At 47.9% G+C, this 1,153,433-nt stretch overlaps 2 protein-coding genes, 2 long non-coding RNA genes and 1 pseudogene across 11 annotated transcripts; 1 reads left to right on the top strand and 4 right to left on the bottom strand.

The window, feature by feature from the left end:
* Nucleotides 1–146,776: 146,776 nt before the first annotated feature.
* Nucleotides 146,777–165,487, bottom strand: LOC140385946 (protein phosphatase EYA4 pseudogene; annotated as a pseudogene).
* Nucleotides 165,488–206,107: 40,620 nt separating this feature from the next.
* On the bottom strand, nucleotides 206,108–963,481 carry LOC140385541 (peroxidasin homolog). 4 transcript variants are annotated; one of them, XM_072467791.1, is made up of 24 exons: nucleotides 963,270–963,481; nucleotides 741,717–741,788; nucleotides 607,558–607,629; nucleotides 592,048–592,119; nucleotides 549,020–549,091; nucleotides 524,856–524,927; nucleotides 520,313–520,482; nucleotides 494,000–494,117; nucleotides 472,859–473,028; nucleotides 464,594–464,866; nucleotides 394,186–394,302; nucleotides 377,637–377,795; nucleotides 370,067–370,179; nucleotides 365,745–365,901; nucleotides 364,838–364,946; nucleotides 350,255–350,412; nucleotides 340,084–341,587; nucleotides 299,636–299,770; nucleotides 253,054–253,262; nucleotides 244,767–244,865; nucleotides 242,539–242,668; nucleotides 239,039–239,162; nucleotides 210,320–210,433; nucleotides 206,108–208,356 (listed from the first exon to the last, which is right to left on the bottom strand). In XM_072467791.1, exons 1-24 carry the CDS (start codon nucleotides 963,425–963,427, stop codon nucleotides 208,243–208,245), a joined length of 4,491 nt encoding a protein of 1,496 aa, XP_072323892.1. In that variant the 5' UTR covers nucleotides 963,428–963,481; the 3' UTR covers nucleotides 206,108–208,242. The 4 variants fall into 4 exon arrangements, with proteins under 4 accessions (XP_072323892.1, XP_072323894.1, XP_072323893.1 ...); XM_072467793.1 differs by lacking the exon at nucleotides 244,767–244,865; XM_072467792.1 differs by lacking the exon at nucleotides 549,020–549,091.
* LOC140385542 (uncharacterized) lies at nucleotides 573,960–621,998 on the top strand. Its single transcript, XR_011933399.1, has 3 exons — nucleotides 573,960–573,994; nucleotides 588,690–588,750; nucleotides 621,502–621,998. It is a non-coding gene; the product is annotated as an uncharacterized lncRNA (long non-coding RNA).
* Nucleotides 963,482–1,018,235: 54,754 nt separating the features above from the next.
* pcmtd1 (protein-L-isoaspartate (D-aspartate) O-methyltransferase domain containing 1) lies at nucleotides 1,018,236–1,106,036 on the bottom strand. Of its 5 annotated transcripts, none has more exons than XM_072467788.1 (8): nucleotides 1,105,871–1,106,036; nucleotides 1,097,781–1,097,970; nucleotides 1,093,353–1,093,462; nucleotides 1,065,562–1,066,028; nucleotides 1,037,771–1,037,873; nucleotides 1,033,592–1,033,763; nucleotides 1,030,984–1,031,107; nucleotides 1,018,236–1,020,130 (listed from the first exon to the last, which is right to left on the bottom strand). In XM_072467788.1, the coding sequence occupies exons 4-8, from the start codon at nucleotides 1,065,866–1,065,868 to the stop codon at nucleotides 1,019,766–1,019,768; spliced, it is 1,071 nt and encodes a 356-aa protein (XP_072323889.1). In that variant the 5' UTR covers nucleotides 1,065,869–1,066,028; nucleotides 1,093,353–1,093,462; nucleotides 1,097,781–1,097,970; nucleotides 1,105,871–1,106,036; the 3' UTR covers nucleotides 1,018,236–1,019,765. The 5 variants fall into 5 exon arrangements, 4 of the variants coding, with proteins under 4 accessions (XP_072323889.1, XP_072323890.1, XP_072323888.1 ...); XM_072467789.1 differs by lacking the exon at nucleotides 1,093,353–1,093,462 and adding an exon at nucleotides 1,086,005–1,086,075; XR_011933397.1 differs by lacking the exon at nucleotides 1,093,353–1,093,462 and adding an exon at nucleotides 1,024,565–1,024,718 and having other exon boundaries at nucleotides 1,019,902–1,020,130.
* On the bottom strand, nucleotides 1,060,911–1,065,546 carry LOC140385540 (uncharacterized). The gene is made up of 2 exons (XR_011933398.1): nucleotides 1,063,658–1,065,546; nucleotides 1,060,911–1,062,222 (listed from the first exon to the last, which is right to left on the bottom strand). It is a non-coding gene; the product is annotated as an uncharacterized lncRNA (long non-coding RNA).
* Nucleotides 1,106,037–1,153,433: the final 47,397 nt, after the last annotated feature.

The following is a 1,153,433-nucleotide window of genomic DNA, read 5'->3' as shown; positions in this document are numbered from 1 at the left end:
CAGTACTTCCCCGGAGCGAAGAAACTACGACATCTTCTTCACAGCCTTCAACACGTCATTGATGAAGATGAACATCTTGCCAAGGTCATCCCCACACCCCCACTACTTGCCTTCAAACAATCGCGCAACCTCAAACAAACCATTGTTTGCAGCAAACTACCCAGTCTTCAGAACAGTGGCCACGACACCACACATCCCTGCCATGGCAATCTCTGCAAGATGTGCCAGATCATCAACATGGATACCACCATTACACGTGAGAACACCACCCACCAGGTACGTGGTACATACTCGTGCGACTCGGCCAACGTTGTCTACCTCATACGCTGCAGGAAAGGATGTCCTGAAGCGTGGTACATTGGCGAGACCATGCAGACGCTGCGACAACGAATGAACGGACATCGCGCGACAATCACCAGGCAGGAATGTTCCCTGCCAATCGGGGAACACTTCAGCAGTCAAGGGCATTCAGCCTCTGATCTCCGGGTAAGCGTTCTCCAAGGCGGCCTTCAGGATGCGCGACAACGCAGAATCGCCGAGCAGAAACCTATAGCCAAGTTCCGCACACATGAGTGCGGCCTCAACCGGGACCTGGGATTCATTTTGCATTACATTCATCCCCCACCATCTGGCCTGCAAAATCCTACCAACTGTCCTGGCTTGACACAGTTCACACCTCTTTAACCTGGGGTTGCCCCACCTCTGGATCTGTAAAGATTTAATCACCTGCTAATGCTCGCATTCCAAGCATTGTCTGGCATCTTTGAATTTGTCTATATATATGTTTCTGGAACATACCTCTTCATTCACCTGAGGAAGGAGCAGCGCTCCGAAAGCTAGTGACATCGAAACAAACCTGTTGGACTTTAACCTGGTTTTGTAAGACTTCGTACTGTGCTCACCCCAGTCCAACGCCGGCATCTCCACATCATATATTAAATTGATGATTGGTATAGCTATTAGCTTACTTAACAACTGCTGCCCAATCACAGAATCACATCTAATGGGAGCAAGTCATTGATTCATTTCCTGCACTGGACCCAGGTTTGTCAGGTGACCCCACAATTGCTCACTCCATCTGTCACTTCCATCCCGGTCTCCTTGATCTTGTGGGAGAGCCTTCTTGTGCTATGTTTCGGAAAGGCCATTTCCCACCTTTCCCTTGCACCTTCAGTCAAATATTTAGAGAGGCATTGCAAACCATGGACTGGTCTTCTTTGGCAGTCACTCATCTGTCCAAAATATGGCTCTTTTAAGGAATGGAACATCCTGGCAGTGATGTGTCGCCTCCCTGTTCGAATGGGGTGCTGTTAAATAGGCTGCATGCAGATGCAGTATTATTAGCTGACAGTGGGCTTCACCAATGAAATGCCACCTCTCCCCCACTGCGAAATTTCACATGTTTGCATGCAGACCACTGGCACTTAAGAATTTTAATTACCGTGTAGCACGGTGGCACAGTGGTTAGCACTGCTGCCTCATGGTGCCGAGGTTCCAGGTACAATCCCGGCCCTGGGTCACTGTCCGTGTGGAGTTTGCACATTCTCCCCGTGTCTTTATGGGTCTCACCCCCATAACCTAAAGATGTGTAGGGTAGGTGGGTAGGCCACCCTAAATTGCCCCTTAAATGGAATTTCTTTAAAAAAAATTAATTATAGCTGCATGGGAAAAACATAAAAGAGAGAAACTGGAAGTGGTGTTCAGTTCCAGTTGCAAATCCAGGAATGACATGCGATTGACATAATCCTGACCTACATTTCTAAGTTCATTCCTTTCCTGCAAAGTACCTTTGGATATCCTGAGGTTGTGGAATTCACCATATAAATGCAAGTTCTTGTTTCTTTCTTTAATGACATTAAATGGAATCAGGCTTTTATATAACACAGATTGGGAAAACCAGCTGACAAAAATGTACTTGCCATGAAGGGAATTACTTAAGTGGTAGTGTCTTGATTGAATTTTTCTCTCCTGTGGGGTATTGGCAGTATTATATTTGTGTATGAAGAATGAATCAATAAGCCAAAATACTTTCATTTATTTTACACCCTGCTTCCCAGTGTACAAAATTAGGTCAGAATGAATTATGTTCCAAAGATTTTTCATTTCATAAGCTTATGTTTTTCTCTCTTTGCAACTTCAATAAAAAAGTACATGTGCACATATTGTTTTACATTCAATCAATTTTTCTTGCTAAATACAAAACATAGAACTTTGAGCAGAATCTTTATATTTTCAATGTTTCTGTTCCGCTGAGAAAACAGTGGAGGTGACATGCTGTTGGTGCCGGCTGAAAAACTCACCGAATATTCAGCACCTTTAACTATTTTTATTCCTACGTGGTTGACGTTGTGCTCATGGTGGCTTGCCCATGGTACGCTTGCCCCAGGAAAACTTAATCTCTGTCATCTTAGATACCTCCCTAGCACTTCTCTGTTCCAAGTTCAGTGGGGGATGGCTGCCAGGATGGCAGCATGTTTCACGGAGGGATTCCTCAACAAACCCTTGGGTGGTGTTGAGCTGAGGCATGACAGCCTCTACCCACAGTCGTGCAGATGTCCACCAAGCAACGTCATCACTCTCACCTGGATGGCTGTGGCTGTGACAGCAAGTGCCAGCTCACTCCATAAGAGGCAATTGTGCTGAAAGAAGCTGAATGACCTTCTTTGTGCAGCCAAGGTAAGTCTGCCTCCCAATGTCTTCCACTTCAACCCTTCACACACCCATCAAACTTACATGTGATCTCTTACCCAGCCATTTCACAGATTCCAACACGTCATGGCGACCTCCACCACTGCTTCACGTCCCACCCTTACTGTACATGGTCCCCCCAATGAATAATCTGCTCCTCACATCCCTGCTCCCACTCACGTCCCTCACATGCCAGCCTTCATCACCATCTGACCCGACAGGACTCCCGCCTACACTCTCCCCATCTGTCTCATTGCAGGGCAAACTCGAGCACAACTGATGTGAGCGGGCACAGCCGGCCAGAGTTACCCCTGAGCTGAGAAGCTTAATGGCTGATGAGGAAAGAGCACTTCAGCTGGCAGGCGAGGAGCAGGACCGCACCTGTGCAGAGAACAAAATGGGGACAAGAGACAAAAGTGAGAACCCTCGAGACATACAGCATGGTGAGTTAACTCTCTCCCATCATTCATCCCTAGTGATGCACTAATGTTAGCTCACTTCCCTTGAAGGTCAATTAGTCGACCAGTTGGACTATCCTCTCGCTCTCTGCAGACCCAAGCAGCTCTGAGGAAGACATTTCAGAGGCAGACATTGAAGAGGCACCACAGCTGCCACACGCATCCTCCACCAGCACAGATAGTTACACCTCGGTGGGACTAACTAGTAGACAGACATCTGGGTCACTCACTGGTGAGCAACTCATAGCGGGAGGTCCAGAGAAGGCAGAAGAATGACCGTACCAAAGATCCCGCACGCGGAGGGGTGCCGAAGCCCAGGACTCTGCTGAGCCCCTGACCGATAACATCATCCCTCCTTAGACTGCAAAGCCAATTGGAGGAGCCCAATCGCCGCCTGTCGAAGGAGATGGTGCAGTCACTTTGTCATAATGAGGCCAATACTGCGAAGGTGGCGACTGCACTGGGGAACATCGCACAGGACGTGCACTCAACGGCAGGGGTTGCCCGCTCCATGGTTCAGCTCATCACCTCCATGGCTGAGAGCATAGATTCTATGGTGCAGGACTTCAAATGCTTGGTCCATGGACTAGTGGGAATCCATGAAATTCCATGGAGGAGCCTAGGGGCACACGGCACACAACAGGAAGAGGATCAGCAGGTGCACAGCCCGGGACCTTCCACCCAGAAGTGCCAGGGGGTAGTCAGCCGATCTGACAGCCTCCTCTCTGGAAGCAATATTACTCCAATGCTGGATGCCCAGGACTGCAGCACTGCAACACCCGTGCAACCCCAAAAAAGGCCCGGATTCTCAAGGTGCAGGCACTCAGGGGACACCTACCAAGGTCATCTCAGGAAACATGGGATAGAAGTCAGCTAGTTAGCTGTGGATCCTGAGGATACACTTAGGTATCGCGGGAAGGTGATGAAGAGTAAGAAGCTGTCAGCACCAATTGGGTATAGGTGAACCTAGGCACCAGGGTCTTAGAGGTTTACAGCATGGAAACAGGCCCTTCAACCCAACTTGTCCAAGCCACCCAGGTTTTACCACTAAGCTCATCCAATTGCCCGCATTTATATCCCTCTATACCCATCTAACCCATATAACTGTCTAAATGCATTTTCAAGACAAAATTGTACTCGCCTCTACTACTGCCTCAGGCAGCTCGCTCCGGACACTCACCACCCTCTGTGTGAAAACATTGCTCCTCGGGACCCTTTTGTATCTCTCTCCCCTCACCTTAAACCTATGCCCTCTAGTCTTAGACTCCCGGACCTTTGGGAAAAGATGTTGACTTATCTATGGCCCTCATTATTTAATAGACTTCTATAATATCACCCTTAGCCTGTTATGCTCCATGGAAAAAAGTCCCAGTCTATCCAACGCCTCCTTATAACCCAAACCATCAAGTCCCAGTAGCATCCTAGTAAATCTTTTCTACACTCTTTCTAGTTTAATAATATCTTTTCTGTAATATGGTGACCAGAACTGTACACAGTATTCCAAGTGTGGTCGTACTAATGTCTTGTACAACTTCAGCAAGGCATCCTGCATTCAATGTTCTGACCAATGAAACCAAGCATGCCGAATGCCTTCTTCACCACCCTGTCCACCTGTGACTCCACTTTCAAGGAGCTATGAACCTGTACTCCTAAATCTCTTTGTTCTATAACACTCCCCAACACCCTGCCATTAACTGAGTAGGTCCTGTCCCAATTCGATCTACCAAAATGTGTCACCTCACATTTATCTAAATTAAACTCCATCTGCCATTCATCGGCCCACTGGCCCAATTGATCAAGATCCCGTTGCAATCCTAGGTAACCTTCGTTCCTGCCCACTATGGCACCAATCTTGGTTTCATCTGCAAAATTGCTAACCATGCCTCCTAAATTCTCATCCAAATCATAAATACCAAATAATAGTGGACCCAGCACTGATACCTGAGGCACGCCGCTGGTCACAGGCCTCCAGTTTGAAAATTAACACTCTACAACCACCCTTTGTCTTCTGTCGTCAAGCCAATTTTGTATCTAATTGGCAACCTCACCCTAGATCCCATGAGATTTAACCTCATGTAACAACCTCCCATGCAGTACCTTGTCAAAGGCATTGCTAAAATCCATGTAGATAACGTCGACTACACTGCCCTTATCTACCTTCTTGGTTACCCCTTCAAAAAACTCAATCAAATTCGTGAGACATGACTTTCCACTCACAAAACCATTCTGACTGTCCCTAATTAGTCCTTGCCTCTCTAAATGCCTGTACATCCTGTCTCTCAGAATACTTTCTAACAACTTACCCACCACAGACGTTAGGCTCACCAGTCTGTAGTTCCCAGGCTTTTCTCTGCGACCCTTCTTAAATAAAGTCACAACATTTGCTCCTCTCCAATCTTCAAGCACATCACCTGTGCCTGTCGATGATTCAAAAATCTCTGCCAGGGGACCCGCAATTTCCTCCCTAGCCTCACACAACGTCCTGGAATACATTTCATCAGGTACCGGAGATTTATCTACCTTGATGTGCTTTAAGACTTCCAGCACCTCCTTCTCTGTAATATGACCACAAGACATCACTATTTATTTCCCCAAGTTCTCTAATATCCATGCCTTTCTCAACAGTAAATACCGATCTCACCTATCGTCACTAACCCCCGCCTCAACCCTCCATCCATAGAAGGACAAACCCCTCCCCCACCTGAGCACCAACTGCCCAGACATGCCTCTCACCCCCTGGGGGCTATGTACCGTTGCATCCCTGGGGGAGGAGATCCCCATGACTGATTCTCATTTTTCTGAGCTTGTTGTAAGCCTTCCCAACATAATGTTGGCAAAGTTTGAATATTCAGTAAGGGGGGCTCCTGTGGTGGGGCCTCCGTAAGGGGATTAAAATATTTGTAAATCTATTAAAATTAGGTTCTCACCATTTGTGGGTGTGAACCTCATTATATCACATGTGAGGGGCGTGGAAAATTGGGAAAAATCATCTCGCTGGCAGGAATCCCGTTTCCCAATTCGCGCAAGATTTTGTGCCCATGTCACCATTCTTGCTGGACACGAGTGGAAAGTATCCCCCAAAGTCTTTGCTTCACACCACAAACTCTGCCCCCTAGCTACTGATTCTATCACTGTCCCTGGCCACTATCTCCGGGTGTCCCCAACTTCAGCCTCCTTTTACGCACTCTGCTTAACTTCCAACCACACATCCTTTCCATCACAATGACTGTCTACTTCCACTTCAATAATATTTCCCTCCTCTGCTCCTGCCTCAGCCATTTGCTGCTCAAACCCTTTTCCAAGGTTTGGTTACACTCGGACTGTACTATTCCAATACTTGTCTGGCAGTCCTCCCCTCTTCCACACGTTATAAACTTAACCTGAACAAAACACTCCTGCTTATACTGTCTCACATGCCAAATCCAATTCACCCATGAACCTTGGGTTCCTGAGGTCGCTGACCTCCATTAGCTTTCAGTCAAGTCACTGTTATTTAAAACTTTCAAAATTCTCTCTCTCCCGTTCAAGTCCCTCAATCGCTTCTCATGATCATTGACCTCCAGCTGTGACAATTCTACACATCTTTAACATGGGCTTCTTGTGCATCTCCTATCTCCTTCTTTCCACCAGTGGTGGCAGTATTTTCAATCATCTAGCCACTGAATTTTGCAGTAATAACTTGGTTGACCACATGCATGCCACCTATAATGTGCTGCACTTCAGGAAAAATGCTCCATCCTCTTGTGCTGCTGACATTTTTCCGCGGAGAAGAAAAGATCGTCATCATCACATCGCATTATGTTGCAGAAGAATGCTGTTTGGCCCATTCTGCCTGTGTTAACTCTTTGAAAGAGCTATCCAAGTAGCTACAATGCCCTGTTCTTTCCCCATAACTCCGATTCTTCGGGTAATCAACTTTTCTGGCAGCCACTTGATGCATTGGCACAGAGCAGGTTGAGGTTTTGCAAATATGATAGTAATACCTAGGTCAGGTAGAGATTCAAAATTGTAATCACTTCTCGATCCAACAGCAGAACTGTCGCTAAAATCAATGGCTGGGATTCTCCAAAATCCTGGTCAAGTGTTGATGCCGGCGTGAACACCGGAGTGGTGTACGCCGGCGGCAATGGGCCTTCTGGCCCAGCAATTAAATAGTTTTTAGGGGGCTAGCACGGTGCCAGAGTGCTGCGCGCTGTTCCGGCGACGAAAGGCCCTGCACAGCTGGCACAGGTCCACGCATGCGCGCAACGGCCATCTCCACGCCGGCGCATGCACGTGGTTGCCATCTACGCGCCGGCGCGGAGCAACATGTCGGGGGCCTAACAGCAGACCCGCACGGAAGGAGGTAGGCCCACTCCAGATCGCGGCTGCACGCCGATCAGAAGCCCCCGATCGCGGGCCTGGACCCCGTGCAGGCCCCCCCCACCGGAGTCAGATCCCCTCGCCCCCACACCAGGACGTCCACAGCGGCCGCGTGTCCGAGCTCCCACTGGGTAGTACCAGGTTTGAACCATGCCGGCGGGACTCGGCGGAACTCGGCGGGAGTTCGGCCCGTCGCCCACGGAGAATTGCCACGGGGCCTCTTTCAGCGGCCCCCGACCTGCGCTGCGGCGACCGCACAGGCGCGATTGGCGCCCATTCTCCAGTCGGCAGAGAATCGGTGGCCCGGCGCCGCACTGGCGTGGCGGGAATTTTCCGCCCCCCCGGTGATTCTCCGACCCGCCACGGGCTCGGTGAATCCCGGCCAATATGTTCTGAAGGCCACATTAACAGAACAGTATAGCGCAAACTTTTGTTCCCATCTGAACCATAAGTGGTAAGGACACATCTTATTTTTGTCATGTCCATAAGACATGAATGAGATTCATAAACTGTGTATATCAAACCTTACTTTCAGCTTATTGGAAAATGGACTTTGCTGGGCCAAAGATATGGCTGCGACAGGTCACATGATTTGTAAGTTGGCTGCAGTTCTAGAAATTCCCAACAGTAATTACAGGGCATAGCTCAATCCTTAGCATTGTGGAGTCTCACACCTAGCATGTGGACCCATGACAATGATCGAAACAAGGGAGTAGCAGTTAGTCTCTCTCTCCAGCCTGTGAGAATCATCAAAACTCATTCTACCCGTAGAGGTGCTAATAGCCACCATCTAGTTGCTATTGTATTTTGACCAGAGGCATAGTTAATTTGACCGATACTCATCAATGGGCATTGTCACAGACCTAAGCTCCGTTGACCATTGAAACATTTTAATGTTACATTCTTCAATTCCCAGGGCAGTCTGCTGTTAACATCCAGCCTGTCAACACCGAACAGAACTCCTGGCTGACAACAAAGCCTGCCTCAAGTTTAAACCTCCTCAAAGTCTGGTTCTCTGGAAGACCCCTGCGATCACCTTTAAAGCGGACCAGGTCTCTGTATACCCACCTTATCTTGCTGTGTCATCATAAACTGAAGGAATTCGGAAACTCCTGCTTTCAGCGAGCTGAACCTGCCTGAAATTAAACACCTATGTGAAATAACCCAAACTGGATATTGACATTCTGAAGGATTTAGGATTTGGGTTTGTTTATTGTCACGTGTACTGAGGTACAGTGAAAAATACTTTACTGCGTGCAGGTCAAACAGATCATTTAGTGCATGAAAATAAAATAAAATACATAATTGGGCAACACAAGGTGCACAATGTAAATACATAGACACTAGCTTCAGGTGAAGCATACAGGAATGTAGTATTAATCAGGTCAGTCTATAATTCACATGAATTAATATCCCAAGCTTTTTTTTTTGTTTTTAGTTAGTCCTAGTGTCCTTATGTGTTTTTGTGTGTGTATGTATTTGTGACAACCATTCCACCAAGTTTGAATGTATAAAGTTTGAGGGCAGCATGGTAGCACAAGTGACTTCACAGCGCCAGGGTCCCAGGTTCGATTCCCCGCTGGGTTACTGTCTGTGCGGGGTCTGCACATTTTCCCCGTGTGTGCGTGGGTTTCCTCCGGATGCTCCAGTTTCCTCCCACAGTCCAAAGACGTGTAGGTTAGGTGGATTGGCCATGCTAAATTGCCCGAGTGTCCAAAAAAAAGATTAGGAGGGGTTATTGGGTTATGGGGATAGGGCGGAGGTGAGGGTTTAAGTGGGGCGGTGCAGACTCAATGGGTCGAATGCCCTCCTTCTGCACTGTATGTTCAATGTCTATGTCTAAACAATACTTCTGATTTAACCATAAAGTGAGTTTTCTGCGAGTTCCTTTAAAGTTGACTTCATAAACAGAGGGTTTGGGGAAACACACCGCACCTATTTCAAAAAATTAAAACAGCCCTGCTTATGTACCCTATCCATAACATCTTGCATAACCAGGTGGATCGCTTTTGGTCTATACAGACATCTTCCAGGCAGAAGCATCTGGGGCGTCATTCTCCGCCAGCGGGAGTCTCCGTTTTGCCGGCGCCCGGGGGTTTCCCGACGGCGTGGGGCTGCCCCACAATGGGAAACCCCATTGACCGGCCGGTGTTACGGAGACACCCGCCGGCCGGTCGGCGCAGAAATGTGGCGGGGCGGGTAGGAGAATTTCGCCCCAGACTCTTGATGCTTTCATGGAAAGTTCTCTCCCTGCACTAAATAGCAAATGCAAGGGGGAATATCTTAGCTATTGGCTTGATGTCAATAAAACAGTGGCAGCAGTACTGTGGTTAGAAAAACGCAAGGGAATAAAAAGAGAAATATAATCAAGAAGCAACTAAACAAAAACATACAGAAAATGGAATTTAAAAAGATGGCAATGCACAACTTCGAAATCCGACAGAAAACTCTGCAGCACGCATAGAATCATAGAATTTACAGTACAGAAGGAGGCCAATCGGCGCATCGAGTCTGCACCGGCTCTTGGAAAGAGCACCCCACTTAAGCCTACGCCTCCACCCTATCCCAGTAACTCAGTAACCCCACCTCACCCTTTTTGGATACTAAGGGCAATTTAGCATGGCCAATGCACCTAACCTGCACATCTTTGGACTGTGGGAGGAAACCAGAGCACCCGGAGGAAGCCCACGCAGACATGGGGAGAAGGTGCAGACTCCACACAGACAGTGACCCAAGAGGAAATTGAACCCTGGAGCTGTGAAGCACCAGTGCTAACCACGGTGCTACGTGCCACCCAATAAAGTTACTGTGAAAATCTCCCAGTTGCCACACTCCGGCGGCTGTTTGTGTACACTGAGGGAGAATTCAGAATGTCCAAATTACCGAACAGCACGTCTTTCGGGACTTGTGGGAGGGAACTGGAGCACCCAAAGGGAATCCACGTAGACACGGGGAGAACGTGCAGACTCCGCATAGACAGTGACCCAAGCCGGATTCGAACCTGGGACCCTGGTGCTGTGAAGCAATAGTGCTAACCACTGTGGTACCGTGCCACCCTAAAGGACAGTGGTGAACCTGATGTGTTTTTATGACAATCAATACTGGTTTCATGGTCTTCTTTAAGACTTTTAATTCCAGATATATTTTTTACAGAATCTAACTTTCATAAACCCAGAAGAGTTTACATATCAGCATTTATTTTACATGGGTGTGTATAGATCTCAGAATCTCCTGAGTAAAAAAAACCGGAGAAATCACACTTAAAGCAGCAACAATAACTCATGATAAAGCTTTAATGAGAGTCTTGCAGATTTCATATCTGGGCACTCTATGGTTACTTATTTCTGCAAACAAAATATTGTGCATCAATTCTCCAAGCTTAGCTCATTAATAAGTATCTGTGCTGCCAATGCATTAATCTAAATATCAGGCAGGGCTTTTTCAAACATAACAACAGATTCATCAATTCCATTTGCCTGGATAAGAGTGTCATTCAAGCTGCCTACTCCAATTCACAAATAATTTTATCTCTCCAGAATTTCCTGATTATTTCCTACTCCTTCAAACCTATGCCTGTAACAAGCTGCCCGTCCTAGTACCCAGTCTGGGTCTTCATTTTTCTCCACTCACATTTCTTTCTGCGATCTGGACTTATTGGGGGACAATTTTCAATGGCCCCTTCATGTACTAAATAGCCTTGAAGTTGGTCAAGCTGGAATCATCAACTAAAATATTGGTTCAGCCATCATTGAGTCAAAGATCCCGAAACGGCACGATGTCCGCCTACTGCCGCCCAAAACGGCGCCAATCAGACGGGCATCGCGCCGCCCCAAAGGTCCGGAATGCTCCGCATCTTTGGGGGCCGAGCCCCAACATTGAGGGGCTAGGCCGATGCCGGAGGAATTTCCGCCCCGCCAGCTGGCGGAAAGAGCCTTTGTTGCCCCGCCAGCTGGCGCGGAAATGACATCTCCGGGGGGCGCATGCGCGGGAGCGTCAGCAGCCGCTGACAGTTTCCCACGCATGCGCAGTGGAGGGAGTCTCTTCCGCCTCCGCCATGGCGGAAGGGAAAGAGTGCCCCCACGGCACAGGCCCGCCAGCGGATCAGTGGGCCCCGATCGCGGGCCAGGCCACCGTGGCGGCACCCCCCCGGGGCCAGATCGCCCCGCGCCCCCCCCCAGGGCCCCGGAGCCCACCCACGCCGCCTTGTCCCGCCATTCAAAAGGTGGTTTAATCCACGCCGGCGGGACAGGCAATTTATCGGCGGGATCGGCCCATCCAGGCCGGAGAATCCAGCGGGGGGGCCCGCCAACCGGCGCGGCCCGATTCCCGCCCCAGCCGAATATCCGGTGCCGGAGACTTCGGCAACCGGCGGGGGCGGGATTCACGCCAGCCCCCGGCGATTCTCCGACCCGGCGGGGGGTCGGAGAATGACGCCCCAGACCTTTGTTAAGGTGGTAAATTCTAGAAATGGCATGTCGGAGGGAGGATCATTCAAGAGTTGTTTGCCACTGGTGCTCATTCAACAAATTGAAAAGCATTTTCATGACTAACGGCAGGGCAAATTTCATTCCTTACAACAACAAGCTGATTGGGAATAAATTGACCTTTTCCTGTTCACTTACTGCTGGAGGTGTGAAAAGGGCTTTTGGAACTCATCAGGAGACTTCCTGGGACAGTTTGTCAAAACTTCACCAACACTCCTGGAACAGTTATTCTGCAAATTCGCTTGAGAATTTCACCAAAACATTCAGTGCTATTCTATCCTATTGGACATCTTAGGCGGGATTCTCCGTTTCTAAGTCTGCGTTGATGCCAATGCAGAATTTGTGGAAATCCACAACAGCAAGACCTAACGCCACACCTGGACTGATTCAGCTGCTGTTGAGGGGCTGGCACCAGCGCCATGTGGAACACAATGGATTCCAATGAGGAAGTGTCGGATTCGTCGGTTTCGCGATTGACACTCAGGAGGCTGACACGCTGCAGTCCCACACACACACTTCACTCCCCACACACATCATCCCAGCCAGCAAGATGGCAGTAAGACACATGATCCCACACAGAGCTTGAGATCATCCTGGATGCCGTGGAGGAGAGGTGGATGACCCCGTACCCCAGCCTGGGAAGGAGGCTGCCAGCCATCACCATTCGCTGTGCCTGGGCGCAGGTGGCAGAGGCAACACTGTCCGGACCGGCCAGCAGTGCCGAAAAAACTGCACAACCTCCTCAGGGCTGCCAGGGTGAGTAGGCAACACTGTGCCCCTGGCACCAACCCCTATCCCATACACCTGTGAACCTACCCCCCAACCCGGAGGGAGTCCAAACCCCCACCCAGCACCACATGTCGCCTTCCATATCGGCCACCATGGCCGTGTGCCCTGGTCACTGAGGCCACCAGCTACCCACCCCCTGGGCTGCATACATCTAACAATGTTGTTTTTTGTTTGCCCCCCCCCTCCCCCCCCCCCCCACTGTGCTACCGTGCCGTGGGAGAGGTGTTCGGCCGCGAGCGAGGAAGTGAGATCCCGTTTAGTTGTGCTTCCCCATGACACATGTGTCAACACCCCCCACACACCACCCCTGTGATGAACGGTTACTGCCTTATCATCATGTAAGGTGATGTCCCCTTTAAGACCAGGCTTGGAACCCTGGGGACTCCGCCTCTGGCTCCGACCATCTGGGAGCCATACATAAAGGCCTGCCTCATGGTCTGTATAGCAGTCAGCTCTCGTCCAAATCTGTAGCATAGTTATTAGCCTAATAAAGCCTTCTTTACAGTTTAATCTCTAAGCATCATTATTGAGGGTACCTCAATTTATTAGGCTAAACTAGATTCAGGATGGACGCAGGCCTAAAACCAGAGAAGCTCAATCTGGAAGCACGAACGCCGGAGGCAAAGGAAATGTTTAAATACTGGCTGCGGTGCTTCGAGGCCGACCTGGACTCCGCAGAGACTCCCATCCTGGGGCCACGCAAGCTACGTCTACTCCACGCCCGGGTGAGTCACAGAAACTCCGCCACGCTCGAAAAGGCGACGATTTATGAGGAAGCGATTGAGTTGCTCCGCAAGCGGTTTGTCAAACCCGTCAATGAGGTGCACGCCCGGCATCTGCTCTCTACCTGCCGGCAGCGCTCGGGGGAATCGCTCGACGAGTTTGTTGAGAAACTCACCGCGCTGGCCAGGGACTGTGACCATCAGGATGTGACAGGGGAAGTCCATATGAACCTGCACATCAGAGATTCTTTCGTGTCCGGCATCCGCTCGACCTACATCCGGCAACGACTGCTCGTAAACGGGGCAAAAGACCTCCAGAAGACGCTAACGCTCGCCTCCTCGCTGGAGGTGGCCCGACATAACTTGGGTACGTACCCCGCGGACTCTGCCAGCCCCCCCCGGACTTCCTCAGACTCGCCCGTATTACAGGCCTGCGCCACGCGGCGACCCGCTCACCATGGGGGCACACCTTGCTACTTCTGCGGGCAGGGCCAGCACCCACGCCCACGCTGCCCAGCCCGCTCCCCGATCTGCAGAGACTGCGGGAAGAAAGGGCACTTTGCGAGGGTCTGCCTGGCCAGACCCAGGGGCCAGAAAAACAAAGAACAGCCGGCCCGAAAATCAGGCTCTCAGGCCCGCAGGCCTCGCAATGCTGCTGCGCACCAACCCGACACGTCCTCTTCTGACGCGTCATCAGCCTCGTGCGAATCATGGGAGCGGCCATCTGGTCGGCGGCCATCTTCTCGACCCGACACGTGCGACCAACGGCAGCGGCCATTTTACGACTCCGACTACCCGCGACTGGGTGCGATCACCCTCGATCAAACTCGGCCAAAACACCTGCAGAACTCCATGATGCAGGTCCAGGTCAACGGGCACGACACTGCATGCCTCTTCGACTCCGGGAGCACGGAGAGCTTTATCCACCCTGAAACGGTAAGGCGCTGCTCCCTACGCACCCATCCCACATCCCAAACCATAGCCCTCGCATCTGGGTCCCACTCGGTACAAATCACGGGGTACTGTATTGCGGATCTCTCGATCCAGGGTGCCAAATACACCCGTTTCAAATTTTATATCCTCCCTCACCTCTGTGCCCCCCTGCTGCTCGGACTGGATTTCCAGTGCAGCCACCGAAGCCTGACACTGATGTTTGGCGGACCCTTGCCCCCCCCCCTCACGGTGTGCTGCCTTGCGACACTGAAAGTCGCACCCCCCTCGCTATTCGCTAACCTCACTCCTGACTGTAAGCCCGTCGCCACCAGGAGCCGGCGCTACAGTGCCCAAGATATGGCTTTTATCAAGTCAGAGGTCCAGCGTTTACTGGGAGAGGGGGTCATCGAGGCTAGCAACAGCCCTTGGAGAGCGCAAGTGGTGGTAGTCCGGTCCGGGGAGAAGAAACGGATGGTCGTGGATTATAGCCAGACCATAAACCGATTCACGCAGCTTGATGCGTACCCCCTTCCTCGCATCGCGGAAATGGTAAATCGGATCGCCCAATACCGAGTCTTTTCCACGGTCGACCTCAAATCTGCCTACCACCAGCTCCCCATCCGACCAAAAGACCGCCTCTATACTGCCTTCGAAGCAGCCGGCCGGCTCTTCCACTTCCTCAGGGTCCCCTTTGGTGTCACAAATGGGGTCTCCGTCTTTCAAAGGGCGATGGACCAAATGGTGGACCAGTACGGTTTGCGGGCTACATACCCGTACTTGGACAATGTCACTATCTGCGGCCATGATCAGCAGGACCATGACGCTAACCTCAAAAAGTTCCTCCAGACCGCCCGAGCCCTTAACCTGACCTATAACGAGGGCAAATGCGTTTTCCACACCACCCGGCTGGCCATCCTCGGCTATGTCGTGGAAGACGGGGTCCTAGGTCCCGACCCCGACCGCATGCGCCCCCTTAAGGAACTCCCTCTCCCCCGCAGCCTCAAGGCCCTCAAACGGTGCTTGGGGCTTTTCTCCTATTACGCCCAGTGGGTCCCCAAGTATGCGGACAAAGCCCGCCCACTCCTAAAGACCACCACTTTTCCCCTCTCGGCTGAGGCTCAATTGGCCTTCAACCGCATCAAGGCCGACATCATCAAGGCCGCCATGCACGCGGTGGACGAAACCATCCCTTTCCAGGTAGAGAGCGATGCATCAGACATCGCCCTGGCTGCTACCCTCAATCAAGGAGGCAGACCAGTAGCGTTCTTCTCCCGAACCCTCACCGCCTGCGAGATTCGACACTCTGCAGTCGAAAAGGAGGCACAAGCCATTGTGGAGGCTGTGCGGTGCTGGAGACACTACCTCGCCGGTAGGAGGTTTACCCTCGTCACTGACCAACGGTCGGTCGCCTATATGTTCGATAACACGCAACGGGGCAAAATAAAAAACGATAAAATTTTGAGGTGGAGGATCGAACTCTCCACCTACTCGTACGATATCAAGTATCGTCGAGGGGAGCTCAACGAGCCCCCAGATGCCCTGTCCCGCGGCACATGCGCCAACGCGCAGGAGGACCGCCTGCAAGCCATCCACAATGACCTCTGCCACCCGGGGGTTACCCGGCTCGTCCATTTCATCAAGTCCCGCAACCTACCTTACTAAACCAAGGAGATCAAGGCCATGGTCAGGACCTGCCAGGTCTGTGCGGAGTGCAAACCGCACTTCTATCGGCCAGACAAGGTTCGGCTCGTGAAGGCCTCGGGCCCCTTTGAGCGACTGAGCGTGGACTTCAAGGGGCCTCTCCCGTCCACCAACCGTTATGCCTATTTCCTCACCGTGATCGATGAGTTCTCCCGTTTCCCATTCGCCATTCCCTGCACCGACATGACCTCAGCCACGGTGATTAAGGCACTGCACAGCATCTTCACCCTGTTCGGTTTCCCTGCTTATATCCACAGCGACCGGGGTACATCGTTCATGAGCGATGAACTGCGTCAGTATCTGTTCAGCAAAGGCATCGCCTCGAGCAGAACGACCAGCTATAACCCACGGGGAAACGGGCAGGTGGAGAGGGAGAACGCGACCGTGTGGAAGGCTGTCCTTCTGGCCCTGCGGTCGAGAAATCTCCCAACCACCCGCTGGCAGGAGGTCCTACCCGATGCCCTACACTCCATTAGGTCACTCCTCTGCACGGCCACAAATGAGACCCCTCATGAGCGATTGTTTCTCTTCCCCAGGAGGTCTACCTCCGGGGTCTCGCTTCCACCTTGGCTGACGGCTCCGGGACCTGTTCTTCTCCGGAGGCACGCGAGGAGCCATTCCCGCGCCGCTGCCCTGCAGGACCCGTCGCCCCCTACAACACACCCCCTTCCGGCCCTACCACCCGTTGGTGAGCTCCTACCGTGCGCCCCCCTTGCGCCTCCCCTTTACACACCCCACCGGCGCCGGCTCCGCTACCCCCGGCCCTGCCTAGTTCCTCTGCCCCGACCCGGACCGAAGCTCCGACCGCTGTGCTCCCGGATGTGCCCTCAACCGGGACGTCCGTGCCCGCCGCACCACCGCCCGAACTGAGGAGATCTAGGAGGACGATCCGGCCGCCGAGACGGATGGACCTATGATGGCACTTCACCCCCGCCGGGCTCCTTTTTAAACAGGGGGTGAATGTGATGAACGGTTACTGCCTTATCATCATGTAAGGTAAAGGTCCCCTTTAAGACCAGGCTTGGAACCCTGGGGACTCCGCCTCTGGCTCCGCCCATCTGGGAGCCATACATAAGGCCTGCCTCATGGTCTGTATAGCAGTCAGCTCTCGTCCAAATCTGTAGCATAGTTATTAGCCTAATAAAGCCTTCTTTACAGTTTAATCTCTAAGCATCATTATTGAGGGTACCTCAACCCCCAAACCATCCTCACCCTATGCCACCCCTACCCCTTCATCCTACACCAACTCCACCCATGCGCTCACTCCTGCTTTTCCTCAGCCTGCGGTCTAATCTTGTCTTGTGTCATGCAGGAGCAGCTGGAGATGGAGTCGGCCCATCCAGTGTCACTCGCCCGCAGCCAGTGCCACAGCCAGAGCCCCCCCGTGAGCTGAGCAATGACGAGAGCAGCTCGGATGGTAGTCCTCCTCCCGAGACTCAGGAGACCCGGAGCTCGAATCAGAGGATGACACTGACTTTGGCCCCAGCTGTCTCCAACACCCTCCACCATCCCAGAGACACTCAACTCGTGGAGCTCTTTAGTGAAGAGGCTCCTGGGACACTCTCTGGTGCTCACCACACAGCTGTTTCAGTACAGCAGGTGGAGGTAGGAACACCCGAGGGGGCATAGAACATAGAACATAGAACAATGCAGCGCAGTACAGGCCCTTCGGCCCACGTTGTTGCACCGAAACAAAAGCCATCTAACCTACACTATGCCATTATCATCCATATGTTTATCCAATAAACTTTTAAATGCCCTCAATGTTGGCGAGTTCACTACTGTAGCAGGTAGGGCATTCCACGGCCTCACTACTCTTTGCGTAAAGAACCTACCTCTGACCTCTGTCCTATATCTATTACCCCTCAGTTTAAAGTTATGTCCCCTCGTGCCAGCCATATCCATCCGCGGGAGAAGGCTCTCACTGTCCACCCTATCCAACCCCCTGATCATTTTGTATGCCTCTATTAAGTCTCCTCTTAACCTTCTTCTCTCCAACGAAAACAACCTCAAGTCCATCAGCCTTTCCTCATAAGATTTTCCCTCCATACCAGGCAACATCCTGGTAAATCTCCTCTGCACCCGCTCCAAAGCCTCCACGTCCTTCCTATAATGCGGTGACCAGAACTGTACGCAATACTCCAAATGCGGCCGTACCAGAGTTCTGTACAGCTACAACATGACCTCCCGACTCCGGAACTTAATCCCTCTACCAATAAAGGCCAACACTCCATAGGCCTTCTTCACAACCCTATCAACCTGGGTGGCAACTTTCAGGGATCTATGTACATGGACACCTAGATCCCTCTGCTCATCCACACTTTCAAGAACTTTACCATTAGCCAAATATTCCGCATTCCTGTTATTCCTTCCAAAGTGAATCACCTCACACTTCTCTACATTAAACTCCATTTGCCACCTCTCAGCCCAGCTCTGCAGCTTATCTATATCCCTCTGTAACCTGCTACATCCTTCCACACTATCGACAACACCACCGACTTTAGTATCGTCTGCAAATTTACTCACCCACCCTTCTGCGCCTTCCTCTAGGTCATTGATAAAAATGACAAACAGCAACGGCCCCAGAACAGATCCTTGTGGTACTCCACTTGTGACTGTACTCCATTCTGAACATATCCCATCAACCACCACCCTCTGTCTTCTTTCAGCTAGCCAATTTCTGATCCACATCTCTAAATCACCCTCAATCCCCAGCCTCCGTATTTTCTGCAATAGCCTACCGTGGGGAACCTTATCAAACGCTTTGCTGAAATCCATATACACCACATCAACTGCTCTACCCTCGTCTACCTGTTCAGTCACCTTCTCAAAGAACTCAATAAGGTTTGTGAGGCATGACCTACCCTTCAAAAAGCCATGCTGACTATCCCTGATCATATTATTCCTATCTAGATGATTATAAATCTTGTCTCTTATAATCCCCTCCAAGACTTTACCCACTACAGACGTGAGGCTCACCAGTCTATAGTTGCCGGGGTTGTCTCTGCTCCCCTTTTTGAACAAAGGGACCACATTTGCTGTCCTCCAGTCCTCTGGCACTATTCCTGTAGCCAATGGTGACATAAAAATCAAAGCCAAAGGTCCAGCAATCTCTTCCCTGGCCTCCCAGAGAATCCTAGGATAAATCCCATCAGGTCCCGGGGACTTATCTATTTTCAGCCTGTCCAGAATTGCCTCTTCCCTACGTACCTCAATGCCATCTATCCTATTAGCCTGGGGCTCAGCATTCTCCTCCACAACATTATCTTTTTCCTGAGTGAATACTGACGAAAAATATTCATTTGGTATCTCGCCTATCTCTTCAGACTCCACACACAATTTCCCATCCCTGTCCTTGACTGGTCCTACTCTTTCCCTAGTCATTCGCTTATTCCTGACATACCTATAGAAAGCTTTTGGGTTTTCCTTGATCCTTCCTGCCAAATACTTCTCATGTCCCCTCCTTGCTCGTCTTAGCTCTCTCTTTAGATCCTTCCTCGCTACCTTGTAACTATCCATCGCCCCAACTGAAACTTCACACTTCATCTTCACATAGGCCTCCTTCTTCCTCTTAACAAGAGATTCCACTTCCTTGGTAAACCACGGTTCCCTCGCTCGACGCCTTCCTCCCTGTCTGACCGGTACATACTTATCAAGAACACGCAGTAGCTGATCCTTGAACAAGCCCCACTTATCCAGTGTGCCCAACACTTGCAGCCTACTTCTCCACCTTATCCCCCCCAAGTCACGTCTAATGGCATCATAATTGCCCTTCCCCCAGCTATAACTCTTGCCCTGCGGTGTATACTTATCCCTTTCCATCATTAACGTAAACGTCACCGAATTGTGGTCACTGTCCCCAAAGTGCTCTCCTACCTCCAAATCCAACACCTGGCCTGGTTCATTACCCAAAACCAAATCCAACGTGGCCTCGCCTCTTGTTGGCCTGTCAACATATTGTTTCAGGAAACCCTCCTGCACTCACTGTACAAAAAACGACCCATCTATTGTACTCGAACTATATCTTTTCCAGTCAATATTTGGAAAGTTAAAGTCTCCCATAATAACTACCCTGTTACTTTCACTCATATCCAGAATCATCTTCGCCATCCTTTCCTCTACATCCCTAGGACTATTAGGAGGCCTATAAAAAACTCCCAACAGGGTGACCTCTCCTTTCCTGTTTCTAACTTCAGCCCATACTACCTCGGAAGAAGAGTCCCCATCTAGCATCCTCTCCGCCACCGTAATACTGCTCTTGACTAGCAGCGCCACACCTCCCCCTCTTTTGCCTCCTTCTCTGAGCTTACTAAAACACCTAAACCCCGGAACCTGCAACATCCATTCCTGTCCCTGCTCTATCCATGTCTCCGAAATGGCCACAACATCGAAGTCCCAGGTACCAACCCATGTTGCCAGTTCCCCTACCTTGTTTCGTATACTCCTGGCATTGAAGTAGACACACTTCAAACCACCTACCTGAACACTGGCCCCCTCCTGCGACGTCAAATCTGTGCTCCTGACCTCTATACTCTCATTCTCCCTTACCCTAAAACTACAATCCAGGTTCCCATGCCCCTGCTGCATTAGTTTAAACCCCCCCAAAGAGCACTAACAAATCTCCCCCCCAGGATATTTGTGCCCCTCAGGTTCAGATGTAGACCATCCTGTCTGTAGAGGTCCCACCTTCCCCAGAAAGAGCCCCAGTTATCCAAAAATCTGAATCCCTCCCGCCTGCACCATCCCTGTAGCCACGTGTTTAAATGCTCTCTCTCCCTATTCCTCATCTCACTATCACGTGGCACGGGCAACAACCCAGAGATAACAACTCTGTTTGTTCTAGTTCTGAGCTTCCATCCTAGCTCCCTGAAAGCCTGCCTGACATCCTTGTCCCCTTTCCTACCTATGTCGTTAGTGCCAATGTGGACCACGACTTGGGGCTGCTCCCCCTCCCCCCTAAGGACCCGGAAAACACGATCCGAGACATCACGTACCCTTGCACCTGGGAGGCAACATACCAAATGCGAGTCTCTCACGCTCCCACAAAATCTCCTATCTGTGCCCCTGACTATAGAGTCCCCAATTACTAATGCTCTGCTCCTCTCCCCCCTTCCCTTCTGAGCAACAGGGACAGACTCCGTGCCAGAGGCCCGTACCCCATGGCTTACCCCTGGTAAGTCGTCCCCCCCACAAGTATCCAAAGCGGTATACTTGTTTCTCAGGGGAACGACCGCAGGGGATCCCTGCACTGACTGCTTTTTCCCAGTCCCTCTTACAGTTACCCACCTATCTCCAATCCTTGGTGTAACTAATTCCCTGAAGCTGCTATCTATGACCCCTTCTGCCTCCCGAATGATCCAAAGTTCTTCCAACTCCAGCTCCAGTTCCCTAACTCGGTCTTGGAGGAGCTGGAGATGGCAGCACTTCCTGCAGGTAAAATCAGCAGGGACACTAACTGCATCCCTCACCTCAAACATCCTGCAGGAGGAACATTGCACTCCCTTCCCTGCCATTCCTCTAACTTTCTACCAAGATCTGGCTAACAACTAAATTAAATTTTTATAAAAAATAATAATAATATAATAAAATATGGTACTTACCTCAGACCAATGGGTTTTATTATTAGGTTAGAGGAGGAGGGTGGGTGGGAGACACTACACATGTAGTGTCTCGGGTTTCCTCTCCACCAGAATTTATTGGTGAGGGTCTTCCCAGACATCCGCGGGTCGACTTCCTGTTCCCGCCTAAAAAACTAATTTAAAAAAAAAAAGAAGAAAAATTCTCAGCTCCTGCTGAAATTGACTAACCAGCCAGCTCCACTCCCGCCGAAATCGACTGGCCTGCCCCTGCAAAGACAAGTGCTTTTAAAGGTTGACTTACCTCCCAGCAACCTCCTTCCGCACTGCTCCCGCTGAAACTGACTCACCAGCTGTTCTCACGCCAAAATCGACTGGCCTGCCCCTGCAAAGAGAAGTGCTTTTAAAGGTTGACTTACCTCCCAGCAACCTCCTTCCGCACTGCTCCCGCTGAAACTGACTCACCAGCTGTTCTCACGCCGAAATCGACTGGCCTGCCCCTGCAAAGACAAGTGCTTTTAAAGGTTGACTTACCTCCCAGCAACCTCCTTCCGCAATGCTCCCGCTGAAACTGACTCACCAGCTGTTCTCACGCCGAAATCGACTGGCCTGCCCCTGCAAAGACAAGTGCTTTTAAAGGTTGACTTACCTCCCAGCAACCTCCTTCCGCAATGCTCCCGCTGAAACTGACTCACCAGCTGTTCTCACGCCGAAATCGACTGGCCTGCCCCTGCAAAGACAAGTGCTTTTAAAGGTTGACTTACCTCCCAGCAACCTCCTTCCGCAATGCTCCCGCTGAAACTGACTCACCAGCTGTTCTCACGCCGAAATCGACTGGAATTCTGGGCAGACTGATCCCAGGAGCTAGCTGGCATCCAGACGGGTTTCTGGAATGGACAGCCCTGTCGATTGTGGAGAAACAGTCGCAGAGCCAGGGACTACATGAGGGGCTTTCGATGGGCATGCAGTATCTCAGTTGCAGTTGGAGCTGTCCAACCGTGAGCAGGAGCAGGAGGTGGTGTCGACAATGCATGCCACACAGACCAATGCCACACGGATGGCCTCCATGGTAGAGGCATTGGGGGCAGCGGCTTTGGCTATGGATCAGCATGTCCATGGCCTGGGGCATTCTGTGCAGGTGCTGGCCGAGGCCCAGGGCAGGGTTGTTGCCTCACAGGTGCCAGAACCACCTGGAAATTGCAGCAATGCTCCTGATCATGGCCCAATCACAGCAGGCCATGGCTGGGAACGTCGGCGGCATTGCCCAGGTGTTGGCTGACATGGCGCAGACACAGAAGGAGGTGGCCCAGTCCCAGAGGGAGATGATGCAGTCACTGGCTGATGTGACAGAAGCCCAGAAACTGGTGGCACAGTCAATGGGTGATGTGACACAGTCCCTGACGGAGGTGGTCCACTCCCTATGTTCCATGGCCATGAGCATGCAGAGACTCGTCGAAACCAGAGTGGGCCTCCAGTACTGGCAGTGCCAGATGGCGGGGAAGGCTCATGGGTTAGCTCCGCTCGTACTCCCGTCCCATGGAGTACCCCGGCGGCAATTGGGCACCCCGAGTGAGGAGGAGGTGATGGGGCCCATGCCGGTGACTCCCACAGGGGAGGTGCCGGAACACTGCAGCACTTTGAACTCCCCTTCTCCTGTCCCTGGTGATCTGGCAGGCAATGGGTGGAACAGGGTGACACCACACCACCTGGGACACCTGAGCAGCAGCCAGGCCCATGCAGGCCCGGTGGCGCTAGAAGACGCCCGCCAATGGGGACCCAGGTCACAGGTGGGAAACACAGCCACCCGCCTCCACTCCTGCTCTACCATCTGTGGAACAACCTAGGCATAGTGTTAGGACCCCTAAGACCAGAAAGTTAGACATCAGTTGCGTTGCCATGGGTGCAGGGCACAGTTTTGTTATAGGGGCAAGGCACGTATCTGTATATATTTGTTCACATTGAACACCTGTTAACACTGTTCCATCCTGCCTCGGTGGTCTGTCAAATGGGTGTGAGGGGTGGGCTGATCTGGGCTGGCCAGAGAGGGGGTGCAGGGAGGGAATGGGTGGATGTTGGGGTGGCCCGTGCTCCCCCCTCCTCTCCCCCTACCATCCCCACCACGTCACCCAAGAGATTCGGTGGCACTGTGTGATGGAATGGCCAGCTCGCATGCAGGGATCAACCAGGTGGATGGTGGAAAGTGCTACCATGGGCAAGAGTCAGATGATGTCAAATGATGTGGAGAACCAGAGTTCATCGCTGAGCAGGTTGTCATCATCCTCCATCCCATGGACCAGACCATCTGTTAATGCCAACCCAGGTCCCGCACCCCGTAATGCGGCAGGTATGTATCACAGAAGGGGTTGCAGGCGGGGAGGTAGCCATGGGAGGGGGGGGGTTAGTGAGGGGTGTGGAGAAGGGGTAGGATGCGGTGTCCATGCCGCTGGCCAGTCCCCCCGCCTAGTTGGTGAACCTGGAGGCGATCAGAGCATCCCGTGCACGTCGGCCCTGGCGCACATGTCGTGTGGCCACCCCATGTCCTGCCTATCCTCCCCCACCCCTGCATCATCCTCCTCAGACGAGGCCTGCCCTTCCTCCTCATCCTCCTGTGTCCCCCTCTGCTGTGCGATGTTGTGGACAACACAGCAGGCCGCCGTGATGCGGGCGACCCCACTTCCGGTGGTGTTCATGGTGTGAGTGGTCGCGCACAGGGCAGCTCCTGCTTGAAGGCACAGCAAAGAGCTCTTTTTCCCTGATATTGGGTGGAATTTTGTTGAAAAGGCGAAGGTGAATGTTGGAGGAGTAGTTTCCTCTGGGAGTGGTATGTCTGCTGGTTATCAAACCCGGCAGAAAACAGTGAGAGACTAGGCTAAAGAATTGGAGGAAACCTGTGCGGCAACACCCACTGTAAGCATGCAGGCGGGGGAAGGGCTGGTGAAAGCTGGAAGGCCCCAGCTGGACTTGATGTTTTATTAAGGTGGAATTCTGCCAAAAGAAGAAGGAAGTGCGTGAGGATCACGCAAAGGCCATTGAAGGAGCTGTGGCACCCCTGAAGAGTTCTTTGGAACAGATTGAGAGGTGTTTGGAGGTGCAGGGGTCGCAGTTTTGGGAGATTGAAGGATTGATCTCGGAACACAGCGATCGTGTGGTGGCTCGGGATGCGGAGCTGCGGCTCCTAGGGGACCTGTGTAAAATGTTGAGGGCAAAGGTGGAGGAGCAGGAGAATACTTCGAGAAGGCAGAACCTGCGAATAGAGGGCCTGTCTGAAGGAGTGGAAGGTGTGAGTGCCACGAGGTATGTCTTGAAGATGCTGGCGAGGCTGGTGGCAGAAGGGGTGCTAAATAAGGCACCTGAAGTGGACTGAGCCCTAGGTCCCCGAGGCAGAAGCCGAGAGCTGGGGAGCTGGGGCCTGTGATCATGAGACTCCACAAATTTGTGGAGAAAGAAAATTTTGCAATGTGCCAGGGAGAAGCGTACCTGCAACTGGGAGGGGAATGAGATCCAAATTTATCAGGACATCAAAGCCGAGTTGGCGAATCAGCGGGCCAATGGGGTGCTATACCGGCGGCAGATCAGGTTTGGGGTGCTCTACCCGGCAAAATTATGGGTGACGTTCGGAGGCCAGTAGTATTATTTTGAGACCCCGGAAGCGGCCAAAAACATCATTAAGGAGCATAAACTGGGGCGAACTGAGCGGACAATGCTTGGGAACTGGGGTGCTGGCACTTTGCAATGGCTGGAAGCATATTTGAAGTGGGGATAGGGATTGGGGGATTTTCATCTTTTGTTGGGGGGTTGCTGTTTGCTGTTGTGATTGTAGGGGGTTGTAGAGGACGTTTATGTGGGGATGGATGTTCCCTTCCCCCCCTCCTGTTTTATGGGACTGTTTGTGTTCAACATTTGTTTGTTTGCTTTTGGAGAAGGCTACCTAGAGTTCAGGAGAAGTCTTTGTTTGCATGGGGGAGGGTAAGGTCAACAGGGAGCCTTTTTCCTTGAGCTGAGGAGTGGGGGAGGGGGAGGGGAGGTCATTGGGAGGTGTCTTTGGGCAGGGGCTGCTGCGGTAGCAGGTGATGCTGATGAAAGGGAGTGAGGATGATGGGGGAGAAGGCTGAGAGGGGTGGCCGGGTGGGGGCGCGGGGGGGGGCAGGTTTTTGCAACGTGGCAGGGGGTGAGAGATGACATGGTCAGGGGAGGAGAAAGGGGCCATCTGGGATGGGCTAGGTATAGGATGGAATAAAGGGGGCGGGAGTTCAGCGGGGATGATAACGGACAGTAGAGGGGATTGGAGGCATAAGCCTCTGGTGAGGCTGGTAACGTGGAATGCCCGGGGACTGAATGGGCTGGTTAAAAGGTCGCAGGTGTTTGCGCACCTCAGGAGCTTGAAAGTGGGGGTGGTCTTTTTGCAGGAGACGCACCTCCGTGTGAAGGACCAGGTTAGGTTAAGGAAGGGATGGGTCGGGCATGTTTTTCACTCAGGGTTTGATTCGAAATCGAGAGGTGTGGCGATTTTAATGAGCAAAAAAATTGGGATTCGTGAGTGCGAAGGAGGTGAGGGATCCGAGTGGGAGATATGCAATTGTGAGTGGGGTATTGGAAGGGGCACCGGTAGTGTTGGTAAATGTGTATGCCCCAAATTGGGATGATGTGGGTTTTATGAGGGGTTGCTGGCCACGCAACAGTTGATGATGGGAGGAGATTTTAACTGTGTCCTGAAGCCGAGGGTGGATAGGTTGTGCCCCAGTTTGATGGGTAGGGTACGAATGGCGAGGGAGCGGGGGGGGGGGGGGGGGTTTATGGAGAGGATGAGTATGGTGGTCCAAGGCGCTTTCAGAACCCAGGGGGAAAGGAGTATTCCTTCTTTTCACACGTCTAAGGTGTCTTCGAAGATTGAACTCTTCGTAGTGAGTCGGGAGATTTTGGTTGGGGTGGAGGGGGCAGAGTATGCGGGGATAGTTATCTCGGACCATGCACCCAAATGGCTGGAGATTTGGTTTAGATCGGGATGAGAGCAGAGGCCGGGGTGGAGGTTTGCCTCAGGTTGTTGGCGGATGGAAGTTTTTGTGATAAGGTGCGGGCGGCGATTAAGGAGTACGTGGAGTTGAATCAGAATAGGCAGGTGTCGGCGGTCACTTTTTGGAAAGCACTGAAGGCAGTGGTCCGAGGAGAAATTATTTTGTTTAAGGCTCGTGCGGAGATAGGGAAAGGAGGGAGGAACATGACCGTCTTATGAGCGAGATAGTGGAGGTGGACAGGGAATATTCGAGGGAGCCCACCGTGGAAGGATTGGTGAGGAGGAAAAGGTTACAGGGGCAATTTGACAGGCTGACAAAGGGGAGGGCGGTAGGGCAACTGCGTAGGGCATGGGGGGTGAAATATGAGAATGGGGAGAAGGCGAGCCGCAAGCTGGCGACCCAGCTGCGGAGGCAGGCTGCATCCAGGAATATATTGAAGATACGAACTGGGGCTGGGGATGTGGTGTCAGAGCCAGGGAAGATAAATGAGGCATTTAGAGAGTATTACCAGGGACTTTATAAGTCGGACCCGGGGGGGGAGAGGAGGGTGTCCTGTGGTGGTTTCTGGATGAGCTGGAATTTCCCCAAGTGGAGGAAGCAAAGAGGCAGACATTGGAGGAGCCCCTGGGGCTGAGGGAAGTGCTGGATAGTATCAGGTGTATGAAGCCGGGGAAGGCCCCTGGGCCGGATAGGTACATGGCGGAATTTTATAAGGAATTTGTGACGGACCTGGCACCACATCTGTTGGGGGCATTTAATGAAGCACTGGAGAAGGGGGAGTTGCCAGAGACGAGGACGCAGGCAGTAATCACACTAATTCCGAAAAAGGGGAATGACCCGGTGGAATGTGGGTCCTATAGGCCCATCTCACTATTGAACATGGATGTGAAAGTATTGGCTCAGTTGTTGGCAGGTGATGTGTTGGGTATGCCGGGTCTGCGAGGACTGCGTTTGCTGCAGCAGTGAGAGAGACAGGCTTCCAACACTTGAAGAAATGCAACTCAATTTTATTGAAGTCTTAACTGTCATTCTTACTTTAACTGTGGGTTGCCACTATGCTGACTTGACTGGAGACCTGAGGCTAACCTGACCAGACTATCTTCCTACCGCATGGTGTATGTTCTAGTTGCTGCTCACAGGCTCTGACTGTCTCAGAGGCTGAATCCCAAGAGAGCGGGAAAACTAGTGCCCTCTGGCTTTATAGTGGTCGTGTCCTGTCTGGTGATTGGCTGCTGTGTTCTGTGTGTTCACTGGTCATCCTGTGTGTCAATCACTGCCTGTCTGTGCACCATCATATACCTGCATGTATATTATGACAGCAGGGAAGATGAAGGATTGTCCTGGGGGTGGTTGCAGGCTTCGTGAAGGGCAGGCACCTTGCGAGTAATGTAAGACGGCTGTTGAATGTGGTGATGAATCCGTCAGGGAATTTGGTACCGGAGGTGGTGGTGTCCATGGACGCGGAGAAGGCATTTGATCAAGTGGAGTGGATGTACTTGTTCGAGGTTTGGGAAGGTTTGGATTTGGCCGAGATTTGTGACATGTGTGCGGTTGCTGTATGTGGCACCAAGGGCGAGGGCGAGGATGAATGATATGAGCTCTTGAAGCTTTGATTTACACAGGGGTACGAGGCAGGGATGCCCGATGTCGCCATTGCTGTTTGCACTGGCCATTTACGATGGCTCTGAGGGGATCGGCGGAGTGGCGGGGGATATGAGGGGACAGAGGAATCATCGGGTGTCACTTTATGCCGATGACTCTTGCTGTATGTTTCGGATCTACTGGAGAGTATGGGAAGGATTATGGGCCTGCTGGGGAGGTTTGGAGGATTCTCAAGGTACAAACTGAATATAGGGAAAAGCAAGGTTTTCCCGATGAAAGATCTGGGAAGTGGGCTAATTTAGGAGGGATGCCATTTACGGTAGCAAGGGATAGGTTTAGGTATTTGGGGATTCAGGTAGTGAGGAAATTGACGGGGCTCCATAAGTGGAACTTAACTAAGATGGTGGAGGAAGCAAGGGAGAATCTTAAGAGGTGGGATACACTGCACTTAACGCTGACAGGCAGGGTTCAAGTGGTGAAAATTAACATTCTGCCGAGGTTCTTGTTTATCTTTCAGGCTCTCCCGATCTTTAAGCCAAATGCCTTTTTTCGGAAAGTGTACACGATCATTTCAGACTTTGTATGGGCGGGGAAGGTGCCGAGGGTGGGGAGGACCCTGCTACAGAGGCAGAGGCAGCAGGGGGGGTGTTGGCGTTGCCGAACGTGCTTCATTATTATTGGGCGGCAAATGTGGACAAGGTGCGGCAGTGGTGGGAAGGAGAAGAGGTACAGTGGGTTAGGATGGAGGAGGAAACATGGAAGGGTTCTAGTTTGAGTGCTATGGTGATGGCAGCGTTTCCAATGGCTCCGAATAGGTATACGGGGAGCCCGGTGCTGCAGTCCACAGTGAAGATATGGAATCAGTTCAGATGGCATTTTAGGGTGGAAGGGATGTCGGTGTTAACGCCGCTGTGCGAGAATCATGTGTTTGAGCCGGGTGGGATGGATAATGCGGGAGGTGGAGGGAAGTGGAGCTGGTCAAGGTGAAGGACCTGTATTTGGAGGAAGGGTTCGCCAGTCTGGAGGAGATAAGGGAGAGGGTAGAGCTGCCGAGGGGGAGTGAGTTCAGGTATCTGCAGGTTAGGGACTTTGCGCGAAAGGTCTGAAGGGGGTTCGCTAGATTGCCGGGATACATCCTGCTGGAGCAACTGCTGCTACAGGATGTGGAAGAGTATATGTGGATGTGTATATATCAATTGGGGATATATACAAGTGGCTGGGGGAGCAGGGAGGCAAGCGGGGTGGTGAAGATCAAGGAGAAATGAGAAGTGGAGTTGGGAGGGGAAATGAATTGGGGAGTATGGAGTGAGGCGCTGCGTAGGATAAACAGGACCTCCTCTTGTGCAAGGATGAGTCTGATACGGTTGGAGGTGGTGCACAGGGTGCATATGACCTGGACAAGAATGAGTGGGTTCTTCCCGGCGGTAGCAGATGAGTGTGAGAGGTGTGGGCGGGTCCCAGCGAATCACACGCACATGTCTTGGGGTTGCGAAAAATTGGGAAGATTCTGGGTGAGAGTATTCGCAGTCTTAGCCAGGATAGTGGGGGAGGAGGTGGACCCAGACCCTATGGTGGCGCAATTAGGGGTTTCAGAAAAGCCAGAGCTCATGGAGAGGAGGAAGGCTTGGTTGGGTGACCTGTACAACTTCCTGCGGTTAGAGAAGATAAAGTATGAGTTAAGGCGCTCTGCAGGGGGTTTGAGAAAAGGTGACTGTGTTTGAGGAGCTATTCGGCGCAGGGATGGGGGGGGGGGCGGTTTTGAGGGGGGGGGGGTTGCTGAAGAAGAGAAAACATTTGTACAGACTGTACAGTTGATTGCTGAGAAGTATGTTTCCCGGGGTGTTTATTTGCTGTAACCTGTTTTGATTCATGTTTTTAATAAAATACATCTTTTGTAAAAATGATGCAGGTGACCCTCTCTGCGTATTACTGGAGGGCCCCTCCAGAGCGATCCAGACACCTGAACCGCATCTTCAGGAGACCGAAGCATCGCTCGATCATGGACCTGGTCCAGATCATTTATATATTGATGCACTAACATTACGACGAGACGAGAGTAGAGAGTAATCGAGGCTTTATTACGCAGAGATGTGGAGCCTCCCGCAGCTGCTACCGAAATGGCTGCAGCCTGGAGAGCCCACATATTTATACTTCGCCTACTGGGCGGAGCCAGCAGGCAGGGATCTACACCCGTACCTGTTGTACAGGGGCCTTACCGTAATACCCTCGTATGCAATAAATACAATACAACAGTGATGACTATCACATTCACCCCCTGTTAAAAAAGAGTCCAGCGGTGGTGGTGGAAAACTATTTACACACAGGTTGTTTAAAATTTTAGAAAGGGTTTACAAATTTAAATGATCGGGAGCCTCGATCCGTTGATCCGTCGTTGCGAGCGCCGCAGTTCTGGTGGTGATTCAGGCGTTGGTTCGGTCGTCGGTGACTCCGGGAGAGTGTCGACCTCATCTTCATCCACGGATGGGACCAAGGGGAGGACGGATCACCCTGGAGCAGGGGCTGTGGTGGGGTGCGTTGTGGGGAGGGAGGGTGGCGCCGGGGCAGCAGGGGGGGCGCCAGGTCCCTGAGGGAGACTGTGTCTTGACAGCCATCGGGGTACGCTACGTAGGCGTACTGCGGGTCCGCGTGGAATAGCTGTACCCTCTCAACCAACGGGTCCGCCTTGTGGAGCCGCACGTGCTTGCGGAGGAGAACGGGTCCTGGAGCTGCCAGCATGTTGGGAGCGAAACCCCGGAGGTGGACTTCCTGGGGAAGGCAAAGAGACATTCATGGGGAGTTTCATCAGTCGCAGTGCACAGGAGCGACCGAATGGAGTGGAGGGCATCGGGGAGGACCTCCTGCCAGCGGGAGGCCGGGAGATGTCTGGACCGTAGGGCCAGCTGGACAGCCTTCCAGACCATCCCATTCTCCCGCTCCACCTGCCCGTTTCCCCGGGGGTTGTAGTTGGTCGTCCTGCTCGAGGCCAAGCCCCTGGAGAGCCCAAGTGGTAGTGGTAAAAACTGGGGAGAAAAACAGGATGATCGTGGACTACAGTCAGACCATCAATCGGTACACGCAGCTCGACGTGTACCCCCTCCCACGCATATCAGATATGGTCAATCAGATTGCACAGCACCGGGTCTTCTCAACAGTGGACCTGAAATCTGCCTACCACCAGCTCCCCATTCGCAAGGCGGACCACCAGTACACCTTGTTTGAAGCGGACGGCCGTCTTTACCACTTCCTTAGGGTTCCCTTCGGCGTCACTAAAGGGGTCTCGGTCTTCCAACGGGAGATGGGCCGAATGGTCGACCGGTACGGACTGCGGGCCACTTTCCCGTACCTGGATAACGTCACCATCTGCGGCCACGACCACCAGGACCACGGCGCTAACCTTTCCAAATTCCTCCACACCGCCAAACACCTGAACCTAACCTACAACAAGGAGAAGTGCGTGTTCAGCGCGAACAAATTAGCCATCCTCGGCTATGTGGTTCAGAACGGAGTTCTAGGGCTCGACCCCGATCGCTGCACCCCCTCATGGCCACCCCCCTTTTCCGCACTGCCCCAAGGCCCTCAAACGATGCCTGGGGTTCTTCTCGTACTACACCCAGTGGGTCCCTAACTATGCGGACAAGCCCCGCCCACTCATCCACTCCACCGTTTTCCCCCTGTAGGGCGAGGCTCACCAGGTCTTCAACCGTATCAAGACCGACATCGCCAAGGCCGTGATGCACGCGGTCGACGAGACGCTCCCCTTCCAAGTCGAGAGCGATGCATCAGACGTCGCTCTGGCCACCACCCTCAACCAGGCAGGCAGGCCCGTGGCATTCTTTTCCCGCACCCTCCATGCCTCCGAAATTCGGCACTCTGTCGAAAAGGAGGCCCAGGCCATTGTGGAAGCTGTGCGGCATTGGAGGCATTATCTGGCCGGCAGGAGATTCACTCTCCTCACTGACCAACAGTCGGTTGCCTTCATGTTTAACAACACACAGCGGGGTAAGGTCAAAAATGATAAGATCTTGAGTTGGAGGATTGAGCTCTCCACGTACAATTACGAGATTTTGTATCGTCCCGGTAAGCTCAACGAGCCCCCCGATGCCCTGTCCCGAGGTACATGCGCCAGCACACAAGTGGACCGACTCCGGACCCTGCACGACGTTCTCTGTCACCCAGGGGTCACCCGCTTTTATCATTTCATAAAGGCCCGCGATCTGCCCTACTCCATCGAGGAAGTCAGGGCAATCACCAGAGACTGAAAGGTCTGTGCGGAGTGTAAACCGCACTTCTACCAGCCAGTGCTTACCGTCTGCTCCTGGTGGTGACGGGTTTGCAATCCGAGGTGAGGTTCGCAAACAGGGAAGGTGGGTTGACCTTAAGGGTCGTGAGACCGCAGACAGTAAGGGGTGGTAGGGGCCTGCCAAATTTCAGGGTTAGGCTCTGGAGGTTGCACTGGAAGTCCAGGCCAAGTAGCAAGGCAGTGCAGTGGTTGGGGATGACGTAGAGCCGGAAGCCGCTGAACTCTACGCCCTGGATGGTGAGGGTGGCGGTGCAGTACCCCCGGATCGCCACGGAGTGGGATTCGGAGGCCACGGAGATTCTCTGGTTGATGCGTGTACCGTGAGGGAGCAGCGCCTTACCATAACGGGGTGGATGAAGCTCTCAGTGCTCCCGGAGTCCAGAAGGCAGGATATCTTGTGCCCGTCAACCTTCACTGTCGTCGACGTGGTCACGAAGTTGTGCGGTCGGGACTGGTCGATCGTTATGGAAGCCAGACGTGGCTGGTCGGCGGCGGTTTCAGGCGATGAGCGGCCCGATGAGGTGCCCGACGAGGAGGGGTCCTGAGGCGGGGAAGGTGGCGGCGCCCAGGGGCCGCATGTGTCCTGAGGCAGGCAAGATGGCGGCGCCCACGGGCCGCACATGCTGTGAGGGGAGCAAGATGGCAGCACCCACGGGCCACTCGTGGTCTGATGCGAGGAAGATGGCGGCGCCCACGGGTCGCACGTGGGGGGTGCAGGGACAATAGCGGCGATCGAGCGGGCCTGGCACACAGCAGCGAAATATCCTTTCTTCCCGCAGGCTTTGCAGAGCGCGCTCCATGCCGGGCAGCGCTGCCGGGGGTGTTTGACTGTCTGCAGAAGTAGCACTTGGGTCCCCCGGGGTTGGTTGGCCGCCGCGTGGCGCAGGCCTCGGGCTGGCTGGGGGAGGTCGCTGATGGGGTCCATGGTGGGGTGTTCGCTGGCGGGGTCCACGATGCCCAGGAGGGGTGGGCCGTACGGTCGGGGGCATACGCCTGTATATTGCATGAGTCGACTGTGAGCGAGAGCGCTAGTTTCTTGGTCGCCGCAAGATCGAGGGTAGCCCCTTCTAAGAGGCACTGGCGGATGTAGGCCGACCGTATGCCCGTAACAAACGCGTCTCTAAGTAGCAAATCAGAATGTTCAGCGGCCAAAACAGCCTGGCAATCGCAGTCTCTCACCAGGACATGCAGGGCATACCAGAAATCTTCCACAGACTCACCGGGGAGTTGATGCCGCGTGGACAGGAGGTGTCTGGCGTAGATTTTGTTAGTCTGCTGAGTGTAGATCTTCTTCAGTAGCGCCATGGCCTCAGCATAGGTCGGCACCTCCCGGATGAGGGGAAAAATATCGGAGCTCAGCCGCGTGTAAAGGATCTGGAGCTTCTGTGCCTCTGGGGGTGGTTCAGTCGCAGATCCAATGTATGCTTCAAAGCAAGCTAGCCAATGTGCGAAGGCTGACTTGGCATTGGCTGCTTGAGGGTGCAGCTGCAGGCGATCAGGCTTGATGCGGAGATCCATCATTGTAAAAGCTCTGCGTAATAAATTGATGCACTATCAATTACGATGAGATGAGAGTAGAGAGTAATCGAGGCTTTATTACGCAGAGATGTGGAGCCTCCCGCAGCTGCTGCCGAAATGGCTGCAGCTCAGAGAGCCCACATATTTATACTCCGCCTACTGGGCGGAGCCAGCAGGCAGGGATCTACCCCCGTACCTGTAGTACAGGGGCCTTACCGTAATACCCTCGTATGCAGTATATACAATACAACAGTGGTGACTACCACATATATATTACAAATAACAGTGGTTCCAGCACTGATCCCTGTGAAAAATCACTAGTTACAGATCTCCATTCCGATAAACTACCTTCCACTGTTAATCTCTGACTCCTGTTGCCAAGCCGGTTCTTTATCCATCTAGCTAGCACACCCTGAATCCCAAACAACTTTACCTTTTGTACCAGTCTGCCATGAGGGAACTTGTCAAACGCTTTATGTGTCCAAGTGCCTGTGCACTTTCGCTGTGTATTTGCCCAGTCTACACCTTCAGCAAAAATAAGTGCATGGAGCTCATATATACAAATATGAAAATGTTGTCTAATTAGCGCTCATGTACCATTATTGGTGGCTTGACACAGCCATGAGTTAATGTGTGCTTCTGTCCCGGATACAATTCATTTCTGACTTTCTTCATCCTGTGATGCAGTGCCTATCTTCTGATCAGTATTTAATGATGGTAGGACAAATGAGGTTAGGAACTGACTCATACAGGAGACTGAGACAGTACTTTTACTCCTCTGGTGATCTGTGCTGATGACACTTCACTACACTGTGCCACAGCACCCATAACATAGAATCCCAGAGTTGTTACAGTGCAGAAGGAGGCCATTTGGCCCATCACGCCTGCAACGGCTCTCCAAACGAGCAATTCACTTAATTCCATTCTCCTGCCTTCTTCCCTTAACCCCCAAAATTCTTCCTTTTCTGAAAACAATCTAGTTCCATTATGAATGCTTCGATTGAACCTGCCTCGCCAAATGCTCAGACCATGTATTCCAGATCTTAACCACTCGCTTCATGAAAAAGCCTTTCTCACAACACTTTTGCTTCTTTTGGCAATTATTTTAAATCTTTGCCTCTTGTTTGCGATCTTTTCATGAGTAAGAACAGTTTTTCCCTTACTACTCTATCCATAAAGCTAATTATTAAGAACAAAAACATGTTGCAATATATGCAACATGAAAAATGAATTAGAAGAATATTTACAATGGGAGGTAGTGGCTTGTTGACTTGGGATTGTTTGTGGCGTGCATTGCTGTCCAAATCATTTCAGAACTCTATGTAAAGTGCAATCTTAGACAATCATGTGAAATTACTGTTTTATTCAGCTGCATATCTTCAAGGTAAATTTGAAGCAGAAAAGAAATGCTATCACAATGGCTCAGTGTAATTGAAAGCTTCACAATTCCTACCTGCAGGCCCTTTTTTTGCAGTTCATTTCTTAGTAAGTGTGCCAGATGTATATCAACAGGATCATAAATCAAGTATACAGTGTCTGAATGAAAGCGAGCTGTCTGTGCTCGTATATGCCAGTTCTCCTAGGGGCAGATAATTGATTTTAAATAAAATGTATTTTAAAGCGTTGTCACATAGTCACAAAGAGAATAATGTTCACAGTTGAAATGACAAAGAACTTAACCTAAAATAAAGATAAAAAGGAGAAGAATGCAAAATGCCAAAATACAAGAACAGAACTATAAAAATATATAACATGTCTTCCCGCATCAGAAAAGTGGGTAGCATTTTGGGTAAAGGTGCTATCAGAGTTTAACTCTAAAAGATAAAGGAGTATTGCATTCATGTCTAACAATCATTTCACCCCACCAAATTCAAATACCACTATTCAATGCATTTTCATCCATTAATTATTTGGGTGATATGGTAGCACAGTGGTTAGCACTGTTGCTTCACAGTGCTAGGATCACTGTCTGTGCGGAGCCTGCATGTTCTCCACGTGTCTGCATGGGTCTGCTGGGGGTGCTCCGGTTTCCTCCCACAAGTCCCAAAAGACGTGCTTGTTAGGTGAATTGGACATTCTGAATTCTCTGTCAGCGTGCCCGAACAGGAGCCAGTGTGTGGCGACTAATGGATTTTCACAGTAACATCACTGCAGTGTTATTGTACCCCTACTTGTGACAATACTAAAGATTATTATTATTTTATAAATAGGGAAAACAGGAAAGGGAAAAAGGAGGACAAGTGAGAGCATTGAGTAAGTAAACTACTATAGCACAGGAGAAAGGTGAAATATGTGAGCGGTCATACAAAAGAGCTATTTTGCTACTGGGTGTATACCAAATAGAAGGAAGGAGATAGAGAGCAAATTACAAGAAAATGCAAGAATTATAGTGTAGTGATAAAAGGCAACTTCAATTATATTAATATAGACTGGGATAGTAAAGTCTAAAGTGTGAAGAGAAGGGAAATTCCTGTATGAGAGAACTTAGTTCTAGGGAATAAAATTAGGCATAATTTTGTCAGCGATCATAATATCATCATGTTTAAAATAGTTATGGAAAACTATTAGGAACAATCAGACATAAAAATACGTAACAGGAGGAGGACTAAATCCAGTTTATTGGAAAGTGATCTGGTCCAGGTAGATTGGAATCTAAAAGTGGGAAGCAAAAAATTTACTTATAAAATGGGAACAGACAGACACCTACCCAGGGGGGTAAAAGACGGACATTCATGACTAGAGCTTCGTGGATGACATAAGATATAGCTATCAAAAAAAAACCTAGAGGTGTAAATGGACAAAGCAGTGAAGGTGGTAGAGTAAGGTGTAAGGCTGTTCAAAGTATCTGGGGTCCTTGGCTTTATTAATAAAAGTTTGGGAGAGGGGATTAATGGCTATGGGTGTTTTTGGTGTTTCCATTTTCCCAGGGCTCTGGAATGGCCTGTCCTCCACTGCAACTTTTTCAGACCTGTCTCAATGCGGGAATGTGCGCACAGCAAAAGTTTTGTTTTGTGAGCAAGTCCAAGGAGTTCAGGTGAAGCCACAGCAAAGGAATCCAACCAGTTACTGTACTTCTCCAGAAATAGGCCTGCCTAATGCAGGACTCTGAAAGCAGAATGTTACTCACATGAGACACATGACCTCTTTAAAGATGATCAAAGGGTTAGATAACGTGGATCTACATTGTTTTTGGTCCACTTTTAAGGATGGATAGTGAAGGTAGGAAACACATCTGTAAATTAAGTTCCCCCTTTTGTCTGGGTTTGTTTCTTTGCCTCCTGGTTCACAGCAGAGTGCAAGTAATTGGATAAATATTTGAAAGGAAAGTTTTGCAAGTCCATGAGGAAAGAGTAGGTGAGAGAGGGGCTAATCTGATAGCTCTCTCTCTCACAGTGCTGGAACAGGCTCGATGAGCTGAATAGCCTTCTTTGGTGCCGTAATATTTTGTCTATGAGTCGAGTACAAATGTAAGAAAGTTATGCTGAAGTTATTGTTGTAACATGCACAGATCCTATTGGGTCGACACAATTGGTTACCCCAAGATGCATGGAGAAACCAATTGTCCCTACCCAATCGATCTGTGCAGATTACAACGGTCATGTAACTCTGGTTCAGCCTCAGCTGGAGTACTATTTTCAGTTCTATTCCATTCAACTTTCAGAAGTATGCCAGGGCCTTAGAGATGCTGCAGACAGATGTACCAGAATGATCCCCAGGATGCAAGTAATGTAGTGAGATTAGAGAAGTTCGGGAAGTTCTTTTTACGGCACGGAAGGTTAAGACCGAGTTTGTTAAAATAAATTTAGAGTACCCAATTAATTTTTTCCAATTAAGGGGAAATTTAGCTGGGCCAATCCATCTACCCTGCACATCTTTGGGTTGTGGGGGCGAAACCCGCGCAAACACGGGGAGAATGTGCAAGCTCCACACGGACAGTGACCCAGAGCGAGGATCGAACCTGGGACCTCAGCGCAGTGAGGCAGCAGTGCTAACCACTGTGCCGCCATGCTGCAGATAAGCCCGAGTTTTGACAGATATGTTTGAAATCATGAAGTTTTAATTGAATAAATAAGGAGAAATTACTTCCTGCATTTCGAGGGTGAATAACCAGAAGACATTGATTTAAAATGATTGGCAAATAAAAACATATGACAAGGAAATATTTTTTATGCTGTAATTTGTTACAATCTGCAATACATTGCCTGAAAAGGTCGTGGAAGCAGATTCAATAGCAACTTTCAAAAGGCAATTGGATAAATACTTGAAGGAAGGAAAAGCATTTTAATTTCTCTGGTGAAAGAGCAGTAAGGTAGGACTAAACTGATAACTCGAGCAAAGAGCTGGCACAAGCATAATGGAAATGGAGTCCTTCAGTGCCTTTCATTCTAACAGATGAGACAACATCAAAAATCACAGTATAATTCTTATTTAATTTGATATACTTCAACCATTCTGTTCGGAAGAGCTGGAAAGATTATTCTGACAAGTCATTAAATTAAAAGTTAATAAGGAAGTGTTGTTTAACTATATATTCAATCAATTGATTTCCCATTGTGCTGCTCACAGGCAAATGTTCCATCTGTCATCCTTTACACAGAGGCTGGATTCTCCAGTCCCCCAGCCGCGTGTTTGTCGGTGGCATGCCGTTCGCTCGTGGTGGGATTTCCTATTGAAGCCACCCTACGCCGCCGGGAAACCCATAGGCGAGGTGCGCTGTCGGTGTGAAGACAGAATCGCAATGGCCAGAGAGTTCTGGCCAGTACTTTGTTGTATCTTCTTGATTTGCTTTTTGTTTCTCACGCTGTAGGATTATACACATTTCTGTTTCCATCTCATTTGTTTGTGACTTTTCCCTTAACTTTCTTGAATATTCTCCATTCTGCTGATTCTACATTTTGACTCCCAATGCCTGAATTTCTCTCACTATCTTCTCTCTCTCACTCTACTTCCCTATCTCTTGTGTGCTGGGACGATCATTCCCTCATTTACATATTTTTCTTCTGCAGACTGTAATCAGAATAGGCAGTCTCTCACCAGTACCACAATATGCAACTTTGATATATTGAAATTAAGGTGGTAAAATTTAAGCATAGAAAGGAAATCATTCAACTTTATTTTTCATGTTGATGTACCGACAGAGCTGAATGAAGGCAGCACTTAGGGGCATTTTTCCATGATTGGGTCAATAACCTGCTATGGGCCAGGACCAAAGTGTATCTGGAGTTCACCTGACCCACAACTTTTAATAGATTGTGGTTATGGGGAGCACAAGGGCCTACTTTACAGGTGTGATGCAACAGAGATCTAAAGTACTTTTAAAGCAAAACCATGTTTATTTATGAATCCAGTTAATACTTTATAAACCCACAGTAAACATCTTAATAACTATCAACACCAATAGTCCCCACAGATACAATATTCTATAAGTAACCCTTCATAACTTTCCTAATAACATCCATAAGACCAAAAGACCATTTTCACAGAAAGACAGCAGGCTTAAATTCTCTACAGAAACAGGTATTACTTTGAAATCCTCAAATGAGATGAAGACAGCTGTAGCTTGTAGAGAGAGATCCTTATACAGCTGCTTGCTTTGCCTGCAGCTATCCAGCTCTGAAAGCAAAACTAAAACACACTGTAGCTGCCTGCTCAAAAACAAAAGTGAAAGACAGCCAGTCCAGCTCCACCCACACTCTGACACCACTACAGCTATTTGATAAACACCCATTTCTTAAAGGTACATCTGTTACAGCTATTTGATAAACATCCATTTCTTAAAGGTACTCTCACATCACAATCCCAATGAAACATCAAATCCCAGGCCAGACATAGTACAGGTCCTATAAAAGGCAAACATTGGCTTAATAACGGGCCTCAGTCACAGCTGTAGAAGGCACTTGCAGTGCTCAGCACAGTAATCTCATTTCTCAGACTTCTTATCCATATGTTTCTTCTCAGGAAATTAGTGACTTCTTTGAAGAATAGTAAGGCGGTTTGTTTTTGCTGTAGTTCAAAATCCACTGGAAACTGTATTAATGAAAACACTTATTTTCTAAGAATAATAACTTACATGGTAGTTTCAATTCAATTTATGTGAAGTACCAAGGTCATGTGTAATTAATTTATCTTCTCATTTTTACAACTGAAATTCAAGTAACCCTATAGTGCCTATGACCCATGGACAAAAGCCAATACAATACAAGGCTTCATAGTCATATGTTGCTCACATTTGGATATGGCTATAAAAGAAATGCACAAAGGAACAAAACCGCAAAGGGAAAATGCACATAGTAGAACAGCTAACACTGCTGCCATTGACTGCTAATTTATCATCTCAGAATTTGTTGCAGAGGCAAAATCATGTCAAACTATGCTGGGTAAGTAATTAGAATATGCAGTAGCAAGCAGAGTGCTAGATTCAGAGAAGCATGGCAAATGGTCAAAGTAAAAATCCATTGCTGCTATTCAGACCCAAGGGGCGGGATTCTCTAATAATGGGGCTATTTCCCCACGCCAGTGAGAAAACGGGCGCGAATCACTCAGGAATTTTTTTAGAAAGTCCGGGATGATTCTCTGTTTTTAAGGGGGCCAGCAGGGCGCCGGAGTGCACCACGCAGCTCTGGCTGCCGATACTGGGCCCTGCATTTGCGGCTGCGCGACATGGCGGACCCACAGAGCAGGCCGGCGGCGAAGACGTAGGACCCCCCAGATCGTGCGTGTCTGCCGATCGTTAGCCCCGATTATGGGCCTGGCCATCGTGGAGGCCCCCCCCCGGTGACAGGTCCCCCACCCCCCACCAGGACGGCCACCGCAGCTGCGACTCCGAGCTGCCGCCGGTGTGGAACCATATGTGAACCACGCCGGTGGGAACTCGGCCGGTCGTCCGCGGAAAATCGGCGTGGGGGCCTCTTTCAATGTTCCCCGACCGACGCCGCGTCGACCGTGCGCGCGCGACTTGTGGGTCTGACGACCCATTCTCCACCTCCGCGCCGGGCGCAATTGTGGCGTGGAGGCTCGGAGAATCCTGGCCAAGGTGTTTAAAATTTGCGACGGTAAAATGGGCTGAAGGTTTACTAAACTAATATCACTAATGGAATGGTTGTGTTATGAGGAAAGGTTGGGGAGGTGATGATTGTATCCACTGGAGTTTGGAAAAAAAAGAGGCGACTTGATCAAAACCATTACAATCCTGAGGGGTATTGACAGAGTGGATGTAATAATAATAATTCTCTGCCGGCTGGATTCTCCTTTTTGCCGGCTACGCACTCAGGCCCGTGGATTTTCCGAGGGCACGAAGGTGTCCACAATGAGAAACCACATTGGCTTGCTGCCGGGACGGAGAATCAGGAAACAGGTGCGGCGGATGGAGAATGCCGCCAAGATCTTTGTTCTTTTCTACACTTTCCATCATGCTCTTGCCTCCTTAACTTTGCTCCTACATCAAGATAGTACATTCTCTCTGTTCTTTGACTCCCACAGATCCATTTTCAGTAACTGGCCACTTTGATCATATAATAGCCCCCTTTTCAATCTTCAGTCTGACCCAGAATTTAATCTTATCCGATAAGTCTTCTGATACTTCTCCTTTCCAATTATGCATTAGCTTTTATCAGGAAACTTATTGCATTGAAGGCACAAAATATATGTGTTGTGGTAACTTTTCATTTAAAATTCCTGATTAATTATCTTCATTGTTGTTCTCAGAACCTTAATGGCAAAAATATCCTTTCTATGACTCAGGGAATAAGCCTGTTTATCAAATATATTCCGAACAATGACCTTTGCAGCAAATAACTTTCTGTTCTAACACTCAGCTCTATGAACTGAATTTTGACAAAAGAAAATCCACATTCAAAATATTGGGTGGGATTTTCCACCCCTCACTCCCCAACCCCCCACTCCCCTGCCGAGTTTTGTGGTGACGGAGGTGACCTGCTGCCATTGACTGCTGATTGGATCTTCCGGTCCCACTGCTGTCAACAGAATTTCCAGTTGTTTTGATCATCCGCTGCCAGGTAACTTACAGCAAGGGCTTGCCATTGGCAGGACTGGACGATTCCACTATCGGGAACAGCCGGAAAATCCTGCCCATTCACTTGGAATTTGCATTGAGAATAATGGTGAGGTTAACAGCACTCGCAGCAAGTTCTGGTGCCTGCGCATGCGCATTTAAACATGGGAATCCGAAAGTTGCTGTTGGATACACCAGAGCTTGCTGTAGCAGTCTTCATCAACAGCTTTTAAGACTGATAGCAACACAATTTTAATGCAAAAAGGGCTTAATTGAGAAGCAAGTGTGGAAGCAGCCTGGAAGCAAAGGGCGAGTCTAAAAGGCAAACGACAGTCATGATTGAGCTTGCCATTGCCTGAAAGTATGGAGCAGCAGGGAACAAAGAGCGCCAGTGCTGGCTGGCCTGGCATCTCCCTGCGACCCCATGCATTTCAGCTGCCTCCCGTGGAGCTTTGACGGACACTGACTCAGAGAGAAGAGGTATTCCCTTCCTTCCATCTGGAAGAAGAAATCCGCTGAGCCAGTCCAAGACACCTGGATGGTGGTGTCCATAGAGGTTAGCAGCTGGAAGCCATTAGGAGGATATGAGTGCACTGCATTAGGTGCTTTAAGATCTGCTAATGTCTGAAACGTGACAACTGGGTGTTAGGTTTCTAACTTTGTATGTAGCAGCATGCACATGTGTTGAGCAACTGTAACATGACCTGCCAACTCTTGTACATAATAGCCCTTCCGATGAAGGAAAGCATGCCGTATGCCTTCTTGACCACTCTATCAACCTGCGCAGCCACCTTCAGAGTACAATGGACCTGAACACCCAGACCTCTCTGTATATCAATTTTCCCCAGGGCTTTTTCATTTAGCGTATAGTTCGCTCTTGAATTGGATCTTCCAAAATGCATCACCTCGCATTTGCCTGGATTGAACTCCATCTGCCATTTCTCCGCCCAACACTCCAATCTATCTATATTCTGCTGTATTCTCTGACAGTCCCCTTCACTATCTGCTACTCCACTAATCTTAGTGTCATCTTCAAACTTGCTAATCAGACCTCACTGGTTCAATGAAGCTTGCAATTCATATGACAAGCACATCCATAGAGGAAACCCTCATCTCCCAGGTCATAAGGGATGTAAAATTGACAAGCCTTCCATCAGCCACAGCCATCCATCTCAATGCCAATTCCTGACAGTCAACTTCCCTCTCAAGTGGATTTGAACTTCTATGCAGCTGAATGCCTTTGTCCTCACAATGCTGCCTGATTGTAGGGTTCAACTCACACTGAAGTCATCCTCCCCACACTGAGAGGGTCTGCATGCCTCATGAGGCAGGTATGCAAACCCATTCCTGAGCCCCCCACTCTGCCCTCACAGCCTGACCTCTAGTGGCACTCCAGCCAAGACCCTCACAGTCACTTCCAGTGCTGACCCTCTGTATTTGTCTCCTGTCTCCTCCAACCCAGTTTCCAGCTCCCACTAGCGAAGGATATTTCATCAGCGGCAATTTGGGCACAATCCCAGCAAGCTGCCCATGGGAAGGGATGCCTTCATGCCAGGTCCAATTAAAGCAAGGGATGCACAATATGAAGGGAATATAAGGCCTGGGAGCCCCCCAAGTTGAGAAACTGAACCCCACCCCCGCCCCAAGTTACATTTATCAGCATTGCACCCCTCCCCCCGACCACCCTCGCCCCGTGACATTTCCAGTGGACCCTGAGCATTTAACACCTTGGACAGTGATGGCTGACAGAGCTCAACTCCGAACCCCCCCCCCACCAACCCCCTCGGAGATGAGGCCACCAACTTCAAATTTATATAAACTGTCATTAATGAGACCGGCGTGATGTCACGCCAGCACTTTCTGACTATTCAGTGAAGGGGCGGGGGGTGGGAGGAGGTCCCAGAGAGATTGCTAATGACATGCTAATGTATTAAAATGAGGGCCGGGATTCTCCGAGCCCGTCGACGCGGCGCTGGTCGGGGGCTGATGAAAGAGGCCCTCGCGGCGGTTCGCAGCGGTCGACCAGCCGAGTTCCCGCCCTATGTGGTTCTAACATGGTTCCATCCGGCAGGAGCTCGGACCCGCGGCCGCGGTGGCCGTCCTGGTGGGGGGCGGGGGGATCAGACACCTGGGGGGGCCTCCACGACGACCAGGCCTGCGATCGGGGGCCACGGATCGGTGGGCGCGCGCGATCCAGAGGAGGCTTACCTTCTTCCACGCCGGCCCGCTGTGTGGCCAATGTTCGGCAGCTGGAGCAGGCCATGGGTGGTCTACCTGGCTGTCAGAGGCCCTCCCTGGTGGTTGGGCTCTGGGAAGGATGGTATCTTGGCATTCCTGCTGCTATCCAAGCACCTTGGCACTGCCAGCCTTGTACCTTGGCATTGCCACTTGAGAACACTGGCAATGCCACCCTAGCACTGCCAGGGTGCCCAGGTGGCACTTCCAAGCTGGCAGTGGCACTGCAAGGTTTCAGACTGGCAGTGACAAGGTACCTGGTGCCAGGTTGCCTGTGCCAGGGGGTGTACTGCCCTTGTGAGATGGGGTGAGGGGGGTGCTTGAGGACCCCCCCCAACAGATATGTTGGGGCGTTGGGAGGGGGTAGGGAGGCCGCTGTGGGGAGTTCGACAGGGCCGAGAGATTGGGGCAGCATTTAAAAATGGCGCTCAATCTCTTCTGTACTGATGGGCTAAGTGCGGCCTCTGCACTGCACTGGAGAAACACCCTGCTAAATGCACACAAAACGGAACTCTGTTTCTTTCCTGTCAAATCAAGTCCTATGGTTCTGTATGCCATGTCCAATTGAGCTTTTGGTAAATGATAGTCCTAAGATATTGCTGGTGGTGGAATTGACAATAGTGATGCCACAGAAGATCAGGAGAGATGATGAGGATTTGTTTTGCAGAGATGGTCGATGACTAGCACTAGCATGAATGACAACCAAGCCTGCCCATTGTTCAAGTCCTTTGTACAGGCATGAATAAGCTGCTTTATTATCGAGGGAGCTGTGAATGGAGCTTCACATTAATGCATACAAAAAGTGCTATTTCTGATATGGTTACACGTAGTAATCGGAGCAATTCTTCCTTTTATAACTGTGATTCCAGAAGCTTTACAATAAAAAGGACAAGCAAATCTTTTGTACTTTAATATGTCATTAGCTTGTAATTTTTAAACAGTCTGTAAATGGTTCTAAACTGAAACAGTTTAAATATAATCTTATTCGAGCAAAGCTTCTAGTGTTTGCCTACTGTGGATATCAATCCATTAAGGACAACCTCTTGTTTTTGTTATTAAAAAATGCATAGAGTAATGGAACACTGGGGCTGGGGCTGGTTTAGCACACTGGGTTAAATCGCTGGCTTTTAAAGCAGACCAAGGCAGGCCAGCAGCACGGTTCAATTCCTGCACCAGCCTCCCCGAACAGGCGGCGGAATGTGGCGACTAGGGGCATTTCACAGTAACTTCATTGAAGCCTACTTGTGACAATAAGCAATTTTTATTTTCATTCATTTCATTCAACAAAAAAGTGATTGGTCCCATTGTGAGATCATTTCTGGCAATTAAAGTATCACAAAAAGGAAATGCCCACTTAAACGGAATCTTCACCAGAATTCTAAAATATGTACACAAATCCCTGATTTTCATGCATGTCAGACTTTCACTATTGACACATCTGTGTTGGAATTCCCAGGGTTGCTAGGATCTGGGGGGAAAATGGAAGTTCATTTAAAGGACACAGTAAAATAGAAGTATTTTTAGGTAGTATCAGGGTTTTTCTCCCATCGGCATTCCTGAACCATTGAACTGTTTTATTTCCCGATGGGCACCAATTGCCATTTCCTGACTGGAATTTAATGGCTCCATTTTCTGGAGGGAAAAGAGACAAACCAAGAAACTTTTAGGCCTAGTTCAAGTTTCTATGCTCCCATCCTATAGGCCATGCACTATCCATTTAACAGAGAGAGGTGAGCATACATACATGCATATCCTTTACCATCATTTTGACTTGCTACTCCTGAGCCCTCTCACTCCTACACTCTTGGTGAACACTGCCAATTAACTGTGATACCTTTCCAAAGCTCTAAGAATTTTAGTCTCCTGTGCTGCTGCTTCACTTAAATTTTCAGCTTCCCTTTAAAATCACACAATCATCCTTTTTCCATGATGAGTGTGCTGTTTGAACATGTCCAAAACTGCATCTGGTGTTGTGAATAATTATGCAAATAAGATGATCAACAAAAATTAAATGCTATTAGCAAAATGCAAATCTGCCAAGTTCTGCGCTACTCAGAATGGAACCATATCAGGACATGAGATTGTTTATTTTTAAGGCAGCTGTGTTATGTAGATTCTATTTGCAGCACTGTGAACACTTATCACTATTGCTACATTTACAGACAAGTACTCAATGTAGATTATATTTCATTAGATCAGAAATCTTTTGGAAGAGATTTATGGCTGAATAAGATTTTTTTTTGTAATGCATTTTTAAAAATTGTTTTAATTAAGGGGCAATTTTGCGTGGCCAATCCACCTAGTCTGCACATCTCTGGGTTGTGTGGGTGAGACCCACACAGACATGGGGTGAATGTGCAAACTCCACACGGACAGTGACCCGGGACTGTGATGGCTGAATAAGTGGCTGCATAAGGCAGCTGACTGTATAAGCACAACGTTCCACTAAATATGATATTGTACTGCAGCTATTTTTATTAGGTCAGTACATTAATTTAAATGCATATCTATTTTAAAATTTTGATTCTATCTTTCTTTCAAAGTCAAAATGTCACTTAAATGTCAGTGGCCCCATGTCCCAGTAGTATTACAAAACCTCCACTTATATTAAAATACCTTTCCATGCGAGCAGAACTCTGAGTTCTGAGTGGTCTTAACCAATACCCATTATCCAAAATTGATTTTGTCAGGAGGTTTTGTAAAATACAAAAACAGTGAATTAAAATGCAAATAAGTAGAGTTTGATTTTGTTCTACTTACAGGCAGATGTCTCTCATTTTCCACAACAGCTAAGACTTTACGTAAAATCTTCCACCTCACTGCACGATTGTCAATACCTACAGGACACAGCAAATTATTATTTTAAATAAGCTACACTGAAGAATAGATGATGACATTTCACTCCATGCATGACATTCACTTGATGTGAGCACTGACCAGAGATATGGGTGCTTGAGACCCACTTGCTTGATCTGTGGCCTTCCTAAGTCTCTAGCCATTAAAGAGAGAGAAAAAATGTGACAACCACAAATTGGATATGTTAACGAAATTTTCCAGCCCTTACCACTGGCAGGATCACCTGGCCCTGCTGATGTGAACAGAGATTTGAATGGCTCTTCAGCATCATTATGGGTTGGATTTGAAAATTCCAGTAGTAATCTTTAGCTCCAAAACTGTGAAGAACATTTCAGGATAATATTTTTTCATAGCAATGACTAACTTCTGGTGCTGTTCTTTGGGGGTCTATTTGGACCTGATAGACAAGTTGATAAATTCAACATAAGTTAGGATTATTCTTTCTAGTTTCTGGAACCTAGGGCAGGGTTTTCTTGTGGAGTTCAGAACCCTGAAATTGGGACCAAACATTGTCCTACGTGTTGTGTTCTGCCTTTCAGGGATAGCAGCATGCCATCACTAGGAAGGAAATGTATCATGAGATCCAGTCTCGCTTTCACTTTGGCCTGAAGCAGAACATAGCATGCACAGTTCTGTTGCTGATGTCTTCAATCTTTCTGTCCATGTATATATGTTCTCATGTGCCGAGGTTAAATAAATGAACCCACAATGTGTTTGTACATCCCGAATGAGTGATTCATTTCTTTATATCATTATAAAAACATGACATGGAGCCTGTATTATCTTGCAGCGTGACAGGCATTTTAGCATTTCTGGAGGTGATTGAAAGCTTTCTGCTGGGCAAGGTGGCCATTATAAGGGTGCCTCAATAAGGAACTGACCTGCTGGTCTGCTCAGGATGTAATGAAAAAAGTGATCTGGACCTGTAAGTCAAGTGGTGTGGAGGGGAAACCCAATTTTCTGGATTGATATCTACTGTGGCCTTTTATAAATGCAGTCTTTGAAGCATGGAGAGTCCAGCTCGAATGGCCTCCCAGCCTGCTGTAGGAAAGCTTTTCACCATTGAGCTGATAGACTCCCAGTGCAGTGGGTAGCTGATGTCACTAGCAAAATGTAAGCAAACCTGATAAATCAACCCGAATGGGGCCTTATGTATGAATTCGCTGTCTGCCTTCAGGAATGCATCAGGAAGCTATTCCAACACAGCTAACCAACCTATTCCGGCAACGTCCCACCGTTCTAGCTTAATGGGCCTGGGAAAATTCTGCTCCCAGTGTTTCCTTCCCCACAGCTGATTGCTATGTCACAATTTGTAATTACTTATTTAGCTGAAGAAGCAAACATTTGTTGATGCAGATTAATTTGTGAATTTAAGCATCTAATAACTACATTAATATGAACAGTGCAGGCTTCCTGTAATCTGATAGACAATTGGCCTGTGAATTTTTGATTCATTTACAAATATCTAGTTACACCTTAGCAGCATGAGATAGTTGTTCAAAACGTCGCAAAGTTAGCAAGGCTTCAAGCAATTTGTGGGAATCCTGCCGGCCTTCATTCTTGACTAAATTTCAAATTTGCATATGTAGCATGATCATCTATATTTACGATAACATCAGTTATTTTGCTTTTAAAGATAGCTCAGTGGATGGACTCTATTGTTAGAAAATATTGAATGGCCCAGTTAGGTGTACTTCAGGGTAGTGTAGCATGATGGCTATGTTAATGATTCAGTCATTCAGAAGTCTGGACTCATGGTCAAGAGAACATGGAGCAGAATTTTCCGAAACAAATGGAGGTAGATTTCTTTGTATTCAGGGAATTAAGCCCCCTGAAATTGATGTCAGGTCAGGATCCCAACTTATTCCTGCCACCTTCCAGTTTTGCATGAGCTGAGTTTCATGTTGAGCAAGGAACCATTTTGGATCTGGTAGGAAAACAATTGAACAGACTATAAAAGATAATCAGCAGCCATTTTAACCATAAATTACTTATTTTCCAATGGTGCACAAGTTGCATGCTGTATCTATACCTTGGCAATAGTATCGAGTTGAGTGCACAGTGGGAAGAGCATCTTCAGTGAAACTCAAAGGACTTTGATCAGTTACACTGAAGAGCTCCAGCCATAGCCACTAAGAGACCTCTGTACGCAACATATCTCCTCACAGAGAGTACTTTCACTGCTTGTCAGATGATTGCCAGCCTTCCTGGAAGGAACTTCACCTGTTTACCACATCAGTCACCTTCAGCTGCACTTCCCTGCTTCCAGCCCTCAAGATGGCATGGGAGCAGCTGATGCAGCTCCACCATGGGTGCAAGAGGGCAATAACCTGAGGGTGGTTGGGTGTGCCAGCTGTTCAGATGGGAATGTGAGGTTTACACAGAGCGGAGCGAGTGGAGCTGCAAGGTGTGTATTTGTCTTATTTTACATGGAATCTGCGTGTCACTGGTGAGGCCAGCTTTATTGCACAACCCTAAATGTTTGTGAGCTACCTTATTGAACTGCTGTAGTCCATATGGTGTAGGTACACCCACATTGCTTTTTAGGAGGGAGTTCCAGGATTTTGATGCAGTTATAATGAAGGAACAATGCTTTATTTCCAAGTCAGGATGGTGTGTGGCTTGGAGGGAAACTTGCACATGTGAAATTGTTTTCTGCTCTTGTTCTTATGGGTGGTGTAGGTCACCAGTTTTAAAGGTGCTGTCTGAGGAAAGTTGGCGAGTTGCTGAAGTGCACCGAGTAGATGGTACAGTGGACGTGGTGAATATCTAGACTGGTGGATGGGGTGTCAATCAAGCGTGCTGATTTTTCCTGAATGGTGTCAAGCTTCTTGAGTGTTGTCAGAGCTGCACTCTTCCATGAAAATGGATAGTATTCCATTGCACTCCTGCTTATGCCTTGTAGATTGATGGACTGACTTTGGGCAGTCAGGAGATGAGTTACTTACTGCAGAATTCCTAGCCTACAACCTGCTATTGTAGCCAAAAGTATCTATATGGCCAATTCAGTTTCTGATCAATGATAGTTCCCCAAAATGTTGATAATTCAACGATTGTAACGCCATTGAATATCAAAAGGAGTAGCTTAGATTTCTCTTGTTGGAAATGGTCTTTGCCTGGCACTTGTGTGGTGCAAATATCATTTGCCACCTGAAATCCTAAGTCTAAATGTTACCCAGGTCTTCCTGCATATAAACACAGATTGCTTCTGTGTATGAGAATTTATGAATAGTTTTCAGGCAATGTACTGTAGGTCATGTAGGTGTCATGTTTCTGGGCAAAATGATTGAAGATGAGCTTGTCTCTGGTAGCCCTGGCATGTCTCTCCATAGCCCTGGCATCTTGGAGAGGTGCTAAGATATCTCTATCCTTCTTCATATTCCTCCCTGGCATTGACATTGAGGAGGAAAGCTGCTCCTTTCTGTCATCACATGGCAATCCTCTCCATGTTGCAATGCTACGCTGAGCAATACGCAGTCGACCACAATCCTGGACAACCTCTGTGGCATGTATGTACAATGCTCCACTGGAGTAGTCAAGGCAACAGAAGTTCATTTTCAACAATCTTATAGTCTGCTCTGTGATTGCCCTGGTTCACCTGTGTGCTGCATTGTACCACTCCTCTGTGGGCTGCTGGTGATGCCCTGGTGTCCTGTGCCACAGCCTCAGTGTCACCCAATCTCCAAACCTGGATTTGGGCAGGAATCTCAAAATGCTGGGAGTTCTACAAAATGAGCAACGTGTACAGACTTGCAGAATTCTTTTCCGATGGTCACAGGTGACTTAGAGGGATTGAAGCCTCTCCTGATTGACAAATGCCAACTAGCTGTTTCAGGAAGCTCTAATGGCCACGTGAGTGTCATCAGTTACACCCTGGACCTGTGGGAACCCAGTGTTGCCCCTGAAGCTAACTGGCTCTTGTGGTCTGGCTATTATCATAAGTTGTGAATTGAATGAATTTGTTGGCTCCCCTGAAAGAACACTGAGCACTTCCATTATGCATCTTTGTATTGCAGCCTGGGTGACGCCACACATACCCCCATTGGAGCCCTGGAATGAGTCACAATCACCTTGAGGGTGAATGGCATTGGGTTCACCCCAAATCTGCAGACCATTTTTAAGGAACATACACAGGTCAGTCATCATCTCCCATCAAAGTCTTAGCTATCTCTAATAGCTAATAGATGTACCTCTACATCTGGAGGTACCAGCTGATGGCATTGTGGCCTATGTTGCAGTGTAATCAAGGCCTTCATCTGGTAAATCTTCTCCTCGACTGCCCAAGGTTACAAATAAATTGGGTCTATGAGACCCATTGCAAATTCACAAAGTGAACCATGTCAAGCAGCCAAAGATATGAGTTTCTCTGTTCATATGACCTTCAGTCCTTCCTCCAATCATCCTGCAGCTGCACAATCATCAATCCTCAGAGACAGTGACCCTTGAGCTCCTGTGACTCATCCTCAATTCTGCCTACTCCCCGTATATTCTAACCATCTTCCCTGAGGTTCCGTCCATCATTCCTCACCTGCCCTCACTTTCCCTCAACCCTCCTTCAGTGATTATTGATCTGCTCTGCTCCAAACTTGATATCCCTTCCCTGATTGTTGACCTGCCATGTGCGCTACAGCTTCCTTCCTTCGACACACTGGATGAAGCCGCAGCAATGACTGACTCCACCCTATGGAACAGAGCCTGGCTCTCCTCAGATATCCCCCCACCCTCTTACTCAAACATGCCAATGTCTTGCAGCATTGCCTTTTGTGTACTCACTCCATTAGGGTTAACCCTCACTCTCTTGCCAGCCTTCCCTCTTCCTTGCCAATACTGGATCATCCTGCGTCCCCTGCAACCTGTGCCACTGAGATTGATAAAGACAAAAATTAACCTCAAATCGAAATAATAAAGAACTTGCTGGTGCATGCCATCTTAAGCTGTCGGGAAAGAGGAAGCACAGGTTTCCCATGCACTGCAGAACGGATCTTGAAGGTGGGACCGACTGAAGTTGAGAGAAGAGAGTCGCTCCCTAAAGACCCACTTTGACCTCCTGCCGAAACCCCATCTTCCCTCCTCCTCCTCCCTCTTCCAGTAGCTTGTCCTACTCTGTGTTACCTCTCTTCACTCTCCAGTATTGTTGAATTTACAGAGGAAGCTATATCATGCTGCCCATATCGTGAAATAATTGGTTTCAACACCAGCTTTTAAGTCAACAAAAATATACTTCAGTAGCAGACAGATAACTCCCCCTAGTGTATTCAAACATTACCCAAGTATAGGAACATTGCAAAAATATGTCGCATTGCATCAGCAGCGAGAAGAAATGACCTATCAACCTTTAAATAATGGTTATGGTGAGAAGAGGGTGGGTGGGGGTGGCTGCGGGGGCGGAGGGGAGGGGGGGGAGCGGGGGGTGGTCCTTCATTTCAATGAAAAGATGTTCTGCTTTGCGGGGTTAAGCCATAGCCTAGAACCTGAGTTGGAGAATGACAGTATTGGCATCAAATCTTGCACACTGCTTAAGTCATAATCCTTCTGCTTCACTTGGTACCAATGACTGTTGGGTGTGTGTATGTAATCCTTTCAACAATGCAGAGTGGTGCATGTCCTAGTGGCAGTCTACACACACATATTGAACCCCTTTTAGAGCATTAGGAAGATACAAAGCACCTGAGGAATGGTGCTTGTTACACAGCCCAATTTCTCCCAAACATCGCGAATTCTAATTATTCTGGATATTCACTCATATGAACTCTGTCAGCCAACAAATCACACTTATGTGAAAAATATTTTTTGACTTTGCAGTAATATTGGTGAAAAATATTTTTTGACTTTGCAGTAATATTGGTGAAAAATGTTTTGTTTACATAATGTCTGTAAAACTATGTTTTGACTTGCTATATCCTAGGAGTTTCTCCAGTGACATTATAGCAGCAGTGGAAACCTCTTTCGCAGACATAGACATGGTTTCCTCCACAATTATACCAAAGTGGAAGCATTTCCAAGGAATATCTGGCCTTTATTTTTGCACAGTACTATCAGGAAAGACCAGGGGCGCAATTCTCCGACCCCCCGCCGGGTCGGAGAATCGCCGGGGGCTGGCGTGAATCCCGCCCCCGCCGGTTGCCGAAGTCTCCGGCACCGGATATTCGGCGGGGGCGGGAATCGCGCCGCGCCCGTTGGCGGGCCCCCCCCCCCCCCGCTCGATTCTCCGGCCCTGATGTGCCGAAGTCCCTCCGCTAAAACGCCTGCCCCGCCGACGTAAATTAAACCACCTACCTTACCGGCGGGACAAGGCGGCGCGTGCGGGCTCCGGGGTCCTGGGGGGGGGGGGGGGCGCGGGGCGATCTGGCCCGCTATCGGGGCCCACCGATCCGCGGGCGGGCCTGTGCCATGGGGGCACTCTTTCCCTTCCGCCTCCGCCACGGTCTCCACCATGGCAGAGGCGGAAGAGACTCCCTCCACTGCGCATGCGTGGGAAGCTGTCAGCGGCCGCTGACGCTCCCGCGCATGCGTCGCCTGGAGATGTCATTTCCGCGCCAGCTGGCGGGGCACCAAAAGTCTTTTCCGCCAGCTGGCGGGGCGGAAATTCCTCCGGCGCCGACCTAGCCCCTCAAGGTTGGGGCTCGGCCCCCAAAGATGCGGAGCATTCCGCACCTTTGGGGCGGCGCGATGCCCGTCTGATTGGCGCCGTTTTGGGCGCCAGTCGGCGGACATCGCGCCGTTTCTGGAGAATTTCGCCCATGGTTCTGATTGAAACCGGCAAGTTTCTCCCCAGGTTTACTGTCCCGATCATTCCACACTTTGCCATTTTTCAGAAGGGCGCGTGTTTTGCATCATCATTGTGAGGGGCGGGGCCTAAAGACGCCAGCAAGCCGACTCCTCAGAGGTCAGGGCACGATTTTCAAGGGTGCCTGATCTCAAAATGAAGTTCAAAACTCCCCTCACACCCCCATGGACATCAGGACTCTTAAACTCCATCAATGACCAAATCAAGTCCCCTCCGGTTGCTGATCACTGGCATCAACCACTGACCCCCACCTCCCACCATCCCATCAAGGATCGCTGGCAATAGGGCATCGGGGCCTTCTCAATGGGTCTCCCTATAGGCCCCTCCACTGGCCAAGCCCCTTTTGGCCCAGCCCCTTGCAATGATGTGAGGGGGCAGTACCGTACCATGTCCCTGGCCACCTGGGGGCTACACTGGCCTCTGAACCCCCGACGTAATCATCATGTCTGGTCTCTGTTTTTTGGAGGCCAGTAGTGATTCCCGCCAATGGTACATCATGCTGGTGGGTGGGAACATAAGGGGCAGGATTCTCTGTTAGCCGACACTGAAATCGGGAAAGGCGATTGGGCAGAGAATCGGTTCTGTCGAAGGAATTTTAGTTGGCGGATTAGTTGCCTTAATACTCTGTATTAATTTTAACCGGCTGCTTGACTATATTTCATGGAAATAGGCACTTGGCAAAGCATGATGGATCTTTAGCCTTATTTTTAGTCAAGAACTTCTGTATGAAACAGTCAGAAGGTCATACAATGTAAACAAGCATACAGCTGCACGCTGTTTTGCTGACAGCAGACAATTATTATTTTTCTTAGGCGAGGAACTCAAGGCCTGTTATTAAACTCTAACTCCGGCCTGCTCGCTTTTCTGTCTTTTTGCTAATCTAAAGAATGCATTTTGTCCTAGATATTGCTTACTGTATCATATAAATTGCTTGCCTTACTTCTGTAAAGCGGGGACATTTGGAATGACTGTGGTCCTTTGGCGAAAACTCGAGGTGCTGACTATTAGTTTCTTCAACAGGCTCCCACACCAAAATCGCAGCAGACGCTGATTTGACGGCAAATTGCAATGCTCCAGCACCTTGACAGCGGCATCAATGAGTTCCGGAACGCACGTACAGTACACACCGTTTGGATATCATTAGTGGGCCCGGCCCGGTACTCTCCGGGGTCTCCGCGATTCTCCATCTCCGATGGGCCGAGTTCCCGATGGCGCGGTTCACTTGTGCTTTTACAAATCAGGAAACCGGTGTCGCAGCTGCTGAGGGAGAGAAAGGTGGTACGGAAAGTGTCCAACATCGCCATAGTTTGCTGACAGTTGTGCTGCTGGCCAGGGAGTCTTCTGCCAGGGCCGGGGGTTGTAGAGGGGGGTGGCCATGAGGTGGGGTGGATGGGCATGGAACACCATTGCCGCAGCCTGCAAGGCAGCCATGCAGCTGCGCACACTGCTAACATCCCACTTTGAACTTAGTGGCATTGGTTGTATAGGTGTCCCCCAGGTAAATCTCCTGGGTGCCCTCTGCCCTCAGGCGACCCATCAGATGGATGTGTGAGCTCCAGCAAAACCTGTGCCAACATTTTGGCTGGCATAAGTACATATGGGGAGTGTAATGTATATATGTGGCTGCAGCTTGTCAGCCTCCCGAGTGTCAATCATGGACCCTGTGAATCCCGCACCGTTTTTCATTGGAATCGATTGTGTTCCACCCATGCCGTGGAAGCAAAAGTGCTCGTCCCTTAATAGTGGCGGAATCAGTCCATGCGTGGTGGCAGTTTTTCTTTCAGTTTGAAAGTCCACAAATTGACTTCCGGGTGTGGCTATGCAGAGCTAGGTCGCATATTCAGCAGCTCCCGCTTGGAACGGACTTTTGGGCTCTTTTACAGGGCCCCCACGGCATTTGTTTGACATTTCCCGGTGTGGGAAGAAGACTGCAGCATTCCCCTGACAGTGTCCCCCAGGAATGTTGTGTCTTTTGGCTGCCAGACCCGGCAGAAACAGTGAAGGATTTGGCTTGATCTGCAGCAATAGACAGAGGCCTCTTCCAGCATGCAGGCGGGGGAAGGGCAAGCTTAAAGCTGCAATCTGACTTGACTCTATCAAAGGTGAATTCTAACAGCAGAGGGAACAACTGTGAAAGGATCTACCAAGGCCATTGAGGAGGCGGGGACGAGGCTTCTGGTGGCGGCCATGGAGGAGTAGGTCGCGCATTCGGCAGCTCCCGTCTGGAACCGACTCTCAGACCTTTTTCAGGAGTTTCCATAGACATTTTGGGGCAGACTGGTGAAGCAAACACTGCCAACTTCTATGAAACGGACCAGAAGTGTAACGGCCAAAGGAGCGGCACTGGAGCAACGGGAGAAGCGAGGGAAAGAAAACAAAATGGCGGCAGCCAGGGACAAAGGGGAGCTGCAGGAGTTCATCAAGCGCTGCTTTGAGGAGCAGCGCGAGGAGATGCGCAAAGAGATGTTGGCGCCTATGCTTTCGGCAATTGAAGGACTTGGGATCACGCAGAAGGCCCACGAAGCTAAGATCCAGGAGGTACAGAAAAGAGTCAGTCAGAACGAGGACGAGCTCGTGGGCCTGGCGGTGAGAGTGGAGCAGAATGAGGCGCTACACAAGAGGTGGGCAGGAAGACTCGAAGACCTAGAGAACAGGTCGAGGAGAAAGAATCTGCGAATCCTGGGTCTCCCTGAGGGAGTGGAGGGGGCTGATGCCGGGGCATACGCGAGCACGATGCTCGAGACGATGATGGGCACGAAGGCCCCTTCAAGGCCGCTGGAGTTGGACGGGGCACATAGGGTGCTGGCGAAGAAGTCCCAGGCAAATGAGCCGCCAAGGGCGATGGTGGTGAGTTTCCACCGATTCACGGACAGAGAGTGGGTCCTGAGATGGGCCAAGAAGGAGCGGAGCAGAAAGTGGGACAATGCAGAGATCCGAATATACCCGGACTGGAGCACAGAGGTTGCAAAGCGGAGAGCGGGTTTCAACCGGGCCAAAGCGGCGTTGTACCGGAAAGAAGTGAAATTCGGAATGCTGCAGCCAGCGCGACTGTGGGCCACATACAAGGGCCAACACTATTACTTTGAAACGCCTGAGGAGGCGTGGACCCTTGTACAAGCCGAAAGGTTGGACTCTAACTGAGGGTTTGTGAGGGTGGGGGGGGGGTGTTTTGGGGTTTGATGTGTGATGGTTGTTGTATATAGGGGGTCAATTATGCGCAGGAAATGTTACATGGGCTGGGGGAGAGAGACAAGGCCGCGACAGGAGCTGCGCCAGAGGGGGCGGAGTGGGCTTTGGAAAGCACAGGGTTTTTTCCCGCGCGCGGGAAGAAAGGCGGGAAGGGGAACGAAAGAATGCATATGGATTGGGAGACTCCCACACGGGGAGGTCAATGGGACGGCGGGGAAAGCCGGGGTCAGCAGGCGTCAGCTGACTTACGGGAGTGACATGGGGGGAGCAAAAAAGCTAGACAGGGGTCTAGCGGGGGGGAGGGGAGGGGGTGAAGGGGGGGGGAAAGGTTGCTGCTGCACTGGCCTAAAGGGAATGGGACGGGGGGTCCCCCCTCTGGGGGACTGGAGGGTGAGGGAGGCGTGGACACGGGACTGGCCCAGAAAAGGAGATGGCTAGTCGGCGGGGCGTGGGGGGGGGGGGGGGGGGGGGGGGGGGGGGGGGGGCAGTGAGAGCCCCTCCAATCCAGCTGATAACGTGGAATGTGAGGGGCCTGAATGGGCCGGTGAAGAGGGCTCGAGTGTTCGCGCACTTAAAGGGACTGAAGGCGGACGTGGCCATGCTCCAAGAGACACACCTGAAGGTGGCGGACCAGGTCAGGTTAAGAAAGGGATGGGTAGGACAGGTATTCCACTCGGGACTGGACGCGAAGAATAGAGGGGTGGCAATATTGGTGTGAAAGCGGGTGTCATTTGAGGCCAAGACTATTGTAGCGGACAATGGAGGGCGATATGTAATGGTGAGCGGTAGGCTGCAAGGGACGTGGGTGGTGTTGGTAAACGTATACGCCCCGAACTGGGATGATGCAGGATTCATGAAGCACATGTTGGGGTGCATTCCGGACCTGGAGATAGGAGGCCTGATAATGGGAGGGGACTTCAATACAGTGTTGGATCCAGCACTGGACCGCTCCAAATCAAGGACTGGAAAGAGGCCGGCGGCGGCCAAGGTACTTAGGGGGTTTATGGATCAGATGGGGGGAGTGGACCCATGGCGGTTTGCAAGGCCGCAGGCCAGGGAATTTTCTTTCTTCTCCCATGTACACAAAGCCTACTCCCGGATAGATTTTTTTGTTCAGGGTAGGGCGCTCATCACGAGGGTGGAGGGGATGGAGTATTCGGCTATAGCCGTTTCGGACCATGCCCCGCACTGGGTGGAACTGGAGCTGGGAGAGGAGAGGGACCAACGCCCGTTGTGGCGGCTGAATGTGGGACTGGCGGACGAGGTGGTGTGTGGGAAGGTGAGGGGGTGTATCGAAAGGTACTTGGAGGCCAACGACAATGGGGAGGTGCGGGTGGGGGTAGTATGGGAGGCGTTGAAGGCGGTGATCAGGGGAGAGCTAATTTCCATTAGGGCTCATAGGGAGAAGACAGAGGGTATGGAAAGGGAGAGGTTGGGGGAGATTTTGAGAGTGGACAGGAGATACGCAGAGGCCCCGGAGGAAAGATTACTTGGGGAAAGACGACGGCTCCAGACGGAGTTTGACCTGTTGACCACAGGGAAGGCAGAGGCACAGTAGAGGAAAGCGCAGGGGGCGACCTACGAGTATGGGGAAAAGGCTAGTCGGATGCTGGCACACCAGCTCCGTAAGAGGATGGCAGCGAGGGAAATAGAGGGAGTCAAAGATGGAAGGGGAGCCACGGTTCGGAGTGTGACGAAAATAAACGAGGTATTCAAGGCCTTTTATGAAGAGCTGTACAGATCCCAGACCCCAGCGGGGGAAGAGGGGATGAGACGATTCCTAGATCAGCTGAGATTCCCGAGGGTGGAGGAGCAAGAGGTGGCTGGTTTGGGGGCACCAATTGGGTTGGAGGAGCTGAGCAAGGGTTTGGGGAGCATGCAGGCGGGGAAGGCCCCGGGACCGGACGGATTCCCGGTGGAGTTCTACAGGAAGTACGCAGACCTGTTGGCCCCGCTACTGGTGAGGACCTTTAATGAGGCAAGAGAGGAGGGGACCCTGCCCCCGACAATGTCGGAAGCGACAATTTCTTTGATCCTAAAGCGGGACAAGGACCCACTGCAATGTGGATCTTACAGGCCGATCTCGCTCCTCAATGTGGATGCAAAGTTGCTGGCAAAAGTGCTGGCCACGAGGATCGAGGACTGTGTCCCGGGGGTAATCCACGAGGACCAGACGGGATTTGTAAAGGGCAGGCAACTAAACACCAATGTGCGGCGGCTCTTAAACGTGATAATGATGCCCTCGGAGGAGGGAGAGGCGGAGATAGTGGCAGCTATGGACGCGGAGAAGGCCTTTGACCGAGTAGAGTGGGAGTACCTCTGGGAGGTGCTGCGTAGGTTTGGGTTCGGGGTAGGGTTTATCAATTGGGTTAAGCTCCTTCACAGAGCCCCGATGGCGAGTGTAGTGATGAATCGGCGGAGGTCGGAGTACTTTTGACTGTACCGAGGGACGAGGCAGGGGTGCCCCCTGTCCCCCCTGTTGTTCGCATTGGCGATCGAACCATTGGCCATGTCATTGAGGGAGTCTAATAAATGGAGGGGGTGGTCCGAGGGGGAGAAGAGCATCGGGTGTCGCTGTATGCGGATGACCTGTTGCTGTACGTGGCGGATCCAATGGAGGGGATGGTGGAGGTCATGCAGACTCTAAGGGAGTTTGGGGAGTTTTCGGGCTATAAGCTCAATGTAGGGAAGAGTGAGCTCTTTGTATTACAGGCGGGGGACCAAGAAAGAGGGATAGGGGACCTACCGTTGAGGAGGGCGGAGGGGAGCTTTCGGTACCTGGGGATCCAGATAGCCAGGAGTTGGGGGACCCTACATAAACTGAATCTGACGAGGTTGGTGGAGCAAATGGAGGAGGATTTCAAAAGATGGGACATGTTACCGCTCTCGCTGGCGGGTAGATGCAGTCGGTCAAAATGGTGGTCCTTCCGAGGTTTCTGTTTGTGTTTCAGTGCCTTCCCATCGTGATCACTAAGGCCTTTTTTAAGAGAGTAAGCAGGATTATTATGGGGTTTGTGTGGGAGAATAAGACCCCGAGAGTAAGGAGAGGGTTCCTGGAACGCAGTAGGGACCGAGGAGGGTTGGCGCTGCCAAACCTGGGGAGCTACTACTGGGCAGCAAATGTGGCGATGATCCGCAAGTGGGTTATGGAGGGAGAGGGGGTGGCATGGAAGAGGATGGAGATGGCGTCCTGTAAAGGAACGAGCCTGGGGGCGTTGGTGACGGCACCGCTGCCGCTCTCGCCGACAAAGTATACCACGAGCCCGGTGGTGGCGGCAACGCTAAGGTCTGGGGCCAGTGGAGACGGCACCGGGGTGCAATGGGAGCATCGGTGTGGTCCCCGATCAGGGGTAACCACCGGTTTGTCCCGGGGAAGATGGACGGGGGGTTCCAGAGCTGGCATCGGGCGGGGATTGGAAGAATGGGGGGCCTGTTCATCGACGGGACATTTGCGAGCCTAGGGGCACTGGAGGAGAAGTTCGAGTTACCCCTGGGAAATACCTTTAGATATATGCTGGGGATGGCTTTTGTGAGGCGACAGGTGAGGGAATTCCCGTTGCTCCCGGCACAAGAAGTTCAAGATAGGGTGATCTCGGGTGTATGGGTCGGGGAGGGCAAGGTGTCGGAAATACACCAGGAGTTGAAAGAAGAGGGGGAAGCGCTGGTAGAAGAGTTGAAGGGTAAATGGGAGGAGGAGCTGGGGGAGGAGATTGAGGAAGGTCTGTGGGCTGATGCCCTAGGTAGGGTTAATTCCTCCTCCTCGTGTGCCAGGCTCAGCCTGATACAATTTAAGGTGGTCCACAGAGTGCACTTGACGGGGGCGAGGTTGAGTAGGTTCTTTGGGGTAGAGGACAGGTGTGGAAGGTGCTCAGGGAGCCCTGCGAACCATGTCCATATGTTTTGGTCATGTCCGGCACTGGAGGGGTTCTGGAGAGGAGTGGTGGGAGCAATATCTCAGGTGGTGAAAGTCCGGGTCAAGCCAAGCTGGGGGCTAGCAATATTTGGAGTAGTGGATGAACCGGGAGTGCAGGAGGCGAAAGAGGCCGGCATTCTGGCCTTTGCGTCCCTAGTAGCCCGGCAAAGGATCTTGCTAACTTGGAAGGAGGCGAAGCCCCCCCAGCCTGGAGGCCTGGATAAATGATATGGCTGGGTTCATAAAGTTGGAGAGGATTAAGTTCGCCTTGAGAGGGTCTGCGCAGGGGTTCTACAGGCGGTGGCAACCGTTCCTAGACTATCTCGCGGAGCGTTAGAGGAAGTTTGGTCAGCAGCAGCAGCAACCTTGGAGGGGGGAGGGGACGTCCTGGGAGGGGGGGGGGAGGGGGGGGAAAGGGGGGACTGCCTGGGAGGGTGGATGAGCATGAGATAACATGAAGGGTTGGGGAAACTGGCACGTACGGGTGAGGGCCAGTGTACAAATCTGTGTAAATATATCATTTTGCCATGTATATATCTTGCTCTGCGCAATTTCTCGGGTTTTTTTTTGTTACAAGGGTGGGGGGGGGGGTTATTGTTTGTAAGGGAGAAAAATTGTGTTAAAAAACTTTAATAAATATATTTTTTTTAAAAAGAAAGTCCACAAATTCTGCGTTGAGTCTCAGTGAAGGAGAATTCTGCCCCTGATGTTCCCAAAAGATTCAGCGTTAAGCCAATTTTAAATATTTAAATACATTGAAATGTATGGTGATCAGGTTCCCGCCGTCTCTGGCCGCGAACCTGATTATGTTGTCAGGGGGTGGAGGGGGGCGGGGGGGGGGGGTGGGGGGTGGGGGGGTGATCATCCAATTCTGAGATCTCCTTGTTGCAAATCCTGTTGTGGCATTTTTGTGGGAGTTTCCAGCCACAACAGGATTTGCGCCAGAGCTCAACGGGGCCGCAAAATTGCCACCATTGTTACTAAATGGAGAAATATCGATGAAAGCATCTCAGAACACAACCTGAGTAATATTTTTCATTGTTTTTCCCTTTTACACTGCAATTTTCTCTTTCCCTCCCTCTTAAGATAAGGTTCTTTAATTTGCAGGCACCATCTGCGCCCACACCCAGGAGAGTTATTTCTATGTGCGCTTTGACAATGAAGGTCATTAAGCTATTTGTTCCTAAGGGGAATTACAGCAAGCTCAAAACTGTTCTCACTGACAACCACGCATGCACACTTCCAGCAGATGTCACTGCAAGGCCCAGCTGATCTTTTTTCTTCCCTGACAGAAAAAAGGCTAGTCCGACCATGCCAACTAACGTCAGCTACTCCAGGTCAGATCAGAAATATAGGGCAAAACATTGCCAAAATTGACAGTGTTGGTTCCGGTGTGAAAACTGGTGTAAATCCCGTCGGCTCCGGTGGCGGGAAATTTCACGGAATATTGAGCCTCTTTGAAAAATGCTTTGAACCACGTGAATCATGCCGTGCTGATGGCGGCCTCCACTGATTCACTTGCCCCGGAGCAACTTAATCTCAGCAATCAGTGGGGAGCTCTGTATAAACTCATCCCCAGCATTCCCCAGCACATGTACATGATCCTGGTTTAGCACAGTGGGCTAAACAGCTGGCTTGAAATGCAGAACAATGCCAGCAGCGCGGGTTCAATTCCCATACCGGCCTCCCCAAATCGGCGCCGGAATGTGGCGACTAGGGGCTTTTCACAGTAACTTCATTGAAGACAACTTGTGACAATAAGCGGGAATGGCTGCCAGGAAGCCAGCACCATGATTCACAGAGGGAGACCTGACAAAACACTTGGATGGAGTGCAGCAGAAGTGGGATGTCCTCTACCCACGGTCATGCTTCCAGCATGGTCACCACCCCTGCCTGGGAGGTAGTGGCAGCTTTAGTGTCAGTGCCAGTTCATTGCAGAAGAGGACAAGAAGATGAATGCCCTTCTTCACATGGCCAGTGTAAGTCTGCCACCTCCAGTCTCTTGTTGCACCCCCTCACACACCCCTCGCACCTCCAAGATGATCTCACACCAAGCCACCTTGCAGATTGCCAACACATGTCATGAGGCCCCCTTGCCCCCCTCCCCAAGCCAATCCCCATAGTCTCCTCCAGTATATACTCTGTTCCTCACATTCCCATTCCCACTCAAGTCCCATGTATGTCACAACTCATCACCATCTGAACTGACAGGACTCCCACCTACACCCTCCCTATCTGTCTCTCTGCAAGACAAACTCGAGCATAACACATATGAGTGAGCATAGCCTGCCAAAGTCATGTGGAGCCCAGAAGCCTCAACCCCTTTGAATAAAGAGCCCTTGAGCTGGGCAGGGAGGACTAAGACTGCACCTGTGGAGACGGTGAAGTGGGGGGCTTCAGACAAAAGGAGAACCCTCAGGACACACGATTATTCTTCAAGCCTCATGTGAGCAAACATAATTACAAGATTTATTCCCCCTGGTGCACTAATGCCATCTCCCTTCCCTTACAGGACAATCAGTCGACCAGCAAGTATCATCCTCGTGCCACCTGGACACCACAGACGTGAGCAGCTCTGAAGGAAATGTCTTGGACACCATCATTGAGGAGGCATCACATCTGTCACCTGCACCCACCACCAGTGTTGATACTTACACCTCAATGGGATTTAATAGCAGGCAGGCTTCTGGGTCACTCACTGGTGAACACCTCACAATTGAAGATCCACGGCTGACGGAGGCAGGGACCTCCCAGTGAACTGGCACATAGAAGGATGCCAGAGCTCAGGACTCTGCTGAGCCCCTGGCCGATGACGTGCCCCTGGGTCCAGTTGTCCAGTTGCTAAGGCTGAGTCACGAGCACAGGAAGGGATGACAACACCTCTCCTTGAACTGCAAGGCTGAATGGAGAAGTCCCATCACCTTCTGTCCAAGGAGATAGTGCCGCCACTCCAACGTGACAAATTCAACACTGCTAGGGTGGCTTCTGTATGGAGACCTTGGTGCAGGAGGTGCACTCCATTGCGGGGGATGTCCACTCCATTGCTCAGCTCATGGCCTCCATGGTCGAGGGCATGAGCTCCATGGTGCAGGGCTTCAAGTGTACAATCTGGTGGGAATCCAAAGATTCTGCACCAGAGGATGGTGGGGCTTCTGGATCTCAGTCCAATTACTCCTTTACCCCATGGAGGAGCCCAGGGCATCCTGGAGGGAAGAGAATTGGCAAGAGCGCAGCCTAGAGTACTCCACTCAAGGGACTCTGAGGTCCCATCTGACACTCCCCTCCCTGTGAGCGACACACCTCCATGGTTCTTAAGCTGGTGCTGATGTTATTCCAAAAGGCAACCTCCTGTAGCAGAATAGGCGTTTGTGAATGATGATGGTGACCAGATTTTGAGTTGGGCAGCCAAATTCATTTGCAGGTAGACCTGTGATAGGTCAATCTTGATGAACCTCTGTCCTCTTGCTAGGCCTGCGAGCAAATCACTAATCAATGGTAACAGGTATTGATCCGCACATAGAACCAGCTCGATTGTTATATTAAAATCTCCACTGATACGGACCGTGCCATCTGTTTCATGAAGGTACAATTGGGATTGCTCACTCACTAATAGTAGGTTCTGGGACTCCTGTCTCCACAAGTCTCTGTAGTTCCGCTTCGACTTCTGGACATATAACATAGGGTATGGCTCTGGCCTTGAAAGACTTTGGTTGGTTATTTTCCTTAATCTTCAGGGACACTTGTACACCTTTAATGGACCCCAATGTGTCTTCAAAAACACTACTGTATTTTTCCATTATGGTCTGTAAATCTGACTTTGAACCAAATAAGAAGTTGACAAATCTGTACATATATGTTCACCATTTCACAATAACCACCTGTTCATAATGTTTCAACCTGCCTCGGAAGGGTATGAAGGATGGGCTGGGCTTGGCTGGCTGAAGGGGAGACATGGGCAGATGTCATGGATGGTCCAGTGACCCAATTCAGCCAGCGCTAACCGCTCCTGGCCAACGGCCATCCCTCCCACACCATCCCAACCTGCCTTTCCACCCCTCACCCCCCCCCCCCCCCCCACCCACCCCCACTACGCCATTCCTACCACCGCCACCCGAAGGATTCAGTGGGACAGTGTGATGGAATGGCCAGCTCGCATGCAGGGATCACCCAGGTGTTCATCGGTGGGTGGGTGAGGGTGCGATGGGATGTCCATGCTGCTGGCCAGACCCCCTAGTCAGTGAACCTGGAGGCGATTAGTGCATCCCATGCGCGCGGGCCCAAGTGTACAAATTGTGTAGCCTCCTGTGCATGCCCTGGCCCCATGTCCTGCCCATCCCTGCCCTCCCCCCGTCTTACTCGTCGGACAAGACCTGGCGTTCATCCTCCTCTTCCAACACGTCGCCACTCTGCTGTGTGATGTTGCGGAGGACGCAGCAGGCTACCACGATGTGGGAGACTCTCCTAGCGCTGTGGGAGACTCTCCTAGCGCTGTAATAGAGGGCCCCTCCAGAGCGGTCCAGGCACTTGAACCTCATCTTCAGGATGCCGAAGCATCACTCGATCATGCCCCTGGTGGCAACATTGCAGCAGGTTTCCACGTTAGTCTGTGGCCTCTGGATAGACATCATGAGCCACGACCGCAGCGGCCAACCCATGTCGCCCAGGAGCCAACCCCTTATTCAGGGGTGCACCCTGGAGAGGTCAGGAACCGTTAAGTGAGCCAGATTAAAGGCATTGTGTACACTGCCCAGGTATCAGGTTCAGAACTGCATGATGTGCATCTCATGGTCACACACCCAGTTGCACTGTCATCGAGTGGAGCCCCTTACGGTTTGTGAAGACTGGCCTATCATGGGCCGGTGCTCGTAGGACGACATGCATCCAATCGATTACCTCCTAGACCCGGGATATGTTGGCAATGATGGCGAACCCTGGTGTCTGGGCATCCTCGTGGGCTTGGTCCCCATTGAATTTGATGTATTGCGCCGACCGGAGATTTGGAGCCTCCGTGATGGCATGGACACACCTGAACACCTGTGAGAACCTGGACAGGTTCCCACTCGATGCCTGGAACGACCCTGTGGTGTAAACGTTCAGAGTGGACGTCACCTTGACGGCAACTGGGAGCGTCTACCCTCCTCCATCGCCCTGTGGTGCCAGGTGCACCATGATCTGACAGATATGTCGAACTGTCCCCCTGATCAGCTGGAGTCTTCGATGCCACGCCCTGGAATGACAGGTGCTGCAGGTACACAGGAGGCCTGATGGGTGCCTCCTTCCCATCTCCCGCTTGGCCTCACCGTCTGCCTTCTGTTCATCTGGGGCAGGCTCCACTGCTGCAGCTACCTCCTGCTACTCGAGGAGCCCCAGCTCGTACAGCCTCAATGCATCCCACAGGGCTACAGTGGCCAGGGTTAAAACTCAATGTTGCACACATAATCTTTTTAAGCAACTTCATTGATATAATTTATTATCTGTTCTGAATGAAATCTGTGACATTTACTTTAGAACATAAGAAATTGGAGCAGGTACAGGTACAAAGCAGATGGCCCCTTGAGCCTGCTCCGCCATTCAGTAATATCATTGCTGATCTGATCATGTCCTCGGGTTCACTTCCTGCCTGCTGCCTTCACCCTTGATTCCCCTGTAGATCAACAATCTGTCTAACTCAGCCGTTGATCTGTTCCATGCCCCTGCCTCCATGGTTCTCTGCAATTGAGAATTCCAATGGTTAATGCCCCTCTGAGAGAGATTCCTCCTCATCTCCATCTTAAATGGGAGACCCCTTGTTCTGAAAACTTCTAGTTTTAGATTTCCCAATGAGGAGAAACATCTGGGCGGCACGGTGGCACGGTGGTTGGCGCTGTTGCTTCATGGCGCCGGGGTCTGATTCCCGGCTTGGATCGTTGTCTGTGCAGAGTTTGCACCTTCTCCCCGTGTCTGCGGGGGTTAACTCCGGGTGTTCCGGTTTCCTCCCGCAAGTTCTGAAAGACGTGCTATTAGATGAATTGGACATTCTGAATTCTCCCTCTGTGTACCCAACAGGCGCTGAAATGTGGCGACTCGGTGATTTTCACAGTAACTTCATTGCAGTGTTAATGTAAGCCTATTTGTGACAATAAAGATTATTATTATTACCATTCCTGGTTAGATTCTGATAGCCATTGTCTGCAGGGGGTGAAAGGCAGACATGTTAGCATGGTGTGTACCTCCATGCCGAACCAGGTTCAAATGGCTACACGGTGGCCCCGGTCTGCACTGCAGTCCCTGCCTCCACTTGTCCCTCCCCCCCCCTCTCCCATCCCCACATCTATCTTGGTCTTTTCCCCGAAACCCTGCCCTCTGCACCCTGTCCCCTGGTTGGTGCCCGGGACCATGGGGACCTCTGGTTCTAGCACCCATCCCTTCTGCCAGGGGTTCCATAGGCTGGCGCTACACATGCCAGCGGTATGCTCTGCGGCCCCTGTCCGGCGTCCCACTGCAGGGGCTACTGTTGGGCAGTGCCCTTGGGTGGGCCGCATGCAGGTGGCAGGCAGTTGGCAGAGAGGGGCAGTAGGTGCTGTGAGGGGTGGAGTGCGGGGGTAGTGGAGTGGAGTGTGGGGGCTGGGGTGTGGGATGGTGCGGTAGGGGCATGGTGTGGTAGGGTAGGGCCACGGTGGACAGTCAGTGGGGTGCGCAGCAAGATGGCTGCCTTGCAGGCCGTGGAAATGTTGGTCTGTGCCTGCATGCCCCAGTCCCGCAGGGAGTCACCCTGACCCCATAGCCCATGCCCTGGTCACCATCCATCACCTTCCACTGCCCCCCCCCCCCAGGCCTAACAGCAGCAACCCCCCCCCCCCCCCCCCCCCCAACACAAGCCCTACCAATGACAGGTCTGGCAGCCACATTCGCACCTCTGCATGTCCTAACTCCTCTCTCCCCCTCATCAGCCACAGCGCCTGTTTCCCGATTTTTAAAACCACAAGTGAAACTCGCCATCGGTAATTCCTCCTGGTGGAGACGGAGCATCGCGGTGGCCCGGAAAATAGCACGTCAGGTCGATAATGATGTGCAGACTGCATTTACTGTACACGCTGAGTAGAGCGTATCGATGCCGCTGACCCGGCACTGGAGCATTGCATTCTGTCGCTCGCCTAGTGCCAGCCACAATGTTAGCCTCACGACCGATTCTCCACCCAATCACCTTTCCCGATTCCGGCGTCGGTCAACGGAGAATCCCACCCGGAATTTTTAGTCATAGTGATTGTTTTTTTTAAAGAGTAAATGAATTCCAGGATTTACTTGAAATACTTTTCAAAGTACTATACAATCAATTGATGACTCACCACTTAATTACCCAGAATTCTGCCTGGTAGGCCAAGCTCTCTCACAAAGTGAACAATATTAAATTACATACTATATGTAATTATTTTTCATTACTGGCTTTTCATAGATGTAAGAAACTAGATAGACATGTTCAGGCAGACACAACAATACTGTAAAGAAACCAGTTACTATAGTGATGAAAAATAATCCTTGGTAAGCAGTCACCTTTTGTTGACTCTTTTGAGAGCTAATGGTTACTGACAAATATATATTAATTCCCTGATTTTGAACATATCTAGAAACTGAATGGTCTTGCAAAAATGATTTCTATATTATAACTACACAATTGAAAAGTAGTTGAAAAGAAAATAGAATAGCATTTTGATCGATGAGTTATTTCTTGTCAACATTTTCAATTGCAAGTTCAGCTTTTACTTAGTTGCAATATTAAAATATATTCAAAGCAATAATCCCTAATTCTGCATAATTGAACATAGAACATAGAACTGTACAGCACAGTACAGGCCCTTTGGCCCACGATGTTGTGCCAAACTAGTCTGAATCATTCTAGTGCACTCCATATGCCTCCGTGAGACGAATAGAGTGAAGTCGATGAGGCTTTATTAAGCGTGTCTGTTCCCCCGCAGCTCGATAGTAGAATGGCCTGCGGGGGAGGACTCCGGCTTCTTATACTCCGCCTTCAGGGCGGAGCTAGAGGTCAACGGCCAACCAGGACCCGGGATCTGTCAGCCAATGACATTAGGGCTTCCAGTTCCACATGACCCCTAATACATACTACCACAATTATAACTACACAATTGAAAAGTAGTTGAAAAGAAAATAGAATAGCATTTTGATCGATGAGTTATTTCTTGTCAACATTTTCAATTGCAAGTTCAGCTTTTACTTAGTTGCAATATTAAAATATATTCAAAGCAATAATCCCTAATTCTGCATAATTGAACATAGAACTGTACAGCACAGTACAGGCCCTTTGGCCCACGATGTTGTGCCGAACTAGTCTGAATCATTCTAGTGCACTCCATATGCCTATCCAATAACCGTTTGAAAGTTCCTAAAGTGTCCGACTCCACTACCATAGCTGGGAGTGCATTCCATGCCCCATCACTCTCTGAATAAAGAACCTACCTCTGACATCCCTGCTATAGCTTCCACCATGAACCTTATAGTTATGCCCCCTTGTAACAGCTACATCCACCCGAGGTAAAAGTCGCTGAACGTCCACTCCATCTATCCCTCTCATCATCTTATACACCTCAATTAAGTCACCGCTCATCCTACTTCGCTCCAATGAGAAAAGCCCTAGCTCCCTCAACCTTTCCTCAGAAGACCTACCCTCCAATCCAGGCAGCATCCTGGTAAATCTCCTTTGAACCCTTTCCAATGCTTCCACATCCTATAATGAGGTGACCAGAACTGCACACAATACTCCAAATGTGGTCTAACCAAGGTCTTGTACATTTGCAGCATAACCTCTCAGCTCTTCAACTCAATCCTCCTGTTAATAAATGCTAACACACTATAGGCTTTCTTCACGGTTCTATCCATTTGAGTGGCAACTTTCAGAGATCTATGGACATGAACTCTGAGATCTCTCTGCTCCTCCACATTCTTCAGAACCCTGTCGTTAACCCTGTAATCCGCATTCAAATTTGTCCTACCCAAATGAATCACCTCACACTTATCCGGGTTAAACTGCATCTGCCACTTATCAGCCCTGCTCTGCATCCTATCAATGTCTCTTTGCAGCCTACAACAGCCCTCCACATTATCCACTACTCCACCAATATTGGTGTCATCAGCAAATTTACTAACCCAACCTTCAACTCCATCATCCAATTCATTGATAAAATCACAAATAGCAGAGGACCCAGCACTGATCCCTGTGGTATACCGCTGGTGACTGGGCTCCAGGATGAAAATTTACCATCTACCACCACCCTCTGTCTTCTATGTGCTAGCCAGTTACTGATCCAATCGGCCACATTTCCTTCCATGCTATGCCTCCTTACTTTCTGCATGAGCCGACCATGGGCACCTTATCAAACGCCTTACTAAAATCCATGTATACGACATCAACTGCTCTACCTTCATCTATGTACTTAGTTACCTCCTCAAAGAATACAATCGAATTTGTGAGGCAAGACTTACCCCTCACAAGTCCATGCTGACTATCCTGGATTAAGCTGTATCTTTCCAAATGATCATAAATCCTATCCCTCAGGACCCTTTCCAATAATTTACCTATGACCGAAGTGAGACTAACCGCCCTTTCCTTCCCAGGGTTATACCTATTCCCTTTCTTGAATAAGGGGACAACATTCGCCTCTCTCCAGTCTTCTGGCACTATTCCTGTAGACAGTGAGGACATAAAGATCAAAGCCAAAGGCTCTGCAATCTCATCCCTCACCTCCCAAAGAATCCTAGGATATATCCCATCAGGCCCAGGGTTCTCAAAATTTCTAACACATCTTCCTTCCGAATATCTACATCCTCCAGCCTACCAGCCTGTATCGCACTATCCTCCTCAACAACATGGCCCTTCTCCTTTGTGAACACTGAAGAAAAGTATTCATTTAGGGCCTCTCCTATATCTTCAGACTCCATGCACACGTTCCCACTACTGTCCTTGACCGGCCCTAACTTCACCTTGGCCGTTCTTTTATTCCTCACATAAGTGTAAAAAGCCTTGGGGTTTTCCTTGATCCTACCCGCCAAGGGCTTCTCATGTGCCCTCCTAGCTCTCCTAAGCCCTTTCTTGAGCTCCTTCCTAGCTATCTTGCATCCCTCAAGTGCCCTAACTGAACCTTGTTTTCTCATCCTTACATAAGCCCCCTTCTTCCGCTTGACAAGACATTCAACCTCTTTTGTAAACCCTCACTCGACCATTTCCACCCTGCCTGACAGGGATATAATATCAAGGACACACAGTATTTGCTCCTTGAACAAGCTCCACATCTCAATTGTGCCTATCCCTGAAAGTTCCTGTTTCCATCTTATGCTCCCAATTCTTGTCTAATCGCATCGTAATTATCCTTCCCCCAGTTATAAACCTTGCCCTGCCATACGTTCCAATCCCTCTCCATTGCTATAGTGAAAGTCACCAAATTGTGGTCACTATCTCCAAAGTGCTCTCCCACAACCAAATCTAACACTTGGCCCAGTTCATTATCCAGTACCAAATCCAATGTGGCCCTGCCTCTTGTCGGTCTATCCACATATTGTGTGAGGAAACCCTTCTGCACACACTGGATAAAAACAGCCCCATCCAAACTATTCAAATTATAGTGGTTCCAATCAATATTTGGAAAGTTAAAGTCACCCATGACAACGACCCTGTGACTACCGCACCTATCCAAAATCTGCATTGCAGTCTTTTCCTCCACATTTCTGTTACTGTTTGGGGGCCTATGGAAAACTCCTAACAAAGTGACTGCTCCTTTCCTATTTCTAACTTCAGCCCACACTACCTCAGTAGAAAGATCTACTTCTCCACCTCTTTTACCACCTTCCCGAATCTTATTGAAACATCTAAACACCGGGACCTCCAACAACCATTCCTGCCCCTGTCCTATCCATGTCTCCGTAATGGCCACAATATCGTAGTCCCAAGTACCAATCCATGCTTCAAGCTCACCAACCTTATTCCTGATGCGCCTGGAATAAGGTTGGTGAGCTTGAAGCATGGATTGGTACTTGGGACTACGATTTGTAGTCCAGAAGATAACGTTGCTGGAGTTCAGGAAGTTGAGGGTAGTGCAGTACTGAGGAAGGTACAAACATCATAAGAGTGGACCTGCAGGCATGAAGGTGGTTTGAAGTAGACACTCCATGTAACCCTGTGTTGCACGATCAATGACTACTAAAGTGAGGTTGTAGTCCAACTGAAGGCTTTAATAAGCTAGATGTCACCCCCAGCAGCTCAGGTACAGAAAGAAGGCTGCTGGGGCGGCACGGGCTCTTATACCCCGCCTTGCAGGGCAGAGCTACTGTCATAATATACACCAGTATATCATGGTGCAGACACACACACACTGATGGACATGTAGTGGGACCAATCAGCATACACAACACCGCAGCCAATCACCAGTGAGAGCACACGCACTATAAAGGCAGGGAACGGGAGAGTTCCCGCTCTTTCTAGTATCAGCCAGCTCAGAGCACAGAGCTCACAGCCTGCAACACAAACATTCACCATGTGCTGAGTGCATCACCTGGTTAGGACTAGGCAAGGGTCAACAGATAAAGCTGGTATTGCATTTACCGACAGTTCAAGTATGTTAATATAGTTAACCTTATAATAAAATAGAGTTGCACCACTTCCAGTGTTGGTGACCTGTTTGTGATCCAGAACACCCAACACATCAGCTACCATACAGCTTGACCAATGGGAAACATACAATATCTACCAATGGTGTTCCAGCATTAATAGGTACAGTAATACCTCTACGCAAACTACCACATTCACCCCCTGTTAAAAAAGAGTCCGACAAGGGAGGTGGCTTGGTATTACAACATGGTAACGTGGTAGAAGTTATAGTTATGGAGGTACCGTAATACCTCCGTACAGCGTTTTGTCTTATTGTCGTAACTATTTATAATTTCACAATTAACTATATACACTTTAAGATGAAGCAATCAGTCGATCGGGGGCCCTGGGATCCTCTGTGATCGTCGAAGCTTTGGTGGTGACGCCGGTGCAGGCTCAGGCGTCTGTGACTCCGGGAGCGTGGCCTCGATCTCTGTGGCAGCTTCAACACCCCTAGACGGCACTGGTGGGGAAGCCGATTGACCTGGGAAGGGAGCGTCTGCGGGTGCATCGGTGGGCGGGTGTGTCTAGACGGGGCCGGCGGAAGAACCGATCCTCCTGGGAAGGGGGCGGCTGTAAGGTGCACCGGTGGGAGGGAGGGTGGGACTGGTGGCTGGAGTGTGCGTGGGGATCCGGCGGGTGCCAGGTCTCGTAGGGAGACCGTATCTTGTCAGGGTACGCCACGTAGGCGTACTGGGGGTTAGCGTGGAGAAGATGGACCCTCTCGACCAACGGGTCCGACTTGTGCACCCGCACGTGTTTACGGAGCAGGATGGGTTCGGGAGCTGCCAGCCAGGTCGGGAGCGAGGTCCCAGAGGAGGACGTCCTGGGGAAGACAAGGAGACGCTCGTGAGGTGTTTGGTTGGTCGTGGTACAAAGTAGTGACCGGATGGAGTGGAGGGCATCCGGGAGGACTTCCTGCCAGCGGGAGACTGGGAGATTCCTGGACCGTAGGGCCAGTAGGACGGTCTTCCAGACCATTCCGTTCTCCCTCTCTACCTGTCCGTTACCCCGGGGATTGTAACTGTACGTCCTGCTCGAGGCAATGCCCTTGCTGAGCAGGAATTGACGCAGCTCATAAAGGAGGACCCCTTATCACTATGTATGTAAGCGGGGAACCCGAACAGCGTAAAGATGCTGTAGAGGGCCTTGTTGATGGTGGTTGCGGTCATGTCGAAGCAGGGGATGGCGAATGGGAACCGGGAATACTCGTCAATCACGTTCAGGAAGTACGTGTTGCGGTCAGTGGAGGGGAGAGGGCCTTTAAAGTCCATGCTGAGGCATTCAAAGGGACGGGAAACCTTTATCAGGTGCGCTTTCTCTGGCCGGTAGAAGTGTGGTTTGCATTCCACGCAGATTTGGCAATTCCTGGTGGCTGTCCTGACCTCCCCGATGGAGTAGGGTAGGTTATGGGTCTTTATGAAGTGGAAACATCGAGTGACCCCCGGGTGGCAGAGGTCCTCGTGGAGGGATCGGAGGCGGTCCACTTGTGCGTTGGCACATGTGCCGCGGGATAGGGCATCAGGAGGCTCGTTTAGCTTCCCGGGACGAATCAAGATCTCATAGTTGTAGGTGGAGAGTTCGATCCTCCACCGTAAGATCTTGTCGTTTTTTATCTTGCCCCGCTGTGCATTATCGAACATGAAAGTAACCGACCGTTGGTCAGTGAGGAGAGTGAATCTCCTGCCGGCCAGGTAATGCCTCCAATATCACACAGCTTCTACTATGGCCTGGGCCTCCTTTTCGACTGAGGAGTGGTGGATTTCGGAAGCATGGAGGGTACGTGAGAAGAAGGCCACGGGTCTGCTTGCTTGGTTGAGGGTGGCCACCAGAGCTACGTCGGATGCGTCGCTCTCGACCTGAAAGGGGTGGGACTCGTCAATGACGTGCATCATGGCCTTTGCAATGTCTGCTTTGATGAGTCTGAAGGCCTGGTGGGCCTCTATCGTCAGGGGAAACACTGTGGATTGGATCAGGGGACGGGCCTTGTCCGCATAGTTGTGGACCCACTGGGCATAGTAAGAAAAAAAGCCAAGGGCTTCAGGGCCTTGGAACAGCGAGGGAGGGGAAACGCCATTAGGGGGCGCATGCGTTCAAGGTCGGGGCCTATAACTCCATTTCGCACTACGTAGCCGAGGATGGCTAGGCGGTCGGTGCTAAACACGCATTTATCCTTCTTATACGTAAGGTTAAGGATCTTTGCGGTTTGGAGGCATTTTCGGAGGTTGGTGTCGTGGTCCTGCTGGTCGTGGCCGCAGGTGGTGACTTTATCGAGATACAGGAATGTTGCCCGTAAACCGTACCGGTCAACCATTCGGTTCATCTTGCGCTGGAAGACCGAGACCCCGTTAGTGACACCGAAGGGAACCCTTAAGAAGTGGTAGAGCCGCCCATCTGCCTCGAAGGCAGTGTACTTGCGGTCACTAGTGCGGATGGGGAGCTGGTGGTAGGCGGACTTAAGATCCACTGTGGAGAAGACCTTGTAATGCGCGATCCTGTTTACCAGGTCAGATATGCGGGGGAGAGGGAACGCGTCCAGCTGCGTAAACCATCCTATTGCTTCTCCCCGGTCTTTACCACCCCTACTTGAGCTCTCCAGGGACTGTTGCTAGCTTCAATGACTCCTCCCCTCAGTAGCCTTTGGACCTCTGACCTAATAAAGATCCGATCCTGGGCACTGTAGTGTCTGCTCCTGGTGGCGACGGGTTTGCAATCCAGGGTGTGGTTCGCAAACAGGGAAGGCGGATCGACCTTGAGGGTCGCGAGGCTGCAGACAGTGAGAGGGGATATAGGGCTGCCGAATTTGAAAGTTAGACTTTGGATGTTGCACTGGAAGTCTAACCCCAGGAGTGTGGCCGCACAGAGGTGGGGAAGGACGTAGAGCCGGTAATTTTTAAACTCCCTTCCCTGGATCGTGAGGTTTGCTACACAAAACCCCTTCATCTCTACTGAGTGGGAACCGGAGGCCAGGGAGATTTTTTGATTTTTTAATTAACGGCGTGGACGGGGAGAGAACAGCTCCTTACCGTGTCGGGGTGTATGAAGCTCTCCGTGCTCCCAGAGTCGATTAAGCAGGACGTCTTGTGTCTGTTGATTAGTACCGTTGTTGTAGCAGTTGAGAGCGTTCGAGGCCGGGACTGGTCCAGGGTCACTGAGGCTAATCGCGGCAGCAGATTAATTTTCTCTTCGGGCGGTGTGTGGTCAGCCGAGCTGGGGTCCTGGGAGTCCATCCAAGATGGCGGCGCCCATTGGTCGCACATGGCTAGGGGTGCACAAAATGGCGGCGCCAATCCATCACACGTGGCATACGCGAGACAAGATGGCAGCGCCCAGAGGCCGCACGTGGCCCTGGAGGAGGAAGATGGCTGCGCCCGCTGGCCGCAGGGGGACCGTGGAGAAGATTGTGGTGGCGGTCCGCATTCGCCACTGGAGACCGCAGCGACCGCCCGGGCTTGGCATATCGCCACGAAGTGGCCCTTGTTACCGCATCCCCTGCAGTTGGATGCGCGGGCCGGGGTGCTTGGCCTGCCCGCAAAAATAGCAGCGGGGCCCCCCGGGGTTGCCAGGCCATCTTGCAGCACAAGCTTGTGCGGGGATGGGCGATGTCTCGGGCTCAGCCGCGGGGGGGTTCCACGCTGCCCAGGGGGCTGTCGTGCAGTCGGGGACATACGCGCAGGCGTTTCAAGAGGCCACATCCAGGGAGCCGGCAAAGGCCCGTGCCTCCTTGAGGCCTAGGATGTCTTTCTTCAGCAATCGCTGGTGGATTTGGGAGGACAGCATACCTGCAACGAAAGCGTCCCGGATCAAAAGTTCTGAGTGGTCGCTCGCCAAAACCTGTGGGCTGCTGCAGTTTCTCCCCAACACCAGGAGCGCACGGTAGAATTCTTGCAGCGATTCCCCAGGGATTTGTCGCCTCGTCGCTAGCAGATGTCGGGCATAGACCTGGTTTACCGGGCGAATATAATGTCCTTTTAGCAGCTCTATTGCTGCATCAAAGTCGTCCGCATCCTCGATGAGGGATGAAGGTTGCTGCTGAGTTTTCCGTGTGGGGGATGAGTTGCAGACACTCCGGCTTGATTCGGAGTTCCATCCTTTTAAATCTAGCTTATTAAATTGATGCACGATCAATGACTACTAAAGCAAGGTTGTAGTCCAACTGAAGGCTTTAATAAGCTAGATGTTTCCCCCAGCAGCTCAGGTTCAGAAAGAAGGCTGCTGGGGCGGCACGGGCTCTTATACCCTGCCTTGCAGGGCGGAGCTACCATACAGCTTGACCAATGGGAAACATACAATATCTACCAATGGTGTTCCAGCATTACTAGGTACCGTAATACCTCTACACAGACTACCACACCCTGCTAACAGAATAATGGGAAGAATTGATAAACATGACTGTATCTTCTTGGCTCCATGTTATCTGAAGTCTGCCTCGTCTGTCTTTTAATGTATTGTAGATTGGTGTTTGTATCCACGGAAAGTCGAGATCAAAAGTAGCGTTACCATTAGTGTTGCGAGCAAGCTAAACTATTGCTTGCTCCAGTTGGGCTGGATATGTAAAATGTAGTGAACTTAATAATAAAGAATCATCTAATCTAATTTGATGTGATTATGTGCTCAAGGTGGTTGCAAATGATATCTGTGGTAAAGTAATGAAGCAGAATGGAACTGAAAAGCAGTCCGACATGAATTGTTGATAGACACAAACTAAAACTGTGGCTGTTGGGTTAAGGAGTACACATGTAATTCGCTAAACAAAGATGAAAAGCATGTAACTAATGATTCCAAGTTCATGCTTCATCAGTTGCTTTCTGGAATAGAACAAGATATCAGAGAACAGTTGCCTTAAGGTGAAATTTGAAAGCTAAGAAAAAGAACTCAGGCAGAAAGCTGCAATCCCAGTTGCATTGCGAAAGCAGGCAGACAGTAAAGATAAATTGTTGGGGTATTATTAGCCTTGGATGTTTTGGGTGTCTGAAAAATACAACCAGTTGAAGAATGTAGTGGATATGCAAACATGTCTCTACCAAAGAGGAAACAAGGAATGACACTGCTGTGGTCTCTTTCTATATGAAGTAAAATCAGAAGTATTTTGTGTGCTGGGCGTCCATCAGTTGGGTCATGATGATGGTTTGGCCCTTCCATTTGAGTTCTTGAATGAAACCTAGGGGCTGGTTTAGCACAGTGGGCTAAACAGCTGGCTTGTAAAGCAGAACAAGGCCTGCAGCGCGGGTTCAATTCCTGTACCAGCCTCCCCAAACAGGCGCCGGAATGTGGTGTTAGGGGCTTTTCACAGTAACTTTATTGAAGATTATTTGTGACAATAAATGATTATTATTATTATTATTATTACATTATTACAAGAAAGATGAGTCAGTAAATGCCTAAAAGGCCTGGTGAGACAGAGAGAATTTGAAAAGCAGATGATGAAATATATGATGGAGTTTTATAAAAAATTGATGAAATTCAATTTGGGACATCCCGGGATCAGTATTAGCATTTAATATTTTTGGATTGTGCCAAAGTGTCTCATATGGACAAGTGACTGGATTTGATCGTTATTCACTTCACAGAGAGGGAGACCCTTCTGCATTACAATAATTCCTGGGGAAACAAATATTTCCTTCAATCTTCATGGAATTAATAGGATATTCCATGGTACAAGAAATACTTAATTCCAACATCCACAATACTTTACATTTTTAAATAATATGTATAATGATTGCATTTAATATCACCAGTTATTATGTACCGAGTTGATGGTTTAACATATAAACAACAGAAATCTATCCTAAAGTTATCCAAAATTATTTTCCATTTTAAGGGAGAACTTAAGAGTATGAGAGAAAGCTAGTTAGAAATGTAAAAACAGATAGTAAGAGCTTCTAGAAGAATTTAAAAAGTGACTGCAGGTCCATTAGAAGGTGAGGTTAGTGAATTAATAATGGAAAGAGGAAATGGAAGAATTGGTTAACAGACAAGTTGCGCCTGTCTTCAGTGTAGATATAAAACAAATCCCAAGAACACTTGAAAATCATGTGGTTAAAAAGGAGGGAGGAACTTAAAGTGATCACTATCACTAGGGAAGAGGCACTGGAAAAACCATTAGAACTAAATGCTGTTCTCCTGGACCTGATATTCCAAAATAGCATAGAATCAGGAAAGATTCCAGTGGATTGAAAAATCATTAATGCAACACCTCTATTCAAGAAATGAGGGAGTCATAAAGCAGAAACTATAGACCAGTTAGCCTAAAATCTATCATTAAGAAAATGCTAGAACCAATTAGTAAGGTAGTGTTAACAGGACATTTAGAAAATTGTAATATAATCAGACAGAGTCAACACGGTTTTGTGAAAGGGAACTCATGTTTGACTAATTTTTTAGAGTTGTTTTGAGGAAGTATCAAGCAAGATTGGTTGTGGTGTCACCAGGGATTGTATGTTGGAAGGATATTACTGTTCTCATAAGATTGTCCAGTTTCTTGACAGTTTCCTCCTAACAAGATGGCCACAAAAATTCAATTCAGAAAACATTTCAGACTGATGGAAAACCCCTCTTAGGAATCAGTGAACAAGAACAAAGAACAAAGAAAATTACAGCACAGGAACAGGCCCTTCTGCCCTCCCAGCCTGCGCCGATCCAGATCCTTTATCGAAACCTAACACCTATTTTCCAAGGATCTACTTCCCTCTGTTCCCCGCCCATTCATATATCTGTCTAGATGCATCTTAAATGATGCTATTGTGCCCGCCTCTACCACCTCCGCTGGCAAAGCGTTCCAGGCACCCACCACCCTCTGCGTAAAAAACTTTCCACACACATCTCCCTTAAACTTTCCCCCTCTCACCTTGAAATCGTGACCCCTTGTAATTGACACCCCCACTCTTGGAAAAAGCTTGTTGCTATCCACCCTGTCCATAACTCTCATAATTTTGTAGACCTCAATCAGGTCCCCCCTCAACCTCCATCTTTCCAACGAAAACAATCCTAATCTACTCAACCTTTCTTCATAGTTAGCACCCTCCATACCAGGCAACATCTTGGTGAACCTCCTCTGCACCCTCTCTAAAGCATCCACATCCTTCTGGTAATGTGGCGACCAGAACTGCACGCAGTATTCCAAATGTGGCCTAACCAAAGTCCTGTACAACTGTAACATGATCTGCCGACTCTTGTACTCAATACCCCGTCCGATGAAGGCAAGCATGCTGTATGCCTTCTTGACCACTCTATCGACCTGCGTTGCCACCTTCAGGGTACAATGGACCTGAACTCCCAGATCTCTCTGCACATCAATTTTCCTCAGGACTCTTCCATTGACCGTATAGTCCGCTCTTGAATTAGATCTTCCAAAATGTATCACCTCGCATTTGCCAGGATTGAACTCCATCTGCCATTTCTCTGCCCAACTCTCAAATCTATTTATATTTTGCTGTATTCTCTGACAGTCCTCCTCGCTATCTGCAACTCCACCAATCTTAGTATCATCTGCAAACTTGCTAATCAGACCGCCTATACCTTCGTCCAGATCATTTATGTATATCACAAACAACAGTGGTCCGAGCATGGATCCCTGTGGAACACCAATAGTCACCTTTCTCCATTTTGAGACACTCCCTTCCACCACTACTCTCTGTCTCCTGTTGCCCAGCCAGTACTTTATCCATCTAGCGAGTACACCCTGAACCCCATACGACTTCACTTTTTCCATCAACCTGCCATGGGAAATTTTATCAAACGCCTTACTGAAGTCCATGTATATGACATCTACAGCCCTTCCCTCATCAATTAACACTGTCACTTCCTCCAAGAATTCTATTAGGTTTGTAAGACATGACCTTCCCTGCACAAAACCATGCTGCCTATCACTGATAAGTCTATTTTCTTCCAAATGTGAATAGATCCTACAACAGTTTGCCTACCACTGACGTCAAGCTCACAGGTCTATAATTCCCTGGATTATCCCTGCTACCCTTCTTAAACAAAGGGACAACATTAGCAATTCTCCAGTCCTCCGGGACCTCACCCGTGCTCAAGGATGCTGCAAAGATATCTGTTAAGGCCCCAGCTATTTCTTCCCTCGCTTCCCTCAGTATCCTGGGATAGATCGCATCCGGACCTGGGGACTTGTCCACCTTAATGCCTTTTAGAATACCCAAAGCATCCCCCTTCCTTATGCCGACTTGACCTAGAGTGTTTAAACATCCATCCTTAGCCTCAACATCCGTCATGTCCCTCTACTTGGTGAATAGCGATGCAAAGTACTCATTAAGAATCTCACTCATTTCCTCTGACTCCACGCATAAATTCCCTATTTTGTCTTTGAGTGGGCCAATCCTTTCTCTAGTTACCCTCTTGCTCCTTATATACGAATAAAAGGCTTTGGGATTTTCCTTAACCCTGTTAGCCAAAGATATTTCATGACCCCTTTTAGCCCTCTTTATTGCGCGTTTGAGATTTGTCCTACTTTCCCGATATTCCTCCGAAGCTTCATTAGATTTAAGTTGCCTAGATCTTATGTATGCTTCATTTTTCATCTTTGCTAGTCTCACAATTCCACCCGTCATCCATGGTTCCCTAATCTTGCCATTTCTATCCCTCATTTTCACAGGGACATGTCTGTCCTGCACTTGAATCAACCTTTCCTTAAAAGACTCCCACATTTCAAAAGTGGATTTACCCTTAAAGAGCTGCTCCCAATCCACATTCCCTAGCTCCTGCCAAATTTTGTTATGCTTGGCCTTTCCCCAATTTAGCACTCTTTCTTTGGGACCACTCTCATCTTTGTCCATGAGTATTCTAAAACTTATGGAATTGTGATCGCTATTCCCAAAGTAAACACCGACTGAAACTTTAGCCACCTGGCCGGGATCATTCCCCAATACCAGGTCCAGTATGGCCCCTTCCCGAGTTGGACTATTTACACATTGCTATAAAAAACTCTCCTAGATGCTCCTTACAAATTCTGCTCCATCTACGCTTCTAACACTACATGAGTCCCATTCAATGTTGGGGAAGTTAAAATCTCCCATCACGACCACCCTATTGCTCCTACATTTTTCTATAATCTGTCTACATATTTGTACCTCTACTTCACGCTCGCTTTTGGGAGACCTGTAGTAAAGTCCCAACAATGTTAGTGCACCCTTCCTATTTCTTAGCTCTACCCATATTGCCTCAGTGCTCGAATCCTCCAGCGTGCCCTCCTTAATCATAGCTGTGATATCATCTCTGACCAGTAATGCAACTCCTCCACCCCTTTTACCTCCCTCTCTATCCCTGCTGAAGCATCTATACCCTGGGATATTTAGTTGCCAGTCTTGCCCTTCCCTCAACCAAGTCTCCGTAATACCAATAACATCATATTCCCAGGTACTAATCCAAGCCCTAAATTCATCTGCCTTATCTGCTACACTTCTCGCATTGAAACAAATGCACCTCAGACCACCTGTCCTTTTGCGTTCATCATCTCGTCCCTGTCTACTCTTCCCCTTAGTCACATTGAGTTTATTATCTAGTACCTTACTGGCTTTAGTTGCTGCCTCTTTACTGACCTCTAACTTCCTAATCTGGTTCCCATCCCCCTGCCACATTAGTTTAAAACCTCCCCAACAGTGTTCGCAAAAGCACCCCCTAGGACATTGGTTCCAGTCCTGCCCAGGTGTATACCATCCGATTTGTAATGGTCCCACCGCCCCCAGAACCGGTTCCAATGTCCCAAAAATCTGAACCCCTCCCTCCTGCACCATCTCTCAAGCCACGTATTCATTCTGACTATTCTTGAATTTCTACTCTGACTGTCTCGTGGCACTGGTAGCAATCCTGAGATTACTACCTTTGAGGTCCTACTTTTTAACTTATAGAATTTATATAGAATTTACAGTGCAGAAGGAGGCCATTCAGCCCATCGAGTCTGCACCGGCTCTTGGAAAGAGCACCCTACCCAAGGTCAACACCTCCACCCTATCCCCATAACCCAGTAACCCCACCCAACACTAAGGGCAATTTTGGACACTACGGGCAATTTATCATAGCCAATCCACCTAACCTGCACATCTTTGGACTGTGGGAGGAAACCGGAGCACCCGGAGGAAACCCACACACACACGGGGAGGATGTGCAGACTCCGCACAGACAGTGACCCAAGCCGGAATCGAACCTGGGACCCTGGAGCTGTGAAGCAATTGTGCTATCCACAAGGCTACTGTGCTGCCCCTAACTCATCTCCTAACTTATCTCCTAACTAACTTATCTCCTAACTCCCTAAATTCTGATTGTAGGACCTCATCCCGTTTTTTACCTATATCGTTGGTGCCTATATGCACCACGACAACTGGCTGTTCACCCTCCCCCTTCAGTATGTCCTGCAGCCGATCTGAGACATCCCTGCCCGTGCACCCGGGAGGCAACATACCATTCGGGAGGCAACATGCCATTCGACCACAGAAACGCCTGTCTACTCCCCTTACGATTGAATCCCCTATGACTATAGCCCTGCCTGTCTTTTTCCCGCCCTTCTGTGCAGCAGAGCCAGCCATGGTGCCATGAGCCTGGCTACTACTGCCTTCCCCTGATGAGTCATCTCCCCCAACAGTATCCAAAACGGTATACCTGTTTGAAACTCAATGTGACTAAGGGGAAGAGTAGACAGGGACGAGATGATGAACGCAAAGGGACAGGTGGTCTGAGGTGCATTTGTTTCAATGCGAGAAGTTTAGCAGGTAAGGCAGATGAATTTAGGGCTTGGATTAGTACCTGGGAATATGATGTTATTGGTATTACGGAGACTTGGTTGAGGGAAGGGCAAGACTGGCAACTAAATATCCCAGGGTATAGATGCTTCAGGAGGGATAGAGAGGGAGGTAAATGGGGTGGAGGAGTTGCATTACTGGTCAGAGATGATATCACAGCTATGAAAAAGAAAACGGTATATCTGTTTTGGAGGGAGATGACCGCAGGGGACACCTGCACTGCCTTCCTGCTCTTTCTCTGCCTTTTGGTCACCCATTCCCTGTCTCCCTCACCAACCCAAATCTGCGGTGTGACCAACTCACTGAACCTGCTATCCACGACCACCTCAGCATCGCGGATGCTCCAAAGTGAGTCCATCTGCAGCTCCAGAGCTATCATGCGGTCAAACAGGAGCTGCAGCTGGACACACTTCCCACACATAAAGGAGTCAGGGGCACTGGCCGCGTCCCTGAACTCCCACATTGAGCACGAGGAGCATAACACGGCTCTGGGATTTCCTGCCATTTTTACACTTTAACTTTACTGATTACAAATATAATATCAAATAATGAATAAGTGAAAGGAATAAGGATTTTACTTACCAATCACAATACTTACCAACCCACGAAAAGTTAAATTTCTCCCAGCTACTTACCTTCCCGACAGACCCCTGGCAACTGCTCCCGCCGAAAATCCTAAGGCCGCTTCTCCTGCAAGGTAAGTTTTTAAAGGGTGAACGTACCTTCCCGACAGACCCCTGGCCACTGCTCCCACCGAAAATCTGAAGCTATAACTTGCGGATAAAAGAAAAAGAAAAGAGAGAGCTTACCTGATATTCATTCACCCCCTTAGGTTAGAGGAGGTGGAAGGGTGGGAGACACTACAAGTGTAGTGTCTCGGGTTTAGCAACTGCCCAACTTAAATAGAGGTAAAAATCAAACACTGAAGCACCTACCTGATTCCCAAGCTGCACTCCGGCTCCCTCTCTCCCTCCCGCTCCCGAAAATGAAAGCCGCTGGAACCTGGGGGCAAGTTTAAATCTGAATCCCAAGCTGCACTTGCTGCGCTCCGGCTCCCTCTCTCTCTCTCACGTTACCGGAAATAAAAGCCGCTGGAGCCTGGGGGCAAGTTTAAACACCTACCTGAATCCCAGGCTGCACTCGCTGCGCTCCGGCTCCCTCTCTCTCTCCCGCTCCCGAAAATACAGGCCGCTGGAACCTGGGGGCAAGTTTAAACACCTACCTGAATCCCAAGCTGCACTCACTGCGCTCCGGTTCCCTTTCTCTCTCCCGCTCCCGGAAATGAAGGCCGCTGGAACCTGGGGGCAAGTTTAAACACCTACCTGAATCCCAAGCTGCACTCGCTACGCTCCGTCTGCCTCTCTCTCTCCCGCTCCCGGAAATGAAGGCCGCTGGAACCTGGGGGCAAGTTTAAACACCCACCTGAATCCCAAGCTGGACTCGCTGCGCTCCGGCTCCCTCTCTCTCTCCCGCTCCTGAAAATGAAGGCTGCTGGAATGTGGGGGCAAGTTTAAACACTTACCTGAATCCCACGCTGCGCTCCGGCTGCCTCGCTCTCTCCCGCTCCCGGAAATGAAGGCCGCTGGAACCTGGGGGCAAGTTTAAACACCCACCTGAATCCCAAGCTGCACTCGCTGCGCTCCGGCCCCCTCTTTCTCTCCCATTCCCAAAAATGCAGGCCGCTGGAATCTGGGGGCAAGTTTAAACACCTACCTGAATCCCAAGCTGCACTCGCTGTGCTCCAGCACCCTCTCTCTCTCCTGCTCCCGAAAATTAAGGCCGCTGGAACCTGGGGCAAGTTTAAACACCTGCCTGAATCCCAAGCTGGACTCGCTGTGCTCCGGCTCCCTCTCTCTCTCCCGCTCCCGAAAATGAAGGCCGCTGGAACGATGGGGGCATGTTTAAACACTTACCTGAATCCCACGCTGCGCTCCGGCTGCCTCTCTCTCTCCCGCTCCCGGAAATGAAGGCTGCTGGAACCTGGGGGCATGTTTAAATGCCTACCTGAATCCCAGGCTGCACCCGCTGCGCTCCGGCTCCATCTCTCTCTCCCGCTCCCGAAAATGAAGGCCACTGGAACCTGGGGCAAGTTTAAACACCTAACTGAATCCCAAGCTGCACTCGCTACGCTCCGGCTGCCTCTCTCTCTCCCGCTCCCAGAAATGAAGGCCGCTGGAACCTGGGGGCAAGTTTAAACACCCACCTGAATCCCAAGCTGCACTCGCTGCGCTCCGGCTGCCTCTCTCTCTCCCTCTCCCGGAAATGAAGGCCTCTGGAACCTGGGGGCAAGTTTAAACACCCACCTGACTCCCAAGCTGCACTCGCTGCGCTCCGGCTCCCTCTCTCTCTCCCTCTCCCGGAAATGAAGGCTGCTGGAACCTGGGGGCATGTTTAAATGCCTACCTGAATCCCAGGCTGCACCCGCTGCGCTCCGGCTCCATCTCTCTCTCCCGCTCCCGAAAATGAAGGCCGCTGGAACCTGGGGCAAGTTTAAACACCTAACTGAATCCCAAGCTGCACTCGCTACGCTCCGGCTGCCTCTCTCTCTCCCGCTCCCGGAAATGAAGGCCGCTGGAACCTGGGGGCAAGTTTAAACACCCACCTGAATCCCAAGCTGCACTCGCTGCGCTCCGGCTGCCTCTCTCTCTCCCTCTCCCGGAAATGAAGGCCTCTGGAACCTGGGGGCAAGTTTAAACACCCACCTGAATCCCAAGCTGCACTCACTGCGCTCCGGCTCCCTCTCTCTCTCCCTCTCCCGGAAATGAAGGCCTCTGGAACCTGGGGGCAAGTTTAAACACCCACCTGAATCCCAAGCTGCACTCGCTGCGCTCCGGCCCCCTCTTTCTCTCCCATTCCCAAAAATGCAGGCCGCTGGAATTTGGGGGCAAGTTTAAACACCTACCTGAATCCCAAGCTGCACTCGCTGTGCTCCGGCACCCTCTCCCTCTCCTGCTCCCGGAAATTATGGACGCTGGAACCTGGGGCAAGTTTAAACACCTGCCTGAATCCCAAGCTGGACTCACTGCGCTCCGGCTCCCTCTCTCTCTCCCGCTCCCGAAAATGAAGGCCGCTGGAACGTGGGGCAAGTTTAAACACTTACCTGAATCCCACGCTGCGCTCCGGCTGCCTCGCTCTCTCCCGCTCCCGGAAATGAAGGCCGCTGGAACCTGGGGGCATGTTTAAATGCCTACCTGAATCCCAGGCTGCACCCGCTGCGCTCCGGCCCCCTCTTTCTCTCCCATTCCCAAAAATGCAGGCCGCTGGAATCTGGGGGCAAGTTTAAACACCTACCTGAATCCCAAGCTGCACTCACTGTGCTCCGGCACCCTCTCTCTCTCCTGCTCCCGAAAATTAAGGCCGCTGGAACCTGGGGCAAGTTTAAACACCTGCCTGAATCCCAAGCTGGACTCGCTGCGCTCCGGCTCCCTCTCTCTCTCCCGCTCCCGAAAATGAAGGCCGCTGGAATGTGGGGGCAAGTTTAAACACTTACCTGAATCCCACGCTGCGCTCTGGCTGCCTCTCTCTCTCCCGCTCCCGGAAATGAAGGCTGCTGGAACCTGGGGGCAAGTTTAAATGCCTACCTGAATCCCAGGCTGCACTCGCTGCGCTCCGGCTCCCTCTCTCTCGCCCACTCCCAGAAATGAAGGCTGCTGGAACCTGGAGGCAAGTTTAAACACCTCTGTTTGCAACGAGGATCCGCTGTGTAGCCTTGCTAGCCTATATAAGCAGAACACTGAGTCCTGCCAGGGCGTAAGCCAACTTGGAAAATACTAGGAGGTTACCTTGTAGAGTGAAGAATTTGCTGCGAGTTCATTGCTGACAATGGAGTCCATGAAAACCTTGATTTGTATTGAACTCTGGCCTGTATGAGAACCCAAACTCATAATCTCATTGTTGCTGTGATGTAGGCTGGAATTCTTCAGCTGTTGGGATTCTCTTTTCCCGCTGGCAGTGTATCTCTGCCCATGGTTTCCCCAGTGGTGTGGGGTGGCTTCACCAGGAAATCCCGTTGACAAGTGGCGGGAAGAGAGAATCCCGCTGCCATGGAATGACGTGCTGCCGAGAAACATGTGGCTAGGGGACTGGAGAATCCTGCCCACACTGTGTTGAGTTTTCCCTGTGAAACAGATTAGCCATCCAGGTTTAAATAGGGCTATATTGTGTGTAAATTTAGGCTCAGAGAAGAGCAAATGTTTATTTCCTTTTCTTTCTGTTTTGCTGAGTATTTGAAGACCTTTAAATAAAATAAACATTCAGTTTATGGTATTTGGACAATTGTTAGCTGTTGAACTATGTGAACTCTGCCCTGCCTATCATGATCCTCAGCTCCTGGTGATGTCATGAGATGAACATGTAGGTGCTGTGCACTTGGATTTTCAAAAGGCGTTCAATAAAGATATAATTGTAATAAAAGCAGTTTAGAGAAGGCTCACAGTAATTTCAGAGATGAAGGCATTATCGTATAAGGAATGGTTAAGTATGTTATGCCGATGGTCACTGGAATTTAGAAGAATGAGAGATGAACTTATTGCTTGCATTTCAAAAGTATGTGATCCCAGTTGGTTAAAATATAACTTTAATTCACTAAAGTAGTGAAGATGAACTCCAGATTTAAACATATGTAAGCACTACTTGCTTTTCGTTTGATGATAATACATTTTATAAATACTGATGTAGTCTCCAATGAGATACCTATACTGTTTAGCAAGCAACTGTATTGAAAAGAAGCAAATGAAACTTGTCATGGAGCAAGATGAGACAATTATTTTGGAATGCTATTGGGTCTGCTGCTTACCCAGTCAGGACTGGGTGTTCTTATCAAAAACTGATTATTCTCAACATGATGTTAGACAGATAATAATGACAGCAAGTGATAACAAACAGAAAAAAAAATCTTAAAATTATAAAGAAAATGGGCGAAATTCTCCGGAAACGGCGCGTTGTCCGCCGGCTGGTGCCCAAAACGGCGCAAATCAGACGGGCATCGCGCATTGAGAGGCTAGGTCGGCGCCGGACGAATTTCCGCCCCGCCATCTGGCGGAGAAGGCCTTTGGTGCCCCGCCAGCTGGCGCGGGAATGACATCTCCGGGCGGCGCATGCACAGGAGCGTCAGCGGCCACTGACGGCATTCCCGCGCATGCGCAGTGGAGGGAGTCTCTTCCGCCTCCGCCATGGTGGAGACTGTGGCGGAGGCGGAAGGGAAAGAGTGCCCCCACGACACAGGCCCGCCCGCGGATCAGTGGGCCCCGATCGCGGACCAGGCCACCGTGGGGGCATCCCCCGGGGCCAGATCGCCCCGCGCCCCCCCCCCCCCCAGGACCCCGGAGCCCGCCCGCGTCGCCTTGTCCCGCCGGTAAGGTAGGTGGTTTAATTTACGCCGGCGGGAGAGGCATTTTAGCGGCGGGACTTCGGCCCATCCGGGCCGGAGAATCGAGCGGGGGGGCCCGCCAACCGGCGCGGCGCGATAACCGCCCCCGCCGAATCTACAGTGCCGGAGACTTCGGCAACCAGTGGGGGCGGGATTCTCCAATGCCGCGCCGCTTGGGAGAATCGCCTGGGGCGCCGTTTTTTCACGCGATGCTGGTCCGACGCCCTCCCGCGATGCACCCAAGCGGCGAGATCGGCACTATCTAGTTCTGCACGGCACAGTCCGGTGAATCGCCCGAGACACCCAAAATGGCAATTCTCCGCTACACCCGCTATTCTCAGGCCCGGATGGGCCGAGGGGCCTGCCCAAAACGACGGCTTTCCGCCGGCGCCATCCACACCTGGTCGCTGTCGGCGGGAACAGCGTGGGAATGCAGGGGGGGGGGGGGCCGCCTGTGGGGGTGGTGAGTGGGGTTCTTTCACCAGGTTAGGACTCAAAAGTGGTCTGGCCCTCGATCGGTGCCCACCGATCGGCGGGCCAGCCTCTCTGAAAGAGGATCTCCTTTCCCCAACGCCCCACAAGATCCATCCGACATCTTCTTGCAGGGTGGCCTCGGGGAGGACGGCAACCACGCATGCGCGGGTGACGCCAGTTAGGCGGCGGATGACGCGGAGCCGCTTTTATGCGGCGCCAATGCCCGGCGCGCGCTGACGACGCTGCTTTAGCGACATGCCCCCCCGAGTTTCTCGTGGTCCGGATCCTAGCCCATTTTTGGGCCCTGAATCAGTTGAGATCGGGGCCGTTTCGTGCCGTCGTGAACCTCAACGGTATTCACGACGGCGTGGGCACTTAGTCACGGGAGCGGAGAATCGCGCCCCTTATCTTTATTTAAGGTTAAAAATCCTGCTAAAAGATGCACAATTAAAAAGAGATTAGTAAGAAGTGTGAAATCTATAAATAAAATCAAAGCTACTACCACATCCAATTATAAGCCTTCCATTTGGCCTTTGCTTCAATGAGGTAGCTGCCTTAGATGTAAAGGCATGGAACAGAGATGGAAATCAGTATCTTACAGGCCTGGTGACCAGGTTTAATCTGTTTGCAATAATACTGATCAACCAGAATGCAAGTTAATAACTTCCCTGGCATGGGCCGTTCATGCAAAAAATTAACTCTGGTGGTTGGAAGTTGTAATCCCTACCAAGTAGTCTATGAGCGGAATGCCAAATTGCCTTCTGTGCTGTCTGATTCTCCTCCTGCTGCAGAAGTCACTACAATTAGTTCCATTTTTTTCCTATACATTAGAAAACTTTACATGAGAGTTTGTGCTTTCAGCAAGCCTGAGGTCTCAGATAAAAGTCAGAGAGCTCTGAGGCATTATATAAGACCATCCAAGATAGAATTTAATGGCTGTGTTTATTTGTGCTGCCACACAAGGTAATCTCCTTGCGACACATGCTTAGTTGCAGTCTGTGTTGGTGGGAGAATTAAAATGAATAAGTTGTCTTGACACATTTTAATCATCGAGTTAAGTTACTCGTTTTTACATCTTTACAGCCATAATGAATGGCAAGTCCCTGTGTGAACTTTACCCATGATTTATCAAATGCCCCCTCTGTAAAACATGCTGCCGATGATTCAGTTAATGATGAAGAAAGATAATCAAGAAACTCCAGTCAATGAGATCCTCAAAATCCCATGTCGATAAATGTTTGCATTATTTAATTGAAGTACAGTTTTGGGGAATAAGAATAAATTGAATAAAATATTTTGGAAAAAATGTATTACCCTATGTGGGACTCCGAACAATCGCCCAGGGCTGTTATTCCCCAGAAGATGCACTGGGAGTCACCCAGAATTTCCCACCCAAGGCTAGCACGAGAATTGTCCAGGAGGTTCAAACTTTAAATGGACAGTTACCCTGCACCGGGAACCATCTTATAGCCTGATTTTTAAATCCAACTTAGATTTGACTCTAAGCAGGATAGTTATACTGGAAAAGTCAAAAGGATTAGAACCACTTCTAACTCATGTGTAACCATACTCGTGAATCCCCCTGACTCCACCCACCCCTCCCCCCCATTGCCATATTGGAACCACCAACTACTCCCCTGACCTCCCCAACTAACATCCCACACCTCTGATGAACCATCGACTACCCCCCCCCCAAAATAAGTGACCACCCGAACCCTCCCAACCCAGCAAACCTATTTCTGTCCCATCCTAACCCTCAGACTCACTCGACCCCCTACAGCTAGTGGTGTAAAACGTGGGCCTGGCTTTACTTCCCCTGGTGTTGTTATCCTGCACTGAAGATCCCCAAGAGCCAGTATGCTGCACATTTCTTCGCAGACCTGAGTCAGAAGGTTAGACAAGAAATATGCAGCTTCTGTGTCTAAGGTTAAGTAAAAAGGAATGAAGTGGCAAACTGACTGTGGTTGCCACTCTTCGGGGGTTCTTGTCCAATGAATATGAGGTTAAGAATCCCATTACCTACCTAGTGAGCTATCCAGGATATGAAGGAACTTCTTGCACAGAGCCTTAACACACTGGATTTTGTGTGAGAATTTAGCACTCAGGGAGTGGAAGTGTTGAGGAGTGGGGTCTCGGGAACGGAGAAGTCAAGCAGCGGGGCCCAAGGGGCAGAGGTACCATGGACCAGTGCTGGTGATGAGCATAGGTGCTGGGGAGTGGGACCCAGGGCTGGCAGAGTAGGGTCCAGGCATGTCTGAGTGGAGCACAAGGCAGCAGGAATTGGGCCCCTGACATCTGAGTAAGTGAGTTATGCAAAATTGTGTGACAGAAAGAGAGATTATGTTGGGGTGTAGGGGTGAGGTGAGAGACTGAAGGGGGAGAGGGTGTGTGTGCATGTGTGTGAGTGGAGTGTGTGGGGATAGAATGTGTCCTTGAGTCTGGCTCACTCCCAATATCAGGGTTCTCACTCACCCTCCCCCACACAGACGATTATGCATTATCATCCACCCTCAGTGGGTGAGGGCGAGTGAGTGAGCACCCTGAGTCTGGGAGTTAGCCGGAATCTCACACACACCCTATTACTCTAATACTGTGGCTGCAAGAGCACGTCAGAGACTAGGAATCCTGCGGCGAGTAATTCATTCCCTGACTCCTCAAAACCTGTCCACCATCTACAAGGCACAAGTCAGGAGTTTGATGGGATACTCTCCACTTGCTTTGATGAATGCAACTTCAATTAAGAAGCTTGACCCCATTCAGGACAAAGCAGTTTGCTTCATTGGCACCCCTTGTACAAATATTCTTTCCTTCTTCCAACAACACAATAGCAACAATGTATACCATTTACAAGATGCACCGGAGGAACTCGCCAGGGCTCTTTAGGCAGCACGTTCCAAACCCATGACTACTACCATCCAGAAGGACAAGTTGCAGACACATGGGAACACCAGCACCTGGAGGTCCCCATCCAACACACTTACAAAGAGAACAAAGAACAGTACATCACAGGAACAGGCCTTACCTTTCTGACTTGGAAATATATTGTCTTTCACTGTTGCTGGATCAAAATCCTGAACTCCCTCCCTAATTGTCCTTGAGAAGGTCATGGTGAGTTGCCTTTGTGAACTGCTGCAGGCAATGTGATGTAGGTACACTCAGTGCTGTTAGGGGGGGACAATGAATGATGGCCTAGCCAGCAAAGCCCTTTAATGAATACAAAATCTCCTTTATTTATTTATTTATTTCTTCAATAAGTTGTTTCTTTTCATCCCACCATTTCTTAAAACTCAAGCTTCATCGTGTGGCAAACTTTATCTTTCTAAAATTACCTCAAATTACCTAAAATCAACCCCTTAAGTGAAATTTTTTTTAATGTGGCTCCCACACGAATAGATTGGACAAGGTGCTGATGATAATCGAGGATTTGGAAGGTGCTGCCCAACAAGCCTTGATAAGTTCCTGCAGCGCATCGTGCAGATGCTACACACCGCTCCTACTGTGTGTCAGCGATAGATGGGGTGAATGTTTGTGGAAGGGGTGCCAATCAAGCTGGCTGCTTTGACTTTGATGGTGTTGAGCTTCTTGAATGTTGTTGGAATTGCGCTTGTCCAGGCAAGCGGGGAGTATTCCACACTCCTGACTTGTGCCTTTTGGATTCATGAGTTACCACAGGATTCCCAGCTTCTGACCTGCCTGCTTTTGTCCCCATAGCATTTATATGGCTTCTCCAGTTCAGTTTCTGATCAATGGTGTCATGATATGCAAACATGCAACCAATCAACACTCAGAATAGGACACAACCAATGGGCAGTCAGGACACTCAGAGGTGGCATCACCACAAGGGGGCATGACATAAACAATATAAAAGGGATGAGGCACTCACACCCTGCCTCTCTGCACAGACAGACATCTAGAGAGTTAGACAGGGTTGATCAGCAGCATCACACCCCAGCACGTGGCTTAGAGCAAGCTGGTACAGTTAGACTGAGTTACTACAGATAGATTAGCAGAGTTGAACTTATTTAAGAACTGTGTTAATAGTTCAATAAACACGTTGAATTCATTTCCGAGTCTGGTGCATCCTTTAGCTAAGACTGCATCAAGTAGCAGCCTGTGTTATCCGAAGCAGCAGAACACAACACTCACAATGCTTTACTGATATCATAAATGAATAATTCCATGGTGCATGATTTCTTGTGGGGTGGTGCTACGGAATCTAAGAAATGGATTATTAATTATTTGAATAGAAATTAGGAATCAGTCTTGTGGAGCTTGTCAATATATTAGTTTAGCTGTTAACAGAGTAAATCTAGAATAACTTTAAATCTACCATCTAATTAATGGAGTGTTACTCCCATCGCAATTAATCAGATAAGATCATAACAGAATAATGATAACTAAAGAAACGGAGCAAGTGCAAGGCTTCATTGGTCAATAGAATTGAATTGGTTGGGCACACAGACTCGGCCTAGTTTTGATGTATTGGAGTTAAGTAATACAAGAAACATCCTAAATTCAAGGATGTTTATTGGCAAATACATTTTTTAAAATCCGAAGCGATGTAGTTTCCATTGTTGGGGGCCCCAAACAACATGAAACTAGTTATTTATAGCAATGCTAATCTTAATCGGCATTCTTCTGTATAATTACACCTTGAATAATATGGGAACATTTTGTTACCTCCATCAATGCTGCTCTACTGTCTCGCTGATCTGTGTAAGATTAGACTGCGGTGAGGAATCCCTTTCAGCAGGACCTCCAATGTTCAATTGCTGGTCGGGCCATTTCTTTCCCGACCATATTTTTGTCCCAAGCACAAGCACTACTTAAGAACAACCAGCTGCCATCTAAGCGTTGCTGGCATGGAAAATCCTACAGGCACAGGCCCTGCCCAACCTTGGCACATCATTAAGCTATGCAAGTGAGCTGGCATCATATTATAGTCTGACATCAGTCTGTTGATCCATCTGCCCCTTTAAAGTTGAGAAACATTTGAAATCTGAATGTAAGTGCAAACATATTTCTATTAAGATTTGTTTGATTGAGTTTATACAGCAATTTTGTCCGAGACACACTATTGTATATTGTTTGTTTGAGGAAGCTTATGAAATAAGACAAACATTATTTGCACAATTTTGTTGGCATATCTCAAACGAAAATAAAGCAAGTTTATGCTAAGCATTACAAGACAGCTTGGGGAGCTGCAGAAATAATTCTACACATTTTCACTTGCTGATGAATAGTTCTGCTTTACTTATAAAAGACACTAAGAAATTACTCATTTGTAATATTAATTAATTTAACACTAAATGTGTTCTAATTGATTTAGGTATTTTACTGCTTTGGAATTATGTTTTTTGAAGCTTAGCTGTGGTAGTGCAGCCCTTTTAAAGTGGTCCTCATGAGCAGCTTGGTACCAATTGCACTGGAGTGCATGAACCCCAACCAATAGAGAGAATGTGCAGGGCCCTGGGGGTAGGGGCCTGCCCAATCTGGACCCCAGAGCTGGGGCGTTGAAACCTATCCAGTATTGCTCTCCGCCTGCATATAGTTGCCTTTGCCTACTGTTATAATAACTCATTTTAGTTACTGGAAGTCTCCAGTGTATTGTCTCAAGCCACCGCATTGGCAACAAGGTAAACGGTTCGATCATTAGTCTTCAGCAGTTCAGGATTTGAAGATGGGGGGCAAGAAGAAACCTCCAAAGTCAGACAAGGATCATTAGCACCAAAAAAGTGAGTAAGATGCCAATGATCGGAAAGTTAGAATCGTTCGACCAGGGGGCCAGAGGCTGGAGCTAGTATATCAAACGACTCCACTATTACTTCACAGCAAGTGAGATAACAGGGGGAAGACAAGCAGAAAGTGACACTTTTGATGATTTGTTGACGTCAAACCTACAACCTGAAAAGAAATCTTATGTCACTGGCGGCGCCTGAATCAAAAACCTTCGACCAGTTAGTCACATTGGTCAAGGAACATCTTAACCCTGGCCCTCGATTTGTACCTACAGCGGTACAAATTCAACTCTGTTGTGAAGGACCCAGAGGGGTCCCTCCACTTTCATAGCCAGGCTCCGTCAAATGGCCAAGCACTGACTTCAGTGCAGCACTCAGTGATATGCTGAGCAACTGCCTACTTTGTAGGATCGACAACCTCAGCCTCCAGGAAAAACTTCTGGCTGAAACCAGGGCAGCATGGTGGCACAGTGGCTAGCACTGCTGCCTCAAGAACCAGGGGCCCGGGTTCAATTCCAACCTTGGGTGACTGTCCGTGTGGAGCTTGGGTTTCCTCCGGGCGCTCCGGTTTCCTCCCACAGTCCAAAGATGTGCAGGTTAGGCGGACTGGCCATGCTAACTTGCCCCTTAGTGTCCAATGGTAAGGTAGGGTTATGGGGATCTGGCTGCGGAGTGGGCAGAGGTAAAGGTGGTCTTTCACAGGGCTGGTGCATACTTGATGGGCCAAATGGCTTTCTTCTGCACTGTAGGGATTGTATAGATGTACAACAGATTACAGAGCATCCTGAAAAGGACACATGAGCTACAAAGTGTTTGAGAAACAGAAGTGAATCAGTTGAGGAGTGGTATGAAAAGATTGGATCATCAGCCCAATTCAGAGCTAGATTGCTTTTGGTGTGAGAGATCACCCCCAGGAAGCTTGTTATTGCCACGTGTTTGTATTTTCGTTGTAACCAAAGAGGCCATAACCAGACATTTTGCCACAAAGTGTACCAATGCAAAAAAAACCATCAGCAACAGCAATCCACAACACCGCTGAACTAAGGGGTGGTGAGCTCTGAGGACGAGCATGGAATGTCATCAAAGTAAATAAGGCTGCCCCAATCAAAATTATTCTGCAGGTGAACGGAAATGGAATTAGATACTGAGAATTCGGAAGGAGCTGAGACCCCGAATTTGGGCAGCACGACAGCCAAGCTGTCAACCTATATAAGGGAAACCCTAAAAATCCTTGGGACCACCAGTGCGCCAGTAGCTTAAAAGAACAAGAAGCCCTTTGATTGTCATGGAGGGACACAGATTTAGCTGATGGAAAAGGAATGGTTACAGCGAATTAAACTTAATTGGCTGGAAATTTAAAAAATCACAAACAGCCTTTTTCAAGACATCCTGCAAAGATACAAGGATGTGTTCCACAATGAGTTAAGTCAGATAAAGGGTGTGAAAACCAAAATATGTCAATCCAGTCTCGACACCTACTTTTTTTTTAAGGGCCAAACCAGTCCCTTACGCCCTGTATCAAAAGGCCAACGTGATTAGAAGAATTAAATCAGTGCAACTTCCTGAGTGGCCAGCCCCCATAGTCCTGTGCTGAAGCCAGACCGATCAATAAGAATATGTATAAGAATATGTGGGGACTATAAACTCACTATCCACCCACGTGGATAAATACCCAATCCCTTGACCGAGGACTTCTAAGCCAAGCTGGCGGGAGGCCTCACCTACTCCAAGTTGGACTTCAGCCACGTGTACCTGCATTTAAATTCAAATAACAGTCTCAAAGGTTCGCCACGATCAATACACATCAGGGTCTATTTCAGTACACAAAGCTACCTTTCAGCATTTCCTCAGCCTGCGCTATTTTCCAGTGTACCATGGAAAACCTCCTTCATGTATCCCAAAACTGATGATCTAACTAGGCAATTTTTAATCACTGGAATCACACACTAGATTACATGACACGTTTGGAAGAGGTATTAGAGGTTCAGAGATGTGGGGGTCTGCCTCAGACATGAGAAATGTACCTTCCAATCTCCAGAAATCATGTACTTGGGATTCTGAGTGGATACCACATGTCCATACCCACTGGAAGAAAAGGTAAAAGCCATATGAGAGGTTCCAGCACCCAGGAATGCAGCAGAGTTGAAATCTTTCATGGGACTGGTGAACTATTATGGCAGGTTCATTCCAAACCTGGCCATGATATTGGAGCCACTACGCCGGTTACTCAGGAAACACAACCATTGGCAATGGAAGGAACACCAAGAGGAAACTTTCTGCTTGGTGAAACTAGCGCAGCAATCTTCAAGCCTCTTAGTTCATTTTGTCCTGGGGAAGCCAATCATTCTTAAATGTGAGGCCTCGCCACACAGGATAGGGGCCGTTCTATTGCATAAGATGGAGGACGGATCAGAGCAATCAATTGCCTTTACTTCAAAGACCCTTTCAGAAGCAGAGTGATATTACACCCAAATTGGAAAGGAGGGACTGGCTGTCATGTATGGTGTTTTAAAAAGTTCCAGCCTTTGGTCGCAGGGATGTCTCCGGGGCTGAAGCCCAGCTCTTGGGTGTTTGATTATTGGCGGCTGCCTCTGTGGTGTTGATGCCTCCATTGTTCCGGCAAAGTGCCCAAGCCTCACAGAATGATTGGGATGCTAGGCAGTAACGCTCGCCTACGATATGGCACATCTACCCACTGGAATCCACTTGGGAGCTGTGGAGTGCTCATTGCCAAAATTAATTAGTACTCTTAACAAACATTGACAATTTTCTATTAGCGATTAGCAATAACCTTCAGCTGTGCAGCCAGAAGCCACCATGGTCAGTGGGAGTTAAGGTGATCTGCACCACTTTAAAACGGACAGGATTCTGTCCTGGGGGTATTCGCTGAGACAAACAGGCAGCAGCTGGAGTTGCCCCTGTTATGGGTATACATGATCCAGGGGGTAGCATGTTGGATCCAACGATGTTGAGCCCATAACCCCTAGCCCAGGGGCAACCCTCCGCACATGGCGGTCGACCCCCTCCCCCCCCGACCAGGCCCGTTCCCCATCTGGGGGCTCCACCACCTGACCCGAGCACTGGCGTGGCAGCCCGAGTGCCCCCACTCTGATTGCCCGATTTTGAAGATGGCTACTCGCCTCCTCCAATCCCCACAGCAGTGATTGCACTAGCTTCACATATTTAAATAGGTGTGCCAAAGGGCTTCTGCCTCACTGGGATGATGGCTAGATCACAGGAGGCCATTCAATAGGGGGGTCCTTCCTGTTAATGTGATTGGCCTTAATTGGTGATTATTGGTTTCTTGCCAAATCAGGATCCGGAACTCGCTAGAAGGAGTGGGCCGGTCAGATCGGAAACTGATCACGCCCGGGGAGGTTCCCAGTTTTGACCTCGAAACGGCCCGGTGCAATGCGGCCATTAGATCACACCTTAGGTCATTATAATAGTAAGAACTATTATCACAATATCAAATTGTATCAATCATTAACAATTGATGTGTTTTGCTAAAAACATTATGTATTTAGGCAGCTGTTTCGAAGTGAAACGACAATTAAACTCAAGAATGCGCTAAATATCTACCTCATAAGCAGTTCCCAGGAGTACTGTTCAAACTGCGCTTTTAAATTTTTATTGTACTTTCTCCAGGAAGATTCATCATCAGCTCCACTAAGTACAAAAGCATGCCTGACAGGTTGTAAAAATGCCGTCAAGCAAAGGCCTAAGTAAACATGCCACAAATCAGAATACAAAGACGAGAAAAGGTATTTCCCAAGAAAAAAGAATAAAGAAGAAATTTTGGCTTATTCTCATGCAGAATATGTGGTATGCTGTGTAGTGTGCGCTCAATCACTTGAGTTCAAGAAAATCATTGGGGCGGCACGGTGGCGCAGTGGTTAGCACTGTTGCCTCACGGTGCCAAGGTCCCAGGTTTGATCCCGGCTCTGGGTCACTGTCCGTGTGGAGTTTGCACATTCTCCCCGTGTCTGCGTGGGTTTCGCCCCCACAACCCAAAAATGTGCAGGGTAGGCGGACTGGCCACGCTAAATTGCCCCTTAATTGGGAAAAATGAATTGGGCACTCTAAGTTTATTTTTTTAAAAAGAAAATCATCAAGTTTCCGCCTTCCTCTTTGTCCAGTGTAGGTGGCATGCCAGATCTTCTCACACTGTGATTGCCAGTTCATCTCATGAAGGCAGGCTAATCAGGCATCTTTGAGGCCATTTACAGGCTGCCTACATCTCTCAGTGGGGCGGTGCACTTTGACTACAGTCATTTCCAAATAATGACAGGTAAATAAAAACCTTCATGACCCCCTATTTTTTTGAATGCCATGTTGGTGATGCTGATAATAAAGGTTGGCTGGATCAATGATTTTCATTAAGATGAAAAGTGAGGAAGTTCAATCTGAAACTATAGTCCAAAATCTAAACAAAGGAAATTACAAAGGTGTGGGGCATGAATTGGTTAAAATCAATTGGGGAACTTCAATAAAAGGCGTGATAGTGGATAGGCAGTGGCTAATATTTAAGGAATGAATGTACACATTGCAACAGTTATACATTGCTTTCTGGCATAAAAATACAACGATAATAGTGATCCAGCCATTTCTGTTAACATTCAAGGCTAGGACCAAGTGCTGGCAAGTGGGTTAGGTGGGCAGGTGTGTCGGTGCAGACTCGATGGGCCGAAGGACCTTTTCTGCACTGTAGTATTCTGTGATTCTGTGACTCACAAAATAAATTAAGGATCGTATTAGATCCAAAGAGGAATCATATAAAGTTGCTGGAAAGAGTAGCAAGCCTGAGGATTGGGAGCAATTCAGAATTCAGCAAAGGAGGACCAAGAGATTGATTAAGAGGGAAAAAAATAGAGTAGAGTAAGCTTACATGTAACATAAAAGTGAACTGTAAAAGCCTTCATACGCATATTAAGGGAAAAAGATTAATGAAGACAAATATAGTATCTGACAGTCTGAAACAGGAGAATTTATAATAATATAATAATCCTTATTGCCACATGTCGGCTTACATTAACACTGCAATGAAGTTACTGTGAAAAGCCCCTAGTCGCCACATTCCGGTGCCTGTTTGGGTACACAGAGGGAGAATTCAAAATGTCCAAATTACCTAACAACACGTTTTTCGGGACTTGTGGGAGGAAACCGGAGCACCCGGAGGAAACTCACGCAGACAAGGGGGACCCTTTGTCGTCCAGTACTTTCCCGGAGTGGAGAAACTACGACATCTTCTTCACTGCCTGCAACACGTCATCGAAGAAGACAAATATCTTGCCAAGGTCATTACCACACCCCCACTACTTGCCTTCAAACAACCACGCAACCTCAAACAGACCATTGTTTGCAGCACCTACCCAGCATTCAGAACAGCGACCACGACACCACACAACTCTGCCATGGCAACCTCTGCAAGATGTGCCAGATCATCGACATGGGTACCACCATTACAGGTGAGAACACCACCCACCAGGTACGTGGTACATGCTCGAGCGACTCGGCCAACGTTGTCTACCTCATACACTGCAGGAAAGGATGTCCCGAAGCGTGGTACATTGGCGAGACCATGCAGACGCTGCGACAATGGATGAACGGACAATCGCCAGACAGGAATGTTCCCTTCCAGTCGAGGAACACTTCAGCAGTCAAGGGCATTCAGCCTGTGATCTTCGGGTAAGAGTCCTCCAAGGCGACTCGGTATTGAGGACTATGGTGGAGGAGGTGTTTATCCTTACTAACTCCTTGCTTAAGTTTCTTTCTATTTTCCTTGTATTCCACACATGTTTTGTGTTTTCTCAGCCTCCTAGCCTCGACAAATACTTCCTTTTTCTTTTTGACTAGACTCACAATATCTCTTGTTATCCAAGGTTCCTGAAATTTGCCATACTTATCCTTCATCTTTACAGGAACGTGCCGGTCCTCAATTCCTCTCAATTTAAACTTGAAAATCTCCTACATGCCAGATGTTGATTTGCCCTCAAACATCTGCCCTCAATCTATATTCTTCAGTTCCTGCCTAATATTGTTGTAATTAACCTTCCCCCAATTTAGCACCTTCACCTGAGGACTACACTTATCTTTATCCATCAGTACCTTAAAGCTTACTGAATTATGGTCACTGCTCCTGAATTGCTCCCCTACTGTAATGTCGACCACCTGGCTGGGCTCATTCCCCAATATCAGGTCCAGTACAGCCCCTTCCCTAGTTGGACTATCTACATACTGTTTCAAGAAGCCCTCCTGGATGCTCTTTACAAACTCTGCCCCATCCACGCCCCTCACACTAAGTGAGTCCCAGTCAACATAGCGGAAGTTAAAATCACCCACCACAACAACCCTGTTACTTTTACACCTTGCAAAAATCTGCCTACATATCTGTCCCTCTATCTCCCGCTGGCTGTTGGGAGGCCTGTCGTAAACACCAAGATTATGAATACACTCTTCCTAGTCCTGAGCTCTACCCATATTGCCTTGCTGCATGAGCCCTTCGAAGTGTCCTTCCGCAGTACAGCTATGACAGTCCTCTTAACCAGTAGTGAAACTCCCTGATGCACGATCAATAACTCCCGAAACGAGATTGTAGGACAATTGAAGGCTTTATTGAATTAGATGTTTCCCCCAGCAGCGCAGGTACAGAATGCAGTTGCTGGGGAGACACAGACTCTTATACTCCGCCTTTCTGGGCGGAACCAGCAGGCAGGCTCCACCAATGATCTTACAGTATCAGGTACCTCCAACACCAATGATCTTACAGTATCAGGTAGCTCCAACCTAGCTACCCCTAATACAGACTACCACATTCACCCCCTGTTAAAAAAGAGTCCGGCGGGGGTGTTGGTCTTGTGTTGTACAGTGGTGGAGGTTATGGTGGGACCCTTCGGTGGTACAGTGTTTTGCCTTTTTACATGTCGCACAAATTATTTACAGGTATTTATTTACAGATACATTTCATAATGAAGCTATTAGTCGATCGGGGGCCCTGGTCATTGTCTGTGATTGTCGCAGTCTCGACGGTGATGCAGGCACCGGCTCGGGCATCCGTGATTCTGGGGGCGTGGTGTCTTCAGCTTCATCGCCCCTAGGTGGGACCAGTGGAAGGACCGATCCCCCTGGGAAAACGGCAGCAGTGGGGTGCGCCGGTCGGAGGGTGGGTGGGGTTGGTGAGGGGGGTGTGGGTGGGGATCCAGCGGGCGCTAGGTCCAGGAGGGAGACCGTATCCTGTCAGCCACAGAGGCGTACTGAGGGCCTCTTGACCAACGGGTCCGACTTGTGCGCCCACACGTGTTTGCGGAGCAGAATGGGTCCAGGAGCTGCCAACCAGGTTGGGAGCGAGGTCCCGGAGGAGGACTTTCTAGGGAAGACAAGGAGACGTTCATGAGGTGTTTCGTTGGTCGTGGTACACAGAACTGATTGAATGAAGTGGAGTGCATCGGGGAGGACCTCCTGCCAGCGGGAGACTGGGAGATTCTTGGACCGTAGGACCAGTAGGACGGTCTTCCAGACCGTTCCGTTCTCCCTCTCCACCTGCCCGTTTCCCCGGGGGTTGTAGCTGGTCGTCCTGCTTGAGGCAATGTCCTTGCTGAGCAGGAATTGACGTAGCTCGTCGCTCATGAAGGAGGACCCCCTATCGCTGTGGACGTAGGCGGGGAAACCGAACAGAGTAAAGATGCTGTGGAGGGCTTTAATGACGGTGGCAGCGGTCATGTCGGGACAGGGGATGGCGAATGGGAACCAGGAGTACTCATCAATCACATTCAAGAAGTACGTGTTGCGGTCGGTGGAGGGGAGGGGTCCTTTGAAGTCCATGCTGAGGCACTCAAAGGGGAGGGAAGCCTTCACCAGGTACGCTTTCTCTGGCTGGTGGAAGTGTGGCTTGCACTCTGCGCAGATTTGGCAGTTCCTGGTGATGGTCCTGACCTCCTCGATGGAGTAGTGCAGGTTGCGGGTTTTGATAAAATGGAAGAAACGACTTGTGCGATGGCATATGTGCCGCGGGATAGGGCATCAGGAGGCTCGTTGAGCTTCCCCGGACTATACAAGATCTCGTCGTTGTAGGTGGAGAGCTCGATCCTCCACCGTAAGATTTTATCGTTCTTTATCTTGCCCCGCTGTGCATTATCGAACATGAAAGTTACCGACCGTTTGTCAGTGAGGAGCGTGAATCTCCTGCCAGCCTCCAATACCGCACAGCTTCTACTAAGGCTTGGGCCTCCTTTTCAACGGCGGAATGACGGATTTCGGAGGCATGGAGGGTGCCCGCCTGGTTAAGGGTGGCCGCCAGAGCTACGTCGGATGCGTCACTCTCGACCTGGAAGGGAAGGGACTCGTCGATTGCATGTATCGTGGCCTTTGCGATGTCTGCCTTTATGCGACTGAAGGCCTGGCGGGCCTCTGCCGACAGGGGGAAAGCCGTGGATTGGATTAGTGGGCGGGCCTTGTCCGCATAATTGGGGACCCACTGGGCGTAATATGAGAAAAACCCCAGGCAATGTTTCAGGGCCTTGGAGCAGTGGGGGAGGGGAAACTCCATGAGGGGGTGCATGTGTTCGGGATTGGGGCCTATGACTCCATCGTGCACTATGTAGCCAAGGATGGCTAGATGATCGGGGCTGAATACACATTTCTCCTTGTTATAGGTCAGGTTAAGGAGACTGGCGGTATGGAGGAATTTGCGGAAGTTGGTGTCGTGGTCCTGCTGTTCGTGGCCGCAGATGGTGACGTTGTCGAGGTACGGAAACATGGCCCGCAAACCGTACCGGTCAACCATTCGGTCCATCTCCCGTTGGAAGACCGAGACCCCATTTGTGACTGTAGCGCACAAAGACTCCATGAGATGAATATAGTGAAGTCGATGAGGCTTTATTAAGCGTGTCTGTTCCCCAGCGGCTCGATAGTAAACTGGCCTGCGGGGGAAGACACCGGCTTCTTATACTTCGCCTTCAGGGCGGAGCTTGAGGTCAACGGCCAACCAGGACCCGGGGTCTGTCAGCCAATGACATTAGGGCTTCCAGTCCCACATGACCCCCAATACATGCTACCACATTCACCCCTTGTCAAAATGAACCCGGCGGGGTGATGCTTCGTATGGTGGTAAGGGTTTACAGGGCTGGTCCTGGGAGGATAGAACATTCACATGGTAGTACAGTATTGGACAGTTCCGTCCTGTTGCAACTATTTACAGAGGGTATAGGAAAAAAACAAAATGTTCTTTGAACAGTCCATCTTTGTTTTACATCGACGCCACGAGTCGGTCGGGCGGTCTGGTCGTCCGTGTCGATCGCCTCGGCCCCGGCGGTGGTGGTGGTGCTTGTACCAGTGTTGTCGCCTCCAGGAGCCGTACGGTTTCAGCTGTCGGTGCAAAGGGGAGGGGGACTGATCCTCCTGGGAGGGGGCGGTCGCGGGGTGCGGCGGTGGCAGGAAGGGGGGCGGTTGGGTTGATGGTGTCGGGGGGGTGTGCGTGGTGCCGGCGGGCGCCAGATCCCGCAGGGAGACCGTGTCCTGTCGGCCGTCGGGGTACTCCACGTAAGCGTACTGGGGGTTTGCGTGGAGGAGGTGAACCCTTTCGACCAAAGGGTCCACCTTATGTGCCCACACATGGGTCCTGGGGCCGCCAGCCAGGTCGGCAGCGACGTTCCAGAGGAGGACCTCCTAGGGAAGACAAGGAGACGCTCGTGCGGCGTTTGATTAGTGCTTGTACATAATAACGACCGGATGGAATGGAGAGCGTCCGGGAGGACCTCCTGCCACCGTGAAACTGGGAGATCCCTGGACCGTAGGGCCAGTAAGACGGCCTTCCAGACCGTGCCGTTCTCCCTTTCTACTTGCCCGTTCCCCCGGGGGTTGTAGCTGGTCGTCCTGCTTGAGGCTATGCTCTTGCTGAGCAGGAACTGGCGCAGCTCGTCACTCATGAAAGAGGACCCCCTGTCGCTGTGGACGTATGCGGGGTAACCAAACAGTGTGAAGTTGCTGTTCAGGGCTTTAATGACTGTGGCCGCGGTCATGTCGGAACCCTTAGGAAGTGGTAGTGCCGCCCATCTGTTTCGAATGCAGTGTACTTGCGGTCGTCCGGGCGAATGGTGAGCTGGTGGTAGGCTGATTTGAGGTCCACCGTGGAAAAGACCTTGTATTGTGCAATCTGATTGACCAAATCATATATGCGGGGGAGAGGGCACGCGTTGAGCTGCGTATACCTGTTGATGGTACGGCTGTAATCAATGACCATCCTATGCTTCTCCCCGGTCTTTACAACCACCACTTGAGCTTTCCAGAGGCTGTTGCTAGCCTCGATAATACCTTCCTTCAGTAACCCCTGGACTTCCGACCGGATGAAGGTCCGGTCCTGGGCACTGTACCGTCTGCTCCTGGTGGCAATGGGTTTGCAATCAGGGCTGAGGTTTGCAAACAGGGAAGGTGGGTCGACCTTGAGGGTCGCGAGGCTGCAGACAGTGAGAGGGGGTATAGGGCTGCCGAATTAAAAAGTTAAGCTCTGGAGGTTACATTGGAAGTCCAATCCCAGGAGTGTGGCAACGCAGAGGTGATGGAGGACGTAGAGTCGGAAATTGTTAAACTCTCTTCCCTGGACTGTGAGGTTAGCTATGCAGTACCCCTTCTCCACAGAGTGAGACCCGGAGGCCAGGAAGATTTTCTGGTTTACTGGGTGTATAGTGAGGGAGCAGCATCTTACCGTATTGGGGTGGATAAAGCTCTCTGTGCTCCCGGAGTCGATCAGGCAGGATGTCTTGTGTCCGTTGATGAGTACTGTCGTCGTAGCGGTCGAAAGAGTTCGGGGCCGAGACTGGTCTAGTGTCACCGAGGCGAGTCGTGGCAGAAACTGATGGTCTCCTCGGGCGGTGTGCGGTCATCCGAATTGGGGTCTTGAGACTCCAGCCAAGATGGCGGCGCCCATGGGTCGCACATGGCCGTGGGTGGGCAAGATGGCAGTGCCCATGAATTGCACGTGGCCTCTGGGGGACAAGATGGCGGCGCCCGGGGTACGCACGTGGCTCGCGGGACCAAAGATGGTGGCGCCCACGGGCCGCACGTGGCTTGCGAGGAGGGGAATGGTGGTGGCCCCAATTCGCCTGCGGAGACAACGGCGACCGACCGGGCCTGACATCCCGCCACGAAATGCCCCCTGTTCCCAGCCCTTGCAAGTTGCGGTACGGGCCGGGCAGCGTTTGCCGGGTGTGCTTGGCTTGACCCCAAAAATAGCAGCGGGGCTCCCCGGGGTTGCCTGGCAGCCGCGCGGCACAAGCTTGTGGGGGGTTGGGGGATGCGTCGGGATCCACGCTGCCCATGGGGTACCGCGCGGTCGGGGACGTACGCTTGGGCGTTGCGGGAGGCTACGTCTAAGGAGCTTGCGAATGCTCGTGCCTCCTTGAGACCCAGCGTCTCCTTTTCCAGCAGCCGCTGGCGGATCTGCGAGGACAGCATACCTGCAACGAAGGCGTCCCAGATTAAAAGTTCGGTGTGGTCGTTGGCTGAAACTTGCAGACATTCACAGTTCCTACCTAGTACTAGCAATGCACGGTCCAATTCGTCTAGTGATTCCCCCGGATTTTGGCGTCTGGTAGCTCGGAGATGTCGGGCGTAAACCTGATTTACTGGGCGAATGTAGTGTCCTTTTAACAGGGTCATCGTGGCCTCGAAACCGTCTGCGTCCTCGATGAGCATGTAGATTTCTGGGCTCACCCTTGAGTGGAGACCATGCAGTTTCTGGTCCTCCGTGGGAGTAGTCGTGGCCGTCCTGATGTATCCGTTGAAACACGCCAGCCAGTGTTTAAAGGTCGCCACTGAGTTTGCCGCGGCACAGCTTGATGCGGAGCTCCATTGTTCAATCTAGTTCAATAAATTGATGCACACTCAATAACTCCCGAAGCGAGATTGTAGGACAAATGAAGGCTTTATTGAACTAGATGTTCCCCCCAGCAGCGCAAGTACAGAATGCAGCAGCTAGGGAAACACAGACTCTTATACTCCGCCTTTCGGGGCGGAACCAGCAGGCAGGCTCCACCAATGATCTTACAGTATTAGGTACCTCCAACACCAATGATCTTACAGTATCAGGTACCTCCAACCTAGGTACCGTAATACCCCTAATACAGATTACCACACTCCCCCACCCCTTTTACATCCCCTCTATCCCGCCTGAAACATCTAAATCCTGGAACGTTAAGATACCAATCGTGTCCTTCCCTTAAACAAGTCTCTGTAACAGCAACAACATCATAGTTCCAAGTACTAATCGAAGCCCAAAGTTCATCTGCTCTACCTCTCGCATTGAAACAAATGCAGTACAGTCCACCAGTCCATCTTTGATCAGCAAGCACACCCTGCCTGTTCTTCCTCTGAGTCTTACTAGCCCTACTCTCTCGTTCCCCTTCAGTTAATTTACCTTTGCTTTGGTTCTCACCCTCCCTGCCAAGCAAGGTTTGTGAAGAGATCAGTTCAGCCCATAAGAGGGTCATTCAGGAGTCGGGTGACAGCGGGGAAGAAGCTGTTTTTGAACCTGTCAGTGCGTGTTCTGCCCAATGGAAGAGGGGTGCATCTGTAAAAATTGGTAAGAGTCAATGTAGACATGCCAAATTTCCTTACTTTCCTGAGGAACTATAAGCGCTATTGTGTTTCCGTAGTCGTAGCTTCCGTAGTCGTAGCTTCGACATGGGTGGACCAGGACAGATTGTTGGTGACGTGCATATCTAGGAATTTGAAGCTGTCAACCATCTCCACCTTTGCACCATTGATGCAGACAGTTGTGTGTCCGATACTTTGCTTCCTAACGTTAATAACCAGCTCCTTAGTTTTGCTGACATTGAGGAGGAGATTGTTGTCATTACACACCACTAGGTTCTCTATCTCCCTCCTGTATTCTGACTCATCATTGTTCAAGATCCATCCCACTATGGTCGTGTTGTCAGCAAACTTGTGGATGGAGTTGGAGCTGCATTTTGCCACACAGTCGTATGTGTGTAGGAAGTGAGGGGTTAAGTACACAGCCTTGCGGGGCCCGGTATTGAGGACTATCGTGGAGGACGTGTTGTTTATCCTTACTGATTGTGGTCTATAGGTCAGGAAGTAAAGGATCCAGTTGCAGAAGGAGGAGCTTGGATTTGGAGCTTTTTAAAAAAAAATTCACAACTACAACATAATTAGAAATCTGACATCCCCTGAGGCAGCTGACTCAAAGTCCTTCGACCAGTTGGTCAAACTGGGGAAGGAGCATTTTAAACCAAGGTCCTCAATCATTCTTCAGCATTACAAATTTAACTCAGCGGTCCGGGACCCTGAGGAGTCCATCGCAGTCTTCATCGGCAGACTTTGACAACTAGCTGAGCATTGCAGGCTGGGAATCACGCTTAGCGACTGGTTGGTTTGTGGGATCCAGGGTCTCAGTATCCAAAAGAAGCTTTTGGCCGAGAGCATGATAACACTGGAGAATGCTATTGCAATCGTTCATGCGGTGGAGTGTGAAACAAAAGGCGCCAGCCTACTCCCGAATATAGCCAATGGGGAAGTAAATTTAGTTTGAGATGGTATCAGTGTGAGACGAGATCACCAGCTTTGGCAGGAACTAGGCCAAGTCCTGGTTATGGGGCTGAAATCAGATACCAGGGACCGGTTAGGTCATCGACACAAACTTGAGGAGGACTGCGATTGGTGCGGAGGGGCCATCTCCAGGAGAAGTGCCCTCGTCAGGGGTTTGTGTGTTTAAAATGCAGTAAGCGAGGCCACATCCAAACATGATGTCAGCCAAAGAAAAGGGCGCGGCAATATAAAAATAAAGAAGGAACAGCTGCAGAAGCAGTCCATGCAGCACAAGCACCAAGTGGGGAGGAGCTCAAAGGAGGAGATCACCATGCATCGCTTAAATGTCATCCAAGTGAAAACGACAGATCCTATTGAGATTGTCTTGCAGGTCAATGGTAAACCTTTAAAGGTGGAGGTCAACACTGAGGCGTCGGTAACCGTCGTGGGTGAGCAAACTTTTATCCATATCCGGGCAGGAACAAGGGTCCTCCAGCTAAGCAGCACCAAAGCAAAGCTATCGACTTTTACAGGGGATAACGTTCACATGAGCCTGTGAGCCACTCCCTTAAATGGGCCACACTACCACAAAATATTAGGGATTTAGAAGATGAACATCAAATGCTGAAGTCTAATGGAGCTTTGAGACTGAAGGCCAGGAAAAAGTGCTTAAGCAGTTAGAAGTTTGCAAGAGCCATTATTGGGAATTCTTTGGAGAACCAATCGAATGATCAACTACAGTCCTGTGGAAAATACAGATGGGCTTGAGAAATTTGCATTCTGCAGAGAGGTAGAAACTGTCCACTGTTTGAGGGTGCTGGGGAGGGCGTAGCAGCAGACAACCCAAAGAAAGAACACAATTGTTAGGACAAGTTACCAATTCAGGAGCATTGTCTAATAAACATAAAAAGAAGGGAGAAATGTTGAACATAGCAGTGGAGTTTGATGCGACCTCAACAAAAGGAATGGGGCAATGGTCCAAAACCATGCACAGCAAGGGAGAGATCATAATCTAATGTCGGAAGAGAATGTTGGATTCATCTTGAAAGAGACTTAGAGACAGATAAACTGAATGGATTGCTAAAACAGAGTGAGGGACGAGATAATGATTGTCATCCTCTTCGGCAAGAGAAAGTTATTGGCCGAAAGATGCCACAGTGATCGATGAAGAACACCAAGATGTTCAGTAACAGAGTATTAAGCTGGCAGGAAATGTCAATGGATTAGGAATTTCCCACAAAAAGTTGGGAGTCAAGGGTGGAACGCTGATGGAACACCATTTCTACGAGATAGATTGACTAAGAGTGAAACTAGCACATGCTGAGCAAATGGATCAGAAATCATAGAGAACGGCTTAATCATCGAATACAGACAGATCAGGTCGCAATTGAATGAGAGTTTGGGTAGGCAACAGTTGGGGAACAAAGTTCAGTTGGAACAAATTCGGACACAGGTTGAGGGCTGCTGTCACTACAAGGAGCTGTCTTAACACTGAGGAGCCACTTGAAGTTGTTAGTTCTTCTAGGTGTACTTCAGGTGATTATCAAGAAGAGGGAAAGGAGTTGTAAGTAAACTGACTGTGGGAGATAGAGCTGGAATAGACTCAAACCAAATTGCATCCAGAGTGAAAAAGATTTGGGGTGGAGGAGGAAGCTAATGTGTGGCATAAGGAACTCCTCATGTCCAAGCAGAAGATCAGTTGTGTTGTGTTACTTCCTTAATAATGAAGGTACACATATAACACAAAGATGTTGATTCTCAATGGTAACCATGCATTCCTATGTACAAATGATTCCGTCTCTGTTACTGATGTCTGCTGTCTGGTCCATCCTGCTACCCAGTGCCCGGCTCCCGTCCGCCCTCGAGTATACATACATCTGCCCAATCTGGTTCCACCTGCTGGTGGGAGGTTATAGCTACCCCTACATGTGTTGGTCATTGTCTATATACAATGGCACTGTCATGTACAAATATATACATTGATTCAACTATGTACAATTATACATAGATATGCCGATTGCATATCACCACATCCTCTTCCTTTGGAGAAATTTTGAAATACCCTGACTGACAATCACATTTCTGCTTTGAGAAAGAAGTGTTCAGTCACAGGTTGAGTCTACCAGGCCTCCGCCGCATTCTGGGTGAGCATGCCCCATCTGCATCACTCACTGGTTCCCCGGCACCAACACAGACGTATCAGTTGCCCCAGGGTGCGCCGGATCTTCTGCACCCATTTCATTCTTGGGAGTGTACTCCGACTCATCTGCTGGGTTGAGGACAAAGGGCGCTGTACTTTGAGTAGAGCTCTTCAATTTCGGCGCAGAAATGAGCCATCCTCAGTGAGCACCTGTATGAGTGTGGACCCAATTTGGTCAACTGTTGCTCGCCTCATCCACCTCCACCATTGGGATTCTCGACTCTAACTGTGTCTCGTGTCCTTGCAGATTTGTCATATGCATCCTTTTGTTTGTGCTTCTGTGAGATGAGCTTCGACTGAAGTTTTCGATCTACTGTGGGATGGCCATGGAGGGCAGGGTTATCCGCAGCTGCCTGTTCATCAACAGCTGTGCTGGTGACAGGCCATTTACCATGGGGCATAGCACCACAAGTCGATGCAGAAGATGAAGGAAACTGAGATGACATGTCCAAATAAGATCGCTGAAATGATAGATATGTACAAGAAATAATATTGTAACATGGTCAATGGGAAAGATGAGAATAGAAATGCATCACTGAAGTACCATAAACAGAGTACCTCGACCATCACCTCCACGAGTGACAGATCGGGTTTGCGAATGAGCTGTCAGGGCATAAGACTGTGTTGCATTGTGATGATGGTACCTGCATGCATTGTAGTGAAAGGTGCTTGACAGGGAAAAGGAGGATTAGAGGGTGACACTGTCCACAGAGTAAAGTACGTAGTCCTTGGTCAATGCAGAGCCCAGAACAGCCTCAGAAAGCATCCGGCCTGTATGGAAGAGTCTCATGAAAGATTTGGAAATGTGCATTGTTATATTACCTTTGGTGGTAATATGTCATTGTTCTTTGTCTGTTGATCCAGAATGGTACGTTGAGTTGATAACCAAGAAACCACCAATCATTAGATTGAAACAAAACTAATTTATTGGATAACGATTAATTAAATGAAGTTCGTACACACTACTTAGCTATAATTGATTATAAAGTAATATTGAATCTGTCTAGCAGTAATTAATGATCGAGTAGTCACTAATGATGTCCTCGTGTTAACTCTCTCTAATCTAATCTACTCCTCGTGCTGTTCTCAGCCTTTCTCCTTTGCTAAGCATTCCCTGAGGTCTGATATATATATATACTGAGAACTGTTGGTGCCCTCTAGTGTTTGAATTACACTGAGATGTAATAATTAATCCTTCACTAGCTTGCCTATATGCATAAAATTACATCCCCTTTTTTAGCATTTCTTTTCTATTTACAAAGGAAAAATGTATAATATTACCACAATACATGATAGATATATAACCTTGACATGTAGTGAAAAATCAATAACGAAAACTTTCAACAGGAACGATTCACAAATCGAGTTTGTCTGCTTCCTCCTTTTCCTGATTGACCTTCTTAAACCACGAAGAGGAGACTCAGAAATTTTTACTGTCCTCTGTGAATCTTCACGAACTTTAAAAGTTGTCATTGTATCATTGAAAATACTTTCATGGAGTTGTAGATCTGGAACGATGTTATTGTGTTGTTTGAATTTCAGTAGTGCTCGTCGATTGCGTTGAACAATTGTTCCTTCAGCTGATTGAATGACATAGGAACGTGGTGCTGCTTGTCTAATAACTTTTGCAGGAGTAGACCAACCTCCATCAGGTATTTTGATCCTGACCGTGTCACCTGGAAGCAGTGAGTCCAGTGTATTTGCATGTTGATCATGATACATTCTTTGTTTCTCTCGTTGATGTTACATTTTTTTGTATTATGGGTAGCTGATCTGGATCAGGTAGTGAAATAGACGGTAGAGTTGACCTTTACTCCCTGTTCATCAACAATTGCGCTAGTGATAGACCCGTGGAAAGCGGAGTTGCTCAATAGGTAAATAACGCTAGATTCATGCCTGCATGAGAATCCAAAGCTTTGTAAAGAAGTTGTTTGATGTTATGAACTCCTTTCTCCACTTTACCATTTGATTGAGGGTAGTGCGGACTCGAAGTGATGTGAGCGAAGTTGTATTCTCAAGAGAATTCAGCCCATTGATGACTATTGAAGCATGGCCCATTGTCAGACCTGACAGTGGTTGGGATACCATGTCTGGCAAAAATTTCCTTTGTCGCTTTTATAACAGATCTAGATGTGAGATCGGACAACTTGATGACTTCCGGATAATTTGAATAGTAGTTGATGATTAACACATAATCACGACCATTGCAGTGAAACAAATAAATCCCTACTTTCGACCATGGAGATGTCTCCAATGCATGTTGTTGAAGTTTTTCCTTACATTGTGCAGGTTGAGATTCCTGACATGTTTTGCATTCAAGTGTCATATCAGTGATGTCGCGGTTGATACCCGGCCAATACACAGCTTGTCTTGCTCTTCTCTTGGATTTTTCAATGCCAAGGTGACCTTCATGTATCTGGTTCAGAATCATGGGTTGGAGAGACAATAGTGCTATTATCCGATCAAGTCAAAGTAACAATCCATCCACAACTGTTAAATCTGCTTGAATATTCCTGAACTTGGAACAATGCCCTTTTAGCCAACCATTGTTGAGATGGTCCATGACTCTTTGAAGCATTGAATCCTGCTTGGTTTCTTCACAGATGAGGTTCAGTTTCACATGTGAAACAGGAAGAGTTTCAGCTCAAAGCTGCACTTGTGCTGTATGAATTCATGAGGCTCTTCTTCTGAATTGATTGAATGTGATAGAGCGTCAGCTATTATCAAGTCCTTGCCTGGAGTATAGATGAAGTTGAATTCATATCTACGAAGCTTCATCAAGATCCTCTGTAATCTTGGTGTTATATTATTTAGATCCTTTTGTATGATATGGACAAGGGATCTGTGGTCAGTTTCAACAGTAAAGGTAGGAATACCAAAAACATAATCATGAAACTTTAAAACACCTGTCAGTAAACCCAAGCATTCTTTCTCAATTAGTGCATACTGCTGTTCAGTCAGCGTCATTGCTCTGGAAGCATAGGTAACAGGTAACCATGATGAGTGGTCGTCCTTTTGTAACAGAACTGCTCCTAATCCGTTTTGACTCGAATCAGTCAAAATTTTTGTCTCTCTGTCCTGAACGAAAGAAGAGGTGCAGTCATCAGTTGAGACTTTAAATCGAGCCATTCCTGTCAGTCCAATCAAACATGGTAGACTTTGTGATGAGATTTCTGAGAGCAGTAGTTCTGGACGAGAGGTTGGGAATGAATTTTCCTGGAAAATTCACAACACCTAAAAATCGTAAAATGGCCTTTTTGTCCTCTGGGACTTTCATTTGTTGTATGGCAACAATCTTGTCATTGTCAGGTCACACACCATGTTCTGAAATCTGGTCTCCAAGGAACTTCAGAGTCGAAATACCAAAACTACATTTGGTTCTATTCAGTTTCAAACCAAACTTATGTACTCGTTGAAACACCTGTAATAATATTGAGTTGTGTTTTTCTCTTGTAGATGACCAAATGATTACATCATCCATGTATACACATACACCTTCAATACCTGTCATCTGTTCCATCATACGATGAAAAATCTCAGATGCTGAGAAAATCCCAAATGGCATCCAGTTAAAACAGCACCTCCCAAAAGGCGTGTTGAAAGTACATAACTTTCTACTGAATTCATCGAGTTGCATTTTCCAAAATACCCTGGAGGCATCCAATTTGGAAAAGATTTTTACGTTAGCCATTTCACTAGTGATTTCTTCTCTCTTGGGTATAGGATAGTGCTCTCTCTTAAACCAAAGACAAAATGATGGAAAATCTAAGCAGGTCTGGCAGCATTTGTAGTGAGAGAAAAGAATTAACGTTTCGAGTTCAGGTGACTCTTTGTCAAAGCTATAATACAGAGAAAGTGAGAAATATTTATACTGTGGAGTGAGAATGAAAGATGAGACATAGCCACAGAAACCAAGGGAAACAGGGTGCTAGTGGCCACAGAAAGCACGGGGAAAGAGTGCGAATGGCAATCCACAGAGAGAACAAAAGATGTGAAAGGTCAAACAGCAGAGAAACTAACATCAGAGGGTGAATTGTGACAGATGTAGATGTGGGGGGAGGGTAAGGGGGAAGCAAAGGGGAGAAAGGGTAAGAAATGATAAGATGGTGGGTGAAAGTGATGGAGGGGTGGAAACTGGAAGCGAAGTTGATGAATTTTTCCATGTCCGGATGAGAGCACCAAGCTTTTATTCAGTGCTCTCTTTTAATATTCTTATTAAGATCTTTAGGATCGATGCATATCCTCAGATCACCAGAAGTTTTCTTCACACAAACCATGGAACTGACCCAGTCAGTCGGTTCTGTGATTCTTGATACAATGCCTTGACTTTGTAATCTTGCAAGTTCAAGTTTCAATCTCTCTCGAAGTGGTGCAGGAACTCTTTTTGGTGGGTGTGCCACAGGTTTGGCATCCGGTCGAAACTGCATTTTGCAACGGTAGGGAAGAGTACCCATGCCTTCGAAGACATCCGGAAAACGATCTACAATCCCTTGATTGTCATCTTGAATCAGTAGTTGAGATGAACTCGCACTATAAATCCAGCTAAGGCAGAAGCTCAAATTGTGACAACATGACATTAGCTATCTCTCTGCAAAGAGGTCAAATGGTTTCTAATACATATTAGCAAAACACTTCCCCTGCAAAATCACTGATTACCTCACTTTTAACCACAGCTCTAGCAGACACACTGTCTGTAAACATTTTAACCTAGGTTTTTAATAACATTACTGCAAAAATACAAACTATGAAATATGACAATTTCTTATATTCATCACAGAGAACAGGGGCGAAATTCTCCGACCCCCCGGCGGGTCGGAGAATCGCCGATGGCTGGCGTGAATCCCGGCCCCGCAGGTTGCCGAAGTCTCCGGCACCGGAGATTCGGCAGGGGCGGGAATCGCGCTGCGCCGGTTGGCGGGCCCCCCCGCTCGATTCTCCGGCCCGAATGGGCCGAAGTCCCGCCGCTAAAATGCCTGTCCCGCCGGCATAAATTAAATCACCTACCTTACCGGCGGGGCAAGGCGGCGCGGGTGGGCTCGGGGTCCTGGGGGGGGCGCGGGGCGATCTGGCCCCGGGGGGTGCCCTCACGGTGGCCTGGCCCGCGATCGGGACCCTCCGATCTGTGGGCGGGCCTGTGCCGTGGGGGCACTCTTTCCCTTCACTGGAGAGACTCCCTCCACTGCGCATGCGCGGGAATTCTGTCAGCGGCCGCTGACGCTCCCGCGCATGCGCCGCCCGGAGATGTCATTTCCGCGCCAGCTGGCGGGGCACCAAAGGCCTTTTCCGCCAGCTGGCGGGGCGGAAATTCGTCCGGCACCGGCCTCGCCCCTCAATGTTGGAGCTTGGCCCCCAAAGATGCGAAGCATTCCGCTCCTTTGGGGCGGCGCGATGCCCATCTGATTTGCGCCATTTTGGGCGCCAGTCGGCGGACATCGCGCCGTTTCCGGAGAATCTCGCCCCAGAACTCTATAAAGTGAGTGAAATCAAGAAGACGGAGTGTTAGCCAAAAGCTCCATCACACCATAGACTGTACAGACGGATAATGAAAGAGTTTGGTGACGTCATGAAACTGTGGAAACTTCGCAAGATGTATTTCCCTTGGACAATGTAGACAACTATACTTTAGATCAGAGGCCAGGTACAGAGACATGTTCAGGTTTGTTTCTGAGTACTTCCCAATACCAATAGAAATGGAAACTGGAGTAACTTCCCAGGAAGTACAACCTACTGAATGAAAAGAAGACGCTTCCAAGGTATCGAGTATCCAGGTTCCAGAATGTCAAGTCCAATATAAAAAGGATAAACGACCACCTGAGAGACTGGCTTATTGAGTTGTATATATGTGTACAGAGATAATGCATGTGGGTCTGTTGTAAAAATGTTAAACAGTCGTCGTTGCACTAAATAAGTAAAGTGGGAGGGGTATTATCTATCAGAGAGTACACCCTGCTGGTGAAGCGTCATGTGATTTGCAGTAACGTCAGCAGTGAGTGTTTGGGCATGTTTAAGTTCTCCATCTTAGATTGTATGAGCAACATCCCTAATAAAACTTTTTATCATGTCTGTAAGAATCCAGAGTGTGAGCACCTCCATTACTTTTCTCTTTGCAGCAAACTCTAGAGATATAACAAGACTGTTTCAAGACCAGAACCTCACAATGGCACCAAGCTCAAGCTCTACAGAATGGTAGTGATATTTAGATTCTTGTATGGCTCAGAGTCGTGCATTAAGTACAACAGGCACCTCAAAAGCCTGGAGAAGTATTACCATCACTGCCTCCGCATGTTCTTACAAATCCACTGATAATATTGGTGCACCAACGTCAATGTTCCCTCCCACACAAACATCCCCAGGGTCAAAGCATTGATCAGCTCCACTGGCGGGTCACATCTTCTGCATGCCTGACATAAGACTCCCAAAACAATTGCTCATGAGGGCAGAGGAAACACTTCAAAGACACTTTCAAAGCCTTATTGGAAAAGTGCAATATCTCCACTGACATCTGTGAATCCCTAGCCCAAGACCACCGAGGTATTTGTTAAGGAGCTGAACACCTCGAATTTCATCAATGAAAGCAAGCTGAAGCAGCCAGCTTGTTATATCTTGAGGTGGTAGGAGATCACTTGATCAAAGGCATCCTGTGCCTGATTGAGGAACTAGACATTGGAAAGGGCCGGTCCAATATCACACACTGTAGAAATGGATGATGAAAGAGTTTGGCAACGTCAAGGTGACCAGCTATGAGCTTCATGAAGTGAAATCGTGGAAACTTCGAAAGTCACATTTCCCTTGGACAATGTAAACAGCGAAGCTTCGAAACAGAGGCTAGGTGCAGAGACAAGTTCAGGTTTTGTTTCGGAGGGCTTCCCAATACTTATAGAGATGGACACTGGAGTAACTTTACTCAATTACATAATCAAAGCCCCCTACCCTTGCAGCTGCACCCCTGCACTCTTAACCCCATGGCCCCCATCCTGTGAATGTCACCGACCCCACTTCCCCCACCACATGAATTGACTCTGTGATCCTGAGTGTCCGATGCCTGTCATTGTGCCAGCAGCCAAGAGGCACCACAGAGGCACCACTAAGAACAATCAGAGGCCAGCAGCTCTTGGTGGATGAGAGTTTTGCAACAGGTTCTTGATTTCAAGGAGATTGCCTGTTGCTGTAGTGATCTCTATGTGCATGTACATAAGGGGTTAATGTGTAATCAGTCGCACCAGATGATGACTAGAGGGCCGGACCAACAGGGGTATAAAAGCAACCGGATTGTGCCTCTCTCTCTTTTGGCTGGACTGTGACTAGGACAGGGGAATCAGATTGCTCAGATGGTTAGTGTCATTGCGCAGAATTACTGTAGTTAAATCTTGTTAACCTTATCACGAGTATCAATGTTAAAGTAAAGAACTCACGCAATTATTGTTATAGTTACTCAATAAACCTTTTATTATTACTGGACGAGTTTGAGTTTTCTTCATCGAGATTCAGAAGACCTCATCAGCAACCCAGGTTTGAGTAACACATATTACACTCCGTAGTATATCAAAATACACAAATAATTTTTTAAAAGATGATACAGGAATGTAATAAATGATGGTACCAGGGCTGTTGGTTTTAAAAGAACTAGTTAGATTAGGTTGGAAAAAAAGAAAGAAAACAAAGTACCGACTGTTCGACTGTGGAGGACTTTGCAGCATATAGATCCTCGATGACTAACCGATTTGATGGAACTCGTTGGAGCTCCGTGGCAGCTGGAAACAACTAGTAATTTAAGTTATAATTGGAAAGTGATTGAACAGATGTTCCAACTATTTATCGCAGCAAATGATTTGAGAACAGCCTCTGACGCAATGAAAATAGCGCTGCTACTCGCAACAGCAGGACGTGAAGCTAGAGAAATCTATAATTTCTTTAATTACTTAGAAGGTGAAGACAACACCAAATTAGAAGTAATACTCAAAAATTTAAAGATCACTGTAACATCAGTAACAATGCTGCTTTATGACATTCAATGCTCGGAGACCAAATTGCACAGGAAATGAGTGATGCGAAACTCAAACAATCATTATCAGAACAGAAATGTTTAACTGTAGAAATCCCAATTAAACAGTGCATAGTGCATGAACAGAAAAAAAAATCAGTACTTTGAGTCTTTACAAACAAAGAATCAGTATCTAGAAAACAAAATCCGTAAAAATGGCACGAATACTCACCACGAGGCAGAGGCAGTGTTGAAACTTAAGAAGAAGGAAGTTCTGAGCGGCAGCAATCTTGCGGGTGTGCAGTTTGACCATTCCGTACATGTGCACTTCCCTAAAAGACGCAAAATACGGTTCCGTGCATGTGCGAGAAGCCGCGAAGGCGCAGTTGCAAAAAGAGCGCACAGTAAACGAAAATAGAATTGCGCATGCGCAATTGATTTCTACGCATGACGTCATGATATCAGAAGACTCAGACCATACAAACTTAAAGGGGAAATGCCTGAAAATTTAAATAAGACTTTTAAAGCTACAAAACCCAATTTTTTTACCTCGAAAGACAGAACAATTCCTGAACTTCAACCAGCAGTTGACAACAACTTTCACAGCACCCTGGAACAAGCGGTTTGCACCACCCAAAGTGAAGAGCACAATGACAAATCCGAAACCAAAGAAGATGATTTGTTCATGAACATGAAGCGCATAATAACACATCCAAAACAAAAAAAGATGATTTGTTTAGCAAAGAATACTACTCAGACATGGCTGAGTTATTCGGATATGATGATAATAGCATCAGCGACACGGTTGAAATGCTCAACACAACTCTACTCATGGTAGATGAATCCAATAGCATGGTGCAATGGGAGATCGTTGAAAACGGCACCACATAAAGAGTACTGACCGACTCCGTTGAGAGAGCATAGATCGACTCCACAGAGAGAACACTGCATGACTCTACAGAGAGAGCGATGAAAGACTCCACAGAGAGAGCGACATAAGCCTCCACAGAGAGCTCGTTGACAGACTCCAGAATTGAAGCAATTAAACACTCCAGAACGGAAGCAATTAACCACAACCATGCACGAAGAAGACTATGAAGGTCTATCCACCTGATCTGGGTGACCAGAAGCAGACTATGGAAGTCTACCAAGCTCACGTGAACAAAAAAAATACCATGAAAGTCTACTCAGCACACATGAACAACAAGAAGACGATGCATGTCCGACCACTATATGTACGATTAGTGCCACAGTGATCACAATCAACATACGCGATGTGCTAGATCACAGCGAGACTGACAGATCTCAGCTCATCTGTACAGAAGCACTCAACAATCAAAGTCAAACTACACATGAGTCCAGTGAGAACGTGTCAGTTAAAACCTCATTTACTCTAAACTACCCACAAGAAAATGAAATCTTGAAGATTTTGACTCCAGAAAAGGAGCACCAAGAAACCAAAGATGATTCAAGTGAACCAGAAATGACTCCAGAAGAGGAGTACCAAGGAATCAAAGAGGAATCATATCAACCACAAATGACTGATGTCACCAAGATCAATGCAACATCAGATCATTCTCACAATCCTCAGAAGAAATGCTCAATGAAACATCAGATACCACAAAGGACACTGACACCAGTAACTTTGAGAATGACTCAAATCATCCACACGAATCAGTCATTGAGCTCAACAAGAACAACAACAAAAACTACAAGATGCACAACAGAAACAAGAACAACAACGAAAACAGCAAAAAACAACAAGAAGCACAAGAAAAACAATGACAGAAACAACAAGCACAACAAAAACAACAACAAAGACAACGATAGATCCTGCAAGCATAGGAAAAAGTCAAGGTCAGACAAGGCAAATGTAACACAGAATCGCTACCACAAGCATAGAAAAAAAAAGTCAAATTCAGATAACGAAGTGATTCAACCATTTGAACACTTCATGATGACTTGTTGGGACTGAAACACAAGCAAATGGAAAAAAAACTAGAGACTAAATGTCTTAACGTTTGACTGATTAACTCATTGATTTTATGTAATACATTTGCAAACTGCACCCATTATGTTTGTTCAATTTTCTTTACAACATACAGAAAATATGTAACAAAAGTAAAAAAGGGGGATGCAGTGATCTCTATGTGCATGTACATAAGGGGTTAATGTGTAATCAGTAGTACCAGATGATCACTAGAGGGCCGGACCAACAGGGGTATAAAAGCAACCGGATTGTGCCTCTCTCTCTCTCTTTCGGATGTACTGTAACCAGGACAGGAGTATCAGATTAGCTCAGATGGTTAGTGTAGTTACGCTTAGTTACTGTAGTTAGATCTTGTTAACCTTATTACTAGTATCAATGATAAAGTGAAGAACTCACGCAATTATTGTTATAGTTACTCAATAAACCTTTTGTTACTGCTGGATGAGTTCGAGTCTTCTTCATCAAGATTCAGAAGACCTCACCTGCAACCCAGCTTTGAGTAACACATTACACTCTGTAGTATATCAAAACACACAAAGAAGTGTAATAAAAGATGATACAGGAATGTAATAAAAGAGTTGCTAGCCTCACTACTGCCCTTTTAGCAATAGGTCAGCAGGCCCTCCTGAAAAATGCCAGTGTAGGTCCCTCACCAGCTCTCCAGTGGGCAAGTAAGATCCCCAGAAACTCAACAGTATACCACGGCATGTTATCAATCTCCATCCTACTGCTCATTAAATTCTTCAGGCTATGAAACTCATGTTTACTGCAATCCTATTTGTTATGTATCAGAGTAACACCATTGGCTGTAATGTCACATGTTACGCAATGACATCATCAAAGCCTTTCATGAGCATTTGTGGAGTTCACCATTGTAACCTGTTTGAGCAGCATCATGTAATAAACCCCTTACGCTATGTTATACAAACTCAATGTGTGCCGCCTCTGTTTTTTTCTCTTTGTGGCCACAACAAAGAGTATAAAAAGAATATAAGACAATTGAATTTCAAACAAGTTAGATTTTAAATCTTCAACTTTTCTTCTTTTGTTTTATATATTGGTATTAATAGGCTGAATGATGCATGACTAATTTATTTCTATAATCTAGTCCACTGGATTCTCACCATTTGATGTTTTAAAGAATTGGGGTTAGAGTATCTGCTTTGAGTACAATAGGAAACTGGCATAAACCTGGGATGGGGGTGGGTTTATATGGGGCCCATAAACTGCTGGAAACATGGCATGTGGGGTGATATAATTGGATGGATGTGAAATTTCAATTTCCCAATGGTGTGTTGTGATGCAGAGATAAAGTCAGTGGTATGTAAGTGGCGTGTCGGAAATTATGCCGGGCTGCTGTTGCGTACCGACATGTGATGAATACTTGTTATGTTTTTTTAAAATTACATCCAAATTTAAAAATAAAGTCAACAGCGCATGAAGGTCTCATTGCACCTGATTGACCATCAGTTAAAGGTTATGTGCCAAGTTAGTTTTGTGAAATTGTGTGCAAGGACAATGATTTTCACTGCTGAATTTTGCAGTAGAAGTGGGGGAGCAGGAGGATGGCAACTTCCATGGAGCCTCGGGACTGACAAGTAGAGAGGGGGTTTTGGGGAGTGGTCAGGGGCATGTAGAAGTGAAGTGGGAAGGACCTGATATTCTGGTGCATTAGGAAGGTGGGGCGCACAGATGGGGACTGTCAGTCAAAGTAAGAAAATAAGGAGCTGTCCAAATGTGTCCCCATCTCAGGGCTGACAGAGTCCTTACAGGGCTTTGAATTTGCCTATAACAATTCAATTATCCCCGCTGAGATTGCTGTTGGATAATGTCCTTTACAATGATGAGAAGGGAAGCCAGGTGAACCTACAAGTTCAACTATATCGACTTCCGGGTGCGGCTATGCAGAGCTAGGTCGCACATTCGGTAGCTCCCGCTTGGAACGGACTTCTGGGCTCTTTTACAGGGCCCCCACGGCATTTGTTTGACATTTCCCGGTGTGGCAAGAAGACTGCAGCATTCCCCTGACAGTGTCCCCAAGGAATGTTGTGTCTTTTGGCTACCAGACCCGGCAGGAACAGTAAAAGATTTGGCTGCAACAGGATAAACAGGGCCTCTTCCAGAATGCAGGCGGGGGAAGGGCAAGCTTAAAGCTGAAAACTGACCTGAGGGCCTTTATCAAAAGTGAATTCTAACAGCAGAGGGAACAACTGTGAAAAGATCTCACCAAGGCCACTGAAGAAGCGGGGACGAGGCTTCTGGTGACGGCCATGGAGGAGTAGGTCGCGCATTCGACAGCTCCCGTCTGAAACGGACTCTTAGACCTTTTTTAGGAGTTTCCACAGACATTTTGGGGCAGATTGGTGAAGCGAACACTGCCAAAAGGATTCCCTATCGAGACTTTTGGACTCTTTACATGGCCCCCAAGGGCACTTTTTCGACGTTTCCCGGTGTGGGAAGGAGTTAATAATAGTTCCCCGTCAGTATATGGCTTTAACTAGGAGCGGGGTGACAAAAAAGGTGGTGGTAGACCAGAAGAAGGGAGGGAAGAAGGACAAAATGGAGGCGGGCGGAGACCAGGCAGCGTGGAGGCAGTGGGTGGAGGAGCAACAGGAGGGTATCCAGCTCTGCCTCAGAGAGATTAAAACGGACCTGCTAGAGCCGATGAAGGCTTCTATTGATAAGCTGCTGGAGACACAGACGGCCCAGGGGGTGGCGATCCGAGAGGCTCAACAAAAGATCTCTGACAATCAGGACGAGATCTTAGTTCTGGCGGTAAAGGTGGAGGCGCACGAGGCGCTCCACAAGAAATGGCAGGAGCAGTTCGAGGAAATGGAGAATCGGTCGAGGCAGAAGAATTGCGGATTCTGGGCCTCCCGGAGAGGCTGGATGGGCCGGACGTGGGGGCCTATGTGGTCACCATGTTAAACTCGCTGATGGGAGCGGGGTCCTTCCAGGGGCCCCTGGAGCTGGAAGGGGCCTCTCGAGTGTTGGCCCAAGGCCAACGAGCCTCCGCGGGTGGTGCTGGTGCGGTTCCATCGGTTCGTCGATCGGGAGTGTGTGCTCAGGTGGGCCAAGAAGGAGAGGAGCAGCAGGTGGGAGAACGCGGAGGTTTGGATATATCAGGACTGGAGTGCGGAGCTGGCGAAGAGGAGGGCCGGGTACAATCGAGCGAAGGTGGTACTGCACAGGAAGGGGGTGAAGTTTCGGCATGTTGCAGCCGGCGCAACTGTGGGTTACCTACAAGGACCGGCACCATTATTTTGAGTCTCCGGAGGAGGCGTGGGCCTTTGTTCAGGCCGAGAAGCTGGACACAGACTGAGGGTCGGGATGGGCGATTGGGGACTGCGGTGGATATGTTATGCCTATTTTTGGTTCGGTGGGGGGGCCTTTGCATTGTTTTGGGTTTCTTTTTCTCTGTGTTTTTCTCTTTCGGGTTGGGGAGGGTGGATGGGGCGGGTTGGGCACTCTTTTGGTTGGTGGCGGGGCCTGGTAGGTGGAGAGCGCGGGATTTTTTCCCGCGCCGAAGACTGGGGGGGGGGCGAGACCGGGGCGGGGAAGCGAGGATTGTTTCCCGCGCTTAGAACGGAGGGGGAGAGCCTGTGAATGTGGAGCGGGAGAGGAGGGTGTGCCACACAATGGGAGGAGTCGAAGGGGAGGTGGGAGTGGCCGGGGTCAGCAGGAGTCAGCTGACTTGCGGAAGTGCAATGGGGGGAGTAAACCAGCTAGGATGGGTCCTAGCCCGGGGGGGGGGGGGGGGGCGGAATCGAGTTACTGCTGCTAAGATAAAGGAGGAGCTGGAGCGAGTGAGGTGGGTCGAGACGGGGGTATGCCGCTGTGGGGAACGGGCCGGGTGTGGGGTGCGGGCGCGTGGCTGGCCGAGAAGGGGTCATGGCTAGTCGGCGGGGGAGGGGGGTGGGTAGCCCCCTGATCCGGCTGATAACCTGGAATGTAAGGGGACTGAATGGTCCGGTTAAGCGGGCCCGCGTGTTCGCGCACCTGAAGGGGCTCAAGGCGGGCGTGGTTATGCTCCAGGAGACACACCTGAAGGTGGCAGACCAGGTAAGACTGAGGAAAGGGTGGGTAGGTCAGGTGTTTCACTCGGGGCTAGATGCCAAAAATCGAGGGGTGGCGATCTTGGTGGGAAAGAAGGTTTTATTCGAGGCGTCGAGCATTGTGGCAGATAATGGCGGTAGGTACATAATGGTAAGTGGTAAGTTGCAGGGAGAGAGGGTGGTACTGGTCAATGTGTGTGCTCCGAACTGGGACGATGCGGGTTTTATGCGGAGTATGTTGGGTCGGATCCCAGACTTGGAAGTGGGGGGCCTGATAATGGGGGCAGACTTTAACACGGTGTTGGATCCTGCACTGGATCGCTCCAGGTCTAGGACGGGTAAGAAGCCGGCGGCGGCTAGAGTGTTGAGGGGATTTATGGACCAAATGGGAGGGGTGGACCCTTGGAGATTTGCAAGGCCGGGGGCTAGGGAATTTTCATTCTTCTCACATGTCCATAAGGCTTATTCTCGAATCGACTTTTTCATTTTGAGTAGGGCGCTGATAGCGCTGTGGGTGATGGAGGGGGAGGGGGCTGCATGGAAGAGGCTGGAGACGGCGTCCTGTGTGGGCACGAGTCTGGGGGCGCTGGCAACGGCGCCGCTGCCGCTCCCTCCAAGGAGGTATACCACGAGCCCGGTGGTGGTGGCGGCCCTCAAAATCTGGGGGCAGTGAAGGCGGCATAGGGGGGAAGTTAGGGCCTCCTTGTCCCGCTTCAGGATCAAGGAGATCAGTGCCCGGGACATCGTCGGGGGTAAAGCCTCCCCCCTCCCTTGCCTCATTGAAGGTCCTAACTAACAGCGGGCCCAACAGGTCCATATATTTTTTATAGAACTCGACTGGGAAACCGTCCGGCCCCGGTGCCTTCCCCACCTGCATGCTTCCTATCCCTTTGACCCCATTACGGGGGAACCACCGGTTCGCCCCAGGAAGAACAGGTGGAGGGTTTTCGGGGTGGCACAGGGCAGGCATACGAAAGTTGGGGGACCTGTTTGTGGACGGGAAGTTCGCGAGCTTGGGTGAGCTGGAGGAGAAGTACGGGTTCCCCCCCGGGGAACACCTTCAGGTACTTACAGGTAAGGGCGTTTGCCAGATGGCAGGTGGTGGATTTCCCACGGCTACTGCCACACACAGTACAGGAAAGGGTGCTCTCGGGGTGGGGGGGGAGTGGGGAAGATCTCGGAAACTTACCAGGTGATGCAGGAGGAGGAGGAGGCCTCGGTGGTGGAGATGAAAGGTAAGTGGGAGGAGGAGTTGGGAGAGGAGATCGAAGAGGGGACATGGGCAGATGCCCTAGGGAGGGTGAACTCTTCCACTTCATGCGCGAGGCTCAGCCTCATACAGTTTAAGGTGCTGCACAGGGCACACATGACCGGGACAAGGATGAGCAGTTTCTTTGGGGGTGAGGACAGGTGTGTTAGGTGCTCAGGGAGCCCAGCAAATCACACCCATATGTTCTTGGCATGCCCAGCGCTGGAGGAATTTTGGAAGGGCGTAGCGAGGACGGTGTCGAGGGTGGTAGGATCCAGGGTCAAACCAGGCTGAGGGCTCGCAATATTTGGGGTGGCAGAGGAGCCGGGAGTGCAGGAGGTGAAAGAGGCCGGAATTCTGGCCTTTGCGTCCCTGGTAGCCCGGCGAAGGATTCTCCTTCAGTGGAAAGATACGAGGCCCCCAAGCGTGGAATCCTGGATCAGCGATATGGCAGGGTTCATTAAATCGGAGAGGGTGAAATTCGCCTTGAGAGGGTCGGTACAAGGGTTCTTTAGGCGGTGGCAACCGTTCTTAGACTTTCTGGCAAAACTCTAGACATTGGTCAATGGCAGCAGCAGCTCGGGGGGGGGGGGGGGGTTTACTTTATTTTTGTTTATGTTATTTACACTGGAAGGGTCTGATGGGGTGTATACACCTGTTGTGTTAAGTCGGGGTGTTAATGTTAATTTATTATTTAGGTACGGGGGAGGGGTTTGGGGGGTTGCTTTTTTAGATTGTGTTTTGTACTTAACTCTGTTGGGTTCTTTTCTCTTTCTCATTTTGTTATTGATATTTTATGAAAACCTTTAATAAAAAATTTTTTTTTTTTTAAAGTTCAACTATATCTCACAGAGTAGTGAGTACAACACTGGACACGAACATGAACATTCAACAAAGAGTCAACAAAACTGTTTCTTCCACAATAGAGGAGATGTCTCTCACTCCACTGTATACCTCATTGCGTGCCAACAAGAGGTGTGCCAGGACATTGAACTCTCTGAGTAAGTTTGTCTCAACAAATAATGATGATGCACACAGGAATAGAGGGAAACCAATGCAATGTTCAGTATTTAGAAGTGAAATTTGTGGCTGTGAGGCAAAGCCTCCCTATTTGACCAGGAGAATCTATCATCGGCTGAATGTCGATGTATCATTGTCAACTGACCGTGGGTCTCACCAATGAAAATCTTCGGCGGCACTACATTGAACATGTTTTTAATGCAGGCCCATGGCACTTGCAATTTTAATTATAACTGTGTAGCCACAATAAGTTGGCCAACTCCCGATTTAAAATGGCGAGCGGCAAAGGCTGAAGGGAAATTCAGCCAACACAGTCAGAAACCAGCAGGTGCAGGTTTGCTGTGTATTAAAACTCTGCAAAAGCCCAGACAGCATCGATACCAGCGACCACCAGCATAATAATGTAGCAGCCATCTACATACTAATGCGCAATCCCCGGGTGCAATTGAAACATTTGGGATAAACAAAGCAAAACCAGACTCCCCGGCGCCAGCAGGAGCCAACACAAAAGAGGTTAACGGACACCTCAAGACCGCCCATCGATCAGGGAACCACTCCAGTATTGGAGAAATCGAACCAAGCGATTGGGACAAAGTCCAATCACTTGGGAGCAGGTACGGGGTCCGCCCGAAAGGCGGGAAGCCCCTGGGAACTATAAAGTTAAGCCCCCGATTTCAACTCGCGCTCTTCTTCCTGCCCGGGTCACCCAGCAACGCGAACCAACCTTGACCGTGACCGGTGCAGTGACCGCCGAAAGATCGTAAGTCTTAATTCAACGCTCGCTACGAGATAGACGCTCCTAGCTACCTATCCGTACCAACTTCAAAACCCGCAGACTCAGAACCCGAACGAAAGGTAATTTGTTCCCCTGACCTGGTGGGCCAGTCCGAAGTTAAGTATAGGCCTGTTAGTTGTAGAAGTAGCTTAGACGTAGAATTTGTGCATGAGTAGCGATTACTGTGTATAATAAATGTGCTTTGATTTGAATCTTACTAATCGGTGTATTGAGTTATTGATCATTACTTGGACTTGAACCTCGTGGCGGTATCATAAAGATACCTGGCAACTCGAGAGCAAAGGTAATAAAACAGAGCAATTGAACCAACCGAAAAGTTAGCAACATTATTTGGCGACTCCGCCGGGCCCCGAACTAAAAGTGGCATAACCACTCCGGCAGAACCCAGAATTTGAATTCGAGATCCAATTGGGAACAGAAAACCACAAGCGTTCAAGCAGTTCTGATCAATCCTCATAATTCGGAAGTGTGTGTATGCATGCGTAACCAACAGGGCGATAAGGTAAAACTGATAGATTTTTTGTTGCGACAAAACTGTCGGGAGTTTGTATTTCGAAAAGTAGCGAAAGCCGTACCCGTATTTACAGCACCGCCTTAATACCCCTGTCCCAAATTTGAAGAGCAGCATTTGGATAGGAAAGATGCCAATGCAGGTACTGCAACGCCTCATGAACCCTGAGGAATTTGCGGTCGCAGCGACCAGAAGCAGTAGAGTGGGACAATGTCCCATTTTGGAAGAGGAGATCAGGAAATATCTCAAAGGGAAGGGATGGCCCCTTTGGAGTGAATTCTGTGACAGTGAGGAATCAGGCCCCGGGAGTATAGGACATACCTGGTGGGAGAACCTGAGCGAGATCCACAAGAAGAGCTTAGGAAAAGCCGATGGCAATCATGTCCTGCTTGGCACAAATGCGAGGCACAGAGGAGGTCGTTAGGACTCTCCGGAAAGAGGTAGAAGGCATACATCGAATGAGTAAGGTCGATGTAAGCGAAGTAGAAAGAGAGAACTTAGAGTTAAGGAGGAAGTTGGCAGCAAAAGACGGAGAGATGGATGATGCCAAGGGAGCACACCAGTCTTGTCCGGCGCACTTAAGCAGCTTCTAGTCCCAGTATGAAAAGGCCTATCAGGACACGCAACGTGCAGTCCTGGTACGAGAAGAAACCGAGAAGCAGGTAAAAGCATTGCAGAGGCAGTGTAGTGACCTGAAGGCAGCGTTAAGAGCACTCCATGCTGCCACCACCGAGCAAAGACAAAGCTCACTAGACCACGCAAAGTGCCGGGAGCAGATTGCAGAACTGCAATCTCTGCTTTCAGTCCAAAAAGGATTCCAGGAAAACTTTGGAGCAAAATTAGATAAGGAAGACGGCCCTGATTGGGAAGAATTAAATGAAACAGCGCAGAGATATGTTCAGGGAACATGTGCGCAGGGAAAGCCACAGAAGAGGAAAGTGCCCCAACCCCCCACAGAGCAGATGGTTCAGGCTCCAATGAACCCAGTAACCACCCACCGCACAGCCATATCGGACGACGCGGAATTTCTATACACCACCCCCTTAACAGTGACCCAATTACGGGACATTTGCGATAAGATCACACCGTTCCTCCCCACCTCAGACCCCCACCATTTCTTTGCCAGAGTAAAGCAGCAGGCAACCATGTACGGCCTGGATGAGCGAGAGCAAGTAAAGCTCACAGTTTTAAGTTTAGACCCTTCAGTCGTAGCAGCCCTTCCTGACCCACAGAATGTAGGAGGAGGCACCCTTGCAGAAATGCATACTGCGATCCTGGATGCAATTGGGTATAACCGGGGTGACCCCGTAGATGGCTTCAATAAATGCAGGCAAAAGAAAACCGAGCACCCCACAGCGTTCGCTGGACGCCTGTGGATCCACTTTGCAGCAGTATTTAGAGACTAAGACCATGCCCATTTGTCACCAGCCAACATGGCCAAATAGACCATGCCACAGAAACAGGACAAAAAGCTTGCACGAATTATGATCCCTCAGAGGAGCCTCATAATGAAAAATGGGTCGTAAAAAGATTGTCCCGCGCCTGGGCGCAATCTGTACAAAACAAACCCGCAGTTAAAAATACCGAAGAAAAGCAGGCCGACGCAGATATACACGCAGATACAACACACCAGAACCCCGCATGGGTGAATGAAGGAAAGAACAGCCCCCCACCCAAGTCACAGGAGTGTTACAACTGTGGACAGTTGGGACACTTTGCAAGAGAGTGCAATGCCCCACGAAAGCCACAGAGAGCCCAGCAGACGGGCACTCTGAGTAAGAAGAAGACAGAGCCCATTCATAGTGTTAGCACCCGTTCAGATCAGACGGACGGAACGTACTGACGGTGTTCGGGCTCCCCCAGTTGGGTCTGCGACACCCTTTGGGTTAGGTCCGGACGACCGGTAGTTGCAGTGAAAATTCTGGGACAGCCCATCGAGTTTGTCTGGGACACAGGAGGGTCCCGCACCACAATAAATTCCTCCACCCTGTTTCAAAAAGACACGTGGCCCACTACAGCCACCATCACCCTCAGCGGCTTTACAGGCCACTCACAGCAGAGACACATCACAGCCCGTGTACCCATTCAAATCGGTACCATCACCACCAAGCACCCCATGGTTTTAGTTGACCTGCCCCACACCGCAGAACACATTCTAGGAATAGACTTCATGAATTCCCACAATCTTTCATTTGCTCCAGTCAACCAGTGTGTCTGGGAAATGGCAAAGTCTGCAAGAGTCCCCACAACGCTCAACATAGGAGAATACGCCAACAAAAGTAGCGCAGTAGGCGAATTTTGGTTCAACCCGACCACGCTTAGCACGGACAAGCAGGTTAGGGCAGTTCTGCAAAAGAACAGGGCAGCATTCGCGACCCACAAACACGACTGTGGCCGGATGACTGGCTCCGTACAGATCACAGGACCTGACCCTAGACCCCCGAAACAATATGGATTTCCCCAAGAGGCAGAGGGAGAAATCGCAAAAGTTATTGAAAGCTTATTAGAGCAGGGCGTACTTAGATCAGTAGCCTCCACTAATAATGCCCCGATTTGGCCAGTGAGAAAGCCCGATGGATCATGGCGACTGACCATCGATTACCGGGAACTCAACAAAATCACCCCCGCAGCAGCCCCCACAGTAGCCACAAGTCCCGAGACCATGCTCAAGCAGGGACTCAATTCCCGATTCTTTACTGTTTTGGATGTCAGTACTGGATTCTGGTCCATTCCATTGGCAAAGGCGTGCCAGTACAAATTTGCCTTCACTTTTAAAAATCAGCAGTACACGTGGACATGCCTGCCACAAGGATTCCACAACTCCCCCTCCATTTTCCATCGACAGCTGGCAAATGGTTTAGCAAAATTCTCTCGCCCCGAATGTCTCATCCAGTACGTAGACGACCTACTACTGCAGACAGACACCAAGGAAGAGCACATCGAGCTTCTGGCCGAACTCCTGGAACTCTTACACTCAATTGGTTGTAAAGCTAACCCCAAAAAGGCCCAGATTTTGGAAGACAAGGTGATATATTTGGGAACAATTATCAAGCACGGTAATCGCGAGCTCGAGCATAAAAGGATTGACTCGATTGCGAAATTGCCCCTTCCCCAGAACGTTTCAGCTCTCCGGTCGTTTTTAGGACTGGTTGGCTACTGCCGAAACCACATTGACGGTTTCGCCAGCAAGGCAGCACCCCTCTCAGACCTCCTAAAGAAAGGAGCCCCCTGGGAAAGGCTTCCGCAGCATACAGATGCTGTGGACTCTTTAAAACAGGCACTCATAGCAGCCCCCGCACTACAAGTTCCAGACCCGCTTTCCCCTTACGCTATAGAGGTAGCAACCACAGACCGCACCCTTTCGGCCGTGCTCCTCCAGGAACGGCACGACCAGTTAAGGCCTGTAGCTTACGCCTCCAGAATTTTAGATGCTGTGGAGCAGGGATTTTCAGCCTGTGTGAGGCACCTGCTCGCAGTATTTTGGGCAGTTCAGTATTTTTCGTACATTACTGGACTGAACCCCAACTCAATCCTCACAGAACACACCCCCACCCAACGTTTACTGGACAGACCACTCAAGGACGGTACAGTCAGTCAAATAAGAGCAGCCAGATGGACCTTTCTCTTGCAGGGACGGGACATCACTGTGAAACGGACAAAGACCCACACTTTTTTAGCCGACAACCTACAGTACCCCGGAACCCCCCATGAATGTGAAATTATCTCTCCACACCACAACACAGGCTCCTTTATTGTGAAACCACCCCCCAGAAAGATAGGTAGTTCAACCCAGAGCCCCAAGCACACAGACACATGCAAGCCCATAAAGATATATGTGGATGGATCATAGAATTTACAGTACAGAAGGAGGCCATTTGGCCCATCGAGTCTGCACCGGCTCTTGGAAAGAGCACCCTACCCAAGGTCAGCACCTACACCCTACCCCCATAACCCAGTAACCCCACCAAACACGAAGGGCAATTTTGGACACTAAGGGCAATTTATCATGGCCAATCCACCTAACCTGCACATCTTTGGACTGTGGGAGGAAACCGGAGCACCCGGAGGAAACCCACGCAGGCACGGGGAGAACGTGCAGACTCCGCACAGACAGTGACCCAAGCCGGGAATCGAACCTGGGACCCTGGAGCTGTGAAGCAATTGTGCTAACCACTATGCTACCGTGCTGCCCTTCCACAGTATTGGATGGGAAGCGCATAACAGGATGCGGTATTTATGTCGAGGACGTGCAGGGACGCGCCCTAGAGGAAATATCATTAAAACTTCCAGGCCACTTAGGCACGCAGGCGGCAGAGCTTGCGGCCATCGCGTATATAGTGGAACACCCAAATTCCTTCCCCAGCCCAGCAGACATATACTCGGACAGCCTCTATGTCTGCAACAGCCTTACGGAATTCCTGCCCCTGTGGAAAGCAAGAGGATTTGTTTCCGCAGACGGAAAACCCCTCCCTTCAACCCCATTGCTCCGTCACATCTTAGAGAGAGCACAGAACAGGACTTTTGGTATAGTCAAAGTTCAAAGTCACCATCGTTCCTCCCCCCCTGGAAATGTAAAGGCCAACACACTGGCTAAAGCAGGTTCCAGGCATGGATATTTTTGGACACCCCCCGAAAGCGCACCAGTGAATGCAGTTCAGGTCTCGCAGACTAAGATCGAGGATTTAGTGCAGGCCCAGAAGCAGGACAGCAATCTCAGGGAGATTTTAAAAGGAAACTATCCAGCACCCTATGAGAGGTTTAAAAATGCTCTGACCACACATGATGGTGTGGTGTTAAAAGACACCCTTTATGTGGTTCCTGAACAGGACAGGAATCAACTGATTTGTTTATTCCATGACGGTCATGTACATCAGGGAATCGATCCCACTACAGCCCACCTCAGGCAGCTTTGTTGGTGGCCAAATTTAAAGGACGATATAAATCACTACATCGAGAATTGTCTTATCTGTGCCCAGAATAATCCGGACCGATATGCCAAAAAGGCTGAGTTTAGTCACACCCGACCCGTTAATGGCCCCTGGACTAACCTCCAGATTGATTTTATAGGACCATTGCCCCCTTGCAGGAATGGTTATAAATATGTACTCGGGTAATAGACACATTTACGAAATGGGTGGAAGCATTCCCATCCAGAACTAATACGGCAAAGACCACAGCCAAGATTTTAACCCACCACATCTTTACAAGATGGGGACTCCCCCGCAGCATTGAATCCGACCAAGGTTCCCATTTTACGGGACGTGTCATGAAGAACGTCCTCACGATATTTGGCATTACCCAAAAATTCCACATTGCATACCACCCCCAGTCGAGTGGTATCGTGGAGCGCATGAATCGGACCCTAAAGTCCACCCTCAGAAAAATGGTCCAGCAAAACAACACCACTTGGGAATCAGTCCTCCCTTTTGCGCTGATGTTTTTGCGAAACACAGTTTCAACTTCTACAGGTTACACCCCACACATCCTCATGACCGGACGCCCCATGAAAGGCACAGAATCTTTACTAGGTTTAGACTTGACCAGCCCCGAGGTGATGGCCCTCACACACGAGAAAGCAGTAGAACAATTAGTGGATAATGTTAAAATGGCTCAGCTAGCAGCCGCAGTGAATTGGGCACAAGAAAGAAACAGAGCAAGGCCTGTTTCGACAAGACAGTGCATGTGACTGAGTTCAGTGTAGGACAGCAAGTCATGCTCTCCGTATACAACCCCAGCACATTCCTGACACCAAAGTACTCGGGTCCGTACTCCATTGCGGACAAAGTAAGCCCTTCCGTCTACAAAATAAAGTACCCCAATGGAAAGACTGCGTGGTTCCATATCAACCAGCTGAAGGCATATGGAACACAGTCTAACCACGCACACCACGTCATGCTCGACGTAGCACACCACACCCCGTCCACAGTCAACGTAACTCTACCATCTCCCAACACGTCCAGCCCAGCCACGGACTCAACCTCGACTTCACCCCCGAAATATACACTCCGCCCCGGAACGCCCACAGACTGCAGCAGCAGCGACAGCGACTGTGACTCGGACGATAGCCACAGCACGCCTCCCTACTATCCCCATGCAACAGGACCCATACCCAGCGAATCTGACCACGATTCGAGTGATCCCTTCACAATCACTTTCCTACAGAAACCCCACCACCGACCACCGACCTACCATGATGACCCCGATTCCGTCCCCACACAACTAGACACCACCTATTGGCACAGAGATAATTCGTGCAGACTCGTCCGGAATGACGAGAGCGATCCAAATCATACCAAGCAGCCCTATCAGCCCTGATACATTCGCGAGTTTGGCATCCGGGAGAAGATGACGACCTTGAGTCTGACTCCCAAAACGAGAACCCGTTTGCGACCCTGTTCGTAACCGGTAACTAAGGTGTCCAGATGATGTTTCAAAAGGAACCGCTTGGGAGAAAACGGTGTTCTTTCTGATGGAACCTGCAGCATGTTTTATGTTGTTTGCAGTGTTTTGTTACAAGTTGTATGTTAGACCGGAATTTTTTTTTTCCACAGCGCCACGCCTTTTCGGCTGTAACCTCTGAGGACTTGCCCACAGACACTTGCTACTGTCCCAGACGCCAGTTCAGAGGAACTCGTCTGTCGACAGACGCCCATTCGTAACTGCCCTTCTGGTTCAAAGGTAGACCCAATACGGCAACCCCCCACGATGACTACATTTCTTGCCCGTTCTTGTCGGTTGCTCAGGCAGTGGAGAAACGGCGTGGGACCCGCCCTGCCTGGGAACCCCCCTCTGGTCAGCTACGCTCGGGTAGGGGACACACGGCATTGGTCGCCGTCCTACCCGGGGACTCCATCCAACTCTTACCCGTCGCGGCCCATACGCACCTCACTTTGGAATGTTTTAGTTCAAAAAGTTTTGTTTTGTTTCAGGTAACCCTTAGGTTGCCAACCATATGCTATTTACATCCTCAAACATTTGGATGGTAAATCGCACAGTCTGCGAGACGTCCCGCACTGGTTCATTATTTGTAAGTGTGTCTTGTCCTGAAATACGTTTTTTTTTAAAATGAGAGAGTCACACATAGTGACCAATTATAAAGGGAGTAATTGGCACTAAAGGATAGACAGGCTATCATACGAGATGTTAAACCAAGATGGTAACAGACACTATGCTTGTTTCCACCGAACTCCAGAAGCTCCAGGACAGGAGAAGAGAAGAGAAGAGAAGTGAAAGAAGAAGAACCATGAGGACATCCTCCGCATGGTTCATCGTTATAATGGACATTTGGTTGCGCGCGAACACGAACCCCATGACCTCAAGCCCCCCAGCCGTTAATGATTCACTTCCCCGCAGTACCCAGAGCCCAGTCACCAGCAACACCACACCATCTTGGTGTGCCAGGTTTATAACCTGGTATTCCCTGTCCTACTTGATAGAATCCCTATTGGTGTTGGCGATACTCTGTTGCATCGTGCAGACTATGCGTCTGAGAAAATGGAGAAGGAGAGCCTACCGCGCTCGCACCCCGGTATATAGGAACAGATTCCCTATTTTCGGATATGACCAGACCCTCGACCCCCGCGATCTATAATAAAGAACATTCGTTTACGTTTTTGTTGTAAATAAAGAAATGTTCACGAGCAATTGTACGATCCTGAGCTTGACTGCCAAGCCAGGAAAAATGTGTATAAACTGCTATGATTTTGTTTGTATGGTTGAGGAAGTTAGAGTGATGAAATGTTTAAGTGAGTGTAGTGTATTAAGGATAGTTAGAGGTTCCCACTTTCTTGTTTTGTAATTCATGTCCCTGTTTGACATAGCGCCCCTTAGAATTGTCAGTTAAAATTGTTTTGCATAGTTATGGTCAGAGTAGAGGCCATGAAAGAAGTGCTCACCGGGTCAGGGAATGAAGACAACGCAGTTATGTGATCCTTCACGCTTCGCGCTAGGATCACAAGGAGGGTGTGTAGTCACTTAAGTTGGCCAACTCCCGATTTAAAATGGCGAAGGGCAAAAGCTGAAGGGAAATTCAGCCAACACAGGCAGATACCAGCAGGTGCAGGTTTGCTGTGTATTAAAACTCTGCAAAAGCCCAGACAGCATCGATACCAGCGACCATCAGCATAATAATGTAGCAGCCATCTACATACTAATGCGCAATCCCCGGGTGCAATTGAAACATTTGGGATAAACAAAGCAAAACCAGACTCCCCGGCGCCAGCAGGAGCCAACACAAAAGAGGTTAACGGACACCTCAAGACCGCCCATCGATCAGGGAACCACTCCAGTATTGGAGAAATCGAACCAAGCGATTGGGACAAAGTCCAATCACTTGGGACCAGGTACGGGGTCTGCCCGAAAGGCGGGAAGCCCCTGGGGACTATAAAGTTAAGCCCCCAAGTTCAACTCGCGCTCTTCTTCCTGCCCGGGTCACCCAGCAATGCGAACCAACCTTGACCGTGACCGGTGCAGTGACTGCCGAAAGATCGTAAGTCTTAATTCAACGCTCGCTACGAGATAGGCGCTCCGAGCTACCAATCCGTACCAACTTCGAATCCCGCAGACTCAGAACCCGAACGAAAGGCCATTTGTTCCCCTGACCTGGTGGGCCAGTCCGAAGTTAAGTATAGGCCTGTTAGTTGTAGAAGTAGCTTAGACATAGAATTGTGCATGAGTAGCGATTACCGTGTCTGATAAATGTGCTTTGATTTGAATCTTACTAATCGGTGTATTGAGTTAATGATCATTACTTGGACTTGAACCTCGTGGTGGTATCATAAAGATACCTGGTGACTCGAGAGCAAAGGTAATAAAACAGAGCAATTGAACCAACCGAAAAGTTATCAACAACTGTATGACAAAAGGCGAAAGAGAGAAAGCAGAAGTGGCACACAGTTCAGGTTATAATTCTGGGAATGACGCATTGTTGACAAATTCCCACTGATTAGGTTACAATTCAAATTTCTGTTAACGTTAGTGCAAAATTTTCCGTGAACCAGCACGTTCGAGCAATGCAATAAAATGTTTTTATTTCCACTAATATGATTTCCTTGATGAATTTACATTGTGCAATTTTATTCTCACAACTGAACATGATATCCATGTGAGTAACCTGGGGCTGGATTCTCCGGAGCCCGACGGCAAAATCGTGTTCGGCGATCGGGGGAGAATGGATTTTCGCGCCGAAATCAGTGCCGGCGGCAGTTTGACACCAGTCCGCCATGCTCTTCCCCCTCCAAACTGGCATCACCATGACGTGCGGCATGCACCATTTCAACGCCATTGGCGCGTCCTCGGCTGGCCCACCTGTGATGCTACACTCCCGATGGCCCGGGTTCCCAACGGCGCAGGACACGTGTGGTCCCAACCATGCAGGAACCTGGCGTGACGTCCGTGGACTGTGTCCAGCGCCATCAAACCCGGCCGGAATCGTGACACTGGCTGGGGGGGGCTTCTACAAGGGCTTGGAGGAGTGGTGGGGGGTAGCCAAGGGGTGGGCTGTGGGGTCGCAGTAGGGTTGGGGTCATGCACGGCTGGCACCATGTTGTGTGGCTCGATAGGTGCAGGTCATCAGCTGTGCGCATACGTGGCCTGGGACTCGGCCATTCTCCGGCCTTTTTCGGCAAGGGCGGCGGGGCTTTCAGTCGGCGCCGGTGTTAGCCCCTCACCGGTGCTGGAATCGGTGAGGGTTGCAAGCCGATTTTTCACACGTAAAAGACCACACATGCTGCGCTGGCACCGGGTGCACGTAGCTGCGGAAATGAAGAATCCAGCCCCTGATTTAAAACCACTGAAGAAATGACTCAAAAAGCTATAATGAACCATTTAATAATTTCATTGACATGCACTAGCCAATTTCTTAGTAATATAAATACTTTGTTCTAAAAAATGTTAGACATGCCTCCTCATGCTTCTGAGCCTAAGAAAATAAGCAAAATTTAAAGAGCCTTTCCTAACCAGCAGAATTGCTAGAATCGCACAATTTCAATCTGGGGCCATGGCCAGTTTTATTCTGGATATAATCTTTAACCAGTGTAAAAGATTACAGAAAACATTAACATAAGTGGCTTTAGGTCTAACCTACATACTTTTAACATTTCCTGTATATTTTGCATTGGTTCAGCTAATGTTGCTGAGATTGAACTGATATTATTAAAATCAACAAGTGGAAACTCTACTCCCTGGTCTTTTTTTTCTCAAGACATGTAATTAAATTTCTATTGCAGAGAAATGCACATAACAAATACTTCATGGGCCATGTTGAGAAACATAATGAAAAACAAATCTGTGAGTTTTACAAAAGCTTTTTTAGCAAGGCTGTCTTTGTCAAACATTTCAACCTTTTCTATGAAGTTTTGTCAGAGCTAAGCTTTATCATTTTGAAGAAATGTCAATCTTGACTAAGTTGAAAGCTGAGGATTTCATTGGAACTGCTTATGCTCTGCTGCAATAAGCACCAAGCCGCGAGCAAAGTTACAGTGGCAGAACGGGAACAGCTCCAAGGAAATGGGGCGAGATTCTCCGACCCCCCGCTGGGTTGGAGAATCACCGGGGGCTGGCGTGAATCCCGTCCCCGACGGTTGCCGAAGTCTCCGGCACCGGAGATTCGGCGGGGGCGGGAATCGCGCCGCGCCGGTTGGCGGGCCCCCCCGTGCGATTCTCCGGCCCGGATGGGCCGAAGTCCTGCCGCTAAAATGCCTGTCCCGCCGGCGTAAATTAAACCACCTACCTTACCCCGGGACAAGGTGGCGCGGGCGGGCTCCGGTGTCCTGGAGGGGGGCGTGGGGCGATCTGGCCCCAGGGGGTGCCCCCACGGTGGCCTGGCCCGCGATCGGGGCCCACCAATCCGCGGGCGGGCCTGTGCCATGGGGGCACTCTTTCCCTTCCGCCTCCGCCACGGTCTCCGCCATGGCGGAGGCAGAAGAGACCCCCTCCACTGCGCACACGCGGGAATGCTGTTAGCGGCCGCTAACGCTCCCGCGCATGCGCCGCCCGGAGATGTCATTTCTGTGCCAGCTGGCGGGGCACCAAAGGCCTTTTCCGCCAGCTGGCGGGGCGGAAATTCGTCCGGCGCCGACCTAGCCCCTTAAGGTTGGGGCTCGACCCCCAAAGATGCGGAGCAGTCCGCACTTTTGGGGCGACGCGATGCCTGACTGATTTGCGCCGTTTTGGGCGCCAGTCGGCGGACATCGCGCCGTTTCCGGAGAATTTCGCCCAAGGTCTCAGTAAATATATGGAATAAGGAGAGTATGTGTTTCTTTCCATTTTGAAATGAACACACGCACATATGAATTTACGAGTAGGGCACTCGGCCCTTCGAGTTTGCTCCGCTATTCAATACGCCCGTGACTGATCTGGGGCGAGATTCTCCGACACCCCGCCAGGTCGGAGAATCGCCGGGGGCTGGCGTGAATCCCGCCCCCGCCGGTTGCCGAAGTCTCCGGCACCGGAGATTCGGCGGGGGCGGGAATCGCGCCGCGCCGGTTGGCGGGCCCCCCCGCGCAATTCTCCGGCCCGGATGGGCCGAAGTCCCGCCGCTAAAATGCCTGTCCCGCCGGCGTAGATTAAACCACCTACCTTACCGGCGGGACAAGGCGGCGCGGGCGGGCTCCGGGGTCCTGGGGGGGGCACGGGGCGATCTGGCCCCGGGGGGTGCCCCCACGGTGGCCTGGCCCGCGACCGGGGCCCACCGATCCGCGGGCGGGCCTGTGCCGTGGGGGCACTCTTTCCCTTCCGCCTCCGCCACAGTCTCCACCATAGTGGAGGCAGTAGAGACTCCCTCCACTGCGCATGCGTGGGAATGCTGTCAGTGGCCGCTAACGCTCCCACGCATGCGTCGCCCGGAGATGTCATTTCCCCGCCAGCTGGCGGGGCACCAAAGGCCTTTTCCGCCAGCTGTCGGGGCGGAAATTAGTCCGGCGCGGGCCTAGCCCCTTAAGGTTGGGGCTCGGCCCCCAAAGATGCAGAGCATTCCGCACCTTTAGGGCGGCGCGATGCCCGACTGATTTGCGCCGTTTTGGGCGCCAGTCGGCGGACATCGCGCCGTTTTCGGAGAATTTCACCCCTGATGTCAGCCTCAACCCCACATTTTCGCCTATCCCCCCCATGACATTTCACCCCCTTATTAATCAAGAATCTATTTAACTCTGTCTTAAAAAATCAAAGACTCTGCTTTCACTGCATTTTGAGGAAGAGGGTTCCAGGGACCAGTGACTCACAACCCTCTGAGAGAAAATATTTCTCCTGATCTTTGACTTCAATAAATAACTCTTATTTTTAAAGACTTCTCCATAGCTCTAGATTCTCCCAGAAGAGGGAAACATCCTCTCCACATCCACTCTGTCAAGATGCTTCAGGATCTGGTATGTTTCAATGAAGTTGTCTCTTACTCTTCTAAACTCCAGTGAATATAAGCGTCACTAGTCCAACATTTCCTCATAAGACAACCTGCCATTTCATGTATTAGTCCAGTAAACCTTCTCTGAACTGCTTCTAATACATTTAGACCTTTTCTTAAACTAATACTGTATGCAGTGCACCAGATGTGGTCTCAAAAGTGGCCTGTACAATTGAAGCATAACCTCCCTCTCTTTGTAATTAATTCCCCTCCTAATGAAGAATAACATTCTATTAGCTTTCCTAATTACTTGCTGTACCTGTATACTAGTCTTTTTGTGATTCATACATGAAAGATGCCTAGATCCCAAGTCATGTGCATAAATTCTAAAATGTACCCATTAATGCCAACTCTATTTCCTGTTAGCTAGCCAATATTCGATCCAAGCCAATATATCATCCCCCTGGACCATGAGCTTTTATTTTCTGCAATGACCTTTGATGTGGCACCTTATGAAATGCCTTCTGGAAATCTAAGTACAGTACATCCACTGATTCCCCTTTATCCACACCACATGTGCCTTACAAAACTCCAGTAAGTTAATTAAACATGATTTCCCTTTCACAAAACCATGTTGACTCTGCCTGATTGCATTTAATTTTCCTAAATGCACTGCTAAAACATTTTTAATAATAGCTTCGAACATTTTCCCTATGACAAATGTTCAACCAACTGGCCTGCAGTTTCCCGTTTTTTGTCTCCCTCCCATTTTTGAATAAAGAAGTTAAATTTGCTACTTTCTAACCGATGGAACCTTCCCCATATCTAGTGAACTTTGGAAAATTAAAATCAATGCATCAACTATCTCACTAACCTCTTCTTTCAAGATGGAGTCCACCCGGACCCAGGGATTTGTCAGCCCACACCCCAATAATTTGATCACTTCCACTTCCCTGCTGATTGCAATTTTGCTGAGTTCCATTTACTGATTTACAGCTATTCCTGGGATCCTCTGTAGCAGCCACAGTTAATACATCACCTTTCATGAGCATCTAGGAAATTAAGCAATCCCATGAACCTTTACTCAGCACTTGTCAGCCCCTCCCACCCCCCACAGCATATTTAGTGATGATGGAGGCAAGCTGCCATTGGCCAGCAGCGGGGTCTTCCAGTCCCACCGCTGTCAATGGGTTTTCCGCTGCTGGGGAACGCACAGAAGATCACGCTGATCAGAACACCCGTCAAATTTCAGCCTATGTAAAATGTGTTTAATTGGACTCCCCTTGAAATGGTGCTGTAAAAAATGATTGAATTTGTTTTTAAACACATGATGAAATCATGTAAAGCACGTTGAAATCCATTGCACCAGTTCTCCTGTAATGCCAGTGAGGAAAATATATTGTGTTACAAAATCATTTAAAGAACAATGTTTATGATTTCCTTACACAAGGCACAAGGGAATATTTCTCCACTGTGCTAAAGTGAGGCATTTGATTGTTAGATATGTTTCCTCTTTAAATAAAGCCCATTATTTCTTGAAGAAAATTGACATCTATAAAATATTACCAAAATATTGCGAAAGATCTTCATCTGTAATGGACATCAGAAGAAAGCCATCAACCATGTATTCCGCAAGTGACAATCTGTAGAACTCCCTGATGCCAAGATGGAGTAGCCATTCTTGGACATCACCAACTGTCCAACTACATAATTTCTTCTTCTTAAACTTCATGCTGAATTCCAAAAGTGGTATTTTGTTGTTGTGGAAAGGTACTTTTATCAGAGTGTATTCTTCTATCTTTTCACTCAGATTGCCAATCACTAGTGAACTCTTCTCAGCCAAGCTGTTCCTGGCTACCCTTGCTCCTGTCAGGTCCACAACTCCATCCAATAACTGTGCCAGGCCTTCGGGGACCTTCACAGTATTATGCAAGACAGGGAAGATTTTAACAGTTTTTTCTGATGATCTCAGTCTCTCTAATAATATTTTACCCTCCATCAAAGAGACGGGGCATTCAAAGTAACTTTCTGACAAGAAAATGATGGCTGCCTTACACTGCTCAATGGCTTCAACCCGTTGGGACAACCACAGAGGGGAAGCCATGTCCACTTCATCTTTGTCGAACCAGGTCCCTTCCCTTAGATTTGTTGCCTTTAGTTGTTTCACAGTTTCGCAGACAAACTTTTGCTCCAGAAAGCTGGCATTAGGTGAGTAAGAAATGTAAATGGACACCGGAGCCTTGCTGTTCCTCAGTTGTCTGATACAGTCCTCACTGGGTGATATCTTCTCACCTCTTGGTCCTTCAGTTGGATTGGGAGGATCAGCTTGGACATGGTCTGGCTGACCCTCATTCACACACACTGCAGCTTTGGGGATCCCATTGTTGACAGCAGTAGTTCTATTCATTTCTTTTGACTTTAAACGCTTTGAGGTTTGCGTTCTGATTTTTGTTCTAATTTCAACACGAATGGGAGACATTCGACCATCAAACGCAGCATCCTCCATGATGCTGCACTTTAAATATCGAAAACTGTGTTCTCCTCAACCACCATTCAAGGCTCTGCTTTAGTTTCTTCACCCAAATGAGACTTCTATTCAGCTGTGAAATGGTTATTGTTTCATAACAACTCCAACCAAATGCAAGGATCGTAGTCAAGAACAAACACCCAAAACTGATGTTTCTATAAATAGGTATGCTCCCCGCTCTACATGATCTTATAGGAAGCTTGAATCTTTGATCAGCTATTGACCTGTCACTGTTGGGCTACGTAATTCTGTTCCTAAGCATTGAAGAGGTAACATGATGCTTAGCAACCGAGTCAAATGCTGAAGTAAATAAAGGGACAGCTGAACGGCCTCCTTGTTAAGATTCCCGTAGAGACCGATCACATTTAAAAAGAAATGCAAACTTGCAGTTAAGAGCATATTGAATATTAGTGTTCTTTTGCAAGAGGAATGGAATATAAAACTAAGGAAGTGTTAATGCAGCTGTTGAGGGCCTTGGTGAGACCACATCTGGAATACTGTGTACAGTTTTGATCTCCTTCTTTGAAAATGGATATAATTGCATTAAAAGATGTTTAGAGAAGGTTCACTCGACCCCTTCCTGGGATGAAGGGCTTATCTCATGAATAAAGTTGAGACAGGTTGGGCCTAAACCATTGGAGTTTGGGAGAATGAGAGATGAAACATATGGGGCGGGATTCTCTGTCCCACCTCACTCATTTTCTGGTGCGGTGCGCCCCCTCTGGCAGTGGGACCCTCCGTCCTGGCAGCCGGCCAATGGCGTTTCCCATTGTGGGCACCCCCACACCATTGGGAAATCCGCGGGTGAGTGCTGGCGAAGCAGAAGATCCTGCCTATGGAGAGTCCATTCCATAAGACTCATAAGGGAACATGACTGGGTGGATTTTTGCTCATTCTTGGAGACTAGAACTAGGGGACACAGTCAAAGAATAAAAGGATTCCCATTTAAGACAGAGGTGAGGTAAAGAAAATTCTCTCTGAGGATTATTAGTCTGTGGAATTATCTTCCCCAGAAAGTAGTGGAGGCTGCATCATTTAATATATTCAAGACTGATCGAAATTTTTGATAAACAAGGGAGTCAAGGGTTATGGGGGAGGGAGGAAGATGGAGTTGAGAACACAATCAGATTGGCTTTGATCTAATAGAATGGTGGAGCAAGCTTGAAGGACAAATGGCCTAGTCCTCTCCTACGTCTTATGTTCCGTTGTTCGTATATTCTTTCAGCTGTGCTGTGAAACTGTGGCACAGTCGAACAGGGGAAGCACTAAGAGCGATAACGAGTGAGAATTGTCAGGTGCTCCCCGATGGCTGACCCGGGGAGACTGTGGCAGGTATCTAACACCAATTAGGGCTGCTAATGATGTCCCGTGGACTTCACGGTGTAAATGGTTATCCCACCAACTGATTGGGCTGTACCATGCCTGGCAGCTCTCTTAAACCACTCCCTCCGAGCAAGCCCCAGGCAGCACGCAGCCATGCCACCAAGGAGACCTGCACAATGATTCAGAAATGCTGACCTGGCCCGATTGCTGGATATGGTGGAGCCACGATGGGACACCCTGTTCCCCTCAGGGGATCGTAGGGTCAGCCACAGGTCAGTGAGTGTTGCCTGGGAGGCAGTGGCCGTGGCTGTCAGCGCGGGAAGTGTCACCAGGAGGACTTCCCCCAGTGCCGTAAGAAGCTCAACGACCTCCACCGAGCTGCATGGGGGAGTTAGCATCCCTGCACCCTCCCCAATGACTCAGCGGTTGGCACAGCACACCCCCAACACAATTACCGTGTCTGTGCCCAGCGCACCATGGCACCCACCAACCTACCAATGCCCAGCAATGGTGCCCATGCTTTTATCCCGCCAGAGCCCAGTCCCCCCCACCATGATGCATGAAGCGTGTGTCTTACAATGCCCTCTCTTTGTGCCCGCTGAGAAGTTGGGAGGGCACAGATAGGCGGCGGGGTGCTGGACATCAGAATCCTCACCCCCCCCCCCTCCAATGAGGAAGGGAGCAGGGGTGGCCAAGGGGGGAGCGGTCACAGACATCGAGCTTGGTCTGAAGAGGTGATGATCCACCGGCCCCTACCCAGTTGACCTGTCACAAGTTAGTTGTTCATGCCAGACATAATGGTCCTTCCCTCCCACTGCCACATGCCCATTCTCTCACAGGATTTCCATCCGATGGTGCCAGCCCATCCGGGGAGGTCCACTCCCCAAGCCTTCCAAGAGAATACCTTGGAGGAGAGCTCTGGGAATGCCACCGCCCTTAGCCGATTGGAGGAGTGCCAAATGTTATGGGTGCAAGAGATGGCACAAGCAATGTGTGGCACTAAAGCCAACCGTGGAAAGCCTGGAGCATGACATCAGTAACAGTAATGATGTCTAAGGCATTGCTCAATCAGTGACGGCCATGGCTGAGTGCCTCGACAACAGTGGGATGTGCCCCTGATGCAGGTGGGTCTTGCCAAAGCACTGCAGAGCATGGCCCAGTCTCAGGTGGACATTGCCGAGGCATTGCAGAGCGTGTCTCAGTCTCAGATGGGCATTGCCGAGCTGCTGCAGAGCATGGCCCAGTCTCAGGTGGGCATTATCGAGGCACTCCAGAGCATGTCCCAATCACTGATGTGATGTTCTCTGTTTTCTTTGTCTGGAAGTCTTGAATGTGTACTGTTGAATAAATAACATCAAGCTATGTAAATTAACAAAACTGATTTATTAACAACTACTTAAATAAGATTCAAACATATTCCTAAGTATAAGGTTGCTAAAGTAAACTATGCTATAACTCCAACTACAGAACTCTCAAATACACAACTATCTCACGTCTAAACACATTATCCTGGAATCAAGGGTCATCACGTCATATATATGTGACTGCTCTTTTCACCATCTGGTGGTAAGAAGTATTTACCTGAAATTGTTAACCCTTTATCTCCCATACAATCACCATGTTGTTACATTCTCCTTCCTTTGAAGACGTTTGGGGACTGTACAAACATATATATGTAGCAAAAGCATTGTATGTTCTATACATATGAATGATTATTGTTGATTGAGAACAATTTAATTTTTGTAGAGTTCACAAGTTGAGTCTTTCCAGCTTCTTTTTGATTTGAGTGGACCTTCGCAATTGTGGTCGTCCAGCAGACATTTTGTCTATTCTGGTGTGACAACATCTTGCTGTTTTGTAGATGTTGTCGTAGTTGACTTGAATAGCTTTGTGTCAAACTCTTAAGTGTGGAAATACAGGTTGGGCTGTCTTCACTTTCAGAAGCGCTCTACGATTCCCCCATAGGATAGAACCTTTGTTTGTCATAATGACATATGAGTGTGAAGCTGCATAATGACATGAGTGTGAAGCTGCATAATGACATATGAGTGTGAATCACATTGTGTCATGCAGGACCATTCTCAAGTTGGAATTTATACCCCCACATTATCACATGTTTCTAGCATTGCGAGATCCCTAGCCATCATTACATGTAGTAATGCTGTTGAGTGTGCTTGTTCTGCTTCAACTTCTTCACAGCATCATCATGATCAAGATCTGCTATTGGTACTGCTAATGGTAATGTTATGCATAGCTGACAATTCATCAGCAGTTGAGCTTGTAACAAACCTGTTGCTAAAGGTATAGCTCTGTAGCTGAGTCGAGCTAAGAATGGATTGCTTCCTGAATCCAACTATTTATTTAACAGTTGCTTTGCTATGTGAACCCCTTTTCAGCTTTCCCATTCGACTGTGGATGTAATCGGCTTGACGTAATATGCTGAAAATAAAAACTAGGATCAGGAGTAGGTCATCTGGCCCCTCGAGCCTGCTCCGCCATTCAATGAGATCATGGCTGATCTTTTGTGGACTCAGCTCCACTTTCCGGTCCGAACACTGTGACCCTTAATCTCTTTATTCCTCAAAAACGATCTATCTTTATCTTAAAAACATTTAATGAAGGAGCCTCAACTGCTTCACTGGGCAAGGAATTCCATAGATTCACAACCCTTTGGGTGAAGAAGTTCCTCCTAAGCTCAGTCCAAAATCTACTTCCCCTTATTTTGAGGCTATGCCCCCTAGTTCTGCTTTCACCCGCCAGTGGAAACAACCTGCCTGCATCTATCCTATCTATTCCCTTCATAATTTTATGTGTTTCTATAAGATCCCCCCTCATCCTTCTAAATTCCAATGAGCACAGTCCCAGTCTTCTCAACCTCTTCTCGTAATCCAACCCCTTCAGCTCTGGGATTAACCTAGTGAATCTCCTCTGCACACCCTCCAGTGTTAGTACGTCCTTTCTCAGGTAAGGAGACCAAAACTGAACACAATACTCCAGGTGTGGCCTCACTACCACCTTATACAATTGCAGCATAACCTCCCTAGTCTTAAACTCCATCCCTCTAGCAATGAAGGACAAAATTCCATTCACCTTCTTAATCACCTGTTGCACCTGTAACCCAGCTTTTTGCGACTCATGCACTAGCACACCCAGGTCTCTCTGCACAACAGCATGTTTTAATATTTTATCATTTAAATAATAATCCCTTTTGCTGTTATTCCTACCAAAATGGATAACCTCACATTTGTCAACATTGTATTCCATCTGCCAGACCCTAGCCCATTCACTTAGCCTTTCCAAATCCCTCTGCAGACTTCCGGTATCCTCTGCACTTTTTGCTTTACCACTCATCTTAGTGTCGTCTGCAAACTTGGACACATTGCCCTTGGTCCCCAACTCCAAATCATCTATGTAAATTGTGAACAATTGTGGGCCCAACACTGATTCCTGAGGGACACCACTAGTTACTGATTGCCAACCAGAGAAACAACCATTAATCCCCACTCGTTGCTTTCTATTAATGAACCATTCCTCTATCCATGCTACTACCTTACTCTTAATGCCATGCGTCTTTAGCTTATGCAGCAACCTTTTGTTTGGCTCCTTGTCAAAGGCGTGCTGGAAATGCAGATATACCACAGCCATTGGCTCCCCGTTATCTACCGCACTGGTAGTGTCCTCAAAAAATTCCACTAAATTAGTTAGGCACGACCTGCCCTTTATGAACCCATGCTGCGTCTGCCCAATGGGACAATTTCCATCCAGATGCCTCGCTATTTCTACCTTCTGTCCAATCGCAGCTGTCAAAACATGGATTGTTATCTGTCATGACAGTAAATCGGATTCCATGTCTTGCAAACACTTCTTGGTTGCTTTTATGACTGCTTTCAAACTTAAATTGGGCGATTTGATCACCTCGGGGTAGTTCGAGAAGTAACCTATGATTAGTAGATAATCCTTACCATGGTAGTAGAATAGATTGATGCCAACCTTTGACCATGGAGTCTTGATGAGTCGATGCAGCGTAAATGTTTCTTTTTGTTGCTGTGACTGGTTCGGTGACATATTTCACATTCCACCACAAGGTTATTGATCTCTTCATTTATGCCAGGCCAATATACTGATTGTTGAGCTCCTCGTTTGCCTCGTTTTCCATCCCGAGATGGCCTTCATGCACCTTACTGAGGATCATGTTTCTTAACAAAGTCGGAATTACTATCCAGTCTGGCCTAAGCAGAAATCCGTTGATGCTGCTCACATCCGCTTGAATGTTCCTATAGCTAGAATAACTACCTTTAGGCCAACCATCTCTTATACAATGCATCATATGCAGTAAAGTCTCATCCTTGGTTGATTCTTCTTTTATTAAGTTCATTTTTTCAGCTAGCACAGGGCTAAATCGCTGGCTTTGAAAGCAGACCAAGGCAGGCCAGCAGCACGGTTCAATTCCCGTACCAGCCTCCCCGAACAGGCGCCGGAATATGGCGACTAGGGGCTTTCCACAGTAACTTCATCTGAAGCCTACTTGTGACAATAAGCGATTTTCATTCATTTCATTCGATTGTCTGGACTATGTCGTTCATCCCAGTATCTTCTTCAGTTTTACGTGACAGTGCATCGGCCACCACAAGGTCTTGACCAAGTGTGTACATAGAACATAGAACAGTACAGCACAGAACAGGCCCTTCTGCCCTCGATGTTGTGCCAAGCATTGTCCGAAACCAAGATCAAGCTATCCCACCCTCTGTCATTCTGGTGTGCTCCATGTATGTGCCTATCCAATAACCGCTTGAAAGTTCCTAAAGTGTCCGACTCCACTATCACAGCAGGCAGTCCATTCCACACCCTAACCACTCTCTGAGTAAAGAACCTACCTCGGACATCCCTCCTATATCTCCCACCCTGAACCTTATAGTTATGCCCCCTTGTAACAGCTACATCTACCCGAGGAAATAGTCTCTGAACGTCCACTCTATCTATCCCCCTCATCATCTTATAAACCTCTATTAAGTCGCCTCTCATCCTCCTCCGATCCAAAGAGAAAAGCCCTAGCTCCCTCAACCTTTCCTCATAAGACCTATCCTGCAAACCAGGCAGCATCCTGGTAAATCTCCTTTGCACCCTTTCCAATGCTTCCACATCCTTCCTATAGTGAGGTGACGAGAACTGCACACAATACTCCAAATGTGGTCTCACCGGGGTCATGTACAGTTGCAGCATAACCCCGCGGCTCTTAAAACTCAAGCCCCCTGTTAATAAACGCTAACACACTATAGGCCTTCTTCACGGCTCTATCCACTTGAGTGGCAACCTTCAGAGATCTGTGGACATGAACTCCGAGATCTCTCTGTTCCTCCACATTCCTCAGAACCCTGCCATTGACCTTGTAATCCGCATTCAAATTTTTTCTACCAAAATGCACCACCTCGCACTTATCAGAGTTAAACTCCATCTGCCATTTTTCGGCCCAGCTCTGCATCCTATCAATGTCTCTTTGCAGCCTACAACAGCCCTCCACCTCATCCCACTATTCCACCAATCTTGGTGTCATCAGCAAATTTACTGACCCACCCTTCAGTCCCCTCCTCCAAGTCATTGATAAAAATCACAAATAGCAGAGGACCCAGCACTGATCCCTGTGGTACACCGCTGGTAACTGGTCTCCAGTCTGAACATTTTCCATCCACCACCACCCTTTGTCTTCTATGTGATAGCCAGTCACTTATCCAATTGGCCAAATTTCCCTCTATCCCACACCTCCTTACTTTCTTCATAAGCCAACCATGGGGAACCTTATCAAACGCCTTACTAAAATCCATGTATACGACATCAACTGCGCTACCTTCATCTACACACTTAGTTACCTCCTCAAAGAATTCAATCAAATTTGTGAGGCAAGACTTACCCTTCACGAATCCGTGTTGACTGTCCCGGATTAAGCTGCATCTATCCAAATGGTCATACACCCTATCCTTCAGGACCTTTTCCATTAACTTACCGACCACTGAAGTAAGACTAACCGGCCTATAATTACCAGGGTCATTCCTATTCCCTTTCTTGAACAGAGGAACAACATTCGCCACTCTCCAGTCCTCTGGCACTATTCCCGAGGACAGTGAGGACCCAAAGATCAAAGCCAAAGGCTCTGCAATCTCATCCCTTGCCTCCCAAAGAATCCTTGGATATATCTCATCTGGCCCAGGGGACTTGTCGACCCTAAGGTTTTTCAAAATTGCTAATACATCCTTCCTCAGAACATTTACTTCCTCCAGCCTACCCATCTGTATCACTCTCATCCTCAAAAACACGGCCCCTGTCCTTGGTGAACACTGAAGAAAAGTATTCATTCAACGCCTCTCCTATTTCTTCTGACTCCATGCACAAGTTCCCACTACTGTCCTTGACCGGCCCTAACCTCACCCTGGTCATTCTTTTATTTCTCACATAAGAGTAAAAAGCCTTGGGGTTTTCCTTGATCCGACCCGCCAAGGACTTCTCATGCCCCCTCCTAGCTCTCCTAAGCCCTTTTTTTAGTTCAAAGTCATAACGCTGAAGTTTCATTATTATGCATTGTAGTCTCGGCGATATTTCATTCAAATTTTTCTTGATTGATACACGGTAGTAGGTTGATTAGCAATGTTGCATCACAGCTTCAGGGTCCCAGGTTCGATTCCTGGCTTGGGTCACTGTCTGTGTGGAATCTGCACATTCTCCCTGTGTCTGCATGGGTTTCCTCCGGGTACTCTGGTTTGCTCCCATAGTTCAAAGATGTGCGGGTTAGGTGGATTGGCCATGATAAATTGCCCTTAGATTAGGTGGGAGGGGATGGAGGTGTGGGCTTAACTGGAGTGCTCTTTCCAAGGGCTGGTGCAGACTCGATGGGCCGAATGGCCTCCTTCTACACTGTAAATTCTATGAAGAGGACAATGATCCATTTCTTCAGTAAAGGTAGATAACCCATATACATAGTTGTGGAACTTCTCCATTCCTGTGAGAAGGCCTCAACATTCATTTTTGATTTGCACATAATGCTGTTCAGTTCGAGTCATTGCTCTTGATGTATAGGCTTTAGGTTGCCATTGCCCGTCAGATGTTTTCTGAAATAGCACAGCTCCTGTGCCATCCTTGCTTGCATCAGTTGAAACCTTTGTTTCACTCATAGGATTAAAGAATGACAGGACTGGCGCAGTTGTGAGTTAAGTCAGACCACTCCCTTTCGTGTTCTTCCATCCATGTGAATAGAACAATTTTTCGTATCAGCTGTCTGAGACTTTTTGTTCTTGATGATAAGTTAGGAATGAACTTCCACAGAAAGTTCACGGCTCTTAACAGTATTAGAACCGCCTTCTTGTCTTTGGGTGAAGACATTTTGTTGATTGCTGCAACGTTCTCGATGTCTGGGTTCACACCTTGAGCTGAAATCTGGGGCGAGATTCTCCGACCCCCCGCCGGGTCGGAGAATCGCCGGGGGCTGGCGTGAATCCCGCCCCCGCCGGTTGCCGAATTCTCCGGCACCGGAGATTCGGCGGGGGCGGGAATCGCGCTGCGCCGGTTGGCGGTTCCCCCCCCCCCCCCCGCGTTTCTCTGGCCCGGATGGGCCGAAGTCCCGCTGCTAGAATGCCTGTCCCACCGGCGTGGAATAAACCATCTACCTTACTGGCGGGACAAGGCGGCGCGGGCGAGCTCCGGGGTCCTGGGGGGAGCGCGGGGCGATCTGGCCCCGGGGGGTGCCCCCACAGTGGCCTGGCCCGCGATCGGGGCTCACCGATCCGCGGGTGGGCCTGTGCCGTGGGGGCACTCTTTTCCTTCCGCCTTCGCCATGGCGGAGGCGGAAGAGACTCCTTCCACAGCACATGCGCGGGGATGCCGTGAGCGGCCGCTAACGCTCCCGTGCATGTGCCGCCCAGCAATGTCATTTGCGCGCCAGCTGGCGGGGCATTTCCGCCAGCTGACGGGGTGGAAATCAGTCCGGCGCGGGCCTAGCCCTGCAAGGTTAGGGCTCGGTCCCCCAAGATGCGGAGGATTCCACACCTTTGGGGCGGCGCGATGCCCGACTGATTTGTGCCGTTTTTGCCGCCGGTCGGCGGACATCGCGCTGATACCAGGGAATTTCGTCCCTGATCACCCAAAAACGTGAGTTTGGATATGCCAAATTGACATTTGGTTCGCTAAAGTTTTAAACCATACTTGTCTATTCATTGCATTACTTGAAAAAGTCTTGCATTGTATTCTTCTTGACTTGCTGATCATATGATGATATTGTCAACATACACTCTGACACCTTCAATATCTTCTATCATTGTTCCATCACTCGATGAAATATCTCTGTGGCTGATATTATACCAAAAGGCATTCTATTAAACCAGTACCTTCCATACGGAGTGTTGAAAGTACAGAAGTTTCTGCTGGTTCCATCCAGTTTCAGTTGCCAAAACCCTCTAGAGGCATCTGGTTTTGTAAATATTCTGCTGTGTGCCATTTCACTTGTGATCTCTTCATGTTTGGGAATTGGGTAATGTTCCCTTTTTATATTTTGATTGAGATCTTTGGGATCAATGCAGATTCTGGGATCTCCATTCGGTTTTTTGATGCATACCATTGCACTAACCCAGTCAGAGGGTTTTATCACATCTGTGATGATCCCCAGCTGCCACATGCCATTAAGTTCCAGTTTCAGGTGTTCCCTCAAGGGAGCATGTACCCTCCATGGTGGATGAAAAACCGGCTTGGCATTCTCTTTAACTTAAGCTGCATTTTGTACTTGAATGTTAACGCACCCATTCCATGAAACACATGTGGAAACGTGTCAATTATGGCCACTATCTGGTCTTTAGCATTGGCTGAAATGTTCTTTGTGCTGTGAATTCGCTTCATCAGCTACAGTAGCTCGCATACCTGCACACCTAATAATGCCGAACGCTTCGGTCCCACAATCTCAAATTTTATATGCATATTCATGCTTTAACTTGGACAGTGAGATAACATGTTCCCATAGTAGTAATGACATTGCCACCATAATCTCTTAATTGTCTGTCATTGTCATCTATTTGAGGCTTTATGTTCAATTTGGCCAAATCCAATTGATTGGTCAAATTCGCAAGAGCACCGGTATCCAATTTGATGTGGATGTTGGTTCCCTTAATCTTTAGTGGAATTGTCCAGTCCAAAGATATGGAGGTTAGGTGGATTGACCATGCGAAATTGCCCTTTGTGTCCAAAAAGGTTAGACGAGGTTAGATGGGATTACTAGGGATAGGATGGAGGTGTGAGCTTAGATAGGGTCATCTTTCCATGGGCTGTGCAGACTCGTAGGGTCGAATGGACTCCTTCTGCACTGTAAATTCTATGATCTTGATTATGAACAATTACTACTGGTATTAAGTTTTCCGGTTCGCAAATTGCCTGTGAAATTTTGTTTTTTTTCTACAATGTCGACAAAGAAAGTGTCTTCCAAGTCATAATCATCATGGACAGTGTTGGGTTTATTCGCTTTAATTTCACATTTGTTTGAATTTACTTCTTGTACAGCTTTGTCTTTAGTAACCATACTTCTCTTTTTATATTGATGCAAAGTGATTAAGTCTGTGACACTTTGAACAGGTTTTTCCCGAAGGCTGGGCATTTTTCTATTGGTGGACGTGGCCACAACGTTTGCACGTTATGATACTCGTTGCGTCAGTGTGCTCTAACTGGTGAGTGGCTGCGGTGTTGTGTGTGTTGATTGGTCTTGCTGTGTGTCCATCAGTGTGTGTATCTGCACTATGATATACTGGTGTATATTGTGACAATACATCGAATGCAACCTGATCATGCAGAAGGGAGTATTATAATATTGAAAAGTTACAGGTCTGCGTTTTGAGTCTGAGATCCATAATGGAACAGTCAAGTGTTTCACCTGATTTCGGACTCTTTTCCGGAATATGTATTCTCATAATATACACCAGTATATCATGGTGCAGACACACACACTGATGGACACACAACAAGACCAATCAACACACACAACACCGCAGCCAATCACCAGTTAGAGCACACTCACTATATAGACAGAGGGCATCAGAGTTCCCGCTCATTCGGGATGCAGCCTCTCAGAAGGACAGAGCTTACAGCTTACAGCACAGATCTTCACCATGTGCTGAGTGCATAGACTGGTTAGGACAGGCATAGGTCTTTAGTTTAATCTAACATCGTGTTAACTCACAGTGAAAGTATGTTCAACAGTGTCTAACTTAATAAAATAGTGTTGCACTATTTTAAGTGTTGGTGGCTTGTGTGGTGGTATGTATTAGGGGTCATGTGGGACTGTGAAGCCGTGATGCTATTGGCTGACAGATCCCGGGTCCTGGTTGGCTGCCGACTCCTGGCTCCGCCCTGAAGGCGGAGTATAAGAACCCGAGCTTCTCCCCGCCGCTTCATTCTGTTGCTGAGCTGCTGGGGACAAGTCTCGCTTAATAAAGCCTGAATCGACTTCATCACTTCTCGTCTCTCTCGTAAGTCATTGTGCGCTACAATTTATTAAGCGAGCTTAAAAGACTATGGAGCTCCGGATCGCCCCGGAATGCCTGCGGATCAGCCCCCACGCAGCGAACTCGGCAGCAGTATTTAAACACTGGCAAGCATGTTTTGAAGGCTACCTCCGAACGGCCCCCGGCCGGATCACAGAAGACCAGAAAATGCAGGTCCTGCATTCGAGGATAAGCCCGGAAATTGACCCTCTCATAGAAGCCGCAGAGGATTTCCCGACGGCGCTCGCATTGCTGAAGGGCATCTACGTTCGGCCCGTTAACCAGGTCTACGCGCGCCACCAACTCGCGACGAGACGGCAAAGTCCCGGAGAATCGCTAGAAGAATTCTACGCCGCGCTGCTAATTTTTGGACGTGGCTGCAGCTGCCCGCCGGTGAACGCAATCGAACACACGGACATGCTAATTTGCGATGCATTTGTGGCAGGTATGAACTCTCCCCAAATCCGCCAAAGACTTTTAGAAAGAGAGTCGCTAGGACTATCAGAGGCACGGGCCCTTGCAGCTTTCCTAGATGTGGCCGCGCAAAACGCCCGCGCGTACGGCCCCGACCGCGCAGCAGCCCCTTGGGCTCCATGGACCCCCGTCGCGACAACCCCCCCCCCTCGCAAGCTTGCACGGTTAAAGCGCCAGACCATCCCGGGGGGGTCCGCTGCTATTTCTGGGTGCAAGCGAAACACCCCCGGCAGCGCTGCCCGGCCCGCGCAGCTATTTGTAAAAGCTGCGGCAAGAAGGGCCATTACGCGGCAGTGTGCCGGTCCCGGGGGGTCGCCGCAATCCCCGGAGAAGAACGAGCCCAGCACATCCCAAACGCTCCCCAACCCCCCCCAGCGCCCCATGTGCGACCCGCGGGTGCCGCCATTTTGGGTCCCGGGCACCACGAGGGGAGGATGGGCGCCGCCATCTTATGACCCCCAGCCACGTGCGATTCATGGGGGCGGCCATTTTGTCCACCCCCGACCACGTGCGATCCATGGGGGCGGCCATTTTGTCCACCCCCGGCCACGTGCGATTCATGGACGCCACCATCTTGGTTGACAACAAAGGATCCCAGCATCGACGGCTCCACGGGGTCCGAAGAAGACGCCGCGACACTACTACCATGGCTGGCTTCGGTGACACTGGATCAATCGCGGCCACGGACGCTCCAGACGACGACAACAACGGTGCTGATCGACGGATACGAGACGCCAAGCCTGATCGACTCCGGGAGCACTGAAAGTTTTATTCACCCAGACACGGTAAGACGCTGTTTTCTGACCATCCATCCAAGCATGCAAAAGATTTCCCTAGCTGCATGATCCCACTCCGTAGAGATCAAAGGGTTCTGCATCGCGAACCTAACGGTGCAAGGGAGGGAGTTTAAGAACTACAGGCTCTACGTCCTTCCCCAACTCTGCGCGCCCACATTACTGGGATTAGATTTCCAGTGTAACCTGCAGAGCCTAGCATTCCAATTCGGCGGCCCAATACCCCCACTCACTATCTGCGGCCTCGCAACTCTCAAGGTTGAACCGCCGTCCTTGTTTGCAAACCTCACCCCAGATTGCAAACCCGTCGCCACTAGGAGCAGACAGTACAGCGCCCAGGACCGGATATTTATTCGGTCTGAAGTCCAGCGGTTGCTGAAGGAAGGCATAATCCAGGCCAGCAATAGTCCCTGGAGAGCCCAGGTGGTAGTAGTAAAGACCGGGGAGAAGCAAAGGATGGTCGTAGACTATAGTCAGACCATCAACAGGTACACGCAGCTAGATGCGTACCCTCTCCCCCGCATATCCGACATGGTCAATCGGATTGCCCAGTATAAGGTCTTCTCCACCGTGGACCTCAAGTCCGCCTACCACCAGCTCCCCATCCGCACAGGTGACCGCAAGTACACAGCCTTCGAGGCAGACGGGCGTCTATACCACTTCCTAAGGGTCCCATTTGGTGTCACAAACGGGGTCTCGGTCTTCCAACGGGAGATGGACCGAATGGTTGACCAGCACGGGTTGCAGGCCACGTTCCCGTATCTCGACAACGTAACCATCTGCGGCCACGATCAGCAGGACCACGATGCCAACCTCCAAAAGTTCCTCCAGACCGCTAACGCCCTGAACCTCATACAACGAGGAAAAGTGCGTTTTTAGCACAAACCGGTTGGCCATCCTGGGATACGTAGTGCGCAATGGGATAATAGGCCCCGACCCCGAACGCATGCGCCCCCTTAGGAATTTCCCCTCCCCCACTGCTCCAAAGCCCTGAAACGTTGCCTGGGTTTCTTTTCATATTACACCCAGTGGGTCCCCCAGTATGCAGACAAGGCCCGCCCGCTAATACAGTCCACTACCTTCCCCCTGTCGACAGAGGCTCGCCAGGCCTTCAGCCGCATCAAAGCAGATATCGCAAAGGCCACGATGCGCGCCATTGACGAGTCCCTCCCCTTCCAGGTCGAGAGCGACGCATCCGACGTAGCTCTGGCGGCCACCCTTAACCAAGCGGGCAGACCCGTGGCCTTTTTCTCCCGGACCTTCCACGCCTCAGAAATCCGCCACTCCTCAGTGGAAAAGGAAGCCCAAGCCATAGTGGAAGCTGTGCGACATTGGAGGCATTACCTGGCCGGCAGGAGATTCACTCTCCTCACAGACCAACGGTCGGTAGCCTTCCTGTTCGATAATGCACAGCGGGGCAAAATTAAAAATGACAAGATCTTAAGGTGGAGGATCGAGCTCTCCACCTTCAACTATGAGATCTTGTACCGTCCCGGAAAGCTGAACGAGCCGTCCGATGCCCTATCCCGCGGCACATGTGCCAACGCACAAATAGACCGCCTCCAAGCCCTCCACGAGGACCTCTGCCACCCGGGGGTCACTCAATTCTACCATTTCGTAAAGTCCCGCAACCTCCCCTACTATGTGGAGGAGGTCCGTACAGTCACCAGGAACTGCCACATCTGCGCAGAGTGCAAACCGCACTTTTTCAGGCCGGATAGAGCGCACCTGATCAAGGCTTCCCGCCCCTTTGAACGCCTCAGTTTGGATTTCAAAGGGCCCCTCCCCTCCACTGACCGCAACGCATACTTCCTGAACATGGTGGACGAGTATTCTCGTTTCCCCTTCGCCATCCCCTGCCCCGACATGACAGCGGCCACAGTCATTAAAGCCCTTGGCACCATATTCACACTGTTCGGTTGCCCCGCGTATATCCATAGCGACAGGGGGTCCTCCTTCATGAGTGACGAGCTGCGCCAGTTCCTGCTCAGCAAGGGCATAGCCTCGAGCAGGACGACCAGCTACAACCCCCGGGGGAACGGGCAAGTAGAGAGGGAGAACGGCACGGTCTGGATGACCGTCCTACTGGCCCTACGGTCCAGGGATCTCCCAGTTTCCAGGTGGCAGGAGGTCCTCCCGGATGCTCTCCACTCCATCCGGTCGCTGCTGTGTACCACCACTAACCAAACGCCTCATGAGCGCCTCCTTGTCTTCCCCAGGAAGTCCTCCTCCGGAACGTCGCTGCCGACCTGGCTGGCAGCCCCAGGACCCATCTTGCTCCGGAAACATGTGCGGGCGCACAAATCGGACCCGTTGGTCGAGAGGGTTCACCTTCTCCACGCGAACCCGCAGTACGCCTACGTGGCGTACCCCGACGGCCGACAGGACACGGTCTCCCTGCGGGACTGGCACCCGCCGGCAACACACACACCCCTCCGACACCGATCATCCCCTCCCTGCCACCGGCGCACCCCGCGACCGCCCCCTTCCCGGGGGGATCGGTCCTCCTCCCGTGCCCGCCCAGGAGTAAAACAGGAACAAACACCGAAACGCTCCCGGAGACGACAACGCCCGAACAAGCACCTGCACCACCACCGGGGCTGAGGCGATCGACGAGGAAGACCAGACCGCCCGCTCGACTCATGGAATCTGCGTGACACCAAGAATGTTGTTGTAACAAAAAAAATTTTTTTAAATATTGTAAATAGTTTTCACAAACTTGTACATAGCCCAGTGTAGGGCTAACACTGTAGTAACATGTCCGAAATTTTCCTTCCAGGGCCAGCCTTGTAAACCCCTACCACCATGCGAACCACCACCCCGCCGGGTTCCTTTTTAACAAGGGGTGCATGTGGTGGTATGTATTAGGGGTCATGTGGGACTGTGAAGCCGTGATGCTATTGGCTGACAGATCCCGGGTCCTGGTTGGCTGCCGACTCCTGGCTCTGCCCTGAAGGCGGAGTATAAGAACCCGAACTTCTCCCCGCCGCTTCATTCTGTTGCTGAGCTGCTGGGGACAAGTCTCGCTTAATAAAGCCTGAATCGACTTCATCACTTCTCGTCTCTCTCGTAAGTCATTGTGCGCTACAGCTTCTATGTGTTCCACGGATCCGGAGCACCCAACACAACATGATACCAGGAGTTGAGGGATGTTAGAACTTCTTAGACCTACCTGCAAGTGATCTGCCTTCCACCAGCATACAGCCATCCTGCAAAATGGACAGCGTCCCGCCGCCGCCACTGCTCCGCATCACCGGTAACCTCGGGGCCAACTGGAAGATATTCAAACAACGCTTCCAGCTCTACCTTGAAGCCACAGACCGGGAAGATGCCGTGGACACCAGGAAGACTGCTCTCTTCCTATCCACGGCCGGGGAACATGCCATCCACATTTTCAATTCTCTCACCTTTGCTGATGGGGAAGATAAATCAAAATTCAAGATGGTCCTCCTCAAGTTTGACAGTCACTGCAACATCGAGGTGAATGAAAGTTTTGAGCGCTATGTGTTCTAACAGCGTTTGCAGGGTAAGTATGAACCTTTCCAGTCCTTTCTCACCCACCTCCGCATCCTTGCGCAGTCCTGCAATTACGGGCCCACCTCCGACTCCATGATACGCGACCAGATCATTTTCGGTGTTCAGTCGGACCCTCTCCGCCAGCAGCTCCTCAAGGTAAAGCAGCTCACCCTAGTGATTGCCATCGAGACCTGCGTGCTACACGAACACGCCATTAGTCGGTATTCCCACATCCAAGCGGCTGAACCGGCGCGGCAAGGTCCCCACGAGGCAGAACGGGTCCAAGCAATCGAGCAACTCCAGGGCCTAAGCCTGGATGAGGGCGGCCATTTTGCGCGATTTCCGAGGACCCCCGCACTTGTGCGCACCGAACGAGGGGACGGCGACGTTGATGAACGTACTGCGCAGGTGCGCACCACTTACGACTGCACCGCGCATGCGCGGTGGCGCAGTGAACGTACTGACGCTACAACGTGCGGCAACTGTGGCTCCGCCCATTTAAAGCGGCAATGCCCTGCCAAATCCTGACGATGCCTGAGATGTGGCAAACTTGACCACTATGCTGCTTTATGCAGATCAGCTCAGCCTGCCAACTCTTGTCGCTCCAGCCAGCCTCGCAGGAATGTCCAGGCCATTCAACCCATGGTCACCAAGTCCGATTCGGACCTGCTACCCGATATTGACACCGAGGACCCAAAGGCGCCTTTTCGAGTCGGTATAGTTACAAAAAACAGGGTGTCCCCGAAGCAAAGAATCCAGCCTCTATCGGTGTACAGCATCGATCCGGACGATGAGTGGTGTGCCACCCTTACGGTCAACCGGTCCCAAATACGATTCCGCCTGGACACTGGTGCCTCTGCCAATCTCATTGCGCGGTCTGACCTCCAAAGTGTTGGTGGCCTGTATGTGTTCCACGGATCCAGAGCACCCAACACAACATGTATCATTTGCAAGTTTCATTAATTTGAAGCTCACAGTGCCTGTCGAACATTTCTATAACTTTGTTGTGTATTTTTTTGACAACCTCATTCTCAAAATGGAAGGTGTTGCATATTTTTAAAACCTGCGGTCCAGCTATTATTAGGAACAGCGCTATCCTGCGACACGGCAGCACAGTGGATAGCTCTGTGGCTTTACAGCGCCAAGTTCCCAGGTTTGATTCCCGGCTTTGTCACTGTCTGTGCGGAGTCTGCACATTCTCCCCGTGTCTGTGTGAGTTTCCTCCAGGAGCTCCGTTTTCCTCCCAAAAGTCCCGAAAGACCTGTTGTTAGGTCATTTGGAAGTTCTGAATTCTTCCAACGTGTACCCAAACAGGTGCTGGTATGTTTTTTTTAAATTTAGAGTACCCAATTATTTTTTTCCAATTAAGGGGCAATTTAGCGTGGCCAATCCACCTAGCCTGCACATCTTTGGGTTGTGGGGGTGAAACCCACGCAGACACGGAGAGAATGTGCAAACTCCACACGAACAGTGACCTTGGGCTGGGATTCGAACCCGGGTCCTCAGCGGCGTGAGGCACAATGCGAACCACTGTGCCACATGCTGCCCCAGGCGCTAGAATGTTGTGACTAGGGGCTTTTCACAGTAACTTCATTGCAAGCCTACTTGTGACAATAAAGATTATTGTTATTTTCTGATCACTGGCTGAGATATAAAGTTCAATATGTTGATTGAAATTTTTCCTGTTTACATGTACTTTACGCGATGTCCTGAATTGCTTTGAAGTCTGCAAACCCTCCCCGAAGCTTCAACTGGGCAGTTTATTACAACGCTACTGGTTTCCTCGAGGTCGTTGCGATCGGAGCCTGGTTGATATTTTGTTTTTGATATTCACAAGTTTTTTTTTGCATGGAGATCTTTTTCTTTCTCTCTAAAACTTACTCTTCGACTTTAGGAACCACACCTGGTACCATGTGGTGTTCTCTGTTTTCTTTGTCTGGAAGTCTTGAATGCGTCGTGTTGAACAAAGAACATCAAGCTAAGTAAATCAAAAGCGTTGATTTATTAACACTACTTAAATAAGATTTGAAAGTATTCTTAAGTATAATGTTGCTAAAATAAACTATGCTTTAACTCTAACTACAGAACTCTCAAATACACAATTACTCTATCTCACGCCTAAACGCATTATCCTGGAATCAAGTGTCATCACGTCACATAAATGTGACCGCTCTTTTCACCATCTGGTGATTAGAAGTATTTACCTGAAATTGTTAAACCTTTAACTCTAATATAATATCCATATTGTTATAACTGAGGAACATGTTCCAGAAAGACGGACACTGCTGAAGCCCTCCAGAGCATGGTCCGGGTCACAGAGGGGCATCGCTGAGGGTGCCGGTACCATGGTGCAGATAATGGGGAGCCGACAGGACTGGCAGTGCGAGTTGACGCAGGGGCCACGGAGCTCACTCCAGCCACACCTCTATCCCAAGGTAACCCCCAGGGCCCATGGGCAATCTCCGGGAGGTGGGAATGCCGGAAGCCGACCCAGATTCCCCCTATAGCGAGGCCATGACATTCACCAGCTCTCCCGGGAGCCCGCCCTCCTGACAACGGCGCACCTCGGGGTCAGCAGGCGGAAAATGGTGGCACGGCAAGGCATGTACCACCAGCAAGACGGCTGGAGTACTCTGGCTCCGGGAGCCCCAGAGGTCGCAAACCAGGGTCATCAAAAGCCACAAGGCGCAGTAAGCAGCAGGCTGCTTATAACTCTGATGTGCATCCTGGGGACACACCTAGACATAGTGACAGAGCATGGAGGCCTAAGCAGTTTGAGGATTACTGAGCGGGCACTGAGGGGATGGGAGTGGCACCATTGATAGCTAGGAACAGTTAGGGTCACGATCAAACAACTTCAAAACACATTACACCCAAGACATGTGAAGCCTCTGCACTCGCCACCCTTTGGTTCCCTCCCCTAGTCCTAGCCCCCCAGCTTCATTGCAGTTGTCCCAGTTGAGCTGTCCCCCCCCCCCCTGTCCACCGAGACATGTCACGTGCAAATGATGGGTATGAGTGCAAACAGAAAGGAGTCAGGCTATGGCATAGATTGAGGGGCACTAGAGCTCACCTCACAGCGGATATTTTGACCTTCTGACAGTGCCGACACAGGCCCATTACCTGGAGTGATGTTACACAGAGCCTGGGCGGGTGAGACAGGATGATTGGGCATGGGGGGAGAGCATGGATAGGTGGGGGAATGGTTGGGTGAGGGGAGAGGTTGGTTGGGAGGGAGAGGGGTGTGTATGGGTGGGAGGGGGGCAGTGGGTTGGAAGGGGGAGGGTGTGGGATGACGGATGAAGCCACATCCTTTGAGAAGTGCGTGAGGATGAGGGTCTCCCTGGTCCTCCAGTCATGCCGGACCCCCGCCACTGCAGCCTGTCCTCCATCCTCCAGCTGTACCACAGGTCCTCCCTGTATTTGTCCTCCAGCCCTCTCCTGGTTCAGCTCCTCCTCGTCCTCCTCCTCAGACGAGGATGCATGTCCCTCCTCCTCCACCTCCAGCACATCGCCGCACTGCTGTGACAGGTTGTGGAGGACACAGCAGACCACCACAAAGTGGGCGACCCTCCGGGGAGTATACTGCAGCGCACCACCAGAACAGTCACTGCATCGGTACCCTATTTTGAGCAGTCCGATGCACCACTCAATGATATTACAGGTGGCCACATGGGCCTCATTATGTCGATCTCTTCATTGGTCACTGGCCTCCATACTGGTGTCATTAGCTGGAACATCAGTGGGTGCCCCTTTTCCCCCAAGAACCAACCTGTCATATTGGGGTGTCTCTGGAAGACATCGGGGAACGTCGACCACCCCAGGGTGTAGCTGTCGTGCACATTCCCTGGGAGGCACACACATATCTGCATGATCTTGAGGTGGCGGTCACACGTGGGTTGTGCTTTCAGGGCGTGGAATCCCTTCCTGTTGATGAAGGACAATCCCGCCAAGAGCGCGAAAGGCGACATGCGTCCTATCTATTACCCCTGGACCATGGGCATCCCGGCGATGGCAGAGAATCCTGCTGCCCAGGCATCTTGACGGATTGGTCCAGGTCAAAGTTTAAATAGTCAGCTGCCCGGGCAAAAAAGGCATCCGTAACTTCAAGAATGCACTTGTGTGCTGTAGATTGAGATATGCCGCACAAGTCTCCACTCGCGCCCGGGAATGAACCCGAAGTGTAAACTGTCTTGTTATGCTCTAGGCATAGCATAAGCGGCTTCCTTGTGGTGCACTTGACAAAGGAAGGTTCAGACGTGGAGATAACTTCAACACGTTTATTAAACTATTTACACTGCTCCTACTCGGGTTCGCCACGACTGTTAATCCTTCTGTAGCTACTCAGACTGAATAACCAGTCTGCTACAATCCACGTGGTGGGTGTAATATTGAATCAACCCTGTGTCTCTACTCACTGACTGTCTCCACTGGAAAGAGCAAGATCATGTGTGTTGTGTCCTTTACATATGGGTTGGTGTAATGCCCTCCTGTGGTCGTGTCACCTCTGTGTGTATCGTGAATGACCATTGGTCGTGTCCTATCTAACTGTTCTATTAGTTGAGTGTCTGTGTGTCATGTCTCTGGTGCTCCCTCTAGTGTCTAGCTAGTCTACATGTATTTACATTGACCCCTTGTGTCTTTACAGTGATGCATATCACCACATCCCCCCTTTTTTACATGTTACATATTTTCTGTACACTGAAAGAAAATTGAACATAAAACAGGTAGATAAGTTATGGTATGTACAAGTCATGAGAACAGTGATTAAACAATAAGTCCAAATCAAATGTGCGAGTCCAAAACCCTTCAATCATCATGGTCAAATGTCTCTCTTGGTGGGGTGGTGAGTTTGATGGTGGCATGTCCTTGTGAATGCCATCGGTGTCCCTGTGTATCAGGAACCAAGAAGTGGTTCTGTCTGGTTTGGTCGCTGTCTGATTTGGAGTCATTTTTTCCCCGATGTTTGTGATGGTGATGTTGGATGGCATCTTGTAGCTGATAAGTCGTTGACGTTGAAGAGGTACCATCAACAGTATCATTCGAGGTCATGTATGCGCCATATGTGGAAGTTGGATAAGACTGAGCATACTGGTTTTGGCCAAATGCTGTGTAGGAAGGGTAATCCTGATGAGAACTGTTGAAGCTTGTCGAATTGGAAACAGAATTGCTGCTCGCATAAATACCGGGTGATGGTGTGAAACTAGAACCTTGCATCTGATAGGAATATGCCGTCTGGCCAGGCTGGGGTGCAGCAAATCCTGGGCTGTAACTAAGGCATCCAGTCTGTAATGCAGATTGTGCTTGCGGTAGTCCTCCTTCGGTCTTGATTCCATAAGTGGGCGATCCGTAGTGCTGGCCTATTTGAGAATATGCTGCATAGACTGCTGGCTGCAGCATTCCTGAATACTGGGTGTGTCCAGCATGAGCTGTCATTGACTGCATTGCCGGTGTGGAAAGAATGTGTGGGTATGGCTTGGAAGGATATAGCTGTGGTGAATATTGGTGTATTCCTCTTGGACTGTGGCCACTACTTGTTATTACTGACCCAGTGCAATTGTCAAGTGATCAATCTCCTGTCGTCGTTGTCACCCTGAGCATGCCGCCACTGAGTTTGCGGCACTCCCTGTCTGGAGTAAAGTCCAGCTTACGTGAATCAGAGTTGGCGTTTGGATGCTCCCCACCTGGAGTCTGGTCTGTTTCAGCTGAGTCAGTGTTGGTTTGTTGGTGCTCCCCGTCCGGAGTCTTAGCAGGTTCACTGGAGTCAGCTGAGATTTCTTGAAGCTCTTGAAACATCTGGAGTCGGAACATGCAGGAATGCATTGAATTGTGGAGACGTACAATCGAATGAGGTTGGAAGTAACGTGGTATCACCGGAGTCACCGGTAGTCTCACAGTGATCGTCGAGTGCCTCTGAACACACTAGCTGAGGTCTGTCATATTGCACATCTTGCATGGGAAGTGGGATGCCGTCGTCACTCATCTCACATACAGTGGATAGAGCCTCAGTAGCTTCTTGTTGTTCACTTGGGCTGGATATACTGTCAGAGTCTTCTCCTTGTGGCTCAGACAATGTGGGTGGACTGTCATAGTCGCTGTGTTGTTCATTTGGGCTTGGACTGTCATAGTCGCTTTGTTCTTCACTGGAGCATGGTAGACCGTCATGGTCATCCTGCTGTGCACTGGTGCACGGTAGACTGTCATAGACTTCTTCCTGTTTACTTGAGCATGGCAGACTTGCATCGTCTGCTGCTAGTTGGTCAGGAGAGGTTGCTAGACCCTCATGGTCTTGTTCCTGCAAGGACTGCACTTTGGAGGCTTTCGTTGCTTCTATCGTGGAGTCGGGAACCCTTAGCGGTGCATGGACCACTCTCTGTGTGGCAGCAGGCCGCTCTCTGTGGGCTTGTACCGCTCTCTGTCTCTTGGTGTCAGGCCGCAGCATAATCCTGCACTCACGAGTCGAGATGTCGTATATGCTGGGCTGAAGATCCTCAAATCCGAAGAACAAATCCACGTCTGCGTCGGATTCAGTACGGGGGTTGCCATTTCTAATGAAAAAGCCTTCATCCGAGTCGTAGTCCTCTAGGACCATATCATCACTATTTGTGTCGGAGTTGGCATGGGGCTCGCGATGTCCAGAGAAAAAATAAAGGTCGGTGTCGTAGTATTCAAGGTCTGTGTCATCGCTTTGGGCAGTGCTAACTGCTTGTAGCAGGGTTTTGCGGAGGTTACTTTCAGTTCCTGGTTGAATTTGAGGCATTGTGCTATCATTCCAGGTGAAAGAAGCTTGTTTTACGCCTTTAAGAGATTTTTTTCATGATTCAGGACATTTCCCCTTTAAATGGATGTGGTACGGGGCCTCTGACGTCATGACGTTTGTGACGAAGAGCGTAGGAAGCGATTGCGCATGCGCAGATCGCTGTTCCTTTACTTGAGGCCTTTTTCGCAATTGCGCATGCACGGCTTCTCGCACATGTGCAAACGGACCTTCCGTTTTGTGCACTCTTCGCGCAACTACACATGTGCAGCACCTTTTCCAAGATGGCTGCAATTCAAAACTACCGCTCGTTGCTGCCAGCCTACCTCGCGGTGAGTTCTGGCGCATCTTTTACGTTTTCTTCTTGTATGTTCCTCGCAGAATTTTTGGAATTTGTCCAGGACTGCCTGGAAATCGCTCTTTTTTGGCTCTTTGAGTATTTGAAGGTCTGGAAGATTTCAGCTGCTTCTGAACCCGCGATGGTAAGTAGAAGCTTTATTTTCTCTGCATCCGCCATGCCATCTAGGTCGCACGCTACCAGGTGGATCTCGAATCTCTGCCGGAACCAACGCCAGTTTTCACTGAGATTGCCTTGGTACCGGAGCTGCTGTGGAATCGGAATTCCGATCATCATCTTGCCTGGCTTTTGTTGCTGGTTGTCACTGTTTGCGGAGTTGAAACGATATGGATTGAAACAGTCACTCAACTGGTACCATGTCTTGTTATGCTCTAGGCGTAGCATAAGCGGCTTCCTTGTGGTGCACTTGACAAAGGAAGGTTCAGACGTGGAGATAACTGCAACACGTTTATTAAACTATTTACACTTCTCCTACTTGGGTTCGACACGACTGTTAATCCTTCCATAGCTACTCAGATTGACTAACCAGTCTGCTACAATCCACGTGGTGGGTGTAATATTGAATCAACCCTGTGTCTCTACTCACTGACTGTCTCCATTGGAAAGAGCAAGATCATGTGTGTTGTGTCCTTTATATATGGGTTGGTGTAATGCCCTCCTGTGGTCGTGTCACCTCCTTGTGTATCGTGAATGTCCATTGGTGGTGTCCTATCTAACTGTTCTATAGGTTGAGTGTCTGTGTGTCATGTCTCTGGTGCTTCCTCTAGTGTCTAGCTAGTCTACATGTATTTACATCAACCCCTTGTGTCTTTACAGTGATGCATATCACCACAAAAATGTTCAGGGCTGCGGTGACCTTGACAGCCACCGGGAGTGGGTATCCTCCTCCTCCACCTGGTGTAAGTCCACAAGGACATGGCACAGGTGCCGCACCGTCCCGTTGTTGAGGTAGAGCCTCCTGCGGCACATGGCTGTCTCACATTTCCTTGAACAGCCAGCGACGCCTGTACACCTTGGGCGCCGCTGACCTCCCTCACTGGGTCCCTCCCCAGCGTGATGGGCGGCCGAATCCTCAGGGTGTATGGCTGGGCCCTGCAGAAGGGCTGCCATCTCCATCGACGCTGCTGCTGCTGCCTTCTCAGGCATCCGGCCGCCTGGCAACCACCAGCACCGGGGGAGCATCTGCTGCGGGGTCCACAATATCATCCATAATGTGATATCTGTAAGGGATGGAAGAGGGTGAAAGGCTGACAATTAGTTATTTCTTCCACCCATGAACCCTCAAATCCCCCAAGCCTCCCTTACCCTTACATTCCCTGCCATCTCTCAGGGTGCCATCCAATGAGTGGTTGTGCTGAGGTACACCGCGCTTCACATGTACCCCCGGTCATGACAGGAGATCTTGGGCACCAGACCCCAGACCCCTGTAGGGAACATTACCTGGATCAAGCTGAGGCTCCCTGCCCAATCCACACACTCACCCTCTGGTTGCAGGAACATCCCCGGTGCTGAGGCCCAGCTCTTGGGTTTTTAATTGTTGGCTCCTGCCCCTGTGGTGTTGACGCTTCCAGTGTTCAGGCAAAGTGTCCAGGCCTCAGTCTGATTGGGATGCCAGGCAGTAACACTCACCTGCAACATGGCACATCTACCCACGGGAATCCACTTAAGAGTTGTGCAGTGCTCATATAACTAACAGTGCCTATTCCCTATTAGCGATAGCCTTCCGCTGTGCAGTCAGAGACCGCCATGGTCAGAGGGGGTTACAGTGCCATTCACCATATTACCATGGACAGGGCTCTGTCCTGGGGGTGTTCGGTGGGCCCGATGGACAGCAGCTGAAGTTGACCTGTTATTGGTCTACAGTCTCTGGGGGTGTGGCCTGTTGAACCTGCACGTCCTGAGTGAGCCCGTCATCCTACAGCCCAGGGGTGACCCCCCACCAATGGCGCCTGCCCCCCCCCCCCCCCCCCCCCCGACCTGGCCCATCACCAACCAGTGCCTCCCCAAACCCCGGAGAGCTGGGGCAGAAGTTCCAGTTCCCATGTACTTACCGCCCAACTTCAAAGATGGCGACTCACCTCCCCGATCCCCACAGCAACCATTGCACCAGCTTTACGTTTTTAAATAGGTACACCAAAGGGCGCCCACGTGACGGCTCACCGGGGAGTCAGTTAGATCCCGGGGCGCCGTTAGATACAAAATCCGTCCCATTAACGTTCTGGGGGGGCATGGATAGAGTGGATATGCAGGCACTCTTCCCCAGGGTGGAGGGGTCAGCTCCCAGGGGGCATAGGTTTAAGGTCCATGAGGCAAAGTTTAGAGGAGATGTGCAAGGCAGGTTTTTACAGAGAGGGTGGTAAGTGGCTGGAATGCGTTGCCAGTAGAGGTTGTGGAAGCAGATACATTAATGGCGTTCAAAAGGTATCCCAACAAGTACATGGATAGGATGGGTGTAGAGGGATACGGCACAAGGAAGTGCTGAGGGTTTTGGCCAAGGGTGATATCATGACCGGTACAGGCTTGGGGAGGGCCGAAGGGCCTGTTCCTGTGCTGTATTGTTCTTTGTTCTTTGAGATTGGCCTTAATTGTTGATTATTGGTTTCTCGCCATGACGAGGCTGGATCTGGAACCCGTCAACAGGAGGAGGCCAGTTAGATCAGAAACTGATCAGCGCCTGGCACGGATCCCGGTTTTGGCCTCTCCCACAATCTAAATGGTTCGCATGGATCCGCGCCTGGTGCAACGTGGCCATTAGATGGTGCCCTGCATTTCCCAATTTAACTGAAAAGCAAAAGATTACAAATTCAATAAACGGAATAATGCAAGTGCCAGGTATATGATATAAAAATAGAAATCATCTGAGAATCTCCGTGACTCAGGTAGCCACCATTGAGAAAACACGAATCAGTTCAAACTTTAGGTTGAACCCCATCCTCAACTGAAAATAATGGGTGCGTTTCAACAGAAACATTTCCATGTGCCATTTTGGGCGCGAGTGGCGGGGTGTTTCTCGACAGCCACAGTGGTGACATAGCGGCCCATATTTAATGGCACTTAGTGCTGGAAATGGACCCCCACAAGCTCCTCATCAATATTGGCTGTCTTGCTGTTAATTTCGCCAATCTCGAGCCTCAGAGTCTCGCCACGAACAAGGGGAGGCTTCTTTTAAATGCTCCCTCACCACTCACTCCCAGTCAACACACAAGCATAGCAGAACACAAACCTGCACCTTGCTTTGGGAATGCCGACCTGACCAGGTTCGTAATGCTGTGGATGCGAGAGTTGACATGTTGTTCCCCCGAGGGGGGGGCAGAGGCCCAGCTGCAGGGTCACCAATTGGGAGTCAGCGGCAGTAGCTGTCAGTGCAGGAGCATGACAAGGAGCACAGCTATGCAATGTCGGAAGAAGACCAACATCCTCCACCGAGCTGTAAGTTATGACCTCTCTCCTGGCATCGGTTCCGCCTGCCACACCTCAATTCCAACCCCCCCCCCCCCACCCCCCCACAAATCATTGGCTGACACCTCACATCTGACACATCCGATCTTCATGCTTGCTCCTCAGAATCCACTGGCACCCACCAGCACAACCCCTTCGTGTCCAGATGTGGTGCCCACACATGCCACTGCTATAGAACTCCCTGACCCACAAAGCGTGAGGCTCACAATGCCCTCGCTTTGTTCGCGCAGGTGAAGATAGACCATAATGAACGGGAAAGGGCCAAGATGGGGAGGAATACCAGAGATTCGAGTCCTCACCCTCAATGAGGAATGGGCCCTGGGAATCACAGGCTTGCCTGAGGAGTGAGCGTTCATCTACAGTGAGGTTGGCTTGCAGCAGAGAGGTGAGTATCTACTGCCCTTTCATCCAGATGATCTGTCTCAAGTGGTTTGTTCATGTCAGACAAAATGAGCTTTCCCTCTCACTGACCATATGCCAATATCTTGCAGGATCTCCATCCGGAGTTGTTTTCCCCCATGCCACCCAAGAGACAATCTCAGAGGAGAGCTCTGAGGAGACCACCCATGAGTCGACACAGCTATCACCCCACCTTCCACCAGCTTAGAGACACACACCTCGGTGGGTGAGATTATTGGTCAGGCTTCTGGGGCACAATCTGGCGAACACCACACATTTGCTGATGCACATCTGGTGGTGGCAGGATCATCCAAGGGAGTCAGCAGTCGGAGGTCTGCTGGATCCCAGGAACACAGAACATACATACAGTGCAGAAGGAGGCCATTCAGCCCACCGAGTCTGCACCGACCCACTTAAGCCCTCACTTCCGCCCTATCCCCGTAACCCAATAACCCCTCCTAACCTTTTAGGTCACTAAGGGCAATTTATCATGGCCAATCCACCTAATCTGCACGTCTTTGTACTGTGGGAGGAAACCGGAGCATCCGGAGGAAACCCACGCAGACACGGGGAGAACGTGCAGACTCCGCACAGACAGTGACCCAGCGGGGAATCGAACCTGGGACCCTGCGCTGTGAAGCCACAATGCTATCCACTTGTGCTGCCGTGCTGCCCACTCAGCTGATGCCGAGCCACTGGACAAGATTCTCCCAGAGCTGATGCAGATGAAAAGACACAGCCGTGAGATTCAGCGGGGTTTTTGCGTGACATTCCAGTGAGTGCAGAACCAATTGAAGGTGTCCAAAGGCATCAGGTGCAGGAGATGTTGGTGACAATGCGTGGCACCGAGGCCAATGCTGCTCGGGTGTCGGCCCCATTGTAAAACCTGGAGCATGATGTCTGCGCCTTGAGTAGTGGCGTCCAAGGCATTGTTCATGGCTGAGGGCCTTGACATCATGTCACAATCACTGAGGGACATGTTCCAGATGCAGGTGGACATTGCCAAGGCACTGCAGAGCATGGTCCAATCACTGAGGAGCATTACCGAAGACGTCAAGACCATGGAGCATATAATGGGAAGCCTCCAGGATTGGTAGCGCCAAATGGTTCAGAGGCCTCTGGAGCTCATTACAGCTGCCCCTCCATCCCATGGATCCCCCAGGGCCCTACAGGTACCATCAGGGAGGATGAGGGCCGGAGGCCACCACGGGGCTTGCCATCAAGGAGACTACTGCGGTCTCCAGTTCCCCAGGATCCCCCTCCTGACACAGGCACATCTCAAGGACAGCGGGCAGAACATGGTGCACTGCGATGCCTGTGACACTGGTAAGTCAGCCAGGGCCCTCCGACTACCCTCCAGAAGACATCCGCCAAGGAGATCAAAGGCCACAGGGCACAGATATTAGCAGGCTGTCTCCACCTCTGATACGTAGCCTGCGGACACACTTAGATGTAACGGTAGACCATGTCAGATCAAGAAGAGTGAGGCGCACTGAGTGGGCACTGGTGGAATCACTATCTGTAACTGGGGGAATAGACATCTTTCACAGTAAAATGATTACGATTAAAACATGTCACACCTCATACATGTGAAGCCTCTGTCACATTAATTTTCACAGCAGGCCTATCCGGACACCCACCCCCTGTACCCACCGCTACTCCCATCCCCTGCCCTGGGGCACAGTGTGGGCACCACACCTGGACGTGAAGGGGCTGTGCTAATGGTGCCAGGTGATTCTGAGGAACCTGCCTGAAGATGGATGTGGCGAGGATGCGACCTGCCAGCCAGCGAATTAGTGGAGGGGGGGTGTTGGGAAGTTGAGGGGTGGTAGGCAGAATTGATGCCAGGAGAGAGGAGGTAACAGCAGCTGTTACTGCAGTTCGGTGCAGTCCTTTGGTCTTCTTGCAACATTGGACGGCGGTCCCGCTGGTCATGCTGCCCGCACTAACAGCTCCTACCACTGCAACTTCCTCTCAGGCAGCATTGCTGTTCCTGCTGCTGGTCCTCTGACCCCCTTGGGGGAACAGGTTGGCCCGCCTCTCATCCACAGCATCGAGAAGTCTGGCCAGGTCATCATCGTGAAGTGAGGAACAGGTCTGCGTGCTGCCATGGTTGTGTGATGACTGGGATTGAATGGTGAGGGAATGTTTAAAAGCAGCTCCCTCTTGTTAGTGGTGAGACACTGAGGCGCAAATTGGGTGAATAAGATGGCGAGTGAGCCAGTAATGGTGAGAACCTTGGGCGGGTTCATTTTTGACACTAAGTGCCATTCAACACAGGCTGCAAACTCGTCAACACGGCTGTCGTGAAACTCCCCGCAAAACCCGCCCAGAACCAGACTTTGGGCAAGATCAAGTGATCATGCTGCGCCTGAAAAGCAACTTGCCGCGATGTAGCGTGGCCGATAGAAGCCGGGAGACCCTGCCCCCAGGATCTACCTGTCTAGCAATGACCCGTGAGATCTAACATGGTGGGATCACTTCTTAGCAAATCTGAATATTAAAGCGAGACAGTTAGTCTCACCCAGGTGGCACTGCCAGGTTGCCAGATTGGCACTGCCAATGTGCCAAACTGGCATTTGTGTGCATTGGCGATCAGTCCGGAGGTGCCCTGCATGGGTGTTAAGGGGATGTGGGGTGGGGGGGGGGGGGGGGGGTGGAGACACACCCATAATGCGTTGGGGCTTCGGGGGAATCAGAGTTCACGTTGGGGACTCGGAGATCTGGACGCTGAACTGTGTTCTCGGGAGCAGAGCTCCCCAGTGCACAAAACGGGGCTATGTGCGGCCTCAGCCGTGCAGTCCCCGCCTAGGCCCCTTATCTAATGCAGGTGGTGTTTTATAGCCATGTATTTCTCAGCGCTGCGAGCACCGGGAAACATGTGACTAAACCCGTTCACTCTGGGACTTTGTTCCCTTTTAGTTAAATTGCGCCCTTTAACTTTGGTCTGCTGGATCGTGCACATAACATCTGCCCACATCGGTAACTATTTGCACTGCACAGACCAACCACCCCTCCGCCCCCACCCCCCCACTTGGGACGACCAAAATACAGGTCCCTGCTTGGGCTGAATTTTGTAATCCTCAGTTGGGTGGACCTCTGCCCACTACTGGGGAATCTCGTGTTTCACGAGCCGCATGGAGAGATCGATTTTGGGTTTCCCTCTGGGCCTCATGGGGGTTATTACAGTATCCATGCATTTTCTTCCCAGCCTGGGCCATTTAATCTCTAACAATCAAATCACTCAGGCTTGCTGTCAGGCAGACCTTATAACAGGTCGTATGACCCCTTTCATTTCACCTTAATTAAAGGCACAGTCCCAAAATAAAAGACCTTTATAAAATACATAATTGTAACAGGCATGATGGTATTGGCGTTCTTCATATTGTCGATGTGCCTTTTGCAGTGCGCAAAAATGGGCACTGTCCAGCCTGATTTTCTGGCCAAGAGCTTTTACTAAAAATAAATTAGAATTTTGGTGGTTTTGTCTACTCTCGATCAATCACATTCTAAATGTATAAATTATGTTTTATACCACTGATAGATACATTTGAGGGAAAGAGTGATGTCAGTCATGTTTGTTAACTATTGCACTTCTAGTCATTCTGCTATTGCCCTAAACCCTGGTAACTAAGCCTATCATGCTATCCCTGTCATTGGGGCTAGTTTAGCACAGGGCTAAATCGCTGGCTTTAAAAGCAGACCAAGGCAGGCCAGCAGCACGGTTCAATTCCTGTACCAGTCTCCCCGAACAGGCGCCGAAATGTGGCGACTAGGGGCTTTTCACAGTAAAATACATAATTGTATTTTTCACAGTACTTTTCACAGTAACTTCATTTGAAGCCTACTTGTGACAATAAGCGATTTTCATTTCATTGCACTTTTGTGATCACCTTCTGCAACTTCATCTCACACAGCAGTCTCCTCCATAACTTTTCACTTCCACATATCCTTCAGAATGATATTTAATACAGCAATAAAAATGTACCACACTCATTAAATCATGGAACTCTTGTAATAATAACAATTACAACCACAACCAGGCGAAAATCCTTATTAAATGCAATACCTGGTCACTTGATAATTCACAGACTTAAAAAGCACTCTTGTGATTTATTGTTTGTAGTTGTGGTGAATGTATTACGGCAACCATTCACCACTGTTTATATTACATTGTACTATGCTGATGCCCTTGTGGGCTCTACCTATGGACCATTGTATTACATTACATTACATTGTATCTTGTTGGTGCACTTGTGGGCTCCGCCCCTGGCCCCACCCCCTCAGGGGAGGTATATAGATCTGCTGCCTGCAGGCGGCTCTCAGTGCAGAGCAATGACAGGCAGGCACAGTTCTAGCTGATTAAAACCACTGTTCACTTCAACTCTCCGTCTCGTGTGAATTGATGGTCACATCAATTGAATCAGCTGCAACATCGCGATGGAAGCAGCCCTCAAACCTGAAAGACTGGAACTCGACCCACAGGCCACTGAAGCCAAAGGGATTTCTTCGCACTGGCTCCGCTGTTTTGTGGCCTACCTCGCCGCCTCCTCCTCGCCCTCCGTCACCAAGGAACAGAAACTGAGCCTCCTCCACGCCCGGGTGAGCCATAAAATCCCCGTGTAGATCGAGGAAGCGATCACATACGCAGACGAGGTCGCAATCCTGAAAAGGCAATACGTATGGCCGGTGAACGAGGTGTTCGCACAGCATCTCCTCACCACTCGCCGCCAACGCCCCGGGGAATCGCTGGAGGAATACCTACGCGACCTGAAAGTACTCGCGCGAAACTGCAACTACCAGGACGTCACAGTCCCACATGGAACTCGCCATCCGGGACGCCTATGTGGCTGGAGTCCGGTCCAACTACGTCAGACAGCGCCTGCTCGAAAAGGGCGCCCTCGACCTAGAAGAAACGGTAAAACTATCCACCTCCTTAGAGGTAGCTATTCAGAGTCTCAACGCTCTCCCCTCCGACCACACGACCTCCTCGTGGACACCCGACCAGAGGTGCCCCAGGCCAGTGCCGCACGGCTGCCCGCTCAACCCGGGGGGCTGCCCTGCTATTTCTGCGGTCAGCACCAGCACCCCAGGCAGCGTTGTGCAGCTCGGAACGCGACCTGTAGCGACTGCGGCAAGAAAGGACACTTTACCAAAGTTTGCCTGGCCAGATCCAAAGTCTCTAAATCACAGGCCCGACTTTCAAACTCACAGGCCCGCAGACCCCGCAGTGTGTTTCCCCCGCATCCCAAACAATCTCCCTCGCTTCCCGATCGCATTCAGTGCAGATCCGGGGGTACTGTGTCGCGAACACCACGCCGAGTACGGCAATTTTAAACTATATGTCCTCCCCGATCTCTGCGCTCCTCTCCTGTTGGGACTGGACTTCCAGTGCAACCTCAGAAGCCTGACCCTGAAGTTCGGTGGGCCCCTACCCCCCTCACCGTATGTAGCCTCGCGACCCGAAAGGTCGACCCGTCCCCACTCTTCGCAAACCTCACCGCCAACTGTAAACCCGCTGCCACCAGGAGTGGGCGGTACAGTGTCCAGGACAGGACTTTTATCAAGTCAAAGGTCCAGCGGCTCTTGACGGAAGGGATCATCGAGGCCAGTAATAGCCCCTGGAGAGCCCAGGTGGTGGTTGTCAGGACTGGGGAGAAGAACTGGATGGTTGTAGACTACAGCCAAACTATAAACCGGTACATGCATCTCGATTCGTATCCCCTACCCTGGATAGCGGACATGGTGAATCAGATTGCACACTACCGGGTGTTCTCCACGGTAGATCTGAAGTTCGCATACCACCAGCTCCCAATCCGCCTGGAAGATCGCCACTACAAGGCCTTTGAGGCAGATGGCTGCTTCTTCCACTTCCTCTGGGTCCCCTTCAGCGTCACCAACGGGGTCTCGGTCTTCCAAAGAACGATGGACCGAATGATGGACCAGTAGGGGCTGCAGGCCACATTTCCGTACTTGGACAACGTCATCATCTGCGGCCATGATCAGCAGGACCACGACGCCAACCTTCAGAAGTTTCTCCAAACCGCCCAAGCCCTCAACCTCACTTATAACAAGGAGAAATGCGTTTTCCACACAACCCGACTGGCCATCCACGGCTATGTCGTGGAAAACGGAGTCCAAGGGCCGGACTCCGACCACATGCGCCCCCTCCTGCAGCTCCCCCTCCCCCCCTGCCCCAAAGCCCTGAAAAGATGCTTCAGTTTCTTTTCGTATTATGCCCAGTGGGTGCCCAACTATGCGGACAAAGCCCGCCCACTGATCAAAGCCACCATCTTCCCACTGACGGCTGAGGCCCACCAGGCCTTCAGCCGCATCAAGGCAGATAATGCCAAAGCCGCGATGCGCGCGGTGGACGAGTCCATCCTCTTCCAGGTGGAGAGCGACGTGTCAGAGGTCGCCCTCGCCGCTACCCTTAATCAGGCATGCAGGCCCGTAGCCTTTTTCTCCCGTACCCTCATCGCCTCCGAGATTCGACACTCCTCAGTCGAAAAAGAAGCTCAAGCCATTGTAGAAGCTGTGCAGCATTGGAGGCACTACTTCGCTGGTAGGAGGTTCACCCTCGTCACCGACCAACGGTCGGTAGCCTTCATGTTCGACAATACACAGTGGGGCAAGATCAAGAATGCTAAAATCTTGAGGTGGAGGATGGAACTCTCCACCTATAATTACGATATCGTATATTGTCCTGGGAAGCTCAATGAGTCCCAGATGCCCTGTCCCGCGGCACATGCACCAGCGCGCAAGACTCCGGGCCGACTCCGGGCCATCCACAATGACCTCTGCCGCCCGGGGTTCGCCCGGCTTCTCCACTACATCAAGGCCCGCAACCTGCCCTACTCCACCGAGGAGGTCAGGGCCATGATCAGGGACTGCCAAATCTGCGCGGAGTGTAAGCCGCACTTCTATCGACCAGACAAGGCCCACCTGGTGAAGGCATTCCGGCCCTTTGAGCACCTCAGCATCGACTTCAAAGGGCTCCTCCCCTCTACCGACCGCAACGCGTATTTTTTCAACGTCGTTGACGAGTACTCCCGCTTCCTCTTTGCAATCCCTTTCCCCGACTTGACCACGGCCACTCTCATTAAGGCCCTGCATAGTATCTTCACTTTGTTCGGTTTCCCCATGTACGTCCACAGTGACCGGGGCTCCTCGTTTATGAGCGATGAACTGCGTCAGTACCTGCTCGGTAAGGGCATCGCCTCGTGCAGGACTACCAGTTACAACCCCCAGGGAAAGGCAACGGTATGGAAGGCCGACCTCCTGGCCCTACAGTCTAGGAGTCTCCCAGTTTCTCGCTGGCAGGAGGTCCTCCCCTGCGCTCCACTCCATTAGGTCACTCCTTTGCACAGCCACGAACAAGACCCCTCATGACTGCCTATTTGTTTTCCCTAGGAAATTGACCTCCGGGGTCTCGCTTCCATCCTGGCTGATGCTACCGGGGCCTGTACTCCTCCGAAAACACGTGAGGAGCCATACGTCCGACCCTCTGGTCGAGAGGGTCCAGCTCCTTCACGCCAACCCCCAGTATGCCTACGTGGCGCACCACGACGGCCGACAAGATACAGTCTCCCTCCGGGACCTGGCACCCGCAGGCTCCCCTACGACCATCCATCACCCCCGCCACTGCATGGCCTACACTGTAGCCATCTGGGATGGCCACCTCCCGATTACAAAATGGACACTTGCAAAGAATGCAGGGAAAACTGGACAATACTATGAAACGAGCTGGTGCAAGGTCTGTCTGTTAATTAGAACCTTAAGCTCTCATACAGGACAGAAACTGCTAAGCAATCTACATACTAATGAGCCATCTCCGGGGACTAAAGGGAAACATTTAGATACACAATGTTAAGGCAGACACCCCGGTGCCAGAAGAGACTAAAACAAAGCAGACCAACAGTCACCTAGGACACGCCCAACAATCAGGGAACCACCCCTCTATTGGAGGAAGATCGATACGAATGATTGGGAAAGACCCAATTAATTGAGGCCAAGTTCAAGACTCGCCCAAAAGCGCGCAAAGCCCTTTTAGTATAGAAGGTATTCCCGAAGGGAGAATCTTTCTTCTTTGGCTTTGGCTCGCAGCGAAGACAGAGACCAGCCTAGCAGCTACACCAGGCCAAGTAAGTTCCAAGTCAACGCAGCTACGAGATAGACGCTCCTAGTTGCTACCCTGTAAACAGCTCAACCCAGCAGCCTCAGAACCGAGCAACGGCCATTGTTCCTCTGACTGAGTGGGCTCCCGAAGCTAAGTATAGGCTTTAGTAATAGTGGTAGTTCAGTTTGTAGAGTTTATGCATGAGTAGATTTGACTGTGTGTAAATAAATGAGCATTGCTTTTGAACTTACTAACTGGTGTATCGAGTCTTTGATCAGTATTCGGTTCTAAACCTTGTGGCGGTGTCGAAAGATACCTGGTGACTCTTGAGCAAACGTAATTAAACAGAGCCAAATTAAAAGATAACAGCCAAAGTTAGCAACAACATCCCCCTCCGACAGCCCTTCCCCCCATCGCCGACCTACAGGGTGAAGCTCCAGAAGACACGCTCCCGGAGTCAACACACATGTCCGCAGCGACGGGTTCAACACCGTGCCCGCAGCGACGAGTTCAACACCTGTGCCTACAGCGAAACCAGAGCTCAGGCGATCGCAGCGAACGATCAAGGTGCCAGACAGACTCAACCTGTGAGCCACTTCACCCCCGCTGGACTTCAATTTTTTAACAGGGGGTGAATGTCGTGAATGTATTACGGCAACCATTCACCACTGTATTACATTACATTACTTTGTACTATACTGATGCCCTTGTGGGCTCCACCGATGGACCATTGTATTACATTACATTACATTGTTTCATGTTGGTGTCCTTGTGGACTCCGCCCCCTTGGGTGAGGTGTATAGATCTGCTGCCTGCAGGCGGCTCTCAGTGCAGAGCAGTCGCAGGCAGGCACAGTTCTAGCTGATTATAACCACTGTTCACTTCAACTCTCCTTCTCGTGTGAATTGATGGTCGCATCAGCAGTATTGAAATTAAATAGCATCACTTGATGAATTATTTTTATCTAAGTACTTTCATCCATATAAAATCTCTACTTTCCTGGTTCTTCATCGTATTTTCATGATACTTTACGTTTCTTTTCATCATTCTCCTATTTTCCGGATCTCTTGCAACATATAATTTAAACTGACTGAGAAAGTGAATTGGTAACTTGTCACTGCACTTTGTTGTTCTGAAGCTAGCTGCTGGTGAATGTACAGCTGTTAATTGACACCTTTTTATTTTGATGTGAACGCAAATTATTTATTTTCTCCCTTTTCAAAACTCCTCTGTTATTTTCCCTGTGTTAATCTATATTCTAGCACTCCATGTAGCTGTGTTAAAGACCAATTCCCCTTGATGTTGGGTCAATGCCACCCTTTTATGATTTATTGCCACTATTGTGGTATATAATATTGCAGTGTAATTTAATTAATCCTTTGAGAAATATTATACAACAGAAGTGGGTGAACTCATAAAATATGGATTGCAAATTACACACAATGCTATTGTAAGAGTAAATCAGAATCACTTAAACTGATTGCATTGGCTTTATTAAGAAATTTTGAACATGGCGAGACACCTACAAGGATAGCAGCATAGTTGAAGCTTGGCGCACTATTATAATCAGATTATTTTAAAATGACCTGTCATTACTGATTATATATACGGTAACTATTTTCATGAAAAGTTGAGAATTTTTTTTGCTTATTTTAAATAAATTAATTTTGTCATATTTATTCATTAAGATTACTCAAAAGATAATATTATGACTGTAGCAACTTATTGAAAAGATGTCCCATGCTCATTCTTTAATTTCCTGAAGATAAACCACTTATTTATTGAGGCAGAACGAACCTTAATTCATTAATCTCAGATTTTGAGTGAAAGAATTCCGTGACACTCTTCGAGGAAAGCCACAATCTAAATGCAAATCTTGTTTTTCTCTAATTAAAAAATCATTTTTCCATCCAAAGAAATGCTGACATTTTTACAGCATGACTGAATGGCTGCCAACAAGACAGCATGGAGTTCTGCAACTTCAGGAAAAAACTCTCCCACAACCGAACATCCAAATACTGACTCACTTACCCTGTTTACACAGCTGGTGACAATTCAATTGGCAGGCTGCTAAACATGAACTCGATACTTCTGCTGTAGATTGAAGTGGTTTATACAAAAGCCTTCAAGTGTAACCGAGTAGAAGACATTAGTAGAAAAGCATGCACAAGTACACATTGGAGGATACTTAAAGGCTGCAAGTTCTATCAGCACATCACTACAGATAACTCAAAGGTCTGGTTCAAAGTCACCTTTCACCTCCCAAGTATGGTACACTCGCACAGCAATGGATTTTTATCTCTCTTTTTTGGTGTAGGGTGCTACAAAAACAGAGCTCACCAAATATGTTGGTACAAAATGGCAGGGAAATTCTTCGCCTTTGTTCCCACTCTGCCATCTCTTCTTCGCCAGAACAGCATCAGATACTCTGTTTAGATGCATAAACGGAGTTTCCGTTACTCTTCTGACAATTATCTGCTGCAGTGTGAGAGCAGCTCTTTATGTGATCAACACAGGACACTCACATCAATTATAATTTTGTTTTGGGATGCTCAAAATTGGAACATCATACCCCCCAAGCACTCCTTCAAGTTATAACATTCTGACTTAAACATTTCTTCAAGATCACTGGGTCAAACCCTTGGACAACCTACCTGACAGCACTTTATCAAATGGACTACGGGAGGTCAAGATGTCCATATTCCGAGAATGAATTTCTAAACTTTAGACAAAACTTATTCTAAGATAAGGAATGACTTATATTTCTTTCCCCCATTTCCTTGCTTCCCTGATACACTCCAACTCTAGCTCAGAAAGCCAACCTATTGGCGGAGTTGGTAAGTGCAAAGCCCAGTCTGAGAAATGGATGAGGAAGACAGCAGGTTTCTGTTTGGAGTTAAATCATTTCATGTTTGTTGTTACGAATAGTGATATAATTATTTTCAACAGCACAGTGTGAACAAATTAGCCCAGTCCGTGTCTTTATCCCTTCATAGAACTGAGCACTTGTGAGCAGAGAATCAGTTTGCAGATTGTAATTGTAATATTTTAATCTCAATCACTGTGACTCCTCATGAACTTTCACGTTCATTGGAACACTTGTCTATACTTATCAAATTCTGATTTTGAATCATTCACATAGTTTGGCACAGTTTTGAGTAATATCCATTCTGTACACCACTGTGATTCTGAACTCCCTGCTACTCGCTTCTTGAAATTCTCATCCATTCCCATTCTGACCTGTGTCTTTGGCCGTCTTCACTGTTCCAGCTAGATAAACAGGCATTTTGCAACCCTCTGCCCTGAATTAATAACTTCAGGCTCTGGTGACATGCATGTGCACATCAATGTACATAGTTATCTATCAATGCATATAGTTATCGGTACAACCTCCGACCAGCAGGTGGCGATAGAGATACGCCATGTGGCTCGAGAGATTCGGCAGTTTGTAGTAAGTCGTACTAGAGGACAGTCGCACTAGAAATAGCTCCAGGAGAACTCACTGAATTTACTTATTTTGTTACTGTTAGTATCATCGTTCGTCAGTTATCTTTCCAGGTGTTCATCTTGTTAATAAAGCTATCTTACTAGTCAAAGAACTAGATGTTCTGTGTGCATTTATACTATGACCACAACACAGAACATAACACAAACTTTAACCATGGCTCTTATTTTCTATTTAGCTGTAGGGGCTGGAAATGTGGACGATGTCCCATGGCGAATGAAGGCAAACAAGACATTATAGACCTCATCATTTTTAAAAGCCACCCCAGCACAGCATGAGCAAACCAGTTCAGCTGGGAAACCCACCCCAACATTGCCCAGACACTACTTGTGCACTACCTGAGTACTGCCCCAGCATTGCCTGAGCAGTGCCGAGGGGTGCCCGGACAGTGCCTGGGCATGGTCACCTCTCCACTTTAGCACTGCACCTCACCTGAGCTGTCCTGGGAGGTCTGCTCGCCAAGTGCAGACACCAGTCGTGATTCATGCTGTTCTGCCATCACCCCATGGTGGATGGGTTTTCTGTTGGGTGGGGTATGATTCTGGCATAGGGGCCTGATAATGATATGGTAATTTATTATAATAATGTTCCTGACACTGAACGTTGGGAAACGTGTCCCATTCCTGATGGGCTAGAGGGGATAATCGTGTCACGTGCTTAAGCCAATGTAAAATCCAAATTTGCAGTTCTTATGATATTTTCTGCTCCTGTCGCTGAAACTATTCGACCCAAATGGGAATGGAAAATCCCAGCCAAGGTGATTTATCTGTTTTTTTCCTCTACCGCCTTATTATTTAGCTGCAGGGGGAGGAATGCAGGGAGGAGGGGGACAGGAGGCAGGAAAGGCATGTTTAGTCATGATGTTGCAGTCATCACAGTAAGGGGTGGGTTTTTAGATTCTCTGTTTTTCTTTCCCCACCCCTCTCAGTTTTGTATGTTCAGATCTGCCCTTGTTCCATTTTTTATTAATGATTATTTACTCATATTGGGTGCAATTTAACCACCCTATTGCGCCCGGCGCTGACCTGCGTGCATTGGTCAAATAGCAGGAAAGGTCAAAATCGAGATTCATGGCGGGTGCGAATCAGTTTACTATCTAATCAGCCCGCTCCCGATGGCGAGTTCCGGATCTTGCCCAAATATGGCAAGCATATCATTAACCCTCATTTGCATGAATTTCCATCCCATTAGCGAGATTGAAGTTGAATGCAGCGGCCTCCCGGGAATTAACCAGCTCCACAGTGAGAAATCACACGGGCGTCATTTAGTATTCCGTTTTAACGTGAAGCTGTTGCAATGGCTGCTGATGGGAACTGAGGAGGTGAGTAGCTATTTCCATTTCCCAGCATGCAGCTCTAGGTCACCGGAGCTGCTGCTCCAGTGCTCGTGACGGGGAGGGGTGGTGGGCCCTCAGGGGTTTGGCTTGGTCGGGGGGGTGGGGTTGTTACCATCACTTTCCTGCCTTGTATATTAACCCAATAATAGGCCCATCGCCCTGGGGTGATTTTACACCAACCTTGGAGGGTGGATCGGGGTGGTTGGGGGGATGGATTGGGGAATGGGTGGGGAGGAAAGAGGGAAATGGGTGGGAAGGAGGGTTTGGGGTGAGGGGATAGATTGGCGAAAGGAGGGATGGGGAGGACTGGAGGGGTTGGCAGAAAAGAGAGATTGGGGGGAGGTGGGGATTGGTTGGTGCGGGAATTGGCGGGGGGGGGGGAGGGGGTCAGCTGATGGACAAAACATCATTCTATTAGAATCAGGTGAGGAAGCAGGATTCCCTGATCCTCCGGGCAAACCGGACTCTTTCCATTACCTATCCTCCATCCTTCGGTTCTTCCTACAGCTCCTCTCCGGGTTTAACCTCCAGCCCCTCCTGATCTGGCTCCTTCTGAGACGAGACTGCATGCCCCTCCTCCTCTTCCTCCAACATGTCACCCCATAGCTCTGCCAGGTTGTGGAGGGCACAGCAGACCACGACAAAGTATGAGACCCTCTGGGGGGTGTACTGCCGTGCACCACCAGAGCGGTACAGGCATCGGAACCGCATTTTGAGCAGTCTGATGCACCACTCAATGACAGCACGGGTGGCAACATGGGCCTCGTTATAGAGGGTCTCCCCCTTGGTCTGTGGCCTCCTTAATGGCGTCATCAGGCAGGACCTTAGCGAGTACTCCTATCCCCCAAAAGCTAACCTATCACCCTGGGGCAGTCCTTGAAGACGCCAAGGATCTCCGATATCCCAACTGTCATCCATGCTCCCTGGGAAGCATGCACACATGTGCATGATCCAGAGACGGTGGTTGCACACGAGTTTGAACATTCAGGGAATAGAATCCCTTCCTGTTAACATTGGGCAATCCCTGATGCCCGGGTGCGTGCAAGGTGGCATGTGTGGCATCAATTACCCCCTGGACCTGGGCATCTGGGAGATGGTGGAGAATTCTGCAGCCCAGGCATCTTCATGAGCCTGGTCCAGCTCACAGTTGATATAGTATGATGCCCAGGCATACAGGTCCCAGACGCAAGACTCCTGCCAGGACCATGAGAGAGACTGTGCTCAGGTGCCCTTCCCTGATCCACACACTTACCCTATGGTCACGAGGATATCCCCAGCTGCTGCTAACAAAGTTTCTTTGAAATGCAATGCAATAATCATCGTCTGAGAAATGGCACATGTACCCATGAGAAGCCACTTGAGATACGCATACTTGAGAATATTTTGTTTATTAAACAATCAACAATACCTTTATTATTATTTACAAGCAAAGAATTTTCCACATTTGAATGGATGAATGGAATGAGCCACATCAGAACTGCTCCGTGCCCCACATCATCTAACGACCTGGCTGAATGGGCAGTCCAGACATTTAAGAGAGGCTGTGGAGGCAGAACACAGGCTCCCTGGACAGGTGACTGGAAAATTCCTTTTTAACTATGGGACCATGCTGAATGTTACCACAGGGGTGGCACCAGCAGAGCTGCCGATGGGCCGTTGCCTCAGAACAAGATTATGCCTGGCATTCCCAAACCTGGGCAGAAAGGTGGAGCTGCAGGATGACCTGCAATGATGGTATCGTGACCACAGGATACCAGGGAAGAATTTTAGACTGGGAGCCAAGGTTTATGCCCACAATTTCACAGGTGGGGTACTTTGGCTCCCAGGGGTCATAGTGCATAGTGGTGTAAACAAGGCCCATCTCATACAGAGTTGTGGTCCAAGGAAATTTCCTGCAAAAACACGTGACCACCTATAAGAGTGAGAGCCCACTCAAGAGGATGCCCGACCAGGGACGATTATTCCTCCACCTAGCCAGGAACCACTCCGTAGCCATGGCATGCATCCATCTGTGGCGCAATGCACAGACTATCAGGACGAAGACAACTCTGGCTCAGAAACGGACACCGGGGCATCCGCATATATGGACAATACCCTGTCCGGGGCTGAGGTCCCAGCAATAGCCCTCTGGTGAGCGAAGAGAAAAAGGCAGTCTACCAACCGTTAACAAAGAAATAGAAAATAGGAGCAGAAGGGGCCTTTTGAGCCTGCTCCGCCATTCATTATGATCATGGCTGATCATCCAACTCACCTAATCCCACCTTCCCCCTATACCCTTTGATCCCCGTCGCCCCAAGTTCTATGTCTAGCTGCTTCTTAAGTACTTAGAGGGTGGGATTCTCCGCTGGCTGACGCAAAAATCTGGAAAGGCGATTGGGCGGAGACTAGGTTCCGTAGCCAAAATCGTGGCAGGTGCCGATTTGACACCAAATCGCAATTCTCCATCAAATCGATAGCGATGTCAATGCGTTCCGGAACGCACGTACAGTAAACACCCATTGCATATCATTAGGGGGCCTGACCGGGTATTCTCTGGGGCCTCTGTGATTCTCCACCTCCGATGGGCCGAGTTCCCGACACCGCGGTTCACTTGTGCTTTTACAAATCGTGAAACCGGCATCGTGGCTGCTGAGGGAGAGAGAGGGTGTACGGTAAGTGTCCAACATCGCCACAGTTGTGCCGCTGGCCGGGGGGCTTCTGCCAGAGTCGGGGGAGGGTAGTGGGGGGTGGCCAGAAGTTGGGCAGAAGGGTCAGGGTTGACGGGCAAGGAGCACCATTGCCGCAGCCGGAAAGGCAGCCATGCAGCTGCGCACACTGCTAACAGCCCACTGTGAACATAGTGCCCTGGGTCATTTGGGTGTTCCACCAGGCCATACTCCTGGGTGCCCTCTGGCCCCAGCCGACCCATCAGCTGTATGGGCGCACTCCAGTGCAACCAGTGCCACCTTGTTGGCTGGGATGCGTGTGTGTGGGGATTGTAATCTGCAGCTTGTCAGCTTCCCGAGTGTGAATCACGGACCCAGCGTATCCTGGACCGTTTTGGAATCGATTGTGTTCCATGCGGCACCGGAGCGAGCCCGTTAACAATAAATCCAACCAGGTGTGGCGGCAGTTTTGCTGGCGTGAAAGTCCACAAATTCTGCCTTGGCATCAACACTTAGGGCTGGATTCTCTGATCTTGAGACGATGTCTGAAGCATGTGCCTAGTCTTATGACCAAAACATTGGCGCCGCCCCCGCACCGATGCTCCACCACATAAGTCCCACAGCTTTACCTACAGATACAGACGGAGATTTGCAGCGGTCGCAATGTACAATATGGTGCCGGCTGTGCGCGGACCAGGCATGCTAGGTAGTGCCCCCCTGTAATCCCCCTCGCCACCCCCGGCCACTCGCACCAGTCCCCCCGAAGCCTCCCCGGCCAGAAGAATGGCTCCCCCCCCCCCCCCCCCCCCACCCCCCTCCGACTGTGGTGACGCTGGATGCAGTCCTCAGCCACCACGTGAGGTCCCTGAAAACTGTGAGCAAATGCAACCGACGCCATCGGGAAGTCAGCCCATCGGGGTGGAGCATCAGAGGTGGGTCTCAGGTAACGTTCTGAGGCTGTCCCAACGGCGTGCGGCGTACTCAGCGCTGATGCTCTTTTTGAGGGGGAGGAGCATCTGAAAAATGATGCCGCCCCTGATTTCGGCTTAAAAACGGATTCTCTGACTAATCGCCGAACGTGATTTTGGCGTCGGCAATCGGAGAATCCAACCCTTAGTCTCAGAAACGGAGAATCTCGCCCACAATATTTAGGCCTCAACTACTTTTTGCGGCAACGAATTCCACAGGCTCAGCACTCTCTGGGTGAAGAAGTTTCTCCTCATCTCTGTCCTAAATGGTGTACCCCATATCCTGAGACTGTAACCCCAGGTTCTGGACACCCCTGCCATCAGGAACATCCTTCTTGCATCTACTCTGTCTAGTCCTGTTAGAATTTTATAGGTTTCTTTGAGATCCTCTCATTCATCTGAACTCCTGCGAATACAATCCTAACCAACTCAATCCCTCCTCATACTTCAGTCCTGCCATCCCAGGAATCAGCCTTGTAAACCTTCGCTACACTCCCTCTATAGCAAGAACACCCTTCCTCAGATAAGGAAATCAAAACTGCATACAATTTCCCAGATGTGGCCTCACCAAGGCCCCGTATAATTTCAGCAAGACATGCCTGCTCCTGTAATCGAATCCTCTCGATTTGAAGGACAACAGGCCATTTGTCTTCTTTACCGCCTGCTGCACCTGCATGCTTACCTTCAGCGACTGATATATAAGAACACCCAGATTTTGTTGCACATTCCCTTCTCTTAATTTATAGCCATTGAGATAATAGTCTGCCCTCCCGTTTTTGCTACCGAAGTGGATAACCTCACATTTATCCAAATTATACTGCATCTGCCATCCAAGGGGCTGGTTTAGCTCACTGGGCTAAATCGCTGGCTTTTAAAGCAGACCAAGGCAGGCCAGCAGCACGGTTGGATTCCCGTACCAGCCTCCCCGAACAGGCGCCGGAATGTGGCGACTAGGGGCTTTTCACAGTAACTTCATTTGAAGCCTACTTGTGACAATAAGCAATTTTCATTTGCCCACTCACTCAACTTGTCCAAATCACATTGAAGGATCTCTGCATCCTCCTCACAGCTCACCCCCCCCCCACCCAACTTGGTGTCATTTGCAAATTTGGAGATATGACATTTTGTTCCCTCATCTAAATCATTAATATGTATTGTGAATAGCTGGGCTCCTGGCACTGATCACTGCGGTCACTGCTTGCCATTTGGAAAAAGACCCGTTAATTCCGACTATTTATTTCCTGTCTGCCAACCAGTTTTCCATCCATCTCAAAAGACTGCACCTAATCCCAAATGTTTTAATTTTACACGCTAATCTCTTCAATGGGCCTTTGTCAAAAGCCTCCTGAAAGTCCAAATAAACCACATCCACTGGCTCCCTCATTAACTACTAGTTACATCCTCAATGCATTCCAGTGGATTTGTCAAGCATGATTTTCCCTTCATAAATCTCTGCCGACTCTGTCCGATCCGGCCACTGTTACACGGCACTCGACCCAGACCCACCGTAGGCGGAAGCACAGCCACGTGTGAAGCGATGCAGAAGGCCTCCTCAGATGTTTGCAGAGGAGGAACTTTCAGACATGCGGGTGGAAGGGTGTAATAAGCCCCATGAGGCCCATGGGAAAACAGTAATTGATTTCCCCGTGGAGCTTGTGGAATACACCTTTCCACCCAGCTGGGGCTCGTAAGATCGAGCATAACAGCTGGCCAAAGCAGGGACCAGGAAATATGCAGTGTAAATGGTTACTTTATGGTACCTTCAATAAATTCTTTGTTCTTCCTACCGTCGGCTTCCTGGTCATTAAAGATATGTTTTCACCCTTGAGCTGGGTAGCGAGAGTAAAGAAAATCCCAGTTTGATCCGCCCACCTCAGGAGAAAGTGCCCACAAAGGCGGGATTTCCATTGACAGGGAACAGGGATGGTCTGGATTTGGGACAATGGACCTGGGAACATTTTTTTAAGGCAGCAGCAGGAGCTGTTGGGTGCAGAGGAAAGCTGTTTAAAAGGCTGTTTAATTGCTTTCCATTTAGTATCAATGGACAATCATCACATCACTGAAACTGTTTCATTTTTGAATGACTTTTTAGCATAAGCCCTGCTTACTAGCAAATAATCACAGCACTGCCGAATGTGAAGTAACATCACTACAGAGACCTGACCATAGCATCTAGCTTTTCTTTTACCAAGCCACAAGGCTTAAAGTTTAAGATCTCCTCGAAACCCAAAAGATATTGGGCTGGATTCTCCGCCGTCGGGATGCTCCATTTTGCCGACAGCCCAGGGGTTTCCCGATGGCGTGGGGCTGTCCCACAATGGGAAACCCCATTGACCAGCCGGCAAAATGGACCATCCCACTGGCGTGCTGAACCAGAAATCTGGAGCGGCGGGACGGAGAATCCCGCCCATTAAATTCACCCTGAGATGCAAACTGGTCCTTTGACTACAAGTATTATCAAGGCTGCCATTCTCAACTTGCTGTGCATCTCTTAATCTGAAAAAACTCCATAAAATCAGATACATGGACTTGCTTAGATTTCATGTCATGAAAATGAAAGAAATTCTCTCATTGGACTCTCATATTCACATGAACTGTTAACTATTCTTCTTTGTGGGGCTTCCGGTGGCGACTATGAAGAAGTAAGTCGCACATTTGGTGGCTCCCGCTCGGGTCGGATTTTTGGACCTTTCCCCCGTTTTTCTACCGGACTTGAATTGTAAAACTGAAGACAGAGGCAATTGTGTACTGAATTCCCTCATCGGTGCATGGAGAGAAGGGCTAGAAGTGCTCAGAAAGGCAGAAACAGAAAGACAGAGAAGGCTTGGGGTGAAGCTGCAGCGGGAGACAACATGGCGGAGGACCCGACCTCTGGTTTGTCAACCCAGCGGTCAACGGAGCAGCTGATGCAAGGTATTCAGGAAGGCTTTGCTAAGCAGAAACGGGACTGCTTGGACCCGATAAAAGAGTTGATTGAGCGGCTGGAGCTTAGATTGGACGCCCAAGATTGGGCGATCCAGAAGGTGGAGAAGGCGCTGGCTGAGCAGGAGGAACATCAAACTGCGGTGGAGTTGGAGGTACTTGGATAAGGAGTGCATTCTACAGTGGGCCAAGCAAACACGGAGCTGTAAGTGGGACACTAGTATCCTGTGGGTCTGCCAAGACCTGAGTGTGGAGGTGGTCAGGAGAAGAGCAGGCTTCAACCAGATTAGGCTGATCCTTTTTAAGAAAAAGTTGAAGTTCGGACTGTTGTATCCGGCCGGTCTCTGGGTCACGTACGAGGAACAACACTTTTATTTTGAGTCGCCTGAGGACATGCTGGAATTCGTGAAAAGGAAAGGACTGGTGGTGGACTGAGAACTTTTGAACTTTGCTGCAACGTTCATGATTTTTTTTCTTTTTGTTTCTCTGTTCTTTTTAAAAAAAGATTCTTTTTTTTGTTTTGTGGAAGCTGTTTGTAATGCCTTCTGTATTGATTTGGGACCAGTGGCAGAGCTGAGTGAGTTAAGGTTTTCATTAGCACTGTTGGGGGATGAAGGTGTGCTTGTTTAGATTTTGGTGATTTTCTGTCGGGCAATTGGGTGGGGATTGTTTGATGTTGGAGTATGTTTGTATGATCAGGGTAGGAGGGAACAATAGGTGGGTGACTATCTGGCTCCAGGGATGGGGCCACCAACCTAGCTGGGCGGGCTAGCTCACGGAAGCACAGTGGGGGGTGGGGGGGTGCATATGTTCAGTTTATCAAAGGGGTTAGGTTATAGAGTGTTGTTACGAGGGGGGAGGGGGGGAAATGTTCTACTGATGAGGGAGGGACTTGGGCCAAGAGACAGAGAGGAGGTTGGGGGCGGAGGCTGACTGGGGGCGGGCCAGTGGAGGCGCGGAGAATGGGCTGGAGGCGGGCCCAAAAAAGGGGATGGCTGATGGGCGAAGTGGGGGGAGCAATGAGCCCCCCAACTAGGCTGATCACCTGGAATGTTCGAGGATTAAATGGGCCGGTCAAGAGGGCACGTGTGTTCGCGCACCTTAGGGAACTGAAGGCGGACGTGTTAATGTTGCAGGAGACGCACCTTAGAGTAACTGACCAGATTAGATTGAGGAAAGGCTGGGTCAGTCAGGTCTTTCACTCAGGACTGGATTCAAAGACTAGAGGGGTCGCGATCCTGAAAGCGGGTGGTGTTTGGGGCGGGTAGAATAGTTTCGCATGTGGGAGGTCGGGACATTATGGTCAGTGGGAAACTGGAGGGGATGCAGGTGGTATTAGTAAATGTGTATGCGCCAAATTGGGATGATATGGAGTTTATAAAGAGGATGCTGGGGAAGATACCGGACCTGGACTCGCACAGGTTGGTCATGGGAGGGGACTTCAACACAGGTATTGACCCTGGTTTGGACCGGTCAAGCTCAAAAATGGGCAGGGTGCCAGCAATGGCAAAGGAACTAACAGGGTTCATGGAGCAGATGGGGGGCGGGGGGGTGGTGGATCCATGGAGATTTGGGCAGCCGAGGGTGCATAAAGTGCACTCCCGGATTGATTTCTTCATTTTGAGCAGGGCCTTACTGGCTAGGGTGGTGGACACGGAGTACTCGGTGATTACAATCTCAGACCATGCTCCGCACTGGGTTGACCTGCAGGTTAATAAAGACAGTAACCAGCACCCGCACTGGAGGTTGGATGTGGGACTTTTGGCTGACGAAGGAGTGTGCAAGCGGCTGAGGAAATGTATTCAGAACTACCTGCAGGGAAATTTCAGCAGCGATGGTTTGGGAAGCACTGAAGGCGGTGGTCAGAGGGGAGCTGATTTCGATACGTGCCCATAGGGGGAAGGTGGACAGGGCAGAGACGGACCGACTGGTTAAGGAAATATTATAGATCGAGAGGAGGTATGCGGAGACCCCAGAGGCAGGGCTTTTAAGGGAACGGCGGAGGCTACAGGCGGAGTTCGGCTTGTTAACCACAGGAGGGTGATGGAGCAGCTGAGAAAGGCGATGGGGGTGATCTATGAGTCTGGAGAGAAGGCCAGCAGAATGCTTGCATAGCAGCTTAGAAAGAGGGAGGCATCCAGGGAGATAGGGAAAGTAAATGACGGAGATTGGAACCTAGTTGGAGATTCAGCAGGGGTGAAGAAGGCGTTTACGGATTTCTACAGTAGGCTGTATAGGTCGGAACCCCCTATGGGGCCGGAGGGGATGAGGCACCTCTTGGGGGACTGAACTTTCCAAAGGTGGACAGGTATCTGGTAGAAGGGCTGGGGGCCCCAGTCGGCTGGAAGGGATAGTGGCGGGTCTGAAGGCCATGAAGGCGGGTAAAGCCCCGAGGCCGGACAGGTACCCAGTCGAGTTTTATAAAACGTTCTCGGGGATATTGAGGCCGGTGTTGTTGAGGATGTTCAATGAGGCAAGGGAAAGAGGGGTGCTGCCCCCGACGTTGTCACAGGCCACGATTTCGCTGATTCTGAAGTGGGACAAGAACCCGGAGCTGTGTGGATCCTACAGGCCGATATCCCTGTTGAATGTGGATGCCAAATTGCTGGCCAAACTTTTGTCCTCCAGGAATGAGGATTGTGTTCCGGACGTTATTGGGGAGGACCAGACAGGGTTTGTCAAGGGCAGGCAGTCGGTGGCCAATGTAAGAAGGTTGTTAAATGTGATCATGATGCCCCCGGAAGGAAGGGAGGTGGAGGTAGTGATCGCAATGGATGCAGAAAAGGCTTTTGATCGGGTAGAATGGGATTATCTGTGGGAGGTATTGGGATGGTTCGGATTTGGGCGGGGCTTTATTGACTGGGTCAGGTTACTGTATCAGGCTCCTGTGGCAAGTGTATGGATGAAGAGGACAACATCGGACTATTTTAGACTGCACCAGGGGACGAGACAGGGGTGCCCCCTCTCCCCACTGTTGTTTGCGCTAGCTATGGAGCCATTGGCAATTGCTCTGAGAGCCTGAAGGGGCTGGTCCGGGGATGGGTGGCGCACAGAGTCTCGCTCTATGCAGACAACCTCCTTCTGTACGTATCGGACCCATTAGAGGGGATGGGAGAAATCATGAGGATTCTAGGGGAATTTGGCCGGTTTTCAGGGTATAAGCTAAATATGGGGAAAAGTGAGATGTTTGCGGTCCAGGCGAGGGGGCAGGGGAGGCGATTGGGAGAGCTGCCGCTTAGATTAGTAGGGGGAAGCTTTAGGTACCTAGGCATTCAAGCAGCGCGGGAATGGGACCCGCTGCATAAATCAAATCTGGCCTGGCTAGTAGACCAAATGAAGGACGATTTTCGGTGGTGGGACGCGCTCCCGTTGTCATTAGCTGGGAGGGTGCAGACGGTGAAGGTGACGGTCCTCACGAGATTCCTGTTCGTGTTTCAATGTTTCCCCATCTTTATTCCATGGTCCTTTTTTAAACGGGTCAACAAAGTGATCTCTGGCTTTGTTTAGGCGGGCAAGACCCCACGGGTAAGGAAGGTAATGCTTGAGTGGAGTCGGGGAGAGGGCGGGCTGGCGCTGCCAAATTTTAGTAACTATAGCCATGATCAGGAAGTGGGTGGTTGGGGAGGGGTCGACATGGGAGCGTATGGAGGTGGCTTCATGTAAGGGCACCAGTTTGGGGGCATTGGTAACTGCGCCTCTGCCGTTCCCGCCAGCACGGTACTCCACCCTCCCCATGGTGGTGGCACCCTGAGAGTCTAGGGGCAATGGAGGAGACATGTGGAAATAGAGGGAGCATCGGTCTGGTCCCCAAACTGTAATAATCACCAGTTTGCCCCAGTAAGTATGGATGGGGGGTTCCGGATATGGCGGAGAGCGGGGCTTGAGAGGATGGGGTATGTTTATAGAGGCGAGCTTTCCGAGTATGAGGGCGCTGGAGGAGAAGTTTGGGTTGGCGAGGGGAAACAAATTCAGCTATCTGCAGGTGCTGGACTTCCTTAGTAAACAGGTGTCAACCTTCCCGCTCCTACCGCTAAGGGGGATTCAGGACAGGGTAGTTTCCACAGGGTGGGTAGGAGAAGGGAGTGTCTCTGACATTTACAAGGAACTTATGGGGTCAGAGGAGACCCAGACCATGGAGCTGAAGCACAAGTGGGAGGAGGAGTTGGGAGGAGAGAAAGAGGATGGTCTATGGGCGGACACGTTGAGTAGAGTCAACACGTCCGCAACATGTGCCAGGCTCAGCCCGATACAATTTAAGGTCGTTCACCGGGCTCACATGACAGTGTCCCGGATGAGCAGATTCTTTGGGGTGGAAGACAGGTGTGCAAAATGTGCGGGAGGACCAGCGGACCATGTCCACATGTTCTGGGCATATCCAAAGCTTAGGGGGATTTTGGCAGGGATTTGCAGATGTCATGTCCATGGTGTTAAAAACAAGGGTGGCGCTGAGTCCAGAGGTGGCGATTTTTGGGGTGTCGGAAGACCCAGAAATCCAGGAGAAGAAAGAGGCAGACGTTCTGGCCTTTGCTTCCCTGGTAGCCCGGAGACGGATACTATTAGTTTGGAGGGACTCAAAGCCCCCGAAGTCGGAGACCTGGCTATCGGACATGGCAAGCATTCTCTGTTTGGTGAAAATCAAGTTCGCCTTGAGAGGGTCACTGTTAGGATTCGCCCGGAGGTGGCAACCGTTTATCAACTTCTTCACGGAAAATTAATCGTCAGCAGAAGGTGGGGGCGGGGGGGGGTTAGTTTAGCTTAGAGTAGGGGGTTAATAAAGGCGGGACCTGTAAGGGAGGGAGATGGCTTTTGCACTATGTTTATAGTTTCATGTACATTGTTTATTGTGTTGTTGTTATAATACCAAAAAATACCTCAATAAAAAGTTTATTAAAAAAAACTATTCTTCTTTGTTTTGAATTCGTCGGAGTGAAAGTTCTTTCTCTTACAGTATTTTTACTTATGTGTATGGTGTGCGTGCATGCATGCGTGTGTGTGTGTGTGTGTGTGCACATGCATGCATGAGGAATGTTCCGGTATTTTTTCTGAGTATTGATCTCCATAAGACATAGGAGCGGAAGTAAGGCCATTCGGCCCATCGAGTCCACGCCACCATTCAATCATGGCTGATTTCAACTCCATTTACCCGCTCTCTCTCCATAGCCCTTAACTCCTCGAGAAAGCAAGAATTTATCAACTTCTGTCTTAAAGACACTCAACGTCCCGGCCTCCACCGCCCTCTGTGGCAATGAATTCCACAGACCCACCACTCTCTGGCTGAAGAAATTTCTCCTCATCTCTGTTCTAAAGTGACTCCCTTTTATTCTAAGGCTGTGCCCCCGTGTCCTAGTCTCCCCTGCTAATGGAAACAACTTCCCTACGTCCACCCTATCTAAGCCATTCATTATCTTGTAAGTTTCTATTAGATCTCCCCTCAACCTCCTAAACTCCAATGAATATAATCCCAGGATCCTCAGACATTCATCGTATGTTAGGCCTACCATTCCTGGGATCATCAGTATTCTAAATGGGACCTAACTAATGCTTTATAAAGCTTCAGAAGTACATCCCTGCTTTTGTATTTCAAGCCTCTTGAGATAAATGACAACATTGCATTTGCTTTCTTAATTACGGACTCAACTTGCAAGTTTACCTTTAGAGAATCCTGGACTAGGACTCCCAAGTCCCTTTGCACTTCAGCATTATGAATTTTGTCACCGTTTCGAAAATAGTCCATGACTCTATTCTTTTTTCCAAAGTGCAAGACCTCGCACTTGCCCACGTTGAATTTCATCAGCCATTTCTTGGACCACTCTCCTAAACTGTCTAAATCTTTCTGCAGCCTCCCCACCTCCTCCATACTACCTGCCCCTCCACCTATCTTTGTATCATCGGCAAACTTAGCCAGAATGTCCCCAGTCCCGTCATCTAGGCCCCAACACTGAACCCTGCGGGACACCACTTATCACCAGTTGCCATTCCGAAAAAGATCCTTTTATCCCAACTCTCTGCCTTCTGCCTGACAGCCAATCGTCAATCCATGTTAGTACCTTGCCTCGAATACCATGGGCCCTTATTTTACGCAGCAGTCTCCCGTGAGGCACCTTATCAAAGGCCTTTTGGAAGTCAAGATAGATAACATCCATTGGCTCTCCTTGGTCTAACCTTTTTGTTATCTCTTCAAAGAACTCTAACAGATTTGTCAGGCATGACCTCCCCTTACTAAATCCATGCTGACTTGTCCTAATCCGACCCTGCACTTCCAAGAATTTAGAAATCTCGTCCTTAACAATGGATTCTAGAATCTTGCCAACAACCGAGGTTAGGCTAATTGGCCTATAATTTTCCATCTTTTTCCTTGTTCCCTTCTTGAACAGGGGGTTTACAACAGCGATTTTCCAATCCTCTGGGACTTTCCCTGACTCCAGTGACTTTTGAAAGATCATAACTAACGCCTCCACTATTTCTTCAGCTATCTCCTTTAGAACTCTAGGATGTAGCCCATCTGGGCCTGGAGATTTATCAATTTTTAGACCTCTTTAGACCTCAGTGAGAAAGCTAAAGATTTCTGCTTCCGCCATCAGTGAGAAAAATCGTTGTCTCTTCAGCCATTTAAAAAATTTTAAAAGAATTCTTCACAGGTTTTGTGCCAAGCTATCCACCCCTCATTATCCCCCAATAGTTCCTCCTCTCCTCACATCCCCATTCCCACTCAACTCCCACGCATGCCAGGCATGACCTGGCAAAAGTCCAACCTACGCACTCCCGATCGTATTACAGGGCAAGGTTAAGCACAACCAGTGTGATGGTCACAGAATGCCGGTGCGATGCCCGAGCTGTAGGCCCCTCTCTCATTTGAGGAAAGAGCCCTTGAGCTGGCTGATGAGGGGCTGAACCACACCTGAGCAGAGGGAGAGGTGGGGACAAGAGTCAAAAGTGAGAACACTCAACACGTCCAGCCATGGCGCCAGCCTCACGTGAGTTCACTTTCTTCTATCAGTCTGCCCCTGCCTTGCACTAATGCCATCTCACTTCCCTTGCAGGTCAATCAGCCGACCAGCCTTTCACCCTCTGGAGACCACAGACCCGAGCAGCACCAATGGAAACACCTCGGAGGCGAGCATCGAAGAGGCGTCACAGCTGTCACCAGCGCTAATGCTCAGACCTCAATGGGAATAACTAGTAGGCAGGCTTCTGGGTCACTAACTGGTGAACACTTCACAGCTGATGATCAATAGCAGACAGAGGCAGGGACATCCCAGAGATCCAGAACTCAGAGGGATGACAGAGCCCAGGAGTCTGCTGAGCCCCGTTCATCTCGCAACTGCTGGAGCTACAAAGGCAGAGTTGTGAGTATCAGGAAGGAATGCCAGCATCCTTCTTCAGACTGCAAGTCTGATTGGAGGAGTCCCATCATATTTTGTCCAAGGAGATTGTGCCATTACTCCAAGGTCAACACTGCAAGGGTAGCATCCACAGTGGAGACCTTGGCACAGGGCGTGCACTCCATGGCGGGGAATGCCACTCTATGATTCAGACTCTGCACTCCAGGGCTGAGGGCATGAGCTCCATGGTGCACAGCATCAACTGCATGGTGCAGACACTTGTGGGAATCCACGGGTCTCACATTTGTAGCAGCATTCTTTCATCATGTGGAAACCACCAGCTGACAGCTTATGAGAGGTCATCCTGTTCAGCGGCAGGTTGAGCTCAGGTCTCTGTCAGGCAGGAGTCAGACATTCGCAGGAGATATGAGGAGCAATACACTTTCTTCTCTGCAAGTCATCATCATTCTCCTACATCGTCTGGTCATAGCACTTTCGTACTCTGCCCATGAAAGGAGCGATCAACGTGATGACCTCCCACAGGCAAGACACAAGCAAAATGGTCTCAGACTCCATGAGGAAACATATCTTGGCCACCCTTGGCCTGGTCATACCCAAAGGCAGAGGAAATCAGGGCGTTCCTGATTAATGCACCAGTGAGCATCTGACACCTCCCACGCACACTAATATGCGGCAGACTGGGAGATGCTGCACAGCTCACCTGTGCAGCCCAGAAATAAGATGTTGGCATAAAAGTTCAGCATGGCTATAACTTTCACGGCCACAGGCAATGGGTGACCTCCCAGTTCATGTGGTACCAACTACTGCATCACCTGGCACAGGTGGTCCACTGACCCTCAGGGCAGACGCAGTCTTATCCGGCACTGGATCTCTGACATCAGGAGATATAATGCTGTCCTCCGGGAGATCTATGGCTGCTAGTGTCTCCCATGAGCCACCTCCATATGTGGCGATTTCCTCAGTAACTCAGTAGGCCCTGCCACCCCCTCCTCTGTAGGCCATTGGTCCTGTCCACATGCAGCGGCATGTCGACGTTGTTGCTGTTACTAGCAATAGCACTGCTAGCTCAACTGGCTCCAAGATCCTCTCAATCCAAAAGCAAAAGGAAAGAAACAGAAATGTGAGCATTGAGAACCCTGATAATGCCCTGCCCCCTAGGCCTATCAAAACATGGGACATCCACCCGTGCACATTCCCCTATGTGAGTGCCTTTCCTCTCTCACACATTGGCCATGTCCTCACAATAGCCTCTCCCAGCTCCACCTGAAAGATGGGCACCTACCTGGAACAAATGCAATGCTCCACTTAACCCCTCAAGATTGAGGGAGAGCTGAGGGCACTTGAGTGCACTGACTTGAGCTGTGCGCTGACTTCCTGAGGGTTTGAAACGCTGCCACCAAACCTGTGTAAGGACTGACTGATGAGCTCAGATACCTATGCCTCTTGTTTTGGGGGCTAAATCTGTGTCTTATAGAGAGAGGGATGAGTGTAAGCCTTGGAGTTCAATTCTTGGGAGCTCAGCTCCCAAAGTGTTAACTAGTGGGTGCCAGTCAGTGGCCGAGTCACTGATTACAATACTGACTAAATATGCATAATAAACTCGTCAAGGAAGGGTTAGCGATGTTGTTAGAGAAGTGGCTTTTTCCTGTGGCAGGCAAGGCTCACCTGAATTCCTTTCAAGACTCCAATTTACACTCTGCTTCATGCTTAGATTTTACCTTCATTCCCCCGACTCTTTTGGGTAGTGGATCAAACGAGCCTCCCTTCTTGAACAGCCAACCACCCATGATTACATCCCTCAAAGCCTGGATGCCTTGACCAGTAGCATTGCACATCCACACAGCCTATGCCCTGAAGCTGCACATTTCAGTCTGAGGGTGAAGGATCAATGTGACTGCTCTCATCATCCCCTCTGTGTCACGGTCCTCTTGCCCTCATGGGGCTAATCACCACACCATGTCAGAGACCCCATACTGCCTAAACAGCCTGGCATTTCACTTGACTCCTTTGCTTTGAAGAGGGATAAATCAGTCTTTCAGACCAATTTAGCATCTTTCGGATCTGTCTTTCTCAACCTAAGGTTTAGAGGAATTACCTGAGAGGATGCGTGCTCTGGCATTTCCCCACTACAGCCCGATGCCTGGATGCTGCACTGGAACCTTGAACTAAAGTCATGCAAAGCCAGTTTGACACTTACGCAAGCTCAGGCCGCTGTCGTCACCATGGATGCCAGAGTTCAAAGGGGTTTCCTGGGCTCCATAATAGATCCTGCAATCTGTCCTCCAGATGACTACTTGGATTGCTGAGGCCCACCCCAGGGTAGTGGCAGTGACCCAGAAAGTATTGACACTCTGTCACCATTCAGGATGATAGCATTGGTTCTCTTGCCACTGCCACTTTGCCCGTCAGTGCCCTGTCAGGCAGGTAGCCAAGACTGCTGCCGGCAATGCCGAGATTATGCAATCCAAAGTCAGGCCTTCATGATCAGAGCTCTTTGAACTTGTCCTACAAGGTCATTAGCTATCTTCACCACTGAAAATCATCGAAACATACTGCATTTACTGAGGTGACTCAGCATAGGAGCACTAGGATGGACAAAGGCACACAGAAGATGGATACTAAGGGAATTGACAAAGGTGGTTACTTGATAGTTGCATGCAATATCACAAGGAAATTTACAAATTTGGAACAGAATGTTTATTTTAGGGGTGTTTTGATTTTGTGCTGTGTCCAAGAGGACACTGTGTTGATCATTGATAGAGGGAAGGTAAGCTGTGGATGGGACTGTTGGCGAATGGGGAATTGGGGTTATGTATACCAGGATCACAGTCAGATCAGTTGATCAGAAAAATATGATTGGAGAGGTGCTGTGTTAAATGTCTCTTTCGTTCCTCTTTCTCCTCTTCATTCCCCTCCTCCTGAGCCACATGCTGTGGTATAAAGGTATGCCCCCTTGATGGTGAGGTTGGAAGACATGTAACAGACCACTTTAAATAAATTTAGAGTACCCAATTCATTTTTTCCAATTAAGGGGCAATTTAACGTGGCCAATCCACCTAGCCTGCACATCTTTGGGTTCTGGGGGTGAAACCCACGCAAACACGGGGAGAATGTGCAAACTCCACACGGACAGTGACCCAGAGCCAGGATCGAATCTGGGACTTCGGCGCCGTGAGGCAACAGTGCTAACCACTGCGCCACCATGCTGCCCTGACCACTTTGAATCTTGACACTACTCTGGAGAGCACTACACAGTCCATCCAGAGCTGTGCAGATAGCTGAAGCTTTGCTTCAAATAGCGGTGCCAAAACAGTTTGTGTGACAGCATAGCTTTTCCTGTCTCAAGATTCATGTCATTTCGGGGAGGCGGTGTCGTAATGTTTTATCATTGGACTACTAACCCATAGACCTGGTGAACAAAGGAATTCACCATCACGTTGCCCATCATTGGATTTGTTCTTGTATATCTCTGTACTTGAGATGAAGTCACAGGTACATTATCCACAAATATGAAACATAGGATTGTTGTATCTATAAAACCTCTGATACTTCAACCAGTATATTAATCAAAAGTTTTACCCAGGTGCCCTTATTTGCCAGATGAATAAAGGACAAAACAGGTTCACGGTTTAGTGCAATTTTACTCACAATTCTCTCACTCAACAAAGTATGATGTAGAGATGCCACCATTGGACGGGGGTGAGCACAGTAAGAAGTCTTACAACACCAGTTTAAAGTCCAACAGGTTTGTTTGGATTCGCTAGCTTTTGGAGCGCAGCTCCTTCATCAGGTGAGAACTTGGCTATCAGTTTCTGCTCGGCGATTCTGCATTGTCACGGATCCTGAAGGCCGCCTTGGTGAATGCTTACCCGAAGATCAGAGGCTGAATGCCCGTGACTGCTGAAGTGTTCCCCGACTGGAAGGGAACATTCCTGCCCAGCGATTGTCGCACAACGTCCATTCATCCGTTGTCGCAGCTTCTGCATGGTCTCGCCAATGTACCATGCCTCGGTACATCCTTTCCTGCAGCATATGAGGTAGACAATGTTAGCCGAATCGCACGAGTATGTACCGTGTACCTGGTGGGTGGTGTTCTCACGTGTAATGGTGGTACCCATGTCGATGATCTGGAACATCTTGCAGATGTTGCCATGGCAGAGTTGTGTGGTGTCGTGGTCACTGTTCTCCTGAAGGCTGGGTAGTTTGCTGCAAACAATGGTCTGTTTGAGGTGGAGCGATTGTTTGAAGGCAAGTCGTGGGGATATGGAAGTTTTCTGTGCCCAACATGCCTTGGCAATATGGTCCTTTTTGCCACATTTTTTGCACATATTTTCTCTACTCCAACATTCCCCTGCTGAGTGTCAAACCTGTGTACATTGGTGACATGGTTGTCTCCTTGCAGCTTCAGTTCATGTGGTACCCATTTTGCGTATCTTCACTCGAATCTCTTTCTGTGAATCCTCTTCTGCTGCTAAATCCATAGATGTGGTACTGTACACAGCAGATCTGAGAGTTAAATCACTTACAGTAAGCAGCTTCCTCTGTATAGCTTTACTGCGGTGTCCACAAGCCAGCCTATCAGAAAGAAGCGTTATCAAGTGTTGCACCAAACTTGAAATATTTTGCTAATCTTCTTAAAGTCTCTACAAATTGCTTTCACCTTCTTCATCACTATGGCGGTGGAACCGGAACCTCACTGAAATTAACAAGTCAAGGTGGGAAATGCCTTTCTAAAATCTTCATCAGGGGTTCGATACGGTTTGCTGGATGAACCAAGTTTTGGAGCAGCATAAAAGTTTATGCTCACCAAACTGAGAAAAGTTGCAATTTTAGGCCCTCCAGTGTTTGATTCACGATGAGATATAATTGGAATCTTTCCTCATATGAGTTCTAAGTCTCACAGCCTTCATCAAATGCATCCATGGTGTCCATTTTTCCTGCTTTTCTGGATCCTGACTCCTAGGGTCTTTACTTCAACCAACCTCCTCCCTTCCAATTCTTTTTGATATTGGCACAAGCGATCCCCTTATCCATAATGCAGCTTAGAATTTTTTTCTTTTTGCCGGACTGGTTTGACTTTTTCCCGAATAATGACTTGTACAGAGTTGGAAGACTTCGGAATCCCTGTTCTCACAGCCCGTTTAGCTTCACCACGTGCACGCTCTCTGCAACCCAGACTCTACACCTTCAACAGTAAGCAGGTTTTTAAACTGCTGTTTTTCTTTACTCACGGTTGTAACTGATATATTTTTTAAGCTTTCAGCATCGGCGGCTTGCTAATACAATCTAAGATGTAGAATTGAAGCCCATGTAAACACTGCTAACGCCCCTGCAGATCATGTGATGCTTCACCAGTGGGGATGTATCATCTGACGCATAATGACGGGTTGTTTGTGAGTTGCTGCAGTGCATCTTGCAGATGCTACATACTGCTACCACTGTACGTCGCTGGTGGAGCGAATGAATGTTTAAGCTGGGGGATGGGCTGCTTTGTCCTGGATAGTGTTGAGCTTCTTGAGTGTTGTTGGGGTTGCATTCATCCAGGCAAGTAGAGACTATTCCCTCAAACATTTGGCTTGTGCCTTGTCGATGGTGGACGGGCTCTGGGGACTCAGGAGGTGAGTTACACTGTATAGGATTCCTAGCCTCTCACTTGCCCTTGTATCCACAGTATTTATATGGCAAGTTCAGTTCATTTTCTGGTCAAAGGCAGCACCCAAGCTGTTGATAGTGGGGAATTCATTGATGGTAATGTAATTGAATGTCAAGGGGAGATGATAATTGCTTGGAACTTGTATGGTGCGAATGTTACTCACCGCTTATAAACCCAAGTCTGAATATTGTCCAGGTCTTGTTACATTTGCACACAGGTTGCTTCAGTATTCAGTTGCAAAAGGTACTGAACATTGAGCGACATCAGCAAACGTCCCCACTTCTGACCTTGTGATGGAAATTGATGAAGCAGCTGATGATGGTTAGGCCAAGAACACAACCCTGAGAAACTCCTGCAGTGATGGCTTGGGACTGAGATGATTGACCTGCAACAACCACAATCATCTTCATGTGTGATTGACCCCAACCAGCGGAAGGTTTCCCCCTTGATGCTCACTGCCTCAAGTTTTCCTCGAGCTCCTTGATTCCACACTCAGTGAAATACTGCCTTGGTCTCAAGGGCAATCATTCAAACCATGCCTCGCCTCTTGAGTTCAGCTATTTTGTCCATGTTTGGACTATGGCTGTAATGAGGTAAGGAGCTGAATGGCCTTGGCAGAACCCAAACTGAGTGTCAGTGAACAGGCTGAGTAAGCGTCAATTGATAGCACTGTCGAGACACACTCTATCAATTTTCTGATGATCAAGAATAGACTGATGGGGTGGTGATTGGCCTAGTTGGATTTGTCCTGCTTTTTGTGGACAGGACATAGCTGGACAATGTTCCATATTTCTACATGATGCCAGTGTTGGAGCTGAACTGGAACTGCTTGGCTAAGGGCACGGCTAGTTGCAGGGCGCACATCTTTAGTATCATTGCCGGAATCTTGTCAGAGCCCATAGCCTTTGTGTAATCCAGTGCCTTCAGTCATTTCTTGACATCAGGTGAGTGAATTGAATTGGCTGAATTTCATAGAATTTACAGTGCAGAAGGAGGCCATTCGGCCCATCGAGTCTGCACCGGCTCCTGGAAAGAGCACCCTACCCAAGATCCACACCTCCACCCTATCCCCATAACCCAGTAACCCCACCCTACACAAAGGGCAATTTTGGACACTATGGGCAATTTAGCATGGCCAATCCACCTAACCCGCACATCTTTGGACTGTGGGAGGAAACCGGAGCACCCGGAGGAAACCCACGCACACACGGGGAGGATGTGCAGACTCCGCACAGACAGTGACCCAAGCCGGAATCGAACCTGGGACCCTGGAGCTGTGAAGCATTTGTGCTATCCACAATGCTACCGTGCTGCCCACTAAGGCATCTGATCATTTAAGGCTGGCATCTGATCATTTAAGCATCAACCGCATTGCTGTGGGTCTGGAAAGGATACCAGATTTAATTCCCTAAAGGGAATTAGTGGGGCAGATGGGGTCTTTACAACAATTGACAAGGAGACAATGAGACCAGTTTTTAGCTGCCATGGTAGAATTTGAACCCATGTTCCAGACGATTAGTAGGGGCCTTGAGATTACCCGTCCTATGATATCACAATGCCACTTCCTCCAAATTTATAATGGCTGTATTTATATTGACATATCCTTCGAAGACTATTTCCATGGTCTATTATTCTGGTATTTTATAAGCTCTTATAAACACAAGCATTGAGGGAAGCATTCTTTGTGTCAGAACTATTACTGCTTTGGTCACAGGAAGTGCACTTACCTGATTTACACCATAACTTATTAAGATACAGACATTCACCTTTACGTGCAACAGTAAATTGATATATTTGAATGTGATGCTCCAAAAGCAGTGACCCAATCAAAAGCTGCTTGTTTTTAAACAAGCACCAAAGCTGCTGCACCTTAAAATGGTTTAATGGTCTTCAATTTGCTGACTGCAGACAAAATGCAATGAGAAATGTACTCAGTCCAAGTATAATTCCCAGAGACAATAACCGTATCATAGCATCATTGTAACATTATAAAATGTTGTGTACAACCTACAGTACATCTTGTTGTAAGCTACAGCTGTAACTGGTATGAGGACTCTAACATTACATTTTTTTAAACTGCAAAACAAGCGTTTGCCACTGAAATGAAATGATGCAAATTCACCATTTTACGTACTGAATTTTTTTTGGAACTTGCACATTTGTTAACTAGCAAAAATAAACTCGTACATAAATGTTATTGCATAGAATTAACAGCACAGGAACAAACTATTTGGCCCAATTGGTAGATGCTTCAAACAAGCTTCCTCCCATCCTAGTCCACTTTACTTTATTGGCATATCCTTCTAAGTCTTTCTCCATCGTGTTTATCTAGTTTTCCCTCAAATGCACCAATGAAGAGAAACTTGAGATACTGAGATTATTTTCAATGAAGCAGAGAAGGCTTAAAGGGGGCCTGATATCAGATATCAGTTGTGCTTGAGGCAACACTCTCACCTCCAGGTCAGAAGGTTATGGGTTCAAGTCCCACTCCAGATACCTGCGCCCAAAGAGCAGGTGAACATAAAATATCCAATAGCACTGTTTTAAAAAGAGCAGGAGATTTCCCCCCAGTGTCCTGGCCAATATTTATCCAGCATCTGATGTCACAGCAAAAAAGCTTTCTGTGTTCGGTACTATTCGCATATATGAAGACAGACATCAATTTTTTTTTAAAAACGCAGTTGAATAGTCACTATTTGTGTCACACAAATATCTGATAAAACGTTGTCAATTCTAGATTTTTATTTGGCAGTGTGCATTAAAAGTTATAAATAAAATTACTATTTCAAATACAATCACTTCAGAATATATAAAAATGATTACTATTTTGAACATAATTCAGCTACAATGAATGCACAAAAAAGAATCAAATTTGGTGTATACATGGATTTCACTGCTAATACCAAATATCAATGAATACAAAAATTCTTAAAGCACCAAGGGTTTCTGATACGAATCTGTCCATAAACTTTCAAATAATATCAGTTATTCTTCAAGAAAGAAACAATACTGTTCTGAAACTGTAAAATGTAGCACCATAGGTCAAAGCATATATGGTCACAGAAAACATGTCCTCACTGCTTGTGAAATGTAAGTATATTGATGCATTTTTAGTGACCTTTCAAATGTTCACTGTACAATGTTTAAACTTCTAATATAAAGATTGTTATTTAGTCACTTTAATAACAGGCTTCAAAACCGAGCATTTCAAGTGTTACATCAACTCATTGGTACTATAATTGAATTGGCACAAAACTTTATATAAAATTAAAAATACAATCCAACAATAATCAATTTTGAGGCATAATTGATCAGCACCATATTTGTGCACAACACATCCCTGGCTTTGTGAAGGTGTGAGGTACATTTGTTAGAATGAAGATAATGGGTCTTTACATAATCACCATCTTGGCTTTTGAAGTTTCCTCAAAAAATATATTGAGTATACAGTTGGAAAATACCAATTGGTTAGTCGTTGGATAGTGTATGTGAAGACTACATAATCACCTCTCAGTGAACTTTACCTCAGTATTTATCACTGCTTCAAAAAATAAATTAATTAAAAATGCAAGTCATAAATCTGATATGTGTAATTATTTTTCAAATGATAAGATATCTTGACAGTATGATAAAGTGTGATGCGTTTCAGGCAAATCACAGCACCCTTATGCAAAAGCAAAATACTGCGATGCTGGAAATCTCAAATGAAAACAGAAAATGCTCAGGGTACTCAGCAGAACTAGCAGCATCTGTGGAGAGAGAAAGAAAAAAATTTGCAGTGATCGTGGCAGTGGAACTGTCACCATTCATTGTCATTAATTCTTTGAAACTGACAGAAACTTCTGGAATACGCTTATATGCCGTTAAATGTGAAAATCCTGAAGTGATTCTCTGCTGGTCCATTGGCTACGCTTGCATACTGCAGTCAATTAGAAATCATTGAACTGACAAGAACTTCCCTTTGACACTACTCTTGAAAAAGTTCCGCTTTGCTGAATGATGTGGGACTGCAGATCATACTAAGTTCATAATTACTGATAAAGAATCTTTCTGGTCCTAAAAATTAATTTTAATTTGTCAGATATCACATTTCTCCATTATAAAATCTCCACCTCTTTTTAAAATAATATCTTATTTATATTTCGGTTTCACTCTTAATTTGATGTGGATTTCCGAATTGTCTCTATACAATTTAATTAAAAATGAAGGGTAGTCACTTCCTGGCTTTCTGTCTGTGACAATACATCAACACCACTGGCTACTCATTCTGCTTCTTGAAATCAATGTCGTTGAATGCCTGGAGATTCTCTTAACTTTGTGCGGAATTCAAACTAACATCGGGAAAAGAAATATCCATGCCACAGAGATCGCTAGATCTTTGTGGTCATATTTCTTCAAGATCAGTTGTGAATGTCATTGCATCTCCTCTAACTGTAAATTCATGCCAATATTTTAAGTCAATGACCTATCATCAGAATCACTTTGATTATCTCGCTACAGAGTCTTTTTGATCTGCTGGCGTACTCCTAGTATTTTCTGTTTTATTTTATATTACATGCTTGCAGTGTGAGCAGTTTAATATTTGAACTGCAAGTATTTTCAGTTCCATAAATTTATTACTGAGGTACATCTTAATACTTTGATTAAATTGACTTGTTTTTTAAAATGGGATGTTGCTAAAAGTGAAAAAAGGGTCTAGTACAGAGGGTCAGCAGTGCCAAAATATGAGCAGAAAGTTAATTTCACCCCCACCCCCGTCTTAGTTATCCAGACATCAGTAGACAATGCAAGAGGCTGAGAAATGTTTTATTAATTTTTTTCCAAGCACTGTGTTCATTTTTCCAGAACTATACAGGAGATTATTTTCTGCTTGCTGGCTTCATGCAGACAGGACAACATCTCCCTTTCTTTTTGGTTGACTTGGTGCACTTGAGAAGGGGACATTTCTCCACATAGCAGGTTACCTGACCATTCTAGAAAAAAGAATCAGCAGGATAAGTATAAAGACGTTCCTCCAGTTGTATTAACCTATTGGATATCCCGGTGGGAAAACAGCAATTCAGTTACATACCTCGGTTGTCAATTCTCATTCTTTAAATATGGTTCACAGTTGGAATTTATTCATGGTTACTTTTCACCATTTTTATTGTGTGTACTGAATCTAAATTATTAATTAGCTAAATTGGATTGAGTTCAAAGGGACAATTGTTCCCCTGTCTCTGGAGAGAATAAACTACACTGCTAGCCACAGTCAAAGCATTAGGGGACAGTTTTTAATGGCTTGGCTGCCCGTTTCGTGCCTGAGAAATTGTCAGCCAGCAATTGAAAATTGGGAGTGGGGCATTGCAGTTGAGCTCGCCAGAATCAAGGTTTTCGTAATGCAATTTAGTGATATGGCAGCCAAACTGCCGACCACCTCAGTGTGGGGGTCAGTTCATTTCCCACCTTTCCACACAGTGTAGTGTAGTGCAGTGCTCTCAGCATGCCAGAGATCCATGTCTGAAAATATCTGCACAGAGTGGCATGTTGTTGGTCGAGGCACTCTCTCAATTAGAAGAACCCTGTGCATTGGTGAAATGGTCTTTTTACTCACCATGCAGAATCCAATTATCAATAGGAGAATGAAAAACAGAACTTACAACTAGCCGCAAAAAACAGTGAACTGAGTGTGGGGAGTAAAGGCAAACCATTTTTATTAAATTGTGTTATATTCAACCCACTGCACGCTGGGTTGCCCTCCAGCCTTTGGAATTCTGTTATGACTGTTACAGACACCTGGTCAACAGTGGCTAAGAGACTCATAAAATGTTAAGTTTTAAGATGGTGTGGAAAGATGGATTTGTTCCAGGAGTGATAATATAAGAAATAGGTGGCTCACACTCTGAGAAGGATGCTGTGAACAGCAAATTTCCAGCTAGCCACCACAGAGGCCAAAGGCTTCCCAGGCTTCCAATTTCACTGAAGAAGCACTCGCCTTGTTGACCCTGGTAAGTTATAAGAACTACTACCTGGATTTTATGCTCCATCACTAGTGGATTCAAAGGTGGTTTGGGGGGCTGTGGAGTGGCAGGGGCCACATAACATTCAGGGTGTGGTCTTTTGCCACCTACCTACATATCCCCGACATGAAGGGTGGGGTATGGCAGCTTCTCAACACTTGGGCCTATTAAAGGCCTTAAATGGCCAATTAATGCCCACTTAAGGTCCACACACATTCCACCATCGGCGGTTTTGGCTGGCTGAGGTGGGGGGGGGGGGGGACCCACATCATATGGGAAGTCCAGCAGATTTAGGTTTGTGGAGTGATTTCGGGAAATGTGGGCAATCTCCTTTGCAGACCGTCAATGCCCATCGAAGGCACCCATCCCCCACAAGGTATTATTCTCTTTAACCCTCATATATGGCCCGCCGTCCCACCTCACCACCCCACTCCACCTACCACAAAGTGTCCTGACTTACCTAGGCTTTACAGCTTGGTGGGTATCCCTGAAACCCCAGCAGTAGTCACCGCACCCAGGTGATGCTGCTGGGATTACATTGGCCAGTAGCTCTCAGGTGGCATATCCTCCTGAGAAAGGAGCAGAAGTCAGGCCATAAAGCAATTAATATTGCTTCCAGCATTAAATTGTTGTGGGGCAGCTGACGGGTTGGTGAGTGGGCTCCACCTGATGTCTTAGCCAGGAGTGCAGGGACCATAGCGTCCTGTAAAATCCAGGCTTATGGAGCATTATATAATGTAAAAGATAGAAATTATGAAAATTCAGCTTCGGCTAACTTATAAACTTTGTTCTAACTCTGTCAGTAACTGGTTTGAAATGAATGGATAGCAATGTGGTAAAGTAATGCTGGTTGAAACATCAATGTTTCCTGTGCATTGGTAGTGCTTCAAATGTTCTCCAATAGGCAACTGAAATTTACCTGTAGCCTTATACATACCTGACAGTGACAGGTCGTGCAGTCTTCCTTTTTCCAATGATCATTTTCTTTCATATGATTTCCCTTTTCATCTATGCAGCCATATTGTTTTAGACGTGATTCTAGTTGATTGATCTATGAGGAAAATTGTGATATATAAACATGATGTAGACTAGATAGACTTAATTTGAATTGATACTGGTAATATATCAGAGAAGGCTAATTGTAAGAATTCTTGATACCTGCAATCCTGTCACATATGTCAGCCTTTGTCTACATCAGCGGTAATGTTGTCAGGAAACACTGTGGAGCCTTATTCATTTTATTAGTCCTTCAGCTTTTGTTTCAAATTAACCAGATGTTCTATGTTTCTTTTGGCTCTATTACTCCTGAAATAACCTATCCCACATAATCATAGAAACAAGTTATAACACTGGGGCCCTCAGCATTTATTTTTCTATGTTATCTGAAGGGTATTGACAGTGTGGATTAGAGATTCATGGCCAAGTGTTGACGCCAGCGTAAACACCGGAATGGTGCACGCCGGCGTCAACGGGCCTCCTGGCCCAGCGATTCAGCGGCCCTCAGGGGGCCAGCATGGCGCTGGAGCAGCGCACAGCAAAAGGCATCCCTGCACTTCCGGTGCGGGTCCGCGCATGTGCGCGGCGGCCGTCTCCGCGCCGGCGTATGCGCGTGGTGGCCGTTTCCACACCGGCGCCGAGCAACATGGCGGAGCCCTGCAGCGGACCTGCGCGGAAGGAGGTAGGCCCCCTCCAGATCACGGGCGTTCACTGATCGGTAACCCCCGATCGCAGGCCTGGACACCGTGGAGACCCCCCCGGAGTCTGATGCCTCCATGAGGACAGCCACCGCGGCCGCTGGTCCGAGCTCCCGCCGGGTGGTACCAGGTTGGAACAACATCGACGGGACTCGGCGGAACTTGGCAGGTATTCAGCCGGTCAACCGCGGAGAATCGCCGCGGGGCCTCTTTCAGTGGCTCCCGACCGGCGCCGTTTCGACTGCGCGGGTGCAATTGTTGCCGATTTTCCGGTCGCTGGAGAATCGCATCCCGGCGTCGGAATAGCGTGGCGGGAATTTCCCGCATCACCAGCGATTCTCGGACTGGCGTGAGCTCGGAGAATTCCGGCCATGATGTTTCCTCTTGTGGAAGAATCTATAACTAGGGATTGTGCTGTTCTCTGATTTGCTTTACCTGGATGGCTTAGATGCACAGGGTTGAACAAAGAACAAAGAAAAATTACAGCACAGGAACAAGCCCTTCGGCCCTCGAAGCCTGCGCCGATCCAGCTCCTCTATCTAAAACTGTCGCCTATTTTCTAAGGATCTGTATCCCTCTGCTCCCTGCCCATTCATGTATCTGTCTAGATACATCTTAAATTTCGCTATCGTGCCCACTTCTACCGGCAATGCGTTCCAGGCATGAACCATCCTCTGTGTAATGAACTTTCCACGCATATCTCCCTTAAACTTTTCCCCTCTCACCTTGAACTCATGACCCCTAGTAATTGAGTCCCCCACTCTGGGAAAAAGCTTCTTGCTATCCACCCTTTCTATACCTCTCATGATTTTGTAGACCTCAATGAGGTCCCCCCCTCAACCTCCGTCTTTCTAATGAAAATAATCCTAATCTACTCAACCTCTCTTCATAGCGCCCTCCATACCAGGCAACATCCTGGTGAACCTCCTCTGCACCTTCTCCAAAGCATCCACATCCTTTTGGTAATGTAGCGACCAGAACTGTACGCAGTATTCCAAATGTGGCCAAACCAAAGTCTTATACGACTGTAACATGACCTGCCAACTCTTGTACTCAATACCCCTTCCGATGAAGGAAAGCATGCCATATGCCTTCTTGATCACTCTATCGACCTGCGCAGCCACCTTCAGGATACAATGGACCTGAACACCCAGATCTCTCTGTACATCAATTTTCCCCAGGGCTATTTCATTTAGCGTATAGTTCGCTCTTGAATTGGATCTTCCAAAATGCATCACCTCGCATTTGCCCGGATTGAACTCCATCTGCCATTTCTCCGCCCAACTCTCCAATCTATCTACATTCTGTTGTATTCTCTGACAGTCCCCTTCACTATCTGCTACTCCCCCAATCTTAATGTCATCTGCAAACTTGCTAATCAGGCCACCTGTACCTTCCTCCAGATCATTTATGTATATCACAAACAGCAGTGGTCCCAGCACGGATCCCTGTGGAACACCACTGGTCACAGTTCTCCATTTTGAGAAACTCCCTTCCACTACTACTCTCTGTCTCCTGTTGCCCAGCCAGTTCTTTATCCATCTAGCTAGTACACCTGGATCCCATGAGACTTCACTTTCTCCATCAGCCTACCATGGGGAACCTTATCAAATGCCTTACTGAAGTCATTGTATATGACATCTACAGCCTTTCCCTCATCAATCAATTTTGTCACTTCCTCAAAGAATTCTATTAAGTTGGCAAGCCATGACCTTCCCTGCACAAAACCATGTTGCCTATCACTGATAAGCCCATTTTCTTCCAAATGGGAAGAGATCCTATCCCTCAGTAACTTCTCCAGCAGCTTCCCTACCACTGATGTCAGGCTCACCGGTCTATAATTATCTGAATTATCCCTGCTACCCTTCTTAAACAAGGGGACAACATTAGCAATTCTCCAGTTCTCCGGTACCTCACCCGTGTTCAAGGATGCTGCAAAGATATCTGTTAAGGCCCCAGCTATTTCCTCTCTCATTTCCCTCAGAACAACAAGCTTTGTTAACTTACAAAACTAATTTATTAACACTACTAAATAAGATTTGTACATATTCCTAAAGTATAAGGTTACTAAATTAAACTATGCTATCTCCAACTACAGAACTCTACACTATGCAACTAATCTATCTCATGCCTAAACACCTTCTTCCAGAACTCCAGGAGTCAAATGATATTTATATGACTGCTCTTTATCGCCATCTAGTGGTGAGAAGTATTGATATCATATTGTTAACCCTTTGTATTCCTTACAATATACATATTGTTACAGGGATCACTGTTTAAAAATAAGGGGTCACCTATTTAAAACAGAAATGGGTGAAATTCTTTCACTCAGAGACTCATGCATCTTTGGAATGTTCTTCCTGAAAAGGTGGTGGATGTTGAGTCTTTGAATATTTTGAAGACAGAGGTGGATAGATTGTTGGTAAGCAAATGGTGGCCCTGCTGCCTCACAGCGCCAGGGACACAGGTTCAAATCCAGTCTTTGGTGACTGTCTGTGTGGAGTTTGCAGGTTCTCCCCGTGTCTGTGTGGGTTTCCTCCGGGTGCTCCGGTTTCCTCCCACAGTCCAAAGATGTACAGGTTAGGTGGATTGGCCATGGTAAATTGCCCTTAGTGACCAAAAGGTTAGGTTGGGTTACTAGGTTGCGGGGATAGAGTGGGGCATGTGTCTAGATAGGGTGCTATTTCAGAGTGTTGGTGCATACTCGGTAGGTCAGATGGCCTCTTTGTAGGGATTCTATGATTCTTCTATGAAGTGGGTGATATGCTATCGGGGTAGGCAGGATTCAGATTTGAGCCATGGTCTTATTAAATGGCAGAGCAGTCTTGAGGGACTGAATGACTTATTCCTGCTCTTTGTTTGTATGTTCATATGTTATTTGTGGGATTTGGTGGCCTTTGGCTAAGCCAGCATTCATTGTCCAATCCTAATAGCCCTTGAGAAGGTAATGCGTTTACTTGCAACCTGTTGCAGTCCATGTGTTAGAATGCCCACAGTGCAGTGCCACTCCATATTGCAGGGCAATGTTTTCTTGATAGTAAGACATATAGGCTGAAAATAGGAACTACCAAATAAGGGCCCTGGCTGTAATCGATATTGGCTGTCTGCCATACCACTCAAGTCAGTACAGAAACTCAAAATCCTAAACAGAACTTTATGATCACTCAATTACAGTATTTATCACATTAACACAAAAGGACAAAAAGACCATGCTATGAATATGTAACTAACTTTGAGACAGTAGAGATCAACTTTGAAACATGAAGAACGATAAACATAGAGACTATCAGTCCTGATAATTGACTAATAGCTGGTCAGGTATGAGCATTTCAAAGGACAATGGATCTTGATTAAACCACCCTGGATAAAAGAAAGGACACAGGAATACCCCGTCAGCGACAACCCAGGATCCCGGGAGCAACCTGCACAGAAGAGGAGCTCTGAGCTCAGAGAAGAAGATATCCGCACTGAGTCATTGTAGCTTAGCCAGCCTCCTTCACTAGTGTGGGTAATACCTAGATCGCAGCAGTGAGTTTGAGTCGTCTCTGTACTATACTGTCAGAAATCACAATTAAGCTAGCTCTTCTGAATAAAGTAGAGCTGTATTAAATTCATGTGTCTTCATTGTGTCTGTCAAGGCAGATCCAGCAGTGTCTCGGTCAACAAATTTAATTCACTTTTCCAATGATCCCAACTTATCACTCTACGCCTTGCACCTGTCTGTTGGATAATCATATTCCTTTCGCAATGGTTATTGACCCATCATCTTGAAATTCTTGCCATGATAGTGGGTGTTTAGCACTGCTACCTCACAGCACCAGGGACCCAGGTTCAATTCCATCCTTGGGTGACTGTCTATGTGGAGTTTGCACTCTCTCCCCATGACTGCATGGATTTCCTCTGGGTGTTCCAGTTTCCTCCCACAGTCCAAAGATGTGCAGATTAGGTGGATTGGCCATGTTAAATTGCCCTTAGTGTCCAAAGATCTATAGGTTGGATGGGGTTACCGGGATAGGGATGGGGAGTGGGCCTATGTAGGGCATTCTTTCAGAGGTCGGCATGAACCCGATGGGCCGAATGTCCTCCTTCTGCACTGTAGAAATTCTATGATTGTATTCTATATTGATGGGGAGTAGGGGAGGTTAAAGCCTGATTTTGAAGTCCTTACCAAATTTAATGACAGCATTTCATTACCGGGCAGTCACCTAGATGGAACAACCAGCGGCTGTGGGCTGCAGCCTATGATCACTGGCAAAGATTATTGACCATTAGATGTTAACAGTGATCATGGCAAGATCTAGAGATGGATCATGTTTGGCAGAAATGGCAACCTTAGACTTCCGTGATGGGCTCGGGGAAATACTCTTGCAGTAATTGAATATAAATTAAGCTTTTGCTTGCACTGTGGGTTCTTATTTAAATTGGCTAATGATGTGCCCTGCCTCTCAAAGGTGGCGCATTCACTCACCTCTCTGCATGCTTCTGTAAAAAATGATGGGAGGTACATATATGAAGGGTGAGGCCGCATTTCACATTCTTTTAGTACTTAACCCCCTCCTGACGAACCCCATGGGAGGTAATATCAAAGCCATATATTTGTTGAAAATATCTGTTTCATTTCACATTTCATTAAATAAATAAATATTGCGAGGACATTTTTAAAAACAACCACAATATGACCATCGTTTGTTATATAAGGCATGTTAATTATCAGGTGGTTTTCTGTGATAATTGTGGCACTAATTAAAGACAGGTTGATAGTATAATTAAGCAGACCATATCAATTTAATTAACTTGTCTACTTAATTTACAAAGTTGACAAATTAAGTGCTAACTATCAGTATTACACCAGAAGTACTATAGATTTCGAAATTGGGTGACATTTGTTTGATGATGCAGAAAGCCACAGAAATTTCCTTTACCCATTAATTAGAAATCTCTGCGCTGCAATGTTTCTTTTACATACCTTGGGGGAGGGGGGATCTACCTTGGGGGACCCCCGGGGAGGGGCCTCCCCATCCCCCCAGAGTGTGTTTTCCAGTGGCCGAGGCGGCTGAATCGGCGGACCGCCGTCAGGGCGGCGTCATGCGATTCGCACCCGGCCCGGCGATTCTCCAGCCCGGTGTGGGCTGAGAGAATCCCGCCCACAGTTCTTGGTACAGGCGTCCTGGTAGAGGAATGGATGGCATTGTACCTTTCTACCATCTGAGATTGTGGATGCCTGATTGATGTCATAAGCCACCTCTTCACTGGATATCCCTATCAACCAGTCATCCAGCTGTACAGGGCTACGTACATTTGTGGCCTCTGGAAATCCCGGAGGATGCTGACATCTCAACTACTTCCAGGGAACCATGCACACTCTTGCAGGTGTGCTGATGGTGATCACAGACAATCTCCATGTTCAGAGAGTGAAAACCTCTCCGGTTGACAAAAGCCCTTGGCTGCCCTATTGTGCCCTGATGGTCACATGTGTACTACCCATGGCACCTTATGTCTCAGGGAAATCTGCCATCGACCCGAACATCTCAAACTCTCCGTCTGGTTTTCATCATCAGTGGTGAATCAAGCTGTCAATTATGAAATGACACACAGATTGCCTGCAGATGCCGGAAAGAATTCTGACACATAGAAATTTTAGGTCCATCGATGCAGTTGGAACTAATTCCCCATCAACGATGTTGCATATCACTGTCACCACCTCCTTGGACAGATGAGTCTACTGCGATATGTAACCTACTGGTGCTCACTCATCTAAAGGTTGCTGGTGTGCAACCTGTAAACAAATTTCTCAGGGTCGCCTCCTGGCATACACCTGTCCATGCTCCTTTCATTGACCTCAGTTACTGGCAGGATGGTTGTTGCTGTTCCTGGCCAAAGAACAAAGAAAAAAGAAAAAAGAACAAAGAAGGGTACAGCACAGGAACAGGCCCTTTGGCCCTCCAAGCCTGCCCCAACCATGCTGCCCCTCTAAATTAAAATCTTCTACACTTCCGGGGTCCGTATCCTCTATTCCCATCCGATTCATGTATTTGTCAAGGTGCCCCTTAAACGTCACTATCGCCCCTGCTTCCACCACCTCCTCCGGTAGCGAGTTCCAGGCACCCACTACCCTCTGCGTAAAAAACTTGCCTCGTACATCTCCTCTAAACCTTGCCCCTTGCACCTTAAACCAATGCCCCCTAGTAATTGACCCCTCTACCCTGGGGAAAAGCCTCTGACTATCCATTCTGTCTATGCCCCTCATACTTTTGTCGTCCTCTATCAGGTCGTCCCTCAACCTCCTTCATTCCAGTGAGAACAAACCAAGTTTATTCAACCTGTGCTCATAGCTAATGCCCTCCATACCAGGCAACAGCCTGGTAAATCTCTTCTGCACCCTTTCTAAAACCTCCACATCCTTCTGGTAGTGTGGCGATGAGAATTGAACACTATATTCGAAGTGTGGCCTAACTAACGTTCTATACAGCTGCAACATGACTTGCTAATTTTTATACTCAATGCCCCGGCCAATGAAGGCAAGCATGCCGTATGCCTTCTTGACTACCTTCTCCACCTGCGTTGCCCCTTTCAGTGACCTGTGGACCTGTACACCTAGATATCTCTGACGGTCAATACTCTTGAGGGTTCTACCATTCACTGTATATTCCCTACCTGTATTAGGCCTTCCAAAATGCATTACCTCACAATTGTCCGGATTAAACTCCATGTGCCATCTCTCCGCCCAAGTCTTCAAATGATCTAAATCCTGCTGTATTCTCTGACAGTCCTCATTGCTATCCGCAATTCCACCAACATTTGTGTGTCCGCAAACTTACTAATCAGAGCAGTTACATTTTCCCCTCAAATCATTTGCATATACCAAAAACAGCAAAGGTTCCAGCACTGAACCCTGTGGAACATCACTAGTCACAGCCCTCCAATCAGAAAAGCACCCTTCCATTGCTACTCTCTGCCTTCTGTGACCTAGTCAGTTCTGTATCCATTTTGCCAGCTCACCCCTGATCCCGTGTGACTTCACCTTTTGTACCAGTCTGCCATGAGGGACCTTGTCAAAGGCTTTACTGACGTCCATATAGACAACACCCACTGCCCTACCTGTATCAATCATCTTTGTGACCTCCTCGAAAAACTCTATCAAGTTAGTGATGCACGATCAATAACTACTAAAACGAGGTTGTATCACAACTGAAGGCTTTAATCAGCTAGAAGTGTTCCCCAGCAGCTCAGGTACAGAATGAGGACTGCTGGGACGGCACGGGTTCTTATACCCTGCCTATCGGGGCGGAGCTACCATACTCTATAGCCAATGGTAAAACCCCTAGGTTTAACCAATGGCACTTCAGCCTCTCAGCGAGGTCCCGGAGGACTTCCTGGGAAAGACAAGGAGACGTTTGTGAGGTGTCTGATTGGTGGTCGTACAAAGCAGTGACCGGATGGAGTGGAGGGCCTCCTGGAGGACTTCTTGCCAGCGGGAGACTGGGAGGTTCCTTGGCCGTAGGGCCAGTAAAAGGGTCTTCCTCTCTACCTGTCCATTTCCACGGGGGTTGTAACTGGTCGTCCTGCTCGAGGCGATGCACTTGCTGAGCAGGAATTGATGCAGTTCGTCGCTCATAAAGGAGGAACCCCTATCACTGTGTATGTTAGCGGGGAACCCGAACAGTGCAAAGATGCCATGGAGGGCCTTGATGACGGTAGTTGCGGAAACGTCGGGGCAGGGGATGGCGAATGGGAACTGGGAGCACTCGTCAATCACATTCAGGAAATACGTGTTGCAGTCGGTGGAGGGGAGGGGGCCTTTGAAGTCCATGCTGAGGCATTCAAAGGGACGGGAAGCCTTAATCAGGTGCGCTCTCTCTGGCCGGTAGCAGTGCAGTTTGCACTCCATGCAGATTTGACAGGTGGCCGTCCTGACCTCCTCGATGGAGTAGGGAAGGTTGCGGGTCTTAACGAAATGGAAAAAGCGAGTGACCCCCGGGTGGCAGAGGTCCTCGTGGAGGGCTCGGAGGCGGTCCACTTGTGCGGTGGCACATGTGCCGCGGGACAGGGCGTCAGGAGGCTCGTTTAGCTTCCAGGACGATACAAGATCTCATAGTTGTAGGTGGAGAGCTGGATCCTCCACCGTAAGATCTTGTCGTTTTTTATCTTGCCCCGCTGTGCATTATCGAACATGAATGCCATCGGCCGTTGGTCCGTGAGGAAGTGAATCTCCTGCTGGCCAGGTAATGCCTCCAATGTCGCACAGCTTCTACTATGGCCTAGGCCTCCTTCTCGACTAAGGAGTGGCGAATTTCGGAAGCAAGGAGGGTACGGGAGAATGGGTCTGCCCGCTTGGTTGAGGGTGGCCGCCAGAGCTAAGTCGGACGCATCGCTCTCGACCTGGAAGGGGAGGAACTCGTCGATGGCGTGCATCGTGGCCTTTGCAATGTCTGCTTTGATGCGGCTAAAGGCCTGGTGGGCCTCTATCGACAGGGGAAAAGTTGTGGATTGGATCAGGGGACGGGCTTTGTCAGCATAGTTGGGGACCCACTGGGCGTAGTAACTGAAAAACCCTAGTCAGCTTCAGGGCCTTGGGGCAGTGAGGAAGGGGGATCTTCATAAGGGGGCGCATGCGTTCAGGGTCGGAAATTGTAACTCTATTTCGCACTACGTAGCCGAGGATGGCTAGGCGGTCGGTGCTAAACACGCATTTATCCTTATTGTATGTAAGGTTAAGGATTTTAGCGGTCTGGAGAAATTTTCAGAGGTTGGTGTCATGGTCCTGCTGGTCGTGGCCGCAGATGGTGACATTATCAAGATACGGGAACGTTGCCCGTAGACCGTACCGGTCAACCATTTGGTCCATCTCACACTGGAAGACCGAGACCCCGTTACTGACACCGAAGGGTACCCTTAAGAAGTGATAGAGCCGCCTGTCTGCCTCAAAGGCAATGTATTTGCGGTCACTAGTACGGAGGGGTAGCTGGTGGTAGGCGGACTTGAGGTCCACCGTGGAGAAGACCTTATAATGCGCAATCCTGTTTATGAGGTCGGATATGCGGGGGAGAGGGTACGCGTCCAGCTGCGTAAACCTGTTGATGGTCTGACTGTAGTCGATGACCATCCTATGCTTCTCCCCGGTCTTTACCACCACTACTTGAGCTCTCCAGGGGTTGTTACTGGCTTCAATGACCCTTTCCCTTAGTAACCTTTGGACCTCTGACCTAATAAAGATCCGATCCTGGGCACTGTACCGTCTGCTCCTGGTTGCGACGGGTTTGCAATCCGGGGTGAGGTTCACAAAAAGGGAAGGTGGGTCGACCTTAAGGGTCGCGAGGCCGCAGACAGTAAGGGGGGGTATAGGGCCGCCGAATTGGAAGGTCAGACTTTGCAGGTTACACTGGAAGTCTAAACCCAGGAGTGTAGCCGCGCAGAGGTGGGGAAGAACATAAAGGCGGAAATTTTTGAATTCCCTTCCCTGGACTGTGAGGTTTGCTAAACAGAACCCCTTTATCTCTACAGAGTGCGGACCGGAGGATAGGGAGATTCTTTGATTAACAGGGTGGATAAAGAGAGAACAGCGCCTTACCGTGTTGGGGGTGTATAAAGCTCTTCGTGCTCCCAGAGTCGATCAGGCAGGACGTCTCGTGGCCGTTGATGAAGACGGTCGTCGTTGCTGTTGAGAGTGTTCGAGGTCGAGTTTGGTCCAGGGTCACCGAGGCCAGACGCAGTAGTTGTGGATTTCGTTCAGGCAGTGCGTGGTCGGCCGAGCTGTCCTGGGGCATCCAAGATGGCGTCTCCCATTGGTCGCACATGGTGGTCGGGGGTGGACAAAATGGTGGCGCCCCTCCGTCCAGCGTGGTGTCTGAGGGACAAGATGGTGGCGCCCGGGGTCCGCACGTGGGCCTGGGATACGGGGGTGGCGGCGACCTCTGGCCGCCTGGGGCCCCTGGAGAAGTTTGCTGTGGCGGTCCGGAGTCGCCGTTGGAGACCGTGGCCACCGCCCGTGCCTGGCAGACCCCCACGAAATGGCCCTTTTTGCCGCACCCCCTGCAGATGGATGTGCGGGCCGGGCAGCGCTGGCGGGGGTGTTTTTCCTGCCTGCAAAAGAAGTAGCGGGGTCCATCGGGGTTGGCGGGCCACCTTACAGCGCAGGCCTGCGGAGAAGCGGGAAAGGTCTCTGGGGCAGCCGCTGCGGGATTCCACGTTGCCCAGGGGGCCACCGCGCGGTCGGGCACGTAGGATCGGGCGTTCTTGGAGGCAACGTCCATTGACTCTGCAAGTGCCCGTGCATCCATAAGTCCCAGGGTGTCTTTCTCTAAAAGACGCTGGCGGATTTCTGAAGAGCTCATACCTGCTACAAAGGCATCCCGGACTAGGAGTTCTGTGTGCTCGCTCGCCGAAACTTGCGGGCAGCCACAGCTTCTGCCAAGCACCAATAGCGCGCGGTAGAATTCCTCCAACGATTCTTCGGGGTTTTGATGTCTTGTTGCAAGCAGGTGGTAAACGTTGACCTGATTTACTGGGCGAATATAGTGTCCTTTTAAAAGTTCGATTGCTGCATCAAAATCTTCCGCCTCCTTGATGAGGGCGTAGATCTCTAGGCTTACCCTTGAGTGCAGGATGTGCAGTTTTTGCTCCCCCGAGGGTGTGCCTTCAGCCCAGGTAGCCTTTAAAACATGCCAGCCAGTGCTTAAAGATCGCCGCTGAGTTCGTCGTGTGGGGACTGAGTTGCAGACACTACGGCTTGATTCGGAGGTCCATCCTTTTTACTTAAATCTAGCTTATAAAATTGATGCACGATCAATAACTACTAAAACGAGGTTGTAGCATAACTGAAGGCTTTAATAAACTAGAAGTGTTCCCCAGCAGCTCAGGTACAGAATGAGGGCTGCTGGGACAGCACAGGTTCTTATACCCTGCCTATCGGGGCGGAGCTACCATACTCTACAGCCAATGGTAAAACCCCTAGGCTTAACCAATGGCATTTCAGCCTCTCAGGTACCGTAATACCTGATAATACCACAGTTAGTTAAGTTAGCAGTCCACTTCTCCGTCATTCTCCTTCCACCTTCCTCACTGGAGGAACCTCTAACTGAGTGGATTATCACCATGGCTCCTGTTGCTGCAGAGTGTCTTAAAATCACCCCTCCTTGTTCAAGCCCCTCTTCCAGGTGTTCTCCAATCTTGTGTGTATTGTTTTTATCCTGCCCTGCGACCCTCTGAGGCACCTCGCCGTGATTCCTGCCTGCCTGTGCAGCCCATGCAACTACCGTTAAATCTCAGTCAATTGATTTAATTGCCTCAAGTATTTTTTAATTGACCCCCTAGATTCCTCAGCCAAGGGAAACAACCTCTCAGCGACGACCCTGTTAAGCCCTCTCAGAACCTTGTACATTTCAATCAGATCATCTCCCATTCTCCTGAATCGGTCAGCCTCTCATCATAAGACCACCCTCTCATCCCAGGAACCAATTTGGTGAATCATTTGCTGTACCACCTCCCTGCAAGTGTATCCTTCCTTAAATACAGTACAGTGTGGTCTCATCAAATTACTGAACAATTGTAGAGGGCAGTCAAACACATTGCTGTGGGTCTGGAGTCACATGTGAGTCAGTCCAGGATGACAAATTTACTTCCCTAAAGGGCAATAGTGCCATGATGAATTTGTCTTGGCTAACATCTGTAGCTGGGGGAATGGAAATTTCAAATGTTCACAGTTAGAACATGTACACCTGGTACAAGTGAAGCCTCTGCCATGTTAATCTTCACAGCAGGCCTACCTGCACCCCTACTCCCCATTGCCCTCGGCTCTTCCCCACTCTTTCCCCCGGGCTTTAAAGTTCGTTTGAAATGAGATGCAATAATCATCATCTGAGGCACAGCACATCTACCCATGATAAACTACGTGAGAATATTTTGTTCGTTAAACAGTCAACAGTAAAAAAGATTTGAAAATCGACTACGTGACATTCCGCATATCATACTAATCATTGAACAGAAGGAAATGTCAGGGGCAGCAAGGTGGCGCAGTGGGTTAGCCCTGATGCGTGACGGCGCCGAGGTCCCAGGTTCGATCCCGGCTCTGGGTCACTGTCCGTGTCGAGTTTGCACAATCTCCCCGTGCTTGCGTGGGTTTCGCCCTCACAACCCAAAGATGTGCAGGGTTGGTTGATTGGCCACGCTAAATTGCCCCTTAATTGGAAAAAATGAATTGGGTACGCTAAAAAATGTTTTTAAAAAAGGAAATGTCGCTGTTCCATATTGGTGCCAATACAAAGCTGCATCAGCCAGTTCTCACAGAAAAAAGAAATACATGGTATTCCCCATCACAGGTTCCTCAATAAAAACGGAGGGCATGCTTGAGATGTGTTATCATGTCCAGAACTTTGTCGTAGAAATGATCTGTCTATCAATGTTACGTGTTCCACATATCAATGCCATTCTCCTTCCAGGAGCCACAGCTGTGCAGGCCCTCCCACACGGCCCAATCTCATTGGAACCAAATCCTGCCATCCACATGTTCCACTGATGCTCAAGGTGCAGTTGAACATCTTGCCTTCCAGTGTGTTTAACCCAGGTGATGTACCAGTTACATGCAGCACTCACCATACCAGCAAAAACATCAGCAATCTGCGAAAGCATTTTTTATATGGCATTAGCAGGTGGCTCCTTTGGATCAATGTCATGCACCAGGTCCTGCAGCTGCTTCTTGCTTCAAACCGAATTGCCTTCTGGACTCGTACATTCCCCTGAGCCCAGTGTTCCAGGAGCCAGGTATCTTAGAAAGAATTGTGCTTCTTTCTGGCCACAGAAAAGGAAGGAAACAGCAACAGCAGCCTCCAGGCATCTGCAGCCACCAGCAGGAGCAAGCAGCAAACACAACCTGTGTGGGAGGATGCATTAGGGGTCATGTGGGACTGTGAAGCCATGATGTCATTGGCTGACAGATCCCGAGTCCTGGTTGGCTGTTGATCTCTAGCTCCGCCCTGAAGGCGGCGTATAAGAACCAGGAGTTCTCCCCCGCAGGCCAGTCTGTTGCTGAACTGCGGGGAACAAGTCACGCTTAATAAAGCCTCATCGACTTCATCTCTATTCGTCTCTCGTGAGTCTTTGTGCGCTACAATTTATTAAGCGTGCTTAAAGGACTATGGAGCTCAGGATCATCCCGGAATGCCTGAGGATCAGCCCCCACGCAGTGAACTCAGCAGCAGTTTTTAAACACTGGCAGACTTGTTTCGAAGCATACCTCCGAACGGCCCCCGGCCGGGTCACAGAAGACCAGAAACTACAGGTCCTGCACTCGAGGGTAAGCCCGGAAATTTTCACTCTCAGAGAAGACGCAGAGGATTTCCAGACGGTGTTCGCAGCACCAAAGAGCATCTATGTTCGCCCAGTGAACCAGATCTACGCACGCTACCAACTCGCAACGAGACAGCAAAGTCCCGGAGAATCGCTAGACGAATTCTACGCCGCGCTGCTAATTTTGGGACGGGCCTGCAGCTGCCCGCCGGTAAACGCGATTGAACACACGGACATGTTAATTCGCGATGCGTTCGTGGCTGGTTTGAACTCTCCCCAAATCCGCCAAAGACTTTTAGAAAAAGAGTCGCTAGGACTCTCAGAGGCACGGGCCCTTGCAGCCTCACTAGATGTGACCTCGCGAAACGCCCGCGCGCACGGCCCCGACCGCGCGGCAGCCCCTTGGGCTCCGTGGACCCCCGTCGCGACAAACCCCCCCCCCCCCCACCCCACAGGCTTGCGCGGTTCAGATGCCAAGTCATCCCGGGGGAGCCCGCTGCTATTTCTGCGGCCAGGCGAAACACCCCCGGCAGCGTTGCCTGGCCCGCGCAGCGATTTGCAAGAGCTGCGGGAAAAAGGGCCATTTCGCGGCTGTGTGCCGGTCCCGGGAGGTCGCCGCTGTCCCCGGAGAAGAAGGAGTCCTACGCGTTTCTAACACTCCCCAACCCCCCCCCCCCCCCAGCGCCCCATGTACGACCCGCAGGCGCAGCCCTTTTGGGTCCCGGCCACCGCTGTCCCCAGAGTACAAGGAGTCCTGTGCGTTTCAAACACTCCCCAACGCCCCCCCAGCGCCCCATGTGCGACCCGCAGGCGCCGCCATTTTGGGTCCCGGCCACCACGAGGGGAGGAGGGTTGCCGCCATCTTGGGACCCCCCAGCCCTGTGCGACGCATGGGGGCGGCCATTTTGTCCACCCCCGCCGCCATCTTGTGACCCCCCAGCCATGTGCGATGCATGGGGGCGGCCATTTTGTTCACCCCCGCCGCCATCGTGGATGGCAACAATGGACCCCAGCATCGACGGCTTCACGGGGTTCGAAGAAGACGCTGAAGCACTACGACCACGTCTGGCCTCAATGGCGCTGGACCAAGCACGACCCCGGACGCTCCAGACGACGACAATAACGGTGCTGATCAACGGGCACGAGACACCATGCCTGGTCGACTCCGGGAGCACAGAAAGCTTCATCCACCCCGACACGGTAAGACGCTGTTTTTTGACCATCCGTCCCAGTGCGCAAAAGATTTCCCGAGCTGCAGGATCCCACTCCGTACAGATCAAAGGCTTCTGCATAGTGACCCTAATGGTGCAAGGGAGGGAGTTTAAAAACTACAGGCTCTACGTCCTTCCCCAACTCCGCGCGCCTACATTACTGGGATTAGACTTCCAGTGCAATCTGCAGAGCCTAACTTTCAAATTCGGCGGCCCAATACCCCCACTCACTATCTGCGGCCTCGCAATTCTCAAGGTTGAGCCCCCATCCTTGTTTGCAAACCTCACCCCGGATTGCAAACCCGTTGCCACTAGGAGCAGACGGTACAGCGCCCAGGACCGGACATTCATTCGATCCGAAGTCCAGCGGCTACTGAAGGAAGGCATAATCCAGGCCAGCAATAGTCCCTGGAGAGCACAGGTGGTAGTAGTAAAGACAGGGGAGAAGCAAAGGATGGTCATAGACTATAGCCAGACCATCAACAGGTACACACAGCTAGATGCGTACCCTCTCCCCCGCATATCCGACATGGTCAATCGGACTGCCCAATATAAGGTCTTCTCCACCGTGGACCTCAAGTCCGCCTACCATCAGCTCCCCATCCGCCCAAGTGACCGCAAGTACACAGCCTTCGAGGCAGACGGGCGATTATACCACTTCCTAAGGGTCCCATTTGGCATCACAAACGGGGTCTCGGTCTTCCAACGAGAGATGGACCGAATGGTTGATCATCACGGGTTGCAGGCCACGTTCCCGTATCTCGACAATGTAACCAGCTGCGGCCACGATCAGCAGGACCACGACGCCAACCTCCAAAAATTCCTCCAGACCGCTAAAGCCTTGAACCTCACATACAACGAGGACAAGTGCGTTTTTAGCACAAACCGGCTAGCCATCTTGGGATATGTAGTGCGCAATGGGATAATAGGCCCCGACCCCGAACGTATGCGCCCCCTCATGGAATTTCCCCTCACTGCTCAAAAGCCCTAAAACGCTGCCTGGGGTTCTTTTCATATTACGCCCAGTGGGTCCCCCAGTACGCAGACAAGGCCCGCCCCCTAATACAGACCACGACCTTCCCTCTGTCGACAGAGGCTTGCCAGGCCTTCAGCCGCATCAAAGCGGATATCGCAAAGGCCACGATGCGCGCCATCGACGAGTCCCTCCCCTTCCAGGTCGAGAGCGACGCCTCCGATGTAACTCGAGCGGCCACCCTTAACCAAGCGGGCAGACCCGTGGCCTTTTTCTCCCGAACCCTCCACGCCTCAGAAATCCGCCACACCTCAGTGGAAAAGGAAGCCCAAGCCATAATGGAAGCTGTGCGACATTGGAGGCATTACCTGGCCGGCAGGAGATTCACTCTCCTCACTGACCAACGGTCAGTAGCTTTCGTGTTCGATAATGCACAGCGGGGCAAAATTAAAAATGACAAGATCTTAAGGTGGAGGATCGAACTCTCCACCTCCAACTATGAGATCTTGTACCGTCCCGGAAAGCTGAACGAGCCGTCCGATGCCCTATCCCGCGGCACATGTGCCAACGCACAAATTAACCGTCTCCAAACCCTCCACGAGGACCTCTGCCACCCGGGGGTCACTCGGTTCTACCATTTTATAAAGTCCCGCAACCTCCCCTACTCCGTGGAGGAGGTCCGTACAGTCACAAGGAACTGCCACATCTGCGCAGAGTGCAAACCGCATTTTTTCAGGCCGGATAGTGCGCACCTGATCAAGGCCTCCTGTCCCTTTGAACGCCTCAGTCTGGATTTCAAAGGGCCCCTCCCCTCCACCGACCGCAACACATACTTCCTGAACGTGGTGGACGAGTACTCCCGTTTCCCCTTCGCCATCCCCTGCCCTGACATGACAGCGGCCACAGTCATTAAAGCCCTTAACACCATATTCACACTGTTCGGTTGCCCCGCATACGTCCATAGCGACAGGGGGTCCTCCTTCATGAGTGACGAGCTGTGCCAGTTCCTGCTCAACAAGGGTATAGCCTCGAGCAGGACGACCAGCTACAACCCCCGGGGGAACGGGCAAGTAGAGAGGGAGAACGACACGGTCTGGAAGACCGTCCTACTGGCCCTACGGTCCAGGGATCTCCCAGTTTCACGGTGGCAGGAGGTCCTCCCGGACGCCCTCCACTCCATCCGGTCGCTACTGTGTACCACCACTAACCAAACGCCTCATGAGCGCCTCCTTGTCTTCCCCAGGAAGTCCTCCTCTGGAACGTCGCTGCCGACCTGGCTGGCGGCCCCAGGACCCATCTTGCTCCGGAAACATGTGCGGGCGCACAAGTCGGACCCGTTAGTCGAGAGGGTTCACCTCCTCCACGCGAACCCGCAGTACGCCTACGTGGAGTACCCCGACGGCCGACAGGACACGGTCTCCCTGCGAGATCTGGCGCCCACCGGCAACACGCACACCCCCCCGACACCAATCACCCCCTCCCTGCCACCGGCACACCCCGCGACCGCCCCCTTCCCGGGAGGATCGGTCCTCCTCCCAGGTCCGACCAGAAGTGAAGCTGAAGCAGAAACCGTAAAACTCCCGGAGACGATAACACTGGAACAAGCACCACCGCCACCGGGGCTGAGGCGATCGACAAGGACGACCAGACCGCCCGACCGACTTGTGGCATCTGTGTAACACTAGAATGTTGTGGACTTTAACGAGAATTTTTTTCCCTTTTGCCCTCTTACGAATACTGTAAATAGTTCAAAACAAAAAAAAAAAACCCTGTACATACTGTGATGACATGCAAACGTTTTTCCTCCCAGGACCAGCCTTGTAAACCCCTACCACCATGCGAAGCACCACCCCGCCGGGTTCATTTTTAACAAGGGGTGAATGTGGTAGTATGCATTAGGGGTCATGTGGGACTGTGAAGCCATGATGTCATTGGCTGACAGATCCCGGGTCCTGGTTGGCTGTTGATCTCTAGCTCCGCCCTGAAGGCGGAGTATAAGAACCAGGAGTTCTCCCCCGCAGGCCAGTCTGTTGCTGAACTGCGGGGAACAAGTCACGCTTAATAAAGCCTCATCGACTTCATCTCTATTCGTCTCTCGTGAGTCTTTGTGCGCTACAACCTGCAACTGTGAAGTGCTCTCATAACTAACAGGGCCAATTCCTCATTAGTAATAGACTATGCAGCTTGATGCTGCTCACAATCAAAAGGAGTTAACTTGACATATAACCAAGAACAGGGTTCTGTCCTTGAAGTGTTTGGTAGGATAGACAGGCAGCAGCTATAGTTGCCCCTGTTATGCATATCCACCATCTTGAAAGGTGGCGTGAAGGCCTCACGGATGAAAAGCCTCTCACACCCCTCCCCTACTTCCCCCCACGGCCTGGGGTGACCCCCAACCTGCAACACTTCAGTTCCCCGACCAAACCCAACTCCCCCAAGGGGTCTCCCACCCCCTCCTCTGCGAGCACTGGGCAGCAGCTCCAGTGCCCTTGAGCAGTGCATCTGCTCAGATCCCTTCAGCAGCCATTAAGCCAGCTTCACGTTTTTAAAAAGGAGCACTAAATGACACCCGACTGATTTCTTGCTTGGGAGCCAGTTATTTCCTAGGAGGCCTTTACATTCAACTTCAATCTTGCTGATGAGATGGAAATTGCTGCTAATTGGGGTTAATGCCATGGTCACTACATTTGGTGTGATCTGGAACTCGTCAACAGGAGTGTGCCGGTTAGATGGCAAACTGATTCACGCCTGGCATGGATCTCGATTTTGGCCTTTTCCGCTATTTGGCCGGCACGCCCAGGTGCAAGCAGTCATCAAATCGCACCCTTAGTCCCCCAAACATAGAATTTCGCCCAATGCTGTCGCCTCTTTCTGCCGCGAAATAGTAGTAGACACAGAAAACAAATATAAACAAGTATTTTCTAGCTATTTCTATGCATATATTAGGAATTAATAAGAGACACATAGTAACAAATATATTCACCAATTACATGGTCCCCTCACATTAATCCCTGGCCAATCCACATTAATCGCTGCCGGAGAGGGTGGTGGAAGCAGGGACAATAGTGACGTTTAAGGGGCATCTTGACAAATACATGATTAGGATGGGAATAGAGGGATACAGACCCCGGAAGCATAGAAGATTTTAGTTCAGACGGGCAGCATGGTCGGCACAGGCTTGGAGGGCCGAAGGGCCTGTTCCTGTGCTGTACTTTCCTTTGTTCTCTGTAACCCCTGGAAGTAGTACCCATTTTAGAACTGGGTAATCTAAAGAGTGCTCTTATTAAAAGTATATACCTTCTGTCATTTTTAATGGATGATTTTTTAAGTGATGATGGAAAGCTAATAAGCTGACATACGCACATCTTTCTCCCCCACATATACAGTCGCCTCTCCATCATACATACACATATCTCCCTCTCTCTCTCACACACACACACACACACACATCTCCCTCTTTCACCCACACTCATCCTCCTCTCTCTCCCACACAGACTCACCTCTCATACACTCACCCCCCCCCCGCGCTCTCTCTCACACACACTCACGCCTCTCTCCCTCACACACCCATCCCTCTCTCTCTGACACTCACCTCCCACTCTCACTCACCCCCTCTTTCTCTCACATACTCGCCCCCCCCTCTCCCCCCCCCTTCTCTCTCTTCCAGACTCACCCCGCTTTCTCATGGTCTGAGGCCCTCTCTGGCCTCTGCTCTGAATTCTGTTGTGAGACCAGCTCTTCCCATCACTCCACTGCCCATGCGTGTCCAATCAAACTTCTGGAGAAGCAAGCCTCTGATTATATGAGTAGCTTTGCGGCATTTTTCAAATATCACAAATGTACCTATCCTGCTGCAGACCCCCTGGAAGGCCCCTGGGGACCCCCTGGGTTCTGTGGACCCGTTTGGGAACCTCTATTTTAAGATAAATTCTGGTTATTATTTTAAAGTTAAGTCAGTTTATAAAACAAACCAGAATTATAACCTGGTGGAAAGTAACATTTATATCCTTAAGGAAAGAGTGATGCATCTCTAGAACAAGTTGGGTAGAGGTGATATCCAGATTTCTGGGGTATTTAATTAGAAGCCACACTAGGAGTGTTAGGTAATAGGTGAACCAGCTTCAGTGACCAACTTACTTATTTTCTTTATTTTTCAAATGTTCTTATGACATCAGTGGTCAGAAATCGTCACGCCAAAACATTTCCTCAGATGTTAATGTGCTATAAAATTCCTCGGATAACTAATAGTTATTCTATATTCTCCTACTGATGAAATCTATAATGGCAACAGACCTTTCTCTGAAAAAAGATAATTACCTCTGGACTAACCCACCATTGATGAATGATCTGTGGTTCAACGTCTTTAATTAACCTATAAAGGGATATTTAAATAAGTTTTGTGCCTAGAGGAATTAACTAAGACACAATTCATTGTCAGTGACATGAGCTCATTTAAAGTGCTGAAAATATCAGGAAGAGAATGTCTTATTATGATCCATATAATAAAACTGATCAAAAAATGGTTAAATCCACAAAATTTAAAAAACACATAATATTCCCTTCCTTCCCAGTTTAACACAAGGCTGATGTAACCCATGTGAGTTTTCCGACAGAAATCTTCACTGAGATTCTCAGTTAGCGCTTCTTTGACAAATTTCCACATCAATGTTGTTAGAAAATTAATTGTGAGTTTTGTAATACTATGGGATGTATAAAATGAATTAATCTATATCAATTTGAATATTATTAATTTTTAGTGGAACCCAAATATTAAAACAGATCAATTACTATGAGTTGATTCGATAAACCTACATGCCACTTAATCGCTGAAAATAAAAGCAGAGGCATTTAGCAATATAATAATAATCTTTTATTGTCACAAGTATGAAGTTACGGTGAAAAGCCCCTAGTCGCCACATTCTGGCGCCTGTTCGGGTACGCTAACCAGCCCAATATACAAACCGATGTCCTGATAAGGAATGATTTTACTATCTGTCATTTCCAGGGATTGTATCTCAGAAAATATGCCCCCCATGATTTTCTTTCCTAATAAGCACACCATCACCAATATCCTAAACAAAATGCAATCCAATAATGAGTTGAGCATCTCCAATTTTCACCCAGGGCAGCTCTCAGAGCTCTGAACTGCTGAATCACCCATATGCAGGAAGGCATGGTGGCATGGTGGTTAGCTTTTCTGTCGCACAGCGCCGAGAACCCGGGTTCGATCCCGGCCCCGGGTCCCTTTCCGTGTGGAGTTTGCACATTTTCCCTGTGCCTGCGGGAGTCTCACCCCCACAACCCAAAGATGTGCAGGGTAGGTGGACAGGCCACGCTAAATTGCCCTTTAATTGGAAAAATAAATTAACAAATTTATAGATAAATAAAAATGAATCATTCATATGCATTTCAGGAGTTAATTCACTCTATCCACAATTTTGAGTGCACTGGTCAATGAATATGGATTGAATTTTATTTTTTATGAAACCACTAATGCACAATAAACCAGCAGTGGAAAACACTGACCTTGCATCACTTCGGGAAATCAGCTCACTTGAATTAAACCATTCTACCCTTTCACAGATCACTTGATGCTCAGGAAACATGTTGGGCTGAATGGACAAGATATTCTTTGTTAATATACAGCTGTTATTTTGTTAAAGTCGGCCTGAATATTCTGAAGCTTTTTTTCAGAATGCAAGTGCACTGGCTGCAAGGAAGAAGAGATGTAGCTTGTTTTTTTGAGAAAGCAGTTGTGGACATCTGGCTTCACAAGGTGCTTCAAAGAAGGGTGGTCCTCTTAGGAATTAAGTGGTAGCTTCTAGTAATGACAAATGTCCAATATTTGAGCCAAGTGGAACAGCATGTTTCCCACACACATAAGTCACGAGGGATAAAAAAAAAAAATCAGGTTTCAGGGAAGTTGCCAATGTAAGTGTGCTTGCAATTTTAGCATACAGCCTTATGAAGAATGACAACTACAGTTCACTTTCACCTTGATGCAACATCACAGAGGCAAATGTGCATTATTTTAATTAATGACAGCTTATGTTGCTCTCGGCCATACTTCATAGCTATCATAGAAAGATGCTTTTAATGTTGACATGAATTTTGAAAAAAGAGGAGCACTGAGCACACTATTGAGCACACTATTGAGCATACTATTGCCATGGTGGAAGTCTCTCCTTTGAATCAGAAGGGTGCGGGTTGTTGGTATTACGCACAAAATCTAGACATTCAATTCAATTGTGTAGTGAGGACTGTCAGAGGCTGTCTTTAGGATGAAATATTAAATCAAGGCCATGAACTTAAAATATTCTGTGGCACTAATTCAAAGACGAGGAGAGTGTAGCTTTTCCTGATGTTCAGGCCAATTATTATCCATCAGCCAATATGATTAAAGCAGATGATCTGTTTATCATCACACAATATTGTTTGTATAACCTTGCTTTGTGCAATTTGGCTGCTCTGTTTCCTATATTACAACAGTGAAGTGCATTTTAAAAGTACTGAATTGTCTGTAAAGCACTTCAGGATTTTGTAAGATCATGGAAGATGCTTGATAAACATTTTTTTATTAACTGGTAACATAAGTTACCTGCATGCTGCACATTCATAAATACAAAGAGGTGGCTGGGAGGCTAAAAATGTTGGGTTCTTATGTCCATGTGCCCTTGTTTTACGTGCTTAAATATACAGACCAGAGGGGGTCCTTTTATCCTGCATCCATTGAGTCTACGTGAAGAAAGGGTGCTCCCTATCCATGAGTTGTGCAAACAATCGTGCCCAAGCTAAGGGCGAGTATCATCCTATTTTTTCATTCTTTCTCTCCCTACTCATTAATTCATTAAACTCATCAATTAAGTCATTAATTCCCTAACACACTGATAGCACAAGTTGGGGAGTCCTCGTTGTTCAAGTGTAAATTACTTCTGTGTTCAAGAGGTAAGAAAGATTTTATGAAGTCACCCGACTCTTTTGGAAATCCATTTGAAGAATGAACATAAGCTCTGCTTTCTGATGTTCTGTTTCTCATGGTGGAAGTGATCAATTCTTGCTTTGGCAAACACTGCATAAGTCCCCTGTTTTATGCACAGATGCAATGCAGACTGACTGATTTATCTGATGTCTCCAATGGCTCCTTGGAAAGTATTTCTTTAGAAATCACAGCACAGAAACAGACTGTTCCAAACTAGTCTGGAGTAACCTCAATGAAAATATTTTTTAAGGCATAACTTTTTTAACTTCACTATAGCCATGCCCAGGATTCAGCTGCTCGTCCTTCTGCAGCATATTACACAATGCTTCACTGCTTCCGGGGGGGGGGGGGGGGGGGGGGGGGGGGGGGGGGGATTGGAGCCTCCAAAGGCACTATGGGCGGGATTCTCCGTGAATCGGCGGGATCACCCGAACCAGGCGCAAATCACTCCAGCGTCGGGCCCCCCGAAACATCGCGAATTCTCTGGCCGGGAATGGGCAAGTAGCGGTGTGATGCCATTCACGACAGCGTCACCCGTCACGGACGCGCGCGGCGTCACTGCACAAAAGAGGCTGCCCCCCCCCGGAGACCCGGCAAAATGGCAGCCCGCCGCGCAGCGTCAAGTGAGACCCTCCACTGGCTGCCCTCCTTTCCCCCTTCCCCATATCCCTCTTCCCCTTATCCCCGTTCCCCCATATCCCCTTCCCCCATATCCCCCCTTCTCCCATATCCCCCTTCCCGCATATCCCCCCTTCCCCCTATCCCCGTTCTCCCATATCCCCCCTTCCCCCATATCTCCCCTTCCCCATGTCCCCCTTCCCGCATAACCCCCTTCCCGCATATCCCCTTCCCACATATCCCCCATCCCCATATCCCTCCTCTCCCCACATCCCCATTCCCCCATACTCCCCCATCCCCCTTCCTCCATATCCTCCTTCCCATATCCCCTCTGCCCCCATACCCCTTCCACTATATCCCCCATATCTCCCCTTCCCCCCATATCCCTTCCCCCTTCCCCCATATCCCCTTCCCCATAACCCCCTTCCCCATATGCCCCTACCCCATATCCCCTTCCTCCATATCCCCTTCCCCATTTCCCCTACATCCCCCTTCTGCCATATCCACCCATATCCCCCTTCCCCATATCCCCTTTCCCCCATCTCCCCTTCCCCCATATCCCCTTCACCATATCCCATATCCCACTTCCCCCATATCCCCTTCCCCATATCCCCAGCCTCCATATCCCTCTTCCCCCATATCCCCCACCCCCCCTTTCTCCATATCACCCTTCCCCCATATCACCCATATCCCCTTCCCTCATAACCCCCTTCCACCATATCCCCTTCCCCCATATCCCCTCTTCCCCCATAACCCCCTTCCCCATATACCCCTTCCCTCATTTCCCCACAACCCACTTCCCCCCATATCTCCCCTTCCCCATATTCCCTTCTCCCCTACCCCATATCCCTTCTTCCCCCTACCCCCCATATCCCTTCTTCCCCCATAACCCACGTCCCCCATGTGCCCCACCCCCATATCCCCTTCCCCACATCCCCCTTCCCCATATACTCCCTTCCTCCATATCCCCATAACCCCCTTCCCCATATTCCTCCATTTCCCCCCTTCCCACATATCCCCTTCCTTCATATCCCCCAATATACCCATTTCCCCCATATCCCTGCTCCCCCAGATCCCCCGTTCCCCCATATCCCCCCTTCCACCATATCCCCCATATCCCCCTTCCCCCATATCCCCTCTACCCCCATATCCCCTTCCCCATATCCCCCTTCCCCCATTTCCCCATATCCCCCCTTCCCCATATTCCCCTTCCCCCCTACCCCCATATCCCCCTTCCCCATATCCCCTCCCCCATAACCCACTTCCCCCATGATCCCCACCCCCATATACCCCTTTCCCCACATCCCCCTTCCCCCACATCACCCTTCCCCCATATCCCCGCTTCCTCCATATCCCCCATTACCCCCTTCCCCCATATTCCCCCATAACCCCCTTCCCCATATTCCCCCATCCCCCATATCCCCCTTCCCCCATTTCCCCCCTATCCCCACTCCCCCATATCCCCTTCCCCCATATCCCACTTCCCCTATCCACCTTTCCCCAATATCTCCCATCCCCCATATCCCGCCATCCCCCTTCCCACACATCCCCTATATCCCCCCTTCCCCATATCCCCTTCCCCCATATCCCCCCTTCCCCCATATCCCCCTTCTGCCCATATCCCCCTTCCCCTGGATATGGGTGAAGGGGGATATGGGGGAAGGGGATATAGGGGAAGGGGGATATGGGGGAAGGGGATATGGGGGATATGGGGAAGGGGGATATGGGGGAGGGGGGATATAGGGGAAGGGGGGACAGACCCGGCCCATCAGGCATACGATGCCCTCAGGACGTTCCAGGGCGTCCATAAGCCAGGGGCAGACCCGGAACGCCAGGCGGATGGCGACCACATCTAGTGCGAGTGCGCCGACGCCAGCGGGCCATACCCAGCGACGCCAGAAGGGCAGCCACAGCAACAGGCCCCCGTCACAGCCAACCCAGGACACTGACGCCCAGGACACCAACACACAGGACCCTAACACACAGGACCCTAACACACAGGGCACCGACGCCCAAGACACTGACACACAGGGCCCTAACACAAAGGACACCGACGCCCAGAACACTGATGCACACGACGCCCACACACAGGGGACGGATGGATAGGAATCACCACTCCAGGGGACCCCGGACATCGGGTCGGATGCGGAGCACGCCATTACGCCACTGCTATCTCCTACACCCTCCACCATCACAGAGACACTCACCTCAGTTGGACACTTCAGCGATGAGGCATCTGGGACACTAACTGGTGCGCACAACACAGCCGTCCCGGTACAGCAGGAGGAGGCAGGAGCAGCCGAGGGGCCGGGCGGTCGGAGGGCAGCCCGGCGCAGGCAACCATCTGCCGCCCAGACGGGTCCCGGATTCCTGGAGTTACCACACCCACCCGTAGACCTGATGCAGTCACTGACCAAGGGACAACCGAAGGGGGTGACGGCCAGCTTGCGGCAGCTGCAGACGAGTCCACCCGCGTGCAGGAGCAGGTAGTGGTGCCGGTCATGCGTGCCACCCAGGCTGACACTGCACGGGTGGCGTCTGTGGTGGAGGCAATGCATGCGCCGGTGTCAGACATGGGTCGCAGTATGCAAGGTGTGGGGCTTTCCGTGCAGGCGGCGTCCATGGCCCAGGACATGCCTTACCCTCTCACAGGCAGCCATGAGCCAGAGCCAGCAGCATATCACAGAGGCGCTCAACGCCGTGGCCCAGCCTCAGTAGGCAATGACCCAGTCTCTGCAGGCCATCGCTGAGGACATTGGCGCCATTGTAGGGGAGGTCCCGGTACACCGCGACACCTCGGACACCCCACCCTCTTCCGTCCCAGGTGCATCTGGTGGGCAACGGGCAGGATAGGCTGGCAGCTCGCCATCCCAGTCGCCCGAGCCGCAGCCTGGCCCATCTAGGCCGGGCCGCCCCACGAAACGGCCGCCAAAGGGGTCCCGAGTCACAGGGCAGGAATCACAGGAGTCCACCTCCAGTTCTGCTGTACCATCTGGGGAAACACCTAGACGTAGTCATAGGGCCTGTAAGGCCAAAAAATTAGACAGAGTAAGTTGGCACGGGTACAGGGCACAGATTAGTTCTGGGGCTAGGGCACGTGTATGAACTGTTTGTTATTAAAATCACTTTCACACCTACAGAAGGTGCCTTTGTGCTCTGTCCGATGTGTGCGGGGGGTGTGGTGCGAGGTGAGCGCCAGTGTGAGGGGTGATAGAACGGGACTTCGACCCATCCATCCAGGAGAATTGGGGTGGCCCCGGGGCCCATTGCATCGCGCCGGTCCTCAACATTCTCCGAGGCACGCGGCGCTATTCACGTCGACGGGATGTTTTGGGAGCCGGAGAATATCACGGGGCGGCCGGGCGGGCGGTCGGAGTACCCGCCCTATTTCTTTGTCGGGGCCAGATAATTCCTTTATGGTCAATATATTGTTGCCAGAGTAACAGCAACAATTAGTTTTGCTTCTGCAATGTCTTCTCTTGAATTGAAAAGTTATTTTAATATTTATTACTTCATTTCTTTTTAAGCTTCTTTTCCCGTGTCTTGGCCTCTGGTAATATCATATTTGACCAGGCTATCAGAATTTATATTGTGGTTTTCATTGAGAATACATTCTTAAATTCTTCAATAAAAATGTACGACGGAATCTCACCATATTTTTTCAAAGTGGCAGGCTCAGTCTGAAAACTGGCATGTAGCTCTCCAGTTAGACAGGCCAGTTTTCATTCCAGATCTTGAGCCTCTTTAAATAAACAAAATGAGTGGACCTGGTTTAAAGGGCGCCCCGATCACAACTAAAGTTTTACTCTCCTGCCACCCCCCTCCCCCGCCACGGACAATCAAATGGGACTCCCACCCACCCTCACGGAAGTATCCCGCCACCCCACCACAGAAAAATGGAAACCCTCTCCCATGGAGATACCTTGAGAGCCTTCCCCTGGTATCACCCACTGGCTGTGGTAACATCTCGTAAGCAAGGTATGAATATTAATTGAAGGGGATCATGTGGCAGGGATGCCCATTAATAAAACTAAAATGTGGTCAAGTGTATTTAAATAAGGTTCCCACCCTTTGTGGGCACAAACCTCATGAAGACGCTGGCTAACGGAGTAGAAAAATAGGGAAAAGCGGACTCTCCGGAGAGAATCGGGTTTCCTTATTCTCTATGGATTTTCCGACCGCGTCATTGTTCTCTCTGATGGCAAACACATACCGAAAATTACCCCCCCGCCCCCCCCCCCCCCCCCCGGGGTTCTAATTCTGAGCATGTTAATTATCAGATCACTTGTATGAATGACTTTGATTTATAAGTAGACAGCAGTTTTCCATAAAGTCTTATTGCATATGACAGTTGTTAGATACATACTTGTGGGGGCAGGAGATAGGGGGTTCATTTTCAACTTAATCCTCACGGCAGGAAACTAATGGCGTTGAATCGTTGCTTGCTGTACCCGCAGGACAATGTTACTTTTCATTCACTCCGGAAGTGCAAGGCCCCGTATTGGCAGCCGGAGCTGCAAGGAGTACTCTGGGGCCCTGCTGCCCCCCTGCAAATCGCAGAATCACCCTGAACTTACTCCAGGTAAGTCCAGAGTGATTCACGCGCGTTTTTCGCGGGCGTGGGAACATAGCCCCATTACTGGAGAATTCTGCCCACATTGTCTCTCACCTTCAGATATATTTTGTATGTTTTGCCTGGATAAGTCTGCAACTATATATAATTGGATTGGATGGATTGGATTTGTTTATTGTCACGTGTACCGAGGTACAGTGAAAAGTATTTTTCTGCGAGCAGCTCAACAGATCATTAAGTACATGAGAAGAAAAGGGAATAAAAGAAAATACATAATAGGGCAACATTTAAATCCCAATAATAACTGTTTTAGATTATTTTTCAAACCTGTCGCCGAAGGGAAGTGATGGTCTTTTGTACTTCGACCACAAAGCTGTTGAAATCTTGAGGAGCCTCGTGATTACTGGGAAAAACTGTTGAGTTCAAAAATTCACTGAAGTCTTGCTTCTGCCTGGTATTCATAGAAAGAGATTATCTTTTAACTTACAAAGAAATGGTTACAGTCGTGAGCAGATGAATTGGGTACATTATAGTCAGTGAATTCTTAAAATTATATCTAGGTTGTTTTAGGTTCCCAAATAAATCAACAAAATAAAAAGAGTAACCAATTTTCCCCTGATAAACTCCAAATGCATATATGTTTATTTGAAATAGCTTTTTGTATGGCTCTTTTTCAAACTGACTAAACAACTCTCTCCCCCACTTTATAGCTGTTCATTCAGTTTTTTGCCTTGCCCACCACTTTTCTCCTGAAGGTGGTGCCTTATTCTGTGTTATGATAACCATAGGTGTTAGCAAGCTACTATGTGTGTGAATATAAACAATAATGTTCAGCTTGGTTTGGTCCTCACCTGATGTTCCCAATCTTGCAGCAAGCTGGTGTTCGGCCTCTTCAGCTAGAACGAAGATGCTGAGGCCATATGTAAGTAACATCCCCAGTGCCACATCAATCTTTAGTAAAATGCACATTTGCAACCATTTTCTCATCAATGCACAGCTTGTCAAGAATCTGTGTTCTAGGTCAGCCTACAGTCTTTTATTGTTCGTCATCAGGATCACATTACAATTATGGATTGGGGAAGGCCATTCACTCCATCTTAATTCCTCAATCTACAGAGATTGTAGCATCATCTTGGTTCAGCATCTAATTCTTTCATAAAGCATTCCAAGATTGGTGCCTCACTTCCCCAACTGAGAGTTTGTTCATACAATGATTATTCCTTGTGTGTAAAAGAATTTCCTGACAGTCATCCTAAATTCAGTTTTTATTAAATAGAACCTGCGCATACAATTTAATCTAAATTAATATTCCAGACTAACATATTCCATTTCTTAAACTACTTTATACAGTTTTATATGATTACGTTTCATGCTTCTCCTTTTCAGGCTCCAAAAAAAAGGTAATTTATTTATCACTAGACAGGATAAAGTCAAGATGAATCAGCCGGCTGCTTTGCACTGTACCCGATTATAATTTCCAATGACGAAAATTAAAATTAAAATGGCCATTTTTCACCTGGTAATATAAATTCAGATTCTACACCCATCCCTCCCAACCCTTCTCAGTTATTGCTCATAGTTCAGTCTTTGACTCAATATACTTGACTTTGAATTGCCCTCTGAAGTGGTTTAATACACTATTTAGTTCTTGGCAATGACTGCTGGTGTTTCTAGAAACACCCATTTTCGAAGAATATATCCCCCCCCGCCAAAGAGATGTCTATTCTCAGGAAGGCCCACCATAATTGGTGCCACTCAGGCACTTGACAGGACAGCGGCAAGCCTTACCTAGAACCAAGGACCCCAGAGGGGCAGTATTGTCTGCCAAAAGAAGTAAGCCATCAGAGGCCGGTAGCGCCAATGCAGTGATCGTGACTGCTGCTGGTACCACACTCACTGATTGATGTTAGGAAACGGATAGCAGGGTGGAGATTGCGGGTGAGGGGTAGAGGGGTCAAGAGCAAGTGGCTCTCAGTAGCACCACTCCCCTCCCCAAACCAACCCGATGCTGAGTCACTTGATTAAGCACAGTGTGCATTTGAATGAGGGGCCTCCCCTGGGAGCCCACAAGCAAACACACTAGGATTTCTTGTCATGTTCCCCACATGGCAAGCCCTCCAGCTGCAACTGGGTAAACACTGACAGTAGTGGGATGAGGCCCTTAAGTAGACATTAATAACTTAAGTTGCAAATTGGCCATGGGCAGGTAAGACCGGCCTCCCTGCCAGTGATAAATCAGGGTGCAGGAGGGAAAGTGACATGGTCCCCACCCGTCATCCTTTCAGTCAATTAAATACCGCCCCCCCCCCCCCCCCCCCCCCCCCCCCCCCGCCACCAATTTTGTCACTGGGGAGGGCACAAGATTCATCCCTATCTGCCGATCAGTTTTCACATGTAGTACTTTATAATTGTCTGCATTAAATGCCACCTGCCATTATTCTGTCCATTGTTATCCCATTCACTGTCTCTTTCTATAAACAAACTGCCCCTTTCAGTGTGGTGGTAATACTTTCAAATTTGACTTTTTTGCATTAAGTTTCTGTAAACGTACCACAATACAAGTCCCAGCATCAAAGTCTAATGGGGCATTTCTCAGTATTTCTCAGCACCTTTTATAAGCTGTTACTACTATAAATTATAAATTTAGGGCCAAAGAAGGCCAAAAAGAATTTGTTTGTTTGATTTTTGTTTGTTTGTTTTTTTCCCCCCCTCCTGTGAGGTGAAGCCCTGCCACATTTATCTACATGTAGCAGGGGACTAGTGTGCTGCCATCATGCCCATTGTAGCAACTGAGTAAAAGAACACAAAAGAACTCAGGGAAAAAGAAAAAGGGGGTGTACTCCAAAACGACGAACGGAGCACAACCCAAATAGAACAAAAAGGAGAAACGAAAACTTAACAAAAACCCGTCAAATCAATGTGTGAAAATCAGGGTCAATGAGGCAGTCCAACCCCTGCGGCGCCCACCGAGCCAGGAAAGCTTCGAGTGTGCCCGTGGACACTGTATGCTCCCGCTCCAAGGACACCCGGCCGCGAACGAGGCCGCGGAAGAGGGGCAGACAGTCGGGCCGGACAAAGTATTTCTCAGCAACTGACGATAAATTCTTCAATGAGTAGTCAATGATTCGGAACCTTCAGCCAATTTCTAATCCAATACTGGCATTTGCCATGAATTCCTGATAGCCTTTCTCAGGGTATTGATTTCCTCATATACAATTCACCCTTTACTCCGACAAGGGTCTTCAACCTTATTATAATTTAATATAGCGAACAAAACATTTCATGTAGCTCAGGACAAAACGGGATAACCTCATTGTAGAACCCGAACAGGAGAGACAACAGGAACACACGGCAGGGTAGAAATGAATGACTGGTTTCTTATGGTGTACACAAAATCAAAAAACTACTACTCCTCTCCCCAAAGGGCCACCTTCCCTGAACTGCACCCAGGACAGGGTTTTAATACAGAGTTGTTGATAAGTGGAAACCTGCCCCCAATTACCGGGGGAGTTCATACTAAGCTATGTAAGGGGGAAATCAAATGAAGCACAGTCCTTGCCCCCAGCAGGTCATAACACTCAGCAGTGTGACTGCATTACAAAATCTGTGTGTGAAATGTTCACAATTTGCACAGGTACAAGTAATATAATGTAGTCTTTCACATAAGTATAGTGCTGATGACAGAACTATATCTTATCCCATTTGGGAACATTTTTTGGTTCAAAACCATGTTGTGTAATCAGACCATTGGCTGGTGCTTCACTGTTTTCTTTGTCTGCCTCCTGTCAAATAACATCTTTCAAGATCTCCATCCAAAAGATACATACCTTCCTTGTTGCTTATCAGACCTAGTTGCAGCATCCTTTATACTCTTATCGTCTGGATAACTGAACTCTGATGAACGTTTGCTGCGGAACTGATGTGAAAGTGCATTGGACTGTTCTCTTGGTCTACAATCTGTGCAAACAAACAGAGTTCATTTTGTAATACATCTTTCATTGACAGCAACATCTTTATCTCTCCATACCAGGGATGGCCGCAATTCTACTCTCTTTTGTACTGTCATAAATCTCATATTGCTATATATTAGCACAAAATTTACCGTATTTTGCAAAGATCATCTAAAACTTGTTTTACTGGTTTTGATACACTTTCCAAATGAGGAACATTTGAAAAGCACTGCCATGCAACTTTCAAGTAATAAATAGTACTTCAAGACCAAAACAAGGAGAAAATCATTCTATGAAGGCATGGCCTTTTAATCTATTCATACCACTAGGAATTTCCTTGGAGTAGCTCTGGTTCTGCCGCCATAACTTTACCAGAAATGTATGGGAGCCCCATTTAAACAGGTTAGTGTGGCTTCCACCACATATTCAGTGAAGTTACAGTGGTGGGTGAAGCAGCTGTGAGGAAATTCTGGACTTACTCATAGACCAGTGGAGGATACAAATAATAACACTATAACCTTGAAGAGAATATTAGAGCTTTTAAAAATAAAACCGTAAAAGGGTCAGCAAGTCCAATTATTTGTTTCATGCAAAGCATTGTTTCTACCAGTCTCTTTAGGTTCAAAGAGCCCAAAATCCATACTGCTCATAGAATAAAGAAAAATACAAAACAGATGTTACTGCAACATCATTTCTAATCTCTGGCATTATGCAAATGTTGTTTTGCCTTGAACTAAAAAGTCCAACTGAATAGAAGCATAAAACTCATATGCAAATTAATGACTAGGCTATAATGAAAACAGCATTGACTGGCAGTCTGGAAGAAAGGCAAGAAAGATTGGCATTCAGCACAGTAGATGGCAGCAAGTCAAGCCATGGAAGAATAATTTCTGACACTTAATATTCAAAACACAGATCATATCCATTACTCCCATTATTTTCTTTTGCTGTGGCAATTTACAACTCCTCTGGGCCCACCTTTTGTTTCTTCACTTGTCTAATTTTTGCCTTTTTGCCTTTCACCTTGAAATCTTGTTGCCATTTCACCTCTCCTGAGTTCCATGGTTTCACAAACCTTCCCTTTCATACTTTCCCCTCACTCTTTTCTGACTCTATGCTTGTTTAAAGCCTATTATATCCCTAACTTTTTCCAGTTATAATGTACCTCAAACTTTAACTCCTTTCTCTCTCTACACAGGTTGTTGGATCGGCTGAGTACTTCTGGCATTTGCTGTTGGAGATTTAATTATATTAAAGATCATCTGATGCATAAAATTAATTTTAAAACACAGTGTTGAATGAAAATCCTGATTTCCATAGTGTAATCTCCATTGATGCAATAGAGAGAGAGAAGCCAGCCTTAGATAACAAACAGTGACAGGCAGGGAGTTGCACAGACATGCATTTTGCATGTCGCTGTTAATATGCAAGCTACAGTTAAAAATTAAGTTTACTGTGTTGCAGTTTGAAAAGTATATTACTAATGGCTGTTTTGTAATTAGATTAAACAGATTTAGAATCATTTCTAATCAAAAGATTCAACTTCAATTTGTGAATATATTCTGTATGAACATTGCGCTTGTGTAGCATTTAACATATTAAATTAGCCTTGATGTCTATCTGCACTTCGCTAAAAGCTTTTAGATGTTTGCACAACAATGACCAGAAATCTGGAGTACAACAGCCTCATTTTGCTTTACATTCTTAGATTATTCCTTATTAGTTAACTTGTTGATATAGATCTATGCTGTAAGCAAAAGAGACGTAATCAGAATTTTGATCAGTTTATATTTCAGACTTTCTTTTTAACTGAAACAAGCTCTCTGTTACTTCCTAGCCTATTCTATATGTGTAAAAGCTAGCTTACAATAATTGCCAATAACAGCAGTCAGAAATTTGATAGAAATATGACAGAAATATATTTCATATATTTCAATATGTTCTGCATTGAAGTAGACCTTTGATTTCAATATCAAAGATACTTGACATAGAACTCAAATGCTTCTGGACAATATTGCTTTTAGATATTTGCATTTGATCCCTTTGATAAAATGCATGAATATTGAAACAACCTTTTTTCAATCATATTTTTCAAAAAGACTCGCCTCGAACAACAGGTTTTGAAACTGTCTCCTCGAGATAAGTCACCAGCCTAGACAGTCTTATGAGTTGCTGACGCATATGGTAAAAAGGCTCCCGCAAACCTGGAAGTGCAAAATGAGTCAAGTGAACTGCACAGCTTCACTGTACACATTTAGCAAGCAATTCACTGAAGAAAAGTTTTTCATTGCTACATAGGGCTTGAATATGTACAGCATCATTTATAAATTTATTTGTGCTCGTTCTTCAGGCATCTTTGAATTATAAATGTTTAAAATGTAAGTTTTCACTCAAAGTATGAAATAGAATCCTGGATATTGAATTACAAAGCATTAGTTCCACTGAGGGGTAGGGGTTAGATGATAGAAACCGTGAGAATTTAACTAGGGCAGTTTCCAGATGTCATTTGTAGCTTGAGGTGGGATTATTACCTTTGTAGGTTCCTGATATTTGTGCATTATCTTATAATTTATTGGGGTAGAATTTCCTCCTGATCTCATGGCATGGCTTTGATTAAAATGCTGCAGGAATGGACTAAGCTCAGAGAGATCGGCAAAAGTCTGTGTCATTGAATTTAATTTTATACCAGGCACAGTGTCACAAGCCAGATTTTGCTGATTATAAGTTAAAAAGTTAAACTTGCCAAATATATCTACCAGAATTCGTTACAGCCTCTTGAAATATCTGACATTTCTCGAAATGCTTCAAGCAGTTTGGTGAAATTATTTTAGTGAAAATACTTTTTTTTTAATGTATACATTCTGGGGATGTGAACATCACCAGCAAGGGCAGCATTTATTGCCTATCTTGAGTTGTCTCAAGGTGATGATAGAAGAGTGTATAGAAGGGTCATTTGGACATGAAACATTTCTCTCCACAGATGCCGCCAGACCTGTTGAGTTTATCCAGCATTTTCTGTTCTTATTTACGATGCTGGTGGGTCTGTTTGAACAGCTGCAATTTACTTTTGAGTGGTTGCTGTGCCACCTCAGAGAGTAGCTAAAAGTTAACCACTTTAATATGGGGCTGGAGACTAAGCCAACCCACATAAAGATGGCAGATTATTTTCTCTAAAAAGGTGTACAGGCACAATTGGGTCAAATAAACATGAATGGAATTTCCCTCATGAGTAACAGGACAATGTGAACAATATTGCAGTAAAACAATGAGTGGGTAATTTTTACCATCACAGCTTGAGCGATAAACCAGTAGAGTGGAAGCCAACGGAAATGAAAATAGGTGTTTTGTATAATGAATGAGTGATCCACTCCGCCAGTTAACAGCCCAATCAGTGAAGGTGAAAAGTGCTGAGGTTTTTCATAGGTTATCACAGAATAACGGAAAAATACTTCAGATCTCTAAATGTTTGAATTTGAACATGTATCGTTGTAAAGACTTGGTGCTTTAATGCGCTATTCTTAACTGAACAAAGTATCATATCACTGTTCACCTCTCCACCCCGTAAACTTTGTATTGATTGAAAATTTTACAGAAACTCGCCTCTGTTCTTGTAATTACGAACACGGTGATAGATACGATTGTAGCGCTGGATGAGCAATGATGTGCGATTGTATAAATCACGAACATTAGGTACAAAACCTGAAAGAAGAGCTTACAACAAATAAGTAAGGTAACAGAAGGCCATATACATCTGGAGAAACAGACAGAAAACTTGGAAGTTTAGTCACAATAACATAAAAGACAAAAAAAAAATGAGGCACATACAATAGATATAAACGTGACACTTAAAGTATGCATACAAACAGATATAGGACATAAAAAGTCACAGAAATGCAGAGTAGCAGATAATAGTATTTTAGTAATGTGGATCTTTAAGAAAAATATCAGCAAACATTATACAAGGAGGAAAATCAATTGCAAGGATGGTTCAACATTATCATGGAGGCTTATTTTTAAATTCATTTAAGTGCAGTTCAACGGATCTCAGTTTTTATAACATTAAAAATCTTTAGAAATATTTTTTGTTTGTCATTTCTAATTTCTCCAGCATATGCTGAGGAAGTCATATACTTGTTGTTACAGTAATTTATGTTTTTAAATTTACTTTAGAAGATTATAATGAACAATAAAAATTGTTTCAAATAGGATGAATTTCTTATTTTTTTCTGGCGATATTATTTTTTTCTTCCTTTGACAGTATGCTCAAGTTATCTTCAAGCTCGGCTATTAAAATACTTTCCTGGCTGGCCTTCTTAAAAACAATCTCATCAATAACCCGACTTGTGTATCCAAACTCACGTTTTGTTCGCTTTTCACCCCTGTGCTTGCTAGCTTAAATTGTTCCCTGCTCCAACAAAGCCATGCTTGAATACTATCATCTTCATACCCTCATCCCTGCATATCACCCCTTCTCCATTCCTACAACCCTCCAAGTGCTCTCTATTCCTTCAAAGTTGGCTTTTTCACATGCTCTACTTTCTTTGCCATGCTGTTGCTGGCCATGCCTTTTGGCATCTAGGCTTCGGAATTTCCTGCCTAAAACTCTCCAACCATGTACCCCACTTTCCTCCTTTAAAACAGACCAGCAAATTTACTTCATTGGGAAAGCATTTGGTTATCTTTCCTAATGGCTCCTTCGTTTGACTTTTTTTATTTGTTCATGGGACGTAGGCGTTGCTGACTGGGCCAGCTTTTCTTGCCCATCCATAATTGCCCTTGAAGGGCAGTTAAGAGTCAACCACATTGCTGTGGGTCGGGAATCACGTGTAGGCCAGACCAGGTAAGGATGGCAGATTTCTTTCCCTAAAGGACATTAGTGAATCAGATGGATTTTTATGACAATTGACAATGGTTTCCTGGTCATCATTAGAATTTTAATTCCAGATTTTTATTGAATTCAAATTTCACCAAATGCAGTGGCACGATTTGAACCTGGGTCCCCAGAGCATTACACTGGGTCTGTAGTTTACTAATCCAGTGACAATACCACTATGCCATCGTCTCCCATGCATCTATTTCTTTGCAGCCAGGATTTTACAGTCCCGCAACAGCATGTCGCCCGCCCAGAGAATGCTGCGGACCATTAAAATTGATGTTTATTTCGGCCGATCCATAATGTTCCGCTGTGCTGGGGTTAGAAATTCCTGGCCAGTTTTATTTTTCTGTTGTTTTTTGGAACATTTCACTACATTAATGTGCTGTATGAAGATAAGTCGTTGCTACAGTGTTTTCAGCATTATTCTTTTTTCAAGCACAGAGCTATTTTAAGTTTTTTCCCTGGGCAGGCAAACAACTAATTTTGCCCACCGATCTCTTGACATTTTGAAAAGAATTGTGCAAAGAACTGGTATTATTTCACTTTGAAAAAAAATAATGTACATAATAGACTGTAACTTCTTCAGAGTGTCAATCCCTGGTGGAATTCCACTCTGAATGGACTTACCTACATGGATATTCCAAAGGTCCTGTCTTGCCCAACCTTCCTCGCTCAAGCTGGGTGAGATGAGAGCAGCAAAGACCACTCCCGGCTCCATTGGCAAGGAGTTACTGGGGTGCAGAGGGATTAGTGACTCAGGCAAGGGGTGGGGGGCTGACTGGGGAGTAGTTGGATTGGGGGGTGAGGGTGTCAGACCGGGGGGTGTGGGTATGGGGGGGGGGGGTTGTTGGCCAGGATGTTTCCGGGGGAGTGGGGGGGGGTGGGGGGTGGGGGGTGGGGGGGGGGAGGTGGAGGGGGGTCCGACAGAGAGGGGTGGATTCGAACTGGAGGAGGGTGGGGGGGGCAGGTGTCAGTCCAGGAGGGAGGCTTCAGTCCGTGAGGGAGAGGGTTAGGCTGGCAGCGGGTTAAACTGACAGGGGGGTGGGTCAGATCTGGAGGGCGAAGTTGGACCAGGAGAGTGGGCCTAACCAGGAAGAGGGGAGCTCAGTCTGTGAGGGAGGGGTTCTGACTGGGAGAAGAGGGGGTCGGACCAGGTGGGGGATGGGGGTATCAATCCAGAATGTCAGTGGGGATCAAGTCGGGTGGGGAGTGTTGTCGAGGTGGGAGGATCAGGGGTTCGGTCAGGGGAGAGGTTCTGGTCAGGGGTGGTATGATGGGTCATAGAATCATAGCATATCTAGAGTGCAGAATTAGGCCATTCAGCCCATCAAGTCTGCATCAACCATCTGAAAGGGCACCCTACCTGGGTCCATGCCACCACCCTATCCCCGTAACCCAGTGACCCTACCAAACCTTTTGGACACTATGGGCCAATTTACAATGGCCAATCCACCTAACCTGCAAATGTTTGGACTGTGAGAGGAAAAAGGAATGCCTGGATAAACTCAAGCAGACACGGGAAGAACATACATACTCCATCTATTAAGGGCAGCATGGTGGCGCAGTAGTTAGCACTGCTGTCTCACGGCACCAAGAACCAGGATTTGCTCCCGGCCTCGGGTCACTATCCGTGTGGAGTTCGCACATTTTCCCAGTGTCTGCATGGGTCTTATCCCCACAACCCAAAAGATGTGCAGGGTAGGTGAATTGGCCACATTAAATTGCCACTTAATTGGAAAAAAAGAATTTTAAAAAAGCAAACTCCACACAGTCACCCAAGGCTGGAATTGAACACGGATGCCTGGCGCTGTGAGACAGAAGTGCTAACTACTGTGCCACCTCGAGGGGAGTCCTGTGTGCAGTGTCCCATGAGTGGTTGGGTCTGGGTTTTTTTAAATAATTACTCTGGAGTTAGAAGTGATTTTGTTTGCTCTAACTCTTTCAGAGCAACTATCAGGGTAAAAATGGCTGACGCATCTGAAGTTAGCGATTTAAATGGCTTTGTCAGATGGTTTCCAGTCGACTGCAAGTGTCCAGAGGCAGTTAGCACTTCTGGCCAATTTCCAGGAAAACACTCATGAAGGAACCTCCTGGAGGGATTCCCCAGCACATTATTGGAGTACTTCCTAAATGCAACGCTGGGGACCCTAATGTCTTTCTTGGGATTTCCCAATGAAGTGCAATTAAAATGTAAAATGGAGGAATGTGTCATTGAGATAATTAATATCCTCTCTTCCTTAGGTCTACCCAGATTGTGATGCAACGCAAAAGGTTCTATTAAATGTTGGGTCTCTCCTGCCAATACAGGATGACAACAGAACATATACATTTCCAGACATAGACATTTCAAATGATAAATTTTAAAACAAGGCATTCAAAACTGGGGGCTTCATTTTAACAGCCCATTTGAGATGACTTGGAGGTAGAAGCATTGATAATATGAACGGTAAGAAGTCTTACAACACCAGGTTAAAGTCCATCAGGTTTGTTTCGAGTCACTAGCTTTCGGAGAGCTGGCTCGAAACAAACCTGTTGGTTTTTAACCTGGTGTTGTAAGACTTCTTACTGTCCCCACCCCAGTCCAACGCCGGCATCCCCACATCATAATAATATGAAGGGGAAGCTGTCAGAAAGGAAGCCAATGTCTTTGCACTGCCACTGCGCATTACCAATGACAGGAACATCCATGATGCAGCTTGATGGTCAATTGAGATAGTTAAGTGTCTAATTAAGGGTGACCTCCAGCCCCATTGATATTTTAGTGACATGGGCAGGGTCCGCTATCAGGTAGGGAGACTGCAAGGTAAACCATGGTGGTCTCCCAGATGGTTTTTGGTAAGGGTGGGAGCATATACCTTACTTAATGACTAATTCATGGCCCACAGAGCGGTCCCCTGGGTGCAATGGTTGGCTGACTAAGTTGCTGTTGCACCCCGCCCAAGCTCATCCCTCTGCAACCCTCCCTCCGCTTCCCCCGCGATTTGCCAGGGCCAGGCTGCCTTGCCTTTGTTTGCTGCAACTCACCTGACCTCATCTTCAAGGGTGTTTTATCCTGCAGTCTCACAGTTGGCACCACTAGTGATGATGCTGTTTAGGCTATTAGTTGCCAGCCCCTCAACTGGACATGCAGCTCGGGGAGGTGTGCCACCATTTCCGATTTGATGGTAGTCCTGACAGTGGTCTGGTAATTGGCTGCAGGCAGCAAAATGCCACCTGAGGGTCCTGCCATCCACTGGCATGGGGTCAACTCTCGCTTTTGGTCCAATGGGGGGGATTTCTTCAAAAGTGATTCAGCCTTGTCATAGAATTTATCATAGAATTTACAGTGCAGAAGGAGGCCATTCGGCCCATCGGGTCTGCACCGGCTCTTGGAAAGAGCACCCCACCCAAGGTCAACATCTCCACCCTCTCCCCATAACCCAGTAACCCCACCCAACACTAAGGGCAATTTTGGACATTAAGGGCAATTTATCATGGCCAATCCACCTAACCTGCACATCTTTGGACTGTGGGAGGAAACCGGAGCACCCGGAGAAAACCCACGCACACACAAGGAGGATGTGCAGACTCCGCACAGACAGTGACCCAAGCCGGGAATCGAACCTGGGACCCTGGAGCTGTGAAGCAATTGTGCTATCCACAAGGCTACCATGCTGCCCCTATATTGGTAGCATCCACAGAGCTATATATGGGCACCGGTTTAGCTCTATTGACTGGACAGCTGGTTCGTGATGCAGAGCGAGGCCAAGTGCGTGGGTTCAATTCCTGTACCGGTTAAGGTTATTCATGAAGGCCCCGCCTTCTCAACCTTGCCCCTCGCCTGAGGTGTGGTGATCTTCAGGTTAAATCACCACCACTCACCTCCCCCCCTCAGAGGGGAAAGCAGCTTTTGGTCATCTGGGACTATGGCAACTTTATATATGTTTCAGGATACAGCTTTAAAAAAGAAAAGAAAATCTTAGCAAAGCTAATCAGATTTGTATTTTTTGTAATGTTTACTGGTGCAAAAAGAGTCCTTAATCTTTACTTTACTTGAAAGACTTTCAAGTTAACCCTGGGATGCGAATCTCCGGCCGCATTGGGGTCTCGCTTGAGGGCAAAGCAGCCGGAGAATGCCAGGGGAGGGTTGCAGCGAACCTCCCGACAGGCTCCGTACTCCCGGGATTCTCCGATGCCCCACGAGATGTCGGAGTCGCAACCCCGCCCTATATGGCAGGACCGAATGACGCTCACGTAAGTAGGTCATACACCTACTCATGACCTACCTGCATGGGATCCAGCGGCCTCCCACAATTCTTAGGCCTCTCCAGGGAGGCTGCAACCGGGCACCAATCAGTGTTGGTCGACACAAACGTGGACCAGGCGGAACGGCACCCAGGGGTCCGTCGGGCCACCGGAGACCCCAGGGTGGTCAGGGTACATGCAGGGTGGCCCCCCTGGCTTGCCCTCTGGAACATAGGCTGACACCTGGGCACTGCCACCCTGGCACTGCCAAGATGTCCAGATGGCACTGCCAAGCCAGAAGGAGCACTGCCCGGGTGACAGTGCAAGGGTACCAGAGTGGCACTGCCAAGGGTCAGGGGGAAAAGGGGGCCATGCCAAGAAAATGAGGGTGGAGAGGAGGTTTGAAGGTTGGAAGAGTGCAGGGCAGGTAAGTAGGGGCCCCAGGGAGATTGGGTGGGTGATGGATGGGGATCCTAGAAAGAAGAGGGTGCTGTAAGGAGGCTTGGGGAGCCTGAAGAGGGGCACCCCCAGAGACCCCGTCACGGGGTGTCCTCATTTGGAAGGTGTGGGGTAGTGAGCATGTGTGTGGGGGGTGACATTGCACATGGGTGGGCAGTGTGGGGGACCCACAAGCTCACTTAGAGATCAGGGCACCCATTTAAAATGGCGGTCTGATCTCTGAGTTCAGCTCCCCAGTGCTAAAAAAAAATTCTAAGTGTGGGTTAAACCGGTGAGAAGCTCCTTAGGACTCAAAAAAGTGACTAAGTGGCATTGGGTAGCGGTGGGCAGAGCCGACGGGCAACTCGCTGAAAAAAATCGCCACAAATTAACTTAGAAATTGTTTGGGAGAATTGGGCCCCTAGTTTTTGAGAAAGGGAAAAATATATGGCCCGGAGCACTGCTGGGTCCATGACCGCTTATGCGCACAGCGGCGGCCTGCAGCGGCCACGCCGTGTTTCATGGCGGACGCAGCCCGCGGACCTGAGCCGCAAAAATAGTCCCCCCCCCTCCTTTGGCCGTTCGCGCGTCCTGGACCGCCCCACCACAGTGCCCCCAAGCCCCGAATAAAGACCCCGCTGCCCGCGGATCGGACCTCCCCCGACTGCGGCACCGCTGGACTGAGTCCGCAACATGCGGCGTACTCCTGGAGTAAAACCCAAAAATATTGTGCCGTATTCTTTGTGAAATTAAATTATGTTTTATTTTCCTGTTTACTGATCCAATATTAATAGAAATAAACCAAAGGTATAAAGCAGTATAAACCTTTTTAATTTATACTGGATTGAACTGACCTTCGCAACAGTCTTGCCATAAACGCAAATCAATTTTTGGAATCTCATCACAGGTTACATATCCTTGAGGGTACTCTGCTTTTAAAAAGACATCCGGCTGGACCTGTTGAATATCATCACCATTGTCACAGAGCACACGAGCAAGAGAACTTTGCTTCAGCTGAGTTACTTGAGCTGGAGTAAACACTCCTGGATTCTCATACCAAAACCTAGGGTGACACATAAAAAGAAACATGTGACTTTCAATGCCATTTTACTTTTCACAGGGGATGTAATATTTATTCATAGAACATAGAACGATACAGCGCAGTACAGGCCCTTCGGCCCACGATGTTGCACCAAAACAAAAGCCATCTAACCTACACTATGTCATTATCATCCATATGCTTATCCAATAAACTTTTAAATGCCCTCAATGTTGGCGAGCTCACTACTGTTACAGGTAGGGCATTCCACGGCCTCACCACTCTGCGTAAAGAACCTACCACTGACCTCTGTCCTATATCTATTACCCCTCAGTTTAAAGCTATGTCCCCTCGTGCTAGCCATTTCCATCCGCGAGAGAAGGCTCTCACTGTCCACCCTATCTAACCCCCTGATCATTTTGTATGCCTCTATTAAGTCTTCTCTTAACCTTCTTCTCTCTAACGAAAACAACCTCAAGTCCATCAGACTTTCCCCATAAGATTTTCCCTCCATACCAGGCAACATCCTGGTAAATCTCCTCTGCACCCGCTCCAAAGCTTCCACGTCCTTCCTATAATGCGGTGACCAGAACTGTACGCAATACTCCAAATGCGGCCGTACCAGAGTTTTGTACAGCTGCAACATGACCTCATGACTCCGGAACTCAATCCCTCTACCAATAAAGGCCAACACTCCATAGGCCTTCTTCACAACCCTATCAACCTGGGTGGCAACTTTCAGGGATCTATGTACATGGACACCGAGATCCCTCTGCTCATCCACACTTCCAAGAACTTTACCATTGGCCAAATATTCTGCATTCCTGTTATTCCTTCCAAAGTGAATCACCTCATACTTCTCTACATTAAACTCCATTTGCCACCTCTCAGCCCAGCTCTGCAGCTTATCTATGTCCCTCTGTAACCTGCTACATCCTTCCGCACTGTCGACAACACCACCGACTTTAGTGTCATCTGCAAATTTACTCACCCACCCTTCGGCGCCCTCCTCTAGGTCATTGATAAAAATGACAAACAGCAACGGCCCCAGAACAGATCCTTGTGGTACGCCACTTGTAACTGAACTCCATTCTGAACATTTCCCATCAACCACCACCCTCTGTCTTCTTTCAGCTAGCCAATTTCTGATCCACATCTCTAAATTTAAACATTCAATTTAAACATTACCTGAATCAAATGCACACAGTATAAAATTTTAAGAGCTACAGCTTCTCGGGGCGTTGTGTCAGTCTGACATTTGTTTATTTCCAGTGGTTGGAAGCTAGGATTCCCATTCTGTCACAGAAGCATTTTGGTGCCTACTTCTTCTACAATATTTAAATTTGGATCAACAATTATTTGCATGAGAATAAAACACACTGTAAGACCAGCGTCATAAAAGTAAAGAGATATGACCTGGAAATGAACAGAGACAGGTACTATAGGTTGGCGGATAGCGATTTGGGTGGGAAATGCTGAAGTCCAGGTTTGCCCTCATGCTGTTGAATTAACTCAACAGCATGCATCATCTGCCCTTGACAAATTACTCACCAAGCCTGATTGACAGGCTTGGCTTCCAGTGGGCAGAAAGAAGCCGGCTATAGCACCAGGCATGTCCAATTCACAGTCTGGAGCTGTGGGGGGATCCAGGCTGTATGGCATCTTTTGACCACTTCAACTTCACAGTTATCTTTGCAAATTTTACCAAATGAAGTGGTTAAAAGGACAAAATGCAATGTTTATGAGCTTGTCCTTAAGTTTAGGAGCATCAGGAAGAAATCTAATCAGACATTTGTAGAGTTTGCAGCAGAAAAAAAAATGCTCTCGATCACTGAAATTAGGAAAACATTTTGAGAATGTGAGGGAAATTATGATTACGGAAAAATTCCAAAATAGCATTCCAGTAACCATTAAGACTTATTTAGATGAGTGTCAAGTATCAACGATCTGAGAAACAGCAGTTTTGACAGATACCTATGATACCTCACGCAGACAGTTAGATGTGTGGAAATGGTCAGATCAGAATCAACAAGAAAACTGGAGGAACAGGAAAGAGTCTAGCTTTATGAGGAAGGCAAATGATATTCCAGTCAAGAAAAGTTATAGTGTAGAGAATAAAAGGAGAGAAAATAAATTGGTATGCTTTTATTGCTATCAAACAGGGCATCTCAAAGTCCATTGTTAGTGCTTGAACAATAAATGAGTGTCGGTTATAGGAATCCTTGAGGAATCCTCAGAAAAGGTTGTACCAGAAAAAATGGATATTAAAAGCATCGCAGTAATACAGTTGAAACATGTTACCTCAAAACATACTAGAAAGTGATAGTCAAGGGAATTTGTTTTTGACTACTGCTAAAGAGAGTCAGGCTACTGGAGGTCCTGAATGTTTTATCTTGAAATAAATTTAAATTTTGCGAGATACTGGGACAGATTAGTCATTGGCTGTGGCTAATGATGCAATTTGCATTCCAGATAGTTGGATGAATGAAAAGGTATTAACAAGAGATATTTATAAGGTTGGACTCCACGTTTCTGAGGCTATGTGCCGGCGCCAATGGGGAATCTGTGGTGTTCCATGACGGGAAAATCGGCGCAAATCCCTCACTGATTCTGGTACCGGTGAAGGGCTAGCACCGGCGCTGGGTGGACCCGCGGATTGCATGGAGAACGGCCAGAGAATCGGCGGGTCCCAGGTCGTGCATGCGCAGCGCTGGCGAGCTACACACCCACCGGTCGTGCTGGGAAACATGGCGTCGGCCATGCTGGACCGCATACCCACCCACACTGACCCCACAGCCCACCCCCTGGCCAACCTCCACCACTTACCCCAGCCTTGGAGGAAGCCCCCAAGGCAGCGGCACGGATCTCGGTCGAGTGTGGCGGTGCTGCACACTGTCCGCAGCCGGCAAGTCAGGCTCATGACAGCTGGGACAACACATTGCCTGCGCCGTCAGGAATTCGGCCCATCGGAGGCCGAGCATTGTGGGTAGGCTTGCTGATGACATGTCAACAGCGTTGCGGCTGCATGTGGCCACGTCCTGATGACGCCGATTTGGAGGGGGCGGAGCATCGTGAACCGGCATCAAACCGGCGCCTGCCCCGATTCCGGCATGGGAAGCCATTCTCCGCCCGATCACCGTTCCCGATTACAGCATTGGGCTACGGAGAATTATGAAATGACTATGTAAACTGAATTGTTACAGTAGGAATTATTCCTGGGTTATCTATTGAAGTGATAGTTTTATTATAGGTAATGATTTGGTAAGCAGAGACAGTGACAGCAACAACTAAATTGCAGAAGGCATTTGTTCATGCTGATGTTAACAAACTCCAAAAAATGGCTGTGGCCAAAAACAAGAAGCTTATTATTGATGACAAGCAACTGAAGAAAAACCTGATCAGCGTGGAGAAACAACTTTCACAGTGTTAAGAAATTGTGATAAAATGGAAAAAATAAGGAATCCAGTCATTGGGAATGAGCCCTGGTGGTTGAATGTTGAAAGGTGGACAAGCCATTTTAAAATGGAAATTGTAGCAAAGGCAGGTTGGTTGGGTTAGTGGAAGTAATGATTTTATATGCTGATTAGCCTAGCAACACCACGAACAAATTTTTACTTAAGCAGGTTGGTAACAATGGATAATAGTGTCAAAAGTTAAAGTAAATATACTAACAGTTCAAAAGAGAAGACGGGGTGAATTTCACACATATTCTAAAAGGTGAATTCATAAAGGTAATCAAGAGCAACTTAGACCATAGACCATAAGACATAGGAGCAGAATTAGGCCATTCGGCCCATTGAGTCCTCTCCGCCACTCAATCATGGCTGATATTTTCTCATCCCCATTCTCCTGCCTTCTCCCCATAACCCCTGATCCCCTTATTAATCAAGAAGCTATTTATCTCTGTCTTAAAGACGCTCAGTGATTTGGCCTCCACAGCCTTCGACGGCAAGTAGTTCCACAGTTTCATCACCCTCTGACTGAAGAAATTCCTCCTCATCCCTGTTTTAAAGGATCATCCCTTTCATCTGAGATTGTGTCCTCTGTTTCTAGTTTCTCCTACAAGTGGAAACATCCTCTCCACGTCCACTATATCCAGGCCTTGCAGTATCCTGTAAGTTTCAATAAGATCCCCCCTCATCCTTCTAGACTCCAAAGAGTACAGCCCCAGAGTCCTCAATCGTTCCACATACGTCAAGTTCTTCATTCCAGGGATCATTCTTGTGAACCTCCTCTGGACCCTTTCCAAGGCCAGCACATCCTTCCTTAGATATGGGGCCAAAAACTGCTCACAATACTCCAAATGGGGTCAGACCAGAGCCTTATACAGCCTCAGAAGTACCTCCCTGCTCTTGTATTCTAGCCGTCTTGAGAATGTTAGCTCAGATAAGGGAAGATCAAAAAGAAAAACAGTATATCAGAGGCAAGTTCACCCCATGCGAGGGAGCTATTTTGAGACTAGTTCACAGCAACAAGCCATACCTGGAGCAAACCTGTTTGAAAGGCCAGGGGCGGGATTCTCCACTCCCATGCCGAAGTGGCTGCGCCGTCGTGAACGCCGTCGAGGTTCACGACAGCGCGGAACAGCCCCGGTCCCGACCGATTCAGGCCCTGACAATGGGCCAGTATTGGGGCGGCGTCATCTACCCGCGCCAGGCCTTGTCGCCCGCGGAAAAGCGGCGCCGCATAGATGACGCGGCCGGCGCCGCATAACGGACGTCATCCGCACATGCGCGGGTTGGCCGGCACCAACCCGTGCATGCGTGGTTACCGTCCTCTCTAAGTCCGCCCCGCAAGAAGATGGCGGATGGATCTTGCGGGGCCGCGGAAGGAAGGAGGTCCTCCTTCAGAGAGGACGGCCCGACGATCGGTGGGCACCGAATGGAAATTTACCACATTCGAGTTTGGAAAATGTACTTGATGATGGAATTAAATCTGAGTGAACAAAAAGGGTGGTAATTGGGCTGTGGACTTAAATGAGACATTCTTTGCCGAAGTAAAGACTGGGAATAAGAAAAAACGTTGAGTTACGATAATTCTACAGTGTTGAAATTCTGCTAACTTTACTTGTTGCTGGTATTGACGTTTGTTTTGGGTACCTTTGTAATATGGCATGTTATTAAGCAAAATGAAAATTGTCTGTTGAGTATATGATAAACCATTTGTTCGAAGTTTATAATGTTAAGATCTTGCAGAGCATTAAGCCATTGTAAAGAAACCAACATTGTAGTGAAGCTTTCTTTCTTCTAAAACAGTGACGCGTTTTGAAACTCAAATACCTACCTTGCAGTTTGAGTCTTTCTTTGTTTTCATGTCTCCTGTGCATGCGCCAGCTAGCAAATGGCCGCAAATGCACAGTTAGTCTTTTAAAAAATCTTATGTAGGCCAGGAATTGACCTTAAGAGCCTGTGCAAAAAAAAGGGAAGTGGAACAGCACAAAACTGCAGACCAGGTGACCTGAAGTGAAGAACCATTGCAGAGAAGGCATCCCAGGGAGCGAAACATGGGGAGGAGGTAGATCCCAAACAAAGAAGTAAGACCCAAACCAAAGAGTGGACTGAAAGAGGTGACGGGAAAACATGCTAAATGTTCTGGCTGACCTCTCTAGTTATGTACTTGGGTGTTTCACGCCGTATTTAGTAGCAGGGCAGACCTGACTGGCGCATAGTCCTCCGTCGTGTCTAGGTGTCATATTGAAAAGGCTTCCAACATCAATGATCCACTATTAAAGAAAGAAGGTGGATCACTTGAAAATAAAGATAGATCTTGGAGAGCACACTGAGAATGGAAGATGGACCTCCTGAGAATGAAGATGGATCTCCTGGAACACATTGAGACTGGAAGCTTGGCCCTTTGAGAAAACGGAATCTGGAAGGTCCACGTGCAGATACACCTCTGACCCACTATTGTGGTGTCTCAGGGTCCAGCTTTGGGGTGGGCCTTCATTGTGATCTCCGGTATCAACCCCTTCAGGTAAGTCCTGAAATCTGCATGTCACGTTATTCCAAACATATTTCCCCACAGTCATCGCGGAGAATCTGGTGTGGGGGGTTGGGCTTCAATCTTCATCCAATTAAGGGAACACAAATGAGGTTCACGCAAGTCTCGGATGGGTTTTCCGACCTGGCAGTCACCAGAGGAAGGTCCCGTTGTAAATTCACGCTGGCGTGAAATTGATTTCTGGACATCCCGACACATTTCCCCCCCACATTGAGCCCACTGATGCGAATGTGGGAGAATTCCACCTGTCAATACTGGCTTTCCCTTCACAGATGCTGCCAGAACTTCTGAGTATTTCCAGCAGTTTCTCTTTTTATTTCTGTAAAGGCACTTACCTTCCTCAGCTGCTGAATTTCCAAGTCTGCAAAACGCAGATCAGTTAAACCTAGAGGACAGGGCAAATCCTAGGCTGCCAGCCTCTTGATTAAGTATTTAAATTGCCAACCTAGTTTCCAGGACTGGGTTCATTACCAGCCCCCTGTATGGCCTCTAATAAACTGGTGATGTCAGCTTTGAAGTTTTAAAAATATTAATCTCTGACCTAATCCCAACCCACCCATTTTTAGGCATTGAAATCCAGCCCAGTCTTCATGCACAAGACTTTCATGCAGATCCACGACCTCTGCCACCTACAATGACATTGCCAGCAGTTGCATGGAACACCACCACCTGCAGGTTCGAAGCCACACAGCATCCTGACTTCAACTATATTGCCGTTCCTTCGCGACAGCACTGTTGGTGTACCTACACCACAGGGACTGCAGAGGTTCAAGTAAGCAGGTCACCACCACCACCTTCTCAAGGACAATTAGGGATGGCCAATACATGCTGGCCTAGCCAGCGACACCCATGATAGAACCACAGAATTCTTACCATGCAGAAGGAGGTGATTCGGCTCGCCGACCCTCTGAAAGAGCAGCCTACCTAGGCCCATTCCTCCACCCTATTCCTGTAACCCCATAATCCCACCTGTAACTGCACATCGTTGGACACTAATGGGCAATTTAGCATGGCCAGTCCACCTAACCTGCACACCTTTGAACACTAAGGGGAAATTTAGCATGGCCAATCCACCTAACCTGCTCATCTTTGGACTATAGGAGGAAACCGGAACACCCGGTGGAAACCCACGCAGACACGGAGAGAAAGTAAAAACTCCGCACAGTCACCCAAGGCCGGAATTGAACCTGGGTCCCTAGTGGTATGAGGCAGCAGAGCTAACCACTGTTTCACTGTGGCACCCATACCCCTGAAAGAAGCTATACTTAATTTCCAGGTAACTTCCAGTATCCACCTACCTCATCATTCTAGTGTTTTTTTCCATAGCCAGTCCTCCATTTCTGTACTGACTCTCGATTTCCTTCCACTCATTCAAGACTCACTGCTGCTGTTTTCTTACAGTACACGTAACAGCCCTATAATCCTGAGTTTATGAGGCTCTGCTGTCAGCATGGTGGCTTGAGCTCATAAAAGCAGAAGTCTGACTTCAGTGCCCAATTCACATTGATAGTTTCAAAATCTGGCTCAATGTTAGGCAGAGTCACTGGCAAGTGCAAGTCTCATTTCAATGGAATAATTCTTCAATTGAGGTTCCAGGCCAAATTTATACAACTTCTGCCCTGGTATTCACTTCACCTATACTAAATGGCCAGATAACTGACCCAAGGGCCTGGGATCTTTTAAAGCTATGATGCTTTATTAGGTATTAAGCAAAAACGTATTTAAGCAATGACTTACGATTTGAACTCCAGTGAAAAATTTAATTGACATTTATTTGTTGCCTCTGCAAATTTTGCATCTTCAACAAATAGCACTTCTGGTCAAGATCCCATTAGTTGGTTTGCCAACATATTGAACCTATTATAAGAAGAAAGGAAGCTAATGTCATAGGTCTATACTCCTTACTCTACACCCAGAGTAAGAGGTCTAATTTGTTGGAGTTTTAAAGTTAATGCCAAACTACAAGCATAATTTATCCAATTTCTGTCTTTCTAAACAAAGTTTTGATAATTTAATCTTCCTCTGGGAACAAGTTGTAAATCCATCACTTTCAGAGATACTTTGACTGGTTGTAAGTTATCCAGCTCACTACTTTGTAAAGAAGAACTTGAATTTTTGTCGATCCTGGGCAATTGATAATCAGTGAGGCACCTCAGCCACTCCATTGATGCTCAATGCTTGTCTCATGCAATTTTCACATGGACCTGTAAATAGATGAGCAAAATGCCTGCCTAGAATGCTCAAAGATGCAAACCGGGTCCTCCATTGGTTGCAGTCTGCTGGTTTCAATTATTAGTTGCAAATTGTTGTGGAGCCCATGGCACATTGTACCAGTGATTGAGCAGCTTCAGTGGTCTTTAAAGTGACAATAGCAAACATTCTAATGAAGAGCCAATGCCCTGAAATATTGGGAGGAATTTAATGGATCCTGGATGCTGAATCCGCGATTAGTAGAACGCAGAGAAGATAGTAGAAATTACAAACGCAGTTTATTTCAATACAATCTTAATACTCCTCCACACCCCTAAGGGTCTCCTTCCCTGTCCTGCACCTGGACTGGGGATTTTATACAGCTGGGGTTCTCCTTGTAAAGGGGAAGCCCCGCCCCCTTAAAGGGGCACTCCCCACCCGCCCCCTTAAAGGGGAAGTTCATTAAAGGGCTGCGAAATGGCCATAATCACCATGTTATCGGTTGGACAGCGAAAAGTAGGCCAAGACGTCGGAGCGCCGCTTTCTTCCAGGTGCAGGATCCATCATTGGCGTGCGAACATATTATTCAGCACTATTTTCCGCTCCCACATTTTGGGGTGGGAATGGCGGAGGAGGTGGTGAATTGAACAGGAGTCCCAAAACGGCCTTTACACTGGCGAGATTTCCCTGGTCGATTGTCACCGCCCTCCACCAATGAAATCCTGACTTTGCATCCATTTAAATATGCATATATTTATATGCATATATATTGACTTCCTGACCCATAGACCACAGTCTGTAAGGATAAATAATGACATCTCCTCCTCGATAGTCCTCAACACTGGGGCCCCGCAAGGTTGTGTTCTTAGCTCCCTCCTATACTCCCTATATACACACGACTGCGTGGCAAAATTCAGCTCCCACTCCATCAACAAGTTTGCTGATGACACGACTGTAACAGGTCAGATCTCAAACCACGATGAGTCAGAGTGCAGGAGGGAGATAGAGAACCTAGTGGAGTGGTGCAATGACAACAATCTCTCCCTCAATGTCAGCAAAACTAAAGAGCTGGTCATCAACTTCAGGAAGCAATGTGTCGTACACACCCCTGTCTGCATCAGGGTGCCGAGGTGGAGATTAATTTTTTTTAAATAAACTTTATTGTCACAAGTAGGATTACATTAACACTGCAATGAAGTTACTGTGAAAAGTCCCAAGTCGCCACATTCCGGTGCTTGTTCGGGTATACAGAGGGAGAATTCAGAATGTCCAATTCACCTAACAAGCACGTCTTTCGGGACTTGTGGGAGTAAACGCAGCACCCGGAGGAAATGCACGCAGACACAGGGAGAACGTGTAGATTCGGCACAGTGACCAAAGTCGGGAATCGAACCTGGGATCCTGGCGCTGTGAAGCAACAGTGCTACCCACTATACTACCGTGCTGCCGAGATGGTTGGCAGCTTCAAATTCCTAAGTGAACACATAGCCAACAATCTGTCCTCATCCACTCACATTGATGCTACGACCAAGGAAGCACAACAACGTCTATACTTCCTCAGGAAACTAAGGAAATTTGGCATTCCCACATTGATTCTTGCCAATTTTTGCAGATGCATCATAGAAAGCATCCTATCTGGCTGCATTGCTGCCTGGTATGGCAACTGCTTGGCCCAAGACCGTAAGAAACTATAGCGAGTCGTAAATGCAGCCCAGTCCATCACACAAACCGGCCTTCCATCCATTGACTGTCTACACCTCCTGCTGCCTCAGGAAAGTGGCAGCTTAATCAAAGACGCCTCATATCCGGGGCATTCTCTCTTCCAACCTCTTCCATCAGCCAGAAGATACAAAAGTCTGAGAGCACGCATTAAGAGATTCAAAAACAGCTACTTCCCCGTTGCTATCAGACTCCTGAATGGCCCTCTTATGGACTGAAATGATCTATCCATGCATCTTCGCTACGGTGTAGCATTATATTCGATAGACTTCACCCGATGTCCATGTATTTACATTGTGTATCTATCTTATGTCCTATGTTTTCCATGAGTGGTACGATCTGACTGTACCCTACGCAGAACAATACTTTTCACTGTACCTTGGAGCATGTGACAATAAATCTAAATCAGGATTTTCCATTTGAAAGTCCCCCACGATAAATTGTCTATTCACGGTGACGAGAATCATGACAGGTCCCCCATGAAGTGCACCTGTTGAGCAGAACCTGCTGGATGCGCCCAGGTGAGTATAGACCCCAGAAGTTACAGGGGCATGCCCAGGCACTGCCAGGGGACATTGCCTGGGGACTGCCCAGGAAGTGCCGGGGCAGTGCCCGAGCAATATCAAGAGGCAGTGCCAAGGTGCAGTGCAGGGGGATGTTCCACAGGGGAGTTCCTTGGGGGAGGTGCCGGGGGGTTCTGTGACAGGGGTGGGGGTAGTTCCATAGGGGAGTTGGTTTTCATTTTAATTTCTTTTAAATTTGGGGACCCTTTAAAAAAGGTGCCTCAATCTTTTGAAAACAAAAGTTGCTGGCAGGGTGGGTTCATTCAGAGATCCCCCCAGCAGCACAGCACATGGGACCCGCCTCTTCACTTCTATTTGACAAAGTGTTTCCAAAATACAGTGAGAAAAGTCGGCAGCACAGCCAGAGGTATCATCCCGCTGAGAATTGCCAAATTCCGCCCTCTGTCTTTAACAGGACTCCTTGAGGCCATAAAGAACAAACAGCTGGAGACATTGAAATTGTTCATTTCAATTTTTAGTACTTTTGTAGGACAAAACTTGAGTTCTGCTGGAAAGGAAATATGCTGGAAGCTTTTCACCTTACACTCATCAAGACAGCTGCAAGAATACTAAATTTTAAAGGGAGCTACATACAAACATATGAATTAGGAGCAGGATTGGGCCATTTGGCTCCTTGAGCCTGCTCCACCAGTCAATAAGATCATGGCTGATCTGACTGTAACCTCACCCCTACATTCCTGCATACCCCAGATAACCTTCCATCCCTTTGTTAATCAAGAATCTATTTAACTCTGCGTTAAAAATGTTCAAAGACTCTGCTTTCACTATATTTTGAGTTCCAGTGACTCATGCGCTCTGTGAGAAAATTCTCCTCATCTCATCTTAAATGAGCAACACCTTGGGCGGGCTTCTCCCCCACCCGGCGGGGCGGTGGGTCCCAGCGTAATGGAGTGGCGGGAACCACTCCGGCGTCTCCGCACCTTTAGCGGCCAAGCCCTCACCTTGAGGGGCTAGGCCCGGGCGGGAGCGGTTTCCGCTCCACCGGCTGGCGGGAAAGGCCTTTGGCGCCACACCAGACAATGGCGAAGGCGGAAGAAAAGGAGTGCCCCCACGGCACAGGCCCGCCCGCGGATCGGTGGGCCCCGATCGCGGGCCAGGCCACCATAGGGGCACCCCCTGGGGCCAGATCGCCCTGCGCCCCATCCAGGACCCCGGAGCCCGCCCGCGCCGCCTTGTCCCGCCGTTCAAAAGGTGGTAAGGTGGTTTAATCCACGCTGGCGAGACAGGCATTCCAGCAGCGGGACTTCGGCCCATCGCGGGCCAGAGAACTGTGGGGGGGGGGGGGGGCAGCCGAACGGCCTGGCGCGATTCCCGCCCCCGCCGAAAGTCTGGTGGCGGAGACATCAGGACACGGCGGGGGCGGGATTCACGCCAGACCCCCCTGATTCTCCGACCTGGCGGGGGGTCAGAGAACCCCGGCCCTTATTTTTAAACAGTGACTCCTGGTTCTCGATTCTCTGACAAAAGGAAACACCCTCTCCACATCCTTCCTGTTCCCTCAGGATCTTAAAGATTTCGATAAAGTCACCTCTTACTCTTCTCAGCTCCAGTGGATACAAAGGTAACCTCTCCAACCTTTCCTCATAAAGTAACCCACCCATATCTGGGGCGAGATACTCTGACCCCCCGTCGGGTCGGAGAATCGCCGGGGGCTGGCATGAATCCTGCCCCCGCCGGTTGCTGAATTCTCCGGCACCGGAGATTCGGCGGGGGCGGGAAGTGCGCCGCGCCGGTTGCCCCGCGATTCTCCGGCCCGAATGGGCCGAAGTCCCGCAGCTAAAATGCCTGTCCCGCCGGCGTAGATTAAACCACCTACCTTACCGGCGGGACAAGGCGGCGCGGGCGGGCTCCGGGGTCCTGGAGGGGGTGCGGGGCGATCTGGCCCCGGGGGGTGCCCCTACGGTGGCCTGGCCCGCGATCGGAGCCCACCGATCCGCGGGCGGGCCTGTGCCGTGGGGGCACTCTTTTCCTTCCGCCTTCGCCACGGTCTCCACCATGGCGGAGGCGGAAGAGACTCCCTCCACTGCGCATGTGCGGGAATGCCGTCAGCGGCCGCTAACTCTCCCGCGCATGCGCCGCCCGGAGATGTCATTTCCCCGCCAGCTGGCGGGGCACCAAAGGCCTTTTCCGCCAGCTGGTGGGGAGGAAATTAGTCCGGCGCGGGCCTAGCCCCTTAAGGTTGGGGCTCGGCCCCCAAAGATGCGGAGCATTCCGCACCTTTGGGGCGGCGCGATGCCCGACTGATTTGCGCTGTTTTGGGCGCCAGTCGGCGGACATCGCGCTGATACCGGAGAATTTCGCCTCTGGTATTAGTCTCGTAAACCTTCTCTGAACTGCTTTATATCTTTCCTCAGATAAGGAAGCTAGTACTGTACACAATACACCAGATGTGATCTCACCATAGCCCTGCACAACAGAAACATAACCTCTGCATTTTTGTACTAAATTCACCTCAACATTCCAATAGCTTTCTTAATTTCGTTGCTGCACTAGCCTTTTGTGGTTCATGCTCTTGGACACCCTTTGAATCTCAGAGCTCTGCAATCTCTCACCATTTAGATAATAAGCTTCTCGTTTATTCTTCCTGACAAAATGGACCATTTCACATATTCCCATTTTATATTTAATTTGCCAGATTTTTTCCCCACTCACTTAACCTAGCCGTGTCCCCTTGTAGCCTCCTTATGTCCTCTTCACAATTTACTTTCCTACCTGAAGTGTTGGGTGCTCTGATATACAGACGAACCAACACGGTTGCGATTGGTACAACGCAGTTTTATTCTGTTCAACTATTTATACAACAAACTTGGTACTCAGCACGTGGTGACTTATTGAGTGTCTGGCTTTGAGGTCCTTGCCCTGTGCCGTCTCCTAATGGACTGTCCAGGAAGTGTCATGTTTCTTGTTTTCTACTGTGTATGCTCTTGTCTGTGATTAGCTGTCGTGTTATTGAATATAGGAGTTGGGACGTCTTGTTGAAGTTGTACAAGACATTGGTACGGCCACACTTGGAATACTGTGTGCAGTTCTGGTCACCCTATTATAGAAAGGATATTATTAAACTAGAAAGAGTGCAGAAAAGATTTACTAGGATGTTGCCGGGACTTGATGGTTTGAGTTATAAGGAGAGGCTGGATAGACTGGGACTTTTTTCCCTGGAGCGTAGGAGGCTTAGGGGTGATCTTATAGAGGTCTATAAAATAATGAGGGGCATAGATAAGGTAGATAGTCAACATCTTTTCCCAAAGGTAGGGGAGTCTAAAACTAGAGGGCATAGGTTTAAGGTGAGAGGGGAGAGATTCAGAAGGGCCCAGAGGGGCAATTTCTTCACTCAGAGGGTAGTGAGTGTCTGGAATGGGCTGCCAGAGGTAGTAGTAGAAGCGGGTACAATTGTGTCTTTCAAAAAGCATTTAGATGGTTACATGGGTAAGATGGGTATAGAGGGTTATGGGCCAAGTGCGGGCAACTGGGACTAGCTTAATGGTAAAAAACTGGGCGGCATGGACTGGTTGGGCCGAAGGGCCTGTTTCCATGCTGTAAACTTCTATGATTCTATGATTCTATGTGTGCTAATTGGTCCGTTGCTCTGTCTATCATTATGTATGTGTTTATGTGCTGTGATGTTCTCTTGAATATCATGACATCCCTCCTTTTTTACAAGATTATGTGCCTACGTGGTTATAAATAGAAATGTGTCCTGAGTGCAGCGAAATGTGTGTGTGCGTGTAATATTTACAGCATGTACATGGGGCTTAACTATATACAAGGGCGATGTCGGGTGTGACATGCTAACGAGGTTGTACCATAACAAAAAGAAAACAACGTGGAAATGTGGAACGATAAAACGAATGCCTATAACGAGAAAAACATAGACATGTTAAAACAGTGGTTGCAAGAGTTCAACGTGTAAACAGTCTCATAAGTCCAGTCTAGTAGGTGGGCAATGAATTCGGATTGACCGCCTCAAGGGTGGGTCGGGAACCACTGACTGAGGTGCGGGCCTGGCCACGGGCGGCGACGGAAGGGGCATGGTAGCAGGCAGCTCCACGCAGTCGCTATCAGGAACCACTGGAGGACACGGCGTCAGTGTAAGGTTTCGTTGCGAGCGTGGAAGTAGGCGAAGAGCCCGGCGATTGCGCCTACGCACGGATCCATCAGGCATGCTTACCATGAACGATCGGGGAGCCACGCGTCGGAGAACTTCGGCAGGTGCTGACCAGCCACCTTCTGGTAGGTGGATGCGGACGCCGTCTCCAGGGGCCAGGGCGGGAAGATCAGTTGCCCGTGTGTCATACGATCGCTTCTGGCATCCTATGCAGTACCGGAGCATGGTCTGTTGTTGGTGCCAGGATGGAAGGCACAGTGGTTCTGAGGGCGGGACCCATCAGCAGCTGTACTAGTGAGAGACCAGTGGCAAGTGGGGCCGAGCGATAGGTCAGCAGGGCGAGGCAGAAGTCCGACCCGGCAGCAGCAGCCTTGCAGAGGAGCCGCTTGGCAATGTGAACGCCCTTCTCCGCCTTTCCATTTGACTGGGGGTGCAGAGGGCTGGACGTCATGTGTGTGAAGCCATACGAGGCAGCAAACAATGACCATTCCTGACTGGTGAAACAGGGCCCATTGTCCGACATGAGAGTCATCGGAATGCCGTGGCGAGCAAAGGTGTCTTTGCAGGCCCTAATGACAGCAGATGACGTCAAATCGTGCAGGCGTATGACTTCTGGGTAGTTTAAGAAGTAGTCAACTATGATGACATAGTCCCTGCCGAGCGCGTGAAACAGGTCTACACCCACCTTCGGCCAGGGGGACGTCACCAGCTCATGGGGCAGAAGCGTTTCAGGAGGTTGCGCCGGCTGAAACCTTTGGCAGGTTGTACAGTTGAGCACCATGTTACTGATGCCCGGCCAGTATACCGCCTCTCGGGCCCTCCGTCTGCACTTCTCGACCCCCAAGTGGCCTTCGTGTAGTTGGTCGAGAACCAGCTTGCGCATGCTGTGCGGAATCACAATCCGGTCCAGCTTCAGAAGGACACCATCAATGACGGCCAGGTCATCTCGGACAGTGTAGAACTGCGGGCACTGCCCCTTGAGCCACCCTCCCATCATGTGGCGCATCACACGCTGTAGAAGGGGGTCGGCCGCAGTCTCTCGGCGAATACGGGCCAGACTGGAGTCGTCAGCCGGCAGATTTGCCGATGTGAAAGCCACCTGCGCCTCTACCTGACATACGAACCCCTCCGCATCTGGCGGAGTGCTCACTGCTCTGGATCGGGTATCCGCAATGATGAGTTCCTTCCCTGGAGTGTAGACCAGTTGGAAGTCGTACCTCCTGAGTTTAAGTAGGATGCGCTGGAGTCGAGGGGTCATCTCGTTCAGGTCCTTGTTTATTATGCTGACCAGGGGGCGGTGGTCAGTTTCGACAGTGAACCGGGGAAGACCATATAAATAATCATGGAACTTGTCTAAACCGGTTAACAAGCCCAGGCACTCCTTTTCGATCTGCGCGTAGCGCTGCTCTGTGGGGGTCATGGCCCGCGATGCATAGGCAACTGGGGCCCATGATGCCGTGTCATCCCGCTGCAGGAGCACTGCTCCAATGCCAGATTGGCTGGCATCAGTTGAGATTTTGGTGGCACGAGACGTGTCAAAAAACGCCAATACCGGTGCCGTGGTGAGTTTGCGTTTGAGCTCCTCCCATTCCAGCTGGTGTGTGTGTTGCCATTGGAACTCTGTGGACTTTTTGACGAGGTGGTGCAGAACCATCGTGTGGGAGGCAAGGTTGGGAATGAACTTCCCCAGGAAGTTGACCATGCCAAGGAAGCATAGCACTGCTTTCTTGTCTGCCGGCTGCGGCATGGCTGTGATGGCGCTCACCTTGTCTGCATCCGGACAGACCCCTGACCGGGAGATATGGTCCCCCAGGAACTTCAACTCGGTCTGGCCAAAGGAACACTTGGCTTAGTTGAGGCGCAGGCCGTTTTCCCGTATGCGGGCAAAAACGCGTTGGAGATGATATATGTGCTCCTGTGGTGTGGTGGACCAGATGATGACGTCGTCCACATATACGCTCACCCCTTCGATGCCTTCCATCATCTGCTCCATGATCCTATGAAAGACCTTGGATGCCGAGATGATGCCAAATGGCATCTGGTTGTAGCAGAACCTGCCGAAAGGGGTGTTGAAGGTGCATAGCTTTCAGCTGGAGGGATCGAGTTGGATCTGCCAAAACGCCTTAGAAGCATCCAGTTTCGTAAATATTTTCGCCTGGGCCATTTCACTGGTGATCACCTCCCGTTTGGGTATGGGATAATGTTCCCTCATGATATTATTATTGAGGTCTTTGGGGTCAATACAGATGCGGAGCTCGCCGGAGGGCTTCTTGACACACACCATGGAGCTGACCCACGGCGTGGGCTCCGTGACCCTGGATAGGACCCCTTGGTCCTGGAGATCCTGCAGCTGCTGCCTGAGGCGGTCTTTAAGAGGCGCTGGAACCCTGTGAGGTGCGTGAATGACCGGGATGGCATCCGGTTTGAGGCAAATTCGGTAGGTGTATGGCAGTGTTCCCATGCCCTCGAATGCCTCCTGGTTGTGGGCGAGGAGCGATTGGAGCTGTGCTTTGAACTCTGTATCCGGGAAGTCAGATGTGCCGTCTGGAGAGAGAGAGAGAGAGAGAGTGGACTTGTTGCACGAGGTGGAGAGCCTTGCATGCCTGTGCGCCCAGCAGGGAGTCCTTCGATGAGCCGACTATCTCGAACAAGAGTGTGGCCGTGTGTGTGTTGTGTGTTACCTGGAGCTGGCAGGATTCCATAGCCGGGATAACGTTCCTGTTGTAGTCGGCCATTCTGCACCGGGACGGCCGGATTGGTGATCTGACCTTCATGGCGTAGAAGGCTGACCATGCTATGAGGTTGGCGGAGGCGCCAGTGTCCAGGCGGAAAGTGATTGGCGATCGGTTGACCGTCAGGCTGTCACACCATTCATCGCCCGGATTGATTGTGTTGACCCGGTTCCCATCAATGACCGCAACCCGGAAGGCGTCTTGGTCATCTGTGTCATCGGTTTGGATGTCGTAATGTGGAGGCTGAATGGTCCGCACTTTCCTGCGAGGTTGTCGGAGATGAGGGAGATCAACAGGTTGAGCCGCTCGACAGTAGGCAGCGTAGTGGCACGATGTGCACCTGTTGAGCAGAACCTGCTGGATGCGCCCAGGTGAGTATAGACCCCAGTAGTTACAGGGGCATGCCCAGGCACTGCCAGGGGACATTGCCTGGGGACTGCCCAGGAAGTGCCGGGGCAGTGCCCGAGCAATATCAAGAGGCAGTGCCAAGGTGCAGTGCAGGGGGATGTTCCACAGGGGAGTTGCCGGGGGGTTCTGTGGCAGGGGTGGGGGTAGTTCCATAGGGGAGTTGGTTTTCATTTTAATTTCTTTTAAATTTGGGGACCCTTTAAAAAAGGTGCCTCAATCTTTTGAAAACCAAAGTTGCTGGCAGGGTGGGTTCATTCAGAGATCCCTCCAGCAGCACAGCACATGTTGACTTCAACGTTGAAGTGTTGGTCGAGCTTGAGGAGGACCGTGTCATGCTTAGATTTGGCCTCGCCTTCCGCGAACACCAGGGAGTTGTATACGTGGATGGCATGCTGACCTGCGGTGGTGAGGAGGATGGCAATCTTCCTTTTGTCCGAGGCACCTTGTTTTTTGGTGGCTTCCATAAAGAGCTCGAAGCGCTGCTTGAAGTGCGTCCAATTGATGCCCAGGTTCCCAGCGACTTGCAACGGCTGCGGTGTGTTGACGGTGTCCATGGCACAAGATGGCAGATTTGTGGGTAGGTTTCGATTCACTTCTGGTACCATGAAGTGTTGGGTGCTCTGATATACAGACGAACCAACACAGTTGCGATTGGTACAACACTGTTTTATTCTGTTAAACTATTTATACAACAAACTTGGTACTCAGCACGTGGTGACTGTGTGAGTGTTTGGCTTTGAGGTCCTTGCCCTGTGCCGTCTCCTAATGGACATCCCAGGAAGTGTCGTGTTTCTTGTTTTGTACTGTGTATGCTCTTGTCTGTGATTGGCTGTCGTGTTATGTGTGCTAATTGGTCCATTGCTCTGTCATTATGTGTTTATGCGCTGTGATGTTCTCTTGAATATCATGACACTACCTATCTTTGTGTTGTCAGCAAATATAGCAACCATACCTTCAGCCCCTTCATCCAAACCATTTATATAAATTGTGAAAAGTTGAGGTCTCAGCACTAATTCCTGACACACCACTTGTCACATCCTACTAAACAGAACCCATTAATGCCAAATCGTTACAACAATTTATACTGCATGAGAAAAGGGCATTGATTAGTGGTAAGTCGACTCTCCTCTCCTTGCTAGCAGCAATGTATCAGGGAACTATTGCCTCCCATGATTTTGTGTGGTGTGATGAATGTAGGATTTTAGATGTATTGGATTCTAAGTATTTGGTGAAGTAAGGATTAAAAGCCTGGGTTAGAGTGTGTTTGACTGCTGCAGTCATTTAAAAAAAATAATTTTGGTTTCAAAGCCAAACAAAGCTTTTAAGAGCCTCGTAAAAGATTGTGATAATGTAATTGTGTTTTGATTAAGGGGATTCCCTGGGGAGTTCATTAGTTTTCAGGATTTTTGAGAAAGTATTTTCCAGTTTCTACTCTGATCTGGCTGAAGCTGTGTGCACAGTGAAACAGTTCTACTCTCATTGTATGTTAGTTAAAAGAGAGTAACTGTATTTAAAGCTGTACAGACTTGTCTGACGACGAGGGGGAGCTGAAACAACCCAGCTAAAACAGCTTTTGAAGACATCCAACCAGAGTTTCTGCAGGGGTTTGGACCAGAGTCAGATCTGTTCTGTAAAGCAGTATCAAGAGATCTCTTTCTCAAATAATTACTCTGCAAAGCAAGTATTATTCCATGCCATTGGTATTTAGGGTGGATTGAGAGCTGAGATAGTCTATTTTTGTGTTAATCAGGTGGGAATAAAGATAGCAAATAAGGTTATTGTATTCACTGTGTCACATAGTATTGTTTAAGGGGTAAGTGTAGGCTATTTTTGGGTGTGATGTTAAAGTTTTTAATACTGTGTTAGTAACAATGTTTTGTTTTAAAATACCATCGCTATTTCATCATGCAATGACTCCTGGAGTGAAGTATCCTTTCCTCACAGTCTTACAAAATTAAAATAACATATTGGGGTTTCTGTCCAGTATCCACTGTTGGGGTCTGGTCTGGGATCCTAATAGTGGGCCCCATCTACTCACAGGAGCTGAACTTTAATAAAGAAACTGGTCAGTTTTCCATCCTCCTATTGTGATGTGGTGAGCCCCCTGCTTTGTGTTTCATATTACCCCCATCTCACCAGAAAGGCAACATCACTGACAGTGCAGTTACACTGGGCGAAATTCTCCGGTATCGGCGCGATGTCCGCCGACTGGCGCCCAAAACAGCGCAAATCAGTTGGGCATCGCGCCGCCCCAAAGGTGCGGAATGTTCCGCATCTTGGGGGGGCCGAGCCCCAACCTTAAGGGGCTAGGCCCGCGCTGGACGAATTTCCGCCCCGCCAGCTGGCGGGAAAGGCCTTTGGTGCCCCGCCAGCTGGTGCGGAAATGACATCTCCGGGCAGCGCATGCGCGGGAGCGTTAGCGGCCGCTGACGGCATTCCCGCGCATGCGCAGTGGAGGGAGTCTCTTCCGCCTACGCCATGGCGGAGACCGTAGCGAAGGCAGAAGGAAAAGAGTACCCCCACGGCACAGGCCCGCCCGCGGATCGGTGGGCCCCGATCGCGGGCCAGGCCACCGTGGGGGCATCCCCCGGGGCTAGATCGCCCCGCGCCCCCCCCAGGACCCCGGAGCACGCCCGCGCCGCCTTGTCCCGCCAATAAGGTAGGTGGTTTAATCTACGCCGGCGGGACAGGCATTTTAGAAGCGGAACTTCGGCTCATCCGGGTCGGAGAATCGCAGGGGGGGCCCGCCGCGATTCCCGCCCCCACCGAATATCCGGTGCCAGAGAATTCAGCAACCGGCGGGGGCAGGATTCACGCCGGCCCCCGGCGATTCTCCGACCCGGCGGGGGGTCGGAGAATCTCGCCCCATGTCTATCAAATTCAAGCACTCAAGTCTTGGAGTTCGGTCTCAACTCACAATCAATTGAATCAAAGAAGGAGCATTACCAACTGAGGAAGACTGATACTTTCTCTTCCTTCCCTCCTTGGTTTGTTTAGGTATTTAGTTTACAATTCTGAAAAAAATCTGCATCTGAAACCAGTTACCCACCCTTCTCATTTTAGATGCTGATGAACCTGTGAATCATTTCTAGCTATTCCCATTTGAGTTTCAGTTATCTCATGACAGCCAGATGTACTGTTATTGCTCAAAATGTAGCTTTCAGTTAATGTAATTTCTATTTATCAAACATAGTCTCCAGTCAGGAGAAGGATATTCTCTTCAATTCAGCCAATTCCAATTCTGCTCTGACAGAACAATAAGAATCTAAAGTTTGGCTGTATTTTGTCTCCTCCATGTAATGTGGACAACTCTTAGTGATTTATTTTTAACGTGGCTTGCTTAAGCCTGACCACCATATACTTTGCTCAATTTAATTTCTTATTTTGTGATCTTATAATGACTTCCATATATTTTATCCAATATTACATGGTGCATTGTAAGTACATTTAAAAATTATCCACTTGAAGCCATGGGTAATATTTAATTCAGCCAGGTGGTGTGGGAGCAAGGGTGTGGTGGCTGTAGAATCAAGCAGGAGGCCCAATGCTGGAACTCGGCCAAATTATTCCAACCTGCGGCTGATTCGAGTGGGTGGACTTTGGTTGCCAGTGGTATTGAAAATCCCAGCAGTGATGCATTTCTAGAAATTTGGCTCCTTCCAAAGATCCATTGGGAGCATGTGCCGGATATCCCAGGCAGCCGCACACTGCTGCATTGGAGAGGTTACTAATTCCCTGTATAAGGTGGCTGGAGAGATTGTGGGCTAACGTACTGATCTTGATCGCCAGGCACAGAGGAGTGTTAGCTGCCTTTCCACAGGACATAACACTGCACTGTAAATTCTATGAATGTATACATGTGGCAATAAAAAGAAAGAGCTTCTAATTAATAAACATCCGACTGCCATGCGAATACCAGAGGTACATATTGCAGGTGTGTGTTCGCTTCCTGGGGAGCGCTCATAACACAGATACTTCAGAACTCCCAAGTACCACAATTGTTCCAGCCCTGCAACTCCGTCTTGGGTGGATCCTCAGTGACACGGGGTACCCACTCAAGATACAGCACCATCTCATGGCACAGAGGCTGGTGTCATTGTGCACCAAGGGAGAAGCTGTGGCCTGCCACATCTGACGTCTCCTCTTGCGGCGCTCTGTAAATTTCAGGCACACCCCCCCCATCCCCTTTGCCAGTAACTTAACCACCTCTAATCGCCGTGGTCCACAGGAGGCAGCTGGCCCTATGCAGGAACCCCTCAGCATGTCCCGGTCCTCCATACACCTACAAGATGCTGCAACGGTCATCTTCTCGTTTTAGTGCTTGAAATGAACAGAGAGGGTTGAAAGGGAGGTGGTGAAACTACATACATCAGGGACAACAGGTAACAAATAAAGTGAATCTTCTGGGAGAAGATAACCTACATAAAGAGCTATAATGGATAAAAATCTACAAGATGAAAAATCCACTCGGACACAACCTATATAAAGAGCTATAATAGATAAAAATCTACAATATGAAAAATCCACTCGGACACTAAGGGCTAGATTTAGAGTCAAGTCAACTCTGGAGACTTTGAAAAATGGTGGGTAGGGCCCTGATGTGGAGGACCTGCCCCATGTCCAATGATCCAGCAGGGAAAAAGGGGGCAGGGCATGAATAACAAAGGCATAAGACCCAAACACAGCAGGGCCTTTCAGAATTAGTGTTGAGTTCAAACATATCCCATTTCTGTTGTCCCAAGGGACTTAACCCAGTTTGGGAGAAATAAATTTATGGAGCAGATGTAAATGCTTTTGAAAAGTGGATAGACTGTGTTTAAGTGTCAGGATCTGAAGATTTTTTTAAATTCCCAGTCTTTCAAACATGAAATAAAATGGGCCAAAGCAGTCAGCGTAAAAAAAAAAAATCCTCTGCTGGACTGTTTTGATTGACAGGCCACCTCCTTCTGCAGTTTCAATAGAATTCTTTGTTGCCATTTATCAAGGGGTGTTGTCCAGCTGAGGTCATTATGCATTCTTGGCTGAGTTTCAAATGCAACATAAGCATTTATCTCAGCATAGGGGTGTTGAGTTCACATTTTGACCGACAGTTTATAAAGACAATACTTATCTTTAATATGGGCCAGAATTCTCCAGCCATTTGCTGGCCATGGGATTAACATAGAACATGCAGTGCAGAAGGAGGCCACTCGGCCCATCGAGTCTGCACCGACCCACTTAAGCCCTCACTTCCACCCTATCCCCATAACCCAATAACCCCTCCTTTTCTTGGTCACGAAGGGCAATTTATCATGGCCAATCCACCTAACCTGCATGTCTTTGGACGGGCTCTGGTCGTGATGGCAATGCCCCCCCCCACGGGTTTCCTGGTGGCACAGGGTGGCTTCATAGTCATAGTCATAGACTTCAATGGGAATTCCATTGACAGCAGTGGGAGCAGAGAATCCCATTGCCAGTGAACGATGTGCTGCCTACTGCTGCCAAGAAGTACGTAGCTGGGAGGCTGGAGAATCCCACCCATGGTTACTGAATAGAATTTTGTTTTTCAAATCGGTTAAATATTTGAGGGGTTTCTTTGAATGGGTTTCATGAATAGATGTATTTCAGCATCGAGTGTATATGAGTGAAAGTTGTTCTGGATTGTTAGAAGCTTAATTTCTTAAATCTCCAAATGGTTTCTGAGTTCTGCCCATAGTGAATGCCAGCTGAGTAGTTATAGAGGTGACATGAGGCTAGCAGGTGGCATCCGAGTATGAGGTGGCATGGAAGTGTCATGCAGGCGAGACGGGTTGCCAGGGTGATGGCATGGTGGGGTGTGAGGGGGCATGGGGGGGTGGATGGAGGAATGCAATAGCATGGACGGGTCATGAGGTTAAGAGGGGGCATGGAGCGGGTTGGGGATGTTGATGGGGTGTGAGGGGTGGAGGATAGAAGCACTCACAATTTCTGAAACAATTGGGATGAAGTCTTGGAGAAGGAAGGCAGGCTTTCTACCCAGTCCATCTTAACACTAGCCTTCCCCCATGGCCACCTACAATCTGCATCCAGGGTCAACGTGTCCCACTTCCCCAGACTGAAAATCGAGTGAAATTTCCTGACACAGTTTACACACTTTGGTAAAAAATCTGGCCGTACAAGTGTGTGATAGGCCCTTAGGTTAACACAAAAAGCAGGAGTCATAGAGATTTACAGCACAGAAAAAAGCCATACAGCCCATCACGTTTGCGGCAGTCAAAAACAATCAGCTAAGTATTCCAATTCCATTTTCCAGCACTTGGCCCATAGCCTTATATGCCTTTGCATCGCAAGTGCACATCAAAATAGCTCTGAAATGTTATGAAGGTCTCTGCCTTCACCACCCTTTCACACAGTGGGTTCCAAACTTCCACCACCCTCTGGGTGAAAAGGCTTTTCCCCACATCCCCTCTCAACCTCCAGCCCCTTACCTTAAATCTATGATCCCTGGTTATTGATCTCTCCACTATCTATGCCCCTCATAATTTTATACATTTTAATCATGTCCCCCCTCAGTCTCCTCTGCTCCAAGGAAAACAATCCTAGTCTACCCAATCTCTATTCATAACTAAAGCTCTCCAGCCAGGCAACATTTAGGTAATTCTCCTCTGCACCCTTTCTAGTGCTAACACATCCCTCCTATAATGTGGATTCCAGAACTGCACACAATATTGCAGCTGCGGCCTAACCAACGTTTTAGAGTTCCAGCATAACCTCACTGCTCAAAATCTGTGCCTCAGCTAATAAAGGCAAGTATACCATATGCCTTCTTCACCACTTTAGCCACTTGCCCTTCTACCTTGGGGACTGGTGTACATGCACACCTAGGTCCCTCTGATCCTTGGTGCTTCCCAGGGTCCTGCTTGATCATGTACTCCATTGCCTTGTTTGTCCTACCCAAGTACATCACCTCACACTTAGGGCAGCACGGTAACACAGTGGTTAGCACTGTTGCTTCACAGCACCAGGGTCCCAGGTTCGATTCCCGGCTTGGGTCACTGTCTGTGCGGAGTCTGCACGTTCTTACTGTGTCTGTGTGGGTTTCGTCCGAGTGCTCCGGTTTCCTCCCAGAAATCCCGAAAGACATGCTTGTTAGGTGAATTGGACATTCTGAATTCTCCCTCTGTGTACCCGAACAGGTGTTGCTGTGTGGCGATAGGGGATTTTCACAGTAACTTCATTGCAGTGTTAATGTAAGCCTACTGGTGACAATAATAAAGACTATTATTATTATCCTGATGAATTCTATTTGCCACTGATCAGCCCATCTGACCAGCCTGTCTTTTTCCCCTTATAATCTAAGGCTATCCTCCTCACTATTTACCACCCCACCAATTTTCGTATCATCCGCAAACTTACTAATCACCCTCCTACACTCGTGTCTAAGTCATTTATATAAACCACAAATGGCAAGGTCCCAACACTGATCCCTGCAGGACCCCACTGGACACAGCCTACAGTCAGAAAAACTCCCCTTGACCATCACCCTCTGCTTCCTGCCATGCAGCCAATTCTGGATCCAATTGGCCAAATTTCCTTGGATCCCGTGGACTCTTACCTTTCTATCAGTTTCCCATTTGGGACCTTTTCAAAAGCCTTGCTGAAGTCCAATTAGACCATGTTAAATATATTTCCCTCATATTTCCCATATATTTCCCTCATCTACACACCTGGTCACCTCTTCGGGAAATTCAATTAAGTTGGTCAGACATGACAAAACCCTCAACAAAACCATGCTGACTGTTCTTGGTTAATCCCTGCCTCTCCAAATGCAGATTAATTCTGTCTCTCAGAATTGCTTCCAATAGTGTCCCCACCACTGAGGTTAGACTGACTGCCCTATAGTTTCCTGGTTCATCCTTTCCTCCCTTCTTGAATAATGGCACCACGTTGGCTATCCTCCAGTCCTCCAGCACCACTCCTGTGATCAGAGTGGAATTGAAAGTTATTTCCAGCATCCCTGCAATATCCTCCCTTGCCTTACTCAGCAGTCTGGGATAGGTTTCATCTGGCCCTGGAGATGTATATACTTTTAAGCTTGCCAAACTATTCAGAACCTCCTCTCTCACTATGCTAATTTATTTAATTTTACCAGTCCTTCTCCCTGATTTCTATACCCACATCGTCCCATCTCACAAAAAGTATTAATTCAGAACTCAGCCTACATCTTCCGGTTCCACACACAAATTCCCACTGTGGTCCTTAGCGGGACCTATTCTTTCCCTAGTTATCGTTTTACCCTTAACATACTTTTTAAACAACTTTGGATTTTCCTCAATTTTACCGGCCAGTATCCTTTCTTGGCCCCTTTTTGCTCTCCTAATTTGCTTTATAAGTCCCCTCTTACACATTCCATAAGCCTTCAGGGCTTTTGCAGTTTTGAACCTTCAATATCTGCCGTAAGCCTCCCTTTTTCTCTTTATCCAATGCTGTGTATCCCGCGATATCCAGGGTTCACCGGATTTATTGATCCCACCCTTTTGCTGTCCAAAATTAAGGAGGGTTTGAGAGAACAGGCAAGTTGTTTCAGTGGAAAATTTCAACTGGTCAAGTAATAATTGAGAAAACCATAGTAATTTAAAGTTAGAATTGGTAAATATGTTTCATGGCTTCTGCATAACTCAATGCATGAGGGAAAATATGAGAGATGGGGTCCATAAGACCAGAAGACATAGGAGCGGAAGTAAGGCCATTCGGCCCATCGAGTCCACTCCACCATTCAATCATAGCTGGGTCATTTTTATCTGGCATTTGCCGAAGAAATTAAATCTAGAGCACTTCTAGGGGATTGTGACCTCAAAGCGATTAAGTTTAATATGATCTGGAATTTAATCATACCAAAGTAAAGGACTTCATTTTAAAACTTCAAAGGGCTAAACTGAAAAAAACAAGTTGACAATTAAAATAAGTGCATAGCGGCAGAATATTTCAGCAGAAGACAAATGGATCACCTCTGAAAAAATGAAATGAAATGAATGAAATGAAATGAAAAAATGAAAATGAAATGAAGTGAATAAAGTAATAACAACAGCCTAGTACACAGTAGATCCACTGATAAAACAGCAGTCATCACAGTTTTAGAGGAGAAAGATTTTTCTGACTAACTTTGCTGATTTCTTTGTGTAAATGCACACCAAAGACGATGGTCGTAATCCTGTTGTGTACGAAGAGGGTTCTCCCCTTTGGCTGCCTTGTCTTTGGTGGAAGAGCTAAGGAAACTGTGCCAGAACTCTAGGCTTCTAAAAGGCATTTTAAAAAGTTTGATAGAAAAGATTATAGCTAGGCTGACTGCTTTGTGCATTCAGGGAAATGGAATTTGGAATGGATAAGAAATAGGCTACAGGGTAGAAAGCAGCAGGTACCACCAGCTAGCAGATTAATGTATGGATAGGGGATGAGTATTGAGTGGATTTCTCCAGGGCTCCTGTTGAGAGCATGACTGCTTCTAATTTACTCTAATAGCTTGAGGAGGGAGGTAAATTGTAATTCCTCCAACTGGTGTACATCAAGTAGAAATGGAGGTACAACAACAAAAACTACTGGTATTTCATTGGTACCATTAACACAGTAAAATGCCCCAACACTCTTAAAATGGAAGGGGCGTACTAAGTGTATGATTTCTGCCCCTTGGCCATTTAACACACTTTTTAAAAGAATGGTAGAGGCCAGTATCTACCTGTATCAGGCGGGAAAGTCATAACTTTATGTAAATTGTAATCACATCACTTAGATTGGATGCTGAAGCATTTAAAAAATATATATATATTTATTAAAGTTTTTAACACAATTTTTCTCCCTTACAAACAATAACCCCCGCCCGTAACAAAAAAAATAAACGAGAAATCGCGCGGAGCAAGATATATACATGGCAAAATCGTATATTTACATAGCTTTGTACACTGGCTCTCTCCCGTACGTGCCAGTTTCCCCCGACTCTTCATGTTATCTCTTGCTCATCCACCCCCCCCAGGCAGCTCCCCCTCCCCCCTCCCCGGACTTCCCTTTCCCCCCGCCCCCAGGTTGCTGCTGCTGCTGACCGACCTTCCTCTAACGCTCCGCGAGATAGTCTAGGAACGGTTGCCACCGCCTGTAGAACCCCTGCGCAGACCCTCTCAAGGCGAACTTAATCCTCTCCAACTTTATGAACCCAGCCATATCGTTTATCCAGGCCTCCACGCTGGGGGGCTTCGCCTCCTTCCACATTAGCAAGATCCTTCGCCAGGCTACTAGGGACGCAAAGGCCAGAATGCCGGCCTCTTTCACCTCCTGCACTCCCGGTTCACCCACTACTCCGAATATTGCTAGCCCCCAGCTTGGCTTGACCCGGACTTTCACCACCTGAGATATTGCTCCCGTCACTCCTCTCCAGAACCCCTCCAGTGCCGGGCATGACCAAAACATATGGACATGGTTCGCCGGGCTCCCTGAGCACCTTCCACATCTGTCCTCTACCCCAAAGAACCTGCTCAACCTCGCTCCCATCAGGTGAGCTCTGTGAACCACCTTAAATTGTATCAGGCTGAGCCTGGCACACGAAGAGGAGGAATTAACCCTACCTAGGGCATCCGCCCACAGACCTTCCTCGATCTCCTCCCCCAGCCCCTCCTCCCATTTACCCCTCAACTCTTTTACCAGCACTTCCCCTTCTTCTTTCATCTCCTGGTGTATTTCCGACAACTTACCCTCACCAACCCATGCACCCAAGATCACCCTGTCTTGAATTTCTTGTGCCGGGAGCAACGGGAATTCCCTCACCTGTCACCTTACAAAAGCCCTCACCTGCATATATCTAAAGGCATTTCCCGGGGGTAACTCAAACTTCTCCTCCAGTTCCCCTAGGCTCGCAAACGTTCCGTCAATGAACAGGTCCCCCATTCTTCTGATCCCCGCCCGATGCCAGCTCTGGAACCCCCCGTCCATCTTCCCTGGGATAAACCGATGGTTACCCTGCTGAAGCATTTTTAAGATCCATGCTGAGTGGAGCATTTGCCATGGGCACTGCACTTACAGTGTCGGAAGTAAAAACCCTGCCAGGTAAGGTTTAAGGTTATCTTTATGGGCTAGGAGGAGGAGTATAGGGTCTAGATTTTAGTATCACGTTTGGTCGGGGAATGTGGAACAAAGGGATAAAATCTTAAGATTAGAGCAAGATCAATTAGAAGAAAAATCAGGAAGCGCTCTGTCACAAAGGCGATATAAGTTTGGCTATTCTCTCCCCTAAAAGGTTGTGGTCAATTGAAGTTTTTTCTTCTTTATTCTTTCATGGGATCTGGGCATCGCAGGCAAGACCAGCATTTGTTGCCCATGCTTAATTGACCTTGAATTGAGTGGCATTTTTTGAAGATTCAACCACATTGCCGTGGGGTCTGGTGTCACATATAGGCCAGACCAGGTGAGAGGATGGCAGATTTCCTTCCCTAAGGGACATTAGTGAACCACATGGGTGTTTACAACAATCAAGAATGGTTTCATGGTCATTATTTAGACTTTTAATTCCAGATTTTTATTGAATTCAAATTTCATCATCTGTTATGGTGGGATTCGAACCCAGGTCCCCAGAGCGTTACCCTGGGTTTCTAGGTTACTAGTCCAGTGGCAATGCCACTATGCCAGCGCCTCCACAATGCTGAAATTGAGAATTTATTTGTAAGGTATGGGTGTCAAGGGATACATACCCATACCAAGATCGGTGTCCCATGAAAGAATAAAAAAAGGATTCAGAGCAGTCAGATGAGGTACAGATTTCCTGATTGGCTGAATGACAAAACTCATTATGAATGAAAAATGAAAATCGCTTATTGTCACAAGTAGGCTTCAATGAAGTCACTGTGAAAAGCCACTAGTCGCCACATTCCGGCGCCTGTTCGGGGAGGCCGGAACGGGTGCTGATTAGGTTATTCCTGTATATATGGTTCAATATTCCATTCACACAGAGAGTTAAGTGAGTAGAATCCAAGAGAAGTATACACTGGGGCAGATAAAAGCAAATTACGGCGATGCTGGAATCTGAAACCAAAAGAGTAAATGCTGCAGCATCTGTAGGGCGAGAAAAGAGCTAATGTTTCGAGTCCAGATGACCCTTTGTCAAAGCTGGGGCAGAAGTGGGTAAAACTCTGTACCTTTAGCCTGGGACTGAAGTCAATGGAATAGATTTCTAACAAGATAACCTTTTGTTTCAATCTTTGCTCAAAAACTCTGGCTGGATTCTCCGATCCTGCAGCTATGTTCGCAGGATCGGTCTGGTCTTACGACCAGAAAGTTGGAGCTGCTCTCATACCGATCCTCCGCCTGGTGGGAGTCGAGCAGCCGCATGGCATATAGCCCCCGGCTGTACCTGCGGTTATGGCCGAAGAATGGCCAGGTCCATGGCCGCGCATGCGCACGGCGGCGGCCTGCGGCGGCCACGCCGTGCAACATGGCACTGGCCGCGCGTGGGACCCGGCCTGCCAAACACTGCCTCCCACTAACCAGCCTCGTTACCCCCGGACCAATCCCCCCACCCCTGCCCCCAGCCCCCACCAGCGGAATGGCTACCTCCCTGACTGTTAAAGCTGGGGCAGAAGTGGGTAAAACTCTGTACTTTTACCCTGGGCCTGAAGTCAATAGAATAGATGTCTAACAAGATAATTGAGATCCCCAAACGGTGTGAGCATACGCGAGCAATGCTGTCGTGGACTCGGACCATCGGGGGCGGAGCATCGGGGGAGGGCCTCAGGTGACGTCCTGAAGCCGTCTATATGGCGTGCGGCATACTCCACATACACTGTTTTTTAGGGGGTGGAGCATCACAAAAACACCACCGTCCCCGAATCTGGCGTAAACGGGGATTCTCCGACCAGTTGCCGAACGTGATTTTGGCGATCGGAGAATCCCACCCAATATCTCAAACAATTAACTTACATGGGGCGAAATTCTCCCCCAACGGCGGGATGTCCGCCGACTGGTGCCAAAGACGGCGCCAATCAGGCAGGCATCGCGCCGGCCCAAAGGTGCGGAATGCTCCGCATCTTTGGCGGCCTAGCCCCAACATTGAGGGGCTAGGCCGACGCCGGAGAGATTTCCGCCCCGCCAGCTGGCGGAAATGGCGTTTGTTGCCCCGCCAGCTGGCGCGGAAATGCGGCGCATGCGCGGGAGCGTCAGCTGTCAGTTTCCCGGCGCATGCGCGGGAGCATCAGCGGCCGCTGTCAGTTTCCCGCGCATGCGCAGTGGGGAGAGTCTCTTCCGCCTCCGCCATGGTGGAGGCCGTAGCGGAGGCGGAAGGGAAAGAGTGCCCCCACGTCACAGGCCCGCCCGCGGATCGGTGGGCCCCGATCGCGGGCCAGGCCACCGTGGGGGCACTCCCCGGGGTCAGATCACCCCGTGCCCTCCCCCAGGACCCCGGAGCCCGCCCACGCCGCCTGGTCCCGCCGGTAAATACCAGGTTTGATTTACGTCGGCGGGACAGGCAATTTCTGGGCAGGACTTCGGAGAATTGAACGGGGGGTCCCGCCAACCGCGCGGCCCGATTCCCGCCCCCGTCCAATCTCCGGTACCGGAGACTTCGGCGGGGGCGGGATTCACGGCGGCCAACGGCCATTCTCCGCCCCGGCGGGGGGTCGGAGAATGACGCCCATGGTCTGGGATATTTTCTACGGGTGTAGGAAATGTGTTCAACTTGGAAAAAAGATTTACCTATATATTTGCACCAGGAAAGAGCAAATTTGAGATGCCTACTGTGTGTGATTTTGTTTCATACTGGATATAAAGGGTCCCTTTAAGTAAATAAATTTGTTTCCAAGCAAAAAGGCTCAGGCTACAATAAATATTTTGAAAAGATTTGTTTTGAATATTTATTCACAAATGTATTCGATAATTAGCATGGATTAAAGCCAAAATACAAACCTGATTTGAATTTAACAGACTCAGCTAAGCCAAAACAAAAATACATTTCATGAGAGTTCACTATTCTATATTAAGAAATAACAAAATAAACAAAATGCTATCCAGATCAGGGATGTGGTAAATACTCAGTAGACTGAAGCTAGAATACAAGAGGGTGTGAACAAGGTTAGGTACTGAAGGATAAAAACAAATTACTGTGGACACTGGAATCTGAAATCAAAGAGAAAATGCTGGAAAATCTCAGTAGGTCTGGCAGCATCTGTAGGGAGAGAAAAGAGCTGACGTTTCGGGTCCAGATGACCCTTTGTCAAATCTTTGAGATCTTCCAGCATTTTCTCTTAGGTACTGAAGGAAATTGTGGAGCAAGGAAACATTGAGGCTGTGGACAAAACACAGTGGGCAAAAACACTGGTTTTGATTTTGACTTTGTTATGCTAAGGGACGGGGAGCTGATAAAGATTTGCAATCACAGGTATTCGGGTGACTGGACTTGTGTGGCATGGTGGCACAGTAGTTAGCACGGCTACCTCACAGCTCCAGGGACCTGGGTTCAATTCCGGCTTCGGGTGACTGTCTGTGTGGAGTTTGCACTTTCCCCGTGTCTGCTTGGGTTTCCTCCAGGTTCTCCAGTTTTCATTCACAGTCAAAAGAAATGCAGGTTAGGTGGATTGGCCATGTTAAAATTGTCCCTTAGTGTCCAAAAGGTTACGGGGATGGGATGGAGGCATGGGGTCCCAGCTTCGATTCCTGGCTTGGGTCACTCTGCGGAATCTGCGCATCCTCCCCATGTGTGCGTGGGTTTCCTCCGGGTGCTCTGGTTTCCTCCCACAGTCCAAAGATGTGCAGGTTAGGTGGATTGGCCATGCTAAATTGCCCGTAGTGTCCAAAAAGGTTAAGGTGAGGTTACTGGGTTACGGGTGTGGGCTGAAGTGGGGTGCTATTTCCAAGGGCCGGTGCAGACTCGATGGGCTGGATGGCCTCCTTCTGCACTGTAAATTGTATGATTCTATGAAGGTCCTGAGTGAACTAGATGGGTTTTTATAACAATTGACAATGGTTTGTTTGTGAGGTGAGAATGTCCTTGAAATCAAGCCAATATTTTACTGAGTGGCATTAAAGAGCCCGAGCAAAACTGGATTCAATGAGAATTAGGGGGAATACGCTCCACTGGTTGGAGTTATCCCTAGCACAAGGAAAGATGATTGTGGTTGTTGGAGGCTATTCATCTAAGTTCCAGGACATCACTGCAGGACTTCCTCAGGGTAGTGTCCCTGCCCAACCATCTTCATCTGCTTTATCAATAACCTTCCTTCCATCATAGGGTCAGAAGTGGGGATGTCCACTGATGATTGCACAACATTCGTGACTCCTCAGAAGCAGCCCATGTGCAACTGCAACAAGACCTGAACCATATCCAGGCTTGGGCTGACAAGCAGCAAATAACATTTCCACCACACAAGTGCCAGTCAATGACCATCTCCAATAAGAGAGAATACAACCATTACCCCTTGACATTCAGTGGCATACTATCAACATCCTGGGGGTTATCATTGACCAGAAACAGAATTGGACTAGCCATATATACTGTGGCTACAAGAGCAGGTCAGAGGCTGGGATTCCTGCTCCGAGTAACTCACCTCCTGAATCCCCAAAGTTTGTGTACATGGCACAAGTCAGGAGTGTGATGGAATACTCTCCACTTGCCTGGATAAGTACAGCTCCCATCAACACTCAAGGAGCTAGAGATCACGCAGGAAAAAGGAAGCCACCTGTTTGGTACCGCATGCATAAACATTCACTCTTTGACACACAGTGGTAGCAGCATGTACCATCTACAGGATGCACTGTAGGAACTCACCAAGGTTCCTTTGACAGCACAATCCAAACCCATACCCGTGACTATTGAGAAGGACAAGGGCAGCAGATACATGGGAACACCACATTGAAGTTCCTCTCCATGCCACTCACCTACCCTGACTTGAAAATATATCAACGATCCTTCACTGTCACTGGATTAAAATCCTGGAAATCCTTCCTTAACATCACTGTGAATGTGCCTGCAGCACACAGACTGCAGCGGTTCAAGTAGGCAGCCCACCACCACCTTCTCAAGAGCAATTTGGGATGGACAATAAATGCTGGCCGAGCCAGTGATGTCCACATCCCATAAATGAATAAATAAATCTACATGAGATGATGGATGTGCAGCAAATTGACTGAAGGTGGAATAGTTTCATATGATGCATTTTGCTGATGGCTGAAGAGACCAATCCATGAGAGGCAGGCTCTGCCACAGATATTGCATACATGAAGATTATGAAGTGTCATTGTGGGATGCTTGTGTGTGGTGTTTGCATCTGTTGTCAAGTTATTGCAGCTCCTAAGCAACAGATTAAATTGCCAATCAACACCTCCTGGTGCCGAGATTGGCCATGATATATTGCCCTTAGTGTCCAAAATTGCCCTCAGTGTTGGGTGGGGTTACTGGGTTATGGGGATAGGGTGGCGGTGTTGACCTTGGGTAGGGTGCTCTTTCCAAGAGCTGGTGCAGACTCGATGGGCCGAATGGCCTCCTTCTGCACTGTAAATTCTATGAAACACTAGCAAGTTTCTGCTCCCTGGACCTAGAATACCTGACGCTAAAATGCCGCCTCGACTACCTTCCGCGGGAGTTCAGCTCCGTTATCCTGACGGCAGTTTAATCCCACCCCATGCGGATGTGAAAATCGCGCTGGACGAAATATAAACCACCATAAATAGCCTTGAAATGAAACATCCCGAGGCCTTGTTCATGTGGCCGGGGACTTCAATCAGGCCAAGCTCAAGAACGTACTACCAAGTTACCACTAACACATCACCTGTTCCACTTGAGGCCCAAACATCCCGAACAACTGCTACACAAATATCAAACATGTGTACCGCTCTATCGCCCGCCCACACTTTGGCAAATCTGACCACAAGGCTGTGCTCCTGCTCCCGGCTTATAAGCAAAAACTGAAGCGGGAGAATCCGTCAAAGAAAGTCGTGCATTGTTGGTCTGAGGAAGCGGATGATCTCCTACGGGACTGCTTAGAGTCAGTGGACTGGTCAGTATTTAAAAACTGCGACTAGCCTGAACGAGTACGCCATTACAGTAACTGACTTCATTAGTAAGTGTGTAGAAGACTGTGTGCCAAAGAAGCAAATCCGCGTGTTTCCCAACCGGAAACCCTGGATGAACAGGGATATCCACTGCTTGCTGAAGTCTAGATCTGAGGCGTTCAAGTCAGGCGACCCTGACCTATACAAGAAAGCCAGATACGAATGAAGGAAATCCATCAAAGATGCCAAAAGACAGCACCGGACCAAGCTTGAGTCTGAGGCTAGCCACACGAGCCCCCACCGACTATGGCAAGGTCTACAAGGCAAAATCGGCTACAAGCTGAAGGCGTGTAAAATCGCCGGCTTCAACGCACCCCTCCCTGATGAGCTCAATGCATTCTATGCCCGCTTTGAGCAAGAGGTCAGCGAGAGCGAGCCCTCCACTCTGGAAGCCTCGGATGAACTTGTATCTGAGGTCACCATTGCAGATGTCAGAGCCGCCTTCTAGAAGGTCAACCCCCGGAAAGCCAATTACCCTGATGGGGTATCCGGATGAGCACTCAGATCTTGCGCGGATCAGCTGGCGGGGGTATTTGCAGACAATTTCAACTTCTCTTTACAACAGTCTGAGGTCCCTATCTGTTTCAAAAGACGACCATCATCCCTGTACCAAAGAAAAGCCAAGCAGCGTGCCTTAATGACTATCGTCCAGTGGCTCTGACATCAATCATTATGAAGTGCTTCGAAAGGTTAGTCATGGCACGAATCAACTCCAGCCTCCCGGATTGCCTTGATCTACTACAGTTCGCCTATCGCTGCAACAGGTCCATAGCAGACGCCATCTCCATGGCCCTGCACTCAACACTGGAACACCTAGATAACAAAGACACCTATGTTAAACTCCTATTTATTGACTACAGCTCAGCCTTCAACACTATTATTCCTACAAAACTCATGTCCAAACTCCGTGGCCTGGAACTCCTCCCTCTGCGACTCGATCCTGAACTTCCTAACCCACAGAACACAATCAGTAAGGATAGGCAACAACACTTCCTCCACGATTATCCTCAACACCGGTGCCCTACAAGGCTGTGTCCTCAGCCCCCTACTATACTCCTTATACACCTATAACTGTGGCTAAATTCCCCTCCAACTCGATTTTCAAATTTGCTGGTGACACCACCGTAACGGGTCGGATTTCAAACAATGACAAGACAGAGTACAGGAATGAGATAGAGAATCTGGTGAACTAATGCGACGACATTAATTTCCCCCTAAATGTCAACAAAATGAAGGAGATTGTCATCGACTTCAGGAAGCGAAGAGGAGAACATGCCCCTATCTACGTCAATCAGAACGAAGTAGAAAGGGTCGAGAGCTTCAAGTTTTTAGGTATCCAGATTACCACCAACCTGTCCTGGTCCCCCCATGCCGACACTATAGTTAAGAAAGCCCACCAACGACTCTACTTTCTCAGAAGACTAAGTAAATTTGGCATGCCAGCTACGACTCTCACCAACTTTTACAGATGCACCATTGAAAGCATTCTTTCTGGTTGTACCACAGCTTGGTATGGAGCCTGCTCTGCCCAAGATCGCAGGAAACTACAAAAACTTGTGAATGTAGCCCAGTTCATCACACAAACCAGCCTCCCATCCATCGACTGTCTATAATCCCTGCTGCCTCGGAAAGGTAACCAGCATAATTAAGGGCCCTACGCACCCTGGACATACTCTCTTCCATCTTCTTCCATCAGGAAAAAGATACAAAAGTTTGAGGTCACGTACCAACCAACTTAAGAATAGCTTCTTCCCTGCTGCATCAGACTTTTGAATGGACCGATCTCATATTAAGTTGATCTTTTCTCTACATCCTAATTATGACTGTAACATTACATTCTGTAGTCTCTCCTTCTTTCCCTATGTACGGTATGCATTGCATGTATAGCATGCAAGAAGCAATACTTTGACTGTATACTAATACATGTGACAATAATAAATCAAATCAAATCAAATCCTGATCATCATTGGGGTGCACACCAGCCCACAGGTAATGTTGGATTTCCTTTCTGCTGCTAGTTATGTGTGTTTCATGAGTCTTCATGTCATGCTTGAAGGCATCCTTGAAGCGGACTTTTGGGCTTCCTACCCGTCTACTGGGCCCAACTGCCTTGTACATAAAATATCCCTGGGAATATATCTGTCCTCCATCCTGCAAATGTGCCTGGGTCAGTGAAGTCACCTCTGCTTAAAAATTGCCAACATACTTGAGAGATTTATCTATGACAGGACTGTTGCAGTCATCATTTTTGCCCTTCCGTGAAATTCCTGGAATGCACCATTGACATCAAAGATGAAAATTGATGTGATTCCTTTCTTGATAGCCGTAAGTCATCCTTGTTTTAAGCAGTACAACAAAGCATTGAAAACACAAGCCTCACAAAGCAGCATCTTTCCTGGAGTCGGCTTGTTGTTTTTCTCTGCACATTTTGTGAGTCAGCCAAAGGTGGAAGCTGCTTTTCCTATCTGAGTATTGAGTTCAGGTTCAATAGTCAGATTGTCTGTCACTGTGGACCCTACATAGCCGAATTTCCAGTGGGTATTACTTTGTGTGATTGATAATGGAGATGTCTCTGTCTCGTAGTCACAGTTTTCTTGATCATTCTAGTGAGGGATAATAAGTTACAGACATGAGAGAGACAATTCATGAGTATTTGTAGCTGATGGACTAGTGTGGCATGTTGATGGTGGGTTTAATATGGGATTGAGCAGAAGATCAATCTTGTACAACATCAGCATTGAAGCAAGCATCCAAGAAGGAGGGTGGAATCATACACTAGAGTATGAATTTCTGATGAACTAAACAAGATTGGTTCAGTTTGTCAATGTTTTTGCACATACACAATCTGATCTTTCAGGCAGCTAAGCAACAGTCATAGGACCAAGATAGATAAAGCTGTATATAAAAAAAGACCTTGGAACATGCCAAACTGCTTTACTTTGAATGAAGTACATTTCATTATTGTAATTGCATTGAATTTGTTAAATCCTTATCTGTTTTGTGTTTCTCTTTTCAATACTTGTCCCTGCAACATTGCAATTTTGTTTTAAACTGCAGACCTTGGTCAATTTGGCCAAACCGAAAACACCCCCTGGTCTAATGTACTGGCCCAGATCTCCCCTTTATGCTCTGTGGCACATCCATGATGTCAGTTTGATGGACTTGACAAGGAGCCAATCAGTGTGTCTGAAATTCCAGGCCATTGCCTGTTCTCGCTTGCAATTGGTGGAGCCATTCAGAACCTTCTGGAAGAAAGGCAGATCAGGAGACGAGCTCCATTTTGTCCTCAGTTCTGTGGAAGATCCAGACATGAAGCAGCAGTAAAACACTCTCTCTCTCAGCCTGGCGATTTAAGAGGCTTCAAGCTGGACCTGTAGAAGTCATCCCTGTTTAAAAAATTGCAGGCAGTAGCCAGATCTATGAAAGGAACTATTGGTTTAAAAAGCTGCGAGCAGTTTCTCCCACCAGGTCTGCAATGTTTAATCCTCTGTCTGAATGGCTGGGAAAAGCCAAGTCTGAGAACTCTCTTCACGATGCAGCCAGAATCTGCACAGAGACCAGACAAGCAGCTGAAAGGCAGAGTGGATGTAGAATCTGCTGTAAGTTCTCAGGTGGAGAATGCTAAAATTGTCTCAATGAGACTGGAGGTCAATCTGGTGTAGGCCTGTCAGAACTAAGCTGAATTCAGAGGGGGAATTCTCAGTGTGAAGACCCAGATTGTTAAAAGTGAAAGTGACTTACCAGAGATCATTCTACAGCCTGCCGGTTCTGGTTGAAGACACCATCAGAAGATCGTTGGCTACAAAGACCACTACCTCTGCAGCAAAGAACAATCTCATACCTCTTAATCCCTGTTAATTTTGACCCCCCCATGTGTCTGCCCTGTGTGCGACAGGATGGAGAGTGGGATGGGGTTTTGGGAATAGTTCAATTAGCAGACCATTGTTCCATTAATACCATATATGTTCATCCTTTTCTTTGATATAAATAAACAGTTTAAAAAAATATTTTACTCATAAATCATGGGCGGGATTCTCCGATCCTGGGGCTAAGTGTTGACGCCATCGTAAACTTCGGAGCGTTTTACGACGGTGTCATCTGGCCCCTAGGACAGTGATCCTGCGCCGCACAGGGGGCCAGCACGGCACTGGAGCGCTTCACGCAGCACCAGCTGCCGATACGGGCGCCAGCACAGCCATCAGGAGTTCGCGCGCAAGCAAGCCACGGCCGGCGTGAGTTTGCGCATGCGTGTGGGTTGCCTTCTCTGCGCGGCCACCGGGCAACATGGTAGAGCCCTACAGGGGCCCGGCGCAGAGGAACATAGACCCCCCCCTCCCGGGATAAGCCCGCCCGCTGATCGGTAGGCCCCGATCACGGGCCAGGCCACCGTGGAGGCCTCCCCCCGGAGTAGGATCCCCCCTCCCCCATACCAGGACGGCCCTCGCAGCATGAACGCCGAAGTCCCGCTGGGTAGGGCCACAAGCTAACGGCGCTGATGGGACTCGGCGGGCACCAGGGGCCGTGTTGAAAGGGCATGATTATAGCAATTTTCCAAATTGTGGGTGGGTGGAGTGCAGTAGTTGAAGAAAGGGAAAAGTTGATAATTTTGGGAATTATTAGTCTGAGGGGGATCAGTTCTGTAAATTGGAGCTGAGTCAGGGTGAAATCAAGGGAGCACAAGTTGGACCTGATTGTGGAGTTGAATCTGGTAAAGGCTGCAGATAAGGAGATCAGCACTGGCATGGAGGATGACGTGTACGTGGTGAGGCATGATAGAAAGATGGAACGAGGCTGATGCAGCCAAGTAGATAGCATCAATTTTCTCGACAATAAAATGATACCATCTCCTGGCATCTGATATCCAGAGGGAGCAGGGGAGGGAGCAGGAAAGAAGCAACTTGTAGGGAAGGAAGGAGTGTTGTATTTTCTTTCCCTCTTGGATTAGCCGAGAGTAATTGGATGATTTGACCTTGCAGAAGCAATTATTTTTTCAGTTGATTGAGCCAGATCCCATGATGGCCGATGAGGCAAATCATGTGCTTTGCAGTGTCGAGCTTTCAGCCGTCAGGTTTCGTGAAACTAGCAGTTAATAGAAATTGGATTAAATCAATCTCTGCAGTTGGTCAAAGTAATCATTATTATTTGAAATGCTTTGTGTGTACTCACTGTTAAAAGTTTCAGATCTACCTTTGATATTATTTTCTCCCTCTGAAAAATGCCCATACTGTCCAAAATGTATTTATTACTTAGCATGTCCCAGGGGTATAATGGCAGGACATCTTTGCAATCTGACTGGAAACAGTGGGTTGGATTCTCCGCCGTTGGGATGCTCCATTCTTCCAGCAGCCCGGGGGGTTCTCGACGGTGTGGGGCTGCCCCACAATGGGAAACCCCATTGACCAGCCGGCGAAACGGAAACTCCCGATGGCGTACTGAACCTGGGGTGAAATTCTCTGGTATCGGCGCGATGTCCGCCGACTGGCGCCCAAAACGGCGCAAATCAGTCGGGCATCGCGCCGCCCCCGCCGAATATCCGGTGCCAGAGAATTCGGCAACCGGCGGGGGCGAGATTCACGCCAGCCCCCGGCGATTCTCCGACCCGGCGGGGGGGTCGAAGAATTGCGCCCCATCTGGCATGGTGGGACAGAGAAACCTGCCTTGTGTTTCTCACATAGACCCTTAGGTTCCCTTCTCCAATCTTTTTGCAAGAGAATTGAGAGTTGATAAGATGAGTAGATAATGAATCATTATTGCTTTATCTCACAGAAAGCAAGCTGACATACAGAATAATATCCAAATCCAGGTATTTCGCTGAAACTCACTTCACTACTCAAAAAAATCAACAAACTACATGCACTGCACCTTTTAACGACTGAGTAAATTATTTTTGTACTTTTTTCCGCAAGTGAATTTCTACCTGCAAAACCCTGTGATCTTTATATGATTTTAGCTTTCAGGCCCAGACCTGCAATTGTAGTCCCGTGTTTAAAGCCGGGCTGTCACAAATCAATAGAAATGACACTTGGTCAGTTTGTATAGCTGGAGGCTGAACCATAAACATTGTTTTATACCTGGGAGACAAGTTGGAAATTTACCCCCGTATTTATTTATTTAGTTCATTTTGAGAGAGTTTATTAACAAAGCTGAGCTTCTGTACATAAACACCGTCAGAAAGCAGGTATATTTCCATTCTCATCACTCAGCAGTCAGAAATATCCCACCATTACCACAAGAAATAGAAAAATGAAATCTGCTTAATAATTTTTAAAAATGTCATATAACTAATTGTTTTGTTTTAATATATGCAATCTTCTTCCTTTTGATGTAAATCCAAATCAGAGAGTTGCAACTCAAGATTGGGAATCCATGAGGTGTTGTGGGCCATTAGCAGCAGCATAATAGTACTCAGACACAACCTGTAACCTCATGGCCCAGCATATCCCCCCCCCCCCTCTACCATTACCAACAAATGAGGAGATTAACCCTGGTTCAACGAAGAATACAAGAGGACATGCCAGGAGTAAAATCAGACATACCGAAATATGAGGTGTCAATCTGGTGAAGCTATAACACAGGACTACTCGCATGCCAAACAACATAAGCAGCAAGTGATAGAAGAGCTAAGCATTCCAGCAATCAATGGATCAGATTTAAGTTCTTCAGTCCTGCTACATCCAGTCGTGAACAGTGGTGGGTAATTAAACAACTCACTGGAGGAGGAGGCTCCATAAATATCCCCATCCTCAATGATGGAAGAGCCCAGCATACCAGTGCAAAAGATAAGGCTGAAATATTTGCAATAATCTTAAACCAGCACCAAGTGGATGATCCATCTCGGTCTCCTCCAGAGGTCCCCAGCATCACATATGCCAGTCTTCAGTTAATTTGATTGCCCTCAAGAATCTGAAGGAACTATATATTGCAAGGCAGCATGCGACTGAGTATGGCATCAAGGAGCCCCAGCAAGATTGGAGTCAATGGGAATCAGTGGAAAAACTGTCAACTGGTTGGAATCATGCCTAGCACAAATGACGATGGCTGAGTTTGTTGGAGGTCAATCATCTGAGTGCTGAGATATCACTGCAGGAGTTCTTCAGGATAGTGTCTTAGGCCCACCGATCTTCAGCTGCTTCATCAATGACCTTCCTTCCAATTTAAGATAAGATATGGGGATGTTTGCTGATGATTGCACAATGTTTAGCACCATTCGCGACTCCAAAGATACTGAAGCAGTCCACGTGCAAATGCAGCAAGACCTGGGCAATATCCAGGCATGGGCTGACAAGTAGCAAGTAACACTTGCACCTCACAAGTGCCAAGTAATGACCATCTCCAATAAGAGAATGGCATTACCGACACTGAATCCCCCACTATGGGGAGGCGGTGGCATAGTGGTATTGTCAGTAGACTAGTAAACCAGAGACCCAGATTAAGGTTTTGTGGTCCCAGGTTCAAATCTCATCACTGCATGGTGAAATTTGAATTCAATTAAAAAACTGAAATTAATAGTCGAATGATGAGCATGAAACCAAAAACCCATCTGGTTCACTGGGAAATCTGCCATCCTTACCACGTCTGGCCTACATGTGACTTCAGACCCACAGCAATGTGGTTGACTCTTAACTGCCCCTTCAAGGGCAATTAGGGATGGGCAATAAATGCTGGCACAGACTGCGACACCCACGTCCCATGAACAAATATTTTAAAAAATGAACGTCCTGGGGTTACCATTGACCAGAAACTGAACTGGACTATCCATATAAATACTGTGGCTAAAGATGCTAGAAATCCTGTGGTGAGTAGCTCACTTCCCGACTCCCTAAAGCCTATCCACCATCTACAAGGCACAAATCAGGAGTGTGATGGAATCCCCCCACTTACCTACAGCTCCAACAGCACTCAAGAAGCTCAACACCATCAGCCTGATTTTTTAATGAAATACCCAATTCATTTTGTCCAATTAAGTGGCAATTTAGCGTGACCAGTCCACCTACCCCCCATACATCTTTTGGGTTGTGGGGGCGAAACCCACGTAAACACGGGGAGAATGTGCAAACTCCACATGGACAGTGACCCAGAGTCAGGATCGAACCTGGGACCTCGGCGTCGTGAGGCAGCAATGCTAACCACTGTGCCACCGTGCTGCCCACCATTAGCTTGCTTGATTAGCATCCCTTCCACAAATATTCACTCACTCCACCACTGACACGCAGCAGTGTGCACCATCAACAACAGAAACAGAAAATGCTGGACAATCTCATCAGGTTTGATAGCATCCGTGGAGAGAGAGCAGAGCTAGCGTTTTGAGTCTAGACAACTCTTTGTCAAAGCTCTCTCCACAAATACTGTCAGACTTGCTGAGATTGTCCAGCATTTTTTACTTTTGTTTCAGTTTCCAGCATCCGCAGTAATTCGCTTGTGTAAGATGCACTGCAGGAACTCACCAAAGCTCCTTAGACAGCATCTTCCAAACCCAAGACCACTATCATCCTAGAAGACAAGAGCAGGAGACACATGGGAACATTACCGCCTGGAGGTTCCCCTCCAAGCCACTCACCATCCTGACTTGGAAGTATATCGCCTTTCCTTCACTGTTACTGGAACTCCCTCCGGAATAGCACATTGCTATATCACATGGTCTGCAGAAGGCAGTTCACCACAACTGGGAAATTAGGGATGGGCAACAAATGCTGACCTAGCCAGCAAAACCCACATCCCGTAAAAAAAAGATACATTTGATTCAGCTGAACATAGAACCTTATATCTCAATGAACTCACTATTAACGCTTTCAAACTCGTCTGTATATTGAGTCTGGTGTATTCTTATGATGTCTTCGAAGTCAACAGTGAGAAATAAATGTCAAGATTGTTTAACCACCTAGTACCTATGAACCATCACATTATCTTCTCAGATACACCATGTGAACATGGATAATGGAGAAATAAGGATGCTTCCTGACGTTCTTCAGGATGTGCCTTGTTCACTTCCCTTGGTCTAGTTGCTGTGGTCATTAGAATGTTTATGGCATTGTATTGCCATTTGTTGATTAGTTGATGTAACGCCTGTGGCGTGCATGGTCACCTTCTTCCATAGTTCCTCAAAAACATTTTTGCGGCTTTCTGCCTGGTCTTCCAAGTAATTCTGCAGATATTCAAGTTTATTCTTTCATGGGGTGTGGATGTCACCGACAAGGCCCATTCCCAATTGCCTTTGAACTGACAGACTTTTTCGTTCATTTCAGGGGGCAGTTGAGGATCAACCACATTGCTGTGGATTTGGAATCACATGTAGGCCAGGCCAGGTAAGGTTGGCAGATTTCCTTCCCTAAAGGACAGTAGTGGACCAGATGGGTTTTTAATGATAATCAAAGATAGTTGTCATGGTCACCATTACTGAAACTAGCTTTTAGTTCCATAATTATCAATTAAATTTAAATTCCACCAGTTGCCATAGTGGGATTTGAACCTGTGCCTCCAGAACATTAGCCAGGGCCTCAGCGTTACTAGTCCAGTGTCACTACCACTGCACCATAATTTCCCCTGCGCCCTGACCACAACAGATGTCGCTGACGCTGGGAGATATTCTGCCATCTCATTCTGTCCGTTTCCTTAACAATTTTATACGTCTTCTGGCCTTTAAGCAGCAGCTTTTCAATAGTTGCAACTGAACTACATTTCCCACCATCTCAACAGAGGAGAATATTCAGCATTGTAGGCCTGAGACCTGCAACTACTAATGTTTACACTTTTATATTTTTGTTTTTCATTTCTGCTTTGCCCTTGATTTTAAGAGAACCTGTATGAGGGTTGTATTGAATATTTAAATGTTACTTTGTGGACCATGATTTTAAAACTAAGTGTGATTATTCTTTAAGTCAAATAATTAATCAATAGTAACCAATTAACCAGTGCTATTATTTACTGTGGACCTGTTTTTCCAAGACTTATTTGTTTTTCACGCTGCCTTTTTGTCTTTAAACGACTATTTTCCATTTGGGCTTGACTTGAATGAGATAAAAGTTGTTATTGTGTAACAGATGGCAGTTTCTTTTGGCATTGGAGTACCCCTGAACTACATACCAAGATGATGGATAACCGTGCATATGGGTTGGTCAGCTATGGTGTGGAATCAGGAGATGGAATTTTAAAAAACAGTATTTCCAATTAAAGGGCAATTTAGCATGGCCAATCCACCTACGCTGCACATCTTTGAGTTGTGGGGGTGAGACCCACACAGACATGAGGAGAATGTGCAAACTCCACACGGACAGTCACCTGGGGCCGGGTTCGAACCCGGATCCTCTGCGTCGTGAGGCAGCAGTGTTGACCACTGCACTACTGTGCCGTCCCAACAAATGGAACTTGATGGACGGACAACATAACCGTTTTGATGGCAGATGGGAGACACAATCAAAAGATTCATGAACAACTTGAACATTGTGAAATCTAAAAGTACTGTTGTGCCCGTGAGGAAAATTGATAAGGACTCATGTTTACCAGATCTTGTTTTGAGAAAGCGTGAGGAGAATCTTTGAAAGGCTGGCATGGAACCAGATACTGGGCGTACAGGGGCAGAGCCTCCGCACTTGGGCTGCAGTCGGAGTGGATTAGTCAATCACTCAAATCGAAGGGAGGAAGAGCCGTCGATGGAGTGATTGACTGGAGTGTCCACCCCCGTGCAAGGTTATCTGGAGACTTTGTGAAGTATGAACCACAGGGAACATTTGAGGAGCTGTCTTGAACAGATCAATTTGCAGTTACCATTTGTAATATAGTATATTTGTAATTTGGTTGAGTTGTCTTTCTTACTTTCATTTTAATGAAGTTATCATTGCTTAATTTTCTTTTTAATCATTAATAATTAATAATTGTTTAATAGTTGTTAAATAAAGATTTTGCTTCATATATTACTGAGTATTGAGCCACTCCTTCCTTTTCGTCCAGGGCACAGCTTCAAACCTAAGTCAGACTCTCATAGCAGTTATATTCCCAACTTAAACCTGCCCAAGAATATAAAGTGGGTGTCAGAAACAATGCCTAGGTGGACAGTAGCTCCAGCTTGCTATGTTTCCAGCTGCCCAAGGAAAATGAAGCTGTAATTGTTCCCCACATTTAGTCTTTATTTAGAGACCCTTTTTTGCTTCTATGATTAGTTTATTCCCCACACAAACACAAATCTGTTGCCAAAGCTGTAAACATGAGGAATTCAGTTCCGTTTGAGTCTTTTAACAATTTGTGTTCAAGCTATTGCCAAAATTTAAAATCTGGGCTGACTGTTTTAATGATCTTGATAAAAGTCACCAAAATGTAAAAATATTTCAATGGGTTGAAACCGATGTGTGTGATAATACTACCATCATAGTAAACATGAAAATTATTTCACACAGATGCACTAGTAAATTCCATCAGAATATCTTAATTATTCATTCACTAATACTGCTCATTTTAATATCTGATCAAAAGATATAGTTGTAAGCAAAACGTGAAAACAAACTAACATGGTTAATACTTCAACTCTATGGTTAACTTCCAAAATACCTGCAAGACAAAGAACTTACTATGTTTTTGATCTATCAATGCCACATTCCATATCCTCTATTCATCATCTTAAAAGTATCTTACCTGTCACCATCCCTCAGCCTTTTAAATTGAGTGACAAACAGACACATCAGGGTAGGTCCCACTCTTGTCCCAGGAATTATATCTTCAACCATCAGGGCTGGCCACAGGTCAATATTCTGTGGTGTGCCAAACAGCCTTGAAATAATAATAAAAACATGTTTGACATTGAACAGTATAATTCAAGAAAACAACATTTGGGAACAGAATAGGCTATTGCCCCCCCCCTCCCCCCCCTTTGAGCATGCACCATCATTCAGTAAATATTAAGGTCCCAGTTGATGTTATAGCTGGATGGGAATATCCAGAATGGAATCCTGGCTAAAAAGACCGTGGGCTGGATTCTCTGCCGGCGGGATGCTCAATTTGCCTCAATTGGGGGTTTCCCGACGCCGTGGGGCTGCCCTACAATGGGAAACCCCATTGACCAGCCGGTGTAACGGCGTGCTGAAACAGAAATGTGGCGCGGTGGGATGGAGAATCCAGCCCGTAACTTTTTAAAAATGAAACATGGAGGAACAGAGTCATATGACCCGCTAAGTAGTTCTAACAAGGAAAAAGATTTATTAAGTGTTATAACCTGCCTACCTACCATTGGCTGGGGACTAATGACAATCTCACAATCCTGTGGGAGTATGAGATTCCCCAATGAGGGGGTGGAGAAACCATTAGTAAACTCCTAGTATAAATAAAGCTGGCCAGTTTGGAAACAGCAGGAAGAAGTGTGCAGCAAGGGAAGTTGCTGCTGCTGTTATATATATATACATATATATGTCATTGTAAATAAATGTTATTACTTTGTATCCTTAAAACTCGTGCTGGATTCTTCGTGGCCCTCACAAAATTAAGAACGAAAAAATTGGATTATGATACAATACTCCTATACTCCCCCCTCAGCTTAATAATTACACACAGGTTTTAGGGTCAACAAAACACATCTTAATCTACAATGGTGTAATTAACACAAAATCCCTATTAAGCACACAACATGACTGGGCAAATACACTCTCCACTCCGAACCCCAGTGAATGTCTGTGGATGTCTCCTCACAATCCCCCCAGATGATTGTCATGGGAGACTTTCCGAACTCCACTCCCAAAAACACGCTTTAAAACTTTCTCTCATATTTTAACTTTCCTTAGCGGTTTGCATTCCAAAATCCAGACCAGGTCTTCCAAATTACACTTTTTAACAAAGGTTTCACTCCAATTTTAACAGCAATTCCAGTCCAGGATTATACACCAAGCCCTTTACGATTTATTTGTATTGACCGTTGTGCAAACTGCTCACAATAGCTTTACCTACTGATTCCCAGACTGCATTAAAATGGCATCAGACATTTATTTTACCTTTGAAGTTTGCCGTTCCACATTAAATCTGGTTACTGCAGCGGCCTCTTTAATTCAGAACACTTTATTTACTCTTTCTTGAATTCTTCTAAACAATACCTTGATCTCTGTTCACTTAACTCTAGACACTATGGGCAATTTAGCATGGCCAATCCACCTAACCCGCACATCTTTGGACTGTGGGAGGAAACCGGAGCACCTGGAGGAAACCCACGCACACACGGGGAGAATGTGCAGACTCCACACAGACAGTAACCCAAGCCGGAAATCGAACCTGGGACCCTGGAGCTGTGAAGCAATTGTGCTATCCGCAATGCTACCGTGCTGATTACCTGGACTTGTAGTTTAGGAAGCCTGCCTCTTTGTAGCTCTTGACCTGTCTAGTCTTTCTTCAGGCAGAGTTGAGAGATGTTCACTCCCTGAAATCCTGGGCTGGATTCTCCGTACCCCGATGGCAAAATTGGGTCTGGTGCCAGGGCGGAGAATCCATTTCCGAGCATGGAATCGGGACCAGTGCTGGTTCCTCAATCCTCCGGCCCCTGAAAAGTGGCGTACTCGGAGTGTATGTGCCGCATATCCCCTACCTGCCGCCATTGCTGGAGGCCCGCCCCGCCATTCTCCGCCCCCGACCGGCCGAAGTCCCGATGGCATGGATCTAAGATGGTCCTGCCGGTCGAGTTACTCGCGTGGTGGCTGTGCACTCAGTCCGCGGCCACCACAGTTAGGGGCGGGCCGATTGGAGGGCAGGGGGGGCCTCATGCTATTTTTGGGCGGGCGGTCCAGGTTGGGCACGCGACCAATCTGGGGCACTATTTAGGAGGTCCCAAAGTGCAGAACCTCACACTTTTCCACATTGCATTACATTTGCCACTTCATTGCCCACTCTCCCAGCTTGTCCAAATCCTTCTGCAGCCCCCTTGCTTCCTCAATACTACATGTCCCTCTACAGATCTTTATATCATTTGCAAACGTAGCAACAGTGCCTTCAGTTCCTTTTTCCAGGTCATTAATGTATAGTGTGAAAAGTTGTGGTCCCAGCACAGACCCCTGAGGCACAGCAGTAGTCACCGCTGCCATCCGGAAAAAGACCCCTTTATTCCCACTCTCTGCCTTCTGCTAGTCAGCCAATTCTCTTTCTATGCCAGGATCTTACCCTTAACACCATGGGCATGCAACTTATTTAACAGTCACCTATGCGGCACCTTGTCAAAAGCCTTCTGAAAATCTAAATAAATCACGTCCACTGGTTCTCCTTTGTCTAACTTCCTTGTTACCTCCTCAAAGAACTCTAACAGATTTGCCAGACACGACCTCCCTTTGACAAAGCCGTGCTGACTCAGTCCTATTTTACCATGCACTTCGCGATCTCATCTTTAATAACAGACTCTAAAATCTTACCAATGACCGAAATCAAGCTAACCGGCCTATAATTTCCCATCTTCTGCCTTCCTCCCTTCTTAAACAGTGATGTTACATTAGCCACTTTTCAGTCCTCTGGGACCCTTCCTGCCTCCAGTGATTCCTGAAAGATCATCACCAATGCCTCCACAATTTCCTCAGCGATCTCTTTTAGAGCCCTGGGGTGTAGTCCATCCGGTCCAGGTGACTTATCCATCTTCACACCTTTCAGATTCCCCAGAACCTTCTCCTTAGTAATGGTCACTGCACTCACCTCTGCCTCTGGTTCTCCTGGAGCTCTGGCATCCCACTGATGCCTTCCACCATGACGACTGATGCAAAGTAACTATTCAATTCATCTCCCATTTCTTTCTTTCCTATTATTACTTCTCCAGCTACATTTTCCAGTGGTCCAATATCAATTTTTGCCTCTTTCTTACCTTTTATATATTGAAAAAAATCTCTTCCTATCTTCCTTTATATTACTAGCTACTAGCTCATAATTCATCTTCTCCCCCTTATTGCTTTTTTAGTTGTCCTCTGCTTGCTTTTAAAGGATTCCCAATCCTCTGACATCCCACTAACCCTCGCCACTTTGTATGCTTTTTCTTTAGCTTTTAAGCTGTCCTTGATATCCCTCGTCAGCCATGGATGCCTTGTCCTCCCCTTAGCATGTTTCCTCCTCCTTGGGATGAATTTCTGTTGTGCCTCCCTAATAACCCCCAAAAACTCCTGCCATTGCTGGTCCAGTGTCTTCCGTGCTAGGCTCCTTCTCCAATCAACTCTGGCCAGCTCCTCCCTCATGTCTTTGTAGTTACCCTTATTTAATTATAATACCGTTACATCTGATTGCAGCTTCTCCCTCTCAAACTGCAGAGTAAATTTTATCATATTGTGGTCACCGCTCCCTAAGGGTTCCTTCACCTTAAATTCCCGAATCAAGTCTGCCTCATTACACATCACCAAATCCAGAATTGCCTGATCCCTTGTAGACTCTGTCATAAGCTGCTCCCAAAAAACATCTCTTAGACATTTCACAAATTCCTTTTCTTGGGATCCACTACCAACCTGGTTTTCCCAGTCCACCTGCATATTGAAGTCCCCCATGATTATTGTAATATTGCCTTTTTTACATGCCTTTTCGATCTCCTGATTTATTTTCTGCCGCACATTCTTACTACTGCTAGGGGGCCTGTACGTAACTCATATCAGGGTCTTTCTACCTTTGTGATTCCTCAACTCTACCCACAGAGATCTTCTGATCGTATATCGCTCCTTGCTATCGATTTAACTTCATTCCTTACTAACAATGCAACCCCGCCCACTTTGCCCATCTGCCGGTCCTTTCGATAGGACGTATATCCTTGGATATTTAGATCCCAGCCCTGAACCCCTTGCAGCTATGTCTCTGTGATGCCCACAACATCGTACCGACCAATTTCAACGTGCACAACAAGCTCATTTACCTTGTTCCGTATACTGCGCGCATTTAGGTACAACACCCTCAATCCTGCATTGACTACCTCCCTTTTCACATTCTCCTCAGTCACAAACACTGTACTGTGACCCTTTTTGATTTTTGACTATGGCTTCTCTGCCTTACACTTTCCCCCTCACTGCTTTTTGTTTCTGGCCCCGTTTTACTTTCCTCCGACTTCCTGCATCAGTTCCCATCCCCCTCCCACATTAGTTTAAACCCTCCCCAACAGCACCAGCAAACACCCCCCTAGGATATCGGTTCCAGTCCTGCCCAGGTGCGGTTTGTACTGGTCCTATCTCCCCCAGAACCGGTTCCATTGCCCCGGGAATTTGAATCCCTCCCTCTTGCATCATCTCTCATGTCACACATTGATCCTATCTATCCTGACATTCCAACTCTGACTAGCTCGTGGCGCCAGTAGCAATCCTGAGATTACTACCTTTGAGGTCCTAATTTTTAGCTTAACTCCTAACTCCCTGAATTCAGCTTGTAGGACCTCAACCCATTATTTACCTCTATCGTTAGTGCTTATGTGTACCACAACAGCTGACTGTTCACCCTCCCCCCCCCCCCCCCCCCCCCCCCAGAATGTCCTGCTGCCGCTCCGAGACATCCTTGACCCTTGCACCAGGGAGGCAACATACCATCCTGGAGTTTTGATTGCGTCCGCAGAACCGCCTGTCTACTCCCTTTACGATTGAGTCCCCTATCACTATAGTCCTGCCATTCTTCTTCCTGCCGTCCTGCGCAGCAGAGCCAGCCACGGTGCCATGAACCTGGCTGCTGCTGCCTTTCCCTGGTGAGCCAACTCCCCCGACAGTATCCAAAACGGCATACCTGTTTGCAGGGAGATGACCGTAGGGAACACCTGCAGTGCCTTCCTACTCTTGCTTTGAGTACTCCACAGCACTTGCTCTCATTTAAGTTAGGAGGACGGCAACTCCTAGATTTACGGAGGGGGCCATCAGCCATTTGTTGGATGTTTTGGAGGAGGGGAGGGCTACAATATATCCTTAGGCTGGGAGGAGGCCCTCCATCAAGGTGACAAATCCCACCTATGAAATGGTGGCAGCACTGGTCAGGGCCATTTGCCAAGAGGATGAGTGCAATGTAGAAGAAAATTAAATTATCTACTACGATCAGCCAGGCTTTCTACTCTCTGCACTCCACTCTCCCATCACCCCCCGGAATGTCATCCTGATCCCACATGCCACCACCCCACAGGACCTCAGCACCCGACCTCCCACAAGAGTCTTCAAACACCCTCCCTCAAACATTCCTCCTCACAGGTCCTCCCTGCTTAAGTGCACATGCCAGGAATCAATGACATCTGACCCACCAGCTGTCCAGCTCACACTCTCCCCATTTGTGTTCCTGCAGGAAAAGCTCGCCCACAACCACTGTGAGTGAGTGAAGACAGGTGCTGGGATGCCCGCACTGAGGATCCTGACTCTGTACGAGGAGAGAGCCATGGAACTCGCAGGGGTGGGTTTGTGCTGAGAGCAAGTTGGGCATGCAGTAGGCCGGCAAGAGAAAAGAGAGGAGCCACTGCACCTCAATGCAGATGGCCAGTCGCAAGTGAGTTCTGTGTAGTCCATACCCTTGACCAGGCCACATACTAAAACCATGGCCCTTGCTTTGTCCCTTGCTTTACGAGCTGTGTCCCACCACCCAACCTTGAAACCACCTCAGAGGAGATCTTGGAGGCGGACAAGGATGAGGCGGCACACCCACCATCACAAAACTTAGTGGGTGAAATTAGCAGACAGGCTTCTGGGTTGCTATCTGGTGAGCACCACACATCTTCTGATGCACATCAGGTGGAGGCAGGAACATCCCCTGGATCGGACAGTCGGAGATCTACTGGATCCCAGGATTTAGGTGTGCCATGCTTTGGAGACCTTCCGTCATGAATCTGATGATTTAGGTGTGCCCCAACCTTGAATACGTTTGTTCCTCAGCTGCTTGTGCGGTTGTCCACAACATTCATGTGATTGCAAGACAAATGAAGAAGTCCCAAATTCTTCTGTCCCAGGAGATGTTGCCAGCGTTGTGTGGCACTCCGACCAACACTGCAAGTGGGGCATCTGCAGTGGAAAGCCTGGGTCAAATCATCAGATTCATGACGGAAGGTCTCCAAAGCATGGCAGAGGACCATGGCTGAGGGATTCAACTACATGGTGCAGACAAAAGCAGAATTCCAGCAATGGCAGGCTTCTGGCGCTCACTCCACGTGCTCCTCCATCCCAAGGACCCATGAGCACCAGGAGCGAGGAGGATCCGCTGTGGTACATCCTGGGGCCTTCCATCCAGGAGACCCTGGAAGAAACAAACCAATCTGAATCCCTGCTTCCTGAGACCAACGCAACTCATGTGCAGTGGGCAGAACAGGGTGACTCAAGAACACCAGTTCCGGCCCTCTAGAGGACAACTACAAAGGGCATCTCAAACAACAGGACATAGAAGGCAGCAGGCCAGTGTACTCTGATGTACATCCTGGGAATAAACCAAGACATAGTGGGAGAGTTTGCAAGGCTAACGGGCTGTAGGGGCACAGCATAGGGACAGGTGAAGTTAGGCACAGGTATTTGGGGGTCATTATCACATGTTACATCTGCACTTGTCACTGATTTGAATATTATGTTCTTCACCACCTTGCATCTTACATTCTTGAACCTTCCGTCCAGTGGCATGGTGATTTTCCCCATCTGGACACAGTTCTTCTCACAGGCCCTCAAATGTCAAACAGACAGTTAGGCTCACTCAGTGCAAATGTTTCATTTTCAGTGATAGGACTCAGGCATGAGTCAATAAACCCTAGACCCTCAAAGAGAGGGAAGTGTAGTGAAATCACACACTTGAGTGATTGGAACGCACTTGAAAATGAAAAATGAAAATCGCATATTGTCACAAGTAGGCTTCAAATGAAGTTACTGTGAAAAGCCCCTAGTCGCCACATTCCGGCGCCTGTTCGGGGAGGCTGGTACGGGAATTAAACCGTGCTGCTGGCCTGCCTTGGTCTGCTTTAAATGCCAGCGATGTAGCCCAGTGTGCTAAACCAGCCCCTTATGCTAGGAATGCACTTACCTCTCTTTGATGTGGTCAATGTTTACAAACATTGGGGTTTTACCACTGAAGCATGAAAGGTTATGAATGGATCAAAGCTGTAAATGTTTTTTACAAGCTGTCACTCACGCCACAACTATGAATGCCTTGCAGATAATGGATCTGTGGGAATCAGATTAAGGCACAGCTGCTCTCCTTAAAAGAATGGACACATGGAGGGGTGTCTGTGTAGGGGGTTCCTTTGGTCCCTGTGGTGGTCCCCCTACCACAGGGGTCCCTGGGGGGTCCCCCATTATATGGGTCCCTGCGAGTGGTATGTGGGGTGGTCTGCAAGGGGGGGTGGGGGTGGTAGGGCAGTGTATTATTGGGGGCTGGCCCTCGGATGGGCTCAGATGGTATCTACCAGTGTGGCCCTGGCGTGGTGGACCTCGTGGTGGGCCAAGGGGAGCCGTTGCCCCTCTGGTCCACTCTGAGGTCCACCACATCGGGTTCAAGATTGCTGAGACCACAAGTGATCTGCACTCACGTGATTCCCAGCCATGGGGACCGGAGAATCAAGGGAGGCTGGAGAATGAGCTTCCATGCATGCTTAATAGATGCAAATAGGCCATTTGCATTTATTTACATCCCACTTCCAGCGCGCATTGTGGACCCCATTCATGCCACCAGTGAGTGGGGGGGGGGGTCAAGCACCACTGATCCTGATCTTCCCCCGACGCCCAATTCTCCATCCCATCTGGGAACGCATTCTGGGTGTGCTGGGATGGAGAATCCAGCCCAAGGTATAGTTTTAAGTGGGTTTAATTTAATGTAACTGTGCCTGGAAAGGTAAAAACTATTAGAGTCATGCTGGATAAAGGTGGCTTTATGTGTGGGGGTTGGTTTAAATTCAAACTGTGATTCTATTGTGCTTAGAGAGGGCTATGACAGGAAGAATAAATAAACCAGCAGTGGTTGCTTAGCAACTGGGGCTTCATAAGGTAGAGAACCTTTTCAGTTTTAGATTAGCTAATTTGATCACAGTTAGAGATAGGTAGTGACAGAGAAGGCAGTTCTGACAGTTTTGCAAGAAGCAGTTGTTTTTGGAAGGCAAAAGATGGGACATCTCTCTCAGTCTTGCCAGAAGAAAAGCCATACAATGGATTCATGGCTGAAAAAACTGATGTCAAAAACATAAAAGAAGTTACCGAAGCTAGAGTAATAAAGAGCAGTTCTCAAGAAATCATGAGTTGATGGAACAGAAGAACCAGAAAGATATTTGCAGTGCGTTAATGTTTTGGAGAAATTACAACAGTTTAGGAGACATTATTGGAAATAATTGTGGAAATTAGTGGTTGGACCTCAAATGTCACGTAAAAACCTTTAAGACAAAGGAAACCTGGAAGGAGATGTCTAAAACCTGAAAGTAAAACCTTGATGGAAGCATTGGAGGGAAAGGATAATTTAAAAGAAGATTTGAAAGTGTGACTTTTGAAAGCAGAATTTGAAATCACTCGTGTGTAAGCCAGAGTTGTGAGACAACATGGCTCATGGTATCAAGGATCATCTGGGGGGGATTTTCATAGAATCCATAGGCTACCCTCTTTTCCTCCCACAGTTTAAAGAGCTGCAGGTTAGGTGGATTGGCCATGATCAATGTGCGGGGTTATGGGGAATAGGTGAGGGAGTGGGCCTAGGTAAAGTGCTTTTTCGGAGGGTCAGTACAGACTCGATGGGCCAAATTACCTTCTTCTGCACTGTAGAGATTCTAAGGATTCATTCTATTCTATGGATTTTGAGCAGAAACCCACAGACATCCACTTGGGTTCAGAGACGGGTGTGGCTTGCCACAGTCACCTTGTGTGCTTCAAAGAGCCTTTGTGTGTTAATGGGACTATTGTAGTTTAAGGTGTACTTTGTAAACTAAGGTGTAATCCATGTTAATCTTAAAATGGGTACACAATTCTTCAGGTAAGGGGAAGTAAAGGAGTAGAGCAGCATAATCCATTTTTTTTTGTTTAATAAATTATTTTTTTTCTTGCTATTCAATGTTATTAGTGGTCCTGTGACTCTGTTCCTCTGCATTAAATTAAAAAAGTGAAAGCTAATGTTTTTTTGAGCCAGGGTTCCATTCTGGGATCTTTCCATCCAGTTATAACATCAACTGGGATTGTAAAAATATTTAGCTGCCAGACTTAGTCACCTTGCAAACATGATTGAAATGTTGCATGCTTTCATAAAAAATAGTGATTGGCTGAAATAAGGATTTATCTGTTGAATTACCCTGAATTTGAAATTTTCCACATGGCAAGAAGGTTCCTGAAGTCTCTCTGAAACCTGTCAAGGAATTCAGTTTGTCAATCCTTGGGCAAGCCTATTATGGAGTTAGGAACCATTTGAGAAGTACATTTAAAAAACACTTGTCAATTTCAAATTACATAAATAAATGCTGCATTGTCATGTGAGAGTACCTTTAAGAAATGGAGCAATGTACCTTTAAGGAATGGAAATGAGCATAATACTGAAGTGATGTCAGAGGTTGGGGGGAGCTGACCTCACTTCTGCTTTTGGTTTCACTTTGAAAAAAGCAGCTTGTGTGTGTCTGTGTGTTTCCAGAGAGCTGCAGGAAGAAAAGCAAGGTGCTGGAGTTGAAGTCAACCAAGCTGATATATCTCTGCCATCAAACAGAAAATATATATATTCTGTGACCAGGTGTGTTACTGTTTTGAAGGTTTGAAGCCTTTTGGATGTTTGAAGGAACATTTTGAGGGATTATTTAGTGTTGTATTATTTTGGGGTTATCTTTGAAGTAAGGGGTGTTAAGAGATCCAATGTTTATTTAATAGGTTAATTTGAGTTCATGGAATAAACATTGTTTTGTTCTAAAAACCACATGTCCATAATTGTAATATCACACCTGGGGAACAAGACGTGTGCTTCAAAAGCAACAATCCATTAAAGGGAGAGGTTGGTTGAACTCCATGATACATTTTGGGGTTCTGAAAGCTCCTCTCCCATAACAATTGGGGGCTTCTCCGGGATAAAAGTCTACCTATTGGATTGGCTTTTGTGAACTTAAAGACAGTGAAGGATTATTGCTTTTCCGGTGTGGTATTTTAGTTTAAGTGGGGAGAGCATTGTGAACAATGGCTCTTTCAGAGGCTCAGACATTTTTGGGGTTGGACGCGGTAACACGTGATACCTTATGGACAGAGAGTAAATACAGACTGTTAGGTTTGGCAAAAGCATTGCAGTTAACACTGCCTAGCAAAATACAAAAAGATGTGGTACTTAACGCGGTATCTGCGCATTTACGTTTGCCTGTGATACATTAGATATGGCAAAGCTCCAGTTGCAGATTAAGCAATTTGAACATGAATTAAAGCAACTTGAATATGAAAAAGAATTAAAGCGGCTTGAAGATGCAATGAAAGAAAAAGAAAGAGATAGAGATAGAGAGGAAAAAGAAAAGGAGAGAGAAGAAAGTAACAAAGAAAGAGATAGAGAGGAAAGGGAAAAAGAGAGAGAGTTTGAACTTCGGAAAATGGCTCTGAAACATGAAAATCATTTAAAATTGGCAGACGTAAAGGGACACGTACAGTTGGAGGAGATGGATGAGGATAATGAGACAGAGCATCATAGTAGAAGACGTGGGGATCTATTTAAATATGTCCAAGCATTGCCAAGGTTTGACGAGAAGGAGGTAGACGCCTTTTTCATTTAATTTGAGAAAGTAGCTAAACAAATGCAATGGCCACAGGACATGTGGGTATTACTGATTCAAACAAAGCTGGTAGGTAGGGCTAGTGAAATGTTTGCATCACTACCGGAGGAGGTATCTGGAATGTATGAGGAGGTGAAGAAATCCATTTTAAGTGCATATGAGCTAGTGCCTGAAGCTTACAGACAAAGGTTTAGAAATTTAAGGAAACAATTTGGTCAAACATACATGGAGTTTGAAAGGCTCAACAAAGTAATTTTGATAGGTGGATAAGGTCTTTGAAAATAGACCAAACCTATGAAGCTCTCAGAGAAATTATACTTTTGGAGGAGTTTAAAAATTCAATTCCTGATGTAGTGAGAACTCATGTGGAATAACGGAGGGTTAAAACTGCGAGATTAACAGCAGAAATGGCAGATTATTATGAATTAGTTCATAAATCAAAGATTGGTTTCCGACATCAGTTTCAGCCAGTGAGGGATAGAAACTGGGGACATGAGAAATACTCAAGTGGTAAAGGTAAAGGTGATCTGATGGGAGACAATAAAGAGAGTGTACCTCAGATTAAAAACGAAATCCAGGAGGGTGGAAAAGAAATGAAAAGTTTCAAATGTTTTCACTGTAATAAACTAGGCCATGTAAAGTCACAGTGTTGGTGGTTGAAGAAAAGCACTGGAAAGGCTGATGTGGTAAAACAGGATAAGACAGTGGTATTTGTTAGAGTGGTAAAGCAAAGCCCAAGGGAAGCGAAGGAGGTGCAATTGATTGTACAGCCTGTTCAAGAAGTAACTGTTAAGAAGGTGCCAGATGTCTTTAAAGAATTTACTTGTGTGGGTAAAATTTACTCATGTGTATCAGGAGGAGCAGGTAAAGAAGTCACAATTTTAAGAGATACAGGGGCTAGTCAATAGTTAATGGTAAGAGATGAGGAATTATGTAGTCTGGGAAGAATGTTGCCAGAAAAGGTGGTGATATGTGGAATTCAGGGTGAGAGGAGTAGCGCTCCATTATATAAGGTAAGGTTGGAAAGTCCAATGAAGAGTGGTGAAGCGGTAGTAGGAGTAATAGATAAACTATCTTGTCCAGGAATACAGTTTATCTTGGGGAATTATATAGCCGGATCGCAGGTGTGAGTGATGCCTACTGTGGTTGATAAGCCAGTGGAAATCAGACAACTGAAGGGTTGAAGTACGAATATCCTGGGATTTTTCCGGATTGTGTAGTAACAAGGTCGCAAAGTCACAGGTTAAGACAAGAGGAGAAATCAAAGAGTGAAGATGAAGATGAAGTGCAATTATCAGAAACAATTTTTGATCAGATGGTTGAAAAAGAACAAGAACAGGTGGAGGATGAAGCGGATATTTTTAGTTCAGGAAAATTGGCGGAGTTACAACAGAAAGATGTAGAAATAAAACAGATATATCAGAAAGCATATACGGAAGAGGAATCTGAGAGTATACCAGAGTGTTATTACCATAAAAGTGATGACTTGATGAGAAAATGGAGACCTGTACATATGCAGGCGGATGAAAAGTGGGCAGAAGTTCATCAAGTAGTATTTCCAGTAGGGTATAGAAGGGAGGTATTGCAAGTTGCACATGACGTACCAGTGGGAGGTCATTTGGGAATAAGGAAAACTCAAGCTAAAATCCAGAAACATTTTTATTGGCCTGGACTACATAAAGATGTAGTTAAATTTTGTCAATCATGTCACACATGTCAAGTGATAGGGAAACCTCAAGCAGTGATAAAACCAGCGCCCTTAATTCCCATTCCAACATTTGAGAAACCTTTTATGAGGGTCCTAATTGATTGTGTAGGACCGCTTCCTAAAACAAAAAGTGGGAATCAATATCTTTTGAGTATAATGGATGTGTCTACTAGGTTTCCAGAGGCCATTCCAGCACATAATATTACAGCTAAAAGGATTGTGGAGAAGTTACTTAAATTCTTTACTAGATATGGACTACCCACAGACATTCAATTGGATCAAGGATCAAATTTTACTTAAGTTATTCAAAGAAGTTATGGATAGCTTAGGAATAAAACAATTTAAATCAACTGCGTACCATCCAGAATCGCAGGGAGCGTTAGAAAGGTGGCATCAGACATTAAAGACAATGTTGAGGGCGTATTGTCAAGATTATCCAGAGGATTCGGATAAAGGAATTCCATTCGTATTGTTTGCAATTAGGGTGCACTGAATGAGTCTGCCAAATTTAGTCCTTTTGAACTAATTTTTGGTCATGAGGTATGAGGACCACTTAAATTGATTTTTGAAAAATTGGTGGGTGAGAAATCAGAAATTACATTATTGGATTACGTGTCAAATATTAGGGAACGATTAAATCAAGCAGGTGAATTGGCTAGACAACATTTGAAAGTTGCACAAAATGTGATGAAATGGGTAGCGGACAAGAAATCCAAAGTTCGTAGTTTTGCCAGTAGGGATAAAGTTTTAGCGTTGTTACCAGTGGTAGGTGAGCCTTTAAAAGCTAGGTTTTGTGGACCGTATCAAATTGAAAGGAAATTAAGTGAGGTGAATTATGTGGTAAAAACAACAAATGGAAGGAAGACTCACCAAGTGTGTCATGTGAATATGCTTAAAAGGTACGTTGAACGGGAAGGAGAGAAAAAGGAGGTTTTAATGATTCTAACTCAGAGTGATGAATCAAATCCAGATGACTGTGAATTTGACATACCTCAAATTAAATTGGAAAATTAGGATGTTCTTAAAAATTGGGATGAATTGTTAAGTTACCTTCCAGAGAAAAAAACGAACTGACCTGAAAGAGTTATTGATATCACATGGGCAAGGTTGTAAAGATAAATTGGGAAGTACTAAAATGACTATATATGATGTAGATGTGGGAAATGCTGTTCCTATCAAACAACATCCATGTAGACTTAATCCTTTAAAATTGGCACAGGTTAACAGAGAGATTGAGAGTATGCTTAGAAATGGCATAATTGAAGTGGGTTGCAGTCAATGGAGCTCATCATACTGATGGTACCATACTGATGCTGTGATCAGCAATGCTCCTGTATTGGAGAATTGCAAGGGGCTTTGTGGTCAGATTGAACTAAAGTAACTGATTCTAAAGAGAAATGCCGAGGAGTAGAGGAATGGATGGATTGTGCAGAGACTTTCTTGTTCAAAGAGACTGTCAATCGAGAAGGTTTTTGGTTGGAGGAAAAAGAACGGGAAAAATGGACTTTATTATTATACCTGTTTGCGTGTGTTGTTTTTTTTGAACCAGTAAAGTGTTTTTACTGTGTGCATTTCTTAATTGATGGTGCAAAGGTGAAAAATGATACCATCTTGAAGTTGATGGTTTATTTTTTTTCTTAGGGAGAGGTGTGAGAGTACCTTTAGGAAATGGATGTTTAAGCAATGCACCTTTAAGGAATGGAGATGATATTACTGAAGTGATGTCAGAGGTTGGGGGGAGCTGAGCTCACTTCTGCTTTTGGTTTCAGTTTGAAAAAGCAGCTTGTGTGTGTCTGTGTGTTTTCAGAGAGCTGGAGGAAGAAAAGCAAGGGTCTGGAGCTGAAGTCAACCAAACTGATATATCTCTGCCATCAAACAGAAATATATATATATTCTGTGACCTGGTGTATTACTGTTTTGAAGGTTTGAAGCCTTTTAGATGTTTGAAGGAACATTTTGAGGGATTATTCAGTGTTGTATTATTTTCGGGGTTATCTTTGAAGTAAGGGGTGTTAAGAGATCCAATGTTTATTTAATAGGTTAATTTGAGTTCATGGAATAAACATTTTTTTTTTTAAAAAACCACGTGGCCATAATTGTAATATCACACCTGGAGAACAAGCCGTGTGCTTCAAAAGCAACAATCCATTAAAGGGAGAGGTTGGTTGAACTCCATGATACATTTTGGGGTTCTGAAAATGCCTTGCCCATAACAGTATGTTAAACTAAGTATGTTTTTGATGCAGTTATTGATCACTGGGCTCAATCCCGAGAAGGTAAGTGATCATTAAATTAACCAGCTTTGTGTGAGTGTTCAGATGCATTTGAGAACTTTCTCCAAAGGATGCAGTGCTCTTCTGTATTCAACATTATTGTGCATCATATATTAATGTGTCATATGGACTCTGTTCTTTGAATTATACAGCTTTTAAAGTCTAGACATCTGTTAAGCCTTGAAAAACTCAGAACCTATGTCTGACTTCTTTGATTGAAATTCCATGTGTCAATCTTTTGAAAGAGACTGAACAGGTGTCAACTTCAAAGGCTCTATTATATTGAACTCTGCAGGGGTTGTTTGAGCTGATGAGCAATGGAATCTTATTATGAATATTTGGCTGAGTTCTAAACAGCACTAATTTTAGCTTAGCAGGAAGTGATAACACAACTGCCTAGGAGACTGTTTAAGGAGCTTTGTTTAATTTATAGTCTTGTGTGCAGTTATTAAGATTGAAGTGTTTTGAGGAGGTTTTTGAATGGCTATTTGTTTATTTTGACAGATGTATGAGTAGTTAGGAGTGAGTACTTTTCAATTGAAGTTAGAATGCCCATGTGTTGATTGTCATTTTATGATATTTTAAAAGGAGCATTTTCTTCAAGTGGAGTTTGAAAGGATAATTGTTTATTTATTTCACATGCATTTCAAACATTTCCCATTTGTTATTACAGGTACATGAATGCTGTCCATAGTGGATACTGGGTGTGTGGGTATGGAGGGTTACTAGGGTCATGGAAGATATGAGGTGTATACAGGCGGCAAGGAGATCCGAGTTGGTATGGATGGGTTATGGAGGTGGTATAAAGTGGGCAAAGGGTTGCAGAGAGGCTGGTTGAAGAGGTGAAAGCTGAGAACTAGAAGGCCTAATAGTTATCCACTGAACTGAGCTGATGTTCCAGTGAATCTTGGGATCCACCTACCTCCATTCCCACTTCCTCTGGGAGGCAGCTAACAAGACTCCAGCCCAACCCTGACTAATGCGTTTGCAGGTTTACACAGGAGGCAGAATCACGTCAGGAGATGATCCCAACTTGATTCTCAAGTCTATCATGAAAATCTGGCTCTCTATTTCCAAAGTACTTAGTTGATTATGGAATGATTATGAACTTCATGCGATGTGTAGGCTGGTGATTCGGTTGGTGGCTGATGTTGGGAATATGAAAATAATAGGGAGCAGCAGTGGTGAAAGGATTTTGAAAGATGTTTAAGGCTTATATGCAGAGACATCGAAGAAAAATTTTGAATTCTCAGTATATTCCAAAATGTGAAGGTGTTTTAATTATCAATTTGTCTTTCTGACCTCATGGCTTTCCCAGGAGCTGCTTCCACAAATCAATAAGACAGTAGCAGTCTCCAACATGGCTGCTGCCTTCCTTTGTTGCTGGGACTAGACAGACAGCACCCACCTCCTGGAGGCACTTGGCACCTCTAATTGGACAGCTCCTGACAATTTAGGCCATTTGAATTTGAAAATTGTTTTGTGAGTGCGTTATAGAATCATAGAATCATAGAAGTTTACAGCATGGAAACAGGCCCTTCGGCCCAACCAGTCCATGCCGCCCAGTTTTTACCATTAAGCTAGTCCCAGTTGCCCGCACTTGGCCCATAACCCTCTATACCCATCTTACCCATGTAACTATCTGCTGGATAAAATGTCATGTGATCTGCAGCGATGTCAGCAGTGTTTTGTGCAGGTTTCCAGTTCTCCATTTTATATAGTATGAGTAACATCTCCTATTAAACTCTCATCATGTTTGTAAGAAATCCAAATGTGAGGCACTTACATCTCTTTTCTCTTGCAGCACTTCGAGAATATAGCAGAGTGTGACACAGCTTAGGCATGGGTTTGGGACGTGGAAGTCATTTAAAATTCCACCTATGATATTGCGACGTATATACGGGGCAGCACAGTAGCATTGTGGATAGCACAATTGCTTCACAGCTCCAGGGTCCCAGGTTTGATTCCGGCTTGGGTCACTGTCTGTGCGGAGTCTGCACATCCTCCCCGTGTGTGCGTGGGTTTCCTCCGGGTGCTCCGGTTTCCTCCCACAGTCCAAAGATGTGCAGGTTAGGTGGATTGGCCATGATAAATTGCCCTTAGTGTTCAAAATTTCCCTTAGTATTGGGTGGGGTTACTGGGTTATGGGGATGGGGTGGAGGTGTTGACCTTGGGTAAGGTGCTCTTTCCAAGAGCCGGTGCAGACCTCAATGGGCCGAATGGCCTCCTTCTGCACTGTAAATTCTATGATAATCTATGATATAATTTTTATTATATAACATGATCTGCAGCAAATGAGCAATGCAAACCACTTTTAGCTATTAGGCTGATTTGGTTTGTGTTTTTGTTGTGCTTGGTCGATTTCCCTGACATGTCATAGTTATAATGTTCTGATCAGTTCTAAACAATTCCATCTAAGCAGACAATAATAGGTTTTGTTCGATGACATAATGCACTTGTGATCATAAAGTAGCACTCCAAGTAGCTTCAGCAAAACTGATGTATTGGCAGACCACCAGGTGCTTTCTAGGGGCTGTTAATTTGCAAATCAATGGCCTCACATTCACGATTGGCCAGGAGTGCAGAGGAGGGGAAGGCATTTATGGTTAGGGACATTATTCAAAGGACTAAATATAGAACTAGATAAGGCAAAGGGGTTCAGATAAATAAGTTGGTCGATCAAGGGAGGATGGAGAGGGTCTCCCAGTTTCACTGAGGTAGGGCAGAGATGCACATGAAGTGAGAAGAGTAAAGGAGATTGTATCCAGCACCATGCAATCCTGTGTTTCTTTTAATCCCTTCTTCTAATTCCTCTCCAGTAAGAAGAGAATGGATAGCCCAGACTACTGTGATCATAAGACATCTGCTGGTATTTATAATTTCCATAAGTACATCATATAACATTCAGCCAAATAAAAATGGATGCAAATTTCCTGATACAATTTTGTCACATTGTCAGAATAAAATTCTAGTACTCATTTAGATTCATGTCCATTAATATTGGCCAGCATGGTGGCAGAGTAGTTAACACTGCTGCCTCACAGCGGGTTTGATTTCAGCCACGACTGTGTGGAGCTTGTATGTTATCCCATGTCTGCCTGGGATTCCTCTGGGTGCTCTGGTTTCCTCCCACAGTCCAAAGATGTGCAGCTTAGATGGATAGGCTATGCTAAATCGCCTCTTAGTGCCCAGGAATGTACAGGTTAGGTAACAAGGTTATGGGGATAGGGTGCGGTGGTGATAAGTACACCTAGGTAACCCTCTTTTGGAGGGTAGGTGCAGAATGAAAGGGATGAATGGTCTCCGTGTGCATTGTAAGGATTCTATGATTCTAATATACTGGCCTGGATTTTATATTGTGAGTAACAGTGAGGCCCTCAGCATTTATCCTTTTATGATGAAAATCATTTAGGAGTGCATAGTTAAACACATAAATTCAAAGTTGCAGTTCAAGTTACCATGCTCCGCCACAGATACACTACAAAGAACAAGAGCAAAGAACAAATAAAAGTACAGCACAGAAACAGGCCCTTCGGTCCTCTAAGCCTGCACCGACCATGCTGCCCATCTAAACTAAAAAATTTTACACTTCTGGGGTCTGTGTCCCTCTATTCCCATCCTATTCATGTATTTGTCAAGATGCCCCTTAAACGTCACTATCGTCCCTGATTCCACCACCTCCTCCAGCAGTGAGTTCCAGGCACCCACTACCCTCTGTGTAAAAAAACTTGCCTCATACATCTCCTCTGAACCTTGCCCCTCGCAACTTAAACATATGCCCCCTAGTAATTGATCCCTCTACCCTGGGAAAAGATCTCTGACTATCTACTCTGTCTATGCCCCTCATAATTTTGTCGAGCTCCTTCGTTCCAGTGAGAACAAACCAAGTTTATTCAACCTGTCCTCATAGCTAATGCCCTCCATACCCGGCAACATCCTGGTAAATCTCTTCTGCACCTCCACATCCTTCTGGTAGTGTGGTGACCAGAATTGAACACTATACTCCAAGTGTGGTCTAACTAAGGTTCTATACAGCTGCAATATGACTTACCAATTTTTATACTCAATGCCCCGGCCAATGAAGGCAAGCTTGCTGTGTGCCTTCTTGACTACCTTCTCCACCTGTGTTGCCCCTTTCAGTGACCTGTGGACCTGTACATCTAGATCTCTCTGACTGTCAATACTCTTGAGGGTTCTACCATTCACTGTATAATCCCTACCTGTATTAGGCCTTCCAAAATGCATTACCTCACAATAGTACTTTGCTGAGAAATGCAGTATGTACATCAATGGAGCTGCATGACGGTGCTGTGTTTGTTTACTCACTGGTAACTCACTAACCAGAGCAGACATTTAGGGCTTGCGTGTTCAGGAATAAGTGATTTTTTAATGGTTTTGTAAAGTAACTTCATTACAGTGTAAATGTAAGTCTACTTGTGACAATAAGTAGCAACTCCCAAACAACCTCTCTGACTCTGAAAAGTACATTTTCGAAGATGGTCTCTATAAGGCACTGCACTGGGACAGGTGCCCGATGACAGCAAGTCTCCACTCAAAGCCTGCAAAAACTGACCTGTCAGAGTGAAATGAACAAGTGTCATATTGCCACTCATCCCCAAATCTGGGCTGTTGTCTTCATCCTGCTGGGATGAAGAGCTTGTCTCAATCTCTAACCATACATGGGTGTCCTGTGATGAATAAAACCATACATGACTAGAATTTTACGCTCTCCCACCAGCAGGTTTTTAGGCTGGGGAGTGTGGGTGGGGTGTGGGTGGGCGGGGGGGGGGGGGGGGGGCTGCATAGAGAGGTACCATGAAACTGAAGGGGAGGATTCCCTCCAGGTGTCTGCTGATCCCAACCACAAATGATTTTACGCAGGGGCGGGAAAGGCCTTGCACATGAAACTCAGCCTTGCCCCAATTGAGATCCTTGAGTGACCAATTAATGCCTCAATTAGTGGACTGGCAGGAAGAACTCATGTCCTTGGGGGAAGACCAATTAACGACAAAGTTACTTCCTGGGTACGAAGGGATGAGGGTGCCCCCATCAGAAATCCCCTTCTGAAATTGGGTGCCTCCACTTAAGGTCTGATTACCTCTGCCGCCCACCCCCCCCCAATCGCCATCTTGATGCCTTCCCCTCCCCCTCCCCCACACACCTCCGGCCTTCCCCGCCCTTCTCGCCCAGGGACCCTTAAACATAACTGATCCACAGCCTCCTGGAGTTAGCCTCATTTCTCCTCCTGCGTTTCTACTTCTGTCCACAGCAGCGCTGTCGCTGCAGGGACTGGTCAGTTGATAACCAATCATAGAATTTACAGTGCAGAAGGAGGACATTCGGCCCATCGAGTCTGCACCGGCTCTTGGAAAGAGCACCCTACTTAAGCCCATTCCTCCACCTTATCCCTGTAACCCAGTAACCCCACCTCACCTTTTTTGATAAATTGCTAAGGGCAATTTATCATGGCCAATCCACATAACCTGCACATCTTTGGACTGTGGGAAGAAACCGAAGCACCCGGAGGGAACCCACGCAGACACATGGAGTTCTGCAGACTCCGCACAGACAGTGACCCAAGTCGGGAATCGAACTTGAGACCCTTACGCTGTGAAGCAACTGTGCTAACCACCGTGCTACCGTGCTGCCCAATCAGATTGGCGATCAGCTCTCCAAGGTGGGACGTCCTCCTGAGAGAGGTGCCACTTAATGCTTGTTCAAGCGTGCAACGGCTGTGGGGTACTCAAGAGAGTGTTCCTCGCTGATTCTTCCGATGGTGGAAAGCAAGACCCTGCCATCCAAAATATCAGTGTAAGGCATTTATGGCAAAAGGCTGCCATATAAAGTGTCAAATTCCAGACTATTGACTTCATATCATATTAAATTTATATGACACAGATGTATTAAACCCAAAGAGACTGTTTATGATGGGAAGCTAGACTAGCATTTCGGGGTCAAACCACACACATTTTTCGCTGTAATATTCCCTGAAATGACATTGGTTGGTTGTGGTAGAGGTGGGGCCAAGTGGGCATAAAAGCCTACCATTGCCTTAACCTGCAAACTGGATTTCTCTTCCCCCGGTCCCCTTCCTGGACCACTGCTCCACTGGCATTCCTTAACCTACCTCCCACACGCACAGGAACATAAAAGCATGATGAATAAGCCATTCAGCCCGTCAAGCTTGCTCTGCTATTTTAATAGATTATGGCTGATGTACACCTGAAATCCATTTACCTGCGTTAGTTCCAATCCCCTAATTCCCCAAGCTATCAACAATTTGATTTAATTTATTTATTGTCACATGTAAACCTCAATTGTAAAAGCTCCCATTGTCCAAGTTTCCACAGCCTTTTCGGTGAGCAAAATTCCAGACGACAACTAGTCTTTGTATGAAAAAGTGCTTCCAGACTTCCCTCCAAAATTGTTCAGTTGGAATTTAAATGATGTCCCCTCATCCTCCATTCCCCACAAGAAAATAATTTCTCTGCATTTCTTATCAAAGGGCAACATTTTGCACCTTGATTGAATTCCACACCAATTTTCTATGATGAAGGGAAAACAAGCCAATTTTATTCATCCTAACTTCAGAATTTAACTCTTTTAGTTTCAGTATTATTCTGCTGAATCTGTGCTGCATCCCTTCAAGTCAATGGCCAATTTGCTGCTATCGGGACTGGGGTAACAAGGCGGGAGTTGAAATGTCAGCTTCGCAATACTGGGCTGTAAGTAATTAATTAAGTGGCAGCTGATTGAAGGTGGATCATGCTTACTGACGACAAGGGGCAGGAAACTATTTTTAATACTGATGTGTTGGGTGTTCTGGATCACAAACAGGTCACCAACACTAGAAGTGGTGCAACTCTATTTTGTTATAAGGTTAACTATATTAACATACTGGAACTGTGGGTAAATGCAATACCAGCTTTAACTGTTGACCCTTGCCTAGTCCTAACCAGGTGATGCACACAGCACATGTTGACTGTCTGTGTTGCAGGCTGTGAGCTATGTGCTCCGAGCTGGCTGCTATTAGAATGAGCGGGAACTCTTCTGTCCCCTGTCTTTATACTGCATGTACTCTCACTGGTGATTGGCTGCAGTGTTGTGTATGCTGATTGGTCCCACTGCATGTCCATCAGTGTGTGTCTACACCGTTATATACTGGTGTATATTATGACAAATACATTAGCATGTCGTGCATACTCATAGGCGGCACGGTAGCACAGCGGTTAGCACTATTGCTTCACTGCTCCAGGGTCCCAGGTTCGATTCCCGGCTTGGGTCACTGTCTGTGTGGAGTCTGAACGTTCTCCCTGTGCATGCATGGGTTTCCTCCGGGTTCCCCGGCTTCTCCCCACAAATCCCAAAAGACGTGCTGTTAGGTAATTTGGACATTCTGAATTCTCTCTCCGAGTACCCGAACAGGCATCGGAATATGGGGCTTTTCACAGTAACTTCATTGCAATGTTAAGCCTACTTGTGACAATAAAGATTATTATAAAAATTATTATTAAAACACAAGTTTACCAGCTTAAATTATACTTGTGTGATTAATTCTGCAGCAAATAAGAATGAAGTTCCTTTAGATTCACAAAGGCATGCAGCAAGTGAGATCATATTCTTGCTGGTTTTGGATTGAGTAGGTGGGGCTTTTCTTGTATGGGGAGCTTTGTTGAACCAAGAAAGTGTGACAATGATGCATTGAGATCAGGTGGCAGCTGTGAAAGGGGAATGGGACATGGTTAAGGGAAGGAGGGAGGTAGTGCAGGGGGCTTGGGCATGACTGACCAAGAGAAGGTGGGACGGTGGAAGGATATTCAATGGCCGGGGTGGGGTTATTGGTGGGAATCAAGGCATGGTTGACTGAGGGTCAGAGGGTGGTGGCTGTACAGACAATACAAAGGGGCCTCTAAAGTACAGGTTAAGGATGGAGTTGTTCAAGGTGCAGCAATTGAAGACCAGATTGCAGCCAAAAGCATAGGGCTCTCCATTGGTCAAAAGTTCTCAAGTCAGCAGGGAGAACCATAAAGACTCTGCTGACCAGATCTTAACTAGCTTTGTGTTTTTCGTTCACCTCAGGTAGACTAGGGGCTGGATTCTCCGATTTTGAGATTAAGTGTTGACACCGGCATGGGAACAGTGGCGTTTTACGCTTGAAAAAATACTGCAAAACCTCCGCTGATCCTCCATCTGGTGGGGGGGCTAGCAGGCACACAGCTCAAAGCTCCCGGCTCTAGCTGCGGATACAGCCGGAGAATTGCCGGGATTGTGGCCGCGCATGCGCACGGCGGCGGCCTGCAGCGGCCACGCCATGCAACATGGCGTCGACCGCGCGCGGACCGAGCCTGCCAAATGCCTCTCTTTGGCTAGGCTTGCCACCCCCCACCAGTGCCCCCAGCTCCCACCAAAGCACCCCCTGCCCACAGATTGGCTCCCCCCCCCGACTGTGGCGGCGCTACACTCAGTAAGCAACCACCATGCCAGGTTCCCGAAAAAAAATAGCATGAGTGACCCACGCCCTCGGAAACCCGGCCCATCGGGGGCGGAGCATTGGGGGAGTGCCTCAGGTGATGTCCTGAGGCCGTGTACGCCGTTTTGGAGGGGGTGGAGCATCGCAAAAGCAGCGCCGCCCTCGATTTCGGCGTCAAAGGTGATTCCCTGGCCGATCACCGAATGCAATTTCGGCGTTAGAGATCAGAGAATCCCGCCCAAGAAGGGTCAAGGGCACCCAGTGCTTCTGCTACCTCTGCTACAGCTGGAGAGAAACCATCAGAGGGTAGCCGAGAACCAGATGCAACAATGACCAGAACACCAACAAAGGCTACCAACAGAGGGCGAGGTTACTCAGGATGATGGCATCCAGAGGTCAGTGAAATGCTGAGCAATGATATGTAATCGAAAGTGACTATCTGCAAATGTCAAAAAAGCAATGTTGGAAATGGCTGAGAATATTACAGCTTTCCTTTTCTCACTTGTGTCAGCTCCTTCAGGATGACAAACGGCCTTGTGGATTGTCAGGCAATCCAATGTCAGTAGCTTTAAAAGTCACCATGGCATTGAATTTCCATTCCTGTGGATCTTCAGTCAGGTCAGGAAAAATGAATTTCCTGCTTCTAGTAGAGTGCAGCACAGTACAACCTGATTCATAGTCAGGCGTACAGTGACAATACTAGCTCCACCCTTCAGGCGTGGCTGATGAGGAGGGTTCCTGCAGGATGAAGACAATGAGGTAATTATCTTGGATGAGAAGATCATGTTGATTAATGACAAGGAAGCTGACAGCTGAGACCTTCAGGATTGGACTGAGATACGACTGGAGATGAACGTACACCTGACAATATGGGAGAGGCACTGGATGATGAGGCACACCTAAACTCATTACAGCAAGATGTGTCTGATCAACCTGATCATGTCTCTGATCAACCACATGTTTATGACTGTCACAAAGAATGGGGGCAGGATTCTCCAATAATGAGGCTACGTCCCCACGCCCGTGGAAAAATGCACGAATCACTCTGGGCTTACCTGGAGAAAGTCCAGGGTGATTCTCCAATTTGCAGGGAGCCTGCAGGGCCCTGGAGTACTCCTCGCAGCTCCGGCTGCCAATAGAGGCACCTGCGCTTCCGGGCGCGAGTCCATTTCTGCGCACAGCGGCGGTCTTTGACGGCCGCCCCGTGCGACATGGCCGACCCACACTGCGGAGCGGCACCAAAAAGACAGGTCACCCCAGATCGAGTGCACCCGCGGATCGGTGGCCCCCGATCAGTAGCCTGGCCGTCCTGGAGGCCCCCTCCGTGAATGAACCCCCCGCCCCTCCACCAGGGCGGCCGCAGACTGAGTCCACAGCCGCCACGCTGAGAGAACTACGGGAACTCGGCCAGCTGCACTCAGTGAATCGCCGCAGGGGCCTCTTTCAATGGCCCCCGACCGGCGCCGCGTCGACCATTCTCCGCCCCCGTGCCGAGCGCAATTTTGGCGTGGAGTTTCGGAGAATCCCGACCCTTGGCAACCTAGAATGTAAGGACACTGAGTTACAGAAAAGCTATAGCAAATGTGCATGGAGACAGAAAGACTGAAGATCATTTCCGTGACGGTGATGTGGCTCTCCTGCAGACCAGAACCAAATCGGCACTTTTAGCTGAATTTTGCCCGAAAGTTCAAAGGCAAAGTTAACTCAAAGGCGAGAAGAAAGCAACAACACAACAATGGCAGCAAACGGGAGCTCGAGGGGTCGAAGGGATGGCAGGGGTGGCAGAAAGGGCCATGAGCAGCAGGCAGACGAGACGGCGGATCCACGAGTCGAAGGAGCCCCGGCCACCAAGGATAGAGTGAGACCAATGACCTGAATACCAGCCTCACCCCACCACCTGGAAACGGATGGAAGAACTTCCTCATGAAGGAGCTGACCGCAATGAAAGAGGCGATCAGGATAGAAATCCAGGTGGCGGTCAAGGTGACAGTGACGGAGGTTATGGTCACCATGAAAAAGACAATCACCGGGCTGGGGAAGAAAGTGTAGGCACAGGAGAGGACAATCCTTGACTATGAGAAGGCCTCGACAGACCAGAGCGACAGGACCGTTGCCCTGGAAGCAGAAGTTAAAAGGTTGATGGAGGCCCAAGAGAACATAAAGGGGAAAGTTAAGGACCAAGAAAATAGGTCCCGACGACAGAATATTCAGATCATGGGCCTGCCAGAAGGTATCGAGGGTAGAGACCTGATGGGCTACGTCGCCTAAATGCTGGGAACTCTAGTCAGAGAGACAGCTTCCCCAACCCCCCACAGAGCGCACAGGTCACTCAGGCTGAAACCCAAAACTGGGGAGCAGCTGCGGGCGGTTCAGAGAATCATAGAATTCACAATGCAGAAGGAAGCCATTCGGCCCATTGAGTCTACACTGGCCCTTGGAAAGAGCACCCTACTTAAGCCCACGCCTCCACCCTATCCTCGTAACCCAGTAACCCCACCTAACCTTTGGACATTAAGGGTCAATTTAGTGGAGTCAATCCACCCAACCTGCACATCTTTGGACTGTGGGAGGAAACCGGAGCACCTGGAGGAAACCCACGCAGACACGAGGAGAAAGTGCAGACTCCATGCAGACAGTCACCCGTGGCCGGAATTGAACCTGGGTCCCCTGGAGCTGTGAGGTAGCAGTGCTAACCCCTGTGCCATGGTGTTGATCATCGCAAAGCTTCACCAATATCGGGATTGTGAGAGGATCCTGCGGTGGGCAAGACAGACTAAGAATCTAGCACGGGAAGACACCTGGGAAGGACACAAAATCCGAATTTACCTGGAATTTGGGGTATATCTGGCAAAACGCAGGGCTGAGTTTAACCAGGCAAAGTTGGCCCTCTACAAGACTGGGGTGAGATTTGGTATGCTGTTCCAGCCAGGTTCTGGGTCACATATCAGAACAAAGAGCAGTAGTTTAACGCCCTGGCGGACGTGAACAAATTTGTGCGAAGCAACGGCCTGGACAAGGGGCAGGCAAGACAATGATGAAGGCTGATCAGAGGGGGATCGCAAAAAGAACAGAGACTCATTGGACAATGAATAAGTGTGCGCGGAACTATGCTGCCTCGCTCTGATCAATAAGACCAGGTCACAGGAAAGAGCAAGGACAGGGGAATGCAGGTGAGGGTACAGGCAGAGAAAGGGGGCAGCCAGTGGGCATAATTTAGGGACTAGACCAGCCCCTGGAGGGGAGCCACCACACTAGCACAGATAGCTAGCACGGGAAGACAGGCAGCAAATGGGTCTGCGGCACACCTCCCGGCAGGGAGGAAGCACCTGCCCGAGCGGGTGGGGGGACGACACAGGGACAGGGAGGGGAAACCCATTGAGGGAGACAGGGAAAGGGTGACGAGGGGAGGGAAAAGGAATTCAAAAGGACCAGGACGGGAGCAAAAGAGTTGGTTTTCGCATTGGCTTTGATAGGTAAGGTGCAGGCTGAGGAGACAAGATGGCTCTGCAAAGCAGCCACTTTGGAGGGTCCCTAAACAAAGGGAAGCCCTATAGTGCAGGGGCGCATCCACCAGGTAAGTATGGCTGATCCTGCAGCAGTGGGGGGACAAAACACCCCCACCAGGAATATCACCTGGAGTGTCAGGGGACTGAATGGCTTTTGAAAAGATCCAGGGTCTTCGCCACTTAAGAAGTTTGAAAGCCGATGTAGTCTTCCTGCAGGAGACACAGCAGAGGGAGAAGGACTGACTGTGGTTAAGAAAGGGCTGGGTGGGACAGACGTATCACTCATGTTACGGAATGAAGGCTAGGGGAGTAGCCATACTGATTAGCAAAAGGATGAAGTTTACAGCGACAAAGACGGTTACGGACCAAGGGGGATGGTATGACATGGTCAGCGCTGCCCTGGAAGGGGCTCCGGTGGTGCTGGTAAGTGTACGCACCCAACTGGGACAACACAGACTTCATAAAAAAGACCAGGGCGGAAATTCCCGACATTGACACACACCGACTGATCATGGGGGGGGCTATGTACAGGACCTGCTGACGGACCGATTGAGCCCCAGATTGGGGAAAAGGACATGCATGGCTAGGGAACTGGGAGCATTCATGGAACAGATGGGAGCAGTGGAACCATGGTAGTTCCTGCACCCTAATGAGAAGGAATGCTCGCTTTTTTCACCAGTACACAATGTCATGTGGGAGTACCTTTAAGAAATGGGTGTTTTTTATAGAATTATTGTAGTGGGTATACCTTTAAGAAATGGGTGTTTATTATTGCAGTGATGTCAGAGTGTGGGTGGAGCTGGGCTGTCTGTCAGCTTTTAGTTTCACTTTGAGAAAAGCTTGGGTGTGTGTTTTTTTTGGTTTTGTTTAGTGTTGGAGCTGCAGTCAGCCACAGAAGGTGTAATGTTCTCTCTGCCATGTAAAGACTGTCTCTTGATCATTTGGTGAATTCAGAATTATAACTGTTCTCAGTAGTGAATTTAAACCTGATGTACTTCTGTTAAAAGTTTTTTTTAAGTCTTATGGATGTTAAAAGGAAAGTAGGGATTACTTAGTATTGTATTCGTTGGGGGTTGTGTTTGAATTGATGGTTGCTAAGATGTTCACTGTATGTTTTAAAAAGGTTAACTTGAGTTCATAGAATAAACATTGTTTTGCTTTAAAATATACTTTTCCATTTCTGCTGTACCACACCTGTAGAGTGGGCCGTGTGCTCCCCATACCATAATCTATTAAAAGTTGTGGGTCAGGTGAACTCCATGATACACTTTGGGGTTCTCTAAACCCTGGCCCATAACAAATAAGCATACTCAAGGATAGACCTCTTTGCAGTGGGAAAAGCGGTGATTCCAGGAATAGTAAGGGCGGAATACTCTGTGATAGCCATCTGAAAATGAAAATGAAATGAAAATTGCTTATTGTCACAAGTAGGCTTCAAATGAAGTTACTGTGAAAAGCTCCTAGTCGCACCATTCCGGCGCCTGTTCGGGGAGGCTGGCACGGGAATTGAACCGTGCTGCTGGCCTGCCTTGGTCTGCTTTCAAAGCCAGCGATTTAGCCCTGTGCTGAACCAGCCCCGACCACCTCCAACCACGCTCCACATTAAATGGATGTGAGGTTGGAGACGGGCTGTTCCCAATGCCCCATGTGGAGGTTGGACACAGACCTATTGGCCGATAAGATCTTCTGCCAGAAAATATCACAAGCCATAGGCGAGTATGTTACAAATAACCGGAACAGGGAAGTCTCACCTTCCACGTTCTGGGAGGAAATGATGGCAGTGATTAGGGGAGAGATTATAGCATACAAGGCACATAGAAACAGGTAATAGAGAGAGGCCAGGCAACAACTGACCAACTCCATTCTGGAGGTCGACACAAAGTACTCCGAGGCCCCGACCGGAAAGCTTCTGGCAGAGAGGAAAAAGCTACAAATGGACTTTAACCTGCTATCCACCAGGAAAGCAGTGGGACCAACTCTGCCAGACACGGGGGACCTTCTATGAACACGGGGAAAATTCTGGCCGTCTACTGGCTCACCAGCTGAGAAAGCTGAGGCAGCCATGAGAGAGATAGTTCCGGTTAAGAATAGCAGAGGCAGACTGGCAGCCCAACCAAAAGAGGTCAACCGAGCATTTAGGACCTTCTACCGAGGCATGTACACCTCCGAATCCCCCGACAGAGATGCGGGGATGAAACGGTTCCTTGATGGACTAGACATGCCAGTTGTGGGGGACGATAGGCAGGGGAACTGGAAGCACCAATAGGACTGGGAGAGATCATGGAGAGTATCAGCTCCATGCAGGTGGGGAAGGCACCAGGACCCAACAGGTTCCTGCCGGACCTCTATAAAAAATTTGCACCAGCCCTGGCCGCACACCCTCGGGACATGTTCGCAGACTGGTTAGCAAAGGGCATGCTGCTTCCAATGCTAACACAGGTGACGATATCGCTGATATCCAAAAAAGACAAAGGCCCATCAGAATGCGGATCATACAGACCCATTTCGCTGCTCAACGTAAACTCGAAGATACTCGCGAAAGAGCTGGCCAAGAGACTGAAGAACTGCGTACCTGAGTGGTCGCAGAGAGCCAGCCGGGATTTGTCAAAGGTAGGCAGTTAACTGCGAACATCAGGCAGTTGCTCAATGTCATACTAATCCCATCCTGGAACTATCGGCAGGACAGGAACTCAGACACCTCCAAACTAAACACTTGCTCTGCAAGGAGACGGCAAGATCCCCCAGGGTCCCGAGAGACACGCTACTAGAGGAACTAATAAACATGGGCAGTAAGGAAGGGGTTGAACTATGGGAACATATGCGGAAGGTTGCTGGATAGGCCAAGACTACCTCTGGATGAAGCCAGAGGAAGATGGGAGGATAAACTGGGGACGGAAGTGGTTTTGGAGATTCTGGAGCGAAGCACCGAGTAGGGCCAACTCCACCACCTCCTGCACTAGGCTAAGCCTCATGGAGTTCAAAGTGGTGCACGAAGCTCACCTAACCAGAACCCGAATGAGCCGGTTCTTCCCGGAGGTGGAGGACAAAAATGTGAACGGTGACAGGGCCGCCCAGCCACCACGCCCACTTGTTCTGGGCCTGCCCCAGGCTTGTCGGGTTCTGGACAGCCTGCTTTGAGGCGATGTCCAAGGTTGTGGGGGTGGAGCCGTGCCCGACAGTAGCAGTCTTCGAGGTATCGGACCAGCCAGAACGACATATGAGGAACATATGACACCCTGACTTTTGGTTTCTTAATCACATGTCGGAGAATCCTACTTGGCTGACGATCAGCAGCACCACCCACAGCTGCAGACTGGCTGGCAGACCTTTTGACATTTCTCCACCTGGAGAAGATTAAATACACCATTCGAGGATCGGACTAGGGTTTCCACAAAGCGTGTGGGCCATTCAGCCTGTTCCAAGACCTGTTCAAGGCCAATAGCAACTAGGAAGAGATGGGAGGGGGGTGATTGAGGGAGGGAGGGAAAACAAAGGAGGACACACACAATGGAAATAAGCAGAGGGGGAAGGGAACCCAAGGAAATCACAGAACGAAACATGAGGAAAAAGGGAGGAGGGGAGGGACCATGTCGACCAAACCACCCCCCCCCCCCCCCCCCCCCCCCCACTATGGCGCCGCCAACAAATGAAAACCTCAACAGAAAGGAGTGGAACGCAGTATGTGACGCCTAGGGCAGAAGACCCTAAGAGGGAAACTAAGCTACCAACTGAGGAAAGGGAGGGGTTGGGGGGGGGGGGGGGGGGGGGGGAGTCAGGGGCGGGGAGGCAGAGGGGGTGGGGGGGGAGGAAACCACGTGTAAACATCTCCGTAAATAAGAAACAACTTTATTTGTTAACACAAGGTATACTTCATAGAATTTACATGCAGAAGGAGGCCATTCGGCCCATCGAGTCTGCACCGGCTCTTGGAAAGAGCACCTACCTAAGGTCAACACCTCCACCCTATCCCCATAACCCAGTAACCCCACACAACACTAAGGGCAATTTATCATGGTCAATCCACCTAACCTGCACATCTTGGGACTGTGGGAGGAAACCGGAGCACCCGGAGAAAATCCACGCACACACGGGGAGGATGATGAAAATCGCTTATTGTCACAAGCAGGCTTCAAATGAAGTTACTGTGAAAAGCCCCCAGTCGCCATATTCCGATGCCTGTTCGGGGAGGCTGGTACAGGAATTGAACTGTGCTGCTGGTCTGCCTTGGTCTGCTTTAAAAGCCAGTGATTTAGCCCAGTGTGCTAAACCAGCCCCTTGAGCTGTTACTCTGTAAAAACTGGAAATTACCAATAAAATATTTCAAAAATAAAGGAAGACTGAAGATTGACCTGTTAGGACTTTGTGAGGTCAGGAGGGCAGGCAGTGGCCAGAAGAAGTCAGAGCATTGGACCATCGACTATAGCAGAGGAGAAAAGCATTACCATGGAGTGGGCTTCTTGGTGTCACTGAGAGTTTATAAAGCTGTCACAAATGAAGCCAATAAGTGAGAGGATAATCATGATGACAATAAATGATAAGCACAAACCTATTAGCATCAGACAGGTTTATCTCCCAACAATTGAGATTGATGATAGCATAGCTTTGGCCGAGTATCAAAAGATCCAAGGGGTTACTGATGCATGTCAAAAAAGAGAGAGAGAGTGGTTATGGGAGATTTTAATGCAAAGTTGGGAGCAAGTAAACAGCATAGAGCTGTGTCAAGTATGGACTGGGTGCACCCAATGAAAAAAAAAGATGGCCATCATTGCCGACAGCGCTATTGACTGCATTAGATGAACTGTGCCTGAAATATCAAAATGAAAACAGCTATGGATGGCAGTCAAATGTTTAGACCGAGTAGAGAAAAGGCATATTGCAAGGACCAGGGGCGAAATTCTCCGGTATCGGCGCGATGTCCGCCGACTGGCGCCCAAAGCGGCGCAAATCAGTCAGGCAACGCGCCGCCCCAAAGGTGTGGAATTCTCCGCATCTTGGGGGGCCGGGCCCCAACCTTAAGGGGCTAGGCCCGCGCCGGACGAATTTCCGCCCCGCCAGCTGGCGGAAAAGGCCTTTGGTGCCCCGCCAGCTGGCGCGGAAATGACATCTCCGGGCGGCGCATGCGTGGGAGCGTTAGCGGCCGCTGACGGCATTCCCGCGCATGCGCAGTGGAGGGAGTGTCTTCCGCCTCCGCCATGGTGGAGACCGTGGCGAAGGTGGAAGGAAAAGAGTGCCCCCACGGCATAGGCCCACCCACGGATCGGTGGGCCCCGGTCGCGGGCCAGGCCACCGTGGGGGCACCCCCCGGGGCCAGATCGCCCCGCGCCCCCCCCAGGACCCCGGAACCCGCCCGCGCCGCCTTATCCCGCCGGTTTAATCTACGCCGGCGGGACAGGCATTTTAGCGGCGGGACTTCGGCCCATCCAGGGGGGGGCCCGCCAACCGGCGCGCCGCGATTCCCGACCCCGCCAAATATCCGGTGCCGGAGAATTCGGCACCCGGCGGGGGCGGGATTCACGCCAGCCCCCGGCAATTCTCCGACCCGGCGGGGGGGTCGGAGAATCTCGCCCCAGGAGTGTACAAAACAGGGAAAAACCTCAAATTGTGCGCTGATGTGAAGAAAGCCTAATTTAAAACCAAAAAACAAGTTGCTGATTGAAAGAGCTAAAAAAAGAAGTAGGGGAGGCTATCAAGAATGGTAACACCTAGAAAGTATATTCACTGGCAACGTTCATAGCTAGAGAGAAGTTCGTAAATCCAGAAATAGTTATCAAGGATGTGAAAAGAGATACTTGTTTTATGATAAGACAAAACTAGGCTGAGATGGAAAAATTTTTGCAGGAAACTATTTGAAGACAAACAAATGAAGACTGGAAGTTAAAAACAGAAGAACCTTATTCTCTGTTCCTGCACCCCTCTAGAACTGTATCTTTTATTTTATATTGCCTTTTCTCATTCTTCCTGGCACAAAGTATCACTTCACAATTTTACTCTCTCAGTCTTTGGATTAAATATTTCCAGGGATAGATGCTACCCTAAACCTTCCTCTAAACTACAAGGATGGCCCTTTAAAGAGAAAATACATTTTCTGTGTTAAGTCTGTCTCTTTATTGTATTGCTCATTTTTCTCTTTGTTTAGTTTATTACATTTGTCAGCTGTTTCCTATAACTCTTGTCAGAACAGTCTATGATGATTTATTTAGGTCTCCTAGTTGTCAGATTGTTCTTCCTGTTAGAATATGCCATAAATTATTTCAGCAAAGGCTTACAGGCCCCTGCCTGAATTCATTATTGTTTAAGTAAAGAAATAAAACTAGAGGCTAAGCTTATCCAAGTCCTTTGCATTCATCTTTTTTTTTAATGGAGCATGTCAATGGCAGTGTAAAGTTCCTTGAATGGGCTTCTCACCCAGCTCCCACCTGTCCCTACCTCTCTGCAATTTTACACTGGGGCAGACAAGGCCTTAGTAAGGCTGTCCACCTTTGCCCCAGTTGAGGCCACTAAGTGGTCAATATTGACCCCTTGGAAGGGCTTTTCCACCCAGCTTCAAATTTCAGGTAGGCAAGAGAAGTTCCCAGGCATTAGGAAAGTTCAAAAGTAATTGGATTCAGGCCTTGGAAGTCTGGGGGTGGGGGTGGAGGAGGGGAGGGAGAGGGGGGGTGGGGCACAGGCACCTTCATCAGAAGCCCTCTTTTAACTTTGGGCAGGCACCCCCCCCCCCCCCACCCCACCCCCCTCACCCCAAAGTAAGGTCCCTCTCCCACCAGTCTCTCCCCCGACACCTCAATCCCTCACTGTCCACCCTCCCCCCAGCCCTCCCCTGCCATCACCTCCCTAAGACCCCCAAAACATACCGCTTCTTGGAATCCCATGACTTAGGCTCTGGGGACTTAATGCAGTTCTAGCCCTGTCCACTGCAATCTCCAGCGCTGCCACAGCGAGAGAGCTACTGCCCAATCACTTGTCCTCCCGAATGAGAGGCAGAAGTCCCACCAGCAGCTAATTAGTGCTTGTTGGAGCATGAAATCACTGCACGGCAGATGGTCAGCGGGGTTGTGCTTCCCGCTGACTCTTCAGATGGCAAGATGGGAATCCCTGCCAACCTAAAAATCCTAACTCTTGTGTGGCTCAGGAGCCCCCCTCTGACATGGCAGTCTCTGCCACATTTGCTGCAGAGCAAGAGAGTGGGATGACATGGTGGACAATTTGCAGCCGTCTGCCATCTCTGGATTCTCTTCTCAGCCTGCTGGGCTTTTTGTTTCTCCTTGCCTCTTCTAATGGTCAGCCTCCAGATCTCATGGCTGTCAGTGACCTTCTCCTCACTGTCAGTTGGCTATCTTGATATTTCCTTTTCTGGTGGCCTTGTAATGGAAGAATGGACACCCAAGAGGTCACAACGCAATGGCCAGTATACTGCACAGAAGGTCTTTGGGGATGCGACCATCATCCATCGAATGACCAAAGCTGAGCTAGTGCAGGCATTATTGATTTGCTCGGAGTTTATGCTGATATTATTAGCATGCACCAGGACCACTGAGCTAGTGACCTCATCTTGGAAGCATTGCCAAGGATATACCTGAGATAGCGAAGGTGGAAACTGTTCAACATTTTCTCCTGCCTAGCATATATTGCCCATGCCTCGCTACTGCAGAGGAGAGCTGCGCACACAGGCTAGATCGGTGTGGTCAGTCAGGTTCCTGTTATTCCACACTCTCTTACTCAGCTTGGATGTAACAGCTGGTAACAGATTGCTGGTGATTGTAGAGCCCTAGATATGGAAGATATCAACAATATCCAGGGTCACTTCGCGAATGCCGATATATGATGGTATGGCAACACCCGGGACCATGACATTTGTCTTTGTGTTGCTGATAGCCAAACCTAACTCTGTGCAAGCATCATCATAGAATCCCTACAGTGCAGAAGGAGGCCATTTGGCCAATCGATTCTGCACTGGTCCTTGGAAAGAGCATCCTACTTAAGCCCACACCTCCACCCTATCCCTATAACCCAGCAACCCCACCTAACCATTTTGACACTAAGGGACAATTTATCATGGTCAATCCACCTAACCTGCACATCTGTCCATTTTCCACTGAAGGTGTTCCTTCTTATGGAATGCTGGTGCGGAACATAAGAACTTGGCGTGATTTGAGTTGGAACTCAAGCGTGCAAGGATGAACATCTTTCCATCAGTTCTGGTATTGTCATGTGAGAGTACCTTTAAGAAAGGGGGGGGTTTATAAAATAGCTGTAGTGGATGTATCTTTAAGAAATGGGTTTTTATCAGTGATGTCAGAGTGTGGGTGGAGCTGGGCTGTCTGTCTGCTTTTACTTTCACTTTGGGCTTGCAGCTACAGGGTGTGTTTAGTTTCATTTAGGATTTGGAGAAGGTGCAGTCACAGCAAGATGTGTATGAATCTCTGCAAGCTGATGAATGTTCATTTGGTGATTTCAAAGTGGTAACTGTTCTCAGTAGTGAAGTTAAACATAATGTCTTTCTGTAAAAAGGGTTCTATTTGTCTTATGGATGTTGCAAGGAAAGATTAAGAGTTACTTAGAAAGTACTGTGGGCGCAATTCTCCCATCAGAAGACTAAGTCCCGACGTCGGAATGAAAACCGGAGTATTTCACTCCGGCGTCGGAGCCCGCTCCCAGTCCCCTATTCTCCCACCCCCAGGGGGCTAGGAGCGGCGTCATGTAATTTATGCACGCTGGGCTTATGCGGCGCCACGTAAATGACGTCACCCGCACATGCGTGGTCGCCGTCCCCCCGCAAGAAGATGTCGGATGCATCTTGCGGGGCAGCGGAGAAAAGGAGGTCCTCCTTCAGAGAGGCTGGCCAGCCGATCGGTGGGCACCGATCGCGGGCCAGACACCTTTTGAGGCCCCCCACGGTGCAGGAACCCCCCCTCCCCAACGTCCCGGCGCTGTTCCCGCCGGTAGCGACCAGGTGTGGGCGGTGCCGGCGGGAACCCGTCGTGTTGGGCAGGACGCTTGGCCCACTCGGGCCGGAGAATCGCCGCTCACCCGTTGCAAACGGCGAGCGGCGATTCTCCCAGCGGCCAGCCATGATTCTCGCCGCGCCGGTTGGGGGGGTGGGAGAATCGCGTGCGGGTGCCGGGGCAGCTTAGCAGGACTCGCGCGGCACCCCGGCGATTCTCCCACCCAGCGTGGCGGGGGAGAATTCCACCTGTATTCTTTGGGGGATTTATTGGTGTTGATAGTTGTTAAGATGTTTACTGTGGGTTTATAAAGTGTAAACTGGTTTCATAAATAAACATTGTTTTAATTTAAAAGTACTGTAGATTTCTGTTTGCATCACACCTGCACAGTAGGGTTGTGTGCTCCCCATAACCACAATCTATTAAACGTTGTGGGTCAGGTGAACTCCATGATACACTTTGGGGTTCTCTAAACCCTGGCCCATAATAGTATGGAAGTAGACACCCCCTGTAGATGACATGAAGACACATGAAAGCAGCAAAGAACATATGCTAAAAAGTGAGTGCCTGATTACAACACTGCTTGACTTCCTCATGGACCTCAAAAGAATCTTGTATTGCCTCTTTCCTATCATGTTGTCATGGAAACAGAAGATCAAATTGAGCTGTTTTGGTGGGCAGCTTCAGTGGGCAAGCAATTATCTCCAGTAGTTTAAAGATCGTCTCTCCTTACCTAGTAACATGATCCAGCAGAGGGCAGTAGAGCAGAGCTGCTGATTGGCCGTTGCAGGGGAAATTTGCATACGTCCGTGTGCTCACCCTAACTTGGAGGTGGTTTGTGGAGGAGCTCTTGTCAAGTGACACTTAAACCCAAAACACTTCTTCAGTGTTTCCCTCCCTATCCCCTCCTCTAACCAAAAAAAAGCAACCGCTGTAAGGATCAAGAGGAAGGCTTGAGGGCAGGTAGAAGTGGAAAGTTGAACCGTGAAGTCACAGCCTGCAGGTAAGGGATTGGCTGGTGACTGGTAAGTAGTTTTTATTTATTTTCCCTCAGGTGCTATTGTGCGGGGCGCAGAGGTTGCTGAGTGAGTGCTTGCTGAGAAGGGGAGTGAATAACAGGTAAGCTCTTTCTTTCTTTTTTTATCTAGAGGGGATGACAGGGAAGGTAGTGCAATGTTCCTCCTGCAGAATGTTTGAGGGGAGGGACACCGTCAGTGTCCCTGCTGATTTCATCTGTGGGAAGTGCACCCATCTCCAGTTCCTCAGAAACCGCGTTAGGGAACTGGAGTTGGATGAACTTCGGATCATTCGGGAGGCAGAGGTGGTCATAGATAGAAGCTTCAGGGATGTAGTTACTCCGAAGAATAAAGATAGATGGGTGACAGTGAGAGGGGCTGGGAGGAAGCAGTCAGTACAGGGATCCCCTGTGACCGTTCCCCTTAGTAACAAGTATACTGTTTTGATACTGTTGGGAGGGGGGGGGACTTACCAGGGTTAAGCCATGGGGTACAGGTCTCTGGCACATAGTCTGTCCCTGTTGCTCAGAAGGGAAGGGGGGAAAGGAGTAGAGCATTAGTCATTGGAGACTCCATAGTTAGGGAGATAGATAGGAGATTCTGTGGGAACGAGAGTGACTCACGGTTGGTGTGTTGCCTCGCAGGTGCCAGGGTGCGTGATGTCTCAGATCGTGTTTTCGGGATCCTTAAGGGGGAGGGGGAACAGCCCCAAGTCGTGGGCCACATAGGTACCAACGACATAGGTAGGAAAAGGGATGGGGATGTAAGGCAGGAATTTAGGGAGCTAGGGTGGAAACCTAGATCTAGGACAAACAGAGTTATTCTCTCTGGGTTGTTACCCGTGCCCCGTGATAGCGAGACGAGGAATAGGGAGAGAGAGGAGTTGAACACGTGGCTACAGGGATGGTACAGGAGGGAGGGTTTCAGATTTCTGGATAATTGGGGCTCATTCTGGGGTCGGTGGGACCTCTACAAACGGGATGGTCTGCACCTGGACCAGAGGAGTACCAATATTCTGGGGGGGAAATTAGCTAATGCTCTTCGGGAGGGTTTCAACTGGTTCAGCAGGGGCTTGGGAACCTGAATTGTAGCTCCAGTATACAGGAGGTTCAGAGTAGTGAGGTCATGAGTCGGGTTTCAAAGTTGCAGGAGTGTACCGGCAGGCAGAAAGGTGGTTTAAAGTGTGTCTTCTTCAATGCCAGGAGCATCCGGAATAAGGTGGGTGAACTTGTGGCATGGGTTGGTAACTGGGACTTCGATGTTGTGGCCATTTCGGAGACATGGATAGAGCAGGGACAGGAATGGTTGTTGCAGGTACCGGGATTCCAAATATTGACTGGAAATGCTATAGTTCGAGTACTTTAGATGGGTCCGTTTTTGTCCAATGTGTGCAGGAGGGTTTCCTGACACAGTATGTAGATAGGCCAACGAGAGTCGAGGCCATATTGGATTTGGTACTGGGTAATGAACCAGGACAGGTGTTAGATTTGGAGGTAGGTGAGCACTTTGGTGATAGTGACCACAATTCGATTACATTTACTTTAGTGATGGAAAGGGATAAGTATATACCGCAGGGCAAGAGTTATATCTGGGGGAAAGGCAATTATGATGCGATGAGGCAAGACTTAGGATACATCGGATGGAGAGGAAAACTGCAGGGGATGGGCACAATGGAAATGTGGAGCTTGTTCAAGGAATAGCTACTGCGTGTCCTTGATAAGTATGTACCTGTCAGGCAGGGAGGAAGTGGTCGAGTGAGGGAACCGTGGTTTACTAAAGCAGTCGAAACACTTGTCAAGAGGAAGAAGGAGACTTATGTAAAGATGAGACATGAAGGTTCAGTTAGGGCACTCGAGAGTTACAAGTTAGCTAGGAAGGACCTAAAGAGAGAGCTAAGAAGAGCCAGGAGGGGACATGAGAAGTCTTTGGCAGGTAGGATCAAGGATAACCCTAAAGCTTTCTATAGATATGTCAGGAATAAAAGAATGACTAGGGTAAGAGTAGGGCCAGTCAAGGACAGTAGTGGGAAGTTGTGCTTGGAGTCCGAGGAGATGGGAGAGGTGCTAAATGAATATTTTTCGTCAGTATTCACACAGGAAAAAGACAATGTTGCCGAGGAGAATACTGAGATTCAGGCTACTAGACTAGAAAGGCTTGAGGTTCATAAGGAGGAGGTGTTAGCAATTCTGGAAAGTGTGAAAATAGATAAGTCACCTGGGCCAGATGGGATTTATCCTAGGATTCTCTGGGAAGCTAGGGAGGAGATTGCTGAGCCTTTGGCCTTGATCTTTAAGTCATCTTTGTCTACAGGAATAGTGCCAGAAGACTGGAGGATAGCAAATGTTGTCCCCTTGTTCAAGAAGGGGAGTAGAGATAACCCCGGTAACTATAGACCAGTGAGCCTTACTTCCGTTGTGGGAAAAATCTTGGAAAGGTTTATAAGAGATAGGATGTATAATCATCTGGAAAGGAATAATTTGATTAGAGATAGTCAACACGGTTTTGTGAAGGGTAGGTCGTGCCTCACAAACCTTATAGAGTTCTTTGAGAAGGTGACCAAACAGGTGGATGAGGGTAAAGCAGTTGATGTGGTGTATATGGATTTCAGTAAAGCGTTTGATAAGGTTCCCCATGGTAGGCTACTGCAGAAAATACGGAGGCATGGGATTCAGGGTGATTTAGCAGTTTGGATCAGAAATTGGCTAGCTGGAAGAAGATAAAGGGTGATGGTTGATGGGAAATGTTCAGACTGGAGTCCAGTTACTAGTGGTGTACCACAAGGATCTGTTTTGGGGCCACTGCTGTTTGTCATTTTTATAAATGACCTGGAGGAGGGTGTAGAAGGATGGGTAAGTAAATTTGCAGATGACATTAAAGTCGGTGGAGTTGTGGACAGTGCGGAAGGATGTTACAAGTTACAGAGGGACATAGATAAGCTGCAGCGCTGGGCTGAGAGGTGGCAAATGGAGTTTAATGCACAAAAGTGTGAGGTGATTCATTTTGGAAGGAATAACAGGAAGACAGAGTACTGGGCTAATGGTAAGATTCTTGGCAGTGTGGATGAGCAGAGAGATCTCGGTATCCATGTACATAGATCCCTGAAAGTTGCCACCTAGGTTGAGAGGGTTGTTAAGAAGGCGTACGGAGAGTTCGCTTTTATTGGTAGAGGGATTGAGTTTAGGAGCCATGAGGTCATGTTGCAACTATACAACACTTCACTACCTCACGGTGTAATTGTAACAAAACTGCCAAGCAAAAAATTTAGATAGCAGCTTTCATGTCTGTTAGTCCATTGAACTGCAGATTTGCACATAGCTCTTAGATTAAATCTTGCCCAACACCATCTTGATACAGTCTGGAATGAGAAAAATATTCCTTCCTTCCAATGAACATTTTACTCTTACATTCCATGATACTGTGACCAATTTACTTTCACAGCTTCAAATAAAAAGCATCTTCTTACATGTTGGAACATTTCTTTCAATGAAATGGTCTTTCCCTTCCCCAGTTACTGTATGTTCACAGTAAGATGACACTCACCTTCTTAGTTTGTCTCTAACTTGTGGATTCTTGATCTCATTTTGTAAGTCCTCAAAATCTTGAACAGTACTCATATTACAAAATACTCTGTAGTCGGGATATGGAGGGATGCCATGGTCACGGCCCCTCTGGATATTCATTGCTGCCAAGTCCAAGGCTACAGCATGAGCCATGGAAAAGAGCCTCTCTGTCAGTTCCAAGTTGAGAACTTCTGAGGGGACTCGCATTTTTCCTGCAGAAGCAAAGAGGCCACGGAGTAGTGGATCAATACCCCCTTCTTGGATAAGTCTGAAGGGGGAGAAGAAAGCCTTGTGAAGGGGAAGGTGGCCTTCTGGAATCGGTTGGAAAGAACTGTTCAGTCGATGGAGAATAGGATTTATTAATGTATGACCAAACCGAAAAGCTGCTGTGGCAAAAGCATTAAAAATTGCTCCATTCATATTTGGATTGTAGCTATTATATGGTCCCATCATTTTCATTCCCACATCTCCCAGGATTTTAGGCAGCCAATGGTTATATGTGATGTGCTGCATCTGTGCTCCAACAATTTTTCGTGCTTCTTGATAAACAGTTTCCCCATCCCAGTGTGGATTCAATCTCAGTAGTTCAGTGGCAATACCATTATGTTCACGGAACCACAAGGTGTGCATGGCGGTCAGTGCAACATGTTCATTTGCCCTGTGATCTCCTGCAAGGAAGCAAGGAATTGGGCTTTCATTCTCATCCTTCAAGCATTCTATAGATTGGCCTGTGGCAAAAGGCAACATGTGTTTACCAGATCTTGGCACAACTTCACCTTCCTTCAACAAACCACGCTGATGTGTAAGGTCTCTGACTTCCTTGGTGTCACGGTCTGTACTACCATATACATTAGATGCATCAATGTAAGATGTTAGGTGATTAATCTGCTCTCTGGCATATACTGACTTCATCAGTAACGAAGTCATACCACTGCCACAAACTGGACTGGAGCGAACAAAAAACATGCATCTTGCATTTCTTACGCGAGGATCATTTTCTGGAATCATAATTGGAAAGCAAGGGGGGTCATTATTACATGCGGTGCTGCAAGACTGTCCATCAGAAAACCGTGACATACTGAGAGCTGGCACAGTTAGGTCCAAATCATGGTCCAGAAATTGGCCCCACTGCATCAGAATATGCGTAAATCTGTCATCTGGAGTTATTGTCTCTGACCCAATCATTGTTGTTGAAACAAGGCGAGGGAGTGGTAAAGGATGGTCACTGTATAAACGCTTGGATTCAGTCCCTCTAGGGAGGCTAAAACCATTTTCATAAACTGGTTTTAGAATTCTCTCAAATGCTGTGAGTGATGCCCCCCACATTGGATGCTGGAGGTTGTTACACGTACCATCGTGGCTTCGATACTTTTGGTGATAACATATATCTGAGCAGTTTGGGAACCGCCTATGCGCAGTACACCCAGAGAGATTGGCTATTAAGTCCAGATAATGTGGAGAAACAAGATCGTTGTATCGGAAGTCTGAAAGAAATAAAAGAACAAAGGTGGTTAGCAAAAACTGTTTAACCATAGAGATCAATTTCTCTCAATCATTTTGACAGTTCCTCTTACTTGATCCAGTGCCTTCCTACTATTTAAAATGGAAACCTGTGCATGCAAGAAAAGTAGATGGTGCAAATTCAGTGCATTTTTTCAAAGAAGAAAAAAATCTTGAATTGAAAGAAAGCTTAATTGAGAAACGATGGGCGCGATTTAATCCTGCCGGAATTGGGACGGGACGCAGCCTGTAGATCCTGCGAGAGACCTATGGGATTCCCAATGGTCGCTATACCCAGCAAGATCTAATGTATGATCTGGATCCCACCCATTGTGGGTGGGATCCAGACTTGCATAGTTAAGTGAGCTTAACTGCTCATTCAATTATGCTTCTGCCAGATCTAACCAGCCCCTGGGATCTACTGACCTCACCGAGGAGAGCCCAGCTGGGTGCCATTTAGCACTGGCCCAAACAGGTGATCGGAGACTCCTGGCTGGTTGGAATTGGAGCAGGCTGGCACCCTAGCACTGCTGATGCTACCCAGGCACCATGGCACTACCAGCTTTGCACCCTGGGAAACCTGGCAGTGACAGGTGGCACTGCCAGAAAGTACAGGTGGCACTGCCAGGCTGGCAGTTCCCGACGCTCGACCGGGACTCCGTTTTTTCCCCCGTTTGATGACATCCATATCTTACTCCAACTGATTCTGCTATCAAAAGCAGTTGCAAAGACTCAGAATGTCCAATACTTACAATAGCAATTACTAACATATTCTGGAAGCTGTTTGGACACAGTTCCATTCCAAATCGTTGAATATTTTCCCTTTAGCATATGCTGTCCAAGCTCGCTTTCTAACTTGTAAAAAAAATCTGGTTATAATAAGCTGCTGATGTCACCATGTCTTAGTCCAATACATGATCTGATGTAGAAAAGAACCAGAGAACACAACAGGAAGGGAAGGTGAGCATAGCAGCTCAGTACACCCATCAGCTGATGCTGGTAATTCTAACCTGGCTGAAACAGTTCATTTGAAGAAGTGGATCACTAGTCAGTGGAAATGCAAAGTATTTAAAGTGATTGAAACTAATTTTTCCTTGAGAAATTCATATGAGAAGAATATTCAAAATAAAAGTTAGAAATCCACATCTCTTAACAATATACTCACACTGCGCCAAACTGCACTGAACCAAACCACAAAACAATGTTAATCCCCTCTTTTCAAATCTATTTGTTAACCAAAGTGCATGATGGAACTCACGAGATATGATTTTGGCACTAACTCAATAATGACAAGGCTATCCAATTCAGCGATGTAGATCATTTCCCCAAAATCATTTCAGTTTATCTGTTTCTGGTAAAACAATAGCATAATTGTGTTTGTAATAACTAATAATTTATTAGCCATCTGCTAATGCATATCCCCAGAGTTTTCTCAGATGTTTCTGAGAAGGAAAGTATTCAGAAATGTAATGGTTACACAGTGTTGAGGAAACCCAAACTGTAAGATCTAATTGCTAACTTATGAAGAACTAATTGGTATCTTTTGCTCTATTTGCTGTGTTCAGCAGAAACAAAATTGGCATTCAGTACAAAACTGATTCCCTGCTGTATGTTATTTGCTAACTTCAATAAATGGATGAGCATATAGTGCACTATTCAATCATTTTATATTTGATTTGAAGAACCTTGCTGAAAATGTAGAACAAGCTAACTTATAATTTTCTTCAAAAAAACTATTTTCTCATTGTGTCAAGCTCGGATAAATATCTGGAATAATCCAAAAACAACATTAGTGTTTCTAACAGGTTTTCATCACTGAATGCGAGAGTCACAATGTGGTGCATTTCTGAAGAACTATTCACCCACAATGATCAACAGAAAGGCACATTGCAATAAATCATTGTGTTGGTTTACATGTCATGAAAAGTCTCTTGCCAACTCATGAGGCCATTGACATATTTGTTAATTACAAGGAAAGTAAACCCTAGCAGTAATTGTTGTTCAAGTATAGAGTATTACGGTACCAGTTAGTTACTGCCATTAACTATTTCTCTCCCTAGATCATTACCTAAAAATGCAAATCAAAATTAAACTTTTAACTCACCAGAGTTATGCCAGGATGCTAGCATCAACTGTCAGCAGAGCCATAAGCCACGGCTCTGTGACATCTCATTGCTGGCTTTCATGAAATGTATTAAAGGCCTAAGCACCTGGAAAAGAAGAGCAAAGTAAATGGCTGAATATTTTAGCCTGGAAATTATGCAATAAAAATTGCATAAATTGAACGTAATTATGGTATGGGAGAAATTGGACAATTAGCTAAACTAGATCTGTCAGGATTTCAGCCCCTCGTCATTCAATACCCCTTCAGCCACCTCCCCCACTCCCACCCCCTAATACCCCAACAACCCTCCACTAAAAATGCACCTATATTTGTGGAGGGGAGGCAATAGTGCTTCTGCTGCCCGTCCTCTTGTACATTGTGGGCGCAGTTTGAGGGAATTTCTAGATGTATTCCCAGGTTACCCTGAGAATTCTGGCAAATATATTTTTGATAGGCATATTGCATTTTCCAAAATTAATCGTACTTTTGGTTATGGGCCTACAATTGGGTTTCAAGTGGAAATGATTAGCAGAAATCAATCACATAAAGATCAATTGCTGTTACGCCAGTTGCTAAGTGGAGCTGAAAGATAAATCCTGGCTCTTTGTCTTCAACCTAATTTGGTACTGGAGTGAGAAACTTGGAGTCCTCGCTGCCTTCTTGGGACAAATGCTAGCATTGTGCTGCTACATGAGTGGACATCACTCCCAATATTTAAATAGTCCTGCCCTTGGAATATGGGATGTGACAAAGGTAAGGTGACAACAGCAGGCAACAAAGCCTTCAGCCACTTATTCCCAAAAGATGTTTCAAAATAAAAGAATGATAACTTTAAAGCTGAACTTAGTTGTAAGAAGATATGAGAGAAAAGTACCCATAAGATAAATAAATTATGGGAACTTGGAGTACAAACCACAATAAACACCTTCATTGCACTTTACGACTCAGATGCAAGACTTATGAGAATCCAGCAGCAAATCAAATGCTCAGCTGGTCAGATGAGTATAAAATAAAAATGCCAGAGCCATAACGGAAGTAAAAAAAAACTTTCTTAAGTAGATCCTCATAAGAAATGTACCCAAGAATAAAGGTATAATGATTTTTAAGTGTTTTATTGGATCTCTGCTAGATTAACCTTACTGATTTGACAGGTAGTTCTCTCGTTAAATTCTTACAAATCATTTCAGACTTACACTAATCCCTTCTGCCCATTCCATTTTTAACTAAATCTTCTAAAAAAAAAGCAGAAAAATTCAGCCATTTATTTTCTCTTCATTTCCGGCGATACTTAGTTTTTCTCCTGGGAGCCAGCAATGATATATCATCAAGCAACTGCCTTCCTGGATCGGTTGGCATTTGAAAAGAGAATATAGACAAAAATGTTATTTGAATGCTGTTTTCAGGTTAAGTGATTAAATAATATCAGTGAGATAACTTTAAACCTGAAGTTTAATCACACAGGCTGCACATTGTAAAACTGTGGCACTTTCCTATTTTATTGATTGAAAAAAATTCCCCTATCTGATCTGATTTCAAAATTTGTTTTTGTTACTGTAACCAATCAACCATTGACTCACCAGACACTTTCCTTCTTGAGGAAGGGGCCTACTTTCCACTTGCCATTCTCTTCAGTCAAGTTTGGGAACTCACCCGGTTCAGCGTTGCAGGCCGATGAAACTGTGCCCGTCCATTTTGTGGCATTAAATATTGGAATTGGAATATGCTATCCTGCTGAAGTTTAATACTCCACAGCTGTGAGTTACCTAATTATGATACAAGGGACAGCATTTTCCCACATATTTTCCAGAGTGTCAGGCTGTGCCTGAAAACCTGCATGTATCAGCCAGTTTTTAGGCCAGATTTTGAGTTTCTCTGAAAAAAAAGCCAGTGAGGATATTTTATGGTGTCACTGTGGTGGGGCAGGGCCTGATTGAGCCGATGAGGCTGGTTCCACAGAGATTGGGGCACACTTTAAAACTGCGCCTGATGAGCACAGAAACAACCCCGCCCACAACCAATAGACAATAGAACATTACAGCGCAGTACAGGCCTTTCGGCCCTCGATGTTGCGCCGACCTGGGAAACCAATCTAAAGCCCATCTACACGATTCCATTATCATCCATATGTGTATCCAATGACCATTTAAATGCCCTTAAATTTGGCAAGTCCATTACTGTTGCAGGCAGGGCATTCCACGCCCCTACTACTCTCTGAGTAAAGAACCTACCTCAGACATCTGTCCTATATCTATCTCCCCTCAATTTAAAGCTATGTCCCCTCGTGCTAGCCATCACCATCCGAGGAAAAAGGCTCTCACTGTCCACCCTATCTAATCCTCTGATCATCTTGTATGCCTCTATTAAATCACCTCTTAACTTTCTTCTCTCTAACGAAAACAGCCTCAAGTCCCTCAGCCTTTCCTCATAAGATTTTCTATCTATACCAGGCAACATCCTGGTAAATCTCCTCTGCACTCTTTCCAATGCTTCCACATCCTTCCTATAATGCGGCGACCAGAATTGCACGCAATACTCCAAATGCGGCAACATCAGAGTTTTCTACAGCTGCAACATGACCTCATAGCTCCAAAACTCAATCCCTCTACCAATAAAAGCTAATACACCGTACGACTTCTTAACAACCCTCTTAACCTGGGTGGCAACTTTCAGGGATCTATGTACATGGACACCGAGATCTCTCTGCTCATCCACACTACCAAGAATCTTACCATTAGCCCAGTACTCTATATTCCTGTTACTCCTTCCAAAATGAAGCACCTCACACTTTTCTGCATTATACTCTATTTGCCACTTCTCAGCCCAGCTCTGCAGCTTATCTATGTCCCTCTGTAACCTGCAACATCCTTCCGCACTGCCCATAACTCCACCGACTTTAGTGTCATCCGCAAATTTACTCACCCATCCTTCTACGCCCTCCACCAGGTCATTTATAAAAATAACAAACAGCAATGGCCCCAAAACAGATCCTTGTGGTACACCAGTAGTAACTGAACTCCAGGTTGAACATGTCCCATCAACCACCACCCTCTGTCTTCTTACAACTAGCCAATTTCTGATCCAAACCGCTAAATCACCCTCAATCCCATGCCTCCGAATTTTCTGCAATAGCCTACCGTGGGGAACCTTATCAAACGTTTTACTGAAATCCATATACACCACATCAACTGCTTTACCCTCGTCCAACTGTTTGGTCACCTTCTCAAAGAAATCAATAAGGTTTGTGAGGCACGACCTACCCTTCACAAAACCGTGTAGACTATCCCTAATCAAATTATTCCTTTCTACATGATTATAAATCCTCTCTCTTATAATCCTTTCCAAGACTTTGCCCACAACAGAAGTAAGGCTCACTGGTCTATAGTTACCGGGGTTGTCGCTACTCCCCTTCGTGAACAAGTGGACAACATTTGCTATCCTCCAGTCTTCTGGCACTATTCCTGTAGACAATGATGACATAAAGATCAAAGCCAAAGGCTCTGTAATCTCCTCCATAGCTTCCCAGAGAATCCTAGGATAAATCCCATCCGGCCCAGGGGACTTATCTATTTTCACACTTTCCAGAATTGCTAACACCTCCTCCTTATGAACCTCAATCCTGTCTAGTCTAGTAGCCTGTATCTCAGTATTCTCCTCGACAACATTGTCTTTTTCCTGTGTGAATACCGACGAGAAATATTCATTTAGCACCTCTCCTATCTCCTCGGACTCCATGTACAACTTCCCACTACTGTCCTTGACTGGCCCTACTCTTACCCTAGTCATCTTTTATTCCTGACATACCTATAGAAAGCTTTAGGGTTTTCCTTGATCCTACCTGCCAAGGAATTCTCATGTCTCCTTCTGGCTCTTCTTCGCTCTCTCTTTAGGTCCTCCCTGGCTAACTTGTAACTCTCAAGCATCCTAACTGAACCTTCACGTCTCATCTTTACATAAGCCTCCTTCTTCCTCTTGACAAGTGATTCAACTACTTTAGTAAACCACGGTTCCGTCGCTTGACCACTTGCTCCCTGCCTGACAGGTACATACTTATCAAGGACACACAGTAGCTGTTCCTTGAACAAGCTCCACATTTCAATTGTGCCCATCCCCTGCAGTTTCCTTCCCCATCCTATGCATCCTAAGTCTTGCCTAATCGCATCTTAATTGTCTTTCCCCCAGCTATTACTCCTGCCCTGCGGTATATACCTATCCCTTTTCATCGCTAAAGTAAACATAACCGAATTGTGGTCAATATCACCAAAGTGCTGACCTACCTCCAAATCTAACACCTGGCCTGGTTCATTACCCAGTACCAAATCCAATGTGGCCTCGCATTTTGGCCTATCTACATACTATGTCACGAAACCCTCCTGCACACATTGGACAAAAATTGACCCATCTAAGGTACTCGAACTATAGCGTTTCCAGTCAATATTTGGAAAGTTAAAGTCCCCCATAACAACTACCCTGTTACTTTCGCTCCTATCCAGAATCATCTTTGCAATCCTTTCCTCTACATCTCTGGAACTTTTTGGAGGCCTATAGAAAACTCCCAACAGGGTGACCTCTCCTTTCCTGTTTCTAACCTCAGCCCATATTACCTCAGTGACGAGTCCTCATCAAAGGTCCTTTCTGCCACCGTAATACTGTCGTTGACTAACAATGCCACACCTCCTGCTCTTTTACAAGCATCGGTGCTCCCTCCCCTCCACCAAAAGCATCAGCATCGGTGGCTCCTCTCCCACCACAAGCATCAGGGCTCTCCTCCCCCCCAACAAACAGAATGCAAATCCCGCACCCAAAGGGGCTTCCTAGAGGGTCCGCCCCAGCACTTCAACGGTACAAGTTGGCACTGCTGGGTTGGCACTGCTGGGTTGACACCTCTGTGGTGGCTCTGTCCCTTGGCAGTGCTGACCTGTGGCAGGGCCAGGGGACAGTGCCAGTACATGTCCCTCTCCTCCCCCCCTCTCCCCCAGGGGCTACACCGGGGGGATCCCTTCGACTGATTAAACAGCTGTTGTAAACCTGTCACATCAGTGAGGTTTTAATATTCAGTGAGGTTGGGAGATGTTGGGGGGGGGGGGCTCGCTAATTTTCTTAAAATTTATGTAAAATGTTTAAAATGCATTCTCGCCCTTTGTGGGTGTGAACCTCATTCCATCACTGGTGAGGGGTGGGGAAAATCAGGAAACGAGATCTCGCCGGCGAAAATCTCACTTCCCGATTCTCGGGAGATTTTTCTCATGTGTCGCCATTCTCACAGACAGCCCCAAGGTTATAAATCTATTAAAAAGTAAATGAAGACTTGAAATTATATAGAGCCTTATTATGGATCAAAGCAGCTTACACAATCTACATTTTAAATGGTTTTGTATCTCAAATACAGCAGCCAATTTGTAGATAGAAAGATTCCACAAACAGCAATGAGATATATGAGCAAATAATCTGTTTTTGTCCTTTTGAATGGCAGAAGATTATTAACCGTGCGACTAAAAAAGCTCCTCTTTGAACAGTGCAGTGAGATTTTTTTTTAGTTTAATCTGATCTACTAATAATAATAATAATCTTTATTGTCACAAGTAGGCTTACATTAACACTGCAATGAAGTTACTGTGAAAGGCCCCTAGTCGGCACATTCTGTCACCTGCTCAGGTAAACAGAGGGAGAATTCAGAATGTCCAAATTACTTAACACCACGTCTTTTGGGACTTGTGGGAGGAAACCGGAGCACCTGGAGGATACCCACGCAAACACAGGGAGAATGTGCAGACTCTGCACAGACAGTGACCCAAGCTTGGCGGAGACCCTGGCACTGTGAAGCAACAGGGCTAACCACTGTGCTACCGGGCCGCCCAAATTGAGCCATGCTGACAAGTCTTGTCAATGCAAAAAAAAAAAGCCATGAAGGTAAGTGCTAAATGATTCCAAATTGAGACCAGCAATGACTGGTAGAGACTGGTTATAAAAAGAATACGCCTAACTAGGATTACAGAAAGAAACCAAAAGATGCACCTGGGATAAAGTACATATCTCAAGATTAAGTCTATCCCAGGAGAAAAAAGAATACAATCGTGAATACAGAGAACACACACACATTGTAGGACCGAGAAGACAAGGCAAGGACAGTAAATGTGGAACGCAACTTCAAATTAAATCATGATGGTAGTGTAGGCGATGCAGGTTCAAGCTAATGAACATCAAATTTAGGATGTTCTTCATAAAATAGTTGTAATATTAACTTGTATTGCTGTGAAAAATAACTTTGTGAGGTATACAGTCTGTTGCTGATTTGTTCTCATTTTTCACCTGATGTTAGGTGTCATTTTAACTATCATCAGGTGATAGTCCGACATGAGTGTTGCTGAATGCCTGGTTACCCCTTGAATTAGAGTCAAGTTTAAACTGCCATCAGGAAAATGGAACTCCATGCCACAGGTATCGCAAGACCATTATGAACAGCTTTCCTCGAGGTCAGCAGTGAGCAACATTGCTTAACTGCGGACCGCAAAATCTGGGCCTAAGTTTCTCTTTCAACCTGGGAGCATACCTATGTCATTGAAGTCCACAGTTAAACCTTGCTTGACATGGTTCTGTATCAACTGCAAGGTCCGCTCAAAGATCTCTCCTGCTCTTGCTGTCTCCACAGTAAAGGGGTCGCGTGGATAACGGAACAAAGCCAGCAGGTCATTAGGACTCAATGGGCTTCTAGAAAGAAAATGTACAAGTCAAGCAGAATTCCAAAATAATGCAGATAGAATTTTTAAATTGTCCATAATATTCAAATCATGCAACTCATTTAGAAATGTATTTATTCAAATTATAAATCGGGCATTTTGATCCAAATCAATTACAATCTAGCAGCAATATGGTAACACAATTCACTTCACAATTCAGACATCAAAGCTATAACTACAGCTCTGCTGAGTTTCTGGTCTCTTAAATTTGTGATTTTTCTCAGGTGGGATGTGCACACTTTTCTATATTTCCTTTGTATTTTTTGAAACTATAGTTTGATAATTCATAGTGTGCCATTAATTTGGTACTAAAATGAGGAACCCGATTTTAACCCGCCATTAAAATCTCAAAAATTGACTTGTCAGCCCATTGAAATAGGCATTTGCCGAATAAATACAAAAAAATCGGGGTCCCATGATGTAATTTTTCTTCAATTAAGGTAGGTAATATGGAGTAATGGTGTACAAATTAAGTTCAGGTACAGATCGACCATAATCTGATTAAATAGTAGAATTGAATCAAGTGGCTCAATGGCCAGCTGTCAACCAAGCAATGGGTTATCTGGGGCTCAGGTATTTAAGTATCCTAATTGATGTATGGGCTCTCAGCCACAAATGCATGAGGTTTGGTTTAGAGCCCACAAATCCATTAACTTATTGAAATCCCTGAACCCCAGGGAAAACATTGCTTGATTGACAGCTCTGACTCTCTAATCTATGCTGTTAATTGTACAATGTTTATTTACATAAGACAAAGAAGTTTCAAGTGCTTGCTGTTTCTGCTGTTGATATGTTAAATGAGCATTCACATTTTTATTGGCTTGTAGTAAAATGGATTTTTTTTTTTTTTACAGAAAGCTAAAAGTTATTAATGAATGATGTTTTGAAAAAAAAACTTTGTAAGTGTCATAGCCTGGCATTAGGGCCATAAGGGGTGGGTGGGGGACATAGATTGGCATGGCGTTATGAGTAGGATCATTTAAACTTACTCTTCAATAGAACCCCTCGTTTAGATATAGTTCATGGGACTCCTGTTGTGTCGAGAACCATGAGTCTTTGAAAAGCCAGCCTAACTCCATGAAAATTGCAGAGGACTAGGACATGCCTATCTTCAGAATGGAGATGGCCAGGTCAGGAGTGTAGGGTGCAGACTGATGATCCAACCCAATCCACACCCTTAAAGGAACTCCCATAAATTGGAACACCTGGAAATGAGCTCAGGTATACCAGAATTGGGACATGTTACCATTTTTAAATAACTCCCAAGTCATCTTGACTCAGCGAAAATCCAACCCTTGGTGTCAGAAACTACTGAAAGAATGGATAAAGAATTGAAAAGGGAACTTAACTGAAGGCATTAATTCACAGAGATGTCCCTGCTTGTAGATCATTTATATAGATTGTGAACAGTTGAGGTCCGAGGACTGACCCCTGCGGCACCCCACTAGTTACAGTTTGCCAGCCACAGGAGGACCCATTTATCCCAACCCTCTGTGTAATGACCTCCAATTGGCATTATTGGTTGGCCAATTGGAGTATGAGCTCCCTCAATGATAGCTCATTGAGGGGGCCCATATAAGCACCTGTGTAGGCTTTGTGAACCAGTCTTAAGTTGACTGGAATGCTAGCAGCACTGTTTGGAGCTGCTCTTGGATATAGTTATTGCAAATAAATACTGGTATAGTGACGGTACCCCCTGCCTCCTGTGGATTATTACAGTGGTGACGAGGTAAACAAAGAACCTTGCGGAGACCAGCTGCCGCACTCGGAGGGTAAGCCTTGCTATTTCAAAAATGTTGTTGCTTGGGAAGTTAGATGCATTCGACCCGACTATTGAGGACTGGACCCAGTATGTGGAGAGAATGTGTTACTTCTTCCAGGCCAATGAGATAATGAATGACGAAAGGAAACGGGTTATCCTGCTGTCGGCGTGCGGACCCTCAGCCTTCGCCATTATACGTAGACTAATTTATCCCGATACACCGGACACAATACCTTTCCAAGAATTAACAAAATTGGTGGAAGAGCACTATGACCCAAAACCACCCCTCATTTTGCGTAGGTACAGATTCTGCACAACGAAGCGGGAAGACAGAGAGTCAGTCACAAATTTCTTGACGCGCCTGAGAAGGCTGGCGGAAAAATGTGAGTTCAGCCCGACGCTAAATGAAATGCTTCGGGACCGGTTAGTGTGTGGCATAAATGATCTCACAATACAGAAGCGCCTGTTGGTGGAAATGCAGCTAGACTGCAGGCGGGCGTTACAGCTCGCACTGTTCCTAGAAAAGGCAGCAAGTGGGGCGCAGGAACTACAGGGCACGCCAATGGAGGTAGATACCTGTGAGAGGGACTACCACAACGGGTCCAACTACCAGATAGCCACCCTCAGGAAAAGCCTGAGGAATAGAGGGCCAAAGGAAAACCCAAGAACTGCCCCAAGTCTGCTAGGACTAACTGGAGACAGAGGGAACTACCGGCTGAGGCTCTCCCAACAGAGAAGGACCGTTTCTGGCACCAGACAGAGTGGGGTAACAGCGACAGAAACCCTAGAAGGAGGTGGCAAAAGAGGAATAGCAGGTGGGGACGCAGGGAAGTACACAACCTAGACGCCCCATCCTCCTCCGAAGGGTAACAGTTATATAATATTGCGACGAAGAAAGCAGAACCTATTAAGATTGTCCCACGGGTGAACGGTCGGCCGACAATAATGGAAATAGACACGGGTGCGGCCGTATCAGTAATGGGAGTGGCAGCATTTTAAAACATTAAAGATGGACTCCAGCCACTAACCCTAACAACAACATCGACAAAACTTAAAACCTAAACGGGGGAACCCCTGGAAATTCTAGGCACGACTCAGGTACCCGTGGAATATGACAAACAATTGCTCAGATTACCGTTGACGATAGTAGAGGGCTCCGGAACGAATTTAATAGGACGGAACTGGCTGAAAGACCTAAAATTAGATTGGATGAAAATTTTCCAGAGTGGAAGCGGGCAGTTGAGTGGAGTACTCCAAAAATACCCGGAGGTCTTCCAAGAAGGTTTGGGGGAAATTATAGGTGCCAAAGCAACTTTGCATGTGGACCCAGAAGCCCTTCCGAAATTTTGTAAGGCCAGGCCGGTACCTTTTGCATTAAGGAAGAAAGTAGATGTCGAAATAGAAAGGTTACGGCGCGACGGCATTATCAGACCAGTGCAGTTCTCGGAATGGGCAGCGCCGGTGGTACCAATTTTGAAACCAGACGGCTCGATACGTCTCTGTGGAGATTTCAAACAGACGGTAAACAAAATGCACTGCTGGACAAATACCCGATCCCGAAAATAGACGACCTATATGCCAAATTGGCAGGTGGGCTTTGGTTCACGAAACTGGACATGAGCCACGCCTACCTGCAGTTAAAACTGGACAAGGACTCCCAGAAGTTCGCTACGATCAACACTCTGAAGGGACTTTTTCGTTATACTAGGCTACCCTTTGGAGTGTCATCAGCCTGCGCTATATTCCAGCGTACGATGGAAAATATTCTGCAGGGACTACCGCAGGTGGCGATTTATTTGGACGATGTCTTAATCACGGGTAGGACAAACAGGGAACACTTAAGGACCCTGGAGGAAGTGCTCAGACGTTTCGCAAGGGCAGGCGTACGGCTGAAAAGAGAAAAATGTGTTTTTCTGGCCTCACAAGTGACGTACCTGGGATATAAAGTAGACGAGTCGGGCATACACCCATTGGAAGACCGAGTAAGGGCAATAAAAGAAGCCCCAGCTCCCACCACGGTCCAGGAGCTACGATCATTTCTAGGGTTGGTAACTTATTATGACAAATTTATTGAAAATAGGGCGTCCATCCTAGAACCCCTCCACCAGCTACTAAAAAAGGGACAAGAATGGAAATGGTCCGCCCGCCAAAACTGAGCAATTAGGGGCATTAAGTAACAGCTGTCGTCCGAAAATGTCCTAGAGCATTATGACCCAAGGAAGGAGTTGGTGGTCACGCATCACCTTACGGGGTAGGAGCCGTCTTAGCCCATAGAGGAAGGAATGGTGAAGAACGGCCAATAGCCTATGCTTCAAGGACCTTGGCGATGGCTGAGAGAAAGTACACCCAAATTGAGAAGGAAGGACTGGCGGTGATATTTGCAGTAAAAAAATTTCACCAGTATCTGTACAGGCGGAAATTCACCATAGTGACAGACCATAAGCCGTTATTAGGGTTATTAAAAGAAGACTAGTCAATACCCCCAATTGCATCAGCCAGAATCCAACGCTGGGCATTGCTACTGGCGGCGTATAGATACGTTCTGGAGCACAGACCGGGAACGCGAGTAGCAAATGCAGATGGTTTGAGCAGACTTCCCCTCCCAGACACCCCGCCGCTAATGCCGAAAGTAGAGGAGACACTAATGACTCTAAATTTTTTTGACACCCTACCAGTGGACGCACAACATATTCGGTTGTGGACGCAAAAAGACCCAGTTTTAGCCAAGATGAAGCATTTACTGCTAACAGGGGAACTGGAGAGACCAGTGGAGACCCAGATGCACCCATACTGGAGCAGGAGGGACCAAATAACCGTAGAAGACGGTATCCTATTATGGGGAGCCCGGGTAACAGTCCCAGCTCAGGGCCGTCGGGCAATCTTAACCGAGTTACATCACGGACACCCAGGGGTGTCTAAAATGAAGATGCTAGCTCGGAGCTACGTTTGGTGGCCAGGATTGGACACAGACATAGCAGCCTTGGTACGTTGGTGCTAGGAGTGCCAACAGGGGCAAAGAGTGCCACCAGCTGCACCATTGCACCCGTGGGAATGGCCAGGCAGACCGTGGACCCGCCTGCATATTGACCAGGCCAGCCCTTTCATGGGCTCAATGTTTTTGATGATAGTGGACGCCCACTCCAAATGGTTGGACGTCCACCAGGTAAACGAAGCAAGCACAGCATCGACAATTGAAAAGCTCAGGGCCTCGTTTGCAACACATGGACTTCCGGAGGTATTGGCGTCGGACAACGGAACGACATTCACAAGTGGGGAATTTGGAAAATTCCGAAAGGGAAACGGAGTCCGCCACATCAAAACAGCCCCTTACCATCCAGCGTCCAATGGCCTGGCAGAGAGAGCGGTCCAGACACTAAAAACGGGACTCAAGAAGCAGCCAGCAGCGTCAATGGACACAAAGCTCTCCCGCTGGCTGTTTGATTACAGGACCACACTGCATTCCACAATGGGCATACCGCCAGCTGAACTCTTAATGGGAAGACGGCTGCAAACGAGGCTGAGTCTCCTTTTCCCAAATTTAACGGGGAAAGTGGAGAAACAACAGGAGGTCCAACACAGGGGGCATGATAATAGTCGGCAGCAGAGACATTTCCAGGTGGGGGCACCGGTTTGGGTCAAGAATTATGGGAATGGACCAACGTGGGTCAAAGGCACGGTAGAGTCCCAAACAGGGCCCATATCATATGAAGTTTCGATAGGAGGTAAGGTGCTGAAGAAACACCTAGACCAAATAAGGGCAGCGGAACCACACCTGGAGGCAGGCGAAGCAGGACTGCCTCAAGCTGGGATAGCCCAGACGGAAAAGATACCCACACCCCAGCCCCGAGCAATTTCTACAGACCCAGTCATCCAGTCCTGTGCCCTGTGGAGATAATATTTGTTAATCCTCTTGACGTTGTTGGAGGACAGGAGTTCCCTTCTTCCCCTCACTTCATCTAGAAGCACCGTCTCAGAATCTTGATACCTGTCTTTTGCTCAATCCTGAGAATATTTTTCTTCCACTAGAAGAAGCAAACAAAATAAGCCACAAGAGATTGTAACCTTATTTCGAGAGTTGCATTCCTGCGGTAAGTAGTATTCTCGCTGTGAGGTGGGTAGTTCTCTAATTGGGACAAGAAACCCCGGGATTGTTTTTGGCTACAGTGGGTAAATATTAAACTGAATCCCAAATTCAACTCCTGAAACATTATGGGAGGAAAAATCATGGCCTAGATTTAGAAGACCTGAATGATAGTACCTAGATGAATGGAATCTTCCTTTCTCCCGAATTCCACACTGGATAACAGAAATTGGCACTTAAATCAATGTTTCTCTAGAACTGAACAGCTGTGGTTCACAGCAAAAGAAAGGATTGCAGAATAAGCTGTCACTGCAGGACCCGTGTGATCACTTTGCAAATCGTGTCTCAGTTCAAACATTACTCAATGAAATGAAAAGTGTGGAAAAAAGCATAATATAAGGAGGGGAACATACAAAAGGCTCCTTCCTCTGTTCATTCCAGAAACATTGAACACTGAGCTTCTCTCTGTCTGCCCCTTTCAGTACAATCTGTTGATCTCCTGCCTCTTGACACAATTAGCAACGATATAAATTTTAATGTATGTGGTGGAAGAGGAGATAATCAGGAGTGCCCCATTCCTTATTTCCCTTTTGAGATCCTGGCTATAATTATATCTGATGGACATCAAATGTAACCGATAGCAGTCCTGAAAAGTGCACAAATCTGGCAGAAGTTTTTGATATTTTTTTCAAAGTTTCAATCCTGGCGAGAAAATCAGGGAGAATACTGCCAGCACCGACAGCGACGAAACGTGCTGCATATTCAGCCTCTTTAACAATTTTTTTTCATGTGTTTCACACCACGCTTCAGGCAGATTGACTCTTATTCACTCTCCCCAATAAATTTAATCCCTTCAATCAGTGAGGCGCACCTTTAAAATCTCTCCCTCGCACTTGTTCCAAGTCCAGTCAGCTACCACAAAGACAGTTTCACGGACGGAGTCCTCAACAAGTCAAGGCAAGTCAGGACATCATCAACATGCAATCAGGCCAATGTCCAGCAAGCAAGGTCACCAACCCCGACCAGTAGCTGCGATAGTGAGTGCCAGCTCGTTCTATGAAGGACAGAGCTACAGTGCTGAAAGAAGATGAATGACCTTCTTCATGCTGCCAGGTTAAGTCTGCCTCCTCATGTCTCCCGCTGCATCCCTTAACAAACCTATCACATCTCCGCGGTGATCTCTCTCCTAGCCACTTCACGGGGTCCCAACACGTGTCATGGTGCCCTCCATCCCCCACCCCACCCTCCAACTCCCCATGGACCACCTCTCAAAATCCTCTCCTCACTTCTCTGTTCCCACTCACCGCCCACGTATGTTAGGCTTCATAACCATCTGACCGATGACTCCTATCTACACTCTCCAAATCTGCCTCATTCCAGGACAAAACTGAGCACAGCTGGCATGAGCAGGCACAGCCTGCAGAGTCAAGCCCGAGCTGAAAACTTTAATGCCATTTGAGGAGCCCTTGAGTTGGCCGACGAAGAGCAGGACCACGCCGTGCAGAGAGCAAGGCGGGACAAGAGAGAAAGTGAAAACCCTCAACACATCCAGCCATGATTCAAGTCTCACGTGAGTTATCTTTCTCAGTCTGCTGCCGTGATGCACTAATGCCATCGCGCTTCCCTTGCACATCAATCAATCGACCAGCCGGACCATCCTCTCGCCCTCTGGAGAAAACAGACCCGAGCAACTCCAAGGGCGACATTTCGGAGGTGAGCATCGAGAAGATGTCACAGCTGTCAACCGCACCTTCCACCAGTGCATGATACTTGCACCTCGGTCTGAATAACTAATAGACATTAGGCTTCCGGGTCAGTCACTGGTGAGTAACTCACAGTCCATGATCCACAACAGGCGGAGGAACGAATGTCCCAGGGATCCAAAACTCGGATAGATGCTGGAGCCCAGGCTGGTGATGTGCCCCTGGGCCCCGTCGTGCAGAGGCACGAGCATTATGAAGGGATGACAGCACTCCTCCTCGGACTGCAAGGTTGACTGGAGGAATCCCATTGCTTTCTGCGTCACCCATTCGGGGCCACATTTGTGTTAGCTCTGTTATAGAGAGGTGAGTAGTATTTTAGTTTAATAACATTATCAAAATATGTAAAACAGTACAACAAGGACACCAAACACTTGGCGCCCCAGAATATACTTACACCACCCCCCCCCCCCTCCCCCACCCCGACCTACATCAGTGGAAAGGCACGCCAGCCCAACCCACCAGAATAGGCCACTGCAACACGGAGCATGGCGGAGGAGGAGAGAGAAAGAACAGTCCACCCCTCTCAAGAGGCGCATAATTCAGCCTGGAATAACCCCGGCACATCATAAACCAAACCGTACAGAACATATCAAAAGACAAGGAACAACGCCACCAGCTGCCGAGGCAGTGCCTCCTCCTCCACCCTCCACCCCCCCCCCCCCCCCCCAGCCAGCCACAGAGACCCACATCAATGGAAGGGCGCTCCGAGCAGCCCAATTCACCGGAAAAGATCTCGCTGGCACGGGGGATATCCTTACTCCCACCAGCAGCAGTAGCAGCAGCGTGCACCACAAAAAACAGGCAGAAATATAGCGAAGACACCAGGTCAGACAGTAGACAAAAAACAGCACAAATACAATAATAAGCGTATGAGCAAACATTAAACAACAACAGCACCAGCCATTAACATGGCCTTCCAAAATTAGGGGCAGCACGGTAGCATTGTGGATAGCACTATTGCTTCACAGCTCCAGGGTCCCAGGTTCGATTCCGGCTTGGATCACTGTCTGTGCGGAGTCTGCACATCCTCCCTGTGTATGCGTGGGTTTCCTCCGGGTGCTCCGGTTTCCTCCCACAGTCCAAAGATGTGCAGGTTGGGTGGGTTGGCCGTGATAAATTGCCCTTAGTGTCCAAAATTGCCCTTAGTGTTGGGTGGGGGTACTGGGTTATGGGGATAGGGGGGAGGTGTTGACCTTGGGTCGGGTGCTCTTTCCAAGAGCCGGTGCAGACTCGATGGGCCGAATGGCCTCCTTCTGCACTGTAAATTCTATGAAAAAAAAAATTGAACTAAAAATAGTCATTATTTCATGGAAGTGGCCAACAGCCTTCACGGACGTGTCATTACAGCATCGAAGGTGTCCAGTTGAGGTGAGCCACCACAGTCCTCCTCCTGTAGTCCCAATGTCAGGTCACCTGCTCCAGCCAACTCCCGGTCCAGGCCACAAAAGTAAGAGCGGCAGAAACAACACTTAGCTTCCAAACATAGAAACGGCAAACAGTCAGCAATCCAAACAAAAGCAGTATCAGATGGTAAATCAACTATCATTGAGCTGATCAGGGAACTGTCTTCCCCTTGTGACAGGTAAGGCACACCTGATGTATGTGAAGACTGCAATTTGCAGTCAACTTCATACTTAGAGGACAGATTCCCCCAGACATCATGGGCTGTGGACTAAATGAGCCTTACAACTTGAACAGCCAGCTACAATCCCTGATAGTAAGGTTAAAAGCAAATTACTGCAGATGCTGGAATCTGAAGCCAAAGAAAATGCTGGAAAGTCCCAGCAGGTCTGGCAGCATCTGTAGGGAGAGAAAAGAGCTAACGTTTCGAGCCCAGGTGACCCTTTGTCAAAGATGACAGTATGGCCTCCAGAACCAGTGGCCTTGAACGTCCATGCAGCTCATGCCTGCAGGCTTCAAAGGCCTGAGTGTGGGGGTTCATTCTGACTGCACCCGTCCTCCCCTCGGTGTGAGGGTCTTCAGCCCTCATGAGTCTGGGAACCACCACTTGAGTCCCCTATCTGCCATGCAGCCTGGCATCTCATGGGATCTCACACAGGGATCTCACAATTGCCCCCTGTGCAGACCCTGCTCCCACCCACTTTCAGCTGCCACTCTGCGGTGATAACACCACAAGTCCAGCTAGGACACGGGAAGCGTTGCCTGCAAACCAGCCGCTAGACCCCTTTAAACCTCGAGATTCTCAGCCATGAAGGGCCACTAAGGCATGCGAATGACCAATCCACCTGCGATATTGAGACTGAACCCTCCATCTCGAGTTGCACATATCTGGATCCCCCACATCCTCTCTGGTTCCCCCTTGACAATTGGCACCCTGGAGGATGATGGTGACATAAGCACTCACCTCTGATATCCCCTCCGGAGGTGAGGTTGCCAGGCTCACGCCTTTACACAGCTGTTGTAAATCGCATTAGCTTGACCTCACGCCACCAGTCGATGAATATTTGGTGTGGGAGGGAGTCACAGTGGGAGGGCTCGCTAAAAGGATGCTAATTACGTAAATTAGTTTCTTGACCTTCCGTGGCAGGATTCTCATTGCGTTACCAGCACAGAGCCTGTAAAACACGATATCGCCAGCAAGAATTGCATTTCCTGATTCTCGCCGTATTTTGTGCCCACTTCAACGTTCGCACTGACGGCTAATAAGAGTTGAAAATCGCCCCTTCATTGAAGAAAGGCTAATCCCTGAACCATAGTTTTCTGAGTTTTGTCAGCTTGGCTCCTTGGCAGACTGCCTGATGATAGTCAACGATGTAACATTCATCTCACCTCATTATAAGCAGATCTCTAGCTGATTGTTTCAAGATGCAGGTTTGGAAATTCCTGTGTAGCCACATCCCAGAAGTTGGACTCAAAAAGACACGCACAGCTGTGCCCATTCTGCTGATGCCAAGTTACACGAAAATGATCTGCCAATCCCATCAGCAAACAACCAAAACAAAAAACAAATGGATATCAGTGGAACTTTGTTCGAATTCAATTGGAGCAACAGTAATCATGCTTCCAAACCCACAACCACATGGGCAGCAGTCATAAGGCAATACACCACTTGCAAGTTCTGTTCCAAGTCACACATCACCCTGACTAGGAAATATACTGTTGCTGAATTAAGGTCTTGGAAGTCCCTAACAGCATTATGGTTGTACCTTCCATAAGACCATAAGAAATAGGAACAGAAATAGGTAATTCGGCCCCTCGAGCTCGCTCTGCCATTCATGGCTGATCCAAAATCCCTCACGACCACTTTCCTGCCCTTTCCCAGTAATCCTTGATTCCCTTACTGATCAAGAATCTATCCATCTCAGCCTTAAATATACACAGGGACTCTGCCCTCACGGCTCTCTGTAGCATGGAGTTCCGAAGACTCGCAATCCGGCGCCGAAAACGGCACAAATCAGTCTAGCATCGCGCCGCCCCAAAGGTGCAAATTCTCCGCATCTTGAGGGGCCGAGCTCTCACCTTGAGGGGCGAGGCCTGCGCCGGACTGATTTACGCCCCGCCAGCTGGCGGGAAAGGCTTTTGGTGCCCCGCCAGCTGGCGCGGAAATGACTTTGCAGTGTGGCGCATGCGCGGGAGCCTCAGTGGCCACTCACGGCACCCCGCGCATGCGCAGTGGAGGGGGTCTCTTCCGCCTCCGCCATAGTGGAGACCATGGCAAAGGCGGAAGGAAAAGAGCACAGGCCCGCCCGCGGATCGGTGGGCCCCGATCACAGGCCAGGCCACCGTGGGGGCACCCCCCGGGGACAGATCGCCCCGCGCCCCTCCCCCCATTACCCCGGAGCCCGCCCGCGCCGCCTTGTCCCGCCGGTAAGAGAGGTGGTTTGATTCTCGCCGGCATTCCAGCAGCGGGACTTCGGCCCATCGCGGGCCGGAGAATCGCCGGGGGGGGGGGGGAGGGGGCGCCAACCGGCGCAGTGCGATTCCCACCCCCGCCGAATATCCGGTGCCAGAGCATTCGGCAACCGGCGAGGGCGGGATTCACGCCAGCCCCCGACGATTCTTCGACCCGGCGGGGGGTCGGAGAATCCCACCCTATATCTTCTTGTCCTAGACTCTCCCATGAGGAGAAACATCCTCTCAGCATTTACCCTGCCAAGCCCCTTAAGAATTCTTTATGTTTCAACGAGGTCACCTCTCATTCTTCTGAATGCCAATGAATAGAGTCCCAATTTGTTTAACCTTTCCTTATAAGTCAGTCCCTCCATACCAGGGATCATCCCAATGAACCGTCTCTGAACCGCCTCCAATGAAATAATGGGTGGGATTCACCCCAGCCGCACGTTTCTTGGCAGCAGGAGGCGGTGCACCATGCGCTACCGGCAGGATTCTCTGTTCCCGCCGCTGTCAATGGGAATTTCCATTGAAGCCACCCCACACCACTGGGAAACGCACAGGCGGGGTGTGCTGCCTGCGCAACCAGAGAATTCCATCGCCAGCAAGCAGCCGGAGAATTCCGGCCAATAGCTTTCCTTAAATAAAGGGACCGGAACGGCACACAGTACTCCAGATGTAGTCTCACCAGTACCTTGCATAGCTGCAGCAAGATTTCCCTACTCCTGTACTCCAGCTCCCTTGAAATCAGGGCCAACATTCCATTAGCCTTCATGATTACCTGCTGCACCTGTGTGCTAGCTTTCTGTGTTTCATGCACAAGAAGTACCCCCCAAGTCCCTTTGTGTTGCAGCTTTCTGCAGTTTTTCTCCATTTAAATAATACTGTTCTTTTGATCTCCCTTCCAAAATGAACAATCTCACATTTTTCCACACTATACTCCATTTGACAACCTTTTCCCCACTTACCTATCAATATCTCTTTGCAAACTGTTTGTATCCCTCTTGCAACTTGCCTTTCCATCTATTTTTGTGTCATCTGCAAATTTGGCAACAGTACATTCGCTTCCTTCCTCCAAGGGACCCAAGGGTCATTGTTATATATTGTAAACAGTTGTAGTCCCAGCACCGATCCCTGTACAATCTTAAAAATAACCCTTTATCCCCATCACTCCAAGGCCAGCAGCAGTTCAAGAAGGCATCTCACCACCACCTACTCAAGCGGAATTAGATATGGACAATAAATGTTGGTCTTCCCAATGATGCCCACATCCAATGAGTCCATTTTAATATGCTCATCATGTTTTACCTTTATTCCTTGTCCTCTGTGAAACTAACCACAGTCACAGGAGGCAAACTAATTGGTCAGAAAACTTGCAGCTAACCCTGCTGGAAAAAGGCAAACCAGTAGCACCTTTAATTATATGATTTTTAAAACTCTCATCCACATTTTCAAATCCCTTCTTGGTCAGGCTGCTTCTGTCTCTAACTTCTTTGAGCCCAACAACCCTCGAAGATATCTGTGCTCCTTCATTTCTAGCCTCTTGCACATCATGGGAGGGATTCTCCGACCTCCCGCCGGGTCGGAGAATTGGCGGGAGCTGGCGTGAATCCCGCACCCGCCGGTTGCCGAATTTTCCCACCGGATATTCGGCGGAGGTGGGAATCGCGCCGCGCCGGTCGGCGCCACCCCCCCCCCCCCCGGCGATTCACCGGCCCGCGATGGGCCGAAGTCCCGCTGCTGTCATGCCTGACCCGCCGGCGAGAATCAAACCACCTCTCTTACCGGCAGGACTAGGCGGCGCTGGCGGGCTCCGGGGTCCTGGGGGAGGCGCGGGGCGATCTGGCCCCGGGGGGTGCCCCCACGGTAGCCTGGCCCACGATTGGGGCCCACCGATCCGCGGGTGGGCCTGTGCCAGGGGGGCACTATTTTCCCTTCGCCTCGGCCACAGCCTCCGCGATGGCCGACGCATAAGAGACAACCCCCCTGCACATGCACGGGGATGACATCAGCGGCCGCTGACGCTCCCAGCATGCGCGGACTTCCGCCGCCTGGCAAGCCCTTTCAGCCCCGGCTGGCGTGGCGCCAAAGGACTTCCACGCCAGCGGGTGGAGCAGAAACCACTCCGGCACGGGCCTAGCCCCTCACGGTGAGTGCTTGGCCCCTAAAGGTGCAGAGAAATCCGCACCTTTGGGGAAGCCCGACGCCAGAGTGGTTCACGCCACTCCATCCCGCTGGTACCCCCCGCCCCGCCGGGTAGGGGAGAGTCCCGGCCCATATCCCTAATTTTAACTACTCTAACAAGGTTTCGCTATGACGGTCCTAAACTCATAAATTTTCACCTAATAGCTCTCTGCATCTCTAGTTTTCTTTTCTCCTTAATATTCTGCTCAATTTCATGTTATTATAATGATTTAATACTTTGGGGTAATTTACTGTGCAGAACACAAGGCACTAATTGCTTCTAAGGGAGTGGGCAGATAGGTTGTCAGTTCTTTTATTAAGACTAGTCACAATTATGCATAGATATAAAGCTTGAAGACATCAGAGCTGTGAGTGCGTGCTCTGCTGGAAGCAAAAGTGAGACCAAGACTGAATCACACGACACATTTCCCTTCTACTTGTGTCATGCTGCTATCCCTTAAAGGCATTTTACAACATTCCCTCTTCTAAAGAGATATTACATTTTGGATTCATGCTCATGTTTAGCTACCATTACATAAGTGCACAGAACTGATGCACTCAGAATCTATGAGTCTCTAAAGTGAACTGACTGAATTAGGCAAGATCAGACTCTCCTGTCACAGGCAAAAAACCTGTTGATCAGTATCATTACACGCAAGTATCCACCAAACATGGAATCATACCCAACAAGAAATCAACACCTCAAAAAATGAGTGAGAGTGGGAAGCAAATCGGCAAAAATAAAATAGCTTACTTGTTAAATAATTTCCTGCGTGTGGAATTAATTGCACTGTCAACACTATGAATAGCTTCACGAATGGAAGACTCCACAAAGTTGTCACCAGTTCGACTCCTCTCTGGAACTGCGAGGAAGAAGTGGAAAAGAATATATTCATACAAAGAAGCTCACCAATTTATTATTTAAATGTGGAAGAGGCACATACTCCTGATGTTAAACTGCACACAGGTGATCAAGATAAATCCACAATGCTTCCTGTTTACCCTTATTCTGGATGCTCGTCAGGCAACAACTCGAGACTCAAATAAAGAAATGGGATTTCAGTTACACTTCACATTTACCTGATATTCTAGCTTCTATTAGTAAGAAGGTAAGCCAGATAGAAGTTCCCTTTATCTCCACAATTCACAAAGCAAAAAACAGTTTGCAAGTTGTTGTTTGGCAGTACAGCACTTGAGAACTGCTGAAAAAAGACATTTTCCCGAAGCTTTTCATCCTGCATTCATCAGGACAATCGCAAGAAGACCAATGTCAGGGGAAACAACAGCTTTATGCCATATTATACATGAAGTCAAGCAGCCTGGTTTAAATTTTTTTAAATGCTTGGCAGTTGGCTGTCAGTCACCATCAACTGGTGCATTTTCCATGTCAATGCCTCAAACAATCAGGGTCACTTGCCACAATCAGCACTCGCCTCTCAAATAAATATGCTTTCAAAAGATATTTACTCCATGCAGAAACTGAAAACTTTATTGCATAGATAAATAATCACCAGAAGTCCACAGTTAATAGTTACATATGGCTGTGATTATTCAGAATACATTCCGATGGCGTGATTATAATCAGCAACAGTAAAACAATAGAGAAAATAAATTATATCATTAGATTAAATAAATGCACAATTGAAAAAGTAAATACTCACCGGTCACTCTTAGCAGCATATTTGTTATTGCTTGGCCAATCATGTTCCGTGCAGCACACTCATATCTTCCTTCGTCTGCTTGTCCAATATCCCTGATAGCAAGTGTCCCTTCTGCATTAACATGGAACTTTCCACTTTCTGTAATTTGAACTCCATCCTGTTCAACAAACATATTTATTTCAATGTACTCGTAAACCCTATTTTTGAAACAAATTTTATATTTTCATTAGACATTTTGTTGCAGTCGGCCACCATTTCTCCTCCCCAAAATTAAGTTTCACTAAAGAATAAAACTTTCTTAAAGGATCGCTGCTGTAAACAAGTTCATGAGTTTGCAAAAACAAACAAGGAGCAGAATATGTATAGCCACTTATTTCAAAAGCACAAACAAATAGACCTTCTTCGGAACCCATTTTAAGAGAATCCATGGATAAATACTCTCCCACGGAGTTCCTGTATGATGGTAAATATTAGGCAGGGTTTTCCTCCATTCTTCCATAATAGCTATAGCAAAAGAAAATCAGAGTGACAGGCCTACTTCCATAATAATAATAATCTTTATTGTCGCAAGTAGGCTTACATTAGATTTCATAGAATTTACTGTGCAGAAGGAGGCCATTCGGCCCATCGAGTCTGCACCAGCTCTTGGAAAGAGCACCCTACCCAAGGTCAACACCTCCACCCTATCCCCATAACCCAGTAACCCCACCCAACACTAAGGGCAATTTTGGACACTAGGGGCAATTTATCATGGCCAATCCACCTAACCTGCACATCTTTGGACTGCGGGAGGAAACCAGAGCACCCGGAGGAAACTCACGCACACACGGGGAGGATGTGCAGACTCCGCACAGACAGAGACCCAAGCCGGAATAGAACCTGGGACCCTGGAGCTGTGAAGCAATTGAGCTATCCACAATGCTACCGTGCTGCCCATAATTAATACTGCAATGATGTTACTGTGAAAAGCCCCTAGTCGCCACATTCCAGCACCTGTTCGGGTACACAGAGGGAGAATTTAGAATGTCCAATTCACCTAACAGCACGTCTTTCGGGACTTGTGGGAGGAAACCGGAGCACCCGGAGAAAACCCACGCATAAACTAGGAGAACATGCAGACTCCACACAGACATTGACCCAAGCTGGGAATCAAACCTGGGACCCTGGATCTGTGAAGCAACAGTGCTACCCACTGTGCTACCATGCTGCCCTGTACCCACCCTAACATAACATGACAGATTCACTAACATGACGTTCCTTTCCTCCCCTCCTGTGGATAGTAGACCATCTGAATTCAGACTGCTTCATTACATGTAAAGGTCTTTACAAGGCAAGACTCATACACAATTTTCCTCTCTGCCACAGTAAGCACAGTAACACAGAGGTTAGCACTGTTTCCTCACAGCACCAGGGACCCGGGTTCGATTCCCGGCTTGGGTCACTGTCTGTGCGGAGTCTGCACGTTCTCTCTATGTTTGCGTGGGTTCCCTCCGGGTGCTCCGGTTTCCTCCCACAAGTCTCTCAAGACGTGCTTGTTAGGTGAATTGGACAGTCTGAATTCTCCCTCAGTGTACCCGAACAGGCGCCGGAGTATGGCGACTAGGGGATTTTACAGTAACGTCATTGCAGTGTGAATGTAAGCCTACTTGTAACACTAATAAACATTATTATTATCACTAACTCTAATTACCACTGAGAAAATGGTGGCAGTGCACTCTGCAGTAGCAATGGCAAATTTTCTGTAAGAATGCTGGAGGAAACAGTCTCAGAATAGGCTCCTCTTTTTAAATTTAAGAGCATTGGAGAAAACAGCCTTAGACTGGCTCGTCTGTTTACCTTGAAGCACTTTAGCTTTCTGTTGTGGACCTTAGCTCAAGCAAAACCTTTCTGAAATTGAAAAAATAAGTAGAGGCATATGTCTTAGGAGCAGGAATAGGCTATTTGGTGTCTTGAACCTGCTCTGTTATTTGATAAAATAATGGCTGAACTGGTTGTGGTCTCAACTTCACCTTCCTCAATGCTCCCCTTAACTTCTGACACCCTTGTCTATCAGCCTTGAATAAATTCAATGACCCAACCTCCACTGCTTTCAGGGAAAGGGAATTCCACAAACTCGCGACCCTTTGATGAAAAAAATTCTCCTCAGCTCCATCTTAAAAGGAACTCCATCTTGTCCTTACACTGTGTCCCCTAGTTTTAGTCTTTCCCACAAGTGGAAACATCTTCTGGTGTCAACCCTGTAAAGCCCTCTCAGGATCTCATATATTTCAATAAGATCATGTTAAGTCTTAAAAGACCGTCCAGCCCTTTAATTGTGGCCACATCACAATGTTCTCCCAGTGCAGCGCTCCAGAATGTTTCTCCATGGCAGCAGCTAGCTCCTTCTTGGTGATGAAGATACTATTGTGGGTAGATATTCATCACAGATCCAGGAAAACTCGCATTGGCAAATATATGTCCCAACCTGACCATACCAGGCAGGGAAACTGCCAAACTGTAAACCCAGTCCATTCCCAAGATTCTCTTTAAGTACCAACAGATCTCTCATCGCAATGTTCACGAGTGATCTAAATCTGAAAAAGGTTGTTATTACTTTCTAAAGTAGCCTGTCCCTTTAAGGCTGTTGCTCAGGTAATTCTGTGGGGAAAGTGTCTAAATATATGGACCTGAACTCAATCACTGTTTAATCAATCTTTACTGGGGAAGTATACAAACTGCCAAGAACTTGTAAATTTCTGGGTTAAAATCAGAACAAAATAGCATGCCTTTCTCTTTAGGATATACTTTTGACACTTTGAACTGTGAAATCTGGAGGATGATAGATACGCGTTTGATTTAAGATCAAATGGAGCTGATTTTCCTGTGGAATGCATCCAGGGAACACTTATTCCCAGACACAAAATACAGGAAATTCTGTTTGTTATTCTGATAGCGCACGACTGAGAGCTTACTTCAATATTACAGTTAGTAAAGATACTCTCAATGTAAGAAGGAATTAGGTATTACAAGTGAAAGTGACTTAATTCAAAAGTCACAAAATTGAAAGTTAGATAGATAAAAATTCTTAAAATGTAACAGTGATCGTGTAAGGAATTTTTTATGTGATTGAAGAATTAAAGACTGCGAAGGATACGCGAGTTCTTCAAAGTGTTCAGCAGAAAAATTTATCTTAGATGTTTGCAAAGTTGAGGAAAAAACATTTTGTTGATTGAAACTAACATGGTCGGCATGTTGGTTCCTACTTCTGATTCACAATGTGAGCATGTGACAAGTTTGCAGTTTTATCCATGACACTTCAAGAAAATATTGAATTGTAGCCAAGCTGCACCCTTACAAGGGGGGCAGAAATTAAAATTACAGGGGAAGTTAACTTGGGCCAGTTGCTCATATTTCTTCGCGATTTGTTAACAAATATTATTCAGAGTCTCGGCCCACGGTTTAGCAACCATGTTAGCTGTGGGTGCAGTTCCCATAATGCCTGCTAAATCTCGCGAGATGCCAAAAACATTGAACCTTGAGGGCGAGATTTTGGTTTCCAATCTTCCCAACTCCCCTCCGATGATGTGATCAGGTTCATGCCCAGGAAGGGCACAAGCCTCATTTTCATCCATTATCATCTCATTAGCAGCTGTCAAGATGCAAAGTCCACCCTTGTTGTATCTTCCCATACAGCCGGAGTGGCGTCACATGGCTGCGAATCACAGGCTGCGAGGACACACAGATAACTATACCCCTTGGGTGATGAGGGACATTCCTGGGCATTGCCCTGGCACTCTGGCAGTGCTGGAGGGCACTGTCAGGGGGCCCTCTGGGGAGCTCCCTTTAACCATGGGGGGGGGGGGGTTGTCCTTCTGTATGTGGGGAAGCTTTCCCCATGTCTATGGGGGGTCTTGATGTCTGCGTTTGGGATGGGGGGGGTCTCCTTATCCATGGAGAATTTCAGTGTTCATGGGGCGGGATGGATGCCCTTTACATAAATTGGAGATCAGGCGCATTTCTCTTAGGCCCCGTCCCTCCAGTTGGCTGTGAATCTCGCTTTCCTTTTGAGATTGCACAGAGCTGTTCAATATGGTGAAAAATATCGGCTGTGCAGCCTGCAAACCCCACACTGTTTTTTTCGGCTGAGCCAACACTATGCATTTCTGGGATGATTCCGTAATTGAGAGAGAGAGTTAATCTAATATCGCCTGATTGACACCATGGATGAGCTTGGGTGTTTTAATGCAACTAGGGGTATCCTTTGTATTCAAAATTCAAGGGAAAAAAATCAATTATTCCCACAATAAGAATGTATTTATTCCTCTTTATTTTCTGCCCCTTACCTTAGTCCAGGTGATTTTGGGATGTGGTTCTCCATGAGCACTGCAGGATATCTTTACATCTTGGCCAACCTCTGTGGTGATATCCCGTGGAACATCGGTAAACACTGGTATCGCTGAATGTAATTGATAAACTCTTGTTAGAATTTCAAACAAGATAAGGAAATAGCCTTGATTTTTATGCTTTTGTTACAGATATAGCATTAATTAAGCTATGCCGACAAATCACAGTTCACCGTGGTTGGTTGATTTCCACAAACTACTAATTTCTTCATTCCAGCACGATTGGAACTATCAGATTTGATGGACTATTGATTTCTCTCAGTAAAATTATCCTGGTAACCGCCTGTTATGGACAGGGAGGCAAGAGAACTGAAACCCCAATTCCCTTCCCTCTCTGTCCCTAATCAATGTTTTTAATCCCGGAGTGAGAGCTCAATTTTAATAACCAACCGCAAGCTTCCATGGGTTTTAATAAAGTTAACTATTTATTCATACCAGAAGTCCAAAGCTATGATATGCATGCACGTAAAATACATTTTAAAGAGTATAGTGCACTGTTATAAGTCGTTATCAAAAGAATAGTTCATAATTCACGTCTTAGGAAAACGCATATGTTGTACTGGCAGTGAGAAAGGTGTTTTCATTTCTGAAGGGTCGTCTAGGTGGATTCAATATAAGAGCATATCAGGATTATTTCGGGCTTCTATTGAAGAGATGTATTTTCAACAGATCATGAAGTTAGTTACTTATGGTCATCTTATGAGAAGGTCATATTTCTGTACAGTTGGACTTGTTAAGGAACAGGCTAACAATTGCCTGCTTTGTTGCTGCTGCTTCTGGCTGTGTGGTTTTCAGTCTGACTGGCTTCTTCCTGGTTCTTGGGATTATAAGATTCATTATCTGTGACCAGTCTCTGTCATGTGACCACTGGATCAATACTTCTGTTATTCATCCAGTGCAGTGAACCGTAGTGACTTTCAGAATCTAACTTCTCTTTTCCTGGATCCAGGCAGACTGCATGTGTCTGAAATTTACAGAGCTATCTTGACGAACCTTCCCCTCTCAAAGTTTTTCTACAGGGCACTATAAATTACATGGGCCTTGTGTCCAAGTAGAAATGCTGATCAGCTTCCTTGAGAGCCCAACTCTCTTTTAATTTGGAAGTAAACAGACAGTTCAAAACATATTTATACAGCCCAACATTCTCAATACCTCCTTGGTACTTTGGAGGCCTAACCATTGTAAACTGTTGCCATTGCCAGTAAGTGTGAACACCTTGGGCTGGATTCTCTGTTTTTGGGCCGAAATCCCCACGCCATCGGGAAAACTGTGGGCTTTTATGCCAGGAAAACTGGCGTCAAAAGGGCAGAGATTCCCCATTTTGCTGGGGGCTAGCAGGCAGCCGCAATAGAGCTCGCAACTCTAGCTGCTGATACGGCCCCCCTCACTTCCAGGTCAGAGGCCGCGCCGCGCATGCGCACGGCGGCCTCGCCAGGCATCGTGGCAGATGCAGCCCGCAGACCTGGACTGGCAAAATAGTGTCCTGCATCGGCCGCTCGCACACTCTGGACGGCGCCCAGCCCCGAATAAATCCCCTCCTGCCCGCCGATCGGCCCTCCCCCTGACTGTGGCGGCCCCGGACTGAGTCCGCAACTGCCACGCGAGAATCACAGACGGTGGACCACACGAGTCCCACGCCGTCGGGAATTCGGCCGTTCGGGGTTGGAGAATCATGGGGTGGGGCTCAGGCAATGGCCTGAGGCGGTGGATACTCGGCACGGCGTACTCCACGAGTACTCCGATTTTCGAGGGGCGGAGAATTGAAGAACAGGCGCCGCTCCCGATTTTGTGCGCCAAAACGGATTCTCCGCCCTATCGCCGAACACAATTTCATTTCAGCTTCGGGGGGGCGGAGAATCCAGCCCCTTGTACTTTATTTCATCAAAACAGCCCAGGCCTTCCTTTAATCTTCAACAGCTCCCGACAGATGTACGAACAGGGGTGGGATTCTCCGCAAACGGCGCAATGTCAGCTACACGGCGCCAAAAACGGCGTGGATCAGTCTGGCGTAGGGCCGCACCTTTAGGGGCCAAGGCATCACCTTGAGGGGCTAAACCCGCGCCGGAGCGGTTTCCGCTCCGCCGGCTGGCGGGAAAGGCCTTTGGCGCCACGCCAGCCGGCGCCGAAAGGACTTCGTCGGGTGACGCATGCGCGGGAGTGTCAGCGGCCGCTCACGGCTTCCCCGCGCATGCGCAGGGGACGGGGTCTCTTCCGCCTCCGCCATAGTGAAGACCATGGCGAAGGCGTAAGAAAAAGTGTGCCCCCACGGCACAGGCCCGCCCGCGGATCGGTGGGCCCCGATCGCGGGCCAGGCCACCGTGGGGGCACCCCCGGGGCCAGATCACCCTGCGCCGCCCCCAGGACCCTGGAGCCTGCCCGCACCGCCTTGTCCCGCCGTTGAAAAGGAGGTCTGATCCATGCCGGCTGGCGAGGGTTGACAGCGGCGGGACTTCGGCCCATCGCGGGCCGGAGAATCGCCGGGTGTGAGAATTCCGCACCTTTGGGACGGCCCGACGCCGGACTGATCCATGCCGTTTTTGGCGCCGGGTAGTGGACTTCGCGCCGTTTACAGAGAATCCCGCCCCTGGTCTTCATTTCACCCTAAATTAAACATGGCTCCAAAACATAACAATATTATAAATCTTTTCTTTGTAACAGCATTGCTGTTTGAGAGAGTGTCACTACGTGCAAATCTTTCGCTGTGATTCCTACATTAAGTGACAACACTTAAACTTTAGGGCAGCATGGTAGCATTGTGGATAGCACAATTGCTTCACAGCTCCAGGGTCCCAGATTCGATTCCGGCTTGGGTCACTATCTGTGCAGAGTCTGCACATCCTCCCCATGTGTGCGTGGCTTTCCTCCGGGTGCTCCGGTTTCCTCCCTCAGTCCAAAGATGTGCAGGTTAGGTGGATTGGCCATTTTGCCTTCATTGGCCGGGGCATTGAGTATAAGAATTGGCAAGTCATGTTGCAGCTGTATAGAATCTTAGTTAGGCCACACTTGGAGTATAGTGTTCAATTCTGGTCGCCACACTACCAGAAGGGTGTGGAGGCTTTAGAGAGGGTGCAGAAGAGATTTATCAGAATGTTGCCTGGTATGGAGGGCATTAGCTATGAGGAGCGGTTGAATAAACTCGGTTTGTTCTCACTGGAACGAAGGAGTTTGAGGGGCGACCTGATAAGAGGTCTACAAAATTATGAGGGGCATAGACAGAGTGGATAGTCAGAGGCTTTTCCCCGGGGTAGAGGGGTCAATTACTAGGGGGGCATAGGTTTAAGGTGAGAGGGGCAAGGTTTAGAGGATATGTACGAGGCAAGTTTTTTACGCAGAGGGTAGTGGGTGCCTGGAACACGCTACCGGAGGTGGTGGTGGAAACAGGGACGATAGTGACATTTAAGGGGCATCTTGACAAATACATGACTAGGATGGGAATAGAGGGATACGGACCCAGGAAGTGTAGAAGATTGTAGTCTAGTCGGGCAGCATGGTCGGCACGGGCTTGGAGGGCCGAAGGGCCTGTTCCTGTGCTGTACAATTTGATAAATTGCCCTCAGTGTCCAAAATTGCCCTTAGTGTTGGGTGAGGTTACTGGGTTATGGGTATATGGTGGAGGTGTTGACCTTTGGTAGGGTGCTCTTTCCAAGACCCGGTGCAAACGCGATGGGCCGAATGGCCTCCTTCTGCACTGTAAATTCTATGATTAAAAAACATTTATTTTGTTAATGCTTATTTTAGTCAGGGCAATTCCTTGAAATACAAGTCCCAGTTTCATTACAGACGTTTAATATATTGCAGCACTTCTTGTAATAGTGATTGTAAATGAAACACATGATGCCGTATGAATCTCTTTCAAATCTGCCTTTTGTCAAAAGACAACAAAATTAATGATTCAATTGAAAATCAAATCCAAGCATTCAACCAAAGGGCTAGTTGGGGATTTGACAGTAACCCAACATTTTGCATAAGTAATCTGCAGTAGTTGCAGTATTTGTATGCGGAATATAACTGATTTCATTTTTAATGAGTTGTCTCATAAGATTGCTAAATTTGACATGAATTAAAACCTTAGGGGGCTTGGAATCCCAAAGAGGTGGAAATAGAATAATTCTGATACCCTTCAATATACTTGGGAAAATTCAATGCTCTAAGACAGAGGGAATGATTACATTTTTCCCAGTTAAGCAAAGGCTATGATGTACAAACTGCAGTCTGATACGGTGGTTGAAAAAACAAGTCTTTGTGACCATTATCTCCATTCATATTTTATTATATTCTTGACACACCGAATACAAGTTACAAAATCTATCTTGTACTCTAATGATCTCAGTAAGTACACAGTTCATGTAAACCGATAGGCAAACTGGTCAGATATATCACACTCTAAAACCAAGTTTTAGAGTGGGCAGCATGGTAGCATAGTGGTTAGCCCAGTTGCTTCACAGCTCCAAGGTCCTAGGTTCGATTCCCGGCTTGGGTCACTGTCTGTGCGGAGTCTGCACGTTCTCCCCGTGTGTGCAAGGGTTTACTCTGGGTGCTCCGGTTTCATCCCACAATCCAAAGATGTGCTGTCTAGGTGGATTGGCTATGATAAATTGTCCTTAGTGTCCAAAAAGGTTAGGTGGGGTTACTGGGTTACGGGGATAGGATGGAGGCGTGGGCTTAAGTAGGGTGCTCTTTCCAAAGGCCAGTGCAGACTCGATGGGCCGAATAGCCTCTTCTGCACTGTAAATTCTATGATCTTCAAGTAACAGGTGCCAGCCAATACAAATTGTATGGAATTCTCATTAAATCCCCCCCCAGATCCGTGTTACGCTGTGAGCCAACTGCCCTCACTGGAGCTCTGTCTTACACATGGGAATTTCCAAACTCCGCTCTTGAAGAACGTGCACTGGAATGTTCTCTCAAGAAACACTTTCTCTCTGATGCCTTCACAAAGGATCCAGATCAAGGATTTCACCCTCTCCTTTCAGTATTCATCTGCCCTGGAAAGCCCTGTGCATTTAACCTTCCACACAATCTCTCAAGTATCGAGCCACACAAAACGAACACCAGTGCTTCACAGGGTGCATTAATATGTCACCAAACTTAAGTTCATCACGAATTCTCGCTTCTCACTAGGCAACTTTAAATCACTTGCATCATGCAACTGTCTCTTTAATTCGGGGCCCTTTTTCTGCCCTTGGCTTTAACTTCACCAAACATGACCTTGTTCTTTAACTTCTCAGTCCTCCTGGAACCTCCCTGTCTCATTTTGTTCTTAGCCTCTGAGACTTGCTTTCTGTCCCTCTGGATTGTCCTGCCTGTTCTGGCAGTTTCTCTGGAAAGGTTCTTGTCTCTGGGTTACCTGGTTTCAAACTGACACAAGTGCTTCTGCTTTTCAGAGTGAGCGCCTTGTTGCTAAGTCATTTTTAAAACCCCATAATTGCTTTTACATCCGAAAACCCCCATGGCAATGCAGACAAAGTCTGAAGTGAAACTAAGCCTAGAGATTTGTCGGCACCTTTGTTTAGCCTGAAGCTAAACTGAGGTTATGAACTGTTTCTTAACACACAAAGATAGGAACATAAATTAAGCTTACTTAAACATATACTTTATTCCTAACACACAATACAAATATAAATTACTTAAACTATGTCTATTTCCTGATAAAAGGAAAAGACAAGGTGACACTGATACTTGTGATTAATACCGGCCTCTCTGATCATGAGTTAACCTGAAAAATTCTTGCCATCCCAAGAATCTTATCAAAGTCTAGAGATTGGGTCACTTTATGGGCATAAATCAACATTTAAGAGTTCAATATGTTAGGCAGTGCATATGCTCACATTTCACACCAGAAGTATGTTTAAGGTTTCTCCGCAGACATCCAGGACACAGATGAAAACAATGTTAGGCCCATTGCAAAATTTGATTGCGTATTACTGCTACATCCAAAGTTTCATCAAACATTTTGCAGTCAAACCGTGGAGCCAGGATTCGATTGTGCACTGATCCACAGTTTTTGTGCATGAGGCCCCAATGGAATGTGAACCAGTTTCTATCAGAAAACCAATGAGCTCTGGTTGGATAAATTTAAAAAAATATTTTCCAAGATTTATTTACTGACAGTGAAAGTATATGGGTGGGTTTCTCCACCCCGCCACGCCAGATTTCTGATTCAGCACGCCAGCGGGCTGTTTCGTATCGCCGGCTGGTCAATGAGGTTTCCAATTGTGGGGCAGCCCCACGCCATCGGGAAACCTCCGGGCTGCCGGCAAAATGGAGCATCCCGCCGGCGGAGAATCCAGCCTAATGTGTCTAATCCTAGCGTCTCACTCTACCACAAAATGTTGAAAACATCCCCTCCCGCACTTACCGTGCTGCTATGAAGCTTCTTCCAATGCTAGAGTGGCATGGTGGCACAGTGGTTAGCACTGTTCCCTCACAGCGCCAGGGATCTGGGTTCAATTCCGACCTTGGATAACTGTCTAAGTGGAGTCTGCACATTCTCTCCGTGTCTATGTGAGTTTCCTCCTGGTGCTCTGGTTTCCTCCCACAGTCCAAAGATGTGTAGGTGAGGTTGCTTGGCCATGCTAAATTGCCTCTTAGTGTCCAAAATTGTTAGTTGGAGTTACAGGATAGGGTGGGTGTGTGGGCCTAATTAGGGTGCTCCTTCAGAGGGTTGGTGCAGACTTGATCGGCTGAATGGCCTCCTTCTGCACTGTGGGAATTCTATGACGTATAATGAATATCCTGGGGCCAGCGGTATTTTCACACTGAACCAGCTGAATGGCATTTCAATGGAATCTCATCAGTTAAAATCTGTAGGATCTCTGACGCACAGTCATGCATGGATTGCTGTCTGCTCTCGCTAACCCCATTAGCTTTGGATAAGGGATAGCTTTCCACATGGGCACATTGGTACGTGGCATCATAATGGAGGAGAATGTGACAGCAATACAATCCAGCGTAGGAGAATATAGCAGCATGACAGAGGACAACAGGCACCAAGTACAGCCCACTGACACAAGCTCCCACTTCATCCCACCCTACAACATATGTGCAATCCACACCAGTCCTATGAAGACCTCTATAAGGAGCTATGGAACTTAGTATACCTGATTTGCAATACACCTAATTTTACAACCATTTAAATATGGTTCAAGGATAGAAAATAATAGAACATTTTAAGTATGATAGTCTGGTGTGCAGACTCTTGAATGCAATTTCCTGATCTGTACTCCAATCAAACAAGACTGTCTTGCAATTTCAAGTTGTAATGGAACATCTAAAATAAAGGAATGTCCTGACATTGGCAGTCACTCTCAATAAGAATGCTTAAAATGGTGCATATTGTATTAAAAAGTCACACATTTCCTTTTAAAATTTAACACAGTACAATAATGATAATAGTTTATTTTGTTTACACCGCTTGAAAGTGACTTCCTAGCACATGCAAACCTCTTATTTATGCTTTGTACAGAGACTACAAAATTCAAGATAACAAATTCTGTGGAAATAAATATACCTTTGGGCCGCACTTTTAGATGCACTGGGACTAGTTTAACTTGTACGATACTGATAGCCTGGCATTCATATTGACCCTGATCATGAAGGGCTACTTCCACAATCCTCAGTGTTCCTGTGGGTAACACTGCATGTCTTCTGTCATTGGGTAGCTGACCTCCTGAAATAGGAAGTAGGAAAGCATTTCTTCAGTCAATGCAAAACAAAACATTGTTAAAATAATACATCATTAAAGCAGCAGTAAATCTAAAACTCTTTTCCATTGATGCTGTGGGTTCTTTGCTCCATAATAATCATGGTTGTTGTATTATAACAATGATTACATAGAGGAAAATGTATATTTTTTAAAAATATCAATGATTTGTGGACGGCACAGTGCTTAGCACTCACAGCACCAGAGACCCAGGTTCAATTCTGGCCTCAGGTGACTGTCTGTCTGACTGAGGAGTTTGCACATTCTCCCCATGTCTGCGTGGGTTCCTCCGGGTGCTCCGGTTTCCACCCACAGTCCAAAGATGTGCAGGTTAGGTGGATTGACCATGCTAAATTGCCCTTTAGTGTCCAAAAGATGTGTAGGTTAGGTTAAGAGGTTATTGGATTAGGGTGGGGGAGTGACCTTGGGAGGAGTGCTCTTTCATTTTGGTAGGAATAACAGCAAAAGGGATTGTTATTTAAATGATAAAATATTAAAACATGCTTCTGTGCCGAGAGACCTGGGTGTGCTAGTGCAGGAGTCGCAAAAAATTGGTTTGCAGGTGCAACAGGTGATTAAGAAGGCAAATGGAGATTTGTCCTTCATTGCTAGAGGGATGGAGTTTAAGACTAGGGAGGATATGCTGCAATTGTATAAGGTGTTAGTGAGGCCACACCTGGAGTATTGTGTTCAGTTTTGGTCTCCTTACCTGAGAAAGGACTTACTGGCACTGGAGGGTGTGCAGAGGAGATTCACTAGGTTAATCCCAGAGTTGAGGCAGTTGGATTACGAGGAGAGGTTGAGTAGACTGGGACTGTACTCGTTGGAATTTAGAAGGATGCGGGGGATCTCATAGGAACATATAAAATTATGTAGAGAATAGGTAGGATAGATGTGGGCAGGTTGTTTGCACTGGTGGGTGAAAGCAGAACTAGGGGGAATAGCCTCAAAATAAGGGAAAGTAGATTTTGGACTGATCTTAGGAGGAACCTTTTCACCCAAAGGGTTGTGAACTATGGAATTCCTTGCCCAGTGAAGCAGTTGAGGCTCCTTCATTAAATGTTTTTAAGATAAAGATAGATAGTTTTTTGAAGAATAAAGGGATTAAGGGTTATGGTGTTCGGGCCGAAAAGTGGAGCTGAGTCCACAAAAGATCAGCCATGATCTCATTGAATGGCGGAGCAGGCTCGAGGGGCCAGATGGCCTACTCCTGCTCCTAGTTCTTATGTTCTTATGTTCAGAGGGTCAGTGCTCACTCAATGGGCCAAATGACCTCTTTCTGGACTGTAGGGATTCTATAACATGACCAGTATCACTGTTGCTAGATATAAATAGAGTGAAAACTTTCCTGTTGATAAAACTGAGCCACTTGTTATCTGGGACTTTGAGTGTCACATGTTCCATTAATTGTTCCTGGCAATAGTGAAATTCAGCCAATCTGTGTATAGCTCTCAATCTCCATCTGTAAATTGTGCAGCCTCTACAAAGGGACATAGGGCCAGAAGAAGGCATTTCAGCTTCTTGAATCCATTCTGTTTTTAAATTGCTTCATAGCTGATCACAACTCATTTACCATTCACCCTCCTTGATATCCTCAACTCATTAAATTTTGTACTTCAGTCACGAAAATTAAAATTGAATCCGCATCCACTGCCTTTTGAGGGAGAGAATTTTAGATTTCTACTATCATTTATGTGAAAAAGTACTGCTCAACTTTCAAGATTGTACCCTTTTGTTCCAGATTTCCCAAGCTGGAAAATTAGTTTTGCTTGATCTGCAAATTGAATCCGTATATCTTTTAAACATTCCAATTGGATGACCCTTCAAACTTCCATTCTCTAGGGAATACTAGCCAAGTATCTGCAGCCTGCCTATAGTAACACTCATGAGACCCATGGTACACCTCAATTGATCTTGCCATGGGACTCGTGGAATGTGAGTTCCTCTGCTCGTGGGCTGAGGCCTGCCCAGCTGGGGCTTGTAAATTTGCCCTATTAAAGCAGGCCCAAATTGGGATCGGCACTTCTGGTAGTCGCGACTGGGGCCTGTGAGCTGTAAGTTGCGTTACGGCCTTTACTTCATGTTGACTTATTAAATGCTGTTTAATTTACTTCTCGGGCCTCGTGACTTTTTATACTGCCATAATTAAAATCTTTAAGTTTGCTGATGTCACATAGATAGGGTGGAAATAAGTTGTCCAGGGGATGTGGAGTGTCTACAAATGGATTTAGATAGTTTAAATGAGTGGGCAAAGATTTTGTCTCTTCGAGTATAATGTGGGAAAATTTGTACCTGTTCATTTTGGCAAGAAGAATAGAAAAGCAGTGTATTGTTTAAATGAAGGGTGGCATGGTGGCACAGTGGTTAGCACTGCTGCTTCACAGTGCCAGGGATCTGGGTTCAATTCCGGCCTCGAGTGACCCCGGTTTCCTTCCACAGTCCAAAGGTACACAGGTTAGGTGGATTGGCCACGCTAAATTGCCCCTTAGTGTCCAAAAGATTAGGTGGGATTACTGGGATACGGGGATAGGGTGGGGACATGGGCCTAGTAATATGCCATCAATGAACACACGATGACTGGTTAACGTAACTGAGGCTTTAATACACTAAACAGCATGCCTCCTGGCCTCTGATCCCGAACTGGATCAGAGGCGGAGATCAGCCACCTTTATACATGAGCCCGAAGGGAGGAGCCACAGGCGGAGCCAGCAGGGACGAGCCCAGGCATGTAACAATACAACAGTATAACACAATACAATACAGTAGTTTACCACACCTAGGTATGGTACTCTTTCAGAGGATCAGTGCAGATTCGATGGGCCACTTCTGCACTGCAGGGATTCTATGATTCAATGAAGACAGATTGCAAACCCTTCAGTACAGTGGGAACTTGTGTCCCGATACATGAATCACAAGACATTCTTACAAATCTGCAGCAAGTGATTCGGAAGCCAAATGAAATGTTGGCATTTATTGCAAGGGTATCGAAAGGAATATACAAATTAGGAGCAGGCATATGCCATAGGAGGTGTACTGCAATTGTACAGGGCCTTAGTTAGACTGCAGCTGGAGTACTGTGTACAGTTTTAATCTTCTTACTTAAGGCAGGATATAATTGCATTAGAAGCAGTTCAGAGAAAGTTCACTTGCCTGATTCCTGGGATGAAGGGGTTATTTTATAAAGAATAGTTGAGTAGGTTGGGCCTGTATCCATTGGAGTGTGGAGAATGAAAGGTGATCTTATTGAAACTTTGGGTCCTGAGGGGACCTGACAAGGTAGATGCTGAGACGTTTCCCCTTATAGGTGAATCCAGCACTAGGGGGATCCAGTTTAAAAGTTAGGGGCCTCCCATTTAAGACCACGATAAGGAGATTATTTTTCTCTCAGAGGGTCATTACTCTGTGGAATTCTCTTCCCCCGAAAGCAGTGAAAGCTGCATCATTGACTATATTCAAAGGGGAGTTACATAGATGTTGGATCAACGATGGAGCCCAAGGTTATGAGGGGTGAAAAGGGAAGATCAGCCCTGATCTTATCAAACCAGGGTGGAGGGGCGGGGAGGGGGGTGGGGGGTGCAGATTCAAGGGCCCAAGTAGTTCTTGTTCCTAATTGTCATGGCTCTGTGTTCATGAGACCATGTATCATTCTGGTAAATTTGCCATGAACTATTTCTAAAGCCTATGGGCGGGATTCTCCTGCAATTGGCGGGATGGCGCAACGCCAGCACCAAGAACGGCGCAAACCATTCCAGCCCTTCACCAGAATTACTTTTATTTACAAAACCAACAGCCGAACAATCAGGTGCATTCAGCTTGCTGTCTACACCGGGAGTGCAGAGGATCTGACACTCCCGGTTATATACAAAGAAAGGGGTTCCCTGATTGGGTCACTAATCAGGGAACTCATATTCTAATTGTCCAATCTCAAAGGACTAGCCTAAGTCATTACACCCTCCCCCCCCCCCCCACAAAGTCTGAGGAACTCCCATGGTCCTCGTGACTCATGGGTCTCCTGCTTTGTTTCTGCGCTAGGTCCGGATCCTCCACTTCGGCCTCCGATGTCGGGGGGGTATAATGTCTAGGCGCCCATCTTTTCCGATGTGAGCATCTGAGGAGCGATTCGCCCCCTTCCTCGGCAGCAGGGGCACAGCTGCAGCATCATCCACGGTGTCCATATCAGAGTCCGATATCCTCACCAGTGATGCCAGAGGGGCGGGAATAGTTTGTTGGGGAGGACTCGGAGATCGGAGTCAGATCTGGGGGAGGAAACAAATCTGAGGCCCGCACCTGGTCCAGGTGGTTTTTTACTAAGTGTTCTCCCACATGCATCTCATATGACACAGGTCCTGTCATGGCCTTGACCATTCCTGCTAACCATATGGGGCCATTGGCAACATTTCTGACCCATATCTTTTCACCCACATTGAACTGCCTTTCTCGGCGAGTGTTGTTGTGGCCTCTACATTGGGCCTCTTGGTGTTGTTCGAGTCTTCTGCCTAAATTTGGGAATAATAGACTCAGCCTGGTTCGGAGTCGTCTGCCCATTAGCAGCTCAGCCGGTGCTATTCCCATTGTGGTGTGTGGGGTTATCCTGTAGTCGACTAGCCAGTGCGACAGTTTAGTCTCTACTGATCCTGCTGACTGTTTTTTCAACCTGGCTTTTAGGGTCTGGACGGCTCTCTCCGCCAACCCATTTGATGTCGGGTGGTATGGTGCCGTCCTTATGTGCCGAATGCCATTTGACTTCCATAAATTTAGTGAACTCCTGGCTGGTGAAAACCAATCCATTATCTGAAACTAACACCTCCGGGACATCATGAGTTGCAAACGAGGTGCAAAGTTTTTTGATGGTTGCTGTTGTGTTTGCGCATTTGGAATGGGCGTCTACGATCAAAAAAAATATTGAACCCATAAACGGGTCTGCAAAATCGACATGAAGTCACGACCATGGTCTACCCAGCCAACCCCATGGGTGTAGCAGGGCTGCTGGTGGCATCTTCTGCCCTTGTTGGCATTCTTGGCACCGGCTTACCAATGCCGCAATGTCGGTGTCCAGGCTCGGCCACCAGACATAGCTCCCGACTAGCATCTTCATTTTTGAGACTCCAGGGTGCCCGTGATATAGTTCAGCCAGTACGGCTCAATGGCCTTGGCTTGGAACGATTACTCGAGCCCCCCATAGCAGGATCCTGTCTTCCACGGTGATCTGCTCTCTTCTGCTCCAGTAAAGGTGGAATTCCGCCTGGACCGGTCTTTCCATCTCACCCGTTAGCACCATGTGTTTTATTTTTGCTAAAACAAGGTCCCTTTGAGTCCACAAACAAATGGTTTGTGCGGCCACTGGAAGGGTGTCCAGGAAATGTAGTGTCATCACCATTTCTTCTATTCTGGGTACCAATGGCGAGGTGTCCGGTAATGGCAGCCTGCTTAGTGCATCAGCGTTTGCCACCCAGGTTCCTGGCTGATGCTCCAATCGATATTGGCATGCTGCCAGTAGTAGGGCCCTGGGTTGGATCTGGCTATTGCTATTGGTGGTATTGCTTTGTCTTCTTTCAGCAAGCCCAGGACGGGTTGTGGTTTGCGATTATTGTGAATTTACGCCCATACAAGTACTGGTAAAATTTCTTCACCGCGAAGATCACAGCCAGTCCTTTTTCAATTTGGGCATACCTTCGCTCTGCTGCTGGTAACGTCCTGGAAGCAAGCGGTATAGGGCCTTCCTGTCCTTTTTGCCCTTTGTGCCAGAACTGCCCCAACGCCATATGGAGACGTGTCGCAAGTGAGCACCAACTCTTTCCTGGGGTCGTAGTGTGCCAAGATGTTTTCTGAGGAGAGCTGTTGTTTTACCTTCTTGAAAGCCCTGTCTTGGTGGGCGGACCACTCCCAGGCTTGCCTTTTTTTAGTAATTGGTACAGGGGGTCCAGGATGGAAGCTCTGTTCTGTATGAACTTTCCATAATATGTCACCAGTCCTAAAAAAGACCTTAACTCCTGGATTGTGGTGGGGGCCGGGGAACCTTTAATCGCCCTCACCCGATCCTCCAAAGGGTGTAGCCCTGACTTGTCAACCTTGTATCCCAGATACGTTACTTGAGGTGCTAGAAAAACACATTTCTCCCTGAGAAACGCCTGCTGCTGAAACCTCCTAAGGACTTCCTCCAGGTTTTGCAGGTGTTCTGCCTTTGTTTTTCCCGCAATGAAGACATCGGCTTGGTAAATGGCGACCTGTGGTAACCCTTGCAATATATTCTCCATTGTCCTCTGGAATATCGCACAAGCTGACGATACCCCGAAGGGTAATCTTGTATACTGAAAAAGGCCCTTCAGGGTGTTTATCGTTGAGAATTTTTGTGATTCTTCGTCCAGCTTCAGCTGTAGATATGTGTGGATCATATCCAGCTTTGAGAATAGGAGTCCTCCAGCCAGCTTTGCATACAAATCCTCAATCTGGGGAATTGGGTATTTGTCCAGTTGTGAGTACAGATTAATCTTTTGTTTGAAATGGCTACAAAGGCGGACCGAGCCTTCCAGCCTAAGGATAGGTACCACGGGTGCCGTCCATTCTGCAAACTGGTCCTGTTTTATTATTCCTTCCTGCTCCAATCTTTTGATTTCCGTATCAACTTTCTGCCTTAACACGATGGGTACCAGTCAGGCCTTGCAGAATTTTGGGACTGCCTCTGGATCTATGTGTAATGTCGCCTTACTCCCTTTATTGTTCCGAGCCCTTCTCGGAAAACCTCTGGGTATCTGCACAGGAGTTCACTCCGGCAACCATTTTCCATTAAAAGAAATGTTTACCCAATCCAGCTGGATCTTTTAGCCAGTTTCATCCCAATAAGCTTGGTCCCGTACCTTTCACTACCATTAAAGGCAGCCTAACCAGTTGCTCTCCATAAGTCACAGGCACATGTGTTGTGCCCAACCCTCTCAGTGGTTCCCCTGTGTATGTCCTCAGTTTTGCCGAGGTCCTAGTTAGGGATAAGGGTTGGAGATCAGTGCGAGTTTTATTCAATACTGTTTCCCCTATTACTGATACGGCTGCTCCCATGTTGACTTCCATTAATGTGGGAGGTCCATTCAACGTAATGGATAATTTCATGGGTTTTGATTTAACCATCGCCACACAATTTAGTTGTTCCTCATCGGAGGTAGGTGAGGCTTCTAGGGTGTGCATTCTTCTGTACCCCGGCCTATGCATCCTTCTCCAAGATGTTGGTTTTGCACTTCTATTTCTCCTTTCTGGCTCCGATCTCTGGCAACAACTACAATATCTTGCTGGGCGAAAAACTGCAGGGGCTGCCATCTGTCTGGTCCTAATTTTCTCTTGCTTGGGAGTGGTTCTGCGAGTGGGCCTGGGTTCCTTAGTCTGAGTCATTCCTGAGCATTGCTATGTAGTTGCCTATCCTCCAGCAGTAGTTCCTTAACTCAGTTTCACTGTTGTGGACGTCTACCTCCATTGGAGTACCCTGTAACTCATATGCTTCACTTGCCGTTTTTTCTAAGGACAAAGCCAGCTGCAATGCTTGTTTGCAATCCAGCTCTGCTTCTGCAAGCAGACGTTTTTGTATTGCTAAATTATTTATTCCGCACACCAACAGGTCTTGGAGCATCTCATTTAGTGTCAGGCCAAATTCGCACACCTCGGCTGATTGCCTTAATCTTGTTAAAAAGTTAGTGGCTGACTCGCCAGTGTCTCGGAATGTTGAGTAAAACTGGTACCTTCGCAGGATCAGAGGCAGCTTACGGTCATAGTACTCTTTCATTAAGTCCGTCAATTCCTGGAAAGTTTTTGTGTCCAGTGCCTCCGGAAAAGTGAGACTGCGCATAATGGCAAAGGCTGCTGGTCCACACGCGGTCAGCAGAATGATCCGCTGCTTTTCATCCGGAACCATATCATTTGCTCTGAAGAAGTACTTCATCCGCTCTACATATTGGGCCCAGTCTACCACTGCAGGGTCAAAAGATCCAACTTCCCAATTAAAGGCATTTTGCCTGTCAGTGGCTTCCCCTCAATATGTGGAGGCTGCTAATGAGCAGGTTCCTTTGGGTCGTTCCATTTTCCTCGTCGCCACTGTAATAAGTTCACAGAGGCAGAAGTCCCGTCACCAGAATTCCTTTTATTTACAAAACTACCAGCCGAACAATCAGGTGCATTCAGCTTGCTGTCTACACCGGGAGTGCAGAGGATCTGACACTCCCTGTTATATACAGACAGGGGCCACTAATCAAGGAACTCATATTCTAATTGGCCAATCTCAAAGGCCTGGCCTAAGTCATTACAATGTCCTGCCTATCAGAGCAAATCCTCTTTATCTTTGGGATGTATTCTGCATCCCAGCCAATTACCAGTCCATCTCATATGGTTACCTCCAATTCCTTGCACTACCAGGCAGGTATTGGCCTGGTGTCAATGTCACTGAACCAGTAATTAGAGGCCCAGGCTAATGCTCTGTTCAAATCCCATGGCAGCTAGTGGACTTTAAATTCAGCTAATACATCTGGACTAATCTCAGTAATTGTTACCATGACAACAATCATTGATTGTTGTTGAAACCCATTTGGTTCACTGATGTTCTTTAACTAAGAAACTCTGCCCTCCTTACCCAGTCTGCCCACATGTGACTCTAGATCCACAGTAATGTGTTGACTCTTAACTGCCCTCTGAAATGGGCTGGTAAGCCATTAAGTTCAAGGAAAATTAGACATGGGCAAAAAATGTAGGCCTTACTGGTGACACCCACCCCCCTTTAAAAAATATAGAGATAATAATCTTTTGTGTGGAACCTTATCAAATTTAATCTGAAAGTCCATATAGACAACATCCAGAGACACTCCCCTGCCCGCTGTGTCAGTGGCCTCGTAAAACATTTCAGAACAGGGCATTAGGGAGCTATACACTGTAATAACATCTGATTAAACTGGCAAAGATAACCTGATAATGCTTGGAAGAATACAGCCCCCCCAAAACAAAAACTCATGATACTGCTGACTTTCAACTGATGCAGACGGTGCTGTTCCCCAGGTGGGAGTGAGCTGCAGGCTGATATACTTTCCTTATAAGTTTTACAGTAACGTGTGGAGCAACATTTGATCGCGTATGGCATCAAGGAGCCCTAACTAAACTGGAGTCAATGGGAATCAGGGGGAAAACTCTGCTGGTTGGAGTCAGACCTGGTGCAAAGGAAGATGGTTGTGGTGGTTGGAGGTCAATCATCTCAGCTCCAGGACATCACTGCGGGAGTTCCTCAGGGTAGTGTCCTCGGCCCAACCATCTTCAGCTGTTTTATCAGTGACCTCCCTTCCATCATAAGGTCTGAAGTGGAGAAGTTTGCAGATGACTGCACAATGTCCAGCACCACTCGCGACGCTTCAGATAATGAAGCAGTTGATGTCCAAATGCAGCAACACTGGGACACTGTCCAGGCTTGGACAGACAAGTAACAAGCTACATTCACGCCATACAAGTGCCAGGCATTTACCATCTCCTGCAAGAGAGGATCTAACAATCGCCCCTTGACATTCAATGACATTACCATCGCTGAATTCCCCACAACTAACGTCCTGGGGGTGGCGGAGTTGGGGGGGGGGGGGCAGCATGGCGTTGCAGTGGTTAGCACTGCTGCCTCACGGTGCCGAGGTCCCAAACTCGATCCCGGCTCTGGGTCACTGTCAGTGTGGAGTTTGGACATTTTCCCCGTGTTTGCGTGGGTTTCACCCCCACAACCCAAAGATAAATGAGTTTAGGGAGTTAGGCTGGAAGTTAAAAGCCAGGACAGACAGAGTTGTCATCTCTGGTTTGTTGCTGGTGCCACGTGATAGCGAGGCTAGGAATAGGGAGAGAGTGCAACTGAACACGTGGCTGCAGGTATGGTGTAGGAGGGAGGGCTTCAGGTATTTGGATAATTGGAGCGCATTCTGGGGAAGGTGGGACCTGTACAAGCAGGACTGTCAACAGGGGTGGTACCAGGGGATTGGAGAGTGGCGAATGTCGTGCCCCTGTTCAAAAAAGGGAATAGGGATAACCCTGGGAATTACAGGCCAGTTAGTCTTACTTCGGTGGTAGGCAAAGTCATGGAAAGGGTACTGAAGGATAGGATTTCTGAGCATCTGGAAAGACACTGCTTGATTAGGGATAGTCAGCACGGATTTGTGAGGGGTAGGTCTTGCCTTACAAGTCTTATTGAATTCTTTGAGGAGGTGACCAAGCATGTGGATGAAGGTAAAGCAGTGGATGTAGTGTACATGGATTTTAGTAAGGCATTTGATAAGGTTCCCCATGGTAGGCTTCTGCAGAAAGTAAGGAGGCATGGGATAGTGGGAAATTTGGCCTGTTGGATAACGAACTGGCTAACCGATAGAAGTCAGAGAGTGGTGGTGGATGGCAAATATTCAGCCTGGATTCCAGTTACCAGTGGCGTACCGCAGGGATCAGTTCTGGGTCCTCTGCTGTTTGTGATTTTCATTAATGACTTGGGTGGGGGAGTTGAAGGGTGGGTCAGTAAATTTGCAGATGATACGAAGATTGGTGGAGTTGTGGATAGTGAGGAGGGCTGTTGTCGGCTGCAAAGAGACATAGATAGGATGCAGAGCTGGGCTGAGAAGTGGCAGATGGAGTTTAACCTTGAAAAGTGTGAGGCTGTCCATTTTGGAAGGACAAATATGAATGCGGAATACAGGGTTAACGGTAGAGTTCTTGGCAATGTGGAGGAGCAGAGAGATCTTGGGGTCTATGTTCATACATCTTTGAAAGTTGCCACTCAAGTGGATAGAGCTGTGAAGAAGGCCTATGGTGTGCTAGCATTCATTAACAGAGGGATTGAATTTAAGAGCCGTGAGGTGATGATGCAGCTGTACAAAACTTTGGTAAGGCCACATTTGGAGTACTGTGTGCAGTTCTGGTCACCTCATTTTAGGAAGGATGTGGAAGCTTTGGAAAAGGTGCAAAGGAGATTTACCAGGATGTTGCCTGGAATGGAGAGTAGGTATTACGAGGAAAGGTTGAGGGTGCTAGGCCTTTTCTCATTAGAACGGAGAAGGATGAGGGGCGACTTGATAGAGGTTTATAAGATGATCAGGGGAATAGATAGACAGTCTGAGACGTTTTCCCCGGGTGGAACAAAGGGGACATAAATTTAAGGTGAATAGTGGAAGATATAGGGGGGATGTCAGAGGTAGGTTCATTACCCAGAGAGTAGTGGGGGCATGGAAAGCACTGCCTGTGGAAGTAGTTGAGTCGGAAACATTAGGAACCTTCAAGCAGCTATTGGATAGGTACATGGATTATGGTAAAATGATATAGTGTAGATTTATTTGTTCTTAAGGGCAGCATGGTAGCATTGTGGATAGCACAATTGCTTCACAGCTCCAGGGTCCCAGGTTTGATTCCGGCTTGGGTCACTGTCTGTGCGGAGTCTGCACTTCCTCCCAGTGTCTGCGTGGGTTTCCTCCGGGTGCTCCGGTTTCCTCCCATGGTCCAAAGATGTGCAGGTTAGGTGGATTGGCCATGATAAATTGCCCTTAGTGTCCAAAATTGCCCTTAGTGTTGGGTGGAGGTGTTGACTTTGGGTAGGGTGCTCTTTCCAAGAGCCGGTGCAGACTCAATGGGCTGAATGGCCTCCTTCTGCACTGTAAATTCAATGATAATCTATGATTAATCTAGGACAAAGGTTCAGCACAACATCGTGGGCCAAAGGGCCTATTCTGTGCTGTATTTTTCTATGTCTATGTTCTATGTGCAGAGTAGGTGGATTGGCCACACTAAATTGCCCCCTTATTGAGCAAAAATGAATTGGGTACTCTAAATGTATTTAAAAAAAACATCCTGGGGGTTAGCATTGTTCAGAAACTGAACTGGACAAGCCATATTAATACTGTGGCTACCAGGGCAGGTCAAAGGCTAGGAGTCTTATGACGAGTAACTCACCTCCTGACCCTCCCAACGCCTGCCCACTATCTACAAGGCGCAAGTCAGGAGTGTAATGGAATGCTCACCACTTGCCTGGATGAGTGCAACTCCAACAACATTTAAGAATCTCAACACCATCCAGGACAAAGCAGTCGGTTTGATTGCTTCCCCTTCCACAAACATTCAAATCCTCCACCACCGATGAGCAGTGGCAGCCGTGTGTATTATCTACAAGATGCACTGCAGTAACTCACCAAGGTTCCTCAGACAGAACCATCCAAACCCACGACCACTACCATCGAGAAGAACATGAGCAGCAGATACCTGAGAACCCCACCAAGTCACTCACCACCCTGACTTGGAAATATATTGCCGTTCCTTCGCTGTTATTGGGGCAACATCCTGGAACTGCCTCCCTAACAGTACAATGGGCGTACCTACACCTCAAGGACTGCAGTAGTCTAAGAAGGCAAATCACCACCATCTTCTGAAGGGCGACGCCGACATCCCGTAAATGAAGTTTTTAAAAAGCAAAATGTTCTATTACATCTGATTTCAAGGGCCTCAGTCCTAGCCTCTTCCATTTCATCCTCTAAATCTCAGTACCTCCCTGGAAAATCATTATCCCCCAGTGAAAAGCAATATTTTTAGCAGAGTTGGGTGAAATTAGCAACTGAATGGCCAAAGTTTGAATGTACATGCAGGCAAAGTGACACCACTTAAAATGACTTCCACTCAGAGATGCCTTCCTGCAGCTTCTAGCACCACTTATATTGTGGCATCAATTACCTGCAGTAGGTTTGGGGCATAATCCAGCATATGTAAATTAAAGAAGATAGCCAAATCCTGTGAACACAATTTATATAAAACAGAATTGTCGAGCTGGCAGGTCTTAAAGGGGTCTGGTTTCTCCACAAGAATCATTAAAGTGTAGTATTTTAAAGGAGAACTTGAGACAATAACCTCTCAGAAGCCATTTTACTGTCCTGAAAGAGCAGCAATCTAAAAGGAAATCCCAGTTCTTGGATAATTTTCCAATACTTTGCAATTTTCTGTATTGTTCTCTGCCTTGCTCTAACCAGATGGCTTTGATGTGTAGTGTTGATCAAAGAACGAGTCTTATAAACTAATAAAACTATTTATTTAACACTACAATTGGATTCTTCAATGACCTCCCTTCCATCATAAGGTCCTCTTCTCCGAACTGCTCGTGTTCGCTGTCTTTGGTTGAGTTTTCCAACTCTTTATCTTTTCTTTGGACATTGCTGGTCTTCCTGCAGTCAATGTAAGATTTTTCATTTCCTGTACCAACTGCTTCTTCCATGCTGTATACTGTCATGTTACTACTGCTGCACGAGTGTTGTTCTGCTGGTGGTGGAGATTCACTCAGTTTGCTGCATTTTAAAACTGTTTTTTTTCATTGCCGGGCACTGTCCCTTTAAGGGGGCGGAGCTACAACAGCCTGACGTCATCACACCAGTGACGTCACGCACGCACTTCCAGTGTGCATGCGCATAACGATCCTCGGCCAGTGTGCGCTCTTTTTTCAAGTGCGCATTTGCAACTTTTCACACAGAATGGTAATTCTCCGAATCGCATCTTCTTTCAATGTGCACATGTGCAATTTGGTCCCGTACACGTGCAGAACGTTCAAAGTCCAATTCGCACAAACTGGCCTTCACTTCCAGTGCGCCACAGCTGCAACGGACTCGAGAATTTTCACGCTACTTTCCCGATTCAGCATTTCTGTGCATCTATTTTACTTGTTGTACCCACACAGGACACTTTCACAGAATCTCCCAGCATTACATTTTCCCGCTTTTTCAGTTGTTCACTGGCCTTTCTAGTGCTGGAAGCCCACAAATGTTTTCAGGACTACGTGGAATTGAGTTTTAAAGGGAGCCCAGTTGGGACATAGATTACCATCTGTTATGAGATGATCTGGTTTCTGCACTCTCCATCGTGCTTCATGGATGTTCTGTTAGCTGTCGAGGCTTGATTGCTTTGTTCAATCTTCTCGTTTCTAGTTTACAGTGTCTTCGCTAATCTACCTATTCTAGTTTTTAGGGACAAACTCCTGGTGCCATGTGTTGTTCTCTGCCTTGCTCTAACCAGGTGGCTTTGATGTGTAGTGTTGATCAGAGAACAACGGGTCTTGTAAACTAACAAAATTAAACGCACATAAACTATATTCATCTAACTCACTAACTCATTAACTACTCTCTTGCTCTCTCACTATCTTCAATACTCCCAGCTCTGCTCCTGCTCCAACCTTCTGCTCCACAACGCTCTGCCCTCTCTCTTATATACCTCTGAGACTAGCTCCCTCTAGTGGCTCTCTGTATACATATATTAACCCTTAGTTAATGGTGACTTTGGCGGGCATCCTCTGGAGGGCCGAGGCCTGGTGGATCCTGGCCTGATTTGGGTTTCCTGTTCAGGGGCAGGTGCATCCTCCTCGGCCTGAGCAGCTGGAGTCGTTGGGGTCACAGGGAGAGAAGATTCTGAACACCTAGACACCCTTTGAGATTCCTGGGTCAATACCCCCGGGATATCTGCCTGATGCGCCTCCTCCCTTTGGGTGTCTGAGGACCCCTTCCTGACTCCTTCAGGATAAGGGGAGCTTCATGGAAGTTGATGTGCCCTGTCACCCTCTCATGTAGCCACTGCAAAGGCTCATCCATAGCTACAGCAATGGAGTGCATGTTTGACTGCATCTCTGACAGAAACCCACACTAACAGATTCGAAAATAGCTTCTTCCCCGCCTTTACCAGGCTCCTAAATGACCCTCTTATGGACTGATCTGACCTCTTTGCACATCTTCACCCAATGCCTGTGTCTGTGTATTTACATTGTGTATTTTATATTTGCCCTATTATGCATTTTCTTTTCATGTACGGAATGATCTGTTTGAGCTGCATGCAGAACAATACTTTTCACTTCACCTCGGTACAGGTGGCAATAAACCAATCCAAACCAATCTGAGCATTCTGCTGTTCCAGGGTCTCCATGGTATCCACCATCCTCCCCATGGAGACTTTGATGCGCTCACATATCAGAGCCATGACATCTGAGAGCACACAAATGTCTTGCATGTCACTCTGTTGATGGCCTCTGACATCTGTATGATATTCTCCTGCATCTCACTGATGCTCCAGCATCTTCTCCATGACCCCTCCAGAGGCTCATCACCTGACTCAGACTTAGCAGTCCTCGAAGCAGTTCTCCAGCAGTCGTCCGAGTGCCAGAGACCTTGATTGTCACTTTCTTCTCCTGCTGTGGACAAGTGTGAGGTGATCTATGACTCAATGAGGGCTGATGGAGGGTGCAGGTAAATGCTGTGTTGGTGCTGCAGGTGAGAAGTCACTCTCATTCTCTTCTGTGGTCTCCTGCAGGCTGGGGCTATCTTCTAGGCTAGCACCTAGAATGGGGCCCACCCTCTTCCTGCTAGCACCTAGAATGGGAGGAGGAGAGAATGATTGACTGCCTAGGCTAGCCCAAACTTGGCACTCATCATCATGTTGATTTTCCAAGGTTGTCTGGAGTATACATGCTTTCTAACCGGATGGTTGGGGGACGCCAACCTTGCTATTGGTACAGGTATGGTCATGGTCCTGTCTTGCCAATTATCCACCCCCCCCCTTCCTGTTTGCTCTTTCTCCTCCTGTGGTGGGCCACCTTCTCCTGCATAAAGCCAGATAGTTGGATTGGGAGCACATATGATGAAAAAGCAAGTCACAGGCTGCTAATTCTGTGGCTGTAAACTGACCATAAGACTCCCTAAAATCCAACCACCATACACATAGGACAAGTGAGGAGTGAGATGGAGTAGTCTTAAATGCCAAGTGCAGCTTAAAGAGAACTTTAAATAAACTGCCTCCAGGAAATTATCCAAGCATGCATTGCTGAAGTGGGCGGCTATGGCTTGCTGTGTTCTCCAACTCATCCTTAACTTTTTCCAGTTAGTGAAGGGCTGTCCGGGTAACTTTTAAATATGGCGACCAGACATGATACAGGGGAGTCAGACTTCCTGCCCACCCCGACTTGAGTCTTAATGCAAATTGTGCACATTGTGCACCTGATGAGGCAGGGACTGCACAATTGCACATAAAAGCTTGCCCGGCTCCACATGTGAATTACTCCTGTTTTCTCATTCTGCCATGGAACTTAGGGTGGGAGGGGAATATTCCAACCCTTGTGTTAAAAGGATCTGTGAATGGATGGTGATCAGAACCTTAGGAGAAGGAAGTTCTGAGATGTTGAATGTCAAAATTTTAAAAGGGTAGCAGTTATCCGTGAAGCAAATATTGGGTTTGAACAATATTATTCTTCAAAACATTTGCAGACAGCAGTGATACAACCTAAAATTCAAATGTAAAATGTTCTTATGAATCAATTATGGAACAACCCAAATGTAGTGCACAATAAAGTCCACTTTGTGTAAAATACCTGCTTTAGTCCAAGCGATGACTGGAGTTGGATTACCTTCAGCCGCACAGTCAAAATCGACTGTCTGCCCCTCAATGACTTCCTGATTCTTTGGTTTAACTGTGAATCTAGGGGGAGCTGGAGATAAAACAAATGTAATGATCAATGATTGAATACTATCAGTAGATCAACCTGGAGAGAATACATCAACTAAACCCCTATATTGCAGTGCTTCTTTGAGTTTATATAAACCTAATGAAGCATTACAGCTATAAATAAAACGTGACATGCTATCCAACCATGCAAAGTACCTGAACACGGATAAATTAATGCATACCTAAAAATTGATCTGAATCATTTAATTATTCCAGAATTGACAGCCATATACTTTAATGGAATTGGCTATAAATAATGTTGCGGTTGCAGAGTCATTTCACAAGCTACTCTAATTAACATAATAACACTTCCATGTCATGTGCTCATTGGTCCGCACCAAATATACACTTAAATGCATTTGGAATGGGAACAGGGCTTTGATTCTTTGGATCAATCAGAGAAATAACGACGGTTAGGAATTTTGCCTGCTTAGATGATCCCACCGCCCTATTTTCCTTTGCGAAGGGTGGGAACTAACATCATATACAGGCCGGGTTTAGAGTGGGAATCTTGTTCTCTGCCACTAGGATACTGCAGCCTGAAGAGCTAGGAGAACAATACGTTCGTTACTTGTTAAAGTGAATGCTGAAGTATCCATATAAATGGAAGCTTGACTCAATTCCACACTTTTGCACTATAAATAAGAAAGGATAAATGAGACTGTTAATAAACGCAATGCATCCTCATCAAGACACCCTCTGTACGCCCCCCCCCCCTTTATGATCACACATCCCACTCCCATCATTCCATTGTTTCATATCAAATTTCCTGGAGCCTTTGAGTGAAAAATGAAGAGATTGCCACATTGCCTGCACCTGAGAGAATTATTAGAATAGAATGCCCAGATAAGGTGGGTGAAATTATTACTGCAAGTGTGCCAGCTGCCTGTCAAAATCTGATTGTACTTTGTGAAGGAGCACAAATGCAACCAAAAAAACAAAGAGGCATGAGTGAAAGAAGGAAAAACATCACCCTATGAAGAGATATGTGGAGGAAGCTCGGGAGCTTCTGGGCATACTAAAGAAGTAGTGGGAGATGGAGGTGAATTGTCAGGTTCAGGTTGACAATGGGGTTGATGTCAGCTATGGCTCATTCTCACCTCAGCCGAAAGGTTGTGGCTTAATTTTCACTCTAGAGAGTGAAGCCCAAAAATTAATTCTGACAGTACTAAAGGAGTGCTGCACTGTTGGAGCTGCTGTCTTTCAGCTGAGTCGTTCAACCAAGGTTCCCGTCAGTCCTCTCAGGTGGACATGGAAGATCCAATCATAGTATTTTGAAGGGAAATAGGGAAACTATCCTTAGTGTCCTGGCCAAAATTTATCCCTCAATCAACATCGTAAAAACAAAATATCTAGTCATCATCACATTGCTGTTTGTGGGAGCTTGCTGTGTACAGTTGGATGCCACATTTCTTATATTACAACAGTCACTAATGAGTCATTGGGCGGGATTTTCTTTTCCATGGGGCATTTTCTGCAGTGGTGGAGGGGGCTTGCCATTGACAGGTGGCAGGATCTTCTGGGTGCTGCCTTGGTCAACGGGGTTTCCTGAGTGCCATTTGGTACTGGTCCTCAGAAACGGCGGCCAGACAGAACGGCACTTGTGGGGGTCTCCAAGGGGATCGGAGGCCCTCAGCCTGATGCCCTTTGGGCAGGGGGTTCCCTGGCACTGCTGGTGCCACATGGGTACCCTGACAGTGCCAACCTGGCAGTGGCAGCCTGGTACTCTGGCAGTGCTACCTTAGTACCAGCCTGGCACTGTAAAGATGCCCAAGTGGTGCTGGCAGGAGCACTGCCAAGGTGCCAAGCTGGAATTTATTGTGTGCGCACAATTGGGCCGGGGTTGCCTGGTGTGGGGGTTGCCTGTTGTGGGTGTTGGGGGGAGACTGGGAGACCCTCCATGTTGCATTCGGGCTGGGGGGATGTTGGGGATTCTTTTCAGAGCCTCGGAAATTAGGACGACTGGGGATTTCTGTGAGCAGAGCGCCCCATTGTAACAAATGGGGCTATGTGCGGCCCTGGCCGCGTGGTCCCCATTCTGGTCCCTTATTCAAAGTGAGTCGCGTTGAATAGCCATGTGTTTCTTGGCACTGCGAGTGCCGGGAGACATGCGGCCAAACGTGCTCGCATGTGTGATTGTGGTTGAATACCCTTGGTGATCTGGCTGTCAAAAGTAGTGCAAAGTGGAATTTTAAATGGTTAAAAAAAAGGATCACATCAGAAAATTCTCACCAGGCAGCAGAAGTCACTAATGAAACTTTCCAGGCTCATAAATTCCTCAACTCTGTCAGTCCCAGATAATACTGGCAGCTGCTGTACCTTCTCATTCTTCATATAATCAATGATGAGTGAATTGCAGGTGCAATACCAGGAAACTTGGAGCTGTAACACTTACTTAACAGAAGCAATAGAGGTCACTTGGGACGATTGCAGAAAAGGCCAAAAAGCATGAGGGAAATGGAAGCAATTTTATAATGGAACAACTTATTCTCAATTTCTTTTTGCCAAAAAAAAAAACTTATTTGCCCATTGATGCACATGAAATATGCTGAAAATAGTGAATAAATTCACCTCCTGCAATCCAGTAAATTTGGTTTAATAAGGCCTTGAGAACTGAGCATGACTCAAACTTTGTTAACCAACGAGGAAAACAGGGGGCCTGAAAGTAAATCAGAAGCAAACTCCGATATTTTCTTTGAAGCTGAAGTTTGGATCCAGCACTTGGAACATTTTCATGGCTTTTCCTCCCCACTCAAAAGACGTGTAACAGTTGCAGGCCTTCTTTGAGTGGAAAAGTTGGAAAGTTCATTCCAGAACAGTCATCAATTCTGGCTGTATGTCACAATGTAACAGCAAAGCAAGTTCCTGCAAATAACAAGTAGCCCCAGGACAGAGTGAATAGAGAGGTGGAATGAAGGAAGTGAATTAAGAAGGGTGGAAAGAAGAGTGGAAGAGTGAAAGGTTTGAAATAGATGAATAAAATCATAAAAGAATTTGGCATAAAAACATGAAAATTTGGATGAGAAAAGACAAAAATCAGTTTTGTTGATTGCGTGGCAGAGCTGTTTATAAAGCCCAGGACTCTTGAATGAAAGGGATTCACAATTGTTGCAGGCAAATATAAATTGAGGTTAAATAGAAGATAGCATCTGAAAGAACACATAATTGTCACTTTTATTCCTATCAGCCTTGAGGGCTCATGACAGGTTCATATTGACTGCCCAATTTTATTTTGCATTGACCTCAATTGAAAATTAAATCAGGCAAGGTGTAAATGGGCAGCCATCTGTTCCTGTTAGTTTCCTGCTGAGCAGGTTAACTTAATATTACCCCCTATAGTAAAAGCTTTCAAAATAACAATCATTCACAATACAGACAGAGAATGTGGACTGCAGTTCAACTAAAAGAGAATTGCCGGAACCACAGTTAGCACAAGAGAGAGGGGTAAGAAGGAAAGTATAATAACTCAGAGAAAAGCTGTCGTAAACAAAGAAGAATTTATTGACATATTTACAATAGTCTACATAATGCAGCATCTCACTCACAGTGCAATCCTAGCTGAGAGGACTTGTGACACCAGGCCCCGAGTTGGGCCTGCTTTTATACCTTGCTCATTATGAGCACCAGATTGGTTGGCCTCCGCCCCCTACCAGGGGAGCTCGTACTCCATAGGTCCCATGGGGAGATCAATGATTGTTTCCCCATGGTCCTCGTGGGTGTTATGACAGTAACATATGGTGCGTAAGGTTAACTCCTTTATAGGTGCAAGGGAATTTTGAGATACATCAAATTAGTAAATGTAATTTAAGTGACTGAACAACTGAAACTTCATTGTAGATTCCAGGAAAGAATTAACCTACTGTACATCTGTCTCTGTATTCATTGAGTGGGAAGTAATTTATATGAAAAGTGAAATTATTTGTTGAATTAAATACGAGATAGAATTTTAAGGATGTCGAGCAATCAGCATTTGCAATCCCAAGAGTCAGCGCCTAACGCTCAACCACTGACCCTCTAACTCCCACTACCATTTCACACTCACCTAGGCATTGATTGGCAATGGGTGGTACTTTAGTCTGCCCTTGGAAAAGAGTCCCAGTTGTGACTCAGTCGGCTAATCAGATTGGCCAACTGCTCTCCAACTCGACCTGGAACTACGCTGCAGTGGCCAGAAGCAGTACTGCACTGCTCTGCCTGGAATTAAGTCCCGGAACTGTAAATCCAAGGGGCGAAATTCTCCTACCCGCCCCGCCACATTTCTGCCCCGACCGGCCGGCGGGAGTCTCCGTAACACCGGCCGATCAATGGGGTTTCCCATTGTGGGGCAGCCCCACGCCGTCAGGAAACCCCCGGGCGCCGGCAAAACGGAGACTCCCGCCGGCGGAGAATGACGCCCAAGGTTTCCCGGGGGCGGGAGAATAGGGGATGCCCTGAAGCGGGGGGTGGAGGGTGTGGCCAGGGATGGGGAGATAGGAAGATGTGGCATGGAACCCGTTCATTCTGCTAGTGAGGGGTCAGAGCAAGGCAGGGCGCCAACCCCAATTTTTCCCTGATGCCTGATTCTCCATCCCATCGGGGAACGTATTCTGGGAATGGAGAATCCCGCTCAAAGTGCTCTATGTGGCAAAATATTACAGGCACAGAAATAATCTTATGTTTTCTTCTATGAAAAATACATTTCAGCATTTATGTTTGAAGGGCAACAGAATTGTTACTCAGATTTCTACATTCTCTTCGGCAGTTTTAAGAGAAAATCAAAGTCTGAAATATAAAACAATCCTTTCTGATAGCTTCTAAAGCATTGGAAACATAGACAGATGAACCGAATCTTATTGCTCTGACTTGATTGAACCAATTCGTTCAGACCACAAATGGTGAACATTGCATTCAACTTCAAATAAGCAATTATCTATGAAAAAAGTGTTTTTTATTAGTCATGGGTTATCAATTTCAGATTTATAGTGAACTGTCTCCTGGTTACATTTCATGAGGTTTTGGAGTCCAGTCCTATGCAGCAGTGATCTGCCCTGTGGATTCTTATTCCAATACGGATACAAATGCTGGGCAGTAAAATATTTATTGGTGTTAGATTTAATAGTTTTCTTTGTTTTAATAGTGTAGGTTTGCATAACTTAATGGAGTGTTTCAGCCTCATGAAATCCTTCCTCCCACATATTAAAACTTTGCAACTGACACACATTACAGAACTATTACCAATTATCCTTGGGGCATAGACTTGCCAACATGGTGACAGGAAGATGAGAGTGGGAGTTTGAGAGCTAGAGTGTTACTCCTTACTCCACATTTATACTGCGGATGGCTACTAGCCAATTATTACCCCCATCTCCCAGACTCACTGTGCTCCAAAGATAATGACCCAGGACAGTGACCGGGATCGAACCCGTGAGGCAGCAGTGCTAAATGTACTTGTGACACTAATAAAGATTATTATTATTAACCTTCGACCTCTTAAGGACTGATGTCCAGCCTCCTGATACACGACAGACACACCCAGCATCCTGGGTGCACCCTGATGAGGCATTCAGACCAAATCTGTGTGGTCCCTTTGCACAGATGTTTCTGCACAACTATTGTTGTGCCTCTGTGTTCATGCCCAAATTTGGACATGAGACAATTATTTTAGTTTTTGTTTATAAATTACTTTTTCTCCTCCATTCTGCATTATTTGTCACACTTCTGTCCATCAGTTGGATGGTTCGGCCAAGCAGTTTTACTTCAGTTGCTCCAAAAACAACTGCTAAAGTACACTGATATAAAGAAGATGGATATAACCAAGTCTGGAAATTGCCTTCATTCTCAGATTTTTAGTATTTAAAATCATGATGATGGCAGGAATGGGCACCTAACCATAATGCCCTGCAATAACACCATTGGCAAATTTCACGACGGTGTCAACATGCCCTCAGGAGCAGCGATTCAAACCCCTACAGGGGGCTAGCACGGCACTGGAACGACCCACACCACTCCAGCTGCCAATGCCGGCATCAGATGGGCGCCGCGGGTCTGCGCATGCGCAGTGCGACCGGCGCCAATGCGCGCATGAGCAGTGGCTCCCTTCTCCGCGCCGGCCCCTAAGCAACATGGCGTAGGGCTACAGGGGTCAGCGCAAAGCAAAAGAGGCCCCCAGCCCGAGAGGCCGGCCCACCGATCGGGAGGCCCCGATTGTGGGCCAGGCCACAGCGGACGCCCCTCCCGGGTTCGGACCCCCCCTTCCCCCCCGCACCAGGCCGCCGCTGGATGCATGCACACCAAGGTCCCATCGGGTAAGACCACACTTGGACAGCGCCAGCGGGACTCGCCAATGGCGCCAAATCTCCGCTCTCCGGAGAATTGCCGGGCCGGCGTCGCGCGATTCGCGCCCGGCACGGCGATTCTCAGGCCCAGCGTGGGCTGAGAGAATCCTGCCCAATATTTCCAGGAAAACATGGAGTTGCATAACTAATGGGGCAAGTCATCTACTCCATAATTTCCTCTTTCATTTGCATTGTTTATGGGTCCCTATGACACAGATATACCCTTGCAAAGGCAAACGTCCCCAGCGACGTATGGCCATTAGGCCATAATTTGCATTCACAGGGGATGTAACAGCACCGACCATTTGTGACAGTTGGCCTTACATGTCTAGGTTTTTAAATATTTTCTATTGTAAACTGCTGAGAGAATGCCCCACCCCTACTACACCTGCCTAAAATGCCGCTCGCAAGCCCACCTATCAAAAGCCAGCTACCTCTTAGCCATTTTATGCTGCCAACTAATCGCCCAGCGGCACCATGATGGCCAATGTTCGGACTATAGGCAGTCATCAAACAACAGGAGGTTATGGAGCTGCACTTCCAAGATAAGTCCGTGGTATTGGCTGGCAAGCTCCAGCAAGGCGGGGTGAGGGGACCAGATCTGAGCAGTCATGGGGGAGGCCATGGGGGAGGATTTAAGGTGGCTTTAACCTGTTGCTTGCCTCCAATGGGCATGGAAGATGCCCAAAGAATGTTCCTCCTTTCTTTCCCATTCCATCATGCTCAGTAAAATCTGTCAGGCTACCCACCGGATGTGGGCCGCTCCCTGCCGTGGGAAGAATAGAAGGAAGGCAGATTAATGCACGAAAGTGGCCAGTAAGGGCCTCAATAGACCCAAAGGTAGATGGGCTGCCTGACACTTCCGTGGCACCATAAAATAGGAGACAGTTGGAGTAGGTGGGAAGGCCACGTGGTGCATTTTATGAACTTCCCCCGCTTTCAAACGCACTGGCGGGGTAAACATTAAATCCAGCCCAGCGCATCTGGGACATGAGCGAACAGGCCAAGTAAGTGTGTTTCTCTTTAACAAATGAGATTGAAGGATTGTGAAATTAACAGTGAATAGGCTGAGAAAGAAGAGTAAATTCAAGTGAATGAACTCAACATCAAATAAGATGCCAAAGTGAAATAATGGCAGAACAAAAAGATTAGGTTAAGAAACATAAAAAGGACAGAAAGGAAAAGCAAAAATATTTTGAATTTAAAATTTCACATTTTTTAACCATTCCAACAACTCAAACCTGAAATAATGAGACTCCACACTTGTAATAGTAATTTTTCACTACCAGAGAGGCTGACTGGCAGTAATTAACACATCACATCATTAAATGAATACTTAGACTAAATGGACAAGACTGAGGGACAGTCAGCGGTTGAGGGGGGTTGTCCGGAGGAGATGAACAATTGGGGGTTAGCTGGGATGATGGGAGGGTATTTGGATATGGGGGTAGTTGTGGGGTGGCAGTGGTGCTAGGGGATCAGGAGGGTAGGGCTGGGAGTGCAGGGTACTTAAGGAGTTGGGAGGGTGGTCAGTAGTGGGAGTAGTTGGGTGTGGGTGGTTGTTGAGGTAGGGAATTGTCAGAGCACATTGGGGAATAGGGAGGATAGCCGAGGGTTCAAGAGGTTAGGGAGGATAGTCGGGAGGTCGGAAGGGGAGCCAGGTGATAATTGAGGAGGCAGGTGGTTAAATCGGCGGTGGTCAGGGTAGTCCGGCATTCCAGTGGAGTTTGGGGGTGATGGATGCAGTCGGGGGTTCCAGTGGGTGGTCTGGGGGTTCACTAGAATAGTTACCCAGGAGTTAGAAATGGTTTTAATTCCTCAAACATTTCCTGGGTATTTATGCTTCTAAGTCACGTTTTAAATCGGAGTATCAGATGGTTCCCTGCCCAGGGTAATTGCCCATCAGGCATTTGAACTTCCTGGGAAATTCTTGGGTCTTCCAGGGGACCGCCAGAGCATCTTCTGCCTATTTCAACGCAGATAAAAAAATTTGAATATTTGACTTTAGCTGCATACCTACACCTAGTCTGAATTTGGTGTACCATTAACTAATGATGAGTGCTTTTGTCACAGTGTTATCTTGACAGAAAATTATGGCTCATTGTTTCTGACAACAGCCATGCAATAACCAGACAATTGTTGGGCATAGCAGTCAGTGAAAAGGAATGCATTTTTTTGCAATAGGCATTAAGGACGATTTTGCACCTGTGTTAATTTTCTTTTACAGAACCCCTACAGTGCAGAAGGAGGCCATTGAGCCCATCGAGTCTACATCAACCCTCAGAAAGAGCACCCTACCTTAGGCGCACTGCCCCACCATATCCCAGTAACCCTAATTAACCTTTTGGACACTAAGGGACAGCTTATAATGGCCAATCCACCTAACCTGCACATCTTTGGAAGGTGGGAGGAAATTTGAACACCTGGAGTAAACCCACACGGACACTGGGAGAAAGTGCAAACTCCACACATACAGTCACCCCAGGTCAGAGCGAATGTCAATGCGGGCACAGAGAGTCGGGAAACGTGATTCTTGGTGGCGAAATTGGGTTTCCCGATTTTCCATGCCCTCGCCGATGATGTAACAAGGTTCCCTCCCACAAAGGGCAAGCATCTCATTGTAATACATCTTTATACATTTGCATATAATTAGCCCCCCCCCCCCCCTCCACTACATGATCCCCTCTCACTGAATATTCATACGTGTTGTCATTTCGGCGAGGTTTACAACAACTGTTTAAAAATGAGAATCAGTCAAGGGGATCTTCGCAGAGGCATAAAGGGGGGGGGGGGGGGGGGGGGGGGGGGGGGGGGGGGGGGGGGGGGGGGGGGGGGGGGTTGGCACTGCCTCTGGCACAGGTTGGCACAGTGAGGTTATTAGTGCCAACCTGTGCCAGGGGTTAATGCCATGTGTGGGCCCTTTGGGCAGCCCCATGGGAGAGGTTTCCCTTATGTGTGTGTGGGAGGGCTGATGCCTTAAGGGGGGAGATTGCCCCAGAGACTGCAGCGCTGTGGAGGCGAAAGGGGAGATCAGGGAGAGAGGGGAGAGTGCCCCCGAGACTACACTGCCTGGGGAGAGGGGGTAGGTTTCCCCCGAGAATGAGGTGATGAGGTGGGGGGGGGGGGGGGTGGGGGGGGGGGGGGGGTAGCTGCCCTGATGTTGATAAGGGTGTTTGTGATGATGCTCCGTGGTGGGAGGGGAACTGGGAGCTGTTTATTTTCTGAGCTTTCGGGTTAACATTTAGGTGGTGCCCCAATCTTTATGGAGGCGGCCTTGCCAGACTCACGGCTCGCCCACTCTTTTCTTTTCTCAGAATGACTGAAAATCCGGACTAAAAACCCGGCTTTGCAGCTAGGGAGCTACATGCAGGTTTTCAGTCAGAGCCTGACACTCTGAGAAAATACAAGAAAATTCCACCCCTTGTTTTAATAACAGTATTCTACAGAGGGGAAGTATTCAAAACATCCAAATAAATGCTAAAATTATCCCTCTCAAATGGTTCCTGATTTTCTGCATATAAGCATAATACAATTAAAGTGGTTTGTCAGAAAGAAAATGATCAATGCTTGATTGACAAAATACAATTAACTTTTTAAATGGAAAAAGCTGCAAGCCCACACAATTTTGTTTTTAGATTTTTGTTAACACTTTAGTAATTACTAAGGTTACTGTAACAAGAGTCTTGTGCTGTATTGGTATTGGTTAGCAGTTAACATGCCACTTTAAATTAAGAATATTATTCAGATCTGCAAAATTTGCCCTTCTTGTACCAATTTCAGTCAAGAGGAAGGAAAATCTAGGGAAGTACTTTTCATTTAAATACATTCTTTGGAAAACAAAGGACTGGAAAAGACTAGCGGGTCAATCAACCATGCCCTATACTGTCATTATGCAAGGCCTGTACATCTTGGACAGAATTTAATGGAGGCGACGGAGGTCTCACCCACTGACTGCAGAGTAAGCAAGAGCCCTGCACCACCTTTTTGGATAAGGCCCACTACATTGAGTAGTGGGCACCCCCCTGCCACCACAAGTGCTCCCAGCCGTTCAAAAGTCGCTACTTTTTCCTTGCTTGGCAGTGCCACTGGAGAGGTCGAAGCTGCTACTGGGACCTAAGATCGCTGAGTGAATCATGCCACAGATGATTGATGGAGGGAAACTGCAGGCTGTGTATCATGGGGAAGTGGGATTGTCAGCAAGGGCAGTGGGTTGAATCTCAGTGGGCCCCCTTTCCTGATGCTGTGTCCCTCGATCAAGTCCTGAGTGCTTATAAACAAGGGGGCCCTGGAATCACATGACAAGGTTTTCTTTTGAATGCATACAGTGAATCACAATAGCATAATGTTGTGGGAAGACAAAGTATTAGGATTTATTAACAACAATCTATTAGGACAATTAGCACTTTTTCAAAGGGATTCTGAATCTATATAATGGAGGACAGTATGCTAAAGCAATCTGCAGCAGTCAATATAAGGGTCAAGCAACATGTTCCAGTTAAACCAGATTTCACTGACCTTAAACAGCTTGTTCTGAAGACACAACCTACAGCAGTCATTATAAAGATTAACAAACATGTTTTTCTAACTTGACCTAAGGACCAGACACATCCATTGGGTCTGGCATAAAGTAGGGAGACTAGGGAAGGATCCAATGAAAAATGAAGGGTAGATAAGGGTAGATAACACTCACTCTGCCTGGGTGCACATATGTGACTTGTTTAATGTAAAATTTAAAACAGACATGATCCAATGTAAACAATATTCTTACCTATGTAACCACACTTTATGTAAATGTCAACTGGTTTTTAAGTTGGCAGAGTCAGCTCCAGAGGTCTATCTCAGAAGCTGAGCTCTCCTAACACATTGGCCAATACACAATTGTTCTACATAGAACAGTACAGCACAGCACAGGCCCTTCGGCCCACAACTTTGTGCCGACCACTTATCCTAATCTAAGATCAACCGAACCTACACCCTTCAATTTACTGCTGTCCATGTGCCTGTCCAAGAGTCACTTAAATGTCCCCAATGACTCTGACTCCACCACCTCCGCAGGCAATGCATTCCACGCTCCCACCACTCTCTGTGTAAAGAACCTACCTCTGACATTTCCCCTATACCTTACTCCAATCACCTTAAAATGATGTCCCCTCGTGACAGCCATTTCTGCCCTGGGGAAAAGTCTCTGGCTATCCACTCTATCCATGCCTCTCATCACCTTGTACACCTCTATCAAGTCACCTCTCTTCCTTCTTCGCTCCAGTGAGAAATGCCCTAGCTCCCTCAACCTTCCTTCATAAGACATGACCTCCAGTCCAGGCAGCATCCTGGTAAATTCCTCTGCACCCTCTCCAAAGCATCCACATCCAGGAAACATCCTTGTTCATCACCCCGCTATCCTGTCTAGTGCTTTAACATATTTCATTGGCTGTGAAGCTTTTTGGGTCACCTGGTGTTGTGAATGTGAATGCAAGTTCTTTCATTTTTGCGATCCTCCTCAGTGTCTGAGAAAGATAGTCCACCTCACTGAGCTTGTAAGACACAGGGCTCCACTTACTGACCTGTCCTTTGAAGTTACAACCTGTGGTGGATGCAGACCCTTTGATCTGAGAGTAGGGGACTGCCACATGTTGACCTTAGCTGAGGTCACCCTCCACGGTGCCAATGAAACCTAATGACACCCAAAATCATTCAATGTCACAAGAAGTGATTGTCTTACAACAGCATACAATGTTTGAGACTATATACCATGATTTTTGCACTTATTATTAGTCAATATCGCAACTCAATTTTGTTGATTCCAATCCAGGCTGATAGTTCATTACTGAAGAAACATACTCAGTTTAATAAATGAATTCAAGTGTGTCATTGATGCAGTAACAATTTTGAGACATGGAACTTATTAGCTTGCTGCCATCTACCCGTAGCATCAAATGTAAAGCACCCCACAGCAGTTTACTGGATCTGGAATAAAGGAAACCTGATGTTTCCCACTGCTGATTTCAATATCAGACCAGTGAGGATGGGGGTGATTCCAAGTGGAGCGGCATAAATGAACAACAGTTTGTTTGGGAGTCCAGGAGGGATTACTTCCTGCACCCAATAAGGAATGATTGAAAGCTTCCATGGCAGTTTTTTAAGTGGCCTTCTACAGTCCTTGTAAGGGCAGCTAGGTGAGCCATTCAATTAGCCAATGGTACAACTGGCCAAAGCATTTAATTCTTCTTTCTGTTCTAATACAGAACATAACATTTCTCAGCCACAACTACAGTCAAAACATTCTTCCCAACAATCAACTATGCAGTTTGTACAGATGTTTCTCCTTTTTCACCCCCAACCTCCCCCCCCCCCCCCCCCCCAACGACGAACAGCTCCTCAAACACGGTCACAAACATCCCCCACCTTTTCTCAAACTCCCCTGCTGAGCCACTTAACTCATACTTTATCTTCTCCAACCGCAGGAAGTCATGCAGGTCACCCAACCATGCTGCTACCCTACTGGTAGTGATGCCGACCGCCACTCCAGCAAAATTTGTCGCCGTGCAATCTGAGAGTCGAAGGCCAAGACATCGGCCTTCCTCCTCTCCATGAGCTCCAGCTTCTCTGAAACCCCAAATATCGCCACCAAAGGGTCCGGGTCCACTCCCTCATCCACTATCCTGGCTAACACTCCCGCCCAGAAGCTTCTCAATTTTTCACAACCCCAAAACATGTGCAAATGATTCACTGGCCCCCGCCCACACCTCTCACACTAATCTGCTACCCCCTGAAAAATTCTCGCCCGAGTCATATGCATCCTGTGCACCACCTTAAAGTATCAGGCTCATCCTTGCACAAGAGGAGGTCCCGTTTACCCTTCGCAGTGCCTCACTCCATACTCCCCAATTGATCTCCATTCCCAACATTGCTTCCTATTTCTCCTTGATCTTCACCACCCGCTCGCCTCCCTGCTCCCCCAGCCACTTATATATATCCCCAATTCGTCCCTCTGTTATGGGCCAGCGCTTAGAGAACCCCAAAGTGTATCATGGAGTTCACCTGACATACAATGTTTAATAGATTGTGGTATGGGGAGTACATTGCCCACTCTACAGGTGTGGTACAGCAGAAATGGAAAAGTATTTTTTAAAGCAAAACAATGTTCATTCTGTGAACTCAAGTTAACCTTTTTAAAACATACAGTGAACATCTTAGCAACCATTAATTCAAATACAACCCCCAAAGAATACAACACTAAGTAATCCTTTAAGCTTTCCTTTTAACATCCATACGACTTATAACACCTTTTACCAGAAGTACATCAGGTTAAAGTCACTACTGTTATTAGTTTTAAATCACCAGGATCGATTTACAGTCTTCAGATTACAGAGAGAGATTCATACACCTTCTGGCTGTGACTGCAGCTACCCAGCTCTAAAAACGAAACTAAAAACACACCCTGCAGTCTGCTCAAAAACTAAAGTAAAAAGCTGACAGACAGCCCAGCTCCATCCACTCTCTGACATCACTGCAGTGGTAAACACCCATTTGTTAAAGGTACTCTCAGTACAGATATTTATATACACACCCATTTATGAACACCCATTTCTTAAAGGTACTCACATGACACCTCCCCTTCCACATCCGGAAGCAGCAGTCGCTCCAGCAGGGTGTATCCCGGCAATCTAGGGAACTCCTTCCAGACATTTTGTGCAAAGTCCCTAACCTGTAAATACCTGAACTCACTTCCCCTCATCAGCTCTACCCTCGCCCTTAGCTCCTCCAGACTGGACAACCCTTCCTCCAAAAACAAATCCCTCACCTTGACCAGCTCCACTTCCCTCCACCTCCTGTATACACTATCCATCCCCCCCGGCTCAAACCCATGATTCTCGCACAGCGGCGTTAGCACCGACATCCCTTCCACCCTAAAATGCCTCCTCAGCTGACTCCATATCTTCACCGTGGACAGACCACTGGGCTCCCTGAATATCTACTCGGAGCCATTGGCAATGCTGCCATCACCATAGCCTTCAAATTAGATCCCTTACAAGATTCCTCCTCCATCATAACCCACACTACCCCTTCTCCTTCCCACCACCGCCGCACCTTGTCCACATTCGCCGCCCAATAATAATGAAGCAAGTTTGGAAACGCCAACACCCCCCTGCTGCCTCTGCCTCTGTAGCAGGGTCCTCCCCACCCTCGGCACCTTCCCTGCCCATACAAAGTCAGAGATGATTGTGTCCACTTTCCGAAAAAAGGCCTTTGGTATAAAGATCGGGAGAGCCTGAAAGATAAACAAGAACCTCGGCAGAATATTCATTTTCACCACTTGGATCCTCCCCACCAACGTTAAGTGCAGTTTATCCCACCTCTTAAGATCCTCCCTGGCCTCCTCCACCAGCTTCGTTAAGTTCCACTAATGGAGCCCGTCTATTCCCTCACTACCTGAATCCCCAAGTACCTAAACCTATCCCTCGCTACAGTAAATGGCATTCCCCCTAAATTAGCCCGCTGTGCCAGCTCATTCACCGGGAATACCTTGTTTTTTCCCTACATTCAGCTTGTATCCCGAGGAGCCTCCAAACCTCCCCAACAGGCCCAGAATCCTTCCCATACTCTCCAACGGATCCGTAACATACAGCAAGAGGTCATCGGATTAGAGCGACACCCGATGCTCCCTCCGTCCCCTCATTATCCCCTGCCACTCTGCCGACTCCCTGAGAGCCATCGCCAATGGCTCTATGGCCAGTGCAAACAGCAGCGGGCACCCCTGCCTCATAACCCTGTGTAAGTCAAAGCTTTGTGAGCTCATATCATTCGTCATCACCCTCGCTCTTGGCACCACACACAGCAACCGCACCCATGCCACAAATCTCGGCCCAAACCTAAACCTTCCCAAAACTTTGAACAAATATCACCATTCCACCTGATCAAATGCTTTCTCCGCGTCCATGGACACCACCACCTCCGGTACCAGAGCTCTCAACGGATTAATCATCACATTCAACAGCCGTCTTATATTACTCGCGAGCTGCCTGCCCTTCACGAAGCCTGTTTGATCTTCTGCAACCGCCCCAGGGACACAATCCTCCATCCTCCCCGCCAACAACTTAGCCAATACTTTCACATCCGTGTTCAATAGTGATATGGGTCTATACGACCCACATTCCACCGGATCCTTCCCTTTTTTGGGGATTAGTGTGATTACTGCCTGCTTCATCGTCTCCGGCAACTCCCCCTTCTCCAGTGCTTCATTGAACGCCCCAACAGATATGGTGCCAGGTCCGCCGCAAATTCCTTATAAAATTCTGCCGGGTACCCATCTGGCCCAGGGGCCTTCCCCGGCTTCATACACCTGATACTGTTCAGCACGTCCCTCAGCCCCAGGGGCTCCTCCAACGCCTGCCTCTTTGCTTCCTCCACCTGGGGAAATTCCAGCTCGTCCAGAAAACACCCCATGTCCCCTTCCTCTCCTCCTGAGTCTGCCTCATAAAGTCCCTGGGAATACTCTCTAAATGCCTCATTTATCTTCCCTGACTCTGACACCACATCCCCAGTCCCAGTCTGGATCTTCAATATTTCCCTGGACTCAGCCTGCCTCCACAGCTGGTGCGCCAGCATGCAGCTCGCTTTCTCCCCATACTCGTATTGCACCCCTCTTGCCCTACGCAGTTGCCCTACCGCCCTCCCCGTTGTCAGCCTGTCACCTTGCCCCTGCAACTTTTTCCTCCTCGCCTATCCCTCCACGGTGGGCACCCTTGAATATTCCCTGTCGGCCTCCACTATCTTGCTCACTAGACGGTCATGTTCCGCCCTCCTTTCCTTATTCTCACGAACCGTAAATGAGATAATTTCTCCCCAGACCACTGCCTTCAGTGCTTCTCAAAAAATGCCCGCCGACACCGCCCCATTCTGATTGAACTCCACATAATCCCTAATCGCCAACCGCACCTTATAACAAAAACCTCCATCCGCCAACAACCCCGAGTCAAACCTCCACCCCGACCTCTGCTCTAGTCCCGTACTGAACCGAATATCCAGCCAGTGGGGTGCATGGTCCGAGATAACTATCCCCGCATACACTGCCCCCTCCACTCCAACCAAAATCTCCCGACTCACTACAATTCTCGAATACACCTTATAGACATGAGAAAAGAAGGAATACTCCCTTCCCCCTGGATTCTGAAAGCGCCATGGATCCATCATACCCATCCTCTCCATAAACCCCCCCCAGCTCCCTTGCCATTCGTACCCTACGATCGACCTGGGGCTCGATCTATCCACCCTCGGCTCCAGGACAGTTAAAATCTCCTCCCATGTGGACTTCCGGGTGCGGCGATGACCAGCTGAGTCGCACGTTTCGGCAGCTCCCTGTGAAACGGACTTTTGGGCTCTTGATAGGAGCCCCAATGGCAATTTTAACGGCTGAAAACACCGTGCGGTAAACCAGAAGGGTGTTCCCCCTGGACACGGATGGAAAAAGGAGAGGAAAGTGGCCGGATTGCAGCGGATCCTTTGGAACAACGGCAAGGAAGGCAAGCAGAAACCAAGATGGCGTCGGAAGGTGGCAGTTTCATATGGGGCCCTGAACAACAAGAGTTTTTGAAACGCTGCGTGGAGGAGATAAAAAAGGAAATGAAGAAAGAGTTGTTGGCCCCGATACTACAGGCGATTGAAGGGCTGAAAGAGGAACAAAAGACCCAGGAGCAGGAGCTTCGGGTCGTGAAGGCGAAAGCAGCAGAGAATGAAAACGACATACAGGGCCTGGTGGTGAAGTCGGAGATACAGGAGGCACACCAGAAACGATCTGTGGAGAGGTTGGAGGCACTGGAAAATAACGCAAGGAGGAACAACTTGAGGATTCTTGGCCTTCCTGAAGGTGTGGAGGGGCGGACGTCGGGGCATATGTGAGCACGATGCTGCACTCGTTAATGGGAGTGGAGGCCCCGACGGGTCCGTTGGAGGTGGAGGGAGCATACCGAGTTATGGTGCGAGGACCGAGAGCAGGAGAAGCTCCCAGAGCCTTAGTGGTGAGATTTCTCCGTTTTAAGGATAGAGAAATGGTCCTTAGATGGGCGAAGAAAACTCGGTGTAGTAAATGGGAGAACGCGGTGATCCGCGTCTATCAAGATTGGAGTGCGGAGGTGGCGAGAAGGAGGGCGAGCTTTAATCGGGCCAAAGCGGTACTTCACAAAAAAAAGATAAAGTTTGGAATGCTGCAACCGGCAAGACTGTGGGTCACATATCAAGGGAGGCACCACTACTTTGAGACGGCGGATGAAGCGTGGACTTTTATTGTAGAAGAAAAATTGGAATGATTGGACTACGAAAATGAACGTTTGGACAAAGTGGTGGGACGAGTGGGGGGGGGGCGAAGAGGGATTGTATGATTAATCCTGCGGTATGGTAACTTTTCTTTCTCCCACAGGTGGTGATGGGGGAGGTGGGAGGGAGAGGAGATGGGGCGTTGGCCATGGGAGGCGGGGCCGAGGGAGAGGCGCGGGCTTGGTTCCCGCGCTATGATAATTATGGCGGGAATAGAGAAGCAGGAAGGAGGGGGCGCCGCACGGGGCGAGCCGTGATCACGGGGGGAAGCCGAGGTCAGCCAGAGTTTGCTGACTTCTGGGAGCAACATGGGGGGAGTAATTACGCTAGCGGGGGGTCTAGCGGGGGGGGGGGGGGGAGGGGGGAATTACTGGGTTGCTGCTGCTGGGGAAAGGGGGGAGTGGGTGCGGGAAAGGATGGGCGGGGGGGCACCGTCTGGGAGAAATACAGCCGCGTGGGAACTGGGCGAGAAGCTGGAAAAAGATGATGGCTAACCGGCAAGGGGGGGGGGGGGTGGGAAGCCCCCCAACTCGGCTGATCACGTGGAACGTGAGGGGGCTTAACGGGCCGATAAAGAGGGCACGAGTACTCGCACACCTTAAGAAACTTAAAGCAGATGTGGTCATGTTACAGGAAACGCACCTGAAACTGATAGATCAGGTTAGGTTGCGCAAAGGATGGGTAGGGCAGGTGTTCCATTCAGGGCTGGATGCGAAAAACAGGGGGGTGGCTATACTAGTGGGGAAGCGGGTAATGTTCGAGGCAAAGACTATAGTGGCGGATAACGGGGGCAGATACGTGATGGTGAGTGGCAAATTACAGGGAGAGATGGTGGTGTTGGTAAACGTGTATGCCCCGAATTGGGACGATGCCAATTTTATGAGGCGAATGCTAGGACGCATCCCAGACCTAGAGACCGGAAAGCTGATAATGGGGGGAGACTTTAACACGGTGTTGGAACCAAGGCTGGATAGGTCGAAGTCCAGGACTGGTAGGAGGCCGGCAGCAGCCAAGGTGCTTAAGGATTTTATGGAGCAGATGGGAGGGGTGGACCCGTGGAGATTCAGTAGACCTAGGAGTAAGGAGTTCTCGTTTTTCTCCTATGTCCATAAAGTCTATTCACGCATAGACTTTTTTGTGTTGGGTAGGGCATTGATCCCGAGGGTGAGGGGAACGGAATATACGGCTATAGCCATTTCGGATCATGCCCCACACTGGGTAGACTTGGAGATAGGGGAGGAAACAAGAGGGCGTCCACCCTGGAGAATGGATATGGGACTAATGGCGGATGAGGGGGTGTGCTTAAGGGTGAGGGGATGCATTGAAAAGTACTTGGAACTCAATGACAATGGGGAGGTTCAGGTGGGAGTGGTCTGGGAGGCGTTGTAGGCGGTGGTTAGGGGGGAGCTGATATCAATAAGGACACATAAAGGGAAGCAGGAGAGTAAGGAACGGGAGCGGTTGTTGCAAGAACTTTTGAGGGTGGACAGACAGTATGCGGAAGCACCGGAGGAGGGACTGTATAGGGAAAGGCAAAGGCTGCATGTGGAATTTGACTTGCTGACCACAGGCACTGCAGAGGCACAATGGAGGAAGGCGCAGGGTGTACAGTATGAATATGGAGAGAAGGCGAGCAGATTGCTGGCACACCAATTGAGGAAAAGGGGAGCAGCGAGGGAAATAGGGGGGGTGAGAGACGAAGATGGAGAGACGGAGCGGGGAGCGGAGAGAGTGAATGAAGTGTTTAAGACATTTTATAAAAAATTGTATGAAGCTCAACCCCCGGATGGGAGGGAGAGAATGATGGAGTTTTTGGATCGGCTGGAAATTCCCAAGGTGGAAGAGCAGGAAAGGATGGGATTGGGAGCACAGATCACGGTAGAAGAAGTGGTGAAAGGAATTAGGAACATGCAGACGGGAAAGGCCCCGGGACCGGACGGATTCCCAGTTGAATTTTACAGAAAATATTTGGACTTGCTCGCCCCGCTACTGACAAGGACCTTCAACGAGGCAAAGGAAAGGGGACAACTGCCCCCGACTATGTCAGAAGCAACGATATCACTTCTTTTAAAGAAGGAAAAGGATCCGCTACAATGCGGGTCCTACAGACCAATTTCCCTCCTCAATGTAGATGCCAAGGTCTTGGCCAAGGTAATGGCAATGAGAATAGAGGAATGTGTCCCGGGGGTGGTTCATGAGGACCAAACTGGGTTTGTGAAGGGGAGACAGCTGAGCACGAACATACGGAGGTTGTTAGGGGTAATGATGATGGCCCCACCAGAGGGTGAAACGGAGATAGTAGTGGCGATGGATGCCGAGAAAGCATTTGATAGAGTGGAGTGGGATTATCTGTGGGAGGTGTTGAGGAGATTTGGGTTCGGAGAGGGGTATGTTAGATGGGTGCAGCTGTTGTATAGGGCCCCAGTGGCGAGTGTGGTCACGAATGGACGGGGATCGGCATATTTTCGGCTCCATAGAGGGACAAGGCAGGGATGTCCTCTGTCCCCATTACTGTTTGCACTGGCGATTGAGCCCCTGGCGATAGCGCTGAGAGGTTCCAAGGGATGGAGGGGAATACTTAGGGGAGGAGAAGAACACCGGGTATCTTTATATGCGGATGATCTGCTACTATATGTGGCGGATCCAGCGGAGGGGATGCCAGAAATAATGCGGATACTTGGGGAGTTTGGGGATTTTTCAGGGTATAAATTGAATATGGGAAAGAGTGAGCTGTTTGTGGTGCATCCAGGGGAGCAGAGTAGAGAAATAGAAGACCTACCGTTGAGGAAGGTAACAAGAGACTTTCGTTACCTGGGGATCCAGATAGCTAAGAATTGGGGCACATTGCACAGGCTAAATTTGACGCGGTTGGTGGAACAGATGGAGGAAGATTTCAAGAGATGGGACATGGTAGCATTGTCAATGGCAGGGAGGGTGCAGGCAGTTAAGATGGTGGTCCTCCCGAGATTCCTTTTTGTGTTTCAGTGTCTCCCGGTGGTGATCACGAAGGCTTTTTTCAAAAGGATAGAAAAGAGTATTATGGGTTTTGTTTGGGCCGGGAAGACTCCGAGAGTGAGGAAGGGATTCTTACAGCGTAGTAGGGATAGGGGGGGGCTGGCACTACCGAGCCTAAGTGAGTATTATTGGGCCGCTAATATTTCAATGGTGAGTAAGTGGATGGGAGAGGAGGAAGGAGCGGCGTGGAAGAGATTAGAGAGGGCGTCCTGTTGGGGGACCAGCCTGCAGGCTATGGTGACAGCCCCATTGCCGTTCTCACCAAGGAACTATACCACGAGTCCGGTGGTGGTAGCTACACTGAAGATTTGGGGACAGTGGAGACGACATAGGGGAAAGACCGGAGCACTGGGGGGGTCCCCGATAAGAAACAACCATAGGTTTGCCCCGGGGGGAATGGATGGGGGATATGGAATGTGGCAAAGAGCAGGTATAACGCAATTGAAAGATCTATTTGTGGATGGGAAGTTTGCGAGTCTGGGAGCGCTGACCGAGAAATATGGGTTGCCCCAAGGGAATGCATTCAGGTACATGCAATTGAGGGCTTTTGCGAGGCAGCAGGTGAGGGAATTCCCGCAGCTCCCGACACAAGAGGTGCAGGACAGAGTCATCTCAAAGAAATGGGTGGGGGACGGTAAGGTGTCGGATATATATAGGGAAATGAGAGACGAAGGGGAGACTATGATGGACGAACTAAAAGGGAAATGGGAAGAAGAGCTAGGGGAGGAGATTGAGGAGGGGATGTGGGCAGATGCCCTAAACAGGGTAAACTCGTCGTCCTCGTGCGCCAGGCTAAGCCTGATTCAGTTTAAGGTATTACACAGGGCACATATGACTGGAACACGGCTCAGTAAAATTTTTGGGGTGGAGGATAGGTGTGCGAGGTGCTCGAGAAGCCCAGCGAATCATACCCATATGTTTTGGTCATGCCCGGCACTACAGGGGTTTTGGATGGGGGTGACAAAGGTGCTTTTGAAAGTAGTAGGAGTCCGGGTCGAACCAAGCTGGGGGTTGGCTATATTTGGGGTTGCACAAGAGCTGGGAGTGCAGGAGGCGAAAGAGGCCGATGTTTTGGCCTTTGCGTCCCTAGTAGCCCGGCGCAGAATATTGCTAATGTGGAAAGAAGCCAAGCCCCCGGGGGTGGAGACCTGGATAAATGATATGGCGGGGTTCATAAAGTTAGAGCGGATTAAGTTCGTCCTAAGGGGGTCGGCTCAAGGGTTTACTAGGCGGTGGCAACCGTTCGTCGAATATCTTGCGGAAAGATAGATAGGGGAGAACAAAGAAGGCAGCAGCAGCGGCCCAGGACTTGGGGGGGGGGGGGGGGGGGGGGGGAGGGATGGGGGGGGGGGTGGGGTGGCCTGAGACAAGGCAGTTGCCAATTAGGGCTAGTTTTTATTTTTTGTTATTTAATATTTATTTATTTGTTGTTGTTTTTGTTTAAATTTAAAAAAGGTCATTATTATCTGTATTGTTACAATGTTGTGTAAAGGATGCACAATGTACTGTGTTGGTTGACCAAAAATTTTCAATAAAATATTATTTAAAAAAAAAAAAAAAATCTCCTCCCATGATGAACTGGTGTGTGGCCAAATCCGGGATCGCTGCCAGCAACCCCCTCATAAAACCCACATCATCCCAATTTGGGGCAAACACATTTATCAACACCACCGGTGCCCCTTCCAATACCCCACTCACAATCACATATCTCCCATCTGGATTCCTCACCTTCTTTGCACTCACAAATCCCATTTTTTTGCTCATTAAAATCGCCACACCCCTCGATTTCAAATCAAACCCCGAGTGAAAAACCTGCCCGACCCACCCCTTCCTTAACCTAACCTGGTCCTTCACACGGAGGTGTGTCTCCTGCAAAAAGACAACCCCTGCTTTCAAGCTCCTGAGGTGCGCGAACTCCCGCGACCTTTTAACCGGCTCATTCAGTCCCCGGACGTTCCACGTTACCAACCTTACCGGAGGCTTGCGCCTCCACCCCCTCTACCGTCCCTCTACCCCCTGCTGCGTTGCAGAACCGCCCCCCCCCGCCCCGCTTTTCCCCTTCCCCTATTCCCCCCCCCCAATTCCCCTTTCCCCCCTCCCCCCGGCCACCCCTCTAGGTCTCTGCAGCGGGAATCATAACTATGCACTGAGGACCAGTTAAGTTTTATAACTCTATGGCACATTTGCTATCATTACTTTTCTCTTTGGTTTTATTTGTCAGTTTTAGTTCATCTAAGTTGCTGCAAGTCTCACATAAGGAAGCATTTACTGGCAATTATTTAAACTGCATACTGATGCTGTGTATTAAAAACTTTAATTTAAACATCATGGGGAAGTGGAAAATGGAGCAGTCCTATTAGATGTTCTGTTTTCAGCATTTTAGAGTTGTTTGTTCAATATTAAGACTCAAATAAGAGAAGAACCTAAGGTTGGAATATTACAACAGATGGCGGGTGGGTGGCTTGGACCTCCAGATGCAGACTCGGCATGCAACCGTCTTGTTCCACACCAGTCTGCCCTGCAGCCATAACGTGCTGTGGGCGGGATAAGTAGGGACAGTGTGGGACTTCCACCCTGCACCAGGGAGGAAATCCTTCCCTCAGGATCTGCCGGCCAATCTGCCTGCAACTCCATCAATCCCGCAGCGCCAAGTCCCCATCAGTGGGCACCTGCCTGTTGAAAACCTGCCCGGCAGGGGCACGTAAAATGTAGCCCTGATAATTAAATAATACACTTGAAATAGGATGAAGGGTCTGAAGTTAGAGCTTTTAATTTTACTTGCCCTTTTCAATGAAGTTGGGATATAAATACAACATACTGGCAGATGTTGTGTTACATTTTGGATTAGTGTTTATTTAAAAATGCTTGAATTTCTCTTCAGGCCAGCGTATGTGTGTAAAGATGCATGTGTATATAGATTTGTCTTTGTGTACATATGCATGTACCGACATATATGAATGACAAAATCTGTAACTTGAACCCCCATGTACAATGAGTAACTTAAGACTTGCCTGATACAAGCACAAATACTTTTCAGTCGATTTCGGCGGGAGAACAGCTGGTGAGTCAGTTTCAGCGGGAGCAGTGCGGAAGTGGCTGCTGGGAGGTAAGTCTGTCCTTTAAAAGCACTTGTCTTTGCAGGGGCAGGCCAGTCGATTTCGGCGGGAGAACAGCTGGTGAGTCAGTTTCAGCGGGAGCAGTGCGGAAGTGGCTGCTGGGAGGTAAGTCTGTCCTTTAAAAGCACTTGTCTTTGCAGGGGCAGGCCAGTCGATTTCGGCGGGAGAACAGCTGGTGAGTCAGTTTCAGCGGGAGCAGTGCGGAAGTGGCTGCTGGGAGGTAAGTCTGTCCTTTAAAAGCACTTGTCTTTGCAGGGGCAGGCCAGTTGATTTCGGCGTGAGAACAGCTGGTGAGTCAGTTTCAGCGGGAGGAGTGCGGAAGTGGCTGCTGGGAGGTAAGTCTGTCCTTTAAAAGCACTTGTCTTTGCAGGGGCAGGCCAGTCGATTTCGGCGGGAGAACAGCTGGTGAGTCAGTTTCAGCGGGAGCAGTGCGGAAGTGGCTGCTGGGAGGTAAGTCTGTCCTTTAAAAGCACTTGTCTTTGCAGGGGCAGGCCAGTCGATTTCGGCGTGAGAACAGCTGGTGAGTCAGTTTCAGCGGGAGCAGTGCAGAAGTGGCTGCTGGGAGGTAAGTCTGTCCTTTAAAAGCACTTGTCTTTGCAGGGGCAGGCCAGTCGATTTCGGCGTGAGAACAGCTGGTGAGTCAGTTTCAGCGGGAGCAGTGCGGAAGTGGCTGCTGGGAGGTAAGTCTGTCCTTTAAAAGCACTTGTCTTTGCAGGGGCAGGCCAGTCGATTTCGGCGTGAGAACAGCTGGTGAGTCAGTTTCAGCGGGAGCAGTGCGGAAGTGGCTGCTGGGAGGTAAGTCTGTCCTTTAAAAGCACTTGTCTTTGCAGGGGGCAGGCCAGTCGATTTCGGCGTGAGAACAGCTGGTGAGTCAGTTTCAGCGGGAGCAGTGCGGAAGTGGCTGCTGGGAGGTAAGTCTGTCCTTTAAAAGCACTTGTCTTTGCAGGGGCAGGCCAGTCGATTTCGGCGGGAGAACAGCTGGTGAGTCAGTTTCAGCGGGAGCAGTGCGGAAGTGGCTGCTGGGAGGTACGTCTGTCCTTTAAAAGCAATTGTCTTTGCAGGGGCAGGCCAGTCGAATTCGGCGTGAGTGGAGCTGGCTTGTTAGTCAATTTCAGCAGGAGCTGAGAATTTTTCTTTTTTTTAAATTAGTGGTTTAGGCGGGAACAGGAAGTCGACCCGCGGACGTCTGGGAAGACCCTCACCAATAAATTCTGGTGGAGAGGAAACCCGAGACACTACACGTGTAGTGTCTCCCACCCGCCCTCCTCCTCTAACCTAATAATAAAACCCATTGGTCTGAGGTAAGTACCATATTTTATTATATTATTATTATTTTTTATAAAAAATTTAATTTAGTTGTTAGCCAGATCTTGGTAGAAAGTTAGAGGAATGGCAGGGAAGGGAGTGCAATGTTCCTCCTGCAGGATGTTTGAGGTGAGGGATGCAGTTAATGTCCCTGCTGATTTTACCTGCAGGAAGTGCTGCCATCTCCAGCTCCTCCAAGACCGAGTTAGGGAACTGGAGCTGGAGTTGGAAGAACTTTGGATCATTCGGGAGGCAGAAGGGGTCATAGATAGCAGCTTCAGGGAATTAGTTACACCAAAGATTGGAGATAGGTGGGTAACTGTAAGAGGGACTGGGAAAAAGCAGTCAGTGCAGGGATCCCCTGCGGTCGTTCCCCTGAGAAACAAGTATACCGCTTTGGATACTTGTGGGGGGGGGGACTTACCAGGGGTAAGCCATGGGGTACGGGCCTCTGGCACGGAGTCTGTCCCTGTTGCTCAGAAGGGAAGGGGGGAGAGGAGCAGAGCATTAGTAATTGGGGACTCTATAGTCAGGGGCACAGATAGGAGATTTTGTGGGAGCGTGAGAGACTCACGTTTGGTATGTTGCCTCCCAGGTGCAAGGGTACGTGATGTCTCGGATCGTGTTTTCCGGGTCCTTAGGGAGGAGGGGGAGCAGCCCCAAGTCGTGGTCCACATTGGCACTAACGACATAGGTAGGAAAGGGGACAAGGATGTCAGGCAGGCTTTCAGGGAGCTAGGATGGAAGCTCAGAACTAGAACAAACAGAGTTGTTATCTCTGGGTTGTTGCCCGTGCCACGTGATAGTGAGATGAGGAATAGGGAGAGAGAGCATTTAAACACGTGGCTACAGGGATGGTGCAGGCGGGAGGGATTCAGATTTCTGGATAACTGGGGCTCTTTCTGGGGAAGGTGGGACCTCTACAGACAGGATAGTCTACATCTGAACCTGAGGGGCACAAATATCCTGGGGGGGGGAGATTTGTTAGTGCTCTTTGGGGGGGTTTAAACTAATGCAGCAGGGGCATGGGAACCTGGATTGTAGTTTTAGGGTAAGGGAGAATGAGAGTAGAGAGGTCAGGAGCACAGATTTGACGTCGCAGGAGGGGGCCAGTGTTCAGGTAGGTGGTTTGAAGTGTGTCTACTTCAATGCCAGGAGTATACGAAACAAGGTAGGGGAACTGGCAGCATGGGTTGGTACCTGGGACTTCGATGTTGTGGCCATTTCGGAGACATGGATAGAGCAGGGACAGGAATGGATGTTGCAGGTTCCGGGGTTTAGGTGTTTTAGTAAGCTCAGAGAAGGAGGCAAAAGAGGGGGAGGTGTGGCGCTGCTAGTCAAGAGCAGTATTACGGTGGCGGAGAGGATGCTAGATGGGGACTCTTCTTCCAAGGTAGTATGGGCTGAAGTTAGAAACAGGAAAGGAGAGGTCACCCTGTTGGGAGTTTTTTATAGGTCTCCTAATAGTTCTAGGGATGTAGAGGAAAGGATGGCGAAGATGATTCTGGATAAGAGCGAAAGTAACAGGGTAGTTATTATGGGAGACTTTAACTTTCCAAATATTGACTGGAAAAGATATATTTCGAGTACAATAGATGGGTCGTTTTTTGTACAGTGTGTGCAGGAGGGTTTCCTGAAACAATATGTTGACAGGCCAACAAGAGGCGAGGCCACGTTGGATTTGGTTTTGGGTAATGAACCAGGCCAGGTGTTGGATTTGGAGGTAGGAGAGCACTTTGGGGACAGTGACCACAATTCGGTGACGTTTACGTTAATGATGGAAAGGGATAAGTATACACCGCAGGGCAAGAGTTATAGCTGGGGGAAGGGCAATTATGATGCCATTAGACGTGACTTGGGGGGATAAGGTGGAGAAGTAGGCTGCAAGTGTTGGGCACACTGGACAAGTGGGGCTTGTTCAAGGATCAGCTACTGCGTGTTCTTGATAAGTATGTACCGGTCAGGCAGGGAGGAAGGCATAGAGCGAAGGAACCGTGGTTTACCAAGGAAGTGGAATCTCTTGTTAAGAGGAAGAAGGAGGCCTATGTGAAGATGAGGTGTGATGTTTCGGTTGGGGCGTTGGAGAGTTACAAGGTAGCGAGGCAGGATCTAAAGAGAGAGCTAAGACGAGCAAGGAGGGGACATGAGAAGTATTTGGCAGGAAGGATCAAGGAAAACCCAAAAGCTTTCTATAGGTATGTCAGGAATAAGCGAATGACTAGGGAAAGAGTAGGACCAGTCAAGGACAGGGATGGGAAATTGTGTGTGGAGTCTGAAGAGATAGGCGAGATACTAAATGAATATTTTTCGGCAGTATTCACTCAGGAAAAAGATAATGTTGTGGAGGAGAATGCTGAGCCCCAGGCTAATAGAATAGATGGCATTGAGGTACGTAGGGAAGAGGTGTTGGCAATTCTGGACAGGCTGAAAATAGATAAGTCCCCGGGACCTGATGGGATTTATCCTCGGATTCTCTGGGAGGCCAGGGAAGAGATTGCTGGACCTTTGGCTTTGATTTTTATGTCATCATTGGCTACAGGAATAGTGCCAGAGGACTGGAGGACAGCAAATGTGGTCCCTTTGTTCAAAAAGGGGAGCAGAGACAACCCCGGCAACTATAGACCGGTGAGCCTCACGTCTGTAGTGGGTAAAGTCTTGGAGGGGATTATAAGAGACAAGATTTATAATCATCTAGATAGGAATAATATGATCAGGGATAGTCAGCATGGCTTTGTGAAGGGTAGGTCATGCCTCACAAACCTTATTGAGTTCTTTGAGAAGGTGACTGAACAGGTAGATGAGGGTAGAGCAGTTGATGTGGTGTATATGGATTTCAGCAAAGCGTTTGATAAGGTTCCCCACGGTAGGCTATTGCAGAAAATACGGAGGCTGGGGATTGAGGGTGATTTAGAGATGTGGATCAGAAATTGGCTAGCTGAAAGAAGACAGAGGGTGGTGGTTGATGGGAAATGTTCAGAATGGAGTACAGTCACAAGTGGAGTACCACAAGGATCTGTTCTGAGGCCGTTGCTGTTTTTCATTTTTATCAATGACCTAGAGGAAGGCGCAGAAGGGTGGGTGAGTAAATTTGCAGACGATACTAAAGTCGGTGGTGTTGTCGATAGTGTGGAAGGATGTAGCAGGTTACAGAGGGATATAGGTAAGCTGCAGAGCTGGGCTGAGAGGTGGCAAATGGAGTTTAATGTAGAGAAGTGTGAGGTGATTCACTTTGGAAGGAATAACAGGAATGCGGAATATTTGGCTAATGGTAAAGTTCTTGAAAGTGTGGATGAGCAGAGGGATCTAGGTGTCCATGTACATAGATCCCTGAAAGTTGCCACCCAGGTTGATAGGGTTGTGAAGAAGGCCTTTGGAGTGTTGGCCTTTATTGGTAGAGGGATTGAGTTCCGGAGTCGGGAGGTCATGTTGCCGCTGTACAGAACTCTGGTACGGCCGCATTTGGAGTATTGCGTACAGTTCTGGTCACCGCATTACAGGAAGGATGTGGAGGCTTTGGAGCGGGTGCAGAGGAGACTTACCAGGATGTTGCCTGGTATGGAAGGAAAATCTTATGAGGAAAGGCTGATGGACTCGAGGTTGTTTTCGTTGGAGAGAAGAAGGTTAAGAGGAGACTTAATAGAGGCATACAAAATGATCAGGGGGTTGGATAGGGTGGACAGTGAGAGCCTTCTCCTGCGGATGGAAATGGCTGGCACGAGGGGACATAACTTTAAACTGAGGGGTAATAGATATAGGACAGAGGTCAGAGGTAGGTTCTTTACGCAAAGAGTAGTGAGGCCGTGGAATGCCCTACCTGCTACAGTAGTGAACTCGCCAACATTGAGGGCATTTAAAAGTTTATTGGATAAACATATGGATGATAATGGCATAGTGTAGGTTAGATGGCTTTTGTTTTGGTGCAACATCGTGGGCCGAAGGGCCTGTACTGCGCTGTATTGTTCTATGTTCTATGTTCTATGTACTTTACTTTGAAACCTGCAGCCGGGACAAGCTTTGGAGTGATCCCTCCAGTATCAGAAGATATCTGAAAGTGTTATTCACTTCTCCATTAGGAGAAGTAACACAAGATGGAGAACAGGATAGTAATATCAGATTTAAGGAGGAAGCGCCCAACAAGACAGTGCCTCACTTTCTGAAGAACTCATTGGGAATGCAAATCTTATGAACATCTCAGTAAAGATCTCTCTGTGAGAATAGTTCACTTCACTAAAGAGACTCTCGGAGCTCTATTGGCTTCTGGATGAAAATCTATAACCAAGACCATGTGACTGACAGCTCTATCTGGGGCTGCGTGATATCAGCCAAATGGTCACCTAAGCAGCGTTCATCACATATCTGTATCATCTTGAGGACTGCTAGGGAATTCATTTAACATGGAATAAGGGCAAACAACATCATAGAGTTGTATCATGTTTCTGGGGCCACCATTTAGGAATCTCACTGTCAAGGCCTTTTTGGAGTGTATATAAGGGCCCAAAGTCTGCATTATAGGCAATACATGATTGGGAGAATATTGCAGACTCACTCCTGGGGCGTCATTCTCCGACCCCCCGCCGGGTCGGAGAATGGCCGTTGGCCGCCGTGAATCCCGCCCCCGCCGAAGTCTCCGGTACTGGAGATTGGGCGGGGCAGGAATCGGGCCGCGCCGGTTGGCGGGACCCCCCGCTCAATTCTCTGGCCCGAGTGGGCCGAAGTCCCGCCCAGAAATTGCCTGTCCCGCTGGCTTAAATTAAACCTGGTATTTACCGGCGGGACCAGGCGGCGTTGGCGGGGTGATCTGACCCCGGGGCGCGCCCCCACGGTGGCCTGGCCCGCGATCGGGGCCCACCGATCCGCGGGCGGGCCTGTGCCATGGGGGCACTCTTTCCCTTCCGCCTGTGCCACGGCCTCCACCATGGCAGAGGCGGAAGTGACTCTCCCCACTGCGCATGCGCGGGAAACTTGCAGCAACAGCTGACCCTCCCGCGCATGCGCCGCATTTCCGCGCCAGCTGGCGGGGCAACAAACGCCATTTCTGCCAGCTGGCGGGGCGGAAATCCCTCCGGCGCCGGACTAGCCCCTCAATGTTGGGGCTCGGCCCCCAAAGATGCGGAGCATTCCGCACCTTTGGGCCTGCGCGATGCCCGTCTGATTGGCTCCGTTTTTGGCGCCAGTCGGCGGACATCGCGTCGTTGGGGGAGAATTTCGCCCCTTATGTACCATGCAATGAAAACATACCTTTAAGAGGCTTGGAAACTCTAGTTTCATTCCTCTGTTGCTTTGCTTGCAACTCGGAGGCCTTTTTAATCATGGATGGTCAGAAATTTCCTCCAACTAAATACCATGAAGGTGCCAGCCATTATCTTTGGTCTCCACCACAAACGTCACTCCCTGGCCACAACATCCATCCTCCTCTCTACCAACTATCTACTTGCAACCTTGATGTAATATTTTTCCTGAGTTGGACTTCCAACTACACAGTCACTCCATCACTAAGACTGTCTACTCCCAGGGCAGCACGGTGGCCTACTGGTTAGCACAGCTGCCTCATGGCACTGAGGTCCCAGGTTCGATCCCTGCCCTGGGTCACTGTCCATGTGGAGTTTGCATATTTTCCCCGTGTCAGCGTGGGTTTCGCCCCCACAACCCAAAGATGTGCAGAGTAGGTGGATTGGCCGCGCTAAATTGCCCCTTAATTGGAAAAAATAATTGGGTAATCTAAATTTATTTAAAAAACGTCTGTCTACTTCCACCTCCGTAACACTTCCCAAATCCACTTCAACTCATTTGCTGCTGAAACTCTAATCCATGCTTCAGGCTGGACTTATTCAACGCTCTCCTGGCTGGCTTTTCATTTTCCATCACAATAAATTTCAATTCACCAAATTCTGCTGCCCTTAATCTAACTCACAGCAAATCCTTCACCCATCACTACTGTCTTTACTGACCCACATTAGCAATACTTCTACATGGATCACCACCTTGACGCGTTGGAGGGGCTAGACAAAAGATTATTACCTGAAATTTTAACTCTCTTATTCTCCACAGGTGCTGTCTGACCTGCTGAGTATTTCCAACATTTTCTATTTTTACTTCCACTCGGGCTGTTCCTTAACTATTGTGTTGTTGCAGCTCTGTTCAGTCACTTAAACTGTATTTATCGACAAGCAGCTCAATTCTTTTGAGGCCTTAATGTATTTGTCTTGTGTGAAAGTCTTCAATACGACTGGCAATTACCTACAACATTTACCTTTAAATTTGACTATTTGTTTGCAAACATCTAGTAAATTGTATGGCCTCACATGAGAAAACTATTAAATGTAATTAAAATATTTTTATAGAGGTTACATTTAAAACAATTTTCTCCAAACTCCTCCCTTTGGAATTGGTTTCCACCTTACTAATCTGCCAGTTTTCTGTGAATGGTATCATTGTAAAGAAATATATAGCTGCCAGTCTCCACATTTGCAATTGAACTCCATTGCATGTATGCCTTGGTCTTAAAGGCATCTGATATGTGTTATGCAATGTTTTTAACCAATGGTTTATTCATTTCAAAACAACAAAACATAACGAAGAATCATGCCATCGTAGTTTTTGCGTGGCTGGGGTTATTTCTGGGTCAGGAACGTGGATGCAGGAGTTGGGGGCCTTCCACTTCAATCTTCCAATGCCACCTAATTTGGAACCTGTCACTGGGACCACTGCTGAATTAGGGAAGGATGGCGAGAAGACAATTCAGGAACACGAATGAGCTCACAACTTTTAAAGGCCTGTCAGCAGCCTTCATGGTGGTTGCAGTGAAATTACTGTTGAATTCATTTGGAAAAATGGCTCCGGCAGGAAAATGGAAGTGAAATGTTTGCTGCAGCAAAATTCCCGTGTGTTGGTGAACCTTTCTAAGGCCTGCTGGGATACCTTTAATTAGAAATCGTTCTTTTGGTGGCCCTGGCACGTGACCTCGCCTCACTTTGATTGATCAGGGAAACCAGAAGAAGGTGTGACCTTTAAGCTGATAAACCAGCTCCTTCTCCATTCAGGTTCTCATCTCAGTACTAGTCCTGTCATTTTGAGAAAATTCCACCCTATGTGACTCCACATCAGCAGCAACATGGTTGCCTTATAACTGCCCTCAAATGATCTAGCAAGTTAGTCAGTTGTATCAAACTTCTACAAGAAATCCCAGAATAAAACTGGGCATGAACAAAGGCACACCTAGCGCACTTAACCCAATAAAGTCACTAATATTAGAGTTGGAGCTAAGAAATATTAGAAGATCCAGTACTTATACTTGTTCCATAGGCCGCCAACAAGAGGGAAAGGCATAAAGAAGCACATTTACAAGAAAATTACAAAGAGGTTCAAAAGTTATTGAGTTATCTAATGGGGAGTTTAATTGTCCTGGTATAGATTGGGATAGTAACACTGTAAATGGAAGAGAGGGGCAATAGTTTCTATATAATAATAATGATAATCTTTATTGTCACAAGTAGGCATACATTAACACTGCAATGAAGTTACTGTGAAAAGCCGCCTGTTCGGGTACACAGAGGGAGAATTCAGAATGTCCAAATTATCTAACAGCACATCTTTCGGGACTTGTGCGAGGAAACCGGAACACCCACAGGAAACTCACACAGACACGGGGAGAACATGCAAATTCCACACAGACAGTGATCCAAGTCAGGAATCGAACCTGGGACCCTGGTGCTATGAAGCCATAGTGCTAACCACTATGCTACTCTGCTGCCCTCTAGAGTGTATTCAGCAGAATTATTTATACCAGTAGAGTTCTAGACCAACGAGTAATGGTCTGGTTCTGCGTTAAGTGGATCAAGTGTCAGTGAAGAAACATTTAGAGGACAGTGATCAAAATAGCCTGAGGTTTAGATTGGCTATGGAAAAGGACGAGGATCAATCCAAATTAAGAAAAAGTGATTGCAGCAGGTCAATTTCAAAGAGGTCAGAATGGATCTGGCCCAGGTAAAGTGGAATCAAAGACTGGCATGCAAAACTGTAACAGTGATGGGTTGCCTTTAAAGTAAAGATAGTTTGAGTATAATCAAGATACTTTCCAACAGCAATGGGGGCAGGTCAAACAAACTCAGAACTCTGCGGATGACGAAAGAGAGAGGAAGATGAAGCATGTAAAAAGGTGCATATGACAGACGTCAGGTGGTTAATACAATTTAGAAACAGCTGGATATAGGAAGTTGAGAGGGGAAATGAACAACAAATAGGAGAAGCAAAGAGAGTATAAGAGGCTGATAATTAACATAAAAGGAATTCAAAACTCTTCTACAGACATGTAAATATTAAAGAGGTCATAAAAGAAAGACAGGGCAGATTAAGGACCTAAAAGGGGATTCACACATGGAAGCAGGAGGCATTGATGAGCTACTAAATGAATACTTTGCATCTATGGTCATGCTGACCAAGTCATCGTGATGGAGGAGGTAGTTGAGATGCTCAATAACCTGAAACATTAACTCTGTTTCTCTCTACAGATACTGCCAAAAACTGCTGAGTACTTCCAACGTTTCCGGTTTTTGTTTCAGTATTTCCAGCATTTGCAATCCTATGCTTTTGGATTGGGTTATGATAAACTTGTACCAGACACTGAGGAATATTGAGTCCAGTTCTGGGCACCTGACGTTAGGAACGAGGTGAAGACATTAGTCGAGGGTGCAGCAATGATTCATGGGACTGGTTCCAGGAATGTGCAACTTTAGTTACGTGGATAGGTTGGCAAGGTTGGGGGGAGTTTTTTGGAGAAGAAAAGGTTGATAGGAGATTTGATAGAGATGTCCAAAATAATGAGGGGTCCAGACAGAGTAAATCGGGAGAAATCGTTCCTATTGGTAGAAGGATTGAAAACCAGAGGACACCGATTCAAAGTGACTGGTGGCGACATGAGGAAGATTTGTTTTAAGCAGTGAATGATTTGGATCTGGAATGCACAGCCTGAGAGAATCGTGGAAGCAGATACAATTGTGGCTTTCAGAAGAGAATTAGATGATTATCTGAAGTGAAATATTTGCAAGGCTGTGGGAAAAAGGCAGGGCAGTGGCACTCGACAAATTATTCTTGTAGAGAGCCAGCACAGACACGTCTGATCTGTGCTGTGACCATTCTATGATTTTATGATTTTATGTCTGGGACTTGTGCCAAAATTGGGAGAGTTGTCCAACAAACTAATCAAGCAAAAGACTGATGTAGTCATATTCAAACTATCATAATATTTTAGCCAATACCCCAGATTTCTTCATCACCATCCCTTTTTCCATTCTCGGATATGGGTGTTGCTGGGAAGGTCAGCATTTATTGACAACCCTCATTGTCCTTGAGAAGGTGACAGTGTTGAGATGCTTTCATGAACCGCTGCAGTACTATACGTGAGGCAGTTTCAAGAATTTGACCCAATAACAGTGAAGGAACAGGCATATATTTCTAACTCAGAGTAGAGTGTGACTTGAAGACAAAGTTGCAAGTGGTGGTGTTCACATCTGTCTGTCGCCCCTGTAGCGATCGCGGGCAGGCTTCTCCATCGGCCGTTGCTGGAATCGGGAAACGTGATTGGGCAGAGAATCGTTTTTGATGCCGATATCGTGGCGGGCGCCGGTTTCACACCAAATCGCAATTCTCCGGTGCCCCGACAGTGCTGTCAATGCGTTCCACTTCGCATGTACAGTAAACGCTATTGGCATATCATTACTGGGTCTGACCTGGTATTCTCTGGGGCCTTCGCGATTCTCCGTCTCCATTGGGGAGAATTCCCAAAGGCGAGGTTCACTTGTGCTTTTAGAAATTGAGAAACAGGGCCCGTGGCTGATGAGGGAGAGAGGGGAGTTGGAACACGGAGAGGGGCGACCATGGGCTGTTGGGCTGGACACTGGCCGGACTGGCTGGGGGGATCCTGCTAGAGTCGGAGGGTGATGGGGGAAACAGAGCATGTGGCCGGGGTGACCCCCCACGGGATCAGGGTGGTGTCCAGGCATGGACCGCCGTTACTGCAGGCTCCTTGCTGCACACCCCACTGACCACCCATCCTGGCCTTGGTTCTGCAGAGTAACAACGGCCATATGGGTGCCCCCACCTCACCACCCCTGTACCCCATCCTCCGCCATAACACCCCATACCCAACTGGCCCCACCCTCCGGCAGGGTATCACGCGTCCCGCACAAGGACAACGTCCACAGTAGCCCCTTGAGGGGAGCACAAGACTGGGGCCACAGAGCGTACCGCTGGCATGGGAAGTGCCAACCGACAGTACCCCTGGCAGCAGGGATGGCCACCAGGGATAGAGGCCCCCAAGGTCCGGGCACTGATGACAGGGATGCGTGGATGGGGTGGGGCATACAGGGTCAGAGTCCACAGTGCCAACCGGGACCACTGTGTAACTGGTTGGGTACTGGAACACGCACGGTGCTAACATGTCGGCGTTTCCCTCCCTGCAGACAAGGATATTGCAATTCAACCGGCAATGGTGGCCTTCCTACTAGTCACCACAGCCCTGGGGGATGCACAGCAGCTGTAGGAGCTGGAGCTGCTCGAGGAGGAGGAAGCTGCAGCAGCGGAGCCTGCCCCGGAGGAACAGGAGTCAGCTGCTGAGGATGAAGAGCCAGCCGCCCAACAGGCTGAGTAGGAGGAGGAGGTGCAAAGCAGGCACTGCATGAGGTCTCGTGTGTACCGGCATTGCTGGAGGAGGAGAATGAATGCCAGGCCTTGTCCAACAAGGAGGATGGGAGGGGCGGCATGGCATGACCACGACATGGGTTCCAGGCAGACAATGGAAGCCGAACAATGTGTGCGCCAACGAGAATGGGATGCTCTAATCGTCTCCAGGCTCACCGCTTGGTAGGGGCACGGACACCGCACCATGGACAGGGGTTGGGGGGGGGGGGGGGGTGGAGTTTGAGATGCTGTGGTGTTCTGGCACCTCTGCTGCAGGAGTCAATGGCACGGACCCCATCACCTCCTCTTCCTTCGGGGTACCCAATGGCCCCTGGGCTACTCCATGGGACGGGGTGCGAGCGGAGCTCAACCCTGAGGCTCCGCCGCCACCTGGCGCTGCCAGTCCTGGAGGCCCGCTGCTGTCTTGACCAGGGTCTGCATGCTCGCAGCCAAGGAGCACAGGGAGTGGACCACCTCCATCTGGGACTGTGCCACATCACGCTGCGACTATACCACCATCTTCTGGATTTGTGCCACATCAGCCAGTGGCTGCACCATCTCCCTCTGGGACTGGGCCAATTCCCTCTGGGCCTGTGCCATGTCGGTCAGAGCATGGGCAATGGCGCCAAAGCTGCCAGTCATGGCTCGCTGTGACTAGGGCATTCTGAGGAGCGCTGCTCCAATGTCCAGGTGCCTCTGGCACATGGCTGCCTGTGAGAGGGCAGCCCTGTCTTGGGCCTTGGCTGCCGCCTGCACAGAATGCCCCAGGCCTTGGACATGCTGATCCATATCCGAAGCCCTTGTCCCGAAGCCCTCCACCACAGATGCCACCTGTGCGCTGCTGGCCTGGGTGGCACGCATTGTTGGCACCACCTCCTGCTCCTGCACGCAGTTGGACTCCTCCACCTGCGTCTGCTGGTGCTGGATGCTCGCCGACATCCCCTCATGTAGTCCCTGACTCTGCGACTGCATCTCCATGATTGTTTCTCCATTCCAGAAGCCCAAAACATGTCTGGATGGCAGCTAATCCATGGGGTCGGCCTGCTCACCAACCGTCCGCCCCCTCGGGGTTTCCAACCTTCACCTGCTGCACCAGAGCAGCTGTGTGGTACACACCAGATAGTGTCCCAGGAGCCTCGTCACAAAGGTGCCCAACCGAGGTGAGTGGCTCCGGGATGGTGGAGGGTTCTGGAGACAGCTGTGACGGGAAGTCTTTGTCATCCTCGGACTTGAGCTCTGGGGTGGCCTGGGTCTCAGGTCCATGTCTGGGTGCATGTCGGTGTCGTCATTGCTGGTCGGCACCCGGTGTTCTGGCTGTGGCTGTGGCTTGGGGAGAGAGGGCTCGCCCCATCACCAGCAGGTCCTGCAGGCCAAGACACATGATTAGACTGCGGGTCAGGGGGTGTGGGGTTGGTTCGGGTTTCTTGGGAGAGGGGTGTTTGGGAGGTGGGGGAGAAGAGCTGGTGGTGGAGCGGGGTTGTTGGGGTGTTGTGGGTGTGGGAGTGATGTTGAGGGGTGTTGACACACGTGTCACGGGGAACTGCAAGTCAGCGGGGTCTCACTTCCTCACCCAACTCCAACCTGCATCCCGGTGACTGCCCTTTCCTTGGACCTGCCGACCACGTCCAGGGCCCTCTGCTCTGCCACGGTGATGGGCCGCAGGTCCGGCGGTCCCCCTCCAGTCTTTTCCCGCTCCTGGCAGTTATGGGCGGCGTTCTCTTGGGGTACGGGGAGTGAAACAGAAACCGCACAGTGTTAGACAGTCCAACGCATGCAGCCCAGTGGGTGGGTAGCTGATGGCTTCAGTGGCCACAGCACCCGACCATGATGGCCGGTTTGGGTGCTGACATGTGGTGCAGGGTGGATGTGCGGCCGTCCTCTAGGTGGGGGTGAGGGTGGCCGGTTTGGGAGAGGGACGGGTTAGGGTTACGGGTGTGAGGATTGGGGGTTGGTCCCTGGGGCACAGTGCTGCCTACTCACCCTGGCTGCTCTGAGATCGTTTCTTACGGCACTGAAGGCTAGTCCAGACACTGTTGCCCACGGCGCTTACTGACTCTGCTACCTGTGCCTAGGCAGGGGCACAGGGTCGCCTGCCTCTCCTCCATGGCATCTAACAGAGTCTCAAGCTCGGCATATGTAAAACAGGGTGCCGCTCTCCTTGCTGCCATCCTATTGGCTGGGATGGATTGTGTGTTGAGTGAAGTGTGTACGGCTGCAGCTTGTCAGCCTCTTGAGTGTCATTCGCAAAACCGGTGAATTCACACCGTTTCTCACTGGAATCGATGGCGTTCCATGGTGAGCTGGTGCTAGCCCCTGATTGATCACTGAATTGGTCCAGTTGCGATGCCAGTTTTGCTGTCGTAGAAATCCACGAATCCTGCCTTGGCGTCAACACTTAGTTGCAAGTATGGAGAATTCCGCTGCATACGTTTCAAAAGCACTGTCAAAGGAGTTTTGTAGATTTTCTGCTGTTCATGGTGTGGAAGGAACACACCACTGCTGTTAAACTGGTGGAAGAGGGAGTAAATGTTTAAACTGATGAATGGGTTGCGAAGAAAGCTGCTTGTTTTCTCCTGGATGGTATAGAGTTCCTTGAGAATTGTCAGAGCTGCACTCAAGCAGGCAAGCGGAGGGTATTGCGTCACACCCATGATTTGTGCTCTGTAAATTGTAGAAAGGCTTTGCGTAGTCAAGAGGGGAGTTCTCGTAATAGAATACTCAGCGTACACTGTGTACTTGCAGTTACAGTATTTATGTGGTTGGTCAAATTACATTTTTGATCAATGGTAGCTCCTTGCTGCTGGACAGGCCCAACCGAAGTGGCAGTCCAGTAGGATATATTTGGGACGGAGTGACGCTAAACATTGACTCTGGAGTCCATGAAGTTTCATGGCATCATGTCAAACATGGGCAAGAGAAGTTCCTGCTGGTTACCACCTACTTCCCTCGCTCAGCTGATGAATCAGTTCCCCATGTTGAACACCTGGGACCAAACACATAGAATGTACACTGGGTAGGGGATTTCAATGCCTATCAACAAAGTGGTACAGCATCACTACTGAGTGAACATATTGAGTCCTGAAGTAGGTAGTTGTGAGATTTGTCCTGCAGCAGGTGGTGAGAATCAACACAATTGAAAACCATACTTGGCATCGCCCTCACTGAACATCACATGTTTCTGAAAGGGTGGGAGGGCAGTTTGAACCAACTGTGGATATTGTCTCATGATGCATAATGCAACGACCATTAGCTTCTGAATCTTAATAAGATAGGAAAAACACTGTTCCATGTAGCTATTGACCTTGTGGACCTTTTGTCTCTTCTTGAGAATTGGCTGATAGAAATGCAAATGTGAGGTCCAGTATAGTTTCCAGTAAACCTTTTTAAAGTAGTACTTGACATCAGCAGGTGTAAAATTCCATAGATGGATGTCACAAAATGACTGAATTGTAATTCAGATGGGAACTTTCCAATGGCACTTGCAAAACCAGACGTCAGGTGACTTGTGGCAGCCATCTTAATTTTCTTGCTTTTAAAACGTCCTTTTTAAACAGTTCAATATACGTTTTCACCCGATGAAAAAGATGGTATCACTCATGCACGAGTCACATCATCATGGCAATCGGCATATCCTTTCTGTTAAACCTTTGTATTATAGGTTTGAGATAATAACACGGTAGCACAGTGGTTAGCACTGTTGCTTCACAGCGCCAGGGACCTGGGTTAGATTCCTGGCTTGGGTCACTATCTGTGCAGAGTCTGCATGTTCTCCCTGTGTCTGCGTGGGTTTCCTCCGGATGCTCCGGTTTTGTCCCACAGTCCAAAGATGTGCAGGTTAGGTGGATTGGCCAATCTAAATTGCCCTTAGTGTTCAAAAAAGGTTTGGTGGGGTTACTGGGTTACGGGATAGGGTGGAGGTATGGGCTTGAGTGGGATGCTCTTTCCAAGGGCCGCTATGAACTCGATGGGCCGAATGGCCTCCTTCTGCACTGTAAATTTTATTTTTATTGGAGCCTTCATATTGCGAGTGTGACTATCCACTGGTTTCAGAAGCAAACCTACTTATAAAATACATATTGATGTCCTATGATGTGCAGTGAACACCAAAACAATTTTCTTATAGCAATAGGAAAAGCCCTGTGCATACTCTGTCCTTTGATACTCAATGAAGAACTGCCAAACTAGTGGTCCTCAACCGAACCATATTAGCTTCTGTTTTTTATAAACTTATATTTATCATAACAGGAATAGCATGCAAATTCTTCAACCTGCTACTAACCTGTCCATGCAGGAGAGCGACTGGATTTCCCACCTACACTGCACCAGCCAACTCCTTTCACCAATCAGTAAAACTAAAAATGAGGTGTCACCCTGTTGAAGCTACAAAACAGGGCTACATGTGTGCTAAACAGCGGAAGCAGCACGTGATAGACAGAGCTAAGCAATTCTACATCCAAAGCATCAGATCTAAGCTCTGCGGTCCTGCTACATCCAGCAGAAAATAGTGGTGGAAAATTAAACAACTCACCAGAGGAGAAGGATCCACAAATATCCCCGACCTCAATGATGGGAGAGTCTAGTGCATTCGTCCAAAAGACAAAGCTGAATCATTTGTAACCATCTTCAACCTGTTATGGGCCAGGGTTCAGAAAACTCCAAAGCATATCTTAGATTCACCTAACCTACAACTGTTTATTGATTTTGGTTACGATGAGCAAAAGAGTCTGCCTTTCAGATGTTATTCATCAGAGTTCTTAAGCACTTTGAATATAAATACAAACTTTATTCTACAAATTTAGTTAACATTTTTACAAACACACACAGTAAGCATTTTTATCAACTACTAACATAAAATCCCCACACAGCTACAGTAATCTATGTAAAACCCTCAATATTGTTCCAATTCAATAACAGGATCCCATAAACTAAAAAAACCCTTTCAAGGGTGTGGCCGAGCACACGGCACTCTTATTGTCTTTAAGACTTGTTATTAATGCTCTTTTTCCCTTTGCAAGACAGCAGGTATGAATTCCTTCTGAAAAACAATTAAATCCTTTTAAGTTATCAAGCAGTCTGGAAACAGCTTTTAAAATGAAGCTAGAGAAACCCTTCTTTTCAACCTGTGCAGTACAAACCAGTTCAAAGTCAAAGCAAAAGTAAAACACAGAGCCACAGCCCAGCTCCACCCACACAATGACATCGCTGAAGCCATGTGATAAGACAAAAACATTTCTTAAAGGGACAGTCCCATGACAAACCAGAAGTGCCAAGTTGATGATCTATCTCAGCTTCGTCCTCAGGTCGCCAGCATCACAAATGCCAGTTTTCAGCAAATGCAAATCACGCCATGTGATACAGAAAAATGTCAAGGTACTGGAAACTGCAAAAGTTACAGGTCCTAACAATATTCTGCCAGTAATACTGAGGACTTGTGCTTCAGAAATATCTGCATCCCTCAACAAGCAGTTCCAGTACAAATACAACATGGGCACCTACCTGGCAATGTGGGAAATTGTCCTGCCCACAAAAGCAGGACAAATCTAACCTGGCCAATTACCGCTCTATCAGTCAACTCTCGATCAGCAAAATGATGGAAGGCATTGCCAACAGTGCTAACAAGAAACACTAACTCAGCATTAACCTGCTCACTGATGCTCACTTTGTGTTCCACCCGAGCCACTTGACTCCTGAACTCATTAGAGCCTTGGTCCAAGCATGGAAGAAAATCTGAACTCGAGAGGGAGGAAGAGTGGCTGCCCTTGACATCAAGGCAGCATTTGGCTTGGGGCACTGTCTGTGCGGAGTCTGCGCATTCCCCCCGTGTCTGCGGGGATTTCCTCCGGGTGCTCTGCTTTCCTCCCATAGTCCAAAGGTGTGCAGGTTAGGTGCATTGGCTGTGCTAAATTGCCCTTAGTGTCCAAAAAAAAAGGTTAGTTGGAGTTACGGGGATAAGGTGGAGGTGTGGGGTTGGATAGGGTGCTCTTTCCAAGGGCCAGTGCAGACTCAATGCGCCAGAAATTCTATGATTCGACTGAGTGTGTCTATAAGGGTTTTTCCTGTTGATTCCCTTATTTCCCCTTTATTTTGCTGTTATCCTTTTTGAACCATGGATGCTTAATGGACAATAAGCCAATCAGCGGAGAGAATGAGGAATTCAAGAAGTTGCGACATAGAATATGGTGCTGCTATCTTTGGACAGCAAGACCCAGACTTTGTGGAACCAGAGAGATGGGATGGGATTCAGTTCAATTGGCTGCTTGGTGACCAATAATTTTGGCCTAAAGGCCGTATTCTTCCCATTAACAGGTGGTGATTGGATTCTGCTTGAGTCGGATGATTTCCAGAGACCCAAGGAAAGCAGAGTTGAGACACACAGGGACAAGGACCTGCTCTCTCTCTCTCTCTCTCTTGTTATGGGAGAGGTGTTTTCAGAACCCCAAAATGTAACATGGAGTTCAACCGACCACCCCCCTTTAATGTATTTGTTGCTTTTCCGAGCACACGGCTTGTTCGCCATGTGTGATATTAGGATTCAGCTACCGTGCGGGGCAGCACAGTAGTAGCATTGTGGATAGCACAATTGCTTCACAGCTCCAGGGTCCCAGGTTCGATTCCGGCTAGGGTCACTGTCTGTGCGGAGTCTGCACATCCTCCCAGTGTTTGCGTGGGTTTCCTCCGGGTGCTCCGGTTTCCTCCCACAGTCCAAAGATGTGCAGGTTAGGTGGATTGGCCATGATAAATTGCCCTTAGTGTCCAAAATTGCCCTTAGTGTTGGGTGGAGTTACTGGGTTATGGGGATAGGGTGTGGAGGACCTTGGGTAGGGTGCTCTTTCCAAGAGCCGGTGCAGACCCGATGGGCCGAATGGCCTCCTTCTGCACTGTAAATTCTATAATAAATTCTATAATTATGGACACGTGGGTTTTTAAACACAAAACAATGTTTATTCCATGAACTCAACTTAACACATTAAAATAAACATTGTATCTCTTAACACCCGCTTACTTCAAAGATAACGCCGAAAATATTACAACACTAAATAATCCTTCAGTTATTCCTTTCAACATCCAAGAGAGACTTAACACCTTTAAACAGAAACACATCAGGTTAAAGGCTTTACTATTATGAGTTTAAATCATCCAAACGATCTAGGGATAGTCTTTCATGACAGAGATCACAGCAGATCCAGCTCACTGCAAACACAGACACACCCAAGCTCTTTTTCTCAAAACTGAAAAAACAAAAATGGCTGAACTGAGCTCAGATCCACTCACTCTCTGACATCATTGTTATCTTAAAGGTACATTGCTTAAACATCCATTTCTTAAAGGTACTCTCGCTTGACACTTTCCAGAAAGGCTGTGAGTGTACGTATTTTTGAACCTACAGAGAACCTGCATGAATGAATCTACAGTGAAACCATTACAGGCTGTAAACAGAGACTGGATCTGAAAGCTTACTTTGATGAAGGTCTGTTTCAAGACAACCATCTGAAATAAAGACTCTTTTTTTCTTTTACTTATTATTTTCATCCCTCTCCTCCCTTCTGTGTTTGTCTGATTTGTGTATGTGTAGAGCATTTTCCCCATTATTCCCATTTAAGTAAATTTTAACAAGCATCAAGGACCCTGGCAAAATTAACTTAAATGCGAATAATGGGGAAAATGCTCCACTGGCTGAAGTCATACCTGGCGGAAATGAAGGTGGTTATGATTGTTGGAGGCCAATGATCTCAGTTCCATGACATCACTGCAGGAGTTCCTCAGGGTAGTGACCTAACCCCAACCATCTTCAGTTTCTTCATCAATGACCGTTCTCCCCTCATAGGTTCAAACGTGGGGATGTTCACTGATGATTGCACAATGTTCAGCACAATCACAACTCATCAGATACTGAAGATGTCCATATGCTGGAAGACCTGGACAACATTCAACCTTGGACTGAATAAGTGGAATGTAACAATCATAGAATTTGCAGTGCAGAAGGAGGACATTCAGCCCATCATGTCTGCACCTGCCCTTGCAAAGAGCACCCTACCTAAGCCCATACCTCCACCCTATTCCCACACCCCCACCCTATCCCCGTAACCCCACCTAACCATTTTTGGACAGTAAGGGCAATTTAGCATAGCCAATCCACCAACCTGCATATCTTTGTGGACTGTGGGAGGAAAACGGAGAACCCAGAGGAAACCCACGCACACACGGGAGAACGTGCAGATTCCACACAGACAGTGACCCAAGCTGGAAATCGAACCATGGACCCTGGAGCTGAGAAGCAACTGTGCTAACCACTGTGCTACCATGCTGCCCTACTGTGCTACTGTGCTGCCCTACTGCCACATAAATGCCAAGTAATTACCATCTCTAACAAGAAAGAATCTAACCATTTTGCCTTGACATACCATTACTGAATCCCTTAGAGTTTATCATTGACCGGTAACTGAACAGGACCAGCCATATAAATTCTGTGGGCAGGATTCTTCATGCAACTTACTGTGTGTTTCGAAGCAGCGGAGACGGGATCTTCTGGTCTCATCATTTTCAATAGGCTTTCCCATTGAATGCTCCCCTTGCTGCGGGTTTCCCCACGGCGGGGTTGTGTTGTCAGCAGGACCAGAAGATGCCACCGTGTGACTGGCTGGGAAGTTCTGGCTTCATGACTACAAAAGCAGGTCAGAATATCTGGGTATTCTGGCAGCAGTGTGTACCATCTACACCCTGCAATGCAGTAACTCTGTTCTGGGCCAGGGTTTAGAAAACTCCAAAGTATATCACGGAGTTCACCTGACCTACAACTATTTATTAATTTTGGTTACAATGAGCACAATGGTCTGCCTTTCAGGTGTTATTCAACAGAGGCCTTAAGGGCTTTTAATCAGAAACAAAGTTTATTCTACAAATTTAGTTAACATGTTTAAAAACACACACAGTAAGCATTTTTATCAACTACCAACATAAATATCCCACACAACTAGAGTACTCTATGTATAACACTTAATAAATTTCCCCGTTAAGCTGTTCCAATTTAATAACAAGATCGCATAAACCAGAAAACTCTTTTCAAAGGTGTGGCCCGGCACACAGCACAGTCACTGATATTGACACTCTGGTTTCCTTTTCAAAACAGCAGGTTTGAATTCCTTTCAGAAAACACGAGACACTCCAAGATACTTCAAAAACCTCAGAGCCACCAAAACAGCACCAAAACAAAAGTAAAACTCAGAGCCACAGCCCAGCTCCACCCACACAATGATATCACTGTAGCCATGTGATAAGACAAAAACAATTCTTAAAGGGACACGCCCATGACACTCACCAAGGCTCTGTCAACTGTACTCACAACTCCTACATCTGAGAAGGGCAAGGGTAGCAGGTGCATGGGAACACTAACACCTGCAGATTCATCTCTAAGCCATACAAGAGCTTGATTTGGAACTATACCATCATTTATGACTTTCACAGGGTCAAAATCCCGGAAGACGTGCTTGTTAGGTGAATTGGACATTCTGAATTCTCCCTCAATGTACCCGAACAGGCGCCGGAGTGTGGCGACCAGGGAAGTTCACAGTCACTTCATTGCAGTGTTAATGTAATCCTACATATGACAAAATGACAACAGTTCAAGAAGACAGATCACCACCACTTGTTCAAGGGTAATCCGATATGAGCAACAAATAATGGCCTAGCCAACATCACTCACATCCCATTAAAGTAAATAAATAAAATTCTGAACACCTAACATTTAGAAAAAATGTGAAGGCTTTAGAGAGGGTATGAAAGATTAACAAGAATGGTCTCAAGGATAAAGGACTTTATTTACGAGGATAGTTTGGATAATCAGGGGTGGGTAGGGGAGTGGGGAGGCTGAAGAGACTTTTGATGGAGATGTTTAAAATAATGAGGTGTCTAGACAGAATAAGGAGTCAGGAAGCAGAGGGAATGGACAAAAGGTGATTCCCAAAAGAATCAAAGATCACATGAGAAAAAAAGTTGTGGTGCAGTGAGTGATTAAGATCTGGAATGCGCTGCCTGAGCAGGTGGGGATGACAGGTTCAGTTGTGGCTGTCAATAAGGACCTGAAGATAAAACATTAGCACGTTTACAAGGAGAGGACAGAGGAATGGAACTAGCTAAATTGCTTTTCACAGTAATTTCATTGCAGTGTTAATGTAAGCCTACTTGTGACAATAAAGATTATGGCCGGGATTCTCCAAAATGTTGACGCCGGCGTAAACACCGGAGTGCTTCAAGCCTCTTGGCCCAGCGATTCAGTGACCCACAGTGGGCCAGCACGTCGCCGGGGTGCTCTGCGCTGCTCCAGCGCCAACTACGCAGCGCTGCACTGCCGGCGCGGGTCCCGCATGCGCGTGGAGGCCGATTCCGCGCCTGCGCCGTGCAACATGGCGTAGCAATACAGCGGGGCCCGCACAGCACGGTAGGAGGTAGTTCCTATGTTATTCTCTAAGTCTGAATAAAGATTGTAGACTTCCAGTTAACACAGATACTTTATTCAATGGGTTTGTTCTGTTTCTAGAGCTTAACTAGATATAATACAGTCAAGATGTATGACCAGTGAAGCAAAGGTAAGCTGCCTATGCTGAGCTGTCTCTGTGTACTGCTGCTCCCTAGCCCTGTGCTTCTGAAAGAGGCGGATCCTGCCTTGGGCTGGACCCTTTATACCCGTCTCTGATGCTGCCCTCTAGTGATGCTGTGGCTGTTACACCAGGGACTGCAGCACAGATGTATGTGCAGATGTATGTAGAGATGTACAGATCACTACATCCCCCCCCTTTTGATTTGATACGTTTTCTAGATTGGCTACAAGAAAACTGTCCATAACAAGTGGTGAGAATATGCAAATCTGCGCACTGCGAAAATGATAAAGTAATACAGAAACAATTAACAGTGTTATGAGTCCATCGTGAAAAATTTTCATATTCGTCTTGTGGGTGTGTTGAAGTGTCATCACAAATCTTGCTTCTGCTGGAGCGTCTTAACGGTGGTAGTAGGGATGATGGTTTCATGTCATCAAGAGTACTGTCTGGCGGTCTGTGGACAAATGGACTCGGTCAAGTCCAGTGTGGGAAATACTGGCGTTGAAGGTCGAATCTCTAAAAGATCCCGGCGGTTACGGCGAAAAAGTACTCCCACAGACGATTTGACAATGTAGGACCGCAGTGCCTCCTGCCTGATCACCGTAGCTGACTCAGACCATCCGCCTTCTGGGTCCCTGATTCTGAAGGCGTGACCTATTGTCAGTGGCTTGAGTGGGATCGCATGTTGATCGGAGTATAGTTTTTGTTTGGAGCATATTGCCTGCATGTCGTTGAGAACCGGTGCGTTGGCGGGGTCTCGGAATTGCTTTGCCGGTAGGGTTGTCCAGATGTCTCTGCCGAAGAGCATTTGCGCTGGCGACAGTCCTGAGCTCAATGGGGTTGATCGGTACGATAACAGAGCTAGGTTGATGTCGGAACGTGACTCGGCTGCTTTGTAGATGAGTCATTTAATGATGTGGACACCTTTTTCCCCTGTTCCATTTGATTGTGGGTCGCGATTCTGTGTCGCACCGTTGTCTGACCTCAACGTTTTCTTGTGCTTGTGGTATTGATTCTGTATGTCATCGTTCGTGAAAGCTGTTTTGCTCGTTTGTTCTGGAGCAGATGTGAATTTGTGAGATTCTTTATCATGCCATGGCATGTTTGTAGTCTTGTCATTGTTTTGCAGTGTGCTGTGGCATTGTCCTTCATGTGCTGAGTTGCACCCTGTTGTACAGGTCGTTGTTTCATTGTTGTTGTTTCTGTCGTTTCCTCTGTCTTTGTTGTTTTCGTTGGCATTCTTGTTGTTGTCATTCTCCTTTTTATCGTGCTTGTTGATTCTGTTTTTGTTGTTTTCGCTTTTATTCATGTTCTTTTTCTTATGGTGCTTGTTGTTTCTGGGATGCTTCTTGTTACTTTTGTCGTTCTTGTTGTGCTGCATGTTAGAACATAGAACATAGAACGATACAGCGCTGTACAGGCCATTCGGCCCACGATGTTGCACCGAAACAAAAGCCATCTAACCTACACTATGCCATTATCATCCATATGTTTATCCAATAAACTTTTAAATGCCCTCAATGTTGCGAATTCACTACTGTTGCAGGTAGGGCATTCCACGGCCTCACTAAGCTTTGCATAAAGAACCTACCTCTGACCTCTGTCCTATATCTATTACCCCTCAGTTTAAAGCTATGTCGCCTTGTGCCAGCCATTTCCATCCGCGGGAGAAGGCTCTCACTGTCCACCCTATCTAACCCCCTGATCATTTTGTATGCCTCTATTAAGTCTCCTCTTAACCTTCTTCTCTCCAACGAAAACAACCTCAAGTCCATCAGCCTTTCCTCATAAGATTTTCCCTCCATACCAGGCAACATCCTGGTAAATCTCCTCTGCACCCGCTCCAAAGCCTCCACGTCCTTCCTATAATGCGGTGACCAGAACTGTACGCAATACTCCAAATGCGGCTGAACCAGAGTTTTGTACAGCTGCAGCATGACCTCCTGACTCCGGAACTCAATCCCTCTACCAATAAAGGCCAACACTCCATAGGCCTTCTTCACAACCCTATCAACCTGGATGGCAACTTTCAGGGATCTATGTACATGGACGCCTAGATCCCTCTGCTCATCCACACTTCCAAGAACTTTACCATTAGCCAGATATTCCGCATTCCTATTATTCCTTCCAAAGTGAATCACCTCACACTTCTCTACATTAAACTCCATTTGCCACCTCTCAGCCCAGCTCTGCAGTTTATCTATATCCCTCTGTAACCTGCTACATCCTTCCACACTGTCGACAACACCACCGACTTTAGTGTTGTCTGCAAATTTACTCACCCACACTTCTGCGCCTTCCTCTAGGTCATTGATAAAAATGACAAACAGCAACGGCCCCAGAACAGATCCTTGTGGTACGCCACTTGTAGCTGAACTCCATTCTTAACATTTCCCATCAACCACCACCCTCTGTCTTCTTTCAGCTAGCCAATTTCTGATCCACATCTCTAAATCACCCTCAATCCCCAGCCTCCATATTTTCTGCAGTAGCCTACTGTGTGGACCCTTATCAAACGCTTTACTGAAATCCATATACACCACATCAACTGCTCTACCCTCGTCTACCTGTTCAGTCACCTTCTCGAAGAACTCGATAAGGTTTGTGAGGCATGACCTACCCTTCACAAAGCCATGCTGACTATCCCTGATCATATTATTCCTATCTAGATGATTATAAATCTTGTCTCTTAAAATCTCCTCCAAGACTTTACCCACTACAGACGTGAGGCTCACTGGTCTATAGTTGCCGGGGTTGTCTATGCTCCCCTTTTTGAACAAAAGGACCACATTTGCTATCCTACAGTCCTCTGGCACTATTTCTGTAGCCAATGATGACATAAAAATCAAAGCCAAAGGTCCAGCAATCTCTTCCCTGGCCTCCCAGAGAATCCGAGGATAAATCCCATCAGGCCCTGGGGACTTATCTATTTTCAGCCTGTCCAGAATTGCTAACACCTCTTCCCTACGTACCTCAATGCCATCTATCCTAATAGCCTGGGTCTCAGCATTCTCCTCCACAACATTATCTTTTTCCTGAGTGAATACTGACGAAAAATATTCATTTAGTATCTCGCCTATCTCTTCAGACTCCACACACAACTTCCCATCCCTGTCCTTGACTGGTCATACTCTTTCCCTAGTCATTCGCTTATTCCTGACATACCTATAGAAAGCTTTTGGGTTTTCCTTGATCCTACCTGCCAAATACTTCTCATGTCCCCTCCTTGCTCGTCTTAGCTCTCTCTTTAGATCCTTCCTCGCTACCTTGTAACTATCCATCGCCCCAACTGAAACTTCACACCTCATCTTCACATAGGCCTCCTTCTTCCTCTTAACAAGATATTCCACTTCTTTGGTAAACCACGGTTCCCTCGCTCTACACCTTCCTCCCTGCCTGACCGGTACATACTTATCAAGAACACGCAGTAGCTGATCCTTGAACAAGCTCCACTTATCCAGTGTGCCCAACACTTGCAGCCTACTTCTCCACCCTATCCCCCCCAAGTCACGTCTAATGGCATCATAATTGCCCTTCCCCCAGCTATAACTCTTGCCCTGCGGTGTATACTTATCCCTTTCCATCATTAATGTAAACGTCACCGAATTGTGGTCACTGTCCCCAAAGTGCTCTCCTACCTCCAAATCCAACACCTGGCCTGGTTCATTACACAAAACCAAATCCAACGTAGCCTCGCCTCTTGTTGGCCTGTCAACATATTGTGTCAGGAAACCCTCCTGCACACACTGTACAAAAAACGACCCATCTAATGTACTCGAACTATATCTTTTCCAGTCAATATTTGGAAAGTTAAAGTCTCCCATAATAACTACCCTGTTACTTTCGCTCTTATCCAGGATCATCCTCGCCATCCTTTCCTCTACATCCCTAGAACTATTTGGAGGCCTATAGAAAACTCCCAACAGGGTGACCTCTCCTTTCCTGTTTCTAACCTCAGCCCATACTACCTCGGAAGATGAGTCCCCATCTAGCATCCTCTCCGCCACCGTAATACTGCTCTTGACTAGCAGCACCACACCTCCCCCTCTTTTGCCTCCTTCTCTGAGCTTACTAAAACACCTAAACCCTGGAACCTGCAACATCCATTCCTGTCCCTGCTCTATCCATGTCTCCGAAATGGCCACAACATCGAAGTCCCAGGTACTAACCCATGCTGCCAGTTCCCCTACCTTATTTCATATACTCCTGGCATTGACGTAGACACACTTCAAACCACCTACCTGAACACTGGCCCCCTCCTGCGACGTCAAATCTGTGCTCCTGACCTCTATACTCTCATTTTCCCTTACCCTAAAACTACAATCCAGGTTCCCATGACCCTGCTGCATTAGTTTAAACCCCTGTTGCTGTTGTTGTTCTTGTTTCTGCTGTGCTTCTTGAGGTTTTTGTTGTTCTTGTTGCACTCAATGAGTGTGCCATGTGAATGATTTGAGTCATTGCCACAGTTATTGGTGTCAGTGTCCTTTGTGGTATCTGCTACATTGAGTGTATCTTCTTGAGAATTGTGAGAATGATCTGATGTTGCACTGATGTTGGTGACATCAGTCATTTGTGGTGGATTTGATTCCTCTTCTTTGCTTACTTGGTACTCCTCTTCTAGAGTCATTTCAGGTTCACTTGAATTATCATTGATTTCTTGGTGCTCCTCTTTTGGAGTCATTTCAGGTTCATTTGAATCATCTGTGATCTCTTTGTGCTCCTTTTCTGGAGTCAAAATCTTCAAGATTTCTATTGACGTGGTCTCTCTGGACTCTTGGGTGGTCGTCCTCTGATTATTGAGTGCTTCTGTGCAGACGAGCTGAGATATGTCAGTCTCGCTGTGATCCTGCACATCCTGTATGGGAATTGTGATTTCTTCGTCAATTGTCTCACATACAGTGGGTAGACATTCAGTGTCTTCTTCTGGTGGCTCAAATAAGCTTGATAGATCTTCATGGTCTTGTACATGCATGGCGTTCGCTATGGAGTGTTTGCTTTCTTCCATTTTTGAGTCTGTCACCGAGCTGTCTGTGGAGGCTTGCATCACTCTCTTTGTGGAGGCTTGCGTCGCTCTCTTTGTGGAGTCCATCATCGCTCACTCTGTGGAGTCCTTCATCGCTCTCTCTGTGGAGTTTGTCATCGCTCTCTCTGTGGAGTCTGTCATCACACTCTCTGTGGAGTCTGTCATTGCTCTCTTTGTGGAGTCATGCAGTGTTCTCACTGTAGAGTCGATCTGTGCTCTCTCAATGGAGTCATGTGTTCTCTGTGTGGCGTCGTCTTCGTCTTGGGTATTGCTGGCATCCAATGTACCGACAATCTGCCATGGCACCATCGTATTGGATTCATCTACCATGAGAAGAGTCATGTTGAGCTTTTCAACCATGTTGCTGATGCTGTGATCAGGATCTCCGAATAACTCAGCCATGTCTGAGCAGTATTGTGTGTATTGTTCATTGGACAAATCATCGCTTTTTGTTTCGGAGTTGTGATCGTTCTCTTCATGTTCAATGAACAAATCATCTTGTGTGGAGGCTGGGACCCTTTGTGGTGCGTGGATCATTCTCTGTTTCTTGGCGCAGGCCGCAGGATAATCCTGCACTCACGAGTCGGGATGTCATATATGCTGGGCTGAAGATTCACCATTCCTAAGAACTCATCGTCGGGGTCTTCATGGTACAACACCTCTAGTTGCGGTTTGGATTTGGTACTGGGGTAGCCACCTCCCAAGATGAAATCTTCGTCTGAGTCGTAGTCTACAAGGACCATATCATCTTCGTTGGCAGTGCTAACTGCTTGTTCCAGGGTGTTGTGACAGTTATTTTCAATTGCTGGTGTAAGTTCGGGCATTGTTCTGTCTTTTGAGGCAAGAAAATTGTGTTTTGCAGCTTTAAATTTCTTTTTGTTCATTTTCGTGCATTTCCCTTTTAAGTGGGCGTGGTCCTGGTCCTCTGATGGCATGACGCTCGTCGTAGGACTCGATTGCCCATGCACACTCCGAGTTTCCTGTACTGTGCGCTCTTTTCACAATTGCGCATGTGCGGCTCCTTTCTCAAGATGGCTGCCGCTCTGAATTTCCTTCAATCTTGCCTCTGCCTTGTGGTAAGATTTGGCACCGTTTTTTCTTTTCTATACACTGATTCTGTGTTTGTAAAGACTGACAGTATTGATTTTGTTTTTGTTCATTAGCAAGGCATTTTTGTATAGCAGTTTCTAGAGTTAGATGCCTATTTTGTGATAGTTCTTCCATCAAATTTTTATCAGGTAGTCCAGAAATTAATTGATGCATTATCACAGTGTCTCTGAAATCAGCATAATCACAGCTTTGTGGTATTAACTTGAGATTTGTAATAAAATCAGAGATGGACCCTCCGTTTCTCTGACGAGAGTTAAATCTTTCCAGCATCGCACCAGCCTGACTGTTACAGCGTTTAGCAAATTTTTTGAGTATACCGTCTACTGTGCTGTTGTCTTCACCTTCTAGGTAATTTAAGCAATGATACATTTCTCTAGCTTCATGCCCTCCTGTTGAGAGTAGTAGGGCTATTTTTGTTGCGTCAGAGGCAGTACTTAAATCATTAGCTGTGATAAATATTTGGAAGAACTGTTCAAACATTTTCCACTTATAACTTAAATTACCGGTTGTTTCCAGCTGCTATGGAGTTCCAACAAGTTCCATCGAATCAGTTAGTCATCGAGGATCCATTTGCTGCGAAGTCTTCCACAGTTGAATATCCGGTCTAAGTTTTTCTTCTCTTGCTGGTGTCTAGCTAGCTTTCTGAAATCACTCCGAGTACCATATGTTATTCTCAAAGTCTGAATAAAGATTGTACACTTCCAGTTAACACAAATACTTTATTCAATGGGTTTGTTTCCAGAGCTTAACTAGATATAAAACAGTCAAGAGGTATGACCAGTGAAGCTAAGGTAAGCTGCCTATGCTGAGCTGTCTTTGTGTGCTGATGCCCCCTAGCCCTGTGCTTCTGAAAGAGGCGGATCCTGCCTTGGGCTCGACCCTTTATACCCGTCTCTGATGCTGCCCTCTAGTGATGCTGTGGCGGTTACATCTGTGCTGCAGTCCCTGGTGTATGTGCAGATGTATGCACAGATGTAAAGATCACTACAGTTCCCCCCCCCAGATCGCGCACACCCACCAATCGGTAGCCCCCGATCACGGGCCTGACCATCGTGGAGGCCCCCCCCCCCCCGGAGTCTGAACACCCCGCCCCCCCACCAGGATGGCCACCGCGCCCATGGGTCCGAGCTCCCGCTGGGTGGTACCATATGTGACACACGCCGGCGGAACTCGGCAGGAACTCGGCCAGTCGACCGCAGTGAATTGCTGCGGGGGCCTTTTCAATGGCCCCCGACCGGCGCCACGTCAACCGCGTGCACACGACTGCCGTCGACTTTCCAGTCACCGGAGAATCGCATCCCGGCACCGGAGCGGTGTGGCGGGAATTTTGGGCGTCAGCGCCGATTCTCCGACCCGGCGTGGGCTTGGAGAATCCCAGCCTATTTATTTTATTATTGCAGAGAACTGGGACGAAATTCTCCGGAAACGGCGCGATGTCCGCCGACTGGCGCTCCGCATCTTTGGGGGCCGAGCCCCAACATTGAGGGGCTAGGTCGGCGCCGGACGAATTTCCGCCCCGCCAGCTGGTGGAAAAGGCCTTTGTGCCCCGCCAGCTAGCGCGGAAATGACATCTCCGGACGGCGCATGCGCAGGAGCATCAGCGGCCGCTGACAGCATTCCCGCGCATGCGCAGTGGAGGGAGTCTCTTCTGCCTCCGCCATGGTGGAGACCGTGGCGAAGGCGGAAGGGAAAGAGTGCCCCCACGGCACAGGCCCACCCGCGGATTGGTGGGCCCCGATCGCGGGCCAGGCCACCGTGGGGGCACCCCCCAGGGCCAGATCGCCCCGTGACCCCCCCAGGACCCCGGAGCCCGCCCGCACCGCCGGTAAGGTAGGTGATTTCATTTACGCCGGCGGGACAGGCATTTTAGCGGCGGGGCTTCGGCCCATTCGGGCCGGAGAATCGAGCGGGGGGGCCCGCCAGCCAGCGCAACGCGATTCCCGCCCCCGCCGAATATCCGGTGCCGGAGACTTCGGCAACCAGCGGGGGCGGGATTCACGCCAGACCCGGCGATTCTCCTACCCGGCGGGGGGGGGTCAGAGAATCGCGCCCCTGGTGTGGATTTGATGGGTTAAATGGTCTCTGTTTGCACCATAACGATTCTATGATTCTGCTAGGTTTTTGCATTTGTCTAAATTTTTCCATGTCCCACTTTTGATTTAAATGTCTCCATTACCTTCTCTTGGTACTCCCCATATTTTTATATGATTTATGGTTCTTATTAACCTGAGTTTGGTGTACGATTGAGGTAAATTTAATAGTGACATTACCCCATAGTTTAAACAATTTTGTCAACCTCAGTGGGTGACGTACCATGGGCAGCTTAACCTAAGTGTGGTTGACTTAACGTAACAGCAAGCAGTGCAGATCACAAATGCTGAGGCCAAAGAACTCCAAAGGGAAGAATACAGCTGTTTCGAGATGTAAAGACCATTTAACACTGTTATAGAGTCATACTGGGTGATGCCGCAAAGAGACCAGTGTCTGTTCCAGTTTCACTGCACATATCATCAGTTTTAAAAACATTAAATCTAATCAACTGAAAGCTTTACAGTGGGGATCGGAATTGAATGTGCAGTGTGGTGCAAGAGCACTCACTATAATTAGATATGACATCTGCAGCTAAGAAAACTTAAAAATAGGTTTCAATACAAAGCTAGGTTCAATCAACATTTAAATGCATCATAACATAACTTATTTTTACTCTGGTAACAAAAGATTCTATTAAATACAAGTATAATAAATATTGTCCCTGTTTCTTCAAATCTAACCCACCACATTTAAGGCAGTTGTTTTATCATTATCATAGCACTGCCAAATCGCTGGCTTTGAAAGCAGACCAAGGCAGGCCAGCAGCACAGTTCGATTCCCGTAACAGCCTCCCCGAACACGTGCCAGAATGTGGCGACTAGGGGCATTTCACAGTAACTTCATTTGAAGCCTACTTGTGACAATAAGCGATTTTCATTTCATTTTCATCTTCTACAGCCAATTAAAATAAAACATAAATATGTAAAACATGTATCGGTAACCATTAGTTCCAATGAAGAATACAGTAATTTTGTCAATCTTTGATGTAAGAAAGACTATAGAATAGCAGTTCCTGATTGGTATATTAATGTAAAATCTCAGTTCCTTTATATGACTGTCCTTGGTCCACTGCTTTAACAAAGATATTATTACATTTAAAATGAATTGGCAATGCAAAAATAGCAAACAAAGAAATGTCATTTACTATTTAGACATAAATTGACAATGGTAATGTCCAGAAGCTATCATGCGGCTCTCCAAAGGGATACGGTTCTTTTTTAACATAACCAACAATATGCTCATAAGTATGAATTTATCCCTGTTAGACAAGCTCGCAATATTTCACATTTCAGAAGCTTAGTAGCCTGAAGTTGGGGACAAATACGGGAGACGGGGTAGTGGAAAGGAGAGGAAGAGAGCCATCTTTAAGCAGAAATAAACAGAGAGGAAGAATGTATGGGCGAAAGGCAGACAGATTGAGATATCTTAGTGACCTAGTTCAAAGGGGCACAAGGAGAAAGATGCTGGTATAGGTCTTGGTAGATTCAGCGACCACGTTGCGCCCGGTTTGGATCCGGGCACACCAAATGAATAGCGGGAGGGGGCAAAATCGAGATTCGCGTTGGGCGTGAACCATTTTGCAATTCACACGGTCCCCTCTCGATGGTGAGTTTTGGATCTCACCCAAAGATGGCGACAATGTCATTAACCCTAATTTGCATTAATTTCAATCTCATTAACAAGATCGACAATGAATGCAGCGACCTCCTGGGAATTACTCTACTCGCCAGCAGGAAGTCAACTGGGCATCGTTTAATACTCCTTTTTGGGCAGTACGGTGGCGCAGTGGGTTAGCCCTGTTGCCTCACGGCGCCGAGGTCCCAGGCTCGATCTGGGCTCTGGGTCACTATCCAATGTGGAGTTTGCACATTCTCCCCGTGTTTGCGTGGGTTTCGTCCCCACATCCCCCCAAAAAAAGATGTGCAGCGTAGGTGGATTGGCCATGCTAAATTGCCCCTTAATTGGAAAAAATGAATTGGGCACTCCAAATTGAAAAATAAAATAAAATAAAATAAAAAAAATACACCTTTTCAAAAACGTGAAGATGGCACAATAGCTACTGAGGGGAAGTGAGGAGGTGAGATCCCTTTCCATTTCCCAGCATGCAGCGCAAGGGCACCGGACCTGCTGCCACAGTGCTCGTGGAGTGGGTGGGAGGAGTAGGGGGTCCTTCAGGGCCAAAAGAGAAAATGCTGGAAATTCTCAGCAAGCATTTTCTCTATTTGGAATTAGCCTTGTTAGTTGTTAGAGCCCTTCAACTCTCAAGTGCCTCCTCGAAGACACAGGTGCCCTTTAACCTTTGAGATTTGTGCCTGAACTCCAGGAGCACCAACACCATAAAGGAAGCTGACAAAAATCAAACAATAAAAAGCAGGGCTTCACCACTGAGGATCCTCTTGTGGCAAAGTGTGTAAGTGTGTGGATGTGCGGAGGGCAGCTGAGCATGGTCTCCCTAATGCTCCCAGCAGAGGTATGAGGTCTAGGGGTTCCTCATGTGGCCAGAGGAATGTGCAGAGGGAGGTTAGCAAGCACAACTGGCTCACTGGATGGCACTCTTGACCGAAGAAGGTGGGGAAGCTTGGGGGATCTGATTGTCCTGGGATGGAAGCTCTAACTGATTGTCAGTCTCTCTCCTTCTCCAATTTCTTCCAGACGAACATATGTTTGCTGGTGGGGTCATGTGGAGGCCGCCCTCATTGTGCTTGCGGGCAGATGCCGTAGAAGGCAGTGACGGCAGCACAGGCTGGAGGCGGCATTCCATGTGCAGGGGGCCACTGCATACCCTGAAGACCCGGCCATCCATCAGGCTGTGTATGGGGCCAGAAGGGGAGGTCAGCAATGACCCAAGGTGTACAGGCATCATTGGTCCTTCCATGAGCTGGCGGACAGCATATGCGCAGAAGATTCCGTCTGAAGAGAGAGATAGTGTGCCACCTGAGCCACGACCTTGCAGACATTTAACCCCCTGGAGGAGGAGGACGCCTGCACCCAGTTGCTGTGAAGGTCACTGATGCCCTAAACCTTTGTGCCTCCAGGTTATTCCAGGGCTCGAGGGGGACCTCTGTAGCATATTGCAGGATTTCACCAACAGGTGCATCCAGGAGATGTTGGATGCTCTGCATGCCTGGGTATCAGACTATATTACCTTAGACCTGGACCAGCCCCACAAAGATGCCCTGCCCGGGATGCAGAGTTTTCCACCATCGCCGAGATGCGCCAGGTCCAGGGGGCAATCAATGGTATGCATGTCACCCTGCAAGCACTGACGCATCAGGGAGTGCCGTATATCCATTCCCAGAATGTTCAGATCGTGTGCAACCACTGCCTCAGAATCATGCACGTGTGTGGCCGTTATCCTGAGAGCATGCATGGCAGCTACATATTGGTGCATTCGGAGGTCCCAGGTATCTTCAAGGACCACCCCAGGATGGCAGGTTAGCTCATGGGGGACAAGTGATACCTGCTGAGGTCATGGTTGTTGACGCCTTTGCGAAGGCCTGAGACTGAGATGGAGACCTAATACAATGAGGCCTACATTGCCACATGTGCTGTCCTTGAGCGGTGCACCGGGCTGCTCAAGATACAGTTCCAATGCCGTGACTACTCAGGCAGTTCCCTGCAGTAAATCCCCCAGAGGGTCTCCAACTTTGTGGTGGTCTGCTATGCCCCCCACAATCTGGAGCAGCAGCAGGGTGACATGCTGGAGAAGGAGGAGGTGGCAGAGGGTCATGCGATCTCGTCTGAGGAGGAGGGGAAGGCGGACCAGGAGGGGCTGGATGATGACCCCGAGGTGGAGACAGAGGATGGAGGACATGCTGCAGCGAGGGTCCGACATGCCAGGGGGACCAGGAAGGCCCTCATCGTCTCCAGATTCTCCTGTAACGAGGCTGTGTCTGTCAGCTTAGCACACCGCATCCTATTTCTCCCCCCTCTTCCCCCCCAAAACCATCCCATTTCCCTGCCCCCATTCCTCCCACCACCCCAACCCATTCTGGCCCCATCACACCGTCCCTGGCCCGACTATCCTGTTCCCCCTCCAAGGATCTGTGTAACAGGGTGATGGTCCTGTCGGCTTTGACAGTGGTTCACTATGGTATTGAGTAAGGACCTGGAATCTGTTGACTCCGAGGGCGTTGGAAGAGCTAGACGACCAATTATTTCAAAAGGATGGGCACTTGACCAAAATAAACTTGCAGGGAATGGGAATAGATCGGAAAATGGGACTGAGTGAATTGCTGCACTGAGAGCAGCAGGACTTGATCTGCCGACTGGCCTCCTTCTGTCATAATTAATGTAAGAACGGAATCTTGTGTTCTTGCTGGTGGCGAGCTTGGAGGCGGGAAGAGCGTGTAATTAAGCGGGATGGTCGCAGACTGGAACCTTGCTGCTTTCATACCTCCACTGGAATTAAGTTCTGGGCAGGAAGGCTCATGGTCAAACATGCCACGCCACCATCTTTTAAGGTCCTTAAGTGGTCCATTAATTACCACTTTAGAGCCTCATTCCACCACTCAATGGCAGACTGGGTCTGTCAACATGCAGTCTGCATGACAGGTAAAATTGTTGGTCAGCTTGTCACCTCCGATGAGTACAGGGGACCCAAAGCGGTTACTCCTCCTTCCTGCCCGAACCCATGCAGCGAAAGCTTCCATGCTACCTGATTTGCCCTTGGTTTGCCCCTGCTCCAAGTAAAATCGCTGCCATTGTGGAATGAGACCATTAATTGACCACTTAAGGCTCTCAGCAGCCAGATACTTTTCCCGTCTATGTAATACGGGAGACAGGGCATGAGTGGATGGAAAGGTAGCGGAACGGCCACCCACTTTGTTTTAGGAGGTCCCTGAATTTCAAATATAGCACCAGGCGGCCATTATATCCAGCTCGATGCCAAAGCGACTCAAACTACTTTCAATGTTGGAATAGATCTTAAAGTATTTTTCACTTTGCTGATTTTGAAAAATAATTTATCTCAATCAGAAAAATATCTTGCAAGTACTTGGCAATTCCACACCTTGTAAAATACAGCTTTTAAATAAAGCTTTTGGGTGCGATCGAACGGAAAAGTGTCTAATTGTGGTAGCATGCAGGAAATGCCGGGTGTTTCCGGACAGCCTACCCGGCGAGGCCGACACCGGTATCTAACGTTAACTAGGGAACTTAATGATGCCTCATGGGCTTTACGCCACCAATAACTGTCCCACCAACTGATTTGCTGGGACCGTGCCCGGCAGCATGTAGCCATCTGGGATGGCCACTCCCAGAATACAAAATGGATGCTCGCAAATAATGTAAGGAACTGTGGAATATTAGGAAAACAAGCAGACACAGAGCCTGTATGCATATTGGAAAGAGAGCTCCCAGACGGAATTGAAACTAGAGGTCAATTAGCATATTGATGGCCCATCTCCGGGAACAAAGGAAAGACACTCAAGCAACCGATACTGCTCATGATATCCCAACGCCAGTTCCCCAACCGAAAGCACAAACAAAGCCAGGCCAACGGCCACATAGGACCCGCCCAGCCATCAGGGCACCCACCCCTTTATTGGTCAAGATCAATACCAGTGATCAAGAAGCGGCCCAATTAATTGGGGCCGGATTTAAGGCCCATCCAAAAGCACGCGAAGCCCCTCCGGGTATAAGAGGGAACCCCCACGAGAGAATCGCTCTCTTGGATTTGGCTCTCAAAGCGGAGACACCCGTCCACCAGCTGCACCAGAAGCAAGTAAGTTCAAGGTCAACCCTCGCTACCAGATGGACGACCTTAGCTGTTCTCCTGTTTCTCTTCGAACCCAACAGCCTCAGATCCGAACAACGGCCATTGTTCCTCTGACTGAGTGGGCACCCGAAGCTAAGTATAGGCGCTAGCATTAGCGATAGTTTAGTTTGTAGTACTGTTGTGCATGAGTAGATATTACTGTGTGTGTAAATAAATAGTATTGACTTTGAACTAACTAACTGGTGTATTGGCTCTTCGATCAGTATTCGGGTTTGAACCTTGTGGCGGTATCAAGAGATACCTGGAGACTCTAAAGCAAACATCATTAGGATTAAGGAAGGCGACCATATTGACCGCCATATTCATAACCAGAGAAACAGAGCAACATGCACCCTGCTAACGAGGTGGAGAAGCAATTAAACCAATCCCGCAGAGCAAACTCCAGAAAGCATGCAGCCATGCCTCCGCACAGATCTGCTCCACGATTCAAAGAACCCGAACCGGCCAGATGGGCGGTGAGGTGCAGGACCTCAGGGTCCTAACCCCCTACGAGGAAAGAAACCCGGAGGTTGACGGCAGTGGCCGAGGACAGAGTGGTCACCAATGTCGAGTTTGGCCGCAGAAGTGAGTATCCATCAGCCCCACCCAGATGACATGTCACACATAAGTTGTTCATGACAGGATGATGATCCCATATCCTCCACTGACCACATGTGCATTCTCCTTGATGATCATCATTCAATGGTGCTGGCCCATCCAGGGTGCTGCACTCCCCACCCCCCTCGCCCTGATGTCCAAGAGAACACCTCGGAGGAGAGCTCCAAGGATGCCACCGTTGATGCGTCAGGGCTGTCATCCCCACCCGTACCAGAGGCACACACCTCGGTTGACGAACGTAGTGGACAGGCTTCTGGGGCACAGTCTGGTGAGCACCACACAGTTGCAGATGCACATCAGGTGAAGGCAGGAATGTCCAGGAGTTGTAGGTTTGCTGTATCCCAGGGCCTAGCTGAGTCTCAGTCAGATGCTGAGCCTCTGGACCAGGCCATCCCAGAGCTGATGCAGTCAATACGGTGCGGTCGTGGGATTCAGAGGGAGATATCAGCGACACTTCAGCGAGTCCACAGGCGAGTGGAGGAGTCCCAAAGGCTATTGGCTGCAGGAGATTGCATCAATCCGTGGCACCGAGGCCAACACTGCTAGGGTGGCGATCGCAGTGAAGGAGTGCCTGGAGCACAATGTCAGCAACATGAGTGGTGGTATCCAAGGCGTTGCTCAGTCAGTGACGACCATGGCTGAGCGGCTCGACAGCATACCAGAGTCACCAGGGGACGTGTCCCTGACGCCGGTGGACTTTTCCGAGACGCAGGGGAGAATGGCCCAGTCTCAACTGGGCATTGCCAAGACACTTCAGAGCATGTCCTGGTCGCTGAGGACCATGTCCCAGATGCAGATGGACATTGGTGAGGCACTGCAGAGCATGGCCCGCTCACAGAGGTTCAAAGCTGAGGGCATCAACACCATGGTGCAGACATTGGGGAACCTCCAGGGCTGGCAGTGCCAGGTGACACAGGGGTATCCGGAGTTCACCCAGCTGCTCCTCCATCCCAAGGTGACGCCCAGGTCCTTATAGGCACAAATTGGGAGGATGGACAGCTGGAGGCCAACCCGGAGCATCCCTATAGGGTGACGACAGTGGTCACCAGCTCTCCCGAATCCACCCCCCCCCCCAACAATGGCACGGCTCAGTGTCAGGGTGTGGAACAGGGGTGGCACTGCAAGGCATGTACCACCGCCAAGTCGGACTGGGCCCTCGAGCACCAGGCCCACCAGAAGACGTCTGTCAGGTGCATCAAAAGCCACGGGACGCAGTAAGCAACAGGCTGCCCCAACCTCTTGACGTGCATCCTAGGTACACACCTAGATGTAGTGGTAGAGCATGGCGGGCTAAGCAGATAGAGGATCACTGAGGGAGTACTGGGTAAGGGAGGGTGGCACCACCGGGAGATAGGAACAAATCCAGGAAAAGTGCAGGGAGTATACTCTGTACATGGCCTTCTTCGATCTCGCAAAAGCCTTCAACTCTGTCAACCATGAAGGATTGTGAAACATCTTCCCCAAATTTGGCTGCCCGCAGAAATTCATCACCATTCCCCACCTGCTCCACAATGACATGCAAGCCATGATCCACACCAACGGAACCACCAAAGACCCACCACGTGTGAAAACTGGGGTCAAACAGGGCTGCGTCATCACGCCACTGCCCTTCTACATCTTCCTCGCAGCAACACTCCACCCCGTCAGCTTGAAGCTCTTGACCATAAGCGCAAGGTGTTCCTGAGCTGACAGCTCCACCAAAACGTGAGTGAGAGGAAACAAGCCTTCAGGCAACCGAAGGCCGAGGTGCAACAAAGAACCCATGACCTAGAGAACAGATGGTGGGTGGAAAGAGCGGAGGAGACTCAGCAACTCGCCGACAACCATGATATGCGCGATTTCTTCAGCGCAATTAAAACCATCGACAGTCCGAGTACCCAGGGATCCACCCCACTGAGAGCCAAAAACGGAGTGGTGCTCAAAGACAGAAGGAAAGTCAATGCCTGCTGGAGGGGGCACTATGAGGACCTCCTCAACCAAGCCACAGCCTTCGACACATGCTTCTTGGACACCATCCCACAGCACGTTACCTGCCATAATCTCAGTGCAACCTCAGCTCACCGTGAGGTTGAAAAAGCCATCCGACAGCTGAAAAACAACAAGGCCTCTGCACAGATGGAATCCCCCAGAAGTACTAAATGTGACGGAGATGCACTCTTGACAAGAATCCACAACCTTATCACCCTTGTCTGGAAGGAAGAGAGCATGCTGGATGATCTCAGAAATGCCTTAATATTGACCATCTTCAAGAAAGGAGACAGGTCCAACCACGGAAATTAACAGAGGGCTTTCCCTTCCCTCCACCATTGGAAAATGCCATTGCGACAATACTCCTCAACCACCTCCTCCTAGTTGCTGAAGAGCCCTTCCCTAAGTCTCAGTACGGCTTCCGCACATCAAGAAGCACAATGGACATGATCTGTGCGCAACAAATCCAGGAAAAGTGCAGGGAGCAGCATCAACCTCTGTACATGGCCTTCTTCAATCCCACAAAGGCCTTCAACTCTGTCAACTGTGAGGGATTGCGGAGCATCCTCCTCTAATTCGGCCACCCACAGAAATTCGTCACCATTCTCCGCCTGCTCCACAATGACGTGCAAGCCGTAATCCTCACCAACGGAACCACCACAGACCCAATACTTCAAACTGGGGTCAAACAGGGCTGAGTCATCACACCCACGCTCTTCTCCATCTTCCTCACAGCAACACTCCAATCTGTCAGCCTGAAGCTCCTGGCTGGATTGGAGATAACCTACAGGACAAGTGGGAAACTGGTCTATGCCTCCAGGCCAGAACAAAGACCACCTCAACCTCTGTCATCGAGCTGCAGAATACAGATGAAGCCTGTGTGTGCGCATTCAGAGGCCGAGCTACAAACCACCGTTGAGGCATTCACCGTGGCCTCTGAGAAAATGAGCCTCAGACAAAACATCCAAAAACAAAGGTTCTCTACCAGCCCGCTCCTGCCACACAAGACTTCCCCCCCAACCATCAAGATCCACAGTGAGCCCTTGGACTATATGTATCATTTCCCATACCTCAGGAGCCTCCTCGCGGTGCGAGCAGACATTGACAATGAACTCTAGCATTGACTCCAATGCACCAGTTCAGTCTTCGGATGATTGAGGAACAGAGTTTTCGAAGACCAAGACCTTAAAACCAATTCCAAGCTCGTGGTCTACAGAACAGCCACGGTCTCCGCCCTCTTGTATTCATCATAAACATGGACAATGTACAGCAGACACCTCAAATCCTTGGAGAGCTATCACCAACGCTGCCCCCTCAAAATCCTGCAAATCCACTGGCAGGCCAGGCATACCAATGTGAGCGTTTTCTCCCAGGCCAATATTCCCAGTTATGAGTCACTGGTCACGTTCGACCAGCTGCGATGGCCGAGCAACATTTTAAAAAAATATAAATTTAGAGTACCCAACTCATTTCTTTTCCAATTAAGGGGCAATTTAGCGTGCCCAATCCATCTAGCTTGCACATCTTCTGGGTTGTGGGGGCGAAACCCACGCAAACACGGGGAGAATGTGCAAACTCCACACGGACAGTGACCCAGAGCCGGGATCGAACCTGGGATCTCGGCGCCGTGAGATCGCAGTGCTAACTCACTGCGCCACCATGCTGCTCTATGGCCGAGCAACATTGCCCACATATCTGACTCAAGACTCCCAAATCAAGTGCTCTACTCTGAGCTGCACAATTGTAAACAATCACTACGAGGGCAGAGGAAATGTTACAAGGGCACTCTGAAAGCCTTCCTAAATAGATGCAACATCCCTATCAACACGTGGGAATCGCTTGTCATAGAATGCACAGCCAGATTGGGATGCTAGACAGTAACAAACACCTGTGGCATGGCACGTGCACTACGGGGATCCACTTGGGAGCTGTGAGGTGCTCACATTACTAGAATTGCCAATTTTCCATCAGCAATAGCCTTCAGCTGAGCGGCCAGCAGCCTCCACAATCAGCAGGGTTAAAGTGACCGTCACCATATCATCACAGACAGTGCTCTGTCACGGGGGTGTTCAGTGGGATGGACAGCCAGCAGCTGGAGTTGCCCCCCAGCAGCTGGAGTTGCCCCCATTATGGGTGTACATGATTCAGGGGGTGACATGGCAGACCCTCGGGCACGATTATAATAACAGTGAATGTTTAACATTGCTTCAGGAATGTTTCTGTGTTACGAGAAAAGCAAAAACCTGATTGAAGGGATTCAAACAGCACGGTAGCATAGTGGTTAGTACTATGACTTCACAGTGCCAGGGTCCCAGGTTTGATTCCCGGCCTGGGTCACTGTCTGTGCAGAGTCTCTGGGTGCTCCGCTTTCCTCCCACGAGTCCCGAAAGATGTGCTATTAGGTAATTTGGACATTCTGAATTGTCCCTCTGTGTACCCAAACAGATGCCGGAATGTGGCGACTAGGGGCTTTTCCCAGAACTTCATTGCAGTATTAATGTAAGCCTACTTGTGACAATAAAGATTATTATTCACCATTTTTGTGCCCCTCAGTTCTCTGTAACTGTCAACAAGGTCAATTAAGGCTCCAATGTCTCAGATGTCATTTGGTTTAGACACTTGGTTCCAAACTTCAACATCCAGTTATAGACATTTCACTTCAAGATTGCCTTCTTTTTATCCCTGATAGCGTCACCTTGGTTCTTTCCATTTACTCATCTATATATTGGCCCTTGGAGATATCATCCATGGATACAGGGTGAACCTAATCATTGATGACACAAGGTTCTAACTCTTCATCACCTCTCTCAACACCTTAGTTCCCGCTACTGCAAAGCTGTTATAATAATGCATGTTATTGTTGTTACACTTGGCTCACACTCCCTAAAGGAAGTACCTGAGCACTGGTAAGTAAAGTAACAGGTAATGTTAGGTGCTAAACTTATAAATTTACTCCAGATGCCAGAATAACATTTCCCGACTGCACAATGTCCTGGAGATCAGCTGGGATCAATGTAAAACAAAGATTATTCGCTTTGGGTTTTGTGTGTCCCATGTAGGGTGATGGAATGTTCATTTGGCACCAAGCATTGTCACTTGGGTTATTGGCTGCTTTGTTACTCAGTTTAAGGCCAAGTATTATAAGCTAGTTTTGGCACTCAACTGTAAACCACAGAAAGAAATGACTTCAGTGTATAGTTTGCCAACTTTGCTCAGTTATTTTGCGGAATACAATACCAAGTCCTTTATGAATTGACGTCCCTTGTAATTCTCTGTGCTCCATGTGAGCTGACAGATTTGTGCTGCATTACCGTGTTTTGCTCTTTGTTTGTTTAGTTATGTAACTAAAACAATTTTTGCACATCTGGGACTCATAAAGACAAGAAATGCAATAATAAACTAATAAGTGTGATCACTTGCAATGTCAATTGCAAACATCTCAGCCTCCCCCTCCCTCCCCTAACCCTTCTGTTTTGTATTTAATCACTCAGAACAGTGGGCACGCCGTAGAGCTGAAAGGGAAGTTACAGCGAACTGTGAACATTTATTTAATTCTATGCAGTACTTTTTGATGGTTTCCAGGTTATATTGCTCGTTTAGTTTGTCTGTACCTGTTATTACCGATTGCATACTCATAACTGCCATGTGTTTTCTCTTTACACGGATATCAGTACTTTGGACCTTTGTTTATGTTTCCCATGTTTCTGGTCTGATATCTATGGCGGACAGACTTCTCCCCCCGCCCCCCACTCCCCCGTGTCATTCCATTCCTCCTAAGTCCAATGGCTAAACTAATGCACCATGTGTGCTTCTATTACTGCAATGCTCGTTTCCCCTGGCTGTAAAATGGAGAGAGGAACACACTCATGAGGACTGGAGGCCATTAGAATTTGATTTGCAGGCTGATTTACAGTGGTAAGGGTTTATTTTAAAGTCACCATCATTTTGCAATACAAATCCCTGTGGAGGGACCAGAAATGTTAACCATACTTTTCTCTCACCAAAGGTGCTACCTGTTCTGCTTGAAATGTTTGTTTACCACTTTAATCCTCACTCTTATCCAATTGAACTGACAGGATGAATAATATGTGTTCCTATCTGGAGTAACAGATGATGGCAGATTGGCCCTCGTCAGTCTCAATTATTTTGTAAATGTATCAGAGGAGTTAATTAATAATTTGCTTTACAGCTTTCTCCCTCAACGTGATGTAGATAATCTCCAGACAAGCATTTTAAATATGGATTGAGTAACATTGAAATGAGTGAAATTCAGTAAAATTAAATTCCATGACAAAATCTCAAGCCTTCTTACATACATTTTTCATTTATTAGGACACCTTTGGGCAAAAGTAAAGAGATTTAAGTGATAGCAATAAATAAACAGTGGGAAACATTTAGAGAAAGTGTTCAAGACATTTCACTAATGTGTTCACTAAAGTACAGTCCATCGAAAAACAAACTCGGCAAGAAAGATCCTTCAAGGCTTATGAAAGAAGTTAAGGGAGTATTGGAGTGAAAGAAAAGGCTTGTACAGTAATGTGGCAAAAGAAGATTATCATAGATTATCATAGAATTTACAGTGCAGAAGGAGGCCATTCGGCCCATCGAGTCTGCACCGGCTCTTGGAAAGAGCACCCTACCCAAGGTCAACACCTCCACCCTATCCCCATAACCCAGTAACCCCACCCAACACTAAGAGCAATTTGGACACTATGGACAATTTAGAATGGCCAATCCACCTAACCTGCACATCTTTGGACTGTGGGAGGAAACCGGAGCACCCGGAGGAAACCCACGCACACACGGGGAGGACGTGCAGACTCCGCACAGACAGTGACCCAAGCCGGAATCGAACCTGGGACCCTGGAGCTGTGAAGCAATTGTGCTATCCACAATGCTACCGTGCTGCATTGTAACAAGAATGAGAAATAAGAGTGTTTTGGAAAGCACCAATAGGTCAGCAGGACACTGGTAAAAAATCGAATATGAGTAAACTAGCCAGGAATATAAAAACAGATTGCAAGAATGTTTACAAGTATATAAAATTGGAGTAACTGAAGTAAATTCTCATCTCTTTGAGGCAGAGACAAAAGACTTAAGTTATACACTCGAAGTAGAGGGTAATCAAGAAAGTATAAAGTCAGGAACTTAGGTAATTAATATCAGCAGTAAAAAGGTATTGGATAAACCTAAGGAATTAAAATCCGGCTCAACCCTCGGACCCGCAGGCCTACATCTTACAGTTCTAAAAGTTAGCTGCAGAGATAGGGCATTCCTTGGATTCTAGAACAGCTTAGTGGATTGGATGTCAGCAAATGTAGCATTGTTATTCAAGAAAAGAGGAAGAGAAAACACAGGGAACTACAGGCCAGTTAGCCTTGCACCAGTCCTCTGGAAAGTGCTGGAATCTATTAACAAGGAAGTCTTAACAATGCAAATGGAAAATTATAGTATGATCAAGGTCAACAAGGTTTTATGAGAGGGAAATTTTGTTTTGCAAATACATTAGACTATTTTACAGAACGTAGTAGGGCAGATAAAGAGGAACCAATAGATATAGCATACTTGAATTTCCAATAGCCATTCGATATGGTGCCACTCAAAAGGCTAACAAGATAAAGACCTATAGCGTTCAGGGTAATATATTCGCATGGATAGAGGATTGGGTTAACTGGCAGGAAGCAGCAAGCTAGGATAAATGGGACATTTTCAAGTTGGCGGGTTGTGACTCGTGGAGTGCTGCAAGGATCATTGCTGGAGCCTAGCTATTTACAATATATATTAACAATTTAGACAAAGAGATCAAGAGTAATACATCTAAGTTTACTGACCATATGAAGTTAGGTGGGAATGTAAGCTGTGAGAAGGACACACATAAGGTGCAAAGAGATTTAGACAGTTTAAGTGAATGGTCAACAAGATGGTAGATGGAGTATAATGTAGGGAAGTTGACTTTGGTTGTAAGAATAGAAAAGCAGAATATAGGGCCACATGATGACACAGTGGCTAACCCGGCTGCCTCACAGCATCAGGGACCTGTGTTCAATTATGGCCTTGGGTGCTGAATGTGTAAGATGTGCAAGTTACGCGAATAGGCCTTGATCAATGTGCACGGTTACAGGGATAGTGTGGGGGAGTGGGGTGAGGTAGGATGCTGTTTTGGAGGGTCAGTGTAGACTTGATGGGCTGAGTAGCCTCCTTCTGCACTGTAGGGATTCTATGGAATATTTAATACATTTAAGGCAGAGATGAGCAGACATAGCAACATGGCACTGTAAGATGTACAGTGGACATCTGGACATGTCGCTGGGTGCAATTCCAACAACACTGAAGAAGCTCGACACCATCCAGTGTTCATCCACCATCCACCTAAAGTGGCCATAATTAGGAAAAGGGTGGACAGGAAGCCCTAGGCCTTGCTCGCTCCCCCCACATGCAAAACCCTTGGTATGACACAGCGACTTGTTATAATATGCAAACCAGCTGCTAAAATAATCCAACGCTTCCAAACATTGACAGAGCCACAGAATGTCCAAACCCTGAAAGGTGATAGTTTGTCTATCTTTAATACATTGGAGAACTAATAACCAATTATCACCAAAGGAAGAATAGCACAATCTTAAATCATATCATCAAATCAATCCCATGGAAGGGTCTAAACTGTCTGCACACAATGCCAGGCATTCTTAAGTTGAGACAACAATTAATATGTTTCTATTGTCAGACATCAATTAAGTATCAATTATCATGTGAGCTAATCTGCAAGCATATAAATTCACCAGTTGATAGAGAATGCAGGATTCATTCTGTTTTGAACATTTATTATTACCTTTGAAATAGCATTAGCTAACCACTGTTTGTAATGAAACATGAAGCAGCAAGTCTGAAATCCCCAAAAAACCTTTATTGCCACAGTGGGCGAGGTAGCACTTCTTAGACCAGAAGAGAATTAGAGAGGAAATTCCACCCATTGTTTCGAACTTGATGAACATGGAACCGACGATTATTCCTGATTCAAGTTCATTCCACACACAGGGTGGGTTCCTGACAGAATCTCCAAAAGAGGCAGTGAGGGCCATTTATCCCTGCCCCAGACATGACTGCCAGGGACATGAGCTGAGTCTTTAAGCCCACTGCCATAATTTGCATGGAATGGTGAATAGATAAGTGCCTCACCCACTGTCTCAGCAGATTATAGAGCAGATTGAGCTGGAAAGGAATGTTAGGTCTAGACTTCCCTGTTCTCCGTTGCCCAATTTTGGAAAACGCAGCTAAGGAAGTAGACTTTTTTTACTCTCAAGATCAATCAGCACTCAAATTATAATCCTCATTTTTCAGCCCGGAATCATCATTCAACAATCGCAAAATCAGACTCACCTTGTACAATGATAGATGCTGACGATTGGATGGAATCCTGATTATTACTGGCGTGACAAATGAACTGGCCATGATCCTGGAGAGTAACATTCCGAATAAAGAGGCCGCCTGAGGGAGTGGCGGTGTACCTGGAGTGGGCGGGGAGCAGTTCTCCATTTCCTTTAGTCCATGTAACCCGAGGCTGGGGGTGGCCAATGGCACTGCATTCCAGCGTGATACTGGATCCGACTCGAACTTCAGTATTCTGCGGCTGAATCACAAAACTGGGCTTGGCTAGAGCAGAAAATTGTGGCACGTTAAAATAGTCTTTTGAAATATTTTATAGTCTGATTAACCTTTAACATTAATACATATACAAGACAGTATATAGGATTCATGGGCGGGATTCTCCGACGGGTTGGAGAGTCGCCGGGGGGGGGCGTCGTGAATTCCGCCCCCGCCGGAGATTCGGTTATTATTATAGAGTTGGACTTTCACCTTCTCATGGTGCCTTACTAATACATATACATATGGCCTCAATGCAAAACCAATTTTCTTATGTTGGGGTCATATGTAATTGAAAATTCTGCAAAATATTTGGTGGGGGCATTGCTGCAGCACCAGAAGAGATGGATTTTCAGTTAGATGGAACTTCCAGATGAGCTCTAAAGAGTTCAACACTTTCTTTAGGTCACAGCAAAGCTGCTACTAAATCCCATCTTGAATTGAATTTGGGGACTTATCCCTATTACCTCAGGGTCTATCTCCAACTTTCTTCTGGCTGTCACAGTTTTTGGAGATGTAAGCAGTAAGGAGTGAAACCGGAGAGGAACCCAAAATAGCCACGAACATTTATAAGTAACAAGTGGGAACAGGTACTGCAGGAGAGTAAGGGGAAGAAACATAGAATCTTATGCTCTCAGCGAGTGTCTCGCTCACTGTTTGAAAGAGTGGCAAAACACCTGTGCTGATTCTAAGGAGGGAAGCCATTTCTATCTACTGCCCAACAGGTAGGTAAATGGACAGCAGTGGGCCTTTCTCCAGACTGAGGACCCTGGAAGATAACCTCCCACTTGCCGGAGGCTGTGAGCTCTTGCACTGAGCAGCACCACGGAGGAGGCTGTGGCAGCTGGCAGAACAACAACCTCCTGTATCCCAGGATCGTGGAGCAGACCAGAGTGCGAGGGGATAACCCCAGGGTGAAAGTCACATGGAAAGATGGCTCCTGGGTGTCAGCAGCAAGGGCAGGAGTTGACTGCCAGCGGCCTCTCTCTGCCCTTGTCCATGCCCTTAATCATGCTCAGATTAGTGCCACCTGTCCCACCATCCAACTGACAGTCCTCACAGTTTTACCACTTGTTCGGGCTACAGGTTGGCAGGCCCTCCTGGAGCTAGGAAGATTGCATCGGAGGCACGATGAAGCCTTTCAGTACATTTAATTGGCCACTTAAGGGACTCAAATGGAGGCTAGGTGAAAAGGTCAAGCATGGATCTTCGCACTCAGAACTTCCAGTGGAGCTGGGAAGGCATTGGGAATCGGTCCCAATGCCAGCCACTCAAATTCTCAATCCCACCCGCCTCCTTACCCTTCTCCTGCGAGGGCAGAAGATTCTAACTGCAGTTCCAAGTAGAAAGTGGGTTTTCTCTGATTCTTTCTCATTTCCATCCTGCCAATTTTGGATGGAGCAGAAGGGGAAAATTCAACTCTTCAGAGTACGAGATCAGTTAATGTTTTTCTGAGACGTCCGATGGCAGCATGTACGTGGATGTCGCACGTTCGGTAGCTCCTGCTCGAGGCTCAGTATTTCAGAATGTAATGCCCGGTCCCGGGGGCAATTTTTATATGAGCAGGTGCAGGAAGACATAAGGAAGGAGGGGAACGTCTAAAAACCAGAAGAAAGCCGTTGGAAAGAAGGAGGCAAGCAAAGGTTTTCTGCCGAGCGAATGGGTCAGCCCAGCAGCAGGAAAGATGGCGGAGGTTGGATCGCTGGGTGGGGGCGTGCCCTTCACTGTTGAGGAGATGACCGAGATGATGGCCGGGGAGTTTGAGAAGCAGTTTGCCAAACACATGGAGGTAATGAGGAAGGAAATGATGGCAGCAATGCAGATATTGGTGGAAGGGCCGATTGTCCCGGTGAAGGTGGCAGTGTCAAAGACATCGGCCGAGGAGCGGGAACAGGGAAAAATGCTGAAGGGGGTGGAGAAGGCTTTTGCAGCATAGCAACCAGTTTACCTCGATGAGTGATGAGCTGCGGAGGGTGGTGGGGCCAATATAGTACTGAGAGCAAAGGGGGAGGACCTGGAAAATAGGTGTAGACGGCAGAACTTAAGAATTGTGGGTCTGCCCGAAGGTGCGGAGGGCACGAGGCCGACTGAGTACTTTGCCAAGCTGTTGGCGGAGTTGCTGGGGAGGGGGAAGATCCCTCTCAGTATGAACTGGATAGGGCTCATCAGTCGTTGAGGCCTAAACCGAAGATGGATGAATCGCCAAGGGCAATAATAATTTGTTTTCACAGGAACCACGTGAAGTAGAAGGTCCTGAGTTGGGCAGAAGTGGGAGCTGCAATGGGCAGGAACTGCTAAGGGTGTGGAGTTGCCTGTTTGGGAAGGATAGGAGTTGGGATTTTCCTCGATGGCGGTTCTCTGGGGTTTGTGTGTTTTCACTGGGTTTGTTTACCTGTTTATCTGATGGTATTTTTTCAGGGACTGGGTATGTGGGAGGGGATTGGGAGGAGGGGGGCCGAGGCAGGGGCCTCCACACTAGCAAGCTCAAGTTGGCTAGTGAACAGGAATGTGATGGAGGGAGGGGCTGCAGACATTGGACTCTGTTCAAACAGGTTTTGTGGGCCTGGGAGGTGTGAAAGGTGGGGGTTAGGCTCGATACTGGGAGAGGTGTTTTGAGAGAAGGTGGATAGGGGGATTCTGGGAGGGTGTGGGGGAGGGGTTTGATGGCAACAAAGGGCCGGGGTGGGCAGGCCCAGTGGGAAGGGCCCGGAGTTATGATGATGGCTGATAGGAGGGGCGGGTGTGGCGAGAGATCATAGTCAGAGTAGTAACGTGGAACATGAGGCGTCTGGTGGGAGCGGTGAAGAGATTGAGGGTGTTGGCGCACCTAAAAAGCTTAAAGACCGATGTAGTGGTGTTGCAGGAGACCCAGGTGAGGTTCAGGATAGGCTGGGTGAGTCAGGTGTTCCACTCGGGGTTTGATAGTAGGCCTCGGGGGGTAGCAGTGTTGGTGGGCAAGAGGTTGAGGTCCCAGATGGAGAACGTGGTAGCGGAGCAGGGAGGTAGATATATGATTGTAACAGGGGCATTGGAGGGGAGTTTGGTGGCACTGACGAATGTGTATGGCCCCAACTGGGACGATGAGATTTACGGAGTGGGTATGGCTATTGTATAGGTAACTGGTGGCGAGAGTCTGCACAAATAATATGAGCTTGGAGTACCTTGCTCTTCACCAGGATGCCATGGAGGGGTGTCCTTGTCCCCCCTGTTATTTGCATTAGCGACAGAGCCATTGACCATCGCTTTAAGGAGTTCATACTGTGGCAGGGGATACTACAAGGGGGGTGGGTAAGGAACATCGCGTATCCTTGTACCCAGACAATTTATTGTTGCATATTTCAGAGCCGAGTATTTCGGTGCGGAACATAATGGGACTTCTCCAAAGATTTGGGTCATTTTCAGTGTATAAATCAAATTTAGAGGAGAGTGAGTATTTTATGGGCTGAGTATTTTATGGTGGGGGGGGCTGCCATTTCACAGGGTGCCAACCCACTTCAGGTATCTGGGGGTGCAGGTGGCACGGGACTGGGGGGGGCTCCATAGGTACAATTTCACTAGCTCGGTGGGGAGGGTGAAGGCCGACTTGGCAAGGTGAGACAATCTCCCTCTGTCACTGGTGGGCCAGGTGCAGGCAATTAAAATGAATGTGCTGCCGCAATTTTTGGTTTTGTTTCAGTGCCTGCCAGTCTTTTTACCCAAGTCATTTTTTAACAAAGTGGTCACCTCGTTCATCTGGGGGGGAAAGGTAGCCAAGGTCAGAAGGTGATCCTGCAGAGAGGGCGGCAGACGGGGGCAGGGCCTCCCAAATTTATTATACTACTATTGGGCAGCGAATGCGGAGAAGATGAGGGGTTGGGTCATATGGAGGAGTCCCAATGGGTTAGGATGGCGAAGAGGGGCAACACAGCGGTTAGTGCTGCTCCCTCACGGCGCCGAGGTCCCACGTTCGAGTCCAGCTCCGGGTCACTGTCCGTGTGGAGTTTGCACATTCTCCCTGTGTTTGCATGGGTTTCGCCCCCACAACTCAAAGATACGCAGGGTAGGTAGATTGGCCACACTAAATTGCCCCTTAATTGGAAAAAATGAATTGGATATTCTAAATTCATTTTTAAAAACGAATGGAGGAAGGGTGGTGTAGGGGATTGGGGTTGAGGTACTCTGGGAGTCCAGCGGTGGCGGCAGCGCTGAAGATTTGGAGGCAGTTGAGGCAGCACTTTAAGTTGGGGGCTGGGTCAAGGGAGATGCAGATTAGGAGCAACCATAGGTTTGAGCCAGGGAGTTTGGATGGGAAGTTTCGGAGATGGGAGGAGAGGGCGATCAAGGTAATAAAAGACCTGTTCCCTAGGGTGACGTTTTTTGAGGTTGGAGGAGTTGGGAAAGAAGTACAGACTGGCGCAAGGGGAAAGGTTTAGGTACCTGCAGCTCCAAGACTTTGTAAGGAAGGAGTGTCCGAGCTTCCCGATAGCGCCGGCTCCCTTGTTGTTGAAGGAGGTACTGTCGGCAGGGGGATTGGAGAAGCGAATGATGTCGGCGATTTATGGGAAGATTCTGGAGGAGGACAGGGTGCCCATGGAATGGATTAAGTCCAAGTGGGAAGAAGAGTTGGGGGTGGTAATGGAAGAAGGTCTGTGGTGTGAGGTACTATGAAGGGTGAACGTCTCAACATTATGTGCAAGATTGGGACTGATACAATTGAAGGTTGTGTATAGGGTGGTGCACATGAAAGCGAGGATGAGCTGGCTCTTTGAGGGGGTGGAGGATGTAAGCGGTGTGAGGGGGGCCTCGCAAACCATCTACATATGTTTTGTCCTGCCCAAAGTTGGAAAGGTATTTTTCTTTGTTTTATTGTTAACTTATTTTTTGGAATGTACGGGTTGATGTAACAGATTGTGTATTGATGGGGCTGTTTTTTGGGATTGTTACTTAGTTTGTTTTTCTTTTGTTGTTTGATGAAAATGCGGCAAATAAAAGGTTTTAAAATATTAAAAGAAATCTCTGTGCTTTTGGGATAATTATCGGTATCAAAGTAAAAATTTGCAGAGACAGCTTTTAAAATAGTACTACCTTTATAAAACCAATCCTCTCCCATTTATTTAAAAACACAACAACATAAATCAGATTGAGAGGTGACAAAATTATAATGGTCAAAATGGTAGAGAACTGCTCAGTATTTTCCAAATCTTGATGAATGTTTCTTGAAACAAGTGATGGTCTAAAGAGAATCAGCAATGGCTTTCTATTCATTGCTCCTTTTAATATGGGTCTGCTGAAGATCCAAGAAGATACATGCCATCAAATTTGAATACCTTTGAATTGCCTCTCCTAAAGTTTCACAAGGTTGATCCATTTGTTTGGATAGTTATGCAAATTGTATTATTTTGACATCACAATCTCTGATATTCAGAAATGACTTAATCAGTTATGATATGGTAAACGATGGATTGAGTGATAGATATTTAGCATGTTACAAGTTTCTGGGGATGGATTCACTGTTTTTGAGACGAAGTGCAGAGGATCTGTGGCGTTTTACGTCAAAAAAATCATCACCGATCCCTCAACGATCCTGCGACCGATGAGGCGGCTGGCCTCACGCAAGTAAAACTCCCGGCTCCCACGATTAAAAGGCTGGAGAATGGCCGGGGCCATGGCTGAGTATGCACACGGCGACGACCTGCAGCAGTCGCGCCGTAAAACATGGCGCCGGCCGTGCGTGGACCCGACAAGCCCCCATGGCCACCCCTCACCAGACCCCCAGCCCTCGCAGTAGCTCCCCCAGCCAGCAGCATGGCTCCCGCCAGACTGTGGCGGCGCTGGACACAGTTCGCAGCCACCACACCGGATACCCGACCGCTGAGACCTCACGTCAACCGCGTGGTCGGGAACTTGGCCCATCAAGGGCAGAGCATCGGGGGAAGGCCTTCAGGTGACGTGCTAATGATGTCCCAATGGCGTGAGGCGCGCGATGCAATGATGCCATTTCAGAGGCAGCAGAGAACACAAAACCTGCGTCAATCAGGCCCCGCCCCCAATTTCGGCATCAATAGGAATTCTCGTCCGATCGCCAATTACGAACCCAGCGTCGGGAAATAGTGAATCCTGCCCAAAGTCTCTGGATGTGCCTGGAATCACGAATATATCCAGACAGCGAAGAATCTAATTATACAGTGTAACAACAGGAGCAATTTGTGATCCAACTGAAAATGAAATGAAAATGAAAATTTCATTTGCTATAATATCTTTGCGATTAAATTTTATGGAATTGTCTCTTGGTTGCCCATCGTACTTTCAATGGAAGATCCATGGGACCCACAGAGAAATAGCGGGCACGGTTTAACTGGAAAATTTCCAAGTGTCATTTCGGGCGCCATTGGTGGGGTTTCTCAACGGACAGAAATGAGCCCCCACAAGCTTCTCACCAGCAGGATAAGGTGGACCAACGTCCATGTCGGAAGAAGACCAACGACCTACACCGAGCTGCAATGGTAAGTTACAACCTTTCTCCTGGCATCGGTTCCAGCTGCCACTCCTCAAATTGCTGACCCTCCTCACCCAACCCACTACCACCCACCACCACAAACCACTGGCTGGCACCTCACATGCTCCCCACATGTGAACTTCATGCTTGTTCCTCAGCATTCTCAATATTCTCCCAGCAGCATTAAATTGAATTCTGAAAAGGGTTTTGTAGATTTGCTACATGGAAGGATGAAAAGACCAGGCACAGAATAAAAATAAGGACCGAGATCTTCCAGCTGTTCACTCCGGTGGGATCCTCTGGTCCGTCGATGGCGCACCTCCGCCTTGAGTTTGCCGTAGGTGTGGATTTAATGGGAAATCTCATTGACAGTGGTGGGGCCAGAAGATGCTGCCACCGGCAGGATCATCTGGCGCCCACCAGCACAACCCCTTCATGTCCAGTTGGGTGCCCACACATGCCACCTGCTATAGACCCCTCTGGTCCATCAAGCGAGTGGCTCACAATGCCCTCTCTTTGTCCCTGCAGGAGAAGGTAGCCCATAATCAGTGGGGAAAGGCCAGGATGGGGGCGCTGAGTACCAGAGTTCTGAGTCCCCCCCCCCCCCCCCCCCACACACACACACACACACCATGAGGAACGGGCCCTGGAAATCACATGGTTGACCGAGGAAGAGCAGTAACCTCCAGCAAGGTTGGCCTGCACCACAAAGGTGAGGATCCACTGCCCCTTCACCCAAATGACATATCTCAAGTGAGCTGTTAATGCCAGACAAAATGATCCTTCCCTCTTACTAACCACACGTTCATTTTTTCACAGGATCTCCGACTGATGGATCCGGGCTATCCGGAGTCGTTCCCATGTCCACCACCGCCACCCAAGAGACCACATCAGAGGAGCGATCCGAAGAGGCCACCATCGAGGAGTCACAGTTGTCACCCTCACCTTCCATCAGTGCAGAGACACACACCTCGGTGGGTGACATTAGTGGATAAGTCTCAAATGCTGTCTTAAAAAATACTCAATGACCCTCCCTCCACCGCTCTCTGGAGAAGACAGTTCCAGACACCTGAACATTTGAGAGAAGAAATGCTGCTTCATCTGTGTCTTAAATGGGTGACTCCTTGTGCGAGATTCTCTGGCTGCCCTCTCAGAGGTGGGAGGTGGCAGCATCTTCTGGCTCCACCGCTGTCAATGAGATTTCCCATTAAATCCACACCGACGGGAAACTCAAGGCGGAGGTGCGCCATCAACGGGACCAGAGGATCCCACCGGCGTGAACAGCTGGAAGATCTCGGTCCTTATTTTTAAACTGTGCCTGGTCATTTTATCCTTCCAGCATTCACTCCATCATGCCCCATCAGGACCTTATAAATTTCAATAATTTCAATGATCCTGTAAAATGATGCAATCTAGTTCCAAATATTTTTTCAGAATTCAAGTTAATGCTGCTGTGAGAATATTGCTGAGGACAAAAAACATTGACCAAATAAAGCAGGAAAGAAATAACATGGATGATTTCTTACTTGGAGTACCAAAATATCGGAGTAAAACGCCTTGAGTTGTTGCCTCCCCCACTACATTTTTAGCCATGCATTGGTATGTTCCCTGGTCAGATTCCTGTGCATTCTGGATCATCAAGGTACCATCATCCAGTAAATTCCGACGAATGTCATTTTTCATGTGTAATTCATTGCTAGAACAAAAGAGAGATGTAAATAAGTCAACAGATAACTGCTTTGCTGGCTCATCTTCCTAACTTTGGATAAAATACAAATAGCAAAATGTCATGTGAGAGTACCTTTTAAAAATGGGTGTTTATAAATGGGTATGTACATAAATATCTGTAGTGAGAGTACCTTTAAGAAATGGGTGTTTACTACTGCAGTGATGTCAGAGAGTGGGTGGAGCTGAGCTGTCTGTCAGCTTTCTACTTTCATTTTAGGCTGTTTGCTGCAGGATGTGTTTTAGTTTTGTTTTCAGAGCTGGATAGCTGCAGTCACAGCCAGAGGGTCTAAGAGTCTCGCTCTCTGTCATCTAAAGAATGTAAATCGACCCTTTGGTGATTTAAAGCTAATAACTGCTCTCAGTAATGACTTTAACCTGATGTGCTTCTGTCTTAAAGGTTTTTTTTAAGTCTTCTGGATGTTAAAAGGAAAGCTTAAAGGATTACTTAGTGTTGTATTCTTTGGGGGTTGTATTTGAATTAATGGTTGCTAAGATGTTTATTGTATGTTTTAAAAAGGTTAACATGAGTTCCTAGAATTATCATTGTTTTGCTTTAAAACAATACTTTTCCATTTCTGCTGTACCACACCTGTAGAGTGGGCCGTGTGCTCCCCATACCACAATCTATTAAAAGTTGTGGGTCAGGTGAAGTCTATGATACAGTTTGGGGTTCTCTAAACCATGGCCCATAACAAAAGGAGGAATTTCCCTTGTTGCTGTGTGTAAGTATACTTGAACCAAAGATGTGTTAGCACATTCCCCATGTAGCTGCAGTGGAAATAGGTAGGAAAGGTGAGAAAGTAAGTCTGGACCAAGTCTGGTATAAAAGATCAGGAGGAACACAGTGGAATATATGTGGAGACGGGAGGAAAACTCCTGCTCCTCCTGTCTTCAAATCCAAGTAAATACTGTTAAGGCACAGCTGATGCTAAATGCTGAGCAGCCAAAATCTCAGAGGGAAAGTTGAAACAGCTGCCAAGACAATGTTTACAATTGGGATGTTCTGAAATCAGCAAGTGATGTCCCCAACTGCTTGTGATGATTTTATAGTGAAGTGAATGTTTATTAAGAAATAAAGAGAAGAAAAAATTACACATAAATGCAAGAATGGTGGCTTCATATAGTAAAGAGTACTTTAAAACAATAAAACTATCTTAACTTTATGACCCTCAGAGCTAACCTTCCCCTTTTCTGTTTAGCAACCATACCTATAGATGATGCTTTCTTTTTAGAATTGATTAAATGTATTTCTTTATTTTAGCTCTTATACTTCAAAAGAAGTAAACATACCCTGGGCTGGATTCTCCATTATTGGGACTATGGCTCCACACCGGCGCCAAAACGGTGGAGTTTCACGCCAGAAAAACTGGCGTGAAAGGACCACTAATTCCAAGCCCTGCAGTGGGCTAGCAGGGACCCGAAGTAAATCTCCCAGCTTTTGCTGCAGATACGGGCCCCCGCACTTCCGGGTCAGAGGCCACGCATGTGCATGGCGGCGGCGTGCTCCATGGCGGGCTCGGACCTCAAAGCTAGACCCACCGATCGGCTACACGCCCAATGCTCAACCTCCGCACAAACATTCCCCGGCAATCTATAAGGCCCACCTTGGCCTCCGATCCACCTGCCCCCGACCAGGGCGGTTAGGACTGAGTCTGCAGCCGCCACGCGAGTATCCCGAACGGCTGGAGCACATTAGTTCCTCGCCATCGAGATTTCGGCCGGTTGGGGGTGGAGGACGGCTGAGCGGGCCTCTGGCAATGGTTCCAGGCGGCACGCCATTCTCCCTGAGTACACCGATTTTCGGAGCCCACAGAATCGGTGAACCGGCGCTGGTCCCGATTTCTTGAGGGAACATTGATTCTCCGCTCCCACGCCAGCCGTGATTTCGGCGCAAGGGTGCAGAGAATCCACACCCCTATCTTCATCTTAGTTACTTACACCATTTTACAATCTTCTATATAGTCCTTCTCCCTGTACATACATATGACAGTGATATTAAATGAAAATATTATTTCTTTTTGTTTTGTTGACAATACATTTCAAAAACTTAACTTTTTGATCGCATACAGTCCCAAAATCTGGTTTTATGGTGTGTAATAGATGAAGTGTTGCACTTTTAAAAGGAAAATATGTTCTGCTGAATGACCACATAACTTGAAATAAATATATAAAGGGAGATACTGAAGTTCAAGTGGTATTTCCCAGTTTTGTTAACTATTATTTATATTAAACTTCTATTATGTGACTTTGTAAAGGTTGTAGCAGATAACACCGACTGTGAAAGAGGTATGGGGCGACATGGCTGTAACAACATCAATGACAATGGAGAAACACGAGTCGACTTTTGTCTAAACAGTATATGCATCATCGGGAGCACAGTTTGATGCAACCATCAATTCACTGAGAGACACGTTGAGAAGTAAACCGTGGTTTTAATCAGCTTTAGAACTGAGCCTGCCTGTGACCGGTACAACAATGAATGCGGCCCCGCAGGTCAGCTGCCTTTATACTTCCGGTAAGGGGTGGAGCCATGGGCGAGCCCGTACATGCCCTGACATATTCCCGTGGGTGAAGCCGTACAATGGCCCATAGGTGGAGCCCACAGGGTTAAACACATAACGTAACACGATTCAGCAGTAACATGATATCACAGTGCACTGGTGAATTAACAGTAGTTCCATTCACCAGACAGTTTTCCCTCACAAAGTATCCATAAGCTGACATCACCAGATGTCACACCATCAACCAGATTGACCACAGCATCCTGCACAGCAAATAGTGTGAGGCACAAGCCACAGCACAAGACAGGGCCTGATGGAGGAATGTTGTTGCGGCCTTCTGTCCCACCCGGGTCTCAGATCTTAACTAGCGAAAAGCAGGCACCAGCGGAAGGTCCTGCAGGAAATTCACATTGACGTAAAACCGATTTGTGAACTCCCGTCGAATTCTACCTCCACCTACCTCTGAAACTGTCAGCAGGGGCATGGGAGAATTCTGCCCTGTAACTTTACACATCAGACGAATAGAAGATGGTGCTCCTCTTCATGTTGTCACGAGAACTGAACTATATTTGATAGCCAGATAAAGAAGAATTCTACCTGGTATTCCATTCCAAACTCTTTCTTCTGACATAAGTGTGAATGGCAGTGGTGTCAGTCGGATCAGACGCTTATACTTTTAATTTCTATATGGGCTCTCACATAATGACCTGTAATTTTGCTGGAAGATTAGTGGAAACTCCAGAGAAATAAAATTGACAGTGAATACGCTTACACTGCTGGAGAAAACTATGGGAGAAAGCATAAATGCTAGTTGAGATGCTTGCCCAGAACCTTCATTTTTAATGTGGTAATACATACATGTACATCGAAAACTACAGTGCAGGAGAAGCCATTCGGTCCATCGGGTCTGCACCAACCTCTAAAAGAGCGTCCTATTCCTGCAACCTAACAGTAGCAGAAAATAGAGAGGAATGCCAAAGAAAGCATGCTAAGCTGACTGATCCATCATAGAGATATAAAGTACGATTCTCCCGATTGGAGACTCTGTGCTCCCACCAACAGGAAAGCCTGACTGATTTCTGCTGGTGCTAGGAGTGAACCTGATGTGCCATTCAATGTACGGTAGCATTGTGGATAGCACAATTGCTTCACAGCTCCAGGGTCTCAGGTTCGATTCCGGCTTGGGTCACTGTCTGTGCGGAGTCTGCACATCCTCCCCGTGTGTGCGTGGGTTTCCTCCGGGTGCTCCGGTTTCCCCCCACAGTCCAAAGATGTGCAGGTTAGGTGGATTGGCCATGATAAATTGCCCTTAGTGTCCAAAATTGCCATTAGTGTTGGGTGGAGTTACTGGGTTATGGGGATAGGGTGTGGAGGACCTTGGGTAGGGTGCTCTTTCCAAGAGCCGGTGCAGACTCGATTGGCCGAATGGCCTCCTTCTGCACTGTAAATTCATTCTAATGACACTTAGTCAGTGGGATCCTCCTCCCGGCAGCCGGCCAATGGGGTTTCCCATTGGGGCAACCCCACACCGTTGGGAAATCCACGGGCATGAGTGTGCTGCCAGTGATGGGGAGGATCCCGCCGACGGAGAACCCAGCCCCAGATATATACAGATGATGGCGATGGAGAAAGCTTCGCTGGAGGAAGTAAAGAAGAAATTAGTGGAAGAGTGGGGTTTGGTTTTGGAGGGAGGGGAGAGGGAAATGAGGTTCTGCATAGGGTCAATTATAACTCCCCATGAGCAAGGCAGAGTTTGATTCAGTTTAAAGTGGTGCATTGGGCACTCATTACCAAGGCACGTATGAGTGGGTTCTTCCCGGGTGTAGGGAACATAGAACATAGAACGTACGGTGCAGAAGGAGGCCATTCGGCCCATCGAGTCTGCACCGACCCACTTTAAGCCCTTACTTCCACCTTATCCCCATAACCCAATAACCCCTCCTCACCTTTTTGGACACTAAGGGCTATTTAGCATGGCCAATCCACCTAACCTGCACGTCTTTGGACTGTGGGAGGAAACCGTAGCACCTGGAGGAAACCCACGCAGACACGGGGAGAACATGTAGATACCGCTCAGACCGTGACCCAGCGGTGAATCGAACCTGGGACCCTGGCGTTGTGAAGCCACAGTGCTAGCCACTGTGCTACCGTGCTGCCCCACGGTAGAGGACAGATGTGAGCGTTATTTCAGGTGGTCGGTGAACCATTCGCATATATTTTGGTCTTGCCCTAAGTTCGTTAAGTTCTGGGCCTCCTTCTTTGAAACAATGTCGGAGATTTGTGGAGTTAGAGTGGAGCCATGCCCAGTGGTGGCAATCTTTGTAGTGTCAGACTTGTTTGGACTGTAAGAGGGGAAGAAGGCCGATGTCTTGGCCTTCACCTCTCTAATAACCCGGAGGCGAGACTCGCTCGGATGGAGGGCACTGGCTTTGGCAGCGTTGGGGATTTGTTGGAATTCCTGCATTTGGAAAAGATAAGGTGTGCCATAAGGGGATAGGAGGAGGGGTTTTACTCTCGGTGGCTATCGCTCATTACCTTCTTTAAGGAATTGGTTGTTGTCAGCATTTGGGGGGAGGGGGTGTTGGGGGAGGAGGGATCTGAAAAATCTGAATGAAAACATTTTTTTAAAAATCAGTTCCTGATGTTGGTAGCTAAAACAGAGGATTGTGAGATATTACCCGATTTAGATCATCCAAAATGCCAAGGCTGCTCTTGACGTGGCACCAAAGCATCTGGTCCATACCTTTTTGCAGGCAGGTAGGAATCACAGAGGGGGTTGTGAGGGCAGGGGGTACCAGGGAGAGGTGGGGCAGGGAGGGTGGTCAAGGGAGGGAGTGGTCAGCCAGGGTTGTGTGACCGCAGCGGATAACTCCTGTCACCCAAGATCCAACCCCTCACCCGGGGGAGTGCCTCGAATGTGTCAGGAACCAGGATGAGGCGTTGCGCACACTGCCTGGATATCGGGTACAGAATTGCACGATGTGCATCTCGTGGTCACACACCAGCTGTACATTCATCGAGTGGAACCCCTTTTGGTTGGTGCAGTGCCCCCCTCCTACCTCCTTCTCGACCCATTGGGTAGCCAGCTCTCCACCCTCACTGGTTGGCCCCTGTTCCTCTGTGACAGGCTGCGCCGCTGCAGGGTCCTCCTTGAACAGCTACAGCTTCAGTACATCCCCCAGGACTGTGGTAGCCAGGGTGAAGGCCACCATTTCTGGTTGGATTTAAATAACTATTGCCTGCAGGGGATGAAAGGCAGACATTGTGTGTACTGCCGTGCCAACCAGATCCAGCAGGCTACATGGTGGCCCCGGCCTGCAATGCAGCCCCTGTCCCTGCGTGTTCCCGCCCTCCTCGCCCATCACTGGCCGTTCCTCTGGCTCTCTGTCCTCCACATTGCACCCCTGGCCCCATCAGTGCCCAGCACCACGGGGGCCTCTGGCCCTGGCATCCATCCTTGCTGGCAGCCACTCGTCCCTGCCAGCAGCGGTACCGGTGGACTCGCACAGGTTGGTCATGGGAGGGGACTTCAACACAGTTATCAACCCTGGCTTGGACCGGTCAAGCTCGAAAACGGGCAGGGTGCCAGCAATGGCAAAGGAACTAAGAGGGTTCATGGAGCTGTTTGGGGGGGGGGGGGGGGGGGGGTGGATCCATGGAAATTTGGGTGCTTCTCCTTCTACGCGCACGTGCATAAAAAGTGTACTCCTGGATTGATTTCTTTATTTTGAGTAGGGCCTTGCTGGCTGGGGTGGTGGACACGGGGTACTCGGTGATTACAATCTCAGACCATGCTCCGCACTGGGTTGACCTGCAGGTTAGTAAAGACAGTAACCAGCGCCTGCACTGGAGGTTGGATGTGGGACTTTTGGCTGACGAAGGGGTGTGCGAGCGGCTGAGGAAATGTATTCAGAGCTATCTGCAGGTCAATGACAAGGGGGAAATTTCAGCAGCGATGGTCTGGGAAGCACTGAAGGCGGTGGTCAGGGGGGAGCTGATCTTATCCGGGCCCATAGGGAGAAGGTGGACGGGGCGGAGACGGACCGACTGGTAAAGGAGATATTACAGATTGATAGGAGGTATGCAGAGACCCTAGAGGCAGGCTTTTAAGGGAACGGCGGAGGTTACAGGCAGAGTTTAGTTTGTTGATCACAGGGAGGGTGGTGGAACAGCTGAGAAAGGCGAGGGGGGCGATCTATGAACATGGAAAGAAGGCCATCAGAATGCTTGCACAGCAGCTTAGGAAGAGGGAGGCAGCTAGGGAGATAGGGAAAGTAAAGGATGGAGATGGGAACCTGGTTGGAGATTCAGCAGGGGTGAATAAGGCGTTTAAGGATTTCTACAGCAGGCTGTACAGGTCGGAACCCCCTACGGCGCAGGAGGGGTGAGACACTTCTTGGAGGGGCTGAATTTCCCAAAGGTGGACGGGGAGCTAGTAGAAGGGCTGGGGGCCCCAATCGGGCTGGAAGAGATAGTGGCGGGCTTGAAGGCCATGCAGGCGGGTAAGGCCCCGGGTCCGGACGGGTACCCAGTGGAGATTTATAAAAAGTTCTCGGGGATATTGGGGCCGGTGTTGTTGAGGGTGTTCAATGAGGCAAGGGAAAGAGGGGTGTTGCTCCGATGATGTCACAGGCAACGATTTCGCTGATTCTTAATCGGGACAAGAACCCGGAGCTGTGTGGGTCCTACAGGCCGATCTCCCTATTGAATGTAGATCCCAAGTTGCTGGCCAAAATCCTGTCCTCCAGGATCGAGGATTGTGTTCCGGACATTATTGTGGAGGACCAGATGGGGTTTGTTAAGGGCAGGCAGTTGGTGGCCAATGTAATTATGAAAATGAATTAAATGAAAATCGCTTATTGTCACAAGTAGGCTTCAAATGAAGTTACTGTGAAAAGCCCCTAGTTGCCACATTCCGGTGCCTGTTCGGGGAGGCTGGTCCGGGAATTGAACCGTGCTGCTGGCCTGCCTTGGTCTGCTTTAAAAGCCAGCGATTTAGCCCAGTGTGCTAAACCAGCCCCTAGTAAGAAGGCTGCTAAATGAGATCATGATGCCCCCGGAAGGTAGGGAGGTGGAGGTAGTGATCACAATGGATGCAGAAAAGGCTTTTGATTGTGTTGAATAGGACTATCTGTGGGAGACACTGGGATGGTTCGGATTCGGGCGGGGCTTTATTGATTGGGTCAGGTTACTGTATCAGGCTCCTGTAGCAAGCGTACGGACGAATAGGACAACATCGGACTATTTTAGACTGCACCGGGGAACGAGACAGGGATGCCCCCTCTCCCCACTGTTGCTTGCGCTGGTTCTAGAGCTGTTGGCAATTGCTCTGAGGGCCTCGAGGATCTGGAGAGGACTGGTCCGGGGGGGGTACCTAGGCATCCAAGTGGCGCGGGAATGGGACCGGCTGCATAAATTGAATCTGGCCCGGCTGGTGGACCAAATGCAGGGCGATTTTCGGAGATGGGAAGCGCTTCCGTTGCCTCTGGCTGGGAGAGTGCAAACGGTGAAGCTGACGGTCCTCCCGAGATTCCTATTTGTATTTCAGTGTCTCCCCATTATTATTTTTTATCCTTTTTTAAGCGGGTCAACAGAATGATCTGGGCGGGCAAGGACGGTAATGCTTGAGCGTAGTCGGGGAGAGGGCGGGCTGGCGCTGCCAAATTTTAGCAATTATTACTGGCCAGCTAATATCGCCATGATCAGGAAGTGGGTGGTGGGGGAGGGGTTGGCATGGGTGCGTATGGAGGCGGCTTCATGTAAGGGCACCAGTTTGGTGGCGTTGGTTCACCTCTGCTGTTCCCGCCGGCATGGTACTCCACCAGTCCAGTGGTGGTGGCAGCCCTGAGAGTTTGGGGCCAGTGGAGGCGGCATGTGGGAGCAGTGGGAGCATCGGTCTGGGCCCCAATCTGTGATAATCACCGGTTTGCCCCGGGGAGTATGGGCGGGGGGTTCCAGTTATGGCGGAGAGCAGGGATTGAGAGGATGGGGGAATATGTTCATAGAGGGAGCTTTCCAAGTGTGAGGGCGTTGGAGGAAAAGTTTGGGTTGGCGAGGGGAAACAAATTCAGGTATTTGCAGGTGCGGGACTTCCTGAGTAAACAGGTGTCAACCTTCCCGCTCCTACTGCTAAGGGGAATTCAGGACAGGGTAGTTTCCATGGGTGGGTAGGAGAAGGAGCTTATGGGGTCAGAGGAGACGCAGACCAAGGAGCTGAAGCGCAAGTTGGAGGAGGAGCTGGGAGGTGTGATGGAGGATGGTCTATGTGCAGACACATTGAGTAGAGTCAACACGTCAGCAACAGATGCCAGGCTCAGCCTGATACAATTTAATATGGGAAAGAGTGAGATGTTTGTGGTCCAGGCGAGGGGACGGCAGAAGCAACTGGGAGAGCTGGGCTCACATGACAGTGGCCCAGATGAGCAGATTCTTTGGGGTGGGACAGGTGCGCAAAATGTGCGGGAGGACCGGCGAACCATGTCCACATGTTTTGGACATGTCCAAAGCTTAGGGGACTTTGGCAGGGGTTTGCGGACGTCATGTCCATGGTGTCAAAATCAAGGGTGGCGCTGAGTCCAAAGGTGTCGATTTTATGGTGTCAGAGGACCCGGGAATCCAGGAGGAGAAAGAGGCACATGTTCTGGCCTTTAGAACAGAGAACATAGAACATAGAACAATGCAGCGCAGTACAGGCCCTTCGGCCCATGATGTTGCACCGAAACAAAAGCCATCTAACCTACACTATGCCATTATCATCCATATGTTTATCTAATAAACTTTTAAATGCCCTCAATGTTGGCGAGTTCACTACTGTAGCAGGTAGGGCATTCCACGGCCTCACTACTCTTTGCGTAAAGAACCTACCTCTGACCTCTGTCCTATATCATTTACCCCTCAGTTTAAAGTTATGTCCCCTCGTGCCAGCCATATCCATCCGCGGGAGAAGGCTCTCACTGTCCACCCTATCCAACCCCCTGATCATTTTGTATGCCTCTATTAAGTCTCCTCTTAACCTTCTTCTCTCCAACGAAAACAACCTCAAGTCCATCAGCCTTTCCTCATAAGATTTTCCCTCCATACCAGGCAAAATCCTGGTAAATCTCCTCTGCACCCGCTCCAAAGCCTCCACGTCCTTCCTATAATGTGGTGACCAGAACTGTACGCAATACTCCAAATGCGGCCGTACCAGAGTTCTGTACAGCTGCAACATGACCTCCCGACTCCGGAACTCAATCCCTCTACCAATAAAGGCCAACACTCCATAGGCCTTCTTCACAACCCTATCAACCTGGGTGGCAACTTTCAGGGATCTATGTACATGGACACCTAGATCCCTCTGCTCATCCACACTTTCAAGAACTTTACCATTAGCCAAATATTCCGCATTCCTGTTATTCCTTCCAAAGTGAATCACCTCACACTTCTCTACATTAAACTCCATTTGCCACCTCTCAGCCCAGCTCTGCAGCTTATCTATATCCCTCTGTAACCTGCTACATCCTTCCACACTATCGACAACACCACCGACTTTAGTATCGTCTGCAAATTTACTCACCCACCCTTCTGCGCCCTCCTCTAGGTCATTGATAAAAATGACAAACAGCAACGGCCCCAGAACAGATCCTTGTGGTACTCCACTTGTGACTGTACTCCATTCTGAACATTTCCCATCAACCACCACCCTCTGTCTTCTTTCAGCTAGCCAATTTCTGATCCACATCTCTAAATCACCCTCAATCCCCAGCCTCCGTATTTTTTGCAATAGCCTACCGTGGGGAACCTTATCAAATGCTTTGCTGAAATCCATATACACCACATCAACTGCTCTACCCTCGTCTACCTGTTCAGTCACCTTCTCAAAGAACTCAATAAGGTTTGTGAGGCATGACCTACCCTTCACAAAGCCATGCTGACTATCCCTGATCATATTATTCCTATCTAGATGATTATAAATCTTGTCTCTTATAATCCCCTCCAAGACTTTACCCACTACAGACGTGAGGCTCACCGGTGTATAGTTGCCGGGGTTGTCTCTGCTCCCCTTTTTGAACAAAGGGACCACATTTGCTGTTCTCCAGTCCTCTGGCACTATTCCTGTAGCCAATGATGACATAAAAATCAAAGCCAAAGGTCCAGCAATCTCTTCCCTGGCCTCCCAGAGAATCCTAGGATAAATCCCATCAGGTCCCGGGGACTTATCTATTTTCAGCCTGTCCAGAATTGCCAACACCTCTTCCCTACGTACCTCAATGCCATCTATTCTATTAGCCTGGGGCTCAGCATTCTCCTCCACAACATTATCTTTTTCCGGAGTGAATACTGACGAAAAATATTCATTTAGTATCTCGCCTATCTCTTCAGACTCCGCACACAATTTCCCATCCCTGTCCTTGACTGGTCCTACTCTTTCCCTAGTCATTCGCTTATTCCTGACATACCTATAGAAAGCTTTTGGGTTTTCCTTGATCCTTCCTGCCAAATACTTCTCATGTCCCCTCCTTGCTCGTCTTAGCTCTCTCTTTAGATCCTTCCTCGCTACCTTGTAACTATCCATCGCCCCAACCGAAACTTCACACTTCATCTTCACATAGGCCTCCTTCTTCCTCTTAACAAGAGATTCCACTTCCTTTGTAAACCACGGTTCCCTCGCTCGACGCCTTCCTCACTGTCTGACCGGTACATACTTATCAAGAACACGCAGTAGCTGATCCTTGAACAAGCCCCACTTATCCAGTGTGCCCAACACTTGCAGCCGACTTCTCCACCTTATCCCCCCCAAGTCACGTCTAATGGCATCATAATTGCCCTTCCCCCAGCTATAACTCTTGCTTATCCCTTTCCATCATTAACGTAAACGTCACCGAATTGTGGTCACTGTCCCCAAAGTGCTCTCCTACCTCTAAATCCAACACCTGGCCTGGTTCATTACCCCAAACCAAATCCAACGTGGCCTCGCCTCTTGTTGGCCTGTTAACATATTGTTTCAGGAAACCCTCCTGCACACACTGTACAAAAAACGACCCATCTATTGTACTCAAACTATATCTTTTCCAGTCAATATTTGGAAAGTTAAAGTCTCCCATAATAACTACCCTGTTACTTTCGCTCATATCCAGAATCATCTTCGCCATCCTTTCCTCTACATCCCTAGAACTATTAGGAGGCCTATAAAAAACTCCCAACAGGGTGACCTCTCCTTTCCTGTTTCTAACTTCAGCCCATACTACCTCGGAAGAAGAGTCCCCATCTAGCATCCTCTCCGCCACCGTAATACTGCTCTTGACTAGCAGCGCCACACCTCCCCCTCTTTTGCCTCCTTCTCTGAGCTTACTAAAACACCTAAACCCCGGAACCTGCAACATCCATTCCTGTCCCTGCTCTATCCATGTCTCCGAAATGGCCACAACATCGAAGTCCCAGGTACCAACCCATGCTGCCAGTTCCCCTACCTTGTTTCGTATACTCCTGGCATTGAAGTAGACACACTTCAAACCACCTACCTGAACACTGGCCCCCTCCTGCGACGTCAAATCTGTGCTCCTGACCTCTATACTCTCATTCTCACTTACCCTAAAACTACAATCCAGGTTCCCATGCCCCTGCTGCATTAGTTTAAACCCCCCCAAAGAGCACTAACAAATCTCCCCCCCAGGATATTTGTGCCCCTCAGGTTCAGATGTAGACCATCCTGTCTGTAGAGGTCCCACCTTCCCCAGAAAGAGCCCCAGTTATCCAAAAATCTGAATCCCTCCCGCCTGCACCATCCCTGTAGCCACGTGTTTAAATGCTCTCTCTCGTACGGGACCCCCTACTCTAATCTAAACTACTCCCCCCCCCCCCCTGGTAGGCTTCCCTGGTAGCCCGGAGATGGATACTATTAGCATGGAGGGACTCAAAGCTCCCAAAGTTAGAGACCAGGTTTTCGGACATGGCTAGCTTTCTCAAGTTTGCCTTGAGAGGGTCACTGTTCGGGTTCACCCGGAGGTGGCAACCGTTCGTCGACTTCTTTGCGGGAAATTAATCGTCAGCAGACGGGCGGCGGGGAAGGGTGGGGGGGGAGTAGTTTAGATTAGAGTAGGGGGTCCCGTACGAGAGGTAAATGGCTTTTCCACTATGTTTATGGTTTCATGTATATTGTTTATTTTGTTGTCACTCTACCAAAATTACCTCAATTAATGTTTATTTAAAAAAATGTATGCATATTTTGAGGTAAAACGCTTGATCTGGATTCATCCATGCATTTTAAAAGAATCTAGGGAAAAGTTAGCAGAGGCATATTTTCATATATTTAATATTTTGTTGGATAAAGGTGTAATCCATATTTATGAAGGGAGATGAATATGTCCAGGGAATTGCATAATCAGCCTAACATTGGTAACAGGAATTATAGTGTAATCCCTACTGAAGGGGGAAATCGAAAACACATACAGAGGCCAAAAATATAATCATGAGTAGTCAACATGGATCAATCTCATTTAATTCTTTGAAAGGTAGCAGAGAAAGTGAGAGAGTAGGCCAGGGTAGTGTATTAGATATATTGGCCTGCATTTTTTGATGCCCTCGCCACATGTGTTTTCAGTGGAGGGACACCTAAGATATGATAGATGGGTACCCTCTCTCTTGCCACCCATCCAACTCTGGACCCATAATACAGGGGATGAGTAAGGCACCAACTAGCCTGCCCACCCTGAGGCCTATTAAGGTCTTTAACCACCTAATTAATTGGCAATTTAGGGCCTTAACCTGTCTCCACTGTTATAATATGCAGGGAAATGGAAGATAGGCAAGAATGGGATAGCCATTTTTTGCATCAAACTTGGTGACAGAGCAGGAAAAAGGTGGGGTGGGGGATATGGTTGTTATCAGGATCTAAATCAATTGGTGAAGTCAAAACCAGAACATTTCTTTGTAGCTCTCCTCCCATACACCCAGTATCTCAGCTATCCACGATTTAGATGTAATCCAAGTATTTAATTGAACAATGTCCTTCACCTGTGTATCTTAACAATATAATTAACATACAATTAACAGTGATGTCCTATGTGCATCAGGCGTAGGCCCCTCCCCAGAATCCTACATTTCCCCTTTGTGCCTCCTTTTCTGGCCTCCAAAACCCATTTCCCCTCTCCTTGAGCCCTTCTTAGGGTGTCTGGTCTTTCCCATCTGATAGATTATTGATTTATTCATGGTTTTAAGAGCTAAATGAATGCATAGCTGAAGAGTGAAATTATTAAAAGTGGCTTGACTGTGAGAATACAGTCATTGCTTCAGATAATGAATTAGCTATTGAACTCTAGTGTCTTGACTGTGGAAGTTTAGACATTATTTCAGTGACTGTTTCATATAATGAATTGACTATTGTATTTCAATGTATTCAGCATTAAGAATGTGTTTAATTACAGCAATATCTATGGCCAGCATTGACGTGAGAAACCTATTCTCATGAGACTGTGCACATAGACGCTGAGCTAACTTTGATGGACACCAGACAATCTTAAGTGATGACCAATGTTTGATTCATAAATCATCTTCTAAGTAGCAGACATCCATTTGAACAAACCAGGAGGTCTCAGCTGAGAATTAGAAACCAATGAGAGTAAACGAGGGATTAGACCACAGATAAGGATTCCCTTAAAAGTAGGACCTTGTGGTCGAGGTCTTTGTTCCTGAATTCTTGAATCATCTATCCATTTGTTTGTATTTAAAGTGATTTCTTTATGCTGAATGCTTTTTTGCCATGTGTTTGATCCTTTTATGTATTGTTTGATATTTTGTTTCTAAGTTTTGATTCAGTTCTTATTTAAGTGTATTCAAGTGAATAATTAGCAATAAAGTTGTATTTTTGACACCTCCAATTAACCTGACTATCAACTCCCATTAGAAGGTAAAATAAGAATCTCGACACCACCCATTAAACCTCAGTGTCTATGTCACTGGCTCCTGGGCCTCCTTATAGTCCCAGCAGCACCCAATATTTTCTTCTCGGACTGCAATCAGATTGGCTGGCACCTCTTGGAGGTGGACCTTCCTTCCACTGAGGGGTGGAAGTCGGATCCTCAGCATGGTAAGGCAGCCCCCCAAGCATATTATCGCTGTGGGGTGACCTTCTTGAAAGAAGGTCAATTTTCAACTGACTTTTCTTCTTAAGGACAGGGGTGGGGGCAGGAGGAGGATGTGGGGGAGGGGTGATCAGTATGGCCCAATAAAATTCAGTCCAATAAACCTGAAATACCCAATAACCTTTCAGAAGGTACCATAATAGATACATGAATCAGATCAAAACCTTTGGAGTTAGCAGAAAGGACCAAACTGGAAGGCTAGCTAGTTGCAAGTGAGAAAGGATAAAGGGTAGTTATTCAGAGTAGTTAAAGGTGAAAAATGAGATCCCAAAAGACTCAGTGCTGGGACAACTGTTCACTATTTGTAAAAGTTATTCAATCTGGAAGTTCCCCTCCAACCCACTCAAAATCCTGACTTGGAAATATATCACCATTCCAACACTGTCACTGACTCAAAACCCTGGAACTCTGTCCTTAACAGCACTGTGGATGTACTTACACCACAGGAGCTGGAGCTGTTTAAGAAGGCAGCTCACCACCGCCTTCTCAAAGTCAATTAGGGATGGCAATAACTGCAGGTCTAGCCAGTACTGCCTACATCCTGTAAATTAATTTAAAAAAATTAAAAACACAATTTCTAAATTTCTGGATTTACTTCTGAGAAATATTATTGAAAAGCAGAGAAATTATGACAAACTTGGTTAGGCCACATTTGGAGTACTATGTATAAGCCCTGGTTTCCATATTACAAAAAAGGTATAGAGCAATGAAGAGGCTGCATCCGATGTTTTACAGGATGATACCAGAATCACAAGGTTATTATACCCATCAGGATAAACAGACTACTCTTCTCTTGGAAAGAGAAGTCTGAGGGATGACCTAATAGAGCTATTTGAAATAATGAAAGGTTTGCTAGTGTAAGTGCAGAGCATGGACACAATCCAACAGCCACCCTGCACCCAAAAAGCAACTTCCTGCGGCGTAGCATGGCCATTGAAAGCCGGCAGACTCCGGGCGGGAGGACGCCGGTGACCGGACAATCGGCACCATTCTGGCAATTCTCCGCGCATGTTGGGCTGAGTGGCCGCCAAGATAGGCCGAGTCCCGCCGGCGCCGTTCACGTGTGGTCCTACCCGGTGGGACCTCGGCGTTCATCCTGCGGGGGCCGGCCTCGTGATGGGAAGGGGGGATCCGACCCTGGGAGGGGGTCTCCACCGTGGCCTGGCCTTCGATCGGGGCCTACCAACCGGCGGGCTGGCTTCTCCTGGTGGGGGCCTATTTTACTCCGTGCCGGGCCCCTGTCATTCTCCGCCATGTTGCGTCGGGGCCGGCGCGGAGAAGGCAACTAGTGCGCATGCACGAATTGGCACCGGCCGCAGCACGCATGCACAGACCCACGCCGCCCGTTTGATGCCGGTATCGGCAGATGGAGCTGCGTGTGTTGCTCCAGTGCCATGCTGGCCCCCCTGTGAGGCGCAGAATCGCTGATCCTGGGGGCCTGTTGACACCGTCGCAAAACGCGACGCCGTTTATGACGGCGTCAACACTGAGCCTCAGGATTAGAGAATTCCGCCTCCCATTCCCGGGATGTGTCTGGCTCGCAATGCCTCCCGACATTAAACACAATCTCGCGAGTCTTTGTGATGCGAATCCCACCTACAATGGGCGGGATCACTTTTTAGCAAATCTGCATATTTGAGCGAGGCAGTAAGCCTCACTTTAATGTGCAGATTCCCGAGGTACCTATGGCTTTGGGATTCAACCCCTTCTCCTCAGAGACCTTGGGCGAGCGCCAAAACACTTGTCCCCACAAACGGGGACCAGATGGAACAGCCCTTGTGGGGGACTCCAAGGAGATCAGAAGCATCTAGCTGAATGCCCTTTGCTCAGGGTGATGCCCTGGCATTGCTGATGCCACCTGGGCACCCTGATAGTGCCAATTTGTCACCTTGGCAGTCCCATCTGGGTATACTAACTTTGGCAGTGCCAGCTCGCACTATCAGGGTGCCCAGGTGGCACTGGCAGGGGCACTGACAAGGTGGCAGGTTGGCACTGTCAAGGTGCTAAACTGGCATATTTTGTGCATGCATGATCAGGCTGGGGTTGCCAGGCATGGGTGTTCGGGGTGTGTGGGGCAGCCGGGGGACCCACCTATACTGCATTTGGAATAGGTGAGGAAGGTCGGAGATCATTTTGGGGGCCTCGGAGATCGGGCGCCAGTTAAAAATGCGTCCCAATCTCTCACTACAATGGGGAGTTCTGGCAAGCAGATCTCCCCACTGTACAAAACGGGACTATGTGCAGCCTTTGCCACGCGTTCCCCGTTTAGGCCCTTTATTCAACGTGAGGCGTGTTGAATAGCCAATTGTTTTTCGGCATTGTGAGCGCGGGGAAACACGCAGCTAAATGCACTGGCTCGGGGACTTTGTTTCCCTTTGGGAGAATCCCCATGGGCTGGATTTGTCGTTTCTGAGACTAAGCGCATGCGCTGCCCGGAGATGTCATTTCCGCGCCAGCTGGTGGGGCACCAAAGGCCTTTTCCGCCAGCTGGCGGGGCGGAAATTAGTCCGGCACGGGCCTAGCCCCTTAAGGTTGGGGCTCGGCCCCCCCAAGATGTGGAGGATTCCGCACCTTTGGGGCGGCACGATGCCCGACTGATTTGCGCAGTTTTGGGCGCCGGTTGGCGGACATCGCGCCGATACCGGAGAATTTCGTCCCTGTTCTGTGGTCTGTCTGATGAGTGTGGGGCGGTCAGTGCTGGCCAGTGGGAGTGGGGGCTGGGAGATGAGTGAAGGCCCAGTGGGTGGACCGTGATCCCCCGCCCCGACCGTCCCCAGCACCCCCTCCCCAGCGATTCAACAGGACCGAGTGATGGACTGGAGCTCGCATGCAGGGATCACCCAGGTGGAAGGTGCTACAGTGGGCATGAGTCAGACATAAACTATGTGGAGCGCTAAACTCATCGCAGAGCGGGTTGTCATCATCCTCCATGCTACAGACCAGACCTGCTGTCACTGCCAACCTGTTCCCCCAAGCTCGTAGCATCGCAGGTATGTATAACGGAGGGGATGTGCATGCAGGTGGTTTGGTGGTGTGGGAGGTGAGGGGGTTTGGTGGTGTGGGAGTTGAGGGGATGTGGGTGTGGGATGGTGGTTTCCTTGCCCCTGGCCAGCGAACCCCCTTCCCCCCCTAGTCTGTGAAGCGTGATGCGACATGTGCATCCCGTGCGCGCTGGCCCTGGCGATAGCGTTGTGCAGCCTCCCTTGCCTGGCCAGGCCCCACATCCCCCTCGTCCTCCTCATCGGACGAGGCCTGCCCTTCCTCCTAATTATCCTCCAGCACATTGCCCCTCTGCTGGGCTATATTGTGGAGGAAGCAGAAGACCACCACGATGTGGGCGACCCTCCTAGCCTCATACTGGAGGGCCCCTCCAGAGCGGTCCAGGCACCTGAAGCGCATCTTCAGGACCCCAAAACCTCTCGACCAGCTGGTCGCCGTATGGGCATCATTGTAGCGGGTCTGCGCGTCGGTCTGTGGCCTCTTTATAGGCGTCATCAGCCACGACCGCAATGGGTAACCCTTGTCACACAGCAACCAGCCCCACAGCCAGGGGGGGGGGCATGACGACCATGTCGGGAATCATCGAGTGTGCCAGAATGAAAGAGTCATGTACACTGCCCGGGTATCGGGCGCAGACGTGCATAATGCGCATCTGATGGTCACAGACCAGTTGAATGTTCATGGAGTGGTACCCTTTCCTTTTTGTGAACAGCGGCCTGTTATTCGCCAGTGGCCATAGGGCGACATGCATCCCACCAATCACCCCCTGGACCCGGGGCATCCCAGCGATGTCGGCGAAACCCGTTGCCCTGGCATTTTCATGGGCGTGGTACACAGGGTACTCGATGTACCGCTCCACCTGGGCATGCAGGGCATTAGGGACAACGCGGATGCACCTGTCCCCACAGGCCCCACTCGGCGACTGGAAGGACTCCATCGTGTATAAGTTCAATGCGACCATTCGGAGCGGGTGCCCTCCCTCACACCCCTGTGCTGCCAGGTGTGCCATCATCTGGCATATGTCTGACAGTTTCCCTGCTCAACTGCCATCTCCTTCTGCATGCCCGGGCTGGAAGGTCCTCAAATGACATGCGGCGCCGGTACACGCGGGGCTTCATCCGGCGCCTCCTTAGCACCTCCTCCTCCTCGGTCTGTTGGGCGGGCGACCCTCCAGCCTGAGCTGCTGCCACCTGCCCCTCTGCAGCCCATTCCTCTGCTGCAGCCTCCGCCTCTTCTCTGAGCAGCCCCCACTCATGCTGCGTCATGCAGGGCTGCGGCCATCGCCACGGTGGCCAGCATCGCAGGTTGATGAACAAAAACCATTCTTTTCTGCAGGGGGTGAAAGGCAAGCATGTTAGCATGGTGCATACACCCGTGGCCAACCAGGTACCAGGGGCTACACGGTGGCCCCGGTTGGCACCGTGGGTCCCACCCATGCATGTCATTCCCCCACCCCTGCACTCAGGCCCTATCGGTGCCCCCGGTCCTGGTGCCCGGCCCGTCCCTGCTGCCAGGGATACCGTTGGCTGTCACTGCCCTCACTGGGACTGCCATCGGTGTGGCCCTGGGTGGTCTCCCAGTGGCTGGCTGCCGGTTGGGTAGGGTGGTCGGGGGGACGGGGTGCCCATCCATACGACCGTTGTCACTGCGTGCACCCAGGGTGGGTGGCCAGAAAGATGGCTGTCATAATGGCATTCGGTGCCTGGGCACCGCCCCTGTCCTGTGGGGGCATCTTGGCTGTTCGGCCTGTCCCTCTCCTCCCCTCCCCCAGTCCTGGCAGGCACCCCCCCCACTGCTGCAGCCAGCACTGCCTGTGTCCAAGCCAGCAGCCCGCAGTCACCCCACGCCACATCCTACCTCCTCTCTCTTACTCAGCAGCCAGGACGCCAGGTTCACGATTTTTAAAAGCACATTAGAAACACGCCGTCGGGAAATCGGCCCATTCAAGACGCTGAATCGAAGCCCTGGAGAATCGGGCGTCAGGCTGGCTAATGATATACCTACTGTACTTACGTTGTTCTTGGTGGGCCAGAGAATCAGGGTTTGGCGTCAAACCGGCGTCTAGCCCGATTTCGGCATCAGAGGCTATTCTCCGCCCATTGCGTTTCCCGATCTTGTCGTCGGCTAATGGAGAATCCAGCCCCATGTGTTTCCATTTGTGTGGAAAAACATAACTAGAGGCCATCAATACAAGTCAGTTGCCAAGAAATCAATTAGGGAATTCAGAAGAAACGTCTTTATCTAGAGTGTGGTGGGAATGTGGAACTCAGTACGATAAGGTGTGGTTGAAGCAACTAGAACATAGAACAGTACAGCACAGTACAGGCATTTCAGCCCACAATGTCGTGCCGACCATTTATCCTAATCTAAGATCAACCTAACCTACACCCCTTCAATTTACTGCTGTCCATGTGCCTGTCTAAGAGTCGCTTAAATAAATAGTAAAGGTAAAGGGTAAAGGTAAAGTCACCATAGTCCCAGATGACCATAGGCTGCTTTCTCCTTTGAGAAGAGCTGACTGGTGTTGTTTTAATCTGAGGATCACCATACCTCAGGCAAGGGGCAAGGTTGAGAGTAGAGATGCATTTAAAGGCAGGATAGATAAGCATGTGCAGGAGAAAGGAATAGAGGGTTGTACTGATAAGAGTTAGAGGAAGGATAGGAGGAGGCTCAAGTGGAGCACAAGCACAAGAAATGTATGACACGTCTTAAAAAAGTAGAAGAGTGAGAGACAGTTTGGGATTCCAGTTGTTAGGACTTATGCAGCTAAAGGTGTGGCCCCCAATGTTGGGACAATGGAAGAGTAGGTAGAAATTTGGCTTAATTCAAAATAACCTTGTCAGCACATAGAATATTCGCCTTTTGATAAATTTTCAAAACCAAAAATTTGGCGAGAACGTTCTTGTAAATATAGGGTGATATTTGAATTATAAGCTTCAGTGGGAAAAATTGCAATTTTAATTCTGTAATTTTTCTTATCCCCTTTTTAATAATGAATTGGAAAGATAGTTGATGAATATGTAGGAAGAGTCTACCCTTCTATGCTTTGCTTAAAATACAGTTTAGTTTATTTAATATGATTGTCATGCTCCTTAAATTCATCACATGGCAGTTAGAGTGTAATTCAACTCAATTTTACTTCAATGTTCACAATTTTCTCAAAGCACATTTTAATGGTTCTCATCAAATCTTGACATTTAAGAAATAATCTTAAAGGAAAATCTGTACCAATGAACAAAGATAATGTTTACCGATAATCATTTTCTGTCAGACCTCAGCATTCAGTTGGCAACTCAAAGGTTTTCCTGCCCATACTCACTTATTGTGCAGCCAGACAATTTTAGGCTTGGGGTTCCCCTCAGCTCTGCAGGTAAAGTAGACAGTATTTCCCAAGGTTACATCCACATCCTGGGGTTCTGAAGTAATGCGTGGTCTCTCTTTGGGGAAAAAAAGTTGCATTACACATATATTTAAACAGTATACGTCTTCAGAAGAAAAATATTGAATTCCCGTTCATGCATAGATGCTGACCCTTTAGGGTGGTATTTTTTTGTCATGCAATAAAATGTCAGCAATTGAACATGAAATACCAACAGCTCTACTTGTGACTTGCCTTATTATATACTTTTTTCTGATGGGTTAAGAAAACTAGCCTTGGTTTAGCCATTCATTCTTAAGCCATCATAATCTGTTAAATCGATATAAAAATCATTATGTTGGTGATTGCTGTTTTTGGACAGTTTCGTTAATTTAAGATAAAACTTGAGTTGAGAAGAGGGTCATGCGACCTTCCCTAAATTCTGCCTGACAACAAGCCTAGGTGACTTGTCACTATGGGAACAACAGGGGCCCAAGTCAAGGGACATGCTGAGAAGGTGCAAGACGTTCACACCTGTGGAAAATTGCATGACCATCTGTATCGGTTGTCGGTAAATTGTTAGTTTTCATGTCTCACAGAGAAGCGTTAGGAATGTCAGGTTTTATAAATTTTTCAACTGTCTATTTAATTCAAAAGAATGAAGATGTGGGCCTAAAGGATAGCTAATTGGCCTTTTGACCTGTGTCATGATATTCAAACATACATCATAACACATACATAATGATAGACTTAGCACACATAACACGACAGCCAATCACAGACAAGAGCAGACACAGTATAAGACAAGAAACACGACACCTCCTGGGCAGTCCATCTGGAGACAGCACAGGGCCAGGACCTCATTAGCAAGACACTCACACAGTCACAACGTGCTGAGTACCAAGTCAGATGTGTAAATAGTTAGTTGGAATAAAACTGCGTTGTACCAATCGCAACAGTGTTGGTTCGTCTGTACCTCAGAGTACCCAACACCTCATGGTACCAGTGAGTGAATCGATACCTACCGGTAAATCTGCCATCCTGAGCCATGGACACCAGCAACAAACCGCAGCCGTTGCAAGTCGCTGGGAACCTGGGCACAAATTGGAAGCTCTTCAAGCAGCGATTCGAACTGTTCATGCAAGCCAATGAAAAACAGGGCGCCTCAGACGAAACAAAGATTGCCATGCTCCTCACTACCGCAGGTCAGCACGCCATCGATGTAAACAACTCCTTGGTGTTCGCGGAAGGCGAGAACAAATCTAAGTATGACACGGTCCTCCTCAAGCTCGACAAGCACTTCAACGTTGAGGTCAATGAAAGCTTTGAGAGGTATGTCTTTCAGCAGCGGCTGCAAGGTAAGGATGAGCTCTTTCAGTCCTTCCTGACGCACCTCCGCATACTCGCGCAGTCCTGCGGTTACGACACCACTTCAGAGTCCATGATCTGGGACCAGATCGTTTTTGGCGTTGCCTCCAGTGGCCTACGCCAGCAGCTTCTAAAAATTAAAGGCCTGAGCTTAGCATCTGCAGTTGAAGCCTGTGTCCTGCATGAAAATGTGACCAGCCGCTATGCCCAATTTCAGGCGACCGAATCGGCACGGAGGGGGTCCCACGCGATCGAATCGGCAAGCCAGGCCGCCCACGAGGCTGAACGCATCCAGGCAATCGAGTTTCTCCCGGCCCGCGGCCCGGACGAGGGCGGCCGTTTCGCGCGCTTTTAGAGGCCTCCCGCGTTTGTGCGCGCCAAAACCTACGGCAACACTGAGGGACGTGCTGCGCAGGCGCGCCCGACGCAAGACCGAACTGCGCATGCGCAATGGCGTAACGAACGCCATGACGTCATGACGTGCGGCAACTGTGGAGCTGCACATTTAAAAGGGCAATGTCCTGCAAAAACCCGACAATGCCTACGCTGTGGCAAGATGGGCCACTACGCTGCCTACTGTCGAGCGGCTCAACCTGTTGATCTTCCACATCTCCGACAGCCTCGCAGGAACGTGCGGACCATTCAGCCTCCACATCACGACATCCAAACCGACGACACAGATGACCAAGACGCCTTCCGGGTTGCGGACATTGATGCGAACCGGGTCAACACCATCAATCCAGGCGATGAATGGAGTGGCACCCTAACGGTCAACCGATCGCCAATCACTTTCCGCCTGGACACTGGCGCCTCCACCAACCTCATAGCATGGTCAGCCTTCTATGCCATGAAGGTCAGACCACCAATCCAGCCATCCCGGTGCAAGATGGTCGACTACAACGGGAACGTTATCCCGGCCATGGGATCCTGCCAGCTCCAGGTGACACACAACACACACACGGCCACACTCTCGTTCGAGATAGTTGGCTCGTCGAAGGACTCCCTGGTGCACAGTCATGTAAGGCTCTCCACCTTGTGCAACAAATTCTCTATCTCTCTCCAGACCGCACGTCTGACTTCCCGGATGCAGAGTTCTACGCACAACTCCAATCGCTCCTCGCCCACAACCAGGAGGCATTCGAAGGCATGGGAACACTGCCATACACCTACCGAATTCGCCTCAAACCGGACGCCATCCCGGTCGTTCAAGCACCTCGCAGGATTCCTGCGCCACTTAAAGACTGCCTCAAGCAACAGCTGTAGGATCTCCAGGACCAAGGGGTCCTATCCAGGGTCACGGAGCCCACGCCATGGGTCAGCTCCATGGTGTGTGTCAAGAAGCCCTCTGGCAAGCTCCGCATCTGTATAGACCCCAAGGACCTCAATAATAATATTATGAGGGAACATTATCCCATACCCAAATGGGAGGAGATCACCAGTGAAATGGCCCAGGCGAAGATATTCACGAAACTGGATGGTTCTAAAGGATTTTGGCAGATCCAACTGGACCCGTCCAGCCGAAAGCTATGTACCTTCAACACCCCTTTCGGCAGATTCTGCGACAACCGGATGCCATTTGGCATCATCTCGGCATCCGAGGTCTTCCATAAAATCATGGAGCAGATGATGGAAGGCATCGAAGGTGTGCGCGTATATGTGGACGATATCATCATCTGGTCCACTGGTGTGATGATCATCTGGTATGATGCAGGAGCACATACATCGTCTCCAACGCGTTTTTGCCCGCATACGGGAAAACGGCCTGCGCCTCAACCGAGCCAAGTGCTCCTTTGGCCAGACTGAGTTGAAGTTCCTGGGGGACCATATCTCCCGGTCAGGGGTCCGTCTGGATGCAGACAAGGTGAGCGCCATCACAGCCATGCCGCAGTCGGCCGACAAGAAGGCTGTCCTACGCTTCCTTGGCATGGTCAACTTCCTGGGGAAGTTCATTCCCAACCTTGCCTCCCACACGACGACTCTGCGCCACCTCGTCAGAAAATCCACAGAGTTCCAGTGGCAACACACACACCAGCTGGAAGGGGAGGAGCTCAAAGGCAAACTCACTACAGCACCAGTGTTGGCGTTTTTTGACACGTCTCGTGCCACCAAAATCTCAACTGATGCCAGCCAATCCGGCATTTGAGCAGTGCTCCTGCAGAGGGAAGACATCATGGGCCCCAGTGGCCTATGCATCGCGGGCCATGACCCCCACAGAGCAGCGCTACGCGCAAATCGAAAAAGAATGCCTGGGCTTGCTAACCGGTTTAGACAAGTTCCACGATTACGTCTATGGTCTTCCACGGTTCATGGTCGAAACTGACCACCGCCTCCTGGTCAGCATAATAAACAAGGACCTGAACGAGATGACCCCTCGCCTCCAGCGCCTCCTACTTAAACTCAGGAGGTACGACTGCCAACTGGTCTACACTCCAGGGAAGGACCTCATCGTGGCGGATGCCCTATCCAGAGCAGTGAGCACGCCGCCAGATGCGGAGGGGTTCGTATGTCAGGTCGAGGCACAGGTGGCTTTGACAGCGGCAAATCTGCCGGCTGACGACTCCAGTCTGGCCCGTATCCGCCGAGAGACTGCGGCCGACCCCCTTCTGCAGCGAGTGATGCGCCACATGACGGTAGGATGGCTTAAAGGGCAGTGCCCGCAGTTCTACAATGTACGAGATGATCTAGCCATCATTGATGGTGTCCTTCTGAAGCTGGAAGGACACGAAGGCCACTTGGGGGTCGAGAAGTGCAGATGGAGGGCCCGAGAGGCGGTATACTGGCCGGGCATCAGTGACAATATTGCCAACATGGTGCTCAACTGTACAACCTGCCAAAGGTTTCAGCCGGCGCAACCTCCTGAGACGCTTCTGCCCCATGAGCTGGTGACGTCCCCCTGGGCGAAGGTGGGTGTCGACCTATTTCACGCACTCGGCATGGACTATGTCCTCATAGTTGACTACTTCTCAAACTACCCAGAAGTCATACGCCTACACGATTTGACGTTGTCTGCTGTAATCAGGGCCTGCAAAGACACCTTTGCTCGCCACGGCATTCCGATTACTGTCATGTCGGACAATGGGCCCTGTTTTGCCAGCCATGAATGGTCGTCCTTTGCAGCCTCGTATGGCTTCACACACGTGACGTCCAGCCCTCTGCATCCCCAGTCCAATGGAAAGGCGGAGAAGGGCGTTCACATTGCCAAGCGGGTCCTCTGCAAGGCTGCTGCTGCCGGGTCGGACTTCTACCTCGCCCTGCTGGCCTATCGCTCGGCCCCACTAGCCACTGGTCTCTCACCAGCACAGCTGCTGATGGGTCGCGCCCTCAGAACCACTGTGCCTTCCATCCTGGCACCAACAATAGACCATGCTCCGCTACTGCATAGGATGCAACTGTAGCGCGATCGCCAGAAGAGATCGTACGACATACGGGCAACTGATCTTCCCTCCCTGGCCCCTGGAGACAACGTCCGTATCCACCCACCAGACGGTGGCTGGTCAGCACCTGCCGAAGTTCTCCGACGCGTGGCTCCCCGCTCGTTCTTCGTACGCATGCCGGATGGATCCGTGCGTAGGCGCAATCGCCGAGCCCTTCGCCTACTTCCACGCTCGCAACGGGACCCTACACGGACGCCGTGTCCTCCACAGGTTCCTGATAGTGACTTTGTGGAGCTGCCATATACCATGCCCCTTCTGTCGCCGCCCGTGGCCAGGCTCGCACCTCAGCCGGTGGTTCTCGACCCACCCTTGAGGCGGTCAACCCGAATTCGTCACCCACCTACTAGACTGGACTTATGAGACTGTTCACACGTCACACTTTAGCAACTACTGTTTTGTAACATGTCACTGTTTTATCGTTCCAGGCCTCGTTTGATCGGTCCAAATTTCAACGTTGTTCTTCTTTTGTTATGGTACAACCTCGTTAGCATGTCACACCTGACATCGCCCCTTGTATATAGTTAAGCCCCATGTACATGCTGTAAATATTACGCACACACACACACCTTTAGCTGCACTCAGGACACATTTATATTTATAACCACGTAGGCACATAATCTTGTAAAAAAGGGGGATGTCATGATATTCAAACATACATCATAACACATACATAATGATAGACAGACCAACAGACCAATTAGCACACATAACACGACAGCCAATCACAGACAAGAGCAGACACAGTATAAGACAAGAAACACGACACCTCCTGGGCAGTCCATCTGGAGACAGCACAGGGCCAGGACCTCATTAGCAAGACACTCACACAGTCACAACGTGCTGAGTACCAAGTCAGATGTGTAAATAGTTAGTTGGAATAAAACTGCGTTGTACCAATCGCAACCATGTTGGTTCATCTGTACCTCAGAGTACCCAACACCTCAACCTGGAAATAAGGTCAATATGACTCACAATGCCATAGAAACGGCCTTTCAGAGGGGAGGAGTCCATATCAAGACACTTTATTATCAGGTTACAAGATTTCCTAAGATATTACTGAGCATCACAGAAACACGTGAGCCTGCAAGCATCTGAGACAGAGAGAGAGATTGGGGAAATAGAGGGAGCCAGTCCTGCACCTGAAGCAGAAAAATGCTGACTCTATAGTTCACCATACAGAACATGGATGGAAGACTTGCACGCACTTTGAAGAGACCAAGTTAATGAGAAAGCTGGAAAATTCTCCTAGTTTGGGTTAGAGAGCAGAAATGTCAGTGTAACCTTCAGATTAAAGTCAGGTCTGGGACTACATATTGCCTAACTCACAAAGGAAAAGGCAGACAGGCCAATAGGAGCACAGAACTGCTTTGTTTCTTCTTGTGAAGTACTACCAAATAACTATTCGATCAACATATCTGCACTGGATGATCCACTCAGTAGAACCTACTTGACGATCAATAAAAGCCTTGAAAGTATGATGAAAATTAAAATATTAGTGGCGTCAGGAAGAGCAGCTCTTCCAGTGGAAATCCCGGTACCAGAAAATGTACCTGGTCATTAATTCCCCAAGCACCCCTAACCGCCAATGAAAATCACAACCGATTTCAGAACTCACCTGCCTACTCAGGGAGTATTGTGCCCCTGGATTCCTGTTCGAGTGATCGGGGGCCACCGATCGGCGGGCGCGTGTGATCCGGGAGGGGGGGGGGGCTTACCTTCTTCCGGGCCGGCCCGCTGTGTGGCTCCGCCATGTTGCACGGTGCTGCCGCGCAAGCGAGCAGTACAGAGCCACGTACGGCAGCTGGAGCAGCGCAGAGCACTCCAGCGCCGTGCTGGCCCCCTGTGGGCAACAGAATCGCTGGGCCAAGGGGCCCATTGACACCGGCGTGAAACACTCTGGTGTTTACGCCGGTGTTAACACTTAGCTGTGTTTTCCGAGAATCCCGGCCTAGATTCTCTGTCCGTTCATGACAGCGGGACTCTCCGGTACTGCTGCAGTGAATGGGACATTTGGCTGTGCACCAAATTCTCTGTCCTCTCCAGCAGCGGCAGCAGGGTGGGCTTGCAACCGCCATGTTTCTGTCTCAAAATATTTTAGTCCAAGGACACATGTGCAGGAACTTTCTCCTGGTGGGGGAAATGTGTGTTACAATTTCATCCAGTACACAATATAATAATGGTCAAAGCAAATTACTGCGGCTGCTGGAATCCTAAACACAAACAAAAAGTACCAGACAATCTCAGCGTGTCAACCAGACACAAAATGTTAGCTCCCTTCTCTCTCCAAAGATGCTATCAAGCTTGCTGAGATTGTCCAATATTTTCTGTTTTTATTGTTGTTGATAACATTAGCAGTTAAGCTTCACACTTTATGGGTGGAATTCAGCAGCCTCTTCACGCCCGACTTGGTGTCAATCGAGGCTGTTGAATCTCGCGAGCGGCCTCTAGCGATATTCACGACACTCTCGCGAGACATCGCGATCTGGATCTTGCGCTCGCTGGGCGAGATCCAGTTATGGATATAGTTTTTGGCTCATTTAAATATGCATTCGGCAGATCACCCGAGACCCGAGATTCTCCAGCCATGCCTGGGAGACCTCACTAGGGTGCGGTTTAGTAATGGTCCACATTTGTACCTAAGGGGGTATGAGGGGGTACCTGAGGGCGTGTCCTCGGCCATTGGAGCCTCCCCAGGTGTTCAGGCATTGGGCAGGTTGGCACCCCCAGCACTCACTGGCACCTGGGCACTGTCAGCCTGACACCTTGACACTGCCATCCTGGCAGTGCCAGAGTGCCTTGGGTGGCACGGCCAGGCTGATAGGGGGACTGCCAGTGTATCAGGATGGCACTGCCAAGGTGCAGGTTGCCTGTGCTGGGGTTGGGACAGGAGGGCCTTGCCCATAACAGGTGGGGGAGGGGGGGGAGGGGGGGGTGCTCAAGGACCCAGAAGAGGTAAGTTGGATGAAGTGAGGGGGTCCGGAGCCCGGTTTGTGTTCGCTGAGGGGGGTCAGAAGATTGGGGCTGCCTTTAAAAACAGCGCTCTGATCCGCGAGTAGTCTTCCTGCACTGGCCGGCTCAGCTCACCAGCGCAGGAAATTAGTAAAGTGTGTTCTCGACGGGGAGTTCCTCACCGAGGCCCAGAAAATTGGCAAAGTGCCATTGAATAGCAACGCTGCAGCGCCGAGAAACACCCATTAAATGTGCCCGGAACTGAACATAGAGCTTTTTTGGGTGCCGCGTATCCTATCGTAATCCAGACCTAACTATTGTGTCATGTTCATTGCTACTTTTAGTAAATGTAAAGAATAGGTATTTGTACAACAGTATAACTAAAATATTTGCCTTTCAATGAAAGCTCAGTTAATTTGCTCATTTAAATCTCAAGGGCTACCGCATTCTGAATTGAGAGGAGGTTTTGAACCACTAGCTGACAATGATGTTTTAAAAGAGAAGTAAAGGCTATGGACAGAGCTTTTGTTATGTTTAAGAACACATACAGCTGGTATTGGCAATGTTTTTGAACAACAATTTTGGTGGCAGAAGATTTAAGGTTACTGTCATAGCATGGAGCAGGCTTGTCCAACATCTGACCCACAGGCGGATAAGGCCCACAAAGCCTCTCTCAGGAACCCCCAGAGCAAGTTTTCTAAATGCTCGTCAGACAGGTAAGTTTGAATGGGAGATTCTGTGTGGAGAATCTCCTCCAATCACAGGCTGTTTCTTTTCTGCATTTGCTGCTAACAGGCTCATGTGGCAGAGAAACAAATTGTGATTGGAGGAGCAGCCAACACCAGCTGCAGTGCATCTCAGGTCCAGGAAGCCCAGGAACAGGGATCCCCGAGGTGCAGAGTGCAGGAATGGAGATCCTGAGGTGGGAGCCCAAGAGCGGGGTTCCCTGAGCTGGGGAGCCCCGGAGCGGGGAACCCTGAGCTGGGGAGCCCAGGAGCTTGGATCCCTGAGGTGGGGAGCCGAGGAGCCCGGATCCCTGAGGTGGCGAGCCCAGGAGTCTGGATCCCTGAGGCGGGGAGCCCAGGAGCCTGGATCCCTGAGGTGGGGAGCCCAGGAGCGTGTATCCCTGAGGTGGTGAGCCCAGGTGTGGGGAACCCTGAGGTGGGGAGCCGAGGAGCCTGGATCCCTGAGGTGGGGAGCCCAGGAGCGTGTATCCCTGAGGTGGTGAGCCCAGGTGTGGGGAACCCTGAGGTGGGGAGCCCAGGAGCCTGGATCCCTGAGGTAGGGAGCCCAGGAGCGTGTATCCCTGAGGTGGCGAGCCCAGGAGTCTGGATCCCTGAGGCGGGAAGCCCAGGAGCCTGGATCCCTGAGGTGGGGAGCCCAGGAGCGTGTATCCCTGAGGTGGGGAGCCCAGGTGAGGGGAACCCTGAGGTGGGGAGCCCAGGAGCCTGAATCCCTGAGGTAGGGAGCCCAGGAACGGGGAACGCTGAGGTGGGGAGCCCAGGAGCCTGGATCCCTGAGGTAGGGAGCCCAGGAACCGGGAACGCTGAGGTGAGGAGCCCAGGAGCCTGGATCCCTGAGGTGGGGAGCCCAGGAGCGGGGAACCCTGAGGTGGGAGCCCAGGTGCCTGCATCCTTGAGGCAGGGAGCCCAGGAGCCTGGATCCCTGAGGTGGGGAGCGTAGGAGCGGGGATCCCTGAGGTGGGAGCCCAGGAGCCTGGATCCCTGAGGTGGGGAGCCCAGGAGCGGGGAACTCTGAGGTGGGGAGCCCAAGAGCAGGGAACCCTGAGGTGGGGAGCCCAGGAGCGGGGAACCCTGAGGTGGGGAGCCAAGGAGCCTGGATCCCTGAGGTGGGGAGCCCAGGAGCCTGGATCCCTGAGGTGGGGAGCCCAGGAGTCTGTATCCCTGAGGTGGGGAGCCCAGGAGCCTGGATCCCTGAGGTGGGAGCCCTGGAGCCTGGATCCCTGAGGTGGGGGGCCCAGGAGCGGGGATCCCGGAGGTGGGGAGCCCAGGAGCCTGGATCCCTGAGGTAGGGAGCCCAGGAACCGGGAACGCTGAGGTGAGGAGCCCAGGAGCCTGGATCCCTGAGGTGGGGAGCCCAGGAGTGGGGAACCCTGAGGTGGGAGCCCAGGAGCCTGGATCCTTGAGGCGGGGAGCCCAGGAGCCTGGATCCCTGAGGTGGGGAGCGTAGGAGCGGGGATCCCTGAGGTGGGAGCCCAGGAGCCTGGATCCCTGAGGTGGGGAGCCCAGGAGCGGGGAACCCTGAGGTGGGGAGCCCAAGAGCAGGGAACCCTGAGGTGGGGAGTCCAGGAGCGGGGAACCCTGAGGTGGGGAGCCCAGGAGCCTGGATCCCTGAGGTGGGAGCCCAGGAGCCTGGATCCCTGAGGTGGGGAGCCCAGGAGTCTGTATCCCTGAGGTGGGGAGCCCAGGAGCCTGGATCCCTGAGGTGGGAGCCCTGGAGCCTGGATCCCTGAGGTGGGGGGCCCAGGAGCGCGAATCCCTGAGGTGGGGAGCCCAAGGAGCCTGGATCCCTGAGGTGGGGAGCCCAGGAGCCTGAATCCCTGAGGTGGGGAGCCCAGGAGCCTGAATCCCTGAGGTGGGGAGCCCAGGAGCGGGGATCCCTGACGTGGGGAGCCCAGGAGTGGGGATCCCTGATGTGGGGAGCCCAGGAGCGGGGATCCCTGAGGCGGAGAGCCCAGGAGCGGGGAACTGAGGGCTGGAGAATCTTTAAAAAATTAATGTGTAATGTTGCGACAAACATTCCCTTTCCAAAGATTACACCCTGCATTGCTTCGGCATCTGGGGAGATGTGGTCTAGTAGGTTTTGACACAACATCAATGATTGAGTACTCATGAGATGTTCCGGAGCATCGCTTTCATAACATTACAGTCCTTGACCTGTCTATCTCATAAAAGTCAATCCTTGCTTTGTACCCTATGTGTATCACTGCCTGCCCTGCACGGGAATTTGGCGAGTTCCTTGCGGATGCATAATTAATGAAAAGCAGGTGGTCAGGTGCAAAGGTCTTGCCCGCCGCCCAGCCATACAGTGCTGGCTGCTACCATAAACTCCACTCTGCAGTTGTATCTCTGATACAGTGGCGTTTGCGAGCGGGTTGGCCGCATCGAGAAGAGCTCCCGCCGGTGGCCACTATTACGATTATTGGCAGCCTTTGGGGCCGTTCCGGGTAGCAAACAGGGCCGGTTTGAAAACCGGCGAGGAACCCCGCGCAGGTGTCGGGCGGCTGGTGCTGAGGCGTCGGGCCCAGTGCGCGCGGAGGTCAGAGCAGCGGGAGCGGAGCTAAACGGAGGCCGTGGTGGCAGGCCCGAAGCCAGGGCGCGATGTAGGTGAGATGTCCCACATCGGATGGCTCTCGCCTAGAATGTGGTGAGAAGTTTGAAGTCCGTTCCCAGGGAAATTCTGGAGGAATACAAAAAAGAAGAGAAAGAAGTTTTAAAGAAATTTGGTGAAAGTTTTTTTTTTCCCTTTTTTTTGAAGGAAGGAAAAAAGTTTTTTTTTCTATTAAAAAAATGTAAGAAAAGAAAGATTGAAGAAGAAGGGTGAAAAAAAGGAAAAATAATAAGCCGTTAAAGGATGCGAAGAGCAGCATCGATGAAGGGAGGAAACGCGGGCTCGTCGTTGAATGAGAGGACGAGCAAAAGTGCTGACAAGATGGCGGATGCCAGACCGCATTTTGGGGCCGCACTACTTACGGTGGAGAACATGACCGAGGTGATGGCGGTGCACCTGGAAAAGCTGTTTGCGAGGCACATGGAGGCTTTGAGGAAGGAGACGGCGGTCGCATTGAAGTCATTGGTGGAGGAGGCAATCGCCCTGGTGAGGGTAGCTGTGGCAAAGTCATCTGCCGAGGTGAGAGAGCAGGGCGAGAAGATGAAGGAAGTGGAGGAGGCCGTGTCGCAGCACAGCGACCAGTTCACCTCAATGGGGGACGAGCTGCGGAGAGTGGTGGAGGTCAACAAAGGACTCCGAGCAAAGCTCGAGGACTTGGAGAACCGCTCGAGGCGGCACAATCTGAGAATTGTGCGCTTGCCCGAAGGGGCAGTGGGTCCAAGGCCAACAGAGCACTTCACTAAGAAATTGGCGGAGCTGATGGGGGAGGGTGAGAACCTCTCCCGGTACGAACTGGGCCGAGCTCATTGGTCATTAAGGTTGAAGCCCAAAGTGAATGAGCCGCCAAGAGCAGTAATTATTTGCTTCCATAAGTACTGCAAAAAGGAGGTGTTAAGCTGGGCGAAGCAGAAGCGCGAGGTGCAGTGAGATGGTGCTGGAGTTCGGATCTACCAGGACCTGACAGTGGAGTTGGCAAAAAGACGAGCGGCGATCGGGCGAGTGAAGGTGGCACTGTACAAAATGGGGGTCCGATCTGGTATGGTATACCCGGCGAAGCTGAGGGCGACGTATGATGCCAAGGACTTTTATTTTGAGACAGCGGAGGCGGCTGAGGCGTTTGTGAGGGCAGAAGGCTTGGGACAGACGTGAGGAGCGGAGCTGGAAGAGACTGTGATTGGGAGGCTGGAAAATATATAAATGCTATAACTTTCTTTTTACTAACGTATATTGTAATTTACTTCTCTTCACATTGTTACAGAGTTCAAGTTATTGGTTGGGTTGATTGGCATTCTGTGTTGTGATGGTTATATCTTAGTTTAGTGAATTGTATGGGTTTGATTGTTGTTTTTGTTTTTTCTTTCTCTGGGACTGGGTGGGAGGGGCAGTATATCTTGGCGGCTAGTGAACGGAGGTGAGGTGAGAGGAGTGCTGCGGACATTGGAACCTGGTTAGCAGTTTTCGATGGGCCTATGAGGCGAGCGGGGGGGGGGGAGGCATTTATGCTGGGAGATGTTTTTTCGAGAAGAAATGTAGGGGGGTGATTGTGACAGGGGCACTGGAAGAGAGGTTAGAGGCGCTGTTAAGTGTATACGGTCCCAATTGGGACGGTGTGGGATTCCAAAGAAGGTGTTTGGGGCCATCCCCGACTTGGACACACACGAACTGATAGTGGGGAGGGACTGGAACTTGGTGCAGGAGCCAAGGTTGGACAGGTCACCGCCGTGCTCGCTGGTCCCATCAGGGGGGGGGCGAAGGCATTGGCTGGGCTAATGGTGGAAATGGGAGGGGTGGATCCTTGGAGGTCTCTGCACCCGAGGGCACGGGAGTACTCATTTTTCTCAGCAGTCCATAAGGTATACTCGCGGATCGACGTTTTCATGGTGGGGAAGGCTTTGCTGGCTGGGATTAAAGGGTCGGAATACTCGGCAATTGCAGTGTCAGATCATGTTCCACATTGGGTGGGTATGGTACTGGAGAAGGGGGGAGCGCATAAGGCGGGGGTGGAAATTAGATGTGGGACTTTTGGGGGACCAAGTGTTCTATGACAAAATTGAAAAGGTAATTAAGGAATATGTAGGTTTCAACTGTACGGGTGAGGTGTCGAAGGCAGTTGTCTGGGAGGATCTAAAAGCAGTGGTGATGGGTGAGGTGATTTTGTTTTGCGGCCAGGGTGGACAAAGAGGAGAGGTTGGAGTGGCAGAGGGTAATAGATGAGATGTTGGAGATAGATAGGAGTTATGCAGAAGATGGGGACCCAACGTAGCTGGAAAAGAGGAAGGAACTACAGGCGAGCTTTGAACGGCTGTCTACCAGGAAGGCGGTGCGCCAACTGAGGCGAGAAAGGGGTGCAGTTTACGAACATAGAGATAAGGCATATGTTAGCAGGTCAGCTCTGGAGGGAAGCAGCGGCAAGGGAAATTGTTCAGGTGAGGGATAGGGCAGGGAGGTTGGTGGTGGCTCCGGATCTGATTAACAAACCTTTTGAGGAATTTTATGAGAGGTTGTACAGGTCAGAGCCACCTGGGGGAGACCGTGAGATGCAGGACTTTCTAGATGGGTTGGAGTACCTGAGGTTAGGGCAGGGGGACAGGACTACATCAGAAGGAGCGATAGTGGAGCAGGAGATAAAGGATGTGATTGGGAGGATGCAGTCGGGGAAGGTGGCAGGGCCGGATGGGTTTCCGATGGAATATTATAAAAAATTCAAGGATAAGCTGGCACCCCTGATGGTGGGGATGTTTGAAGAGGCGATAGGGAAGAGGGTGTTGCCACAAACCTTGGGGCAGGCATCGATTTCCCTGTCGCAAAAAAAAATTAAGGATCCGACAGAGTGTGGGTCGTATAGGCCCATATCGCCTCTGAACGTGGGCGCAAAAGTATTGGCGAAGGTCCTGGCAGGTAGGCTGGAGGAGTGCCTCCCGAAGGTGATAGGTGAAGATCAGACGGGGTTCGTGAGAGGGAGGCAGCTCTTTTCAAATGTTAGAAAGGTATTGAACGTCGTTATGGCACCGGCAGAGGGGAAGGAAACAGAAGTGGTTGTGGCATTGGACGCTGAGAAGGCGTTTGATCAGGTACAATGGGGGCACTTGATGGCAGTTCTGGAGCGGTTTGGGATTGGACCAAGATTTGTGAACTGGGTAAAGCAACTATATAAGGAGCCGAGGGTGAGTGTCCGCACAAACAACATCAGCTCGAGATACTTTTCTCTCTACCGTGGGACTAGGCAGGGATGTCCTATGTCCCCCCTGCTGTTTGCACTCGCGATTGAGCCGTTGGCCATCGCATTAAGAAGTTCAGGAGTATGGAAAGGAATACGCAGGGGGGGGGATAGAGCATAGGGTGTCCTTATATGCCGATGATTTGCTGTTATACGTGTCGGAACTGAGTGTGTCGATAGGGGGAATATTGGAGATGCTTCGGGTGTTTGGGTCTTTCTCGGGGTACAAACTAAATCTACACAAGAGTGAGTATTTTGTGGTGTCTCGGTCGGGGATGGGGGCAGTGGTTGGGGTGCTGCCATTCCGTAGGACAGGGACTCACTTTAGGTACCTGGGGGTGCAGGTTGCCCGGGAGTGGGGGGGGCTCCGCAGGTACAACAATTCTAGTCTGGTGGGGAGAGTGAAAGCTGATCTGGCAAGGTGGGATGGTCTCCCTCTGTCACTGGCTGGTCGGGTACAGGCGGTTAAAATGAACGTGTTGCCGCGATTTCTGTTTATTTTTCAATTCCTGCCGATTTTCCTGCCAAAGGCTTTTTTCAAAGAGATTGAGGGAAGGATTACGTTGTTCATATGGGGATGGAAGGTGGCCAGAGTTAGAAAGGTGCTGCTACAGAGGGGAAGGCAGGCAGGGGGTTTGGGTCTTCCGAACCTGATGTATTACTACTGGGCAGCGAATGTGGAGAAGGTGTGGAGCTGGGTCAGAGGGGTTGATTCCCAGTGGGTCAGAATGGAGGAGAGTTTGTACAGAGGGCCGGGATTGAAAGCACTAGCAACAGCGCCGCTCCCGATAGCCCCGGGGAAGTACTCAGGGAGTCCGGTAAAAATTGATTCATTGAGAATTTGGAGGCAGTTTAGCCAACACTTCGGGTTGGGGGCAGGGTCAAGGGAAATGCCGATTCGGGGGAACCACAGATTTGAGCCAGGGAGGTGGGATGACATTTTCAGAAATGGGAGGAGAAGGGGATTAAGACACTAAAAGATTTGTTTCTTAGGGGTCGGTTTGCAGGGCTGAAGGAGCTGGAAGCGAAGTGTGGGCTAGAGCAGGGGGAAATGTTTAGATACATGCAGGTTCGAGATTTTGCCAGAAAGGAGATACAGAGCTTCCCGGTGGAGCCGGCCTCCACATTGCTGGAGGAGGTGCTGACGACAGGGGGACTGGAGAAGGGGGTAGTGTCAGCGGTTTACAGAGCTATTTTGGAAGAGGAGAAGGCACCACTGGAAGGGATCAAAGCAAAGTGGGAGGAAGAGTTGGGAGAGGATATGGAGGAGGAGTTCTGGTGTGAGGTGCTCCGGAGAGTGAATGCCTCCACCTCGTGCGCGAGGTTGGGGCTGATACAGCTGAAGGTGGTATACAGAGCACACCTCACGAGGGCGAGGATGGGCCGATTCTTTGAAGGAGAAGAAGATGTGTGTGAATGTTGCAGGGGGGGCCCCGCTAATCACGTTCATATGTTTTGGTCCTGTCCAAAGCTAGAGGATTACTGGAAGGAGGCTTTTAGGGTAATTTCTAAAGTGGTGCATGTGAAACTGGTCCCGGGTCCCCGGGTGGCCTTATTCGGGGTGTCAGACCAGCCAAGGTTGGAAACGGGTGCGGAGGCAGATGTTGTAGCCTTCGCCTTGTTGATCGCCCGAAGGCGGATCCTGATGGGTTGGAGGGCAGCCTCTCCACCCTGTGCCCTGGCGTGGCGGGGGGACTTGTTGGAATTCTTGACTCTTGAGAAGGTTAAGTTTGAACTGAGGGGAAGGATGGAGGGGTTGTAAAATTCATGGGCATTATTCATCTTGCACTTTCAAGAACTGGATAACATCAAACATTAGTTGGGGGGGGGGGGGCGGGGAGGTTTGGGGGGACGGTGTGTGTTGATGGTGACTATGGGTGATTCCTGATTCCTTTTTGTCATTTGTTTATGTGAACATGCGGGCTAATGTTTGGGGTTTGGTGGGAGGATGGGATCGTTGATATTGATATGGCGATTGACATATTTGTTACTGATTATTGTTTGTTGTTGGTGAGTGTAAATTTGGGAGAAAATGTGAAAAAGGAGGAGAATAAAAAATATTTTTAAAAATACATACTTTCAAGGTTGGGAATAAATGCATTAGAGTATGAAAGCGCTTTGAAATCTCTAATTTTAAGGTTGGAAATGTGCTGACGGAATATTGGCAGCTGACATTTCTATATTTTTTCAGCGCAGTTGTATTGCTAATAAAGAACCACATGAGGAAGAACATCAAAAGGAAAGAATATGCTGCTGAATTACCATACGGTATTAATTATAGTCCGTAACATTGCTTCTCAGTCCGAATTCTTTCAAACTGCTTGTAAAGGTTCTTGGGAAAAGGCATTTTGTGTAAAATTTGAAAAGAATAAATATCTCCATTCAATAGTATCATAACATTGATACCCAGTAGCTGAGCAATGGATTGTTGGCAACTCTCTCACGTTAAAGGACCAGTTGAAATTATTATGTCATTGTAAAAGTTCAGTTTTATTTTATTTTTTGCAGGTAGGATGTAGATGATGCCAGCATTTATTTTCAATCCCTACTTGCACCGAGAAGATGGTGGTGGGTAACCTGATCCTAGTTGTTGTTGAATCACTGCAGTCTTTGTAGCATTGGTTATCCAGTGGTTGCACAGTTGCCTCACAGCTCCAGGGTTCCACGTTCGATTCCCGGCTTGTGTCCCTGTCTGTGCGGAGTCTGCACGTTTTCCCCATGTCTGCATGGGTTTCCTCCGGGAGCTCCGGTTTCCTCCCATAGTCCAAAGATGTGCAGGTCAGGTGGATTGGCCATGCTAAATTGCCCTTAGTGGCCAAAAAGGTTGGGTGGGGTTCTTGGGTTACGGGGATAGGGTGGAGGTGTGGGCTTAGGTAGGGTACTCTTTCCAAGGGCTGGTGAAGACTTAATGGGCCGAATGGCCTCCTTCTGCACTGTGGATTCTAGGATTCCACAAAGATGAAAGTTAGAGGGCGGGATTCTCCGACCCCGCCGCCAGGTTGGAGAATCCCCGGGGGTCGGCGTGAACCCGCCCCGCCACCGGCTGCCGTATTCTCCGGCGCCGGTTTTCGGGCAGGGGCGGGGTTCATGCCATGCCAGTCGGGGGCTGCTGGTCGCGGCCCCCCCGGCAATTCTCCAGGCCCAGATGGGCCGAGCGGCCGTCTGGTTTTTCCCAGTCCCGCCGGCGTGGATTAGACATGGTCCCACATGGCGGGACCTGGCAGGTAAGTTGGCTGGGGCGGCCTTGAGGGGGCGCGGGGGGATCCGACCTCGGGGGGGGGGGGGGGGGGCCCGCACAGTGGCCTGGCCCGCAATCAGGGCCCACCGATCTGTGGACGGGCCTGTGCCGTTGTGGCACTCCTTCCTTCCGTGCCGACCCATGTAGGGCTCCGCCATAGCTGGCGCGGAGAAGACACCCTCCTGCGCATGCCCCAGAATACGCCGGGAGTTCCACGTATGCGCGGGATCATGCTGACACTTTGGCGCATCCGCAGACTGGCGCAGCCCTTCGGCGCCAGCTGGAGCGGCGCCAACCCATCCAGCGTCCACCTAGCTCCCGGAAGTGCGGAGGATTCCGCGACTTCCGGTCGGCCCAACACCGGAGTGGTTTGTGCCGTTTTTGACACCGGCATCGGGCCATCGCGCCGATTCCAGAGAATCCCGCTGAGAGTGTTCAAGGATATTGATCCAGCACAATGAAGGTGATTAATGTCCAAGTTCGGGTATTGTGCAAATTAAAGGGCAACTCAAAGGTGTTGGAATTCTCATGACATTGTATCTCATGTTTGATAGAATTCACAGTATCGTCAACATAAGCTTGATGAGTTGCTGCACTTTATCCTGTAGATACTGTATACTGCTACCATAGTGAAATGGAAGTGATGCTATACCATTCAAGCAAACTGCTTTATGCTAAATGGTATCCAGCTTATTTATACTGCTGTTGCAGCTGTAAATGAATGGTGAGTACTCCATTGCACTCCTGGCTGGTCTTTAGATTTCTGTGGAGTGAAGAGGTATTCAGCACAGAGTCACTGGGTTGTTACAGCACATTTGGGCCATCATGTCTGCGCAGCTCTCCAAATTAGCCATTCACACCGTATCATTCTCCTGTTTTCTCCCCGTAACCCTCTACATTTTTTCGGAAAACAGTCTAATTCGTATACCATTACCTTGGAGGATATTTTCCATAATACACTGGAAAATAGCGCAGGCTGACGCTATTCCAAGTTACAGTCTTGTGTTTTGATAGAATTCCTCCTGGATACTTATTGTGGCATTTTTCTAGGACTCCTCATCCAACTCTAATTGGAGGTAGGCGTAGCTGATGAAGGCCCCCTGCCAACTTGGCATAGATGGGGATTCGGTACTATCCACCTGGGCAGCTTGATTTCTGGTTAACTTGTAATAGACCTGTCCAGCTTGAGGACAGAACTATGGAGATTGCTCATGCTGAGAACTGGATTGGTCTGATTGTGCCCAGTTCTTCTAGATGCTTCAACTTAGCTTCTACTTTCTGATGGAAGGCATAGGGGATTGGCCAGGCTCTAAAAACCTGGGTGTTGAATCTGGATTTATATAGATTTTGGCCTTCAAGCCTTTGATCCGGACCAAGCTCACAGTGGGAAACATCCTTGTACCTTTGTAGCACATCTTGTAGGACACCATCAGAAATGTTAAAAATCTCCAGCAGTTAAGTTTGATTTGTTTTAACCTGTCTCTTCTCACGAGGCTGCGTCTGTGCCCTTCGAGGACAACTAAGGGCAGACTGGCTTCTTGCCCCTTAGAAGTAACTGGCATTTCGATAGTTCAGAGTATTTTAAGGGTCTCCCCCTTAGAAGTCGATAGCTTGGTCTTGGTGCTGCTCAAACCTAGGACTTGGGTTCCTGTAAGGATATAATTGAAGGTCTGCTCACACATGACTGTCACTGAAGCCCAAGTATCAACCTTCAGTTTCAATGGTTTGCCATTTACAGGATGCTTTCAATAGGATCCGTCTTGTTCACCTGGGCAACATTCAGGCGGTGCAGTACGAGCACCTTGTCAAGACAACATTCAGGCAGGCATTGCATGCTCCTCCTCAGGACAACATTCAGGCAGGCATTGCATGCTCCTCCTCAGGACAACATTCAGGCAGGCATTGTGTCGAATTTAAAAGTCCATCGGCTGAATTCTCCGATTTTGCGTTATGTCCGGAGGAAGCATCTGGTCTTATGACCAAAAGGTTGGTGCCGCCCCCGCACCAATGCTCCAACCGGTGGGGGGCTAGCAGCCACGCCACGTAAAGCCCCCAGCTTTACTTGCAGATACGGACACAGAATAGCTGGTCTGTGGCCGTGGAAGCGCACAGCTGCGGCCATGCTGTACAACATGGCGGCAGCCATTTGTGGACCCGGCCTGCCAGACAGTGCCCCCCGTGTAATCCCCCTCGCCACCCTCGGACCATCCCCCACCAGTCCTCCCTGCCTCCATAAAAGCCCCCCTGACAGCAGAATGGCTCCCCCCCCCCACCCCCCCGCCTCCCAACTGTGGTGCCGCTGGACGCAGTCCACAGCCGGCACGCCAGGTTCACAAAAGTTGCAAGGACACGTGTCCCACGCCGTCGGGAAGTCGGCCCATCGGGGGAGGGCATCAGGTGACGTCGGCATGCGCCGTACTCCTCGAAATGCCATTTTTGATGGGGAGGAGCATCTGAAAAACGGCACCACCCCTGATTTCGGCGAAAAATAAAATTCTCCGGCCAATCGCCGAACGCGATTTCGGCGTTGGCATTCGGAGAATCACGCCCCATATTTCTAACATGGAAGTGACGGACAACACCGTTGACATTCTTGTGGCCTTAACTATGATGAAGTATTTCCTGGCCAACGTATCAGTTTCAATTGACCAACATACCACAAACCGCCAGCCCCCCCCACCCCGATAACATTGAAACTGTAGCAATGGCTCTTATTCAATCCACAATTCCTTACCCTCCCTGTCTTCAGCTGTTATCTTTTCCAACTCTATAGCACACACAATAACAAAGTCTCTGCTCTACTCTGAAACCTGCTTAACCACAAGAATTTGTTCAAAAACAGCCACCAGAGAGAACAACCTTGCTTGTTCTCTCTGACACAAATTCTCAGTAAGTTCTGAACTGAAAACAGAAGTACAGATTGAAATTGAACCCACTGCAATTAGGTTTCTATTTACCATTTACTTCTGAGCTGTTCATCCGAATGGTAACCTCAGGCCACCTGGGCTGCACAAATGATCCAACACGGCTGTAGATGGTACAACTCTGTTTTATTGTCTTAACAACGGTTACAACTAACTGCTGGCTTGGGTACGTGCTTCACCAGCTGACCTGTGGACCCAGCCCTATCACTATCTTAGTGAGGCACTCAGCACATGGACTATGTCTGAGTGGCACGCTGTGAGCTCTATGTCATGAGCTTTCTCCTGGTAGAGTGGGAACTGTGGTGTTCCCTGTTTTATAGTGCGTGTGCTCTCACTGGTGATTGGCTACAATGTTATGTGTGTGCTGGTTGGTCCAACTGCCTGTCCATCAGTGTGTGTGTGATTGCACCATGATATGCTGATGTAGATATCATGACAGTGAGCACTTCACACTACCCAAGTTGTTTCCCTAGAGGGGGAGGGTGGGCCATGTAGCATGTGGGAGTCATTGCCGAGCAGTCCAATCAGACACTGTGCCTGAACACTGCTGGAGGCAGACAACACGTGCTGCAGCCAGCATCCGAACACCCAGGGCATGGGACATGGCTCTGGGGACATGTCCACAGCCGGAGGGTGGGTGAGTGCCACGGGGAGCAGACCAGTGTCTGGTCCAGGTGAAGTTACGTGCAGACCCTGGGGTCCATTGTGGAGGGCCTGCTGTGGCTGAAAGTGCATGGGCAAGGTGACGTGAGCGTGGGAGGGGGGGGGGCAATTAGGAATGGAGGGTCCAGGGGTGGGAGCCACCGGTGTTTGTCAGTCCAACATCTCTGCCAGTTCCTTGCAGATATTGAACAATATGGACGGTATTTTGGACTATACAGAATGGTGCTGCTGGTAGGCCAGGAGGCCAAATACCGGTGACGGTGGCAGCAGCAACGTCTGCAGATACTCAAGGCGGTGGCTCACATACAGGGTCCCGCCGTACACCCTGAAGACCCAGCCATCCATCAGGCCAGGGAGGGACCCAGAGGGGGAGGTCCCGACGACTCAGGGAGTACATTTCAAAGATGACGACGGACAGCGCTTCAATAAAGAGACGGTGCAGCCATGTCCTCGCAGACAAGGCACCATGTGGTGGAGGAGGACACCCGCTCCTGGTGGTCATCAAGGTCACCGCAGTCCTGAACTTTGATGGCTCGGCATCCAGGGCTTGACCGGGGACCTGGGTGGCATCCCGAGGTGTTATTGGCCAGGGTTTAGAAAACACCAAAGTACATTATGGAGTTCACCTGGCTTATAACTGTTTATTGATTTTGGTTATGATGAGCACAAGGGCCTGCCTTTCAGGGGTTACTCAACAGAGTTCTTAGGCTCTTTTAATCAAAAAACAAGCTTTATTCTACGAATTTAGTTAACATCTGTATAAACACACTCAGTAAGAATTATTATCAACGACAAACATAAAGCCCCCACACAACTACAGTAATCTATGTATAACCCTTAATGAATTCGCCCTTAACAGTTCCAAATCAATAACAAGATCCCATAAACCAAAAACCACATTTTACCAAAGCAGCAGGTTAAGTATAATCATTGGATTTTGTCCTTGGAATAACTCTTTAAAATTGAAAATGGAAGGCAGCATGGTGGTGCAGTGGGTTAGCCCTGCTGTCTCACGGCGCCGAGGTCCCAAGTTCGATCCCGGCTCTGGGTCATTGTTCATGTGGAGTTTGCACATTCTCCCCGTGTTTGCATGGGTTTCACCCCCACAACCCAAAGATGTGCAGGGTAGGTGGACTGGCCACGCTAAATTGCCCATTAGTTGGAAAAAATTAATTGGGTACTCGAAGGTTATTTTTAAAAATTGAAAATAGAGAGACAAGCCAAAATACTTCTCTGTCTGAGTCTACAGCAGCCAAATGTGAAAACGAAAGTAAAATCTCAGAGCCATGAACCAACTCCAAAACTCAAAGTGAAAGTAAAAACTCACAGAGCCACAGCCCAGCTCCACCCACACAATGACATCCCTGAAGCCAAGTGATAAGACAAAAACATTTCTGAAAGGCACACTCCCATGAATTAAAATGAAATGAAAATTGCTTATTGTCACACGTAGGCTTCAAATGAAGTTACTGTGAAAAGCCCCTAGTCGCCACATTCCGGCGCCTGTTCGGGGAGGCTGTTACGGGGATCGAACCGTGCTGCTGGCCTGCCTTGTTCTGCTTTCAAAGCCAGCGATTTAGCCCTGTGCTAAACAGCCCCTGACACAGGCCATAGCCCACAGGTGTATCCTACAGGTCACGGATGCGTGTTTCCCCAAGCGGAAAACGATATAAACTTTGACATCGACCAAGGCCAACAAGATGTCCGGGAGGTTGGGTGGGTGATAGGTGGTGGTCCTAGAAGGGAGGGGGTGCTGTAAGGGGTCTTGGGGGAACCTGAAAGGGGGGGACGCCCAAGGAGGGGGGTGGGGAGAGGGGGGAACCCACAAGTACACTTAGTGATCAGGGCACGCTTTCAGAATGGTGGCTCAATCTCTGAGTTTAAGCCTCCCAGTGCTAAAAAAAAATTCTAGTGGGCTAAACCAGCGAGAAACTTCCCAGGGCCCAAAAAAGTGATTATGTGTCATTGAATTACGGTGGGGAAACCACCGGCCGAGCCGGCAGGAAACTCCCTGAAACGAACGCCATAAATTAACGTGGAATCTGTTTGGGAGAATCTCGCCCCATGTTTTCTGACACATGGGGCGGGATTATCAGCCGCGGCACACCAATTTCCCACCAGCCGGCCAATGGGATTTCCCATTGTGGGCAGCCCCACGCCATGGGGAAATCCCCGGATGTGGGTGCGTGGCTGGAGCAACGGAGAATCCCGACAGCGGAGAATCCAGCCCAAGCTTCCTCAAACATCATTCAGTCTCTGCCTCTGGTTGCCTGTGCATCGCCCATCCTTTTTCTTTACCATCTGCAGCTGAGCTTGCATTCACTGAGCTCTTGCTCTCTAGAATTTAATTCCAAATCTTTCCAGCTTTTCACTTCTCTGTCCCTTTGAGAACCTCTCAAAATCCAATACAAGTATTAAGTCACCTTCCTGAACTCTCTCCCCATCTCAACATTTACGTCCTCATTCTGACAGGTGCTGAGAAGTGCCTTGGGGTATTTTGCACGTTAAGCTGCCATATAGGGCGGCATGTGGCGCAGTGGATAGCACTGGGACTGCGGCGCTGAGGACCCGGGTTCGAATCCCGGCCCTGGGTCACTGTTCGTGTGGAGTTTACACATTCTCTCCATGTCTGCGTGGGTTTCACCCCCACAACCCAAAGATGTGCAGGTTAGATGGATTGGCCTCGCTAAATTGCCCCTTAATTGGAAAATAAAAAAATAATAATTGGATATTCTAAATTTATTTTAAAAAATTAATTAAACTGCCATATAAATTTGTAATACATTTCTGTTACTGTGGAGCAGTGCTCAAAAAATCCAACCTTTTACAATTTAATTAGGGTCACAATGCTTTGATTCAATTGCCATCCAATGTGCCTCTCCTGTAATCTCCCAGATTATTCAGTATAGAAAATCCACTTGGTAAATAAAAATGGCTCTAAATTTGGGCTAGAATAATCGCAATCAACTGATGTTTTAATTGAGTTTCTTTTAATTCTCCAGGAAAAAATGGGTCCTTAAATCTCAGACCAAAAAAATCTGTGGCCTAAATCTTCCGGTTGTGCCTGCCACGGGAATTCTCACAGGCAGGACTGAGAATTTGACAGACAATCAAAGGGCGCGATCGACCGGCCTTAAATCTCGCAAGAGGGCTCATCATCTGGATTTCCCCCTCACTGGGCATGATCCAGATTCACATATTTAAGTGAGCTGTTGGATACACATAAATATGTCGACAGTGGATTCTCCCAAGGCTCAGGAATGAACGTCCACGCCAAGGAAACCTCACCCTGGTGCTGTTTAGCACTGGTCCACACAAACGTGGACGAGGCGTAACGGCACCTGGGGAATTTCCCAGGCCATTAGAGGCCCCCGGGTGGTCGGGCTCTGGACAGGGCTATATCCTGGCACTCCTGCTGCCTTCTGGTCACCTTAGCACTGTCAGTCTGGCACTTTGGCACTGCCACCCTGGTACCCTGGCTCTGCCACCTGGACAGTGTACCCTGGCGTGGGCACTGCAAAGGTGTCAGGGCTCCAGTGCCAAGGTGCCAGGTTTCTCATGCCCTTATGAGGTGGGGTGAGTGGTTCTCGAGAACAGTAACAAGTAGCTCCAGGAGGCCGTAGTGGGGGTGTCGTGAGATCGGGACAGCATTTAAAAATGGTGTCCGATCTTTTCCTGCACTGATGAGCAAATAAACAGAGTCCCGTTTGATAGCAGGCTCGTTCTTGGTGCTGCAGGTGCCGGCAACACCCCGCTCTATGCGCTCTATATGCCCAAAAACCAGAATTGTTTTCTTCCTGTTACATCGCACCTAAAAGGTCCGTAGAACACTCATGGGAATCTGCAGTCCATGGGCGGGTGGGACCGGAAAATCCCACTCTGTGTCTTCAAAAGATAGCTGTTCCACTGAAGCAGATAAGCAAACAAATGAATGCCTGAATTTATGTTTCTCTGAAAAGTATTGCAATTGTCGAACTTGTTTCATCCTTCCAAGCACCTAAAGGTTAAGTTTCATGAAAATACGTGCATAAAATTTCTTCCTGATATACAAGATGCATTATAACATGAAACAGGGAATAGGATATTTGTCGACATTCAAACACCAGGGATTCCCGGGTCGGAGAATCGCCGTGGGGCGGTGTGAATCCCGTCCTGCCGCCCTGACACCGGCTGCCGGATTCCTCAGCGCCGGTATTTCGGCGGGGGGCGGGAATTGCGCCGAGCAGTTCGGGGGCCGTTGGCAGTGGCCCCTCCAGCAATTCTCCGGGCCGCGATGGGCCGAGTGGCCGCCCGTTTACGGCCTGTCCCGCCGGCGTAAATTACACTAGGTCCGTACCGGCGGGACCTGGCTCTGCAGGCGGCCTGTGGAGTCCTCGCAGGGCGCAGGGGGATCTGGCCCCGGGGGGGCCCCCACGGTGGCTTGGCCCGCAATCGGGGCCCACCGATCCGCGGGCAGGCCTGTGTCATGGAGGCACTCTTGCACTCCGCGCCGGCCGGTGTAACGGTCTGTCATGGCCGGCATGGAGAAGAACCTCCCTGCGCATGCGCTGGGATGACGCCAGCACACGCTGGCGCTCCCGCACATGCGCCAACTCGCTGCGGCCGGCAGAGGCCGGTTGGTGCGGCGCCAAGCGCCAGCTGGCGCCGGCCTAGCCCCTGAAGGTGCGGACGATTCCGCACCTTCCGGGCAGCCCAACGCCAGAGTGGTTCACGCCACTCTTCGGCGCCGGTTAGGGGAGAATCCCGCCATACGTCTTTAACATAGGCATTAACCATGGACTGTGGACCCATTATTATTGGAAAAAGTTGTTTCTAAGAAAGTATTTAACTAAGGTGAAATACTTAATATTTAATCAGTGTAAGTGGAGGGGTTTTGAGTGATTTCAAATATTGCCTGACACTTCAAATTACTAATGTATTTCAAAAAGATCTGAGAAAAATTTCCTCAGAACTGTAAGCCAACATAATTGGCATTCAAAGTTATTTAAATAGCATTAATGGTTTAATGAGTTTGGTTTTACTTCTTATTAATTCATCTTCTCTCTTCTACATGCAGCTTTGTAACTAATAAAAGGTGTAATTTAGTGCTGATGTGTAAAAGAGATAGTCTATAATGCAAATGAAACTTACCACAGTTAAACTCATCTGTTGTTACTGAGGCAACTGATCTTCCCTGTAATTTCCTGGGATATTCGCATGTTGCAGCTGCTTGAGTGTTGCTGCTTTGTGCATAGTTATTCAGTAATTCTCCCAGCCACATTAACTGACAATCACACACCAGGCCATTGGAGTCCAAGCGGCTGTAGTCATGTAAAAACAAGGACAGAATTAGTCTATCTTGTAGAATTTTGCAACAAAATATTTTCCATTTTGCAATTATCATCAATTCAATCTTCTTTCCACTTTCCAAAAATATTAGCGCTTTTCTTTCCACTCTCCAGAAGTGGGACCATTAATTATCAGTGAAGATTCTCAGGTTATTTGCCATTGTGTCACCGCAGCCAAGCCCAGTCCTGAGTTCACCTGATTCTATATGCACATTTCCCACAGGAGCCAGTGTATAGTGATTAAGATTGACAACTCTGGCTCCAATCTCCCCCTTCCCTAACCCAGGTTAATTTGAAGTCTCCTACCACTTGCTCATTGAGGTTAGTTAATGTGGTACGGTGCAAGGATCAAACCTGGTCAGCACAGTATAGCTACTCGTTATGTTAACTCATTATGCGATCAGCAAAATTCAGAGCTTCTTTCTTATCACAAATAGAGAAAAAACTATCCTTACATGATATTTGAGGCCAGAGATTTGCATTGAAAAATGCTCAGTGCTCCATTATTTTGTGCTCTTGTCTGGTCTAACTCCACTCTAATTGGTGAGCACAGTCATATAACAAGTTTAGACAAGTTCTGCTAATTCAGAGTTATGAGTGTGGAATTTCAGCTTATCCCCGACATTGTTCTATGGGATTTGCTATTCTAAAACAAGAATGGGTGACGAAGTCCAAAGGTGTGCAGGTTAGGTGGATTGGCCATGCTAAATTGCCCCTGAGTGTTCAAAGGTTAGGTAGGGGTTACAGGATTGCAGGGGAGTTGGCCTATGTAGGGTGCTCTTTCAGAGGGTCAGTCCAGACTCAATGGGCCGAATGGACTCCTTCTGTACTGTTGAGATTCTTTTTCCAAGCTTTACCTCTGGGTAAGTAAAGGAAGAAAAACACAGAAAGCAGATAAAAGTTGAACTCACCACCTAGAGAATATTTACTTCTTAAAACAACTGCATTTTTGGAGGAAGACAGGCTTTGGTCTGTACATGTTTTTTTATTTGTTCATGGGACATGGGCATCGCTGGCTGTGCCAACATTTATTGCCCATCCCTAATTGCCCTTGAGGAAGCAGTTGAGAGTCAACCGCAATGCTGTGGGTCGGAAGTCACATGTAGGCCAGACCAGGTAAGGATGGCAGATTTCCTTCCCTAAAAGACCAGATGGGTTTTTACGGCAATCCACAATGGATTCATGGTCATCATTAGACTTTTAATTCCAAATATTTATTGAATTCAAATTTCACCATCTGTAGTGGTGGGATTTGAACCTCGGTCCCCAGAGCATTACTCTGGGTCTCTGGTTTACTCGTCCAGTGACAATACCACAATGCCACCGGCTCCACATATGTTGAAAGAGCCAATTGAAGCTAGCGGAATAGTAAGTCTTTGGTTTAAGCTCGTGCTCAATCTAAACATCAGCAAAGACCAGATAAGTTCAATGGCCTCTTTATGTGCTGTAAATTCTGTGTAATTCTATGTGTTCAAAATAATTCTCTGTAATTCTATGTGTTCAAAATAATCGATGGGATTCTCTGTTCCTGAGGCTAACTGTTGTGCCAGGGAAGAATTCATGGAGTTATAGACATAGACATAGAATTTACAGTGCAGAAGGAGGCCATTCGGCCCATCGAGTCTGCACCGGCTCTTGGAAAGAGCACCCTACCGAAGGTCCAAACCTCCACCCTATCCCCATAACCCAGTAACCCCACCTAATCCCCATAACCCAGTAACCCCACCCTACGGGCAATTTTGGACACTATGGGCAATTTAGCATGGCCAATCCACCTAACCCGCACATCTTTGGACTGTGGGAGGAAACCGGAGAACCCGGAGGAAACCCACGCACACACGGGGAGAACGTGCAAACTCCACACAGACAGTGACCCAAGCCGGAATCGAACCTGGGACCCTGGAGCTGTGAAGCAATTGTGCTAACCACCATGCTACCGTGCTGCCATGGCACCTAAACCTGTGCCCACACCTGGACCGATTTAGCAACTGTTAAAGGACTCGCACTGGCCCCACGTGGAACCCAATCGATTCCAATGTGAAACAGTGCCGGATTTGCCAGATTTGTGATTGATATGCTGATGGGAAAGTCAGCCAACACAGACAGAAACCAGCAGGTGCTGGTTTGCTGTGTATTTAACTCTGCAAAAGCTCAGACAGCATCGATACCAGCGACCATCAGCATAACAATGTAGCAGCCATCTACATACTGATGAGCAATCCCCGGTGACAATAGCAACATTTGGGACACACAAAACTATGCCAGACTTCCCGGCGCCAGCAGGAGCCAACACAGAAGAGGTTAACGAACACCTCAAGAACGCCCATCGATCAGGGAACCGGTCCAGTATTGGAGAAATCGAACCAAGCGATTGGGACAAAGTCCAATCACCTAGAACCAGGTACAGGGTCCGCCCCGAAAGGCGGGAAGCCCCTGGGGACTATAAGAGATAAGCCCCAAGTTCAAATCGCTCTCTTCATCTCTTCGTCCTGCCCGGGTCACCCAGCAATGCGAACCAACCTTGACCGTGACCGGTGCAGTGACCACCGAAAGAAGTAAGTCTTAATTCAACGCTCGCTACGAGATAGGCGCTCCTAGCTACCAATCCGTACCAACTTCGAATCCCGCAGACTCAGAACCCGAACCAAAGGCTATTTGTTCCCCTGACCTGGTGGGCCAGTCCGAAGTTAAGTATAGGCCTGTTAGTTGTAGAAGTAGCTTAGACGTAGAATCTGTGCATGAGTAGCGATTACTGTGTATAATAAATGTGCTTTGATTTGAATCTTACTAATCGGTGTATTGAGTTATTGATCATTACTTGGACTTGAACCTCGTGGCGGTATCATAAAGATACCTGGCGACTCGAGAGCAAAGGTAATAAAACAGAGCAATTGAACCAACCGGAAAGTTAGCAACAACACACAGGAGGCTGACGAGCTGCGGCCGCATATACACACTTCACTCCCCACATACATCATCCCAACCAACAAGATGGCACTGGTTACACTGGGGCACACCCATGACCTGGGGGGACACTCATATGACCTGTGGCCCTTAGTTCACAGTAGGCAGTCAGCGGCAAACGCAGCTGCTTGGTGCCTTGCAGGCCGCAGCAATGGTATTCCATGCCCGTCCACCCGGGCCCCACAGCCCACCTCCTAGCCATCGGGAATTCACCCTGGTGGAGTCGGAAAATCGCAGAGGCCTCGGAGAATACTGGTCAGGCCCACTAATGATATGCCAAGGGTGTTTACTGTACGTGCGGAGTGGAATGCATTGATGCCGCTGTCGAGGCACTGGAGAATTGCGAATTGGCTTGTAACTGGCACCTGTCAAACCCAATTCACCACCCAATCGCGTTTCCCGATTCAGCTGGAGAATCCCGCCAAATATCTTTAAAAAGGCTGCTGATAAACTATGGTTGTCAAATTTGATTTGTAATGGATCAGAATAAAAGGTGAGGTAATTGGCACTAACTGTTACTAATGTTTAGGGGGTACACCAACTTCAGACAAGGAGCAGATGTGTTCATAAATGCAAGTATCTAAAAGTTGCTGTCTGAGTCGTGTCACTCTACCCTTAGCTTCCCAAGAACTTCTCTTTACTGGTGGATCACAAGCAGCATACATTGAATATCATTAAGTTGCTGTACGTGTGCAATAAATATGAATTAAACACACCACAGATACTTAGGGTTAGTAATTTGTGGGGAAGACATCTTTTTAACATCTTTCTGGCATTTAAAATTAACTATTACAAGTGTGGAGTCTCATTCATTCAGGTTTGGAATGTTTCATGGAGGATTTTTAAAAATGTTAAATTTAGATGTTGACTTTTTCCTTCTTTTCTGTCTCTTTTTTCTCTCTTAATCTAACTTTTGTTTTCCTCCCTTTAATCTGATCTAAAATTGAGTTTGGCCTTTAATTCACCCTCCTTTTTAGTCCTTCCCCTCTTGCTTGTTTCCCAATCTGTTTATGGATACACCTGTTGACTCAGGTCCCACATTGCTGTTTTCCTCTCTGTGCTGTTATTTGCTTACATTTTTAACAACTTTGTGGGCAAATAGTTTTGAGTTGAAAGTTGCAGGAGGAACTAACTAGTGACAGAAACTGTTAAATGCCCTGCTATAGAAAAGTCTAACCCGGTACAATGTAAAAATATTACTGGCGAATCCAGTATTCCAATGGTTTCCCACAGAATGACAATGCCTGCACTTGTATAGCAAATCAGCAATTCAAACATCTCAAAGCGTTTACGGAATACATGATTCAATTGGGTAAATTGTGAGATTAGCACGCAAAAGTCAGGTCAATGTTGAACAAATAACTAAAGATTGCAGCACTTACAGTCGGTTCAGTGAATTCAGATGAGAGAAGGTTCCAGCAGGTATTCTTGATATTTTATTATTGTGTAAGAATCTGAAAAATTAACAAGACAAGTTAATAACGAAAGGAATCAGTTTTTGCATCTAATTACGTCATTTTTTCCTCATGCAATATACTTAATAATTATATTTCTCTAAAATATCTGTTTGGTTTACTGTTTCTACTAAGTTCCCTTTAATCTCACTGTCTAATGAAAATTACCTGTTGTTAAGAACCCCGCTGATGTTAAATGTGAGATAATCCCAAAACCCAGAGGGTAACTTGGAACATCAGTTCTTAGTGGTGTATAATTTTAATTTGGTATACTGTGAGAAAAATATGTGAACCACGGTGGAATAGTCCAGTCATTGTGCAAACAATTAATAAAGAAGATTTATTAACTTAAAAAGAAAAAAAACACTACAGAAAGGAGTATAATACACTACAACATGTAAGTACACGGATGGCTACACATAGAATGACAGGAAATTACCCCTTGATTCCAAGTACCTGTGTTACCTGAACTCTGAGACACCCTTTTTCCCCAAACAATATCCAATATTGTATAACTCTATGAGCTAAATCCAGCAAATAATTACCATGCACAGGTAATGTGGCCACATTTGGGAAAACCGTCTTCAGTTTCAGCGAAGGTACAATCTGCTTGGTTCGAATTTTGAAACTAATGACTGCCTGTTAAGCAAAACTTGTTTTCGGGAGATTGTTTCTGCAGTTGGGTGTGGCTGATGGTAGCTGCGTCTCTGATTTTCTTTATCTCCCTTTGTCCTCAGTCATTGTGCTGATATATACCACTTTTCCCTCTGATGTTCTCCATACTGTGAAGTTGCTTTTTGCATATTGCCAATTCCTTATCTCTCCACTTTGAAGTTACCTTTTCTATATCCCCATTGTTTTCTTCTGTTCACCTAGGTAAACATTTGCTTTTCTCACTGATCTGCAAATTCGCATCTCAACATTTCTTCAGACATCTCCCTGTTTTATTTTCGAATATCCCAATTTCATTTTCTTTTCTTAAATTTCCCCCAATTCTTAACAATGGCTGGAATTTAGTGAAAACATTAATTGCTGTGGACTTTAGCTACATAATCTAATCAGCCAGTCTTGGTCAATCAAGAGTTGTAAAGAGTATGACATACAGTGTCTGATATGTCAGTTCAATATACGTTTGCCATTCTCTGATTAAGTGCCAACTTTATTCATTTGGTAACACTCACCGAATGGCCTCCTTCTGCACTGTAAATTCTATGAAATCTATGAAATTCATGAGTTCAAGTCCCACTCAAGATCACTTTTTTATTAATTCAAGGGATGTGGGCTTCACTCACTGGACCAGTACTCATGCCCTTCCCTAATTGCCCTTGCGAAGGTGGTGGTGAGCTGCCTTCTGGAACCACTGCAGTCTTGAGCATATAATCTGGGTTGACATTTTAGCGTGTTGTATTGTCAAAGTTACTATACTATACTGAGATAATAATTGCCATTTTCTTTGGCCTCAGGGAGTTTCTCTCCACCAAGGCTGCACTTCAGCCATTTCTTGTTGGCGAGACCAGCGGAAAAGCCTCCTCACAGATTGGGGCGCCATTTTGTCTGGATGCCCTTATCTCTCTCTCTCTCTCTACCCACCCACCCCTCCCTTTTCAGCCTATCTCATTTTCGATCCCTTCTGGGGAGGCCCCCAGGAACACTCCCTCACTGCCCCTCCGCCTGGTAAGGCACTCCTGGGCTTGATCCCTGGCAGTACCAACCTGGCATCCTGGCATTGTCAACCTGGCACTCTGTTAGTGCCCCTTCCAGCCTGACATAGTGCCACCCTGCTCTGTCCCTGACCACCTATAATGATCTGGGGGATTCCACCCTAGGTGCCATCATGACTGGTCCACATTTTTGGAAACCAGTACTAACACCCTCGAGCGGTCTCCTAGGCGTGGCCATTAGTTCCATGGCGCTGGGAGAATCCCACAAACGCAAAGGCTCATTTAAATATGCAGATTGTGACAACTTGCAAAGTGAGGCATTCTCGCGTGATAACTTTCATGAGGTTCAACCAAGTCGGGCTCGACAAGGCTGCTAAATCGCATCCACTATTTATCTGTTCTGATTGATATAAAAAATCCCACGGCCTATTCAATGAACAACAGATATTACCCTGGTTTCCTTGCCAACACAAACAAAAATGGAATAAATTGTTATATGTAGGTGTCCTATTTGTCTATTTAATAGAAGTGACTGCACTTCAAAATCATTATTTGTACTACATTTTGGAATATTTCTGAGGCGCATAATGAGGTGCTAAACAAAAAAAGTTCTTTGTCGGTATGATGTGTATCTGACCTGACAATTTCCTACATGTCTGATTTGAAAGATGAATTGGGGGACATCTTCAAATTCAGATCAAATTCTGTACCAATGATCCCACTGACCACTCCCGTATCATTGGCTTGGGTGATAGATTAATGGAAGTTGTTGTGATCTAATTTTTGTCAATCCAATATAGATACCACAATCATTGTTAGCTTCATAAAGAGATTCCATTTTCTGGCTTCTAATGATCGACATCTCGTTCTAACAGTCAATGTATGTCTTTTTAACCCAGTACTATTAAAGGCAACTCAACATTGCTAAATGTCTTGTGGTAAAACTATGCCTCCATTTGTTTGAATGATCTCAGGTTTAGCGGAGCAAAACAAAAAATTTGTATCTGACCAGTATTCTCTTTCTGTACTATTTAATACATTCACATAAATAGCAACCTCTCCATATAGCAGCTCAGGCCACTTTAAAGCACTTGCCAGCCAATTCATCGCTTTTGAACGGTAGTCACTATCGATGTGCAAACTAAAAATATCCTGGGCGAAATTCTCCGGAAACGGCGCGATGTCTGCCGACTGGCGCCCAAAACGGCGAAAATCAGTCGGGCATCGCGCCGCCCCAAAGGTGCGGAATGCTCCGCATCTTGGGGGGCCGAGCCCCAACCTTAAGGGGCTAGGCCCGCGCCGGACTGATTTCCGCCCCGCCAGCTGGCAGAAAAGGCCTTTGGTGCCCCGCCAGCTGGCGCGGAAATGACATCTCCGGGCGGCGCATGCGCGGGAGCGTTAGCGGCCGCTGACGGCATTCCCGCGCATGCGCAGTGGAGGGAGTCTCTTCCGCCTCCACCATGGTGGAGACCGTGGCGAAGGCGGAAGGAAAAGAGTGCCCCCACGGCACAGGCCCACCCGCGGATCGGTGGGCCCCGATCGCGGGCCAGGCCACCGTGGGGGCACCCCCTGGGGCCAGGTCGCCCCCCCCCCCCCCCAGGACCCCGGAGCCCGCCTGTGCCGCCTTGTCCCACCAGTAAGGTAGGTGGTTTAATCTACGCCGGCAGGACTGGCATTTTAGCAGTGGGACTTTGGCCCATCCGGGCCGGAGAATCGCGCGGGGGGGCCCGCCAACCGGCACGGCGCGTTTCCCGCCCCCGCCGAATATCCGGTGCTGGAGAATTCGGCAACCAGCGGGTGCGGGATTCACGCCAGTCCCCGGTGATTCTCCGACTCGGCGGGGGGGGTCGGAGAATCTTGCCCCCTTTCTATATTGTTTTAATGGTCAGAAACCAGATTAAAATAATTCCATTAATGACTGTATGGAATACTACAAACAGTTATTGATGAAAACGCAGTCGACTCTGATTAAAAATAATTCGGGGATAGAGCTAAGTTAACGGTATATATTGGCCCAGATCTTCTGATTATCGAAGACCAGGGACGGGATTCTCCGTCCCACCGGACCAGATTTCTGGTGCAGCACACCTCCGGGATTCTCTGTCTCGACAGCCGGACAATGAGGTTCCCCAATTTGGGCAGCCCCACGTCGTCGGGAAATCTCTGTGCTGTTGGCACAACAGAGAATCCTGACAGCGGAGAATCCAGCCCCAGACGTAAAACCTAAACTGTGCATCAGGACCCCACGGATATCCTGACACCCTGGCCTCAGTAGTAATTGTCCAGTAGGTTTGTACTTCTGAAGGACAAAGCTCCTGCTCACTGGGACTCTCCGCGAATGTTTCTGATATAGGTTTGGAAAGTCAGAGATTTCGGACAATTGCGATATACTTACCTGAACAGTTACCCAGAAAATGTTAGAAAGAAAAATCTTAGTCTAATTCCTGGGAAACTATGCAACTGATTCCCCACCCCCACCCCCACCCCCTCCCGAAACCCCCAATCACTCATGCCAATACTCCTAAATCCCTCCTCGAACCTCCCAAAAACCCCTAACCCCGACTAATCTCTGACTCACCACATCTACCCATTCCTGACCTGATACAACTACCCTCACGACCAAACTTGAATAGTTCCTGATCAGAATCTCTCCTGACCCAAACCAATTACTCTCCTACATACCGACCTGCCACCCTACCCACTTGCTACTCAACGCATCTGCCACTGAACCTACCTGCCACCCTCGACATCTGTCACCCGAACCCACCTGCCAACTTACCCACCTGCCACCCTACCTCCAGCCACCTTACCACCCTACCCACCTTCCACCTTATCCACATGCCACCCTATCCATTTGCCATACAACCCATCAACAAACCTAACCATCTTCCACCCAGCTATCCTAGCCGCCTACCATTCCATCTATCTTCCACCCTATCCCTTGCCCACTGATGTGCCCAATCATACATACATAACACTGACCTCACCCCCCATCTCACTTACTCACTTAGCTCCCCCGCCTACCCACCCTACAACATTTCCCATTCACCAATTCATTCATTCCTTAATATTCATCCATTCGCATATTCGCTAACATTCATACTGGACATTTTAAACTTATCTTAAGGCAGCAAGAAACATAAAAAGGGGGCATGGCCTTAACCTCCTCCCCAAGCTCAAGTGCTATGATGATGCTCTTTGCGTGACTGAAGGCTCCATATTTCTGAGGAACCCAGCTTTGGAACACCCAGCCAGACACTCAGAATAGCATCATGGTGCAGAAAAGTAGGAGTGGAACAACAATCCAACAATGATTGCCGCTTCGCAGAAGGTTCAGGCCATTTATTGTGTCTTGCAGTATAGTTTGGAAACTTTTCCATATTATAACAAAACTGTAATCTAGGTAGTGCCATTAGAGTCAGACTTCAACCTTAAGACTAACTAAAGCTTTGAACACTTGATGCTAAAGAAAAGAAAATTCCAAAATTAAATCTTAATTTCTAATGAATCTTCTTTTAGATTCTACCATTTACAATGCTGGTTTATCACCCTTTTCATCTCCTCCTGTCAGTCACTTATTCCTCTTCCAATCCTGCTGTGTTAAAAATTCTCTTCACCTCATCTTTCCATCTGGTCTTGAGCCTTACTCTTCTCCTCTTTCCTAGCAGTCCCATGTCCATCACTCACCTCATCATATATTTTCTCTCTTTCTCCGCAACAGATAATGATAAAATTGCAGTTTCTTCTTAGTTACTTTCTTCGATGCTCCCACAATCTTCACTGACCCCATGATTGAACCATGGAACCACAGAATTCCTACAGTGCAGAAGGAGGCCATTTGGCCCATCAAGTCTGCACCGACCCTCCAAAAAAGCACCCTACCTAGGCCCACTCTCCCGCCCGATCCCCATAACCCCACCTAACCTGCACATCTTTGAACACTAAAGGGCAATTCACTTAGCCTGCACATCTTTGGACTGTGGGAAGAAACCGGAGCAGCTGGAGAAACCCATACAGACATGGGGAGAATGTGAAAACTCCACACAGATAGTCATCACCCAAGGTCGGAATCAAAGCAGGGTCCCTGGCACTATGAGGCAGCAATGCTGTGCCACCGTGCTGCCCTGTGCTGATGTGCTGGTTCCTGATTTTGTCCTTTCTCATCACTCCATACAGCCATCTCAGTGTTATTAGTATCCAGTCATTGTGTATCCCTCCTAGATGTTTCCCAATCTTCTGCACGATATAACAAGGCTGGTCTCACTACTATCTTGTAGATTCTTCCTTTCAGTTTCAGTGCACTGCACAGGTCCACTGCACCTCTTTAAATTATTCTGGCCAGACTTAATCCGTTGAACAATTTCAATATCCACATATGCATCTTCTGCCACCACTAACCAAGGTGCCTGAAATCACTCACTTTCTCACCCATAATCTTTGCACCTACATTTGAATGAATAAAAACACAAATTGCTGAATGGACACTCTCAACAAGTTAAGAAATTCTGTTGAGGGAGCAGAGGAATTAAAGTCTTTGGTGTACGTCCTTGGTCCCTAACTCTACATCTTATCCCTGCGATGTGTCAATGAATAAACAAATATCAAATCTCAGCTTTATCTGTCCTGATCTATTTAAAAATACAGTAAAAGAATTGTGATGGCTTTATTTAAAAATTAGAATAGAGTAGAATTCACGGAATTATAGAATCCCTACAGTGCAGAAGGAACTCATTTGGCCCATCGGGTCTGCGCCGACCCTTCAAAAGACCAGCTACCTAGGCTCAAACCCCCATTTTATCCCTGTAACCCAACCAACCTTTAGACATTTAGGGGCAATTTAGCATGGCCAATCCACCTAGCCTGCATATCTAGACTGTAGGAGTAAACTGGAGCACCCGGAGGAAACCCACGCAGACACAGGGAGAACGTGCAAACTCCACACAGACAGTAACCCGAGGTCGGAATCGAACCCGAGTGCCTGGCACTGTGAGGCCGCAGTGCTAACCACTGCTGTGCTGCCCCGGTAGATAATCCTCATATTATATTTTTTCTTTTATTGAGTCACTGTACATTAATGTGTTCTATAATCTATACACACAATGGATTAATGTAAAATTAACAAAAGATTTAGGTTCAGGGCAAAACTCATGAGCAAATTACTACATAATAGGCACTGCAAAGCCATTGATCCTTTATTTTCCAACATTGTCTGAAAGAAATGCAAGAAAGTTGTCAAAGTCTATTCATTTACATTGGAAGTATCTCAACCATGCAGATGCAGTGGACGGGCTTGTCAGAACTCATGCCTGTCAAATATTTTGAATCATGATCCAATCTGTTGACTCCAGGTTTACTATGCTAACTTTTGCAAAATTATTGCATTTGTGGCAGTTTCAAAGCAGAAGGAATTTGCTGCTCAATTTGTTCAAATCAAAGACTACAAAATGTGACAACTGAAGATATAACCATTAGTCAGTTTAAGTGTAACTATAAGTTATTCTTGCTCAACCGACTGCTCCCTGGATTTCTCAGTGCAGGCAGTCCTCAACTTTATCATGTCCAAGTTACGACGAATTGCTCTTACAACGTTTATAAATTGACACCTTGTTTCGGCTTTCCCACAACGGTTTTGACTTTACAATGCCACATCAGTGGCATTCATTTGTACTCATCGACGTTCGGTTGCTGTTCGGGCACATTTTCACAGTACTTGGTGCCTTTTATTTTTTCCAAGCACTTCCCTCAAATTTAATTTTCTTTGCCCGTAATAATGGCTGAAAAGCAAAACTTTGGTGCAAGAGATGGGGCAGGTTCTCTGTCCTGCCACACCCATTTTCTGGTGCGGCGCGCCCCCGCCGGCAGCTGGCTCGTCCACCCACCAGCTGGCAAATGGGGTTTCCCATTGTGAAGCAACCCCACGCCATCGGGAACTCCGAGGGCGTGAGTGCGCATCCAGCGAAACGGAGGATCCCGCCGACGGAGAATCCAGCCCATGGTGATTGGGTGCAGAATTCTTGGTTATTTTGGAGAAAATACAAGGCAAGATTCTCTTGCCTCCCCATGTCGTATTCTTTGGCGGCAGGAATCGGCCACTGTTGGCCAACAGCAGGATATTTTGGTACTGCCGCTGCCAATGGGATTTCCCATTGAATTCAACCATGCCGCCGAGCAACCCATGGCAGGGATGCATCGTCGGCGAGCCCAGAAGATTCCCCCAGCGTGAACAGCAGGAAGATCTCACCCACGGAGGTTTTCAGGAATGAGTTGTGTCCTAAGTCCAAGGACTCCCTGTATGTTGATCTAGTGAATGTTTGATCGGCAAGTTTGGAACTCAGGTCCCTTGTCAATACTGTGTGGCTGATGCCAGCTGGGATGATAGTAAGCATCTTATAATTGACAACAGCACTTACAGGTTTTTAAAGGGTTGGTCATCCTGGCTTCTCCTAAGATTGATCCAGTGCTTTGCTGCGGGAATGGCATGGTATATTTCAGGTAGGAAAGAAAAAAGGTTGGCTGAGATGTCCTCTGCAGTCAAATAGTAGGTTATCAGTAATTTTCAAGGTTTCACGTGTAAAAAATAGCCACTTGCGAAACAATGGAAGGCACATGACTCATGGAAAGTAAACACATTTAAATGAAAATTAAAAATGAAAATCGCTTATTGTCACAAGTAGGCTTCAAATGAAGTTACTGTGAAAAGCCCCTAGGCTCCACATTCCGTGCCTGTTCGGGGAGGCTGGTACGGGAATATTTAGTGGTAGATCGCTGGCTATTTGAGTATGTCCGAGCTATAAGTGACTTAATGATCTTCTATCGAACTTCTCATGATTGAAGAGTCTGATGTGAGAGGGGCATGAACGTCCACAGAACTGGCAGATTATGTTGTTGTTGGCGATTCAGGGAACTTTTAGAGCTGTGCCACCTACGGCCTTCCTCTGGGCATGAAGCATTTCAAAAGTTGGCATAGATGGTCTTTGAAGCATAATGAATTAAATGTCAATGCTTGTGTCATGTGAGAGTACCTTTAAGAAATGGGTGTTTAAGAAATGTACCTTTAAGAAATGGGTGTTCATCAGTGATGTCAGCGTGTGGGTGGAGCTGGGCTGTCTGTCAGCTTTTTACTTTCGTTTTAGGCTGTTTGCTGCAGGGTATGTTTTAGTTTTGTTTTCAGTGTTGGAGATGAAGCCAGACAAAGCAGCTGTACTGCTGATCTCTCTGCCATGAAAAGACGATCTCTTGATTATTTGGTGAATTCAGAATTATAAATGTTCTCCGCAGTGAATGTAAACCTAATGTGCTTCTGTTAAAAGGTGTTTCTTTTGTCTTCTGGATGTTGTTTAGGATGTTATTAAGGATTACTTAGTGGTGTATTCTTTGGGGATTGTATTTCAATTGATGGTTGCTAAGATGTTCACTGTATGTTTTAAAAAGGTTACCTTGAGTTCATAGAATAAACATTGTTTTGCTTTAAAAATACTTTTCCATTTCTGCTGTACCACACCTGTAGAGTGGGCCGTGTGCTCCCCATACCACAATCTATTAAAAACTGTGGATCAGCTGCACACCATGGTACACGTTGGGGTTCTCTACATACTGGACCATTACAAATGGGGGCTCATCCTGGATAAAAGTCTATCTATTGGATTGGCTTAGTGAACTTAAATACAGTGAGGGGTGAGCATATTGTGGTTACTTATCAGGTGTGGTATTCTAGTTTAAGTGGGGAGTGTGTTGTGGACAATGGCTCTTTCAGAGGAAATGAAGATTTTGGGGGTGGAGACGGTCACACGCATACCTTACGGATAGAGACTAAAAGCAGACTGTTAGATTTGGCAAAAACATTGCAGTTAACATTACCTGACAAAATGCGAAAAGATGAGGTAATTATGGTGGTGGCTAAGCATTTAGAGTTGCCTGAGATACAGTTTGACTCATTGGAAATGTCAAAAATTCAGTTACAAATTAAACAAATGGAACATGAGAAAGAATTAAAGCAGCTTGAATACTGAATGGGAGGAAAAAGAAAGAGAGAGGGCTGCAAAAGAAAAAGAAAGAGAGAGAGCGGAAAAAGAAAGAGATAAAGAGGAAAAGGAAGAGAGAGTGAGGAAAAAGAAAAGGTGAGAGAAGAAAGGAGAAAAGAAAGAATAGCCCTAGCAGAACAAAAAGAAAGAGAAAGGGAGATACATATCGGGAAAAAAGATAAAGAGAGAGAGTTTGAACTTCAGAAAATGCCCATGAAACATGGTAGTCAGTAAAAATTGGAAAGACGTAAAGGGAAATGTACAGGCTGGTTGATAGTGATGAGGATAGTGAGAAAGAGGGTCAAAGTCGAAGTCTTGGTGGGAATCTATTTAAATATGTCCAAGCATTGCCACGGTTTGACGAGAAGGAGGTAGAAGCATTTTTCAGTTCATTTGAGAAGGTGGCTAAACAAATGAAATGGCCACAGGACATGTGGATATTACTGATTCAAACAAATCTGGAAGTGTTTGCATCACTACCGGAGGGGACATCTGAGACGAATGAGGAGGTGAAAAAAACCATTTTAGGTGCATATGAACTAGTGCCTGAAGCTTACAGACAAAGGATTAGCAATTTAAGAAAATAATTTGGTCAAACATTCTTGGAGTTTGAAAGACTCAAACAGAGTAATTTTGATAGGTGGATAAGGGCTTTGAAAATAGACCAAATGTATGAAGCTCTCAGAGAAATTATACTTTTGGAGGAGTTTAAAAATTCAATCCCTGATGTAGTGAGAATTCATGTGGAAGAGCAGAGGGTTAAAACTGTGAGGTTAGCAGCAGAAATGGCAGATGATTATGTATAAGTTCATAAATCAAAGCTTGGTTTCCGACATCAGTTTCAGCCTGTGAGGGATAGAAACTGGCGACATGAGAAATACTCAAGTGGTAAAAGTTAAGGTGATCTGATGGGAGATAATAAGGAGAGTATACCTCAGATTTAAAAAGAAATCCAGGAGGGTGGAAGGGACTGAAAAGTTTCAAATGTTTTCACTGTAATAAACTCGGCCATGTAAAGTCACAGTGTTGGTGGTTGAAGAAAAGCACTGGGAAGGCTGATGTGGTAAAACAGGATAAGACAGTGGGGTTTGTGAAAGTGGTAAAGGAAAGCCCAAGTGATGTGAAGGATGTGCAAGAGATTGTACAGCCTGAACAAGAGGTGATTGATAAGAAGATGCCAGGTCTCTTTAAATAATTTAATTGTGCGGGTAAAGTTTACTCATGTGTATCAGGAGGAGCAGGTAAAGAAGTCACAATTTTAAGAAATTCGGGAGCTAGTCAATCTTTAATGGTAAGTTATGTAGTTTGGAAGAACGTTGCCAAATTGAGTCAACCAAATTTAGTCCTTTTGAACCATGTTTTGGTCATGAGGTAAGAGGACTGCTTAAATTGATTAAGGAAACATTGGTGAGTGAGAATTCGGAAATTACATTATTAGATTACGTGTCAACTTTTAGGGAACGATTAAATAGAGCAGGTGAATTGGCTAGACAACATTTGAAAGTTGCACAAAATGGGATGAAACGGGTAGCGGGCAAGAACTCCAAAGTTCGTAGTTTTGCCAGTGGGGATAAAGTTTTAGTATTGTTACCAGTGGTAGGTGAACTTTAAAAGCTAGGTTTTGTGGACCTTATCAGATTGAAAGGAAATTAAGTGAGGTGAATTATGTGGTTAAAAACACCAGATAGAAGGAAGATTCACCGAGTGTGTCATGTGAATATGCTTAAAAGGTACTTTGAAAGGGAAGGAGAGAAAAAGGAGGAGGTTTTAATGATTCTAACTCAAAGTGACGAACCAAATCCAGATGACTGTGAATTTGACATACCTCAAATTAATTTGGAAAACGAGGATGTTCTTAAAAATTGGGATAAACTGTTGAGTTATCTTCCAGAGGAAAAACGAACTGACCTGAAAGAGTTATTGATATCACATGAGCAAGTATGTAGAGATAAATTGGGAAGTACTAAAATGGCTATACATGATGTAGATGTGGGAAAGGCTGTTCCGATCAAACAACATCCATATAGACTTAACTCTTTAAATTGGCACAGGTTAACAAAGAGAGTGAGAGTATGCTTAAAAATGGCATAATTGAAGTGGGTTGCAGCCAATGAAGCTCACCCATAGTGATGGTACCAAGACCAGAGGGTACCCAATGGTTATGTGTGGACTATAGAAAGGTTAATGCAGTTACAAGAATGGACTCTTATCCTATCCCACATTTGGAGGATTGCATTGAGAAAGTGGGACAATCAGTTTTTATTTCCAAACTGGATTTACTTAAAGGTTACTGGCAGGTACCTTTATCTGAAAGGGCGAAGGAGATTTCAGCTTTTGTGACTCCAGATGGTATATACCAATTCAAAATTATGCTATTTGGCATGAAAAGCGCCCCAGCCACATTTCAACGGTTAACTAACACAGTCGTTTCAGGATTACCCAATTGTGCGGTATACATCGACGATCTGGTAATTATCAGCCAGACTTGGCAAGAACATTTAAAACATCTGATGGAGTTATTTGATCGACTTCAGGAGACGGGTTTGGTGATAAACCTAGCCAAAAATGAATTTGGAAAAGCCCAAGTCACTTTCCTTGGCCATACAAATGGACAGGGTCGAATGGTCACACGGGATGTGAAGACAACGGTTATTGAGGAGTTTCCGATACCCTCAAGACGACGAGAAATAATGCAATTTCTTGGCATGAGTGAATTTGATCGAACATTTGTTAAAAATATTTATAGCGTGGTTGCTCCACTGATGGACTTGCTGAAGAAACGTCGAAAATGTCAGTGGACAGCGGACATTTGACTGCCTGAAACCTGTGATAACCAATGCTCATGTGTTGGAGAATTACAAGGGACTCTGTAGTCAGAATGAACTAAAGTATCTGACTTTAAAGAGAAATGCCGAGGCGCAAAGAAATGGATGGATCGTGCAGAGACCTTCTTGTTCAAAGAGACTATCAATCGAGAAGGATTTCAGTTGGAGGAAGAAAAATGAAAAAAAAATGAACTATATTATTACACCTGTTTGCGTGTGTTGTTTTTTGAAACAATAAAATATATTTACTGTGTGCATTTCTTAAAGGATGGTGAAAAGGTGAAAAATGAAATGCTCTTGAAGTTGATGGTTTTTTTTTCTTGGGGGGAGGTGTCATGTGAGAGTACCTTTAAGAAATGCATCTTTAAGAAATGTGTGTTTATCAGTGATGTCAGAGTGTGGGTGCAGCTGGGCTGTCTGTCAGCTTTTTAGTTTTGTTTTAGCCTGTTTGCTGCAGGGTGAGTTTTAGTTTTGTTTTCAGTGTTGGAGCTGTAGCCAGACAAAGCAGTTGTACTGCTGTTCTCTCTTCCATGAAACTACTGCCTCTTGACCATTTGGTGAATTCAGAATTATAAATGTTCTCCTTAATGAATATAAACCTGATGTGCTTCTGGTAAAAGGTGTTTCTTTTGCTTTCTGGATGTTGTTTGGTAAGTTATTAAGGATTACTTAGTGTTATATTCTTTTGGGGTTGTATTTGAATTGATAGTTGCTAAGATGTTCACTGTATGGTTTAAAAAGGTTAACTTGAGTTCATAGAATAAACATTGTTTTGCTTTAAAAAATACTTTTCCATTTCTGCTGTACCACACCTGTAGAGTGGGCAGTGTGCTCCCCATATAACAATCCATTAAAAGTTGTGGATCAGGTGCACTCCATGATACACTTTGGGGTTCTCTAAACCCTGGCCCATAACACTTGCCACCCTATGGCTCCAGTTGTTTCTCAGAAGAGGTGGTCTGCAATGCAAAGGTTTGTAAGTCTTTTTCCAAGGTTTCCTTGTATCATTGGTACTGACAACCTTGATGCTGTTCACTTTGAGACAGTTCCCCTTAGAGGAACTGTTTGGGGATTCAGCAGTCACTCATGCGGACGACTTTGCCAGCCCACTAAGTTGAATTATGTGAAGGGTACCATGCTGTTGAGCCCAGCATGACAGATGACAGGGGGGGGCATGGTCGCACAGTGGTTAACTCAGTTGCTTCACAGCTCCAGGATCCCAGGTTCAATTCCTGGTTTGGGTCACTGTCTGTGCGGAGTTTGCACTTTCTCCCCATGCCTGCGTGGGTTTCCTCCCACAGGCGAAAGATGTGCGGGTTAGGTGGATTGGCCATGCTAAATTGCTATTCGTGTCCAAAAAGGTTAGATGGGGTTACGGGGATAGGGTGGAGGTGTGTGCTTAGAGAGGGCGCTCTTTCCAAGGTCCGGTGCAAACTCGATGGGCCGAATGGCCTCCTTCTGCACTGTAAATTCTATGATTCTATGGCGCTTATTGTTTGTGATTCTGTCCTGCCATTGAATTCTTGTGATGAATCTCAGGTGTCTTTGCTGGAAGCTTTCCAGAACTTTGATGTGGCGCTTGTAACAGACCCAGGATTCTGTGCCAGACATCAGGGTGGAAAGGACAATGGCCTGGTGGAATATGATTTTAATCTTCTTGATTTTAGCTGGCATAAGTCAGTGCCTTCAGGAGAGGATTGCCAGGAGAATATTGGCAAAAAAATCAACAGAAATACTTCAGCAGAAATACTTCAAATCCTGAGTTTATTTGAACAGTTGAAATATTATTTTTGGAGGATTTAATGATAATTACTGTGTATGAGCACATCCAAGCTCAACAAGAAATTATCAGAATGCAGAACAAACCAATTACATCAAATGCAAATTACCTTGTTTTGGTTCCTTTATTGCAATGCCATTTTTGCAAAAATGTAGTATGTACTAAATTTAAAATATAGACGTTTCAAATAAGCTGGTCAATTGTCAGCAGTTGAGGTTTTTTTTTTAAAGTACACCTGTATCTGAGTTTGATATCCTTTGAGAATGTGAGAGCTACATCTTGGCTATTCAGATGTGCTTGTTACAGGTTTACAAATAGAAAAATCAAGTTTAAATGGTCTTCCTTAGTGCCATTATAATTCTATGATTCTGTGAACTCCACTTTCTCACCCGTTCCTGACATATTCTCTGTGTGACCAAAAACCTGCCTATCCAAGTCTTAAATGTATTCAATCATGGAGAACCCAAGGTTCCAAACATTCACAACTCTTTGATTGAAGAAAATTTATTTTCATCTCAGACCTAAATGATCGTCCCTTTATCCTGAGACTGTTCCCCCATGTTTTAGATACCCTGACCAGCAAATACAATCTCTGGCCTTGATTTAGCAGCCATGCTAGCCGCAAATCTCATACTGGCCACTAAATCTCGTCAAAGACCAAAAACAGGATTTCCGAATGCCATCTTCCCAGCCTCCCTCTGATGATATGATCAGGTTCACGTCCAGGAAGGGCTCGATCCTGATTAGCATATTATATAATACTTTTGAATATCATTACAGGGTTTAATGCCGCTACTTCCGCCTTCAGCGTATTGTCCCACCTAGCCAACGTGATGTAAAGTCAGCTAAATCGAAAACCAGTCATGATGACTATGCAGGAGATGCACCGCCAGGGTGGTTAGGGACATGGCTGGGATGTCCCTTGGTATTCCCCCATGGCATTTTCATTTTTGAAGGAATAACAGGAAGACAGAGTACTGGGCAAATGGTAAGATTCTTGGTAGTGTGGATGAGCAGAGAGATCTCGGTGTCCATGTACATAGATCCCTGAAAGTTGCCACTCAGGTTGAGAGGGTTGTTAAGAAGGTGTACGGTGTGTTAGCTTTCATTGGTAGGGGGATTGAGTTTCGGAGCCATGAAGTCATGTTGCAGCTGTACAAAACTCTGGTGCGGCCGCATTTGGAGTATTGCGTGCAATTCTGGTCGCCGCATTATAGGAAGGATGTGGAAGCATTGGAAAGGGTGCAGAGGAGATTTACCAGAATGTTGCCTGGTATGCAGGGAAGATCTTATGAGGGAAGGCTGAGGGACTTGAGGCTGTTTTCATTAGAGAGAAGGTTAAGAGATAACTTAATTGAGGCATACAAGATGATCAGAGGATTAGATAGGGTGGACAGTGAGAGCCTTTTTCCTCGGATGGTGATGTCTACCACGAGGGGACATAGCTTTAAATTGAGGGGAGATAGATATAGGACAGATGTCAGGGGTAGGTTCTTTACTCAGAGAGTAGTAAGGGCATGGAATGCCCTGCCTGCAACAGTAGTGGACTCGCCAACATGAAGGGCATTCAATTGGTCATTGGATAGACATATGGATGATAAGGGAATAGTGTACATGGGCTTTAGGGTGGTTTCACAGGTCGGTGCAACATCGAGGGCCGAAGGGCCTGTACTGCGCTGTAATGTTCTATGTTCTATGTTCAGTGCCAACCAGGACAGCACTGTCAGATTGGCACTACCAGAGGTAAAGCCTCTGATGAACCCCATTGGGGGGCCTCTCCTTATGGGGGATTGCGTGCGCAAATGACTGTGAGAGGGATGGCGATGCTTGTGAGGGGGGTACGATGTCTGTGAGGGGAGAGTGGTGGATTTATTGAATGTGGGGCTGATGACTGTGGGGAGGGAGGGGCACCAATGTCTGTGAGGGGGGGTGGCAATGCCTGTAAGGGGGGGGGGGAAGGTGGTGATGCCTGAGGGGGGGGAAGATACCTATGAGGAGATGAGGAGGGTGAGGGGTGGATATGTCTGTGAGATAAAGGGATGGAGATGCCTGTGAGAAGGGAGGGGCACCGATGCCAGTAAGGGGGTGGGGGCGATGCCTGTGAGAGGGGACAGGGTTGCCCCGCTGTCTGAGTGAGGGGTGTGCCCAATACGTGCATGGTGGAGGGGCAGTGCCATAATGGTTGCATGACGGGGGGGGGGGGGGGGGTGCACCCCGATGTTTGTGGGGTGTGGCTCCTCTGTGTCAGTGAGGGAATTGAGGACGGGAGTTTGTTTTTTGTACAGATCGGGAAGTCATTTAAAGACGGCACCTCAATCTTAGTGGACCAGCTCTATCATGCCCCACCCAGCTAGGATGGCAACGCCAAAACATGGCTCCAGATTCTCTGTAATACCTGTGAGGGGCACGTGTGGAGTGCTCCCATGCTGAAAGGAGCGGGATCGCCCTGATGCCCAAGAGAGGGGTGTGCCCGATACTTGCGTGGTAGGAGGCGGGGGGGGGGGGGGCGGCGGTGCCTTGATGGTTGCGTGGCCGGGGGAGGTGGTTCCCCAATTCTAAGTACCAGAGAGTCTGGAGTAAAAACTCAAAAAACAAAACCAGTTATGATGACTATTCAGAAGGTGCACCGTACGTATAGTTCCAGGATGGTTGGAGACATGGCTGGGCATTGCGTTGGCATTCCCCTTGGCAGTGCCAATCAGTTCACACTGCCAGGGCGGCATTGCCAGATTGGCATTACCAGGGGGCGTTCCCCTTCTGCATGATGAGAGATGGTGTGCGCCGATGTCTGTGAGAGGGGGGGGGGGCGACGCTAGTGAAAGGGGGGGTGATAGTGATGCCTGTTAGGGTTGGTGGTGATGCCTGTGAGGAGGGGAGGGGGTGGTGATGCCTGTGAGGAGGGGGGGTGGTTATGCCTGTGAGGAGGGGGTGGCAATTCCTGTGAGGGGTAGGGATGCCTCTGAGGGAGTGGTAGAGATGCCTGTGAGCTGGGGAGGATGGGGGGGGAGGAGTGGAGATGAGTATGGGGGGAGAGGGGCATCAATGCCAGTAAAGGGGTGGGGGTAATACCTGTGAGGGGCACGTGTGGAATGCTCCCATGCTGAAAGGAGCGGGATCGCCCTGATGCCTGAGGGAGGGGTGTGCCCAATACTTGAGTGGTAGGAGGCGGGGGGAAGGGGGGGGAGGAGGGGGGGGCCTTGATGGTTGCGTGGCCGGGGGAGGTGGTTCCCCAATGCTTGAGGGGGGGGGGCGGGGGGGGGGTAGTCCATGAGGGATTGGGGGGCGGGTGTTTATTTTTTGTACAGATCGGGAAGTCAATTAAAGATGGCACCACAATCTAAGTGGGCTGGCACTATCACGCCCCAAGATGGCAGCAAAAACCATGCCGCCAGATTAACTGTGCACTAAGTGCCAGAGTGACTGGAGTGAAAACTCGGCTATGCATCTGGAAGGTACACATCAGGGGCGAAATTCTCCGGTATCAGCGCGATGTCTGCCGACTGGCGCCCAAAATGGCGCAAATCAGTCGGGCATCGCGCCGCCCCAAAAGTGCAGAATGCTCCGCATCCTGGGGGGCCGAGCCCCAACCTTAAGGGGCTAGGCCCGTGCCGGACTAATTTCCGCCCCGCCAGCTGGCGGAAAAGGCCTTTGGTGCCCCGCCAGCTGGCGCGGAAATGACATCTCCAGTCGGCGCATGCGCGGGTGCGTTAGCGGCCGCTGACGGCATTCCCGCGCATGCGCAGTGGAGGGAGTCTCTTCCGCCTCCGCCATGGTAGAGACCGTGGCGAAGGCAGAAGGAAAAGAGTGCCCCCACGGCACAGGCCCGCCCGCGGATCGGTGGGCCCCGATTGCAGGCCAGGCCACCGTAGGGGCACCCCCCCGGGGCCAGATCGCCCCACGCCCTCCCCAGGACCCCGGAGCCCGCCCGCGCAGCCTTATCCCGCTGGTAAGGTAGGTGGTTTAATCTACACCGACGGGACAGGCATTTTAGCAGCGGGACTTCGGCCCATCCGGGCCGGAGAATCGAGCGGGGGGGGGGGCCCGCCAACCGGCGCAGCGCGATTCCCGCCCCCCGCCGAATATCCGGTGCCGGAGAATTCGGCAACCGGCGGGGACGGGATTCATGCCAGCCCCCGGCGATTCTCCGACCCGGCGGGGGGTCGGAGAATCTCGCCCCAGTTTTCACTCTGACCCTGACATCCCGACATATTTGGGGAAATTTCTGCCCTCTAAGTACATTCACATGAGATCACATCTCATTCTCCTAAATTCTAGAGAACATAAGCTCAATTTCCTCAGCCTATTATTATAGACAACCCCCTCATCCCAGGGACCAATTCAGTGAATCTTCCCTGTTCCACCTCCAATACAAGTATATCCTTCTTTAAATATGGAGACCAATGCTGCACAAGGTATTCCAGACGTCGTCTCAACAAAACCCTGTACAATTGTTGCAAGACTTCTTTATTCCTGTATTCCAATCATCTTACGATAAAAGCCAACATGTAATTTGCCTTCCCAATCGCTTGTTGAACCTGCATGCTAACCTTCTATGTCTCTTGAACGAGCACACACAAGTCTCTTTCAACAGTAATATTTAGGGGGAATTTTCCAGCCGCATTGTGCCTGGTGCAATTCCCGCATAGTGCGCTACGCTTCCAGCCCGCTGCAGCCTTCGCTGGGTGTGAGCCAGAATAGCCTATTAAAAGTGGCATTAACATATTCACAATCGGCTTTAAGCCGAATTCTCCTAACTCACACTATTCTCCCACCTGCCCACGCAACATGAAGCCAGCGGGAATCACTACTGGTCTCCACCACCGAGGACCAAGGACACGATTCAGCCATGACTATGCGCCCAGTGCGACGGTGAATCCTGCGGGAGCCCCAAATCGGGCTCCGCGCCGGGCACCAGGCCGATCGCGAGTCACCCGGCCATTTGGCTCATTTAAATGCCCAGACATTGTATGCACCCAGTGATCCAAGTATACTATATCTACTGGTTCCACATAGCTACACTACTACTTGCACCTTCAAAATGCTAATAAATTTGTCAAACCGATGTCCCTTTTGTAAAACCATGTTGACTTGTTCTAATCATGCAATGTTTTTATGAGTAGTCTGTTAAGACTTCCTTAATAATAGATTCCAGGATTGTCCCAACAATTGATGTTAGGCGAACTAGCTTGTAGTTACTTTTTGCCTCTCTCCCTACTTTCTGGAAAAGCAGTGTTACACTTATCAACTTCCAGTCTGATGGGATAATTCTTAAATCAAAGGATTTTTGCATAATCATAGCTAACACATTCACTATCTTTGTGGCCATCTCTTTCAGGACCCCAAGGTGTAAGCCATCTGGTCCTGGGCATTTTGGGGATTTTAGTCCCTTATTTTCTCTGTTGATATTAATTACTTTAGGTCTCTCAATCTTTTTATCCCTCCAGATTATTTCTGATATGCAGGTGGAGTCTTCGGCTGTGAAGATTCACACAAAGTATCTGTTCAATGCCTTTGTGATTTGTTCATTCTCCATGATAATTTCTCCTGTCTCTGCCTCGGACGACTCTTTAGCTACTCTCTTCCTTTTTATATACTTATATATTTCTGGCAAGTTGAGTCTCATATTTTATTTTTACCCTTTTTAGTGGCTCTTTGCTGGTTTCTAAAACACTTCCAATCCTGGGACTTGTTTCTGTTATTTGCAATATTATTATCTTCTTCTTTTAATCTCATAATATCCTTAGCTTCTGAATGAGCCACAGATGGGTCTTTCATGCTGATCTTTTGTTTCCAGAGGGATGTTAGTTGAATGTTTTGAATTGTTTCTTCGAATGTTTCCCATGGGTTATTTACTGCCGTACCATTTAGTCTATTGACACAATCAACCTTGGCCAGTTATACCCTCATACATAGATAATTGGCTTATTTCAACATTATTGTCTGCGATTTATGCTTGTCAGTTGCAAACTTAACATTGAATTCAATGGTATTATGATCACTATTTCCTGTTGGATCTTTTACTATTACTAATTGATCCTTCCTCACTGCACAATATTAGATAACAACAGCTTTAATCCCTAGTTGGGTTGACAATGTATTGCCCCAATAAACTGTCATGAAAACATTCTACAAATTCATTTTCTGGGCCATCCTTTTCAACTTGATTGTCCCAGTCCATATGAAGGTTAAAGCCCTCATCAATTATCACATTGCCTTTGTTACAAGCTCCAATATTTTTTTTTAATCCTCTCTCCAACAATACAATGATAGTTAGGTGGCCGATAAATTATTCTGACCATTATTTGATGACTCTTGCTATTCCTAAAATGTCTAATATTTGTTCAATGTCATGATTTTCTGAGGTTAGATCCTTCCTCACTAATGTCTTCATGTTATATTTTACTAATAGGGCTACCCTTCTTCCTTTGTCATTCTGTCTGTCTTTCTGAAATAATAGGTACTCTCCCCGCTCTTTTAGTTTAAAAACTTGTCTACAGCCCTCGTTACGCAATTGGACAGCACATTGGTTTAAGTGGGGCCATTTCAACAGAATAGTTCCCTCTTCCCTGAGTGCTTATGCCAGTGCCCCATTAATCAAAACCCCTTCTTTCCACACCAGTCTTTGAGGTACACATCTAATTCTCTAATCTGGTTGACGCTATGCCAATTGGGCAGCACAGTAACACAGTGGTTAACACTGTTGCATCACAGCACCAGGGTCCAGGTTCGATTCCCGGCTTGGGTAATTGTCTGTGTGCAGTCTGCATGTTCTCCCCGTGTCTGCGTGGGTTTCCTTCGGATGCTCCAGCTTCCTCCAACAAGTCCCGAAAGACGTGCTTGTTAGGTGAATTGGACACTCTGAATTCTCCCTCTGTGTCACCCCACGAACAGGCACCGGAATGTGGCGACTAGGGGCTTTTCACAGTAACTTCACTGCAGTGTTAATGTAAGCCTACTTGTGACAATAAAGATTATTATTTATGTTGGCATGTGGCTCAGGTAACAATCTAGAAATGATTACCTTTGATGTTCTGCATTTTGATTTGGCAGTACTTTCTCAAACTCTCTGAGTAGAACATCATTCCTGGCTCTAACTCGGTCATTGATTCCCATGTGGACAATAAGAACTGGTTGCTGACCCTCCCACTTCAATTTATTCTTCAGCCATGAGGAAATGTCCTTAACCCTGGCACCGAACAGGCAACAAGGACTTTCGAGCTCCCATCTTAGCTGCAGAGATTAGTGGGCAGGATTCTCCAATAATGGGGCTATGTCCTCACGCCCGTGGCAAAATGCGCACAAATCACTCTGGACTTACCTGGAGTAAGCCCAGGCTCATTCTGCAATTTGCAGGGCCCCGGAGTACTCCCCGCAGCTCCAGTTGCCGATACGGAGCCCTGCACCTCCGGTCGGGGGGCCGTGTATGTGCACGGTGGCGGCCTGTGTCGGCCGACCCACACCGCGGACCAGCACCAAGATAGCCCCCCCACCCGATCGCGCAGGCCCGCGGATCGGTGGCCCCTGATCAATAGCCTGGCCGTCCTGGAGGCCACCTCCAGTGAATGATCCTCCCGCCCTACCAGGGCGGCCGCGGATTGAGTCCACAGCCGCCACGCCGGGTGCCCGCCAGGTGGAACCATGAGAGAACCACGGCAGTGGGAACTCGGCCAGCTGCACCTGGAAAATTGACCCCGGACCACGTGCGCCCAATTGGCGGTGATTCTCCGGGGACCGGAGAATCGCGGAAGCAGCGTCGGACCCGATCGCGGGTCTGACGCCCATTCTCTGCTCCCGCAATGAGCGCGACTTCGGTGGAGAGGCTCGGAGAATCCAGCCCATGATCTATCCCTCTGACTACTGTTTCCTATCACTACAATATTCCTTTTGTTCCCCCACTTGAATGATATCCAGAGCAAATAGTCCTTATTTTTCGAATAATACAGCCTGTTTAAATCTTAGCCAGTGAAACATGAACCCATTATATTAGTCATTGACTCTAGTATTTTGTTCTGAGAGAACATCTTGTCATAGAAATGGTCAAAGTGCCTCTTTCACCTCCTCTTTAGCACCTTCCATTTTACCAACGTAATGTTTGCATGCATTTATTTGCATTGCGTAAATTGGTCAATAAATGTACAGACTGCTTAACTTTGCAATCGGGTTATTCATGCAATCTTTGAACTGTAGGAAAAATTATTTGTGTTTTCTCAAAATATTTATACCTAGATGCAAATAAAATCAAATCCATGTCCTCTGTATAAGTGAGTAGCTACTAGTTTGCAATGATACCCAGATTTACAATACCACCAACTGAGGCGTAAATGTCCTGAAACCCATTTCATTATTCTACGTAGAAATGGAAGTCATACCATTCTATTTTTAAAAATAATTCACTGAAAATCAAAGAGATTGCTGGTTCATACAACTATATCAAGCTGCAGTGGAATTACACTTCATTTTTCATGTAAGTTGATTATGGGAGTTCATTCACAAATGAGGCCTCACGGATTTCTTTACTGTATTATGAAGAGTCTTTGCAATATAACATCAGTAGCATGTTTCATTTGTTAAATAGCCCTCTGAAATACATCCTAAGTTGTGATAATGAATCAAATTGCTTGTACAACTTATAACTAGCTTGAGTTAGATACCTTTGTTCATTGTGTTTAGTTATGTCTCCATGCCAGGAAGACTTGTTTTGATGCTAACATTTCAGAAACGTGTTACTGAAAGCTAAAATGAACTTGTGTGAGGTTGATAAATGTTTTTCTATATTCGTTCATGGGAATTAAATTGCCCTTGAGGGGTAGTTAAAGGTCAACCACATTGCTGTGGGTCACAAAAAGCAGAAGGTCATGGGACGGGATTCTCCGACCACTGACGCCGAAATCGCGTTCGGCGATCGGCCAGAGAATCCACGTTTATGCTGTAATCAGGAACAGTGTCATATTTGCGATGCTCCATCCCCTCAAAAACAGCATACTAGGGGAGAACAGCGCACACCGTATGGACGGCCTCAGGACGTCACCTGATACCCTCCGCTGATGCTCTAACCCCGATGGGCCGAGTCCCCTACGGCGTGAGTTAGTGTCCTCGCAATGTTCGTGGCCTCGCGTGGCGGCTGCGGACTGTGTCCAGTGCCGTCACAGTCGGGGGGCAGCTGTTCCGCTGGCAGGGGGGGCTTCAGTGGGGGTTGGGGGACTGGTGAGGGTGGTCCGGGGATGGCGTGGGTCATTACAGGGGGGCAGTTTATGGCAGGTCAGGTTCTTGCGCGGCCGGCAGCATGTTGCACAGCATAGTCACCGCAGACCACCGCCGTGCACATACACGGCCATGGACCCAGCTTATGCGGCTATACTCACAGGTAAAGCTGGATGCTTTAGGCCGCGCGGCTCCTAGCCCCCTCACCAGGCAGAGGATCGGTGCAGGGTGAAGCCGACTTTGCAAATACACAAGTCAGGGCTTCCACAAAGAGTCTGCCTCGTTTGCTAAATTGGCTGCCAATGGACCTACAGTTTATCGGGCAACATGACTGTTACCTGAACAGGGGCGAATAATGCACATTGCTTATGGGTTTTTATTTGAGTGCTACTCTCCTGAGGTCAATAATATAAAAGTGCCTATTGATTAGCATTGTTAAAACTGTTTAGAGACTTCATTGCAATCTAGATGTTTGAGGGATTTGTGGCTGGAACTACAGTATGTTAGTTACCAACCCAGTGCAAAAAGCAATTAGTTTGATCAGTTAGTTCAATAACAACAACACACAGAAAATAGATTAAACAGCAGTCCATGCAGCACTTACAATCTCTCTAGTTTGGGAAGATCGCTAAAAGTTTCTGGCTCTAGTATCTCTATGTGGTTGAAATGAATGTATCTGTTGAAAGAATTCACGTTAAGAGTTAGTATTCAGAATTGATGCCTGGGATGTGGTTTGTTTTCAGAAACCAACCCAAGCTACTGTAAATTGGAGATTTCTTTTGGACTAGCTTTCCTGTGTAACGAGGATTAAACGCCTGATGTAAGTACCAATGTGTTAGGCAGTAACTCTATCACATTGGCCTTTCGACTGTATTCACACATTTTTAAGTGTTTCACACAGAGTAAAACTCAACAATCCTAACAGCTGGGGCTCTTCCCAATTTTTTCTGGAGGGATGACAGAATTCCACAAATAACTTTTATCAGCTAACAGTTGATCCTTCTATTCTGTAACAACATTGACAATATGATTTCATAAATGTGAAACAGTATTTACAATTTCCTTACATCTCAAACAATTGGCATCTTCCAATACATTCAATGTCAATGACCCTCTTTAGTTGCCACCATTGCTGTCACTCATTATTGTCCCCCAGTTGCTTACAGTCTGGCCAAACAACTTGCAAGTTATTTTTTTAAAGTATTGAAAAACCAGAAAGTAGGTAAAGGATTCCATGCTTGGGATTATTATCCAACATTTAAAGATTACTTAACCATTCGCTCAGAATATCTTGCTTACGAATTTTGATTTTTCTGCTTAAAATATTTGATGCATATAATACCCAAAATATCCTGTTAGATGGATTGGTGGAATTCTATCATCACTGAAAAAATTAACAACTCTTCTGATTAATAATTTCAGTTGTTACATCCGGGATTCCTTTCAGTTTCAAAGTCAGAAACAGACATGTGCCCAAATGCTGCACACAACAGTGAGTGACTGACCTCTGATAAGTTAACCTGCTAAGTAACTTTCAAAATACAAAATATTATTAGCGAAAAGAAAGCCTTCCAATTTACAGTAGTAGGAAACAGAAGAGGGAATAATGCACACAGCAAAAAATCTAATAAAGCTTCTGTTAATTGAATTTTGCCGCAATAATTAATTATAACATGCTTAATCACCTTAAGTTGTTCAAAGAAGTATATTCTGTGCTTTCCCTCTTCTGCCCAGTCAATATTTAATTGTGACTGCCATAAAATTTAATCATAGACAGGCTATATAGTACATGCCAATTAATGGAATCCTACCAATAAAAATTTGATTAAAATGGCTAATTTTGCCGAAGGCACTTTAATTTGTCTGCTTATAGGAATAATTGACGCAGTGAATAGTCTGCTCACCACTAAGCTTTTCCCATTAAGTGGTTTTATTATCCCCATGTACTCACTTGGTAATAATCATCAATATAACATGTAGCTATATTTCAAGATGTAATATTACAGAATGTATACATATAACATAAAAGAAAGAAACAATGGAACTGGCAATCTTTCACAACTAGTTAAAATCTTATAACAATTGCTCAAGATAGAATGGCACCTAATAAACCCCAAACTACCAATCTCTCTACTGAGCTGATTGCCCTCAGAGGCATTGAAAAGAACCTTGGTCCTTTATAGAGAGAGAAAAATCTGACAAAATTCCACCTTTGGTTGATAACTGCTGCTGGAAAGTGGGTGTTGCACGAGGACCAAATTGTTTTCAGTTATGATACATGAATAAACTAAAGAAAGCCAGTAGCTGCAGGCTGAACTCAAGCAACACCAGGAGAGGAAAGGGGCAAAAATGGCCCAATAACGTAAGATCATCGAGTAGCTGTCATTTGATTTTTTTTTACACATCCATTACATTGCTGGAATAATTATTAACTGTAAACAGGTAACTCATGTTTTGAAATGCTGCAGCAATTAAATATATTTCAAGTTTTTAAAATGTGCATTAATGTCATCAAAATATTCTTCCTGTCACACGGTATTTTTCAAGGAAAGCCCTGGTCTACAATTCTGTTTTTAAAAATAATGTAAAGCAGAAGAAAAACACTGACACCTGTCCCACAATGTAATACAAAGCCACACAACAAACACCAGGGAAGAAAACTTGGCAGCAGTGACGATTTCAGTGGAAAACGTCAAAATGCAAGGATTTGCCAAAACCTGGAAAACATTTCCTGTGGTAATTCTTTTTAAAGCTCTGAAAGTATGTTTGAGAATCTCAAGTTGAATGTTTTCTTCTATTGAGGTAGAGCAGCTTTAATTCCGGTCACATTCTAGTCTGCTCCATTATAACTATGTGGAGGTCATTCTCAAGTGCCATTCACCTGCACCTTGGAAATCATGTCATATTCTTTTTTTTAAAACACATTTTATTCAAACTTGTATCAAAGTAGGTTACAGCAAATAAACACCCCGGGAAACATTCTTCCCAACAATCAACTATACAGTTTGTACAGAGTTTTCTCCTTTTTCACCTCCCCCTCCCCATCACCCCCCCCCCCCCCCCCCCCCGCCCCCCCCAGCGACGAACAGCTCCTCAAACACGGTCACAAACATACCCCACCTTTTCTCAAACTCCCTTGCTGAGCCCCTTAACCCATACTTTATCTTCTCTAACTGCAGGAACCACGTCACTCACCTGTGAATCAGCAAGTCTTTGTTGTTGTCTATTGGACAGGTAGGTTCCTCACTGCAGATGCAAGCGTGCTTAGAGATTGGACTTGAGTTTTGTTTAAATCGTAATGACAATGGTTTGGTACCCCATTAAATCAAATGAGTTGCTGCTGACAATACATTCAAAAAAATCTAGGTATTGTTGTCTGAAGCAGGTCTTAAAAGCCTGAAATCGTTTAATTTCTATTCATGTTTCAGAACTGTGGAGAAGTCAAACCTCTAAGGTTTCCACATATATAAATAAAAGTTCAAAAATACAGGAAAGAAAATGACGTGCTTCTTATAAAATACTGTCAAATATTTAACCCATGAATTTAAAAAGGCTGTGACTCTGCAAAGACCTTAAAACAACCAAAGCACCAGGTTAGTAGAGTGGTAGTTCATGGATATTGGTGAGCCGATGAGACCTCTGCATTGCCTCCTGTCTGAAAGGCTTGCCCTATTGAAGTGCGAATCAGGCACATACTGGTCAGAGAAACTGGACAGGATCAAGCGCCCGAGAGAAGAATCTTGCACCCCCAAGAGCTGCTGGCTAATCAGAGGCCTAGAATGCTCAGAGGGACCCAAACCTCATGTCAGCTATGATGTGATGTGGTTAGCTCTTGGCAGGACACCCCACCCGTCCCGCACCTTCCCGATGCAGGATCCCTTAATAAGGCACTGAGTGCATTTGAATGAGAGCCTACCTGCCCCACCACCACTGCTGCCCATTTTCAGACTTAATTGGCGCAGAGACAGGAATGTGGTGAGGTTCCCACCGAGGCTAACCCTGCCTCCAAACTCACCCCAGGAGATGCCATTCAATTCCACCTCTAGTTTAAAAAATTTTAAATTGTTCCTTCAAATAAGGGTTAAATACACGTTCTCTTGTACCTTCTATATAACATAAAGCCTCCCATCTGAGATCAGTACTTGCACAACCTCTATTATTATTGCAAATTCTTACACTCCTGAACACAAAAACATGTTGGCCTCAATTCTCCAGTTCCCCAGCCGTGTGTTTCTCAGCTGCGTGGCATTCGCTAGAGGCGGGATTCTATCTTCCTGCTGCTAGTCAATGGGATTTCCCATTAAAACCACCCATGCCGCCGGGAAACCCGTAAGCAGGGGTGTGCGGTTGGTGGGGAAAGTGAATTGCAACCACCAGAGAATTCCGGCCGTTGTCGAATGGGATATTTCTTTCTCACCCTCAGCCTCAAACCTTTCCCTCATTCTGTCTTTTGTAACTTTTACATTTCTACCAATTTTACTGGGACACCCAAAGTTATTTCTCCTCTGGGAGAAATCTCAGGGCTCATTGTGCAATGTCTTTCTCTAACTAATTCTTTCCCACGATTTCCAAACTGGAAATTTTCACATCCTTACACTTTCTGTCTACCTCCAATTTTAATTAACTGCCAAGTTTGCCACTAACTAATCCTTACTTCTTGTTTGATGCTATCTTCTAGTTGATGCTACAATCATATGAAATAGGGGCATTTGGCCCCTTGAATCTATTCTTCCATTAAGTAAGATCATGGCTGATCTGTTTGGGTTTCGAATTCCACATTCCCATCTACCCCCGCTAATCTTTGACTCCCTTGCCGAACAAAAATATATCTACCTCCACCTTAAAAATATTTAATGGCCCCGTCTCCACCACCTTCTGAGGCAGAGAGTTCCAAAGTCACACAACCCTCTGAAAGAAAAAACTCCCCCTCACCTCTGCCCTGTAAGCACAACCCCTAATTATAAAACAGGGCCCCCTATTTCTGGACTCACCCACGAAAAGAAACATTCTTTCCACGTCCACTTTGACAAGACTGTTTAAACTTGGTGCATTATGGCCCTTGGCATTTCATTTTGCTTCCTCAATTAAAGAAAAAATGTCAGGGGCACTTCTATTATCATTGAAAACAAGCATTGTTATGGAAAATGATGCACATTGTGTGGTTTTGCAATGTGTGACAGGAAACGGAACTGGTAAAATGTGTGGTCCTGTCACTCAACCAAGTTTCTTGCTGAAAAGTAGCTATTGAAGGTTGAGCAGGATACTTTCCATCAGCAAATGATTTGCCGATTATAATTCTGTCAGTGTGCTAGCTTTCAACGGTAACACTAAAATTGCTTTTCCATAAATAATTAACTTTGTTAATTTTTAAAAGTTGGCATCCAGCAAAAATGATTAATCAATAATAATCCAGGCAGCCTGTGAACACAGAACTATAATCAGAGTTCATTAATGTTTCAGGACATTGTGTAAGCATGCAGCATTAATTTGCAATAAATATGGTTTTGCAAGATTTAAGATGTTATCACATTTAAGGGGATTTCATTAATTCTTCACCCTGAACCATGTTATTCTGAAAGCACCAGACATCACTGAGCACTGAATACTTTTTTTAAATACATGTTTGAGTAAACATGGTTTAAGCTACTATTAGCTTATTTATAACAGGGCGTGTGAAATTCATTTCACTTTACATGGAGAATACAAAATTCTGAAAATTGCTAATTATCTTTCGAAATTATTCTTTGTAAGGGACATAAAATAATGGAAACTTTTTTTTCTAATAATTTTAAAGTACCCAAATCTTTTTTTCCAATTAAGGGGCAAATTAGCGTGGCCAACTACCCTGCACATCTTTGGGTTGTGGGGGTGAAAGCAACGCAGACACGGGGAGAATGTGCAAACTCCACACGGACAGTGATGCAGGGCCGGGATCAAACCCAGGTCCTCAGCGCCGTGAGGCAGCAAAAATAATGGAAACTTAAAAAGAATCCATCTCTGAGGATAATACTCAATGGCGAGTTGTAGCATTTTTCCACAGAGACTAGAATTGATAATTCTTTTTTCACCTTCTCTGTAAGTACTTATTTTAACCTATTCATGTCTTGTTATTATATTTCATTTGCAATATCTATTGCATTATAATCAATTTAGAGTTTGGTCAAAATATCATCGATAAGGTAGATTTGTGGCATGGCGGCAGCAGATTTTATAACAATAATTTACATTTATATAGTGCCTTTGACATGTTCTGGGGTGGGATTCTCTGGTCTCCCAGCCTAGTTTTTCTCGGCAGTGGGAGGTAACGCGCTGTTCGCTGGTGGCGGGACTCTCTGCTCCCGCCGCTGTTAATGGGATTTCCCGTTGAAGCCACCCCACGGTGCCAGAAATCCGCAGTTGGAGAAGCACTGCCGGCGGGACCAGAGAACCCCATTGCCAGCGAACGGCCAGAGAATTGTGGCCATGGTGTTCAAAGATGCTTCACAGCAGCAATCTAAAACATGTACTGACCCATCAGATGTTTCCAACCCGACCCTTATATTGTGCGTCCCCCTCGCCCTGCTGGAGGATGGGCTGATTGTCAGTGATTGCGTTAGCAGTGTTGAGATGATGCGCCTGATTTGCTGGAGATACATGAAGGCAGTGAATAGTGAGTGTGAAACTAGCAGTAATGGTAGATATGAGAGGGTCAGATGGGGTATGTGGATGTTAGGCATGAGTCTTGAGTGTCAGGGAGTGCTGACGAGTGAGTGATAGGAGTCTGGTGCATTGGGCAGCATGAGAGGCTGGAGGTGTGTGGATAGGAAATGTCGGGTGCGATTCTCCGGAAAGATTTCGAAGTGTGCTGGTGAACGGGAAGTGCAGTGAGCTTCCCGGTGCTCGGCCCAGCGAGGCCGGTAACGCTATTCAACGTTAATTGGTCCACTTAACGAGGCACCACAAGCTTCTCGCCGCAAATGAAGGCTCGCTCGCCGATTCGCCGGCACCGCGCTCACCAGCCCCCCCGCTAACAAGGTCGAGCAGCACTTAAGCTGCACTTGCTCAGCCAACCCCAGCCAGCTCGCAACAATGGCGCCAAGGAGACCGGCCCCGATGTTGACTTGGTCAGGCTTCAAGACACAGTGGGGGCCAGGAGTGATATCCTGTTCCCCTGAGAGTCCTGGATGGTGAGCCACAAGGCAGTCAAGTCAGTGCTGCCTGGAACAAGGTGGTGGCAGCTGTGAGCGCCGGGGTGTGAACAGCAGGATTGGCCTCCAGTCCCAGAAAATGGTCAACGACCTACGCCGGGCAGTACGAGTGAGTTGACATCAATGCCACCCGCCGCCCTCCCCCCCACCCCCCCACCCCCGCACCTGCCCCGAGACCAGCAAGCATCCACCCACCCCAACTCTCCATGCGGCCCTCAATCCTGCCTTCACTCCCCTCTCCCTTCAACTGCCCCCCCCAACTCTACCTTCACAACCTCCTCCCACCACTGTGAACCCCGTGTGTGACTAACGATGTTCTCTTCGTGTAGCCTCGGTAAAAGTTCTCGCACAACCGTCGGGAGAGCGCCCCGACTGGCGGCGGGATGCCGGACTTAAGAATCCTTACCTCCTTCAAGGAAGGGGCTCTGGAAGTGACGGGGTGGCCGAGGAAAGTTACTGAGGCAATAACAACTCATGTTTGACAGGTCCTCCAGGTGGTTCCTCACCTCTGCAGCTTCTGCCAACCTCCGCGTGGGCGACCACCCTATCTCCGGCCACCACCGGAATAGATGCATATGATCCAGGGGTTGGCATGGTGGTGCCGCGCGTGGTTGCACCTTCCCTAACACCTCCCCCCCCCCCTCCCATGGCGGCCCACCCCCACCTGGGGTTCCCCACCGCCCCCCTCAGCCAAGGGTCCCTCACCCCTTGCCGAGCACTGGGGTGACAAGCCTAGAAGCTCCGGGTTCTTTGTATGTGAGCAAAATTGGCTACTCACCTCCTCAGCTCCCCACAGAGACCTTCCGGCCAGGTTCAAAAGGAGCACTAATCGGTGCTAGAGTGACAACTTGCTGGGGAGGCCGCTGAATGACAGGAGGCCACTGGATCAGGGGTTGCTCTTGTTTATTGTTTGTAATAGGGCTTAAGTGGTTTTTCGCAACGCTACGGAGAGATCCTGATTTCGCCGACTGGAGTGGGCCGTTTGCATCCCAAACTGTTTGGTGCCTGGCGCAGTTCTCGTTTTTGGCCTCTCCCGCTATTCATCTGCCTCATTTTGCGCGAGCGAGAGCGCAATGAGGCTGGAAAATCGCTTCTTTCATGTGAAAATGCATTTGAAATGAAAAATGAAAATCGCTTATTGTCACAAGTAGGCTTCAAAGAAGTTACTGTGAAAAGCCCCTAGTCGCCACATTCCGGTGCCTGTTCGGGGAGGCTGGTATGGGAATTGAACCGTGCTGCTGGCCTGCCTTGGTCTGCTTTAAAAGCCAGCAATTTAGCCCAGTGTGCTAAACCAGCCCCTATTTATATTGTTTTTATATTGCATTTATATTGTTCACCCACGTAAGTCTTCTGATGTCACTACTATCAGGTCATCAGGACCAGAGACCAGGAATCCACCTAATTGGCCACCTGCTCACACTCCATTCTGAGGAGCATAGTGTTTCTCCTTCTGTCCATCTCCATCATTAATGCTTTGAGTGCTGCATCCTGGAACCCTCTCTCTGCCCTGCTTTTCATTGTTTATGCTTGGTATTGCAACAATATTATTGAGTGGAGTTTCTTTTAAGAAGGCTGCCTGTACCATGAATTATCAGTACAACAATACTCGGCCCCTGAAGTGTTTAGAGGAAACAGATAAGGCCCAATCCTACGCTGGAATCATGGTAACTAGATGACAGCACTAAATATATCCAAAATAAATTGCAGGCCGATTGTAAATTGTGACCCATGTCCCCAAAAGAATGGGTAAACCGATGTTAAGCCCAATAGGTTCCAATCGCAACAGGCCTCATTTAAATCCCATTCCAGGTGGGCAGTCGTGGATAATTGTGTAGCCAGCATGTAATAATTGGAAAGATTGGCTGCCGTGCTGTCCCACGTGGTTCCTTCCATGGTGGGTGTGTTAGCAAGATTATGGCTGAGGAGGTCCAAATATTCCTTATGGGATCAGCAGGTAAACTCCTGCTTCTCCAAGCCACAGAAAGAAATGTTAAAATACATACTTTCAGCTTACCCGATTGGGCCTCTGCTGGCCCCAATCTTTTCTATTGCTGGTTGGTGGGAAAGTCACTGTCACATATCAATGTTTAAAGCAGTTGGCAGTTATCCTTGCCCCCTCCTCAAGCAGCTGACAATCAGACTCTGTTGGCTAGGGGGGGATTCTATTTTTAGGAACATCAGAATGACATCTTTCAATGTGTAGCACATTTCGTGCAAGATGAAAGGGAAGAATTGTCTGGAGGAATACCACGATTATCGCGCACTCCTGCTGTTGTCGAACACACCTCTGAACATTGAAGTTCCAACCTTCCTCTTTTAGATACAGACAGAAGGATAAAAATAACCCTACTCTGTTCCAAGCAATTCTCAATTTTCTGGACTCAGAAATGTGGACCTTGGTTTTGGCCTGTAAAGAATCTAATAATTCTCCATCATTCCCAGCAGGTGGTATTCTATTTGGACTGAAACACCACATAAGTCGTTCAACTTGCCACTCCTGGAAAGCAATAATAGAACAGCCGGACTGAAATCTGAAACACCATCCAGCAGAAACGCTCTTAATAATTAGAGATGCCAGGAAGAGATGGAAGGACATGGTTAACAAACACAACTGCCGCTGGCAAGTTTAAGGATTTTGTCTGGCATTCATTGACAATGAAGAGATCATCAGTTAGACAGATACTTGGCTCAACTTGATTAACTAGTTGGAAAGGGAAAGTGCTAAGCTCAGTTATAATCACACTCATTGCTTGAAGTTGTCTAAAGTACATTTAACCAAAGCAACTCCTTTATTCACATATTCACTGCCATCTGCACCAAGCAATCCGCAGAAGAAAACAAAACTTGACCTAAAACTAATTCTGGTGTTATTGCCTTCAACTGATTGTGCTGGCTCTAAAACCATTTTTTTTGGCGTGAGCTTGACTTCAGTGGTGAAGTGCACCAGTGTTCACCGCTGACCTCGAAGAAAGGATGAATGTCATCATTCCTGATGTTATTTTGATGCTACACCAACTACCAGTGATCGCTGACATCCAGCAACAGTGATGTCATCAAGCAGGCTGAACAGCCGATTATACCGCAGAATTTACATTGCCAGCAGTACAGGAAGTAAAATGCACAGATTATTCTTTACTTTTTCATCATTTTGCCGAGAAAAGAATTAAGATTGGGGCTTTTACACGAAATTAAGGTGGAATATTAAATAGCCTAAACAAAGTTCAAAGAAATATAATTTTATGGACTTCCAGTGGCGGCTATGAAGGAGTAAGTCGCACATTTGGTGGCTCCCGCTCTGTTTGGACGTTTGGACCTTTTCCCCCGATTTTTTAACGGACTTGAATTGTAAAACAGATGTTAGTGGCAATTCTCTACTGCATTCCAACTTTGGTGCATGGAGAAAAGGACTAGAAGTGTTCGTAAGGGCAGAAACAAAAAGATAGAGAAGACTTGGGCTGTAGTTGCAACAGGAGACAGCATGGCGGAGGTTCGGACCTCTGGCTTGTCCACCCAGCGGTCTATAGAGCAGCTGATGCAACTCATTCAGGAAGGCTTTGCTATGCAGAAGCGGGACTGCTTGGACCCAATAAAAGAGTCGATTGAGCGGTTGGAGCTTAGATTGGACGCCCAGGATCGGGCGATCCAGAAGGTGGAGAAGGCGCTGGCTGAGCAGGAGGAGCATCAGGCTGCGGTGGAGTTGGAGGTGGGGATGCTGAAAGACCAGCAGAAGAAGCTTCTGGAGAAGGTGGAGGACCTAGAGAATAGGTCCCACCAGCAGAACCTAAGAATTGTCGGGCTCCCGGAGGGGTCCGAAAGAATGGACGCTGGGGCAAACATCGCAGGCATGTTTGAGAAGCTGCTGGGGGATGGGGCATTCTCCCGGCCCTTGGAGATGGATAGGGCTCACAGAGCACTCGCGAGGAAGCCGCGGGTGGGAGACCCCCCGAGGGCAATGGTGGTGAGATTCCACAGGTTCTCAGATAAGGAGCATATTCTACAGTGGGCCAAGCAGACACGGAGCTGTAAGTGGGACAATAGCATCCTGCTTGTTTACCAAGACCTGAGTGTGGAGGTGGCCAGGAGGAGAGCAGGCTTCAATCAGATCAGGGCAATCCTTTTCAAGAAAAAGGTGAAGTTTGGACTGTTATACCCAGCCTGTCTCTGGGTCATGCATGAGCATCAGCACTTTTACTTCGAGTCGCCTGAGGACGCGTTGGACTTTGCGAAAAAGAAAGGCCTGGTGGTGGACTAAGAACGTTTGAACTTGGCTGCAGCGTTCATGTTTTTTTTTTCTTTTTGTTTCTCTGTTTTTGTAAAATGTTTCTCGTTTTGCGTTTTATGGAAGATGTTTGTGATGCCGTTTGCATTGATTTGGATCCAGCAGTAGAGCTGAATGAGTTAAGGTTTTCATTTACACTGTTGGGGGATGGAGGTGTGCTTGTTTTGATCTTGGTGTTTTTCTGTTGGGCAATTGTTTGATGTTGGAGTTTGTTTGTATGAGCGGGGGGGAGGGTGGGGAGGGAACAATAGGTGGGAGACTATCTGGCGCTGGGGATGGGGGCCACCAAACTAGCTGGGTGAGCTAGCTTTCAGAAGCACAGTGTGGGGGGGGTTATTTAGGAAAGGGGTTGGGTTACAGGGTGTTGTTGCTAGGGGGGGAGGGAGGTAAATGTTCTGCTGACCAGGGAGGGACTTGGGCTGAGGGATGGAGAGGAGGTTGGGGCGGGGGCTGCCTGGGGATGGGCCAGTGGAGGCGCGGAACACGGGCTGGAGGCGAGCCTAAAAAAGGAAATGGGTGATCGGTGGAGGCGGGGCAATGAGCCCCCCAACTACGCTGATCACCTGGAATGTTCGAGGGTTAAATGGGCCGGTCAAAAGGACACGTATGTTCGCGCATCTTAGGGGATTGGAGGCGGAGGTGGTAATGTTGGAGGAGACGCACCTTAGAGTAACTGAGGAAAGGCTGGGTCAGCCAAGTGTTTCACTCGGGACTAGATTGAAAGACTAGAGGGGTCATGATCCTGATCAAGAAGCGGGTGGTGTTTGAGGCGGGTAGAATAGTCTCAGACATGGGAGGTCGGTACTTTATGGTCAGTGGGAAGCTAGAGGGGGTGCAGGTGGTATTAGTTAATGTATATGCACCAAATTGGGATGATGTAGAGTTTATTAGGAGGATGCTGGGAAAGATACCGGACCTGGATTTGCACAAGTTGGTCATGGGAGGGGACATCAATACAGTTATAGACCCTGGCTTAGACCGGTCAAGCTGGAAAATGGGCAGGGTGCCAGCAATGGCAAAGGAACTAAGAGGGTTCATGGAGCTGATGGGCGGGGTGGATCCATGGAGATTTGGGCAGCCGAGGGTGAAGCAGTTCTCCTTCTACTCACACGTTCATAAAGTGTATTCCCGGATTGATTTCTTTATTTTGAGCAGGGCCTTTCTGGTGGGGTAGTGGACACGGGGTATTCGGCGATTATAATCTCAGACCATGCCCCACAGTGGGTTGACCTGCAGGTTAGCAAAGACAGCAACCAGCGCCCGCACTGGAGATTAGATGTGGGACTTTTGGCTGACGAAGGGTGTGCGAGCGGTTGAGGAAATTTATTCAGAACTACCTGCAGATCAACGACATGGGGGAATTTTCAGCAGCGGTGGTTTGGGAAGCACTGAAGGCGGTGGTCAGGGGGGAGCTGATCTCGATCCGGGCTCATAGGGAGAAGGTTAGCAGGGCAGAGATGGACCGACTGGTAAAGGAGATATTACCGATTGATAGGAGGTATGCAGAGACCCCAGAGGCAGGCTTTTAAAGGAACGGCGGAGGCTACAGGCGGAGTATAGCTTGCTGACCACAGGGAGGGTGGTGGAGCAGCTGAGAAAGGCGAGGGGTGTGATTTATGAACATGGAGAGAAGGCCAGCAGAAAGCTTGTACATCAGCTCAGGAAGAAGGAGGCAGCTAGGGAGATAGGGAAAGTAAAGGACGGTGAGGGGAAGCTGGTTGGTGATTCGGTAGGGGTGAATAAGACGTTTAGGGATTTCTACAGCAGGCTGCACTGGTCAGAACCCCCTACGGGGCCGGAGGGGATGAGGCACTTCTTGGAGGGGCTGAATTTCCCAACGGTGGACGGGGAGCAGGTAGAAGGGCTGGGGGCCCCAATTGGGCTGGAGGAGATAGTGGAGGGCTTGAAGGCCATGCAGGCGGGTAAGGCCCCAGGTCCGGACGTGTACCCAGTGGAATTTTATAAAAGGTTATCGGGGATATTGGGGCCAGTGTTTTTGAGGATGTTCAATGAGGCAAGGGAAAGAGGGGTGCTGCCCCTGACGATGTCACAGGCAACGATTTTGCTGATTCTTAAGCGGGACAAGAACCCGAAGGGGTGTGGGTCCTACAGGCCGATCTCCCTGTTGAATGTGGATGCCAAGTTGCTGGCCAAAATCTTGTCCTCCAGGATTGAGGAGTGTGCTGCGGATATTATTGGGGAGGGCCAGATGGGGTTTGTAAAGGGTAGGCAGTTGGTGGCCAATGTAAGAAGGCTTTTAAATGTGATCATGATGCCCCCGGAAGGTAGGGAGGCGGAGGTTGTGATCGCAATGGATGTAGAAAAGGCTTTTGATCGGGTAGAATGGGATTATCTGTGGGAGGTACTGGGACGGTTCAGATTCGGGTGGGGCTTTATTGACTGGGTCAGGTTACTATATCAGGCTCCTGTGGCAAGTGTACGGACAAATAGGACAACTTCGGACTATTTTAGACTGCACCAGGGGGACAAGACAGGGATGCCCCCTTTTCCCCACTGGTGTTTGCCCTGGCTATAGAACCATTGGCAATTGCTCTGAGAGCCTCAAGGGGTTAGAGGGGACTGGTCCAGGGGGTGGTAAAGCACAGGGTTTCACTCTATGAGGATGATCTGCCTCTGTACCTTTCGGACCCAATAGAGGGGATGGAAGAAATCTCTGGGGGAATTTGGCCGGTTTTCAGGGTATAAGCTAAACATGGATAAGAGTGAGATGTTTGTGGTTCAGGCAAGGGGACAGGAGGGGCTACTGGGGGAGCTGCCGTTTAGGTCGGTAGGGGGTAGGTGTTGGTACCTGGGCATCCAAGTGGCACGGGATGGGACCGGCTGCATAAACTGAATCTGGCCCGGCTAGTGGACCAAATGAAGGACGATTTTCGGAGATGGGACGCGCTTCCGTTGTCTCTGGCCGGGAGGGTGAAAATGATGGTCCTCCCGAGATTCCTATTTGTATTTCAATGTCACCCCATCTTTATTCCGTGGTCCTTTTTTAAGCGGTTAAACAGAGTGATGACAGACTGGGTCAGGCAATACCCAGTGGGTAAGGAAGGTAATGCTTGAGCGGAGTCGGGGAGGGGGCGGGCTGGATGGGCCGAAGTCCCGCCCAGAAATTGCCTGTCCCGCCGGCGTAAATCAAACCTGGTATTTACTGGCGGGACCAGGCGGCATGGGCGGGCTCCGGGGTCCTGGGGGGGGGGGCGCGGGGCGATCTGACCCCGGGGGGTGCCCCCACGATGGCCTGGCCCGCGATCGGGGCCCACCGATCCGCGGGCGGGCCTGTGCCGTGGGGCACTCTTTCCCTTCCGCCTCCGCCACGGTCTCCACCATGGCGGAGGCGGAAGAGACTCTCCCCACTGCGCATGTGCGGGAAACTGACAGCGGCCGCTGACGCTCCCGCACATGCGCCGGGAAACTGTCAGCGGCCGCTGACGCTCCCGCGCATGCGCCGCATTTCCGCGCCAGCTGGCGGGGCAACAAACGCCATTTCCGGCAGCTGGCGGGGCGGAAATCCCTCAATGTTGGGGCTAGGCCGCCAAAGATGCGGAGCATTCCGTACCTTTGGGCCGGCGCGATGCCCGTCTGATTGGCGCCGTGTTTGGCGCCAGTCGGCGGACATTGCGCCGTTGGGGGAGAATTTCGCCCCAGGTGTCAGCCTTCCCGCTTCTACCGTTGAGGGGGATTCAGGACAGGGTAATTTTCAGAGGGTGGGTAGGGGAGGGGAGCGTCTCGGACATCTATAAGGAGCTTATGGGGTCGGAGGAGACGCAGACCGAGGAGCTGAAGCGCAAGTGGGAGAAGGAGCTGGGTGGTGAGACAGAGGATGGTTTATGGGCAGACACGTTGAGTAGAGTCAACGCGTCCGCAACATGTGCCAGGCTCAGCCTGATACAATTTAAGGTTGTTCACCGGGCTCACATGACAATGTCCCGGATGATTCTTTGGGGTGGAGGACAGGTGCACAAAATGTGCGGGAGGACCAGCGAACCATGTCCACATGTTTTGGACATGTCCAAAGCTGAGGGGATTTTGGCAGGGGTTTGTCGACGTCATGTCCATGGTGTTAAAAACAAGGGTGGCACTGAGTCCAGAGGTGGCGATTTTCGGGATGTCAGAAGACCCGGGAATCCAGGAGAAGAAAGAGGCAGATGTTCTGGCCTTTGCTTCCCTGGTAGCCCGGAGACAGATTCTATTGGCATGGAGGGACTCAAAGCCCCCGAAGTCGGAGACCTGGCTATCGGACATGGCAAGCTTTCTCTGTATGGAGAAAATTAAGTTTGCCTTGAGAGGGTCACTGTTAGGGTTCACCCGGAGGTGGCAACCATTCGTCGACTTCTTTGCGGAAAATTAATCGTCAGCAGTGGGGGGGGGGGGGGGTCGTTTAGGTGAGAGTAGGGGGTTAATAAGGGTGGGACCTGTATGAAAGGTAAACGGCTTTTGCACTATGTTTATGGTTTCATGTATATTGTTTATTTTGTTATTGTTACTATACCAAAAATACCTCAATAAAATGTTTATTAAAAAAAAAGAAAAAGAAAAGAAATTTAATTTTATTAAGTTAAAAATCTTTGGGGTGGGATTCTCCGATGGCGAGTCAGAGTGTCCGCGCCGTTGTGATCGCCGTCGTATTTCACGACGGCGTGAACGGGCCACCGGCAGCATCGGTTTAGGCCCTGAAAAGGGGCCAGCAGCGGGGCCACGCGAAACGCGGTGGGCGTGGTGCCAGAGCAGCGCCGCCATCGCGCGACGCCTGGATGACGCTGCGCCGTGTCATTTAATGAGCGTGATCCGCGCACAGGCCCTGACAGAGAGAGATGGCTGCGCCCCGCCGTGACCTGGAGGCATTGCTGGACACAGTTGAAGAGCGTAGGGCGATCCTGTGCCCAAGACGTGGCCACTGATACCCGGCCAGTATAGTCAAGCGCAGCTGGCGTGAAGTGGGCATCGCCGTCAGCGCTGTGCGGCACAACCCCCGCTCTGGAGACCAGTGCCGAAAGAAGCTCCACGACCCCATGAGGGCTGGCAGGGTAAGTACCCCGAGAGTTCCCCCGGGCCACACCGCACCCCTCCCTCCCTCCCCCACCCCCACCACGTGTCGCGCACCACCCCCCTCCCCACAGGACGGGGGGGGGCACCACGTTGCACCCGGCCCAAATGGGCACCGCACCCCCCTTGCGAGCTGCCATGGCGTGGTGCCCAGTGCCCCCCCAGTCAAAATGTTGCCAACATCTGCGTGTCTTGCTGCTGACCACTTAACCCTGGTGCTTTCCCCCCCCCGCAGGACAAGACAGCCCACAACCATCGTGAGCGTGCTAGAACCAGAGGGGGATCACCTGTGTTGCACCCCCTCACCATCCATGAGCAGAGGGCTCTGGACCTCGATGGGAGCCGCCACCCGAGAAGTAGCGCCATGCCAGATCGGAGGGCAGTACCAAGTGAGACTCCCCTGCCTGGCTACACTCCCTCAGCACCTCACCTCCCCCACCCCTCCCTAAGACTGCACCCCCTCACACTGCCCCCTCCATGCACCCTCACACTCCACCCCCTCACACTGCCCCCTCCACCCCCTCACACCTGACTAATGATACATGCTTTATTGTGTATTCCAGGGCCAGCAGCCGATCGTCCCGGAACGTCTCGAAGAAGTTCCCGCCATCCAGGTCCAAGTTCATCCGCCCACAGGGACACACGCCAGGGAGGGGAAGGAAGGAGGGCCCTCTTCCGAAGCTGGGCCACTGGAGACTGACGCACAGAGGACCGACAGAAACTACACTGACGAACACAGGACGGACAGTCAGGGCACTGACGGCTATGAGACGGATGAAGAGAGGACGGAGAGCCAGGACAGTGATGAACAGAGGACGGGGACTCTGGACAGTGACGCACAGTGGACGGCCAGACAGATTATGCACAGACCAGACACGGCCCCTCACATGGGCCGGGGACAATGTCCATCGGTCCAAGGCTCGACCCAGGAGACCCCAGACCTGGGGTCTGATGAAGAAATGGACCTTGCGTCACTGCTGTCACCCACACTCTCCACCATCGCAGATACACTCACCTCAGTTGGGCACATGAGTGATGAGGCTTCTGGGACACTGACTGGTGCGCACCACACAGCCGAACCGGTACAACAGATGGAGGTAGGAGCAGCCGAGGGGCTGGACGGTCGGAGGGCAGGCCAGGCCCAGCACCCAGCTGCCGCCCAGATGGTTCCCGGGTTCCTGGATTTACCAGACCCACCCAGATCCGATGCGTTTGGAAACCCAGGGACTGGACAACGGGATGACGGCCGTCTTCCAGCATCTGCAGACGCAGTTGGAAGAGTCCATCCGCGTCCATGAGCAGGGAGTGGTGCCCGTCATGGCTGCCACCCAGGCCGACACCGCACGGGTGGCGTCCGCGGTGGAGACAATGGGGGCAATGGTTTCGGCCAGGGGTCAGGTTCTGTAAGGCGTGGGGCTTCATGTGCACGCGTCATCCGTGGCCCAGCACAGGGCTGCCCTCTCACAGGCAGCCATGTCCCAGAGCCAGCTGGACATTGCCGCCACGCTCCGGGGTCTGGCCGAGCCTCAGCAGGCCATGGCCCAGTCTCAGCAGACCATGGCCCAGTCTCAGCAGGCCATGGCCCAGTCCCAGCAGGCTATCGCCGAGAGCATCGGTGGCCTTGCGCACGTGCTGCATGGCGTCGCACAAGCCCAGCAGGAGGTTGCGCAGTCCCTGACAGGGAAGGCGCACTCTCTGAGCTCCATCGCTGCGAATGTTCATACCCTGGTCGATGCCACAGCGGGCCTCCAGGACCGGCAGCGCCAGGTGTCGGTGGTGCCATGGCGCTTGTCTCCACTTGCACCACCATCCCATAGTGAGGCCCGGGGGCCACCGGGCTCCCCGAAGGAGGAGGAGGGTCTTGGGCCCGTCTCGGTGACTCCAGCAAGGAGTACCCCTGTTCCGTCGCTTGTGCTTCTGGTGGGCAGCGGGCAGAACAGGGTGGCACCATGCCGTCCAGCACGCCCGCCGAGCAGCCTGGCCCATCCAAGCCAGGCCACCCAGGAAACGGGCGCCGACGGGGAGCCAGGACGCAGGGCAGGAGTCTCAGCAGTCCGCCTCCACTCCTGCTGTACCGTCTGGGGAAACACCAAGGTGTAGTGGTAGGGCCCGCAAGGCAAAGAAGTTAGACACGTAGTAAGTTGGGACGGGTGCACGACACAGCTTAGTTATAGGGGCTAAGGCACTTGTATGTGAATGTCACGATTAAAGTCACTGTTACACCAAACCTAGATGCCTCTGTGCTATGTCCGGTACCTGAGGGGTCGTGAAGGGGACCGAGTAGCGTTGGGGTCGAAGTTTGGTACAACGGTGAGGCTGGGTGTGTGTGTCTCCCCCCCCCCCCCCCCCCCGCCCCCCCAACACCCCGTCGTCCTTGGCACACCAACGGCAGCTACACCACATGGCCATGTGATGGAGTGTCCATGAAGCATACAGGGACCACCCAGGTGGAGGGTGTAGCTGTGGCCATGAGTCAGACATTGTCTTACGATCCGGACCTCACAGCTCATCGCAGATCAGGTTGTCATCATTCAACATGGCACTGATCACACCCGCTTACACAAGCAATTGTGTGAGACCATCCTGTTGTGCCGAAGGTGTAAGGTGCTGTGAAAGTGGTGGTTTGGGCACTAGGGTTGTCGGATGGTGCGGGAGGTGGGGGGTTGCTGGGTGATGAGTTTGGGCAGATCAGTGGTGTAAGTGCCTTGCTCAGCGATGCCCTCCCCCTAGTTCGTGAAACGTGCGGTGATCAACGCCTCACGTGCTCGTTTGCCAAACCGGTGGCGTCGTGCAGCCTACCGGCCATATCCAGGCCCCATGCCGTGTCTGTGCCCCTCCCCCTCCCCCTCCCCATCCTCCTCCTCCTCTTGTGCAAATGCGTCACCCTCATCGGGCTCCCCCTGTGCCTCCTCCTCCAGGACATCGCCCCTCTGCAGGGCTATGTTGTGCAGCACGCAGCAGACAACAGCTATGCGGCCGATCCTCTCCGAATGGTACTGGAGGGCCCCTCCGGAGCGGTCCAGGCACCTGAAGTGCATCTTCAAGAGGTCAAAGCACCTCTCGACCACACCCCTGGTTGCTGCATGGGCCTCATTGTAGCGGGTCTCCGCGTTGGTCAGTGGCCTCTGTATAGGCGTCATCAGCCACTACCACAACGGGTAACCCCTGTCGCCCAGCAACCAGCCCCTCACCCGGGGGGGTCCCTCGAACATGGAGGGGATGTAAGATTGCGCCAGTATAAAGGCATCATGCACATTGCGGGGGTACTGGGCGCACACATGCATGATTTGCATGCGGTGGTCGCAGACCACCTGAATGTTCATGGAGTAGGTCCCCTTTCTGTTCATGAACACATCCCTATTCTCCGATGGTGGACGCATGGCGACGTGCACCCCATCAATCACCCCCTGGACCATTGGTATCCTGGCCACGGAGTTGAATCCCGCTGCCCGGGCATCCTGGTGTACGCGATCCTCTGGAAACTAGATGGACCGGTCAGCGATGGCATACAAGGCGTCGGTTACTGCTCTGATGCGCCGGTGCACCGATGCCTGTGAGACACCATTCCGCTCGGTGCCTGGAACGACCCCGTCACGTAGAAGTTGAGAGCTACCGTCACCTTGACGGTCACCGGGATAGCATGTCCTCCCCCCGTTCCACGTGGTGCCAGGTGTACCATGAGGTGGCATATATGTGCAACGGTCTCCCTACTCATTCGGAGTCTCCTCCTGCATGCCTGTCCGGCAGGTTGTGATCACCCATTATATTATATTGCACTTACTGTTCTTATTTATTGTACTTACTGTTCCTACTATTTGTTACATAGCTGGATTTGTCCCTGTTGGCTCCGCCCCTCGGGCTCAAGTATAAAGGGGGCTAACCTCCAGCTCTACCCTCATTCTGGGACTGGCTGTCAGCAGGTATCTTTTAGCTGATTAAAGCCACAGATTACTCTTCCGACTCTCGTCTGTCGTCATTGATGGACATCAATTTAATCAGCTAAAATTTTAAGATGGATCCATCGCTCAAGCCTGATCGCCTGGAGCTGGACCCCCAAGCAACCGACGCCACTGCCACGTTTGAACACTGGCTAAGCTGCTTCGAATCTGACATTGATTTCTCCGCCGCCGCCGTCGCTGAGACCCACAAGCTGTGAGTCCTCCACTCCCGGGTGAGGCCGCAAGTTTTCCTTCTTATCAGGGATGCTACCTCGTATGAGGATGCGATAACGCTGTTGAAGGGGCAGTATGTTAAAGTCAACGAGGTGTACGCTAGGCATCTCCTTGCCACGAGGCGACAGCGCCCCGGAGAATCGCAAGCTGAATTTCAACGCGCCTTGCAGGTGCTCGGCCGGAACTGCAGCTGTAAGGTGGTATCGGCTGTCAGGCACACTGAATTGCTGATCCGGGACGCCTATGTCGCAGGCATAAAATCTAATTACATCCACCAGCGCCTACTAGAAGTGGGTACACTCGACCTCCAAGACACAGTAAGCTCTCAGACTCGTTGGAAGTGGCCTTCCATAACATGCATGCCTACACCTCCGACCACGCGGCACCCTCATGGACGTAGTGGGCGCCGCCATCACCCAACCCAGGGGCGCCGCAAGCCTGTGCCTTGCAGCGACCCGCCTACTCCGGAGGCCCAAAATGTTACTTCTGTGGCCAGAGTGAGCACCCCAGACAACGCTGCCCAGTGAGGAGCGCGAGTCTGCAACGGGTGCGGAAAGAAGGGCCACTTCTCTAAAGTCTGCCAGGCCCAACCTGTTTCTAAACCCAACAGTGCTGTGTGTAGCCCGTGGGGACCACCCCCATCTTCCACGTCATCCGCCACGTGCGACCCGTGGGGGGCCACCATCTTCGCTGCCACCCGCCACGTGTGACCCATGGGGGCCACCATCTTCGACGCCACCCGCCATGTGCGACCCTGGGGGCCGCCATCTTGGAATCACCCCGCCGTCTGCCAGAACCCCTGCTCACCAGATCGCACGCTGGCCTCCGCTACCCTCGATCAGACTACCCACCTTCCGAAGCTCACCTCCATCACTCTCGACCAATCTCGACCTCATCACCTCGCTAAATCTATGATGGCCGTCCTTATCAACGGCCACGAAACGACCTGCCTCTTCAACTCCGGGAGCACAGACAGTTTCATTCACCGAGGTACGGTACGGTGCTGTTCCCTCCCAATTTTACCCGCGACCCAGAAAATCTCCCTGGCTTCCGAATCACATTCCGTGGAAGTCCGTGGGTACTGTGTCACAACCCTTACAGTACGGGGTGTCGAGTACAAAAATTTCAAGCTCTACGTCCTCCCCCAACTCTGCGCTGCCCTACTACTAGGTCTAGATTTCCAATGCCACCTCAAAAGTCTTACCTTGGAGTTCGACGGACCCCTGCCCCCTCTCACCGTCTGTAGCCTCTCGACCCTTAAGGTCACCCCACACCCGCTCTTTGTTGTAGTGGACTGTAAGCCTGTCGCCACTAGGAGCAGACGATACAGTGCTCGGGCCAAGGCCTTTATCAGGTCGGAGGTCCAGCGACTCCTGCGGGAAGGGATCATAGAGGCCAGTACTAGCACCTGGAGAGCCCAAGTGGTGGTCGTCGTAACTGGGGAGAAGCACCGGATGGTCATCGACTACAGTCAGACGATCAACCGGTACACGCAGCTCGATGCGTACCCTCTCCCCTGCATATCTGACATGGTCAATCAGATTGCGCAGTACCGAGCCTTCTCCACTATTGACTTGAAGTCCGCATACACCAGCTCCCTATCCGCCCGGAGGACCGCCAATACACTGCCTTCGAGGCAGATGGCCGCCTCTACCACTTCCTCAGGGTCCCCTTCGGCGTCACCAATGGGGTTTCGCTCTTCCAACGGGAGATGGGCCGAATGGTTGACCAGTACTGGCTGCGGGCCACGTTCCTGTATCTGGATAACATCACCATGACCAGCAGGACCATGACGCTAACCTCCAATATTTTCTCCACACCTGGGAAAGGCCTCCCGCCCCTTTGAGCGCCTCAGCATCAATTTCAAAGGGCCCCTCCCCTCCACTGACCGTAATGTGTACTTTCTCAACATCATTGATGAGTACTCACGTTTCCCTTTCGCCATCCCGTGCCCTGACATGACCTCTGCCACAGCCATCAAGGCCCTGCACGGCCTCTTCACCTTGTTCGGTTTCCCCACGTACATCCATAGCGATCGGGGTTCCTCCTTCATGATTGATGAGCTGCGTCAGTCCCTGCTTAGCAAGGGCATCGCCTCAAGCAGGACTACCAGCTACACTCCCCGGGGAAACGGACAGGTGGAGAGGGAGAACGCGACGGTCTGGAAGGCCATCCTTCTTGCCCTTCGGTCTAGAAGTCTCCCTGTCTCCTGCTGGCAGGAGGTCCTTCCCGATGTGTTCCACTCCATCCGGTCACTCCTGTGTACTGCCACCAATGCGACACCTCACGAGAGAATGTTTGTCTTCCCCAGGAAGTCCACCTCAGGGGTCTCGCTCCCATCCTGGCTGACGGTTTCAGGGCCCGTCCTCCTCCGGAAGCATGCGAGGAGTCACAAGTCAGATCCCCTGGTCGAACGGGTACTTCTCCTCCATGCTAACCCCCAATATGCCTATGTGGCACAGCATGACGGGCGGGAGGACACAGTCTCCCTTCGGGACTTGGCACCCGCAGGTTCCCCAGCGACCATCACCACTACCCCTGACTCTACACTGTCTCCCTCCGTTGCTACTCACGACTCTACACCGTCTCCCTCCGTTGCTACTTATCCAGGAGGCAACACACTCCTGGATACGCAGGCCTCAACACTTCATCCGACACCAGTGTCCTCACCACAGCCGGGACTGCGGCGATCACAGCGGAAGGTCAAAGCCCTCGACAGATTCGATCTCTAATTCAACCCGTCCACTTCACCCCCGCCGGACCCTTTTTTTTTTAAACAGTGGGTGAATGTGGTAAACCACTGTATTATATTGTTCTTACTGTTTGTTACATGTCTGGGTTTGTCCCTGCTGGCTCCGCCTGTCGCTCCGCCCCTCGGGCTCAAGTATAAAGGTGGCTAACCTCCAGCCCTGCCCTCATTCTGCGACCGGCTGCCAGCAGGTAACTTTTAGTTGATTAAAGCCACAGTTTACTCTTCCGACTCTCGTCTGTCGCCATTGATGGTACATCACAGGTCCTCGAGCGACATGCGGTGAAGGTACACTCGAGGCCTCGCTCCGGCGCCTTGGCGCCATCACCTGCTCCTCCTGCTCCCCCTGCCCCCCATCAAAATCAGAATCCTCATCCTGTGCATTTGCGACGATGTGGTGGTCATCGTCCCCCTCCGCCTCCTCCTGCACCTGTCGGGCGGGCGGGCCTGCAGCCTGAGCAGATGGCACGGGACTTCCTGCAGCCAGTCCCTCTGCTGCAGCTGCCGCTGCCGCAGCTGCTCTGAGCCGCCTGCGTCGACACTGCCGAAGGGCCACCTGCAGGGCAGCAGCTCCCGCCACGGCGGCAAACATCGCTGGCTGGTGCGCAATCATGACGATCTGCATGAGGGCCGGGGCGGGGTGGGGAGGGGGGGGGGGGGGGGAGGAGATACAACATGTTTAACGATGGCACTTTGACACCTCGACAGCCAGGTGCCATGGGATACATGTGATCCCCAGCTGCCTGGTCTCGCTACAGACACGCAGGCACCCTGACCCCTTCCCACAGTATCCATCCACCGCCCAGTTTACCCCGTCCCTCCTCATTGCGCCACCGTGGGCTGGCCATGCCCTCACGGGGACTGGGTGTTGCTGCTCCTGTGCGGGAGGGGGGGACTGGGCACAGCCAAGGTCAAGACGTGTGGCAGTGTGGGATGGCGGCACCAGTGGCCTTTGCCCATCAGCATGACCTCAACTTACAAGCGTGTCTTCGCCACCGTCCTGCCATGGCAGGCCGGCTGGCATGTCGCTCCCGCGGAAAACCCTCCCCACACCCCCCCCTCCCCGAACATGGAGGCCCCCTGCCCCCCCCCCCCCCCCCCGGACATGACTGCACCCATCCCCCCCCTCCTCTCCCCCCCCCTTCCTCCCCCCTCCCTCCTCTCCCCTAACTCCTCCTTCTTCCTCCTCCTCCCCCCCACTCCCGAGCATGGCAACACCCTTCTCCCACTCCCTCCTCCTTCCCCCCCTCCTCCCCCCCCCCTCTCGAGCATGGCAGCACCCTTCCCCAAAACCCCTCCCCTTTTTCCCCCCTCCTCCCCCACCCCCCCTCCCCCAGCACGACTGGCTGACGAATTGATTCAGCAGGGGTGAACGGCGATGGCGTGGCCCTGGGACTCCGGCCCATCCGGGCCGCTGAATAGCGGGGGGCCCTTAGAATCGCCATACTTAGCACCTCGGGCGATTCTCCGGCAGGCGCGGCGCCGACCTCGATGACGCCGTTCTCGCCGGTTGGGACGCATTGGACCGGCGTCGCACGAAAAATCGGCGCAAACGCCGATTCTCCCAAACGGCACGGCATGGGAGAATCCCGTCCACGGAATTTTCAACCCAACTGATAAAATTACATTTAACAAATACAAAATTCATTTTTCAGAACCAGAAAGGCTGTTCAAAATAGTTGTGAAGGTAGAATGCCGTCAAAGGCCTAGTTATTCCTCATTCAACAAGGTTCAACTTTATCAACAGTTTTTTACAGCAGGAAGGTAAAAAATGGAAGTTCACGCCAATTCAAGTGATTTCTAAGATTTGGCCATCTGAAAGAAGTTCAATAATGAGTGTTATGTAGGAAAGGGAATCACTGACGGAAACTTCTGGATTTCTACATTCAACTGCGCCTGTGGCAGACGCTAGGAACTGCTGTCAGATTCACAGTTGTAATGATGCGAATGCTGATAATTCAGGCAACAATCCAGGCCATTGTGTTTCATATACACACGGGTTTGTGACACACAAAGAAAGGTTCATGTTAGCTGGCATTTGAGGTCATGCAGATGTACCTAAACATCCACAGCTTTTGAATGGGCTTATGTTTTGACAGCACATAAGCCCTTGAGTACAGAAACTGATGGTAATGTAAGTAGATAAAAAGCTTGTTTTTTTATTATGTTCCATCATTTTTCAGATGATCTGCTCAATACCCATAAGTCTGCTATTGATCTATATAACTATCATCATGTTTTGATAAAATTAATAAAGTTGTGTTGGTGATCTGTTGTTATGTTATTTTCTAAACTTTTGCAAGAAACATGTTTTAATTAACCTTTGTGTCACATTTATAAATATAAAAAGAACAGTCGAGGTTTTCCAATTGTCATGTGAGAGTACCTTTAAGAAATGGGTGTTTATAAATGGGTGTGTATATAAATATCTGTAGTGAGAGTACCTTTAGGAAATGGGTGTTTATTACTGCAGTGATGTCAGAGACTGAGTGGAGCTGGGCTGTCTATCAGCCTTTTACTTTCGCTTTAGGCTTTTTGCTGCAGGGTGGGTTTGGTTTTATTTTAGTTTTGGAGAAACTGCAATCACAGCAGGATGTGTGTGAATCTATGCAAGCTTATGAGTGTCCATTTGCTGATTTCAACGCGGTAACTGTTCTCAGTAACTGTTCTCAGTAGTCAAGTTAAACCTGAGGTGCTTCTGTTAAAGGTTTTGTTTCAAGTCTTATGGATGTTAAAAGGAAAGCTCATAGATTACTTGGTGTTGTATTCTTTGGGGGTTGTATTTGAATTGATGGTTGCTAAGATGTTCACTGTATGTTTTTAAAAGGTTAACTTGAGTTCATAGAAGAAACATTGTTTTGCTTTAAAAAATACTTTTCCATTACTGCTGTGCCACACCTGTAGGGTGGACTGGGTGCTCCCCATACCACAATCTATTAAAAGTTGTGGGTCAGGTGAACTCCATGATACACTTTGGGGTTCTCTAAACCCTGGCCCATAACACAATATAGGCGCAATATAAAACCTGGATGGTCACAAAGGTTTTTTTTGGCTAGTTTCAAATGGAAGTATGTTGATTTTAACTTAATATGATAATTGGCAAGTGATAGAGCATCCAAATTGCCAAACTACCGCATGACAGCTGCTGAAAGGGAAATGGCGCTGCACGAGGTGTGTGCAAGAGTGGTTTTCCACTAGGCCATCGCACAGCACCATCTTGTTGATTTTCACTGTATCCCGCTGGAAAGAAATAGAGCCACGTTTTAAGCATCAATTGACTGCTACTGTTACAGGATGTGGTTAGCAGGTAACAGGTTCTGAATGAGCTCCCAGGTAACTGAGACTTCTGAAAAGGCACTTTGGATATTTGTCATTTGGTGATTGTGCTGAAACCTGAGGATAATGTTGCGTGACATCTTGGCTGGTTTGGCCAATCAGAGTGCCCTGGTTATTGGTCACCCTAACATGCACTACAGTAACCACTGGAATTATGACATACTGCAATTGATCCTGAGGAACCATCCAACGCTCTTTTCACTTAAGGTTAAAAAATTTAAGTATAGGCAACCTGACGGCAACCCTCCCATTTCAGTTTTAACAGAGGAGAGTCAGCACTACAGACCAACATACTCTGAGCAGACGGGCCCATATTTAAAACAGTTTAAAGTGACTGTTGTACTTCCATGTTAAAGTTGCTTTCATTTTTACCACATGTAGCTGGGTTCTCCAAGTACAATGGGGTTTATTAACAAAAGGCAAAGGCTGGTAATTATACAGGCACAGACATAATAGGATGGGTCTTGGGCAGGATTCTCCACAGCCCAACGCCAAAATCGCGTTCGGACTCGGGGAGTATGCCGTGCATCGTATCCACCACCGGAGGCCATTGCCAGAGGCCCAACCTGCCACCCCCCACCAGCCGAATTCCCGATGGCGTGGACCACTCATGGTCCTGCCGTTCAGGATACTCGCGTGGCGGCTGCAAACTCAGTCTTCAGCCGCCATAGTCGGAGGCAGGCCGATCAGAGGGGGGAGGGGGCTCATATAGGGCTGGGGTATTTTTGAGCGAGCGGTCCGGGTCGGGCGCATGTCCGATCGGGGGCACTACTTCCGCGATCCAGGTCCGCGGTCTGAGTCCACCATGGAGTACAGCGCTGCCGCTCTGCACATGTGCAGCCTCTGAACCAGACACGCAGGAGGCTGTACCGGCAGCTGGAGCTGCGAGCTCCACGACAGCTTCCTGCTCGCCCCCTGCAAGGCTGTGAATCTGTGGCCTTTTGACGCCAGCTGTTCTGGTGTAAAAGACCACAGTTTTCATGACGACGTGGGGACATAGACCCTGAAACGGAGAATCCAGCCCCTTGTTTCTTCAGTTCCGGGTTCCTCACTGCCCAGGCCCTGCTCCTAGGAACCTGCGCAACCTCAGTATTGGCTGCAAACTTGCTATTGTCCCTGAGCCAGTCATGTGGTCTGCCAGGCCTGCCGTGTTAAAGGGACAGCGCTACCGCACAAGGCTTTGGAACATGCAGGAGCTGAAGGGAGATATGACGGACCAGATGCAGCAAGCAACAAGCAACTGGCTTTTGCACTGTTTTTGAGCCAGGAGGAGCCTGGCCCAACAAGTAATCTGCTCTGCTAGAATCGGTTGTTAGGGATATGGTAACAGAGCATTTCAAAAATCATAATATGGCTCATAGTCTAAGTCAACTCAGATTTATGAATGGAAAGTAATGTTTAATAAATCTGTTTAAGTTTTTTTGAAAATGTAACTAATAGGATGGAAAACCAGTGGAAGTAATGTGTGTAATTTTTAAAAAAGCATTTTAAGGGGTGTCACATTAAAGGTTTGTGGTAGTACCAGGTATTGCAGTACCTGAGAGGCTAATGACCATTGGTTAGACCCAGGAGTCTTCCATTGGCTGTATTACGTAGCTCCGCCCTGAAGGCGGAGTATAAGAGATGGTGCCGTCCCAGCAGCCTTCACTTTCTGTATCGAAGCTGCTGGGGAAAAGGTTCTAGTAGATTAAAGCCTTCAGTTATGAAATCACTTCGTCTTGAGTGTAATTGATCGCGCATCAATTTAATCTACTGGACTTAAGCTGGAAGGATGGATCTCCGAATCAAACCGGAGTGCCTTCAACTCAGCCCCCACGCGGAGAACTCAGCTGCAATTTATAAACACTGGCTGGCGTGCTTTAAAGGCTACCTCGAGACGGCCGGGGGCACCCCAACAGAAGGACAGAAAATGCATCTCCTGCGCTCAAGGGTCAGCCCTGGGATCTACCCCCTTATCGAGGAGGCAGCGAACTATGATGCCGCGATCGAACTGCTAGAAGGACATTATATCCGTTCTGTAAATCAGGCCTACGCACGTCACCTGCTTGCGACTAGACGGCAAAGCCCCGAAGAATCGTTGGAAGATTTCTACAGGGCGCTACTGGTGCTGGGCCGAAACTGTGGCTGCCCGCAAGTTTCGGGGAACGAGCACACGGAACTTTGAATCAGGGATGCTTTTGTAGCAGATATGAGCTCCCCAGATATCCGCCGAAGACTCCTAGAAAGGGACACTCTCGGACTTAGAGAGGCACGGGCCCTGGCAGGGTCCATGGACGTTGCCTACAAAAACACGCAGTCCTATGCGACGACCATGCGGCGGCACCCTGGGCTGCGTGGCACCCCGCAGCGGCAGCCCCACAGACCTTCCCCCTGACCCCGCAGGCCTGCACTATGAGACGGCCTGCTAATGCCGCCGGGCTTCGCTGTTTCTTCTGCGGGCAGCCAAATCATCCCCTCCCGCGCTGCCCAGCCCACACCGCCACCTGCAAAGGGTGCGGCAAGAAGGGCCACTTTGTGGGGGTCTGCCAGGCCCGCGCCGTGGCCGCGGTCTCCAGCAACTATGGACCGCCGCGGCAACCCCCCCTTCAGGCCCCGACCGGCCAGCGTTCACTGCCACCCCCCTATCCTAGGGCCACGTGCGACCCATGGGCGTGACCATCTTGCCCCCCGGACACCACGCTGGATGGGTGGGCGCTGCCATTTTGTCCATCCCCGCCGCCATCTTGTTCATCCCCGGACACCATGTGCGATCCATGGGTGACGCCATCTTGGATGGGGCCCCAGGCCCCCAGCACGGCCGACTACACGAGGCCCGATCAGAACTCGCAATTGCTTCATCTGGCCTCGGTGACCCTGGACCAAAGACGACCCCGGACACTCGCAACAGCTACAATGATGGTCTTCATCAACCGCCACGAGACGTCTTGCCTGATTGACTCTGGGAGCACGGAAAACTTTGTTCACCCCGACACGGTAAGACGCTGTTCACTTGTAACCCACCCTGTAAATCAAAGGATCTCCCTGGCCTCCGGGTCACACTCGGGGGGGATACAGGGGTTCTGCCTAGCGAACCTCACTGTCCAAGGCAGGAAATTCGACAATTTCCGCCTGTATGTCCTGCCGCACCTCTGCGCGGCTACCCTCCTGGGGCTGGACTTCCAATGCCATTTGCAAAGCCTGACCTTTAAATTCGGCGGCCCTATACCTCCCCTTACTGTCTGCGGCCTCGCGACCCTTAAGGTCGACCCGCCTTCCTGTGGTGTTGGGTGCTCTGAGGTACAGACGAACCAACACGGTTGCGATTGGTACAACGCAGTTCTATTCCAACTAGTTATTTACACATCTGACTTGGTACTCAGCACGTGGTGAAAGTGTGAGTGTCTTGTTAATGAGGTCCTGGCCTGGTCCTGGCTCCAGATGGACCGGCCAGCAGGTGTCGTGTTTCTTGTCTTACACTGTGTCTGCTCTTGTCTGTGATTGGCTGTCGTGTTATGTGTGCTAATTGGTCTGTTGGTCTGTCTATCATGATGTGTGTGTTGTGATGTGTGTTTGAATATCATGACATCCCCCTTTTTTACAAGATTATGTGCCTACGTGGTTATAAATATAAATGTGGTCCTGAGTGCAGCAAAAGGTGTGTGTGCGTGATATTTACAGCATGTACATTTGGCATAACTATATACAAGGGGTGATGTCAGGTGTGACATGCTAACAAGGTTGTACCATAACAAAAGAAGAAGAACGTTGAAATTTGGACCGATCAAACGAGGCCTGGAACGATAAAACAGTGACATGTTACAATACAGTAGTTGCTAAAATTTGACGTGTGAACAGTCTCATAAGTCCAGTCTAGTAGGTGGGCGACGAATTCGGGTTGACCGCCTCAGGGGTGGGTCGGGAACCACCGGCTGAGGTGCGAGCCTGGCCACGGGTGGCGACAGAAGGAGCATGGTATATAGCAGCTCCACAAAGTCGCTATCAGGAACCAGTGGAGGACACGGCGTCGGTGTATGGTTCCGTTGCGAGCATGGAAGTAAGCGAAGGGCTCGGCAATTGCGCCTACGCACGGATCCATCCGGCATGCGTACCAGGAACAAGCGGGGAGCCACGCGTCGGAGAACTTCAGCAGGTGCTGACCAGCCACCGTCTGGTAGGAGAATGCGGACGTCGTCTCCAGGGGCCAGGGAGGGAAGATCAGTTGCCCTTGTGTCGTACGATCTCTTCTGGCGATCGCGCTGCAGTTGCATCCTATGCAGTACCGCAGCATGGTCTATTGTTGGTGCCAGGATGGAAGGCACAGTGGTTCTGAGGGCGCGACCCATCAGCAGCTGTGCTGGCGAGAGACCCATGGCTATTGGGGCCGAGCGATAGGCCAGCAGGGCGAGGTAGAAGTCCGAACCGGCAGCAGCAGCCTTGCAGAGGAGCCGCTTGGCAATGTGAACGCCCTTCTCCGCCTTTCCATTGGACTGGGGATGCAGAGGGCTGGACGTCACGTGTGTGAAGCCATAAGAGGCCCCAAAGGACCACCATTCATGGCTGGCAAAACAGGGCCCATTGTCCGACATGACAGTCATCGGAATGCCGTGGCGAGCAAAGGTGTCTTTGCAGGCCCTGATGACAGCAGACGACGTCAGATCGTGCAGGCGTATGACTTCTGGGTAATTGGAGAAGTAGTCCACTATGATAACATAGTCCATGCCAAGCGCGTGAAATAGGTCGACACCCACCTTCGCCCAGGGGGACGTCACCAGCTATTGGGGCAGAAGTGTCTCAGGAGGTTGCGCCGGCTGAAACCTTTGGCAGGTTGTACAGTTGATCACCATGTTGGCATTATCGTCACTGATGCCCGGCCAGTATACCGCCTCTCGGGCCCTCCGTCTACACTTCTCGACCACCAAGTGGCCTTCATGTATTTGATCGAGAACCAGCTGGCGCATGCTGTGCGGAATCACAATCCGGTCCAGCTTCAGAAGGATCCCATCAATGATGGCTAGGTCGTCTCGTACATTATAGAACTGCGGGCACTGCCCTTTGAGCCATCCTCCCATCATGTGGCGCATCACTCGCTGTAAAAGGGGGTCGGCCGCTGTCTCTCGGCAGATGCGGGCCAGACTGGAGTCGTCAGCCGGCAGATTTGCCGGTGTCAAGGCCACCTGTGCCTCGACCTGACATACGAACCCCTCCGCATCTGGCGGCGTGCTCACTGCTCTGGATAGGGCATCCGCCACGATGAGGTCCTTCCCTGGAGTGTAGACCAGTTGGAAGTCGTACCTCCTGAGTTTAAGTAAGATGCGCTGGAGGCGAGAGGTCATCTCGTTCAGGTCCTTGTTTATTATGCTGACCAGGGGGCGGTGGTCAGTTTCGACCGTGAACCGTGGAAGACCATAGACGTAATCGTGGAACTTGTCTAAATCGGTTAGCAAGCCCAGGCATTCTTTTTCGATTTGCGCGTAGCGCTGCTCTGTGGGGGTCATGGCCCGCGATGCATAGGCAACCGGGGCCCATGACGGCCGGCAAGATACCATTTCCCTTCGGGACCAGGCGCCCGCCGGAACCCCACCCACCCCCGAACCATTGCCCCCACCCCCACCCCCCTACAGCACCTCACTGGAGGGTCAGTTCTCCTGCCACTCCTGCCTAGGCCCACCCACCCACCGACGCCCCCTACAGGCGCACCCCCCGTGTCAACCTTTTGCCTCAACAGCGCCGCCTAGGGGTGACGAAGCTGCCAGGGAGGACGAAACCACACTCCCGGAGTCGCAACTACCGGGACCCCCACCAGTATCACCACCGAAGCCCAGGCGCTCCTGAAGGACGACCAGGCCACCCGATCGACTGATTGCTTCGCTGTGACTCTAACTGTGAACTTTGTAAATATCCTCGACACCACGGTACCTCCATACCTGGTCATACCATGTTAAAGGCGACTGTTACCGCTGACCACCACCCCCGCCGGACTCTTTTTTAACAGGGGGTGAATGTGGTAGTACCAGGTATTGCGGTACCTGAGAGGCTGATGACCACTGGTTAGACCCAGGAGTCTACCATTGGCTGTATTACATAGCTCCGCCCTGAAGGAGGAGTATAAGAGATGGTGCCGTCCAGTAGCCTTCACTTTCTGTATCAAAGCTTCTGGGGAACAGGTTCTAGTAGATTAAAGCCTTCAGTTATGAAATCACTTCAACTTGAGTGTAATTGATTGCGCATCAAGGTTAAGACTTGTGAGTTTGGGGGCAAATATATTACCATGGATTGAAGATTAGTTAATGGACAGAAAACAGACTGAGAATAAATGGGTGGGGTAACACAATGGTCAACAGTTGGGCCTCAACTATTTACAATCTATATTGAGATTGAAGGGCGGGATTCTCTGCAATCGGCGCAAGGTCCGCCGACCGGCGCCAAAAACGGCGCAAATCAGTCTGGCATTGCGCCGCCCCAAAGGTACGGAATTCTCCGCATCTTGAGGGGCCGAGCCCTCACCTTGAGGGGCTAGGCCCGCGCCGGAGTGATTTCCGCCCGCCAGCTGGCGCGGAAATTACTTTGCCGTGCGATGCATGCGCGGGATGTGTCAGCGGCCGCTCACGGCATCCCCGCGCATGCGCAGTGGAGGGGGTCTCTTCTGCCTCCGCCATAGTGAAGACCATGGCGAAGGCGGATGGAAAAGAGTGCCCCTACGGCACAGGCTCGCCCGTGGATCGGTGGGCCCCAATCGCGGGCCAGGCCACCGTGGGGGCACCCCCTGGGGCCAGATCGCCCCGTGCCCCCCCCCAGGACCCCGGAGCCCGCCCATGCTGCCTTGGCTCGCCGTTCGAAAGGTGGTTCAATCCACGCCGGCTGGCGTGGGCTGACAGTGGTGGGACTTCGGCCCATCGCGGACCGGAGAATCCCCGGAGTTTGGCCCGTCGAACGGCGCGATTTCCGCCGACCGGCGCGGCGCGATTCCCGCCCCCTCCGAATCTCTGGTGGCGGAGAATTCGGGACACGGTGGGGGCGGGATTCGCGCCAGCCCCCGGCAATTCTCCGCCCCAGATTAGGGAACGGAGTGTAACATATCTGACATTGGTGATCATATAACGTTGGGTGGGAATGTAAATGGTGTAGATGGTATATGGGGGCTGCAATGGGAGGACAGGTCAGGAGAGTGGACAAGAGCATTGCAAATGGAATACAATGGAAGTAAGAGTGAATATATCCACTTTGGTAGGAAAAACAAAGAAAGAAATGGCCTGGCTTCTTCTCCGCCTGCTGCCAAAGGGGACACAAGTGACAGGGCGGAATACGCAGCAGGCCGCCTCCACATCGAATGTACCACCTGCGGAACGACACAGAAGGAGCATTAGGACATGTAAGATTAGAAAGTTAGAAAGTTGGCTGGGGTGAAGCACTCAGAGTAGCGTTAGGGTCCAGGGCACATTACCTGTCTATATCACAATGGGCATTTTTCCCCGACCTTCCGAACTGCCTCTGTCCTCTATCTGAAGTGTGTGAGGAATGGGTTAGGCTGGGTACGGAGGGTGTCCCGAGTAAAGGGGGGGGGGGGGATGTGGGAGGATGGGGATGTGGAGTGCGGGTGCTGGAGGAAGACATGGGGCAGAGCCTCCAAGCGGTAGGAGAATCCCCCCCAGGGTCGCCTTTGGAGACGGCATGAGATGGTGCCAGATATCTGGGGCACCATGTGGTAGGGTCTACCCAATGAGTGACCAACCACCACGCACCACCCCAATAACCAATCCCCCACCCCCACCCCACTCCCCATACTTCATCCCGATCCCCACCCCCGCCTCCCCAAAGGGTTGATGGGCCCATGGGATGGAATGGCCACCACACATGCAAGGATCACCCGGGTAGAGAGTGGCTCATGCTACCAAGGGCAGGAGTCAGATTTTGTCAAACGATGCGAAGCAACAGAGCTCATCGTACTGCGGGTCATTATCATCCTCCATCCCATGGGCCAGACCCGCTGATACTGCCAATCCAGGTCAAACACCCAATGGTGCAGCTGGTGGGAAGCTCGGAGGAGAGTGCAGGTGCTGAGGTGCGGGGGGGGGGGGGGGGGGGGATGGAGTTCCGGAATGGGAGACAAGGGTGGGGGTGGGTATGAGGGAGTGGGACAGGATGCTTGAGCAGCTGGTGGCTAGACTACCCAGTCGGTGCAGCTGGAGGTGATTTGGATGTCCCATACGCAGCATTCCTGATGCACACATGATATGCCTGCCTGGGCCCCATGCCCTGCCATCTTTGGCCTCCTCCACATGCTCCTCACCGGACGAGGCCTGCCTTCACCCTCCTCCTCCTTCGCTCTGTAGCATGGTGCTGTGGGGGACTCAGCAGGCCAGCACAATGTGGGAGACCCTCCTAGGGCTGTATTGGAGGGCCCCACCAGAGCAGTCCAGGCACTGGAACAGCATCTTTAGGATACCGATGCACCACTCGATGACGTCCCTAGTCGCTGGTTGGCCGTCATAACGGGATTTCACGTATGTGTGGGGCCTCCAGACACCCATTATTAGCTACATATGCAGTGGATAAACCCTGTCGCCCAAACGCGAACCCCTCACCCGAGGGAGGGAGTGCCTCGAACGTGTCGTGCACCGACGAGTGCACCAGAACAAATGCATCGTGCAACCTGCCGAGATATCGGGCGCAGATGTGCATTAAATGCAGCTTGTAGTCACACGCGCATGACCACTACACATTCATGGAGTGGAAACCTTTCCAGATTATGAAGGGAACCCCCTCATGGGGGGACACTTGTCCCATTGATCACCCCCTGGACCTGGGGCATACCTACGATGGTGGCCAATCCCACTGCCCGAACAACTGGTGGGCTCAGTCCACACTGAAGTTAATATAGTACGCCGCCCGGGCATTTAGGGGATTTGTGATAGCACGGATGCACCTGTGTATGAACGTTTGTGAGATTCCGAACAGGTCCCCACTCGGCACATGGAAGGACCCTGTGGCATAGACATCGAGGGCGACTGTCACCTTGATGGACACAGGGAGATAGTGTCCTCCCCCATACTCCCGGGGTTCCAGGTGGGCCATGATCCGGCAGAGATGTCACACTGTCTCTCTGCTCAGCCAAAGTCTTCAGTGGCACGCTTGGTCTGACAGGTCCTCAAAAGACAGGTGTTGCTGATATACGTGACGCCTGATGCTGCACCCCCTTCCCATCTCCTCCTCAGCCTGTTGGTCAGCTGGCTCTCCAGCCTCATCAGCTGGCCCCTGATCCTCTGGGACAGGCTTCTGTTCCGTAGGGTCCTCCCTGAGCAGCTTCTGTTCATGCAGCCTGCAAGGGCCGCCCTGGCCAGTCCTGGCTGAACTCAGAAATTCATTGTCCGCAGGGGTGAAGGGCAGACACGTTAGCATGGTGAGAAGTCCTGTGCCCATCCAGGTCCAATGGGCTACACAGTGGCTCAGGATTTCCTGCAGCTCTTGTCCCTGCATGTCAATCCCCCGCACCTCCCCATCCCACCCCCATCCCCGGCTGTTCGCCACAACACTTTGCCTTCCGCACTGCACCGCTGGCCCCATCGGTGCCAGGCATCGGGGAGCCTCTAACCCCACAACCCATCCCTGCCAGCAGGGGTCCCAGTGGCTGGCTCTAGCCATGCCAGCAATACACTCTGTGGTCCTTGTCCTGCGCCGTCCTGTGGGGTCTGCTATGGTTTTTGTCCTTAGCTGGGCATGTTTGATACCAGCAGGGCGGCACCAGGTTGTGGGGTGGAAGGGGGTCACGGTGTGCCACTGACCAGCTCCATGCTTAGTGGCATGCATGTGGGCAGGGCCCACAGATGTGTTAGCCAAGGGCGGGGGGGGGTGCACCTGTTGGGGCTGTAGCTGCTTTGTGCTGAGAGTCCTGGGTGTAACACAAAGGTTCTGACAACCTGTCTGGAGGTAGGATGGATGGGAGCAGGGGCGCAGTGGACAGGCAGGGCTTGGAGATACCTGATGGTCCTATGGAATGAGCTAGTTGATAGTGTGACTGGTGAGGTCTCTGTTCTGAGAGAGATAGGGTGCCAGAGAGGGTGCCAAAGGTCATGGTGCATGTGTCGTTTGATTGGGGTGATCTCTGCTTTTTCTTTGCTTCCCCTGCAGGGGGACTGCGCTTCTGATGAGTGCACTGAGGAATGGTAGCACCTGGTGTGCCACTGATTTAGCTTGGCCACACCCATCCCATTGATGGGTCAGTGGGGTCTGTGGGTTTCCAGATGGGTGGATTGGTTAGCTCCCAAATGACCAGTGGCTCTGTGAACATTTACAGGACACAGTGAGCAGTCAGCATAGTGAGCAGCCAAGAGCATGTAACTTGTACCAAATGGGTGCATTAAAAACAAATGCCGCAGCAATGGCTGCCTGAGCCAGGTCATCCCTGACCAATCCCCCCCAGCCCTGACAGCCACCCCGATACAATATTTAACAGTTTTTTAAACGTTGCTTATCTTCTTTCTCCCCGTGGCTCCCAGTCCCCATAAATCGCGCCCGCGTGACTTCCATCTGAGAGTGTTGGAGCATCGCAGAGGCCCAGTGCATAGTATGTCAAACATGCAAAATGCATTTAAATTAATGCAACTACCTGCCTCATTATTGCAATCAGGTAGGGACCAGAGCATGGTGCCCAAATTGGCGTCAGGCACAGACCCCAATTTTGGGTGGAGGCCCAATTCTCGACCCGATTGCGGTTCACGTTTGCAGCGTCGCGAGGCGGAGAATTTAGCCCATGATGCCATTGAAACATATGAAAACCTTATGGGGATTAACAGAGCAGTTGCTGAAAAAATGTTTCCCTTGGCTGGAAACTAAGACAGGGTCCCAGAGTCAGAATAATGGGTTGATCCATTATGACTGTGATGAAGAGAAATATCTTCACTCAAGGAGTTGTGAATCTTAGGAATTCTTTATCCCCAGAAGAGTTGTGAATGCTCCGTGGTTAAGTATATTCAAGACAGAGGCTGATAGATTTTTGGAAACCAAGAGAATTAAGAGATACAGTGAGGGAAGATGGAGTTGAGGTGGAAGATCTTACTGAATGGTGGAGCATGCTCAAGGGACAAAAAGACCTACTCCAGCTTATCATGTCATTATGTCCTTATATAATCCCCATACCTATATACCTCTAGCATCTGATCAACCCCCACCTTCCCTGTGATCTGGCCAATCACTTCCACCCACAAAATTTGACCCCTTCCTTCAACCCCTCCCCAGCTGTTATCTGGAACCGCCAACAGTGCCCCTAGGAATCCTGTATTTTCAGGTTTCCTGGTTGCTAAACTCCCTAAAATCACACCCTTTCTGTCCACTTGCTATTACCAGGACTCTATTCAAGTCGGCATAAAAATGACTGAATGTCCTACGTGGTTCAACCTTATGAGAAACAGACATGATGGGCGAAATTCTCCTACCCGCCCCGCCACATTTCTGCGCCGACCGGCCGGCGGGAGTCTCCGTAACACCGGCCGGTCAATGGGGTTTCCCATTGTGGGGCACCCCCACGCCATCGGGAAACCCCCGGGCGCCGGCAGAACGGAGACTCCCGCCGGCGGAGAATGACGCCCGATATTCCTGACCATGTTTTACTATTTAAGGGAATCATTTGTTGGTCTCAGACAGGGTCTTGCTTTTCCCGATAAATTACATACTAGAAATAGAAATGACACATACAATGGGTAAAGATCCAGCATTCCGCTCAGGATAGAAACTGGGCAGAAATGAAGGGAAAATTTTAACTAATGCGTTAGTTGTGAAATGTATCAATATAGCAGAGTTAAAACAGAATGTGTAATAAAGAGACCTATCAATTCGCTCTATGGCATTTAATTAGAGCTTTATGGAAGAAAATGGCCTGTATTTTGTGGTCAGCACAGAGGCAAGGGCAGGCACTGCTAGCAAATCTGTAAGTCTGGATGAGAGAATTAGTGACCTCGCTGGTGAAAATGTCACCTCTACCACCATGCAGTGTGGCTATAACTGATTGCAACATTCTTCATTGGACGATCAAAGAGTTGAGTTGGAGTGATGTCAGCAACTTATCAAGGCAGCCAATCCCATTAAAGGATTTTCACAGGCATCTAAGCAGGAAACAAAAACCAAGAAAATAAAATCACTTCTAAATATCTTTACATATATCTACTTAAATATTGAGACGTACTTATGTGTGAATGTAGAAGCTAAAAAAATTCAGATTTTATTTTTACAAACAAGGCAATGGCGTCACCCAAACACCTGTATAACACTCACTAGCATAATTTTCTTTCTCCTGCAGGACATGGTGGTACACAACTGGAGGTGGCATCTCCTAAACACCATGGAGCACACCTCGTTGGCCACTATTGGGATGGCAGTTGCTGAGGTTGTGGCTAGTGGTGGGGCTGAAACCATTGAAGGTGCTCGTACCTAATCCTCCTTAGAATCGTAGAATATCTACAGTGCAGAAGGAGGCCATTCAGCTCATCAAGTCTGCACCGGCCCTTGGAAAGAGCGCCCTGCTTAAGCCCATGCCTCCAACCTATCTCCGTAACCTAGTAACCCTGCCTAACCATTTGGACAATAAGGGAAGGGGTATTTTAGTATGGCCAATCCACCAAACCTGGACATCTTTGGACTGTGGGATGATACCGGAGCACCTGGAGGAGATCCACGCAGACACTGGGAGAACATGCAAACTCCATACAGACAGTCACCTGAGGCTGGAATTGAACCTGGGTCCCTGGAGCTGTGAGGCAGCAGTGCTAACCACTGTGCCATCGTGCTGCCCAAACATATTGGCCGCGATTCTCTGGTCGGCGCCTGCGCCAAAACGGGAGTACTTTACTCCGGCGCCGGCACCGGTACCGGTTCCGAGGCCCAGTTCTCTGGTCCTGGGGGTCCAGCACTGCGCTGGAGCGGTGCATTGCCGCTCCAGCTGCTGGTCCCGGCATCGACCCGGCACTGCGGGGTCCGTGCATGCTCAGTTGGGTCGGCGCCAACTAGCGCATGCGCATTGGCCGTCATCCCCGCGCCAGCCCTGACGCCAAATGCGCAGGGATCCAGGAGTGGGTGCGGAAGAAAAGTGGTCCGCAGCCAAAGGGGCCGGCCCACTGATCGGTGGCCAGGCCACTACGGAGGCCCTCCCCGGGGTTGGACCCCCCTTCCCCCCCACAGGCCGCCCCCGGACCCTGCAACCCCGAGGTCGCACTGGCCCAGAGCATGTTAGAATGGTGCCGGGGGGACTCGGAATTTTTCGATTGCGGCGATTCTCCATGCGGCCCGGCGCCATGCCCGCCCACTCGTTTTTTCACGGGCGTGCGAATGGCGTCCTGGTGGTGTGGCACGTTGCGTGCGGCATCCCGCCGATTCTCCGGCCCGGTGGGGAGGTCGGAGAATCGCGCCAATGAAATCTGGCAATCTCTTCGATTTACAAGAGGTAAACGGTGTAAGCATGCAGATCTTTCCTCCTCCTCCCCCCACATGCTAACTGCAACCATAACGTTGTGCCTATTTCCTTACAGATACCCAAGAGTTGCACCTGACCAGAGGGTGGAGGAACAACAAGGAAGAGTGATGATGAAGGTACAGCACATCACTTGATTTCACACCCAGTGCCATCAGATTAGTACTGACACTACACCTTTTTCACATAGATTAGAGGCAGGATCTGCATGTGGTAAGACATAAAGCTTGTTTGGGCTACACCAGGACAGGGGGAAATGACAGCTTCCTAGAGGGAAAAGTTGCAAACAGTCACATTGCGGAGAACGGAGGTGAGGACTTCAGGAGAGCAGTTTTCCAACGAATACTGATGAGTATGCACAAAATAAATAATTGGTACATTGGCAGGTTTGACAAAAAACCTGCAGTCACTATCAAGGAGGAGGGAGGAATGCCAAGATCCACTTGGCACATAACATTTACAGGGCTTGGAATCCATCCTTTCTAACATGAAAATGGTGGTCAACTCAATTTGCACACTTGTGGACCCAACCCACAAGGGAGGTGTCTCCTCCCTTCCACACTCTGCTCCTCCTCTTCCTGTTCCTCAGCTACTAGTGGTAAAAGCTGATGAATAGTTTATGCAGAATCTAGTAGACCACCAAGAATCTTGACACCTGCTTTGCTGTCTCCTCTGGGCTCCTCTATAGCAACCCAGTCAATGGAAGGATTGTATCAGTACATCAGTGGTATACTCCATCATATTTGTGGCAGCATGCTTTACAATGGATGCATGCTGTGCAATTGTGTGAGTGTTTTGCACTGGAATCATGAGCCATTTTGTCAGAACATAGCCTTTGTCATCCAATTAAAACCTCATAAGGATGTCAATAATCAAAGCTAATACTTTACATCAATCTGTGTAACTAGGGCCTTGCTGAGGTGATCAATTAGTGAGTCTTTGAGCTCAATCAAACATTCATAAGAAGGCTATCTGGAGGAATGGTATCTGGTCATCTGTTTCTTTTCATACAGTTTCTAGATGCCTCACTATGAAACTTGGCTTGAGGTTCTAATAAGTTATTCTTCCTTTGATCTGTTTTTGTTCAATATCTGGATGTTGATTTGGATATGATTGAGGTGTGAAGTGGGTTATAGTTTCTCTTATTGACTCTGAACGACAGTGCCTGATGGACAGTTTTATAAGGTTGTGAGAGCAGCAGTCCTTCTTCAAAGAAGATTCCAGATGGAGTGTTTTATTTTCATGAACATTTCAAGACATGCCATTGTTTTTATACGACTCATTAGCGATATACATTGTGCATACTGGGTGAGTGGGTTTAGAGGGTAAATGGGAGTATGTGGGAGCATGGGAGATGCGAAGAATGGGGTTGTAGGTGGGGGGCAGGGGATGAAGGAATATGAGAGCTGAGGGCTAGAGAGCCAAACAGCCTTTAATACAGCTGGGGCAAAATCACAGAAAACCAAGGAGAGCCTTCTAATCAGCCTGCCTCAGCACTTGCACGCCTCTGTGATCTCCTCCAAACTACTTCCAGGGTCAGTGTGCCACATTTGATTCTACCTTGCCTCCTTGAAGCAGATATAGTGCGTGCCGGGGCCATTATGGAGATGAATCTGCCTCATTAACAAAAATCTGGCCTAATATCTTTACTGAAACATAGACATCTGACATATTGTTCCGCACTGAGGTTCAGTTATGTGCTCCCTGGGCATCGTGTGCAGGTTTTCTCCTTCTGAAAGAACTCCTCCCCTCCTTCATCTCTCTTTTCTAGCTGTTTTTCCTGCACTGTGTGGCCTCTGCTCAGTCCACCAATTCTGCAGGGAACGTCTACCTGTGCACACATGCTTGAAAGCAATTGGTCTATGCAGAAACCTTGAAGTGAGCAAAAAGTCCTTTAGCATTTGTATCATCATCCTTTGTATGACCCTGCAACTTGAAAGAACTCTTAAAATAAGTAAATACTTGTAAAATTGATACAACATCCAGAAGAAATCAACAAACAACTAACCTGTAAGTCGTTGAAGATCCCTTTAAATGGCACTAGTGGGTGTTCCTTCCTTCTTCGTAATGCATAATCAGCTGCACGAGGACGAGAGGGGGGCATCGGCTGGAGTGTTGAGCCTCAAAATGGCAGCCTTGGCATCAAATCAGTGTTGCATGCTTATTGGCATCGCGATCAACCTTCTTTGGATACTTCTGATAGATGTTAACCATGTACTTGCCAATTGCCTCACCAACATAGCACATGTGTCAGGAGAGACACTATTTTGGTCCCCCAGCCACATGTATAGCACTCAAACAACACATATTACAGAGACCAATTTTGCACCCTTAACTCTCCTGATGAGAAGTTGCCCTTTGCAGCTGCAACATTGAGTGTAATGTAGGTGGCATATTGGGGAATGTACAGAGTTGGGAAATGATGAGTCACTGATTGGAACCCTCAGAGTGAGGGAAAGAAATACAATTTCACACAACTGATTATGGAGCAGCAGCTCAACTTTGAGTAGAACAATTGCCTTTCGATGTACTTAAAATGGAGAGGAGAAATAGTATTATTAAATAGCTGTATTAAAAACAAAGGCCCTGAACCTCCTGGGGGAAGACTGATTTCTGCTAATGGTGTTCAGGAAGCTGGTGTGAAATTTGGTATCCCCATAATCCTACCCAGTTTGCTGTGGCCTGTGATGTATGGCGAGGATATATTAAGTACGTGTGTCTGGGGGACTCTCAAGGGTTTTGATGTAACTTCCATTCAGAGCATTTTCTAATAAATTAAATGAACCCAATGCCTGTTAAAAGCCCCAAAGCTTCCCCAGAGAACTGTACATAATATACCTCAAAGCAGATTAATTTAACTCGCCCTGAGAACACAATCTCTGATAGGAATGAAACCTGTGACTTAGTTTGAAGCAATCTCATCCCTGAGCCACAAGGTTCTGGGTTCAAATCCCATTCTAGAGTTTGAGCCCATTCTAGAGTTCAAGTGTAGTCACAATAGTGATTACACTTCAAAAATACTTAATTGACTGAGATGTCCTGTAGTCAAAAATACAGTGGCCAGAAAGAAATGCAAGTCTTTCTTCCTTTTCTTCATTTATTTCCTGCAGTCCAGTGTATATGGGGAGACCGCAAGCAGGAAGCAGGCCAACTGCAAGCATATTGGAGCAAACATTGCTGAAGTGGACTTAAAGGTGTCAGTCACTTGCCCTGGTTATGCGTATAGCCTCAACTTCAGGATTTGTTACTGGGACTGGGACTTTGGACTAGAAAGGTTGGGAATTAAGCTCTGTCACACTTACACAGATGGTAGAGACTCCCAGGAATTTCAGTGCCAAAGACTTTAAAAGGTACAGAAACATATTATTAATATAAAAGCATTTCTAAAATATTTAGAAAGCATGAAGTTTACTTACAGCTGCTCCAGTGAAACAAGCCCTTTAAATGCTTGCCTGTCAATTGTACGAATGTTGTTCTTGTACAGGTAGCTGAAAATAAATAAGAAATTGAACCAGAGAACACATTTTTCAATGTATGTGCCAGCTCATCTCCCATAGTTAACAACTGAAATTCCATTTATCTGTCTTTTTCCCATTTTCTATAATACATTTTCTCCACAGGTCTTTATAACTAATAATTCTTTCTATTTTCAGCACCCACATTTTGACCTGCAGGAACACTTTCACCCATAGATCGATGTTTATTTCACACTGCTTTGCAATATACAGCAAATCACAATGACGTGTGACAGTTCACTGGTGTGCATTGCAGGAAATCCTCAGCCCTCGTCAGTCATTTGTAGTTCTGCTTTACCAGTCTTATGGTGTGTTTGATAACTTCTTAATAATAATAATGTTTTTACAACTAAAGGGCAATTTAACGTCTTTCAGGACTTGTGGGAAGAAACCAGAGCACCCGGAGAAACTCACACAGACACGGGGAGAACGTGCAGACTCCGCACAGGCAGTGACCCAAGCTGGGATTCGAACCTGGAACTCTGGCGCTGTGAAGCAACAGTGCTAAGTAGAAAACATTGCAAGATATTTCATAGAGGCGTAACTTAAAAATCGACAGGCAAAGAAAGATGCAATAAGATGGGAATCAGAAAGCGAGTCAAATACCTGGAGGGGTCAGACTTGAAGGGTTGGAAGAGGCTACAGAGATAGTGAGGGTAAGATCCATTGAAGGATTTAAACAGGAGTATAATCATTTGAAATTTGAGATTTTGAAAAGCAAATAGCATGTGTAGATCAAGGAGGACAGAATTGATAGGAGAGCAGAGTTTTCCATGAGCTAAAGCTTAAATGTTGTGGAGATGCCGGCGTTGGAGTGTTTGAAGTGTTTAAAACAAACCTGTTGGACTTTAACCTGGTGTTGTAAGACTTCTTATTAAAGCTTACAGTTAGTGGAGGATGGAAGGCCAGTCAGGACAACATCGAACAGTTGAATCTTGAAGTGAAAAATATATAACTGAAGGTTTCATCATCAACTGGGTTGAGGTAGGGTCTGGATAGGCGATGGTACAGAAATGAATGTAGACACACTTCATGATGGAGAATACATGTGGTTGGAAACTCAGTTCAGGGTCAATTAGAGTGAGCTTGGGAACATCCTGGTTGAGAAAGGGGATGGAGTTGGAGATAAGCCCACATGGTTTGCAGCAAGGGTCCAAAGGCAATGGCTCAAATCATCCAAGCGTTTTTGCTAAAGGAAGTTGCTGCTCAAAACGGAATGTCAGCCAGGTAATATGCCAGCACAGCAGTGCTGTAAAGATAGAATTGGGTGTCATTAATGCATATGTGGAAGCGGACTTCATGGGTGGAATCTTGTTCTTTTGCTGGTGGCAAGCTTGGAGGCAAGAAAGGCATGGATTTAGGTGCGATGATGGCATACCTGAACACTGCCTTCTCATCTCCACCTGAATTAAGTTCTGGGTGTGAGGCCCATGGTCAACCTTCCTGCCCTACCATCAATTGAGAACCTTAAGTGACCAATTAAGGACGACTTAAAGGCCTCATCCCAACACCACTGGCATTACAAGCTTCCAGTGGGCCTGTCGCCATATGGCATTCACAAATGCTCCTACCCAGCAGGCAGCTTGTCACCTCCTAAAGGGGTGGGGGGTGGGAATGCCCTTGACTCTCGATCAAAGGCATCACCATTGCCTGATTGAGGGACTGGCATTAAGAAGGAAGGAAGGGTCTCACTGGGAGTCAGCCTCTGACACCTCTCTATACCCCCCCCCCCCCCACCCACCCCACACAGCCTCATCCCTTGAACCACTCCCCCCCCCCCCCTCCCCCACCTACAACATTTAACTTTTGGGGCCACCTGTGATTTTGACACTCCAGGGGGTGTACTTCTGGCAGCAGCCATGGTCTCCCCCGTGGTACTGTTGAGCGCAAGAGCTGCTGTGCTTTGATTAGCCAACTGCTCCCACCAGGCAAGATTTCTGCCCCTGGGGACCTGATTCCAGAGGAAGGCCCACAGTTGGCCTCACATCTGCCTGATTAACATGTGGTTCAGTGGTCCTTCTGTTAAAGAGGCAGCACTGGCAGGCAATACCCGCTAAACAAAATTCCACCCAATATCTATGGATGGTGTTGCCAAGAAGCTGCATTAAAGTGAGATAGATAAGGGGTGAAGAGTGTTGCTCTGTTATAGGATAAGAAAATAAGTCATGTTGAAGATGTTCTGGGCTATGATCAAATGGGCAGGAGTGGAGCCACGTGAGGAAAAGTACCAAGCTGAGAATAGAGCAGAAGCATTGGATGAGGATGAAGAGTTTGATTAGGTTGCTCATATTCAACAGCTGCAGAGAGCTGAAGGAGTACAAGGAATAATGAAGCTCTATCATCGAAACAAAAAATAATGGGGGCGATTCTCCAAAATGGAGACCAAGTGTTCGCGCCATCGTGAACGCGTCGCGTTTCACGACGGTGTGAAACGGGCCCGGGTCCGACCGATTCTGTCTCCCACAGGGGGCCAGCACGGTGCTGGAGCGGTTCATGCTGCTCCAGCCTCCCTTCTCGGCGCCAAACGGGTGCCTTGCCAACCCGCGCATGCGCAGTTGGGCCGCACCAACCTGCGCATGCGTGGGGGACTTCTTCAACGCGTCGGCCCGACTCAACATGGCGCGGTGTTCAGGGGCCGGCCGCGCAACAAAGTAGGCCCGCCGATCAGAGGTCCCCGATCGCGGGCCAGACCCCATTGGAGGCCCCCCCCCCCGGTGAAGGATCGCTTTTCCCCACCCCACAGGCCGTCCACCCGACCCTTGGCACAGAGTTCCCGCCGGCAGCGACCAGGGGTGAATGGTGCCGGGGGGCTCTGTCGTATCCGCGCCGGAGAATCGGCGGCCCCGCCGATTCCCGCGGCCGGCGTTGCGTCAAACGCGCCGCCGCAAATGGCGGCGATTCTCCGCACCTCAGGGAATCGCGCGCCGGCATCGGGGCGGCGTGGCGCGGTTGCAGTGATTCTCCGGCCCGGCACGGGGCTCGGAGAATCGCCCCCAATGTTCTGGAAGTCGTGGAAACCTGACAAAGCAATTCAAATAGAATTGCTAGAGAAATGAGCATGGATTCGAGAGCTGATAGCACATTCAAGGGTTTCGAGATGGTGATGGCCTGGTGATGATATTGGTTTGGAAAGTGCTTAAGGAGAAGAAATCTGTGTCAGCTGATAGTAAGGGAAGATAGGTCATCAGCAATTTAGAGTTAATGGGTTCAATGTTAGCAAAGAAGAGGCTTTCACTGACAAGAGATTTTTTGGAGAGGGCATTGATAAAGATGGAAGGGAATTGGGGGGAGGCAGAGTTGATTAAGGATGATGGTCAGGAGCCATGAAGAATACTTGTTTCATTGGGTAAGGGATATCATATATGGAGAGCAGATAGTCTCTCTCTATCTGATGAAATAAAGCCCATGATATATATTGCTGCTCTTTCATTATTGAGTCAAAAGTCAGGACTTCATTACCAAACACTGCTTTGGGAGAACTACAAGTATTGGAACTATTTAAGCAGATGTATGCAGTTAAAGTTCTGAACAGGTTCTTGGAAGAAGTACTGCAATGTTTGATACAACAAAATAGAAAAGACTGCTGGTGTTGAAAATTAAAGAAAAGAGGGGTACAATAGTTGGAGTAAAAGAGAGAATGTTGTTACATTCAACAGCACTGATCATAAGGAAGGTGGTGGTTGAGTCTGTAAGCCCCTTGCATCGTCAGAAAGAAGCTTGCAATCTCAGTGAATTAATAAGGCAAGTACATTCTCAGATAAACAACAAAGCAGTTAATTGATTCGCACAGATAATGGCCAGGATTTTCTACTCCTGTTCACGTGTGCGAGTTCGACGATGGGATTAGAAAGTATCACAAGAGCTGCGTTTTACGTCGGCGTAAGTGTGTGATGCAATTGTCCCCGCCCCCTGTCAGTGACGGGACATATTTCTCAACATTCAACGTCAGAAACATCATTCTCTTAAATTACAATATCATTATTAGACCCCTACACTGGAATCATCCCCCACTCAGGGGAGGAGAGGCTCATGCCTGGTAATGCTGGGTAGTGTCTCGGCAGTGCCAAGGGGCAATGTATGTGCAGTGCTGGGGGGGTGAACTGGCTTGCTGTCTCTGCACCTTTCAAAATGGCACCCCGATCCTTGGCTGTCTAAGTTGCTGGCAGGCTGGGTGAATCAGAGGCCGCCCTTTAGTGACCCCATGACTTCAAGTATTTTTTTCTAAGTGCTGCATTATTCGGCTGAGAAAGCTGCCACTGCTTTCCGGGCTTGCGATCAGCCTTTGTCATTTTCCAGGAAAACCTTGCCCAAGAAACACTCGTTGAGAGGTGTCTCATGGAATGATGTTCCAGAAGCAAAGTCACTTGGTGACAGTCATGTTAAATTCTTACATCCTATAATATGTGCCAGCACACTGAAGTTTCACGACACAGACTTTTGCTCCTTACATTCATCATTGCACCATTCATTCTATGGATCCTGACTAACTGCAGCTGACAATCCATAGAATTTACAACAGATAACATCGTAGGGATCTAATAATGATATCGTAGGGGTCTAATAATGATATTGTAATTTACTGAATCTAACAATCTCGAAATCGCACCCTCAATGGGCGTGATCCAGTTTGCATATTCAAGTGCGTAGTTAATCTCACTTGAATACATCTGTGCCGGAATTAACCAAAGCGCGGGACCTAATGGCCTTGCCTCGGAGATCCTGACCGGGTGGCATTTAGCACTGGTTTCCACAAAGGAGGACCAAGCATCCCGGCACTTGGGGGTGTTCTTCCAGGTGATTGGGAGCCACTGGGTAGTCGGGCTCTGGGCAGGGTGGTACCCCGGCACTCCCAATGGCACCCAGGCAATGTGGCAGTGCCACCCTGGTAATACCAGAGTGCCCAGGTGAAACTGCCAGTCTGGCAGGGGCACTGTCAGGGTGCTCAGCTGGCAGTGTCCAGGTGCCCAGGTGGCATCTTGCCCATTCTAGGTATTGGGCCTGGGTGTGCCCTGCCCTTATGAGGTGGGGTACAGGGGGCTTGAAGACCCCCTAATTGGTAGGTTGGGGCGTTGAGGGGGTCTGGAGACCATGGTGGGGGGGATTCTAGAGATCGGGCTGCCATTTAAAAAGGGCCGCCCAATATCATTCTGCATTGGCGAGCGGAGCATAAGTGTGGCCTCGGCAGGGTTTTCCAGACTGAGGCACGAAAATGAAGCAGAGTCTTGTTTAATAGCGGGGTCGATCTCAGCGCTGCCTAAAATGGGACTCTTTCTTTCCCATTAAATCACGCCCCAGGTTACTTGCTTGATAGCCTCGAGGCACCAGGCTCAGATACAGTCTACGATAGGCAACATCTTTTATGGTTTGCAGACGAAGTAGGCTTGCTAGATAAATGCTTTGTCACGTTTCCTGTTTGAAGTTCTAACTATTAAACAATGAAAGGAAACATAACTGCCTTAATGAACCATTGAAAAAGCTGGAATGGCCAAGTATGAGGGACACACATAATTCCCGTGGCATTAACTGAAAAAACGAATTGATTCATTACAATTTAACCAACATTTAAAGGCACGGTCATGAATCGTACCACAGAAACTAGCTTCAATGAAGAACAAAACAAAGGAACATTAAGAAAGTAGGTCTATGAGCAGAACATAAAAAAGATGATGAGATCATCATACCTAACAAATTACATGCTTACAGAATGATGGAACAAAGATCATACATGGCAATAAGGCTCGAATCAAATAGATACAACTGTTTACATTGGTTGATTTATTCTTGCATTTTAGAAAATGTTGTCAAAGGAGATCACCATGCTGTATATTTCTGTTCTTCTTGAGATCTCTGCCTGATGGCAAGTTCAGCCTACAGTGCCACAATCTCCACTACGAGTAGGGCAAGGAGACAGGTCTCGAATCCACCTGAATTGGGCAACAGGATTGAACCCCATGCTGTCGGCATCTGATCCACATCAGCCTCCATCCGCCCCACTTCTAGTGACGCCCTCGAGGAAGCAGGTCGCAGGTCGGATCGCTCCCGCCCGCGATGGGCAAACGGACCTTTTGAACGTACTTTTACGGGACCTGGCGACCTGGTTAGGTTAAGGGGACCATAGGGAAGAGGCTTCCCCCCCCCAGGGTATGAGTGGCTGGACCAGAAGTGGTCGAGTGGAGCAGCAGGGCTCAAAGCGGGAGCAGCGGGGACCCCAGGTCAGGCGGCGAAACATGGCGGACGGCAGGGACCAGGGAGCGGAGGCTCACTGGCCAAGGGAGCAACAGATGGAGTTTTTAAAGAACTGCTTCGCCGAATTGAAGAGGGACACGTTGGACCCGATGAGGGCGGTAATGGACCGAATGGTCAAGGTGCAGGCGGTCCAGGAGAAGGTGCTCAGGGAGGTCGAGGTGAAGCTCTCCAGCCAGGCGGACATGGTGGCGGAGCTGGAGCACGAGGTGGAAGAGCTGAACGCCCGCCAGAGGAGGATGCAGGAGCAACTTGAAGAGCTGGGGAACAGAGCCAGGAGGCAGAATTTGAGGATCATTGGCCTCCCCAAGGGCTGCGAGGGGTCGGAGGTCAGTGCATACGTGAAAGGTATGCTCGAGGCGCAGAGAGTCCCCCTGGAGTTGGATGGGGCGCATAGAGTCCCCGCAAGGAAGCCCAGGACGGGCGACCGACCGAGGGCCTTGGTGGTCCGATTTCACCGGCTTGCTGACAGGGAACGTGTGCTGCGATGGGCCAAGGCGGAGAGGAGCAGCAGATGGGAGAATTGTGAGGTGCGCATCTACCAGGACTTGGGAACGGAGCTGGCCAAGAGGCGTGCAGGACTCATCAAGGTAAAGGCAGCCCTCTTCAAAAAGGAGGTGAGGTTTGGAATGTTGTATCCTGCGAAGCTTTGGGTTACGTTTGAGGAACTCCACAACTACTTTGAGACACCAGAACAGGTTTGGACTTTTATTAAAGAAAAGAAGCTGGACTTGAACTAACGGGCAATTAGTTTTCTCAGTGCTGTACAGTGACGGCGGTCTGTTAACCTAATTTGCTCTGACTAGGTGTGGACTTTTATTAAAAGAAGATGCTGGACTTGAACTAAAGGACTCTGGGCTCTCAGAGATTTTGTGTGGCGGTGGTTTGTTAAATTATCCTGTACTGTAATGTTCTATCCAAGATTGTTTTCAGCCGGGACAGGGAGCAGAGGCTGGAGGGCGCATTGTGTAGGGTATTTTGGGGGGATAGCATCAAGGGGAGGGGGGGGGTAGAGAGGGGCCCTGCAAAGGGGGCCCTGCGCTTGGTACCTTTTGCGGGAGATCGGGGCCTTGGAGAGGGGGATGGGCTAGGAGCTGGTTAAGGGACTTGAAAGGGCACGGTGAGATACAATCAGGGTATTGGGTCCTTGGTGTGTGGGGGGAGGGCCCGAGCGCTCGGGTGGGAGACAGACAGGCGCCAAGGTCAGGGGGCCCCAGGGAGAGTAGGAGGAGGGGCGGGCTAGGGCCAAGCGCAGGGCTGGCCTGGCAGGTCAGGCCTCGGGGCGGGGGGGGGGGGGGGGGGGTTGGGGGGGGGGGTTAGGGGAGGTTGGGGGGGGCAGCTGGAAGGAGAGCAGAGGAGACTTAAGTGGGCAAGGGGGGTTCGCTCGGGGGAGAAGGTCGCTTGCAGATTCTCAGGGAACAGCGCAGGAAACCGACAGTAGTGGCACCTGAGGGAGGGGGGGAGGGGGGGGCGGGGTTAGAGCCATGTTAGTTTAGTTGAACACTTGGGGCAGGGCAAACAGAGCTGCCACGGGAAGTGCTTTATTAACATGTTTATTCTTTCCCACTGTTTGTTTTCACTATGTTAAGGCTCTTTGCATAGGGCCTGTTTTCTCTCTGGAAATGTTACAAATTGTAGCACCGTCAATATGACGCGAGGCAGGTTGAGGTAATGTCAATTGAAGGCTTTATTAAGTAGAACTTTATCCCCAGCAGCGTGGTTACAGAATGCAACTGCTGAGGGAAATGGAGGGAAAAACTGGGTTCTTATACCGGCATTTCTGGGTGGAGTCCAGTAGGTGGCAGATCCTATCAGGACCTGGCATTCCTCCACCAAGAGCCTGTCGACACATGGTGTACCGTATTACTCCTAATACATACCACCACATTCACCCCTTGTTGAAAAAAAACCCGGCGGGATGGTGGTTCGCATGGTGGTAGGGGTTTACAGAGTCGGTACTGTGCCGTAACTTTGAACAAAACACAAAATTATCGTTTCAACTGGGCCAACGGGCCAAACAGGGTCGGCATGATGCCATAACTATAACAAGACACAATAACTGAAAACGTTGAGAGTTAAAGTGATTCGATGAGTCGGATGGGCGTCCTGGTCGTCCTTTCCGATCGTCTCGGGCGTGGTGGTGATGGTGCTGGCTCGAGTCCCGTCGACTCTGGGAGCGTAGCGCTGTCCCCTGAGTCCTTACTCCTGGGCGGGTCTGGGAGGAGAACCAAACCCCCCGGGAAGGGGGTGGCTGTGGGATGAACCGGCGGGAGTGAGGAGGTGCTGATTGGCGTTGGGGGGGTGTGGGTAGCTCTGGCGGGTGCCAGATCTCGCAGGGAGACCGTGTCCTGTCGCCCATCGGGGTACTCCACATAGGCGTATTGCGGGTTGGCGTGAAGGAGATGCACCCGTTCCACCAACGGATCGGACTTGCGCGCCTGCACATGTTTCCGGAGCAGAATGGGTCCCGGAGCTGCTAGCCAGGTCGGAAGTGGCGTTCCAGAGGAGGACTTCCTAGGAAAGAGGAGGAGGCGCTTGTGAGGTGTTTGATTCATGGTGGTGCACAGCAGGGACCGGATAGAGTGAAGGGCATCCGGGAGGACTTCCTGCCAGCGGGGAATTGGGAGGCTCCTAGACCGGAGGGCCAGCAGGACGGCCTTCCAGACCGTTCCATTCTCCCTTTCTACCTGCTCGTCCCCCCGGGGGTTGTAACTGGTCATCCTGCTCGAGGCTATGCCCCTACTGAGCAGGAATTGACGCAGTTCGTCACTCATAAAGGAGGACCCCCTGTCGCAATGGATATAGTCGAGGAAACCGAACAGTGTAAAAATGGTACCGAGGGCTTTAATGACCGTGGACGCTGTCATGTCGGGGCAGGGGATGGCGAAAGGGAAACGGGAGTATTCGTCAACGACGTTCAGGAAGTACGCGTTGCGATCGGTGGAGGGGAGGGGGCCTTTGAAATCCAAACTGAGGCGTTCAAAGGGCCGAGAGGCCTTAACCAGGTGCGCTCTATCTGGCCTGAAAAAGTGCGGTTTGCACTCAGCGCAGATCTGGCAGTTTCTGGTGACTGTTCGGACGTCCTCGACGGAGTAAGGGAGGTTGCGGGCCTTAAAGAAGTGGTGGAAACGAGTGACCCCCGGGTGGCAGAGGTCCTCGTGGAGGGCTTGTAGACGGTCCACTTGTACATTGGCACATGTGCCGCGAGATAGGGCATCGGATGGCTCGTTCAGTTTTCCGGGACGATACAAGATCTCATAATTGAAGGTGGAGAGTTCGATCCTCCACCGCAAGATCTTGTTCTTGATCTTGCCCCGCTGTGCACTATCGAACATGAAGGCAACCGACCGTTGGTCAGTGAGGAGAGTGAATCTCCTACCGGCCAGGTAATGCCTCCAGTGTCGCACAGCTTCCACTATTGCTTGTGCCTCCTTTTCCACTGAGGAGTGGCGGATTTCTGAAGCGTGGAGGGTTCGGGAGAAGAAGGCCACGGGTCTGCCTGCTTGGTTGAGGGTGGCCGCCAGAGCTACATCCGATGCGTCGCTCTCGACCTGGAAGGGGAGGGACTCGTCGATGGCGCGCATCGTGGCCTTTGCGATATCCGCTTTGATGCGGCTAAAGGCCTGGCATGCCTCTGTCGTCAGGGGAAAAGTAGTGGACTGGATTAGTGCACGGGCCTGGTCTGCGTACTGGGGGACCCACTGGGCGTAATAAGAAAAGAAGCCCAGGCAACGCTTCAGGGCTTTGGCACAGTGGGGGAGAGGGAACTCCATGAGGGGGCGCATGCATTCAGGGTCGGGGCCTATCACTCCATTACTCCATTGGCTAGACGATCGGTGCAGAACACGCATTTTTCTTTGTTGTAAGTGAGGTTCAGGGCGTGAGCGGTCTGGAGGAATTTTTGGAGGTTGGCGTCGTGGTTCTGCTGGTCGTGGCCGCAGATGGTGACGTTGTTGAGATACGAGAACGTGGCCCGTAAACCGTGCTGGTCAACCATTCGGTCCATCTCTCGTTGGAAGACCGAGACTCCGTTCGTGATGCCGAATGGAACCCTTAAAAAGTGGTATAACCGCCCGTCTGCTTCGAAGGCAGTATAGTTGCGGTCACGGGGACGGATGGGGAGCTGGTGGTAGGCGGACTTGAGGTCCACGGTGGAAAAGACCTTGTACTGTGCAATCCGATTGACCATGTCGGATATGCGGGGGAGAGGATACGCATCTAGCTGAGTGTACCTGTTGATGGTCTGACTATAGTCGATGACCATCCTCTGTTTCTCCCCAGTCTTAACAACTACCACCTGGGCTCTCCAGGGACTGTTGCTAGCCTGGATGATGCCTTCCTTCAGCAGCCTCTGGACTTCGGACCGGATAAATGCTCGGTCCTGGGCGCTGTACCGTCTGCTCCTTGTGGCGACGGGTTTGCAATCCGGTGTGAGGTTCGCAAAAAAGGAAGGCGGTTCAACCTTGAGGGTCGCGAGGCCGCAGACAGTCAGTGGGGGTATAGGGCCGCCAAATTTAAATGTTAAACTCTGGAGGTTGCATTGGAAGTCCAACCCTAGGAGTGTGGGCGCACAGAGATGGGGGAGGACATACAGCCGGTAATTTCGGAACTCCCTCCCCTGCACCGTTAGGTTAGCGATGCAGAACCCCGTGATCTGAACGGAGTGGGATCCCGCCGCCAGGAAAATTTTCTGGGTGCTTGGCCGAATTATGAGGGAACAGCGCCTTACCGTGTCCGGATGAATGAAGCTCTCCGTGCTCCCAGAGTCGATAAGACACGGCGTCTCGTAGCCATTCACTAGGACTGTAGTGGTTGCAGTCTGGAGCATCCAGGGTCGCGACTGGTCGAGGGTCGTCGAAGCCAGACGTGGTTGTTGAAGTTGAGCATCGTAATCAGGCAGTATGTGGCCGTCTGTGTCGGGGTCCTTCAGCCAAGATGGCGGCGTCCACGGATCGAGCGAGGTCGGAGGTGGACAAAATGGCAGTGCCCATGTCTCCCTCGTGGCGTCCGGGGTCCAAAATGGCGGCGTCCGTTGGTCGCACGTGGATCGCTGGAGGGGCTGGGTCTGTGGTCCCGTTTCTTCCCCGGAGATAGCGGCGACCCCGCGGGATTTGCACACCGTCGCGTAGTGGCCTTTCTTCCCGCAGCTTTTGCAGGTAGCCGCGCAGGCCGGGCATCGCTGCCGAGGGTGTTTCGGCTGGCCGCAAAAATAGCAGCGGGGCCCCCCCGGTTGGTCTGGTGTTTTGGCCGCGCAGGTTTGTGGGGGTGGGGGGGGGTGTCGGAGAGTCGACCGCAGCAGGGGTCCACGGAGCCCAAGGGGCTGTAGTGCGGTCGGGCAGTAGGCACGGGCGTTACGCAAGGCCACATCGAGGGATGCCGCCAGGGCCCGAGCTTCTGTAAGTCCCAGAGAATCTTTCTCCAGAAGCCTCTGGCGGATCTGTGAAGAGGCCAAACCTGCCAAACTCGCTGTTACCGCCGGGCAGTTGCAGTTTCGACCCAGGATCTGCAGGGCGTTATAAAACTCGTCCAGCGATTCCCCCGGAAATTGCCGTCGTGTGGCGAGCTGGTAGCGAGCAAAAACCTGGTTGGCGGGCCGGATGTAGATATCCTTCAGCGCGGCGATGGCACCGGTGAAACCGTCCTCGGCCTCGATAAGGGAGTAGACGTCAGGACTCACCCTGGAATAGAGGACCTGCATCTTTTGTTCGTCAGTCGGTGTGCCGGGGGCCGTTCGGAGGTAGCCCTCAAAGCATGCCATCCAGTGTTTGAAGATAGAGGCCGAGTTAGCTGCTTGGGGTGCGATGCGCAGGCACTCTGGGGTGATTCGGAGCTCCATGTTCCCACGTTGTTTTCTTCAATTTAAATTCTGCTTAATAAATTGCAGCACCGTCAATATGACGCGAGGCAGGTTGAGGTAATGTCGATTGAAGGCTTTATTAAGTAGAACTTATCCCCAGCAGCGTGGTTACAGAATGCAACTGCTGAAGGAAATGGAGGGAAAAACTGGGTTCTTATACCGGCATTTCTGGGTGGAGTCCAGTAGGTGGCAGATCCTATCAGGACCTGGCATCCCTCCACCAATAGCCTGTCGACACGTGGTGTACCGTATTACCCCTAATACATACCACCACACAAATTTGTTTTAAATAATACATTTTTTTAAAAAGCAAAAACATCAGCCTCCATCCAACTCAGCTGACCGCCTCCCTCCAAGGAGTCGGAGTTGCTGTGTCACCATACACTTTTAAAGGCATGTTGTAGCCTGGAGTTGTGAATAGTGAGTGTAAGAGGCCCCAGTTTCTTTCCATCACATAGAACTTCCCTCACATAGCACTTTTAGCACATGGCTGACTAGGGATTTCTCCCGCTCTTATTGCCTTTTATTGACATATGTTGTTAGACTTTCCAAGACCACCTATTTGGCTACATAATAAGCATACCTTCCTTGACCATCAAGTTTGAAGTGGGACTTGTAGCCAGAGATTCTGGCTCTGAAGCAGTTTATTTATGAATAAATAAAAGTGAACTGGTTTGAGATAATTATCTCCCTGGTCACAGCAAATCAACCGGATGGAGCACATTAGTTACCTGGGAAAGGAGTCAGAAACCTGGCCACAGACAGAAAAAAAGCAGAGTGGAGATGAAGGCGTGGAGGGATTGTCGCTGGACTAGTAATCCAAAGACCTCGATATTGATCTGGGGACTGCAGCACCATGGCAGCTGGTGAAATTTGAATTTCATTAAAAAAACTGCAATCACAGAATCACAGAATAATACAGGGCCGAAGAGACCCTTCAACCTCTCTTTTCCTTCTCATCGTATCCTGAATGTTTCTGGTCATCCATGGTTCTCTGGGCTTGTTACCCCTTCCTATTACCCGAGAGGGTAAATGCTGGGCCCGTACACTCCCCATTTCCTTTTTGAATGCCCCCCACTGCTCTTCTGTAGTTTCCCCACAATTTACTCTTTCCAGTCTACCTTGACCAGATCCTGCCTTATTTTCCTAAAATCGGCTCTCCCCAGTCCACAACCTCTTTTTTTCCAACTTGCCCATTTCTTTGTCCATAACAACTTAATCAAAAGCCTAATGGCTTCAAACCATTGTCAATTGTTCAAAATACTATGGGCTGAATTCTCCGTTCCTGAGGCTGAATTCTTCGTTCCTGAGACTAAGTGTTGACACCGGGGTAGGATTCGTGGACTTCCACGACAGCAAAGCTGGCGCCGCACCTGGACCAATTCAGCGACCATGGAGGGAATAACACCGGGGCCACATGGAACACAATCGATTCCAATGAGAAACAGTGCAGGATTCGTCAGGTCCGTGATTGGCATTCAGGAGGCTGACAGGCTGCAGCCACATACACACATTACATTACACTTCCACACACACTCATCCCAGCCAACAAAATGGCACTGGTTGCGCTGGAGCGCGCCTACCCCATTGATGGGTCATCTGGGGCCAGGGGACACCTAGGAGGGTGCCCTGGCAGGACACCCACATGGCCTGTGGCCCTACGTATACAGTGGGCAGTCAGCGGCGTGTGCAGCTGCATGGCTGCCTTGCAGGCCACGGCAATGGTGATCCATGCCCATCTACCCAGACCCCACAGCCCACCTCCTGGCCACTCCCCAGTACTCCCCCCGGCCCTGGCAGAAGCCCCCCAGCTAGGGGCACGACTGTCAGAAAACTATGGGGATGTTGGACACTCTCTGTACCCCCTCTCTCTCCCTCAGCAGCCACGGCGCCCGTTTCACAATTTCTAAAAGCACAAGTGAACCTCGCCATCGGGAATTCACCCCAGTGGAGGCAGAGCATCAAGGAGACCCCAGAGAATACCAGGTCGGGCCCGTTAGTGATGTGCCAATGGTGTTTACTATACATGCATTCTGGAATGCATTGATGCTGCTGTTGAGGCACCGGAGAATTGCGATTTGACATGAATCTGACGCCAGCCATGATTTTGGCATCAAAACCGATTCTCCGTCCTGTCGGGTTTCCCGATTCCAGCGTCAGCCGATGAAGAATCGTGCCCAGTGAAATTAGTTTTCTATGCCTCTGTGCCTTCTATCTTGTTTCATTTATACTTTGGTGCATAACGCACATTGGAACCTGTTACAATTTGAGTCACCCTTCTCAAGGGCAATTAAGTTTGGGCAATAAATGTTATCCTAGCCAGCAATGTACAGTCCTGTGAAAGAATTTTTAAAAAATCAATGTGCAGCGTAAGAGTCACTCTCTCTCTTAGCTCTGAGGAGAGGTTGAATAAACTCGGTTTGTTTAGCCATGAGGAGAGGTTGAATAAACTTGGTTTGTTCTCACTGGAACGATGGAGGTTGAGGGGCGACCTGATAGAGGTCTACAAAATTATGAGGGGCATAGACAGGGTGGATAGTCAGAGACTTTTTCCCAGGGTAGAGGGGTCAATTACTAGGGGGCATAGGTTTCAGGTGCGAGGGGCAATGTTCAGAGGACATGTACGAGGCAAGTTTTTTTACACAGAGAGTAGTGGGTGCCTGGAACTCACTGCCGGAGGAGGTGGTGGAAGCAGGGACGATAGTGATGTTTAAGGGGCATCTTGACAAATACATGAATAGGATAGGAATAGAGCGATATGGACCCCGGAAGTGTAGAAGATTTTAGTTTAGACAGGCAGCATGTTCGGCATAGGCTTGAAGGGCCGAAGGGCCTGTTCCTGTGCTGTACCTTTCTTTGTTCTTTGTTCTCTCAAACAGGATGGGGAAGAGGCCCAAAAAGGGGACTATTAAATATATTTCTATCCACCCAGAGGGAGCAAACGTGATCTTCCAGGTTTCACAAGGATAATGTGGGGCACCTTTACTCTGGGTTTCTCCCCATGCATAATTGCGTCCCTGTAGGACCCATCTTTCTGGCAGCCAGTTCAGTCCCTGGATCCCCTGGCAGTGCATAAGTCTGGCATCCTGGGAAATGGTGTCCATGTGGTGGCTGCAGCCGCTCACTGACAGTGTGATAATGAGGACTAGTCCTCAACATAGGCCAGACCATCTGCCAGCAGAATTGGGCAACCAGCTTTGGTGCTCTGCTGATTGATAATCAAAATGAACACAATGACCAAAATATGGAGCACTGAACCAGATTGAAGTTACAATGTATAACAACATTAGCACACACATTCTCATACTTACAGGTATTTCAGGTTGTCCAAGTCCTCAAATGCTTTCCTTGGTATTCTCTTGATTTGGTTATTGTTCAGTAACCTGTATGTATAAAAAATAATGATTTAAATTTTTACAGCATATTCCATGGCAACCAATGAGACATTTCATGCATACATAACAGGTTCATATTAATGATAGGATATGCAAGAAATCTTCCACTTGTTCAGTAAATCAGTAGAGTCAAGCGTTCATTTTCTGAATCTGTGCCAGCAGCGAGTGCCTTGTTCCCTGGTACTGTGTGTTTTAAAATTGCTGGTGTGAACTCCAAAATTATACCTTAAGAATTAACTCCGTGATTAAGTTAAGTTATCTTTGTACTGAACTGTCCTGGAGTTGAAGAAAAAAAATCAGCCTGCTGTATCTCTGAATTGAAAAATTATCAGTGATTTCAATTTCAATAGATGTTTATTGAAATAAGTTTATGGTAATATCATTATAGAATTATTACTGTTGATTACTTCCTCAACCTGTCTTTATCACAGTGGGGGACACGGTGGCACAGTGGTTAGCACTGCTTCCTCACAGTACCAGGGACCCGGGTTCGATTCCGAACCTCAGGTGACTGTCCGTGTGGCATTTGCACATTCTCTCCATGTCTGCATGGGTTTCCTTCAGGTACTCCGATTTCCTCCCACAGTCCAAATGCGTGCAGGTTAGGTGGATTGGTAGTGTTAAATTACCCCAAAGTGTCCAAAGCTATATTACAGAAATGTAATATAAATATTATTCATAGAGCAGCACAGCGGAGCAGTGGTTACCACTGGGACTACAGCGCTGAGGACCCGGGTTCGAATCCTGGCCCTGGGTCACTGTCCGTGTGGAGTTTGCACATTCTCCCCGTGTCTGCGTGGGTTTCACCCCCACAACCCAAAGATGTGCAGGTTAGGTGGATTGGCCACGCTAAATTGCCCCCTAATTGGAAAAAAATAATAATTGGGTACTCAAAATTTATAAAAAAGTAATATTATTAATTTGTCTTGCCGAATTGTATTTAACTTGATGATAAACATTCGAAGTCTTCCAGTTGATAACAAATTATTTATTGAGTAATAAAATAATATACATGCGAGTTCTTTTGCTTTAATACTTTGACTAGGAATATAATTAACTAAGATTAGATTAAACTAACAATTATGATAATACACTCTGATCTGTCACATCTTTACTCTAGCTGCACGACATACACACTAACCTACAGAAAGAGTGGCAAACTCCTTATATAGGTCCTGTTACAATAATCTTTATTGTCACAAGTATGCTTACATTAACACTGCAATGAAGTTCCTGTGAAAAGCCCCTAGTTGCCACATTCCGGCACCTGTCTGGGTACACAGAGGGAGAATTCAGAATTTCCAATTCACCTAACAAGCATGTCTTTCGGTACATATGGGAGGAATAATAATACTCTAGCTGCACTACACATACTAACCTACAGAAAGAGCAGGAAACTCCTTATATAGGTCCTGTTAGTATTCTGTCTGTACTGACTGCACATTAACTAATCATGTATTAACATATACAGAGATCACTACAGTGGGGTTATGGGGAGGAGGCAGGTATTAGGCTTAGGTAGGATACTCTTTCGGAGGGCCGGTGCCAACATACTAGGCCAAATGGCTTCCTTCTGCACTGTAGTGATTCTATGAAATTCATATTTTGATTGAAAGCACCAAGGGGTTATTAAGGGGTTATTATTACTGTCCTTGATGTGGTGTTATGAATACAAATTTGTGTTTTATAAGGAATTAAGTACTTGAGGGATCTTAACTGTATTGAATACACTTTTATTAATGGAAGTGTTTTCAGACAGTGAAGTCTGTAACAGATAGAATTTCATTTTACTTCATCACAGCTTAGCTACTTGGGACGACTCATGATGGATATTAGGCGAGTTGCATGGAGGATATAAAGGAAAATGGTGGTTGGTGCCATGGATTAGCATGTGCTGGCAATAAATTGTCATAAAGACTATGAGGCCAAAGTGATGAGTTTAGGAGTTGTGCTGGCATGAGTTGGCACAGAGGCCATGGAGATAAGTGAGAATCGTGTGTTGCCATGAGTGGTCACTAAGTTGGCACTAGGGCTATAATAGGTCATGGAAATGCATGTGGATCATGATTTGGCATGGCGTGCATGAGAGGCCATTGGGATATGGGTGATGGTATGGATTGACATGAGTTGACATGGATGGGAAATGAGGAATAAGTGGAAAGTTATGAGGATGAGAAAAACTAATATTAAATAAAACTGGGACAAAATCCCTGAGTACCGAGGTGGGCATTTTAAACAGGCTGCCTCAGTGCTTTGCAGTCCCTGTGACTAGCTCAAAACACTTTGCCGGGCAAGGTAGACTGATTACAGCATGCATCTGTGCCCCACACCCCACCTCCCAGATCGTACATTCTGTTATTCAGGGCAGCTTCTTCCAAGGCAGGTTAAGCGGGTTTGAGAAGTCAAGGAATTTCAGAATTCTGCACATCAGCCTCAAGAGTGAAAATCGAGACCATACACTGCATGCTTAGTAATATAAAGTTAATCCTTTGTTTAATAGAAAACACCTTCAATTATATTTCTTAAAGTGCACCTGGACAGCACAATTTTGTAAATAATTTATGCTAATTATCTATATATCAATATTATGCTTAGAAATCAATATTAATCTCTAAGAGTCAGCTATATGGATGCAAAAAACATTTTCTCATTATTTCCATTGAAAAGGGATATAAATTTTGAGGCCACTGCAGGCACGCATCTTCAAACTCTGGCATTTCAAACAATAAGACCTTATCAGAAATAAGCAGATTGAGTAAAACTGTAAGTTCCTGAAATGAATACATTTGTGGATGATTTGCTAGTAGAGAGAACAGGCAGCAAAGGGGATTAACTCCGGAGTTAAACTATCAACTCTAAATGCTGCCATGTAACTGATAAACAACGTTAATGCCTCTCTTACAGGATTTTTTTCACAGGGTTATATTCTGACAAAAGTGACAAGGCTGCCCTACATTCTTACAGACTGACCTACAGAGGACTTGAGAGCTTTGACTTTGACTAGTTAGATCCTAGAGCTGGTTTCTTATTACTGTGGTAAACTGATAAGCAACAAAGCCAATTAAAGCTCCACAAACTTTAATCAGCCAAACTGCATAGTGATGTGCATTATTGTCATGTCAATATCCCTCGGGGTAAAATCAACCTATATTTGACCTTGCCGAGGTGAGAACCAAAAAGTTAACCTTCACAAACTCAATTTCTAAGCAGATAAATAACACAAAATTAGACCAGGGAATCACATTTCTATTCTGATCAATTCTGAAGTTCAGAGAAAAATAAAAATCTTATTTTATAAAGTATAAAAAAAGCATTAAATACAAATTAATATCAAGAACCAGGAAAGAACTTTCAGTTTATTTCACATGAGTTAGCCAGAGACCATCAAGTCTGCTCAACTAGGAGTAGAACTGTTTATTTTTATTCCAGGACCTTATGGCTTATAAGGTTTAGCAAATTAGCAGATCGTGCATTCATTCACTGTAGCATTTGGAGAATAGTGCAATAAACTTTGGAATTCTTTGCTAATGGGGCCAGAATCGGGACAGGACTCGGCTAGTAGAGGCCTCTCCCGGGATTCCCGAAGGTCGTTATACCTACAAGATCTCGTGAGGCATTGCAATCTGGTTCCTATCCACAATGGGCGGGACCCAGACCAGCAGAGCTAAGTAAGTTTAGAATACCTGACTCCTGCTAGCCATCTTGGCAGCGGAAATCCAGGCCGAGATGTACAATAAATGGGTTTTGCAGATCTAAGTGTTTCTGACAAGTGAAATTCACTTAGGTAGGAAGCACAATTGTTGTATTTTTCAATCGATTTTCCACTTGGCAATGTGTTTGTGTGAGAAGATAGTGGAAGGGAAAAGGTAAAAAGTCAAACTGCTAGATGAAAGGGAAAAAATACTATAGATGTATAAAAATTAGAAGGTTTGAGCAGTCAAGGAGGAAAGACTCCTCTGCTACTTATAGTGAACTGTAAACATGTTTAAAATGAATATATTTATGAGTTTGTTACACATGGGCAACCTTTGTTTGCAGCATGTTTAATGATGCAGTGTAAATGTGTTAATAGTGCAGTTTGTACAGATTGTAACACATGGAGAATGCAGAGCATTGAGAGTAAAGTGCTTGGCAAATGGAGCATGGAAAAAAGCATTGTGGGCATTGAAGAATGTGGAAGATATAAATGTACTGTATATGCAATGCAATATATGGAAAGTGTAACATGGAATTTGCAATGTAATTGCAGTGCAGTAAATGCAGAGGCTGTTAGTACAGTCCATGTAGATTGTAATAGGGTTATATGGTATTTACAGTACAGTAGATAAATGGAATTCTACAATCTTGTCATTGATCATATCCTAAAATAACAGTAACAGAAACTGAATATATTACACAAGGTTAAAGATTCTATTTTGTGTGGTAAATAGACCATTAGACTATTATACAAAAAAGGAATGATAAGGGTGCTATTCTATCAAACCCGTTTATTTCAACAGCACATGCGTACCTTGCACTGTCTTGAAAACACCTCAAATTTAAAGGGGCAGTTTTGCCAAATCATCCATGGTTTAGAGCAGGAAGAAAGACAGACTGTTTCGTTGAGGCATTGCTCAGTCAATCTCCTAAAATAAGCAAATGATCCTATGTAAACATTCTGAACATTTTTATCTTCTTATGTCCCTGACCCCACTAAAGCAATTAAGTGAACAGCTCCATTATTCAGTCTTGGCTTGTTGTATTAACAGATGGCATTTACTTGGTCTCAATAGCATTCCAACAATAATTATCCTAGGCGTATTTGCTTCTAATGTTGTATCACATCTGGTCTACATCTTGTCAGAATATATTGGGATGTCATAATTCAGCTCTGAATCCTCCCAGATGCAGCAATGGCTTTTTGCTAAGTTGGCCAAAACGGCATAATATTAGGAATATTGGTATTAGTAATGTTTTGATAAATAACCTTAGTGCTTGGTTAGCCTTGTTGACAACAGCCTTATGTTGAACGGATTTTTATATTGATGTTCCCATCAGTTCAAATATTCTAACCATGTATTTTACGAGGTTACAAAACAATGAAAGATGTCACTGCTGAAGTACAGAATACAGGAATGCAGAAGGCAGTTATATCAATCCATTTCCTAACATGATTGATAGAATTTATGATGGATTAGCAACTAGAAGTCTATGTTCTGCACCAAAACCCTTGACTGGGTTCTTATGGAGAATATGTTCAGGAATTAATTTTACTTGGGTCATCTAAGACAGCATGTTTTCCTCCTGTCTTTGCTTATCTATCGATGCCACCTCTTCGTCACACAGCAGGATCCTATCAAGTGGCTAGTTTTCATGTGCTACTTGACAGGGAATATTGGCATTCAATCTCAAAGGAAAAACAGCATATCTTGATGACTTTATCCAGCACCAAAACATTGTGCACTTACTAGCTCATGTCACTGGTTAGTAATCAGAATTCAGAACCACAGGATAGCTTTTTCCTTGATAGCCCAGGATCCTGAGATCAATTATGTTGTCATCTTGGCTTAAATCAACATAGACAGGAGATTGAATTTAGAGGGTGCAATTCTCAGGCCTAGTTGCCCTCTCGCTCAAGGGAAACAAGGTCAATGAATAGCGGGAGAGGCTGAAAACGAGAACCGTGCCAGGCGCCAAACAGTTTGCGATGCAACCCGCCCGCTCCAGTAGGCGAAATTGGTATCCTGCTGTAACATGGCGAGAAACCAATTATCACCACTAAAGCCCAATTTCCATACAAGTAATGAGGCAACCCCATATCCAACGGCCTCCTGTCATTCATCAGCCTCACCAGCAAGTGGTCACGCTGGCGCTGATTGGTACTCCTTTTGAAAACGTGAACCTGGCGGAAGGGCTTCTGCAGGGAGCTGAGGAGGGGAGTAGCCAACATTGCTCACGTGCAAAGAGACCGGGGACGCTGGCCTTGCCGCCCTAGCGCTCGCAGGGGGGTGGGGGACCCTCGGCTGGGGGGGCACCCTCCGCAGGGGTGAGCCGCCATGAAAAGGGTGGGGAGGAGGAGGAGGGGGGAGGTGCTGGGGGGGTCAACTGCATGATGCACCAGAATGCCAACCCCTGGACCATGTGTCATAGAGTCATAGAGGTTTGGAGCATGAAAAGTTCCTTCGGCCCATCTTGTCCATGCTGCCCAGTTTTTATCACTAAGTTGGTCCCATTTGCCTGAGTTTGGCCCATATCCCTCTCACCCACACAACTGTCTAAATGCTTTTGAAAAGACAAAATTGTTCCCATCTCTACTACTGCCTCTGGCAGCTCGTTCCAGACACTCACCAACGTCTATGTGAAAAAATTGCCCCTCTGGACCCTTTTGTATCTCTCCCCTCTCACCTTAAAACCTATGCCCTCTAGTTTTGGACCCCCTTACCTTTGGGAAAAGATGTTGATTTCATGCCTTATATATGCCCCTCATTATTTTATAAACCTCTATAAGATCACCCCTAAGCCTCCTATGCTCCATGGAATAAAGTCTCAGTCTATCCAGCCTCTCCTTATAACTCAAACCACCGAGTCCCACTAGCGTCCTAGTAAATCTTCTCTGCACTCTTTCTAGTTTAATAATATCCTTTCTATAATAGGGTGACCAGAACTGTACACGGTATTCCAGGTGTGGCCTTACTAATGTCTTGTACAACTTCAACAAGATGTCCCAACTCCTGCATTCAATGTTCTGACCAATGAAATCAAGCATGCCGACTGCCTTCTTCACCATTATGTCCACCTGTAACTCCACTTTCAAGGAGCTATGAACTTGTACTCCTAGATCCCTTTGTTCTATAACTGTCCCCAGCACCCTGCCATTAACTGAGTAGGTCCTGCCCCAATTCAATCTCGCAAAATGCATCACATCACATTTATCTGAATTAAACTTAATCTGCCATTCATCGGCCCACTGGCCCAATTGATCAAGATTCCTTTGCAATCTGCGAGAACCTTCTTCACTGTCTACTATGCCACCAATCTTGGTCTCAACTGCAAACTAACCATGCCTCTGAAATTCTGATCCAAATTAAGAAATAACAAATAACAGTGGACCCAGCACTGATCCCTGAGGTACACCACTGGTCACAGGCCTCCAATTTGAAAAACAACCCTCTACAACCACCCTTTTTCTTCTGTCATCAAGTCAATGTTGTATGCAATTGGCTACCTCACCCTGGATCCCATGAGATTTGACCTTACGCAACAACCTATCATGCAGTACCCTGTCAAAGGTCTTGCTAAAGTCCATGTGGACAACGTCGATTGCACTGCCCTCATCTACCTTCTTGCTTACGCCTTCAAAAAACTCAATCAAATTTGTGAGACATAATTTTCCACTCACAAAGGCATGCTGACTGTCCTTAATCAATTCTTGCCTCTCTAAATGTCTATAGATCTGGGGCTGGTTTCTATGTCTCGCTGCGCCAGATTTCTGGTTCATGACGCCATCGGGATTCTCCGTTTCGCTGGCTGGTCAATGGGGTTTCCCCATGCTGGTTTGCCAGCAAAATGGAGCATCCAGACGGCAGAGAAGTCAGACCCTGGCTCTCAGAGTACCTTCTAACAACTTACCCACCACAGATGTCAGGCTCACTGGTCTGTAGATCCCAGGCTTTTCCCTCTGGCCCTTCTTCAACAAAGGCACAACATTTTCTACACTCCAGTCTCCAGGCACCCCACCTGTGACTGTCGACGGTTCATATAACTCTGCTAGGGGTCCGGCAATTTCCTCCCTAGGTTCCCACAACGTCCTGAGATACATTTCATCAGGTCCCGGGGATTTATCTACCTTGATGCGCTTTAAGACGTTCAACACCTCCTTCTCTGTAATATGTACACTCCTCAAGATCTCACTATTTATTTCCCAAAATTCCCTTCCCTCCATGCCTTTCTGAACAGTGAATACCGATGAGAGATATTCATTTAGGATCTCACCAATCTCTTGTGGATCCACACATAGATGACCTTGTAGATCCTTAAGAGGCCCTAGTCTCTCCCTAGTTACTTTTTTGGGCTTTATGCATTTCATAGATCATAGTATTTAAAGTGCAGAAGGAGGCCATTTGGCCCATCGTGTCTGCACCGGCCCTTGAATGAGAACCCTACTCAAGCCCACGCCTCCACCCTAACCCAGTAAGCCAATAACCCCACTTAACCTTTTTGGACACTAAGGGCAATTTAGCATGGCCAATCCACCTAACCCGCACATCTTTGGACTGTGGGAGGAAACCGGAGTACCCGGAGGAAACCCACGCAAACACAGGGAGAATGTGCAGACTCCGCACAGAGAGTGACGCAAGCCGGGAATCGAACCTGGGAACCTGGAGCTGTGAATAAACTGTGCTAACCACTGTGCTACCATGTAGAAGCTCTTTGGATTCTCCTTTGCCTTATCTGAAAAGGAATCTCATGCCCCCTTTTTGCTCTCCTGATTTCTCTTTTAACTCTACTCCGACAATCTCTATACTCTTCAAGAGATCCACTTGATCCCAGCTGCCTATGCATGTCATATGCCTCCTTCTTCTTTTTTTAAAATAAATTTAGAGTACCCAATTCATTTTTTCCAATTAAGGGGCAATTTAGCGTGTTCAGACCTTGCACACGGAGAGAATGTGCAAACTCCACACGGACAGTGACCCAGAGCCAGGATCGAACCTGAGACCTTGGCGCCGTGAGAGACTGCAGTGCTACTACTGCGCCACCATGCTGCCCTTCTCCTTCTTCTTTTTGACCAGGTCTTCAATATCCCGAGTCATCCAGGGTTCCCTACTTCTAGGCCCTCACTTTAAAAAGCATGTGCGAACCCTGAACCCTGGTTAACACACTTTTGAAAGCCTCCCACTTACCAGCTGTCCCTTTGCCCCCCAACAAACTCCCCCAATCAACTTTTGAAAGTTCTGTCTAAGATCATCAAAATTGGCCTTGCCACAATTTAGAAATTTAACTTTTGGGCCAGACCTATCATTCTCCACAGCTATCTTAAAACAAATGGCATTATGGTCAATAGTCCAAAAATGATCCCTCACTAACACTTCTGTCACATGCCCTTCCTTAATTCCTAAGAGGAGGTCAAGTTTTGCCCCCTCTCTAGTCGGGCCATACACATACCGAATTAGAAATTCCTCCTGAATACACTCAACAAATTTATTTCCATCCAGGCCCCTAATGCAATGGCTGTCCCAGTCAATATTGGGAAAGTTAAACTCCCCAATTATTACCACCCTATTTTTCTTGCAGCTATCTGTAATCTCCTTACATATTTGCTCCTCAATTTCCCGCTGACTATTTGGGAGCCTGTAGTGCAATCCTATTAAAGTGATCTCTCCCTTCTTAATTTCCAGTTCTACCCATATAGACTCAGTGGGCGATCTCTCAGCTGTATCCCCTCTCAGTGCTGCTGTGATATTCTCCCTCATCAAAAATCCAACTCCCCCTCCTTTCTTACCTCCTGTTTTATCTTTCCTATAGCACCTGTATGGAGCATTGAGCTGCCAGTCCTTCCCCTCCCTTAGCCATGTTTCAGTAATAGATATAATATCCCAGTCCCTGGTACCCATCCATGAACTGAGTTCATCTGCCTTGCTCGTCAGACCTCTTGCATTGAAATAATTGCAGTTTAATCTAGACTTCCCTTGCTGTCTGCCCTGCTTTCTCAGACCATCTGTCTGGTCATGTTTTGTGTACTCTCCCTATGGTTTATTTCTCCTAGCCTCACTGGACCCATTCACTGAGTCATCCACAGTCTCTGTACTCTGTACTGAGGCCCTTTTTGTTTTTTGACTTTGCTTTCTCTGCCTTTCACTTTTCCCTTTACTGATTTTTGTTTCTGTCCCAACTTTACTTCCCTCTGACTTCCTGCATCGGTTCCCACTCCCCTGCCACATTAGTTTAATGTATACCCATTCTGGGGGCAATCCTAGCTCCTGCCTGTCTGCCCCACCAACCACCCACAACTCCCACTGACTGTCGAGGCCTCTGCCCGTGCGACTAAAGGCTATTGCCAATAGGGAATTCAAAATTGTGGTTAAGTGAGCACTTCAGACAACCAAAGTGGATTACTGTGAGGCAGCAGGCCACATAGCATGCGTGAGTCATTGCCTAGCATCCCAATCGTACCTTGATGCATAGACACTGTGGAAGACAACATCACACACGGCAGCCAACTCCGAAAACCCAGGGGATGGGACACAGCTCCGGAGACATATCCACGGCTGGAGGTTGGCTGAGTGCTACAGGGAAGGGGAGATGCCTGGAGAGATGGGTCAAGGGTTCTGAAGATGGGCCGCATTGTGGAGGAAAGTGACAGAGGCATCATGCTGCTTGTGGTCAAGGGTTTTTAATGTGTCACAAGTGTCCAACAATTTATTTATTTTTTTAAAATTTAGAGTACCCAATGCATTTTTTCCAATTAAGGGGCAATTTAGCGTGTTCAATCCATCTACCTTGCACATCTTTGGGTTGTGGGGGCAAAACCCACGCAAACACAGGGAGAATGTGCAAACTCCACACGGACAGTGACCCAGAGCCGGGATCGAACCTGGGACCTCGGCGCCGTGAGACTGCAGTGCTACCATTGCACACCGTGCTGCCCCACAAGTGTCCAACAATGCCCCATTCTGCCAATGGTGCCACCCACTCTCCCCACCAACCCCTCACCGCTTACCTACTGGTCCCCACCCTCTCCCTCCCTTCCCCGGTGCCCTTAGTGATCCTCAGTGTGCAGAACCTTCCTGGCTCTACTGCTACATCTAGGTGTTGTGACATTATACGAATGTACAGCATGTGAAGAGTTAATTTTATGTTAAAACTAGCCACGAGATGGAGCTAAGGGACAGTACTATAAAAGGCACTGACTCTTAGGCTTCTGGGAGAATGAGCTGGAGAGAGTCCAAGGGAGTAGAGTAGAAGAGGTAGAAGATGGTTAGGCATAGGAGACATCAGTTGTGTATTTGAGAGTTCTGTAGTTAGAGATAGCATAGTTTAATATAGTAACCTTATACTTTAGAGATACGTATGAATATTGTTTGGTAGTGTTCATAAATTGGTTTTGTTTGTTAACAAAGCTTGTTGTTCTTTGTTCAACACTATGCACCCAAGCCATCCAGGTAAAGCAAAGCAGATAACAACACAGATGTGGCCCCAAGATGCACATCTGTAATGGAGGCAGCCAGCTGCTTTCCACGTCTCGTGGCCTTCGATGCCCCTGGCGGACATCCTCTGGGGGCTCTGGGGCCAGAGGACCCCAGCGCATTTGTCGACGGCACATGCGGAGCACAGCCCTGCCGTCCTGTCCCGTGTGCTGACTTAGTGAGGCGGCCTCATCAGAGGGGTGGAGCTCGAGGGAGCTGGTGGCCACATCCCCACTCCAGGGGACTGGTCCGGTTTCGCACCGAGCACCCTCTCCTCCAACTCAGTGCTCATAGGGCCCCGGGACTCACCTTGTGATGGAGGGGCAGCTGGTTTGTGCCACGGCTGCCCCCGCATCATCTGGCTCTGTCAGCCCTGGTGGCTCCCCGATATCTGCACCAAGGTGCGGACGCCCTTGGTGATGCTCCTCAGTGATTGAGCCATCCTCTGCAGTGCCTTGGCAATGCCCACCTGCAACGGAGACATTCTGCCAAGGCTCTCAGACATGGCTGTCACCGACTGCGCCATGCCTTGGACACCTCCACTGATGTCGTGTACCAGGCTCTCGCCTGCTGTTTCCACCCTAGCAGTGATAACCTCGGTGCCACGCATTGCTGGCGACATCTCCTGTGCTCGTAGCCTGTGGGACTCCCCCAATCGGCTATGGACCTGCTGGAGTGTCGCTGACATCTCGCTCTGAATGTCCAGGCCACTCTCGAACATCTCCATCAGCTCCAGGTATCCTTGTACCAGAGGCTCAGCATCAGGCTGGGACCCAGCTGGGACCTGGGATTCAGCAGACCTCCGACTGCTGTCTTGTCTGGGGGTTCCTGCCTCCACCTGATGTACATCAGCAGCTGTGTGCTGCTCACCAGATTGTGCCCTAAAAGCCTCACCACTAACGTTTCCCACCGAGATGCGTGCCTCTGCGCTGATGGAGCGTGGAGATGACAGCTGTGAGGCGTCGATCGTGGCATCCTTGGAGCTCTCCTGGGAGGCTGGGGAGGGGCCCACCCTGGATGGGCTGGATGGGCCGGCTCCCTCGACTGGAAGACCTGCAGGAGAATGGACGTGTGATCAGTGGGAGGGATGGGTAAGTCAGTATGGCAGTAACAAATCACGTGTGACAGATCCTCTGGGTGGGGCCCGGTGGAGCCTCACCTCTGCGGCATCCACATTGCTGACCGCTCTGTCCTCAGCCACCCTAGTCACCTCCACGATCCGTTCCTCGAAGGTGGTGGGAATTCTTGAGTCCGGCACCCCTTTACCAGTCTGGGCCCTCTCCCGGCGATTGTGGGATAGCTTCTCCTGCGGAGGCACAGAGAGGACATCGTAGCCGCATGCGTGGTTCACAGTGGTGGGAGAGGGTGTGAATGAAGCTTTGTGGGGGGGGGGGGGGGGGGGGGTTGAAGGGAGAGGGGAGTTAAAGGGAGGGTCGGGGGACACATAGAGTGTTGGGGGATGGATACTCATGTTGGGGAAGAAAGGTCTCGGAGGTGGGGGGGGTGCATGTTGGTGTCAACTCACCCCTGCTGCCCGGTTTAAGTCATTGACCTGGTGACCTGTCCTCTTGGTCACACTCCCCGAGCTCACAGCCACCACCATCTCATCCCACACAGCATTGGCTGCCTTATGGCTGAATCTCCGGGACCCTCGGGGGAACAGGGCATCCCTCCTGGTCTCCACCGCATCGAGTAGCCTCTCAAGGTCTGCATCCCCCAATCTTGGGGCCGGTCGTCTTGACACCACGGCTGCAAGCTCAGTGGGGCTGGCCGTGCAGCTGCTGTTTAAGTGGTGTGGGGGGCAGCCATGAGGCTGATCTCTGGTATGAGGCAGGACAGGAACAACTTGAGTTTATCAGCCTGAATGACAAGCTTCAGCGAGGTAACTTTGCTGAAGTATGTGAGTTTAATGGGAATGGTAAAGGAAAATATAAAATATTACCTGAAATAAATTCTGATGGGAAGCCAAGGGCACATAAGTTCAAGCTAGTAAAAAGTAATTTAGGACTAATGTTGAAGTGAAGTCCTGATTTCCCAGTATTCTTACTTTAATTAGATTGGATTGGATTTGTTTATTGTCACGTGTACCGAGGTACAGTGAAAAGTATTTTTCTGCAAGCAGCTCAAACAGGTCATTTTGGAGATTGTTATAATCTTCTACAAATTGTACTGCAATGCTACCTATAGTTGTCTCCTAGTTCACCAACACTACCTCTACTCAATACATAATGAACTCCAGATGCAGTGCACAAGGTTTTTCCATGATACATCTATTGAAATTCAGCCAGTCGTGGCAATGCAATGTGGATGCCTCAGCAAAGGAAAACATACCTGTTATCTACTTCAGTTGCCTTGTATGGATTTGCATGTAGCAAGAAAATATGCCATTGGCACTGCTTCATGAACACCTGCAAGAATTTAGAGCTGATTGGTAATCTATGAGTAATTGCTCGAGACACAGTTGACAAATACCATGTTACATTTGACCAAAAATCTACTCGTGAGAGACTAAAGTTCAGTCCTACTTAAAAAATGCCAAACTTGGCCGATGTGTCTTTTTTAATACAGCAAAAGATTTTCAGCTGACTTATGAAGTACTTAAAATTAGTAACAATTGGCTGTAATTAGTTTCAATCCCTTCATTCAAGAAATATTTATTACCATGTTTTTAAAAATGTCAGTTTTTTTCCCTTAGTTCCTAAAGAACTTGGTGTGGTGTGAGATCATTACTGCCAAGGTCATAAGATAATTACAGATGAAGTTCGCCATTTGGTCCATCTCAAAGACAAGACATAAGAAAATGTGCAGCAAGGGAGGATTCCATCAACATTCACCTATCAATCCATAATTTGGCAAGTCAGCCTCTCAGCAAGTTCAGTTCTTTTCCAAAACCACTCCATTAGGTAGTTGATGATGATGAAGTCTGGAATGTGGCACTGGACTTGGAAGTACAGAGCATCAAAGAGCCTGGCACAACTTAAGATACCTTGGATATCTCCAGCATATGACAAATGGAGGTCTGGCACTTGGGATTGCTGCAGGGAAACATTATCTGGCAACAGGATATGAGAGAATGCATGTATCTATACATAAATTAGGAATGTTGGCAATGACTGTCCATCCAGCAAGAACTAAAATCATTACTTGTCAATTGTCTAATGGTTAATGAGTAAAGAGCCTGTTGGACATAAACTGTTTCTGGGGTTTGAGACATCTCCAAGATAACATGCCTGCTGATGAAATTTCAAAATTAAATCAACTTTCTGTGGCCGGTCCTGTTATCCAATAACTGAACCAGATGACTCTATTGATGATTAAGTATTAGTGAGCTGAGAATAGCTGGCTTTTAAAGCAGACCAAGGCAGGCCAGCAGCACGGTTCAATTCCCGTACCAGCCTCCCGAACAGGCGCCGGAATGTGGTGACTAAGGGCTTTTCACAGTAACTTCATTGAAGCCTACTTGTGACAATAAGCGATTTTCATTTTCATAACCATCAAACAATTATGTAATGATCCTCATTGGATCAGCTGTGGAACATTTACCAATATGTTGCACTATTAAACTACATGGTTTTAGTTGATTAAAGTCCATCAGTATTTTTTAAGTCACTTAGAGGCTTCTAAGTCATCATGTATCTAAACGCTGTGACTTAGACATGTGGAATGCACCAGCTATTGGAATAGAGTAGGCACTTGGTAACAAAACTGCATAAATGTAGAGTTCTCAATCACCTTCAAAAATGGTAATGGGCTTCAATGTTTGATAGAGCTCCAGTTAAAATCATAGAAACTTACAATACAGAAGGAATACATCCGCGAGAGAAATTCAGCCAATTTTGTCTGCGCTGTCTCTTTGTAAGAGCAGCCATGCTTCATCCTATATCCCTACTTGTTGCCTTTGGTCTGTAAGCTCCTTGACCTCAAGTCCATCTCCCTTTCAAAAGTATTTATGGAGTCAGATTACGTTTCACCTTTTCAGCCAAACAATTTCAGATCCCAATGACTTCCTGAGTAAAATAAATTCTACTCTGTCCTGCCGAGATCTGTTGTCAATGGTTTTAAATCTATGACCTCTGACTATTGACCCATTCACCAAATGGAATAGATTTAAAATCTATTAGCATCATCATCTTAAAAACTTCTATTAGGTCATTTCTTATAATGTTCCAAAGAGAATGGGCATGTTTTTGCAATATAGCCTTCTAACTGAAGTCGCTCATCCATTGTGACATCCAGAAAGATTTTTCCTTTCTGCCTTTTCTAAGACAATTACATCTCTCTGGAAGTGTGGTGGCCAGAAGTGTCCATGGTATTCCAGCTGAGATCTAACCAGTGAGTTATTTTGGAGCAGAATTGTGCCAGACAGGGGCACTCATTTGGCAAGTATGAAATAAATACATTTCCAGCCAGGAGAAAATTAATTTGGAATTTTTCCCAACTTTCAAGGTAGGTCAAGTTTCCCACTGAGCAACATCACAAACCGCATTTGTATTCATTAGCACCGCATTAATTCTCATTTAAAGGCCAACTCCCTGGAATCATGTTCCCCCTTCAAATTAAGAGCATAACAATTAGGAGCAGCAGTAAGCAATTCAGCCCATCGAGCCCAATTACATTTCCCCACTGGTGTCTAATTAGAATGTTCAGTTTTGCGATTGTATAGCGTTGGTGCACACCTGGTGAGCTTCACTTCATCCATGACTTGGACGTTAGGTTGCTATCTCCTCCCTATTATACTGCCAATAAAATATTGGGTGCCATATAGCACAAGCACATGAGAGGCATGACCAGTGGGGATGTGTGAGACTGAGTCCAGATTGGTGGAGGAGGGGAGGGGAGGGGGCGGTGCGGGAGGGCAGGTGGAGGGGCGGTGCGGGAGGGCAGGGGGAGGGGAGGGTCAGAGGGGAAGAATGAGGCAGATGTAGAACTAAGAGGAGGGGAGGACTAGCAGTGATGGATGTAGGACTTGGGGGTGGTTGGTGGCGGAGGGGAGAGATGCAGGAGAGGGTGGAGAAGTACCAGAGGGGAAGTGAGGGATGGATGCAGGATGAGGGGAGTGGAGGTGCATAGGAAGGGCAACAGACTGTCTGGGGAAGGTTGAAAGACTGTTAAGTCCAGGCTGTGCATAACACACATGTCTTGGTCCATGTCTTGGGCGAGGGAAGACCTCTCTGTGCAGTGTTGGTCACACACAGAAAGGTCTGTAGGCCATTGTAAGAGTCCTTCCTATTTATTTAATTTGTTCCCGTTTCCTTTCATATTTTTGATCCGTGGACCCATAATCAGGATGTTAGTTTAAGCAGAATACTTGGTTGAAACAGCTTGCTTGCCAGGACACTGTGTTTCCAGATTTTGTTTTTTGAGAGAAGAGGCCAGACTCCTCGGCACCAGGTGAATATTAGAAACTAGTTTTGGAGGAAGTCAGTTTGATTGGTTAACTGACAACCAGTGGGTTGGCCAGGGACAGTGTTCTCTCTGACAATGATCAGTGATTGGTTCCTGCGTGATGCTGTCTGAGAGAACTGGGCAGAAGTGTTAGACCTTGGAAGGAGAAGGAATGCTCTCTCTCCCTTTCTCTTGCTTACTGAAGTGAAAGAACTGCTCTATTGGTCTAAAACCAGTGTACTCCAGGCATATCTTTGCTGAACTTGAAATGATGCCAAGTCTGCAGAGAAAATAGGCAACCTTGCCAGAAAAAAAACATCTCAAGCCTAGAAGGAAGAAATACCAAAATGAAAGCATGAACTTCAGAAATACATTAACTGGAAGTCATTCCAGTGCATCAAAGATCTTTATCCCTGTTATTTTATTAATATTTTCTTTACCTTTCCACCAACCTTTCCCTTCTATGTTGTTTGTCTGTGTGTATAGAGAGTGGAGGTAGTTAGAAAGGGGGGGTTGGGAAAGGGGTAGGAAATAATCAGTTCCATGTTCTGTTTGATGATAATACTGTACATAATAAAAGAAAACTTGTGTTTTAAAGTTACAAACCTGATGACTGTAGTTTATTGGTCTCGACTAAGAACCTCAGGTATTTCAAATTAAGTTAAATTTCACCTGTGTTGTGACTCTGGGTCAAGTGAGGCTAGAATTGACAGTGTACTAACCCAGGTTGACTTGACACCATGGTCAGTCAACTTAGTCATTTGGACCTGGGGGTTAGAGTCATGATGTTGGGAAGGACAGTAACATACAGGGGAAGCTTCTGGATCCAAACAATTGGTAATTTTACAATCATGGGGTATAGGCTATCCGATGGTCTCATGGGGGGGTCTCTGATAGTAAGGGTGCAGGTGGTCCTAATAAGGGGAAAGTTCAGATCAACAAAGGGCATGGTGATATCAACATTGAAGAGATTTGAAGAGAACAGGGGAGAACACGGAAGGAGGCAGCATGGTGGCACAGTGGTTAGCATGGATCACAATGCCAGGAACCCGGGTTCGATTCCAACCTTGGGTGACTGAGGAGTTTGCACGTTCGCCCCGCGTCTGTGTGGGTTTCCGCCGGATGCTCCGTTTCCTCCCATGGTGCAAAGATATGTAGGTTATGTGGATTGGCCATAATAAATTGCCCCATAGCTTTGGAAGATGTGAGATGGGGGTATGGGGCGGGAGTGGGACTAGGTGGGGTGCTCTTTCGGAGGGTCGGTGCAGACCCAAGGGCCGAATGACCTCCTTCTGCACTACAGGAATTCCTTGACTCTATGATTCTATGAACAGAAATATCTTTGCGGACAATTGGGGTCAAAGCTAATAAGGAAAGCTGGATAGGAACAGGAGGGATGGGAATTAAGTGACGGGGACTGTGGAAGAGGATGGGAGGAACTTGGTGGGTGACAGGAGGCGGTTGGAAGGTGTTGGCCATAATCATACATGTTAACAGTGCTACCTTTGCCTTTACTGAGTAATAATACAGTTGAAAAAATAACCTTTGGGAACAAAAATGACATGAGAGGGGTTGCAAGGTGTGTGAGAGGAGGTGAAGACCGTTATTTTGAGCTGTTTAATGGGGCCCTTATTAATTAGTTCCTCAAGCCATAAAAGATAACACTCAGCTGAGTACTAGTATTGAGGGTCAAATGCCCATTGAAGGAACATTGCTCCTTTACAAATGGTGCGCACTCATGCAAGAATTCAATACGTTTTGTGTGGTTAACGTATTGCTGCGACAATTCACCGCTGTATTGTATTATGTTGATGCCCTTGTGGGCTCCGTCTGTGGCTCCGCCCCCTTGGGGGGGGTATATAGGTCTGCAGCTTGTAGGTGGCACTCAGTACAGAGCAGTCGCAGGCAGGCACAGATCTAGCTTATTAAAACCACTGTTCACTTCTACAAATCGTCTCATGTGAATTGATGGTCGCATCAATTTAATAAGATAAGATATCGCAATGGAAGCCGCCCTCAAACCTGATCGACCTAAACTCGACCCACAGGCAGCTGAAGCAAAAGGAATCTTTTCACACTGGCTCCGCTGCTTTGAGGCCTACCTCGCCGCCTCCTCCTCGCCCACCGTCACCGATGCACAGAAGCTGAGCCTCCTCCACGCCCGGGTGAGCCACAGAATCTCTGTACTAATCGAAGACGCGACCACGAACACAAACGCGGTCACGATCCTGAAAAGACATTACGTGAGGCCGGTGAACGAAGGGTTCGCTTGGCATCTCCTCACCACATGTCGTCAACGCCACGGGGAATCGCTGGAGGAATATCTACGCGACCTGAGGGTACTCGCTCGAAACTGCAACTACAAGGACGTCAAGGCCTCGCAGCACATGGAACCCGCCTCCGGGACACCCATGTGGCTGGAGTCTTGTCCAACTATGTCAGACAGCGCCTACTCGAAAAGGGCGCCCTCGACCTAGAAGAGATGGTAAAACTATCCACCTCATTAGAGGTAGTCTTCCAGAGCCTAAATGCTTTCCCCTCCGACCACGCGATTTCCTCGTGGGCGCCGGAGGAGCAACCATCACCCGAACCGAGGGTGTCCCAGGCCTGTGCTGCGTGGTTGCCCGCCCAACCGGGGGGCTGCCTTGCTATTTCTGCGGTCAGAACCAGCACCCCAGCCAGTGTTGCCCAGCTCGGAATGCAATCTGCAGCGACTGCGACAAGAAAGGACATTTTGCCAAAGTCTGCTTGGCCCGACCCAAAGTTCCAAAATCACAGGCCGACTCACAGACTCACAGGCCCGCAGCCTGGCTGCGTGGCTGCCAGTAACGCCCCTTTCTGACGGCGTATCCGCCTCGTGCTAACCGTGGGGGTTGCCATCTTTAACTCTACCCGACACGGGCGACTCATGAGGGCCGCCATCTTGGCCGCCATCTTCAACGCCACCCGACAAGTGCGACCAATGGGGGCCGCCATCTTGAGACCACCCTGCTACCACCGACCACCCCGGCTACCCGCAGCTTGGCGCTGTCACTCTCGACCAGTCCTGGCCTAAGCACCTCAAGAACTCCATGATGACTGTCCGGGTCAATGGGCACGAAACGCCCTGCCTGTTTGACTCTGGGAGCACGGAGAGCTTCATCCATCCGGACACGGTAAGGCGCTGTTCCCTCCAGATTTCCCCCGCATCCAACAATCTCCCTTGCTTCCGGATCACATTCAGTGCAGATCCGGGGCACTGTGTCGCGAACCTCGCGATACAGGGTGCCGAGTATGCCGATTTTAAACTCAAAGTCCTCCCCCATCTCTGCGCTCCTCTCTTGTTAGGACTGGACTTCCAGTGCAACCTCAGAACCCTGATCCTGAAGTTCGGCGGACCCCTACCCCCTCTCACCGTATGTAGCCTCGCGACCCTTAAGGTCGCCCCTCCCTCGCTCTTTGCGAACCTCACCTATGACTGTAAACCCGCCGCCACCAGGAGCAGGCGGTACAGTGCCCAGGACAGGACTTTTATCAAGTCGGAGGTCCAGCGGCTCTTGAGGGAGGGGATCATCGAGGCAAGTAATCGCCCCTGGAGAGCCCATGTGGTGGTCGTCAGGACTGGGGAAAAGAACTGGATGGTTGTCGACTACAGCCAGACCATAAATCGTTACACACAACTCGATGCGTGCCCCCTTCCCCGCATAGCAGACATGGTCAATCAGATTGCACACTACCGGGTTTTCTCCACAGTAAATCTGAAGTCCGCATACCACCAGCTTCCGATCCGCCCGGAAGACCGCCACTACACTGCCTTTGAGGTAGACGGACGCCTCTTCCACTTCCTCAGGGTCCCCTTCGGCACCACCAATGGGGTCTCAGTATTCCAAAGAACGATGGACCAAATGGCTGACCAGTACGGGCTGCGGGCCAAGTTCCCGCTCTTGGATAATGTCACCATCTGCTGTCATGACCAGCAAGACCACGACGCTAACCTTCAGAAGTTCCTCCAAACCGCCCAAGCCCTCAATCTCACCTACAACAAGGAGAAATGCGTTTTCCGCACAACCCGACTAGCCATCCTCGGCTATGTCGTGGAAAACAGAGTCCTAGGGCCCGACCCAGACCGCATGCGCCCTCTCCTGCAACTTCCCTTTCCCCACTGCCCCAAGGCCCTGAAAAGATGCTTGGGGTACTTTTCATATTATGCCCAGTGGGTCTCCAACAATGCGGACAAAGCCCGCCCACTTATCAAAGCCACCATCTTTCCCCTGACGACTGAGGCCCGCCTGGCCTTCAGCCGCATCAAGGCAGACATTACCAAGGCCGCGATGCACGCGGTGGACGAGTCCATCCCCTTCCAGGTGGAGAGTGATGCGTCGGATGTTGCCCTGGCCGCTACCCTTAACCAGGCAGGCAGGCCCGTGGCCTTCTTTTCCCGTACCCTCAACACCTCCACGATTCGACACTCCTCTGTCGAAAAGGAAGCTCAAGCCATTGTGGAAGCTGTGCGGCATTGGAGGCACTACCTGGCCGGTAGGAGGTTCACCCTCGTCACCGACCATCGATCGGTAGCCTTTATGTTCAACAACACATAGCGGGGCAAGATCAAGAATGATAAAATCTTGAGGTGGAGAATCGAACTCTCCACCTATAATTACGATATCGTGTATCGTCCTGGGAAGCTCAATGAGCCCCCAGATGCCCTGTCCCGTGGCACATGCACCAGCGCGCAAGATGACCAACTTCGGGCCATCCACAATGGCCTCTGTCACCCGGGGTTCACCCGGCTTCTCCACTTTATCAAGGCCCGCAACCTGCCCTACTCCACCGAGGAGGTCATGGCCATGACCAGGGACTTCCAAGTCTGCGCGGAGTGCAAGCCTCACTTCTATCGGCCAGACATGGCCCACCTAGTGAAGGCATCCCGCCCCTTTGAGTGCCTCAGCGTCGATGTCAAAGGGCCCCTCCCCTCCACTGACTGCAACGTGCATTTTCTCAACGTCGTTGATGAGTACTCCCGCTTCCCCTTTGCCATCCTATGCCCCGACATGACTGCAGCCACTGTCATTAAGGCCCTGCACAGCATCTTCACCCTGTTCGGTTTCCCCACTTACATCCACAGTGACCGGGGCTCCTCGTTTATGAACGATGAGCTGTGTCAGTATCTGCTCGGTAAGGGCATTGCCTCAAGCAGGACTACCAGCTACAACCCCCGGGGAAACGGACAGGTGGAGAGGGAGAACACGACGGTATGGAAGGCCGTCCTTCTGGCCCTACGGTCTAGAAGTCTCCTAGTTTCTCACTGGCAGGAGGTCCTCCCCGACACGCTCCATTCCATTCGGTCGCTCCTCTGCACAGCCACGAACGAGACCCCTCACGACCGTCTATTTGTCTTCCCCAGAAAATCCACCTCCTGGGTCTCACTTCCGTCCTGGCTGACAACGCCGGGGCCTGTCCTCCTCTGGAAGCACGTGGGGAGCCATAAGTCCGACCCCCTGGTCGAGAGGGTCCAGCTCCTACATGCCGCCAACCCTCAGTATGCCTACATGGCACACCGCGACGACCGACAAGATACAGTCTCCCTTCGGGATCTGGCGCCCGCCGGTTCCCCAGCGACCATCACCTACACCATCCCCCCTACACCGAACACCACCCCCGCCCCTACACGGCCTACATCCCCCTACCCCCATCGTCGACCCACCGTGATGAAGCTCCAGCCGACACGCACCCGGAGTCAACGAGCCCAACACCCGTGCCCGCAGCGAAGCCGGAGCTGAGGCGATCACAGAGAACGATCAAGGCGACGGACAGACTCGATCTGTGAGCCCACTTCACCCCCGCTGGACTTCAATTTTTTAACAGGGGGTGAATGTGGTGAACGTATTGCTGCTACAATTCACCACTGTATTGTATTGTATTAGGTTGATGCCCTTGTGGGCTCCGCCTGTGGCTCCGCCCCCTTGGGGGTGGTATATAGATCTGCAGCCTGCAGGCAGGCACAGTTTTGCTTATTAAAACCACTGTTCACTTCTACTAATCGTCTTGTGTGAATTGATGGTCGCATCATTTTGGAACTACACTTGAGTTGGTTTGTCCTGACAGAGGCATGAATAAAGGGAAGGAGGATCAAAAACTGAAAGGCCACAGCTGTTGGAAAAAACTTACATGCACACTACAAGCCTCACAATTCCCATTTTAATGATCATGGTTTACAAGGTACAACACTCGAAGTCATGACATTAGTCCAAGGCTAGGGTGTCAGTAGTCAGTGTTGGCTACTGGAGACAAGCTAACAATTGTCTGATGGAGGGTTCTAGCACATGGTTCTATTCATCCTGGTCAGGACTCACTTTGTGAATGCGCAGTCATGCCTGTGGGGGAAACTCAACCTCCAGGATCTGCTTTACCAGCAGGGGATGGCCCGGGAATGTTATGGCCAGGTGGCGGACAGACCAAGTGCTTGACACTGGCTTTCTGGCCTGGAGATGGAATCAAGGAGTAGTGTCAATGTGTCTCAGATCTTTTGTTCATAGTAACAAGGAGGAGTGGACAATTCAGGCTGCATGCAATCCTATCTTGTTTATAGCTCTGATTCAGATGAAGATAAGAAGGGCCCATTACTAATTGGCACAGGTGCATGAGGAGCAGTGCCCAGGGCAGCAAGAGTGAGCAGGGCCCCAAGAAGTCCAAGATGCTCCCGCGGAGGGACCAAATCAATGAGGACCTGTGGGCCCTGCTGGTCGAATCTCACATCATTCCGGGAGGAAAACTTCTGAAAGACTACAATGGTCATCGGATCCCGACTTTGAGAGAATGCGAGCTTCGTGTCACTATCAAAGAGATAACATGCAGAATACTATTCCCCCTGGCGGAGTCGGAGCTTGAATTGCTTATTGGGGTGCAGCTGACGAATGTGATATAAAATAGTTACTTTAGAGATATTAGTTACTGTAATGTAAACATAGGCCGGTCTGATTCTGTTAGTTCACAGACAAAGGATTTCAGAACGCATGGCAAAGCAAGGGGCAGGGGTGTCCAGATAAGGAGGAGAAAAGGATGCTGGGTAATAGGAGGCCAGAGGAAGGGATGAGAAGTGAGCCAATCAGGATGTATGGCCAGGTCAGGAGGGGTATAGGATGACCTATGGGAATCGTGTATGTGAAACTTGATGCCATTTGAATGTATTTGCAGAAATCCCTTTGTCTCCTTCTTCATTCGTTTTCCAGGGGTCTAGGAGACTAGTTCTGTGTCCTGTGCCTGTGTGAAATGAATCAGACTTGCAAGTCAAATAAAATAACTAATGCTGTACCTGCAAATCCATCTCAACTTTTATTGAGGCCAGACTGACGGGTAAAGAAATTTATGATTTGTCATTTGGTGCCGGAAACCCGGGATTTCTCAAGATGGTCAACTGCCAGCTGCGAACTCAGAATTAGACTGATTATGGACGGAGGGAGAGTGGAAAAAGGGGCCCACAATGTATAGCTGGAAAATGACCACGCATTGCTTTTCCCCCTCTTCTTATCGTCTGATTAGTCTGGTCATTCGCGGTTGGTACGGAAAGATCGTCTCGACGAAATCAAAGGTCAGTCTGGGGATTAGAAAATTAAACTGATGGGATATCATAATTGATAGTTCAGTTTTGGGTTAATTGTGTTGTTGATGAACTGATGGGACATCGGGAGATGGTTCAGTTCTACGAGTGTTGTTGATGAACTGATGAGACATCGGAAGATGGTTCAGTTCTTCGAGTGTTTTTGATGAACTGATGGGACATCGGAAAGATGGTTCAGTTCCACGAGTGTTTTTAAAACTATAGTTGATTAAGCTAAAATTGTATCCTTGGACTGAAGTGGCGAGAAACGATAAATTTTAAAACAAACTGGATGCTGCATGTTAGTTAAAGCAGAAGTCTCTCAAAGGGTTAACAGCAGCTTGAGATAACAGGCAGCTTGTGGTGTAATTGGATACCTTTCCTTCGAGTCAGTGAACTCCAGCAAAGTTGGAATGTTACAAAAACTTGTTAAAAGAAAAATTGTTAAGATAAAGAATTAATTAAGTTGTAAAAGTTATACAAGTTTGTGTTAAGCAAATCATAAATTTAGTTCTGAGTTGAGATCAGAGCTAAGCTTGCAAGTTGTGGTAATTCAATTTGAATTTTCAAACATTTTAAGTTTTAAAAGAACACTGTTAGAACGTTTTCAATAATTTTGGCAAGGAGCAAAAATTGCCATTGGTTATAAATAAGCAAATAAAAAATATATATATAATAATAAAAAAGAAAGAGCCAAAGTATGAAAGCTAAAGAGTTAATTCGATTTTGGAGACAATATTGTCAACATGAGAGGGATAAGATCATGTTATTAAGTTGGCAAGAAAATGCCCTTAAAATGGGGATTCCAATTAGTGAAGAGGAAAAAAAAAACAATGGGCTACATAGTTCAATGGCTGGCCTTGCATTGACAGAGACAGAAGATGACGAATTGGACAATTTGACCACGTCGGCTAGGATTCCAACTGCACCTGTAGCATTGTCTGCACTAATTCCAGAACCACCAGAGTATCATAATTTATATCCAGTCACTGCTCCCCAGATTCAAATCATGCCAGCCCCTTCGGTACCATCTTGACTGTCTGAGAGAGAAGGGGAGCTCTATTCCACAAGCCCAATTAGCTCTGGGACCCGATCTCGGACAGCGAGAGAAGGGCCTGATCCTATCCAGATACAAGCAAGCGTACCACCTGAACAGAAAACTCCGAGAACAAAGGGAGAAGAAAGGGATGGTTCTGAGGAGAAGGAGCTCCCTCTAGTGACAGGGAGGGACGTCGAGGTCTTGGAAGAGCCAGAGGAATTTCTGGAACGTTTTAATGAAATCTACCGTGGGCAGTCAGGCGACTTGCCACATCAAAATGGTCAGAATTCCCCTCAATATTGGGCTATGTTAATGCGTTGCCTACCACCTTCCGTGGTTACTGCCGTGAAATGTAATAACATGAATTGGACAGAGAACGACCCTTCCCGAATGGCCAGTCCAGTCAGATTTTATTGGAAGGAGGGTGTCGGCCAGGAAGGAGGTGCAGTTACAAAGATTAAGACTGAGTATGTAATGAAAAAGGATGATCTGAGACCCCAACCAGCGGCAGATACGGTGGCTTACCAGCTGGAACCCCAATATTGTGACTTTGAGTGGGTGGATCAGCAAGGGGGAGGATATCAAACCCACCCAAAGGGACCCTCAGCTCCTCTTTATGGCCCACCGTAAGTACCAACAGCTTTACAACCGCCGCCCCCTCTGCGGGGCCATTGGTCTCCTGGGAGAAAAGGACGGGGCAGATATAGAGGGAGCAATGCATGTTTTAATTGCGGCCGTGCAGATCACTGGCAACAGGAATGCCCCTTTAAAAGACAGGCAGCAGAAGGAGACTACCCGACCCAAAGGAGGGGGTACCCGCCAAGGGGAGGACAGATGAGATACACTGACTTCTCCCAGGCAAACCCTTTCCCAACACAGGATTGACTAGCTAATTTAGTCATAAGGACTCTCCAATTGGACAGGGAACCTATTATCTCTTTGCAGATAGGAGATCAACATCACCCATTTGTAATCGACACTGGAGCAGCCATGTCTTCGGTACAATCAGAACTTCGACTACCACTATCCGACCACACGCAGCATTTGTCGGGGTCCCAAGGACAGGTGTGTGAGTATCCTATCTCTGAACCTGTGACAGTCACTTACGAGAATAAGTCTGCAGATCATCAGTTTGTAGTGACTACTGGATTGGACTGTAACTTGTTGGCCCGAGATTTACTGTGTATCTTCCAGCTACAGCTAGAGTGCGGAGATGAAGGTGTAATGGTTCAATCATGGAGGATGAGACAACAGTGCTATATTTCTATCACCCCCCAGTGGTGGATGTTAGACATTGAACATTCACTGCATCACGTTACCCTGGCCTGTGACAGAACCGGACAAAACAGGGTGTTGGAGGACAAATACCGGCTGTTAATTGGGACCGAATGGCCAGTCAAGGTTACAGCCATAGTCACGGGAAAAGAAGGTATGGCCGATTTTGTTACAATACCACCACATTTATGGCCACAGTCAGTTTCGATAAGCCCTCATATTACACGTCAGGTCCACGACCAGTACCATGCCAAGGATCTGGGGCCTATGGAAAGGAAGGCAGTGGATCATTCAGATCCAACAGAGAACGCACTTCAAGTCACGCCAGACGGCACTGCCATAAAATATTTTGAGGTCCCTGAAACGATTAACACTCGACTGCAGCATCACCGGGAACGTGATGTTTTGGAATATGTCAATCCACAGGTCTGGGCGGAATACCCATCACAAGTGGGAAAGACAAATGTTACACCTATTAAGGTAATGATTAAGGACCATGTAAATCTGCCTTCCATTCGGCAATACCCCCTGAAACCCCAAGCTGCCCCGTCTATAGACAAATTAATCCGAGAGCTGTTGCAACAGGGTATTTTGGTCCCTTGCCAATCAGAATGTAACACCCCCATACTTGCTGTGCCTAAACCAGCCAAGCCAGACCAGTACCGATTAGTACAGGATTTACGTTCAATTAATGCCATCGCACAGCCGTTACATGCTCTCACTCTCCAACAGGATATTACGGTGTATAGCTCCCACTCGGTCATCGCACTACTGAGGCAAGTGCAGACTCAGCATCTTACCGCAGCTCGTCAGAATAGGTATGAGATATACCTTTTGAACAATCCACGTCTGGCATTTAAACACTGTACCACTATCAATCCAGCCTGTTTACTTAGTGGTCCCCCTGTCCATGAAGACGCACCTGGCCACGACTGTTTAGCCTTGATTCAGGAAACTACCACAATAAGGGACGATTTGAGTGATATTTCGTCAGAACAACCTGACATGATTATGTGTGGACAAATATCCCACCAGGGTTTAGTTAATGACCTACTGCAGGCCCTCCTTATGCCCGCGCAGATTTCCGTCATTAAATGCGCTGCCCACACAAACGGTAAGACCCCAGTTGACGTTGGTAATGAACAAGCAGATTGTGCAGCGCGGACAGCCGCACAAATTCAGCAAGTGATGGTGCCTAAAATGTTAGGTCAGACTAAACGTTCTGCAATAAATAGGTCTGCCTCTGACAAGCCAATGCCAACCATCCAAGACGTCATAAGGTTACAGGAGGACGCTCCTGAGAGTGATAAACAAATGTGGAAACGGTTAGGTTGTACATATGATTCGGTTTCCTCTTTATGGACCACACCAGCACATCAGACTTGTATGTCTGATGTACTGGCTTTATGGGTCACTGAATGTGTACACTTTGCAACTCATTGTGGGGCTCGGGGGACTAGTGATTTGTTGCTGGACACTTGGTGGTACCCTAAAATGCAGGGGTTGGCTCAGAATATCAGCACTCGGTGTTTGATTTGTCAGCAATACAACACCGGCAAAGGTATCCCTTGTGGTATGGGGCAAACCCCGTTGCCCAGTGGTCCCTTTGAGACGCTCCAAATGGATTACATTGAGTTGGAAAGATGTCAATTTTATAAATATGTTTTGGTCATTGTGGATGTGTTCAGCAGATGGGTTGAGGCGTATCGGACTATCGATAATAAAGCTTCTACTGTGGTTAAAGTTCTGATGCGGGAAATCATTCCCCGGTACAGTATACCAGCTCAGTTGAGTTTGATAACGGGCCTCATTTTCTTGGACAGATTAACCTGCCTCCCTCCCCCAGTGCTATTTTACAGGTGTGGAGCATGATGGGGTGGCTACGCACCGCCTGTGTGATCTTCGGCCTCACCTCGCTTGGAGTGACATTGGGGATGGACATGGAAAAGGGACATATTATCTACATTTGTAACCCCAACCAAACTACAAGGACATTTTGTTTATGCAGAGGTGATGTTCTTCGCTGACCCTATATACGAGGACATGGTATCGACTCATGGAAGGTCACCAGGTTAACGGACAATGCAGGACTCATGAAGCAATTGCACTGGTCCTGGCGATGGGAAGGGAACATTACATGGACATTGTTTTTGGAGTACATTTAAATTTGATTTTGGATGTGTTAAGATTGGTGCGATAAAGGTAAAATCAGACCGTCAGGAGAGAGTAGGAAGAGGTTGTGGGAGAGAGAGGGGGACTAGAGAGAGGACGGAGCGTGTGAGAAGGGGAGTACAACTAGAACGTAGGTTATCAGGAGATACACTTAATTCATTTAGAGGCCAAACTGAGGAAAACCCGGGTAGTATGAATCTCTTCTACCAGATTTACCACCGCTTGTATGGCCAGGGACGGGTTGTCTGCTACCCGAACCCCGCAGCGGTGTCTAGGTTATTTTCTGTTTCACCGCTTTGGGGCACTCCCCAAACGGTAGTTTATTGTCAGCATTCCGAGCCACCGCCCGAGCAAGTCACTCTTCCTTACGATCCGGGTTCAGCACCACCGGCTATTTGCCTTCCCCTTCCTCGGGATAATTCCCACTCACAGTATGATAGGCTGCAACGGTGGAGGGCGTACGTACCTAGCCACTTCACTCCCAATAGAGATTCCCGGTCATACGAGAATTGTTTCAGCAGTGAAGGATACGGCTGTTTGCTGGTAGAGGTGGAAACGAATATAACATGTCTGTTCCCCACCTGTACGGACAGGAGGTGTCATATCACCCAGGCGTCTGGCCAATGCATTTGTTACAACACCACCTGTGTTCCATTGAATGCCGGCCTCCAGCTCCTTTGTGGCTGGGCAAATGTCTCTCATATCACTGTTGGGACTAGGGCTTTCCGCATTGCTAGGCGGCCCGAATGGGCGTTTCAAAGCTGGATAAACTGGGCTACTGGGGGATCCCTGCGCAACCGATATACTGATTGTGATGCTAGCCTGTACACGGAGCAAGGATACTACTTTTTATTTAATGGCACAGCGATCAATGTTTTGTCACCCCCATTTCCCCGCCAAATTGCTATTGGGACTCTGGTCCCTACCACAGTCCCCTGCCCCTCGGCGTGGATGCTGCATAATCAGTTAGCACGCCGGCAGTCTCAGCTGAATTCTGCGAGAACTAGAAACAACCTCAAGTTCTCGCACCCAACCGGGGCCTCTCAGCCGGGTGGGGGATTCTGAGCGTCTTGTAGCTGCGGTTGTTTGCAATGCAGAACTGGTATGCTCTTGACTATCTTCTGGTCCGTGAGGGTGGGGCATGCGCCATAGTACAGGGCAAGTGTATCATGGCAGTTCAAGACTTAACCGCTAACATCACTAAATTTATGGATCGCATACGGGATCACCTGGACGGAATGCAGGATCCTGGCTCTTGGGGTAACTGGGGATTTGGAGGTTGGAAGGACTGGTTGATAAATATGGCCATGTATTTAGCAGTGGCTATTGGCTGCATCTTTGTGGGCCCAGCCATCCTTAAATGCGTGATGGGTAGAATGCGGGGTGCACTGGAACAGATAGACGCCCCAAGAATCTTGGCTGTTAAAATCCACGAGAGTGCAGCGGATGAAGGGGGCTGCTACAGGAATTGGAAATGCAGTGACAAATCTTTTTAGATGAGGGACCGTAGCTATGGGTTGAATAGTTCGGTTATCATGAAATGATAAAAGGAGGGAATGACGAATGTGATATAAAATAGTTACTTTAGAGATATTAGTTACTGTAATGTAAACATAGGCCGGTCTGATTTTGTTAGTTCACAGACAAAGGATCAGAACGCATGGCAAAGCAAGGGGCAGGGGTGTCCAGATAAGGAGGAGAAAAGGATGCTGGGTAATAGGAGGCCAGGGGAAGGGATGAGAAGTGAGCCAATCAGGATGTATGGCCAGGTCAGGAGGGGTATAGGATGACCTATGGGAATCGTGTATGTGAAACTTGATGCCATTTGAATGTATTTGCAGAAATCCCTTCATTCGTTTTCCAGGGGTCTGGGGACTAGTTCTGTGTCCTGTGCCTGTGTGAAATGAATCAGGCTTGCAAGTGAAATAAAATAACTAATGCTGTACCTGCAAATCCATCTCGACTTTTATTGAGGCCAGACTGACGGGTAAAGAAATTTATGATTTGTCACAGGCATGTGAAGACCTCCAGCTCATCAAGAGGGTGTACACCTCAGACATGGCACCCCGCCGACATATCTCGGTGGAGTCGATCTCAAAAACACATTTGGAGGTATTTCAGGGGTTTGGCACCCTACACTGCATACAACTGAAGGAGGATGCCAGACCAGTCGTGCATGCGCGCAGATGGGTGCCTGCTCTGTTGAGGGAGAAACTAAACGCTGAGATGCAATGGATGGCAACCCCTGGGTGTCATTAGGCGCATAGAAGAGCCCACTGACTGGGTAAACGCAATGGTATTCGTAAAGAAACGGAATGGAGACCTGAGAATTTGCATGGACCCCAAGAATCTTAACACGAACATTGAAAGGGAGCACTACCTATTCCAAAAAGGGAGGAAATTGCACGTGAAGTGGCTGGAGCAACATGCTTCAGCAAGCTGGATGTGTGGCAGGGTTTCTGGCAGCTCAAGCTTGATGAGGCAAGCACAAGACTGTGCAGTTTCAACAAACCTTCAGCCAGTATTGCTTCCAGAGGATGCACTTCGGTATCATCGCTGCATTGGAAATATTTCAACGGGCCATGGAGCACATAGCGGAGGGGCTGCCGGGTGTCTGTGTTTATGTTGACGCCATCATAATCTGGGGCTCCACTATGAGGAGTATGATGTGCGGCTCATTCAAATTCTCCAAAAGGTCAGTAAGAATGGTCTCAAACTCAATCAGGTGAAATGCCAAGTTGACGTTGATACTATCACCTTTCTAGGTGGTAGGATATCATCGAAAGGGGTGCAACCGGATGACAAAAAAATCAAGTCCATCATCAAGATACCATGGCCCATGTACAAAAAGGGCGTCCTGCACATTCTGGGCATGATTAACTTTGTGGCAAAGTTAATTTCCAAACTTGCCTCCAAGACATCAAAGCTCAGAGAATCCATTAAAAAGGATGTTGTCTTCCAGTAGTCACAAAGCACGAACATGAATGGAAAGCGTTATGTGTTTCTCTGACAACGGCGCCTGTCCCGGCTTTTTTCGACCCGGCCAAAAAGACCAAAATTTCCACAGATGCATCTGAGGATGGGATCGGGGCTCTACTTCTGCAACAGGGTGCGAATGGGGATTGGCTGCCGGTGGCATGTGCTTCGAGGGCCATGATGGACACAGAGCACAGGTATGCGCAAATCAAGCAGGAATGCCTGGGGCTCGTCACAGGTCTCAAAAAATTTCACGATTATGTAATTGAGACGGACCACAGGCCGTTGGTTGCGATAGTCCACAAGACCCTCTGCCAGATGTCACCAAGGATACAACGACTCATGATCAAACTCCAGTGGTCTGACTTCAATCTGATCTACACATCAGGCAAGTTTCTGGCAGTCGCCGACACGCTTTTGAGAGCTGCGTCCATAAATGAGGTCTGTTCGGGGGGGGGGGGGTACGAAGTTCAATTGTATGTCAACATGGTGGCTACAGCATTGCCGATATCTGATGAAAAGTCGAGGCTAATCAAGACAGAAATGGCTAAGTATCCGTTACTTCAAAAGGTCAACAGATGTCTCAAGGAAGGTTGGACAAAAGGCTCCTGCTCTGCGTACTATAAATCCATGCCGAGGTCAGTGAGGTGAATGGTCTTCTTTCAAAGCAGCACAGGATTGTCATCCTGCATTCGCTGAGACTGCTCATGCTGAAGAAGCTTCACGAGGTGCATCTGGGCATTGAAAAATGCAATCGCAGGGCCCAGGAGACGGTATACTGGCCAGGCATCATCCAGGTCATAGCAGGTATGATTGAGCAATGCAATACCTGTCAAATGATGTGCTAACGGCAGAGCAAGGAGCCCACGCAAGGGGAAGACACCGTTGCCAGCCCGTGGTATAAAGTCAGTATGGACTTGTTCCACTTTCAAGGGAGAGACTACCTGGTTGTCATCAATTACTTCTCAAATTACCCAGAGGTGGCACAGTTGCCCAATGCAACAGCTCGCTGTGTAATCCAACAGGTCAAATCAATCTTTGCCCAGCATGGCATACCATCCATTGTCATGTCGGACATTGGCCCTTGCTTCAGCAATCATGAATGGATTGAGTTTGTACGCCAGTATGATTTCAAACACATCACATCGAGCCCGTTCTATCCTCAGTCAAATGGGAAGGCGGAAAAGGGAATACACATAGTAAAGCAGCTGCTCATAAAGGCCCTGGACTGATGGAAAGACATGTATCTCGCCTTAATCAGCTACCGGTCAGCCCCACTGGTAAATGGCCTGTCACCAGCACAACTGCTGATGAACAGGCAGTTGCAAACAACGCTGCCCTCCATGTTGGCCCCATGGTCGATCAAAGGCTCCAGAAGAAGCTCCTTCTGCAGAAACAAAAGCAGAAAGAAATCTACGACAGGTCTGCAAGGGCACAGGTCTTGCAAATAAGGGTCACGGTCAGAATCGAGAACCACAATGGTAAAGGATGGACAAAGCTAGCAACGGTTGTTCAGCAAGCGGGTCCGAACTCATATAGGGTGTTTACTGAGGATGGCTCACTTCTGCACTGAAACCAATAGGTCCTCCTCAAAGTACAACGTCCTTTTGTGCTTAACCCAGCAGACGAGTCTGGGTCTAATCCCAAGCTGGAAACAGACACAGACTGTCCAGCACATCCTGGCATTACTGATGCATCTGCAGTGGTGCTGGGGAAAAGGCCAGCAATTGATGAAGGTGGGGCACACTCACCAACCCAGCCGGTCCTCAGACGGTCGACCAGAGTTAGGCGCAAGCCTGATAGACTGAACCTGTGACTGAATGTTCAAGATATGTGGTTAGAAACATACCGTTCTCCAAAGGAAGAGGAATGTGGTGCCCTGCACATATGCATATCTGTATTTAACTGTATATAGTTGCACCAAGGTATATGACTCTATATAACAGTACCAATGTATATAGCTGATGATCAATATACGTAGTGACAGTTATGACCTCCTGCCGGTAGGTGGAACCAAACACACATGGAACCACATATATATATATATATCGGGGGACGGACGAGACACGGGCATTTGGTAGCAGGATGGACAACAAGACAGTCGCTTCTGACCTTAGCTCTACATTAATTTATATATAATTGTCTGTACGTATGTTTGTTGGTTACCTCCCCACATGTTAAGAATAAATACTAGTTACAACCATACACTCACGTTCTATGTGTGTCTTCATGATCAGGAGAGCCACAGAACACAACAGCACTAAACAACAATATTCCATTTGTCTTCCTAATCAATTTTTCTACCTGCACACTGATTAGTGTAACATAACACTCAGATCCCTCTGTACCACTGAGTTCTGTAATTTTTCTCCATTTAAATAATATACTGCTTTTCTATTCTTCTTGCCAAAGTGGACAAGTTCACATTTTCCCACATTATACTCCATCTGCCAAATCTTTGCCTATTCACGAACTAACTTATCTCTATCCCTTTGCAAACACCTGCATAACATTGGCAGATCTCAGTCCTCTGGCACTTCTCTATCCATTAAGTATTGAAAGCTTGTGATAATGCCTCAAGTTTTTTTTCCACCTTTGCTTCTTTCAGTAGCCTAGGATGAATTTCATCGAAACTAGGTCATTTAATCACGTTTAGTAATGCTAATATTTTTAGTTACCATTTTATTACCCTGTCCATAACTTTCTCGGCTCATTTAGTGCAACCGTAACTTCATCCGCTTATTTTGTGATGACAGATACAAAATCACCATTTCATATTTTTGCATGTAGTCTGCCGCTCTGAAAAATTCTCTTTAATCTTTAATAAGCCAAACGTTTTCCTGTGCTAACTGCCTATATTTTATATAGTTGACCAAAAAAAACAAAATTTCATAGGTTGGATTTTGGATCATGAAGGCCAATTAATAATTTGGAAACCAATTTCTGTTCTTGCTCCTTTTAATGAATTGTCATTCCTATAATAAAGGTCATTAAAATGCATTGGGTTACTTCACATTAAGTCTCATTTTTCTGAAAATAATGAAATCATTTTTGATGGAAACTTCATCTTCTCTTCTGTGGAGAGCTACTCTGAAAACATCTGCAAGAAACGGCGGATGTACATTTTTTGGATTGCCTCCTATTGTGTTCCGAGGAATCAAAGCTGTGTACAATTTATTACATGTTGCTTAGCAGTGCACAATCCTGTTGATCAAGGCGCTGCTCGATAAATTACAGAAATACAAAAGACAACGGCCGCAAAATTTGACTGTGTAGCAATTGTAGTTTTACTCCCTGAACATCTAGATAATGTGCAACTATACTCAGCACATCATGCAAGGGAATTTCCAATATTCTGACAGCAGACACGATGCTTTAATTCCGTGCCAGTCTGCTGCTTCCTCAGTACCTGAGTCGCCATGTAAAACCAGTGGATGACTGCTGATCACCTGACTCATAACTCTGCTGTGCAGCTAAACCACATGTGGTAGCATGCATATAATGAAAGCCATTCTACCAGATGAATCATTACTGAGCAGACAATTGGAGTGCTCAAACAATTCACCCACTGCCTGAACTGCTCTAGAGGGGCCTTGCAGCATTCTCCAAAGTATGTGTCACGATTTGTTGTGGTCTGCTGTAGCCCACATAACCTCACCATAATGAGAGCATAATCATAGCTACGAGGGTTATAGTAAGCAACTGAAGAGCAGGGGAGGGTGTCATAATATACACCAGTATATCATGGTGCAGACACACACACACTGATGGACAGGCAGTGGGACCAATCAGCATACACAACACCGCAGCCAATCACCAGTGAGAGCACACGCACTATAAAGACAGGGGACAGGAGAGTTCCCACTCATTCTAGTAGCAGCCAGCTCGGAGCACAGAGCTCACAGCCTGCAACACAGACATTCATCATGTGCTGAGTGCATCACCTGGTTAGGACTAGGCAAGGGTCAACAGTTAAAGCTGGTATTGCATTTATGCACAGTTCAAGTATGTTAATACAGTTAACCTTATAATAAAATAGAGTTGCACCACTTCCAGTGTTGGTGACCTGTTTGTGATCCAGAACACCCAACACATCAGAGGGAAGAGGAAGAGGACAGGGAGCATAAGGACGAGGAAGAATTGAAGAGGTATTAGCTCATCCCCTTCCCGGTTGCGCTGTTCATGCCTACCTCGATCGACCCCAAAGAGGGGATGGTGTGTGCAGTTAATATTTCATTTGTAATGATATAACAGTTGATTATGTATTCTAACCACTTGTGTGACATTATTAAACTCCTTCCTGCACTGCATCTAGGCTGTTGGAGCTACACTATTTTCATTGACTGTAATTGTTATCTGCTTTACTGTCATCTCAGTAACCGGTGGGACTCCTGACCCCACATGGGGTAGGGACCTCTCTCCCTCTGTCCATCTCCTGCACAGTGGTCTCCAATGCTGCATCAGGGAACTTGCTCACACTCACTTCCATAATCAGCTCCAGAATTTGCTTCAGCTAGAACACATTTACCTTTCAAAAGGGGCAGGTTGCTTTAAGTAGTGCAGTCTAGCTTTACTAGATGCTAGACTTGCACAAACTTAGGCCTTCTTCTGTGGCAAACAACCAGTCAGCAGCATATTTAGCCTAAGGCTGCATGTGCTACTTAAATTAACAGACAGCACATTGTGATCTCTACAACCGTTTGTAGGCCACATCTAACCTTTCCCCAAGAACACTGCAGAAATCTAAAGACAAAATAAATGATGGTGATCGTGATAAAATATAAAATGTAACATTAATGCAACTTTGATACTGATGACAGGAATGTCAATAAAAACAGCAGGGGCATATTTGTGTTCATATGCCAAATACAAAATGCTGTCTGCTAATCATTAATTGTTCTGAAATAGATTCAATAAGATGGCGTAAGTACTGAATTGAAACCCATTTTCTAACAATGTTCTAAGTGCATTAGTTGTCAGGTTTAATAATTCTCCCTCAGTTACCATCCTTCCCAACTGGAATTTTAATTTAAAGAGGTTGTTTCAACCCATATTGATTTCATCAATGCTGTTTTAATTGTACCCATTTCTGGGTGATATGAATTAATTTTCAGGTCAAGTTACAGTAGTTATCATGTTTTTTTAATTATATAATTCCTTGAGCTTATTTGTTGTATAAGAAACATGGCACCAATCATCACAAGGGATTGGGTAAACACATTCATTTATCAAGACAAGGCACATAAGAAGAGTTATACACAGGTATAAAGCTTGAAGGCATCAGAGCTGTGTGTGTGCTCTGCTCAAAACAAATGTAAAACTAAAACTGGATCACATGACACATTTTCCTTCTAGTGATGTCATGCTGATAGCCCATTGCATGTTACAACACAAGTTATCCATTTTATTCTGATTGTTTTTGTTCTCTGTAGAAAATTCTTGCTGTGATAGAATTATGAGTAAATCTTCTGAGCACAGCCAGCTTTAAGCACTGGTAAAATACATTGGTCGACCATTATGTTGCTGGAATGGCGTATCTTGTGGGGTATCCTGTTAGTTAAATGTGTTTAGGTTCAGAAACACATTTAGATTGAGAAACAATTCTGCTGATATCAAAGCAAGAGAAGGGCAACAAGGCATCTAACACCTTATTGAAAGCACTAGCAACAGCGCCGCTCCCAATTACCCCGGGGAAGTACTCAGGGAGTCCGGTAATAATAGCTTCATTGAGAATTTGGAGGCAGTTTCGCCAACACTTCGGGTTGGGGGCAGGGTCAAGGGAAATGCCGATTCGGGGGAACCACAGATTTGAGCCAGGGAGGTGGGATGGAAATTTTCAGAAATGGGAGGCGAAGGGAATTAAGACACTAAAAGATTTGTTTCTTAGGGGTCGGTTTGCAGGACTGAAGGAGATGGAAGCGAAGTATGGGCTGGAGCAGGGGGAAATGTTTAGATACATGCAGGTTCGAGATTTGCCAGAAAGGAGATACAGGGCTTCCGGGTGGAGCCGGCCTCCCCATTGCTGGAGGAGGTGCTGGCGACAGGGGGACTGAAGAAGGGGGTAGTGTTAGCAGTTTACGGGGCTTTTTTGGAAGAGGAGAAGGCATCACTAGAAGGGATCAAAGCAAAGTGGGAGGAAGGATATGGAGGAGGGGTTCTGGTGTGAGGTGCTCCGGAGAGTGAATGCCTCTACCTCATGCGCGAGGTTGAGGCTGATACAGCTGAAGGTGGTATACAGAGCACACCTCAGGAGGACGAGGATGAGCCGATTCTTTGAAGGAGAAGAAGATGTGTGTGAACATTGCAGGGGGGCCCCCGCTAATCACATTCATATGTTTTGGTCCTGTCCAAAGCTAGAGGATTATTGGAAGGAGGTTTTTAGTGTAATTTCTAAAGTGGTGCATGTGAAACTGGACCCGGGCCCCCGGGAGGCCATATTCGAGGTGTCGGACCAGCCAGGGTTGGAAACGGGTGCGGAGGCAGATGTTGTAGTCTTCGCCTCATTGATCACCCAAAGGCGGATCCTGATGGGTTGGAGAGCAACCTCTCCACCCTGTGCCCTGGCGTGGCGGGGGAACTGTTGGAATTATTGACTCTTGAGAAGGTTAAGTTTGAACTGAGGGGAAGGATGGAAGGGTTCTACAATTCATGGGCATAATTCATTATGCACTTTCAAGAACTAGATAACATCGAACATTAGTTGGGGCGTGTGGGTGGGAGGGTTGGGGGGAGGGGGGTTGTGTGTGTTAATGGTGGCTATGGGTGATTCCTGATTCCTTTTTGTCATTTGGTTATGAGAACATGCTGGCGAATGTTTGGGGTTTGGGAGGATGGGATCGTTATTATTGATATGGGGATTGACATATTTGGTACTGATTATTGTATATTGTTGGTGGGTGTAAATTTGGGAGAAAATGTGAAAAAGGAGGAGAATAAAGAAATATTTTTTTAAAAAGGCATCTAAAACCTTAATAGTTCACAATTGAGAAGTAAATCTTTTGAGTGCTGCCTGAGTGCAGAGTATCAAGCCAGGTGTACGCTGAGTAATGGAGTTCAGCAAGGAGGGGAGCTATAAATTAATTAGGAAAAATAAATTTGATTAACACAATCTACAGTAACCACATCTGTAGTAAATATCTGCAGCTTGAGGAACTTCAGGTCATAGCTGATGAGCTGGAGGCTGAGCTGAAAAGATTGTGACAAACGAGGGAGGAAAAAGGTTACCTGGACACTACCCTTAGGTTAGCTTCATCTGATTTAGTCAGTTGTTAGGGACAGGAGGGTGTGACTGTGAGGCAGGCAGGCAAGGGGATTCAGAAGGTGGGATTGGAGGAAAAGCATTGAGCAACAAGATTTGTGTTCTTGCAGTTTCAGTGAGCAAAAGCGAGGGTTGTCGTGTTGATGAGCAGGCTGACGATGGCACCATGGTGCAAGATGTAATTTGAGTGGGGAGGGGTGAGGGAGGTAGGATAAAAATAATATAGTGGTAGTAGGGGACAGTACAGTCATGGGATCACCATTGTTCTCTGCAAGAGAAAGCAATCCAAGAGCAAGGATCCAGGCGGGTGCCAGGATTCAGGATATCTGGTCAGGGCTGGAGAGGAAATTGCAATGGGAGGAGGAGGATTGTCATGGTCTACATAGATACTGATGACATAGGTAAGACTAGGAAAGATATTCTGCATGGTGAGTATGAGGAGCTAGGTACTAAATTAAAAAGCAGAATCTCAAGCGTATTCTCTGGATTTTTACCTGAGTCATGTGCAATTTGGCAGGGTAAATAAGATTAGAGAAACAAATGCAAATTGGTGGGAGTTGTTTATCGGGATAGCAGGGGTAACATCACAGCATAAGTGGGAAAAATAGAAGTACATGTAACGAGGGTAATACAGTAATCGTGACCCATTTCAATGCATATATACAAAGACTGGAGTGGGAGAAATGCATTCTTGGGGCACTGGCATGAGTAAAGAACAAAGAACAATACAGCACAGAAACAGGCCTTTCGGCCCTCCAAGCTTGGACCGCTCATGATACCAACCGTTGCCAAAACCCTCAGCACTTGCTTGTGCCGTATCCCTCTATACCCATCCTATCCATGTGTTTGTCAAGATGCCTTTTGAACGCCGTTATGTATCTTCTTCCTCAACCTCCCCTGGCAACGCGTTCCAGGCACTCTTCACCCTCTGTGTAAAAAATCCTGCCTCGCACATCTCCTCTAAACTTTGCCCCACGGACCATAAACCTATGCCCCCTGGTGACTGACCCATCCACCCTGGGAAAGAGTGCCTGCCCAGCCACTCTATCCATGCCCTCATAATCTTGTAGACCTCTATCAGGTCACCCCTCAACCTTCATCTTTCTAATGAAAACAGTCCGAGTCCATTCAGCCTCTCCACATAGCTAACACCCTCCAGACCAGGCAAAATCCTGGTAAACCTTCTCTGCATCCTCTCCAAAGCCTCCACCTCCTTCCGGTAGTGTGACGACCAGAATTGTGCAAATATACTGGGGAAAATTGGGCTGTAAGTTGGGGTGGACTTTACCTGGTCCATACGGATGTCAATCGCCGAGAGAACTGCATAAATTAGGAAGTAGAGAGGACATTAAACTAAATGGTGGGGGGCTTGGTGGGGGGTGAGGGGGATCATGTAGGGAAGATTGATGATTTAAAGGGAAATGGTGAGGCAGGTGGCAATTGCAGTGCCAACCAAATCCCAAAGGCAAGCTATCACAATGATTTTCAATTTCGACTTGTAAAGAAGGCAAATGCACATGGGATACAAGGTAATTTGATAAGGTGGATTCAAAATTGGCTTAGTTGTAGGAGACAGAGGGTGCTGATGGACAACTGCTTTAGTGACTGGAAGCCAGTATGCAATGGCATAACACAGGGATCTGTGCTGGGTCCCCTATTATTTGTTTAGCACAGGGCTAAAGAGCTGGCTTTTAAGGCAGACCAAGGCAGGCCAGCAGCATGGTTCAATTCCCGTACCAGCCTCCCCGAACAGGTGCCGGAATGTGGCAACTAGGGGCTTTTCACAGTAACTTCATTTGAAGCCTACTTGTGACAATAAGCGATTTTCATTTCATTTCATTTTCATTTCATTTATATAAACGGCATAGATGACTATATTGGCATGGGTATGATCATTAAGTTTGCAATTTACACAAAGATTGGCCGGGTTAACAGTGAGGTTGAGTGTCTTGGGTTACAGGAAGATATAGACGGGATGTTCAAATAGGCAGATAAATGGCAGATAGAATTTAACCCTGAAAAGTGTGAGGTGATACACTTTGGAAGGAGTAATTTGACAAGGAAGTATTCAATGAACACCATGGCACTAGGAAGTTCTGAGGAACAAAGGGACCTTGGCCTGTTTGGCATAAATCTCTGCAGGCAGAGGGCAGATTACTAAATTGGTGAAAAAGACATATGGGACACTTGCCTTTTCAATTAAGTAAGAAGTCTTACAACACCAGGTTAAAGTCCAACAGGTTTGTTTCAAACACTAGCTTTCGGAGCACTGCTCCTTCCTCAGGTGAATGAAGAGGTATGTTCCAGAAACATATATATAGGCAAATTCAAAGATGCAAGACAATGCTTAGAATGCGAGCATTTGCATGTAATTAAGTCTTTACAGATCCAGAGATAGGGGTAACCCCAGGTTAAAGAGGTGTGAATTGTCTCAAGCCAGGACAGTTGGTAGGATTTCGCAAGCCCAGGCCAGATGGTGGAGGATGGTTATAGCCAAGTTCTGCACACATGAGTACAGCCTCAACCGGGACCTGGGATTCATGTCGCATTACATTCAACCCCCACCATCCTCCCTGGGATGCAGGGAGGCTGGATTGAGAGGGTTTTGGGTATCAGTGGAGAAGCCCTTGGGGATTGACGACCTGCTGTGACCAGACCTTATGGTAAACCCAATGTTAAAATGGGCTGCTGATGGTAAATCATCCAAGTCCTGAACCCGCTTTATTTTCGGACATTCCACCTCCCAGAATTCCTTACATTTGGCAGAAAACTGAGGCTGGACATCAATCAGCCCGTAAGTGGTCAATAGTTGGCCACTTAAGGGCCTAGGCCTCACCTGTCTCAGTGTAAAATTATGGAGAGGTCGTGACAGGTAGAAACCCAGCAGGAAACCCATCGGAGAAATTTTAGCCCCCCCCAGTCTCATGTGCTGCCTCCTTGCTCCCACACCCTCAGGGCTGCCACTACCACAGGTTTTGTGGAGTACCGGGCCGGCGGGAACGGCATGTAAAGCCTCCAAACTCGAATCTTCGCAGGATGCTGCCTCCATCCGCTCCCAAACCGACCCCCACCCTCCACTACCCACTTCCTGACCATCGAGATGTTGGCAGCCCAGTAATAGTAAATAAAGTTCGGGAGAGCCAAGCCCCCTTCTCCACGGTCCGTTCCAGGCGTGCCTTCTTTACTCTCGGGTTTTTACCCGCTAATATAAACCTTGATATCGCCGCATTCATACTTTTGGAAAAAGCCTTTGGGACAAAAATCGGGAGACATTGAAAAAAGAAAGGCAGTCTCGGAAGGACCGTCATCTTCACCGTCTGAACCCTCCCCACCAGCGTCAGTGGGAGCATGTCCCATCTACAGAAATCCCTTCTCATTTGATCCACTGCTTTGCCCAAATTTAACTTGTGAAGCTGCCCCCAATCCATGGCCACTTAAATCCCTAGATACCTAAAACTCCTCCAAACCACTTTAAAAGCTAGCTCCTTCAGCCTCCTTTCCTGCCCCCGTGCCTAGATCACAAACACCTTGCTCTTTCCCATATTTAACTTATAGCCTGAAATTTGCCCAAATTCTCCTAATACCTCCATGATTCCGGTCATCCCCCCACCGGGTCCATGACATAAAGCAGCAAATCATCCGCATAGAGAGAGCCCCTGTGTTCCACCCCCACCACCCTCCCCCCCCCCCCCCCCCCCCCCCCCTCCGCACTCACTATACCCCACCGGGCGTTCGCTGTTCTAAGGGCCATTGCTAAGGACTATATGGCCAGGGCAAACAGTAATGGGGAGAGCGGGAAACCCTGCCTTGTCCCCCAACATAGACTAAAGTATTTGTGCCATCATTCAAGCCAATGGATTTTGAAGATCTTGCAAAGGCACTGCTAGTTGTACTTCTCCAGTGCTTCCATGTAACACCCTCTGCTGTAATTATGATTCAGCTTACTGGAGTTCACATTTCAAGTATCATAGCACATTGTAGCACCTAGCTGTATTTTGAACATTCCTGTTGTTCTGGCCTGAGTTTCATGAAAATAAATGTTTATCTTTCTCAAAGAAAAATCATCTGTTATCTGCTGAAAAGTTATTTTTTGAAAATTTAAATCCTGTCCTTACTCAGCAGAATGGCAGTTGAACTTGTGTTTCCATCACTCACAGTGGGGTACTGTTGCATTTAAACATATCAATGGGTTAAATTTAGTTTGAAAGTATACATTATTCAATAACTGACATTTAGTATCCATGTGTCCCTTCACGCCTTTCAAAAATGTCCCAAGTGAAAGTGTGGACTCAGAGGAATCACATTCAACCATGTTCAACATCAGGGCAAGAGGATTATAACTTCCAATCTTTTTAAAAATGTTTTATTAATTTCCAGGATATGGGCAACGCTGGTTAGGTCAGCATTTATTGCCCATCCCTTGTTGCCCTTCAGAAGGTGGTGGTGAGCTGCTTTCTTAAAACGCTGCAGTCCCTGAGGCGCAGGTACACCCACTGTGCTGTTCGTGAGGGAGTTCCAAGATTTTGCCCCAGCAACAGTGAAGAAACGGCGATATATTTCCAAGTTAGGATGGTGAATGACTTGGAGTGAAACTTCCAGGTGGTGGGGTTCCCAGGTATCTGCTGCTCTTGTCCTTCTAGATGGTAGTGGTTGTGGGTTTGGAAGATGTGTCTAAGGAGCCTTGGTCAAATACTGCAGGGCATCTTGAAGATTGAATAGATGGCTGCCACTGTTCATCGGTGGTGAAGGGTTTGAATGTTTATGGAAGGGGCAGCAATCAAGTGGCTGCTTTGTCCAGGATGGTGTCGAGCTTCTTGAGTATTGTTGAAGCTGCAGTCATCCAGTCAAGAGTATTCCATTGCAATCCTGACTTGTGCCTTGTAGTTGGTGGAGAAGCTTTGGGGGTCAGGAGTTAAGTTACTTGCCATAGGACTCTGAGCTTTTGACCTGCCCTGATAACCACAGTATTAATGTGGCTAGTCCAGTTCAGATCAATGGTAACCCTCAGGATGTTAATTGTGGGAGATTCAGCGATTCTAATGCCATTGAATGTTAGGGGCGATGGTTAGAATCATGTAGACAACAAGGAAACAATTATTTTAGGGAGGTGGAGGAAAGACTATTATAATAAGTATGTTACTTGCCCACTGGGGTAATCTGTGTTAGGAGGATCATGGTACCTAGTTATGCCGGAATACCATTGGTGGAGAATGTACTTGTTCCCATTGGATAAGCTTGCATGTTAGCTGCGCCTTGCAAGGCGGGGTATAAGAGCCCGTGCTGCCCCAGCAGCTTTCTTCTGTACCTGTGCTGCTGGGGGAAACATCCTAGCGTATTAAAGCCTTCAATTGTCTCCAATCTCGTTTCTGAGGTTATTGATTGTGCATCAATTTAATACGCTAGATTTAAAAGAATGGAGCTCCGAATCAAGCCGGAGTGTCTGCAACTCAGCCCCCACGCGGCAAACTCAGCGGCAACCTTCAAACACTGGCTGGCATGTTTCAACGGATACCTCGGAATGGCCGAAAACACACCCACAGGAGAACAGAAACTGCAAGTCCTGCACTCGAGGGTGAGCCCGGAAATATACACCCTCATCGAGGACGCGGACGACTTCGATGCAGCAATGGAGCTGCTGAAAGGACAATATATTCGCCCGGTAAACCAGGTCAACGCTCGACATCTGCTAGTGACGAGTCGACAAATCCCTGGGGAATCGCTGGAAGAATACTACCGTGCGTTCTTGGTGGTGGGGAGAAACTGCAGCAGCCAGCAAGTTTCGGCGAGCGAACACACAGAACTTTGAATCCGGGACGCTTTCGTTGTAATTATGCTGTCCTCCCAAATCCGCCAGCGATTGCTGGAGAAAGACACCCTAGGCCTCAAGGAGGCACGGGCCCTTGCCGGCTCCCTGGATGTGGCCTCCCGAAACGCCCGCGCTTACGTCCCCGACCACGCGGCAGTCACCTGGGCAGCGTGGAACCCCCCCTGGTGGTGAATGCGGACTGCCACCACAATCCTCTCCACGGTCCCCATGCAGCCAACGGGCACTGCCATCGTCCTCCTCCAGGGCCACGTGCGGTCTCCGGGCGCCGCCATCTTGTCCCACGGACGCCACATGCGATGGATGGGTGCCGCCATTTTGTGCACCCCCAGCCATGTGCGACCAATGGGCGCCGCCATCTTGGATGGACTCCCAGGACCCCAGCTCGGCTGACCACACACCGCCCGAAGAGAACATTCAACTGCTGCCACGAGTAGCCTTGGTGACCCTGGACCAGTCTCGGCCCCGAACACTATCGACTGCTACAACGACGGTGCTTATCAACGGGCATGAAACGTCCTGCCTAATCGACTCTGGGAGCACGGAGAGCTTCATACACCCCGACATGGTAAGGCACTGTTCTCTCCCCGTCCACCCCGTTAATCAAAAAATCTCCCTGGCCTCCGGATCTCACTCAGTAGAGATCAAGGGGTTTTATATAGCTAACCTCACAGTCCAAGGAAGGGAGTTCAAAAACTACCGACTCTACGTCCTTCCCCACCTCTGCGCAGCCACACTCCTAGGATTGGATTTTCAGTGTAACCTTCAAAGTCTAACGTTCAAATTCGGCGGCATTATACTCCCCCCCCCCCCACCCTCACTGTCTGCAGCCTCGCGACCCTCAAGGTCGATCCACCCTCCCTGGTTGCGAACCTCACCCCGGATTGCAAACCCATCGCCACCAGGAGCAGACGGTATAGTGCCCAGGACCGGATTTTTATTAGGTCAGAGGTCCAACGGTTACTAAAGGAAGGGGTCATTGAGGCTAGCAACAGCCCCTGGAGAGCTCAAGTAGTGGTGGTAAAGACCGGGGAGAAGCATAGGATGGTCATCAACGACAGTCAGACCATCAACAGGTTTACGCAGCTCAACGCGTACCCTCTTCCCCGCATATCTGACCTGGTCAACAGGATTGCACACTACAAGGTCTTCTCCACGGTGGATCTTAAGTCCGCCTACCACCAGCTCCCCATCCACACTAGTGATCGCAAATACACCATCCCGTGCTGCCCCAGCAGCTTTCTTCTGTACCCGACCTGCTGGGGGAAATATGTAGCGTAGTAAAGCCTTCAATTGTCTCCAATCTCGTTTCTGAGGTTATTGATTGTGCATCAGCTCTCTAGTCCCTGGAGTTCCATAAGCTGCAATGGACTGGACTGGGACTGCGAGCAATCCATTGAGCGTAAGTCCTATTGTCCAGTAGAAGGTATGTTTTATGGGTCTCAGGGCACAGAAAATAGATGGGGCCTGGGATGCAGGGAAGCTGAAATGAGAGGGTTTGGGGTATCAGTGGAGAAGCCCTTGGGTATTGAGGACCTGCTGTGACCAGATCTTATGGTAAAACCAATGTTAAAATGGGCTGATGGTAAACCATCCAAGTCCTGTACCCGCTTTATTTTCACATTCCACCTCCCCAGAATTCCTTACATTTGGCTGAAAATTGAGACTGGGCATGAATCAGCCCGTAAGTCATCAATAGTTGGCCGCTTAAGGGCCTAGGCAGAAACCCAGCGGGAAACCCATCCAAGAAATTTTAGCCCCCCCCTCCGCCCTCCCCCCCACCTCACGCCCCCCCTCCCCCCCCCCCCCCCCCCATCCCCACCCCCGCCCCACTCCCACCTACAAACCTGTCAGCGGGGAAACATAAAACTCTGTTCATAGTAACCTATAGGTTGAGCAAGAGGCTTTGTGACAAAAGAATAAAGTAGCTTGCTCCTAGAAATGTTTTGTAAAAGTAATAAGTAAGAAAAAGAGCAATATAGTCCTCAATGTTGAAGGTTAGCACATGGACGCAAACACAACCTATCCACTATGTATTGGATTTATACTTCAAAGTGGCCTTTCATTCACCACCATTTGTACAGTTCAATCCACTGTGTAGTTTTCAATATGTTTAAAGAACTGCAAGGTCCATTACTAACTTGTGAATCAAAAATCAAATCCAACGTTGCATAAAGTTGAATTAGATTTGTGGTTGGCAAATAGAATCATGGGTACTCAATAAGTTCCTATAATGGGTCAGAATTAATTGTGTACCAATTTTAGAGTTAAATATGTTCAGTGTTTAGTTCCTTTAGATTAAATGGGTTTTTACTGCCGCGAGCAGAATGTGATTAATGTGCCAGCCAAACAAGTGACTAGTTAGCTGAACTGTCAGTCATAAAGTTTTAAGTGCTGTTGTTTCAGTGACTGAACAATCAAAACTTTTGGATCAGCACAAGGGGTATGATTGTAAAATGGAACAGCTTGATTCCAAGAACTGTGTTTTGCAGCAAATTCAGTCATTTTCTATTTTTCTCCTGAATTAGTGTCAATTGCCTCATAGATGATGATATTCCCCTCCTCACACCATCCACCATAATAGGGCTAAACTTCCTGCAGATTTAACAGTGCAATGGGTTCCTTTACCTCCAGGATCTGTTTTTGACTCCAGTATGGGCTCATTATGGTGGGCCTAAGTGTAATGAATTTAAACAGTTGCCACTAAAGCTCTAATCAACAGCCAAATCCAGTCATAATTTGACATGAATAGTTATTAAATTGGCATTCTCTCTAAGGCCGCAAGAAACACTGGTATTGATATAGACCGGCGTAGTTGGGGAATTTGATGACTACTGCTGTTGAAATACAGCATTGAAAATATAAAGGGAATTTTATGTTGCAAGCAACCATTCATTATTTAAACCATTGATTGGTCATTTGATGTGAAAAATAGGAAAGCTAGGGCTGGATTTTCATCCTTGTGGCAGCTGAGAGTATCAGAAAGATTTCACTTTTGTCAAATATTCCAGGAAAGATTGGATTTTTGATGTGCAGGTTGTGCGGGTCTAGGCTAAAGTCAGGCCAGCCAACCCTAGAAAGAGTTCAGAGGCAGCGATGGGGCACCTAGGTGTTGAGGTGCATTTTTGTAAAGGCCTGTTTTGATGCTGTGGGTCTTCATCCTAGACAGAATGAGGAAAGAAAGGCACTCTAGCCCTCATGCCTCACACCCTTCATCCTCAACATATTACCATGCTCAATTTACGCCACTCCATGCCTTCCACCCATCCTCTATGGTCCCTCATGCATCTCATGTCAAGGTATACATCCCACCCACCCCTTATGGCCCCTCGTGACAAGCAATGACACTTACATGCCCATTCACATACTGTATAGTTACAGAACCAATAGACAATAGGATATATTAAAACCCTTTAAATAAGAAGTCATTCACTGCTAACTTTCCACTTTCTTCAAAATAAACCTTTTTACGACAGGCAAACGGAAATGTCAATCATCCAAACCCTTTAAAATAACAACAGCAGAAACTACAAGCACTTGACATTTCTTTCTCTCCTATAAATAAATAATGTGCAATTGACAGAAGAGATCAGAAATCCACAGTCGTTAAACTAGCAATGTTTTCCCTAGGGCTTAGGTGTTTCTCACCGATTTCTGGGCTAGGAGTGAAATTCTAGGTCTGAGTGTCACAAAACAGGAAAGTCACACTGCCATTTTATGGCCAAAGCTTATGATTTCACCAAGATATGGCAATGGAATTGTTTCATTGAGCTTAGTTAGCACAAGAAACAGAGGGAATGTTTGGTCAGAATGCCTATTTCTAATCAAGTTCGAGAACCTTGCTGGAGCTACACAAGGATGGATGTTGAGCACGATCTTCCAGCTGTTCATACCAGTGGGGTCTTCGGGCCCTGCCGATGGTGCACTCTCCCACAGGTTTCTTGGCGGCATGGGGTGGATTCAATGAGAAATCCCATTGACAGTGGCAGAACCAGAAGATCCAGTTAATAGCGGGCCACCTGCTGCCGCCAAGAAACACACCATGGGGAGACCAAGGAATCTCGCCCGTTGAATGAAGATAGAATAATAATCAGAACAGTAAATAAATAACGGCTCACAGAACAAAATATTTTGTGGCAGTTGCAAACTGTTTAATCGCAAGTTACTTATTCATTTTTCCTTCCAATTGACATAGTATTACAAGCTGTAGCTTAACCAAAAAGAGCAATATTTGATGACTGTTTTGGATACTCTTAATTGTTTCAATTTAGAAAATATCCACCAAGTTGATTGCTTCATTCCCACCCCAAAATAAATGGTAGAGAACAAAGATTAGGAGAGAGAATCAACAAAACTCATGATTAGCCATTGCTCCAAATGTTCTGCCAATAGCTTGTTCCATAAAGCCATCACAATGATATGGATGATCATGAAAGGAATATAACCAGCTAAAAGCTGGATTTACCATCAACTAATGAATGTATCAGCACACAGAACATTATGGGAACAGGAAAAGGTCGCTGGATCCTTTAGCCCAGGCTTGTCGAAATGTTTACTTGCAGGGGGCACATTGCAAATTTTTTCTCATTCAAGGAGCCAACGAGCAAATTTTGGTAAGTTAAATTTTGGCACATTAAACATGAATTTCAAATAAAAACCTAAAAAATAAAACAACTTACTGAGCAAAAAAAAAAGATGCAAATTATTTTTATTTTTTTTAAGTAATAAATAAAATTAAGCATTAGAGTACAATAGAGTGGGTGTGTGTGTGTGTCCGGCTCAATCCCACTCTCAGGTTGCTCACTCACTCACCTGCACCCACTTACCTGTCAGAGTGGGTGAGAGTGCATGTTGGTGTGCGGGGGTGAGGGTGAATGAGAACCCTAAGACTGGGAGTGAGTCAGATGTACATATGCACTCTGCAACACACACACTCTCCCCCTTCACTCTCCCTTTCTCCCCTTCAGGCACTCTGTTGCCCCTTGACACTCACTCCGCCTCATTCTCCCTCACATTCAATCTCTCACCCCCTCACATAATCTCACTCTTTCTCTCTCTCTCTCTCCGTCACATATTCGCTCTAACCCCCTCACACACTCTTTCTCCCCCTCACACTCTCCCTCTCCTGCCCTCACACCCACTTTCTCTCTCCCTCCTACACTCTCTCTTTCTCTCCCCCCATTCTCACCCCTCCCCCTCTCTCTCTCTCTCAGTCTCCATTCACTCACTCAGACGTTGGTCGGTCCCACTCTGACTCCCTTGGGCCTCAGTGCGGCTCCTTTGGGCCGCATTCCAGCTCACCCGGGCCTCACTTTGGAGTGTCTGGGCATGGCTTCAGTTCATCTGGGCCCTGCTCCGGTTTTCCTTCACCCCACTCCATTCCCTCGCTCTCGAAGCCCTGGAACGTATCTTAAAAAACTTACCTTTCCACTCTTTACTGCTTGTCCAGACTGGTTTCTCTGCAATTGCTGCTGATAGGTTACATAAGAACATAAGAACTAGGAACAGGAGTAGGCCACCTGGCCCCTCGAGCCTGCTTCGCCATTTATTGAGATCATGGCTGATCTTTGTGGACTCAGCTCCACTCTCCGGCCCGTACACCATATCCCCGAATCCCTTTATTCTTTAGAAAGGTATCTATCTTTTTCTTAAAAACGTTTAAAGAAGGAGCCTCAACTGCTTCACTGGGCAAGGAATTCCAGAGATTCACAACCCTTTGGGTGAAGAGGTTCCTCCTACACTCCGTCCTTAATCTACTTCCCCTTATTTTGAGGCTATGCTCCCTAGTTCTGCTTTCCCCGACCAGTGGAAACAACCTGCCCGCATCTATCCTATCTATTCCCTTCATAATTTTATATGTCTCAATAAGATCCCCCCGCATCCTTCTAAACTCCAATGAGTACAGTCCCAGTCTACTCAACCTCTCGTCATAATCTAATCCCCTCAACTCTGGGATCAACCTAGTGAATCTCCTCTGCACTCCCTCCGGTGCCAATATGTCCTTTCTCAGGTAAAGAGACCAAAACTGAACACAATACTCCAGATGCGGCCTCACTAACACCTTATACAATTGCAGCATAACCTCACTAGTCTTGAACTCCATCCCTCTAGCAATGAAAGACAAAACTCGATTAGCCTTCTTAATCACCTGTTGCACCTGCACACCAACTTTTTGCGACTCGTGCACCAGCACACCCAGGTCCCTCTGCACAGCAGCATGTTTTAACATCTTACCGATTAAATAATAATCCATTCTGCTGTTATTCCTCCCAAAATGGATAGCCTCACACTTGGCAACATTGAATTCCATCTGCCAGACCCCAGCCCATTCACCTAACCTATCCAAATCCTTCTGCAGACTTCCGGTATCCTCTGCACTTTTTGCTTTACCACTCATCTTAGTGTCGTCTGCAAACGTTGACACATTGCACTTGGTCCCCAACTCCAAATCATCGATATAAATTGTGAACAACTGCGGGCCCAACACTGATCCTTGAGGGACCCCACTAGTTACAGGTTGCCAACCAGAGAAACACCCATTTATCCCCACTCTCTGCTTTCTGTTAGTTAACCAATCCTCTACCCATGCTACCACTTTACCCTCAATGCCATGCATCTTTAGTTTATGCAGCAACCTTTTGTGTGGCACCTTGTCAAAAGCTTTCTGGAAATCCAGATATACCACATCCATTGGCTCCCCGTTATCTACTGCACTGGTAACGTCCTCAAAGAATTCTACCAAATTAGTCAGACACGACCTACCCTTTGTGAACCCATGCTGCGTCTGCCCAATGGGACAATTTCCCTCCAGGTGCCCCGCTATTTCCTCCTTAATGATAGATTCCAGCATTTTCCCTACAACCGAAGTTAAGCTTACCGGCCTATAAGTACCCGCTTTCTGCCGACCTCCTTTTATAAACAGTGGTGTCACGTTTGCTACTTTACAATCTTCTGGGACCACCCCAGAGTCTAGTGAATTTTGATAAATTATCACTAGTGCGTTTACAATTTCCCTACCCACCTCTTTTAACACTCTGGGATGCATCGCATCAGGGCCAGGAGACTTGTCTACCTTTAGCCCCATTAGCTTGCCCAATACTGCCTCCTTAGTGATAACAATCATCTCAAGGTCCTCACCTATCATATCTTTATTTCCATCAGTCACTGGCATGTTATTTGTGTCCTCCACTGTGAAGACTGACCCAAAAAACCTGTTCAGCTCCTCAGGCATTTCCCCGTCTCCTATTATTAAATCTCCCTTCTCATCTTCCAAAGGACCAATATTTACCTTAGCCACACTTTTTTTGTCTTATATATTTGTAGAAGCTTTTACTATCTGCTTTTATGTTCTGAGCCAGTTAACTTTCATAGTCTACCTTACTCTTCTTTATGGCTTTTTTAGTAGCTTTCTGTTGTCCCCTAAAGACTTCCCAGTCCTCTAGTCTCCCACTAATTTTGCCACTTTGTATGTTTTTTCCTTCAATTTGATACTCTCCCTCACCTCCTTAGATATCCACGGTCGATTTTTCCCCTTTCTACCGTCTTTCTTTTTTGTCGGTATGAACCTTTTCTGAACACTGTGAAAGATCGCTCGGAAGGTTCTCCACTGTTCCTCAACTGCTTCACCATGAAGTCTTTGCTCCCAGTCTACCTTAGCTAGTTCTTCTCTCATCCCATTGTAATCGCCTTTGTTTAAGCACAAAACACTAGTGTTTGATTTTACCTTTTCATCCTCCAACTGTATTTTAAATTCCAACATATTGTGGTCGCTCCTTCCAAGAGGATCCCGAACTATGAGATCATTAATCAATCCTGCCTCATTACACAGGACCAGATCTAGGACCGCTTGTTCCCTTGTAGGTTCCATTACATACTGTTCCAGGAAATTATCCCGGGCACATTCTATAAACTCCTCCTCAAGGCTGCCTTTACCAACCTGGTTAAACCAATCGATACGCAGATTAAAATCTACATAGAAAATACAGTGCAGAAGGAGGCCATTCGGCCTTTCGAGTCTGCACCGACCAACTTAAGCCCTCACTTCCACCCGATCCCCATAACCCAATAACCTCTCCTAACCCTTTTTGTCACTAAGGGCAATTTATCATGGCCAATCCACCTAACCTGCACGTCTTTGGACTGTGGGAGGAAACTGGAGCACCCAGAGAAAATCCACGCAGACACGGGGCGAATGTGCAGACTCCACACAGACAGTGACCCAGCGGGGAATCAAACCTGGGACCCTGGCGCTGTGAAGCCACAGTACTATCCACTTGTGCTACCGCAGCAAATGCAGGAAGGAGTCAACATGATTGGCTGAGTAGCTTTACAACAGTTTTCAATGTAAGTCAGTTAAATGTCCAACAAGTTGAATGTCCAAAAGTTGTGATGGGCTGAGTGCAGAGACCTAGGTGGCTGCAAATCCATCCATGGGCCATGGGTTGGACAAGCCCGCTCTAGCCTAACATGTTTTACTTGTTCTTACCCCAACTTCCCATCCTCTTATTATACCTTTCATCCCCTCTGTTCCCAGAAACAGAACTGCACGTTCCTTCAACTCATTTATCCTAATTGCTTCAGTGACTGTCAAAACTATGCCATATTGAACTAGGCCAACATTTATATTAACAACTATACTTCTAATTATGCTATCTAAATATCTAATTGACTCCCAAGTTCCAATTTAAAAAACATTTGGGGCTGAATTTTGGGAGACCTAGGGCGGCGTGAATCCCACCCCCGCTGGCCACTGAATTCTCCAGCACCGGAGATCGGCGGGCGCAATGGCCCGAAGTCCCGCTGCTGTAATCCCGGTCCCACCAGCGTGAATTAAACCACCTCCCTTATCAGCGAGACCAGGCGGCACGAGCGGGCTCCGGGGTCTTTGGGGGGGGGGGGGGCGCGGGGCAATCTGGCCCCGGAGGGTGCCCCCACGGTGGCCTGACCCACGATCGGGGCCCACCGATCCGCGGGCGGGCCTGTGCCGTGGGGGCACCCTTTCCCCTCCGCATCAGCCATGTAGGTCTCCGCGATGGCCGACGCGGAGGTGACTCCTCCCTACGCATGCGTGGGGATGACGTCAGCAGCCGCTGACGCTCCCGCGCATGCGCGGAATTCCGCCAGCCGGTGGAGTCCCTTCGGTCCTGGCTGGCATGGCGCCAAAGGCCTTCCACACCAGCCAGCGGGACGGCAACCACTCCGGCGCGGGCCTAGACCCTAAAGGTGAGGGCTTGGCCCCTAAAGGTGAGGAGAAATCCGCACCTTTGTGGCGGTCCGACGCCGGAGTGGTTCACGCCACTCCATCCCGCTTGGAACCCCCACCCCATCGGGTAGAGGAGAATCCCGCCACTGGGGTGAGATTCTCCGCGTGCCGACTCCGAAATCGCGAAACGCGATTGGGCGGAGAATCCCTTTATACAATGAAATCGGGGGCGGCGCCTGTTTTCAGAGGCTCCGCCTCCACCAAAGCGGCATCATCAAGAAGTACGCCACACGCCATTGGGACGGCCTCAGGAAGTCACCTGAAGGCCCTCTCCCGATGCTCCGCCCCTGATGGGCCGTGTTTCCGATCGCGCAGGGGACGTGTGGTCTCAGCGGTTGGGAACCCGGCGTAGCACTGCGGACTGTGTCCTGCGGCGCCACAGTTGGGCGGGAGCCGTGCTGCTGGCTGGGGTCTTCGGTGAGGGCTGGGGGTACTGTTGGGGAGTGGCCCGGGTGTGGCAAGGGGGTGTCCAGCGGGGCACTATCTGATAGGTCGGGTCCGCGCACGGCCGGCATCATGTTGTATGGTACGACCGTTGCAGGTCGTCGTCGTGCTCATGCGTGGCCATGGACCCGGCAATTCTCCAGGTGTTTATATTGGGAAGACCGTGCGTTTACGTGGCGCAGCTGCTAGCCCCTCACTGGGTGGAGAATTGATGTGGGGGGCCCCGCCAATTTTTCCCACGTAAAACGCCATGGATCCTCCGGACATAGCCCCAAAATCGGAGAATCCAGCTCCATGTTCTCCCACCGGAGATGAATCGCCTCTGATTTGATCTTGTGCTGGGAGCGGGTATCCAGAGACGATTGACTTTTCATTGCCATACAATTAAATGCAGGGCGGGTATTGTGAGGGATTCCCTCACAAATCCGGCTATCTGGCTGCCATTTTGAGTGGACGGCCCGATAGTGAGATCCAGTGAGATGCGGGGGCCTTTCCCCCAACAACACAATTCCCCCCCGACCCAACCATGGGATTTGCTGGGTCACCCCCCTCTACCCCAACCCTCCACCGGATCCCCACCAGAGACCCCCACCCCCACAAGAGAGCCGCCACCAGAGTCCTTCCATTAGAGAGCCGCCACCAGAGACCCCACATTGGAGAGCATCCCACCAGAGATCCCTCATAAATTAGACCCCCACAATGAACCACCATAAGTGAGACCCCCCACCAGAGACACCCCATTACAGTGACCCCCACAAAATATCAGCCCATAAGAGAGCCCCCCAACAGAGACTCCCCATTATAGAGTCCCTCCTGCCTTTACAGAGACACGCACAGAGGCCCCCTCACCTTGACAGAGATATGCACCAGTAGCCCCCCATTAAAGAGACCCCTGCCTGGAAGCTAGAGAGCACTCCATACAGAGACAATTAAAACATTGCTGCTTTAAAACTCATCTGTACAATACCCCTGCTGGCTCAGGCAGAGAAAGCAGCACTTGTAAATTCCGAGGAAGTGGAAACCACATCAGCTGGGTTTAAACCCCCTTAGATCTTTGATCTGCAAGGCTTCAATTCACATCAGTGCGAATCGATTTTACTAGGCTGTGATTGACAGATTCCACACGGCCCACTATCTGGATTGTTTAATTTCACTTCCCTTCACGTTTGAATTGATCTCAAGTACCCTCACAGCGCCAGAGACCCGGGTTCGATTCTAACCTTGGTGACGGTCTCTGTGGAGTTTGCACATTCTTCCCATGTCTGCGTGGGTTCCTTTGGGTGCTCCGGTTTCCTTCCATAGTCCAAAGGTGTGCAGGCTAGGTGGACCATGCTAAATTGCCCTTTAGTTTCCAAAAGATTAGGTGGGGCCAGTGGATTTTGGGGATGAGCTGGGGGCGTGGGCCTGGGTAGGGAGCACTTTCAGAGTGTCGGTACCAATTCAATGGATCGAAAGGCTTCCTTCTGTACTATAGGAATTCTATAATTCCATCATTCTATGTATATTGTGGTTGTGATGTTTAGTGTGATCATTATTCTGACTCAGGAATTCAGCACAGCGGGGGAGACCATGTATAGAATTTCAAAACTAAATCTCAAGAGATATATGAGTTTGTCCGAGTATTCCTTCAGGTTACAATTAGCTTTGGAATACATTCAGATAAATGCCAGTACAGCTAAAGAAAATCCTAACTTATTTAGCGCAGATACACAGAATTAGCATTCTAATTTCCATCTAAAACCCTCCAAAGACTCTAAAAGCAGAGACATATAACCTTAAAGCAGAGCCAGCAAATTGTTAATTCACAGAACTTGCCACAATTTCCTGTCTGCATTGTCCTTGAGCACCAACTTGAAGAGAAGATGGCAGCCTAAAGCTGCATTCTGGGATACCTGTAATTATTCCATCAGTGACCCCTGTGTAGCCTGGAAGTTGCTGTCTGTCAGCGTGAATGCTTTTTGGGAGCTACAATACACAGAATGGCAGGAGCAGAGTGACAGTGACACATGCCGGGAGTTGTCCTGATTTATCTGATCGCGTCTCCATGTTGCACTGAAGTTATTGACACAATATGAGAAAAACACATCACAGATGGAAATGGGTTCTTTATTTTTGAGTTCTAGTAAGCCACAAATTGACTTCTCAATTTCCAAGTAGAAATAATTTCTTGGATCTGAATATTTCAACCACTTGCCTCTTGTGGTAAACCACTGTAGTATATAATATGTGTATTTTAGTAAACGGCTACTGTATTACATGTAATGTGGTAAACCACTGCCCAATGGCTCCGCCTCCCCTCGGGCTCGGGCTCCGCCTCTGACCCAGTCTGGGATCAGAGGCCAGGAGGCTTTCTGTTTAGTTTATTAAAGCCTCAGTTACGTTCACTACTCGTCTGGTGTTCATTGATGGCACATCAATCCTCAGTTTGCAAGTAGAAATAATTTTTGGATCTGAATATTTCAACCACTTGCCTCTGAAATTGGATCACAATGACCTTGAGGAACAGGCCCAATTAGCCATCTGACATCACAATTCTGCAGACCATAGACCATTTCCTTGACAGTTGCACTGTTTCCAATGGATCATACATTCTTATAAATTAGCAATAATTACTTAATAATTCACTTGGTACCCCATTTCTCCTTGCAATCTGTTATGTTTCCACTGGCCTCCAGATTAACCTGGCACTGACATGCTGTACTCAATCCATTGATCATAAACCTTCCACGTGAGGCTTAAATTTCACTTCTGTTGTCAGGGGCGGTTTAGCACAGGGCTAATTCGCTGGCTTTGAAAGCAGACCAAGGTAGGCCAGCAGCACGGTTCAATTTCTGTAACAGCCTCCCCGAACAGGTGCCGGAATGTGGCGACTAGGGGCTTTTCACAGTAACTTCATTGAAGTCTACTTGTGACAATAAGCGATTTTCATTTAATTTCATTTCAAATTCGATTTATGATGTCAGTTCATTTTAATTTTCCTGAAAAGTGCTGAAGGTTTCCCATAAATATCAGCAACTCACATAGGATGGATGTTTTAACATATTTTCCAGTGAAAATACTATTCTTTAGCTTCACTGAATTTTGCACGGTGCCTCAGGAAATTATTCCAATATATTCTCTAACAATGCCTCTCGTGTGCCTGTTATGTATTTATATTGAGTCTTACTAGCTGCAGTAAACACTGTGTATTAAGATATACACGGCTTGAGCGGAAGCGACGTCACAGGTCACGAGTGCGGGAAAACTGCCAGAGTGAGTAAGCAGCCTGTAGTGAACACACCTTGTAAATAAAGCTCTGTTAGTTTTTGACCCAGCATGTTTCCGAGTGTCAGTGTCTGCACAACATGCAACACAAAAACTGGAGATGAGGGGTGCAATTCAGTGACCCTGTTGTGTTAGGCACAAATGAACAAATTGTGGCGATCCTGCAAGCACAGTATTCGCCAAAGTCTGTGTTGATTGAAGAGCACTTCAGATTGCACAAAAGATATCAAGAGGGGAATTAATTGTGCCATTCATGGCTGTATTAAAAAGGCTTGCAGAGTGTGTTCGTGCAATGACGAAAACGCCAGAGGTCACAACTCGTGCAAAAAAGCAGACTTCAGAGTTTCGCCATCAACAGTTCCGAGAGCAACGACCTCCAAACGTCTGACTTCTTGATTTTTGTATTTTATTATTGTTCACGTTACACTTATTTGAAATTGTTGGGGATGTTCAATTTAAAGGCGCAGGAAATGTAATGTATTTATATTGAGTCTTAGCAGCTGCAGTACATAATGTGGATTAATATATGCACGTCCTAACCAAAGTAATGTCACAGGCCATGAGTGCGGAACTGGCCCCCAGAGTGAATAAAGCTCCGTTAATTTTTGACCCATCGTGCTTCTGAGCGTCAGTTCTCCACAACACACAACAGTGCCTCATGCGAGTACTAGCTTATCATTAATTGATGGGTGAAAATCATTTACCTTTATTTTCTCATTATGAAGTAGACATCTTATAGATGAGTTAACATCAAAAATTGCATATTTATGTACCTTGTACTGTGTACAGATCCATTTATGATAAATATATATATCCAGGGACAATATATTCATATAGCGCTTTTAATGCAGGAAAACATCAAATGATACTTCACAGGAGCACTATCAAACAAACTGAGCGATATGATGAGATATTACGGAGATAAATCACTTGGTTGCATGGTATACTGAAAACAACCTCTCTCTAAATGTCGGAAAGAACAAGGAACTGATCATCGACTTCAGGAAGTGTAGCACCACACACACTCCGTCTGCATCAGTGGTTCCGAAGTGGAGATGGTCGATAGCTTTAGGTTCCTGGGGGTCAACATCACCAACAGTCTGTCCTGGTCCACTCACATTGATGCAACAGTCAAGATAGCCCAACAAAGTCTCTACTTCCTATGGAAGCTAAAGAAATTTGGCATGTCTGCATCGACTCTTATAAACTTCTGCAGATGTGTGATAGAGAGTATCCTATCCGGCTGCATCACAGCTTCGTATGGCAACTGCTCGGTCCAAGATCACAAGAAATTGCAGAGTGTGGTGAACTCAGCCCAACGCATTAGACAAGCTTGCCACCCCCACATTGATAATGCTGTCTGCCTTCCAGAGGCAGGGGGAGGTGTGCAGAATCAGAGACCCCTACCACCCAGGCATTGCCTTCTTTCAGACACTTCCATCAGGCAGAAGGTACAGAGGACTGAAGTCCCGCACATCCAGGCAGAGGAACAGCTTCTGCCCCACAGCTATAAGACTCTTCAACGACTCCCCTTTGGATTGATCTGTTCCCTGTAAGCACATTATTCACGACGCCCTATGCTGCTCTTGCTCATGTATGTGCTTTGTTTGGCCCCTTGTTCCGCACTGTAACCAATCACTGTTTGTCAATGTGCCATTTGTCAATGTACTCTGTTGATTATTCTCTTTGTCTACTGTGTACGTACTGGGTACGTTCCCTCGGCCGTGGGAAAATACTTTTCACTGTACTTCGGAACATGTGACAATAAATCAAATCAAAATCAAATCAAATGACCCAAAGCTTGGGAAAGAAATACGTTTAAAGGGGCATCTTAAACGTGGAGAGGGAGGTGGATTTTTTGGGGGAGGAAATTCCAGAGCATCTTTCTTCTTCATTATTTCATGGGATGTGGGCATTACCTGCAAGGTAAGTATTTGTGGCACATCCTTAATTGCCCTTGAGGGGCTTGCTGGCCACTTCAGAGCACGTTAAGAATCAACCACATTGCTGTGGGCCTGGAGTCACATGTAGGCCAGGCAAGGACGACACATTCCTTTCCTAAAGGACATTCGTGAACCAGGTGGGCTTTTACAACAATCAATGATAATTTCATGTTCACCATTACTGAGATCAGCTTTATGTGCTAATTTATTCAATTCCACCAGCTGTTGCAGTGGGATGTGAATTAATGTTCCTAGAACATTAAGCTGGACCTCTGGATTACTGCCCCAGTGACATTATTACTATTCCACCATCTCTCCTGAGGCAGCTGAAAGCATGACCACCAAATATGGGGCAATTAAAAATAGAGAAACATTGAACATTATGTTATCCAAAAGTACATTTATTTATTGGACTAAAACCCAGTTGAATTTTAAAAGATTGAACAAATGCTGCATTTTCATAATGTTACACTACATATTCTAACACCATTAGAATGGAGCCAGGCTATGTAGAAGAACCCATCAGAGGCAAAAACTTTAGAAGAATGTGAATGATTCAATCTCCTGAGTAATTCATAAAGCATCCAGACAATCATCTATATATTCATATAGAAGAAGAGCTTTGACAAAGGATCATCCAGACTCGGAATGGTAGCTCCCTTTTCTCTCCACAGATGCTGTCAGATCTGCTGAAATTATCCAGTCTTTTCTGTTTTTGATCTACATATTCAACTGAGAGTGGGACATGCCATTAGACACAATCACTTTGAAATGTGGACGCTGGCTGGGAAAGGAACTCGTTCAGCCATGATTTAATCATGTTTAAAATATGGACCTGGAATCAACATGTTATGACCATGTTTGTCTAACTGACCAGCTGATAAGCCAATAATCCATCTTTTGTATCTTAAGAAACTGTTTTACTCTAGGTCAGAGAACACAAGAAGCCAGGCCCTGAGTAGATAATGGCTCTCTCGCTTTCTCACAATCCAGCCTGCAAGACCAAGCTCACACTCTCTCCACCCAGCCTGCAAGACCAAGCCCTGCCTATTCTTTGAGCAGTTAAATGCCTTGGCAGCATTTAAAAAAACAACCCAGCAGCTGCTGACTCCAGGAGCGAACATAGAAACTGTCCGTCAACATATTTAAATTGTACCCTGGCCCCAGTCAGAAACTATCCACGGCATCAATCTGTTGAATCCGTGTGTGTGTGCGTGTGTATTTTAAATTATTTTTATTTCGATCTCTTTTTATGAAAAAAAAAAGCTTACAAGAAAACCTGTCTGTGTGTTTCTTTTACCGTCATAGTACATACACAGTTAAACACTCGCTGAATTAGCAATCCTATCCTTTAAAAGAAAACATTGTTGTCGTCAAACAAAGAGTAGGAAAAGAAGGGAGCCATTCTATCCCTTCTCATCTGGTTATAATAGTACAATTAAGCGTTATGCATTAGTACGATTAAGATATTGCACCAAAGAGTTTACTCCACGATTAGAAACAGGGGTATGCCTTGATTTATTTCATCTGTTTAAACAGCAAATTTATATGAAATACTTTACTTTATTATTAGGTATGGCATTTAAAAACATAATTCAAACAAAACAAATGTGTTCCAGAATTGTACTTTTCCAAAGTTGCCTTGAGCATGAACAGAATTTTGCAATAATGGGTAATTGTGCAGGAGAATAGTTAATTGTAATTGAGTACAGACCAGCTTGATGAAGGGACAGGACGGGATAGTCTGCTAATCAAAATATTTGCCTCCAATACAAATTTCTCAAAACAAGTAGTCATAAAGAGGCATTTTAAATTTGCAGTAAGAAATTTGCACCAGGAAACCTATAGAATATGTTGGATATCGCACAAGTGAATTAACAAGTTCAATGAGAGGTATCAGGATACATTTATACAGACACATGGGCCGGGACTCTCCCCCCAACCGGCGGACAGGCCATACCAGCGCCAAAGAGTGGCGTGAACCACTCCAGCGTCGGGCCGCCCGGAAGTTGCGGAATCCTCTGCACTTCCGGGGGCGAGGCCGGCACTGGAGTGGTTGGGGCGCGCCAACCAGCGCCAAAGAGCCTCCGTCAGCCGGCGTGAGTTTGCGCATGCACGGGAGCGCCAGAGTGTACTGGCGCATGCACACGACTGCTGGTGTGATTCCTATGCATGCGCAGGGGGTTTCTTCTCCACACCGGCCATGGCGGAGCTTTACAGAGGCCGGCGCGGAGGGAAAGAGTGCCCCCACGGCACCAGCCCGCCCGCAGATCGGTGGTCCCCGATCGCGGGCCAGGCCACCATGGGGCCCCCCTCCCCCTCCTCCCCCGGGCCGGATCCCCCCATGCCTCCCAAGGACTCCACAGGCCGCCCTTAGAGCCAGGTCCCGCCGGTATGGATCTTGTGTATTTCACGCCTGCGGGACCGGCCAAAAACGGGCGGCCGCTCGGCCCATCAGGGCCTGGAAAATTGCCGGGGGGGGGGGGGGGGGGGGGGCACTGCCAACGGCCCCCGACCAGCGCAACGTGATCCAGCCCCCGCCAAGATACCGGCGCCGGAGAATTCGGCACCCGGCATCGGAGCGGCGGGGGGGGGGATTCACTCCGCCCCCGGCGATTCTCCGACCTGGCGGGGGGGGGGGTCGAAAAATCCCACCCATCACGATCATAAAATGAATTTTGTTGCTGATCAGATTTTAAAGTTTCAATGCAGTTAGTAGCCATGTGACCTGAAGAAGCGGCAGTTTTTAATGTGCGTCTTTGACGCATACTGGGATACCGTAATAAATTGCATAGTCAAGGGACCATGGGAAGGTCATCTGTAGATTCTAACTGTTGAATGTTGAGTAATGTAGATTGTAATGTTACACTAATAATGCACCAGTATTTTTATTTGACCAATAACATAGATTGTAATGTTAGACTAATACATTGGTGTTTTTATTTAATCAATCCAGGAGTTCAGAAATAAATTTCAGCTTTCTTCATTTTGATGTCTTTTGAATGATTATTCACTGTCCCAGGAAATTAAATGGTTGGAAGAATCCACAACAGTGCAAGTTGTACATAATGTATTTGCAGCAGCAATTTCAATGGACTAAATTAATATATTTTTAATTTCCTATTCAACTGTGTCTGTTCTGAATTATATGTTTTCTTTATTTACAATTCAAGAAATATAGGGCTCGATCTAACTGCCTCGTCAAGCCCAATGTAACGAGACATTACAAGGTGCCGCAATCTGAATCTTGCCCTCAATGGATGGAGTAGCTGTCGCAGAGCCAGGATCTACAGGAGGGAGTGACAGCAAATTTCCAGCATTTGCAGATGCAGTTGGAGGAGTCCAACCGCCTTCAGGTGCAGGAGATTGTGTCGACAATGTATGGTGCCTAAGCCAACACTGAACGGGTGGCATCCATGGTGAAACTTTAGGTCAAAACATCACACACATAGGTCAAGAAGCCTAAGGCTTGGAGCGCACCATGCAGCTCCACTGCTGACAGCATGGAAACCCTTGTAAAGATGGGTATTACATCATCCCTTTCCATCTTCAAAACCGACACCCCATCACACCAAAGGATATATGGGCCTGTGAGATGGAATGGCCAGAAACATGCAGAGATCACAGGGCGGACAGTGGAAGGTGACCCTGAAGGCAGGAATCAGTCTATGGGTGGCATGGTAGCACAGTGGTTAGCACTGTTGCTTCACAGTGGCAGGGGCCCAGTTCGATTCCCGGCTTGGGTCACTGTCTATGCTGAATCTGCACGTTCTCCCTGTGTCTGCGTGGGTTTTCTCCGGGAGCTCCCATAAGTCCAATAAGGCGTGCTTGTTAGGGGAATTCGACATTCTGAATTCTCCCTCAGTGTTCCAGAATTATTCCTCCTCCTCCAGCATGTCCCCCCTCTGCTGCACGATGTTGTGCAGCACCATGCTCATGACCCTCTTGGGGCTATATTGGAGAGCCCCACTGGAACAGTCCAGGCATCGGAAGCGCATCTTTAGGATGCCGATGCACCACTCAATGACATAGAAACATAGAAAATAGGAGCAGGAAGAGGTCATTCAGCCCTTCGAGTCTGCTCTACTATTCATAGAATCATAGTCATAGAATCATGGAATCAGAGAATCTCGACATTGGAAAAGGAAGGCATTTGGCCCATCAAGTCTGACCCTCTGAAACAGTACCGCCTGCTGTATCTGCATGCTTACCATCAGTGACTGGTGTAGTAGGACACCCAGGTCTCATTGCACCCCCCCCCCCGCTCCCCCCCACCCCCCCTGGGTCAGATCCCCCCACCCCTCATCCAGGATGCTGCAAAGTCCCGCGACTGGCGTGGTGGCAATTCCGCCGGCACCCGAAAAACGGCGCCGGAGAATGGGGAAGCCAGCATCGGGGCAGCAGGGTGACAGTATGCTTCCACTGATGAATAAAGGCCTAATTTGAAGCCAATTTTTCATGCTTGCCAGCAATTTTCTATTGGTAGAGCAGCCTCCCCCCACAATGTGGAGAGGGCTTAGGCCCATTATTTTTTAAGTTTAGAGTACCCAATTCATTTTTTCCAATTCAGGGGCAATTTAGCGTGGCCAGTCCACCTAGCCTGCACATCTTTGGGTTGTGGGGGCGAAACCCACGTAAACACGGGACACACGGACAGTGACCCAGAGCCGGGATCAAACCTGGTACCTCGGCACCGTGAGGCAGCAGGGCTAACCCACTTCGCCACCGTGCTGCCCTGGCTTAGGCCCATTATGAATTGCCACGGTATGCAGGGAGCAATGATATGATTGTTGTTGACCAATGATTCTTTTACTGTTGGTGTTTCTTGTGAGCTATGCTGATGAGTGATAGGTGAAAAGCTTTGATTGAATGTCTCTTTTTTCAACAATGCACAAGATTCTTCTTATTAATCTTTCTTCATTGCTCGTCTAATACTTGAATCATAGAATCATGGAATGGTTACAGAACAGGAGACCCATTCGGCGTGTCATGTATATACTGGAATATAAATAGCAGAAGATGGTTATGATCGATCAACCTCTCAGTTATGGGCACAGTATGCTTCCACTGTGGATTCTAAATTCTGCTTCCTAAATTTGTAAACTGCATACACAACATTCCACACCGTGAGGAAAGATTATGATTGAAGATCAGAAGTAGTACAGGGGGTTAACCCACATTGCAGTCATGTTCCCTTGTCATTCATCACAAGTTCCAGTTAGGGAGGATGAAAATGAAAGCAAATGGACTTTCAATGAGACCAGATGCTGTAGCTTGGACTGGTGACAATTTCAGATTTAATAACAGAGTCATACAGTAAAGGTCACACAGTCATTGAAATATTTTGCATCATGGAATGTCTTTTGAAAAACAGCTTGCTGCTTTTGCTCCTAAGTATTATTTCACTTCAAAATTAACAGAAATAGAAAATACAGGATTATTTCAGATGGCGACCTAAGTGTTTTCTTTAACTGTTTGCATGGAAATTTTGAAAATCCTTCCTGAATGTTTCTAATTATGACAAAAGTAAAGTTGGGTAACGACACGAGTGCTTAACCTAGAACGACTAACTTCAGAATTGGATTACACGAGAAGTGGGGTGTGATTGGAGGTACAGCACATGTCTAAAGATGCAAAAGGCTGGACCACAGAAAATCGGTCTGCGGGCCTGTAAGTTGTCAGCAAGCTGCGAACACTAGTCAACCAGATTAGACAGCTCTTTGGTTGCTGGGGAGTAGTGGGTCTGAGGAGCTAGAGAGATCTGGAGTAAAATTAGCTGGTTGAGGGCTTCCAGTGAGTTTGGCAGGGTAGAAAATGTATTGTGATTTCCATGGTTGCAGGCTAGACACCCATACTGCTGACTGCAAAAACTAAAAGAGCTCTGAAGCCTTGGTGCCGAGGAATGCTTTGGAGAGTCTTTCGCTTCTGAGACCCAAGTTTAAACTTAATTCAAAATAATGATATAAAACATTTCCCTTCATGCTACTTGTGAGGAACTGATTTGGACAGTCTTAATCCAGGTGTTAATAGGCTAAACCATAGATAACACAAATTCAACATTTAAAAAAATAGTTTTCGACAATAAGTTCTAAAATTATTTAATGAATCTTAGTAGTTTACAGCACAGAAGGAGGCTATTTATCCCATTGTGTCCTTACTAGCTGAAAAAGAGCTATTCCGCTGAAAAATTGCACGATTTAAAACAGATCATGGATACATGGGCCAGTTGTGATAACCAGAAGGCATGTGGCGTTACAGATTTTTTTCACTGGTTCATCCGATCTTGATAAACAGCAAGCAATAATACTGGCTCAATTGCCAGGCAAATTCTGGAAGCCTGTATTTTTCATGCTGACATTTTATTTTAGTCAGCTGGGTGTCTGATTCATGAGGAAAGCCACACAATGCTCGAGCTCCCAAACCAAACAACTGAAAAGTTCATGTTAGCAGAGTTTCTAATTCTCTCATATATTTGTTTAAGAACAAATCTAAGCCTGGAGAATCTTGGCACAAACTGACAGTAGCCAAGGCATAGGAAGCCACAAGTATGTGTGAGGGTATGTGTTAAAGTTTCAATGGTTAAAATAAAGTGGTCACCCACGCAAAGCACTGGCAAGCTTCATGTTACGTGTCCAGTTAGAATCACGCTATCTATTTTAATTATGGGAAGATAAATAGGAGGAATTCCAACCCGTCAAGTTATTTTTCCAGATTGAACCAGATTGTTTGGTCACTTAATGACATTGCCCTAAATTGCTTGGCTAGCTCAGGTCCTGGATGAAATAATTTACCTCAAAAATGGACTTAGTTCTAACCTCCAACTCCAGGAGTGTTGGTTTGAAATGCCAACCAGCCCTGTTTTCTCAACGGCAGGATAATTAATGTTTTTTGGGGGGTTCTTTCTGTTTGGGGGAAAACTTAGCCAAAAATAAATTTTAAAAGGTTTCTGTGCAGTGCGTAGATTCACGGATCCATCTGAATATCTGACCACAAAAATTCTTAGTCGATGAACACAGCATCCTCCTGACAATTTCTTGCCTGCTATTTCAAGAAAGTTAATGCCTGCATGAAAAAAGCAGTCAAATACAAGTTATTTCTAGATTTTAGCTTTTCTAAAAAAAATGTAACTCTTCAGTTTCCAAAGTGTGCAGATAAATTATTTAAGAAAGCAATCCCTGAAACACTTCATACAATTATCACCCATTTAATATCTATTTGTGACTAAAATATTTGTTTCTTCACATTCTCCACTTTGATAGCAGTTTTTCGGCAGTTTAGTGGTTATCACATTCACCTCACATGCAACAGGTCCCCGGTTTGAAACCGGGCAGAAACATTTCAATCATTATTCAGATTTCTTGTGTTTTCTTAGTTAAATACTTCTGTTTGATAACTGCTGTAAATGTACATTTATTTTATTATCCATTTGTTAGTGTGTAATTAGAAGCTTTTACTGTGCCACTTCACATTGTTTATAAAAACACTGGGAGAATTAATGGGAATGTTTGTCCCTTTGCAAAGTCATCCTTTCACCTGGTAATGATTTACACCTTATGAAATCAAGTTCTCATTCCTGGCCTAAAATGTGTGTTGAAAAAAACTTTTATTTTGCAAACACTGGAATAAGAGGATCGGAACTAAATTAAGGCACTTTGATCATAAGAAACCTTATAAAAAGGCTGTTTCTTCTCCATATTATATGGACAGTTAAAAGGAGGTGGTGAGGATGGGGATGAGAGCCATTGAGAATCGAAGGCTGAGAACTTGAGTCGTTATCATTTTTAGTTCTGTTTCTTTAGCAGAGCCTCATACTCCCAGAGTCAATGTTGGAAATACAAGGCTAGGTTTTATAGGGAGTGGTGTGAGGCGGCATATTGCTCGCCCCTGCCAGGTAGGAAAGTCGATCGGTGAAAAGGCTGCTCCCACAACAATAATAAGCTGGGAACAATCTTAAAAAGATGTGTGTGGGACATCGGCCCCTCAGAGAAAAAACGACGAGTGAGATGGATTCTTGATAAGCAAGGGGATGAATGGTTATTGGGATGAGGTGGGATGTGGAGTTGAGGTGACTCAATAGTGGAACAAGTCGAGGGGCATGGTTGTCTATTACTGCTTGTAATGCATTTGTTCATTAGATGTGGCCCTCAAGTGTCTATTTAATGGCCTATTTCAAGCCTCAATTGGCGATGGGATTGGAAAGCTATCCACGAGCCTTCTCCTCCCGGGCTTACTCAACAGGAAAGCAGTGGGGTCATTGCCCTGCACCCTCCTGCTGGATTAAATGCCCCCAACACCAAACCCAGAGGGGTAGTTCATTAATTCCTATTCAGTGTGCCCAAGAATATTTTCAATACCCCACACTGACAGCAAAAGACATGCTTGGAAAGGAGCAACATTGTTCTGTTAGCTTCATGGGCTTTTATTGGCGTTGATATATTGTGGTCCTGCTGAGTACCATATGCCTCTTTGAGGAGGTTGTAATTTATCCAAATAGGACAACTAATAAAATAGAGATCTTTCAACTCAGAAACATCAGCATTATTAACTTTGTGAAGTCTTTTATAAGGCTGATGCCATTTTCTGATTCATTATGTAAGTATTCCTCATAAAATCTGCTTATAAAAACAAAGATGTTCTCAAAATGACAAATAATTTATTGATAAATCTGTAGTTACTTTTTGCATAGACACAGAGTCATAGAGCATAGAGGTCTACAGCACAGAATAGGCCTTTCGACCCATCACATCTGCACCAGTCAAAAACTACCACCTAAGAATTCTAATCCCATTTTCCAGCACGTGGCCCGTAGCCTTGTATGCCTTGGCATCATAATTGTATGTCAAAACACTTCTTAAAGGTTATGAGAGTCTCTGCCTTCACCACCCTATCAGGCAGTGAGTTCCAGACTCTCATCACCCCCTGGATGAAAAAGGTTTTCCTTACATCCCCTCTAAACCTTCTGCCCCCTGGTCATTGATCCCTCCACCAAGGGAAATCTTTTCTTTCTGTCTAATCTATCTGTGCCCCTCATCATTATATACATCACAATCATGCCATCCCCTTAGTCTCCTCAGCACTAAGAAAAAATATTAGTCTATTCAATCTTTACCATAGCTAAAACTATGCAGTCGAGGTAACATCCTGGTAAATCTACTCTGCACCCTTTCAAGTGGTATCACATCCCTCATGTAATGTGGATTATATAGCAGACATAGTATACTGATATAACTCATGAAGATAGGTTGTTGATGCCTTGTGAACTCTAAAGGTAGCCACACTTGTCCAAGACACAGAGAGGTACACTGGCAATAAAGAGCACCATTAAAGCTAAGACTTTTTTTTGCAAGTATAATATGCTTTTCAGCTTTTCACTGCCCTGAATTTTCACCACCCTGAATTTTCACCAGAGCCAGGAATGTTTTTGGGTTAGAAACTCGCCTCCAAGGGAAACTGATTAAAGTTTAAATTTTTATTGGGGTGAGCCCTTAATTTTAATGGTTTGCTGTCTAATTAGTGCCGAAGGGAACAGGAATGGAGGTGGGTAGACGAAGTGTGGGACTGGTTTAGACTCCCCACAGTGCCTTCACTGAGACTTCTGATTGTCCTGAGGAAGTGGTCTGTGGTTTGTGCCAAAGCCTTGCCCCCAACCAGAGGGAATAGGCGGGATTCTCTAAAAATGGGGCCAGGTCCCCATGCACCGTGGTGTGAAAGTCGGTGCCAACGACTCCGGCGTCAACGGTCCTCGAAAGTGAGGAATTCTCACCTTTCTAGGGGGCTAGGTTGCCACTGGAGTTGTCCCCGCAGCTCTAGCCGGCGGGGAACGGCCCGCGCAAATCCGCACATCGCGGAACGGTGGCCATATTTCCGCGCATGCGGAGAACGACCGGCATATTTCCGCGCATGCGCCGGGGTTCCCTTCTCCGTGCCGGCCCCTGAGCAATATGGCAGAGCCCTACAGGGGCCCGGCGGAGAGTTAAGAAGGCCCCCACGGAACTAGCCCACCCGCCGATCGGTAGGCCCCGATCGCGGGACAGGCCACCGTTCCCCCCCCCCCCGGGGTCAGATCCCCCCACCCCTCATCCAGGATGCTGCAAAGTCCCGCGACTGGCGTGGTGGCAATTCCGCCGGCACCCGAAAAACGGCGCCGGAGAATGGGGAAGCCGGCATCGGGGCAGCAGGGTGAGATTCACGCGCCCACCCCCCGGTGCCGGGTCGGAGAATCCCGGCCAAGATGTCACAGGAGGGTCAATGGCCTGGCACCAAGGGCTGGGCAGAAACTCCGTCCATCAATACCAACCTGAATCTATGCCTTGAGGGAGAGGAGGTCCTCTTCCCGAAGAGGGTCAAGAGGAGATTACCTCATTGTGCAGCAGAAGCACTTCTCTGTTCAGCCTCATTACCCCTTCATCCTCTGATTCGCTCATCTCCTGTTCCTGCTCCTCTGTTGATGTATTATCAATTCCCAGGGCATCACCATCCTCAAGGTCCTCGTCTTTATGTAGTGTCATGTTATGGAGAGACAAGTAAACCATCATAATAACCAATATCCTTACAGGAGGGCATTGGAGGGCAATACCTGACCAGTCCATGCAGTGGAATTGTATGCTTAGAAGCCCGATAGCCTGCCAGTAGTTGTCCTTCTAAGTGTGTAACATAGGTTGTCACCTCTGCATTTGCAAAGGGGCTTCTGTGAAGGGATGAGTCGCCATTTCATCAAGGGATTACCTTTATCCCTTAGGATCTATCCACACACTGGAGATTAGAGTGAGCATCTGAAGCAGCTGGACTGGCGAAGGATGAAGGAGTTATAACAGTGATCAGGAAAGTGAATACATGGTAGGAACTCGTGCCTGGTCACAGACCAATTGATGGCTGAGGGAATGGGAGCCACTTTGCTCTTTAGTATCTACATGGGTGCAAGAGATAATGCCCTGCTGCTGGGAGAATCCAGCAATGAAGGTGAAAGCCAATGCCTCTGCCTTCCAAGGTTGTGCCCAGCTTTAGCAAAGAAAGCAACAGTGAACCACAAGATGCATTGGTGTTCATTTTTGAGATGCCATTAAAGTCCTTGGAAGGAGTCAAAAGTGAAGAAATTCAAGGCCACAATGATTTTGACGGCCACTGCTGACAGCTGCTGCAAAGTGTGAGGTCGTGAGCAATTGTGTCACAGATCTCTGTGACCACCTGCCTGGAGTCACAGCCTCCTATGGCATTGGGTCTCGGTCACCTCCAAGTGACTCTTTCGGCAGTCGTTCCTGGTTTTTGAGTATTGTCTATATTGCATTCCTGCCCCATTATCTCTACTATGACTTCCCGATGCCTGGGGTTCTGCATTTCCTATGAACAGCAATGCCCTTCACCATCACTGGGCTCAAAAATCTGACCGTTGTTCCCTCATTGACAGTTGGCACCTTCGTAGTCTTTCCCCTTTCTCTTCTGCCACCTGAAGGGGGGGTCCAGCGATGATAACTCTTAAAACTGAATAGCTAGGATACCACTAGAGTAGTTTTACATAAGTTAGTTTCTTAAGGATTGAGATGAATTATAGGAAGTGTACTGAGTAACAATTATTAACCATTAAACATGTATTTTTAGGACATAGCAGTAATAAGTAATCAAATGGGATTTAGGATAGCTAACTTGACCATGTTTGTGTGACACACAAGATATGTGATCAGCAAATTACTAGTAAACACAAGTTGTTATCAAGTGGCCCTGATATCCTCGAGAAGTAAAAGGACGTCACTTCTGATATCCTGTCTTTCTGAAACCATCCATGGAGTAAAGAGGATGCCAGTTCTGCTATCCTGTTTCTCACAAACAATGAGTGCACAGGATGCTGAGATTGTAAACACAGTTGACAGAATGAGGATCAATCATGGGCTGCTCGCAATTCTGTTGGGTGAAGTTTAAACATTGCTCGCAATTCTATTGGATAAGTTTAAAGATGACAGCTTCAGGGATTGGATCGCGTCCAACTGGGATGGACTATTGATTTTTGAAAGTTGTATAAGTACTGTTTTTGTCTTTGTTCAGCAGAAAGATGTTGGCAGTTATACAGATCTTCAGAAAGATCTTGGCAGTTATCGAGATCTTCAGAAAGATCTTGGCAGTTATCCAGATCTTATTTCTCATGTGCACGAATGCAAGCTTGGGGAAATAAAACCGTCTATTCAGATTGTTGATGTGTCTGTTGCTCTTTGTACTGAGTTGAGCCACTGGGGAAAAGCCCACGTGGAAGCCGACTCAATACACAGACCTTTAAACCACTCCAACACCACCATATGCCAGAGCAGTGGTGACCCCATTCTGTCCCTAAGCCCTGAATGACCACTCTCCCTGTCATCTGCACAGTGGTAAGGGCACCCCCTTACCAAACATCCAGTCCTGTTTTGTCCTGCTGACCCTTATATGGGGCCAGGATGATGCCCTGGGCAACCATGACTGGCTATCTCAGTTCTTAGATTGTCACTTCTCAGGACTGCAACTAGGTGTCCTGTAGTGCTATGTCATCACACTTCTGATTTAAAAATGATTTCTATGTTGGTGTTGAATTGCATTTGGCAGTGTTGACCAAAATACTTGCATTTGGAGGAGTTTGGATGTTTGATTCAATGATTATTTTTATTGAGATTCTGAGTGGGCCTGACAGGATAGATGCTGAAAGGATGTTTCCCCATCTGGGGGAATCTAGAACTGTGATACGGAGAAATTTCTCTCGGAGGGTGGTTAGTCTTTGGAATTCTCTTCCTCAGAGAGCAATGGAAGCTGGGTCATTGAATATATTCAAGACTGAGTTGGAGGGATTTTCGATTGACAAAGAAGTCCAGGGTTATGGAGGTGGGCAGAAATATAAGAACATAACAAACAGCGGCAGGCCTCTCGAACCTGCTCTTCCATTCAATAAGATCATGGCTGACCCTGATACAGAATGAAATGAAGACCGCAAGGAGACCAGCCATGAAAATAAAATTATGACCTGATTTAGGAACAAGCGTAGGCCATTCAGCCCTTCAATACCGGGGCTGGAACTCAACCCGGGTCCTTGGCACCGTGCGTCAACATTGCTAAGCACTGCACCACCGTGCCACCCTCTTCTCCCATTATTCTTGATTCCTCAGTCACCAGTGTGCTATGCACCATTTAGTCGCCTAGTATCTTTGGGAGGTTTTCTGTAACTTGTTCCGTGAAGACTAAAGCAAAGAAACTGTTCAGTTTCCCCTCAATTTCTCTGTTTTCCATTAGACATTCTCTTGTCCACGCATGTAATGGGCCTGCAGTTGTCCTAACTAATCCATACCTAAAGAAGCGTCGAAGGTCTGCATTTAGGTTCCTCGCTCGTTTGTTTCATTATTTATTTTTCGTTTCATATTCTCTTTTAATCAGTTTCCCTTTCTTAATCAGGTTCTTGGTTTGTCTTTGCTGGTGTCTAAATTTCTCCCAATCCTCAGGCCCTCTTTTATAAATGTACTGATCTTGTCTCTTATTAAGAGTGCTACACTACCTCATTTTTCTTTTTGCCTATCCCTACTAAATGGTGCATATCTTTGGATATTCAGTTTCCAATCTTGGTCACCCTGTAACCATGTCTTCTTAATGGCAATTAAATCATACCCATTCACCTGGAATTCTGCATTCAAATCATCAACCTTTTTGCGAATGCATTGTGAATTCAGATATAGGAACTTTGAATCTGCATTTTTTACATTATTTTCTATTCTGATCCTATTTGATGCTTGGTTTTGCTTTGCCTGCCTTCCATTTTACTTTCTACTTCCTTTTACCAGTTCTGATTCCCTTGAATCTGTACTCCCTCTTAAGTTCCCCCTCCCTGCGCCTGCCAATCTAGTTTAAACCCTCCCCAGCAGCAGTGACAAATTTCTCTGTGAGTGTGTTAGTCCCAGTCTCTCCCACACAAGTTCTCCAGCCGTGTATCCAAGTATCCTCTTTCAATGCTTGTGGGAATCCATAGAATTCCTACAGCACAGAAGGAGGCCATTTGGCCCTTTGAGTCTGCAGAGAACACGCCACCTAGACCCACTCTCCCACCCCATCCCCATAGCCCTACGCATCAATCATGGCCAATCCACTTATCCTGCATATCTTTGGACACTAAGGGAAACTTAGCATGGCCAATCCACCTGGCCTGCACATCTTTGGACTGTGGGAGGAAATCCATGCAGACACGGGGAGATCGTGCAAACTCCACACAGATAGTCACCTAAGGCTAGAGTCAGACAAGGGTCCTTGGTGCCATGAGGCAACATTGCTAACCACTGTGCCACCATGCCACTTGAAGTAATCCTAAGATTACTGCTTTAGAGGTCTTGCTTTTCAATCAGGGTCTTTGGCTGTTCACCCTCCCAGTGAAGAATGTCCTGCAGCCACTCTGTGACATCCTTGACCCTGGCACCAGGGAGGCAACATACCATTCTGAAGTCATGTCTATGGCCACAAAAATACCTGCCTGTTCTAATGAATATCCTGTCACTATAATTCTTCCCTGCTTCTTGTCCATTCCTGTATAGCTGAGTAACCCGTGCTATCAGAAACCTGGCACAGATTGCACTCTTCTGAGGAACCAACGTACTCACCACTATCCAAAACAGAAAGTCAAGGAATGAGTGGGTCCCAGCAGATTCCTGCACTACTTGTCTTGCTCTCTTGAACTGCCTGGTGGTCACCCATTCCCATTCTGCCTCAATGTTCCTAGTCTGCGATATGACCAACTCTCTGAAGGTACTATCCACATAGCTCTCATGAATGCAGCACAGTGACATCAGTTACTGTTCGAGCACTGAAACCCGGAGTGCAAGTTTCTGTAGATGGTGATACATCCTGCACATTTTGTCATCTAGGTCACCGGTAGCGTCCACAATCTCCAACATACTACAGGACGTTTAGGCCACATAACTGACCTGCCCTGCCTATCATAACTTTATTTCACTTACATTAACTTTAATTACTTTGATTTAGTTGGCCTTAACTTAATAAACCTTACAACTATTAATGAGCCTTAACTTAATAAACCTTACAACTATTAATGAGCCTTATCTGTACTGATAAATCTGATTAATACTTAACATAGATTACAAGTTACAATAAACCTTACTTAAAGCACCTCTTGCTCATGCACCAAATTCTACCGTGAGTCTAATTCACTGCACACTCGGTATGAATCTCACTCGGGTGTAGTCTCCTGACCCCACGCTCTTGCGGACTACGTACGTTCTAGGCACAAATATAGAAAGGGCAAAAGAATAACTAGGGAGAGAGTAGGACCTCTCAAGGATCTACAAGGTCATCTACGTGCAGATCCACAAGAGATGGGTGAGATCCTAAATGAATATTTCTCATCGGTATTTACTGTTGAGAAAGGTATGGATATTAGGGAACTTGGGGAAATAAATAGTGATGTCTTGAGCAGTGTAAATATTACAGAGAAGGAGGTGCGGGAAGTCTTAAAGTGCATCAAGGTAGATAAATCCCCGGTAAGTGATTAAATGTATCCCAGGGTGTTTGGGTAGGGCGGGAGGAAATTGCAGGTACCCTAGCAGAGATATTTGAACCGTCAACAGCCACAGGTGAGGTGCCTGAAGATTGGAGAGTAGCAAATGTTGTGCCTTTTGTTTCAGAAGGGCCACAGGGAAAAGTCTGGGAACTACAAAAAAAACGGTGAACCTAATATCTGTGGTGGGTAAGTTGTTAGAAGGTATTTTGAGAGACAGGATCTACAGGCATTAGAGAGGCAAGGACTGATTAGGGACAGTCAGCATGGCTTTGTGAGTGGAAAATCCTGTCTCACGAATTTGATTGAGTTTTTGAAGGTCGATGAGGGCAGTGCAGTTGGCGTTGTCCACATGGACTTTAGCAAAGCCTTTGACAAGGCACCTCATGGTAGGTTATTGCATAAGGTTAAATCTTATGGGATCCAGGGTGACGTAGCCAATTGGATACAAAATTGGCTTGATGACAGAAGAAAAAGGGTGGTTGTAGCGGGTTGTTTTTCAAACTGGAGGCCTGTGACCAGTGGTGTGCCTCAGGGATCGGTGCTGAGTCCACTGTTATTTATTATTTATATTAATGATTTGGATGAGAATTTAGGAGGCATGATTAGTAAATTTGCAGATGACACCAAGATTGGTGGCATTGGAGACAGTGAAGAAGGTTATCTAGGATTGCAACGAGATCTTGATCAATGGGGCCAGTAGGCCGATGAATGGCAGATGGAGTTTAATTTAGATAAATGTGAGGTGATGCATTGTTCGAATCGGGGCAATTAATGGTAGGATGTTGGGGAGAGTTATAGAACAAAGTGATAAAGGAATACAGGTTCATAGCTCCTTGAAAGTGAAGTCACAGGTGGACAGGATGGTGAAGGAGGCATACGGCATGCTTGGTTTCATTGGTCAGAACTTTGAATACAGGAGTTGGGACATCTTGCTGAAGCTGTACAAGACATTAGTAAGGCCACACCTGGAATACCGTGTACAGTTCTGATCACCCTATTATAGTAAGGATATTATTAAACTAGAAAGAGTGCAGAGAAGATTTACTAGGATGCTACCGGGACTTGATGGTTTGAGTTATAGGGAAGAGGCTGAATAGACTGGAACTTTTTTACCTGAAGTGTAGGAGGCTTAGGGGTGATCTTTTAGAGGTCTATAAAATAATGAAGGACATAGATAAGGTCAATAGTCAACATCTTTTCCCAAAGGTAGAGGAGTCTAAAACTAGAGGTCACAAGTTTAAGATGAGGGGGAGAGATACCAAAGGATCCAGAGGAGCAATTTTTTCACACAGGATGGTAAGTGTCTAGAATGAGCTGCCAGAGGCAGTAGTAGAGGTGTGTACAATTTTGTCTTTTCAAAAGCATTTAGACACTTATATGGAAAAGATGGGTATAGTGGGATACGGGCCAAATGCGGACAATTGGGACTAGCTTAGTGGTAAAAACTGGGCTTCATGGACAAGTTGGGCCGAAGGGCCTGTTTTCATGCTGTAAACCTCTATGACTCTATGATGACATCTTTTTCCAATTCTTGCAAATGTGGAAGTTTAAGATGTTAATTGTTTCTTTGTTCATTTCACATGGCAGATACCAATCAAGCTATGCCAAACAGGCTCTGTTGCTGGGCTGCGGTGAATTAACTGAAATTTGGACAGCAGTAGGAAAGTATTCTTGAAAGTGTTCCTCTTCCAGACCAGCTTTTAATAAATTCCATTGGCTCTATATATGTGAACGTTAGTGAAGGGTGGGAATGGGCATAGTCGTGATGCCTGACAATAGTCATTGCAGGTGTTTAAACATGAAAGCAATCGTAGATAACAGAACGCAGCTGGTGCTTGTGAACTTATATCCCAGTATGAATTAAAGGTTTTGTGAGAGGAAGAGAGAAAATTGGAGAGGGCAAAAGGCACAAAATCAATTAGAAAATATACAACTCAAGCAAGTTATTAACATGAGTTCTATTCTGAACTGGAGATGTGAGAAATTAGTTTGACCATGGGTAAAAGAAAACATGAGTTCTTTATTTCGATCGGTCAATCACTTGTACCTTTACAAGCTTAGTGACTTAATTGCCACATGTCTGAAAGCAATAAAAGAACAGCCCTCTGACATGCTATTGAGCGAGCAAAGCAGCATTTTGTCAAATGCTGTTTATGAGCAGATTGCAAAATCAGAAGTATACCAACACTAAAATAGAGGTGGTATACAGTTAGGAGCAATAATGATAAAATTCTGCACTACAAATTGGAAAACTGCAAAGATTATTGTTTAATATTACAGGAGCCAATAAATTTAATGTCACAGGAGGAACTGCATAGCATGGGAGACTGTGGAATGTGTGAGATTAACAATAAAATAGTTTATTGTTAGTTATGTAAGAGCATATATTATTTATTTTCATAAACCATTTTATTAGCAGTTATATTATGTTCAAACTGTTTTTGAGGAACTTATTATTTCTCAACCCATTCTGCTGACATACTTTTGCCTTCATATCCATTCCTGCATAACATGCTTATGATTTTCTTCCAGGCATGTATCAGTATCATTTTCAACTGGCCAGATTTGTTTGGGTCCATGACATTCAGAATGATTGCCCTTCATTCAGTTTGATGCCCTGTCCTGCTATACACTCTCTGACATCTGAGAAGAATCCATGAATCTTGGGCGGGATTCTCCGACCCCCCGCCGGATTCTCTGGCACGTTTTTTGGGCGGGGGCAGGATTCCTGCCGCCGTTGGCAGCAGCACCCCGGCCATTCCCCAGGCTCCCAATGGGCCGAGCGGCCGTCCACTTTTGGCCAGTCCCGTCAGTGTGGGCTACTCAGCTCACACACGGTAGCATTGTGGATAGCACAATTGCTTCACAGCCCCAGGGTCCCAGGTTCGATTCCGGCATGGGTCACTGTCTGTGCGGAGTCTGCACATCCTCCCCGTGTGTGCGTGGGTTTCCTCCGGGTGCTCCGGTTTCCTCCCACAGTCCAAAGATGTGCAGGTTAGGTGGATTGGCCACGATAAATGGCCCTTAGTGTCCAAAATTGCCCTTAGTGTTGGGTGGGGTTACTGGGTTATGGGGATCGGGTGGAGGTGTTGACCTTGGGTAGGGTGCTCTTTCCAAAAGCCGGTGCACACTCGATGGGCCGAATGGCCTCCTTCTGCACTGTAAATTCTATGATAATCTATGATATGACCTGGCAGGTGAGTATGTGTGGGCGGTCCTCGGGGGATCCAACCCGGGGGGGGGGGGGGGGGGGGGGGGGGGGGGGCCACGGTGGCCTGGCCTACAATTGGGGCCCACCGATCTGCAGGCGGGCTTGGTCCGTGGGGGCACTTCTTTCTTCCTGGCCGGGCCCCTGTAGGGCTGCGCCCTATTGCCCGGGGGACGGCGTGGAGAAGAGAACCCCTTGAGCAAGGGCCAAAATATGCTGGTCGGTCTGCGCATGCGTGGAATCACTCCGGCCGATCCGCGCATGCGCAAGATCATGCTGGTCATTCCGCGCATGCGCGAACTCACGCCAGCCCTACGCCGCCGGCTGGAGTGGCGCCAACCACTCCGGTGTCCACCTAGCACCTGAGACAGGTGAGAATTCCACACCTTGGGGGCCGTTGATGCCGGAGTCGTTGGCGCGGTTTTCCCGCCTGCGTGGGGACTTATTTCCTGGAAGGGAGAATCCTGGCCCTTATGTTTGTTTGGTTTTGGAGGAGCTATTTCCAACCCAGCATAAACTGAACCAGAACAGGGGAGTGCAGAAGGAACACCAACCCTGATCCTGTCTGGATTTCTGCTGTTAGCCTCATTATCATTACGTGCACAAACCCCCACTGATGGGGGTCTAAAATCAGCAGCCCAAGTAAGGACAACAGATGGGAACAGTCAAGGTCACATTTGCCTGGAAACAATGAGATGGATAAAGGAATAGACTTGAAATTCGAGATAATGTGTGAGTATTCGGAAAAAGTGCTGAATTTGTTTAAAGGCACAAACAACAAAGAAAAACCACTGAACTTCCAACCTGGCCAAAGTCAGAAGTGCCTGATTGCTGAAACTGTTGTCTGAAAGTGCCAATTGGATGTTCCATCTCAGCCTTCTCTGGAGATTCGCAAAATTACAGATGCCAGTCTTCAGCCAATTCGATTTACTCCATGTGAAATAAAGAAATCTGGAAGACATTGGATATTGCAAAAGGCTATGGGCCCTGACAATATTCCACCAATTGTGTTAAAGACTTGTGCTCCAGAACTTGTTGTGTGTTGTGCCCGCCCCCCCGCCCCCCCCCCCCCCCCCCAGCGAAGCTGTTCCAGTACAGCTACAACACTGGCATCTACCTAACAATGTGGGAATTTGCCCAAATATGACCTCACATAAAGCAGGACAAATCCAACCCAACCAATTATCACCCCATCAGTCTACCCTTGATGATTAGTAAAGTGTTGGAAGGGGGTCAATGGCAAACTTCTCACTTGTGAAACTCTTACCTGCTCACTAATGCTCAGTTTGGCTTCTACTTGGGTCACTCAGCTCCTGACCTCATTCCAGCCTTCATTCAAACATGGACAAAAGAGCTGAACTACAGAAATGAGGGGCAAAATTCTCCGGTATTGGCGCGATGGCCGCCGACTGGCGCCCAAAATGGCGCAAATCAGTCGGGCATCGCGCCGCCCCAAAGGTGCGGAATGCTCCGCAGCTTGGGGGGCCGAGCCCCAACCTTAAGGGGCTAGGCCCGCGCCGGATGAATTTCCGCCCCGCCAGCTGGCGGAAAAGGCCTTTGGTGCCCCGCCAGCTGGCGCGGAAATGACATCTCCGGGCGGCGCATGCGCGGGAGCATTAGCGGCCACTGACGGCATCCCCGCGCATGCGCAACGGAGGGAGTCTCTTCCGCCTCCGCCATGGTGGAGACCGTGGAGAAGGCGGAAGGAAAAGAGTGCCCCCACGGCAGAGGCCCGCCTGCGGATCGGTGGGCCCCGATCGCGGGCCAGGGCACCGTGGGGTCACCCCCCCGGGGCCAGATCGCCCCGCACCCCCCCCAGGACCCCGGAGCCCACCCGCGCCGCCTTGTCCCGCCGGTATGGTATGTGGTTTAATCTACGCCGGCGGGACAGGCATTTTAGCAGCGGGACTTCGGCCCATTCGGGCCGGAGAATCGCGGGGGGTGGGGTGGGTGTGCCAACCGGCGCGGCGCGATTCCCACCCCCGCCGAATATCCGGTGCCGGAGAATTCGGCAACCGGCAGGGGCGGGATTCACGCCAGCCCCCGACGATTCTCCGACCCGGCGGAGGGTCGGAGAATCTCGCCCAAGGTGAGAGTCACAGACTTAATATCAAGGCAGCATTTGATCGAGTATACCATTAAGGAGCCTGAGCAAAACTGGAGTCAATGAGAATTAGGCAGAATGTCCTTGACTGTTTGGAGTCTTATCTGGCACAAAGGAAGTTGGTTGTGATTGTTGAAGGCCAATCATCTCAGTTCCAGGACATAACTGCAGGAGTTCCTCAGGGTGGTGTCCTAGGACCCACCATCTTCAGCTGATTTATCAGTGACATTACCTGTATCATAAGCTCAAAAGTGGGGATGTTCGCAGATGACTGCAAAGTGTGAGTACCATTCGCAACTCCTCAGATAATGAAGCAGTTTGTGTCCAATTGCAGCAAGATGTGGACAACATCCAAGCTTAGGCTGACAAGTGGCAAATAACATTCATGCCACACAAGTGCCAGGCAATTATCTTGACACACAATGGCATTACCATCACTGAATCCCCCATTATCAATTCCCTGGGGGCTACCATTGACCAGAAACCGAACTTGACCAGCCATATAAATACTCTGGCTACAACAGAAGATCAGAGGGTCAGGATCCTGCAGCGAGTAACTCATCTCCTGACTCCCCAAAGCTTGTCCACCATCTATGAGGCACAAGTCAGTATTATGATGGAGTATTCCCCACTTGCCTGGATGAATGCAAGTTAGACACCGTCCAAGACAAAGCGGTCCTTTTGATTGGTACCCATTCACAAATATTTATTGTATCCTACAGCAGTGCACAGTAGCAACAGTGTGTATCATCTGCAAGATGCACTGCAGGATCTCACCAAGGCTACTTAGGAGCACCTTCCAAACCCATGACCACTGTCATCTAGGACAAGGGCAGCTTAAACCTGTGAACATCACCTCCTATGAGTACTCTTCCAAGCCACTCACCATCCTGACTTGGAAATATATTGTGGAGATGCTGGCATTGGACTGGGGTGAGCACAGTAAGAAGTCTTACAACACCAGGTTAAAGTCCAACAGGTTTGTTTCGATGTCACTAGCTTTCGGAGCGCTGCTCCTTCCTCAGGTGAATGAAGAGGTATGTCCCAGAAACATATATATAGACAAATTCAAATTCCTTCATTGTCGCTGGCTCAAAATCCGGGAGCTCCCTCTCTAACAGCACTGTGGGTATACCAACATTGCGATCAAGAAGGCAACTCACCACCACATTCTCAAGCACAATTAGTGATAGACAATTCATGTTGGCCGAAGCAGCAGAGATGGGAGTGTATGAATGGAATTTAAGTGATAGATTAGCATGGTTATTGTAAGTGGTCTGGATTGTTATGTCATAGAAAAGTACCGCTGAAACTGAAAGGAAGAATCTGCAAGACAATTGTGAGATGGGCCTTGTTTTATCGTGAAGAATCTTGGACAACGAGAAGAAGTGAGGAAAAATGACAGGATATTAATAAGATGTGGATGCTAAGATTTATCCGTGTAGTATTGGGAAAGTACAAAATCAGGAACCAGTACATCAGGGAGGGTCAATGAAGATTTCCATTTCATGGGGCATTGGCATCAGTACTGGGGCAGGAGGGACCTGTACCGTTGGGACGGTCTTCACCTGAACTATTCTGGGACCAGTGTTCTAGCGAATAGGATAAATAGGTTGGTCACAAGGACTTTAAACTAGCAAGTTGGGGGGAAGGGAAGTGTAAAGTTATGGACAGTATAATGGTTAATGGAGATCAAGGCAGCAGGTTACGTGACAGGTTATTATGTAGAGATATGGGTTCAAAGACAAGGAAAATTAGGAGAAAGGGTAAGAGGAAAAATAAATTGCGAAAAGTTACTGATCAAGGTGTTAGGATTCATAACAAAGACATAAAAAACAGCATAAGTGTACTTTACCTGAATGCTCGTAGTATACGAAATAAGGTAACATGGTTAAAAGATGGTCACGACTGGGAGTTAAATATCCAAGGATATCAGACTATATGAAAGGATTGAATGGACGGTAAGGGCGGTGGTGTAGCTTTGTTGTTTAAGGATGGCATCCAGGTAATAGTAAGGGATGATATTGGTGCTATGGAGGACAAGGTTGAATCAATTTGGGTGGAAATCAGGAATAGTAAGGCAAAAAGGTCACTGATAGGAGTAGTCTATAGGCCACCAAATAGTAACAGGATGGTAGGGCAGGCAATAAGCAAAGAAATAACGGATGCATGTAGAAATGGTACAGCGGTTATCATGGGAGATTTTAATCTGCATATCGATTGGTTTAACCAGGTTGGTAAAGGCAGCTTGAGGAGGAGTTTATAGAATGTGCCCGGGATAATTTCCTGGAACAGTATGTAATGGAACCTACAAGGGAACAAGCGGTCCTAGATCTGGTCCTGTGTAATGAGGCAGGATTGATTAATGATCTCATAGTTCGGGATCCTCTTGGAAGAAGCGACCACAATATGGTGGAATTTAAAATACAGTTGGAGGATGACAAGGTAAAATCAAACACTAGTGTTTTGTGCTTAAACAAAGGCGATTACAATGGGATGAGGGAAGAACTAGCTAAGGTAGACTGGGAGCAAAGACTTCATGGTGAAGCAGTTGAGGAACAGTGGAGAACCTTCCGAGCGATCTTTCACAGTGTTCAGAAAAGGTTCATACCGACAAAAAAGAAAGACGGTAGAAAGGGGAAAAATCGACCGTGGATATCTAAGGAGGTGAGGGAGAGTATCAAATTGAAGGAAAAAACATACAAAGTGGCAAAAATTAGTGGGAGACTAGAGGACTGGGAAGTCTTTAGGGGACAACAGAAAGCTACTAAAAAAGCCATAAAGAAGATTAAAGGTAGACTATGAAAGTAAACTGGCTCAGAACATAAAAACAGATAGTAAAGGCTTCTACAAATATATAAGACAAAAAAGAGTGGCTAAGGTAAATATTGGTCCTTTGGAAGATGAGAAGGGAGATTTAATAATAGGAGACGGGGAAATGCCTGAGGAGCTGAACAGGTTTTTTGGGTCAGTCTTCACAGTGGAGGACACAAATAACATGCCAGTGACTGATGGAAATAAGAATATGATAGGTGAGGACCTTGAGATGATTGTAATCACTAAGGCGGCAGTACTGGGCAAGCTAATGGTGCTAAAGGTAGACAAGTTTCCTGGCCCTGATGGGATGCATCCCAGAGTGTTAAAAGAGATGGCTAGGGAAATTGTAAACGCACTAGTGATAATTTATCAAAATTCACTAGACTCTGGGGTGGTCCCAGAGGATTGGAAAGTAGCAAGCGTGACACCACTGTTTAAAAAAGGAGGTCGACAGAAAGCGGGTACTTATAGGCCGGTAAGCTTAACTTCGGTTGTAGGGAAAATGCTGGAATCTATCATTAAGGAGGAAATAGCTGGGCACCTGGAGGGAAATTGTCCCATTGGGCAGACGCAGCATGGGTTCACAAAGGGTAGGTCGTGTCTTACTAATTTGGTAGAATTCTTTGAGGACGTTACCAGTGCAGTAGTTAACGGGGAGCCAATGGATGTGGTATATCTGGATTTCCAGAAATCTTTTGACAAGGTGCCACACAAAAGGTTGCTGCATAAACTAAAGATGCATGGCATTGAGGGTAAAGTGGTAGCATGGGTAGAGGATTTGTTAACTAACAGAAAGCAGAGAGTGGGGATAAATGGGTGTTTCTCTGGTTGGCAACCTGTAACTAGTGGGGTCCCTCAAGGATCAGTGTTGGGCCCGCAGTTGTTCACAATTTACATAGACGATTTGGAGTTGGGGACCAAGTGCAATGTGTCAATGTTTGCAGACGACACTAAGATGAGTGGTAAAGCAAAAAGGGCAGAGGATACCGGAAGTCTGCAGAAGGATTTGGATAGGTTAGGTGAATGGGCTAGGGTCTGGCAGATGGAATTCAATGTTGCCAAGTGTGAGGCTATCCATTTTGGGAGGAATAACAGCAGAATGGATTATTATTTAAACGGTAAGATGTTAAAACATGCTGCTGTGCAGAGGGACCTGGGTGTGCTGGTGCACGAGTCGCAAAAAGTTGGTGTGCAGGTGCAACAGGTGATTAAGAAGGCTAATCGAGTTTTGTCTTTCATTGCTAGAGGGATGGAGTTCAAGACTAGTGAGGTTATGCTGCAATTGTATAGGGTGTTGGTGAGGCCGCATCTGGAGTATTGTGTTCAGTTTTGGTCTCCTTACCTGAGTAAGGACATATTGGCACTGGAGGGAGTGCAGAGGAGATTCACTAGGTTGATCCCAGAGTTGAGGGGATTAGGGGGATCTTATTGAGACATATAAAATTATGAAGGGAGTAGATAGGATAGATGCAGGCAGGTTGTTTCCACTGGTCGGGGAAAGCAGAACTAGGGGGCATAGCCTCAAAATAAGGGGAAGTAGATTTAGGACGGAGTGTAGGAGGAACTTCTTCACCCAAAGGGTTGTGAATCTCTGGAATTCCTTGCCCAGTGAAGCAGTTGAGGCTCCTTCTTTAAACGTTTTTAAGAAAAAGATAGATGCCATTCTAAAGAATAAAGGGATTTGGGGATATGGTGTAAGAGCCGGAGAGTGGAGCTGAGTCCACAAAGATCAGCCATGATCTCATTAAATGGCGGAGCAGGCTCGAGGGGCCAGGTGGCCTATTCCTGTTCCTAGTTCTTATGTTCTTATGATTGTAGAAGTCTAGAATTGATATGTTCATTTGCTCTGGAGAGAGAGAGGGCATGTGGTGAGGTGAATAATGGAGATGGACATGCCAGGAAGAAGAAGGGGAAGGCTTAAAACTCAATGGAAAGATCAGGTGGTGAAATTTGATGCATGGCTGACAGGTGCAGATGGAGAAGGATAATTAACCGACATTGTGATGACTCTAAGTAAAATGAGTGTACCCAAAAAAAATTATCTCAAACATCCCTCGCCTGAAAAGATTTTCAGGAGCATCATGTGCGATGTTTGAACAAGGTGGTCTGGGAGATAACCTACTTATTTCCCAAGACAAAGGACCTGATCACTCTTCCATTGCTATATTATATGAGAAGTTACTATCTTTTTGGTAAAATTGTTGTGTCTGAATGTCTGACAATTCTTTTTAGAATGAACACAGTGTTTTGCTTTACCTTTGATCTTTTGTACTTTAAACAGAGATAATTTGCCAAGACAATTTTGAGAATATTTTATTATGCGATAAAAATATGGTTACAGATTCAATTACACCATCCAATCAGATGGCTGGCAAATAATGTTGTGCAACCAATATTTGTTGCCAGTAATGAAGCTGGCTAGATTAACAATTTCAAACATAAACTATCTACCCCAACAGTATTTATGGATTAAAAATGCAATAGTTCTACATTTCAGTTGCAAAGAAAATCCCAATTAGAAATTGGTTAGTTTTTCATTCAAAATAGGAGCAACAGAAAACATTCTCATTTGAATTTAGCAGAGACAAGGGTCTCTGTGTTCCAGTAAGTGGCAGCTAATATAAAAACAAAACACAGAATTGTGTTATGGCCCAGGTTTAGAGAACCCCAAAGTGTATCATGGAGTTCACCTGACCCACAACCTTTGCTATATTGTGATATGGTGAGCACACGGCCCACTCTACAGGTGTGGTACAGCAGAAATGGAAAAGTATTTTTAAAGCAAAACAATGTTAATTCTATGAACTCAAGTTAACCTTTTTAAAACCTACAGTGAACATTTTAGCAACCATTAATTCAAATACAACCCCCAAAGACTACAACACTAAGTAAACCTTTAAGCTTTCCTTTTTGACATCCATACACCTTTAAAAAACACCTTTTAAAGAAGCACATTAGGTTTACATTCACTACTGAAAACATTTATAATTCTGAATTCACCAAATGATCAAGAGATAGTCTTTTGATGGCAGAGAGAACAGCAGTACACCTGCTTGGTCTGGCTTCAGCTCCAACACTGAAAACAAAACTAAAACACACCCTGCAGCCTCCTTAAAAACAAAAGTAAAAAGCTGACAGACAGCCCAGCTCCATCCACTCTCTGACATCACTCCAGTAGTAAACACCCATTTCTTAAAGGTACTCTCCCTACAGATATTTATATACACACCCATTTATAAACACCCATTTCTTAAAGGTACTCTCACATGACAATTGTTACTGCACAGAAAGAGGGCATTCAGCCCATCATGTCTGCACTAGCTCCCTGAATGAGCAACTGACTTGATGCCATTACCCCGTCTTCTCCCCATAACACATACTTCCATTTCTGAAATATGTCAATTGCACTATGAAAGAAAGACTGGCATTAGATATTTTAATTGCCCCAAATCGTTGTGAGTAATTATTAATTCCTTTATCAGCAGCAATCAACATACAAACCACCATTTTACAAGATGAAACGCGACTAAACTAGTCTCACATTTTGGCTGTGATTTGGCAGCCTTATTTGCCATGAGTGCAAATGCTGTAATGACCGCTAAATCTCATGAGAGGCCAAAAATGGGATTTGCGCCAGCAAGGTCTCGGAATGAGATCTTCCCCATGCCCCCGTCAGTGATGTAACCAGCTTCACACCCTTCCTCACTTGCACACATGAAACTTAATTAACGGGCTTGACGCTGCTACTTCCACCCTCGTCATAATTTCCCATCCAGCCAGCATGGCGTCACGCCAGCGCAAATCACTACTTTTTTTCAAAAGCTAAAACCAGTCGAGATGACTTCACCGGGGGCACACCGGTAAGTATAGTATCCGGGTGGAGAGGGAAATAACCGGGCTTTGCCCCCTGGCACTCTGGCCAGGGGCCCTCTGTGAAGCTCTATTACAAGGGTTCCCCTGATCCAGATGGGATGGGGGGGTTGCCCTTCTGTGTGTGTGGGAGGTTCCCCTTTATCTGGGAGGGGGGGGGGGCTCCTCGTGTCCGTGGGGAGCTTTGGTGTCCTGGGGCGGAGCGGGAGGATTGCCTTTTATTTAAATTGGGGATGGGGGCACCCTGGGCTTCCCAGCATTGCCAGCTTCCTTAGGCCCCGGCCCTCCAGCTGACTGTGAATCTCACTTGCCCTTTGAGATTGCACAGAGCTGTTCAATACGGTGAGAAATATCGGCTGTGAAGCCCGTGAACTCCACACTCGTTTTCCTGCCTGAGCCAACACTCTGTGCATTTCTGGGAAGGTTCCAGCATATAAGTAAGTTGTAAGAAAGAGGGAGGGTTTATCTCTAATGGTTTGTGCATCAATAATTTAGTTCTTTCATGACTCTCCACAGAAATTAGCATTTCTAAATTGACGGATGTCTTCTTGGTACATTACATTGGTTTTGAAATGGAAACTGATTTTAACTGAAGACAAGAGGACAAATGTATTTTCAGGTGAAAAGAGTAAAATAATAGTTGCAGAAGGGATAGAAGAACATAAAAGAAGAGAGATAGAAGAATATGCTTGATGATATTGCCACTTAAATAGAATTGCTTTAGAGAAAAGCTTATAAATATTCAGTATGGTTAATGATTAATGCTCTTCTCTTAACGCCTCTTCTATTTGTTTGAGAAGCTAAGAAGTAAATTTTATAATTTGCCAGTCATGTCAATTGCAACTCAAGCCGGTGTCCGGCATCGGGGCTGCGTGGTGCGATTTGCGCGGTCCCCCGGGGATTCTCTGACCCGGCGCGGGGTCGGAGAATCCTGCCCAACGTATCATTTTAAGTGCCTTTAATATAAAGTTTCTGTGACTGGAAGGGTAAAGCCTACAGTTAGATTCATGCTGGTCAAAAGTATTTGTAAGTGTGGAGATTGGTTTCAATTCCAACTGTGATTCTATTGTGTTGAGAGTGTGCTACAGCAACGGAATAAATAAACCAGCAGTAGTTACTTAGCAACTGGGGCCTTGTATGGTAAAGAAGCTTTTAAGTTTTAATTTAGCTCATTTGATTGCAGTTGGAGATAGGTAGTGAGAGTGAAGGCAGCTCTCATGGGTGAGGTTTAATTATTTTTTTTAAAGAGTCCCATTGTGGGTGGGTTTAATGGGCGTTTCATCGCATGTAGCGTAGGGAACCACCCTGCTATCAAATTTTTTACGGGCCTTGGCAGAGCATTTCCTGCACTGAGGAGCCCGATCATTTGATCCCCAACACGACCCCCAGACATATCAATGCCCCAATTTACCTTTTGGAGGGGTCCTTGAGGCCCATGACCACAACCTCATAATGGCAGGGCACCACCAGGCCCAATCCCCGGCATGGTACCATGCCACCTTGGTACCGCCAGCCTGACACCCAAACAGTGCCCCTGCCAGCCTGGCAGTGTTCCCGGAACATCTTGGCAGTGCCAGGCTGACACCCAGGTGGCACTGCCATGGTGCCCACATGGCACTGCCAGAGAACCAATATGGCAGTGGCAAGGTGCATGTGCCAGGGTGCCACCCTGCTCAGAAGTCAATCACCCAGGGCCTCCAATCACCGCTGGGGCCAGAGTTAGCACCAAAGGAGCTGTTTTAACAATACACTTACCACACAATCATTGCAGCCACCAAGATGGCGCAGAGAACGCTTGCCCCCGAGGTCGGAAGTTAGAGGTGGACCCACAGCTCCATGCCAGTGCGGAATGGAGGAACACTCTCTTCCCCAGTGTGGGCTGCCAAGTCAAGCTGCTCTCCTGAACGCTACCTGGAAGGTGGTGGCAGAGGCACTCAGTGCTGCCAGTCTCACCAGGAGGAGGCAGTTGGCGATCAAGAGGGGTGGGGGTCACTGGTGAATTCTGTGCCTTGAGAGGGATAGAGAGCCAAGGAGGGTTCCAAAGGTTGTAGTGCAGCTGTCCTCTGGTTGGGGTGAGCTCTGCTGATCCCCTGCTTCCTCTGCAATGAGCCATGACTCCTAATTCTGTCCACTTGTGTATCTCTCTCATTTGATCCTTCCAAATGGATGTCCTATATTCCATAGTGTCACTAAGTGTTTGAGGAACAATAAAACCCCAAGATTTATAAACCACATTTTCACATGTATTTTGAAAAAGTGCTTTATTGATTTTCCCCTCTCACTGTGGTAGAAGCGAACCCAAATGAAGCATCCTGCAACCATCTCTGTGAGCATAGTCCAGGGATTGAAACTAAGACTGCTGGTACGACACCACTTATTCACTGAACAAACACACTGGGCCATCAAGGCAGCCTTTAATAACTACTTAGAAAAAATTTGAATCATGTATTAACATGATCATATCTTCTAACAATTTGGATATCCTTTTGTCTGGCAAGCATGACTTATAAGGAGGTCATTTGAAGGGCTAACATTCCATCACGCTTCAAGTTTTGATCAACATGAACTACATTTGGATTTGAAAGTAAAACAGCTTTCATCTGAGATTAGTTTTCTGCTAATTAGATAGGGAGCTTTGAAATTTACACATGTAGGTGTTTGACATTTGACCTTTTCAGGTCACTGCTCCTTTTGTGAATGGAATGTGAAGATAGAATTGACTCTGCGTTCTAGCATGGTTTAGTTTCCACCAATGTGGACAATCAAAACTCAGAGTAATGCAATTATCAGTGCCATTTTTAGATCCTTTACAATGGTACTATGACTCAGAAATTAACTCCACACTATTTTAGCTTTTTAATTGAGTGAGGTTGGTGTTACTGAGGTTACATGAAATGCTTTGTCAGGATACTGGATAACATTTTGTTATTTTAGTTTCCCAGTCACTGAGGCCACTGGTCACCTGAAGCCTAAGACTCCGAGACACTCTCCCAGGAACTGTATTCATTCTCTGCTGAAACGAAATGTTCAGCGATTTTATGCACAATGAACCGTGGTTATACAAATACTTGTTCAAAGTTAATATTTACAAAACAATCGCAAGCAGTTTCTTTAAAATTCCTATGTCATCAATAACAATCTAGCTAAGAGTCTGCTAGTGGGTCTTGTCAATGACACTTCTAGTCGGATAGAACAAAACCTTATTAAGCTCTGGTTTAATGTTTCTGCTCTAAATTTCCCCTGTGATGAACCATCGATCCAAACAATGAACACAAAGTGGTGCAAATTGGATTATTGTGGTAAAATAGAAGTTGGATTCCAATGTGCTTTTTCTACCAGGAGAAAAAGCCAGCAGTACCATGTACACATAGAGTGAGTGAACATACCCTGTGATTCAAGATAGATGTTTGATATCACCCCAATAAACTTGAACGTTGGTTAAGGTAAGTAGCAGTTTTGATTTCTACTTCTATTTTCTAAATGGCGGTCCAGTGGATATGCACTCTAATTACTCACAATCCAAAGGGAAGCGTGTGTCTGATCACATTGGTTCTGTGGTATGACTAGATGATTCTGCAGTGTAGATTTTGAGAAGGGCAGTAGCAGGGCCCCTCTTCAATGCTGCTCAATCTTCCTTTCCATTGACCTCCGAAAAGGAAAATTGGACTGGATATAAGAGGGGCAATTGCCATTAGAAATATTAATATTGAATTTTATTTCAAAATATTGAAATGGTGACATAGAAAGTCGATTCTTGGGCTTAATTTAACAAAAACATTTCTACGTGTCATTTTGGGCATGATTGGCAAGGTTTTTCTCGATGGACACTGTGTCGAGATGGTGGCCCGTATTTAGCAGCACTTAGTTACCGGAAATGAGCCCCCACGAGCTTCTCGCCATTACTGGCAGTCCCGCTGTCTGGATCACCAGACTTGCACCTCAGCATCTCACTGCTAACAAGGGGGAGCTGTTTTAAATGCTCAGTCTCCACACAGTCTCAGTCAACACATACGCAAGGCAGCCCGCAGAGCTGACCTAGCCAGGCTTTTCGACACCATCATTGACAGACAGGGCATCCTGTTCCGCCAGGGGGTCGGAGGGCCAGCAGCAGGGCCACCAATAGTGCCTGGGAGGCAGTGGCAATGACTATCAGTGAGGTCAGACCCCTGGTACCCACCAGCACAACCCCTTTTTGTCCAGTTGAGGTGGCCACACATGCCACCTGCCACAGACCCCCTGATCCATCAAGCACGCAGCTCACAAAGCCCACTCTTTGCCCCCGCAGAAGAAGATAGCCTATAATTTAGCAGATACCACACAGTTGCTGAGGCATATCAGGTGGAGGCAGGAGTCAGCAGTTGGAGGTCTGCTAGATCCCAGGACTCAGTTGAGTACCAGTCAGATGCCAAGCCATTGGACAAGGTTACCCCAGAGCTGATGCAGATGCTAGGACATGGCCATGAGGTTCCGGAGAATGTGTCAGCAACATTCCAGTGAGTGTATAGCCAATTGGAGGAGATCCAAATGCTACAGTGCCCTTGAGCTGCATGCCCAAAAATTGAAATGGTTACTCACCTCCTCAGTTGCTCTCAGCAGCCATTGTGTCAGCTTCACGTTTTTAAAAGGTGTACTAAATGACGCCCATATAATTTCTCGTTGTGGAGCCGGTTATTTCCCAGAACGCCATTACATTCGATGCCAATCTCATTGCTGAGATTGAAATTGATGCAAATTGGGGTTAATGATATGCTATATTTGGGCAAGATCCAGAACTCGCCTTCGGGAGCGGGCTGGTTAGATGGCAAACTGAATCGTGCCCCGTGCAAATCTCAAATTTTAGCTTTTCCCGCTATTTAACCAGTAGGCCCAGATCCACATTGGGCGCAACGCTGTGGTTAAATCACACCTCTTATATCTTTTTTTGCATTATCTGGTAGTTACCGTTTATCCAGCAGGTCAAGGATTAACATATTCTCTGATAGATACAAATAGTCTTTTAATATCTGGAAGTTATTTGTTTAGAGACAGAAAACTCTGAAACATCTGGATAATCTAGCAATGGCTTGGAATGAAACTGAAGCAGGAGGCCTTAGGATTTCTAGAATTTGGTTATCGGGTGTTCTCTGAATGTTTGGAGTGACCTGATGTGGCTGGTTCACAGACATCGCACCCGATGGGGAAAAAGATGTTGGGGTCCTCAGCTAAGTCCAAAGAATGAGGGTTTGAGAAGATTGTGCTACTTGTGGACAACTCCAGACCTTCCTGATGCAGGAAGTTTTAAAATTACAATGCTAATAAATGGAGCCCATAAATTCAGCTATGTCGAGTGCAAGATCAGAAGCACATGATGCTGATGTAAGATGATGGAACATCATATGATTAAGTAATAGAGATTTGGATTATAGTGAACTCCAAAATCATACAGACTTTCTAAATGCACATACAGCTGTAAATACATGTTAATGTTCTGAACAAAGTACAATCTTGAGAGTATTTTACTGACCTTGAAGAACTCCACCTGGACCCTGAACATATGTCGAAACATGGCGGCAGCAGAGTGGAAAAGACACAAAAGAAAGTCCAAGAAGCAGCTACAGACCTGACAAGTCAAGAGGTCCATAAAAGAAAGATGAAAGGAATAAATTCAAGATCAAGAGGATGCAAGCTGAGACACAGACCTGGCAGTCAGCACAGACCAGAATCAACAGGCAACACCGTGAAGCAGAAATCAATTCAGAGCTTGGAATCTAAGCTGCCATTCACAGAAGCTTTCCAAAATGCGAAAAGCTCGTAACAAGCTTGAACTGGGACAAATGGTGAAAGAGTTTCTGTGGTATTAACCCACTCCTGCTTTGCACAATAAGGAACAAACGGATCCGATCAGCGCACATGCTATGACATTGGAACAATTTCTGATGATGTAATAGTGAGACAGGGGGTCAGTGAGACTGCAAGCTCTTATGATGAGGTTCTCCAGGCATTTGACAAATAAAAATGTAATTACAGAATGGGCAAAATTTAACAAGTGTAAACCAAGACCAGATGAAAGCATGGATTCGTTCATCAATTACCTATACAAGCTGGCAAAAAATTTATGGCTATGAAATTTTGAAGGACTAATTGATTCATGTTCGCATATTATTTGGGGTCTTTGATGAAACCCGATCGGATTTTTTGCAAAGGAAGGAAGATCTAAATTCAATTAAGGCAACCCGAGTTATGAGGCAATCTAAGTTCAGAAAGCAAAATAGATGGTTTGTGAGGAAAGTTCCATTGGAAACAAATGAATGAAGCCATTCAACATGTTAACCAGAAGAGAGGAAGATCACAAAAGCAGAAACCCATGAAAACGGGGAAAAGTGCATCAAACTCCATCATGAAATGGTGTAGGTATGGCGGCAACAACCTACACAAGCAGGATGAATGTCCAGCAGAGGGAGCAGAGTACCAAAACTGTGGGAAGTTAGGATATTTTAAAATTGTCTGTCAATCTGATAGACTGCAAGAATAAAGAAAACATATTAAGGCCAAACCACATTCAACTAATGGAAGAACCACAAAAAAAGGAAATTCTGTTATTGTGGTTTTATCTCAGGATTCGTTAGCTTCTTAGTCTGGAAGAGGTCTTTGCTGGAGGCAATGGTCTTCTGTTGAAAACACAAACTAACTATTTCTAAAGACCAAGTTAGACAAAAACATTGCTGGATCAAATCTCTAACACAGGGGTTTTCAAACTCAGGGTCACGACCCGCAGGTGGGTCGTGGGTGAGTGTCGGGAGAGTCATGGAGTGTACAGTTGTGGCGTTCCCGATCACGGGAAGAAGTTCCCAACTGCAGTTCCCGATTGGTTGCGGTGTTTGTGGGGGAGGGCGGCGCGAGGCTGGGCTATGTGCTGGTCACCGCTCGCAGAGCGGTGGGGAGGAGGGGGCGGACTGGAGCCGATGGGTGTCCACGTGGACGCGATGCTAACAGTGGTGGCCTCAGCTTGGAGCTCCGCTCTGGTTCTCGTCGTTGGTCAATCCGTTCAATGGCCAGCACAACGTCCGTTTGCTCTCTCACGACGGTAAGTACTAGTCGGGAAGTGGCCTGTGACTGGGGTGGGTACATTGAGAGGAAGCCAGGCCAGTTTTCTCAGAATACTGATAACCGAGGCCAGTCAATAGGCTGACATGTGAACACTGGAAGAAACCTACAATCATCACTTTGTGTCGACACTGTCTGGAAACTAGGAAGTCAGAGCTTTTGGTGAGAATGGAGGTGACTTGGATGTTTGGATAGTGCAATGCAGTGGAACCAGTAAGAAATAGTGTGACATTGTGTGTGTTTGACAAGTTACTTCATCTCCCATAAAGTTCAATTCTGCCCTTGGGAGACTGTCTGAGTGGAGTTTGCACGTTCTCCCCATGCCAGCGTTGGTTTCCTCCAGGTACTCCATTTTCCTTCCACTGTCCAAAGATGAGAAGGTTAGGTAGGGTTATGTGTTTAAGGGATAGGGCAGGGGAGTGGGCCTAGGTATGATGCCCTTTCGGACGGCCAGTGCAGACCAAGTTCAAAACTGTAGGGATTCAATGGATTCTATAGAAGAAATTATGTCTAATTCCCGTACGTGTACAGCAAATAGCTCTACTTTTACCTCTACTACCTAATACCTCTACTTTTCCATCAAGACCATGAGAGTGCCTGGGAATGGATTTATTTGATTTTAGTGGCAAGATATTCCTTATTGCCATTGATTCATACTCAAGGTGGATTGAAGTGAACAGATTTCGCAGCACAGCATCACTGCAGAAGCAGTCATTCAGTCACTGAGGAAATGTTATGCAATGCATAAATTGTGGTGATGGACAATGGTCCACCATTTGCTACTGAATTGTTGTAAAATTTTGTGAAGGCATATGGATCCATTCACATAACCAGCTCACTCAGGGGAGGCAGTGGTGTAGTGGTATTGTCACTGGACTAGTTAACCAGAGACCCAGAGTAATGCTCTGGAGACCTGGGTTCAAATCACGCCTTTGCAGATGGTGTAATTTGAATTCAATAAAATTAAAAGTCTAATGATGACCATGAAACCATTGTCGATTGTCATAATAACCCATCTAGTTCACTAATGTCCTTTGGAGAAGGAAATCTGCAATATAGCAGACCCATAGCAATATGGTTGACTCTTAGCCCCCCACAAGGGTGGGCAATAAATGCTGGCACAGCCTGCGATGCCCACGTCCCATGAACAAATAATTTAAAAAACTCATTATCCTCAGGTTCATAGAAAAGCCATGAGAAATGTAAGAACCATCAAAGACTTGATGAAGAAGGGCGAAGATCTCAATATGGCTCTTCTGAGTTACCAAACCACACCACTATAAAATGGTTCCTCATGATCAGAGTTGTTAATGGGAAGGAGAGTGAGAATGCAAATTCAGAAACTAAAACTTAGACTACTGTGAGTGATCATGAGAGGTTAAAACAGCGAGAGGAATAAAATACAGAGAAACAAACAGGCTTGAAACTTTAAATTCAGGCACAGAACATGCACAGAAAGTGCTGAAGCCTGGGGACAAAGTATGGGTGCCAGACCAATAGATGAAAGGAATAAAAATGAGAAGAACTTCACAAGTGGGATCTGATAGAATTGAGACAGAGGAGGGAAATATAAGGAAAAACTGCAGCACCTTAACATCCTCAGAACAAAATTCAATAGAAACATGGGCTTATTATTCAGCTCCAGGTGAAGATAAGGAATAAAAAACAAGACAAAGCTCGGCAAACCCAGGAGAAGGCCACTCGTATCACATGAAGAGAGATTGATGAATGCTATCAACCTCCAAAAGAGATCAGAACAAGATCAGGGAGATCGGTCAAGGTACCTCAGAAACTGAAGTCTGAGATATCGGAGGGTGTACATTGTTAGGATAAAGACTTAGGGGCAGATGTAAAGTAAAGGGTTAATGTCCTTCATTAAGGATGAACATCAGAGGCACATGATGCTGATATAATGATGGTGTAACATCACACAATTAAGTCATTGAGACCTGGAGGAATTATGTATTCGAACATGCACCAAGAGCTTGCCTCTAAAATCCATTTTGGTCTATACTACCTTCACATGTCCTGTACTCCAGGCTTCCCTGAAAATGCATGCTATATTTGGTACTAAACCACACAGAACAGGAAAATCTAAGAGCTATTCCCGATCTTGAGTTAACTGATTACACTTGGAATGAAAGTAAATGTGTTGAAATGGCTTCAATGTCCCAGACTGAAAAGGGGTAAAATCAGACAGGGATCCTCCCATTTCTCCATTCAATATCCCCAACACATGAAATGAACTACTCTGTATCTTATTGAGGATGGATATTCTCTTCAATAAAAATGACAAAACCAACTTCTGGTGGCGGCCATGGAGTGAGTGGTCACACATAGGGTGGCTCCTGCTTTAAGGCATTTGTTTTGGCCCCTTCTACCCAAACTTCGGGAAATTTCGGTGGAAAGGTTGTGCAGAGTGGAAGGGGCTTAGTTCTCTTCATGTCTACAGGTTACCAAACTCTAAAGAGGACATTAAGAGCTCAGGCTAAGGAGTTAGAGGAGACTTGTGGCGCAGCATCAATTGCACTACCGGCAAATGGAGAAGGGTCTTCGTCGACTGGAAAGATATCAAAGGAGCAGTTGATGAGCTTCATTAAGGATGAATTTCAGCAGCAAAATAAAGAAATGCAGAGTGACTAGTCAAAGGCAATTGAGGGGGCAATGGCACCTCTTTGCGGGACTTTGGAACGGGTGGAGAAGAGCCAGGAGGTGGAGAAGGTGGTGTGTGACCAGAGCGACCGGATTGTGATACTGGAAGTGGAGATGGAAATTCTGGGGGACATGTATAAGATGCTGCGAGCAAGGGTGGAGGATTAGAGCACCCAATTCTTTTTTTCCAATTACGGGGCAATTTAGCGTGGCCAATTCACCTACCCTGCACATCCTTTTGAGTTGTGGGGGTGAGTCCCAAGCAGACATGGGGAGAATGTGCAAACTCCACACAGACAGTGACCCGGGGCCGGGATGGAACCCGGGTCCTCGTAGCCGTGCGGCAGCTGTGTTAACCACCGTGCCATTGTCACGCCCAAGAGGACGGTAGACCAACCGGAGTGAGTGGAGGTAACAAGTTCAACAGGCTATGTTGCAAGAATGCTGGCCAGCTTGGTGGACAAGAAGGTGCCGGTCAAGGCCCTAGAGGTGGATTGGGCCCATAGGTCCCTGAGGCAAAGGCCAAGAGCAGGGGATCTGCCACAGGCGGTGATTGTGCGTATGCACAAGTTCCAACAAGGAAAAGGTTCTGAAGTAGGCAGGGCGCAGCAGGATTGCAATTGGAAAGGAAACTGAATCTGGATTTATCAGGACATTGTTGCCGAGTTAGCAAAAGACGAGGCAGTGCTGTACTGCCGCCGCCAGATTCGGTTTGGGGTGCTGTACCCGGCCAGACTTTGGGTCACTTTCGAGGGTGTGGAATATTAATTTGGGACACGAGTGGAGGCAAATTACTTTATTATGGAACATAAGCTGGGGGAGGGCTGAAGGAGGAACGTGGGTGTAAGTTCTGTTTCTGTTCAATTTTGATGCCTGTTTCTGTTTGTCGATTGGGAAAGGTTGTTATGGGGTTGGGTGCACCCCACTTTTTTGCATTTTTGTGTATTTTTTTGCAATTTTGTATTGAAGTTAAATTGCTGCTTTATTTGGAGGGGGGCCTTTGGTGTTAGGGGTATAGGGTTTAATTGTATTGCACTTGGTTGGGTAAGCTCTATGCGGGGAATGAGGGGTTGTTGTGGGGTGGCTCGAGAATGCTCTGTATGGGGGCCATTTTGGGGTGATGTTTCTTGCATTAGGTTAGGTGAGGTGTATGGGGGGAAAGGCCCAGGAGGAGGTCTGGAGAGAAGCAATGGGGTGGGGGTTGCAGGTGGGGTGAGTAGAGGGGGTTGGGCTGGTGGGTTTTTGAGTTAGTGTCTCCGGCTACGAGTCATCACACTAGTTAGTGAATGGAAGCGAAGTGGAGAGGGGGTTGCGGTGGTTAGCCAGTGTGGGAGGAGGAGGAAGGGGGTTGCTGGGTGTTGGGGGGAGGCGACTTGGCAGTTATGGAGGGTGAGTTTGGTCATGGAAGGAGGAAGGGGACCATCTTGGGTGGGCCCGATTCAGAGTGAGGATGGGGGGGGCTGAGCCTAACGGTGACCATGGTGGACTCCAGAGGGGAGGAGAGGCAGTGTAATGACTTAGGCAAGGCCTTTGAGATTGGCCAATTAGAATACGAGTTCCCTGATTAGTGGCCCAATCAGGGAGCCCCTTTCTGTGTATATAACAGGGAGTGTCAGATCCTCTGCACTCCCGGTGTAGACAGCAGACTGAATCATCATGGTTGTTCAACTGTTGGGTTTGTAAATAAAAGGAATTCTGGTGATGGGACTTCTGCCTCCGTGGACTTATCACAGTGGCGACAAGGAAAACGGAATGACCTGAAGAAACCTGCTCGTCAGCAGCTGCCGCATATTGAGGGTAAGCCACTGATGGGCAGAACGCCTGTATTCGGAAAGTTGGATCTTTTGACCCTGCAGTGGAAGACTGGGCCCAATATGTAGAGCGGATGAATTACTTCTTTAGAGCAAACGATATAATTCTGTATGAAAAGCAACGGGTCATTCTGCTGACCGCGTGCGGGCCGGCAGCCTTTGCCGTTATGCGCAGTCTCACTTTTCCGGAGGCACCGGACACAAAAACTTTCCAGGAATTGACGGACTCCGTAAGAGAGCACTGTGACCGTAAGCTGCCTCTGATCCTGCGAAGGTACCGGTTTTACTCAGCATTCCGAGACACTGGGGAGTCAGTTACAAACTTTTTAACAAGAATATGGCGATTAGCAGAGGCTTGCGAATTTGGCCTGACGCTAAATGAGATGCTCCGAGACCGTTTGGTATGTGGAATAAATAATTTAGCAATACAGAAACGTCTGTTAGCAGAGTCCGAGCCAGATTGCAAACCAGCATTGCAGCTGGCTGTATCCTTAGAAAAAGCGGCAAGCGGAGCGCATGAGTTACAGGGTACTCTGATGGAGGTAGACGCCCATACCAGTGAAACTGAGTTAAGGGACTACCGCTGGGGGATAAGCGACTGCATAGCCACTCTCAGGAACGACTCGGATACGAAGTTAACCAGGCCCACTCACAGAAGCTCTCCCAAGCAAGGGAAAATTAGGTCCAGACAGACGGCAGCCCCTGCAGCCTTTCGCCCGGCAAAATGTTGTAGTTGTTGCCAGAGATCGGAGCCAGAAAGGAGAAATAGAAGCCCAAAACCATCATCTTGGAGAAGGTCACATAGGCCGAGGTACAGGAGAATGCATACCCTAGAAGCCCCACCTACCTCCGACGTGGAACAACCAAATTGTGTAACGATGGTGAAATCAAAACGCATTAAATTATCCATAAGGTTGAATGGACGTCCCACACTGATGGATGTCGACACTGGAGCAGCCGTATCAGTGACAGGGGAAACAGTATTCAATAAAATTCGCACTGGATTCCAACCCTTATTCCTAACCAGGACCTCGGCAAAACTGAGGACATACACAGGGGAACCACTGAGTTAACGGTAGTAAAAGGTGTGGGGCCAACCTTATTGGGATGATAACTGGCTAAGAGAGATCCAGCTGTATTGGGTAAACATTTTCCAGCTGTAAAATGGCCACCTGAGCGAACTCCTGTGCAAATGCCCAGAGGTTTTCCGAGAAGGGCTCGGAACAATAAAGGGAGCAAAGGCGACATTGCATGTAGATCCAGAGGCAGTCCCAAAATTCTACAAGGCCCGACCAGTACCCTTCGCATTAAGGCAGAAAGTCGATATGGAAATAAAACGTTGAGAGCGTGAGGGAATAATAATACCGGTCCAGTTTGCAGAGTGGGCGGCACCCATGGTGCCTATCCTTAAGCCGGAGAGCTTGGTCCGCCTTTGTGGAGATTTCAAACAAATGATTAATCGCTACTCACAACTGGACAAATACCCAATTCCCCGGATTGAGGATTTATGTGCAAAGCTGGCTGGAGGACTCCTATTCTCAAAGTTGGATATGAGCCACGCATATCTACAGCTGAAGCTGGATGAAGAGCCCCCAAAATTCTCAACGATAAACACCCTGAAGGGCCTTTTCCAGTATACAAGATTACCCTTCGGTGTATCGTCAGCTTGTGCGATATTCCAGAGGACAATGGAGAATATATTGCAAGGGCTACCACAAGTCGCCATTTAGCTGGATGACGTCATCATTACAGGAAAAACAAAGGCAGAACACCTGCAAAACCTGGAGGAAGTCTTTAGGTGGTTTTCAGCAGCAGACGTGCGCCTAAAGTGGGGGAAATGTGTTTTCCTAGCTCCTCAAGTAACCTATCTGGGGTACAAGGTTGTCAAATCAGGGCTACACCCTTTGGAGGATAAAGTGAGGGCGATTAAAGATGCCCCGGCCCCCACCACAATCCAGGAGTTAAGGGGCGGGATTCTCCACTCACGCGCCGAAGTGCCCACGCCGTTGTGAACGCCGTCGAGGTTCACGACGGGGCGAAACGGCCCCTATCCCGACCGATACAGGCCCCGACAATGGGCTAGGATCGGGGCCGCGTCATCTACACGCGCCAGGCCTTGTCGCCGCGTAAAGGCGGCGCCGCATAGATGACGCGGCCAGCGCCACATAACTGGCGTCACCCGCGCATGCACGGGTTGGCCGGCGCCAAATGCGCATGCGTGGTTGCCGTCCTCTGAGTCCGCCACGCAAGAAGATGGCGGACGGATCTTGTGGGGCCGCGGAAGGAAGGAGGTCCTCCTTCAGAGAGGACGGCCCGACGATCGGTGAGCACCGATCGCGGGCCATGCCACATTTGAGGTACCCCCCGGTGCAGGATCCCCCCCCCGCAGACCGCCCCCCCAGCTTTCCCGCGCTGTTCCCGATGGCAGCGACCAGCTGTGGACGGCGCCGGGGGGGAACCCGCCGTTTTGGCCTGGCCGCTCGGCCCATCCGGGCCTGAGAATAGCGGGGGTGCCGGAGAATCGCCATTTTGGGTGTCTCCAGCGATACTGCGGCACGCGGAGCTCGACAGGTCCGTTCCTGCCGCCTGGGAGAATCGCGGGAGGGCGTCGGACCGGCGTCCTGGGAAATTTTGACGGCCCAGGCAATTCTCCCAACCGGCGCGGGAGTGGAGAATCTCGCCCAAGGTCTTTTTTAGGACTGGTGACATAACCCTCAGGGATCAGTGTTGGGCCCACAATTGTTCACAATTTACATAGATGATTTGGAGTTGGGGACCAAGGGCAATGTGTCCAAGTTTGCAAACGACACTAAGATGAGTAGTAAAGCAAAAAGTGCAGAGGATACTGGAAGTCTGCAGAGGGATTTGGAAAGGCTAAGTGAATGGGCTAGGGTCTGGCAGATGGAATACAATGTTGACAAATGTGAGGTTATCCATTTTGGTAGGAATAACAGCAAAAGGGATTATTATTTAAATGATAAAATATTAAAACATGCTGCTGTGCAGAGAGACCTGGGTGTGCTAGTGCATGAGTCGCAAAAAATTGGTTTACAGGTGCAACAGGTGATTAAGAAGGCAAATGGAATTTTGTCCTTCATTGCTAGAGGGATGGAGTTTAAGACTAGGGAGGTTATGCTGCAATTGTATAAGGTGTTAGTGAGGCCACACCTGGAGTATTGTGTTCAGTTTTGGTTGAGAAAGGACGTACTGGCATTGGAGGGTGTGCAGAGGCGATTCACTAGGTTAATCCCAGAGCTGAAGGGGTTGGATTACGAGGAGAGGTTGAGTAGACTGGGACTGTACTTGGAATTTAGAAGGATGAGGGGGGATCTTATAGAAACATATAAAATCATGAAGGGAATAGATAGGATAGATGCGGGAAGGTTATTTCCACTGGCGGGTGAAAGCAAAACTAGGGGGCATAGCCTCAAAATAAGGGGAAGTCGATTTAGGACTGAGTTTAGGAGGAACTTCTTCACCCAAAGGGTTGTGAATCTATGAAATTCTTTGCCCAGTGAAGCAGTAGAGGCTCCTTCATTAAATGTCTTTAAGATAAAGAAGACAAAGCAATACCTCCAATAGCTTCGGCCCGAAACCAACGCTGGACCCTACTACTGGCAGCGTACCAGTATCAACTGGCGCATCGGCCAGGAACCCGGGTGGCAAATGCCGATGCACTCAGTAGGCTGCCATTACCGGACGCCCCGCCATTAGTACCCAAAATAGAGGAAACGGTAATGACGTTACATTTCCTGGACATCCTTCCAGTGGCTGCACAAAACATTCAATTTTGGACCCAAAGGGACCCGGTTTTATCAAAAATAAAACACATGGTGCTAACTGAGGAGATGAAAAGACCGGTCCAGGCGGAATTCCACCCTTACTGGAGCAGAAGAGAGCAGATCACCGTGGAAGACGGGATCCTGCTATGGGGGGGCTCGAGTAATAGTTCCAAGTCAAGGCCGTCAAGCCGTACTGGCTGAACTACATCATAGGCACCCTGGAGTCTCAAAAATGAAGATGCTGGCCAGAAGCTATGCCTGGTGGCCGGTTCTGGACACAGACATAGCGACATTGGTAGGTCGGTGCCAAGAATACCAACAAGGGCTGAAGGTACCACCAGCAGCCCCGTCCAGACCTTAAAAGTCGGATTGAAGAAACAGTCAGCAGCATCATTGGACACCAAACTGTTGCGCTGACTATTTGACTACAGAATAACCCCCCACGCCACAACGGAAATAGCACCGGCAGAGCTGCTCATGGGCAGACGACTCCAAACCCGGCAGATTCCCAGATTTAGGTGGCAGAATAGAACGACACCAAGAGGACCAATGCAGGGGCCACGGCAACACTCGCCGAGAAAGGCTGTTCAACACGGGTGAAAATGTATGGGTCAGAAATTATGCGAATGGCCCCACGTGGGTAGCAGGAACAGTCAAGGCCAGGGCAGGACCTGTGGCGTATGAGATACGTGTGGGGGAAACAAGTAATAAAGAAACACCTGGACCAGGTGCGGGCCTCAGATTCATTTCCTCCTCCGGAGCTGACTCAGACCAGCAGACCAAGGACCGTGGAGAGTCCTCCCCGACAAACTATCCACACCCCTCCGACACCACTGGTGAGGACATTGGACTCGGATATGGACACCGTGGATGGTGCCGCAGCTGTACCCCTGCCACCGGAGGAAAGGGGAGAACCGCCCCTCAGGCGCTCACATCGCAAAATACGGGCGCCTAGCCATTATACCCCCCCCTACGTCGGAGGCTGAAGTGGGGGAGCCGGACCCGGTGCAAAAATGAAGCAGGAGGCCCATGAGTCACGAGGACCATGGGGGCTCCTCGGATTTTGGGGTGCAGGGGTGCAATGACTTAGGCCAGGCCTTTGAGATTGGCCAATTAGAATAAGAGTTCCCTGATTAGTGGCCCAATGAGGGAACACCTTTCTGTGTATATGACAGGGACTGTCAGATCCTCTGCACCCCCGGTGTAGACAGCAGACTGAATGGTCATGGTTGTTCAGCTGTTGGGTTTGTAAATAAAAGGAATTCTGGTGACGGGGTTTCTGTACAGGGTGTATTCCTGGACTGACATTTTTGTGCGAGCCAGGTGTGCTGGTCGGGGTGGAAGATGCAAAATATGCGGGAATAATGATTTTGGACCATACCCCGCACTATCTAGATGTGAGACTTCATTCGGCTCAGGTCGGATAGAGGTTGGATTCGGGCTTTTGGCTGACAAGGCGTTCTGTGGGAAGGTGGCAGTGGTGACTAAGAATTATGTTGAGGAGATGGCACAGTGGTTAGCACGGCTGCCTCACAGCGCCGAGGACCCTGGTTCGATCCAGGCCTCGGGTCACTCGCCGTGTTGAGTTTGCACATTCTCCCCCTATCTGCGAGGGTCTCCGCTCCACAGCCCAACTTTTGAGGGGGGCGATTTTCAGGAACTTAGAGGATTGTAGGGGTTTTGATGAAACCGGACCCTATGGTGGCGATCGTTGGGATGTCAGAGATGCCGGAGAAGCTGGAGGAGAAGGGGACCAATGCCGTGGCCTTCTACTCTCTGATTACTCAGCGACGGATATTTTTGAAATATATTTCGCCCATGCCGCCAAGGGTTGCGATGTGGTTCGGAGACTTGTATGAGTTTCTCAGGTTGAAGAAAATAAAATTTGCCCTAAGGGGGTCAGAGGAGGGCTTTGAGGTGTGGTGGAGGCCATTCATGGATATATTTGAAGAGCTGTTTGTCGTACAGGGGGGGGGGGAAGAGAGAGAGGGGAGGAGTTAATGGGGAAAACATGTACACACTGTATACTCTGTTGGATGTTAAGATCGTTAACTTTATGTTCCTGGGGGTCACCATCACCTGTGATGTCTGTCCTGGTCCACTCACATTGATGCAACAGTCAAGAAAGCCCAACAACATCTCTACTTCCTATGGAAGCTAAAGAAATTTGGCATGTCTGCACCGACTCTCTCAAACTTCTACAGATGTGCGATAGACAGCATCCAATCCAGTTGCATCACAGCCTGGTATGGCAACTGCTCGGTCCAAGATCGCAAGAAACTGCAGAGTGTGGTGAACTCAGCCCAACGCATCACACAAGCTTGCCATCCCCACATTGATTCTGTCTACACCTCCCGCTGCCTCAGGAAGACAGACAGCATTATCAGAGACCCCTCTGTTACTAACTTTTGGTTGGTTCAATTGGCTCTGTTTTGTAACCTTTGCTCTAGAGTCGCCAGATATCTTTATGATACCGCCACGAGGTTCAAGTTCAAGTAATGATCAATAACTCAATACACCAATTAGTAAGATTCAAATCAAAGCACATTTATTCACACACAGTCAAATCTACTCATGCATAAACTCTACTTCGAAGCTATTTCTATCACTAACAGGCCAATACTTAGCTTCGGACTGGCCCACCAGGTCAGGGGAACAAATGGTCTTTTGTTCGGGTTCTGAGTCTGCGGGATTCAAAAGCTGGTATGGACTGGTAGCTAGGAGCGCCTATCTTGTAGCGAGCGTCGATTTGAGACTTGCATTCTTCGGCGGCAGGTCACTGTCAAGGGTTGGTTCGCGTTGCTGAGTGACCCTGCCAAGAAGGACGATTTAAACTTGGGGGCTTTACTTTATAGCCCCCAGGGGCTTTCCGCCTTTCGGGGTGGACCCCGTACCTGGTTCCAAGTGACTGGACTTCGTTCCAATCGCTTGGTTCGATTTCTTCAATACTGGAGCGGTTCCCTGATCGATGGGCGGTCTTTAGGTGTCCGTTAACCTCTTTTGTGTTGGCCCCTGCTGGCGCCGAGGAGTCTGGCTTGGCCTTGTTTATCTCAAATGTTTTGATTGTTCCCGGGGATCGCACATTAGTATATAGATGGCTGCTACATTATTATGCAGATGGCTGCTTGTATCGATGCTGTTTGGGCTTTTGCAGAATTTAATACACAGTAAACTTGCACCTGCTAGTTTCTGCCTGTGTTGGCTGAATTTCCCTTCAGCCTTTGCTGTTCTCCATTTTACGTCGGGAGTTGGCCAACCCAGGTGGCTACACCTCCCACCCAGGCATTGCCTTCTTCCAGACCCTTCCATCAGGCAGAAGTCTGAAGACTCTCACATCCAGACATAGGAACAGCTTCTTCCCCACAACTATAAGGCTCCTCAACGACTCCCCCTCGGACTGATCTGTTCCTTGCAAGAACACTATTTATGCTGCTCTTGCTCATGTATTTGTTTTGTTTGCTTTGTTTGGCCCCTTGTTCCGCACTGTAACCAATCACAGTTTGCCGATGTACCATTTGTCAATGTTCTCTGTTGATTATTCTCTTTGTCTACGGTGTACGTTCCCTCGGCCGCAGAAAAATACTTTTCACTGTACTTCGGTACATGTAACAATAAATCAAATCAAATCAAAATCAATCAAAGGTTGTGTTATTATGTTGAATATGTTTGGAATAAAATATATTTTAAAATAAAATTGACAAAACCAATTGCATGGGTATGAGAGGAAAGCTGGTGGTCTCATTCACAAATACAGAATTTTGAAGGGCTTCACCAACACCAACATTGAGAGGTTGTTTCTCTTGGCTGGGGAATCTAAAACATGGGGCATAGCCTCAGGTAAAGAGTCAATCATTTAGGACTGAGATAAGGACAAATTACTTCACTCAGAATTGTCAATCTTTGGAAATATTGTGAAAGCTCCATCATTGAGTATAATAAAGCTTTGATGAAGGAATTTTTGGTCTCATGAAATCAGGGGAAAGGAGGAGAGACAGGAGATCAGCCTTGTTCATGTACTAAATAACAGAGCCAGCTCAAGGGACATTTCCTATTCCTATTCCTCATAAATAAATGAAATATATAATCCATATTGTCACAAGTAGGCTGACACTAACATTGCAATGAAGTTACTGTGAAAAACCCCATGGTCTTATTAGTGTGCTTACTTTTTTTCAGATTTCTTTTGTAATTACGGAGAGTTGGGTCGGGTGAAATGTGTGACTGTGTGATGTAACAATTATGCCTGCTGAGCAGAACTTACATTGGGATTTGGATTTTATAGAAGAAAAATTGTGCAGTGGTGATGCAGTGGAATATTGTAAGTCATTGTACACACAAAGTTTACACTGGCTGGCTGAATAACCGCTTGCCACTTCTGTGGGCACATGTATTTCAGTGTGCCAAGTGGAAGGATGTTTGCACCGGTGTCTAGTTTGGCACTTGGGTTATGTTGACCCTTCACCTGTGGACATACAACCTGGAGGGTGGCTACTGTGCCAATACATTTTTTTCATGTTCACTGTTCAGTGTGTTGATGGTCTAGTCATCCTCATCATCAGTTCATATAGCTTGGCTAGACATTTTGTTTGGTGTTACATGCTTTGCATACAGCGTTAAAAGTTGGGAATTTTCTGGGTGCATGCATGAGGCCACACCACCCACATAGCTTACTAGGCTTGTCCCTACTGACTATTGTGCCAATGGTGGATGAATTACCCATAGCCTGTAGATTCTGTCTACCTTTGAATATGGCTTTGTACTTGTATATACTTTATTATAATGCTTCCATTGGGTATCCTTTGGGTTGGTCCAAAATGTCTTTTTAGAGCGCTTCCATTGGAGCTATCATGAGCTTTATTATTCTGTCATTTAGTTCTACTGTCGTGAATTCATAATCACACCCCTTTTCTCTGCATCTACTTGTGAATTGATCAGTAGCCTCTTGGTTGTTGCCTGAAGGACATGAATCTCCTGAAGCTGAGTTTCACTCATAACTGATCTTGAATGTTTGACCATTTTGGCGGGGTGTGTGTGTGTGTGGGGGGGTAAAATGGTTGTCAGACAAGACCTAACATGTTCAGTCTGTGGGGGCCTGCATTGCCTACAGCGATTTTAATTTTCCTGGCTTGAATACCTGTTTTAGAAATATTGAGGTCCTGAAACACAGCTCAATGCATTATTTGAAGGAAGCAAATTGAGATAGGGAGATCCGTGGCCTTTCAACTGTTGGAAATTTTGTTGCCAGCATTTGGGTTTTTGCAGGAGTTTTAATGCTATGTGAAGATTTTGACTGTGGGAGGAAACCAGAGCACCTGGAGGAAACCCACACAGACAGGAGGAGAACATGCAGACTCAACACAGACAGTGACCCAGCGGGGAATCGAACCTGGGACCCTGGCGCTGTGAAGCCACAGTGCTATCCACTTGTGCTACCGTGCTGCCCCAAACTCCTCCGGTGGCACCGGACTACTCCAGTGACAACAGACTGTGCGACAGGCCTGCCAACACAGCACACCAATCATTCCAGAACATGACTCCAAGTTTGTGGTGGCCTGCTGCACCCTCCACAATCTTGTCATCATGAAGGTGCAGCTCTTGCCTCTAGGCCTTCAGAAAGCACATCAGGAAGAGGAAGAGGGGGGAGGAAGATGCCATCTGGGGCCCTTTCGTTTCAAGTGAGCTACACATGAGCAGATATTCAAACCCCACTTCTCAGAGACTTCCTCCCTCCATGACAGTTTTTCCACCTTTCAATCCATCTGCTGTGTATCATCATAGTGTTCTCAAACAAAATTCCTGAAATAAGAGCCGCCAACTAAAAACAAATCCATGATCCAACAACGCTTCATTTTTAAAAATAAATTTGAAGTACCCAACTATTTTTTTTCCAATTGAGGAGCAATTTAGCATGGCCAATCCACCTACTCTGCACATCTTTGGGTTATGGGGATGAGACCCACACAGACATGAGAAGAATGTGCAAACTCCATACAGTCACTGACCCCGGGCTGGGATTGAACCGGGGCCCTCAGCGCTGTGAGGTAGCAGTGCTAACCACTGCACCACCGTGCCGCCTCATTCAACAACATTTCCAATTGTACAATTTCCAACCATGTGTATTCCAAATGCTTGCCTTTGTCTAGCTCGTGCTCCTACACAGTGCTACCTCAGTGGCTGCAGCACGGTCAGTGAAAGACTTCTGACTTTCAATTGGGGAGATTAGGGATGGCTTTGCAGGATGTCCATGTACATCTTTAGAGCTAAAAGGCCATATTGGCACAGTAGCAGCAGTCTGGGTTGGCTAGTTTTAATGTTGTAGCAAGAACATGGACACGTATGTTGTCATTTTGAGAGAGGACAACAGGTTTGTGCTCCATGGAGCCATTGCCACTATCCCAAGGTTGTGCCTCAGCAATCTTAAAATATTTTGAAGCACAAAGTGCTGGACTGCAAGTGCCTTTGTGCATTGGTATCCTGCATGGAGCAAGCATAGATCTCATCGCAACTTCATCTACAAATTTGCTGATGACACGACTGTAGTGGGTCGGATCTTAACAATGATGAGTCAGAGTACAGGAGGGAGATAGAGAACCTAGTGGCGTGGTGAAACAACAACAATCTCTCCCTCAAGGTCAGTAAATCTATAGAGCTGGTCATTGACTTCAGGACACAAAGTATCATACACATCCCTGTCTGCATCAATGGTGCCGAGGTGGCGATGGTTGACAGCTTCAAATTCCTAGGTGTAAACATCACCAACAATCCGTCCTGGTCCACCCACGTCGACGCTACAACCAAGAAAGCACAACAACGCCTATACTTCCTCAGGAAATTAAGGAAATTCAGCATGTCCATATTGATTCTTACCAATTTTTACAGATGTACCATAGAAAACATTCTATCTGGCTGCATCACAGCCTGGTATGGCAACTGCTCGGCCCAAGACCGGAAGAAACTACAGAGGGTAAGTAGTGAACACAGTCAGTCCATCACGCGAACCTGCCTCCCATCCATTGATGCTGTCTGCACCTCCCGCTGCCTTGGGAAAGCGGGCAGCATAATCAAAGACCCATCTCACCCGGGTTATTCTCTCTTCCAACTCTTTCCATCAGGCAGGAGATACAAAAGTCTGAGAACACGCACTAACAGGTTCAAAAACAGCTTCTTCCCTGCTGTTACCAGACTCCTAAATGACCCTCTTATGGACTGAAATAATCTCTTCACGCATCTTCTCTAGTGAGTAATACTACACTCCGTATGCTCACCCGATGCCTGTACCTATGTATGTACATTGTATATTCATGCATGACCTATGTTTTGTCATGTGTGGAACGATCTGTCTGGACTACATGCAGAACAATACTTTTCACTGTACCTTGATACATGTGACAATAAATCAAATTCAATTCAATCCAATGACCTAAGTCTGAGCCTCCACTGCAGCTTCTGCTTGTGCTGCAATGAAAGCCTATGTATCAGCACCAGATGCTAGATAACAGCTGAGTCTACAAACAAATGTTTTGTGGCATTGCCTATCACTTCCACACTGGTTCTGCATGAAGCTCTGTGCCAAATTGGGCCTGGACTCCTCCAGTGACAAAAGACTATGTGACAGCCCTGTCAACACAATAATCATCTCAGTGTACTTGCCCATTACTATTCTCCTGTAGATCCCCCACCAAAGTCCTCAACTGAATCCTCTGCAGCAAAAGTCCTCTGTGACCTCACCTTCCATGAGGTGGTTTACCAACTATCCTATCCCATTTCCCTGGTTGCAATCTATTGGTGCCCAGTGATTCAACCATTTGCTGATCCCGCCTCTATACGACCCTATAACGTCGGCGCAGTGCCAGTATCTGAACTGGTGACTGCGAGTACCTGATCAAGTGACGGTGCTTCTTCATTGTCAGAGATCACAGAATTTACAGTGCAGAAGGAGGCCATTCGGCCCATCAAGTCTGCACCTGCCCTTACAAAAAGCACCCTACTCAGGCCCACATCTCTATCCTATCCTTGCAACCCAGTAATTCCCACTTAACCTGTTTGGACACTAAGGGCAATTTAGCATGGCCAATCCACCTAACCCGCACATCTTTGGACTGTGGGAGGAAACCAGAGCACCCGGAGGAAACCCACACAGACACGGGGAGAACGTGCAGACTCTGCACAGACAGTGACCCAAGCCGAGAATCAAACCTGGGACCCTGGAACAAAGAACAAAGAACAAAGAAATGTACAGCACAGAAACAGGCCCTTCGGCCCTCCAAGCCAGTGCCGACCATGCTGCCCGACTAAACTACAATCTTCTACACTTCCTGGGTCCGTATCCCTCTATTCCCATCCTATTCATGTATTTGTCAAGATGCCCCTTAAATGTCACTATCGTCCCTGCTTCCACCACCTCCTCCGGTAGCGAGTTCCAGGCACCCACTACCCTCTGCGTAAAAAACTTGCCTCGTACATCTACTCTAAACCTTGCCCCTCTCACCTTAAACCTATGCCCCCTAGTAATTGACCCCTCTACCCTGGGGAAAGGCCTCTGACTATCCACTCTGTCTATGCCCCTCATAATTTTGTATACCTCTATCAGGTCTCCCCTCAACTTCCTTTGTTCCAGTGAGAACAAACCGAGTTTATTCAACCGCTCCTCATAGCTAATGCCCTCCATACCAGGCAACATTCTGGTAAATCTCTTCTGCACCCTCTCCAAAGCCTCCACATCCTTCTGGTAGTGTGGCGACCAGAATTGAACACTATACTCCAAGTGTGGCCTAACTAAGATTCTATACAGCTGCAACATGACTTGCCAATTCTTATACTCAATGCCCTGGCCGATGAAGGCAAGCATGGCGTATGCCTTCTTGACTACCTTCTCCACCTGTGTTGCCCCTTTCAATGACCTGTGGACCTGTACTCCTAGATCTCTTTGACTTTCAATACTCTTGAGGGTTCTACCATTCACTGTATATTCCCTACTTGCATTAGACCTTCCAAAATGCATTACCTCACATTTGTCCGGATTAAACTCCATCTGCCATCTCTCCGCCCAAGTCTCCAAACAATCTAAATCCTGCTGTATCCTCTGACAGTCCTCATCACTATCCGCAATTCCACCAACCTTTGTGTCGTCTGCAAACTTACTAATCAGACCAGTTACATTTTCCTCCAAATCATTTATATATACTACAAAGAGCAAAGGTCCCAGCACTGATCCCTGTGGAACACCACTGGACACAGCCCTCCAATTAGAAAAGCATCCTTCCATTGCTACTCTCTGCCTTCTATGACCTAGCCAGTTCTGTATCCACCTTGCCAGCTCACCCCTGATCCCGTGTGACTTCACCTTTTGTACTAGTCTACCATGAGGGACATTGTCAAAGGCTTTACTGAAGTCCATATAGACAACATCCACTGCCCTACCTGCATCAATCATCTTAGTGACCTCCTCGAAAAACTCTATCAAGTTAGTGAGACACGACCTTCCCTTCACAAAACCGTGCTGCCTCTCACTAATACGTCCATTTGCTTCCAAATGGGAGTAGATCCTGTCTCGAAGAATTCTCTCCAGTAATTTCCCTACCACTGAAGTAAGGCTCACCGGCCTGTAGTTCCCGGGATTATCCTTGCTACCCTTCTTAAACAGAGGAACAACATTGGCTATTCTCCAGTCCTCCGGGACATCCCCTGAAGACAGTGAGGATTCAAAGATTTTTGTCAAGGCCTCAGCAATTTCCTCTCCAGCCTCCTTCAGTATTCTGGGGTAGATCCCATCAGGCCCTGGGGACTTATCTACCTTAATATTTTTTAAGACACCCAACACCTCGTCTTTTTGGATCTCAATGTGACCCAGGCTATCTACACACCCTTCTCCAGACTCAACATCTACCAATTTCTTCTCTTTGGTGAATACTGATGCAAAGTATTCATTTAGTACCTCGCCCATTTCCTCTGGCTCCACACATAGATTCCCTTGCCTATCCTTCAGTGGGCCAACCCTTTCCCTGGCTACCCCCTTGCTTTTCATGTACGTGTAAAAAGCCTTGGGATTTTCCTTAACCCTATTTGCCAATGACTTTTCGTGACCCCTTCTAGCCCTCCTGACTTTTTGCTTAAGTTCCTTCCTACTTTCCTTATATTCCACGCAGGCTTCGTCTGTTCCCAGCCTTTTAGCCCTGACAAATGCCTCCTTTTTCTTTTTGACGAGGCCTACAATATCTCTCGTTATCCAAGGTTCCCAAAAATTGCCGTATTTATCCTTCTTCCTCACAGTTGAATTCCTTTCAACTGCCACTTGAAAGCCTCCCACATGTCAGATGTTGATTTGCCCTCAAACATCCGCCCCCAATCTATGTTTTTCAGTTCCCGCCTAATATTGTTATAATTAGCCTTCCCCCAATTTAGCACATTCATCCTAGGACCACTCTTATCCTTGTCCACCAGTACTTTAAAACTTACTGAATTGTGGTCACTGTTACCGAAATGCTCCCCTACTGAAACATCTACCACCTGGCCGGGCTCATTCCCCAATACCAGGTCCAGTACCGCGCCTTCCCTAGTTGGACTGTCTACATATTGTTTTAAGAAGCCCTCCTGGATGCTCCTTACAAACTCCGCCCCATCTAAGCCCCTGGCACTAAGTGAGTCCCAGTTAATATTGGGGAAGTTGAAGTCTCCCATCACCTCAACCCTGTTGTTTTTACTCTTTTCCAAAATCTGTCTACCTATATGCTCCTCTATCTCCCGCTGGCTGTTGGGAGGCCTGTAGTAAACCCCCAACATTGTGACTGCACCTGCACCCTTCTTATTCCTGATCTCTACCCATATAGCCTCACTGCCCTCTGAGGTGTCCTCCCGCAGTACAGCTGTGATATTCTCCCGAACCAGTAGTGCAACTCCGCCTCCCCTTTTACATCCCCCTCTATCCCGCCTGAAACATCTAAAGCCTGGAATGTTTAGCTGCCAATCCTGCCCTTCCCTCAACCAGGTCTCTGTAATGGCAACAACATCATAGTTACAAGTACTAATCCAAGCTCTAAGTTCATCTGCCTTACCCGTAATACTTCTTGCATTAAAACATATGCACTTCAGGCCACCAGACCCGCTGTGGTCAGCAACTTCTCCCTGTCTGCTCTGCCTCAGAGCCACACTGTCCCTATTCCCTAGTTCTCCCTCAATGCTCTCACCTTCTGACCTATTGCTCCCGTGCCCATCCCCCTGCCATATTGGAGCTGTGATGCAACTGTGCTAACCACTATGCTACTGTGCTGCCCACGGTATTGCATCGCTTTTCAGGATGAGGCAGCATTGCTGTTCAGTTGACAGTTGTTTAGGCATTTCTACTACTTAAGAAATCATTCACTTATTTATATCCAACATCGAAACAGACTGTGAGTATGTGGTGGCAACAGACTGTGTGTATGTAATGTGTAACAACACTGCCATTTAAAAAACATTATAGCAAAGCTACCTCACAGATGGTGTTACATGGAAATCACTAAAATATTCAATGTCTTTTTGGGAAAGCTCACATCAGACTTTCAGTCCCTCTTTTATAGTGAATGCTACTGTTGCTATTGGTAACAGCTCAGGCTGTTAGAAAACGTTGTCATAATCACTTAACTTCCCTGCAGATAAAAAAAATAGCTCTTGAAATTAGGGGCATTTGTGATACATCTTTTAGTAGCTTACAGGAGAAATGTAGATATTAAAAATCAGTGTTATTGCCAGATATGATACAGTAAATACTTGTTTATCCTTTCTAGTCTTATGGATGTCATTGTAAGACCAATTATGTGTTTCCATGTCCTTGTAAACATATCAGTAGGTGGCAAGAATTCTACCATTCTTGTGATTAGGACAACAAAAAGATAGTTCTCCAATTCATTAGCTCGAACCTGCAGGCTGTCTACTATCCTTGTACATTTCCACAACATTTCAGATCAAATGACCTAATCTTGCAGAAATCTGGCTATGTGGGAAATGGTGCAATATAAACTGAATGCCCTGGAGACTGTGCTGCATTTGGTAATGAACATCTCTGAACAACTGCTACAAGGATAGTACTGCCCTAAACCCACAGCATCTATTGCTGTTGTGATTAAGGACTGAGTCTTTGAATAGTTGCAATTACGAATTAAACGCTTGCATTGTTAACAATAAAAAAATGATACATTACAATAGGATAAAGCATAAATCATTAAGACCATGGGCCTGTCCTGTCACTCACGTGAAATCATGGCTTATCTGATTTACAACAATATCATTTACACAAGATACATTGGGCGAAATTCTTCATTTGGGAGACTGCAGGGCAATCTTCCGGCCTCGCTGCGCCGGAAAAGCAGCTCGCCAGAGGGACCTACCTGGCTCGCAATGCCTCGTGAGTTTAAACGCAATGGGGGGGGAAGGGGGGCGGGGGGGAAGGGGGGCGGGGGGGGGGGGAGGGGGGGGGCGTTGCTGGAGGACTGTCCCATGTTGCATCCAGGCTAGGGGGATGTTGTTTTTTTTTTACCTCTGTGATCTCTCGCTACAACAGGGAGTTCCGACGAGCAGGGCTCCTCATTGTAAGAAAAGGAGCTATGTGCGACCTTGGCCGTGCGTTCCACATTTAGGCCCCTTATTCAAAGTGAGTTGAGTTGAATAGCCATGCGGCTAAACCCGCTCGCTCGGGAACTTAGTTCCGTTTTGGAAAGATTGCACCCTGCATTCTTCCACCTGAGCTGAATTGCACCTGATTTGCACTCCCACTGGGAAACAACTCCTAATCCTTAGCCATGCAAATTTATGCAAGTCAAGTATTGCGGCCGCTATCAGGCTGCCATTTTGAGCAAGTGCCCATTAGCGAGTTCCGTGGCTGGCAAACGCCCCCGCCCCTCCCCCATTGCAATTCAGCCAACACCCCCTTCTCCCCGCAGCGCAATTCAATCCACACCCATGGATTTTCTGGGTCTACACCTCCTCCACCCCCCAACCCCTCCCCCCCAACCCCCTCCCATATACATACACACACACACACACAGAGAAGTCTTTTATCTGGGGGACTTCCGGATTGGGGTCTCTTTTCTGAGGGTTTCCTGACAGGGGTCTCTATTCTGGGGGGTCTGTGGGTGGTGTTCTTATTTAGGGGGTCTCTGATGAGGGAGCGATGGGAGTGCTCTGGCGGGGGTATGGTGGGCATCTCTTGCATTGGGGGGGGGGGGGGGGAGGGTGGCCCTCGAATGTACTTTGGGGAAAACTCCCTTAAAGAGTTGCCCTCTTGACCCACCGCATGGTCCACCGCATCAGGACCATGCTTGTCAAGTGACTCTCGGCACAGCGGTGCGCAGGGGCCTTCTGGGAGGTGAGTAGTTAGTTTAAAAGCACTTACCTTTACAGGAGCAGCCCATTGGATTTCGGCGGCAGCGGTGCGCAGGGGCCTTCTTGGAGGTGAGTAGTGAGTTTAAAAACCTTACCTTTACAGGAGCAGCCCTTTGGATTTCGGCGGCAGCGGTGCGCAGGGGCCTTCTGGGAGGTGAGTAGTTAGTTTAAAAGCACTTACCTTTACAGGAGCAGCCCATTGGATTTCGGCGGCAGCGGTGCGCAGGGGCCTTCTTGGAGGTGAGTAGTGAGTTTAAAAACCTTACCTTTACAGGAGCAGCCCTTTGGATTTCGGCGGCAGCGGTGCGCAGGGGCCTTCTGGGAGGTGAGTAGTTAGTTTAAAAGCACTTACCTTTACAGGAGCAGCCCATTGGATTTCGGCGGCAGCGGTGCGCAGGGGCCTTCTTGGAGGTGAGTAGTGAGTTTAAAAACCTTACCTTTACAGGAGCAGCCCTTTGGATTTCGGCGGCAGCGGTGCGCAGGGGCCTTCTGGGAGGTGAGTAGTTAGTTTAAAAGCACTTACCTTTACAGGAGCAGCCCATTGGATTTCGGCGGCAGCGGTGCGCAGGGGCCTTCTTGGAGGTGAGTAGTGAGTTTAAAAACCTTACCTTTACAGGAGCAGCCCTTTGGATTTCGGCGGCAGCGGTGCGCAGGGGCCTTCTGGGAGGTGAGTAGTTAGTTTAAAAGCACTTACCTTTACAGGAGCAGCCCATTGGATTTCGGCGGCAGCGGTGCGCAGGGGCCTTCTTGGAGGTGAGTAGTGAGTTTAAAAACCTTACCTTTACAGGAGCAGCCCTTTGGATTTCGGCGGCAGCGGTGCGCAGGGGCCTTCTGGGAGGTGAGTAGTTAGTTTAAAAGCACTTACCTTTACAGGAGCAGCCCATTGGATTTCGGCGGCAGCGGTGCGCAGGGGCCTTCTTGGAGGTGAGTAGTGAGTTTAAAAACCTTACCTTTACAGGAGCAGCCCTTTGGATTTCGGCGGCAGCGGTGCGCAGGGGCCTTCTGGGAGGTGAGTAGTTAGTTTAAAAGCACTTACCTTTACAGGAGCAGCCCATTGGATTTCGGCGGCAGCGGTGCGCAGGGGCCTTCTTGGAGGTGAGTAGTGAGTTTAAAAGCACTTACCTTTACAGGAGCAGCCCATTGGATTTCGGCGGCAGCGGTGCGCAGGGGCCTTCTTGGAGGTGAGTAGTGAGTTTAAAAACCTTACCTTTACAGGAGCAGCCCTTTGGATTTCGGCGGCAGCGGTGCGCAGGGGCCTTCTGGGAGGTGAGTAGTTAGTTTAAAAGCACTTACCTTTACAGGAGCAGCCCATTGGATTTCGGCGGCAGCGGTGCGCAGGGGCCTTCTTGGAGGTGAGTAGTGAGTTTAAAAACCTTACCTTTACAGGAGCAGCCCTTTGGATTTCGGCGGCAGCGGTGCGCAGGGGCCTTCTGGGAGGTGAGTAGTTAGTTTAAAAGCACTTACCTTTACAGGAGCAGCCCATTGGATTTCGGCGGCAGCGGTGCGCAGGGGCCTTCTTGGAGGTGAGTAGTGAGTTTAAAAACCTTACCTTTACAGGAGCAGCCCTTTGGATTTCGGCGGCAGCGGTGCGCAGGGGCCTTCTGGGAGGTGAGTAGTTAGTTTAAAAGCACTTACCTTTACAGGAGCAGCCCATTGGATTTCGGCGGCAGCGGTGCGCAGGGGCCTTCTTGGAGGTGAGTAGTGAGTTTAAAAACCTTACCTTTACAGGAGCAGCCCTTTGGATTTCGGCGGGAACCGGAAGTTCGACCTCTGGCAAGTCCCCCCCCCCCAAATAAATTCTGGTGGAGAGGAAACCCGAGACACTACACGTGTAGTGTCTCCCACCCACCCTCCTCCTCTAACCTAATAATAAGACCCATTGGTGTAAGGTAAGTGCCATATTATATTATATATTATTAGCATTGTGCAGGCCAAGGATTGGAGGTGGAGGAGCAGTCTCTGTCCGCGAGAGAACCTGAGAACATCTCAGAAGGTAAGCAAGTGATTTTTACTTTTATACCTTTTTTCAAATTGTGTGTGTCGGGGGGGACAGAAAAGCTGTGACCTGAGTGGCTGGTTGGGATTCTAACCTAATTTTTTTTTTGACTATTTGGGAACTAATTAAACATAACTTAATTATAATTTAGAGGATATCTAAGCCAGAGATCGGAGGATATTATAGTTAGCTATCGCATTTCTATTAGAAATCTAGTGCTAGGAAACAGATAGTTGACAGTAACTTTGTAATTTAAAAAAAAAGTATTTATTAAAAAAAAAAAGAGACAAATTTTAATTTTAATTAATTGACGCAATGTCAGTTAGAGGGGTGCTGTGCTCTGACTGTGAGATGTGGCAGGTCCGGGAGGCTTCCAGCGTCCTGGATGGCTTCATCTGCAGAAAGTGCACCCAACTGCAGCTCCTCACAGACCGCATGGTTCGGTTGGAGCAGCAATTGGATGCACTTAGGAGCATGCAGGTGGCGGAAAGCGTCATAGATCGCAGTTATGTAAGTGTGGTCACACCCAAGGTGCAGGCAGAGAAATGGGTGACCACCAGAAAGGGCAGGCAGTCAGTGCAGGAATCCCCTGTGGTTGTCCCCCTCTCGAACAGATATACCCCTTTGGATACTGTCGGGGGGGATAGCCTATCAGGGGAAAACAGCAGCAGCCAGAGCAGTGGCACCACGGCTGGCTCTGATGTTCAGAAGGGAGGGTCAAAGCGCAGAAGAGTAATAGTTATAGGGGACTCTATAGTCAGGGGAACAGATAGGCGCTTCTGTGGACGTGAAAGAGACTCCAGGATGGTATGTTGCCTCCCTGGTGCCAGGGTCCAGGATGTCTCCGAACGGGTAGAGGGAATCCTGAAGGGGGAGGGCAAACAGGTAGAGGTCGTTGTACATATTGGTACTAACGACATAGGCAGGAAGAGGCATGAGGTCCTGCAGCAGGAGTTCAGGGAGCTAGGCAGAAAGTTAAAAGACAGGACCTCGAGGGTTGTAATCTCGGGATTACTCCCTGTGCCACGTGCCAGTGAGGCTAGAAATAGGAAGATAGAGCAGACAAACACGTGGCTAAACAGCTGGTGTAGGAGGGAGGGTTTCGGTTATCTGGACCACTGGGAGCTCTTCCGGGGCAGGTGTGACCTGTATAAGATGGACGGGTTGCATCTAAACCGGAGAGGCATAAATATCCTTGCCGCGAGATTTGCTAGTGTCACACGGGAGGGTTTAAACTAGTATGGCAGGGGGGTGGGCACGGGAGCAATAGGTCAGAAGGTGAGAGCGTTGAGGGAGAACTAGGGAATATGGACAGTGTGGCTCTGAGGCAGAGCAGACGGGGAGAAGTTGCTGAACACAGCGGGTCTGGTGGCCTGAAGTGCATATGTTTTAATGCAAGGAGCATTACGGGTAAGGCAGATGAACTTAGAGCTTGGATTACTACTTGGAACTATGATGTTGTTGCCATTACAGAGACCTGGTTGAGGGAAGGGCAGGATTGGCAGCTAAACGTTCCAGGTTTTAGATGTTTCAGGCGGGATAGAGGGGGATGTAAAAGGGGAGGCGGAGTTGCGCTACTTGTTCAGGAGAGTATCACAGCTATACAGCGAGAGGACACCTCAGAGGGCAGTGAGGCTATATGGGTAGAGATCAGGAATAAGAAGGGTGCAGTCACAATGTTGGGGGTATACTACAGGCCTCCCAACAGCCAGCGGGAGATAGAGGAGCAGATAGGTAGACAGATTTTGGAAAAGAGTAAAAACAACAGGGTTGTGGTGATGGGAGACTTCAACTTCCCCAATATTGACTGGGACTCACTTAGTGCCAGGGGCTTAGACGGGGCAGAGTTTGTAAGGAGCATCCAGGAGGGCTTCTTAAAACAATATGTAAACAGTCCAACTAGGGAAGAGGCGGTACTGGACCTGGTATTGGGGAATGAGCCCGGCCAGGTGGTAGATGTTTCAGTAGGGGAGCATTTCGGTAACAGTGACCACAATTCAGTAAGTTTTAAAGTACTGGTGGACAAGGATAAGAGTGGTCCGAGGATGAATGTGCTAAATTGGGGGAAGGCTAATTATAACAATATTAGGCGGGAACTGAAGAGCATAGATTGGGGGCGGATGTTTGAGGGCAAATCAACATCTGACATGTGGGAGGCTTTCAAGTGTCAGTTGATAGGAATACAGGACAGGCATGTTCCTGTGAGGAAGAAAGACAAATACGGCAATTTTCGGGAACCTTGGATGACGAATGATATTGTAGGCCTCGTCAAAAAGAAAAAGGAGGCATTTGTCAGGGCTAAAAGGCTGGGAACAGACGAAGCCTGTGTGGCATATAAGGAAAGTAGGAAGGAACTTAAGCAGGGAGTCAGGAGGGCTAGAAGGGGTCATGAAAAGTCATTGGCAAATAGGGTTAAGGAAAATCCCAAGGCTTTTTACACTTACATAAAAAGCAAGAGGGTAGCCAGGGAAAGGGTTGGCCCACTGAAGGATAGGCAAGGGAATCTATGTGTGGAGCCAGAGGAAATGGGCGAGGTACTAAATGAATACTTTGCATCAGTATTCACCAAAGAGAAGGAATTGGTAGATGTTGAGTCTGGAGAAGGGGGTGTAGATAGCCTGGGTCACATTGTGATCCAAAAAGACGAGGTGTTGGGTGTCTTAAAAAATATTAAGGTAGATAAGTCCCCAGGGCCGGATGGGATCTACCCCAGAATACTGAAGGAGGCTGGAGAGGAAATTGCTGAGGCCTTGACAGAAATCTTTGGATCCTCGCTGTCTTCAGGGGATGTCCCGGAGGACTGGAGAATAGCCAATGTTGTTCCTCTGTTTAAGAAGGGTGGCAGGGATAATCCCGGGAACTACAGGCCGGTGAGCCTTACTTCAGTGGTAGGGAAATTACTGGAGAGAATTCTTCGAGACAGGATCTACTCCCATTTGGAAGCAAATGGACGTATTAGTGAGAGGCAGCACGGTTTTGTGAAGGGGAGGTCGTGTCTCACTAACTTGATAGAGTTTTTCGAGGAGGTCACTAAGATGATTGATGCAGGTAGGGCAGTAGATGTTGTCTATATGGACTTCAGTAAGGCCTTTGACAAGGTCCCTCATGGTAGACTAGTACAAAAGGTGAAGTCACACGGGATCAGGGGTGAACTGGCAAGGTGGATACAGAACTGGCTAGGCCATAGAAGGCAGAGGGTAGCAATGGAGGGATGCTTTTCTAATTGGAGGGCTGTGACCAGTGGTGTTCCACAGGGATCAGTGCTGGGACCTTTGCTCTTTGTAGTATATATAAATGATTTGGAGGAAAATGTAACTGGTCTGATTAGTAAGTTTGCAGACGACACAAAGGTTGGTGGAATTGCGGATAGCGATGAGGACTGTCTGAGGATACAGCAGGATTTAGATTGTCTGGAGACTTGGGCGGAGAGATGGCAGATGGAGTTTAACCTGGACAAATGTGAGGTAATGCATTTTGGAAGGGCTAATGCAGGTAGGGAATATACAGTGAATGGTAGAACCCTCAAGAGTATTGAAAGTCAAAGAGATCTAGGAGTACAGGTCCACAGATCACTGAAAGGGGCTACACAGGTGGAGAAGGTAGTCAAGAAGGCATACGGCATGCTTGCCTTCATTGGCCGGAGCATTGAGTATAAGAATTGGCAAGTCATGTTGCAGCTGTATAGAACCTTAGTTAGGCCACACTTGGAGTATAGTGTTCAATTCTGGTCGCCACACTACCAGAAGGATGTGGAGGCTTTAGAGAGGGTGCAGAAGAGATTTACCAGAATGTTGCCTGGTATGGAGGGCATAAGCTATGAGGAGCGATTGAATAAACTCGGTTTGTTCTCACTGGAACGAAGGAGGTTGAGGGGCGACCTGATAGAGGTATACAAAATTATGAGGGGCATAGACAGAGTGGATAGTCAGAGGCTTTTCCCCAGGGTAGAGGGGTCAATTACTAGGGGGCATAGGTTTAAGGTGAGAGGGGCAAAGTTTAGAGTAGATGTACGAGGCAAGTTTTTTACGCAGAGGGTAGTGGGTGCCTGGAACTCACTACCGGAGGAGGTAGTGGAGGCAGGGACGATAGGGACATTTAAGGGGCATCTTGACAAATATATGAATAGGATGGGAATAGAAGGATACGGACCCAGGAAGTGTAGAAGATTGTAGTTTAGTCGGGCAGTATGGTCGGCACGGGCTTGGAGGGCCGAAGGGCCTGTTCCTGTGCTGTACATTTCTTTGTTCTTTGTTCTTTGTTCCCAGCTCAGAGGACCGGAGAATCACACGGACCCAGGGAATATGGTGCCGGCCTGGTAAATGAATGCAAATGGTTCTTTTTTTAAATATAAATTGAAAGTACCCAATTCATTTTTTTCAATTAAGGGGCAATTTAGCGTGGCCAATCTTTGGATTGTGGGGGCGAAACCCACACAAACACAGGGAGGCAAATGGCTCATAATGATCCTTTTCAGCTTCCTACTGGCGTGGGGCATGAATCTTGATCCTGATGTCGACGGGGGGGGGGGGTGCATCGGAAATGGATTGGCCCCAGCGCCGATCCTGTTTTCTTCACAACCACTAGATTCTCCGCCTCATCGGGAACTCCGCTACCTGCAGCGCGAGGTGGAGAATTTCATCCATTACACCCATAGTCAATTATTTATGAACATTGAAAATGGCAGTAAAAATGTCCAAGCGATGGAATGGTTTAAGACTTCCCAAACCTCTATTGGCATACACCTGTTCATTGAATGTATGAGCATTCGGAATAATATGAAGTTTAAATTTGAATCACAATTTCCTGAAATTCAAGGTTTTAAACAGAAATTTCTAAAGATAAATAAAAGTCTTTTGAGGCGGCCAATAAGCTGAAATACACCAAATCACCAGGTAACCAACCATCAGAACAAAAGAAATAAGGGCAGGACCCTTCTGCCTGGTCACCATTCTCTGGCTGATCTTGTACCACAACTCCACCTGCCTACTCTATTATCATGTCCCTTGATTCACTTGTTATCCAAAAATCTTTGAGTTAGAGAATTCCACAGATTTATAAGACTTTAAGTGAAGAAATTCCTCCACATTTCAGTTCTGGTTGACCCACCCCTTATCCTGAGACAAGTTCTGGACTCCCCTTGTCAAGTTCCTCAAAGCATCAGTGGGACCCTACTGCACTAGACACCCATTGGACTGCTAGAAAGATAATTTGCAGACTAATTGCTCGCGCCAGAGTGATTCCCACTGGCGCAAGGAGCGCTGAAGAGGTGAGATTCAGTTCGTGCAAATGGCCAATCACTCTTCCTCAGTGAATCTTGCCGGATTCCTGATTCCCCAGGTGAGTGATTCGCTAGGGCCGTGAATCACCCGTTCTCCTTGACCATAAGACCATAAGACATAGGAGCGGAAGTAAGGCCATTCGGCCCATTGAGTCCACTCCACCATTCAATCATGGCTGATTTCAACTCCATTTACCCGCTCTCTCTCCATAGCCCTTAATTCCTCGAGAAATCAAGAATTTATCAACTTCTGTCTTAAAGACACTCAACGCCCCGGCCTCCACCGCCCTCTGTGGCAATGAATTCCACAGACCCACCACTCTCTGGTTGAAGAAATTTCTCCTCATCTCTGTTCTAAAGTGACTCCCTTTTATTCTAAGGCTGTGCCCCCGTGTCTTAGTCTCCCCTGCTAATGGAAACAACTTCCCTACGTCCACCCTATCTAAGCCATTCATTATCTTGTAAGTTTCTATTCGATCTCCCCTCAACCGCCTAAACTCCAATGAATATAATCCCAGGATCCTCAGACGTTCATCGTATGTTAGGCCTACCGTTCCTGGGATCATCCATGTGAATCTCCGCTGGACCCGCTCCAGTGCCAGTATGTCCTTCCTGAGGTGTGGGGCCCAAAATTGCTCACAGTATTCTAAATGGGGCCTAATGCTTTATAAAGCTTCAGAAGTACATCCCTGCTTTTATATTCCAAGCCTCTGGAGATAAATGACAACATTGCATTTGCTTTCTTAATTACGGACTCAACCTGCAAGTTTACCTTTAGAGAATCCTGGACTAGGACTCCCAAGTCCCTTTGCACTTCAGCATTATGAATTTTGTCACCGTTTAGAAAATAGTCCACGCCTCTATTCTTTTTTCCAAAGTGCAGTGGGACCCTACTGCCCCACTTGCCCACGTTGAATTTCATCAGCCATTTCTTGGACCACTCTCCTAAACTGTCAAAATCTTTCTGCAGCCTCCCCACCTCCTCCATACTACCTGTCCCTCCACCTATCTTTGTATCATCGGCAAACTTAGCCAGAATGCCCCCAGTCCCGTCATCTAAATCGTTAATATAGAAAGAGAACAGCTGTGGCCCCAACACTGAACCCTGCGGGACACCACTCGTCACCGGTTGCTATTCCGAAAAAGAACCTTTTATCCCAGCTCTCTGCCTTCTGCCTGACAGCCAATCGTCAATCCATGTTAGTATCTTGCCTCGAATACCATGGGCCCTTATTTTACTCAGCAGTCTCCCGTGAGGCACCTTATCAAAGGCCTTTTGGAAGTCAAGATAGATAACATCCATTGGCTCTCCTTGGTCTAACCTATTTGTTATCTCTTCAAAGAACTCTAACAGGTTTGTCAGGCACGACCTCCCCTTACTAAATCCATGCTGACTTGTCCTAATCCGACCCTGCACTTCCAAGAATTTAGAAATCTCATCCTTAACAATGGATTCTAGAATCTTGCCAACAACCGAGGTTAGGCTAATTGGCCTATAATTTTCCATCTTTTTCCTTGTTCCCTTCTTGAACAGGGGGGTTACAACAGCGATTTTCTAATCCTCTGGGACTTTCCCTGACTCCAGTGACTTTTGAAAGATTATAACTAACGCCTCCACTATTTCTTCAGCTATCTCCTTTAGAACTCTAGAATGTAGCCCATCTGGGCCCAGAGATTTATCTATTTTTAGACCTCTTAGTTTTTCTAGCACTTTCTCCTTTGTGATGGCTACCATATTCAACTCTTCCCCCTGACTCTCCTGAATTGTTGGGATATTACTCATGTCTTCTACTGTGAAGACTGACGCAAAGTACTTATTTAGTTCCTCAGCTATTTCCTCGTCTCCCATCACTAGATTACCAGTGTCATTTTGGAGTGGTCCAATGTCTACTTTTGCCTCCCATTTGTTTTTAATGTATTTAAAGAAACTTTTACTATCATTCCTAATGTTACTGGCTAGCCTACCTTCATAATTGATCCTCTCTTTGCTTATTTCTCTCTTTGTTATCCTCTGTTTGTTTTTGTAGCCTTCCCAATCTTCTGACTTCCCACTACTCTTTGCCACATTATATATAGGCTTTCTCTTTTGCTTTGATGCATTCCCTAACTTCCTTTGTCAGCCATTGATGAGCGGGAGCAGCTTTTAAATGCTCCCCTGAGCACTGACTGTCACTCCAGACGGGAAGATGGCTGCAAGACGAGCTGCACCAAGATTCCTGGATGCAGACATCGATAGACTGCTGGACGCTGATGAGGAGAAGAGGGACATCCTATTCCCCAGGGTGGGCAGACGACACCAAGCCCATGTTATGCCACAAGCCTGGTATGAGGTGGGGGAGGCTGTGAGTGCTGGCAGCATAATTAGGAAGAACTGGCCTGCAATGCCACAATAAGATGAATAACCACCTTCGAACTGTCAGGTGAGTACCCCACCTGTATTCCCCTGGCATCTCTCCCATCCCTAACCTCTGGCATCTGACCCTAAACTCTTAAAACCCTCTAACACACCAGCTACCAACATCCCCCTCAGAACCCAACCCCAGGAAACCCCACCACAATTCATCCCCTCTGTGACGAGCTACCTTGCCCACACATGCCACCTGCTATAAACTTACCCAAACCTGGCTTGTCAGCACCTTTTCATGTACCCTAGGATAAGACAGGACATAACAGGAAGGAGAGTGAGAAGACAAGCTGGGCATGCCCGAGATATGCATCCTCACCCCCTTTGGGGAGTGGGCCTTGGACCCGCAGGGAAGTTGAGGAGCGGGCAGTGGCAGATGTTGATGTTGGTCTGCGGAGAAGGAGTGAGAGACCACAGCAACATTATCCAGATGTCCTATCTCAAGTGAATCTCATCTGCTGCAGCCTTATCATTCCCAAAAGCTGACCTATTGACCTTTGTCTTCCAGGATCTCCACTAAATGAGGCTGGGCCATCACAAGCCAACCCCTCAGATCACCCCAGAGCAGGCCTCTGGGGCAGACTCTGACTTCTCAGCATTGCTTTCACCAGCACCATCCAACAGCACAGAGACAATCACCCTCAGTAGCACATTAGATGGAGGCCAGTACTTCAAAGGGAGCAGCCAGTCAAAGGACTGCCCACTCTAAAGGAACAGCTTACCCCAAGAGAGATGTTGTGCCTTTGAAAAAGGTTATCCCATCACTGGTGCAGATGCAAATTCAAACCCAGACTTTACAGGATGGGGTGTCAGCAACATTCCAATGCTTACAAGTCCAACTGGAGGAGTCTAAAACCCAAGCCAAAACTGCAAAGGTGGCGCCTGCAGTAGAAAGCCTGGGGCAAGAAGAGTGAGCCATATGCAAGGATGTCCAAGGCTTGGGTCACATTGTGATGTTCATGGTTGAGGTGCAGAAGAGGGGGGCCGAGTCACATATGGACATGTCCCAGTGGCAGGTGGACATTGCTGCAACGCACCCGTGCTTGGCCCAGTCACAAAGGGCCATGGTGGAGAGCATCGGGAGTAGGGGCCATACATTAAATGACAGATGGTAGTCACGGAGGCACTGAGTATCCTGGCCCATTTGCAGACATGTCCCAGTCATAGAGCACCATGGCTGAGGGCATGGTCAACATAGTTCAGACAAAGGCAGGCCTCCAAGACTGGCATTTCCAGATGATGTTGAGGTCTCTGTAGCTCAGTCTAGCTGCTTCTCCATCCTATGGAGTAGTCCTGGGGCCAGCGAACACCCTGAGGGAGGAGGAAGCAATGAATCCCATTCCGGGGCCTCACACCAGGGAGGTGCTGTCGACCGAAGCCCTTCTGAATACCCCCCTCCTGATTCTGGCGCATTTCCTGGCTAGCAGGCAGAACACTCTGACGCGTCATCAACTGTGACACCCGAACGTCGGTCGGGCCCCTCCAGGTTCAGGCCCTCCAGAGGACGCCCACCATTTCAGCATCATAGGCTAGAGGAAGCGAAGAGCAGCTGGCCACCTCCAATTCTGCTGTGCATTTTGTGAGGACAACTAGAAGGAGTGGGTAGCCATGTAAGTGTAGGAAGATACAGCATTACAAAGTTGGCATGCGTGTAATTGCACAAGAGTTAGTCGGGGGAATGGGACGCTCAATATAATTCCACTTTGAGCTGGCTCTCATTCTCATGGCTTTCCCACGGATGCGGTGGGAAGTTTTGAGGGTGCGGGGAGGTGGATTTAGTTGGGGCTGGGAGTGTGGTCATCCATATTGGACGTCTGATCTTCCCACAGGCCCTACAGTCCCACCCAGAAGTGACAGACCATTAGAGCACCATTGTGAGACACCTTTGTATGACAGCATCACCCGCCTATGAGGAAAAACCTTGCTCTCTCTCCCATGGCTCCCCCAAAACAATGTGACCCAGACGTAAATGCCCCCATCACACACAGAACGATGACCTGGGTGGTCGGGGATATGTTATCAAGAAGACAGGAGTCAGACTGTCTCAGATAATGAGCACAGAGCTCACCTCACAGGGAGTTGTCATCATCCTTTGTCCCGCAAAGGAGACCCGCTGACATAACTAACCAAGATCCATCACTCTGGTATAAGGTTAAGGTGACCCATGGACGGGGAGGAGGAGCACAATTTATGTGAAGGGGGAACAAGTTGAATGGAAGAGAGGTGGGGACAAGGGTGATGGGAAGGGGGGGATTAAAGGGTAATGGTAAAGCATGATTAGAGAACAAGAGGGGTGGGGGAAATGGTGATAGAGCTGCCGGACAAAAGACCTCCTGGTCGACAAATCTGGACTCTGAGGCTGTCGCTAGTGTGATGGCCCTGTATGACCCTGGCCGAGGCCTCTTGAGCCTGCTCCTGGCCCTCCTCGCGATCCTCCTGGGTGGCCTCATTAGGCAAGGGCTCATGTTCCTCTTCTTCCTCCAACATTTCAATCTGCTGCTGCACCAAGTTGTGGAGCACACAGCAGGCCAGGACGATCCGTGACACATTCTGGAGGCTAGTTTGTAAAGCCCCACGAGAGCTGTCCAAACAGCATAAACACATCTTGAACAGACGACTCGATGATGCTCCTGGTTGCTGAGGGGGCTTCATTGTAATCTTTTTCCGCTTTGGTCTGAGGACGCTGCACAGGCATCACTAGCCATGACCTTCATGGGAAAGCCTCATCACCTATTCGCCAACCCCTCATCCAAGGGAGCACCTCGAATGTGTCGAGAACCAAAGAGTGTGCCAGAATTAATGTGTCATGCATGCTGCCTGGATAGGGTGCACATGCATGCATGAAGCTGAGCTGGTGATTGCTCACCAACTGCATGTTCAGGGAGTGGAACCCCTTCCTGTTAATGAAGGACAACGCTGTAGAGCCAGTGCTTGCAGGACTACATGTGTGCCATTGATTGCTCTAATGGACCTGAGGCATGTTAGCGATGGCAGCAAATCCTGCGGCTCGGGCATCCTGTTGGGCCTGGTCCAAGTGAGAAGTGATGTAGTCCTATGTCCAGGTGCACAGGGCATCTGTAATGTCATGGATGCACTTGTGAGCGGATGTTTTGGATATCCTGCACAGATTCCCGCTCGATCCAGAGGTATAATAGTATAAGTCAGCTGGTCGCTTAATGGCCACCGGAAGCGAGTGTCCTCCTCTTCCTTTCGGCGAGAAACTGGAACAGGTGCCGCACAGTTTCCTGTTCCAGCTGTTTGTTGAAGGACCACTGTGGGCAGTATGGCGGCACAGTGGTTAGCATTGCTGCCTCACGGCGCTGAGGTACCAGGTTCGATCCTGGCCCTGGGTCACTGTCCATGTGGAATTTGCACATTCTCCCCATGTTTGTGTGGGTTTCACGCCCACAACCCAAAGGTGTGATTGGCCACGCTAAATTACCCCTTAATTGGAAAAAATGAATTGGGTACACTAAAATTACAAAAAAAAATTGCTGAAGGACCACTGCATCCTATAAACGCAAGGCCTATGGTGGCATGACTTTTGTTCCACTCCTCAGCCTGATGGGTGGCCAGCACTTGAGCCTCACTTGCAGGCTCTGTCGTACAGAATCTTGCCTATGCTGGCCCTGGCACTTGCGCCACTGTGCATCAGCAATGGCAGCACTGGCCAGGTGGACAATTAGCATAGCAGGCTGCGTTCCTAATTATCTTTTATCTGTGAGTGGGGGTGGGAGGCAGAGGGGTCATGACCCTCCATTCCCCCCAATTTCCAAGGCCATCCTGCGTATGATGGCTGAACAACCCACATGATACCAGCCTCCCAGCGCAGTGTTGATGAGCAGCTGGCCCCAACAGGTAGTTAGCAAGGTCACTTACACTGCCCCATGTCCCCTAATGTTCATCCACACTATCTGGTCCAGCTGACCCATCTTTCACTCTCTCAGTTATGGTGAGCCTCATGTTCTGGTGACAGTGGACACCCGTGTAGTCCCATTACCATGAGGTTCAAGCCCTAAGACAGCCTCTTCCTCTGAGCCATTCTTGGATATTGAACCAGGAGGATAGCTGGGATTTCATAGAATTTATCATAGAATTTACAGTGCAGAAGGAGGCCATTCGGCCCATCGAGTCTGCACCGGCTCTTGGAAAGAGCACCCTACCCAAGGTCAACACCTCCACCCTATCCCCACAACCCAGCAACCCCAACCAACACTAAGGGCAATTTTGGACACTAAGGGCAATTTATCACGGCCAATCCACCTAACCTGCATATCTTTGGACTGTGGGAGGAAACCGGAGCACCCGGAGGAAACCCACACACACACGGGGTTGTGCAGACTCCGCACAGACAGTGACCCAAGCCGGAATCGAACCTGGGACCCTGGAGCTGTGAAGCAATTGTGCTAACCACCATTCTACCGTGCTGCCCATAAATGAATTCTTATTGATGACGGAGAGTTGATGGGAGGCTCTAAGTTAGCAAAAATGTTACAGGCCACAAGCATTCGTGGAGGTGAGGAAAGGCGCCTGATGGATGGTCAGCATTGAACATCACGCCGCTTTCATCCTGACAAGTAGTTACACTCCAAACAGTGGGGCAGCCACTGAACAACGAGACACATTAACTATGATTTGCAGTCCTTTAGCTTCCACCTCCCCCTCATCCCCCATCTTGGCCACTTCCAGGACATAGACTTGATACTGTAGTCCTGTCCCCGTCAGTGACCTGTACCCGCCCCTTACCCTGAAAATCTTAATTCCTCACAACCCCTCCCGCACAATTGGGGAGCCAATGGCCGCAACAAAGAGTGTTTGCAATTGGCTATGTGGCCCTTTTACTGGATTTCCCAGTGAGTCTAATGGGGGGGTTCTCACTGAGGGACCCATGTGTTTTCTTGCCAGAACAGTGGCAACTGCTTGTGTGATGGAGATGTTCATGCTGTGCTGTCATGTAGCTCTATCTTAAGAAGCTGAAGTGAGTGCATTGCCTAAAGCTGGTAGTTTTTGAGAGATGTATGCCTTTGCTGGGAGCTTCACAGCAATGAAAGATGTAGCCAGTGTTTAACACGGAGTGTGCCATAAAGCAGTTCAGGTCTCCTGGGCGGGGGAAAGCATTACAGGCGACAGTTGTATTGGGCTTCCAATCTGATAATAGTACTCAAAAGAATGCAGATGAACACATTGCATGTTCCCACCGGCACGGGGCGGGAACCCGCATCATGGCAGGTGGGGCGGGCCACCCTCAACGGTTTGTTGCTTGGCGCAAAGTCCATTCTTAGCCCGAGGGCCCATTCAGCGAGCCATCAGGATTTCCGCACCCCCCCCCCCCCCCCCCCCCCCCGGGATAATCCCAGCCTACATCTCCCATTAATTTGGACATAGATCATTGTTAGTTTTGGACAGCCCAGACATTTACCTACTCGACAATTGGATAGGTTGGCCACATCGACAAAAAGCCAACAGAGAGACCATGAGAGATGGAGATGTGCTGACTAAACATCAAAGAACAGTAACATTTATCTACCAAACGTCAAAGAACCGGGACATGCACCCATTAAGGTTTATAATAATTGGAATAAATACCCAATAGACTGTTAGAGAGCATGGAAATATATCCACTAGAGCTCAAGAAAATTATGACACATATCCGCTATGTCCTCCAGGGAATGTATAAAATAATTTACTTATAGATCAATAATTTGTGCAATAGAAAAAAAAAAAAATCGGTATAAAATACCAATTCCGCATTGTAGTACTTTGTGGAACATTTATTGCAGAGCTTGCAATCCCCAAAAGAGCTCTGGCAAAATCAATTTGAGAATGAATTAATCTCAATAAACCAGATAGTCTGCATTACAACCTCTGGATGAATAAATATGCCTAAATTTAAACAAAGATTCAAGTCTTCAGATAACTTTCACTTTTATAACAATTCTGATTCACACCAAAAGAATGCTGTGACCTCTTCATTTTGAATGCAACAAAACAACAAGCAACTTACAATTATATATTGCCTTTAATTATATTAACAAAAGCAAGACAGATGAAAATTGGACACAGAATCAGGAAGGGAGAGATTAGCTGGGATGATAACGCGTGTATTTAAAAGTCAGGAAGTGGTCAGGAAGTAGAGAGGTCAGGGGAGGAGTTCCAAATAGTAGGCCAAATACATTTGATGGCTCGACTACCAATGGGGGAGTGAAGGGTGGAGGTTCCACAGAAGCCAGAATAATAACCTGTCATTTAGAAAAAGATTTCAAAGATACAACTGTCTGAGATTGCAAAAATAGGGTGGGATGGATTTCTAGATAAGGATTTTCAATTGAATAAATTTAGGGATAGGAAGCCAGATTAGATCACTGAATATTACATTGTATGGTAGGACCTGTACTACAGGTATGTTGGTATTCCCTGCCTGCTGGCTCCACCCAGTAGGCGGAGTGTAAATATGTGTCTCCTCCTTGCTGCAGCCATTTGGCCAGCTGCTGTGGGAGGCCACACATCTTAGATCAATAAAGCCTCAGTTGTACCCAACTCAAGTCTTTGTGCAATTGATCGTGCATCATTGTAGTTGCAGTATATGGAGGGTTGAGAGCCTACTATAAAGTGTGAAGAACAAATCATACTGGATTTCCTACCTTGGTCCAATCTTAAATGAGGTGGCATAATAACAGAAAATTAAACAAAATTGAGCAGTCAGGCCTATCACTACATCTCTGCTTTGAACTAGATTTTCCTCCACACACTCCTGCTGGAATTACTCTGGTTACTGCTTCCCTAGAAATGCAGGTGGACCTGGATTCGTGGTGAATTTCCTACTGTCTACCCTTTTTTATAGAATCCCTACAGAGCAGGAGGCCATTCAGGTCATCAAGTCTGCACCAAGCCTCTGAAGCAGCACCCTTCCTCGGCAAACTTCCCCACCTTATCCCATAATCCTACCTAACACAAGGAATCCCATGCCAACACAAGGAGAACGTGCAACTCCACATAGACAGTCACCCAAGGCCGGAATTGAACCCGGGTCCCTGGTGCTGTAAGGCAGCAGTGCTAAGCACTGTGCCACCATGCCACCCTACTGCTGCTCCCCAGGACTTGCTGGAGATAGGCGGTCATAGGTCAAAGGTACATGCAGTATTTACCCCAAATCCTGTAAATGGACAAATAGGGCTCTTTGGGACCTTTCAATTTGGCAACCAACACAGCCCACTATCCTGATAGGTATTTATAGAGTTATAGAATCAAACTACACCAAATAAGTCCATTCCACCCATTGTGCTAGAGAAGGCTCTCTGAAAGAGAATCCAATTAGTCCCATTTAGCTGCTCACTTATTTTCGAAGCTATATATACACTCATACACAGAGACCTGCCTCTGCTGGCAAAAGCAACATGTCCAGGCCTGCAGTTTCCCCGCCTTTTTGTTATTTTATTACCCTCCCCTTCATTGTTTTGATCAATCGAGTCACCATGTCATCCAAGAGAAAGGTACGTGCAAAGACAGAGGAAAAGGGAGGGTGGGGGGGGAAGCGAAAATCGCCGAGTTGTCGAGTCGGAAAGTTGCGTTAATGGCATTTGCGAGTTGGGTGGCGATTAACACCGGCCACATTCCCCCCCATTTGCCCTCGCTCTGCGGTCCAGAATAAGACGCCTCGAGGTCGGGCATTGCTACCGGCGGCGGCGGGTGGGGTGGGTGGGGGGGGGGTGGTGGTGAGTTGATCCAGAGCCGCGCGGTCCTTTGTTCTCGGGGGTTTGGCTGCGGCGCAGTGTTCTGCTCCGGCCGGTAGTGGGCGTGCGACCGGGAGGTTGTTGGCTGAGGTGGTGCGGTTTGGAAGGGAAGGAAGATGCTGGGCTGGCTCGTCGCGTCGCGCGCCGCTCCCGACCGTTGAGCATTGCGCGCGCTTTGTTCTTTTTTTTGGGGGGAGCGGGGGGTGTCGAAGAGAGGTGCAACTGCGTTGGCTTAATGGCGCGAACCTGGCCGCACCTACAGTGTAACTTTTTTAATGAAAAATGAATTGGAGTTTTTGATGTGGTTGTAGAATTCTGAAATTTTGGGGCTTTAAACACTTCAAAGGCAGGATCGATGGATATGAAAAATGTTGTGAGGGCCACGAAGAATCCAGCACGAGTTTGTAGAGTCAAACAGAAAGTAACTTTATTTACAACAATATGTACACAGGGCCAGTAGTTCAGTATTGGTTCCCTCCTCTCTAGGCGGTGCACACCAGCCAGCTCTATTTATATAGGTGCACTGCGAAAGATTACACCCCCCCCACTCCACCCACCCGGCCATTGTGGGGAGCTCATATTCCCCAAGGATCCTGGGATAACCAATTGTCCCCAGCCAATAGGATCCAGGTAGGTACTAACAAAAAGCTACAGTTTTTAGGCCAAAACCTGGAAGGGGAAGTCGACTTTTACATGAGATCGACCCTTACACAAGAATCGACAGTAATTTTAATTTTACTTAGCTTTGACAAATACAACATTGTTCAGATGATACGATACAGTGACAGACACTTATTCTGACTGTATCTGCAGCGCACAGCTGCATCTCTGCAGTTTTCTTGCATAGTGAATAAAATGAGGTAAACAAGTCATACTGAGTAATCACTCACAGTGTGTTCAGGTTCTTCTGCTTCTTAAAGGCTCCTGGTGGGATTTCTCTGATCCGGTTAAATCGCAGGTCCCTGCAAGATAATTGGTAAAATTCAAACATTGATCATTGAAAGTGTTATTTTACGGGACCCACATTGTGAAATAAATTGATTTTAACTTGCTAGGTACAGCTGAATCAACAAGTGGCTATTTTTCTCTCATTCTAATTCACATTAATGCCTAGTTCTATATATTCTGATGGGGAAAACGACCTGGTCCAGACCATTGCAGCGCACCATGCACATTTCCAGCAGGATGGGAGGGTGGGAGGAGGCCGAGACAAGGTGCTGTTTTTAGAACTCCCACACCTTCTTTCTCCTTTTACACTGTGGGAGTCACCACTAGCAGTATTATATGTATTATGGTAAGACACATATATTAGAGGTACCTGGGTAAATCCCTGCCTGCTGGCTCTGCCCAGTAGGCATATAAATGTGTGTGCTCGCCGGTGCTGCAGCCATTCTGGTGGCAGCTACAGGAGGCACAACATCTTTGCTCAATAAAGCCTCAATTATTCCACTACTCTTGTCTTTGTGGTAATTGATAGTGCATCAATTTATTCAGCAAAGATTTTTAAAACAATGGATCTTCGCATCAAGCCTGATCGCCTGCAGCTGAGCCCTCAAGCAGGCAACGCTATGTCCACCTTTGACCACTGGCTAGCCTGCTTCAAAAGTTACCTCCGAACAGCCGCTGAGGAACCCTCGGACTCGCAGAAGCTCCAAGTTCTTTATTCACGGGTGAGCCCTGACATTTTTCCTCTCATCCGGGATGCACCCACTTTCTCCGAAATGATGGAGCTCCTGAAGGGACATTACGTTCGGCCAGTCAACCAACTATACGCCAGGCACCTCCTGTCCACGAGACAGGTGAGTCTCTGGACGAATTCTGGCGTGCCCTGCACATCCTGGGGAGGAGCTGTGACTGCCAGGCAGGTTCGGCAGTCTAGCACACAGAACTTTTAATCTGAGATGCCTTTGTTACGGTCATGGGGTCTGCGTACGTCTGTCAGCGCCTACTGGAAAGGGGTACGCTTGATCTTGCGGGAACTAGGCAGCTCGTGAACTCGTTAGAAGTGGCCTCCCGTAACGTCCAGTCATACGCCCCTGACCGCGTGGCACCCTCGTGGGCCCCAACAACTGCCGACTCCAGCTCACCGCAAGCCTGCGCTGCGCGGCAGCCGGCCAACCCTGGGGGGCCCCAAGTGCTATTTTTGGGGGGAGAACAGACACCCCCGGCAGCGATGCCCGGCGAGGAGCCTCAGGAGCCCTGCTCGTCAGGCCAGTCATTGCCTGCTACGACCTCCACCACCGCTGACCAGCCCGGAACCTCCCAGCATCTGCCGGAGCTCGCCTCGATTATCTTGGATCAGTCCCGGCCCCGCACCCTCGCGACCGCAACAACGACGGTGTAAATCGATGAGCACAGAGAGCTTCATCCACCCCACGATGGTAAGGCGGTACACCCCGTTACCCAGAAAATCTCCCTGGCCTTCGGATCCCATTCCGTGGAAATCCGGGGGTACTGCATCGCGACCCTCACCGTCCAGGGTGTAGAGTTTAGCAACTTCCGACTCTATGTCCTCCCCCATCACTGCACTGCCCTGTTAGTCGGCCTGGACTTCCAGTGCCACCTCCAAAGCTTAACCTTAAAATTTGGCGGACCCCTACCCCCCCTCACCGTATGCGGCCTCACGACCCTCAAGGTCGATCCACCTTTCCACCTTCCTTGTTAGCGAACCTCACCCCGGATTGCAAACCCGTCGCCACCAGGAGCAGACGGTACACTGCCCAAGACAGGACCTTCATCAAGTCGGAGGTCCAGCGGCTTCTGTGGGAAGGGGTCATTGAGGCCAGCAACAGCCCCTGGAGAGCCCAAGTGGTAGTAGTAAATACTGGGGAGAAGCACAGGATGGTCATGGACTACAGTCAGACCATCAATCGGTACATGCAACTCGACGCGTATCCCCTCCCACGCATATCTGACATGGTCAGTCAGATTGCGCAGTATCGGGTCTTTTCCACAGTGGACCTGAAGTCCGCCTACCACCAGCTCCCCATCCACAAGGAGGACCACCAATACACTGCGTTCGAAGCAGATGGCCACCTCTATCACTTCCCTAGAGTTTCCTTCGGCGTCCTAATGGGGTCTCGGTCTTCCAATGTGAGATGGACCGAATGGTTGACCGGTACGGACTGCGGGTCTCCTTCCCGTACCTAGATAGCGTCACCATCTGCGGCCACGATCAGCAGGACCACGACGCTAACCTCCAAAAATTCCTCCAGACCGCCAAACTCCTTAACCTCACGTACAATAAGGAGAAATGCGTGTTCCGCACCAACCGCTTAGCCATCCTTGGCTAAATCATGAAAAATGGAGTTCTAGGGCCCAAACCCGACCACATGCGCCCCCTCATGGAACTCTCCCTCCCCCACTGCCCCAAGGCCCTGAAACGCTGCCTGGGGTTTTTCTCCTACTATGCCCAGTGGGTCCCTAATTATGCGGACAAGGCCCGCCCACTCATTCAGTCCACAGTTTTCCCCCTGATGGCTGAGGCCCGCCAGGCCTTCAACCGCATCAAGGCAGACATTGCCAAGGCCACGATGCACGAGGTCGACGAGTCCCTCCGCTTTCAGATCGAGAGCGATCTATCGGACGTAGCTCTGGCCGCCACCCTCAACCAGGCGGGCAGGCCCGTGGCCTTCTTTTCCCGCACCCTCCATGCCTCCGAAATTCGGCACTCCTCTGTCGAAAAGGAGGCCCAAGCCATTGTGGAAGCTGTGCGACATTGGAGGCATTACCTGGCCGGCAGGAGATTCACTCTCCTCACTGACCAACAGTCGGTTGCCTTCATGTTCAATAACACACAGCGAGGCAAGATAAAAATGACAAGATCTTGAGGTGGATGATCGAGCTCTCCACCTATAATTACGAGATTTTGTATCGCCCGGAGAAGCTCAACGAGCCCCCTGACGCCCTATCCCGCGGCCAGCGCACAAGTGGACCGACTCCGGGCTCGCCACTATGATCTCTGCCACCCGGGGGTCACACGGTTCCTCCATTTCATCAAGGCCCGCAACCTGCCCTACTCCATTGAGGTGGTCAGGACTGTCACCAGAGACTGCCAGGTCTGCGCAGAGTGCAAACCGTACTTTTACCGGCCAGATCGAGCGCACCTGGTGAAAGCCTCCCGCCCCTTTGAGCCCCTCAGCATGGACTTCAAAGGGCCCCTCCCCTCCACCGACTGCAACACGTACTTTCTGAACGTGGTCGATGAGTACTCCCGGTTCCCTTTCGCCATCCCATGCCCTGATATGACTTCTGCCACGGTCATTAAAGCCCTCAACAGTATCTTCACACTATTCGGTTGCCCCAGCTACGTCCACAGCGATCGGGGATCCTCTTTTATGAGTGATGAGCTGCGTCAGTACCTGCTCAGCAAGGGCATCGCCTCGAGCAGGACGACCAGCTACAACCCCCGGGGAAACGGGCAGGTGGAGAAGGAGAACGGGACGGTCTGGAAGGCCATCCTGCTGGCTCTGCAGTCTAAAAATCTCCCGGTCTCCCCCTGGCAGGAGGTCCTCCCCGACACGCTCCACTCCATCTGATCGCTGCTCTGCACTGCGACTAACGAGACCCCTCATGAATGTCTCTTGGCCTTCCCCAGGAAGTCCACCTCCGGGGTCTCGCTCCCAACATGGTTGACAGTTCCTGGACCCGTCCTCCTTCGCAAGCATGTGCTGACCCATATCAAAAAAAGAACAAAGAACAAAGAAAATTACAGCACAGGAACAGGCCCTTCGGCCCTCCCAGCCGAAGTCGGACCCTTTGGTCGAAAGGGTCCACCTTCTACATGCGAACCCGCAGTACGCCTACGTGGCACACCCCAAAGGGCGCCAGGACACAGTCTCCCTCCGGGACCTGGCACCCGCTGGATCCCCACCCACAGCCCCCGACCTGACACCGCCTCCCCCCCCCCCCCCTCCCGGATTGCCTCATTCACCCCTGCGCCACTCCCCCTCCCCCCAGAGAACCTCAACGCAGCCCATCGCCCCAGGAAGTTCCGTCCTCCCACTGATTCCACTTGGGGCGACGAAGACGAGGACAACACGCACCCGGCGTCACAGGTGACCAAGACGGTGCCCACATCACCACCAGGACTGAGGCGATCGCAGAGGAGGGTCAAGGCCCCCGACAGACTGAACTTGTAATTTGTTTTTCCACCCCACCCCCCCCCCCACCCCCACCCCCCCTCCGCTGGACTCTTTTTTTAACAGGGGGTGAATGTGGTAGTCACCACTAGCAGTACTGTATGTATTACGGTAAGACACGTATAATAGAGCTACATGGGTAAATCCCTGCCTGCTGGCTCCGCCCAGTAGGTGGGGTATAAATGTGTGTGCTCGCCGGTGCTGCAGCCATTCTGGTGGCAGCTACAGGAGGAACAACATCTTTGCTCAAGAAAGCCTCGATTATTCCACTACTCTCGTCTTTGTGGTAATTGATAGTGCATCATACACCATGTTTATGACAATGAAAAACACACTGTTCAGGGCTGCCAGATAAATAAAATTAAAGAGCCACAAAAAAAAACTTATTTTTCCGATGTCAAGGCCTTTCCAGACTATTTCTATGACAGTATTCTTATCTGTATCTGCTTTACAAAAAGGTTAGCCCGGGCCACTTCACAAGTTCTTTTCAGGGGTGGTCCTCCTCCCAGACGGCCATTAGTACTAGTAAACTACAACCTAGGCATGCAGATCTTCCCGATGTACCCTTTGATCTATGAGTGCCTGCTATTCACGTTCAAATTAAATGATCTGCCTGGTCCAGCAGCCTTGTGAGGTGTCGATACCAAGAAGCACTTCTACAGGGAGTTTGGGTCTGATTCATCGTGTTTGTTTCAGTTGCTCATTTGCAGGTGTGTGTCCTTTCATGAGTATGTGCAGGTGCAGTCAGATGAGGTTGCAGATCAGAAGCTTTTGTTTCTGTAAAGTAAGTTAAGGAGCCGCAGGCTGTGGTATTAAACACAGTACTGACATCGGCATTAAACACTGTCGCATCTGAATGGTAGCCTTAGCTGAATGCATGTTCTTTAAATTTGTACTCCCAGCATAGGTCTTCACCCACTGGAAGCTATTTCACCCCTGCAGGATTTTGCAACTGTTAACATGAAAATCTAACAGAACTTACAGGCCTTGCTTCTGAACTCCCAATATGTGCTCATGGCAATCAAATTTGTATGCCGGGATTATGAAGTCATAAAACGTACCTTAATCGTGTCATGGGTAAAACCAGATATCGGTTTTGTGAGTATAAAACAAGAGTAGACAGTCAGAGACTTTTTCCCCGGGTGGAACAAACCATTACAAGGGGACATAAATTTAAGGTGAAAGGTGGAAGATATAGGAGGGATATCAGAGGTAGGTTCTTTACCCAGAGAGTAGTGGGGGCATGGAATGCACTGCCTGTGGAAGTAGTTGAGTCGGAAACATTAGGGACCTTCAAGCAGCTATTGGATAGGTACATGGATTACGGTTAAATGATATAGTGTAGATTTATTTGTTCTCAAGGGCAGCACGGTAGCATTGTGGATAGAACAATTGCTTCACAGCTCCAGGGTCCCAGGTTCGATTCCGGCTTGGGTCACTGACTGTGCGGAGTCTGCACGTCCTCCCAGTGTCTGCGTGGGTTTCCTCCGGGTGCTCCGGTTTCCTCCCACAATCCAAAGATGTGCGGGTTAGGTGAATTGGCCAATGATAAATTGCCCTTAATGTCCAAATTGCCCTTGGTGTTGGGTGAAGGTGTTGAGTTTGGGTAGGGTGCTCTTTCCAAGAGCCGGTGCAGACTCAAAGGGCCGAATGGCCTCCTTCTGCACTGTAAATTCAATGATAATCTATGATTAATCTAGGACAAAGGTTCGGCACAACATCGTGGGCCGAAGGGCCTGTTCTGTGCTGTATTTTCTATGTTCTATGTTAAAACTAACTTACAAGCAACACCACAAAATAAAACAATTTATCACGCAGAATTCATTCCACAATTAAACTGAATGAGGACTCATATTGCAATGCACTTTTAACCAATTGCATCAAACATTTTGCACAAGCAAAACTATGCAATAGGATTTTAAAGGAGAAAGAAACAATGAAAAAGAACCATTAACGCTAAGGCTGTACTCTTTGTTAATTCACATTAATCTGTTGTGTTATGCTGCTTCGGATAACACAGGCTGCTACTTGATGCAGTCTTAACTAAAGGATGCTCCAGACTCTGAAATGAGTTCAACGTGTTTATTGAGCTATTAACACAGTTCTCAAATGAGTTTGACTCTGCTAATCTAACTGTAGTAACTCAGTTATACTGTACAAGCTTGCTGTAAGCTACCTGCTGGGGTGTGATGCTGCTGATCAACCCTGTCTAACTCTAGATGTCTGTCTGTGGAAAGAGGCCGGTGTGAGTGCCTCGTCCCTTTTATAGTGTTTATGTCATGCCCTCTTGTGGTGATGCCACCTATGAGTGTACTGGCTGCCCATTGGTTGTGTCCTATTCTGAGTGTTCATTGGTTACATGTTTGCATATCATGACAGAACCTAAATCTTGTTGAAAAATGTATTAATATTTGCAGAGCATCCCCAAGGAGTCCTTTATGTCCTGTATTTTATTTTGTGAAAAATGATGAAATGTTACCCAAGAGAACATCCAAGGATAATAATTGCAACAGGATCCATATTTGCAGTGTGGTTACAGGATAACTTTGGCTATTTAATCCTGGAAATTGCACTGCTTTGAAATAAACAAGTTCACACCTCCATTAAAATATTTGGCAGCGCAAGTTATACACATGCGTTATTTCCAGGTGTTGGGCTCTATTGAGTACTTGCTATGCTTTAGTTGTTGGGCTTATATTACTTTATGCACCCACTCCACAATATGTCAGGAAATGTGCAGCATTGGATAGGAGCACAGCAAGCATAGACATTTTTAACTCCTCCAGTTTCAAGACAGATTTCACCCAAATAGTACTGTTTCAAGTTATGCTCGGGTTTATTTTGTCTCTGTAGTTTTCAGGCGACCAGCTTCCTCTTCTTGAGGTAAACTGGGTGGAATAGGCGTTAAAATGGAAACAGTACCCTTACCAATTGATTCCCGCAAAATAGTGTTTTAAGTATGACCATTTTTGCAGGCAGCCAGTAAGAGGGAACTCCTAATTTTGGATTTGTGTCTGTGTTATTGTAAGTTAGCACTGATGCAGGGTGACCTCTGGTTGACTGGAGATTGCAACATTTAAAAGTATAGAATGTATAGCCTGGCCAACACAGGTGCAGAATCCTGTTGGGAGATATTAACAGGTCACACAGACCACCAGCTCAAGGGGCAGAGTGAACAGATACCTGTAAAGGGTGGGTGGGGGGCAGATGATGAGGAGGGGTGCCTTCATGCAGATGAAGTGCTGCAGTTAGCTGGATGCTGATCAGGGTTGGAGCTCAAGGAAGCGGAGGAGCAAGGATTGAACTGCGATGCTGAGAAGCTAGGACTCAGCGAAGCCCTGGGTCAGGGATTTCTGAATGCTGCTGAGGAGACTGGCGCTCGGGGTAGCCCAGAAACAGTTGTTGAAAGCAGAGTGACTGGGAATCTGGGACTGTGCCCACATTTAAAGATTGGCGTGTAGCCTGGCCTTCACAGGAGGACACAGTTAAGTAAGCTCAGTGGGAAAAGAGGCTGAGAAGGCTGAACCTGGCCGCAGATTTGAAAAAAATCTGGCATAGAGTGTTCTTTGGATGAGGATTCTATCCATGGAACTTGGGTGGAGTAGAACTGCTGTTGGCAAGGGACTGGATAAAGAGGAGCTGAAATCTTCATGAGGAGGACAGAGTTTTTAAAAGATTTTGTGACTTAGAGTGAACACTGTTGTGGTAGTATGTATTGGGGGTCATGTGGGACTGGAAGCCCTAATGTCATTGGCTGACAGATCCCGGGTCCTGGTTGGCCGTTGACCTCAAGCTCCGCCCTGAAGGCGAAGTATAAGAAGCCGGAGTCTTCCCCCGCAGGCCAGTTTACTATCGAGCTGCGGGGGAACAGACACGCTTAATAAAGCCTCATCGACTTCACTCTATTCGTCTCATGGAGTCTTTGTGCGCTACAATTTATTAAGCGTGCCTAAAAAGGACTATGGAGCTCAGGATCATTCCAGAATGCCTGAGGATCAGCCCCCACGCAGTGAACGCGGAAGCAGCCTTCAAACACTGGCAGACTTGCTTCGAGGCCTACATCAGAACGACCACCGGCCGAGTCTCAGACGATCAAAAACTGCAGGTCCTGCACTCGAGGGTGAGCACGGAGATTTTCACCCTCATTGAAGACACCGACGATTTCCAGACGGCGTTTACAGCACTCAGAAGTCTCTACGTTCGCCCAGTTAACCAAATCTACGCTCGCTACCAGCTCGCGACGAGACGGCAAGCTCCCGGAGAATCGCTGGACGAGTTCTATGCCGCGCTGCTGATTTTGGGACGAGCCTGCAGCTGCCCGTCGGTGAATGCAAACAAACGCACAGACATGTTAATGCGCGATGCTTTTGTGGCAGGTATGCAATCCTCCCAAATCCGCCAAAGACTTCTAGAAAAAGAGTCGCTAGAACTCTGAGGCACGGGCCCTAGCAGCCTCCCTAGACGTGGCCGCGCGTAATACCCGCCCCTACGGCCCCGACCGCGCGGCAGGCCATTGGGCCCCGTACGTACCCGTCGCGGTAAACCCCCTACCCCCCCCCCCCCGGACACCCCACAGGCTTGCGCGGTCCAAACGCCGAGTCGCACCGGGGGCGCCCGCTGTTATTTCTGCGGCCAGGCGAAACACCCCCGACAGCGCTGTCCGGCCCGCACAGCCATCTGCAAAAGCTGCGGGAAAAAGGGCCATTATGCGGTTGTGTGCCGATCCCGCGAGGTCGCCGCCGTCCCGGGAGCACAGGGAGCCCTGCAAGCAGTCTATGCGCCCCAAACCCCCCAGCACGCCATGTGCTACCCGCAGGCGCAGCCGCTCTGGGTCCCGACCACCGCGGTCCCGGGAGAACTGGGAGCCCTGCACGCCGCCTACGCTCCCCAACCCCCCTCCCCGCAGCCCATGTATGACCCGCCGCCGGCGCTACCGCTTTGGGTCCCGGCAAACACGCCCCACCGAGAGGAGGGAGTTTTTCGCGTCCCTAACGCCACCCTAACCCCCGTCCCGCGCCCCACGCCTGACCCGCCGGCGCCACCTACTTGGACCCCGACCACCGCTGTCCCCGGTGAGGGAGCTCCGCGCGATCCCAGCGCTCGCAGCCCCATGCCTGACCCGCCGGCGCCGCCTACTTGGACCCCGACCACCGCTGTCCCCGGTGAGGGAGCTCCTCACGGTCCTTGCGCTCGCAGCCCCACTCCTGACCCGCCGGCGCCACCTACTTGGACCCCGACCACCGCTGTCCCCGGTGAGGGAGCTCCTCGCGGTCCTTGTGCTCGCAGCCCCACGCCTGACCCGCCGGCGCCGCCGACTTGGGCCCCGACCACCGCTGTCCCCGGTGAGGGAGCTCCGCGCGGTCCTAGCGCTCGCGGTCCTAGCGCTCGCGGTGAGGGAGCTCCGCGCGGTCCTAGCGCTCGCGGTCCTAGTGCTCCCAGACCCCCCAGCACACCACGTGCGACCCGCAGACGCCGCCATTTTGGGTCCCGACCACCACGAGGGGAGGAGGGGCGCCGCCATCTTGGACCGCCCCAGACCTGTACGACGCATGGGAGCGGCCATTTTGTCCACCCCCGCCGCCATCTTGTGACCCCCCAGCCACGTGCGATGTATGGGGGCGGCCATTTTGTTCATCCTCGACGCCATCTTGGACGGCAACAACGGACCCCACTCCACTACTACAACCACGGCTCGCTTCGATTACGCTCGATCAGGCTCGGCCCCGGACACTCCAGACGATGACGACAACGGTCCTAATAAACGGCCACGAGACGCCATGCCTAGTCGACTCCGGGAGCACGGAAAGCTTTATACACCCCGACACGGTAAGACGCTGTTCCTTGACCACCTATCCCAGCGCACAAAAGATTTGCCGAGCGGCAGGATCCCACTCCGTACAGATCCAGGGATTCTGCATAGTTACCCTTACGGTGCAGGGGAGGGAGTTCAAAAACTACAAACTTAACGTCCTTCCCCAACTCTGTGCCCCCACCTTGCTGGGATTAGATTTCCAATGTAATCTACAGAGCCTTACGCTCAAATTCGGCGGCCCCATACCCCCACTCACTATCTGCGGCCTCGCAACCCTCAAAGTGCAACCCCCGTCCTTGTTTGCGAACCTCACCCCGGATTGCAAACCCGTCGCCACTAGGAGCAGACGGTACAGCGCCCAGGACCGGACCTTCATTCGGTCCAAAGTCCAGCGGCTACTAAAGGAGGGCATAATCCAAGCCAGCAATAGTCCCTGGAGAGCGCAGGTGGTAGTAGTGAAGACAGGGGAGAAACAAAGGATGGTCATTGACTATAGCCAGACCATCAACAGGTACACACAACTAGACGCGTACCCTCTCCCCCGCATATCCGACATGGTCAATCGGATTGCCCAATATAAAGTCTTCTCCACCGTGGACCTCAAGTCCGCCTACCATCAGCTCCCCATCCGCCCAAGTGACCGCAAGTACACAGCCTTCGAGGCAGACGGGCGATTATACCATTTCCTACGGGTCCCTTTTGGCGTCACAAACAGGGTCTCGGTCTTCCAACGGGAGATGGACCGAATGGTTGATCAACATGGGTTGCGGGCCACGTTCCCGTATCTCGACAATGTAACCATCTGCGGCCACGATCAGCAGGACCACGACGCCAACCTCCAGAAATTCCTCCAGACCGCCAAAGCCTTGAACCTCACGTACAACGAGGACAAGTGCGTTTTTAGCACCGACCGGCTAGCCATTCTGGGCTACATAGTACGCAATGGGATAATAGGCCCCGACCCCGAACGTATGCGCGCACTCATGGAATTTCCCCTCCCGCACTGCCCAAAAGCCCTGAAACGCTGCTTGGGGTTCTTTTCGTACTACGCCCAGTGGGTCCCCCAGTACGCAGACAAGGCCCGCCCCCTAATACAGACCACGACCTTCCCTCTGTCAACAGAGGCTTGCCAGGCCTTCAGCCGCATCAAAGCGGATATCGCAAAGGCCACGATGCGCGCCATCGACGAGTCCCTCCCCTTCCAGGTCGAGAGCGACGCCTCCGACGTAGCTCTAGCGGCCACCCTTAACCAAGCGGGCAGACCCGTGGCCTTTTTCTCCCGGACCCTCCACGCCTCAGAAATCCGCCACTCCCCAGTGGAAAAGGAAGCCCAAGCCATAGTGGAAGCGGTGCGACATTGGAGGCATTACCTGGCCGGCAGGAGATTCACTCTCCTCACCGACCAACGGTTGGTAGCCTTTATGTTCGATAATGCACTGCGGGGCAAAATCAAAAACGACAAGATCTTAAGGTGGAGGATCGAGCTCTCCACCTTCAACTACGAGATCTTGTATCGTCCCGGAAAGCTGAACGAGCCGTCCGATACCCTATCCCGCGGCACATGTGCCAACGCACAAATTAACCGCCTCCAAACCCTCCACGAGGACCTCTGCCTCCCGGGGGTCACTCGGTTTTACCATTTCATCAAGTCCCGCAATCTCCCATACTCCTTAGAGGAGGTCCGTACAGTCACGAGGGACTGCCACATCTGCGCGGAATGCAAGCCGCATTTTTTCAGGCCAGATGGAGTGCACCTGATTAAGGCTTCCCGCCCCTTCGAGCGCCTCAGTCTCGATTTCAAAGGGCCCCTCCCCTCCACCGACCGCAACGCATATTTTCTTAACGTAGTGGATGAATACTCCCGCTTCCCTTTTGCCATTCCCTGCTCTGACATGACCGCAGCCACAGTCATTAAAGCCCTGAACAGCATCTTCACACTGTTCGGTTACCCCGCATACGTCCACAGCGCCAGGGGGTCCTCCTTCATGAGTGACGAGCTGCGCCAGTTCCTGCTCAGCAGGGGCATAGCCTCAAGCAGGACGACCAGCTACAACCCCCGGGGAAACGGGCAAGTAGAAAGGGAGAACGGCACGGTCTGGAAGGCCGTCCTACTGGCCCTACGGTCCAGGGACCTCCCAGTTTCAAGGTGGCAGGAGGTCCTCCCGGACGCTCTCCATTCCATCCGGTCGTTATTATGTACGAGCACTAATCAAACGCCGCATGAGCGTCTCCTTGTCTTCCCTAGGACGTCCTCCTCTGGAACGTCGCTGCCGACCTGGCTGGCGGCCCCAGGACCCATCCTGCTCCGAAAGCATGTGCGGGCACATAAGGCGGACCCGTTGGTCGAAAGGGTTCACCTCCTCCACGCGAACCCCCAGTACGCCTACGTGGAGTACCCCGACGGCCGACAGGACACGGTCTCCCTGCGGGATCTGGTGCCCGCCGGCAACACGCACACCCCCCCGACACCATCAACCCAACCCCCCCCCCCCTTCCTGCCACCGCCGCACCCCGCGACCGCCCCCTTCCCAGGAGGATCGGTCCCCCTCCCCTTTGCACCGACAGCTGAAACCGTGCGGCTCCTGGAGGCGACAACACTGGTACAAGCACCACCACCACCGCCGTGGCCGAGGCGATCGACACGGACGACCAGACCGCCCGACCGACTCGTGGCGTCGATGTAAAACAAATATGGACAGTTCACAAGAACATTTTGCTTTCTTCCTATACCCTCTGTAAATAATTGCAACAGGACGAAATTGTCCAATACTGTATTGCCATGTGAATGTTTTATCCTCCCAGGACCAGCCCTGTAAACCCTTACCACCATACGAAGCATCACCCCGCCGGGTTCATTTTTGACAAGGGGTGAATGTGGTAGTATGTATTGGGGGTCATGTGGAACTGGAAGCCCTAATGTCATTGGCTGACAGATCCCGGGTCCTGGTTGGCATTTGACCTCAAGCTCCGCCCTGAAGGCGAAGTATAAGAAGCCGGAGTCTTCCCCCGCAGGCCAGTTTACTATCGAGCTGCGGGGGAACAGACACGCTTAATAAAACCTCATCGACTTCACTCTATTCGTCTCATGGAGTCTTTGTGCGCTACAACTGCCATCTGGGTTGTTGAGAAATTCAGGGAACTTGGGCAGGATTCTCCATCGCCGCACTCATTTTCTGGAGCCACGCGCCCCGGCCAGCAACAGGATTCCCCGTCCTGGCAGCTGGCCAATGTCCCCACTTAATATCCGAGTGCCCCCATTGGTGATTGGCCCTCCTGTTTCCCACGTTTTAACTGTGTCTGTACTTTGCAAAGTCCTTTATTCTCTGGAAAAATATTTAAGACATCCATTTGTCAGGAAAAAAGAGCTGTGACATCAGCCACACTTTCAGTGGGGATGGGTGTTTACCACCATGTACTTCAAGTAATATTTTATAATATACCTTCAAATAACAGTAAACAATGGGCTAACATTTCCTCACTGGCGGTTTTATCTTCAGAAGGACATGGATGCATTGTACCCAAATGTGATCTCACTTTCACGACCTTCATATGTCACAATGGGATAGAAATAATTGAGGTTAACCTAATCAAAGCTATTTGCGCCTATTAGAAGGTTACACAGAGGGTGTGGGGAGTGGAGTCTGCTGGTGCTGCAGTGTTGCAATGACTGACAACTGAAAGAGTCTATTTTTTGTCTCTAACAACGACGTTTATTACGATATCTGAGCACCAAACCTCCAACTTCACAGGTTCTTCAAGTAAGGCATTGAAATCCATGCAAAATAGGAACACATGTAGGCTCTTTGGCCCCTCAAGCCTGCTCTGTCATTCAATAAGATCAGAGAATCATAGAATTTACAGAGCAGAAGGAGACCATTCGGCCCATTGAGTCTGCTTCAGCCCTTTGAAAGAGCACCCTATTTAAGCCCACACACCCACACTATCCCTGTAACCCAGTAACCCCACCTAACCTTTTTTTTTTGAACACTAAGGGCAATTTAGCATGTTGCCAATCCACCTAACCTGCACATCTTTAGACTGTGGGAGGAAGCCGGAGCACCCGGAGGAAACCCATGCACACACGGGGAGAACGTGCAGACTCCGCACAGACAGTGACCCAAGCCGCGAATCGAACCTGGGACTCTGGAGCGGTGAAGCAACTGTGCTAACCAATGTGCTGTCGTGCTGCCCCGTGTCAGCATGGTTTGGGGTTATGGTGGATTTCCTACAATTTGAAAAAATTAAGTTCTCTCTTAGAGGGTCAGAGGAGGGATTTTATGTAAGATGGAGGCTGTTTCTGTCTCTATTCAAGGATTTCTTTGTCACCAGTGGGTGGGGAGGGGGGTGGGGGGAGGGTTTGTGTCAGTTTAAGGAAGGAAAAGGGTAAAATGACAAACTGTTTGCAATTTGGTTATATCTTTGGATGACTATGTGATTTGTTGATTGTGTTTGGAATAAAATATATTTTTTAAAAACATAAAACATCCCAGGCATTTCACAGAGGCATTGTTGCATGGAGAGTGGGTACCGAATAAAAAAGAAATGCTAAAATTGGTCACCAAATGTTTAGTAAATGTGGTAAACTTTAAAAAGTCTCAAAGAAGGAGAGAGTGAGAAAGGTTTAAAGGGAGTTCCATATGGTTCCAGTGGGTAGCATCCCTGCCTCTGAGCCAGAAGATCTGGGTTCGAGGCCTGCCCCAAAACCTGGCTGGCGGTAAGAGCGGGGGAGACCCCTGTTCAGCCAAGATTGATGTGGGGTAGTGCCCCTTAAGCCACTGTTCTTCAAACTTTTTTTCCGGAGACCCATTTTTACCAACTGGCCAACCTTCTGGACCCAACCCGGCTGACCTGCGCGGCCAACGCCGGCCGACTTTCGCGACCCATGCCCGCCGACCTGCGCGACCCACCATTTTCTCTTACCCGGTTTGCTGCTAATAAAAATGGAGGAACTGGTTTTGGGTCCCTTTGGACCTCGTACACGCTCCTCCAATGGAACATTTTGGATGAAGGTGAAGCCCTCCGATGTCAGAAAGTATGGAGTCTCCAACTGTCCAAAGTTCTGCATTTTTGTCCTGTAAAATGTTATCGAAATAAAAAACCCCGAACTTGTAAAAAAAAAAAAATGAATAAAATAAATGTATAAACCACCCCCCCCCGACTTGTAAAACAAAAAGCTGCGACCGTTTTTAAAAAAAGCGGCCGCACTGTGCATGCTGCCCGATCATTGGCGCGCACGCGCATAGTTTTGCGCATGCACGCTGATGATCGGGCACGCATGCGCAGTGTGGTCGCATTTTTATTACATGTTTGTGGCCATTTTGAAGGCCACTTGCAGTCGGCCTTCTTAACAGCCAGCTGCTGCGGCTGTTGCGCGCAAATTTGCTCAATCGGGAGTGCCGCGACGGACGGCTCCGTGACCCTCCCGACACCCGCCCGCGACCCACCTGCGGGTCGCGCCCCCAAGTTTGACAATGCCTGCCTTAAGCTATAAGGCCCCGACAGACTAGCGATCTGTTCTGGGAACAACTAGCTACGGAAATAGACAAAAGTCTGCCTTAGTGCACCACTAGGTGTGGGAATGGAATGGAAAGGGAATTCCAGAGCTTAGGGTCCTAGATGCAGAAGGCACTGCCACAATTGGTGGGGTAATTAAAATCAGAGCTGCTTAAGAAGCCAGAATTAGAGGAATGCAGATATCTTGCCGTTTATGGGGCTCATGGAAATTACAGATAAGGAGCGGTGAGCTCTTGTTCGGAATTGAAAACAAGGATGAAAATTTTAAAATTGTGGTGTTGCTTCACTGGGAGCAAATGTAGGTCAAGGAGCAGGGGGTGGGGCTAGGTTCAAATTAGCACACAGGCAGCAGAATTTTGAATGACCTCAAGTCTAGGGAGAGTACAATGTGAGAGGCCGACAAGGAATACACGGGAATAGTCAAGTCTGGAGTTAAAGGAAACATGAACAAGGGTTTCAGAAGCAGATGAGCTGGGACAGTGTTGAAGTCAAGTGATGTTACAGAGATGGAACTAGGCAATCCCATTGATGGCACTGATATATGATCAAAGCTCGTTTCAGGGTCAAATATGACACCAAACTTGTGAACTGTCTTATTCAGCCACTAACTACCAGGAAGAGGGATGAACTTGGCGGTTAGGGGACTGAGCTTCTCACAGGAACCAAATGAAAATTTCAGCTCATCTAGTGTGGACTTTGGACAAGCAGACTGACTGTTTTAGAGATATTGGAGAGGTCAAGAGAGGTGGCAATGAGCTGGACGTTGTTAGCGCACACTTCAAAACTGACGCTTGTTTTCCGAAGATGTCGCCAAGGGACAGCAAGTACGTCGAAAATACGAGGGGAAAAGGATAGATCCTTGGGGGCCCGGGGGGGGGGGGGGGGGGGGGGGCACTAGAGGTTAAGATCCAGGAACAAGAAGAAAAACCATTGCAAATGCTTCACTGGCTACAATTAGATAGATAAGAATTGAACCAGTGAACCAGACAAGTACTGATATGTCACACTTATCAAGAATGACTATTCCCATACCTTTGTTAGGTTTACAGATGTGTGTCCCTCAGTTGGTCTTAAACCCTTACAACACTGTAAGACATTGGGCGGAATTCTCCGTAGCTCGTCGCCGAAATCAAAATCGGCGACAGGGCAGAGAATTCCTTCCAATGCCAGAATTGGGGCAGGTGCCGGTTTGATACCGGTTTGCCATGCTCCACTCCCTCAAAGTTGCAGTCACAAATGCCGCGCGCAGTCACAATGCTGTTAGCATGTCGTCAGCTGGCCCACCCGTTATGCTCTGGCCCCGGTGGACTGGGTTCCTAACGGTGTGGGCCACGTTTGGTCCCAGTAGTCGGGAACAGTGTCCAGCGGCGCCACACTCGACCGGGATCCATGCTGCTAACTGGGGAGCTCATGCTAGGGCTGGGGAGAGTGGTGGGGGGTGGCCAGGTGATGAGCTGTGGGGTCAAGGTGGGCGGGTACGCAGTCTAAAGTGGCCGGCGCCATGTTTTCCGGAGCAACCGGTGCAGCTTTTCAGCCCTGCGCATGCGCAGCCCGGAACCCACGATTCTCTGGCCGTTTTCTGCACGATCTGTGGGTGTTTTACGAGGCCCCGGTGCTAGCCCCTCACTGATACCGGAATCAGTGAGGGGTTTGCGCCAATTTTCCCACCGCGAAACACCCACGGATCCTCCTTTGGCGCCGGCACTTAGCCTCAGGAACGGGGAATTCCTCCCATTATGTTTCATGTGAAAATCAGAGGGGTCATTCGGAATCTTATAATATGTGTGTGCTAGATCAACTCGCCACACAGTCAACAATTCAGCGTCTTCAGTGAATGCCGGCATGTGGCGGGAGAGTTGAGAGTAGAGAAGTTCAAATATGATTTAAAAATCCATGGGATAGGGATGTCTTCACCTGCTTATTTTTCTTAAATAACATTACTTGTAAGTAATTGGTTGGTTTATTGTTTATTTTTTGAAGATTTTATGCAGAAAATTTCTACATAAACTATTTAAAAAATGCAAGCATGGGAAACCTGAATTTCAGCTGTGCTTCTTCGAGACAATGACACACAACAGTACTTCCTTACAGCTGTACTTCCTCACAGCTTGTAGATTTGAACATTTGAACCGTGCAGCATTTTTAAAGAATGTTCATTTATATGCTCAAAATCTGCAGCACCAAATGGCTGTAAGTGTAAACTATGGAATACCCATTTCAAGATCAAAAGAATGTGCTAATATGAATCTTTTAGTTTTAAATTAACAAACAATTTTTTTTTCTGCTTTTTTATATATTTAGAGTACCCAATTCACTTTTTCCAATTAAGAGGCAATTTAGCATGGCCTACCTACCCTGCACGTCTTTGAGTTGTGGGGGCGAAACCCACGCAAACACGGGGAGAATGTGCAAACTCCACACGCACAGTGCCCCAGAGTCGGGGCCAAACCTGGGATCTCGGCGCCGTGAGGCAACAGTGCTAACCACTGTGCCACCGTGCCGCTCCTAAATTAACAAGCAATAATGATGGAGAAACCAATCAATGAAAAGTAGAAGGTCTGTGACTGAACTTAGAAAAGTTCCCCATTTTTTAGTTCATACCTGGAATTCCCAGTATGATTATCAAATTGTTATATGGAAATTATCTTTCTGACGTAATTGCTTCCATGTAATTCTAGACTAAACAAAATCAGATAGTTATAAGCAGCTGCCAAAATAGAGGTCTACCTTACTCATCAGCTGCTTTATCCACAAATTAATCTTGTTTGTCACAAATGCTATGATGCAATAGCGTTGGCTGAAATAATTCAATACATTTGCACTGGAAAGGTAGGGAGTAAGGCACCAAGAACAGTCCATTGCGGCCATTACATCATTATCAATGCTTATGTACTGTTCGGTGACAAAAGTTAACTCAAATATCACATTGTTGTCTTTTAGCATAGCTGATATTTGCTGTAACCCGTTTTGGGGGATTAAAAACGTTGTCAACACATTGAAGTACAGGGCGGGACTCTGCCGTAATCGGCGGGGCGGGCAACTCCGGCAGGAAGGACTGGCGTGAACCACTCTGGCATCGGGCCACCCCAAAGGTGCGGAATCCTCCGCACCTTCAGGGGTTAGACCGGCCCCGGAGTGGTTTGTGCTGCACCGGCCGGCGGGGAAGGTGCATGGCGCCGCGGCAACCGGCGCCGAAGAGTCTCCGCCGGCCGGTGCGAGTTGGCGTATACACGGGAGCGCCAGCGTGTGCTGGCGTCATCCCAGCGCATGCGCAGAGGGCTTCATCTCCGCACCAGCCATGGTGGACCGCTACAGCCACCGGTGCAGAAGAATAGAGTGCCCCCACGGCACAGGCCCACCCACGGATCGGTGGGCACCGATCGCGGGCCAGGCCACCGTGGGGGGCACACCCTGGGCCAGATCCCCCCCGCCCCCCCCGGCCCGAGGACCCCGGAGGCCACCCGTGCCGCCAGGTCCCGCCAGTAAGGACCTACTCTAATTTACGCCGGCGGGACCAGCAAAAAATGGGCAGCCACTCAGCCCATCGCGGGCCGGAGAATCACCGGGGGGGGCTAGCGGCCGCCGACCGGAGCGGCCCAATTCCCACCCCCGCCAAATCCCCGGCGCCGGAGAATTCGGCAGCCGGTGGGGACGGGATTCACACCTGCCCCCGCCGATTCTCCGACCCGGCGGGGGGTCGGAGAATCCCGCCCATGTTGTCCTGCAGTGAAGCTATTTGGAAAACCAGTGACCCACTGACCTTAACGGGCAGCCAAAGAGTAATAAAATGACTGCTTACTTACACCAAACTACAGCTGCATGTACAAAGAGGTAACTAGTATCCTATAAGATTGGCGACAACTTTTATTAAGATCATTAACTCTTTGCAGAGAGTAAGATAAAGACCACCATACTCCACGGCTCCAAACTGGCAAGGAAAACCCGTGCTCGGCCCCAGGATTTACACGGTCCGGCCAGATTGGCTGAATGGGTCACATGACCCTGCAAGAACTCGCCCCTTAAAGGGGCACGCTACCAAATCTCGCCTCCTTTAAAATTCCTCATTAAGATATTTCAATAACAATAGAACTATTTACAATATTATACAACAAATGGATCTCAACACAGTCCCTTATAAGGTAAGACAATCCAGAGACTTTCTGATCTTTTGGGAGCATCGTAATTCACTAGCAGGTGCTCCAACATTAGAGGTAAATTCAGTTTGAACCTCAATGAGATGAGATGACTCATCTTGCAAATGTGCGTCAGTGCTGGTAACTTCTCCAGTTCACCCTGGAACATTACTGTGATTTTCCTCGGGGTAGCTTGCTGCAGCATTACTTTCATTGCAGGAATACCAATGACAGGCATACTAGGAGCGGGCTGCCCCACTGGCAACTCTTCTTCTCAAACGATCCGGGTATTTCTTCACCCTTTTACCTTGGACATCTATTTCATATAACATTGTTCTGGCCATGACCATTCCAGGGATCCAATTAGGTACAGCACATAAATTCTTTACATATACTAAGTTGTCCATCTCAAATGTCCTCTCAAGTTTTTGTCGAGTTGTGATGTCTCTTCTGGGCATTCTGGTTTGCTACACCCTCCCTGCCAATTTAGGAAATGCCAGACTCAACCTTGGTCTAATCCGTCTGCCCATTAGGAACTTGGCTGGTGTAACACCTGTGGTGACATGAGGTATTGTTCTATTGATGATCAGGGAACAAGCCAGTTTGGTTTGCAGAGAGGCTGATGACTGTTTCTTCCTGGTGGCTTTTTCAGCCAGTCCATTTGAATCAGGGTGGTAGGGGGCAGTTCGAAGATGTTGAACGCCATTGGTTCTCATGAAATGCTGGAACTCTGCACTAGTCAATGCAGGCCCATTATCCGAGATTAGCACCTCGGGCAACCAGTGGGTGGTGAATGTCTATCGCATTTCCTCTACCATTGAGGTTGAGGCTGTGAACTTCATTTTGTGTATGTCCAACCACTTGGAGTGTGCATCACTAGGAGCAGGAACATGGTACCCATGAATGGACCCATGGCAAAATTGACGTGTAGTCACACCCATGGTGAACCTGATCACAACTAAGGGTGCATCAAGGCTGCAGATGATAATTTTTGCAGCATTTGACATTGGTCATATTGTTTGACCAGATTCTCAATGTCGCTATTCATCCCGGGCCACCACACATAGCTGCGTGCAAGCACTTATATCTTTGTCATCCAGGATGGACACAGTGTAACTCTTGTAATAATAAGATCGCATGGGTTCAGGGGTCATTTATTAGCTTGGATAAAATACTGGTTAACCGACAAGAGGCAGAGTGTCAGGATATAAGCATCTTTTTCTGGGTGGCAAGATGTAACTAGTGGGGTGCCACAGGGTTCGGTCCTCAGGTCCCAACAATTTACAATATATATGAATGACTTGGATGCAGGGATAGGAGGTACTGTAGTCAAATTTGCAGATGACACTGAAATAGGTTGCATAATAAGTTGCAATGAGGAAATGAGAAATTTCCAAATGGATATAGATAGGTTAGATGAGTGGGCCAAAATTTGGCAGATGGAGTTTAATGTAGTGAGGTGATCTATTTTGGTTGGAAAAATGGGAAGGCAATTTATTGTCTAAATGGAGAGAAACTTCAGAGTACTTCAGTATAGAGAGATCGTCATGCATGAATCACAGAAAACTAGTATGCAGGTACAGCAGGTAATAAGAAAGGCAAATGGAATTTTGGCCTTTATAACGAAAGGGATAGAGTATAAAAGTAGGGACGTGTTGCTGCAACTGTACAAGGCAATAGTGAGACTGCACCTGGAGTACTGTGTACAGTTTTGATCCCCTTATTTGAGGATTAATGTGGTTGCATGAAAGGCAGTTCAGATGAGGTTCACTAGATTGATTCCAGAGATATGGGGCTGGATTCTCCGATTCTGAGGCTATGTCCCCACGCCGGGTGGGAATGGTGGCATTTTACGCCAGACAAAATGGCCACCGATTCCCCATTTTGCTGGGGGCTAGCATGCCGGCAGCGTGGAGCACCCGGCTCTAGCTGCCGATACGTCCCAGAGAATTGCCGGGTCCGTGGCCGCGCATGCGCAGAGCGGCAGCCTGCAGCAGCCGCACTGTGCTACATGGTGGAGGCCGCTCGCAGACCCAGCCCGTGGAATAGTGCCCCCCCTTTGGCCGGCTCACGCACCCCCCCCCCCACAGTGCCCCCAGCCCCGAATAAAGTCCCCCCCCCGCCCACAGATCGGCCCTCCCCCGACTGTGGTGGCACTAGACTGAGTTTGCAGCTGCCACACCGAGTTCCCGATGGATGAGACCACACACGACCGACGCCTTCGGTAACTCGGCTGGTTGAGGGTGGAGCATCGGGGGGGTGGGCCTCAGGCAATGTCCTAAGGCCATCGATACGTGGATTTGGAGGGGGCGGAGCATCGCGAAAGCGGCGCTGACTCCGATTTTGTTGGGAACTGTGATTCTCCAGCCGATCGCCGAACACGCTTTCGCCGTCGGCGATCGGAGAATCCAGCCCATGGGGTTTTTCTTATGAAGAGATATTGAGCAGTTTAGCCTCTCTCGAGTATAGAAGCATAAGAGGAGATCTAATTGAGATATATAAGCTGATAAACGTTATTGATAAAGTAGACATAGAGCAGATGCTTCCTCTTGTGGGGCAATCTGGAATGAGGGGTCATAGGTTTAGGATAAGGGGTAGCAGATTTAAAACAGAGACATCTAATGCCTTATTTAAGGTCATCTCTGCCTCTGATAGTAATTTATTTTGTATGGCTACGTTGCTAACACCACAGACTGACCTGTCTCTCAACATGCCGTTAAGTGCAGACTAGAATTTGCACTGTTGAACTCTTCGTCTTAGGTGAGCCACAAATGCTGCTATGATCTTCCCTGGAGCTCTTGTGATCGAATGAAGTTTGTATAATTGCATTATCACTGAGGGCATCAGGGAATAATGTTCCTTGAGTAATTCCACAAGCTCCTCAAAAGCTTTGTAGTCGGGGGCATCTGGTGAAGTCAGACTCCTTAACAGGTTATTGGTCAGAATCCCACAGGCTGTTAATAGGATTACCCACTGCTTCTCTTCCCCTCCCCCAATTTAATTGGCATTAGAAAAACACACCGGCGTTCAACATATCGAACCATGCTCCGTGTTAGGGTCGAATGACTCAGGTTTTCCAAAAGGGGGCATTTTGACACTCAGACTGCTGAATGAGTTTTATGAGAAAAAAAGACTTCCACACGAGGTTTGCTTTCTCGGTTTCTGTCGTAGTAGGAAGGCACCGGTTCATTCTCGTTGCCAAGTGTAGTATCCTGTAGACTGGCGACCAGAAGGTAGATCAACTAATAAACAGTTTATTAAGGTAAGTAACTATTTACAGAGAGTGAGATAAAGGCTACAGTACTCCACGACGCCAGACACCAAGCTGGCAAGGAAAACCCGCGGTCAGCCCCGGAATCCGTGTGGTATGGCCTGATTGGCCAAATGAACAAAGAACAAAGAAATGTACAGCACAGGAACAGGCCCTTCGGCCCTCCAAGCCCGTGCCGAACATGCTGCCCGACTAAACTACAATCTTCTGCACTTCCTGGGTCCATATCCCTCTATTCCCATCCTATTCATGTATTTGTCAAGATGTCCCTTAACAGTCACTATCGTCCCTGCTTCCACCACCTCCTCCGGTAGTGAGTTCCAGGCACCCACTACCCTCTGTGTAAAAAACTTGCCTCGTACATCGACTCTAAACCTTGCTCCTCTCACCTTAAACCTATGCCCCCTAGTAATTGACCCCTCTACCCTGGGGAAAAGCCTCTGACTATCCACTCTGTCTATGCCCCTCATAATTTTGTAGACCTCTATCAGGTCGCCCCTCAACCTCCGTCGTTCCAGTGAGAACAAACCGAGTTTATCCAACCGCTCCTCATAGCAAATGCCCTCCAACCCAGGCAACATTCTGGTAAATCTCTTCTGCACCCTCTCTAAAGCCTCCACATCCTTCTGGTAGTGTGGCGACCAGAATTGAACACTATACTCCAAGTGTGGCCTAACTAAGATTCTATACAGCTGCAACATGACTTGCCATTTCTTATACTCAATGCCCCGGCCAATGAAGGCAAGCATGCCGTATGCCTTCTTGACTACCTTCTCCACCTGTGTTGCCCCTTTCAGTGACCTGTGGACCTGTACTCCTAGATCACTCTGATTTTCAATACTCTTGAGGGTTCTACCATTCACTGTATGTTCCCTACCTGCATTAGACCTTCCAAAATGCATTACCTCACATTTGTCCCGATTAAACTCCATCTGCCATCTCTCCGCCCAAGTCTCCAAACAATCTAAATCCTGCTGTATCCTCTGACAGTCCTCATCGCTATCTGCAATTCCACTAACCTTTGTGTCGTCTGCAAACTTACTAATCAGACCAGTTACATTTTCCTCCAAATCATTTATATATACTACAAACAGCAAAGGTCCCAGCACTGATCCCTGCGGAACACCACTAGTCACAGCCCTCCAATTAGAAAAGCATCTTTCCATTGCTGCTCTCTGCCTTCTATGACCTAGCCAGTTCTGTATCCACCTTGCCAGCTCACCCCGATCCCATGTGACGTCACCTTTTGTATTAGTCTACCATGGGGGACCTTGTCAAAGGCCTTACTGAAGTCCATATAGACAACATCCACTGCCCTACCTGCATCAATCATCTTTGTGACCTCCTTGAAAAACTCTATGAAGTTAGTGAGACACGACCTCCCCTTCACAAAACCATGCTGCCTCTCACTAATACGTCCATTTGCTTCCAAATGGGAGTAGATCCTGTCTCGAAGAATTCTCTCCAGTAATTTCCCTACCACTGAAATAAGGCTCACCGACCTGTAGTTCCCTGGATTATCCTGGCTGCCCTTCTTAAACAGAGGAACAACATTGGCTAGTCTCCAGTCCTCCGGGACATCACCTGAAGACAGTGAGGCTACAAAGATTTCTGTCAAGGCCTCAGCAATTTCCTCTCCAGCCTCCTTCAGTATTCTGGGGTAGATCCCATCAGGCCCTGGGGACTTATCTACCTTAATATTTTTCAAGACGCCCAACACCTCGTCTTTTTGGACCTCAATGTGACCCAGGCTATCTACACACCCTTCTCCAGACTCAACATCTACCAATTCCTTCTCTTTGGTGAATACTGATGCAAAGTATCCATTTAGTACCTCGCCCATTTCCTCTGGCTCCACACATAGATTCCCTTGCCTATCCTTCAGTGGGCCAACCCTTTCCCTGGCTACCCTCTTGCTTTCTATGTACGTGTAAAAAGCCTTGGGATTTTCCTTAACCCTATTTGCCAATGACTTTTCGTGACCCCTTCTAGCCCTCCTGACTCCTTGCTTAAGTTCCTTCCTACTTTCCTTATATTCCACACAGGCTTCGTCTGTTCCCAGCCTTTTAGCCCTGACAAATGCCTCCTTTTTCTTTTTGACGAGGCCTACAATATCTCTCGTTATCCAAGGTTCCCGAAAATTGCCGTATTTATCCTTCTTCCTCACAGGAACATGCCGGTCCTGAATTCCTTTCAACTGCCACTTGAAAGCCTCCCACATGTCAGATGTTGATTTGCCCTCAAACATCCGCCCCCAATCTAGGTTCTTCAGTTCCCGCCTAATATTGTTATTATTAGCCTTCCCCCAATTTAGCACATTCACCCTAGGACCACTCTTATCCTTGTCCACCAGCACTTTAAAACTTACTGAATTGTGGTCACTGTTCCCGAAATGCTCCCCTACTGAAACTTCTACCACCTGGCCGGGCTCATTCCCCAATACCAGGTCCAGTACCGCCCCTTCCCTAGTTGGACTGTCTATATATTGTTTTAAGAAGCCCTCCTGAATGTTCCTTACAAACTCTGCCCCATCTAAGCCCCTGGCACTAAATGAGCCCCAGTCAATATTGGGGAAGTTGAAGTCTCCCATCACCACAACCCTGTTGTTTTTACTCTTTTCCAAAATCTGTCTACCTATCTGCTCCTCTATCTCCCGCTGGCTGTTGGGAGGCCTGTAGTAAACCCCCAACATTGTGACTGCACCCTTCTTATTCCTGATCTCTACCCATATAGCCTCACTGCCCTCGGAGGTGTCCTCCCGTAGTACAGCTGTGATATTCTCCCTAACCAGTAGCGCAACTCCGCCCCCCCTTTTACATCCCCCTCTATCCCGCCTGAAATATCTAAACCCTGGAACGTTTAGCTGCCAATCCTGCCCTTCCCTCAACCAGGTCTCTGTAATCGCAACAACATCATAGTTCCAAGTACTAGAAATAGGAAGTTCATCTTCTAAGTTCATCTCTAAGTTCATCTGCCTTACCCGTAATACTTCTTGCATTAAAACATATGCACTTCAGGCCACCAGACCCGCTGTGTTCAGCAACTTCTCCCTGTCTGCTCTGCCTCAGAGCCACACTGTCCCTATTCCCTAGTTCTCCCTCAAAGCTCTCACATTCTGACCTATTGCTCCCGTACCCACCCCCCTGCCATACTAGTTTAAACCCTCCCGTGTGACACTAGCAAACCTCGCGGCCAGGATATTTATACCTCTCCAGTTTAGATGCAACCCGTCCTTCTTATATAGGTCACACCTGCCCTGGAAGAGCTCCCAGTGGTCCAGATAACGGAAACCCTCCCTCCTATAGCAGCTGTTTAGCCACGTGTTTAGCTGCTCCATCTTCCTATTTCTAGCCTCACTGGCACGTGGCACGGGGAGTAATCCCGAGATTACAACCCTAGAGGTCCTGTCTTTTAACTTTCTGCCTAGCTCCCTGAACTCCTGCTGCAGGACCTCATGCCCCTTCCTGCCTATGTCGTTAGTACCAATATGTACAACGACCTCTGCCTGTTTGCCCTCCCCCTTCAGGACGCCCTCTACCCGTTCGGAGACATCCTGGACCCTGGCACCAGGGAGGCAACATAACATCCTGGAGTCTCTTTCACGTCCACAGAAGTGCCTATCTGTGCCCCTGACTATAGAGTCCCCTATTACTATTGCTCTTCTGCGCTTTGACCCTCCCTTCTGAACATCAGAGCCAGCCGTGGTGCCACTGCTCTGGCTGCTGCTGTTTTCCCCTGATAGGCTATCCCCCCCGACAGTATCCAAAGGGGTATACCTGTTCGAGAGGGAAACAACCACAGGGGATTCCTGCACTGACTGCCTGCCCTTTCTGGTGGTCACCCATTTCTCTGCCTGCACCTTGGGTGTGACCACATTTATATAACTGCGATATATGACGCTTTCCGCCACCTGCATGCTCCTAAGTGCATCCAATTGCTGCTCCAACCGAACCATGCTGTCTGTGAGGAGCTCCAGTTGGGTGCACTTTCTGCAGATGAAGCCATCCGGGATGCTGGAAACCTCCCGGACCTGCCACATCTCACAGTCAGAGCGCTGCACCCCTCTAACTGACATTGCGTCAATTAATTAGTAAATTAAAATTAAAAGTTTTTTTTTAATTCTAAAAAAAAGTTACTGTTATCTATCTGTTTCCTAGCACTAGATTTCTACTATAAATGTGAAAGCTAAATATAGTACTCTCCAATCTCTGGCTTAGATACCCCTCTAAATTATAATTAAGTAATTATGTTTAATTAGTTACCAATGCTTAATTTTTAAAAATTTAGTGTAGATTCCCAGCCAGCCACTCAGGTCACAGCTTTTCTGTGATGTCACTTCAGTTCTCCACCCCCCACACACACAATTTGAAAAGGTAATAAAAATAAAAATGAGTAAAAATCACTTACCTTCTTACCTTCTGAGGGTCTTAGATGTTCTCAGGTTCTCTCCCTGACAGAGAATGCTCCTCCTCCTCCGAACGGCTCCCGAAACTAGCCCACGATCTTTTTAAATCTCTGCTCCGACTCGCAGCTCCCGCGCTTTTTAAATCTCCGCTCCGACTCGCAGCTCCTGCTCTTTTTAAATCTCTGCTCCGACTCGCAGCTCCCACGCTTTTTAAATCTCCGCTCCGACTCGCAACTCCTGCTCTTTTTAAATCTCTGCTCCGACTCGCAGCTCCCACGCTTTTTAAATCTCCGCTCCGACTCGCAGCTCCCATGCTTTTTAAATCTCCGCTCCAACTCGCAACTCCTGCTCTTTTTACATCTCTGCTCGGACTCGCAGCTCCTGCTCTTTTTAAATCTCCGCTCTGACTCGCAACTCCTGCTCTTTTTAAATCTCTGCTCTGACTCGCAGCTCCCACGCTTTTTAAATCTCCGCTCCGACTCGCAGCTCCCGTGCTTTTTAAATCTCCGCTCCGACTCGCAACTCCTGCTCTTTTTAAATCTCCGCTCCGACTCGCAGCTCCTGCTCTTTTTAAATCTCCGCTCTGACTCGCAACTCCTGCTCTTTTTAAATCTCCGCTCTGACTCGCAACTCCTGCTCTTTTTAAATCTCCGCTCCGACTCGCAGCTCCTGCTCTTTTTAAATCTCCGCTCTGACTCGCAGCTCCCGCGCTTTTTAAATCTCCGCTCCGACTCGCAGGGTCACATAGCCCTCTGAGAACTCTCTCCTTAAAGGGTCATGCTACCACAGTAGCGCTATGTTTTCTGACGTGAGACATAATACATTACAGTAATCATGATTGATTGCTTGATTACTTCTCAGTGTTGATACATGTCACTGCGTAAAGCATGTTAGTGGATATTTAAATAAAAGAGTTAAAAGCATTCAGACCTCATTGATAAAATATTCTCTTTTTACTTTGTTTACTTTGTATAACATGATAGGTTATAAATCTATCATGTGGTATTATTCATAAATGCAGATTTTCCATCATTACAAGTTTTCCATTTTTTGCAGATTGCGGACTCTGTCCTTAAGTGGACAATGGCCTAGAATTTCCTGTAGCAGAGCAATGAACCACACCCACAGTTAGCTAAGCTTGCCGGGCCTATCATTAGCCATAATATTTTCCGTTGCAAATTTCTGGTGTGAGAGATGGAAATGGCACGGTGTTCTCCGAGCATCTGTGATCTGAGTGAACAAGCATATTTCCTTAACTAATTAGATTGAAGCAATGGGAGATTAACGGTGCAAAGACTGAGAAGGAAGTGTGGATTATAATGGTGAATTCAATGTCAAATCAGCAACAGTAGGAGAAATAGAGAAAGAAATTCTCATGCACATGAAGAGAATTTTAAAATTGTGGTTATATATTCTGCCATGGGGTGCAGGTCTCTGCAGAGAGTCTGTCCCTGTTGCTCAGAAGGGAAGGGGGGAGAGGAGTAGAGCATTAGTCATTGGAGACTCCATAGTTAGGGGGATAGATAGGAGATTCTGTGGGAACGAGAGAGACTCGCGGTTGGTGTGTTGCCTCCCAGGTGCCAGGGTGCGTGATGTCTCGGATCGTGTTTTCGGGATCCTTAAGGGGGAGGGGGAGCAGCCCCAAGTCATGGTCCACATAGGTACCAACGACATAGGTAGGGAAAGGGATAGGGATGTAAGGCAGGAATTCAGGGAGCTAGGGTTGAAACTTAGATCTAGGACAAACAGAGTTATTATCTCTGGGTTGTTACCCGTGCCACGTGATAGCGAGGCGAGGAATAGGGAAAGAGAGGAGTTGAACACGTGGCTACAGGGATGGTGCAGGAGGGAGGGTTTCAGATTTCTGGATAATTGGGGCTCATTCTGGGGTCGGTGGGACCTCTACAAACGGGATGGTCTACACCTGGACCAGAGGGGTACCAATATCCTGGGGGGGAAATTTGCTCATGCTCTTCGGGAGGTTTTAAACTAGTTCAGCAAGGGCTTGGGAACCTGAATTGTAGCTCCAGTATACAGGAGGCTGAGAGTAGTGAGGTCATGAGTAAGGTTTTAAAGCTGAAGGAGTGTACCGGCAGGCAGGAAGGTGGTTTAAAGTGTGTCTTCTTCAATGCCAGGAGCATCCGGAATAAGGTGGGTGAACTTGCGGCATGGGTTGGTACCTGGAACTTCGATGTTGTGGCCATTTCGGAGACATGGATAGAGCAGGGACAGGAATGGTTGTTGCAGGTGCCGGGGTTTAGATATTTCAGTAAGCTCAGGGAAGGTGGTAAAAGAAGGGGAGGGGTGGCATTGTTAGTCAAGGACAGTATTACGGTGGCAGAAAGGACGTTTGATGAGGACTCGTCTACTGAGGTAGTATGGGCTGAGGTTAGAAACAGGAAAGGAGAGGTCACCCTGTTAGGGGTTTTCTATAGGCCTCCGAAAAGCTCCAGAGATGTAGAGGAAAGGGTTGCAACGATGATTCTGGATCGGAGCGAAAGCAACAGGGTAGTTGTTATGGGGGACTTTAACTTTCCAAATATTGACTGGAAACACTATAGTTCGAGTACTTTAGATGGGTCCGTTTTTGTCCAATGTGTGCAGGAGGGTTTCCTGACACAGTATGTAGATATGCCAACGAGAGGCGAGGCCGTATTGGATTTGGTACTGGGTAATGAACCAGGACAGGTGCTAGATTTGGAGGTAGGTGAGCACTTTGGTGATAGTGACCACAATTTGATTATGTTTACTTTAGTGATGGAAAGGGATAGGTATATACCGCATGGCAAGAGTTATATCTGGGGGAAAGGCAATTATGATGCGATGAGGCAAGACTTAGGATGCATCAGATGGAGAGGAAAACTGCAGGGGATGGGCACAATGGAAATGTGGAGCTTGTTCAAGGAACAGCTACTGTGTGTCCTTGATAAGTATGTACCTGTCAGGCAGGGAGGAAGTGGTCGAGCAAGGGAACCGTGGTTTACGAAGGCAGTCGAAACACTTGTCAAGAGGAAGAAGGAGGCTTATGTAAAGATGAGACATGAAGGTACAGTAAGGGCGCTCGAGAGTTACAAGTTAGCTAGGAAGGACCTAAAGAGAGAGCTAAGAAGAGCCAGGAGGGGACACGAGAAGTCCTTGGCAGGTAGGATCAAGGATAACCCTAAAGCTTTCTATAGATATGTCAGGAATAAAAGAATGACTAGGGTAAGAGTAGGGCCAGTCAAGGACAGTAGTGGGAAGTTGTGCTTGGAGTCCGAGGAGATAGGAGAGGTGCTAAATGAATATTTTTTGTCAGTATTCACACAGGAAAAAGACAATGTTGTCGAAGAGAATACTGAGATTCAGGCTACTAGACTTGAAGGGCTTGAGGTTCAGAAGGAGGAGGTGTTAGCAATTCTGGAAAGTGTGAAAATAGATAAGCCCCCTGGGCCGGATGGGATTTATCCTAGGATTCTCTGGGAAGCTAGGGAGGAGATTGCTGAGCCTTTGGCTTTGATCTTTAAGTCATCTTTGTCTACAGAAATAGTGCCAGAAGACTGGAGGATAGAAAATGTTGTCCCCTTGTTCAAGAAGGGGAGTAGAGACAACCCCGGTAACTATAGACCAGTGAGCCTTACTTCTGTTGTGGGCAAAATCTTGGAAAGGTTTATAAGAGATAGGGTGTATAATCATCTGGAAAGGAATAATTTGATTAAACATAGTCAACACGGTTTTGTGAAGGTTTCGTGCCTCACAAACCTTATCGAGTTCTTTGAGAAGGTGACCAAACAGGTGGATGAGGGTAAAGCAGTTGATGTGGTGTATATGGATTTCAGTAAAGCGTTTGATAAGGTTCCCCATAGTAGGCTACTGCAGAAAATACGGAGGCATGGGATTCAGGGAGATTTAGCAGTTTGGATCAGAAATTGGCTAGCTGGAAGAAGACAAAGAGTGGTGGTGGTTGATGGGGAGTGTTCAGACTGGAGTCCAGTTACTAGTGGTGTACCACAAGGATCTGTTTTGGGGCCACTGCGGTTTGTCATTTTTATAAATGACCTGGAGGAGGGCGTAGAAGGATGGGTGAGTAAATTTGCAGATGACACTAAAGTCGGTGGAGTTGTGGACAGTGCGGAAGGATGTTACAAGTTACAGAGGGACATAGAAAAGCTGCAGCACTGGGCGGAGAGGTGGCAAATTGAGTTTAATGCAGAAAAGTGTGAGGTGATTCATTTTGGAAGGAATAACAGGAAGACAGAGTACTGGGCTAATGGTAAGATTCTTGGCAGTGTGGATGAGCAGAGAGATCTCGGTGTCCATGTACATAGATCCCTGAAAGTTGCCACTCAGGTTGAGAGGGTTGTTAAGAAGGCGTACGGTGTGTTAGCTTTCATTGGTAGAGTGATTGTGTTTCGGAGCCATGAGGTCATGTTGCAGCTGTACAAAACTCTGGTGCGGCCGCATTTGGAGTAATGCGTGCAATTCTGGTCGCCGCATTATAGGAAGGATGTGGAAGCATTGGAAAGGGTGCAGAGGAGATTTACCAGAATGTTGCCTGGTATGGAGGGAAGATCTTATGAGGGAAGGCTGAGGGACTGGAGGCTGTTTTCGTTAGAGAGAAGAAAGTTAAGAGGTGACTTAATTGCGGCATACAAATGATCAGAGGATTGGATAGGGTGCACAGTGAGAGCCTTTTTCCTCAGATGGTGATGTCTAGCACGAGGGGACATAGCTTTAGATTGAGGGGAGATAGATATAAGACAGATGTCAGAGGTAGGTTCTTTACTCAGAGAGTAGTAAGGGTGTGGAATGCCCTGCCTGCAACAGTAGTGGACTCGCCAACACTAAGGGTATTCAAATGGTCATTGGATAGACATATGGACGAGAAGGGAATCGTGTAGATGGGCTTTAGAGTGGTTTCGCAGGTCGGCGCAACATCAAGGGCTGAAGGGCCTGTACTGCGCTGTAATGTTCTATGTTTTATGTCATCTTTGATTGTCTTTGACATCCTGAGGTGTCTGTTATTAAGTGCTTGATAACTCATTTATTCAGAGTTCTTCTAATTTTTTCATAACAAACTTTAAAAAAATGTTATCTCTAAAACAATGTTTCCATATTTTCCTCTATTTACATTTCTTTTCCTATTGGGACTAAAACATACTGGTTCTGAGTGTTTTCTAAGAAGTGTTCGCTACTTTGTAGCCACCTAAAGTGATCAACTCCCGATTCAAAATGGCGAACGGCAAAGGCTGATGGGAAAGTCAGCCAACAAGACAAAAACCAGCGGCTGCAGGTTTGCTGTGTATTTACCTCTGCAAAAACCAGACAACTTCGATACCAGCGGCCATCAGCATAACAAAGTAGCATCCATCTGCATACTGATGAGCAATCCCCGGGAACAATAAGTAACATTTTGACACACAAAGCAAAGCCAGACTCCTCGGCGCCAGCAGGAGCCAACACAAAGGAGGTGAACGAGCACCTCAAGACCGCCCATCGATCAGGAAACCGCTCCAGTATTGGAGAAAATCGAACCAAGCGATTGGGACAAAGTCCAATCACGTGGGACCAGGTACAGGGTCCGCCCCGAAAGCCGGGAAGCCCCTGGGGACTATAAGAGTTGAGCCCCAAGTTCAAATCGCTCTCTCTTCACTCTTCAGCAGCTTCCCTTCACCGTTCTCTTCTTCCTGCCCGGGTCACCCAGCAAAAGGAACAACATTGACCATGACCGGTGCAGTGACTCCAGTGATCGTCAAAATCGTAAGTCTTAATTCAACGCTCGCTACGAGATAGGCACTCCTAGCTACAAATCCATTCCAACTTCGAATCCCGCATACTCAGAACCCGAACGAAAGGCCATTTGTTCCCCTGACCTGGTCGGCCAGTCCAAAGTTAAGTATAGGCCTGTTAGTTGTAGAAGTAGCTTAGAAGTAGAATGTGTGCATGAGTAGCGATCACTGTGTATAATAAATGTGCTTTGATTTAAATCTTACTAATCGGTGTATTGGATTATTGATCATTACTCGGACTTGAACCTCGTGGCGGTATCATAAAGATACCTGGCGACTCGAGAGCAAAGGTAATAAAACAGAGCAATTGAACCAAGGAGAAAATTAGCAACATTATTTGGCGACACCCTGACGGGACCCGATCTAGAAGTGGAAAACCACTCCGGGAGAACCCAAGAATTTGAATTAGAGAGCCAATTGGAAACAGAAAACCACAAGTGTTCAAGCAGTTCTGATCAATACTCATAAATTCGGAAGTGTGTGTATGCATGCGTAACTAACAGGGCGACAAGGTAAACCTGATAGATTTTTTGTTACGACAAAACTGTCGGAAGTTTGTATTTCGGAAAGTAGCGAAAGCCGTACCCGTATTTAGAGCACCGCCTTAATACCCATGTCCCAAATTTGAAGAGCAGCATTCGGATTAATACCCCTGTCCCAAATTTGAAGAGCAGCATTCGGATAGGAAAGATGGCAATGCAGGCAATGCAGCGCCTAATGAACCCAGAGGAATTTGCGGTCGCAGCGACCAGCAGCAGTAGAGTGGGACAATGTCCCATTTGGGAGGAAGAGATCAGGAAATATCTCAAAGGGAAAGGATGGCCCCTTTGGAATGAATTCTGTGACGAGGAATCAGGTCCCGGGACTATAGGACATACTTGGTGGTAGAACCTGAGCGAGATCCACAAAAAGAGCTTAGGGAAAGCTCGCAAGCCGATGGCAATCGTGTCCTGCTTGGCACAATTGCGAGTCACAGAGGAGGTCGTTAGGACGCTCCGGAAAGAAGTTGAGGGCATACATCGAATGAGTAAGGTCGATGTAAGCGAGGTAGAATAGGAGAATTTGGAATTGAGAAGGAAGTTGGCAGCAAAAGATGGAGAGGTGGAGGATGCCAACAGGGCACACCAGTCTTGTCTGGCGCACTTAAGCAGCTTCCAGTCTCAATATGAAAAGGCCTATCAGGACACGCAACATGCAGTCCTGGTACGTGAAGAAGCAGAAAAGCAGGTAGAAGCATTACAGAGACAATGTAGTGATCTAAAGGCAGCATTAAGAGCACTCCATGCTGCCACCACAGAACAAAGACAAAGCACGCGAGATCACGCAAAGTGCCGGAAGCAGATCGCAGAGCTGCAATCGCTGCTTTCAGTTCAGAAAGGCTTCCAGGAAACCTTTGGAGACAAATTAGATCAGGAAGACGGCCCTGATTGGGAAGAATTTAACAAAACACCGCAGAAATATGTTCAGGGAACATGTGCGCAGGGAAAGCCACAAAGGAGAAAAGCGCCCCAACCCCCCACACAGCAGATAGGTCAAGCTCCAATGAACCCAGTCACCACCCACCGCACAGCCACATCGGACGATGCGGAATTTCTATACTCCACCCCCTTAACAGTGACCCAATTACGGGACGCATGCGATAAGATCACACCGTTCCTCCCCACCTCAGACCCCCACCATTTCTTTGCCACAGTCAAGCATCAGGCGACCATTACGACCTGGATGAGCGAGAGCATGTAAAGCTCACAGTTTTAAGTTTAGATCCTTCAGTAGCAGCAGCCCTTCCCGACCCACAGAATGTAGGAGGAGGCACCCTTGCAGAAATGCATACCGCGATCCTGGATGCGATCGGGTATAACCGGGGTGACCCCGTAGACGGCCTCAACCAATGTAGGCAGAAGAAATCCGAGCACCCCACAGCGTTTGCTGGACGCCTGTGGATCCACTTTGCAGCAGTCTTTGGAGACTTAGACGGCGCCCATTTGTCCCCAGACACCATGGCCAAATGGACCCGCACGTTATCTCCCATGCCACAGAAACAGGACAGAAAGCTTGCGCGAGTTATGATCCCTCAGAGGAGGCCCATAACGAGAAGTGGGTAGTGAAAAGATTGTCCCGCCCTTGGGAGCAATCTGTTCAAAGCAAACCCGCAGTCAAGAATCCCGAGGAAAAGCAGGCCGATGCAGATATACAGGCAGCAAAAACACACCAGAACCCCGCATGGGTGAATGAAGGAAAGAACAGCCCCCCACCCAAATCACAGGAGTGTTACAACTGCAGACAGTTGGGACACTTCGCAAGAGAGTGCAATGCCCCTAGAAAGCCACAGAGAGCCCAGCAGACGGGCATTCTGAGTAAGAAAAAGACAGAGCCCATTCATAGCGTTAGCACCCGTTCAGATCAGGTGCACTTGACCGGAACGGACTGACGGTGTACGGGCTCCCCCAGTTGGGTCTGGACACCCTTTGCGATAGGTCCGGACGACCGGTAGTTGCAGTGAAAATTCGGGGACAGCCCATCGAATCTTTATGGGACACAGGAGGGTCCCGCACCACAATAAATTCCTCCACCCTGTTTCAAAAAGACACGTGGCCCACTACAGCCACGATCACCTTCAGCGGCTTTACAGGCCACTCACAGCAGGGATACATCACAGCCCCTGTACCAATTCAAATCGGTACCATCACCACCAAGCACCCCGTAGTTTTAGTTGACCTGCCCCACACAGCAGAACACATTCTGGGAATCAATTTCATGAATTCCCATAATCTTTCATTCAATCCAGTCAACTAGTGTGTCTGGAAGATGGCTAAATCCGCAAGAGCCCCCGCAACGCTCAACATAGGAGAGCACGCGAACAAAATTAGCGCCGTAGACGAATTTTGGTTCAACCCGACCATGCTTAGTACAGACACGCAGGTTAGGGCAGTTCTGCAAAAGAACAGGGCAGCATTCGTGACCCACAAGCACGACTGTGGACGGATGACTGGCTCCGTACAGATAACAGGACCTGACCCTAGACTCCAAAAACAGTATGGATTTCCCCAAGAGGCAGAGGGAGAAATCTCCAAGGTAATAGAAAGCTTATTAGAGCAGGGCGTACTTCGATCAGTAGCCTCCACTTATAATGCCCCGCTTTGGCCAGTGAGAAAGCCCGATGGATCATGATGACTGACCATCGATTACCGGGAACTCAACAAAGTCACCCCCGCAGCAGCCCCCACAGTAGCAACAAGTCCCGAGACCATGCACAAGCAGGGACTCAATTCCCGATTCTTTACGGTTTTGGACGTCAGTAATGGATTCTGGTCCATTCCATTGGCAAAGGCGTGCCAGTACAAATTTGCCTTCACCTTTAAAAATCAGCAGTACACGTGGACATGCCTGCCACAAGGATTCCACAACTCCCCCTCCATTTTCCACCAACAGCTGGCAAATGGTTTAGCCAAATTCTCTCGCCCCGAATGTCTGGTTCAGTATGTAGACGACCTACTACTGCAGACAGACACCAAGGAAGAGCACATTGAGCTTCTGTCCGAACTCCTGGAACTATTACACTCAATCGGTTGTAAAGTCAACCCCAAGAAGGCCCAGATTTTGGAAGAAAAGGTGATATATTTGGGAACAATTATCACACATGGTAAACGCGAGATCGAGCATAAAAGGATTGACTCGATTGCTAAATTGCCCCTTCCCCAGAATGTTTCAGCCCTCCGGTCGTTTTTAGGACTGGTTGGCTACTGCCGAAACCACATTGACGGTTTCGCCAGCAAGGCAGCACCCCTCTCAGACCTCCTAAATAAAGGAGCCCCCTGGGAATGGCTTCCACAGCATACGGATGCTGTGGACTCTTTAAAACAGGCACTCATAGCAGCCCCCGCACAGACCCGCTTTCCCCTTACGCCATAGAGGTAGCGACCACAGACCGCACCCTTTCGGCCGTGCTCCTCCAGGAACGGCACGACCAGTTAAGGCTTACGCCTCCAGAATTTTAGATGCTGTGGAGCAGGGATTTTCAGCCTGTGAGAGGCACCTGCTCGCAGTATTTTGGGCAGTGCAGTATTTTTCATATATTACCGGACTGAACCCCATTACAATTCTCACCGAACACACCCCCACCCAACTTTTACTGGACGGACGACTCAAGGACGGTACAGTAAGCCAGATTAGAGCAGCGAGATGGACCCTTCTCTTGCAGGGACGTGACATCACTGTTAAAAGTACAAAGACGCAACACCTATTTAGCCGACAACTTATAGTACCCCGGAGCCCCCCATGAATGCGAAATTATCTCTCCACACCACGACACGGGCCCCTTTATTGCGAAAACACCCCCCAGAAAGATAGGTAGTTCAACCCAGAGCCCCCAGCACACACACACACACGTGTGAGCCGATAAAAATCTATGTGGATGGATCTTCCACAGTCTTGGATGGGAAGCGCATAACAGGTTGCGGTATATATGTTGAGGACGCGCAGGGACGCGCCCTTGAGAAAATATTGTTAAAACTTCCAGGCCACTTAGGCGCGCAGGCAGCAGAGCTCGCGGCCATCGCGTATATAGTGGACCACCCAGATTCCTTCCACAGCCCAGCAGACATATACTCGGACAGCCTCTATGTCTGCAACAGCCTCACGGAATTTCTGCCCCTTTGGAAAGCAAGAGGATTTGTTTCCGCAGACGGAAAAACCCTCCCCTCAGCCCCATTGCTCCGTCACATTTTAGAGAGAGCACAGAACAGGACTTTTGGGATAGTCAAGGTTCGTAGTCACCATTGTTCCTCCCCCCCTGGAAATGTAAAAGCCGACGCACTGGCTAAGGCAGGTTCCACGCATGGATACTTCTGGACACCCCCCGAAAGCGCACCAGTGAGTACAGTTCAGGTCTCACAGACAAAGATCGAGGATCTAGTGGAGGCCCAGACGCAGGAAGCAATCTCAGGGAGATTTTAAAAGGAAACTATCCAGCACCCTACGAGAGGTTTAGAAATGCACGACCACACATGACGGTGTGTTAAAAGACACCCTTTATGTGGTTCCTGAACAGGACAGGAATCACCTGATTTGCTTGTTCCATGACGGTCATGGACATCAGGGAATCGATCCCACTACAGCCCATCTCAAGCAGCTTTGTTGGTGGCTGAATTTAAAGGACGATGCAAACCACTACATTGAGAATTGTCTTATCTGTGCCCAGAATAATCCGGACAGATATGCCAAAAAGGCTCAACTCAGCCACACCCGACCCGTTAATGGCCCCTGGACTAACCTCCAGATTGATTTTATAGGACCATTGCCCCCTTGCAGGAATGGCTATAATTATGTACTTGTGGTAATTAACACAGTCACGAAATGGGTGGAAGCATTCCCAATCCGCACAAACACTGCAAAAACCACAGCCAAGATTTTGACCCACCACATCTTTACAAGATGGGGACTGCCCCGCAGCATTGAATCAGACCAAGGTTCCCATTTTACGGGACGTGTCATGCAGAACGTCCTCACGATATTTGGCATCACCCAAAAATTCCACATTGCATACCACCCCCAGTCGAGTGGTATCGTGGAGCACATGAATCGGACCCTAAAATCCACCGTCAGAAAAATGGTCCAGCAGAACAACACCACTTGAGACTCAGTCCTTCCTTTTGCGTCGATGTTTTTGCGTAATATAATTTCTACTTCCACAGGTTACACCCCACACACCCTCATGACCGGACGCCCCATGAAAGGCACAGAATTTTTGTTAGGTTTAGACTTGACCAGCCCCGAGGTGACGGCCCTCACAGACGAGAAAGCAGTGGAGCAATTAGTTGAAAATGTTAAAACGGCTCAGCTAGCAGCCGCAGTAAAATTGGGCACCAGAAAGAAACAGAGCAAGGCTTGTTTCGACAAGACAGTGCATGCGACTGAGTACAGTATAGGACAGCAAGTTATGCTCTCCGTGTATAACCCCAGCACATTCCCGTCACCAAAATACTCGGGTCCGTACTCCATTGCGGACAAAGTAAGCCCTTCCGTGTATAAAATAAAGTATCCCAACGGTAAGACTGCGTGGTTCCATATCAACCAGCTGAAGGCATATGGAACACAGTCCAACCACTCACACCACGTCATGCTCGACGCAGCACACCATTCCCCGCCCACAGCCAACGTAACCCTACCATCCCCCAACACATCCAGCCCAGCCACGTACTCGACTCCACCCCCTAAATATACACCCCGCCCCGGAACGCCCACAGACTGCAGCAGCAGAGACAGCGACTGTGACTCGGACGATAGCCACAGCACGCCTCCCTACTATCCCCATGCAACAGGCCCCACACCCAGCGATTCCGACTACGATCCAAGTGATCCCTTCATGATCACTTTCCTAAACAAACCCCACCATCGACCACCGAACTACACTGACAACCCCGATTTTGTCCCCACACAGCTAGACACCAATTATTGGCACCGGGATAACTCGTTCCGACTCGTCCGCAACAACGAGAGCGACCCCACCTCACACCATGCAGCCCTTTCAGCCCTGATACACTCCGGAGTTTGGCACCCGGGAGAAGATGACGACCTTGGGTCTGACTCACAAACCGAGAACCCCTTTGCGACCCTGTTTGCAACCGAGAACTGAGGTGTCCAGATGATGTTTTGAAAGGAACCGCTTGGGAGTAGTGGTGTCCTTTCTGATGGAACCTGCAGCATGTTTTATGTTGTTTGTAGTGTTTTGTTAAATGTTGTATGTCAGACAGGAAATTTTTTTTTCACGGCCCCACGCCTTTTCGGCCGAAACCTCTGAGGACTTGCCCACAGAGACTCACTATTGCCAGACACTAGTTCAGCGGAACTAGCTTGTCTGCAGAGACTTGTTAAGGTCCCAGATGCCGGTTCAGTGGAACTCATCTGTCGACGGAAACCCAGACCCCCGTTCATAACTGCCCTTCTGGTTCGAGGGAAGAACCACTACGGCAGCCCCCCACGATGACTATATTTCTTGCCCGTTCTTGTCGGTTGCTCAGGCAGTGGAGAAACGGCTTGGGACCCGCCCTGCCTGGGAACCCCCCCTCTGGTCAACTACGCTCGGGTAGGGGAGACACGGCTTTGTGGCCGTCCTACCCGGGGACTCCATCCAACTCTTAACCGTCGCGGCCCATACGCACCACATTTTGGAAATTTTAGTTCAAAAAGTTGTTTCGTTTCAGGTAACCCTTAGGTTGCCAACCACATGCTATTTATATCCTGAAACATTTGGATGGTAAATTGCACAGTCAGCGAGACGGCTCGCACTGGTTCATTATTTGGAAGTGTGTCTTGTCCTAAAATTCGGTTTTTGGAAAAAAAAATGAGGGAGTGACACATAGTGACCAATTATAAAGGGAGTAATTGGCACTAAAGGACAGACAGACTATCATACGAGATGTTAAACCAAGATAGTTACAGACGCTATGCTTGTTTCCACAGAACTCCATAAGCTCCAGGACCGGAGAAGAAAAGAAAAGAAGAAGCACCATGAGGACATCCTCCGGATGGCTTATCTTTATGGACATTTGGTTGTGAGTGAACACGAACCCCATGACTTCAAGCCCCACAACCGTTAATGTTTCACTTCCCCACAGTACCCAGAGCCCAGTCACCAGCGACACCACACCATCTTGGTGTGCCAGGTTTATAACCTGGTACTCTCTGTCATATGTAATAGAAACCTTACTAGTATTAGCGATACTCTCCTGCATCGTGCAGACTATGCGTCTAAGGAAATGGAGAAGGAGAGCCTACCACGCTCAAACCCCGGTATATAGGATCAGATCCCCTATTTTCACATACGACCAGACCCCCGACCCCCACAATCTATAATAAAGAGCATAAATTTGTGGTTTTATTGTAAATAAAGAAATGTAAAGAACTGTTCATGAGCAAATTGTACGATCCTGAGCTTGACTGCCAAGCCAGGAAAAATGTGTATAAACTGCTATGATTTTGTTTGTATGGTTGAGGAAGGTAGAATGATGAAATGTTTAAGGGAGTGTAGTGTATTAAGAATAGTTAGAAGTTCCCATTTTTATTGTTTTGTAATGCATGTCCCTGTTTGACACAGCGCCCCTTAGAATTGTCAGTTAAAGTTTTTTTGCATAGCTATGGTCAGTGTAGAGGCCATGAAAGAAGTGCCCCCCAGGTCAGGGAATGGAAAGCAACATAGTTATGTGATCCTTCACGCTTCGCGTTAGGATCACAAGGAGGTAATGTAGCCACCTAAAGTAGCCAACTCCCGATTCAAAATGGCGAACGGCAAAGGCTGATGGGAAAGTCAGCCAACAAGACAAAAACCAGCGGCTGTAGGTTTGCTGTGTATTTACCTCTGCAAAAACCAGACAACATCGATACCAGCGGCCATCAGCATAACAAAGTAACAGCCATCTGCATACTGATGAGCAATCCCCAGGAACAATAAGTAACATTTTGACACACAAAGCAAAGCCAGACTCCTCGGCGCCAGCAGGAGCCAACACAAAGGAGGTGAACGAGCACCTCAAGACCGCCCATCGATCAGGGAACCACTCCAGTATTGGAGAAAATTGAACCAAGCGATTGGGACAAAGTTCAATCACTTGGGACCAGGTACAGGGTCTGCCCCGAAAGGCGGGAAGCCCCTGGGGACTATAAGAGTTGAGCCCCAAGTTCAAATCGCCCTCTCTTCACTCTTCAGCAGCTTCCCTTCACCGCTCTCTTCTTCCTGCCCGGGTCACCCAGCAAAAGGAACCAACATTGACCGTGACCGGTGCAGTGACTCCAGTGATCATCGAAATCGTAAGTCTTAATTCTACACTCGCTACGAGATAGGCGCTCCTAGCTACCAATCCGTACCAACTTCGAATCCCGCAGATTCAGAACCCGAACGAAAGGCCATTTGTTCCCCTGACCTGGTCGGCCAGTCCAAAGTTAAGTATAGGCCTGTTAGTTGTAGAAGTAGCTTAGACGTAGAATTTGTGCACGAGTAGCGATCACTGTGTATAATAAATGTGGTTTGATTTAAATCTTACTAATCGGTGTATTGGATTATTGATCATTACTCGGACTTGAACCTCGGGGCGGTATCATAAAGATACCTGGCGACTCGAGAGCAAAGGTAATAAAACAGAGCAATTGAACCTAGGAGAAAATTAGCAACAACTTTGACCACATATATTAGATCAGTCCATAAGAGGGTCGTTTAGGAGTCTGGTAACAGCGGGGAAGAAGTTGTTTTTTAATCTGTCAGTGCGTATTCCCAGACTTTTGTATCTCCTGTCCGATGGAAGAAGTTGGAAGAGTGAGTAAGCCGGATGGGAGGGGTCTTTGATTATGCTACCTGCATTCCCAGGGCAGCGGGAGGTGTAGACAGCGTCAATGGATGGGAGGCGGGTTCGCATGATGGGCTGGGCTGTGTTCACGACTCTCTGTAGTTTCTTCTGGTTTTGGGCCGAGCAATTGCCATGCCAGGCTGTGATGCAGCCTGATAGGATGCTTTCGATGGTCCATCTGTAAAAGTTGCTAAGAGTCAATGTGGACATGCCGAATTTCCTTAGTTGCCTGAGGAAGTATAGGAGCTGTTGTGCTTTCTTGGTTGTAACATCAATGTGGGTGGATCAGAACAGATATTTGGTGATGTGCACCCCTAGGAATTTGAAGCTGTCAACCATCGTCACTTCACCCCGTTGATGCAGACAGGGCTGCGTGCAACTTTGCTTCCTGAAGTCAATGACCAGCTGACATTGAGGGAGAGATTGTTGTCATTACACCACTCCACTAGGTTCTCGATCTCCCTCCTGTACTCTGAGTCATCATTGTTCTAGATTCGATCCACTACGGTCGTGTTGTCAGCAAACTTGTAGATGGAGTTGGAGCCAATTTTTGACACGAAGTCATCTGTGTATAGATGGCTGTGTGTGGAACATTGATCCTTATTTTTTTTTCTAGATGATTTAATTAATTATTTTGATGCTATTGATTTTTCTGGTTGAGTACTTTTAACCGACTTGAATATTTCATTCTCTTTCTCCTCAGATAATATATTTTCATCACTTATGTCAGCAAAGTCCTTTGCCTTCTTATTAATCAGTGCTTCAGTGTAACACCCATAGTTGGGGTCCCAAAGCCAGTGTGAAAACCCTGCCTGTTGTGTCCTTTGGATAGTTCCAATAATTCTCAAGCATCTGACTGATACTGAGGCTTAACTCTGCCTTTTGCATTCCAATGGTTTCTAGTAGATGGAAAGTGTTTAAACTAAATCCACACAGAAAAATTGTGACTCTAGCTTCAAGGCTTGACCAGCTCTGAAATATTGACTGGGCAGGAATTCTGAATTGGTCCCTCTTATTGTACTGTTGTTCCCAAAGAAAATGCAAAGTAAGTAAAGCTATTCCAAGCTCGATGCAGCAAGAGAAAATTCTTAAACAGCTTTCTAGAACAGAATGATTGATCTATGATTTTTTTCTTTCACTTCCTGAAGGGGAAATGCCTGATCTCTACTTAGCAACTGCCCACAGTAGCATGATTGAAATCTGGAGCTTTCTGTATGGGCAATCACAAATGCAGACCTGTGTTCTGTTGCTTCATGTTACAGCCTGCTGCGGCATTCCTAAGTGTAGCTCGTGAACAAGACTTCATTTTTAGTCATTAACGAACATGCAAGTTCCAAAGACATTCAGTACTCAGAGGTTAATCTGCTCTGTTTTATTTCAGTGATGTGTGCCAGTGGCAAAATGCTTGCTTTGGCTGTTTGTTTTTATTGCAGTTCAATGTAGTTGCAGATAGTTTATTTTGAACATTCACTGAAATGATGGCCCTTGATGTGAAATGAAATTATGGCTCTTATATTAATAATCATGAAGTGTGTTGAGCACATTAAAAAGTGACTTTTACATCCTCTTGTTTCACATACTGATCAGTTACAGCTTGCCTATCACCCTCATAAGTCAATGGACAAAGTTGTTCTGACCATGGTCTAATTGATCCAACAACACATGGATAGATTAGGCAACTATGTTTGCACTACCTTTGTTTTAATACAATGCAACCATTCAAGCTTACAGAAAAATTGAAAAACCTTGATGCCAATCCTACTCTTCTACTTTAGATCAGTGATTTCCTTCTCTGCAGGACCCAACCAATGTTAGTTTCTGGGATTTACTCAGGCCCCATGTTAACAAATATTGGATACCCTCAGGGCCATGCAGTGTCACCTTTGCTTTTCATCAGCACAACATAAACCTATGACCTCTAACATCTGGAAGGACAATGACAGCAGACACATGGAAACCTCGTGTAACTTTCCCTCCAAGCCACTCGCCATCCTGACTTGGAAATATACTGTTGCTGGGTCAAGATTCTGGAACTCGCTCCTGAACATACCTGGCACAAAGGAAGATGGTTGTGGTCCTTGAAGATCAATCATCTCAGCTCCAAGACAGCACTGCAGGAGTTCCTCAGGGGAGTGTCCTCGGCCCAACCATCTTTAGCTACTTCATCAATGATTTTCCTTCCATCATTAAGGTCAACAATGGTGCTGTTCACTGATGGTTACACAATGTTCAGCAATATATGTGACTCCTCAGATACTGAAACAGTCCACATCCAAATGCAGCTAAACCAAGACAATAGTCAGGCTTGGGCTGACTCATGCCACACAAGTGCCAGGTAATGACCATTCCCAGCAAGAAAAAGTTTAACATCACCCCTCGACATTCATAGGCATTACCATCGCTGAATCCCCCACTCTCACGTCCAGGAGGTTACCATTGAACACAAACTGAACTGGACTAGCCGTATAAAAACGGTGGCTGCAACAACAGGTCAGAGGCTAGGTGGATGAGTGATGAGTAACTTACTGTGGTGAGTAACTCACCTCCTACAAGGCACAAGTCAGGAGTATGATGGATACTCTCCCCTTACCTGGATGAGTGCAGCTCCAACAACAACCAAGAAGCTCGACACCATCCAGGACAAAGCAACCCACTTGATTGGCATCCCATCCACAAACATTCACTCCCTCCACCACCGATGCACAGTGGCAGTTGCTCTGCAGCACCTCACCAAAGCTGTTTCGACAGCTGCTTCCAAACCCAAGATCACTACCATCTTAAAGGACAGGGGCAGTAGATGGATGGCAGCACCACCACTTGAAGCTCCACTCCAAGCCACTCACCATCCTGACTTGGAAATATATTACCATTCCTTCACTGTCACTGGGTCAAAATCTAGAACTCCTTCTCTAATAGTACAATGGGTGTACTTACACCACATGGACTGCAGCAGTTCAAGAAGATGGCTCACCACCACCTTTTGAAGGGCAATTCGGGATGGGTAATAAATGCTGACCTTGCCAGTGATGTCCACATCCCATGAATGAATAAATATCCTCTGTGATGGTTGATTAGAGTTGAAAGACGTGCTTGTTAGGTGAATTGGGCATTCTGAATTCTCCCTCAGTGTACCCGAACAGGCACCGTAGTGTGGCGACTAGGGGATTTTCACAGTAACTTTATTGCAGTGTTAATGTAAGCCTACTTGTGACAAATATAAAGATTATTATTATAATTATTAATGACCTTGCAAAATGCAGATGATACGGTACTTGTGGTTCTCAAAAGATATCACAAATTATTGTTGCATGTTGGTTGTGACTGGCTAAGGAATGGTCCGTCTGAACAATAACATTGCACGAACATAACTTTTTACAGATCTACACGATTACGGGTGTTACTCAGTCTTAAACCATGACATTTCTCCTTCTAGACTCCTAGTCATGTAATGCTCTCTGTACCATCATGTTAGCAGTACTGTTTTGCCAGTCGCACAAATTAATCCTTTCAGCTCTGACCATCATAATAATACAGGGAGACTACAGGACCAGGATGGAGAAGTTTGTAAAATGGTACAATAATAATTCTCTTAAAATAAACAAAAAACAGATGAAAGAACTAATTATGCACTTTAGGAAAAAGTCAGTCAATGATATTGCTCTTGTGAAGATTCATGTTGTGGACATTGAAATAATTGTGAACTACAAGTATCCAGGTGATAAGTTGAATTGGAGGGAACAGTGTACAGATAGTGTTCAAGGGATATACACGATTACACTACCTCAGAAAATTAAAATTCTTCTGAGTAGATTGTGCAATCATGAAACTTTTGCATAAGATTGTAATTGAGAATGCTATCCTTTTATGGATGTCTCGCCTTGTATTGCAGTCTTAAGAAAGCAGCCTCTTTAATGGTACGGATATTATTGAACCAGAAAGGACTTTCTTGGCAAAATCTGCTCTCAAAGAATTTTGACAAAAGTTAAGATTGCCATGAGTGATGAGGATGTGCCTCAGTATTTCTGTTGGAAGTGTTCAGGGGAAAGTCCACAATCCCTCAGATGCAGGACTAATCAGTCCTTGAACTCATTTATGACCTTCTCCATAAAAACATTTAACAGTAGTTTTATGTATGGTCTAGGATATGCACTCGGCATAGAAGCATTAATTGATTATTTTAACATATGGGAATTGTTCCTGATACATATTTTAGTTAAGTTAGATCTTTGTGATGGGGTAAATTTCGTTCTTTCATTGTTATCATTCATTTACATCTAAGTTTTTTTAACAAACACACAATGTACCCAAAATGAATATGTGTGTGGTCAATAAGTGAATTGAATTGAAAAAATATTGAGTAACATTGATTTAATCCAGAAGGTATATAATCATTTCCTGGTGATATTAGTTAAAGCGATATTAGTTAGGGAGTAACATATTGGCATGGATAAAGGATTAGTTAGCAAGCAGGAAGCAGAGAGTAGGGATAAATGGGTATTTCTTCTAATGGCAAGTAGTAACTGAAGGAGTGACAGACGAATCCGTGCTGTGGTTTCAACTGTTTACAATCTACATCAATTATTCGGATGAAGGGATCAAATGGATGATAGCCAGTTTGCCGATGACACCAAGATAGCTAGGAAAGTAAATTGTCAAGAAGAGTTAGAGAGTCTGGAAAGAGATATCAGCAAAGAGATATTGGGCAAAATTCTCCCCAAACGGCGCGATGTCTGCCGATGGCGCCCAAAACGGCGCCAATCAGACGGGCAACGCGCCGCCCCAAAGGTGCGGAATGCTCCGCATCTTTGGGGGCCGAGCCCCAACATTGAGGGGCTGGGCCGACGTCGGAGGGATTTCCGCCCCGCCAGCTGGCGGAAACGGCTTTTGTTGCCCCGCCAGCTGGCGCGGAAATGACATATCGGGGCGACGCATGCGCGGGAGCGTCAGCTGAGTTTCCCGCGCATGCGCAGTGGAGGGAGTCTCTTCCGCCTCCGCCATGGTGGAGACCGTGGCGGAGGCGGAAGGGAAAGAGTGCCCCCACGGCACAGGCCCGCCCGCGGATCGGTGGGCCCCGATCGTGGGCCAGGCCACCGTGGGGGCACCCCCCCCGGGGCCAGATCGCCCCGCGCCCCCCCCCCACGAGCCGGAGCCCGCCCACGCCGCCTTGTCCTGCCGTTCAAAAGGTGGTTTAATCCACGCCGGCGGGACAGGCAATTTATCGGCGGGACTTCGGCCCATCCGGGCCGGAGAATCGAGCTGGGGGGCCCGTCAACTGGCGCGGCCCGATTCCCACCCCCGCCGAATATCCGGTACCGGCGACTTCGGCAACCGGCGGGGGCGGGATTCACGGCAGCCCCCGGCGATTCTCCAACCCGGCGGGGGGGGTCGGAGAATGACGCCCATTAAGTGAGTGGGCAAAAGCTTGGCAGATGCAGTATAATGTGGGAAAATGGGAACTTGCCCAATTTGGGCAGAAGAATAAATAAGTAGCATATTATTTAAATGGAGAGAGATTGCAGAACTCAATGGCACAGAGGGATTTGGGTGTCCTGGTACATGAATCACAAAAAGTTAATTTGAAGGTGTAGCAAGTGATTAGTCAGGCAAATAGAATATTAGCATTTATTACACTGGCAATGGAATTTAAAAGTAGAGAAGTTTCACACTAGTTGTTCAGGGCCTTGGTGAGAACACATCTGGAATATTGTGTACAGTTTTGATCTCTTATTTAAAAATTATATAATTGCGTTAGAAGGAGTTGAGAGAAGGTTCATTCGACTCCTTCCTGGAATAGTAGAGCTTATCCTATGAAAGAAGGTTGAACAGATTGGGCCAACACCCATTGGAGTTTCGAAGAATGAGAGGTGATTTTATTGAAAGATACAAGATCCTGAGGGGAGTTGACAGGTTCATTACTGGGAGGATGTTTCCACTTGTGGGGGAGACTAGACCGAATGGACACAATTCAAGGACAAGAGGTCTCCTTTTTAAGGCTGAGAAGAGGAGAAAGTTTTTCTCTATGGTTCATTAGTCTGAGGAATTAAGTTCCCAGAGAGCAGTGAAGGCTGGGTCATTGAATTTATTCAAAGCTGGGTTAGGCAGATTTTGATAGACAAGTCCGGGGTTATGAGAGGCAGTTAGGGAAGTGAGAGAGAAGTGTTATGAGCGATGGAGGATAAGGTACATGAATATTGTCATCATTAAATGTTTCATTAACCTCAGTGACCATGACCCCAAAGATGCCCGCACCCATAATAGTCAGCACAGTCTACCCCCTGCATCCAGGAATATTTTTTCTCCTGCAGTTCTTTGCTATTGCCTGCAAGAGCGCAGTTAGTGTGTGTTGTGTAATCTATTTAGATGGTGTGACTGTCAGAGTTGAATAGTTGCCAGTGTACATCCTTTCCAGTGTAGAAGTGGTGGCCAACTCTATAAGGAGACTTGTAGACCTAATGTGATGTAGAGCCGGATGGCCATTGTTTCAGCTTCCATTGCAACCTGTCAGACATCACCCATCATGGGAAGCATGGTGAAGCATTGGTTAACACTGCTGCTTCAAGGCACTGGGGATCAGAGTTCGATCCCGGCCCCAGGTCACCGTCCATCTGGGGTTTTCACATTCTCCCCGTGTCTGCGTAAATCTCACCCCCACAACCCAAAGATGTGTAGGGTAGGTGGATTGATCATGCTAAATTGCCCCTTAATTGGATTTTTTAAAAAAATTTAAATAGAAGCCGCCCATCATCTCAATGCTGAGGTGGAAGCTCAGACTGAAATCGTGCAAGTGCAGCTTGTTGCCATGCATTTAGATTGCTGCCAACATGCCTGTGAATATGAGTGCTCAAGGTTACTTGCAGGGTTACATAGCAGCCAATTATTCTGTTCTGCAAAATTGGGAAGGCGCCCTTTGACAGAGTGACAATGGCACTATTGAATATCAAACCTCTTTGCATGACGGCATTTGTCCTCCGGTCCTGCTCTTCCTCAAACCCCCTTGTTGTTGCCCATCAGACAGCTTACCTAGAATGCTGCAGGCCAAATCAAGATCTTGCAATCTGAAGCCAACCTTTCAAGGCCTAGATCTGCCCAGTCTATCCCACAATGCCATCTGCAGTCTTCTCAACTGAATGCTGCAGTTACTGGAGAAACACCATAGGAGAACTGAGAGAGCCAAAGGCACATAGAAGAAGCAGTGATGGAATGCACAAAGGAGATCAGCTTATTTATGTTTGCAGACCGTAATATTTGAATTTATGAATTTGGATGTTAATGTGCATTTTCTGGTTGCTTTTATCTTTGTGTGTGGAAAACAAGAAAACATGATTGTCAGTGGTACAGAAATGGTAAGGATCATGTGTGGTGTGAATGAGGGTTGTGATGATGAATGGGAGTTTGGTGGTGAATGAGAGGGTTTGGTGGTGAATGGGGGTGTTGGTGGTGAATGAGAGGGTTTGGTGGTGAATGAGAGGGTTTGGTGGTGAATGGGGTGTTTGGTGGTGAAGGGGGGGTTGGTGTGAAAAGGGAGGTTAGGTGTGAATGGGGAGTGTGGTGGTGAATTGGAAGGTTTGGTTTGATTGGGGGGGGGTTGTTGGTGGTGAATGAGGAGGTTTGGTGGAGAATGAAGAAGTTGGTGGTGAATGGGGAAGATGGTGGTGTATGAGGGGGTTGGTGGTGAACAGAGATGTTTGGTGGTTAAGAACATAAGAACTAGGAGTAGGAGTAGGCCACCTGGCCCCTCGAGCCTGCTCCACCATTCAATGAGATCATGGCTGATCTTTTGTGGACTCAGCTCCACTTTCCGGCCTGAACACCATAACCCTTAATCCTTTTATTATTCAAAAAATATCTATCTTTATCTTAAAAACATTTAATGAAGGAGCCTCTACTGCTTCACTGGGCAAGGAATTCCATAGATTCACAACCCTTTGGGTGAAGAAGTTACTCCTAAACTCAGTCCTAAATCTACTTCCCCTTATTTTGAGGCTATGCCCCCTAGTTCTGCTTTCACCCGCCAGTGGAAACAACCTGCCCGCATCTATCCTATCTATTTCCTTCATAATTTTATATGTTTCTACAAGATCCCCCCTCATCCTTCTAAATTCTAACGAGTACAGTCCCAGTCTACTCAACCTCTCCTCGTAATCCAACCCTTTCAGCTCTGGGATTAACCTAGTGAATCTCCTCTGCACACCCTCCAGTGCCAGTACGCCCTTTCTCAAATAAGGAGACCAAAACTGAACACATACTCCAGATGTGGCCTCACTAACACCTTATACAATTGCAGCATAACCTCCGTAGTCTTAAATTCAATCCCCTTACCAATGAAGGACAACATTCCATTTGTCTTCTTAATCACCTGTTGCATCTGTAAACCAACTTTTTGCGACTCATGCACTAGCACACCCAGGTCTCTCTGCACAGCAGCATGTTTTAATATGTTATTATTTAAATAATAATCCCTTTTGCTGTTATTCCTACCAAAATGGATAACCTCACATTTGTGAACATTGTATTCCATCTGCCAGACCCTAGCTCATTCACTTAGCCTATCCAAATCCCTCTGCAGACTTCCAGTATCCTCTGCACTTTTTGCTTTACCACTTATCTTAGTGTCGTCTGCAAACTTGGACACATTGCCCTTGGTCCCCAACTCCAAATCGTCTACCCAACTCCAAATCGTCTATGTAAATTGTGAACAGTTGTGGGCCCAACACTGATCCCTGAGAGACACCACTAGCTACTGATTGCCAACCAGCGAAACACCCATTAATCCCCACTCTTTGCTTTCTATTAATTAACCAATCCTCTATCCATGCTACTACTTTCCCCTTAATGCCATGCATCTTTATCTTATGCAGCAACCTTTTGTGTGGCGTCTTGTCAAAGGCTTTCTGGAAATCCAGATATACCACATCCATTGGCTCCCCGTTATCTACCGCACTGGTAATTTCCTCAAAGAATTACACTAAATTAGTTATCATAGAATTTACAGTGCAGAAGGAGGCCATTTGGCCCATCGAGTCTGCACCGGCTCTTGGAAAGAGCACCTATAACCCAGTAACCCCACCCAACACGAAGGGAAATTTTGGACACTAAGGGCAATTTATCATGGCCAATCCACCTAACCCGAATATCTTTGGACTGTGGGAGAAAACCGGAGCACCCAGAGGAAACCCACGCACACACAGAGGATGTACAGACTCCGCACAGACAGTGACCCAAGCCGGAATTGAACCTGGGACTATCCACAATGCTACCGTGCTGCCCTTTAGGCAGTGATTACGAGTTAGGCACGACCTGCCCTTTATGAACCCATGCTGCGTCTGCCCAATGGGACAATTTGCATCCAGATGCCTCGCTATTTCTTCCTTGATGATAGATTCCAGCATCTTTCCTCCTACCGAAGTTAAGCTCACTGGCCTATAATTACCCACTTTCTGCCTACCTCCTTTTTTAAACAGTGGTGTCACGTTTGCTAATTTCCAATCCGCCGGGGCCACCCCAGAGTCTAGTGAATTTTGGTAAATTATCACTAGTGCATTTGCAATTTCCCTAGCCATCTCTTTTAGCACTCTGGGATGCATTCCATCAAGGCCAGGAGACTTGTCTACCTTTAGCCCCATTAGCTTGCCCATCACTACCTCCTTGGTGATAACAATCCTCTCAAGGTCCTCACCTGTCATAGCCTCATTTCCATCAGTCACTGGCATGTTATTTGTGTCTTCCACTGTGAAGACCGACCCAAAAAACCTTTTCAGTTCCTCAGCCATTTCCTCATCTCCCATTATTAAATCTCCCTTCTCATCCTCTAAAGGACCAATATTTACCTTAGCCACTCTTTTTTGTTTTATATATTTGTAGAAACTTTTACTATCTGTTTTTATATTCTGAGCAAGTTTACTCTCATAATCTATCTTACTCTTCTTTATAGCTTTTTTAGTAGCTATCTGTTGGCCCCTAAAGATTTCCCAGTCCTCTAATCTCCCACTAATCTTTGCTACTTTGTATGCTTTTTCCTTCAATTTGATACTCTCCCTTATTTCCTTAGATATCCACGGTCGATTTTCCCTCTTTCTACCGTCCTTCCTTTTTGTTGAAATAAACCTTTGCTGAGCACTGTGAAAAATTGCTTGGAAGGTTCTCCAATGTTCCTCAACTGTTTCACCATAAAGTCTTTGCTCCCAGTCTACCTTAGCTAGTTCTTCTCTCATCCCATTGTAATCTCCTTTGTTTAAGCACAAAACACTAGTGTTTGATTTTACCTTCTCACCCTCCATCTGTATTTTAAATTCCACCATATTGTGATCGCTCCTTCCAAGAGGATCCCTAACTATGAGATCATTAATCAATCCTGTCTCATTACACAGGACCAGATCTAGGACCACATGTTCCCTCGTAGGTTCCATTACATACTGTTCCAGGAAACTATCGCAGATACATTCTATAAACTCCTCCTCAAGGCTGCCTTGACCAACCTGGTTAAACCAATCGACATGTAGATTAAAATCCCCCATGATAACTGCTGTACCATTTCTACATGCGTCAGTTATTTCTTTGTTTATTGCCTGCCCCACCATAAGGTTACTATTTGGTGGCCTATAGACTACTCCTATCAGTGACTTTTTCGCCTTACTATTCCTGATTTCCACCCAAATGGATTCAACCTTATCCTCCATAGCACCGATGTCATCCCTTACTGTTGCCCGGATGTCACCCTTAAATAACAGAGCTACACCACCTCCCTTACCATCCACTCTGTCCTTCCAAATAGTTTGATACCCTTGAATATTTAACTCCCCGTCGTGACCGTCCTTTAACCATGTTTCAGTAATGACCACTAAATCATAGTCATTCACGATGATTTGCGCCATCAACTCATTTACCTTATTCCGAATACTACGAGCATTCAGGTACAGTACACTTATGTTGGCGTTTTTACCTCTGTTCTGAATCTTAACACCTCGATCAGTAACCTCTCCTAAGTTATATTTCCTCTTAACCTTTCTCCTAATTTTCCTTGTCGTTGAACCCATATCTTCATGTAACAACCTGCCGCGTCGCTTACCATCAATATTTTCACTTGCCGTTTTATTCCTTTTAGTATTCCTGGTCCTATTCATTGAGCTACCCTCAGTCACTGTACCTTGTACTGTCGCCCTTTTTGATTTTTGACTATGGCTTCTCTGCCTTACACTTTCCCCCTTACTGCCTTATGTTTCTGTCCCTGTTTTACTACCTTCCAACTTCCTGCATCGGTTCCCATCCCCCTGCCACATTAGTTTAAACTCTCCCCAACAGCTAGAGCAAACCCCCCGACTAGGACATCGGTTCCAGTCCTGCCCAGGTGCAGACCGTCCGGTTTGTACTGGTCCCTCCTCCCCCAGAACCGGTTCCAATGCCCCAGGAATGGGGTGGATTGGTGTGAATGGGGGGTATGTTGGTGAATGGGGAGGTTTAGTGGTGAATGGGGAGGTTTAGTGGTGAATGGGGAGGTTTGGTGGTGAATGGAGAGGTTTTGTTTGAATGGGGGGGGGTTTATTCGTGAACAGGGGAGGGGGTTGGTGGTGAATGTGGGGATTTTATGGTGAATGAGGAGGTTTGGTAGTGAATGGGGAAGATGGTGGTGAATGGGGGGCTGGTGGCGAATAGAGAAGTTTGATGGTGAATGGGGAGAGTTAGTGCTGAATGAGGGGGTTGTTGGTGAATGGGAAGTTTTTGTTGTGAATGGAGAGGTTTGTTTAGATCTCGCAAGGACTTCCTCGCAAATCTCACAAGAGGCCTTTCGCAAGGTTAACAACCTCGTCGTATCACCGAGTCGGGCAAGCAGTTGAAAAGCTTTGGCGGACCAGAAGATCCTGCCAGCGGGTTTCTGCCTCTTAAATTTGTTTTCTGCCTGGCCTGCTGAATTTTCGCAGCTGTTTTGGCCTTCACCCCTTCCCCTTATTGCTCCTTCTAGTAAGTTGGGCTGCGCGGTGCAATTTGTCTTCAGTTTCTGAGTCAACTCAATTCCAAAAGGAAAGCCTATTAGGTCTGGGATCAACTTGTTTCAGCACCAGCCTTTAAACCATCAAAAAAATACTTCTGCAATAAAATGAGGTTGCTCTCTTTTTTCAAAAGAAGAATGAGATTTGAAAGTGGCTGCCACTAAAGAAATTAGCTTTTTAGAATTTGATGTAGACCCAGGAGGGGGCAGAATCCTCCTTTTAAATGCACAGTGTTCCCAAAGACCACTGTCAGCCTCCAATTGGCTGTCCTCACATTCTGCTTCCGCCATGGAACTTACCTTTGAGTTTCTGCCAGCTTGGCAAGTGGCCTGCCTTTTAATGAGACCCGAGGCCTGATTATAGGGTGTTTCTTTTGCCTCCCTGTTGGACTGAGACTCCAGGCCTATGCAGCTTCATCTCACATCCAGGGAAGGTTCAAAAATGCTGACTGCCCAGTTTTCAGGCAAAGTGTATCTCCATCTCATTATATGGATCTGAATACCAGAATATGAGCAAAGCGTAGGAACAATCTGAAACTCTGTCAGTGGTGACAAATGAAGCAGGGATCAAATATCGAAGCCGAGTATCATTCTCTGATGATTAACATGGTAAAACAAGATTGCAATATGCAGCTGTCTAATCAATGCTGCAGTCACACATTATCAAGAATCCTTCATTACTATCGCTTCAGGAGCTCTCGTCACGACATAAGTATGAAACAGTGCATCAAAGTCTCCAGGCTGACCTGTGTGTTGAACATAGGGCAATTCAATAAGCTGTCAAAACTTGCATCTGCATACCTCAGCCTCTAATTTTAACATTCTACACTGTGAAATGATATCTTCCTTGTTAATCTTATCTTCTGTGGATCAAATTGCTGCAAAGGATATTAAAATACATGGGGGTGGTGAGGGTGAAATCAGAGTTCAAGATTAAGATTTACAAAGTCTTTTAGAACTTTAAAAAGCTAACATCTTTTCAGGTCTCTCACTGTTTTGTGACATTTATCCAAAACATAATCAATCAACCATGAGTTAGTAAGAGCACAGTGTCTATAACTATAATAGGACTGCAGTACCTCCTCAGCAGGCGTTTCTTGCTATGTTTATGAATGTTTAATATAAGTGTCTCTTTGAATGCAAATTCTATAATTCACAGACCTTTGGAATAATCTTTTTTCCCAAACAGGATGTTGTAATCAGGCACATGCAAAACTTTTCAAAGTAGGTTTGTTTATCAGTGGGTTAAAAAAAAAAATGTTTATTGATTGGAATTTTAAATTTTTTCAAAAATCTGCATGAAACAAACAAAAGAAAAAAGATAGCTATCAGTCAATGTACAGCAGGTACAGCACAAAACAATGGTCATAACAAAGTTAAGAACAATAAGGTCAGATGAATCAGGGCACAATAAGATCGGATGAGTCAGGGACAAAATCCCCAAGAGCTCCCTCCATAAATAAATAACCCGTCTGCACCCAAACAGGATACAGGCAATGTTATAAACCTGCGGCAAGGTAGCACAGTGGTTAGCACTGTTGCCTCACAGCGCCTGGGTCCCAGGTTCGATTCCCGGCTTGGGTCACTGTTGTGCGGAGTCTGCACGTTTTCCCTGTGTCTGCGTGGGTTTCCTCCGGGTGCTCCAGTTTCCCCCCACAAGTCCCGTGCTGTTACGTAATTTGGGCATTCTGAATTATCTCTCCATGTACCCGAACAGGTGCCGGAATGTGGCAACTAGGGGCTTTTCACAGTAACTTCACTGCAGTGTTTTGTAAGCCTACTTGTGACAATAAAGATTATTTATTTTATTTTAGACATCACACTGATAGCTACAAAACAAAATTACATAAAAAGAAAACAATTTCTCGAGAATTCGAGTGCTGAGGGAAATCAATAATATTTTACAGCACAATTTAAATTCTTCCACAGACCCAGACCGGAAAAGGTAGCCATCCTAGACCTTTGAGATGGCAAAAGACAAGGACAAAGACAAAGAGAGAACTGGGCACAACCAAACCACAATACACCGCCTAGGGGCTTCCAGAGAAGGAGTAAAAAGAGAGAAAGAACAAGAGCCAAAAACAAGTAACCGAGCTTCGAACTATCAGCACCAGCATCGCCTCCAAAAGGGCAACAGGATATCGTGGGGCCAAGAGCCAAAAGGAATATAGTCAGATTCCAGTTGAGGAAAAACAAAATGGGGGAAGCCACATTCCAGAATGCATGGGCCATCAGAGCGGCCCCCAGACTGGGAGCGCCCTGGGAGGGAGGACCGACCTGCCCCACGTGCCCTCCAACCTCCCAGAATTTCAGGACCTCACCAACAACCAAAGCTTTCCAAAAAGAAAGAGAACTGGCCACCCCATAGCCAACGTAAATCCGTATCTGTTTGTCCATGTTGCCAAGGCCCACCTTCCAACACCACCACAACTAGCTTGCAAGAGCACCATTACTTAAAAAAATGAAAGCAATGCCCCTAACACCTCTCAAAGTCAGAAGAAGACTGAAGGAGAAGAGCAAGAACTTTCAGAGCTAACTCCGTGGATCTACAATATTGCGACTAGATGAGAACCAGCCAACCAACCGCCACGTGGGCCCCAATCCAATTCTCAAGAGGAATTGACTAAGGATGATAACTGGACACAACCTTCTGGCCTATCCCAATTCCACACCTCTCCAGATGTAGACCACCCACATCAGATCCCCCACGGCACTCCCAAGCGAGATGCCTCCACCGGAGGAGCAACAAATTACTGACTGCGATGCCGGGCCTGGTCAAGCCCAGCACCGCCACAAGAAAAAAAGGATTGGAGAACTGGTCCCAAGAACATGACACCCCTATTCTTAAACCTCTCTGAAGCTAAGCCAGTCTGGTCATGTACAAGGCACGACACCTAAGAAAAACCCCCTTTGAGGGATGACTCCACCAAATAGACCATCTGCCACGAAACATAAAGGGTATTTAGATCGGTCTCACTCACAAAAGCTCTGACAGCAATAATAACTGTCAAAGAAGGAGACCCGCAACAGGAGAAAAACCGACTCCCCTCTAAAGGGGAGTCCAACAAACCCCAGTCCTCAGCAGCGTAATACACAGTCTGCCTGGGCCTGAAGGAGGAAAAGGCACATCCAAAAAAGTAGGCCTGACTCTGGGGAACTCCCTCGAACATAGCGAGGACAGAACTAATCTTACCATCCACACCCTCCACCCCTTAACCCTCTCCGGCTCTGCTCATTTGAACCTGAAGAATATATTAGGATAAAGAAACTGTGCACAAATCCCACAATCAATATTCAGCTTAATCTGTCAGAACCAAATCTGTTAGAATTATTTGAGGAGGTAATGAGGAAGTTAGACCAAAGAGAGCCAGTGGATGTGATCTATTTGGATTTCCAGAAGGCCTTTAACAAGGTGCCATAGAGGAGGCTGCTAAATAAAATAAGAGCCCAGAGTGTTAGGTGCAAGGTACTGACATGGATAGAGGATTGGCTGACTGGTAGAAAGCAGAGAGTCTTTTTCAGGATGCCAGCCAATGACTAGTGGTGTGCCTCAGGGGTCTGTTCATGCAACTATTCATGATATACATTAACGATCTGGAAGAAGGAACTGAGGGCATTGTTGCTAAGTTTGAAGATGATGCTAAGATCTGAAGGTCTTTCAAAGATCTGGAGAGGGACAGATAGTTTGAGGATGCAGGGGGGGCTGCAGAAGGACTTGGACAGGCTAGGAGAGCGGGCAAAGAAGTGGCAGATGGAATACAATGTGGTAAAGTGTGAGGTTATGCACTTTGCAAGAAGAAATGGATGCATAGACTATTTTCTAAATGGGGAAATGCTTAGGAAATCAGAAGAACAAAGGAACTTGGGAGTCCTTGTTCGAGATTCTCTTTAGGTTAATGTGCAGGTTCAGTTGGCAGTTAGGAAGGCAAATGCAATGTCAGCATTCATTTCAATAGGGCTAGAATACAAGAGCAGGGATGCACTGTTGAGGCGGTATAAGGCCATGACCAGACCCTGTTTGGAATATTGTGAGCAGTTTTGGGCCCCGTATGTAAGGAAGGATGTGCTGGCCTTTGAGGGGGTCCAGAGGAGGTTCACAAGAGTGATCCCTGGGATGATGGGCTTGTCATGTGAGGTTTAGGACTCTGGGTCTGTACTCGCTGGAGTTTAGAAGAATGAGGGAAATCTCATTGAAACTTATAGAATACTGAGAGGTCTAAATAGAGTGGACGAGGAGAGGATGTTTCCACTAGTAGGAGAGACTAGCATCCGAGGGCAGAAACTCATACAATTCCAACATGATTAAAATCAGGTAGATTCAGAAAGTATGTTCCTGATGATGGGGGAGTGCAGAAGTTTCCACTAGTAAGAGAAACTAGAACTTGAGGGTAGAGCTTAACTAGGGGTCATAGTTTGAGGTGAGGAAAAATGTCTTCGCTCAGAGAGTGGTGAGTCTGTGGAATTCACTACCACAAAATGTAGTTGGCGAAAACTGTATAATTTCAAGAAGGAATTAGGTACAGCACTTGGGGTTAAAGGGGTTAATGGATATGGGGGGGGGGGGGAAAGTGGGATCAGGGTATTGAGCAAGCTCAAAGGGCCAAATGGCCACCTCCTGCTTCTATTTTCTACGTATGTTTTCTATATGTAATAATTCAGGATAGCTAACGGTACAGGACATCACTCCCAAAATATTTCCTTCTCTGCAGGCAAATAAAATGACAACATTAACAGAAAACATCATGATTATCAGGGAGTCCGGTTCAGGATAACAACTGAGGTCATCAGGATAAAGACCACTCCGCTAGCGCTTGAAGAAAGTAGACATCCAGGATAAAGCAGGATTTGAAACATAGGGCACTCTTCAGGATCTTCCAACGAGCAGAACACGAGCTTCAATACTTCGAACATGCCAACTTGACCAAGTCGAAGTGGTCAACGCTCACGGGAGGGGTGGGCTCGGCCGGTTCAGGCAATGCCAACATCTCTCGACCAACATCGGGAACAAGACCACACAGAACCAGAGGTTGGAAGGTCAACCCAACCCAGCATGGTGGCACAGTGGTTAGCACTGCTGCCTCACGTGCCAAGGACCCGGGTTCAATTCAGGCTTTAGGTGACTTGTGTGTGGAGTTTGGACTTTCTCTCTGTGTCTGCATGGATTTTCTTTGAGTACTCCGGTTTCCTCCCACAGTCAACAGATGTGCAGGTTATGTGGATTGAACATGCCAAATTGCCCCTTAGTGTCCAAAGATGTGCAGGTCAGGTGGGGTACGTATAGGGTGGGGAAGTGAACCTAGGTCGGGTGCTCTTTCAGAGGGTTTATGCAGGCTCGAAGGGCTCAATGGCATCCTTCGCCACTGTAGGAATTCTATAGTTCTAACCCAGGCCTTGGAGTCAGGGTTAAATGTGCTCTATCGAATCTGAGCTGTCTGCCCTCCAGGTTGAGGCTCAAAACATGGCAGCCAGTTCTCAAACTCAGTTGGGAACCTCTCCACCATCTCACCAGAGACACCAGGCTCAACAGAGCTCTATACTGGAGCTCATCCTCACCAAAGTCCCTCAGGATGGATGACAGGCCATGCAACAGGAACCCAACCGTGCAAGGTGAGGTTCCACCAAAGATAATGCTCTCTCTGTCACAAGAACCTTGTGTGCCATTATTGTCTCCACAAAGACTTTTCAAGTTGGGCTTTGATGTCCTGTACCGAGGAACTAAGACATACAGATTAACTTAATCGCGAGCAGCCATCATCTGCCAGTGAACACCATACTGTCAGGGTGTGTATCCTATCCAAAGCAGCTGCGCCACCAAAGACAGGGTCCCAGTCCAACTCCTTCGAGCCGCCACGAATCAACGAGGATTAAAGTCTTTCATTTTGACTCATTAGTATTCAAACATCGATGAACAACTCTCAGTACATAACATAAACGATGGAACCAAGAAAAGACAAAAAAAGAGATGTGCCCAAGGATAAAAGCAATGATTGAAAGATGAGCAGAATAGGAGCTCATGAACACACAGCAACTCCCGTGATCACATTTCGTGATCCCCCATCAGTGGTTTTTGATAAAAATTAAATTGCATTTCAACATTACTACAGATAATATGGATTTCATGATCCAATTTATAGGTATAAATCAGGCAAACTCAAACATAGAAATAAGAGCCCAAATCCATTATGTTAGATTTTGACCGATTTATCACTTCATCACCATTTCTGGAAGCAGTAAAATTGGGGATGATCCATTACAACAGGATGTGGCTGAATTTCATTGTGAATTTGGAGACTAGAAGATCTGAAATACCATTGCCTGACATCCTCATACTTAAGTGACAGACCATCCAGAATTTCTGGACTGTGCTTAATATATCAAAGTTTTCTTAAAGGACCTGATAATTGTTACAAATACAAAGTGGGTTATTATGTTTTGGGACTGTCTCTTTAATTTAGTGTAAAATAGAGGAATGAAAGGTATAGTGATATCATGGTTGTGTTGTAATTCACTGACTGACTAGGAGTCCCATTAGTATATCAGTGAATGTTAGAGTCACTTGACCTCAGATTGACTAGGGAACGAGGGAGAGAGGTTCATAGAATCCCTTGGAAACAGCACCCTACATTTCCAGCCTACCCTGTAACCCCACCTAACCTTTTGGAAATGAAGGGGCAGTTTAGCATGGCCAATCCACTTAACCTGCACGTCTTTGGACTGCGGGAGGAAACCGAAGAACCCGGAGGAAACCCATGCAGACATGGAGAGAAAGTGTAAACTCTACACAGACAGTCACCCGAGGCCGGAATTGAACCTGGGACCCTGGAGCCAACAGTGCTAATCACTGTACCAATGTGCAGCCCCAAGGTTGCTTCTACATGTTAATATTGTTATTCATCTGTTGTTTTGTATGTATCTGACCCACAGTTAATGCTAATAAATAGTTTATAGCTTCAGCTACTAGTGTTCTAGTGATATAAATCAGGCCATCCAACAAGAACATTACATGGTACCAGGGTTGGATGGTATTAAACACTGAGAAGAAAACTATCACCCTGCCACAAGGTGCACAGAGATTTGAAGATTTTGCAGACTGTAAGAATTAACAGAATGGAGTCGTTGAAGCCACCAATGAGTCTCAGATTTCATGGTAATGTGGACAGCAACTGGCGTGTGTTCATACAACAATTTAATCTGTTTCTTACTGCAGTAAATTTAGGAGATCAATCAGATTTGCATAAGGTAGCGATGCACCTCACAGCGGCAGGTGCGGTTGCTGTGTTTAATATGTTTAAATTTGCAAACAATGAAGAAAGTAAAAATTTTAACAAAGTAATTTGAAGATTTGATGCACATGGCACCCACAGAAACAATGAAATTTATGAACGAATGCTATGCGTTCAGATCACATTTACAGAAGACAGAAGAGTCCATAGATTTAGAGTTAAAAGCTAAAACCTGTAATTTATCTGTGCTGTAATCTTTCATGATTTGGGACCAAATTGTGTTTGATATCAATGAAAATAAGCTGAGGGAACGGTTGCTGAGGGAATCGGAGCTGTCCTTGGAACAAACAGTTAAGATTTGTCAGGCTCACGATCTAGCAGCACAGCATTCTGAAATGTTTCTCAGTAAGGGCGGCGTCTTCTTGGAGGAAAGTACTCCGGTTGCTGCCCTTTTTCCAGAAAGGCAGGAAACGTCAAAAAAAAGGTGGGAAAGCTCCTGTAGCTCCTCACACACCTACAAACGGGTTAAAGGTCAGGATTAAGTATTTCTGTGTAAAAGATGTGGTCAAAGGCACAAATTAAGGCAGTGTCCAGCGTTTGGAAAGTTTTGTTCCAGGTGCAAAGGAAAAAAATCACTTCGCTCAGAATTGTTACTCGAAGCTCAACCCCAGATCAATCAGCACAGTCGAAGACACAGTCTCCAGTGATGAAATATCATTGTTTGTTGGAGTAATAACAGAGAAGAAGAATTTTTTGGACTGGCATTTAAGGGGCATCTGGACAAATATATGAATAAGATGGGAATGGAAGGATCCGAACTCCGTAAGTGCAGATGGTTTTAGTTTAGGCAGGTACCATGGTGAGTGCAGGCTTGGAGGGCCAAAGGACCTGTTCCTGTGCTGCATTGTTCTTTGTTCTTATGTAGGATGTAAGTGGAAACTCGCGCTTGTATTAAGATCAAGTTTGTGAAGGTTTAAATGAAGCTGGAGATGCACCTAACTTTAATTAGTGGGAGGGATCTCCAATTCATCCCATACCATGTAAACCAAGTTGGGAAGTCAAAGTTATCTGGCTGGAAAAGAAAAAATGAGCTGAGAATAGCTTGAGCTTGGTTCCTGGAGAATTAAATGCCCACTTAATGGACAGGGTCAAGTATAACCATGGCAGGTGGGATTTTCAGTTGCTGTAAGATATAAATGGGAGATCTTTTCCGTAATTCATAGTACAAGCTGCCTCTGAAATAGCATTTAATAAATATTGCTTTTAGTTTGTTTGTTACAGAAAAGGTCTTGAAACTTGAAATCCTGTGGTGATGTCAATTCTGTCATTCACTAGAGGTTCGAATTTCTTTTTATTGATCTCTACGGGCATCATTAACATAATGTGAAAGTGAGTGCGGGTGAAATTCAATTCTAGCAGGGGCACAATATACATGGTGGTGAATCATCCTCCCACTGCACTTCTGCCCGAGTTCCCATCTGTTAATGTTAATGATAAAGAAAAGCTGGCAGGATGTATAACAAGCATCCAATCAGCAACCAGCCATTTTATTTCCCTGCCCTGCCCCACCCCCAATGAACATTCTATCATCTTATTGTGTTTCACCGATTTATTTGTTTTATTTTGTGCTTTGGTTCTTACTTGAACTTGGTTCTTGGCGGATTGTTTTTGTTCCCGACTGCACTATACTGATATTAATTGGTATTACACTATCTGTGGCTGTGGATGAAAAAGAAAAAGGGATTCAAAGAATTCTGGCAAATAGTGCAGTGTCTAAGATAGGTGCTCTGTACTCACCTGCCAGTACCTACACATACACATCTGTAGACAGTACATTAAATAGCTAAGTTCGGCAGGTGAGTAAGACAGAAAGTCTATTATTCCCAAAGCAATCTGAGCCAAAGGTTCTAACAGCTCAATTAAAGTATATGAATTCCTGACTAATCGTCATTTTTGGATATTTCCTCAGAAGCATGTTATACTTCCGTTGGCACTGCATGAAAGAAGGCATGTCAAGGTGATCAACAAGCTGTGACTCCTGATCAACCACACTCACCCAATTCCCAGCACATAACTTGGCAATTCCGGAGGAGAACTGTTTTCATGGTGGTCCAGATAATGAGAAAGCCGATCGCAAATTTGTGCCATCTGCTACAAAGACACTTGAAACTACCTCTCAACTTAACACTGGCACACGTAGTAACAACTATGACCTGATAGCTGACTGCACCTCTTTTCACACATGCTGCAATGCTGTCCTTTTGGGTTGGTGCTGTGGATGGTACAGAAAGCAAACCTGTTGATATTTCTTCTTACAGCCCATCGACACTTTGGTAGTCATTGAATCAGTGGGTTGAATTGTTCCCCCAATTAATTCTTGGGAAAACTGAAGCCATTGTTTTTGGTCCTTGTTCCAAAATTAATTCCCGGCTAATGACTCTAAAGTAAAAGTAAAGTTGCCCCAGATCACCATAGGCTGCTCTCCCCTTTGAGGGGAAGAGCTGACTGATTGTGATTAAACCGGAGGGTCACCACATCTCAGGTGAGGGGCAAGGGTGAGAAGATGAGGCCTTCATGAATAACCTCTGCCAGTACAGGAATTGAATCACGTTGTTAGCCTCACTCTGCATCTCAAACCAGACATCCAGCCAACTGAACTAAACCATGATGCTATGACATGACATAATGGCTCTATTCCTCCCCTGGCAACAGTCTGAGATTAACCCCGTCTGTTTGCAACCTTGATGTCTCATTTGACCCCGGGAGGAGCTCGCACCTCATATTTGCGCCTTCACTGAGATTGCTTATTTTCACCTCAGTAACATCCCCTGACTTTATTCTCTCACCTCATATGCTGTTGAAACCCTCATTCATGCCATCAGTTATCTCCACACTTGACCCTTTCAATGTACTCCTGACTGGCCTCCCACATTTTACCGTCCATAAACCTGAGATCAAATAAAACTCTGCTGCCTCCATCTTACACCAAGTCCCATTCCCAGCAATCCTGTGCTCCCGACCTACATTGACTCTCAAATCAAATGTCCTGATTTTAAAATTCTCAACTGTGTTTTCAAATCCTTCCATGACCACACTCCTTATCTCTCTCGTGTCCAGCCCCACAACTCTTAGAGATACCTGCACGCGTCCAATTCTGGCCCTTTGAGCACCCCTGATTTTAATTGATCCACCACTGATGGCTGTGCCTTCATTTTCCCAGGCCCTAACCTCCAGAATCTTCTAATTGAAGCCCTCCACCTCTCTCCCTGCTTTCCTCCATTTAGGCTTAAAACCTGCTTCTTTAAACAAGCTTTTGGTCTTCTGACCTAATATCTTCTTATGTAACTCAAGTGTCACATTTTGTGTTATAATGTTCACATAAAGTATCTTAAGACCTTTTGTTACATTAAAGGCACCATATAAATATAAGATATTGTTGTTGTAAGTCACTTGTGGATGTGCCCCTGCCCCCAGTACTAAAGAAATATTTATTTTGTCCTTCATTTTATTTACTATTTCCATATAAGAAGGAAAGCTTTCAAGTATAAAGGGCAAACACCCAACGGTCCCATGAGCAATGCAGTATTTTATACTGCAGAAACATTGCTCGACCATATTCTGTATCTGGAATCAATAGGCCATTTAGTACATTATAGAGGTCAATCACCTGTTAGATATATATATATATGGGCACAGGAGCAATAGGTCAGAAGGTGAGAGCATTGAGGGAGAACTAGGGAATAGGGCCAGTATGGCTCTGAGGCAGAGCAGTCAGGGTGAAGTTGCTGAACACAGCGGGTCTGGTGGCCTGAAGTGCATATGTTTTAATGCAAGAAGTATTACGGGTAAGGCAGATGAACTTAGTGCTTGGATCAGTACTTGGAACTATGATGTTGTTGCCATTACAGAGATCTGGTTGAGGGAAGGGCAGGATTGGCAGCTAAACGTTCCAGGGTTTAGATGTTTCAGGCGGGATAGAGGGAGATGTAAAAGGGGTGGCGGAGTTGCGCTACTGGTTAGGGAGGATATCACAGCTGTACTACGGGAGGACACCTCAGAGGGCAGTGAGGCTATATGGGTAGAGATCAGGAATAAGAAGGGTGCAGTCACAATGTTGGGGGTTTACTACAGGCCTCCCAACAGCCAGCGGGAGATAGAGGAGCAGATAGGTAGACAGATTTTGGAAAAGAGTAAAAACAACAGGGTTGTGGTGATGGGAGACTTCAACTTCCCCAATATTGACTGGGACTCACTTAGTGCCAGGGGCTTAGACGGGGCAGAGTTTGTAAGGAGCATCCAGGAGGGCTTCCTTCAACAATATGTAGACAGTCCAACTAGGGAAGGGCAGTACTGGACCTGGTATTGGGGAATGAGCCCGGCCAGGTGGTAGAAGTTTCAGTAGAGGAGCATTTCGGGAACAGTGACCACAATTCAGTAAGTTTTAAAGTGCTGGTGGACAAGGATAAGAGTGGTCCTAGGATGAATGTGCTAAATTGGGGGAAGGCTAATAATAACAATATTAGGTGGGAACTGAAGAACCTAGATTGGGGGCGGATGTTTGAGGGCAAATCAACATCTGACATGTGGGAGGCTTTCAAGTGTCAGTTGAAAGGAATTCAGGACCGGCATGTACCTGTGAGGAAGAAGGATAAATACGGCAATTTTCAGGAACCTTGGATAACGAGAGATATTGTAGGCCTCGTCAAAAAGAAAAAGGAGGCATTTGTCAGGGCTAAAAGGTTGGGAACAGACGAAGCCTGTGTGGAATATAAGGAAAGTAGGAAGGAACTTAAGAAAGGAGTCAGGAGGGCTAGAAGGGGTCACGAAAAGTCATTGGCAAATAGGGTTAAGGAAAATCCCAAGGCTTTTTACACGTACATAAAAAGCAAGAGGGTAGCCAGGGAAAGGGTTGGCCCACTGAAGGATAGGCAAGGGAATCTATGTGTGGAGCCAGAGGAAATGGGCGAGGTACTAAATGAATACTTTGCATCAGTATTCACCGAAGAGAAGGAATTGGTAGATGTTGAGTCTGGAGAAGGGTGCGTAGATAGCCTGGGTCACATTGAGATCCAAAAAGACGAGGTGTTGGGCGTCTTAAAAGATATTAAGGTAGATAAGTCCCCAGGGCCTGATGGGATCTACCCCAGAATACTGAAGGAGGCTGGAGAGGAAATTGCTGAGGCCTTGACAGAAATCTTTGTATCCTCACTGTCTTCAGGTGATGTCCCGGAGGACTGGAGAATAGCTAATGTTGTTCCTCTGTTTAAGAAGGGTAGCAAGGATAATCCAGGGAACTACAGGCCGGTGAGCCTTACTTCAGTGGTAGGGAAATTACTGGAGAGAATTCTTCGAGACAGGATCTACTCCCATTTGGAAGCAAATGGACGTATTAGTAAGAGGCAACATGGTTTTGTGAAGGGGAGGTCGTGTCTCACTAATTTGATATTTTCGAGGAGGTCACAAAGATGACTGATGCAGGTAGGGCAGCGGATGTTGTCTATATGGACTTCAGTAAGGCCTTTGACAAGGTCCCTCATGGTAGACTAGTACAAAAGGTGAAGTCACACGGGATCAGGGGTGAGCTGGCAAGGTGGATACAGAACTGGCTAGCTCATAGAAGGCAGAGAGTAGCAATGGAAGGATGCTTTTCTAATTGGAGGGCTGTGACCAGTGGTGTTCCGCAGGAATCAGTGCTGGGATCTTCGCTGTTTGTAGTATTTATTAAATGATTTGGAGAAAAATGTAACTGGTCTGATTAGTAAGTTTGCAGATGACACATGGTTAGTGGAATTGCGGATAGCGATGAGGACTGTCAGAGGATACAGCAGGATTTAGATTGTTTGGAGACTTGGGTGGAGAGATGGCAGATGAAGTTTAATCCGGACAAATGTGAGGTAATGCATTTTGGAAGGTCTAATGCAGATAGGGAATATACAGTGAATGGTAGAACCCTCAAGAGTATTGGAAGTCAGAGAGATCTAGGTGTGCATGTCCGCAGGTCACTGAAAGGGGCAACACAGGTGGAGAAGGATGTCAAGAAGGCACACGGCATGCTTGTCTTCATTGGCCGGGGCATTGAGTATAAGAATTGGCAAGTCATGTTGCAGCTGTATAGAACCTTAGTTAGGCCACACTTGGAGTATAGTGTTCAATTCTGGTCGCCACACTACCATAAGGATGTGGAGTCTTTAGAGAGGGTGCAGAAGAGATTTACCAGAATGTTGCCTGGTATGGAGTGCATTAGCTATGAGGAGCGGTTGAATAAACTCGGTTTGTTCTCACTGGAACGAGGTTGAGGGGCGACCTGATAGAGGTCTACAAAATTATGAGGGGCGTAGACAGAGTGGATAGTCAGAGGCTTTTCCCCAGGGTACAGGGGTCAATTACTAGGGGGCATAGGTTGAAGGTGAGAGGGGCAAAGTTTAGAGTAGATGTACGAGGCAAGTTTTTTTACACAGAGGGTAGTGGGTGCCTGGAACTCGCTACCGGAGGAGGTGGTGGAAGCAGGGACGTTAGTGACATTTAAGGGGCATCTTGACAAATACATGAATAGGATGGGAATAGAGGGATACGGACCCAGGAAGTGTAGAAGATTGTAGTTTAGTCGGGCAGCATGGTCGGCACGGTCTTGGAGGGCCGAAGGGCCTGTTCCTGTGCTGTACACTTCTTTGTTCTTACTCAATATAGAAGAAAGGGATTGAGCAAAGGATCTGTTTTACTCCCAGGTTGAGGTGAAAACATAAACCACATTATCAAAAGTCATGTAGTTTACAAGATCAATTTGAACATATGACTTAGAAGTAGAAGTAGGCCATTTGGGCTCTCAAGCTGGTTCCACTATTCAATAAGTTCATGGCTGATCTGTTTGTGTTTCAAGTTCCACATTTCCATCTATGCTCAGTGACCTTTGATTTCCCTAGCCTAACAAAAAGCCATCTATCTCTGCCTTATATTCAATAACCCTGCCTCCTTCTGAGGTAGAGAGTTCCAAATCCGCACAACCCTTTTGATCCTCCTCTTCTTTGTTGATCCCTAATTTTAAAACAAAGCCTCCTAGTCCTGGACTCATTCACAAGAGGAAACATCCTTTCCATGTTCACCTTGCGAAGACTGTAAAGACCATTCAGGATCTTATACAGTTCAATCAAGTCGTCCCTCACACTTCCAAACTGCAGTGGAGACAAGCCCAGTCTGTGCAACCTTTCTTCATAAGCCAACCCACTCATCCGAGGTATCAAACCAGTAAACGTCCTCTGAAAAGCCTCAAAAGCATTCCCATCATTCTTTAAATAAGGAGACCAAAACTGCGCACAATGGGTGGGATTCTCCCACGCATCTGCTTTCTGGTGCAGCACGCCCCGCTGACTGCGGGATCCTCCCACGCCACCAGGAAATCCACAGGCGTGAGTGTGCTGCCGGCGAAGCGGAGGATCCCGCCGATGGAGAATCCAGACCAATATTTGAGATGTGGTTTTACCAATACCCTGTATAACTGAAGCATAACATCCTTCCTTTTATGTTAAAATTTATCTCGTAATAAAGGATAGCATTCCATTAGCCTTCTTAATTACTTACTGTGCCTCATACTAACCTTTTGTGACTCATTCACTCAAACACCTAGATCCCTCTGCACTTCAGCCTTCTACACTTATTCTTGTTTAATACTTTGCTTTTTCATTCTTCCCCCCCAAATTGAATAACTTCACATTTTCCCACATTATATTCCACCTATCAGATTATTGCCCAAAGAGTATTCTTGTGTTCACTCTCTCCCATCTGCAAATTTTAAAAATACACTAGGGTCAAAATATAGCAAAAATGGTGGCCTTCAGGTTCCATTGACTTTTCTTCCAGTCAGCATGTTGCACTTTCAATTCAATAATTTAATAAGACAGGCCAGATGTAACGGACCATTCTTTGGCCCCACACGCGCAGGTGCAAACCGCGTTATGGTCGGCGAGGGAGGAGGGAGAGTGTGGGGGGCTATTGGCTTGTCTGGAGATTGGGCGCCCTTTAAAAATGTTGCCCTAATCTCTGAGGAGCCATCCTGGCTGGCGTCTTTAGGTCCTGCGCATCTCGTTCCCAGCAGGAATCTCCCCAAGCTCCATAAAAATGACTAAGTGTGGATGGATTGTGCCCTGGATCTTGCTGACCAGCTTGGCTGGAATCTTACCGCTTTTTCCGCCAGGGCCGACATTTAGAAATCTTTCAGGGGAATTGCACCCGTCGTCTCTAATTTCTCTCTTTTGCTTAATTCTGCCCTGAGAAAGCATCTCCTACACAGCCAACAATAGTTTTACACAACAATGTGGTTGACTCTTAAATGCCCTCAGTGACGGCAATAAATGCTTGCCAAGAATCCCATGGACGAATATTTAAAAAGGTTCCCTGCTAATCGTATCCTGTGAATTTGTCTTAAAGCAACAGCCTTCGTTCTGTGCTCCAACCCTGCATTCAAAAGAAAACCTGTTCAAATTCCACTTAGGTCGGACAATTTGTGATAGCAGCGACAAGAAACCATTAGCACTGGGCAGAATTCAAACTGAGGTAGTATTTGACAGGCATCAATGTAGTTCTTACTTGTCTCTTATTATAATAATAATAATAATCTTTATTGTCACAAGTAGGATTACATTGCTATGAAATTACTGTGAAAAGCCCCCCGTCGCCACATTCCAGCGGCTGTTCGGGTACACAGGGGGAGAATTCAGAATGTCCGAATTACCTAATAGCATGTCTTACGGGACTGGTGGGACTAATGGGAGGAAACCGGAACACCTGGAGGAAACCCATGCAGACACGGGGAGAACGTGCAGACTCCGCACAGACAGTGACCCAGCCGAGAATCAAATCTGGGACTCTGGCGCTGTGAAGCCACAGTGCTAACCACTGTGCTACCATGCTGTATTAATGTACTCCTTTAACATCCATATTAACAAAAAGCATCGACCTGCTCTGAAAGAACCTCAAAATTATAACTAACGGTATGACTCAGTTAACAAATTACAGACTTATTTCCATTCACCGGCAATGAATGAGACTAAAAACATTTACAAGACGTGCAATTAAAGAGTAATCTTGTTCACATTATTTGCAAAATTTTGATTGAGGCATCCCAGGAATTTTCTTCACTTAATTTACAAAGTGGCACTTTTCTGAACACCAAGTTATGAAATCCTCTAAGAGGCCAATTTAATGTGTAGAATTACACTTTCCGTCTGCAGCTTCAGGCAGGCATCTGTTTTTTGTTTGCAGATATCTTCTTCTCAGTGTTGTCATACATTCAGCTTGACATTTTGAGAGAGCTTCAAATTTTCTTTGGAAAACAGTGACATGAAATAGATATGCTGCAATTGTACAAAACAGGATGGGGGTTGAAATTAGTTGGGGCCTGTCCTCCAATCCCATCTCCATAGTTGGGGTGAGTTGCCACACTGATCATGCCTCTGCAGGCAACATCCATTTTGAGCAGCCTGGGTACACCTTGGAATGCGGGGAAATTGAAGTGGGTTACGGGGGGTGGGTCTGATCACAATGCCTGTGGAATCAGAACACTCTTGTTCCTCCTGGGTTCATAAGAAGATAATTATTCCTAAAAATCACAAAATTTAAATACTTAAGATTAGCTGGTGGCTGCAGGGCCGTTGAAGAATCCTGAGCATAATGCAGCTGACATCAGCTCAACAGTGACTAATTTCCAAAAGCGGTCCTTTAACAGGCATTAGGATCTCAAATTGGTGGTGGCAGAGGCGGTATTAGGCGTGATCGAACCAAAAACAAACAAACAAAGCCCATTATGGGCGGGATTAGCAGGGTCATTGCTGTGACCCTGCTATCAAACGGCACTCTTTTTTTGGCCTCAGTGGGGAACGCCCCGCCAATGCCGCACTCAGGCACATTTCCTGCATTGAGGAGCTCCGCTCGTCTGGCCCCCACAATGTGTTAAGTAATGGGTTAAGAGTTAAGTAATGCATTAAAAGACATTGCAATTAGTTGTCTCATTTATGTTAAATAGTCAATGATTGACACTGATATGTAAAGGGGCTTCAGGTGGCCCTTGTGGCAGGTGGTGTGTTGTTAGAGTTTTGTGCAGAGGCTGTGGAAGTGAAATAAATGGTGTTTGGTGAAAAGGAACAGGACTTTTGACTCTTCATACAACGGTAACTAAAACGTATAACACAATGCCCCAATTCACCTTTTGGGGTGTCCTCAAGCACCCTGCACCCCACCCCCGGGCACAATTTCCAGCATGGGAAAAATGCCATTTAATAATAATAAATAATAATAATTCTAATCGCTTATTGTCACAAGTAGGCTTCAATGAAGTTACTGTGAAAAGCCCCTAGTCGCCACATTCCGGCGCCTGTTCGAGGAGGCAGGTCCGGGAATTGAACCCACGCTGCTGGCATTGTTCTGCATTGCAAGCCAGCTAATTAGCGCACTGTGCTAAACCAGCCACATGGGCACATTGCACTGCCAGCCTGGCACCCTGGCTGTACCCATGCCAGCCTGGCAGTGTCACCTGGCCACCCTGGAAGGGTCAGGCTGGCACCCAGGTGGCAATGTAAGGATGACCAGTTGCACTGCCAGGGTACCAGGCTGGCAGTTCCAAGGTGCCCAGGTGGCACCAGCAGTGCCAGAGTGTCACGGTGCCCAGGTACCGACCACCCAGATGTCTCCAATCACCTGGGAAATACCCCCCCTAGTGCCATTCTGCCTGATCCCTGTTTGTGGGGACCCCGCTGGGGTCTCCTTGCGAGGCCAATAGATCCCAAGGGTACATTAGATCTGGCGTCGGCAGAGTTAAGTGAGCTTTTGAGTTTACTTAACTCTAAGTCCGGGTCACGCCCATTGTTGACGGGATCCAGATCGCGACACCTCGCCAGATCTCGTGGAGTGCAATGACCATCCAGTGACTCAGAGTAATGCTCTGGGTACCAGGGTTCGAATCCCACATTGGCAAATGGTGAAATTTGAGTTCAATAAAATTCTGGAACTAAAAGTCTAACGATAACCATAAAACCACTTTTGATTGTCGGAAAGATTCACCTGATTCACTTTAGGGAAGGAAATCTGCCATCCTTACCTGGTCTGGCCACATGCGACTCCAGACCCACAACAATATGGTTGACTCTCAAGATACCCTCTGAAATGCTACTCAGTTAATAATGGGCTATAAATGTTTTGTAAGGGCCACGAAGAATCCAGCACGAGTTTTAAGGATACAAAGTAATAACATTTATTTACGAGAACATAAATACATAACAGTAGCAGTAACTTCCCTTGCTACATACTCCTTCCTCCTGGTTCCTGAACTGGCCAGCTTATTTATACTAGGAGTTTACTAGTGGTTTCTCCGCCCCCCTCATTGGGGAAGCTCATACTCCCACAGGATTGTGGGATAGTCATCAGTCCCCAGCCAATGGTAAGTAGGCAGGTTATAACATCCCTCCCCCCCCCCCCCAAAGTCCAAGGAATCCACCGAAGACCCTGGCGAAAGAGGGCGTCGGACTCGTTTGGCCGCAGGCCGGACGCCATTTGCACACGGCGCTGGATCAGGCGGCGTGTAACGAGACGGATACCTGCGCTTCCGTGATGAACGGCGCGGTTGTACATCCACGGCCCGTGGACCCGAGGCTTCCCCCTCTGATGCATCCGGTGTCTCCATCTCAGAGTCAGAGTCTGCTGCCTCCGTCATGTCAGCGTCTCTATCTCCATTCGGTCCCGTAACTACCTGCGCAGGCTTCGAGTGAGGCACCAGTGGAAATTGTGAGGACTACCTTCCCTTGTCTCTGGTCTCTGCGGCTGTTGAAATGAGCTCCGGGGGCGGGGAATCTTTTGAGGGGATGATCTTCTGGACCAAACGTGGTCTACATGCTTTCGCTGGAGACGACCCTGGGCTTGCACTTGGTAAGATATAGGGCACGTTTGGCGAACGATTACACCAGGAACCCATTGGGCACCACCAGCAAAATTCCGAACGAATACTGGGTCACCGGGCGCAAACTGCCGAATCGGACAATGCCGAGAAAATCCCTGTCCCTGCCGTTCTGGTGTGCGGCGTACCTTTGCGCCAATGTCCGGGAAAACCATACTAAGGCAGGTGCAAAGTCTCCGGCCCATTAGGAGTTCTGCGGGAGCTACCCCAGTCACTGCATGGGGGGTGGTCCTGTACGTAAACAAAAAGCGATCCAGTCTCGTGTCCATTGATCCGGAAGACTGCTTCTTTAGGCCTCTTTTGAATGTCTGCACTGCACGCTCTGCCAACCCATTTGAAGCCGGGTGGTAAGGGGCAGTGCGGATATGGCGGATGCCATTCATCTTTGTGAACCTAGCAAACTCCTCACTCGTGAATGGAGTGCCATTATCCATGACCAGCACCTCGGTGAGGCCATGCGTACTAAACGATAAATGCATCTTTTCAATTGTTGCGCAGGACGTTGTCCCCTGCATCTTATGCACCTCTAGCCATTTGGACTGGGCGTCAATTAGTAGAAGGAACATGGATCCTTGAAAAGGGCCTGCGAAATCTGCATGCAAGCGTGCCCAAGGCCGCCCTGGCCATTCCCAGTGATGTAGGGGCGCGGCCGGCGGAAGCTTCTGATGCTCCTGGCAAATGGAGCAGTTTTGGGCCACCTTCTCAATGTCGGTGTCGAGGCCTGGCCACCAGACATAACTCCGGGCCAACATTTTCATTTTGGTCACGCCTGGATGCCCATTGTGCAAGTCTGATAGTATCAGCTCCTGGCCTTTTTCCGGGACAATCACACGCGTCCCCCACAAGAGGATGCCGTCTTCCACGCTGAATTCTGACAGCTTGGAGGAAAATGCCCGCAACTCGCCTGGGAGCTGTCTATGCTGCCCACCATACAGGACTATGTGCCGAACCTTTGACAGGACTGGCTCCGTCTGGGTCCACTCACGGATCTGTGATGCCGTGACAGGCAAGGTGTCCATAAAATTTAGGGTTGCAACCACCTCACCGGTCGTGGGGGTTGACATGGGGCCGGTCGATAAAGGCAATCGGCTCAGTGCGTCGGCATTTGCTATCTGCGTACCTGGTTTGTGCTCCAGAGAATACTCGTATGCAGCAAGCAACAAAGCCCAGCGCTGGATCCGTGCAGAAGCAATGGGCGGTATTGGCTTATCCTCCCTGAAAAGTCCCAGCAGGGGCTTATGATCAGTCGCGATAGTGAAATGGCGGCCAAACATGTACTGGTGGAAGCGTTTCACTGCAAAAACCACTGCCAGGCCCTCCTTCTCGATCTGCGCGTACTTTTTCTCCGCTGCAGTCAATGTGCGGGAGGCGAAAGCTATCGGTCGCTCGGCCCCGTTCTCCATCTTGTGGGACAGGACGGCCCCAATACCATACGGGGATGCATCACATGTGACGAGCAAACGCTTTCCAGGATCATAGTGGGTTAGTAACCCAGGCGACGACAATTGTTGCTTTACCCGCCGGAAAGCGGTTTCTTGCGGCTGACCCCAAACCCAGGTGTGATTTTTCTTTAGCAGAAGGTGCAAAGGGGCCAGCGTAGTTGCCAGATTGGGGAGGAACTTCCCGTAATAGTTTACGAGACCGAGAAAAGAACGAAGATGCGAAGTGTCAGTCGGGGCGGGGGCATGTTGAATTGCACGCACCTTCTCTGCGACGGGGTGCAGACCTTCGCGGTCCACCCGATAACATAGGTACACTACTTCCTTTGCCTGAAATACGCACTTTGTGCGACGTAAACGGACTCAGCCTCCGAAAGGCGTCCAAGGACAGCCTCCAGATTTTCCAAATGTTCTTGCTCCGACATCCCTGTAATCAAAACGTCACCTAGGTAGACAGCCACACGTGGTAAACCTCTCAAAATTCCCTCCATAACACGTTGAAAAATTGCGCAGGCAGAGGATACTCCAAAGGGCAACCGTGTATATTCATACAGGCCCCAGTGTGTATTAATCGTTACATATGGTCGGGAGGCAGGGTCCAGCTCCAACTGCAGGTAGGCGTGACTCATATCTAATTTTGTGAATGAGAGTCCACCTGCAAGTTTCGCGTAGAGATCCTCTATGCGAGGCATTGGATATCGGTCGGGTCGGGAAACTGTATTCACTGTAAGTTTATAGTCGCCACACAAGCGAACTGTGGCATCTGGCTTCATTACAGGTACAATTGGTGCTGCCCAGTCAGCAAAACGGACGGGCCTGATAATACCCAAACTCTCCAAACGAGTGAGCTCCCCTTCTACCTTCTCGAGCAAGGCATAAGGCACTGGGCGCGCCCGGAAATAGCGCGGCGTGGCTCCTGGTTCAACTTGGATATGGGCTACGGCCCCTTTTATTTTCCCCAAACCAGGCTGGAATACATCTGGGTATCGTCCTAGCACCTCAGTCAACCCTTCAGAAACTGTTTGGAGGATGTGCTGCCATTGCAACCGCAAATGACGCAACCAGTCCCAACCCAACAGGCTGGGCCCATGGCCGCGCACCACGATTAGTGGGAAACGCCCCTCCTTGCGTCCATAGACAACAGGGGTCATTGTAGTGCCTGCAATGTCCAGTGGTTCCCCCGTGTAGGTGGCCAACCTGGCCGGTGAGTCGGTTAATGTAATGTATACCCTGCTTGATGCGGTCGAATGTCCTCTGGGCGATCACGGAGACCGCTGCACCAGTATCCCACTCCATCGCAAGCGGGTGGCCATTGACCCGTACTGTCACCTTAATGGGGGCCACACGGGGAGCTGCCACACAATGCAGCTGCAGGCAGTCGTCCTCCGTCTCCACGTCCTCAGGAGTAGTCGCCGCAGTTTCATCCACATGGAAGGTACGGCCTCTGGGCTGGTCCCAGTTACGGCCCCTGGGCTGGTCCCAGTTTCGGTCGGAACGACGGCGCCTCTGGCGTCCCCAGGACCGCCGTCCGCGACGGGGTCGGCGCCTACAAGTCTGACACGGACATGGCTCCTCATCCATTGGCTCTGGAGAAGGCTCCCTTCGGGGAGGAATGTCCGATGGCCACTGGCGTCGGTCCGGACGTTGCCTCGCCCAAGGTACCACAGGAGTGCGGGGGGACATTTTTGGACGGAAAGGGTTGCGCCCCAAGGCATGCATTTCCATTCCCTGTAGCTCCTGTACTCCTCGCTCTGCGCTCTCTCGGGACAAGACTATTTGAATGGCCTGTTGAAAAGTCAATGTTGGCTCGGCTAACAACTTTCTCTGGGTGGCTGCATTGTTAATACCGCAAACCAAACGGTCGCGTAACATTTCTGACAAGGTCTCACCATAGTCACAGTACTCCGCAATCCTGCGTGGCCTGGATAGAAAATCGGCAAGGGATTCTCCAGGGGTCCTCTCAGCGGTATTAAACCGGTAACGCTGGACTATCGTGGACGGGGTTGGGTTAAAGCGTTGCCCCACTATATTCACAAGTTCATCAAATGTTTTGGTGTCCGGCGCAGCTGGGTACGTAAGGCTCCTAATCACCCCAAACGTATGCGCGCCGCAGGCGGTGAGCAATTTGACCACCTGGCGCTCGTTTTCGGTGATATTGTTTGCCCGGAAATAGTAACGCATCCGTTGTGTGTACTGGTTCCAGCTTTCCAGCGCAGCATCAAACACATCCAAACGTCCGTACAGAGGCATGGTATAATAAAAAACAACTTCCAACCTGTATCCAACAAAAATCCCGGGAGGTGGCTTCAGCAGTGTAGACAGCTATTCACTTTTACCTTCGTCGCCAGTTTTGTAAGAGCCACGAAGAATCCAGCACGAGTTTTAAGGATACAAAGTAATAACATTTATTTGCTATAACATATATACGTAGCAGTAACTTCCCTTGCTACATACTCCTTCCTCCTGGTTCCTGAACTGGCCAGCTTATTTATACTAGGAGTTTACTAGTGGTTTCTCCGCCCCCCTCATTGGGGAAGCTTATACTCCCACAGGATTGTGGGATAGTCATTAGTCCCCAGCCAATGGTAAGTAGGCAGGTTATAACAAAATGCTGGCCCAGCCAGCAATGCCCACAACTCATGAAGGAATGAAAAACAAGTACATATCTGAAATAGTCTATTTTGGCAATGAAATACATATCTAAAATACTCTATTGGCAATGACCTAAATTTACCAATTGCACATTGGCACAGATCACTCTATTGTTCAGTATTGCTTTATGTCAGTTTTTTGCACAAAAATGAATGCCATATGTCATACTTTCTAACCCAATGGCTCTTAGAAAAACAAATCAAATGAGTTTCTGATAGGAGAAAGCCATTCATTTATTGCAAATTTACAGGCTGCTGTGGACTGCTCAAGTCTCCTCATGTTCTCTTTGCATACACTCTGGCAGAACTTTGCTGAGGATCATTGCTGAAAAGGCAGCAAGTTCAAATTTATCTCATCCCTCTGGAGGCATGACAGCTTAGCACAATTATTAAGGGGAGGCCCAATTTCAGGCATACTTCAGGCCTCTGGCTTCTGGCACAGGCTGGGAGTGCAATGAAAATTTCATGTCTGAACTTCTGGGCCAACGATTTGAACGTGTACAATTATACACATTTTGGAATTGGAATAAAGTGCAGACTTTGCTTCAAGTTCTGCTCTTGTCTAATTTTCCTGCTGATAATAAATGAAAGAAAAGCTTTTTCTAACTTAAGTTCAGCTTCTGTCTTTTCCTCTCAGAGGATTCCCATCAGGACTGATACCCAACCTACAGCACTAAGAAAAGTTTTACAATGAAAACTAACAATTCAAAAGAGCTGGCAGAAATAAATATTTGATTTCAAACTGGAAATCAAAATCATAATTAAAGAATGGATGGATTAAACTCAGCATATGTAAGGTGGCATTCTGATCCACTTGTCATATATGCTGTTCATTGTCCTGTCTGTCCAGTTAACAATTCTCAGAAATACAAACCGTTTCTTCTGAAAAAAATACTACCTAATTTTGACATCACAAATTGATGCTGAAGTGTTGCCATACAGAATGTCAGGAGCTCTCTTTCACGATAAGAGAGCAACAATAACTTTGCATTTATGCAGCACCTTCAGTGAGCTTTGGACATTCTGAAGGGGGAGGGTAAACAGCCAGTGGTCATGGTACACATTGGTACAAACGACATATGTAAAAAAGGGATGAGGTACTAAAAGCAGAATATAGGGAGTTAGGAAGTAAGTTGAAAAGTAGAACCTCAAAAGGTAGTGATATCAGTATTACTATTAGTGCCACGTTTTAGTCAGTGTAGAAATAGTAGAATGTATCTGATGAATACATGGCTAAGAGAAGGTGTGAAGGGGAGGGTTTCAGATTCTTGGGACTTTGGGACCTGTTCTGGGGGAGGCGGACCAGTACAACTGAATGGGTAACACCTGGGCAGGGCTGGGACTGATGTCCTGGGGGAGTATTTGCTAGAGTGGTTGGGGCGGGTTTCAACTAAATTGGCAGGGGGATGAGAACCTATGCAAGGAGTCAGAGGAGAAGGACAATAATACAAGACAGAAAGGGGAATAAGAAAAGTGACAAGCAGAGAAATCAAGTCCAAGAGTCAAACAGGGTCGCAGTGAAAAATAGTGGGAACGGAATAAGTAATGTTAATAAGACAAGCCTTAAGGCCTTGTGCCATAACACGTGGAGCATTTGCAATAAAATGGATAAATTAGTCGTGCAAATAGATATAAACGGGTATGATATAGTTGGCATTATGAAGACATGACTGCAAGGTGACGAGGGATGGAAATTGAACATCCAGGGGTATTCGTTACTTAGGAAGGCCAGACAGAAAGCAAAAGGCAGTGGAGTTGCAATGCACTAGTTAAAGAGGAAATAACGCAATAGTGAGGAAAGATATTAGCTCCTATGATGCGGAATCTATATCAGTAAAGCTGAGAAACAGTAAAGAGCAAAATATATTAGTGCGGGTTGTATATTGACTTCCAAAATTTAGTGGTGAAGTTACGAATGACATTAAACAGGAAATTAGAGGAGCATGCGATAAAGGAACATCTGTAATTACGGGTGACTTAAATCTGCATATAGATTGGGCAAATCAAAGTCACAATACCATAAAGGAGGAATTGCTGGAGTGTATATAGGATGGTTTTCTGGAACAATACGTTGAGGAACCAACTAGAGAACAGGCCATCCGAGACTGCATATTGTGTAATAAGAAAGGAATAACTGGCAATCTAGTTGTGCGAGACCCTTTGTGGATGAGCAACCATAATACGATAGAGATATTCATCAAGATGGAGAGTGACATAGTTGATTCTGCGACAAGAGTCCTGAATCTAAATAAAGGAGACGACGATGATATGAGGCACAAGGTGGCTATGATGGATTGGGAAAAATTACTTAAAGGGATGACGGTGGACAGGCAATGGCAAACATTCAAAGATCACATGGGTGAACTGCAACAATTGTTTATTCCTGCTTGCCGCAAAATTAAAAATGGGAAAGGTGGCCAAACCATGGCTTACAAGGGAAATTAGAGATAATAATGACCTTTATTAATGTCACAAGTAGGCATTAACAGTGGAATGAAGTTATTGTGAAAATCCCCTAGTCGCCACACTATGGTGCTTATTCAAGTACACTGAGGGGGAGTTCGGATTGTCCAATTCACCGAACAAGCAGGTCTTTCTGGATTTGTGGGAGGAAACCGGATCACCTGGAGGAAACCCAAGCAGACACGGGAAGAACATGTAGATTCTGCACAGAGAGTGACCCAAGCCAAGAATTCCCTGGTGCTGTGAAGCAACAGTGCTAACCAATGTGCTATTGAGCCATCATAGTATTAGATCCAAGGAAGCGGCATACAAATTGGATGGCAGTGCCAAGGTGCCCAGTTGGTATTTTGCCCACGCCGGATATCGGGCCCTGGGGTGCAGTGGAGTTCCTCAGTGCAGGAAATGTGGCTGAGTACAGCCTCGGTGGCACATTCCTTGCTGTGGCCTGAAAAATAACAGAGCGCCGTTCAATAGCGGGGTAGCATCGGGAACGACCCCGTTAATCCTGCCGATTACGGAACTTTTGTTTTTTCGTTAGATTGCATTCTTTATGTTTTCAAGAAGGAGTTAGATATAGCTCTTCGGTCTAAAGGGATCAAAAGATATGGGAGGAAAGCAGGAACAGGTTACTGAGTTGGATGATTAACCATGATCATATTGAATGGTGGAGCAGGCTCAAAGGACCGAATGGCCTACTCCTGCTCCTATTTTCTATGTTTCTATATTTAATATCAAAAATAATCTTTACAAAGACTCAGAGAAGAATGGATGACTAGGTAAAGAAGTAGATATCAGAAGGATAACTGAGAAATAAGCAGATGTTAAAAGGGGTTTCAAAGGAGGAAAGAGAGATGAAGAGGCAGAGGAAATTAGGACAGGAATTCCAGATTTCCACATTTCAATGGCTTAAGATATGGCTGCTAATAGTTAGGTGAAAGTAGGAAGAAATAGATTGGAATAGACCATGTTTGGTTGAATAGATGGGTGTGGTTGTTTGGCTGAACGAAGTTGTAGAGATAGGGTGGAGTTTGAGCAGGAAGGTGAAGGACCATAACTTCCGATGGGGTGGCAATTGAGTCAGATTGTCATTCCGCTCAAAAATACTTACCTGGTAATCCAGGAGATCCTACCTCACCTGACTTTCCGACTCAGGCCTGATGGGACCTGTGCAGTGTAGTTCGCTCCCGAGGCCCACCACCAAGGGCAGCTCAGTCGCAGGTAAGCCCCTTTTTTCAGCACTAGCTGCCATAAAGAGACTTTAAATTGGCTGTGAAGCGGGTGAAGAGTGGAGGAAGGCCTGGCCTGAGGGGTGCAGATGGCCGGAGGGGTGCAGATGGGAAGTCAGCATCATTCCATTGTGTAGGGGAGGATGGTGAAAAAGTCCCCTGGGAGGGATGGGATGTCACAGTGGTTGGCAAAACATTGAGTCCCATGAGGCTGGGGAGGACCATGGATTTGGATTTGATATTTTGTCATGTGTACTGAGGTACAGTGAAAAATATTGTTCTGCGTACAGTCCAGGGGTCATTGTCCCCTGCATACAGTGGGGGGTGGGGGTGGCATAGTCAGTGGATGGGGGGGAAGTGTGTCCTGAGGGTGGTGGGATTTTCGTGGGGAGCCTTTGTGGGTCCGTACAAATGTCTTTCGGAAGCTAGAACTGGTTTTATTTCTTCTAATTTTTTCTAGTAACTCTTCATGTAACTCAGTCAGAAACACCCAAGGTTTGCGATTTAAATCACATGTTGGGATGGTTCCAGTGCAGGGTAATTGCCCAGCAGAAACTTGCACATCCTGGGCAATTTCCATGCAAATCTTACCTGGGAACCTCCGAGGAGGGAAGGGTCTCCAGCGCATCTTTGAGTAACCCCCCAGTTACACTACCCAGGGAGGCAATAGTGTAGTGGTATTGTCACTGGATTAGCAATTCAGCGACCCAGTGTAATGCCCTCGGGTTCGAATCCCATTATGGCAGCTGGCAAAATTTGAATTTCATAAAAATCTGGAATTAGGGGCTGGATTCTCCCCTACCTGGCGGGGCGGGGGGTTCCGGCGTAATGGAGTGGCGGGAACCATTCCGGCGTCGGAAGTCTCCTCACCTTTAGAGGCCAAGCCCTCACCTTGAGAGGCTAGGCCCGCGCCGGAGCGGTTTCCGTTCCACCGGCTGGCGGGAAAGGCCTTTGGCGCCACGTCAGCCGGAGCTGAAAGGTCTTCGCCGAGCGACGCGGGTCCGCGCATGCGCAGGAGCGTCAGCGGCTGCTGACGTCATCCACACGCACGCGCAGGGGAGGGGGTCTCTTCCGCCTCCGCCATAGTGAAGACCATGGCGATGGCGGAAGAAAAAGAGTGCTCCCACGGCACAGGCTCGCCCGCGGAAAGTGGGCCCCGATCCGGGCCAGGCCACCGTGGGGGCACCCCCTGGGGCCAGATCGCCCCGTGCCCCCCCCCCCAGGATCCCGGAGCCCGCACGCGCCGCCTTGTCCTGCCGTTCAAAAGCTGGTTTAATCCACGCTGGCGGGCCTTCGGCCCATCGTGGGCCGGAGAATCAGCGGGGGTCGGCCCGCTGACCGGCGTGGTGTGATTCCCGCCCCCGCCGACCGTCGAGGCACAATTCCTGCCCCCGCTGAATCTCTGGTGGCGGAGACTTCGGGACACGGCGGGGGCGGGATTCACGCCAGCCCCGGCGATTCTCCGACCCAGCGGGGGGTCGGTGAATCCCGCCCATGAAGTCTAATGAAGACCATGAAACCATTGTCAATTGTCACTAAAAAAAAAAACTGGTTCACTGATGTAATTTAGGGAAGGAAATCTGCCATCCTTATCTGGTCTGACCTACATTTGACTCCAGCTCCAGAGCAATGCAGTTGACTCTTAAAATCCACTGAAATGATCTAAACAAGCAGCTCAGTTAAGGGTACTTTAGGGATGAGCAATAAATACTGGTTCAGCCAGCAACATCCACATCCCATGAATGAATAAAAATAAGTTACCGCCCAAGACTTTTCAATATGTTGGAGGACCCAAGGCCAATATGGTACAGGATCGACTCAATGAGAAACCTGGCATAATAGTTTCTGGCAATTAGAACTTCTTTGAGAGCCTGTTTGCTTTTGGTTTCAATTTCTGCCCTTATAAAGGTTGTTGCTTCGGAGAACCAAGCAGAAGGTGCCCAACTCCATTTATTATGACGTTGATGACATAATGCTTGGTTCTAAAGTGTGTGCACCCAACCATGCCTAAATAGTTTTAGCAAGTGTAAGCATTGAAGGTATTATGATCATGGATCAGTTTTACTTCCAAAGTCAATATTGTATGTCCAGAAACAGAATGAATGAGCCTAAACAGTTTCCTTGGTTCTCACAAAAATGAAGATTTAAGTTTGAATTTGATTTTCGTTATTCGCATGAAATACACTCGCATTGATTCAGCAGCCTTTCCTAAACAGTTTGTGGATGTTTCCATCATAGTAAATGTCAAATGTCCATACCGGGGCAGACCTCTGGTACAATAACAGTCTTTATACCAGAGTTCTAAGATGTCACATAGGTTTGACTAAAGCGGATTCAGAAGAGGACTTTGATGAGGCAGCGTATGACCGACTGGAACAATGTGAAAGAATATCAGGCATTCATTGTCAGTATGTTGTGTGTGGTTGCATATCAAATGTACATTCACAATTGGTAGCCTTTATGGGTGCAGTGTATGTGTGGAGCCAGCAACATCTGTGGTCAATAGCTGGATGTACCAAGGAGATCCATTAGTCCAGCAAAGCCAAGTCCTCATTCCTCCTGCTTCTCTCTGGTGAAAGAGAAGTCTCCTCTCCTTTCTAAAGGGATTAAGGGATATGGGGGGAAGGCAGGATCAGGGTATTGAACTTGATGATCAGCCATGATCATATTGAATGGCGGAGCAGACTCAAAGGGCCAAATGGCCTCCTTCTGTTTCTATGTTTCCATGCAAAGAAACTGTTGGATGTTGGAACTGTCACCTGCTCCTGGCTGGAAAAATCCATGACTGTAAAAAATGAGGGCTACAGTGATGTTGGCAGCCATTGGGAGAGTCATCCTCACCATGACGTACAACTATCCATCCAGTTAGAGGATGAGGTACAATTCAGTAACTACCTCCTAAATGTAGTTACCTCAGATACTGATACTAGATGAGGTGGAATTAGGAGAAATATTTTTTGAGACCTTTGTGGGGTATGGTTTTCTATTGAGAGCCTCCCTCCTCCACCCTCCATGCACAGCTTCACCTCTCTAGTGCCTGTGCTTCCTATTGTGCTGCAGCCCAAGATGGATCGCAACTAGAACCACCATCAGTGAAATCAAGCTCTTTGCTAACAGGCCTTCCAATTCCTCTGACCTCCTTGACAAAGTCTAGCTCCTTTCCCTTGTGAATTCAAAGACTTTTCTAAACTCCCCCAATAACAGTCAACAGAGTATCTCTACTCACTCTGCGGCAGCAAATGTACCTCACCTGAAAGTCTCATAATGATGCCTTTAAATAGCACTGTTGGGCCATCCCTCTTGGAGTAATTAAGAGAGGGCATTAACATAACGTACAGAATCCAAAATGGCAGGCCTTGTGTCAATTAGTGTTGGATGCCGCTTGATACCAAAGCTGCCCATTCTGTAGGTGTCTGGCACACACACAGAATGTCATGTCATGTTGAAAGCCAGTATTATTATGGGTCGCTGTGTAAGGATCTTTCCTGTTGATTCACTTCTTTCCCCGTCTTTATTTCTGCTGTTATCATTTTTGATCCATGGATGTTTAATGAACATGTATCTTTAAGTCAAGCAGCAGCGAGAATAAGGAATTCAGGAAGTTCCAACATAGGATGTGGTGCTAGCTCTGGGCAACAATATTCAGACTCTGTGGCACCCGAGAGATGGGGTGGGACTCGGTCCAATTGGTGGCCAATGAATTGGCTAAAAAGCCATATTCTGCCCGGCAACAGTTTGTGATTGGATCCTGCCTGAGGGGGATGATTTCCAGAGACTTAAGGAAACCAGAGTTGAGACCTGGACACACATGTTGTATTTTCTCCAAAATGCTATGAGCTGCTGTACTTCTGAAACTGCAGATACCTGAACCAATCTACAGTGAAAACTATTACAGGCTGGAAAGAAGAAATCTAAACCTGAAAGCCTGGTTTAAAGGGCAGTGTACTATAAACAACCATCTGAAACAAAGACTTCTATCCATTACATTATTATTTTTACACCCCTCTTCTCCCCTCTGTGTTTGTCTGTCTTGCGTATGTATGTGTGTGGAGGGTGGTACAGGTTAAAGTGGGGGGTTAAGAGTTAGATGATAGTTAACCAGTTGCATACTTCATTATAGTTATTGTTAAAAATAATTGTGATTAAATTTACAAACCTAGTGACTGTAATACTTGGGTTATTTTTCTTTATTGGTTCAATTAATCGTGTTGCAACTCTGGGTCAAGGGGGGTTGGAATTGACCACGTCCTAGCCCAAGGACGAAAAAAAAGGCGATATTGTGACCCTATTGGCAGAGGGCAGCAGTGGAAGGGGGTTTTTCTGAATGGAAAGTGTGACTAGTGGTGTTCCACAAGGATCAGTGTTGGAGCCTCTGTTGGTTGTAGTATACATAAACGATTTGGAGGAAAATACAGCTCGTTTGATTAGTAAGTTTGCGGATGACGCCAAGGTTGGTGGGGTGGCAGATCATGTTGAGGGTTGTCAAAGGATACAGCAGGACATGGACATGGATAGGTTGGAGACTTGGGCAGAGAAATAGCAAACGGAGTTTAATCTGGACAAATGCGAGGTAATGTAGGTCTAACATGGAGAGGAAATATACAGTAAATGGCAAAACTCTTAGGAATATAGAAAGTCAGAGAGATCTGGTGCAGTTCCACAGATCTTTGAAAGTAGCAACACAAGTGGACAAGGTAGTCAAGAAAGAATACGGAATGCTTGCCTTCATTGGACGAGGCATTGAGTATAAAAACTGGCAAGTTACAGGAGAAGTTACCTGCTATAGCCCTTTTCACCCTTGGGTAAATGGATGCGAGTCTACATAGATTATGTAGGACCATTTTCCGGCATGTTGATTCTGCTATTGGTAGACGCTCATTCCAAATGGCTGGAAGCATTTGAGGTCAGGTCCACAACCGTACATGCCACAGTCGACAAGCTTCACCAGTGCTTCGCACTCCATGGATAACGGGCCGGCTTTATTAAAAACCTAGCTTAAAATGTTTACCGACAATGTGTCTGCTAGAATTGTGATTAAAAGTAAGGTCACCAGTGGTTTTGTAGAGGAAGTGTCTTGCTAATAGTAATGAAAAGCCATTTTACCTGTTTGGCAATAGAGAGCTAATGCAATGTAATAGTTTGAGCCTGGCTAAACAAATCAAGGCCTGTAACAAAAGACAAAAGAATGCTGTGTGCAGCTGGTATAGTTAATCGGAGGGACCATAAAAGGGAGTTACTTCCGGCTGAGCAGCTTGGTCCGAAGAAAAAGGTTTCTCTCTCTAAGGACTCTGCACCAAGAATAGCAAGCAAAACCTGGCTGTTAACTTTGTACACAAGTGATATTTGAAATATATGTGGTTTTGCTCAAGTGGAATGTAAAGGCAGGTTTCAAGTGCAAGTTAAAATGTTGTGACTGGTAACAAGAAAGAAATTCTTTGTTGCTAATATGCTTAATTCTGCATTTAAAATTAAAGTTGTTTTAACATAAGAGCTGTCCACTGGTCAATATTATCACTCCTGTGGTGGAGTAACATTTCCTCAGTTTTACCAAATGCAAACAGTTGGGTTCTGGTCCGAGATCTTAACCAAAATTGGGGTTCTGGTTCGCCCATAGCAACCATATTATCCCTCATCAAGTGGACTGGCTGAGCGGGCAGCCCAGTCTTCCATGGCCAGCTTAAAGAAACAATCAGCTGCACCCATGCAAACAAAAATAGTTTAGCTCCTTTTAGCGTACAAGACCACCCCACACTTGTCCACAGGTAAATCTCCAGCAGAACTATTCATGGGTCAAATTTTAAGGACTATGCTAAGATTGGTATTCACAAATTTGACAGGGAGGATAGAGGCAAGACAGTGGAACCAAAAAAGGAACCATTATTCAACTAAAGATACAAGGTGGTTCAAAATAGATGATCCAGTTTTTGTGAGAAATTTTGGGAGTGGCCCTAGTTGGTTTCCAAGAATTGTTGCGACCAAGACGTTATCTTATGAAGTGAGTGTACAAGACAGGATTTTAAGGAAACATGTGGACCACCTGCAAGGTTGAGAGTCATCCCAGGGGCAAGTGTCACAGCCTGCTTTGTTGTTGCCAGCTGGAGGTGTAGTTGGCTGCCCGAGAAGTGAAATGTCCAATCAGCCTGTGACAGGCGAGAGTATTGTTCTGACTGAAACAGAGGAGGCTGAAGCCTCAGTTCCAGAAGAAAGACCCAGTGTGACAGTTTCCATGGAAAGTACCCCAACAGAAGAACCCAGGTCAGTGGAATTGCGCCACTCTACGAAGAAACGGGACCACAAGACAGATAGAGTTTTTGATGGACTGATTCTAAATATTAATTCTTGTAAATTATGGGAAACTGTATAAGTTAATTATCATTCTGTATAGTGTTATGGGCCAGGGTTTAAAGAATCCCAAAGGGTATCATGGAGTTCACCTGACCCACAACTTTTAATAGATTGTGGTATGGGGAGCACACGGCTCACTCTACAGGTATGGTACAGCAGAAATGGAAAAGTGTTTTGTTAAAACAAAACAATGTTTATTCTATGAACTCAAGTTAACCTTTCTAAAACAACCAGTGAACATCTTAGCAACCAGTAAATCAAATACACCTCCCAAAGAATACAACACTAAGTAATCTTTATGCTGTCGTTTTCACCCAGAAGACTTAACAAACCTTTAAACAGAAGCACATCAGAGTTTACATTCAATACTGAAAACATTTAAATTTCAGAATTCACCAAATGATCAAGAGATAGTCCTTCATGGCAGAGAGATCAACAGTACAGCTGCTTTGGTTGACTTCAGCTGCAACACACTGAAAAATGAAACAAAAAAGACAGACACACCCAAGCTTTTCTCAAAGTGAAACTAAAAAGCAGAACCAGAGATCAGCTCCACCCACACTCTGACATCACTGCAGTAACATGAGCAGCTAAACATTTCTTAAAGCGACATTCTCATGACACCTCCCCCCAAGAAAAAAAAACCCGATCAACTTCAAGATGGTTTCATTTTTCACCATCCTTTAAGAAATGCACACAGTAAATATACTTTATCGTTTCAAAAGACAACACATGCAACAGGTATAATAATATAGTCCATTTGTTTTTTTCTTCATGATTGATAGTCTCTTTGAACAAGAAGGTCTCTGCACGATCCGTCCATTCCTCTACGCCTCGGCATTTCTCTTTAAAGTCAGATACTTATATCAATCTGATCACAGAGTCCCTTGCAATTCTCCAACACAGGAGCATTGGTTATTACAGCTTTCAGGCAGTCAAATGCCTGTTGAAAGTCTGCTTTCCATTGAAATTTTCGACGTTTCTTCAGCAAGTCCATCAGTGGAGCAATCACGCTACAAAACTTTGCACAAATGTTCGATCAAATCCACTCATGCCAAGAAATCAGATTTTTTCCCTCTGTCTTGAGGGTATCGAAAACTTCAAGGAAAGTGACTTGGGCTTTTCCAAATTCACTTTTGGCTAGGTTTATCACCAAACCCGCTTCCGGAAGTCGATCGAATAACTCCATCAGATGTTTTAAATGTTCTGTCCATGTCTGGCTGAAAATTACCAGATCGTCAATGTATACCACACAATTGGGTAATCCTGAAACTGTTATTTAACCGATGAAATGTGGTTGGGACATTTTTCATACCAAATGGCATAACTTTGAATTGGTATATACCATCTGGAGTCACAAAAGCTGAAATCTCCTTCGCCCTTTCGGATAAAGGTACCTGCCAGTAACCTTTAAGTAAATCCAATTTGGAAATAAAAGCGGACTGTCCCACTTTCTCAATGCAATCCTCCAAACGTGGGTTAGGATAAGAGTCCGTTCTTGTAACTGCATTAACTTTTTTATACTCCACGCACAACCGTTGGGTACCATCTGGTTTAGGTACCATCACTATGGCTGAGCTCCATTGGCTGCAACACACTTCAATTATGCCATTTTTAAGCATACTCTCAATCTCTTTGTTAACATGTGCCAATTTTAAAGGATTAAGTCTACATGGAGTTGTTTGATTGGAACAGCATTTCCCACATCTACATCATGTATAGCTATTTTAGTACTTCCCAATTTATCTCCACAAACTTGACCATGTGATATCAATAACTCTTTCAGGTCAGTTCGTTTTTCCTCTGGAAGGTAACTCAACAATTTATCCCAATTTTTAAGAACATCCTCATTTTCCAATTTAATTTGAGGTATGTCAAATCCACAGTCATCTGGATGTGGTTCATCACTTTGAGTTAGAATCATTAAAACCTCCTCCTTTTTCTCTCCTTCCCTTTCAAAGTACCTTTTAAGCATATTCACATGACACACTCGGTGAGTCTTCCTTCTATCTGGTGTTTTTACCACATAATTCATCTCACTTAATTTCCTTTCAATCTGATAAGGTCCACAAAACCTAGCTTTTAAAGGCTCACCTACCACTGGTAACAACACTAAAACTTTATCTCCACTGGCAAAACTATGAACTTTGGATTTCTTGTTCGCGACCCGTTTCATCACATTTTGTGCAACTTTCAAATGTTGTCTAGCCAATTCACCCGCTCTATTTAATCATTCCCTTAAATTTGACACGTAATCCAATAATGTAATTTCCTATTTCTCACTCACCAATTTTTCCTTAATCAATTTAAGTGGTCCTCTTACCTCATTCCCAAAAATTAGTTCAAAAGGACTAAATTTGGTTGACTCATTAGGTGCATCCCGAATTGCAAACAGTACGAATGGAATTCCTTTATCCCAATCCTCTGGACAATCTTGACAATAAGCCCTCAACATTGTCTTTAATGTCTGATGCCACCTTTCTAACGCTCCGTGATTCTGAGTGGGACGCAGTTGATTTAAATTGTTTTATTCCTAAGCTATCCATAACTCCTTTGAATAACCTCGAGGTAAAATTTGATCCTTGATCCGATTGTATTTCTGTGGGTAGTCCATATCTAGAACAAAGAACAAAGAAATGTACAGCACAGGAACAGGCCCTTCGGCCCTCCAAGCCCGTGCCGACCATGCTGCCCGACTAAACTAAAATCTTCTACACTTCCTGGGTCAGTATCCCTCTATTCCCACCCTATTCATGTATTTGTCAAGATGCCCCTTAAATGTCACTATCGTCCCTGCTTCCACCACCTCCTCCGGTAGCGAGTTCCAGGCACCCACTACCCTCTGCGTAAAAAACTTGCCTCGTACATCTACTCTAAACCTTGCCCCTCTCACCTTAAACCTATGCCCCCTAGTAATTGACCCCTCTACCCTGGGGAAAAGCCTCTGACTATCCACTCTGTCTATGCCCCTCATAATTTTGTAGACCTCTATCCGGTCTCCCCTCAACCTCCTTCGTTCCAGTGAGAACAAACCAAGTTTATTCAACCGCTCCTCATAGCTAATGCCCTCCATACCAGGCAACATTCTGGTAAATCTCTTCTGCACCCTCTCCAAAGCCTCCACATCCTTCTGGTAGTGTGGCGACCAGAATTGAACACTATACTCCAAGTGTGGCCTAACTAAGGTTCTATACAGCTGCAACATGACTTGCCAATTCTTATACTCAATGCCCCGGCCAATGAAGGCAAGCATGCCGTATGCCTTCTTGACTACCTTCTCCACCTGTGTTGCCCCTTTCAGTGACCTGTGGACCTGTACTCCTAGGTCTCTTTGACTTTCAATACTCTTGAGGGTTCTACCATTCACTGTATATTCCCTACCTGCATTAGACCTTCCAAAATGCATTACCTCACATTTGTCCGGATTAAACTCCATCTACCATCTCTCCGCCCAAGTCTCCAAACAATCTAAATCCTGCTGTATCCTCTGACAGTCCTCATCGTTATCCGCAATTCCACCAACCTTTGTGTCGTCTGCAAACTTACTAATCAGACCAGTTACATTTTCCTATCAAATCATCTATATATACTACAAACAGCAAAGGTCCAGCACTGATCCCTGTGGAACACCACTGGTCACAGCCCTCCAATTAGAAAAGCATCCTTCCATTGCTACTCTCTGCCTTCTATGACTGAGCCAGTTCTGTATCCACCTTGCCAGCTCACCCCTGATCCCGTGTGACTTCACCTTTTGTACTAGTCTACCATGAGGGACCTTGTCAAAGGCCTTACTGAAGTCCATATAGACAACATCCACTGCCCTACCTGCATCAATCATCTTAGTGACCTCCTCGAAAAACTCTATCAAGTTAGTGAGACACGACCTCCCCTTCACAAAACCATGCTGCCTCTCACTAATACGTCCATTTGCTTCTAAATGGGAGTAGATCCTGTCTCGAAGAATTCTCTCCAGTAATTTCCCTACCACTGAAGTAAGGCTCACCGGCCTGTAGTTCCCTGGATTATCCTTGCTCCCCTTCTTAAACAGAGGAACAACATTGGCTATTCTCCAGTCCTCCGGGACATCCCCTGAAGACAGTGAGGATCCAAAGATTTCCGTCAAGGCCTCAGCAATTTCCTCTCCAGCCTCCTTCAGTATTCTGGGGTAGATCCCATCAGGCCCTGGGGACTTATCTACCTTCATATTTTTTAAGACACCCAACACCTCGTCTTTTTGGATCTCAATGTGACCCAGGCTATCTACCACCCTTCTCCAGACTCAACATCTACCAATTCCTTCTCTTTGGTGAATACTGATGCAAAGTATTCATTTAGTATCTCGCCCATTTCCTCTGGCTCCACACATAGATTCCCTTGCCTATCCTTCAGTGGGCCAACCCTTTCCCTGGCTACCCTCTTGCTTTCTATGTACGTGTAAAAAGCCTTGGGATTTTCCTTAGCCCTATCTGCCAATGACTTTTCGTGACCCCTTCTAGCCCTCCTGACTCCTTGCTTAAGTTCCTTCCTACTTTCCTTATATTCCACGCAGGCTTTGTCTGTTCCCAGCCTTTTAGCCCTGACAAATGCCTCCTTTTTCTTTTTGACGAGGCCTACAATATCTCTCGTTATCCAAGGTTCCCGAAAATTGCCGTATTTATCCTTCTTCCTCACAGGAACATGCCGGTCCTGAATTCCTTTCAACTGACACTTGAAAGCCTCCCACATGTCAGATGTTGATTTGCCCTCAAACATCCGCCCACAATCTATGTTCTTCAGTTCCCGCCTAATATTGTTATAATTAGCCTTCCCCCAATTTAGCACATTCATCCTAGGACCACTCTTATCCTTGTCCACCAGTACTTTAAAACTTACTGAATTGTGATCACTGTTACCGAAATGCTCCCCTACTGAAACATCTACCACCTGGCCGGGCTCATTCCTCAATACCAGGTCCAGTACCTCCCCTTCCCTAGTTGCATCTAGTAAAGAATTTAATTAACTCCTCCACAATATTTTTAGCTGTAATATTACATACTGGAATGGCCTCTGGAAACCTAGTAGACACATCCATTATAGTCAAAAGATATTGTTATAACCTGCCTACTTACCATTGGCTGGGGACTAATGACAATCCCACAATCCTGTGGCAGTGTGAGCTTCCCCAATGAGGGGGGCGGAGAAACTATTAGTAAACTCCAAGTATAAATAAAGCTGGCCAGTTTGGAAACAGCAGGAAGGAGTGTACAGCAAGGGAAGTTGCTGCTGCTGTTATATATATATATGTTATTGTAAATAAATGTTATTACTTTGTATCCTTAAAACACGTGCTGGATTCTTCGTGGCCCTCACAAAAGATATTGATTCCCACTTTTTGTTTTTTGGAAGCGGTCCTACGCAATCAATTAGGACCCTTGAAAAAGGTTCTTCAAATGCTGGAATGGGTATTAAGGGCACTGGTTTTATCACTGCTTAAGGCTTCCCTATCACTTGACACATGTGACATGATTGACAAAATTTAACTACATCTTTATGTAGTCCAGGCCAATAAAAATATTTCTGGATTTTAGCTTGAGTTTTCCTTATTCCCAAATGACCTCCCACTGGTATCTCATGTGCAACTCGCAACACCTCCTTTCTATATCCTACCAGCAATACTACTTGATGAACTTCTGCCCACTTTTCATCCGCCTGCATTTGTAAAGGTCTCCATTTTCTCATCAAGACATTACTTTTATGGTAATAACACTCTGGTATACACTCAGTTTCCTCTTCCGTGTATGCTTTCTGATACAACAAAAAGATATAGAAATAAACCGGATGTAACTCCGCCAATTTTCTTGAACTAAATATTTCCACCTGTTCTTGTTCTTTTTCAATCACCTGTTCAAAAATCGTTTCTGATAATTGCACTTCCACTTCATCTTCACGCTTTGATTTCTCCTCTTGCCTTAACCTGTGACTTTGCGACCTTGTTACTACACAATCCGGAAAAATCCCAGAATATTCGTCCTTCAACACTTCAGTTGTCTGATTTTCCACTGGCTTATCAACCACAGTAGGCATCACTCCCACTTGTGATCCAGCTATATCAATACCCAAGATAAACTGTATTCCTGGACAAGATAGTTTCTCTATTACTCCTACTACCACTTCACCACTCTTCCCTGCACTTTCCAACCTTACCTTATATAATGGAACACTACTCCTCTCACCCTGAATATCACATATTATCATCTTTTCTAGCAATATTCCTCCCAAACTACATAACTCATCTCTTACCATTAAAGATTGACTAGCTCCCGTATCTCTACAAATTGTGACTTCTTTACCTGCTCCTCCTGATACACATGAGTAAACTTTACCCACACAAGTAAATTCTTTAAAGAGATCTGGCACCTTCTTATCTATCACCTCTCGATCAGTCTGTACAATATTTTGCATCTCCTTCGCTTCACTTGGGCTTTCCTTTACCACTTTAACAAATCCCACTGTCTTATCCTGTTTTACCACATCAGCCTTCCCGGTGCTTTTCTTCAACCACCAACACTGTGACTTTACATGGCCTCGTTTATTACAGTGAAAATATTTTAAACTTTTCATTTCTTTCCCACCCTCCTGGATTTCTTTTTTAATCTGAGGCGCACTCTCCTTACTATCTCCCATCAGATCACCTTTACTTTTACCACTTGAATATTTCTCATGTCCCCAGTTTCTATCCCTCACAGGCTGAAACTGATGTCGGAAACCAAGCTTTGATTTATGAACTAATTCATAATTATCTGCCATTTCTGCTGCTAATCTCGCAGTTTTAACCCTCTACTCTTCCACATGAGTTCTCACTACACCAGGAATTGAATTTTTAAACGCCTCCAAAATTTTAATTTCTCTGAGAGCTTCATACGTTTGGTCTATTTTCAATGCTCTTATCTACCTATGAAAATTAGTCTGCTGGAGCCTTTCAAACTCCATGTATGTTTGACCAAATTATTTTCTTAAATTTCTAAATCTTTGTCTGTTGGCTTCAGCCACTAGTTCATATGCACCTAAGATGGATTTTTTTCACCTCCTCATACGTCCCAGATACCTCCTCCGGTAGTGATGCAAACACTTCACTGGCCCTACCTACCAGCTTTGTTTGAATCAGTAATACCCACATGTCCTGTGGCCATTTCATTCGTTTAGCTACCTTCTTAAATGAAATGAAAAAGGCTTCTACCTCCTTCTCGTCAAACCTTGGCAATGCTTGGACATATTTAAAAAGATTCCCATCAAGCCTTCGACTATGACGCTCTTTCTCACTATCCTCATCACTATCATCTTACTGTACGTTTCCCTTTATGTCTGCCAATTTTAACTGACTGTCATGTTTCATGGCCATTTCCTGAAGCTCAAACTCTTTCTCTATCTTTTTCCCTGATCTGCATCTCCCTTTCTTTTTCTTTTTGTTCTGCTAGGGCTATTCTTCCTTTGTTTCTTTCTTCTCTCTCCTTTTCTTTTTCTCTCATTGCATATACAAGATGCTTTAATTCTTTTTCATGTTCAAGTTGCTTCATCTGCAACTGGATCTTTGCCATTTCTAATGAGTCAGACCGCATCACAGGCAACTTTAAATGCTTCGCCACCGCCATAATTACCTCACCTTTTTGCATTTTGTCAGGTAATGTTAACTGCAATGTTTCTGCCAAATCTAACAGTCTGCTTTTAGTCTCTGTCCGTAAGGTACTGCATGCGACCGTCTCCACCCCCAAAAACCTCCGAGCCTCTTAAAGAGTCATTGTCCATAACATACACCCTACTTAAACTAAAATACCACACCTGAAAAGCAACCACAATATGCTCACCTCTCACTGTCTTTAAGATCACTAAGCCAATCCAATAGATAGACTTTATCCCGGACAAGCCCCCAATTATTATGGGCCAGAGTTTAGAGAATCCCAAAGGGTATCATGGAGTTCAGCTGACCCACAACTTTTAATAGATTGTGGTGTGGGGAGCATACGGCTCATTGTGCAGGTATGGTACAGCAGAAATGGAAAAGTATTTTTTTTTTAAACAAAACAATGTTTATTCTATGAACTCAAGTTCACCTTTCTAAAACAAAAAGTGAAAATCTTAGCAACCAGTAAATCAAATACACCCCCTAAAGAATACAACATTAAGTAATCTGTATGCTGTTCTTTTCACCCAGAAGACTTAACAAACCTTGAAACAGAATCACATCAGAGTTTACATTCAATACTGAAAACATTTAAATTTCTGAATTCACCAAATGATCAAGAGATAGTCCTTCATGGCAGAGAGATCAACTGTACAGCTACTTTGGCCGACTTCAGCTGCAACACACTGAAAAGCGAAACCAAAAAGACAGACACACCCAAGCTTTTCTCAAAGTGAAACTAAAAAGCAGAACCAGAGCTCAGCTCCACCCACACTCTGACATCACTGCAGTAACATGAGCAGTTAAACATTTCTTAAAGCGACATTCTCATGACAATAGTAAGGAACTTAGAGGCAGAGGGATGTAATAGCTGGCCCCTTTAAGATCGATCTTCTACAGGGTCATGTGACCCACTCATCCAATCAGTAGCTTGCGCGTGAGATACCGTGGGCTTTTGCTTTGTTCGATCCAGGAGACAGACTGGCAGCATCGAAGTTATTACTCTGTAAATAGCATGTTGTGCAAATAAACATTTGTTGTTTGTGCCTAACTGGTGGAGCAAACTTACTACTGCTCCATTCAAGCAACAGTCGAATTCAGAAATTCTTCCGTCATGATAATTGCATTGTCAGGAAAAGCTTTTGGTGCTGTAGATTTTATGAACCTTACAACATTTTAAATTCAATGTTATTTTCATGTCAACTGTTGGCCATAAAGAGATGCTATATTCTGATCCCAATCCTATCAAGACTGAGAGCAAATCACCCTACATTCCTCAGGTGTCATCTCAAGACATAAATAGGACAAGGAAAGTATAATGATGGAGAATGATCCAGTGCTCGCCTGACACATACATACTTTCAGGCAGTGTCAGTGAACTGAAGCAAGAATCTGGACTTTTTTCTTCAAAAGCTCAATAACACCCAGGCCCACTGTACTGTGTCAACTGCTGCCCCGACATAACTTCAATGTCACCTCATTGTTGGAGCTCATATTATTATTCCAGTTTGCTGCAATTGAGGTCATATTTGACAAAGCCGAACCTGTTGCCTCTGCTCACCCACATGAAAAGTGTCTGGATTCCTGATTGACCAAGTCTGAAACATAAGGAAGGTTTCCATTTTCCAAGCCAAAACTATGAATGCAATGAGCATACATTTTGGTGTGCACAAGTGCTGCCTTTTCTCACTGACATTTATTTTACTGCAGTGAATTCATGAGGAAATGAACCTGACACCGAGCAAATATTTCTTTTCATTCTCTTTAGCTCCTCTAACTAAGGATCAAAGTGAGAAGAAAAATCGCAAAGACAAACACAAAGTCCTTCCCGTGCTATCTGCTCAGTCATGTTGATCGGTGTGGAGTTGAACGGGTCAGCCTGTCAACTTAGTTCATTGTTTAGAAAACAAAAGCAGAGTCAACATGTGGGAAAGCCTTTCATCTGCCTGTATATTTGCTTTTCGTATGGAGGCCCAGTCAGAAAGCAACTAACTGCTCCTAATTATGATAATTAATAAAATAAAACTTAGAAATTAACAAAACCAGCTCCCTCATATCACAATTAATGGTCTGTGTGCATCTGAAGCTTTAATGTAAATTAGCTGTATGGGTAAATTGTTGTATGTGGTACATTAAGCCTCATATTTCAATAGCCTGTGGTATCTCATAAGAATAAATAAACTGCACCATAAATCTTCCATTTGAAATGGAGCATGTCCTTAGAGCAAAAGAAGCTTTATAAAGCTATGCCTTCTCAAGTTTCTGTTAAAGGTGAGAAAATTCAAAATTTCCTTGCTGAGTTTTTCTTCCTTCCTTAACTGTTTATCCCCTTCTTGCCATTAAGGACTAATGCCTTACTGGGGCAGTACCAGGAAAACTCCAGTATTTAATTTTTGGGTATTACTGATTATATTGCAGGGACTTTCAGCAGGTTTCTCAATGTGAAGGTGGAATGAGCCAGGATTGAAGAATGGTGGTGATGGATTTATTGGTAGGAGAGAAGGATTCAGCGAAATATTTTTCTTCTATAGTGGACATTGGAGCCTTTACAACAACCTTTATTTTCTCAATATTTCTGCCACTGATCTTATTGATTTTAGGCAAGATAACAGGAGAAAAAGTCAGTGTAATCAGACATTTGACAAAGACCAAAATGAAAGATTATGGACGTCATTTTTAATGATGGCAGTGATGGGCCCGACCCGGTACCAGCTCCACCAGAGGCAATGTCCTGCTGGACCTCCTGAGGTAAGGCAGAAATCCCAGCCCTCAAGGATTGCCAGCCAATCAGCAACCAGCAGTTCGTCAGTACCAGCAATGCCACCAGGAGCAGTGCCTCCACCACCAGTACTGCAGAAGGCTCAAGGCTAAAGATCATCATTGGAACCCATGGATCAAGGTGAATGAAGGGGGATTAACAGGGGCCAGTCAGGTAATCCCAACAGGGAGGAGGATTGTCAATGTTAAAGGAAGGGGAGGTGACTTACTCCAGGTAAGTCCAGAGTGATTTGCACGCGTTTGTCCGTGGGCGTGGGGACTGTCACGTGAGAGTACCTTTAAGAAATGGGTATTTATCAAATAGCTGTAGTGGATGTACCTTTAAGAAAGGGGTGTTTATCAAATAGCTGCGGTGAAATCAGAGTGTGGGTGGTGCTAGGCTGTCTGTCTGTGTTTACTTTTGTTTTTGAGCTGGCAGCTACAGTGTGTGTTTGGTTTCGTTTTCAGAGTTGGAGCTGCATCCAGCCAAACAAGATATAATTTTGATCTCTCTCTGCATGAAAAGAATGTCTTCAGATCACTTGCTAATTTAAAAGTGATAACTTCTCTCAGTAGAGAATTTAAATCTGCTGTCTTTGGGAAAGTGGGTATTTGTCTTATGGATGTTGCTAGGAAAGATTAAGGGTTACTTATAGAGTACTGTATTCTTTGGGGGGAGTATTTGCGTTGATAGTTGCTAAGATATTTACTGTGTTTATAAAACATTAACTGGAATCATAGAATAAACATTGTTTTGTTTTAAAAGTACTTTAGATCTCTGTTGCATCACACATGTAGAGTGGGCCCTTGTGCTCCCCATAACCAAAATCTATTAAATGTTGTGGGTCAGGTGAACTCCATGATACACTTTGGGGTTCTCTAAACCCTGGTCCGTAATAGGACATAGCCCCATTATTGGAGAATCCCGCCCCCGACACTCCATCCCTGTTAGTATTGAGGCCAGAATCTCAGCTCAGGGTCAAATAGGGCACTAAGATTGCAAACAGTTTGATACAGCCTCAAATGGTGTAGGGCAATTATGTCTATGAGATTACTGTAAATTGAAATATGTACAGAGAATTTTGCTGCTCTCTGCCGAAAGGCCTGATCTGATGTATTGCCTTCTACTGTCTTGAGCTTTACTGGTTAATGGCTTCTGACTTTGACTGGTGCTTTTCAATCCATTGGTTTCTGAATGATGCACGTACTGATAGGATGACTGCTCTAAATCAAAAAATAACCTGTATTCATCTTCAAGGCCTTGGATGTTTAAAGAATTGACTGGAGCGAGCATAATGGAAGCAGTAATTGCACATAAATGTGAAAAAAGGGAACGTAGGCTGGATAAAAGTAACTTATTTTAGTTTGTGGGTTATAATTTAGACATCCTCATTCCGAGGAATAAAATTACTCGGGTCATACATGTAAACGATAGTGTGCACACAGTTTAGAGACCAAAGAAGAGAAAAATAATATTGGCATTCCTGCTGTCTCCAGGATCATAGTATTCATCAGAGTAGAATGTTTTTTAAAACTGTAAAATTCGAATGGCCACGGGCATGATGCAGACAGAACTCTCTTTGTAATAGGTCACTGTAATCACACCTGACCCGAGGAATTCACACTATAAGCAGAAAATGTGAAATTCAGAGTAATTATTGGCAACCCAGTGCGCAAGCTCATCCATTGTGCATCAAAGATTAAATGGATTGGAAACTGATAACTAGAATTACAGTACCCACAGCCCTCTGGTCTTGGGAATGTTTCCTATTGTTCTTGTTGATCATTGACAATAATCAATAAAGGACTTGAATCTTGATGAAATAAAAATATATCTTTCTGTCAACTAAATTAATGACATTTTAAAAGGAAGGACTTTGTTGATGCACTTACTTTTTAGAAATATGGCAAAATAAAATTGGGTTGAGTACGCCATTTGAAATATTCCTTGTAAGTGCATTCCAGGTTAACAGAAAAGAGTAATGGTTCAGGTTAACATCAACCTCTAACGTGAGACAGAACATACTGGGCACGATCCGCAGCTCGCGGCAGTGCACTGAGGCCAATAAAAGCAGGGAGACAAAGCTCCCGGGATCTACCTGGCTTGCAACGCCTTGCGAGATCCAACACGATCTCGTGAGACATTGCAATGTAAATCCCGCCTCTCACCTTTTAAAAAAATGTTTTTATTAAGGCATTTATATACATACGTCAAACACAAGCAAATCCAAAAAGAGAACAAACAGGAAATCTCAGAACGAATAAATAACCAACACCCATGCCCCGCCCTCCTTGCCGTGACCCCACCCTCTCTGCCTCCTCTTTTTTTTTTAAGCCCCCGCTGACTTAACTATCCTGGATGAAGTCGATAAATGGTTTTCGGGCAAACCCCTTCAAAATCAAGTCTAACTTGATTTTGTTCCCGCCTGAGGAATTTTGCGAGGTCGCTCACCCACATCCCCAGTTTCGGCAGCTCCAAGTCCCTCCATCCCAATAGGATCCGTCTTCGGGCTGTCAGAGAGGTCAGGGCCAAATCATCGGCCACTCTCAGCCCCTTGATTCCCAGGTCTTCTGAAACTCCAAAAATTGCCAATTCTGGACTCACGACCACCTTCACCCTGAGTACCTCATATATCATGTCATCGAGACCCCCACCAAAATCCTTCCAGCTTCGGACAGGCCCAAAACACGTGGACATAGTTCGAGCCCCCCACCGCACACACCCATCCTCCAACTCCCTGGCCACCATTATATTCATCCTGTGGACTACTTTAAATTGAATGAGGCAAAGAGGATGCATTCACCTTTCTCAGAACCTCCTCCCATAACTCAGGCTTCAGCACCCTCCCCAGCTCTTCCTCCCACTTAACTTCTCCTATCGGGGCGCACTCCCAGTCCATTAATTCTTTATAAATTTCCGACACCCTGCCCTCACCAACCCGTTTTTGACATCACTTTGTCCTACAACCCCGGGGGCGGCAGGTCAGGAAAGGACAGAACCCATTTCCTCACATAATTTTGCACCTGTAAGTACCGGAATCCGTTCCTGCTGGGCAGCTCATACTCCTCTACCAGTCCCTCCAAGCTCGGAAAGTTGCCTCCACCCCGAATAGGGCCCCAAACTGCTCAATCCCCGCCCATCGCCACCCCTGGAACCCCGCGCCCAGCCCCAACCCCCTGGAACAAACCTGCGATTCCCACAGATCGGAGCCCAATCCAAGGTCCCCTCCAGCCTCAGGCGATCGGAGGCCCCCAGCTGCATGCCTTTGGGCAGGGCGGCACCCTGGCACTGCTGGTGCCACCTGGGCACCCTGACAGCGCCACCTGGGTGTATGCCTGGCACTGTCAATGTACCCAGGTGGTTCTGCCATCTGGCATAGGCACTGCCATGATGCCAGGTTGGCACTACCAAGGTGCCAAGCTGGCGTTTACTGAGGCGTCGGATCAAGACGGGGGTGCCCTCCATGGGTGTTGGGGGGTGCGGGTGGGCAGGACCCTCCCATAATGCGTTCGGGCTAGGTGGAGGTCGGGAATCACTTTGGGGGCCTCGGAGATCAGGCATCATTTAAAAATGGTGTCCCGATCTCTCACTACACTGGGGAGTTCTGACAAGCAGAGCTCCCTACTGTACAAAATGGGGCTATGTGCAGCCTTGGCCGTGCGTTCCCCATTAAGGCCCCTTATACAACGTGAGTCACGTTGAATAGCCATGTGTTTCTCAGCACTGCGAGCACCCGTAACTTTCAGCTACACGGCTCGCTATGGGACTTTGTTCCCTTTTGGGTGAATCACGCCCAGAATATAAGGAATATGAGCAGAGATATATTCACTTGAGCCATACAGTATGTTCATAGCTGATCTTTTGCCTCAACTCGACTTTCCCATCTGATCCCCATACCCTTTGATTCTCTGAGAAATCAATAAACGACCCATTCCAGCCTTGAATATTGTCAACAATGGTGCATCCAGAACCCTCCGAGATCCAGATTTTCAAAGATTCAAAATCGTTTTAGTAAAAAAATGTATCCTCATCTTAGTCCTAAGTAATGACCCCTTAACCTAGGGCTGCGGCCCCATGTTCTAGATTCCCCAGGCAGGGGAGCAACCTCCCAGTGTCAATCCTGTCAAGTCCTTTCTGAATCTTGAATGTTACAATGAGTTCTAACTCCTCTAAAATAGGCACAACATTGTTAATGTTTCTGCCAACAGGAAGTGAGGAGAATTGTGCATATTTTTAAAAAATGTCACTTTCCTTATAAATTTGAATGGAAGCATGGAGCGATAAGAACTTAATGAAAGAGAACAGGATATTGCATTGGAGAGTTTAGAAAGTACAACAGTGCCTCAAATAGCTAACATAGCCCTCTACATGACTAGATTTGCTTTTCAATGTCATTATGTTATATAGTGCCGCCTGTTAAGGACGAGTTTAATTAATTAATGACCTACCTTTTCACTCCAGTAATGATTAACTTCCTAAGATGTGGAATTAACCACAATTATAGCACAGGCGGAATCGTCTTTGAAACAATCTCTTGTAATCTAGATCACAAACATCATTGGAACACGACCAAAGGACCATCGGTTTGATCAATAAAGTGGGAATTTGAAAGGATCTTCTAATTAGTCAGTTTCCAGCTGTTCCCTTGGGAGTCACTCAGTATGATTTCTTAATATCCTGTCATTTCTGTAATTGTGATTGAATATTCAATTAATCTAGAATTAATGTTTAAATTTAAAGCTGGTGAAAATCCAGTCCAACAGTGAACAATAAATAATTGAATTTGGTATGTAAGTTAATGAGCATCCACTTCATCACCTAAAAATTTGAAATGCATTTTAACTAAGCTAAGCACAGGCTAGCATCCCATCCTATTCCACATCATTATCAATAACCTGATGGATATCATAAAAACAGCATTGTTTTCTCTCATCACTCAGTTCAGTGGTTCACTCCCATTCTTGAACAAAAGTGGTGACTAACTTACTGCAGGTAGATGCAGGGAAACTGAATAGTGGGTGGAGAAACAATGGGCAGGATTCTTTGTTTGGGAGTCTATGGGCTGGATTCTCCGATTGCCGACTCCAAAATTGCGTTCGGCTATTGGCCGGAGAATCATTTTACGCCGAAATCGGGGGCGGCGCCGTTTCTCAGACGGTCCCCCCCCCCCCCCTCAAACAGCGTAATCGCTGAGTACGGCACACATTGTTGGGATGGCATCAGGACATGGCGGTAGCTGGGGGGACTGGTGGGGGTGGTCCAGGGGTGGAGGTTACAGGGGGGCACAATCTGGCGTGCCTGGCCCATGCGCGGCTGGCGCCATGTTGTACGGCGCGGCCGCTGTAGGTCACCGCCGTGCGCATGCACGGCCACGGATCCGGCAATTCTCCGTCCGTATCTGTGGGTAAAGCCGGGACTTTACATGATGCGGCTGCTAGCCCCCACCGGTGCATTTGTGCGGGGGCGCCAGGACTTTTTGGTCGTAAGACCAGACGCTTCCTCCGGACATAGCCGCAAAATCGGAGAATCCAACCCAAGCCAAATTGTACCTGACTAGTGTTCCCTCCGGGAGCGCAAATGAGGAAGCAATTCCCAAACCTTTGCCATGCAAATTTATGCATGGTTACGATTACAAGGGATTCCTGAGGGAATCCTGCTATTGGGCCGGCATTTTGAGCAGGTGGCCCTATAGAAAGGTCCTGCGGCTGGCCACCAGCACTACCCCCCCCCCCCCCCACCTTCCCCCCCTCCCCCGACCCCCGGCATTGCAATTCAAACCCCCCACATCGCATTTCAACCCCCTACCCATCGCAATTCAGCACACCGCCCCCTCCGCATCGCATTTCAGCGCCCCTACCAGAGTTTTTTTGGGTCCCCACCCTCCCCCCAGTATGGGGTGACCCGAGCCACACCTGTCTGGAAGCTATAGAGCAGTCCAGTGAAAAACATAACTGTTGTTCCACTCACCTGGGAAATATACCTGCTGGCTCAGACACAGGAAACACCTGTCAATTCCTAGAGAAAACCAGCCAGCTGTGTTTAAACCCCTCCGATCCTTGAGCCGCAAGCCATTCATTCATTTCCCTTGCTAGGCTGTGATTGACAGATTCCACACACACAGCTGTCTGCATTACTCCATTCATCTTCCTTCACAGTTGAATAACTCTTAAGTGCATCTTTAATTGACAGCTTCTGGACCACTTCAAACATATTTCCCAGCTGACCACTTCAAAATAACTTAAGGTTAAGGGAGGTGATTGGAAAGCATTTCATTCTGTTTGAAGTGGGTCCAGGAGCTGTCAATCAAAGATGCAGTACAGAGTTACTCAGTCATGAAGGAAGATGAATGGAGCATAGTTCGCGATTGTGTGTGTATGGAAACGGTCAATCACAGCCAGTAAGAGAAATTAATCAATTTCTTGCAGCTCAAGGATCTGGGGGAGTTTAAACACAGCTGACTGGTTTGCTCTTTCCAAAAATTGACACATGGGGCGGGATTCTCCTCTACCCTGGGGCAGGGGGTCCCGGCGGGATTGAGTGGTGTGAACCACTCCGGCGTCGGGCCGCCCCAAAGGTGCGGATTTCTCCGCACTTTTAGGGGTCAAGCCCTAACCTTTAGGGGCTAGGCCCTCGCCGGAGTAGTTGCCGTCCCGCCGGCTGGCGTGGAAGGCATTTGGCGCCATGCCAGCCGGGGCCGAAGGGAATCCGCCGGCCGGCAGAAGTCCGTGCATGCGCGGGGGCGTCACCGGCTGCTGATGTCATCCCCGCGCATGCGCAGGTGGGGGGGTCACCTATGCATTGGCCATCGCGGAGACCTACACGGCCGACGCGTAGTAAAAGAAGTGCCCCCACGGCACAGGCCCGCCTGCGGATTGGTGGGCCCCGATCGCGGGCCAGGCCACCGTGGGGGCACCCCTCGGGGCCAGATCACCCCGCGGCCCCCCCAGGACCCCGGAGCGTGCTCGCGCCTGGTCCCGCCGGTAAGGGAGGTGGTTTGATTCACGCCGGCAGGCCAGGCATTAAAGCAGCGGGACCTCGACCCATCGCGAGCCGGAGAATCGCCGGGTTTTAAAAGTCTAAACCGCCCGTTCCACTAGCCCATTTGATGACTGGTGATAGGTGCTGTTCGCATATGTTTGATGCCATTGGATAGCATAAAATTTTGGAACTCACTACCGGTGAAGGCAGTATTGTTATTGGAAACCAGGACTTCTGTATTCCATGCGTGCAGAAACTCTGTCATAATTTCTCCATTGTAGTGTGGAAGATAGTGGAGCTCATGCAGTGTATCACCAACCATTTGGAGTGTGCATCTGCAAGGATTATAAGCATGGAACCCATAAAAGGCCCGTCAAAGTCTCCCCGCACTCGCACCCATGGCATGCCTGGTCACTCCCATGGACGTAGGAAGACAGAGGGAGGGAGTTTTTGATTCTCCTAGCATAGATCACACTATCTCACCAAGTCATAGAATCGCTACAGTCCGGCCCATCAGGTCTGCTCAGACCCTCTGAAAGAGTACCTTAGCTAGGTCCACTCCCCTGCCCTATCCCTGTAATCCCGCCTATTGATCATGGCCAATCCACCTAAGCTGAACATCTTTGGACAGTAACGGGCAATTTAGCGTGGCCAATCCATCTAACCTGCACATCTTTAGACAGTGGGAGGAAATTCACTTAGACACAGGGAGTATGGGCAAACTCCACACAGTCACCCAGAATTGAACCTGGGTCCCTGGCACTGTGAGGCAGAAGTGTGAATCACTGAACTACCGTGATGTCTTATTTGAGGCCAGGCCATCACATGTAGCGCCTGGTGAGAATTTTCATTTTGGTACCCCAGGGTGGCCATTATGTAGTTTCATTAGTAATGGGTGAGGGACAACTACTCAGGACCCCTAGAGAAAGATACCATTGTCATGGGAATGTCACTTTAAGGAATGTTTGTCTGCTCAAGTGGCTGCAGTGATGTCAGAGTGGGTGGAGATGAGCTCCGGCTCTGCTTTTTAGTTTCGTTTCGAGGAAAAGCTTGGGTGCGTCTGTGTTTTTTTAGTTTTGTTTTAGTGTTGGAGCTGCAGCCAGCCAAAGAAGGTGTAATTTTGATCTCTCTGCCATCTAAAGACTATCTCTAGTTCATTTGGTGAATTCAGAGTGATAACTGCTCTCAGTAGAGAATTTATACCTGATGTGTTTCTGTAAAGAGGGTTCTTTTTGTCTTATGCATGTTGCAAGGAAAGATTAAGAGTTACTCAGAGAATACTGTATTCTTTGGGGGATTTATTGGTGTTGACAGTTGTTAAGATTTTTACTGTGGGTTTATAAGGTGTTAATTGGTTTCATAAATAAATACTGTTTTAATTTAAAAGTACTGTAGATTTCTGGTGCATTACACCTACAGAGTAGGCCCGTGTGTTTCCCCATAACCACATTCTATTCAAAGTTGTGGGTCAGGTGAACTCCATAATACATTTTTGAGGATCTCATTGGGGCTCTCTAAACCCTGGCCCATAATACCATCCTCAACACTGAACTCGTCACTCTTAGTCAGATAGGGTTTCATTTCTTCTGAGGGTTGTCCTTGGGATCCACCATTCAGGATCATGTATTTTAGTTCAGACACACAAGCTGATGAGTCCCCAAAGGGCAAGCAAGTGTCGTCATACATGCCTTTATGCGTGTTGACTATAACATACTTCCAGGAAGGCTCATCTATTTCAAGATAGGCAATGCTCATATCCAACTTAGTTAACATCTGGTCAACTGCTAACTTGGTGTGCAGGTCTTTGATTCAAGGCATGGGTATCTATCTAGCTTGGAAACCCGATTGACCGTTAGTTTATAATCTCCACACAATGGACGCCATCTTCAAAAGGTGGAGACAGGATGGGGGGATGCTGACAGTTAGGGACTTCTACACTGACAATAGATTGACAACCTTCGAAGAACTAACAGAGAAGTTCCAGCTGACAGGGGAAATTAAATAAAGGTACCTACAGATCAAAAACTTCTTAAGCAGGGAAACGAGGACATACCCACAACCACCACAACAATCGCTGCTAGAGGACCTACTGGACGCAGACATCCTAGGGAAGGGGAATTGTGGCGACATGTATGGGCAACTACTAGGGAGGTCTGAACTGGACGAGACAAGAGAAAAGTGGGAGGAAGACTTGGGATTTAAAATAGGGTGAGGACTCTGGAGCGAAGTGCTGCACAGTGTCAACTCCGCATGCGCAGTGCCCATTTAACTAGAACCCGACGCTCTTGCCCTTGCCTCCCTAATCGCCCGCCAGAGAATCCTGCTTCGCTGGTAGTCAGCAGCACCACCCAAAGCTGCAGACTGGCTGTCCAACCTATCGGAATGTCTCCAGATAGAGAAAATTAAATTCGCCATCCAGGGGTTGGAAGAGGGCTTCCACAAAACATGGGAGCCATTCATCCAGTTGTTCCACGATCTGTTTGAAGCCAACAGTCAATAAGCCAGAGGCAGGGAGAAGGTAGCCACAGTATAATGTTGAGAGGGGGGGGGTGGAGGAAAGGGGGGGTGGGGGCGGAATAAGGAGGCATGGAACTCAACCATGCCCAGCAAATAACAAAATACACGGCATCATGCTAACCCAACTGAAACAGGACACAAGAGCAGACGAGAGAAGAAAGCACGGCAGACGGCCAGGACTGGGGGTCAGGAAGAAAGGGTGGGAAAGGGGACCCAACCAGAACCTAATGCCCACTGGAAAATGAAAAACAAGCAGTAATCATCATAAATAACATAAGATAACCGATGTAAATAACAGAAGTCGATCGGCGTATATATATTTCTCTTTATTTGTATTTTGTATTCAATCTTTGTCCAGGTTTACCTTTGTTCTGTATATTACAAAAATCCTCAATAAAATTTTTTTTAAAAAAAAAAGCTCAATCTCCACAGAGGTAGACCAATTTGTGCGGTTTAAGGACAGGAGGGGGGGGAGGGGGCTCCGACCCCGGGGGGGGGCCTCCGAAGAGGCCTGGCCCGCGATCGGGGCCCACCAATTGGCGGGCCGGCCTCTCTGTCCCCCGGTCTCTTTTCTTCTGCGCCGGCCCCTGTACTCCTCTGCCATGTTGCGTCGGGGTCGGTGGGTTGAAGGAGGCCACAGCGCATGCACGCGTTGGCGCCAGTGCCACTGTGCATATGCGCATTGGCACCTGCGTCACTGCACATGCGCGGATCCCGCGGTGCCCAGTTCGCGTCGGGATCAGCAGCTGGAGCAGTGTGAACCACTCCAGCGCCGTGCTGGCCCCTTATAGGGCCCAGAATTACTCCTGGCAGCAGCCCGTTCACGCCGCCATAAAGCGCGATGGCGTTTACGACAGCGTGGACACTCTGCCACGGGATGGGAGAATCCTGCCCCAGATTCAACTTGAAACGTTAACCCTGTTTCTCTCTCCACAGATGTTGCTAGACTACTGACCCGTTACAGCATTTTGTTTTCATTATAATAAATGTAACACCGTTAACTAGAATGCGGCACAGTGTAATAAAGACAGAAATATTAGAAAATGAGTAAATCATCATAGATCATAGAATTTACAGTGCAGAAGGAGGCCATTCGGCCCATCGGGTCCGCATCAGGGGCGTCATTCTCCGCCGGCGGGAGTCTCCGTTCTGCCGGCGCCCGGGGGTTTCCTGACGGCGTGGGGCTGCCCCACAATGGGAAACCCCATTGACCGGCCGGTGTTACAGAGACTCCCGCCGGCCGGTCGGCGCAGAAATGTGGCGGGGCGGGTAGGAGAATTTCGCCCCTGCTCTTTGAAAGAGCACCCTACCCGAGCCCACACCTCCACCCTATTCCCATAATCCAGTAGCCCCACCCAACTCTAAGGGCAATGTTAGATACTAAGGGTAATTTAGCATGGCCAATCCACCTAACCTGCACATCTTTGGAGTATATCTGCGAAGAGAAATAACAGGGGCGAGATTCTCCGACCCCCCGCCGGGTCGGAGAATCGCCGGGGGCTGGCGTGAATCCCGCCCCCGCCGGTTGCCGAATTCTCCGGCACCGGATATTCGGCAGGGGTGGGAATCGCGCCGTGCCGGTTGGCGGGCCCCCCCCGGCGATTCTCCGGTCCGAGATGGGCCGAAGTCCCGCTGCTGGTATGCCAGTCCCGCCGGCGAGAATCAAACCACCTCTCTTACCGGCGGGACAAGGCGGCGCGGGTGGGCTCCGGGGTCCTGGGGGGGGGGGGGGCGCGGGGTGATCTGGCCCCGGGGGCCCTCCGATCCGCGGGTGGGCCTGTGCCGTGGGGGCACTCTTTTCCTTCCGCCTTTGCCATGGTCTCCACTATGGTGGAGGCGGAAGAGACCCCCTCCACTGCGCATGCGCGGGGATGCCGTGAGCGACCGCTGACGCTCCCGCGCATGCGCTGCACGGCAAAGTCATTTCTGTGCCAGCTGGCGGGGCACCAAAGGCCTTTCCCGCCAGCTGACGGCGCGCCAACCACTCCGGTGCGGACCTAGCCCCTCAAGGGGAGGGCTCCGCCCCGCCAGGTAGGGGAGAATCCTTGTCAGAGCACCTGAAAAATGAACTTGTCTTTACTCTTTCCAGATGTTTGTTGGGCCGACCCTACTGGGTTGTCTGTTTTTGTGTCAGATTTCCAGGGTTTGTAGCCTTTTTTTCTTTTTACCTCTGGAGTACACAGAACTTTATGCATGAAGGATGCCCATTCTATGACTTTATAACATGTTCATGATGGCAAAATATTAATTACAGAAATGCTAACAACCATTATAAAAGGCAGCAGAGTTTAATGTCCTGTGAACAGATTTTGACCTTTACCAGTCATCTCTTCATCTTCTGCCTTCCTATATTTATTCCAATGTGGGAAGGTTGTTTGCTGGGGTAGATGTGCTTAAAATGGTAAAGAAGAGTAGATACAGAGAAGCCATTTCCTCTGGTGGGATAATGCAGCAAAAGAGGGCACAATCTTAAAATTGGAGCTAAGCCATTCTGGGCAAGGTAGCACAGTAGTTAGCACTGCTGCTTCACAGCACCAGGGTCCCAGGTTTGATTCCCGGCTTGAGTCATTGTCTGTGCGGAGTCTGCACATTCTCCTAGTGTCTGCATGGATTTCCACCAGGTGCTCTGGTTTCCTCCCACAAGTCCCAAAAGACATGCTTGTTAGGTGAAATGGACATTCTGAATTCTCCCTCTGTGTACCCGCACAGGCGGTGGAATGTGGCGACTAGGGGATTTTCACAGTAACTGCATTGCGGTGTAAAATGTAAGCCTACTTGTGACAATAAAAGATTATTATTAAGAAGAAATCAATGTGTAGAGTTTTGAAATTGCTTAATGGGGAGAATTGTCCACTGCTATTTTGGGAGTAGGGTGGGGGGAGGTGGGATTGGCGACACGAGCAGGAAATCCCACGTGAGTTCCAAAATGCAGCCAACACTGGCACGATTTGCTTCAGAGATTGTCCATGACCCCCCCCACCAATGGGGACCTGGACGTTGAATGTCGGGAACCTTATTTAAATGTCATTATTAGGCCTTTACACATGGTTTCTATCTTTTAAAATCAAAGTCTATGCACTCTAATACAGTGGATGCAATTCTCCCAAAAGGTAACGGAGGTACCCTCAATAACGACGCTTAGAGTGTAAACGGTAAAGAAGGCTTTATTAGACTAAGAACTATGCTAGAGCTGAGGCATGTGCTAACTGCTGTACAGCCCACAAGGCAGCCCTTTATATATGGCTCACAGATGGGCGGAGCCAGAGGCGGAGTCCCCAAGGTTCCAAGCCCGGTCTTAAAGGGGACATCACCTTACATGATGATAAGGCAGTAACCGTTCATCACAGGAACAAAGTCTCCTAGCGAGCACTTTTAGCCACGTGTTTCCCGGCATTTGCAGTGCCAAGAAACACATGGCTATTCAATGCAACTCGCTTTGAATAAGAGAGCTGAACAGCGAATGGGCAGCCGAGGCTGCACATAGCCCCGTTTTGTACAGTGTACAGTGGCGTTTTGTACGGTGGGAGCTCTGCTTGCCGGAACTCCCCATTGTAGCAAGAGATCGGGGCGCCATTTTTAAATGCCGTCCCAATCCCCAATCTACCCCCCAGCTCAAATGTACTATAGGAGGGACCCGCCCATCCCGCTGCATCCCCCAACACCCACACCGGGCAACCCTGGCCCAATCACGTCTGTGAAAAAAGTGCAAACTCAGCACCTTAGCAGGGTCAACCTGGCAATGCCCATGGAAGTTGGCAGTGCCAGGCAGGCACCCACATGGCACTGCCAAGGTGCTAGGCTAGCACTGCCAGGAACCCAGGTGACACCAACAGTGCCAGGGCACCACCCTTCCCAAAGGGCTTTCAGCTGGGGGCTTCCGATCCCATGGTGGACCCCCACGAGTGCCATTCCATCTGGACCCCATATGGAGAGCGCTCGCCCAACGTCTCTGAGGTGAAGGGGCTGAATCCCAAAGCCTCAGGTACCTCGGGAATGTACACATTAGAGTGAGGCTTACTGCCTCAGTCTAATATGTACATTTGCCAAAAGGTGATTCACATCACAACATCTCATGAGATTGCATTGAATCTTGCAATGGCGTTGCGACCCAGGTAGATCCCGGGAGCAGGGTCGCCCAGCTTTCACCGGCCATGCTGCGCGCAGCGAGCTGCTTTTGGGTACAGCGTGAGCGTGAATTGCGCCCACAGTAAGTATTGTAAGTATTTCCCAATCCAAACATAAAAGGCAAGAATCAACTGTACCAATGAGATTTTTCAATTTGATAGGCTCATCATCCTTGTTTCACAAACTCTACTCTGTGCACAGACATACTTGTTTGAAGAATTTATCTTCAACAAAAAGTGGAAGACAGGCAATTCAAAGAACATAACAGGTCAAATCATTCAACCCCTTCAACAATGCCATTACGGAGTTCATCAGCTGAAAAACTGTACACAGATGAGTGCCCCATAAGCTGGAGGAGAAAATTACACTTCAGATATGAATAACCATGATAGTATACTTCTAATATTCTTGGGAGACAGACTGCAGACTCCCAACCAGACAACCATGAAGGATTCAGAAACCTCATTGCAGTGCAATGTTTCTATACTGACGCCTGAACTCAGCCCCCACCAGGGTCAATGCAAGAAGCAAACTAGAAAGAGAGGGAAAACAACTGACTCTCAAGCTACCACCAATTCTTGTCTGCAAATACTGCTGAACAACTAATAGAAGAAATCCCTTAAAGTACAAAACTATGGGCAACACGGTGGCACAGTGGTTAGCACTGCTTCCTCACGGCACCAAGGTCCCAGGTTCGATCGCGGCTCTGGGTCACTGTCCTTGTGGAGTTTGCACATTCTTCCCGTGTCTGCGTGGGTTTCGTCCCCACATCCCAAAAATGTGCAGGGTACGTGGATTGGCCACGTTAAATTGCCCCTTAATTGGAAAAAATGAATTAGGTACTCTAAATTTTTTTTTTAAAGTACGAAACTATGCCCGAGACATGAGGCTATCACTGGCACACAGACCTGCAGGAAAGCTCTCAAGAAGTAAACACCATATTCTCTCCAGCAGTATACCATACAAGAGGAGCTCAACTGAAAGGTGACAATGCAATAATATACATATCTCAAGGAACAGGCTTGGCAGTGCATTGTACTGCCTCTTCAAACTTCTTTTCAATCAAAAGACAATTTTATTGACCTTGTTCATTTTGAAATTAACATATTTTACAGAAACAGCAGCACTGAGGAATAGTGTTTATCACCTGTGCTCTCTGCTGGTGCTAGGAGCGGCACCCAGTGCGATCCTCTCTCCTTTTCCATGCAAGTTTATGCATGGAAGAGACCTCGCAGGATTCAGTTTGAATCCCGGTATCGGGAGGACCCATACTGAGGGCTTGCCCCCTCACCCCCAGCAGACCCTGCAGCCCCCTCCGCTGACAAGACAGGGCATCCCGCCCAACACCCCCCCACATTACCACAGGAATAAAGGGTCACCCCAAAGGGCACGCACGCATGAGGGTGACCTGATCCCCACCCCCCACCCCTCCCCCACAGACCCCCAACAGAGACTCCTGCCTGAAAGCTGAAGGGCAGTCAAGGCCGTAGGGTACAAAATCTTTTTTTTTATTTGTTCATGGGAACTGGGCATCATTGGATGGCCAGCATTTATTGCCCATCCCGAATTACCCTTGAGGTGGCAATTAAGAGTCAACACATTGCTGTGGATCTGGAACCACATAGAGTCATAGAATTTACAGTGCAGAAGGAGGCCATTCGGCCCATATAGTCTGCACCGGCTCTTGGAAAGAGCACCCTACCCAAGGTCCACACCTCCACCCTATCCCCATAACCCAGTAACCCCACCCAACACTAAGGGCAATTTTGGACACTATGGGCAATTTAGCATGGCCAATCCACCTAACCCGCACATCTTTGGACTGTGGGAGGAAACCGGAGCACCCGGAGGAAACCCACGCACACACGGGGAGGATGTGCAGACTCCGCACAGACAGTGACCCAAGCCGGAATCGAACCTGGGACCCTGGAGCTGTGAAGCATTTGTGCTATCCACAATGCTACCGTGCTGCCCCTAGGCATGTAGGCCAGACCAGGTAAGAATGGCAGATTTCCTTCCCTAAACGACATTAGTGAACCAAATGGGTTTTTATGACAATCGACAATGGTTTCATGGTCATCATTAGACTTTTAATTCCAGACTTTAATTGAATTCAAATCTCACCATCTGCAGTGGTGGGATTTGAACCTGGGTCCCCAGAGCATTACTCTGGGTCTCTGGTTCATTAGTCTAGTGACAATACCCCTTTTCCACTGCCTCCCATCATGCATTTTCACTTATCTCCACTTCCCCCAAACTGATACCCATCCAACCAGACTAATCCACCCCGTCCTAATGACCAGACCACTCTCCTGGACTATTGACCCATCCCCTCCCAGACTGACCCCACCCCCCCTTCCAGACTGACCCAAGAGGGAATTTCTTACCTCTCTACGGCTGGTACTCCATTCCAATGCAATATGTATGCACTTCGTTGCTCCCATCTCACCCAGCCTGAATGAGGAAGGTTGGGGCGAGAAAGGGGTTTTGCAAATACAGCATGGATAAGTCCGTTGAGAGTGGTAATAGAATGTTACAGGCCATTGTTATATTATTTGTGAAGAGTTTGGAACTAATTGTTTTGCAAATATACATCCAAGACACCACGTTTTCTGCTGCGCTGCATTCTGGTGGCGAGCAACCAAGTCATCCAACCATATGGAGAGCTATAAAAATGACACACCCTCGAAGCTCCAGCTTTTTGAGTCTGATTATTTCAAATTTGGGGAAACCAGAAGCTGCCATCGGTTAGTCTTTCAACCTATGGTCATTGCAACTCATGCTCCGACAAGGGAGGGACAACTTCAGCAAGAAGCAATATTTGCAATGTAAAAACATGGATCAATGTAAATAAAACAAAGGAGGGGGGAAAAAGAACAGCTACCTGTCTTTCATATTTAAAAGCCGTATTTTAGTTGTGATTGTCAAAGCAAATTGTAAAATGACCCAGGTATTGAAGACCAAAGATATTCTTTGTTGAGTGACAAATTATGCAAAACACTTGACGAAAAATAACTACATATCGTGTTAAATCAGTAAACTCTCTCACCTCAAGTAATACTTGGGCGGGTTTCTCTCAGCCCAGGCCAGACCGGAGAATCGCCGAGTGCGAATCGCATGACGCCAGTCCGCGGATTCTCCAGAGAGCAGAGAATCGGCGCCATTGATGCCGGCGAGGTCGGCGCAGCGCTGGTCGGGGGCGACTCTACGCGCCCCCCCCCCCCCGATTCTCCGTCCAGGATGGGCCGAGCGGCCTTAAAAAAAAACAAGTCCCGCTGGCACCGTCCACGTGTGATCTTACCCAGCGGGACTTCGGCGTGCATCCACCCGGGAGCGGTCTGGTAGGGGGGGGGGGGGGGGGAAGAGAGGGGGGGATCAGACCCCGGGGGGGGGGGGGGCTCCGCTGTGGCCTGGCCTGCGATCAGGGTCTCCCAATCAGCGGGCCAGCCTCTAGGGCTGGGGGCCTCTTTTGCTCCACACCGGCCCCTGTAGCGCTACGCCATGCTGTGTCGGGGCCGGCGCGGAGAAGGGAGCCACCGCGCATGCGTGCAATCACGACGGTCGCACTGCGCATGCGCGCATTGCCGCTGGTCGCACTGCGCATGCGCAGGCCCGTGGCACCCATTTGACGCCGGTATCAGCAGCTGGAGTGGCGTAGGTCGCTCCAGTGCCATGCTGGCCCCTGTGGGGGTCAGAATCGCTGCTCCTGGGTGCATGTTGATGATGTCGTGAAACGCGACGGCGTCAACACTTAGCCTCAGGATCAGAGAATACCACCCAGGATATTGATCTCGCAAATTGTTTCTTGTGTCTCAGGTTAAAGATGAAAGATAAATTCCTCTAAAAGCTCAGAATCAGCATAACCACCTGTAGCCCAGACAGAGAGATAAATCTTCGGGGAAAATTGACATAAGAGGCATAGACTTGACAGCACATATTCTATATGACATGATATGTGGATCTTTGAAGTATTCATGGTAAATGGTTGAGACAGATTTACTTCAACGGCTTGTAAAGAGTCGCTGGGTACTTTTTGAAAAATGATCAAAGATGATCAAAGACGGTGACGTTGGGCAGGATTCTCCCCTAACCGGCGGGGCGGGCCGTACCTGCACCGAGGAGTGGCATGAACCACTCCGGCGTCGGGTCGCCCGGAAGGTGCGGAGGATGGGTCTAGGCCGGAGCCGGCGGGGTTCGCGGTGCACCAGCCGGCGCCGAAGGGCTTGGCGCCGTGCCAACCGGCCCCGAAGGGCCTCCGCCGGCCGGCGTGAGTTGGTGTATGCGCCGGAGGGGCAACATGTGCGGGCATCATCCCAGCACATGCGCCGGTGGGTTCTTCTCCACGCCGGCCATGGCGGACGGTTACACCGGCCGGCGCGGAGGGAAAGTGTGCCTCCATGGCACAGGCTCACCCGTGGATCGGTGGACCCCGATCGCGGGCCAAGTCACCGTGGGCCCCCCCCCCCCACCAAGGACTCCGCAGGCTTGCCGCAGAGCCAGGTCCCGCCGGTACGGACCTGGTGTAATATACGCCGGCGGAACCGACTGAAAATGGGTGGCCACTCAGCCCATCGTGGGCCGGAGAATCGGCAGGGGGGGGCCGCTGCCAACGGCCCCCAACCGGCGCGATGCGATTCCCGCCCCCGCCAAAAAGCCAGCGTCGGAGAATACGGCAGCCAGCGTCGGGGTGGCAGGGTGGGATTCGCGCCGCCCCCCGGAAATTCTCCGGCCCGGCGGCAGGTCGGAGAATCCCGCCCCATGTCTTTTACAAGTCTTCTTTATTATTTTGATCTTCATTACTATTTAATTAAACAACTTCTTTGCTGATTAGTATACAATTTCTCCTCAGATTTTTGAGTGCCAAGCTTTGAATAGCAGCCAAGACAGATATGGCAGTCAACTCTACTGAAGGACCATAAATACAGAAATTCTCCAGTAATTGGAGAAAGGTTTATTCCAGAATTTAGGGAATTCCTGTCCTCAGCAGAAATACAGAATGAAGACCACCTCTGGTCCAAGGGAGACATCCTCAAGTCTGTGGGATAACATTTCACAAATGGGGCGAAATTCTCTGGTATCGGCGTGATGTCCGACGACCGGCGCCAAAAACGGCGCTAATCAGTCAGGCATCGCGCCGCCCCAAAGGTGCGGAATCCTCCGCATCTTGGGGGGCCGAGCCCTAACCTTGAGGGGCTAGGCCCGCGCCGGACTGATTTCCGCCCCGCCAGGTGGCGGAAAATGCCTTTGGTGCCCCGCCAGCTGGCGCGGAAACGACATTGCCGGGCGGCGCATGCGCGGGATCGTTAGCGGCCACTCACGGCATCCCCGCGCATGCGCTGTGGAGGGGGTCTCTTCCGCCTCCGCCATGGTGGAGACCGCGGCGAAGGCGGAAGGAAAAGAGTGCCCCCACAGCACAGGCCCGCCCGCGGATCGGTGGGCCCCGATCGCGGGCTAGGCCACAGTGGGGGCACCCCCCGGGGCCAGATCGCCCCGCACCCCCCCCAGGACCCCGGAGCCTGCCCGTGCCGCCTTGTCCAGCCGGTAAGAGAGGTGGTTTAATCCACGCCGCGGGACAGGCATTCTAGCAGCGGGACTTCGGCCCATCCGGGCCAGAGAATCGCGGGGGGGGGGGGGGGGGGGGGCGCCAACCAGCGCCGCGCGATTCCCACCCCCGCCGAATCTCCGGTGCCGGAGAATTCGGCAACCGGCGGGTTGGGATTCACGCCACCCCCCCGGCGATTCTCCGACCCGGCCGGGGGGGGGGGGGTCGGAGAATCTCACCCCTGATATTAAATTTACTCGGGGGGGGGGGGGCGAATTTTCACTCACAGAAATAGCCTAAATGCAAGAAGATCCTTCGAGCCAACCACACAACCATAATAGCTGGAGGGAATAGGGTTTCCAGGGGTCATAGGTTCAGGCATGAAAAGCCTACACTTTCCTCATGGAGTCCTACTTCTCCTTCTGGGCCCACAAAGGGAGGTTTTAAACTTCACTGCTTAAACCAGATTGTTGCTGACCACTGCACACCTGCATATCTCTGCCTGACGTAGCCCATCGGCAGATATTGTCCCAACATCATGCCACACATTCTTGACTCTCGTGATCCTATAAAAAGATCTCGACCAGAGTTCTCCGGTCATTGCGATTCATCTTTCCCGGCAGCAGGTGGTTACAATAGAAAATTCCATTGACAAACAGCAGGAATATTGAATCCCCCCACCAGTAAACGGCGCACGGCCGGGAAACACGCAGCTGGGGTACCGGAGAATCCCTCTCCTCAAAGTCTTTACTGATCTTTTTGTGTGTGGTCCCAATGCCTGGCGTGCTGGCCAGATATCAAGGGCAAGATTCTCCAAAAATGGGGCTATGTCCCCACGCCAGCGGAAAACCCTGGCGAATCACTCTGGACTTTCCTGAAGAAAGTCCTGAGGGTTTCTCCTATCTGCAGGGGGCTAGCAGGGCCCCGGAGTGCCTCTCGCAGCTCTGGCTGTGGATACAGGGCCCACACTTCCAGTTGGGAGTCCGCGCATGCACACAGCGGCAATCTGTCAATGGTGTGCTATTCGCGAGCGATTTTTTGGGGACCGGAGAATCGTGGGAGCGGCATCGGACCAGGGGCGAAATTCTCCCCCAACGGCGCGATGTCCGCCGACTGGCGCCAAAGACGGCGCCAATCAGACGGGCATCGCGCCGGCCCAAAGGTGCGGAATGCTCTGCGCCGGAGGGATTTCCGCCCCGCCAGCTGGCGAAAATGGCGTTTGTTGCCCCGCCAGCTGGCGCGGAAATGCGGCGCATGCGCGGGAGCGTCAGCGGCCGCTGACAGTTTCCCGGCGCATGCGCGGGAGCGTCAGCGGTCGCTGAAAGTTTCCCGCGCATGCGCAGTGGGGAGAGTCTCTTCTGCCTCCGCCATGGTGGAGGCCGTAGCGGAGGCGGAAGGGAAAGAGTGCCCCCACGGCACAGGCCTGCCCGCGGATCGGTGGGCCCCAATCGCAGGCCAGGCCACCGTGGGGGCACCCCCGGGGTCAGATCGCCCCGCGCCCCCCCCAGGACCCCGGAGCCCGCCCACGCCACCTGGTCCCGCCGGTAAATACCAGGTTTGATTTACGCCGGCGGGACAGGCAATTTCTGGGCGGGACTTCGGCCCATCCGGGCCGGAGAATTGAACGGGGGGGGGTCCCGCCAACTGGCGCGGCCCGATTCCCGCCCCCGCCCAATCTCCGGTACCGGAGACTTCGGCGGGGGCGGGATTCACGGCGGCCAACGGCCATTCTCCGACCCGGCGGGGGGTCGGAGAATGACGCCCCAGATTTTGGCGTAAGCGCCCATTCTCCGCCCCCGCACCGATCGCGATGGCTCGGAGAATCCAACCCCAAATTCAGTTCTATTAAACATCTCCATGAGGAAACCAGCAATTTACATCAGACATCTTCATACTTTGAACTTTCTCCCCCACCTTTTTATTTCTATCAATTTATTTTCATTTCTACAATCGATCAGTTTTTCCCTCATCATTGTCTCTCTTTCCCCCCCCCCCCCCCCCCACTCCACTAGGCCATCTGGTCCCTGATTCAAGTTGTCTGAAAACACACTGCATACACCTGTTCTGCCATTAGCACATTCTAATCCCTTAATATGCCACTATCAGCACCTTTCTTAGCCTTGGCCACAACCATTTACATTCCCTTTGTGTTTTTATTGGCGATGTTTGAAACGTCTCACAAGATTCAACTGAATCTCCCGAGCCACAAACTTGGGCCAGATGTAACGGCACCTGGCGGGGTTTCTTTCAGGCAACTGGAGGCCCCCAGGTGGTCGAGCATTGATCAGGGTGGAACCCTGGCTCTCCCCCTGGCAGCTAGGCACCATGAGACTGCAAGCTGGGCACCTTATCACTGCTAGGGTGCCCAGGTGGAACTGCCAAGGTGCCTGGCTCGAAGTGCCAAGATGCGCAGGTGCCATGTTGCCCATCCCAGGGGTTAAGCCCGGGGTTCTTTGCCCACAAGAGATGCAGTTCAAGGACCCCCGAAGATGTAGATTGGGTGCAGTGCGGGGGCCGGAGGCTGCAGTGGGATCCCTGAGAGAGGTCGAAAGATCAGGGTGCCTCTAAAAATGTTGCCCCAATCCTTCTTCCTGCATTGGCAAGCCGTTGCATAGTGGGGTCTGATACACCCTGTTTAATGTGCCCGAAACGGGATTCTGCATTTGTCCCATTGAATTGCGCCTGCTATCTCTGTTCTCTCTCCACAGATGCTGTCAGACCCACTGAGATTTACTATTTTTATAATAATCTACACTTCCCTTTCACCCAAATTGTCAAGATAAGCTATTCCAATTCCCATTTGGTGCTCTGTTAGCCCTACATCTATCTTATAAATATTTTTCTATTAATTAGCATTCTGTCTCATTCATGAGTTCTGGAGACACTCTACAGTCCAATAAAATATTCTTAAAATAAATTTAAAATAGAAATCAAATATTTTAAAATAAATATAGAGTACCCAATTATTATTTTTTTCCAATTAAGGGGCAATTTAGTGTGGCCAGTCCACCTATCCTGCACATCTTTAGGTTGCGAGGGTTGTTGTATTCTCTATTCTGCTTTACCTGGATGGCTTGGATGCGTGGTGTTGAATAAAGAACACAAAGCTTTGTTAACGAACAAAACTGTAAAAATTTACTACACTACTAATTAAGATTCATTCACATTCCTAAAGTAGAAGGTTTTTGTATAAAACTATGCTATCTCTAACTTGCAGAACTCTCAAGTATACAACTGCTCTCTATGCCTGACACTCCATCTCCCTTCTAACTCTTATCTTCTAATCATCTAATCATCTTCTAATCCCAGAATCCTCTAGTCACATGATATATGTTCTGTGGTTCCCTCTAGTGGTAAGAAGCATTATCATTAACTTGTTAACTCTTTACAATATACATATCATCATTACAGGGGTGAGGCCCACTCCGACACGGGGATAATGTGCAAACTCCACACTGACAGTGACCTGGGACCAGGATCGAACCCGGGTCCTCAGCCCCGTGAGGAAGCTCTGCTTCCAGTCGTGGGCATGGAAGACAAAGTGATATCTGCTGGACCGGGTGGTTGGCTGACAATGCAATCTTGCCCTTTTCAGTTCATTAAATATGCACCCATAAGCACCTAGCTGATTCTCATAGACATGAAGTCACGGTCCCTGCCGCTACCACAAGGGGACTGAAGATCTGGGTGTCGCATTCAAAGAATACCCGGACACCCTGCACTATCCCTTTCACCTTTGCCTGGCAACTGCTCCACACTTCCTTGTTAATCCTTCCTCCCTCTTTGGTCACCCTCCATGCAACTCCCACTGCTACCACCAGCCTGAAACATAAACTGACATTTACAGATACTCTGCCAAAGAGAACGATGCAGTGTCAACTCACCATTAGTCGTGGAAGAAATCTTACCTCACCATCTGCACGCCACCTATGTGCAGTGGTAAAAGTCAGCAGTTTCATTTCTCACTGCCAGTGAAATTAATTCTGGCGAAGCGGCCTTTTAATTAGCATGCGTGACCTGCTACTGCATTGTTTGTTGGGAAGCTCGAGCTGCTTTTAATCCACTTTTAAAGTCCTGAGAGCTTAATTTCAGAAGTTTTTCCTGCTATCAGGAACCTGATTTTTGACCACATACACAAAATTAAGTTTCCCTGACTGCCACCCTTCCCACGGCCTGTGGGACAGGAAGATTCCTCTCAATGTCTGTAAATTATTTTTCAGAGTGCTAATTCCTGTCATCCATCAAGCCTGAGAGTGATGGCATAGTTGCCCACAGGTATTGGGTCTATCAATGTGTCTTTATCAGCTCAGACGCACTTTGCTACTAAGAAAACAATTCATACAGTTCCAAGTTGGAATTTTTTTCTCCTTAATAGAAATTACGCAGTAGACCTGATTTGAGTCATGCAAAACAAATGAACGAATGCTTCAATCCTTGCCTTGAAGGTCTAACACAAGTAATTTCACAGCTTTCCAAAGAAAACAGGAAGGTAAAAGCTAAAGTGACACTTCCCTTTGTACAAGCCTTACCCAGACTGTAATCGAAACCCACAGCCCTGAAACTGTCCTGCTACCTTTGGAAGGCTTGATTAAAGCAACTTTACTCAAGCTAGATATGTTTCCCAAAGTAAAACTAAACCCTTTTGATTGTTATAGAGTATATGTCACATTCCTCCTGTCCATTTTTCAGGTTTCATTCACTTGACATGTCATGAATCCACATTGAGACAGCGATTGGCAGTATTCAAAGGGGCTCACTTGGTATGCATCTCTCCCAGTAACGAGAGTAAGAATGGCAGTTTAGATAATAATCAAATGGGAATAGTTTATGGAGGAGAATCAGATTATAGATGATTGGGAAGGTCCATTCGATATACATATGTTAATATAGAGTCAAGGAAGTTGAGAGGGGCAGACAGCCAAATACACAGATGGCATAATCAAAGAACAACAAAGGTATAATTTCACAGACCCTAAGAAGCCAGGAGTGGCAGTTAGCATCTAGCAGTCTCAGAAAGCGGACAGGCCAGGTTCTGGCCACCAAATCTGAAGGTTAGGTTCACAGCAAACAAGCTTCTAAGTCTTAGAGCCAAGGCAGTGCAGAAAGTCTTTGCAACAGCAATTTTAAAATATCTTCGTTGAACCAGGAAAAAGACGGTTCCCAGATTTGACTATCCCCACTGTATTCGGTGGTAACTATAGCTGGTTATTCAATCTGAATGTTGTTTAGAGAACAGGGGTAGTCTTATAGAGTTCAGGGGTGAAATTCTCCCCAAACGGCGCGGTATCCACCGACTGGCACCCAAAACGGCGCCAATCAGACCGGCATCGCGCTGCCCCAAAGGTGCGGAATGCTCCGCATCTTTGGGGGCCGAGCCCCAACATTGAGGGGCTAGGCCGACGCTGGAGGGATTTCCGCCCCGCCAGCTGGTGGAAACGGCCTTTGTTGCCCCGCCAGCTGGCGCGTAAATGACATGTCGGGGCGGCGCATGCACGGGAGCGTCAACGGCCGCTGACAGTTTCCCATGCATGCGCAGTGGGGAGAGTCTCTCCCGCCTCTGCCATGGTGGAGACCGTGGCGGAGGCGGAAGGGAAAGAGTGCCCCCATGACACAGGCCCGCCCGCGGATGGGTGGGCCCCGATCGCGGGCCAGGCCACCGTGGGGGCACCCCCCGGGTCAGATTGCCCCGCACCCCCCCCAGGACCCCGGAGCCCGCCCACGCCGCCTTGTCCCGCCGGTAAATAGCTACTCTAATAAACGCCGGCGGCGGCGGGACAGGCAATTTCTCGGCGGGACTTCGGCCCATCCGGGCCGGAGAATCCAGCGGGGGGGCCCGCCAACCGGCGCGGCCCGATTCCCGCCCCCGCCGAATATCCGGTACCGGAGACTTCGGCAACCGGCGGGGGCGGGATTCACGGCGGCCAACGGCCATTCTCCGACCCGCTGGGAGGTCGGAGAATGACGCCCCAGATAACGTAGATATATTGTGTAACCATGGCTACGTTCTATATAAACTGTGCGTGTGTTTAGTAATTCATATATCTTAATTGTGAGAGAGTAGAGTAGTACGGTTTGTGTGTCTTTGTCTTTTCTTTACTTTAATAAATTGTCTTTAATAATTGTTCACAATGACTGGGCTATTCATTCTCACTGGGGTGTCACTTGTCTCCTCACACCAAAACGAAATAAAACGAGACACCCCACGAACCTGTGTTCCAAGTTAGGATACCCTCGCAAATAACATCCGTGTCCTTCGTGACAGAACAATTTACCTCTATATAGCTCAAGGCCAAATTTTTTCAAGTTGAGTTGCTTTAACTCAAAGGTAACGTTCTCACCTTAAAATCAGGAGGACGTGGGTTCAAGTTCCAATCCAAAGCACATAATCTAGGCTGACACTTGGTGCAGCACTGAGAGAGTGCTGCACATTTAGTGGTGTTGGCTTTCAAAATGGATGTCTCCTCTCAGGTGGATATTGAAATCCCATACAGCACTATTTGACGAAAAGCGGAAGAGCCCTTTCTGTTTTCTGATCAATATTTATCCTTTAACCAACATCACTAATAAACAGATCATCTGATCATTTATTTAATTGCTGTCTGTTGGACCTTGCTGTACATGAGTTGTCATGTTGGCAGTGCCAACCTGTGCTAAGGGCAGTGCCAGGGGCAGATTCTAGTGGGAGACAAATGGGGAGTGGTGCTCTGATGCATGGTGGATGGGGAGAGCACTGAGATTGAAGAAGGGGGATGCCAACTATGAGTGTTGGGGGTGGGGGGAGGAGACTGGTGATGGATGTGTGTGTGTGGGGGGGGGGGGGGGGGGCGGGGGTATTCCAGCGATGAATGTCGTGGTGGTGGGATGAATGATGTTGGGGGAGAGAGACCCCCAAGACCTCCATGATGGTGCCCAATCTATTTTAAATCTGTTCCCGGCTCTATGAGGCCAAACCAGAGTGATGACATAAACCACGCCCACTCAGATTTATTTGGCAAAACGGCTCAAGATTTTGTGGGAAAACTGGGGCGCGATTCTCCGAGCCCCGCGCCGAGCTGGAGAATCGCCACAACGGCACCACACCGCCCCGGCGTGAATCCCGCCCCTGCCGGTTGCCGAGTTCTTCGGCACCGGATATTCGGCGGGGGCGGGAATCGCGCCGCGCCAGTTGGCGGGCCCCCCCCCCGAAGTCCCGCTGCTAAAATGCCTCTCCCGCCGGCGTAGATTAAACCACCTACCTTACCGGCGGGACAAGGCGGCGCGGGCGGGCTACGGGGTCCTGGGGGAGGCGCGGGCGATCTGGCCCCGGGGGGTGACCCCACGGTGGCCTGGTCTGCGATCGGGGCCCACCGATCCGCGGGCGGGCCTGTGCCCTGGGGGCACTCTTCGCCATCTGCCTTCGCCAAGGTCTCCACCATAGCGGAGGCGGAAGAGACTCCCTCCACTGCGCATGCGCGGGAATGCCATCAGCGGCCGCTAACGCTCCCGCGCATGCGCCGCCCGGAGATGTCATTTCCGCGCCAGCTGGCGGGGCACCAAAGGCCTTTTCCGCCAGCTGGCGGGGCGGAAATTTGTCCGGCGCCGGCCTAGCCCCTTTAGGTTGGGGCTCGGCTCCCAAAGATGCGGAGCATTCCGCACCTTTGGGGCGGCGCGATGCCCGACTGATTTGCGCCGTTTTGGGCGCCAGTCGGCGGACAACGCGCCGATACAGGAGTATTTCACCCAAGATTCTTGCTCCCTGTGTAGATGAGAGCAGGGATTGTGGGCAGGATGAGCAAACTGACCACAGCACAGTGGTACAGGGAGCCATTCAAGTGAGGAGAGAAAAGAATTATAGTAGTAATCAGGGATGGTATAGTAAGGGGCATTGACACTGTTTGCTCTGACCAGGATCGAGAGTCCAAAGGTTTTGGTGCTCGGGTTGGGGATATCTCATAGGGGCTGCAGAGGGACTTGTAGTGGGAGGGTAAAGATCCAGTTGCCATGCTCTACGTCGGTACGACCGACATAGGTAGAACAAGGATGGAGGTTCTGCTAAAGGAATATGAGAAGCTAGGGGCCAAATTAAAAAGTAGAATCAAATAGGTAATAATCTCCAGATTACTACATGAGCCATGTGTTTACTGGCACAGTGTCAATAAGATTAAAGAGGTAAATGCGTGGGTCAAAGGCTGGTGTGGGAGAAATGGGTTTCAGTTCATGGTACATTGGTACCAGTACTAGGAAGGAGGGAGCTCTTTCGATGGGACCGTCTTCATCTGAATCATGCTAGGACCAGAGTCTGGTGAATCGCATAATTAGGACTATAGATAAGGCTTTTAACTTAATAGTGGGGGGAGGGGGGGGGGGGGGGGGGAAGTGTTTATGTTGTATGGAAAAAGTGAAAGGAGCAGGTAGAGGTGCAGTTAATGATGAGGACTTTAAACTAGGGCTGAGGGCTCAGGAGAGGTTAGTAAACTTTCCAGAACAAGTAATAAAAGAGATTATAGAAGATGGCAGGAATCTAACTTCAGGTACAGCAGAAAAGAGGACAAATAAGAGAAGGGGGCGGTCAACGCAGGACTGAGGACGATGTACCTAAATGCGTGCAGTATACGGAACAAGTTAACTGAGCTTGTTGCGCACATTGAAATTGGCCGGTACAGTGTTGTAGGCAGCACAGAGATGTGGCTGCAAGGGGATCAGGGCTGCAGTCTAAATATCCAAGGATCTGTGTCCCATCGAAAGGATAGGCAGATGGGCAGAGGGGACGGGATTGCACTGTTAGTAAGAAATGAAATTAAATCGACAGCAAGAAGCGACATATTGGTCGGAAGGCATAGAATCAGTATGGGTGGAGTTGAGGAATCGCAAAGGGAAAAAAGACCCTGATAGGAGTTATGTCCAGGCCCCTGGCAGTAATCAGGATGTGCGACAGAAAATAAATCAGGAGGTAGAAAAAGCATATAATAAAGGCAATATCACAATAATCATGCGGGACTTCAATATGCAGGTGGACTGGGAAAATCAAGTTGGTAACGAATCCCAAGAAAAGGAATTTGTGGAATGCCTATGAGATGGTTTTTTTGGAGCAGCTTCTGGTAGAGCCTACTAGGGAACAGGCAATTCAGGATTTGGTGATGTGTAATGAGGCAGGCCCAATTCAGGAACTTAAGGTGAAGGAACCCTTTGGGGTAGTGACCACAATATGATAGAATTCACCATGCAGTTTGAGAGGGAGAAGCTGGAATCAGATATAACGGTATTACAATTGAATAAAAATAGCTAAAAAGACATGAGGGAGAAGCTGGCCAGTTGATTGAAAATGGAGCCTCGCAGGAGTTTTTCTTTTGGGAGGCACAGCAGAAATCCATCCCAAGTAGTCAGAGACAGCATAAAAGAAAAAGAAAAAGCATACGATGTGGCAAGGATTAGTGGAAAGCCAGAGGATTGGGAAGCCTTTAATAGCAAACAGAGGAAAACTAAAAAAGCAACAAGGGGGAAAAGATGAAATATAAGTGTAAGATAGCGAGTAATATAAAAGAGGATTGCAAGAGATTTTTCAATATTTAAAAAGTAAGAGAGAGGCAAGAATGGACATTCAACAACTAAAAAAATGAGGAGAAATAGCAATGGGGAACAAAAAAAATGGCAGAGGAACTGAATAGGTACTTTGCAACAGTCTTCACGGTAGAAGACACCAGTGGCACACCAGAACTTCAAGAGAGTCAGAGAGCAGAGGTGAGTGAAGTGGTCATCACTAAGGAGAAGGTGCTGGGGAAACTGAAAGGTCTGACGGTGGATACACCACTTGGATCGGATGGAATACACCCCAGGGTTCTAAAGAAAATGGCTGAGGAGATTGTGGAGGCATTGCTGGTGATCTCTGGAGAGTGGAATTACTGGACTCAGGGGGAGTCCCAGAGGACTGGAACATGGTAATGCAACCCCCCTCTTTAAGAAAGGGGGGGGGGGCAGAAGATGGAAAATTAAAGGCCGGCTAGCCTGACTTCGGTCATTGGTAAGATTTTCGAGTCAAATATTAAGCATGATAAAGCGGCTTATTTGGCAGTGTAGGGTAAAATAGGGCTGAGTCAGCATGTTTTCATCAAGGGGAGTTTATGCCTGACAAATCTGTTAGAATTCTTTGAGGAAGGAGCGGCACGTGGTGCAGTGGTTAGCACTGGAACTACGGCGCTGAGAACCCGGGTTTGAATCCCGGCCCTGGGTCACTGTGCGTGTGGAGTTTGCACATTCTCCCTGCGTCTGCGTGGGTTTCACCCCCACCACGCAAAGATGTGCAGGTTAGGTGGATTGGCCATGCTAAATTGCCCCTTAATTGCAAAAAAACTAATTAGGTACTCTAAATTTATTTTTAAAAAAGAATTCTTGAGGAAGTAGCAAGGAAACTAGCCAAAGGAGAGTCAGTGGACGTGATCCATTTGGATTTCCAGAGGCCATTGACAAGGTGCCGTACAGGAGGCTGCTAGATAAAATAAGAGCCCATGGTGTGAGGGGCAAGGTGCTTGCATGGATAGAGGGTTGGCTGACTGACAGACAGAAGATAGTGGGGATAAAGGGGTCCTTTTCAGGATGACAGCTGGAGACTAGGTGTTCCGCAGGGGTATGTGTAGGGACCAGGGGCAGGATTCTCCACTCCCGCGCCGAAGTGCCCACGCCGTCGTGAACGCCGCCGAGGTTCACAACGGCGCGAAACGGCCCCTATCCTGACCGATTCAGGGCCCAATAATGGGCTGGGATCGGGGCCGCATCATCTACATGTGCCAGGCCTTGTCGCCGCGTAAAGGCGGCCCCGCATACATGACGCGGCCGGCGCCGCATAACTGGCGTCACCCGCGCATGTGCGTGGTTGCTTTCCTCTCCGAGTCTGCCCCGCAAGAAGATGGCGGACAGATCTTGCGGGGCCGCGGAAGGAACGAGGTCCTCCTTCAGAGAGGACGGCTCGACGATCGGTGGGCACCGATCACGGGCCATCACACAATTGAGGTTCCTCCCGGTGCAGGATTTCCCCCACCCCCAGCGTTCCCGCGCTGTTCCTGACGACAACGACCAGGTGTGGACGGCGCCGGGGGGAACCCGCCGTTTTGGCCTGGCTGCTCGGCCCATCCGGGCCTGAGAATAGCGGGGGTGCCGGAGAATCGCCATTTTGGGTGTCTCCGGCGATTCTCCGGCCTGCGGAACTCGACGGGGCCATTCCCGCCGCTTGGGAGAATCGCGGGAGGGCATCGGACCGGCGTCCCGGGAAATTTTGGCAGCCCAGGCCATTCTCCCAACCGGCGCGGGAGTGGAGAATCGCGCCCCAGAACTTTCCCCAGAGCCATTAACAATCTGGAAGAAGGAACGGAGGGCATTATTGCTAAGTTTGCAGATGATACAAAGATACCTTAAGGGACAGGTAGTGTTGAGGAAGCAGGGAAGCTGCAGAAGGAATGAACAAAGCTTGGAGAGTGAACAAAGGAGTGGCAGGTGCAATATAATATGGAAAAGTGTGAGGTTATGCACTTTGGGAAGGAGAATAGAGGCACAGATTATTTTCTAAATAGGGAAAGGCTTCGGAAATATGAAGCATAAAGGGATTTGGTTCAGGATTCTCTTAAGGTTAACGTGCTGATTCAGTTGGCAGTTAGGAAGCCAAATGCAATGTTAGCATTAATTTTGAGAAGGCTAGAATACAAGAGCAGGGATATACTGCTGAAGCTGCACAAGGCTCTGGCCAGACCCCATTTGGAATATTATGAGCAGTTTTGGGCCCCTTACCTAAGGGAGGATGTGCTGACCTTGGAGGGTGTCCAGAAGAGGTTCACAAGAATGATCCCTGGAATGAAGGGCTTGTCATATGAGGAGCGGTTGAGGACTCTGGGTCTCTCCTCAATGGAGTTTAGAAGGATGAGGTATCTCATTGACCTTACAGAATATTGAGAGGTCTGGATAGAGTGGACGTGAAGAAGATGTTTCCACTAGTGGGAGAGACTAGAACCTGAGGGCAGAGCCTCAGAATGAAGGGAAGATCTTTAAAACTGAGCTGAGGAGGAATTTCTTCAGCAAGAAGGTGGTGAATCTGTGGAGCTCATTGCGGTAGAAGGCTGTGGAGGCCAAGTCACCAAGTGCCTTTAAGACAGAGATAGATAGGTACTTCATTTATAAGGGGATCAGGGGTTATGGGGAGAAGGCAGGAGAATGGGGATGAGAAACATATCAGCCATGATCGAATGGTGGAGCAGACTCGATGGGACGAATGGCATAATTCTGCTCCTATATCTTATAGCTTTAACATATTAGGAATTCCAAAAGTAATCTGTTCAGGCCAGCGAAGGAGCTAATGCCAATTCCAACTCCCATGCATGGCCACTTTTTAGTTGTAAAAAGTCATACCTGTTTGATCAAGTCAAACAAGGCAAGGGAAATAAATCACACTTCTGATCAAGTCAAACAAGGCAAGAGAAATACATAACACCTTCCAAGAATTAGCTGCACATAGTGATTCCCCACCTGTGCCCACTGTGTGTTAAAGTGTTTACTGTCAATGTCTTAGTAGCAGCACAGTGCCCCTTACACAGCCTTCAAGCAGAAGTTATTCTTTCACTGGTATTATTTTATGATGTGACCCTACAACCAGCTTAGTTGAGAAATAGTTATTCCACAATGCCAGGTTTTCGGTCCATTATTTTAACGATGGGATATCAAATATAAAGGCCCCTCTTGAGCTTCCTGCATAGGACAACTGAACAAATGAAGTGGCTAGCATAGAATGGAGCAACTTAGGACATGGAACATCATCAGCTTTATATCTGGGACAAGCTGAATTGGTTGATCTCACCTTGTGCAGAGATCGAGGTGCTGCAGCTGACCTCGTGCCCCAGGGCTGGCAGTTATCTAACCACTAAGGACCATAAACATCTCTTTCCATTAGAGAGAAAGACAATTGGTTTTATAGCTTGAGGATACCACTTCACAAGCATGGGGCAATTAAATCAACAAAGCAGTACTCCATGAACTACCAGAGCCTTTATTCTCATTGAATCACTGCTGTCGATGTCATTCTGTACCACACTGTAGTCATCGAGCCAATTTAGCAAACCGACAACCTCATCACCCCTGCACCCCCTCAGCCTCTATCACACAAAGGGGGAGAAAAATCAGCTTGAGTTTCCAATTCAGCAGAGCACGACAAGGCTACTAATATCCACTGCGAAGCAGTATGAATCAGAAGCATCAAGAAGTAAGAAATGTGAACAATTTTCTTTTCTGAAAAGACTCCCTCTTATACTAAAAACACTATATGAAAGAAAATGCATCAGCAGAGGAGTGCCTTGGCAGTTATATTGTGTGTATACACAAAATGGCACAGCTCAGTTCCACACCATGGGACACTAACCTTTATTTGATACTCTAAATCCATGTAATTATAATGCTACAAATGATTTAACACAAATGAACATCTGCTGTGTGTTTTGGCTGAACACCATAAGAACTGTACATAAGACAAGTGCAGGGCAAACCAATGAGGTTGCCTGCTGTTGTTGTTTATGAGCAGAAAAAACATTGAACAGATTATTTCCTGATAATATTTCCACATCATGGATTTTCTTTTTAATATGGAAATGACAGCATATGAAGTGGTGATCTATGCCAGTCCTGGCTCTCCTACTGTGGCATTTCCTGCTTTCTTCTCCTAACTTTTTATATTTGTCCTTTTCAAATACTTGCCCTTTTTCAAATGGCATTAGAATATTTCCCCTTTAACCACTTGTAGCCCTCCACGGAGAGAAAAAAATCTTTGCACGAACTTCACTCTTCATTTTTTAAATCATGATCCTGAGTTTATTTTTTTAATCTTTTTATTGAGATTTGTGTACTAGTGCACATACATTTGAAGACAAAAAGGAGAAAGAAAAAGGAATAAAGAGAAATATTTACACATCGGTCTACTTCTGTTATTTGCATCAGTCGTCTTACATTATTTACAATAGTGGTTACGGTTTCCTGTTTCTGTTTTCCAGTAGGTTTTTGATTCTGGCTGGGTCCCCTATTCCCCTCTCTCTTTTCTTCCTAGCCTTTCCTCCCTCCCCCCCCTCGGTTATCTAGCGTGCCTTCTTCCCTCGTCTGTTCTTGTACCCTGCTCCAGTTGTGTTGGTGTGATGCCGTGTCTCGTGCTATTTGTTGGGCATGGTTGGGTTCCATGTCTCTTTGGCAGCACAGTGGTTACCACTGTTGCTTCACAGCGCCAGGGACCCAGATTCGATTCCTGGCTTGGGTCACTGTCAGTGCGGAGTCTGCATGTTCTCCCAGTGTCTGCGTGGATTTCCTCAGGGTACTCCAGTTTCCTCCCACAAGTTCTGAAAGATGTGCTGTTAGGTGAATTGGACATTCTGAATTCTCCCTCTGTATACCCGAACAGGCGCCGGAGTATGGCGACTAGGGGATTTTCACAGTGACTTCATTGCAGAATTAATGTAAGCCTACTTGTGACAGTAATAAAGATTATCTCCCATTCCCCTCCAATGTTGTTCAACATGAAAATTGTTGAAAAAAAGGAGACGTGTCAAAGCTTTCCATCTTATACTCAGCAGGACACTTTGTAAGTAAAAGGGTAAAACAACAGTTTATACTGCATGAGACGAGAGTGCTGATTGTTTGGCAAATGGAATTTGATTGGTAGAGGCTTTGCTGTGGAGAATGCACCAGTGATGGTGACTGACAGTTATCTGCCAAGCATTGTTTAAAATTTAAAGCATGTAATTTGACCCTGATTGCTCATGACAATCATTTCACTTATTTTGTTTAGCTGAAACAGGCGCAATGTGTGTACATGTTTTTTCTGTCTGCAAAGAAGGAAGTGACTTTGCAGATTCACAGGGGTCACAGGCGAGTCTCCACAATAGCTTATTTGTGGCTAGCTGTGGTACAGTGGCATGTGCAACAATGCAGGAGAGAAGGGAGGGAAGGGTACCTCTGGGCAAGGGCAGCATTGTGGAAGGTGGAGGCAGGGGCAACTGGGCTATTCAGTTGACAAGGCATTTCAAGATTGAGCACTCTTCCTCAGCTGAGATAGTTCAATATCAACTTCATTGCTTGGATTCAGGCTTCTGAAGCAATGATGCCCACTCAGCAACATTAATTCCTGAAAATGGCAATGACTGTTCCTGCAGTGTTAACCTCTTGTACCCACACTTCAAAGTCAACCAAGTGTTATGGGGCAGCAGAACCAGTGGGTGAGTGGACAGGTTTTTGAGAATCCTCTTGCCTCAGGTGGGCAGAGATCACTCTTTAATGGTGATGCTCGGCACACCCAGCATTTTAGTATATATCGGCACTGAACATTAACCCTCCTGGTCCTAACAAGCTGCTCAGCCTGGAAGTTAGGCTAAGCTAATGCTGAGAACACAGGATGCAACTGAGTGGCCAAAACTGCCATCACCCCTTCATGCGGTGTGGGCCAATGTGGGTGGAACTGCAATAAAGTTATTGTGAAAATCCCTAGTCGCCACACCACAGCGCGTGTTCGGATACACGGAGGAAGAATTCAGAAACCCACGGCAACACGGAGAGAACATGCAGACTCCGCACAGATAGTGACCCAAGCCGTGAATCGAACCTGAGTCCCTGGCGCTGTGAAGCAACAGTGCTAACCACTGTACTACATGCCGCCTACCGGCCTCGTCGCACCCGACTCAGTGAGGCAAAAAGGCTGTTAAATCTCACGAGAGTCCTCTTCCACGGTGTCGGTGTCTGGATCGCGCCCTCAATGGATAAGATCCAGATTTGCATATTAAAGTGAGTAGTAAGTTTCACTTGAATATGTCTATGCAAGGCGCAGAATTGAACAGCTCGCCTTGGAGACCTCACCATGGCGCCATTTAGCACTGGTTTCCACAAACGTGGATCAGGTACAACGGCACCTGGGGGGTGGGGGGGGGGGGCGTTTCCCAGGCAATCAGAGACACCGGGTGGTAGGGCTCTGGGCAGGGTGCTACCGTGGCACTCCCACTGACACCCTGGCATTCTGGCAGTGCCATCCTTGCACCCTGGCAGTGCCACAATGGCAGCGCCACTCACTGCCAGAATGTCCAGCTGGCACTGCTGGGCTGGAATGGGCACTTTTAGCGTGCCAGGCTGGCAGTGCCAAGGTGTCCATGTGCCAGGTTGTCCATGCCAGGGAATCAAGTGCCGTGCCCTTATGAGGTGGGGTGCAGGGTGCTCAAGGACCCCTGAATTGTTAAGTTGGGATGTTGGGGGCTGCGGTGGGGGATTGAGAGATCGGGGCGCCATTTAAAAATGGCTGAGCTCGTCAGTGCAGGAAATGAGTCTAAGTGCAGCCTCGGCGGGGCGTTCCTCGCTGAGGCCCAAAAATGAAGCAGAGTCCCGTATAACAGTGGGGTTGTTCTTGGCACTGCAAGTGCCAGGAAACACCCCGCTAAAAGCGCTCAAAACAGGACTCTTTTTTCCATTAAATCACGCACTGGAACTAAGGGACACAGTTTAAAAATAAAGGATCTCTCATTTAATATAGAGATCAGAAAAAAAATTGACTCAAAGTGTCATGAATCTGTCAAACATCAGGGGCAGGAGGAATATGGAATTGAGGCCACGATCAGATCAGCCATGATGTTATTGAATGGCGGAGCGGGGCCCAGCAGCCAAATGGCCTACCCCTACTCCTAATTTACTTGGCAACAAGCTGCACATCAACATGGTTTCCACGGAGGGCACGGATGCTGTCTGCAGCCCCCCCCCCCCCCCCCCCCCCACCCCCATACTATTCCGCCTAGGTAATTGTGTTTCAGGCAAAATGGTTTAAAAGGTTTAGAATTTGCTTTTTTTGCTGCACAGAGGCAGGGAATCCAAAAGCACCAGGGGGGCTTAATGCAAGGAATGCTTAACATTGCAGCCAGTGCCCCAGTTTCATTGAGAGTAGTGATGATGCATCCCCAGAGATATTTATCTTGTGTCAGGAAAAGATTTGAAACCATGACAGTGGCAAGTCGAGGGTCTAACGGACAGAATAGGGAAGCATAACATAAGACTGTCATTTAGCAGAAGTCCCTAAAATGTCTTCGAAGTGAGTGGAATGAAAGGTTTCAAAGTATAATTGGGAACTTAAAAATACGACGGTCCTCCTTAAAGTATTTCTCAACGTCTATTCATTCCGTAAAATACTGTAGTAAAAGAGCTAATTCATTCCATTTGACCCTATTTGGTTAAACAGTCAATATCAAATATGGGCAAAGATACAACATTCATCTGTGCGTATTGGTTTCAATGTCATATATTGCCAGAGTTTGGAAGAACAGTTCCATTCGTTGTACAGGTTATACAAGCATTGCATTCATATTCTTGCTATGTGTAGGAACAGAGATGAGACAAATGGATTCAGAGCATAATTTAATGCTTGGCACAAAAGTATTAGATTAAATAGGTGATCTTGCAATTGTGCATCTAAAGTTGCGCGATGTCCGTTCATTCGTTGTCGCAGCGTCTGCATGGTCTCGCCAATGTAGGAACCAACAGGAAAGGATGTCCCGAAGCGTGGTACATTGGCGAGACCATGCAGACGCTGCGACAACGAATGAACGGACATCGCGCAACAATCACCAGGCAGGAATGTTCCCTTCCAGTCGGGGAACACTTCAGCAGTCACGGGCATTCAGCCTCTGACCTCCGGGTAAGCGTTCTCCAAGGCGGCCTTCAGGACCCGCGACAACGCAGAATCGCTGAGCAGAAACTTATAGCCAAGTTCCGCACACATGAGTGTGGCCTCAACTGGGACCTGGGATTCATGTCGCATTACATTCATCCCCCACCATCTGGCCTGCGAAATCCAACCAACTGTCCTGGTTTGATACAATTCACACCTCTTTAACCTGGGGTTACCCCATCTCTGGATCTGTAAAGATTTAATCACCTGCTAATGCTCGCATTCCTAGCATTGTTTGGCATCTTTGAATTTGTCTATATATGTGTTTCTGGAACAGACCTCTGCATTCACCTGAGGAAGGAGCAGCGCTCCGAAAGCTAGTGACATCGAAACAAACCTGTTGGACTTTAACCTGGTGTTGTAAGACTTCGTACTGTGCTCACCCCAGTCCAACGCCGGCATCTCCACATCATCACATTTAAAAGGACCAGGGGCAAAATTCTCCGGAAACGGCGCGATGTCCGCCGACTGGCGCCCAAAACAGCGCAAATCAGTCAGGCATCGCGCCGCCCCAAAGGTGCGGAATACTCCGCATCTTTGGGGGCTGAGCCCCAACATTAAGGGGCTAGACCCGCGCCGGACAAATTTCCGCCCCGCCAGCTGGCGGAAAAGGCCTTTGGTGCCCCGCCAGCTGACGCGGAAATGACATCTCCGGGCGCCGCATGCGCGGGAGCGTCAGCGGCCGCTGACGGCATTCCCGCGCATGCGCAGTGGAGGGAGTCTCTTCCGCCTCCGCCATGGTGGAGACCGTGGCGAAGGCGGAAGGGAAAGAATGCCCCCACGGCACAGGCCCGCCCGCGGATCGGTGGGCCCCGATCGCGGGCCTGGCCACCGTGGGGGCACCCCCCGGGGCCAGATCGCCCCGCGCCCCCCCCAGGACCCCGGAGCCCGCCCGCGCCGCCTTGTCCCGCCGGTAAGGTAGGTGGTTGAATCTACGCCGGCGGGACAGGCATTTTAGCGGCGGGACTTCGGCCCATTTGGGCCGGAGAATCGGGGGGGGGGGGGGGCGCCAACCGGCGCGGCGAGATTCCCGCCCCCGCCGAATATCCGGTGGTGGAGAATTCGGCAACCGGCGGGGGCGGGATTCACGCCAGCCCCCGGTGATTCTCGTCCCAGGTACTGTTTTGTTCTTTTGCTACAAAAGGAATATATGGAGAGACTTGAGATCGTGCAATCAAGATTTACAATGGTGATACTAGGAGCCTAGGAGAGAGAGGTTAGAACTATCAAGAAAGACTGGGCATGCTGGAGCTGGGGAATGATCTAACAGATTTCTTTAAAATTCTGCAGGAGTTTAACTGGGTAGATGCAGAGATGTTTCTAGTTGAGGGAGAATTCAAAACTAGGAAGCACAAAAGATAACAATTGATAGATTCACTAAAAAAAATAAGAAAAATCTTCTTTACTCAAGAGCAATTAGAAATTGTTTCTGAGCTATAAATTCTATATAAAAACAATGAGAAATAATTTGCATTAGATGTCTCGTCTAAAAGTCTTTTTAAATTATTTGAATTAAGATACACCCACAACTGAGTACCATTCTCTTGAAACAGCATAATCTCGAGTGCTATGTCAATAATGCCACAGGAGGTTTGCTAATAATGAAGGAGAAGTCTCAAGGTGAGTGTACATACATAATGTATCAGATGTCACAAATCAGATAATAAACAGGCTTTTGCTGTTGATGCAAAGCAATCTTGACCCTTTGATACATAAATAATTGACAATTAACTACAACTACCTGCCTTTGCTTATTTAGAACAATAGCCACAAATGCACAGGCCTGGTTTCGCAATTAATTATCACAAGTCATGGAACATATCTCAGACCATCATGGGAGATTCACTAGTGCATGGTATATTCTCAAGTTCTTTCATCCCTACGCTGTCAATGCTGAATGAGGATTTTCGACTGATAGAAAATACTAATACTCCTTGTCGTGTTGGGTGTTCTGATGTACAAACGATCCAACACGGCTGGAGATGGTGTAACTCAATTTTATTAACTGGTTAACTGTAACAACACACTGCTAACTTGGGTATGTGCATTACCAGCTAATCTGTGGACCCTGTCCTATCACTATCTGGGTGAGGCACTCAGCACATGGTGAATGTCTGAGTGGCAGGCTCTGAGCTCGGTGCTCTGAGCTGGCTGCTGCTGGAGTGGGCGGGCACTGTAGTGTCCACTGTTTTTATCGTGCATGTGCTCCCACTGGTGATTGGCTGCGATGTTGTGTGTGTTGGTTGGTCCTACTGCATGTCCATCAATGTGTGTTTGATTGCACCATGATATGCTGATCTAAATATCATGACACCCCCCCTTTTCGCAAATAATATGTGCCTACATGATAATAAATAAAGAAGTGTGGTGAGTGCATCTAATCATGTGTGCAATATTTACAATAATATATACATGTGGCTATACTATATAGACAGGAAGGTGCCAAGTGCAGAAACTATGTTACACCAAGAACAAAACCAATGTCAATAACAAACAATAACAAAATCGTAAACATTATGGCAAAAAGTCAAAATCTTAAACAATATGGCAAAAAGTCTGAAACAGTATGTCAGAACAAGTCAGTGAGTCCAATATGAAAGGTTCATAAATTAAGTCTCTCAAGTGGGCGACAAATTCGGGTTGACCGTCAGGTTGGCACACCACTCGTCATCCGGATCAATGCTGTGCACTGACAGCAGCTGGTGCATTCGACTCGGGGACAGCTTGTTCTTGTTGATGACAGCAACGCGGAAGGGCTCCCTGTCCTCAGTGTCACTGGTCTGTGTAACGTTGGGATCGGACTCGGTGAACGTGGGTTGAAGTCCCGACCGTTTCTGCGAGGTTGGTTAAACGGGTACGAATTGGCAGGGTGAGCTGCTCGACAGCAGGCAGCATAGTGGCCCAACCTGCCACAGCATAGGCATTGTCACGCTTTGGCAGGACATTGCCGCTTTAAATGTGCAGAGCCACAGTTGACGCACATCGCGACGTCAGTGCGTTCGTTGCGCCACCACGCATGCGCGGTGCGGTCTTGCATAGTGCACGCCTGCACATTGCGTTCCTCTGCATCAGCGTCCCCTCTTTTGCCGCGTACAAGCGCGGGAGGCCTTGGAAAGTGCGCAAAATGGCCGGCCATCTTCAGGCCGGAGGTACTCGATCGTCTGGACCTGCTCCGTCTCGTGGGGCCCGTGTCGCACCGTCTCGGCCGCCTGGAAATGTGAGTACCGGCTGGTGGCATTCTCATGCAGGATGCAGGTCTCGACGGCAGTCGCCAGAGTGAGTTGCTTGACCCGAAGGAGCTGCTGGCGCAGGGTGTCTGACATGACTCCGAAAACTATCTGGTCGCGTATCATGGAGTCAGAGGTGGTCCCATAGTTGCAGGACTGCGCGAGGATGCGGAGGTGTGTGTGGTTTGGTCCTACTGCATGTCCATCAATGTGTGTTTGTTTGCACCATGGTATGCTGATCTAAATATCATGACACTCCTGTCAACAGCAAATCCAACCTCTCAGAAGCCTTAACACACCTTCCAATCGTAGAACCAACTAAAATCAAAGGTATTTCAGATCTGTAATGAGACTAACACTGTGGCTTCACAGCGCCAGGGTCCCAGGTTCGATTCCCCGCTCAAGTCTCTCCGTGTCTGTGGGTGCTCCGGTTTCCTCCCACAGTCCAAGACCTGCAGGTTAGGTGGATTGGCATGCTAAATTGCCCTTAGTGTCCAAAAGATTAGGGGAGGTTATTGGGTTACGGGGATAGGGTGGAAGTGAGAGCTTAAGTGGGTCGGTGCAGACTCGATGGGCCAAATGGCCTGCTTCTGCACTGTATGTTCTATGTTGTTCTATGAGACTGGGTTAGTTAGTGATCTCATAATAAAGGATCTCTGGGGAAAAATGACCATAATACAGTTGAATTCCATACAAATTTTGAAACTAACATACTCGAGTTCAAACCAAGAACTTGCAACTTAAAAGGCAATTTTATGGGTATGCTGGCCAGTCAATTGGGTAAAGAGATTATGGGGCATGGCAGTAAAAACCAAAGTGAAACATTTAAAGAATTTGTTTTTAATTTTTTTTAAATTAAATTTAGATTACCCAATTATTTTTTCCAATTAAGGGGCAATTTAGCATGGCCAATCCACCTACACTGCACATTTTTGGGTTGTGGGGGCAAAGCCCACGCAGACACGGGGAGAATGTGCAAACTCCACACGGACAGTGACCCAGAGCCGGGATCGAACCTGGGACCTTAGCGTCCTGAGGCAGCTGTGCTAACCACTAGTCCACTGTGCTGCCGTACATTTAAAGAAATTATTCAAAAATGTTCAACAAAATCATGTCCCATTAAAAAAGAAAAATTCAGCAAGAAAGATACTTGGGAAGCTATGTATAGTATTAGATTAAAGGAAGTGGCTTATTTAGTGGCAAAGAATAATAATAATAAGCCTGAGGATTGGAAATATTTTAGAAACTAACAAAGGCAATCAAAAATTGATAAAAACAGAAATAATAGAATGAGAGTAAATTAGCAAAGAATATAATAAGGCTCTAAGAAATTTGACAAATATTTGGAAAGGAGGAGAGTAGCTAAAGTAAATGTTATTCTCTTAGAGGCAGGGGCAGGTGAAAATACCTTGGGAAATGAGGAAATAGGTCAGTCTTCATAGTAGAAGACAAATTACAAATCATTTTTTAAATACAAATTTAGAGTACCCAATTCTTTTTTTTCCAATTAAGGGGCAATTTAGTGTGGCCAATCCACCTGCACAATTTGGCTTGTGGTGGTGAGACCCACGCAGACATGGGGAAAATAAATTACAAATCAGAAATAAAGGGTAACCATCAGGCTAATAAGAGTAAGGAACTTAAAGTAACTGATTTCAGCATGAAAGGGTACAAAAGACAGTTAAGTGATTGAAAGTGGACAAATCCCCAGGATCTAATGACTTACATCCTCAAATTCAAAATTCCCTGGATCCTAGAATTGTCTAAGTGAATTGGAAGTTAGCAAAATTACACTGCTATTCAAGAAAAGTGGGACGAGAAAACCAGGAACTATAGGTCAGTTAGCCTGACATCAGTCATTGGGAAAATGCTGGAGTATCTTATTAAGGACGTCTTAACAATGCACTTAGAAAAGCATGGTATGACCAGGTGAAGACAGTATTGTTTTACAAAAAGGAGGGTTGTCTTTGAGAAAATTATGAAGCTAGCCGTTGCATGCTAGTACAATGCAGTAGCAACACAAGCGATATCTTCCACTAACAGGATTTATCCAACAATCCAGAAATATGTCTGCCGACCAGACAAACGAGTAATATGGTATATGAATTCAGTGCCGATGCAATACCAGATACCTAGGACATATAGTTTAATGACAAGCAGATTGCATCAAACAGCACATTCCTTTGGTTGTTCACAACAGGCTGAGTGTACTGACCATGCTCAACCAGCCTGTTTTTGCAAAACACAGAATATCATGTCTAAAATGAGATGTGATTCTGGGATTGGACAGCATTTGCTGAACACCATGGTGACACAGTGTTTAGCACTGCTTCCTGACAGTGCGACCGACTGGATTCGATTCCGGCCTTGGGTGATTGTGCGGAGTTTGCACAGTCTCCTCATGCCTGCATTAGTTTTCTTTGGATCCTCTGGTTTCCTTCCACGTTCCAAAGGTGTGCGGGTTAGATTCATTGGCCATGATCAATGCCCGGGGAATGGGCCTAGATAGAGTGCTCTTTTGGAGGGTCAGTGTAGACGCGATGGGCCAATTGGCCTCCTTTTGCACTGTAGGGATTCTATGGAAATGCATGTTTCTTTGGAAATTCTGAGTGTGTTAATATTAACACTAACAACCAATTGAAGATTGGGGTGGCAATGTGGCTCGCAATAGTTCCCATGGCAAAGCATCGAGCAATCGGAGTCAGCCTGCCAAAAAATCAGTACCCTATTCTCATGCAGTGTAAATCAATGCTCCTTTTGAATTTACATTTTCTTGCATCTGCCTGATGAGTGCTCGACAGAAAGATTCCAAAGCATATCTCTCTTTTCAGCAATAATCAAGTTCTGTACCACCAAACATTGAAGAGGAGGAGTTTTAAATAAGGTGAGGGAGATGAGATTGGAGGAGGTCTGATAGATTATAAAGCAGCAGCATTTAGCTGGAAATATATCCCCAAATGACTCAGCAGGACAAAGAACATCTCATTTCTTCAATGGGCTGATTGAAAGTTTGATGGAGGAAGCAAGGTACAATGGTGAGGGGGAGCTCTCCAGAACCTCTAGGCAAGTGGCCCATTAAGAATAGCAGGAGGTTCCAGTCAGAAACAATGCCATGAGCAACTAACTGAAAGTGATGTAGGAAGACTTTTGATGACCCTAGGTCAACCAATTTAAGGGGCTCATTGTTATATTCCATTAATTCAGTGCACAAAAGCACATATGACAGATACAATTATCTACTCCTCACATTTGTTTTAAATTACTTGCTATACTTTCCACAAGTGCCTGTCTAATATAGGTTTTACCTCGCACCACCAACCTTCCACTGAAGGATTTCCCCATTCACATTTTCTCATGTATTTAATGAGCCCATTTAATGTAATTATATTGTTTCAGTGTGTATCGTCACATCCAATGTTTGATACAGATAGACACTTCAATATTTCTGTATAAAAAGATAGCTGGAATCACTCTCAGTTCTACTTTGCAAGAGGAGACAACCCACAACAAAAGAAAGTTCGAGGACCCACAGAATTTAGAGGGAGCTTTGGAAATCCTTGGAAGAGAGAGCACAGAACGGCTGATCCAGGAAGGAGGGTAACTGGTCTCACCTCAGGGTTCGTGCTGAACCATTTTCTCTGTTTTTTCTCACCCTATTCACTCAATCAAACAGTGACAGGAGCAACATCATGCATACAAAATCTTGGCCGACACCACGGGTAAGTTGAATATAACAACACCCAATGACAGTCACAGTAATCTAACATATTTCCCATCATTTGCACATTTGCAATATTCGGTACTACCATCCTCTTGACAGACTTGCTGATGGAGACAGAGAAATCCACCAATAAAACTAAGGAAGCAAAGGCCAAATTTAAAAGCCGAATTGTTGCTCGGAGTTTATTGTTGAACGAAAATCTTACAAAGGCATGAATATAAGCGAATAAATAAATTGTGCCACAAATTCATCAAATAAACAGGTAAATAAAAATATGCCAATGCAAATCCTGACGATAACACAACAAAACTAATCACACAAAACATAATAATGTAATCATGTAACTGATATGGATGGATTTGTTTATTGTCACGTGTACCAAAGTACAGTGAAAATTATTTTTCTGCGAGCAGCTCAACAGATCATTAAGTATATGAAAAGAAAAGGAAATAACAAGGCAACACAAGGTACACAATATTGAACATATTACTAATGTGAGGATTCATCGGGAATCGGCGGGGCGGCCAACTCGGGCGGGAAGGAGTGGCGTGAACCACTCTGGTGTTGGGCCGCCCCAAAGGTGCGGATTCCTCCGCACCTTCAGGGGCAAGGCCAGCCCCGGAGTGGTTTGCGCCGCGCCAGCCGGCAGGAAGGGGCTTGGCGCCACGCCAACTGGCGCCAAAGGGCCTCCGCCGGCCGGTGCGAGTTGGCGCATGCGCGGGAACAGCAGCATGTGCTGGCGTCATCCCAGCACATGCGCGGGGGGGTTAATCTTCACGTCGGCCATCGCGGAGGAATAGCAGCCGACACGGAGGAATTGAGTGCCCCCACGGCGCAGGCCCACCCGCGGATCGGTGGACTCCGATCGCGGGCCAGGCCACCGTGGGGGCACGCCTGGGGCCAGATTCCCCTCCCCCCCCCCCCCCCGAGGACCCCGGAGGCGCCCATGCCGCCAGATCCCGCCGGTAAGGACCTACTCTAATTTACGCCGGCGGGACCGGCAAAAAAAAACGTGCGGCCACTCGGCCCGTCGCGGGCCGGAGAATTGCGGGGGGGGGGGGTGGGGCGCTGTCAGCTGCCGCCGCCTGGCGCGGCGCGATTCCCGCCCCCACCAAATTTCCGCCGCCAGAGAATTCGGCAGCCGGCGGAGGCAGGTTTCACGCCGCCCCCCGCCAATTCTCCGACCCGGCGGGGGGTTGGAGAATCCCGCCCGATAGGAAAAATCAAACATTTCTTAAAACATGTTTGAATCTGGTAATAGGTTATTCCTGTTTGGTAATCCTGCACTCATATAATCATTCATTTGCAAAACAGATGCCCTTTACATTCTCAGCCTTTCTCTATGAACCAGGACCAAACCAAATAATTAGTACCATCTGGAAATGTGGAAAATTACTTAACTTCACTGAAGTAATTATATCACACTTACAATATTATTTTTAGGATACATTTTTGTATTGCTCTCCAGGGTATAGCTATAAAATCTCCAGTAACAGTCCCACAGATTCCCAAAGCATCAACTGTTTAGGTGTTCTTGGAGGTATTTTTCCAGACATTTCTTTCTGCAATTTCAACCCTGATAACCCACCCGGACTTAAGAATCCAACTCAATGTGAAGACACCAAATGCTGCAGCAATGGTAGACATCACCACACTGATCTTTCTTGTTCTTCAGAAACAAAAGAACAGAAATGATTCTGTTGTGACCACATAGCCAAATGTGCACTGCACTGAAAGTGGCGGCAGACTGGAATAAAAAGAGATAAAGCTGGGCAGCACGGTGGCGCAGTGGGTTAGCCCTGCAGCTTCACGGCGCCGAGGTCCCAGGTTCGAGTCCAGCTCTGGGTCACTGCCCGTGTGGAATTTACACATTCTCCCCGAGTTTACGTTGGTTTCCCCCCCACAACCCAAAAGATGTGCAGGCTAGGTGGATTGGCCATGCTAAAATTGCCCCTTAATTGGAAAAAATGAATTGGGTACTGTAAATTTGTAAAAAGAAAAAGAAAAAAATATGCGATAAAGCTAATGTTACACATTTTCTGGGTTTTGTCTTCTCGAGCTCAATGTTCACTGGTCAATCCCCTAAATTGTCCTCTTATCTGCAACAATCCCAAGTGTTTCCTTAAATGCCAAAGCTAAGTGTCTGGCTAAATTATAGAATGGCCCAGAAACTGCAATAGCCAATCTTTCTTCTAAATAGCAGCTGATATAATTTTGCATGTGCAGTCTGTACCACTCCCAATCCCAGATAAAACAAGACAAATGAATTTTTTCAAACAACCTGAACTCAAGTTAACTGGCCATGCGTTTCTCTGTGGCTGGTTTCTTGAACTGCTGCTGCTCCAGTCCATGTGGTGTAGATACACCCACAGTACTGTTTTTTAAAAAAAAAAACTTTTATTCTCCTCCTTTTTCACATTTTCTCCCAAATTTGCACTCACCAACAATAAACAATAAGCAGTAACAAATATAATGTCAATCCCCTCCTCCCACCAAACAACTGCTCGCATGTTAACATAAACAAATAACAAAAAGGAATCAAGAATCACCCATAGTCACCATTAACACATAGTCTCCCTCCCCCAACCCCCCGCCCACTAATGTTCTCCCTCCCCCCAACCCCCCCGCCCCCTAATGTTCTATGCTCTCCAATTCTTGAAAGTGCATAATGAATAACGCCCATGAATTGTAGAACCCCTCCATCCTTCCCCTCAGTTCAAACTTAACCTTTTCAAGAGTCAAGAATTCCAACAGGTCCCCCCGCCACGCCAGGGCACAGGGTGGAGAGGTTGTTCTTCATCCCAACAGGATCTGCCATTGGGCGATCAACGAAGCGAAGGCTACAACATCTGCTTCCGCACCCGTTTCCAACATCGGCTGGTCCAACACCCGAATATGGCCTCCCGAGGGCCCGGGTTCAGTTTCATGTGCACCACTTTAGAGATTACCCTAAAAACCTCCTTCCACTAATCCTCCAGCTTTGGACAGGACCAAAACATATGATTTGCACCCCCACCCCACCCCCCCAAACCCCACGTTCACACATATCTTCTACCCCCTCAAAGAGTCAGCTTATCCTTGCCCTTGTGAGGTATGCTCTATGGGCAGCACGGTAGAATTGTGGATAGCACAATTGCTTCACAGCTCCAGGGTCCCAGGTTCGATTCCAGCTTGGGCCTCTGTCAGTGCGGAGTCTGCACATCCTCCCAGTGTGTGCGTGGGTTTCCTCCGGCTGCTCCGGTTTCCTCCCACAGTCCAAAGATGTGCAGGTTAGGTGGATTGGCCATGGTAAATTGCCCTTAGTGTTGGATGGGGTTACTGGGTTATGGGGATAGGGTGGAGATGTTGACCTTGGGTAGGGTGCTCTTTCCAAGAGCTGGTGCAGACTCAATGGGCCGAATGGCCTCCTTCTGCACTGCAAATTCTATGAAATCTATGTACCACCTTCAGCTGTATCAGCCCCAACCTCGCGCATGAGGTGGAGGCGTTCACTCTCCGGAGCACCTCCACCAGAGCCCCTCCTCCATACCCTCTCCCAACTCTTCCTCCCACTTTGCTTTGATACCTTCCAGTGGTGCCTTCTTCTCTTCCAAAATAGCCCCGTAAACCGCTGACACTACCCCCTTCTCCAGTCCCCCTGTCGTCAGCACACTAACCCCTTCTCCAGTCCCCCTGTCGCCAGCAACCCACAGTACTGTTAAGAAGGCAGTTCCAGGATTTTACCTCAGTGACAGAGAAGGAATGGCAATATAATTTCCGGTCAGGATGGTGTTTGGCTTGGAGGGGAATCTGTGGGTGGTGGTATTCCCATGGGTTTGGAAGATGTTGCTGAAGAAGTCTTGGTACAGAGTTAGCTGCAGTGCATCTTATAAATGACACACACTGCTACCACTGCGCATCAGTGGTGGAGGGAGTAAGTATTGAAGGTGATGGATAAGATGCCAGTCGAATAGGGGTCTTTGTCCTGGATGGTGTCAAGCTTCTGGAGTGCTGGTGGAGCTGCACTCATTTAAACAACTGGAGAGTGTTCCATTACAGTCCTGACTTGTATCTTATAGATGGCAGCCATGCTTTGGGGAGTCAGGTGGTGAGTTACTCATCACAGAATTCCCAGCCTGACTTACTTATGTAGTCACAGAAATTACATGGCAAATCCAGTTCAGTTTCTGGTAAAATGGTAACCCCCCAGAATTGTGCTGGATTTGGCAATAATAATGCCATTTAATGTCATAGCAGATGATTAGATTCTCACTTGGACTGTCAATGACAGATTCCATCACTTTGCTGATGGAGTGCTAATTGGTCCAGTTAGATTTGTGCTGCTATTTATAGACAGGAGAGATCTGGGCCATTTTCCACATTGCCAGGTAAATCCTAATGTTGTTGTTGTACCAGAACAGGTTGGCTAGTAGTGTAGCTAGTTCTGGAGCACAAATCTTCAGTACTTTTACTGGAATGTTGTCAGGGTTCATTACCTTTCCAGGATCCAGTGCCTTCAGCTGTTTCTTAATTTCATGTGGAGTGAATCAGAATGGCTGAAGACTGGTATCTGTGATACTGCGGACTTCAGGAGGAGGCAATGATAGATCAGCCACTTGGTACTGGTAGCTGAAGTGGTTTACCAGGTTGGTGGCCCTTAGGAATAATTTTAGACCTAAGCTGTATTTTTGGAGAGGCAGGCCGACTGTGGAGGCATTTAAAAATGGCAGGTGGAGCCCAGATGTCCTTCCCATTTCTGGCAGATTCCATTTTTGCCCACGGAGGATAGGAGCAAGGGATGAATCACACAGGTTGGAAAGCTGGACCATTTGAAATATGTGTTGAGTTCAAACAGACGCATCTTCGCTGTTCCACAGGCCTTAACTCATGGTGTCGGAGTCACATATTTGTGAAGGAGATCCAAACGCTCTTGAAGGACAGATAAGGTCTGATAAAGTATCATAGCTTGGTGCTATTTAAATTCCAGCTCTTTATACATGAAAAAACAAGCTGTAACTACACAAATTGAATAAAGAAAAATACCTTCTGCTAGAGTGCATTGATTGACAGGCAACCTGATGTAGCTTAGAAAAAAAAAAAATGTCCTTCTGCAGTTTCAATAGAATTCATGATTGACATTTCCCAAGAGTTGTTATTACAGTTGAGTCTATTACAGTTGAGCTTGAATGAGTTTCAAAAGCTGAAAAAGCCCTCACCTCAGCTGGGGAAACCAAGTTCACATTTTGACTGACAGTTTAAAAAGACCGTAAAGGATTAGCTGTCTTTGATGTAGTTACTGAATAGAGGTTTGCTTGCCTTTATAACTTTTGCTTTTATTCCTTGAGGGAATTTCAAATCTTTCACGGGATTTCATGAACAAGAATTTTTTTAAATCAACTGTATATGTGTGAGAGCCCTCTTAGATTGTTAGCTTAGAAAAGCAGTAATCACCAAAGTTGTCTGTTAGTGGAGTGAGCCATTATCAGCAGCACAACTGCATACAACAACAATCTGTAACCTCATGACCTGGCATATCCCCTATTACCATTAACCTAGAAATCAACCCTGGTTCAATGAAGTGTCGTAGTCACTAGGATCAGCACCACGGATATCTAAAATCGAGGTGTCAACCTGGTGAATCTACAGGAATACTTACATGTCAAGCAGCATGTGGCAATGCTGCCCACCTGTCTCCTCTGTGCTCGTTGACTTACATTGGCTCCCAACCATAACGAGTTACATTTTCATCCTAGTTTTCAAATTCCTCCATGGCTTTACCCTTCTCTATTTCAGTAATTTCTTCCAGCCCACAACACTTTCATGGCCTCTTCAGCGCCACCAATTTTAATTGCTCCATCATTGATGGTCACACTTTCAATTGCATGGGCACCCAGCTCTGTAATTCCCTCTCTAACTTTCTTTTTTCCTTTAACATACTCTTTAAAACCTACCTCTTCGACCAAAAATGTGGTCATCTGCCCTAATATCACTGCCGTACGTGGCTCGGTAGCTAACTTTGCTTTATAATGCTCCTGTGAAGTGCCTTGATACATTGCCCTATCGTGTATTTTCTTGCCCTATTATGTATTTTCTGCCCTATTATGTATTTTCTTGTACTATTATGTATTTTCTTTTATGTTATTTTCTTTTCATGTACTTTATGATCTGTTGAGCTGCTCACAGAAAAATACTTTTCACTGTACCTCGGTACACGTGACAATAAATAAAATCCAATCCAATCCATTATATTAAAGGCATCTACACAAATATACACAAACATGCTGAGTGCATCTATCATATGATGGGACTCAGTTGGATTCCTGTTCTGTGCTGAAATTATTAATCTTAAACAGAAAGCAAATAAGTCCTGGTGCAATCAAGTGCCGCGTGCTGGAAAGTGAGTGTAATAAATGGATGGCAGGTGTGAACGGGAGTGGGCTTGTTTTGTTCACCACCTCTCCAATAATGAAGAGAATAAGTTGAAAGAACAAATATGATTAAAAACAGATGTTTTCTAACATAACTTTCAAGGTATATCCTCAGTAAATCACACATGTTGCTATATACTCAGGCTAATCACTAAGAACACAGAAGGTTTTAATAGAGGACAATACTGTATAGTAGAGTGAACACAGCTCATAGGATTAGCCTCAAAGACATTGCAGTGGATTTTCATGTTGGGGATAGGAAACAGGAGGTTGGAATGTTTCTGGATCCTGAATCCACCCCCTGGGGGGAAAACAACCACTAACTGAGGATTTTCATGGAGGAACCCCCCTAATTGGAAAGGAGCCAAATTCTCTGTCCAATTAAGGGCAGTGGAAAGGCTCTCAAAGCTGGAAGAGAGTAGTAGCAGGCAATGGATGGTAAGTCATTGAGAGGCTGGTTCAACACAGGCTGGCCACCCACCAACTTTTATTGAAGTCAAAATAAAAAACAGATGCAGCAGCCAGGCTGCCTGAGTCAGGGAGGGGGAGGAATCCATCTACACGGATGCAATCACACCCAGGTCGGCAGAGAGGGCCACTGGCCTGCTTGTACCTCAACTATTGTTGGGATCCCTCCTTTCTGCAGTTAAACTGCCATTGGGTTGAGAAACTGAAGGCTGACTGGAAGCCTCCTTTAAGTGTGCCTAACAGAGCTCTAAATTGGCTGCTGCCTCCTGGGGGTGAATAGACCTGCTTCTACCAAAAATGCCTTCACCAAAATGGCCAGCACTGGGGAGTGTTTCGGGGAGCCAGCACACCAGTCAGTGCTGGTTTTTCCGGGACCTGTCTCTCTTGGCAGGGCCCATTCAAGCTAAGGACTATAAGACAATGATATTAACCAATCACACAGGTTTTCATCTTGTGCTTATGCAATGTTAATTAGTGCTAGAATTTTCTCACCTTGAGCTGATTTAGAACATATATTAACATAATTTGAAATACACTTTACAAGGCAGTGCTCACTAGAGTCATCCAGGTGGGCCATCATCAGCAACAAAATTGTATACAACCACAATCTCTAAAACCTCATGGCCCGACATGTCCCCCATTCCATAATTACCATGAAACCAGAGATAAACCCTGGTTCAATGAAGTGTTGCATTTGCTAGGAGCAGCATCAGGGATACCTAAAATTGAGGTATCAACCTGGTGAAGCTACAACACAGGACTACTTGCATGCCGAGCAGCATAAAGAGCATGCAATAAACAGAGCTAAGCGATCTCACAACAAACAGATCAGATCAAATCTCAGCAGTCCTGTCACATCCAGCTGTGGATGGGGGTGAACAATTAAACAACTACCTGGAGGAGAAGGCTCCACAAATATCCCCATCCTCAATGATGGGGAGCCCAGCAGATCAGTACAAAAGGCAAAGCTGAAACATTTGCAACAATCTTCAACCTGAAGTGTTGAGAGGATGATCTATCTCAGTCTGCTCCTGAGGTCCCCAGCATCACTGATGCTAGACTTTCGCCATTTGATACACTCCACAGGAAATTGCTGAAGGTACTGGATACTTCAAAGGCTATGGACTCTGACATCATACCAGCAATAGGATGGAAGAAAATTGTCTTTTGGTTGGAGTCATACCTAACACAAAGGAAGGTGGTTGTGATTGTTGGAGGTCAATCATCTCAGTTTCAGAACATGCTGCAGAAGTTATTCAGGATAGTCTCCAAGGCCCAAACATCTTCAGTTGCTTTATCAATGACTTTCCCTCCATTATAAGGTCATAAGTGGGGATGGTCGCTGATGATTGCACAATGTTCAGCACCATTCGCAATTCCTCAGATACTGAAGCAGTCCATGTCCAAATGCGGAAAGACTTGAGCAACATCCAGACTTGGGCTGACAAGTGGCAAGTAACATTCATGCTACACAAGTGCCAGACAATCACCATCAAGACAAAAGCTAACGTATCATTTTTACATTCAATAGTATTACCACCAGTCTAACAACATGCTGGGCATTACCATTGACCAGAAATTGAACTGGAACAGTCAGGTAAACACGGTGGCTATAAGAACAGTAATGTATTGCCTGACCTCAGTGCCCCTTCCTCTCTTGTCAAGTCTGCCTGACTGGCCCTGGCACTCCCAGACCTGGAAGTACATCCACTGATGTGTCCTAATCCCAGCCCTACCACAATGGTGCTGCTGAGGCGATGATGTGCGGGTCCTCTGAATTGGAGCTGATGACAGCCACTTAAAAGACTGCTGTTCTTAAAATGCAGCCCCAGGTCCCACCATTTGGCCCTGATGACATGGTTTAAAATCTCCTGGCCAATGGCAATAATAGAGAGCCGACCAGTCAGATAACCTCTGTGAGGTATGGGATAGCCAGAGAACATCAAGCAGGAAATTGCATGTCTTCAGCACTGCATGTTTTTGTTTGAATATCTTAATCTTAAGGAGCCATGATTTTCCACTGACTGCTTCCCATGAGCATTGCTTCATGCAGGAAAAGCTGATCTGTGATTCAACCCTCTTCAGTTTTAATTATTTGAACATGATAAACTGCCTGAAAATTTGTTGATTCAGCATTTATGCTGTGGTATTGTCATGACAAGTCAATAGCAGGTTGTTTGCCAAGAAATTTACACTTACTATTATTTTAAATAAAAGTATATTTTGGAACTGCATGTATGTTTGGAATAAAGGCTGCAGGCATACCCTTTGGCAATGTGTTTTCTGTTATGATGTTGAGGTGTCACTGAACTCTGCTCTATGTTTATTAGCTGGTAAACAATGCTCTCTGAGACTATGAAATGTGGAGAGTGTTCACTTGCAGATATTGAATACACTTAGTGCAAAACATCAGAGTATGTAACTTGTTTATGCTGGACGCTCCTCAACATCTGATTTTACCAAAGTTGCCAACTTTATGCCAAATTATAATTTTCATAATCCTGAAGGACTATTTGCATGCATTAAATATTATATTTTGGCAGAGCATTTACATCTATGTCATTAGTATCTCCGTACTTTCTATGGTGAGCTGAATGTGTAATTCTCAGTACACATGCTTTGTGTATGAATCACTTGTAAGCTGTCCACATTGCAACGGTTGGTGATTTGTTACGCCTCTGCTGTGATTTCAGTTAGCCTAAGAGTCTTTAATATGAAGTGACTGGGAAATATTTGGGATAGTGTTTACCAGTATTCACTGGCACATTCTTCACACTCAGGGCCTAGCTTACAGCTAGAGAATAGCAATAATATTAACCCCCATTCGCCTGCGTTTCTCTGTCATCTAAATATGGCCCTTAGCCAAGAACATATCACCACTAATGGCAATTCTAACAAGGCTACATGTAAAGTTCTCCACCACTTCCATAATCCACATTTACTTCCACAAGTTCACACTAGATAATTTCCAAACTACGGCCTTAAACTATGTGGATCATTGAGGGTGAAATTGTTCTTCAATTATAATGATGCCAGGGGAATTGGCAGCCTATCTTACACCCACTCCATTTTCTTTTCAGTTGCATAAAAGAAACCAGCTGATTGTTGGGGGACAGAGACCACGGAGGGTTACCAATTTTGTCCTCTTGCCAAAGAACAATGTCACCCACAAATGGATCAATTTTCACTTTTCCCACTGGACAGTAACAGGCACTAGGTGATCGGTCACATATTTTACACCCATTCATTGAAGTCAATGGAAATAAACATGGGCCAGAATTCTCCATTCGTCGAGATTCACTTTTCGCGCTGGCGGCATCCCCCCCGCCAGTGGGTTGCGTGGTGGCAAGGGGTAGTTTCAATGGAAAATCTCATTGACATGCGGCGGGAGGATAGAATCCCGCCACCAGAGAACGGCGTGCGGTCGAGAAACACACAGCTGGGGGATTGGAGAATCCCGTCCCTGATCTTCCAATATCACTTATTTCATGCCGAGCAATTAAGCAAAAAATGATCCCATTTAGTCCAATACATACGTTTCACTGCACTCCGCCTCAATTATAGAGTGATGAGAGGCCACTTAAAATAACTAGAGGACATTTTGAAAAGTGCAGGCATGGTATCACAGTGGTTAGCACTGTTGCTTCACAGCTCCAGGGTCCCAGGTTCGATTCCGGCTTGGGCCACTGTCTGTGAGGAGTCTACACATTCTCCCGGTGTCTGCGTGGGATTTCTCTGGTTTCCTCCCAGAGTCCAAAGATGTGCAGGTTAGGTGGCCATGTTAAATTGTCCTTAGTGTCCAAAAAGGTTGGGTGGGGTTGCTCGGTTATGGGGATAGGGTGGAGAAGTGGGCTAAGTAGGGTGCTCTTTCCAGGGGCTGGTGCAGACTCGATGGGCCGAATGGCCTCCTTCTGCACTGTAAATTCTATGATTCTATGTAAAATGTTATAAGCCTAAATTTTACTTCAAATGGCAGTAACTCTCACTTTGCAGCGCCCTGTCTTGGCTTGTAATCAGAAGTATACTGTCTGCAAATTAAATTACTATAATTATGTCATCCAATTCACAGATCTTTGCTGCACAGGTAAGTATTGTACAGATGTTGCAGAAAGGGTATTTTTGGTGTATGTCTCTTTCAGAATCACATTACCTGTCCTGGATGAGAATGTTTAAGTCATTGTCAAAGATGCGCAATATTGTGAACCTTTTGGTTTACATAAACGTAGCTTCCACATTGGAAAGAATTTCATTTTTTGTAACTTTGGTAAGCATATATGCCCTCAAAAGGGAAAATTGTCTCATCAGCAATACAAGTCCAATGGAAATATTTGACAGAGGCAACTTAAAAATCTGCTTTGTGGGGATATACACAGACCTTCAAAATAGCTTCAAGTCAATTAATTGTTCCATATAGTCTTTTTAAAATTAAACTACATGCCATACCACTGATTACTATCTAAAGTTTTACCAATGACAACAGGATTTTTATCTTGGAAATTAGAGTATAGCTACTCATCCTTTAAACTTAATAAAATGACAAGGGAATGCTTTACGAGAATTTGTTAATTAGCCCATCCATTAATTAATTTCAGGTTAATCTATTGGTGAGTTCAAAGAATTGTCACATTGTGTGAATATCCTATTTCATCTACATATGTATTCATGAATAGATTTCCCACTTTACAATATTTTATATTGCATTAAATGAGTTCTTGCCCCCCCCCCAAAAAAAAACATGTATAATAGAATGCTATTGTTATGTATCTGGGAATACATTCTCGCTAGTTCTGTGCCGCGTGATGTTTTATGTAACTGGGAATACATTCTCGATGGTTCTGTGTCACGTGATGTGTAGTGAGTGTTTGCATGGGCTATGCGCAGATTACATCTTGATTGCTTGAGCAACACCCTTAATAAACCTCTCATCCCGCTCTCGCCAACAAGGTACACCATGAGTCCGGTGGTGGCGGCAACGCTAAAGATCTGGGGGCAGTGATGGGAGCCTCGGTGTGGTCCCCGATCAGGGATAACCATCGCTTTGTCCCAGGAAGGATGGACGGGGGGGTTTCAGAACTGGTATCGGGCAGGGATTAGAAGAATGGGGGACCTGTTCATCGATGGGACGTTTGCGAGCTTGGGGGCGCTGGAGGAGAAATTTGGACTACCCCCGGGAAATGCCTTCAGGTACATGCAAGTGAGGGCGTTTGTGAGGCGGCAGGTGAGGGAATTCCCGCTGCTCCCGGCACAGGGGATTCAAGACAGGATGATTTTGGGCGTATGGGTCGGAGAGGGCAAGGTGTCGGCGATATACCAGGAGATGAAAGAAGAGGGGGAGGCTTTGGTAGAGGAGCTGAAGGGTAAATGGGAAGAGGAGCTGGGGGAGGAGATTGAGGAGGGTCTATGGGCTGATGCCCTAAGTAGGGTTAATTCCTCTTCCTCGTGTGCCAGGCTTAGCCTGATACAATTTAAGGTGGTTCATAGAGCGCATATGACGGGGGCGAGGCTGAGTAGGTTCTTTGGGGTGGAGGACAGATGTGGGAGGTGCTCAGGAACCATGTCCATACGTTTTGGTCATGCCCGGCACTGAATGGGTTCTGGAGGGGAGTTGCGAGAACAGTATCTAAGGTGGTGAAAGTCCAGGTCAAGCCAAGCTGGGGGCTAGCACTATTTGGAGTAGCGGACGAGCCGGGAGTGCGGGAGGCGAAAGAGGTCGGCATTCTGGCCTTTGCGTCCCTGGTAGCCCGGCGAAGGATCTTGTTAGTGTGGAAAGATGCGAAGCCCCCCAGTGTGGAATCCTGGATAAATGATATGGGAGGGTTTCTCAGGTTGGAAAGGATAAAGTTTGCCCTGAGAGGGTCTGTGCAGGGGTTCTCCAGGCGGTGGCAACCGTTCCTAGACTACCTCGGAGCGTTAGATGGAGTTCGATCGACAGCAGCAGCAACCCGGGGGGGGGGGGGGGGGGGGGGAAGAGGGAGGGATAGGGAAGGGGGGTTCTTCGGAGGGGCATCTGAGCAAGAAAAACATAAACAATCCAGAAAACCGATATGTACGGGAGGAAGCCAAGGTACAAAGTTCTGTATCAGATTGATTTGCCATGTTTGTGTCTTGCTATGCAAGTTTTTTCTTCTTTTTTGTTACGGGGGGGGGGGGGTGTTTATATGGTTGAAAATTCTGTTAAAAATTCTTAATAAATATATATATTTTTTTTTTAAATAAACCTCTCATCGTGTTTTACAAGAATCCAGAATGTGGGCACCTCCATAACTTTTCTCTTTGCAGCAACAAAGATATATAACACCGATCCTCATACTTCTGGTATCAGCATTTATATTCAAATCAAGCAGGAATCGCAAAGTATATATTTAGGGTCTTAAAATCTTTATTCTACAATTCTATAAATTTTAATTTTTTGTCAAGTATCAGTACAAATACCGAACTGTTATTTACTTTTTAATTTGAAATAAAAACTTATTTTTCCAGGAAGTAGTCTTTAATTTATACGGTGATACGGTGAAGGTTCAGTCGATTATTCCTAGAATGAGGGTTGTCTTATAATGGAGGCGGAGTAAAGTGGTACTGTAATCTCTGGAGTTTGAGAATGAGAGATGATATCATTGAAATTTACCAGATTCTGGAGGCACTGAAGAGGATAGCCACTGAGAGGTGGTTTCCTCTGGTTAGGGAATCTAGAAGAAGCGAGCACAGTCTTAGGAGAAGGGACCAATCATTTACGATTGAGATTAGAAGGAATTTCTTCACTCAGATGGTTGAGAATCTTTGGAATTATCTACCCCAGAGTGTTGTCGATGTTCCATCATTGAAAATATCAAAGAGTGAGACAGACAGATTGGGTCACCAAAGGAATCAAGGGATTTGCGGAGTGTGCGGGAAAGTGGAGTTGCAGCTGAAGATTGGCAATATTGTATAGAATGGCAGAGTAGGATTTATAGACCATAAGGTCTATGCCTGTTCCTATTTCCTATGTTCATATAAATGAATTTAAGATACAGGTAAGAGCAAACATTGGGAGGCACCATGCAGTGCAAAGTGAGCTGACTGAAAGTGTATAATCAGTAAAATTAATTTGAACTGCGACAGTTCACTTTTAATCCACCTGCCAATTTTCCAGAAAGTATGCATCCATGGCACAACAACCCTTGCTTTAACCATTAATAACTCTTAAATTACAGTAGTGAAACATAGAATTAAAAAGTCAGAACTTCAGGTAACTGATTACATAGGGATAACGTCAGCTTTCAAAGAATGTGTGTCTCTTTTTGAATATAACATCTGCCAAAGTGATTTGGATGCCAAATATTGTGACACAAATATACTAGCTAAATAAACAATCATTACATAAGTATCCATGTTAACAGAATAACACAAGCATGTTGTCATCTTGTTACTATTTTTTTGGAGAAGAATGTTACCACAATTCTATTAGAAATAAATTCAGCAATCATGCATATCCTGTGTTGAACTCCACTCGAAAGGATCATGGGCTTGAGGGTTAGTGTTCGAGCATTCAGGTGGGAGTTTACCTGCAAATGTTGCCTTAGGCTGGAGTTTTACTGTGCAAATTCAAACTGGAGTTAGGTTGCTGCCTGGAACTGATCTTTAAAAAATTTTGTGTATTTAGTAATCCATCAAATTATAAACTGGTACATTTATATTGACATATATCTTTGTTCCCAGGTGTGAATGAGAAAAGGCCATTAGCTCATAAAACTCATTTCATTGTTTAAACTATATTCATTACTGAATCAGCCCATTATTGTCTCCCTTTTTTATAACATATAGATGTCTCCTATTCCCTGTTGAGTTAGGAATCTATGCATTTTGAGCAGGATTTAATGTTCCCTTCTTGGTACCCACCGGTATGACTGAAAACCATCAGGCATTTGGCGCAGATTCATGGTCGTTAACCAAACCCGATGAAATGACAGCTGGCCAATTGGTGCAGCTGACTGTGTAAGAAACCCTCTTGAATGACCAAAGAGTCTTGGATGGAGGTTGTGTGCAAATATGCAGCCTTGGGATGCAAAGAAACGACTGGGTCCAGTGGAGGAAAATGATAAATGACCTAATCTGTGCCACAAGGGTGAATTTGAGTGACAGACTGGCAAAAATTGGATTAAAGATATGTGGTGACAGAATTATTTTGGACTTGACACAACCTTCACAATTATTATTGCTTCACTAGACATGGGCAAACAATAATAATAATCTTTATTATTGTCACAAGTAAGCTTACATTAACACTGCAATGCAGTTACTGTGAACAATCACCAATCCTGAGAAGCTACAATGAACCACATTTAAAATGGTTCATTTTGCACATGAGTCTAGCTTGTAGCAAACTTGTAAAGGTAAGGAAAACTCCTGCCCCTTGAACAGGAGAACAGAAACCATACCATTTGGAGAATATTGGTAAGTGATATTTGGTATTAGCTACTTATACTCACTGGAGTTTAGAAGGATGAGAGGGGATCTGATCGAGGTACATAAAATACTAAAAGGAATTGATAAAGTAAACAGAGTCCATGGGCGGAATTCTCGCACCCACGCCGGGTGGGAGAATCACCGGGGCGCCGCGCGCGTCCCGCCACGTTGTCCCGACGCCCACATGCGATTCTCCTACCTCCCCCAAACCGGCGCGGCGAGAATCACGGCTGGCAGCTGGGAGAATCGCCGCTTGCAACAGGCGAGCGGCGATTCTCCAGCCCGAATGTACCGAGCGGCCTGCCCAATACAACGGGTTCCCGCCGTCGCCGTCCACACCTGATCGCTGCCGGCGGGAACAGCGCGGGAACGCTGGGGGGGGGGGGGGGGGGCCTGTGGGGGGGGGGGGGTCCTCAAATTGGGTCTGGCCCGCGATCCGTGCCCACCGATCGGCAGGCTGGCCTCTCTGAAGGAGGACCTCCTTTCCTCCGCCCCTCCACAAGATCCATCCGACATCTTCTTGGTGGGCGGCCTCGGGGAGGATGGCAACCGCACATGCGCGGGTGATGTCATTTTACGCGGCGCCGGCCGCGTCATTTATGCGGCACCACTTTTACGCGCCGCCAAGGCCTGGCGCTCATAAATGATGCGATGCCGCTCCTAGCCCCCCGGGGGCTGGAGAATAGGGGGCTGGGAGCGGGCTGGGACCGAACACTCCGGTTTTCACTCTGGCATCGGCACTTAGACCCCTGATGGGAGAATTGCGCCCCATATGTTCCCTCTTGTTGGGCAATCTAAAATGACAGGTCACTGATATAGGTTTAGGAGCGGTAGATTTAGAACCGAGATGAGGAGACATTACTTCTCACAGAGGGTGGTGAATTTGTGGAAGTTGCTGCCCCATAGTTCAGTGGAATCTGAGTTATTAAATGGTTTCAAGAAGGAGATAGATATATTTCTGATTTTTTTTAAATGGGTTAAAGGGATATGTATAACAGGTAGGGAGGGGGATTGACACCAGGAAGTAATCAGGCAAGATCTGATTGAATAGCGAAGCAGGCTTGAAGGGCTGAATTGGCTACTTCAGTCCCTAATTCCTTTGTTCCGATGTACATGAACTAGAAGAAGAATCATAGAATCATAGAATTTACAGTGCAGAAGGAGGCCATTCAGCCCATTTAGTCTGCACCGGCCCTTGGAAAGAATACCCCACTTAAGCCCTCCACCCATAACCCAGTAACCCCACCCAATCCTTTTGGACACCAAGGGCAATGTATAATGACCAATCCACCTAACTTGCACATCTTTGGACTGTTGGAGGAAACCGGAGCACCCAGAGGAAACCCACGCAGACACGGGGCGAACGTGCAGACTCTGCACAGACAGTGACCCAAGCCGGAATCAAAGCTGGAACCCTGGAGCTATGAAGAAACTGTGCTAACCACTGTGCTACCGTCCTACCCAGAAGAGAGTTTGATAATTTATTTGGTTATTTTGAATTATTCAAAATCGAGGGTGTATTGGCAAACTGAACCCTGATATGTTTAATGTAGTAGCAAACACCATAGCAAAAGCTAATACACAAACTTAGAAGAGAAAGGAAGAGCACTTAGATTTAATTACTTGGCAAAAAAACTGGTGAGTACATGAAACAAACTGCTAAAGATGAAATTAGTCAATTTAAAAAAAAGGTGCACGGATATTTGATGAGAAAATCAGTTATTGTGTATGAGACATGCAGGAGTATATGAAAGTCCACATGGCTTCATTGGCTGCAATTGTCTTTTCCAGCTCTGTATTTCTTTGATCTGATGTAGGAATACAGAAACATAGCCAGAGTTATTAATGTCATTGGTGCCTGTCATCGATGCAATGTAATATTATGCATGGTTTCCTTCAGCAATAAAATTTTAAAATGTCTTCTCAATGACAGTCTTTTTTTCCTTGCCTATCCATCATCTATATACGTATGCTGATTTATTTTAGCACTTATTCACAGGATGTGAGCATATCAGGTGAGGCCAGCATTTGTTGCCAATCCCTACTTGCCCTTGAGAAGGTGATGGTGAGTCACCTTCTTCAACCACTGCAGTCTATCCGTGGAGCTACACCCTCAGTGCTGTTTGGGAAGGACTTCCAGGGTTTTGGCCCAGCAACAGTGAAGAAATGGCAATATATATTCAAGTCATGATGGTGTGTGGCTTGGTGGGAGTACTTGCAGGTGGTGGCATTTCTAAGTGTCTGTTGCTCTTGACCTTAGAAGTTGTATGTTTGGAAGCTGTTGGCAAAGGAGCCTTGGCGAGTTGCTGCTGGGCATTGTGTACACATCGGCCATTGTGCATTAGGGGCAGAAGGAATGAATGTTTAGGTTGGTGAATAGGATGCAAATCAGTTTTTTATTGTTTTATTGAGGCAAGTGGAAAGAGTTTTGTCTTATTCTTGCTTTGCGCCTTGCAGATGATGGACAGAATTTAGGAATCAGACGTTAATTACTCGCTACAAAATTCCAGATCTCTGGCTTGCTCTTGTAGACACATGTGTACGGTAGCACAATGGTTAGCACTGTTGCTTCACAGTGCCGGGTTCCCGGGTTCGATTCCCGCTTGGGTCACTGTCTGTGTGGAGTCTGCACCTTCTCCCCGTGTCTGCGTGGGTTTCCTCTGGGTGCTCCGGTTTTCTCCTGCAAGTCCCGAAAGACATGCTTGTTAGGTGAATTGGACATTCTGAATTCTCCCTCTGTGTACCCGAACAGGCGCCGGAGTGTGGCGACCAGGGGATTTTCGCAGTAACTTCATTGCAGTGTTAATGTAAGCCCACTTGTCACAATAATAAAGATTATTATTTACATAACTGCTCCAGTTATTTTTCCGGACAATGGTGACCCCCAGGATGTTGATGATGGAGGAATCAGCAATGGAAATGCCATTGAATGCCAAGGTGAGATAGTCATAGCCTGGCACCTGTGTGGTGGAAATGCCACTTGTCACTTACTGGCCCAAGCCCAAAGGTTGTCCAGGTCTTTCTGCATTCAGACATGGACAGCTTCAATATATGACGAGTCTCTCGGTAAGAGTGATCATGCTTGAGGATGTGAAATTTGGATCTGAAACTAATATCTTAAACTTATAAGACAGAGTTGGTCAAAATAGACTGGAAAAATAGGTTAGAAGATAAGACGGTCAGACATTTAAGGACATGTATCATAATGCTCAACAAAGATATATTCCATTGAGAAGGAAAAACTATATGAGAACAATGCACCATCCGTGACCAACCACGGAAGTTAAAGATAGTATATTAGAAGAAAACATGTACAATGCTGCAAAAAATTGTGGTAGGCCAAACAGTCAGACAATTTTAGAAAACTGCAAAGGATTAAAAAAATTAAAAAGTAGAAATCAGAGAAAAGTAACAAGAAACGTAAACGTATTCTACAGATTTTTCAAAAGAAATAGAGTAGCAAAAATGAACATTAGTCCACTGGAGGTCAAGACTAGGGAATTAATAATGGGAGACAAGGAAACGGCATAGAATTTGAACAAGTATTTTGTATCTGTGGAGGATAGAAAAAGCATCCAACGAATAGTAGAAAAAACATGGGGCAAAAGGGAGGGAGAAAACAATTGTGGTCACTGGAGAAAGATACTAAAACTGAAGGCTAGGAAGTCCTCTGGATCTGATGTCCTGCATCCAAGGATCTTAAAGAAAGCAGCAGTAGAGATGGTGGATGCAGTGGTTGCAAAATTCCCTAGGTTCTGGAAAGGTCCCAGTAGATCGGAAAACTTACAAATGAAACACCAGTAAACATTACAGGGCTCTGAGCTTCAGAGGGATCGGGTTATCCGATTGTATACATCACAAAATGCTAGTATACAGATAAAGGCAATAGAATGTCAATGTTTATAGTGAGGGGAATTGATTACAAAAGTAGAGAGATTATGCTTCCGTTGTGAAGGGCATCAGCGAGATGTCATCCGGAGCATTGTGTACAGTATTAGTCCCCATGTTTAAGGAAAGATGTAAATGCATTAGAAGCAATTCAGAGAAGGTTTACTAGAGTAATACCAGGAATGGGCGGGGTATCATATGAGGAAAGGTTGGAGAGTTTAGGTTTCCATTGGAGTTTAGATGAGTAAGAGGCGACTTGATCAAAACCTTTAATATCCTGAGGGGTATCGAGAGGATGGATGTGGAGAGGATTCGTCCTCTTGTTGTAGAATCTAGAACTAGGAATCACTGTTTAAAAATAACAGGTCACTAATTTAAGGCAGAGATGAGGAGAACATTTTCTCTCAGAGGATCATGAGTCACCGGAATTCTCCTCCTCGAAAGGCAGTGGAATCAGCGCCTTTGAATATTTTACAAGCAGCACTAGAAAGTTTCTTAATAACAAGGTTGTAAAAGGTCATTGGGGACAGATGGGAATGTAGGGCTGAGGTTCGAATTGAGTCAGACATGATTCTATTGAATGGCGGAGCAGGCTTGAGGAGTCAAGTGGCCTACCCCTACTCCTAATTCATATGTGCACTATTCAAGAAAGGAGAAATACGAAAGCAGGAAATTATAGGCCAGTTAGTCCAACATCTGTTATTGAGAAAATGCTAGAATCCATTATTGAGGAGGTAGTAGCTGGACATTTAGGAAATAGTAATACGATCAGGCAATATGGATTTGTGAAAGAGAAATTGTGTTTACCAAACTTATTAGAGTTCTTGGAGGATGTAACAAGCAGGGTGGATATAGGGAAACCAGTAAATGTAGTGTGTTTGGATTTCCAGAATTTAATAAGGTAGCGCATAAACGTTTACTGTAAAATAACTTATAGGGTTGGGTGGATAGTAGAGGTGGAGGATGCATTGGTTGCAAAATTCTTTGGCCTGGATAGAGGAATGGCTAACTAACAAGAAACAGAAAGTGGAGATAAATGAGTCAGTTTCAGGCAAACTGCAACTAACGGAGCACCACACGGTCAGTGCTGGGCCTCAACTATTTAAGATCTATATTAATAACTTACATGCAGAGAGTGGCTGTAGTGTAACCAGATTTGCTGATGATACAAAGATAGGTAGGAAAGCAAGTTATGAGGATAAAAAGAATTGCAAAGGGACACAGAAAGGTGAAGTGGGTGAGCAAAACTTTGGCAGATGGATTATAATGTGAACAGATGTGAGATTGTTCACTTTGGCAGGAAGAATAGTAAAACAGAATATTATTTAAATGGAGAGAGACTGGTGAATGCTGAAATACTGGGGCATCTCCTTGTCCTGGTACATGAATCACTAAAAGTTAGCATGCAGATACAGCACGTGATTGGCAATGTTGACCTTGATTGCAAGGGAGATGACTATATAGGTCGGGAAGTATTTGCATAACAATACAGGGCATTGATGAGACCACACCTGGAGTACCATGTACAGTTTTCTTACTTAAGTAGGGTTACACTTGGATTAGAAGCAACTCTGAATGTGTTTTCTAGGCTGTTTCCTGAGATGAGGGTTTTGCCTTACGATGAAAGGTTGAGGCGGTTGGGCTTACAGTCGTTGGACTTAGAGGAATGAGAGGTGATCTTATTGAAACATAGAAGAGTCCAAGAGGGCAGATGCCAAGAAGAGGGTTCCCTCCTGGGGAAATCTAGATCTAGGAGTTACAGTTTAAAAATAAGGAGTCTCCCATTTACCACGAAGGTGAAGCAGAGTTTACCTTCCACAGAAAACAATAGAGCTGGCTCATTGAATGTACTTAAGACAGAGCTAAATCGATTTTTGACGGACATGGGAGTAGAGGGTTATGGGGGAGGCAGGAAACTCAAGTTAAGGCCATAGTCAGACCTAGCATGATCTTATTGAATGATGGAGAAGCCCCAATAGGCAAATAGCCTAATCCTGCTTCTATTTCTTATGATCTTATGAGTTGCAACTGATTCTGAAAATTGTGCAATCATTAGCAAACATCCCCATCTGACCTTATAATGGAGAGGTTATTAAAGCTGAAGATGGTCGAACCTTGGACACTACCCTTAGGTAGTGTCCTGCAGCTATGTCCTGGGGCTGAGGTCATTCACCTCCAATAACCATATCATCTTCCTGTGTGCTCGATATATAAGAGTATTTCCCACCCAATTCCCATTGACTTCAATTTTGCTTGGGTTCCTTGATACCATACATGGTCAATTGCTGTCGGTGATTCTCACCTCACCTCTGGAACTCAGCTCTTTTGTCGATGTTTGAACCAAGGCTGTAATGAGTTCTGCAACCAACTGCCCCGGTAGAGCCCAAACTGAGCATCGGTGAACAGGTCATTGCTCAGTAAATGCTGCTTGATCGCACTGTCAATGACACCTACCATCCCTATTACATAACTTTGCTTTGTTTGTCTAAACTTTGTTAATCCATGCTCAATTTCACACCACATTTTTGGGTCTGATATTCTGCTTAAATGTTAACAGTTTATTCAGTAGGTGTATTCATTCAACAGAACTTTCTTATAGAAAATAAGGTGACATTATTCCTTTCCTTTGGGATAGAACTAGAGAAAACCGCATGGACACCTGTTTCTAAAATAAATATGCTGGGAAACCATTCAGTAAATCTCCTTTTCATTCCGGAGGTCTGTCTGGGATGAGGTTTTTTAAAGCCAGTCATATATTTACAATTGTGTAGTCTATAGTGAAAAATAAACATTTCTTTCCGAGTGGAAAGCAGCAGCACACAGAAATTTGAAAGTATACATGGATCAAAATGTCTCCTCCACTATAATTTCTTTAGAGAGACTAATATGTATTGAATAGTATTTTGGGAATGAATAGTAAATTCAGAATTTATTCAAGTGCTTCAAGATAGGCTTTTCTATAAATAGCAAGTGTTGTGTTATTAGTACTTCCCTCTGAATTAGTTTTCGTTCATGCTTCATGTTGTACAAAATTCTAGGTACAATCTGTCAAGAAGTATTGATATTGTAAAAAAACTAAGCAGAAAGTTCCAAGAAATGGCAGTGCCATAGGATAGCCCTAAGACTGCACCTGAATTTCTGAACACACACATGTAAAATAGGAATTAGAAAATGTGTCTTAACTGGATTCACATAAAGGGGTGAATTTGACAGTTTGAGTAGCACAGGTGAATACCTGTCAAAGAAGACACAAATGTTTTGAATATCATTGCAGCACTCAGTTAGTTAATCGAGTGGTGTTTGTAACACCAACTATGAAAATATTCACAGCCAAGTCCTCCTAACTTAAAATGATGTGCTTTGCAAAACTGAGTAGTGGGAAAGTGCCAAAATACAGATAGGGAATTAAAATAAAGCTATTGTCTTTGAGAGACATTGACTAGAAATTGGTTAAAGGAGTCCTACTCATCCCCTAGGTTCAGCTTGACTAATTCAATATAAAGGTTAACATCACCATTGGTATTTGATAGTTTAATAGTTTAAGTGTTTATTTGATAACGATACCTTCCTAGAGTTAACTGAAAGTCACTACTGAAGAGTCTTTGCAGTATCCAGTGCCTTCATCCATTTTTTGATATCACATTGAGTAAATCGAATAGGCTGAATATTGGCATCTTTGATGGTGAGAATCGCAATTGAAAGCCAAGACTGATCATCCACTTGGCACTTCCAATTCAAGGTAGTTTCAAATGCTTCAACATTGACCTTTGAACTGATACGTTGAGCTCTGCCATAACTTGGTGGGGGATATTTAAAGAACCGTCACCACCAGCCATTAGTTGCTTAAATATACACCAGCATTTTTTGATCTTATCTGTGAGCTGCAGGATCATTTAACTCTGTCCACAATATTAGCATGTGTAAAATCCTGTGTTGTATCAGGTTGGCATCTGATTTTTAGATACTCCTGGTCCAGGCAAGCTTTCCTGCAGTGTTGTTCTCCTAGCTTAATGGTAATGCTTGTGTGAGTGAGGGCCATGCAAGACGTTAAGATAACAATGTGCGGTGCACAGATCTACTGCTGGAGGCCTACAATGTCTCGTGGATATCCAGTTTTTAACTGCTACATCTATTCTGAATCTATCCCCATTATAACTGTGTGCAATGTATCATTTTAAGTTCAACTTTTAGATATGTAATTTTTTGTTAAGAAAGGTGAAATGGTTTTGGTTTCATTTAGGTTTTTTATGGCCCTCGGAGCCAAGAACTCTGGATGGACTTATGGCTGAAATGTTAGTCTTTTGGCTTTGTATGAGGCTTTACAACCCTGAACTTAAAGAGGTAGTTTGAAAAAGGGATAAGAAGTTTAATGATTTGGGGATTCAAAAGCAAATTAGAAAATCCTTACTGTTGTCTAGTGACAGTGCTCAAATAACATAGCCACAGAGAAAGACTGGGATGGTTCAAACAGTGTGTCAGAGATTGAAGCATGTGCATCTTTCCCAAGCAAGGAGCCTTTGTGTCATGTTAGTGGTTAATCTGCACTGGTTTATGTGTCTGTAAAGATAATAGCTGAGTAAAGGAATATTGGGAAATTGATCATCTTCTTGGGTTGCACTGAAATTTTCCCAATTTTTTGTCTGGTGTGATATAGCTAATTTTTCTGGTCTTAATAAATATGTTGGGCTGGATTCTCTGTGTCTGAGGCTACGTGCCAGCGCAAACGGAGAATCTGCGGGAAGTTCACGACAGGAAAATGGGTGGAAACTTCTCACGGATTCCGGTACTGATGAGGGGCTAGCACCAGAACCGAGTGAAACTCCGTGCATAGTGTCCAAAACGGCTGGAGAACGGCCGGGTCCTGGGCCGCGCATGCACAGGGCTGATGATCTGCACCGGTCACGCCATAAAACATGGCACTGCCCCCCCCCCAAACCAGTGGCACAGATCCCGGATAAGTGTGGCGCCGCTAGACACTATCCGCAGCCAGCACGCCGGGTTCCCAACCGTTGAGACCACACGTGGCACGCGGCCGTCAGGAACTCGGCCCATCGGCTGTGGGCCAGCCGATGACACAACAACGCCGTTGAAACTGCATGTGGCGTGCATCATGATGACACCGGTTTGGAGGGAGCAGAGCATGGCGGACCGGTGTCAAACCGGCGCCGGCCCCGATTCCGTTGTCGGAATCCATTCTCCGCCCGATCGCTGATCATGATTTTGGTGTTGGACTGTGGAGAATCCAACCCATTATTCTTTATGTCAAACATTCAGCAGCAGGCTCCTGTGAATTTGTTCTGTATCCTTCCTCCATGGTTTCTTAAAAAAAGTTGGGATCAAGTTAGGGTTTATCAAGCCAGGGTGCATTATGAAATCGGACTTGTCCAGTATTATCAGATGGGATCATAATATTTGGTGTTGTCATACAACATGTTGGAGGATGTTCTTGGTGCAAAGATAGGACTTGCTCTCCACTAGGACTGTGTGCTGATCAGTACTACCAAAACAGTTATGGACTGATGTATCTGTGCCAGGAAGACTAGTGAAAATGAGTAGGTTTTTCCCTTCTTGTTGGCTCACTGGCCGCACCCAGTCTGATAGCTATTTCCTCCAGGATTCAGCCAGCTTGGTCACTAGTGGTGCAACTGAATCACACTTAGAAACAGATTTCATTTCATAGAATTTACAGTGCAGAAGGAGGCCATTCGGCCCATCGGGTCTGCACCGGCTCTTGGAAAGAGCACCCTACCCAAGGTCAACACCGCCACCCTATCCCCATAACCCAGTAACCCCACCCAACACTAAGGGCAATTTTGGACACTATGGGCAAATTATCATGGCCAATCCACCTAACCTGCACATCTTTGGACTGTGGGAGGAAACCGGAGCACCCGGAGGAAACCCACGCACACACGGGGAGGATGTGCAGACTCCGCACAGACAGTGACCCAAGCCGGAATCGAACCTGGGACCCTGGAGCTGTGAAGCAATTGTGCTATCCACAAGGCTACCGTGCTGCCCCAACAAAAAAAAAAAAAAAAGAAGTTGAGTAATATCCATATATGCATTGGTTTGCTTAAGACAATATATTCCGAGGTTTCCCCTACGATTTACCACCTGGAAACTTGATGTCATCCAAAATTCTGCTGCCCAAACCCTAACTTGCACAAAATTCCATTTGCCTGTGCTTTCTAACCTGCATTGGTTCTTAATTAAGCAATGCCTCAATATTAAAATTCTCAACCTTGTTTTCAAATATCTCCAGGGACTCAATATTTTTGTAATTACTTCCAGCCATGCAATCCTCTGAGTTACTTTCAATCTTCCAATTCTGACCTCTTGTGTATCTCCAATTTGAATCACTCCACCATCTCCCACTTTACCTTCAGTTGTCAAGGCCCCAAAACTCGACCTCTCTTCCTGTAAGATGGTCCTCATAACCTACCTCTTTAACATAGCTTTTGTAATTTTCCCTAATATTTTCTTACGTGGTTTTATGTTAAATAATACTGGATAAACCTCCTCTCTTGTGCATTGGGACATTATAGGTACAATATTTATATGAAAGTTGCTGTTGTTCAGAGATAAAATTCCCTGAAATTCAAGGAGGAAAGCATAATTAGAACCGCAGAAAGACGTTATGGCATGGTTATAACCTGCCTACTTACCATTGGCTGGGGACTAATGACTATCCCAGAATCCTGTGGGAGTATGAGCTTCCCCAATGAGGGGGGCGGAGAAACCACTAGTAAACTCCTAGTATAAATAAAGCTGGCCAGTTCAGGAACCAGCAGGAAGGTGTATGTAGCAAGGAAAGTTACTGCTACTGTTATGTATATGTTATAGTAAATAAATGTAATTACTTTGTATCCTTAAAACTCGTGCTGGATTCTTCGTGGCCCTACAAAAGGCACAGAAAGAGGCCATTCAGCCCATTGTGTCTGCCGCGCAAAAACAAAAAATCTAGCCGCCCATTCTAATCCTATCTTCCAGCATCCAATCCATAGAACACAGAACATACAGTGCAGAAGGAGCCCATTCAGCTCATCGAGTCTGCACCGACCCACTTTAAGCCCTCACTTCCACCCAATCCTCGTAACCCAATAATCCTCCTAACCTTTGGACACTAAGGGCAATTTATCATGGCCAATCCACCTAACCTGCACGTCTTTGGACTGTGGGAGAAAACTGGTGCACCCGGAGGAAACCCACGCAGACACGGAGAACGTGCAGACTCCGCAGACAATTATCCAGCCAGGAATCAAACCTGGGACCCTGGTGCTGTGAACCACAGTGCTAACCACTGTGCTACCGTGCTGCCCTAAATCATCTACATCATTAACCCAGATAGTCTTTAAGTGAGTTGCGGGTTACTGTCTCAACCACAAATCCTGGCAATGAATTCTGGACACCTACCACCTTCTGGAGGTGAAAGGTTTTCCTCATATCCCCTCTAATCCTTCTACAAAGCACCTTAATTCTGTGCCCCCGGTAACTGTCCTCCCTTGCTACGGTAAACAGATCTTTCCTGTCCACTCTATCTAGGCCCTTCACAATTTTGTACATCACAATTAGATTCACCCCTCAGCCTCCGTTGTAAGGAAAATAACCCTAGCCGACCTAATCTTTTCTCATAGCTGCAATTCTCAAGCCCTAGCAACATTCTCGTAAATCTCCTCTGTACTCTTTCCAGAGTAATTATGTCCTTTCTGTATTGTGGTGAACAGAACTGTAGACACAATTCCAACTGTGACCTAATCAGCGTTTTATACAATTCCAACATTACACCCAACACTGCTTTTGAATTCAATACCTTGTCCAATAAAGGAAAGCATTGCATATTCTTTCTTTACCATTTTATTTACTTGTCCTGCCATCTTCAGGGATCTATGGTCATGCAGCCCAAGGTCTCTCACTTCCTCTCAATGTTTTCCCATTTATTGAGTATTCCCTTGCTTTGTTTAATCCCTCCCAAAATACATTACCTCACATTTTAACAGATTGAGTTCCATTTAGTAATTTCCTGCTCACTCAACTAAGCCATTGATATCATTCTCGAGTCGACAGCTTCACATTTCTTCCACATTTGTCCAAATCATAAATATATAGCGAGAGGAGTCCAAAAATCAATAACCAAAAAGGGCCGAATTTATTATATCAAAAAAAAAGCCAAAGGAAGGAATTGTCAATTCAATGATTCCTCTATTTATCTTATTAGAGGTATTAGGCAAAATAAAACATTAGTGCAACTGTTGGAGCTAGCAGGTACGTTGCACAGGTGAGTTTTAAAACAATGACTTTTTTCACTGCCTCTATCTGGACTGTTCTCCAGCTTCCAGACATGGGTCTCTCTCATAGGGGGCTTCTAGGTAGGGTTCTCTCTCATGATGGGCCTCTGGTGGATTTCTTTCTCATTGAGACATCTCTGGTGGGATTTCTCTCATGGGGGCATCTCTGGTGGGGGTCTTTCTCATGTGTGGGTCTCTGGTGGGAGTTTCTCTCATTGGGGGTCTCTGGTGGAGACTATGTAATTTGGGGTCTCAATGGGGGGGGGGGGGGGAAGGGGGTCTCTCTCATGTGCTGTTCTCTCTCATGTGGGCGTGGGATGGACAGGATTTGCATTGTAGGGGAGAGGGTGGCCCTCCGATTGACTTTGAGGTAACTCCCTTAAAAGGGTTATCCCCTTGGCCCACAGCGAGGTCCACTATGTCAGGCCCACAGCGAGGTCCACTATGTCAAGACCATACTTGTAAAATACCTGCAACAACTATTGGCCACGTGAAGCACGACCTTGATCCTGTATTTTGCCTAATGCTGGATTCTCCGCTGCATCGGGAACGGTGCTACTGACGGCGGGCAGTGGACAATCCAGCCCCTCAAGTTCTAAAACTGCACTGTACAAGCTTCAAATTATTATTTGTCATGGATCCTCTTTTACTTGTACCAGAACTTTATACTCAGAAGATGAACGAATTTCTGTATGGACTCACATGAACGTTTTGAGTCTATTTTAAAAGAACATGACTGCCAAAAGTGTAAGAAGGCTCAAAATATCTTGTGTGCTGCTGTCCGATTACCAAACACAACCAGCATCCAGAGGACAGCAAATTGACAAGTAATTGTAGTAAGTCTCTCTTCTCATGGGCATCATGGTAGCACAAGTGGATAGCAGTGTGGCTTCACAGCGCCAGGGTCCCAGGTTCGATTCCCTGCTGGGGTCACTCTCTGTGCAGAGTTTCCATGTTCTCCCCATGTCTGCGTGGGTTTCCTCCGGATGCTCCGGTTTCCTCCCACAGTCCAAAGATGTGCAGGTTAGGTGGATTGGACATGCTAAAGTGCAAAGGTTAGGAGGATTATTAGGTTACGGGGATAGGGTGGAAGTGGGTCGGTGCTGACTCGATGGGCCGAATGGCCTCCTTTTGCACTGAACGTTCGATGTTCATGCGGTATAAATTGCTGTTCCCACTTTACAGCTGGTAATTTCTTGTGAGCTATGAGTGCAAAACAAAAAGCTTTGACAGCATGTTGCTTTTTCAGCAATACTCACGTTCTGTACTACCAAAAGAATGAACTGTGTTGAAGCAGATGCGGTTTTCTAGCACTGCAAATGCTCTGGTCATCTGTCCCTAAAGACAGATCACAATGATGACTAGTACTACCGTTCAGTAATTTTGTAAAGTAAACTGAGATTTTACAAAAATACCCTGTTTACTGTTCCTGTTCTGAATCGCAAACAAAACTTGTTTACTGCAAAGTAACATGTTCTGCTCATCTGTATCCCAACAAGTTATTTCAAGTATCCAAAGTATTTGAATCAATGGCAGCAATCTGCGTTTCACAGTTGTGAGAGAATGCCACAAAAGAAAAAAATCCACCCCCATCCAAATAGGCAGAACCACAAGGCACTATAGCAAGGCAACTCCCTGGTTGGTGAACATGAGTTTCAGAAATGCCAATCAATTGTTCATCACAATCCTGCAAGGGCAAGATACTGCCAGTCAATGTCTCACTACGACATGTAGCATATGTGGCAGCCTTTGACCCAGATGCAATAACCGTAAGGATATTTTGTAATTACCTTAAAATGCTTGTAGAACCTGTCTTGTTTGTAAAATTATTTATAACAGACTTTTAGAGTTAGTGTCAATTATAAAAGGGATCAATTGTAACTTTTGGCTAATAAGAATTACTGGTCCATGTGACCTGGTGACCCTTAGAACATAACAGCGCATTACAGGCCCTTCGGCCCTCGATGTTGCACCGACCAGTGAAACCACTCTAAAGCAGATCTACACTATTCCCTTATTGTCCATATGTCTATCCAATGACCATTTGAATGTCCTTAGTGTTGGCGAGTCCACTACTGTTGCAGGCAGGGCATTCCACACCCTTACTACTCTGAGTAAAGAACCTACCTCTGACATCTGTCCTATATCTATCTCCCCTCAACTTAAAGCTATGTCCCCTCGTGCTAGCCATTACCATCCGAGGAAAAAGGCTCTCACTGTTCACCCTATCTAATCCTCTGATCATCTTGTATGCCTCAATTAAGTCACTTCTTAACCTTCTTCTCTCTAACGAAAACAGCCTCAAGTCCCTCAGCCTTCCCTCAATACCAGGCAACATCCTGGTAAATCTCCTCTGCACCCTTTCCAATGCTTTCACATCCTTCCTACAATGCGGCGACCAGAACTGCACGACCTTCAGATGGAAACAGTACCTACAGGAAGGGAAGTAAAATATGGAGAACATGTGGCAGATCAGGGGTGTGTTGGACAGATTTTTGATTGACAAGGATGTGAAAAATTACAGATGGCAGGCAGGAAAATGGAGTTAAGGCCACAATCTGATTGTCGTGTTGTGTACACTGGTATAACACTGGCTGCAACTGAATGCAGCATAGATCAAAAAGATACTCCAGACCTTGAAGTTAGTTCAAATCAGGTTTATTGAACTAATAGCACAGTTCTCTGTGAGTTCGACTCTCTGCTAACTTAAGTGTGGTTACTCTGTCTGACTGAACCACACTAGCTCTTAGCCACGTGGTGGGGGTGTGATATTGACTGACTCTCTAGATGTTCATCAGTGGAAAGAGGCGGAGTATGAGTGCCTCTTGTCTTTTATAGTCAGATCCCACCCCTGAGTGTCCTGCCTGCTTATTGGTCATGTCCTGTTCTCTGTGTCCATTAGCTGCTTGTCTGTATATCATTATGTGTGTGTCTGCATATTGTCGTGTTATTCACCCTGGGGTAACACGGACTGCAAAGGATGCAGATGAACGGTAAAGCATACACCAAACATAGGCGTTGGTTCAATACGATTTATTGAACTCCTGTAGCAATGCACACAGCTGGCTGTGGGTTGACACTCTACTACTCTAAGTGTAGTAACTCTAACTTACTAGACCAGGCTAGCTCTGATCCACGTGTAAAAGGAGCTGACTGATATATACACCCTGACTGTCACTACAATTGTCACCAGTGGAAAGAGGTGGAGTGCTGATGCCTCGTGTGTTTTATAGTTGGAAGCCCCCCTCTGGTGTTCTGTCTGGTGATTGGTTGTGTTCTGACCTGTATGTTGATTGGCTAACCTGGGTGTCTGTTACTGCCTGTTTTTATCTCATGATGTGCATGGGTGCATATTATCATGACATCTCCCTTTTTTTGATGTTTGGATGACATATGTGAACGGATTTACAAGAATAGGCCAATATTAACATATATACATGCAGTGGATGTGAACATATGTACATGTGAAAACAGCTGTCTAATGCGAGAACACAGAACATAGCAAACAGAGCAAATGCTCATAAGTCCAGTCTCTGTGGCTTGCGTCTGAACCTGGTCGACCGCCGGAGAGGTGGTGGTGGGGACGACAGCGCCTTGATGGGCAGGAATGAAGCCTGACTTGTGGCCTCGTGAGTCGAGATATCAGGAGGTGGCAAAACAACAGAAGGAAACGGAGAAGGAGGTGGTTGCGGGCAGGCAACTTTGTGCAGTGCCCGTCTGTTTCGTCACACAACAGAACCATCAGCCAGACGCACAACATACAAGCGGGGGGCAGCCTGTCGAACAACGACAGCTGGAGCTGACCAGCCTCCATCAGGGATCTTGACCCGAACAGTGTCTGACGGGAATAACACGGCAAATCGGTGGCATGAGCATCATAGCCCTGTTTTTGCCGGTCTCGGAGTTGTTGCACCTTCTGCAGCACCGAGAGGTGATCCAGTTTGGGCATGTATATGGCTGGAAATGTCGTTCGCAGGTCCCGGTTCATCAGGAGATGAGCCAGCGACATGCCAGTGGACAGTGGGATCGCCCTGTACGCAAGCAGTGCAAGGTGAATGTCAGACGCAGAATCCGTGGCCTTGCAGATGAGCTGCTTCACTATGTGCACCCCTTTCTCAACTTTTCCGTTTGACTGCGGATAATGTGGGCTGGAAGTGATGTGTTTGAACTGATACGACTTGGCAAACAGAGACCATTCATGGCTGCTGAAGCACGGGCCATTGTCACTCATGACAGTGAGTGGGATACCATGTCTGGAGAACGTCTCCTTACAGGCCTTGATGACGGTCCGAGATGTGAAGTCTGAGAGCTTCATGACTTCACGGTAATTTCAAAAATAATCAATGATTAACACGTAAATCATGACCATTTGCATGAAAGAGGTCGATGCCAACCTTGGACCACGGAGAGGTTTCAATTTCACGCTGCTGAAGTGTCTCCATACTCTGCGCTGGCTGGAAGCGTTGACAGGTCGCACACTTAAGGACCATGTTCGCGATGTCCTGGCAGATCCCGGGCCAGTAGGCAGCCTGCCTGGCTCTGCGTCTGCACTTTTCCACACCCAGGTGGCCCTCATGGATTTGACGGAGCACCAAGCTCTGGAGACTGTGTGGAATTACAATCCGGTCCAGTTTGAGGAGGATACCATCTACTGCCGTAAGGTCGTCCTTTACATTGAAAAATTGAGGGCACTGCCCTTTTTGCCAGCCATTGGCTAGGTGTTGCAGAACACGCAAGAGGGGGTCTTGGGCTGTCTCCTCACCGATACGAGTCACCTTCTCATCAGATGCCGGGAGGGTGCTAGCACACAGCTGCACCTGTGACTCAATTTGCCGGATGACATTCAATGGTTCACTAGGCACAGTGATGGAGCGGGTCAGTGTATCGGCAATGATGAGCTCCTTGCCAGACGTGTAGACCAGTCAAAGTCGTAACTTTTGAGTTTGAGGAGGATGCGCTGCAACCGAGGCGTCATGTCATTAACGTCTTTGTGGATAATGTGGACCAGGGGCCGGTGATCCGTCTCGACTGTGAATGTCGGCAGGCCGTAGACATAGTCGTGAAACTTGAGAATGCCAGAGAGAAGGCCCAGGCATTCCTTCTCGATTTGTGCATACCTTTGTCCGGTGGGCATCATTGCCTGGATGCATAGGCAACCGGTGCCCAGGATGAGGTGTCATCGCGTTGCAGCAGGACCGCATCGATGTCATCCTGGCTCGCATCTGTCGAGATTTTCGTTTCCCTGTCTGAGTCGAAAAATGCCAATACGGGTGCAGTGGTGAGCTTGGCTTTCAGCTCCAACCACTCTGCCTCATGGGCCGCCTTCCATTCGAAGGCAGTAGACTTCTTCACTAGGTTTCGTAAGGCCGTGGTGTGTGAGGCCATGTTTGGGATGAACTTACCCAGAAAATTGATCGTGCCCAGGAAGCGCAATACCGCCTTCTTGTCTTCCGGGACCTTCATGGCTGTTATGGCCTTGACCTTGTCTGTGTCGGGGCACATGCCCTGCTGAGAGATCTGGTCGCCTGGGAACTTGAGTGTCAACATGCCAAAGCAACATTTGGCCCTGTTCAGCTTCAGGCCATTGGCGTGGACACGGCGGAATACCTGCTGGAGACGGGAAACATGCTGCTCAAGGGTCATGGACCATATGATGACGTCGTCCACGAACACACGAACCCCTTCGATGCCCTCCATCATCTGCTTCATGATGCGATGAAATATCTCCGATGCCGAGACAATGCCGAACGGCATACAGTTATAGCAGTACCTGCCAAACGGGGTGTTGAAGGTGCAGAGCCTTCTGCTGGACTCATCCAGCTGGATTTGCCAGAATCCATGTGACGCATCTAACTTCGTGAAAAACCTTGCATGTACCATCTCACTGGTGAGTTCCTCCTGCTTCGGGATGGGGTAGTGTTCACGCATTATATTCTGGTTGAGATCCTGGGGATCAATGCAGATGCGCAGGTTTCCAGAGGGTTTTTTAACCACCACCATCGAGCTGACTCAGTCAGTCAGTCGGTTCGGTTACCCTGGAAATGATCCCCTGCTGCTGCAGCTCCTTAAGCTGTTCCTTCAGGCGCTCCTTCAGCGGAGCCGGGACCCGGCGTGGTGCATGGACCACTGGCTTGGCATCAGGTCGCAGTAGGATCTTGTACCGATATGGCAAAGTGCCCATCCCATCAAACATATCTGGATACCGAGCGAGAAATGTCGTCAATGCCAGCTTGAAGATCCACGTTGGAGGATGTTGTTGAATAAACCCACTTTCAAGAGGAGAAGCGCGATTTTTCTTCCATCAGATGCACCCTCGAGGTCTGAAGCTTCGATGTACAGCAGAAACTTTTGCTTGAATATCCGCAGTTGGCACTGAGATTGCCAGAGGTCCTGAGCTGGTGAGGAGCCTGAATCTTCTCCATGGTGCCGGGATATATTTGATGGTCGTCACAGAATGGACGGAGGTAAGCCACCATAAATTAGTAGTCTCCTGGTATTATGTCGTGTTAGGTACACTGGTATAACACTGGCCGCAACTGAATGCAGCATAGATCAAAAAGATACTCCAGACCTTGAAGTTAGTTCAATCAGGTTTATTGAACTAATAGCACAGTTAGCCAGTTCTCTGTGAGTTCGACTCTCTGCTAACTTAAGTGTGGTTACACTGTCTGACTGAACCAGACTAGCTCTTAGCCACGTGGTGGGGGTGTGAGATTGTAACAACACCTTTGACTGACTCTCTAGATGTTCATCAGTGGAAAGAGGCGGAGTGTGAGTGCCTCATGCCTTTTATAGTCAGATCCCACCCCTGAGTGTCCAGTCTGCTTATTGGTCATGTCCTGTTCTCTGTGTCCATTAGCTGCTTGTCAGTATATCGTTATGTGTGTGTCTGCATATCATGACACTGATCAGCCATCATCTTATTCATAGAATTACTACAGTGCAGAAGGAGGCCATTCAGTCCATCAAGTGTGCACCAACCCTCTGAATGAGCACTCTACCCAGGACCACTCCCCTGTCCACCCCTCCCGTAACCCCGTAACCAAACCTGCACATCCTTGGACACCAAGGACCAATTTAGTATGGCCAATCCACCTAACCCACACATCTTTGGAATGTGGGAGAAAACTAGAGCACCTGGAGGAAACCCACGCAAACAGTGCAAACTCCACACGGACAGTTACCCAAGGCCGAAATCGAATCCAGGTCACTAGCACTGTGAGGCAACAGTGCTAACCACTATGCCACCCTACCATCATTATTGAATGGCAGAGCAGACTCAAAGGGCCAAATGACCTCGTCCTGCTCCTATTTCTTATGTCCTACGTGTGAGACTGGCATGGTCCTTTGATCTAAAAGAAAATCATGGCCTGAGACTAACTTCTTAATGAGCATGCAAATGGCTGCTGCCTCGCACTGAAAGAAGAAATTAGTTGGAATATTATTTTTATGAAGTACCTCATCCTGAACCTTATTCCCTTGATATTCCCATGCTTGAGCCTGCTGTGGGATTTGGTGTTCTGTACCCCACTCCGCCTCAGAATCTCCAGGAAATATCAAGAAATCGGGAAAGAGGTGGAGACAAAGCATAACAGTTTCCATCCTGTTTTGCTGTGCTTTCTGTCTAGGGACAGACAGAGTGTTTCTTCAGCACAAAATGGAAGAAAATTGGCTCTGCAGTGTTTCTTGCCAGTCAGGCTGAGCAATTTATAAATCACTGTTTTCTAAGTTGGGTTCTTAATTATGTATTCTAGAGAGACAGCAAAAACAATATTTGGCTAATTCCAACCGTACATTCCGTGCCTAGGAATTGTCATTCTGATATTTTGACAGATGTTCTAGAACTCTCCCATACACAGTCAACACTTAATTTTTTAAAATTCAAACTGATGTAATATTGATCAAATAGTCATTGCATTCCAAAGACATTGGGCGCGATTCTCCACTCCCACGCCGGTTGGGAGAATCGTCTGGGCCGCCAAAATTTCTGGGGGCGCCGGTCCGACGCCCTCCCACGATTCTCCCAAGCGGCGGGAACGGGCCGGTCGCGTTTCGCAGGCCGGAGAATCGCCGGAGACACCCAAAATGAGGATTCTCCGGCACCCTCGCTATTCTGAGGCCTGGATGGGCCGAGTGGCCAGGCCAGAACGGTGCGTTCCCCCCGGCGCCATCCACACCTAGTCGCTGCAGTCGTGGGCGGTGCGTGAACGCTGGGGGGTGGGGGGGCGGCTGGTGGGGAAGGGGGGGGGATCCTCCACCGGGCTTCACCTGGAATGTGGGGTGGCCCGCGATCGGTGCCCACCGATCGTCGGGCCGTCCTCTCTGAAGGAGGACCTCCTTCCTTCCGCGGCCCCGCAAGATCCGTCCCCCATCTTCTTGCGGGGCGGATTTAGAGAGGACGACAACCACGCATGCGTGGGTTGGCGCCGGCCAACCCGCGCATGCGCAGATGATGCCCGTTATGCGGCGCCGGCCGCGTCATCTATGCGGCACCGCTTTTACGCGGGCGACAAGGCCTGGCGCATGTAGATGACGCGGCCCCGATCCTGGCCCATTGTCAGGGCCTGAATCGGTCGGGACCGGGACCGTTGCGCGCCGTCGTGAACCTCGACGACGTTCACGACGGCGCGGCCACTTCGGCGTGGGAGTGGAGAATCCCGCCCCCTTTCTCCCAAAGTGAAGCCAATAAAACTCCAACAGATATTCTGGGTAATAACTCGGATAAAATTTATTATTTTTTGATTCATCGAACCACATATCTAGTTGGACAATAAACACTACATTAAAGTTTGCCAGTGAGCAGAATATTTTGATAAGGAGAGCAGGTGGATAACGTTTTGTATAGGTTTTTGGAAAAAATGAAACTGGATGGTTCATACTATTTATATGTCAACCCACTTAGTTATTTGTTTTGTTGTACTCAATCTAGATTAAAGGACTTTGTTATTTCAAAGCATGAGATTGTAAGTATATATTTTTTTAAAACATGCACTTGACTCCACAGAAATTAGTGTGCTGAAGAATGAAAGCATTACTGGTAATCACTGAAGAACAACATCTACGCTGAGATGTTTGCTTGACTCAGGAATTCCACATAATGGGAATTAACGGGAAGCCGTTTGGTCCATTGGTATGCTATGTTTGCTTGAACCTCAATTATGCTTGGACCAGCTGTGTATTTCTCAGGCATTAACTTCAGTGTCCTATAATCCTTCTTCAAATATTTCCCAACTTTGTAGTAACTTGAAATGTTTTCTTATAAGAAGGCGATGAAAACAACCAGGCTACTCTCAGTACACATGTACATATATGAATATTATATACCCAATGAATTACTTTTTCCAAGGATTATCCCTGTTGATCTTGTGGGTAAACTCAGCAGGCAATTTGTACACAACCAGCCCTCACAGAACCAGAGACATGAATGACCAGTTCATCTGTGTTGTTGTTGATTTGAGGATGAATGTCCACTGGGCATTGCGAGAACAGGTTCTTCTTCAAATGTGTACCTTGGAATACTTTGCATCCATTCCAGGCAGACAGATAAACAGCTCCTTTGAAAGACATAAGGTTAATTGGCTAAACGCCGTGGAGAGCAAGGAATGTGGTAAATAATTAACGCATGCCATTTATTGTGGTTAAATTGGTGCTGCCTGCCCCATCAATTGATTGCTACATGAAGACAGCACCCACACTGTTCACTGGGTGTCCTGCACCACATGTGGCTTAAGCTACTTAAACATAGCCTGTACCTCTTAAAGGTCAAGTGCGTTATGAGGGCAAAACATTGTGTGTGTATGTGGTGGTGGTGGGGGGGTTCTTTTCTTTTTTAAATGAAGGCCAAATGCTCTGTGATACTTTGAGCAATAGCTGGCCATGTGGGAGAGAGTATTTGAATATTCACCAATGCTTTTAACCATGCGCTGGTGACCTGAATTAAAGGTAGAACGAGGTACATATATTCTATCATCAGTGGGGCAGGAAATCTTCAACCATATGCTCAGGAGGCAGTGGGAACAAATAACTGGAAATCATTCAAGGAGTGTATCTCCAAGAACACTGATGCAGTACAGAAAAAAGTTTCACAATTCGACGTGAGTTGTCAAGGTGAATGAGTTCATGTTCAAAAGTCAGATCCTATCAATTGGGGGCAGCACAGTGGCGCAGTGGGTTAGCACTGCTGCCTCACAGCGCCAAGGTTCCAGGTTTGTTCCCGGCTCTGGGTAACTGTCCGTGTGGAGTTTGCAGATTCTCCCCGTGTTTGCATGGGTTTCACCCCCACAACCCAAAAATGTGCAGGCTAGGTGGATTGGACATGCTAAATTTCCCCTTAATTGGAAAAAATGAATTGGGTACTCTAAATTTATAAAGAAAAAAGAGATCCTATCAATTGTATCACCGGCTTCATATACTGCTTAATTCACCACACTTCCATCATTCACCAATCATATAATCAACCAATCAATTAGTATGCTTTATCTCATCCGTAGACACTTAGGGCCAGATTTTTGCCATGATGGAGAGGCTCTCATTGCCAAACCCGGCATTTCCCATCTTTGTGGGGGTGGGATTGGAGTTGGGCCAGGGCTCATGCATGCACAATTCACAAAGGCATTTAAATCACCAGCTGCCTTCGCGGAAGTGTGATTGTGAAAGGCCAAGGGCTGGATTCTCCGTTTTGGAGACTAAGTCCCCACTCTGGCGTGAAAACGGTGCGGTTTTACGCCATGAAAATTGGCATAAAACGGCCACCGATTCCCCATTTTGCGGCAGGCTAGCAAGGAGGCAGCGTAGAGCTCACAGCTCTCGCTGCCAATACGGTCCCCAGCACTTCCAGTTCAGAAGCCATGCATGCGCACAGGGGTGGCCTGCAGCACTGCGCTGTGCTCCATGGCGGACTCAGCCCGTGGACCTGGACCGCCAAGATAGTGCCCCGCATCGGCCGCTCCCCTGCACCAGACCGCTCGCCCACAGTGACCCTGGCCCCGAATGAAGCCCCACCTGCCCGCCGATCGGCTCTCCCCCAACTGTGGCGGCCCTGGACTGAGTCTGCACCGCCACACCGAGTTCACGAACGGTGTGAGCAAACGTAACCCACACGGTCGAGAACTCAGCCAGTCGGGGACGGAGCATCGCGGGGCGGGCCTCAGGCGATGGCCTGTGGCGGTGGCAAATCAACGCAGCGTACTCCTGGAGTATGCGGTTTTTCAGAGGGCGGAGAATTCAAAAACCGGTGCGAACCCAATTTAGGCGGCAAAATAGATTCTCCGCCCTATCTCCAGACGTGATTTTGCTGTCGGGGAGCGGAGAATCCAGCCCCATGAGTGTGAAACGAAAAGAGGTGGTCTGAGCTTGGCGGATTCATTGAATAGCCAGGGTATCCCTTTGGAGAGCGGAGGTACCCTTTTATTTAGGGTCCTGGGACACCTTTAGGTAAAGCACCTTTTGGGAGAACCAAGGCTTCTCAGGGATTGTTAAAATTAAAAATTGATGCACAAACACAATGGAGCTGTCAGAGAACTGTCCGGCTGTCAAAGAAGTGTCAAAGCTGTTAAGAAAGTGTTCAAATATAGTAGATGAGTTAGCATGGAGAGAGTAAGAGCGAAGGGTGGTGGATGGGGATATGGGTTGGCATTGGGGTTCTGGGGCCATGGAGAGTGGGTAGGGTGGCATGGAGGACATAAGGGGGGGCAATATTTATTTCATTAAACACAGTGCCTCTGTACTCATTCTGGGTTTGCTGACCCTGGCTTCTATTTTACCCAGCCACCAACTGAAAATCCAATGTGCAGGGGGGCATCACTAAAGGGCTTTGGTGTTGTTGCAAGCCTCACATACACTGGCAGCTATTTAACCATCACAGACACATCACCCAAACATTTTCCAGGACATTCACTGACACACCTGCTTCTTTTTTGTAGGAGAAGGTGACACAGAACATCAGGAAAGAACTGGAGAAGGATAAGCCAGTCTGCATGTTTTAATCTCCATGGAGTAAACAGTGTTGCCATCATGAGAAAGGCCATCACTCAGTGCATGGCACGTAGAGCACAAAGATAGGCAAGGGTACATGAAAGAAGCAATAAGCGATTGCATAATGGAAATTAGTTTATTTTTGTTTGTATTCTGTCATGATTCAATTTATTAAATTAGATTAGAACATGCTTTTTCCATTCTTTTTATTTTTATGTTGTGAAAAAAAGACAACGTGGTCGTCAATGTGGTAGCATGGCTCATTTAAAGGGCGGACCTTGGTAGTCCACATGACCGGCTCAGGCCTACTCTGCATGAGCGCATAAACACCGACCAATGGGGAAAATGTGCGGGGCCCAGGCAATGTGGTCCCAGGAGTTGTATAGTGAACACCGGTTTCAGAGACCTTTGCGTCGGTGTATAATCGACCTGTCCCTGGTTCTCAATAAACTCCTTCTGGTTATACAAGAAGCCTCCGCAGTATTATCTCAAGCCACCATGTTGACAAATAGTGTAAATCGGACGATGATCGCAACTCATCGCTAGTCTCAGAATCATGGGCAAAGGCATTACATCAAAATCCACCAAGAAAAATAAGACAAAGTCATCGAAAAACTGAGTGAAAGAAAAACTTGCCTCTGGTTGGGAAATTGGATCTGATTTACCAGTGTGCCAAAGACTGGAACCGATAGATCAAGCGGCTCCAGTATTCCTTCACCACCAATGAAATCACGGGGAAGATAAACAAAAGAAAAGCTTATTTTTTTAACAGTTTGTAGGCCCCAGGCCTACAACCTCAGAAGGAATTTGACATCTAGATGTGTTAGTGACAAGGACATCACAAAGAACACCTAACAAGCTTAGGAAAAGTTCTAAGATTTAGAGATACTGGGCATCAGATTGAAGCGAGAGAAATGTAAAATAAATTTAGAGTACCCAATTATTATTTTCCAATTAAGGGGTAATTTAGTGTGGCCAATCTACCTCCTCTGCACATCTATGGGTTGTGGGGGGTGATAGCTAGGCAGACACGATTTGCATGGTTTAAAAAAAAAAAATTTAAAAAAATTTTATTAAGGTTTTTTAACAACACAATTTTTTCCCCTTACAAACAATAACTCCCCCCCCCCACCCCCCCCCCCCCCCCCCCCGTAACAAAATAACGCAAATTCTCCCTGAGCAAGATATATACAAGGCAAGATGGTATATTTACATAGCTTTATACACTGGCTCTTGACTGCGCGTACCGTTTCCCCCCACCCTCCATGCTATCTCCCGCTCGTCCATCCCCTCAGACAGTCTCTCGTTCCCCCCTCCCCCCAGTGTTGCTGCTGCTGCTGATTGACCTTCTTCTAACGCTCCGCGAGATCATCTAGGAACGGTTGCCACCGCCTGTAAAACCCCTGTGCAGACCCTCTCAAAAGCAAACTTAATTCTCTCCAATTTTATGAACCCCGCCATGTCATTAATCCAGGCCTCCAGGCTAGGGGGCTTCGCCTCCTTCCACAGTAGCAAGACCCTTCGCCGGGCTACTAGGGACGCAAAGGCCAGAATTCCGGCCTCTTTCGCCTCCTGCACTCCCGGCTCATCCACTACTCCAAATATTGCTAGCCCCCAGCTTGGCTTGACCCGGACTTTCACCACCTGGGATATTACTCCCGCCACTCCTCTCCAGAACCCCTCCAATGCCGGGCATGACCAAAACATATGGACATGGTTCGCCGGGCTCCCTGAACATCTTTCACATCTATCCTCTACCCCAAAGAACCTACTCAGCCTCGCCCTCGTCAAATGCGCTCTGTGAACCACCTTAAATTGTATCAGACTGAGCCTGGCACACGAGGAAGAGGTATTAACCCTACCCAGGGCGTCGGCCCATAGCCCTTCCTCAATCTCCTCCCCCAGCCCCTCCTCCCATTTACCTTTCAGTTCTTCTACTAGCGCTTCCCCCTCTTCTTTCATCTCTTGGTATATTTCCGATACCTTGCCCTCCCCGACCCATACCCCCGAGATCACCCTATCTTGAACTTCTTGTGCCGGGAGCAACGGAAATTCCCTCACCTGTCGCCTCACAAAAGCCCTCACCTGCATATATCTAAATGTATTTCCCGGGGGTAACTCAAATTTCTCCTCCAGTGCCCCTAGACTCGCAAATGTCCCGTCAATGAACATGTCCCCCATTCTTCTTATCCCCGCCCGATGCCAGCCTTGGAACCCCCCGTCCATCTTCCCCGGGACAAACCGGTGGTTACCCCTGATCGGGGACCACACCGATGCTCCCATTGCACCCGTGTCTTCTCCACTGGCCCCAGATCTTTAATGTTGCCGCCACCACCGGGCTTGTGGTGTATTTTGTCGGCGAGAGCGGCAGCGGTGCCGTTACAAACGCCCCCAGGCTCGTTCCTTTGCAGGACGCCATCTCCATCCTCTTCCATGCCGCCCCCTCTCCCTCCATAACCCACTTACGGATCATCGCCACATTTGCTGCCCAGTAGTAACTCTCTAGGTTTGGCAAAGCCAACCCTCCTCGGTCCCTGCTGCGTTCCAAGAACCCTCTCCTAACCCTCGGGGTCTTATTTGCCCACACATACCCCATAATACTCCTACCTACTCTCTTGAAAAAGCCCTTGGTGATCACGATGGGGAGGCACTGAAACACGAACAAAAACCTCGGAAGGACCACCATTTTGACCGACTGCACCCTACCCGCCAACGAGAGCGGGAGCATGTCCCATCTTTTAAAATCCTCCTCCATTTGCTCCACCACCCTCGTCAAATTCAATTTATGTAGGGCTCCCCAACTTCTGGCTATCTGGATCCCCAGATACCGAAAACTCCTCTCCGCCCTCCTCAGCGGCAGGTCCCCTATCCCTCTTTCTTGGTCCCCTGCCTGTAGTACAAAAAGCTCACTCTTCTCTACATTAAGCTTGTAGCCCGAAAACTCTCCAAACTCCTTCAGAGTCTGCATGACCTCCACCATCCCCTCCATTGGGTCCGCCACGTATAGCAGCAGGTCATCCGCATATAGCGATACCCGATGCTCCTCTCCCCCGCGGACTATCCCCCTCCATTTCTGAGACTCCCTAAGTGATATGGCCAAGGGTTCGATCGCCAATGCAAACAACAGGGGGGACAGGGGGCACCCCTGTCTCGTCCCTCGGTACAGCCGAAAGTACTCTGACCTCCGCCGGTTTGTCACTACGCTCGCCACCGGGGCGCTGTAAAGGAGCTTAACCCATCTAACAAACCCTCCCCCGAACCCAAACCCGCGCAATACCCCCCAGAGGTACTCCCACTCTACTCGGTCAAAGGCTTTTTCCGTGTCCATAGCTGCCACTATCTCCGCCTCTCCCTCCTCCGATGTCATCGTTATCACGTTTAAGAGCCGCCGCACATTGGTATTTAACTGCCTACCCTTTACAAATCCCGTTTGGTCCTCGTGTATCACCCCCGGGACACAGTCCGATTTGCATGCTTTTAAATGTGATTAGTGGGTTGGACACTTCAGCCTCCACTCTTCCGCAATGCTCCACTCCTCTCAGGTGGAGGTCTCGCGGGTGTGAATTACCAGAAGTATTTATAAACTTGGACTGCGTGCCATGGCTGCGGAGGAGGAGTGGGAGGCAAACAAAACACTGAAAAATCATTTACAACTATCGGGCTTGCTGATCGATAGCTTTCTAGTCGGGGCAGTAGCAGGTCGGGACCTGGTGCCATGTCTGTGGACTTGGAGTGTTCCCCTTGGGATCAGGATTGCCTGGCACAAACCACCATTGCTGCAATCTATCTTTTAAACGCACCCCTATGGTGCTGCTTAGAGGCTCCAGGCTGCTCACACTGCTGCCTGTGTCCTTCAAATGCTCAGAGGTCTCTGGTCATCTAGGAGCCTACCCAGGCCACCCCTCTGAACACCCACATACCCTAGCTGTGTCATCAAGGGTCAAACTTACTCAGGAGCCCACCAAGTGTTGGCACTCCTCCCATTTCAGTGGAAGCAGGGGATCAGCAGAGCTCACTCCAGCCTACGGAACCCTCCCTGATTCTCTGCCTCTCTTAGGGCAGAGGACTCACCAATGACACCCACCCCTCAAGATCACCAGCTGTTGTCTCCTGGTGAAACTGGAGATGCTGACTGTCTCTGCCACCACCTCCCAGGCAGTGTTCAGGAGGGCAGAATCTGTACCCCACGCTGGGGCAGAGGGCGTCCCTCCGCTCCTTATTGGAATTGAGCTGTGGGCCAACCTCGGAAACCCGACCTTGGGGGCAGGTGTTCTCTGAGCAATCTTGGTGGCTGCAGTAAGTGTGGGGCAAGGCAAGTGGAGTGCCAGCTCCAGCTGCCAGGCTCTTTGGCACTAACTCTGGCCCCAGCGGTTAGAATGCCCACTGGGCTGGGAATTGCTCAGAATTTGCAGAAGCAGAGTGGTCCATTAGCATGTCCTGAATTATACATAAATTGAATTGCTCCAGAAAAAGTGTCCCCAGTGGGAACACAAACTGCACGCAATTCAATCCCGGCGCCAACACTTATTCTGCCAAATGGAAAATTTTGCCCTAGTTGTTGAATAACTCTCGATAGATGGTCCCTTGCCATCTCTCCTTCTTCCTCATGTAGCAGCACATCCTGTTCTTTATGGCCTTTTTACATTTTCCCAGTCATGTCCAGTTTCCTGAAGAAATTCTACCATGCCCCAATGTCTGGAAGCAACTTATTTAATCTTCAGCTTTCAAATCAACAAGTACATTAGCAGCCGGAAGAAATAATCCACAACTAACCTATAAGTAGTTCGCAATCTATTTAAATAGCTCTGATTGGAGAAGGCCTTCATTTTCATTAAATGTGTGGTCAAACAAAGTGGCATGGTGGAGGTGGGTGCATGGAGTTTGAAAGCCAGCACCGACATCAAATCAGTGTTGCATATTACAGATATCACAATCATCCTGCTTTGCATGTTGCTGGTATTTATTAGATACACAAACCCTTTTACCAAGTTGGTCTTCCTATGCACGCATATGGGACCTCATTTTGAGCATCAGAAGACCACGTGGCACCGAACAATGTACTTGTACAAATGGCAATTTCTCCACCATCGTTTCCAACGATGCAGCGTTCCCTCAATGCTGCACTGAAAAGTCAGCCTAGATTTTATGCCAATGTCCTGATTTAAAGTGGAGCCCCTCTCAAAAGACCGCCTCACATCAGTTCAAGTTTACACTTGTTGTCGTGAATCTCAAGTCAAGTACAAAATCATATTATAAAAGTTTCCAAGCAGTCCATTGGGCAAGTGACCTTAAAAGATTTTGGAACATTTTTAGTGTTCAGATCAAGCAGATGGCTCTCTTTTAACATTAAGATTAGCTGCCAGAGAAGTGGAGTCTACATAAGCCTTAAAGCATGCATCCACAAAGCATCATTGTCACTGCATCAGTGTTGGCCAGACTGTGTTCAGTCTGCAATATTATAGTCTGCCAACTGCACAAAGCGATCAGTTGATACAAGTTTTCGGTCTGTGACTCCAGAGGAACTGTGATTATGGTGATGTCTGCCAAATTAATGGAGAATAACTCCCTGTTGACCATGATTAAATTAAAACAGTCCTTCTTTAGGATATATCAATATTCAAACTCAACATCTATATTTTTACTGGTGTTAAATCATCCATTGCCTTCTAATTATTATATATTCATGTTTACTTGCTGTGGAAGAAAGAGGAATAATAAATCTGTTCTACATAATAATGATTTAACAGCATGTGAACTGTGGCCCAGTCATGTATTAGGAAAGTCTGATTCATAATAACAAATGTCATTTACCATTTAATATGTTACCAAGCACAAGAACTCTGAACTTAGCAAACTGAAATTTCTGCTCTGTTTCTCTCTCCACAGATGCTGCCTGGCCTGCTAAGTATTTTCAGCATCCACTTATTACTTTTAAGTTATCTTAAATGTGGATTAAATGAGTAATATTATAGACAATGGAAGTGAAGGAAAACCACAAAACAATAAAGGCACCTTAAAGGTCTGAATAATCAGTTTAAATTGAGGTTTAGGCAATCAGTTATAAGTTTAATCTGTCAGATAAATATCACCAACTCTTTATGCCCAACAACATCAATGTTCGGAATGCTTCAATACCAGGTATAGGAGATGCCGGCCTTGTAATTCCCGATGCTGCAGAGAATCTAGCGTCAGGAAAAAATGGGATCAGCAGTTCTTCAGTCCCCCGCTGGCAGCGGCATCAAGGTTCGCACCCCTCGCCGGCGGGAGGATGCAAATGGGTCAATTTGACGCATCCTATTAATGGGCTGAGCACCATATTCTCCAAGCTTGTGTGAATCGCCAGTCCCCTGGAATTGGTGCAGGTATTTCCCAGTGTGGCCCTGATGCAGTGAACCTCACGGTGGGCCAAGGGGGTAACCTTTTACGGGAGCTGCCCCCAATGTCCATTGGAGCGCCACCCTCCCCCTCAATGCAGATCTTGTGTCCCCCCCACCCCCAACTGCCCCGCCACCAGGGACCACCCCGATAAGAGAAGCCTGCACCAGATCCCCCCCATTATCGAGACCTCCACCAGAGACCACCCCTTTACAGAGGTCCACACTAGCAACCCCCATTACAGTGACCCCTACCATATACCCCCCATAAGAGACACCCCCACCAGAAACCCCACAATAACAGAAACCCCCACCAGAGCACCGCCCCACCACACCGCACCCGCCCCACGAAAGAGAGACCCCTGCCTGGAAGCTCCCCAAAAGAAAGGTCCCTGCCTAGAAGCTAGAGAGCAGTCCAGATAGTGACAGTGAAGACAATCACTGCTTTAAAACTCACCTGCACAATACACCTGCTGGCTCAGGCAGAAGAAGCAGCACTTGTAAATTCCTGGAAAGAGAAAACCAGTCCCCAAGCCATTCATTCATATCTATATGAAATTGATTTTACTAGGCTCTGACTGATAGCTTGCACACACTCCCAGCTTTCTGGATTGTTGAATTCATCTGCCTTCACACTTGAGTGGATTTCAAGTAGTCAGCTGTGAAATTAACTGCATTGTTTATAAATATCGAGCTATAATTGACAGCACCTGGACCACATCAAAGATAGTTAAGTGCTCCCACTTCCTCTTTTTATTTGCAGAAAACACTCTATTCCATTGCTTTTCAAACTTTCTGCCCCAGGACCCACTTTTACCAACCAGCAGACCTTTGGGACCCACGCCGGCCGATGTTGGCAACCCATGCTGACCAACCTTAGCAACCCACGACGGCCGACCTTCTCGACGCACCATTATTGCCTACCTTTAATGCCACTGGTGAGCCTGCTTGGTCCAGACAATCTCACTTGTTTCATCATTCAATGTTACATTTTTGCTAAGGACTTCAGCTGACGATTTACGTTCTCGCTGCATCCTTTGAACAAAATCAAGAGGTTTGTCCTTGGACTCGCCATGCTTAGTCTTTAAATGCCTTTGCCATTACTTCCCAGCATATAACATACATGGACTTTGCATCCTGATTTGCTATCTCCTTCTCCATTCTCACCAAAGTCACTTACTTCCTGGTTTCAGGAGTGTGGCAACACAAAGTGATGACTATGTAGGCTTCTTCCAGTGTTGACATGTGTCAGCCGTATTAACTTGCCTCGTTTGATCGGTATTCCTCGGCGACAAACCTGACCTGGTTTCCCTCTCACTGCATCCACCCCAGTCACAGGCTGCTGACCTCTTCCCGACCAGTACTTCACATCGTGGGAGTGCAAGCGGACGTTGTGCCGGCCATTGAACAGCTTGACCACCGCAAGTTGCATACTGCTGATCGGTGGCAGGGGACGAGCTGAGCAACATGCAGAGGATAAGCACTAGAACGGAGCTCCAAGCTGGGGCCACCACCATTAGCATTGCACGCCCATGTGGACATCTGTCAGCCCCTGTCCCCACCTCCCACGGGCATGGTCACCAGCAAACAGCACAGCCTCGCGCTGCCCCACCCCCACAATCAGGGACTGCCTGTGGCGGACATTCTTAAAAGTTGATTGCGGCCATTGGGGTCTTCTTTCCACGATCGGGAATGCCACAACCCACCGCCCGACGCCTGCCCGCCTGCGACCCACCCACAGGTCACGGCCCTGTGTTTGAAAAAGCCTGCTCTATTCACTTCAAAGAGTAATCTCTTTTCATAGCCTGTAATTGACAACTTCCAGACTGCCAGATGTCAGGATGTATTCTTTTCATTTCCATTCATGCTAGAATGGGTCTCAAGTAGCCTGCTGTGAAACTAAGCATAATGTTTATAAAGATCTAGCTATGATTGACAGCTCATGGCAACATCAAAAGCTGTTAAGTGTTTTCTGCTGAGAAAGAGAGGAAGTGAAAGCACTTAACTCCTAGATGTTTACCTGATGGAGTGGAGGGTTATCTCTACTATGGGGGTTCGCTGTTATAAGGGTTCCCAGATATGGGGTGGCTCCCTTCTTGGGTGTTCCCTGCTATAAGGGGTTCCCTATAAGGGGTTTCTGGTGAGGATCTCTGGTGGTTGGGGGTCTGGGGTGGATTTGCATTCTGGGGGGAGTGGAATCTTCCGATGAACTTTGTGGTACATACCTTACATACTTACCTCCTTAGCCCACCGCATGGTCCACAGCGTCAGGGATATGCTGACAGATACTTGTCCCAATCCACACCCATTTGAATCCTACCCAGAGGGCTAGAGAATCACGAAGGCAAGGAGAATCCAGTGTCCAAATAGGATGCAAGTGGATCATTTTTAAAAATAAATTTAGAGTACCCAATTACTTTTTTTCAATTACGGGGCAATTTAGCGTGGCCAATCCACCAATCCTGCACATCTTTGGGTTGTGTGGAAACCCACACAAAATGGGGAGAATGTGCAAACCCCATACAGACAGTTTCCCGGGGCTGCAATCGAACCAGGGTCTCAGTGCCGTAGGCAGCAGTGCCTTACTGCCCTGCAAATAGATGATTTTGACCCATTTGCATTCTTCTGCTGGCACGTAACACAAACCTTGTTGCCGCCATCAGTGGAGACCGGAGTATCGGAAAAGGTGCCGAGCGCCAATCCCATTTTTTTCCTCGATGCTGAAATCTCTGCCACATGAGGGATTCTGCTACCACCGGTGGGCGGTGGAGAATCCTGCCCAATATCTTGTTAGGTTTGTGTGTTTGTCTGCACAAACCTAATTTGACGCGGCTGGTGGACCAGATGGAGGAGGACTTTAAAAGGTGGGACATGTTGACACTCTCGCTGGCGGGCAGGGTACAGTCGATTAAAATGGTGGTCCTCCCGAGGTTTCGTTTTGTATTCCAATGCCTCCCAATTGTGATTACCAAGGCCTTCTTTAAGAGGGTAAGCAGGAGCATTATGGGATTTGTGTGGGCGAGCAAGACCCCGAGGGTAAGGAGGGGGTTCCTGGAGCGTAGCGGAGATAGAGGAGGGTTGGCGTTGCCGAATTTGGGAGGCTACTACTGGGCAGCCAATGTGGCGAAGATCCGTAAGTGGGTGATGGAGGGCGAGGGGGCGGCGTGGGAGAGGTTGGAGATGGCGTCCTGCAAAGGAACGAGCCTGGGGGCGCTGGTGACGGCACCGCTGCCGCTCTCGCCGACAAGGTATACCACGAGCCCGGTGGTGGCGGCAACGCTAAAAATCTGGGGTCAGTGGAGACGACATAGGGGAGCGATGGGAGCCTCGGTGTGGTCTCCGATCAGGGATAACCATCGGTTTGTCCCAGGAAGGATGGACGGGGGGTTTCAGAGCTGGCATCGGGCAGGGATTAGAAGAATGGGGGACCTGTTCATCGATGGGACGTTTGCGAGCTTAGGGGTGCTGGAGGAGAAATTTGGACTACCCCCGGGAAATGCCTTCAGGTACATGCAAGTGAGGCGGCAGGTGAGGGAATTCCTGCTGCTCCCGGCACAGGGGATTTAAGACAGGGTGATTTCGGGCGTATGGGTCGGGGAGGGCAAGGTGTCGGCGATATACCAGGAGATGAAAGAAGAGGGGGAGGCTTTGGTAGAGGAGCTGAAAGGTAAATGGGAAGAGGAGCTGGGGGAGGAGATTGAGGAGGGGCTGTGGGCTGATGCCCTAAGTAGGGTTAATTCCTCTTCCTCGTGTGCCAGGCTTAGCCTGATACAGTTTAAGGTAGTTCACAGAGCACATATGACGGGGGCGAGGCTGAGTAGGTTCTTTGGGGTGGAGGACAGATGTGGGAGGTGCTCAGGAAGTCCAGCGAACCATGTCCATATGTTTTGGTCATGCCCGGCACTGGAGGGGTTCTGGATGGGAGTTGCGGGAACAGTATCTAAGGTGGTGAAAGTCCGGGTCAAGCCAAGCTGGGGGCTAGCACTATTTGGAGTAGTGGACGAGCCGGGAGTGCAGGAGGCGAAAGAGGCCGGCATTCTGGCCTTTGCGTCCCTAGTAGCCCGGCGAAGGATCTTGTTAATGTGGAAAGAGGCGAAGCCCCCCAGCCTGGAGGCCTGGATAAATGATATGGCAGGGTTTATCAAGTTGGAGAGGATAAAGTTTGCCTTGAGAGGGTCTGCGCAGGGGTTCTACAGGCGGTGGCAACCGTTCCTAGACTATCTCGCGAAGCGTTAGATGAAGGTCGGACAGCAGCAGCAGCAACCCAGGGGGGGAGGGGGATATCTTTCTTGGGGGGGGGGGGGGGGTGTGGAGGAGGGAGAGAGGGGGAAGGGGGGCTTTTCTGGGGGGCATTTGAGCAAGAAAATACATGAATGATCCGGAAAACTGATATGTACGGGAGGAATCCAATGTACAAAGTTCTGTATCAGATTGACTTGCCATGTTCATGTCTTGTTATGCAAGTTTTCCTTCTTTTGTGTTACGGGGGGGGGGCGGGGGGGGGGGGGGCGGGGGGGGGGCGTGTTTGTGTGGTTAAAATTTTGTTTAAAAATTCTTAATAAACATATATTTTTTTTAAAAAGTTTGTATGTTTGTGTTTTGTTGTGGTACATGGTCTGCAAGTTGGTTTCCTCCATGTTTCTTGTGGGTAAAATCAGGGGAAGTGAACTAATTTGGATACCACATTCAAATAGACATCAAAGCCGCATAGTGCCAAATGGCTCCCTTCTGTGCTGTTTGGTTATTTGAGTGTATTGATTTATTTAATTTGTAGCTAATGTTTAATGGCATTTCATATACAGGAAGCAAAACAAAACCAAGTTTTAACTATCAGTTCTATATTTCGTGGAACACTGAAACTATTGTAGGGCAGGCTGTAACGTGACATGTATGATTCATTTGGCCGGATTTGGCCAGCAGGAGGAAGGGAGTGAGGAAGGGGTTTGTGTCCAATTAATGTCCCCTTAAGCTCCCGAAAGAGCTTGCTAACGGTTTTGTACACATTAGTGCACAGTTGTCAGGTCCTCCACAGGACACTAATGAATTTATTTGCAGTGCCTGCTTCAACAGGTTTGTGGACTAAAAACAGCACTGACCCAAACATTGATCCTACCTCATCGCATAATATCACTACCCCCAAACTCTTTCCGCATCCGGGAAGCTGCCTGCTCAAATCGGCAAGGCAGCAACATTGCTCAACATTGCCGCCGTCTGCTTTTGTTGCTGGCAGCAGGCAAGCACCTCCCGTCTCCTGAAACTGCTCGATGCTTCTAATTAAGTGCCAAACTCATCTCCTGGTTAGTTTGGCCACATGCATTTAAAGATTGCATTGTAATAGCAATGCTGTTGAAGCGTGGGATCAGGATCCAGGATTGATCCAGGTGTCACTGAAAATGCGGCCTATCATTTCTGTAGAAAATGGCGATGCCACAAAGTATAGGAAAACATAGCTGTGATGAATCCAAAGTCAACCTAGTTCCACAATTGTTGATAAAGTTTTTCAGGGGCAACATATGGATATGAATTCAGGGGGAACCATGGATAGATTCTGGAGGAGCATCAAGGACAATGCTGCAGGAGCAGGAAGAGAAAACACTGCAAGTGGTGCTCTGAATCAATATGAATTGGCCAGATAAGAATGGAACCAGGTGAGGGTCATCCCACCCAGTTGAACAACAGTGGAGAGGCACTGGAGGAGGTTGGTGTCGTCAATCATGAAGACAGATCAGGAAGAATGAGGAAGGTTAATTTACTTTTATCATTGTGTGGCTGTGACAATCTCCAACAAGAGAGAATCTAATCATCTTCCCTTGATGTTCAACAGCCACCACTGAATCCTTCTTCATCAACCTCTTGGGCATTTTTGACCAGAAACTGGAACAGCCATATAAATACTGCAGTGCCAAGAGCAGGTCAGAGTCTAGAAATTCTGCAGAGAGTAACTCACCTACTCATCCCCCTGCAGCTATCTACCACTTAAAGGGCAAAGATCTGGAGCATGATGGAATAATCTTTGCTTCTTTATGAACTTGCCTCACTACACTCTCATTCCAGATGCTAATCAATCGATGTGTGAATAGATTTTCCTCATGTCATCATTGCTTCATTGCCAGTTCCCCTAAATCAGATGCCCTCTTGTTCTCGATCCTCCTACCAATTGGGACAGTTTCTCTCCATCTTCCCTCATGTCCAGACCTCTCATGATTTTGAATATCTCTGTCAAAGCTCCACTTAAACTTCTCTTGTTCAAGGGATTGAGAGGGAAGACAGGTTGGAGATGAGCAGTAGTTTTCAAGAATGGTGGGGGTCAAGTGTCCTTTTTTTGAGGGGAAGGATGATGATGGCAGATTATCTGGAGAGAGGACAAAGCCCAAAGAAGGGGAACTGTTAACAGTTCCTGATCACATGGTGACCAGGAGAGGAATGTGGGTGGTCAGCAGTTTAGTAGGAATATACTTTATTGCAGAGATATTGGAGGGGATTTTGAGCTTGCACTACCCATTCATGGGATTGGTGACGTGGCTGAAAATCCAGAGAGAATCGGGAAATGTGAATCTCTCCAGAGAGATCACATTTCCTAATGTTCCCCGCCACTCGCCGGTTATGTCATGAGGTTCACGCCCACAATGGGCATGCACTTCATTTGAATATATTTGAATGCGTTTAAATATTATGAACAGGCCACCCGCCACCTGATCCCCTCACTAATTATTCATACCTCGCCAATGTCAAGTCATGTCAGCACGGGTTACATCAGGTTTGGGTAAATGAGATTCAGTCGAGGGGATCCCTTCAGGGGTGCAGAGGTAAATATAGGTCTCGGGGGGGGGGGGGGGGGGCAGGAGAGAGGGACATGACTGGACAATGCCAAACTCTGCCAGGGGAACTTGCCAGTAGTGGGTCGGTCCAAGTGGGAACCCCATGGTGGAGTGGTACATATGTGTGGTGGGGGTGAGAGAGCAGGCACGGTGGGAGGGAGGAATTACCAGCGATACTTCCACGGTGGTGTTTTGAGGGGGTGGAATGCCAGCGATGATTGTTGGGAGTAGTTGAGAGTCCCCGATACCTCTGTGTTGTTTGGAATGCCCCAATCCTGTAGAACCGGTTGCCAGCTCCATCAGGCCCTGCCCTGCCAGAGAGCCGGCATAAACCACATCCACTCATTTTTTTTTCTTTAAAGAGGAGATAAAACTGGTCTGTGCAACTGGAGAGTCACACATCAGTTTTCACTCCGAGCTAGACTCTTTGCCAAATTCTGGTAAGATTCTGCCCATAATCTTCCAGGAGTACTGAATCACGATCCAATAGACTGAATTAAATAATTTTCAAAGCAGTGAAATGGGAAACATAGACTAGTCAAGCAAGGCCAGTAGCTAATGAATGGACTGTAACAATACACTTCGTGGCATTCATCACACAACCATTGAAGCTGTATTGCACACTGATTTATATTATGATGTGGAGATGCCGGCGTTGGACTGGGGTGAGCACAGTAAGAAGTCTTACAACACCAGGTTAAAGTCCAACAGGTTTGTTTTAAACACTAGCTTTCGGAGCACTGCTCCTTCCTCAGGTGAATGAAGAGGTACGTTCCAGAAACATACATATCGACAAATTCAAAGATGCAAGACAATGCTTAGAATGCGAGCTTTTGCAGTTAATTAAGTGTTTCCAGATCCAGAGATGGGGTAACCCCAGTTTAAAGAGGTGTGAATTGTCTCAAGCCAGGATAGTTGGTAGGATTTCACAAGCCCAGGCCAGATGGTGGGGGGTGAATGTAATGAGACATGAATCCCAGGTCCCAGTTGAGGCCACACTCATGTGTGCGGAACTTGGCTATAAGTTTCTGCTCGGCGATTCTGCGTTGTCGCACGTCCTGAAGGCCGCCTTGGAGAACGCTTACCCGGAGATCAGAGGCTGAATGCCCTTGACTGCTGAAGTGTTCCCCGACTGGAAGGGAACATACCTGCCTGGTGATTGTCGCGCGATGCACAATGAATGAACGGACATCGTGCTCCGAAAGCTAGTGTTTGAAACAAACCTGTTGGACTTTAACCTGGTGTTGTAAGACTTCTTACTGTGATTTATGTTAAGTCACTATAGGAGATAAACTGAAAGTGATTCACATTCAGTTCAAAAATTGGACATCAAAAGGTGTTACAAAATAATAACTGAAGAAGTATTTTTACAGATTGCATACTAAACCAAAAGAGAACTATTGGATTAACACACCCATTGTCTCAGTGAAGTTAAAACTTCTTTCCCAATTTTTGACAGTTTGCTTGACATATTATAGGAAAGGTTTATTACCAAAGTTTTATTACACATTCACTTGTTTCCCATTAATCGTTTCAAATGTTCTTTAAAATTGCACATATTGATAATAATAATCTTTATTAGTGTCACAAGTAGACTTACATCAACATTGCAATGAAGTTACTGTGAAAATCCCCTACTCCGGCACCTGTTCAGGTATACTGAGGGAGAATTCAGAATGTCCAATTCAGCTAACAAGCACATCTTTTGCGACTTGTAGGAGGAAACCGGAGCACCCGGAGGAAACCCACACAGACACGGGGAGAAGATGCAGACTCGCCACAGGCAGTGACCAAAGCCAGGATTTGAACCCAGGTCCCTGGCACTGTGAAGCAACAGTGTTAACCACTGTGCTACTGTGATCAACATCAGGGGCGAAATTCTCCGGAAACGGCGTGATGTCCGCCGACTGGCGCCCAAAACGGCGCAAATCAGTCGGGCATCGCGCCGCCCCAAAGGTGCAGAATGCTCCGCATCTTTGGGGGCCGAGCCCCAACCTTAAGGGGCGAGGCCCGCGCCGGACGAATTTCCGCCCCGCCAGCTGGCGGAAAAGGCCTTTGGTGCCCCGCCAGCTGGCGCGGAAATGACATCTCCGGGGGAGCATGCGCGGGAGCGTCAGCGGCCGCTGACGGCATTCCCGCGCATGCGCAGTGGAGGGAGTCTCTTCCGCCTCCGCCATGGTGGAGACTGTGGCGAAGGCGGAAGGGAAAGAGTGCCCCCACGGCACAGGCCTGCCCGCGGATCGGTGGGCCCTGATCGCCCTGCGCCCCCCCCAGGACCCTGGAGCCCGCCCGTGCCGCCTTGTCCCGCTGGTAAGGTAGGTGGTTTAATCTACACCGGCGGGACAGGCATTTTAGCGGCGGGACTTCGGCCCATTCGGGCCGGAGAATCGCAGGGTGGGTGGCCCGCCAACCGGCGCGGCGCGATTCCCGCCCCCGCCGAATATCCGGTGGTGGAGAATTCGGCAACCGGCAGGGGCAGAACTCACGCCAGCCCCCGGCGATTTTCCAACCCGACGGGGGGTCGGAGAATCTCGCCCCTTATTTCAATATGTCTAACTCTTCTCCTGACAAGATGCACAAACATGTATAAACTACTGTAATATGTTAAATGAAGACAGTAGTTTTCTCCTTTTATCAAATTCCTAGCCATTTGCTTGATACTCTAGACTTTAAAAGGTAAAGACAGGTAAAATAGAATAAACTTGAAGAGAAGACATTCTACATGCTTCTTGTATGACATACATATACAAGTGCCAGTCCAATTCTCATCCGACGCCCAGTCTGACTAAGGCAGACTTTCGGCTGTTTCCATAGCTATTTTTTCCCAGAACAGGTCGCTAGTCTGCCGCCAGGGGCTTATAGTTTGAGGGGCACCGATCCACATACTCCAATGTTTTCAACTTGTTTCGCTGCATTATGAATGAACTTTCCTTGACCATCAAGTCCTGTGACAGGGCTTGAACCTGAAGCTTCTAACTCATTCAGAGACTCTACCCTCTGTACCACAAGATCTCCCTACTTACACAACTGGGAGTGACTACACAGCATACAAGTGTTCAGCAGGCTCCATGTGTTGTGCAACTTGTAGCCATAATGCATGCAAATAACTATAAACAGCTCATTTGTCCATGTGCAGCTTCTTCCCTCAACAAGAAAAAAGTATCAGACATGAAGTCAGCATGTCTGATTTGTGGCTTTCCTACTTTCAGCTTAGAATTCCTACAGTGCAGAAGGAACCCATTCAGCCCATTGAGTCTGCACCGACCCTCCGAAAGAGCACCCTACCTAGGCTCACCCTGTGGTGATATACCTATAGGCTATATCGCAGTTGGATGGTGTGAGACCTCAAACCAGCAGGCGGCGGTACAGACACATCATGTAGTCTCCAGACCAAGGTCATGTGACCTGGGATATAAAGAGAGGCACATCCGGCCATCTTCAGAAGAACAAGGAGAGGGTAATAAGACATATATATATATAATTGGTCAGTGCTGGGTGTAAGTAACAAGGCTCCATTATAACGTGCTATGTAGCAGATTGTCATCCTACCAGGAGACATAATAAAGAGATCCTGGTTTGGACTTCAACGTTTTTGGTGAGTTACTTCATAAAGTACAACACACAACCCCCATAACCCCACCTAACCTACACATCTTTGAACACTTAAGGGGCAATTTAGCATGGCCAATCCATCTAACCTGCACATCCTTGGTTTTCAGAAAATTGAGTGCACCATAAATTGTGCATGTTGACTTCCACACTCCATTCTTCAATCAATGCCCATGTCAAATGAGACTTCAAGCCAGGCATATGGGGCGCAATTCTCCGACCCCCCACCAGGTCGGAGAATCGCCGGGGGCCGGAGTGAATCCCGCCCATGCCGTGTCGCGAATTCTCCGCCACCGGATATTCGGCGGGGGTGGGAATTGCGCCGTGCCAGTCGGCGGGAATCCCCCGGCGATTCTCCGGTTCGCGATGGGCCGAAGTCCCGCCGCTGTCAACCCACGCCAGCCGGCATGGATTGAACCACCTTTGGGACGGCGGGACACGGTGGCGCGGGCGGGCTCCGGGGTCCTGGGGGGGGGCGCGGGGCGATCTGGCCCCGGGGGGTGCCACCACGGTGGCCTGGCCCGCGATCGGGGCCCACCGATCCGCGGGCGGGCCTGTGCCGTGGGGGCACTCTTTTCCTTCTGCCTTCGCCATGGTCTCCACTATGGCAGAGGCGGAAGAGACCCCCTCCACTGCGCACGCGCGAGGATGCCGTGAGCAGCCGCTGACGCTCCTGCGCATGCACCGCCCGGCAAAGTCATTTCTGCGCCGGCTGGCAGGACACCAAAGGCCTTTCCCGACAGCTGACGGGGCGGAAATAAGTCCGGCACGGGCCTAGCCCCTCAAGGTAAGGGCTCGGCCCCTCAGGATGTGGAGAATTCCGCAACTTTGGGGCGGCGCGATGCCGGACTGATTCACGCCGTTTTTGGCGCCGGTCGGCGGACATCGCGACGATTACGGAGAATCCCGCCCATGGCCTCTCAAAATGTATCCTAAATGAGTTACATAGAAACATACATTGAAAATAGAAGCAGGAGGAGACCTTTCGACCCTACCAGCCTCCTCCACCATTCATTATGATCATGGCTGATCATCAAGTCCAATACCCTGATCCCGTCTACCCCCAATATCTCTTGATAACGTTAGCCCCAAGAACTAAATCAAATTCCTTCTTGAAGTTACACAATGTTTTGGCCTCAGCCATTTTATGTGGTTGCGAATTCCACAGATTCACCACTCTCTGGGTGAAGACATTTCTCCTTACCCCAGTCCTAAAAGGTTTACCCTATATCCTCAAACAATGATTCCCCCAACATCAGGAAAACAAATTCTGAATCCACCCTGTCTATTCCTGTTAGAATTTTATAAGTTTCTAGCAGGTCTCTTTTCACTCTTCTAAACTCAAATGAATATAATCCGAACCGATTTAGTCTCTCCTCATATGACAATCCTGCCATCCCAGGAATCAGCATGATAAATCTTCGCTGCACACCCTCCATAGCAAGAACATCCTTCCTCAGATAAGGACACCAAAACTGCACACGTGCTACAAAACGCAGCCACGTTTGTTGTACAATAGAAGTTTCCTCACTTTGGACTTCTTGTTATCACCTTGAACTAAGAAATGGCTTTGTGTTTTAAAATGAGATTAAAATATAGGGAGGGATTTTCCAACTCTTCACCCCAATGGGATGCTCCGGTCCGGCTGAAGGCGGTCCCCCACGGCAGGTTCCATGGCAATGTGACGGGCGAGCCAAGCAAAACAGGCCAGAAGATCCTACCGCTGGCCAATGGTAAGCTGCCTCTGCCACTGAAAAACATGCCACGGGGTGGGGGGTGCCGACAAAGTGTGATAATAAAACAGTTTCCTCTATGCATTACCAAGATTAGAAATCCCTTTTTGGGGGGCCTGGTTCTTACATGCTCTAACTTTCCACTCTGGGATGCAAAATTGAAGATGGAAATGAAAACTGAAAAAAGACAATTTTTCCTGAATGGCAAAAGGCTAGGAATTGGCAGCTACGGGAAGGGGGGGAAATCTTGTCCCAGCGCGGCATGGTGATGCAGAGGTTAGCACTGCAGCCTCATGGCACTGAGGACCCGGGTTCGATCCCGGCCACGGGTCATTGCCCATGTGGAGTTTGCACATTCTCCCCGTGTTTGCATGGGTCTCACCCATACAACCCAAAAGATGTGCAGGCTAGGTGGATTGACCACGCTAAAACGTTCCCATAATTGGGGGGAAAAAAAATTGGGTACTCTAAATTATTTTTAAAAAGAAAATCTTGTCCCAAATTTGACTCTAAACCAGTCTGAAAATAATAAAAATGACAAGGCACAAAACCTTCCAGATTTTCGAGAATAGCAATCTTTTGAACAGCCTCAAAGGTATGATCGGATGTACATAGTGATTAAAAAGGAGGTTAATTAATAGGAAATGACATTTGCAACAAATGGATTCCAGAGCTGTACAAAGGTTTTTGTGGTATGTCTTATCAATAATGTTGCAGTACAATATGATGTGGCATATTATAGTGTAGCATTTCCTTTTCTTTTTTATGTATCGGCATTGATGAGAAAGATTTTTTTTTAATGAAAATTAATAGTATGACACTCATAACAAAACTCCCTTCTAACTCGAAATATGCACTTAAGTAGTGAACACAATGAAGACCATTTGTCTTGTAGACATTGCTGTAATGATCAATTATTGATGTAAAATCAAAAAATACCTTAGATTGCTGAGTCTGCCATTGCATTTGGTCCCATCTACAAAAACTGATCATATAGCTGACATTGATAAAGTATCAGAAAGATGCAGGGTTACTATCTGCAATGGAGGTCCTATATTTTTGCTTTGCAGTGTTATTATTCTCAAGGCGTTCTTTTCATCTAATTCAGACAAAAGACATATTTGGAAATATCTATATGTAGTGAGACGAATGGAAGATTTTAGGAATATTGGATTCTAAATATTGGGCAATTTAAGGGTTAAAAGCCTGGAGTCATAATGGGCGGAATTCTCCGACGCTGCCCCGATGCAGAGCGGAGAATTGGCGCCACTGGGGCCTGCGTGGTCGGCGCAGCGCCGGTGGAGATATGCGGCGACTCTCCGTCCCGGGCCGCCATGCCGATTCTTCGGCCAGGATGGGCCGAGCGGCTGTCAACAAAGCTTTGGAGAAGAGCTGAAGTCTGACACTGAGTCCACAATTCTCTTACAGTAGGATAGTTCTAAAAGGAGTGATGATATTTAAAGCAGACCAGTCCTGTCTGGGAACGAGGAAAAAGCTGAAACATGCCAAATGAACCAGCTTTTTGAAGATATTCAGCCAGAGTCTGAAGGGGTTCTAACAGGAGCCAAACTCTGGTTCTGTAAAGCAAATATTACTCTGGGCCATGTTGATTTTAAGATGGGTTGAGAGCTGTATGTTTCTTTTCTTGTTGTTCAATGGAGAATTAAGTAGTAGTGTTTAAGGAGTAATTGTAAGCTGTTCTTCCCGGGTGTGAAGTTAGAGTTTAATGTTGTATTCATAATAAAGTTTTGTTTTAAACATACCAAATCCCTATTTATTTGTGCAATCACTCCTGGAGCAAAGTATTCTTTCCGCACAGTCTTACAAAATAAACTAAATATTGGGGTTTCAGTCCAGTATCCTAGCCACTGTTAGGGTCTGGTCTGGGATCATAATAGTAGTTGATAAAAAGGGGTGAAAATTAGGACATCCAGTATTTTAGCAAGTAAAAACAGAAATTGTTTAATGGGATAACCATTCCAGCATGAAAGAAAAACATTGAACTATGGCATTTCCTCCAGTAAATCTCGCAGATAACAAATTGATCTCAATCACTAACATTTTCAAAAACTCAAATTAAAACCGCACTATCGTTTTGTTCACTCAGGTCCAAGGCTGATGCCAGTTTCAACCATTTTGACTGATTCATTAATGACCTTCCCTCTGTTATCGAATCAAGTGATAGGGATGTCTGCTGATGATTTCACAGTTCTCAGTACCAGTCACAACTATGGGGCGGGATTTTCTCAACCCACACCGGGCCTGTGAATCGCCGGGCCGGGTGCAAATCGCGCGACGACGCCCCAACGCCGGTCCGCGGATTGTCTAGAGAGTGGAGTATTGGCGCCGGCGCGGTCGGTTCGACAGCCCCCCCCCCGGCGATGTTCCGCCCAGGGTGGACCGAGTGGCCGCAAAAAATATCCGAGTCCCGCCGGTGCCATCCACGTGTGGTCTTACCCAGCGGGACCTTGGCGTGCATCCTTTCGGGTGTGGGCTGGTGGGGGGGGAAGGGGGGTCCGACCACTGGGGGGGCCTCCGCTGTGGCCTGGCCCGCGATCGGGGCCTACCGATCGGCGGGCCAGCCTCTCGGGCTGGGGGCCTATTTTATTCCGCGCCAGCCCCTGTAGCCCTTCGCAATGTTGCATCGGGGCAGGCAGGGACAAGGAAGCCACCGCGCATGTGCGCAACCACGCCGGTCGAAGTGCAAATGCGCGCATTGGCGCCTGTCGCAGCGCGTATGCGCAGACCCATGGTGCCTATTTGAGGCCGGTATCGGCAGGTGGAGCGGCGTGGGTCGCTCCAGTGCCCCGTTGGCCTACTGAGGGGCTCGGAATCGCTGCTCCTGGGGGCCTGTTGACGCCGTCGTAAAAGGCGACGCCGTTTACGACGGCATCAACACTTAGCCTCAGGATCAGAGAATCCCGCCCATGAAGACTGTGCCCACATGCAGCAAATTCTAGACAACATTTGGGCCTGGGCTGATAAATGACAAATAACATTCACACCATAAAAATTAGAATCTTATAATTTCCTCTTGACATTAAATGGCATTAATATCGCTAAATCCCCATTGATCAACATCATTGGCCCTATCTGGTCCAGCAATATGGTCCTACAATAGCAGGTTTCAAGCTGGATATTCTTTAGAGAGTAACTCACCTCCTGACTACCTAAAGCCGCCAAGACACAAGTGATGGAGTACTCTCCAATTTCCTGGATAAGTGCATCTTCAACAACATTCAAGAAGCTTAACACCACCTAGGATAATGTAACCTTCTTGGTTGGCATCCCATCCAACATCTTAAACATTCCCTCCCTCCATAGAGCATAAAACATTACAGCGCAGTACAGGCTCTTCGGCCCTCGATGTTGCGCCGACCTGTGAAACCACTCTAAAGCCCATCTACACTATTCCCTTATCGTCCATATGTCTATCCAATGACCATTTGAATGCCCTTAGTGTTGGCGAGTCCACTACTGTTGCAGACAGGGCATTCCACGCCCTTACTACTCTCCGAGTAAAGAACCTACCTCTGACATCTGTCCTATATCTATCTCCCCTCAATTTAAAGCTATGTCCCCTCGTGCTAGACATCACCATCTGAGGAAAAAGGCTCTCACTGTCCACCCTATCTAATCCTCTGATCATCTTGTATGCCTCAATTAAGTCACCTCTTAACCTTCTTCTCTCTACCGAAAACAGCCTCAAGTCCCTCAGCCTTCCCTCATAAGATCTTCCCTCCATACCAGGCAACATTCTGGTAAATCTCCTCTGCACCCTTTCCAATGCTTCCACATCCTTCCTATAATGCGGCGACCAGAATTGCACGCAATACTCCAAATGCGGCCGCACCAGAGTTTTGTACAGCTGCAACATGACCTCATGGCTCCGAAACTCAATCCCTCTACCAATAAAAGCTAACACACCGTACACCGTCTTAACAACCCTTTCAACCTGGGTGGCAACTTTCAGGGATCTATGTACATGGACACCGAGACCTCTCTGCTCATCCACACTACCAAGTATCTTACCATTAGCTCAGTACTCTGTCTTCCTGTTATTCCTTCCAAAATGAATCATCTCACACTTTTCTGCATTAATCTCCATTTGCCACCTCTCAGCCCAGCGCTGCAGCTTATCTATGTCCCTCTGTAACTTGTAACATCATTCCGCACTGTCCACAACACCACAGACTTTAGTGTCATCTGCAAATTTACTCACCCATCCTTCTACGCCCTCCTCCAGGTCATTTATAAAAATGACAAACAGCAGTGACCCCAAAACAGATCCTTATGGTACACCACTAGTAACTGGACTCCAGTCTGAACATTTCCCATCAACCACCACCCTTTGTCTTCTTCCAGCTAGCCAATTTCTGAACAAACTGCTAAATCACCCTGAATCCCATGCCTCCGTATTTTCTGCAGTAGCCTACCCAGGTGAACCTTATCAAACGCTTTACTGAAATCCATATACACCACACCAACTGCTTTACCCTCATCCACCTGTTTGGTCACCTTCTCAAAGAACTCAATAAGGTTTTGAGGCACAACCTACCCTTCACAGAACCGTGTTGACTGTCTCTAATCAAATTATTCCTTTCCAGATGATTATACATCCTATCTCTTATAAAACTTTCCAAGACTTTGCCCACAACAGAAGTAAGGCTCACTGGTCTATAGTTACCGGGGTTGTCTCTACTCCCCTTCTTAAACAAGGGGACAACATTTGCTATCCTCCAGTCTTCTGGCACTATTCCTGTAGACAAAAGATGACTTAAAGATCAAAGCCAAACGCTCAGCAATCTCCTCCCTAGCTTCCCATATATGGTCAAAGACCAGGGGCATAGATTTAAGGTCAAGCTTAGGAGGTTTAGAGGGGATGTGAGGAAAATCTTTTTTACCCAGAGGGCAGTGAGAGTTTGGAACTCGCTGCCTGAAAGGGTGGTAGTGGCAGAGACCTCATAACTTTTAAGAGGTATTTAGATGTGCAGTTGTGATCCCAGGGCATTTTGCATTTGACCGGTGCAGATGCGATGGGCCGAAGGACTTGTCTGTGCTGTATGACTCTATGACATACTGACACATAGTGGCAACAGTGTGTATCATCTACAAGATGTACTGCAGCAACTTGCCATGGCTCTTTGAGAACACATTCCAAAGCCACAACCTCTACCAACTAGAAAAACAAGGGCAGGAGGTGGGTAGAAAAATCGCCATCTACAAGCTGTTCTCCAGGACACTCGTAAATTTAGCATTGTTCCTTCACTGTTGCTGGGTCAAAACCCTGGAACTCCCTCCCTACCAACATTCGAGGTGTATGAGCCCCACATGGACTGCTAAAAAGACGTCTGACAACCCTTTTCAAGGACAATTTAGGATGGGCAATGAATGCTGATGTTGCCAAATTTGCAGATGATACAAAGTTGGGTGGGAGTGTGAGCTGTGAGGAGAATGTAAAGATGCTTCAGTGGGATTTGGACAGGCTGAGTGGGCATGGCATATGCAGTATGATGTGGATAAATGTGAGGTTATCAGCTTCAGTAGCAAAAATAAGAAAGCAGATTATGGGCAGCACGGTGGCGCAGTGTGTTAGCCCTGTTGCCTCATGGCGCCGAGGTCCCAGATTCGATCCCGGCTCTGGGTCACTATCCGCGTAGAGTTTGCACATTCTACCCTTGTTTGCGTGGATTTCGCCCCCACAACCCAAAAGATGTGCAGGGTAGGTGAATTGGCCACTCTAAATTGCGCCTTAATTGGAAAAAATGAATTGGGTACTCTAAATTTATTTTTAAAAAAGAAAGCAGATTATTATTTGAATGGGTGTAAATTGAGAAGTGGATACTCAGCGGGACCTTGGTGTCCTTGTGCATCAGTCGCTGAAAGTAAGCACGCAGGTACAGCAGGCAGTGAAGAAGGCAAATGGTATATTGGCCTTCATAACAAGAGGCTTTGCGTATAGGAATAGAGATGTTTAACTGCAGTTGTCTAGGGCATTGGTGAGGCAACACCTGGAGTATTGTGTGCAGTTTTGGTGTCCTTATCTTCGGAAGGATGTTCTTGCTATGGAGGGAGTCCAGCAAAGGTTTACCAGGCTGATTCCTGGGATGGCAGGACTGTCATATGAGGAAAGACTAAGTTGGTTAGGATTATATTCATTGGAGTTTAGAAGAGTGAGAGGAGATCTCGTAGAAACTTACAAAATTCTAACAGGATTAGACTGGGTAGATTCAGAAAGAATGTTCCCGATGGTGGGGGAGTCCAAACCCGGGGTCATAGTTTGAGGATAAGGGGTAAACCTTTTCGGACTGAGGTGAGGAGAAATGGTTCACACTGGCGATGGACTTGAAAAGCTTAAATGTGTCTGACTTTCTGTTTAATTGGTTTAGCCATCGTATTTAGCACTAGTATAGTTTTAGTATGTTTTACATAGTATATGTGTGTGCTTTTAGCACATGTTTTGTTGTGTAGATTAATGAAAACATTTTTGATTGTTCAATAATAAATCTAAACATACAATGTTGTTTAATTCCTAACAGGGCTATGGTGGGTTTTGATTAAATCAAGCAGACACTGCTAAATATTTGACAACAGACACCCACTTTCGGTTTTGAGATATCTATCATCACATTGAAACAACTGTTGTGTCAAATAGCAATGTGTGCCTGGCACAGAATCATAGTTCTCTTGTCTCATAGTGCTAATCCTGTCACCATTCCCCCCAAAAATGTTTTAAATGGAAACATGGAACTTAGGACTAATCGCACATCTTTATATTGTATCTACATATGACTTACTCTTCATATCTAACAGCTAATTCTGTTGTTAACTTTAGTATCCAACTAATCAATAATTCAAAACTGTGAAACTTATTGTACAAGATATTTTGTACAAAGAAGTAATTTCATTGGTCAGGAGAACAACAATTTGTGTTTAATTGAAGTCTACATTCATGGAACATGACTAGAGTGCCAAACTGCAAATTCTTCAACTGCCACTGTCCCATGTACTAACGATTATAATGACTGTTCAAGCCTATTTTAAGTTAGAATATAGGAATTCATGCTGATTAAGCACAAGGCATTATGTGTTTTCTCTCTGTTCCAGTATAAAGCATGCTGGAGCATTCATTAGAAATTCAATAGGAGACTGTTACACTGGAAAAATGGCCTCAGCATGCCCATTATACAGTAAATATAAAATTAACCTTTTATAATGCCAACAGGACTAATCTAGAGAGTGGTCTATTGATGTGTCTACTTTTCCTTTGTAACAATCTCTCATTCTAGTCCTAATGAATGCTTCAGCACGTTTTATTCTGTGCCCCCGATTATAACAGCCAAGTATATTGACATAATAAAAAGTTCTGCTGTAAAGTGAGTCTCATTAAACAAATGTCCCGATCATTAAAAAAAAACACCATGAAATATATATTCCAGTTGCAGTCAGATTCTGCAAGTGTAAATAAATTACCAATGTCAATATGTTTCTAATAGCCGAGTCGGACAAGGTGACTGCAAAGAATATATCTGGCCTACTGTGCACACTTTGAGCGAGTTCATCGTGTGACAAGAACATTAACCTCAGCAATACTGACCTGTTTCTAATCAGCATTCATAACACAGGTCAGAAGACTTAAATTCTTCTTTTCAATAAAGTACTTCAGCTGTGGGGCCCACATTTGTAGGACAAAAGGATACTGTGATGCCTATATGGTTCCTGAATGAAAGAAGTTTGGGAAGAATCAATTTTGTTCCTGGTGAACATATTTTTTAAATGTAGGCAGGGAATTTAACATGGGTGTTCAGGAAAACAGTTCAATGACTGTATATTCATTGTCGCAAAGTAGTTCAAATAAACAAGGCCCTTCAAAATAATAAGGAAATAAAGCAAAACATAGTGTCGACCCACAGTGCAAGTTGAGTGTTATCTTTATATTGATTATCTTCTCTCTATGTTTAACCAGATAGCTAAACTATTTACTAAGAGAGAGTCTCTTAGTCAGTGTCCGGAACATTAAGGTCCCACCAGGGTTGGGTTATCAGCCAGTCCCAGTTCATGTTCCAATTTGAGGTCACACACCAAACAAAGCTCAAAGCCAGATAGTCAAATAAATTTCCTCGTGGTTTGCTCAACAACACTCTACACGTCCAATTACCTCTGCGGGCACTCCGACAGACCTCTAGAGGCCCTCGGGTAGACTATTATATTAAAGTCCCCTCTTAACCTGGTTATTTGTGCCTGCTCCTGTTCCAGTATGATGCCTTCTGGGAAACGCAGTACGTGTGACCTACTGTGTAGTTCTGGCCAAGTGAAAATGAACCTCCACAACTCTGCCCACGGTAGCCTTGTGGCAGCACGGTAGCATTGTGGATAGCACAATTGCTTCACAGCTCCAGGGTCCCAGGTTCGATTCCGGCTTGGGTCACTGTCTGTGCGGAGTCTGCACATCCTCCCCGTGTGTGCGTGGGTTTCCTCCGCGTGCTCCGGTTTCCTCCCACAGTCCAAAGATGTGCGGGTTAGGTGGATTGGCCATGCTAAATTGCCCTAAATGTCCAAAATTGCCCTTAGTGTTGGGTGGGGTTACTGGGTTATGGGGATAGGGTGGCGGTGTTGACCTTGGGTAGGGTGCTCTTTCCAAGAGCCGGTGCAGACTCGATGGGCTGAATGGCCTCCTTCTGCACTGTAAAAAAATTCTACAATGCTGTGTTACAAACCAGGGAACTTGATAAGGTGGATATCCAGAGGATATTTCCTCTTTTGGGTAGACTAAAACTAAGGGACGTACTCTGAAGAGGTCTCCCTTTTAAGACAGAGATTAAAAGGATTTTTTTCTCTCAGAGGTTTGATAAGTCTGTGGAATTATCTTCCCCAGAAAATGGTGGAGGCTGTTTTTTTTAACTTATTCCAGGCTGAATTAGCGAGATTCTTGATAGATAAGGGAGCCAAGGGTTATGGGATCTGGTTGTGGTGCTGGGGCCACAACCAGATCAGCCATGATCTTATTGAAGGGCTGAGCAGGCGCAAAGAGAAAATTGGTCTACCCCTGCTCATAAATCCTATCTTCCTGTGTACAGTGTATTACATTCAGCAGTAGCCAACAGCATTGAGAATTGGATGTGGTCGGGCATGTAGCGGGCAATGTGGAAAATTGCTCAGGTATGTCTTGTCCACAGAAAGCAAGACAAATCCAAGCCACCCAATTCCAGCTCCATCAGCCTCCTCGTGATCATTTGCAAAGTGATGGAAGGAGTTGTCAATAGTGCTACCAATCAGCACTTAGTTAGCAACAACCTGCTCACTGATCTTCAGTTGGAGTTCCATCAGGGGCACCCAGCTCCAAACCTCATTAAAGCATTGGCCCAAACATGGACAAAAAAGTTGAATTCCAGAGTTGAGGAGGGAATAATTGCTCTTGACATCAAGGCAGCATTTGACTGAGTGTGGCATCAAGGAGACAAGCAAAATTGAATTCAATGGGAATCTGGAAGAAAACTCTCCACTGTTGGAATCACACCGAGATCAAAAGAAGATGGTTGTGGTTGTTGGAGACCAGTCATCTCAGCCTCAGAACATTGCTTGCAGCTGCTCCTCAGGGTAATGTTCTAGGCCCCAACCATCTTCAGTTGGTTTAAAGACCTTCCTTCCATCATAAGGTCAAATATTGGGATGTTAATTGAGGATTTCACAGTGTTCAGACCAATTCCAACTCCTCAGATTACTGAAACAAGCAAATACAGCAAGACTGTGCAATATTCAGGCTTGGGCCGATGAGTGATAAATAACATTCGTGCCACACAAATGCCAGGCGATGACCATCTCCAACAAGAGAGAATCTAACCATCTCCCCTTGAATTTTAACAGCATTATTATTACTGAATTGCTCAACATCAAGATACTGGGGCGTCATTCTCCGACCCCCCGCCGGGTCGGAGAATGGCCATTGGCCGCCGTGAATCCCGCCCCCGCCTCCGCCGAAGTCTCCAGTACCGGAGATTGGGCTGGGGCGGGAATCGGGCCGCGCCGGTTGGCGGGACCCCCCGCTGGATTCTCCGGCCCGGGTGGGCTGAAATCCCGCCCAGAAACTGCCTGTCCCGCCGGCGTAAATTAAACCTGGTATTTAACGGCGGCGGGACCAGGCGGCGTGGGCGGGCTCCGGGGGGGGCGCGGGGCGATCTGACCCCGGGGGGTGCCCCCACGGTGGCCTGGCCCGCGATCGGGGCCCACTGATCCCGCGATCGGAGCCGTGGGGGCACTCTTTCCCTTCCGCCTCCACCACGGCCTCCACCATGGCGGAGGCGGAAGTGACTCCCCCCACTGCGCATGCGCGGGAAACTGTCAGCGGCCGCTGACGCTCCCACGCATGCGCCGCATTTCCGCGCCAGCTGGCGGGGCAACAAACGCCATTTCCGCCAGCTGGCGGGGCGGAAATCCCTCCGGCGTCGGCCTAGCCCCTCAATGTTGGGGCTCGGCCCCCAAAGATGCGGAGCAATCCGCACCTTTGGGGCGGCGCGATGACCGTCTGATTGGCGCCGATTTGGGCGCCAGTCGGCGGACATCGCGCCATTGGGGGAGAATTTCGCCCCTGGTTTTTACCATTGACCGAAATATGAACTGGACCATCCACATAAATATTGAGGCAACAAGAGCAGATCAAAAGCTTGGAATTCTGTGGCAAATAACTCAACTCCTTGCTCTCCAAATCCTGTCCACCATCTACAAGGCAAAAGTGAATAGTGTGATGGAATACTGTCCACTGGATGAGTGCAGCGCCAACAGCAGTCAAAGAACTTAACACCATCCAGGTCATATGACACCATCCACACTTTAAACACCATCAGGACATAGCAGCAGCAATGTGTACCATCTAAAAGATGCACTGCAGCAACTTTTAAAGGCTTCTTCGACAGCACCTTCCAAACCTGCAACCTCAACTACCTAGAAGGACAGCGAGGACAAGGAACTAATGTAAGTTCCCTTCTAAGCCACATACCATTCTGACTCGGACACATATCACCAATCCCCCACTGTCTCTGTGTCAAAATCCTGGAACTCCCTTTCTCACCTCCACAGGGGTCATAGTTATTCAAGAAGGCAGCTCACTACCATCCTCTGAAGGATAATCACGGATGGACAATAAATGCTGGGCTTGTCAGCAATGCTCCTATCCCAAGAATGAATTTTAAAAAATTAACCTCTGATCCACACAATGGGCGAAATTCTCCCGAACGGCGCGATGTCCGCCGACTGGCGCACAAAACGGCGCCAATCAGACGGGCATCGCGCCGCCCCAAAGGTGCGGAATGCTCCGCATCTTTGGGGGCCGAGCCCCAACCTTGAGGGGCTAGGCCGGCGGCGGAGGAATTTCCGCCCCGCCAGCTGGCGGAAACGGCCTTTGTTGCCCCGCAAGCTGGCGCGGAAATGACATCCCCGGGCGGCGCATGCGCGGGAGCATCAGCGGCCACTGACAGTTTCCCACGCATGCGCAGTGGAGGGAGTCTCTTCCGCCTCCGCCATGGCACAGGCCCGCCCGGTGATCGGTGAGCCCCGATCGCGGGCCAGGCCACCGTGGGGGCACCCCCCGGGGCCAGATCGCCCCGCGCCCCCCCCAGGACCCCGGAGCCCGCTCACGCCACCTTGTCCCGCCGTTCAAAAGGTGGTTTAATCCACGCCGGCGGGACAGGCAATTTATCGGTGGGACTTCGGCCCATCCGGGCCGGAGAATCGAGCGGGGGGGGCCCGCCAACCGGCGCGGCGCGATTCCCGCCCCCGCCGAATATCCGGTGCCGGAGACTTCGGCAACCGGCGGGGGCGTGATCCACGCCAGCCCCCGGCGATTCTCCGACCCGGCGGGGGGTCGGAGAATGACGCCCAATATGTGGACCAAACCTTCAAAGCAGTGGCTACTTATTTGCCCTTAAATGGAAGTCTGCATTTCTGGTATGGAATCCGTAATAGGCCTCTTCAGAAAAGCAGAGTGTACCTGTTCTGGGAATGCAGGATTATCAGGGGCAGGCAAGACATGCCCCCTCTTTATGGCACCAGCTGCCATATTTTGGTAAGAAGAGACTGTAAAGGTCAAAAAGACACTTTTAGAAGCTACAGAGAGGAGGTAAGTGTGTACGTTAAATGGATGAGATGGTAAGGTGGCAGCCATGTAGGAAGGCAGGTGGTATGCAGGTGAGGGTAAAGCGGCAGTTGAGTGAGGGGGTAGTGTGGCAGGTGGGTATATGTGGGTAGGGTGGGTTGCGTGGGTCGGGGGCCATGTGGTTGCGGGGGATATTTGTGGGGCGCAGTGGAGAAATGGGGAGGTCGGTGGTACAGTTCCCTTTTAGTTAGAACAGGTGTAAACCCGTCTAACATTTGCTGGGTAAATACTCTGGTAAATGAGTCAGAACCATCCAAAGTCTCCAGCTTTAACTCCAATTTGGATGGTTCCAGATGTAGGGGAATTGCCCATTTGAATTCCAAATTTCTGGGCACTTCCCATACAGTCAGTACATTGGTACTTTCGCAAGGTCCCCCACTGCACTTTCCGTGGTAACTGTGGAATATGACCATCCAGAGATCAGAGGTTCTGGGCCAATTACAGTTCGATGATGATAAAATGTAGTAATCAGTGACTTTTTTTAAGGGATCATTCCCTGTTATTTCAAACTGAAAATATGGGCCTAACTTCAGCATTCACCTTGGGGTACACTGGGCTTTGGGACCCTAACGTTGGTGCCAAATGGAGGTCCTGAGCCCATATTTGCTGGTAGAAAGACCAAACAAAATTCCCCATATGCACCCTCCTAATTTTGGGCAGAGGCACCCACTGTCTTATTAAGAATGGTATGCCAGCTCCTGGGGTGGGGAGGGGGAGGTGTCAAAGAAAATTGGCAAGCCAGTTGGATTGTTGGGGCTACAGGGGCTTTCATATCCCAAGCCCCCTCTTTGTCAAATGAGCTCTTCAGCTCCAATTGGCTCCTGAAGTAATGCAAGGAGGTTGCCTCCTTTGAGCTGATTGCCTCTGCAAGTGGGGGGTGGACCATCTTACTGTTGCAAAATGCCATTGAGCATTCGACCTGATGGCCTTTTTACATATTTACGGTTCCTATCTACCTCAGTAGTATGGCCTGTTGATTCAGGTCCTGTTCTGGCCCCTGGAAAAGTTACCAATAGCAAGAATGTGCTGGAGAGTCATTCTGATGGTAACTCCCCCTATTTTCCCAGCAGCAACCCCCGCCCACACACACACCCCCACTCCAACACCTCCAAGCCTGCAACCATGAGGCTGGGAAAATTCTACATGCTGTGTCTATCACGATGTAAATTCAGTCTAAAATGTTTCTATAAACCAGCAGTTTGCATTAGAATGTCGAGAAATAAATTAATGCCTGAGTAAGGTTCTTTGTAAAATACAATTTCATTAATGGCATTCCCATTAACTGAGAAAATACACTGCCAAAAATAAACTGATCATCCTGGACTTGTGAAAACCATCCTTGTCAATTGGATTAGCAATGACCAGTTAAAATCATCTAGAAGCAATGTTTGGCACATTTCTTGGGAGAAGAAGGCTTTGCTTCTTTTCCCACAAAACAATATCACATGCAAATTACATAATGGTGTAGTCTGGCATCATGTATATTATCCTATTATGTGCTTTACGCAAATTAGAAGATGGCCAAAAGCCTTTTCCACAGTGTTCCCTCGTGGCATAAACTGTTGCATATCAGCTCTGCAGGAGTCAGTACTCTGAGGAAAGTTCTGTGATGAGTTAACAAATCCATCTCTAACAGTTGTCAGAACTCTTATAGGACTCTTATAGTCCTTTAAAGCTACTTTTTAGCAACTCATATCGAAACACGATTGCATCGCAGTCAACATAACCTGAAATATTTGTCATAACTAAAGACAACATTTTCTCCAATTTGAAAGTAAATTTGAAATCCGTGCCATGAGTAAATTGTTGAGCACTGCCCAGCTTTGTGAACAAAATCCTTGGTTACACCGGTCACCATATATAGTGGGAAAACTGTCTTGACAAAAATATACCTGCTATAAAAAAAGGAGATTGTTCTTTGATAGCATTTTTTATGTTACATTCAAGTTTCAGACTGTGTATCATTAGTTACAAAAATGGTGCAATACTTCTTGCCCTCCCCCTATCGAGAGCAACTTTGCCCCACAGCAAAACTTGAGGAAAATATCCATGCAGCACATGCCCAGAATGAACAGGTGATGCGTAGCTCCTGGTGCAGCTCAGGAAGAACCAGGTAGTCAAGAGCCCCTTCCAGGAGGCTCAGGCCATATGTCACCATTCCAACAAACAGGGATCCAACCAACCCCCCCCTCTCCACCTCGCAGCCTTTCCCACTGTCACCCCAAATGGAAAGGAGGTCAGCATGGAAGATGTCTAAATTAAATACAGTCCTCCACCACAAGCTAAGAGTGATGAGCTAATCTGTAAGACTGCCAATCCATGTAGGCAGAATCCTATTATTTACTTACCCCCAACCGTAGCTCGAGCGATCCTTAGAGCTCACAACTAAACAAATAGATTAATCACTTTAGAGTACACTGCCCCACAAACGTATGTATGCCAGAAATGCTAATTTACAATCCATTCTCCCAAAATGCTGATGTAACCTCCCATGTGTATTGTGATAATCTGTACATTGACATTTCAAATACTTATATATATTCTTATGAACATAAACAGATATTAAATAAATAATATATGGAAGATAATTAAAGGCAGATTCCTTGGTGGAACAGCAGGACATCTTTCAGGTCGAGAACCCGATTTACTCACGGGCAGGCTTTGCTAAGCTCTTTAACTCAGCCACAACACCATCACCCTGCCTTTGGTTTGGCTGACCGATTCGGGGAAACAAGCAGGAGTGGTGGGCGGAATTCTCCCAAGTCCCCTCCGACGGGTGTGATGGTGGGCGTGCGGGAGAAGAATATGTTCGGAAGCCAAGAAATCAGTTTCACACCAGCGTAAATTTGGACTGGATTTTCCGCTGGTGCCCTCCATGGTGGATTGGAAAATATGCCAGAGGCCAGTGTGAACCAGATTTACATCCCATTAAATGGGATGCAAATGAAGGCCTGGCACTCCGCATGCCAGATTTCCCGCAATGGCAACGGCAAAGCATACTAGTGTGAAACATTCTTGGAGCAACATGGCGTGCAGATGTCAGAACGCATATAAACAATGCCTGGGGCTGCTTCCAGAGTTCAGGATAGAGGCAGCCCGGAACCCGGGAACACCACAATAGTGGGTATGGGGGTGCATCGGCAGGGAGCATCTGCAGATTGGGTGTCCTAGAGGGGGCCCATCTTCCAGCCTCAGAATGTTCCTGGAGATCCATCTTCATTCTCAGGGGATCCACCTTCTTTCTTCAATAGTGGGTCAGTGATGTTGGGCAACTTTTCAATGTGGCACCCGGCCACGACAGGGGTCTACATGTCATCCGCAGCACTGAATATGGCATAAAACAATCAGGTGCATAATTAATGTGGTTGGAAGATTTGGGTGTTTTCCCAACAGCCTCCACAGCAGGAAACACCCCACATTCCCACCCCTGACATGGAACTTAGTCACAAAGGGGAGAAATCTGACGGGTGTTTCTAATCTGTCAAAGGAGGCATTTTACAAGGGTTCACGAGAACTCGGATATTTGAAGCTGCAGCAACCACAAGAATGGAGCAGAGACCTGGAAAGACTACTCCTTGGGCCTCTCACTCTTCACTCTTACCTGGAGATCCTCCTGGAGATCTACAGTGAGGTGATCTTTCCCAATGACAGGACACAGAAGACAACCTCACGAACCAAGTAGGCATGGATAGAAGTTGTGAAGGAAGTCAACAGCAGAAGGAGTGTGGTTCTTCCAAGAGGTGCAAGGACCTGAGGAGAGCTGGAAATGCAATTGGTCGAACTCTGTTAGATAGCAAGCCCCACACTCTGGGTGGGATTTAATGCTCCCCAGGTGGTGAGATTGGAGGTGGCATGGCACGTGTTCAATTGGAAGGATGCAGGCTGGGTACCATGCCACCTTCTGCCTCTACTTGATTAGCCAGAAGGCTTGTAGATGGCATTCCCATCTGAACACTAATTGAGACATTTAAATAGGCAATTAATGCCCACTTAAAAGTCGTCATGCTGCTCGTATTCTACCAGCGGTGCATGGGTAACTTGCCATGCGAGAAGACTGACATGCGAAGGGTGGGGGTGGGAAGTGGGAGGTATGTGTGCAGTGGGGAGGGGTTATGTTCCTCATTCAAAGGCACACAGTGCCCAATCATGAGACCCCGTATTGGGACTGGATGTGGGGGCAAATTGAAAGCCAACTCCTGTCCTTTATTCCAATCCCCTCCCCAACTCATCAGTGTGACCCCTCATGCATCTCAGGCCTGAGTCTGCCAATCCTTGGCCTTTCTCACTGACACTGTTGACAATGGAGAACTCTTGGCCCCTGATTTAATGTCAACCTCTCAGGCTGCATAAGGCTCTGGTCAGACCCGATTTGAAGTATTGTGAGCAGTTTTGGGGCCTGCATCTAAGGAATGATGTGCTGGCCTTGGAAAGGGTCCAGAGGAGGTTCACAAGAATGATCCCTGGAATGACGAGCTTGTCATATGAGGAGCGATTGCGGACCCTGGGTCTCTACTCTTCGGGGTTTAGAAGGATGAGGGGGGATCTTACTGAAACTTACAGAACACTGCGAGGCCTGGATAGAGTGGACGTGGAGAGGATGTTTCCACTTGTAGGAAAAACTAGAACCCGAGGGCACAGTCTCAGACAGAAGGGACGATCCTTTAAAACAGAGATGAGGAGGAATTTCTCCAGCCAGAGGGTGGTGAATCTGTGGAACCCTTTGCTGCAGAAGGCTGTGGAGGCCAATTCACTGAGTGTCTTTAAGACAAGAGATTGACAGGTTCTGGATTAATAAGGGGATCAGGAGTTGTGGGGGGAAGGCAGGAGAATGGGGATGAGAAAATATCAGCCATGATTGAATGGCGGAGCAGACTCGAAGGGCCGAATGGCCTAATTCTGCTCCTATGTCTTATGGTCTTATGCCATGGTCTGAAATTTCCCAAGGCGCTGGTGCTCAGACATGTCAAGGGAGCTGATCCTTTGCTCGTACAGGGTGTGGTGCATGGGGGCCACGTCTCCTTCCCGCTGATATCAGTGACCATCTCACCTGCCCTGTGGTGAAGCATGTGACTTGAGAGGAAAGCAGCTGTTTGACGGTGGTACGGCTTCTGATCTTGGCCCTCTGCAGAAGTGGAAGGTGGAGCCATGTTTAAGGCTGGTAGCAGGGTAGTGCAGTGGATTTAAGTGAAATGCTAGACATGTCCATTGCTTTGTAAGATGTTAGCAATCCCCTGTCAAACATTGAAGTGATCTCTGAAAGATTAAGTGTTTTGAACAGCAGTCTTGCAATGGCTATGGCTGGAGCTCTTCAGTGTAACTGATCAAAACCTTACCAGCCAGTCAGTTTCACTGAAGAAGCTCTTCCTTCTTTGCCCGGGAAAATTGCTGACATATTGGCAAGTTGGATCCCAGCCCGGAAATTCAGAAAGAGGGTTAAAATATTTCTTAGTCGGAATTTTATTTAACTTAAAACTTACCCAACAGTTCCAAGGGTGTTCTCTGCTTGCCTACGATCTCAACACTCTGGGAGCTGGAAATGGGCAGAATGGTGTCAGCATCCTGACCCAGTGTTAATTCTAGGGGTTTAACTCTGCATGCAAGCAAACTCTTTGACTGGGAAAATTCCCAAAGTGTTTAGTTCTTGTTATAGTTAAATCCTAATGAGTAACATATTTATCAAAAATGTTATTTTTGGATTATGCTTACAGTATTCTTGGATCTGGAATTTTGTATGATTTGAGTTTGGAATATTGTGCATTGAAATTCTTACCTATGCAATGTTTAGAGATCTATTGCACAATACTTAATTAGGTCTAACTAAGAGATAACATTGCGCTAATTTTCACATGTATGTTGATGATCCCCGGTTCTATCTCACCACCTATCTCTCTCAACTCCTCCACTGCTGCCAAATTATCAGACGGCTTAGCTGACACCCAGTACCAGATGAGCAGAAATTCCCTCCAATTAAATATTGGGAAGACTGGCCATTCATTTCCTACTCCAAATTCTATTTGTTAGCTACCGACTCCATCCATCTGTCTGGCAGCAGCTGATTGAGGTCAGCTTGTTCGGAACCTTGATGTCACATTTGACCCCAATGTGAGCTACTAGAACATAGAACATATAGTGCAGAAGGAGGCCATTCTGCCCATCGAGTCTGCACCGACCCACTTAAACCCTCACGTCCGCCCTATCCCCGTAACCCCTCCTAATCTTTTTGGTCACTAAGGGCAATTTATCATGGCCAATCCACCTAACCTGTACGTCTTTGGACTGTGGGAGAAAACCGGATCACCCGGAGGAAACCCACGCTGACACGGGGAGAACGTGCAGACTCCGCACAGACAGTGACCAGTGGGGAATCAAACCTGGGACCCTGGTGCTGTGAAGCCACAGTGCTAGCCACTTATGCTGTGTGCCCATCTCATACTAGTGCCATCACTAAGACCACCTATTCCCACCTCTGTAAGATCACTCAACTTCATCCCATTTCAGTTTCTCTGCCCTCACTGCTTCTCGACCAAGTATTCCAACACAGTCCTGGCTTGTCTCCCACATTCTACCTTCCGTAAACGTGAGGTCATCTGAAATTCTGCTGCTCATGTCTTAACTTGCACCAAGTCGCATTCCCCCATTACCCTTGTGCTCACTGACCTGCATTGGCTTCCTATCAAGCAACATCTTGATTTTAAAATTCTCATCCTTATTTTTAAATCTCTCCATGGCCTCGTCCTTCCCTATGTCTGTAATCTCCTCCATCCCTCCAACCCTCCAAGATATCTGCACTCCTCTCATTTTGGCCTCTTGAGCATCTCTGAATTTAATTGCTGCACTACTGGTGGCCATGTCTTCAGTTGCTTAAGCCCCTCCCTATACCTCTCTGCCTCTCTACCTTGCTTTTCTCCTTAAGACATGTCTTAACACTTACCTCTTTGAGCAAACCTTTTGTCATCTGACCTAATGTCTGCTAATGTGGTTCGGTATCAAACTTATTTTATAATGCTCCTATGAAATTTGGTTAAAGTTGCTGTATACATATAAGTTTTTGTTGTGGTCGTGTGAAATAAAGAATAGTGTACTTTATCAGGTATTTCACATATACGTTGATAACACCTGGCTCCACCTCACGCCCATAGCAACTGTACTGGCCTCCCCGAACAGGCGCCAGAATGTGGTGACTAGGAGCTTTTCACAGTAACTTCATTGAAGCCTACTTGTGACAATAAGCGATTATTATTATTAAAATGTCCTTTCCGAAAATTGCATTTTCACATCATAGTTGGAACCAAAAGTAATATAGATTTAAATTAAAATAAAAGCTCAGTGGTGGCATTGACTCCAAAACTGCTAACGCATTTTAAACTATCACAATTATCTCTCACTGCACAATTTCAGGAGACTGCTTGAATTCTTGTTATAATAGGTTGCGAGCTTCAATTCATGCCAATGCAAAAAGCAACCCACAATGACCCTTGGTAACTTTATGCATGGCACTTGTGGCAGGACCTGCCTTTCAATGGTCGCCCTCTTTTGTCTTCAGCAAAATGTGCCATATGAAGACTCCACAGGCAAAATTGTTTCGACTGCTAATTATGCCAAATACAATGAGAGACACTTCTCTGGTGTACGTTTGCTTTTGGATCCATTAGTATAAGTTAAGTAGGATAAGAGTTCAATAGCATTTGCTCCCCCGCACAGCAGAGTTCTTCATTCCAGCTATGCCAGGGTGGAGTAAGGAGGAGTATTCAGTGACATAGAGTGTAAGTGCAACACACCACCCACACAGACAAGTCCTGCGGCGATCGCCGATTGGTGAGAGCTGACGGGGATAAGACCGTGAGATCTGCAAGTCACTAGCTTTGGACCAGCATATAGGCAGTGGAGTTTGATTCAGTCACCTCGTTCTTGGAATAGGAACAAGAGAGCGTTTCAGCAGCTTTCTTCATGAGTGAGCAGCCCTCTTCAGGATCCATTCTGCTCACCCCGCATGGGGAAAGGGCTAGTAAAGATGCCTTAAAAAGAGTCTGCTATGACCCCAACCTAGATGCAAACCCTCATCCAGCAGGCTCATCTACCTGCAGTCAGAAAATCAAAGTTAAAGTCAACTTCGGAACCTGGAATGTAAGAACCCTCATGGATAATGAGACCCAAAGAACCCATGACCAGCAACATGGAGTTTCTTAGGTGAACAATCTACACTTGTTAGCGAGTGATTCCGGCGAAGAGTATAAATTGTTTGTTTCCTGCAGGCATACAGTGCACATCAAAGGTCATGTAAGACTAGGAGCCTGTTTACACTACACTGAAAACATATCCATAGCAATAGATTTAGTAGGAAGAGACTGTGTGTACCACCCAGACTGATACTAATCTGTGAAGCTTACAAAGGTTCATTTCTGAGTGGGGTGGAGTCCCCACTGGCCTCACTCCAGCACAAACTATGCTGCATAAATTATGGCTATTAGAGGGTAGTAACAGCTCAACCATGTCTGTTCTAGTCGCGAACCTCATATACCCTCATTTTAAAGTTCACAGATTGTTGAGAAATACTTTTATGAAACAGCAGGCATGATCTTCAATTCTAAAGTATAGGAAACTTGCAAAAGGGGCTGATTAAAACCTCATTCAAAGAAAGTGAGATTCCAAACCACAGTTCCAGAATCTCTCCAGCACATAATATATGAATTTTTCAGAACAAACCAATATTTATAGGAAGCTGTGCTTTCAAATGTCAAGATACCCTTACAGAATAACGATCTCAAGCATGTCCAAAAAATATTTAGGGAGGGGGGGGGGGGGGTTGCAATTGAAGCCATTAGCAATTAAAATACAATTTCTTCACAATTTTCAGAAACTACTTTACAGACAATGGCTGTGCCTTTCTGCAGGCAGTTTTAAGATTTCTTTTGCCTCATTGAAATATATTTTCAATTAGTTGAAAATGAACTGGAGCTATTCTTATGTCAGACTAATCCAAACACTAGGCTCAACTTTTCTGTTGAAAACATGAAATCATCTACCTTCCCTAAATTCACGACAAACTGAGTTTGCAGATTTCTTCACATGCAACATTAAACTTTGCTAAAATAACCCAAACAAATCTCAGCAGGTGACAATATACTGGCACTTCGTTCCAGCTGGCATCCTTCTTGTACTTCTCCATTCATTTCAAAGCACTCACTTTAACATCAGTATTTAATGGAAACACCACATAAGTTGCAGCAGATAGTTTTAAAGTTCTTTTCAGCAGCACAGAACACAGTTTTTGAATTTTTTCCCAAACTGAGATTAATTTGGCCGACTTCATCAACTTCAATTCTGATTTAGTTGTTCCCTAAACTACATGATTACCATAACAAAGTCAGATGTTAACTGAACTCAGCTTGTGAAACACATTTTTAAAACAGTTCAAAAGAAAGTTCGGCACTTACAGGATAACAGTCTGCGGTACTACTTTGGGAATATGATCCAGCATCAAGTGCATACAGCGGACTGTGGTTCTGAAACACAGGCATCGGCTTGGGCAGGAGGAGAGTGCAGGGAAGAGAAGAAAGAAGACAGTTACGAAAAGGAAACATTTGCGTCCCATCCTGAGTGAGATCAGAGCAGAGGCCGTGCCTGGAGCTGCAGAATCTGAACTGAAAGAGTGAGTGGGGTCTGAGCAAGTTTAAAGTTAGTCTGAGCATCCAATCAGACCACAACCAGGATCATATTACAGCACAGGGAGCAGAGAAAAAATATCCAGCAGTATTATCCACAAAATGCTGCCAGAACTAGGGTAGTCCTAATGCTGCAATTTTAAGACACACAATTGCTAGTACATTTTCTACATAAGGAGAAAAGAGACAGGGCGATTATGGAGGGACAAGAAGGGATTCACTCCAAAGTGGGATCTGTAAATCTTTATAAATCCCACAGTTTACATACTGCAGAGCATGGAATTATCCATATTGCTGACAACATCCATAGAATCCCTACAGTGTGGAAGGAGGCCATTTGGCCCATTGAGTCTGCATCGACGCTCAGATTACCTCCCCAGGCCCACTCACCGGCCCCAACCCCACAAACTGTGTGAAAGTCACCATGGTCCCAGATGAACACAGGCTCCTTTCCTCTTTGAAGAGGAGAGCTGACTGGTGGTGATTTGACCTGAGGATCACCACACCTCAGGCGAGAGGCAAGGTTGAGAAGGTGAGGCCTTCATAATTAACCTCTGTACATCCCTTGACACTAAGGGGCAATTTAGCATGGCCAATCCACCTAACCTGCACATCTTTGGACTATGGGAGGAAACAAGAGCAACTGGAGGAAACCCACGCAGACATGGAGAGAATTTGCAAACTCCACACAGTCACCCTGGGCCAGAACTGAACCCGGGTCCCTGACGCTGTGAGACAGCAGCGCTGCAGCAGTGCTAACCACTGTCCATTGTGTCGCTCCTAATTATGAATTCATCTTGGTATTTAGGGCTGTAAATGGGGAACATTAACCTTTACGAGAAGATATTTTCTCATCCTCCTCTTCTGTCTCAGACCTCAAACACCGAGAAAACATTTTGGAAACTGAAACAGAACCAGGGTTGGGATTCTCCGACCCGGTGCCAGTGGGATTCCCGCCGTGCCGGTCGGGGGCCGTTGACAGCAGCCCCTCCAGCGATTCTCCGCGCCCCAATGGCCGAGTGGCCGATGTGTTTGGCCCAGTCCCACCGGCGTGGATTACTCACCTCACACACGGCGGGACCTGCAAGGTAAATGTGTGGGGGCCGCCCTGGAGGGGTCAGGGGAGCCGACCCCGGCGGGGGCCCCCACGGTGGCCTGGCCCGCGATCGGGGCCTACCGATCTGCGGGCGGGCTGGTTCCGCGGGGGCCTACTTTATTCCGCGCTGGCTCCTGTGGGGCTCGGCCATATGGCCCGGGGCCGGCGCGGTGAAGGGATCCCCGCGCATGCGCGGAAATACTTTGGCCGTTCCGCGCATGCTCGGACTCACGCGGGCCGTTCCCCACTGGCTGGAGCTGCGGGGACAACTCCAGCGGCAACCTAGCCCCCTAGAAAAGTGAGATTTCCTCACTTTCGGAGGCCTTTGACGCCGGAGTCGTTGGCGTCAGTTTTCCTGCCGGCGTGGGGACATAGCCCTATTTGTAGAGAATCCCACCGAAGGTGTTCTCTCTTAAACTTTGGCAATGATTGAACATAATTTTAAGGGTTTATTTAAAACACTCATCATGGGAACCTTAAATGTTAGTAGCCATTCATACAGAATAAATTAAGCTAAATGTAATTTCTAAAGATTCACGGGACAATGATCATTATTTCCTTAGATTAATACTGTAATATCATTTCATTCTACAGATGAATAATTTTAGGACCGAAAGTATATCCATATCTGACCCTTTCTCGACCTTTCCCTTCTTCCTTTGTTGATATGCTGAAATCAATTTTTTTTTACAGGCACTGACAATCCTCTAGTAGTATATTGTTCAAGTGCATTTTCTTCATTTGAGGCTGGATAATGCATGTTGCCAGGTGGTCACAATGGTCAAATTTCATGCTAGCTTTACCTCATGTTCATACATGTAGTCCTTCCAGGTAGCACTGTATATGGATTAACAATAGGAATCCTGGCTTAATTTTGCCCTCCAGAACCAGGATTAGAAGACTAATTTAAGGCAATGTCGCGGTAGTTGAAACATATTAGTCTAATACTGACCAGAGATCAAATTAAGCTTTTCTGATGTGAGTAACTCATTATGCCCTGGGTACTGCATTAACTCCTTAAGTCAGTGATGGGCAACCTAGGCTGGTGAGTGAGCCACATGAGTGGCCCTCCTTCATCTCAGTGGGCTGCAGGATTGAAATTGAGCTTGCTGACTAACCATGACTCAGTGAATAAGATTAAATACATTTAATACATGCCGAATATTTCATAACAAGCTATAGAAAATGCTTAATTTATATACCAAAAAGGCAATCAACGTCAAGTGGTAAAAACAATATAAATATTTATGCTTTGTTTGCACACAGAGGGAGAGCACGGCTCTCACAGTCAATGTTATGGGCAATCAGCACACACTTCACTTCAGGTGCCCTTGCTTTATGTGCGTGTGACTTTGTCCAGATCAGTAGCAAAAAACTTTATGGATGGAACCCAGTGTAATAGGCAAACCTGCACGTGGGCAACGGTCAACAAAATGTCTCCTGGGCCGCACTGAGAACACTTATGGGCTTCATATGGTCCCCGGGCTGTGGGTTGGCCACCCCTGCATTATGTTATTGAGGAACAAATTGAATGTTATTGTCTTTGCACAAAACTAATACAGGAGTATGCAAATTTTACTTTATCCACAAAAGAATACTGCTGTGTGCCTTTTTGTTTTCAATTGTATTTCATTTCTCTGTCATTTTAAATATAGAAATGAACCTTTTTCTATCACAAAATCGAAAGCATGCGCAGGTTCAAAGCTACAATAAGGGCTGGATGGAGGTTTTATTGAAGCCATGTAAAAAATTGAGGATATAAATTTGTATATAAATTGTTGCAAGTCACTTCTACTCAAATTTCCCATTTTTGACACGGAGACTTGGTTTAACGTCGTGCTCGCAAACATAGGGTGGATTTTACACCCCAGTTTTCAGCAAGCAAGAAAATCGGTGGGGATGGAGAATTCAACGGGAGTCACCAAATGGTTTTATGACAACGGGATTACATTTTGACATTGCCCTCACCTCCCGCCAGTGATGAAATCCGGGGTCCCACCAAAAAAGGTCGAGGACCCATTACTGTGCATTTAAATTTCATTAGTGGGTTTTCTCACTGTAATATTCCCGTATGTAAGGATATGCACACCTTAGCATGTTGCTTTACCTAAAGATAATTTATTAAGTGTCCACATGAGAAACACATCATTGAAATATGTTCTCCTGGAAAACCCAGAACATTTTGGGGCAGCACAATGGTTACCGTTGTAGCCTCCCAGCGCTAGGGAACCAGGCACAATTCTGGCCTTGGGTGACTGTCTGTGTTCTCCCTGTGTCTGCATGGTGTTCTTCCGGGTGCTTTGGTTTCCTCCCACAGTCCAAAGATGTGGAGGATAGGTGGGATTACGGGGTTAGGGCAGGGGAGTGGGCATAGTTATGGTGCTCTTTCAGGGAGTTGGTCCAGATTCAACAGGCCAAATGGACTCCTATTCACTGTAGAAATTCTATTGTTCCATGGTTCTAAGACTACAACATTGGCTATCTCAATTGTGCAGCTAGAAGTCAACTCTGGGGAAGCAGCGACATGTTGGTATTGTCGCTGTACTAGTAATCCAGAGATCTGGGGCGAAATTCTCCCCCAACGGCGCAATGTCCGCCGACTGGCGCCAAACAGGGCGCCAATCAGACGGGCATCGCGCCGGCCCAAAGGTGCGGAATGCTCCGCATCTTTGGCGGCCTAGCCCCAACATTGAGGGGCTAGGCCGACGCCGGAGGGATTTCCACCCCGCCAGCTGGCGGGAATGGCATTTTTTGCCCCGCCAGCTGGCGCGGAAATGCGGCGCATGCGCGGGAGCGTCAGCGGCCGCTGACAGTTTCCCGGCGCATGCGCGGGAGCGTCAGCGGCCGCTGTCAGTTTCCCGCGCATGTGCAGTGGGGAGAGTCTCTTCCGCCTCCGCCATGGTGGAGGCTGTAGCGGAGGCGGAAGGGAAAGAATGCCCCCACGGCACAGGCCCTCCCGCGGATCGGTGGGCCCCGATCGCGGGCCAGGCCACCGTGGGGGCACCCCCCGGGGTCAGATCGCCCCGCATCCCCCCCAGGACCCCGGAGCCCACCCACGCCGCCTGGTCCCGCCGGTAAATACCAGGTTTGATTTACGCCGGCGGGACAGGCAATTTCTGGGCGGGACTTCGGCCCATCCGGGCCGGAGAATCCAGCGGGGGGTCCCGCCAACCGGCGCGGCCCGATTACCGCCCCCGCCCAATCTCCGGTACCGGAGACTTCGGCGGGGGCGGGGGCGGGATTCACGGCGGCCTAAGGCCATTCTCCGACCCGGCAGTGGGTCGGAGAATGACGCCCCTGGAGTCATGCTCTGGAGAATCCCATCATGGCAGGTGGTGAAATTTGATTTCAATAAGAATCTGGAACTAAAAGTCTAAAGGTGATCATGAAACCATTCTTGATTGTCATAAAAACCCATCTGTCACTAATGCCCATTAGAACATAGAACAGTACAGCACAGAACAGGCCCTTTGGCCCTCGATGTGTGCCGAGCATTGTCTGAAACCAAGATAAAGCTATCCCACTCCCTGTCATTCTGGTGTGCTCCAAGTGCCTATCCAATAACCGCTTGAAAGTTCCTAAAGTGTCCGACTCCACTATCACAGCAGGCAGTTCATTCCACACCCTAACCACTCTCTGAGTAAAGAACCTACCTCAGATATATCTCCTATATCTCCCACCCTGAATCTTATAGTTATGCCCCCTTATAACAGCTACATCCATCCCACATTGGGGAAGGAAATCTGTCATCCTTACCTGGTCTGACCTACACAGCAAAGTGGTTGACTCTTAAATGCCCTCAGCGATGGGCACTAAATGATTGCCCAGCCAGCGATGCCCACTTCCCATGAACGAATAAAAACAAATCCCAAGACCGGAGAAAACTTTGGAGGTTGAAGTAGGCAAAGTGGTTATTGAAGGTCAATGATAGTACAGTAATGGAAAGGAATGGTTCTTCGACATTAAGATTAGGTTAACTCCTGAAGTTTTTGTTGTACAGAAATTATGCAAAGTACAACCTAGTGAGTCTGCCTGGTAAATAAAAACGAGTTTGTACTGAAAGGAAAATGCTGCTTCATTTGTCCCTATGGAGTTTAATCTTTAAAGGGTATGCGTAGAATGTTATCAAAGTTTTCTGTTCATGCTTAATATCCGAGTGTGATGTCCAGGCTCCAGTTAGTTTTCCTTTCTCAGTGTCCTTATCGAAATTGCACAAAAACATCTTCCTTGAACTTCCTGACTAAAGTTATAAGAGGTACAAATGTTCAACTCATACTCCAGATATTTTGCTCTAGAGTCAGACTGAGATAAGAACAGCTTAAGAGCCAACCCATTATACTTTCAAAAATATTTTATAACTAGTTATAACATGGTAAAGAAGATATCAACTATATATTAAAATAGCATTGTTGACTCAAATAAGTTAATGTGCAACTGCACAGATCTAATTGGTTGTATAATAATTGACTTTCAGTTTCTCTGATTTTTAAAAAATACATTATTCTTATGAATGTTAGTTATAATATTGTTGTGATCCCAGTTGGTGTTATAACTGGACGAGAAGATACTAAAATAGAACCCTGGCTCAAAACACTGTAACTTATAATTATTTTTTTTATATGTGGAGGAACGCTATTTAGTTTTAATTACAAGAAAAAATATTCAGTAAAAAAATTATGATAATATACATGTTTACTTCCCCCTTAGTTTAATAATTGCACAGAGGTTTTAAGATTAACATGGATTAGTCCAGAAAGACGTGCTGTTAAGTAATTTGGACATTCTGAGTTCTCCCTCCGTGTACCCGAACAGGTGACTCGGGGTTTTCACAGTAACTTCATTGCAGTGTTAATGTAAGCCTACTTGTGAAAATAAAGGTTATTATTATTACAAAGTACATATTAATCCACAATGGTCTCATTGACACAAAGTCTCTATTAAACACTTAACACGACTGAGGGCAAATACACTCTCCACTCTGAACCCCAAATGAATGTTTGTGGATGTCTGTTCAGAATCTCCCCTGATGATTGTCACATGAACCTTTCCACACTCTACTCCCAAAAACACACTTTAAAATTTATATCGTATTAATAAGGGGCGTGAATCCCACCCCCGCCGTGTCCCGAATTCTCCGCCATCAGAGAATTGGCGGGGGCGGGAATCGCGCTGCGCCGGTCGGCGGGCCCACCCCCGGCAATTCTCCGGCCCGCGATGGGCCGAAGTCCCGCCGCTGCCAACCCTCGCCAGCCGGCGTGGATTGAACCACTTACTGTATCGGTGGGAGCAGACGGCGCGGGCGGGCTCCGGGGTCCTGGGGGGGGGGCGCGGGGCGATCTGGCCCCAGGGGTGCCCCCACGGTGGCCTGGCCCGCGATCGGGGCTCACCGATCGGCCGGCGGGCCTCTGCCGTGGGGACACTCTTTTTCTTCCACCTTCGCCATGGTCTCCACTATGGATGAGGCGGAAGAGACCTCCTCCACTGCACATGCGCGGGGATGCCGTGAGCGGCCGTTGACGCTCCCGTGCATGCGTCGCCCAGCGAAGTCCTTTCAGCGCCGGCTGGCGTGGCGCCAAAGGCCTTTCCCGCCAGCTGTCGGGGAGGAAATCACTCCGGCATGGGCCTACGCCCTCAAGGTAAGGGCTTCGCCCCTAAAGGTGTGGAGAATTCTGCACCTTTGGGGCGGCGCGACGCCGGAGTGGTTCCCGCCACTCCATTACGCCGGATTCCTCCGCCCCGCCGGGTAGGGGAGAATCCCAGCCCAGGTTTCCCCTAGTGGTTTGCATTTTGAAATCCAGACCAGGGGTGGGATTCTCCCGCAATTGTCAGGATGACCCGTTGCCGGGGGCAAGAATGGCATGAACCACTATGGCATCGGGCCAACCAGAAGTTGCAGAATCCTCCACACTTCCAGGGGCTAGGCAGGCGGCAAATGGGTTGGTGCCGCGCCAACCAGCGCCGAAGGGCCGGTGCGAGTTGGCGCATGCACAGAACCGCCGGCGTGGTTCCGCGTATGCACAGACTGGCCGGTGTGTTCCTGCACATATGCAGGGGGGGTCGCCGGCCTCTGTAGGGCTCCGCCATGGCTGGCGCAGAAGGAAGGAGTGCCCCCATGGCACAGGCCTGCCCACAGATTGGTGGGCCCCGATCGCGGGCCAGGCCATCGTCAGGGCCCCTCCCCAGGGCTGGATCCCCCCACGCCCCCCCGAGGACTCCACTAGATGGCCTACCAGCCAGGTCCCGCCATGTGGGACCATATCCATTTCACGCCGGCGAGACTGGCCAAGAACTGACGGCCGCTCGGCCCATCGGGGCCCGGAGAATTGCCGGGGAGGCCACTGCCAACGACCCTCGATTGGCGCGGCGTAAACCCCACCCCCACCAGGAAACCGGCGCCGGAGAATGCGCCGTCCTCCAGGTATTCTCCGACCCGGCAGGGGGTCGGAGAATCCCACCCCAGGTTTCCAAATGAAACTTTTAAACAAAGCTTCTGCTCCAATTTTAACAAGTAGGCCAGTCCAGGATTTTACACCAGCCCCTTCAGGATTTCTTTGGTTGGACTGCTGTGCAGACTGCGCTCAATTGCTTTAACTCTCGATTCCCAGACTGCATTAAAATGCCATCAGATATTTCATCTACCTCTGAAATCTTCTGTCCCACTTTAAATCTAATTACTGCAATTGTCTTTTTTTTTTAACTCAAAACACTTTGTTTACTCTTCCTTTAATTGTTCTGAACAATGCCTTGGTCTGTGCTCTCTTAACCTCTGGTGTCTTAAATGTTCTTTCAGTCCCAATTCCCTGGTTATCTAGATTGTATCTTGATCCTTTGGAAGCTTGCACCTTTGCAACTACCTTGTCCTGTCCAGCTTCTCTTGGCAGAATTGAGAGTTGTTCAGTCCCCAGTGTCCTGTCTCCAATTGCAATCAAATTAGCGAAACTAAAGCTTAAGAGCTTCTCAACCTTATAAGGCCCCAATTGTGAAACAAACCCTGCTGGTTTATTTATTCTTCATGTTGTAGCCCTCTCTAAGCACAATAGAAAAACAGCTGGAACTTAACCAACCCCCACATATACAAACACCTTTGTCCAGCATGAACTTAACTATAGGATTTACCCTTCCAGGCACAGAACATTAAATTACACCCATTTAAAATGTCTAATGTTTACCAATACAAATATAAATCCCTTAAAACTATCTTTGTTTTCCTAACACTGTCAAATAAAATCATACCATGAAATCACTTTTCTATCTTGTGGGGACCACAGATTTTCTTATCAGGGAATTATCAGAATTTTGCTCATATTTCTTTGGTTTGAATAATGTCTTTCTCCATTGCCTTGGAGACGTTTGTTGTAGTAATAATGAGGCTCCACTAGATCTTTAGAAGAATACTTGCATAATTCAGTTAAACCTAGTAAGGTTCATTCATAGCACTTTAAACATGGATTGTTATATGACAGCATGCAGTATTAAAAACTTTCCAACATGTGGAGCTAGCATAGCTTTGTTGTATATTTCATTTTGAATTCAAGCAGAGTTAGAATATGTTAGTACAGTTTGAAAATGCATGACCCAAACTTATGAATTTGTACTCTCAAAACAAACAAAAAAGGCAAAGGTAAAAAATGTAATAATTAACCTTGGTAAAGTTGCGAACAAGTTTTGGCCAAAATTGATCATGAGCACAGATAGTCACAGGACTATGAAAATAGAAATTGTTCAATAAAGTTGCAACTAAAATTATTTGTATCTTCTTAAGAGTTAAAGTTGCAACCTACTTCAGACTATAAAGACAGTTCTACTGACATATCTATACAGTGACGCCACTGAAATCAGATACAGCATATGCTGATATTGTGCAACATTTGCCACATTGAAGGAGTACAGACAGCCAGGTGCAAAAAGATGGGAGTGCAAACAGTTGTGAACAATAGCAGCAGCACAATGTAACTTGATAAGTTATCTCCCATAATCAGTTCTGCCAGTAGCAATAAAGGCTAATCGCTCTTTAACCACAGATATTGTGTAATAGTAACTGCCAACTTTCATTAAACTAAGTTACATCAGAATCATGTCAGAGCAGTTACATATGTTTGCACACAGAGGAGCAAAAAGGTTACAATAATAATTTTTTAATTAGTTTTAGGCACTTCAGAGGAAGCACTGGGATGGCACAGTGGTTAGCACTGCTGCCTCACAGCTCCAGGGACCTGGGTTCAATTCCGGCTCGGGTGACCGTCTGTGTGGAGTTTGCACTTTCACCTCGTGTCTGGGTGTGTTTCCTCCGGATGCTCTGGTTTCCTCCCACAGTCCAAAGATATGCAGGTTAAATGGTTTGGCCATGTTAAATTGCCCTTAGTGTCCAAACTGTTAGGTGGGGCTATGGGTTACAGGGGTATGGTCAGGTCGGGATGTGGGCAAGGTAGTGACAGGCCATAGGTAGGTTACTCTTTCCAAGGGTCGGTGCAGACTCGATGGGCTGAATGGCCTCCTTCTGCTCTGTAGAGATTCTATGATTCTATCTCAGGGATACATATCCTTGTTAATATTCAGTACCATCACAGTTTGCCAAGTATGGATTCATAACTTACATGTCCAAACTATTTGTCATATTGTACCTTCGTTAATATCTCAATGGCAGACAGACTCGGAATGCCAACACTATCCAATTATGTTGCAATAAATCCTGTGTTATCTATTCTTGCGTCTAGAGATTTTCTGCAATTCTTTAAATCATATAAGAACAATGTACCGATGATACCATTAAGATTGCATTAATTCCTGGTTAAAATCACCGGAGTAAAATATCTGATTATTATGTGGTTATGAATAATTTCAATACTTTAAATGAAGGGTGAGGTCAGCAATAATACAAAGATTCACCCTCCAGCAACAGCAGCACTCCGTGGTGTTGCCACACCACCAACATCCGGGAAGCCATTGAGAGTTTCCCATGGTTTTGGTGGTCTCGTATCTCCTTTGGCACCCTTTCTGGGGGTAGTAAATTTCCGGTTCAGAAGTTGGCCATTAATTGGCCCTTTAAGTGATTTAACTGGCTTCCCACCTGCGGTTAGTGGGCTGGTATGAGCGACTGCCATTCTCTCCATTGCGAATGTCCTGCGGCAGCAGGAAAACATTGGGCTGTAGCCCATCCCACTGCCTTCCTTGACCATTTTATGAGGCTGCCCTCCTCCCAGCTCCTCTCCCAAGGCCTGGTGAAAAGTGGAGTATATTCATTTCAGAATTCCAGCACCTGCAGTATTTTGCTCTTGAACAACTACCTTTTGCCTAGATGCAGCAGTTTTCAAAATGAAATCATCTTTAAGCTTGTAAAATATATATTTAACGTATGTGAATTTCAATCCCGTTTTCCTGTAAATGGGTCTCAAACTATTTTGGGTGAAATAATGTGAGAGAATAAAATATTAGATTTTTCTTTAAAAGGAACATTGTTGCCACATTGGGAAGTTTTCTAGCAGGAAAATTTTATTTGAACAAGCAAAACAACACTGCACTGCAAGCTAAAACATCACACAAAATGGAAGCTTGTTGATTGCCATCACACACTTTTATAAAGACCTTTTCTTAGATTTTAAAATCAAATAGAAGCATTTACCTATATTTACCAAAAGCTGGTGAGGTGACTTGCATCATTTTATTTCCACTTGTTTTATTTTTCTTGAACTTCAATACTTCTCCTGAAGGCAGCCGATCATTATTCAGCTGAACTGGTACCACCCAAAAGCAATTTTTAATTTGAGACCTTGGGCAGAGATAATAACAAGCAAGACAATCAAATATTAAAAGCAAGAGCGGCACAGTGATTAGCACTGCTGCCTTACGGTGCCAAGAACCCGGGTTCGATCCCAGGTCACTGTTCATGTGGAGCTTGTATATTCTCCCCTGTGTGGGTCTCACCCCACAACACAAAGATGTTCAGGGTAGGTGGATCGGCCATGCTAAATTGCCGCTTAATTGGAAGAAAAATAATCGAGTACGCTAACATTGTAAAAAAACATTAAAATCATTACAGCTGAACTGAATCCTTCCTTGCCTGCAGTCCACACAATCTTTTAGCATGGATCACTGGATAGTAATCAAGAGCAGGTTAGTGTTACCCCGTAGAATCTAGAGCTATTTTGAAATCAGTGGCCTTTAATCAGGATTAATTTTTTTGTAAACTGCTTTCATGGCACATTAAATGCAATGTAAAAGTTCCATGACGACAAAGGCAAGTGGAGCAAAATAGCTCAGATAGCACAATATCTAATGTAAACATTTATAAATATTGATGTTTGGGTAGATACTTAAATATTTACAATTATGGCACTAGCTGTTAATAAAGGAAACATATTCCAAACATGTTTGCAATTTTATTAAATCCTTCTGTAAATGTTATCAAAGCCAACACTGCCCTCTGCAGGTAGACTTTGGGACCAACTGTTTTGGATAGCCAACCCCACAAATTTGGATTTGGTTTATTGGTGTTTTTATCCCATTTTCATTTTTACACTTTCAGTTTTCTTTTTTGGGATAACAGAATAATATGGAAAACGATTATAGATGAACCAGAACCTGTCAATTTTCCTTCACTGATCCAGGATTAGATTATCAAATGCCCAGAATGGAGGGGTTGGTGGGAATGAATGCAGGAGCAGTTTGACAATGACACTTCCGGAGAGCAGAATCTTGCTGCCTCCTGAATGCGACCAAATTTTCAAAGGGAGGGCAGAAAGGGGAGATTTTGAAACCCACATGCCTCCAATTAGTTGTTCATTGAGTTCGTTGATGAGCTGATTGACAGGCCTCAGAGAGGCAGAATTGGACTTTCAATTGGGAGGCATGGGGGATGCGCAGTGTTTGGGACATGTCAGGGTGCAGCCAGCGAGCACACAGTGGGAAGCCATAAGGACTAATGGATGCACATTTAAAAGAGGGAGAATAAAGCAGCTGCACAACCAGTCACATACGTGCCATCGCTGATTGTGATAGAGGCTTGCATTAGTCAACAGTAAGAGGTAGGAACCCTCAGAGGGGTGTCAGGCTGCTATCATTATCTGGGCAAAGGAGACCAGATGATGCCAGCTGAGGGAGTTGAAATGGGAGTGGACCGGGGCACTGACTGGTCAGGAGGATGCCAAAGGAGCACAGAGATAAGAAGGCACTATCCAAGTAGAATCAACTACCTTCAAATGACAGAACATCAGTCCGTGCAGTTGGTCTTGGATATTTGCACTCTGGTCCACAATCACCTGGTGTCTGGCCCCCATGTAGCCCCCCCATCTGTGGCAGAATAAAGAGGTGCACATTTAAGAAAGAAATGAGGATGAATGTCTCCTCCAGAGGATTGTTAATGTTTGGAATTCTCTTCCACAGATAGCAGTGGATCATTGAATATAAAGCCGAGTTAAATTTTTGATCGACAGCGAGTTGAGGCCACAGTCAGATTAGCCCTGATTTTATTGAATGCGGAGCATGCTGGTTCAGTGGACTGAATGAACTACTTCAAACATTTTGTTCTCGGCATCCACTTCTGCAAACCAGCCATCCATTGTGACCCACGCCAGCTGACCTTCGCGACACACGGCACATTCACTTACCTTTAATGTGAAAGAGGAGCCTGCTTGATCTTCACGATCTCACTCCAATCAGGTTCACAGGAGGAGAGGGCAATGCGCATATCAGGTGCCGAGTTCAGCAAGTTCCTTTGTGCTGTCTTCATCTTTGTGAGAATCGAAAATTCAACCTCGCTCAAGTAGTTCCTCGTGAAGGGAAATAGCAGCAAAATGCTTGCCTTACTCATCACTGGATACTCCTGGGAGATGCTACTCAAGAATACTGACAGCCTCATGGGCTATTGGAATGTTTTTAATATCATATCACAGGTCAGGTACAGCAGCGTAGTCTTTTCATTTGCAGCCAGCTGTAACTCAATAACTAACTCTAGGGTCCCAATCTCAAAAGGAATTTTTAAACCTATCCTTCCCTTTCAAAATCTGGAACTTCTCTAATTTGCCAATACTTCCCTCCATATAACACACATGGGTTTAGCATCTTTATTTGTATTGGCACAATTAACAAAACCAGACCTCAAGAAATCATCTTTATACTGCTTTGTTCCCGAGTTAGGTTTCTTTCTAGACTGTTAACCAGAGGCCTTGAAGCTCTGTACAGAGCTAACACCGACACTGCTCTGTCCTGCCCTGGACGGTCCTGAGCAGCTCAATCCAGCTGAATCAATTGTGGGATCCTGGCTTGTAGATATTCTGCCTATTTGTGTTTCCGGTCGTCTCTGATTTGTAAGAAAGTGATTCATATTTACAGTCCCCTTTCCTTGCTTGACAGCAGCTAGAAAATGGAAGATGCTCTCATCTGGCATTTGGCTCCAAACGCACGTACACAGAGGATGATCAATTTCAACTGTATGTGGAAGGAATGTGACCTGTTCAATGCTGCTGCTTCTGGTCGGAAGACTGCATACAGACTCATTTCCCTCTTATTTAATGATGCACGATCAATTACACAAAGACGAGAGTTGGATGCAATCGAGGCTTTATTACACTAAGATGTGTGGGCTCCTACAGCAGCTGGTGAAATGGCTGCTTTACGAGGAGCACACATATTTATACTCCGCCTACTGGATGGAGCCAGCAGGCAGGGAACTACCCCCGTACCTGTAGTACAGGGCCTTACCACAAAGCACCTAATATATACATCAGTGATGACTACCACATTCACCCCCTGTTAAAATTGAGTCCGGCAGGGGTGGTGGAGAACTATATACAAGTAGATGTTTTAAAGTACATTTAAAAAATTGAGTCCAGCGGGGGTGGAGGAGAATTATACAGAAGGATGATGGTTTTTTTTTAAGAGTCCCGATCAAGTTACAGGTTCAGTCGGTCCGGAGCCTTGATCTGCCGTTGGGAGCGTCGCAGTGATGACGGCGATTCCGGTGTCGGGCTAGTCTTCGGTGACTCCGGGAGCGTGCCAAAATCCTCTTCATCCTCGGGCGTGGGCAGGGGGAGGACGGATTGTCCTGGGGCGGGGGTTGCGGCTGGGTGCGCCGGGGGAGGGAGGGTGGCACCGGGCCGGAGGTGTGTGTGTGTGTGGAACCAGCTGGTGCCAGGTCCCTGAGGGAGACAGTATCTTGGCGGCCGTCGGGGTACGCTTTGTAGGCGTACTGTGGGTTGGCGTGGAGTAGCTGTACCCTCTCAACCAACGGGTCCGCCTTGTGGAGTCGTACGTGCTTACGGAGGAGTACGGGTCCTGGAGCTGCAAGCCAAGTCGGGTGCGACACCCCGGAGGTGGACTTCCTGGGGAAGGCAAAGAGACGTTCATGGGGTGTGTCATTAGTCGCAGTGCATAGGAGCGACCAAATGGAGTGCAGTGCGTTGGGGAGGACCTCCTGCCAGCAGGAGGCCGGGAGATTTCTGGACTGTAGGGCCAGCTGGACGGCCCTCCAGACCGTCCCATTCTCCCTCTCCATCTGCCCGTTTCCTCAGGGGTTATAGCTGGTCGTCCTGCTCAAGGCGATACCCTTGTTGAGCAGGAACTGATGCAGCTCATCGCTCATGAATGAGGATCCCCTGTCGCTGTGGACGTAGGCGGGGAAGCCGAACAGAACGAAGATAGTGTTGAGGGCTTTGATGACAGTGGCAGACGTCATGTCGGGGCATGGAATGGCGAAGGGGAATCTGGAATATTCATCGACCACACTGAGGAGGTACGTGTTACGGCCGGTGGAGGGGAGGGGCCCTTTGAAGTCCACGCTGAGGCGTTCAAAAGGGCGGGAGGCCTTCACCAGGTGCGCACGGTCTGGCTGGTAGAAGTGCGGTTTGCACTCTGCGCAGACCTGGCAGTCTCTGGTGATTGCCCTGAGTTCCTCGATGGAGTAGGGCAGATTGTGGGCTTTGATAAAGTGGTACAAACGTGTGACTTCCGGGTGACAAAGGTTGTCGTGCAGAGTCAGAGTCGGTCCACCTGTGCGCTGGCACATGTACCTCGGGATAGGGCATCGGGGGGCTCGTTGAGTTTACCGGGGTGAAACAAAATCTCGTACTTGTAGGTGGAGACCTCGATCCTCCACCTCAAGATTTTATCGTTCTTAATCCCGCTGTGTGTTGTTAAACATGAAGGCTACCGACCATTGGTCAGTGAGGAGAGTGAATCTCCTGCCGGTCAGGTAATGCCTCCAATGCCGCACAGCTTCAACGATGGTTTGGGCCTCTTTTTCGACAGAGAAATGCCGAATTTCGGAGGCGTGAAGGGTTTGTGAAAAGAATGCCGCGGGCCTGCCTGCCTGGTTGAGGGTGGCGGTTAGAGCGACGTCTGATGCGTCGCTCTCGACTTGAAATGGTAACGTTTCATCGACTGCGTGCATCGCGGCCTTGGATATGTCAGCCTTAAAACGGTTGAAGACCTGGTGAGCCTCGGCCGTTAGGGGAAAAAAGAGTGGATTGAATGAGTGGGCGGGCCTTGTCCGCATAATTTCGGACCCACTGGGCGTAGTAAGAAAAGAACCCCAGGCAACGTTTGAGGGCCTTGGGGCAGTGGGAGAGGGGGATTTCCATGAGGGAGCGCATGCAGTCGGGATCGGGCCCCAGAACTCCGTTCTGGACCACATAGCCGAGGATGGCTAAGCGGTTCGTGCTGAACACGCACTTCTCCTTGTTATAAGTTAGGTTGAGGAGAGTGGCGGTGTGGAGAAATTTGGCAAGGTTGGCGTCATGGTCCTGCTGATCGTGGCCACAGATGGTGACATTGTTTAGGTACGGGAAAGTGGCCCGCCGCCCGTACCGGTCAACCATTCGGTCCATTTCCTGTTGGAAAACCGAGACCCTGTTGGTGACGCCAAAGGGAATCCTAAGAAAGTGGTAAAGGCGGCCATCTGCCTCGAAGGCTGTGTATGGGCGGTCCGCCTTACGGATGGGGAGCTGGTGGTAGGCGGATTTTAGGTTGACAGTTGAGAAGACCAGTTCCTGTGCAATCTGATTGATCATATCAGATATGCGTGGGAGGGAGTACGCGTCGAGCTGCATGTACCGATTGATGGTCTGGCTGTAGTCCATGACCATCCTGTGTTTCTCCCCAGTTTTCACAACTACCACTTGGGTTCTCCAGGGGCTGTTGCTGGCCTCGATGATGCCTTCCCGAAGCAGTCGCTGGACCTCGGACCTGATGAAGGTCCTGTCCTGGGCGCTGTACCATCTGCTCCTGGTGGCGACGGGTTTGCAATCTGATTAAGTTTGCAAATAGGGAAAGTGGGTCGACCTTTAGGGTCGCGAGGCCGCACACAGTAAAGGGTGGTAGGGGCCCGCCGAATTTCAATGTTAGGCTCTGGACGTTGCACTGGAAGTCCAGGCCGTGTAGCAAGGCAGCGCAGAGGTTGGGGAGGACGTAGAGGTGGAAGCCGCTGAACTCCACGCCCTGGACAGTGAGAGTGGCTATGCAGTACCCCTGGATCGTCACACAGTGGGACCGGAGGCCAGGGAGATTCTCTGGTTGGCGGGGTGCACCGCGAGGGTGTAGCGCCTTACCGTATCGGGATGGATGAAGCTCTCGGTGATCCCGGTGTCCAGCAGGCAGGAGATCTCATGCCCATCGATTTTCAGGTTGGTAGAGGCCGTTGCTAGGTTGCATGGGCGGGACTGGTCAATCGTGACCGAGGCGAGACGCGGCTGGTTGTTGATGGTGTGTCCGGGGGGCATGGGTCCTGGTACGATGGCGGCGCTCACGAGCCACACGTGTCGTGGGGGAAACAAGATGGCGGCACCTGATGATCCTGGGGAGGACAAGATGGCGGCGCCCACGGGCCGCACATGGTGGGGGTCGAACAAGATGGTGGCGCCCACGGGCCGCACGTGATCTGGGGAGGGGAAGATGGCGGCGCCCACTGGCCATACGTGGGGGCGGGTTGGAACAATAGCGGCGACTGCGTGGGCCTGGCACACAGCAGCGAAGTGCCTCTTCTTGCCGTAGGCCTTGCAAAGGGCGCTGCGGGCCAGGCAGCGTCGTCGGGGGTGTTTTGGCTGCCCACAGAAGTAACATTTGGGGCCCCCGGGGTTGGTTTGCTGCCGCCCGGCACAGGCGTGGGGTTGGCTGAGTGGGGTCCCCGATGGGGCGGCCATCTGTGGCGTCCACGATGCATAGGAGGGGTGGGCCGCGCGGCCGGGGTGTAGGCCTGGATGTTGCGCGAAGCGACCATCAGTGAGAGCGCTAGCTTTTTGGTTGCCACAAGGTCGAGCTTTTTAAAAAAAAAATTTAGAGTACCCAATTCATTTTCTCTAATTAAGGGGCAATTTAGTGTGGCCAATCCATCTAGCTTGCATATTTTCTTTTGGGTTGTGGGGGCGAAACCCACGCAAACACGGGGAGAATGTGCAAACTCCACATGGACAGTGACCCAGGGCCGGGATTGAACCTGGGACCTCGGCGCTGTGAGGCCGCAGGGCTAACCCACTACGCCACCGTGCTTTGGCCCCTTCTAAGAGGTTCTGGCGGATGTAATCCGACCCTATTCCCATAGCAAAAGCGTCTCTCATGAGCAAGTTCGAGTGTTCCGTGGCCGTGACGGCCTGACAGTCACAGTCTCTGACTAGGAGAATTAGAGCACGCCAGAAATCTTCCACTGACTCACCAGGACGTTGACTACGAGTGGAGAGGATGTGTCTGGCGTAGGGCGTGTTAGCCCGCTGAGCGTACTTTTCCTTCAGTAGCTCCATGGCGTCTTCGTAGGTCAGCGTGACCTGGATAAGTGGAAAGACGTTGGAGCTCAGCCGCGAGTAGAGGATCTGAATCTTCTGAGCTTCCGGAATTGGGTCTGGTGCAGACCTGATGTAAGCTTCGAAATAGGCTAGCCAATGTTCAAAGTCCTTTTTGGCATTGCCTGATTGCGGATCCAGCTGCAGGCGTGCCGGCTTGATGCGGAGGTCCATCTTCTGAAAACTTTAGTGCAATAAATTGATGCACGATCAATTACACAAAGACGAGAGTTGGATGCAATCAAGGCTTTATTACACTAAGATGTGTGGCCTCCTACAGCAGCTGGCGAAATGGCTGCTGTACGAGGAGCACTCATATTTATACTCCGCCTACTGGGCGGAGCCAGCAGGCAGGGAACTACCCCTGTACCTGTAGTACAGGGCCTTACCACAAAGCACCTAATATATACATCAGTGGTGACTACCACATTTAAAAAGTGGCACGGCTGCCATTGTCAATAACAATGTCATTAGCGGCCATCGGGCGCTTCTCCCACGTTTGGAACCACCGCACTGGTCGCTCCGTGACCTCCCGCACTTTGAAAAATCATGGTCTATTTACATTCTTTTTTCTAATGACTCAAGGTCATGGTCTCTGCAATTTCTTTGACTTCCAGATTGTTCCAGGGATCAGCTGCAGATGTGGGAGCCATCTTGCAATTCATCACACCATTATGCAGGAAGCTTCCTGGGGTGGGGAACTATATATTTATTTTCAGACAGATGGGTCATCTCAGATAGAGAAGGGGCAGCACAATGGCACAGTGGTTAGCACTGCTGCATCACGACGCTGAGGTCCCAGGTTCGATCCCAGCTCTGGGTCACTGTCCGTGTGGAGTTTGCACATTCTCCCCGTGTTTGCATGGGTTTCAGCCCCACAACTCAAAGATGTGCAGGCTAGGTGGATTGGCCAGGCTAAACTGCCCCTTAATTGGAAAAAATTAATTGGGTACTCTAAATCTATTTTAAAAAAGCTCAGATGGAGAGAGCATTGAGATTTGTCATCCATGGATTCCCTCAGATCCAAGGTGTCATTAATTGCACTCAAGTCATCACCAAGGCACTAACATACCAGCCAGCCAGAATCCTGAACAGAAAACCCTTCCACGCAATGGGCGCAATTTTATGGGTACATTAGTTGTGGGTGTAAATCTCGTAATGACCACAAAATATCGCGAGAAGTCAAAAATGGTATCTGTGGCGGCGAAATTTCCAATCGCGATGCTCGCAGGACCTACCTGATTACACATTCAGGTTCATGCCCAGGAAGGGCGACGACTTGATTTGAATGAATTTGAATGCATTTTAATCTATTTCACAAGCTTAAAGTCAAATCTTCAGACCTCATTGAATCTTCCCACCTACCAGCATGATGTCAGGAAGGCTTTTTAAAAACTGTTTTTTAAAAACAAAGCATTTAAAATGAATGGGCTGGTTGTCCAGGACTAAGTATAAAGGCCTGACAGCAATGAGATCGCGGGGCTGAACAAGAACAGTGCCTCTTAGCCTTGCCTATACCTGATTCAGAGAGTAATTATGCCCTCTAACATTCCTGAGACACATGCTCATCCAAGTAATTTGCCATCATGAGTTAGCCCTTAACAATGTCAGCTGTCCACATTCTCAAAGTCAAGGATCATCAAAAGAGTTCAAAGTTAAGGATCTGGTTAAAAACTCATGCTACAAGGATAAAAGGTTGGGTGCAGGGATCGAGAGGGAATGTGTAAGCATAATTTCCAGACCCCAGCCCCTGCCATCGGGGATCCATTAGCCCTCAAGATGTACATAAGCATCCAGTTGGCCCTGCCCATGAGGGACGGGTAACCATTGAAATACCTGTCAGAGCCCCCAGTGGTGTATATATTAGAGGAGATGGAAGGCCACAGGCGACTCTGAAGGGGCAAGGGAATTGACTGGGGCTGGTCAAGCGATGAAGTTGGAAGGGCACCAGACATGTACGTGAGCACTAGCTGCTGGCTAAGGTATAGGAATGGTTGCCTCCAGACCGGGAGGACAACGGGTGAGGGGAGGGTTTGAAGGTCACCAGCTGGGACAGCAACCTGACTCTCTCTGTCTCTCTCTCTCTGGCTCTCATCCCTCGCAGCTTTCTAAGGGATCTCAGGATGGAAAGTGGAGCTGGTAATTCTGCTAGGAACAGCGCTGGAGGAGCACAGACTCCAGCAGCAACAAACGACCACACCCAGGGATAACACAGAGCCAGGGGACCGCTGGGTAGGTTCAAGGTCCGGACGCAGTACAAGCAGAACAGGGGGCTCGAAGGCGTTGAAGGTGCTGTCGAGGATGGACAGGGGAGAAGGCAAGGAACATGGTTTTAGTGCATGGCCTGGTCAAGGGTTTGTACAACAAAAAACTCACTTGAGATTGGTTATCGAGATGAAGGTGCAGTTGCTCCTCACTTTTCTGTTGCAGGTCAACCTTGTTCTCTGTTTACGCCTGCTCATAAAATCGTAGGATTTACAGTGCAGAAGGAGGCCATTCGGCCCATCGTGTCTATACCAGCCCTTGAAAGAGCACCATACTTAAGCCCACGCCTCCACCCTATCCCGGTAACCCAGTAACCCCACCTAACCTTTGGATACTAAGGCTCTAAAACCTGCACATCCCTGGACTGTGGGAGGAAACCGGAGCACCCGGAGGAAACCCACGCAGACACGGGAAGAAAGTGCAAACTCCGCACAGTCACCCGAGATGGAATTGAACCCATACCCTGGAGCTGTGAGGCAGCAGTGCTAACCACTTTGTTATTATGCTGCCCTGGTCCTAACCTGCGAGTTCCATGGCCCTCTCCTTCAACGGAGTCCAGACCCTTATTTCAGACATTTCACCGCCCGTCTTCTCTCTCTCTCTCTACGGTTGTGGGCAATCTTCTCCTGCAGGGACACAAAAAGGAATAATGTGAGCTGGATGCCTAGTGAGTCAATGGTCGAGGACAGTTGGCTTGTGTGGGCACTGTGCTTGAGCAGGGAAGGGTTCTGATGAGGAGTGCCGTGGGGGGGGGGGGGGGGGGGGGGGGGGGGGTGTTGAGGATGATGCTTGGAGGTCGGGTGCTGGGAACCTGTGAGATAGAACTATGTGGGTGTAAGGTGACATTCAGGGGATTGACAGAAGGGTGGAGTGCCAAGGGGAGACAGGGAAAACTTACTCTGGCAGCTTGTAGATTTTTTTTTAAAATTAAAGTACCCAATTCTTATTTTTCTAATTAAGGGGCAATTTAGCGTGGCCAATCCACCTACCATGCACATCTTTGGGATGTGGGGTGAGACCCACACAGACACGGGGAGAATGTGCAAACTCCACACGGATAGTGACCCGAAGCCAGGATTAAACCCGAGTCCTCGGCACCGTGAAGCAACAGTGCTAACCACTGCACCACCGTGCCTTAGATTGTAGTCATTCATTTTTTTCCCTGCTCACCTGATCAGGCTACTGGCACTGGCTAGTGCTGCCTTGGTCTCCCAGGTGGGATTGGCATCCTTGCTGGAGGGCCTGCTGCCAAGTCATTAGTAAATTGTGGCCCATCTTCCCTCCACAGCATCTAGCAATCGAGTGAAGGCCTCCTCTGAAAATCTGGGAGCTGGTCTTCTAGCTGCCATCATCCTGGCTTGAATGAGAGTGAGCGCTATGGAGCTCCCCCGAGTGAGGCTGTGGACCCCCCCCCCCCCCCCCCACCCCGACCCACCCCAGGGAAGGCAAATCAGATGCTTTGTGCCTCAGGAATTGTGTTTTTCACATGGGGGAAAACAAAAGTTCTAAGTACCTAGAGTTTGCAATCCGGATCACGCCGCTGGGGCCGACTGGATTTGAACTGATTTTCATGCCGAAAATGATACTGTAGCGCACAAAGACTCCGAGAGACGAATAGAGTGAAGTCGATGAGGCTTTATTAAGCGTGACTGATCCCCCGCAGTTCAGTAGTAGACTGCCTGCGGGGGAGGACTCCTGGTACTTATACTCCGCCTTCAGGGCGGAGCTAGAGGTCAACGTCCAACCAGGACCCGGGATCTGTCAGCCAATGACACCACGGCTTCACAGTTCCACATGACCCCTAATGCATACTACCACATTCACCCCTTGTTAAAAATGAACCCGGCGGGGTGATGCTTCGCATGGTGGTAAGGGTTTACAAGGCTGGTGCTGGGAGGAAAGCTTTCGCATGTTATTACAGTATGTAGAAGGTTTTTTTTTATTTTGAACTATTTACAGTAATCGTCAGGAAAAAGACAAAATGTTCTCGTTAAAAGTCCACATTTTGTAGTGTTAGGTCGACGCCACGAGTCGGTCGGGCGGTCTGGTCGTCCGTGTCGATCGCCTCGGCCCCGGTGGTGGTGGTGGTGCTTGTTCCGGTGTTGTCGTCTCCGGGAGCCTTACGGTTTCAGCTTGGGCTTCACTCCTGGTCGGGCCTGGGAGGAGGAGTGGTCATGGGGTGCGGCGGTGGTAGGAAGGGGGTGATTGGTGTCGGGGGGGTGTGTGTGTTGCCGGCGGGCGCCAGATCTCGCAGGGAGACCGTGTCCTGTCGGCCGTCGGGGTACTCCACATAAGCGTACTGCAGGTTCACGTGAAGGAGGTGAACCCTTTCAACCAACAGGTCCGACTTGTGCGCCCGCACATGTTTTCGGAGCAAGATGGGTCCTGGGGCCGCCAGCCAGATCGGCAGCGACGTTCCAGAGGAGGACTTCCTGGGGAAGACAAGGAGGCGCTCATGAGGCGTTTGGTTAGTGCTAGTACAGAGTAGTGTCCGGATGGAGTGGAGGGCGTCCGGGAGGACCTCCTGCCACCGTGAAACTGGGAGGTCCCTGGACCGTAGGGCCAGTAGGACGGTCTTCCAGACCGTGCCGTTCTCCCTCTCTACTTGCCCGTTCCCCCGGAGGTTGTAGCTGGTCGTCCTGCTCGAGGCTATACCGTTGCTGAGCAGGAACTGTCGCAGCTCGTCGCTCATGAAGGAGGACCCCCTGTCGCTGTGAACGTATGCGGGGCAACCGAACAGTGTGAATATGGTGTTCAGGGCTTTAATGACTGTGGCCGCGGTCATGTCAGAGCAGGGGATGACGAATGGGAAGCGGGAGTACTCGTCCACCACATTAAGGAAGTATGTGTTGCGGCCGGTGGAGGGGAGGGGTCCTTTGAAATCCAGACTAAGGCGTTCAAAGGGGCGGGAAGCCTTAATCAGGTGCGCACCATCCGGCCTGAAAAAATGCGGTTTGCACTCTGCGCAGATGTGGCAGTTCCTTGTGACTGTACGGACCTCCTCTAAAGAGTATGGGAGGTTGCGGGACTTAATAAAGTGGTAGAACCGAGTGACCCCCGGATGGCAGAGGTCCTCGTGGAGGGTTTGGAGGCGGTTAATTTGTGCGTTGGCACATGTGCCGCGGGATAGGGCATCGGACGGCTCGTTCAGCTTTCCGGGACGATACAAGATCTCGTAGTTGAAGGTGGAGAGCTCGATCCTCCAGCTTAAGATCTTGTCGTTTTTGATTTTGCCCCGCTGTGCATTATCGAACATGAAGGCTACCGACCGTTGGTCCGTGAGGAGAGTGAATCTCCTGCCGGCCAGGTAATGCCTCCAATGTCGCACCGCTTCCACTATGGCTTGGGCTTCCTTTTCCACTGAGGAGTGGCGGATTTCTGAAGCGTGGAGGGTTCGGGAGAAAAAGGCCACGGGTCTGCCCGCTTGGTTAAGGGTGGCCGCTAGAGCTACATCGGAGGCGTCGCTCTCGACCTGGAAGGGGAGGGACTCGTCGATGGCGCGCATCGTGGCCTTTGCGATATCTGCTTTGATGCGGCTGAAGGCCTGGCAAGCCTCTGTCGACAGAGGGAAGGTAGTGGTCTGTATTAGGGGGTGGGCCTTGTCTGCGTACTGGCGGATCCACTGGGCGTAGTATGAAAAGAACCCCAGGCAGCGTTTTAGGGCTTTTGAGCAGTGCGGGAGGGGAAATTCCATGAGGGCGCGCATACATTCGGGGTCAGGGCCTATTATCCCATTGCGCACTACGTAGCCCAGGATGGCTAGCCGGTTTGTGCTAAAAACGCACTTGTACGTGAGGTTCAAGGCTTTAGCGGTCTGGAGGAATTTTTGGAGGTTGGCGTCGTGGTCCTGCTGATCATGGCCGCAGATGGTTACATTGTCGAGATACGGGAACGTGGCCCGTAACCCGTGTTGATCAACCATTCGGTCCATCTCTCGTTGGAAGACCGAGACCCTGTTTGTGACGCCAAATGGGACCCTTAGGAAATGGTATAATCGCCCGTCTGCCTCGAAGGCTGTGTACTTGCGGTCACTTGGGCGGATGGGGAGCTGATGGTAGGCGGACTTGAGGTCCACGGTGGAGAAGACCTTATATTGGGCAATCCGATTGACCATGTCGGATATGCGGGGGAGAGGGTACGCGTCTAGTTGTGTGTACCTGTTGATGGTCTGGCTATAGTCTATTACCATCCTTTGCTTCTCCCCTGTCTTTACTACTACCACCTGTGCTCTCCAGGGACTATTGCTGGCCTGGATTATGCCTTCCTTTAGTAGCCGCTGGACTTCGGACCGAATGAAGGTCCGGTCCTGGGCGCTGTACCGTCTGCTCCTAGTGGCGACGGGTTTGCAATCCGGGGTGAGGTTTGCAAACAAGGACGGGGGTTGCACCTTGAGGGTTGCGAGGCCGCAGATAGTGAGTGGGGGTATTGGGCCGCCGAATTTGAAGGTTAGGCTCTGTAGATTACACTGGATGTCTAATCCCAGTAATGTGGGGGCGCAGAGTTGGGGAAGGACGTAGAGCCTGTAGTTTTTGAACTCCCTCCCTTGCACCGTTAGGGTAACTATGCAGAAGCCTTTGATCTGTACGGAGTGGGATCCTGCAGCTAGGGAAATCTTTTGTGCGCTGGGATGGATGGTCAAAGAACAGCGTCTTACCGTGTCGGGGTGGATAAAGCTCTCCGTGCTCCCGGAGTCGACCAGGCATGGTGCCTTGTGCCCGTTTATCAGCACCGTTGTCGTCGTCGTCTGGAGCGTCCGGGGCCGTGCTTGGTCCAGCGTCATTGAAGCCAGACGTGGTTGTAATGGTTGAGCGTCTTCTTCGAACCCCGTGGAGCCGTCGACACTGGGGTCCGTTGTTGCCATCCAAGATGGGGTCGGGGGTGAACAAGATGGCTGCCCCCATACATCGCACATGGCTGGGGGGTCATAAGATGGCGGCGGGGGTGGACAAAATGGCCGCCCCCATGCGTCGCACAGGGCTGGGGTGGTCCAAGATGGCGGCGCCCTTCTTCCCCTCGTGGTGGCCGGGAGCCAAAATGGCGGCGCCTGCGGGTCGCACATGGGGCGCTGGGGGTGTTGGGGAGCGTTAGGAACGCGCGGGGCTCCCTCTTCTCTGGGGACAGCGGTGGCCGGGACCCAAATTGGTAGCGCCAGCGGGTCAGACATGGGGCGCGGGGGGGTGGGTTGGGGAGCGTAAACAGCGTGCAGGGCTCCCTGTTCTCCGGGGAGAGCGGTGGTCGGGACCCAGAGTGGTAGCGCCGGCGGGTCATACATGGGGCGCTGGGGGGGTTGGGGAGCGTAAACGGCGTGCAGGGCTCCCTGTTCTCCCGGGACAGCGGCGACCTCGCGGGACCGGCACACAGCCGCGAAATGGCACTTTTCCCCGCAGCTTACAGATCGCTGCGCGGGCCGGGCAGCGCCGCCGGGGGTGTTTCGCTTGGCCGCTGAAATAGCAGCGGGCTCCCCCGGAGCGGCTTGGCGTTTGAACCGCGCAAGCCTGTGGGGTGTCCGGGGGGGGGGGGGGGTGGGTTTGTCGCGACGGGTGCGTACGGAGCCCAATGGGCTGCCGCGCGGTCGGGGCCGTAGGCGCGGGTATTTAGCACGGCCACGTCTAGGGAGGCTGCTCGGGCCCGTGCCTCTGAGAGTCCTAGCGACTCTTTTTCTAGAAGTCTTTGGCGGATTTGGGAGGAGTTCATACCTGCCACAAAAGCATCACGCATTAACATGTCCGTGTGTTCGTTTGCGTTCACCGGCGGGCAGCTGCAGGCCCGTCCCAAAATTAGTAGCGCGACGTAGAATTCATCTATTGATTCTCCGGGACTTTGCCGTCTCGTTGCGAGTTGATAGCGAGCGTAGATCTGGTTTACTGGGCGAACATAGAGACATTTTTAGTGCTGCGAACGCCGTCTGGAAATCCTCTGCGTCTTCGATGAGGGAGAAAATCTCCGTGCTTAACCTCGAGTGCAGGACCTGTAGTTTTTGGTCTTCTGTGACCCGGCCGGTGGCCGTTCTGAGGTAGGCCTCGAAACAAGTCTGCCAGTGCTTGAAAGCTGCTGCCGCGTTCACTGCGTGGGGGCTGATCCTCAGGCATTCCGGGATGATCCTGAGCTCCATAGTCCTTTAGTCACGCTTAATAAATTGTAGCGCACAAAGACTCACGAGAGACGAATAGAGTGAAGTCGATGAGGCTTTATTAAGCGTGACTGTTCCCCCGCAGTTCAGTAGTAGACTGCCTGCGGGGGAGGACTCCTGGTACTTATTCTCCGCCTTCAGGGCGGAGCTAGAGGTCAACATCCAACCAGGACCCGGGATCTGTCAGCCAATGACATCACGGCTTCACAGTCCCACATGACCCCTAATGCATACTACCACAGATACTTTGCCATTATCTGGGCAGAATGTTCTGCCCAATGACTGTGTAGCGGGCCTGTGACCACAAGCCGTCCTATCATTTCTGGTAGTGTGCTGTGATTGACAGCTTCCACAAACCAGTCTAAGCGCTGAAACGACAATGTTTACAAACATCCATAAGACCATAAGACATAGGAGCAGAATTAGGCTATTCGGCCCATTGTGTCTGCTCCGCCATTCAATCATGGCTGATAGGTTTCTCATCCCCATTATCCTGCCTTTTCCCCATAACCCCTGATCCCCTTATTAATCAAGAACCTAGCTATCTCTGTCTTGAAGACACTCAGTGATTTGGCCTCCACAGCCTTCTGCGGCAAAGAGTTCCACAGATTCACCACCCTCTGGCTGAAGAAATTCCTCCTCATCTCAATTTTAAGGATTGTCCCTTCAGTCTGAGGCTGTGCACTCGGGTTCTAGTTTTTTCTAATTCTCTATACAACTGACCCCTCCCCCGCACCCCATTATTTAGTTCAAAGGCCCATCAACCACATCAAAGAGTTAAGTGCATTCCAAGCACGCCCCTTCACACTTGAGTAATTTTGAAGTGTGGAGTTTGAAATTGACAGCATTTAACTCCTTGATCTTGTTGATGTTTGTAAACATTGTGGTTTCAGCACTCAGGCTTACTCGTCCATGAAGGAGATGAATGAAGCAAGGCTCACAGCTGGTTTGTGGAAGCTGTCAATCACAACCCACTACCAGAAATGAATGAATGGCTTGCAGCTAATTGATCTGAGGGGTTTAAACACAGGTTACAGGTGTTCTCCCTCCAGGAATGGACACATGGTGCTTTCAGGTCGATGTTCCAACAGTAATTTATTTTCAGTGTCCCTGTCTGGACTGTTCTCTAGCTTCCAGGCAGGGTCTCTTTTCTGGGAGGTCTGTGGGGTGGTCCTTCTAGTTAGGGGGTCCCTTTAGTTCAGGAGTCCCTGTTAGGGGTCTCCCTATATAGGGGTTTCTGTGAGGGGCCCTCTAGAGATGGGGTCCCTGTGGAGGGTCTCTCTAGTTAAGGATCTCTGTAGGGGGTCCCTCTATTTAGGGGGTCCCTGTGGGGGGGGGGGGGGGGGTCCTTTAGTTCAGCGGTCCTTGTGAGGGTCTCCCTATATAGAAGGTCTCTGTGGCTCTTCCCTCTAGTCAGGAGGTTGCTGTGGAGGGTCCCACTGGATAGTGGGACTCTGTGGGGGTTCCTTTAGTTAGAGGGTCTCTGGGGAGTCACCCTATTTAGAGGGTCTGTGGGGGAGTCTCTCTATTTAGGGAGCCCTTGGGGGCGTCTCCCTATTTATGGGGACCCTAGGGAGGCGGGGGGGGTGGGGTGCGGTCACCGCCGTACTTGGGAGAAGGGATGGCAACCAGAACATCCTGGTGTGGGGGGCTGTTTTGTGATGGGGAGGCGTTGAGCGGGGGGGGGGGGGGGCGGGGGAGGGTGCAGATATGCATTGTGGGGAGTGGGGACTGGCCATCCTTTGCATGGCGAAGGATACTGAATTTCTTTGTGATTTGCCCTCCCAGTGAGCGCAATCACATGCAATTCATCACTGGCGGGACAACATAGGGCTGGATTCTCCGCTTTTGTGGCTATGACAGGAGGAAGCGTCTGTTCCGACCAAAAAATCAGCGTCACCCCCGTACCAATGCTCCGCCCAGTGGGGGACTAGCAGCTGCGCCATGTAAAGCCTACATGCAGATACGGATGGAGAATGGCTGGATCCGTGGACACGTACGGGCACGGCAGTGACCTGCGGCGGCCGCACCGTACAACATAACGCCGGTCGTGCACAGACCCGGCCTGCCAGATAGTGCCCCCCCTGTAACCCTCCTCGCCTCTCCCGGACCACCCCCCCACCAGTCCCACCAGCCCCCGCCGAAGACCCCTCCTGGCCAGCGGAACGGCTCCCTCCCCTCCCGACTGTGGCAGCGCTGGACACAGTCCGCAGGCGCCAAGCGAGGTCCCCAAAAACTGAGAGAACACAGCGGCCGATGCCTTTGGGAAGTCGGCCCATCGGGGGCGGAGCATCGGGGGAGGGCTTCAGGTGATGTCCTGAGGCCGTCCCAACGGCCTGCGCCGTACTCAGCAATTACGTTGTTTTTGAGGCAGCTGAGCGTTCGAAAAACAGCGGCACCCCCGATTTCAGCATAAAAACAGATTCTCCGGCAAATCGGCGAATGCGATTTTGGTGTTGGCAATCAGGGAACCCCGCCCAGAATCTCCCAAATAGAGATACGTGCCACTAATGTTTAAAAGAGGTTTCCATGAAAGTTATAATGGGTGACATTTTTAGTGACCACGCAGGCAAAACAGAAACATGGGTGTCAAAAAATATGACAGAGATCAATCTTACTTGAACTCATACTGTGTAGTGCATAACGTTGTAGTTAAGCCTCCAGGTCGATCCAAGGAGCTCCTAGTTGAGAGCTTATTTGAATATTTATAGTCTTGAGAATACATCTTTAGTGTGCATACAGTTTCTCATGACTGTTGCCAGAAATGACCTGCGTGTGCTATGGGAGATATAAAATAATTCAGGAAACAGACATGCTGTGGTTGCACGGGAATTCATCATTTAAACGAAGACTTACGAACTGTAATTCAGGAACTCAGGAGAGGTTACGATAGTCCCCATCCCACAAAATATGACACAGTGTATGGAAAGGCTCAGTAAACCAAGGTCCACCACACTAAGAAAACAAAAAGGGACGGTCAACAGAGAATTAAAGGTGCTATATTTAAATGCGCGCAGTGTACGGAACAAGGTAGATGAGCTTGTGGCCCAGATTGTGACTGGCAGGTATGATGTGATAGGCATCACAGAGACGTGGTTGCAGGGGGTTCAGGACTGGCATTTAAACAACCAGGGATTCACAACCTATCGAAAAGACAGAGAGGTGGGCAGAGGGGGTGGGGTTGCCTTGTTAATTAGGAATTAAATTAAATCAATAGCACTAAACAACATAGGGTCAGGTGATGTGGAGTCTGTGTGGGTAGAGTTGAGGAACGACAAAGGCAAAAAAACCATAATGGGAGTTATGTACAGGCCTCCTAACAGTGGTCAGGACCAGGGGCACAAAATGCACCACGAAATAGAAAGTGCATGTCAGAAAGGCAAGGTCACAGTGATCATGGGGGACTTCAATATGCAGATGAACTGGGTAAATAATGCTGCCAGTGGACCCAAGGAAAGGAAATTCATTGAATGTTTACAGGAGGACCTTTTGGAACAGCTTGTGATGGAGCCCACGAGGGAACAGGCCATTCTGGACTTAGTGTTATGTAATGAGCCAGACTTGATTAAAGATCTTAAAGTAAGGGAACGGTAACTACAGGGGCATGAGGGAGGAACTGATGAAAATCGACTGGGAGCAGAGCCTAGTGGGAAAGACAGTAGAACAGCAATGGCAGGAGTTTCTGGGAGTAATTGAGGACACAGTACAGAGGTTCATCCCAAAGAAAAGAAAGGTTATCAGAGGGGGGATTACATGTGGTCCCACCCGACAGGACCTTGGCGTTCTGGCTGCAAGAGCCGCCCTGGTGGGGGGGGGGCAGGGAGATCCGACTCCGGGGGGGGGGCCTCCACGGTGGCCAGGCCCGCGATCGGGGGCTACCGATCGGCTGGCGCGCACATTCCGGGGGGGCCCTATGTTCCTCCACGCCGGACCCCTGTAGGGCTCCGCCATGTTGCGCGGGGGCTGTCGCGAAGATGGCCGCCTTGGGAGCTCATTAAAAAAAATTTAAAAATTTATTAAGGTATTTGAAAATTTTTATAAAAATAACAGACAATGACATCAACATGGTAAAATAAACATTTCCCCCCCATCGCAATCTTCACACACCCCAACCATAAAACAACAATCCGACCCTCCCCCAACCATAAAACAAGAATCCGGCCCTCCCTCCGCCCCCCCCCCCCCCCCCCCCCCCACCACCCCCCCCCCCCCCCCCCCCCCCCATCCCCCCGTGGAATTCTGCATCTGCTGACATTTTAATTTTCCCTGAGAAAGTCGACGAACGGCTGCCACCTCCGGGTGAACCCGACCATTGGCCCTCTTAAGGCAAACTTTATTTTCTCGAGACTGAGAATCCCAGCCATGTCTCTAATCCAGGTCTCTACACTCAGGGGGGCTTCGAATCCCTCCACATTAACAAGATCCGTCTCTGGGCTACCAGGGAGGCAAAGGCCAAGACGTCAGTCTCTTTCACCCCCTGAACTCCCGGATCTTCCGACACTCCAAAATTGCTACCTCCGGACTCGGCACCACCCGTGTTTTTAGCACCGTGGACATTGCCTTAGCAAAACCCTGCCAAATCCTTCTAAGCTTCGGGCATGCCCAAAACATGTGGACATGGTTTGATGGGCTTCCCGGGCCCCTCGCACACCTATCTTCTAACCCGAAAAACCTGCTCATCCTAGCCGCTGTCATGTGTGCCCGGTGGACTACCTTAAATTGTATCAGGCTGAGCCTGGCACATGGTGAGGAGGTATTAACCCTGCTTAGGGCATCCGCCCATAGACCCGCCTCGATCTCTCCTCCTAGCTTGTCCTCCCACTTGCCCTTAAGCTCCTCCACCGGAGTTTCCTCCATCTCCGAAAGCTCCTGGTAAATATCTGAAACCTTCCCACCCAGGTACTGGAGACTATCAACCAGTATCTCCCACCCAGGTACTGGAGACTGCTCTGTATCCTGTATCCCCCGTGGCGGCAGCAGCGGAAAGGTCGGCACCTGTTTTCTCAGGAAGTCTCGCACCTGCAAATACCTAAACCCCGTTCCCTGCTGGCAATTCAAATTTATCCTCCAAGGCTTTCAAGCTGGAAAAGCTCCCATCTATAAATAGATCCCCCATCCTTCTAATTCCTGCCCTTTGCCAACTCCGGAACCCACCATCCAGCCTACCCGGTACAAACCGAAGATTATTATAAATGGGGGTCCAAACCGATGCTCCCTCCACTCTCTTATATCTCCTCCATTGCCCCCAGATTCTCAGAGCCGTCACCACCACTGGACTTGTGGAATATTGGGCCGGTGAGAACGGAAGGGGTGCCGATATCAGTGCTCCCAAACTGATGTCTTTGCATGGCGCCGCCTCCATCCGCTCCCATGCCGACCCCTCCCCCACTACCCACTTCCTAATCATGGCTATATTAGCCGCCCAGCAGTAATTGCAGAGGTTCAGCAGCACCAACCCACCCTCCCCCCGACTGCGCTCCAGCAACACTTTCTTCACTTGCGGGGTTTTACCCGCCCACACAAAACCTGAAATAACTTCATTCACCCGCTTGAAAAAGGCCTTACGGATGAAGATGGGGAGGCACTGAAAGACAAACAGAAATCTGGGGAGGACTGTCATTTTCACGGTCTGTACCCTCCCCGCCAGTGATAGCGGGAGCATGTTCCATCTCTTAAAGTTCCCTTCCATTTGTTCTACCAACCGGGATAGGTTTAACTTGTGCAGTGCCTCCCATTCTTGGGCCACCTGGATTCCCAGATATTGAAAGCTCTTCCCTACCATTCGAAGCGGCAGCTCTCCCAGTCTCTCCTCCTGTCCTCGTCCCTGGATTGTGAACATCTCGCTTTTCGCCATGTTCAATTTATACCTCGAAAAATTGCCAAATTCCCCCAAGATTCCCATTAGTTCACCCATCCCCTCCAATGGGTCTGAAATATACAAGAGCAGGTCATCTGTGTAAAGCGAGACCCAGTGCTCACTTCCCCGCCCCCCCCCCCCCGCCCCCCCAAAAAAACCCAGCCCTTTCCAGTTGCTAGAGGCTCTTAATACCATGGCCAATGTCTCTATGGCCAGAGCAAACAGTAACAGGGAGACGGGGCACCCTTGCCTCGTCCCCAACCTCAGCTGGGTCGTACGCACATTCGCTACTGGTGCCTGATAGAGCAACTGCACCCAGTCAATAGAGCCCTCACCAAACCCAAACCTTCCCAGCGCCTCCCACAGGTAATTCCACTCCACCCGATCAAAAGCATTCTCCACATTCATCGCTACCACCACCTCCACCTCTCCTCCTTCTGAGGGCTTCATAATAACATTTAAAAGCCTTTGAATATTGGCCTTTGAGTTGCCTGCCCTTTATAAATCCCGTCTGGTCTTCCCCTATCACCCCTGGGACACAGTCCTCTATCCTTGTGGCCAGTATCTTAGCCAACAGTTTGGCGTCGACATTCAGTAGAGAAATTGGCCTATATGACCCGCATTGCTCCGGATCCTTCTCCCGTTTCAGGATCAATGAAATCGAGGCCTGCAACATTGTTGGGGGGAGGACTCCCTTCTCTCTTGCTTCATTAAATATCCTCACCAGCAGTGGGCTCAATGTTTCTGAAAACTTCTTATAGAATTTTACCGGGTAGCCGTCAGGCCCCGGGGCCTTGCCCAACTGCATGCCCTCCAGCCCCTTGATTATTTCCTCAATCTCAATTGGGGTTCCCAGCCCTGCCACCAGTTCCTCATCTACCCTCGGAAACCTCAACTGATCCAAAAACTGCATCATCCCCTCCACTCCAGCCGGGGGTTCCGACTCATATAATTTACTATGAAAGTCCTTAAACACCTCGTTCACCTCCACTGGGTCCAGGACAGTATTCTCGCCTCTACTCTACTTTACTTATCTCCCTGCCCGCCTCCCTTTTCCTGAGATGGTGCGCTAACATTCTGCTTGCCTTTTCTCCATACTCATAAATCGCCCCCCTTGCCTTCCTCAACTCTTCCACCGCTTTCCCTGTGGCCAACAGCCCAAACTCCGCCTGTAACCTCCGCCGCTCCCTCAGTAACCCCGCGTCTGGGGCCTCCTATCCACCTGGAGTATCTCCTCCACTAATCTATCCCTCTCAGCCCGTTCCGCCTTTTCTCTGTGGGCCCGTATCGAGATTAATTCCCCTCTGACCACTGCCTTCAGAGCTTCCCAAACCGTCGCTGCGGAGACCTCCCCATATCCTTTGTGTCCAGGTAGTTCTGGATGGATTTGTTAACCCACCCACAGATCGCTTCGTCCGCCAGCAACCCCACATCCAGTCTCCACAGCGGGCGTTGCCCTCTCTCCACACTGACCCGTAGAACCACCCAATGTGGGGCATGATCCAACACTGCGATTGCTGAGTACTCAGTATCCACCACCTCCGGTATTAGCACCCTGCTCAGAACAAAAAAGTCGATGCGAGAGTATACCTTGTGGACATGTGAGAAAAAGGAAAACTCCTTCGCCCTTGGCCGTGCAAACCTCAATGGGTCTACTCCCCCCATCTGTTCCATAAACCCCTTCAATTCCTTTGCCGCAGCCGGCCTCCTCCCTGTCCTGGATTTTGATTGGGCCAATTCCGGATCAATGACTGTGTTAAAGTCTCCTCCCATAATCAAGTTATGTGACTCTAAGTCTGGGATCCACATCGTCCCAATTCGGAGCATATATGTTCATGAGTAACATCCGCACCCCCTCCAGCTTCTCACTCACCATTATGTACTTACCCCCTTGTCTGACACGTTACTCCCTGCCTCAAATGCCACTCATTTGTTGATCAAGATCGCTACCCCCCTGTTGTTTGAGTCCAGCCCTGAGTGGAATACTTGGCTGACCCACCCCTTTCTCAATCTAGTCTGGTCTATAGCCTTTAGGTGTGTCTCTTGTAGCATTGCCACGTCCGCCTTCAACCCCCTCAAATGCGCAAACACGCGAGCCCTCTTGACCGGCCCATTCAGCCCTCTGACATTCCATGTAACCAGCCTGGTCGGGGGGCTTCCAGCACCCCCCCTCCCCACCGACTAGCCATCACCCTTTTTAGGCCAGCCTCTAGCTCATGCCTTCCGCCTCCTCGAGCCCCCCCTCAGGCAGTCGCCGTTCCCAACCTTCCATTTGTCCCCTAGTAACAGTTCCTCACGCCAGCAAAGCAGCTCCCCCCTCTCCCTCCCCCTCTCCCTCCCCCCTAGCAACAACACTAGAAATCCAACCCCCCAAGTCAAGCTCCAGCTTAACACCTGCTCACCCCCCACTGCGCTTCCGAGAGTCAGCTGACCCATGCTGACTTTATAGAGCCCACCACTGGCACCAAGCAATCTGTCTCCCCATTGTTCTCTCCCCTCTCCCCTCACATGGACAAACATTTTAAAAGCATCACATTCCCCAGTAAACAAACATCAGAAAAAACGGTGAAGAAACAGCCACTTTAGAAAAATAATCACCCAAAAAGCAGAACCAACTCCAAAGCCCATCCCCCCTCTAACCAGCTCCCTGCAAGACAAAGTTACCTTTAGCCATCCAAGCAGCCCCTTATTACACATAGCACTACTTATATTTATACAACCCAGCACAACAAATTGCCACCACAGTACTTCTCCAAGGCTTCAGTGTCTTTCAATTCGTCTCCAGCCTCTTTTCTTTAATAAAAGTCCACACGTCGTCTGGTATTTCAAAGTAGAAGTCCCGTTCCTCATGTGTGACCCACAGTTGGGCTGGGTACAGCATCCCAAACTTCACCCCTTTCTTAAAGAGGATCGTTTTTGTCCGATTAAACCCAGTTCGCCTCTTGGCCAGATCTGCGCCCAGGTCCTGATAAATGCGCAGCTCATTTGCTGCTAGGTTCCTTCTTGGCTCACTGCAGAACATGTTCCTTGTCCAGGAAAAGGTGAAAACGTACCACCATGGCCCTCGACGGATCGTTCACTCGGGACTTCTTCGCAAAGACTCTGTGCGCTCTATCCACTTCCAGGGGCCAAGGGAATGCCTCAGCCCCCATCAACTTCTCCAACATGTCCGTCACATAAGTCCTCGCATCCGATCACTCACTGCCTTCAGGGAGGCCGACAATTCTAAGATTCTGCCTCCTGGACCTGTTCTCCAGGTCCTCCAGCTTCTCCTGCATTCTTTTCTGGCGGTCGTTCATCATCTCCACCTTGGTCTCCAGCACGGTTATGTACTCCTCGTGCTCGGACAGCTTTTTCTCCACCTCCTGGATCGCTCTCCCGTGGGTCTCTTGATTCTGCACAACTTGATCAATCGAAGCCTTAATCGGGTCGAGCTTGTCCTACTTCAGCTTGGCGAAGCAATCTTCGAAAATCTTCACCAGCTGCTCCGTCGACCACTGTGCAGTCTCCACGCGGCACTTGCACTCTGCCATGCTTTCCCGCGTTACCGGCTCTGCTCGCGTCTTCGTTATTGGACTTTGTCTTCTCACACGGCCACTTCTGGTCCAATTCTCCATACACCGGAAGGAGATTTTTCCTTCCTGTCTCACTCTTGGATTGGATTAGATTGGATTTGTTTATTGTCACGTGTACCGAGGTACAGTGAAAAGGATTTTTCTGCGAGCAGCTCAACAGATCATTAAGTACATGGGAAGAAAAGGGAATAAAAGAAAATATAAAATAGGGCAACACAAGGTATACAATGTAACTACATAAGCACCGGCATCGGGTGAAGCATACAGGGTGTAGTGTTAATGAGGTCAGACCATAAGAGGGTCATTTAGGAGTCTGGTAACAGTGGGGAAGAAGCTGTTTTTGAGTCTGTTCGTGCGTGTTCTCAGACTTCTGTATCTCCTGCCCGATGGAAGGAGTTGGAAGAGTGAGTAAGCCAGGTGGTAGGGATCTTTGATTATGCTGCCCACTTTCCCCAGGCAGCGGGAAGTGTATGCAGAGTCAATTGATGGGAGGCAAGTTCATGTGATGGACTGGGCGGTGTTCATGACCCTCTGAAGTTTCTTGCCCTCCTGGGCTGAGCAGTTGCCATACCAGGCTGTGATGCAGCCCGATAGGATGCTTTCTACGGTGCATCTGTAAAAGTTGGTAAGGGTTAATGTGGACATGCCGAATTTCCTTAGTTTCCTGAGGAAGTATAGGCGCTGTTGTGCTTTCTTGGTGGTAGCGTCGACATGGGTGGACCAGGACAGATTTTTTGAGATGTGCACCCCTAGGAATTTGAATCTGCTAATCATCTCTACCTCGGCCCAGTTGATGCTGACAGGGGTGTGTACAGTACTTTGCTTCCTGAAGTCAATGACCAGCTCTTTAGTTTTGCTGGCATTGAGGGAGAGATTGTTGTCGCTGCACCACTCCACTAGGTTCTCTATCTCCCTCCTGTATTCTGACTCGTCGTTATTCGAGATCCGGCCCACTATGGTCGTATCGTCAGCAAACTTGTAGATGGAGTTGGAACCACATTTTGCCACGCAGTCGTGTGTGTACAGGGAGTAGAGTAGGGAGCTAAGCCTTGCGGGGCCCCAGTATTGAGGACTATTGTGGAGGAGGTGTTGTTGTTCATTCTTACTGATTGTGGTCTGTTGGTCAGTAAGTCGAGGATCCAGTTGGAGAGTGGGGAGCCAAGTCCTAGGTTTTGGAGCTTTGATATGAGCTTGGCTGGGATTATGGTGTTGAAGGCGGAGCTGTAGTCAATAAATAGCAGTCTGATGTAGGAGTCCTTGTTGTCAAGATGCTCTAGGGATGAGTGTAGGGCCAGGGAAATGGCGTCTGCTGTGGACCGGTTGCGGCGGTATGTGAATTGCAGTGGATCAAGGCGTTCTGGGAGTATGGAGGTGATGCGCTTCATGATCAGCCTCTCGAAGCACTTCATTACAACTGATGTCAGGGCCACTGGACGGTAGTCATTGAGGCACATTGTCTGGTTCTTCTTTGGCACCGGGTGTATGATGGTGGTCTTCTTGAAGCAGGTGGGGACCTCGGAGTGGAGTAGGGACAGGTTAAAGATGTCTGCGGACACCTCTGCCAGCTGGTCCGCGCAGGCTCTGAGTGCACGACCAGGGATCCCGTCCGGGCCCGTTGTCTTCCGAGGGTCCACTTTCAGGAAATCCGACTTGACTTTGGAAGCTGTGATGGTCGGTATGGGTGAGTTATGGGCTGCTGGGGCACTCGACAGCAGATTGTTGATTACCTGCTCAAACCGAGCATAAAACCGAGTTATCCCATAAAATCCGGAACGAAACTGGGAAAAAGGTCCAAAAGTCAATCACAGGCGAGAGCTATCAAATCAGCGACCTACTCCTCCATGGCCGCCACCAGAAGTCTCGCCTTGGGAGCTCATGATGCCACTGCTCCTCAGTGTACAAAACTGGGTTATTGCGGCCTCGGCTGCGCATTCCCCACTGAGGTCCCTTGTACAACGCGAGTCACTTTGTATAGCCATGTGTTTTTCAGCGCTGTGTGCACAGCTAAACGCGCTCGCTATGGGACTTTGTTTTCAATTAGTTGAATCGAGCCCTAAGTTACCGAAGTAAGTAAATCTGCCCTACAAAATTTGCATCTCCTTCGTAAAATAGAAACTTCCTGCATTGTACAATTCATTGTATAGTTCTTAATTTGTAAATGTGGATCCTGGTTCTTAAATTCCATACATGACAGGAAAGCTTACTAAGATGGAATTTATCCATGCTGCTATTGTATTCCTTCTCTATCACATTGATTTGGATTTTATGTAGTAGCCTACAATGTGGGACAGTGTCAAATTCCTTTCTAAATTCCACCTAGACAACATTGCTAGAGATCATTATAACGTTTTATCACTGGGCAGAAAATGGGCCGATAGCAAATCTCACACCCACTCATTTGACAGCCCACCCAAATTTTTCTCCATTGAAGAAGAAAATAAAATCAGGCAGCACATGAAGTTGGAAACCAGTTTATCCATTTTCTCATGGCGATAAAAGTTATAATGATCTCTACTCTCTCCCCCATCTCCACAGATAAATCATATATTAGTTAAACATAACCTCCAAATCCTAAAATCATGTCACAAATTAGCTTATGCTCTTCAAAATTCTCCCTTGTTCCACATAATATATTCAAACACTTTCCCAACAGTGGTAGTAGGACATTCAGGTTTGTAATGTCTCTCTTTTATAAAATGAGGTTACATTTGCTATTTTTGAATCATTTGGGACAATTGAACCAATCGTTTGGGAAAATATCCTCTGAACTCTGAGGTGAAAGTTTATGGAGCCAGGAGTCTTACCTACCTTCAGCAATCTCCTAATTATGTCCAGTCTTTTGATTTGCAAAGATTTCAGACTACAGTCACCCCTAAACTCCACACTTATTAATGGCATTCCCCCCTTCTTATTTTGTGAGATGTATTTGTATTTAAAATCACAGTGTGGATCACATTACATTTCAAAATATGTTGAGAAGTCTTTGGGCTGAAAGGGCTGAATGGCCTACTACCTGTCCTATGTTTATACAAGCTCAGTGTGCGGGAAAATTCATGTTAAAATACTCCACATTTGCCTTTAGGTGGTGCTGCTTTTCAGCACTAACTGCAGCCTCATCAGGATTTAGAAATTCCGCACCATTATCGATGTGATTTCATAATGCAATTCGGGAGCAAACAACCTTTTTGGCAGCATAATGATGCAAAAGCCATTTGTTTCCGACTTGATCTACAAACTGCTGCAATTTTATGACATTTAAATGGCAGTCCACTCATTATTATCACATTTGGAATGCAGAATCAGCTTTCATTGTTCTGATAATTCTTAAAATACGAGAGATGTTGTCTATTTCAAAGGCAGTATAACAAAGCTAGAATATAACTGTGGCACAGTGGTTAGCACTGATGCCTCATATTGCCAGAGACCTGGATTCAATTCTGGCCTTGGGTGACTGTCTGTGTGAAGTGCACGTTCCTCCGGTTTCATCCCACAGTCCAAAGATGTGCAAGTTAAGTGGATTGGCTATGCTAAATTGCCCCTCAGTGTGTAGGTTAGGCGGGGGAGTGGGCCTAGGTAAGGTGCACTTTCAGATGGCCTCATTCTGCATTGCAGGAATTCTATGTTCTATGTTAAGCAATCAGGCAGCATGGGGTCTCTCAGGAGCCATCAGTATGTTCATATTGCTCCTTCGAAGAGTAGTAGAACCATCACAATAACAGAATGTCTTGGCAGTCACAAGAATTATTTGGCTGTGGTCGCCCTAGTTCACGGATTCAGTCATCAAATAAAATTCTGTGCAGGTGATATATGCCACAAGCTGTTGTTCAGCACCCTGATAGTAACATGGCTACTATCAACAACTTTCTGTACTTAGTAGAAGTGCTAAGCTTTCTATTTATTCCTGCTCCCTTAAGGTTGCAGTGACCTGCTTGATTGCTTCAATGCAATGCAAACGGCAGAAGTTACGGATTGAAATGAATATGTGGTTATAGGTCCACTGCAGTGGCAATTGTACTTGAAACAGTGTGGGCTGTCCCTGTGCTAATTTCCTTCACATGTTACACTCCAGTATAACACACTGGATAATTGCCTCCCTATTGAAACATAGACTGTTTTTTTCCACCAAATCAAGGTAGCTTTGCCATTTGACAGAAATCTGAGTTTGCCTGCAAATTAAATGGCAGGATATTAGTCACTCCTTGCCAAACTAGAATAGAAAATATTTATCAGTATTCTTCAGCCAAAGAGCAGGAATGCTGTGACTGCCTTTTGAAATTCTTGTGCCTTATTTTCCAGGTATAACAGAACTGGGAGGCTTGTCATCACTAGCTTCATCCAAATAGTTTTCACAAAGGGTATTGACCTCTTTCTCTGCACCACCACCCCAAGAAGAGTGCATTGTCTGTAAATGTCTCTGTCATTGATATTACAACAAATACTTACCTCACTCCTTCACAGTGATGCTGGAAAATAGTATATCATTTCTGCAATCCTTCAGATACTGCAAGTCCATTCATTTTTGCAACTACCAACCAACTAATATGCAAACCTACTCTGTACACATTTTCCATATGAAAATGAAGAGAAGGAGCTTGCCTCAGCTAAGTTAACATGGCTGATCTTCCCTGTTATTGCCCCCTTTGTTCTTGCACATAAGTAACATAAGCCTGATTTTGCCAATCATGCAAATTGGGCAAATAATAACAGGAAGCAAAAGTTGAAATTTAAGATGAAAGAAAACCGACTGCAAAAAAAATGACTGCAATATGCAGAGTTGTGATAAATCTCTTTAATGGTACAGTGGTATATTGCTTTTTAATGTGGAAGAACTTGCTTTTATATACAGCAACTTTCATGATCTCAATCCCAAAGCACTTTAAAGCCAATTAAGTAATTTTGAACTGTAGTCACTGTTGGGGAAACAGCTGCTAATTTGCACACAGCAAGGCCCTATAAACAGCACTGAGATAACTTGCTAGATAATGGGTCTCTTTTTTATGCTGGTTGAGGGACAAAGTCAGGACAACAGGTGGACGTTCCTGCTCTTCCTCAAATAGTGCAGTGGAACCTTATATGTTCACCTCGGATGAAAGAGTTGCAGAAATTGTTTGTACAGGTTATAAACCGTGGTAATTTAGGCTATATCAAGGCTATTCAATATTTTTGTTGGGTACAGCTAACAATCTTCTGTGAAATTATGCTGTGGATCAATGCACGTGTTAACACTTCATTAATCACAGGGGGAGAAGTGCATAAAGCCAGAAAACAGGCACAGGGATAATGATACACATTTAATCCTTGCCTGTTCACAGCATTGTACAGGCAGCATGCAAACTTTGTGTCACCTGCTATTTCAATGATGATGGCTTGCTGTGATAGCACAAGCTCACTGCTGAGTGGCTGCACAGCTCAGCAAGAGGGTGCAAGTTGGTAAGAGACTAGTACCCCTAGTTGGTTTGTCATTACAGAAATGAATTGTCCTGCAGCACCTGAAGGACAATACTGCTTATAATTAAATAGAAATTCTATTCAAGCTAGCTTTTAAAAGAGAAGGTGCATTCTGGGAGCAACATGTGTAGGAATTGGTCAAAGTAGAGCATATGAGGAAGGTCTTGTGCCACAGTGGTAGGATCCCTGGCTCTAGGCCAGAAGAGTTCAAGTCCCACTTCAAGACTGGATGACGATGGAAGATTCATCAAGTGGCCAAACTGATTGATCGTCAGCCTGTAAATCCTTTCAATACTTGCCTTATGGCATTTGACAAGAGCTAGAAAGTTCTGTGGTCAGCCATATTGGAGAAGGTAATGCCAAACATAATCATGGACCAATCCAATGGGAGTCCATGGTCACCAATGCCAACTTAGGGCATAGTCCTTGAAGGATGAAAGTCTATGATTAGAAGGAGGAGTGGAAATGGTGCAACAGGCTGGAGAACATTCCCATTGATGCTTGAGGTGAACAGGAGGAGAAAGATCGTCTTTCCTTCAGGACAAGGCGACCCTCTAGACAAACATTATGAAGAGAATGGATGCAGATAACCATCATGGTCAATGCAGGTAGTACGAATCCAAGGATCTGGATACTGTGCCATAAAAAATTAACAAGTGGTGAATGCGCAGCCAGAGTGGGATTGAAACTTGGTAACTTGCAGCAGTGTGGCAATTAAAGAGGGAGAGATCCAGAGAGCATCCTGGGAAGGTAAGTGATATAAAGACCTACCTCGGGTATCAGCAGAGATAAGTGAAGGTAAGAGTTTGATAAATTTTTGTAAATAATTTAATTGGTGATAGAAATGTCAGTTAGTGGGGTTAAATGCTGCACTTGCGAGATGTGGAAGATCTTCCAGCAACTCGGATGACTATATCTGCAGGAAGTACACCCAATCGCAGCTCCTCACAGACTGCATGGATAGGTTGGGGCAACAATTGGATGCACTTAGGAGTAAGAAGGTGGCGGAAAGCATCATAGACAGGAATTTTAGTTCTCATAAAATTAGGACCGATTTTAAGTGCAGCAGGAGTAGTCACTTTCTGGTGTTTTACTGGCAATTTTGAAGCATTTCTTTTTAAATTACCCTCATTGATCCTGCACAGTATTTTCTGTTCCTTTAAACTACTTTTTTATAGCATATTAAAAAATGAAAAGCCTTCAGGATTGCAGATTCCTAATGTACGAGTTTCAAGACATTCAACACACTAAATGCAGAGCACGGTGGCGCAGTGGTTAGCACAACTGCCTCATGGTGGCGAGGACCCAGGATCGATCCTGGCTCCGGGTCACTGTTCGTGTGGAGTTTGCACCTTCTCACCATGTCTGCGTGAGTCTCACCCCGACAACCCAAAAAGATGTGCAGGGTAGGTGAATTGGCCACGCTAAATTGCCCCTTTATTGGGAAAAAAGTATTGGGTACTCTAAATTTTAAAAAAAGCGGGGCACTTTTCACCTTTAAGGGAGCAATGGCATTGCACAATAATAGAAAAGCAAAATACTGGCAGCATCTATGAGACAGAGAGAAAGCTAACAGTTCAGGTCAGTGACCTTTCATCAGAAAAAAACAGAAATGCAATTGGTTTTCACCATGTGACAGTGAGGAAGGAGTGGATGTAGGAAGAAGAACAAAAGTCGAGGCCTGTTATCAGGTGAAGGGCAGGAGAGGTTAAATGACATGAAGTTTCATGATGCGATCAAACAGCAGACAAGCTGTCTGGCGTATTGATCTCGACCAAGGAGAGGCTGAATGACAACTCTCTTACCTCCTCCTACCTCCCCCTGTACCATAGCCCCACCACTAGACAACAAGCCAATGCTTCCATGACTGGCACTGACCTCATCTTCTCAGGTGATCTTCCTTCCACAATCTTGAACCTCATAGCCCTCCAACCCTGAACAATATGCTGCTGCAGAACAATTGAACTATAAAGTTATGGTGGAAAAAGAAGACATTGAGTCCATCATGTCTGCACCATCTAAAAAGGAACTAGCCCTCATTTTAATCCCTGGTTTGTAGCCTTGCAGGTTGCAGCACTTTATTACAGATCCAGGTGCTTTTTAAATGAGTTGAGCTTTTCAGCCTCAACCACAAACTTAAGTAGTGAATTCCAGATGCCCACCACCCTCTGGGTGAAAAGGTTTTTCGTCATGTCCCCCTCTAATCCGTCCACCAATCATCTTAAATCTATGCCTGCTGGTAATTGACCCTTCAGCTAGGGGAAACAAGTCTTTCCCATCTACTCTATCTAGGTCCCTCTTAATTTTGTACATCCAAAATGGGCCACCCCTTAGCCTCCTCTACTCTAAGGAAGACAACCCTAGCCTACCTAATCTTTTCTCGTAGTTGCATTTTTCCAGCCCTGGCAATATTCTTGTAAATCTACCTCCTTCCCAAAATTCACAAACATGACTGTCCATGTAGACCCATTGTATCATCCTGTTCCTGCCTCACTGAGCTGATTTCTTCCTATTGCGACTTTTCCCCCTTGTCCAGCCTCTTCCCAGCTATTGGTGACTCATCCAATGCTCTCCTTTGCTTTAATAGTTTCCAGTTCCTGGCCCTAACTACCTTGTTTTCACTATGTATATGCAATCTCTCAACACCTCCAGCTCCCAACAGGATGGTCTCAGAGCACTCCATTTTTTTCTTGCACGGAGGCCCAAACAGTCTCCATCCACCACCAGGTTGAAATTGTTCCAATCACTTTTCCTTCAACTTCACTTGCTACCTCCAAATAAGATATGTTGCTATGAGTAGCCACATGGGTCCTCGCATGCCTGCCTTTTTGTGGGATATATGAAAGTTTTATTTCAAAAATACTCAGGCCCTTCGCTCATTAACAGCTCTAACGCTAACCTGGAAGATTTCATTGACTTTGCTTCCAATTTCCATTTTCACGTGGTCCATGTCCAGCTCTACCCTTCCCTTCCTTGACTTCTCTGCCTCCATGACTGGAGGTAGGCTAGCTAATAACAGTCAATAGCTCACTGACTCCAATAGCTACCTTGACTACATTTCCTCACACCCTGCTTCCTGTAAGGATTCAATTCCACTGTAATCAGCAAGTGCATCAAGGGTTATGAGGATAAGGAGTTAAAGTGGAATTGTGGATGATCACATCAAATCAGTCATGATCTCATTGAGTGGCGGAGCAGACTCGATGGGCTAAATTACCTGCTTCTGTTCCTATGTCTTGTGGTCTTATGATCTCAATGTCTCCACCTCTGTTGCAACTGTTTGGATGATGCAACCTATCCTGGTACTTCCAATAAGTCTTATTTGACAGGCGAGAGGTCCTCCCCAGAGTAACTGACATTAATTTCTTTCTTTAAGGATCTAAACATGTGAGAGGGTTAGAGGGGATGAGTTAGTGGAGGGTAGGTTAGTCATCGAGCCTCCTGGCTCAATTGCACTCTGGGCAGCACTGTGCCACAGTGGTTAGCACTGCTGCCTCACAACTCCAAGGTCCCGGGTTTAATTCTGGCCTCAGGTGACTTTGTGGAGTTTGAACATTCTCACCGTGTTTGCGTGGGTTTCCTCCAGGTGCTCCACTTTCCTCTCAGTCCAAAGATGTTTACATTAGGTGGATTGGCTGGTGTCCAAAAGGTTATGGGTTACGGGGATAGGATGGAGGCGTGATCTTAAGTAGAGTGAAAAATATTGCTGTTGTAACATTCACCTGAGCATACTCCTGCTGACTGAGACAGGGGGAGCACCATGTGTCAACTCCTGGAAACAAAAAGCAGTGACATGTGTTTAAACCTCTCAGATCCTCGAGATGCAGGCCATTCATTCATTTCCATCACTTGACTGTGATTGACAATTTCCACACACATACACAGCTGCAGTCTTGCTCCATTCATTCTCCTTCAAGGTTGAATAACTCTGAATTGCTCTAAGCACAATATTTCCAAACATCAACCACTTCAAAGAGAGTTAAGTGGATTCTAATCACCCCCTTCACACTTGTGTTTTTGAAGTGTTCCGCTGGAAATTGACAGCACCTATCTTTGAAGTGATTGATGTTTGTAAACATTGTTGTTAGAGCACTTCAGAGTTAGTCTGGCATGAAGGAATATAAATAAAACAAGGCTGCAGCTATGTGTGGAAGCTGTCAATCACAGCCCAGTGAGGGAAATTAATGAATAGCTTGCAGCTCAATGATTTGAAGGGTTTAAACACAGGTCACTGCTTTCGATTTCCAGGAATTCACATGTGGTGCTTCCTGTCTGAGCCAGCAGGCGTATGCCCAGTTGAACATTACAACAGTAATATTTTTCATTGCCTCTGTCTGGACTGCTCTCTAGCTTCCAGACAGGGGTCTCTTTTCTGGGGGGGAAGGGGGTCAGTGGAATGACTTCCTATTTAGAGGGTATCTGGTTGAGTCCCCCCGATTTAGGGGGGCTATCTGGTTGAGTCCCCCCGATTTAGGTCAGATCACCCCCATACTTGGGGGAACACGCAAAATCCAGGGGTGGAGGCTGTGGTCAGCCGCCGGACCTTGCCATCGGGACGCCTACTCAAAATGGCAGACCAAAAGCTGCATTTCCTTGGGAATCCCCTGTAATCTTCACCATGCATAAATTTGCATAGCAAAGGGTAATGAATTATTTCCGTATCTGCACTTCCAGTCACAAATCAGTTGCAATTCACCTCCTGTTGGAGAACCATCTCCTAAAGGAAAATGTCACCCAATGTTACTGGGTGAACAACACTTGAGCAAATTCAGAGTGTCAATTTGTGTATATTTGGATACCATATTTTTGATTCATCCTCAGATTAAACCAACGTCTCAAAAGTCAGGAAACTAACCGCAATTTATCTTGCGAGCAGTTTACCAATATCCAAAGTACAGTTTTTCCTTTGTGGTGAATGCATAGAAGAGCAGCACAGTAGCACAGTGGGTAGCACTGTTGCTTCACAGCGCCAGGGTCCCAGGTTCGATCCACAGCTTGGGTGACTGTGCGAAGTCTGCACGTTCTTCCTGTGTCTGCGTGGGTTTCCTCCGGGGGCTCCGGTTTCCTCCCACAAGTCCCGAAAGACGTGCTTGTTGGGTGAATTGGACATTCTGAATTTTCCCTCTGTGTACCCGAACAGGCACCGGAATTGGCGACTATGTCCTTTTCAAAGTCACTTCATTGCAGTGTTAATGTAAACCTGCTTGTGACAATAAAGATTATTATTATAGTCTTTGGATTTGCATCCAAGAAGTTCCTGCTTACCTGGCTACTTAGGTAATAATATAGCAAATAATAATTTGTGCCATATTATCTCAACTGTAAATGAACAATCATACCAATATATTCTTCCAAAATCTTTAAATAAAAGTGAAAAAGGCTGATCCACTTGCAGAAAACCACTTGTGTATTAGCTACCCTTCTCCAAATTATGAAGTTGCTGTCTTTAATTGTGTCATTATTTGAAATGTATTCCAAAACTAGCTAATCTGACTTTGAGAGAATCTTCCTTATGTTTCATTTGTTTGTGGGATGACTGTTGCTGGCAAGGCTAGCATTTATGGCCTGTTCCTCATTGCGCTTGAGAAGGGTGATGATGAGTCAACCTCTCACAACTACTGCAATGAGCATGGTATAGGTATACCACAGTGCCATCAGATCAGCAGTACCACGATTTAAACTAGGATTGAATCAAGCAAGTTGCCTTGTTCTGGCTGAGGTGAAGCTTCTGGAGTGTTGTTGGGAAATGGACACGTCCAGGCAAGTGGGCAGTATTCCATCACAATCCTGACTTGTCGCCATAGGTGGTGGAAAATCTCTGGAGAGGCAAGGGAAATTGCTCACCATAGAATACTGAATCTCCGACCATTTCTTGTAGCCACAATGTGGACAGGCTTTGGGGAATCCATTGGTGAACTCGTCACCACAGATTTCCCAGCTGTTGAATTGCACTTGTAGCTAAACATATGGCTAGTCCAGTTGAGTTCTTGGTAAATGATAACCCTCAGGATCTCATGGGGGCTTCAACATTGGTGATGCCATTGAATGCCAAGGGGAAATTGTTAGACAACTTCTTGCTGGAGATGATCATTGGTTGTTTTGCAGCACAAATATTACTCCTTCCTTTTAATCCAAACTTAGGTGATATCCAGGTCTTGCTGTATATAGGCATGGGCAGCATTATTAAATCTGAGGAATTGTGAATAGCAAGGAACCTATCTGATCTTACAATGGAGAGAAAGGCATTGATGAAAGAGCTGAAGAAGGTTCCTTGAGGAACTCCTGCAACATACTGGAGCTAAGATGATTTGTATTCCTTAACTACAAATCTAATGGAGAGTTTTCTCCCCCCATATCACCATCAACTTCAGTTTTACTAGGACTGCTTGATCCACATAATCAAATGCTACCAAGCTGTCAAGGACAATCACTCCCACCTCACCTCTTGAAATCTAATATACACAATGCCTCTCCACATTGGTCTTGGGGAAAATAAGTGCAAATTGCTCTCCAATTAAAGAAAATACTAAACTCCCTGCCACTTCTAACTGCCAAACCTTAAACATGTTATAATCATATATATCCATGATCAAATAGTTTGCTTACTCCAACAACACTGTTGCTGCATGAATGGTTTTAAAGTTACTTGGTCCCAATTGCTACAGATCAGCGATACAATTATAGGTCACATCAGGGGAGTGAGATAGAGCAACCAGCCTGGGGTGGAAAAAAAATAAAGGAGTATGCAGAAATAACCCATTTCCACATGGAAGAGCAGCTAAAAAGAAATTCTTGCTCAGGACGTAATTTACTAATATATGCAGAACTGTCAGGGTGATATAACATGTGATTCCTGTTGCTGTTTCAGCCCACATTAAGATCACAAAGGATGACTTCCGGTTGCGGCTATGCGGAGCTCAGTCGCACATTCGGCGGCTCCCGCAAAAACGGACTTTTGGGCTCTTTTCAGGGCCCCCCAACGGCACTTTTCCGACGTTTCCCGGTGTGGGAAGGTGTCTATAACAATTCCCCGTCAGTATATGGCTTCAACTAGGAGTGGGGCGACAAAAAAGGTGGTGGTGGACCCGAAGAAGGTGCGAGGGAAGAAGGACAAAATGGCGGCGGGCGGGGACCAGGCAACGTGGATGCAGTGGGCGGAGGAGCAGCAGGAGGGTATCCAGCGTTGTTTCAGAGAGATTAAAATGGACCTGCTAGAGCCGATGAAGGCTTCTATTGATAAGCTGCTGGAGACACAGACGACCCAGGGGGTGGCGATCCGCAAGGCTCGACAAAAGATCTCTGACAATGAGGACAAGATCTTAGGCCTGGCGGTAAAGGTGGAGGCACACGAGGCGCTCCACAAGAAATGGCAGGAGCGGTTCGAGGAGATGGAGAATCGGTCGAGGCGGAAGAATCCGCGGATTCTGGGCCTCCCGGAGGGGCCGGACGTGGGGGCCTATGTGGTCCCCATGTTGAACTCGCTGATGGGAGTGGGGTCCTTCCAGGGGCCCCTGGAGCTGGAAGGGGCCCATAGAGTGCTGGCGAGGAGGCTCAAGGCTAACGAGCCTCCGCGGGCGGTGCTGGTGAGGTTCCATCGGTTCGTCGATCGGGAGTGTGTGCTCAGGTGGGCCAAGAAGGAGAGGAGCAGCAGGTGGGAGAACGCGGAGGTTCGGATATACCAGGACTGGAGTGCGGAGGTGGCGAAGAGGAGGGCCAAGTACAATCGAGCGAAGGCGGTGCTGCACAGGAAGGGGGTGAAGTTTGGCATGTTGCAGCCGGTGCGACTGTGGGTTACCTACAAGGACCGGCACCATTATTTTGAGTCTCCGGAGGAGGCGTGGGCCTTTGTTCAGGCCGAGAGGTTGGACACAGATTGAGGGTCGGGATGGGCGATTGGGGACTGCGGTTGATATGTTATGTTTATTTTTGTTTCGAAGTGGGGGGGCCTTTGTATTGCTCCGGGTTTCTTTTTCTCTGTGTTTTTCTCTTTCGGGTCGGCGAGGGTGGCTGGGGCGGGTTGGGCACTGTTTTGGTTGGGTCTGTCGGGTGGGCTCTTGGAGGGGCGTAAGTAAATGGAGTAGGGGTGGACGGCAATGAGATGGGGCCCCGCGGGGGAGGGGGTGGAGGGGGGGGCCCCCCCGAGTCAGGGGTGAGGGGACCGGGCCTGTAAAAGGAGCTGCGTCAAAGGTGGCGGGGCCTGGTAGGTGGAAAGCGCGGGCTTTCTCCCGCGCTGAAGACTGGAGGGAGCAGGGCCGGGGCGGGGAAGCGAGGGTTGTTTCCCGCACTTCGAACGGAAGGAGGAGGGGGAGAGCCGATGGATGGGGACGGGAGAGGAGGGTGTGTCACACAATGGGAGGAGTCGAAGGAGAGGCGGGAGTGGCCGGGGTCAGCTGATTTGCGGAAGTGCAACGGGGGGAGTAAATCAGCTAAGATGGGTCCTAGCCGGGGTGTGGGGGGGGGGGGGTGTGGTCAAGGAGGAGCTGGAGTGAGTGGGGGGGTGGGGGGGGGTCGAGACAGGGGTATGCGACTGTGGGGAACGGGCCGGGTGTGGGGTGCGGGCGCGTGGCTGGCCGAGGAGGGGTCATGGCTAGTCGGCGGGGGAGGGGGGCGGGTAGCCCCCTGATCCGGCTGATAACCTGGAATGTAAGGAGACTGAATGGGCCGGTTAAGCGAGCCCGCGTGTTCGCGCACCTGAAGGGGCTCAAAGCGGATGTGGTTATGCTTCAGGAGACACATCTGAAGGTGGCAGACCAGGTAAGATTGAGGAAAGGGTGGGTAGGTCAGGTGTTTCACTCAGGGCTGGATGCCAAAAATCGAGGGGTGGCGATCTTGGTGGGAAAGAAGGTGTCATTCGAGGCGTCGAGCATTGTGGCAGATAATGGCGGTAGGTACATAATGGTAAGTGGTAAGTTGCAGGGAGAGAGGGTGATACTGGTCAATGTGTATGCCCCGAACTTGGACGATGTAGGTTTTATGCGGCATATGTTGGGTCGGATCCCAGACTTGGAAGTAGGAGGCCTGATAATGGGGGGAGACTAACACGGTGCTGGATCCGGCAATAGATCGCTCCAGGTCTAGGATGGGTAGGAAGCCGGCAGCGGCTAGAGTGCTGAGGGGGTTTATGGACCAGATGGGAGGGGTGGACCCTTGGAGATTTGCAATGCTGGGGGCTAGGGAATTTTCATTCTTCTCACATGTCTATAAGGCTTATTCCCGAATTGACTTTTTCATTTTGAGTAGGGCGCTGATAACGAGAGTAGAGGATACTGAGTATTCGGCAATAGCCATTTCGGACCACGCCCCGCATTGGGTGGACTTGGAGATGGGAGAGGAGAGGGACCAGCGCCCGCTGTGGCGCTAGGAGGTGGGGCTGCTGACGGACGAGGAGGTGAGCGAGCGGGTCCGAGGAAGTATAGAGAGGTACTTGGAGACCAACGACAACGGGGAGGTCCGAGTGGGGATGGTATGGGAGGCACTGAAGGCGGTGGTGAGGGGAGAGCTGATCTCCATTAGGGCCCACAAGAAGCGGAGAGAGCGGGGGGAGAGGGAGAGGCTGGTGGGGGAGATGGTGAGGGTAGATAGGAGGTATGCGGAGGAGCCCGAGGAAGGATTGTTGAGGAAGAGGCGTAGCCTCCAGGCCGAATTCGACCTGGTGACTACCAGGAAGGCGGAGGTGCAGTGGAGGAAGGCCCAGGGGGAAATTTAAGAGTATGGGGAAAAGGCAAGCCGGATGGTGGCGCATCAGCTTCGGAAGCGGGATGCAGCTAGGGAGATCGGGGGAGTTAAGGACAGGGGAGGGAGTGTGTTGCGGAGTGGGGTTGGCATCAATGGGGTCTTCAGGGACTTTTACGAGGAATTGTACCGATCCAAACCCCCACGGGAGGAGGGAGGGATGGGCTGCTTCCTGGACCAATTGAGGTTTCCAAAGGTGGAAGAGGGACTGGTGGCGGGATTGGGAGCCCCGATTGGGCTGGAGGAGCTGATCAAAGGGATAGGAAGCATGCAGGCAGGGAAGGCACCGGGGCTGGACGGTTTCCCGGTCGAATTCTATAAAAAATATATGGACCTGTTGGGCCCGCTGTTAGTCAGGACCTTTAATGAGGCAAGGGAGGGGTGGGGTGGGTGGGGGCTTTGCCCCCGATGATGTCCCGGGCACTGATCTCCTTGATCCTGAAGCGGGACAAGGATCCCCTGCAATGTGGGTCTTACAGACCGATTCCCTTGCTAAATGTAGATGCCAAGGTGGTGGCGAAGGTCTTAGCCACGAGGATTGAGGATTGTGTGCCGCAGATTGTGAAGACCAGACGGGGTTTGTGAAGGGGAGACAGTTGAACGCGAATGTGCGGGAACGCGAATGTGCGGAGGCTTTTGAACGTTATCATGATGCCGGCGAGGGAGGGGGAGGCGGAGATAGTAGTGGTGATGGACGCTGAGAAAGCCTTCGATAGGGTAGAGTGGGGGTACCTGTGGGAGGTGCTGAAGAGGTTCGGGTTTGGGGAGGGGTTTGCCAGGTGGGTTAGGCTGTTGTATAAGGTCCCGATGGCGAGTGTGGCCACAAACAGGAGGACCGAGTACTTTTGGTTGCACCGAGGGACGAGACAGAGCTGTCCCTTGTCCCCCCTGTTTTTCGCACTGGCGGTTGAACCCCTGGCTATGGCATGGAGGGAGTCATGGAACTGGAGAGCGTTGGTGCGGGGTGGGGAGGAGCATAGGGTGTCACTTTATGCGGACGACCTGCTGCTGTATGTGGTGGACCCGGTGGGAGGAATGCCGGAGGTAATGAGGATTCTTAGGGAATTCGGGGACTTTTTCGGGGTACAAGCTCAACATGAGGAAGAGCGAGGTGTTCGTAGTTCATCCAGGGGACCAGGAGAGGGGGATTGGCGAGCTCCCACTAAAAAAGGCGGAGAGGAGCTTCAGGTATTTGGGGGTCCAGGTGGCCAGGAGCTGGGGGGCCCTGCATAGGCTTAATTTCACAAGGCTGGTGGAGCAAATGGAGGAGTTCAAGAGGTGGGACGCGTTGCCGCTGTCCTTGGCGGGTAGGGCGCAGTCGATCAAAATGACCTGGCTCCCAAGGTTTTTGTTCCTGTTCCAGTGCCTCCCCGTGTTTATCCCAAAGGCTTTTTTCAGGCGGGTTAACAGGAGTATAATGGGGTTTCTGTGGGTGCGAGGGACTCCAAGGGTGAAAAGGGTGTTCCTGGAGCGGAGTAGAGATAGGGGGGGGGACTGGCGTTGCCCAACCTCTGTGGGTATACTGGGCCGCCAATGTCACGATGGTGCGCAAGTGGGTGATTGAGGGGGAGGGGGCTGCATGGAAGAGGCTGGAGACGTCGTCTTGTGTGGATACAAGTCTGGGGGCGCTGTCAAAGGCGCCGCTGCCGCTCCCTCCAAGGAGGTATACCACGAGCCCGGTGGTGGTGGCTGCCCTCAATTTGGGGGCAATCAAGGCGGCACAGGGGGGAAGTTGGGGCCTCGGCGTGGACCCCATTACGGGGAACCACCGGTTCGCCCCAGGAAGAACAGGTGGAGGGTTTTCGGGGTGGCACAGGGCAGGGATACGAAAGTTGGGGGACCGGTTTGTGGACAGGAAGTTCACGAGCCTGGGTGAACTGGGGGAGAAGTATGGGCTCACCCCCGGGGAACACCTTCAGGTAAGGACGTTTGCCAGACGGCAGGTGGTGGAATTCCCGCGGCTACTGCCACACACACAGTACAGGACAGGGTGCTCTCGGGGGGGGGGGGGGGGGGGGGGGGGGAGGAGAAAGAAAGAGTGGGGAAGATCTCGGAAACTTACCAGGTGATGCAGGAGGAGGCTTCGGTGGTGGAGGTAAAAGGTAAGTGGGAGGAGGAGTTGGAGAGGAAATTGGGGAAGGGACGTGGGCAGATGCCCCGGGGAGGGTGAACTCTTCTTCATCGTGCGCGAGGCTCAGCCTCATACAGTTTAAGGTGCTGCACAGGGCACACATGACCGGGACAAGGATGAGCCCGTTTTTGGGGGGTGAGGACAGGTGTGTTAGGTGCTCAGGGAGCCCGGCAAATCACATCCATATGTTCTGGGCATGTCCAGCGCTGGAGGAATTTTGGAAGGGCATAGCAAGGACGGTGTCGAGGGTGGTAGGATCCAGGGTCAAACCGGGCTGGGGGCTCGCAATATTTGGGGTGGCAGAGGAGCCGGGAGTGCAGGAGGCGAAAGAGGCCGGAATTCTGGCCTTTGCATCCCTGGTAGCCCGGCGAAGGATTCTTCTTCAGTGGAAAGATGCGAGGTCCCCAAGCGTGGAATCCTGGATCAGAGATATGGCAGGGTTCATTAAATTGGAGAGGGTGAAATTCGCCTTGAGAGGGTTGGTACAAGGGTTCTTTAGGCAGTGGCAACCGTTCTTAAGACTTCCTGGCAGAACAATAGACATTGGTCAATGGCAGCAGCAGTTTGGGGGGGTGGGGGGGGGGGGGAGGGTTTACTCTATTATTGTTTTTGTTATTTACACTGAAGTGTCTGAGGGGGTGTATATACCTGTTGTGTTAAGTCGGAATGTTAATTTATTATTTATGTACCGGGGGGGGGGGGTTGCTTTTCTAGATTGTGTTTTGTACTTAACCCTGTTGGGTTCCTTTTTTTTTCTCTCATTTTGTTGTTGATATTTTAGGAAAACCTCTAATAAAAATAATTTAAAAAAAAAAAAGAAAAATCATAAAGGATGCATATGGGGTCCATGATGTCTTTAGGCCTGAATCATTGGCTCCAGAATTCAGCCTTAAAAAATATCTTTGACCAAATATTTGAATATCAAAATTTAATGCAAGACATACTGCATCTTGCTCCCCCACCCCTCCAAAAAAACATCAGGTTGCCTTTAACACAGACACAGCTATTAAAACCCGGTAGCTCAATTCAGAATATAAATCATAGAATCTCTACAGGGCAGGAGGCCATTTGGGCCATCGAGTCTGCACCGACCCTCTGAAAAAAGCATCCTACCTAGGCCTACTCCCCCACCATGACCCTACTTAACCTGTACATCCTTGGACGCTAAGGGGAAATTTTATCATGGCCAATCTACATCACCCACACACCTTTGGACTGTGGGAGGAAACTGGATAACCCAGAGGAAACGCATGCAGACACGGGGAGAATGTGAAGTTTGCACTGTTACCCAAGGCCAGAATTGAACCTGGGTCTCCGGCGCGGAGAGATACTCTAGCAGGGTCAAATGCGTTGACCACAGATACACTGCAACTCTTGCTTCACCACTGTTAATACAGCAGAGTGAGATTGAGCAATTTCAGCTCCAGTTTGATTCTGCAGTGGGACGCTTTTCAAATCTGATGTGAAAGCTCACATACACTATAGTGCTGAAGACTTGTTAAATATACATTTAGACAGTGCTATCGAGAAAGCCCATTAGCTATTGCCTTAATAGCTGCTTTGTAAATATTTTTATAATTATTATTTACCTTTTTAGAACATGAAATAGCTCATAAAAGGCAGACCGTCAAACTCATTTTTTTGGTGCCCTTCTGCAGATACATAGTTTTTGAAATAGAGGTGCACTTATTTAAATCCAAGCAATCAAAAAGCAGACTTATAAACTCATTACTGCACAATATGACAAAGAATATCAATTTTATTGCAAAATATTCCCCCAAATAAATGTATACAGAAGCAAACGTATTCATTCAATTTGAACATTCATAGAACTGCTAGTGTTTGCAATTAGTAATTCTATGAAATGAAGCAAACCATATTTTTGACACCAAAAAGCAACACTTCTAAAGATGAATTTATATTTCTTGATCAAAGTTGCAGAAAATTACCTATCTATGAAAATACATCTATGTTTTAATCACTGTACATAATAGATCAAATGACAAACAGTGCAGAAAAAAAGATATTTCAATGTCTGTACAAAAAGTCTAATATTTACCTGAATATCACTCCAAGTATCATCACCAAGTTCACAATCCACCATGGATTAATCATCTTGGTATACCAGTACAATCTACTGTACAAGTTATCAAGAAAATATCCCTCAGTGTCCTCTCCCTGAGCTGTCTGCAAATTAATGATTCAGGAGAGGTGCAAATGAGCAAAGTACTACAGTAAGCAAATCAGTGGCCATGGTATATTGCCTTACTTTTTTGCAAATTGGCTACATAATCCCTAAGGTCCCAGAGTATTGTTTAAGGGTATTTACTATCCCAAAGTAATTTCAAAGTGAAAAAGGTAACAGCATTTTCATTGTTCTAACACTTGAAGCTCAAAAATAATGTCACAAAGCAAGTTCTTGTCAAAAAAGTTTAAAACTCTTGGCAAACATAAATTTTCCTCAATTCTAAAGTGCATCTGCTGTATAAGGACAGTATATGATATTTTGAGTCTAAACAGTATTCATCCTCATGAAGATGAAATCATTACTTGTGTCAATGCCCAATTGAAGGACCTGCCAGATATTATTTATGGACTGTAAACTCATAATTAAGTAGTTGTACAATTGCCAATTGCCACTTGTATAGCTAAATCCACTTTTGTACTGAATTGCTCTGAGAGGCCATATGCATTTTTTTGCATTGTCATAGAAAATATTTCCTTAGGTTAATACAGTTCCCAAAGTTAAACAAATACATTGCTTTATGTCTTATTTATTGTATGATTGCGCATGCATGACTTATGAAGGGAAGTGGTAATAATTAAAAATTGCTAATTGCACTAGCAAATCTGATTAATCAAGTTATATTAAATGGTACTCGCCACTTAAATGTTTAAAACTCTTATGCAACTTTAAAAATATCCTACTTTTCATCTTCTCATAGAAAATGTGACCATTGCCTCAAAATGTTCTTGTGATATCAGAAATCTCATGCGTATAATCTGAAGTATTCTGACTGAATCTTCAAATGTGAGCTCAGCATCTGAATGTAATGATTCCCTTCACTGGTAAAAGGTTAAGTTATTCATACTCGATGGATTACAAGTAATCAAGTCAAACCAATTTAATCATACTTTTAATATTTGAAACCTGCTTTATCTTCAAGCAAATGTCTTTTTTGTGGAGTGATTACTCTAGAAAATGCTACATTTGAGGATTAAGAAACACATCAGTTAACATAGATACCTTTAGAATTATTTTTGTTCAGTGCTATTTTTGTCTATAGAAGGTTAGGTATGCTTTCAAAGATTCTGGTAATGGCAGACTCAGAATTCTTTCACGAAGCAAATTTGGAGAAGCCTCTTCCTGTTTGAGGTCTTCATTCATTTCTTTTTCTTCTTCCCTATTTTCTTCCATTTTATCATCCTCATCACTGTCAAATGGCTGAGGTATCAACTGATTGCCCACAAATACATAGGTATCAATTTTACGTCTGCGAAGCTTCTTGCGCTTCCGTTTTGGTGCAGTCTTCTGAGGAACACCTTTGGCCTGAATCTCTTGATTTATCAATTTTCTAAGATTGCGACGAATGTAAATTCTTGCCAAATCCTGCAGGCATCGTACAGTTACTGGTGCTACAAAAGAAAATGAAACAGTATTCTTATTTAACTGACATATACCAATGATTACCGATGGTGTTGCTTATAGCCAGCAAGGACCAAGTACAATTTTCAGCTAAAGTGGGATTAGAGGGTGGGGGAAATAAGTAGTCCAGGCCATGCAGATGTAATTTAGTCCCCATTTTAAGTTTAATTCTGTTCTTGTATTCATATTACCAGTTATTATAAATTCCTATACAATATTCCTATACTGTATAGTCGGAGTCACCTTATTTAAGGAAGGATTTAAATGCATTGTAAATAGTTCAGCGAGGTTTACTAGGATAACAGCTGGAATGGCTGGGTTGTCTTTTGAAGAAAGGTTGGCGAGGCTGGATCTGTATCTGCTGACGTTCAGAAGAGTTGGAGGCAACTTGATTGAAACTTATAAGATCCTGAAGAAACTGGAGAGAGTGGATGTGGAAAGGATGTTTCCTCTAATGGGAGAACCCAGAACTAGGTGTCACTGTTTAAAAAAGGGTCGCTCATTTGAGACAGGGATGAGGTATTTCTCTCAGATGGTTGAGAGTCCTTGGAGGTCTTCCTCAAATATAGTAGAAGCAGAATAGTCAAATTACTTTAAGGCAGAGGTAGATAGATTCTTGTTAGACGAGGGGATGAAAGGCTATCAGGTGGGCGGGAATGTGGAGTTGAGGTTACAATCAGATCAGGCATGATTTTGTTGAGTGGCAGAGCAGGCTCAATACTCCTACTACGTGTGTTCAGGATGGAAATTGACCATTTAAACTTGTCACAATATATCGTCCTGCAGACGGTAGTATTGGGAAGGCAAGGGAGATTACGATTAAAGCTCAGCAAGATTATACTTTCCACTATAAATGTGGACATAATCTCATACCTGCTCAAAATTTTTATTTGCTAGTAGACATTTAAGTTTAGTCTAGCTGGAAACAGAAAACAACTATTTTGTGACAATGGTCATTTAAATTAGATTTGATGGCTTACAGTATTCTGAGGCAAGTGCTTGAAAAAGGGGTGAACTGAATGACAAAGGAGAACAGTAATAGCAGAGAGCAAAATTGATGGCTTCAGTTTTCCTGGTATCCCATGGTAGAATTTCTTGACTCATCCATAAATTCACATTAAAGGCAATACTCTCTCTAAGCTGTGTTGTGCAACCATAGGCAGTTGCACACAACAAACAGACATCAGAGGAAACATTGCTCTAGGTGATCAATGATAGTGGTGGAAGAGTGGAGCTCAGTATCAACAGTATACACACAGAAACAGACTGCACGTTTGCAAAAATAATATCACTATAGAATAGAGGAGCATTTGGAGAAAGTGCAATAAGCCAAAGAGATAATTTTAGTACTCTGGGCTGATTAAACATGGGCATGAAAAGCAGCAATTTCTGAAGATGCACTGACTGGTCTCGGAAAAGCAAGAGTGAAAACATACTAAGACACTTGATCCAGACTTTTAGTGTCTAAATGTTGGGATGAAAGACCGAAGACACATTCAATGCATGGGGATTATTCGGAGATCAGGAGACCTAGTTAATGGGTTTCTTGAACAGCATATATAACTGCAGGGCTCCTTTAAATTATTTTATGTTGGTTTCCTGCGCGCACACAGCCCGATTAGTAGGACAGAAGGCTATCTGAGACAGAGAGGAGTGTCTACATCATAAGGTGAAAAAGCAGATTTGGGTGCGGGGCAGAGGAGGGGCGTTGGTGAGCAGATTGTGGTTGGGGTGGTGATCAGGCATATTGCAAGGATTGTGGTGGTTGGGATGGTGGGTTTGGGGTGTATGTTTTACTGAGATGCTGATTGGGTCTACAGGAGATATTTCTGCTTCTCCTGGTCCACAAGTAGTGCTTGAACCAGGTTTTCAGCTATTCTGATCTTTCAACTGCCAGGTTTCCCCCAAGCCTGGAAGTTAACATGAGAAACCTCCATTATAACAAAAAACATGGACAGGTTTGTTCCTGCTTAAGATTTTTAAAAAAAAATTTAATTTTTAAAAATAAATTTCAACCTCGACGATCCCAACCCAACATTAAGAATCAGCAGCAAATATTGATTGGTAAGATCGACCAGAGCATGCAGTATTTTCTTTACACCACTTCAGTATCTGTGCAATTACATTCCATTTTGATGCTTTTGTCTTAAGGGCCTCAATCTTCTCAGTAAATTAAGAAGTGCAATCTTAAATCCCATAAAACAATTTCATGACTATGAACACTAATTACAGCTTCTATTATTTCATAAATCTATCAGATAAGTGTGGCTGCCAATAATGTGATAGGGGAAAACAGTCACACAGTAACCCGGAGTCAGTCAGATGCATGACTGGCAGAAGGCAGAGAGTGGGGTTAAAGGGGTCTTTTTCAGGATGACAGCCGGTGACTAGTGGTGTGCCTCAGGGGTCAGTGCTGGGACAACAACTTTTCACAATATACATTAACGATTTGGAAGAAGGAATTGAAGGCACTGTTGCTAAGTTTGCAGATGATACAAAGATATGTAGAGGAACAGGTAGTACTGAGGAAGCAGGGGGGCTGAAGATGGACTTGGACAGGCTAGGACAGTGGGCAAGTGTGAGGTTATGCACTTGGAAGGGGGAATGGAGGCATAGACTATTTTCTAAATGGGGAAATGCTTAGGAAATCAGAAGCACAAAGGGACTTGGGAGTAGTTGTTCAAGATTCTCTGAAGGTTAACATGCAGGTTCAGTCAGCAGTTAAAAAGGCAAATACAATGTTAACATTCATGTCAAGAAGGCTAGAAACCAAGAGCAGGTATGTACTTCTGAGGAAGCTTAAGGCTCTGGTCAGACCCCATTTGGAGTATTGTGAGCAGTTTTAGGCCCCGTATCTAAGAAAGGATGTGATGGCCTTCGAAAGGATCCAGAGGAAGTTCACAAGAATGGTCCCTGGAATGAAGAGCTTGTCGTATGGAGGAATGGTTGAGGACTCTGGGTCTGTACTCGTTGGAGTTTAGAAGGATGAGGTTGTTTCCACTAGTAGGAAAAACTAGTAATAGAGGGCACAATCTCAGTCTAAAGGTACGATCCTTTAAAACAAAGAGGAGGAGGAATTTCTTCAGCCAGAGGGTGGTGAATCTGTGGAACTCTGCTGTAGAAGGTGACATGTGAGAGTACCTTTAAGAAATGGGTGCTTATAAATGGGTGTATATAAATATCTGTAGTGAGAGTACCTTTAAGAAATGAGTGTTTACTACTGCAGTGATGTCAGAGTGGGTGGAGCTGGGCTGTCAGCTTTTTACTTTCGTTTTAGGCTGCTTGATGCAGGGTGTGGTTTAGTTTTGTTTTCAGTGTTGGAGCTGAAGCCAAACAGAGCAGGTGTACTGTTGATACTCTGCCATAAAAAGACTGTCTCTTGATCATTTGGTGAATTCAGAATTATAAATGTTCTCAGTAGTGATGTTAAGCCTGATGTCTTTTTGTTTTGAAGATTTTTTAAGTTTTATGAATGTTAAAAGGAAAGCTTAAATCATTACTTGGTGTTGTATTCTTTGGGGGTTGCATTTGAATTGATGGTTGCTAAGATGTTCACTGTATGTTTTAAAAAGGTTAACTTGAGTTCATAGAATAAACATTGTTTTAATTTAAAAGTACTGTAAAGCTCTGTTTGCACCATACCTGTAGAGTGGACCATGTGGTCCCCATAACCACAATCTATTAAAAGTCGTGGGTCAGGTGAACTCCATGATACACTTTGGGTTTCTCCAAGCCCTGGCCCATAACAAAGGCTGTGGAGGCCAAATCACTGAGTGTCTTTAAGACAGAGATAGATAGGTTCTTGATTAATAAGGGGATCAGGGGTTATGGGGAAAAGGCAGTAAAATGGGCATGAGAAAAATATCAGCCATGATTGAATGGCGGAGCAGACTCGATGGGCCGAGTGGCCTACTTCTGATCCTATGTCTTATGGATGGCCATGATGGAAGAACCAGGTCTGGAGGGAACAATGGCAGGAGAGTCACAGACAGCCAAAAAGTAATTACGGTTGAAGTATGCAAATTGTATGGCAGAGGGAAGCCAGAAGCTCAGTTCATGTTTGAACAGAATGCTAAGGTGGCTGGTCAACTGCAGCATCACCTTTAGAAGTTTCAAGTGCACAGCCCATAACCTCCAATCTCCAGGGGGGTGGATATGATGCAAGGACTGCATGGAAATTGCTCAGGAATTTCAAACTTCCAATGAGCAATTACCCTGTATTGGGAACTATCCAATTTAAATCAGAGGCTTCGGATGATTCCAACTATCTTAGCAGTATAGTTGCCAATGAAACTATAGAAAAATTTTAAAATTTTGAACTCCTGGGTAACTATAGTACTGACCTCTGCAACACCACATTGGACCTAACGCCATCCCACGCTCCCAACCTGGCCTCACAAAGTGACTAGGATCTTTAAACTTACCTGCTTTACGGCAGCTAGTGTCGTAAAAAAGGGGGCTTGGCTTCCTTTCGTCCGACTCTGTTGTACTTGACTGAAGGCCTTGAGAATCCGCTGCACTGCACTATTCTCAACCCACCCGATTTGGAAGGTCAGGCAAGAAAGGTGCAGCTGCATTCTAGTGCAAGTAAAAAAGAGCGGAGTGTCAATCCAACTGTGATTGCCACTACTTGGAAGTTTTGGCCCAACTACAGCACAGCTTCTTGAAGTGAGAAGTGTATATATTTTTCAAGTGCGTGACTTATTCGGAGGACAGAGCTTTAAGATGCAACAGAGATATACCAGGCTAAAATTTGTGCTGTTGAATCAAATAACTAGCGCAGTAGACAAGACATTAAATTAATAAGGGGGGGGGGGGGGAAGAGAGAAAGGAGAGTTCAGATAAGGATACAATTATAAGTCATAAGAGAAAAGTTGAAGGCTTGGGCAAAATTAAGCAGATTTTATCAAGAAGAGACAGACTGTAATAACAGCACTTAGAGCATTCATCACAATGATATTAGAGGGAAAATAGTAAAAGCTTCAAATTATAAGCACTATATTTGAATGCACATACCATTTTTAGTAATATAAATTAAAGACACAAATAGAAATAAATAGGTTTGATCTCGTAGCCATTTCGGAGATATTTTTTCAGGGTTATCAAGGTTAGGAATTAAATATTCAGGAGTACTTGTCTTTTGGAAAAGTTAAACAAACTAGAAAAGGATTCAGGACAGCCCCAGTAATAAAGAGTCAACCGTAAACGAAGAAAAAGTATCTCAGCCTAGAAAATCAAGAAGTAGAATCAGTATGGCTGGAACGGAGAACTGAATAAATGCAGAAATTATTGCATTGGTTATAGACCCCTCAACAGTAGTAATAAGAAGGGGAAAAAATAGAAACAGGAAATGGGGACGGTGTAACGACAGTAATGCAGTAATTGTTGAGACTCTGCTCTTCATATGGACTGAGCAAACCAAAATGGTAAAAGGAGCCTGGATGATGAGTTCACAGAATGTAGTCAAGACAATTTTCTCGGGCAGCAAGGAAGCACAGTGGTTAGCACTGTTGCTTCACAGCACCAGGGTCCCAGGTTCGATTCCCGACGTGGTTAACTGTCTGTGCGGACTCTGCATGTTCTTCCCATGTCTGCATGGGTTTCCTCCGGGTGCTCCGATTTCCTCCCACAAGTCACGAAAGATGTGCTTGTTAGCTGAATTGGACATTCTGAATTCTCCCTCTGTGTACCCGAACAGGTGCCAAGTGTGGCGACGAGGGGCTTTTCACAGTAACTTCATTGAAGTGTTAATGTAAGCCTACTTGGGACAATAATAAATATTATTATTATTAGAGCAACATGTCAAGGAACAACATGTCAAGGAACTAACCAAGCAACAGGCTATTTTTAGATCTAGACTTGTGCAATGAGCTAGGAGCAATTTGCAATCTTACAGTAGAGGATCATCTGGGGTAGAGTGATCATATTATAATGACTTTAGTCATTTTAAAAGTAATGTGGTGAAGTCCAAACATGAGATTACATTTTAACAAAGCCAATAATGGAAGCATGGGAAAAAGTTCTAAAATAAACTGGGAAATTATATTAAAAGACATGATTGCACATAAACAATGGCAAATATTTATTTATTTATATTAAATCACAATTCTTAACAAGTCTACATTCCCTTCTGAATAATATTAGATTAAAAGGAGGGGCTTATAATTTACTCAAATAGATAGATAGATAGCGGGAGCCAGGTGAAGGGAGGAGGAAATGAGGGGAGGGTGTGGTCAAAAAATTGAAAAGAATGGTGAAGAAACTGAAGAGAAGAGAGAAATTGGAATCAGAGTAAGCCATCAAGAAATCTTTTTAAAAAAACCAAATTGTAAGAGCTTTCACAAGAGACAGGAGAAATTTTGAGGCATAAAGGAATGGCAAAGACAATAAATAAATATTTGGAAGGAAATTTTAACTTTTTGACCTGTCAGAAGTAGAAGAGCCCGAGTAGAATGTGGGGAATCTGGAGTTTCAGCAGCACTTGTGTCAGTGGCTTTTTAACCAAGACACTGCATTTGCATTTGACTTCTGGGTTTCCTGATCAATTAGCATGAACAGGCATAATAATGATCTGCATGACTACTCCAGGTGAGCTTCTTAAACAGCAGCCAAGATGGGAGTTGAAGGATTGTGGAGGCAGGACAATATTTAAACACGATACGACTGAACTGCTAATGCGACAAGGCTGAGGCTTGGTTCACAGATGCTTTCCTACATATGATGTTGAAATGTGCAAGGACCTGCAGGGAAATATGCTGCAATGCGAAATGGGACATGGTAACAAGGCACTTGGAAAATGACAATATACTAACTCGAGTCAACACTTGATCCAATTTTATAAAAAGGAAAGATTGAGCATTTGAGTGTGACTGACAGGTTAGATAAGCAAGAACCAATGGGCAAGTCCAGTCGATCCTTCAGATGGGATTTGATAAAGTGCCACAAAACAGACTGCCTCACAAGATTTGGGCTCGTGGAATTGAGTGTAATATATCAGCGAGGAATGAGAATTGGTTAACAGACAGGATAGCACAGTGCAACTAGTGTTTGGCTTCAGTTGCCTGACCTGCTGAATATTTCCAGCATTTTTTGTTTTTATTTAATACACAAGAAATACCAATGTACAGTAACAGCAGTGTACCCCAACTACAAGATACACTGCAGGAACTCACCAATGCTCCTTAGACAACACCTTCCAAACCCATGACCATTACCACCTGGAAGAACAAGGGCAGCAGACACATGGGAAAACCACCACCTGGAAGTTCTCCCCCAAGTCACTCACCATCCAGACTTGGAAATGTATTGCTGTTGGGTCAAAATCATGGAACTCCCTCCCTAACAGCACTGTAGGTGTACCTACACCATATGGACTGCAGCGGTTCAAGAAGACAGTTCACCCTCTACCTTCTCAAGGGCAATTATGCATGGCCAATGAATGCTGGCCTAGCCAGCAAGTCCACATACCTTGATGCATAAACATAAGGTAGGATGCCGAGAAGTGTAGGGAAAGAGTTCTTGGAGTGCGTGTCCACAGATCCATGAAAGTAACAAGATAGGCAAGTAAGGTGGTTAAGGCGGCATATGGATATTTTCCTTTATTGAGGTATAGGACTATAAGAGCAGGGAGTTCACATTAGAGCTGTATAAAACAATAGTTAGACCACAACTAGAGTATTGCACACAGTTTTGGGTCAGTGCATTACAGGAAGGATACAATTGCACGAAAGAAGGCACAAAGGAGATTTACGAGGTTGTCGTCAGGAATGAAGAAGGTTTAATTCTTAGAAAAAATTGGAATGACTGGAGCTGCTTTCTTTGGAACAGAGGAGGTTGAGGGGCAATTTAATCAAGATGTACAAAGTTATTGGTGGGAAAGGGATCAGAAGAAGGGGGCAAGATAAGTCCATCCGATCCATTCTACGTCCTTAAGAGAGGTCAATAACCAGGGGCCACAGACTTAAAAGTAAATATCAGGTGCATTAGAGGGGTGTTGAAGAGAAATTCTTCTTATCCAGAGGGTATTTGGGGACATGAACACTGCCTGAAAGAACAGTCAAGGCAGAAAACTTCACATTAAAAAAAATCTTGGAATGCAATGAAATGCAGTAACCTTCAGGCTTCGGACAAAGAGTGCGATTAGTCTGAATGGCTCTTTTTCGGCTGGCACAGCCACAACATTCAAAACAACCTCCTTCTGTGCATGGAAACCTGGTTTAGTATTAAACTTTATATAATGTTGTAGATGTGAGTTGCTGATGAAGTCCCTATTATAACCTTGTTTTCAACTACCTATTCAAAAATATCGATGAACTAGCTGGCCTCCTGATTAGATCAATTTTTTGCCTAATTTGTTCAGTTAAGCTATTAAAGATGATGTGGTCGGATATTTTCCAGTATTATAGGCATAATCAGGTTGAAATCGTCAAACCAGTGCAAAACATGGGGAAGTTTTAAATGCAAGTTATGTCTAACACAAGAATGGTTTCTGTAATCTTTAATACTGGTTTAATAATCATATCTCCTAAAGCTAGACCCAACACAAATCTGGGTACACTACAGATTGAAATGAGGAGAATGTGGAGTTTCTACCAATTGCCATTGTTCAAGGATGGGCTTCAATTTGAACAGGCATGAGTAAGCATAAAAGGTTTTACATTACAAGAAATATTTAATTTATTAGGAAGCTGATCGGTCCACACCTATGAAACTAGTAAATTTAACTACAGTAGTTTTTTTTCAATAAGTTATTTCAAGTTTTTAAAAATTAAGTTATTCACAGGTTGAGATCTAAACACTTATTAGCAATGCTTACTTTTCATGATAAAAGCATTTTCAACTTTATTGAGTTTGCACTCAAATATTTTTTTAAATTTTAATGGAAAGAAAAACAGTTACATGTCATTATGCTGATCCAATATTTTATTATTGTGATTATGCAAATATATTTTGGTGGAAACTTGAACACTAACCAGCATAATTTTAAACATAAACTTGGGCCAATTTCCCCAACCACACCAAGCAAAAACTGACCCCGATATTTCTTAACATCAACACACGCTGTTGAAAATGGCAAGATGGAAAGCCACATTTTACTTTTTAAAAAATAAATCAAAATACACAAATGTAGTTTCCAAATATGATTGAGGCTATGAGGACCAAATTGAGGAAAGTGATTTGAAAAACCACATGATAATTATCTATGTATTATGTATTTTATTATCATAGCACAAAAATGATGCTTGATAGTAAAGATCAAAATGTGAAAAATTACTGCTACACAGTTTTGTTAAATGTAATTTGGCAGGCCAAACATTCAGAGATTATTTTTAATCTGAAGCATTAATAATTTTGTCAAAACTTGTAAAATTATTAAAAAGCAAATAAATTGCGATTGCTAAAATAAGAAGAATTTTAATTTAAAATGGCCCTGAGCCTACAAAGGTTAATTTGGGCGTGCAAAATTAAAAACAAGTGAAATCATTTAAAATACAGTATTCAATCTAAAATACAATATAAATAAAATCACTGGAGCTTATACTGATGCTTATGCCTGTTTGCATCATGCTAATAAAAAAAAGTTAAATGATTATTCCTGTTGTGTGAGAAAATACTGTGAGACACATTTAAGGTTGAAGATCATTAATTACTCATTTTTAATAAACATTAAAATAAGTCAGTGTGAAACAATTTGAAAAAAAAATTCAAATAATCTTGATGCGCCATAACTTCCTTGGAGTGGTAATCAGCATCGTCGGATTGCCACTGTGCCCACTTACCTGAGCCAAATTTCTGCCATGCCAGTCTCCCCAATCTTCTGACTCAGGCTGCAGGAGACCCAGGGGCGCAGTTGTCGAGCACGAAAATCTTAAGAGTCGGAATGAAGGACCTTTTTTTTTTTTGCATTGCTGCCATAAAGCAGATACGTTCTTTGCAGGTATCAGTCTCGGTGTTTTAAACAACTATCCAGAGTTAGAAAAGGTTTTAATTCTTCTAACCTTTTCAGAATAACTATTAGCATAACCCTGCCAGAACCGTCAGAAGTTTGTGATTTAAATCTCATTTTCAGAGCAGTTACGGCCCACCATTGTGTTCTACCAAAAATTAAAAGTTAGACTTGTTACATTTTCTATGAACAAGTAAATTAAGTGAATGAAAAAAAACAATTATCAGTAAAATTATGAACCTCATAACTGCAATCTTTCACTATCCCTTCATCGATTTCTGAACACGACTGCTACTGTTCCCAGCTATATTCATTTCCATTGCACCTCCTGCTAGAAGCTGTGGGTGATGTCATCAATGCAGTGGGCATATTGAAATTTTAGAAGAGGAGGTCTTATTCAAATGTTTTCTAACTTGTTGCAAAGAACAATGGTTCACCCTGGTGCTAACATTGCTACAGTGATGGAGTGAGGATTTGAACTTTAAATAAAGGGAGTCAGCAATTGTACAGGATAGGGCGTCAAATTCAATAACTTTCAAATGTTTTTTCAATTGGCAATGATTTTCTGAGAGGCCCTTGTTGTGCATGAGGTTATGTTAGTGATGCAAGATTCTAACATTTATTCATAACATACAACTCTCAATGCTTTTATGTTACTATTAGGAAGCCTTTCAAGTAACGTTTTTGAAATTAAAGGTTTCTGTACTATTTTATTATTTAAAGTCCAGTTCAAATATTTTGAACACAGCATGGCAGATCTCGGATTTATTTATGTGCATGCTAATAATATGGCTGAGCTGCATATTATTGATATATTTGTTCTTCATACACCTATTGCTTGAACAGCATTATTAGATAGCTCAACTAATTTGTTAAAAAAAAAATTTGAATACTTACGTAGTTTTACATTCTCTGACTTGAAGTAATCGGATCTGTTTGGTTGGATAAGAGGAGCAAATGAAACAGCCAATATGTTTTTGGTTTCCCATGTATTTTGTCCTGTGCGTATTATCTGAGTAAGCTGTAGTGAAGAAGGATGGCACTGGATAAGTAATGCAATGCCTTCTACAGATTGTTGTATTTTGTACAAGATACATTTTTCACAGGTAAGAGGGCTATAAACAGAGGCACATACTAAACACTGCAAATGCAACTGCTTTGCTATCAGCTGCTATTAAAAACATGCAATTAATGTCTATCACTAAATTCCATTGTTTTTTTTCTAGGTGCTTCTGAATACAGAACGAATCTTTGGCAATTATGGACTTATTTAAGCAATAGATATCTTGAACGTGAACATATGCATGCCTACCCCTACAGTTTGTTATTTTTATTTACGGGAATGTCAATATTTCAAACTCAATGGACTGCCCGTTGAACTACTAACAGTTGCGTTAATGAACATGTCAGAAAAAAAGTGAATGAGGAAGTTATAAAAATAAGAAATGCACTCAAGCAAAACATGAGGAAAGAGCAGAAGCATCCTGCTAAAGTAAATTACAAAAATGTTTTACAATGCTTATTTCTACATTTTTTTTTTTTTTTTTTAAATGTTTATGACAATGATTAGGCAAGGATAACTTTTTACTTTGATACAGTAATTGAATCAAGTGCTCCAAGGTAAAGAACAGTGTGGATTTAATATGGCAGCTCCTATTTCATTATTATTCTTCCCCCAACACAATTCCCAAATCAGTGATCTAGGCAAGGAGTAGACAGAAAGTTTAATGCTCATTGATGTTAAATAGGCAAACTTATTCTGTCGAGTACATCAATTAAGAATTGAATGAAGACTGCCCAAACTCATTTCAGATGAAAGCCTTCAATTTTGTAAATTTTGAATTCATTTTGTAGTTAAGCTCAGAGATGAAGCGACAACGTGCTAAAGTCTAGTCACATCACTTATACTCATCAACACAATGTTATTTTTCAATTTATGCAAATTACAATATAATTGTCATACTTCGATTTTGTACTTAATTTGAATAACAAAGCAGTGCTCATTTTGTGTTCCAAGGTGAAAAAATTGACAGTGTAATGCAGGCTTAAAAGTGAATGACACAAGGAGAGTTGGTGGAAGAAAAAGGATAAAGAAAGAAAAGCTGAATGAGGAGATGGGAGGACTATTTGGAGCCTGAGCACATATCGTAAATTCTAGGCTGACGAGAACTAATACACAACTGCACAAAATTTCTTACTTTGCACAGAAAGTTCATCTTTGAACTAAAGCACTATTCCTGCAGCCTCAACTCCACGAGGATCCACTAGGCAGTAAGAGAAATAGTGGTGAAACCTTGTGCCTGCACTTGCCATCCGCAGGATCTGCGTCGAGTGGCAAAACTCAAGAGAATCGAGAAACTAGATTCTCGCTGGAGAGATCGATTTTCCCCACCTCTCGCCGGCGATGTCATGAGATTCAGGCTCTTTCATTTTAATAAATCTGAATGGATTTAAATGTCATTAGTTGCCCACATCCCATCCCCCCCCCCCCCCCCGCCATCAAATGATTTCCCCCTCATTAAATATTCATACCGTGGCAGCATGTTTGGATACCTCTGGGGCACAGAGGTCAGTAGAGCCTCTGGGTGGTGTGGTGCATGCCCGGGGCACTGCCCTGACAGGTTGGCACAGTGCCAACCTGGCTGGGAAGGATTCCCGATACCTCGGGTCTGGGGGCCGTTAGGATGCAGCATATTTAAAGGGCACCCCAATCTTTTTGGAGCTGGTTGACAGTTTTTAGTGTCAGCCTGACACTTGCCAAATTCTGGCACGATTCTGCCCAGTGTGTCCGACAAATTTATGTTTTCCATGAGAATGCCTTTCACCTACGGCTTAAATATGTTTGCAATTGCCAAAGACGCTCATCATGCATTATTCAGATTTGTGTCTGAATACAACAGGTCACCTTGAATAACTATGGACAGAGATATTGAGTAAGTGACATCCAAAATTAAAAACTAGCAGTATCAATAATCGATGAAATTGAAAATCAGATGCTGTGGAAAATGGGCAGCTGGTTCAAGGCTGCTCATTTTGCAGCACTGCCAGAGATGAGTTTCTAATCCCAAGACATTTTCAAGGTAGATAACAGCATCAAGATGCTAATGACAACAGGGGGGGAAATACAGAAGCATTTTGCATCTAGGTAATATTGCAGAGTGCATTTGAGATGATGCAAAAGATAAGAAAGAATCAGCTCAATGGTACAATTTGCAAAATATGTTTGAATGCAAGGCGAGAAATTTTAGTGGTGGAAAAAACAACACTTCTCAATTCTGCCATGCTCAGTAGAAATTAGATTATGGTCGTTAAAAGTCATTTTACATTCATTCCTTCCAAAGGTAATTTTCAATCCATTAATTTGGGCTGGATATGAACTTGGGTCTCGCAGGCAATAGACCTTGGCTGATTTTATGAGTATTAATTTATATTAGAGACTGAATGAATGAGAGCCAATAAAATGAATGGATAAATTGTTGAATATTGCTTTAAAGGGCAACGGTACCTGATCTTCCATAGGCATAACAAGAATTCCACCAACTTTCAGAAAGATTTTCATGTAATTCTCATGATCCTTTTGAACTCCTGCTCCGCAATAAACACGGTCATACTGAAGACTGTCCGACAAAACATCCAAGCAGTTCCCAACCACAAACGCTGGCTCACAGAATTCAAACCTATTATTTAAAATTTTAACAAAATTATGCAAGAGTTACTATGCTTTTGGTAAATTGATATAAACTTGCCACTAGACTTCTGTACAAAACCCTCCCATTTTACAGGTAACTTCATGTCCAAATATGGCAGAACAACATCAATAATTTGATGTGCAAGATTGCAATGCTAACTTTTTTTAAAAAGCAAAATATAGTCAACAGTAACTTTTAACGCATTCTGCAAATAACAATTAAAATAATGAAACAGGATTGTGCTTTTTTGGGACACAGTTCACAGTTAAACAAGGTGTGAACCATCTTGGCTCACACATGAAGATTGGGTATGAGTAGATTGCACAGCAGTGCTGCTGCTATTCATGCAACCCTATAAATGTAAAAGTCTCCGGAAAAGAGGGAAGAAGATGATAACGTGCCTTGCATTATACTGATAGTACAAAATTGAAAAATAAATTGGCGTATTGTAAGACCCAACGTCATAGATAATTAGCTACCGTCCACAGGGGATCATGGATCTATTGGACAGAGACAATTGGTTGGTTATATACAGGTTCAAGGGGCACCACTCCAAGTCAGGGTGGCCAATTCTTCTAAAATAAAGTAACAAATACTTTGATTTTGGTGGCCATGAAAGCAGGAGGCTGGTTTCCAGGAGAGTGGGGTTGATGGGAAAATCACCAACAACTTTCCAAAGTGCTTCTCCAACTATTAAAATATTCAAATTAATAAATTATTACAATGAACATCTGTGCTTTAAATGATTTGTAAAAAAAATTATTTTAATTTACATATCTTGATTTTACTCAAGTTCTCCATATTTCCCAGTGACATAATACTGAATCATGTGTCCTGGCCCACGATGGCTCCACACGCTGCCCTCCCTTCTCTGGGGGCTCCAATCCAGCACCACCTTATGGCCAACATGAATGTGACTGTCCAAACATTATGGGACAAATAGAATCACAGAACAATAACTATAATCTAAATTAAGGGATGTTCCTGTAAAAAAAAAAGTTGGTCACCCTGTTGCAAGCATGGGGCGAGGTGCGGCCACAAGTCTCTATGGAGTAACATATTACAATACTGCACACTATTTCTTTTCAGATAAGTTTAATGTCCTTTTGAATCCTTAGATTGAACCTGCCTCTTGAAGGCAGTGTATTCCAGACCTTAACCACCCACTGCATGAAACAAAAAGGTTTTTCTCATACCACCAGTTACTTTAAATCTATGCCCACTAGTACGTGAGGCTTTCACAGATGGGAATAGCTATCCCCCATCTATTCAGTCCAGACCCTTCCTAATTTTGAACCCAGGACCTCAGAATATATTTTACAAATAAATGGCTTGAGGAAGGTTTTTTGTTCCCCAGAAACGTACACAGAATGAATTGCTGGATCTGCAATTTAAAAAAGGAAATCTCCAATGAAAATTCTTCGTAATTATTTTATGGAATTGTGGCATAGCAAGCAGAAAAATTGCACAGTAGCATTTGGCTTCCATGACTGCTCACATATGTTAATGTTCCTCTCTTAAATTTTGTGTCACATTCCTTGAAATCTGTGTCAATACCCTTCTCCTCAAAAAACAATACTTGTACGATGGTCCCTGTCCTTTTGGGGAAAGAAGCTATATTCTATGTTGGGTGCTGATCCCTTTAAAAACTAGGTTCTTCTACAAGATGATTTCTTGTAAAAAGCAACCAGATTCCAGTAATTTAGCATATGACCAAGTTGGTTGGGAGATAAACAATAGCAAGGGATCGTGCACACACGCGAGAAGGAGAGAGGTAAAGAGAAAGGAAGTTCTTAGATGCAAGGTACAAGACTCCAGAGAAGCTAAGAATTATGAGAGTCCTGAGCAGAGGTTTTTTCGTAATTTCTTTTGTGGGATATTGCTGCCAATGCCAGCATTTCTTATCATTCCTAATTGCCCTTCAAATGAATGGCCGTTAAAAGTAAACCACATTGCTGTGAATCTGGGGTCACCTGTAGACGAGACCAGGTAAGGATGGCAAATCTCCTCCCTCAACAACTTTAGGTAATATTCTTTTTCCACATCACTAATACACTTTCATGATCCCCATTGCAGGTACTAACTTTCAATTCCAATTCTTTTTGTACTTGGCCTCTCCTACTTCTCATCTACATGCTGCCCCTTGGTGCTATCATCCAAAAACAGAATATTGTTTCCGCGTGATGGCTGATGACACTCACTACCACCTCTTTTGAACCCTCCACTGTCTCTGTATTGGCCGCTTATCTGACCGACACCTGGTTCTGCACGAACAAAAATGTCCTCCAATTAGCTATTGGCAACATTGAAGCTATTGGGCGGGATTCTCCGACTCCCCCCGGGTCGGAGAATCAGCAGGGTGCGGCGTGAATCCTGCCCCCGCCGGCTGCAGAATTCTCCAGCGCCAGGATTTTGGCGGGGGCGGGAATCGCGCTGCGCTGGCCGGCGGCCGCTGGCAGCGGCCCCCCCCCCCCCGGCAATTCTCCTGCCCGCCCGTTTTTCGGCCAGTCCCGCTGGCATATATTACACCAGGTATTTGCCGGCGGGACCTGGCTGCGCGGGCGGCCTCGGGGGGATCTGGCCCCGGGAGGTGCCCCCATGGTAGCCTGGCCCGCGATCAAGACCCACTGATCCACGGGCGGGCCTGTGCCGTGGGGCACTCTATTCCTCCGCGCGGCTGCTCTGGTCCTCCACGAATGCTGATGCGGAGATGAACCCCCCAGCGCATGCGCCAACTCACGCCAGCAGGCGGAGGCCCTTCTGTGCCAGTTGGCGTGTCGCCAAGCCCCTTCCCCCACCGGCCGGCGTGGCTCAAACCACTCCAGCGCCGGCCTAGCCCCTGAAGGTGCGGAGGATTCCACACCTTCGTGGCAGCCCGACGCCGGAGTGGTTCACGCCACTCCTTCGCGCCGGAGTTGCCCGCCCTGCCGATTCCCACCCAATATCTTTGGTCCCTGACACAAACTACCCTCCTTCACTAGCAATTCGATCCCTTTTTCTGAGAAGGTGTCCCGAGGCCAAACAAGATTGCTCGCAACCTCAAATGACATAATTGGCCAAAATGAGCTTTCAACCATTAGCCTGCTGTCACCTATTTCCACCTTCACAATGTTACCCTTGTCCACCTCTGACTAAGCAATTCTTCTGCTGAAACCCTCAATGCTTTTGAACGCATACCTGACGAATCCTTGTTCAACGTCACATCGTTCAAAGCTCTGCTGCTCATGTCCGAACTTGTACCCAATGCCGGTTGCCCAATAACTCTTCTCATTAACCGAGAGCCAGTGTAGGCCAAACAGCAGCTCCATTTTAAAATGCTAACCTTGGCTTTCAAATCATTCCATGGTCTGGCTCCTCCCCCATCTCTGTAATCCCCTTCCAGCCCTTCAAACCGGAGATATCTTAGCTCTGAATCTTGGCCTCCTGCTCATCCTGAATTTTAACTGCTCCACCACCGATGGCCATGCCTGCAGATGTCTAAGACACGAGCTCTGGAATTCTGTCCCTCACTATCTTGATCTCGATACCTCACCTTCCTCCATTAAATTTACTTCTTAAAACTACTTTGTTGATTAAGCTTTTCGCCATCTGTCCCAATGTCTCCTAATGTAGCTTGGTATCATATTTTCTCTTATAATATATCTCAGTGAAGCACCTTTGGATATTTCAGTAAAATAATGGTGCATTATAAATGCATGTTGTTGTTTTTGCTCATCCTTAAGAAATTTCTCCTCGCTTTAAAAATTATATTGTCGTAGCTACATTTGGTAGACCAAGACAATATCTCAGGATTACCACTCGCAGGATTGCCATCCTTTCACGCAAAGATTGCACTTACAAAACATGCAAACTAAACACACAGATGATCCAATGAAAATAGATCCACAGAATAGACATGCATCCAAATCTTGGAGAAAGAAAAATAAATCAAATTTTAATAAAGCTAGGGCGAAACAAAGGATGGAGGATACAAGCTCAAATCACATCATACTTACTTATCAAAACTATCACTGTTCTTTATAAAATTTTCCAACTTTTCTGTGGCGTAATCTACAACATCAGCGTGAATCTCAATTCCATGGTTCAACCCAAAAGGACCTAGAAAGCAAAGGATATTTAAAGATCTGAAGATTACAAACCTTATTGAATTGAAACAATCTCTTTTCGCAACACAATACAGATCTGGGTGAGCAAAGCCAGTTAATCTATTAACCCATAATTCTAAATTTAAAAAAAAATTTTTTTATAAATCACCTCGACTCAGTGCTAGTACGTTCAGAGTCAGAGATTGTGAATTCAATTGTAAAGCTTGAACAAATAATCTAGATTGACATTCCAGTGTAATACTGAGTGAGAACTGCATTAATGCGCTGGACAGTAAATTGCGGTTCAATCGGTGTGCTCAGATGGACTTAAAAGATCCTGGGAAAGCTTTTAAAATGAGTTGGAAATTCTTCCAGTGTTCTAGCCAAATCTCTACCCCAATTAACACCATCAAAATATATTAGAAACAAATGTGCGGCTGTGTACAAATCCACAATGACCAGACAATAAGAATATTAATTAATTAATGACGTTAAGGTGGCCTGCCCTAAAATCTATTCCTGGTGTTGAAAATTCAACAAGGTGGTGCAATGGTTAGCACTGCTGTCTCACGGCGCCGAGGACCCAGATTCGATCCCGGCCCTGGGTCACTGTCCATGTGGAGTTTGCACATTCTCAGTGTCTGCGTGGGACTCACCCCCACAAACCAAAGATGTGCAGGGTAGGTGGATTGGCCATGTTAAATTGCCCCTCAATTGGAAAAAATAAGATTGGGTACTCCAAATTTTCTTTTTTAAATTCAGCAAGAACATTGATATTAATCCTAAATTTGCCTTTCACCAGCTTGAACCGTGACCATCACATTTTAGCTTGAAGTAATTTATTTTTTGTAAATCATATATACTTCAATTGCTTACTTTCATAACTGAAGAATTCAAGTATTTATCATTCATCAATCAATTTATTATGTTAGGGACCAGTCTGATTTTCCCATCAGACCTCCAGGGTTTGAATATCTAATTTGCATCGCTGGGATCAAAAATGGGCATTTTACCCAGATGAGCTCTAACTAGAGCACCAGACAGTTTCAACACAATATCTTCAGATTTGTAGTGTATTGACATACCTCGCTGTTATTAATGATTGAGATTTCAGTCAAAGACTATTTCTAATTTTGCACAGGACAATTTTTTTTCAGAGGATGTCTAATACAGAAGAGAATTGCATCAATTACAAGACAACATGCAGAGTAGACATGTAATTGGCAAATGAATTTCAACGCGAGTGTAACATATTCAATTTTGGTAAAATAAGTAAGGTCACATATTGCTTGGAAAACAAAAACCTAAATGGAATAGAAAAATAAAAGAATCTGGTATTACAAATAGATCACTGAAACATAGCACGAGTCCCAAATATGTACAAGTGTACCACCTGTGCAGCCCGCCGAGCCTGGTCAGCCATTTAATGAATCATACCTAATTTGTGGCCTAACTCCATATTTTGGAGGGTCGATGCAGACCCGATGGGCCAAATGGCCTTCTGCACTGTAGGGATTCAATGATCTGTTTCTATAATCTATGATGTGGAGATGCCGGTGTTGGACCAGGGCAGGCACAGTAAGAAGTCTTACATTACCAAGTTAAAGTCCAATAGGTTTGTTCTGAATCACTAGCTTTCGGAGCGCAGCTCCTTCCTCACCCGAGGAAAGAAGTGCGCTCGGAAAGCTAGCGATTCGAAACAAATCTGATGGACTTTAACCTGGTGTTGCAAGACTTCTTTCTATAATGTATTACCTGCCTTTGGCCCATATCCCTGAATATCTTTGCTGAACAAAAATCTATCTATCTCAGATTTAAAATTAACAACTGTTCTAGCTTCAACAGCTGTTTGCCTTCCAAACCTTTAACACCTTTTGAGTGAAGAAGTGCTTCCGAACATCGCTCCTGAATGGTCTAGCCCTAATTTTTAAGAGTATGCTCCCTATAGTTTTAGAATCTCCAACCAGAGGAAATAGTTTATCTTTATCTACCCTGTCTTTCCCTATTAATATATCGAATACTTAGATCAGATCACCCCATAACCTTCTAAATTCACAAGATTTCACGGTTTTGAAGATTTACTGTACAAATTCAGCAAAGTTAAACAATGTACAATATCGGTCTTATACTCTATATTCAGAATTAACATGAGGTAGCTATGAATTAACAGGCAAACGGTGATCGACCACATCACATTGCATATTAGGTGGAATCAAGATAGATCCCACCGATTTCTCGCACTGTATCCAGATGTCAGTGACCACTGGGAGTTACAAAATCTCAGTAAAACCTCTTCCCCTCTGGAGGGATTTCAACTCTTTCATTTTTGAAGATCTCACCTCTGAATTCCCTCAAAAGCTGTTCTGACTCGGACTGCCCCAGCAACTGCTACCTCACGATGGTTCAATTCCTTCTCCCGAGACTGTGGTCCATGAGATTCTTAAACTTACCCTTTCATCTTTAATCACCAGCATGCTCCCAACTTTCACAAACCGCTAGCTTCACTAAGCTGGCACTGCCCCGGGTTTCTCCGAACTCCAGTCTCCTGGTTGCACTGAGCTATAAATGGCTTCCAGGGCTTCTCAGAGTCCCAACTGTCGTCAGCACAGCAATCTTCTGTAACGTTCTCAGTGCCCAAAGACTTCTCCTGAGCACAGACTGTACCGACCAGCTCTGATAGTTGCAAACCACATGACATCCAAACTGCAATCATCAAATGCGCCGGACGGCTCCAAGGGCTTTTCAGAAACCTAACTGCCTGGAGCCTGCTAACAGCTGCACAATTTTGGCATGGAGCCTCTTCCCCTGCTGCAGACTCCCAGCAAACACACTGATAGATTGAAACCAGAAAACCTTCTTGTGCTCCACCCATCTCCATGACTACATAGGCTTTGACAGTTCACTGAACGCTTTTAAATTAATTCAGATTCAACTCCCAAAGCAAAACATCTCTCTGGACTGCACTTAATTTTAAGCACTGAAAATGCCACGTCTCCAATTTTCCGGCTAACTAAAGCCCTGCTGTTTTATGACACTTAATTTTCTAGCTGTTAAGCCCGTATGTTAATATGGTCCCGGCCTTTTACTTCAAGCTACTTTAGTTACACTTATCCCATTTTCTACAGTTAAAACCTTAATCTTCCTAAAACTTCCTATTCTACCTCTAGAATAATAACGTGAACCAATAAACTCAATATTTGTCACAGGATCGCACTACCACTATCTATCAAGGCGGCACAGTAGTTAGCACTGCTGCCTCACAGCACCAGGGACCCAAATTCGATTTTGGCCTTGGTTGATTGTGTGGAGTTTGCAGATTCTCCCCGTGCCTGCGTGGGTTTCCTCTGGGTGCTCCAGTTTCCTCCCACAGTCCAAATATGTGCAGGTGGATTGGCTATGATCAATGTGCGGGGTTACGGGGATAGGGCAGAGGAATGGGCCTAGGTGGTGTGATCTTTCTCGAGTGTTGGTGCAGACTTGATGGACCAAATGGACTCCTTCTACGGATTCTATAGTTTGGGAACATTTGACCTAAACCACTTCAATATCATTATAGTTCGCAAATAATGATAGCAATATATTACCAAAATGACATCAGTATCGAATCTAAGTAGATCAGTGTTTTCACACAAAATCAATCTTAATTTGACCAAGATTCTTAGGGCACACAGTCGGGTTTATTAAATTGCTGGGAGCAACAAATTTAGGTCAATATCAAAGTAGCCTAACGGAACCGAGATTCTTACAACAAGCTAAGCACTCAAATCAGAAAAGCCCTAATGGTAGTGAGGTAACAGATTAAAATTACCAAATGTAGTTCCATTGTGTAGTAAAATTTAATTTCATCCATAAACTAGGATAACATTCTTAATGTGGAATCATTGGAGATTAGCGGTCACAATATAGCATTGCAATTATTTGGTAATCAGCAAAAATAAGAACAGGGACAAAAATCGATACTATTTCAAAATCGCATCAGGAAAACAGAAGTAGACAAAAAGCACTGCTCAACAAGAGGTTAGGCCTTTCTTCTTTTTGAATATGTAAATCTTCCACACAACACAAAGTTAAATTTAGCTTGATTGGCTTCCTGAAAATCATGTGATTTTAGTACACAAATAATTGTCATGTCAGGAATGGGCACTTGTCACATCCAATTCCATTCAATACAACTGTAGTGCTAATTTATTTTGATTTCAAGCTCAACACTTAACGCATTAAGTAGCCAGAAACCTCATAACCTGGTTGTTGGGTCCTGTAGTCCTTTACCAATTGGAGAATGCATATCAAATATTGGAATATTGTGTACAATTCTGGTCGCCACACTACCAGAAGGATGTGGATACTTTGGAGAGGGTACAGAAGCAGTTTACTAAGATGTTGCCTTTATGGAGGGCATAAGCTATGAGTAGAGGCAAGATAAACTCAGTCTGTTCTCACTGGAATGACGGAGATTGAGAGGCAACCTGATAAGAGGTCTACAAGATTATAAGTGGCATGGACAGAGTGCATGGACAGATGCTCTTTCCGAGGGTAGGAGAGTTAAGTACTAGGGGACAAAGGTTTAAAGTGTGTGGGGAAAAGTTTAGAATAAATGTGCGAGGCAATTTTTATTTTATTTTTTAGAGGATGGTAAATATATGGAACATGCTGCCTGGGGGGGCAGTGGGAGCACGTACGATAGCAGCATTGGAGGGGCATATAGATAAATATATGAATAGGGTGTGAATGGAAGGATATGACTCCGTAAGTGCATATGGTTTTAGATCAGTCAGGTACCTTGGTCGGCGCAGGCTTGGAGGGCCGAAGGGCCAGTTCCTGTGGTGTACTGTTCTTTGTTAAAGTGGAAAGATCCAATAGATAGATAATTCACCATCCAACAGGTGCAGAGTAAAGATGCCAAGGTCCCTATAGAAAATCCAAAACACCCACTGCCAGACAGACAGCCATGATATTATTATGTACAACAAATCAACCTTAACCAGTAATGCACAGTAAATATTTCAGTATTATTCCAGGTACCTGCCTTGCAAATGGAACTTGATCTAGAGATGCCAGGAAACCTCACTAGTGTTCTTTCCTGAAAGAAGGTACCAATGTAAAATGCCCTCCAGCCACCATTTATCCACTATTCAATTATTAGCATACCGTAGATCGTTCAGCTTTAGGAAACAGACAACAGGCTAGACTTTTAAAGATACTCAGTTTTGTTGTCACAGCACTTTAAAGCTCTGTGAACATCATCACAGTGAAATCTGCAGATATAGCTGCAGATAAAACACAGCAAAAATTCCTTTACTCAACAATTCAGGACAAGTGGTCTGCTTGATTGACACCACATCCACCATTAAACATTAACTCCCTACATCGGTGTTATTCAAACTTTTTTTCCCATGACCCATTTTTGCCAACCGGCCAACCTTTGCGACCCACGCCACATTCACCTTTAATGTGAAGGGGGAGCCTGCTTGGTTGTAATACGTCCACGGAGGCAGACGTCCCGTCACCAGAATTCCTTTTATTTACAAACCCAACAGCAGAACAACCATAACCATTCAGTCTGCTGTCTACACCGGGAGTGCAGAAGATCTGACATATACACAGAAAGGGGTTCCCTGATTGGGCCACTAATGAGGGAACTCGTATTCTAATTAGTCAATCTCAAAGGCCTGGCGTAAGTCATTACACCGGTCCTCATGATCTCACTACAATCAGGTTCACAAGAGGAAAGGGCAATGTACATATCATGTGCAGACTTCAGCCAGTTCTTCTGTGCCATCTTCATCTTTGTGAGAATGGAAAATCCAACCTCGCACATGTAAGTCATCATGAAGGGCAATAGCAACAAAATGCTTGTTTGACTCAGCACTGGATACTCCTGGGAGATGCTATTCCAGAATGCGGTCAGCCTCATGGGCTTTTGGCGTGTTTTTAATGCGCTGTCACAAGTCAGGTACTATAGCTTAGTCTTTTGTTTTGGAATCAGCTGTAAGTTAATAGCTGACTCTCGGTCTCAAGCTCAAAAGAAATTTTTGACCCACTACTTCTCTTTCAAAATTGGAAACTTCTCTTATTTGCCAGTACTTCCCTGCATATAACACACATGGGCTTTGCATCCTTATTTGCAGTGGCACACTTGACAAGCCGTACCTTAAGACGTCATCTTTATACTGCTTGGTTCCCAAATTACGTTTCTTCTTCGTACGCTGATAACCAGAGCCTGGAGCTCTATACAGAGCTAACACTAGTACTGATCAGTCCTGCCTTGGGACTCTCCTGATTGATCATCCAACTCAATAGACTAATCCCGTTTCCCCCCCAATATCCTTTGATCTCTTTCGCCCCAAGTGCTATATCCAACTGATTCTTGAAAACATAATGTTTTGGCCTCAACTACTTCCTGTGGTAATGAATTCCATAGACCGACAACTCTCTGGGTCAAGAAATTTCTCCTCATCTCTGTTCTAAATGGTCTACCCCATATCTTCAGACTGTGATCCCTAGTCCTGGTCACCCCACCCCCAACGGGAAAATCCTTCCTGCATCTACCTGGTCTAGTCCTGCTAGATTTTATAGGTTTCTATGAAATCCCCCCTCATTCTTCTGAACTCCACGGGCAGCACATGGCAGTGGTTATCACTGCTGCCGACAGGGCTGAGGACCCGGTTTCAAATCCCGGCCCTGGGTCACTGTCCGTGTGGAATTTGCACATTCGCCCTGTGTCTGCGTGGGTTTCACCCCCACAACCCAAAAATGTGCAGGTTAGGTGGATTGACCACGCTAAATTGTCCCTTAATTGGAAAAATAAATAATTGGGTACTCTAAATTTATATTAAAAAAGATGAGAAAATTCTTCTGAACTCCAGCGAACACAAACCAAACCAATTTAATCTCTCTTCAAACGTCAGTCCCATCCCAGGAATCAATCTGATAAACCTTCGCTGCACCCCCTCTAGAGCAAGAACATCTTTCAGATAAGGAGACCAAAACTGCATACAATATTCCAGGTGTGGCCTCACCAAGGCCCTGTATAATTGCAGCAAGACATCCCTGTTCCTGTACTCTAATCCTCTCATAATGTAGGCCAGCATACCATTTGCCTTCTTTACTGCATACTGTACCGGCATGCTTACCTTCAGTGACTGGTGTATGAAGACACCCAGGTCTCGTTGCACATTCCCCTCTCCCAATTTATGGCCATTCAGATAATAGTTTTGCCTTCTCATTTTTGTTACCAAGGGGATAACCTCACATTTCTCCAAATGATACTGCATCTGCCATTCATTTGTCACTCAACTTGTCCAAATCACACTGAAGGATCTCTGCATCCCTCTCACACATCTCACCCTCCCACCTAACTTCCTGTCATTTGCAAATTTGGAGATATTATTCATCGAGTCTGCACCGGCTCTTGGAAAGAGCACCCTACCCAAGGTCAACACCTCGACCCTATCCCCATAACCCAGTAACCCCACCCAACACTAAGGGCAATTTTGGACACGAAGGGCAATTTATCATGGCCAATCCACCCAACCTGCACATCTTTGGACTGTGGGAGGAAACCGGAGCACCCGGAGGGAACCCACGCACACACGGAGAGGATATGCAGACTCCGCACAGTGACCCAAGCTTGAATCGAACCTGGGACCCTGGAGCTGTGAAGCAATTGTGCTATCCACAATGCTACCATGTTGCCCGTTTATGTCTGCCAATCAGTTTTCGATCCATTTCAATACACTATCCCTAATCCCATGCGCTTTAAAGGCAGCAGATGCATGGGAACACCACCACCACCACCTGCAATCCCCTCCAATTCGCACACCATCCTGACTTGGAATTATATCCCTATTCTTTCACTATCACTGGATCAAAACCCTGGAACTCCCTTTCTAACGGCAGAGTGAGTGAACCTACACCATATGGTCTGCCACGATTGAGAAAAGCAGCTCATCGCCACCTTCTTTAAAGGGTAATTAGGGGTGGGTAATAAATGACGGCCTAGCCAGTGAAGCCCACATTCCATGAAAGAATTTTTAAAAATAGTTGGAACTGCAAATCATATATCGTATACTCAGACATAAAAACAGTGTTCACATACGTTTTGGGACCTTTTCCACCTTATTCCAAATAAGTTTTTTATTTTGATTAATTCCCATAAGCAAGATGTAGTTCCCCATAGTAAAGAACAACAAACAAAAAACCTTGCTGTTAACTATTGTCGCTACTCAGACTCTGTGCCTGCCCAGAATTAATAAGTGAATATATATTTATATAACAGAATTACACCTTGTGCACATCAGATACTTATTGAAAAATAAAGAACTTATGTACCAGGCTATTATTCTGTGATTAACTTCCTTATCTGCAGTTTTGCCACAGTATTCAGCAATCTATCTTTTTTCTGAAGGTTCAAACTGGAATGACTCAACTCAACTGGAATAATTTTAGTTTATTAAATACGCTTGAAAACAGTTGGCAAAGCTTCATGGATTTCAATGAACAACATTCAAGAGTAACAGTCAGTCATATATCATTGGACAATTCACATGGTGTGCATTTGTTTGAATGCGACTTGGCTGTTTTCCTCTCTGCTAAAAAGCCAGACCAAACTGTCCTAAACATCTGCATCAAATTAGGCTGAGACATGGAATTTAACCACAGTGTGTTTTTAAACTCTTTGTTCTAGATTTTCAAATCTGGCTGAATAACTGCCAATTTGGCAACAAGCAGATCTTCTGGGTTCAGGTTCACTTAAATATTTGGGAGTGCTTGGCTGTATTTCTGCAGTCACTAGATCATGAATCTCCTCGGAAGGGGAACAAAATTGCTGTAGCATCAGCATAAAGTGACCATGGTACCTTACCACCAATCCAACATCAAGTATTATCGGCATAGAAAATCCAGATGTTTTGTGAACTGCCTTCATTGCACATGTGTCTTGAGTCTGCAGACAATAACTAATTTTTCACCCTGATAGGATAAAGTTTGGTAATAGCTCCTGTAATGGAGGAGATTGCTGCAAGAGATTCCTTTCAAAAACCACTTAGAGACCTTCAGAGTCCAAATACTGTACTGTTTACCAAGAAGAGAGAATTCCAGAAAAATCATCAATTAAGATTCACCTAAAATATCTCAAACAAGCAGAAGCCAAAGATAATATGCTAATTAGTGATGTTACTGGACTAATAGTCCTGAGGCCTGGACTGTGGCAATTTAAGAATTTGAATCTAGCTTTAAAATTCCAGTAATATAAAGCTGGTACCTGTAAAAATAAAAGGTGACCATGAAATTCTCAGATTATCATGACAATCCAACTGGTTAACTAATGTCCCATAGAGTAGGGCACCTGGGGCTGAATTCCCATTCAGCCGAACAAGCATTATAGATGGGTTTGCAGGCAATCTGGCAGAGAGCGGCATACCGATTTGCCAAGATGTTCCCACCATTTTCATAAGAGGCTGCTTTTGTTAGGGGGGGGGGGGGTTCAAGAGTAGGCGGCAACCCACCCACATGCAGCAGCGTAGGCTACTCAACGAGCCCAAGAACCTATTATGGCCACTCTTCCGATACCGACTGGAATTTTCAAGTTGGCATGCAGGACTCCTTGCTGAAGCCAAAATTTGGCAGACTAATGGAGACTACCAGCAGGCAGCAAACTATAGGCTCAGTGCTCCTTTATAACTCCTACTAGACCTCCAGCCTCAGGAGTTTACCAACCATTCTAAATTGGACAGCAAAGGCACCATCTGATCACCTTCTTAAAAATTGCTCTGGAACCAGGCAATGATGCTATGTGGGATCAGGAACCAGGAACCAAAAAAATACAATATGAGGATCCTGACACATAAATAAAATCTCAGCCCTTGCTGACTTTACCTGGTCTGTCATAGGTGAATCTTGTCCTATGTCAACATGGATCCCATTGTGGGATCACCTTCACCACATGGACTGAAGCAATTCCAAATTTCTCACCATCGCCCTAATGTAATTAGGGATAAGTCTCAACAGTAACAACACACCAAAATAATGTTTGAAAATCCACAGATAATTTCAAGGCTCCCTTGTAACTTCCAGGATAACTGAAAGCTAAATCATCAGAAGTCTTGTTTCTCAAGCAGTCACAAATTGTTGCAAGCAATTCCATACAGGTCATTCTCTGCCAAAACCCGTCCAACGATATGCATCAGCTGAAATAATCAATCTGCATGGAATAATATCCTTGGGATATTACACATCAGGGAATAACTTTAGATTATTTTTTCAACTGGCAAATGTCAAAAGGTTCATGCTGGACAATCTATTTTGAGTACAGTCAGTTTTCATATATCAAATCAAGGAATTTTAACAATGGCATGGCCATGTAAGGGAAGGCAGTGACAGACTGATAATGTCACTGGATTAGTAACCACAGGCCCAGGCTAATGCTCTGGGGACACAGGCTTGAATTCCACCATCGTAGCTTTTGGAATTTAAATTCAATTAATAAACCTGGAATTAAAGCTACTCTAAGATCACAAAACCATAGTTAATTTTGTTAAAACCAATCTGGTTCACTTATGTCCTCAAAGAAGGAAATCTACAGTATTATTTGGTTTGGCTTACATAATAATAATCGCTTACTGTCACAAGTAGGCTACAATGAAGTTACTGTGAAAAGCCCCTAGTCGCCACATTCCGGCGCTTGTTCGGGGAGGCCGGTACGGGAGTTGAACCCGCACTGCTGCCTTGTTCTGCATCACAAGCCAGCTGTTTATCCCACTGTGCGTGACTCCAGACCTGCAGTAATGTGGCTGACTCTTAAATGCTCTCTGAAATGGCCTCGCAAGCCATTCAAGTTTTATAAAACTGCAACGAAATCTCAAAGAAATGGAAGGACCAACCAGCATTGACCTCTGCACTGGAAATAACAAATCACACCGAGCCCCGTCGACCCAGCAAAATCCTCCTTACTAACATCTGGAGAATGTGCCAAATTTTAGAGAGCTGTCCCACAGACTAGTCAAGCAACTTAGTCATACTCCCGAAATCATAACGCGCCAAGTCCCAGGCATGACTACTCCAGGTAATCCCTGTCCGACCAAGTTGACAGCACAGTGGTATACAGTCCAGAGGGAGCTACCCTGCGAGTCCTTAACATTGACTATGGGTCCCATGAAGTCTCATGGTATCAGGTCAAACATGGGCAAGGAAACCTCCTGTCCTGCCAGTTACCACCTACCATCCCCCCACAGTACTCCATATTGAACACCACTTGGAGGATGAACGGAGAGTGGCAAGGGCATAGAAGGGAGGTGAATTTCAATATCCATCACCAAGAGTGGCTTGGTAGCAGCTCTACTGACCTGACTCTAAAGGATATAGCTGCAAGACAGGGTTTTGACAGGTGGTGAGAGAAGCTACAAGAGGGGAAAAACCTCACCAATCCCCCGGTCACAGATGCAACTGTCCATGACAGTACTGGTAAGAATGACCACCGTACAATCCTTGTGGAGATGAAGTCCCATGTTCACACAGAGGATACACTCCATTCTATGTAGCACTACTACCATGTTAAATGGGATAGATTTCAAACAGATCCAATAACTCAAAACTGGGCATCTACGAGGCACTGTGCACTATCAGCAGCAGAATAATTGCATACAACCACAATATGTAACCTAATGGCGCAGCACATGCCCCACTATCATTACCATCATGCCAGTGGATCAACTCTGGTTCAATTAAGAGTTCAAGGAGGCAGGTCAGGAAAAGCGCCAGCCATTACGGAGACATGGATTTCACAGGGGCAGGAATGGTTGTTAGATGTTCCAGGGTTCACATGTTTTAAGAATAGGGAGGGAGGTAAAAGAGGAGGGGGAGTGGCACTGTTAATTAGGGAGTGCATCACAGCTGCAGAAAAGGAGATAGTCGAGGAGGGTTTGTCTGCTGAGTCAGTATTGGTGGAAGTCAGAAACAAGAAAGGAGCAGTCACTTTATTGGGAGTTTTCTATAGACTCCCAGTAGTAGCAGAGAGATTTGGACGGCAGATCTTGGAAAGGTGCAGAAGTAATAGAGTTGTTGTCATAGGTGACTTTAACTTCCCCAATATTGACTGGAACATCCTTAGTGCAAATGGTTTGGATGGAGCAGATTTTGTCAGGTGTGTAAGGAAGGATTCCTGACTCAATATGGAGATAGGCCAGGTGTCAGATGTCCCGGTGGGAGATCATTTCGGTGACAGTGACCACAACTCCTTGACCTTTACCATAGTCATGGAGAGGGATAGGAACAGACAGTATGGGAAGGTATTTAATTAGGGGAGAGGAAATTATACTGCTATTAGACAGGAGCTGAGGAGCATAAATTGGGAGCAGTTGTTCTCGGAGAAATGCACAAAAGCAATGTGGGAGTTGTTTAAGGAGCACTTGCTGCGAGTGCTGGATAGTATTGTCCCACTGAGACAAGGAAGAATGGTAAGGTGAAGGAGCCTTGGAAGACAAGAGAAGTGGAGCTTCTAGTCAAGAGGAAAAAGGAAGCTTTTGTAAGGTTGAGGAAGCAAGGATCTGGCATGGCTCTAGAGGGTTACAAGGTAGCCAGGAAGGAACTCAAATGGGCTTAGGAGAGCTATATGGCATGAAAAAGCCCTGGTGGGAAGGATGAGGGAAAACCCCAAGGCGTTCTACATTTATGTGAGAAATAAGAGGATGAACAGAGTGAGAGTAGGGCCGATCAGGGATCGTGGAGAGAACTTGTGCCTGGAGTCTGAGGAGGTAGGGGAGGCCCTAAATGAATATTCTGCTTCAGTATTCACTAGAGAGAGAGAGGGACCTTGTTGCTAGTGAGAACAGTGTGATCCGGGTTAATAGGCTCGACTGGTTGATATTAAGAAAGAGGATGTGCTGGAAATTTTCAACAGCATCAGGATAGATAAGTCCCCTGGGCCTGACGGGATATACCAAAGGTTACTACAGGAAGCGAGGGAGGAGATTGCTGCGCCGTTGGTGATGATCTTTGCATCCACTTTCCACTGAAGTAGTACCGGATGATTGGAGGGAGGCGAATGCTGTTCCCCTGTTCAAGAAAGGGAATAGGGAAAACCCTGGGAATTACATTCCAGTCAGTCTGATGTCTGTGGTGAGCAAAATATTGGAAAGAATTCTGAGAGTAAGGATTTATGATTATTTAGAAAAATATAGTTTGATTAAAGATAGTCAGCATGGTTTTGTGAGCGGCAGGTCATGCCTCACAAGCCTCATTGAATTCTTTGAGGATGTGACGAGACACATTGATGAAGGACAGGCAGTGGATGTGGTGTATATGGATTTCAGGCATTTGATAATGTTCCACGTGGTCGGCTCACAAGTCAGGGGGCATGGGATTCAGGGACATTTGGCTGTCTGGATACAGAATTGGCTGGCCGAAAGAAGACAGCAAGTGGTAGTGGATGGAAAGTATTCCGCCTGGAGGTCAGTGACCAGTGGTGTCCTGCAGGGATCTGTGCTGGGACCTCTGCTCTTTGTGATTTTTATAAATGACTTGGATGAGGAAGTGGAAAGGTGGGTGAGTAAGTTTGCCGATGGCACGAACGTTGGTGGAGTTGTAGATAGTGTTGAGGGCTGTTGCAGGTTACAACAGGACATTGACAGGATGCAGAGCTGGGCTGAGAAGTGGCAGATGGAGGTCAACCTAGATAAATGTGAAATTATTCATTTTGGAAGGCCAAATTTGAATGCTGAATACAGGGTTAAAGGCTGGATTCTTGGAAGTGTGGAGGAACAGACGGATCTTGGAGTCCACGTACATAGATCCCTCAAAGTTGCCACCTAGGTTGATAGGGTTGTTAAGAAGGCTTATAGTGTGTTGTCTTTCATTAACAGTGGGATTGAGTTCAAGAGCCGCAAGGTTTTGCTGCAGCTTTATAAAACCCTGGTTAGACCACACTTGGAATATTGTGTTTAGGTCTGGTCGCCTCATTTAGGAAGGATGTGGATGTTTTGGAGAGGGTGCTGAGATTTACCGGGATGCTGCCTGGACTGGGGGTCATGAAGAAAGGTTGAGGGAGCTAGGGCTTTCTCACTGGAGCGAAGACGAGAGGTGACATGATACATACATAGAACATACAGTGCAGAAGGAGGCCATTCAGCCCATCAAGTCTGCACCGACCCACTTAAGCCCTCACTTCCACCCTACCCCATAACCCAATAACCCCATCTAACCTTTTTGGACACAAAGGACAATTTAGCATGGCCAATCCACCAAACCTGCACATCTTTGGACTGAGAGGGGAAACCGGAGCACCCGGAGGAAACTCACGCAGACACGGGGAGAACATGCAGACTCCGCACAGACAGTGACCCAGCGGGGAATCGAACCTGGGATCCTGGCACAGATCAGGTCTAAAACTCTGCAATCCTATCATATCCAGTAATGAATGGTGGTGGGCACTTAAACAATCAACAGAAGGAGGATTGTCCACGAGCCCAGCACAGGAGTGTTAATGAGTGGGCTGAAGCATTTGCAACCATATTTAGGTGAATAACAGTCAAGCCACACAAGTGCAAACAATGGTCTTCATCAACAAGGGAGAATCTAACCATCTCACCTTCACATACAAGGAGTTATCATCACTGACCCCCCCCTCACCCCCAACTATTAACATCCCGTGTGTTACTATTGATGAGAAACGGACCAGAAATTCCCACACTCACTCAACCACCGAAGCAGTGTACCATCTACAAGATGCACAACAGCAACTCACCAAGGTTCCTTCAACAACATCTCTTTTTAAAATTAGTACCCAATTATTTTTTCCAAGGGGCAATTTTGCATTGCCAATCCACCTACCCTGCACATCTTTGGGTCGTGGGGGTGAAACCCATGCAGACACGGGGAGAATGTGCAAATTGCACATGGACAGTGACCCAGGGCCGGGATTTGAACCCAGGTCCTCAGAGCTGTAGGCAGCAATGCTAACCACTGTGCCACCGTGCTGCCCTCAACAGCATCTTAAATACCCACGAGCTCTACCACCTGGGACAGAGCAGCAGATGCATGAAAACACCACCACCAGCTCTCCTCCAAGTCATACACCATCCTAACTTGAACTTCACTGCCGTTCCCTCACTGGCGATGGGTCAAATCCTGGAACTCCCTTCCTAACTGCACTATTAGGTGTTCCTACAGCACATGGACTGCAGCAGATCAAGTCAACTGCATACCGCCACTTTCTGAAGGGCAATAAATGCTGACCTAGCCACATCCACCAAACAAATAAAAAACTACATTGATTTGCCTGGAAGGAGCTCCTTTAAACTCGTTAGTAGAGATGTGCGCGAGGATCCTTCCAGAATTGAAAACCTCAAGAGCAAGCGTTTTGCAAGTTTGGGTGACATGAGCATAATGTACCTATAAATCGTGAGCAAGTAAGCTTCTGTACCAAGTGGGAACTTTAACCCCCATGCCAAATGCATCACCAGCCAAGTTTAGGTGGCAGGCATTTAAGACACCAAGCATTCCCATTAAGAGTAAACCTGTTATTACATTTTTGGATGTTAAAAGTCGTAGGCAGAATTTAGTACAAACATTTCAACCCAACTTGCAGAATACTAGGTATTTTTAATGCAGACAGCACCATATATTTACAAGGATTACTATTACTGGACAACAATAGCCAATGATGAGGGTTTTGGGGAGCCCGAAGGTAGTGAGGGGAAGGAACTGGTGGTGAGTGGGAGAAAGCGGAATGGGAAAAGCCACATCATAGTGATCATCCAGTCGTTCAAATTCTTTGATTTTTATTTCTATTTTCTTTGTTTGGTCCTTTTAGGACTGCTTTGTAAATTACAATTGGAGTGCAATTACAGTTGAAATACGGAGTGACATTTATCAGAGAGTACAATCTGTTCTGTGGCTGCAATTATGTTTGTGAAAAATATCCTAAAACGGGCAACAATTAGTCTACTGTAACTTCCGTGGAGTGACAATCAAGGTCAGATTGTCACTCCATTCCCAGTTACTTACTCTGAAATGCAACTGCACCTCAGTCCTGGTGAGAAAGGTTCAGTGCAGCGGTTCCAAAAGCTTTGTGTAGAGGGCAGCTGAGTCAGAGGGAAGGAACTAAACATATCTGCTTTACAACAGCTAAAGGCCCAGCCACATTTAGAAGGTTAGTGTGTAAGCTGTATAAGCTAACTTTCTCCGGGTATTTATTACTGTAAGATAATCGGAACCATCTGAAGTTTGCAATTTTAACGTAGTTTTGGATGTTCTCATTGCAGAACAAATGCCCAATGTGAGTTTGAACTTCCCAGCTGATTGCTGTGCATCCTTAAATTGGGGAGGGTGGGGAAGGAGGAGAGAGGGAGGAGTGTGTCTCCCCAGTTGGGTGTACCCCCGCTACCACTAAGCTCAGAAGCTATGGGCCACTATTTCTGAAAACTTGGAATTGAAACTTGTCAGAGCCAATGTCTTCAGTCCCAATAAAAAACAAGCAAGAAAGATAGGCAGTGGAATTCGCAGTCGGCAGGATCCTGTAGTCAGTGCACCCACGCCTGCGAGTTACCCGAAGCCGTAGGTGGTCACGACCGGCTGTGGGAACAGAGAATCCCGCTGCCAGTGGGGCACGGCGCACAGGAAAACAGGGCTGGCGAACTGGAGAACCCCGTCCAGGATATTTATGGTGCATTGCACAACTTCTGCATATGCCAAAATGTTTTACAGCAAATGGCAAAACATTGAAAGTAGTTATGATCATAATAAAGAAATGAAACAGCCAACTTGGAGTTATGTGCTGTCACAATAAAAATCAATTCCCTGCATGTAACTTGAGCCTGTAAACTTGGAAGCACTTGAAAGACGTGCTGGACAAACCAATGACAAATATAAAATGCATACTGACCACATTCTCCCCACAGGTCTTTTAGTTACCCCAGAAAGCTCATGCATTTTTTTCTACTTTAACATAAAGGAAAAAGCCTTGAAATACGACGAGAGGGATCCTCTGTTTCAGAAACTAACTGTTGATGCCGGGACTGAATCTGTGCAGGCGGTGGCCCAAGGCATAGGGCAGGGCTGCCCTGTCACAGCTATGTACCAGGGCCACCTGGACATCGCAGCAGAGCTCCAGAGCTTGGCCGAGGGTTATGGTTGAGGGTGTCATCTGCATTGCCCAGGCACTGGCTGACCTTCACCAGTGCCGGAGGGAGGTGGCCCAGTCCCTGTACTCCATGGCTGCGAACAAGGAGACCCTGGTCAAGACGAGAGCGGGCCTCCAGGAGTGGCAGCGCCTGGAGGCAGGGGGGCCCCAGCGGTTCACTCCAGCCTGAAGGCCACTGGCATCCCGAAGGATGCAGTGGTCATGGGGCCCGTGCCGGTGACTCTCGCAGGGAAGATGCCAGAACACCACAGCCCATTGGACACTGCACCCCCACTCCTCCTGTCCCTGGTGCATCCGATGGCTAACGGGCAGAACAGGATGTTACCATGCCACTTGGGGCACCCAAGCAACTCCAGAGCCCATGCAGGCCCGGAGGCTCCAGAGGACATCTGCCAAAAGGGACCCATCTCACAGAGCAGGACTACCAGCAGGCCGCCTCCACCCCTAACGTACCGCCTGGTGATCCACCTAGATGTAATATTAGGTACTGTAAGGCCAGAAAGGAAGACACCAGTTAAGTTGGCATGGGTGCAGTACATAGGATGGCGTAGGGGCCAGGCACAAACTTTTATAGTTTACATGTTATTTGCAAAATAAACACCCGTGCACAGAAGTTCCAACCTGCCTCGGTACTCTTTCAGGAGGGTGTGTGTGGGATGGGCTTGGCCAGGTTGGCTGCAGAGGGGGCACTGGGTGAGTGGGGGGGCAGAAGATGGGCAGATGGTGAAGGTGGTCACAGGCCTCCAGAGTGGTCTAAGCATCTGATACACTATTCGATCACGCCCCTGGACGCTGAATGGATGCTGCTGTCACACCCCCTCCCGCCCCCACTCACCTCCCTCCCCCCCCCCCACACACCTCCCTCCCCCCCCCCCACACACCTCCCTCCCCCCCCCCCCCACACACCTCCCTCCCCCCCCACACACCTCCCTCCCCCCCCCACACACCTCCCTCCCCCCCCCACACACCTCCCTCCCCCCCCCCACACACCTCCCTCCCCCCCCCCACACACCTCCCTCCCCCCCCCCCACACACCTCCCTCCCCCCCCCCCCACACACCTCCCTCCCCCCCCCCCACACACCTCCCTCCCCCCCCCCACACACCTCCCTCCCCCCCCCCACACACCTCCCTCCCCCCCCCACACACACCCTCACCCCCCCTCCCCCACACACCCTCACCCCCCCTCCCCCACACACCCTCACCCCCCCTCCCCCACACACCCCCCCTCCCCCCACACACACACACCCTCACCCCCCCTCCCCCACACACAACCCCCCCCCTCCCCCCACACACACACCCCATCCCCACCTTTGCCACCCCAAAGGTTCAGTGGGACTGCCTGATGGAATGGCCAGCTCGCAGGCAGGGATCACCCAGGAAGATGTTGTGAAACGCTATGGAGCACCAGAGCTCATCAGAGCAGCTCATCATAGTCTTCCATCCCCTGGACCAGACCCGTTATTAATACCAACCCAGCAGGTAGGAATCATGGAGGGAGATTAGGACGGGTGGTCATGAGAGGGGGTGGTCGAATCGTCCAGGCCCCCTAGTTAGTGAACTTAGAGTTGATTAGAGCATTCCCCCTCCTCCAGGATGGCACCCCTCTGCTGTGCGATGTTGTGGAGGAAGCAACAGGCCACCACAATGTGAGAGGCTCACCGCCATACTGGAGGATCGCTCCAGAGCAGTCCAGGCACCTGAACCACATCTTCAGGACACTGATACGCCGCTTGATAAAACCCCTGTTCGCTACATGGTTCTCCGCATCGGTCTGTGGACTCCAGGTAGGTGTCATCAGTCGCAACTACAACGGATAACCTCTGTCCTCCCCAAGCAGCTCCTGATCGTACAGCCTCAGTTGAGCCCCAGGGCTGCCGACAGTGGTACCAGTGGCTGGTCCTACCCATTCCAGCGGTACGCTCCACAGCCCCTGTCCGGCACCCTCCTGTAGGGTCTACTGTGGGCATCCTCCTTGGGTGGGCCACGTGATGCTCCGCCGGCAGGTGGTGCCTGATTGTGGTGGGGATTGGAGGAGTGTCTTGCACTCTGTGGCAATAGCGGTCCGTGCTAGGACGCCCCGGTCCAGGGGGGGCAGCCAACCAGTAGCAGGACTGGCAACCCACGTGTCCTACCCCGCTCTCTCTCCCACGGTACATTTCCCGGTTTTTAAAACCACAAGTGAATCTCGCCATTGGCAAATCTCCTGGCAGAGCATCGCGAGTGCCTCAGAGACGGGGTCGAGCCCGTTAATGGCACTCCGGTGGGCACCTGGTAGCTCATTCTCCGCAATTGCATTTTGTGATTCCGGCAGCGGTGGACGGAGAATTCCTCCCTGCTTTTTCTGCAGCTGGGGAGCTATGCAACTATGCCACGTAACAATACTGTCGAAGTTGCACCTCAAGTTTGAGGACCGGCACGGTAGCACAGTGGTTAGCACTGTTGCTTCACATCTCCAGGGTCCCAGTTTTGATTCCTGGCTTGGGTCACTGTCTGTACGGAGTCTACACGGGATTCCACCTGGCCATCATACACTGCCCTTAGTGTCCAAAAACGTTAGGTGGAGTTATTGGGTTTCGGGGATGGGTTGGAGGTGTGGGCTGAAGTGGGGTGCTCTTTCCAAGGGCCGGTGCAGACCTGATGGGCTGAATGGCCTCCTTCTGCACTATAAATTCTATGATTCAATGATTGAATGTCAATTTGTGCTTTAAATTAACTCCTCACATGATTTATAAAAAAACACAAGAAGCAGAAGACACACCAGTCTCAAGCAGGAGGCCTCCATGCCCAAGAAAGCATCTCAACCTCATTTCAGTCACGACACAAAGTTAACAAAAGTCAGTCTTTTTGCTTTCTGTATGGTTAATCCTTCGACACACAGTCCCCGAAATATCTCCAGCAGTGCTGGCCTGAGAACACAAAATATCTGACCAACAGATCAATACAACTCAATAAACTGCTCCTCATATTCCGGGCAGAACCATAATGCAATTCTTCACAAAAGCAAATGCTACTACTGAAATATGCTCACCTCGGAGCAAAATACCAGTAATACAAGCAGCTCTAAATAGTTACAAAACCCCATAAAAGGACTGGATGGGCCACAGTAGCTTGCCTCCCAAATCACATAAAAACAGCAGAGCAGCAATGTGGATTAGCAAATATCCTCTTTTTAACCAGAGAGAAAATTATCCTTGTATCAAATAGCTGGTGTAGCAAATAGCCAGGGGCTGGTTTAGCACAGGGCTAAATAGCTGACATTTTAAGTAGACCAAGGCAGGCCAGCAGCACGGTTCAATTCCCGTACCAGACTCCCCGAACAGGCGGCGGAATGTGGCGACTGGGGGCTTTTCACAGCAACTTCATTTGAAGCCTACTTGTGACAATAAGCGATTTTCATTTCACTTCAGCTGTCTGGCAAGTATATGGCTGAATAAGAATCATATGCATCGAGCTCTCCTGCATTAACATTCCTTTCACCTGCCTCCCACACGAAAGACACAAATGATTACAGAAGGACCACGGAAATATCACTTTCCACTTCTCAGCAAATATGGACACCCACACAACCATAGCAAGCTATTGAACAACTTGGCAAGCCAAACATCCCACAAAAATGGAACTTCATCAATTTGCCAAAAAAAAAATGTTGAGCAAATACGAGCGGTGGGATTCTCCCATGCCGGGCCGGCAGACGATTCTCCGAGGAGCGGAGAATCGGCACCATTTGGCCGGCATGTTTGGAGTGGTGCCAGTTGCAGGCCGCTGTCCGCAGCCGGGCCGCCGATTCTCCGGCCTTGATTGGCCGAGCGGCCACTCGTAAACGGCAGTCCCGCCGGCGCCGTTCACACCTGCTCGCACCCAGCATGAACTCTGCGCATAGGGTCGGGGTGTGGCCTGTGGGGCGGGGAAAAGCGCTCCTTCACCCGAGGGGGGGGGCTCCGATGGAGTCTGGCCCACGATCGGGGCTCACCAATCGGCGGGCCGGCCTCTTCAGCCCCGGCCCTATTTTATCATGCGTCCGGCCCCTGGACCCCCACGCCATGTTGCGTCGGGGCTGGTGCGCTGAGGAAGTCCCCCGCGCAGTCGCGGGTGTTGGCGCGGCCCAACTGCACATGCGGGGGTTGGCGCGGTGCCCATTTGGCGCCGGGAAGGGAGGCGAAAGCGGCGTGAACCACTCCAGCACCGTGCTGGCCTTCTACGGGGGCCAGAATCGGTAGTGCCCGCACCAGTTTCGTGCCGTCGTGAAATGCAACGGCGTTCACGACGGCGCGAACACGGTCTCAATTTCGGAGCGTTTCACGCAGATACGGGGAGAACGTGCAGGAGATTTGACCTGAATTTTAGGGTTAAGACTAATTTTTGATAGTGAACGGTGTTTGTTGGCCAGAACTGGTTGGGCTAGTTTTAATGGCAACCTTTAATTAGATGCAAATTTAGGGTACTGAGAGATTATACCTGGTCATAACTATTGAAACGATTGGGAGATTATAATTATCAGGAAAGATTAATAAACTGGGGGGGGGGGGGGGGTTCACTGAAAGGCTGAGTGAGGGGTGGCCTAATGTGTCTTTAAGATTGTGAAATGATTTGGTTGGGCAGGAAGAGGTTTGCCCAAAGGGCAATTGAGGTAATTGCTGGGATTCATTCACGATGTATAAACACACGAGTGGAAAGAAACAGGTGGTTATTCTGATAAAGTCTGATGAAGACAGGCGGTAGGAGGTTTGTGTGGGCACAATCACTGGTATATTCCGGTCTTCTGTGCTGTACTTCCAATTTAATTCTAAGCATGACTGGTGACTATGAGCAATTTCTTTTTAATGACTAGCATTTTAGAAATCATACCTGTACTTACATTGGCTATTTGTGCTGACAGGATTGAAAATTTGATTATACAGGGTAAAGGTCAGTGAAGGTAGAAGATGACTGAAAGAACAGGAGTGTAGCACTAAAGTACGGTTGAATTATAACAACTTTGTTCCTCTGGTATTTTGTGGAACGATAGAATGGTTACACAGCACAGGAGGCGGCAATTTGGCTGGCTCTCCAAGGGAGCAATTTACCCAGTGTCACTTCCTGCTTTTTCCTGGTAGCCCTACATTCTCCTTTTTCAGATAACAATCCAATTCACTCCCAAATGCATCGATCACAAACTCCATCACAAACACAGGCAGTGCATTCCAGATCCTAACTACTCCCATGTGAAATCTCTCCATGACCCCATTTCTTCTTTTGTCAATTACCTTAAATCTGTGCTCTCTTGTTCACTATCCTTCTCTCATGGGATCAGTTTATCCCCCATCTACTCTGTCCAGGCACCACTAGATTTTGTACATCTTTATCGAATCACAGAATTTTGGCAACATTGTATGGAACTTAGAAGCATAGAATTTACAGTGCAGAAGGAGGCCATTTGGCCCATCGAGTCTGTACCAGCCCTTGGAAAGAACACCACACTTAAGCCCACACTTCCAACCTATCCCTGTTACCCAGTAACTCCACCCACCCTTTTGGACACGAAGGGCAATTTAGCATAGCTAATCCACCTAACCTGCACATCTTTGGACTGTGGGAGGAAACGCAGACACGGGGAGAACGTGCAGACTCCGCACAGACAGTGTCCCAAGCTGGGAATCGAACCTGGGACTGTGGAGTTGTGAAGCAACTGTGCTAATCACTGTGCCACCGGACTTGTACATGAATTTTTGGAGATGAAAAGGTTGAAAACTTAGGAATTTTGCTTAGCTGATCCAAATGTGGTGGAGTGAAACTCTCGTTCCTCTGCATTCATAGAATCTATTCCAAATTGTGGGGATTTGGTCATATTTTTACATCCTGCGTAAGCTACCAGCACTTCCAAGTCTAGATCAGAGGCACACAGTCTAATCTGTTTTAGAAGCAGAGAAGTCCACAGATTATTTGGTGAAGGTCTTTATCAACATCCTTTCCCAGGTCAAGATTACACTCATTTTAAACAACCTTGGAGGAAACAGCTGCAGATTTTGTCAATAAAAAAGGTAATCAAGCTACTTCAGGATCAACTACCCAAGTTAGAGCTCTCTGCTGATTCCCAGCGAGTTGCTGCTGTCTCCATCAGCACAAGAGTGTTTGACCATCAATCCCACATCATCAAACATGTTGAACGCAACTACTCTTGCCTCCATGCACAAATTCTTTCAAATTACATTGCATAGTGTACAGCTGACAACTGTGGTGCAGACGATCATTACGGAATGTACTGTATAACTCCCACCAATTCAACAAAGCACCTGAAATGTGCTGTCAGTATACTGATATTCTACATAATCACAATCTGGGTGATATTACAAACCACAATGTGGTTTGAACATTCTAGGGCTTTATAGTGCCATCAGAAACCATTGGTACAGAGTGCAAACCATGCAGAAATAGTTAGCTGGGTGATTTTTTAAAAAGCATTCATAGAAGGATCTGAAAACAATTCCTTAGTTGTCCCTGCATGTTCTCTTCCTCAGAACAGTAATAAAGATGGAAGACCCAAAGAAAGATCACAGTAAACTGGGAGGTCAATAGTTGTTGCACTTAGAACTACCAGTTCATTAACATCTATGCAGCTCTGACCAGCAAAAGCTACCAGTAGATACTACTAAAGAAAATAGAGAACTATAGGACTTGAAACAAATCACTTTCAGTGGGGAGGGGGCAAGGTGAAATTAGCAGAGGGACAAACCTGTCAGTAGTCCTAAATGCCCAGTTTTGTTCTGCATCACATAAGAGTTAAATATGGTTTTTGTTCTGAGAAATACAGCATCCAACAATCTTTTGTATAAATTACAACATTCAGTATACTCTGAAATCTTCAAATCAATAAAGGACTGGATTAACATTGATCAAACATTGATAAGCTTACAATACAAATATTCATAATTAAATACAAAGTTTATGGGATAACCCTACCCTACAGGTTTTAAAACCATCAACAAATGCATTTACACCTTTTGTGATATACAAGTAATTTGTATACAATATTACTTCAGAGGTTACAAGAAAAACTTACAATGAGAGAATTGCGTAATGACCGATTGTTTAAGGCAATCTTATTTTAAAATAATGCAAGGTTTTTGTTATACGTACAAGTTGATTCTGAAGAAATCTATGCCACCTCCACATGCAAACAATATCTTCAGTTACAGACCGCAATTTTTGTAGAAATAAATTTTGCATGGTTTTGTGTATTTTCTTATCTAGCTTAATTTAAAATACAAATTTCAATATCAAAGGATGTGGCAAAACAGAATTTATCCCAAAAGACTGAACAGTTCCCAAGTGCTAAGTTTTCAAACAAACAGAATAGGTCCAGCCCATGAGGAGCATATAATTTGTTTGGAATTTAGTTATTGGGAACATAGTATTCGCACTTAATTATAAACTTTAATACACTTAAGCTATCAATGAGCTTTCATTTTTTTTTGATCAACGATAATTTATATAGCGCCTTTAAATATAGAAACATTCCATGGTGGTTCACAGGAGCATTATAAGATGACCAAAAGCTAGGTTACAACAGTATGTCTTAAGAAGGATCTTAAAGAAGGAAAACAAGAAAACAAGGCACAGGAGTGTAGGAAGGCAATTCCAGAACTTGGGTCCACGCAACTACTAGGCATGGCCGCCAATAGTATAACAATTATAATTTGGAATGCACAGAGTTAGAGTAGTGTAGATACCTCAGAGGATTGCGGATTTGGAAGGGTTTACACAGAGGGGTAGGGCAAGGCCATGGAGGGATTTGAAAACAATGGCAAGAATTTTAAAAGTAATTGATTGACCAGGAGCAAATAATTACCGAGCATAGGGATAATAGGGGAACAGGACTTGCTATAAGTTCAGACACAGGCAGGAGTTTCGGGTGGCCTCAAGTTAAGAGGGTACAATGTGAGAGTATAGGTAAAATGAAGGCATGGAAGATTGTTTCAGCAGCAATAAGCTGAGACGGGGTGAAGTTTAGCCATAGCGCAGGGCAAGTGTATCATGGGAGTTCAGGACTTGACCGCTAACATCACTAAATTTATGGATCACATACGCGATCACCTGGACGGAATGCAGGATCCTGGCTCTTGGGGTAACTGGGGATTTGGGGGTTGGAAGGACTGGTTGATAAATATGGCCATGTATTTAGTGGTGGCTATCGGCTGCATCTTTGTGGGCCTGGCCATCCTTAAATGTGTGATAGGTAAAATGCGGGGTGCACTGGATCAGATCAACGCCCCTAAAAACTTAACTGTTAAAATCCATGAGGGTGCAGCAGATGAGGGGGGGCTAAGCCAGGAATTGGAAATGCAGCGACGGATCTTTTTAGATGAGGAACCGTAGCTATGGATTGGATAGTTTGGTTATCATGGAATGATAAAAGGAGGGAATGATGAATGTGATATAAAATAGTTACTTTAGAGATATTAATGTAATGTAGAGGTAGGCCAGTCTAATTCTGGTGAGTTCACAGACAAAGGATTTCAGACCGCATGGAAAAGCAGGAAGAGGTGTGTCCACCAAAGCAGGAGAAAAGGATGCGGAGTAATAGGGGCCAGAGGAAGGGATTGGAAGTGAGCCAATCAGAATAGATCAAACAGGTCAGGAGGGATATAGGATGACCTATGGGCGTCGAGTATGTGAAACTTGATACCATTTGAATTGATTTGCAGATATCCCTTTGTCTCTTTGTTCATTCGCTTTCCTGGATGTAGGAGACTGGATGTGTCCTATGTTTCTGTGAAAGGAATCAAACTTGCAAGCTAAATAAAATAACTAATGCTGTACCTGCAAATCCATCTCAACTTTTATTGAGGCCAGACTGACGGGTAAAGAAACTAAGGATTCAACAAATGTTATTCAGTTTCAAATCTTCTTTCCCTTGCTGGGTTTAAATATCTTAGAAGACTTGCACAGTTACTGTGGCATGGGACTCCACAGATCTGTAATTACAGGGGAAGACAGCGGCATTCATGGATTCCATTCCAAATTGTGTGGATGGGATCATTTTTTATAATGCTCTGAATACATGATTCAAATCCCACCACATCAACTGGTGGAATTTGAACTCAATTATGTCTTTGAAAATCTGGAATTTGAATCTAGTCTCAGAAATGGTATCATCAAATAAACATTGGGTTCACTGATGTTCTTTAGGGAAGGAAATCTGCCATCCTTCACTGTCTGGCCCACATGTGACTCCGGAGCTACAATGTGGTTGACTCTTAGATGCCCTCTGCAGGCCACTCTGTTCAACAGCAACATAGAAGTTAAGGTGCAAACCATTCAGTCCATCGTGCCTGTACTGGCTCACGAAAGAATCAAGAAATCTGAAGAATTTGAGAGATAAGTTAAAAAGAAAATCCAAATTATATGCAAGGGCAAATTCTGCTCAGGTTTAATTAGTTGACATATTAGCTGTTTAGCAATATGAAATAATGGTAACCAATATCATGGCCTTCATATAAAATCTATAAAAGCCATGTAGGACCATTTTGTATGGGTTACGGAGTACTGTGAAACTTACAAGTGCATGAACTCAGTTTTCTGTACACTGAACACCTGTAGATGATTGCACAACTTTTGCACATAAATTATAAGACAAAGAGGTCCTTTAAAATCAGACAGTAATAATAGTCAATGTCTAATCATAGCAATTAATCATCCTACAAAACCCAGAGATGAAGCAAGGAAACTCCCTGTGGTGGAAAACTTTGGGAACCAGAGGTCCAAAGTTACCAATTCCTCCCAAGAATGCTAGACTAACCATATAATTAGTCTTACAATTGCTCACACATAGCATCCTAAAATAATATCTTCTGAAAGAAGACCTTCTAATTTTTATTGGAAAGTAGACAACATACTTCCACCATCTCCCTTGGGAGCCCATTCCATTTTGGAGCAAGTGATCAAAAATGTGGAAAAACTGTTTTCACAGATTCATTTTAAAATTCCCCCAATCCCCCTTTCAAGCGAAGGCTTTTTTGAATACTTAAATTTTTATCTGCAGAAGAATACACTGTCCCCAGAATTTTGGTGGAGCGCTGTGGGAGCACAATTGCAAGGTTGGAAGAGGGCAGTGTTCCAGTACCTCGTAGAAATTCCATCCAATATACCAGTAAGTTCCCAATTTAGTCGTAGAAAATTCCCAAGAATGCCAAAGCAAAAGAAAAAAAATTCCATTGATGCTCTTTGTCCCCTTTCTCTTTACAGAAGCATTAAAGAAAGAAATGTATTAGGCTCCTATCTGATGATGACAGCCACAAAACCTGCAGCTGGGCAGACACCTATACAGGTGGACTGGGATGTGGTCAGCACCTTTAGCTTTAGGTCAGTAAGGTCTAGTGCTCTGACAGAGCAGAACATAACATGGAATGTCAAGCAGACCACCATTTAAAAAAAATAATACTGATCAACATCATTAAACGAGTGACATATTTTAGCATAGATTTTGAAATAAGCAATTTACCACCTTGACATTTCTGGGCAACTCTTTACAATGCCAACTTTGAATTTAAGTTCAAAAATTCAACCTGAAAAACATAAAAATGTAATTACCTAAAATTAAGCCCACCATTGTACTCAAATAGCCAGTTCCACTGCCAAGGTTCAGGAAAGACAATCCTGGTTGAAGTTTCAGTGCTTCCATAACTTCAGAGTAGATACAAGGTGCTGACAGATGTATGTTGCCATGCTTCCAAGCCAAGTCCTTATAAGCATTTTCCCTATATCCCTCCAAATAATAATCTGCACGATCGATGGCCCTAAAGGCTCGCTCCACTCTTTCAGTACGTATGTACTGGGCTTCTTTTAAGTTGTCAATTAAGTCGTCATTATCTTCACCAGCACTCACAGCTCCACCCATGACTTCTTGTGTTGGGAAATCTGATCAGACCCACGAAATGTTAGAACACTGAGTGCAATAGATAATGCATGAGCAGATGATGACAAGTATAGCACTTCACAAGCCTGGATATTGGGGTCTTAGGACAGGATCACAGTATTGCAACACAATGTGTAGAAACCTGCAAAAGACAATTACAGTGCATGAAAACGAACTATGTAATAAAATGCATTCAATTTACAGTAGTTGGAGTAGGGTTATTGAAAAAATAGCAACCTGGACTCCCTCTTAGCAGCCCCTTAGATTTTGCAAGATCTTTGCTTGAAACCTCTTCTAGGCTATGTGTGACCAATAAGTCAGAGCAGGCACATGAAGGGAAAAACCAAGCCTTAGCTGAAGGAATTGAGAAACAGAGGGAGTTTGAAAGTGCAGCAGCAAGAGGGGTAGGTGGGGCAATAAGAGGCAATGTAAACCAGCAACAAAGACAATATTTTAAGTGCAAAGCGAGCTTGGTGTAGCATGGGTGATATTTCACAGCAAATTTGTTGGTCAATACAGCACTTAATTCATCAAGCCTGTAGGTGACTAAAACATGCATGTTCATTTCAGCAGTACATTGGTTCTGGTGGGGACAGAATCAGGCAGCGGTAAATAAAAGGTGGAAATAGATATTGGTCAGCCTCCCACCTAGCTCTTGAATAGGACACTAAGGTGGAGAACAGCCTGCAACAGTGACCAGAATGTTGGTGGAAAGGCAATATGGTGGCTGAATATTACTTGTCTTTCCAAAATTTAGCTGCAAGGAATTGTGGCTAATCCAAAACTGGATGTTGAACGTGCAAACTGACAGCATATAAACAGCTCAGGGAAGGCTATAGAGAGATAAAGCTGTCATCAGCATACATGTAGAAGCTGATGCCATATCTACAGATGCTGGCAACAAGGTACAGTTGGGAGAAAAAAGAGCACTTTCAAATCTTAACTTTGAAAGAATACACTAATGGAGACTTGCAGTTCAAGAATAAAGTTTTCTTTAAATAAATCAACAAAGTTTTTCCTCTTCAGGTTTAAGCTCGAAAGAGAAACATTTTCTAACTGCTTTTAATGCTTCGTGGGCTTGGAAATGTCAGTCTTGTAAAAATAGATTTATTTGGACCCTTCCTGAAAAAAACTGCAATACATCAATTTGTACAGAAAGTATAACAAGCAACCCAATGTACTATTAAAAAAAAAAATCCAAGTTGCAACTTACCATATTAAAAAATAATTAACTTTTTAGTTAGAATCTTAAAAGGCAATTAAAAATTAAGTTCCCAAATCCATAGGTTCAAATAAAGCAATAATGTTAACAGTCCACATGGATGATTGAAATTCACCTTGCTGATATGCTTGTCCCTAAATACAAGTTAAGATTCCTCATTAAAGCTATTCTCTGCCTTTGTTGCATGCTTCTCTAATCTCAGAAATCATACAAACTACAATTTTGAAGTTATATCAGGAGGTCTATGCACAACCCGCATTACAATCTTAGATCCTTTTCTCTTTCTTAATGCTATTTACATTGCTTGTTCACTTCTCATTATATTTTCTATCATTAAAGTGATTTCATCCTTAATCACCAAGCCTCCTCTTCCTCCTCTGTCATTTTTCCCCACACTTGCAGTCGGCAAATGCTGGTATATTCAGCACCCTGTCCTAGCTGCCTTGCAGCCATGTCCTAGTAACGGCTAGCACATCATACCTGCAAGTTAAATTTGCACCTGCTATTCATTCCATTTGTTCCTCATGTTGTGTGAGTTTTCATAAAGAATGCTAATTTGGGCCACACATCCTGGCCTAACCAGTCTTTCGGCTATAATGTCTTTCCCACGTGTTTCTTAATTCTTTCATGGTTTAATCACTTCACATATTTTTCTTTTACCTATGGTGCCCAAAGCGCAATGTTGGTTATTTGACTCTCCTCCCTTTCGTTTGTGTTTGAATTATTAACACTGCCCTTTTCACCCGAGACTACCACTGTGCCACCTAACCCTTCTCCCCCCCTCAAACCACCATTTACTTATTTATAGCCCCTGTGACCACCCTATTTATCTCCTCCACCAAGACTCTAATCCCAGACTATAGATCATCCTGACACTATAGTTATTTTCTGCACCAATACTGGGTAATAATCCAGAGATTATAACCCTTGAGATCTTGTTCTTTAATTTACCTACCAATTCCTGGTGTTTTCCAAACTCTTCCCCAAGTTGTTGGTTTTAACATAGATCACTACGACTGGATATTCCTCTTCCCTCTAGAATATCCATTCAACCCTCATTCACCTGGTATCAGGCAAACAATGTGCCACATGAGACACTTGATCATGCTCAAAAAGGAAGCTATCTGTCCCTCCCCTAATTATAGAGTTCCATACTACAGGGCAGCACGGTAGCACAAGTGATTAGCACTATGGCTTTACAACGCCAGGGTCCCAGGTTCGATTCCCTGCTGGGTCACTGTCTGTGCGGAGTCTGCACGTTCTCCCCGTGCCTGCGTGGGTTTCCTCCGGGTGCTAAGGTTTCCTCCCACAGTCCAAAGACGTGCAGGTTAGGTGGATTGGCCGTGATAAATTGCCCTTAGTGGCCAAAAAGATTAGGAGTGGTTATTAGGTTACGGGGATAGGGTGGAAGTAAGGGCTTAAGTGGGTCGGTGCGGACTCGATGGGCCGAATGGCCTCCTTTTGCACTGCATGTTCTACTGCATTCCCCATCTTGTTCTCCCCAGTTCCTCGGTCCTTGCATTTGGACGGCCTCCTGCTTCAAGATGCCATGTTGTGGATTCAGGCCATTTTTTCAACAGGTTTTTTGATTTTATCTTTACAGATATAAAATACATTGTACCATTTGAATAGAATCAGTTTCGGTGCATCCTCGGTCTCTATCTTACCCAGGTTTGCCTGATTATGTCACATCCACACCTAAACCTTCATCATTCTAAGTGTGACCAAAGTCTTGAGAAAACTGTGTTGATCCAGCCTTCCTCTCTCTTACGAGTGCCTCAAATTACGCTGCAACTCAATGACTCTGAGCCAAAGGGGCTCAAAACGGAAACATCATCTACAGATGTGCTCACTCCGAATAGTCTCGCTGTCTACGAACTCCCACATTCAGTATGCCGAACACATAACCTACTCTGTAACATGTGTACTTTTCTTAAATCTGCTTTTGAGTTTGTTGTCAACACACACTTTTTCTGCACACTAATCAAAGGCAACACAAGTATTTTTTTTTTCTTTAAATGCTGCAAGTGGTTAAGAGACTGAATTCTCCACCGCCTGCAGGAAAGTTCCCAATGCGGCAGAGGATTCAGCGTCAGGCGCTGATCCCACTCCAATGCTCCAGTCCCCCACTGGCATCATATCCTGTGCCAGCGGGAGGATGCAAATGGGTAATTTAAGACCCATTTGCATCCTATTAAAGGGATGGGTACCATATTCTCCAGGCCCACGAATCATGTGGGCGAGATTTCGTGCAGGTCTTGACAAATATGGACCTCGCGGTGGGAAAAGGGGGCAACTCTTTAAGGGAGTTGCCCCCAAAGTCGATTGGAGAGTCACCGTTCCCGCCCCCGCCCCCCCCCCCCCCCCCAAACAGTTATCGACTTTCCCACCCCACCAGAAAGGAGATCCTTGCCTGCAAGACCCCCATAAGAAAGACCCCATGCCTGAAGACCCCCCATAAGAGAGACCGCTGGTCTGGAAGTTAGAGAGCAGTCCAAAAAGAGTCAGTGAAAAAAAAAATCACTGCTTTAAAACTCACCTGGGCAATATACCTGCTGGCTCAGGCAGAGGAAGCAAACCTGTGGGGTTTCCAGGCAGGGGTATCTCTAATTAAGGGGGTCTCTGGTGAGGGTCTCTCGAGGGAGTCACGCTTGTACTGTGGGGGTGACCCAGAAAATCCCAAGAGCCTCGCAATCCTCGCAGGATTGGGACTGGTTTCTTGATTTGCACTCCCAGCACGAGCGCAAATCAGGTGAGATTCAAGTCCGGTGGGAGAACAGTCTCCCAAATGGAGTATCCTGCCCCAGAGCTAAGAGCAGAAGCCAATTTAGCCCCTTGAGCCTGCTCCGTCATTCAATATAGTCATGGCTGATCTCATCTTGGCTTCGTCTCCACCTTCCTGCCCATAACTCTTCATGCCACTACTAATTAAAAACCTATTCATATTCTCAAATTTGTTTAGTGTTCCAGCGTCCACTGCGCTCCGTGGTAAAGAATTCCACAGATTCACGAGTGAAGTAATTCCACCTCATTTTGGTTTTAAATCTGCCACCTTTTTTTTAAAATTTAGAGTACCCAATTATTTTTTTCAATTAAGGGGCAATTTAGCATGGCCAATCCATCTACTTTGCACATCTTTGGGTTGTGGGGGCGAAACCCATGCAAACACTGGGAGAATATGCAAACTCCACACGGACAGTGACCCAGAGCCGGGATCGAACCTAGGACTTCGGCGCCGTGAGACAGGAGTGCAGAACACTACGCCACCGTGCTGCCCAAATCTGCCACCTCTTAGCCCAAAACTATGGCCTTTGGTTCTAGAATGTCCAACACAGGGAAACATTGACTCTACATTCATCCTGTCAATCCCCTTTCGCACCTTATGCACCTCAATTAGATTTGGAACTGTAATGCAGTGCTCAATGGGATGGTGGTGGCAGATTCAATTTGGTTTTCAAAAAGGAAAATTGATAAATAGTGCAGGGTTACAGATAAAGATATGAGTGGGAATTGCTGAATTACACTTGCAGAACTGGCATAGCTTCAACAGGACTGAATGTTCTATTACTGTGCTATAACTATTCTTAATCAATATTTCTAACTTGCACTAAGCACTAAAACACTTGACAGAAATGCTTACTACCTCACAGTCACATGATCCATTAAGTACTGGAAGGAAAAGGTCCCACACCGTCTTCACCCGGAATCAAATTTCCACTTGCACCAAATTCACAACTTCTGTTCAAATGGTCGACACAATGTTACACAAATTTATAATGTGTATTTTTTCCTCCAGATAGTAATTTCCTCACCCACCTGTATAACTGTTCATTGTATTTAAATGGAATCATGTATGCTGGGACAGTTCTTGGGCCATCTTTCATCATCATAGTGCCCTAGAAATTGGCGCAGCAGGGTATTGAGATGAGAAAAATAGATCATTGTCTCTAATTAATACCGTACTTTATTCCCTATTGCTTCTAAAATTGTTGCAACCAGGTATATTGATTCGCTAATATGGTCCTCATTGTAATCATCTTTGAGCCAATTGTAGAAGACAGAGAATGTGGCTAACTCGCAGGTATTCGAAATTGGCAGCATATGTTCCATTAGCATTTGTGTTGAGATCTCAACTATCTGCTGTATTCCTCAACAACTTAGAGAAGATAAAAAGCCAAATGTCTAAATTTGCTGATGACATGAAGATCAGTGGTATTGTAAACCGTGCAAGTGGAGGCATAAAATTAATAGGCAAATCTATAACAAATTAATTTCAATGTAGGAAAATGTGATCCACTCAGAACCTAAAAAGGATAGAACAGGGTATTCTCTGAATGGTGGAAAGCTGTAAACATTGGTGGTCCAGAGTCCTGGGGTCTAGCTACAAAACATTAAAATTCCATGAACACGTACAGAAAATAAGGGTGATGGAATGTTGACCTTTATATCCAGAGGTATCAAGATCAGCTGTTGTATTCAGCTATACAAAGCCCTAATTAGACCACACCCGGAAGAATATACTAGCCTTCAGGGAGTGCATGGTGCATTTACTAGATTGATTCCTGGATTTCAAGGGTTCAGCTGCAAAGAAAGATCATGCAAAGAAGGGTTCTAGCCCCTGGAATTTAAGAGGTTAAAGATTGATTTGATTAAAGTATTAAAGAAATCAAGGGGGACATATAGGATAGATGGAGAGAAACTATTTCCACTAGTTGTAGAGTCTCGACCTGGCTGCAGTCAACAACAAAAAAAAATCAGAGCCCCAATCTACATCTCCAAATCCTTTTTCACCTCAGTGGAAAAATTGACCTTGGCCTGTGTGTGTGTGTGTGTGTGGGGGGGGGGTGGAATCCTAGGAGCCCCAAAAAAGACTTGCAGAGAACGAGACGCATGGGGGCCCTAGCCCTCCCAAACCTTCAATATTACTACGAGGCAGCAACAGCACAAATGGTAAAGGGGTGGACAAAGGAGCAGGAAGCTGAATGGGTGAGAATGGAGAAGGGCTCCATCACAGGAACCTCCCTCCGGGGCCTGGCCACGGCAGAGCTCCCACCCCCACCGACCATGCACTCAACGAGTCCAGTGGCGACAGCCACACTCTTGTTCTTGGAACCAACTACACCAGCACATCGGTTTAACTGAAATGTTTATTAAGGCCCCTCATCTGCAACCACCACAGGTTCGTGCCACCCAAAATTGACACCACCTTCAAAAGATGGAGACAGGATGGTTGGGGGGGGGGGGGGGGGGGGGGTGTAGACAGTTAGGAACTTCAACAGACTGACAACACTAGAGGAACTAACAGAGACGTTCCAGCTGACAGGGGGAAACAAACTGAGATATATGCATGTCAAAAAATTATGTACGGCAACAAGATCATATTCACGACCACCGCAACAATTACTGTTAGCGGATCTTCTGGATGTTGACATCTGATGGAGAAAATTAAATTTGGCATTCGGGGATCGGAAGAGGGCTTCCACAAAACATGGGATCCATTCATCCAGACCGGTTTGTAGCCAACAGCCCATAAGCCATAGGGAGGGGGAAGCTACAGTAAAACTATGGACACAAACGAAAAGAAATGAGGGGGGGGGCTGCAATATATAGGCATGGAGCCCAACCATGCCCAACACATAACAAAATAGACGGCATCACGCCACTCCCAACAGGAACAGGTTAAAAATCCCGATGAGGGGAGGGGGCATGCCAGATGGCAAGAAGGGGAGGAGGATCAGGAGGAAGGGGGGGGGGGGAAGAAAAAAAAAAAGGGAAGCGGGGATCCAACTAAAACTAAGCGCCTACTAAAGAACAAGAAATTGGAACCAATGTAAATAATGAAAGACAACCGACGTATATATTTTTCTTTATATATTCACGCTCATCTTTGCTCTATATAGAATGAAAAACCACGGACCTCCTGGCCAACAAGGCCTTCTGCCATAAAACATCACAGGCGACTAAGTGACTAACAACCGGAACAGGGAGGTCTCACCTTCCACGTTCTGGAGGCACTAAAGGCTGTGAATCAGAGGGGAAATTATAGCCTACAAGGCATGCAGAGACAGGGAAGAGGGGGTGGCCAGGCAACAGCTGATCAACTCTATATTAGGAGGTAGATAGAAAGTACTCCTAGGCCTCGACCATAAAGCTGCTGGCGGAGAGGAAAGCAGTGCACCAATTCCACCAGACACGAGGGGGAAAGGCTGGCTGCCTGCTGGTTCACCAGCTGCGAAAGCAGGCAGTCACGAGGGAAACAGCACAGGTAAAAGGTAGCAGAGGCAGACTGGTAGCGGAACTAAAAGAGGTCAATCAAGCATTTGAAACCTTTACCCAGGGCTGTACACCTCCGATCCCCACAACAGGGTGAAACAGTTCCTCGACGGACTGGATATGCCAGTTGTGGGGGAGGACAGGCGGGAGGAACTGGAAGCACCAATAGATCTGGGAGAAATCATGGAGGGCATTAGCTCCGTGCAGGTGGGGAAGGCGCCAGGAACAGACAGGTTTCAGGCAGACTTCTACAAACTATTTGCACGGCCCTGGCCCCACATCTAAGGGACATGCTCGCGGACTTGCGAGCAAGGAGCACCCAGCCTCCTACACTAGCACAGGCCATGATATCGTTGATACCCAAAAAAAACAAAGACCCGACGGAATGCGGCTCATATAGACGCATTTCACTACTGAATTTAGACGCGAAGATACTCATGAAGGAGCCCCTGCCAAAAGGCTGGAGAACTGCGTACCAGAGGTGGGCGCGGAAGACCAGACAGGCTTTGTCATGAGTAGGGAACTCACTGCGAACATCAGGCGGCTGACGAATGTAATAATGACCGCCCCCTCCCCCACCCCTAGCAATTGAACCCCTGGTGATCACTCTGCGAGACACAAAAGGCTGGAAGGGCATCCAGAGAGGAGACAGAGAGCACAGAGTCTCACTTTATGCGGATTACCTGCTCCTCTATGTCTCGAAACTGCAGGAAGGACTGAGAGCAACCATGCAGATCCTGAAAGAGTTTGGAACTTTCTCGGGTTACAAACTTAACCTGGGCAAGTGGGAGGCATGCCCGGTGAACCCAAACGCAGGAGGGACAGAGCTGGAGGGACTCCCATTCAAACTAGCCCCAAACAAATACCGCTACCTGGGGATCCAAATAGTCAGGAACGGAGCACAGATCCACAAGTAGAATCTGACCAGCCTGGCGGAGGAAGTAAAAAAGGACCTACAAAGGTGGCATGCTCTCCCGCTCTCCTTGGCGGGGAGAGTGCAGACGGTCGAAATGAACGTACTGCCGAGGTTCCTCTGCCTGTTCAGATCAATATCGATCTTCATGCCCAAGGCTTTCTTCCAACCAACACTGCAAAGGAGAAAGGATAGGGGAGGCATGGCCTTACCAAACCTACAATACTACCACTGGGCAGCCACGGCAGAAAGTATGAGAGGATGGGTACGCAAACCCAATACGGAATGAGTACGGATGGAGGAGGCCTGCTGCAAGGGGACGATCCACCGGGCCCTCGTCATGGCTGCACTTCCATCACCCCGACAGAATACACATGCTGCCCATTGGTGGTAGCCACACTAAGGAAGTGGAATCAAATGAGGCAACATTTTGGTCTGACCAAGATGTCTCCCATGGCCATCATCTGCAGAAACCACAAGTTCCCAGCAGCCATGCTAGACACCACTTTCAAGAAATGGAGACAGGATGAGGGAGGGACGCTGACAATCAGGGACATTTATATAGGAAACAGGTTAGCAACACTGGGAGAACTGACGGAGGAGCTGGAACAACCGACAGGGCAGGAACTTAGGCACCTACAAATAAAGCACTTCCTCCGCAAAGGGACAGTAGGATAACCCTATATAGTCAGCATGGCTTTGTGAGCGGCAGGTCATGCCTCACAAGCCTCATTGAATTCTTTGAGGATGTGACGAGACACATTGATGAAGGTCGGGCAGTGGATGTGGTGTACATGGATTTTAGTAAGGCATTTGATAAGGTTCCCCATGGTAGGGTCATTGAGAAAGTTAGGGGGCATGGGATACAGGGAAATTTGGCTCTCTGGATACAGAATTGGCTGGCCAAAAGAAGGCAGCGAGTGGTAGTGGATGGAAAGTATTCCGCTTGGAGGTCAGTGACCAGTGTTGCCCCGCAGGGATCTGTTCTGGGACCTCTGCTCTTTGTGGTTTTTATAAATGACTTGGATGAGGAAGTGGAAGGGTGGGTTAATAAGTTTGCCGATGACACGAAGGTTAGGGGAGTTGTAGATAGTGTTGAGGGCTGTTACAGGTTACAACAGGACAATGACAGAGCTGGGCTGAGAAGTGGCAGATGGAGTTCAACCTAATAAATGTGAAGTGATTCATTTTGGAAGGTCGAATTTGAATGCTGAATACAGGATTCTTGGAAGTGTGGAGGAACAGAGGGATCTTGGGGTCCACGTGCATAGATCCCTCAAAGTTGCCACCCAGGTTGATAGGGTTGTTAAAAAGGCATATGCTTTCATTAACAGGGGGTTTGAGTTAAAGGGCCGCAAGGTTTTGCTGCAGCTTTATAAAACCCTCGCTAGACCACACTTGGAACATTGTGTCCAGTTCTGGTCACCTCATTATAGGAAGGATGTGGATGCTTTGGAGAGGGTACAGAGGAGATTTACCAGGATGCTGCCTGGACTGGAGGGTATGTCTTATGAAGAAATATTGAGGGTGCTGGGGCTTTTCTCACTGGAGCGAAGAAGGAAGAGAGGTGACTTGATAGAGGAGTACAACGTGATGAGAGGCACGGATACAGTGGATAGCCAGAGACTTTTCCCCAGGGTGGAAATGGCTATCATGAGGGGACATCATTTTAAGGTGATTGGAGGAAGGTATAGGGGAGATGTCAGAGGTAGGTTCTTTACACAGAAGAGTGGTGGGTGTGTGGAATGTACTGCCAGCAGAGGTGGTGGAGTCAGAGTCATTAGGGACATTTAAGTGACTCTTAAACATGGACAGCAGTAAATTGAAGGGGTGTAGGTTAGGTTGACCTGAGATTAGGAAAAATGATCGGCACAACACCGTGGGCCGAAGGGCCTCTACTGTTCTATGTTCTAACCCAGAGCCCCTGAGACCACACTATTAGAGGACCTGATAGACACGGACAGAAACTGCGGGAAAATGCAGAAACACCTACTGGACAGGGCCCAAATGCCTTTGGGCGAGACCAGGCGGAAATGGGGAGACGAACTGGGGACAGAAGTGGATTGGGCTCTCTGGAGCGAAGCACTGAACAGAGCCAATTCCACCTCCACCTGCGCAAGGCTCAGCCTCATGCAGTTCAAAGTGGTGCAGAGAGCGCATCTAACCCGGTGCACGTTCCTTGGCAGAAAAATGCTTTTCACTCTACTCCGGTACATGTGACAAAGTTAACTTTGCGTCCAATATGACTCTTCTTTCTCCAAGTTGTATTGGACTTGAAATGTTAACTCTTCTTCACTCTCCACAGATACTGGAAGACCTGCTAAGTTTGTTTGTCCAGCACTTTGTTTTTATTTCAGATCTCCAGCATCAGTGGTATTTTGCATTATTTTTGTTTCATTATTTGCCCCCATTACCATTTTCTTTTCCCTTGGACTATCATTTCTTTTGTCACCCGAGATCTCCTGCTATCCTATTTAATTTTACCTATTAATCCCCACCACCTTTAATTAACCCAGTTGATGAAAGACCATCGACCTGATTGACTTTCTCTCTCCAAAGATGTGGCTAGAGCTGTTGAATATTTCCACTTTCCAGAATTCACGATATTTTGCTTTTGTGCTTTAAATGTCATTTGTTTTTAAAGGTTAATAATTAGCTGTAAAAAGATAGAACATATTTGATCAGGGAAACCAGATTTCTTAACCTGTTTTTGGCCTAACAACTAAAACTACCATCTACTCTTTTATCACGTTATGGATAAAAAAGGCACTTTACTATAAAGTTGAACATCTTAGTCAGTTGAAGATAACTAACAAAAACATGCAAATAGGCCATTATTTATTTCCTTATCACTTCAACAACCAGCTCACAATATAGAAAGCTCGATGATTTTCATTTGTACATCCTGCCAAGCGCTTGTAACTTAACTGGTGATGAAACCAAGTAGCAAACAGACAATACTTTACTCACTCAATTGTAAATATCAACTATTTTAAGCACAGTAGAAAACCACATACTTTTAAACCCAATGATACTGAAGAATTTCAAAATTGCTTTGAAAACCCAGCAACATATTTTGCTTGGCAGTTATGGCAGATGTTCAACTTTATGGTAAAATGCCTTTTTTATCCATAACGACAAATTGCCAAAGGCAATTTTACATTCTCAGCACTTCAATAATTAGTTACTATTCAGAGTGTGCTGTAATTGGTCATTTACAAGCATAAAAGGGCAAACCATAAATAAATGCTTGAATTTAGATTCACTGGGTTTACAAAGAACAAAGAAAAGTGCAGCACAGGAACAGGCCCTTCGGCCCTCCAAGCCTGCGCCGACCATGCTGCCTGTCTAAACTAAAATCTGCTACACTTCCGGGGTCCGTATCGCTCAATTCCCATCGTATTCGTGTATTTGTCAAGATGCCCCTTAAACGTTACTATCGTCCCTGCTTCCACCACCTCCTCCGGCAGTGAGTTCCAGGTATCCACTACCCTCTGTGTAAAAAAAAATAATTTTTTTTTAAAATTAAAAATTTTTTTAAAAAAACTTGCCTCGTACATCTCCTCTAAACCTTGCCCATCGCACCTTAAACCTATGCCCCCTAGTAATTGACCCCTTTACCCTGGGAAAAAGTCTCCGACTATCCATTCTGTCTTTGCCCCTCATTATTTTGTAGATCTCTATCAGGTCACCCCTCAACCTCCTTGGTTCCAGTGAGAACAAACCAAGTTTATTCAACCTCTCCTCATAGCTAATGCCCTCCATACCAGGCAACATCCTGGTAAATCTCTTCTGCACCCTCTCTAAAACCTCCACACCTTTCTGTTAGTGTGGCGACAAGAATTGAACACTACACTATACACAAGCTCTGTTCCAATTTTAGATTTCACATTATCTTGAGACATCAGAAAATGTCAGCATTTTGACCATTTTATCAGAGCTGAGAAGGCAAAGTGCAGGGCAGCAAACAGGCAGAGCAAGCTGGACAACAGATGTCAGAGTGGTTGCAGACAGGCATTACTAGATGTGTCAAGTTGTCACAAGACAAGGCAAGCGTGACATACCATAACAGCAAATCTAGGGTGGATTCTCCATTGCCCAACGCTGGTATTGGGATTCCTGATCGGGTGGAGACTGGCCCGTTGCCGGAGAAAACTGGTTCGGCATCGGGCACCAGACCTGTTGAAATGCTCCACTGCCCCGCCGTTTCCCACCCCAACCCACCATTGCATTTCACTGACAGGCAGGATGCGCCATTCACTAGCCAGGTGGGATGCTCTGGCCCCCCTCAGACAAAAGTCCCGCTGACGTGAATTGGTGCTCATGACTGGACGGGGGTTCACAAGTGGAACCTGACCAGTCTGACAAAGGAAGTCAAAAAGGACTCTCAGGAGGAGAGTACAGACAATCTAAATGAACATGCTGTCCAGGTGCCTCTTCCTACTTCGATCCCGCCCAATCCCCAAGGCCTTTTCAACTCACTGGACAGGTTAATCATGGTGTTTGTATTGGGGGGGGGGGCTCCCAAACCGACAGTATTACCACTGGGCAGCGACAGCGAAGAGAGTAATGGGACGGAGTAAGGAGCCAGAAGCCGAGTGGATGCGCGCAGATGGGGCCTCCTGCAGGGGGCCTCGCTCTGGGTCCTCACCATGGCGGTACTCCCATCCCCACCCAAAAAATACTCCAGCAGCCCAGTGGTGTCAGCCACCCTCCAGACCTGGAACCAGCTACGGCAACAATTCGGCTTGACCGAAATGTCCAAACAAGCCCCCATCTGCAATAACCATAGGTTCGCACCAGCACTCACGGACGCCACCCTTAAAAGGTGGAGACAGGACGGGGGGACATTGACAGTCAGGGACCTATACACCAACGGCAGGGTCACAACACTGGACAAAATGATGGAGAGATTCCAGATAGCTAAGAGTAACAAACTCAAGATACCTGAACCTTAAAAACTTCCTGCAGAAGGAGATAAGGACGTACCTGCGACCACCGCAACAGACGCTACTAGAAGAACTACTGAACGCAGACATTCCAGGTAGAGGAAACTGTAGCGACACTATACTGGACGCAACAAGGACGAAATGGGAGGAAGACTTGTGGTTCAAAATAGGGTGGGTACTCTGGAGCGAAGCACTACAGAGGGCCAACTCCACCTCCAAGTGCGCAAGACTCAACCTAACGCAATTAAAAGTGGTACAGAGCCCACTTTAACAAGAACCCGCCCACTTTAACAAGAACCCAAATGAGTAGGTTTTTCCTGGAGGTGGAGGACAGATGTGAATGGTGCTAAGGAGGCCTGACCAACCACGCCCACAGGTTCTGGTCTTGCCCCAGACTTGGTGTGTACTGGACAGCCTTCTTCGAGGCAATATCCAAAGTGGTGGGGATGAGGGTGGAGCCATGCCCGAAAGTGGTGGTCTTTCGAGTATCAGATTAGCCAGTTCTCTTCATGGAGAGGAGGCAGACGCCCTTGCCTTTGCCTCCCTAATTGCCCGCCAGAATCCTGCTCGGCTGGCGGTCAGCAGCACCACTTAAAGCTGCAGACTGGTCGTCCGTCCTATCTGAATTTCTCCAAATGGAGAAAATCAAATTTGCCATCCGAGGGTCGGAAGATGGCTTCCTCAAAACATGGGAGCCATTCCCCAGACTGTTCGTGGCCAACAAATAAATAAGTAGCCAAGAGCAAGTAGCCAAGACAAGATAGAAGAGAGGGAAGGGGGGTGGGGGCAAACACAACAGAAAAGGGGTGTAGCAGAGTGGAAGGGGGCGGGAGGGAAGGAAAACAACAGAGGGTAGCCAGAAGGGAGGAAAGAGAAGGGAACCTTCTGAGGGGGGGGGGGGGAAAGAGAGAGAGTGTAGGAACCGACAATGACCACAACAAGCACAGCAAGGCGAAGAGAAAGAAACACCAGGAAGGAGGAATGACAGACAGCCAATGCAGAGGCAAACGGACAGAAACAAAAAAGAAAACAGACCAAGAGATGCAAGCAACATCAGGGGCACCACTCAGATGCCCCTTCCACCCGGTTTTGTTTTGCTTGTTCTGTATATTTTTTTTAAAAGGGAAGATGGGGGGTTACTGGCATGTGTAATGACATTTTTACTGCTCATTTGTTATATACTTACTGGGTTTTTTTCTCCCTTTATTTTTAGTTTTCTTTTACTTCTTGATTTGATTTATTATTGTCATATGTATTAGTATACAGTGAAAAGTATTGTAGGTCCATTCAAAAGTCTGAGAAGCTGTCCTTCAGTCGGTTGGTACGTGACCTCAAACTTTGGTATCTTTTTCCTGACGGACGAAGGTGGAAGAGAGTATGTCCGGGGTGCGTGAGGTCCTTAATTATGTTGACTGCCTTTCTGAGGCAGCGGGAATTATAGATAAAGTCAATGGATGGGAGGCTGGTTTGCATGATGGACTGGGCTACATTCATGACCTTTTGTAGTTTCCTGCGGTTTTGGGCAGAGCAGGCTCCATACCAAGCTGTGATACAACCAGAAAGAATGCTTTCTATCGGGCATCTGTAGAAGTTGGGGAGGGTCGTAGCTGACATTCCAAATTTCCTTAGTCTTCTGAGAAAGTAGAGTAGTTGATGGGCTTTCTTCACTATAGTGTCAGCATGGGGGGGGACCAGGATAGGCTGTTGGTGATATGTACACCTAGAAACTTGAAGCTATCGACCCTTTCTACTTCGTTCCCATTGATGTAGACAGGGGCATGTTCTCCACTACGCTTCCTGAAGTCGGTGACAATCTCCTTCGTTTTGTTGACATTGAGGGAGAGATTATTGTCGTCGCACCAGTTCACCAGATTCTCTATCTCATTCCTGTACTCTGTCTCATCACAGTTTGAAATCAGCAAAGTTGAAAATAGAGTTGGAGGGGAATTTGGCCACACAGTCATAGGTGTATAAGGAATATAGTGGGGGCTGAGGACACAGCCTTGTGGGGCACCAGTGTTGAGGATGATCGTGGAGGAGATGTTGTTGCCTATCTTTACTGATTGTGGCCTGTGGGTTAGAAAGTTCAGGATCCAGTCGTAGAGGGAGGAGCCTAGGCCAAGGAGTTTGGAGATGAGTTTTGTAGGAATGAAGGTGTTGAAGGCTGAGCTGTAGTCGATAAATAGGAGCCTGACATAGGTATCTTTGTTATCTTGGTGTTCCAGAGTAGAGTGCAGGGCCATGGAGATGGCGTCTGCTGTGGACCTGTTGCAGCGGTAGGTGAACTGTAGTGGATCAAGGCAATCCAGGAGGCTGGAGTTGATTCGTGCCATGACTAACCTTTAGAAGCACTTCATGATGATGGATGTCAGAGCCACTGGACGATAGTCATTAAGGCACGCTGCTCGACTTTTTTTTGGTACAGGGATTATGGTCGTCTTCTTGAAGCAGATCAGATTGTTGCAAAGAGAGGTTGAAGATGTCTGCGAATACCCCCGCCAGCTGATCCGCGCAATACCCGAGTGCTCGTCCAGGTACCCCATCCGGGCCAGTGGCTTTCCGTGGGTTGACCTTCGAGAAGGCTGCTCTGACGTCTGCAGTGGTGATCTCAGATACAAGTTCATCCGCAGCATCTGGATGGAGGGCTCGCTCTCGCTGACCTCTTGCTCAAAGCAGGCATAGAATGTGTTGAGCTCATTAAGGAGGGGTATGTTGGAGCCGACGATTTTACATGCCTTCATCTTGTAGCCCGTTTTGTCTTGCAGACCTTGCCATAGACGGTGGGGATCCGTCTGGCTAGTCTGGGACTCAAGCTTGGTCCGGTACTGTCTTTAGATCATATCTGGCTTTCTTGTAGAGGTCAGGGTCGCCTGACTTGAACGCCTCAGACCTCGACTTCAGCAAGCAGTGGATATCCCTGTTCATCCAGGGTTTCCAGTTGGGAAACACACGGATTTGCTTCTTTGGCACACAGTCTTCTACACACTTACTAATTGGTTAATCACTGTAGTGGCGTACTCGTTCAGGCTGGTTGCAGAGTTTTTAAATACTGACCAGTCCACTGACTCAGTCCCATAGGAGATCATTCGATTCCTCAGACCAACAATGCACAACTTTCTTTGACGGATTCTCCCGCTTCAGTTTTTGCTTATAAGCCGGGAGCAGGAGCACAGCCTTGTGGTCAGATTTGCCAAAGTGTGGCGGGCGATAAGAGCGGTAGCAAAATTCTTTTTGGTTTCCGTGTGTGCATTTGTAAATATACCATGTATCAAACCCAATAAAAACATTTTTATTAAAAAAGCATCATGATTGATAGCTTGCTGGAACTTCAAAGCAGCGATTCAGATTATGTATTTTTATAGCTCTGCAAGGATCCATTAAGTCAGGGTAGCAGCTGTTTCTCTAATCACAATGAGTCTGCCTCTTTGTTCTTGATGAAAGAACAGCTGTGGGGGCTACACCTTCCCTTTCTAATTAAGCACACATTTGGGGAAGGAGGGTTCAAGGGGCAGGGGCGAGGTCCAGACGCGAGTGAGGAGGCAGGCACAGGCTGGAGGGGGAGGAGCTGGGAGGTGGGATAGCACGTGTGCAACCGGAGAGAGGAGAGTTTGTGTGCAAAAAGAGAGAATGCGTATCATTTCGAACGGGGAAAATTAAGATTGAAAAAAAAAAGTAAAACAGAGAGTTGATTGGAGGCAGAGGTCTGGAGCAATGATGAGATACGGATTTGCCTATCAGTGGAAACAAGTACTTTACATAACAAAGAGAAAACAATGGAAAATCTCAGCAGATCTAGCAGCATCTGTAAGGTGAGAAAAGAGCTATCATTTCGAACCCAGATGATCCTGTACGCTGGGTGCCATCCCGGGTCTGGATACCCATGGGGGGGGGCAAAGGCATTGGCAGGGCTCATGAGGGAGATGGGAGGAGTGGACCCATGGAAGTTTTTACATCGAAGTGATCGAGAGTATTTGTTTTTCTCGCCGGTGCACAAGGATTCTATTCAAGGATTGACTTTTTTGTGATGGGAAAGGCATTGTTGGCTGGGGTTACGAGTTCGGAGTATTCGACAATTGTGCTCTCGGATCATGCTCCGCATTGGATGAATGTGGTTTTGGAGAAGGGGCAGCCCAGAGGCTGGGGTGGAGAATCGATGTGGGGTAATTGGCGGACGGGAGCTTCTGTGACAAGATTGGGAAGGTGATTGTGGAGTATGTATGGTTTAATTGTTTGGGGAGGTCTTGCGGTCTGTGAGGCCCTGAAGACGGTGGTGAGGGGAGAGACGATCTCATTTAAGGCTAAGGTGGATAGGGAGGAGAGGGAGGAACGGCAACAACTGAAGAGAGAGATTTTGGAGGTGGATGGGAGGTATGCAGGGGACCCAGATCTCCTGGCAAAGAGGAAGGAGTTGCAGGCGAGATTTGACCTATTGTCCACCGGGAAAGCGGTACATCAGCTGAGAAAGGGGAGGGGAGCCATCTACGAGTACGGCAAGAAGGCAGACCGTAAGTTGGCAGGAGAGCTCCAAAGGGAGGCAGTGGCGAGGGAGATGGTGGTGGCTCCGACACAGATTAATAAAGCGTTGAGGAGTTTTACAGGGACCCGTGTAGGCAAGTCGCCGGAGTAGGAGCGGGAGATGAGGGAGTTTCTGAGTGGGCTGGAGTGTCCGAGGTTGCAAGAGGCAGAGAGAGCAGGTTGGAGGAGCTGGTGGGAGAGTAGGAGGTGAAGGTGGCAATTGGGATGATGCAGGAAGGGAAGGCGGCAGGACCCAATAGGTTTCAGGAAGAATTTTACACAAGATTTAAGGATAAACTGGTGCCTTTGACTGTAGGAATGTTTGAGGACACCATGAGTCGGGGTGTCTTGCCCCGAACAATGGGGCAGGCTTCCATCTCGCTGTTGTTAAAGAAGGATTTGGATCGGGCCAAGTGTGAGTCATATAGGCCGATATATCTGCTGAATATAGATGTCAAGACATTGGCAAAGATGTTGGCATTAAGGTTGGAAGTATGTCTCCCATGGGTCATTGGGGATGACCAGACAAGATTTGTGAATGGAAGAGTCATCCTCGAATAGGAGGTTGTTGAACATGGTGCTTTCTCCAGCGGAGGTGGGAGACAGAGGTGGTGGCGGCATTAGATGCGGAGGTGTTTTATCAGGTGGAATGGAGTTATTTGATGGTGGTATTGGAGACATTTGGGATTGGACCGAAGTTTGTGGCATGGGTACAGTTGTTATATAAGGAGCTGATGACGAACGTGCGTTCAAACAGAATGAAGTCAGGGTATTTTGCATTACATTGGGGTCCGAGGCAGGGATGTCCCATGTCCCACCCTTCTGTTTTGTTGCTGTACATTTCTGAGCCAAACACTTCGGTGGGACTATAATGGGGTTACTCCAGAGATTTGGGACGTTTTCAGGGTACAAACTGAAGTTAGGGAAAAGTGAGTATTTTGTGGACTATCTTCCAGGAGTGAGAGGAGATGGGGGCACTGCCATTTTGTCAGGCAGTGTCTCACTTTAGGTATTTGGATGGTGCAGGTGAACCGGGTTTGGGAAGGGCTTCGGAAGTTCAATTTCACTAGTTGTTTGGTAGGGAGTGTTCGAGCCGGGGAGGATGGATGCGGGGTTTTGGGGATGGGAGAGAGGGGGATTAAGGAAATGAAGGATCTGTTCCTGGGAGGGCGATTTGCGAGTTTGGAGGAGTTAGGCGAGACGTTTTGGCTGACGCAGGGTGAAAGTTTCAGGGATATGCAGGTGCGGGACGTTGCGAGGAAGATCTTTCCGGCCTTCCTGATAGTGACTGCCTCCCTGTTGCTGGAGGCGGTGCTGTCGGTGGGGTTGGAGAGGGTGGTCGTCTCGGCAATTTATGGGAGGATTTTGGAGGAGGACGGGATGTCGCGGGGGCAGGTTAAGGTGAAGTGGGAGGAAGAGTTGTGGGTAGTGATGGAAGAGGGTCTGTGGTATGAGGTATCGCGAGGGTAAACAAGCCTCGACTTTGTGCGCAAGGCTGAGGCTGACACAGCTGAAGGTAGTGTACAGGGCGCACCTTACAAAATCAAGGATGAGCCGGCTGTTTGATGGGGTGGAGGATGTCGGTGAGCAGTGTGGGAAGGACCTTGCGAACCATGTTTGATCCTGCCCGAAGCTGGAAAGGTTTTAGAGGACTGTGTTCAGCACCATTTCGGAGGTTTTACATGTGGGCCCGGAGCCTGGTCACCTAGATGCCATATTTGGGGTGTCAGACCGGCAAGAGGTGCAGGCGGATGCGGGGTCAGATGTTTTAGCCTTTGTTTCGCTGATTGCTCGTAGGTGGGTCTTGTTGGGGTGGAGGTCAACTTCTCCACCCTGTGCCTCAGCATGATGAAGGCACCTGGGGAAAGCCAGTTGGTGTTATAATTCTTAAAGGAACTATTAAATCCAAGACTGGGGAACAAGAAAAGCCGATAGGTCGGAGAGGTTTATAATCAGAGAAGGCCAAACAATAAGGGTAAAAATGTGTGTACAAATTGTACAGGGACAGAGTGACCAGCAGGTGGCTGCTGTGTTTAGGAATTTTGTATCTGAAGGGAAAATCTTTCCCCATGTAAAAAAACGGGATAGGGAAAGATTTTAAAATATTAAGAGAAACAGGAGCGAGTCAATCCCTAATGTTGTGGGATAAGGATATCTTGTCCAGAGGAATATTGAAGGAAGAGGTTCTGTCCAGCAAGTTCTTTACTAGATATGAAAATGAAATGAATGAAAATGAAATGGCTTACCAAAAAGGATACAATCCGATCAATGATCAAGTTTCATGTCAGGATTAATTAAAGAGGCCATGAATAATAGCCTGGAAATAAAACAGTACAAATCATCAGCATATCATCCAGTCACAGGGAGTATTAGAGAGGTGGCTTTGAAAACAATGATGAGAGGGTATAGTCAAGATTAACTTCACAAGTGGGACAAAGGGATTCCATTTTTTCTTTGCCATTAGCGATGCACCAAATGATTCTACCAGATTTAGACCTTTTGAATTGGTCTATGGACATGAAGTTAGAGGACTGTTGAAGTGAATCAAAGAAAAGGTATTCAGTAATAATTCAGATAACTACACTTTTGGACTATGTATCAAATTTCAGAGAATGACTGAATGGGGCTTGTGAGATGGCAAGAAAGCATTTAAAGACACCATAGCAGAGAATGAAAGCCATGGCTGATAGGAAAGCACAGGCTTGTAGTTTTGTAGCAGGGGAGAAAGTGTTGGTGAGATTACCTGTGTCGGGAGAACCACGACAAGCTAGATTTAATCGTATCAAATTGAATGAAAACAGAGCAAAGTAAATGATCTGATATGCACACCAGATAGAAATAAATCTTAAAGAGTGTGCCATATTAATATGCTTAATAGGTATTGGGATAGAGGAGATGAGGACAAGCATGAGGTCTTGAAAGTAATGAAGCAGGGAAAATGAGACAGGTTAAATTCTGACAATGACTTCCTTCCAATTCATTTGGGTAATGAGGAAGTACTGAAAAATTTACAAAACCGGTCTAGTTATCTTCCAGACAAGATCCGAGGTGAATTGGAAGAGTTACTGCACTCTTCTAAATGGATTTGTGGGAATAAATTAGGCAGAAAGGAGATAGTGAGGCATGATGTGGATGTGGGAGAAATGAAGCAGCATCTATAAAGTTTAAATTCAGAAAGGTTATCACAAGTACAGAAAGAAATTTAATATACGCTCCAAAATGATATTACTGAACGGAGTTCTGGTGATTGGAGCTCCCCTATCGTAAAGGTGACTGGATAGAGCACAATGACGGTGTGTGGATCACAGGAAAGTGAATACCGTCACCAGCAGGGATTTGTTTCCTGTACAATGGTTTGAGGATTGCATTGAAAGAGTTGGGCAGTCTAAATTGATCACAAAAAATAGACTTGCTAAAGGGCTATTTCCAAGTATCTTTGCCTGTGAAGGCAAAAGAAATCTCAGCATTCGTGACACGGACAATTTAAAGTTATGCGTTCAGCATGAAGAATGCACCCGCAACATTTCAGAGACTAACGATTAAAAAGGACCCGGGTTTGATTCCCGGCTTGGGTCACCGTCTGTGCGGAGTCTGCATGTTCTCCCAATGTCTGCGTGGGTTTGCTCTGGGTGCTTTGGTTTCCACCCACAGTCAAATGTGCGGGTTAGGTGGGTTGGCCATGCTGAATATCCCCCAGTGTCCAAAGGTTGGGTGGGGTTACTAGGTTACTGGGACAGGGTGGAGGTGTGGGCTTAAGTCGGGTGCTCTTTTGACAGCCGGTGTAAAGCCAATGGGTCTAACGGCCTCCTTCTGCATTGTACATTCTATGATTCTGTGAACTTATTCAAGGTCTCAGTCTCTGTGCAGTGTACATTCACTATTTAGTGATGGTTACTCGAAGTTGGGAAGAACATCTGCAAAACTTAAAAAGAACTGTTTGAATGCTTAAAGGAAGCTAATCTAGTCATGAATTTAAAAAAAGGCAATTCACTAAAGCTTACATCTTACAAGAGGTGATTTTAAGGTTTCTGGGAATGAGTGGATTTGATCGTTACCTTCGTACCAAACTTCAGCAGTGTGGTATCACCACTAATAGAACCTTTGAAGAACAATAAATTTAACTGGACGGAGGGCTGCCAAACTGCATTCCAACATTTGAAAACTGTGTTGACAACAAAGCCAATGTTAGCTGTACCAAATTATGACAGTTTAAATGGTCTATAGATGCTCCTGACATTGGTGTGGGAGCTGTGTTGTTACAAGATGAACGTGGTCTTGAGAAGCTTGTGGGGTATTTCTCCAGGAAATTAGATAATCACCAACAAAAATATTCGACAATTGAAAGACAGACTAAGTTTGGTATTGCAACATGAGATTTATGTTGCCAGTAATCCAGCAGAGACAATCATATAAAAAGTAAAGTCACCATAGTCCCAGATGACCATAGGCTACCTTCCCCATAGGAAGAGCTGAGTGGTGGTGATTTAACCTGAGGATCTCCACACCTAAATCAAGGGGCAAGGTTGATAGGTGGGCCTTTATGAATAACCTCATGTCGGTGTCGGTGCCCATTGATCGTCGGGCCATCCTCTCTGAAGGAGAACCTCCTTCCTTCCGCGGCCCTGCAAGATCCGTCCACCATCTTCTTGCGGGGCAGACTTAGAGAGGACGGCAACCACGCATGCGCGGATGACGCCAGTTATGCGGTGCCGGCCACGTCATCTATGCAACGCCGCCTTTACGCGGGCGACAAGGCCTGGCGCGTGTAGATGACACAGCCCCGATCCTAGCCCATTGTCAGGGCCTGAATCGGTCGGGATCGGGGCCGTTTCACCCCGTCGTGAACCTCGACGGTGTTCACGATGGCGCGGCAGTGGAGAATCCCGCCCGGGGTGTTGGCTCCATATATACCCTTGGTAGCACTGAAGAAGCCTTGTGCTTGTCGAAGAGGAGTTGCAGCTCCATAGCTTTCTCACTCTACCATTGGTTCTTGATTTCCCTAGTTCTCCTTTCTATCTCCGCTTTGGCTGATTTGATGAGCTCTCCTCTTTGTCTTCGGTTTCTGTCATTTTGCCACGCCAAACAAAACCAATTCGACAAGTAGCGGAAAGATCTCCGCGCAGAGAGATTTCCTCTCCTAGTCGATGAGGTCTTGGATGGTATGGTCGTTCTCGTTGAACCAGTCTTGGTGTTTCATTTTCTGATCTTGTAGCTGATGGTTTTTTCCAGTTTGAGATGACGACTGTCTTCAGCTCTTTCCAGTTTCCCTCCACTCATTAGTGGACACTTTGGAGAAGGCATTGTTGGAAGTTCACTAGCATGCTTGGCTCTTGAAGCCGCTCAGTGTTGATTGTTTTTCTGAGCAGTTTCTTCATCTTCCGCTGTTTCTGGCAGAGTTTGATTAACATAGAGGAGTGGATGTGCCAGTGGTCTGTCCAGCAGTCATCTGCACTGATCATGTCTTGGTGATGAGGGCATCCTTTTGGTCTTGGATGATGATGATGAAGTTGAGCATAATCCAGTGCTGTGACCATGGATATTTCCAGGAAGACTTGAAAACTGTTTTGGCGGAACAGTGTGGTTGTGATGACGAGCTGGTTTCCTTGCATTTGAGAAGGAGAAGCCAGTTGGGAGTTGCAAATCCCAACTCTTTCCTTTCCGATGGTTCTTTTCCAGAGTTGGGAGTCCATAAGACATAGGAGCGGAAGTAAGGCCATTCGGCCCATCGAGTCCACTCCACCATTCAATCATGGCTGATTTCAACTCCATTTACCCACTCTCTCTCCATAGCCCTTAATTCCTCGAGAAATCAAGAATTTATCAACTTCGGTCTTAAAGACACTCAACGTCCCGGCCTCCACCGCCCTCTGTGACAATGAATTCCACAGACCCACCACTCTCTGGCTGAAGAAATTTCAACTCATCTCTGTCCTAAAGTGGCTCACCTTTATTCTAAGGCTGTGCCCCCGCATCCTAGTCTCCCCTGCTAATGGAAACAATTTCCCTACGTCCACCCTATCTAAGCCATTCATTATCTTGTAAGTTTCTATTAGATCTCCCCTCAACCTCCTAAACTCCAATGAATATAATCCCAGGATCCTCAGACGTTCATCGTATGTTAGGCCTACCATTCCTGGGATCATCCGTGTGAATCTCCGCTGGACCCGCTCCAGTGCCAGTATGTCCTTCCGGAGGTGTGGGGCCCAAAATTGCTCACAGTATTCTAAATGGGGCCTAACTAATGCTTTATAAAAGCTTCAGAAGTACATCCCTGCTTTTATATTCCAAGCCTCTTGAGATAAATGACAACATTGCATTTGCTTTCTTAATTACGGACTCAACCTGCAAGATTACCTTTAGAGAATCCTGGACTAGGATTTCCAAGTCCCTTTGCACTTCAGCATTATGGATTTTGTCACCGTTTAGAAAATAGTCCATGTCTCTATTCTTTTTTACAAAGTGCAAGACCTCGCACTTGCCCACGTTGAATTTCATCAGCCATTTCTTGGACCACTCTCCTAAACTGTCTAAATCTTTCTGCAGCCTCCCCACCTCCTCCATACTACCTGCCCCTCCACCTATCATCGGCAAACTTAGCCAGAATGCCCCCAGTCCCGTCATCTAGATCGTTAATATATAAAGAGAACAGCGGTGGCCCCAACACTGAACCCTGCGGGACACCACTCCTCACCTGTTGCCATTCCGAACAAGAACCTTTTATCCCAACTCTCTGCCTTCTGCCTGACAGCCTGGTGTTGAAGTCCCCACGGAGGGTGATCTTATCTTCCTTAGGAATGTTGGACAGTATGCTGCCCAGGGTAGAGTAGGGGTCTTCTTTGGACTCATTGGCATCAAATGTGGGCGCATAGATGCTCTCGACTGTTGCCCACTGGCCTCGGCAGGTAGTAGACGGAGAGTCAAGAAACGCTCATTGATGCTTACAGGGAGCTTTGAAAGTCAGTTGACGAGTTTGTTCTTGATGGCAAATCCAATTCCATGTGTCCTGGACTGATAGTTCGGTTTTCCTCTCCAGAAGATGCAACCACCGCCATCATCCCTCAGCTGCCCTTTGCTTGCTCTTCTGGTCTCTTACAGGGCAACAACGTGAATGTTTAGGTGCCCGAGTTTACAGACAATAAGGACAGTTCTACCTTCCAGTCGATTGTTTTACTCATTATCTAGGAGGGTTTGTACATTCCAGGTTCCCAAATGGAGTTTTAACTTTGATTTTCTGACCGCAGATAGATGAGCTCACTGGATGAGGTTTTCCAGTCAGGTTAGGAATGGAAGAGGCTTTAGGGCAACTTTTCCACATGCAGCGTGGATCCTGAAGAGGACTGCTCAGTCATGAAGAAAGTTGCCAAAACGCTCATGTTCCTATTCTAAGAATCAAACTCCACCACGTATGTGCTGGTCCGAAGCTAGGGACTTCCAGATCTCATGGCTCTGTCCCCATCCCCTCTCACTAATCACCGCAGGGTTCGTCTGTGTCAGGGGTGTATTAGCTTCCTCTAGGTAGATGCCTGATGCGAGACATCTTTTAACGTGGGTATGTGTTGCACATGAGCAGACACACGGTTCTTGAAAGAGAGTAGGCGGAGTTCCAGTGGCAAAGGAACCTCGATGACTGGAGATTTCCCTATTGCTACAGCCGTCATCCGCCATCACAGCCATGATACAAGTATCTTCTGCCTGATCCACTGTTCAGCACTTGTTTTGGATTGTGCTTTGTCTGGTTCCTCACTTCTGACCTTACCATCATGGGTGGTTCTGCTCGGAGTTTAAGACTCCTAACTGTTTGCTCGGAGGATCAATGGAATGTTCATGCCTCTCCATCACGGCATGGTGGCAATCCAAGGATAAGTGTGGATGCTTTATCATGAGCAAAAAAAAGAGCCTATTTGGAACATTGGGTGTAAATACTCTGGGGTATATTTTATGTCAATGCATGCTTTTTAAATGTTTGTAATGTTGATAAGGTCGAACCAATAAGAAATGGTTGAGAATGGCCTGCACGGTGGCGCAGTGGGTTAGCCCTGCAGCCTCACGGCGCCGAGGTCCCAGGTTCGATCCCGGCTCTGGGTCACTGTCCATGTGGAGTTTGCACATTCTCCCAGTGTTTGCGTGGGTTTCACCCCCACAACCCAAAGATGTGCAGAGTTGGTGGAATGGCTACGCTAAAGTGCCCCTTAATTGGAAAAAAATTAATTGGGTACTCTAAATTTATTTTTTTAAATAAATAAATAAAGAAATGGGTGAGAAATGAAATTGTCTTTCAAATCAAGTAAAACGGAGTTGCTTAGAGGCATGAGGTCCGGAGCAATGATGAAATGCAAATTTGCCTAGCGTTGAAAACATGTGACTAGAGAAAACAATAGGGCAATAGAAGTGGCAACTTCAAAGTGGACAGATAAAGAAATTGGCACATACCTGCCAAAAAGCCAACTCCACAGGATGAATAACAAATGGGAAAAAAAATGGTATAACTGTAGAACACTAAGAGACAGCTTACATCAGAACTGTAGAATGTTGCAGATATAGTCTCCCAAAAGAAGCACCCATTTTCCACATTAGCTAAACCTGAAGACCATTTCCCAGACGTGGACCTTAACCTATTTCTGATAATTATTTAGAATTTGAATCCCTACAGTTCAGAGGGAGGCCATTTAGCCCATCAGGTCTGCACCGACCCGCAAAGGGCACCCTACCTCGGCCCAGCCTGCACCTCCCCACTATCCGATCCCTGTAACCCCACCTAACCTGCACACATTTGGACATGAAGGGACAATTTAGCATGGCCAATCCACCTAACCTGCACATCTTTGGATTGTGGGAAGAAACCGGAGCACCCGGAGGAAACCCACACAGACACGGGGAGAAAGCGCAAACTTCACACAGTCACCCAAGGCGAGAATGGAACCCGGGTCACTGGTGTTGAGGCATCAGTGCTAACCACTCTGCCACCGGATTTAGCTTAAAATTGGATGTTGTTTGGGAAAAAGGGTGTCTCAGAGTTTAGGGCAAAACCCAAGTACTTTGGGCACCAAGGGCTTGTTTCATGTAAAATTGAGAGTATACAGTAATCAGTATACTTAAGGGCCATAGCACATTATTGTCCTTCTTGTTGTGTGTGTGTCTTTCTTTTAAGTTGATAAATATTAATAATTTAAAATTTGATTCTGTATATTTCCATCTGTTGCACAAGAATAGAATGTGGTTTAACTCCAAGAATGTTTTGCAGGGGTTCTGTCAGTGAGGGCAAAACGATTCTGCGGTTGGAAAACAGTCAAGCACTGGTCAAGCGCTCATCATGCAGCCGGCAGGTAGACAAGGAATTGGAGTCAAAAAGGAAGATTAAGACTAAATAGAACAATTAATTTGCATTAAAAAAAACAGAATCAGCAATTTCTTTAAAGCAGAATTTTGTCAATTTTTGCCTTCATTAATATTGCTTGTTTTGCCAAATATGGAAGAATTTCTTCGCATTGTCAAATATTTAACCCTTTCCAAGAGAATACTTATCAGCTATGTGTGAACAATGTCAATTTTCACTATTTCACAGTTTTAGCTCAACTGGAAAGCAAAATATAGTACCTGCAGTACAGAAACCCCACTTTACTTGCTGTTGCAGAGACATAAATGTTTCAAATTATATAGTGTAGAAAAATGCTTCCTCATTTCTTGTCTATATCTGAAAACTTAAGCTGTCAAAAAAGGAAGTAACACATGTTGTGAGTCATACTTCTCTTTCACCCTGATCAATTTCTCACATTTACTTTGTTACGTACATTTAACTGCATTGATTTAAAATAAGTTATGATATTGATACAGGCTAAAATAATTCAGTTCAGGAAATAGAATTGAAATTCACACAAAACAGTTCATTGGTCATTGCAGTTCAGTAAGACTGCCAAATGTAATGATCAGACATGTTTTGAAAAACTGTACTTCCACTTATTTCCATATATTTACTTAGCAAGTTCCAACATGTAATTAGTTTCTTCTAAAGTTAAGCAAACCAGCAGCTTTGCAAAATAAAAGCAAATTACTGCGGATGCTGGAATCAGAAACAAAAACAGAAAATACTGGATAATCTCAGCAGGTCGGACAGCATCCATAGAGAGAAGGGAGCTAATGTTTCGAAACATTAGCCCTTCTCTCTCCACAGATGCTGTCAGAACGGCTGAGATTGTCGGCATCACTACTTTGCACTGGGCTGCACCTTTGCCAAACCTGATCCACTTGCCAAATCTGATCCACTATTTTGAAACAAAGTGACAATTTGCAGGCTGGCATAACCATCTATTATCCCTCTTTAATAGGCTCAAAGCTCAACTTTCAAATCATTTTAAAACCTTTTACACAGAATTTCTCAACAAAGTTCCATCATACAAGAGATCACCTATAAACTGATCCATCCTACCGTAGCACCACTACAATGAAATGTTTTGTATACTGGAGCAAACAGTTTATTCTGAGAATATAACTGGTGATCATTGACATGCACTAGGTACCTTCGGCACCAGGTGCTGGGATGGTGTTGGTTACAGAATGTGTCTATTAAAGTCTTTGTAATCTTTTGTGTGTTAACAGTAAGTCTCTATTAGCTCCTTGTGACAATATGCGAATATACAGTAAAAGGTTACAGCCAAGGAACTATCTCCATGTCCCTGTTCAACACCATGTGTCTTTTAGATCATTGTAAGCAGTACTGTCCTCAGTCCCACATTAACCCTGTATGTGCCAGACCCTTATACTACACCAAGTATACATGCCAATCTAGAAAACTAGCAACAGCAGATCAACACCTTCAAGAAAAAAAGCTCCCCCCCGCCCCCCGTGCGGCACAATGGCATTGTGGTTAGCACCATTCCTCACAGCGCCAGAACCCCGGGTAGAATTCTAGCCTTGGTTTGATTCTCTGTGGAGTTTGTACATTGTCCCCATGACTGGGTGGATTTCCTCCAGGTGCTCTAGTTTCTTCCCACAGTCCAAAGATGTGCAGGTTAGGTGGATTGGCCATGCTAAATTTGCCCTTGGTGTCCAGGGATGTGCAGTTTGAATGGGGTGCTCTTTCTGCATTGTCGGAATTCCATATTGAGGCTGCACAGTGGCACACTGGTTAGTACTGCTACCTCACAGCGACAGGGACCCAGGTTAAAGTCGGCCATGGGTGACTGTTTGTGGAGTTTGCACATTCACGTGACTGCATGGGTTTCTTCCGGGCGCCCCGGTTTCATCCCACAGTCCAAAGATGGTCAAGTTAGGTGGGGTTACGGGGGGTGGGGGGGGGGTGTAGAGTGCTCTTTCAGAGTCTCGGTGCAGACTCAATGGGCCGAATGGCTTCCTTCTACATAGAATAAAAGCAAGTACAGCACAGGAACAGGTCCTTCAAGCCTACACCGACTATGCTGCCCGTCTAACCCAAAACCTTCTACACTTCCAGGGTCCTTATCCCTCTATTCATGTATTTGTCAGGTCGTCCCTTAAACGTCACTATCGTGCCACCACCTCCTCTGGCAGCAATTTCCAAGCACCCACTACCCTCCGTGTAAAAACCTTCCCTCGCACATCTCCTCTAAACTTTGTCCATTGCATCTTAAATCTGTATTCCCTAATAATCGACTCTTCCACCCTGGGGAAAAAGCTTCTGACTATCCACTCGGTCCATGCCCCTCATAATTTTGTAGATTTCTATCAGGTCGTCCCTCAACCTCAGGTCGTCCAGTGAGAACAAACCGAGATTATCCAACATGGCAGCACAGTAGCATTGTGGATAGCACAATTGCTTCACAGCTCCAGGATCCCAGATTCGATTCCCGGCTTGGGTCACTGTCTGTGCGGAGTCTGCACATTCTCCCCGTGTGCACATGAGTTTCCTCCGGGTGCTCCGGTTTCCTCCCACAGTCCAAAGATGTACAGGTTAGGTGGATTGGCCATGCTAAATTGCCCATAGTGTCCAAAATTGCCCTTCGTGTTGGGTGGGGTTACTGGGATGGGGTGGTGTGGACCTTGGGTGGGGTGCTCTTTCCAAGAGCCGGTGCAGACTCGATGGGCCGAATGGCCTCCTTCTGCACTGTAAATTCTATGATAACATCTCCCTCAGTTAATGCCCTCGATACCAGGCAACACCCTGGTCAAACCTCTTCTGTACTCTCTCTAAAACCTCCACATCCTTCTGGTAGTATGGCAACCAGAATTGAACACTATATTCCAGGTGTGACCAAACTAAGGTTCTATACATCTGCAGCATAACTTGGCAATTTTTATATTCAATGTCCTGGCCGATGAAGGCAAGCATGCCTTTTGCCGACTACGTTCTCCACCTGCATTTCCACTTTCAGTGACCTGTGGATCTATACACCCAGATCCCTCTGCCTGTCAATACACTTAAGGGTTATGCCATTTACTGTATATTTCCCACCTGTATTAGACCTTCCAAAATGCATTACCTCACATCTGTCTGAATTAAACTCCATGTGCCATCTCTCCGCCCAAGTCTCCAACCAATCTACATCCTACTGCATCCTCTAACAGTCATCGCGATCCGCAATTCCACCAACCTTTTTGTCTTCCGCAAACTTACTAATCAGACCAGTTACATTTTCCTCTAAATCATTTACTACAAACAGCAACGGTCCCAGCACTGATCCCTGAACACCACAAGTCACAGCACTCCGTTCAGAAAAGCACCCTTCCACTGATACCTGTCTTCTATGGCCAAGTCAGTTCTTGCCAGCTAACCTCGGACTCCGTGTGATTTCACCTTCTGTACCAGTCTGCCATGAGGGACCTTGTCAAAGGCCTTATTGACGTCCATGTAGACAACATCCACTGCCTTACCTTCATCAATCATCTTCGTCACTTCCTCAAAAAACTCGATCAAGTTAGTGAGACAAAACCTCCCCTTCACAAAACCATGCTGCCTCTCGCTAATATGTCCACGTGCTTCCAAATGGGAGTAAATCCTGTCTCAAAGAATCCTCTTCAATAATTGTACTGCAGGAATTCTATGATTCTAAAATCTGTCCACTGAAGAATGGCCCCAACATACAAAAACAAATAGTTGCATAAGCTTGGTAACTAGCTATATTGTCAGAAGTGCTGTCTTTTACATGGCATAATAAAACTGAGGCCCTGTCTGCCAGTTCAGGTGGAAATGATCCCATGGCACGAAAAAAGGACCCCATTAATGTTATTGGCATTGGTTATGTTCTTTACCTTGTAAAAACTACCCAAAGTCTTGGGACAACAAAAACCTATACACGTCTCTAACCCTGTACTGAAATCCAGTTCTATACATCAAGCTCAGCATTCTATATTGCTACTTCATTCCTATCGCCTGTTCTCTTTTAGTACATTTTTTTTGCTGCAGCAATTAAAAAATATCTAAGCACAACACAAAAAAAAATGACATTATTAGCCTTAGTTCCCCTGCTCAAGTGGCTAATTTTCATTTATGTGCTCTAGATGTACTTGCAAGCTATTAAACTAATTTTGTGTTCATTCATGGACTACACGTGTATTCTTCCCAGTAGCATAGCTAAATAGAAGAGAGAACACTAATCAATTTCACCCCTCTCCTGTCCCAAGAGTCCATAGTTTGTTCATTTGCTATTTTTTTTTTTAAAGTTACATTTCCAGTCTGCATCATATTTTTCCACTTGTCCTATCTAGTTTCCCCATTCTCTTTGATAGTCAGTGTTTTAACTTATTACTTCAGGCCAGCTTTAGATTAAAATCTCCAATGTCGCAGTTGATGGAAGCAACTTACAGCTGCCAATTTGAGCATCTTCAGGTTGTTTGCAGCAACAAAAAGAAAATGCATTTCAAAATTATTTACTTTTGACAATGTGAAATCTAATCTACGTTAGCATAAATTAGAAAAATTAAGTGAGGGAGAACTACATCAGATATGAGTTAACATTTGAACGCAAACAAAATATAGATGAATTGTGAAAATATCAAAATCTAAGAAGCAGTCACAGTGTACCTTGGAGTTGAATCTGCTGTGATACTTACCCTTGAAGATGGTTATGGTCAGAATCGATGTGAAGCACATAGAATTAGGTTAGTGTAAACTGGAAAACAGGAATTCTATTTCAGGCAGACATTGGACCTCCTTCCACCTTCAAAGGCCAATGCAAGCGATTCCCAAAATTGAGTTTCTGAGAATTGTAGGAGCATTTCTATAGCACCGCTACTTGTTTCACTGCAACAACAAAAAAGGTCAATCCTATTACTAGCAATTAAATATCCTTTATTCTAACATTTCTATAAACAACATCTTAAAAACAAGTGGGGCAATGTATAGCCACATATTTTATATATAAATTAAATATAATTCGAAGAGATTCTAAAGAAAGATTTTAATTTTCACAAACACTGGGAGAAGAGGAACAGTTCAAGTTGTAAAGCCAATTAATTCTCTGAATATATTCAAGTAGTTTTCTAGAACAGAAGAAGTTTAAGAATTTTTAAGAGAACAGGCTCCATTTCTGGGGTGAAGCCATCAATCAGTACCTTCTTTCAGTACACTGACAGACTTGTTGAATGTACTTTATATCTGTTTTTACAGTAGTGAAAGAGAACAAAATACCAGATAGAGGTCAATGTGGTCAAGTGAGAGGTTATTCACTGGCTCCAAGAACACATCAGAATGTTTTCTTTATCGTGAAAGTTCAGAAAATGTGGAGGGGAACAAAACAAGTACATAAATCACACAAAACAGGTACATAAATACATAAAATCTAATGCACAGGTGAACTCATAGAATATGTAGCGTGGAAGGAGGCCATTCAGCCCATCCTGCCTGTGCTAGATCTTTGGGAGAGCTACCCAATTAGTTCCACAGAACTTCCTCCCTCACCCACCGCTCTTTTCCAATAACATGTTTCCATTAAAATATTGAGCCAATCACTTCTGAAAGTTATTGAATGTGCTACCACTACCATTTCAAATCTATTTCAGATCACAACTCACTGATGTTTCTGGTTCTTTCCCCAATCATTAAATATATTAAATGACCTACTGGTTAACAACCCCTTCCACCACTGGAAACAATTGCGCAATTTCTCTTATCAAAACTTTTTGCGATTTTGGGGTGGCACCGCGGTTAGCACTTCTGCCTCGAGGCACTGAGGACCTGTGTTCTATCCCGGTCACGTGCGTGTGGAGTTTGCGCATTCTCCCAGTGTCTGCGTGGGTCTTACCTCCACAACCCAAAGATGTACAGGGCAGGTGGACTGGCCACGCTAAATTGCCCCTTAATTGGACAAATTTGTAAACAATAAATAAAATTGTTCACAAATTTACAACATTTCAATCAAATTTCCACCTAACCATCCCTCCACATAAACAGAGTATCTCATCTCAGATCCCATTCTGATAAGTCTGTTCTGCACCCTCTACTAAGGCCTTGGCATCCTTCCAAAAGTGTGGTAATGTGAATTTAACATAATACCTCCTACTGAACCTAATCAATGTTTTCTTGCTTTTGTACTCTGTCACTATTAATAAAGCCAAGGATTCCACTTTTTTTATTTTAAAAAAGCTTTCTCACTTAGCCTGTAATCTTCAACAATTTGCATACTTGCAGCCTCAGGTGAATAGTTTTGCACCCCTTCTAACATTAAACATTTTAGTTAACATCGCCTTTCCTTTTTCTTCCTTCCAAAATGTGTCACTGGTGTCAAATATCATTTGCCATGAGTCCACACATTTCACTAGTTGTATGTCCTCCAGACGTCTGTTGCTATTGTCCTCATTGTTTGCTACATTTCTGAATATTGCCTCATCTGTTGGTTTTTTTTTTTTAAAAATGGTGCCTCGCATACCCAAATCCAGGTTAATATGAAATTAATATTTAAAGAATTAGTGATTCTAATTCTGCTTCTGAGAAAAAAAACACTATATTTGCATCAGGTCTAAGAATTTACCATTCACTCTGCACATTATCCACAGCCCCTTTAATACCACTGGCTTTCATGTTGCTGACAAAACTATATATGTGGTACTTTGTCAATATAGACATCAACCCTACTACCCTCAACAACCCTGTTGATAATTAAGTTAATCAAACAGGATAAGAAATAATCCTTGCTAATGTCAGTTATTCACCAAGACCTTTCCAAATGGCAATTACTGTCTCCATGTTTCCCCACCTCAGATGTTAGGCTGACTGGCCTATTTTTGTTTATTCATTCTTGGGATGGAGGCATCGCTGGCTGGGCCATCATTTGTTCTCCATCCATATTGCCTTTGAACGGAGTAACTTGCTAGACCATTTCAGAGGGGGCAGTTAAGAGTTAACTGCATCGCTGGAGTTACATATAGGGCAGAACGGTTAAGGACAACAGATTTTCTTCCCTGAAGGACATTACTGAACCAGATGGGGTTCATGGTCATCATGAGACTTTTAATTTCAGATTTTTAGTGAATTCAAATTTCACCATCTGCCGTGGTGGGTTTCGAATCCAGGACCCGAGCATTAACTTGAACTCTGAATTACTAGTCTAGTGACAATACCACTACACCACTGTTTATGTCTCCACCAATTTCAAAAAAAACACAGGCAAGTCAAATCTGCCACCCTCCATTCCTCTAGCATCACACCATATCGGAAAGGTTGAAGATTCTGGGCAGAGCCTCTCAAATCACCACCCCAACTTCTGTGATGTGGCCAATCAAGCACCATACCCCTTTTAAAATACCTCGCCATATCTATTTTTTATCATATCCTATATCATTACTTCTTTATAATCACATTGACAGCATCCCCATCTCTAGTAAAGACAGAAGCAACAACTGGTACACTAATCTCATTGTTGGTCGCACATTATAAAAAGTAATCAAAAAGGATAGATGTTATTGAAGATGTCCTTATTCAGACTCTAACTGGAGTACTGCATTCAGTTTTGGCCATCAGGGAACATACACTGGCTTTGGAGACTTACAACATCGCTGATTCACGGAGTCTTAAAGAGTTAAAATATGAAGACAGTTTGCACAAACTTTGTTTTGTTTTCCTTAAATTTAGAAAGTAGAGAACACTCCAAAATGATAAAGGGACTCACTGAGAAACAATTTCCTTTGGTGGAAAATGCACTCAAGGCAGACATCTTAAAACTTTAGCCAGGCTATTTAGGTCTGAAAAATCAGAAAGTACATTTTCCACAGAGAGGGAATATAAATCTGGACCTCAATAAACTGCAACAGAAGGAAGCAGTATCGTAGTGGTATTATCACTGGACTAGTAAACCAGACATCCAGAGTGGAGGGTTGCAGATTTAAATTCCGTGGTTTATTTTTCTAAATTGGTGGAGACATTAACACAACAAGCAGTGGTATAGTGGTATTGTCACTGGACTAGTAATTCAGAGTTCAAGTTCATGCTCTGGGGACCCAGGCTCAAAATCCTGCCACAGCAATTGGTGCAATTTGGATTCAATAAAATATCTGGAATTGAATGTCTAATGATGACCATGAAACTATTGTTGATTGTCGTAAAAAAAAACATCTGGTTCACTAATGTCCTTTAGGGAAGGAAATCTGCCATCTTTACCTGGTCTACCTGTGACTCCAGATCCACAGCATTATGGTTTCCCCCGAAGGGCAATTAGGGATAGGCAATAAATGCTGGCCCAGCCTGCGACACCCACGTCCCGTAAGTGAATAAAATAAACAATTTGAAATTTTATAGCAGCCTGAACAGAACAAAGCATCCTGAGGAACTGCACTGGGCAGTCAAACAAAATAAGGCTGAGTCACATAAGGAGATATTATAGAATCCCTAAAGTTTAGAAGGAGGCCATATAACCCATCAAGTCTGCGCTGACCTTGGAAAAAGCACCCTACTTTAGACCACACCTCCACCCTATCCCTGTAACAGTAGCAACAGCTAACCTTTTGGACCCTAAGGGGCAAATTAGCATGGCCAGTCCAGCTAACCAGCACATCTTTGGACTGTGGGAGGAAACCGGAGTGTCCGGAGGAAACCCACGCAGACAAGGGGAGAAAGTACAAACTCCACACAGACAATCACCCGAGGCCGGAATGGAACCCAGGTCCCTGGAGCTCTGAGGCAGCAGTGCTAACCACTGTGACACCCCATATTGGAACAGGCATCAAAAAGCTTGGTCAGAGAAGGAGGTTTAAGTTTTTCCAAAAGATGAGAATTACAGGGGTTTAGGGAGGCAATTTCAAAATTAAGGTTCCGAGGAATTAATAGTGAAGCGAGGAAATGTAAGCAAGGCACTATAATTGGATGAATGCAGGGATCTGAGGATTGTAGGCCAAAGGAGAAAAGTTTAAAATCAAACCACTGCCTATCATGAACTAGCATAAACTCAGCAAGCACAGGGTTGATCGGTGAAACCCTGCTAATGAGGGTATGGGCAGCAAAACCTTTGATGCGCTCAAGTTAGAGAAGGTGAAAAATGGATGGCCAGACAGAGGCACATTGGAATAGTCGACCCTGGTTCTTCACACATTAGAAACATTGAAGGCGACCAATCAGCCCATTGAGTCTGCACCAACCCTCCCCCACCCGATCCCATGTCGACACTGGGAGAAAGTGAAGTGAAAATTCATGACAGTCACCCATGGCTGGAAATGAATCCAGGTCCCTGGCGCTGTGAGGCAGCAACCACTGTGCCACCCAAATATTGCACAAATCCGCTGCGAGCAGAGCTGAACCCTTTGTGGAGAACTCCCATTGGATTTCAAATCCAATGCCTTACTCACTTGGGCATCACAGCTACATCCATAAAACTGTCACTATCTGCCATGGTGGGATTTGACCCCAAGTCCCCAGAACATTACCCTGGATGTCTGGATTACGAGTCCAGCAATAATACCACTTGGCCCACTGCTTCCCTGTTGACCAAGAAGCAATGACATATCAGAGACAGTAAAAGGATAACGAGATGGTTATGAGGTAGAGCTGGGTATCATCAGAAAACATGTCGAATTTGATTTGTATTTGGCTGCTATTGCCGAGAAGCAGATCACTCAAATAAGCAGTAGATGCTCCGAAGCTTTCAAGTCCGGGATTAAAATATTTTGTTGAGCCAGGGTATCAACGGATATGGAACAAGGTAAAAAGATTTGAGGTACACATCAGCTATGCTCAGAATAATTAAAGAACAGGTTTAAGAGGCGGAATAGCCTATCTCTGTTCCTATGTTGAATGTTGATCATGAATTATAACAGTCAAAGGCTGCTGTAACATTAATTTAGATCTGAAATGTAGATACTGAAATGTAATAAATGGTTTCTATTTAAACATCACATATGCAATATTCAGTTTTATGCTTGGCTTTTCAAAGAAATAGCCTGCATTGTGCCAATTCCTCCCCTTATGGTGTTTAATCTCCAATTCTAACATGATGCATTGTCATCCACATTTTTAGTATTAAATAATAACCGGCAATAGATCTAATAGGTTGTAGTGCCAGAGTTATCATGGGATACATTATAAACTACATCCCAAGCCTCTTTGAAATGCCTTTCCTTTGCACCATAAATTTTAAAACAGAAAAGTTAAAGCAAAACATTCAGTGCATTTTTCATTTTTTGCCAGAACAGACTGCTGTAACGAGAATGTTTATTCTTTGTAGTTAGGCTGCCATAAAACTATGACTAGAATGTGGTGCAATCTGCACAAAAACATTTTTTCAAATCATGAAAAAGACACAAAAGGATAATATACACAGGAGTATAGCAAAGAGTTTATACATGTAATATACATCTTCAGAATAAAATACATCATCCACACTTAATTTGTCCTGCTTTAAAACATCATCGCTTTCAAGGGGTCATTTAAAAAAAAAAAATCTTTATTCCAGATTTCTGGATAAGATGTTTTAATGTGCATGGTGACAGTCTCTGGCTCAGCCAACGCTGCTAAACTGCCCAAAATCTATGAATGTATAATTAATTTCCAGTATCAATTCAGGCCTTATTTTCTGTAAACTCCCATTTCCTGAAGTGACTTCGCCATTTATTCCATTTTGAGTAAAACTACCAACTGGCCAGCTGCAATCTTACCATGTTTTAAGTTCTTCACATCATGAGACAAAAGTACATAGGAAAGATGGCTTCATAGCAAGTGGATGCAATTCTCGCTCAAAAAGGTTCAAATATGCAGATCCTTTTTAAAAATAAATCCCCCAATCATTTTATTTTTGACATTGGATACAAATGCAGATTCAGTTTGTTATTTTTATTTTTCCATATTTCTCTCTAGCACTGAGCTATTCCCCCTCATTATACTGATACATGGAAACAAATCATTCCAAATTCTGAAATGTCTGGTAAAGGTGAGAGACTGACCATTAATGAGGAACTCAGCGGATTTTTTGGGAAAAATCGTTTTGCAACAATTGACTTTTTTTTTTGAAAGTTTGATTCGAACATCAAGATTCTGAAAACATTAAGTGTTTGTGGATTGCATCACTCCTTCGTAACACAGTAACCAGAACTCAAATTCACTAAAGATTTAATTCCAAACTCACTGCCCCACATTCAAGTTGTGATGCCTCCGTGATCCAAGAACAGCTTAAGAGTTTAAAAAAAAAGGAGAAAACGAAGCACCAAACTTAAGCACCACCTCAAGTTCTGGACTAAACAGGCATTTCTTTTTTTTTTGGGGGGGGGGGGGGGGGGGAAAAGAGTGCATGACCCAATTTTCTGAATTGGTACTCCTGCCTCACCTGCCCAGTGTACTTCAAGAAACTCCAGGTGCACTGCCCACCATTTTCTCAGGTAGCAAATAACTGCAATTTTCCAATATGGGCTTCAAGCAAATGAAACTCATGCAAGGTACAACTGTTGTCCAGTCATATTTTTAAAAATAAAAATTCCCTTGCCCCTAAAGATCTCTGGACATGCAGCAGCTTTCTACTATTATCCAAACAGTCATTCTTCATGTGAGTCCTAATAATGATTTGTTGACAAGCTATTTGACTGGAAGAGGAACAACACTGTGTTGTTACCAGCAGGGTCACCAGGTAGCAATCTGAATTCCAAGCTGAGCATCCCCAATAGGATCCCTACTAAGATTAGACAAGGTCTTTCACATCGTATGCAGAGATGCTTTTTTGCAGTTTTGCTGACCACCAAACTCGTGATCATGAAACAGCTGTTTAAAAAAATGCATCAAGACGCCAGCTGAGCCGTTATGTCCACATACTTTCAAGAACATAAAAACTCAACAAATTTCAGTGAAAACAATGAATTCAATATTTTTTGGAAAAACATACATAAAACGTCAGCCATGCCTGTAGCGATAAATACAGGCTTGCATGGGTTTAGTGTTCTTCCTTAAAATAATGTATGATTAGCATTTTAGCCTTGCAAGGTACATGTTAAGAGGTTTGGAAGCCAGTCTAAAAACAGGTTTTTGAAAAATACGTCAGCAGCATTTCTACGCAGGGCTTTCTCCAAACTTGCCAACGACGAAACAAAACGTCGATTGCCTATTTTAACAACAAAAACCTCCCCCGCCCCCCCAAAAAATGTTTGTTTCGAGTGCTGTGTGGACAGCAAAAGTAAGTAAATAAGTCCCTTTGAAAGCTCAATTCCTGGGGCAGCTCATTTAAGACCTCCTGACACGGGGGGGTGGGTGGGGGGGGGGGGGGGGGGCAATGACGACTGTGTCCAGAGGCCACGGCAAACCCATTTTAAATGCAAAGTTCGGTGAAAGGAAAGTCAACAATGCGCAGCTAATACAACAAAACGTTAAGTGTGGTCAGTTGTTGTGGGGACATTACTGGGCTCTGGCATTGTGCAGCAAACCACACAAAAGGAGCCGTGTGTGTGTCTGCTCCTCACATCCCGAACAGCCGCTTCAGGGTCTGCAGGCCCCGCGCTCCGGCTCCGGGCCCATACTGCGAGGCGCCCGGCCGGAGCTCGAGCACAAAGCGTCGGGCGGGGGACCAGTGTTTTCAGGTCCGCTCCTAGGCCACTGGCTCACTTTCTCAGTCTCCCCCCCCCCGTCCACGCGACACCACAGACAGTCGGAGCTCCGGGGCCAGACACCCGGAGAGCGGCCGGCCGAACCGGCCTCGCTCCTCAAAAACACCTGCATTAAACCGAGGCCGGAGACACACCGTGTGAAGTGAAGGGAGCTGGATCGGGATGAAAACAATGCGCAGCTCCTGCTCGCTCCGCCGCTGCTCTTCCTCAACTCGGACTCCCAACAGCTGAGGATGTAAACACTGCGTCACGTGACAGCCCCTTCCAGCGCCAAGCTCCGCCCTCTTCCCCAACACTGGCACTGGCCCTGCACAGACCCACTGCCGATCAGAGCACTGGCCCTGCACAGACGCACTGCCGATCAGAGCACTGGCCCTGCACAGACCCACTGCCGATCAGAGCACTGGCCCTGCACAGACCCACTGCCGATCAGAGCACTGGCCCTGCACAGACCCACTGCCATTCAGAGCACTGGCCCTGCACAGACCCACTGCCGATCAGAGCACTGGCACTGGACAGACCCACTTCCGTTCAGAGAACTGGCCCTGCACAGACCCACTGCCGTTCAGAGCACAGGCTCTGCACAGATCCACTGCCGAACAGAGCACTGGCACTGGACAGACCCACTGCCGATCAGAGCACTGGCACTGGACAGACCCACTGCCGATCAGAGCACTGGCACTGGACAGACCCACTGCCGATCAGAGCACTGGCCTTGCACAGGCCCACTGCCGTTCAGAGCACTGGCCCTGCACAGACTGGTAAACACCACTAGTAACATTGTATGTATTACGGTACTGCCCATGTGTTACAGGTACAACAGTAAATCCCCGCCTGCTGGCTCCTAGCAGGCGGCGTATAAAAGTGTCTGCTCTCCTGCGCTGCTTCCATTCTGGTTCCAGCTGCAGGAGGCACAACAGCTTGTGCAATAAAGCCTCGATTGTTTCACCATTCTTGTCTCATGGTAATTGACGGTACATCACAGACCCACTGCCGTTCAGAGCACTATCCCTGCACAGATCCACTGCCGATCATAACACTGGCCCTGCACAGACCCACTGCTGATCAGAGCACTGGCCCTGCAAAGCCACGCTGCTGATCATAACACAGGCCCTGCACAGACCCACTGCCGAATATAGGACTACCCAGTACAGACCCACTGCTGATCACAACACTGGCACTGCACAGACCCACTGCTAATCACAACACTGGCACGTATTGCACAGACCTAGTCTGCTTATTACAAAGCACAGTACAGCACTGAAATGTGGCACAGCTCAATCTGCATATTACTGGTCAAAGCACTGGCACTGCACAAACCCACTCTGCTTATTGCTGATCAAGGCATGAGCATTGCACCCACCTAGTCTGCTTATTATAAAGCACATAAATGGCACTGCACCAATCCACTCTACTTTGTGCTGACCACAGCACTGGCACTATATTGCTTATCTCAACACTAGCACTGCACAGACCCTGTCTGCTTATTACAAAGCACAGCACTGGAACTGCACAAAACCCACTCTGCTGAGTGCTAAACACTGTACTGGCACTGCACAGACCCTGTCTGCTTATTGCAAAACACAGCACTGGGCCTGTACAAACTCACTCTTATTATAACTTGCCACAGCACTGGAAATGCATGGACTGACGCAGCTGATCACAGAACAAGCACGACACAATAAATTTAATCCTTTTACCTTGCAGTGAATGGTCTGAATACATCTCCAGCGGTACTGGAACCACATGGATCAGTTCTGGTTCCTTACTCAGCATTGCACCATGATGCTCGATCAATAACTCCAGAAGCGAGATTGGAGAAAATTGAAAGCTTTATTACACTAGATGCTTCCCCCAGCAGTGCAGGTACAGAAGGCAGCTGCTGGGAAGGCAGGCTTAAAATGAAAACAGTACCTCCTACACCAATGGTCTTACAGCATTACAGGGTACCGTAATACCTCTAATACCGACTACCCCATTCACCCCCTGGTAAAAAAAAGAGTCCGGCGGGGGGAGGGGGGGCGGGGGGGGGGGGGGGGGGGGGGCTCGCATTACACAGTGGTAGAGGTTAAGGTTATGGAGATACCCGGTATACATGAGTACAGTGGTTTTTGCCTCGTTACATCGCAACTATTTACAAAATTTATTTACAGTTCAGAATGAAGCAATTAGTCGATCGGGGCCCTGGCCGTCCTCTGCGATCATCGTAGCTTCGGTGGTGATTCAGGCGCCGGCTCGGGCATCTGTGGCTCCGGGAGCGTGGCTTTGGCTTCTTCAGCAGCTTCATCACCCCTAGATGGGACCGGTGGGAGAACCGATCCACCTGGGAAGGGGGCGGCTGTGGGGTGCGCCGGTGGGATTGGTCGTGAGGGTGTGTGTGGGGATCCAGCGGGCGCCAGGTCCGGTAGGGAGACCGTATCCTGTCGGCCGTCGGGCTACGCCACGTAGGCGTACTGAGGGTTAGCGTGGAGGAGATGGACCCTCTCGACCAATGGGTCCAATTTGTGCGCCCGCGTGTGTTTGCGGAACAGGATGGGTCCAGGAGCTGCCAGCCAGGTTGGGAGCGAGGTCCCAGAGGAGGACTTCCTAGGAAAGACAAGGAGACGTTCATGAGGTGTTTGGTTGGTCGTGGTACATAGCAGTGATCGGATGGAGTGGAGGGCATCCGGGAGGACCTCCTGCCAGCGGGAGACTGGGATATTCCTGGACCGTAGGGCCAGTAGTACGGTCTTCCAGACCGTTCCGTTCTCACTCTCTATCTGTCCGTTTCCCCGGGGGGTTGTAACTGGTCGTCCTGCTTGAGGCAATGCCCTTGCTGAGCAGGAATTGACGCAGTTCGTCGCTCATAAAGGAGGACTCCCTATCGCTGTGTATGTATGCGGGGAAACCGAACAGCGTAAAGATACTGTGGAGGGCTTTTATGACGGAGGCTGTGGTCATGTCGGGGCAGGGAATGGCGAATGGGAACCGGGAGTACTCGTCAATCACATTCAGGAAGTACATGTTGCGGTCGGTTGAGGGGAGAGTCACTTTGAAGTCCATATTGAGGCGTTCAAAGGGACTTAATCAGGTGCGCTTTCTGTGGCCTGTAGAAGTGCGGCTTGCACTCCGTGCAGATTTGGCAGTTCCTGGTGGCTGTCCTGACCTCCTCGATGGAGTAGGGCAGGTTGCGGGTTTTAATGAAATGCAAAAATCGAGTGACCCCCGGGTGGCAGAGGTCCTCGTGGAGGGCTCGGAGGCGGTCCACTTGTGCGTTGGCACATGTGCCGTGGGATAGGGCATTATGAGGCTTGTTTAGCTTCCCGGGACGATATAAGAACTCATAGTTGTAGGTGGGGAGTTCGATCCTCCACCGTCACAGACAATCATCAGTGAGAGCACACGCACTATAAAACAGGGAACACGACAGATCCCGCTGATTCCAGCAGGAGATTGCTCAGAGCACAGAGCTCACAGCGTGCCACTCAGACATACACCATGTGCTGAGTGCCTCTCTAAGATAATGCTAGGGCTGGGTCCACAGGTTCACGGGTGAAGTAGGAACCACAGCCAGAAGTTTACAGATGTTGTTATCCAGAATAATAAAACAGAGTTGTACCATCTACAACCGTGTTGGTACGTTTGTATAGCGGAACACCCAACACGACATAGTACCAGGCTTGGAACCCAGCAACTGTGAGACCTACCTGCACATCGTCAGAGATCCGCCATCCTGCGCCATGGACACCATCAGCCCGCCACAGCCGCTCCAAATCGCTGGAAACCTCGGCGTCAACTGGAAGCTGTTTATACAGCGCTTCCAGCTCTTCCTAGAAGCCACAGACAGGGAGAATGCATCGGACACCAGGAAGATCGCCCTCCTCCTCTCCACGGCAGGGCAACACGCCATCCACATCTACAACTCCCTGGCATTTGCGGAAGGCGAGGACAAGACGAAGTACAAGACGATCCTTCTAAAGCTTGAGCAACACTTCAGCGTCAAGCTGAATGAGAGATTCGAGAGGTACCTCTTCCAGCAGCGCCTGCAGGGTAAGGATGAGCGTTTTCAATCTTTTTTGACACACCTCCGTATCCTCGCGCAGTCATGCGGCTATGAGGCCACCTCCGATTCCACGATTCGGGACCAGATAGTTTTTGGGGATCCTCGGGCACCCTACGCCAGCAGCTCCTCAAAATAAAGAGCCTCATCCTAGCCACCGCCATCGAAACCTGCATCTTCCACGAAAACGCGACCAGCCGGTACTCCCAATTCCAGGCGGCCGAATCGGCACGGCAGGGACCCTTCGAGGCCGAGCGGGTCCAGTCGATCGAATTCCACCCAGCCCGCGGCCCGGACGAGGGCGGCCATTTTGCGCGCTTTCCGCGGCCTCCCGCGTCAAAAGAGACGTCGATGCAAAGGGACATGACGCGCAGGCGCGCTCTACGCAGGGCCGAACTACGCATATACGCGGTGGCGCAACGAACGCCATGACGTCACGACATGCGGCAACTGTGGATCCGCACACTTAAAGCGGCAATGTCCAGCCAAAACTCGACAATGCCTCCGCTGTGGCAAGATGGGCCACTACGCTGCCTGCTGTCGAGCAGCTCGACCTGCCAACGCTCCCCAATTCCGCCAGCCTCGCAGGGACGTGCGGGCCATTCAGCCTCCATACACCGAGTCATACCCTGACAACGTACAGACCGGTGATACTGACGACCGGGAAGCCTTCCGCGTTGCGGTAATAGACAGAAATCGGATGTCCCCAAGTAGGACCCACCAGCCGATGCCAGTGCACAGCGTTAATCCGGGCGATGAATGGTGTGCCACCCTAACGGTGAACCGATCACCAATCACATTCCGTTTAGACACTGGTGCCTCCGCCAATCTCATTGCATGGTCAGCCTTCTACGCCTTGAAGGTCAAACCACCGATTCGGCCATCCCGCTGTCAGTTGGTCGATTACAACGGTGATGTTATCCCGGCCATGGGATCCTGCCAGCTCGAGGTTACACGCAATTCGTACACAGCCACACTGTCTTTTGAGATAGTTGGATCTTCAAAGGACTCCCTGCTAGGTGCACAGGCGTGCAAGGTTCTCCACCTCGTTCAGCGGGTACACACTCTGTCTCCAGAAGGCACGTCCGATTTCCCGGATACAGACTTTAGGGCACAGCTCCACTCGCTCCTCACCCGCAACCAGGAGGCTTTCGAGGGCATGGGCACACTGCCCTACACTTACATAATACGGCTCAAACCGGACGCCACCCCGGTCATTCACGCACCTCGTAGAGTCCCAGCACCACTCAAGGACCGCCTCAAGCAGCAGCTGCAGGATCTCCAGGACCAAGGAGTGCTTTCCCGGGTCACGGAGCCTACGCCATGGGTCAGCTCCATGGTGTGCGTTAAAAAGCCCTCTGGCGAACTCCGGATCTGCATCGACCCAAAAGACCTGAACAATAACATCATGAGGGAACACTACCCCATACCCAAACGGGAAGAGATCATGAACGAAATGGCCCGGGCTAAAATTTTTATCAAGCTTGATGCCTCAAAGGGTTTATGGCAGATTCAGCTGGATCAGTCCAGCAGGAAGCTGTGCACTCCCTTTGGCAGGTACTGCCACAATAGGATGCCGTTTGGCATCATCTCAGCATCCAAGGTGTTTCATCGAATCATGGAACAGATGATGGAGGGCATCGAAGGGGTGCGCGGCTATGTTGACGATGTCATCATCTGTTCCACCACACCACAGGAGCACATCAGTCGTCTCCAGCGCGTCTTTGCTCGGATACGAGAACACGGCCTGCACCTCAACCGAGCCAAGTGTTCTTTTGGCCAAACTGAGCTAAAGCTTCTGGGGGACCACAAATCCCGGTCAGGGGTGCGTCCAGATGCAGACAAAGTGACAGCTATTGCAGCCATGCCACAGCCGGCAGACAAGAAGGCAGTGCTATGCTTTCTCGGGATGGTCAACTTCCCGGGGAAGTTCATTCCCAACCTTGCCTCCCACACAACGCCTCTTCGCCACCTGGTGAAGAAGACTGCGGAGTTCCAGTGGCTGCCCGCACACCAGAAGGAATGGGAAGAGCTCAACCACCGCCCCGGTATTGGCGTGCTTCGACACTACTCGAGATACAAAGATCTCCACTGATGCCAGCCAGTCCGGCATTGGGGCGGTACTCCTGCAACGGGACGACACTGCATCATGGGCCCCGGTCGCCTATGCCTCGCGGGCCATGACCCTCACAGAACAGCATTATGCCCAAATTGAGAAGGATTTGTTGACCGGCATAGATAAATTCCACGACTATGTGTATAGTCTCCCTCAGTTCACCGTGGAAACCGACCATCGTCCCCTGGTCGGCATCATACAAAAGGACCTCAATGAGATGACCCCTCGCCTCCAGCGCATTCTGCTCAAGCTCCAGAGGTACGACTTCCAACTGATCTACACCCCGGGAAAGGACCTCATCATCACGGATGCCCTGTCCAGAGCAGTAAGCACACCACCTGAATCGGGGGGGGTTTGTCTGTCAGGTCGACGCACAAGTAGCCTTCACATCAGCCAATCTGCCAGCTACCGATGCAAGTCTGGCCCGTATTCGCCGTGACCCCCTTCTACAACGTGTAATGCGCCACATGACGGAAGGGTGGCTCAAGGGGCAGTGCCCACAATTCTACAATGTCCGGGACGACTTGGCCGTCATTGACGGTGTCCTCCTAAAGTTGGACCGGATTGTGATCCCACACAGCATGCACCGGCTTGTCCTCGAACAACTGCACGAAGGCCATCTCGGGGTTGAAAAGTGCAGGCGGAGGGCCCGAGAAGCTGTGTACTGGCCGGGCATCAGCGACGACAACGCCAACATGGTGCTCAACTGCCCCACCTGCCAAAGGTTTCAGCCGGCACAACCCCCTGAGACACCTCAGCCCCATGAGTTGGTAACGTCCCCCTGGGCAAAGGTGGGTGTGGACCTTTTTCATGCACTCGACAGGGACTACGTCATCATAATTGACTATTTCTCCAATTATCCGGAGGTCATACGCCTGCACGACTTGACATCATCAGCTGTAATCAGAGCATATAAGGAAACCTTTGCTCACCATGGCATTCTGCTTACCATCATGTCGGACAATGGGCCCTGTTTTGCGAGCCAAGAATGGTCTTCTTTTGCCGCTTCATAAGGCTTCACACACGTGACGTCCAGCCCTCTGCATCCCCAGTCAAATGGCAAGGCGGAAAAGGGCGTCCATATCATGAAGCAGCTCCTCTGCAAGGCTGCTGATGCCGGATCTGACTTCTGTTTAGCTCTGCTGGCCTATCGCTCGGCCCCACTGTCCACGGGCCTCTCACCAGCCCAGCTGTTGATGGGTCGCGCCCTCAGGACCACTGTACTGTCCATTCATGTTCCCAAACCCGACCATGCTCCAGTACTGCAAAGGATGCGACAGCAACGTGCTCAGCAGAAGGTGGCACATGACACTCGGGCAACTGATCTTCCTGCCCTGGCGCCTGAAGACAACGTCCGCATCCACCTACTAGAGGGTGGCTGGTCGGCAACTGCCGAGGTTCTCTGCCGCGTGGCTCCCCACTCGTTCCTGGTTCGCATGCCTGATGGCTCCATCCGCCGGCGTAATCGGCGGGCCCTTTGGCTGCTTCCGCGCTCGCTACGTGATCATGCACCGGTGCCACGCCATCCTGTTATCCCTGATGTCGACTTCATGGCGCTTCCTGCCACTATGGCTATTCCTCTATCGCCCGTGGCCAGGCCCATTCCTCAGCCGGTGGATCCTGACCCACCTTTGAGGCGGTCAACCCAAATTCGTCGCCCACCTACTAGGCTGGACTTATGAGCCTGTTTGCACATTGGACTCACTGAATTGTTGTGCAACAATGATTAATGTGTTTCTCTTTTTTTGTCGTTCCAGGAGTTCTCTTTCGATCTTCGATCTTTGATGATTGCACTTGTTTTGTTTATGGTACAACCTTGTTGCTATGTTGCAGCTGACACCTTCCTATGTATATAGTTTAGCCTCATGTTGTGAATATTGCACACACATATTCAGCTGCACTCAGTACACACCAATATTTATTACCATATAGGCACACACTCTTGTGAAAAGGGGGATGTCATAATATCCATATTAACATATCATAGTGCAATCACACACACACACTGATGGACAGATCGACAGACCAATCAACACACACGCAACATCACAGCCAATCACCAGTGAGAGCACACGCACTATAAAACAGGGAACACCACAGTTCCCGCCTATTCCAGCAGGAGATAGCTCAGAGCACAGAGCTCACAGCGTGCCACTCAGACATACACCATGTGCTGAGTGCCTTTCTAAGATAGTGCTAGGGCTGGGTCCACAGGTTAACTGGTGAAGTACAAACTACAGCCAGAAGTTAACAGTTGTTATTATACAGAATAATAAAACAGAGTTGTACCATCTACAAACGTGTTGGTTCGTTTGTATATCGGATCACCCAACACGACACCCACGAGTGCGAATGGAGAGAACTCAAAGCAAACTCCTTGAGGCCTAGTGTCTCTTTCTCCAGCAATTGCTGGTGGATTTAGGAGGACAGCATACCTGCAACAAATGCGTCCCGGATCAAAAGTTCTGTGTGGTCGCTGGCCGAAACTTGCGGGCAGTTACAGTTCCTCCCCAACACCAGGAGCGCACGGTAGAACTCCTCCAGTGATTCCCCAGGGATTTGTTGCCTCGTCGCTAGTAGATGTCGGGCGTAGACCTGGTTTACAGGGCGAATATAGTGTCCTATCAGCAGATTCATTATGGCCTCAAAATCGTCCGCGTCCTCGATGAGAGTGTAGATCTCTGGGCTCACCCTTGAGTGCAGAACTTGCATTTTCTGGTCCTCCGTGGGTGTAATTGTGGCCATCCTGAGATAGACATTGAAACACGCGAGCCAGTACTTGAAGGTTGCTGCTGAGTTTGCCACATGGGGGCTGAGCTGCAGACACTCCAGCTTCATTCGGAGCTCCATTCTTTTAAATCTAGTGTAATAAACTGATGCTCGATCAATAACTCCAGAAGCGAGATTGGAGACAATTAAAGGCTTTATTGCACTAGATGTTTCCCCCAGCAGCGCAGGTACAGAAGGCAACTGCTGGGGAGACACGGGCTCTTATACTCTGCCTTACTGGGCGGAACCAGCAGGCAGGCTTAACCAATGAAAACAGTACCTCCTACACCAATGGTCTTACAGCATTACAGGGTACCATAATAATTCTAATACCGACTACCACACACCAATAAAGTGTTGTCTATTTAGCTTTTCTCGAAGCACTGACAATGGCTTTCTCTCCACTTAACAGTACTGCAAAGATCATTGTTGCCTATTTTTACTTGCAATGTTGGCATTAAATGGATGAGCACGGTACAGGCCAGTGTCTCTCCAACATCACTGGAATGTCACATGTAAGTTTAACTTCAGAAGCAACATTGCCATTATCTAGATCAGCTGTACTCCAATTGCACTGCATGGACTCCCGACATCTCCAGAGCACTTCCAACTTCAAACCTGCAGTATTGTATACACAGTTTCAACATATGCACACTAACACCACATGAACTGACTCACTCATACCATTACCGTATTGAACACTGGCATATCAGATATTGATTCTGCCATTTATCACCCTAGTACATCAAACACAAACTTGGCCCTGCAGCATATAAGGAACACCCAGTGTAAAAATAAAGAAATGATTTTATCATGGTACAATGCAGTCACAGGCACAGTGTGGCATAACTGCAAATACCCAGAACAACAAAGACATTACATCTTCTTGTTAAAGGAGATTTGTTTGTTCCAAAATATGTAATTCCAGTATATGTAAAAGACTCATTATCTATTTGAAATCACACTGTAATCTGTGAAATCAGGGCTGGAATCTTCCGGCCTCATCATGGCAGGACTCACCGCGGGAGATTTAGCGGCTCAACCAAACGTCCAATGACCTACGACAAGTCCGGATGATCCGGGCGGCAGGCAGGACCATAACTTCCTGCCACAGGAGGGAGTCCTAAAGTTCCAAAAAGTTCTCTTCTTTAAGCTAATATTTTTACATTTGTGACATATATTTACTTTGTCTTAATTTGAAGGTTGTAATATTTCTTATCTCATAGAGAGTTTTATTGACAGCCCAAACTATTGAAACAGTCTGCCTTGAAAATGATGACAAGTTTGCACTGTTCCAGATGTGTTTTATAATGCATTTTCTCCATGTTCATTTGACTGAGACTACAACAACAACAACCTCTATTTGTATAGCACATTTAACATAATAAAATGACCCGAGGAGTTTCACAATAGTAATATCAATTATCGAACCACATAAGGAAATAATAGGTCAGGGATGAAAGGCTGGATCAGAAAAGTAGATTTTATAGAACACAGAAAGAAGGAGAGAGGGTTAGGGGCAGCAAGATTTAAAGAGCATATTCCAGAGATTTGGGCTTAGGCAGCCGAAGGCATGGCCACTGATGGTGCAGGGATTAAAATTGGGGTTCTGCAAGAGAGCAGAACTGGAAGAATGCAAAGACTTCAGAAGTTTGTAGGTCTGAAGGAAAATACAGAGATACAGAGGGATGAGGTCATAGAAGGATTAGAAGACAAGGATGAAAATGTTAAAATTGTAGCATTGCCAGACCCGGGAATGTAGGTCAGCGTGGACAGGTACGGTGAGTGAATGGAATTTAATACAGGTCAGTATACCGACAGCAGAGTTTTGGATGAGCTGAAGTTTATGCAGGGTGGAAGATGGAGGTCCAGCCAAACAACAATGGAAGTCAAATATTGGAGTAACAGAAGGGTGAATAAGGATTTCATCTGCACATAAACTGAGGTGAGAAAAGTCATCTGATGGTTTGGTGGTTGGATATTGGTAGGCTTGGTGATAAACAGTGAGGTATATGTGTACGTGTCTTTGAAGGTTGTAGGACAAAAGAACATGGAGAAAATGCATTGTCAAAATGCATCTGGAACAAAGACTTGCGGGATACTTACCTTAATAATAGAGGCATAGAGTAGAAGAGCAAGGAAGTTACACTAAACCTTTATAAAACACTGATTGGGTCTAGCTAGAGCATTGTGTTGGAATCTTTGAGAATGTGCAAAGGAGATTTATTAGAATGGTATAACCCCCTGGACTGTGCCAAGGACTGTACTCCATTCGATTTCTCCCTTACACAGCTGAGTCTGAGCTTCCCCGGTAATTGGAGGCAGGGTTTCCCCTTAACAAGGAAAAGCCACACAGTATAAAAACCCTCACCTGGGTGCAAGTCAGGGAGGGTGGCACTTCGGGGGAGAGGAGTTACAGTCTTTTGTAGTTTTGTGTACACTGTAATAAACCATTGTTCATTTCTACCCTACCTTGTGTTCCTGTTGTTTCTCCCATTTGGGTTCTACACTGGCGACGAGAGTAAAGTGGAGCTGCCACAGCCACCGTGTGTTCTACCGCCGACCCACTTCGTTCAGGCCCACAGGGGCCTACACTCCGGACAGGGAGATGCAGCACATGAGGAAACTTGAGCAATTTGATGCAGATACGGTAGGACAAGTGGATAGCACTGTGGCTTCACTGCGCCAGGGTCCCAGGTTCGATTCCGTTCTGGGTCACTGTTTGTGCGGAGTCTGCATGCTCTCCCAGTGTCTGCGTGGGTTTCCTCCGGGTGCTCTGGTTTCCTCCCACAGTCCAAAGACGTGCAGATTAGGTGGATTGGCCATGATAAATTGCCCTTAGTAACCAAAAAGGTTGGGAGGGGTTATTGTGTTACGGGGATAGGGTGGAAGTGAGGGCTTAAGTGGGTCGGTGCAGACTCGATGGGCCGAATGGCCTCCTTCTGCACTGTATGTATGTTCTATGATACCGATGACTGGACCCAATAGAACTTAGATAGAACAAAATAAACGGAACAGGGGCAATATTTGTTTCAGTTCAATGGAATCATTGGGGATGAAAGGCAGACCATTATCCTGCTGGCAGCAGTCAAGGGACCCACCTATGCACTTTTCAAGAGCCTCACGCATCTAGGGCAGCACGGCGGTGCAGTGGTTAGCACTGCTGCCTCACGGTGCCGAGGTCCGAGGTTTGATCCTGGCTCTGGGTCACTGTGGAGTTTGCACATTCTCTCTCGTTTGCGTGCGTTTCACCCCCACAACCCAAAGATGTGCAGGGTAGGTGGATTGGCCACGCTAAATTGCTCCTTAATTGGAAAAATGTATTGGGTACTCTAAATTTATAAACGAACAAAAAAAGAGCCTCACGCATCTGGACAGACTGGACTCCAAGTCTTTCAGCACCTTGATGGCCCTGAGCGAGGCACATATTAACCCGCAGCCCACGATAATGATCTGCCGGTTCTGGTTCCATACGCCTCCCAAGCCCAAGGAGAATCAAATGGCGACTTTTTGATGCGCTTGCAAATGCTCGCCGCCGCATGCGGGTTCGGGGCTACACTGTCCGAAAATAGCGGGACTGTTTCGTCAGTGGGCTCCGAGATGCCGATACCCAAAGACGACTCCTTACAGAGGCCGACTTAACCCTCCAGAAGGCGGCGGACATCGTCATGTCCCGAGAGAACACGGAGAGCGGAGTCCTGGGCTTGGTGGTCCTGGACGTCGGCTACTGGAGCAACCGACTGCTCCTGGGCCCGGACAACATGAATGGCTGTGAAGCGAGAGCAACTGCAGGACCCTAGGCTGTCGCTATAGCACACCTAGGCATGACCAGGGGAATTCCCCTGAGAAATACACTAAGATAGCGGTCGCAGGCCATGGGTGTCATGAACAGGGCCGGGACGGCGGACAAGCCCGGGAAAGCCACATTCTCTGCCGGGACCTCAGGCATTGCTGCCCCCCTAGAGGCCGGGTATTCCATGTGGAGAACCAGGAGAAAGGGTACCATACAATCATAGAATTTACAGTGCAGAACAATGCCATTTGGCCCATCAAGTCTGCACCGCCCCTTTGAAAGAGCACCCATGCTAAGTACGAGTGTTACTGCCCCAGGGTCGTGCCCATCCGAATTGTGTTAAAAGTGAATGGACACCCCATTGAAGTGGAGCTCTATACCGGAGTCGCAGTCAGTGATCAGCCGCCGGATGTTCAACATGATCAACACCGGTCTCCAGACATTGGACCTTCGGGACACGGTTGCACGATTGGCAACTTACACTTACACTGGAGAACCGTCGGCCATTGAGGGGACCACCAATGTGAGGGTGGAATATAGGGGCCAGTCGGCATATTTTTCCTTGGTGGTAGTTTGCAGAGAAGGACCCAGCTTACACTGCCGTGATTGGCTCTGCCACCTTAAATTGGATTGGCAACATTACCGCCACCTGTACTCCCATGCCAGAAAGAAGCGTTGGCAAAATCTCCAGGCGTTTTTGCGGGAAACCTCGGGACAATAAAGGGCCCGACGGCCAGGATCAGTGTGGATGAGGACGTGGAGCCCCATCATTTCCGCACCTGCCCAGTGCCGTATGCGCCGTGGCCGAAGGTCGACACTGAGCTGAATCAGCTGTAATGCTTGGGCATCACCCGTACCATCCGTTTCACCGATTGGGATGCGCCAGTATTTCCCGGTGCTAAAGCCCGACGGATTCATACGTTTGTGAAGGAACCAGAATATGATGGTGAACCGGGTCTCTCGCCTGGACCGTTACCCAGTCCTGCACACTGAAGACCTGTACATAAAACTGAGCGGCGGTACCACATTCCTGAAGCTCAACATGAGCCACGCATGCCTGCAGATCTTGGATCCAGACTCTCGGAAGTACGTGACGGTCAACACCCACAGAGGGTTGTATGGATACACCCGACTGCCTTTTGGGGTTTCATTGGCCTGTGCCGGCGAGTGATGGAAACATCCTGCAGCTTCACACCCAGCGAGGCCGCATACCTGGCCAACGTGCACATCAACCAGGCCTCAGAAAAGAAACATTTGGAGAACCTGGCTGAAGTCCTCCGGCGATTTGAACAGACCAGTGTCCCCCTCCGCAGGGAGAAATATGTTTTTAACGCCACTGAGATCACCTATCAGCCTGAAAGAGCGTGAGGAGAGTGGCAGGGACACAGAGTGAAAGAGCGCGAGGAGAACGGCAGAGACACAGAGTGAAAGAGCATGAGGAGAGCGGCAGAGACACAGAGTGAAAGAGTGCGAGGAGAGTAGCAGGGACACAGAGTGAAAGAGTGCGAGGAGAGTGGCAGGGACACAGAGTGAAAGAGTGCGAGGAGAGCGGCAGAGACACAGAGTGAAAGAGCATGAGGAGAGCGCGGAGACACAGGATAAAAGAGCACGAGGGGAGTGACAGAGACACAGGATAAAAGAGCACGAGGAGAGTGACAGAGACACAGAGTGAAAGAGTGCGAGGAGAGCGGCAGAGACACAGGGTAAAAGAGCACGAGGAGAGCGTGGAGACACGGGATAAAAGAGCACGAGTAGAGTGGCAGAGACACAGAGTGAAAGAGCGCGGAGAGAGCGGCAGAGACACAGAGTGAAAGAGCGTGAGGAGAGCGGCAGGGACACAGAGTGAAAGAGCGTGAGGAGACCGGCAGAGACACAGAGTGAAAGAGTGCGAGGAGAGTAGCAGGGACACAGAGTGAAAGAGTGCGAGGAGAGTGGCAGGGACACAGAGTGAAAGAGTGCGAGGAGAGCGGCAGAGACACAGAGTGAAAGAGCATGAGGAGAGCGCGGAGACACAGGATAAAAGAGCACGAGGGGAGTGACAGAGACACAGGATAAAAGAGCACGAGGAGAGTGACAGAGACACAGAGTGAAAGAGTGCGAGGAGAGCGGCAGAGACACAGGGTAAAAGAGCACGAGGAGAGCGTGGAGACACGGGATAAAAGAGCACGAGTAGAGTGGCAGAGACACAGAGTGAAAGAGCGCGGAGAGAGCGGCAGAGACACAGAGTGAAAGAGCGTGAGGAGAGCGGCAGGGACACAGAGTGAAAGAGCGTGAGGAGACCGGCAGAGACACAGAGTGAAAGAGCGTGAGGAGAGCGGCAGAGACACAGAGTGAAAGAGCGTGAGGAGAGCGGCAGAGACACAGAGTGAAAGAGCGTGAGGAGAACGGCGGAGACTGAGTGAAAGAGCGTGAGGAGAACGGCGGAGACACAGAGTGAAAGAGCGTGAGGAGAGCGGCAGAGACACAGAGTGAAAGAATGAGGAGAGCGGCAGAGACACAGAGTGAAAGAGTGTGAGGAGAACGGCAGAGACACAGAGTGAAAGAATGAGGAGAGCGGCAGAGACACAGAGTGAAAGAGCATGAGGAGAGCGGCAGAAACACAGAGTGAAAGAGCGTGTGGAGAGCGGCGGAGACACAGAGTGAAAAAGCACAAGGAGAGTGGCAGAGACACAGAGTGAAAGAGCGTGAGGTGAGTGGCAGAGACACAGAGTGAAAGAGCGTGAGGAGAACGGCGGAGACACAGAGTGAAAGAGCGGGAGGAGAGCGGCAGAGACACAGAGTGAAAGAGCGGGAGGAGAGCGGCGGAGACACAGAGTGAAAGAGCGGGAGGAGAGCAGCGGAGACACAGAGTGAAAGAGCGCGAGGAGAACGGCGGAGACACAGAGTGAAAGAGCGCGAGGTGAGCGGCGGAGACACAGAGTGAAAGAGCGCGAGGAGAGCGGCGGAGACACAGGATAAAAGAGCGTGAGGAGAGCGGCGGAGACACAGAGTGAAAGAGTGCGAGGAGAGCGGCAGAGACACAGAGTGAAAGAGCATAAGGAGAGCGGTGGAGACACAGAGTGAAAGAGCGGGAGGAGAGCGGCAGAGACACAGAGTGAAAGAGCGGGAGGAGAGCGGCGGAGACACAGAGTGAAAGAGCGGGAGGAGAGCAGCGGAGACACAGAGTGAAAGAGCGCGAGGAGAACGGCGGAGACACAGAGTGAAAGAGCGCGAGGTGAGCGGCGGAGACACAGAGTGAAAGAGCGCGAGGAGAGCGGCGGAGACACAGGATAAAAGAGCGTGAGGAGAGCGGCGGAGACACAGAATGAAAGAGTGCGAGGAGAGCGGCAGAGACACAGGATAAAAGAGCGTGAGGAGAGCGGCGGAGACACAGAGTGAAAGAGTGCGAGGAGAGCGGCAGAGACACAGAGTAAAAGAGCATAAGGAGAGCGGTGGAGACACAGAGTGAAAGAGCGGGAGGAGAGCGGCAGAGACACAGAGTGAAAGAGCGTGAGGAGAGTGGCAGAAATACAGAGTGAAAGAGCGCGAGGTGAGCGGCGGAGACACAGAGTGAAAGAATGAGGAGAGCGGCAGAAATACAGAGTGAAAGAGCGCGAGGTGAGCGGCAGAAATACAGAGTGAAAGAGCATGAGGAAAGTGGCAGAGACACAGAGTGAAAGAGCGTGAGGAGAACGGCGGAGACACAGAGTGAAAGAGCGCGAGGTGAGCGGCGGAGACACAGAGTGAAAGAATGAGGAGAGCGGCAGAGACACAGAGTGAAAGAGTGTGAGGAGAGCGGCAGAGACACAGAGTGAAAGAGCATGAGGAGAACGGCAGAGACACAGAGTGAAAGAGTGCAGGAGAGTGGCAGAGACACAGGATAAAAGAGCGTGAGGAGAGCGGCGGAGACACAGAGTGAAAGAGCATAAGGAGAGCGGTGGAGACACAGAGTGAAAGAGCATAAGGAGAGCGGTGGAGACACAGAGTGAAAGAGCGGGAGGAGAGCGGCGGAGACACAGAGTGAAAGAGCGGGAGGAGAGCAGCGGAGACACAGAGTGAAAGAGCGCGAGGAGAACGGCGGAGACACAGAGTGAAAGAGCGCGAGGTGAGCGGCGGAGACACAGAGTGAAAGAGCGCGAGGAGAGCGGCGGAGACACAGGATAAAAGAGCGTGAGGAGAGCGGCGGAGACACAGAATGAAAGAGTGCGAGGAGAGCGGCAGAGACACTGGATAAAAGAGCGTGAGGAGAGTGGCGGATACACAGAATGAAAGAGTGCGAGGAGAGCGGCAGAGACACAGAGTGAAAGAGCATGAGGAGAACGGCAGAGACACAGAATGAAAGAGTGCAGGAGAGTGGCAGAGACACAGTATAAAAGAGCGTGAGGAGAGCGGCGGAGACACAGAGTGAAAGAGCATGAGGAGAGTGGCGGGGACACAGAGTGAAAGAGCGTGAGGAGAGTGGCAGAAATACAGAGTGAAAGAGCGCGAGGAGAGTGGCGGGGACACAGAGTGAAAGAGCACAAGGAGAGTGGCAGAGACACAGAGTGAAAGAGCGCGAGGTGAGCGGCGGAGACACAGAGTGAAAGAGCGCGAGGTGAGCGGCAGAAATACAGAGTGAAAGAGCATGAGGAGAGTGGCAGAGACACAGAGTGTAAGAGCGTGAGGAAAGTGGCAGAGACACAGAGTGAAAGAGCGTGAGGAGAACGGCGGAGACACAGAGTGAAAGAGCGCGAGGTGAGCGGCGGAGACACAGAGTGAAAGAATGAGGAGAGCGGCAGAGACACAGAGTGAAAGAGTGTGAGGAGAACGGCGGAGACACAGAGTGAAAGAGCATGAGGAGAGCGGCAGAAACACAGAGTGAAAGAGCATGAGGAGAGCAGCGGAGAGACAGAGTGAAAGAGCATGAGGAGAGCGGCGGAGAGACAGAGTGAAAGAGCGTGTGGAGAGCGGCGGAGACACAGAGTGAAAAAGCACAAGGAGAGTGACAGAGACACAGAGTGAAAGAGCGTGAGGTGAGTGGCAGAGACACAGAGTGAAAGAGCGTGAGGAGAACGGCGGAGACACAGAGTGAAAGAGCGGGAGGAGAGCGGCGGAGACACAGAGTGAAAGAGCGGGAGGAGAGCAGCGGAGACACAGAGTGAAAGAGCGCGAGGAGAACGGCGGAGACACAGAGTGAAAGAGCGCGAGGTGAGCGGCGGAGACACAGAGTGAAAGAGCGCGAGGAGAGCGGCGGAGACACAGGATAAAAGAGTGTGAGGAGAGCGGCGGAGACACAGAGTGAAAGAGTGCGAGGAGAGCGGCAGAGACACAGAGTGAAAGAGCATGAGGAGAACGGCAGAGACACAGAGTGAAAGAGTGCAGGAGAGTGGCAGAGACACAGGATAAAAGAGCGTGAGGAGAGCGGCGGAGACACAGAGTGAAAGAGCATAAGGAGAGCGGTGGAGACACAGAGTGGAAGAGCGTGAGGAGAGTGGCAGAAATACAGAGTGAAAGAGCGCGAGGAGAGTGGCAGAAATACAGAGTGAAAGAGCACAAGGAGAGTGGCAGAGACACAGAGTGAAAGAGCGTGAGGAAAGTGGCAGAGACACAGAGTGAAAGAGCGTGAGGAGAACGGCGGAGACACAGAGTGAAAGAGCGCGAGGTGAGCGGCGGAGACACAGAATGAAAGAGCGTGAGGAGAGCGGCAGAGACACAGAGTGAAAGAGCATGAGGAGAGCGGCAGAAACACAGAGTGAAAGAGCGCGAGGAGAGCGGCGGAGACACAGGGTAAAAGAGCACGAGGTGAGCGGCGGGGACACAGGATAAAAGAGCGTGAGGAGAGTAGCGGGGACACAGAGTGAAAGAGGGCGAGTGTCGCTTGGGAACCTGCCTTTACAGGAACCCCAGGAGCAGCTGGAAATCGTGGGAGCAGTGTCCGGAGGGTGGAGCCGAGCGACTGGTTCATAGGGCAGAATCTCAGCTACATTCTGTTAAGGTAAGAGTTGTTTTTTTTAAGGGCTTAACGGTTGTTTAATCTTTAATTCTTTTTCCTTTTAAATCTATTTGGGAATTCAGATCAGAGGGGATGGAAGTTAAGGCAGTTGCATGGTCCTCCTGTAGGAGGTAAGGGATACCGCTAGTGTCCCCCCTGACTACACCTGAAGGAAGTGCACTCAACTCCAGCTCCTCGGAGACCGTTAGAGAACTGGAGCTGGAGCTGGATGAACTTCGGATCATCCGGGAGGCAGAGTGTGTGATAGAGAGGCGTTACAGGGAGTTCGCCATACCCAAGGTTCAGGGTTACTGGGTTACAGTCAGGGGAAGGAAGGGGAACAGGCAGACAGTATAGGGATTCCCCCGTGGCCGTTCCCCTTCAAAACAAGTATACCGCTTTGGATGCTGTTGGGGGGTAGGGGGGACCTACCAGCGGAAGGCCATAGCGGCCAGGTCTCTGGCGCTGAGCCTGGCTCTGTGGCTCAGAAGGGAAGGGGGGAGAACAGAAAAGCGATAGTGATAGGAGACTCAATGGTTCGGGGAACTGATAGGAGATTCTGTGGTCGCAAACGTGACTCCCGGAAGGTATGTTGCCTCCCGGGTGCCAGGGCCAGGGATGTCTCGGATTGAGTCTACAGGATTCTTAAGGGGGAGGGTTAGCAACCAGAAGTCGTGGTGCACATTGGCACCAACGACATAGCTAAGAAAAGGGATGAGGATCTAAAAAGTGATTTTAGGGAGTTAGATTGGAAACTAAAGAGCAGGACAAGCAGAGTAGTAATCTTAAGATTGTTACCGGTGCCACGTGCTAGTGAGGCAAGGAACAGAGAGCGAGTGCAGCTGAACATGTGGCTACAGGTCTGGCGCAGGATGGGAAGGCTTCAGATACGTAGATCATTGGGATGCCTTCTGAGGAGGGTGGGACCTGTTCATGAGGGACGGGTTGCACCTAAACAGAAAAGGCACCAATATCCTGGGCGGGAGGTTTGCTAGAACTCTTTGGGAGGGTTTAAACTAGTTTGGCAGGGGGAATGGGAACCAGAGCTACGGATCAGAGGATCGGTAGCTGTTGAACGGGCAGAAATAGTATGCAGCAGGTCTGTAAGGAAGGATAGACAGTTGATAGGGCAAAGTTGCACTGAGTGGGATGGGTTAAAGTGTGTCTGTTTCAATGCAAGAAGTACCAGGAATAAGGGAGATGAATTTAGAGCATAATCAGTACTTGGAGCTACGATGTTGTGGCCATTACGGATTTCACAGGGGCAGGAATGGTGTTCAATGTTCCGGTGTTTAGATGTTTTAAGAAGAGTAGGGAGGGAGGTAAGAGAGGAGGGGAAGTGGCACTTTTAAATAGAGAGTGCATCCCAGCTGCAGAAAAGGAGGTAATTGAGGAGGGTTTGTCTACTGACTCAGTATGGGTGGAAGTCAGAAACAAGAAAGGAGCAGTCACTTTGTGAGTTTTCTATAGACCCCCCAATAGCAGCAGAGAGATGGAGGAACAGATTAGGTGGCAGATCTTGGAAAGGCGCAGAAGTAACAGAGTTGTTATCATGGGTGACGTCAACTTCCCTAATATTGACTGGAACCTCCTTGGGGCAAATGGTTTAGATGGAGCAGATTTTGTCAGGTGTGTCCAGGAAGGATTCCTGACTCAAGATGTAGATAGGCCGACTAGGGGGAGGCCATATTGGATTTGGTGCTTGGCAACGAACCAGGCCAGGTGTCAGATGTCTCGGTGGGAGACAACTTTGGTGACAGTGACCGCAACTCCTTGACCTTTACCATAGCCATGGAGAGGGATCGCAACAGACGGTGTGGGAAAGTATTTAATTGGGAGAGAGGAAATTATACTGCTATTAGACAGGAACTGAGGAGCATAAATTGGGAACAGATGTTCTCAGGGAAATGCACAAAACCAATGTGGGGGTTGTTTAAGGAGCACTTGCTGCGAGTGCTGGATCGCTTTGTCCCACTGAGACAAGGAAGGAATGGTAAGGTGAAGGAGCCTTGAATGACAAGAAACTTGGAGCTTCTAGTCAAGAGGAAGAAGGAAGCTTATGTAAGGTTGAGGAAGCAAGGATCTGGCACTGCTCTAGAGGTTTACAAGGTAGCCAGAAAGGAAATCGAAAATGAAGAGTTAGAAGGGGGCATGAAAAAGCCCTGGAGGGAAGGATTAGAGAAAACCCCAAGGCGTTCTACATTTATGTGAGAAATAAGAGGATGATCAGAGTCAGAGTAGGGCCAATCAGGGATAGTGGAAGGTACATGTGCCTAGAGTCTGAGGACATAGGGGAGGCCCTAAATGAATATTTTGCTTCAGTATTCACTAGAAAGAGGGACCTTGTTGCTCGAACAGGTTGACATTAAGAAGGAGGATGGGCTGGAAATTTTGAAAAGCATCAGGATAGCTAAGTCCCCTGGGCTAGACGGGATATACCCAGGGTTTCTACGGGAAGTGAGGGAGGAGATTGCTATGCTGTTGGTGATGATCCTTGTATCCTCACTCTCCACTGGAGTAGGACCGGATGATTGTTGGGAGGCAAATGTTGTTCCCCTGTTCATGAAAGGGAATGGGGAAATCTCTGGGAATTACAGACCAGTCAGTCTTACGTCTGTGGTGAGCAAAATACTGGAAAGGAGTCTGAGAGAAAGGATTTATGATTATTTAGAAAAACATAGTTTGATTAAAGATAGTTAGCATGGCACTTCCGGTGGCGGCTATGGAATGAAAGTTCACACATTTGGCATCTCCTGCTCTTGGTGGTCTTTGTGTGGCTTTTAAGCTGGATTTCCAGAGGAATTTTCCAGAATAAGGGTGGAAAAGCGAGAGGAGAAGGGGGTGACCCCTAGTTTATGGAGCTGCGCCTGAGGAAAAATCGAAAAAGGAGAAATCAAAAGTTGGTTGGAAGCGAGGATCAGAATTTGAAGGAGGCAGTGGCAGTGAAACAGGGTTTGACCTCGCCAGCTCAATGGTCGATGGACCAGTTGGTGGACATCTTGACTGAGAAGTTCACTCAACATTGCTAGGAATGTGTGGAAGAACCTGGCCCGGGCGGTGGACTCGATCAGGGCGGTGGTCGACCGTGTGGAGGAGAGATTGACGACTCAGGGACAGGCGATCCAGAAGTTGGAGGAGCTGGCGGTGGAATGAGAGGAGCAGTCCATTGCGATGGCAATGGAGATCGGGATGCTGCAGGACCAGCAGAAACGGCTGCTGGAGAAGGTGGAGGACCTGGAGAACCGTTCTCGGAGACAGAATATCCAGATCATCGGTCTACCAGAGGGAAAGGAAGGATCTGATGCCAGTGCTTATGAGGGGAAGATGCTAGAGAAGCTGATAGGGGAAGGTTCGTTCCCCAAGCTGTTGGAGGTGGACCGGGACCATAGAGCACTTATGCGTAGGCCCAGGGGAGTGAGCCCCGAGGGCGATGGTGGTACGGCTGCATCGGTTCCTAGATAAGGAGCGTATCATGAGGTGGGCCAGGCAGATGAAACGGTGCATGTGGGAAAATTCAGAGATCCGGGTGTACCAGGACTTGGGAGCAGAACTCGCAAAGAGGAGGGCAAGTTTTAATAAAGTCAAGGCGGCCCTACTTGAGAAGCAAATAAAGTTTGGTCTGTTTTACCCAGCCCGTCTTTGGGTGACCTATGAGGGTCAGGAGCTGTACTTTGGCTCGCCGGAGGACGTGGCGGACTTCATTTTATTTTTTTTAATAATATGAAATGAAAATCGCTTACAGTCACAAGTAGGCTTCAAATGAAGTTACTGTGAAAAGCCCTTAGTCGCCACATTCCGGCACCTGTTCGGGGAGGCTGGTACAGGAATTGAACCGTGTTGCTGGCCTGCCTTGGTCTGCTTTCAAAGCCAGCTCTTTAGCCCAGTGTGCTAAACCAGCCCCTATTTTTATATTTATTAAGCCTATATTTTATTAAGGTACTTGAAAATTTTTATAACAGTAACATAAACAATGACATCAACATGGTAAAATAAACATTTCCCCCCCCAACCCAACTTCACACACCTCAACCATACAACAACAATCCCCCCCACCCCCTCCCCCCCTTTGGAATACTGCATCTGCTGACATTTTAATTTTCCCCAAGAAATTCGACAAACGGCTGCCACCTCCGGGAGAACCCTAACATTGACCTTCCCCCTGAACTCCCGGATCTTCCGACACTCCAAAGATCGCTACCTCCGGACTCGGCACCACCCGTGTTTTTAGTGACGTGGCGGACTTCATGAAGGACAATAACCTGGTAGACAAACATAGACCTCAAAACTTGACTGTGGAGAACTGAGTTAGAAGTTATGCGTTGCCCTTTTAAAAACCTTAGTCTTTTAGCTCTGTAATTTAAGTTGCGATGTTTAAAAAGCAGTTTGAGTTTTTACATGTATAATTCCTTTTTCTTTGTCCGATCTTTTCTACTTGGTGCTGCTTGAAGGTGTTAGAATAGATAAGATTTTGTTACGGGAGGATGGGTGGGCCTTTGTGCTTGAACCTTGGGAGGGACTGTTTGTTTGTTTTTTGTGCCATTGTTTTGGGAACTCATACTAAGAGTGGGGGGGCGGGGGGAGAACCAGCGGGTGGTAGGATGCTAGGCGCCAAGGGCGGGAGGTGCCAGGCTAGCTGAGAAGGCTAGTTCACGGAAGCAAAGTGGGGGTGAGCTGAAGATTAATGTAGTGGGGGGGGGCGGGGAGGATGGGGGGGCGGGCAGGAAGGGTGGGCTGCTGACAAGGAGGGGACTTTTAGGAGGTTGGAGGAGGAGAGTAGATGACGGTAGCTGCCGAAGGGCGTGCCAGGTGTGGTGCGGGGCATGGGCCAAGGGCTGGCCTAGGAAAGGTCATGGCTGATCGACAAGGGAGGGTCCTCCCCGACCAGGCTGGTTACGTGGAATGTTCGTGGACTGAATGGGCCGGTCAAAAGAGCCCATGTGTTTGCACACCTGAGACAGCTGAAGGCGGACGTGGCCATGTTGCAAGAGACGCACTTGAAGCTGGGAGACCAAGTTAGACTGAAGAAGGGATGGGTAGGACAGGTGTTTCATTCGGGATTGGACTTTAAAACATGGGGGATGGCAGTCCTGGTGAATAAAAAGATGCCATTCGAGGTGGGGAAGATAGAGGCAGACCCGGGGGGTAGATTTATTATGGTTAGTGGGAAGTTGGAGGGACTGGCAGTGCTGTTGGTCAATATGTACGCTGCAAACTTGGATGATGTCGCGTTTGTCAGGAGGGTGCTAGGGAAGATTCCGGACTTCGACTCGCACCGGCTGATTATGGGGGGGAATTTAATACGGTTTTGGATCCGAGACTAGACCGGTCGAGTTCCATGTTGGGAATAGTATCAGCAATGATGAAAGAACTGCGAGGGTTTATGGAGCGCATGGAGGGCGGTGGATCCGTGGAGATTTGGGAGGCCAAGGAGCAAGGAGTATTCATTCCACTCCATGTGCACAAGGTATATTCCAGGATAGACTTTTTCGTACTTGACAAAAGGCTGTTAGCGGGGGTGGAGGACACTGAGTATTCAGCAATCGTGGTGTCAGACCACGCTCCACACTGGATCGATCTATGGGCAAGCACGGGAAAGACCCAGTGTCCACAGTGGAGGTTAGATATAGGGCTGTTAGCAGAAGATGAGATTTGTGAGCGGGTGAGGGAATTCTACAGTCGACTCTATGAGCAGGAACCCCCAGCCAGGGAGGAGGGTATGAAGCAATTTTTGGAGAGGCGAGAGTTCCCGAATGTAGATGAGTAGCTGGTGGAATGCCTCGGGGGCCCAATTGGGCTCGAGGAGGTGATAGACGGGTTGGGGGCCATGCAAGCGGGTAAAGCCCTGGGACCTGATGGATATCCAGTGGAGTTTCATTAAAGGTTTTCTGGGTTACTGGGGCCGCTCCTGGATAAGGCCTTTAACGAGTCTAAGGAGCTGGGAGTGCTCCCCCCAACACTATCACAGGCATCGATCTCTCTCATCATGAAGCGGGACATAGACCCGGAGAGCTGTGGATCGTACAGGCCGATTTCCCTTTTGAACGTAGACGCTAAATTGCTGGCAAAGATCTAAAAGATTGTGTCCCGGAGGTAATCGGGATTTGTGAAGGGCAGGCACCTGACGTCCAACATTAGACGGCGCCTGAATGTTATAATGATGCCAGCGGAGGGACGCGAGGTTGAGGTGGTAGTAGCTATGGATGCAGAAAAGGCCTTTCACCGGGTGGAGTGGAAGTACCTATGGGATATTTTAGGCAGGTTCGGGTTTGGGCAGGAGTTTGTGGTTTGGTCCGGTTGCTACAGCAGGCTCTGGTGGCGAATGTAAGAACCAACCGAATCCTCTCAGAATATTTTAGTCTCTGTAGGGGGACAAGACAGGGGTTCCCGCTCTCCCCGTTCCTGTTTGCCCTGGTCATAGAGTCCCTGGCAATGGTCCTTAGGTCATCAAATGTTTGGCGGGGGATAGTGAGAGAGGAGGTGGAGCACAGGGTCTCGCTCTACGTGGACTATTTACTGCTTTATATCACAGACCCGTTGGGGGAGATGACTGGAATTATGGAGACACTGGAAGAATTTGGGCGGTTTTCAGACTACAAGTTAAACATGGGAAAGAGCGAGGTGTTTGCGATTCAGGCACTGGGGCAGGAAAGGACACTGAGGGAGTTACCTGTTAAAGTGGTGGGGAGGAGCTTTAGATATCTGGGGAGCCAGGTGGCTAAGAATTGGGGACAGCTCTACAAGTTAAATCTGGGTAAAGCAGTCAAATAGGTGAAAAGGGAATTCCGCAGGTGCAGACGGTGAAGATGACAGTCCTCCTGAGGCTGCTGTTTTTTTTTCAATGTCTCACTATTTCTATCCCGAAGTCCTTTTTTAGGAAAATGAATGCGGCGATCTCGGGTTTTGTGTGGGCTGGTAAAACCCCGAGGGTGAAGAAGGCACTCCTGGAACGGGGCCGCATTGAGGGGGGCTTGGCCTTCCCAAGTTTTATTAATTATTACTGGGCGGCCAACATATCGATGGTCAGGATGTGGGTAGTGGGGGGGGGGGGGGTCGGTTTGGGAGCGAGTAGAGGCGGCATCCTGTAAGGGTACGAGTTGGCTGCGCCCCTGCCGTTCTCGCCGTCTCGGTACTCCACAAGCCCAGTGGTAGTAGCAGCCCTGAGAGTGTGGGGACAATGGAGACAGCACATGAGATTGGAAGGGCCGTCAGTGTGGCCACCGATCTGTGACAATCACCATTTTGTTCCGGGGGGCTGGATGTGGGCTTTAGGAGGTGGCAGTGGGCAGGGATTGAGAGATTTGGGGATCTCTTCATTCAGGAGGGTTTCCCGAGCCTGGAGGCATTGGAGGAGGAGTTTGAGTTGCCGGGTGGGAATGGGTTTTGGTACCTACAGGTACAGGACATTGTCGGGAGGGAGGTTCCAAGCTTTCGTCATATCCCCCTGAGGGGACTACAGGATAAGGTAATGTCAAAAACGGGGGTTGGGGCGGGGAGGGTCTCAGAGATATATAAGGAGTTGATGGAGTGGGAAGGAGTCCCTATCGGGGAGGTGAAGAGGAAGTGGGAAGTAGAGCTGGGAGGAGAGTTGGAAATCGAATTGTGGGAAAAGGCTTTGAAGAGAATTAATTCATCCTCGTCTTGTGCCAGACTTAGTCTGATTCAGTTCAAGGTGGTTCATAGGGCTCACATGACGGTATCCCGGATGAGCAGGTTTTTTGAGGAAGTGGAGGATAGGTGCGGACGCTGTGGGGGAAGCCGGGTGAATCATGTACATATGTTCTGGGCGTGTCCGAAGTTGAGGGGATTCTGGCAGGGATTTGCGGACGTTGTGTCAGAAGTCCTGGAAGGGAGGTTGACTCTGAATCCAGAATTGGCAATATGTGGGGTATCGGAAGAGCCGGGGGCCAAGGGGGGAGGGAGGCCGATGTTCTAGCCTTCTCCCCCCTGGTGGCCCAGAGACAGATTTTGCTGGGATGGAGAGACTCGGAACCCCCAAAGTCAGGAGCGTGGGTCAGCGACATGGTGGGGTTTCTCAGGCTGGAAAAGATTAAGTTCGCCTTGAGAGGCTCAATTCAGGGGTTCGTCCAGCGGTGGCAACCGTTCATCGACTTCTTCAAGGAAAATTGAACATCAGCAGTAAGGGGGAGGAGGGGAAAAGGGTAGGGGGGGGAGGAAAATGGGAGGCATGGTAGTGTAAGACATGGACGGAGAACTTAGTACACGGGTAATTAGGAAATAGGGCGGGGGTAGTAGGGGACGTTGTTTTTAGTTTTGTGCGTGTGTCAGCCCGCGCGGTTGTTTAAGAATTGTTAAAATGTTAAACTGTAAACTGTGAAAATTACAAATGCTTCAATCAAATATTTTCCAAAAATAAAGATAGTCAGCATGGCTTTGTGAGCGGCACGTCATGCCTCACAAGCCTCATTGAATTTTTGGGGGATGTGACGAGACACATTGATGAAGGACGGGCAGTGGATGTGGTGTATATGGATTTCAGGCATTTGATAAGGTTCCCCATAGTAGGCTCATTCAGAAAGTCAGGGGGCATGGGATTCAGGGAAATTTGGCTGTCTGGATACAGAATTGGCTGGCCGAAAGAAGACAGCAAGTGGTAGTGGATGGAAAGTATTCCGCCTGGAGATCGGTGACCAGTGGTATCCCGCAGGGATCTGTTCTGGGACCTCTGTTCTTTATGGTTTTAATAACTGACTTGGATGAGGAAGTGGAAGGGTGGGTTAGTAAGTTTGCCAATGACGAAGGTTGGTGGAGTTGTGGATCGTGTCGAGGGCTGTTGCAGGACATTGACAGGATGCGGAGCTGGGCTGAGAAGTGGCAGATGGAGGTCAACCTAGATAAATGTGAAATTATTCAATTTGGAAGGTCGATTTTGATGCTGAATCCAGTGTAAAAGGCAGGGTTCTTGGAAGTGTGGATGAACAGAGAGATCTTGGGGTCCACGTACATAGATCTCTCAAAGTTGCCACCCAGGTTGATAGGGTTTGTAAGAAGGCTTTGTGTTGGCTTTCATTAACAGGGGGATTGTGTTTTAGAGCCATGAGGTTTTGCTGAAGCTTTATAAAACCCTGGTTAGACCACACTTGGAATATTGTGTCCAGTTCTGGTCGCCTAATTATAGGAAGGGTTTGAATGGCTTCGAGAGGATGCAGAGGAGATTTGCCAGGATGCTGCCTGGACTGGAGGGCATATCTTATGAAGAAAGGTTGAGGGAGCTAGGGCTTTTCTCACTGGAGCAAAGAGAGGTGACTTGATAGAAATGCACAAGGTGATGAGAGACATGGATAGAGTGGATAGCCAGAGACTTTTCCCCAGGATGGAAATGGCTGTCACAAGGGGACATAATTTTCAGATGATTGGAGGAAGGTATAGGGGAGATGTCAGAGGTCGGTTCTTTACACAGAGAGTGGTGGGTGCTTGGAATGCACTGCCAGCAGAGGTGGCGGAGTCAGAGTCATTAGGGACATTTAAGCGATTCTTGGACAGACACATGGACAGCAGTAAATTGCAGGGGTGTAGGTTAGGTTAATCTTAGATTAGGAGAAGTGGTCAGCACAACATCGTGGGCCAAAGGGCCTGTACTGTGCAGTACTGTTCTATGTTCTATCTGGGATACTAGGTCGACAGAAAAGGGCTTCACCTGGTGAAGACAAGGTGTGGCCACCCGTGCAGACTCCGATCCCACAGTCCCAACCAAACTCCGTTCCTTTTTGGGACACAAAAATGACTATGGGAAATTCATCCCCAACTTGGCCACACTGCTAAGTCTGTTCCACAACCTATTTAAAAAGAGCACCAGTGGGAATGGAACCTTCCTGCACCAGAAGGCATTCCAAGAGGTAAAAAAGGCGGATGTCCTCCGAGAAACTGTTGGTGCACTTCGGCCTGGCAAAGCCACATCCCTTGATGTGCGATACTTCCTCCTATGGTGTAGGAGCCATTCTCGCACACCGGATCCCCGACAGGTCAGAGCGACCATTAGCTTTTGCGTCACACACACTGGCTGATCCAAATTGAGAAGGAGGGTCTGGTCATTGTATTTGGTGTCCAGAAATTTCATCAGTATGTTTAATGCGATGTCATTTATGGTCAATACAGACCACAAACCATTACTTGCACTATTCAAGGAGGATTGAGTGATTTCCCCCGATTGCATCTGCCAGCATCCAACGATGGACATTGCTCCTGGCAGCATACAAGTACATGCTGGAACACCGCCCGGGCATGCGGATCTCACATGCTAATGCATTGAGCCGCTTGCTCCTCTTCACAAGACCTCCAGCCCTGGCCTCTGCCGCAGAAGTAGTAGCGGCCCTCCACTTTATGTATTCCTTGCCAGTCACAGCGGCTCATGTAAAAGAATGGACCCAGAAGTATCCGTAGCCATTGAGGGTCCGACACATAGTCCAGTATGGGGGCCTGCACAGAGCTTTGCCTGAAAATCTGCGGACCTATACGTCAAAGATCCCGGAGCTGAGCATAGAAGTCAGCGTCCTATTGTGGGGGATACGGGTGGTCATCCTGGAACGGGGTCAGGCGCTTTTGTTGCAAGACCTCCACGGTGTCCAAGATGAAGATGCTTGCTGGCTGCACCAATACACCCTTGGGAATGGCTGGGAAAATCTTGGCCTGCACTCCTATAGACTTCGCCGGCCCAGGGAGCAACATTCCTCGTGTGGTGGATGCCCATTCGAAGTGGCTCGAGGTTTACAAGGTGCATACTGTGACCTCAAAGACAACAGTAGGTAGGCTGCGACACACATTCAGCACCCATGGCAAACCAGTGTGCTGGTTTCAGATAACGGAGCCACGTTCACCAGCAAATGGTTCGAAGCAGTTATGGCGGCAAACCGAATTCGACATATACGGGCCGTCCTGTACCACCCAGCATCGACCGAGAGGGCGGTCCAAACTTTCAAGAGGGCGATGAAAAAACGGACCACAGGGTCCTGAGAGACTGACCTGGTTTTTATTCGGCAACCAAACAACCCCAGTGCCACCACGGGTGTGGCACCAGCGGAGATGCTGATGGGACGTCGGCTCCGTCCCGCCTCAGCTGGTCATTCCAGGACCACTAGTGACAGGATTACTCCAGGACAGACGCAGGTCGACGCTTGCAGCAGCGTTCGTGCACACCAGCGGACCAGTATATGAGCGCACATTTGGCACCAGTACCACAGGGGTCCCGGACGTGGTCCTCCGAGCCATGCGTCCAGTTTGGTGCTCGGTCCGGATGCAGGGACATGAAACAAGCCGCCACCTGGTCCACATTCGCCGCCGCACGCGGGAGCCCCTAGAACAGACCACGGAAGTGCCAGCCCAGGTCCGCCATGGTCCCCGTTGCCGCCGTGAGTGTCCCCCTAGTCACTGTGACCTCCGCCCGTCGAAGTCTGAGAAGCTCAGATGCCTGACACCTCAGCAGAAGACTCTGACACTGACTCGGACATGGACAAGGGCAGCACGTTAGCATTGTGGTTAGCACAATTGCTTCACAGCTCCAGGGTCCCAGGTTCGATTCCCGGCTAGGTCACTGTCTGTGTGGAGTCTGCACGTTCTCCCTGTGTGTGCGTGTGTTTCCTCCGGGTGTTCTGGTTTCCTCCCACAGTCCAAAGTTGTGCAGGTTAGGTGGATTGGCCATGATAAATTGCCCTTAGTGTCCAAAATTGCTCTTAGTGTTGGGTGGGGTTACTGGGTTATGGGGATAGGGTGGGAGTGTGGGCTTGGGTAGGGTGCTCTTTCAAAGAGCCGGTGCAGACTCGATGGGCCGAATGGCCTCCTTCTGCACTGTAAATTCTATGATAAAATTCTATGACATCGGTCTGCCCACCGTGGTCATTCAGCCGCCTGCAATGCCGGCACTATTACCAGCCACGACACCCTGCCTCGATGATCCACTTGCAAATGTCGGTCGGCGGTACATTACACATCTACCGGATCTGCCCCGCCAACACCGGACCGCCGTCCACTCCCAAAGCGGAAAAGAGGGCCTCAGCCTAAGGACATGGACGTTTCGCAGGACTTGGAGGGGGGGAGGTGTTATAACCCCCTTTGGGGCCTCAGGCTGTTCTCCATTCGATTTCCCCCTTACATAGCTGAACTCCCCAGGTAATTTGGGACGGGGTTTCCCCTGAACAAGGAAAAACCACACAGTATAAAAACTCTGACCTGGGTGCAGGTCGAGGACGGGGGCCCTTCAGGGAGAGGGGTTATGGGGCTGGATTCTCCATCGGCGGGGTCCTCCGTTTCGCCGGCAGTTTACTCATGCCCACGGATTTTCCGACGGCATCGGGTACCAACAATGGGATACCACATTGGCTGGCTGTCGAGACGGAGAATCCCACTGCCGGCAGGGGCGCACCACACCCGTTTTATGGCTGATCGCGCCTATAGAATTTCGTAGCTTGGTGTACTTCATAATAAATCTGTCGTTCATTTCTACCTGAAGTGGAAAGAAAATGCTGAATTATGAAAAATGCACAGTATAAATTGGACAGCTTTTTTAAAGAGTCAGTGTGCTCCAATGGGCTAATAGCCTCGTGGTGTATTGCATCATTCTATGATTCTACTTTAAGTCGGTCTTCTAAAAAAGGCCATGAATGATGATGCTGTTTCTCTGAATGGCAACACCTCTGAATATTTGTGCTCTCCTCAAACAGCACCTTCACAGTTGACAAGACAAATGCAGACAGACTACCCTGACGACCACCAGAGTGGGGCAGCATACACCGAGGCCTTCCCAGGCCCATATTTACAGATATCGTAAATTATCATCATCTCAGGAGTCTTTCAGTGAAACCCTGGCAGTGCCTATGCCAGCTAACAGTGCCGCCTGCGCACCTTGGCAGTGCCAGGCTGGCACCCATGTGGCACTGCCAGGGTACCAAGATGGCATCAGCTGTACCAGGGCATCATTCTGCCTAAAAGGCATGCAACTGGGGGCTTCAGATCCCCTTGAAGACCCTCAAGAGTGCTGTTCTGTCTGGTTTGTGGGGACCAATAGCAAACAGCGATCACCAGAGGTCGCCACGGAGAAGGGGTTAAATCCCAAAGCCTTTGGCATCTTGGGAATGTGCACATTAGAGTAAGGCTTACTGCCTCGCTTAATATGCAGATTTGTCAAAAGGTGATCCTGCCCATTGTGGACAGGATTCACCTTGCAACGTCTCGTTAGATTGCGTTGGATCTCGTGAAGCGTTGCGACCCGGGTAGATCCCGGGAGCTGTGTCTCCCGGCTTTCACTGGCCAAGCTGCGCCGTGGCGAGCAGCTTTTCTGGCGCAACATGGCAGGAGGATCGTGCTATTAGTCGTGTAAACAACACATTGGCCATCTATTTAATAAACCTATGGACAGTAGATGGACTGATAATATTTATTTATGTTCCATGTGGCAGCTGGGAAAATACTGGAGGCAAAAGAGTTCACTAACCTTCACAGTAATGGTAAAACCGTCCTTGTTCCGAAGGACTTTGTTAACATGGAGAAATTTAAACCCCCGATGCATCACTCTTCAGTTACTTCAAGGAGTCAGCTTCCATTCTTCACCCATAAGTGGCCCATTTATCCATGAGCTGAAATAACCCCAATTACTGCGTGGAAGATAAGGGGAGATAAAAGAGCGTGAGAAAGAGCGAGACTGAGAGCAGACCCGGGAGGATAAAAGAGTGTGAGAAAGAGCGTGACTAAGAGAAGAGCCAGGAGATAAAAGAGCGTGAGAAAGAGGGAGACTGAGTGCAGAGCCAGAAGGATAAAAGAGTGTGAAAAAGAGCATGGCTGAGAACGGAGCAAGGAGATAAAAGCGTTGGAGAAAGAACGAGACTGGGAGCAGAGCTGGGGAGATAAAAGAGCTTAAGAATGAGTAAGGCTGAGAGCGGAACTGGGAGGATAAAAGAACGTGAGAAAGAGCGAGGCTGAGAGCAGAGCTAGAAGGGTAAATACAAGGCCTAAAAGATCAATCAGCACCGAATGCTAGCTGCAGAAAATGGAACTCTTGAGTTGAGGTAAGTGGGAATTCACTGAAGTAGGTGAGGGAGGTATTGCTGTGTCTTGTTTCCCTAACTACATCCACAGGGCAGTGGGGGCAGGAGCAGGCCAAGGCTGGAGAGCTGGTAGATAAATTGCAGCAGTCCTACAACATTGAGTGAACGCGCTCATGTAATGTCACAGCTATGTTTTTGGGTGGTGATCATTTTTCTCTTACAGAATACTGAGAGGCCTAGATAAAGTGGCCATGGAGAGGATGTTTCCATTTGTGGGAGAAACTAGAACCCGAGGCCACAGCCTCAGATGAAGGGATGATCCTTTAAAACAGAGATGAGGAGGAATTTCTTCAGCCAGAGAGTGGTGAATCTGTGGAACTCATTGGTGCAGAAGGCTGTGGAGTCCAAGTCACTGAGTGATGAGGGGTTATGGGGAGAAGGCAGGAGAAGGGAGATGAGAAACATATCAGCCATAATTGAACGGTGGAGCAGGCTCGATGAGCTGAATGGCCTAATTCTGCTCTTATGTCTTATTGTCTTACGGAGTTCCACATTTTTGGACTTGCTTTGAGATTGAGTGTTGGCCAGAAAAAAGTCAGTGTGAAACTAAAGTAAAATTAAAAACAAATTGTAAATCTAATTATATAAAATAGGGATGCAGGGCCAGGTGATGTGGTATAGCAGAAGCATGTGGGAGCTGGCTGAACCCATTGTGGTTCATAGCGACCATATCTGGAGCAAATGATGGTTGCTCGAGGAATTTCAGCCCAGAGTTAATGGACTGAAGTCCAAGCTTCAGACATTGAAACGCATCAAGGAGGGGGTGAGTTACCTCAACGCTGTATTTCAGGTCACAACCCTCAGATGAAGTCACCTTAAATTCATGGCTGAGGGCCACGGCAGAATCTCCAACTCGATGGGGGGATGAGACTGAGTACCAGGCTGACCTTGATGAGGTTCTGCGGGAAATGTCCTGCTCTCAGATGGGTGTGACCGAGGTGCTGCAGAGCTTGTCAGAGGTGGGAATTGCTGAGGTGTTGAAGAGAATCTGAGGAGCATCGCGGAGGGCATCGATACCATGGTGCAGACATTTGGGAGCCGCCAGGGCTGGCAGAGCCAGATGATGCAGGGGCAGCCGGAACTCAAACCAGCTGCCCCTCTATCCCGAGGTGCCCTCTGGGCACCGATCAGGAGGAGGGGTCGCTGGGTGGCAATCTGGACCCATTCTATGGATTGGTGTCAGTGTCATCAGCTCCCCCGAGTTCTACCCCTCTGATGAGGCTGCGTTTCACAACCAGCATCTGGAACAGGACGGCACAGCTGTGCATATGCCCCTGACAAGTGCACCGGAGCCCTATGGCACCAGTATAAAGTGGTATACACTTGGACGAGAAACATTAAAATACCTCACCCAACCTCTGAGACATTCTTGACCCTAGCACCAGGGAGGCAACATACAATCCTGGAGTCTCTGGCTCTTTGTTCCATGATGCGGGACAATCACCAATCCCCCCAGACGTGCCCCATTGCTAGCTCCCCCCACGCTCCCCCCCACCCCCCCACCCCCACCATCCCTCCCCACCCGACACACCCTGCCCACGCACATCCGGCCACGGGCATGTGCCTGGGGCTGGGGCCAGGACTGGGGCCCAGCTCCTGGGTGATCGAAGGTTGGCCGCAGCGTCTGTGGTGCTGCCTCCCGCAGTGTTCAGTCATAGTGTCCATACATTAAGGTGTGATTGTGATACTCGGCAGTGTGTCCCACATGCTACATGGCCCGCCCACCCACGGGGATCCACTTGGGTTGTGTGAAGTCCTCAATTAAGCACAATTGCCAATTCCCTATTGTGGCCTTCAGCCGCATGGCCAGAGGCCTCGCCGTCAGTGGGAGTTGTGAGTGGTTTGTGGAGCAGACAGGAAGGGGCTAGGGTTGCCCCCGGTTCAGGAACACACTGTCCAGGGGTTGGCATGGTGGAGCCGTGCACAACCACCCCCACCCCCGCCCCCCACCTCCGCCTCGCGGGGCCCACCCCCCCCCCCCCCCAGCTCCTCATGGCGGCCCACCCACAACTGGGGCTTTACCCGGTTGCCTCCCCCTTCCCCCACCCCGAGCACAGGGGCAGCATGCCCAGTATCCCCAGGCTGTTTGCCTATGAATGAAGGTGGCTGCTCACCTCCTCGGCTCCCCACAGCAGCCCATCTGCCAAGTTCACGTTTTTCAAAAGGAATACTAATTGGTGCCAGTGTGACCACTTGCTGAGGAGGCCACTGAATCATGGGAGGCCGTTGATATGGGGCGGCTCCCGTTAATTATATGGAAATAGGGCTTAAGTGGTGATAATTGGTTTCTCGCCACACTACGGCAAGATCCCGATTTCCCCTATGGGAGCAGGCCAGTGGCATTGCAACTGGTTTGGTGCCCGGTGCGGTTCTTGTTTTCCGCCTCTCCTGCTGTTCATCAGCTTTTTTTCATTCGGGCGAGAGCGCAACGAGGCCGAAGAATTGTGCCCTATCACTAGAGAAAAAGTACTAGGGAAATGAATAGAGCTAACGGCCGATGTGTCCCCTGGACCTAACGTCTCTGCTGCATGGGAGAGGAATAAAAAGTGAGGGAATACAATAGTTATAGGGGATACAATCTTAAGGGGAATAGATAGGTATTTCTGTGGCTGCAAACAAGACTCCAGGATTGTATGTTGCCTCCCTGGTGCTAGGGTCAAGAATGTCTCAGAGCGGCTACAGGACATTCGGAAGGGGAAGCGTGAACAGCCAGTGGTCGTGGTACACATTGGTACAAACAACATATGTAAAAAAAGGGATGAGGTCCTAAAATCAGAATATAGGGAGTTTGGAAGTAAGTTGTGTGGTAGTCTCTGCAGAGGTATTATGGTACCTGGTAATGCTGGAACACCATTGGTAGATATTGTATGTTTCCCATTGGTCAAACTGTATGGTAGATCCGCCCTGCTAGGCGGAGTATAAGAGCCCATGCTGCCCCAGCAGCCTTCATCCTGTACCTGAGCTGCTGGGGGAAACATCTAGCTTATTAAAGCCTTCAGTTGGACTACAACCTCGCTTCAGTGGTCATTGATCGTGCAAGAATTTAATAAGCTAGATTTAAAAGGATGGAGCTCCGAATCAAGTCGGAGTGTCTGCAACTCAGCCCCCACGTGGCGAACTCAGCGGCAACCTTCAAGCACTGGCTGGAGTGTTTTACAGGATATCTCGGAACGGCCGAAAACACCCACGGGAGAACAAAAACTGCAAGTCCTGCACTCGAGGGTGAGCCCGGAAATTTACACCCTCATCGAGGAAGCAGAAGACTTCGATGCAATTGAGCTGCTAAAAGGACATTATATTCGCCCGGTAAACCAGGTCTACGCCCGACAAATCCCTGGGGAATCGCTGGAAGAATTCTACCGTGCACTCCTGGTGTTGGGGAGAAACTGCAGCTGCCCGCAAGTTTCGGCGAGCGACCACACAGAACTCTTGATCCAGGACGCTTTTGTGGCGATTGCTGGAAAAAGACACTCTAGGCCTCAAGGAGGCACGGGCCCTTGCAGGCTCTCTGGATGTGGCCTCCAGAAACGCCCGTGCTTACGTTCCTGACCACGCGGCAGCCCCCTGGGCAGCGTGGAACTGCTCCGCAGCCGACCCTGAGACACTCCCCATTCCCCCACAAGCCTGCACTGCAAGGCGGCCTGGAAACCCGGGGGGTTACTTTTGCAGGCAGGCCATGCACCCCCGGCAGCGCTGCCCGGCCCGCGCATCCACCTGCAAAGGATGAGGTCAAAAGGGTCACTTTGTGGTGGTATGCCAGGCCGTGTGGTCGCCACGGTCTCCGGCGGCGAATGCGGACCGCCACCACAAACCTCTCCACGGTCCCCATGCGGCCAACGGGCGCCGCCATCTTCCTACTCCAGGGACGTGTGCGGCCCCTGGGCGCTGCCATCTTGTCCCGCAGGCGCCACGTTCGATGGATGGGCGCCGCCATTTTGTGCACCCCCAGCCCTGTGCGACCAATGGGAGCCGCCATCTTGGATGGACTCCCAGGACCCCAGCTCGGCTGACCACACAGCGCCCAAAGAGAACACTCAACTGCTGAGATTAGCCTCGGTGACCCTGGATCAGTCCCGGCCTCGGACACTCTCAACTGCTACAACAACTGTACTAATCAACGGGCACGAGATGTTCTGCTTAATCGACTCTGGAATCACGGAGAGCTTCATACACCCCGACACGGTAAGGCGCTGTTCTCTCCTCGTCCACCCCGTTAATCAAAAAATCTCCCTGGCCTCCGGTTCCCACTCAGTAGAGATAAAGGGGTTTTGTGTAGCAAACCTCACAGTCCAGGGAAGGCAGTTTAAAAATTACCGGCTCTACGTCCTTCCCCACCTCTGCGCGGCCACACTCCTAGGTTTAGACTTCCAGTGTAATCTCCAAAGTCTAATTTTTAAATTCAGCGGCCCTATACTCCCCCTCACTGTCTGAGGCCTCGCGAGCCTCAAGGTCGATCCGCCTTCCCTGTTTGCGAACCTCACCCCGGATTGCAAACTCGTCGCCACCAGGAGCAGACGGTACAGTGCCCAGAATCGGATCTTTCTTAGGTCAGAGGTCCAAAGGCTACTGAGGGAAGGTGTCATTGAGCTAGCAACAGTCCCTGGAGAGCTCAAGTAGTGGTGGTAAAGACCGGGGAGAAGCATAGGATGGTCATCAACTAGTCAGACCATCAACAGGTTTACGCAGCTGGATGCGTACCCTCTCCCCCGCATATCCGACCTGGCAAACAGGATCGCGCATTACACGGTCTTCTCCACGGTGGATCTTAAGTCCGCCTACTACCAGCTCCCCATCCGCACTAGTGACCGCAAATACACTGCCTTCGAGGCAGACGGGTGGCTCTATCACTTCTTAAGGGTTCCCTTCGGTGTCACCAACGGGGTCTCGGTCTTCCAGCGTGAGATGGACCAAATGGTTGACCGGTACGGTTTACGGGCAACATAGTCGTATCTCGATAATGTCACCATCTGCGGCCACGGCCAGCAGGACCACGACACCAACATCCGAAAATTCCTCCAGACCGCAAAGATCCTTAACCATACATACAACAAGGATAAATGCGTGTTTAGCACCAACCGCCTAGCCATCCTCGGCTACGTAGTGCGAAATGGAGTTATAGGCCCCGACCCTGAATGCATGTGCCCCCTTATGGAGTTCCCCCTCCCTCACTGCTCCAAGGCCCTGAAGCGCTGCCTAGGGTTTTTCTCTTACTATGCCCAGTGGGTCGCTAACTATGCGGACAAGGCCCGTCCCCTGATCCAATCCACAGTTTTTCCCCTGTCGATTCCCCTTCGGCCGCATCAAAGCAGACATTGCAAAGGCCACGATGCATGGCATCGACGAGAGCGACACATCTGACGTCGCTCTGGCGGCCACCCTCAACCAAGCGGGCAGACCCGTGGCCTTCTTCTCACGTACCCTCCATGCTTCCGTAATCCTCAGTCGAAAAGGAGGCCCAGGCCATAGTAGAAGCTGTGCGACATTGGAGGCATTATCTGGCCGGCAGGAGATTCACTCTCCTCACTGACCAACGGTCGGTTGCTTTCATGTTCGATAATGCACAGCGGGGAAAGATAAAAAAACAATAAGATCTTGCGGTGGAGGATCGAACTCTCCACCTACAACTACGAGATCTTGTATCGTCCCGGGGAGCTAAACGAGCCTCCCGATGCCCTGTCCCGAGGCACGTGCCAATGCACAAGTGGACCACCTCCGAGCCCTCCACGAGGACCTCTGCCACCCGGGGGTCACTTGCTTTTTCCACTTTATCAAGACCCGCAACCTGCCCTCCTCCATCGAGGAGGTCAGGACAGCCACCAGGGACTGCCAAATCTGCACGGAGTGCAAACCGCACTTCTACCGGCCAGAGAAAGCGCACCTGATAAAGGCTTCCCGTCTCTTTGAACGCCTCAGTATGGACTTCAAAGACCCCCTCCCCACCACCGATCGCAACACGTACCTCCTGAACGTGATTGACGAGCACTCCTGGTTCCCATTCGCTGTCCCCTGCCCCGACATGACCGCAACCACCGTCATCAAGGCCCTCCATAGCATCTTTGCACTGTTCGGGTTCCCCGCTTACATACATAGTGATAGGGGGTCCTCCTTTATGAGCGACGAACTGCGTCAATTTCTGCTCAGCAATGGCATCGCCTCGAGCAGGACAACCAGTTACAATCCCCGGGGTAAGGGACACTCCCCGGGGTAACGGACAGGTAGAGCAGGAGAATGGAACGGTCTGGAAGACCGTCCTACTGGCCCTACGGTCCAGGAATCTCCCAGTCTCCCGCTGGCATGAAATCCTCCTGGATGCCCTCCACTCTATCCTGTCACTGCTGTGTACCTCAACCAACCAAACACCTCACGAACGTCTCCTTGTCTTCCCCAGGAAGTCCTCCTCTGGGACCTCACTCCCGACCTGGCTGGCAGCTCCCGGACCCATACTGCTCCGAAAACACGTGCGGGCACACAAGTCGGACCCGTTGGTCGAGAGGATCCATCTTCTCCACGCTAACCCCCAGTATGCCTACGTGGCGTACCCCGACGGCCGACAAGATACAGTCTCCCTACGAGACCTGGCGCCCGCCGGAGCCCCACGCACACCCCAGCCACCAGTCCCACCCTCCCTCCCACCTGTGCACCTTACAGGAGGGTCGGTCCTTCCGCCGGCCCCGTCTAGGCCCCCCCACCCATCGACGCACCCCGCAGACGCTCCCTTCCCAGGTCAACCATTTTCCCCACCAGCGCCGTCTAGGGGTGTCGAAGCTGCCACAGGGATCGAGGCCACGCTCCCGGAGTCACAGACGCCCGAGCATCCACCGGAGTCACCACCGAAGCTTCGACAATCACAGAGGACGACCAGGGTCCCCGATCGACTGATTGCTTCATTTTAAAGTGTATACTTAATTATGAGTCATAAACTGTAAATAGAAAATAGAATTGTAAATAGTTACAAAACGCTATACGGAGGTATTACGGTACCTCCATAACTATAATTTCTACCACGTTACCATGCTGCAATGTCAGCCCACCACCCCCGCCGGACTCTTTTTTAACAGGGGGTGAATGTGGTAGTCTCTGTAGAGGTATTATGGTACCTGGTAATGCTGGAACACCATTGGTAGATATTGTATGTTTCCCATTGGTCAAACTGTATGGTAGCTCCACCCTGCTAGGCGGGGTATAAGAGCCCGTGCCACCCCAACAGCCTTCATTCTGTACCTGAGCTGCTGGGGGAAACATCTAGCTTATTAAAGCCTTCAGTTGGACTACAACCTCGCTTTAGTGGTCATTGATCGTGCATCATGTTGAAAATTAGAACTTCAAAAGTAGTCATGATAAGGAGATGCCGGCGTTGGACCGGGGTGAGCACAGTAAGAAGTCTTACAACACCAGGTCAAAGTCACCTGAGGAAGGAGCAGTGCTCCGAAAGCTAGTGTTTGAAACAAACCTGTTGGACTTTGACCTGGTGTTGTAAGACTTCTTACTGTTCAAAAGTAGTGATCTCAGGATTATTACCAGTGCCAGGTGCTAGTCAGAGCAGGAGTATGCCACCACCATCACAGACTTTATCAGCAGATGTGTAGACGATTGCGTGCCAAAGAAAGCAGTATGTACATTCCCCAACCGGAAACTATGGCTTAATCGGCAGATTGACTCCCTACTGAAGGTCAGGTCTGAGGTGTTCAAGTCAGGCGATCCTGCCCTATACAAGAAATCCAAGTACGACTTCCGTAAAGTCATCAGGGATGCCAAGAGACAATATCAGACCAAGCTAGCGTCACAGATTAGCGTTACAGACTCTCGGCGGTTGTGGCAAGGCTTAAACAACAGAATGGGCTACAAAGTGAAGCTGAGTAGAATTTCTGGCAGCAGTGCACCCCTCCCTGATGAGCTCAATGCATTCTATGCTTGGTTTGAGCAGGAAGCCATGAAACCGCTGTTGACTGCCCCAGCAGCCCCAGACACACCCATACACACCGCCACAGCTTCCAAAGTCAGATAGGCCTTCTTGAAAGTGAACCTTCGGAATTGATCGGTCCGGATGGGGCCCCTGGTCAAGCACTTAGGTCCTGTGAGGACCAGCTGGCAGATGTGTTCGCGGATATCTTCAACCACTCCCTACTCTGTTCCGAGGTCCCCACCTGCTTCAAGAAGACCACAATCATACCAGTGTCAAAGAAGAACCAGGCAATGTACCTCAATGACTGTCGTCCGGTGGTCTTGACATCGATTGTATGAAGTACTTCGAGAGGTTGGTCATGAGGCACATCAACTCCATACTCCCAGACTGTCCAGATCCACTGCAATTTGCATACTGCCACAACTGGTCTACAGCAGACGCCATTTCAATGGCCCCACACTCTCCCTGGAGCATATCGACAACAAAGACTCCTACATCAGACTCCTATTTATTGACTACATTTCTGCCTTCAACACCATGGGCGGGATTCTCCTTTCGCGGGACTAAGTCCCCACGCCGGCGGGAAAACCGACCCGAACCACTCCGGCGTCAAAAGCCCCCGAAAGTGCGGAATTCTCCGCACTTCCAGGGGCTAGGTGGATGGTGGAGGGGTTGGCGCTGAGCCAGCAAGTGCCGAAGGGACTGCGCGAATTAGCGCATGCGCCGAAGGGCCGGCGTGATCTCGCGCATGCGCGGAACCGGCAGCATGGTTCCGCACATGTGCAGACCTGCCGGCATATTCTGGCTCATGCGCAGCGGGTTATCTTCTCCGCACAGGCCATGGTAGAGCACTACAGGGACTACTACGGAAGGAAGGAGAGCACCCACGGCACAGGCCCACTCGCAGATCAGTGGACCCCGATCGCGGGCCAGGCCACTGTGGGCCCCCCACCCGGGATCGGATCCCCCCACCGCCCCCCCCCCCCACCCCCCCCCCCCCCCGAGGACCGCCCCCGCCGACTTACTTGCCAGGTCCCGCCATGTAGGACCATGTCTAATCCACGCCAAGGGACTGGCCAGAAACGGCCGGCCACTCTGCCCATCGGGGCCCGGTGAATTGCCGGTGGTGCCGCTGCCAAAGGACCCTGACTGGTGTGGCGTGAACACCACCTCCGCCTGAAAACCGGCGCCAGAGATTACGGCAGCTGGCGTCGGGGCGGCGGGGCGGGTTTCACGCCGCCCTCCCCGGGATTCTCCGACTTGGCGGGGGTCAGAGAATCCCGCTGCATAATCCCAGCCAAGCTTATATCAAAGCTCCAAAATGTAGGACTTGGCTCCTCCCTCTGCAACTGGATCCTCGACTTTCTGACCCATAGACCACAATCAGTATGGACAAAGAACAACACCTCCTCCACGATAGTCCACAATACCGGGGCCCTGCAATGTTGCGTACTTAGCCCCCCACTATGCTCCCTACACACAGTAAGCACACAGCACAGTGCAGCCAATCACCAGAAAGGACAGCACCATTATAAAGCCAGAGGGCACTAGGTTTCCCGTTCTTTCTGGACCCAGCCACTGAGACAGTCAGAGTCCATGAGCTAGCACAGTGCAAACACCACGCGGTAACTAGTAAGTCTGGTCAGGCTAGTACAAGGTCTCCAGTCAATTCAGTATAGTGTCAACCCACAGTTAAATATGTATGTTCGTTCTATCGTTCAATAAAACTGTGTTGTATCTTCGACAGTGTTAGAGGTCTGTTACTCTCATCGCTGCATCAAGTGCAGTCCACACCGAACTGACCTGCCTAACACATCACCATCCATTGACTCTGTCTACACCTCCCGCTGCATTGGGAAAATGGGCAGCAAAATCAAAGACCCCTCCCACCTGGCTTACTCACTCGTCCAACTTCTTCCATCGGGCTAGAGATGCAAAAATCTGAGAACACTTGGCAGCACAGTGGCGCAGTGGGTTAGCCCTGTTGCCTCACGGCACCAAGGTCCCAGGTTCGATCCCGGCTCTGGATCACTGTCCGTGTGGAGTTTGCACGTTCTCCCCGTGTTTGCGTGGGTTTCGCCCCCACAACCCAAAGACGTGTAGGGTAGATGAATTGGCCATGCTAAATTGCCCCTTAATTGGAAAAAAAAAATGAATTGGGTACTCTAAATGTTATTAAAAATCTGAGAACAGGCACTAAAAAAACAGATCAACTGATCATTATCACACTGCTTTTTGTGGGAGCTTGCCATGCTGAACTGGCTGCCAATTTCTGCATCACAAAAGTGACTACACTTTAAAAGTACTTAATTAAATATAAAGCACTTTGGGAAGCCAGATATTGTGGAAGGTGCTATATGATTGCTCTTTTTTTAATAGCAGTAGTGTGTCAGACAGGCCAAGGATCTCTGGTAATTAATCATCTTATAGCTTTTAATCTTTAGTACAAAAGTATTTTGATGTGGGGTGATGTCAGCAGAAAATAGTTTGAGTACTTTGTTGCTGCACATTAATCCCGTCTTTCTCATTTTTACAGCTGGTTACATATTGCAGATGATGCATCCTGTTTGTGTTTGTATGACATCAATTTTCACAAGCGAGATATTTTGAACATGTGTTTTGCTGGTGCCCGGTACTCAATTTGAGACTATTTTTTCATTATCTTTCAGATAATTGTGTTAAGTTTGATGACTGATGTTTCCTCATCTTTAGGGCCGGCAAGGTAGCACTGTTGCTTTTCACTGGCTTTCGGAGCACAGCTCCTTCCTCAGGTGAATGAAGAGGTGGGTTCCAGAAACACATATATAGACAAATTCAATGATGCAAAACTCGCGGAAGGAGCTGTGCTCCGAAAGCTAGTGATTCGAAACAAACCTGTTGGACTTTAACCTGGTGTTGTAAGACTGTTTAATATGAGGAGCGTGAAACCATCACCACTCACTATAACCTGATCCTCTAATTTCCATGACTCCTCCTGAGAGCAACAAATGAAGGTGTGTCACACATAGAAAGAATTTGAGGGGAGATCTAGTGGAGTAGCTTCATGCTTCTATTTGTCAGCAAAGGTATTTTCCCACCTTCCACTCCTTGCCATTCAGATTAATTTGCAGGCTAACCCCACCATGCAGGAGTATTCTCCAGGGTTCCAGGTTCGATTTGCGGCTTGGGTCACTGTCTGTGGAGTCTGCTCCGGTTTCCTCCCACAAGTCCCGAAATACGTGCTGTTAGGTAATTTGGACATTCTGAATTTTCCCTCTTTGTACCCGAACAGGCGCCGGAGTGTGGTAACTAGGGGCTTTTCACAGTAACTTCATTGCAGTGTTAATATAAGCTAACTTGTGACAATAAAGATTATTATTATATTATATTCCGTTCCTGCTGTACCGGTGCATTTGTGGGTCGCATTTACAGTCTGCATGCCTCTAAGGCAGTGTTTATCAAACTTTTTTGGCTGGAAACCTTTGTTACCAACCGGCCAACCTTCGGGACCCACATTGGCCGACCTTCACGACCCAAGCCAGCCGTCCTTCACGGCCCACCATTTTCATTTACCTTTAATGTGACAGGTGAGCCTGCTTGGTCCTCACGTCTCACTTGCTTTGTTATTCAATGTTACATTTCTGATAATGACTTCAGCTGATGATTTAAGATCTCACTGCATCGGTTGAAAAAAATAAACAGGTTTGTCCTCAAAGTCGCCATGTTTAGTCTTTAAATGTCTTTGAAGTTTTGACCGTTTTAAACTTTCATTTGCCAGTGCTTCCCTGCATACAACACACACGGGCGCGATTCTCCGGAAAGATTTCTAATTGTGGGAGCGAGCGGGAACTGCTGTGAGCTTCCCGATGCTTGGCCTGGCGAGGCTGGCAATGCAATGCAACGTCAATTGGTCCACTTAATGAGGCCCCACTGGCTTCACGCTGCAAATGAAGGCTCAGCAGCTGATTCACCGGGACCGCACTTGCTAGCCCCCACTAACAAGGTTGAGAGGCATTTAAATAGCACTTGACTGCTATTCGATCCCGTCCCTGGGTCACTGTCCGAGTGGAGTTTGCACATTCTCCCCGTGCCTACATGGGCCTCACCCTACAAGCCCAAAGATCTGCAGGGTAGGTGGATTGGCCATGCTAAATTGCCCCTTATTTGAAGAAGAAAATGAATTGGATACTCTAAATTAAAAAAAAATATAGCACTTGCACAGCCAACTCCGCTCAGCTCGCAGCCATGGTGCCGAGACGACAGACCCTAAGATTAGGAGATGCACTGGGAGGCTCCTTGATGTGATTGAGGCCAGGAGGGATCTCCTGTTCCCCCAACGGTCCTGGAGGATGAAGCACAGAGCACCCTTCACCACCTCCCCAAACGTTCCTTCAAACAAACACCCCCCCTCCTTGCCACCACTGTGAACCCCATATACGGCTAACGATGCCCTCTCTGTCTCCACAGGAGAAGCTGTCCCACAATCGCCAGGAAAGGGCCCAGGTTGGCAGAGGGTTGCCAGACATAAGAATCTTCATGACCTTCCGAAATGGACCCTGGAGGTTATGGGGATGGCTGAGGATAAAACGGTCACCAATGCAGAGGTCGGCACACGCCGCAGAGGTGAGAATCCACCGGGACCCACCCTGAGGACCTGAGTTGTTAATTTCATGCAGACTGACCCACCCACCCCCACTGACCATGTGTTGTCCCGCATGTCCTCCAGCCGACGATGTCGGCCCTCTCCCTATCCTCCCATAAAACTACCTCAGAGGAGAGCTCCGAGGATGGTGCATTTGATGCATCACAGCTGTCAGCCCCACCCTCCACCAACGCAGAGGCACGCACTTCGGTGGGAAGCATTAGTGGTCAGGCTTCTGGGGCATATTCTGATGAGCACCACACAATCGCTGATGCACATCAGGTGGAGACAGTAACGCCCAGGCGAGACAGCAGTTGGAGTGCTGCTGGATCCCAGGACACAGCTGAGTTCCAGCCAGACACTGAATCTAGGGAACATGTTATCCTGGAGCTAATGGACACATTAGGGAGTGGCCAGGACATTCAGAGAGAGATGTCATCGACACTCCAGCAGGTCCAATGCCGATTGAAGGGGTCCGAGAGTCTATGAGCACAGGAGATGTTGCCAGCAATGCATGGCACCGAGGTCAACACCCTAGGGTGGAAACCGCAGTGGAGAGCCTGGTGCACGATGTCAGCAGCATTAGTGGAGGTGTCCGAGGCATGGCTCAGTCGATGTCGGCCATCGCTGAGGTCCTTGGCAGAATGTCCGACTCGATGGAGGACGTGACCCGATACTAAGCTGACCTTGATGAGGTGCGAGGGACTTATCTCTGACACGGCTGGGAATGCCCATGGTGCTGCTGAGCTTGTCCCAGTCACAGATGGACATTGCAGGGTCACTGCAGAGCATGACCCAATCACTGAGGAGCATTACCGGGCGCATCAACACCATGGTGCAGACAATGGGAAGCCATCAGGGCTGACAGGGCCAGAGGCCGCAGGGGCAGCCAGGGCACAACCCAGCTGCTCCTCTGACCCGAGATGAAGCCGAGGGTGCTATGGGCACCGAGCGGGAGAAGAAGGCACAGGTGTGGCAACTCGGACCCATCCTATCTACTGGCGACGGTGGCCACCAGCTCTCCCTAGTTCCAACCTTCTGATGAGGCCATGTCTCGCAGCCAGCACCCAGGACAGGGCGGCACGGCAGTGCATGTGCCGCCTTCAAGGGCGCCTGGGCCCTCCGGCCCCAGAGCCCGCAAAAGACGCCTGCCAGGAGCATCGAAGGCCACGGTATGAGGTAAGCAGCTGGCTGCCTTCATCTCTGATGTGCATCCTAGGCATACAACTAGATGTAGTGGTAGAGCAAAGAAGACCAAGCATGTCAAGAGTCACTAAGTGGGCCCTTGGGGGGCGGGCAGCGTTGGGTGGGGGATAAGGAGTGGGGTGTGCGTTGGGGGAGGAAGAGGGTTGGAGGGTGGCGATAGTGAGGCAGCACCATAGGGAGACTGGGGCAGTGGTGTACGAGGAACATGAAAATACCCTCAGCATGACACCTCTGGCTCTTTGTTCTGCAGTGAGGGCATACCACCAATCCCATGCCCCATCTCCCCAGAGATGGGTCCCCCTCTAGCCTCCCACCTGACACACCCTGTCCACGCACATCCAGCAGCTGATATCTGCCCGAAGCTGGGGCCCATCACCTGGCTGATCGAAGGTTGGCTGTTGCATCTGTGGTGCTGCCTCCCGCAGTGTTCAAGCACAATGTCCATCCATCAAGGTGTGATTGGGATGCTAGGCAATGAGTCCCACATGCTATATGGCCGCCCACCAATGGGGATCCACTTGGGATGTGTGAAGTGCTCACTTAACCACGATTGCCAATTCCGTATGAGCAATAGCCTTCAGCCGCACAGCCAGAGGCCTCCACAGTCAGTGGGGGTTATCAGTGATCGTTGGGCAAATAGGCAGGGACAGGTATTGCCCCCGGAATGGAAACACATGGTCCAGGGGTTGGCATGGAGAATCCATCCACGGTCGACGTCCGTCCCCATCGGTGACCCCCATGGCTGTCCAGCCTCAAATCGGTGCTTGACCCCCAGGTCTCCCCCCCCCTCCACCCCCCCCCCCCAATCCCCCCCCCCTGCGCCCCCCCCCCAAACCTCTCCCCCCCCCCCCCACGAGCACAGGGACACATGCCAGTGCCTCCGGGCTCACTCCCTGTGAGCAAAGATGGCTGCTCACCTCCTCGGCTCCCTGCACCAGCCCATCTGCCAGGTTCTTCATTTTCAAAAGGGCTTAAGTAGTGATAATTGGTTTCCTGCCACATTATGGTGGGATCCCAATTCCGTGTTTGGGAGCTGGCCAGGGGCATTGCGAACGGTTTGGCGCCTGGCACGGAACTCATTTTTGGCCTCTCCCGCTATTCACTGGCCTCATTGCACTCTCGTTCATGCGAAACTAGGCCAGAGAACCGTGCCCATGAACTTTGAATCCTGATTTGCAGTGGAAAAATTAATAATCCATACTTCTAGTAATAATCTTCATGCTGCTTTGTTCCTGTTTCCAGCTTCTTC

Source organism: Scyliorhinus torazame, chromosome 11, assembly GCF_047496885.1.
Source record: "Scyliorhinus torazame isolate Kashiwa2021f chromosome 11, sScyTor2.1, whole genome shotgun sequence".
In the NCBI taxonomy this organism is placed as follows: Eukaryota; Metazoa; Chordata; class Chondrichthyes; order Carcharhiniformes; family Scyliorhinidae; genus Scyliorhinus; species Scyliorhinus torazame.
Note: the sequence above shows the minus strand (reverse complement) of the source record. Positions and strands in the feature narration are given on the sequence as shown.

Bases quoted from the DNA above. Each gene is read 5' to 3' on its own strand.
- LOC140385541 (XM_072467791.1), bottom strand. From the start codon at position 963,427: ATGGGACGCAAATGTTTCCTTTTCGTAACTGTCTTCTTTCTTCTCTTC. The intron at 364,947-365,744 runs GTGAGTATTTAC...TCTTCCTCGCAG, and splicing joins TATGCTGCTAAGAGTGACCG to TTCCAGAGAGGAGTCGAACT. The intron at 239,163-242,538 runs GTATGTATCTTT...TATGAATACCAG, and splicing joins TCTGATAAGCAACAAGGAAG to GCAGAAGCAAGACTTCAGTG.
- pcmtd1 (XM_072467788.1), bottom strand. From the start codon at position 1,065,868: ATGGGTGGAGCTGTGAGTGCTGGTGAAGATAATGACGACTTAATTGAC. The intron at 1,031,108-1,033,591 runs GTACCGTTGCCC...TCTTCACTACAG, and splicing joins TTATGCCTATGGAAGATCAG to CTTACTCAGATAATACGCAC. The intron at 1,020,131-1,030,983 runs GTAAGTATTCAA...TTTCTTTTGTAG, and splicing joins GTCAGAGAATGTAAAACTAC to CACCAGTAACTGTACGATGC.